General features: G+C 39.2%; 15 protein-coding genes and 2 long non-coding RNA genes across 79 annotated transcripts; 10 read left to right on the top strand and 7 right to left on the bottom strand.

The window, feature by feature from the left end:
- Window positions 1-2,375: 2,375 nt before the first annotated feature.
- RRM2B (ribonucleotide reductase regulatory TP53 inducible subunit M2B) lies at window positions 2,376-19,690 on the bottom strand. Its single transcript, XM_042786190.1, has 9 exons — window positions 19,579-19,690; window positions 16,121-16,276; window positions 14,334-14,450; window positions 13,253-13,386; window positions 12,108-12,202; window positions 9,596-9,729; window positions 6,354-6,458; window positions 5,171-5,284; window positions 2,376-4,653 (listed from the first exon to the last, which is right to left on the bottom strand). The coding sequence occupies exons 1-9, from the start codon at window positions 19,630-19,632 to the stop codon at window positions 4,501-4,503; spliced, it is 1,062 nt and encodes a 353-aa protein (XP_042642124.1). The 5' UTR covers window positions 19,633-19,690; the 3' UTR covers window positions 2,376-4,500.
- A 7,432-nt stretch (window positions 19,691-27,122) lies between these two features.
- Window positions 27,123-120,148, bottom strand: UBR5 (ubiquitin protein ligase E3 component n-recognin 5). 12 transcript variants are annotated; one of them, XM_042785824.1, is made up of 60 exons: window positions 119,816-120,148; window positions 99,500-99,544; window positions 98,921-99,002; window positions 98,672-98,748; window positions 97,760-97,879; window positions 94,612-94,801; window positions 92,222-92,381; window positions 85,226-85,375; window positions 83,055-83,266; window positions 78,322-78,438; window positions 78,128-78,238; window positions 77,242-77,396; window positions 75,106-75,223; window positions 74,078-74,262; window positions 73,215-73,324; window positions 71,530-71,642; window positions 63,252-63,395; window positions 63,045-63,156; window positions 62,706-62,860; window positions 61,567-61,764; window positions 60,226-60,436; window positions 59,549-59,593; window positions 56,076-56,202; window positions 54,426-54,577; window positions 53,936-54,031; window positions 53,372-53,495; window positions 52,954-53,051; window positions 51,905-52,053; window positions 51,393-51,484; window positions 50,297-50,443; window positions 50,082-50,200; window positions 49,867-49,993; window positions 49,637-49,766; window positions 49,218-49,378; window positions 48,404-48,643; window positions 48,022-48,145; window positions 47,156-47,267; window positions 45,918-46,049; window positions 44,751-45,008; window positions 44,136-44,404; window positions 41,737-41,948; window positions 41,109-41,339; window positions 39,230-39,303; window positions 38,459-38,631; window positions 38,246-38,359; window positions 37,490-37,710; window positions 36,744-36,864; window positions 36,538-36,645; window positions 36,031-36,274; window positions 35,345-35,456; window positions 34,663-34,807; window positions 34,239-34,369; window positions 33,945-34,005; window positions 33,468-33,643; window positions 32,919-33,003; window positions 31,396-31,551; window positions 30,887-31,000; window positions 29,453-29,597; window positions 28,787-28,872; window positions 27,123-27,729 (listed from the first exon to the last, which is right to left on the bottom strand). In XM_042785824.1, exons 1-60 carry the CDS (start codon window positions 119,875-119,877, stop codon window positions 27,517-27,519), a joined length of 8,451 nt encoding a protein of 2,816 aa, XP_042641758.1. In that variant the 5' UTR covers window positions 119,878-120,148; the 3' UTR covers window positions 27,123-27,516. The 12 variants fall into 12 exon arrangements, with proteins under 12 accessions (XP_042641758.1, XP_042641762.1, XP_042641761.1 ...); XM_042785828.1 differs by having other exon boundaries at window positions 34,663-34,798; XM_042785827.1 differs by having other exon boundaries at window positions 36,547-36,645.
- Window positions 120,149-147,642: 27,494 nt separating this feature from the next.
- Window positions 147,643-150,261, top strand: ODF1 (outer dense fiber of sperm tails 1). The gene is made up of 2 exons (XM_009962247.3): window positions 147,643-147,884; window positions 149,949-150,261. The coding sequence occupies exons 1-2, from the start codon at window positions 147,643-147,645 to the stop codon at window positions 150,259-150,261; spliced, it is 555 nt and encodes a 184-aa protein (XP_009960549.3).
- A 25,098-nt stretch (window positions 150,262-175,359) lies between these two features.
- On the bottom strand, window positions 175,360-180,937 carry KLF10 (Kruppel like factor 10). Its single transcript, XM_042786186.1, has 4 exons — window positions 180,588-180,937; window positions 178,634-178,873; window positions 177,667-178,528; window positions 175,360-176,774 (listed from the first exon to the last, which is right to left on the bottom strand). The coding sequence occupies exons 1-4, from the start codon at window positions 180,678-180,680 to the stop codon at window positions 176,515-176,517; spliced, it is 1,455 nt and encodes a 484-aa protein (XP_042642120.1). The 5' UTR covers window positions 180,681-180,937; the 3' UTR covers window positions 175,360-176,514.
- Window positions 180,938-200,886: 19,949 nt separating this feature from the next.
- Window positions 200,887-227,111, bottom strand: AZIN1 (antizyme inhibitor 1). Its single transcript, XM_042785930.1, has 12 exons — window positions 226,805-227,111; window positions 220,773-220,910; window positions 212,710-212,907; window positions 210,462-210,635; window positions 210,017-210,189; window positions 207,332-207,466; window positions 205,592-205,673; window positions 204,415-204,489; window positions 203,147-203,312; window positions 202,499-202,617; window positions 202,117-202,331; window positions 200,887-201,492 (listed from the first exon to the last, which is right to left on the bottom strand). Exons 3-12 carry the CDS (start codon window positions 212,809-212,811, stop codon window positions 201,381-201,383), a joined length of 1,353 nt encoding a protein of 450 aa, XP_042641864.1. The 5' UTR covers window positions 212,812-212,907; window positions 220,773-220,910; window positions 226,805-227,111; the 3' UTR covers window positions 200,887-201,380.
- Window positions 227,112-260,340: 33,229 nt separating this feature from the next.
- Window positions 260,341-284,733, top strand: ATP6V1C1 (ATPase H+ transporting V1 subunit C1). Its single transcript, XM_042785877.1, has 13 exons — window positions 260,341-260,459; window positions 265,670-265,852; window positions 268,351-268,418; window positions 269,608-269,693; window positions 270,683-270,777; window positions 275,885-275,976; window positions 277,049-277,147; window positions 278,476-278,544; window positions 279,639-279,731; window positions 279,819-279,912; window positions 280,432-280,529; window positions 282,844-282,970; window positions 284,138-284,733. Exons 2-13 carry the CDS (start codon window positions 265,721-265,723, stop codon window positions 284,231-284,233), a joined length of 1,149 nt encoding a protein of 382 aa, XP_042641811.1. The 5' UTR covers window positions 260,341-260,459; window positions 265,670-265,720; the 3' UTR covers window positions 284,234-284,733.
- A 21,618-nt stretch (window positions 284,734-306,351) lies between these two features.
- BAALC (BAALC binder of MAP3K1 and KLF4) lies at window positions 306,352-332,121 on the top strand. Its single transcript, XM_032988018.2, has 3 exons — window positions 306,352-306,585; window positions 326,120-326,289; window positions 329,336-332,121. Exons 1-3 carry the CDS (start codon window positions 306,420-306,422, stop codon window positions 329,438-329,440), a joined length of 441 nt encoding a protein of 146 aa, XP_032843909.2. The 5' UTR covers window positions 306,352-306,419; the 3' UTR covers window positions 329,441-332,121.
- A 20,177-nt stretch (window positions 332,122-352,298) lies between these two features.
- On the top strand, window positions 352,299-382,933 carry FZD6 (frizzled class receptor 6). 2 transcript variants are annotated; one of them, XM_042786178.1, is made up of 7 exons: window positions 352,299-352,395; window positions 352,977-353,364; window positions 372,786-372,982; window positions 375,425-376,442; window positions 378,622-378,770; window positions 380,027-380,455; window positions 380,929-382,933. In XM_042786178.1, exons 2-7 carry the CDS (start codon window positions 353,185-353,187, stop codon window positions 381,083-381,085), a joined length of 2,130 nt encoding a protein of 709 aa, XP_042642112.1. In that variant the 5' UTR covers window positions 352,299-352,395; window positions 352,977-353,184; the 3' UTR covers window positions 381,086-382,933. The 2 variants fall into 2 exon arrangements, with proteins under 2 accessions (XP_042642112.1, XP_042642111.1); XM_042786177.1 differs by lacking the exon at window positions 352,299-352,395 and adding an exon at window positions 352,568-352,772.
- A 9,751-nt stretch (window positions 382,934-392,684) lies between these two features.
- On the top strand, window positions 392,685-399,404 carry CTHRC1 (collagen triple helix repeat containing 1). The gene is made up of 4 exons (XM_042785738.1): window positions 392,685-393,000; window positions 396,103-396,324; window positions 397,536-397,752; window positions 398,952-399,404. The coding sequence occupies exons 1-4, from the start codon at window positions 392,863-392,865 to the stop codon at window positions 399,092-399,094; spliced, it is 720 nt and encodes a 239-aa protein (XP_042641672.1). The 5' UTR covers window positions 392,685-392,862; the 3' UTR covers window positions 399,095-399,404.
- A 2,118-nt stretch (window positions 399,405-401,522) lies between these two features.
- Window positions 401,523-417,272, bottom strand: SLC25A32 (solute carrier family 25 member 32). The gene is made up of 7 exons (XM_032987855.2): window positions 417,068-417,272; window positions 414,083-414,233; window positions 412,932-413,017; window positions 411,686-411,846; window positions 405,176-405,289; window positions 404,458-404,603; window positions 401,523-402,763 (listed from the first exon to the last, which is right to left on the bottom strand). The coding sequence occupies exons 1-7, from the start codon at window positions 417,237-417,239 to the stop codon at window positions 402,628-402,630; spliced, it is 966 nt and encodes a 321-aa protein (XP_032843746.2). The 5' UTR covers window positions 417,240-417,272; the 3' UTR covers window positions 401,523-402,627.
- A 54-nt stretch (window positions 417,273-417,326) lies between these two features.
- Window positions 417,327-445,038, top strand: DCAF13 (DDB1 and CUL4 associated factor 13). Its single transcript, XM_042785737.1, has 11 exons — window positions 417,327-417,492; window positions 419,337-419,536; window positions 420,853-420,960; window positions 422,708-422,797; window positions 423,708-423,863; window positions 424,575-424,652; window positions 427,735-427,817; window positions 429,734-429,898; window positions 432,908-433,043; window positions 440,889-441,052; window positions 441,869-445,038. The coding sequence occupies exons 1-11, from the start codon at window positions 417,423-417,425 to the stop codon at window positions 441,954-441,956; spliced, it is 1,338 nt and encodes a 445-aa protein (XP_042641671.1). The 5' UTR covers window positions 417,327-417,422; the 3' UTR covers window positions 441,957-445,038.
- An 18,080-nt stretch (window positions 445,039-463,118) lies between these two features.
- Window positions 463,119-947,039, top strand: RIMS2 (regulating synaptic membrane exocytosis 2). Of its 50 annotated transcripts, XM_042785725.1 has the most exons (40): window positions 463,126-464,120; window positions 528,899-528,931; window positions 529,310-529,396; window positions 557,168-557,378; window positions 567,367-567,378; window positions 593,093-593,403; window positions 669,860-670,785; window positions 716,702-716,910; window positions 718,265-718,384; window positions 720,234-720,333; window positions 721,118-721,241; window positions 726,121-726,167; window positions 727,317-727,429; window positions 733,099-733,146; window positions 741,065-741,195; window positions 743,999-744,170; window positions 744,732-744,885; window positions 752,668-752,694; window positions 759,294-759,362; window positions 773,434-773,590; window positions 777,818-777,934; window positions 790,996-791,061; window positions 791,653-791,760; window positions 795,387-795,452; window positions 797,870-797,932; window positions 805,101-805,172; window positions 806,685-806,864; window positions 807,958-808,067; window positions 808,896-808,928; window positions 826,718-826,807; window positions 836,142-836,174; window positions 846,075-846,110; window positions 851,787-851,887; window positions 870,668-870,840; window positions 889,870-890,111; window positions 939,584-939,725; window positions 941,026-941,138; window positions 941,888-941,989; window positions 942,910-943,049; window positions 944,092-947,039. In XM_042785725.1, exons 1-40 carry the CDS (start codon window positions 463,951-463,953, stop codon window positions 944,308-944,310), a joined length of 5,427 nt encoding a protein of 1,808 aa, XP_042641659.1. In that variant the 5' UTR covers window positions 463,126-463,950; the 3' UTR covers window positions 944,311-947,039. The 50 variants fall into 50 exon arrangements, with proteins under 50 accessions (XP_042641669.1, XP_042641668.1, XP_042641670.1 ...); XM_032987965.2 differs by lacking the exons at window positions 528,899-528,931; window positions 529,310-529,396; window positions 806,685-806,864 and adding exons at window positions 802,535-802,609; window positions 871,881-872,117 and having other exon boundaries at window positions 463,130-464,120; XM_032987981.2 differs by lacking the exons at window positions 463,126-464,120; window positions 805,101-805,172 and adding an exon at window positions 871,881-872,117 and having other exon boundaries at window positions 529,310-529,400.
- Window positions 947,040-989,280: 42,241 nt separating this feature from the next.
- On the top strand, window positions 989,281-996,165 carry LOC104359028 (dendrocyte expressed seven transmembrane protein). Its single transcript, XM_009964716.3, has 3 exons — window positions 989,281-990,306; window positions 993,745-994,065; window positions 994,802-996,165. The coding sequence occupies exons 1-3, from the start codon at window positions 989,281-989,283 to the stop codon at window positions 994,883-994,885; spliced, it is 1,431 nt and encodes a 476-aa protein (XP_009963018.3). The 3' UTR covers window positions 994,886-996,165.
- Window positions 996,166-1,003,740: 7,575 nt separating this feature from the next.
- Window positions 1,003,741-1,037,711, bottom strand: DPYS (dihydropyrimidinase). Its single transcript, XM_032987908.2, has 11 exons — window positions 1,037,644-1,037,711; window positions 1,036,212-1,036,487; window positions 1,032,128-1,032,286; window positions 1,029,729-1,029,908; window positions 1,028,397-1,028,586; window positions 1,021,745-1,021,901; window positions 1,020,603-1,020,744; window positions 1,018,434-1,018,576; window positions 1,008,672-1,008,879; window positions 1,005,859-1,005,963; window positions 1,003,741-1,003,877 (listed from the first exon to the last, which is right to left on the bottom strand). Exons 2-10 carry the CDS (start codon window positions 1,036,479-1,036,481, stop codon window positions 1,005,889-1,005,891), a joined length of 1,524 nt encoding a protein of 507 aa, XP_032843799.2. The 5' UTR covers window positions 1,036,482-1,036,487; window positions 1,037,644-1,037,711; the 3' UTR covers window positions 1,003,741-1,003,877; window positions 1,005,859-1,005,888.
- A 6,489-nt stretch (window positions 1,037,712-1,044,200) lies between these two features.
- On the bottom strand, window positions 1,044,201-1,092,193 carry LRP12 (LDL receptor related protein 12). Of its 2 annotated transcripts, XM_032987910.2 has the most exons (7): window positions 1,091,808-1,092,193; window positions 1,063,175-1,063,231; window positions 1,056,065-1,056,200; window positions 1,054,367-1,054,569; window positions 1,049,210-1,050,311; window positions 1,048,446-1,048,578; window positions 1,044,201-1,047,430 (listed from the first exon to the last, which is right to left on the bottom strand). In XM_032987910.2, exons 1-7 carry the CDS (start codon window positions 1,091,884-1,091,886, stop codon window positions 1,046,567-1,046,569), a joined length of 2,574 nt encoding a protein of 857 aa, XP_032843801.2. In that variant the 5' UTR covers window positions 1,091,887-1,092,193; the 3' UTR covers window positions 1,044,201-1,046,566. The 2 variants fall into 2 exon arrangements, with proteins under 2 accessions (XP_032843801.2, XP_042641934.1); XM_042786000.1 differs by lacking the exon at window positions 1,063,175-1,063,231.
- LOC116960464 lies at window positions 1,066,270-1,088,919 on the top strand. The gene is made up of 5 exons (XR_004406417.1): window positions 1,066,270-1,066,283; window positions 1,068,222-1,068,226; window positions 1,070,063-1,070,070; window positions 1,078,349-1,078,356; window positions 1,088,781-1,088,919. It is a non-coding gene; the product is annotated as an uncharacterized LOC116960464 (long non-coding RNA).
- Window positions 1,092,194-1,107,661: 15,468 nt separating the features above from the next.
- LOC122152705 lies at window positions 1,107,662-1,108,485 on the top strand. Its single transcript, XR_006164729.1, has 3 exons — window positions 1,107,662-1,107,740; window positions 1,107,921-1,108,030; window positions 1,108,411-1,108,485. It is a non-coding gene; the product is annotated as an uncharacterized LOC122152705 (long non-coding RNA).
- Window positions 1,108,486-1,153,433: the final 44,948 nt, after the last annotated feature.

The raw sequence follows: 1,153,433 nt of genomic DNA, 5'->3' as shown, positions 1-1,153,433 counted from the left end.
TACCTGCACCCATTCCTAGAGTAACATTAACCAAACTCCATGCTACAGCAAAAAAAAAAAGGACCGACGATACGGATTTGTCCCCACAAAACCGCCAGCAGCCACATTAGAGCCAATGCAGTGAGGAATGGTGCAGGCAAACAAACAGCAATCCCGGGGGAAGGACATTTCCTGGGTAAGCCCTTCAAGCAGATTTGGGAAGAAGGATCTGCAGTGCAGGAGCCCCCGGTCAGCAGAGCTTCACAAGAAGCTGCGATATTGGCAGCACCACTGCCTGTCATAGAAACCTCATGTCTGTCACTCACAAATCCTCTTGTCTTTCATTAGAAGGGTCAAAATGTGACAGGGAATTCCCAAGCTCATCCACATGGCTATACTCAACCAAAGACCATAGTTACTGTTCTTCAAAGCAAGCATGTGTGCTCGACACTGGCCTAACAGCCATTCTTGAGATTTACCTGTATTTTAAACTAAAAAAAAACCCCTTATCTTAAGATTTTGGTTAGCAGAGCACAGCTCTAGCCTCATGGCTTGGGCAGCTTTGGTTCCTAGAGCCAGATTATGTACAATAGGATGGTAGAAGGCTCTGACTGTGCCATTGCTGTCACCTGTGCCCAGACAGTGAGAAGCAGGGCAGGCAGCTGCTGGCGAACCAGGAATAGCATCTCTTAATTGCAATATTACAGTGTGTATCTTACCCTTCCACTCTGAGGAGAGGGTTTGCTGAAACCTGGTGTTCAAAGCCTTCTCCACTCAATTCTGCTTTTGCGTATGTGTGTAGATCTATATGTATGATGTGTGTACATCAGTATGCATACATCAGTATCACTGACCACAGCGCAGAGCACGGTCCCCAGTCGCACAAGCATCCTCCTGGAAAATACATAATATTAACACATCAGTAGCTTCAGTGACTGTTTCCCTCCCAGAAGTAGATCTAGAGAGTATAGTGACAGAAACATTAATATTTGCTGACTCAAGGGCTCCACCAGGAGGGAAAAGAGCCTGGATCATCCTCTCAGAAGGGCTAGGAAGCCGGCGCTCCTCTGGCAGGCTGTGGAGTGACTGGCAGGAAGGCCAGACTTGCTGTTTAACAATGTTCAAAGGCAAAGAGGAGAAAGTAGCAGAATTGGATTAGCGCAGTGTCAGGCAGGCAGGGGCTGGCCGCAGCTCCAGGTGTGCTGCCACACACAGGGCGTTCTCATCTCCTGCAAAAATCTTACCAGTCCAGCAACGGGGCCTCCCAACTGTCAAGAGACACTAAGAAAGAGCTCGCTAATTGTCCTGTCTTCGCTCATTTTCTCTTCTGTCCCAGCATGGGCTGGGACTAGTCCCTGACCTGCTGCACTCCGCAGTGGTTTCATGACCAGAGAGCAGGGGCAGAGCACACTGTCCGCTTGGGGCTATTGCTGATCAAGTGACTGGTTTTGCTAGGCCCCACGTGTCTGCTTGAATGAAAACAGTGGGAGCTAGAGAGACCATTTTGGATGTTAAAAGGTGGGACTCCAGCCGTGAGCCTGAGCTCCCCTTGCAGCCCCCAGGGACGGCTTGCTGCTCACCTGACCATTGCAGATATGTCCTTCACCATCAGTTGAACCCCTCCAGAAGCACCTTCTCTGTCTTGCCGGCTATAATGGGAGCCGTGCACCAGCCTGGGACTCCAACACGATATATTGAAGGGATGCATCACAACTTCTCTCCCCCACACACCCCCCATCGAGCTTTTTTAAGTGCGATGGCCACAGTGGGACACACGCAGAGCCAGGCCCCGCTTCCTCACCAGAGCCCTCGGAGGCACGTGGTTTCTGCCCAAGACCCAGCGCTGGTGGGAGAAAGGACCCTGTGCCCTTCTTGCCTGTCTCAAGGAGGCACGCAGGGGCAGCAGGGACAAGACTTTTGACCTGACAGCGCTGAGGGCACAGAGGCCGCTGGGTGTGAACCTCCGGCAGGCCGGAGCCGGCCGCCCGGCGCCTGGCTGGCCCAGCTCGGGGGGCTGAACCCCAGGCACAGTCAGGGCACCCGACATCCCCTTGATGTGTCAGATGCCACCCACCACATTTCTGGAGTGTTTCTTCTTTGAATCTAAAGGACTCCCGAGAGATTTCTCCCTGCGCTAGAAAATTCCAGAAAAACAAACAAACAAACAAACAAAAAAAACAACCAAACTTGTTTGCTCCCTAGACTGCAAACCTCATTCCTGGGAACAAGAAGCAGCAAGTCAAGAGCTCGCAAAGCGCAAGACAGCGTATGGAGCGCTCGTCACTTCCTCCCACAACCCAAAAGCTGTGAACACTGACTTACTCTGGCACAGCCCAATTTTATCATTTTGGATTTCAAAAGAAAGCATGTAACTAGCAAACAAAGGCACACTTCTCTTCATGTTCAAGTTTTATTGAAACTACATACATATTTTACACACAAATGGAGTGGGAGCTGTTGTACCAGACTTTGGTATCTCATATACATTTACAGAACCTGAGCACATAGCAATTTCATGTTTGAATAGCCTGTATACTCTCATCTTAATTAACGACACTCAAAACAAATGCTTTTTAGAACTTTTAGTGACATAAAAATAGGTTCCATTCTTCCAACAACAGACCCATTTACAACATTTTCTCTTTCTCCCCCATGAACACAGTATTTCCAAAAGGCGTTGGATTTTCTCTCTGAGTCCATAGTTCTCTTACAGTTGCAGGAACATCAGTTCCAGCTTTTCTCTGTATTCTCCAGGTCCCCCTCTCCCCTCCCCAAGTACCTTATGTCAAATGATGCAGGCTCTGCTCTAGGAAAAAAAAGAAAGCTGTCCTGTTTCCATGCTCATGATCTTTTACTGAGACCAAACAAATAGAGTCAGTTTTGCTGCTTATTTTGACATCAGGGACAACTGTTCACTAGGAACTATGCTAAAGCAGTGGATCTATTTCATGGAATTCAGGTACCCAGGGTTATGACTGATCTGGACTGGCAGGGAAAAGCCACTCATAGTACCCTATCAATGATAACCCTGGGCTGTCAGCTCATCTCATGCCAGGCATATCGAAAGCAGCACAAGACGCTTGCAACAGTAAGACAGCCTTACAAAAGCTCTTATACAAATTGCTAAACATTCTGAAAAAATGCTTGGGTTTAATAAAGCAGAATCCTTTGCCTAGCTCATGTATACTCAATTCACCTTTGAAAAAAATGATGTGCAAATAATCCACTTACAACTGAATAGTATCCTTTCCATTCCAAGTACCACTGCAGTATGTTAGCCATTCTTCAATCGCTCCATTCTCTGCACGTACGTGACATCAAGAAATCAAAAAAAGTTTTTGGGCACACACTGGAACACACCAAAAACCAAACAGCAGTCCTTCGTAAGATGCTGCTAACACATACTACCTCAAGATTTGTTTTTAAAAGGCTTAATACCTTCCTCCATTGTTCTGCAACAATGGTTTCAAAGGTTCATATTAAACACACAACTTGAAGTACCTTCATACGTTGTTGGTGCTTCTTTACGGCATGTTTGTAGCACCTCAAGTGATGCTACCTTGGAATTATATGCCCTCTCACACCATCAATGCAAAAGTGAAACCAAGAAGGGGAGAATATCAAATCGCCCAGCATGACAGAGGGAAGACAAACACCCAGAGCTGGCTGTTCCAGTGTCTGATGCCGACTGCAACTCAGCACAGCCACAGCCTACTTAGTAAGGCACTTGTTCAGAGAAGCAGGGAAAAACAGGCAGCACAAGCCAAAGAACTACAAGATGAGTTTTTCCTCCACTATAAAAAAGCTTGCCTTTTCAAGGACCAAAGTCCACTGACCTACTCAATAACAGCTGCAAGACAAAAATCATATGTATTTGATTTAAACTCCTATCAGTGGCCATCAGGTTTGTAACCAGAGTAAAAACGTTTTCAGACAGAACCCAGGTTAATGGGGAGATCAAACTGTATCCCTGGGTTTAATAAGATTTTATAGTTCATACCTTATTAATGTCTTCCCACGTTCACTTATTACTCTATCTGCAGCAGGATGAAAGGGAAAAGCTTTTACTCTAGACCAAATCTATAAACATGAAAATAGAAACCATGAAAATAATTTATAACAACATATATACACAGAGTGATACCTCATTTGGTTTTCAGATTAAAATACCATGGCATGAGGTGAAGATGCAGTTTGCTTTCTTAAAACACTACCAAAATCTTAAAAAAGTAGTAGTATCCAGGTCATTTTTAAAGACAGCAATCACAGAAGATGAGTCAAGGGAATCTTAAAAAGGCCATCCTTTTAAAAAGTCATATACATTTTTTAAAAAGGACCCCCCCCCTTTTTTTTTTTTTTTAACGACACAGAGAAATATATTTACTCCTCAGACAAACAACATGAAAACCCAGGAAAAAAAAGTCCCAATAGACTCCAATTCCAGAAGAGGAAATGAAGACAACTTCACAGCAGAAAGTGAGATGGGAAGAGGGAGACAGTCACTGTTCGTTTGCCAAATTATCAAAAATCTGCATCCAGAGTGAAGACGTTGTCCATTGTTTCTGCCATAACAGCAAAACGTTGATATTCTGAAACCCGTTTCTCAAAGAAATTTGTTTTTCCTTCCAGAGAAATATTCTCCATGAAATCAAAAGGATTTTCTGCACGAAAGACCTGAGGAAGGGAAAGACGATTATACTGGTGATTCTGATAGGACAACAATGTTTAAAAAAACAAACAAACAAACAAAAACAACAACAAAAAACCAAACCAACAAACAGAACAGTCAAAATCCTTTCAAACTAGATCATCCCTTGCTGTAATACACTGTAGAATCTATGGACACCTATCTAAGCAAATTCAGGACTGTCACTCCCCAGGAGTTTGGCCCATGGTGAAGTTCCCCTGTGCAAGGTGCTTATTATCCTTCAAGAACTGCAGCACTTGAGCACAGCATAAATTTCCCACTACAAACCTGCAGAGCAGCTGAAGGGAAACAATGACCCGAATTGTTCTTGCTCTTTTAAACAGTGAAGCGTATATATTAATGCTGTGGTTTCGGCTGTCACTCACAGAAAGTGCAAGCACTAAATATGACCTGCTCCCTAGGCATATTAAGAGAGTGCTTTGTGCTGACAGCTTTCATGGGCTGTCCTGGCAGGCCAGCATTTTGGGCAATTGCATCTCTTACCTTTGAGAACCCAAGCTCCATTAGCAATCGGTCTGCAACAAATTCAATATATTGTTTCATCAAAGTGCAATTCATTCCAATCAGACCTACAGGTAATGCCTCTGTTAGAAACTCCTAAAAGTTAAAATAGAGATGACATTTAGAGAAATGAAATTTAAGAAGAGAAAGGAGAGAAGACACCTGTGGTTCACAGTAACACAATACTGATATTCCAGGCTACCCAGGCAGTTGTCCGAATAAGTAACTTGCATCCCTAAACTCAACAAGTGTCTTCTGTTTTCAGTAGGTTGTACCTTCCTTTATTTTTAGCATGTTTTTATGGAAAAGGCACAAGCACTTTTATTGCTGTCCCTCTCATCTGCATTTTCCCACTCCCTCCCACGTAAGTTCCCAAGCTTCAGTGTAAGCTTGAGCTCCAAGTTCAATAAAACCTACAGACCATACTAGTGGGAGCAGGAACAGATCCAGAAATCTCCAGTTTTAGTTGACTTCCAACCATTATAGAATAACAGATCAGACAGGATACATGGTGAGTGCTGAAGCCAGCCATGTATATGTTTAGGCACCGATGCGATACCTGTCAGTCTTGTGAGGCAAAGTTGGAGCATTTGTCATCATCACAGTAGTCAGATGACAACAGAAAAGTGAGCAGACTACAATCCTGCCAAACACTCAGCAGTGCGGAAACTTGTAGTTGTGGATGGGTAGAACTTCATGTGAAAGAACCTGACAGCAACCTCAGAACAAGTCAGAAGCCAGCACAGTACACGTGGCCAGAAGAGACTCTGTCTTCTCCTGAGAACAAGCAGGGATGCGTATACAGCAGGGAGAGACAAAGATCAGGAGAGGACAGAGGTAAACAAACTCTTCTCTCAGAGACAGTTGCAGTTGGACTAGATGATTACTGCAGGTCCCTTCCAACTGGAACTATTCTATTCTACACTAAATAAGACAGCTTTTCTTCCTTTCTGTCATTAAGGAGGAAACCAGCTGCTAACTTCAGCTTCTCCCAGTTGCTCGACAACTGAATCAGAAAGCCTCTGACTTATTGTCACCATTAAGAGGGTATCAGGGATCCAAGCCTGGGCTGAGTATCAAATATAGAACCCCAAAAGTTAGACATTTATTTTTGCCCGTGAGACTGGTCCTGTGCTGCTCACAATGCTGTCACAGCCAGGCTTACCTGCTCAATTTCAACAGCATTAACGATGATCTCACAGACTCGCTCTTCTGACGGTCTGTTCACTAAATATTGGAACATTAGACAAGCAAAATCACAGTGTAGACCCTGAAATAACAGAGAACAGTTGAAAAAAAAGTCAGTTTTTTCCCTCCTCCACATAGTTTGCTCTTACTTTGAGGCAGCCTCATTCAGGTTGAAGCTTCCCAGACTCCTGTTTCTTTGAGAGCCTTAATGTTACCACATGTAGCAGGCACTTTCAGTTTACAACCCAGTTAGTAACATCTGAAATCCAACACATGCCACTTACGCCAAAATAATGCTCAGCACACATGTTTCTCAGGTAAATATTTGTGAGAGCTGCTCTACTGTGAGGGATCCTACACAGAGTCCTGCTGCGCCCCTGTCTCCCTTCAGAGATGCTTTTCCAGAAAGACTCCTACATCAAGACTGCAAAACTACCTGCCAGTTCATATAGACTGTTTACTGGCTTTCCACTTCGAGATACCTGTACAGAAATACTTAAGTTCTTTTAGTAGCATTTCTTCCCTTGCTTCTTCTCACAGCATTTTCAGAAAGGAAGATTCAGATTAGAGTCAGAAAATCCAAGATTAACAAATCATCTCTCCCCACAACTGTGAGGAATTTGCTACCACAGCTTTCATAGGTTTTTAATACTTAAGGCTATTGTGCCCCAACTCAACCCACCTTCACATTTCACCCAGCTATCTTTCAGAGCCCAGTAAATTGTGCTCATTCCCAAGATTTCCAGATAAGCCTCCAGCCAGGGTAAAACCAGACCAGGAGACAAGTAATCCCTCACAGTCTGAGGCGGGGTATCGGACAGCTACTACAAGAGGTGCCTCAGTTTCTATTTGATTTTTCCTGGCTACAGCTTGAGCCTCTGACTTCAGCCATACTCACTGCTGCTAGACTAAAGGTGCACTGTGCTACCGTCTCTCTTCTTGACAGCAAGGCAGTGATTACAGCCTATAAACACTGTGAGGACACATCCAGAGTGAAAACCAGTCAGAAGGATTTGGCAGACTATGGGCTACAAAGACAATCCAGTACTATTGTTAACAAGGGTCAAAACAAAACCAAGAAGCAAACACCTTTTCAGAAAGGCTACAAAATCTTTGTGCTTCAGGTCATGAAACAGCCCTGAAACAACATAATTTGGGAAATATTCCCCATCTAGGGACAGCATTAGCTGCCTGCTGCAGGGCTTCCCATGGTCTTGTCCAAGGCAACATCACCAGCAGGATGCAGGACATGCCTGGCTTCTCATTTGAACCAGTGTGCTCCACTGACTGGTGCTCCCAGCAGCTTTGTACTTTTAAGAATCAGAGATGCACCAGCTCAAACAACAACCTGGAAACAGCCTGCAGTTCCAAAAACATATTGACCATTTAAAACCATTTATCTGTTCAGGTGCATCAGAAAACAGTTCATGTAGTTTTCCATTGTAACAGCATTTCCTGGTTTTCAGTGCAGGTGCTGTACACGGCAAGCCTTACCCTTTGCAACAGCTCTGCAGTTGGAATTATGCCAGCGAAGCTCAAGAAAAATTCACGTCCTTTGGTGCTTGACTCTACAGAGAAGTACGGTTACACCGCTGTACAGAGGAACCTACATCTCATTCACCTGCAAATGATCCTTCTAACAAACAAATACTTCCTCGCTGGAGTGGATCAGTGCATGATGACTCACAGAAACAGAAGACACCAGGAAGGTCAAGGCTGAAAAACTGTTTGGTCTTGCTTACTGATCATATCACTTTCTTCAAATTGGCTTTTAAATTAAAGGCATCTAGTAAGATACCTCCTTTCAAATCAGTTTATCTAATGCATGGAAATTACTTCCATTATGATAAAGCTCTTTATTCTTTTAGACCAACTCTGGTAAGTTCAAACCACTAGCATGTTTATACTGCATACAAAACTGGTCTTTCTGCTTTTTCAGTGCTGACAGTGCCATAAGCTGTGCTGTGCCTTAAAGACAGGCCCCAACCATAAGCAACTGCTGCCAACTGGCAGGCAGCAGTGCAGGAAGCAGTGAAAAGAAAGGGCACTTGGCCAGCACATGGCTTGCCACATTTAGTGTGCTGACATGCAGCCCCTATGATACGTCACATCTTAGGCAAAGAAGCACTCTCCTCTAATGCAGACCTACAGCTGTCCCCTCCCAGGGGATCCTATCGCTGTGCAGTCACACCAGAACAGGGAGAGGAATGGCACCTTCTGCTTCCGCAGCAACCTGCCACAGCTGGCCAGGCGACGGATGCAGAAGGCCATCTGCAAGCTCTGGGATGCCCAACTAGGGGCAGGTGGGGAGTGGTACAAGGAGGCCACTTGAACCTGACTGAAGCAGTTAAGCCACAGCAAGGCTCAGTCATGTCCTAGCTAGGTCCTTGCCCAAGCCAGCCCGCACTGCAGCTGGGGACCATGCAATCCCACACCAGTCCTTGGGCAGCCAGGCCTCTGCCTTCTTTCGCAGCACAGGAAAACAAACATCCCCTTCAATCCAAAGAGTCCACCTTTTTGATCATATTATGCGTTGGAGTATTGCTAATATTTATGTTTACTCCCTTTAAAAACAGGTATTTCTGATGAGGGACATAGCAGCACTTAAGCTTTAAGTTCATTAGTAACCTAGAGCTAGAATTCTGCTTCCTTCCCATTTTTACAAATACTCTGGGAAGAGCCGGTTCCTTTGCAAGGACTCCAGCCTTCCTACACGTCAGCAGTTACAGCTCCTCCATCAGGCTGCAGAAACAGGGTCCGGCACTGCCCTGGGAAAAGGAAGTCTTTTCTCTGTGCTGCCTAGAAGGTGATGTTAGAGCCGACGCAGAAGGCTTACTGCAGGAGAAGCTCTAGTGAGCATGGCCTGCAGTTACCCAGCAGGCAACCAGAACCTCTGCTCCTCCAGGACAGTGGACCTTCCCTGGAAAACCCTGCTGCTGACACTGGCTAGCAGAAAACCTACTCAGACTTCTACCACCTCCCTGCCTCCAGCACCACCAACATTAAAATGGCTTTGTCATACCCAGAAATGCATCCCCTACTTGCTGCTGGATTATCTTTTTCACTGTTCCTACCCAAATACTGCTTTCTGCTCCAACCCTCCCTGCCACTAGAGGTGGGCTGTTCTGGCAAGACTATGGGATCTTTATGAATATAATTCTACCCTTTCCTCAAAACTCACTTTCCTTCCCAGACAGTATGTAGGACGTGACACATTACCTCATCTCTGCTAATAAGTTCATTGGAGAAAGTCAGTCCAGGCATCAGTCCCCTCTTCTTCAGCCAAAATATAGCAGCAAAGGAACCCGAAAAGAAGATGCCTTCAACTGCAGCAAAGGCAACCACTCTCTCACCTGTTTAACATAACACATTTTCAGTTAGACACAAAATAGCGTATTGCTCATCAGCAAGATGCACCACTTGCATCAGACAGACCAATGCTGGAGAGGAGCAATCCCCTTTGCTGCACCAGGTGCTGTATCTGACCACATCTTTCAGCGGATCCCGAGGCATACAGGGTCTACACACGCGACAGCACTTAACCACAGGCAACCCTGGCAGAACTGAAAAACCAGGGCACCCACTGAAACTGCCGCATACCAGAAGGGAAAGAACATTGTTGTCCAAAGGGGCCAAGACATTAGTACTCCTTTATCTCTTTCTCCTAAAAAGCAGGAAAATGACTGTATAACTAAGAGACAAAGCTAAGAGAAGAGCCGATCTCCTACAAATGAAAACAAAAAATCCTACACCTCCATTTCTGCTTGTTCAAAATCTATATAAAACCATATTCTTACAAGAGTGGAAGAGCACAGAACATAATTCATCAAAACACAAATAACTATTTATGTTATCCCACCTGTCATCCCACCTTTCATCCAAGGAAAGCACAGCATTATTTGTCCCAGTTCTCCCTGCCCTCTACAGGAACGTATTTCTTCAGACTACAAAACCATCTGACTGCTCGGTATAGACATGTCATTCCATGTATTCTATTTTAAACAATTTCACAAGATCCTTGAGTACATTCTAAGATGAAAAGCTTTTGCATTAAGTGCTGGTGCTTTTTCCCAGTGAGAACTGCATTGAATTTTGTTTAAAAAATAAAATAGTGCCAAAATAGCCAAATGTCCCACTTCCTCTACAAGGTGCAAATGCCATCTGCTGGCTCATCTGAAGAAATTCAAGTTAGGAAAAAAGCATGAAGAGCAACACCAGTTTGTAGGTATCACAGAAGTTACTAAGGAAAGAATCTGTCTGGCAACATCAAAAATCTCATAGATTACTTCTAGAGAAGAGTGGAGGACAGCTGCTCGTATAGTTTTAATGAAGCACAAGACTGAATATCGATATGGTTTTTACTACATTCCACCTGGCTAGATAGCATACAAATGAGTTATGCTGAAACAAAAACCACCCACCAGCAGCACCAGATAATGTGAGCGCACTCTGGGAGGCTGAGAGGCCAAGAACAGGTACAGCAGTTGCACCTTCAGCTTAAGAAATCAACCAAAGGTGTGGAGACCCGGCTGCAGGCCAGGGAGGAAAGCTGGAAGGAAACACCAAGCAAACAAGCCAGCCAGCCACCTTCATATACCTTATCTCTTAATCCAAAACTGGAAGACTTGTCCCCCCACCAAATGTTTTAAACTTGGGAAGTTTTCTTAGTAAGATGAAAAAAACAGAAGACTAGAAAGGTACTTTACAAAAATTTGGATAGTATGCATGAAGTTTGGGGTCAGGGACTTGGGGGGGAACATTGCTTCTTCAGTTAGGAAACCTGATTCCTGGCACACCCCACACTGCTGTGAGCTGAATGAAGGAGATGAAGGAAAGACTCCACACAGCCAGCAAGGCCAGACTGGGGAGGCAGTGGGACACTCCAGGACAGGAGAATCTACAGCTACAAAAAGAACCCCACTCAGGAGCTGTGAACAACAGATGCTGCAAAAGAATGATATTCAGATTTATTTTGTTCATTTGGTTGAACCTCTCCATCTCCTACACCTTCTCTAAGTATAGAGGATGTTTGTTTTGGAAAATTCACCACAGTCTGTCCATTATTTAATTCAGCTACAATACATCCTTCAGAGCCAACACTGTAAGCTGAGTGCAGAACACTGGAAAGGATGCCCCGCACCATGCTGCTGGAAGCTGAGCTAGTGTCCCAGCTCTGAAGTGAGATACATCAACTAGAAACCTGGTCCCAACAACAAATCAGAAACACCAGAGACAGATGATTCTTGAATCTTTTTTGCTCAGGTTCAGTCATGCTGTTACAAAAAAAGGCTAACATCACACCCAAAGTTGTCTACAGGAACATGAACACAGAAAAAGCCTGGACTTGCAAGACTTCCACTGCCCAGTTCTGGAGTACAAAATAGGAGCCAACTGGAAGAAATAATCAGAACTCCTATAAAACAAGGCCTACAAGCAAAAAGTGAAAAAACTAGGGTTGTTCAGTACAAAGACAAGAAAAGACAGAGAAACCCACAAGCATTTTTCATAACGTGACTCTACCGGGTGCTGCCATTACTATATTGCTTTAGCTGAAGATAAAAACATACATGCTCACCAGAGGTTACTTCTAGTTCTTTAGTTAAACCAGAGACCCACAAGCCACTACACCATCTGTGGAGAATTTCATTTCACGTTCCAGGGATGCAGCTCACTCCCACAGGATGAGTTTGTGACATGTGCAACAGAAACAAGTTTTTAAGAAGCTACACACCAAAAGTGGATTCTCTGTCTTCAATCCACTTCAGAGCCCAGTCTGCTTTCTTCTTGACACATGGCATTGTCTCAATAGCATTAAATAAGAAATCCCTACAGAAGAAAACAAACAGAAAACATCAAAATAATAAGTCATTTATGTAAATCTGCCCTGTTTGTCCCCACTGGCTCTACCAGTGGAACCCATTATGCTAGGCTCTAAACTAACCCAAGAGAGAGCCCATTCCCACCCCAAAGGGGTGATGATCTCTGATAACACTGGCACAAGGAGGCAGATGTGACAAACCCAAGCTCTCAGAGAAGGTGAGCTGCAGAGATGGGAAGCTAACTCAAACATCCCATCCCAGGAGTGCTCACCCACCAGACCATGCTGCCTCTCAGACTTCAAGCCACTTTCTACCTACCGAGCTAAATCTCATCTTGCCCAACTCCACAAAAGGAGCTGGACAATTCCCACGAGCACAGGCTCTGTTCCCATGCTAAACACCTGAAAGGGAACCTTGCAGTCCTCCCACTGCCACCACACAGGATGCCACCATGGGAAACCAAGCTCTGCCTGGCCATCACCACGGTGGAGTCTCTGGGGGAAAGGGCTTCTTTTCAAATGTATTACCATTTGGACTAGGAAGTTCTCCAGGCAACAGAGGTGATGGGGCTCTCCAAGGAACCCAATACTTCAAAAATAAGCGGTTCGAGTTGTATGAAAAAGTACCACCAAAAAAAAAAGCTGAAGGGATGTAAATACATTGATTAGTGTATGTTAGAAACACCAGTTGGATCATGAGCACTCAATTTCCTGAGGCAGATCCTTTGCTGATGTGAAAGCAAGCACCTCAGGAGCATAATAACCACAAGGAGCTTATTTAACTTTTAAGAACATTTCACACAGTCCACACTTCCTGCAGTCAACGATTTATATAAATATTAACTAACCTCCTGACACTCTGACACAAGTCTGCTGGTCAGTAATACTTCTCTCCCTTTTGGGGGCCAGGCATGCAGGCCTTGAAAGCTTTAAGGAACTGTCCCCAGCTCCCCCAGTAAGTCAGTATGAAACAGAAGACAGCTGCTGCTGCCCAACAACAGTGCCACTGGACTAGGTGACAGATTTCCCATGGGTCTGTAACATATCCAGATGTTTACCTTTTCTCAGGATCTCTGATGTAAGTGTCTATGAGCAAGCTGTACATCTCTGAGTGAACGTTCTCAATGAGAATCTGAAAGCCATAGAAACAACGAGCTTCTGGGATCTGCACCTCCTGACTAAAACGTGCAACCTACCAAAACCAGAAAGCATGGCAATCAGCACAGTAAAACCAGACCTGCATGACAGTACTCTAAGCCTAATGGGAGAGACAATAGATCTCTATCACAAAGAAAAGATAGGAGCAGTTCAGCCCTACTTTATTCACAGACATGTCGGTAGGATAGGTGTGGTGCAGAAGAAAACAAAGCAAACTAGCTAGAAGTAAATACATCTGCTGTGCATATTGGGTAGCAAGCTGCAGTGAAGCATGAGGGCACACGTAAACAGGAGAACAGCAAAATATTGCAATAGCAAACGCTTCATATTGAACAAAGCCTCAGACATTCTGTTCATCATTGAAAAAAATTAACAGTATGATACATGTTCGTGCAATATATGCACATATACTATGATATATTCTACACATTACAGACATTCAAGATCTAAACTGGACACGTGCAGTCAGATACCACTGATAACCTGTGGTGAGATATTCTGCAGCCCAGAACTGATTTCAGCAGAAAGATTTCCCCACCTTTTTAGTAGCACCGACCTACAGCCCTAGAAGATTCTAAGATGCCGTTCAGTGAGAGCAAAATGGATTTTACCAAAATGAAGAATACAGAGCAGGGCACAGCACAATCCCTCCCTACTTCGCATATAACACCAGTGTAGGAAGGAGTGCAGTGTTCTATTAATTCATTGAGAAATGCAGATCAGCACAGCCAGGCAGAAGGCTGAGCTTAAAAGCTGTGTCCAAGAGTGATGTGACTAGAAGTCTTGCTGATCACAGTTGACCCAGTTTAACTCAGACACTGGCCCCTGCAGAACGAGCTGCTTATTCCCCTTGGCAAAGGTGAGACGATAGGAAGAAAAAGAAAGTACACATTTAATAAACTTATGCATTAATGTGAGAAAAACAAAATGAAAAGCTAATAAAATGAGTAAGTATTTAAGTTCTCTGTAAAGCTTTCTCACCAGGTTTTCATTTACAATTCCATCACTGGCCGCAAAAAATGCCAGAACATGAGAGATAAAGTACTTCTCATCTGCCTTCAGCTTGTTCCAATGAGGAAGGTCCTTTGACAAATCAACCTAATGAAAAGAAAAAAGAAAACTATTATTGCTCTTTTGAGTTTGTCATTCTGTAAGAACAGAAACAGCTCAGACAAACAACTGAGGCAGAGTTTTGGCATTTGCTCTGAAATCTTTACATGTAGAGAATTCAAATACATGTAACTAAAAGACAACAGACACACTGCAGTAGTGCTGTCTCCCTCTGCAACAGTAACATCATGTGTTTGCTTTGCAGTTTACACTTTTATAATCTGGAATAAAAATCAGTGTCTATTAAGTGAAAAATAAATCAGATTTTTAAAAGCATTAGTATCTTCTTGTCACGAGTATGAACATGCACCAATAAGCAGAGTTCACTCTGACACACTTAAACTCTACTTGAAATAAATGTGGATACTCCAAAAAACCTATACCCAGGTGTGCCAAAAGATGGACTGAGGGGACTTTTGCCTTTGGCAGGTGTTCAGCTGCCATCCTGCCAAAGAATGGCAAAAGGCAAACACTGTGCAACTGCTCTCCTCTACCAGGCTGAACTCTAGCCACAGTAGAAAACCACAACTTCCTCTGCATAGGTCTTTTTTTGTTTGTTTATTTGTTTGTTTGGAGGGATTTCTGAACCACAGCAGCAGTTAAGTAGGGCCAGATGTGAAAAATACAGAGACCTAAAAACTTATGTATGTGTATGTGTGTGTGTATATATAAACATGTACACACATACCTGTGTATATAAATATATACACACACAAACCAGTTTTACAGTTAACTTTCCAGTTCATTTGGAAATGCATCGACAGATGGCAGGACACTGTGAGAAGGAACCGGTAATAGGGTAAAAGAGCAATGCTGATCAGGCAGGTGTTTAAATGCCTTTTAACAGCCTAAATCAACCTACTGCAACAGGTCAGCAAGCCTCCCAGGCAGGCAACAGAATAGCACTTCTATAGACAGCTGCTCCTCACCATCCCAGGATGCTTTCTGGCCTATTTAGAGCCTGCCAGTGCTTTCAGCTCAAGTGCAATTGCAGATCACTGCTCACAAATGAGCAAAGGCTGCAGAAACTTCAAGTTGGAACAACCATCTCAGCTGGCAGGTAATCTCTCCAGATCAGTGCAGTGTTGAGAAGCCTCCACTGCTGCAAGCATAGCAAGCTGAATACTGCTCAGGTCTGACTAACCAGCAACCTCGGGGAAAAACTTACAGCTTGCATTATAACACAGGGCAAGCACCTAATCAGGGCAATCAGGAGTCAACTAGAAGCATTTTCAGCAAGTGCACCTGATTATCATCATCTTTCTGGCAAATAGGTGCCTAACATTAAAGAACACCATTCACATGAAATTACCCAGCACGTTTTATGTGGGCAAGGACTGAGCTGCAAGTACAGAGACCACAGCAGGGTAGGAGCTATGTGACCACAAATCAGAACTATCTGACATAGCTTCCCTCTATAACCAGGGAATTGGCTCAGGATACAACTCCACCTCATCCTAAACCAAACACCCGAAACAGCTCTGCTGAATCACCCTGACGAAGCCACTTTATTTCCACTGTCCATGAAGGGAGTCCTGCTCTGCTACAGACACCTCATGTTCTATGCAATTAACTTCAACCCTTACAACACAGAAGCCAGAAGCATCAGGACCTCAGCATCAGGCACCTTGTGCCAACCCACTGGCCCCGGGGCTCACCTCTTCTGCTGTCCAAAAGGAGGCCTGAGCCTGTTTATACATTTTCCATATGTCTGGGTACTGGATGGGGAAGATGACGAACCGGCGGGGATTTTTTCTGAGAAGAGGCTCCTCGCCAGCACCCAAGCCATTTTCAGTAGCACTCGGAGAAGAGCTCTGAAGACAAAGCACACTTCTGGTTAAGGTTGCAGTTACTTATTCCTCCTCTTCCCCATATCCCAAAGGTGCGTTTCAAAGGCCACCCACGCCACACAGACACTCACCCGCCCTCCTCGGCTGGACGCGGCGCTACCCGTCCCTGGGGCGCCTGCCCCCTCGCCCTCCATCCGCGCTCCTGCTGCCGGGGCGGCCGTGCCGCCTGCCCGCCCCGCACCGCTCGGGCCAACCGCCCCCTCCCAGGCGCGCCGGCGCCAGGAAGAGCCCAACGCCCGCGTGCCGAAGAGAAAGCCCTTCTGCGGCGCGAGGAGGAAATCTGCCCCGGGAGAAGACATCCGACGCTGTGCCGCTGCGCGTGGGGAGATACGCGCCGGTTATATACGCACTGCCACCAGCCCGCACCCAGCACAGCTCTGCGAGGCTCACCACCCCGGTTACCTCCAAATCATTCACCTCACGTCAAGCCACTTGGGCCTGGATGGACTTTCCCGAAAATACCACGAGATCACAGCGACTAATCCCGTCTGGTAGAGGATCGGCCCTGTGCCGCAGCAAGTCTCTGCATGGAGGTTTGCCTATGCAATCCTGCAGTGAGCAGAAGGCAGCCCCCCACCCCCGCACCAGCGTGGGTCTGGAGGCTGCGCCTCAAGTGCCGATACAAAACCACTTGCCTCTCTCTTTCCAACAGCAGGAAAACCCCTGCCCGGAGTCACCCATCCCCACCCCGCTTCCTCTGCGTGGGCTCTCGGAGAACACCCGTGCACGGCTCTCCTGCAGAGAGCTACCAGCCTGGCCGTGGTGGGGATGGCTGACGTTTAGGAGACAGGCCGGTGAAGCAGCACGGAGAGGGCACTCCATGAGCGGGGCTCTCACCTCGTCTCCAGCTGGGGACATCTGCTCCCAGGATCAACACCAGGCAGCATCCCTGCCAGGCACGTCACCCAGCACCTACTGGGGACAGCCGCTGCGAAGGGCAGTCAGGACAGCACGCTGCAACCTCTCCAGAAGGGCTGGCGACTCACACTGATCGATGTTTAGCCAGCCAGACGCCTTTCTGGGTCGGTTCTGAGATCCCACCAACACCGAGGATAACTAACCACAGGCAGTATACGAGGTATTACATAAAATACAGCAGGGAAGAGGAGCAAAAGGTTTTGAATACCATTGCTTCTACACTCCTAGGAGGTGCCAAAGTCCATTCCCTACTCAGTCTGATTGTAACCACTCACGTAATAAAAAGCAATCCTTTACTTCAATTTGGAAAACACCCTCAAACAAATAATTCTACTCACATGTAAAAAACAAACAAAAACCAAACACTCACGCACACTGCATAGCTGGCATATGCACTACAGATTCCCACAGAAAACATATTAGGAAGCACATTCTGGGTTACAATTTTATCACTTTATTATAATTTTAAATATTACTCAATTACACGAGACAAATTTCCCAGCATCATCTTGCAGAATCTCTGCTGAAGACCACGAGAGTGCAAGCCCTCTCGTATTTCCCAAGACACAGAGATGGTTGCAGTAACCCACTGGAAGTGCCACAGGGGAGAATTTATTTTAACCTAACAAGGGGAACTAGCTGTTACTAATCTCAGCCTTGATGTCCCTGAGCCATTCAAAAGCCAGCATGCAGGGGGATAACTTGAAAAATACTTCTGGTGTACAGAGGTGAAGTGGAACGCTGGAAGAGCAAAGTTCCAGTATGGCAGGAAAACTGGAGACCAACTCTGAGACAAGGAACACTTGTAATTTTTCCAGTGGCCTTTAACAGCTGCCATGCTGCAGGCCACAGAGAGTGGTCAACACACCAGAAATACTGTCAGCACACAGTGAGACAGAAAGGCACGAGAAGAAGACTCATGAAGCAGTGTGTACGCTCTGGAGAGCATTCCTGATGGCAGGAAAGCAGAAGGAGGGCTTCCAGGAGCCAAAGACTCAGAGTGATGGCACGACCCTGAGAAAGACCACCACACAGAACTGGAAAATTGTGCAAGTTTTTAAGAAAATACCTGGGGTTTTTTTAATTCTAAAAACCAGAAGGGTCAGCCCACAGAGACTACGACATACCGGAACCTCCCCCTCAACCCACCTCCCACCTCCTCTAACCCCTTCTCTAACCACACATCGCATGGGACGCAACCACGCGTCCTTCTGCACCCCGGTGAGAGGCTGCACGTGCATCCCACGAGCTCCTAAAGGCTTCAGGCCAGCCCTGGGCAGCGCAGGCCACGCTAGTGATGAGACTGGGAAGACGACCAGCACTCCCAGTAGAGCCGGCTTCCACCGCACAGCGGCTGAGGAGCACACCACCTCCTGGTTCTGCTCGCCCAAGGGGATGCACAGCACTACCGTCTGCTCTGGCAGGCCAGAGCGAGCACCTCTTCACTGCAGGCACAGCATGCCACTGTTCACAGAGGGAAACGTTAAGGGTGCTGTTAGGCTTGTATTTAACACCCCTGGTTTTGGAAACTTGAGCACTGCTGAGACATAAAGGCCGGGGAAGGCCGCGCGGGCTTCTCTGTGCAAAGATCCTTTACTCTCACACGCCTCAGCCTGGATCCGTAGGGTCATACTGGGGAGAACCCAGAATGGAGCACAGACACCTCCCTGGGCCAAACTCTCCTGGTCCACAGGGGCTGGGAAGCCAGGACTGCCCGACAACACCCCAGCCGGCTTCCGCAGCGGCCAAGGGCAGAGGGGCCAAGCTCTGCATTCCTGGCCCAGGCTGGCCCAGCTCTGCAAGCCCAGCAGGGTCCTGCGACAGGCCACCCAGCACCCGAATCCTGGCTGGCCGCGCTCATCCCTCACCGGTATGTTTTCAGCGTCCCCCCGAGGTCACGGTGTCAGGACCCTCACGAGCCCAAGCGGGACAAGGACACGAGAAGCAGCCCCGTGCCCTTCACAGGGCTAACCCAAGCACCGCCACGGAGCCGTGTCAGTGGATCCCCAGGGCGGGAGGGGGTGAAGCCACCGCAGCCGGGGTGCCCGGGACCCCTCCGTGCCAGCCCCGCGCTGCCCGGGGAGGCCTGGCCCAGCGAGGAGGCGGCGGCAGCTGCCGGCCCCCGGCGGCACAGGAGGCCGCGGCGCCCGGCCACAGCCGGCGGCTCGGGCCGGGACCCGCGGCCGGGCAGGTGCCTGCGAGGCCGGGGATGCCGCGGGCAGGGCTGCGCTGCCCTCCGGAGACACCCGCACGCCCGCGGCACCTCTCCGCGCCGGCGGCCGGGTCCCCCTCGCTGCTCGGCGGCGGCTGCGCGCCCGGGACACCCGCCGCCCCGGCCCCGGCCTTACCCGCTCAGGCCCGGCCGCCTCCTCCAGGGCCGCTCGGCCCCGCCGCTCGCCCATGGCCCGCGGCGACTGGGCCGCGAGTGGGCGGTGGCGGTTGAAGGGGGAACGGCCACGGCCGCGGCCGCTCCGCCTCCCCGGGGCGGGGCGGGGGGGGGACAGCGGCGGCCCTGGGCCCCGCCTGAGGGCGGTGGCGGTGCCGGAGGCCGCTGAGCGGGATACACCGAACCCCGCGCCGTCGGGCCCGGGGCGGGGAGGGCTCGGCCGTACCGGTCTCCAGCGAGACCGGGTGAAGGAGGTGGCGGGAGCCGGGCCCTGGTCTGTTTGTGCCCGCTGGCCGGGGGCTGCCGGCCTCCGCTGCTGCCGGGGCAGAAAGAGGCGGAAAACTCGGACAGGTGGAGCATTAATTGCCGCTGACGGTCATATTTTGTAAGGAATAAAACAAATACAACACCAGTGAAGGAAACAACCACCCAAAATTAGGACAACACAGACAGCCCTCTGAAAGGCGGTAATGGAAGATAGTGGAGGGAGCTAACTGCTTTGTTGCCAATAGTGAAGTGTGTAGGGAGTTGAAGAGAGTAAGGGTAACTACCACTGAGACAGAACCTGAAATGCTTATTACTAGGTAGAGGTAGGCACGCTAAAAGTGTACAAGAAAGAGCAACCTCTGGAAGAAAAAAAGTGTTTTTTAAGCCATGTTGAGCTAATACCTCAAAACGACCCCTAGTAATGCATAACAGACATGGAGGTGTAGTGCAGGGACCTGTGAGTACCAACGCTGTGAGTAACTGTACTGCTGACATTTGTTTCTGTCACTTCTTGCAAGCAGAGAGATTTCATCCAGAGCAGGGATCCACCAAAGTTTCATGGCTTCCTCTTCTTCCTCATCCCAAATCTGGCCAGGCCCTCGGGTTCTTTTTTTTGTAGACATGTGGGTCATTCACCAAAACAAATAGTCCGTAGGAAGAAGAGAGGCAAAGTGCCAACCAAGGGGTTTGTCATGAAGACCTGAAAACAAAGACACAAATCTAAAAGCAAACACCCATGAGAGAGAACTAAATGTTTGCGAGCACCAAGCCAAGTCAGGCAGCACACAAGCATGACTGGGCCACTCTTTAAAAGCCAAAAGAAATGCCCAGAGCCCAGGGTGGGTCCTTCAGGAGGAGGAGCTGGAAGCACGGTGTTCCTCAGCGGAGATGAGCGCGCAGGCACCGTTCACCATCCCTGCAACCGCTGGCTGCTGCTCCCCAGGCCAAGCGGCGGCTGAACACCCCCGAACACCCAAGCAGCCAGGGAAGGTGCACAATGCACAGGTGGGGGATTCAAGGGATTCTGGTATCCTTTTCCAGAAAGGTAGCCTTCTGTGTTGTTAGTTCTCTGTCATTAAGAATTTTGGATTTTTTTTTTTTTAAAAGCACCTAGCCACCACAGAGTGACTGAGACCTCCCCTCTCCCCATTTCCCAAGCACAGGAAGCAGGAACTGGGCCAGCGGGGCTCCTCCAGACTGTATCTGCCTCCTGTGGCTTTTTTATACCTTGTGAGAGGAACTCAAGCCTCATCGGGGCACGCGGTGAGGAAAGTCCAGTGGTGAGATCTGTATGTCATGGGTGACCATGCTGGTCCTATGCACAGGAACAGCTCTGCTTTTCTTACATTGAATTTTCTGAGAAGCAGAAGCACACACCTAAGTAGCAAGCTACTTAGACAGCACACCAGAAATACACAAATGGTAAATGAGGAAAGGTTTTACACTAACATCTGCTGTTACCTGACTAGCCTTTAAGTGCTGTTACCCCGAGATAACCATACAAGTTGCTTAATATTCACATTCAACAGCAGCTCCACTCATCAACATACCAAGTACCAGGGATTCCAGTTTTTTGTCCAGAGCAAATGATTAGGGGAACAGTGATTGATGTAGAACAAACCCAACTGACCCATTGGTGCGTGTAACAGTGTGTTGATAGTTTAAGAGGGAGACGCACGAGTTTCTGGGCCAAAACCAGCAAGCAGCAAAACTCAAGCCTAAATATTAAATAACATTGATCTACCTAGCAGTTGTGTCAGCCCCCTAACCTGATTATCCTGGTTGCTGTTTCAAAATTCCCCAAATAAGGGATTGTCCTGCTGAATATCTGTCAAGGTTTAAGAACCAGCACAAATTAATATAATTAGGAATAGAAAGAAGTTAAGTATTTGGGGATAATTACTTAAAGTCACACATGCCCTTTTACAGATGCACAACAAACTTATATGGTACCCGAAGGTTAATATACAAAGGAAAAATACTGAAAAGGAAATATATCACAAAGATTGACAGAACAGCAGTTGGCTGTTCTTGCACCTCCACAAAAATCCACCAAGTTCTGTTTGCTTTGCTTTATATAAATTAATTACATGATACTGAAATATGGAAAAGCACTTGTGAAACTGTACAATAGTTTACACGCAGAATAAACATATAACCATATATAAATATAGCATCACACATGATTTCACAAGATTTCTGATTACTCAGCTGTACCTACGATGTCCTATTTAGAAGGGGCTCCCCAACGGGCGGTGGAAACTGTGTTTGCTCCTTCGCTCCCAACTGCCCGGTGGTGGGGCAGCTGGCCGGCCTCGGGCCCCACGGCCCCTTACCTGTGCTCACTCACAACAAAGATACGCACTAGGAGTTGTGGAGGTGTTTCTGCACGGGGAGGGACTCTGATCTGCAGGACCACATCCACTGTCACGTCCTGAAAGCGTGGCAGCGCTTCCCGAAGCCGCAGGACACTCCAGAGCAGGGAGAGGAGAAGACCCACGGCAAGGCAGCACACCAGAATGGCCTGTGGCTTCACAACAGCTCTCACTCTGCTAATTGCAATTAATGCTGGTGCAGCAGCAGCACACACCTTTAGTGCACAAATGCAAGCCTTACAGTCTTACTAGCACTACTTTGCACTCAAAAAAAAAAAAAAAAAAAAAAAGCCTGTCCATGTTCTCCTTTGGAAAGACATGAATGAGCACTATCTGCAAGTTCATGGTGCATTTAGTAGTTTTGAAAATAAAAAAAGCAATAAAAAAATGTCATCCATACTAGCATCAATGACAACTTTTGGGGTAAAGGACTCTCTCACGGCAAGGCGAAATAAGTTACTGATACAAAGTATGTCCCAAAATTTTATCTACCAAGGCATCCAAAATGCAGTCATCATAGTTTGATCTTTCCTCCCTCCCCCAAGAGATATTACTTATTTTGGGAATACTTTGCTGTCTTTAAAAATGCTTTCTAAATACCTTTTTTTTATATATGAAGAATGCCATTTCAGGTAAAATGAAGAACTTTCATTTATAATAAAAATGAAATACACTTTTTCAGCTTAAAACTGTTCACGATATGAAAAATCAGTTTGTGAATAATTTCAGTATGTCCAAAACAACAGTTTTCTTAAAAGAGTCTCCTTGCAGAGAAACTTTACCACAGGTTGTGGCAGCAACCTATTTTCCAATAGGTTCACACGACTATAGTATTAAAACATACACGTTTGTGTTAGCTGCCGTTGTCACTAGATAAAGGATACTGGAAAGTTTCATCACTGTGGAAAGAAGTCCTGAAACACTTGGGAGCAACAGACTGCTGCTTGCTATATTAAATGGCATATTACTATAATAGTAACTTGTGGTGATATTTAATGACAAAAAATACCTTTATATTAAGAAAGCCATGGAGAAATAGGGGAAAAATGTCTCACTTACATGCTCATTTCAAGCAAGACATGAAGTTATCCTCAAAGACAACTCCACAGAAAATCCTTAAAAGATACAGAAAAAATTAAAAGCCCTCTACACTTCTCAGTTCAGCAAATCTGCTCAATGATAAGATGCTCAAATAGATGCAAAAGAAAACAGTGAAAGCAATTTCCAGTTAGGGAAGGACCCATCGGTGCTCCTGATGACGCTAGGAAGTGCTGCTGGGCAAGGACTACACTGCGACGGAGGCCAGATTCCAGTTGTGAAGCCCATTTGTGTCCTCCCCACAGACCACGCCGGAGCTTCCAGCACTGCGACCTCCAGAAAGTCGCTGAAGATTTCGCGTGACCAATTCACCTACCCATTTCAACCTCTGTGTGGACATTCAGACCTCAGGATAAACAAATGCCACACGCACCGAAATCCAGACTTGCAAAATTTTCTATTCGATTTTGGCAGACCTGTTATTAAAAAGGCAAACTGAAGAGTTCAGAACAAAGGTCAAATCGTACGAAGCTTGAAGAGAAAGGGAATCAAAGCTACGAAACTGGGCATCCAGTTTGCCCTAGAGAGGGGAAGCCAGAGAAATGGAAGTGTCAGTGGTGTACAGACATGGAAAGAGCTCAGATTGGCATTTACAGGTTCACAGAGAGACATGATCCACAGGTTGTAAGGACAGTATAAGAAGGGCGTTAAAGAACAGCAGCAAGCTCCCTCCTAGGAGGTTACTACTCATCTACTAAACAACCCGTCCCGCAGTGTTGACTGACCAAGAGGTGTGCTGAATTAGGGCTCCCTGCAAGCAGCAGAACCGCGAAGGCGGCAGCGGGTGGTGCCTGGGGTACTGCCCCCACCTGCACGCCAGCCACGGAGGAAAGGCTCACACCCTGCTCCCTACCCACCTCTCTGTGGATGCACACGTGGAAGCAAACTTTCCAAAAACAGCAGGTCTGTACGCAATTGTGCAAATTATATAAACATAGGCTAAGAGATTAGGAAAATTTCCTTTCCTCTCCCTCCCTGAATGGCTGCTGCTGTACAAGAAGGGTATTGCTTCTGATACACAAATTTGCCACTTGCAGATTTTGCACTGCATGTTATCTAATAACCAAATGATTATCTTGCAGGAAAGGAAAGTAACTCCCAAACCAAATAGATGGGAAAGGCTACTTGATGACAGGTCCATACAATTTTTCACTTCTGAAAAACTAACAGAGCTGGAGCAAGCAATTTACCTTCTGTGCTGGATGCAGTTAGCTAAGGAACAGAAACCAATGCTGAGAACGAGCTATCGTAGTTAGCACTAAAGGGTCAGTTTTTCCTAGATTCAGAAGAGGAACTAGTCTACTAGTTGGTGGCAACATTTTATTAGTAGCTACCTTTATCTCCTATTTCAGCAGTTATGAGCAGCTAAGGATTTAGATTATTAAAAAAAATGTAAACATTACAGTTTTCCTTTAACTAGTTTCTCTACCACATCTTAAAAGTGAACTAACAGAAGTCAAAGGGAGATGAGGTGTATGATTTTAATAAACATTTTTCTTATTAAAATCTTGATATAGTTTAAATATACCATACAGAGGAAAAAAGCTATTTATAAAGCTACATACACATTTCAAGTCAATGACGACAGCATAAATCATTCTAGAGTCCCTCTCCACTTATCAGAATGCCTTGTGTGTGTATATATGGTGAGCTATTGTGTTATCTGCATAATTTTTGTCTAGCTATACATTACAGGACTTTAAAAATGTTTAAGCTATATACAGAAATATATATACATATAACATATATTTATATGTTATACATACACATACACTTATATACATATACACACAATACATATATATATATATACACACAGTACTTTACATTTATATACGGCCTTTCATCCAAGGGCCTTGGATACTTTTTAATACACCAAGTCTCACAAAGCTTTGTGAGGGAGGGAGCTTTATTTTACAGACTGCAGATTTGATGCCTATTCTAAACAGTTTATTTTGTTGCCTTCCACTAACTTGACACGTTTCAGTTAGAGGCATTTTTGGTAATGGAAATAATTACACCAGTTAGAAATCCAGGCATATGTTGCTTTGTACCTTTGTAACTATCCTCCTTAGAATATGAGAACAGCCGTACCAGTATAAATTTTCTCTATACTAACACACCTATATCTAGACTTGTGTAGCTGCACTGCTTTTTATTTTAGAATGATACTAGCATAGTAAAATCCAATACAGTTTTGAACTCAAGATACACTGGAGGTCACAACAGGAAATCCAGAATAGACTCCAATCCTTGTACACTGAAACTATCCTTTTCTAGGACAACTGATTTAGGAGGTATTAGTACATGCAGAAATAAGCCTGTATCTCTTCATGTGATTTATCTGCAGTTTAACTACACAAGCCTGAAACAGCTTTATTTAGAAACCAGGATTTTCAGCATCAATTTGGCAACTGGTGATCAGAATTTCTCATCTCAACTGTCATCCATATCTCTAACTATATAAATGATGAAAACAGGCTTTTTTGAAAAATCACAGCTGTAGGTAACTTCTGGTCATACTCAACTAGCTGACAGAAAGGAAAAGCCAGTGGAGCTCTGGCAAAGTTGAATTCCACTCAGATTTTGACGGAACGTTAGTTTAGCTCTTCCCAACAAAAGGAAGGGGAAAAAAAAAAAAGTATCAGTAACATGGATTCATGGGATTGGAGAAACAAGAGGGAGATCACCACCACAACAAAAGCTCTTAACCTTCAATACTTAAGAGTCTGCTGAGCTTTCAGAAATTCGTTTTGACGCAGAAAAAATATCTCCTTCCATAGTAATCACTTCCTAACTCTCAAAAATTTCTCAAGTACTAGGGAAAACAAGTCCTAGGTTAAGGTCAAAGACTGCCCTCCCCAAAAGCAACCAACAAATTCAAAAGTGAACATACAGTAGAACCCACTACAATGCAGTTTGAGAATTTTATTCCAACCTAATTACCTTGGGATTTTTCAGAACAAGCCACTTTCCCTTCAAACCAATTCTGTGAAAAGAAGGGGTTGCCTGGCCTGTTTCATTCAGGATTCTCTGCTAACTGTAAAATGTGGGCTGAATGTCTTCTGCAGGTCAATTTTTCAGTTACAAAATTCAGATTTTTAATGAACAACTATGTTTAGTGTATGCTGTTAGCTAAAGTATAAATGGCTAAATAAATAAAAACTATTGTTTCTTCAGTATGATTTGGTATTTTGTCTGTAATTTCTTTATTAAAAAACTGTAACAAGATACTTAAAAAAAGGCTAGATACAAAAGAAGTTAAGCTGCTCACGAACATTAAAGTTTTCCAAAATGTATCTTCAATAATCATGATCTTATAAACATTTTACAGTTACCAGAAAGTGCCCAGGCTGAGTTTACATAGTTAGATAACGTAGTACAAGTGTCAGGTTAGAACTGGTAGTGGAACAATCTCCTGACTGTCTGTTCACTGAAACAGGGATACAAAAATGTTGATTGTGAACTATGAAATACTGTGCATTGGCCTCATCAGATGTACAAAAAAAAAGAACAAAAAAAAAAAAAAACCAAAACCCCACTAAAGGTACAGATTACATGCAAAATATTAATGATGGTATCTGATATGCCAGAGTTCAATGCAATCAAAACAAAAATTGCAATGAAAGTGGTTTCGTAAGTGAACGATCCCAACTCCAGGATCTGAGCTGTCAGGAACTTTTTACAAGTTCAATATACATGATACACAACTGCAGCCAACCACAAATTAAACACCATTAAAAAAAAGTTAAAATAAAACACCGAACATACTTAATTTTTTATTTCGAAATTCCCTACTCCCTCTATACAAGAACCTTTGCTGAAACACTTTCCACAAAGGCAGCAGTGAATTTTCAGAACATTTTACATATTTTCCCTCAGCAAAAAGATAAATCACAGTGTAAATTATATTGTTCTGCTGTCATCTTTGGCTGGGGTTAGGCAAAGGAGTTATTGACTAGCAAACTGTTACAATCAGATATTGCCAGTGCTCCTTAGGCCTTCACGTTACAAATTTAGTACAGGAATGTTTGCATTTAATTCTTTAAAGTACCACCAGGGGTATGACAGCATTAACTTTCATAAACTTTTATAGACAAATGGAAAAATCTACAAAACTTAGCTAGTAATATTACACAGCAATACACACTTTTTATACTCTACACAAAACCAAAATTCTTGGTCTTAATGGCGAGTAACAATTTCTGTTTCAAAATCTGCTTAGAGGAATAGAGTGGGACATAAAGGCGAGAAATGCAAGTGTTTGCTGTAGGAAGGTGTTGGTCATCTGGTGGTCTTATTGTGATTGATGGCATAGGCTGGAATCCCTCCTCACTGGCAGGCAATGATGGACTTGAGGTCCAAAAGTAAACCTGAAAAAAGAAGATGTAATTTAAAATTTTGTTGCACAAGGTGAAAATTCATATTGCCTACATGTTGTGTAGGGACAGGTTAAAGAACTGCATAGTCACAGCAAGTTTGATCATGCTAATTCTGTTCAATATGCCAGCTAAACTCAGTGGTTATGTTACATGCTGTTGTAGTATAGCTTCCTTCACTTCCCTTCCTCAGCTGCTCATTATATTAAAAACTGATAAATGCAGAACTCACAATGATCCTGTAGTAACAAATCCTCAGTAAACGAAATGTCCCTAAATCCATCTGGGAAGATGGTGACTGCCATCAATACAAAATGCATCAGAAATCTCTCACAAACCAGTTTGACACTACAGAATATAGTACTTGTACAGACAAAAGGCAGCAACAGAGAATATTTGGTTTATCGTCTCAAGTGCAAAATACTGACTTGCAGAGGAGAATTACTACTAAAGTGTAACCAGAGATATTCCTTAACAAACGTTTTTCCACTTTTCAGATTAGTCCTTGTTTCCTTTTAGCAAACTGTAAAGGAAAGATAGTACCTTAAGTAGCAGAAAGTTAAAAGCAAATGGTTTTAAGAAGCGTACAATTTACAGGCAAGTTTTCAAAAACGAAACCCCCTGAATAGTATCTTGTTCTTTCATGCTTCTCGACACCTATTCCTAAAGGACTTTGAGAAGGAGACAGTATCATTACTGACATCTTACAGAGGACACAGGTGTTGCCCTCAGGATACACAGAAGTCAGGAGAGTAGATGATCCAGGAAGAGGACACAACCTCAAACGACTGTGCAGAGACTGTAACTGATTCCATACAGAGACCTGTGAATGTGGATAAGGACACACCACGCTTACTTTCAGTTGCCAGAAGGTCTAGGACTCGCACCTGATGTTTCCAGAACTGAAGGTCTAATCAAACCCTACTATCCTGCTCTGCTACCTTAACTCTTCACACACCAAGTCTCTGCAGGTAGACATAGTTAAAACCAGTAATGATGCCAGAGCTATTCTGGATCATCTGCATGTTTTCACTGGGAATGAACAACTTACTAGATCTTGTCTTTCTGTCATGCTCATCTTCTCAACTATGGACCAAAACCAACGCTTGAATTGCAAAAGCTTCTCAGCATTTTCTCCTGTGTGAAATAAAAAGATAAATAACTCAGCTAGTACACTGGACAATAAATACCAAGAGATCCATTTTACATGTACTGCAAGCTGGATCTCAGCTACAATCTCATTCATAAAGTCCTGATATTGGAGACCGTAGTAATTTCAAAACTAATATACTTTTGAATGTAAAGGCTAACTCCAACACACCTCATTACAACTCCCATCCCCTTCCTCCCAAAAAGCCTAACAACAGCTAAACAGTTTAAAAATTATGTAAGAAATATTAGACTGCATCCATCACATTTATAATTCTAAAGTTAGGTTAGAACTTTCAGAAGGAAGGATATGCTACCAGTAATATAATCCCTGTATTTAACATGAGGTGACAGCAAAGCTGGAAAATGTGTTCTGAGGGCAGGGGGATGCTAATTGAAGGTAAATATTTTCCAAGACAGGTAAAAACCACAGCCATAATTTTATTAGGTGAATTATTAACTGATGTAAAAATTGAAGGGGTAATTTAATGCTCTAACTCTACTCCACACAGAATAAACAGTTTTAAGTCATCCCTGCAACTCTGTTTCTGAGTAAGTTATTTCATACCTGACTCATCGTTGAAAGAAGTAAAGCTGATTAGCATTTGCACATTTACTTCACCACAGCCATTAACCAAAAGTCTGAAATCTTCTGCTGTCAAATCTTCTAATGAATTCTTTGGAAGTACATCCAGGAGACCCTTCCTCATTGCCTTAAGTGAAAATCAAAAGATTCACATTATATCTATATCACTTTCAGATTGACTTTAAATGTGTTACTGAAAGGTTTCTTTGTGAAATCTATTAACTCAAAATTCATTGTTCCCCTAGCTGTTCTTCTCTTTCAGAGATTTACCATCTGGGATGCAAATTTTGTGAAACAAAGAACTGCATCAATCTGTTAAACCCTACATACTACTGCAAAAGAAGGCATCTTGCATGTTACTTTTACTTTCCTTCTTCAGACATTCGTATGCCAAATCCACTTAAAAAATGTTCACACACACACACATTTTATGTAAATAATATCTTGAAAATATTGGAAATTCTATTTCAAAATGGAAGAATATGAAGAAAGTTGGTTTTGTAAATTCCGAAATGAATACAAATGTTACAGTTTTCAACTGTTAAAATAAACAACAGTCAAACTATTAATATAGGCAGACATGGAGATCAAGTAGCTCAATTCCAGGAACATGTTCTTTCTGTGAATATTTTGGACCTAAACTGCACAAAGGTAATCTAGCAGTCTGCTACCGTATCTCAGAAGTGCAGCAGGAAACCAATCAGCAGAAAAGACTAAGTTTAGATGGAGTATCATATGACAGAGTAAGTGGTTTTTAAGTACTGGACTTCCATTAACTATTTACAAAAATATACACGATTCCGTAGCTTTTATTTTAAACGGGCTTCGAAAACCAAATTATTTGTAGTACAGTTTTATAGTCAATAGTTACATTTCTTGCCAGGCTAGTAAAATAAGAATAAAGTTGTATGTTTCAGGACTGATTTTTCCTTTTAAAACAAGGACACAAGTCAGAAGTTCAAGGCGATTTATGTAAATATTTTGAAATGTCTTTAATCTTTGTTCATAAGGCTAAACAAATCAAAGGTGACATTATTGGAACAAAGTAGCTGCTAAAAACAATGCAAAAATTCCAAGAGCATGTGCCATTTGGGCTCAAGAGATGAACATATATGCTTAACCAATGAGATGAAGTTTAAAAGAAATTATATTTCATTCTATAAAAAAAAAAACCTGCTCAAAGTACTTAGTCTTTACACTACTACATAAAGAGGTATACAATTACTAAAAAATTAGAAAATTAAATATTTTTAATCAAGCTGTCAAGACTTCAAAAGAAACCTGATTAGCAATATCATGAGGAAAAGAATTAACTGAATGAAATCTTACAGATTTTTTCTCTCTTTTTTTTTTTTTTTTTTTTTTTTAAAGAAAAAAAACAAAAGCAAACCAAAAAACATTCCACCAAAGACTTACATGTAGAGGCTGTTCCGCTACCACCAACATTCGGTGTTCTGCATATTTCCGGACATACTCATATACATTCTGAGGGGTGACTGGTATATTTACACCATTGGAAATAAGCTCAACCTATGACCAAGTAACAAGGACCATTTAAAAATGAGTGGGGGAAAACAAAACAAAATTAAAAAACAAAACAAAACAAAACAAAACAAACCAATTAAATGAGATTATTACAACAGACACAGTATGCTGCACAGTGATTTATTGCTTAATATCCCTGTAAAAACAAGCACAATTTATTACTACAGGTTAGGTTTAAAGATTCCCTAAGACTGACTATGGTATCCAGGCTTTATGGTAGGCTCTACATCACATTCAAGAAAAAACACCCCACACTTCAACGTCTAAGGAGAACACTGTATTTGAACTGCCACCTGAGAAGAGCAGGGATTATATGTACACTACAACACGCATAACCTGTCAAATTCTGAAACTAGAGACCCATGTTTGGCTGTGCTTACCTGCCCTCCACCCTCCTCCTTACAGAGGTCTATTGCAAAGGCCAAGTCCATCGCTGCAAACACTGCATCAGCATCTGTACTCTGGGAAGCAAGGATAAGTTGCCGAAGGCTTTCATACATAACTGGATCGAAAAAAGCAAAATCATGCCAGTTCACCTATAAAAAAACAGATAGATGTTTGAAACTAGATGTTGGAAACATACCAGCTGTTAAAAATATATTCAAAGTTACATGATCTATGCCTAATCTATGCAGCAGCATACAGCAATGCATAACCCATGTAACAAAGCATAGACACACTTGGAAATAAAGGCAGTTAAACTCCTATTTTCCACCTGCTTTTAAAGAGACATTAGAGTACTCAACTGAAGTGCATTAGCAGAATGTAAAGATAGACCTGTAAAGCCTTTCCTGCTATTAAGGGCGTAGAGGTTATAAAGAAAATTAATAGGGCTTTTTTAAAACAAATTCTTCTACGTATCACTTAGATCAATAGAGATTTGATGGAGGTTGACTGAAGCTGGAAACAGTTTGCATCAGTGCTCAAAAATGGTGAAAGTTCCTCTCCACTCGAACACATACATACTGCTGCTCTATATACACACTTAAATGACTGATGGCCCAGTAGCTGCATACCATAGTTTCCAACAATGCAAACACCAATCTCTACTTTTTGCTGTTTGCTGTAGTTCCTTGTTTCTTTGTTCTTCATCAGTCTGGAGAGAACTAAACCTAACTAAAATATTCTTTGATGTATCCAACATTTAACTGGAAGGAATACATATTCAAGAAGAAAAACCTGAAGAAAAGAATTCAAAGGGAATCTCTTTTGGAAGATATCAGTGGATATCTGGAGGCACATGTTTCTGCCATCAACCCTTTTTCATTAAAGATCACATGGATCCATATCAGATGGATAACTGATTATGTGATGGACATTATTTTTAAGGAAAGACCAGCAGTAGCAAACCTTGGTTTAAGTTTGTTGCATTAGACAAAACTTACAATGCAATGACAAATGCATGAAATGCGCAGTACATAATTAGTGTTTATTGGGACGGGGAAGCATTTTTGCCAAGAGTTTAGGTAATTATTGCTCTGAATTAAATTATACCTACATCCGAGACAAAATTTTAATTACAGTTCAATTCAATGAGTTCCCTCAGATATCAAGGAAAACCCTTTTAGGTAAGCTGAGATGATATTGCCTAGTACTGTCCAACACTATCTCTTCAAGTCTTCCGGCAAGAAAAGAAAAAGGGGAGATGGTAAAATGTTTCTGAGGAGAGACAAAGACTAACCTATTACAAATCATTCCATCTTAGTCAAATACCTGACTTCCAGCACACCTACTCAGTTCAAAATCTAGGAAATGAAAAAATGAATACTCCTCAAATTAAACTTAAAGGCATCCTTACAGCTCCAGTATCAACTCTGCTAGTGAACACATGCATGTCAGGGAAAAAAAAAAAGATGAGATTTAATGTAATTGAAGGAAATTCAGATTTCTATGTTCAACTTACCTTTCTGCCAAGAAGAACTTTGATTACATGTCTATTTAATGTGATGGGACACAGTTCATTCTGCAACAAGCACAAGCCTAGGATTCTGAAAATAAATGTTTGGGTTTTGTTTTGGTACAACAGAAATTACATTGGAGATCTTTCAGCAAACTCACATTAAAAAAGTAAAATATTGTAAGAATCAAGCTGCAGCTAGCTTTCCAGCCCTATCAATCCCCCTCCCAAAATATCATGGACATATGTAATTTCAAAGAACTATTTCCTGCATTATAAAACTTCCAGATTGTAAAAAGAAAAAAAAAGAAAAAAAAAAAAAAAAAAAAAAAAAAACAAATCAACAAAAACCCAAACACACCTGAAAACTAAAATTTAATAGGAAAAGAAACCTCGAGTTGACATGTGCAAATACCCCACTATTCAGGTCCATGTGAGAAATACAGATCATAAAAGTAATAAAGTTTTTGCAGCCTAGATCATTGGTACTCTCCCTGGTGTTCTGTATACTCATCTTTTACATAATGTCAGACTTGAAAGTTAATAGTAGCATACCTGCCGATGTTTCTGAAACAATTCAGCCTTGCTTCTGTGTTTTTACCAGGTCTTGGTGTATAAAAACCTCTTTTTCCAGGTTGGTAGAAAAGTGGTGCATTATCATCCCCATCATCTGTGTCATCTAATTCCATATCTACTACACTGCGGCTGGAACCATGTCGTTTTCTATTTTCCTGTTTTGAAAGTCAGAATAGCAATTAACAAACTTGCTTCTAGTTACTGGCCCAAACATTCAAGTTCCATTGGTTAAGAGTCTCCATGATATTTCCTAATGATAACATTTTATACTCTGAAGTAATTACTGCTTAATCCTTTCAAAAGTAAAAAAAAAAAAAAAAAGGAAAAAAGATAACTCTACAAGGTATTTAAACAGAACTTTGTCTTGCGTGATAAAGGAACGCTCCTGTCGCTTAAATTTTTAAAACTGATACAACAGATTCTTAAGTAAATTTAATTTGTGCAACAGTTCATTACCTGAACTTTATCTGAAGAGTCTAGCAATCCAAGATCCAGTATACTGTCTGCACCGTTCTCCCTTGACAAAGGAAAAAAGAAAAAGGCAGATTTAATTTCACAATAAGGAACTGTCATATTCTGAAACCAGACAGATCAGATTAACCCCAAGTCAACAAGTCATTTGTCCAAAGAAAAGTATCTAGAATAAAGCAAGGAATAAATTGCATGTATCGGAGTTAGATGTAGCACATTACAAGTGCTTTGGCCACAAAATCAAGTTTTCATTTCTTACCCGAATCCCCGATACTTTACCTGCCATGTGCAATAATGAGTTCCATTGCTTCATCAACTCTTGCTCTAAGGGAATCTTCACTAGCTAGTAACAGAAGCAGCTGAGCAGGGGACAATTCCAGCAACATTCCTGTGATTTTACTTGCAAATGCCTGGGGATAAGAAACGGTGTGTTTATTATTGTCCTCCAGTTCTCTCATTTTCAAATACAGTTCTATGAAAGTTTGAGTATTTTAAATATAGGAGGTATCTTGTAATGCATTCTAAGCTAAATGACTAATTACAGGAACAAAATCTTAAAAAAATGTCAAAGCATATAAAACCAGCTCCACATGTTCAAATATTTTCAGTTACGTTAAACAATAATGGGCAAGGAAATCAATTTTTAAATTAAAAGATTAAAAAACCAATGTATCATTAAGTGTCTTAGATAGGTAAGTCTTACTGGTTGCATTGCTTGCACTCGAGGGTAGAGCCTTTCTCCAAGGGCTTGTCTGTGTGCTGGGAGAGGGTCGGGGTCATCGCTCGGATTTCCTTCTGATGCTGGTCTAAAAGGCCGTGTGTCAATGGAAAGTTGTCTTCTAAAGTCCCTTAAGAAAATTAGAGTGGTTTGTATTCATTTCAGAGGAAATATGCAAAAATCCTTTGGAAGAGTATCATTTGCACGCAGATTCAAAAGCTAGCATTAGCTTTTATGCTGGAATAGTAGTGTTGCTCATAGCTGCTTGGAGAGAATGATTCAGAAAGAGAATCAAAACGAACCAGAGATTTTAATACTACTGGAATTTTGGATGCAGCAGTCAGACATGCCACCAGCAAGGGCAATGTTGCTTCTAAACCACCTCACAATTTTATTCTAGCACACAAGTTTTTATTATTGTTTTAGCAAGAGAGATTGATGGCATATGGTTGAGATATGATCTACCAATGCTAAAACAAACATAATTATTCTTTAAAGAATTAAAGTCCATACTGAATCTCAATAAATTACCCTGTAAATTGCTCCAGAAAGTGAAAAAGACAGACACCTTTAATTTGAAGAAGTAAAAGTATCTTTCCCAAAGATAACCAAGGCAATTACTCTATTTGACTAAGTATCTCCAACAAATTGAAACTGTATCACTTACCTATCCCTATCTCGCCGAGAACCAGCTCGTAAACCACTACTTCTCCGCATTTCTCTCTCTCTCTCCCTTTCCCGATCTCTCTCTCCCCTATTTCGCAATCTCTGCATCAGACCTGAAGGGGGAAAAAACCTTGTAAACATCTTTATATTTCTCTCTCCTACCTAAGTTTCAATGTAAGGAGGACAGTTTTGGAAGATGGCTTGAAAGACATCAATGAGGCAAAATCACTTCACTTAAAGTAGTGATTGGGGTTCAGCCAAACTTAAGAAAGGAACTTGAAGTGTTTGTACCAACTTAAATGCCAAAATACTTCAAGAGTTTATATATATTTTCAAAAACATAGAAGCGTATTTGTGACAAGCCAGATGGAGTGGTCATATTAAAATGTATAAGCTCTCACTAGCTAAAATATTGACAGTTATTACCTACTGGAGAGAAAGATGCTCAAAAAAGCTGAGAGCATCTAAAGCATACTCCTGTTTCGAGAAAAACATGAGCTTCCTGTTTCTGAAAGCAGAACGGAAAGCCATTTCCTTGCCTCAGAGAAGTAACATGCACAATTTTCACAGCTCCTGAGCTGAGCTAACAAGAGCAATCTCTGAGACAATGCCAAGTATTTCAATGTAAAAAATCATCCTAGGCTTTTATGAATGTTATCTGTAGATTAACTGCTGTGCGTCACTTACTTGTATGGGTTCCCTTGTTGGCATTCTGAATACAATCTAGATTTGGCAGTTTCTCATTTGACAGAAAAGCCTGTGCAATAGCAGTATAAAAGCTTCGTGCTACACCGCTGCCTTCTCCTGGCTCATCCTTAAAAGTAACTTTTACTCTGTGTACAGCCATCGGAGTGGTAGCACACCTGCGACCAAAATGATTATTGAGCTGCCTCATGGTCTGTTGAATTAGAAGATCTCTGTCTCGATCAACCTAGTAAAAACACAAAAAAGTTTTATTTTCTTTACCCATCATCATACCAAGAGAATTTCATCATCAAAAGAAGTTTCTGGACACTTCTGCATCGACTCAGAAAATACCAATTAAGACTGTGAAAAACTACGGAGTAATTGCAACACAGCTCATGAAGCAAGGTTTCAAACACCTGCTTCCAGATTCTGAAATACAACTATCAAGTTACTGCCATGTGTGATAATTCAACTTTTAATAGAAACAAATTCAGAAGACAAACTAACATTTTTTACCTCCAACGTTAAATCCCTGGATTGCTGGTTTCTAAGTTTTTCCATCTCCCTGCGGAATTTTGATTCCTTTACTTCAAAGCCACCTAATTCAGTCAATATCTTAAAATAAAAAACAAAAACAAAATCCAAAAATCAGAATAAGGGAGGTTCCCAATTTAGTTATAACAGGAATGGTCCTTACACTGGGAGATACATACCGATCCAGGCTCTGCTCCAACATCTTCCATGAATACTCTACCAAACAATTCCAAAGAAAGGCGCCAGCGTCCCAGCAACATGTCATGAGATATAACCATGCCCATGAAGCTACACTGTGGCCTGACAGAAGGAGGGAAAAAATGACAGACAAGCAAAATTAAGTTAAATTTCAGACACATTTTGTGTGCTTCTGCTTTTTCTTACCCTCTGCCTTCAAGTTCTTTATTTTTGATAAACAACAAAAAAGTACGATAAGTTTGTGGACAAAAACACATGAAGCTGCTTAGTTTCAGCTGAAACAGGAGTCTGACTTTCAAAGAGAAATTACTCTCAGAGCATGTAACTTCACTACTACATGGAATTCACTGTCACTGGTCTCCCTTCAATCAAGAGCTTAATTAAAAAAAAAAAAAAAGCTGTAATTCAAGGTAAGGGCAGTTCAATCTCTAACTGCATAAAGTGTGGTCAGTATCACCAGACACAGATGGCAAGCTGTCAATTCCAATTTTTAAATTCAGCAACCCAGGCCATCATAGGAGGACTGCAGCACATAGTAAAGGGCTTCAGTTACAGTTTGAGTGGACCTCTCTGAAGTCTGATCAACTGTTCATTTTAAAAAGCTATGGAACACAAACTACAAATTCAAGCTAAAGCTACCCATCTTAATTTAAAAAGACTTTTCACAGTCCCAAATATCCTTTTATCAGTTCAGTAATATTACAGAGTAATTTTTAACTCAAGCTACCTGAAAGACGTGAGAGGTGGCCCTTCACTTTCTGTCAATCCTATCTCTGCCAACAGGCTGCTTTTCAGTTGCGCTGCAAGATCATGAGCTGAAGGCCCTGGCTTTGAACTCTCAGATTCTTCTGTAGGCACATTTTGTTCCTCTCCTTCCTTCTTTTGCCGATTTTGCATGCTCATAACATTTTTTAAGTTGGCTGCATAAGACATTTTAGTTGGAAGGACCTAAACAAGGAGAAATAAAATTTAATTGCACTTTCAAATCAGTCTAGAAGGCTTTTTCAGGACATATTTATATATAATTTTTAAACCACACAAAAGTGAGTACTGTAATTGACCTGTTAAAACACAGTAAACTCAATCATGTTAGCAAATACAGAAAAACATTTTCGCATTTTATATTTGCATTTTGTATGCTGGCCATTTAATGCTCAGTCTGTAGGTAAGTCAAAACTATGGAGCTATAGGGAGAGTTATTTCTTTTTATCACAAATAATTATATAATTGGCATTTCAAAATTAACTCAAGATTGTATTGCATTCTTTAAAAATATTGCCTGAAATGTGCTATAAATCAGTAATAATAAAAGTTCCCACATTTAAAAAGAACAAAGCATGTTTTCAAACTTACTGGGCTTTTAAATTACCATTCTGAAAGCTACTTAAGATTCTGTCTGAAAACACTGAAGTGTCTTTTTAAGGAACGAAGGTACTAGCTTAAATTATCCTATCATTTAAAGTAATAAAACCTTTAAATCTACCTCAAGACAGTTTCTATCCACTGTAACTTCCATTAAGCATTTCCCACTGTTGGCAGAAGATGAATACAGACCCTGACTGGGTCGGCCAAACAGATCTTCTTTGCGAGCATTTGGCTGAAAATTAACAAAAGCATTCTGGGTAAATAATATACTTCAGTTAGGAACGAAAAAGCAAACTGCAGTTTTCTTCCACAACACCATCTCTGATGTCACCTGTAACAGATGGGGCTGGTCTGCCAGGGGGATGGCCTCTGCCAGAGGAACCTCAAAAGGATTGGGTGGAATGCAGCCGAGGAACGTCATAGAGTCTGATCGTCTGAAAAACGGATGGTTTTGGCCAGTCTCTGCTGGGAGGGAGTCATCATCTTTGTCATTGAGTGTAGCACCTAAGTATCAGAGGTGATTTCAATTCAATTTTCACAATTATAAAAGCAAACGATTTAAAATATCAAAAACTAATACACTTCCCCCTTAGCTATCCGACTGAAGGAGCATCTCTGCAAATCTAATACTTCTACAGGATGTTTCCACAAATCCTGTATTTTTATTAAGTTGCTTAGTCATCACTTTAATTCTTTTTACTGTAACTAACTTTACTGAACATGCACTCCTACACTATATGTATTTTGTACAGAGTATACATTCTACCATTTTCAGCAGCAGTTTCATCAGATTAAAAACATCAGTTTAATTCTGATTCCGATTTTAAACTCTGTCATTGTGTAGAATGGTAAGTAAAGGCACAAATTCTGCCATTTAGAGAGAAAGGAGACAAAGAGGGCCCCAAAATGAGAACAGGCAATGGCGGAAGAAATTTGGTAAAGTAACAATGGTAAGGAAATTTTACTAAAACTCAGCTTTAATGTAACATATATATACAAGTAGCAAAATTAATTCAAAGTCTCAGCTAGCTAAAGGGGAAAAAAAAACCACTAAGAAAGTGTCACATTTTGGCATGCTATAGAAGTGTTTCTGTATACTAACTCTGATTGGTGTCATCATCATTTTCATGTTCTGAATCTTCATTGTCAAGACCCAGTTCCAAAAGTTCCCGAGTCCTTTAGAAGAAAAAAAACCAAAAGTGTCAATCCTCATTAGGCAAAACATTCACTTCTGTAGCAATCAATATAAGAGTATAATCAGCAAGTGTACTTGAGAGCTATACATAACAAGAACGAACTCACTCTAAAAATCAAAGTAGTAGAAGGCACTACTCATTACATACTCACTACATTACTGGCAACTACCCTTATAGCCATTTGGCCACCTATCAAGTTTAGCCTAAAAAGTTTCAGCTTCAGACAATGATGGGTATGTTTGTTTTTAAAGACTGTCAATATAAAAAACCTAGGAACCCTGCATTAGTCAAAGTAGTATGTAAATAAATGCTATTCTAAAAGTTTCTGGTGTATAGTATGCTTAGTCCTACAAAAATAACGTCACTGATCACGTTTCACAAGCCAAGTCTGCAAGGTGCATATTAAAGAAATGGATTTCCCTGTATTATAAAAAAAGATTAAGGACTTTGATTAGTATACATTTCTGGCAGTTTGTGCATTGTGAAATATGTTCTAAAACTAGATGAAGACCAGTAAAATTTTTGTTTCATACAGGCTACTAAAATGTCATCTAACAGAAGCAACTGTTTGAATTTGAACAACTCACCTTTAATTGAGAAAGTCTAGGCCTTCATAGTTTTATAAGATTTTCGTAGGAATTTTGCAATTCTCTGATAAACAGTTATTTGACGGATTTCAGTATGTGAATTTTTGGGGACAAAGCAGATTCTAGAAGTATGTTATTGCCTGGAAAAAGGCAGTAACAGGCCACAGCCCCACTCCAGTCAGCCAGCACAAAAACCTCAATCTGTTACTGTATTAAATAATCCCTACTTGTGAGGAAACCACTGTTGCAAACAGCATCCTCTGGTATACATTTTGAGGTCATAACAAGCCTTATGTTACCAAGATATACTGAAAATAACATTGGAACTAAAGCAGCAGTCTCATATATACCTAAAATAACGATACGTTGTATTTTACAGTTACTACATTTGTAAAGAAAAGGAAGAGTTAAGTACCACCTGTGATACTGAGAATTAGGGGCAGGAAGGGGCAAAGATTTGCATTTATTTAACTGTTGACTAGGACTGTTCAGGTAAATGACCTCAAAACTTAGTAAGAAATGGGAACAGATGGTGTAGACTAGCAACATGTGGACATTTCTATGATCATTAATTGCCATTTCAAATCAAAGAACACTTCAAAAAAAAAAAACCCTTAAAACATTTTAAAGAGTAATAAATGCACCTTGTAAAATGCCATAGTTGAAGTAGCAGGGATTTTCAACTTAAGAACATTTTCATCTATTGGTTTCCCTGCTGTGCTTTAAATCATCATCTAAGTCTCAAATATCCACAACCAAACGGGAAACACAACTACTAAGCCCATCATACCAGACTCTGACATTTTTTCCCATATCATTCTTAACATGTTTGACAGAATTCTAAATAAGTTAGTGTCAAATGTGAGGAGCAGATTGCATTTTTCAGCTGAGAAATTGTCCCAAGTACATCTTTTAGAGTCACTGCCATGGAGTTAAAAATCAAACTCAAGTTTCAGTGGTAAGAAAGCTTTTTACAGCCATCAGCATAAAAAGGTTTGAACAGGATACTGGAACGGGCTTATCAAACATATGTACATTACATACCATTATATATATTCTTTTCATAATATGCCTGTTACTACACACACACACACGTATATATTTATATGAGTTCCTGAGTAACAATGCCAAGGACTGAAACAAAAGGGCATACACTACTATTACAGAAGTTTTTGTTTCTGTGTGTCAGCCTCAATACCTTTTACGTTCCAGCTGAGGAGTATCCAATGTTGTCTGTTGATTCATTGCTTTAATCCAATAAATAAGGGCTTGAAAAACATATGCTACATGCTTTAGTGAACAGACATCTAGAACAGGAAGAACATCCGAGTGCTCATCATTGTGAGAACGCATCAAAGACAGTGCATAGTTCAGGAAATCACCACGTGCAGACATCATTCCCTGACGGGCACTGAGTAAAGTAGCACGTCTAGTGGAAGAAAAGGATTGCATACAGAGAGATTAGGCATCACAGTAGAGTACATCCTTTACATATATCTCTATATACATATTTCAAATAGAGATATATGTATGTAAAAACTCAAAAAATCCCCCACAAAAAGTCAGTATAATAGGAGTAACGATCATAATTTTATGCTTTACTGTAAGCAGCTCAGGTGCAGTGTATTATAAACAGTTAATATTCAAGATGAATCTAGCACAGAGTAAACCAAATAGTAGCAACAACTCAGGAAGCCAACTTAAATCAAAACAGTAACCACCCTGCTGCATTACAAAATTTGATTCCGAACATGTCAGTGAACAAAAAGATTTGACTATAAAACTGGTAATTTATATCACATGCAGTAATCAAACTATTTTCATACCTTCTTCCCTCAAGTGTTCTTAAGCTGGCTTCCTCACGGGCTGTCATCCTTTCCCTTCTGGCTGAGTTCTGAGAAGCATGGAGAGGATGATTTGGATGCCCCGGATCACCAGCAGATGCTAATGCAGAACCGTAACGCAGCTGAGCTTCAGTAGAGTCCATGATACTAACCATCCAATTCCAAGTAGGAATTAGCTTTTCTTCTACGTAATTCTATAGAAAAGGACATTTAATGAGTTTTTCAAACAACAGAACTAGATGACGAGAGTGCAATCTCAATATAAGCCCCCACTACGGCTTTTACAGTTACACCTGATTCCCTACAAACAGAAGCTGAAAAGCCACGTTCCAGAATGACCAATGAACCGTTTCCAAAAGTTCTACCGAGGCTAATGATTCACTGTACTGCTGTGCAGCTCTCATCACTTAATACCTTGGTTTCTGTAAGGTTTTCTCAGCATTCCTCTCTTGCTTTTGGGCATCTCTTGTCCTCACCTTATGACCACCCAGCATCTCCCATAGGCACACATCCTGGGGATTTTGGTCCAATTCCTGACTTCCTAGTAGCTTTAACAGCCCTCACTGTGCTATGGCATTCACCAGCCAGATCTTTCACCCTTCTTCACCCCTTGCAACTTCCTCAGTGAAGATGACAAAGTTAAGACCTGCACAGAGAACTATATCTGCATACAAATCTCTCCTCCTGGTCCAGTATTTTCTTCACCTGTTCACAATACTGACTTTGGAGTCTGTTTTTCTTGCCATTTGCTAACTTCATTGACCTGTTGGGTTTTTTTTTTAATCCAACATCTGCTTTCTTTACTTCTTTACATTCTGGACTTCAAAAACATCCCTCATACTTCAAAGGTTCTTGTATACACTAAACTAACATAACACCATCCCAGTCCTGTTTCTGTATCCAAATGAAACCTCTGCTGTCAAGTTTTCACATGCTAATACAAATCTCTTGCTGCCTCAGCTGGACGAATCTCCTGTACACTCATCTGACAAAAAGCTAACCTTTGCAAAAATCTCTACTCAGCAGAGAGTATTTTCCCACTAAGAATCTCCTGAACAGAAACTGATTTTACCCTCCTCCATAAGAAAACTATGTTCCCTTATTTCTTCCCTGCATATTTCCCCCTCTGTTCGATCCCGGAATATCTTTTCAGTGTTACTCTCCCAAATCAGAAGCCTTTTTCTTTCATTGCACTGAGAAAACAGAGTCATAAAAATACTGTGTGGCTCAATTATAATTAAATATATTATAATCTGTTTTTCACATCCCAGCATACAGTACTACCGACAGAAAACTGCATAACTTGATTTCATGGGCTCCCCAAAGCAGCAATATTATTCTGATAGTTGTTTTTTGTACTAAATTCAGTACAAGTGATTTCACTCTATACACTATGCCCACATGCAAGTTGATACATACTTCCTGAACACACTGAAATTCCTTCTGTGTTGTTAGTCTCTGAAATTTCTTTCTATACATGCCAGATACCAGTCTTCCCTTTCATGTATTTTCTCTAAAGATGCATTTTACATATACTTTCAAAACCCAACTGTCAAGCACTGTACCAAAAAATATGTACGTCAGGGAAAGGATGCTCGTGTCCCTGGAAGAAGGCACCACAAACAGTACATTTACCTGTACTAATCTTGCATCTCATTTAATTATTTGGCTCTCACTAACTTTCTTATTTTATAGACTTAACAGTTCATATCAAAAAGAACAAGGCAAAAGATCTCTACTAGAGATCACTAGGATCTCTAAGCAGTCAATCTTGACTTAACTATTAATTAGATTCCAGTCAGACTTAGTTGGAAAAAAAAAAAAAAAAAAACAAAACACAACAAAAATAAAAATTCCTTTTTTGAAAGAATATATATATGAAATGCGAACAATTTAATGGAAGTAGTAACTACAGCTACTTCAGCCACACTATTTCTCATACGAGGAGAGGCTGAGAGCGCCGGGACAGTTCAAACTCAAGAAACAAACTCTGGAGGATCTTACCTGTAGGTAAAAATACCCGATAAAAACATACAAACTATACAGAGCCAGACTCTTCTCAGTGATATCCAGTGAATGAATAAGAGGAAAAAGGCACAAACTGGAATACTTAAGAAGTTCATTTAAATTCAAGAAGTTTTTTACTATAAGAGTTGTCAAACACTAACAGGTTGCCCAGAGCAGTTGCAGAGTCTCCACACATGGAAATACTCAAAACCTAACTGGACACAGTTCTGAGCAGCCTTCTCCTGTTGACCCTGCAGGGAATTTGGACTAGACAATCTTCAGAGATCACCTTCAACATCAACAACGCTGTGATTTTACCTAAAAAACCCAACCACATTGCAATTGTTTCTCTACAAAGATCTGGATGTTCTTACCTGCAAGTTAACTGCATCTTGGTAAGTTAGCTTCACTGCAGCTGGGATCTGGGAGTATACTAAATGATTGTACTTGGGAATCAGACCCATCAGATCAGATATCTGCCGTATCACAATACTGTATGCTCTCGCTAAACTGCTTGCAGATGTTAAATAGCTGCTTGCATTGCTGGCTTCAAGTGCTGCAGCTGCTGCTGCAGCGCTCGTACTGATGGTACCGCTCCGACGTAGGTTTGACGGGTCAATGTAAATCAAGCCTGCTGAACTTGCTAAATATAAAAGAAGGTATGATATTAATGAGTTTAACCTTTGCTACATATTTTCTGTATTGACTGGTATAATTAACATTTTAGAAATAAACTTGTAAATGTTACTGACATCACAACTGTAACTAGCAAAAGATTACTAGCTACAGTAAGCATATTCATATCTTATAAACCACAACAGATCCTTCATTTTTTAAAATTCAAAACCAGAACTAGAACAGCCAAGATAGGTCAACACTGTCGTTAGAGAAATCGATTAAGATTTCCTCCTTGAGAGAACAAACAGGAACAGAGAAGAAACAAAGCCAGAGTTAAGCGACATTCATGCATGTGTTCTACCCAGACTTGCCTGCTGGGGCTGACGTACTAGAAGGAGCAGTGCTAGTAGTCCTCTGGTTTTGTGTATTACGTACAGCCCACTGCATGGAACGGGGAGCCTGGGCAGCACCATTGGCATGTGAGCTATTTGTGGTTCGTTCCAGAGGTTCATCAAGCATGAAGGTCTCCTGCTCTATGTCATCACTCTGACTGCTGCTGCTATCAGAGTCACTGGAATCATTTGATTGAGAGTCATCTTCAGAAAAAAATGCTGGAACACTGCTAGCTCCTGTTGAGGAAAATAAGCAATAAACAGTAACTGAAAACTGCACATCTGTGCATGTAAACATGTATCATGTCAGCACTGTACACTTTTTCCATGAGAAGAAACTATACATACAAGACAGGTTCAAGTACCACTACCGAAAATTAATAAATTATCCTTATAACCTACTGTTAATTTTCCATAGTTTTAATGAAAACGCATTAGAATTACTTAATTTCAAAATTTAAATTAAGAAATAATTTGATTTAAAAATTCTTCACTGCTTCTGCCCCCAAGCAATGAATTCTAAAAATTATGCCTCTAACCTGGAAAGGAGCGCAGTTCCTTTCAAAAACCCTTAAAACGTATGGTCAGGTCTTGTGTTTTGTTTTAAACCATGCCTAACTTCTGCATTAAAAATGAGTGAAAACATTTCATTTCACAAGAGCAAAAGGTAATCTCTGGCTAACACATGCAGAAGATCCATAAGAGCGAAAAAGATAGGCCACATCTTAGTGCATCTCCTTGCCCAAAAAGTCTGCATAGTACCTTACAATTACAGGCAAAGGAAAAGCAAAGGAAAACCAGGAAATGTATGGAAGTCAGAGGTAGGAAGGAAGCAGCTGGGTGAAGAGTCAAAAAAAGAAAGAGAAAATAAGATTACAAAGGAAAGGTATTTGTTACAATGTCATAACCAGGTAATTTTTGCTCTGTCCAACCTAATTATGAAGAAAGTAATTTGTCCACTATATCTCTGGAGTGCTGGATGTAGTCCAGATACAAAGGCAAAGAACAGTATTTTTTTTTAGGTGAAGTCAGTTCTGCCCTTGTTAAAGCCATATTCAATCACTAACATGTTTCTGTTCCCTGTACAACTTAATCCTAGTATCTAAATTTAAACAGCTAGATTGAACACAAGATGATGTGGCGTACCGGCTTCCGACCCAGCAGTAGCTGCAGTAACAACACTTCTGCGCCCACTGGCATTGTCCTGATTACTGTGATTACTCTCACTGTCACTTTCTGTTTCAGCAGCAGCTAGTAAATCCAACTCCATATCACTCCCTATAAAAACAATATACAAAACATCTCATATTTAGAAAGAGAAAAAAACCAGAATGACTGTAGTGACTCATATAAGAGACATTAAACAAAACCCAGAACCTCTTACTACAGCTGAAGTTAATGGATATGCAGGGAGAGGTCATAAAAGCAGTGCAAACATGCAGCAATACCTGGAGCATATTTTCTTATTTTCTAGCAATTACCAACCCTTGGCCCGCTCACTGTATATACTGTACATATACATTCAACACACACACACTGAAAATGAAGACTTTAAGGATTCAGAATTAGTCACTTGAGCCAAAAGACTCCACAACTCTTTATGTACATGCATTAGGACAATTAACCATCTGCTGTTTCAAATGAATATCTAAGGAATACCTGAAAACTTAAAAGAAAAATCTAATTAAAAAATACAGGTTTTAATCAAGTTTCAGTTTTGAGAATTAAATGTTCTGAGTATTCAGCAAGCGAATAAACAGATTTCCTGTACTGTAAATGGATTGATGGGGAATACAAGACAGTCAAAGAGAAGATGGTAATTATTTTACAATAGCTTTGGGCCATCTAATCCCAAACTAACTAACAGAAGACAAGTAATATTAATGGCAAGAATATTCACACATAACGCACTGATTTTGTCTACAAAACACTGAACCATAATTTAATATTTTGTGATTGGTTTGGAAACTAGTTCACCCCGATTCAGATCCCATTTGCGAACGCATCTACCATAACCACTATTCTATCATTAGCCATGCAAGAGCTAGGCTACTTCTTTAGTCCTTCAAGTAGTTCATGTCAACAACATTTTACAGTAGCAAATACAAAAGGAAAAACAGTTATTGTTAACCAAGCATATAACAAATGTTGTTTGTTTGTTTGTTTTTTTTATCCTTTGGTATCTCAATATTTTCTCCTTGTGCAGAAAAATAAAAATGTTCATGCACTTGACTACTACAAATTATCTATAATAACTCTTAGATTCTCTTTATTCATGCAAATCTCCCAAATCATTAGCACTGCTGACTCCACAGATGCCTTTTGTTCTTGATGCACTGTTTGTTCATCCAAGCAGTATTGTGCATGATGTACATGATACGTACCGTCTTCATCATGCTCGTCATGCTGTCCTTCTGCTTCAGCATTTTCTTCACCATGTTCTTCCTGTTCATCATGATGGTCTTCTTCGCCAGCTACCCCCTCAACCACCTCAACCTGGAAAGAGCATTGTAATTTTATGCTAGAATATCTTCTATATTAGATATAATCTACATATTTTCAAAAACTCAGTTTTTAAATCAAATTTGCACTAAGAAACAAAAAAAAAAACATATCTAAGAAGTATGACCTCACAACTGAATTGATGCGAACAGAAAATGAACTTAGAGCCACAGTAGCTGTACAGTCCATAATGTTGTGGAAAAAGAGTCATGCCCACAAAATATAGCCTTGAACATTAGATTTTAATGCTGAAAGGGCAAAACTGACTATAAAACCTAGGTTTCGTTTCTAAATATTGAAGAGCTACCACCCTAGTAAAAGACCCTCTAGTTCTCTAATAGAACCTATGTAATAGCAACCATGTGCTGAAAGACTTGACTTTAACAGGGAGTTATAATATAATTTAAGTTTATAGAGAGAGGAAATGGCAGATGTATTTATTAGTATTCTAAATCATACTGTAATTCCGTCAAATGCAAGGCACTCAGTATATTCTGAAATTACTAAATATTGCTGAATGCAAAACAATTACAAAGTTCTGTTAAAATGTTTATGGCATAGTAGGACTTCATGAAGTACTACTCAGTATCTTTGGCAAACTGGAGGTCTTGATGCATGGATTTCTGGTTCAGAGGTTAAATCATGTGTTAATGCATTAGCTGCCATATAGAGAAGAAAAAAAAACAAACCAAAACAAAAAAAACACCCAAAACAAACAAAAAAAAAACACCAAAGACAGACAACTGACCTCTTCCACATCTGCTGAAACGATATCATCTTGTTCTTCATCCCTGCCACGAACTGGCTGTGACTGGCTGATTCGTCTTTGCTGAGGATTCCTTATGATGTAGGATGACTGAGACTGACTAGAACTTTAAAAAAAAAAGATTTGGACCTCTGGATGTCTCTGCAAACCTAAATTACTGCAGAAATCTATCAGTAGGAAAGTACTTCCAAAACGCTTGACCAGAATAAGAAGCCTCACCATATTTCTGTTAACAAAAGGCTAACCAAAAAAAAAAAAAAAAACACAGGGAAAAAAAAAAAAAGGACCAACACACACCCACAAAACAAAACCATCCTTAACAAGTCTTTGAAAAGAACAAATAGTGAGCTTTAGGGAATTTTACCTGCTAGACTGGTCAGATGATGGTCTGGGTGGCAGAGGCTCCACAGAAAACAATTCTTCACTTCCCTGCATCGCATCTATACTAGTGCTAGCAAGAGTAAAGGGTGCTGTAGGACGTGCAATTCCCATCCTGACTGGAATAATTAGAGATTCTGCTACATTGCACAACTCTTCAACAGCATAGGGCAATAATGCCTGGAACACACGTTTACATTTTCCAATTGGCTGTGGAATAAAATTGCTAGGGAAAAAATATGGAAAAAAAAAAGGTCAAATACGTCTTTTTTCAAAAAAACCTTTATGGCGATATAATTTTTTTTTTTTTCCCCAAAACGTCAAGAAAGTTCTCTTCAACAGATACATACATCTGTGTATGTATAGTAACAATATGCACAGCTATTCAAGACAGTTAAAAGCACATATCCAATAATTCAAGACTAAGGCTGGATATATAAATCTATTACTGGCAAACAATTAGATTGTAATTTTAACATGTTAAAAACCCTACTTTCAAAAACCCTAACATTTCAAAACAGAAAGGTTCAGTATGAACATGTAAGTTTAACAAGTAATGTATTAAAAAGCTACATGACATACCAGTAGCTATTGTGCAATCTTGAGGTTTGCACACAATGCTGCCTACAGGTTGCAAATTAATTCAGATGTTTCTGCCTATTGATGATTTGTATCAACTCATTTAATAAGAGAGTAAATAATTAAATAAATAATAAAATCAAACCAAACAACACCCCCCCTCCAAAACCAAAACTAAACAGCACCACAACTACCACAAATACATGTCCCCCACCACTTACTTTTTCTTTTTGGAGGAAGCCATTTCCACACTAAGAATGACAAACACTCTTGCCACAGAGCGCAGGAATCTCATTGTAACAGCAATAGCTTCTTCTCTGCGTCCTGGCGTATACTTGTTTTGCAATTCCTTTACCAGAGTACCCAGCAAAGTATCCAAGAGCTGTAGAAACACATTAAAACCCAATAATGTTGTGTAGTGTATACCCACATTACACCCAGTAATGGTGTGTAATGTAGAAGCGTGAAACAAGACCAATTAAGATTCAAAGGGAGACCACAATCGTAACAGTATAAATTCACAAGAACACAACCATCTTGAAATTATTTTCAAATTTGTCTCCAAGCGTGTCACCAGAGATACACTGTAATACCACATTATTCAGAAAAATCTACGTAAAACATGGCTAAGAGTGCTTACCAAAATGTCTGCTGTACACTTGACAATAAGGCAGTGCGTAAAACAGTCCAAGCGAATCGTTCCACTTTGCTGATTAAGGTAAACTTGTTCTTCAGGCAAAAGATGACCTATCCTACTGCTTGCACTAAGACTTGGAAAAAACAAAAAGAAAGGAAATAGATTTTATATAAGTCAGCAGGCCTCAAATATCAGATCAAACTTTACATTGACAACTATGTGTAAATACACACGGGTCTTTATTTTCCTGCGAGCCGAACATGATCATGGACTTCAGTGCATTCCAGTCCTGCAAAACACGTTCCAAAGCAAGCTGGGCAAAACGAGGAGGTTCTAAATCATGATCAGGCATATCAGAATCTAAAGAGACAAAAAAAAAAAAAAAAAAAGTAAGAAAGAGGCAACGAAATATGGAACTTGCCATTTATTTCACTGAAACAGCCCTTACCTTCAGGATTTGCAGTTTTACGATTACGATCTTCCCTAATTCTAGGTGGTCTGTACTGGCAGTGCTCCACAGTTTGCCTGGCAACTGTCTGTACTAAAAACAGCAGCAGATGTTCTCCCCTGTAATAAAAAAATTGATTAGTGGAGACATCCTATACCACTTACTTAAAAATAATAAAAATTATTCTGCTGTAGTGATTGCAAATATGAACTTGCCTGCTATTTGGCATGGTAACAAGATTTGTGGTGGTAAGCAGGCGATAAAGGAGATCAAGGCGAGCAGACTTTTGTCCAGCAATTAATGTTTTACATTTGCACTTTTCCCAGCAATCACAGTAGGCTGTTGGAGATGTTCGTTTGAGCCTACAAGAAATCAAAAAGGTGAGCTGTGACACTGGTTCAGTAATACACCAAACATTTTGTACACAGGCTGAGGGTGTCAGTGTACACATTAAGATTCCTGGTAGAGTTCTGTGTTTATTAGAGTAGCAAGATGCCAAAAGCTACCTTAAAAGAAAAATGCAGAGTTTATATGTGGCAACACTTGACATTTACCATTTTGGTTTCCTACGCTCATTTTAAGAGGGTAGTTTCACTCTAGAGCTCTTCATAGTGCCTTAGTAAAACTTATCCAAGACCAGTCTTCCCCAAAATAGCCTCCAGATAAGAACGTTAAGTTGGAAATCCTCACAACATGCAGTAAAATCTCAGCAATTGTTACAATGCCAAGAATATGTTTATAATTGTATCTGTTAACTTATTATAGATAGGGTATTAATGCTGTAACATTTACACTCTGTAACAGTATCACAAAACATCTTCAGCTTCAAAGCTCTGTCCAGGTTGATCAGACATCCTGACTGTTCAATTTCACTGCTTGGTCACTTTTCCCTTTATTACAGTTGATCTTAGAGATTAATATGCTACACCTCTTTCTGAAAGTTTATAAGAATGGTCTGTCATCTGAAGCTAGTGAGTCCTGAAAATTCCTGGAAGCACCCAAAATGCAAACATCGTATTATTTAGATATATTATTCTTAGAATATTAAGCACTTCAAGGGTGTCAGAATTACTCATTTACTCTAAATCCTACAAAGTGAAAAGCACAAGACTGCTTCAAGGTTACTCTTTCAGTTTTGACTCATAAATCTTACCGAGCAGAAGGAAAAGAAGATATTTTAAATATTTTATTAATCTTCTGTTCTCTAGTTCTGAATACTTCAACAACAGAAAAAAAAATTATTAACGATCAGTAAACAAATGAAACCACAAAATAGTGATTTAATTCTAAGACACAGAACACAATACTTACTTGCAGTCGTGCCCTTTGTGACAGACCCTTGCACATTCTGTGCAACAACAAAGAGATTCCAACAGGCCACATGTTCGGCATTCAAATATATCCTAAAAAGATTTACCGAAAATATTAAGCATAGTTTTCTCCCTATAGCACCTTCAATTTCACAGCATTTCAGGTTACAATAAAATTGCACTTGCTCAAACTGATGCCTTCACTTAGAATTGACTTCTAGAAAGTGAAACTGTTGCTAGTTATTTAGTGTTTTCAAAGAACTGTTTCCATCAAACTTTTTCTCAAAGCTAGCCAAAGGGGAAAGCCACACCCATAAACAGCCAGATTGTGACCAGCACAGCCAGTTTTGAGAGTACAAAGCAATTAGGGGAGGCAATAACTACACCAGACTTAAATTACAGTAATTAAAACAGCGCAACTTTAATAATTTTTAAATGAAATAGTAGACTAACACAATACATGGTTGAAACACATTTTTTTACTTAAAAGTAATTAAAAAAAAAGCGCCTTACTTGGTTAATATGCTCTGCACCAGTCCACGTAAAACTGCATGTATCATTACAACACAAAACATACAAAGGAGAGTCATCTGGATTTGTACCAGAAGGACAAACCATTCCCATAAACACATCATCTTCTTTTTCACTGGAAGTTGCTTCAGCTAAAAGAGCAATAGAGTATCAGTGTTAAAAACAAGCCCCACCCCACACAGAAAAAAACAAACAAACCAACCACCAACAGAACCCATACTTGACAGACATCTGTCATTACAAAATTCCATACAGAATTAGAAGTTTGAATAAAACCTGTCATGGTTTTTTGAGAAAGCTTTCTGCTTGTCATATCACAGGTATTTCTTACAGAAGCTGCTGTAAATTCCTGACTGAAAAATATAACCACCAACTCTTCCCCAGTTTTAAATTCACTGATATTCTAATCAATTCAGTGGATCACCATTTTGAAGGATTAAAAAGTAATTTATGAGCAATATTCTTACAAGGAATACACACTGTCCTATAGACTTTGTCATACCACAGTTCTAATGTGCTTAAGTTTCTCCTAAGTTCAACTCCACCTATTTCTTGTAAATAATTAAATACCAATGTCGAAAGAGAATCACAAAATATGTGTTTGTATAGAAGTCTTTTCAGGAACAGAACCTAGCTTGGCATACTGCTTTATCATTATCATTTTTTTCCAATTCAAATAAAGAAGTTCCAGGTGATCTGTTTGTGCTACTGAAAAATAGTACCTTAATATACTGATGTTTGCAAAGCAATAAAATGTTGGAAAGACTAAAAAGAACAGAAAAGAAATAATATTCATAGAAATCTATCATAATATACACATTATAGAAAAGGAAGATACTCCTTAATAGCAAGATTTCCAAAACACACAGTAACATACAGTGTTTTGCAAAGAGGTGTTTTACCACCATCACCAGTTGCTCAAGCACATGTAATTTCACAAAAAAAAAAAAAAGCACTGTTAATAATGAATCTGCACACACACTAAGCTTTAGCAGGAAACTATATGCTCATAATTACTGAAACTGGAGTACCTTTAGCAATTTTCTGCGCAGTTTCTAAAATTGTAATTGCAGCAGGATATGCCCGGCCGCTAACTGCTGACATAAATGGTGTCATGCCTCTTGCATCCCTAGGGAAAAGCAACAATCAAGTGAAAACACTGAAATTTTTTGTTGTAACAGAAGTATGAAACAAATATATGAAAACTTAGCACTGATAATCCTGTGCAAACAGAAAAAACACAGAGTGATTATGCACTCTTATTTGTTTTATTTTGTGAAACAGGCCCAATTTTAAGGGATGGCAGGACACAAATGCAGCCAATATTCCAGCACTTGCCATTTTAATTAACACGCCTTAAAATAACCTTTGTAAAAAGGCATCTATGTAATAAATTTCAAGTGATATAACATTACAAATTATAGTGAGAATTCATATAAAAATCCTTACTTAGCTGACAGCAATTCTCGAAGATAAGGTTGTAAAACAACACTATCACATAGTAATTTCAGTATGAAATGAGCATTTGCCTTTCGATCCTTTGATTCCACTACAGATGGCTCAGTAGAAGGACCTGTAATGAGAAAAAACAAAAATTGCAGAGAAACAGTTTTTCCGCAAAAAATGACTACCTATTAAAAGCAAATAATTCAATGTTTCACTGGGGTGATTAATCAGTAGCCTGACTATTCAGTGGTTTGCCAGTTTCAGCAACTTTTCACTGAAGTACTGTAAATCTCAGTTCCAAATTACATTCTGAAATACAGAGAGTAATCCCAATTTCATACCAATTACCATATCTTTACATATTTTTCATTCCCCGGGTAAAAATAATTTTTACATAAAACACTGCAGGGTGCTTCATTTACTTTCTGCACACTTGTGAAATTCTGCTTCAATCCAATCTTCATCTGATAAGAGGCATTTTCATATGCAGAAAGTCCGTGCAAGCAAAGACAGCTTTTGAGATCATTTTCCTTCTAAACCATACTCAGATAAGCAGTAGGTCCTCACCTGGTATCGTGGAGGTGCTAGGTCCTTGGCCGGTGCCAGTCGCTGCTGTGGTAAGAGATCCCACAGCGGGGGCCAGGATAAAATCAATGTCACCATCTTTCAGTAAACAGAACAGCAGGATGTATATCAATACATAAAAACATCCCTAACAACATGCTCTTTCTGCAGTGTCTAACACACTGCAGGTTTTCTGTATTTAATTGGTACTCTTGCCTACAAATGGCCACATTCCTAGCTTAGTAATGTAACTCAACATCAAAAAACACACTTCACAGAAGCTTGACACCAGCATTGAAAAGACACATACTGGATTTAAAAATAGCTGTTAAGTCTTCGGTAAACTCTTAAAGCTACCTCAAGGACCTCTTGCTACCTCAATGACGGGTATTTTAGTCTCACACTGAAATCCAAGTGATTCACCTTAGAAGCCATCAGTTCTTTTATTTAATCTCTCATTCTACCACCTGATGTGATACATGAGCAGACTTACCCGGATCCATTGCAGGAGGATCTGGAACCCAGCTGGGAGGAGCTATTGGTGGAGAAACCGGGTCCTGGTGATCACTTGATGAAGCACCAGCTTCATGCCTGCCCAGTCCAGCAGCTCTCAAGGATCTTCTCATCATTTCCCTTAATCTCAAACTGAATACAAAACCCAGGTAAAAATACTATCTCATTTTCATTTATAATTAGAACATCTTAGAGCAAAGTTTCACGCTGAAAAAGGAAACCAAACTCTTCTTATCTCCATTTTTCTTCAGTATAAAGAAGAATGAGCAAAGAGTAATTTTTCATTCCTGTATTCAATTTTGTTGCAACAGAATATAATGACCTTGGAAGAAGAGTCAGCCAGCAATGTATCAAAACAGATTTGAGATCAGAACACATCCCTAGTCACCACAGCACTGCTTCCTGCAGGGAGCAGCAGCTGATGGGCATTATTACTACTGTTAGACATTTCTTTTACCCCAAACTCATTTGCCAGGGGTGTTAAGCTTGTGCAAGGATTTGCTCTTGTTGCTGCTGTTTTTTAAAATCTAACTGCAAGAAGTAGTTAATGAAAGAATAAAAATGGGGCTTTAAAAAAAAATTTTGAAAGGAGTTGTTTCTTTAATGTTATTTAACATGAAAGTACTACTTTACTGAGGACAGTCAACAAACAATTTAAAGAAATTGTGTATCATCTTACTAGGGGGAAAGGTGTTAGGATTAAGGTAAAAGCCAAAGAACCTTGTGTGATAGAAAGAGGTACAAACATAAATGTGTTTTTCTTTTTTTTTAAATGTGTTCCCTCTCAAGAGTAATGACTCCTAGAGAATGTGGGAGGAAAGCTTCAGCCCTTATCCATATCTCCCATATCAAAAAGATCATGATGATGAGGACTGTAGTTTGAGAATAAAGACATTATTTCCTGTTAATTGCTTTGACTACAGAGCTAAGTAAAAAAAACTGTACTATGCCTTCATCCAGAGTGCTCTGAACTGACTAAAACTTAGAACGGATACCATGCAATTTCCTTGACTTGAGCACCACCCAGTTACGATCATGGCAAGAGGAAGAACATAAATGTCATCAGAAATCATGTTTCTATCGGGGTCAGAAACAACTCTTTTAGAGCCACCTCAATACAAAGGATTCCCACTACAACAATTACTACTTAAGATTAAAAAGAACCAACTTAATTTCTTCCCCACTGCTGTTATGTTGATCTTAGTATTATTTATAAGTCCAAGTGACCACCCTCTCACCTCCCTCAAAAATTCTCTTAAAAGAACAAGCCTGGGCACTATTATAGTACTTCCATAATACTTAATTCTCCTCATTAAAGAACACTAGAGCTTATCCTTAAATTACCTTTCCCCACAAGGAGGAGAATTTCCACTTTTCAACCGAGGAGACAATGTCCCAACCCCAGAAAACAGGATTAGTTTAGAAATATCTCACCATTAGTTCTCACACCAGAAAAGGTTTCAAAAACCCCACTAGAGCTCTAGTTTGGTGCTTGAAGAAGCGAAACCTAATGTTAAACTAGCAACAGAGCACATTCTTAAACTAGACTGAATGAAAGAATTAATAAGAGATTGGTAATTAATATAGACATTAACATCAGGAAACAAGAGAGCAGCATTAGTCAGTTTACCTTCTGCTGCTTGATGATCCTGCCCGATTTCCTGGACCATTACTTGACACAACAGAGATCGCATTTGCAATAGCTTCCACAGCTGAGAGCCTTTCAGCAAACGTATTCCTTTCAGAGCGTTCGGCTTCTGAAAAATTAAGAAAAGTGTTAGTGCCAAAATTTCACTCGGGAAAATTATAAGGAAGAAGTCTAAAGTATGAAGTGTCACTAATCATAAAACACTCCCTGCATTTTTACTATTTAGAGGGACAGAGTAGGTTCAGACAAGAATCTTTATTTTGGACAAGCTTAACCATGACTCTGACTGAGTTTGGTTTCTAAAAGGCCATCAAGGAAGGAAATTCAATGCACTCAACTTCCAGCAAGTTTCCAGTTTTCAGTATCATCGAGAGACAAGGACCAATCACACAGCTGATTCCAGACACTTACTGAGTCAACACTTCAAAAATAATGACAACCCAAAAAACCCCAGAACACCACCAAAAAAATAAAAACCAAAACCAAAACCCCACTACATTTCACAATGAGCAGCAATGAACAACAATGCAAAGCTGTGGGCTTGTAAGATACACACTCTACTTGTGAGCATGCTTAGGAAAACTAACTGTGTTATTATAAGGTAGCACAATCAGTTTACATCTGAAAGAATTAGTGTTTCTTTTAACATCTAAAACCCTAAGCACCACAATTCCTGAAGTTCCTAGTCATAATGAGGACTGAATTGTGCCAAGTGTTGTACAGAATATAAAAAAATTGCTTAGTTGTACAGTTACACTTACAGTATAACTTGAAACAGCCACCTGAATCAAAGACCTAACGTGGATGTATTTATCTACAAGATAAATGCACAGATAACGCAGCTGTACAAGGTTTGCAGAGAGTAACAGTCATTGCTTCTTTACAAGTTACTGACAATTAAAGATTGCATAGCCACTATGTAGCAAATTATGAATCACTACAGCCATGGATCCAGAGGGAACTGAAAGAGAGGACACTTTCAGCATGATACAGGTCAGGAGAGGGGCAATTTTCCTTTCAGAGTGAAAGACAATTTTTGGCACAAACTAGAATGAAAAAAACGAATTTCTGAAAAAAATAAAAAAATTCATTAAAGTGACTCTGATCATTCTTTCAGGACATAAGTTGCTATGGCTAGTGCTCACTTTTTATTTAAAGGCTTTTCAAACTGACAGACATCATCCTCTGCATGAGTATTTTCTCCACTGACAATACTAAAACCCAGATAATTCCCTTTTTTCTTCCCTTTTTTTTTTAAAAAAAAAAAAAAACAGGACTGTACAATTAATATCTTGAACTTTGAGTTCATAGAATAAGGTGATTCGATGGTGTTTGCCAGATTTTATAGTATGCTTATTCCTTAGATCTTTCTACTCATCACTATCTTCAGCAGCAAAGATCTTTGGTTTTGCTTGTTCTGAAGCATGTGCAGGTTTTAGACAGAAATCACCTACTACCTCCAGCAGATGACTATCAAGCACTCAGTGGAATATTACTCTTGTGCCCCTAGTTCTATACTAGTTGACCTGCAGATGGAAACAAATTACCATTTGTGCTGTACTCCTTTTTAAGATCCATTAGTTCTTTTAAATCACGACCCACCACATAGTGCTTCTGGACCCCTCACACAGGGGGGTCATGGCTCTTGAGAGTGATCCCTCAAGCAACACAAAGCAATACAAGCGTTCTCTGCAACACAGGGATTTCACCTATCCTTGGTCCCACAGTAAACTGTACTTAATTTTTGCTGTTCTGCTTAGGAAGTTAGTATTCATTTTGGGAGACCCATCAATTGTAAATGCCCTGGCTCAAAGGGTAATTTGCTGTTCTGTTGTCTAAATAAATCTGTTCCAATTCTCTAGAAAAAAACCTCAGTTTATAGGTGCTAAATAAAGTTATCGGAAGTTTAGTATCTTCATTCTTTAATGATGTCACATGCTTTGGACATTTCTTTTGGACCTGTCTTTTCCAAGATCCTTTCTATTGGTGAGACTGAGGAGATATCAAGTTACAGAGAAACACAGCAGCCTCCCCACAGCTTTGCAGGTCTGGGGCCACCTTTCCTGCAATTCATTTCCCCAGCGCTGCACGAGCTATGGCAAAACTAAGAACAGGATCTGAGAACAAAAAAAGCTTATCCCTATCCTCAATGTTCCCTTTCTGGTACTTAAGGAGGAATCTATATGAAGAAGAGTGAAGAATCTCAGGCAAGTACTAGCTGGGAAAGGGCAGTGTGTTTGTTAATTGTTAAGGAACATCATATCTGGAGTCTGGGATTGAAGCCTCTACTCCTAAATCAAACTTAATTTACAGTTTAACAGATGGCTGTATAATTTACAGAGAGTAGCATTAGTCACCACTGCCCTGCAAATGATGCACAGAAAATAAGTTTATCCTAACATCCGTCACTAACAGTGGAAGGTGAATGTGATTTGAACCTAAAGGTATGAATCCCCTTTTAAAACAATTTTTGTGAGGGGAAAGAGAGAGGCAGAGGGGTGTTAAAAGTCTACAAGGTTCACGTTTTTCATTTTTCAGAAAGTTAAATTACATCCAAATTAAGTTACTGAAAAAATGTCAAGGTTGCAAAGACAAGCACTCGAATTGGAAAAAGTCAGATTAAATTTGCCCATGCATCCTTATTTCAAGTTCCTTGTGTGCTTATAGTAAAACAATCTTCATTTACACAGTTGGGTTGGTTTGTTTGTTTTGGGTTGTTTTTTTGTTTGGGGTTTTTTTCTGTTCCCCCCTCCCACAAGACCCCTGCCTCAATCAGTGCACAGGATGGACGACACACTAAAGATGAAGGGTTGTACAATGAGCAAGCTGTTTATGCCTTGTTTGCTGCAACATTTGGAAGGTGTGTAGTAAGGCAGCAACAGCTTGGCAAGGAGAGGGGAAAGCATTGTCTTGTGTTTAATGCCACTGAACGTCACTTTGGAAAACTGGAATCTATTTCTGCCACATCTAACAGCACACAGAACTTCGTGAAACAAGTTTTTACAGATGATCGTGACACATTTACTCACTTTTGGACACCTAAGAGGTTCCTGACTCAGAAACAATTAACATTCACAGAACAACTAAAGCTACTATAAATCCAGCTCTAGAATAAAGTCTTTTGAAATAACTCCTATTCAAAAAAAATATGAGATCAGGCCCTAGCCTTCTCAAACAGAACCCTCAAAATTAGTTAATAGCTTTGAATACAGAAAAACCTCCAAGCTATAACACCTTCAAGAGATGAGAAAGTTGCAGCATTATCCCATTTTATATACAGGGATACAAGGAACAATTAAGGTCTATAAATGACTAAAATTCAATGACAGCACCATACAAAAACCCCACAAGGAAGTTCATTCATTATTCAGTGCAGGGTTTGTATGGTGTGCAATAAGTAAGGAATGGGGCCACACACTGAATGATGAGGATAAAAAGAAATATTGAATAGCTACCCATTCGGTGAGCACCGTCCATCTTGTGCACTGAATGAGGTAGTCCTGTGGAAAAAATAGTATGACGGTGTAATTAAAGACCATTTCATAATGCATACCCATGTACAGAAGCTGGGTAAACTTAATTCTGACATTTCCTAATTTTCTGAGTGCTTGACTTAGCAACCTTGTTCTGTTAACATACTTTTTACATAACAGTATTTAACAGACATTTTAAAATGGTGTCAGTAACTGGCATTAACTGAAGGTCATTCTTTCACATTTCTTAATACATGTCAACTGCAAGTGGCATTTCTTATTGGGGGCATTAAAATATACTATAACACTTGAAAAATATTAAATACAGTTTCTCTTAAAAGTTTACTAGTGATATAATGGGAATACTAGTGATATACGGTGGAAAAAATACTTGTTTTCAACTAAAGTTAATACGTGGATGTGAAGTTTGTCTTTTACAGTCAATAGAAACAGCTTAGTATTCTTAACTAATAAATTCTTATAAAACCTTATGAGAGTAATAAAAATGTTGTCCTAGCACATCTGAATGGCCAGGACACATTTTAGGTGCTAAATTTTAAGATACCCACGTATGAAGAAAGCAGCCTTTATTTCAAATGTTTTTGAAAATGCATAAAAAGTTTATTTTCAAAGTATTTTCATGATATTATTAAGCTCACCCTCTTCCTCTTTTGTTTCTTTGTTGCTTGTTGGAAAGCATACAGACACACAAGCATGCAGAATATTGCGGTTTCCGTCACATCTATGGCCAAGGAATGTCTGCAGCATTTGTGGATTCTGATCCAAGACAACTGCTTGTTCAAGATTCATCAGGTACTGTCTGCAAGCCTCATAGTCACATCGGAGAATGTGCTGCATTAAAGTTTGTTTCTGTACTCAAAAGAATAAAGCATTTTAACAGTTTAAAATACAAAAGGCAGACATACAAGTTTCCTAAATACTTCTAGTTTTCTAGTTTTTAAATTAATAGAAAGGTCTAAATCTAGGACACTGGCTGGATGTCAGTTCAGGAAATGTTCAGAATACCCATCATCTCAATTATAGCACTGTAAAAAACAGAAAACAGCATGCATTCAGGCACAGACAAGTTAAAAGAAAGGAGAGGTTTAAGCAGCAGAAGCTACCAGGCTCACAAAAGTATGCCTTTGCCTTCATTGCTTGGTTCTTAAGATAGATTACTTCATTTCAAGGCTACATGTAATGTGGGAAAAGTGGTACAACTGGAAAAACTAAGGGGTCTACATTAACTAGCTCCCACATATTTTAGACAAGCGATACACATGCTGAGAAGTGAATGACAAGAAGGTGGTGAAAGTCTGGGAGGCTCACCCCATATATAACAAGCTTTTCCACAGTGATGGAATACTGCACCATGAAATCAGTATAACAGGTACACAATACCTCCTGGTGGCAGCATAGCACACAGCAGATCTAACTAAACTGCACCAAATCACCGACGGGTTTATGTAAGTAGGATACATAAATTCACAGCAGAACTATTCATACAGCACCACAGATGAGTACAGAACTCTACAGGCAATTCAAGTGAAAAAAAACTTCACTTGACTCACAATTTCCTAACGTAGGGTCCAAATATAAGATTAAAAAAAAAAGTAAACGGGAAAAAAAAAAAAGTACTGCATTCACAAGAAAACAAGTTGTTGGATCCCTCAGAAAAACTAGGCACCCATAAAACAAATAAAATTACATACTGGTACTATACATAAAAAGGTAACAGTTTTTAAAGTAATACCTAAAAAAATAGTACTAGTTAAAAGCCTGATACAGAAGTCATGAACCCCCAAAATGGATCTTTCACTTTACTATGTTAAATTGTTTGTGCTTTCACGTTTGTAGGAGAACTTCCTGTTGAAATCAGCTTCTTTGAAATAGTGAAAATACAAATCAGTATCTAAACATGAAGCTGCTTTAAGCATAACTTTATAAAAGCAAGAGAAAAAAAAAAAGCACATAATTCTGTAGTAAAGAAAATATTTTACCTCAACAGCCATAATGATAATAGCAGCTTTCTTTTTGATGGTCGAGTTAGCAGGAAGATTTGTTAAGGAATGAACACCCATTCCAAGACTACTAATAGGTGGAAGATCAAGCCAGTCAGGGTCTCGTATCCCACCCATACAATCTTTTGCCATTGGATAGATTGTACCATTTCCATCTCGAAGAATAATAGGAGATTCCTACATTTGGGAAACAAGTTTTATCATTAAGTCTCCACAATTTATAAATATTATCCTTCTTAAAAGGTCATCCAGTTTTGCTCGACCGCCAATAATGACAACAGTTTACCTAAAATTTTCATTTATGCTGTTGCCTCCTATCATTACAAGTGGTGCAGCGTAAGGTACCAGATTCCCTTTCTTAAATGCCTGAAATGTGCTTAACCTAGTAAATAGTATTAAAAGTATCTTCTTTATGACATTCATTCGTTATGAAACATTACCAGTGAAACATATACTACCTATACTTCTAGCTTACTTAAATGCTTCGAAGAAAATTGAATATACTGAAATGAAACATTCAAATTCAGTTCTCTTGTCAAAATGTTTCCTTCCACTCTCCTAAACAAAGTATATCATGCTTGTGGAAGTTACTAAAACAGTTTTGGTATTATTTTCTCCACTCTCTTCATGGATGCCTGCACAATGTAAGCAAGTTGCATAATCAGATAAAATAAGATACTTAACATCGGACAGCAGAAGGAGTTGCACAAAACCTCAATGTATCATTTTTAGTATCAAACACTGATTATTTTTTTTGTTAACATTTCCACTTCTTCTCAAGAGTGGACTTTTATCTGACCCAATTCCAAAATATAGCTAGATAGCAAGTTTATGGTAACATAGGAACTATTCTGTCAAGTTTCACCACCACCACCCCTTTTTTTTTTACTTTTTATTCAAGGTAGAATTTGAGGAAATTATTAAAAGTGCTTAAGTGAGTTACACTGCTATTCCCCTCGCACCTTCAAAATATTAATGGTAGCAGCAAGACTTTCATAACCCATTTGAAGAACTTCCTTTGCCAGTCTTTGGAAAAGCCTCACAAAAGACTGTACCATCCCATTCAAAGATGACTGAAGTGCAGCGAGATTAAATGATTGATACATAAAACCACAAACCTGTCCAGCTGTAAAAATAGCAACGCTTCTCTCATTCTGACCCAGGAATGCAATGCTGCTAGTAGGGAAATTATTTTCCTGTTCAGCCTTCCCTGTGGCAAGGTCAAATATGCAGTATCGAACCCAGTTCCCAGTTTTCAGAACAGCATGCACTCCTTCAAAGACACATGAAGAAAAAAGTTAATGTCTTTTACCGATGGCATCCAGTAAAAGAAGTCCTAACAAAAGCACTTTTAAGGAATTATTAATATCAATGGAAACAGTAGTCATTTTCCACTAGGAAGAGAGATAGGTAACAGAGGATCCAACAGAGTATCTTACTGGGTAAGTCCTACTTACCTTTTGAATCTACATTTACTGCTAGGATCTCTGTTTTTTCAGGAATACACAGCTTTTTAGGTGTCCTTTGAAAACAGTCAGGAACTTTTGGAGTTCCACCAGTTTTTACGACCTGAAAACATATGTAAAATTTTAAGACGGATTTAAGCACACAGTGGTGACATTTAAAAATACCAATTTCTTTCTCAATGTTTCACGGGGACATACCTGCAATTCATCTATTCTGAGCAGCCTACAGTCTTGGAGAAGAGAAGAAGGATCAGGGTCTGAATTAGAACTGCTCTGACAGTTTGTATTACTGGAGGTGCCTGGAAATTTCACAGCAACATAAGCACCATCCACTTTTAGCACCTACAAGCAGAACATATTACAGTTTTACCAAAAGATTTGAATAGAAACCGTTTAGGTTGATTTGGTTCCAAATAAACCAGACTTTTATCAGGAAAAAAAATTACAATAATCAATGATAAAATTCTACAGTTCTTGGTCATTAGCCTTGTTGTTTTGCTAAAACTACTGAAATTTTTAAAACTTGGATTTCTTAATGACTTCATAAGCATCCTGAATCAGATCAAATGTCTCTCCATTTTAACATCCTATGTCCAACAGGAACAAACACCAACTGATTAGAGAAGTTCCAACCACTTTTAGAAATAAAGACTATTATTGTGGCATGAGTCCCAAACGTTAGCTAACAATTCAACATAAAACATCTACCATTAGCTCTTCTACTACAAGAAACAGGAAATTTTTTTTGGCCTTGTGTAAGAACTTTTTTAAGCCTCTGTTGCAGAGTCTTAGTGCTCATTCCTCAAGATGAGTGTGCATAGTGGAAAAAAGAAGTGTTGGTTTATGCATCTATTACCTCTTCCTTACACTCAATGAAGAAGTTCTCCACTCAGTCCCTTAGGACTGAAGGATACAGACAAGTCTATCCAGACATACTTCCTGCATCTGTGTTTTTCTCTGCACCCCAAGGAAACGGAAGTTATTCGACCCCACACTGACACAGTCATTTCTGAGACTGTAAGCCTCTCTAAAGAGCTGCTGCCATTCATACCTAATGACAACTGTCATCAAAATAGGCTTCCCTGATACAGAAACATCTTATGCTATCACCAAACAGCAAACTCAGAGTTTCCGGTTAAGACCATAATTTTCTCAAAAGGAAAACAAAACTAAGAAGGAAGAGGGCAGGGGGAAGGACAGATAGTGGTTTAATTATGAGTAGAAATATGATCTCTGTATGCTCTCAGTCTTGATCAAGACTAGATACCAGCAACCATGAATTGTGATTAGGCCATAATTTCTCAATTGTTTCTACACAGAAAGTGCTTACAAAGCAGAATTAAAAATCTAGATATAATCAACTACCTAAAATGTCCCTGACAATAAAAAACATCTCAAATTTTCAAGATATTGCAGGTAACAAAAATCTAGGCATTTCCATGTTTTCTCCTGATTTCTCTACATAAGTTCAGCCTACCAAGAATGCTAAAGAAAAGAGTATGTTGACAAATATAAAGGTATTAGCATTTTTTGTAACAAACATTACTGTGGATAGAGTCAGAGCATTTGCTCCTCATATGCTGAAACTACACTCTAGTAGCAGAGCTCCCAGTTCTAGTAAAGCAGTACCAATGGCTGTAAGAATACTACCTAAAAATATCAAATTTCAGACCTCATCAAAAGATTATCATCAAATCACAGACTGGTTTGGTTTGGAAGGGACCTTAAAGATCATCTAGTTCAAACCCCCGTGCCATGGACACTTTCCACTAGACCGGGTTTCTCAGAGCCCCGTCCAACCTGGCCTTGAACCCTTCCAGGGAGGGGGCAGCCACAGCTTCTCTGGGCAACTTGTGCCAGTGTCTCGCCACCCTCACATTGAAGAATTTCTTCCTTACATCTAATCTAAATCTACCATCTTTCAGTTTAAAGCCATTACCTCTCATCCTACCACCACTCCCTCCCTATTTTTCCTGTAGGCCCCCTTTAAGTACTGGAAGGCAGCTGTAAGGTTTCCCCAGAGCATTCTCTTCTCTGGGCTGAACAACCCCAACTCTCTCAGCCTGTCCCTATAAGTGAGATGCTCCAGCCCCCTGATCATCCTTGCAGCCTCCTCTGGATCCACATGAACAGGTCCTTGTCCTTCTCATCTTGGGGGCCCCAGATCTGGACACAGCACTCCAGGTAGGGCCTCATGAGAGCAGAGCAGAGGGGGAAAATCACCTCTCAACCTACTGGCCACACTCCTCCTGATGCAGCCCAGGATACGGTTGACTTTCTGGGCTGCAAGAATACACTGCTGGCTCATAATCAGTTTTTCCTCCACCAACACCCCCAAGTCCTTCTCTGCAGGGCTGCTCTCACTCCGCTCTTTACCCAGCCTGTATTCATGCTTGGGATTGACCTGACCCACATGCAGGAAGAACCTTGCACTTGTCCTTGTTGAACTTCATGAGGTTTGCGTGGACCTGTCGAGGTCCCTCTGGATGGCATCCCTTCCCTCCAGTGTGTCAACCACACCACACAACTTGGTGTCGTCAGTGAACATGCTTTGGGTGCACTGAGTCCCACCATCCACATCACCAAAGACGGTAAACAGCACTGGCCCTGATACAGACCCCTGAGGAACACCACTCGTCACTGGTCTCCACTTGGACATTGAAGGTTGACCACAACCCTTTAAGTGCAACCATCCAGCCAATTCTTTATCCACTAAGTAGTCCCTCCATCAAATCCATGTCTCTAAGTTGGAGACAAGTATGTCATGTGGGATAGCGTCAAATGCTTTGCAGAAGTCCAGGTAGATGACGTCAGTTGCTCTTTCCTTTTCCACTAACACTGTAACCCCGTCACAGAAGGCCACCAAATTTGTCAGGCACAATTTGCCCTTACTGAAGCCAAGTTCACTGTCACCAATCACTTCCTTATTTTCCATGTGCCCTAGCATAGTTTCCAGGAGGATCCTGCTCTATGATCTTGCCCAACACAGAAGTGAGACTGAATGGTCTGTAGTTCCCTGGGTCTTCCTTTTTTCCCTTTTTAAAAATGAGGGTTATGCTTCCCCTCTTCAGGTCAGGATTCACAAATGTTAACTCTGATCTAGACTATAAAAAGACAGATTTCTATTGAGACTTGCAACAAGACAACACTCTAAACAAAAATTGTGATTTGGTAAAAAAAAAAAATGAATCAAGGTGCATTTAGATGCTTTTAAGGTAATCAGACTAATTTGTAAGCCTGAAAATACATTCCAATGGTTCAACCATAGCTTCTGGTCTGACATGCAGAAATTTGGGGGGGGTTTGAGATTACTAAATTTGCTACAAAAGCTTCATAAATTTGGGCTGCTTTTTAAAACAGAAGATTCAAAATGGTCAACATCTAGCAGGCCAAATAAAATCTTGTTTATGGAATTTAAAATTTATAATCAGGGGGATGTGGGGAAGAACACACCTTAAGAAAAGGCACGATCCCCAAATAAAATTAACATATCCTATCTCCGTAACTAGAAGTTTTCTTCTACATGCTTTCTGGCTGCTCTTAGTGTTATCACCTACGTCACTTTTCATGCATTCAAAGAAATGCTGACAGTTATTAAAGTGGTGGAAGTCTATGGTGACTCTGAGTCCACATGGCAAATATTTTCCCATTTTGCAGTTCAAAAAGAAAATTACTTATCTTTAAAAACTAGAAAATATGTTTATTAAGATTTGGTTGAGAAGAAATTCACCTCTTCAAAGGGTAATTAAAACGCAGTTCTTTAGTTACACAGAAAGAAGATAAAACTATCCAATTGTGTATCAAGGAACTAGGAGCTTGAGTGAAATGCTTGGTAGCAATTTTGTACAGAAAGCTCCAAAGCAGCGATGTGGTATAATGGGCTGGCACTAAACAAGATATATAAGCAGCATCAACATTCTTCTTTAACTGAAATCCTGTACGTCTGCAATCACTGAAAAATGCATTAACAAAAGTAAAATGCAAGAGCTTAAAGGATGTAAAACGATTTAGCTTACAGTGCTAATGTACTTACACTGTTCATACTGCTAATGCAAAAGTTTCACCAATTAGAAACAAGCATTTTACAGAACTACCAATGCAATGTTTGCCTTATTAGGACTAAATTAAAAACTGAATCAAATTAATGAAACAAGCAAGCAACAAAATGGAAGATTAAAGATTTTTTTTCCCAAAACCAAAACACGTTTTTAGAGCATTTTCAACTACAGGATAGTGAGATCTGATCTTTCTTTTTAATGGAAGAAAAAAAATGAATTGATAAATTGAAAGATGAACATACTTGTTATCTCCTTTACCCATACTACTATCAACCCACTGCCACACTCATTCAAACCTCAATGCCAAAGCATACCGATTGGCAGAAAACGTTCAACTGAGGTCCCTTCCTCAAAAGGAAGTGGAGGCAGGTCCTGAGCACCATCCCTCCTCTCCTGTTCCATCCTACAGCTCATTTAAAAATCACATTAACAATCGGCTGAGCAGCCTCTAAAAATAACAATGTTAACTGCCAGCACTTTCAGAAGTGCCTTGCAAAAGCAAACCTCTCTGAATCCACTGATTCCCTCTCAAAACACAGCAGCAAAAGACCAGGCAAAATATGTTTTTTATTTCTTATCTAATATTTTTGGTGGAATGAAAGAAATTTTAACATCACAGAAGAGGCTTTTACCTCTACTCTCAAAATAGAATGATCACAAAATAGAATGAGCACTTTCAAAGGAATACTGACACAATTTTTAAAATACGCAACTTCGAAGGATTAAAACCAGATTCCTAATAGGGATTAGGTAACTATTCTGGGACTACATCCAGTTTGAGCACTCTCAACTTTTCCTTCTCACTGGAAGGCTTCAATCTCAGACAGGACTCAAAAAATAAAAAACTCAAGCGACTGACTGAAATAATACAATACAAAGTACAACTTTAAGAACAAACTACTCAATCCAAATTTATGTTTCAGAAAGTCCCTTAGAGTTGATAAACTTTCTGGGCATAGGAACTGCAAAACTGATAATACACAGAATTCTCACCTGATTGAGGATAACTTTGATGAACAGAAGCAGTTTGGGGAGGCCTTGGACACTGCCAATGGAAAGCCTCAGACCAAAACGAACCGCAACTGCCAAAGAAGAAAAAAGCAGCTCCAACCCAGGTTCCCTACCCTTTTCTTCTAATAGTGGTTCCAGATACCATTTAAGCCATTCCAGAAGATGAGATCCAGAAGTTAATGTGGGTAAGTAAAATAACCCAAAGCAGATGGGATTGACAAAACCAGCTTTTATTCCTCCAATACTAGTGAGCGATAACAAAGGCTTATTTCAGCCCGTATCTCTTCTAAACTACTCTGAAAGAAGACTCCATCAGAATTCTCACCGATGTAGACAACATAATAGACAACTGCCAGGCTTTTTCATTCCATCAGTCTTTTACTAGGTGAACAATCTTATAATTACTACCTCCTCCATCTAATGACAGACTTGGAGGAACAAAGGTTTAGTTTTGTTCCAAGCCCATGAAGGATTTAAATTGAAATGAGATTGGAAGATAATATATTCCACAGAGAAAGATGACTAAACCCATGAGTATATCTAGCAGACTTCTACTTTCTTCATTTCTTTCAAGACTGCCCCAACGTAAGAACTTTTGCACTTTTGCCATACTCTCTGATCACTTGTTGCTTTGGCACCATACACAATCCACATTTATGAAGCTGTGTGTAAAATGCTGGTTGTACGATCTACTGGTATCAGAATAATCATAAGCAGACATCTTAGATCTCAGCACTCAGGGGAGGGCTGTTACTATATATCAAGGACAACTAACAGCCCAGGGAGAAACAGGCATGTTGGAACTTGACACCATCTACCTGCCCAGCGTTCTACAAACAGAACACAACAGTAATCTCAGAAGGATTTTAACCTAACACTTTTTGGAGAAGTCATGAAGTTGCTGCATACATCCAAAAGTACAGGAATACAAATTTTCTAGAAACAAAATTATTTCAAGAATGCAGGCTGAGCATCAGGTAAATCTGAACCACTTAACTACTTTCCTATCTTCAAATTCCACCTCCCGAAGCCTTAGTGAACAATTATTTTTTTTTTTGTTAAAACAAAGAATTATCTAAATATTTTTAAAAGTGGCAAACATTCTGACAGAAGCTCATGGCTATCACACTTTTTTTCACAAGAATATAAATGTTCAGAATTCCAGACGTTCTTGCAGGTAAAAGAACATAAATCAGTTTTTTGTTCCCCTTACTACTTCAGATTTGAGTCATTACATAAGGAAGGATTTTTGGCCTCACAGCTCAATTAGCTTAGTGTAATTTGCAACTGACTTTATGTTGTGCTCAAAAAACATCTGACAGATCACCAGTGTGTACTTCTCAAAGTTTTCCCAATATTCACATGCTCCCTGACCATGTGCTTTACTCAATGACAGCACTTTGAAAGAAGCTAAGAATTGCTCTATTGACAGCATACTTTGCAACATCAAGTGATGAAAACCCAAAACAGTGCTCCAAAGCCTTTCTGATTTTCTGAAACACCAAAGATAAACAATTCCCAGGTTACATAGGAATAGTATATTCTCATGCAGGAGGCTCATGTCACTGAGGCCATTCATAGCAATACATCAAAGATGTGACTTTTTAGAACATCATTCAGTAAACGAAAGACCATGGAAGACCAGATGAAGGTATATCTGGGTGGACTCTAGAAGGGTAGAATGTTTTAACCCATGAAGTCTTAAGAGTCCAAACCCATATGATCATGTTTTTGCACTCAACCTCTGTACACATTCAAAAATGATATATGCACAGAACAGTCAGATTGTTCAGAATTCAAATCCTCTTTGTGCTTAATTCAACTCACAAGTAACTAAATTACAAACATTACTGTTTCATAACGAACACCATTAGCTACTCTGGAGCCTGTAGAACAGGGCAGAGTAACCCTTCTGCAGACTGAACTGCCTCCAGTCTTTTTCATACAATCACACAACTGATGCAAACTACAAACAGAACATATAACAGGGCATAAACTGTACTTCTGTCTTTTATCTGGACACCATTAGGCAAAAAAATTTTATGGTTTTATGTGCTGCCTTCAATCTAAACTCTGAAGTGTTACAAAACCATAAAAGGAAAAAAGTGAATGACCATATATATCACTGGAAAAGGACAGAATGCCTTATGAAGAAAAAAAAAGCATCTTTGTCATAAACAACTGATACGGACTCAGCACCAATAACTCTACTCAGAGAACAGACCACTTACTGGTTTTAGCACTTCAGTGAAAATATCAGCATATAAAAATATAAGCCCTTCTATTTTTCTCACAGCAGTTGTTCTTGACACAATGCACAGACACTTTTACAACTGCATACAGAAATAGTAAAACAGCCTCTGTCCTGAAAATCTTAGTATCTAAACGAGGAAGGACAGATAAGGACAAAAGGGGCTTTTCCAAAACTGGTATGAGAGGCAAACAGTGGTTTCAGCAACTTCAACTAGATCTCAAAACTTTGTTTACAGAAGCTAAAGTGTTTCAATGAATTAAGTTGCTCCATATTCCCTTCTGCAGAAACAACCTAAACTTGATAATGAAAATTCCTTGTGGGCCGCCTCCTTTCAATGACACTGCTTAAGGCAAATCATCTACTCCTGCACAAGTAAACTGATTACAGATGCAAGTGAAATAATTCTGACTAAATGCAAGTACCTTCTGTTGGACAGTTATTTCCTCTTCTGGTACTACCTTTTTTTTTTTGATGTTCTATGAATCAAGTAGAAAGCAGTCTAACCTTTTCATCTTGTGGAAAGCCTTTATTGGGTTCCCTGTTGCTCTTATTTTTGAAAAGTGTAGCAGAGAACTGTCTAGGTGGCCTAATCCCTCCAAACATCACACAACAATGCCAAAGGAGAAACAGAGTATTTTCCTCTATAGCACCCTTAGTCAAAGCAAAGGTTTACTAGAGAAAAAATGAAAAAGTTACAAGGACCAAACAAGTAGATTTTCCGAAGTGATAAATCAATTAACTTTACAGTCATTTTAATGAAGCAAGTCACTTATAATCAAAACATTTCTGTTCTTTAATTTGCCACCACATGAGATTCACCCAAACATTCAGCTGATGTCTACTAGAAGTCAGTCACAACACATGTAGCTCTTCATAATCTCACTGGACATGTGAGATAAAACCACATCTGCTTTTCTTAATACTGTGGTTCAACTTCAATGTTATTTAAGATTCAACATGTTTTATTCACAACACATTCAGTCTATCACCATAATGTGGTTATGGACAAATAAAAATGCAGCGAAGTCATACTGGTCAGAAGCACTCTCAAGCACCCCCAAAATTATGATTCCTTTAACAGTTAGCTTATCTGAAAGGAAAAACTTTTTTTCTCCCTCCCCAAAGATGGTGGAACAAGGTGTTTTAGACAAACCTTGCCAACAGGAACATTCTTAACGTCTTCCACAAACACAACTTCCCTCAGAGACCACTGCTCTTCATTCACTTTCTCCTCCTCTTTTGGGGCAGGAGTAGATCGTCGTCGCTCTGAGACAAAAAAGTTATTATAAAAAAAAATACTTGAAGCGTTTAATCAAAGCATCAAAATGCAACATTCAGTAAACAACAAACCCTTCCCCCTTAAAAGATTATCAATGGTCAAATCTAAAAATTAAGATGTTAACAAGAATCCAACTTCAAAAGACAGAGCTACCTAACAGTATACCATACCACTTTCACATTTTTCTACGAAATTAGCACGAATAAAGCCTATCTGATAAACAACATGCTTTTAGAGGACATTTAAGCAAAATAACTAGAACACATGAAAAAGTTTTGGCAGGGCTCAGATATCCATGCTGTAAGTAAAAAGGCTGACATCATAAGACCCTTCACTCAGCCCTGCTACAGTGTTTTCTATTCACCCTTACAAAAAGTCTGCTTGTCCACTACATATGGATTGTTTGGTAAACATCTATAGGAGTAGCAAATGAGGTAGAAAATAGCTATTTGGTCTAATAATAATTGCAATGCAGTTAGATTTGTTGCAAAGACATTATCTGAACAGTAACTGTGGTACACTAAGGGTCAAATTTAAATACGTAACATGGCACACGAACCTTTAATGTCCTGAATTGAGTATATAGTATAATTAATATTATCAACATATTTAAAGTAAGAAGCAGATAACTTCTAACCTAATTGCAAAGTTAACTTCCAACACTGGTTCAAAATACCAAGGAAAGTTATAGTCAGTGAAAAATTACAGTTGAAAGAACTGCAAAAGTGAACAAATCAGTAGCAAAAGACTCTAATAGTAAAATTAGTTAGTACTGTAGATCTGAGCATATGAGAAACTTGGTCACTGAATGAGGCCATTTGATTCTCTAGATGAGAGCATCCTAAAACTGCAGTATGCGAACAATCAGAAGAAACAGGAGCAGAGAGAAGATTTCTTCAAATGATGGCATTGTAATTAACCCTTTTAAATTCTACGGATTTAAATAGAGCAAAAACACTTAAGAGGTCAGTTATGTGAATTCCAATGCAGCATTTTAGGTTTTTAAGTACAAGTTGTATTCTAAAACTTCTCTCAGTGCTTTTGTATGTCAGTAAAGAATGTCTAATTTTAGACATTTTATGTAATAGATGACGAACTACTGCTTTATGCACTGAAGTTCACCTGCAAAGCAAGCTGTGCAAGAACAGCTTATTCTTAAAAGGAATTTCCCAAAACAAGTTCAACTTTTGGGCTGTAAAAGAAACTCACCATCACATTGTAATTAAACAAAAACAACTGTTATGTTCAGACTTCTTTTTGATCATGTCCTGAAAGATATTTTTGATTCTGAGAACTGTTATGCTTGCTTAGATAAACCCTATATCAAGCAGTCGCCACTTATACTAATACATTTAAATTTAACACTGACAATTCACTCATTATCTAAAGTCCACTACAAAACCCTTTCTTAGCACAGTTCATATATTTCTTATTGGAGTTCAAACTGAACAACCAAAAGTTATTCTGAAATCAGTACAGAATCTTTGTAGAACTACCTTTTATGAAAGCTTCTTATCTACACAAATATTTTACAGTAATATGAGCTACAGATTGCTTACTATATGGCATTGATGCGCTGCTTGCTATTGAAGATGCATCGCTGCAAGTGGAAGCTGGGGATGGCGGGGGACCCATCTCAGTTTTCACTGGTTCCTGTTTGCTTTCAGGTCTACAATAAAAGGTGTTACTTAGAATGAAGAAAGAAAAAGGTGAAATCTTTTCTGTGACAATGGGCAAAGTGTCAGTGTGTCCCAGCCATGTTTCTGTAATAACACTTTAATGAAATAACTCCATACTTGCAAATAACCATCCTAACTGACAAGGCTATGCATCTGATGTTGAGAATGGTGCTAACTGAGCATAGATACATTACAGCAAATAAGCATCCTTAGATGTGCTTCATTTGAAGACAGGAAACATTGTTAGCTTTATACTGTAATTGGAAACTCTAGAACTGCTAAACGTTTTCAAGCTTTTCCTGAAATGGTTTACATCTGTTTTAAGAAATATTTAAATGGCCATTGACATCCCAATTATTTATTTTTTTTCCAAACTACGGAGGGGCTGAAACAAGTGTCTGAAACAGGCCTGAAAACAGTTAGTTCCATAACAAACCCACTTTCAGTTAATCAAATGTAAAACCTTGGGAACTTTAAGAAACACTGCAGGAAAGCCTTCCCTTAATATTCCTTCTGCATTTCACATTTCCATAGTGGTTTCACTCAAGTAAGACTCCTTTCCTGCAGTAAGCACTTTTTGCCCATTTAGCAGAGTTTACAAGAAAGCTAGAAACTTATAAAGGCGGCAAAAGTTCAAATGGACGAAAACCTGACCTTTCTTCTTTTCAATTTTTAATCAATCACCAATTCAAGAGAATATCAAATAAATGCTCTGTGTATGCATGTGTGTTCTCAACACTTACTTTGCCTCAGTAGTTTTGCTAGCTTTCTCCATGTTTTTCAAGCTCTCGGGTGACCGAAGCTGAAATCGACAGCTGTCATTCATGTTCCAAACAGATTCCATTAATACACCCACTTTAGGAATTCCAGCACTGATTGAAAAAGCAACTGCTCCAGCATGATAGAGGGGGTTATTTCTTAAACACACCTACAGATAGAAATATTTATTTTTGAGACCAATGGATTATACTGAGGCAAATCATATATGCATGCATTTTCTTGGTGACATATGCAGTAGTCAGAAAATAAGAAAACTTATGGAACTAGATGAAGAGGAAAGTCAGCACGATGTACTATGCAATTTGCTAGCAAAAAAAAAAGGTTGTTGCACAAGTCACAGCTGAAAGCAACAGTTTTAGTAGTGTAATTGTTTAATATATAGTATTTAGAAGCTCAGCCACAAAAGGAACAACTCGTCTAATAACAAAGACTCATACCAGAATGTATTAGATTGGATTTGGAACAAAAAGAAATGTGCTCCCTGGAAAGGAGCCGTTTTGACTCATACTAGTTATAATGCTAATCACAAAGAGAATCCTACATCTCTGTATCAGCTATTAACCATTTTGGTAAAGGCTTCAAACCAAAGGCCTATCCCACTGCATAAATAAAACGCAGACTCTAATATTGCAGGTGCTTAAATGACAAATCATTTACAAAGCTACATGCTTTACCAAGAATCATGTTTCTATGCTTACTTTCTCTCAAAATACAGAATCAGTAAGTACATAAAAACAAAAGTACTTCGTACAAGTACAGCTTGTTCCTCTGTGTTTGTAGCAATAATCATACATGTAAAACAATAACAACACTAAGAGAACACATCAATTTACAGTCATGTAGTTAAAACCATAGTATTTTAATTACATATTATTGACACAACTTTTGAGCATAACAAGAATAGAACCTAATTTGTGGGGTTTTTTTAAGAGCAGGCTGTAAGCTCATCATATAGCACTGTAAAAATGCCACTTGTAACAGTTGCACTTGCCTGGGTTCCAACCGTTATGTTTGGCATAGAGGAGATACCAGCACTAGACTTCGGCTTTTTATTTTTTGCTCTGGCCTTTTCTAGCATTTTCTTCCTTTGGCTGAAAGGAACTACACCCCTGTGGAAAAATGCATATTATTTTAAGAAAGGGTACGAAAGTAATGCTTTGTTTATAACTTCTAACAGTTTATTCCTTCGGCTTAGTGTAGTCATGATCAAACACACAAGTGTCTATGCCACCTTCTCCAAAATCTCCAAGCACTGTAGAAATGACAGCTTTTTTTATATTCAACCACACCTTCCAAATTCATCTCAGCTGACCAATTTATTAGGAGGAGGAGGGAGAGGGAGAGCTTGTAAGATGCATCACTGCCAAATGGCTTTCTAGTCCAAACTGGTACAAGACCTCTGTTGCATTTGGTACGCTCCAGTCACAGCTTTAGAGCTGCAGGCTGTCCCCTCTGAACTTGAGGATTTCTTTCCCATGACTACTGATAATTTCCAGAATTTGCAGTCACTGGGGAACAGGATAAGCTTTTTTGGTTTTAAATTCCAAAAGCTTCACTTTCTCTCTGGAGACATGACTGAAGGAGTCTAGGACTCCTATGACAGACTTAAGCCGTAAGAGGGGAAAAAACCCACTTCTTTTGTAACTGGATCCATTCCGTTTAGCTAAAAATAATGCCTACATAAACAGTTAAGCATGCTTATTATTTTCATACTCCATCTTTTAGTCAGTGGGTTATAGGGTTAGATGATTTTATTTGAAAACCTCCTTCACATTAAGTAAAACATGAAAAGCATCAGTCCTGTGCAACACTGGAAATGGAAATCCCATCCAGTGTACTACAGACCATTGTAACAAAGGATATCAATAGTAACAGAAGCTTCTGTCTACAACATTATGATCAAAATTACTACTGCTGACATTTAACCCCTCCCTGAAAGGACATGTTGGCTAGTAAAAAAAAAAAACTGTGTTCAAAAGATTACATATAAATGTTAATAAGTCGTTTTATATATTGCATCGATTATTTTAAAAGCAGTAATGATGACAGGTACTAATAGTCAGGTATCTCCAATATTATGGCTTATTAGATCCTATACTAAAACTAATTGCTCTAAGTGAGGGATGTCAGCTGTAACAATGAAAGGGCCAAGAACCAGAGAGCTGCAATTTTGAGATTTGGGACTAGAAGTTAGAATAAAATACATATGTGTTTAAATTTACAAGCCTAGCTACAATTCTACTTATATATTTTCTAAAGAGTTACTAGAATTTAATGAGAAAGCTGTTTCATAGGATCAATTTTCAATGCTCTGATTTCTAACTCATCATCTAGTATTTAACTCATCCGTGCCTAAAAGCTAGTTGAGCTTTAGGCATGACATGTAATGCAACGACACCTGACACACTGACAAAAATAATGCATACTGACACTGCACTATTCAATTAATATTCACTCAAATTAGAAATCAATTTCGGAGCTCTTTTAGGAGTGTTATTTTTGAGGCTTTGGAGATTTTGCTTTTTTTGTTGTGCTTTAGTTTTGGTGGGGGTTTTTGTATTTTTGTTTGGGTTTTTTTTGTTTGTTTGGTTTTTTTTGTTGTTGTTGTTTGTTTGCCTTTTTATTTTAAACAAACAAACAAAAAAGTTGAAGTATTTTAACTAACATTTAATATTTTACAGTCATTTTAACAAGCTCCAGAGGGTGCATCTGATGTTATTTCTCCCTTCTTTAAGATTTGGACCACAAACTAACAGACCAAATTTTCTAACAGAGCCTGACAGAAGAATGTGGACCTCATATGTGGGTGTGTTCCATATTTATAATCTGAAAAAGGCCTAAAAAGCATAAAGACAGTTATTCTCTGATGCTGTGTAGTACTGATATATCTGAATGCTAAAGCATTTATACACAACTCCTAAAAGAATAAACTTATTCTCATAAACATGTTATAAATGGATCCAAAAGCTTTAGGTATTAAAGAGAATATACTTTAAAAAGGGAACCTAAACACAAGTGCAGAGTTACAGAACTCAGAACAACTAGGGTTCAGTAGTTTCACAATGCTTCTCAGACAAGGACATCCAGCAGCTCTACACTGTTGTACATAAACACAGTATTTACTTACCACCAATACAAGTTGTTCTCTAGTTGAGCACACGTATAAAGAGCACAGCAATGTAAAGAAACAATCCGTTCACCCTGAAGCTCCGAGTATGTCTGTGCAGTGTGTTCTAATTTAGAAGCTACAGAGCTTAAAGTTTCATCTACCCACGTAGCAACCTAAAGGGAGAAGGGAGGAAAAGAATAGAGATGGTAGGGGGGCAAAAAGAGGAAAAAAAGTTGCACCTTTAATGTAGTATTTGCTGGGTTTGAAATGAGAGGGCAATGGGAGGGAGGAACAAACACACAAAACGAAACACAATAATTGATTCTCTTCGGGATTTTATACCCTATCATATTTTCTCTCCTCAGAAAAGTTTTCCAGGAAAAAGCTCTACTTCCAGTCCCCGACAAAAATAAAAAAGGTGAAAAAAAAATATACATAGAAGTGTCATAAAAATACTTCAACTAGTGCATATACTTTACCAAATCAGTTTCAAGTTCACTCTTAACTGGGCAGAGAAGCATCTTTAGATAACTTCACAGCACTGAAAGCTTCAAGACCCTTAGTTTTTCTAGTAAATATATACAGAACATTAATCTATTCTTAAACCAGTTTCTACTGTAACAGCAAAAAGTATTTCAGATAATCAGGTAAAACAGGTATCTTTTCACTGTTTCTGCCGTAAATCGACAGATTTTTCTTTTTACCTTTTTGCATTTTTACAAAACACCAGTTGGGTTTCTGTTTTGTTTTTACATCTGTATAGAGGAAAAGAAGTGGAATGTATGAAAGAATTAAAGTACTTTCTACTACTGATGAAACTGAGGAATCAACTTCTCTATAATATACTGGAAGTAACTGAAAGAAATAGCTTTGTCAAATTCATCAACCAGCACACATCCCATACCTTGTTATTTTCAGTGGCAACAGTTGCTCTAATACTATTTGCAGAAAGAAGCACTATCTTTTCATTGGTTAATCCCAAGAACATGGCTCGTGGATGATGTAGAGAAGGATTCTTTGGAAACAACAACAAAAAAAAATTAGATATTCAAAGGATATAAATTATTCTGAAGGTAAGCATTTAAAGATGTACAGTACCTGTGCATTTCTGTAAGGCTCTGATTCACTCCACTTCCACTGATAGAGTTCTCCTTTACTGCTAACAGCCACAAGCTCAGAATACAGAGCTCCAATAGAAATAAACTTTGTTCCATCCTACAAATACAGAAATACAAAGTGTAAGACAGCAATATTACAAATATTACTAAATATTATTATAAATATAAACAAATGCAAAAAAATGAACTTGTTAGTTTTTTTCCCAGAGTTCCCATGAATGTTGAGCTTGAAAATAAAGATACATCCAGCTTTTCTCAAACTCAGCATGCCCTCAAACACACACACAAAAAGGTATCATTGCTTCTGACAGAGTGAGGGAAGAAAGAAAGAAATAGATATTATTTCCCTGAAATTTAGCAATAACACGTACATGGCCATTAACTTGGACAGTTTACTAAGAGCTTCCACAATATTTTAAGAACACAACACTGCTCAGAATGGAGAATAAAGATGGGAAGATCTCTTGACTTCTGACATTTTTAAAAAGTTTCCCTCTAAAATTCTAGCTTTTTAAAATGAACAAAAAAGCAATGTAATTCCATTATTCCATTCCTAATTATACTTCTGAAGGTATTTTCCAACTGCCTGAGAAATCGATTATCAATTTCACTGCCTCATCAATTAAGTAATTCTTAACTTTCACTTCTGAAAAAGTAAATAACTACAAAAAAGATTAAGTTTCAAAAAAAAAAAGCGTGTTACATGTCACATTAATGCATCGTTATGATCTGATATAACAGAAAAGCTTCCAATTATGAGTTATTTTTCCCCTCTCCTCCTCTTTTATCCTTTTTAACATTTTAGCAAAGCTCATATGGCACCTTTCTAATATTTAGATAGTACCACTTTGTTCAACTGCTTCATCTTGCACCTTACCCAGATGTCACAGGTCTGTTTCCCCTCTCTTTGATTTGGTTGTCTATCAATGTTGCAGCAAGTACGCAACAGTTACCATCTCATTTTTTTCAAGTTCCTGTTTCCCCTTGAATTGAAATTAATCTCAAACTACAGACCTGTGAATTTAAATTATTTCACAAAACATTTACTTCTGTTTACTGATAAATGTTTGTAAGGCCCATCCATGCACTGCTCCTCAGCAAGTGCAGCTACAGGACAATCATGTTCTTTCTAAACTTCTTTACAGGAAACAACTAAAAGTTTCCTTCCACTTAAGGGAGATTACCACTTTTAAAAAAACAAAACCACAATTTAAAACTAGTATAAAATCAAATGCTGTCTTCTGCAGCTACAAATCTGAGACAGGTACATGATAACTAGTTCTCTTTGTAGCAGTTATCTCCCTGACCAATATCTTTAGCTGCCTTTCTTAGATTACAATATACCACATTTAAGCAATTCAACCACCTGATGGGAAACTGAACTCTTTGTCAGACTATTAAAAAAAGCCCACCATTCAGCACATTTATCTGTCCCCTAAATTAAGAGACATTTCTTTCAGCTACAGAAGTTTACAAGTGGAGACATTTTTAGTTTCATAAATCTGGGTTTACAGTATTTTTTTACTATTTTCATGCCCAGAAGTGCACATTTCAAAAGGCATGTGTCCCCGAATAACACATGACACAATACATCTCTCATTAATAGCTCAAAATGTTTACCAATATTTTGGGAAAGAAGAGAGAGAATGAAGCAGGAAAGGACAGAAGCAATCTCAAGCAGTTACCTTTTATAACCTGGTAACAGGATTGAGAATTAGTGAGATCATAAAAGAATCATTTTGCTCTGAAGGGCATCTACCGACACAGCACAGAAGTAGCACGAATGCTAGTCTGTGTCATGATTAATACCTGCCATCATATAAACCTTGCATATTCTGAGGAAGAACTGCCATCAGAACCTACTGTAGTCTAATGAGATGCGCCTCTACTTCATCAGCATAAATGAATCTTCAGAAATCATCTGGCTTAATGTTGCCAAATTAAGTATGGAGAGCAATTAATTTTTGCTCCAAGACAGTATCATTATGACTTTTAACCTTGCTAATATGTTTCACAGCTTTTTGTAAACAAACACTTTCATACTACAAGCTTGACACTAAAGAGATCTGCCATTCAAAATTTTTCTCTACATTCCATCAAGATATTAGCAGTTGTGACCTAAGTGCTACATGTCCAATGCTACATACACCTCCATGAGGCCATTCACAAGACTATCAGCGCATAGATGTGCAAATGACATGACAGGTCTGGTTTTGCAACCGGAGTCTTATGTGTTCAGCTATAAATTCTGACTTCAGACCAGAGAAATTGCATACTTGAAGTTGATGCAGATAGCTGACAAAATCTTAGTATCTCAACAGCTAAACAAAATATATCTATTTGAACAAACTAAAGGCTTGTCTTGCACCTAACTACAGTCTAGCAGGAAAAAAACAGCCACACTTGTCATACTATAGAATGGCCCCGATACACCTGGCACAGTGTTGATACGTGGCAGTGTAGACTAGTAGTACTGCAGTCCAACAAGATTTGAACTATCAGAAAACTTCATTGTTCACTGACTCAAATTCTTGAGCAGCTGATTTCACTTATTTGGTGGGAAAAACTCAGTACCTACCTAACATGTCAACATCTTTAGCCTCAGACTGGGTGAAATTGACCCATTTGGGAACACTATCAGCTTTCTAAAAGTTTCATCCATTCCTCTCAGGTTGGTACTTTACCTCCCATAAATGCAAGTTAACCATCCTCATCATGGACTACTACAGTTCTGTCTCAAAAGCTAAGGGTCAAAATAATGAAAAATGAAGAAAAAAATATTTGCAAGCAAGATTGGTTATTTTGTAGCAATTCCACCCCTACTTTAATCTCTCCTCTAGCTTACTGTCTTTTACATTAACATTTCAAAAATCTCCTTCCCAGTTTTTGAAATGAAGAAAACATCAGAACTGGCCTCTCAGCTAGATCATCTCCCTCAGGATTCACCTTGAAGAATTTCTGTTGGAAAATACCACCAACAAAACTTGTAGGGCTACAGCAAGAAAGATGCAGAACAATTTCTTATGAATGTTCAGCTGAAGTACAAGATTAAAAGTTTTACTACTCTTGGATAAAGATGAAAGGCATTTCCAGTAAGACACCTTCATTTGACTAGAAGCTAGGGTTTATAGGACTGCATATGCAAACAGGTATCTTGGAAGAAGTTCAGTATATTTAAATTGAACAAGCATGCAATTAGATATCACAGCAAGTTAATTCCATAAAAGATGCCCAATAAAAGACTACAATAATTGTTCTAGGGCAAGATCTGCTGAGTTGGCAAATAAAAAACCCCATCCAGAAAAAAAACAAGCAAAAAAACCCCCAAAACAACAAACCTAATTTAGTAACTAAGTTTCAGGGCCAGAGAGAAGAATGGGGTTAGCAGGAAAAACATTCATTGTGTAGTAGAAAACCAGAACAAAACAAAAAACACAATAGTAGCAACAGCCATAATAATGTACCAAAACACAGCAGTGGAAATAAAGGTAAGTTAGTATCCCAAATGTAAACCACATTTATTTTTTGATGTAAAAACCTCTGAAATCTCTCTTTACCCAACCTAGATGACTCTCTCATTCTACCATTACAACAAAGCAACAGAGACAAAAGCTGTCAATTCTCACTGACACAGAAGTTCAACATTACTGACTGGCAAAAATAAAATCACATTTTAGACATAAAAGGTCTAATAATGAGAGCAACTATTAGACAAACGTTCTTTTTAGGTATCTTTATTTCTCAGTTTGAATGCCCAAATGAAGATGATAGCAGCTAAAAGTGAGCTGCTGTAAGCAGAAATATGCCTCTAAATTCACCTCCCTTTTCAAGCTCTCTATATTTAGTCTGAAAGGAAAAAGAAAGACACCGAAAAAGAAAGTGACATCAGAATAGCAACCTCACAGACGCTACAGACAAACAGAAATATAAACACTAGAAAGACAACCCAGGTCGATAAAGTTTGGTCTAATAAATATAGATTATCACTTCCATTCCTGGCAAGTTTTTTGGTTGGTTGGGTTTAGTCTGGTTTGTTTTTTGAAGTAATTTCCCCAAGCATCTCAGTAATTCATAAAGAAACCTACTACAGATACCCAGTTAGCAACATATAGCTGGGTGTTCCCATTATTCTTATATTTCATGTGGGAATTACTTCTTGCCTTGAAAATTAAATCAGGGTTACAAAGCAAACCAGCTAATCAAAGCCAAAGGGATTCTGAAGGAGCAACCAACACTCATTTAAGTTATTGGTCAATTCAAATTACAACTGCAAGTAAATGTCAACTTTCACCATTGTTGCTTAAAAGCCCAATCCACTCAAACTGGAAGTATCTCTGGGGACAATAATTCTAATCAAAAAAAGGTTTCCTCGATGAAGGGTAGTTTAAATTGTTTCATGAGTTTCCTATTGCCTATGAAGTGCTTTGAGCACCTAAATAAAAAAAGAAGAAAAAAAAAAGAAAAAACCCAAACCTTATGATCTACAGCAGTGTTTCCAAAATACACGTAGAAAAAAATTAAAACAGTAATAACAGAAGCATAGCTATAAGGGTGTAACTAGTTATTTATAATTTTCCTAAGTGCATAAGAAAAAATATGCTTTAAGCTCGCAAACAGATGTGATATTCAAAAAGGAAACATGGTATTTATTTGGAAAAGATAAGCAAATCTATTGCACATCATGAAAATAAAATAGTAAAAAAATTTCAGTACCTTATCTGGCCACCACTGCAAGTCTTCTCCTAAAGAAACAGGACTTTGAACAGGTGTATTCTTCTTGTCCAGGTTTGGTTCCCCCTCCTTACTTGTAGAGCCTCTTTCATTATCAAATGAGGCTCCATCAAGCCACCTTCGTTCACGCAAACGTAAAACGGACTCACGTTCACGCAACAGCTCAGAGTCTCTCTCTAAGGGAAGAAGGAGAACTGGTATGCAATTGGGTCACACCAGTGGGATAAAAGTAAGCCACTCTCTAGTAAAGACCCTTCAGGATGCAACTAACAGCAGTTAAATCTACTCACACAGATTAAAAATAAAGTCCTGACATGCAACATTCAGTATATTAACCCTTTCAAGCATATCTACTTTAGAATTACTAAGCATAATAAGCTAGAAATAAAGAAGTCTTAGTTTTGTGCACTATAAAAAAAAAATGCTAAAGCACTTTACATCATATGAGGCCAAATACATGTCACATTGCAATTTAAAGTTTTATAGTACAATATGCAGAGTTTTGTAATATAGTTTTATCAATGTAGTAACAACAATAACAATCTAAGTCTATATAGTCTGTTAGATATCTTTATGCAAACCAAAAAAGAGTATTTATTAGAGAGTTTTATAACAACTTTCCCCAAAAAAAAACAGTAATTTGAAAATGTTAAAGAAAGCAAGCATTAAAAAAAGCTCTCGTATACATGTTTGATAATCCAACCCCTTTTGTTTAAAGCAATATTCCATAGGACTGGATTTAATAAATTAAAGTGTATCGGTTTTGAAAAGATCAAATGAAAACTTTTCAAGAGTCAGACAAGTTTTAAAAAGGATCCTTGTAGGAAAATGTTCCTTACCAAAATGTTTCCCCTCCAATTGGCCTACAAACTGTCTAAAGCCAGTACTCTGCAGTTCGCTCATGCAGATAAATTTTTTAAATCAGGTAATCAAACTAACTTTCCAAGAGTCAACTATGCATGGAAAATAAGGATTATAAAATTCGTGGTAACGTCTTATATAGAATAACCTTAGGAAAGGAAAAAAAAAGGAGGAATTTAGAAGGAGTTATGTCAGATGCTGAATATTTGTACATGCACATAATGCATTTAACCTATTAAGTACTTATGCTCACAAAAATCAACTGGCATTACACGTATGAGATGACCACATTATTATATCATAGTATCAACAAATTACACCAAGTCTTGGGTCTTTTGCTGTATTAGACAAATGGGAAAGTTTTTACATAAGCCCAACATGACAGCTTGTTTTACAGATATATTTCATAAAGCACTACACTTATTTTCTAGCAAACATCACACTGACCCCTACTAATAATTTTGTAACAGGAACTTACGTGTTCAGCAGTTAATATACTAAAACATGTTCATGAAAGGCAACAAAACTGTACTAAACAAACAATCACAGCAGAGGTTGGATTAACAGTTTGGAAATACTCTAGGCATTTGCGCAACAGCTTCAAAAAGATAGGAAATTGCTGAATGGTCTTTTATAAATCTTAAGTGTAATATGCTTTGGGGGGAAATAAAAAAAAAAATTAAAATGCCTTAACACTGCTCAAGGAGTTTTATCAGCTGCTAATAGTTCCCTTTATCCAACTATAAAAATGCTTCCAAAAAGTAAAATTTAGATTTCTCCTTCCTCCTTAGTATCTAAAGTTCCTCATTCCATAAAGGTAACTTCTGTCATGGAACAATTAAGGAAGTGTGAAGAACAGTGAACAAAGAGCAACCCAAAAGAAAGGGAAAAAAAAAAAAAGAAAGAAAATATTAAGAATGCTGCATGTCATCAATTGTTACTCATTTTTGAGCCAAATTAGATATTTGTAATGTAATCTATGTATTAGTAGGTACTTACACTACAGTTTAAAATAAACTTAACATGCAAAAGTTTAACACCTTGCAACACCAATGTTCAACAATTAGATTTAAAATACATGACTATCAAGGTTCTTGCAGAACTTACCTGCTAATATTCAGAATTCATTTATAATTTTGATAATGAGTAACAGTCTATTTGTCTACTCTACATTTGACAACATATCACAGTCTACTTTCGCATTAAATCAGAATCTAAACCACCAGTGTGTACTATCACTAGCTTTTTCCACAGCAAACTACTTATTACAAAGAAAAAAGGTGCAAAATTACCTCTGGATGAGCCTAGCCTGGAAAGTGATGAGCGCCGAAAGGATGGATAACCAAAGTAACTAATATCTTCTGAAAACATAGCATCAGCATCAATAATGACACTTGGGTGAGCAGAATGTATGTCAGCATCCAGAAGAGACATAAGATCCTCTATAAGAGGAGACAAGGGTCTTAAGTGAATAATCAGCTACTTAAAACATCAGCTAGAGAGACCATCAACTAAACAAATATCAAAACAAAAAAAATCCTATCTATTAATTGAATTTCTGCTCTTCAGATTCACCAGTGCAAACTCATGTGCCTCCTATGCAACCACATTTACAATCAAGCTTGGCAGACTAGTGAACAAAACCAATTTCCCTACAAGAACTGCTCTGTCACTTATCTAACCACATTTCCCAAACAAGACTTGCCCAAAACACATTTTCCTGTAACCCAGAAATTCAAACTTTAGCCTGCCACTTGAAAGAACAAAGCCCTACGGTAAGATAGATACAGATACATACATGGGCACACACACTCATGCATGTAATGCAAAACTGCAAAGATGACCTATAATTAAGGGAGGACACAATTGATGGCAAAAGTTGGCCTTCACAAAACCATGTCTTTGATGTCAAAGACTATGTTCCTCCATGGAACATTTCTTTCAGAGAATGATGTACTTGTTTAACTCACAGGCTAATGGCTTGCAGCTCTCAGTACAAAGCTTTCAATGGTAACTACATTAAGAACAACAGTAATCTGGGAAAAGCACCATTTTTTTTTTAATACCATGCAGTTAAAAAAGAAAAGAGACATGACCAAAAACAAAAAGATGAATTTAAATATTGTGATTGCCCTAGCTTCTATGTTAGAAAACTTGAGTTCCTCTGAAGTACTGATCATTCTTAAAAGCATAAAACAAGCTCCTTCAATTTACTAAACTATAGCTACTATCCACACACGAAAGAGGTTTCTGAAAATTCATGTAATTCATTGAAGTCCAGCAATATGGACTGATAGGACAACTAAACCTGACTAATATCTTGCTGCTACAGAAAGGACAGTCCTACTTCCCTCCTTCATCCTCATGGCAAGGTGGGGTTTCTAAATATACAACTACCATATTTACATGTCTTGAAACAATACTTCACAGGGTACAGAAGTAAGGTGGGAAGCGATCTTCAGGCTTACTTAACTGGGCAGTCAAACAGAGCCCCACACATGGTATCTCTCCACATGCAGTAAAGCTGACCGGACCCTACTGCTGCCAAAGGAGACAGTTCTACTCATTCATAAACTTTCAAGCAAATCTGACTAAAAAAAAACAGGCTCCCCAAATTAGGTATCAGCTAACCCATGCAGGCACACAAACCTCACCACCGTGCAAGGGAATGGCAGCACAGTTCCTTCTGGCAGCAGGACAACCTCATCTGCTTAAGCCACTCACAAGGCTAACATGAAGCTACACACAGAGTCCCGTCAGAACACACAGAATGATGTGATGAACACACAATTTCAACACATCCAGTTCTCAGCCTCCACCTCATTGTAAATATAAAACAAAATAGTGGCTAGAAATCAAGATTTGAAGCTAAATAAAAGCATTCCTAACTAAATAAAAGCATTCCTATCAATAGGAAATAATTATTACGGGTCTTTTTCTCAGTGTCTGGAATGAAGTGGGGGGAGAAACACAGAGGAGAGGGTACCCAAAAACTGAAAAGGAGCCAGAAGTCCATACTTACAGTCAGTATTAACTCACTTAGCTGTCCCACTTAGTGATATTGAAAGTGCTAGAGATTTTCACATCCCTGCACATCAGAATATTCATCCTTAAATTCCTAAACTCTCAGCTCTAGGAAATGTAGCACATGCCAACTACAACCAGCTGTGCCCAGAAAAACAGTGCTGTAACTAGTAAGCACAGTGGATTTCAAAGCAAGCAAGACCTGAGCGAATGCTTTTTGCATGAAATAAGTAATCCACTCACATGTAGTATGTGCTTCTAAAAGCACATCATTTGGGACTCAATGGTTCATGCAGTAAGTTTTAGGAAGTCATCCTTGACAGGCTACTTGGAAATCCTAGCAAAAAAGATCTGGATTTGGCAAACAGGGTCTGTCTTACTGAAAGACTGAATCAGAGTGGCCTTATCCTGCCTGCTACTTTACCTATTTTCCACTGGCTTTCTGCAATTATAAAGCAGCAGTACACCTCACCTTAAGAGTGTCAGCTTATAAGTATCAGACTTTAAGAACTGGAAACACAGCCAAGACTGTTGTATCTCCCAATATTCACACCCTGTTCTTCCCTCCTCCTGCACTCACCACAACCATCTCTTCCTAGGTAAGTTCCAACCTATCTACAGTCTAGCAACTAGTTCTCATTTCTTTTGGTCACTATCCAGCAAAAAATTGCAAAATACTTTTATCTCTTTTTAGGAACAGGATTGGCCAGTACAGAAAAGAACTCTCCATCCTTGTTTAAAACAGACGATATTTTTTTTTTAAAAGGTACACTAAGCCAGAAATCCTCTTGACAGAAAATACAGACTTGACACACTGTCCTCTTGACAGAAAATACATGTGGCACACACATCTCCCTTCCACCATGTTAGGCATCTTGAGTTTAGCTGTGCTCCCAAAAGGGAACGCAAAAAAAAAAAAAAAAAAAAAAAAAAAAAAATCAAGCCATCAGTCTTAAACACATCTATGTGGGTTTTGGCTAAATGTGCATTAAGACAAGCGAAGAAATGAAGCCTTTTCTTACCCTCTTATTTCAGCTTCAAATCAGATTTGAATTTTCTTCCAGTATTTCTGCAAGAGATCCTCCTTCTTCCACTTTCTATACCAGCAAACAAAGGTGCTAAAACCAGTAGGGATAGGAGCCAAATCTACTCCCCTTCAAACATCACTGGAATTTTTTTTAGTGCTGTGAAAACACAGATACTGCAAGACTACATCCAGTTTAAGAACTTGGGGGAAAAAAACATTCTCTATAGCTTTATTTTCCTGATCTTCAGAAAAATCCCATGCGATGATATCATTCATCTCTTGTCCCATGTCAGACCAGATTCAGACCACACCCTTCACATTTAGATGTGGTAACCTATTAGATGTGATCTAATAACCTATTAGACGTGATCAACCTATCTAGGTAAGAAAGTACCTATGATTCTCCATTACATACCACTGAAAATTGGAAGGAAAAAGAAAAAAGAGAGGGGGAAAAAATTTTTAAATCTCCAAAAGAACAATAAAAACCCCCAAGTTTCAGTATACACATAAGCAGCAATTCAAGTACCGAGAAAATTTATTTTCAGTAGCTCCATGCATAGCATTATCTCTGGATTCATTAACTGTAAGGCATTGCCTAGATTGATTCCAATCTCAAGTTGCACTCACATTAAACCTTTTCCCTTAAGGGGGCAATCATACATTCTCTCCCCTCTTCTCAGCTGTATATTTTTATGAAATATTCAAGAATTCAATGTCTTCAGTACCTCTTCCTCTTTCAAGTTTGGATTGAATTGGTAAAACTGACAGCAAAGGGAAACATGTATTTTGGTTTCCTTGGAAACCAGACTCAAACAGAACTCCAGAACTCATTTCCTGGTAAAATATATTTATTCAAAACATTTCCTAACTTGAAGTTCATCTTAAAAAAAAAAAAAAAAAACACCAAACCAAAAACACAAACCAAAGAAAACCAAACCACACCAACAAAACCACAGGAAAAAAAAAATCACCTAATTGTTTCCCCCAAAGGCAATACACTGAACTGATCCTACATTAAGCTCCGGTTTCCATCTTTTCTCACTGCAAGCCAATACAGTAAGTACTGCTGCAATACCAGTCCATCTCTCTTTGTCCCTTCTTCACAAAATAAAAAGGATTTTTAAATAAACTCATCTCAATTCCAAAATCCAAAGTAATCTGGATGTTGCCAAACCAATGTTTCACAAGTTCCACTAGCAAGAACCCACTATATCATGCAGAAGTTACTGAGCAAACACGCACACATCTGAACTATACAAAGAACAAAATATTTTAACTTCTACAGAACCTCTATACAGAAGATTAACAGAACATAAAGCCCAGAAGAATCCTAATACAACTTGGTACAAGTTGGAAAAATCTAGAAACCTTCAAGTCTTTTTTTATTCTAAATCATCTTGTTCTATGTAGTTTTTACCTTGATTATGTTCCTTATGTACTCTTTATGTATCACACGAACCCACATTCCTCTCTAACTATCATAAAAGAAACAGGGCTAGATTAGTCAAAATCAAAGTACATAAGGACCAAAAATAAGTATCTAAAAGACACTTATTGAAGGCAATCTGTATAGAAAAGTAAAGTTCTGCTCTTCACTTAAAGACATTTTGAAGAATTCAGGAAGAACTGAGACGTGTATTTTGTTACCTTAAAAAAAGTCTGATGCATAACTTTTACAATACTAACTGGAATTATTACAACTGATGTATTAATGAAGTTATGATGTATTAAACAAGATTTTATTAATTTCACAGTGGTTGGAAAGTATCTTAGGGGTTCTGTTTTGGCTTGGTTTTGTATGTTTTTTTAAGTTTTTAAAATCAGGTGCAATTTACTCTGTGTTTTAAAAAAAATGCTCCTCTGTCTTGGAAGGCTGAGAGGAGAAACCCCTAAACTTAAGGGTCACAAAGCACCAGACATGCAGAAGGAGAAAGTAAAAACTCACATATGCTTTTAATCAAAATGCAAGAGCCTCAAAAGCCCTGGGACAAATGCAAGTCTTGTCATTTGCTTTTTTTGTGATTGGAAAGAACAAAATCAAAAAGTTAAAGCATAATTTGACATAATAAAAAAAAAAAAAAACGAAACAAAACAAACAAAAAAAAAAAAGTTCTTTATTTTTCAAAATAATTTATAGACACCTGACTAAAAATTGAATGCATGTAGCACTTGAGTTATCCACAGTTCTCTTTCACAAACTCTGATGTTATAGTTCCAAAAGAGCATCCAGAGGCAAGATGACAAGTGAAAGCAAGAAGACTGCAAAGTTTCTACAGCAGAAGACTTAAAAAAAAAAAAAAAAGAGGTTCTACATAGTTCTGAAGAAAGGACCTTCAGTATTTTTCCAGAGAGCTATATGCAAGTTTCTCTCACTATCTGGTTTTCCTGAAAACTAGCCTGCATCACGTGACACAGACTGGTAATTTATACTATTTAGTGTACCAACATGACAGCACTGACTAATGTTCAGCTAGACTTTTCCTACTGTTTTGATCATATTCAGATATCAAGTTAATTAATTTCTGTGCAACAAGCTTATTTTTTCCCACAAAACTGAAATAACTTAAGATAGAGAGAGAAGGCATAGTATGTTCTGCAAATTACATTTTTGAAGACTGGAGTCAAGACATATCAAGTTTCATTTCAGTTGTCGTTTCCATGTCTTTTCCCACAAGAACTGGGGAAGAATTAGCCCAGTTTCTCTGCAGGGCAGAAGAAAGAAGGGGAAAAAAATACTAATGTTAGGAAGTTGCAATCCCTTGTAGGAAAGATTAATCTAAACAGGGGAGAAGCTTTAAAAATTAAGCCATGGACAAAATTGTTTTCTGGACAGCTAGAGAAGACAGATTAAATCAGTATGTAGAGTTTCACTATCTCAAATACAAAAGACTCACAGACTGTAACGCAAAAAATAAAAGTTACCAGTTGTAGGTTGTCAGATTGTCCCAGTTAACTGATACTTATCTCAAAAGGTACTAAGAGAATAGTTAATGCTGTAGGAAGCTGGTTAGTACAGTTAAAAAGAACTTCTACTGTAAATGACTACTAGCAACAATTTATCTTCTGAAGGCCGATTCTGGAGGAATGCATTCAGGTATGCTTAGGGTAAGAACTTCTGATTTAAATTCTTGGAAAGAGTTAGGAGAATTTACTTCCTCCAAGGCATCTGTCTAATGTTTTTCAGTCATCTTAATAGCAAGACTCAAAGATTTTTTCACCCATTTCACCAGAGGATTCTTGATTCTACAGCAAAATAAAGAAGCTTGGCAGATGCAACTAAAACTAGAAGAGGCAAAATGAAATACGAAGCCTTTGCTGCAGAACAAAAAAACCTTTGTCTAATCACATGATTGACAAGATAAAGATGGAGGAAGCCCATGAACCTTCCTGGTGAACCAGATGAGCAGAAAAAAAAAAAACACTTATTAGAAAAATACCAAAACGTCATTTTGACACACAGAAAGAAAAGCTAATATGTAGTCAGAGTTTAGATGTGTTCTTTTCATGCAGTGCACCTAACAAACATTAGATTTGGCTGCTATGTTTTCAAATATGTTTACTCAGCAAGAAAAGATTGCCTAAATTATTTAGCCAACATAAAAGAAGACTCAGAGTCTTTTATAAAAAGCAACTGTATGGGACAGACAATATTTAAAAAAATAGCTGGACTTCAATTATAGCATTTTACCAGTATAGCCAGAATACTACAGCATTTATGAGGGGAACTTGAAATGAAGAATAAATTCTCAATCTAATTGTAAAAACTGCAAGTTGTTTTGCCCTCACTTGAGGCATTTTGATTAAAAAAAGCTCTATAATTTTGCTCTAGTAACTGCTGTATCTTAAGAATATAAGTTAGTCGTAAAAAACATGCAAGTCACTAGAAAGTTTTAGAATTAGCTTTTATGAGCAAGCCACACAGCAGTCTCAGCATCTCATTGAGCAGCAAAATACAGATGTAAGTAATGCTGATGTTACAAAGCCTAGGATCCTAAAAAAAAAAACCAACTTTCACGTTACCCACAGAGTCAAAAGTTATTCTTTAATGGCTAACTAAAATCCCTCAAGATATCCTAGTGCGTCTTTTGTTTTACACATCTTTAGACTGTGCTCCTATAAGCAAGAACTGTCTTCACTGCATACCTTGCACAGCACGGAGCACACTGTCAGTGCTTAAATATAGAAAAATAAGAACACATTGGCATTTTCTTATCAAAAGTTGCAGGATACAAACCTCCAGGAAGATAAGATTCACTTGCTGTGTCATCCCCATCATCTCCATCTTCATCATCACGACTCAACAAATTATTTACAGCAAGGTTTACGTCAAGATTTGTTCGCTGGAGTTCCCGAATGATAATACTTCTGGACTTTCCTTGTAAAACAACTTGTGCCTGTAAGAGCAGAGTATAATTGACTGCTGGTCATTCCCAGCTCACTAACCACCATTCATAAGAATGCTTAATTCTGAAAGAAGTCTAATAAAAACCAAAGGTAAATCACAGTACATACAGACAAAGGCTCAAATAGATTTTTCACAGCATCCTGTACTAGATAGTCAACCTTCTCTCAGTTCAAGTTAGGCCACTGAATTCCAATTTTATGCTGAATTTCCTAACACAATCTTAGAATCTACTTCTTGAAATGCTTATGCTGTAAAGGATAAGCAAAATCTGTTTTTGAGAATGTTCTGTATGTTACCATAAAAGTATTCAAACTTACTATGTCAACCAACAGAGTTTTGCAATCAACTGTTGTTCCAAAACTAAACCTCAATCCCTCTCTTTCTGACACTGGTTTCTCTTTCCTTTCCCTTTAATATGTAACCACCTTACGTCTCTGTTTTTCTCATCATTCTGTTTTTAAAGGCTTATCTTCAGCAGTTCCTGCAACATTTAGATATTTATTAGCAAAGTGCAAACACAGAAAAAAAAAAAATCTTCCAAATGTTAAACAGATGCAATGAATTTACAAAAAACAGAAGCATTCTGCTCTATTCCATTAACCCTAAGGCTCAGAGCATTTTGTTTTTCCAGACAGACTACCCTCTAATGAATGCCAGAGAAGATCAGAGTTCTGGAAGATCACAAACTGCATGAAGAACTAATGTTCTCCTAACACAGTAAAAATGAGGCACCCAATAAAATTGTCCATTGACAAGCGAAAAAAGAAAGGGACATAAACAGCACACGTAGCTAAACTTTTTGTCATAACATCCTATGCCAGAAGTTTACAGCTTTTTGAGACACAGCAGAAGCTATGTTATATAGACTATCGGTGAAGATTTTTTTCCATTGGTCTGCTTTAGAGTTACCCCAAAAATGTTTTTAGACACCTTCTGTTTTAAAGGTAGACAAAGTATGCTATTTTTTATAAGGCAAAAGATCATAGCAAGGGAAGGAAAGTTATGACAAAAAAACATACATTAGATTATAGAATGGAATTGTCTAGGGCAAGGGATATTAGTCTATTTTTTTATTTCATGTAAGATATCAAGGATGTCAGTAAACGCTCTCAAGAAACACTAGAAGTAAACAATGAAGTCAAAAAAACCCCCATCACTCCACAGCTGAAAGACACCACTGGAGATCATCTAACTACACCACCTCCTGAAAGCAGGGCTAATTCCAGAGTAACCAACACCTCCAGTATCTTGCATCCATGAAGGGAGAAGCTCCCAGCTTTTACTGGGTTTCAAATTCAAAAAGAGAAAGGAACTGGAAACCAGTCTGTCACTGGTGGGTCTGTAGATACCTTGCCCAATAGCTCCTATCTTGTACCAGTCATGCTATAGGCCACATAAAGCATGCAAGCAGATTATCTTTGGCCTAGCAACTAACATCTGTATTCCTAATGTAGACCAGCAATTTATTTTGAACCAAGAATTAAAATGCATTAACTAGTCACATATTTTGAATGTGCTGTGGTTTGGGGTGGTTTTTTTTTGTTTGTTTGTTTGTTTTTTTTTTTTTTTTTTTTTTTTTCAAACATGGAGAAAAATGTTTTTAACAAACTCCACTTAATCACACAATGCAAAGTGTGTCAGCTTATTCAGGCTTTAGTGCATTAAGAGGCAAAAGCAGAGCAATTTATACCCAACATTCATCAGTTACATTTATAAAAAAATAAGTAGAGGTGTCCATAAAGAAAAATTATTACTATTTTAAAGAGATTAAATACATTTGATGTTGTCTTTTATTTAAATCTAAAATGGCTCACTCATTTTATCAAACAAGGAAAAAAGTCAGCCTGCCCCCCCTTCCTTATACTCCTTCAAGAAACTTAACTTTATTAGTTGCATGCTTAATATGATTCTCAAAAATTTTATTTTCTCACTACATCTTCCATCTGTAAATGAACAATGCATGACATTCCTCATCTAGATGAAACACATAGCTCATTTTAGTGGAAGTTCAGGTAACAAAAAACTCCAGAATCCAAAAAAAGTCTCTCAATCATACTAAGCATTTAAGAATAAAAGCAATTCAGCTAGAGAAAGTCAATCTTTTCAGTTATATGCATTACTCCTTGGAGAAAATGCACTACTATAACAACACATTCCTGTTCCCATGCTACTAGAATCTCTCCAGGTTTTTGGCAACAAGCAGTTTCCAGCTCACATACCTGTGAAATGAGTTCCTCTGGAATGACCGATGCTGGTATCACTGGTTGTGGTTGACTCCCCAGCAGTCCAGATCCTCGATCACGTCCTGTGCGTATAACTCTGGTCTGCCTTCGAGAATCTCGAGCTCCAGCAGATGATCTACCAGAAGATCCTCCTCCACTTCCACCAACGCCTGAACTCCAGCGACTTCTAGAAGATTTAGATTATATTTTTTTATATATATATATATAGCAGCATACTTTGGGGACTACATCAAGAAATAAGTCTTTAGTTTTATTATTAGTAACCTGTAGACAGTCTCTGAAAAATATTGCAGATTGACTTCATAGACAAACGCTATGAAAGTATCTTTCAAAACTAGTAAGAACAAGAGCACTGGGCAATTGATAAAGTTCTGAATTATACAGAAGAAATACAAAACAGGACTCCAACTGGAAGTTGCACTCTTTCCTACTCAGAGTTGTGTGGATGTATATACACATAAATACATGCATGCACCAATTCCAAGTTTCTAAAAGCAACAGTATCAGCAGAGTAACATCTAACACTCAGTTGTTAACTTCCTACTATAAAAGCACATATGCAGCAGCTTCCTGGTCAGAAGGTCGCTATACTCAGATGGGTCTTCTAAAATTTGAGACTTGATTTACATTAAGAAATTGCTTAAGATTACACTGGAAAGATAAGCAATCTACTGCAAAAGAAATCTTACACTAGATAGTTCTCTGATCCTCATGGATGGTTTTCAAGATACTACTCTACTCTGGACCTATTTGTATTGAAGAAAACCAACTGTACACATTGCAAAAATGTGCCTCAACTGACTGAACATTTTTTTCATTTCTATGAGTCTGTACCAAAACAAGGGAGTGAAAAGGCAGTGATTTGGAGAAATGAACAACTCCCCATCATCACAGTTTTCCACTAATCTTAACACCACAGAACTGTGTCAACTTAATCTGTTCTGGACATAACACTAGATACTCGGTATCATGAAAAGCCAAAAGACTCTAGTTTGTTTTTCAAGATTAACTAAACTTTGTTATACAAATCTACCTTAAAGGATATTGCATATGGTATTATTTCTATTTAATAACCAGTATCAGCAGAACTTTCCTGCTCTCTAATATATTCACATTAAAAGTATACCACATATAGCTATAAAAGCTAATTAAGAATACTTGTCTTACATTTTATGGCTTAAGTCGAATACTAACATTCCTCTCTCTTTTTGTTGCTCTTTTTTTTTTTTTAAACTCCTGACAAGACCATGCAATCACAAAAAAACTCAAGTATCTGCCTAAGACAAGGCCCTGTCAGAGACATCTACATTTTCAGGATTCTAGCCAGCAATGACACAGACAGTGACAAGACAAAACATAATTCAAGAATGGCTTTAGGAAAAGTCTTGTCTCATGAGTTAGAAAAAGAGCACTAAAAATAAAAAAAAAGCTATCAAAAATGGAAAGAAAACCCAAAAACCAAACCAAAGAAGAATGTGACATTTTAAATAAAACAAGCCAGTTAATCAGTTTATAAAGGTGGAAAGGGGACTGAGGGGAAATCAAATTCTTCCTACACAACAATTCTCAATTCAGCTCTCAGCAGGGAAGATGTGGGTTTGAAGAAAAGTGTTATGTATTAGATTTTATTACTTCCTATGGATGCATTTCCTAAGTTATAAACTATCAATGACAGATTTAAGACATCTAACAGTTAAAGCCATCTATATTCATATAAAAATTCCAATATTCCAAGTGTGTCCCAACTTGGTCCTGTTATAGAGAAAAAAAAATAATCATAAGGACACAGATATTCCTGTTAAAACTGCCTAAACCTAGAATAAATATTAATATAGAATGGAAATCTTGCTGCTCACTTCCGTTCACCTACTATACTTCCACATCTTTCCACTGCCCACTACTTTGGATATTTTCCAAATCCAATGATCTAATCTAAGGGCTCCACAGTTTGGATGTTTTCAGACTCAGTTTATTAAGTATTCCCTTAATGTAATAGATCAGTTACAGTGAATACTGCTACTCTACTAGTTCAGTGACTTTCAACACCTGGTTCTGAAACATGCAAGGAAAGAAATTAGGAACACTTCAAGGATGGTCTCCTAGCACATAGCTTCAATTCCAACTGGTTATGCTCAGGTAGAAATAACAAGGAAAAAAAAGCCTTAGGCTTTTCACAGCAACTTTTTAAATATGACAATACCAGTTTGCCTTTAAAAGTTTAATACATGGATTTTAGGTTCAGATGCACAAAGGTTTTACAAAAAGTTGGGGGGGTAAGGGCAAGGTGAGAAATCTTCCATGCAACTAAGCCACAGAAGAGATTAGTTTATTTTGCAGCATAAACAACAAATTCACTTTTGTAGAAGAGCTGTAGTTCTTCCCTCTTAACAAATTATTCACATGCAGAAAGCACAGTTTGTAAATGCAATTCTCCTTACTACAGTTTAGTAACCTTAGGAAGCAGCACTGTCCAACATGTCATATAACAAAGAGTTAACTGTGATTGCGTAGTGAAGATTAATTTACATTGTTATATAAAGGGACACCATCAATTTTAGAGCTAACAATAAAAAAATTTAATCTGTAGAGTACAATTTTAAAGATTCTGAGCAACAGCCTTTTCCAAATGTTCCCTTTCTATTACTGTATGTAAGGCCCCAACTAAGAAAACACTGCTCATTACTTGGGGCAGGGGACAGAAAGGCACAATAAAACTGAGCGCATCAAGGTCTGCAAACACAAATAAATGAAGATTCTTCCTGCATAAACGTACTCACTTTATTTTATGCTGCTAGCCTATCAGGGTTTAAATTGATAGTGTCCCTCTAAAAAGCAGCTTTTCAAAATCAAGAACTGAAAAAACATTCAAAAAAGACAACACAGCCAAAACTAAGTTATTCTTCACACATATATGAAGAACATTCCATATCCTGGGTACTGAAGGGTCACTTGCATATGTGTTATTTTAACCAAGTCAATACGCGTTTTTTTATTATACCCTACCTACACAACTGATGTAATTATACGTTCCCTTATACATACTGCATACAATTTATATATGTGTATACACATATACTCAAATATGGAACAAACAGATTGCAGCCTCAATCCTATCAAAACTTACCCAAGGGTGTTGCCTGCCAGTCTGCCCAGAGTTTCAGAACCAGACAGAAACCATGGGGAGTCACTAGTCCTGCCTGGCCTGGATGTCCTTCCTGCCCCTGAGCCACTGCTCAACTTTGAACTGAAAGTAAAAGATGGTAAATCAGTCACAAAACAATCCCAAATGGGTTAAGAACAAAACCTGGAATCCCAGGTCTAAATTCTCAGGGATTTAGTCTGGTAACATACCAGCTTAAGCAACACCCTTGGGGAATATTCCAAACTAATCTAACTGTATATTAAAAGGTACACTGGAAAAAGAAAGTGGAAAGCATGCCTAAGAGACCTTATGTACATCAGCAATCCATAACAGCACAGTTGCAAATACATATTAAGCTAATTAGTGATTTGAGTTCGCCACTGCACTAAGTTTTCAGTTAGCATATACGTATAAATTGTAATCACCAGGTGTTCTATCCATAAACCTGAGCCTGAGTATGCTACTTCGATATTAAGAAGCTGTTTACATTCAAATATGGACCGCTAAACACTCCTATTACAGGGGACTTACCTGGACTGAAGACAACAGGCCTAGACAGTGAGCCTCTCCAGATGGGACCACTTTCAGAGTGGATTCTACATGAAGCTTAACAATTTAACAGTTTCCTTCATAAGGATTATTTTGGGAGGGGTTTGTTTCTTGAAGTTAAAAAGATCCTGTCTCCCTTCTTTTAGCATCACATCTACTATTTATTCCTACACCAGTTTGTCAAGCTAGATTGTTTGGCTGCATCACCATAACCATTACATATCTACTCAAAATACCCATTCCAAAGGCAATCTAGTTTAAAAACAAAAACAAAACAAAAAAAAGCAGTCAAGCTGCTTATCCAGTTCAAAAGAATGATTTAACATGAAGAAAAGCATTTCTTACCCATCATTATTATCAGGTTTACCCAATTCCAATCTGTCTGGTTGAACTGAAAAACCAATCCTGCAGACTCTACCATCCTATATTTAAAACAAGAAAACCAAGTGTCCAAAATTGAAATGTAAAACAAGTTACAGAAAAACAAAGACAAGTCTTCAGTTATTGAAGAATGTTGATCAATTTGATGTTAGAAGAATTAATTTTAACTGTATGCTTCCAAGTTTGTTATCTGAGCAGATTTGAGTAATTTACCTCGAGAAGAAATGCAGCATGATTTGGTCCCACCACACACTGTTTAATAGTGGCCTGTTCCAATACATTCAAAGGGGGGTGGCTGAAAACAAAAAGTGAGCATGTATAACATTTTTAAACTTTTAAAGTCTGAAAAAAATAAAAAAAATACAAGTGGTATATGGAAGGAACAGCATGCAGCAACAGTTACCAATATAAAAACATTCAAGAATGACTAAACATGTGTATTAGTTGAAGCAACTATGAAATCTTTTTCTTCACTAACACAGAAAATGCAGAACAAAACCATAAAAGGCAGTAAGGTTTTATTTAATTTGATCAGCAATAAACAACGGGGGTTATACTTCAACATAAGGAGTCATTTCATAAGGAGGGTATTTAATAATATAATTTATCATAACTAAAAACCTAACATTTTCTTCCTAATATAAGACCTGTGTTATCTGAAGCATTTCTAAACTTTAGTATTACTACTATTGAGGCTAAGGCTATATCTACAATACAGTCATTTGCTTCTCGTTGCTGTTAGAAAAATTGTGCTTTCCTAAACGATCTACAGAAGCACGTGATATGCCTTACCTGTTTAAATTATATTTGTTCAGCTTCTCTGAAACTTCCCTTAATCTGAAATAAAAAGAAATTAAGCTGTTTGAAAGACATCCTCCACAGTACACAACATCCACTTACACAGCATATTTACGACATTATAGGAACAACTTACCACCATATTTAATGAAGCTCGATATAAATACTACTTGGTGTCAGGAGCCTGTATAAAAACTGGATGGTGTTCAGCTTCAAATCAGGTAAATTTTTTTTTTGGAGCTTTTTTGAGTTAGTTTTACACTTCTACCTACTATCTTGCCACAAAACCCATGCTTTCTTGCATTTGTGTGTGTTTTGCAAGTCACGATCAAAAAACACTACTACTGCCTTGTTACCGTCATTTACAACTTTACAACTTTACATACAAAAACAGATGAGACAATGTGCATTAACTGTATATATACCTGTATTTCCTTGTATAAGCTTGAATACAGTATCCCAGAGCAGACAGGATTACCGTTTTCTAGGAAATCTAAGTATGTGGCATGTCACAAGCCAAAAATATGACAGTAAGTTCCCCAAAACAGAGGAGACAGGAAAACAGATGGACAAAAGTCAGCATCAAAAGGAATGAACAACAAACTTTGACTAGTAGAAGAAACAATCCAGAGAAAATTAACTATATATAGGGTTATATAAAACATCACCTTTACTAAAAGGGAAAGAATGTTTCCAACAATACTTCCATCTTACTTCCATGGCATGTCACTAAATAGAATATCAGAACCAAAAAAAGGGCCAACCCACTGACCACTCCTGCTTAGAAGGTATGGTGTCCAAAAGTGGAAACCAACATGGTAATTTCTAACCCACTTAGAAAAGATCCTTTCCAGGCAGCAAAGATACACTTGTAATATCAGGTAGGCATTTCAGGTAAAACTTGGGCTCCTTTCTTCCCAAAGATGACAAGTAATCTGAAAAAGACACTAAATACCTTCCATTTTTAGTTAGAATATTTGCATTATATTAAGATATAAAACTAAAATGAATCCTGTAAAAATAATGCAAGGTCTTCCTAATTAAGAAAAAACATCCCAACTTTAGTACCACGTTCATCATAGCATTCCACAAATCTCCTTCCTAATCAGCAACAGCTTTCTAAACTTAACAAAAAGACATGCACACCAGCCCTGTTTTCCTCTGTCTGAAACCATGTCTTTAAACCCTTTCTTTTTGCTTGTTTCACTTCAGTTTCTACACACACAGACTGGTATGGACAGCCTTCAGTTACTTGCAAACCCTGATCATGAGAAAGAATACAGATTAGAGGCAAAACAGCCAAGTCCTTGTTATCAACAGTGTTTAAAGCACTTGTCCTGAGGGAAAAAAGGAAAAAAAGGGTATATGTCTGTTTGAGAAACAATTTATACTGATAGAAATAACTTTCAAGCACAAGATGAAAGAACCATAGTGAAAGGACAGCAGGAAGGAAGCGAACATGGTTAGAATTGCCTTTTATTATCCAAGCCAAGCTGCTGGTTTGTAAGTAGGCAATTTCATACTCCCAATTTACAGCCACAAGTACTTCACACAGGCCAAGAGTACATGCACAGATAAGATTTCTGCGAAGACAACCCACAAAAGGGAAAGAGAGAACACAAACTTCACATGCAATCTGCGTGAAAGGTATCCCACAAGAGTTAACACTGTGGGAGAACGTGGAATGAACCACAAAGATGAATGGCACACACTCCACAGATTACCACACAGCTTTAGAAAGCAAGCAGAGATCTGCTCCATAACGTATGATGGTGTCCTGGGTTGAGTGAATGGTGGAGTTTTTTGGTGGCAGGGGAGGGGGCTATTGGGGCAGCCCCCTGTGAGAAGCTTCTCGAAGCTCCCCCAGCTCCAAGTCAGCTCCACTTCTGTTTGGGAAATTGAGCCAATCGGCTGCCCCTCTGTGTCAACGTATTTAAGAAGGGACGTGGTGATGAGCAGTCGGACTTGTGAGGAGGAGTTGCTGCAGCTGCATGAACACCAAGGTCAGTGGAGGAACGGAGGAAGAAAGGAGGGGGGAGGTGTGCCGGAGCAGACACCCCCCTGTATCCTGTGGTGAGATGGCAGGGCGGCCCCCCCTGCCACCCATGAAGATCTACGGTGGAGCAGACATTGATTTATGGCCTGTGGCTCCTGCTTGGTATAATCAAGGTTCTGTGCCCAAAGAAGGCCGGGGTCTCATGGGAAAAGGTAGCCCCGCTGCTGTAATTCAGTGCTAGGAGGATTGCAGCATGCGGGGGAGTCCCACGCCGGAGCAGCTCGGGAAGGGCTGCAGCCGTGGGAGAGAATCCAGTCGGAGAAAGTTAGTGACCCATGACGGAGCAGTGTGGGGAACGCTGCGGCCCATGGGAGGAATTCAAGTCGGAGAAAGTTTGTGGAGGACTGTCTCCTGTGAGAGGGGGACCACGATGGAGCAGGAGGAACAAATTCCGGACACTCCCCTCACTGAAGATGAAGAAAGTGGCAAGCGCTGACTGTATCCCCCATTCCCTGCCCCTACGCCACTGGGGGAGGAGGTAGAGATATCGGGAGCAGAACTGAGCCCGGGAAGAAGGGAGGGGTGGGGGGAAGGTGTTCTCAAGATGTGGCAATGCTTCTCACTGTCCTACTCTGTTATGTGTTGTTAGTGTCTGTAATAAATGTATGGGTTTTTTTCTTCCCCTAACGAGTCTGCCTTTTGCTCGTGATCATAATGGGGAATTTTTTCCCCACCCCAGTCCTATCTCGAACCCCAAGCCTGGCTCTCTGTCCCTTCTCACTGCTGGAGGGGAAGGGAGAGAGAGCTGCTGCATTGTGGTTGGCTGCCAACCAGGCCTAAACCACGACAGATGGTTAAATATTCCTGAAGTTTCATGTCTTAAGTATATCACCTAACAGTTTCCCATAGGAATCCTGAGCTGTTTTCCATTAACAGTTCTCCTCTTGGCAAGAATGAGTAATAATTACAGAATAGGAAAACCTACCTTTAAATTCACTGCAATGCTTATATGAAAAGCTGACAGCAAATAAAGTAGGACTTTACCAGAGATGGTTACTAGACTAGTCTATAAGCAACAATTAAAGCTCCCTTATCTGAGCACTGTGTCACAAAACCAGCGCACTACCAAAGAAAGACATTTTTCAGTTTGTAAAAAATCATCATAATCATTTTTTTTGAAGTAAAAAAGGAAGTGATAGGAAAGAAATATGCACAGAAGCATAGACTTGCATACTCAGTGACTCTATTAGTAACACAAATCTCAAGAGGGTAGGTCTACCTGCATCAAGCATAGGTCAAAAGAGATGTAACATTATTGAAAAGAGGCTGCTGTCAACATTTAAGGGGAGCGAGCAGAAAAGTATATAAGCGATGATGCTGAAAGAATTAAACTCTCCTACAGAGAGAAAGAAAAAAAAAAGTAAAAACCATCTCACCCCCAACCATCTCGTATGCAACTGCTGTAATAGCAAAATTATGAAGAACCACCTAATTAGCTCAGAAATCCGTGAGGACCTGGAATTTGACACAGACCACCAAGTGAAAAAGGAGTAGTTCCCCAGCACCTCATTACTGCTGGGCTGCTGGCTTCAGCCCCACTGCTCCCCGCTCCTTGTGCTGCCACTAGCATTTGTGTGAGCAACAGTCACAAAACTAAACCAGCAGAAAAACAAGAGTAAAGCAGAAATATGTGTTTGCATATTCTGTATGGAGAATATGTTTGTGCAAATAAAAACTCTAAGTAATTTCACAAATATACTTCCTGCAGCAATCTAAGCTTTTCTACTTGCACAGTACTCTACTACCAACCCTCTAAAAGAAAAATACAAAATGAATATTTAAGATCAGGTTAAATCTAACAATACAGTTCAATAATTTCAACTGATGGTACACTGGAGGAAGAGTCACAGGCAGAGATGATTTAATCAATTCTCATATTAAGGAAGGTCAACACTTCCACTGAGGCCTTTCTGTGCTAAAACAAATCTCCGATATGAATGCCTAGACAGGCTAAGCTTTGAAAAATTCTCATTAAGATGTAATTAAACTATTTCAAAGGACAAAGAAGCAACATTAATTTTGCTCACAAATTTTTGGAGAAATGCATTAGCTTGCCATGCTTTTAGACAAAAAGTTTAGTGATGATGGCTCCTGTGTTAAGACACACATTCTTTAAATATCACTATCAAAATTAATCCAAAAACAGTTGTGAGGAAAAAGTCAGTATGTCCAAGCCAAGTAGGGACTGCTTCAATTTTAAGTTTTGCAGCTTCAATTTATAGCCTTTCCAAACTGATCAGAACAGAAGGGAATTACACTTACACTAAGCAACTGAAGAGGCTCCAGGTCAAGACTACAAGAGCTCAGCCTTCACAAGTGACACTTTTGTTCATCTCAAGGTATTATTTCTCTCAAAGCACATTTCTGTTTCCAGAGAAGTTTATCTGAGGCCCCATCCTTCCAACCACATCTTGCTTTACTAAAGTTAGGCTCAAAAATGTAAGAGCTACAGAGAAACTCCATTTCAAACTATTAAGAATTTTAGAGAAAAACTGGACTCCAGTATGTTTTAAAGTAACTTTATCCTATTTAAACAAATGCTTAAATCCACATAAGCAAAATTCTTGTTTAGAATTTGTGCTTTTACCCCATTTGTAAGAATAAAAATCTTCTATTTTGAAGTAGGCAGGCTGTCCCGAGAATATTTAAGTCACTAGAGACTTCCATAATACATGTTCCCCATGCTCAGTTCCCTGCAGCTGTCCGTGAGCAGCAGTCCTACCTCATCAATCATCCTGTAGGAATACTTGTCCTTCTCAAGTATTTCCATCATGCCAGCAACAGTTCACAAACAAGCCATAAAACATAAGCAGAACATTCTTACTGTTACAGGTTTTAGAACAGTTCAATGAATGAATATTCACACTTCTCCGTGTATCAGAAAACTAACAGTTACAAAAATAAAAAAAAAAACACACCTACATCATCTACACTCAGTGAACACCTGCAAGACCTTCTCAAGCAGTCAAGTAATATGAAAAGCATAGAGCACTGTAAATAGAAATCTCACGTAGCAAGATTTACATAATTTTCCCGTCAAAAACTTACTTGCTGTTGAATAGAAGCAGCATTTACAGGTGCTAATATCTAATCTGACATTTTGCAGCTTTGGTCAAGTAACAGTACATCTATCACACTTATTTATAAGTAATAAAACAATTTCTGCCGTCTCAGATTAATTTCTATAATGATATAAAGCAAGCTATTTTTCATTCTTCTTTGTAACTTTAGACTGAATTTTTAAATGTCAGCTACATCTTTAAAGAACACACATTAAAAAAAAAAAAAAATCACTGAAATTAAGCAATGCAAACAAAGGATTTAACTGCAGAGATGTAAAAGAAAATGTTCACATGCTACGTGTCTCCAAAAGGAAGGAAATATTTCTATACTCGGCAACTACAGAGTCCCAGACACGATATTCAGAAAATTCTTTTGGATTTTTCCTGGAGTTTCTCCTTTATAACCTTAAAAAGTTATTTGTACACTTTAAAGTTAAAATATCAGGCAGGGGTCTCACCACAAGAACTTTCCTCACTTCAACACCACATGATGATCATAAGTATTGCAGAGGAAAAAAAAAAAAGAAAAGGTATATTTTGAAGAAAATAGCTTGCTATGATGAACAACTTCAAGTAGGGAAATTAAAAATAAAATTAATTTAGCTCTGGTAGACTTTTCTAAGTGATCAGGCCTCTTTAAGACAACTTAATATGTCAATGAAGTCTGTAAGTCAAACTTATGAGACTTTCACTCCAGAGCAGAAAGAAGTATATAAGAACAATACAATGCTTTTCTAAGGGAAGGTCAACAATAAGCAGATACCCACGAGGGGAAGAAAAACAACTCAAGCACTGGAAAAAGAATATTGAGTAATGTACTTATCAACACTTAAGAAGTAAATACAACCTTCACCTCCATCCCTTAGCCAAGACCCTGAAGTGCTCTAAGCACCCAGAACCAGACCCAGTGAGGCAGCTCTGTGGCAAATTAACAGGTTTTAGCCCAGCAGAGCTGCACAGCCTCCAGGTCAAAGCCCTCTCACACTTGCCTATCTTGAATCATGTGGAAATTAACTCCTGTGCCTGTCTATCAGCATCACGAAAACAGAGTCTCAGAAACGCAGCAAATGGACACCAGTGAGAAGCTTAAGCAAGTATGTTATCTTTGTTTCCTGATCCCAGGATGTCTTGGGACACTGGACACAATGTCATTGATGTGAAGTCACATCCATCTACCTTCCATGCCATAATACAGCATACAAAAGGATCCCACCCCAATTGTCATGCCCTGGTTGCCAGGTCAAATGTTAGAAAGCACTTTCCAAAGAGGCAGCCTTCCACAGTTCCTACACCAAACACCTTTCTCCTAATTGAATAAATGTAGAAATAAAGGTGAAAAACCTCTTTTCCACCAATGAGCAGGAAGAAAGGGCATGGAGGAGAAGGGCAGAAGCAGATTAAAGTACGCTTTAAGTATTAAATCAATCTCGGCAGTATGGGGGGGAGCATCTATAAAAGAAAAAAAAAAGCTAAAGTACCACACAAAAGCAGGCAATAAGATTATCTGTAGAAAATATAAAGTAATGCACATTTAAAAAATTAAATAAATAAATATCCCAAGCACAAGTACAAAATGACAGGTTCCAATGTAACTGCTACTACTCAGCAGTGGGGTGGGCCCACAAGTTTAGACTATAATACACGGATCACTGAAATAAGTTGACAAAAAGTAATTGCTCTACTCAGTAATCAGGTATACCATGGCTTACACCACATCCTCTCCCCATTCCAAGAAACAGAAACTGGGACTATACAGTTATTACATACTAAACCAACACCTACTGCTCAGGAAATCTGTGAGCTGCAATTCTTAAAAGCTAGAAAAAACATCTGTCCTATTCTAACACTCTTCTCCTGTCATCTACAACTGGTCACTGACACAAACAGGAAGAAAACGAGATGGACCTCTTTTCTGACTGTAACAGTTATTCTTATGTTTCATGGTATCAACCAACATGGGTCTACAGAACATGGCTCCCAAACTTTATTTTCTATTTTGTAAAACTGTCAGTTTCCTTGATAAAGGTACTTCTGACCATTTAATAGCCCTCTCTCAAACAACAGTAACACTGTGCTGATTCAGTAAGCTATAGTAGACATTTAATATGGCAAACATCAAACAAATTAATCTCTTGAAAACAATTTTCTGCAATATCATTGAAAAGTCTTCAGGTAACACAAAGATTGCAGAAAGTAAATTCCCTTACAGCAGACCATTATTATTTCATGATATAACAACACTGATATAGATAATGACCTATCTCTAAAGTTAGGTATAAGCTAGCCCACAATAAGGTTAAAGCAGGACAAGAAAAATTAGCTAAGATAGGATAATGGCAATGACATCATAAGGTTAAAGACAGATACCCATCAATTTCTAATATTCTGAATTAAACACACACAGCAGAGGCAGGTAAAATGACTCCTTCACCTTACAGAGAGCATAAGCATGCATTTCAATTCTAGTTTTAAGAAAGCAAGGCAGATTTCGTATCACTGTATAGGAGATCAAGGAAAAAGCAGTGGATACTGTCTACCTATAGTAAGATTTTTGACACTGTCTCCCATAAGATCCTCACAGAGAAGCTCATGAAGTATGGATGCATGGACAGACAGTGAGATGAACTGGAAACTGGCTGACAGCTGGGTCCAGAGGGTGGTGGTCAGTGGCACAAAGTCTATTTGGAAGCCAGTGACTCACGGTGGACTCCAGGAGTCAATACCAGGTCCACTCCTGCTCAACATCTTCATTAATGATCTGGATGAGGGGGCAGAGCATACCCTCAGCAAGCTTGATGATGACACCAAACTGGGAGGAGTGGTGGCTATGCCAGAGGGTCATGCTGCTATCCAGAGCACAGCCATCTCATGACATTCAACAAGTGGAGGCACAAAGTCCTGTATCTGGGGAGGAACAACTCCACACACCAGTACATGATGGGGACAGCCCAGCTGGAAGGCAGCTCTGCAGAAAAGGACCTGGGAGTCCTGGTGGAAACCAGGTTGAACAGGAGTCAGCATGCCCTTCAGCAAAGAAGGTAAATAGTATCCTGGGCTGCATTAAGGAAAGTATTGTCAGCAGGCTGAGGGACATGATCCTTCCCTTTATTCAGCACTGGTGAGGCCACATCTGGAGTTCTGTGTCCAGTTGTGGGCTCCTCAGTACAAGAGAGACATGGACATACTGGAGAGAGTCCAGTGTAGGGCCACAAAAATGATTAAGGAACCGAAGCATCTCTCGTGAGGACAGGCTGAGAGAGCTGGGACTGTTCATCCTGGGGAAGAAAACGGTCTGGGAATGATCATAACATATATACTCATCTAAAGGGAGGGTGTAAAGAAGACAGAGCCAGGCTCTTTCCAGTCATGCCCAGTGACAGGTCCAGAGGCAACGAGCACAAACAGGAGGTTCCCCCTGAACATCAGAAGACACTTTTTTACTGTGAGGGTGACCAAGCACTGGTTGCCCAAGGAGGCTGTGGAGTCTCCATCCTTGGGAGTTATTCAAAAGCTGCCTGAATATGGCCCTGCTTGAGCACGTGAGTTGGACCAGGTGACATCCAGAGATCCCTTCCAACCTCAGCCATCCCGTGATTGAGGGCTTTTTGCTTTCAGGATGTGATCTCCACACATTTGTCTTGGAGGCATGGCAACAGAAGGACACTTTTTGCCACTGAAAAGCTAGGAGCTCATGTTTTGCTATAGAATCCCTGTAAGGCCATTGGCTTATGAAAAAGCTACACCAAGTAGTCAGGGAAGTGTCTGAGAAGTATTATTTAGACATTGAGTAAAAATATTGATGGGTACTAAGATATCCAGATAGAAGTACTCCATTTCTCTAGCAGGAACAGCAAGACCAAGGGACAGAGTCCTGTAGGACTTGTGAAGCATTACATTTGGCAGAACTAGATGCCTCTGATTAGCAATTATTTTCTAGGCTGGCTGACTGATTCCTCTAGTTCAAAATCTACTTCCGTATTTTCTTCAGATCTATCATTTAAGTGACACTGAAAACATCACCTTCTAAATAATAATTAGAGAAAAAAAAAAAAAAAAAAAAACACACCACAACCAAAACCCACAGTGCAAAGCACAGCCATAATCTAGCTTAAGAAGAATATAAAGTCAATCACGCTCTTTAAATAAGCAAACGCTCAATCCTAACATAGCTATGACATAGCATGGCCCCTTTTCTGGAAAAAAGTTCTAATGAAAAATCTGAATATAAACAGAAAGAAATCACAAATGGTATGATCCTGCCAGGACTAGTACATAGTAGTTACAGCAAACCTACATATGTTTTTACCACAATATCCTGAGGGTTTGGTAGGAAAGGAGATCTACAGCTACAGGTTGCCTAAATGCCTGGATGTCTGGTAGTATTTCTGTGGAAAAAAGAAAAAAAAACTACAGGAGAATGAGTCAGCCTCAACCTGATGCTATTCTATGGCAGCAGACTTCCAAAAACATGGGTCACATTCAGGCAATACAAGACAGAAATGTGTTCTCTGGTGTAGAATACATCAAGTCATCATTCCGTGTTCCCAGTCTGTTCAACTGCACAAAGTCCTTGTAGCTGCAAAGAATTTCTGTTTAACATTTAGCAGAAGCCTATCTTTTCAGCCACAAGACCACTAAAAGCTAAACAATTGTTATCAACCAACTCAGTTGGGTGCAAGTTCTGAATCTTAAAGCAATTTAAGTTGTAAGCTATTTAGCTATCCATCATTTCGGTAAGTATACCCTTCTGTGATAGTGAAATGTAGATAATGGCAATTTAGAACCCCATGTTTGTCTTCAAGGATACTTGAAAAATACTCATGTGAAATAACATAAGCCCATATTACTATGTTGAGCAACATATGAATGCTAGCTACCAAAATATAGCTGGGAAGCTGCACCCTTGTTTGACTTAAAAGACCACATTTAGACAAAGGGGGGAAAAAAAAAAATCCTATTTTTTACTGTCAGAGAGTTGCTGTAGTGAGTCCACTAATAAAAAATGCTATCAAAATAAAAAATTCAGTCATTGTAAAAATCTCAAAACCTTATTAGGCCCCATAGTGATTGACTGTTAAAGTTCCTTCAAGAGTTAATTACGAGCCACTGGGGAGGCTGGGGATTTACCAGCACACCAGCTTAAAGCCAGGTTCTGGTCCCAGCTGAGGCTACTGTGAGAACCCAAACCACAATCTCTCCACCATTTTCCCTTTCATTCTTGCCCTAGGATTTTGGAAACGGGGACCACTATGTGCAAAGTTGGAAAATGGCCTTTGTTCAGAGCATTCAAATGCTACAGAAATATTTTAAAAAGTAGAAACTGTCACATTATCAAATACTTAGCTACAGTATATTTTGTAAAAGTGATTTTATTAAAAACAAAGCACGAATAAGACACTGAATTCTACTTGCTTTGCAATAAAGTCCAGTGTGCTTATTCACATGTTGAATTAGTTTTAGCAATAGGGAAAAATCATTTAGCCTGTCCAGTCCTTTACTTGCCAATTCTTCCAATTTCAAGGCTTGAAGACTTCAACAAAGACTCTCATATCACAGTATTATCTGCATGTCACTTCTTTAAACTTGTCAAAAACTCTCTTTTAAATACCATGGACTCCCCTCCTCATACTGCACTGCCGTCTTCTAAACATACATCTTCAAAATCTTCCTCTCAGACACTGCATCTTTGATTTAGATATGAATGGAATGAGGCCTGGCATAGGGAGTAGAGAGCACGTACCATGCCAGAAAAACAAGCAGCCAAATCGCTTTGTCAGATGCACACTGCAGGCAAAGTAACTCAAATGAAACCCCAGAGTTTGAGGAGCACAGTTCGTCACAATACTTTTTTGCATTGCCAAAAAACAAATCCTCTTTTTTTTTCCACCTGTCTGTACCACAGAACTCCAGGTGCTTCCCCTCAGCGTAACTAGTATTTTGGTTCCTCTACCACAGCTCATGAAGCAGCCCTTGGGTACCTCCTGCTTCACATTTTGCCTACGGCCATACTATTTTCAGGTAACAATCTTGCCAGATACAGGTTCTTGCACCACATGAGAAAGAAACAAAGCTTTGGCCATTCCAGCAAACAGCCTGTTATCCCTTCACACCCTCCCATCAAGAGCAGGACAATCCTAGTCAGATTAATTACATTTTGCCAACCCAATCTGCCCTGCAACAAGATGCTATGATTAGTATCACCAGAATGTTTTATTAAGTACCTGTAAATCCTTGCTCTAGAGATAGATATGTTTTGCCAAAGTCAGCAAATTGTGTAAATAATGCCAAAAAAAAAAAAAAAAGAAAAAGAAAAAGGGAAGTAAAACTGCTGTTACTAATGTACTAAGTGTTGTTGGAGCTTAAGAAAAGAGTTGTAACAACCTACAAGAGATCTTCATTAAAGGTCACACAACAATAACTCAGTTATATTAAAAGGAAAAGCAATATAAAATGGATTAAAAGCCATAAATCCTCTTTAGAAGAACAATTCTTGATTTTTACAAGAAAAAACGCACTTCTGATCATTTCAGGCTGGACAGAGAACAGCAAAACTTCATATCATAAATGAAAGAATAAACACCAAAAGACATGTTTAAGAAAATTAATTTTGAAAGATGAATGAGAAGTTAAAATGATACCACACTTAATGAAAGAAGTTACAAACCCAAATGACTTCAAATCACAAGAGTATGGCCTACAGTTCTCATTCAACTGCATTCACATGGCTAAGTATTTATTTTCCAATTCAGTTTTTGGTAAAAACTCTGCAGCACAAACGTTTGTCTATATTAAGTCAATGCCAGACTCCACACTGGAACTATATAGTGAAATTGTAATTTTCAGTACAATCCAGAGATCCTACTCAAGATCCATTGCACTATGTACACAGGTAGTTCAGATACAAAGAGATAATCTATCCCAGAGGTGACAAAGGTGAGAGTTTGAGGAAAGCTAATGGAAAATAGAGAATGAAGCATAATGAAAGACTACATAAATTTTCAAAATGCTGTTTTAACACAGGATTGTCTTAAACTAGACAACTACTACTTCTACGCAGCTAAAGAAAAAAGGACAAAAATTAGCATCCAGCTTAACTAGAGATGATGGCAAACATACTGAAGAAAATAATACCACCCAACCCTATGTACAGAACAGAGTTTCTTTACTATCTGATAATGAACAGGAAAACTACAGCTGCATGGGTAGAATCAACCTAGATTACTCAACATATTCCCAACTGTCCACAATACCAACTCAGAGTAAAAAGAAAAAAACCCAAACAAAAACACACCCTTGCATGTGGGGTTTTTTTTGCTGAAGACAAATTTCATAAGATTATTGAAGTCTTCAGCAGTCTTTGTGCTTTCATCTGTTGAGTTACACTACCGCTGTCACAAATTAAACTGGCAATTCTCATAGCTGGCAATGAAATGACAATAGTGAGAAGTTCCAACACAGTTAATGTCCAAAATAATACTGATCATGTGAATGTTTTCAAAGTGTTTTATTCTGCATTCTTTACTAAAACGTCCTAATGTAAAATTAAATAAGGGACTAAAGCTATTTTGGGGCATCTTTTCTGATAAAATTTGGTAACCAGTTTAACCAAGAAAAGCTGTCCAAAACAAAATACATATTTCATCTCCATTGCGGATGTAGAAAATTTGAGAAATCACTGACAAACATTTTACGGCATAACAGCAACGGACCTGGGATATTACAAAAACTATCCAAGGAGACAAACTATAAAACGCTATGTTAAAGATCACTTTTAGAACTGCAACAAAATAATCATGCTGGGGTGTTACAAGAGGGTGGCAAACAAATATTCAAAACTTTCCTGTATCATCATGGATTGGTACTGTAGAACACACTGCACTTTAAAGCACAGTATCAAAGATTTGCTGAAAGACAGGGTGAATCATGTTTTCCATGAGAAATTCCCCATCAAAAATTCCCCTGACAAGTGCTAGCAGTAGCAGTGAGACTTGTGAGAGGAAGACAAAATTTTTCAAAGATAGCAAATTCATTAGTTACATCATTTCTCAATTGGAATCAAACAGGCACTTTTATGTAAACGTAGATGGCCAGTGCACACACCTTACACCTTTCTACTCAGTTTTACAGTATGTTTGAAGTGTTTAGAATAGGCAAACTTCATACCTTTGTATCAGTGAGGTGGTTCACACCTCTCAAATGTAACAAAAACTCTTTAAATTGAAGTAAGAGTTAATTTTCATTGGAGGAGAAGGGTAAGAGAAAAGAAAGCAGTGTTGGTTGACTGCTTTTTTTAAGCACAGAAAGACTTTAAAAAATAGAGCACACTGTTTATTGTCAAAATCATTCTGTGCCAGAAAGAGAAAATAATTAGGATCTGAAACCTGGATAATTATTGCTGCAGTGCACTAACTAGTGCTGTGACCATCATTTAAACTGACAGGCATACAGTTTTGGACGAAATACATATGCACCTTGACAATTACATCTGCACACTTATTCCACTATTTTTTTCTCCTAATCATCTCTCCCAATTTAAAATCCTCTAGCCACTACAACTAGGCCTCATCCCCATGTTTTCTCTGGGGCATATACAGATGCCAACTACTGCAGTCTTCTATGTGAAGTTGTTACTAAGAGCCAAATCCTTAGTGGACTTCACCAAATTCAAGCTTAAAAATAACATTTGTGCAACTGAAAAGCACAAGTAGGTTTTGTATGTGGTTTTCTTCTGCATAAGTGGCTGTTGAGCTGATGCAGGGAAAGACAAACCAGCAGCTTTTACAGGGAGCATCTTGATAATTTAACTACCTAGATTGCTGTTAGTGTAATCACTACAATAAAAGCTACCTTGAAACCCCTTGTTCTTTATGTAATTTTCAAATACATACTACCATCTCTTTCATTTAAGTCACAAGCAATTAAATGTGCCATAACTGTAAAAAGGCAGCTACAACACATGGCAGAGCTTGTCATGCTTAGGTACATTCTTGGTTGTTTTTCTTAAGTGTTACATAATTTTTCAGGTAAATGTAATTGTGTAATGAATAGCTATCTACCTAAACTTCAGATAGTTTAAGAAAAAATTGTCATGCCCTTTACATCTATTTTATGTTTAAATTACAAATTTTTGACAAACATCTTTTATAAAATTATCCTATATAGCAACTAGAACATTTAATAAATACACACTATAGCAAAATTACTCTCAAAGTATGCTACTGTTTACAGATTTTAACTTTTACCATGAATTAGCACATAAATGTTTTTGACTGATACCTTACTGTTCTTCGAATTAAGAAATGTTGTTTTCTGACAGCTGACTTGCATTGATAACCTTAAAATATGGCTATTAATACCTTACTCCACTAATCTTACTTTATCATTGGCCTAACAACAAATATGCTCAAACCTCACAGATAATTTGAGAAGGAAAAAGAGGCAGTGTTTGTTCCCCAATTACTAATTTACTAAATTCCTTGTGACATGTTAGAACTACTCTCAGCCCAGATTGCATTCACAGTACAGTTTCATATTACAGTATTCAAAATAAACTTGATGCTTCAAAATGCAAGGAACTCAACCCTCTTTCCTCTTTCCCGTTCTTCACTCCCAACTCTCCCTCCTGCAGCACTTTTCAAAAATGCCCCCTTTTTTATCCATCCACTCTGATGCTCACCAAACCAGGAGATAAACCAGTTCAACTTCCTAAGGTACAAAATTGTATTTACTTCACTTTACCAGGGTTAGTTATATATCATTTTAGCAAAAGAAGTCAGCTTACTGTGGGATCAGACAAAGTTAGTGTAAGGTAAGAAGTGGGGAAAACAAACATCTCCCTTTCAGAAGGGAGCAATTACTTTAACATACACATCTCAGGAAAGTTTCAGGAAGAACACTCACAGACAACTGCATACATACTCTAAAAAGCAGTGTCTGGGACATGGCAAACAATTGCAACCAGAAGAGGACCCTGGCAAAGCAACGTCCAAAAAGGCCTAGACTACTGGCCTGTGTATAAGTAACCTTTCACATTCAACCAGATATAAAGTGATGTTTATGTGTGAATTCTGATGCTTAACTTCCCAAATTATCATCCTTAAATAACAATACTCAAATAAGATCAAAATTTAATGCACTGCTTCTCAATGTATGAATCCTATACTGGCCTGTATAACCACAGTGTTGATGCAAACCTTTTGATGCCGCTAAAACTTTTTATTTCAAAATAAGTGTTTCTAACTAAGAGTCTGATGATAGTAATAATGCCATGAGAGTCATGCCATTCCCTCCCTCTCTTCTAAAAGAAATCAATTTAAGTTTGTTATGCTTTCCATTAAATTTATCCTAAAAACAAGTCAATGCTTTTCCTGCTACTAAAGTCTCATCAAGCAACTCTAACTCAGGGAATTAAAGTACCACATCACCAATGGTTTCCCTGTAATTAAACCACCTATTCTTGTTTGAAGCAGGCTAACTTCACTTTTGCCAAAGCAGATCAGGAAACAATTTAAAGCACAGCAAAATAAATCACTTGAGCTAAAAGAAGTACTGTATTACCTGCATACAACTTGCAGGTTTTCTATTTAAGAACAAGTCAGTCAATCCCTTCTTTCCCCCAACTTCTAGCAGCAATGCAGATTATATGTGAGTAACAGCAGGGAAGTTCATGCTCGGGCTGCCTTCCTCTCCACAAGAGGACAGGCACTCTCCCAGCACGCCTGTGGATGCAGAAGGGGGAGTTCAGGGCTAAACAACACTCCCATTATCAGGAGCTCGTTCTCCCTCTCCGTTCATGGCTCCCACAGACGTGTGGGGCCAGGACACCAGCTCCACATCCCTGCTGGCTCCCTGCACAGTCATACCACACCCTACGCCAGCTCCTTCCAGCAACATCTGTTTGGGATTTTTAACGGATTTGCTCATCAGTAAATACAAATTGTGGGGGGAGGTGGGGGCCTCTAAGAAAATCTGCCAGAGTAGCTGCCCACATATCCGCTGACCACTTGTTTATTACCTTGAAATGATGTTTGCATGTAAATAAGATATGAGATACACAGCCACAAACTAAAAGGGTATGTTCTTGATAGGTACTTTTTCCACAGAAAATTATTATCAGAGGGTGTTAACAACGCTGGCAATGTAAACTACACTGGTTAATTTTTCAGTTCAGCCACAGTCTGAGTCAGTAATATTCAAATGACAGAGAAAGGCATTGACTATATTATTAAGGAAAAACAAACTCATGTAAGAGCAAGATAATCCTTTCTTCTCCCAAAGCTGTCTGCACATAAATACTCACTGAAGCTTCGAACAAACTTTTCTCGGTCACAGTACTTGTTTCAAAGAGCTTACTGTGAGAAAACTTCCTACGTACCACTTCTTAACATTCACCTGAAACGCAGAATACCTTCTATTTAACCAAATTCATTATCTCTCACCTTCAAGAGAGAAAAAGGCACATTACTTGCATCAAGGACCACTTCAAAAATTACATCTTACCCTATGCTGGGTCTTAAATGGCTTAGCTGACAAGAATTTTCTTAGTATAAGGTAAAAAGAAAGGCAAAGCCTTAAAATGAATCCTGTCCCTGAAGGTTAGTTCATGTACAGAAGGCCATTCGCATAAAGTGAAAGACTCTCATTCTCGTTCTACAGATTAGCAAGCTGAACTGCTCCTGTGAGGTTTCATAATAGTCAAGAAATGGTTATTTGTCATGGTTACACCCACTTGTTAACCCAACACAAAATAAAGAAATATACTAAGAAGAATTTACTAAGATCTATGAAATTGTGTTTTGAACTTCTTTCACAACAGGTGCATCACAACAAAATATATCTAACACCTGCTGCAACAGAAAGCTGGTCATCTCTTTTTTCAAAAATTAAAGCCATTAATTATTTACATCCCAAATATTTTATGGAGTTGTTTCTCAAACTGCAGGCCATACCCAGTTTTTCTCCCACTGAATTTTTCATATTCAGTTTGAAGACGACAAACTGCTTGGGGGAAAAATTCCAAGTTACCTACCTTCCTAAATAAAGAAGCTTACCAGAAAAAGCTCAATTGTCTCAGTTCATCCTCAAGAAAAGTTTAGTATACAAGCTATTTCAAAAAATGAATCCTAATGCAACTGCAAAACTAAATATAACCTTTTCCTCTATGAGCTCTCTTCAGTGCAACTAGCTCCCAAACATCTGAGTGACTACTGTGAACAAGCCAACACTGCATCAACTTATTTGAGAGAGTTCTAATAACCACCATCAAGGTACAATATTAACTAGTATTTTTCAAAAACACTAGTTAAGAAGTACTTTCAGATGATGAGCAGGCATGCTCAGGAGTCTTCCCAATTATTTGTGGTTCCTACAGTCACTTTTTCCTTCAGGTGTTTTACCATTCTCTGAGTTGCTGCATGAATAAGAGGGATTACAAATTACATAGAAAATCTAATAAAAACTGTAAAACAGTGACACAAACTGCACCAAAACAAACTGAAAAAAAAAAAATACTTCCTCACATTTTGGAGACTGCTTAAGAGCAGAGCAATACGTCAGGAGAAGGATGCTGTCCAAAGACACTTCACCCCCTTCACACATCTACACTGATTATTAAGTATAATGTATCAAATATTTTATTATAAAAATTCAAAACTGTGATCTATCCTGAACACACAGGGGTTGCACTGATAAATATCTTCTGTTTCAAAATGTAATTATTCCTCAGAATGTGGATCCATTCCTGAAAGCATTACAATTGATCACATCCTACGTACACTGCAAATGAAAGCATGCAGTGCAGAATTACAGACCCAAAATCAGATTTTGAGAAGCAATTATCCTTCAGAATGCAGACAGAAAAGAACTAACTTGGGCTACTGACCACCATCTGCAGCACAGACTCAAAAAAGTCTGTAAAGTGTGAGAGGGGAAAGAAACATCATAGAGACATGATATGTTCCAAGATTCTAACCTCTGTGAGTATGTACATGAGAATTTATTAAGCTATCTAGATCCTGATCTACACTGACAGAACAGTAATAAGCAGCAATGCTAGTGATAAAATTGAACTGGCATTTCCAGCACGTATGTGTGTGCCTCAACCCTATTTATGAATCATTCGATTTCACTGCATTACAAGTTCTGATACGCAGCTACGACATTTCTAGTAAAATTGTATTTATGAAGCAGAAATTTATGACTTGCAGCTCAGATCCAAGGAGCCACTTGATTTTTCAGAATAAGTCACTACTTAATAGTACTTCTGCAGCTTTCTCCATATATTAATTACCACACATTATGAAGCTTCCTGTATCAAACAGAAGTTGTAAGAGCTGCTGTTGTGGTAAGAAGGGGGGGGCGGCAGGGAAGAAAAAAATTAGGAAGCATTATGAAGACTAAAGGGACATCATATTTAACATCAATAAGTCAGCGAAACAGGTGATATTAAAGAAAAAACAAATGAGCTCACTCACTCTAAGCAAAGTGTAATAATTACATGCTAAATGTTTTCTAAGGGCCTATCAACACTTGGAAAAAAAAAAAAAGGAAAAAAAAAAAAAAAGAAAAACCACTGGGGTCCTTTCAAGTTCAAAGTCCTAGATCTTACCCTAAATCAAAACAGTGCAGTAAAGAAGAGTTAGAACTCCTAGTTCAGCATCACGTCTCAGTTTCTCACTCTAAAGGAAGAGGATGTATGCCAAATTTGAATTTATTACTGTGGAGAAAGCCAACCAATCCCTTAGGAATGAGCAGGCCTCCTAGGAAGCAGGATCTTGTAAAACGTATTATCAAGTAAAGGGAAAAAAATACACTCCACACTACCACACTTCAGGTTTTGGACCTGTTTTATCACTGAAAGTTTCTTTTCCCTCTTTAGGGCATGGATGATGTAGTTCGGCAGAAATTTTGTATTTACAATGACCTATTTTCCTCATCATAAGCCCTCAAACCTCAGCTGTGCTTTAATAGAGGCATTTCAAAGCCAGATCTAGGGAAAGTGACCTAACTACAAACAGTAGTGAAGTGAGCTGGACCCTGACCTACTCTGAAACCTGGTGAGATCAAAACCAGAAGAGTATAACCAAGAGTCCATACTTTTTAAGATTTATAAATATTTAAACAGTCTTTATAAGAATTAAATAGCATTTATCTGTAGGGTAAAAAACATGTAGGTTTCTATCCAGTGGTAATTAAAGATCTCAATGTATTCATGCGCAAATTTATAAGAAATTACATATGAATGGTTGCAGGTTTCTTAAGAATTTCTATATAAAAGAACACAAGTAAGATTTACAAGCTATAACACATACCATTAGTAACTGCTGCAGAAATACCTGACAGACACAGAGTGCCTGCTGTCAGATACCCATCAAGTAGCGAAGAAAATTTGGTTCACAGATTTAATTTCTCCCAAGCATTCTAGTTTCTCCCCAGCCTGCAATTTCTCTCCCACAATCCAACATAAAGTTAGCTACGAGGTCTCCAAGCAGGCTGCGCTTCTGTTCTAGCTGTCATTCCCATCCCAAGCAAGCCGCGCACAACCGGTAACCCGGAGCTCGGGCCTCCTTTCTCATTTCAAAGAAATCGTATGCACGAAGGGGAGCGCCGAGCACACTGGCGGTACGTGCGCGTGTAACATCCCTGGTGCACGTCTTCTTTTATCCTCGCTCCCATCATTCTCTCACACCCCGCGATCCCCCATCCGCATTGTCTGCCCGTCTCCGATTCACACGGACGCTTCTCGCTCCTCCTCGGCCAGGGATCCTCGGGAACCCCCTTTCTCCGCGCAGACCCGGGACTCCCCTGGCAGGCCGGAGTCCCCGCCGAAGGTCACGGCCCCCACCACCCCCCCCCCCGCTGCCTCCGGGGGCAAAGTTTACGGCGGCAGCCGCTCGAAGAGGCCGGGTGCGAGCGGCGCGGCCCGCACCGTTCTCCGCCGCGAGGGGAAAGCGCCGGGGCCCTGCGGCTCCGCGGGGCGGCTGCGGGACGGGACGGCGGGGGGGGGGGAGGGAGGCGGTGGTGTCGGCCACCCCCCCCGCCCCCCTCGGCCGGCGCTGCCCGCTCCCCCGGGGCGCCCCCGCCGCGCCGCGCTCCGGCCGGCCGCCACCGGCCCCTCCCCTCACCCGCGGGGGGCCGAGCCCCTCCAGGCCGGCCCCTCCCCTCCGCCCCCCCGCCGCTCGGCCTGCCCCTCACCGGTCATTGAGCTGGTCCTCGGTGCCCGGCAGCGGGTGCACCACGAAGTGGATCGAGGTCATGTTCCGCGCCGCCGCTGCCCCTCCCGGCGGAGGGAGGCGGGCGGGCGGGGGCCGGGCACACAATGAGGGCGGGGGGGGCAGCGGGGGAGGGGGCGCTCGGCCTCCGTCCCTCCCCCGGGGCCGCTCGTGGCCGCCGGCGGAGTCCTGAGCTCACCCACCGCGGCGCGGAGCGCGAGAGAAAAGAAGCCCGCCGCAACAGCGCCGGGAGGAGGCTCGGCCCGCACCGCACTCACACACGCGCCGCCATCTTAACTTCCAGCGGGCCCTTCTCCCTCCCTCCGTGCGCCGCGCCGGGGAGGGCGGGGCGGCGGCGCGCGGCCGCCGTGTAAGCCTCGCGCTGACTGGCGCGTGCGCCGCCGCGCGGCGCCCCTTCACTAAGCGCGCCGCCGATTGGTCGGGAGGGCCCCCGCGGAGCGCGGTGACGTCATGCGCGAGGGACGCAACGGACCACGTGCCCCTCCCCCCCGCTGCCCCCCCTCCCCTTCCCCTTCCCTTCCCCAGAGCCGCCCCCCCCCGGCGGACGGGGGCGGGGTGGCGCGCGCGGGACTCCCTGAGGCGCCGGTCGGGGCCCCTCCCCCCCACTCGTGTCCGCGTGTCGGCGGGAGCGGGGCGGGGCGGGCGCTGCCGCCGCTTCCTCTCGGCTGAGGGGGCGCGGGGGGGCGGGGGGGGCGGTTCCGGCGGTGGGAGGCGGGGAGCGGCCGTGCGAGGCCTGCCTGTCTCCGGGGGGTCCCCAGTGGGAGGGGGGCGGGGGGTTGCGACGGGGCTTTCCCCGCTCTCCTCCTTTCGCCCACGGTGCACGCGTGGCCGGAGGTTTGCTTCAGATCCGCTGCCCTTCATCACCTGCGGGCCCCGCTGGCTGCGAGCTTCCTAATGCCGAGTTACAACCAACACGGGCTTCCCTCCAACAGCCAGAATTATCCGCCCTTTTTTCAGGGAGGTTTGGTGGGATATCAGAATGAAGTTACCTCCTAAACCGAAGAAGTACACGATGCCACTCTGGCTGCGCACCCTCCTTCTGGACAGGGTTTAACTGTACTCTTCCAAGAGAGCATACCTTGCAAATGGAGCCTTTTTTAACAAATTAACATCTCAATTTGCTGAAAGTTGAGTAACGAAGTCAATAAAACAGCCATTTGTTTCTACAGAAACTCAGGCTTCTGCTGGGCTCCTGGCAAGCTTGGGTTTATGCTTTTTGTGACTGGAATTTGGTGCTTTGCAGCCTGCTCTGGCTTATTGTCAGGAAATCGGAAATTTAGAAAACCGGTGTAAAAAAATGGAATGTAATGCATTTTGCTTCAGCCATATAGGCGGATGGAGAGTATGTTAGTCTCCAAGTACCCGATCAGAAAGGGAACCAAGATAAGGCATGAGCAGATGGGCTTAGGGCTGTGTGCAGCTGTGCTACCTATAGTATTTCCTGGAAAAATAACCGAAGCAGTCAGATAACCAAGTGCAGCAAGGAGCATGCACCAACTCCTGGAGTCCCCTGGAGTTCAAGACTGAGGAAGGCACCGAGCCTTCCTCCTGAGACCCCCGGGGAGACCCCACGAACCAGACTGCGCTGACTCAGAGGGGGAGGATCTGATGTTAATGAGTTCCCTAAAGTAGTAGAGTATGTAAAAGATTTCTGAGAAAATTGATGAATGTGTAAATGATAAAGATTCTAAATACAGGAAACAGACAACGGCCAAGCACGCTTAGTGGAACCTCCACCTTCCCTGTGCACCTGATGCCGTAATAAAGGGCTTTGCTTCACTAGTCTTTGTCTCCCAACTGATTTTGTTTCTGAGTCGTTTCCCACACCAGCTTGGAATTTTTCAGCATGTGAGGAATGCTGGGAATCACATGATAATGGTACAAAAAATTTCTAGAATCTAGTTCAATGCGTTATAATTCATTTCTGAGGCTGTGTAATCATAAACCCAAGAAACCTCAGTTTGTTTCTCCACTATCAAATCTAAGGAATTTTGCAACTTCCCACCTTCTATTCCCCTTTCTTCCCTGTCTCTTTCTCCAGTACAGCTGAAATGAGCTAATCCAAGAATCAGCTGATGTAGCTGCTTGCAGCCCAAAGATGTGGGGAGTTTGTAAAGTTGTTTTTTTTCTTTTTCAATACAGCTACCATTGACATGAGGAAATGTGGTAAAGAGAAGAAATGTTTAGTTGTTGTGTTCCAGGTTTCTTTTTTCAGACACTGTTTCCCGTTATGTTCTGTTCTCAAGTGACAGTGATATTCAAATGGCTTCAAGAATACAAATAAGTGATTTAGTTTATCTTAGAAGGAAAATCCTAGCAGGTTTCTGGAAATACACAAGGCATGGAATAGGACTTGTTTTGTAGTGAGACAGTACAGTTTTAAAAATTAGCAGATCCATGATTTACCTTTCTTTTTTCCAGTTTGTTTTGTTCTGCTCTTTCTTTCTTTTGTTTCTTTGTTTCTTTTTCTTTCTTTCTTTCTTTCTTTCTTTCTTTCTTTCTTTCTTTCTTTCTTTCTTTCTTTCTTTCTTTCTTTCTTTCTTTCTTTCTTTCTTTCTTTCTTTCTTTCTTTCTTTCTTTCTTTCTTTCTTTCTTTCTTTCTTTCTTTCTTTCTTTCTTTCTTTCTTTCTTTCTTTCTTTCTTTCTTTCTTTCTTTCTTTCTTTCTTTCTTTCTTTCTTTCTTTCTTTCTTTCTTTCTTTCTTTCTTTCTTTCTTTCTTTCCTTTCTCTCCGTCTCTCTGTCTCTCTCTTTATTTATTTATTTGTTTGTTTGTTTTCTTTCTTTCTTTCCATAAGTCTTTATGCTTTCCCTAAAAACATTAATGTTGTTTATTGCATTGAGAGATTCTCCTAAGCTTTACTGACCTCTGTCATTTTATCAGAATTGCTTGCATGTTTTGGTAATCACCTGAAAAACCTGGCATCTCAATTTGTTTTGGTTTGGTTTTTTTTCCAGACAAAAAATGCATATTTGTGTTGACAGTCAGTCCTCTTTTCCATTGAACTGTAGGAAGGTGAGCCGCATGAAGTCCTGCAGTAGGTTTTGTTGCATCCTTGGAAATGCTTTCAAGAATTTTTCATAGGGCTTGGGAGGCTCCAGGTATTTATGTTTGCTCTCAGGATCAAGATCTAGTTCTCCAAAGCGTTTACATTTCCAAATAACATGACTTGTTCAGTGGAGTCCTCTTAGGGGCTAGTCATAAGGAGATTTCCATTACTCTCTTCCTTCCACCCTTCACACGCAAGCTTTAAAAGTTAATGGGTTATGGAAACCTATTAGATAAAAGACAGGAAAAGATCTGAAAAAGCCCAAAGGGGGCACATGCCTGTTTGGGCTTGCAGTCTGCTGCTGGCATTTCCAAGTAATCCTTTTCTATAGTTGTATTTACATTATGACTGAACCCCAGTTTTAGCCATTGCCTATGGCTGTGCCAATGCAAACACTCAGCATAAGCAAAAAAAAAAAAAAAAAAGTATGAACTTGCACTTGGAGCCAGAATAAACTTGAGTAGTGCAAATGTCAGCTTTCGTTCACACTAAGAGTTTATACTGCTGTCTAAAATGGCAGCTAATCCTAAGTGTGGATGAGAGGACGCAAAACCTCGTGTTTAGCTGCTGGTCTTGTTATTCTGACAGGAGTTTGTAACACAGTGGAAGTTCTAGCACACTGCCAGAAGCACCCATACTTCTCTAACAAGGATGCATGGCTGCATCTTACTGGTTGATTTTCATAGTACCAGTAAGTGGTAATGCATTGAATGCCTGTCTTTTCCACTGACGCATCACTTAGAATACAATCACACAGGTAACGGAGTTTGACGGTCCTTTAGTTATCTGAAATGACTCCAAATAAAATTGCTTCCTGATAGTAGAACAGCTCCTTCTTACAAATGCTGTTTTGTAAGAACTGAAAAGTTTTCTTAAGTCCTCTAGATTGTCTAAGTCTGTTGGATGAGAACATCCTATACTGAAATGGCATTTAAAAATTTATATTTACCAAGTGATGAAAAAAATGAAGAACCAAACTAGATTTTCTTTCTTTACAAAATGTATCTTTAAGACAGGACTTCTTTCTTGGCCTGAGAAATTTAGTTCCCTGTGTTGCACAACCCCTCAGTGTATAGATGGTGCTATTTTCAGGCCTACTGATAAAGCAGCAGCTTCCTTATGAAGGTGCAGCTATAAATACACCAACACCCAACCAGCAGAACAAGTTCCTTGCTGGTGTGCTTGTCTGTGCGAGAGTTTTTGCCAGCTTGGGAATACCATATAAAATAACTCCTATGGGATCATTGCTGTCATGTCTGAAATTGAGTTTTGATGAGAGTCAGCCCGAAGTTTTCAGACTGGTGGAAGTGCATGGGTTGGAAGGGACCTCTGGAAGTCATCTCATCCAGCCTCTTGCTCCAGGAACTTTCCCATCAGAAAAAGCTTCTGAATAATGTGCACCAGGACAGATTAATTCCCAGCCACTCACAGCTGCAGGCCTGGTGGTTTTGCACAGAAGTCTGTTACTCCTAAAGGGCGGGGACCTGCTAGAGATGGGAGGATCGGAGTAGGAGGACTGCAAGGGACTTTGCTCTGCAAAAGGCGCGAGCAGATGCTGGCAGGTATACTGCAGGCAGCAGTGCAGGTGGCTGGTGGGCCGTGCTGAAGTCGGGGGGAGAACCTGAGCAGAAATAAGGGCTTCAGGCAGTTAAGGAGAGCCCCAGTCTGCACTTTCCAGGCTGTTAACTCCAGATGTCAACAGAGATGACATCAGGCTGGCAGCATAAGATTGTATTTTGCTGTGGAAGAAATGAGGCCAGCATTCCTGCAAATGTCAACAAGAATGCTATGCAGAAAACTGCAGCTTCTAGATTATTCCCCAGGCTGACCAGAAGTTCCTATAGTGAGAAACAAAGTACTTTGCAATCAAAGAAATTTTGTTTCTAGCACCTTGTGCCACAGGCTGGAGCAGAGCAGGTCCCTTGCTGCCTCTTGCTCTCCCTCTGTTTAGGTATAGCATGAGACTAGTTTAGCTGGGGCTGGAAACATCAGGCTTTTAAATCACATCCATGTGTTTTGCAACACGCGTACCTGCATAGTTTGCAAATTAACATTAGAAATCAAACAATTCCAGCTGAGAAGGACTGTGCTGCCAGCCATTTGCCTTCTGCTGTCTTGAGCTACATTTTGTCATGCTCATGTCCCAGGTTGTCATAGCCTGATTTTTTGTTTTTATACATTACTTATTTATGACAGCTGAAACTTCATCTTGATACCCCATATTAAGTGTTTATAATCTCTTACTTTCTAACTTGTACCTGTCTGTCAAGTGAAGAGGTCGCTGTAATAGAAAAATAATTTGTCTTGTGCACACAATGGTGCTGATCTTTAAGAAGTATTGTTTAAGGCCACAAAAGAGCAGGTAGCTTAGTAAGGTTCAAAGCTGACGAAAACTTGTTTCACTTGGATTTTTTCTTACAGTAGGTCCTTCAGTGTCTAATAGTGCACATACCGCTTCTCTCAGCCCTGTGGATTCTCCAGTGACTAAAAAAGGTTGAGCTCCGCTGCTGCCTTTCCAATAGCTGCTGTACTGATCGGGTTCTCCTGCCCCCGCTCTGATGCTTGGGTCAGTTAAGCTAACAGAGACCTCTGAGACCAGAAGTTCATGTCAAAATCTGGCCAAAAAAGACTCAGATGTTCAGAAGTTAATATGGTGAGACAGGCACTTGGACACACAGCTTGCTGATATAATACTTGCTACTGAACATGGACTGAAATATCTGTTTAAAATCAGGTGATACTGCAGGTACCTGATCTCCCTTCTCCTTTATCTGAGTTGCTTGACATTTCCTCTCCTTGGCTCTTCAGTGAAGGACTCCTGGGGTAGAAATTAGGATTCTGCATCTATTTCTCCTTTCTTTAGTATACTGTCAGGGCTACTTTCTTCTGTTTAGGGGAGTTGGCATGGTATGTCGGGGATTGAGGTGAGGTCTCTGCCAAGTACTCAGTACAGTTTGTAGATTCACCAGTATCTTGCAGGTTGAGATTTTGTTTTGACAGATCCCTCACTTGACATTGCTCCTCACCCTTGTAGCCCCTTACTTGCATCCTTCTAGCTCCCACAGAGACACTTCTGAACATCTCTTCCTTTTGACCAGGCATCCAGGACAACTCGTCTTGCCCGGGCCCAGCCACAAAGTTTACACGTTGGCTTTTGTATCTGTAGACCAGACCTATCTGCTGACAAATGCAGCTGAGCGTGACAAGAGGACCTCACCAGGCATCCTGGGCACTGTGCAGGGGCTGAATGTCCTGGGAACAGAGGCTGTGGGCAGCCACCTTGTGCGACCACCCCTGGAAGGCGGTATGGGCAGAGCTCATGTGCACAGTGTACATGCTGGGTGTATCTGAGGCTTTGTGTCGGCAGTGTCACCTGGACAGGTGTTCCTGTGCAGGCAGCTGAAAAGCAGAGTTGTGCTCATTTATATCAGAGCGGCTTCCTGGTAAGGAAAGACCAAATTTGTTTGAACTTTAACAACCTAAAAGACAAGCCAGGTTGCCTGGGTTCCCTGTGGATTTGCCTTCCCCTGCTCATCTGTCTGCAGGCTGCCAAGGGAGCCCAGATGATTAACTGGGACAAAAAATGGGTTTTATTTCCCTGTTAGTTCCATTTGATTGGGTTAGTTACTCTTGCCTTAACCATATTTACCTTCAAAAGTGGCAGTTTGGAAAAAAAAAAATCCTTTATAAATTGTGAGGGTAAACTGAATTCACAGCAATACCTTCCAAATCCTTCTAAACTCATAGCAGAGTAAATTTGTTTCTGATGGGGAAAGGAGTGGAGACCTTCCATGGTAAGAGCAAGTGAATTATTTCATGCACTTCAATGGGGCCAGGATTTACCTTTCTGTGTTGTAGCCTATTTTTTAGCCACTGTTCCTCTGCCATCAAACAGCTACCTGTCATGGATGGCTATTTACAATATAGAAAGAAATAGTAGATAGTGCCTGCATTTGGTTTTAATTCCACTTGAAAAATTATTAAAATTCAAAAAATTCAAGAGGAGTCAACTGTATCTGTTCCTCTGTGTCCCTGTAGCATATTCCCAAACAGAGAAAATAATTGCAGTGGGTCATCACAACCAGTCGTGGAAGTGATTGTCAAAAAAAAAAAATGTTGACTTCATGTGAAGAGGGAAAGCTATAACAGATGGGAGTCCCATGAAATAAAGTGTTAGGATTTTTATGGTGATGGAGCTTCAGCACTGAAAGGGAAAAAACAAAAATGCAGGGGGGGCACTGGTCAACAGGAGATGTAGTACACAGAGACCTGTGTTGGGAGCTGTTTTGGTAGTTAGCATTTAGCTTCAGTGAAACTAATGAAGGAAAGAAAATATGAATAAATAGTCTGGGAATTTTTTTTCCATTGTAGTGTAAGAGGAAAGGGACACAGTTAACTGATGGATGAATATTTTCTTGTGAGTAACAGCAATTACAAAACTTGTCTGTTGTATATGCCTGCGTATATGTTTGTGCATGTATATAGATAGGTAGGTAGTTAACATGAAACTGCAGGCAGATCTGTAAATATAGAATTATTTGCTGAACATACAGGTAGTTTCACTTGCAATGCGTGTTGCTTACTGCTATAAACCAACATCAACTGTGGTGATTGTACATTTATCAGGCTTTAATTATTTGGGCTGAAATGCTCAATACTGCATATCTGCATTTGTCTAATTTTTAACAGAAGTGTTAAGTAAAAGGTTTAGCTATTGCAAAAGGCGAAGATAGATAAAGATGGCCTTAAATCATATTTGAAACATTTTATTGAAAATTATAATGCCACCAGAGTCTGAGGAAAGGCAGTCAGTATATTATCACTTGCAGGAAACTTCAAAATTCACCTGAATTTGGGTTATGAGCACTAGGCAAAGGAAAGACTGAACTGAACATGCCAGGTAGAAACTTGTTAGCATTTGACAGATTTGTTCACTCAGGATTACACTTGTCCTTTTCCCCATACAGCTTGTACAAGCTACCAAGACCCAGCTAGATTTGCCTGAAGCTTTCCCTGATGCAGTGCTTTCCAGCTGGCAGGGGAGGAGGCAGCGAGCCCTCCTGCCCTTCAGCTGCTCCTCTGGGCAGAGCGCCTGCCGGGCACGCTGCCGGGATGGGGAGCTGGCGTCGAGTGGGAAATGTCTTCTGGTGTCACCTAGCTTCCCATTTAGAAATGCCATAGATTTTTTAATGCAGAAATTACAGGTCTTTGTCTGAGGAATGTACAGAATTTTATAGTATATAAAAGGCACTGTTGTGGGAGTTCAGACGGGTTTTAGTTATAACACCGGTTGAGTTTACTGTTAAATGCATATCTTCTCCATTTGTCTTGCTTCCTAGGATTTATTCTGCTGCTCTGATAAATTATGATTTAAAATGCTGAAGTGCCAGTTCAGGCTAATAGCACCTTCTCCTATGCTGAAACACATCACTGCAAGTAGAAGACACCGTGCTTTGTATCTGTCTCCCAAAATGAGGGAGAAAAGAGCTGAGAGGTACGGGGCTCAGCCCACAGAGACAGACTCACAGGCCGTCAACTGAACTTGGAGTGGGAACCGGATCCAGACAACAGATCCCTGAATTTAGGAGTCTAATCTCCCACTCTAGTCAGGGGAAACTTAGTTACAGCAGTTGATGGAGCTGGGATTGTGATTCAACTGACAAAACTATCCCTCCTCTGGTGAATTGAATCCCTCACAGCAGTGGGAAGCAGGACACTGAGCCCATAGGGGTGTGGGGACACCTCTAGGTACACATACACAGCCTGGAGGTAAACCTGTCCCCGATAAGGATGTGCTGATGACAGGGATTCAGCCTCCAGCTGCTGGCATTGTTTCTCCAGTTTAATGAGAGGGGCAGGCTAGACCCCCTTCACAAAGGCTGGAGCTCTGAGCATGTGTAAGCCTGTTTCAGCCCCTCTGTGTGGGATGGGTGAGCTCGTTAGACCTTACTTAGGGTAGTTAAAATGGCACCAGGAAAGAATACCCAAGGCTCTGCAATAAAGAAACAACATCACTCTGTTAAAATTGGTTTTACAACCTCAGTTGATGAGATCAAATAGACTTGACCAAGCCTTCTTAGCATATGAAGCATCAACATCTACTACTTATTTTTGAAGCTATGTTTTAGATTTTATTTTTGAGACAAAAGATTCATTTAAAATTATGCAAATGAGCTGCCATACACAAGGCATTATGCAGATTCGTGGAGGCAGGCAGCAGAGCGTTAACCCCTGGTGCTGCGGCTCATGGCGAAGGGAGCGCTGCCACAGCAGCTCTGCGTGAATTCCTTCCAGCCCTTGCACTCTTTAATTACAACACTGCCATGGCAGGGCCTGAGGTGTGAGGTTAACCCTCCTGCACACGCCCAATTACCAAGGGGGATTAGGTTGATGGAGAAGGTGTATTTGCCGCAATGTTCACCTTGCGGTCCTGCCCAGCACAAGCTGTACCCAAATCCAGCCTGGGCATCTCAGAAAAGACAAGCGTCATGGCTGTTGTCCGCTGTTTCATAAAAGTTGTTTCCAGAGTATTTGAAGTGACTGTCATGGGAGAAATATTAAATTTCTTTTCAAATGTCAGCAGTGCAGTAACACTTTAAAAAAAAAAAAAATGACACTGTCAGCTAGAAGTCCTCCTAGCTTGCTGGGCTGGCTGGTGTTGCTGCCTTGAATTTCTGGAGAGGAAGGCTATTAGAAAAGCTCCATGTTGTGATAATTTGTGGGTTCAATAGCTCATTATCCCACCCACCTATAAAGGTGGAGGGAACAGCTCTCAGCCAGGAACAGATGGGTTTTGATAGAAATCCAAGGCCTGATCTGCTCTGGAAGTTTGCCCTGATCTCTGCAACCTGTGCCAACAGCTGACATAGCTACATTGGTGCAAACACTAGTGCTGAGCAAGAAATCCGATGGTTTATAGCAGTGAAGTATGACAAACATAAGGAGATGGCAAATCCCCAACATGCAGAAGGATGTTAAGTGCAGCTAATCGCTGATGGAGGTGCCTGGTGCTGGGTTAAAATAGTCATGGTAGCAGCCAAACCTAGGTAGAAAGGGAGAGAGTTCATGTAGGGTGGTTTTGGAAGGGCTGGGTTTGTGCCTCAGCCATGCCCAGGTGGGATGCCAAGCCCTGTGAATATGGGGTTTGTTCAGTGTCAGGCAGGGCCGGATTCTGCTGAGGGCAGGTAGGAGTCTGACTGCAGCATGGAGGGACTTGATTCCGCTTTTGCACTTCAGTTGCTTATGGCTCTCTATGAGAGAGCTCACAGAGCAGTGTAGGTGCCCAGGAAAACACCGAGGCATTTGGCATTTGCTTTCCTGTTGCTAAACGGGGAGGGGGGTGTCATTTTTTCCCCTCTGCTATCTTTGAAGAAATATGTATTTGTGCAGAGAATGACTTCAGTAACAAATAATGTCTCAGTGCTGTTTTAGGAGATGGGGATAATCAGGGTTTCTTTTCTGTGTACCCTTAAACCCAAACTCTTTCAAGTTTGCTCCACTCAACAAATGCTCCCTTGCTTCCTTTATAGTTAAGGGTTTCATTTCAAGCTGACTGTCTGAACTAGGACAAAATACTGAATAAATGCTTCAATATATTCAAAGCTGGATGCTATCAGTGAATTTACAGACTTAAAATGTATGGCAAATTTTAAACGGGATACACATGCATGCACATGAAGGTTAGTACGATTTAGCTACTTTGGTCTTGGTTTTTTTTAAGAGCATTTTTGGATCAGAAATGTGATGTCTCTCACATATTTGGAAAGAGTTGTCCAAAGCACATGTTCAACATCTGTTGGTTTCAGATATGCCAGAGGAGCTCAGCAAGAGTGTAATAGATGCAGAGATCAGAGAAAACATTGCTGCTGTGGGATTTTTTCTTTAAAAGATGGATTTGGAGTTTTCCTATTGCTCAGCAATTTGAGCAATGGACTAGTGATCTGCTTAGTGGAAAAAACAGCAAGAAACCCACCTACATTGGTTCAGGGTTTTTGTTAGTTTTGGAGGGAATAGCTGAAAAGGATATAAATCAGACACTGATGCTGTACAGTTCTTGCCTTGTCAGATTAAAAGAATTAAACTAGTTTAAATAGGCAGAAATACTGTTTTATGATGGCCCACATCTCAAAACAAATCTGCGCACAAAGACTGTGGAAGGAAGTTGCTAGGAAACCTCTACAGTGCTCTGGAGAAGTTTTGCAGCACAGGCACCTGTAAGAGAGGCATCACCACCTGCCAGCCTGGGCATTTCCCAAAAACTGCAATGCAAAATTGTAGTCCACATTCATTTCCATAAACGAAGCATCAGGAAATGCCTCACAGCCCATTTAAAATCAGTGCAGCTTCAGGGGACTGTAAGCCATTCCCAGAACCATCCCTGAAGACTCGACACTAAGGTCCTGTCCACACTAGCACCGAGGTAGTGACTTCTGTGTTCAGGCAAGGTCTGACCAGGCTGCTTTGCTAGCACGTGCCTGCAGTCATCTTAATGAGGTTCTTAGCAAAGATACTTGCTTCCATGGGCTCTAACCTTGCCCATGATGAAATTTCAGTAAGGTAACTTTAAGACAGACTAACCCTCTGGAGGAAGGGCCACCAAGTCTCATCTCTTTTGCACTTAGACTCAGGGTGGGTTTTGTCAACAGAGATTTCATGCAGGCATGCTGCCACCTCAGGTGGTTTTTCTGCATGGGGATGCCCCAGAAAATTGAGGTGAATCAATCAAAAATGTTAAAATTGCAGGTCTACAATGTCAAGGTGCACATGTTAAAGCCCCCATTTCTGTACCAAGTAGTTGTAATTATATCTTAATCCTCTTAACACTTGATTTCTTTCCTGTGGCTACTTCGTAGCTGAACACGTCCATTTGAGCCTGTTTGTATGAGGAAACTGGTATCTGAAAAATTGGGGAATCATCAAGGAGACGTTTTTCATTCATCATGAAGTCATCTGTCAGTGCAGCTCATCACTGGGATAAGACAGGTAAAGACATCTGATATTGCTAGGGTTGCTTGCCTGTACACTTCCTCAGTAGCTTTTCCCAAAATTGAGGGATGTGAGGCACAGTGATGGAGTGATGGCTGCCACGAACACAATGAACAGAGCAAGCTGGTCACGGTTTAAGAGTCTCCATGAAATTCCCTATATATGAGAACTCCCTGATGGTATGGCACTGGCAAATTCCTGCCTGCCACCATCCGTCCTCGCTATGATGTGAAAGCCTGACCAGCACGTTCCCCACTCCTCCCTGCCCACCTGTCAAGATGACCCATCACAGCTAAAAGCCATTAGCTTTTATCTAATTACTTTGGAGGGTGGACCCTGGGATCTCCACTCATTCAAAGATAAGCAATAAATTAAGAAAAACTAGGAATACTTGTTAAGCCTGAGGATGCTCCTTTGAAGAAAGATTAGTTTTAAAACACAGGGATTCATTGCACAGCAAAGGAGGCCCTCCAGAGAAAATGTGTTGCTGATATGCAATGCTGATATGTGAAGGGTGGCTGTTAGAGGATGTTCCGTTCTGGTTTATCTAGTCCCTTGACACGCAAAAAAAGGAAAGATCCAGATCTTCAGTTTAACTTAAAAAAGTCTCTTAGGAAATCCTTTTTTACACAACATATAATTAATGTATGGAATCAGCCCTGTATATTCCTAACAGGTTTAGACTACCTCTACACTCAGTGGTCTAGAAGTGCTTGTTAGCTATGTCCCCGTGTGATGCTGTGGGAGGAGGGGCTCCAAAACATTCTGTAATGGTAGAAACCCAGCTGCTAATTTAAAGAAAAGACTTTTCTTCCAATACAGTTTCTGGAGCAGGAAAACTGTGTGAGACCTGTAGCAACATCTGGAGCTTTCCTTGTTCCAAGCACGTTTTCTGCATTTCAGAAAGGATTATATACATGCACAGAAAGCATTTCCAGTGGTGTTACTGGAGTAAGGTTACATCCAAAGGCTCCCAGTTCCCACACTTTGGGACACAGAAAGCAGCACCCACCTCACCTGCTCTTATAGTGCTGATGCCCACACTTGAACAAGTTCCCTGCCACTTCTTTATGGCCAGTGGGATGAAACGGGGACCTGATGGATTCTGCTGGTGGGGTTAACCGTGCCCTAGGAGCACATCTCTTCTCCACCGGCTGCAGAGGAAATTTAGAGGGGAGTGGATGCGTTTGCTGTAGAGGTTTGAAGTGAAGTGAGTGAACCCCGTCAAGGTGCCTGCTGACTGCAGCCGGGGAGCAGCCTGCCTGTCCCCGCTCTGAAGGCAGCACCGACCCGGGCAGGGCACTGGGTGACTCTCAGGTCCTGCTCGGTGTCAGATGGCTGAAGCAGTTGCCTCTCACAGCCCTGCGTCCTACTCCTTTGGTAGACACAGTTGCCCTGAAGCAAGGATGTGGTGCTCTCATGAATCATCTCCTCAACCACAGATGTTAATGTGTCACTACATGTCAGCTGGATCCCTGTGCTCACCATGGCCAGTGCAGAGCAGAGCAGTACCCGGGCAGGTCCCGCTCGGATGCAGAGCTGAGTAGTGAGGAGAAACAGGAAAGGCAAGTTCAAAGGCAGGTGTGACACAAAGGAAAATGTGACTGTACTAACGCCAAGCCAGCAGCAAGGGCAGCTGCTGCACATGGCAGGCACAGCCCCATGCAACCTGCCGGTGTGCATTGGACCCCTCACATCAGGACAAGCTGTGGCAGCACCCTGTCTCCATCTGGAAATGAGAAAGGGTCTTCTCCAAAGCATCCAGCACACCTACCTAGAGGGAGGGTGTCAGTGCAAACCTAACCCTTGCTCATCACCACAACATCTATATGCTTAGGTAATTGCGTCTTCCAAAGCAGCAGCCCTCACAGACCTGAGCCTGGGAGATCTGGAGCATCTCCCGCTCTGCCCGACACATGTGGGCCATCTCAGAGATCAGTGCTTCTGAAATAGGGTGTGATTGTTATGGTTCACCAAAGGACAGGCTTAATTTTAAACTCCTCATTAATACCAGAAGTTACTGTCTGACCTTGTCTCATACTCTAACAGTGCTGCCAAAGGAGGAGGGAAAGAATTGAAATTTTACACAGTGGCATATGGAGGCATTCAGAATTCATCTAAAATGAAGATGATGAGAACAACAGTTTTGTCTGGTCTTTGATCCCTTTCACAAATACAACCCCCTGGATGTGGTTAGAGAGTGCTCATGCTATGAGCTGGGGTTTTCGTAATCGCTGCTGACTGGAAGTGCTCAACAGTCCGATTTGTGCATTTTTCCAATCTGTTTTACAATACAATCAAATTACTTTTCCCACATTGTAAGAGATACTTCATAGGTTTCTTGGGATAAGACACCAAGCTCCAAGGCTAACTTTCTTTTCCTCTTGAAGAATAATTTTTCCAATTTTCATCCTTTAACTAGTTTATTTGATAACTAACCACAAAGGATGAAAATCAATTCAAACAAATCTTGGGTAACAACACCTCACAAAGACATCTTGCGCTCTTCCTCCTCCGTGTGCAGCTGCAGTTCAGTGACATGTTTACTTGTGCTACTGTTGCTGCTCTGAAGCTCCAGCCCCCTTTGGTAAGAGCCATCGTGGCTTGATGTAGCCTGGAGAAGTTTACCTGTAGCTTCACAACTGGTTTCTCTTGGGGTTGATTTTGTTTTTTTGTCCAGGTGTTCCCCAAATTGGAAGCCAGCTGCAGAAAAGAGAAAAAAAAATAGAATGAAAGAAAAATCCATAAACTTAAGAAATTTCATATTTCACAAAACTTAAGTAGTGAAAGCATCTCTTGTAGAGTGGCACGTCAGAATATACATGATGCCTGGAGGTGTTTCCAGGCAGATGTTCGGATCCCTGTGACTGGCCCTAAACCAGCCTTTCCTTACGCTCACCACTGTTGCTAACTCTGCAAAAACAAGGTACCAGAACCTTTTCAGTTTTAACCACTGGGTTATTTACATCTGCTTGGAGGATACTGAAGATAAAACCTCTGAGGCCCTGGGGTAGACTCACTGGAGAAGGTAAGGCTGACACAGCTCCCATTTCGCCACTGCTAAAGGTGGCCCATGTCTAGTGTCGTGAGGTAGGACCTGTGCAACCGCACTGCTCGTCCTGCACCAGTGCCACCGCTGCACCTTGCCAGGAGATCCTCATCACAAACAAGAACGGCTCATCCTTCTTTGAACAGGGAAAAAAAGCTTGAGAAAAGGGAGGGAAAATTAGAGTTGGGGTTTTCTTGTCATCATCAGTGCCTGTGCTTTTTTCCGTCTGCGCAGAGAGAAGCTATCACATAAGTGATGGGAGGCTGGTGGTGAGAACTGACTGCCAGAGATGTCATTAGTAGTCTGGAGTGTCCAGCTGATGTGGGTGACTGGTATAAATTTCTTTGATAACTCATTTCTCATTAAAAGTGACAGATTTTTCTTCCTAGCAGAACAGACGAGTGGAAACGTTTCACATAATCACTGATTTCACTTAGACATAACAGAATTATCAAGCACTTTAAATATTTTTCAACTTGATACGAATCCCATAAAATATCAAAACACCAGCATCTAAACAAAAGACTTCAATAAGCTTGTTTTTGATACTTTCATTATGTTCCAATTTGGAATGAAAGGAGACTTGAAATAATCAACTTTACCAAGAAAATGTGACTTCTGAGACTCCCACAGCTCCAATCATCCTCGTGTAAGCCTCAAGAAGCCCACTGATCCCTGCTGACAAGCAAGTCTCCTCCTGTGCTCAGTGATGCTGCAGCCAGTCCAGCACGCCTGCCACAAAGGGGATTCTCATTTACATCCTATCAGAAGCTGAGCGTCGTCTTCCAGGGCAGCAGCACCAGCTGCCAACACCATCTTTTGGGGAAGTACTTTCTTAAGCAGACTGTTGGAAATGCAGAGGTCTTCACTGGTGTTCGAGTAACCTGGGCACATCTCTGACAAGTGGGTGGATATTACCTTCATCCTGCAGAGGAGAAAGCAAAAGATGGCCTTGGCACACACAGACTATCTTTTGTTGAAGTGAACATGGATGTTGTAGAAATGAGAGAGGTCTCATTAAAAGAGCTCTCTTACATTGCACTAGCACATTGATTTCTACTCCTGCAGCAAAGCTGAGTTTCATTTGTAGAGGACTGTCCTGAACAGAAGCAGATGTCAGACTATTAACTAGAAACATAAAATGCACATTTTTATAGCAAATAACATCTTGTTCTTTATTTACATTTAGGTAGGCAGGATACTTAAAACGGCACTTCTTGACACTTATTTTCAGATGGGAGTTTGTACCCCCAGGGCGAGCTGTGCACTGCTGGGTAATACCCACCTCTCTCATTCATTCACCTGGGAGCTGGAAAGCACAGATAACAACCGTCTTCAGCTGCTCCACAATTTACATCTCTTCTGGGTGCCAGACTTGCCGTTTGCTGAGCTATTTGAACTAAATGGGAGCAGTAGGAATATGGTAATGTTGGCTGAAACCAAAAGCTGAAGCAAGGGGATTTTCAGAGCAGCTTTAGGGCCTGAAGACTACTGCAGTCCTCCTGTTTGTGCTACGGAAAGTTGATGTGGATGCCTGGAAATGACTCTGGTTGTGACAGGGAGAAGAAATTTCAATTTATCAGCAGGCATTTTTCTTTAAGCATTGCAGCAGCTTTCAGATCCTACCTTCGGGAAGAGTGGACTGGCTTGATGGAGGGAGAGAGGAGCTCTTCCGTAGCATCACCTCCTCCAAATCTGCATGATGGCAAGCAGCTGCTGCGAGCGCATGTTCCAGGCGGTCTGCACCGCCCCACCAGTGCGGGAGCAATGGCAGGGGCGGCACAGCCAGGCTGTCGCAGGGGCCGTCACACGGGAGGAGCAGTGAAGCCAGAAAGCCACAGCTAGTGGGGAGACATTGGGACATTTTGGGGTTAGAAGAGGGTCTAGAAAGGGCAAGCTTAGTGAATGAGCACAACTGACATGCCATGACAGGCACGCCACGGGCTTTTGCTCTCCAAGGCACGGTGCTGCAGTGTGTCTTAGTCAAGATCTTGTGTGCACATGGGAGAAAGCATCTTTAGCAACAAAGCACTGTAGTGCCCTGAAATATGCTGGGGAAAGACCTGTCACTTCCTTTATTGTATTCAAACATGCGGAGCTAGAATGAATAACACCACGAGCAGGTCAGCATTTAATTAACTGGTTTGCTATAAAAGGGAAGGGTAACACTCATTTTTTAAGAGTGTTAAGAACAAGGCCTTATACCTTCATTTAGGTATAAGAAAGCATGGTCCTGTTCTCAGGTCCTCACCGCTATGTGCCAGTGGGAGAGCAGAAGTGGAAGAGGGTGTGGGATGATGCAGGAAGCATTATCTGGAAGGAAGACACCTTTGGACAGCACTAGGAAAACAAGGAAAAGAAAACCCTTTTAAAGTTGTCTAAGCGTCAGTGTGTCTCAGCAGCAGAGTGGGAAGTGAGTCAGTGTAAAATATTCAACAAATCATTTAAATGTGAATTGAAGGAACTCAATTGCTCCATTATGAGTTTCAAGTGGAGAAAGAATTCCTTGAGGAAAGACGTAAAAAGCAGTTATTGATATAACGTGAATATCTTTTCCCATGAAGGTTAAAGAGTATTAAATATGTTGGTAGAACCAAGAGGATATCAAAGGATTGTCTCATTTACATAAACAATGTGTTGGGAATGCAGAAGTACCATCCCCAGGAGTTAATTCTACAGGTTTGTATGGGAAGTCAATGCCACTCCAAAGAGCAGGAGGCTGAGCTGGAGCCTGACGCCCTGGGTCTGCTCCAAGCCTTTCAGCAACACTTGGCTGGACACATAGGTGCACAGTTACATGGCTAATTACTTCTGTTCCGTATGGAAATTAGGAGAGGGGAAAATGATCATCATTATCCATTTGAGCACATGGCTACCTGATTTCAGTGTGCGGCTGCAGTGCTCTGTATGCAACTGCACTCTCAGTTAAATGATGTCTGGCTTTCTGTATGAGGGTTTGTCCAGACTGGGCTTAAAGTGATATCCTTATGCCACCCTTAGTAATGTGGTTGGGGTGTTAAGAGATTCTGACTAATGTCTGTAAATCAATATCAAAACTTGCAAGGTCTGAAAATATATTGACCAAACTGTTTGAATTGATCAGTACTTCCTGTACTTGATCTGTTCTTGCTCAAAAGAGACCAGGAGAGTCTTTGAAAGAATGGGCTAATTCAGGCATTATTTCTGGAAAGGCAATGAAGAGAGCAGTGCTTCCAGCCCCTAGGGTTAGATTTGGGGTTTTGGAGGGTTTAGAGCTGGGGTTTCTGGTTTTTTTTTTTTTTGGGGGGGGGTGGTATGGGGAGGGGTTGTTTCATTTTTGTTTGTTTGTTTGTTTTTTAAAGTTTCATATCATTTGGAGTATCTTTAAGTCCACCTCCATGAACTCCCCTGACAAAGTGGACTCTGAGTGGGGGCGTCCCTGGCTCTGCACTGAGGACCGGAGGAGACCTGGCAATAAGCAGTGGTCTTAAGGACATCTTCCAGTTTCCATCCCTTCACTGTGCTTTTACATTTTAAGAGAAAGGTTCTCAGCTTCATGGGTGTCAGGACAGCCAGGGACATTAAGGAGCTCAAAAACAAAGAGTCAAACTGTGTTTGACTTTGCTGTGTTGGGATGTTGTTGCCTTTGAAGTCACTGTGGGAGTGAGTTCAAGACCCTGTGAGACTGACAAGGGACGTATCAGAGATGGATGCTGTGGTATATGCACTTCATCCTCCTTCTCATGCTGGGTTAGATCTGACTGTGCAGGCTCCCTGACAGTGCAGCAGACCCAAAGCAGGAGGATGTCCTATTCAACTGATAAGAAAGGACAATTCCAAAACATCATTTGCAAGTTAGGCTTGAGAGTGGACTAATTCCTTAACAGCCCCAAATGTTTTGTTTCCTGATCTTAGCAGAAGTCAAAATTCACTTTGACTTCACTGGGCAGGGATTTGCTTAGGCTGAAGGCTGCATCATACCACAACAGTTTTACCCTGGTAATTCTTCATGTCCTGGGAACACACAGCATCCACATATCAATGTGTTGCCAGCAACTCGCACATTGCATTTACAGCACCAGGTGACTTGCAGTGAAGGAGAACCGCTAAAAGGCCCTCTTTGCTAGAGGGAGTACTGGGAGAACCCCACCAGCAGCTGGGGTAACACACCATGTGGCAGAAGTCTCTCCTTCCCCTGGGGAAATGGATCTGAGCTGGTTCTTGAAATGACAGACAGCACACCTTCAGAAGGATTTGCCCTGTGCTCAGATCAATTCCCATCCATCCACATACCTTCTCAGCCACGCTTGGTGCCCCTTTCAAGCTGGGCCAGCTAGGTAGACCCAAATAAACACGGGTGCCACTTCCCCATGCCTGAGAAGTCACTAGCTCTGCAGTGGTGATGTTGGCCAATTCACCTGCACGTGGTTGGTTACTCCTCCAGTGTCTGCCCATAATTACCCATCCGTGCCCAGAAGGGCAGGCAAGCTCTCCCGCAATTTACAGGAAATAATTACAGAGCAGCTCACCTTCCTGCAGCACACAGCTCTTCCTGATACATCCCAGAGGCACCGGCAGCGTTACTCATAGTGGGTGACGTTTCCCAGCGTGATTCTCGTGCTCCAGCTCGGCCACCCAGCCTGCTCCTGCCCGGGGCTGGTCAGGCCCAGGACAGCACTGCGATGCTGGGGAGTTGAGGAGGAAGGGGAGGAGTGGACGTGGCTCTGGCTGTGGGAAGCAGCCCATCAGGAAATGCTTGTTTAACGCAAGGCAGATTAGCTTGCCTCAGAACTGAGCAGCTTCTGTAAATTAATCAGCTTCTCCTGAGTCAGGAAGAAAACCCTTTATTACAGAGTTGTATCTTTTCAGAAATAGCTGAAAAAGTAACAGGCATCTCAGAGAAGCTGTTTCACACCGGTGTGGGCCAACTTCCATTTACTTGACTTGCTCCTGTACCACCTCCACAGCTCACCAGCTCCATATGTGGAGCAGCTGGAAGTGGTCCAGCATGATGCTGCCCTGGAAGAGGTGTCCTCGCACCCTGATCGTCCCCTGAAAAGGCAGTGAAAGTCAAAGGCTGGCGATCTTTCATGCCAGCTTTGCTGAAGAAATACCTTCTTAGCAGATCCACCTGCAATACTCTTCATTCTCTTAACCTGGAGATGCCTCGAGTCTCCCCCATTGATCTGCAGGAGCAGATGCAGGTCTCTAACGGAGACCCAGCAGCCTCAGAAAGTCTCTTTACCAGTTTATAGTGATATCTTAAGACACAGTACCTACGTTCAGGGTGTCGACATCACAGCCAGAGCCGAGAGCGAGCTTGCATGCTGTCCTCATCTGGTGATATGTGGTGACAGCACACAGCTGAGGGACTGCCCTTGCCGCTGCCCATGGGTAGGCTGGAAGAAGCTGGGGAGTGGGACCTTCATCTTTCACCTGCGTGTAGCCCTGCTGTCTGGAAAGAGGTGAAACCCCACCCCAGTGAAGTCCATGGCCACCAACTCTCTCACAAGGCACCATGTGGGCTCTTTTTGTTTGGGTAGTTTAACCTGACAAACATGACGGTGAGTGGAGTAGCCCAGAGCCCACTGTCACCCCAGAGGTCTCATGGAAGATCCTGTGGCCCTGAGAGCCGATGTGCACTCAGTGACAAGCCCGGTGCGTGGGCTCAGCAGGCTTTTCAGGGCTGGGTGAGTTTGACTGAGCACCGCGTTGTTTAAGTGTCGTGGTTTGAGCCCAGAGGGCAACTGAGCACCATGCAGCTGCTTGCTCACTCCTTCCCACTCAGGAATGGGAAGAAGAAAATAAACCAAAAGGCTCCGGGGATCAAGACAAGGACAGGGAGGGATGACTCACCCATTATGGTCACAGACAAAAGACAGACTTGTTAGGGGAAGAAAAAGAACATCAATTTAATTCAAACACTAACAACAACATTTAACAAACAGAGTAGGATAGTGAGAAGTATTAACACATTAAGAATCAACTTTCTCTCACCCCTTACTTCTCCAGGTCTCAGCTTTGCTCTCAATTTCTCTACCTCCTCCCCCACAGCAGTACAGGGGGGGAGGGGACAGGGGTTGCAGTCAGTTCATCACACATTGTCTCTGCCTCTCCTTCCTCCTCAGGGGGAGGACTCCTCACATTCTTTCCCTGCTTCAGCATGGGGTCCCTCTCACGGGATACAGTCCTTCACAAGATTTCTCTAATGTGAGTCCTTCCCATGGGCTGAAGCTCTTCCCGAGCTGCTGCAGCAGCATCGATCTCTCCTGCATGTTGCAGTCCTCCCAGTGCTGAACTACAACAGCAGGGGCTTCCCACAGAGTCCCAGCCTCCTTTGGGTGCAGCCACCTGCTCTGGCATAGGGTCCTCCACAGGTCAGCATCTGCTCCACCGGTGACCTCCCTGGGCTTCAGGGGGACAGCCTGCCCTCTCACTGTAGGCTGCAGGGGAGTGTCTGCTCTGGCGAACTTCCCCCCTCCTCCTCCTCCTTTCTTTCCACTAACCTTCGTCTTTGCATAGGTGTTTCCCTCACAACTCCTCCTGACAATTCCAAGTCCTCCTCTCAGGTTCTCCTCCTTAAATACATTATCACAGAGGCACGACCACTGTTGCTAATTGGCTCGACCTTGGCCAGAGGCTGATCTAACTTGGAACCAGGGGAGCTTCAAGAAGCTTTTCACAGGGGTCACCAGTGTAGTCCCCTCTGCCACTACCAAAAACCCACCACACACACAAACCCAGCACATTAAGATATCTTTAGCTGCCTCACCAGTCACCTACTCACAGTGACGTTGCAAAAGATGCCAACTACCCCACAATCTTTTCAGAGAGGAGCAAGTCTATGAGAGAGGCTCGGAGAAAGGGCAGAGAGAAGGTAGAGGAAGGCAAGACTCACAGTCTGGATGGTTTGGAGTGTTTAGCCAAAAACTGAAGTCAGTTTACAGGTCATCTATGTACCTGTTAAGATATGTCAAGCCTAGCATCTTCATTCATCACAGGGTCCCAGACCATTGGCTTGGCATCTGTAAGGAAAAAAACTTGTTCCATCCAATCTGCTGCTGTTCTGTTATCAATATTGAGTCACACATTTCCCCCCAAATAGGTGGTTGGTAACAGACCTTATCTTTACCCCCCTGGGTAGGTTGCTCGCTTCCCAGCCTGTCCCCCACTTATCTCGCTGTACTAGCAGGTGACATCAGTAATTCAGGGATTTTTATTGCTAACATTTGATGGTTTTCATGTACCAGGCTGAGGTGGGATCTGACTCCTTTGAACCATTAAGACCATGGGCTTCTCTATGATGCCAGCACCCAAAGGGAGTGAAAGCCTGGAAAGGAATAGCAGGCAAGGCATCCGCTGCCATCATTTGCCAAGAGAACCAGATCCGTCTTTTTCATCGGAATGCTTTTGAGGTCCCTTTCCTAAAAATGACATCCACGGACAGTAAACTCTGTGGGGACACTGCTGGAAATGATCATGTACAATTGAGAATGCTGAAACTAAATTTATAAGACTCGGCTGCTGTAATCTGCAAGAAGTGCTAAATGCTAGAAAGAGGCAGCAGCCACCTTCCAAAACTGTTTTCAAGTACACACGATCAAGAGAGTCACTTGTCACAGCCAAATCAGGTGCACGCTTCTGCTCAACCCGTAGGAAGTCACAGTAAGGATTATCACCATGTAGATCTTTTCAGAAAGATCATAGAACTCAAGGTGAAAAATAACAAGTTGTCTGTTCTAGCCACCCATCTGGCCCTAATAAATGCAAAGTGAATGATTTGCATGGGGAAGACCAAAGGTTTAAAATGTGGGGGTTTCAACTAAAAGCAGCCATAGAGGCATGAAAAAAGCACGCTGCCAGCATACAGTTCTCGCTTAGCTGACACAGTAAAGGGAAACAAGGCTACAAATTGCTTTCAGAGATGTGTATTTCCTTTTGGTTTAAAAACTACAGCCCAGTTTTCAGAGCACTGAAAAAGAATGTCCTGCCTGCAGGTAGGTTTTTATGATTTTTAAACACTGGTTGAAAATGTAAGTGAAGATACGCAGTTGGTGTGACAGCACCCCTGGGGACAAGCAGCTCCCTGCACACATATTTCGGGAAATCTTTGTAAACTCGCGTTGCTACCCCTGGGTTAATTGATTTCACAGAGGGCACTCACTGACGCGGTGTTTCATCCCACTGCAGGATTTCCCAGGAGGTTTTGGGACATGGTAAGACGAGGAAAAGCACACACTGTTCTTGAAGCCGGGAGCAGTGCTGCATGCCATGCTTCAGCCTGGGATGGTGGGATGGGAAAGGGGGCAGAGGAGGAGAGCAGCAGCCCAGAAAATCTCTGCTTGGCTGATTTGTGTCCACAGGCACCTACTTATCCTTCGCAGGATGTGTGGTGGTGCTCTGTGAGTTTATTTTGCATACAGGTCCCTCTGCTCAGTCCTCAAGGTTGCAGGCTGTGCTGATGCTGTCCAGGTCTGGGAACAAACTCCCTAGGTGAGCATGCCTGCAGGGAAAAGCTCACATCCCTTGGCATAAAGATGCATCTCAAAGGAGGCAGCACCCTACAGGCACCCCCACCTGCAGAGCCTCCCTGCTCTCCTGTGGGATGCGTGGTGAATCCCCAAACCTTCTGATTTCATGCAGTGGGGGCTTTAACTTCAAATTGTTTTCAAGCTGTCGCTTTCCCTGCATAAATTTTAATTAGACACATTTCCTTGTGTTTGGTGTCTTTGCTTCATAACGGCTTCTGCAGTCCGTACCCCCAGGACTCTGTCAGGAAGATTTAGCTCGATACTCGGTTTGAGTGGTCCGCTCCAGATCTTGTCTCTTCACATGGGACTTGGCAAACAAAACTTCCTCTGTGAAATAAAAGATTTGGGCTCTTACCATGTGAGAGAGACCTCCTGAAAGGCTCTTTCATATGGAGCCAAAGAGACTAGAGAATGTCAGAGTTTTAAAGACAAAATACTGCCATCAGAAAGGTACACAGACTTCATACAGGAGGGACCCTTCACACATTGGCAGCCTCTGAATTCAGCTTTTAAATAAAAGATTTGTCTTCAGAGTGGAAAAGTAATGCCTTTTATGAGTAATAAGGCATAAAGCAATTTTTTTTTTTTCTGGGTGAAACTACCCTTCAATATAAAATAAGCTGGCCCTTGATTTATTGAAAAGCCAAACTCATATTTTGCCTTGGGAGAATAAAACATCATCCGGCTCACCAGTTTGCAGATGCTTGAGAGGCCAGGGTATTGGTGCTGCTGAGACTGGGATTAGCTTTTGTGTCACAGGCCACTCTGAGGGAATATGGTTCATGGCTGGGGCTACAGCACTTATCAGAGATGGTGGGACAGAAGCTGATGGTGAGTATCATTGCTGGGAATTGGGCATCGTTAAGAAGTTTTACTTTGCAAGTATGTATTAAGCATTTGGCTTTTAACAAAGTTGTTCGTTACTGGTATACATAAATAGATATATAAAGTTATCTGAATGTTTTAATTTATTCCTGCACAGGATACATCAATGTTTGAACGGAAGCGATGTCCAGCAGGAAGCCTCATGTATTTTTGTGCAACCCGAGATGTGACCTGCTACCCTCTGGGGTTCTTGGGGTCCCCCTCCTGCACTACCCGCTCAGCCGCCGGCAGGTCTGGCTCCCTCAGCCCCGCGGGAGCCGCCCCCAGCGCCAGCCCGGATTTGCCTCCTTGGAGGCTGCAGGGGATATTTTCTTGTCTGGGGCTACTTGGGCTTTTGGATACAGCTAGTAACTGTGTGTTATGGTTTGAGCCTGGTTGGCAGCCAACCACCCCGCAGCCGATCCCCCACCCTTTCCCCCCCTAAACCTGGGAATGGGGGAGGGAATTGGAGGAGTAAAGGGAGACTGGCAAGTTGAGATAGAAACAGTTTAATAATGGTAATAAAATGAGAACAATGACAGTAATAGAAAATATAAACAGGCAATGCACAGTGTAATTGCTCACCACTCGCTGACCAATACCCAGCCTGTTCCCGGCTGGCGATCCCGAAATACCAAGATCCCGCAATCGCAATCCCAGACGCGAGAGAGAGAGCGAGAGAGAGAGCCCCTTCCCAACCACCCCTCCTCTATATACTGAGCATGACGTTACACAATATGGAATATTTCATTGGCCAGTTTGGGTCTGGTGCTCTGTCCATGCTCCCTCCCTGCTCCCTGTGCCCTTGCGCACGGGCAGGACATGGGGAGTTGGAGAGTCCTTGAAATCTCAGCAGCAGCTGAAAACATCAGTGTGCCATCAACATTCTTCTCATTCCAAACCCAATGCTAAATCCAAAACACAGCACTATTCTAGTTCCCAAAAAGGAATATTAACTCTATTTCAGCCCAAAACAGGACACTGTGGAAGGCACTTTCTCCATGGGAAGGTGCCATCAGGGTAGAGCAGCTCCCAGGCTCCCAGGGGGTCTTCTGCTCTCTTAAATATACAGGCATTATGCAGAGAGGTAGGTGGTTCTCCCCCTCTACTCCGCTCCTGTGAGACCCCACCTGCGGTACTGTGTCCAACTCTGGGTCCCCCAGCATGAAAAGGACATGGTCCAGAGGAGGCCACGAAAATGATCGGGGGGCTGGAGCACCTCCCCTGTGAGGACAGACTGAGAGAGTTGGGGTTGTTCAGCCTGGAGTCTGGGGAGAATTGTCCACCGTGGGGGTGGTGAGACACTGGCCCAGGGTGCCCAGAGCAGCTGTGGCTGCCCCCTCCCTGGAAGGGTTCCAGGCCAGGCTGGACGGGGCTTTGAGCAACCTGGGCTGGTGGAAGGTGTCCCTGCCCATGGCAGGGGGGTTGGAACTAGATGGTCTTTAAGGTCCCTTCCAACCCAAACCAGTCTATGATTGTACAGTTCCCACTGATAATCGAGCCACTACAAGCCCTTAAAAAACATATTTCCCCAAAATACAAAATGCTCCCCCCTCCTTCAGCCTTCTCATATTTTTTCCAGCAGTGTTAGACCCAGGAGGTTTTGGTGTCAATGCTGCTTGTGATTAAAGTACACCACAGGTGCCTTGCAGGGAGCCAGGCCAATCCATCCATGCTGTGAGCATCACTGACACTGAAACCCATGTGGGTCTTTCTCAAGAAAAACTGATGCAACAGCCTGACAGGACACGATGGCTCCAGAAGTCCTCAAGGCAGGATCTGATGACTCAGGCACCGCTGACCAAGCTCATTGAGTGAGCAGGCAACAGATCCCAGCACACACAGGATCTGCAAAGGTAAAACTGTCAGCTCAGATAAGCACTTGCAGCAGTGCCTTGCATGCGTGCAGCTCATGTGCCCTGTCTCCTCCTCTGTAAAATAACTGTGGGATGCAGCATCCTTTTGGCTGTCTTGGATCAACCAAAATTCTCATGTCACTCACTCTTGCCAAAGCAGCACCTTGTTCTGATGCATGGGCATGTGTGGAGTAACATCTGTAAGGGGACAAGCAAAGACCTGGGTCTGCTTTTCTTAGCTTAATATAGTGTGAGAGCAGGGACATAAATATTTTTGAAGGCGCATGCTCTCAAAGTGTTCCTAGAAGCACCTTAACTGCAGCTGTCAGTAAAGGATGCAAAGAGAACCTCCTATTTCTGGACATTTTTAACCATTTGTTATGTCTTTCCTATCAAAAAAAAAAAAAAAATGCAGAGAGCTAACAGATGGAGGAGAAGTTCCTGATGGGACTAAGCAGGTTTGGAGTCACATCTGAAACTTGTAGCCACTGGAGAAAACCCCGGCAGGAGAGAGCCAGCGGGATGGGGAGGCATGGTGCTCCTCTGGGAAGAAGCTGTGCAGGAGTTGCTGTGAGAACCTCTCCTTTCCCTGGCACTCTCTGGGGGAGCTGGTGGTGCCCCCGGAGGTGCCAGCACCCTGCAAACTATCCTGACACCTATTCAGGCCAAGGCTTCTGGTCGCCTTTGCCTAATGCCATGGCCGGCCACGCTGGGCGTCAGCGAAAAATGTATGTGGGCATCACACACCCAGCACCTTGTGCAAAGCACGTGGAAAAAGAGGAAAAACATAAAGAGCAATTGCAGCTCTCCTTAATTTACACCTTTTGTTTAGGGCTGGGGTGAACAGCAGCAAAAGCAGTGATGGGGGGAAGGCTGCAGGGAGCTGTGGCTTTGCAGTGCTCGGTGCGCGTTTCCCTTCTCCCAGGGCAGCAGTGGTCAGGACCTGGGAATGGGAATCCCCACGAGTTTCAAGAGAAGACCAAGCTTAAAAGCCTGAGTGGAGACCTGGGCTTTGTCCCTGGGGATTTCTGCCTGGGAGTGAAAGGGGGTGGCTTGTGTTCCCTCTGCACGGATGTGCCAGGGCGGGAGAGAGGGGGACAGTGTGGACAGCCACGCTGAAGCAATGCTTTGCATGAAACCACACTCAAGTCATGCTCCCGATGGTCCGTGGCTCCACTGCGCGGCCATTGCTCACGTCCCCCCACCATGGGCTCCCCTGGTCCACGGGTGGGAGCTGCAGCAGAGGGGGTGCGGTTGTGCACGGACCTGGGCTGCGCTTCCCACGGCAACTGTGGAGCTGTGACGTGTCAGCCGACCCGTGATGTCAGAAGGTGCCCGCTGGAAGGCTGCAAGAACGCCTGCGGCTCTTCTCACACGCTCACCTCCAGACAAAACTCTCGAGGCAGTTTTTCCCTCTCCTCCACGGGTGCAGGCTGCCGCGGCCGCAATCGCGCCCTGATGAGCTTTGCAGGACAACGATGCCGTTGTTGCACGATCGCCTTCTGGAAGATGCCGAGCAGGATTTGAGGCAGGCGGAGAGAGAGATGCAGAGGCAGATGCGGCTGCTGGACCTGCACCTGCAGCAGCTCCGCAAGGAGCTGTCTGCATCCCGCCCGCGCAGCCCGGCCCCGCACCCCTGCTGCCTGTGCCAGCCCGACCCCCGCCCCTGGGAGAGGAGGGCCCTCACCGCAAGGGTGGATGTGGAGCGAGGACTGGGCAGGTAACAGATATTTGCCCGCTTTCTACAGGCATCAGCACCCTTTTGGGCGGGATGAGGGGAGGTTTGGCATCGGTGTCAGGAGCAAAGGACACTAACCATCTCACAAACTGCGTCTAAAGTAAGGTACACAATTAGATCTAAAGCTGTCCAGCTGTGGAACAAAGACCATTTTTGACATAAATTCAGTTTAAGACTGGTAAATGCGTCATTTTCTTCATCAGTAGCCAAAATGTGCCCGTATGCAGGGGGGTGCGGCACTGACGCACCACAGACATGCATCTATATTTTCCCAGCTTGTACAGCAGGAGGAATAAGAGTCAGGATTTCTACATCTCCATTTTGACCACTGGTGTGATGACTTTATTTTGTTAATGGAGTTCAAGAGCGACTCTAGTAGAGACAAACCCCAAAGGTAGCTCTACAGGAAGGGGGTAGCTGAATGATAAAACCTTACCATTTGGGTTAAGGCACAACGAGACATTGAGAGACCCCAAGGGCTAAGAAGTCCCTTGGTCATCAGCAGTGGTGGGAGTCTCTTGCTGCATTTGTGGCATTGGTATTTTCTCTGGTATTTTTGCCCCAAACTCAGGCTTCTGTTTGAGTTCTCTTGTGTTGCACATAACGATGATGAGACCACCATCTTGGCAATTAAAAATGTGACATTTTTGTTACCTGTAGAAGAGGAACTATCATCCCACAGTGTGCCATGTGTGTTATCTACTGAGTGCAATAAAGTTAGAGGACAAAGTAACAAGCCTGATGCCTGGGTTAATTTTACACTGACTTGAGCATAACCTAAGGGTGAGGTGAGATTACTTTAAACTTACCTAGTAGCTGCAGTTCACAAAGAGCTGTCAAGTGGAAAATTTCAGGCCCCAGGTGTTATAGGACTGGTGTCTGTGTCCAGATTTTCATGAGTGCATTGGGTACCAGAGCTGGGCAGGCGCAGCATCCCCTTGCAGAATCACTGCACACCAAAATCCCAGTGAAAGAAGGGAAATTCAGTGTGAATGGAAGCTGGGTCTCAGGATGGGCCATGGGATGCCAGGGCATGCTCTCCCGGAGTGCCAGGCTCCCTGGCCCTGCCACACTCAGGACAACTTGCTGGTTTGAACACGAGTCCATACCACTGCCATCTGAGACCACACCACAGCAGGATTTCAGCCTATTGCACTGGGGCATTCAGCCATCCCCTTCCCACCAAAAAATACTGGGAAGGGCCAGTTCTTCTCAGCACATTTATTGTCCTCTGACCAGAAATATAAAAAAAGACCAAAGGGGCAGCTGGAGGAGACAGCAAGCCCAGAAAACACATCCCAAAATCACCACAGCAGGTTGAATCATTACGGGCTTTAAGTAGGATTGCTGAAATGGGTGTACCTTGCTAATGAACCACTTGTTATGGACTTCTCACCATAGTGGTCATGCCTGTTCCCTCATTGCTTACCCTGTTTCCTCTTCTATCATGCTCATTATCTTTTTAATTTGGTGTCTTGTGTCCAATTGAGCTATTATAACTGAGGTGACCCCTCCATTGTCTACTTTGCAAATGGTTTGAATAAGAGCCAGCCCTCTGGCTGAGCATAGTCTTGTTTGACAGTATTAGAAATTCTTTTAGTGGCTCAGTGAGCCTTCAGCCCTGCTCTGAAGGGGCATTTTGGGGTATGTCTCCTATCCACTGATTGCTTTAAAGAAAACTCCTAACTGGAAAATGTGATCTATTGTAACTACCCATTTAGAATGTAGGACAAGGCGTAAGATGGACACGTATGGCTTTGTGGGCATAGGTACCTGTGAAAGAGGAGCACTGGCTTCTCTGTATTTAGGTGAAAGAACTTTTCAGCTCCATAATTGCCCCATCCCAAGAGGGGACACTGAAACGCTCCTGACCGCTGTGGCGTGCAGGCGGGAGCTCTTTCTGATGGTGCAGACACCATTTCAAGTGCTGTGCATCAGCATGGAGACGGATCCAATAGTTTCCTATTTACTGCCTTTGTCCTTAAGGGGGTCCACCCATTCCTCTGTGAGTTGGACTGAAAGACTCTCCTCTTGTTTTTATTCCAGCATGCAGAGAAGACTTAACAGGATGTTGAACTGCCCCCATGACCACAAGCTTTTGGCTTTGATGGACATGAAGGATTATGACCCCAAGGAAGTCACTGTAACTGTGAAAGATGGGAAGGTGAAGGTGTTAGCGGAGCACAGGGAGGAGCACACCACTGCAAAAGGGAAGGAGTATAACTACAGAAGCATCACGAAGGAAATCAGCCTGCCGCCGGGGGTGAGTGAGGAAGAGGTGACATACTCGCTGGGCCCCAGTAGAGTCCTGAAGATTGAAACAGCATGCAACTGCTACCCTTGTCTCCTGAGCCGCTGAGCTGCAGCAGGGAGCAGCGCTGGGCACAGTTGTTCCTCTGCTGCATCCCTCCTCCCCATCAGCTTTAGGTCTGCCCCACTAACAATTCACCAGCAGCTCCTCAGGCCTCTTCCAAAATAAAAGACAGTAGTCTGAGCAGATGTGTGTGAGCCTCATTTTGAAAGGGTTTGGTGGGCAAAAAGGGAGGTGCCAGCAGTAAAACACAAAGATGATTTCGGGGCACTCTTGGCTGTGGTCACTTGCTGGGTACCAAAGGCACGGCTGGAGATAGTGTGGTTCAGGGTGAGTATTGCTGTTGTGCACAATCTCACGGATCTTAAAGGCTGAAAGGCACCATTTATGATCAGTCACATTTCTATAGGGACAGTTCTCTCAACCCTACCACTTCCATTTGAGCTGTAGGATATTTCCAGGAAGAAAACCTTGATAATAAACACCTCAAGAGGTAGAGCCTGCTCCTGAAAAAACAAGCTGTGCTGTTTGTCCCCTTGGTTTGGTTCTTGCAGAGGTTGCCCAGCTGAAAGGAGCCATGGTTGAAGGACAGAGAGCTTTTCCTTAGAAGACACTGGGACTATGGCAGAGCGCTTACTAACAGAGAAGGGCATGACTAAAGCATTTCCTCCTGTAGGAATCGATAGCTCCAAGAAAACATTTTTCACACTGGCAGAGGAAGAGAATTGTCAATATAATTTCTTCAAGGTAACATTAATGAAAAATTTAAGGTCCAAAGTGGGACCTCGCATAGCCAGCGCCCTCGCTCTCCCTGAGCACGGGGACCAGCAGGATCAGCAGGTTGCGGGGGGGGGGGGGGGTGACACCAAGGGACAGCCTTGCCAAGGTATTGCATTAGCTGCCCTGGCCCCAGCACTTGGGCTTGCACTCCTGCGGGAAGCAGCATTAGCTTTCACTGCAGAAAAGCCTGTAGCAAGACAACACACCTGATGCTTGCACTTGCGAGCCCCCTGGGCAGGCCGTCCCTCCAGCGAGCGCCGCCTGGTTCAGGCTTCATGAGCCCCCAGGGCTGCGGGGAGGAGGGATACCACCTCTTTTTGTGGTGCACTCCCCTGCCCCAGATTTTCCTGGTGGGGAACCTACTGCTTCAGGTTGTGCTGGTGCAGAAACAAACCTCTGATGTTAACTAACCAGTCAGGGGAGAGGGTGGGCAGCCTATGGGCTTGAAACCCCTCAGAATGGGGTGTCACCCCCTGCCATTAGCCTGGTTGAGAAATGCAGTTGTTCACTGTCGCACAGGGGGACCCTGGCCCCCACGGGACCCCACTCTGCTGGGACAACATGCCCGTGGCAGCCAAGGGGTCCCCAGTGCCGAGGGCTCCCATCCTCTGCTGCAATGGGGATATTACCCTGGGAACACTCACGCCTAAAGAAAACAAAGCCAGTCCTTTATTTTCACCCTGCAGACAGCCAGCCCTGCTTTGAAGATTTACATTCATTGTATGAAGGTGGTGAATCAGAAGGCACAAGTTACAAAACATCGAGTCAATATCTGGGAGCACCACAGCTGGGGGAGACCCCCAGCTCCACCACCCCTTGCTCTTCTCCTCCCAGCTGGAGGCACTCTCTGGAAAGGAGCAAAACCAGCCCTGTCCTTGCATTCAAAAGGGTCAGAGCAGCTCTCTGCATCGATTTGATGTGGTTTGGACCAGGCTGGTGAAGTCAGCAGCACCTCAGCCTCCCATCGAGTGAACACAGCCCCTTAGGGCAGCTCACTGCAAGCACCTTCCCAAAATCATCACTGCTGTGAAACAGCTCCTTTAGTCCCAGCAAATGGTTGAAGATCAGTTTGACTTGGCCATAACCAGCTTGGTGATTTAACTTTGGTGCAAGAAACAAGCTGCTTCTGGCATGTTTTCAGCACTCAGCTAGCACTGAAATGACAGCTGATAATAAATTTTAAGCTTTATGGGATTGGTGTGTATCTGGGTCAGTATAGAGCAATGCAACCATGGAATGGTTTTGGTTGGAAGGGACCTTTAAAGGTCATTTAGTCCAACTCCCTTGCCATGGACAGGGACATATTTCACTAGATCGTGTTACTCAAAGCCCCATCCAACCTGATTTTGAACACTTCTGGGGATGAAGCATCCACGATTTCTGTGGGTAACCTGTTCCAGTGTTTCACCACTCTCATCATAAAAAATGTCATACTTATGTCCAATATAAATCTACCCTCTTGCAGTTTAAAACCCCTTGTCCTGTCACTACAGGCCTTGGTAAAGAGTCTCTCTCCATCTTTCTTATAAGTCCCCTTTATAAATTGAAAGGCCACCTACACACAGGTAGCCTGATTCTGCTGATGTTGGTCAAGTACATTTAGAAATAAGCCACACCTCAACCAGAAGGCTGCAAGGGAGTTTTGGGATACAGCCTTCTCACTTTGTAACTATTTCTACAGAAGCTGTCTAAGCATGCAGAAAAGAAACACATTTCAACACCTCCTATCTACCCGTGACTTCAGACTTGCATAATATATCGAGTCCTGCAGCAATCACAGGGCTGGCTATGACTGCTCTTATCCTTATTGCTCATCCTTTAACACATGTTCTTCACACTTTGTTCCTAAATTAGGCTCCTAATACCAAACTACGCTCCTGAGCACCAAGACTTTATTGACAGATATGACTTCATTCCCAGATTTCAAGACTAGAAGGCACCATCAGATCATCTGGCCTAACCTCCTCTCATATTGTCTTATACCACAAATAAACTGCCCAAGCTCTAACTTCCAGGAAGGTATCTAGTATTTATTTGAAGACTTCAGGAGACAGGCTTCAGCACCCCTCTTTGTATTTTGCTCCAATGGCTAATTTCCTTGTAATTAAATGTCATGCCTTGTTAGTAACACAACACTGGCTGGCATCATCAATTCTTTTTGGTTTTTGGTTTTTGTTTTTTTTTTTTTTTTTCTGCTAGATGACACAAGCCCTCAGAAGCTGACTTTGTAGTAACTCAGTAGCCGCTATGAATTTCTCCTACATGGTAAGCAAGTCACTTTTCAATCTTGAAATTCTGGAGTTTCTCATTGCAAGACTTGGTGTCCAACTCTGATATTTTTAGTTCATTCTTGCCCCTTTTTTCAAGTTCAGTGCCCTCGACAAAGATGGCCACTGTCACCGGCTGCAGTGTCACCCTCTCCCCACCAATACAGCATAAAGAGGTAGAAACAAAATGTTTGCTCCTTCGTCCTCTTCTCAAGACAGAAGGTTCTCTGTATCTTTCCAATGCTGCATTGCACGAGGTTCGCCTGCCAGACAGCCATTCTCAGCCCTCCAGCTCACCGAAGGGTCCCCCCTTTGCAGGCTGAAGCCTGGGACGGGGCCTGTGCGGCTGCTCCTCACGCTGCAGACGCGGAGAAGGTTGGCGTGGCAGCCCAGGGAGCATGAAGGAACATCCAGGAGGAAGCATGCTTCAGTTATTAAAGGAAGATTTAGGAAAAAATCGCTTGGTTTATATTTTTTCTTACATAAATGAGCCACAGCTAGCCTCTTTTTCCTACTGATTAGGACTCCTAGCATTTAAATTCAAAGAGGCCTTTCAGGCTGGGAGGCACATCTTCCTAATTCTTAATTCATTTTATATCCCATGAAACACTAGTCCAGGCTGGCAGAAGCATCTTTAAGACCTTTTCCATAAGATCCGTAAGAAGGAAATGTGTCAGTTTTGTGAATACTTACATGCTGTAAATACCTTGGGACATAGCCAAAAGCGTTCTCAAAATCCATACCTTCCAAATACTGCTTAGCTGAGAGTTTGTTAAATGAAAATACATTTGAAAAACTATCATTAACACAGCAAGCCATGCTCACATCAGCATCTCCCTAAAATAAATTCCTTTGCCACTAGGTGGCATTTTTTTTTTTTTTTTTTTTTTTATTTACCACTCTAACTTTTAAAAGTAAACCTGATGCAGGTGCTGTTACAAAGCAGTAAGGCTGGAACACACTGCAGCTGGCATTTTTCTCTGCAATGCTAATAGCCAATAAAGAGAAGGGCAAGAGTTAGAGCTGTGGTTTGCGATCCTGAGCATGCAGGAGCTCTCATGGCAGACCACCGTCATGTTAGGTCTCTACACTGGGTTATATGGACCTCTGATCCTGCAGCTCTTCCCCCCACAGTACAGCTCCTGGGTAAGGTGAGTTTCATTTGTCTCAGCAGCCCAGCTTTACCGCAGCAATTAGGGGCTTCCAGGAGTTAATGCATATTGTTGCAACAAGTTATTTTGGGGGCCATTTTCGACCATCCTCATGTAGCAGATGCCCTCTCTGAATTCCCTGGCATGAGGAAGATGCCCGAGAGGGCGACTTGGCTCTGTTGTTATAAACATTAGTGCGTTCTTGAACTCTAGCCTTATCGGGACACTTATAAATAGCCAGAGCCCTAGGAATTTGTAAGGGCAGGTCATCTGAGGATGCTAGCTCCAGACCTCTCTTCGGCCATGGATTTCTAGGGGTTTTGTGACAGCCAGGCGGTGCTCTGCGGGCTTAGACTGCGTAGAAATGTTGTTTCTCCCCTAGCTATTGCAAAACCGGAGCAGTACCTTAGTGGGAAGGTGCAGAGCTATCCCGGGTTTCCTCTCGTGGCGTGCCGGCGTGCCGCTGCTCCCGAGGGCACGGCGCTGCCCGGGCCGGCGGCTGCCCCGCTCTCTGCGGGCAGTGCTGGTGCGGGAGGGCTGCTCCTGCAGAGGAGCAGGTTGTTGCCCGCCAGCCCCGCTCTTCACGCCTCCGTTCCTCGTCCTCCCAGCAGCGGCACGGCGAGGCTGCCGGGACCCCCAGCCGTGGGGGGCCGGTGCGGCCGCCCTCCCACCGCACCTCCACACGAGGTGAGACACTTCAGCCATCCACTTTATTTGTGCGAAAAGTTAAGTTTAACCGTTGTCCCTGCTAAGCCGTTTGGCACCTCAGTCTCTTAGATAAACTTTCCAAGCCTGTTTTCTGTCATCTCCCCTGGAGAAAGCACTAAGAGTTTAGAAGACTGAGCAGGACCGATGGCTTCAAGCCTGCCTCTGTACCAAAGCCTCGGTGGATTTGTTGTCATTTTGGGCCCTGCACTTGTCACCTCATTAATAATCCGGCACTGAATTTAGGTTAGGAGTAAGCTGATCCTTTCAGCACACTCGTTGTGACTATCAAGAAGCTGCCACCTCCACGAGTGTGGGGCGCTGATCCTTGCTCCTGCTTTTTCACCCTGCAAGTCCCTTCCCTGGTCCCTTGAATAAAAAGATATTTTGCCATCTCTGGCTGTCTTCTAATTTCCCCTGTCATCCCATTTGTCCCCCTCCAATTGCTGTAGGTCAGAGCTTTTTTTTGGCAAGTAACATATGGGGCTTTCTTCTTCTCTTGAAAGATGAAGTCCTTTGCTAGGGCTGAAATCCCAGTCTAGGTGAAAAAATCTTGGCTGTCCATGAGGTTATCTTCTCAGTTGCTCTATTATATGTAGATGGTGTGAAATCATATCCATGTAATTGTCCTTCTTGATTTCAACATTAATTACAAATAATAGAAGGCCTCTCAGCTCTTTGGTCCTTCATGCTGGCCCCTAACTTGGGGTGTTGCATGTCGTTTTTAAAGGCCTGCAAGTGAAAATAATGCTATAATTAAAAAAGCTGTAAACCAGGTGGTTCACAGATCTGGACTGAGCAGAGGGCGGCCCACAGAAGCCAGAGCACACAATCGGGTGTTGATGGTCCTCACCCCATCCTCTCATGTCCCCCACCACCCTGAGGTTGTCATCTGGAGGGCCACCAGCTGCCATGCGCCCCATGTTTGTGGGGTGCAGGGTTGTATGCTTGCAGGCACAGGACTGGGAACACCACCCAGAGCATCTGGCTTTGGCCTGAAGCATTTTATATAGAATTTGAGCCAAAAGTTATGTCAGTGGGAAGGCAGAGAGTCTGGGAGAGCTTGCCAGCATGCTCACAGCCCAGCAACCAGCAGCGTCACACCAGACAAAGCACTCGAGCCCTGCGGGACCCAGTGCTCCCGACTGCTGGGGGACAAACCCTCAACAGAGCCCGTGACAAGTCCATTGGAGGAACAGAGAAGGGATGGAGGAGGGATTGTGGCCAAGCAAATACGCTGAAGTCACTTGAGCCCAGGCACAGTCCCTGTCAGAGCATCTCCAAGGTGATGCAGAGCCCGTTGCCTCGGGCCAGCAGCGACTCTCACTGCTGTGTGTGTCAGTCCCTCTCTTTTGGCTACCTGCTAGAAATGTTTAAATATAATCAGAATCTGCAGGGTGCAGTAGAGGTGACTGGTGTAACAGATGTTAAGTTTGAGAGCAAGTTGGGAGTAAGGAGCACATGCAGATAAATCATTAAAATCAAAGAGCATCCTTTGGTGGAGAGGCAGCAGAGGAGAATGGTTGAAAACAGCATGCTACGTAACAGGCAATAAAAGCAGAATGCAGCAGCTACCGGTCATGCAGGCTTGCTGAGGTTTTACTGGCTGCAAAACACAATAAGGCTGCAGGACATTAAAAAGCGAGAAATAAATAGAAACACCAGCACTGGGAGTCTGCTCATGGCAGGTCCTGAGCGCTTTCTATTCCCGCTAAATTCCCTAGACAATAATTGCACACAGCAGCACTGTACCGTTACTGTGAACACCTGCAAAGTTAACCCCCCATGGAGAAACAGAGAGATGTTTGTACTCCCAGGAGCGAGAGTTACCGCTGGGAGCCAAGCACACGCTGCGTGCGGAGAGGCCGGAGCCCGCGGGGCCACGAGCGCCACCAGTGTCTGTGGGGCCGGGCCAAGTGTCCCAGCCACGGCACGCTCAGAACCACAGCACGTGTGGTCCACCACGGCTCGTGATGGAAACCCCTTCACCATGCTCTCCCGTGCTGCGGTGAATAGCAAAGCATGTGGAAAACTCGGGAAGTGCCAAAAACCCACCTTCCTCAGCCAGGGCCCCAGCCCTCCTTGGCTGCTTGGTGTGCCTAGAGAGCCAGGCATTTAGCTCAAAATCCAGGGCTGTCACCCGCAGAGATTTATGGATGTTAATGCACCAGTGTAATGTGATCCTCACCCTAATATTTAAAAATAGCCCAAGGGACTGACCCACATAAACTCCAAGGCTTCCAGTCTAGATTGCGTGCCCTGTTAACATGATGACATTTTAAATGTGGTGCAGTTAACTTAATGATAATATGGTGGGCTTCTTCTAGGAGGGTTATGCAAAGCGACCACAAAGAATTATGTTTTGCATTAGATGAACGCACCAAAACAAACTGGAGGAAACACTCATTGTTTACTCCACGGGGCAGCTGCTAAAGGAGTAGGACCAGTGCCTGTACTGTAATATTATTCAACCATTTATCTGTGCTTACTTTCTCTGGAAAACAGAGGTAAAGCAAGACACAACGTGGCAGAGTTTTGCTGCACACATGAAGGGAGAAGCAGTAAATATGTCGGTAAACACTGGAGAGACTGGGGCCCCTAGGGCTGGGCATCCCACTGGCTCATATGTGTTGGGCTTGTGTGAGTGGTGGGGTTTTTGGTAGTGGGGCAGGGGGCTACAGTGGTGGCCCCTGTGAGAAGGTTCTCAAAGCTCCCCCAGCTCCAAGTCAGACCCAGCTCTGGCCAAGTCTGAGCCAATTAACAATGGTGGCTGCACCTCTGCGATAACGTATTTAAGAAGGGAAACCTGAGTGGGGGGACTTGTGAGGATGAGCTGGGAGGAGGACATCTGTGTGAACACCAAGGGCAGTGGAAGAACAGAGGAGGAAAGGGGGGGATGTGCACCAGTGCAGAACCCACTGTATCCCGTGGTGAGATGGCAGGGCTCTCCCTTCCACCACCCATGGAGATCTACAGTGGAGCAGAGGCCAAGCTGCAGCCTGTGGATGATCCCATGACACAGGTGACTCTGCTCAAAGGAGGTCGGGACTTTGTGGGGAGAAGCAGCCCCCGCTGTTGTAGTTTGGCACTGGGAGGACTGCAACATGTGGGAGTGTCCCATGCCAGAGCAGCTCAGGAAATGCTGTGGCCTGTGGGAGGGACTCATGTTGGAAACAGTTTGAGGAAAACTGTCTCCTGTCAGAGGGGGACCACGCTGGACCAGGGGGGAGAATGTGAGGAGTTCCCCCCCGGTCCTGAGATGCAAGAAGTGGCAGGACTGACCACACACCCCCATTCCCTGCCCCCCTTTGCTGCTGAGTGGGGGAAGGTAGAAATATTGGGAGCAAAACCAAGCCTGGGAAGAAGGGAGGGGTGGGGAAAGGTGTTTTTGAGATATGATAATGCTTCTCGGTGTCCCTACTCTGACTGTTAACTGCTGTTGTTAGTGTCTAAATTAAATTTATGTTCTTTCTTCCCCTAACAAGTCAGTCTAATGCCCGTGACCATAACGGGTGAGTCATCCCTCCCTGTCCTTAACTCAATTCCAGAGGCTTCGGCTTCATTTTCTCCTTCTCAGCACCTGGGGGGAAGAGGGGAGTGATCAGCTGCATGGTGCTCAGTTGCCCTCTGGGCTTAAACCACAACATCCTAACAGGGCTTTGTACAGGCTGCCCGTGGTCACTGGAGTCAGGGGACCTGCTGCCTGCAGCTTGTGTCCTGCCTTTGTGGGACCTCCTGGAAACTGGCACTTGTCCTCCTGACTCCCAGGCAGGGACACTGCAGGGATGCTCGTCCAGCACTTTCCAGGCTTTGCAGTCCAAATGTTGCTGAACTCCTTCAGTGCTGGCCCACTCAGGGATGTCACTGATGAGAAGAGCAAGTTTCCTGCTCCCGAGTACCCATTTTTTGTGGCTGCACCACACCAGGAGCCCACTTAGCCTCTCCTCCCAGGGTGCCTGCAGCCTGCTGTGGAAGTGGGATGAACTACCTCAATCCCACCACACACGCCCAGAGCCCTTGCACAGAGGAGCAAGTGAGGGCAAACGTGCTCCCCATGTTGGAGGGGGGGGGGGATTTTCCAAATCCTTAAATTGATGCTCCATTACCCTGACAGCAAACGGAGAGGACTGAGCCAGAAGCCAACACAGTCCTCGATGCGAGCGCCTGCTCCTGGGAACCGCAGAGCACGGAGTGCCGTGTATGGGATGCAGCCAGATGTTTTGTCGCACTTACTTCATTTTGCCTAAATGCTTCAGTTGTATGGGAGGATTGGGAGAAAACATATACCCATGGCTCGCCAGAACTGCACACTCGCTGCTCAGCCCCAGCCCTGTGCCCTTGGGTGCAAGGTGCTGTCAGGGAGCAGGAAAGAAATGCAGCAGAGCTTGGCTTCAGCCAGAGGCTCGCTCTCGTAAGATTCACATGCGAGGTAAAATCTGGTTTAAAAGAGATTTAAAAAATGAACTCAAGGAGGACTGTGTAGCCAGGGAGCAGAGGGATGCATTGCCTGTCGGTGTGTCAGTTAGCAGGCAGCTCTGCAGGCAGCACAACCAAAACTTGCCCTCTAACAGCCTATGTGAAAGGGATTTATAAGTTATGGCCTGTCCCTGGGGTGCTGGTGACCCTGAAACAAAATATGCATCCTGTTTGCAGCCATATTATTGTGGTCTCCCCTCCATGCCAGGCAGCACCCTGGGCCTGTGCCGTGCCACATCCCCGGCAGCTGGAGGCAGGAGTCACCCAGGACAAGGAGCGATGACACCCAGGCTATGCACAGCACTGGGACCTGTCTGTTTTTCTGATCATCAGTTTGGAATGTTTTAATGTCAGAACAAAGGTAAGGTTGACCAACTACGTCAGAAAAAACCCACCGAGTTTCAGATCAGAATTCCCATAGAAAAGCCAAGCAGGGTCTTGAAGACATTGGTGTCCTTGTGTTGGGAGATGCTACATCCTCAGGATGCCCAAGGGCCACGTTCAATATCTAATTGTTTTGGCAGAAGGCTTATATGTCTGAGACCCAGCATGGTGTGGTACAGAGTACTCAAATCTATATTTCATCTAAAGAAGAAAAGCCATGAATGAAATATTAAAGGAATAAAGAGTAGAGATTCTAAACAACTTCAGAAGAAATCAGAGTGAGGGAAAAATTAAAAGCAAGAATATTAAATTACATGTTAGGAGGAGAGCTGACTTTGGAACAATGCAAACAAGAAAAGAGTGCACAGGGAGATCCCAGAAGGGACTGCACAAATAGCCTGCCCCCAAAACAGGGAGAGGCACAGGCTTTGGGATATATCTGTAAGCAAACCCAGGCTGCACCAAAAATACTTCACTCCTCCTGCAATATCTCCTCACTAGAGCACGGCAAGATCCCATTTTTGGCCAACCACCCATATCCAAGGGGAAACACAGGTCCCAGGGGTCTCTTCTGTCTCTGGTAGAAAAGGCAGCGACTCGAAGCCAGACCACGGGGTGATGTGGAGGCAGGCAACGACCGGAACATGCCACCAACAGCTTTGGTAGGATTTCCTCCTGCTGATGATGTGTGATGGCAGTAATCCATTCCTCTCAACAAATACCAGCGTTGAGCACAAGATTTAGCTCAATTCAGGGATGATCAGCTGAGACGTAATGATCTGAAATACAGAGTATCAAACCGGATGACCTGATGGTGCCTGCTAGTCTGAAAGGCTCATTATCTTCTCCTGAGAACATCCATCCCAGGGCAGTCCCCCCACAGGGCATAGGCAGGAGCTCCCATCCATCCCCTGCCAATGGCAGCAGCAGCTGAATCCCAGCATGGTTCATTTTCTGTAAGGGAATTTTTATCTTTCAAATCAGATATAAATGGAATTACTAGTTAAATGCTCACCTTCTTGCACAACAGGTATCTCCACGCAAGAAAACTTAATCAGTTCTTAATTCCTAAATCACCTCAATACATCTTGTAGCCCCCCTGCGAAAGCCTCTGGTTTCTCTAGGACTTGAATTCCAGCTCTTTTCTTCCAGTGATATTAGGTCAGTCTTGGGGCACCTGTGTTCTGGAGAGATGTAAAACTGAGGCTTGGGATCTGTGCAGGAGTGTTTCCTGGTGACACGCCAGAGACCTGACTTCACTTACGCTGTCGTGGGGACCCGCTTGGAAGAGAAACACTCTGCAGCCCCTTTCCTTCTTGTCTGCTTTGTTCCACTTCAGGGGGACCTAGGCTTTCCACTTAAATTCAGGTGGCTTTCTAGACCCCAGCTTATTCTCTCTGACCTATTAACAGCTTTCTACCCATTGACCTCTTCCACTTCCAATTTACAGATAAAGAGCAGTTTACTTCCAACTCTTCATGTGGGTAGACCCATGAGATCTGGCAGAAACAGCAGCTCATCACTTATGTTCATTACACCAGTGCAGAGTAATCACAAATAACAAGTAGGGAGATGAGCTTACTTGTAATAATCTAACATTTTTAGAATATTCCTTTGATTATTACAGAAGGAAGGATAACTAAATGTGTTTGAAGAGACAGAGGCTCTCTCCCTTTCCTAGCATTAGCATCAATCTCTCTGACATTATTTGTGCTAGTTTTCTCCTGGGTATAGAGGTTTAACTGAATCTCAAACATTATCAGGAAAACTCAAAAGGTAAAGGCCAGATATTTTTATGCTTGCTGGCTGGTATGGTTTTTATTCCATCTCCTTGACTGTGATTATAGAGACACTTCTTGCTCCTTGAAAACAGTGTGAAATTCACAACTGCTCACAAAGTCATATAAAAGTAATTTATTGCACATCACTGAACACCCTCAAGAGGCCTGAAGCAGTATTAGCATTTTTATAGGAAGTGCTGGTTTATCCTTTTGCACATACCCTACCTGTTCTTTTGTTCCTACATGATGTTTATAAAAGGCACATAAATGCTTGCAAAGATGTGCCCAGCACCTTATAAAAGAGCCAAAGCCAGCTAGAAGAGTCTCCGGCGGGATGCAGCGGGCTACCACCAACTTCCACATAAGCTGCAGTGAGACATTTTAGCTCCATTAAGTGCTAAGGGCCAAAGGTACGTTATTACAAATCCAACTGTGCTGACCACATAAGGCTGGTTACTCCTGACCAGAGAAGCCTTGACTCCTGTCATCTTCCACTGGGGTAGTGACACCAGGTTGTGGCAGGTGGCACACAGAGGAGCCAAGAGAAGTAACCCAGCCTGTCAGCAGGTTCTGCAGTAGGTTTTAAGACACACATATTCAGCTGAAATAAAGGTGACCATCACTGGTGTCGCTGACTGGGCAAAGAAATAATCTTAAATTATCCAAATAAAGAAAAATAAAGAATGAAAGCAATTGGCATAAGCTCGTGCTTTCTGCCAGCCACACCAGTAAATGCCACAGTAATTAAAATTTAAAACACCAAGATAGTTGGGTTTTAAAATTCTTCTATCAACAGAGCAGTAGTAAGAGAGTTTCATATGAGCTAATACAGATGGTTCAGATTGAAAGTCACTTGGCACAAGAGTGAAGCAAGGGAATTGCTTAATTTTTGGCTGAGGTTTTCACGGGTTGTAAAAGTTACATTAGCAAATGGATTTGTTACTTTATCAGTTGACATTCCCTCTGATCAAGCTTTTTCTTTTTCTCTTCCCCTATTTCTTGCTTGTTTATTGTAGGGCATTCACTCCTGGTACAGAAGGGCAGCAGGTGCTGCTTGTGGACTACTCCTGGCACAGAGAAGCCACAGCTCACATCTTGGATACAGGTATATTTGCAGAGAAGGAGCATACAAGAACATATGCAGCACAAGATGATTTTCTGCTTAGCTTATGGGCTTAAAAGGAAAAAAATAATTGTCCTTTGCCTGGGCTGAAATTCCTGGAGAGGCTGCTTCAGCCAGACTCTGCTGAGCACTGACCACAATCAGCTAAAGTAATTTTTTCTCCAAAGCTCTGCTGTAGGTGCTGGCAGGGCTTTTTCTGCAGCAACGCCTCAATTAACACACAGAGAGGAGGTTGCAGATTTGGTCCTAGGCCACCTTCTGCCCCAAAAGGACCGGTGTGCAGCCCACTTTTCTCAGGAAAGCCCAGCAGGCAATAGCTGGCAGCAGGCAAGCTTAGAGCAATTCTCCTCCATGGCAGGAAGGGCAGAGCTGGGCACAAAAAGCCCCACAGCAGGGAACGGACAAAGTGCTCCTGACTGCAGCTTTGGGGTGAGGATCCTCCTGTGTTTGCTATTTAGGATCATCTACACCAGCTGCAGAGTTGTCACGGGGAGGGTGTCCTGGCTGACAAGTCGGGCTCACTCCCACCCTCCAGAGCTGGCCTTTCCAGGTATGCAGTGACCAGTGTGAACGGGAGAGAGCAAGCATGACTTCCTCGCTGCCGCTCCAGCAGCTCCGGCGTTGACCCGGGCAATGCAATCCCTGGGCTGGGATCTGGGAGTGTGCAGAGGAACATCCCAGGCTCTGTGCTTCGGCAGGCTGCAGCTGCCCCCCGCGCTGCTCAGCGCTGACCCACCCCAGCTGTCCCAAATCCCAAGCACCCGACACTGGGGCCAGTATGTCCCCTCACTAGTTCCTGCTGAAGATATCATAGAATCATAGACTGGTTTGGGTTGGAAGGGACCTTGAAGATCATCTAGTTCCAACCCCTTCTACCAGCACCTTCCACCAAACCAGTTTGCTCAGAGCTCCGTCCAACCTGGCCTTGAACCCTTCCAGGGAGGGGGCAGCCACAGCTGCTCTGGGCACCCCGTGCCAGTGTCTCACCACCCCCAGAATCAGCATCAGGAGCTGCAAACATTGAATGGGATGACCTGGTTGTACACCAAGAGAGGTGCAGCCCCCGCTGTGGGGCTGTGGATTGCCCCGGAGGAACCCACCTCCCCCACGGGCTGCACTGCTCGCTGAAAAACCCTCCTGCTGCTTATGTACTCGCTTAAATTTGTTCCAGCAGTGCAACAGCAGGGAAGTAGTGTGGTTGGGGTGTGTGAAGATCTGCCTTTTCATCTTTTACTAGCACGACAGGCTATACTAGAGAATTAACTCCGTAAACTCAGGCATCCATATGTTTATCAGTGTTCTTCATGCCTTGGGGGATCAATCATAGCTTAAAAACCTCCTCTGTAACAAGCTTTCCTAAAGGCTCTTGTTGTATTTATGATCCCCTAAATGCCCTTGGCAACTCCAGGAGAATGATAAGAATCAGGCCAGAGGCTTTTTGTCAGCTTTGACTAATGAAAAACCCACTTAATGAAACAGAGTGACCTTCTTTCCAAAATATTGTGGCCATGTCCTAGACACCAAGGTCTAAAGATGAGTGAGTTCACAAGTCTATGGCTTAGTAGTTCTCAAATCAGTATATTCATATTCAGAAAAGTAGTGTTGCTTTAAAAAAAAAAAAAAAAAAGAAGACATTCTTAGGGACTGAAAAATAAACCTCCCAGATTTCTCAGTAAAGCAGTATTTTTTTGGCTTGCTACTGAGTTACCTCAAGTACTGCCATCAGCACAGGAACCACTCAGAATTTAATCAGATCAGTCCAATCTGCTGAGAATCGCAATTTGCCTTTCTAATGCCAAAATAAAAATTAATACAAGCAGTTTTTCTTTGATTTTCTTCTGAATTGCGGAATGGGCTGTCGCATGGCAAACCGAAGGGGAGGAGGGAGGCTGCCTGGCATCCAGGCATCGCGCTCGGAGCGGCGGGAGGAGGTCTGAGCGCTGTGGGGAGGCCCTTTCTCAGCAGGACGTGACAAATGCTGTTTTGTCTCAGCACGGCAGCTCGTGGGGACTGACACACAGGCAGAGGCCGTTGCAGCAAGGACGGCGAGCAGAGCCTCGGCAGCACAGGCTGTTACCTGCTTTGCACAGATGCTGTGTGTTACAAAAGCTCCTCTCGGCCCCTTTTAAGGAAAAAAATAAAAAGGAAATCGAAGGCATTGCCAAGGTGCAGCTCCCAGCTGCATCTTCTGCAGGCCCTGCCTCAAAGCTGGGAGGCAGGAGGTTGCAGATGATGTTAGAGAAGCCCCAGGCAGCAGCTTTCCCAGCTCAAGAACAGCAGAAGAAAAGCTGCTCCTCCTGCCATTGCTGTTCTCTGCTTCCTTCTTGACGGCATCTTCAACCCTTCTTCCCTATCACTCCCTATGCTGAGGACATTCAGATGTTCCCATCAAAAGGCCTTAGATCCCCGCTGGAAGAGTTCATGCCCTTGATTTCGTAACTCCGAATGGGGAAAAAAAGGAAGAACAGCTACAAGAAAAGCAATCCCTGAACAACAATTCTTCTCTGCGTTCCTTTCCAGAGTGCATGATGGGCAGGAGCGGGGACGGCACTGAGCTGCAGCCCTGCACCGCATGGCAGCTGGGGCCTCCCTGCCGCCCACCTGGAGACAGTGCAGCTCTCACCCGTCCCTCTCGGGCTCTCTCCCAGGGGTCTGAGTCAGCTAGAGGAATGTGGAGGGCATGCCAACGTGCTCAAGTAGAGCAGAGGAAGAAAACAACAAAAGGAAAACATTATTTTGGCTTCTTTTTTTTTTTTTTTTTTTTTTTTTTGGTAGGAAGCTCATTTAAAATGTTATAATTAGAGAAGGAAGCAGAGTTACAGCTAGATTCATCATTTCTACAATTTTTATGCTCTGCGTAGTTCTAGGGAACCACATTTTCAAACCACATGAGCCACCGCTCTGAGGTATCAGCACGCCAGGAGACACCCCCTCCCACCCCTTACCCTGCACTCCTTGGGGACCCCTTGCAATCCCTGACCGCCACCTCGCTGTCTTGCCTTCATCCAGCCCCCCCTCTGGAACTGACTACTGTATCTTTTTCTCTGAAACACTGAAATACAACCCGGCTCAGTCAGTCCTGGCTCTGACGTGCCAGCAGTACAAGAAGGTAGAGTTTAAGGGAACACTCCCTTTTGTCTGAAGGAAGTGGTGAGGGGGAAGAATAAAATGGATTTAATTTTCCTCCTGTGCTGTTAGGATCAAGAAGGTTTTCCAAGATCTCCTTAGAAATTTGAGGTAGTGAAAATGGCATGGTGTGGTTGAATTTCAGACCCTGGCCAGCCAGGAGGCAAACCAAGGCCGGAGAGCCAGGCTGCAGCTGGGCGAGCACAGCTGGCTCCCATGGTCACACATTCTGGGCTGCCTGGAAAATCCCTCCTCCTGACAACTGTTCAGTTTAATGCATCGATGTCTCAGGCATCAAGTGCTCAGATCTGAAACCCACTGTCATGTTTTGGGAAGCAGGGGTGCCTGCTGGCTGGTGGGACCTATAAGGGTTCCACAGCAAGGGGGACTTTCTGGAGGAGGTTTTTGCAGCAAGTACTGTCCCAGAAAAAGCCACAAACTCTTTGTTTTGCAGAGTTTCAGGTCGCATCCAGTAAATTCAGGCTGTTAATTTTATTGTGTCCAACACACCCCCAGGGCTCCCCCCACCCTGCCTAGGCCCCAGGACCCCATTTCATATCTCATCTGCAACTAAACCTCTGTTTAGAAAGCAGTCGACACTGCAGAGCTGCATTTGTTTCTGCAAAAGCAAGGTTTGTGCTGGGTGCTGTATCATGTGGAGGTTATTGCCATGGGAAATATCAGTGTTTGTCAAAACTTTAAAATCCAGCCCAGCGTATCAAAGCATCCTGCTTCCTCTTACGCAGCACACCCAGCAAGCTGGGGACCAAGTAAAACGGTGGCAAAGAGACTGCAGAGAGGATGGGAAGTTAAATTTGAAGAGAGAAAGAAATAGGCAGCAGCAAAGAAAACAAAAAGGAGAGTATCAGTGTGTAAACAAAAAGTACCAGGAAAAAACAGGCCAAAAGGCAAAAGAGTTAATTAGTAGCAACATTTTATTTTACTTGGGTGACACTGACAGAGAGTCCTATGGCTTCAACCCCAGTACTGAAACTACATTGCAATCAGTGCTCAGGGTTGTAAAGAGTTCCTGTTACATGGGTATTAATTACACTAATTAGTGGCAAGGCCATGCTTTGGCTGTGGTTCCTGGCACAGGTGGGTGAGGGGGTGGCCCTGTGCGTTTGCTTTTCCTGACTGGTTTTCTCCTCCTCCCCAAGCCCCAGCTCTGAGCTGTATTAGCGCAGAGGCTGCCGGCGGGGAGGGCACCGTGCGGCTCCCTCCTCCCCAGCCGATCAACAACCAGAAGAGGAAGAACCAGGGGAAGCGAAAACCGCCCTGTGCCCTTCAGCCCGAGTGATGCTTGGTCCTCCTGACTCTCCTCCAGAACGAGGTGGGCAATTAGCCCTGCCAAGCAAGTCTAGTGTAGCTGCCAATAAGACAAGAACCAAAGCTTTCACGGAGTAACTATATACCAACGGCTCAGAGCTCAAGACAGGCAGGTGAGAGTCCAGGAGAACGAAACCCTAAGTCATTGCCAGCCAGATACCACACCGAGGGTTGTCTCCAAAGTGCAGACAGCCACTGCAGGCTGTCCTGCCTGGCAACAAAGCGAAGCAGCGGATATCACGACTCCTGAAACCAAGTTTGAAGATGCCAGACAGGGCAAGCCCTCCCAAACCTCTGTGAAATAAGGCAGTGCCTTCCCAAGAGCTCCCAGCCATCGCAGACTGCGCACTGCAACGGCACTAGTCAAGCAAAAGAAATGGCTTATTTTATAGCCTATTTAAGCCAGACAATGACATTAGCAACACACAGAAACAAAGCAGATCGATTCCTTGTTGCAGGGATGATTTTTATTTAAGTGATTCAGGAAAACAACACATTTCAGGACAATTAAAAGTTTGCTTTAGTGTTGTAATGGCTTTCAACATTAGGCTTAAGTGCTTTCAGGAGGCAGGGCCTGTATTTCTTAGATACGACATGATGAAGCGAAGACAGCACCGCATTATGCTGCTGAGGGGTTCTCCCCAGCAGCAGTGTTGCAAAACTAAATCCATTAATTCTTCGTTGCAAAGTTTCCATTGATGGTGGTGGTAAAAGCCACTGAAATACCCTCACAGGAACGTGTTTATTTTTCTTTTCTTGTTACCTACTAACACCAACAATACTTTAAGCACATACAGATTGGGTGCCCCACCCCCACCCCCTTTTTTTCCTTAAAGGCTGTGGGCAACAAAGGCAGCGAACTCTCTTAATTAGCAAACAAAACTAACCTTCCTCAAGTGAGGCATCATTTTGATTTCCCCCCATAAACATGCTGATTTGGGTGATTAAAGACACACTAGTTGTGGAGCTGTCACCCAGCTCACACTAGTCATTCTGTCTAGTGTCACTAGTCAGCAGTCACACTGCTGTCCATTCAAAGCTTGAAATGGTGTGCAAATAGTACAGACCATTTTTTCACTCTGTGTACACTTAGTCAAGAGAAATTATCACTTAAATACTAAAGATCTGTCCTCCGTCTTCCCCAGATCCAGTGCTTTACGAAACTAGAACCTAAATGAACTCCTAAACACATTAAAACTCATTAGGTGTGCAGGTATCCCACAAATTGGGACTTGATCTGAACATCAGCACCAGACCATGTCTTAGATGAGAACTGTGAGCGCTGAATCAAGCCACCAGTACATAATCCATGTCTGAAGTGTTAAAGCAAGCTCACCACCCGCCAGTCCATGTGGTCTGCTTAAGAACCCGTTTAACCGTGTCATGACATGGTTTTGTGACAGGATTTTGACCCAGTGTTGGAAGTGGGGATGATGTGAGCACAGGGCAGGGATGTGAGGGCAAAGCTGTGTCAGCCACACGAATGACCCGGCCTGTGGAGCCCTCTGCACCAAAAGCATCAGGTACTGGTGCAGGCTAACCCCATCCAACAGACATCAATCATGTTTTGCAGCTGGGAGTTTCAAGACCTCAGGTGTTCTTTGCCTTCTTGGCAATGGGTCCTTCCCTCTGCCCAGCCCAACCGCATCCCAGAGCAGCTACAATTATCCAGAATTGAACTGTCAAAACCCAGGGAAATGCGTGATCATCTGCTGCGTGTGGAGGCCACGCCACGTTGCTTGCACGTGCCCTTGGAGACAGCTCTGGCAGTGTTGGGCGGAGGTGAAGCTGTCATTGCTTTCTGCTGCCCAAGTCCAGCATCAGGCAGCGGCACCTTCAGGTTGTGGGTCACCCAGTAGTGACCTTTTCAGCCATGCCAAGGCTTCACAATCATCGCCAAGTAGCTTGTTTGTTTGCTTGTTTCCAGTGACACCTCCGCATCCCACCTCGTGGTCCATCAGTGTGAGCTGGATGAGCCGAAAGCTGGAGGGGCTGAACCCCGGAGAGGTTCCCTGCTCACGGCCCAGTGCCTCCCTATAGAGGAGCTGGCAAGGAGTGAGGTGGAGGAAGGTGGAGGAAGGTGGAGGAAGCCCCACACCCACGCCGCCAGCCGTGGTGACACACATGGCAGTACCTGACCTTACTGGTGGCGGTGGAGGGCTCGGGCTGGCTTCCCTCCCCTCCCGGCACACGGAGCTGGTGCGAAGGCATCAGTGAGGGGGGCCTGGCTGCTTGGCCGTGCCCCTCCGAGGAGAGTTGCAAAGCTCCCCCGCATCAGGGGCGAGTGGCCAGCAGGCTCTGCGGTGCGTGCTGCCCCGTGCAATGTCAGTGAATCCTTTCCAAAAAATCACGTACACCCCACCAGCGCTTCCCCCTCCACCACACTGGGAGATTTGCTGTCTGGAGTCTGGGAATATGTGATTCCACAAGAGCAGTTGGAGTCACCTTCCAGACCTATCTGCATCTAGAATATATTTCCTTTCTTTCTTTTATATTTTATAAATAGTCCAGCCTTCCTGCAGCTTTTTTCCTGGCCTGGTGACTCATCATCGACTCATTATACTTGTTACTTCACTTAAATAGGGAATTGAAAAGTCTCTTGCATAAATGGAAAAAAAAAAATAATAATAGAAAGATCCCCCCAGCTGCAGATTAGCAACTAACCAGTTTGATATTTTCTTACGCAAAGACCTGAAATAATTCCTGCTGTCCCATGGCTGGGAGGGTTATTGTTAAGATGAATCTGTGCGAGACACAAGTGATGCTATCTAGGCCAGCTAATCTGTAAGTACTTGTCCTTTCCACTCGCTCAGCTTCCTTCTGGGTACTTCCAGATGGTAACAATTTCTTTCTTCTTCTTCTTCTTAGTTCAGTGATGGGTATCTTTGACCCATGTACTGCACTGAGAGTTTCACGGGGATGCCAGTTTCCCCTGTATTTCAGAAAACGGCAAGATTCTTTTGCCAGCATGTTTTCCTAGTGCAAGGAGTTGGAGGTGATCCCACTGCCCTGCTGAGCAGCCACCAGCTTTGCTGGCAGCACGGGAAGCTCGTGGGTCACCTCGGCCGTGTTCAAGCAAGGAGGTGAGGTCCCGGAGATGCTAACATCTCCCAGGCTTTGTGAGAAGAAGAGACCCAAATTTCAGACTGCTGCTGAGCAGGGCTGGGGGCTCGGTGAGTGCCGATGCTGGCAGGGAAGGCAAGCTCATGGGTCAGGGCCAGCGAGGGAACCCCAACTGGGGTTCGAGCTGCCCCAGTGCCCCCAGTGAAGGCTCCCCTGCAGCGGGGTTACTTCTGGGTTTCCGTTTCCCCAGCTCTGCTCGGGGTTGTGGAAGCCGGGGCAGAGCCAGGAGCAGCGAGGTGCCGGGGTGACATGGGGACGGGGTGACCGGGTGACCTGGTGGGTGGAAGTGCTGTGGTGCTGGTGGGAAGCACGCCTAATTCCCAGTGGTGGGAGCCCACCCCGCAGCCCCGGGGTGTGGGGGAGCCCCTCTCCTGGGGGCAGCATGCCACCGCTTGCAGGCGGGAATGGGTGCTCTCGTCCCTGGGAGGGCAGGAGCTCTCGTGGCCGTCCCCGCTGCGTTCCCGGGGCCAGCGCTCCCTGCTGCAGCCGCAAATGGGGGAATCCCTTTGGCTAAGCCGGCCCTCGCTTCTGCCTTTGCACTCCCTCCCCCCGTAGTCAGGATTACCTGAGGAATACCGATGACAGCTGATCAAGAATTATGTCTTCATTAAGCTGATTGCACCGCTTGTTTGAAGATGGCTGCTTTGTCCTCTTGCCAAGCTGCGGCTTCTAACTGCTTTTTTATTTAGCGACTGCTCCTCTGGTGTGCAAGGACTGGCAACGTTACATCGTGACTGACGGGTCGTCAAGGGAGTTGCTTTGTTGTTTGGTCGGTAAGGGTTTCATTAACATTTTGACCACCTTGCATTTTAGGCCATTCATGTACTCTCTGTACTCCCTATTTTCTTTAATTCCACTCAGGTTGCATGTGATACTCTCTTTCTCTTTTCATTTTGAGGAGGTGAGGGTTGTACTTTCCAGCTGCCTGCTAGGCAATTAAAAATTAAAAGCTCTGTTTCCCAAGCAGAAGTGTTTAAACTGCCAGAGGTTGATGTTCACAGTAAGTACTCCATGCCAGTCCCCTAGCTATCGCTGCGAAGATCCCAGCCCTCACAATTAAATAATGACAACTTTATGGAATTCAGCCCAGATGGCATTAATGAAATGAGAAGTTTGTGAAGATTTTAATAAAAAAAAAAAAAAAAAAAAAAAAGACTTGACAAATGTCAGTTCCTCCTGCATGTGTTGGAAGCAGTCGGGAGGTGGGCTGGGCACACAGGAGACGCTATATGCCTCACCTATATCAAAGCCATTCAAGTTTTGCCAAGGCCCTGGGGAATATTTGGCCGAGGCAGGGTGTGCTCGCGCCTGGCAGCAGCTGGTAGCGCATGGGCTGTCCCCGCGCCTGCTGCAGCCGTTTATTTGGGAAGTTGTTGCCATGCCAGTACCTTGACACCTTCTGAGCAGTTGAAGTAGCAGAATTTTTTTCACCAGACAATTACTTTGACTTTCAGAGTAGAATACACAAGTAAGGATAAAGTTTCATCAAAACTGTGGTATCCTAGCAAAGCTTCTGAATTATTTAATGCATTTTATATGATTATCCCTTGATTTATATCACAATACAGCAAGTGTGTTAGCAAGTTGAGCCCCTGTCTTCTTGTGAGTATAATGAGATGGCTATAGATGTGTTCTGCTCTTGTTTTCTTATTGCTAAAGTATCGCAATTTCTTTCGGTGACAACAGAAAGCGTTCCAGATCACCATATCCATAGAAAAGACATGGAAGCTCCATGTGACATGCTCGATTACATCATTAGACATATACCTAAAACATTTTTTCTGGCTGAATATTACCCCCCGGACCACACACTACAGGAAAAGCAAAGAATTCTGCAGAAAATCTGTGATACAGAACAGGGAGCTTGAGCCCATAATGCACGTATTCATTCATTCATCATTTCTCTTGACCTGATTTTGCAGTCTAACTTTTGTGACAGCTTGCGAGTGTTTCCTTGGTGATCTAAGTCTGTTGCCAAAGCAGACAAATGAATCATCTATTTACAGTAAAAGCGGGGAGCTGCCAGGGGAATACCTGATGCCTCTGCCTGCGGTGTGCAAGTCTCCGGCCAGCTGACAATAAAGCCTAAATTCCTTCCTCCTGGCTTGCTGTGCATGTGCCACGCCTGCACTGTGGCACCCACCCTGGCACCGAGGCGTACGGACCCTCTGCCAGGGGACCACAGGACCAGTTGCTTAACGGTGTCTTGAGAGAGCACCACTGGATGGTAAAGATCGGGAAGGAAAACCTCAGAAAGTCAAGCTCTCCGGGAGGGATGGGTAGACAGCCTGCCCCGGTTCTTGTCTCAGCTGCATCTGTGGCTCCAGAAAAGCTGCCCCAGCTCAAGACCTTTATTCTGTTAAAATATGTATTAGTTCACTCATAGAGTATCTAAGCCTCCCACAAATCCTCCTGCCGTGATGGAAATTATTCTTCTCCAAACCACAAGGGAAAATGTTTGCTTTTTCCAACCTTCTCTCCCATCCTCTCTGAAGAGATTAAAATCCCTGGTTGCGCTGGCAAAGGCGCACTCAGGGCGCCCGGACACCACAGTCCCCTGTCACTGGTCTGTCCTGGTTTAGGCAGAGGGTGGGGTAACCAGACCCCGAGTCTCCATGACTTATATGTTGGTTTTTTATGAAAAGCTGTTTTAAGAGCCAAATAAAATCAAACTGTTAAATTGTTTGGTTTTTTGGAGGGACAACTTTTCTTGAGGAGGCAGTAGAATATGTATACTGACATATATGGGAATTTTACTCACATATAAGGTGCCTTGGAGTCCTATAGTATCTATATTTTAATCCCAGGTATCATGCGATGAGTTTTTAGTCTTACCTTCCCAATGGCAGTGTGAAGATTTATAGATTTTCATTTCAGTCTCTGTTCTTCCCACCAAACCAGTTTATTTTTCTCATATAGTAGGAGTCAGATACAGCTCACTAAGGGGTCAAATGTTAAGAAAATGTGGAGACTGAACATGATTTAAATTTTATTATTTCTGTTGGATTGCAGAAAGTGTTGGGAGATCCAGAACTATGTCACTATTAGTTTCTTGTTGGTGCTGTTGGTCCCTGCTCGGCCCTGCTCACTCCAACTCACGCTCCAACTCACACAGTCGATGTCACCGCTGCAGCGCTGATTTTTACGTGCACGCATCGCTTTGGAGATGGGTGCTAAGCACCCAGGGGAAGGGTTTCTAGACACTTCTGAAATCTGCTGCCAAGAATACACGCTGATCTCTCGGAGCCCTTCGGATCAGCTCCCCGGAGCCGGGTGTCTGCGCAGCAAGCGAGAGCAGCACCTGCCCCCGTTGGCATCCAAGTACTAATGGCCAGGGTTTGCTGAGAGTGTCTTGGTTCGCATTTCTGTTTGGCTCCGTCCTTAAACCCAAGTAGGAGGAGGAAATATGAGGTATGCTTTTGGTTTACAAACAGGAGTAAGGAAATTCTAATTAGCCACAGAAATTTGTAGAAAATTCGTAAAAATTACGTTTCCTACTATGCAACCAAATTTGATTGCACAAAAAAGCCAGCGTTGAAAAGGTGTCTAATAATGCAATTTCAACTATATTTTTCAGGTTAGACTTGGACTAAACTCCCAAATAGCTGGCTTAATTTCCAGTTGGCTTCCATGGCTAAGCTTTAAAAAATGGCACGTGGGGTAAATTCACAGATAGAGCTCTGCCTTCGGCTGGAACCACTCGGAAGTGCACTCCTTACTACTAAATTCTGTATTTAGAGTGGGAAAGTGTATTGGATTTAGCTCACGGCAGTGCCAGCAGCCGGCTTCCCCCTGCAGCCTCCCCAGGGGTGCAGCCAGCAGGTGCTCTCCGGGCACATCCCGCGCACACGTCGAGAGCGGGATGTGGCACAAAAAAACCACCAGCGGCCGCTTTTTCTTCAGAAGACAGAGGCAGCGGGGGCGGCCGCGGCGTGGAAACTCCTTTTCTTCCCCTTTGCCAGCTGGGTGCGGGCAGGGTGGCGACGGCGGGTGACACTTTCCTTGCGCCCTCCTTCCGTGGGGCCGCGGCACAAACCTGGCGTCAGGGTTCAGCGTGCCAGGCGAGGGGACGCGGCTTCCTAGCCCGAGGGCTAGTTGTAGGCGTGGAAGGGTTTCTGACGCTCACACTCGTGGGGAAGTGTCTCTTTCACGTGGGGCTGTGGCGGCGTGTTCCCCCGGGGAATGAGACAGGGCCGCGGCTCGGGTTTTCCCGAGGGAGGGAGGGGAGGAGCCCCTGTCCCACGCAGCCCGCAGGGCCGGGCCGTGGGGCAGCCCGCGGGCGGGGCAGACGGGCCCACGCGAGCGGTACCGCTCCCCGTGAGTGGGCAGGGCCCGGTGAAGGCCGAGGGACCGCGCTGCCCGTGGAGGTGAGACCCCCACCGCCCCCCCCCCCCGTCCCTCCTCCCGTAGCCGGCTCGGGGGAGCAGCGAGACCAGAGCCGCGCGGGGGGGTGGGCGGGTCCCACGGCGCGGGGGGGCGGGCAGCCACCCCTCCACCCGCCGGGCAGGCCCTCGGCCGTCCTGGGGAAGGCAGCGCGACCCCGTTGCCACCAAAAAGGGGGTGTTTCTCACCAGTGTTGTAACGACCCATGTAAGCGCATTTAGTTGTGGGTGCCTGAAGAAAAAGGAGGGGGGATGGAGAGTGGGAAGAAAAAAAAAAAAAACACACACACACAACCAAACAAACAACCCAGAACAAAACAGAGACTCAAGAGTAGTAAGTGCAGACTTGAAATTCCACTCCTGTGGGCTTTACAGAACTTAAAAAAAAAATATTAAAAGTTAAGAGAGAGTGCTGCATTGGTCAGGACACAATGATGGACACTACGTTTCATTTTGAGGTTATCTTCCTCGCAAAGGCATAAATTCTGCTATGAATTAAAAAAAAAAAAGAGGTCTGTATTAAAGAAAATTGGTTTTATTGTAAACAAAGTATAAAGTACAACATAAGAAATGTGCAAATTTTTAAAGTAGTCACAAAAAGCATATCTAATACACTATTTTCAAACTGTTCACTTTCTGATATGTGTCCTCAACATAATATGATAAAATAGAAATAGTGGAAGTCGATGCATTATTTGTCACAAAAGCTACAGTTTAAATTCTAGGCCGGTGTCTTTACTGCTTCGTTTTACTTTTTGAATCACGATACATAATATATCCATTTAATTTGAAGTATAAACCATCTTTCAAAGAATAACATGATCAAGAAGCCTCGGATTCCAGGGTTTCCTCCTTAATCAACCCGAGCAGTTTACAGTTACAATGTTTTCCTTAAAAGTGCACTCGGTTTATGAAAAACGCAGCGGTACACCGTGGCGAGAAGGTATAAAGCAAACCGTAAGCAACACAAAGGCAGGAGCATGGTACGGTGCCCAGGTATAACCAATTGTAATAAGCACAAGGCTTGCCAAAGAAGCTGGGAAAATATTACAAAGCTAATGAGGATTCAGAAGGATCCCACCCGCCGGCCCAGCCCCGGCCCCTCTGGGCAGCAGGACACAGCTGGGACTGGTCTGAAACCTCCAGGAGTCTGGCACCGAATCATCGCTTATGACGGGGCCGGAGAATGAACAGGAGGAAAAGCTTCCTACCAAGAAAAGGTGGCAGAAGTAGGAAAACTGATTTAGATTATGTTGCGCAGGTGCGCTGCGGGCGTCCAAGCCTGCGCCTGGCTAGCCTGTGCGGTACTGAAGGCTGACAGCTGGGAGTCAGAACCAGAGCTGGTCTCAAGCATCAGCCTCAGAAACACTTGCACGGGGCTGATCTAGAGTGTTATACGAATAATTTGCAAAATTCAAAACTGTGTGCTGCTCTACTCTAGAACCTTCTCTTTCTCTCTTTCCTTACCAGCACAAAAGACACCCGCTCTCCCAGTCAGCCGCCGGTTCTCCCAGCAACATTTTTTGTGATGGGGCCCAGACCGCCTTTGTCTCTCTGCTGCTCTGCCGTCAGCAGCCGGTGCGGGAGAACCGCAGGCCGGGAGCAAAAGCCTTTTTTTCAGCCAGCGTATCCCAGAGGCAACAGTTAATTCCGCCGTCTCCAGAGCGAGTCCCTTCACTGCGCGGCAGCGGATGGTGGCGGCACGGCAACATCGTTTAACTTGCTCACTTCCATCTGCCAGTTCGGTAACTTCTTCGCCGACAAGTGGCGACGCGCGTGCTTCGTTAAGTGGTCGCTCCTCATGAACCGCCGCTCACACATCGGGCAGGCGAACTTCTTCTCCCCAGTATGTGTTCTGCGATGGCGAGACAGTTCGTCAGACCGTGCAAACCTTCTCTCACAGCCTTTCCAACTACAACTGAACGGCTTTTCTCCTGGAAGGGAAAAAGTGACAAAGAAAAAAAAAACCCATGAGTACTGACTGAGCAACAAACACCACTGCCTTGACCGGCAGGATCTGACTTTTTTAAAGGAAAGTTGAGGCAAAGCCTACGTAAATATTTATTATTTTTATACATATGAAATGTGAAAAAAATGTTTCTATATCACTATTTAAACATGCAGACACACTCTCATGGAGGCTAAGTAGTACAAAGGGTTAATAATTTTCAGGAACCAAATAATCTAAGATGCTCTTTATGTCTCAAGACAGCCAATTTGAACTCTCAGCTCCACACGAACCACAGATGATGGCAATTTAGCATGCCCGAAACTACCCTCTGAAACGCAACCTGTTTTATGTAACAGAGCTCTGGTAGCGCACCGTGAGCCTACGTGAAAATATACACGACTCTCCCTGCTACTGCGATTAAGAGCTGAGGCGTGGAGAAGCTACTCTAAAATAACCGAGGCAGGAATAGTTTGGAGTGGATCCTTATATCCTTTCATAAAATAATCTCTTTAAGGTTTACCCGCTTCTGACAAAGGCGTTCTTGTGGAGAAGCCTAATAAGGCGTCTTTAACTCTGGAAAAGCATACTCTACATTGGGCAAGGCCTTGCTTCCACACTCGTAAGAAGCATTACCGAATGCCTTCTGACACGAGGCAAGTCCAGCACAAACAAACCGCTGAGTCAACTTCCCCTCTGGGAGATTTCCTGTCAGAGATTAGGCGGCATTATAGCACACGCTGGCAAAAAAGGTATTTCATTGCTACCCTGCAATTTGTTCCATGAACAAATCCGGTAACTGCTAGAACCTTAACAGGTTGTGTTACGTAGCTGCAATTGTCTACATTAATTTTTAACATCCAGCAACAGTGACCAACCTGTGTGTGTTCTGACGTGAGCCTTCAAGTGGGAGCTCTTGAAGTACGTCTTCCCACATCCTGGGTAGCTGCAAATGTGACTTCTTATTCTTGAAGAATCAACCGGGGGAGTAGTTTTTGCTGCGGAAGGTACGAAGCCAGGAGCAGGGGCAATGGGGGAGAGTCTCGTGCCGTTTGGACTAATAATGGGAGCCTTTGTGCTCTGCACAACTGGCTGGGGCACGACAAACATAACGGCGCCTTTGGGAACCTGGGTGCCCATGAAGACCATGGGCTGGCAGAGAGCCGGCTGCTGGCTCCGCGGGGTGTTGGGCACTACGGCCGTCATGACGTTGTTGTTTGCGGGCAGCGGGACCATCTGGCAAATCACTGGCACGGGGGGGGCTCCGCTGCCTTGGGCAGGGCACGGCAGTGCCGCCACCGCCGCTCCAGGGGCGGGCCGATGCCCGCCAGCCGAGGGCTTTGCCACAGCCACCGGACCCACCGCGGGTTCTGCGTTCTTCCCTTCCACCGCCGGCAGTTCACCGCTCTCATCACCGGCTCCGCTGGGCGCCACGGCGGAACGCACCGAATGTTCTGCTTCAGCGCTTTGTTTACTGCTTGTTTCCCTCAAAACGCTGTCCTGGTATTTCAGCACGCTGGCTGTTCTCACCGGGCAGGTTTTGCGGTTACAGAGCTGGGCATCGGCCGTGTGGCGGATCACACTCGTGGCTTGAGCTTTCAGAGGCCTCTCCGCCTCTCTCCCAGGTGCGGCCAGAGCAGGCTTGGCGGCCTCGGCCAGAGACTTGCCGAGTGCCGGTGGCCCCGGATGGACCATCTGCGACATCTCGAAGTCAGAAGGGCTGTAGGGGGGGGTCAGGCACTGTACGGGGAGAGAGACACAGTAAGGGGGGGGGTGTTACCAACACACCGCCGCACCAGCGGTTAAAACTGAGCATGCACATGTACAAATTAAAAAAAAACTTACAAATGCTGGTATCGCATTAAAGTCTGCTGCTCCAGGAAGCAAAGTCTCATCACTCTCTTCTGACATATCAGATGCTGGAGTTATAGGTCTCATTTCTGCATGTTTTTTGAAGTCTGATTTCCAGTTGCAACTCATAGAAATAAGGGCTTCTACAGCCTCATAATCGCTTTTTTCAGGAGTATTGTTCCAGAAATACCTAGTGTCTCTCTGTTTCTCACTCATCATTTCCATTTCTTCTTCCTGGTTCAGTTTGGGGAAAAAAGGGAACTTTAAATTTGATGCGAAGTTTTATATTTTGCTGTTACTTATAAGAAGGCAACCTGTGCAAGATAAATATGCTTGGTAATGTGGTGGGTATGCCTGCATTTTCCTGCCCTCTTTCTTATTTCTATAAAATTTTTATGAAGTTGTTTGTAGGGAAATCTAGCCTTCCGGTGAAGATTATATATTTTCTTGAGACAAAAGAACTCTCCCCAAATCTTAAGCAAATATGGAAGTTACTCCATATCGCAAGTGCTGTGTCTGAAAGCCTAAGAAAAATCTTCACCCCCAAAAAATAAAACTTCCTCCCCCCCTCCCATTCTCTTTCCATTTTAGCTTTAAACACAGCCCTCAATATCATGCTTATTTTGACACATGAGTAAAGACCGTGTTAGGACTGAAACACATCTTCTTCAAAAGGTATTAGCTACCAAAAATGTTCTGGAAAACATTCAAAAGGTCTGTCTCACGCACACATACACGCAAGGAACATCAACTTGGGAGAACCGAACTGTATGTGTGTATATGCACTATCTGACCGATCAGCACACGGAACCAACCCACGCAGAAAGCTTCCTAAGCTGCATGTTCCACCATTATCCCTAACACCGCTGCCGATTTTTGAAGGATGGCGCCCGCCGCTGTTGGCGAATTCCACCCCCGCCCCCCCCGCTGAGGGCGGCAAAGCCGCGTTTCAGGCAGCCGGAGCCCACGGCTCGGAAGCACCTGTAGAAGGAGCCCGGCGCGGCGGGGGGGGGGGGGCGGGAGGGGAGGGGGCGGCGGCCGTCACGGCGGCGGCCTGAGGGGGCGCGCCCCGCCCTCACCTCAGCGCACCCCGCCGCGTCCCGCCCCCGCCCTCTCCTATTGGCTCTCCGCACCGCCCCGCGCCGGCGCCCATTGGCCGGCGCCGCTCAGGGGCGCGGCCCGGGGGCGGGGACAGGCGAACAAAGGCGTGATCAGTTACCGCCGCGCGCCGACCTTTCCCCCAGTTCCCCACGCGGCCGCCTCCGCCCTCAGCCCGGCGGCAGGAAGGGAGCCCGCCCGCCCCCCCGCACCCCCCCGGCACCGCGGCCGTGCGGGCGGGGGGAAGCCCGGCCGGGGCAGCCGCCTCGCCTCGCCTCGCCTCACAGCGGGCAGAGCCGCCACGCCCGGCGCCTCCCGCCGCGGGGGAAGGGAAGCGGCGTCCCCGCGGGGAGCGAGCCCACGGCTCGGCTCTGCCGGGGAGGGAGGCTGCGGCTGGCTCTTCCCCACAGCGCCCGCCCATCTCCTCCCGGCGGCGGCGGCGGCGGAGGGCCTCGCCTGACCCCGCTGCGCCGGGATCCCCCCTCCCCGGCTCCCTCCTCCCCGCCGCCCCCTGGCACATGCAGCCCCGGAGCCGGGCGCGCACCCACGCGGGGCTGCAGGTCGCCGGCCCGGCGGTGCCAACAGGTTCCCGGCGACTCCGCTCCCTCTCGCCGCTTTCCTCGCCCGCCCCGCAGGCTCTCCCGTGGGGACGCACACGCGCGCGCGCGACTCCTTCCCCTCGCCCCGCTGCCCACCATCACAGCAGCCCCGCTCCCTCCGCCGCCCGGGGTCCCCCTGTCGTGCTATCCCCGGGGACTCCCTCCCCGCCTCGGGACACCCCATTCCCCACACACGCCTGGGGGTGCCCTGGTCGCGTTCCGCCCCCCTCATGGCGGGGCCGGTCACTCACCGGTGACGGGGAGCTGAGGCTGACCGAAGCCCGCGCCGCCGCCGCTCTCCGCCCGCTGCCTTTATTTCCCTCTTTTTGTTCGCCGCTCCCCATTCAGGTGGCGGCTCCTCCGGCCCCTCGCGCGCGCGTGGGGGGGGGGGGGGGGGTGGGTGAGTGGAGGAGGGCGGGGCTCCCCCCCGCCCGCCGCCAATCGCCGGCAAAGGTGTGTGAGTCGGCGGCCAATGAGCGCCCAGCGCCCGCGCGTGATCGGCGGCTGCCCCGCGGCGTGGCCAGTGTGTCAGCGCGGCGTGCGCGCGGTAAGTCCCCGCCGCCGGCTGAGTCAGTGCCGCCCCCCCCCGTCCCCCCCCCCCCCCCCCGCCTCGGGCTCCGGGCGGGAGGGGCGGGGGCGGCCGCGATCCTCAGCGCATGAGGTCAGCGGGGGGGGGGCGGCCCCCGCCCATCCGCCCGCTCCCCGCCGGGCCGGGGTGAAGCGGGGCCGCGGGCGGGGTGGGGGGGGGGGTGGGCGGCCCGGCCGCTCCCGCCTCTTCAGGCCTTTCCGCCGTGGCTGGGGACGCGTGGGTGTTGTCCTGGCGGCACCCACCCCCTCTCCCCCCCCCCCCCCACCACCACCCCCCCCCCGGCCCCACGCAGGGCGGAGGTCCACGCAGCCGCGTCTGCACTGTGAGGGGAGAAGGGGGTGGGGGTGTGCCACGCGTACGGGATGTCCCCGTGGGTAACGGCTGCCAATTAGCTGGGTCACGGCTAGTTGCGTTCCGCTGCAGTCTGCGGCGCTCCGGAAGGGCGAGAGCTGTTCGGTGTATTCTGGTCGATGCAGAGCCGAAGGCGGGTTCTTTTTCCTGTCAGTTCCAATAAAAGCAGAAGAGGTGGCTGTGTGTGCCCACACCTGAGAAGCAGGGTCCCGCGCCAGGCTGCAGCCGTTGCAGTGCTGCTCTGCTCTAGAAATACTGTTGGTGCTTTGTTACGGTTCAGTTCCATTTCTCCTATTTATTCAGCTTCACTTACGAGGTCTCCCCTCCTCCCCCTAGGCAGTCCAGCCTCATGTGCTCAGTTCAAGTTTTCTCTTTTTTTTTTTTTTTCTTCTTCTAAGATACATCTTCCAGTCTTTCCCCTTTTCAATAGTGTCATGGTCCAGTATCCTTTCATTCTGCATAATTATTCTTCCCCTTGTCAGCAGATCCCAATTGACAGAAGGGTCTGACAGCGGGTTATGTCCTCCTGTAACTTGTCTGGAAACCTCCCAGAATGTTTAATTATGTCTGAAAGTGAAAAAAAAAAAAAAAGCTAGAGGAATAGCAAATCTTCAGCCTGAAGGAAGAATGAGGATATAACAATTGCAAAATGTGAGCACAGAGTAAAATATAATTTAAACAATTCTTTATTAGTTCAAAGACTTGTGTATTGACAGAAGAGTGTTAATTTTATTCTCAGAAAGACACTGGGTTTTTTTGGTATTGCTTTAATTACAACATTTCCACTGATACAGCTGGAATTCCTGTTCTTCACACCAGTACCCTGTACATGTCTGGTGGGATGCGCTCTCCTGCTGTGCCCCCCTGCACCGCCCTGCCAGTGGTGGGACCCCCCTCCCCTCACTCAGACAGCTTCCACGACTCTCGCGTCTGAGAAAACGTGCTGCTTGACAGAGGGAAATCTGCATCTCCCATCTTCTGTTTCTGCTATGTAATCTGAGTATCTCCCCGCCTTTTGGCCAGATTTTATGAGATCCCTGCTGCGCCTGCAGGAAAACTGATGGGCTTGACTGCCTTATCTAGAGGGAATTCCCAAAAGAGAATTCACTTTGGGATGATCCAAATCCTTTTCACTAGTAGTAGCAAACAGTTGTTTACAAATTCCTCCACTGGATCCCACATATCTGGGTGTCTTAACAGGAGAAAGTGTGTTTACTCTCTGTTTCCCACTAAAATCAACAGGAAAATATGTTGATGAAATGGTTGCTTGACTCCCGGAACACGCTCTTCTTTGCCAAAAGGTGCTACCGTCACGCGAGGCACGGCTGGGGAAAGGCTTCTTGGCTCGTGAGTGCATCTGTCTGCATCTGCTCTGGCTGAAAAAAAGGGCTGTGGTTCTAATGCGCCGTAGTTCTTGGTGAAATTCTGTGTTTTCTGTTTGTGGCAGGTTTGTCGTTTTTTGTGATTACAATTGCTTTTATTTAAAACGTTTTGAAATATCTTTTGAATAATATTACTGCCCCTAAAACAAAACCTGTAAAAGTTGCACCAGTGTTACAGTTTAACCCTACGTGATAAATTCACTCACAAAACTAATAGCTTCTGCCCGTATGTCGGCAGAAAATTAGGCAGATCTTTGTCACTTTTTTCCACCCTTACATGTATGTAATGCACATACACAAAATTTTTACTGATGCAATGAGAACTTTAGTGTTAAAAATCCAGTTGCCAGCATGAACTGGAGGTCTATAACATGAAATTCTGTTGCCATTTTTAGTTTGCTTGCTATGGCAAGATGTTGGAGGTATGTGCTGGACAATTTCTGGAAGTTATGGTGATTCTGCAGTAATTTTCTAGGCAGGATAAACTGTTCTTTGGAGAAAACACAGAATAATTTTCACATACAATGTAGAGATGAAGAAATTAGTATAGCAATGCTTGAGCTGGATCATGCGCCTTTTAGATTTGTCGAAGGGGTAGCTTTCAGGGGGCACTGAGCGAGGCTGTTGTAAATACTTTGGAGTTTTGGCCACAATCTCTCTCAGGTTATGCAACGTGAAGTAGAATGCAACCCAACACTGGCAGGTATTGCCGGACCCCACTATGGTGAGAAAATAATGACGGGCTTACTTGTAATACCGGCTCCCTCTTTGGGTGGCCTGTTCTGTTGTGTTCTTTTCCTGCTCTGACTTCCCCCTCTGCCTGTCCTTGCTTTACCTCCTTGTCCATACTCGCTTCGGCTTCCCGGTGAGACCTCTTGGCTCTTTGCCTTTGTTGCTGTGGGTCCTGCAGGACCGCCCTTGCTGCTTCCAGTGGTAATTCATCACCAGTCCTCACACCTTGCCCTTCCCGGTTGCCAATCTCCTGTGCCCTTAGCACACAAGCCCGTGTTTTAATACTTTGTAATGCATCTTCCTTCCCGTGACGTCCGGACTGCTTTCGCTCTATGAAATCCTCTCCCTGTGGCCATTCCCAGGCTGCCTGTCGGAGCCTGCTCCGCACCACCAACCCGGCCGCCCTCTCGGCCATTTCTGGATCCTCCCCATCTGTTCCTGCTGACACCTCCAGCCACTCCATCCCAGGGTGCTCCTGTCTCTGTCTCCCCAGCTGCCATCTTTCCTTGCTTCTTTTAACCAGCTTATTTCAACTCTTAATTTCCAGAGCCACCCTCTGCAGCTGCTCTTCTCATCAGTCTCTGCTATTCTGGTCCCTTGGGAAACCTCCCACTCATTCTCCCTCCTCCTGCGTTACTGGCTCCTCTCACCCCTGGGGTTTGTTTCCACCATGTCAGTGTTTGTCTGCTGCTGCCGCTGCCATCCATTATCCACCGTACCTTCTGGCCCCACAAATTTCACATTATACGCTGACCAGCTGCAGTCAAAGTGCACAGAGTGGCTGGGGCTGGACTGGTAAGTCAAAATCCTGTTACAATTTCCCTCTTCAGGGCCTTTAGGCCAGATCTTCAGATGACATCTGGATGCTGATTGTGGTACTTGGCAGGGAGCATGGGCTCTGTAAGAGACTGCCTGGGGTGATAGGGACGCGGCCGGGTGAGGGACTTGGTGTGAGAGGGTGGAGAGGGGCTTTGCTGTGCCTGTTCTCCGCAGGCTGGCTCGGCTGTTGTCTCGGCAGCGTGTGTCCTGTAGCAGCATTGCTAGCAGCGGGCCTTGGGTTGGGAAAGAGCAGCCCTCAGAAGTGGGGAGACTTAACTGCTCCTTAACTCCCCTACCCCATGGGAGCTTCATGTCCCCCACAGGCCTCCAGTCCCTTCTGAGTGCGTAGCCACGAGCCCTGCACGTGTGTTGAGCTGCAGTGCAGGAGGAGCCTCCTCTTCTCCCCCTGCACTGACATAGCCTGCCCTCTGCTCTGCCTGTGAACTGGAGGACAGAACTGTCAAAACCACCTCTCCTCAAAATAAGCTCTGCTGCAGAGGCTGGAAAATGTGACGGCTCATATGCAGAGCGATGTGGTGGGTGTCTGAAAGCAGCTGAGGCTGAGGCGGTGGCCAGGGAAAGGCAGCTCTGAAATGGCAGGAAGGTGGCAGCCGGGAATATGGGAGGAAGGACGGAAGGAAGGGAGCAAACCAAGAATGGGGAGGGGGCAGAAGGAGGGCCGGAGGCAGTGGATGGCAAGTTCAGGGCAAGAGAGGTTGCGCAGTGTAGGGCTGTTCTCTTTTCCCTGGCATGCCTTCTACCGCTCACGTTCATTTATTAATAATTGGAAAAGTCTCTCTGCTGCTACAGACAGCAGTTGCAGAGCTTTATATACTGGATAAATGGGGAGGTGGAGCATATAATCAGCAACAAAGAAGCTTGTCTCCTTTTCTGTCTCTTCTAAGTTATTTTCCCTTCTTCTTCATACCCCATTTTCCTCATGCATCCAAACCTTAGGAAAAAACTGTTTTTTTTTTCCTGGTTCTGCAGTTGCTTATTAGAATACCAGGTGAAAAAAGAACTTACTTTTCGTTAAGACTTCAGTTTATGGATTTGAATTTGCTTTACCGGTCTGATTGCCAGACGGAGCAAGTCCTGTTTGGCTGGCAGTGCCATGTTCCTCCCCAGCCCTACATGATACTAACCCCGGTTTCTGTGTACATGCATTTTACACAGTATTGCTCATGGCACTTTTTCTCTGGAGCATTTGTGGCTGTTCCTGAGTCACCACAGTTCCAGTCCTGCTGTGCCTGCTAAGTGCTGTTCAATGGAAGGCCTCAGAGGCTGTTAGCAGTGCTGATGTTTGCACTGCTGCCGTAGGGGACAGTCTGGTGACGGGGGAAAAAAACCCTCAAACTTCCCTAATGAAGCCTAGGTCAGGCAAGAGAAACTTCTTTTTGGCAAGTGAGCAGTTTTCAGTGAAACTGATTTTCTCTGGTAATCGCTGGAAGCAGCTAAAGGATCTCTGTCAGTTCACACATGTTTGTATTTTCCATTCAGTTTCCCAGAGAAGCTGGGGATGTGGTTTTATGCTGCCCTGGAGAAAATGGACATGTCTGGGGTTTTCGTTGGGAAGATGTTTAGGATTTTGACTTTTAAGCACTTGTGGGTTATTTATGTATGCCTATTACACCATATCTTAAGTTTAAATTTCCCAGAAAACCGCTTATCCAGCCTGCAGGTCATATTCTTCTGATGTGGAGAGCTAAATTGTCATGGGACTGGGAAGATAAATTAGGGAAGAGAGTTGGCAATGTGGCTGATAAATCACTGGCCAGCTGTGTAACTGCAGTCCTGTCCAGCCACCTAGGGACTGAGGCTAAGTCAGGTGAAACTCCAGTCTCCTGAATTTCACCCTGCTCTTAAGAAATTGCTCTCCCTTATCTGTGGCTTATCTCAGCTTTGGCATGCAGAATTAAGAAGGTGCTTTAAGTTGATCGTTTATCCTAAACTCTTGGCTTCTACATACTAATAAGCAAGAGTCATTTTCCACCTTGCAATGGGACATTAAGAGATGTTTTTAACCTCTGTTGTTAGATGTATACCTGTTTCACAGAAAACTCTGAGGTAGATGGTTATTTAAGTCAGAGCAGAAAGAACCTAGGTGAGTAAATGATTGCTTCAGTATCCACTAAAGATTGTGAGAGGTTTTGTATTCAATTCCTTCAGTGCAGGACCAGGTTGTACGCCAGCCAGAACTCTCCTCAGGTCCTGTGGCTGTCCCAAGAACTGTTTCTGCTCAGCACACTGGACAGGATGATGGTACCAGCTACAGCTCTGCTTCCCATCTATCTTTTTGGAAGGGCAGCCAGAGCGGGTGTCTGGTTGGCTCAAACATGCTGAGTCGTGTACTCACTGCATGTTTTGGTCCAAGAAATCCTGGGAACTCTCTACAGTGGAAATCAGGAGGTAATGCTGGAATGATTTGTTGATTCTTCCCATGTAGATCATGCTTCCTATTTCACTTCACATGTGTGACCATGTGTTTATTTTTGGTTTGTGTCTTGTGTGGTCTCTCTTCACTTGTGCAATGCTGGTGGGTTTGTTGATACCTCCGGTAAAGGGCAACATTGTTGGGTGCTCTGAGTGATGTGGAGATACGCCGTTTCACAGGAACATGGATGCCTTTGGAGAGCAGTGGAAGAGTATGGCAAAGTGCCATTGCTTTTTTGCAGACAGAGCTTGGAAAATATGAGAAAACACAACTGCAAACCTTTTCTGCTTGCAAGGATGACATACGGGTCTGTGCGTTCCACCGCTTTGAATGGTGTATTTATTATATTCAGTTTTCCCTGTGCCATGATTTATTTAACTATTTAGTATAAAACCCAACTGACCAATTTGTTTTTCTGCTAACAATATCAGATACTTAGAAACTGAATTTTCAGCCAGTAAGATGAGAAGGAGACAACCTCTAAGCATTGTAGAATGGGCTTGTGTAGCTAACGATGCCACCTGTGCGTGCTATGATCTGATAAACATTTTTCCCAACGGAAACATTAGAAACATGTTTGGGTGCTTTTTCATGCCAAAACAGAATTTCCTTGTTACCCAGTGACTTAATGGCTGCTTCATTTCAAGAGTTCCTCCAGAGCTGATGGGCTAAATCCTGGAGGTACGAAGGAGATGAGGTGGTGGTGTGGCCAGGGCATCTCACATGACATATCAATACAGTGTAGAAGTCAGCAGGGACAGCTTTGCCTTTTCTCCTAACACAGGTAAGAGCATTTCTACAGCTCCCATTACAGATATTTTGATAGGAGTCATGTGAACGAAGGCCCTTCTCTTCTTTAAACCTATCTACCTTTAATAATTTTTGAACTATTGAGTACTTTCAGCCCCATAGGAGAGGTGAGATAGAGATGTTAATAGCTCCTGCAGTTTTAGTTTGTTGATGCTAATACTTGATCCCACCCCCACTGCATACCTGCTAGTTCATATTCAAGCAAGCAAATAGTCTCTGAATTGGAAAATGCAGGTGAAAAATTGCAGGTAGCATGTCCTACATACAATAAAAACTAAACTGCATCCAGTTTGGCTCCCTGCACCCGGTACACTCCTTCTGTGTGTGTCGGCAGGCCTTGAGCTCTCCCAGCTCCTGCTGCTGTCTCTTGCCAAATGCCTGGTTCACATACCACGCCCTTGGCATCATGGTACAAAACACGCCACTGGCATGCTGTTAAGCAATCTACTCACTATTAGTAATTGATTTAATTTTTTTCTTCCTTAAGATGTCACAGGAACTAAGGGCAGAAGGCACGCTTGAGGGACCTATGGAGAAGATCAAGGCTTTGTGTTTCATTTAAAGAGACATCATGAGAGTCACAGCTTTGCTGCTCAGATAGTGTCTTGGCAGCAATATAAGGATTGAGCAATACTGCTTTAAATTTTTAAAACAAGAGCCTATATGAAATCCAGCTTCAGTGCTGCCCGGTGCAAGTATCTCCACTTAGATCTCAGATCTACGCGAGGGGCTGCAGAGATAGATCTCTGTTTACTCTCCAAATGCACAATGTGCAAAGATGGAGTTGGCTTTGTCAGAGACCACAGGGAGAGAACCCCCGTCAGTGGGGTTGCCCTCATGACCAGAAAAACTTGCCCAGAGATTTTAATCAGGTGTGCCAAACCCCTGGGCTTTGCAGATCCCTGTGGAGCAGGCTACCTGGAGATCATGCAGGTTACGGAATGTACAGCCCATCCCAACCACCTGCGTGGCAGCAGGGTGCTGGTATCTCACCGCCCCTGAATTCTCCTCTGTGTGGCTCACTTTGCTCTTGCAGCTCAGTTCTGGGGCCATGCATCTCGTTCCCGACGATCCCTGTGGGAGATACGCGCTTTGGTCTTGCAGTTCACTGTTGGAGAGAGTCACCTTTGCCCTGCAGCTCAACCCTGGAGACACGCTGCTCCTTGGTCCCACGGACGTTCGCTCTGCAGGAGCCACAGTAACAAGGAGAGGAACTGTGTGGGCCCTGTTTGAGATGACACGCAGAGTGGCACCCTGACCTCATGGAAGCTCTTCTAGAAGACGAGAGCACTGGCTTGTCCATAGTAGACAGGGCATGTGTTCCGGATAGGATCTGCAGTGCTGACTGAGCCCGTGTAGCTGGTTGCGGTACCCACGGCTCTGCAGTGATTGCCAGCCTCCAAAGGGTGGTGGCGATTCCCAGGTCTGTTGAGATGGGGACCCAGGGAGTGATGTGCTGGAGTTAAAGGGCTGGCAGGCAGCCGTGTAAAGACCTCATCAATCTGAACCCGCCTGTGACTGCCGTCTCCCTGGTCCAAAGTCTCCTCTCCATGAGGGGAAGAAGGGATGAGGTCAATGCCTGGAAGGGTGTAGATGAGTAGGCACACGTCTGTTGCAAAACAGCCACGGAGGGCTGTGGAGTGTGGCCTGTGCTAGTGAGTGTGCTGGCACGGGGGGCCGAGGAGGCCTGGGTAGGTGGGAAGTGTGCTAGCATGGCCCCCGCTCATCTTTTCTGTGGGTGCAAATCGTCTGCTCCAGAGGACCCTTGTTGTGAGGAGCTGGGAAGCGAGCCAGTTTGCACTGTTTGACCCTGGGCCCAAGGTTGTTCTCGGGTTCAAATAGCAAAGTGAATATAAATCTACCCAGAGTCACTGTGGGTGGAGTTCATCTAAGATTAGGTGCTTATATCACAAGCGGCTGGTTTTATAGCTCTTTATAATTTATAGTCAGTGGAGTGCTAATAAATTTAAACCACAGGGTTCAGGCATGTTTCGTTTTTCCCTGATGTGGGATGAATTGCACTCTGAGCTCTGTTGACTCTCTCTCCCGTGCCGATAATGGGAGCCTGGGCAGATTCCACAGGCGGGTGAATCTACAACGCAGGTGGAGTGAGGTGAGGTGGGTGCCACCGTGGGGGCCTGCAAGGCCAACGAGAGGCATCGGCTGGGCAGTGGCGAGTTTCGTGGAGGGCTGGACCGAGCGAGCTGGGGCCTGTCTGCTGGCTGCAGCTCACATACAGCACAGACTGCCCTTTGCTGCCAAGAGACTTGGGTAAAAACTGTGGGGAGAGGAAGGGGATACTGCCACAGGGGCACTGAGGATTAAAACTGAGTAGCTGAGGAAGCCTGAGGATTTTGCAGAGGGACCAAGGAAGTGGAGAGGAAGGGATGCTGTAGCTATTGCGATGGGGCACAGAGACAACAGTCTCAGAACTCCGCAGGGAACTGGGCTGTCCCAGAGCTGCTGCCCAGGGAATGGTGTGGTTTCTGTCCGGTGTCAGGACCTTCCATTTCCCCCCACTGCCCCTCGAGGTGGTGCGCAGCAGCGCGGCAGCTGACTGTCACCATCTCTCGGAGGTGGCTCTGCTGAGGGGCAGTGGCTCTGTTCTCCTGGGTTTTTAGAAACTGACTCATCTGCCATGATTCTTCTCAGGCCCCTGGGTCTGTGTCTCTGGGTGTAGCCTTAAGACTGGGGTCAAAGGCTTTGCGATCCCTGCAGTTTTCAGAGCTGATTCAGAAGCGTAGCTCATATTTAAAAATAATTAAAAAACATCAGGAGAAGGTTTGTGTATAACTAGCTCCGTTCTCCCAGGAGAGAACTGACATTCATTTCTCACTACTTCCAGAAGTGTTTGGTTTTGTGAACTATTTTTTTCTTTCACTTTCAACATATTTCTAGTATTTTCCTGTTGCTGAGTTAACTTCAGTTGGGTTTTGTAGGTAAGCTCTATTTCTACACCAAGAGGAATGGCTGAAGCTTGACTGATGCATACATTTTCAGCATGAACTTCCATGAAGCCTTTTCATGGGTGCTGCTGAAGAGTAGCTGCCTGGTTTGCAGTAGTGGCAGGGCAAAATGATTATTGCAAAATACTATTTCATTTCCCTTTATTTAGGGACTGAAAACACAGCTCCTGGACAGAAAGAAAGGGGGTGTGATTCTGGTTTTGTTGATCCCAGTGCAGTGAACTGTTTTGAGCAAGGACTGAAAGTCGGAATGTGAAAGAGAGATCTTTATCAGAAGAAAGCTTGCATACAGTTGTTGGTTTTGAGAAGCACTCCTGAAGACCATCTTTGTTTATTTGATGGCACCAGCTGTAAAAAAAACATTGATGTTGTAATGTCTGTGTGTGTACATGTGTTTGTTTTGCAGCTGGAACAGTTTTAACCATCAGAAAACAGTTACATCCCACTCTGCACGGTCAGGATCATGTGCTTACCAGGAACCATCCTCAGATCCCTTCCAAAAAAGGACATTTCCAGCATCGGTGTGAGTGTGGGTGGAAGGGAAAGAAGCGAGTAAAGATCAGGGGGTTACTGTGCCCACAAAAAGCATTGTCAGATAAGGTGAGTCACATTTTCCACACTTTTATTCTGCTCGTGTATTCAGCCTTCCACTGCAAGAACCTGGATGCACAGGCAGTGGATCCCATCCTCATGAGTCCTGTTCAGGATCGGTGAGTGCTGGCTGGGACCAGTGCTGGAACATGAGTACAGACAAAAGGAGGAAGGTGGAAGCCTTTTGGCTTCCTTTGTTCTCAGGAAGCTTTGATGTTAACCTCAAACCCAGGTCAACATCATGAGACCGTGTACGTTGCAAGCTGTAATGTATAGTTCTGTGGAGCAGGTATCACCTGTAACAGCTCCCCAGAAGGCTTTGCCTGCTCCTTGGCCAGGCAAAGGACTTCAGGTTCCCAGGACTTCTCCAGAAGTGAAAAGTCCTGGGAACTCCTAAAGCTGGTGGGACACCCTCTTCTCCTCCACCCCAGTATTTTCTGCCCTGTGTTGTCACATGTCATCAGTCTGTCACAGTTTGGATCTGTTTCCTAATGTGCAGTGAGTTTAAGGCTCCGATTTCATATAAAAGCAACTAGAGTTGTTGTGAATGCTTGCAGTCATGGTGAAATCAGAGATGTACCGTCCTGGTCAGCATACCTGTGGAAGGCAAAGCTGAGACACTAACATACATGTATGTAAAATAAGACCACGTCTGGAAAGCATCTGTTGAACTAAAGAAACACAGCATAGCAACCCATGCTGAAGGAGGCTTTATGAATCCGAATTAGGATGACACAGATGTTACAGCAAAGGCACATTTTTTAGGAGCAAGCCTATGTGTGGCCCTACATGCACAGACCCCTCTCCCCTCTTTGGGATGACTATTAATAGCACAGGGTCTGGCCAGCCCAAACTCAAACGGTGTGTGGGTCTGTTTGGTTACTGCAGGGCTATTTGGCAACTCTGGGTGAATGCCCTTAAATAATCCTGCTGGCACTGGGTGTTGGAGAGCTCGAGGCTTTAGAAACTCTTGGATCGAATTTACTGTTGTTAAATAAACAATGAGTATTGATTAGATCATATGACAGAACAACTGACCACTCTTTCAAATGCCGCAACTCATTGGAGTTCATTTTTATGTATTTATGTACTCAAAATCCCTTGAAATAGTTGCTTTGGTGAAAGGAATACTAAGTCTTTTACTTATGCAGCTCTATATACTTTTATATTCACCACCCTGTGCACACAGATAGGAGGATTTTCAATGCTGATTAAAGGATTTGGATGCTCACTTTGTTTGGTTTAGTTGGAGGCTTGAATCCCTTAGGCAGATTTGAAAATCTGAGCCATAACTCCTTGCTTATTTTAGTACATGGGGGCAAGACCTTTCCCCTGTTAAAATAAATTCTAAGGACTCATTTCTTGCTGCCATAAAATAAAAATGTGTTTAAGTGGAATTTTAAGAAGCATTTGGTTCTCTAGACATATCTGTTTATCTTACTCATTTGCCTTTTTGTTTACTGAGGAAGTCCTTAAGTCACAGTCTGTCTATATTTCGTACAGAGTCGGGTAGCAAGGAGCTTGTCAGAACTAAACATACAGATTTATAAAAGCCTTTTATTACGATTATTTATACAGCTTAAGTGTCCTGGAAAGGTTTTCTCATCTTAAATCTTTCAGCAGTACAATTAGGTATCTGGCCTCAAATATATGTCAGGAAAACATATGGCCCTGCCAAATGCAATACCCACACCCACACCCACACCCCCGAAGGTATTGGTTTGCATCGGGGGGGGGGGGGGGATAAAAGTGAGGAGTTGAATACATAAACAGAGTTTAGTAGGTGAAAGGCTGCAGGGGCCGCGTGTGCTCTGTTTACGTGGGTCCTGAGCGGGAAGCGCTCGCGTTGCACGGGCAGTTTTGTTCGGGCAGGAAGAGCAGAAGCACAGCCTGTCTCCGCGTTGCTTCCCCAGGCGGCTCGTTGCGCTGAGCCTCGTGTCTGGCGCGGTGCTGCTCGGGGGTGCACCGGCCCCGTGCCCTCCCACCCGCCCTGCTGCGAGCGGGGGGCCGCCGTGGGCAAGGGGCTTCTCCTCACGTCTTCTCCCCAGTTGTCTCCCGCGTGGAAGCGGCCGTGGTGAGGCGGATGCCGGGCTGCTTGCCCCGTTCGCAGGGCTGCGCGGTGTCAGCGGCGCCTTTCTGAGCTGCCTGGGTGATGGAGGAGGTGAGCTGAGGGGCTGCGGCGTGCTGAAGCGGGCCCCAGTGTGGAGAAAACAAACCCATCCTCAGCCCTAACTTGGATCTGGTTGCCACTCTTAATATTGGGTTTGACTTCTGGTGTAGGGTGACATTTTCCTGTTTTACTCCCACGGAGGAGGGGGTTTCCTTGGGAGTAACACACCAAACTAAACAGAACTCTGTGGAATTTGCTCTTACTCAGAGGGAGCAGGGTACTGGCTTTGCTTTAGGCATGCAGGAAAGAAGATGCAAGTGAAAGGGTTCACACAAGTTTTTAAACATTATTTTGCCTTCCTTGCAAGTGTCGAATGCCATGGACCTTAGATTTCATTTTGCTTGCAAGTGTTGCAGGTGTTTTGTTAAAAAAAAAAAATGCTCCCAGACCATGTGTCCCCAAGCAGTTTATCAAAGGCACTTTTTACCCCCCGTTTCCCCTCCGGCTTCGAGAACGAGCACGGGCAAATCAGGCTCCAAGCCCTGGAAGGACCGCGTGCCCCGCAGCTGCCCGCGGGATGGGAAGAGCCGGGTACTCACATGGAGCACCAGCCCCTTCTCCTACACTTGGACCCTACAGCTGTTTTTTTTTTTTTGTTTGTGTTTTTAATTGTAGCCTCGCACGTGGCCCTGGTGGCACTCAGGCGAGTAGCCTATGGCCATCCCAGACGCTGGGTGTAAGCCTCTCTGCAGGTTCAACTGGTTCCACCTTCTGCCGGGGCCGAGGCCAGCGGCTTCTCTCCGCTCCGGGGGGGGGGGGGAGAAGTCTGCTGGGGGCCGAAAGCGCCGGGAGCAGGCGCGGGGAGTGACAGCGCGGTGGCTGCGTCCGTCACCCTTAGACAGACACGGCAGCCGTGCCCGCAGACACTGGTAGTGATCCGCAACTGGTGCCAGCTCCGCCGAGGCCTGGGGGAGGGGGGCAGGTCACCACGGCACCCGGGACAGGCTGTGAACCGCGGGCAAAAGGGCCCTTTGGAAATCTGTTGCGAAACCCCGTGATCAGTGATTTAAAAAAAAAAAAAAAAAAAAAAAAAAAACCCAACGCAACAACACAAAAGCTAGAATCATTTAATAGGCCTGTCTCTGCTCATCCTGTCCTCTGATTTATAGACAGCATAGAAACTTTACATGAATTGCGAACTAGGTACCAAGCCAAACACCAGGCTTTCATCTGGAGCGTTACAGTTCTGCTGCTTGCTTTTATCAGTTTGCTCAACTGGGCAGGGGAGCCCAGGGCAGGAGCTGAATTTCCTTGAAAAAATTAACAATCTACTTAATGCTGAAACAATGCCTTCTGGCTTGCTGTCAGGGCCTTCAGCTGGTTTGAGCTCGGCTTATTCCAGACCAGGCTGCTTTATATGTCATGGCGCATGTCCTCAACTTCACCCTTCCATTGTACGCCTTATCTGAAGCCCTGCTCCTGGGATTTGCGGTCATTCATTCAAAATTAAAAATGAGACAAATGCCCTTGGATCTGATTTGAGTGCATAATCAGTGAGAAGCTGGGAACTGTACCGAGTGAAGAAATGTCTGGTTTATCGAGTGCCTGCCCCAGAGACATGCCGCAAAAGTGTCCCAAAGCCCGGCACTACGTGTGTGTGTAAACCAGGTATAAGCAGAGAGGGCTCTGGCGTGCAGACCATCTGCATTCCTGCACACGGGGGCATGTGGCCACCAGCTCGTCGTGGGTACTTTGGTCACGCGTGACTGCACGTCAGGACACTCGGCGGGTGAGGCAGCGTTCCCTCCTCTGGACATCCCTAACCCCAGCACTCCGCCGGGGTTTTACACTGCGGCTGGAGTCTGTTCCCGCTCGAGCTGCCGCCGACACAACTGGTCTGCAGGTTTAACAGAGGTTTGATGTCAAAGAAACTCCCCGCTCTGAGCGAGGCGGGGGTTGCCTCACGGTTGCCGGCGGGCGCCCAGGAGCAGCTTTGTGCGGCCCCGACCCGCAGCCCCCCGGGCCTGTGGCCGGCTGAGCGGCACGGGCAGAGCCAGCCCTGAGCGCCCAGGTCCAGAGCTGGGCTCTCCGCACCTGCCCTTCCACAGCCGGGCTGCCGGCGGCCCCTCTTCGCTTGCCAACAGCCAGGTTGGAGACGGTTGAACCCCACAGAACCGCGCGAGCGAGCGGCAGGCTTCGAGGCCGTGGGCTGGGGGGGGGCCGGCGGAGCGGCAGCCCCCGGCAGAGGTGGGTGCGGGGCGGGGGGTGAGTAGGGGGGCCGGGGCGCAGCGGGGTGGGGGCTGCGCGCTGCCGGCCGCCGCTGGAGCGAGGGTGCAGCCCCTCGGCAGCGCTAGCAATGGGAGAGCCCCCGCTCCAGGGAGACTGCAAAGTGGTTTTGGCAGGAGCAGAGGAACAGCGTGCCAAAATGCGCTAAGCTAAACCAGCTTTGCTCGGTGGACCTCTTTCTTTTTTTTTTTTTTTTTTTTTTTTTTTTTTTTTGCACAAGCCACCAAATAAAACGCTGCTTTGGGAGCTGAGCTGAAGCTGGGAATCCCTCTTCTGTTCCTGCATTTCCCCCCGCCTGCCCACACCCTTGCAGGATCCCACCCAGCCCAGGCAGCCACTGTAGCAGCACTGTGGAAAAACTGCACCGTGGCTCTGCGGGACTCGGCTCGTCAGCCCGGAGGGACGAAGGGCTGGGACTGCCAGGGGAGCAGCAGCCGAGCCGGTGGGGCTGCCTGTGCGATGGGGACTCCCTAAAACCATCTGGAGGATGTTTTAAAAGCAAACATTGCAAAGCATTGTCTGGCCTTCCTCTAGCTTGAGGGAAAAAAAAAACAAAACAAAACAAAACAAAACAAAAACGACAAAACCAACACCCTGGAAATCTATTCCGGTCTCGCCTGCGTCTCAAGTGGAAAATTTCAGCTGAACTGATTTAGGCTGGCGGGGTTACGGGAGGTGAGGCCCGGCTGCCGCTGGCTCGCGCGGGCGGGAGGGATGGCTGATCCCGCGCGGGCGCCCGTGCTGCCGTGCGGGCAGAGCCGGCCCTGGCAGCGGCTCCAAACCGGAGAGAAAGGGAACCTGAACCCGCGGGAGCGCAGGGGAGGGCGCAGCCGTCCGACGTCGGGGCAGCTGCTGCCTCCGTTACACCTCCCAGCCTGGAAAACAAACCACCCCGGACTGTCCGGGTGCTGAGGGATGGCTTCCGTCCTTGTCCCCACTTGTCCCCCAGCTGCAGTCCGGCGCAGCCCGTGGAGGGGTGCAGCAGCAGGGACACGGGTGGCTGGCGGGTCCCCGTCCCCGTCCCGCAGGAGCACGAAGCCTGTCGCCGGCCGTGCCGCGCCCACGCCGCGGGTGCTGCCGGCCCAGGCCTTGAGCACCGGCCTCGCACCCACCTCGGGCCGGGCGGCCTGCGGGACGGCCACTGCGGGGCCCAGGGCAGCTGGGGAAGGAGGTGTCTCTGCTCCTCAGCCGTCCCTGCAGCGCTGGTGGCCCAGGGCTACTTGTTTTGGGACCTAGGGGTGGCTGGGAATTTGGCATCGAGGTGTTTGTTGTCAGAAAAACTGTAGTGATTTGTTGAAACCGAAACTTTTAATGGGAATGTTCCATGTATGCGTGGGAGACTGAGCTCCCCCGATCCCGCAGCCCAGAGTCTGCCTCCCACCTCCGTGCTCCAGCTGCTGCCAGCCTGGGCAGGAGGTCAGTCCCCATCCCCAGTTGGAACAGGAGGATTTTGGACCCTCGGAAGAGAAACGGCTTTTCCAGCCAGCCCTGCCCACGCTGCTCGCTAGCGTGGCTCCAGCTGGGCCAGCCGGCACTGCTGGCGCAGGGTGGTGGCGCAGCTCACGCCCAGAGGAGGGTTCGTGATCCGCTGCCACGGGATCACAGGGTCGTTCCGTGGGGAAGAGGCCCCGGGACACCTCTGGTCCAGCCGCCCCCTGTCACAGCGCCTGGCACAGCCGGACTCCCCCCCCAACCTGAATTTCCACGGGCATTTTAGGAGCTGGTTAAAACATCTTGTGGAGGTTGCAGCCCGCCTGAGCCGGAGGGTGTGACTCTCCAGCGTGGCTCCGGCTGCTGCCCTGCGTGGCACCATGCCCCGTGGCAGAGCCGCGGCCGGCAGCCACGACACACACCGGCAGCGCCTGGTATTGCCTTTTTGCCTTTTTTTTTTTTTTTTTTTTTTTTTTTTTAAGGGAATTTACTGGGAGGATGTCAGACCACAGTGGCAGAGTCCATTGCTTCTGCTGAACACAAAGCGTTGGTGCCCGGCCCATCCCATTGCCGTCTCTGGCCCCAACAAGCGATGCAGTAGTGCTGCTGCCGCCGAGACCTGAAGCATCAGCTCCCCTCTGCCTCACTGCCTTCACAGCTGGTAGTTCCATTTGAGAAGTGTGATAAACCTGTGACAGAAATATCTGAGTGTTCTTGGTGATGTGAAGAAGGGCCATGTTCAGAGACTACGTAATTGAACAAAATATACAATCAGGATCTAAAATCATGCAGGAACTCGCTAAATCACACCATACATTCTTGGGCCCAAGATAATTTTCCTTCCCATTTTTAACTGATACCTAATATCTGCCCTATAATGTAGTAGCATAGTAGGATGAGTGTTGTTACATGATGCACATCTGTCAGAGGTTGTGGTCTGCACTACTGCCTACTGCAGCATTTCAGTCAGAGAACATTAAAATAAAGTACTATACTCAGCAGAATTTAAGAGAATGCCAACATATAGTCTTTGGAGAAGGACCTACCTGGAACCAGCAGCCACTGGCTCTTGTTGCAGGTGATGAGGATGATGAGCAGCTGATGGGACTGAAGGCAGAGGGGACCAGCTTCAGCTGCCACCTCCCCAAAGCTGCTCACTCCCACTGACAAGTGCAATTAGCTTTGTCCTGCATAGCTGACAGGGTAATCCTGCTAATGACCCTAATTCAGATTAAAGACTGTTCAGTTGCAAAGAGATTAAAATACAAAGTGAGAGAAAGCTTGGTATTCCAAGGATAGACTTTAATTAGGGGTGTCCATACCACACTCCCACCCCGATTCCCAGGTTGACAGTTTGTCAGGCTTTTGGGGAACAGCCCCAGAGTCCTGAATTAAAAAGACCTTCACCTGCCTTCCCTTGGCAGTCCCCGTGGTACTGGGAAGCGATGCCTCTCGGGCCAAGGGACCACCCCGCTCCTCCCTGACCCTCAGGGCAAGTACTTGTGCACGGACTCTCATCACATATTAACGCAACAGTAGTAAATTGTGGTAGTGAATTACACGCCGCTACTGACTTGCAATTTCACCTGCAGCCAGTGCAGCGTTTCCAGCGTAAGGATAAAATTAAACGCACGTCGTCTAACACCCTCCTGCAGCGCACGAACCAGAGGACAGCAGCAGTCACAGAAATTACCTCCTCCTTCAGCCACACCAGTTCAGAGGAGCCACCTTTGGGACGTCCCCAGCTTCTTCCCTGGGCTCCCTCGCTCGGCGGGCAGGCGGCCCAGCTGGCACCCAGGGCTGCCCTCGGATTTCGCTGTTCAGCTGTGGCCCCGAGCCTCGGCAAAGCCCCCAGCGCCCCACTGCTCTACTCCTGACACGAGAGGAGATGGAAGGGATGGGCCCCCGGAGGCTTGGGGGGAGTCAGAGCCCAAAGCGAAGCAGAGCTGCAGGGTTGGGCTAGACCACAGCCTGGCACTCACCCAGGCAGCAGGGACTCACAGCAGGTATTTTTTTCCAGAAGGTAAGTAGAGCTACAAACCTTTTTCCACTGCACGCTTGATCATTTAAAACATCTGCATCTGTCCAGTTTTGCATTATTTTTTTTTTTTAAGCAGGGTTCAAACCTGTATAAGCTTACTATGAAACACATTAACAGACTCCTGCACCATCCCCCCCCCAAAAGCAGCAATGAAGAGTATAGATGAAGTGGCAACACATCCACGGGTGGGATCCAGGGCACCTCCACTTTTATTTCGAGCCAGTTGTGCAGCTGCTTAGACACACAAGGAAAAAGGTAGAATCATTTTCTCTTGTTCCTGAGGAATAATTGGCACCACTAGTAACAGCGTCATCGGGGGTTGCGGCCCTGGGTCTTCCTTGGGAAATGGTGTGCAGCGCTTCAGGCCAAAGCAGGTGCGGTCCCTTTGGCATGCACGATGAGTAATTGTCTTATACACATGTATATATCTATGTCAAAGAAATCCCAGCTACTGCAGCTAGCTGTACCCACAGGGCTACAAGAGCAGTGGCCTCAGTCAGCAAGTTAGAGACGTGTACTGAGCATGACAGAGCTACCGTTAGTTCCAAGTACCACGTAGAAACCATTCGGCTTTCATACTTCAAGTAAAACGCTGAATTGTAGTTACAATATAAATAGAAACACTTAGCAAAGCAAATTAAAATACATACTGTGGCAAACTCTTCAAGTACAATGAATGCTTCTGCTCTGACCGCTGTCATTTATAGAGGAATTTTTTTTTCCAACTAATCCGTAAGTTAACATGAAACACCTTTCCTTGGGACTGTGTAACAGAGCCCATGTAGCAGTGTTTTGTCTAGAGAAAGACCTCAACTGGTAAGTTTGAAGTGCATATCAATTCTTGAAACACTGGGATGGCTAGTAATTTCGGGTTTTTTTATTAAAAAAAAAAAAAAAAAAAAAACCACACAAACCCAACTACACAGCTTTCCTGCTACCATTATTTACTCCCTTTCCTACTTCTACATTTAATTCCAGTAATAAATATTTCTTAGACTGTATCTTCAAAACGTAAGCCATCTCATACCTCTTTTAACTGGCCTGTAAAAGTGTTCTGACAAGCTGAATACAGAGAATTTTCTTTACAGGTAAAAGTCCACCAAGTTTTAGGAAATATTTGCTTTACAGAGCCAGAAGTTATGATTTCTGACCAGCTGGCACTCATGTAAAATACACTTGCCCCAACAGGTAGAAATTTTACCCCCAACTAAAAGATTAAAAAGTCCCCTTTGACTGCAGGATCCCAATCTCCAAAGCCCTGACACCTTCTCCTCCTTCCCCGTTTTCAAGTAAGGGAAGTCAAAATGAGAAAGTAGAAAAAGGACCTTGAAACCAAGAGGCTCCAAACACAGTAAAGAAATCCTCTGAACAGTTTCAGCAGTTCCAGTTACCCAATGCAGTTGCCATGTACTTCTAGTAGTGTGATTTACCTTTATGGTGTGGATATGTATATTTAAATAAAGTCCAGTGCAAGAGGACACTGAGGTTTCTGAAGACTGACGCAGCCCTTCTCTCTTAGGAGTCAGCAGTCTACTGAACCAGCTGAAGGTGACAGTTACTCTTCAATAAATGCCATTAGAAAGCAGAGCTGAAGGTTCTGGGACAACCTGCAGAGCAGGACTAACCCAGGCTGCCTCGGGGCAGGACCTGCACATCAGCTCAAAGAGTACCTCCCCTGGGCACATCCATACCCAGTGCAAGGTGGTTGCTTGGTGTTAAGAACTGAATCCAAGGTCCTACTCTAAAAAACACACCACAAATCACCTTCTACCCTTCCAGGAACTTACAACAGGTTTAATCAATATAATTTTTTTTTACCGTTTAATACAAAGCTGAAATAATGGGCTAGAGGAAAGAAGGCTTCTCCAAACAATCATGTATATATCTATTTTATAGCTACCTCTTCTGCCTAGCCCCTCTCAAAGTTAGCCTGAAAACCAGTAAAATCTACACAAAGTTTTATTGCAATCATATGAGGGATACATCAAGGGTCAAATACAACAAATACTATGATGCAATTTTACATTTATTAAACTACAGTTCAAAGCACAAATTTACACATTCTAAATACACTAAACATCTAATGAAGTCACACTGGTCTCCCACTGACATTTGATATATCTGGGCGAAAGACAATAACTTTACAAGACTTTTCTAACAGGAATCCTTAGTATAAAAACTGTGTACTTGTATGTAAACTGTTGAAGAACCCAAGTGATGGGTTTCCATCTCCACTAAGTCATCCATTTTGTTGCATATTTAAACGCTCAGGGGTTGAATGAACTTGATTTTAAATTTGGACGCCATTATCTAACCCTCCCACCCCCCAGTGAATTGTAGCTGTAGCTTGTTTTGCCTGGTCCCCATTAGCTATTACTATTTTTTCAAGTTTTGAAGAGAATGAATTGAATTCAAGATTGTTCCATTTCTTCCACACTGGAATGTTGACCAGACAAACTACAGACTTGCAACTGCAGGTCTAAATGAAGCGTTAATGCCTGTTTAAGCTGCAGTGGAAAAGCGGTCTTCCGGGCTCAGCTGAATGCAAGAAGGCACAAAGAAGAAGTTCTTCATCAATGTGTCTGAAGCAATTCCAGCATCTTGCATCTCATCCCTGCAGCAGAGAAGGACGGGAGTTGTGATAAGGTGCTTTCACGAACCATCTCACATCAGAAACCAGCCCTGAATATTGCGGTCGAAGTCTGCTGCCCCTGGCTAGGTTGGCCACAGTCCCAGCAGGAGGGCGAGGCGGCTTGGCAGACACGGGCAGGCCGTGACTCTCCACTGGCAGTGGCCCAGGGCCCTGGCTACCTCGGCACTGGGACAGGCTACCCCGCTCTCACCATCCCCACAACAGCGTGACTGCCCTTTCTCCCTACAGGCATGGTGCTGACATTGTACACAAGTCACAACTACCAGTATTAGGAAAGCTCAGAGGTTGATGTTAGGTGGTAAAAGGCTTTACAACTACCACTCAACTCATTCAGCATCGGGTATTTTGCTCTCCTTTGTCAAGCTTAAAGCAAAGCAGGCGTTTTAATCACAGCTTTCAGTTTAGTCTTAGCAATGTCAGACAACAGTAAAAAAAAAAAAAAAATAGCCACAAACTAAAGAGGCACATTCTTACACTCAGTTTCATCTTACATTTGATGGCAAATATACTTTAACATTTGGCTGTAAGTATACATTTTTGAAGGAAGTGAGAACAAGCTTGCCCTTGTAAAGAGAATTTTCTTACCAGTCACTGAAAGACATCATGTAGTAAATCAGTGGCCTCTGATAGTCGTTAAAGGTAGACTGTTCACCTAAGGTACCAGAACCCATATTATCAAAGATCAGCCAATCTCCAACGCTCAACTCGGGAAGAAGACAGTTTTCCACAATTTGATCAAGCTCATCACAGGATGGACCCCAAAGGCTGCTTGCGAACAGAGGCTCATCTTCCTTGTATTTCTGTAGGGAAATGATCCAGGTAATTCAGGCTTCAGTTTATTGAATAAGTAAGTTTTCAAATATATACAAGGGTAATTCTATAAAGTCACATACATAAGAACAGTTATCCTTATATTTTTTATATATATTTAATAAGGATTATCTCTGAAGAATATAGAAGGACTCACCTTGTGAACCTCTGGGATAGTATTCAGTTTCTCAGACAATTTACTTGCAAAAGAACCATAAACACCATCATTTATGTAATATGTAAATACTGGTTCATCATCATTCCTGGTTTGCTCCACTGGAAGTAAAAAAGAAGTTGTCTTGCATGCATTTTTTTGTCATAAGTAGTCCTTTTGCAATCTAACTTAAGTCAACTGCTTTCTCCTGACAAGAGGGTTCCATATATACTGGAATGGGAAAATTACGATCACAGTAATCTGTGTGAGACCAGATTATAAATTCAGCTGTAAAATTAATACTTTCAGTAATAATCACTGTTAAGTATATAAATCCAATTTCTACTTTAGCAGAGAAGCAGATTACACATTTTTCTAACACAGAACCTCCTAATACACCTTCTGTAAAGCACCCAGTACAGGTTTAACCATTAAGAATTCAAACCTAATAAGGACACAAGGAGTGCCACATAAATGTGACAAAGAAAGTGAGATAGACAGGTAACACGGTCAGAAATCAAAAGGCAAATTACAATGCAAGCATGAGGAAACGTATTAAATATATGCTGAGACAAACTAGTCCATCCTGACTGAAAATGGGCAGTTATCTGTACTGATGTGAAACATGCAAGAGATAAATATGACCCTTACCTCCAGAAGGAAGAAGTTTATCATACTCGACAGTCTTCTTTGCAATGATGTTAACTGCCAGTGTAAATGCAGATGAAACATAGTAACACCCAGGCTCTGCAATCACATTAACACCAGATTCCTTAGGAAAGTAGACATCCAGCAACGGCCTGATGACATGATTAACCTAGGAAATTGAGGTCAGGGGTAAGACCAATGCCACTCAGCTCATGTATATATCAGATATACACACACACTTTCAGTCAGCAACAGTTCTAGTACACTCACCAAAAGCTTCCTCTGTTGTTCTGTTCCCTGACAAGTGCCCTTGCCAGAGGTCCAAAATTTATAGAAGTGTTAAGAAAATAGGTCATTCTGCTAAATGCTAAAGGTTGAATATCATGAGCCAGAGTACTACAGTCCCTCCTCCCAACCAAAGTCCAAGTCGTGGTACACTCCAGACTGCACAAGTAATTTCAAAGTTCGCCCAGCACAACAGGTAATATAAAATTATCTATGAATCCCAAAGAACAAGGAAAGGGCCTTTGTGATCAGTTCTGAATGCTGTCATACTACAAGCAGAATGAATTATTAAATACCAGTGTTCAAATATTAAGCCAGGTATTTGGAGATTAGCAAGTATTTTGAACAAGTAACAGAACAGTTAGAACTAAGAAAAGCCCTGACTGCTCTTAGTAATTTTTCATTCAATCAACTTTCACTGTCCTACATTCACTGAGTTTGTCATTACAACGTAACAGTGTAAACAGGTTATTCTGTTTTACATGCCACTGCACACTAAAGATCCTATTTAGGCCAAATCAAAGGCTAGCCAAAGCAAAGATAAAAGCAAGACCTCTAGTCTTCAGTTCTAAAGCAAAGTTTCATACTTTTATACAGTAGCAATATAGTTTAAGGTCTAAAGCATGCTAAGCAATCCTGGCCCAAGCCGTGCAATGCAGGAACCAGCTGGACAACACTCAACTGCCAAAAAAACTCAAATTACTACTGTTATGGTGGCTCAGGATAGTAATTTTGTCTGCGACATGTTTAAGTCAGCATTCACCCAATATGAACAGGTAAAAAGAAACAATGATCACCTCCAAGGACTGATTACACTACCCATGATAAAGAATATAAAACCAGTTATTTGGGTTTATATATGAATTACAGCCTAACATGGAATTTAGAATAGGTTTCAACTATCCATGTTAGTTGCCGTTTGAAGGTTAAATACTTCAGCTTCCTAAAACAAAATTAGAGTTTCAGCTTCCAATACATTTGCATACCTCTTCCAGCTGAAGTTCTGAACCTGTGAAGCCCCCACCAATATCCAACATGTTCATCTTAAAGCCAAATTCTTCCTAAAATGCACAGGCAGAATGTAAGTACACAGACAACTGTAACCGTAGAAGTATTTTTTGTTGCTTCTTACTGTGTTGTTTTCGATGTACTTTACATACTTTTGAACATATGTATTAGAGCATGTCTAGTGAGGGAGTAACAGCATCATAAAAGTTAGAACAGCTCCATTAAACCCAGTAGCAGTAGCATCAGGATGTCAATAGGGGCTGGTTACACAATTCTCAAGTAGAAGTCCAACAGCAGCTTCAACTCCCACCTTGTGGCATTTGCTATATTCAAACAATATTTGCTGAACAGGGTGGTACACTTTGACAAAATAAAGTAGGAATTTCCCAATGTGTAACGCAAGTCTTTCGGATAATGCTTTCATGGCAAGACCGCCACAATGCATTTGTACAAAGATCAGCAAGAACTTCAGTTCTGTGGCCTTCTGTGTGTTACCAGTCACCCCTGATGCACTAACCACAGCAGTAAGATTAAAAAGACTTGCAGTCTTCTCTAATTTACAAGCTTCTCATTTACAAAAAGGCATATGTTTAGAGAGGGATTTTTGCAATAAGAGAAAAACCCACAGAACACGTAAGACTCCTAAGGGTCACCTAAAGCATCCAAACCCATTCCTCTTCATCCAGATTTAGATATGCCCACCTGCAATAGGATACCTTTATTTCTTACAATGCTTAGTTATTAACTTCAGAGATCACATGAACCAAATTAGTGTTTATAGCATGATAAATGCCAGCATACAAATGCGTGATATTTTAATGTAACTTAAGTGTCAACTGTGTATTCACAGGACAGATCTGAATTTCAAGAAGCCGTTACCATAAGTGGGAAACAAACTAATTTTTTATTTGAAAATAGCATAGAAGGCTATTGCCTGTCAGTGGGACAGTATTCATTAACCTCTGAAGAAACAGGATTATAAAGTTTGTTTTACCTCTACCACACGTCTCACAATGGAGTATTTAGTCCCTTACTAGAAGTTCCATTTCCTGCATTGACATATTTTTGGAAATAATGTAGATTGCTTCTTAGTATGATTAGAAAAGAAATGAATCCTCTACTGTAGCAATTGTATGTGTGTATTTATCTACTTACAGCCATGTCAAACACACACCGAGCATCAGATATAGCATGAATGTACGTTTGCAATTCCTTGCAAGAGGCTGAAACATGAAATCTGAAAGAAATAAAAACGCAGTTAATACACTGAACCATGCAGCTTTCAGACCAAGCAAACTGTTTCAGCATCTAAAACAATAACAGCAAAAGCAATTTATTCCCAAGTGGCTCAAGACAAGCTTGGATAATACAGTAGCTGTTCAAAGAATAAGCTCAGGAGAGGATTGCCTTCATTCTGCTGGATTTGTAGCTGATTGTACCTGTCTCGCTCTTAACGCTAGAATGTCCTGTAACATTCTCATCTAAGATACAGCAACAGATTCACTAAACTTTGTCTTCACTATCAAAGTGGTTAAAATTTGTTCTTCAGTGGGTGCCAATGCTAACACTGTATACAGCCTCCTCTCTCAACCTACTTTGTATTGCCCTGCCTGTACACCCTCTCTCCTAGGCCATCCAGCTTTCTTCTCAAAGCCAGGGCTGTACTAAACATGCTATCTACTGTCTCCAACACTTAGGGGAAGGTGAGGAGAGGCTTGTCCCACTGACACTCTGTTCTGAAGCTTCTTCCCCCCAGGCCAGGTCCTAGTTTCACAGCAAGGCCGAACAGGCTGGGGAGCAGGTCAGCAGCAGCAGAGCACTGACCCCTCCCACAAGCTGCTGAATCCCCTCTGGTTCCTTGGCCGAAAGGTTTAAGTACTGCCATAATGCTGTTAGCACCTAGGGTGCTAAATCCAATGCCAACATTCCCAGGGGCTTCCCAAAGACCAGTATGGTCTGCTGGTTCGGGACAGACCATACACACACCCCCATCTGAACCACGACACTCTCTACTCCGAGTCAGCTCCTTTAAAGGAATGCCATTTTGAAACAAAGGTCACTTAAACTTACTTGCCTGATCCACATATGCATTATTTTTTTTTTAACAGTGAAAATGCACAACAGCCATATGATTTTTTTAAAGTTAATTTAGACATTTATACAAGAAGTACATTTTCTCAATAGTATCATCTAATTTTTAAATACATTTGTAATGATTATACATGTTTATGCTTTATCAAAGCTATTTACAGCAAAATAGTTGTGGTTTAAACCCTCAAAATCTGGCTTTCTTTTAAATACTTTAACTGTCTTGACGACCCACTCTTGTTTGGTTGTTTTCTTAAACTTCAAATTAAAACACCACAGATCATTTAGAAGCTCTCAGAACACTAGGATTAGTTCCTGCCACCTGCAAGTCAAAATCTTATCTGAGTACTTTGCCTTGATATGATCAAAGAGTGACACAGGACCTAACTCTCAGAAAATCCAACCCCATGCTCATCTTTTTCAGTCTGACCAAGCTATTCTATGATATAGTTGCACTTGTGTTATGCTGTTTAGTGCTGGAAAAATACAAATCAAGTTACCACAGAAGTTCAAGAGCAAAGCAAGAAAATAGGAGAAGCTTCTAAATTTTGGTTTTATGCTGACAAACGAATTCCTGATGTTCTATTTCAAATTGATTTGATGTCTGTAATAGCTACTTTGTTTCGTATTAGTTTTTGCTTGCACTTCACTTGCAAATAAAAACTTATAATCCAAAAGTTGGTTTTAGTTTTTTTTAAACCCCTGTAAAACAGTAAAAAACAGGGAAAAAAATTCTTTTCTATTCTATGTCTTGAGTGCATCACACAAGCATCTGCTCAGCCAGCAGAGAACAATAAAGTTACTCACTTGACACCAACTATTTGGACTCCCAACTCCTTAGCACATTCCATGAGGTGCCTACAGTTCTTCAGGGTGGTGCCAAACTTCATATTCATCTCCTCATCAGCAGTAATGTCTTCTGTGGCAATGTGCAGTAAGAGCCTAAGAGAAGGGGAAGATGATTGGGGCAGTTGGTTTACATCATCAGCACATGTGAAGCCTGAAGACTGTCAGAAGTGTGTTGATTATGTTGTCACTACTCCAGGTCCATCGATGGATGAGTCAAGTGAACCTAATAAAAACAATCCTGTACAGAGAAAAAACTAGCAATTAGGGGCTAAAACATGGAGCCAACAAGGACAAGGGATTTCGAAATGCAGCAACTAAGACTCTTCTGTAGCAGCAAGAGTCTGTTGAGTGCTGTAATAAAAGAGAATGTTACCTTCTAAATTCTCACACATAGGTTGCCCAGCAATCTTTGTTAATTTCAATTTATATAATTTCATCTTAAGAAACCATGACTAGCCTCTCATTTCCTGCTTCTCTACTAGCACAGACAATTCTGTTCAAGAAATCTGTAGTCTAACAATATTTTGTAAAACATTTGGAAAAATTGATAAATATAACTAAAAAAAATTGTCAAAATTTAAACTCTTTAAAATATAAAAAATTTCATATCCATAATTCTGTAGTTTGTAACCTCACATCGTGATTACACAATACCATTTCTTAGACATCCAATGTTAACTTTTTTGATTAATTGTTATGGTAGCGTTATAAGCGAGTCAAGATAATTTTCTAGTGCAAACCACTGAAATAGAGCAATTCTGATTTCTACGAAATCTAGTAAGATTCTTCTTCCTGTGTTTTAGCCAGTTAGAGCAGGGCTAGGGGATGGTGTGCATGTTTGGGGTTTTTGTTTATTTTAAAGGAAACATTGGATAGTTGTAACAACCATGCCTCTACTGGAGCTCGTAGGGCACCAGCAAACTTGCAGTTAAACTTTGCCTGGAAAAATCCAAGGGTATAAAGAAATGAAGGACTAAGCACTCCTTTCTGATACTTCTCCTCTTAAAGAATTTGCAATCATTCAAGTTACTAAGACTTCCAAAGGCAGAAACATCAATTATAAAGAGACCAATCCATTGCTGGGTTTAGTGCAGAAAGTTACAAGAATAATTTTCACAGAATGAGGAGGAGAATTACAGCTTTCTAACCAGGATTCTCTGCCAAACGTAATAAGCTTCATCTACATAAAGACAACTTAGCTATAACAACCACAACAAGACTATATAAAGGCCTTTTTTGAAACCATGCCAAGGAAGAGAAAGAAGAAAACTCATAGTTGTCACTTCAGCAATGTTTTAATGACCTGAATAGGAGAATTCTAATAAAACAAGCAAACAAAAATCTCTACTTAATAGGAGAGCTGGAAATCAGGTTTCTGTAAAATTTAGATGGCAAACTGCAGTTCTTCTGTAGAAATTGAATTTCATGTCCTTGGTGAACAGGAACTTTTTCAAATACTAGACTATGTGATCCTTGAAAAGAGGAGTTCACCTTGTTTTTCTATAGCTCATGAAATTCTTTCATTCCGTCTCCTCACTTTACAATCTCTCTGGCTCAAGAAAAGTCTGCATCCTAACTCCTCTTGCTGTGGATGTTACCACAGACAACATCATCTTAAAAGATGCTGTTAGACTCAAGGAGATAAGTCAGTGTTAAAACTAACAAAACACTAAAAACATCAGTAGTAACTGTTAAAATACTAATGACATAAGAGCTTTAGCATTGCTAAGGCTTTCAAATACATGGAATATGTCAAGGCCAGCATTTACACAAAATTATTTATCATACATAACATTCTTTGCACAGGAAGTACTCTCCAATACGCAAAGCACTGTCAGGCTGGCATGAGGACGAAATGTAATCACTAGCAACAGCAATACTGAGCTCTCAAGGTAGTAAAAAACATTAAAAGATAAAAAAAAAGTAACTTTGTGTGATGAGCAGAGTCTCCAGATACTGAACTTGGTAGAATCTTCCCAATTCTACAGCTATGGCCAGTTTTGAGACAAGACACGATACTAATATGGACTGTCTAGAACCAAGGACTTCGTAGTTCTTGTATTTAACAGCTCTGATCACTTCTTTACAGAAGGCATCTGGGCCAATACTGAAGTGACTGAAACCAGAACTGTAGCCAAGTTTCTCACTGTTTTAATAGCAGGGAAATACCTGTAGGTGTATTTAACAGACCTGCAGAGTGTGTCCAAACACTAGATGGGACCTGATGCCCATGCTCATTGGCTGATAGTCTCAGCCCTGACTTTGGCTGAAGCCACTAATATCCAAACAGAATACCCTGAAAGAAAACACTGAAGCCAAAACAAAGCAGGAGGAATATGGACTAACAAAGTGGCAGACTTCTGAATTTTAATCACCAAAACCTTTACATGAAGATTGCCTTACAAAAATCAAAATCTAAGATTTCTCCCAAAACAAGGGCTTTACTATCATATTAGGAAGCTGAGACCCAATAGGGAGAAAGTTGCAAAAAAGCAACCTTCAAAGGAGAAAGAGAAAAGAAAAACAGATATAAGTGAATTGTATTAAAGAAGTTGTATTACTTTGCTTATAACTCAACCAACCCAGAGTACACGCAAAATTAAGTGTCCCCCACATAAACAAAACCAAAATTTTGACACTTACTTAGCATTTAGATGGTTACGTGCAATTTTCTTCAGCTCAATATCACTGTCACAAGTCATGACGTTTATCCCAGCTTTCGCTGCATACTTTATCTGAGAAGCTTGCTTGCAAGGATTTGTATATATAATGTTTTCAGGAGAAATGCCCAGGTCTTGTACCAAAACCATTTCAGACTGAAAAACAGGAGCATACCAGAGTATGAGACAGTCCAGTGCACTATCTTCACTGATTTTTTTATTAGATATGCTTTAGTACTGTACTAAATAGTCAAATACACTAAAGAGAAAGCTATCCACTGCTTCTAGGGCAGAAGTATAGATTTTCAACAGCCAGTTCCACAGGAGTTTACAATTTAAATTATGTTATTTATAACCATGTCACCTAATACCAGAAAGCTGATTTTAAAACAGCAGACATATGGAAAAGGCATACCAAAGAAACTTACTTTACTGGAACATGCAAATCCAACACCAAGGGTTCCCAAAATTTCAAGTACACCTGGAGTAGAATTGCATCTTACAGGATAAAATGGTTTTATTGGTGCCATCATGTTCTGCCATTGTATGTTCTTCTTTACAAGCTTTCCAAGATCACCAACGTAAAATGCTCTTTTTCCAGTCTAAAAAAAGGAAGAATAGGAAAATAAAATGTCTGAAATTGTGGGTTTGCTGTCAAAACATAAGTAACCCATGAAAAAGTCTTAAAGAATTAAGTACAGTTTTTTCACCCTGCTATTAACTTTTAGGTTTAACCTTGTTATATGCTTTTGCTTTTACTTTCACCTAAACATATGAACTAGTTTTAAAAAAATAAAATCGAAGGGAATACCTACCACTTCAGAGATCTTATGAATGCTATTTAGACAATTTTCTGAGATTCCTGAACAAAAGATACTACATAAATGCCAAATGTTTAGTTTATCAAAAAATACAGAATAGGTTAAAAATCTCTTCCAACTTTGTATTTTCAGAAGTCTGCAACTTTTTGAAGGAAGAAGAAAATCCACTGGGACGAAAGCTTCCAGTCTCAACATAAAATATATTTTATTATGCAAGGAATAAATTTAATGCACTACCAATATTTTAATATCTAGCTAATAGCTCATTTTAGTGAAAATTTGTTTGATAGTATTTGAATTCAGGAAGTCAAGTTTGAGACTGTTCTCCACATCTTGTTTAGCACAAAGTTAAAACAGAATTTTAAGAACAAAACTCAGTGTGTTAAGGTTGCAGAGTCAAGCACATATTCTTTAAGAAAATGCACAGACACTTTTCTGGAAACTTAACAGTCCTCCTTGTGCATCTGTTAGCATAGTCTCTCAATATCAAGTCATGATGTGGATGTAGTGGATCAAAATCCAAACAGATCATTCTATACTTGTTTACAATGTGCACTCAGTAAAATTCCTGTAGAAGAATGACCTATTGTATACCAATTAAAGACCATCACAAAATATATGATCGATCTGAATTAAGACTGTACATCAAATGTTAATTCTAGCACTTGACTTTCGCAGATATGAAACTATGTTGTGGTTTATTGTATACAATGTCTTTATTTCTGTTTAAAAAACACAAATAGAAATTCCATCGGGTGGAAGCATACTGACCCCCTGTATGGGTCACCAGCAGGAATGGGATCTGGAGCTTTAGATCCATGGCACAGGCCTCTACCCCTTGAGCTAAAGGAGTAAATGAAAGCAGCAGGAGGCAGCTATCCTCTGTGAGCCAGCCAGTAGTTGGAGACATGACATGTTGCCAGTAGTTTACCTATTTATTTGCTAGACAGAAAAAGAATATTAGGAATCAGGATTTGGGAATCCTACACCTGAGTTCAGAAGGCCATGGGATTTAGCTATTTGCTGTACTATAGTTGAGCACTTGCATTTGAACATTAGCTCTGATAAACCAAGGGAAAGGTGAACAACTCATAAGGATGGCATATTAAGTATACAGGATTCGCTTAATGAAACTTCAAAATTTTTTTTAAAAGCTCACCCTTTCTACAACCTTGTCTATAAATCAAAGGCTACTACATCTTCCTGTCTCTGGAGTGAAGCATTACTCAATAAAACTACTATTGCACACACAGAATTAAGTTTGTTCCCAGTAGACTGCTAAACCTTAACAGCTTTTAGACCAGTTTATTTTCTTGAAAGAAAAAGGGTAACACCTCACAATATGTTTGTACCCATGTTTCCAACTGAGAGAAGGGTTAACGGGAAGACATATAACCACACAACCGTGATCAGCCACAGAAATTTTAAACATGGCTCTAAACTGGCTCAGCATACATTTGTCTAAGTTTTGGCATATTTTTAGGGAAAGAACAAAAAAATGTTTCTATCTCAGTGACATCCACTTGCCCAATTTCAGGTTCCTGCTCTATGCCCCATTGACAATAAAACCTCTTAAAACAAGGAGATGGGAACCTGTACTTAATTACATCAGCAAGGTTACTTTCCTGTTAGCCACACTCAGGGAGGTAACAACTGTTGCCCAAATTTCCCCAACAGAATTCAGCCAGAGGCAAACAAGCAACGAACTGGAATTAGAAGAGGGAACTACTTTATAAGCTGAGTTTTAGCCGACTGTTCCTCTGTTGTGTCAGCTAATGTGTGGTAAATATCTCAACCCAGTTTGAAGACTTAGAGAACTAAACCAGAAGATACGAAAAACTCAGAAAAAACTTACGTGAGTATGTTCATAAATACAGTTGTCAATAACATCTGCAAGAGTTGCTCCTTCATCCAACAGACCAATGGAGTAATTTGCATCCTCAAGAAATCCTTTCATCTCAGCCGTATTCCACAAAGCCGACAGTCATAAACCAAGAAACACAAGGGATGGGCTTCCAAGCCTTATATCCGGGTCCTTAAATTATGCAACAAACTGTACAAAGAAAACATAAGTCAATGGGAGAAGAGGCACAAACCATACTATGCCACTATTTAAAAATGAGAAATATTTCTATACCTGATGTACTACAAACAGTAACACAGACAACCCCAGTAAAAAAAAAAATATCTCACTTTTTTTACTCTGTTCACCCTCCATTTACCAGGGATAAGGACAGAACAATTCAACAGAAACCAAGAATAAAACAGAAGCTGCATACTTAACTTAAAATACTAACTTAAAAACAAGTAAGGAATCACTGGTGCAAGGCTGTTCTTGAGAAGAATCTCAGACTGTGTACACACTGATCTGCATTGTGCTTATGCAAACACTGAATATACTGCAGGTGTAGCATACTTGTACAAACACCTCAGCTCAGCTCTTCTTAAGTATAGCATCTTAAGTGATATTAGTATTCAAGTATGCAACAGGAAGACTGAATGTAATACAACATTTCTGATTTTTTTAAAAGATAACTTGTAGCTTATTGATTAAGTGTTAGCATTTATATTTGTTAGATTCACATATTTGTGTTAACATTCAGGTTTTTGTTCAGATGCTGGTTTATAACCACTGCCTTCACACACTGTATTTACAAGACACTTATACTGTTGTTCTGTTCCTAAGATTACCTATAGCACTTGAAAAATCTTCAATAGAGGTTAACAGAAAGTAGTTTTAAAAATGACACAATCTCAGTAAGTAAAACTAGTGTTGAAAGCAAGGAACAGTTATAGCCTAGCTTTATTTGTATCTTGTTTATCTTCAAACCTTCACTGCAAATTAGATGTTGTTTATAAGCATGTTTTCCAAAAGACAACCTGAATCAGCAAAGTCTAAAGACAGAAAACATTGTTAGACGGTCTTAGAATAAGGATTAAATAGTCTCAAATAAAAAAATCAGTAGACAGCATAAAACTACCAACAGCTGATTATATTATATATCTTCATCAGCCTTACTTGATGAATACAACAATCTGCAGTTTACATTCTATTAGAGTTGTAGGTCTTGTTTAAAAGCAAGCATTTTATTAGTTTATAGCAACTGACTGACCAGACTTCTTTTGTTTCAACTGTCACCTTCATGACTACCACAAGACTGACCAAAGCCAGCCAGCTAATTATATTTCTTCTTTACCAGAATACCCAAGACTACTTTTAACTTCTCAACAGAAGTTGCACAGTATTTATATAAAAAAAGTGATGGCTGTTTTCTAGAGCCACCTGTACTTGGCTTTAAAATAACAAAATTAATTTACTAATTAGAAGTGTTGATAGAAACCAGAAACATCACAGCTGCAGGTAAAAAAATGCTTCACTAAGTCTCTAAAAGCTAGTATAATTTTGGCCTCAGATGGGCACAGGGCCATGGTATTAACTGTCTCCGGTTTCTTCCACCACCGCCCTACAGTCAAAAAAAAAAAATTCCATAATTTGCAGCATAAGTTTGGTTAACATTGTTATAATATGAACAAAGTTACTTTTGCTCAAGCTAATACTAAGACAACTAAGCAGCAGTTGCTCCTGCTTGTCATTACATCAAATTATGGGGAAAAGAGCCAGCAGAGTTTGTACTCTTTCTGCGTAACTCAAATATGCCACCTATGTTTCGTAAGAGACATATTTACTGCCAGGTGAATTTAACTCAGTGGCAGCAAGAATTTTCAGTTATATTCAGAATGTATAAAGACAAGTATGCTGGGTAGGAACATACTTGTCTCAAGTGCAGTGAGTCATATGCTTATTTAAGTGAATCCTGAAGATCCAAAACAATCATGAAAGAGCAAGGTAATTATCACATTGATGTAAGGATTTAGGTAAATTACGATTATATAAACAATGACTAGGTGGTAGACACTATAATAACTAGGAGAAACTTCTTCAGTCACATCTGGGTTTAAGTTTGAGAGTGACAGCTAGAACTCCTTAAAAAAAAAAAAAACACCAAACAAATAAAGACAAGTTGTAAATCAAGTTTGACTTAAAATCAGTGAAACAAACATGACCACCACAGTCATGTTTACACAGCTACTGTCACCCTCTGACCAGGTACTTCATCAGTATCCTTGATTTGCTAGCTGATTAGCAGAAAGCCCTCAACACATTCACCTCCATAAAATATCCATGACCTCCAGGAGCAGAGTACCAAAAAGGGTTTGGTTTTTTTCCCCATCCCCCCCTGGAAAGAAAAGCTGGCATCAATATTTTACTGAAAATTTGATATAGTTATGGAGTATTCAAAACATGCCGATCAAAAGAAAAAGGCGTAACAGCAAGAGCTTAATTCTTTTAGCATAATTTCTTTATACTATGACTTTAAAACTTAAACATTAGGCTGTTTAAGTACTTTATGCATCCTCAAGAATTTGCTGGCTGTGTAATAAACACATTAAACTTGCCTTCTATAGTAACAGCTCTTTTGTTGTATTCTTGCAAGAAAATTAATATCCAAAGAGAGGAATAGGTAAACCAGCCATGGTGAACACATGCAAGAGCAAAACGTTTTCCATATTCGGCAGATTATTCAACTGTAGCAGATCTGTTAACCATTCAAAAACCACAGATTTTTCAATCCTTGTGTGACAGTGGTGTTAAAAGAAAAATTTCAAATTTCAATTATGCTTTGTGCTGCAAAGTCTAAGTCTATAACATCTTTTAGGACACATCCAATCTGTCCTATGACTTCAGAAAAAGTTCAGTAAAACTCAGTGGCAACACTTTGACACAGTAACTCTGCACAGGATGAGTTTCCATGATCCCAGTTCCTCTTTCCCACTCCCCACTCACAGCCAACCATTAATACCTTAAGTACCCGCAATTGAATGCGTGTGAAAAATAACTGGGCTGGCAGAAGCCTCACATCTGAGCTACTTTTTATTTTTATTCCAGTTGGACAAATTCTGTGTTTCTGATCATCAGATTACAATTCCCTGACACATTGTACAAACCTGTTAAGATGCCTGAAGGCAGAACTAAAGCATTTTAAGAGTACTACAAGGGTACTACTTCACCAGATTTGAAAGTTTGGGGGTTTTTTGTTGGCTTTGATTTGTGGGGTTTTGTTGTACTACAAGCCACTTCCTACACTGTAAAGCATGCAGATGGTCAAGAGTCCTTTCCATTGAATGAATGCACACCCTCCATTTGCTCTGCTGGGAGGTCTCAGTGGACCCAGTGAAATCAGTCACAGCACTGAACGGCTTTTTAGACTTACAAGACACACACACACACCCCCCGCGCAGGCTAATTGCTTGTGCCTCCTTATTTCAAACGAAGCAACTCAGTCTAAAGAACAGCTACCTTTTTTGCTTCAAGTCTTGGTGTTCACCTAAGTTACATTTAAGTAGATTTAAGCTAATTTTGTAGTTCTCAAGTTTTTTCATACTTAATGACTGTGGTGCCTACAGCTTTCAGACAAAGATAGCGTAGAATAACTTTGTTCCAGAAGCTGCCCTTTCGTTTTACTTTTACTGGGGAGATCCTTTGGGGAGGAGAGGGAGAACTGGTCTAAGTAAAGCATGGGGAGAGGAGTCCTCTTTACCACCAACTCCCCCAAAACAACAAAAAGAATGTGTATCTAAGTTGCTTTGATTAAGCTAATTTTCTAAAACAGACATTGTCTCTTACAGCTCATTCATTCAAAAGCATCTTACAGTCAAGAGGCAGGGACAAAACCAAATCTGTGCTAGTACAGACTTAATAAAATAGCTTGCAACAAACCATAAACAATCTAGTATAACCTATCCCAGGCTGCTACGCAGCGACTGCTCCTTCTAAGCACACCTAACCATTTTCATTTAGGAAAATTTGTCTAGTAAAAAAGCTAACATTAGCCTACCAACTTATGTCCTCTGAGTCACAGTCCATTCCTCTCCTCTCCAATTGCTCTGGAAGAAATTACATCTTTTCAGTCTTGTTGAGAACAAGATAAAAATATTCTACAAAGAGAAAATTTAAATTCCTACCAGTATTGATACAGCACCATCACAAAACAGTGCATTCTTGAGAAATGTTTCTGTAAGAGGTGAATACTGGCAGTAGGATTTGGGATCGTGCTACAAACTTACTCTGCTCTGACTGGCCCCCGTTCTGAGCAGGGAAGAGAATCAATGATAAAATTCATGAAAGATAAATGAATACAGGCAGAAGGAATTAGAGGATGCTTTAAGATTTCTATGTCTGTAAGACAAGTCAGAATCATTACCATACAGAGTTCAGTCCTTGCTGAAGTGCTGACTTGCTGCAAGTCATGATTTGACAGACTTAGTGTGGTAACACCACCCATTACCACCTGAAATGTTAGTCTGCACAGTGCTCCAGGACATAGATTTCAGGGCAAACAAAAGCTGTCAAGTGGTATGAGACTTCCACATAGGCATGCAATTGATTTCTTTGAAGTAAGCCTTACATCCTCAGGCTCTTTAGGGTTTAACACAATGATTTCCCAGATGAAGAACTTTTATCTTAAAGTTTACATATTTAAACACTGCAATTAATGCAGACATCTGCAATAGAAAATGAAAATGCTCTGAAAAGTGACTAAACACATACTAGCCATATGCAAGCATCCATAACAAACACATAATTTCTGATTTTCTTTACATTGTCAGAACTACGTGTTGTTTGGCCTGAAAAACACTCCCTTGAGGTTTTGTTTTTGTTTTTTTTTTTTTTTTTTTCCATTAAAAACTTCCTCTACAAAGAACAAACTCTCTACAAACCGAACAGGCTCCCAAGAATGCCTTTCAACTACATGTCTTATTAAGCAAAATAAATATTTATGAGATTAACAATTAAGCCGATGCAAAAATAAAGAAGTAAAATACACTAATCTCACATTCCTTGTAATACTGGTTCTTCAGGGGTAACAGATCAAAAAAAGTAACTAACATTGTCACTAACACTGGCAATTAAGTACAGAACAGGTATACCAGAAAAGTAGAAACAAGTCCTCCGTTTTCAGTGCAGGAAATGCCTATTTATAACAGAAGTATCTTTCAAAAAAATATTCCAAGATGCCATTTTACCAACTTAGATCCTTATCATGCAATTAGCTGAATGCAGCCACTAACCAACTGATGGAAAGGCTGAAGCAGGGGTCTTCATTTACAACAGCAGTGGGCATTTTGCATTATCTGAGTTGCCTCTCAGTACAAATCCACTGAGGGTCACAGCAGAGTACCTGTACAACTTAGGTTACTTCCATTCTACCACTCTCGGGAGTATCATATTAAATGAGTATATATTAAGGAGTATATAATAAATGAGTAATGCAACAAGAGCATCTCTGCTGAAGCAAGCAAGCAGCAAAGGGGATAGATACTAAAAAATAATGCCCCTGACATCTACAGGAACCGTTCTTTCAAGAACCTCCTGTTTTCGTCAAGTTTGAATACATTATTTGAAGTCAATTAGCTAGCAAAGCTTACGAAAATGAATCCTCTTGTAAGTGCATGTATACTTGTGTGATACCATCCCAGCACTTTTTTTCATAAAAGTGCAGTTATGTCCCTATCCTCTCCTCTTACTTGCATAGTGAATATTAGCATTTGGCCTCCCCGTTGCCACCCAACCCCTCAAACTGCCAGCCCTCCTGTTCCCCAGTTGCCACCCAGTGCCATTTAGACAAAGTCAAGGGAGCTTTAAAGGCTAGCCAGTGCAGATAACTACTGCTTCCATTTGGCATAGACAGGGCTCATTAATAGATGAGATTTCCATTGCTAATTCCCTCCATTTCCAATCAGCCAGAGGTGGTAATAAATATAACAGATTTTAAAAGGAGCAAGACAGAACTAAATCTGAAGTTCTTCCTTGGCCAGTGGAGTAGAGACAAAAGTGGAAGGGAGAGAATTATAAAAACGAAGCAAGTTTAATAGGAATGTAAGTATACCTTCAGACAGAAGATTTTTATTTGAGTTCCATTGGAACGTAGTATTAATAATTATATTTAAAAGCCCAATTGACCTTTTTTCCATTAAATCAATTTGCAAGTTGAACAGGACTCAAACTACCAATTAGCTGGCTAACTTACATCTTAGCTGTGTTTGAGGTAATTACCTGTGCTTCAGCACACCAAAACAGGTAGATTTACTAGCAAAGACTTGCAGACTACTACTACCTACATCACCACTACATTCAATACTGAACTACTTATATTATTACTGAACATGTAATAGATCTAAACTCACAATAAACACACATCATCTGAACATTCAGCTACAAATACAGCAAATCCAGTGGCATTTCCATTCTAGGACAAGCTATACTTTGCACTATTTGCCAGAGCAAATGAGTCTACCAGTTAGAGAAAGAATCACAGAATCATAGGTTGGAAGGGACCTCAAGGATCATCTGATCCAACCTTTCTTGGCAATGAAGGTACCAGAACAGCCTTCTCCTCAAAAGAGAAAAATTTCAAAGCCAAAATTCCTTCATAACAATTTTAGAAACTAAAATGCATTTATAGTATCTTAAAATTTTATACTTTACTCACTCCCTCCTAACAATTATTATTCTGCCTTTCCTGTCTTTTTACTATCTCATTCCTGTTGAAGTGCAAAATGTCTACCCACATACAAGAGTGAGCCAAAACTCAGAGTGAACAAGAGAAACAATCTTCTCAAATCTTTTGCTTATAAAAGTCATATGACACCAGAGAATTTTCCAGTGTCAACTGTATTCACTCGAATAGAGTAGTCTTCTACATCGAACCAGATACATGTAGTTAATTCAGTATGTTTCAAACAAAACAAAAAGCGTAACCTGTGGTGATAAAGCCAGAAATCATGATAAACCAAGCTCACTCTGTGCCTCCCTTACTGCAGTATTTTCGAAGAACTGGGTCATCTACATTAAGCACCTTATTAGGAGACATACTAACACAACTGCCATTTGGACTCTTTGTGGTCTTTAAAAAGAGTAGCTGGCTCAGTTAGATGCACTTAACCATTCTCATTTGAGTTTTACATTAAAAAGCATTATATAATTTATAGGTACCAAGCCAAACAAAAATGCCTTCAGCTAGACAAGAAAAAAGTAATACTGTATAAAATCAGCTTAACTCAGATATTACAAACACATTTAAGGTTACTGTTAAAACCACATAAAGCTTTTGTTTTATGTTAACAGAACAGGATAACCACACACATTTCAGAGTTTTCTGTGCTCCTTAAGATCAGCTATGCACATTCATTTGTTTTCAGTTATCATGGGTCTTGTTTTTCTGTAATAACTATTAGCCTCTTAAAAATGTAAAGACATTTATAATTGGTACACCATTTCCAGCCAACACAGAATTCCACATTCTACTGTGGCTCAACTACAACTATTTGTGGAAGTGGATAGTAATTAGCAAATAATGGAGGAGACAGGCATTTGGGAAGGCACACCCTTCATGATCAGCATTAGTTACTGTTTACAATAGCAAATTTTAACTATTTGAGTATAAAAATACCCTAAGAAATCACACAGTACTCAGCAAATCATGATTTGATGGTTGAGTCATACAGTGCCAATTCTTGACTTCAGAATTACCACTTAGAGACTGAAGCTACAGCATTTTATGTTACAATTTCTGCAGCCAACAGCCCTAATTCAGAAAAGTAACTCTATATACAAAGTTTACTCACACATGTTTATGTCTTATAAATTCATCAGATAACTCTGTTAAGAAAAGTATTAGGTGAGTAAAAATTACAGTCCCCCCTTGAATGAAAGCACCATATAATATGCATGCCACTATTTTCAAGTTTTGGTAATCTACAACAAGACAGTTGTCTTGCTTATCAAAAAGCCAATACATGCCATTTCTGGTTTTTGGAAGTGTTTATCCTCCTGTATATAGATGAAAAGAGACTTACATGGACAAGTTAGGAGATGGAACCCTACTATCATCAGCTAGGTTCCCAAGGTGGCTCAGCGTTGAAGTCGAACTGTTCTCTATAAAGCACTTCTCCTAAGCCCTCTGGATAGTTGTAAACTTGATCAGAGATTTTGCCCTGTGGGAGAAAATGCATACAAAAATAAATTTCATAGCAAGAACAAAATAAAAGCTTTATCTTAAAACATGTAACAAATGCCTTTTCAGTAGTGCTTTTAAGGAAGCTTGCAACACCCCACCATGAAAAATTTATAAACACATAAAATACCCAGTGTTCAAGAGTGAATGTAAACTGGGAGCCAGATCAACTCAGATGTATGAAGAACTGCTGAAACACACAAATTACGCAGATGAAACTGCTTGTTTGTACTTATCTTTCATAGTCTGAACTGGAAGATTTTCATAATTCAAGGCGAAGACGTAATACTGCAAAGCAGGAGCTCTTAATACTGGACTACTCTCCCTCAAGTGTTTTTAACCCTGTAGCCACTGTGATTCTTCCCCTCCCTACTTCCTTTCTATTTTAGAAATCCCTTCCCATGTTCCTTCTTCCTCTGCTGTGAATGAACACGGCATGTGGGTGAAAATGCTATGTGGGTGAAAAATAGTGCTTTATATAGTGAAACTGAACACCATACAGACAAACCCAGAGACAAGACAGACAGCAAAAAGAAACTTATGCTTGCCTTCAGGAATGAGGAAACATTTCAGCTGGCCCTTAAAGACTATTGCACACAACACCAAAGTAGCATTTTAAAGTACAAGGCTAGCTTACTCAAATTAAGGTAAAACAATTACACAAAACAGTACAACGAACAGAAAAAGCATTCCAGGAAACATTAACCAGTCCTGTCGAGAAGTTATTCCTTCTAAAAGGAAATGTCATTTTCATGGAATTAAATACTGTACAGAACTAGTCATGTGTAAACCAACATACAACAAAGTTTCTGCAAACTCACTGTGGTCTATGGCATGGAACATGGAATGTACCAACCTATTGTAAAAATGAATCTTTGCTGCTCTCATTATTTAAATAAGACTACGCGTGCTGACTACAAAAACCTGGCTTCTGGGAATCACCTAACCCAAACGATCATCTTTTCAACCACATTACAGTTAAGCAAACTGCTGAAGTGTATTTTTCCACTTATTCTTGCTATTAGAAAACTCAACTAGTATACTCTATAAAGTACTGAATTACCAACAGAGCAAATGCAACTTGAGGTTAACTTTCACAGCAACTCCACAGAGCAATCTCTTCAGCTTTACCATATAAATGAGCATTCAGTAGCACATAATATTAAAAATAAATCTCAGCACTTCAAAATTAATTGAGGTATTAAGGAATTTTGCCAGCTAGAATGAATATATATGCAGTGTATTTAATCTTATCCATTCCTTTCACTAAAGCAAGAAGTCAGTAATATTTAATCCTCAGAGTATGCACACAACACTTAAAGCTGGCAACTCTTTCCTTTTGTAAAATGAACTAGTAGCTCCACTATTTTCTAGTGCTGTTTCAATTATACTCAGACACTCATACAAATTTTCCAGTGATTATGAATTAAGTTTACTTTCCCAGCAAAACAAGTCACTAAAAACAGGTGCTTCTAGGGAGAGCACATGACCTTTAATGCAAAAATGCTGTGCTTCAGATAAATATCACCTGCAGTACTATTCCAATAAATATTCTCACATGTCCCAAGAAAGAAGTGTGCACTGAAAGTTCCTGTGGAGCTGGAATGAAAACTGATCATTTTCTGTAGCAAGTGAACTATGAGTTGATCCAAGTTGTAATTGCTCTTCAAAATTTAAGTGAGAATTATTTATCTGATATGTCTACACAGATATACAGAAAATTATCTAACTGCCCTCTTTTGTTCAGGTTTGCAAATATTAAATATTCAGAGAGGAAAATGGTACAGTTTGAGCCTTTCAAATCATAGTAATTTTACTCTGCTTTAAACATTACAAAGAGTTAGTTTGCTGTACTGTGGCAGAGCAGGACTACCATTTTATCAGATGTGTATTAGATGTCCATAACCCACATGGGCAAAACTAGTTTTAGAAAAATTGTGAATGTGATCAGCTATAATGAAGCACTCATTGTTTAAGGGTCTTAAAGTAGGTTTAAAAGCATTCTTTGCTAAACAGCAAGCTTTGAGTTGCAGGAATAATCAACAAGGTAGCTTTGCCTTTTAATACTCAAGTGACACCATATGCATGCATTTATATATCATCTGTTAGTATAATCTACTAACAGGTGCCTCAAGTTTTTGACTGCATCTTGACCAGCAATGCTGTACTTTGTACTTGAATAGTAACACTCACCTGAGGATCAGAATAACACCCCAGTCATCCACAGTGCATAGTTTTGCCAGAACTGCACCCTCACAGCAAGCCCTGAGTGCCAGCAGGCTAGTAAGGGCCAGGCTTTTTCCAGCTCACAGGCCCCCTCAGCTCTCCATGTCCGATACAGACAGGCCTACAAACCCAGGCACCAATTTGCTTTAAAAAAAGATACACTGCATTGCTCTGTTTCTGCAAGGAGACCCTTTAGTCACCTGAGCTAAAATATCCACGAGCCAAACCGTAAAAATCTAGCAATACGATGACCTTGCACATTTACATCAACTGACAGACTCAAAGGCACCAAAGTTACTCTGGTCCACAAAAACACAGCTATTCTTCTATTACAATAGACCTTTTCCAGATCAGGGCCACGGCGTTGTGGCGAGGCGGTCCCTGGGCAACAGCAGGTCCTGAAGAGAGCACAGATCCCGGAGGAATTCTCCCATCAGCCACACTCTTGCTCCTGCGCTACATCAACAGCATTTTGAATTGAAATTTGCCATTATACCCAAATTAGTCCATTACACAATTAAGCCTCCCTTTCAGGAAGGGATGATCTTAATTCCCTTCCAGAGCACTCTGTCTCTCCTTTAATTGGAGAGATGGAATCATTTCCAGACCATACAGCCCAGCATTACTGCAAACACACACCTGCACCAGCCTTCCAGCACAGGGAGCAGCCAGAGGCATAAGCTGCTTGCCTGGGGGCAGGCTGCAGCGCTGAAAGGTGGTAAGCCTGCCTCTTGCCTCCAGTAAAACTGTCCCCACGGGAGAAACATTCCCATTTCTGTTCCCCACCAAACAACACTCTCCCCCTGCCTGAAGTCTTGTAAAGACCCCTCTTTTTCTGGGATTTAACAGCCTTGCCGCAGAGCTCAGGGCCCAGCGGGAGGGATGGGGGGCAGCAGGCTGGCTGGCTGCGGGTGGCCTCGGCCCACGGCAGGCAGAGCTGGCAGGGAATGGAGCTCCCCACAGCCCGCAGCTCGTGGGGAGGGGGCTGCCGTGTCGCAAGCATCAGCCACGGCAGCAGCAGCATTGTTCACACGGTGACAGGAAGGAAAGAACTAGACTGGACCAGTCCAGACTGGAACAAACCCCTCCTACCACCACCATTATCCACAACCCCCACCTCCCCCCCCCCAGCACCGCTGCCTCCTGCATTTATCCAGGGAAGAATAGCGGGCAAGTGCAGTATCCTCAGAGCCAAAAATCCAGCAGCCGGGGTGAGGGCAGAAGTGGGGCAGCACTCTCCCCCACATAGGAAACCCAGCCACACATCTGGCTGGGAGGGTAGGCAGGTCTAACCTGCTTTATTGGACACCACACAATGTTTTCATTCAGGACAGCTATATTCGACGGGGACTACACAATAAAATCCTGCTCGGTCACCAGAGACTGCTGCAGAGGTCTGAAACACAGCACTTCTGCCTACTGGCACGTCAGCAGTGCAGGATTTTGCACTGCAGGAGATGCACTTCAGAAAGACTCAAAAGATTGAAGCTCACTTACTTCTCTCCACCACAACTGGGGTCCCCCCAGCATAGATACACATCATCTCAGGCTCTGAATAAGCCCAGACTGTTGACTGGAAAAGATCTGCAGTGCTGTCTAGTAACAATCTGTAACAGCATCCTCCTTGGCCACACCACCTGCCCCCCCCATTCCTGCATCTGCACCCCCTTACACACGCATAAGCACCCTGCTCCCACACCATACTTCCAGCTCCTCCACCACCAGTAACAGGCACCTCTGCTGACCTCACCACTATAACCAGTAACGGGAACCTCTGCTGACCTCTCACCGAACACAGAACAGCACCACAGTGAGCACACACACTCGGCCTACCCTGACATCCAGGTGCTTTACACACATGCACCCAGCCAGTAGCTGAACAGTGACTGGACCTTCTCCATACTTTCTGAAAGCCAACAGTACAGCAGTGGCCATACAGTACTGTGCAGTCCTGACCAGTACAGTGCTGGCAGCGGCAGCCAAGCCAAGGAGGTTGAGGCTCAACCAAGAGGCTTCCAGAAGGACTGGCGGCACCAAATCTGCTACTGTTACACTAACAGACTGACCAAGGGGAGGGGGGGGAAAAAACATGTCCTTGAGATAACAGGCAAACACTCCTGGCAAAGTGAGAAGGCTGCTAACAGGAGGCAAAGGCTCTGCTTTCCACACGCTGGTGGACCCCCTAGTCCCTCTGTGGAAAGGCAATTTGCCCCGTCATCCCAGCGCTTGTCCTGGAAAGCGTCACTTGTGCAGTGCCCTTACAATTTGCTCGGTGCTCTGACAGCTCGTCCTGCCACCCTGCCCCTCGGCACGTCCCCCTAGTCCTCCATGCCGAGGGCAACAGGGTGAGGCCTCATGCAGGCACCCACAGGTGCTGCTCAGGTGAGGGGGAAAGAGGAGCATGACAGTGGGAGCCCGGATGAATAGTCACGGTTACAGATGCACAACATGGCCTCTGAGAAGCCGGGGAGGAGAGACGCCGCAGCCATGCCACCAGCACTTCTCCAGCCTCCCTGCCCGCCCCCGCCTCCGTTAGCCAGGGCAGCCTCGAAGCCTGTCACACCGCTGCTCCCCCTGGGCCCCAGGGACCCTCCTGCGTGGGGGGTGCACCCGAGGGGAAGGGATCCTGCACGGGAACAGGGATCCCGAAACCCAGGCAGCTGACACAGGGTGAGGGGAAGGGACGGCACGCCGGGGTCCGGGGCAGCCCCTCTCCTTCAGGGGTCCAGGCGAGGACGCCCCCCGCCAGGCAGAGGCGCGCAGCGAGTGGTAGCAGCGCCCGGCGGGAACCGGCCTCCCGCCGCGGGGCACTGCCCCGGCTGCTGAGGGGGAAGACACCACACAGCCCCCCTCCGCAGGAATCCGCCATGTTAGGGCGGCCGCCGAGCCCCCGCTCCCGCTCCCCGCGGAGCCGGCGGCCCCACCGCCCTCCCACGCCCTGCAGGGCTGGGGGAGAAGGGGGAACGGCGGCCCCGGCGCAGCCCTCTTCCCGGTCCCCGGCCTCCCCCCTCCCGCCTCGCCGCCTCTCACACGCAGGGCTGTCCGCCATGTTAGCGTGGCGGCCGCTGACCCCCTCCGCCCGCCGCCACCGCCGCCCTCCGGGGCGCGGGGGACCCCGGCGCCCGCCCGCTCGGCCCCCGAGGGACGGCCCCGCATCGCCCGGCGCCTCGCTGCGCGCCGGGGAGAGGGGGAGACTCGGCTCTGACTCATCCCGCCGCTCTCCATCTGCCGCCGCCGGTGGCAGCCGGTCTCGCCCCACGCCGCCGGGCGGAGAAAGGGCTGCGGGAGGAACCGGCCCCGGCCCCATCCCCATCCCCCTCCCCGCCCGGCACCGCCACGGCGGCTGTGCTGCCCTCCGGGCGCCTCTCCGCCCTTCCCGGGGGTCGCAGCCACCGCTCCCCTTCCCCTCCTTGCACCGGGGCGGGTGGAAGGGGAACAACGGCCTGCCCCTCCCCAAGCCCCGGGCAGGGGAGAGCTCCTTCCACTCCCTCCCGCCGCCGGTGTCAAGGGACGCCCCGGCCCGCTCCGGAGCTGCGGGTGGGCGTCGCCGCCTCCCTCCCGCCGCCTGCCTCCCTCCCGCCGCCTCCCCCGCGGCGCCGAGCCCCAGCCCGGCGGGGAGGCCGGGGACCCCCCGGCACCAGTACTCACGTGAGATAACGGCCCGAAGGATTTGGTAAATCGTCTTCTCTTTTTAGGCGGAATTTTTAAAGAGGGATGTGGGAACCTACAGCAGAAATACAGGCGGCGGCAGCGGCGCCTTCCAGGGCCATAGGCTGCGGGGGCGACCGGCGGGGGGAAGCGCAGCGCAGCGCTGGGACGAGAGGGCACAGGCAGAGAGAGACAGAGCCGGAGCGGGCCGGGGGCGCGGGGCTGCGGCAGCGGGGGGTGGAGGCGGGAGCGCGGCTACCGGGCGGCGCGGCGAGCGGCGAGGCGAGGAGAAGGGGCGGCCGCCGGCAGCGCTCTTATAGGGCGGGCGGGCGGGCGGGGAGGGCCCCGGCGCCGCGCGTCACCGCACCGCGGGGCGGGAGGTGCCGCCGCCGAAACCGCCCCCCCCACCGCTCCCCTCCCCTCCCCTCCCCGCCCCGCGGCGGGCCGGGGCCCGAGAGACGCTGGCGGGCAGGAGGGCACCGCCGCCACCTCCCCGGGACTCGCCACCCAAAATGGAGGCGGCGCGGCGGCCCCCGTGGTGCTGCTGCCGGGGCCGGGCCGGGCGCAGGTGCGGGGCCGGTGTCCCCGGGCGGGCCGCCCCTCCCCGGCTGTGCGCCGTGGGTGCTGCGGGAGAGGCCGGGCTGGATCCTGACAGAAGGCAGGGACCGGCCGGGGCTCAGCTAAAGACATCCCTCGGGATCCAGGGTCGGCTGTTACCCATCCGTGACTACATATGGTAGCTTGTGTCAGTGTCAGAAATGGTTTCCACAAAACCAAGCCCCATCCCGTGTCACTACAGCTTGGAGCAGGCGGGAGAAGAAACCTGGTTTTCCTGGCCAGTCAGAAGCCTCGTTCACCGAGTTAACAACGGCCTAATAACTCACAGGGATTCACTAAGCGTTGATAAGCTGTTAGTAACGCTCACTGGAGGAGACTAATCACACTGCGTACCTGGCAGCCTCAGTCTTTAATGACTTTTGGGCCTTCAAGAGTCCCGTAAGTAAATACACAAGCTGAAGGATTTAGCTGACCCACATATTTCACAGAGTTTCACTGGGACATCTGCAGCACATCTCAAAGCCTTTACTACTTTCGTAACACCCTTGTGAGGAAGCGCGGCTCAGGTGCAAGCGGAAAAGAGCCACTCGGAGATCAGGTACCTCAGTTAAAGGTCACAAAACTGTTCCATGGTGGAGCTGAGGATGAACCCTGATCTGCCAGCCCCAGACTGCCCTGTCAGCTTTACCAAACCACACAGAACTGTTTTTTTTTAAAAGTCATTCCAGTAGTCACAATTCTTGCCAGACACTAGAACATGTAGTTGTGCAGTCCACCAAGACCCACCAAAAGATATATTTGGTCTGGATGGTAATTGTTCATTTCAAGGCATATTCATTTTGTTTTTTAAAAGGTATGTTAGTACAGTCTGGATATTTTTTTACAAAGCAAAGCTGGGTTTGTTTAGTTTTATAGCAGAGAGAATTTAGAAAAGCGGCGAATAGGTACACACATGTAATTTCTTCAGAAATAAAGTGAGGCAGGTTCCACAGCATGCAAGGATGGAGTTTATGTACTCTTTTCATCTATTGTCACCTTCTCTTGAAATAATTTTAAATGAAGAGGAAGTGAACTCACAAATATATGCAGTCTCATTACAGTGTCTCATCTTTCCTGATAACAGCACTAGCAGGTTATGGATGAAGTCAGTAAAAGGCACATTGATTAGAAAGTCAGAAGACCTCTCATACATTTGCAACAAACCCTGCACAGAAGACTAAAAATGGAGTGGTTTATACTGCTGTTTTCTCAGGTATGTTCACACCTTCATCGGTGACTTACCTGTTCATTCGGGTTCCTATTCCAGAATGCAAGTGCAGGAGGAGGAATCAGAGTATATTAAAAAAACCAAAACAACAAACAACCCAAACCGAAAAACAATAGAGAGATAGGAAGAGAGATTTGGGCAGAGCTTGGACACCGCACAGTAAATGTGAATCATTAACAGGCAAAGAAAGGAGGAAGGGTTAGAGGGGAGGACAAAGGTTATAGTGATATACACAGAGGATCAAACCAGAAAGCTGTATTCTTTGGGAAGGTAGATTTTTTTAAAACACATTTTTGGAAGGGATTTAAACTTGGAGAAATACTTGACTAGTTTGGAGGTGCTTAGGTGCAGCCAAAAAGTGATCCAGCAGGGAAAAGGCAAAGAATATGTCAATATTAGTTCTATATAGAACTAGTTATTTTATCTATGCTGTTAGACATCTTCTGATGGTAATATCTGAAGATATCCCATCAATATATGAATGATGTAACTGGCCCATCAGTTACTGCTACCTCATCTTCATTCATCTTCCCAGAAGAGTTTTTGTTTTGTTAGGTAGGGGATGTTTTTAATATTCTTACAGGGAGTAAGAAAACAGATGGACTATTTAAGAGGGGAGGACAGTCACGTAGGACAGGAAAAAGAACTTCACAGTTTGATATGCAACTAATTGGGGGCACTGTCAGCTATTTTAAAAATGGAGGGAGGGAGGATTTCCTGCTCATATGGAGGAAACAACACTTGAAAACAGAAACATAAACTTGATTCTCTCAAATCTACTAGAAGAAAAAAAAAAAAAAAAGAGTGGTACACTGTTTGGGAGAGTACAAGACTTAGCTGTGTAGTCACTATACAAAATGAGAAAAAATTGGTGGATGAACACTTTATACAGTGTTTCCATTACCACTGGTGATACTAACACAGAACCAGAAAACTGATGCCACAGCTCAATGTATGTATATATTTTAGTATAGTACTAAACAAAACAGCAGTCCTATTTTGTCTGGAGAGGCAGAATGTAAAAAAGCTAACATAAAATTTCCTTCTGCCTCATTAACATTTCTCTACACACAGTTTTAATACTTAGATTCCTAACCCTGTGTGGCTCCATATGCACATTTCATAGATTGCTAGAGTAACAATTCATATTTTGTTCTCCAAAGACAAAAAGGCAGCAAAGCACAAAATACATGTCCAGCCCTGAGTTCCCCTTACTTCTAACTGTGAGGTGCTTCCACCACATTTCATCTTTTTTGGCCTCCACGTTTTCTTTTCAGCATGGTTCACAGCTGGATGTAGACAAAATCAGGTGTTATCCCTATGACGCAGATAAACTGGAGCAGGAAAGACATCCTCCCCTGCCTTGTCTTTTGGAGTGCAAAAAACACCACTTACTGGTGAGGCAACCCATCGGTCAGGAGCTTCAAATTGGTTTGGACAAATGTCTGAAGGCTGCATAGCCCAGTGACCTTCCCTGCTAGTCCCAAGTATTTCCTTCTCTTTATGTCTTCCTACAGGCTACCTCTTCTCTCCCCTGGTTCTCCCATTTCCTCTCCCTCTCTGATGCACCCTCTATCACCAGGCGTCAGCAGCAGGGTTGGATTCCGCTCCTGCAGTGACAGAATGAGATTATTTCCTCCTCCATCTCCTCTTCCTATTCCCCCACTGCTGCCAAGTCCTGTGGCAGTCAGTGTTTTTTTCTTAAAGCCTCAGGTGCAAGAATTATGTGATTACACAGGAATTTCGTCTTCCATTGAGGATAAAATGTCCCTAGCTACAGAAAACTCAGCGCAACAGAAGACAAATACAAATAACGATCAACCTTTGAATGTAGGGAAAAGGTTGCTTCGATTTCTGAATGCCTGAACTTGACAGTATGGTCCCTGCCCTGGCTCCTCTTACATGCAGCGGCACTCGGTGCCAGGTATGGTTAGCAATCTGTAGCCATCCAGCCGGAGCACCCGGCCATTGAGGTGGGAGGAAAGAAGCAGTCCAAGTTGCATTTTTGTTCGAGCTGCTTGGGGCAGGAATGCCAGTGCATAGGGGAGAGGCACGAGAAAAGGAAAATGAAGGCTGTGACAGCTCTGGATTCCTCATGCCCACAGTGCGGTAGTAATACTAGAGCTTCAGTAGTCCCTCTTTTTGGTAAAACAACCTGCATAAATAGGACCTTGTGGAAATAATATCAATGGATACTCAGACCTTCAGAACCTTTTCATAGCTGCATGCTTTGGAGCTATTGCTGTTCCTGTCCAGTTGACAGAAATACTGATAACGAGCTGGAGGAATGATTCATAATTATTAAAGGCCCAGAGGTGGTGGGAGGAAAGACATCTCTGCCATAACTCACATGGAGCAGTCACCTCTCACCTATATTTACTGAATGGTTTGCTGGATCAAAACAACTGGGGCAGAAATAAGGTCCCAACTTTCTAGAATGGATTAGTCTGGTTTCAGAAGAAGAGTGAGTGTAAGTATTAATTTCCACAGGGAATAGCTACAAGATAGATCTCATACTAAGTTGTTTACACAAAGTTAATAGAAACAGCAGCTCAAAGCACTATATAAAAGTACCACAAGTAAGTAAAATTAAATTGGGTTTGTTCTACAAAATCAAAGGTAGAAGGAAAGAGCAAGAGAAAATTCAGTCATGGTTTAGGAGTATCCAGTAATATACCATAAGCTCCTTTCAGCCCAATGCTAGAATGTTTTCACCTCCAAAAAATCTAGACTGGATGGGCAGAGACTGAAAGAAAATGACTGAACTAAATATCTGAGCTACTAAATAAGTACTATTGAGAATATTCAGACAAGCATTATTTGAGAGTCTAGCCACCTGCATACCTACTCCACATTAACTGGTAAAGAAAACTCAAAAGTTTTAAGTATCTGCAACAGGATGTGGACTTTTTACTGTTAGGAAATGTGCCCAAGTCCATCCCAGGTTAGAAATTACTTGGGCTCATTACGTGATAGATATTGAGTTGTGTATTAATCACACCCATTCTAGTTCCTGCTATCCACGTCATGGATCATCACTAAAACCTGGAGGATCAGCTGGAGGCTGAGTGTTAGGCCTCTGTGGAATTTATCATTTCTCATTACAGATATCTCTGGACTGGAGAAGAGGCTTGAGGCTTCCCTCTGCGGATAAACAGGAGGCGGTGGTTCCCACAAGAGTGAATTGGTCAGCAGTGATAAGACTATATCAACTTTAAAATGCAACAGTACAAACACTAAAGTGGGATAAATTGGTCTGTGTACCATGCAAGGAGGTTAAAAATATGCATATCATGTGCTGTTACTGGTGGTTACCAAACGGGGAGATTCTTTTTTATTAACTCTTTTGGAATGAATACTCTCTTTGTTGTTGTTTGTTGCATTTGCAAGGAGTTCTTGTTCCCGGATGTTTATTCTCAGCCCTGTGGTTCTTGTGTAAGAAGTCTTCCCCAAATGTGGTCCTAGCTCTATGCAATGATTAAGAGTGTTTTCAGGCTGCTTGGCTTGCTAGTCGCTATTGTCAGTCACCTTCTAGCTTTTTGAACATGTGCAAGTTCTCGTGATTTCTAGACACAGTGTCCCCCAGCAGCCCCCAGTTTTGTTGAGCTTCTCCTGGCTGGTAGGGCATTTTGTCAGGAATGAATATTCACAGTCTTGAGGAGGAAGATTTCCAGCTTGTCCCTGGAGAAGCACTTTCCACTTGTCAATGTCTTTCATCACCCTCCTATGCCCCCATCACCGCCCACAGCTCTGAGAGGTGGCGGTGATCTCCCCCCTTGTCATCCAAGAGCAGCAAGAAGGAAAGTGGTCTCTAGAGATTGCACTCCAGTGCCATCTGACATGCCTCCAAACATGCGCCTGCGTTTCTGTTTCATTGGCAGTGTTGTCTCACACATTTTGGGGATGAAAGAACCACAAGTCAAGGCAGAGGCCTTTCCCACCAGGGCGAAAGGGGTGGGACCCTTAGGCAAAACCCTAGCAAACTCTTTCACTTCTTTCAAAGCAAATGACATCACATTTGAAAAAAAAAATATTTGACCCATTTAAGATAAATCCTGTTTACTTTGCTTGCATGAATGGAGTTGCTAATGTTAGCAAGAGGAAGATGAGCAGTATGTGGCACAACTCGCTTCCTTCTCAATTTGAATTTTCTGTAATGTGTATTTTTCACTTAGAAGTTGACAGACCTTTAAAAAAAAAACTTTTTTTTTTTCTTTCCTCCCATAAAAAAACAGGAAACCCATGGATGATAGGCTGGCAGTAGTGATCATCACGGAATAATTATCCCTGTAACACAGTTAAGAGCATATGGAAGGATCTGCAGGATCCATGTCATGTACATACAGGAATGAAGAGGCTCTGGACCTGTGCGTTTGGTTGTCAGGCCACTGCAGTAGTGATGCTGTTGTTACTTGGGGCCTTCAAACAGGTCATCTGTCAACATGCTTTTGAGTTCCTAACTGTATGCAACCAAGTTTGATTTTCACCTCTGGGAAACTGTTTGTGTACCTGCTGCTCTTTCACTCTTGGGGCTGGCTCTTAACTCTAAGATTTGTAGCTTGATTTCTTTTGGAAGGCTCAGCTTTTCTGTGGATCTTTTTAGTTTTGTTGCATTAAGATCCCTGATCTTGTTTAGGACTTTAGCCACCCTTGGCTTAAGAATGCGGGGCAATGTCCTGGATCAGACATAACGTTGTTAGAAGTGAAACAGTAGCTACGGATATGATCTGTTCAGGATACTCTGTCAGTGCTATCCCCTGGCTTTGCTATTGCCAGATAGACTTGCCGAAGCAGTAGGAAAGTTAGCAAAGCAAAGCAACCAGGGCTGGGTTATTTTTATTACACTCCGTTTCTTTGCAGCTGGTGAAAGTAGTCAGTACCTTCCACATCTGACCAACTCAAAATGCAGATTAAAGCTGAACATGAAGCAAGCACCAGGCAAGGACAGGGCAGTGTCTTCTGGTTAGTACCCAATCCTCTTTGTCATGCTCCATTTCAGCAGCAAGAACATACAGCCCAGTGTGCACACTCAAACTGGAAGACATAAGTGCTAAGCCACAAGATCTCAACTGGTTTTAACATCTCAAAACCCCCGAGGCAAGACCCCAAGGAGGACACTGTGTGGATCAGTGGGGTCACACAGAGCCAGGAAGCCCCCGGGACAGGGGAGGCCGCAGCCGTGGCCCCACCAGGTTGCTGTGGAGCAGGAGGACCGAGCTGCTGGGAGCTGCTGAGCTGAGCTCAGCCTTCAACCCTGGACACTCCTGGGGGGTCCTGGCCCTCTCCCAGCCATGGTGTCCTGCCAGGGCCATGCCTCTGCTGCTTACATCCCTGCAGAGAGCTCCCAGGCCAGGGCACAGCAAACCGCCCAGCCCCTGCAAGCTCAACCAATGCAAGGAAGAGAGAGATGGTCTTATTTGAGGAGATATTACTGGTACCAGTAAGCGTACTGTGGTGGCTGCTCCTCTCCCCACTTACCCTGCATCTGCTCATGAAAAACACCATTGAAACGAGTTTTGGGCCATTAACTTTGCCTGGCACTCCAACGCTGGGATTTGGGTTTTGTTGTCAAAGATGGTTTTCCAAAGGGGCAGATAATTGCTATTCATTCTTGAAATTAAAAAAAAGAAAAAAAAAAAAATCTTTCTTGTTGCATATAATTTTCTTGCATATTTTAGCATTTGTTTCCCCTCTTCTCCACTGCCTGGAAGTGTGGGGCAGAGACCCAGCACAGCATCTGGGGACCTGCTGCAGCCCCACGGCTGAGCTGGATGCCCACATCAGCTCAGGTGGGAGAGGTGGCTGCCCAAGTGTCATCCATCACAGGAAAGAAATGCCTAAAGCAGTGTGTACTTATGGTTTCCACCTCCCAGACGGTCCTGTACTTAAGACACCCCAATATTTTTCTAGATGTGGAGCTGGGCTTTGGGCTTAGGTTTACTCTGAGAAGCCAAAGAAATGTTTACCATTTTCTGTAGTAGAAGCAGAGTTAAAATGAATTATTATAATAATATCTAGGGACTGTGTTTCTTAGATTTTACCACATGTAAACACAATCATAAGCGTAATCAATGTCAATGACTTCCATTTCATTTCAGACAAAGTTTGCTTTTAAATACCACACCAGATTTGACACGGCCAATGATAAATGGAATGCAATTAGTTCTACTATTTGCTTTGATGATATGCTAAATTATTTCTTACAACAGACCATTTATTATCAAAAGCTAATGGCTATACTCTTGCATTTAACAAGTCTAATATATCTTAAACCATAGCAAACTGTTAAGTTTCAAACTGAGATATTAAAGTCTAGAAAGAAAGTAATTCCATGAATGAGTTTCATCTAATAAATCCTTGTCAATGCCCAAGTCATAGTTTTCACAAAGAAATCTTAAACTGTAATAATTTTGTATGTATTCCTCATCATTGCATAAATAAAAAATCTCAATTATCTGCCTCTTAGTGATTTACAGTCACTTAATTAATATATAATCTTAAGGAAAATGTCTGAATGTAAATGTTCTTATGGCATTTTTAACATAATGCCTCTTATAATTGCTAACAAGATAATCATTACTTTTTTTTTTTTTTTTCCCCTGAAATTTATCATGAGCTTATCATGGTAATTGCAAATTAATGACGGGAGTATAGTCCCTGAGAATACAAATATTTGATCTTACGAATTTTTAGCCCTTATACTGCAATATTGTTTGCCATGGAGCTTTCCTAACTGCTCTACACTCTGGACCTAATCTAGCTGAGGAATGTAAATGCCTGACAAAATAAAAAGCTGAAAACAGGTAGCAGCAGAGCACCTGATCCTGGAAGTCATATTTTGCCTGAAAATCGAAGTGCCTGGACTTAAGGAAAAATGACTTTTCCAAATTTTACCATTTCTGCAAGGTATTAAAGCTATCTTGTGAATGTCAGGCTTTGATATTTCAATGCCTGTTGAAATTCCATGGTGGCAAAAGCAGGGCACTCATAAAACACCAGATCTCCAAGACTCGAGAAAGTCTCCCTGCAGAGTCAACTGCTACAGTGGAAAGAGTATTGGGTTTTTTGATGTGCCACATTACACTGACAGCCTCAAGTCTTTCAAAAAAAAGGAGCAACACAAAATTACCGCAGCAACTTTAAAAATTCAACTGTAAGATTTATTAAAAAATAACCATATTTTTCACTCATATTCAAATTTATTTCTATCACCAAAGAGTAGGTCTGTCCCACCTTGACTCGTTTTACTCCAGGTTTCAAAAAATGCAGGCACAGCAAATTTTGGTTGTTAATTAGAAAAAAATATTTCCTTTCATAACATGAAGGGTTACAGAAGGGGGCATTTAATTCCCCACTCTGTGGTTACCTTAGTAACAACAAGCCAGGCCCTGCACCACCTACACTGGGGTGCTCCACCCCAGTCACCCCACACACACTCACCTGCCCCCTCCCAGACCCCCTTTGCCCTCCCAGTCCTTCCTCCTTTCCATTTCATGCGTGCCTGGCTGCAGGCCCACCAGGTACATCTCTATGTCTTACACTCTTCTGCAATTTCCCTAATGTTTCTTCTTCCTTCTATTTATCTAATTCCTCTGGGTTTTTTTCTCATCCTAGTAGCTTCCCCCATTTTCTGAGCTCCATGTTTTCTTGCCCCTTGTTGTGCAGGGGACTCTTCTTCTCAGGAGTTCAATCCCCCTGGAGATGATAAGAAGAGGTGGTCACCAGGAATATAGGCAAACTCAGAAAACATACCAGTGTTTCATGATGAAGAGTTAAGAACACTCCAAATACCATATTGTTCTCAGTAAAATCTTAAAAACTAGCAACCATGCATTGTCCCTTCTGCCAACGACTATGAAGAAATGGGGAGGTAACAGTACCTTAGCATTTTTCTTGAGGAGAAAAGAAATGGACTAGAAATTCAAATCATCCTTCTTATTCTGCTGTCCATACAATGTGTTCATAAGTCTGTTCACCTTGAAGAAAAACAGCGACTGCAGCTGGGAGATTTGACATGAGCAATCCCACTTGCAGGACCACGGCTAGGACACTGCTGTGTTTGGTACCCTTTACTCTAAAGCTCTGTCTCATTATTATCTCTGTAATCCATCTGGTTTCTAAATTCTGATCAGAAGAATATTCCCGTCATCCAGATGACATCCCATCTCCTGCCAACCTTCTGGCTGGGATAACATTTCCTCGAGGTTCTTTGTCTAGATAAAATAGCCCTCAACAAACTCCACATGACAAGGCTAGGGCTGCCTGAAACAGCAAGCTCTGCTTCTCTCCTGCAAAACTCCATAGTGTGTATTCATCACACCTGCATTTATCACAGAGAGATTCATAAAGATTTTTGACAGACGATACATGACTTCTAAACCTCAGTTTTCCAACAGAAATACCAAAAAGTGGCAGACTGCTGCTCCTTTGCCAGTTTGAGGGAAGGCTACAGATACTAGTAGTAGCAGTCTATCCTTGCAGCAAAGGCAATCCATCATGCTCGTTATACTTTCCCCTTGGCTCTGGTCGGATACAGCTCTGTGATTTTAGTGCTCCAAAGTCTCTGCAATTCTCCAGGGTAGCACCTGTCTTTTTCTAGGAAGTCATGTTAAAAGTTCCGCCTGCACCAGGTCTCATCTTCAGCTTTTTCTTACAAGTAAAAAGGATTCATTTAGCAAATAAGGTCCTCTTCTTTTGGTGGGAGGGCACTGGATAAAACTTGCATTCCTCTCATCATTTTTTTCTGCAGCAGAGTGGCCGCTTGCACTGAGATGAGGCATCAGCAGGAGGTCAGCAATCATCTGCTCTGTTTAGTGAGACAGCAATGGCTTGGACCAGCTGCAGCACGCCCTGCCTCCTCCCTGGCTGGCCCCTGGCAGGCTACCACGAGCAAGGGGTGTTAGGGGATATGGGCAGAACCTGGGGCTGTGGAGTGGGAGGGAGACAGGGATGTGATACGGTGATCTAGGATTTCTGCAGTAGGAAAAATAAGGCACAAATCATGGGAAGCAGACATGGTTACTGCTGCTGTCCATGGAGCAAATTGTCTTTTCCTACCACATAGAAGCTTAGATGAACTTCTATGGGACGGTGACACCACAAAGCTGTGGGGCCCACACACCATTTCTGCTCTCCAGAGTCCCATATGGGAGACTTAAATCACACATTCACGCGGCGTCCTTAATGACCCAAGGAGTGCAGTAGAGAATAAAGGTAATAATAAAGTGCTGCAGTGAAATCCCTTAGGACGTTGATGGGAAAGCACGCGGCTCTGCTTCCCGCAAGACGGGTGCTGACTTCTCCCGATGGCGGTACCAAGCTGTCGCTGCGGCTGCTCGCTTTAGCGCGAGCTGCCAGCTGCACAGTACCATTAGCATTCCTCATCAGCCGCGGCTTATGGCTCTCTCTGTGCACAATGTTGGAAAACCAGGTCATTCTCTTGGCTCATCCTCCTCTGATAACTCCTCTTTTCTTCCACTGCCGGGAAGCTGAGGACAGCATAATTAGTTTTCACTGATGTTCAGCTCTACGTGCAACTGCTTTTGACTCAAGCCAAAAATGAAGTTTTCACATAGTTTGAATGCCCTAATAGGAGGGAAACTTGAGACAAATTTGAGAGGTACCCATTTTCCTTGTGTTATAATGATTAGTTGATATTTTTCAAAAGACCACAAAGAATACTAATGACATGCTAAGCTTCCAGTACTTGCAGAACAGAGAATAAATGAGAGAGATTCCAATGAAAAGACAAAGTTATATATCTACCCATGCCAGATAACAACTGGTACTGCAAGGCTGTCATAAGGAGCAACACAAAATCGTGCCCTTAAGCAGTAAAACTGCCCAGAGTTGTATTTAACTGCTTGGGGTTTGCAGGAAGATCAGAATCCTGATATTCCAAAGAAGCTGCAGGGGAAAATAAAAAGGAAAAACTCAACACAAACCCCAGATAAGAAGTTCAGGTTTTCATAATCAGGCAGTGGATATGTTGGCTTTTAAACCTGCGAGGAATAAATTTTCAGAGGACTGCATGGAGCGTGGTACAGAGAGGTAAAGCAACAAGCTTTACTAAAGGTCGAGTGATTTTGTGCTGTGGGTAAATGCATAAACATAAATGCCCATGAAGAATTACCTGGATGGTACAGTGGAGCTTGTATATTGGCAGAGTAACCGTATCAGTAATTAAAGCTGCATTAACGTGCTTGAGCAATACTCTGAAAGTGTCACTATAATGGCAGTCACAGCATCAAATGAAGCAACTAGGCTGTGAGAGGAGGAGCTGTGAGCTACAGAGGCTCCTTGCCAGGATGTGCTTCGAATTTGACATGCTGGAAAACTATTAAAAATAACATGATTTAAATAATAGTAACCCCCTCCCCAATATTAGTATCCACTACAATAATTGCAAAATCACCAACTTACATGCAGCATTTCAGGAGATAAAAAATGAAGCAGAGAATGCATTAACAGTCATTCACATCCCCTCATCATGAGGTGGGGTCTTTGGGAAGAAGGACACCAAGTTTCAAGGAACTACATTGTGTTTTGTATACCTTGGGAGGCAGGGAAAGCTCAGAGGGACCCTGAAATTACAGTTGGAATTGATGACACTGGAAACATTTACATTCCTCTTTTGCAGTGATGGAGGTTAGGAAGTCCCAAACATGGTGTATAAGGTGTCCAAGCCTCTGCAAACAAATATAGATCCATTCATTCAATTAGATGAAACTTACAGCTCACTGGGGGAAAAATGTCAACCAGAAAAGTTTGCAGATGGAGTTAGTAGGAATACCTGTGCTTCTAATGAGATAGAAACATTTTCCAAAAAATGCGTAGGTGATCCTAGCTGCCAAAATTCAGCAGAGTAATTTTACAGAAGCTTCAGATACATTAATTTTACTATCACCATTATTGAGATAGGATTTGACCCAAAAGGCCACACAGCAGTTAAACTTGCCATAACAACTCCAGATATGATAGAAGCCCAAGTTCAAGGTATACTTCAGATATGTGGTTTTTTGCACATTGCAGATATAATTGTCTTGTTTTTCAGCTTCATCTCTTGCAAGCCATCAGGTTACAAATAATTCCCGAAGAAATAACTCATTTTAATAAGTCCAATGACATATTGCCTGTTTCCTGAAGTGGTTAATTTAATAAAAGCTATCTCAGCGCTACCCACAATCAGTACCAATGTGATAATGACTATTATCTCAATCCTCTATTTTGTATGAAAATATTTCTTTAGTTCACAATGGGGCAATCGCAATTTTGTACATATACAAGACCAATACTGAGGACTTAATGATTACAGATGATGAACAAAGAATTAATTCAAAGAATCCCAGGACAGAAATCCTTCTTTGAATCTTTTCCAGATTCAAACCTTGAATGTTAAGTGTGTTTAAAATGCATTTTGCAGCAAAGAGCATCTTACCATGACTGGGCTTTTCTTAAGCACTGCAAAAAGTGAGATAAAGGAACATCTCTGACACCTTTAGGCCCAGATTCTTGCAGCCTGCATTCTTTGGTGACATTTAGACTATGTAAATATGGGCAGTGTAAGTGGTGGTCTTATTTGTAATGCAGCTACTGAGCTGTTAAGAAGAAACATAAACCTTGCAGTTGCCTCCTCCCATAAAACAAATGATGCCTTCTTCATCACTGGAGGTGCAGAGTTAAGTACCCTCTAGTTAGATCTTGTACTGAAGAGGATCATGTGTAAAAAGCCCTGTTCTAAGAATAAACTATGCAAAATAAAAAATACAACAAGCCACATTTTTTTGGTATGTTTTAATACACATCTTTAGGGTGGGGAAAGAAAGAGATTTCCTTATTTGGAACATATTACAATAAACGCCCCCCGAAAAATGTTGCATAACATATTGTAATAGCATTGGTTTGATTCGCTATTTATGCCTTATGATTTTCCCTACAGATGGAGGGACACCTCTTCCCACTGCCGGCACTCAGCCAGCTGCTGGTACTGGCACTTTGAGGCTCGTCCTGCGAACAGAACGCATCCAGGCTCTCTCAGGCCATTGATCAGTTACTAACACAACTGAGTAGAGACTTCCAAGGCAGAATAGTGACAAGAGCAGAAGAGGCAGATTGTAAAAACCCAACCAGCCATTGTAATACGCACTGGAGCACAGCTTGAGTTTGCATATTAGCTTCTTTTTCGTCCTTTGCCAACAGATGATACATCTACTGCATAGTAAATGAGCAACATTATTTGGTATTTTATGTGTGATTAAAAGCTAAGAAAAAAAGCCTGAGTACTCTCTTATTTCTTGCACCCAGTGATCTTAATATTTTCACCAAACTGTTGCACTAATATTCTTGTAGTCACATATCAGGAAGTGGGAAAAGTAGAAAACACTAGAAACTGAGTCACACAGTATCCTGAGTTAGGAGGCACCCATGAGGATGACTGAATTAAACTCCTAACTCCACACAGGGCAACCTAAAAGTTAAGCAATATATCTAAAAGCGTTGTCCAAACACTTCTTGACCACTGACAGGCTTGGGGCCATGACCACTTCTCTGGGAGCCCTTGTTCCAGTACAGATCTCTGAGAATATGACCCAAAAACTATGCAAAGAGATCTTTTGTTGACAGCACCGTCATAAAGCGCACAAACCTTTGCTGTGGTTGTGCAATTGTGCTGCAAGGGCACGAGAGGATAATAGCTGTGTAGGAAAAGTAGGTCTATGGGACTGAGTTGAGGCCCCAGGCTCTGAACATGAGCCAGCACGGTGGAGCTACTCAAGTAGAAGACTTCGCTTTGAAGCTGGTGGAGGCACTACCATGGTAACACCTGGAGCTATTGGATCTGGTCCAGAAGGTTTGGTTCCAGCACCCGTGGCCCATTAATGTTTATGCAGTGTAATATATTACAAATAAAAAGCAGTTCTGTGTGGGTGCTTTGTCCTGCTGGTGATGAGGAGCTTCTTTCCGTGGTTCCATCCACGCTGGCATCTTTTATAGGAAGAATGGTTTCTAGAGCATTCATGTCTCAAAAAATGTTGCAGAAAGAGCTTGTGATCTTCTTTAGGAACCTGAAAAACATAGCTGTATCAGAGAAAGACCTGCCTTCCTTCATCTGCCTTTTCACTGAGCATTTTTTATGCAGATCAGCTTTATTTGCCTCCATCTTATCGCAGTTATACATCTAAAGCATCACTGCCCTGAATGTTACCCATGCATTTCAGTCTTCTACCAAATCCCATGGGGCATACATGACACTCACCTCCTAGGTACAGCCAAATTGAGAAGGAAAATTCACGGGCCTTCTTTTTAATAAAATAAAATGATGGAGCCACTTCCCTCTGCCTGAAGATACATTTTAAACAAGAAAATAATCTGCTGAAAATATTTTGAGAAAGGTTGGGCAACTAATGACCCAGTAAAGTGCCTGGCTTTTTTGGGCAGTAATACTGCTGAGCAAAGAACCATCTTCTCACTCTGTGCATCATAAATCCTGTCCTCAGTTTTTAAAGTGTTCACAAATAACCTTTCCAAATAGAACATAAACCCAGTTTTTGCACATCCATGTTACCGGCTACAAACAAGGGCTTCTTCCAGGAACAAACCTGCATCACCATAAATTACCATAAGCTCCTACGCTTCGTGGATCATGCCTGATGCTGGAAAGAAAGTTTTATTACTGAAAGATTTTTCTGAATATTACTGAAAATATTTTTAAGTGCCATCCCAAAATACTTACATAGCATGGTTCTAAAACACTTTTGGCTAGTACAAGCTGTATTTTCAAGCAGAGGACAATTTTTGTATTTGTGTGCTTTCAGAAGTGAAAAGGATTTAGACCAGCACTTGTAAACTCAGAGCTGATACTTTAAGGATGATGTAGTCCCTACAGAGCAACTGATCACACACTGCTACACACTTTTCCTCTGAAATTCAGGTCCCTTTAATGTTCCTCAAAGTGTCTTTAATGTTCAGTGATATGGAAATCACAGGTAGGCAGGCATGGAAACGTCACTGATGCTGCTTGTCTCATAGAAACCTTGTGATGCCTTTGACTGTGGTGTGTTATAACACAGACTGTTTCAAGTCTTTCCTTTGATCTCTCTGACTAAGACACCAGCATGACAGAGCAAACACTTCCAGGGCATCGGAGGACATGACCTATGGAGCAGGACTGATGTTGTGTAGGCTCTTGCAAGCCCCAAATGGCAGGGGAGCTGCAGGTCAGCCCCTCCAGGCTTGTGCACTGCACTAAAGCTTACTACAGCTTTCCATCTTAATCAGGTTCAAAGAAAGGCTAAACCAAACCCCAAACCAAACAAACAAGCCCTATGTACCCCTACAAGCTTATCAGCACGGCTGAAGCTTTTCTTTAATTTCTTGTTTGCTTGTTTGCACAAAGAAATCTGCAGTCACTTAGCAGGCTTGGCATTGTGTGTGACTCCCTGCATCAACAACTAGGTCAACCGGCAGGATAAAGCACTGTACATGTGAGAGGCTCCCTCGGCTCAGCCGGTGCCTGCCGATTATATTTTGGGAATTAGCTAGGTAGAAGAGAATGTCCTCCCGGGCATGTGCTACCCTGAAACGTTAGTCTGTTTGCACGAGTCATCTGAAACCTCTTCTTGGCCCCAGCTGAAAAGGGTGCTAAATCCACGGCAGCTAAAGCAAGACTGGAACAGTGTAAATTTCAGGGGGTTTCTCTTCTCCTTCCCTCTTTTCAGCACTTGTAACTACCCAGTAATTAGACGCAGCACCCAACACTATATAGGGCTTGTGCTGTGTTCAGAGTACCAGCTTTCCAAAGAGATGAGGATAACTCTTGGGTAGGATAAAAGTGAGAGGATAAAGACCTAGGATATTTTTACTAGGACTATTTTTATTTGCTGTATGAACATAATTCCTATCTCTGCTTTAGGTGAAGACAAATAAAACTGCAAAGATGACAGCTACCCTTACGTCTAGGCAAGCAGAACTCTCTATCCTGCCAAAGCGTGGGTTTGCCTGCTCTGTCTCTAGCGGAGCTGCCTCTGTTGTAGTGCCATCAATGTGGAAACACTGCTGCAAGAACATATTTTTGGCTGTCACTCAGAAACTGCTGCCAGCCCTCCGCAGAGCCTAGGAGAACTTTTATGCTGTGAGCTTGCCTTTAAGGGGAAAGTCCTTACAGAATATGTGATTTCCACATCACTCACATAGCTCAAATGTTCAGATAATCTGTAAATGAAAAAAAAAAAAAAAAACAAATCAAACCAAACCAAACCAAATAAAACTGAGCTCTGCAGAGTCCCACCTGGGACATACTGTTGCTTTAAAAGCAACCAGCTTCTAAATTACACCCAGCTTCCTTTCAAACTCACCCCTATGACAAAATTCTCCTATGATAAAACTCTCCTTGAACCAGGACACCAAAGAGTTTGTGGCTGCACAGCAAATGCAGACATGACAAATGGAGGGACACTTCTGTCCTACCTTCTCCTTTTTTGATCGCTTAAAACCTAATCTTCTGGGTTACCCAGTGTTTGTAAAACTGCAGCCAAGTAATTTCTCTACAACCCTCTCTGCCCCTCCTTTTGCACTAAGCCCGGCCATCCCCACACACCTGATGACAGCACTTAACCCTATTTCAGGAACTATAGAGTCAGAGGGGCTTAAAGGAGGCTCTGGGGGAGGTCATTAACAACCTTCTGGAGAGGCCACCTGCACAAGGACAGCGGTGGAGCTTGCCAGGGGACATGGTTGTCCTGTTCAGACAGCGTTGCTGTGTGGTTACACCTCAGCACATCTGCCCCACTTGTTGAGGTGTTGTAGGAGAAGATCTGAGCTGTGGGGAGTAAGCTGGGACTTTTGCGACATGCTCTCCATGTGCATTAGAAGTAAGATGGAACATATTTTAAGAAGCCCTCCAAGTGCAGAGTAGGGGTGGCCATACAAGAAGCCTGTGCAAAATGGTATTGCGCTTTGAACTCACATTCTCAACAGCTTATTGCCCAGGTGGATAAGCCTGAAGATGGAAAAGTGTGCTTAAGCCCAGAAACACGAGTAACAGAAACGAATCAGATAATAACAATATAGAAAAGGTGTAGTATAGATTTCCATTCTCTCTTATGATGCAAGGAGGAATAGACAGTTGAATAACTTAAAATGTGACACGTTCAAAAGTGATGTGAAGTTAGGGTGTTCCTCATGATGGATAGTTCAGCTGTGGGACTCCCAGCTTCTAGATGTTACTGATGGCAAAAGCTCTGTAGGAGTCAGTAAAGGCATGAAGTGTTCAGAGTTGCAACAGTCTGAAATTTTGAAAGCAGGAAATGTTTACCCCAGGTCTCAGCTAAACAAGATTAGGACGTTTCTTGACCCTTCCTCTGCTGACTACTGGCAAGGAAAGGATATAGGACTACGTAAGACTTGTGGCTAATCCAGCAAAACAGCTGGTGTGACATGCACATGGATGTCAAAGTAAAAGATGGTGTGACTTTACAATATTTATAGACTTGGTGACAATGGCATTCCTTTTAAGCAGTTTCTCAGCCAGTTGTGTATTTTGCTTCTCGTATAAATTAATTAATAACTTGAAAGTGAAAATACAAAAACCATCAAATCTAGTGAATGAACTGCCCAGTGACTAGATGGGAGGTAGGGGTTTCCAGAAATGCTTGTTCACTGCCCTTTAAAAACAGATAAATGTCTTAGATTACAGGTGTGTTATGGCCTTAGATATATGCTAATTCTTGATCATAATTAGCCCTGAACACATTCTTTCCACAAAGGGACACTTCTAAGAAATCTATTTAGCTATATATGAGCTCTCTGTAAAAATAGCCTACTCTGAGTATTAGGAAGTCAAATTTAAAAAATAATCACACAAGCAGAAATATCCAGCAGTCTGTGCACATCATCAACTCAGCAAAGGACATATCAAGTATTAGATCTCGCTCCAATACCCCAGTTTCCCTGCAAGCACCAGCTCTTATCAGATCACAAAGTTTGGATTAATCCATCAGGCCAGCAGTATGACATGAAGACCAATGGGATGTGTGAGCTGCCGAGGCAAAAGGTCTCTCTGCAAATGTAGCAAGCCAGCCACAGTGTCACAACGCTTGCTAACGGATTGTGAGAGCCCGTGATATTACATGGGTTTTCTGCCCAAATGATGCAGGGAAGGGATCTGTGTGTTCATTAAAGGAAAAAAAACTGTGGGCTATGTAGAAAAACTCAAAGGTGGGGATCATCAGTGGCATCAAAAAGGAGCAAATACCTCTAAAATGCAATAATAATGTGTTTTGTTTTTTTTTTTTAAATTACATATTTTGAGGTTTTTGGAGCTGACAACACTGTAGTTCACGCATTACTATCAGTATTTTGGTTCAGAGTGATGAAGACATAAACATGCCCTACTCTTTCTGCCTGGCCAGCCCTTGCTCAGCCGTGTGTTCTTTACACAGACATGAGATCCACTTCACCACGGAGATGTAAATAATTTACTTTTATCAGAAACAAGCTAACATGGCAAAGCAAACTGATACGCTGTGTGTACCCTGGACACCAATCCTGGCTCCCTGGACACCTCCTGATGCTGATCAGCTCTGAGTAGGGCACTGCAGAGCTGGATCACCTATACATAGATATACCTATGTATATGACCAGCAGTGGCTTGCTATGGAGGAAAGGGAAGGTAGGAGAGCAGAGCTATCGTATAGAGCCGCTTGATGGTTTTCCTCAGCCTGCCATGAACCCCAAACTTCTGCTCCCATTCCTATCATAGGCTTGCTGCAAAAAACACACATCTCCTCAGGCCCGTTGTTGAGGGCCAGATTTTCATGAATGTTAAGCATTCTTATTCCTAAATGAAATTAATGGGACCTGTGGATACTCCAGATGTTGCGAAGCACAAAGTTAATCCCTCCACACCCTAGGGCATGCCTATAATGGAAAAACTCTACTTTAACTAGATCAATTTTAAAATGTGAGATTTTAATAGTGAGATTTTTGCAACTTAAGTAATTCAGACAAGGCTTCATATTCCCTATCTCTACCATGTCTATAAAAATGCCTGTTTCTATTAAACAGGCCTAATTGTGTGTGAAGCCCCTGGATGAAAGGCACTGAGCCCCAGGCATTCTTGCTGTGTTTGCTGCGGTGGCACTTTCCAACCGATCCATGTTGTTTGCAGAGAGCTGAAGAGCCACAGGACTCCAATTCCCTCCTTTGGGTTGCAGACCTCCAGCCTCGATCCCCAGGCCTCTCACTACTGTTCCATCTCACCTCACACTGACTTCGAGCAGGGAGTCAGACCGGGGACCTGCAGAGGTCCCTTCCAACCTAAATTATTCGGCATTTCTCTCTGGATATCTGAGCAGGCTTCAGCTTTTGTTTCTCTTAACGCCAGAGAAACAAGGAGTGGTGGCAGGTCCACGCTGAGCACTTTGCTTTCCGAGGTCACGGAGGTCTCGCAGCAAAGCTGCTCTATTTCTTATTTCTGCCGGGGGTTTCGGCGTCGGGCTGGCTGGCCCCCGCAGCGCAGCGCAGCGCTGCTGCACGTGTGCTGCACGACTGCTGCACCTCACCCCGGCGGGTGCTACAGGCACATCCAGGCTTCCTCTCCGCGCTCTGTCCTCCTGGCCATAGCATACGGTAGCTCCCACCAAGCCACTGTATAAATATAATTCCAGATATCTGTAACTTCTCCAAACCCAGTGAGTGATGCAACTAGAGGATCAGATCAGGATAAGCTGAACTCTTGCTCCTGGTACCCTGAAAACATGTGATCCTCTGGGACGAAAGCTCCCAGGAGATGCTGCTATTTAAGAGGAGGGGTGAAAGAAACTCAAGGGCCAATGTCTAAACCAGGGCTACCACAGAACAGCAACCAGAGTGGTCCCGGGACAGCATTGCCCTGGAGGGCTCCTGGAAGAGAGGAGCAGATCGGTGTACAACATGTGAGGAAGAGTCTGCAAAAAGGAAAAACATACTGAGAAGAAGAAAAGCAGATAAGAGGAAAGAAGTCAAGAGCAATGAATTTGCTCAAAGAAGAAATAAAACGTGCAAAACACCATCAAATAAAGGAAAAAACTGTTACTTTCCTAGTAATAGTTTGTTTTATAAGCAGTTGCTGCAGTTATCATAGGGACCTTGTTCAGCTGCAGAGGAAGGGAAGTGATCCACCAAGCACTTCTGTGAGCAATATGTGTTCTGCATTGCCGGAAGCACTGTCTGCCAAAAAGACTTTCTTTTTTTTTTTTAAAAATGTGAAAACACAAAGCTTTCCATAAAGTTACTGTCCAGGCAGATGACCTTCCCCTCCATAATGGCCAAGGAGAAGGCCATTTCTTTCCCATTGGCAATTACGCTCTTCCTGGGCACATTGTTACCTGAAACACAGGTAGTAAGACATCATTGAGACAGCTGGTTTCAAATATAATTATTCCAAGTTGAACTGTACCATTTTAGTCCCTTTTGAAGCTCTCCTGTGCTCGCTTTCTTCCTTTTATTGGGAAATGCATCCTTTTACTTGGCCTTTGTATGGCAGGAACCAGCAATCCTACCAGTAGAGTTGAATTCCAAATGTAAATCTAGTTTTCTGCTGTTGATGAGAAAAGACAGCTTGGAGAAGGTAGCCATTCCCACAGCAGGGCCCTTCTCACCCTCCGCTAGGGGCTGTGGGCCTGGGTTCAGTCTTTGCTCTAACACTGCTTTAATGGTAACAAGTCAAGTCCCTTCCCAATGCTTCATTATTATCCATAAAACAAAGATACACGACTGACACATATCACTTTGAGATTTATGAGTGAAAGTGGTATTAAAGAGATGTTGTTGCTGCTGTTATTATTTATTATTCACACTTTTACATCTTCTTTCTCACCTGCAACGTGTTAAGCACTACCTCACATGAAACTCGTAATTGCATCTACCAAATTTGTTTTTTTGCCATGCAAGCTGTGCTTTAGGCAAGAAAAGGTGCCTCCTTATCTTACAGCTGCCTCAAATTCATGTAACAAGTGTCAACAGTTCTTCTAGCCATCTCTCTTGTTCTCAATGCATACATTATCTTAAGAAGATTCTGTTTCCTATTGTATTTTTCAAATCCAGGGAATTCAGTGCAAGTTTATGTCTATCTTCATTGTTTAACTGAAACACAATCAAGCCAGTTACTAATTCTCTCAAGCCGAATAAATGTGATTCGGATGAATTTGACATGGAAGAATCCAGTACATTATTTAGCCTAAGTCCAGAAGAACCTAGTAAAAAGGGAGACCTTGAATATTTTCAGCAGCAGAATAAACAAAGGGCAAAGTGATGCAAGGGATGGTGATGGAATTAACTGAAAGATATTTATTCTGTTTCTGTGTTCGAGGTGTGAGAGAGAATAGAATGTACTCCTTGTCTGAACTTTGGAATACACTTGCAGAATAGACTCAAAGATAAACTATCCAAAATGCCACTGCTGGGTGATCACTTATCCTTGCAAATAAGGAGTAAGTGCTACAATAAACCCCAGTGCTTCCTGTGAAGTCATTTCATTCTGGTAAAGAAATTAGCATCTTTCCAACAAGCAATGTTTTACTGGGAGCAAATGGCATGTCCAGACTCCCAAACTCTGCTATGAACATGCAGTAACTCACCTTTAAAACAATCTTTTATACCTCACTTTGGCTAATATACAATGCTAAACCACTAGCCTGGCTGTGTTTCAGGTCTTCTTTTCATAGGAAAAATCAATATAACGCTACACAGCAGTAAAAAAACAGATCTGAGACAACACAGCTTGTGACTGTTAGCAGGTTGGATGGTATGTTTGTTTATCTGGACCATGCTGTTAAAATTCACCTCCACATACATAGGTTGCAATTTTAATATGCTTAAATTGTATCCCCAGGGTGTAATCCTATTCTATACATTTAATGGAAGCTTTGCAGCTGAGTTAGTCTGACAAGATTTAACTTTATATTTCTTCAAACACAGCAAAGCCAACAGCCATCTTCCCAGACTCAACCACCATTTTCAAAACCAGGCTTTGTTTCCACATCTAAGACTTAATTACTGCCCTTTTCAGAGTACGCTCACCACCTTAAATTCATCCCTAAGTTAGAGGAACCTCAACAACCATGAGAAAACCCCCAGAATTTGAATGTTAAACTGATGAAGATCATAGAGGAACTTAAGAAAAGACATAAGATCAAGCAGTATTTTAACTTGAACATCAGCTTAAACCCAAGGCTTTTTCATAAAACCATAGAATCGTTTAGGTTGGTAAAGACCTTTAAGATCACCAAGTCCAACCATAAACGTAACACTGCCAAGTCCCACTAAACCATGTTTCTAAGTGCCACATCTACATGTCTTTTAAATACCTCCAGGGATGGTGACTCAACCACTTCCCTGGGCAGCCTGTTCCAGTGCTTGATAACATTTTCAGTGAATGAATTTTTCCTAATATCCAATCTAAATTCCTCTTGGTGCAACTGGAGACCATTTCCTCTCATTGTATCACTTGTTACTTGGGTGAAGAGGCCCACACCCACCTTGCTACAACCTCCTATCAGGCAGTTGTAGAGAGCAATAAGGTCTCCTCTCAGCTTCCTCTTCTCCAGGCTAAACGACCTCAGCTGCTCCTCATAAGATTTGCTCTCTAGACCCTTCATCAGCTTCACTGCCCCTCTTTGGACACACTCCAGCACCTCAATGTCCGTCTTGTAGTGAGGAGCCCAAAACTGAACACTCTATTTGAGGTGTGGCCTCACCAGTGCCGAGCACAGGGGGATGATCACTTCCCTGGTCCTGCTGGCCACGCTATTTCTCATACAAGCCAGGGTGCTATTGGCCTTCTTGGCCACCTGGGCACACTGCTGGCTCACATTCAGCCAGCTGTGAACCAATACCCCCAGGTCCATTTCCACCAGGCAGCTTTCCAGCCACTCTTGCCCAAGCCTGTAGCATAGCAGGGGGTTGTTGTGACCCAAGCGCAGGACCTGGCACTGAGCCTTGTTGAATCTCATACAGTTGGCCTTGGCCCATCAATCCAGCCTGTCCAGATCCTTCTGTAGAGCCTTCCAACCCTCAAGCAGATCCACACTCTCCCCCAACTTGGTGTTTGCAAACTTACTGAGAGTGCACTCGATCTCATCCAGATCATTGATAAAGATATTAAACAGAACTGGCTGCAATATTGAGCCCTGAGAAACAACACTTGTGACTTGCCACCAACAGGTTTTAACTCCATTCACCACCACTCTTTAGCCTTGACCATCTACCCAAATTTTTTACCCAGCAAAGCATATGTGTGTCCAAGCCATAAGCTGCCAGTTTGTCCAGGAGAATGCTGTGGGAAACAGTGTCAAAGGCATTACTGAAGTCCACATAAACAACATCCACAGCCTTTCCCTCATCCACTAAGCAGGACACCTTGTCACAGAAGGAGATCAGGTTAGTCAAGCAGGACCTGCCTTTCATAAACCCATGCTGACTGGGCCTGATCACCTGGTTATCCTGTATGTGATACGTGATGGCACTCAGGATGATCTGCTCCATAACCTTTCCTGGCACCAAGGTCAGACTAGCAGGCCTGTAGTTCCCCAGATCCTTCTTATGGCTCTTCTTGTAGATGAGCACCATATTTGCTAACCTCCAGTCAACTGGGACTTCCAGTTAGCCAGCACTGCTGAAAAATGGTTGAAAGTGGCTTGGTGAGCACTTGTGCCAGCTGCCCCAGTACCCTTGGGTGGATCCCATCCAACACAATAGACTTGTGTATGTCTCAGTGGTGTAGCAGGTCACTCACAACTTCCCCTTGGATTATGGGGGCTTCACTCTGCTCCCCATCCCTGTCTTCCAGCTCAGGGGGCTGGGTACCCCAAGAACAACTGGTCTTATCATTGAAGACTGAGGCAAAGAAGGTATTAAGTACCTGAGCCTCTTCGTCCTCTTTTGTCACTATGTTTGCGCCCGAATCCAATAGAAGGTGGAGAGTCTCCTTAGCCCTCCTTTTGTTGTTAATATATTTATAGAAACATTTTTTATTGTCTTTTACAGCAGTATCCAAATTAAACTCTAGTTGGGCTTTGGCCCTTCTGATTTTCTCCCTGCATAACCTCATGACATCATTGTTGTCCTCTTGAGTGGCCTGTCCCTTCTTCCAAGGATCATAAACTCTCCTTTTTTTTCCTGAGTTCCAGCCAAAGCTCTCTGTTCAGCCAGGCCAATCTTCTTCCCCACCAGCTTGTCTTTTCCCACGTGAAGACGGCCTGCTCCACTGCCATTAAGATTTCCTTCTTGAAAAACGTCCAGACTTCCTGGACTCCTCTGCCCTTCAGGACTGACTCCCAAGGGACTCTGTCAACCAGGCTTCTAAACAGGCTAAAGTCTGCCCTCCAGAAGTCCAAGGTAGCAGTTCTGCTTACCCCACTCCTTACTTCTTTGAGAATGGAAAACTCTATCATTTAGTGATCACTGTGCCCAAGATGGCCTCCAACCATCACATCACATCACCCAAGGGTTCTTTTCTGCTCGCAAACAACAGGTCCAGATAGGCCCCTTCCCTAGTTGGCTCACTCACCAGCTGTGTTAGGAAGGTATCTTCCACACATTCCAGGAACCTCCTAGACTGTTTCCACTCTGCTGTTCTGTATTTCCAGCAGACATCTGTTGAATTGAAATTCCCCATGAGAACAAGAGCTAGCGATTGTGAGACTTCTCCCAGCTGCTTACAGAATATTTCATCTGCCTCTTCATCCTGGATGGCTGTTCTGTAACAGATGCCCACCATGATATCTGCCTTGTTGGCTCTCCCCCTCATTCTTACCCATGAACACTCAACCCTGCCGTTACCATCATCAAGCTCTAGACAGTCAAAACACTCCCTAACATACAGGGCTACCCCACGGCCACTTCTTCCTTGCCTATTCCTTTTGAAGAGTTTATAGCCATCCATTGCAGCACTCCAGTTGTGTGTCATCCCACCGTGTTTCCATGACTGCAATTACATCATAGCAGCTGCACAATGGCTTCCAGATCTTCCTGCTTGTTGCTCATGTCGCGTGCACTGGTGTAGATAACTTCAGTTGGGCTTTTGATCTCACCACCTTTTTTGGGGGAGAAGACCTAATTCCTATGTGATTGTTCTCAGGTGTTTCTGTGGTTTCTAACACAACAACCCTTGTGTCTTTGCTGCTGTGTGGATCTCCATCTGCTACCTCCACTGAAATGACAGACCGAATGACCACTCTAGAATGCCATTCCTCAAACATTGACATGCCACTCCCAGGCTTATCTCTAGCAAGCCCGGTTTTATCCCTTTCCCCCTTCAAATCTAGGAGTTTTGCTAACTCCTGCACAAAGATCTTTTTCCCCCTTTGAGACAGGTGAACCCCGTCTGTTGTCAGCAGGCCTCGTTTTGTGTAAAACGACCCATGATCAAAAAACCCAAAATTCAGCTGTTGACACCAGGCTTGGAGCCAGATATTGATCTTCTGGCTCTTCCTGTTTCTTCCCTCATCATTCCCTGCAACTGGAAGGATAGAGGAGAATACTACTTGTGCTCCTGATCCCTTAACCGGTCGTTCCAAGGCACTGAAGTCTCTCTTGATTGCCCTTGGACTGGTTGCAACTTCATCACTGCCTACCTGAAAAATCAATGGTGGATCCAAGGGCCATACCAGGGTAGGAAGCTTTCTATTCACATCTTTAACCCAGGCCCTGGGGAGGCAGCAGACTTCCCTAAGAAGTGGGTCCAGTGTGTATATTGGGCCTTCTGTTCCCTTCAGAAAAGAGTCTCCTGTGATAATGACCTGCCTTTTTTTCTTTATGGAAGCAGTTTTGACGCAGGGCATAGGCCAACTTAACCTTGGGTGACTCTTCCAACCTAGGTGAACCATCATCCTCGTCATTGTTTGGTTCCACTTGCAGAGCCTCATACTTATTATGCAGGGGCACTTTCATTAACGGGCAATATAACAACTGATGTGTTCACCTGTGGTTTATGTCAGATTGGAAAAATGGAGCCTTGTGTTTCTGTTTTTGTGAATAAACCCCCTGAACTCTCCTTCCCAGTGACAACCAAGCCAGGAAAAACATCCCATGAAAAATCAATTGTGACATGAAGGACTTAGCTGAATCTTTGGAGACCATAACACTACTACAAAACTCTTCAAAGTTTTGATGCTTCCTGCTTTTTCCAGGGCTGGAAATATCATTTCCAAGCTCAAGAAACACTACACAACAGCAGTTTTAATTAATTTTTTACCAAAGATCCTGCTTGCACCCACACATCCCCCTGAGACCCATCTTTCCTGAGTTTTTTTCCTGCAGGTTGCTTCTTTTACTGAACAGGTTAAAGAAATCCCAAATAATACAAAGATGAGCAAAAGAAGACACAGGTCATGAAGTCTAATGAAAATTTAGTTGTGCTTTGGACAGAGGCTTGGCTAGTTTTAACTGATTTTGCTCATTCTCGCTGTATTGTCCATATCCAGTGTTCCCAGTATACTGCCTGGATTTTAGCTCTTCTTTAGTTGGTCTGCCCACTGGTAAAAAAAAAAAATCACTGTGAGAAGAGAGGGGAGAATTTCCACTGTCACTTGGGGAATATACTCAAAGATCTAAATTTACCAGCAGGTAAATCACTGGCCTTTTGGCAAATTAAAAATAAACAGGCAGTGATATGTCACATAGTCCATGTGGTCGCCTTGGTGGTATGCTCAGCAAAATGAGACTTCAGCTCCTGGGAACCTTGAGTGAAATATTAGCTTTGCTGCACGTCTGTGAAGAGCCAGACATACCATCGTTTATAGACTGTGAGAAACAAGGGCAGAACTAGGAAGCACAAGATGAGCTGGACTAACATTGCCCTCTATCAGAAATTTTAAGTAAAGATAAATTTTACATGATTTATAGTCTTGTATTTGGCAGATATTTTTATTGTAGCTAGCATAAGAAACATATAGCACCATATAGACCATAAACGCATAGATAATTTTATTTATGTGAAGACATGATTCAGCAGAAGTGCTGCATGAATCAGCTGTACAGCTCAGTGCTCTTGTACCTACCTTCTCAGCCTCTCGCTCTCCCACCAGCTCCCTCCTTCCACATGCTGGCACATTTACAGCCACTGAGTAGATCAGGTTAAAAAACAGATTCAACTAAAAAATAATGGGAGGGGGTGGAAAAAAGGTTGTTTTTCAGCCGTGAGTCCACTGTGTGGCCACAGACTGCTTGTGTTGGTGCAGCACTGAGCAGAAAGGCAGGTAACATGGGGCAGGACCAGCAGGCAAGGACACAGAAGAGAGATGGTGACTCTGTAAACTGGTTCTGATGTCAAATCATTTCTTATCAAACTATGCCCTAAAACCTTTTCTAATATGATGCTGTGTTGGGGAAAAATATTGTCCAGGATTATGACCAAAGGATTTGAATGAGAGGAAACTGAGAATTTAAGATAATACAGAAAATTATTAAAATGTTTTTTTTTTTTTTAATATTTTTTAAAGGAAAAATCTCTAGGGTGGTTATATAGGAGTGAGACAGGGCTTTTGTTTTTCCCGTCTAAACTACTTTGGTAGTAGCCTGTATTATCTATGCTTTAGCCAGCAATTTCTGTTTTCAAACATGCTATCTACAGAGGCACAGGGAACGTCCTGCTTAGCTAAATGACTGCTTGCAGAGCTGGGTGCCAAGTTATAACAGTTAGTACTTCATTGTCACTCACATTTTCACAATCTTTCATAAAATGTAAATTGCCAATCCATTATTGCTATTACTGCTGTGACTACATATCGCTTCCATTTTTCAGAATATACAGACATATAATTCATTTAAATACTATTCTATGATACTGAAATTACTTAAATGGAATTTTAATTCAGTGAAGATCCACAGTGCGATTCAGGCATTTATCTCCAGTGAAGTGACATCTGGCATCACTGGTGTCCAGAGTTTATTTGTGGCTGCTCCCATAGCTCCCAAAGCATCCAACCATTCTGCTGACAGACTCCCCCAGGCTCCAAGGTTTCCTCCACTGGACAAATCTGTAACTGCCTGAAATACTGTGCACCTTGCAAAGTTCTGCTGCTGTAGCCAGGCCAGCCAAGCTCTGCTGTAGACACATGTGTGCTGGCCAAAGAGGACATTGCCTGACCGTGTTATGTGAGAGTGGGACTAACACAAAGCCTGATGCAGCAGCATGTGGATGGAAGTGCTGTGCAGCTACGGGGCCGACTGTGTCCCTAGGCATTGCTGACCGTACGTGGATGCAGCCTTCCCAGCCCCTTCCGATCAATCCAAGCCTGGAGCTAGAGTCAACAAGACGTCAACTTATCTCTACAACCGAGCTCTAAAACAGAGGCTATGAAACAGTCATGGCAGCACTGACTGAGCTTCCCAGTGCCCCCTTCCACAAATCAGGAGCTCTCCCAGATACCTCGGCTCCGAGTCCTGCATCACTAGTGCACTCGAGGACTCTCTGCCCTGCACCGAACCGGCGAGGCAGCGGTCACTGCTGTCCGGGTGGAGCGCCCGCTTGGGATTGCAAATGCTGTTCATAACTTCTCCCTGCTTGATTTGGAACACGGCTTTGGACGTGGGTTTCAAGGTCATCCGAGCACAGCCTGCCCCAAAGCTTTTTCAGCATGCTGGTTTAAGTCTTTCTGCACCTGTCCCGAACATGCTGCTCACATTGTACAGAATAATCAAATGCTCATATGCATAAATACATATAAATAGGGACTTCAACATCAACTGAGGTAATTCTGGAATTTTAAAAATTTTGTAAAATTCAAATTTGTTATCTTCCTCAAGTCCTTGATCTGAAGTTGAAAGCCAGGAAGGCAGTTTTAAAACACATAAGCAGCTAGAGAAGAGATATTCTGTCTCCTTCACAAAGCTTGGCTGGTGAAATTATACCATTTCTGCTCCAGTTTGCAAACATATTCTTTCAAACACTTAAATTTCAATCTTAAGGCTTGTGTCTCCCAGGCAACATCAAAGATTAAAATGCAGTGTGCTTTGATAGCTATCTTTTATTAAAAGCTTTCAAAAAGCTACCTCCAGGAAAAATAAAAGTAAATAACAAAGTAATACAAGTTTATTTTCTCTCCACTTTCTTTGAATAACTCTGGGAAAGCAATAATTCTTATTCTCTCATTCTCCTATCAGCCAAACTGATGGAAGCCGGAAGATGGGGTCTTATACTGCAGTTTACCCATGTTACACAGAACTTCGTGATCTTACTCGATTTATATACTTTCTTATTTTTCAGATACTTGAATCTTGTGCAACTTGATTCTGGGATATATGTATAGCAATATTATTCTTTTCTATATTTTGACCTGCAGATATTCTCAAGCTTTAGAAACTATAGCTTTCCATTTTTAGGGCTTTACCCCTGCAAATTGTATAGAATCTTTATTTTAGCACCTTTATCACCAGAATAAAAATTCCCACTGACATATTAATAAAACTGTGAATAAAATTATGATCATGTTGAAACTGATGATAGTATTCCCACTGTCTTCAGGAAGTCAGTTTGTCAGCTTTTTTTTGTATAATATCTGAGGAACACAGCTTCAGAGAATGCCAAAAAGCAAGGGAAATCTATATCATCTCCGACAATCTCTGTTGTATATGTCATTTATATACCAAGGAAAAACACGTAGCTCTGCAGAGATCATTGCAGAAAAGTTGGCTACAAATCAAAACAAATAAAAAAAAGTAGAATGGGTGAATAATCAAAAATCAAATAAAATCTGTTCTTTCCATCAGAAATGCTCAAAGGTGTCAAAAGTCACGGCACTAGAATGAAAAGCTATAATCTTTTTACCACGTTCATTTTAGAAACACTCACTGCTGTGAGGGAACATGGATTGGCAACCTCGACTTACAAATGAGAGGGGTTTCATAGGACGGAGTCCTTGGATGGCTTCTGGCAGCAGCCTGCCAGGGGCTTTTTGGCTGAGGCTCCCTTGCAGCAGGCGTGGATTCCCCAGCTGGGGACTCCCCGTCGCTGCCCGGTGCAGCACACATGCTCTGGGTCGTGTAAGCCCTGTGGCACTCTGCTAGCCCTGGGTAGTGTTACTTTCATCACCAGGATTTTCAAATGGCAGCAGCTACTTCCATAACCCATCTCATGTGTTCTTATTTTCACTCTCCAAATCTAAAAGAGCAACCACTTTCCACAGCTGGTAAGAGATCAGGCCTAAGGACAACGCTCTTGCCTAACTCCTAGGTAAGCTTTCTCAATCCTAAGTAGTTTTATCTCCAAAGATCTCTGTGCACGCCAGTGTACACTCAAGTCAGTCTATGTTCAGCCTGTTCATAACAGTTTTCCTGAACAAAAATGAGCCATTCAGCTATCCAAAGCTGAACACAGGCCTATATGGAGAGCTGATCCAAAGTCATCTTTGACATAAATCTAGGTTGTAGAATGAGATTCTTGTGTAATGATTTAAAGAGAGAATTCTTTTTCAAGAAATAAAACAGAAAACAATTGAGGTCAAAAAGACACATTACAAGTCCCCCCTCCCCAAATGAAGTCTCAACAAATACATTTCTCAAGCCATAAAAAAAAAAAAAGTGTGTATTATTTATTTCAGGCTTCCAAGTATTCATAAAAATATCCCCTGTCAGGCCAGATGGAGCAACGTTACAGGCAAGTATGTTTATAAAAATATTAGTGAACATAGCTGTTTAATCTACCATATACCCACTCATATTGTAGCAGTTTTAAATGGTACACTTTACAGTATTCTCCTTGATACCATTTAAAATTACTGTACACCTGGCTTGGGTTTCTTACTGAGAGCTTGCTTAAAGACCAGGTTGCAGTTCACTGTTACTGTGTGCTTATTCTGAGGGTGCTAATAACCCAATTATTTAATTTGTGTTAATTATTTTTTCCTTTTTTTTTTTTTTCTAGTGAAGAGTTACAGATTGCTTACAGGCCTACTTTGTTTCTCATTGATCTTAGTTAACCAAATGGCAAATATTATAAAACTAACCACATTAGGTAGTGGACTTTAAGTGGCAGACCATCAGGCCTTGTTCTCAGAATCCTTTCCTGTGGTTTTACAAGCATGTTGTCATCGTGCAGGTTAGAAATGCTTGCTACTCTTCTGTTAAGTAATGATTTTATAGCATCACTTACTAAGTACTCTGTTTAGTTCTAGAAGTTAATGCCAAGTTTCCATCTGATAGCTTAGAGTTATGGATCACTCAAAAAAATCTTATCTTGTTCCAAAAATAACATAGGTAATGACTTGCATTTGCTAGTCGGTGTTGGCATATGGCATATATTGCCACAATTGGAGGAAATGGCTTGCAATGAGAAAATGTGCCTATTGTGAAGTTTTATAAGAATTTCCACTGAAAACTGACTGAATGTTAGTAATTCAACAATTAAAATAATTATTCTTGCTGAAATTTGTAATGTGGGTATTTAAAAATAAATTTTCCCACTTTTAAGGTAGACAAATTTCTGTTTTACTGAGTCGTTTTAGAGTATGTGGTTTTTATACTGATACAAGAAATGCCTCTCTTAACAAAACTATACCAGCTGGACCATGTCGGGAGTGTTATAAATGGCTGTGGTCATTTTGGTAACAGGAACATTTTCAGAAGTCTCTGGTCGTTGCAGAACAACATAAATGGCTGAAGGAAAACTGATCTGCCACATCGGGGGTTGTTCACCAACATTCAGACTTTGAACTTGACAAAGCAGAGTTTGGAGCTGCTAGATCTATAAATGCGTTAGAGGGAGAAGACCACTGGAGTAGAGGCCTGGGGTTGCTCCCAGAGATATAAAGCCACATGCTTTGCTGGGCTGGAACTATGTGAAGTCACCTTTTTGGTATCTGCGATTGAATTTGTGCCTCCTCTGTGCTGCAGTTCCCCACAAGCCACACACACCTATAAGACAGCCCCAACTCTTGCCTACTTGAAAAAAAGAAAAATAGGAACAAATCGTTTGGTTCACCAAAGCCAGCACACCGAAGTAGTTTGCTTTTTGTATATGGTTCCTGCTTTCCCCCAATACTGTTGTGAATTAAGATGATAAGCTGTTTCACACAATAAAAGCAACTGACTTTGGTAGTATTAGAGCAATTTATAACCTGATATTTTTCACTTAGCAATTACTGTGAGAGGTAAGAAAAAGGGGTTCTGGTGCCAAAATAAAACTGCAGCAGTTTTTTTTCAAGGCCCATCTTTTCCTGCTCTTCACCTCCATGGATATTGTCTTCTCTCCCCGCAGATCAGTAACAGTAAAGCATTTAAGTACACATATAATGGTAGTTTTGATCACTGAACTGCCATGACGTTTTCCAAGAGCTGACCTGAGGAAAAGTAGCAGACCACAGCAAGAACAAACACTCAGGTTTTCAACCCTGACTAGCCTTCTCTGCCCTAAAGGCAAAATCATATGAAGCCTTCTTAACACCATCCGCTTCCTCGGGGTGAACGAGGCCACTTTGATCCCTAGGTGGTTTTCCCACAAATTCTCTAATCCAGCCCAGATTTACCAGAAGCGTCGGGGCCCCGCTGGGACCTGAGGCGGCCAGTGCTGACCCGGTCCTGCGGCACGCGTGGCGGCTGCGGGTGTCCGTGACGGCGGCGACGGCGTGGGGAGGAGCGAAAGGCTGATCGCGCCGGGCCGGGTCTCGAACCCGTGAGCGCAGTGAGAGGACCTGTCAGTCACCGAGGACCTGTCAGTCATCGCACCGCCCCCTCCCGCCTTGCCGCTCCGCCGTCTCGTGACCGGCGCTGCGGCGGCGTCAGCTGACCTGCCGCCTCACGTGACCCGCTGGCGGGTGTGCGGGCGGCGGCGGTTGCCGGCGGGGGATGGAGCAGTGACGGGTAAACGCCGTTGGGAGCCGCCGCCGGCGGGGCCCGGGCCGGGCTGCGGAGCGGGGGAACGAGGCGCGGGGGGGAGGCCTGGGCCGGGCCGCTCCGAGCGGCAGGCGCAGCGCTCCGGCCTCCCCCGGCGGCGGGCCGCGCAGGGCCTGTCGTAAGGGCAGCGGCGGCCGGGCCCGGCCCGGCGGTACCGCGGGGGCCTCGGCGCCGCCCCGGGGGTAGGGGGGTGTTGTCGGGCGTCGGGGCTTCCCTGCCGCCGTTTTGCCGGCCTCCCCCGTCGGGAGTGAGGTAGCAACTGTGAGGTTTTTATCTTGCGGAGGGTGAAGCGATTGCGCGGTCCTGGCAGCCCGCGCTGGTGGCTGCGGGGCCAGCTGCTGCCTGCCCGGGTCAGCGGCACCCTCGTCTAATCCCTCCGATCCAGATCAGCGGCTCTGCGGGGAGTAAAACTAACTCCCCCCGCCCTGTGCGCCAGCCCCGGGTTGCCTTTGCACAAGGCATGTGAGCTCCCCGTTGTGAAATCTCCCCGGGCGGAGCTCTGGCTTCCTCACTCTGGCCGCTTCAGTTTATGAAATGTGGAGGCAGTGAAGGCCAAACGCCAAGTGTCAGAAGTGATTTCTGAGAGCAAGCTTTAAAAAATAACCTCTAGGGGTCTTAGCGCTGGATATTGGGAGACTTCTAAGTCATGTTAGCAAATTGAGCTTTCCTGTTGAGCTAAATAGGAGAGAAGAGCTCCTAGCCCAGTTCGTTTTGAAAAATGCAATGCAAAGTGTCTTAGCTGAGGTTTTGTTTCAGCATCACTATATGTTTTTCCAGGTACAGCACTGAAACACCTGTTTAGAGGTTATATTGCTTAGATTATAGTACACTGCATGAAAGATTATTCTTTGGAAATCCATTTTTTCTAATAGCATAGAAATTAAGCAGTATAAATCATGGGTAGTAATGCAAAATACACTTTAAATAGTATATCAGGCTTATTTGGGGCATTAGAGTAGTTAGGGTTCAAAACCGTGTACACTAGAGGAAATCTTCAAGGGATTAAATATTTCAAGCATTTTATAGTTAAGTTGTGTTTATCTGACTAGCAGAACATTTTGGTAATGTGTTTATATTACTCTAATCTCTTTGTAACAGCACATGGATGGCTGTTATGCTTCAAATTTATGTTGTGGGTATGCTTATGAGAAAGTGTCACGGAAAACTATGTGATGCTGCCCAGTTCTTGAATCTAAAATGAGAAAAGTGAGTTCTAATGAATTTCTGGTATTAAGCCCTTATAAATGAGAACTTGCTTTCTTCATGAGGACTGAACAAGCTGGGTTTTGGTTTTTGTTTGTTTGTTTTTGTTTTGTTTTTTTGAGATATAGACTGTTTGGCCACTCAGTATTAAACTAATAATGTCATGACCTGGGAAATTCTAAGTATCAAAGTAGCTAGCATAGTGCTGTACATAAAGTTGGAATTCTAGAACCTGTTCCTGGAAGTCCTGAATTTTGGTTTAGCAGGATTTGTAGAGAGATTCTTGTCTCAACTTTGTTTCTCGTCTTCCCGACTCTTTTTTTACCCTAGTTGTATATCAAACACTTTTTGCTGAAGGTGGCCAGAAAGTGGTTACAAACACATCTTGGAAGCAGTTTCACTTCTTAACAGGTGGCTTTATCCAGATTCAGCAGAACTAGGACCACAGTTTCTATTCAATATTGTAGTGTTGTAGGGTACTGAACAGACGATGTTTAGGAAAAAAACACCACCTTGAAAGCATTAGCTTGATTAACTATACTGATGTGATAGTATTGAATGTTTTTAAATTGATTTATGTGTTGTAGACAATTTCATTTATGTATGCAAAAATCCATTTATGAATATTTCTCTTTTTAAGAGTGTACATCAGAAACAATTGAAATAGCAAAAATACCTAGCAGTGATTAGGTGAAATTATGCTATGACAAATTCTACTCAATAGTACCTTACAAAAAAGTGCTGGTCGTAGAGGGACATGGTGTAAACAACAGTTCACTTGTCCATTCTCATTGCTTATTCTAGTTTTTATTTGAACACTTGGTATTTCCTGCTTTATTCTATAGTCCTTCTCTTTAAATTTCATGGCTTTCATTGTGCAGTGGGTTATTTTTTGGCTGACTAGCATTTGTTTCCGTTTTTCTTACCATTCTGTAGTACTTCACTTCTTTTTCATTATTCCTCATAGTTCTGATTTCAAACTCCATCTCCCCTCACACAAAACGAACATACAAACAAACATTTAAAACTCTTCTACCAAGCTCTTTTCCCTTGCATGTATTTGACAGTGCTTCCATTGAGTTAAGTACCTGAAATGCGGAATAGTCTTACTTCCCATGGCTATTAGAAATGGAACAGAGCTTCAGGAAAACCAACCAGGCAGACAAAAATGGTGAGGGAGAAAGGGAAGAGAAGCCCACTAGCTTAACAGTTCCTGGGAGCCACTAGTGTTCCTCCTGTGTGTCTTCACTTTGAGCAGTAGAAAAAGACGCTGGTTATTCAGTTGAACAATCCATTTTTGCGTCTGATATTAAGGAATCAGGAAGTGCTCTAATTCTTTGGGTTTTAATAATGAAAAAAGATTTTCTGCAAATCTGTCAGGTGTTTGTAACCAGATTTGTTTATGGTAGATTTGTAGTCGTCATATGAAGTCTGAACAACTGGTATTTGAAACTAACTTTAAAAGATCATAAAACTTATTGAAAACAATTATTCATTGTGATAGGTCTCTTTTTTTTTTTTTTTTTTTTTTTTTTTCCCCTGGGAAAAGATGTTTAGATTTTTAATGATGAGCAGATTTTCACAATCTGTAATGCAGGGAATGAGACTGTGTCATTGTAAACATGTAACTTTTTCCTTAGATGATATAATCTCTGGAAACTTTATACATATTCTTTAGGAGCTATTTATGTTTTATTGGAAAACATGAGAATGCTATGTTCCTTCTGTTTTACTGAATAGGATTCTGGATTTCTACGTTATGGCTCTTCTGTCTATGACTTGGATATTTGCACATTGCTGCTGCCACCGCCTAAACTAGTTTATCCAACATTTGTTCCAAAGCCTCTTCTAGTCTAGTCAAATCTAAACAAAAACCAATTTAAGGCTTAAACACATTGAATGTGTGTGCTGTAGCAGTGTCTCCCTATGTAGGTGAAGTTTACTGTAAACTTGGCTGTGTCTTTTGTAGGGCTAGAGATCAGTGAAGTATAGGAAAACATCATGTATAATGTATTCACTGAGTTTGGCATGTGTTAAGGAAGATAATACATCAAATTAGTCTGAATAAGAGGAAATTTTGCCTCCTTCCAAATTGTTGATAATTAGTAGACCTCCCATGGAGGCTCGTTATGTGAGATGATTCAGCTGGTGCTCCCCTAAACAAAGAAGCCCTGAACATGGTGATGACTGATGATTGCTTTAATTTTTCATGCTATCTTCCAATACCAAAATCATCCATACAGTATGACCAAGGATTGTTACAGTATGTACTTTTCAGCACGAGGGGCTGTTGGCATCGGTTTCACTCCAGCTCTGATTCTGCTCTCATGGACTAACTGTCAAGGCCACAGCATGAGGGAGGAAGTAGACCCAGTCGTCTTACCCATCCTTCTTGGAGATAGGCCGCCTTTTCTCACCCATACTATTTCCAGAAGCAAAGAACTCCTTATCCCTTCTCCTTACAGCCTGCTTAGGCAACTTGTTAGGGGAGCAGAGAGAGTAGTGTCAGTGACGAGAGCACAGATAACTTCCAGATCCTCGACTTCTTGCTGTTGAATAGAACTAGCTGTGCAGGTGTGTGGCCCCAGCACAGGAGCGTGCCCAGAACTAGGCTGCAGCAGGCCAGGCAAGCTTGTGTGGAGTGGGACATGTAAATACTCTGCTTTCTCAAATATCTGTACTCTCCTTGGCATTGTCTGTATTTAGGATTCTAGCACTGCTGTGCTACTACCTGGTAGTGCAGTGTCAGACATCACAGTGTATGGTATCAAGAGCCTCAATAACTGGATGTTGTCCTGTCTTGTTATAAACAAGGCCCTGTAATTGAGGGAGGGTGGCTGTTATGCCAGTGACAAGATGTGCTACATATTAACATTAATTTAACTGTTGGTAAACTTTCTTCAGCTGCAGCGTTCATGAGCAGCTGAACAAAAGAATCAGCTAACAGTCCTTTCTTTAGCTCATTTCTAACACCCTTGATAACTTCTTGACTCTAGAATAATTACATAGATGAAGGAGCTGTGTGTGTTGTTTTGGGCAAAGTTTGTTACTGTGTATTAATTCTTACAAATACAATATTTGATTAAAAAAAAAAAATTGAGTGCTGTAGTCTGTGCTCATTATGAAATGTAGGTTAGTCTCTTTCAAAGTTGCTACAGAAGACATTGCAAATATAAAAATTTGCCATTTAGATTCTGTCAAGGTACGCTTTGATTTTGTTCTTCATACCCTTTGAAAATAATCCAGTAACTCTCAATCAGCTTGTTCTGTTTCTTAGTGACAGAAGAACATACATACTCTTAACTTCTTGAGCTTGTTTGCAAAGTAGCTCAGCATAATTTGTATTTAGTACCAATACTCTTGACTAGTGCCAGTATGTGTAATGTTATTGAAGGTCTGCAATGACAACAGATACCAAGACTAGCAAGTGTCCTCCTTTTTGTTGAAATTTTTATCTGCTAGGAGAGCCTTCTTTACCTGAAAGAATAAACTAAAGTTTATCGCATTTAAATATATTTTTTAGGCATTTACTCACTTTAAGACACTGTCCTAATCTGAAAAGTGGTTGAAAAAACTGTAATGTCAGAATTGAAATTGGATTTCTTTTTTTCTCTTATGTGTGCTGGAAAATATATACAGCTGTGAAAATACGATTTGGGTCCCGTTGGATTTATTTTCAGTTAGGTTGTCTGCTTACTGTCTTGTGTAATTGCAGTTGAAAGATGGTAATGTTGCAAACTCAACCCACTTTAACGTTCAGGATAGGCAGTTTAAAAAGGCTTTCCAACTGTGCAGATGTGATTTGGAAGATAGGAAAAAGTGAATTTGGAACCATGCGACGATACTCCTACTAAACTCTTACAATGGCTGGAACTGCACTTTAGTAGCATGGAATGAGATGTTTTTCTTCAGACAAAGCTCTGAAACCTGAACTAATGGCAGATGTTTTCTTCCCCCCCTCACTTCTCTTCTAGCATCTTGCCTCTATCTTCAGAAGCAGAAAGCATCAGGATAAAGACACAAAAATGACCGAGTTTTGGCTGATTTCTGCTCCTGGGGAAAAAACCTGTCAACAGACATGGGAAAAACTACATGCAGCAACTACAAAAAGTAACAATCTTTCTACTAATTCAAAGTTCAATATTCCAGACTTGAAGGTATGTAAGCCCCATGCCACATCCTAAGTAGTATGTTTGGTTTGCATCATCTTTGGTTTTTTTAGAGTAAAACTGTAGATGGGGAATACTTTTTATTTTTAGAGAGAACAGCTGACTTCTTTTTGATTATGTGTGGATCTAAAAAATAATTTAGCCAAGTTATCTTTTTTTCTGAAATTCTAAGTTAAAAATTCTTAATTCTTAAAGGTTCAGCAAGCAACATTCTTTCAGCTAATACAGCAGTTTTTCCAGGAATAGTAGTCTTGACCTCATACTGCTAGCCGTTAGCTGGAGAAGAAAATGAGAAGAAAAATGGAGACTTGTGATCTGAGTATTCAGATGATACAGTTTCCCTTGATGATTTTCTGCTTGGTTTTGTGTGTTTGTTTTTTTTTGTTTTGTTTTGTTTTTTTACTTCTGAATTATCTGCTGCTCCTTTTCTGGCTGAGATGCAGTGAAAGGGCTTAATTTAAAAGACAGGAGTTGATCAAATAGCTGCTGCCTTTTCTCTGTCCAGAAGTAACGTTCTTCAGTTAGAGTAGTGATTGTCTCCAGCGGAGTATTTCAGTGTGACCTGCTGATGTGTGTTGTAGAAAATGGGAGGAAAACCGTTTGAACTACTTCTGTGAGAAGCAAAGAGAAACAAAATCTGAAAGCAGTTTCTCTTGGTTTAATACTACTGTCAGGGTATGGACAAGTTATGAGCCAGTGTATTCATTAGGAAAAGATCTATCCTGACACATGAATGTTTCTTGAACAAGAAGAATTGTAAGCTCAGTTTAACTGAGTGAGAGCTCATTAAAGCATATCAAAAGGAAGAGGAAAAAATGCCACCAATCTCTGTCTACAGAATGGATCAAGTTCAGGTGGTGTGATGCCTTGTTCCTGTCTCTGCTAAGGAATGGGCCCAGGGCACAAAGTGCTTCAGTGTGTCTTTTAAGAGGATCTTCAGCTGCCATAACTTACATTCACATTTAGACTTTCCTGAGTTATTTCAAGAGATATACTAGTAGTGGTAAGAAGAGGGACTACAAAACATGTCTTCCTCCTCCCAGGAGATCCCTGGACATGGGTCAGGATGCCTTTCAAACTGTAGGGTGCCTAGAGCATTTAGAAAAGTTAGTACTGAAAACTGTGGCCCATTAGGATTATAAATGATTGGTTTTGTTTGTACTTTCTAAAAAGGGCATAATCTGAGTATGCTTTTTATGCAATGGGAAATAGTCTGGGTTCTGTGGACCTGATAGAACTGTTTAAGGAGTGAGATCCTTTGATTAAAATGCTTTGAAACAGTGATTTAGTCTCCACTGAACAGCAGCCTTATTACATAAAGACTTACTTGTCTTGTGGCTTTTAAGTGACTAGTCAAAACATTAGCTTCCTTATTTTGCATGTTGCTCAGAAAAAGTTGGGGCATGGAAAAAGATTTGGCTGTGATGTTAGTGAAGTAATTGTCCTCTTTTCTGCTTCAAGGTGAACTAGAACAGAAATCATGTGAAGTTGAGTGGTCAAATACATAGAACAAAGATGCCAGACTAAAAATAATAATAGCATCCTGACTAGATGGAAAATTCACTTATGCCTAATAATATTTTAGCTACTAGTTCATATTTCGAGCTGAAATATAAAAGATAAGAGTTGTCTTTTTGGAGTTATCTCCTACTTTCATTGAACAGAATGAACAAATATGCAAGTACTCGAAGAAAGAACCAAACACACACTGGTATTTTATGACCTACTTAATCACTGTTTGACTGTTTAACTTGAGCGTAGTTGTACTGTTTTTATACTTTTTTGATGTTTTAGACCCATTTGAGACTTGTTTATGGGAGAGCTAAACGGAATATTTTACCGTGCTGTAATTTTCATGTTTGAGTTATAGAGAGTCTAAAATGGTGTCGTCCCCGGCCTGAGAAAGGTGTATGTATTGCTCTAGAATATTAAATGAAATTAGGGTAGAAAGTGTTTTCTGGAGGAGAAGGGAAGAAAGTGAGTGATAGCTTGTAGACAAGCTAGTTATTTCATTACTCCAGATGCAAAAAGTCCAGACTCTTGTTGGTCTGACTGCTGCAGTACTTTTCTAGTTTTCAGTGTTCTGGTTGCCTCCAGCACTGAGATACCTGATTACAGAAATTTCAGATTTGAACTGAAGTAGTAAATCGAATGCTGAAGCAAGTGACTTGTGGGAAATGCAGCCAATTCGTAATGTAAAAGTTGTTTTAACATATTTTGGGTGGCTGGAATGCAGGGATGAAACTGTGCACCAAATCAGAGTTAGATCTGATACAGTGGTACTTCAGGGGTATCTTGAGCAAATGAACTTTAAGTTCCTGAGCAGATGTGACTTTGTTAAATCAACAAGTCTGAGATCTTAGAGTACAGTATTTCATGTAGTTCTGCAAAGCTACCTGTTCAGGAGATTTAGCTTTTATTGTTACTTGGTTTTATCATTCTATGTTTATCTGCAATCACTGATGTATTTTGATCTTTCCTTCTAGGTTGGCACACTGGATGTTTTGGTTGGTTTGTCAGATGAGCTGGCTAAACTGGATGCATTTGTGGAGAGGTAACAGTTTTTATTTACTAGCATGAAAACATTAGAATAATGGTGTGAGGGTTTGAGTCCTAATAACACACAAGTTATTTCCAGCTTTTTTTTGTTTCATAGTGACCCTCTGCAGACAGTCAGTAAGCTAAGATTTCAGAAAGCAAAGCTGCTGTTTTTCCTAGTATCTGTACTTAAAAAAAAAAAAAAAAAAAAAAAAACCACAACAAACACAAAAAAAAAACAACAACAAAACAAACCTGAACTTCTTGTGGAATAGTGGGACATTATGCATGGACAAAGTATGGTTCTTCCACAGCACTGTAGTAGTGCTGTGTGCTGCCAGGTCCTGGAGAACTGTTAAGAATTGAGCCTGACAGCTGCAGGAAATTATGATGAAATGGAGTAAAACATGTTCTTTTAGCAAGTTAGAATACTATTTACAGACTTCGAGAAGGTAACCATGTTGTTTCCTAGCTCACAGAGATGATTAAACAGCATTAATATTAAAATACAAAACCTATTCATTTTGAAGAAAGTAATGGTCCTTTGAAAGTGATTTTGAGAAGGTGTAACAATTTCACAGAATCAGAACTTGTGGGGCCATCTTCTGTTTCAAGCAGAGAAGTGTTACGTAGTTTTTAAATGGAAAAGGAAACTATTTGGCATGGCACGTGTGAGAAACACTAAACATAGCTTTTCTAGTGAGAAAGGCAGGTCTTGAGTGTCAGATTTCATGAGGTTTTAGGGCTGGGGTTTCTCCATAGCTCTTCAGTTATCTTTAGTGTGTCATGGTTGCCTTGTGTTTATTTTGAATTATTGATGACTTGCACCTCGCTATCTCTTTTTAGAAAAGGATTAGGGTTTTAAAAGTACCACAGACTTGAAAAAAAGATCGACGTATAGTGAGATTACACCTGAGGTCAACCCCTATTACCTGGAGGTGAGGAAAGTACCCTCATCTTGTTGAGAACTGAGGAGTAGCAATGTTAGAGAAGGATTTAAATAAAGTTCTGGCATGCATTTGAGAAGTTGGTCTCCTTCCAATACTGAGCCCAGTTTGTGCTCTTGGAGAGTTTGTATGTAAAGCAATCAACTCCTCCTTTTTTGATCCAATCTCAGGCAATTTCAGATTGGTTTCATGAATGGTATTTCTCAAAATGGCAGGTTTTTTCATTCTTTTTTCATATCTTTATCTTTTATTTTTCAGTGTTGTAAAGAAGGTGGCCCAGTATATGGCTGATGTTCTAGAAGACAGCAAAGATAAAGTTCAGGAGAATCTTCTGGCTAATGGAGGTAAAGTATTAACCATGATCTGTGCATCCTAAAAGTGTAGGAGGGAAGCCAGCGATCCTGAAACATACTGAACGCTGCTTATCTGTATGACATTCTAAAAGCCTAGTTTAGACATGGAAGTAGTTTTTTTTTTTTTTCCATGAGTCACTTGCCCTGAAACAAATTACAGCATCCAGAACAGCAAGAAATTAGATCTACATGTTAAATACTTGCTTACAGAAGCATTTTGGTCTTTTAGGGCTGTGTTTTGGTTTTGTCATCACTGATCTCCGGTAGAACATAAAAATTACTGTTTCTAATCACTGAAAACATTCTTTGTATTAATCTGTCATCTGAATAGCCATGATTTTGTGTAAGATATGCTGAAATACTCAGTTGTTCCCAAATTGCGATAAAATGTCTTTATAAAACTAGTTGTCTCATGGAAATATTTGCCCATTTTATTATAGTATAGAGTTGTACTGGTCTCTAAATCAATATTTTGTTTTCAAAGTCATTTAATGAAATTTAACACAGCTCATACTGATACAAGAGAGGCTAATGTGAGTGGATTAACATGAAGGTAAGCGCAGTGGTCTTAAGTAACACAGTTATTCTTAGATAGGAGCTTGGAGTAGTCTCTCTCACAGATAGCTTTACAAAACTGTTGCTTCAGGTGAGCCACATAATCTTTGCCTTCCTTTTTCCATCATAACCCTCCTTTCTCCCACCCATTTTTCACACAAAGCAAAAAATAGTTGGCCTTGTTTGTACTTCTTCAGCCATCATTGACTTAGTAGTAAATCTCATCTAGTGTCTACAGAGTTGGAGAAACCAATATCTGAATCACAAATAACTTACAACTTGGTTGCTTATTTTCAAATTTGTTAAGCAACAGGATCTGCACATGTGAAGGTCCACAAACAATCTGTTACAGGAATCCTACATGGAATATAATACATCAGTCTTTTTATTGTCTATCTTAAAAAAGTTGTTCTTTAAAATTTTAGTTGACTTGGTCACCTATATAACAAGGTTCCAGTGGGATATGGCCAAATACCCAATCAAGCAATCCTTGAAGAATATTTCAGAAATTATTGCAAAGGTAAGGTAATTTGCTTTATAAAACTTTTCTACTTTAACTTGAGGTATTTATGCACAAAACTTTTTGTTAGCTTCATGTAACCTTGATAACAGTAGTAGTGAAGGTGGTAGCAGTGTCTGTGTTTTGATAACCAAAAAAGTATATTAGGATGGGGATAGGATTTGAAAGTGCTCCCTGAAGGCCATCATGCTGTCTTTCTTGATTTTTGTTCCCTAAGATCACTGACTCAACAGATAAATAGCTAGCAAATTATGTCACTTACATTTAAATTTTAATGTTCTGGCATGCCATTTGTCTGATGTTCTCAAACTTTGTGGGCTATAAGCAGTGAACCAGGGAACTTATTTACCTTCGGAAAGCTATAACACTCAGTTGTGAGGGGAGAAATAAGCCTTCAGTGTCAGATGTAAGGAAAGCTCATTTGAGTGTTGTCATGGGTTTTCCCCGTCTTTACCTTGGTAAATTTTTTTGTACTTTGGGGGATTTCATTTGGTTTGTACTTGCTGTGAGTATAGATAGGGTCCTCAGCAGTGACTTCATTCAAACAGTGGAAGAGTTCTCTGCAAGTTACCCTTGCATTAGTATTTTCCCAGGGTTTTTTTTGTTTGTTTTGTTTTGTTTTGGTTTGTTTGTTTGTTTGTTTGTTTTTTCTTGTTGTTGTTTTGTTTTTGTTTTGTTTGTTTGGTTTGATTTGGCTTTTTCTATGGGCTTTTTTTGTTTGGTTATTTTTTTCTGCTTTCTGTAATCTGCAAATTGGCTCTTAGAATTACCTGTGTTAAAAAAATAAATAACCTGGAGAAAAAAAAAAAAAAGCCTCTGCTCCAGGTACCTATACAAATAGTCTTTCATCGTGGATATGCGGGGATGGGGGTAAGTGCTGGCAGACTCATGCTTTGATAATACTGCAGATTCTCTAGATGTTAGTTTCTTTTAAACAAATAGTTTCAGGAAATTTCTGCAGAGATTACAAAATCTTAATATATGGTACATAGCTGTCTGAGAATGCAACTAACTTTCATTTTGATATTTTCTTTGGGACTATCACTGCGTCTTGAATTTACTCCACAAATTACACTCAGTAACTATTCCTGGAAAACATCTGCAGTGTGGAGCTTTGTTGGAGGAAGACTGACTGTCTTATGACTCTTAAGATTTGCACATTAAAAATATCCCACAGATACAAAATAACAATCTTAGATCTGACACTAAAGTACATAAGCTTTTGCTCCTTCAGAAGAAGGCATGGGAATGAAGCATTCAGCTGTTTACAGCTGCTGCTTGGCAGGTATAGGCATGAAGTTTAAGTTGGAAGAAGAGGAACTTGGTGAGGAAAGAGGGATAGAGAGGACACAAGAAGACAGGGTGAAGTGGTTTCTACAAGTCTTATCAAAAGAGTGGATCTTGAAAGAATTCCTTTCCGTTGGTTTGGCCTTAGAATAGGAATGAAAGTTACTGCATTAAAAAGGAAGAAGTCTTCAACTGTGTTTTGTCTCATTTTTGGAGCTTAACTATTGCCATAGTATAGAACATGGTTTTGTACCAATTACATTTGTTGAAAAAGCAACAAAGAACATGAAGGGATATGTCCTTTATTGAAATATTATTAAGGATTCAGTACATATTACCCTGTGTCCTGGAGTCTGCTAGATAAATCAGCTGCTTGCAACAAAGTAGCACTCCAGAACATGAACTTTAAATAGCTGGCTTATAATTTGTCATCTAATTTAGGGACCTCATAGAGTTATTAGACTGGATACTATAAGCAGAGAAACAGGTCTGCTGGAGTTCAGCCTGAATCATCCAGTTGAGGGTTTCTATGTCTTTGCCTATGTAGCTGTACCTGTCTTCTGTAGGGACAGCCTCAGCGACACCAATGTAATCAATATAATTTCAAATCGTTTAAAAGATGTTTTCAATTGTGAGCCACAGATGTGTGTCCATAAAGTGGAGAAGAGAAGGAAGATGACTGAAATCGTCTTACGTTCTTGAAGTGACACCTAGGAGATAATGTCACAGGACTTGAAGCAGTTTTGTCCCAACGCAAAGAGAGTCCTGACATAGTTAAAATGTTCACTTTGACATGTGATTAACATGAAGATACAGGAAAATCTATAGAGCTACATTAATTAAAATCTGTGAAGCCTCTTGACATGTTGATGTTAAAGTAACTTGAAAAGCTTGTCAAATCATGAGATACTACTTCTCTTGTATGGTTTTATATCCTCCTTATTCACTATAGCAGCAGATTCTGATGTCTGCCAAAATGAGAATAATGGCAACTGCAGTGAGGAGTTTGTCAGTTGAGGAAAAATTATAGCAGTATTGGAAACATTTGAAATATCAGGAAATCTACTGAAACTGTCTGTCAAGTTTTTTAATCTTTTAACTTTCATAAGTATTGTGAACCCCAGTGTCAATACTGAAGACTCTGAAGATGGTATCTGTGCCATGTGAGAGCTGTCACTTAATCTAGTCATTCTTTATATTTGAAATTATGGTTGTAAGGCTGTTACGCAAGGAGACAACCTTGATAGCCTTAGGGCCCTAGTCCAACACTTTCAGCAATCCAGCTACCTACTGAAGTACAACAGCTCAGCTGTATAGTTACAAGAAGACACTTGTGCATTGCCAATGACTATGTAAGTGGTTTAAATATCTGGCTTTTACTATGTGTAGAAATAGGCCCACTATGTTAGATTGGTACTTTCTTTAACAATATCATGAGTCTGCTTCATTTTGCAATGACATTTATGAGTTATCCACCAATTCTACTACCAAAAGGAAGTTTGTATTGTCGCTTCATTTGGCAGTTTTACACAACTATATTTTCAAGAGCTCTGCTGTCACATTGAGGTTTGTGGTTCATCATTCTCTAACATTTTAATAGGAAGCAAAGCTGATCCTTGTTTACAGTAAACTCCAGTTGGTACAGCAGTAACAGGCTTTTGTCTAAGCAGTCATCTTTTAAAAGGCTACTGACTTTAGACATGAGAGCAATTAGAATATTGACAATTAAGATATGATGAATGGACCTGGTTTGTAAAGACAGTGTTTGATATCAATGGTTTTTGCTTTTTGTCATTGAACAATGCATAGTTAGACTGTTGTTGAAAGTTGTGATCCTTGGAAAAGGCGGAGGGGAAGGTTGTTGGTCTGGAAGAAAGTCTGAATGCACAGAGGTACTAGCTTAATAGCTTCTGATTAATTTTTCCCCTAATTCTGTCTTACAGCTGTACCAAAAAAAAAGTGGTGTTAGTGCCATTTCTTGTATAAAAATGTTTTTGTGAAGATATATACTTTGTGATGCCTGCTGAAATGTTCTACATCCTTTGCTAAAGGTTACATCTGTCAAAGAATTTAAATAACTTGAAATACTCATCTGTTTAAAAAGTAAATTGTCTTATTTTCAGAGTATTTTGTCTAAAGCATTGCTGTATCTGTAAAGGTGCAAGCCATTAACATATTGCCAAATGAAACTGCCAGAATGTTCAGGCTTTTAATGACTTCTTCCTGCTACAGACAAGTGCACTTAGGTGTTACCATAAACAAGGTCACTGTATAGCAAAGTGAGGTTGCTTTTAAGAGAGTTTTATTTTATGAAAAAAAAATCATATTTGGATCCCCAAGCTGAAGTGTTGTATGCAAACAAAATGTTTTGTCAACAGTCTGAGTCCAAATAAAGGAATTGTCCCTTGACTGTGTTCAGATACTTGTCCCTGGGAAATTTCATATGTTTGTACCTACATACCATAGTGAGGAAGCAGTGAAGGAGAGAGTAGGCAGCGTTATGATGCCAGACCAATACTATACCATGTTCTTTTAGTTATCCAACAAAGTATACTGATTTTAAATACTTCGTCGTATAGGGTATGTGCTGATAGGAGAATGATTAGATGTTTAAGACCTACTAATAGCTTAATTTGTTTTGTGTTCTTTCACTTGCTGCCAAGTTACCTAGCTGAGAATGAAGCATTTTTGGTACTCATTCTAATTAATCCTGGAGGATGGGTTTGAGAAAGGTGGCTTGCTTGAGCAGCAATGGGAAGCTGAATGTGAGAGTCTGAGTCTAAACTGTAAAATAGTTGGAACTTTGTTATGAAAATTTGAAAGATGATTGGAGGCTACCAGTGATATTAAATGTAGAATGCTGCCTTTACTTGATTCAATTGATACATTTATTGTCTGAAATAAATGGGGTGTAAGTCGGAAATACTGTTTATCTGTCTACCCTGGAACTTGCCCTGTGCAACTTCAGACATTCCAGAATACAGATGTTTTTACTAAATGAAGAAAATCTCTGTAAAACAGATTTTTTTCTTTATAGTTGTAAGCCACTGCCAGTGTAAAACAGCAACAATAAAAGATGACTTAATTTATTGTATTTTCCTTTGCAAACATAGAGAATGGGAAAGAGTTCGGGGCGGGGGGGAGGGAAAACAAACCATAGAATAATTGTGACAATATTTAGAGCAGTAAGTAGTAACAGCCATTTGGAATCAGGCAGATGATACATTTAGTTGATATTCTATCTTTGAGCAACCAAGGCTGTTCATCTCAAGAAAAGTTGCAGTAGGCAAATACAATGCAACAGAGTCTCCTCTTGAGCTATAGATGAGGCAAAGCATTTTTGCTGTGGGTTACTTCATTCTTGATTTGCTACTCATAAAATTGTACCACCATTCTTGTCACTGAAACTCTAATAAGGGAAAAGTATAATGAGAAGTGAGATAACTGGAGGAAATGATGCCCAGTGTTCACAAGTGTACTTGTATCACAGTAGAAAGGTAAACTTCAAATGATCTCTCCTGTCAGCTGAGATGGAAGGTGGTAGCCTCAAGGTCATGGACTAATGATCAACTGGATGAGTAGCATGTCCAGTTGATGCCAGAAGAGGATGTGTAACTTTTATTATTGTCTGATTTTCCTTTAAAGGAATTCTAACAGAGTTTTCTGAGTTGAGTGAAGTTTGTCAAGCGTTAGAGTAATAAACATTTGAAGTTGTGTATTTTTCATTAAGTTCTTGTTGACAGATGGAAGCTTTGAAATTGAGAGAACACTTAACTATTCTAGTTCTTTAGACACTGTTCCTTTTCTTTATATATTTAAGGGAGTAAACCAGATTGACAATGATCTGAAAGCAAGAGCATCAGCATACAATAATCTGAAAGGGAACCTTCAGAATTTGGAAAGAAAGAATGCGTAAGTTACATTAATTTTTGTTACTGTAGCACAGGAAAGTTATCTAACCATGAAAACTTAGTAAGGTGCAAAGAGGTACAGGCTTTAAGCTTAATGTATTTTTGAGGTTGTCTTGAATAGCATCTGTCATAAAAGAACATTAATTACCAGCTGACTTGCTGGTAATAGCTCACTTGATTAATAAGCAATTATGAAATACACAAAAGCATGTACAAAGTAGAAATTGCTGGAGCTTGTGAGAGAAGCTTGCTGTTAAAACAGTGTGTAACACTACTACTTAGGTGTCTGTCTAAACAACAAAGTCTTTCCTTTCACTCCAATTCATGATTTAAGCATATCAATATTACTGGATTTCTTCCCTCAAAATTAAGCAGCAGAGACAGCTGTTGCATACATGAAGATAAAAATTAAACAAGGACTGCATGCTGTCTTGTCATGTACGTGATGATTATTTGAAATACAGTTGAGGTACACTAGTTCTGTGCAAATATGGTTGATTAAATTGACCCAACCCTACTATTACAGTTAATGGTACAAGCCTGCTGGCTGATTCAGAACCATGGATCGTACTAATGATAGCCATTTGGTGAGTGAGCCTTAAGTTCTGTCTTAAGCCATGGTAATTAGTCAGCTAAGCCCAATTAAATCTGTGTATGTTTTTAGTCTTTTGTGAGTATGAGGCAATATGCTGCTTTAAATTTTTACTGAGGTTCTGTATATAGGTGTATACTAACTTAGTTGTAACTCTGAGGCTCCACATACTAGACTTCACAGTTAATTGTTTTAATGGTTCTTGTGGTTTTAAGTCACTTAAGAGAACTTGGCAACTTATGTGTGTGAGGCATTTGGAATATGGAAATGATGCACAGCAGTGGAGCTACGGATGAAGACTTTCAGTGACTTTAGACAATAAGATACAAAATGTGTATAAGGACACTGTTGCCCTGTTAATAGTGAATGCTGAAGTAAAATATATTTTTGAGAATGTTATACTATCAAGCACTGGAAACTGTTGTCCAGACAAATTCAATTCTTAAGCATGTATTTATTCTGACTCTCTGTTTCTCTGCAGGGGAAGCTTGCTAACCAGAAGTCTTGCTGATATTGTAAAGAAAGAGGACTTTGTACTCGATTCAGAATATTTGGTCACGTTATTAGTGATTGTACCAAAGTGAGTTTGCGGTTTTTCCTAAGAGCAGAATAAAATAAAAAAATTAAATCAAATAACAGATCCCACAACCTTATAATACTGTAAGAAAGGACATCTGAATTTGTTTGGGCTTTTCCTGAATGAACTAACATAACCTTTTGGATGCTTAGTAGAGACAAATGAGCCTTTGTACCTGTATGCCATTGTTCATGAGAACTCATCAAGGAATGCTGAGTGCTTGTGAATTTCTTAAAAGAAACTGGAGATTAGACTTATGTCTCTTAAGTAATATTAGACATAGCTAATCGTGTTGAAGAAGGTATCCTTATGAAAATAATAAGTACCCAGTAAATGCATGACTTGTTTTACATTAGAGGGTTTAATGATGGAATGGCCTGGTTAGGCCTATGCTGTCTTTCACCACTTAGTGAGTGAAGTGAACTCTAATTCTTTGCTCTGCACTTTTTCAGATTGCTGTTTTTTCACTTATCTAAGTCTCTACCAATGGAACACTGCCTATGTCATGTCAAAGGTTTTCTGGGAACAGGTTGTTCCTGTCTGAAATGGTTAAATAACAAAAAAAGCCAAGGAAGGTGGTGATACAGATGTACTTATGACTTGTAAAATGGGAAAATGGTGCTAGAATGTCTTTCTGGAGCAAGGAACAGAAAGAGCTTCTAACTTGTAAAGATAGCCAGTAGGCTGATTACCACATGAAGCAGTAGTCTCTGTTACATATAAAACCCTGGTGAAGACAAAACAGTTTTGCAGTGGCTTAAGCAGAAAACAAGTGTTTAGTACATCTTGACTATTATTTTTCTTTCACCTTTGACTTGTTTTTAATGTTGAAAGAGTAGAACCTCTTCATCACCAACTACAGAAAGGCAGAGCTTCTAAAATTCTCAGTAGTCCTTCCGGCAAGTGCAGGACTCTGGGCAGCCCGTTTGTAATTGTGCAAAAAGCATTTCTATTAGTAACTCAGAAGAGTGGAGTTACATAAGCAGTTTATGATAAACCTTGACAGTTAAGTCCATTTGATCTGTACTTAATGTTGGCTAAGATAACTTCATAGTTCTTTGATTTCAAGAATTTTACACTTACAAACTTACAGGAAAACTGAAGATAAAATATGTTACTTTTGCTACCCTTACAGTTTATTTAGCAATAATCTTTAAAACGGCATGAGGAGGACTGTGCCCGATGTCTTATGTATTTCTGACAACCTACACCTGGGTTGGAAGATGTGATGATTAAATGTTTTTAACATTTTTTTGTAAAAACTTGATCCATTAATGTAAGATTTCTTAGTACGGTACTAAAAGTCTAAGCATAACCTGTGTATTCCCTAGGTTAAATTATAATGACTGGGTTAAGCAATATGAAACACTAGCAGAGATGGTCGTACCACGTTCCAGCAAGTAAGTTGTTAAATACTAAGTCTCATATTTGCATATGCTATATTTTGTAAGTGTTCTTTATCTGTAGTGACTTTGAATTTTAAAGATTGGTCAAAAACTTGTCAAAATGTCTAGCTTTATAGCTTTGTCTGATAAAGCTTGATTATGTTGTAGTTGAGGAAAAATTCAAAGGTTCTCTAGGGTTAACAAAGTTATCTAACTTATGTGGGAAGAGTGAGAGAATTGAAAAGTTGATCTAGTGTGGATCAGGTACATTCAGCGTCAAGCTAGCGCATGGGTGGGGTTTAGCAACAAATACCAGCTGTTACCCTGTAAGCTTTATGCCTGTATTCAGAGAACTTAAAACAAGTTACATATACCATTTGAAAGCTGCTAAAGAATGCAGAACTGAAAGGGTAGATTTTTTGTGTGTGTGTGTGTGCAAAGAAAAGTGATGTGTCTCTTCTGGGCTAACAAAGATCCTCAGTACCAAGCTGGTGCTTGCTGCCTGTGATGGGCAAGGTTGAGGCCAGGATTTGATAATAATGTTAAACCAGTATGACACTGAGGAACGGTCTAAATCTCTTCAAGCTTTTTTCCTAAGGTGAGGTCTCAAAATAAGCAGTACTGTCTTGAACTATAAAATAGTAACTCCTAGGGGTTGTCTTTACAGCATGAGAAATGCTTTTTCTTACCAACCTATGTCGTCTTGTGTCCTTTTCTATTTTAAGTGGTCATTGTCCTTTTTCTTCAACACATGCATTTCTAAGAACTCTGTAGTCCAAACTTTTCACTATTAAACAAGCTTTAGTTCCTTTATCTGTAAAATAATTTTAACTTGAATAAATATTCAGACTTGTATGAAGTGTTTGAGTAGTGAAGTCTCTGAATTTGAAATGGAAACTGCTGTCCTTTGCGAAGGCAGTAATAAGTGCAGTTGCTAAAGCTTCAGTTACTTTCTGTATAGGCTGTTTAATTTGTGAAGTAATCCTGTGTGATTATTTACATTTAGGTTCTTCTCTAGTAGTGATAAAGTACAACTTAAGCTACTGTATATCAGATCTGTGGTGAATTGAGCCTTATTAATTCTGACACTTCTTTTTTTTCCTGTGTAGTGTACTCTTTGAGGATCAAGATAGTTACCTTTGTAATGTCACCTTGTTCAGGAAGGCTGTGGATGACTTCAAGCACAAAGCCAGAGAATATAAGTAAGGCTTATTTTGTGTGTTCTGTTTTCCATGCTTTGAAGGATCTCTGTATTGCCAATTCTGATTTTTATTCACTTCCAAATGCAGATTTATGGTCCGTGACTTCCAGTATAATGAAGAAGAGATGAAAGCAGATAAAGAAGAAATGAATAGACTGTCAACAGACAAGAAGAAACAGTTTGTAAGTCTGTATAAACTAGTTGTTACAGAAACATGAGATCTGAGACTTATTATCGCTACATAACAATTTCATGAACTTGTGATTCTGAGAAAGCGTTGCAAGAATGACATGACGTAGTCAGCCTGCCTCCCAGCTGATCTGCTCAGGGATAACTGAGTTTCCTGTAGCACTGATGCTCCTCACTGCATTGAACCAAGTGCTGATATTGCAGCTGATAATATATTGAAGTTTGAAAATGAACAAGTATTTGAATTAAATAATCACATATTACTAAAGTGGTCCTTATTATATTTAGCCCACAGCAGTTGTGGTGGTGTACTGAAGAGACAATGGAAGTCTCATTAAACCTCTCTTAGTATGAAAGCACCCTTGGGCCATTATGTCCATAGTGAACTCTGCCTTTAAGCTGGCTTTATTATCATGGTACAGATATTGAGTATCTGCTCAAACATGCTTAATGGAATGAATCTTTTTATGAAGTTTGAATAACATATTTTTTTTTTCTCTTCCCTTTCACAGGGGCCTCTAGTTCGGTGGCTGAAAGTTAATTTCAGTGAAGCTTTCATTGCATGGATTCATGTGAAAGCACTACGAGTCTTTGTTGAATCTGTTTTAAGGTACTGAGGCAGACCTGAATAGTGCTTTTCTTCCTAGACTTTGTAGGAATTTACATCTAGCTTGGGTTTACCAAACTGAGGTGTGTGAATGCCACTCTTTCAGGAAGGATGGAAGAAGTAGGGCAGTAAGACTAGCTGATGTCAGTAGCTCTTGTTGCCAGCTGTGGAATATTTGAATTATAGAATAATAGGCTGGTTTGGGTTGGAAAGGACCTTAAAGATCATCTAGTTGCAACCCCCCTGCCATGAGCAGGGACACCTTCCTCTAGATGAGGTTACTCAAAGCCCTGTTCAAACTTGAACCCTTCCAGGGAGGGCGTAGCCACAGCTTCTCTGGGCAACCTGTGCCAGTGCCTCACCATCCTCACAGGAAATAACTTCTTCCCTATATCTAATTTACCCTCTTTCAGTTGAAAAACATTACACCTTGTCCTATCACTACACTCCATGATAGAGTCCCCTCCCTACCTTTCCTGTAGGCCCCCTTTAAGTACTGGAAGGCAGCTGTAAGGTTTTCCCAGAGCATTCTCTTCTCTGGGCTGAACAACCCCAACTCTCTCAGCCTGTCCTTATAAGGGAGGTGCTGCAGCCCCCCAGTTATCTTTGTGGCCTCCTCTAGACCCACTCCAACAGGTCCATGCCCTTCTTATGTTGGGTGCCCCAGAGCTGGTCACAGTACTCCAGGTGGGGCCTCATGAGAATGAAGTAGCGGAGGAAAATCCCCTCCTTCGACCTGCTGGCAACATTTCTCGTGATGCAGCCCAGGACACTGTTGGCTTTCTGGGCTGTGAGCGCACATTGCTGGATCATAGTCTGTTTTCCATCCACTGATACCCCCAAGTCCTTCTCCACAGGGCTGCTCTCAATCCATTCTTTGCCCAGCCTGCATTTGTGCTGGGGATTGCCTTGACCCATGTGCAGGACAATGCCCTTGGCCTTGTTGAGCTTCATGAGGTTTGCACAGGCCCACCTCTCAAGCTTGTCAGGGTCCCTCTGGATGGCATCCCTTCCCTCCAGGGTGTCAACCGTACCACACAGCTTGGTGGTGTTGGCAAACTTGCAGAGGGTATGGTTACTCCCACTGTCCGTGTTACCAACAAAGATGTTAAACAGAGCTGGTCCCAATATTGGCCCCTGAGGAACACCACTTGTCACTGCTCTCCACTTGTACATCGAGCTGGTGACTGCAACTCTCTGAGTGCGACCATCCAGCCAATTCCTGAACCACCAAGTGGTCCATCCATCAAATCCACGTCTCTCCAAGTTAGAAGCAAGGGCGTTGTGCAGGACAGTGTCAAATGCTTTGCACAAGTTGAGGTCTATAAGTGTGTATCTTGTCCCTTAGTCTGTCTACCGGTGCTTTAGGAATTACAGGTACTCTGTAAGTTGCAGCGAGGCATTTCTGCTGATTCTTAGCTTGCTTTATGAGCTGCTTGTAAAAAGAGTTTATTGTATCTTCTATTTTAAGTGGGAAATGTGAATAGTTCAGCATAAAAAGTATTCAGGCTTTGAGTAATATAGCTTGACTTTTTGAAATGTATGCTTTTTCTTTAAAACGTGCCTCCTTTAGAATTTTGTAGTCTAAACTTTTTAGTATTAAACAGTCCAATATTCTAACTGTAACATTTCTCTGCTTTTTTCTTCATACCTATCCAGAAGTATAGTTACTAAGTTGACTTAACAACAGCTGTAGTTGTTCTGCAGAAGGAAGGACCTGGATTTTTTTAGAGTTGAAAGGGCTTCTGCCTTAGTCAGAAAATGGAAACTATTTTTTTAGCCTTTTGATAAAATAAAGGACACAACTAGAGGATAAAAAAAAAAAATCACATTAAATTGTATTCTAGTCTGTTTCATAGCTGCTACGGGCTTATTTTGAAGACAAACTTGAGTAAGGAAAAAAGCTGAACTTGGAAATATTTGCCAATATTCAAATCACATGCTTAGAAAGGGGGATTGAGTAGAGACTAGATCCTCCACCTAGTGGCATAAACGATGTCTTGCAGGTAAACTAATGGTAGTGTTCAAAACTTCCATGTGAGACTTCAGGTAACTTCGAGAATTGTGCAAAGTACTCAAGGTTTTAAAATTATTTTAAAAATATTTAGACCTCTGTTCTGTTATTTTAAACTTGAAGAAAAGCTCTACTTTGATACCTTACAAATTGTTGAAACAGAATGGTCTTGCAAAAATGAAAATGAGCAGCATTTCCTCTTCAGCAATAGGATTCTTTCTCAAAAGAAAACAAAATTCCGCTTTGAAAGATAAAAGAAGACTTATTTCAGCATTTTCATAGTTTTCTGCTTGACTTCTTCAGGTATGGTTTGCCAGTTAACTTCCAGGCAATGCTGCTTCAGCCTAATAAGAAAACAATGAAGAAACTGAGAGAGGTTTTGTATGACTTATACAAACACCTTGACAGCAGTGCAGCAGCTATCATTGATGTAAGTATTTTTGTAACTGCTACTTCCCTTCAATATTAGGTGTAGTCTGCTTAAACAAATCAGTTTACTGGCTTTATTAAAAAGCTGTAGCACTCCATATTCTCCATCATTCTCTCACAGTACAGAAAATTGTCTCCTTATGAAAATGCCCCTTCTAGTTTACATTTTTGCAAAGCAGATGGTATTTAAAGTTGCAACCAATGCATTTGATGAGCTGGTAGAAAGTCTCATGTAATTTCTTCTTATTGCATTCTTTCCTACTATTGATGGAAAGATATCTTACAGACTGCACACATACTCATATCCTCAAAGTATTCAAGCAAAGTCAAGTCTGATTTCAAACTAGGCTTAAGGAACTTGAACATGCTTTGTATCTTTTTTGAGCCCAGAAGGAATACATAAATTGTCCACAATCTACGGTAACAGTGGCCTTAATACTGAAATAACTTTTTTTTTTTTTTGGTTGCATTGCTGCCTTTGTTTTTAAGTTAACATAGTTGTCCTTCTCTGCTGAAGGAGGCTGAATTGATGTCAAGATGGAGTCATCTTTTCCATCCGTAGAGGTCTCATGTTTAAAACTGGTTTGCTGGGAGGCTTATTCTACTAATCTGTTTTGTATTGAAAAATCAGTGCTTTTCATAGTTAAAGATAACTAAAGGTAGACCACAAAATGAGTTTAGCTGAATTTAAAAAGATTAAAAATAAACTTTCTTAACATTAAATATAATGTAATGTTTTCGCAAAGTATCTCCAGGCCTTTTTGGGAAAAGGGGATGTGAGAATAAGGTGAAAATTAAAGATGCCCTACTTCATATAACTTGCTGAATTGTTCAGCGCCCTATAACATTCTTTTCATAAACTGTCTGTGTTTAGTAGTAGTAAAACATAACTGTAGTACTTTTCCTTCCATTTAGTGATGTTGTGTTTATTGTAGCAACAGATACAAATTATTGATGCAAAACTAGATTTTGAAAAAGCACTTGTATTTAATTTTGAAAAATGCTGGTATCTGTCAAAATTCTAACCTTGTCTGTTGCTTAAACAGTCACTTGAATGTTAAAATTTAAGCTTGGCCTATTTTCTTCTAAAACATATGAATGTTTCATCTACTTCTGAATAAGAGTCTGAATTGTAAGAGTATAACTGCTTTCAAAACTTTATTTGCAGGCAACTATGGATATTCCAGGCTTAAACCTCAGTCAGCAGGAGTACTACCCATATGTGTACTACAAGATCGATTGTAATTTGCTGGAATTCAAGTAAAAGTTCCCTAACATGACAATCTTCCCATGTTGGTGTAAACAAACAGAAGTGAGGTTAAAGTACAGTAATACTTTTAACACTCTACTAATCATATGCTTGCTTCTTATGTTAGGTGAATTTAACACACAGTGGTCCATCTCTAGACGTTTTCTCTTTAATCTGCTTTTAATCAATTATGTCTGTAAATGTATATTGAGAGAATTGAAGTATTTATAAACAGAGTGATTTATTTAAGGAAAAAGCTCATTCCTCTTTCATATGGTGGTCTGTGTTAATTCCATTTACCATTGTTTATAAAAAAACTTGTTTACAGAAGAATAGTGTAAATGTTCATGGCCATTTTGTTCATTTGATTTAGTAGGTACAATTGTGTTAACGTTGTTGAACTGTGATGTAAAGTATGTAAAATTGGTATGAAATTGTGTTTTCTGAATGGTTTAGAATTACAACTGAAGCACTGTAAACACAGGAAAAATAAACATACCTGTGCAGATGTGTCACTTTCTTGTACCACATATAACTGTAAATACCTGTGTCTAAACTGAAGCAATGTATGTATTAAAACCCATGCTGCATCCTGCATGCAGTGGTACAGAAATGCAATTGTCTTCAGCGCAAATACTTCTGACAGATGCAGGTATGTCTTGCTTTGTGCAGAAATGCTCAAGTATGTTTGGCCACAAAACCTATGTGTGAATGATTTTAGTGTTTATATCTTTGTGACTCTAAAGAAAAGATAGGAGATTATTATTGGGAAGGTGTGAGTAACCTGGGATGCTAACAAGCTAGGCCAACCTGGGATTTTTTGATTATTCTTCGTTCTTTTCAATCAGTTGAAGCTTGGGACTACTTTATGGCTTTGAATACTGTACTATTAGATGCTTGCCTTTTTTTTTTTTTTTTCAGTATCCTTTCTACCATACAGGGAATATGGCAGCTTCCTTTTAATGTGTATAGAGAGGGGTTGTTTATTTCAGTAGCAGTTATCTCAGATATTACAAGTATTCTACATATTTCATTTGCTAAATATGGAGTAAAAACTGCAGGACCTTTTAAAACTGACTCAAATTATGACTGAGACTGGAGGAGTACTTATTTATCAAAATTATTATTTGAAGTACTCTAACCACTGCATTTTTTTCCAATTTGGTCGCTAACCAAAAGTACCAGTACTGTGAATCTAAGCTGTATAGAGCTTCTAGCTATAGAATCTCTAATTGTTGAACCAGAAGCACTTTTGAAGAATTTTCTATCTTTAAGCCAACATTGAGATCTCTAATTATTAAAAGGGAAGGCTAGATTTTGAGTCCAAGAGTTGCACCTAGCTACTGATAGTGAAATGGGGTTTGAAGTCTATAAAAAAACCACTTACTGTGTAAAATTGCATTGCTTTTCTTACTATTTTTTATAGTGAGTGAGACCAAGTGTTTAGCTGTGCTCACACTCCCATGTGTGCTCTCACTTCCTTATAGAAGATAACAGCTGCTTACTCTGTTGATTGGGTTGTTAAAGTGTGTGAGCAAGTGGAAGGGGTTTTCCCTTTTATCACCCATCTCTGGCCTGTCCATGGATTTTTCCTAATTGCTACATACAAAGATAGTCATCTTGGTTTTGAGCCCATTGTAACTGAGATGAACTAATTAGGGATAAAGAGGTGGCTTTTTGGTCCACCATCCTGCTTCCCTTATCACAGAAGAAATCAGGCTAAACTGTTGTCTACTCTTCATTTTAGTTCTCTTGATTTTGTTTTCAGAACCTTCTTACAAACAAGTGCAATATAAATGTTACTGGATTCCAATAAGTACTGTACAAACAGCTTTGCTGTATAGCTTGCCCTGCTCAGGGTACCTAGTGCCTGCTCAATCAGCACTGGATTCTTCTCCAGTGAATGGAAGCAAGGGGCAGCTAGACAATAGAATGACATGACCACCCGAGGTGAGGGAAGCAGTCACGATGCTGAAAGACAGGTTTGCTGCTCAGAAGGATGTGGATCTGCTGGAGAAATGGGCTGACAGGCACTGCGTGAACTTCAGCAAAGAGAATTGCAAAATAACAGTTGTTATTACTATAACAGGTTGGAGGCTGACTAGCCAAGAAGCAGCCCTGTAGAAAAGGACCTGAGACTGCCTGTGGAAAACAAGTTGCACTTTGGGCAGAGGCCAGTCATCTCCTGAGGTGTTGTTTGTAAGTGGTTAGCCATCCTTCCCCAATATTTGACACTTGTGAGGTCATGTTTGGGCTCTGTAGTACAAGACATGGAGTACCACGATGGAGGAAGTCTAGTGGAGGCTACCCAAGCTTGTCAGGAGGCTGGAGTGTGGGACGGGACATAGTGGGAGAATTGATTCTTCATACTGGGGAAGAGACAGAGAGAATGTAAAGGACAGATGTTACTGATATTTACAACTGCCTGAGCAGTGGATACAGAGAAGATGGAGCCTTCTGATGTGCCTGAGCATTTCCCAGAGGTATGTGGTAGTAAGATGAGAGGCAGAGGACACAAATTTGAATATGGGAAATTCTCATTAGAGGCTGTGGTGGGCTAACCTTGGCTGGCTGCTAGATACTCCTGTTAAACGTTAGTGACCAGCCATGGAATAGCTGATGTCTGGTAATATCGGGTTTTCCTAGAGGTGAATAGAGATACTTTTGATACAGGGAATGAGAGTTAGGCTGTGTAAGATTTGATTTATAGGGAAAGGGTAAAACTAAACCTCTTTTTGCAGTTCATTGTTTTTCTATGGTTCTTAAAAGATTTCTGGCAAATAGAACAGGGTTTGAACTGTGCAGAAATGGAAAAATTTCCTTCTGTTTCTGAGAAGCAGGCCAGGTGATTAAGATAGTAATTTGTGGATGAAATGAAGAACATAGTGTACTCTGGAATGTGAGTAGTACAGGAATTTTATTTTTAGTATAATAAGTAACAAAAAGTGATTTATGTCCTAATAGGAAAAGCAGGCATAACTAGATTGTCACAATTTACATGTCTGTAGTCAAAATCTGAGGAGACAGCTGCTGCATAGCAGAAGTGTCTAAAATAGCAATGTACTGATATTTTAGTAAATTTAACATAGATCTTGAAATGCTGATGGATACCGTTTGAAAACTGACAAATAAAACTTTGTAATGAAATTGTGGGAGAAATCAATACCTTCAGTGAGTTCTAGGATCACCAGAACTGGGGAGAAGGAGCAGAGAGCTGGGCAGAAGAAATGTGGTAGCTAGGAGCTTGTAGAAGGGGCAGTTAAGCAGATGCAGAAAAGAGTCAGTAACTCTCATTAATGAACAGGAAGGGGTAGGCAGGAGTGTCACCACAGCTGAGAACAGAGCAGGAGAGAATTTCAGTGAACTTAAGGAAATTGAACCACAAACGAACTTGTTGGAAAAAAACAAACACCAATCTATCTCAAAGGAGAACAAGAAGAGGATTTGGGGAACTACTGTCTAGTCAGCGTCTCCTTCATCCCCTGGAAGATGGTGGAGCAAACTGTATTAAGGACAGGAAGGTGGTTAAGGTTAGTCACTGTGGATTTGTGCCATACCAATCCGACAGTCTTCTCCAATGAGATGACTAGCGTAGTGGATAAGAGTAGGGGATGTTTATCTTAACTTCAGTGAGGCCCTCCACACTGTCTCTTATAGCATTCTCACTGACAGACTGATGAAGTACTGACTAGGTAAGTGGGCAGAGAGGTGGATATGGACTGAATACCGCATGAACTGGTAGGCTCCAAGGCTTGTAAATCAGTGTCATGAAGATCACCCAGAGGCCAATTGCTAGTGGTGTACCCCAGGGGTCAATACTGGTGCCAAGATTGTTTAGCATTTTTATTAAAGACCTGGATCATGGGATAGAATACACCCTCACCAAGTTTGCTGGTGATACAAAACTGGGAGGAGTGGCTCATACACCATTCCAAGGTCTCCGTTCTGTGGGCCCTCAATACACTGGAGGAATGGTCAGACAGGAATCTCATGAAGTTCAAATGTCACGTCCCACATGTGGGGAAGAATAACCCCATGTACCAGTTCAGACTGGTGGCCAACTGTCCTGGAAGCAGCAAAAAGACCTGGGGGTCCTTTTGGAAAAGTTGATCTTGAGGCAGCAGTGTGCCCTTGCAGTGGAGAAGGCCAACAGCATGCCTTAGGAAGAGCATTGCCAGTGGGTCAAGAAGGGTGATTAGTCCCCCTCAGCTCGGCACTGATGAGAACACATCACAGAAGGATTGAGGTTGGCAGGCACCACTGAAGATCATCTAGTCCACCCCTGCCCTGCTCAAGCAAGGTCAGCTAGAACAGATTGCTCAGGACTCTGTTCAGTAAGAGGTTGAAAATCTCCAGGACTAGAGACTCCACAGCCTCTTCAGGAAACCTTCTCCAGCGTTCAAAAGTAAAACTGCTTTCTTGTGTTTAGACAGAATATGCTGTGTCTTAGTTTGTGCCCATTGGGCATCACTGAGAAGAGTCAGGCTCACTCTTCTTTACACCCTCCCAGCAGTTATTCGTAAACATTGATAACACACTCCTGAGACTTCTTATCTTCTTGAGCAGAGGATGGTGAGTACTCCTGAAGTATTCAAGCACTTGCTTCTGGGGCTGCCTTTGTTTTAAGGAATATACCTGTTAAACATGACAACCCATGGTGGATAGCAGATATGAGATCTTTGGTTTGGTTTTGTGGTGTTGGTTTTTTTTTGGTTTGGTTTGGTTGTTTTTGTAATAGCATTTTGAAATACTGAGCTTTTAAACTTCTGTATTAGTTCAATTTTCGTTAAGATATTAATGATTTTAAAAGCTTTCTGGAAGATAAATGCATCAACGTTCTGCTGAAATACTAGATGTAGAAAAACTTTGTGTGCAGTGACTGATTCCTGAGCAGAAGTGTTTAAAAGGTAAATTCTTCCCAGCTGAATTTGTGCAGGAATTGGAGGTTTTTTGGCAGAATTCTCACTGCAGAAGGGATGTTTGAATTTTGCTCCATCACTTATGTCAACAAGTGCAGTGTTTGTCTTCAGCCCAACTGGGACTGGATTCTTAGAGTGAAAGACTAACATTTGTCAGCAGCTTAGTGTTTGTCTACAGGCATACAGTGTATAGTTTATCTTATACTGACTTAAATATCTCTAAGAGCAGAATTTGTGAAATGTCATAAGCAAATGGCATCACCCTTCACTTCATGGGGATGGGATCCCTGGCTGGGATCTTTTAATGTTGCTTTGGTATAAACAAATTAACTCCATGACTTTCTGTACTATGGCATTAACAGCAAGAATCACGGATTGAATAAATCATTAATACTTTGTCTTGCAAAGGTCTGGGTTTTTTGTGTATCACCAAGAAGCTCATGTTTTGTAGGGTCAGTACAAGTGTAGTAGTTGAATTCCTGCAATTTCACTGAGTTGAATGTGATTAATTAATTGAATGCAATAACCAGATTATTGCAATTTCTCTGAGACTTTGGGGCTAGATGGTAGTGCTGATGGAACCTGAGAAGCTGTGGCTGCATGGATGCATTTGGAGAGCCCTGCACTGGGCAGAGCCAAGAGGAAAAACATGGGGAAAGTGAAGTTAAACAAAAGTAGATGCTGGAGAGCCAACTTTGAATAGACAACCGCACTTTTGCGTTAAAGAGTTACAAAAAGAAGTGTGAGTGTGCACAATGACGTATGGCTGTTCATTATTTATTGGCCCCGCTACTGCTCTTCTAAAAAATGTGGTGGTTTTAGCTTTTATCCAGCGCAGGCTCATTAAGAACCTCTCCTGTCTTACAATATGTCTCCGTGTGTGCTCTCTAACGAATTGTTTTGAGTAATCTTCAGAAATGAAATCTTTCTTTTCCACCTCTAGAGAGCAATCTCGAGCTACTTTCAAAAAGCTGCCAGGGTAAAACTTCCAGGGAGCCTCTGCTGAATGATTTGGGTTTGAGCTGAAGTGTTTGATCCTTTAATGATTTCATCTCGTGGTCTCGTAATATCAAGGAAAATTTTAGTACTGTCTGTAATTATTATTCTTTGCTTCCCCATGCTCCCTAGAGATTTACATGGTGCCACTTACATATTCAACCTCTCACTGAAGAGCCTGAAGAGATTGACATGTCCTGACCGTGGAACAGCACTCTGGTGGACCCAGAATTGCTACTTAAAATTGTCTATGTCTAATTTCAGGTACATTGTGGGATTTCAATGTTTTAAAAGTGGATTATTTGACTGCACTGTTTACTACTTCTGTTGATTTTACCAAATGTTAAGGGATTATTAGGGATCACTTGCTTTTTCCATCAAAACAGAATTCTTCAACTTTCAACCTTCTGTACATTCTCCTTTTGCAACATACCACCCTGCCTCACACCCATGGCAACACAGGGAGAAGATAGAGTGATCCTGCAACTGAAGGCTGTAAAATATTTTCACAAGCCTTTTAATCTTTTTCTCCTTTTCAAATAGATTTCTGATTTTTTTGATGTGTGAAAATATTCTTGTAATTCCTGAGCTATCAAGTTTTCCTTCTACAACACACTTAGATTTTAAGTTAAATATTCAAAATGTAGGATTTTGATAACTTCTAATAGAGTCTGGCAGAGTCTTGACTTTTCTTTCCAGATTCTTCAGGATAAATTAATGATCTCTGGGGACAGAGGCACTGTGGACATCATTACACAATTACTCTATTTGTGCATACATCTGTTTTGCCTTTCTCTGCCTTGTGTTAGTAATAGTGTTAGCCCAAGACAGATCTGCCAGCTAAAACCCACTTGTTTTCCCATGTACCAGTTAACTGGTTTGGCTAACAGAAGAAGTTTCCAACTTAACTTCTTCTATAAACGTAATGGAGAAAGCAACTGTAAGAACACATCAATCTGGGATACATAGAACAATCTCACTCGGTAAGGACCCCGCTTTCCACACTGGAGCAGCCAAGGGCTTAGTCTTCTTCTGCTGTCATATCACCTGGGTTGTAACACACTCTTGTAGGTCATTGCATGCTCCTTACTGAATCGCTTAGTTCTTTGCCCTTCTGATACTCCAACTTTCCTGTCTTCCCTTTGCTCTCTCACAGTCTTCCATTGCTCCCTTCCCTTTTTCCTCTTGGATTAATAACTGCCACTCTACCAGAGGCTGCAGTTTTTAATGCTTTCATGTTGGTAATCCATATTCTTCCTCTCTTCTCAGCAGCCTGGTTTTCTTAAAAGCATTCACTATCTGCAGTCTCCACTTTGTTGCCCTAAATTCAGATGTATCCTTGTCTTTATCTCCCATAGCTAAACAACAACCTAACTTTCCATATTCACCCATGTGCAAGTTTGTAGACATTAGTAAAACTATTTCTTGGACAACACTGTTTTGGAATTGGTAATATCTTACAATGTACTTGTTGACTAAGTTGTTACAAGAGACTTGCAACCTGCTTGTAAGGGCTTATCCAACCTGAACCAGGTGCTGGAACACATGACGAGGCCTGTTGTGATGCAGCAATCATCAACGCTCCAAGGCATCGTAAGACAGAGTACACTGACCAATTATTCGATTAATCTACTCATTATGCCCCATTGACTAAGGGTCTGGAAAATTTAAATTATATATGGATTTTTCAGTTACCAATAATATAGCAAATGTTTGAGGTGGCAAGATGAAAAGTGTTTTCACCAGTTACTAAAGCCAAACCATCCCCAAAATCCCAGTTGCCCTTTGCAAAACTGAATTACCTATATCAGTGTTTTTACAGCTGCATTCAAGGTTAAGGTTTAGTAACTAGGTGCCAGAAAAGAACATGAAAACAAGCATCACAAGCTTAGACAAATGCAATAGGAAACACACAGCAAATGCAACCAAAAAGGGGTTAATGCACAAAGTGACTGGGGCTGTTGTGGGAGAGATGTTAGCACCACTGTGGCACCACAGGCTTTGTCAGCCTATCATTTATATACTGGGCGAGACTGCTTAGAAGTGCTCAGCACACTTAGAAACACTTGAAGGCCTAAACTCAAATTTACTTTTTCAGACCATGATGAGTAGTCTTTGCATGGAGAGAAATGTCTGTGATGCAGAGCCCCACCCTATAGGAACTCTTTAATGCAGTTTGCTCTAAACTAACAAATATTTTTGGATCCTTTCTAACCCCCAGAAGATAATTTACCATTAAAAATGAATTGATGTTGAAACAGTGGGATGCGGTTACTCTGCCACCGCTCTTTACCTGCACACAAACTGTGCTGTGTTGGCTACGCTGGTGTGAAGTGGTGGGGTCTGCCTTAATATGCCATTGTAATACTCGCTGAGTTTATTTCCACATCTGAGAAGGATTAGTTCTGACACCGTTTCTATGCTGGTGTGTCATGGCTGTACTAGTATTCATATCAACAGAACTATTATTTCAGCAAAATATTGTAAGACTGGTCCATGTATCTGTACTCACAGAGAAACTGTAAAAAATCAGATTTTAATTCCTGGTGGCAACAAAATCTGAAATTAATAGTGATAAACAACTTTGTGCTAAATAGTAAAGCAGTCATGTTTTTAACTGGGATACATGACTCTGAAGAATATAACTTAACACAACTTTATTTCGGCAGAATGAAATTAAAATAGAAAGTTTCTTCCCAAATACTAATCTGGTGTAACATGAATTGTTCCCTTAAACTGTCCAAAATGGTTAGCTTCTGAAAATGTGATACACCTGTAGTGGCAAACTTTTCATAAGAGTTTTAAAAGGTGCTTGTAAGTGCATACCTATGAGCATCTTTGTTACCAGGTGAAGGTGCTTTTGATCTAATTTTTGCTCTGGTCTTGACCTGGACTTCTCAGCTTGTGGAAATGCTGCAGCTTAGAAAAGCTTCTTTCCTCAGCTTTGGTAGAGAAAACTCTGACTGACTCTTTTTGCAAAGTGGATACATCAACAATTCCTCCTCTGAAGATATGAGGTGGTCCAAAGGCAATATAAATGGTGCCTTTTTTTTTCAGATGAATGAAAGAAGAACAAAACCTTTCAGAATCATGTCTTTGAGACAACAGCGCTAAAGCCATCTTGAAACACCTACACAGCTAGCCTGCTTGGGCGTATTTTTTATAGGTGCTGAGTAGACAGTTGCTACCATCGTGTTCAACAGTATGACTGCTGTAGTAGTTACTATTAATATAAATGACAATTTCAAACCCATTACTCTGAGTGTTTTTCAGTGAGACCAAACTCTGTGGAAAATGGATAATTAAACTATTTAGGAAGATTTAGACCAGCTGATACCAAAATGGATTATGGTATATGCATCTTGACATTTTTCTAATAATTAATATGGTTAGTACTGTATAGTAGAAGTTTTAAATAATTTTATCATTTTTTCTAATGGAAAATATATTAAGATAATTATGTAGGTAAAAATAACTTTATGTTCTTTAAAAAAAAAGCTTTATATTCTTAAAAAAACACTTTAGATTCATTAAATAATTCAGCTAACCTTATGAAAAGTTATTGCTTAAGATATGTAGAAAAAGGTTCTCTTGTGTATAGGTGAAAAAAGCTGTTGTAATAATGAAAGTACTTTTCTCATATAAATATACAAACACTTCAAACCTTAGAGTTTCAAAACTGGAAAAGCTAAATGAATGGGTTAAGCACTGCCCCTGCTTCAGTTAATGACAGTCTTGCCACTTGTTTCTGTCAGGCTAAGATTACACGCAAAATGCTGAATCAAACCTCCCACACTACCAACCCCAAGCAATTTAGTAGTCACACCTGAAAAATAATACAAAGTCCACTTATGTTTAAAATAACTTTGTGGGAATGTTGTTCCTCTTGAACTATTTCCTAATTAAACAAAACAAAACACAAAAGGAAAATAACCAACCAAACAAAAACCACAACAAGAAAACCCCCACAACTGTGAAATTTGAGTTTTGGAAGAAGATAATTGCGAATTTCGGAACAACCTTTAGAAGTGGGTCAGCTACTTTACAGTACTAATGATATTATTCTTTTTTTTCATGTAATTGCTTACACCTTGCCATATCTTAAGCAAATCTTTGCAAATGATAATATCTCAAAGCACTAAATTCTGAAGTATCCAACCTTTTCATATAACATGGCAAAGGAATCAGGATGCGTGAGCAGCGTCTCCTGTGAAAAAATGGAAAATGTGTTATTAGCAGACGGAAGACAGCCTAACCAAGCAAGATGAGGTGTGAGATTCAGCTCTAGACAGCAAAAGTCACGTCGGGTGCATGTAAGCTAGATGTCTAAGCTCTCACCATAGACAACCTGAGATGTGGTTTGTTACAGCTGTGTAAAGAGATGTTGAGTGCCATTTCACTCGCCATAAGGCAGCAGAGATACCCTGGTAGAATCATGGAATCGTTTAGGTTGGAAAAGACCTCTCAGATAATCAAGTCCAACTGTAGGATTGGCAGGTAAGACATGGGGCCAACGGGAGGCCCATATCCATCTGGATCCTACCTGGATCACCAGGTGCTTTGCTTATCTGCCTGACTTGAACCCTCTCTGGCCGGGCAGCTGAACTGCTTTCCAAGCTATTCCTTAGATCCCCATGGACTGTAATGGGCCATAGATAGGGTTAGATCTCTTCATCTCTGACTGAATCCCAAGGGCTTAATTTCCATGCTGTGATGACTCCAACCTCCTGTCTCAAGCTCCAGTTCTTATACAGAGCTCTCTGCAAATCGCTGGTTGGCAATGTTATGCCAGGCTGCTTCTTTTTTTTTGCTGTTGCTTCTAAACTTCTTGAAGCTATTAAAATTTGTGGGGTTTCTCCCTACCCTTGTGGTGAATCTCACACAGAACATGAAACAAAGGTGCTGCCATCCTGCTGCATGTGAACCCAGCCAACTGTTGAACACACTGGTATCGTATCAGTGACACAGCTGTGGCCAGTGACAGCAGATTCGGGCTCATGACTTTGACTCAACCATGCGGAATGCGAAGAGTGAACCACATCCGACGCCCCCCCAGCTATTGGTCTCCATCCCCGGAGGCTGGCAGACTCAGGGTGCCCTGTTTGCACAGATGTCATGCAGCAAACCCACAGTGCACAGTAAGGGCTCCCAGGTGCGGAGTGAAACTGTGAATAAATAATCTGTGCACTGAAGTGATGTCATGGATGGACTTAATGGCCAAGCGAGGCAATGCTCTCCAGCAGTGTTTTGGTCTGTAGTGCAGCAGATGAGTAAACCAAAAATTCAGGGAGTGTTCTCGGCGTGAATGAGCAGACTTTGCCTGTGTTAGGTGACATCTGGAGAAAGCTGATTTTTCACTGAAATAACTGTTTAATGTCTGTCTCCCTGTTGCACTCACAGTAACCTCAGGATTATGGCTGAGATATTTTTTCTGTAAGTATACTGAGATGATAGCTCTTGTTCTCTGGCCTCTCTTCTTCAACTCCATCTTCCTCTTTCCTCAAGGCAGATGAAGAATCATACTGATTTTATTTGAAATTAGGCTTCTCCCATTCTGATTGGCAATGGCATTAGTGATAACAGGGTTGTAGCCAGGCTGCAGTTACGGAAGGCTACATGGCTGACCAATATGAAGTGTTCATACCATCATGTTTAAAAATAGGCCTCAAAGCCTTTACAATTGTGACTAACACTGTGGTCATGCATTAATTCCTCCTCCCTTTCCTGGATCATTTCTCACGGGCAAATGGTGTTTGCACACAGTGATATCAGCATTCAATCTTTCACAAAGCTCTGATTCTTCTCTTCCTGAAAGATGGGAAAAGAAAAATGTTCCTTTAGCAGGGACAGAATTGACTTTACTAACCTCATCTCACAGCCGTATTGAATTATTTTGAGTAGGACTCCTCATGTTTTTGCATGAGGATCCTCACTGCCAGAAATCACCAGAGGTTAATTTCCCCTCTCTCTCGCCTTGAGGTCTGGGTCTGATCAGACTCTACAAATCTCTAATGTTTCTCCTCAAGCATTAGGCAAGCATCAAAGAAGATCAGAAAGAAAGCCATAATTATTCTACCTTAATCTATGGTCCTTGATGCGCTCTCAAGGGAAGAGCTTGAGTTCATCTCATGAATCAAGAGAGATGACTAGCAGGAGACCCAAAGTAGAAGACAGCTAATGAAATGTTCATGTCTTGGTGGGACAACTTCTTCCCAGGCAGCTCTCTGATGGTTTTGTACATAAGTAATACGAACTGCTTCCCTTTTAAAACCACATATCAACAGAAGATAGGGATAATTCTTAGGAGAAGGTGATTTTCGAAGCTGTCAAGCTTTTATATAATACTTATGTTGTGTTCAATTGTGACTATAAATTTCTTTTGATGAAGACTGGAGAGTGAATGTGTTTAAGCCCAACAGGACTGTTATATGTATCAAAACTCATAAAATTTCAACAAGTTAACTTCTGCAGCTGGCTTGGAATGGCTTGCTGATCTAGTGCTTATTTGCTGGTAAAACACGTGGTCTTAAACCGCTCACTGGATTAACACTTCAGTAAGCCATAGTTAAAGAATTGCAGTGCCAACCTCTCTGTCTAAAAATTAAAATTAAGTTTTGACTAATTTTTGTCTCTTCTGTGTTAGCATCAGTTTTCAGCCATTTGAGATCAGCTGTAGTCTAGTGAACCAACTTCTTCCCTTGTTGATATCAGATGAGATTTGCCAGGTTAAAATGCCAAAAGGTAGGTAGGAAAGAGACGTAAAAGGAAAACCACAGTGTTTTAAAATACAGATTTTTATTCAGTGTACGGCTTCCCTGCTTTGTACTTTTGAAGGAGAATAGCAGTGTCACAGTACTTTGAGCAGCACTTACTAAAACTGTCTTACACTGAAATCTGATAACTGTTTAAGTTGAAATTTTGGTGCTGTGTGTAAAAAAGCAGAAACTTCAGCTCATCATTCAACCACACCACAGCAAGAAAGTTGTTTTCAAACTCAGGACAATTCATCACTCTAATAAATAAAGTTAGTTATATTGAAATGGTTTGTCATAACCTAGCCAATACCTAATGATGACAATAAAATTGATTAATAAAAATAATAATAATAACAACAACAATAATACATTGTAATACTATTACTATACTAATAATATGATATATAATAACTATTATATTATGTATTATAATAATAATATTTCTTTATTGTTATTGTTGTTTGCATCCAGATCTTAGTTCAAAATGTCGGTGATGACTAGTGAAAAAGAAAATGGTCTGTTGAAAGGAATTCAGCTGGGGCTGGGACACAACCTTGCAGCTGATGAGAAGTTCCAACATAGTCTTATTTTTTTGGTTAGTTGCAATTACAAACAGCTGTTTAAAGTGAAAATAAAGTGAGGCATGGAGTCAGAGTAGACCTATATTTCACCTGCAAGCAGTTCATAGGGAAAAGTATATCCTCAAGATTTTTAAAAATACGTATTGTTTTATGTGGAACTGAAGTCCTGAAAAGTTACTGAAGAAGACAAAGTAAAACTTTCTGACAGTTAAAGACTGGCATGAACTTAGGAACGTACAAGGGAAAGCGATGCATGGGAATTGTCTAACAAAGAATCGTAGAAAATTCTGGAAGGGCAAGATATTTATCAATTATCACATTTCATTATGCATGGCCCAGATTATAGGGCAGCTGAGTGAAGCTGCTTCTGGAGGCTTTTTCTTTAGGTTTGGGCCTTCAGAATGATACAGACCTGAGAGCTCCATCAACGATGAGGAAAGCGGATGAAGGCAAATTTCAACCCAGACAGGGATCCCCGGGGTCCCTGGGGTGGGACAGACGGTCCCGGCTCCGCAGCCCCGCGTGCCCGTGCCTTCTCAAGAGCAGCTGGGCTCCTTCGCAGGGTAGGTCTTCCTCTTGATAGACCTTTTTTGCTTTTATACGTTATGTTATAGTTTGTGTACCAGCATGACATCCCATACAATGTGTGTCTATTTACTATGGTTTCAACCCAAAGGCTGGAATATTCCCTTTTTGCAGGTCTGAGAAATGAGCCACAGCTAAACCTCCAGATTTCCAGACATGTTCAGATTTGTAAATCCACCCGATCTCAATTTAATTTAAACCCAAATACTCAAATACACTTAAACGTCATCCACTCACATGTAGACACAAAGTATGGCAGAGCAAAGAACCACAAAATTATTAATTTAATAGAATTCCTCAAATAAATAAGAATGTAATTAATTATTCAATATCATTAACAGGTCAAAATCAGTTATAGCGCTTCCACAATACCGAGACAGTGCATTACCACTGGAGAATAACCAGCTATTCACTAAAAGTGATTATCTTAATTTTCCTTTCTCGAATCAACTGACTTCCCACAGCAGTTTGTTTGATTAAGGTGTTAAAAGCAGTAGCAAATTCAAAGTGAGGCAAATGAGTCCATCTTGAGTTAAGCAGCCCTTGAGTCATTGTTGTTTACAGCCTGGTACATCACGGCAAGTGGAGATCAGCACTACTTTACATTAATTCACAGATGACACAACTCTTTAAGATACAAATAAATGGATCTGCTTTTAACAGCGGCAAAAAATCTTAGCTGAAGAAGAAAACCTCCATCATAGGAAAAGGGCTCAGTCGTTCAAATGGAGAAGGGAAGATGCAGCCCTTGCAACACAACATATCTGCTCCATCTGTAAGCAAGACACTATTGCTTCTGGCAAACTGAGCTGAACCGGCCAGGAGCAGCCACCAGCCCTGCTCCGCTCCCGAGAGGAAAACAAGTGGTTGTGTTGTCGTCACTCAGAGGCGTGGAAGGAAGGAATAAATAATCTGCTGAGACAGGAATGGATAACGGAGATATATTTTGAAACTGATGTAAATCCTCTTCAGTGACGTGCTGGTGAGTCACTAGGGTGGGTGGAAGCGATTTTGCATAATAACGGTATCATCTGCTTTTTCCTCTTGCACTGACACACAACAGCAAACACGGGCACTGTGCAGCAGCCGGTGAGTCAGATGCTGTGTACCAACCTAAAAGGGCTGAAACCTCAAAACATTTACAGTTGCATTTCACATCTCCGTGCAAAAAGACATTGGGAGTGGGCACTGGTGGTGTACCACTATTTCAGTTTCCCCTGGGACTGACCACATCACACCGAGGAGTCAGAAGTTCAGAGGAGCCTTAGGAAGAAGCTGCTCTAGACTCCACAGTTATTAGACAGAATAGAAGAGGACATGAACAGCAGAACAGGCTCTTTCAGAATTAGCATTTATAAAGAATGAGGTCAAATTCAGAATAATTGTACTGAGGTGAATTTTCAATTTAATTTTAAAAAAACCTCAGCAAAAGCTCTGGAGCTCAAAGGAAGACTCATATATCAGGAGAGGCTTGTGTTGAAGTTTAGAAATATTCAGAAGTGCTTGTTGAACAGAGATGATCTTTATTTCTCATTTTAAAACATTTTAATTATTAAATGACAAAACATGATTAAAAAATTCAGCATGATTGCTTCTAATTGAACTCTTACCTAACATACTGATAACACAAATGTAATCAAACCCTGCCAGTTTCCCTCTCGTTATTTTCCACCCTCTTGGCACTGTCGGGAAGGGAAACGAGAGGAGAGGAGAGGAGAGGAGAGGAGAGGAGAGGAGAGGAGAGGAGAGGAGAGGAGAGGAGAGGAGAGGAGAGGAGAGGAGAGGAGAGGAGAGGAGAGGAGAGGAGAGGAGAGGAGAGGAGAGGAGAGGAGAGGAGAGGAGAGGAGAGGAGAGGAGAGGAGAGGAGAGGAGAGGAGAGGAGAGGAGAGGAGAGGAGAGGAGAGGAGAGGAGAGGAGAGGAGAGGAGAGGAGAGGAGAGGAGAGGAGAGGAGAGGAGGAATACTGTATTTTGTTGGGTTTATAGTTGACTGAATAGACCCTGTATGTATAGAATTAGCAATTCCTCAACTTATAGAGCTTTTCTAATGCAGTACACAACTAATGGAGTGTCTGTCTCCTTCCTTTTTAATTGCATTAGACTTCCCTGCACTGTTGCTTTAGTCTATTATAGTATCTAGTCTATAACAAAACAAATGAATTATCTATAAACAATTAAAATGTAGCAGTGACTTCTTAATCTTGTAATATCCACAGAGAAGAGAATGCATCTGAAAGAAAAAGTCAAAACTATTTTAATTATGATTTAGGAATTAGGGCCATAAAATTTCAGACTCATTCTGCCAGGAGCATCTTCAGTGATAAATGTTTACCCAGTATGATACTTGGTTACATGAAATACTGATTTCATAACTAGGTTTTATGATTTACCTTCTTAATTAGGAACAAAGTGTAGTCTTGGAACAGAGCACAAGGTAAACAGATTTTATGTGGAGGAGCTCTGCAGAGACTTGAGTAAATGGAATAAATCCACCATCACACAGTGCTACTACTCCATTTGAGGTCTGAGGTTTCCAGTGATGTTACGACTGGTGCCAATGCCAGGTGCTGCAAGGTGGCACCCGTTGATTTGCACCCTTTTAGGGACAAACTCAACAGTTCTTTTCTCTGGGGCATGCCACCCACAAATTCCCTGTGTGAACAATTTTAAGCTTTTCTCTGTATTATCCTTCCTACACTTGCACTTAATATCCTTGCTGGGTATTACACTTGATCTGCTCTACTCGGGCTCCTTAGCCGATAGATATTTACACACTCTCAAATAAAGCATGGTGCACAGATGACTTTTTTTTCTTCCAGAAAATAATTTTATTTCACTAGCTGTCAGCTTATTTGGAAAGGTCTGGGACACCCAAAGGGACTAGGGGAAGACCTTCTACCTTCTTTAAAAGGGAGGAGATCTCAGCTTGGCTGTCACAGTTTCATGGATCGTTATTACACCCTTTGGGCACTCCAGTGAAAGGAATGGTTATTAGAACAACCAGCAGCTCTCGATGTTACAAAGTAATATAGCCAAACCTTTATTGCACCCACTTTTCTTTCTCTCTTTCTCCCTTCAAGTTATTTGAATTCATAGGAAAGTATCTGAGAAGATATTTTCCCCAAGGCCAAATACACCTAGCCATTAGCCTTTCCTGAAAACCCCGTTTCCATCGTCACCCAGCACCACATCTTGGCCTCTGTTGAGTGGTTGCAATCCACTTTCCATCCCTAACTGCAAACAGGGTGACACTGTGCAGCAAAAGGTACTGACTCTCATTTCCCAAGTGAAGCAAATATTCCAGTATAACTTTAAAATGTTTGAACTCCAAACATTTTAGAAGTTAGATGGAGGCAAGTGTAAGATTTTGTCTTTCTACATGACAATATTGAAGACTTCTTTCACACAGCACACCAAAAAGCATGATGGACACTGCACAAACCTGCATGTCTGGCCCAGTTTTCAGTCCTAAAGTATCAGTAAGATGCCACACAGTGGGGACACTCTGATGCCTGCCCTGTAATAGTTTTCCATTACTTGCTGGGAAAGCGAATATGTCTGTTCTGATCCTAAACCTCATTTATGCAGAACTTGCTGTGTGTCCCTTAGGAAACACTCACGTGAGATGGAGGGAAAGAGGCTGGACCGTTGAGAAGGACAGGTCAGCTTTAAAGTCCGGCTGTGGTTCAAAGGCAAGGCTTAGAAATCCGAGCAGCCTAAATGACTGAGAAGTTTTCATGATAGTACATGAACATCACAAGAGATTTCTGTGCTGCCAGGGCACAGTTATTCACAAGGAGGAATCTGGGAAATTATTCTTTTGGGGCTTTTAATCCAATTTAAAACTAAACTGGCAGTCTCAGATGGGGGAATTGCTCTCTGATTATGTGGATGTTGGGATTTGAGGTGCTGTTTCAGAGCCATCTTAAACATGAAAAATATGCAGTAGAAGAGTGAGTTAAGTACCTTCTTCCTATTTATGAGCTGTTTGGAGACATCTTACAAAACCTTCAGCTGTAGCTAATATTGAATATCACCTATACGTTTTCACGAAGCTGTGAATACTAAATTGAAAACTCTCTTGGTTTGAATTGCCGTATGAGATAAATGAATGCTATTGTTTCCTCATTGAAAGAAATGCATAATTAATACAGAAATAGTATGGTATACATTTGAAAATTGTTTGAGAGAAATATTTGAGCAATCAAGCCAAGAAAATGATATTTTCCAAGTACTCACAACAGTAAAGATTAATGCTTTATCACTTACTTGAAGTAAATACCTGCTGTCAGGAGGAAAGCTGACTCAAATATACAGTGTGAAAGCTTTGGAAGCAATTTTGCTTCCAGGCATATTACAAGCTTGGAGTGATGTCAAATGGATATAACACAGCTAATTAATTTTATTTCTCCTCAGATACACAAAATACCTGACTAGAAAGAACAAGTTTTAAATACAAACTCCTTGCTTCCCTCAGTGATGGTCTTGAACCCCAGGGATCCCTAGGTAAGTGAATAAACTGACTTCCTATCTGCTTTCTGGCGTGAAGAGAGCAGGTTTGTGAGAAAATCTGGGGTCTAAAACCAGATTTAATTTGTGTGCTTGATAAACACCATCTAATAGAACAAGTAGAGATACCACCCAAAAAAGCTGAAGACAGGCAGGACGTCTTTTGCCTAAACCTCCTATTGCTGCTTCTGCACTTAACACTGACAGCAAATATAAAAGCTAACTCACACCTAGTAATGGTCATTGGAGTACAAGAAAATTAATTTGACCCAGTAATTTGGAGGGAAAATAACTAATAAGTCCTACAACAATTCTGTATGGATTTTATGAGGGAAAGAATAAAACCAAATTATTTTAAACCCATTTCAGAAAAATTCTAAATGTAAAATCCCTGAGAGTTCCTTCCCTTGTTCACGCTCTGTCCACCCTGTCCTTCTGCTTCCTACACCTGGTTTTGGAGTAGGGAACGGTCATAGAAGCCAGCATATACAGAGCAGATATTACTGACAGCGTTAGAAGGAAAAGCATCGCTGCATAGTGTGCATCAGGCAGCACAAAACCAGAACAGCTAAAATACAGTCCAAGCTCCACTAATAGGATCTCTGGGAGACCATCCTTTTGCTAATGATTAATAGAGAAAGGTCACATTTTACTGCCTTAATCACCTCCTGGCATGAGGGTAACAGCATGACAAATTAAATAAGACCCAAAAAATTGCATTCTTAATATTACTCCTGCTAGGCTACACCACCTCAGGTGCTGAAGTAAAGGAAGAAAAACAAGTTGCAAAGTTTCTCCCCCCCAAGATTTCTTCAGATTTCGGTTCTCCATTCACACACTGCCATCAGCCTCTTCCTGCTCTACACCAATTGCTCCACCCAGCTTCACCAACAGATCAGTTCCCATTCAATTACACCACCAGAAGAGATGGACTTGGGCCAAGGATTCATCTGATCCTGGGTATTTTCTGTGTTTCTGAAGGCAGATTTCCTTTTTTGTTCACTTTCTTCCCTGATATGATTCTCAGTGTAAAATTAATATTATTGAATTATCATTCTTGAATTGTTATCTTGCTGTATTAAAGCTGCCATCATCTTTTTCATGTCAGCCATCATGCCTTTCATTGCCATACATTGTGGTACTCTATAGCTGCAGCACAGGCCCATCACACAACTGCTACGTACCTCGGAGTTTGCTCTTTAGCTCAGGAGTAAATCAAAAGGGTGCAGACACATGAACATTGTGCCCCTCACACTTGCCAGTGAGAATTAATTTTCTTAATTAATCAGAATGGATTTTCATACAAAGGTACCTGTGATTGATTGCATTTGATTCTTTTAACAAAACAATGCAAAACTCTGGTTTTCTCCTAGTCTTTTAAATTAATTTAAAATGCACCAAAGAATAAAAGTTCTTTTAGCTGTGGAAAAGAAATAAAATTTCAAAAATCAGTTCTCAGTTCCACTAGTAATTGATGAAAATAAAATGAAACCATTTATTTACCAGAGCTAACGAATGTATTTTGTTTGTGTTAGTCATGCAAACATTGCTATTTTGAAGAATTTTTAAAATTCATTTGAAACCTGTCAAACTTTAATATTTGTGAGTGAAAACTATCAGGTCTTACTGTTGCCCAACTGATGGAATAAACTGATCAAAAATTACACCAGATTCTTAAATACAAAGGCAGTAATAGTTATAACATTACTTTTCTGCAGTAATTTGCTCCATGTTCCACCAAAAGTGAAAATTTTAAAGTTGATGCAAAGTAAAACCGCAAAGCACAACTGCAAAGCAGGCACCTCTGTAGGACTCAAGGAAAAGGAATGTGGTTCAATATAATGCTTTAAGACCCTACTTTACATTTAAGGTCTAATTCCTCTCTAGTGGTGGTAGTAATAACAGAGAAGAAAAGGAAGACCTTCGTTGTTCTCTTGCCAGGGGCTTTTAAAGGATCTGAAAACTGTTCTAGGAAAAAATATGTTGGAAGATAAAGTTCCTGCAAGTACAGCTAGAACTGAAATCAAAGAGATGTGAAAGTAGACATGCCAGCAGACAGCATCCTGTCAGAGCCCTTCCAAATTTAAAGTTAAAATGAAACAAAATAAAATGACTCCCCTGAGGTTCTGTTCCAGCGTGTACGTTGTTTCGTGCTCTCGGTTTAGAGAGTTGATTCACACAACTACAGTGTGAGACATTGACTGTTGCTCCAGTTTTCATCTGGAGACTCAGACATGCCTGTGGCAGTTTTTCCTGGGCCATGCCCTAAGCCCACCTAGGGCACACACAGTTCCTGGGAAGTGGGATGTGTGTTAGACCTCTTTGTTGGCTTCAGACACCACTATATTCCATTGCCCTGGGGACTGTTTGCTGGTGGGGCAGTTTGATTGAAATAAAATCTCTGTTGGAACCCTGTTTCTATTTAAAAAAAAAAAAAAAAAAAAAAAAAGCGCCTTATTAATCCAGAAGAAAACATTACCACAGTGATGAAGAAGTAGCTGTTCCCTCTCAGATTGCTGCCCCACTGATCCTGGGGCCTTGGTAGCACAAGTACATGAGCAATAAATTTCTGCAGCGCTCCCATGTTGTGAGGGATCTCAGCAGATCTCAGGAGGAAAGTAAGATTGTCGTGAGTCAGTATTTGGCTGTGAAGCTGCTTAGAAACATTTCAATAGTCATCTGCTTTGGGAAGCATAATAGGTGATTCAGTAACCCGGGCAGCAGCCTTCGACCTGCATCTCTTCGGAACCAGAATGTGGGACCTACCATGGGATGCAAAGCTAAAGGCCTGTTGGATCCTCTTACAGATCTTGTACCAGCCTTTAGGAGCAAAGAGCTTGTGCTTCTACTTGCAACTCTAATAACACAGGGCAGCCTGAGTTTCTCCAGATTTCACTGGATGTATCCTTTTTAGCCAACGGCCGTGTTGTGTAACAGCATGAAGCGCAGTACACATGACTTCTGCATCACTCTGCAAGTTGTCTTATGGGGAAGAGTCATACCTGCTGCTCTGCTACGAAATGATTACAGGAGAGGAACATTTATTCGGGATAAAGTCTCCCTCTTGTGGTATGAGCCCCCAGTGCCCAGTGTTCACGGGGCTTGCTCCAACCCTGACAGAGGGGCCTTGGGAAGCAGCTATTGCAACACGAACTGCAACCCCCATCAGTGTGACTCGAATCAGTGTCAAATCTCTGTCTCTGCATTTAGAGTGCCCTCCACAACGTAGATTATACTCTGTTTTGCAGGAATGCCGTGTTCTTGGTTGCTTCCCAAAGTGTGTATCCGAGAGGGAAGAGCGGAAGTTTCTCTGGAGCTGAGCACTCAGTGTTGCCCCTTCAGTTCCCAATGGCACAGGAGCAAACCGGCTAACGCCAGCGGCGGCAGCAAGGCTCTCCTGGCTGAAGCAAGGAAGGGGCTGACGGGTGGCTCTGTGAAATGGGGTGCAAGGTCCAGCCAGGGGGGACCACCTATGGCGGGCTGGTGCGTACCGCCAGCCCGTATTGTATAAATCCCATACGCACAAAAGCCAAAGCGGGGAAGGCGGGAACGCCTGCCGGCCCGAGGCGTGAGTCCGGCCGCGGGCACCCGGAGGGGCCAGCGCTGCCCCTCTGCTCCGGGGCTGGGGCTGCGGGGGGGGGGGACGGGGACGGGCTGGGAGCGAGGAGAAAAGCGGGAGGGGAGGGAAGGGGGGTAACGGGAGGAGAAGGGGAGGGGACAGCCAGGAGGAGGGGGCGGGAGCTGATAAAGCCGGGGGTGGAGGGCGAGCGGAGCCGGGGAGAGGCGCGATGGGGCGGAGGGCGTGAGCGGGGCCGCGATGCTGCCGGGGGGGGCGGCGGCGGTGAGCGGGCAGGCGCCATGGGCTGCGGGGGGAGCAGGGCCGACGCCATCGAGCCCCGCTACTACGAGAGCTGGACGCGGGAGACCGAGTCCACCTGGCTGACCAACACCGACTCCGAGAGCCCGCCGCAGGAGGGCGGCAGCGCCGAGCCGGGCGGCCGGGAGCCGGGCGGGCCGCCACCCGGTGAGTGGGGGCCCCGCCGCGGGTGGGCGGGGGGGGTGTGTGCGTGGGGGGGGGGGGAGCTGTGCTGCACGCCCGGCTGCAGCGTCCTCGGAGGGGTGCGTAGCCGTCTCTCCGCTTCTCGGAGACCGGCTGCTTCTGACCCCGGAGCTTGTGCTTAAAAATCTCCGGGGGGGGGGGTGGGGGGTGGGGGGGGCTGGGAGCCCCCGCCGCTCCCCGGCCGTCCCACGCCGCCACCCGCGCTCCGGGCTTGTTGGGCATCCAGAGACCTTCCCACGGTGGGGCTTGGCTATGAGAGAGAGCGGATAAATGCCATCAGCTATGCCATAACGACACCAGGAGGGAAGGGAACTTGGTCTCTGAGGCTCTTGCTGTGGAATACACGGCTTTTTGGTTTGGGTTGGGTTGGGGTTTTTTTCCAAAACATTTAAGAAATAGGTTTAAAATAAGATATGCCAGCCTTCTTCCACGCTACCTCAAATTAGGATGATCCACAGAAAATAAAACTGATCAAATGGTGAGCTGCACAGGAGCTGACCTACAAGTTTGAATTTCCCTGTTCTTGTCAGTGTGGTACATGCTTAATTGTGCACCTGAGGTGCTACAGCAGGGATTGAGATGGGAAAGGGAATGAGGAGCTCTGATTTGATGTAGGGTTTAAGATGTTTTCAGAATTGTTATGTATTGCAGCAGTATCTAGAAATCTCAGTCTAGGTCCAGATATTCCTGGTGCTAGACGTTGTACAAACACAACATGGCCACTGCCCTAGATAATTATAATTTGCATCTAAAACAGTAAATGCCTGTAAGCAGCTTCACAGGAGAAGAAGTAGCTTTGTAGACTTTTTACAGTGAGTGACAAAGCACCAGGAAGAAGTCATGATAGTTCAGGAGTGAAAATTCACAAGGGTGGGCAACACAGGCCAATTGGAATAGGGAGATGATGACTCTGTGCTGACCGAAATAGGACAGGGAGGGAGAAGTCATAAAGGGTCTGTGTAGTACTCCCGAAGGCTAAAGAAAGACTTTGTAGTAATCACATGCAGAATTATGAGAATTTGAAGGTGAGCTGGTATATGAAATGCTGTATGAAAGAAGATTGTATACGGAATTTATAAAGGTTCAAGATGATACTGGCCAGTAAGCTTGAATGACAGGTGACAGTCTTTTCTCCAGCCATGAAGGCTAAACACAGTGAGTGCTACCTCTGTACCCATGCTTAGCATTATCTTAGCCATGTTTACTTAGAGTTGGTGCCTAAACATCATAAACAGAAGCCAGACAGAGGTAGATCAGTAAGTATTCTTCCTGGAAGCATGCAATAATTGAATTTGTGTTTACACATGAGAATGCCAGAGATAAGGAGAAGAGGACAACACTCAAGTCAAATAGAGAGTCACTAGGGTAAAAGAAACTCTTTACAAAAAACCTTGCAGAAGAGATTAGAGAGGAAGGGAGTGAGGAGAGAACAGAGCAGTAGGAACAAAGTAAGTAGGACTTCAGGCAGGGTGAGATTCACCCTTCAACATAGCCATGGAGGCAGCAGCTTAAGGAACCTGAAGAACGCACACTGGTCCTGATTAGTGCCTTGAAAGTCATAAAGTATTTAATTGAGAGTTGTTGTAGGGTAAGGCTTGAGGTAGGAAGGGAAAGGAGTAAGGAGAGGTACTCCAGGGACTAGAAACTGAACATTCAGTGAATGTACAGATGAAAGGGAGAGGAAGCAGCAACTGGAGGGGCAAATGAGGTCAAGTATGGGTTTAAGACTTGAAGAGGAAAACATGCCTTTATTGTGAGAACCGAAAACTACCTAAGAGTGAGAGACAAAAGGGATGAGTAAGGGAGGGGGTAAGAGCAGGATGGGGGAGATGAGGAGATGGGATGTGACATTGGTGTAAGTGGAGGTAGGAAATTTCTGTAACTGGGACACAGAAAGGGAGGAGGCAGCTGGGGAAGGGAGGACCAGTCAAAGTCAGCTGGGGAGAAGAGGATGTTTCATCATTTTTTGCTTGGAATAAATTGATGAAATGCTGTGAAGAGAGAGAAGTGGAGGCAGGGTGAAGGAAAGATTTGGGGAAAAAGCCAAAAGCAGTAAAAGGTGGCTGTGATTGCCAACATGTTTCAATTAAGTGGAAAAAAAACCACCACCAGACATTGGACATCAAAATGAAGAGAGGGGTAAATCACTCAGGAATGCAAGAATGTATGGTGTACAGGATCAGCAAGTGTATCAATGAGGAAAGAGTAGCTACCATATATTAGTATTAGCAAGCTCATCCCATCACAAAATTCATTATATCCTTCTCTTTTTGTCAGCCAGCATATTTAGCTTCCCATGTCTACTCTGATTGGAACTATATGTATTTGTGTAGCCAGATGTTTGTATCTTCACTAAAGCATTTTGAAAGCTAAAATACTATCAAATTAAAAAGGAAGACATGAGGGTTTTTAATTTTCCCTTCACTTTTCATTTCTTCCAATTTCAACCGATCCTTTCTTAGGATATTTGTTCATTTCTCTACTTGATTTTTTACATCCATTTTAATATAGTATATTTCAATCTCCCTGTTTTTTACAGGAAGACATAGAGGACAATATCAGTTGTTATAATATAGTTAAGACAGACAACTTCTCTTAGGTTCATGGCAAGTCACTTAACAGTCACGAATATGGGTGGCAGCAATTTGTTGCAGTACACTGCTGAGGCTTTGACAGTGATGAACAGGATACATCGATACGGGTGAAGCGGGGTAGAAAAGTAGTAAGTAACTTCATGAAGCACTGCAGGTGGTGAAATTGAAAGACATCTAGAAGATAAGCATATGTATTGTTCATAGGATGAGTGGCTTCCATGAGGGAGGAAAAAAGGAAAGACTAACTGGGAGCCCATAAAATAGAGCAGTTTCTCTTAAAAATATCCATTGCTATGTGAGCAAAGAACTTTTCACAGGATTCATCTACTGCGTAGGCTACAGCTGGGGAAAATAATAGACTGCATTTCTGCTTAGTAACCATTCCTTGATCCTTGCAACCCTTTGCACAAATTGCCTTCTCTTCAGAGGGTCTGATTCAGCTAAGTGGAAGTGTTAGCACAAGTAACGACTTTCTGGGGAAGTATGAATCTGCAGGAGCTGGTGAGCTCCCCGGGGCAGTCACCATGGGTTACAAACAAACTGGGGGGGAAAAGGTTGAATTAACAAAAACTGCACAAAAACTGTCAAGTACTTTGGAGCACAGTTGCATAGCCTGCTGTGTTACATTGGGATAGCTTGCTGATATATGTACATGTAGGCTAGTAACTTAAGCTGCACAATTTCCTACCAGAAACCAGTACTGTAAAAGTGCTTTATAAACCCATTCAACATCAATTATAACAAAAAAAAAAAAAGCTGTTTGTTTGTTTTAAAGCAAACTTTAAATCATCTTATTTCTATTTCTTTCCATTTTTCAGTGGCTAAGTTAGCTTGTGTATTCAATTATTTATTATACTTGAAAGTGCCTCAGAGTGGATAAAGCAGCATGTTGCCTTGTGGTTAGAGAGACCTTACCATCATGATTTACCTCATGGGCTGCAAACGCCTTAGGACAGGATCTCTCCTTACTGTTTTCCAACAGAGACCAGCACAGTAAGACCCCAGCCTTGGCTGGAGATTGTTATTGAAATGCAAATTAAAATAATTAATTTCTAAATGATGTAACAACCAACTGAAAAATAATTCTCTTGTATCAGAACTGGAAAGCTGCATATTGATTGCCTCAGGACTCACTTGTTCAGATCCTCAACTAATGAAACATTTGTTTATTTTTTTATCATTACCTGACTCACAGTATCAGCTCAGACTTTAAAAACAATTGTTTTTTATTCTTTGTACTTTGCACTATTTCTATAGTAAAATCTTTTCTCCTGAAGCATATTAAAGAGAAACATTAGCCACATTTCACACAGTCTCACCTGATGCACTTGGGAGAAAAACTTGCTCATGGCATCAGCAAATGTACCTGCAGTCAGTGGTCTGCCAGGAATTAAATCTGCAATTTAGGATCAGTTCATCCCCTAGTGAAGACATTTGCAAAATAGCTATGAAATGGGAATAGAATCGAGTCCTTTGTAAAATAAATAATGAAAATCAGAGGAGTAGAGGAGAAATTCTATCATTATCTGACAATCTGTCTGGCTAACAGTTTATCTTGTGTAGTTACCTTTAATGCGGTTGTGCATTTGTGAATAATTCTTGCTCTTTTCTCTGGGGCTAAATGACCGGTTTATGCTGCTGCTCTGCTATTTTCTGATTGCTTCCAGCTGTGGGAAGTTTTACAGACCAGGTTTGTCTTTGCAGCTAGGTTCTGGTCAAGACTCTGTACGCAGAATAGAGGGTTTCACAGGTCACCTTTCATAGAGAAGTTTTTGAAAATTGCTTTTCCATGCTTTGCAGTAGGAAGACTGGAAGCAGCTGCAGCCGAAGAGCAGGGCTGTGCGAACACCAGTTGCCATAACAACAGGGACTGGTGCTGGCTTGGACCAGAGCCGCCGTCATCTGCTCTTTCATTTACCAGCTATACGTAAAGTTAAAAGGTTAACAGAAATGAATAAGCAAGCATCAGGTTGTAAATGAAGAACTTGGTGCAGCAGATGGTTTCTCGTAAATCAGACTGCAGAGAAGTATTTAATAAAAAAACCTATTTTAGGTTAAGAGTCAAAGAGGGACCACTTTTGCTATTGCATAATATGGGTATGTCAGGATTTCTTTGTGCTCTTACGCCCATTTACTACTGTTCTTTTATTAATGGGTTGGTTCAAAATCTTCTATGTTTAAGAAACAATTATAGCAGTGTTTCTGACATTTGATATTTTCAGGAGATAACTTTATTACTGTCCAGAATTACAGTAAAAGTGAATAAATAAGCCTCTTCCTGGACTGTAGAAGTTACAGTAATTCCCTATTCCACCTTATTCCAGACCTCAGATATAATGATGTATTGGTTTTGCGTGGCAAGGTTTTGGTAGCAGGGGGGATATAGGGGGGGCTTCTGTGAGAAACTGCTAGAGGCTTCCCCCGTGTCCCACAGGGCCAATGCCAAACGGCTCCAAGATGAAGCCGCCGCTGGCCAAGGCCGAGCCCATCAGTGACAGTGGGAGCACCTCTGGGATAATGTTTTAAGAAGGAGGAAAAAAAATGCTGTGCAACAGCAATTGCAGCTGGAGAGAGGAGTGAGAACACATGAGAGAAACAGCCTTGCAGACCCCAAGGTCAGTGAAGAAGGAGGGGGAGGAGGTGCTCCAGGCGCCGAGGCAGAGATTCCCCTGCAGCCCGTGGTGAAGACCATGGTGAGGCAGGCTGTGCCCTGCACCCATGGAGGTTAACGGTGGGGCAGATCTCCACCTGCAGCCCGTGGAGGTTAACGGTGGGGCAGATCTCCACCTGCAGCCCGTGGAGGTTAACGGTGGGGCAGATATCCACCTGCAGCCCGTGGAGGTTAACGGTGGGGCAGATATCCAGGTGCAGCCCACGGAGGACTCCACGCTGGAGCAGGTGGATGCACCCAAAGGAGGGTGGGACCCTGTGGAGGGAGCAGCCCACGCTGGAACAGGTTTTCTGCTGGAGCAGTCTGTTCCTGAAGGGCTGCGCCCCATGGAAGGGACCCAAAAGAGCTGCAGCCTGTGGGAAGGACTCACGTTGGAGAAGTCTGTGGAGGACTGTCTCCTGTGGGAGGGACCCCACGCTGGAGCAGGGGAAGAGTGTGAGGAGTCCTCCTCCTGAGGAGGAAGGAGCAGCAAAGACAACATGTGATGAACTGACTGCAACCCCCATTCCCCATCCCCCCTGCTCCGCTGGAGAGGATGAGGCAGAGAAATCAGGAGTGAAGTTGAACTGGGGAAGAAGGGAGGTGTGGGGGAAAGGTGTTTTAAGGCTTAGAGGTTTTTATTTTCTCATTAGCCTACTCTGATTTTGATTGGCAATAAATTAAATTACTTTCCCCAAGTCGAGTCTGTTTTGCCCATGACAGTAATTGCCAAGTGATCTCCCTGTCCTTATATCCACCCAGAAGCCTTTCATTGTGTTTCTCTCCCCTGTCCCACTGAGGAAGAGGAGTGATGGAGTGGCTTGGTGGGCACCTGGCATCCAGCCAGAGTCAGCTCACCACAAATTATATGGTATTTGCTAAAGGATCCCATTTTAATATTATTTCTGGATTTTGATTATATGATGTCTGCCATTTCAGTTGTCACTAGCCTCTGTATGGAGGGCAGGCAGTACTGAGGAAACTTTTCTACACCACCCAAAAAGAGAAGAAAAGGAAAAATAGCATGTGGGGTGTTCCACAGACATGGAAAGAAAGCCTTTGCATCTAATTTTTACTATCTAGCTTTCGCAACATGGCCTTCTTATGTGTCTCCTCTCCTTTGTACACCAGCTCCTTCTGTGTTAACATACTCGTGGATGGGTAATAGACTTCTTAAATGTGGAAAGCGCCTCCATAGAGTGGGTTTGTGTAGGTGCTTCCATCTGCACAAGAAGATTGGGTACAAAGCCCTCTGAAAATCACTTTTTTAAAAGCATGATTTGGTAGGGCAGTTCTTCAAAGGGTTTCTTTCTGAGTGGCACCTGGTTTTGTGTTATACCTCTGGAAGAGCGCATAAATAGCAAATATTGCTGTCAGTACTGTAAGTACAAACTCAGTACCAAACATGGAGATAAACCAAAGCAATGGAAAGCCCAGAGCCCCTGCTGCTTCAGAGGAGTTACCCGTTTCCATATGCTTTAGGGACTTCTAGTCAATCTTTTCACATCATGTCCGTGGGAAAGGGGTGGGAAGTGTTGCAGGATGGAAGGGAAATAACACTGATGCCTCCCTCAGAAATGAAAAAATAGTAATTTTTGCTAGTAAAAAAGCACATTTCTGCATCAGTCTAAGGATCAGGGAATTACAAAGAACCCTAGATAGCAATAGAGGAAAATAATAGAATTAAATTGATAGTATGTGTAATAAATGATGACTGTCAACCCACTGACATGAAGCTTCTCAACGTTGCCATTCCTCATTCAACACATATAGTTGGGTTTTGCTCAGCACAGAACCCAGTCAAGATTACAGTATTTTCCTAAACTCAATTACAAAGACATCACTGAAATTATTGCAAAAATTAGACTCAGCTGATAAATACAGCTTTTTGTAATAATCCTATTTTTCATCCCAACTGTAGCTGTTAATTCTTCCAATCCATACATTTTCGTCTTTGCTGTCATTTGACAGCTTAATACTCTTTATTTCACATAGGTACAGAAGTCATTTAGAACAAAAGCTGAAACACAGGTTGGAAGCAACACGGTATTTCAATACGTTGTCAGAGAACTTCAGCATTTTCATTTTATGTCCCCTTCTCATCCTACCCCTCAAAACTAAACACCTCTTTATTTTTAAGCATGGAAAAAGCCTTAATGATATTGAGATCACCAGTGCTTAAGCTTTTTGGTAAATTATGAGAGTAGGATTGTTATAAATGCAAATGTTGTTTGAGATAATGTATAGGGAATGTAAGTAATTTGGATGGAACTGTTGCTGCTGTTTTGCACTATGGCCATCCTGTGTAATTATGTGATTTGTGGGTGTTGTATTTATTTTGTTTTGTTGATTTGGTTGAAAAATGTCACTGGTAATTATTTGGCCCATCAGAACATACTAAGAAACCTTCCTCCACCTCTACAAGTATTTTGAAATTAATTCCTTATTAATAAATATCAACTGCCACATAAAGAGTCCATAGCAAGCAAAATTTTATTAAAAGTATCAAAGTTGATGAAATTTTTTTTCCTTTATGAGCCTTCAGCTTGCTATTTTGTGAGATGTATTAGAGACAATTACTGGGAAAAACTTCAGTCCTGTTTAATGGTAGGTGGTTAGTGATGTTCAGGGCCTGCACGAAGCCTCCTGAAGGGTTTTGGTGTCTCAGGTGGGATCAGCTGCCCCCTGCCCCTGCGGCAGGAGGGGAGGGCAGGGGAGGGCTCTGCAGCCACCTGCTCCTTCCTTGGCAGCCTCTTAATTGTACTTTCTGCCTCTAGCATTCTCCCAAAGTACTGGAAAATCTGTAAAAAAAATTAAAAATTTTAAAATTAATATTTAAATATAGTATGATGACTTTTCCACAAAGCCTCTTAGTCTCTGATTAATTCCCATTTAGCTAATGGCCAACAGTCTTGCTAAACCCCTCCTGCTATCTGAAGCAGACCTGCTAGGATTGATTGCCCACAGTTTACTCCAGTATAATCATTTACCCGCCGATAAAATAAATTAACTAAAAATGCACTGTGCACAAACATTTGAACTCCATGAAAGTCTTTCCTAGATGTCACAGTACCAGAAAGGAGAAAGGTTGTTGAGGATCAATAGAGCTGATTTTCAGGAGAGATGATTTGGAACCTCTTCAGATGATTTTCCAGTGGGAAAAACTCTTTTTGCAGCATTGAAATCTTCCATGAGAAAAATTTTCTTAGTTGCTGAGAGCCAAAAGGCTCATTAACTGTGGGAAGAGCTGTTGCCCTCCACCTCGGCAGTGGGCAGTGGGCAGTGGGGAGGAGGGATGGTGAGAGAGGGAGAGTGTCTGAAAGGGTTTGAGCAAGAAACCTGAGAGGTGTTTTTTGTCAAAGACAGGTCCTGCCTGCAGCGTACTCAGAAGGGGATGGCTCTGCAAAGTTCTTCTTGTGGAAAAAGCACTCTCTTTTTTTTTTTTTTTTTTTTTTTTCTCCCCTTTATATCCTGATTCAGGATATTTTAAAACTTTTTTTTTTTTTCTTTTCCTCAGGAATTTATTTACACCTTCTGGCCAGTTCCAATTCTGTGTTTTGCAGGTTAGGAATGTATAGTTCAAAACTAACACTTAAAAATGGAATTAGCTTTAAGTAAAGACTCCTGCCAATCTCGAAGTGGAGGTGTAATGTATTTCATACAGGAAACATGGTTCAGAGTGCAGTTTACTTAATTGCCTGTTGATTAAAATTTCCAAAAGTTCCACAACTGAGCACATATTGCAGTAATCCAGCATTTAGATGATAGAAGTCTGCCTTTTTGGTACCGGTAGTCAGGTATAGAACTATAGTTCTTAATAGAAACAGAACTGCTATAGCAAGTCCCACTTTTTTTCCTCAGGTATTCCTGCAGTTTAAAAATTAAATAAATTTATTGAAATTTAAAAAATATGAGATTCAAAGATGGGTTTTATCTTAAATTGAGATACAGTAATAGTTAAGACTCAGAAACTGGATGATTGAAGCCATCAGTTTATTGTAAGGCTTTTTGTTTGACTCACATAAAGCAGCATCCTTTTCTACATTATGGAGATAATATTTCAAAAGCTGTGTGATTGCATGCATTTCTCAGCAGTGGCCTTGTGTGAAAAAAGTGCCTTGGTCCTTTATCGTACACAAATAAATAATGCATTCCTATCCCAGATGTATTATCTGATGAGTACATGCATAATCACTTTCCTAGATTGTCACACTGTCTTTTCTCTTCTGTTTAGAAAAAATACAGATTAAAAGTAAAACAAGCAAGTAGATGGGGAAGTGACATTTTACCAATTAGCATGGACAGCTGTAGGCTGTAGGATTTTCAATTTTAAGGTTTTCCTGAAACCACCGAGCCCCTCCAGATTGTTGCTGCATTGCTGTTTGCCTGACTGAGCCTTAAATTTTAAGCAGCTGATGAAAAAAGAAGTAACGTTGAGCTTCTCATTCCTCCTGGAAGATCATGGATTCAGGCTAGCCTATACAGGTGGATGCTAGCTACTGAAGAGCAAAATAATCAGGCAATCCTCGATTGATTGACTGAAATATTTATTTATTTATTACCAATTTCCTAGCAATGCATATAGTTGTGTTTCTGTCACTGTATCTTTCATCTGCATATTGTCCTCACGTTGCAGTTGTCATTCGTGTAAACTGCTAGTATTTCCCAGGTGGGCCATCAGAATTGTTTCAAGCACTTGCAGTGCTGAAAGTATGAATTACTGTCAGTTGCATAAAGCTGGTGCTGGAGTGCTTTCTGAGTGTTTATGCTCTCTATGGAAAAGATGAAAAAAATTTAATGGATTTATCTAGTAGATTGTTAATGGCTGATGACATTAGGTTTTAACAAAGCTACTGCCCTCATTTTAGGATGAACACTAAATATGAGTGATGGCTTTTTTACATGCACACAGATATCTTAAGCCAAAGCATTTTATGATCCCAGTCATACTATTAGCCAGTTAAGTCATCAGTATCCTTTCATATATTCATAAACTGTAAGGCTGGAAATGTCACCTGGCCATACAGCCCACTGGTCTTTCCTGAATTAATTCCCATATGGATCATACCTTTAGGACATTCAGACTTAATTTGCAGCTTTCCAGTGGCTGTCATTTTGCCTAAGCCTTTGTAAATTAGGCCAGTGGCTAATCACTCATTGTTAAAATACAAGTCTGATGTCTTACCTGGAACCTTTAGCTTCAATTTCCAGTTGCTGAACCTTGGTGAGCAAAACCAAAGTGTCATTTCAGCTCAAGTTCAATGTACAAAAATGTAGATGCTTTTCATAAGGTTTTCTGTTTAGTCTACCTAAGTATTTTTGCTGCTCTTCAATATAACTGAAATGATACTATCTACTCATCTTAAAATTCCATGTGTGATTAGCTAGGTAATGAGAATGATAATACTTTCCATTTCTGTGGTGGAAATTAGTCTAAAACATAATGAGCGATGTTTTATTACCACATCCTGGAGGAGAAGGAAAGACCATGTGAAGAAGGAAAGACCATGCGAATGTCTACAGGTCTAAGCCACTGTTCAGAACCTGTTTTCAAACAGGGTGGGTACAGCTGGGGGAAGGATAGTTGAGAGAGGGTCAGCAGTCTGCTGCTTGTTTTCCATCTCACATAATGCTTTCCTGTAATGGGAACTGCTTTGTATTTTAAAGAAAGGGTCAGACAGGAACTGAGCCAAAAGCAAGCATCTTCAGAAGACAGGCTGACTTGACTTAGTTTGGACATCCATGATGTAAGGTGTTGTGCGTGGCGGGTATAATTTTTAAGGTGAATTTTTCATGGGTAGTACTGAAACATAGCCTGTATCTTCGCATGTGGAGAAGCAGATCCCTGCACTGCCTGTCCTCCTAAAATGCAATATTAGGAAAAGCACTTCAGAGGTTTTCTATTTGTGTGTTAGTTTTTCAATTTGGAGGAATGAGTGATCTGTTTCTGGCACATCATGTGGCACTGGTAAATTGCTTAATCCATTCTGTCTCGTGATTTTTTCCCAGGCATAAAGTGTTGTCAGCCTTCAATGTGTTCCAAAATGTTGCCAATTCTTACTCCACAATGTAGTGAAAATTCAGTTCTTTCCTGTTCCAGTTATTAAAATTTCTATCTTCATCCATCAAATTCTGTTGTCTTTCTGCCATTAAGTCCTTCCCGAGCACCCTGATTACAATTCTTTCCAGCTTACCTTTCTTATTTTCCTTTCATGGTCAGACCAATTCCCCCTTATTCTGCTTCTGGAGTCTATTTTCCATGTAGTATCCTTTGTCTTGAGCTTTGAAATGATCACACATTTTTAAAGTGTTGCCGTGTCCTTTTTCTATTCAGAATATCCATTTTATATTTACCTCTCATTTCATAGATGTGGTTACAACAGTGTTAAATTTGTTTGCAAGGTAGTTAAACCATGATTCTGTATCATAATTTGAAATCAGAATATAGCAATGTGCAAAGATTTAGCATCTGCCTGTATCTGGGAAATTAGGCCGTGAAAAGAATATCAAGATTTGTAGCTTTAATGCTGCCATTTTTTGTATTTGTCTCTTAGAACCCTTGAATACTCTCTAGTATAAATCTTCATATTATAGTAATATATGTGATCAGACTTTCAGAGCTATTTATCATATGCTTATTTATGTATATGCATGTTTAATTGCAGATTTTAAATGTTTTAAAAATTCCTTTTAGCTAATGAAGAGAAACCTCATGCCTCATTTCAGAAGGGCAATGGTTAAAGAAGTTTGGAAATACAGAAATCTGTAGGACCTTGTTTGTTTCTTGCTCAGAAATGAAGGGGCAAGAAATAGGAAAATAAGCAAACCTGCCAGCCAAAACTGTCACAAGATGTAGTGCTTGGTCTCCCAGTTTTGCCAGGACTCCAGTGTGCATACAGTCATTTAAAAGCATTAAATATATTCATTGTGAGCCAGTTCTTTTACTACTGAATTAGACATTTAATACCATAATCTTACAGAAGAACACAATTCCATAAGGCCCCTGAATGTGACAAAACCATGGCCAGATCGGGTTCTCAGAGCCTGATTTGCCTTTGGCTGTTAGCTATTATATGATCCCCGTCATCCTGCATAAATAGAGGATTTCCTCGTATTTATTACCTACTTCCCTTAGCGCTGAAAGTAAAGCAGATACCTTCTAAACAGAGAACGAAGAGGCTGCTCATGCTCTAGGGTGAGCTGAGTTCAAATAAGCTCTCTCCTGCTTCCCCATGCCTGGCTGGCTGAACCCAGCTTTGGGGGGACCTGCCGTGCATGGAAAGTCTCATGGAAAGAGGACAGATCTCCTTCCCCTGCCTTTTCCCCAGCCTGGGGCAGGGGAATAATTTCTGTGGCACCTCTAAAGATAGACTCCACAGAATTTCAGTGGCCAATACACAATGTGTAGAAGGTGCAAATATGTTTGTTTTGTTTTGCTTCACTATCTAAAATTCATATTACATTAGAGTTTGGATAAATAATTCTGGATTCTCTGAACATCTGGGCAGCAAATTTATTGTGTTACTGTATTTGCTGATTCAAAACAGAACTCTTTTTTTATTACATTTTCCAGCTGCAACAGGTCATCCCTCTGCAGATCTTCTGGATCCTTCATCCTAGTTTACAAACACACTCTCTGCAATGTATGAAAGTTTCTAAATTCTTTCTTGTTAGGGAAAAAAGCTATTGCAGATTTCCTGAGCACCTGGCTTCATCCCTGAGGCTACAGCTTTGGAGGAAATTACTTAAGCTTGACTTTTGTCACAAACTCCACTGCACTAATTTTTGATAGGATCCAAGCTATGTGTTATTTCTGCAGCAGAAGTACATACCAGCGCTCAGGCCTGCAGATGCATAGCTTTCCCAAACATGAATTGTTTCAAATCAGGTAAATAGGTATAGAAAATAAGTATTTCAGTGCTCTCTATACATATTATCACTCTGTAGCATTAAAAGCAAGAAACTCAGTGGTCGTAACAAATATATATTTCCTCTGGAAGCAACTGCATGTTGTGATAACATTGTTCATTCATTCATCTTTACCGTGAGTTTTCTCAGAGTCCATTTTTATAGTACAGTATCTTATTATGCAGGCATTTTTTAAAACAGCATCTTATGCATTATTCATGAGATAACAGCCACGATAAATAAAAAAGGGTGTTGCTGAACCAGAAAATTGAACCTTACTGGTTTGTTCATAGTCGGTTCCAAAGATATAAATTTAGCATACTAATCAACAGCTGCCCACTTTAAACAAATACTTGCTTGTTATTTAATAGCAGAGTATGTGACAGCACAGGGTCCACAGTACGGGGTCAGATCTATAGCATATTTGGGTCAGAATTCATGTCCAATTTTGGCCACTACCTGCTGCTTTAAAATTGGGTAAGAGAATATTGTGGCAAGCACATGCGGAATAATTTTTTCCACAAAGGTCTGATCCTTTTGGCTAAGATTATCTTTGCCTCCGTACTATGAGGCTTCATACACCTTCCAGATTTCTTGACAGCATTAGCTATTGCAGCACTGCTGATTTTTGTTAGTCACAGAAATTTTCAGTTCAGCTTGGATCTTACTAAGATACTGCTCTTTTACAAGGTCTATGCAAAGAAATCCAGGCAGACCTACCTTTATGCTACCTGTGGTTTAAGAAGTTTCCTGTAGTCCTGATAATAAAGGGCTACCCCTGAGTGTTGCTATCTGGTTACTTCTCCCATTCTTGATCATTAGCAAATGTATATTAGCTTTCTAATACATAGATGAGGTCTAGCAAAAAGCCTTGAGGAAGTCATACCTTTATCTTTTGTTATGCACAAAAGTGACCCCCCTAGTTCTCTTTTTTTCTCTGTTAGTCTGTGCCAGCTATCAATCCATTACATAATTTGCTTTTTACTCCAGCTTTACTTTCACAATATGAATTCTGTCATTTTCCCTGTCTTCACGTCATCTTTGTTTCCATACTCAAATCTGGTTAGAAAGAGTTAAATGTTAAGGGTAAAAATTTTTTCTCCTCCTTATGAGATCCTCTCATAAAGGATCATTTGAATTCTTAGGTATAACCAGGCTGTATACAGAACTACAGCAGCACGTATTCATTGTTTATCCTTGATTTTGTTATCACTAGTGTAGTCATTATAATAGAAGAAATCAGAAATACAGGTCTAATGTCTGAAATTTGCATTCCATGTTTTACATTTTCTTCAACTTCTTTCTGATGAACATCCTATTTCCTAAAATGATTCTTGTAAAAGCTTTCTTAGACTGCTCCCTCCCCATTTAAATATTTTTTAAGAGTTATACAATATTATTTAAGCGTGTTTTATTTTGAATGGCCATAAGCTTGAAAATCTGTGAGCAACTTTCCATACTTCAAGTATGTGTCTTCTAAATTACAAAATACCTGAGGGATGCTGCTCTCTGGGAATTTCTGAAAACTCATTCAAAATTGAAAAATTATTAGGATTGTAGACAGAAGAACACATGCTAGCACATACTAAGAGGTCTTATAGAACACTGTGGGAGATAGGGCTTCGTGACTCTTGCTCTTAGAGAGGTGAGGTGCATCCTGCCAGGAAGATAAATGCGGCAGAGAGGGAGATGTTGAAAGAGAAGTTAGGGCGTAAGTAAGTTACAGCCAGTTGAGAAGAAAGGACATCATGGACAGATTTATCTGAATGCATTGGTGATTTTGCATCAGATTTCCAGGTGGAATTTAGGAACTGAAGCATGCCTTGGAACAGTACTACAGTTTACTGCCTACAATTCTCTTATGAAGAAAACTACTAATCTGCACAAATGGTCATGTCCTACCTGGGATTAATAAATTATTTAATAGTCTGGAACACAAGGAATCATGATGATAATAACTATGGTTAATTAATAAAGACAGTTTTAGAGAATTAAGGTAACAGAAGCATTGATGTGTTTGGAGTATTCCTTCTAAAAACTAATTTTGATGTTTGCTTGGACACACTGATATTTTCATTATGTTTACAGCAGAGGGAGTAGGAGGTTGTCCCAGAAAGACTGGAAAAACTTGGCATTTTACTGGCAGTCTGAATATTCAATTTTATGATAAACTATTAATTATGAGTAGCAGCAATTCTTGGAAAGTTTATTTTATTTATACTGTTTATGTGAGCTACATAAAAATACCAGTGCCTTTGGTTTTGTGTTAGTAGTGACGACTGTCTTGTTTGATTCTCTTTGTCCTCTTCTAGGACTTTATATTACCTTTAATAGATCTGTTGTTCTCCACATAGGATGCATATGTCAGACAGATTTGTCCTGTCTTGCTGGTTTTTGTGCTTATATTGAGATACCTCTGATTTTAGGTAGCTTTCTGTTCATTACATGTTCTTAGATGCCCTTCTTTTAGATTGTGGAACAGCTAAAACATACCCAGATATCCTAGGGAGCAGTTTTTAGTTTTGATTTGTCAAATTCAGTAACTGTTGATTTTTGTCCATACCCAAATTTTCCCAAGCTTTCATATTTTGGGAAGTTTGAACAAAAGGCAGTACTGTAATGCCTGCATTTTAATAGAGGGAAAAACAAAACAATCCATTGACAAATTTTGTTTTTCAAAATCTATTCAAATTGTGCATGCGAAAATACACAGAATGAAAGATTATTTGAACTGCCATCATTTGGTGTAAATCATCGAACTTTTTAGTGAAAGAGATTTTAGAAAAAAGCTCCTTTGCATTAGTCAGTCATATCACATCTTATCCTGGATCAGCAACTCTGGGACACCGTTTTTGCTGTAACGCAACAGGAATCTTTGGTGAATCTGGGCTAAATGGATGAAACAAATGTATGTCCCCTGATGTGGGGGTGGTTGGAAGCAATGTGAACATACCTCCAAAGGATTTGGATAGCTCAGCACGGCAGCTCACTGAGCAGAATGAGTGTAGCTGGGTGAGTGGGGTTTGGTTTGGTTTGTTTTGGTTTTATTGGGTAGCACACCAACCAAAGCTGCTTTCTGCTGCTTGTTTCGATTCCTGTGCTACCTCCCAAGTTGTGCCAGTCCGACTGCTTGCGTCACTGGGTGATGAATAAAGTCTAGGGATTGATTGCACTTTAAAATAACCCTTTTTTTTCCAGATGCTACTGGAAAAAAAAAGTGTTTGTCAAACTGCAGCCTAAAGGATTTCTGTTGGCCTGGTAAGAAAAGCTTGAGTCAGCTTGCCTGGAAAGAGACTTGGATTTGTGAGCAATGGGGATGCTGCTTGGGTATTCTCCCTGCATTCATCAAGAGAGAACTTGTGTATGTTCTTTTTAAATAAACCTGCTTACATGCAATGAAATACCTGCCTCTTCTCATCCGTTCCTCCCTATAACGGCAACAGCCTGGCAGTCCCCCAAGCTCTGATGAACCAGTCCTGATGAAAAGGTCACCATCACATTGTTGAGGCTTTCATAATCACCCAGAAACTTGGGTTTTGGTAATGGAGCCATAAGAATATTCTAGGCTTGCCAGTTAATTTGAAAATAAAATACATGTATTTGACAGAGCATTGTGATGGGATCTGCTGTTTTCCCTGGCCTTAGGAGGCCCGCAGACTTTTGGCAAGGGTTGTCCTGGCAGCGAACATGAGAATGAAAACAACATTACTGAACCCATTTGTTTAAATTTCTACTGAATCTCTACAGTGAAAGACTGAGGAGGTTATTTACTGAACCCACGCTGTGAGCATGATATGTGTATCTCAACAGTTAGCTTGGTTTAAACTACACTGAGGCAAGACCCGAGTATTGCCATCCTGCTAGTTTGCAAATTCCAGATTGTACAGAACAAGAAAGTTAACTCTTCCATTTTTGTATACTGTGGCAAACCCTAAATAGCAGTGCAAAAATATTTGATATTTTAAAAGCAACCATGTGTTCCTAATGTTTTATAAACATCATCTCTGATTTACGGCCAGCATTTTGTGTTTTAGATATATATCTAGTCTATAAAATGGGTGTTGCTTTATGAATTGCCGACAAATCTCGTGCCCTTACTTCCATGCTCATGCATTCTCACTGTAATTTCTGCTCAGTGCTCATACATAAAGAGCAAGTCACCGAACTCTAGACTGTTGCCCACTCTCTAAATCATCTATTTTCCAATGAAAAAGAATTCTAAAAATAATTTTTTAACTTCAGAATAGCAAACATATTTCAGAATAAAATAAAAAAGCTTTTTGCACTAATATTGGTAAGCGCTAGGTCACCCATATGAAAATACAGTAAAGTGATAGTGGAAGGCTCAGATACTGATACCTGGTTTATTTCTGAAAAGTATTGCAAAAGAAGTCTCACCCCTGCAATGCAGGATGCAACAAGGATGCTTGGGCTGTAACCTAACAGAGTACGAAAAATTAACCAGATATACCATTTTCAGGATTGAGATTTTCCATCAGCCTACAGAAATGGATTGAAGTAAGAAAAATTGTTCTGTACGAGACCAGAAGATGCACCACAATCTGATAAATGAACAATTGTGCTTAATAACAAAGTGGCTTTTCAGCTGACAGCTGTTTCACCAGACAGTTTGGTTAAGAGGCCAGATGTCAAAGGGACACATGGTGGAAAGTAATTTAGTAGGATAACTTCACAGAAGGAAAAACTGGTAATTTGTGTATGTTTGAAACGTCCAAGAATGGAATTAGTATGTAATGCCTAGAGTGTTTTGCCTGTTCAGAGCTGTGCTCAAGCTGGGTCTCAGAGCTCCACGGGAGGGGAAGCGGTAGGCTGTGGCGTGGCTGCTGGCTTAGAGCTCTGACTCACATGTGGCTAATTCCCTCTCCATCTCCCTTCCTGACAACCGAGTTTGTCTGATATCAGTCTATGCCACTTACTGTTCTGCACCAAGTCATTTTTCTGCCTCTCACCTGGCACTGTGGAGTGGGGGAAGAGATAAAACACAAATTGGTGTGGACTTCTGGGAGATGAGGGAGAGGTGAGATTTACTTGTTTTATGGGAAATTGCCTGTAGATATAGATGGGAGAATGACATCTAGCAGAAAAGGCATCTTCCAAAGGCTAACATGTTGGTTGGTTTGTTTTTAAATAAACTGTAGCATATTTTCAAGTTTCTACTCAATTTTTTTTTTTTTTAATCAAAAAGTAGATGACTTGGCATTATTAGTTACCACTACAAGTTAAACTGTCTTTGGAAAACTACCACCATCTTCTGACCGCTCAGGGAAATGCAGTGACTAGTTTGTATTTAGACTTCTTAAAACTTACACAACTAAAATAAAAACAAAGTAAAATAAAATAAAATAATTACTATAGTAATGAAAAGGAAGATAACAAAAGGAGAGAGAAGTAAACCCCAGAAAGACAAGTGATGCACAATGCAATTGCTTACCGCCCACTGACAGGCTGCCCAGGCAGTCCCCCAGCAGCGATCCGCCCCTCCCAGCCAATTCCCCCCAGTTTACATACTGAGCAGGACGTTCTATGGTATGGAATATCCCTTTGGCCAGTTCGGGTCAGCTGTCCCAAACCTTGTTGTTGGCAGAGCAGGGGAAACTGAAAAGTCCTTGACCTAGGATAAGCACTACTTAGCAACAACTAAAACATCAGTGTGTTATCAACATTATTCTCACGCTAAATCGAAAACACATCACTCTACCAGGTACTAGGAAGAAAATTAACCCAGCCAAAACCAGGACAGCAACGCATATGTTATCCACACAGCTAGAGCAGAAAGCAAACTCATAATGCATTTGATTATTAGTAGTCAAAACAGTATGAAATACATTTTCCCTGAATTTCTTTCCTCAACTTCTGATGAAAAAAAATGCTCAAGGCCATAAATAGAGCAATCTGTCCATCCATATCAGTCTCATCTGTTGTGCTCACATCTAACCCCTTCATTCCCCAGAACTGAAACAGATTTAAGGGGAGCCTCTCTGGGTCCTTAGTTAAACCCTTGGTCATGTAAGCGGCTCTGTGAGTGGAGAGGCAAATGGAGATGTGCAGGTGACCAACAGGTTGCTGATACAATGCACTCATTAACTGGTTTTCCTTGTTTCCTGAGCCAGTGTTTCACAGGGCAACAAATTATAGGAGAAGGGCCAAGTAATGGAAAGTGTGAGGAGAAAGGTGAGAAAAGAAAGTAGACTGCTCTCACTGTAGTACCATACCGCACCTTCCATGACTTGCCCTATCGCAAAAATGTGGTGAAATAGAGGGAAGCCAGAGCCTGTTATAAACTGCTTCTCGGTATCAGTTGCACAATTTCATGTGTCCCTGCTAGGTCTTCTGGAGGATGTGAAATCAGCTCAGACAGGTGTAACTACAGCATCAGCCACAGCTGGAACGCTGAATGCCGAGAAAAGGACAAACTGTGGTCCTCAGTGTGCAAACCCCATGGGCCATGGCACAGGAGCTACGGCGCAGAGACAGAACAGCTTCAGGACAGAAGAGGTAAGAGTATAATTATGTTCCCTGACACTCAGCACTAGCCTCAACCAGGTCAAACTTATTTTTGTGACAATCTTCCTCGCTGCCGTCAAGCTGTCTTTAACGCCTTGGGGTGAGAGAACATGGCTGCACCACAGCCACGACGTGATTGAGACTAGCACCTCATGCCTGAACATCCACAAAATTGATGTTCTATTTGGCAGTCAGAGTAACACACACACTTGTTACAGCGAAAAAAAAAAAAATCCCATGCTTATTTTTTTCCAGCTCAGTCCATTTGTGGCATGTATTGTACAAATTGTTTAATTATCTGAAAGGGAATGGGGTTTTCCTTTATTGCTGTTTTGCTTAAATTATATGCACTGCACGAACCCTGGTTCATTCAAGGCTGGATGTGAAGCCTGAAAAAAGTCAATGGGAATCTTTTCAATAACGTCAGTAGGCTCTGGATCAGATCTTCCCCTCTTTTCCCCTCACCTATATGTTCTATAAGTTGTAGAATGATCATCCAGTGTAATGATAATGCATGAACAACCAAGGCTTTCTCCTGTCCTAGCTGCCTACCTGCCAGTCTCTCACAGCTTTCCACCTGCTGCCGTGTTTGTTTGTGCAGCAGCTGCTGAGATTAAAGTAATCCAAAAACTATGGTTGGTTTACTGCTTCCTCGGCTTCTCAGACTGGAAGAGCACTCAGCATGGTGTGTGCTGGAACCGCTGCACCCACGCCAGAAGAAGGTGTCCCCTCTTGGGAATCACATCCGTGAGAGAGGCAAATTTAAATCCAGGGGGACTGAGCAAATGAACAAGGCAATTCAGATTGAATTTTACCTTGCATTTGCTAACAAACAACACATTGGCGCATGTCTGTTCATTTTATGTCTTCACTGTATTATCTTCTGTACTGCTGTAGTACAGGAATATTCCCTGATGACATGGATCCTGCTGTATCTTTCCACAGAATACTGCAGCTCCAGATGTGTAGGGACACATTTTATAGCAGCACGACATCTAGAGCCATGGGTTTGCTGTAAATGAAAAATATAAATGCCTGTCATAGCCACTAGCTCACAGAGAAAAATTAATTGTTCAGGTTGGATATCGTTGAACAGAACTAACATAATTATTAATACAATTTGAAAAAAGACTTGGCCACACTTGCAAATTATAGTGTATACCTGACATACTGTTGGAAAAAATTGTTTGTCTAATTTTGTAAGCAATTGAAAAATTAGTTCTGTATTTAGACTTACTAGGAAGTATGGGCAAATTCACACAACTTACTGACTGTAATGGGACTACTCACTGAAGCATGGGTTCCTGTCCTGGGGCCCTATGGCTTTGAATGTATCCTCCTGCCTTTTTCTAGCTAAGATACGTTCAGTCATATATATCTGTACTGCTGCAACCCAGTGCAAAGAAAATTTCTAATTAGAAATAGGGCATTTACATTATTCTATGCATACAGTGAGGGTGTCTAAGAAAGGAAGGTAATTAGCCTAAACTTCTTATAGTCAAAGTAAAAATGTATTTTCCTGCAGTGCAAGTGTAGTATCTAAGTCTCCAGCTCTGGTTTGCCATTCTGAATCTCTGTTTCTCCACTGACTGTTTAGGGAAGTGTAAGATGAGCAGGTTTACAATTTGGACATGTAAAGTTTAGGTGCCTAGAGTTGAGAATGTGACTATCTCCCAAACTCAAAAAGTGTCCATTTTATTTACATGACTATCCACATTGACTACAGCTTTTCTTTCATCTCTACACGTTGTAGAATACAATGCAATGCAGAACATGGTGCTCTCAGTAGACTTGGGTTCTGCCATTGGCCTGGAGAGTAGTAGGGGGTAAATTGCTTTACCTCTGTTTCTCATTTTCTCAGGCGTCAAGCTCTAAAGCATCCTACTGCCTTAGCTCTACCATCAGTTATGTGACAGGGTACAATTTGTGGTGTCAAAAGGGGAAGCGTTTGACACAGGCTGCATCTGGGAAACTTTAATATCCTCCCATGAGGGTAATGTCAAAATAACTTGGAAATAAAAGATGCTGATGATGAAAGGAGTCCTAATAGCAGTGAAGGCAATAAAATATTTAGGCACCCCAAAAGCAAAGGTGGTATCCAGATTATGTCACTGACTGACAATAACCTGGTTTGATTTTCATGTTATGTGCAGTCTTTGGAGAGTCCTTGTGTGAACAGGAGCACTGGCGGAGTAGAGAGCAAAGGAGCAGGTGTATTCAGGCTGCAGAAATGTGAAGTAATACACAGCAGCAAACAAACACCAGGTTTTGCTCTCAGATAAATATGTACCTTCCACTCGTGTCAGTGGAAGTTTACCAGGCATTCTTTACACTTACAAATTGTCTCATGAAACACTGGATATGCAATAATCAAACCCACCTAACCCAGCTCTGTGTCTCTATCAGCCCAGTTCCGAGTGTCCTTTGCTAGATCTATCCAGTTTACTGCATACTATAGTGTGTTGCTTATGGCAACAAGCAAACAGACTAGGAGATGGAGAAGGATAAATTAAAATTAGGGTTGCACTTTCATGCCTCAGACAGACTGACTTTTATGAATATTTGGAAATAATGTGATGAAGCTCTGAAAGTTATATATTGTACTTGGGTCTTATATGCAGGCAGAATTAAGTGTTAATTTGAAACTATATTTTCACTTAAGAAACACAAAGTAGAGAAATTTCTGTCTCATGCTAGTCACACTCAACTCCCAGTGACATCAAAAGGAACCTCTGAGTTCCACTTCAGGATTGAAACCAGATCTATTTGCTCCACTTTTATAATACACATGTGTAAAGATGATAATTATAGCCAAGAGGGTCGATCCAAAGTCTACTGACATCCACAGCCTTTATAGCAGTTGTAACAGCTTGTGTCCATGTTGAATGAGAAGGTTGCCCTGCATCACAGTACTGTGTGAAGAACACTGGAGACATTCTGTTTATTAAGTAGAACTGTTTTCGTAAATTAGGAGGTAATCATCAATGACTCTGTGCTATCAGTGTGGAACTCACTGTACTATTTAAAACTTTCACAGAATACGTGGGACACACAGAAAATGTCCACAAAAGAAGTCACCATTAATGTTACAAAAAGCATCAGACAAAGTGACAGAAGGAAAACAAAGAATTGTGTCAATTAACAAAGGAAAGCGCAGATGAGGATGGACCTAACAATGCTTCGCTGCACTTTAAATGTCATCAGTCATCACTGAAGATATGAAAATCTCCAGATGTTCCATGTTGAATACAGCAGGCAGCTGCTGCTGAGTGCCTTCATAAACATGTCTTGTAGAAACCAGCTGCAGACACTGTAGGATGTTCAGATGTCATTTGCCTAAAGGAGTGGCACTGCGCATACGCCAAAATTTGTGCCATTTGATTTTTACTAAGTCCTGTGTTATCTCCTTGTGCATGTCGTGTTCTGCACTGCTATTGGGATGAGGCTGGATGATGAGAGGTACAGTTCTTCTCAATTTAAATAGGAAATGAACACGTGCATCTGCATTTTCAGTCATAAGGGGGTTCGAGTGTGTTCAAGGGGTTTCAAACCCACAGGGTTCATTTAAAGCACTCACTTTCATAAAACTCAAACCTAGAGATCTTAGAAAGAGACACAGCGGTGGCTTCCATTAAATCTCTTTTAAACTATATATAGCAGTTATAGGTAGTTAAGTCATATAGTAACCTTTTTATATTTTAATCTTTTAATTACTTAGTTTTCACTTATTTTGTGTATTGACGGAATTTAAGTCTTAAAAAACAGTAACTTTCATATTGATCAGTCTTACTTGAAGTTCCTAGTCTTAACTGGCAGGTAGGGTTCTGGCTACTTACTTATTTTATACACGCCCCTTTAATTATATTGAGGCCCAGACTGACTTGGAAAGAAGTGATCACTAGCATTCCATGAAAATAACCATAATTCTTAAAGCAATATTCCAATGACAGCTCCAAAAATTAACTTTATTTGATCAGATATAGTTGATTTCATGTGAAAAACTTACTTAATTGCATCATAAGCAATGTATCATAGTACTCCACATTTATCATAAATTTATATCTAAAAGGAATATAAATGTTCAGTGTAGTAAAGACCAGGAATTAATTCAACATACTACTTCTTAGTATAGAAGTAATAATAATATATATTCTCTGTGATTTAGTACATTTATGCAGATAAAAGAGGTAAATTTATTTGCCTCCCCCATCAGACATATATGTGAGTATCCTTAGAGGGCCATTAAAATAACCACTCAAAAGTTGCTCGTTAGAAACAGATGTCATTAGGAAAAAAATCCATGTATGAACTGTGAGAAGTAATTTTTACACATAGGCAAAGAAATATAAATAGAATTGTGGGACTGAATCCTAACTTATTCCATATTAGGATCATTTTAATAACTTGCTGCTAGGTGTGTGAGTACTTAATACTTACCTTGGAGTACAACAAGCCTATGCAATAGGGAATTGTTTATTAATTATTCCGACACAAAGGCAATCAGAAATCCAGAGTCAGTGTGAGATTTTTGCATACAAGAGCATACATATAAGAAATGTTTATTTGTAGATGTCCTAAAATGGGGCAAAAAACTTCTGCTAAGCTTTCTGCAGCTCATTGTGTTACCTGGTAAGAATGAAAAAATATTGAAAATAATGTTGTACAGGTAAGACAACAGCAGTCTGCATCTGTCCCTCCAATTTGTGGCTCTCTGCCAACTTGCTGGCAACATTACAGGAGAGGAAGGGACTAGTCACTAACAATAAAGCTGCTGTAGCAGCTCAGCAATATTAATTCAGACGTGCATAGCCATTGTTGGTGGCCATGTACTGACCTAATTGAAAGCATGCGTTCGGGATTCTGCATTATTTGTGTAAATGATGAACCATTTCACATCTGTGGCAGGCTTGTAACCCACTTCTGTTTCAAAGGATTTACTGGCAGAGAGAGTGCAGTATAAACCTGTACAGTGCAGGAAAGCTGCAGAAAGTGATTAACAATGTTGGTGTGTGAAAGGGTAGAGAAGATTTTTGAAGTAAAGGAAAAGGGAAGGTTCACTGTGTGACAAGCTGTTCCACAGATGGTTCCCTTGGGTGGGTACCATGTTGGGGTGAGTAGATGCAAGAGCAAAGGAGTCTTAGCAGTGAGATTATTTACTAGCTAAGAAATTATTTTGTAATGATGTGCTGACCAGATGTGTCTGATAGCTTGGGCCACACAACAGAAGCAAGCCTGCAATGCTGCATAGCGCATCGGTATGAGAAACAGCCCTGCATGTCAGCAGTCAGCAGGGAGGCAGTTTTTGAGCCTCATAGTCAGAGCATGAGATGTGACAGGATGGTTAGCAGGAGATGGCCTTGGTACATAATGATCTGGGCAATACTACGGATCGTGATTATGTTGACCACATCCCCCATCGGGGTGGCAGCTGTGGAGTGGTGGAGGCTGACTGCCCTGGATGACCCCTCTGTCTGCTCATGATAACTTTCCTGAGCTAGTCCAAGATCACATAATCTTGTTTATATCCTGAAACTTAACTTTAGGGCATTCAAAATCTGGATCTAACTTCTGTGGTACAAACCACATCTAGTTACAAGAAACTTTATAAACTCTTCTCACGTAACACATTACTGCTGTTACTCATTAGGTGGTAATTGAAAAGAAATTACATTATGTTTTAGATGGCTTCATAATTCTTGATGCGTAAGCTTCCAATGACCTTAATAAAATTAAGAGCATGTTGTGGAGATGTGAATCCTGCCTCTGTATGTAGACAGGGTTATATTTATGTTTTCCTTACTTTCCTTCTACTAGAGACAACCACCAGTAGAAACAACCAATTTGTACATAAAATAATATACCTCTCTATAATTAAGGGTGACAGAATCTAGTCTATACTGCTTAAGACAATTTCAAGTCCTAAAAATAGATCCCTAGGCTGGTTTTAGTGGAAGAAGCAAGCTCAGAGAATCATCTGGATAAATTCACTCCAGGTGGCTTTCCTATGAGTCTTATTTACAGGGTCTGTTCTTCGAGTAGCATCTTTCAAATATAAATGGCGCAAATACAGGAAATAAAATAACCATGTTAGAAAACATAGACTTTTAGATAAAGAACCTGCAGACATCTGTCTTCTTCTATGACAGGATTTTTGAAATGTAATTTTCCTCAAAAAAGATACTATGCCACTTCATTTGTTTAATGTCCCTTGGCTGCAAGGATTTCTACAGCTACAGTGAAACAACATGCTTTGTGCTGGAATGATTTGCCAACATCTAGTGAGTTTTTGTGATTTACCTGAGTTCAGGTTTTAAATAGAAACAAACTTACTTTGTCATGCTTACGTAATTCCAATACAATATATAGATAGGATTTTCCTCTGATGTGTATATACACAAAAAACACATTTTCCACTATGTGAGAAATGGAGTCACTCAAAAGAAAGTGGACATTGGATAAAGAGGAGAGAGAATTTACAATTACCAGTAGACATCATACAGGCAAATTCATCTTCTCAAAGACTCAGTGCAATTTTGTCTTTCAGTATTCCTTCATCTTGTCCCTTATGCTTCCTTAATGTATTTCAGCATTTCACCATTACTGCATGACATTGGCTGGAAGACATGCAATTTTACTGAGTGACAGAAATGATCTTGTACTGAAAAAAACAGGAAGGTGTAATTATTGTGTAAGCACTATATGAGTACTGGGCTAAACATGCATTCTTGTTAGCTAAAAGACTGAGATCATATACAAAACAGAAAACAGATATTTTTGATCTTCCTGGTATGTTCACATACATATATATTCATATGTGCATGTCTCTGTGTGTGTACATTGCAATGTCTTTAGTGTATACTTCTGTTCTGCAGTTCAGACATGGATTTTTGGAGACCTTTTACTTGTGTTTTTAATTCTGAAACCCAAGTGTAAAATGTTTTAATGTTTGAACTGAAATCTGTTTTACATGCCTTATGAAAAGAATGAGCTGTATAACATGTGCATAGAAATGGTGTTTGAAAAAGCAGGCTTAGTTTTATTTGGAAATTATGAATAATCTATCTAAATTCAAACTTGCCTAACCGAAGCGTTTCTGTACTCTCATTTTATCTGCAAATTATTGAATATTGACCTTGAACTTGAAAATGAAAATAAATAAAATTTTTAAAGTGTCTGTTTATTACACTATGAATTTTACATTCCTCTTTGTGGTTGATTTATCTTTAAGAGCTGAGACCAAAGACTGCAAAGGTATAATCTCCTCTTTTCATGGAATCAGAATATTTCTGTATCTGATGTAGCTCATGGACTGTGTGGTCATGTCAAAGAAGCTAAAATACATATATTCCCCATAAGAAATTGCTGTATTTGCTGAAAAGGGCTTGCAATGTTAAAATGAGAGGAACTGTAGCTCTATAATTATAAATGGGAGAGTTTGTGGTTGCTGTCATGTCTAAAGTGAGAGACACTGGGAACCCAAGACATTTTCTCTAGTAAGATGTCATATTACTGGGGGGAGAGAGGAGACCAAGAACTGAGAGTTACTGAGTCAACTCAGAGTTGCCTCTGTAAACAGCAAATTTGGTACACGCTGAGGTAATTCTTCCCCTTTACACAGCCTTGGGAAGGTCTCTGCTGAAGCACTTGGCTATTTCTGGCACCTCACTTTAAGAAAGTGGGGTAGAAACCAGCAAAAGCAATTATCAGCCTCCAATTGTGAACATTTGGACAAACGTGTGGACATTTTAAAGATATTTTTTAGGGGTGGTCCATAGACTGAGAGAATGCTAGCTGTGTATTATACCAAAGGATGGGAAGGATGGTGGTTAATGAGGTTGTATTGGATAGTGTGGGACCTGAGCATGACGTAAATTATATGGAATAAGGGGTGGAGAATGTGCTGGCTTTGGCTAGGATAGAGTTAATTTTCTTCACAGTAGCTAGCATGGGCCTATGCTTTGGATTTGTGCTGGAAACAGTGTTGATAACACAGAGATGCTTTTATTACTGCTGAGCAGTGCTCACACAGAGCCAAGGCCTTTTCTGCTTCTCACCCCACCCCACCAGCGAGCAGGCTGGGGGGGCACAAGAAGCTGGGATGGAACACAGCCAGGACAGCTGACCCCAAACTGACCAAAGGCATATTCCATACCATATGACGTCATGCTCAGCATATAAATCTGGGGGAAGAAGAAGGAAGGGGGGGAATATTTTGAGTGATGGTATTTGTCTTCCCAAGTAATCGTTACACGTGATGGAGCCCAGATTTCCTGGAAATGGCTGAGCGCCTGCCTGCTGGTGGGAATTAGTGAATTAACTCCTTGTTTTGCTTTGCTTGTGTGCATGGCTCTTGCTTTACTTATTAAACTGTCTTTATCTCAACCCATGAGTTTTCTCACTTTCACTCTTCCAATTTTCTCCCCCATCCTGCAATGGGGGGACTGAGCGAGCGGCGTGGTGGGGCTCCGGTGCCGGCTGGGGTTCAGCCACGACAGGCACAGAGACCCCCAGGAGAGCTTGAGGAAGCCCATGAGCTCAGTGTGAGAGAGCACCAATGGAAGCATATTTGTGGTCTTCCTTTACATTGACTGGGAAGAAGATGAAAAGAAATGGACTTAAGAGGAAGTTGGAAAGATTAATGCTAGAAAATAAAAAACTTTGAGGATCAATAAATATTTGACAGATTGTCTAGGAAAGTTTATTAAGATCACAGTAGACAGATACCTGTTCTGTGGTATAGGGACAACTGATTCTTCACTTCATCTGTTGTTCTATCAAAGCCCACAGAAACCCCAGTTCTACTCCATTTTCTATAACTTGTTCTCCAAGGAGGTCTTCTCTGAGGTAACTTGTGAATAAAAGAGGCATTTGATCTACAGTATTAGTCTTGTACTACTCAGGGCTCATCCAAATATAATGACTGTGGGGAAAAGGGATGACGTGCTCATATCAGGCATGACATGCCCATGTAATGAAAGCCCCACTTCTTGGGTAGTAATGATAGCTATTTTTCCTTTTCCCTCTTTTGTAATTTTTACCAGTTGCACCCAGAAATTCATTACTGATATTACTGTGTAAGAACACAGGATGAGACAGTCTTTGTCCCAACTGAGTATGATCGACAGCAAAAAAAAGTAAAAGCTGGCTGAGGAGAAGGATGATGCTGTACATTGGCCATGTAGGAGTGTTCTGTTGAGGAATGTTTTGAAATCTTGGAGAAAATCTGTATGTCATGGCAATAGATAAAGAAAGTATATAGTCAAACAAGCAAAAAAGTCAGCATTTACTTCTGAATCATGGGAAACTGTTCAGTGCTCAGGTAACATCCAGAGGAAGGGCTACAGGACTTGCTATATTAATCAGAAAGGCATCATCGAAAGTGCTGTCAAAAACAATTAATAGAGTCAGTAGCAATTCAGGCTTCAAGAAATAGCTATATCCTCTTATTCCTGCAGAAAATATTATACATTTCTGATACATTTGATATAGCCATATCTTCCTCTTCTTGCACAACATATCAATCATTGCTGATGTGTTTGAGACTGTCTTGTAATGTGCAAAATGAGTGTGCAATGAGTGACTGCTACAAAGATAGCCAAATGTGAGAGGAAGACTGAAAAGTACCTCAAGAGACATCAGGAAGCAAGTTCTGCTTGGGGGCCTTGCCACTATACACAGCAGGTACAAAAAGCTCTTTTTCATAGTACCCCAGTGACATACTAATACAGACATTACTTTAGTGAGGACTCTGCATTTGGGTCCCCATTAAAGGCAATATATCTATGGTGTTTAGAGTTTTCTGCGACCCTGGAAAAAGAAAAATCAATGAAATAATGCCAAATTCTAGTCAGTACTTGTGCAAAGATTTAGGAAAAAAAAAAAAAGCAGTAGTGTGGAAAGACAGCAAAGTACAATGCTGAAGAAAACAACACAAAGCTGCTGCTAGGGAAATTGCATGGCCCGTGCTAGCAGCAAAGCTGTTAACTGCCTATCAAAAAGATCCGTGGTCTCCAGAACTCCAGCAGCAACAGCTTAGCAGCCCGCAGCCTGGTTCACATCCAGCAGGAGAAACAGTGACAAAGGAGAGAGTAAAGGGGACATGGTTTATTCTCCCTGTTTTTTTCAGCGCGGGTGTTGTAAATGTATGAGGAAACTAGAACACATAGCTAATAAAATACCTTTGCTCCTGCAGAAAGCACAGTGTGACGAAAGTAGCTTCTGCACTGTTTAACCCGTGTCATAGAAATAAACTCATAACTTTTTAAGAGATCACTTTTTTCTTTTTTTTTTCAAAATGACAATAAATTTTTAAGATATTTTTCCTTAGAGCCAGAAAGGGTTACTCTTGCAGAAATATCAGCCCCATCCTAATTGCCTATGCCTTGGATGTTGTCTGACAAGTAGCTTGTTCTCTTTGATTCCTGGCTAAGATGCTGACACAGCAACTGGTTTGTTTCCTGTGGAAAAGGAAGAATAGTACAAAGGAATGGCTTTCAGATGTGCCAAAAAGCAAAAGGATTTGGGAACATGAGGAAGCCATAGTCCTGCAGTCAGGCATGTAAGAGCCCAGGGGGACCCTGCAAACAGGACACTGAATTCAGGGGTTAGACTATGCTCTGCAAGCAGAGCCCTTGTTGCTGCAGGGAGAGATGGAGGGGAAGAGCTTGTTGCAAGTGAAGCCCCCAAAGCAGTTAAGGTTTAATGGACTCTGTTCCTCTCCTGACTCTGGGGAACGTGTGCCAAGGTGGCATTTCTAAAATTAAAGTTTAAGAGGTGTTACTTGAGCTACAACACAGTACACAGTGTATCCACAGTACCTCTCCATTCCACAGTAAGGCAAATTTGGTCTCATATTTTGAAGAACTCAATACACTGCAATGTTTCAAAATTAAACTTGCGGTGTCCTCAGGCCAGGCACCCCCCATTGCACTAGTGCCTTCCTAGGTGCCTCCTTTCCAGATTTTCTTGGTGAAGGATGTGAAAGAGGTAACAGATATAAGATGTGGTGGTCTAAGACACAGAGGTACAAGACCTTTTGTTCTGCCCCATTATTGACCTGGGGTTTTCAAGTCCTCCTGTCTGATTTCAGATAACCTATGCATATTACACGGAGTCAAAGGCCATTCTCCTACCCAGAAGCAAACCAATTGCAAATTGGCTCACTGATGTAGGATAAAAAGTGAGCTGATTCACCAGAAGATGCATTTGTTAATATATGCCACTTTAACAAGATAAAATCTAAGTTTATTTGCAATGTCTCCTGTCACAGAAAAACTTGGCAAACACTAAAACGTACGAAATACTCTAATCTTAATGGTAGAATTAGGATGTTCATAAGCAAGAAAGAAACAGAGAGAATATAATAGCTTTGATTTTCTTTCTGGAGGATTGAACGTCATTTAAGTCATGAGTGAGAAAAGCGGGATGCCTCTGTAAATCTGTCCTCTCTTTGAAACAAGCAATTTTAGGTTGCTGTGGGTGCCTGCTTAGGAAAAAAATAGGGTTGAGGGAGAAAGAAAGAGAGTGGTGTCACAGGTCAGGGCTGAGCTATGCTGCCAGTTGTATTAATTAGACTTACTTGCACAGTCTTGCATTATAATTGGTTTTATTCAGCTTTAATTTAATTTCCATTAACCTTTGCAAAACACCCACATGTTTGGATACAGGAAAATACATCTGGGGCATTACTGCATGGATAGAAAGAATAATTTGCTCACAGTTAAAAAGCAGCTTAAGAAAAGGCACCACAGCTAATTGGCAGCCTATTCTTTATCAGCTACGAGGAGCTGTCAAATGCAAAAGGCATGAAAATATTTATGGTCATTTGTACGTGCTCTTACCAAGAAATAAAACTATCGGGCTAGTTCATACAAGGCAGATAGAACTTTCCAGGTCATGCTTAGTAAGCAGGTTAATGTTCAGTTTGCCTGACTCAAAGGCTGAAGGGCTGATTTGAACGTAAAACATCAGGTGCTGAGTCTTGCCTGCATTCCTAAACCAGACCTTCTGCAGTGCTGTGGCATCTACCTTACCCTCAAATTAGTTCTGCAGCCTCCCCCCCAACTATTTTTTTTCCACTTCATTCAGAGTATTAATATGGCATAATTTTTGCAGCATGTTATTAGACACATTATTATATTATAGAAAGCATAATTTTACCAATTCAGACATGGACCTAGGGAAGCTAAAGTTCACGGTCAAAATTGTCAAGCACAGGAGCTTGATTCACTGTCCAGCCACAACTCCACACAAGTTGTATCATAACCTCTGGGAACTGTTGGGATGTAGGGACTTCAGTATTAATGGACAAGTATAGTGTTCTATGCAAATTATATTTATTATTAATGTTTCCAGTTGAAAACCACCTTTCAGATGAACTAACATATTCAAAATCACTGCTGAGGCAAGGATTTTACACCCACTTCTGGAATGCAGTAGTTTACTGCTCTAGCTGGGATATGACACCTAGCAAATAAGAATTTTGTCCCTTGTCTGTGGTTGATATTATGACAATTTAGAATAATAATTAATAATAAATAATATATAAAAATATGTAATAATTAATAATAAATAATTAACACAACAGAATAACTTCCAGAATATATACTGGGCCACATTCTCCAGCAGGAAATTGCTGTCATCACTGCTTATCTGTCTGGATGCTGTGTTTTCTTACAACGCATTAATTACTTACATCCTTGGTAAGAAAGCAGCTTCTTAAGCCTGTAGTCTATAGGTATTTTTCAATTCCCTCTAATAAGCTCTCACTGGTGTTTCATATTACAAATGCATTTTTACCACAAGGTGCCTCTATGCTGCCAAGTCAGTTAGTTCCAATACTTGCTCCTGGATCCTAGTCCCAGACCATCTGCACTTGCACATATGCACACGTGCATGTTCACTCTCAGTGAACACAGGAGCAAAACAACCAGTTACCTCGGCTATAAAGCCCAGCTTTGGCCCAGGAGTTGCTCCTCGCAGGCGATACAAGCTGTGTCTCTCTCCCTCTGCCCCACAGAGACCTCTAGCACCCCACAGGCCTCCCAGCCTGGCACACCCATGGACACCCTTGCTTTATGCCCCAGGGCATGTCTCACAGAGCCTTGGCAGCGTGTTATAAACAGCTCCTGTGAGCTGCAGAGCAATCCTTTAATTAATCTGGGAAAGGTGTTTTCACACATAATGAAAGCTGGTTCCTATCAGCTCCTCCCTTCCAGCTTCCTGGGGAGTGCCACCTGGGCAGCCCACCCGCAGCCCAACCCCTTAGCTTTTAAGTCTCTATCTTCCTTCTCCAGGCAGAATGACCCCACACACATCCCTTGTTTCTTCCATAGCTCAGTCTTCCTGGGATCTTGCAGTTTTTCACACATATATTTAATTGCAATCCATCACTCTTTCCACTTTCATTCATCTTACATTTTTGTCCCCCTAGGTAAATAGATGCTCTCCACTCAGCTACACAGTCCCCCCTACTCAAATTAAAAGTACTACCCCAATGCATCACAAATTACAGCCTGGATAAAACCAGTTGTTATCTTGTGTCATTACTGTAGGCTGGTGCCTACAAAGTGCTGGTCACAAAAATGCCACAGGGCTCTCCAAAGGGCTCTCGGTGTTGGTGGCTGTACTGAATTGGAACTGCCAGTCCTCCAGGACAGTCAGTACAATTTACAGGGGCTAAAAAGCCAAACCTTATATGCACAGCCAAGAATTTATTATTAGTCTAATGAAAACCTTAACAGTCCAATAAAGTAACTACTATTAGTCCAGTTATGCAGTGATAAATTAATAATGATAGTCCAGATTGTCCAATTATTACAGCCCGTTCCCAAGAAAAATACCCACTGCTCAGCACCCACCCCACTGTTTGGGGCTGTCCTCATCCTGCCCAGCCCCTCTGTATCTTAGGGTCAATGGCACTGGTCTTCTCCAAGAAGGAAGGGGGGAGCCTGGGAGGAAAGTGATGTTAATGTTCTTAGTTTTCCACATCATCTCCTCCAGGAGGAGTATGACTGATGCTGGAGGGCTTCTTCATCCTCACTGTGGGTCTGTCTGGAATATTTTTTATATGTTTTCTATTGCAGTCTGCTTACTTGCTCTTTCCTCATTAATTTGCAATTTCACATTTTGTCTGAATTTGCTATATATAGCATATTTTACTTATGTCAGAGGATCATTGTTCTCTTCATTATCTCTAAAACAGGTTTAAACAAAATCCACAGGGTTTTTCTCCTCTCGTGATTAATAACTGACCGTGTGTGATTTGTGCTTAGAGTCCTGGAACCTTCAGTATCAGTCTGCGCTTACACCTTGTCACCGTGTGCTTGTACTTTCAGGGACTCCTATTACAACCCCCTGTTTTCCTTCCATCACCGTAAAGGTGTAGCTTTCTGATAACCTAATTAAAATTTTATTAGCACAACCTAGTCACATGCACATCCTTGCTATAGAGCCAATTCTGTCACTTCACAACAAAAACATCCCACCAGAAGATACACACTCAGACACATACAGACACAGACAACACTCTGTATCTACTAGTTGTGGCAATATCACTGTTAAGTCATTGATTTATGAACACACCCAGTGCACTTAAGGAGAAACAATCTGGATGATAGTTTTAAAAACTTCCACCATGATCATACTTCTGTAGTCATAAATTGATGGTCTTAAGAGTGACAGCATTTCAGGTCACTGTCCTCTGCCACAGGCCCCTGCTAGATGCCTTCATCAACTGTTGGAGATGCCCCCCTATACAAGAATTTAGTATCCAACCCCGGTCATCCCAGGTGATCCTGGCACATCTTGGTTCCACCAGGAACACTGCTACCCTGGGTCACAAATCTTTTCTGAACTACAGTGAAACTGGGAAGAATATAGTCCCAGTGACTCCTGGCAGTTCATGTTTCTCAAGCCCATATGCTGGCTTCCCTAGGATGGATGGCTGCTCTCCTTGTCAGGATTGATATCTCCAGCGTTTTTGGGGAGACTTTGTTCAAGAGTAGGAGTCGGGTTTTGGACAGACCATAGTGAACATGAGCAGTTGTTTTGTCAATTGACGGGGTTAACACAAAGGATACAGACACCAAGTTAAAGAAATAGGCAGAAAGAATAAGCAAGGTAGTGCACCTACTCATTACCACATAAAGCTAGCTATAGTGATTAAGAAAGATCCATCACCAATTGCCCTCATACTTTACCATCACCCAGACCCGTGCTTCAGCTGGGGAGCCCAGTCATAGCGGAGGGTCAGAGAGCCTTTCCCAGCAATTGGGAAGTCCTACGCAGTGCGTCTGCTCGTAGGTGAGGTCTCCATCTTCGCTGTGAGAGGGTCCTGCTTTTATACAGTTTAACAAACAAACCTATAAATCTGTATGACAAAACGCACGGGAGATATCTGGTGGACTGAGCTGCCACACTTGGGCGCGTCTGGACCTGGCCAGGATCCGGGCACGTCTGAGGAGTTCCTGTTTTTCTTTATGTTTAAAATTTATAGTTCCTTCCTGTTGTTTACTTATAGATTTCAGGGGTTGTTTCTATGGTCTCATTTCACACTTATGTGATGCTAGTCAGGAGGTTCACTCAGAAGTCAACTTTGGTTCGAGGCCTATGATTTATGCCTTTTTATTTCTGCAGTACATACAGCCCTGACAGAAGCACCAAAAAAGCAGTTGCAATGGCACGTGCAATGGCAGCAGCGGTGGGCAGCATGTTCTTGCAGTAAGGGGATGTCAGCATGGGAAGTGCACGAGCAGTTTTTGAGGAGTCTGCCGGAGCAGTCACTTGCCATAGATGAGACAGGAAAGTGCCATACACAGCACACCAGAAAAGGCCAAGGGGTGAGCTGGTGGAAAGCCTGCTGGATATGGACCAAGCCAAGCTCCATGGCTGTGCAGTGTGGATGCAGATGGCCTGCTCTAGCGGCAACTAACCTTGACGTTTTGAAGAGAAGCTACAATAGGGCTGATGCCTTCAGAAGTATAGCTGACAGCTGCCCATAGCCAAATTTGGATTTGGACAGACTCTGCACTAAGAAGAATTCATATGACACTCCTCACATGAAAGGTGAAGCTTTTCATTTATCTCCACTCATATATATTTCTAAAGTCTGGGTTACTTTTAATTATATACTTGGGAAAACCAATAAATTAATTCTTCCAGAACCAACTATGTGTTACCCCTTTTTGATCTAAGTGACTAGCACAATTCACATCATTTGATTTAGGAGGACATTTTGATGACAGATCCATATACCCCTGATGTAGTCCTCTTTATTTGGAGAGCACACAAAGTCAGGTTGCCCTGGACACAGCAGGATGCAAGCAATGGGAGACAATTTCTCTAATGTCTCCAAGTACTTCAGTGATCAATATTTGCTGAAAAGTTTTGTCTCAGCTCTTTCTCCTGGTCATGTCAGCACGGCTTCTCTGACTGAATGCCCTTCGAGTTAACCATGTCTTGTGACAGAAGCAAGTGATCCACACTCACATTCTCTATGGCCTCCTTGGATGATCCTGCAGTGATTCAAAATTTGACTTTTTCATATATCAGAGAACCTTCCACTGGTGATTTAAGCATGCAAATTACATTGCAAAGCAATGAAAAGTTACCCTGGGGATGGTCAGGCACCCTATCTCAGGTGGGAGGTCAGTCATCCAGAACCAAGGAGTGGTAACTTCTCAAATGCATTTGATGACTTGTGATTATCCACTTAGATTAATGGAGAAGTCTTCCCTACTGTCTCAAGCATATTGTGTCTTGGAAGTCCACTGTCATAGGTATTATTAATTGAGGGCTTTTATTTTTTGTGCTTTTGAGGCAGCTGGAAGGCTGCTCTCTAAGGAAGGTACTGCTGGTTCTTATTCGCCATGTTTATCATCACCTTATGGACCTCTCCACTGGTAAATCAGTGATCTTTTTGTATTAGCTCAGGATATCCTGATTTATGTTTGCTTAGTTCTTTGAACTGTTTCTCTTCAAATTCAAATGGCATTTATCCCCCATACCTAAACAGTCAGTGCTATTGAATTCTTAGATATATTTCTGTCCTCTCAAAAACCCATTGGAGACTTGCTTGAGAAAACCCAGGGAAACACTTTTTTGACATGAGTAGTACAACAAATAAATATACCTTGACATTGCTCTCAGACTGCTTGTCAGATGCGTAGAAAAGTAATAGCAACTTCCACTTCTTCTGGGTATTTGGGATGTCTTTGAGGTCAAAAGAACTAATTATTTCCTTCTTCACATGACAGACAAGTTCAAGCTTTGCTTAGCCACACCAGTTCAATTTAGTATAATTTGTTTCTACTCTATTCTTTTCTTCCGTGAGTTTAAAATAGGAGTTTAAAGATCAGTGGGGATAGGTCTACATGACATCTTTCTTTCTCCATTGATTGACTACTTCCATTGCACCTACCAAAGGTAAGTTTTGATTCATGACATCGATTTTCACTTCTACTAAGACCATTGCATATCACCCTGTCTACTTTCTTAGCCTAAAGACTTTAACCTGAGTATATGTTGCACATTCTCATGAATCCTTTTATATTGCCAGTATGGTATAAGGTGATGTAACTGTGGGTGGAAATCAGTGGGTTTGCATTTTTTGCAAGGTGTTTGTTTATATAATTTTATACAATATAAAAATAAATTACTTTTGTGCGTGCTCACAAGTGAAAACAGCCCTTTCTTTATTCATTCAACATGTATTGTGCTGCTGCTGTTCTCCCAAAATAGCCCATAATCCAGAAGAAACCATGTTGCTTTACCATGAATTAGTATGAAAGTAGAAATCTCCAGTAATGCAAGTTTGATTTTCTTCTTTTTTTATTCCTTTCAAATTCAGAAACAGTTAAAACCAGCACTTGAACTCCTGATTATAAAGCAGCTTTTGATTCTTCCAAATTGGTAAATATTTGAGAATTCTTTCCTGGCATTCAGTGGTTTCACTCACACAGTTCACACAGAGCTCAAACAAAAGCTTAGCTGTATTATTCTCTTTACTCCCAGGAGTGTAGAAACCTTGTGTTTGGTAGTGGCTAAAGGAAAGACACAATGCAATTGGCAGAGATGCAGAAACATGTATATCTTGCCAAAACAGGCACAGAAAGGAGAATGGAATGAGGGAAATATATGAATTACAGAATTATGGAAATGTGAGTCCATCAGATTAAATCCTGATGCTAGTTATATTGGTGTAAATCAATTAATACATTAAAATGTTTCCTGTGATAACAGAATTTGTTCTTTGTCTTCTATTAAAAATGTTAGTATCTGGTTTTAGTATACATTATTCCACAACACTTGTTTAAACACCTTCACCTTAGTTTTGCAAAGGAAGTTGAATTAATTTGGTACAAAATATAATGAGGCATGTGTTAGTATAATGCAGGAACAAAGAGGAGAATAGAAACACCACTATCTTTGTCTGTTATTACTGATTTGAATTTATTTTAATTTCCTATGCACAGGAGAAAATAATTGGTCTTCAGTGGTGAAGAATTAAGTTCCTAGATACTTATTTCAGTTCTTATTTTATGCTAGCCGCTCTGACATTTGATGCACAAAGAGACAGAAAAATTGGATTTATGAATCCAAGGGCCAGACTGAAAAATCCTAGCTACATTACTCCAACTGCATTTCCAGCAGAAATTGAGTTGGGTGAGTTAAACAGATTTTGTTCTTGTCTATCCATTTTGCTCTACTGACACTTTGAAAAGGTCCAAGGAACTGCATTACATTACTTTCGGTATGGGATTTCCCTTCTCTTTATGATGTCTGTAAACAGTGCTGCCATCTCTGGATGCTCCTGCTCTCCTTTTTAGAGATTTGGACTGCTCAGTTGTCCTAGTCCCTTAAGTGCTGTCAGTATCTTTAGGTCTGTATCAGCTACGAGCCACGATCAGCCTCTCCATCTAGATGCTCAGTAAACCTATGGCCTCTGTTATTATGCTGGGATTGTTTTGCTTATCTTCACTTTTCACCATGAAAGTCACTGGCCCTACAGCATGGTACCACTGCAAAGTTGAACCAAACATAGAACCTCATCCGAAACTTATCCCCAGTGCAACCATTAAAAACAGTGTTCCAGGAGAATGTGTACGTCTAGCATATCATGATCCCACTTGAACCTCTCAGATGGTCCTTAAACTGCCTGAAAGTTTGCGTAAAGGATCATCAGTGAATGGGGTGACCACTGGTGGCATGGGGTGACTCAATTGTGGTCATTTGTGCCCAGATGGCCCAGAACAGGTATAAATACAACTTACAGCAGTGGAGGACTAAAATTAAGGCTCTGAGGCAGACTTGCAAGACAGTTAAAACCAATAATGAACACTTAACCATTGCTACATCATTGTCCCTTGCTACTCTGACGATCTGAACTGTGTTCTGTTGTGAGACAGGGACATCACACCAATGTGCAGGAGTGTCCCCATGGAAAGAGACATCGGCATCCCTATCACTCAAGGGCAGTTTGGGTCCTCTGAGAACAAAGACAACCATGATGATTAGGCTGCTGTCAGCAAGGAAGGCCAGAGAAGTTTTCCATGAATCCTAATTGTCCCTTTGTCTCAGAGAAGCTCTATAGAATCCAAAAGATGATGCTATGAGTGCCTTCCACGTTCCCTTTCTAAGAGAGAATTCTTTATGGATACTTTTTAGCCATGTTCCCAATTTGGAAACCAAGACCACAGGCCTTCACAAACCAGTGCTCTGAGAAGGACAGGTTAGGATTCCTGTGTCACAGACATGCATAAATCCCACCTCGCATCTCAAGGTTCTCTTTTCTTCTTGCTTACATACCACTTTTTTGCTTTGCTTTGCCATTCTGGATGCTTCATAAGATCCTTTGCAATTACCCAGAATGGAGCTTTGTAAATTCAATCCCCATCCAGCAAGTAAACTCTCACCCAGCCTCCCAACTGCCCTGTTCAGAGAAGCAAAGAACCTCCCGGCCTTCCTCCTCTGCTTCTCATCCCACTGACTCAGAGAAGCCCATCCCTCTGCCCCTTCCCCCTTGCCTCCTGGCCTTCTTTCTCTATCTGGAGCTTCACTTTTTGGCTTCCTCTTTCTCCTTCCAGTTGAACACATCCAGTTACATGGCAGAAAGTCAAAGAAAGAAAATGAAGGCACAAACATGGAACCAGAAAACTTTGTTACAAAAATAATGGAAAAATACATGACAGAGTAATGATTAGCCCCTTCTCTGACTCCCCTTCCCTCAAATCATCTGTCAGTCATAGCTGGTGATATCTGTGAATTACCAAAACTCTGCTATGCCAGGTGGGAAGACAAATTTAAATATTAATTAGACGTAGTCAAGAAAATGTATTTTTGTGCTTAGAATCAACTCCTTGCTAATGAAGCTTTTTTTTCTGTTTATGACATACTGAGATTACCATTGACACATCCTAAAGCTTTTCCTTTCTCAGTCATTATTGGTTTTGTCTATTTTTATTTTTTTGTCTAACAATACTTCACATTTCATTTTTCTGCCAGAATTTGTTTTTAAGGTGCTTTCACACTCACACAGTTGGCTCCATAATCTTTCTGACTACAAATTCCTGGATGGAAAGGCTTCATTTCCAGACATTGACTGGTGATATAATGGTTGATCATGAGCAAGGATGAAAAGACACGGAAGGAGACTGAGAAAATGAGGTTTATATAATTTGTTAGTCTTAACAGTGGTCAGCACTATCTCGCAGGACGTGGTATAACTGGTTCCATATGCACATTTTGTAAATCCTAGTTTAAAACAGTAATGCTGACACAAGTCCTGGAGTGCAGCAGATTTTATTAACCCGAGAAATGAGTTGTTATGTGGTTACAGTCACCCTAAGATCTAAAGTGTGACTCATTTTTGTGTTCTGCATTGATCTTGGGCAGAACTGTATGTCTCAGCTGAAAACATATTTGGTATTCTGCCTGATGTTTCCATTTTGTAATAGCTTGGGAGCACCTATGAAGAAGCCTTTGAAAAGCAGATGCATCCATTATTTCTGAGTATTAAAACCAGAAGTTTCAAATAATTTTACTGTTATGACAATGACAAAAATTTTGACACAAAACAACTTGCTGTTCTATTTTTAAAGGTTGTGAATATAGTGATCATGATACTTTCTACTTAATTCTTACACATTAGCAATAACTTTATTCCATGGTGTTTCAAAGAAATGCTATTAAAGAGAAAAATGAAAGTGAGAAGCAATGAAAACCAAAAATTTGTACTTTCTGTCTGAACTTCTTCCATCACCATTTAGTAAATAGTGAGTCTGCCACTCCAGCAGCCCCACTGTGAGAAGGTATTGGGAGGATGTACTTAGATCTGTGTTTTTGTACAGAGTACTCTGTTACATAGTTCCCCAGAACTTGGGAAGTCCCTGCAGCACAGGATTGTTATGATGGGAAGACAATATGCATTAGCTGCGTATGGGATGGGTGTAATTACTGATACCCTGGAACAGTGCTGTGGATGCTCATTAGTCTGCATTTAACGTGTTGATTAGTACCTTTGGGATCACCTTGTAGTAGTTAGCACCTGAGCTTCCAAAACTATTGTTTTCTTGTATCCCTGGCATCCTCGTGTTTCAATAAGCATCTTGAAGTGTCAACTTAAACAGCAGCATTTGAAATGCCTGTGAATTCAACTCCACTTTGCTAATTGCACCTCATATTGATAGGGGCAGTTCAACTCAAGTTAACATATCAATGTTTTGAAGAGAGTGAATAACAAAGCTACACCATACCCCACTGAATCAGGACTTTCTGTTTTGCTGTCAGTATCACGTGTGCCTTGCCTGTCTACTCTAACAGTGCTTGGTTGGGATCAGTCTTTTCCATTGGAAATGACTCATGCCCTGTAGCACAGACTTCCTTTCCCCCAGCCTTCGTGACACTGTCCAAAGTAAGTACCACCCCAGCCCCCAAAACAACGAGATAAGAGGAGCTCTGTTGGGAAAGACACCCACCATCACTGCTGTTACTGTCACCCAAGAAGACAGGTTGTAGATTTACCAGGAGTGAAGGCAGCTGCAAAAAGTCGATAAGGAATGAAATTTCCTTGATCATTCGTCAGGAAGTTTACTCTTTACAAGCATATTTCCTGTTTAGTTTACACTGTGCTTAATATCCGAGGCTAGGTGAGGTAACCTGTTGGGAAAGGAATACCATTAGCATAATCACTGTTTTATTAAAGCAACACTATGAAGGCACAGCGTTGTCATTTACAGACAAATGAAAGATGAGATCCTTCTAGCATAAAGGAAATCAACAACTTCTTATGCATGGGTGCCACAACCCACACACCCATAATATTTTGAAGGACTAAAGTCTAAATAGGTCATACTGTGTTCAGAGAAGAAGATGACATGGGTTCCAAGCACCCAGTAATGTGGTTAGCACACGGCAGTGCATAAACCTTCTGGCTTGCTCAGTATGCTTCCTTCTCCGCTTTTCATTGCTGTTGGGGGCTGGGGAGGGGGCTTACAGTTTAAGGCTTTATGGAAAAAAAAATATTATAAAGAAGGGTTTAAGCTGTCACAGCTGCATGTCACTGGAGAAGTGCTCAGAAGGCATTAAAAGACTGGATTTTCTAAATAACTAGGAAATCTTACTAAGCCTTTCTCACAGGTTTATGTGTTCAATTAAATGGTAAGGTTTTGACTTAGGAAACACATTCTGTTTATAAACTAAAATGTTTCCCCTGACCATTACTGTAAAATAATCAGAATAAATTATATTAATAATGCTGTTTTGTCTAGTTTGTTGTTTGTTTTTTTTTTTTCCTCCAAAATGCATTAAAATAAAAGACAAGAATTACACTTTTCAATTTTAAGTCTCACAACAGGATTTATTGGTGCCATCTACTGGCTATTTAGTCCTTTTAAATTTCATCAAATTATGAATGATGTGTTTTAAATGCAGAGTAACAGGAACATTATGAACCTTATAACTGAATCAGCCAGCATCAAACTATGTAATTGGCAAATCTGTAATATTTAAATTACATTAAGTCAAACTTTGGTACAATGTTCCAACGGTGTAATTCAGTTATGAAGCTTTTAGATGTGCCAATAGGAGAAGGCTCGAGCCAGCGTGCAACTGCTCGTGCGCAGACTCCAAGCACTAAAGCCACACACACACATACCCCCTGTGTCTCAGAGGCAGGCTTCTTCCTGACAACTGCTGACCACTTTAGATCATTCTTCCCTAGTGCACCAGCACCTGGGGCATTAACATGTTACCACAGCAGGTAAACGTGGTCACACTGCCGTTCGCCTTTTCAGGAGGGAGGTCCCCACAAAAATTTGAAGGAGAAAAGGGTGCTTCAGTTCACAGCCCAGGCAAGCTGTCAATGTTTATGCCAAAGATGGGTTTAAGCTAATCAGATGGAGAGCGGGCAGACGATCTGTCTTACCACGTCCATCGCACAGGCGGCAGGAGCTTGGAAGGGAGCTGCTATGAGCCACTGCTGAAACCCCCTCTGCTACATTTGTCAAAAGGCATCTGAAGATGACCTAGGATTTAAACAAGGCTCTAAATCACTTAAACTCTTTGTAGTAAAAATTGCTAAACTGTAATGGTTTGAAGCGGTGCCAGAGAAAGGTCAGCAAATTAATATTACATTAACTGAAATGTTAACAATATCTCCAGTGCCAACTGAGCAAAGTACTTACACATCCAAGTAGTTGCATCTCTAATCAGCAACATATTTGAGCACATGCTTAAAATAATGATACTTAAAGGTGCTTTGCTAGATACCAGTGAGGGTGCTCACATTGCTCACTCTGGTTAGTCAAGACCTTTATAGAGACAGAAACAAATATATTTAGATCATGGCTCTGAGAACCAACCTCTGGAATAACTTGCTTAGCAACTAGGTTGTGAGCAGAGAAAGTATATTAATAAGTTGATTGAAGAAAGGGCTAACCCTTCCTTTTCTCTGCCTTTTCCCATCATCTAACAAAAATATGAGAGTCTTTAAGGAAGGAAAACAATGTTATTTAGCCATATCTGTTTTTCAGAGATTTAATCTATGTATGAAAATGCATTCTGATGGAAGGAATTAAGCCATCACTTTATATAATGCCATATTTATACAGTATGATACTAGCAGAGTTTATAGCTAAAGCTGCTAAACTCCTCACAATACCCTATTTCCTCATGTTTGTTACTTGGACAAATTTCTGTGCTTTGGCTAAAATTTCTACATCTTGGATTTTTGTCTGGTTGTTTCAGCAAAACTTCTTATTAAGCTTTCATGAAAATCATGTAAGACATGCTGGTTTTCCCATATTAAAATTATGACAGAAGGTTGTCTGAAAATTTGTTGACCACACTTACTGGGAAGCAGAGACCACTTGGTATAGATGGGCCTAGATAGTTCTGCTGCTATTTCCATGAAAATGCCTATAGGCTTAGTCAATGAAACTGGAAAATAAAGAGAATTCAGTAGAAATGTGCTGGAGTGTGGCTCTGCTGAACATGTCCTGTCCCTGCAATATTTCAGGGTATCCGAGGAACTGATGGTGTTCCTGGAGCAGAGAGCAACCCAGCAGCTTCATGAAGGGCTGAGCAAGAACTTCCCTAGACTGGCTTCAGCAGACGTGGTGTGGGGAGACTCTCTCTTGCATGCTTCTGGTGCTCTCACTGGCAGTCCCACACAGTGTGTGGCCCCTCAGAGCTCATGAAAAGAAAAATGTAGTATTTCTAGGATGGGAAGGAGCTACTGGGAGAGACTAGGACAGAAGCCAGCTGGAAGATAAGAACTGGAGTGGTAACAAAGGATAATGTAGGTGAATGTTTTCATACAGTGAAACTCACTAACTTTTACAACCTGCAAACAACATTTCATTTAACATCACATGTAAAACGTGATGGAAAATGTCAGTCGCCTCCCGATTCAGTCGTTTGTTCGTGTAGCAAGTTTAATTCCAGCTATCAAGTTACTCCATTTGCTCAAATGGCAGAGCTATGTAGATCTGCAGCAGGTAAGTAGAATCCTCCTCATGATTCATACAGGTGCTAAAATGGTTTCATGCAAGGGAATCTGGAGGGGTTTCGTGTTTCTGTCGGGTGACATAGGAAACGATACACAAAAGATCTGCATGAAGAGGGAGTTTTTAGATGCTCGTGGTCCTCTGAACAACCACATGCAGCTTCACACCCTCCACCATCCAGGGACAGATTCTCTGGGTAAATGTGCCTGACTGCACAAACTACCTCGGGGCACACTAGCAGAAAGGCAGCACTGCCTGAACGTTGTCAAACCATTTGTAAACCTGGTTTGCATGTCTCGGCATCTGGTGTTTCCTGTTCCAGTCCTGGAGTGCAGAGCGACTTGCATGGCTGAACAGCAGCCTGATGAGACCTTGGGTGGCTCCGCGCAGAGAAATTCAGTCATCTCTGCCTAGTAACCTTCAGCATGTCTATAGTTAGGTGTCATTAGCTCAGGCCCGTGTTAGTGAACAAAGCTAAAGGCTACCGGACGCGTGTTTGTCTGGTGTGCGTGGCCTCAGCCAGCAGCAGGTGTGGGTGCAGCAGGACAGTTCCTTGAGCATCCTTGAGCCGGGTCTCTGGAAGACAAGAGTAGGCTGAGCGCCAGCCACTGCGGTGCTCCTCCTGCATCTGAACACTCATTTCCCTTTGTTCTCACCTCAGCGTCCCTTTTCTTTGCAAATACCTGAGATCGCTTCCCTTTCCCTCATTGCATTCAGTCATTCCACATCGACTTGTAACACCAACCGCCTCCGCAGCCTTAGCCTCGTCTAACGACCACCCGCCCCCCTCACCTCATGAGGGTCCGGGCGTTTTGCAGGGCCGTGGGCCCCGGCCGCCATCCCAGCTGCCACAACAGCCCCCCCCCCTCCGTGGGCAGAGACACCCCGGACCCCACGCGTGGGCAGGGGCGTGGCGGGAAGGTGCGAGCCGCCCCGCCCCCGCCCCGCCAAGTATCGCGGGAGCGCCGCCCCCCCCCCCCCCCCCCGCCCGGTCCCTCCCGCTGCGGGACGCCACATCCTGTCGGTGGCGGCGGGGCGGCCGCGGCCATCGCAGCCGCGGCGGGGCGGGGGCCGCTGCCGGGCCGGCTGCGGGGTGAGCGCGGCGGGGGGAGGGCGCGGGCCCCGGCCCGGCGAGCGGCGGCTCCTCGGAGCGTCCCGGGGCGAGCGGCGGGGGGGGGGGGGGGGAGATGGGGGTGCAGCGTCCGCCGTGGAGGCGGGTCCCGGTGAGGGGGCGGCGGGGGCGCGGCCCGGGCGTGGCGGGGTTGCGGCGCCGAGGCCGCGCCCGGCGATCCCCGGCTCCTGGGCCGACTTCTCGGCCGGTTCCCCGCCCGGCCCCGCGGGCGCCGCTTCCCAGGGCGGGGCTGGGAACCGAGGGCCGGCAGCGGGGCGTTGGGAGCAGCGGTGGCTCCGGGGCCCGGGCGGGAGCGGCGGCCAAACGCACCGCTCCCCGTGGGCCAGGCGGCGCTGCGGGTGTGTGGGGGCCGGGGCGGGGGGGGGGGGGGGGGGGCGGCCGCGGGCGCGACCCCGGCGGAGCGGGGAACGGGGCGGCCCCGGCGGGAGCTGCCCCCTCGCCTGCAGGCGCCTGAGGAGGCCGCGTTCGTCCTTCGGAGGGGTGGTCGCCGCTGGTTGTTTCCGCTGATAATCGCCCTGTCCTGTCTTTCCCCGCTTCTGCAGCGCACGGGCTCGAGGAGGAGGGGAGTCGGTAAAACCGCGGTCAGCCAAAATGGGGAAATCCCTCCGGCAGCGGTGAGGAGTCTGATCGTCTGCCTTACTGCCTCGCGCTGGAACCAGCAGAGGAAGATGCGTGGTTTTATCCGCCCGCAAAGCCGGTCTGTCTAACTGCTCAGCAGAGTTATGTGCTGAAGTTGGCGATCCTGACAAAATGGGAGTACTTGGGTTGTCTGCGACCTGCAGTTTACTTCTCACTCTGGTGCGAGGGCACAGTTTATTCACGTGTGAGCCGATTACTATTTCCAGATGCTCAGGAATGCCTTACAATATGACTTTCTTCCCAAACATCATGGGACACTATGACCAGGACACGGCTGCTCTCCAAATGGAGGTATGTTCTCCCACCCCTACTGCAGTATGTGAACATAAACATTGTGGAACAGCGTTTTTTTGTTATTGAAAAATGGTTTGTGATATCTGTTGTGCTGAATGACAAGGCAGATAATGTTCAGTGACTAGGTGCTTCTTTTGAATCTTTTTGGAGAGCTGCTTGACTGTATAAGCGCTGTGTAAAGGAGCTGTTAGACGCGCACACACACACACACCCCCCCACACTCCCTCCCATTGGATCGTGTATTAGAGTGGAAAAGGAACGGGTGTAACACAGCAGTGTGGCTATTCAGACCTCTTTGGCAGAGCTGATCACCTACAGCCCAGGCACCTCACTGATACACAGAACAATTATTTAAATTCTTTGGGGACATAACTGATGATATCCTGGCCCACCTGAACTCAGGTAGGGCAAAAATAATGTTTAGAAGTTGCTCTTTGTTCCTCTCTCAGCCTATGTGCTCTAAGGAGAGGTTCCTAAACTTATTCTTAGCCTTGTTTTCCATTGTGGCTTTTACATTCTGTTGTCTTCTGACTGGATGCTGAAACTTCTGACTGAAAGAGCATTTTTCCTCTTTTTTTTTTTTTTTCTTTGTTAAACTGAAAACAAACACTTTTCTTACCTGAGTGTAACATATGGCTCCCTTGAGAATATGCCACCTTGTGGAAAGGCTTTGCCGATAGCGATAGCTATAAAGGTCCAGAGCCTCTCTGGGTGAGAGGCTTGTAAAACAAGTTTTAAACCTGTTTTAATAATGGCTTTTTGGTGGTAAGAGGAGAGGAAACATCCTAACACAGGTCTTGAAAAGCTTACCATCTTGTGCCATGCAGAGACTGAAACAGAAGTGAGTTGAAAACTAAGAAGTTTCTGATTTAAAAAAAAAAAAAAAAAAAGGTTTAATTGGAGGTGGCTACTATTACTAAAATCTTGCATATTCTTTACTGAGCTTGGAGGAGGAGCTTGGTTCAGCTGCCAAAACATTTTTTTAGTGTCATTTGTGATAGGGTTCCCTGATTGACCTCTAGCTGCCAGCCTGGAAGGGCTCAGACTTTGGTCTCGCATCATGTTTGCCAGCCCAGTGTAGATGTATGGCAAACTCTGGTATCAAATATTAAGACACCTGTATGCGAGCAACTGAATTCAGCGGGAGATCTTGGATAAATTGTGGGCTTTTAAATTGGAAGGCAGACTATAGGCTTCAGTTGTAAACTCTGTGTAGTGCCTTCTCCAGTCATTTGCCAGGAATGCTTTATACAGCATCTGCTGCTTTATCTCGTCAGGTATGCTGCTGGTTCTTCCTTGGTGTGTCTTAACTACAGCTGTGGAGCCAGCTTTTGTCAGTATTCGTGCCTTCCAGTCATGCTGCTGTTACAGAAGAAAGACCACAGAGCTATTTTTATTAGTTTGCTATGACTGACTTTTCTGAACTGTCAGTAACTTGTGCCTAATGCATGCCTACTGTGTTGAGGGAGTTCCTTCTGGAAAGGGCTCGTGGCTTTCCTGTTCTCATGTAGCAGCTACTTCATAAAAACTTGAGTGGTGGTGACAAGTTCCGTTGTTTTCTCTCTTTTTCCATCCTGCCTCCCATATGAACACCTCTGACCACTGCAGTGGTTGTTCACTGCTGAGCCAACTGTGTGGAACAACAGTGCCTATAACGATTTGATTTCCCTACCCTGTTTCATTTGCTTCCTAGTGTCCTGTCATTGCCATTGTCTGGCCTCTAATTTGGTATACCTCAATACTCTGGTGTGGTGCAGACATTTCTAAACTACCTAATTGTGTATGTATGCTGATCTCCCTGCCTTTATTTGTGATTGAGCAATGCTGATTGCCTGCTTGGTCAAACTGAGTTTTTCAGACAGCTGCTTTACTGGTGAAAGGGTAAGGAAATTTCCCTGGGCCTTTCTTCTGAGGGAGACCAGTGTGCACCAATGACACTTGCACGTTTTAATGTGATTCTACATGGTGTTCAGTAATGGCACCAGTATAGTTTGTCCATGGTTGATTGCAGCAGGGAGCTGTCTCAGGATTGTCAAAGGGTTCTGTTCTTCAGAGGACTTAGTATTGCAGCAGGGGAGGAGGAGAATACTGACTTGTGGAATACTGTTTAATTTCACTTTGCAGCCATAAAGAGGCAGCAGGTTGGAAGGTGGAGGAGACTTCTGTTGTTTTAAGAGCTTAAATTTTTCTGTAATTGGTAGGCCAAACTTTGTTCATACCAAAGAAAGAATTTTAATGGTATGTTGGTTAAAACTTGGTTCTTTTGATCCTCAGCAGGAATGCTTAAAGGCTTTGGGTTTTAATTCCATCTTGTTCTTTCCCCTCCCCTCCCCACAGCCTGTTCTCAAGACTGGGCACGGTCTTAGGATGTAAACACTGGGTTTTGAGATTGAGGCTTGTAATATTTTCCTCACTTTATCTTAACTGACTTTGAGCAAGCTGCTTAATCATGCAATTGCAGGGCACACGGTGGAAACTTCTGCAAGAAATCAAAATATTTTGTGCAGAAAGGGCCTTGATGTTAGTCCTGTTTTCTGCTCCTATCCCCTCTGGAAAGATCTTCCCATTACTTATTGGGAGTGTTTATTCCCAGAAAGAGTGAAGATTTGTCAAGGGAACAAGTATCACCTGAAGGTGAAGTTCATTCTCCAAAACTGTGGTAACGTCTCCTACGTCTCAAGGCTCTTCCGGCATGTTCTACTGTGGGGAGTCATATAGCCAGAAGAGCTGTGCTTTCCATCTACTGGAGCACAAAGGCTTCTGTACAGTTTCTTTACTTTCTGAAAAGGTGTTAAATTGTCATTTCTGGGATGGTGTCTTGATAGTAATTTTCCAGGAGAGGATGATGTGGAGCCACCATCTGCGGTGGTAGTTGTCCTCCAGGAAATCAGTTCATTTGTGGTCTTAAATTTCTGCCTCATGTATCAACTCTTCATAATGATGTTCTATAAACAAGAACACTGAACTGATTAGAGCAAGAGAAAAGACTGACTTAATCTTACAGCCTCTGTTATGGGTGTTTTGGCTAGTGATGATAGTCCTCGTGAGAGCTTATTTTTTGAAATAGAAAATTCATCATTTCCAGTTGCTCACTCCATCCCCCCCTAGTTGTTTGTTTTTGTTTTTTTTTATTCTGAGCTTTCAATTTAGCAGATTTTGTTTATGCTACTTGAGTTTTACTTTGTGTTTGGACTAGTTTTGTTTATACAACAAATGGTGATTTTAGGGATGTAAAACCACAGGGCTTTGTGGTGTGAAGTTTTGTGCATGTTAGCTAAACAGCTGCATGACAGTGGAATCTAATTATTTGCAGATGCTTACTGTATCTGTATCTCAAAGCAGCTTAACAAGTAACACTGCTCATGTTACTACTAGCTCAGATTGGAAGGCTGGAGGTCTATGGTTTGTCTAGTGAGGATAATAAATGGATGGACACAGCAGAATAGTTGGTTCATTACAGCTGTAATTAAATAGGTCTGACTCCCCCTCGTGGTCATCCACAAAGCCAAGTCACTTCTAATTCCACAGTAATCCTTACTTTAACTATGCTGGAATAGTTTGTCAACATTAAGGCATTTTTCCAGCAAGGCAGACAATACTACTGTGTCGTAACTTTTTGTTCTTATCTCTTAATCTGTTCTGCTGCAGTTCTGGAATGTGTCCACTGTAGGCAAGCCCTTAAGACTTCCTGACCTGGGTAAGATCTATGAGTCTGTAGAAGTACAAAGGCAAAAGGCTTGCCAGTGAGTTTTTAAAGCAGACTATACAAAACACTGAAAAATGTCGCACTGAGAACAATAAAGTACCTCAGAGACTGGAAAAAATGATTCAGTAGTGAGTTTTCCGTTCACTTCTGAGTTCATGACCATGTGCCGGAGTGTGTGTGTGTGTGTGCCTGTGCAGAGTTCAGTGCAACCTGCTGCAGCAGTGTGAGGAATTGCATGAGAACTGGGGTCAGTTTAAACTAACAAAACCAGTTTGAACTGGATGAAATAGTACCTTCAAAAGCTTAATACTGAAGTTCTGTGAGTTAAAATTTGAAATGTAATCACTTAATTTGCTTCCACAAAATACAAATTTACAATTAATTAAATATGAAGACACTTCCAAAAACTGGAAACTTGGTGTCTGGCAAGCTTAAATCAGCACACACATATATATATGTGTGTGTGTCTGTGTGTGCGTGTACATGTATGCATGTATACATGTGTACAGATATCCACCTTCTGTAGGCTGGGAGTTTTGGGGCAATAAGTGCTGTTTTGTATAGAAGGTTGTTATCGGGATGTTCTGAAAAGTAACACAGGAGCGAATTTACTGAAACCTCTGCAGACAGGCATCCTGTGTCTCCCTCTTACTCCATATAAGCAGTGCTTGATGTAATACATGAACCACTAGTACTTAAAACTTGAAGTTTAAATCTCTCTGCTCTTAAATTTTTGGTAGCTCAGCTTCAATTAGGAAAGCAATCAATATTCTCTGTCTTCCTGGAGTTATGTTTTGTTCCTGATGTTGCCTCAGAGCTTAAGTTGGAGAAAGGCTGCAGAGGTGTGGACATTGACCCAACGGAACAAGCCCAAGTGGCAATTTTATTCAAATTTGGCTTGTAACGTTTTTGCTGTTTCTTTACCATATGTCAGTGGTATTAACAGGCAAGGAAGGCTTGTGTAAAAAGTGGAAAATGTAGCATGCTGTACGTAATAGGTTACTTAGGACAAACTAAGGTAACTTTTCTAGCTTATCAGAACAAAGTGATGGTCACAAAAGATTTTGGTGGTAAAACATCTAAATTGCTGCTTGTTTATTAAATAAACAATCTTTGCAGATTCCTGTGGGTACACTAAATTATGGTCACTAAAAAGGTGTTTGTTACCTGTAATACTGAGGCCCTTCATCAAGTGCGGTTAGCTTGTGCAGATTGTCTGAAACCAGACAGGCAAATGTGTGTAATCCTATTACACTGGCTTTAAGCATATCAGTCATCTGCAAAATGTAATGCTGCTTTGTCTGAACAGCATTCTCTGTTCACTTGATAATGTGAATAGTACTGCCTTACTCCTTGTTCTGAGAGGATACTGCTTAGAATGCATGGGGGTCCAAAGTAATGTGTGCTTGATGAAGAGAGGGTATTTAGCCTGTGGTAACTGGGGTTCATTGAGATGGTGCTGATAGCCTCATCTTTATCCATGTTCAGAGGCTATGGCTACACTAGCACGTAATTTGTTGTAGAGGAGTGGATCACTGGGTGAAGTTGTTAGCACACTTCTTACCTGTCCACTGCAGGAGACTAAGGGATTTTACTCTGGACTGGGTTTAGGCCAGTCCTACTGTGCATGAGGTCTGAAGTTGGCCTGCGGAAAACCATCTTCCAGAACTTTTTCAACAGCAGACCTTTCTGGGAAATACTGTGGAATGCTGTAGTTAGCCTCCTGCAAATTGCTGTCCCTCGCACAGTGCCGTGTCTGGTGTTCCTGTGTAGCTGCGAGTCCTGGTGGTTTCTGAGTCTCATTGTGCACCCTGTGTCTTGGACCCCCCTCTTCTCCATGCTCATATGCCAAGTGTGGTCACTGGCTAAACCAAGGCACTGTAGGTGTGGAACGATGGCTCAGTCCTGTAGCTGTAGCCTACTCCAGGAGGACGCCAGTGAATGGAGTCGCGCAAGCTTCTGTAACGCTGTATAGAGAAGGGAAACACGGACAGAGCTACTGGTTTGGAACTGCTTTGCTGTCATTGCTAGGAGGTAGTTAGTGCTTGGGACCTGAGCTCCCTGGTAGAAACACATCATCCTTGGAGTTGGGGAAAGCCAGCAGTGGGTAAAAGCTTTCAGACCTAGAAAGTTGTATTTGAAGCTGGTATTTGTCCTTACACTTCACCGTTACGTGCAATTTCAAGATCATCTCTATGTTTTTTAAGGAAGTGGCTGTTACCCTGTGGAACCTTGTGAACTTGACCTGGTCGGTAGCAAATCCAATTAGGGAGGACAAGTCTGCTGAGGGTGATGTGACCATGATTCCAAAGGTCATTCTTCACATTATCTTCCTTTGAATAGTAGACCAGTGGACCAAAATGTATGCCATTGTGTACAGATGGCCCACACAGTTCTCCCTGTGCTGTCTGTGAGTTGTCAAACTGTGTGGGATCAAGCATCTCATTAACAGTTCACATCCAGTGCGTTGCCCCATGGCAGCTCTGGCAACGGCAACTTGATTGTCTTGCAGGGCTCATGATGCATATGTCTTCTACAAATCTAGCCTGAGAATGGAAGAGGATTCTGATGCCCCCTTTCCGAAGAAGGCTTTGTGGTGTTCAGGTGCCTTTCTGCAACTGAGAGATGCTGCTTGTCCACAGTGCTGCATGGGTCATAAGGCAGTGCAGAGCCCAAGCCCTTATTAAATGCAGGTGGAGGTGGAATGAGAATTTAGCTTCCATTTGCAGGATGGATGTGATGTTCAGTATGGCAGCTTGGCTGCAGGATGTTATCTCTGCCTTCGCTGGTAAAGAACACAAACAGGGAAGGTCCAGGAAAGGAGCACATGTTCAAATGTCAATGCTTTCTTTTCTAGTGTGACAATGCAATGATTAAATATGATAATTTCTAAAACTACTATTGTGTCATCTCTATAGTTCGCTACTTCATTTCAAAGGAGAGGGGTTGGGAGTGTTTGCATCACCGAGCTTGTCACTTTTTTTATCTCACTATCTGCTGTTGATTCACCAGCCCTTTGGGGCAAAGGTGGTTGCTTTGTCTCCCCTTACCTTTTTATACCTTTTCTGTGTATTGTATGTAGACTGTGGCTGCTGCATCACACCAGTAACTTGCTTGCCAGAGGAAAAGTTACCTATGTCTGCCCTCTGCTCCTGAGCTACATAGTGGAAATGAGTGGAGACCTGCTTGCTTTCTGCTTAGCTATTAGAAGGGCAGGTGTGCAGGGAAGCATGTGAGTGGTGTAAGCAGCTGCTGTAAATGGGGACAGATGAACTTGCTATGATATAGAGTCACAGGGGACAGGTCTGGATAATCAGTCTGTGCAGGACATAAAGGATATCCTTTTACCAAAGATACCGGTTCCTTTCCATCCCTGGAGTGAGACAGAAAAGAGCTTTAGGGGCAGGTGGGGTGAAGAAGTCCATCTTTCCTTTGCTTAAACTACTGGTAGATTAAATTATTCCAGAGAATAACCACATTTTTCCCAGTTTGGCCCATGCTGTATTCCTCATAGGGCCTGCACAACCAGATTTCATCAGTCCCAGTAACTACTACCACTCTTCTGTTCACAAAGCACTTGATGGACAAACTCTCCTCACGCTTATCCTGCATACAAAAATTAAAAGCAGCATTTCAGAGAGGGACTGTACCCACCTAGCCTCATGATGGCCTAGCAATACCCCGTTACCCAACCTCCACGTCCCATCTCTGTACTGCTTCACATGAGCTAATGCTCTTGCTAGAAAGGTACAAGGTGCACCAATTTAACAAAGCTTAAGAATCCAGGTGGGTGTGGGATTTCTGGGGTGTGAGCCTGGAGCTACAAAGTATTGTATGCTGAAGGTTAACATGGCCCACAGATCATAATATAAAAGGGTGGAAGAGATGGAGGCCTTGAGTTCTTTGAACAGGAGATATAGGGGAGATAACGGGGGGAAGGCACCAGGGCCAACAAAATGAGCACTGTGAGGTAATGAAACACTGGTTAATACAGGCATTCAGAACTGGGGAGAACGGGAGGGGTTCCAGTAGCCAACTTGCTGTGTTGAGCATGCTGCTTGCCACCGTCCCTTGGGTGCTTAGGTGCCTGTGGATGGGGATGAATAGCAGTTACTGATAAGGATGGAGGTCTCTGTAGGATTGAGCTGACTTCATGCATCTATAGTCAATAGTTTGGCAGTTCTGGAGAGGAGTGGGAGGTCTGCAGAAATTGCATCCCCGTCACATGTTTAAAGCCTCCTGATCCTTTACCAGTTGGGCAGCAGGGTCGACCAAGAGCTGCTCTGGTCCTTTTCCATGTCCTTGGTGTGCCTGTCAGTGACTACTTGCGCAGTGTTGTTTCTCTGTCTGCCTTCCCCAGTGCCATGTCAGCTGCAAGGTGCTGCAGCATTGCCTCAGGTTGTGGCTCCCCCCTGCCCCTGGGGTCTGCGCTGCCTTTTGCCTGCAGCAGTCTAGGAATGAGGTGCTGGGGGAAGGGGGAGAAGAAAGGTGCAATTGTACATGGCTCTTACACTGAGGTGGATACATCCTCCTCTTTATCAGAGGCATCTGTGAAGGAGAAGAAAAGCAAATGTGAGTCCTTGGCTGCCTGTGAGGTTACAGTACAGTAGCATGACTTGTGAGATCCCTAAAGCCCTCAGCTTCTCATGGGTGAAGGTTTCTGCAGTGTGCTGGAGCTACTGGGGACGTACCTGTTTCTGTTTTGACTGGCTCCTGGGAAGTGTGGGTGAAAGCTCACACCAGGTTGTCCCACTGAGTAGAGGTAAGTTACATCTGTGCTACAGCACGCAGTGAACTGCTGGGAAACTGTCTCTCTTTTGACTCTTTGATCTCATAGCAGGAGGAGGCAGGGTGTTTTAAGTGTCAAGGATTTGGGTGGAGATTTTGGAGGGATGGAGGAGAGACTGTGTGAGGCAGTGCCCGCAGAAAAAGGCTCCTGTAGTAACGTCATTAGCTTTAAGAGAGCCCTTTGTTATATTTGGAGATCTTGCATTTGTAGGAAGGAAGAGGTGATCGTAAAGTAATTGGGTAAAGGAATTAGCTTCTTTCCTTACCATCTGTCTTATCGATCCTTTAGAATTTGGATAATTTTTTTAGTATTATTTAAAATCAAGTTGTTTTTCTTGCTTTTTTGCCTCTGTGTCTCAGAGTAGATAAAAACTAAGAGTAAATAAAAGTTAATAAATGAAAGTCATTTAATCAAGATGCACACATATGACTACAGAGCAAAAATCTGTAACTACTCAGGTTATAATTCTTTTAGACATTTTATCATCCTAAAAATAAATAACTGAACAAAAGAAATACACCTCTGTGGAAGGTAAGAACTATTTCACACAGATACTTAGGAATTAATAAATTTTTTTTCAAAAAGAGATTTTATGTATATCTTTTTAACAATCTTAAGTACAGCATTTCCTATTATAATGATCTACTCTGAGTAATAATAATTATCATTTTATGTTTTCAAGCTGTAGTGAAGGTGATAGTTATAGAAGTGAATTTAAAGTGGAAGGCCTGTTTTTTCTATTTTGCGAGCACTCTGATCTTCCCAGAAGCAGTGATTTTACAGATTACTCTGGATCAGAATTTACGGCACATGGTAAGCTAAATATATAGAAAACTGGCTACATGGTGAAAGCTTCCCAAACACAAACAAACCAAGGCTGCCTTCCAGTTTTCCGTTGTTCTTTTGAACTGTCTCTGGTTTGTGGCTCAGACTGTCAGGTCATTCGTTTCTAGTGCTGTGTCTGACTTGGGTTGGTTTGTGCTCCTGTGTTACTGAGAATTCATTCAGGAGACCCTGTTCTCCATGTGCATGACAAACAACTTGTGCAGATTTTCTAGGGACTAAGCAAGTCTATTTGAAGTTCAGGAAAACATTTGATACTGTACTGCATGAAAATTGTTAGAATTACTAATTTCTGTAAACTTTTACTTTGTTGTGATATAAGAGACAATGGCAGGCAGGCAGGCAAGATGACTGAGTTAAAGCCCATGAAGCTGCAGTTATCTGCCTCACCACCTGCAGTTCTTATCTCTGTCTTCTGATTTTGGTATTTCCAGTTGATCATACCTTGAGACACTGACACACTGCTTGGCTGGCCATGAGACAAGCTATGACTCATTTTTATGAAATACGGGGAACAAATCAACAGATGTGGTTAGTTTTCATTTTGTTGGATAGGGAGGCTGAGGGTGGCAGTTTATTGCTCCTCGTTAACATGGGAATTAACTGCATGGTTTTCCAATTTATGTATATCATCTCTATCCGCCACCCAACCGATAGCATGGCCAGCCCAGATCTATGAAAAGTGGAAAAATTGATGAGGGCAGCAGTGTGGCTCCTTGCAGAGCTTCCTTAGGTCTAACGGGGTCAGCTTTGAGCCAGAGCTGTTGTGCCATGTACCTGTGTTCTTTCTGGTTAGACTCGGCGCAGGATCAGCAGTCATGTAGAAGTGGTACCAGGCTGGACTGGTGCTGGTCTGTGCACAGCTGGGTCGGATGCCTTTGCAGCCACAGAACTGGCTTTCTTGTCTTCCCAGTAACTCTGCGATGGTAAAGGGCATTGAATGCTCTGGTGTCCTAGTATTAGCACAGCTTGGGTTTAGAAAAGGGGAGTTAAGTAACTTGTGGGGAAGAGGACTGGTTGTTCCTTCCAGGCTGGGTTGGCAGTGACAGGTAAATCTCTAACTGCAGATTGTGTGGATTTCTGACACAGAAACATCTCTTGCTCTTCTGTGTTGATCCTGTATCACCTTATTTAAAATACTTAAATACTCAGTGGAACAGGATCTCCAGTTTCTCTCCCATTAACATACCAGTCACCGAGTTATTGGCTTAAGCTTTTTTTTTTTTTTTTTTTTTTTTTTCCCCCCTTAAGACTGCTTAAATTTTTATTTTATAGTCTGGCAAAGGAAGTGTCTGAACATGGATCCCTGAGCATTCTGAGTAGTAGTCTGTTGTATAAACACTGAAACACTGCCTTGGAGCTTGGTGTTAGTGGCCTAACTTTTGGAGATAAGTACTATTTGATTCCTGTTCCTCTTGAGCATTTTCTTCTGGCTGTGAGGTTTTCTGCCTTCTGATTTCCGTGAATGTCATTCTCAGGTGCCTCACTGTGTGGACATCAGATCGGGAAACTGCTGTGAGGATTTTGTGAAGTGCCTGGAGTTAGGTATCACAAGTTTGTGTTGAGAGCCAATCCACTTTGTGGATCTGGCTTTTTATTGCTTTACTTGATGTCACAGAAGACTGACAGAGGATTGCTTGTGAAGATCAATCCTGTCATCACTGAGATTTTCCTGATTTAGTTTATGTACAAAGTAAGCAAGGAAGAAAACATGGCGCAAGGTTACTACCCCGGAAACTTCAGGGGTTCTGTTCTGCTAAAGTGCGTCTCCACTCTCACAGAGACGGGGGAAACACGAATCTGCTCTGACGTTTTTGGAACCAGAGCAATAACAACTTCTGCTGGAGTTCCCTTCAAATGAGGAGCTTTTTTTATAGATAGCAAGCCATCTGTCAACAGTATTACTGGCAATCTTCTAAACTGCATTCTACACAAAATTTCAGTAATAAATCCATTTACTCCTGTAATATATGGCAAATACACACAAAAAACCCCACATTATTTTGAGGTTCTTTGGCTACATAGTCCAGATGGAATGAAGCTCTGTCTAGACTTCAGATGTTTGAAGGCCCACTATATACTTTCTTTCAGTTAACTTCTATTTGTCTTTTATGCTCTGTACAGTATACAAGGAGATACAACCATATGTAATTGAAAACTTTGTATAAATAGTTCACTTCTGTAATGGTTGGAGAAACTTTCTCATGCTTGATTTGGACTGTAAATTGTAGAGGCTGGAATATCTATAATTTAGGTCAAGCTATAATTTAGGTTAGAACCACAAAATACAGTGAATTTTGCTAATGAGCTATTCTGGAAAGTATTGGAATACATGTTCTTTAGTTTACTTCAGGATAGCTTCTTAGTGATATATGATATTCCTGTTTATATTGTTTCTAACCTTTGCTGTAGTTAAAAAATAGTTACACGTATTTTTATTCTGCCCTTAAAAATACTTAAAGGGAAAACATGAAAGTTGTTTAATACAGAAAGAAATTCTGTAGTTGCTAGTTATTGAAAACAAGTCCAGAGTGCAGCCTGCTCTATCTTTCTGAGTATGTGTCTGTGTATACTGGCAATGGCAAGTTTAGTCCCCATTTGTGGTATTGGAGTAGTTTTTTGGAATTTGTGGGGGGGGTTTGTTTTTTTTTTTTTTTTGTTGTTGTTGTGGTTTTTTTTTTTTTAAGTGCATGAGTGCTTTGCTGCGCTACTGACATTTGAAAACTTTCCCTCATGTGCCTTAGCCTGGCTGGATTTCTGATTAATAATTCCATCAACTTTGAACAGCTAATATGAAGGTTCAAACTTGTATATGTATATCAAAGTATATTGCATGTGTAGGGGTGAATGATGGTGAAGAGTTAGCAAATATACTTGTGATTCTGGTGGAAATATATTGAACATATAGGTGATGAAGTAATTCATCTCATTGAGCAGTTGCACAGCCTGGGATCTGAACTGGTGCCTGGCTAGTTTAACTTGAGGCGGGTGATGAAGTTCTGGCCCACGGAGCCTGCCCTGCCCAGGCATCTGACTGTTGGGCACTGAGTTTACAGTGTCTGAGCCACTGGAGTTTACAACACTGCATTTTTTAAGATCGATTGCCCCCTGGCATTGCTTTCCAAATGATGATGCTTCAGGTGCTGATGGGTTGGCAGCTCCCACACCTGTACGGCCATGGGAGGAGCAGGCTGCTGGGAACAGTTCAGTTTATCCACTGTTGCAAGTTAAGCTGTCCCCACGCTTTGCTCAGAGCCCTTTGAAAGTCAGAGTGCATGCTTTGCCTTTGCTGGTCAGTTGAAGGACAAAGATGAAAGCTCGTATCTTTGCAAACATCTTTCATTGCAGAACAGCACTGTTTGGTCCACTTGCTTGTTTACTACGTTCTTCTTTCTTTCCCTCCCTGCCCTCCCCCCCACCCAGCTCCTTGAACTCCAGATTATCTTTGAGTAGGAAATTTAAACAATTTTGTCTTTTAAACTATGGGGTAACCTACTTTGTACTCTAACAAAAGATTTAATTCTTATCTCTGTAAACGCTAAACTGACTAAGTTTAAAAAAATGTTTCACAAGCTTTTATACTACTTGGTTTGCCTTAATTCTATTGTGAAAGCTGCAGAAAGTAATGCTGCTTTGTTTAAAAGTAGCTTAGTAAAATAAAATTCATGTGCTTTCAATGGTTTTCTTTAACCTCTGTCAAATTAAGATGCACTAATGATGCCTATGAAACTTATATATTAGTATCTAAAATATTTTATTCCTATCAGTGAATTTTAGTCCTGAAAAACTTTTGCTGTAGTAGTTTTACCTATGTAATTTTAACTAAATTTAGAAAATACAGATTATGACTGATACTTGCTGCTGGCAGCAGTAGTCAATTACTACCCACAGTTCAGGTAGTGACGTGGAGTATGTGGGCCTCCAAATTATTTCATACCATCTTCATTGGTAATTGAAAGGATGATTGACATTGCACTAATGTTTATGAGTTGCACCCATATTTCTGTTTTGCAGCTTTGCTGTTAAGTAGCAACTTCTAGCAGACATGTTGCAACAAGATGCTGGCACTTAAACTGCCTTAGCCTCCTGCAAAATAGTTTCTAAACCCTTACATACCAATTTAAAATTGTCTTTAACTTGCCTTTGATTTAAATCCATCAATGTAACTTCCAATAGGAAGAACCTAGTCTTTTCTCAACCTTCTTTTGAATCTAATCGAACTTGAAAATTTCATCCTTCATTTAGTTTCATGTGTTAGCACATTTATTTACCATGACTTAATTAATTGTGCATGAATTAAGAGTCCGAGATTCCTGGCAGCTGATTCACTGTGGCCATCAGCAAATTACCACCCTTGCCAGCCCATCTAGCAATTGTATGAAGGCATTAATCTGTCTGGGTATGATGCTAATCTCATTCGCATCCAGTCCAGCATAACTCTATTGAAACAATAGTGTAGGATTAAATCAACCATGCCATACTTGTTTCACTGTTTCTAATTGAAACAAATTATCATTATAAAAGTGGCTAAGGATACTATGAAGACTAATCGTTAGTACAGCACTGTGAGTATAGACAATAATTACTGCCTGTTCTTTTGAGACAATTTATATACACCATGCTTGACAGTGGCCGTGTTTCCTAAATATCACTTATGAAAGTGTGTATCTAAAATACATTGTGTTTAGGTTTTGTGGTTGTACATTAATTCTTTGCCTCTGGAGAAAATATAACATAGACATAATTTGTAAAGAATCTAGGATTTACCAAATGGGGTGTTGGTGTTTTGCTCAGTGCAGAGGATACTCCTCTCACTGGCTAGTGATGTTCTACTCCCTTTGACTGACTGTATTCCCAGTTGGCAGTGGGTAGGTGATTGCTTCATGGCGTTCAGTTCAGACCATTTTGCACTGGGAGGTTTTTGTACAGGGCATGTGCCTCTTGTGCTCTGCACTAATGCAGTGGAAAGTTTGGATCCCACAGTCCTCAGTTCTTCACTGCTATTCGTGAGGCAGTGCCTCTCCTGTTGTTCCAGACTACATCATCTCTGGCTTTACAGTTGCTATTAGTTTGTTGGGGGATTTTTTTGGTAGATTGTTACTGTATTCTAGTTTGCTTCATATTTACTGGGTTTTGTTTCCCATTGGCAAGAAGATGACAATTTATATTTTAGGACTTATGTTGACTTTGTGGGGCTCCATTCTTGGCTTTAAAAGAGTCTGGTTTCACTCTATTTTTAGCACTGCTATCACCAAATCTGCAGGTTTTCATCTCTATTCTTCATGTGACAGGGCTGTGGTTGCTAATGCTAGAGATGCCAAGTGCCTTGGTTTCCTGGAAGTCTCTCTTTCATGTGATTTGCCACCTGCAGATCCTGAACTTCCTGAAGAGAAGACTGTGGTACTAGATTCTGAGTTTAATCCCAGACTTGGATGCATGATCCCAGACATCAGCATGGATGCACGTTACCCTACTAAGCACTTGAGTAAAAAATGGTTGGTGGTTGCGACACCTGTGGTCCAGATAATGCAGCCTTGAAGCCACTGATTCTTAGTGTCAGTGAGCTTGTGATCTCAGCTTTACACTTTTTGCTTACAGGCCATGCAGCTGAAGGAGCAAATACTTTTGGTTTTGGTAAGATTTTGCTTTTATGGTCCGTCAGGAAATGCAGACCTATTATTTTTCTATAATAAAACATTTCCAAGTTGACTAGCAGGAAGCGAAGCCCACATTTAAAGATACCTAATTGTTAGCAGAATTCCAGGCACAATTCACTACCTCTTTTGCTGTTCTTGTATGGTAAAAGTAGGCAGTTTCTGAAAATAAATCAGTATTTTACAAATACCATTTGTGTGTACTTGAGGTGAAGTTTTAGATTTTAGAGAGGTTTTTTTGGTTGGAGGAACTCATTGCCTGTAAAATCTATGGGAGTCTTTTGAGGGACTCGGTACATTTGTTGAAAGGGGTGATTCAGCCAGTATATTATACTTCAATTTCCAAAAGGCTTTGACATGGTCATAAGCTATGTTTTTTAAAGAAAGTATGTTGGTAACCCAATGAGGACATTCTTTTCCAATGCGTGCCTAAAGTATGAGAAGAAAAGTAGGAATAAATAAATGTTTTTTTCACAATGAAGAGTATTAAATCATTAGCTGGTAGTTCTGTCCCATACCGAATAAATGACAAGAGTGCTTCCCCCCTAGTCACCTGTACTGAAACCTCTGATACACAGCTAATTCGTAAATGACCTAGAAGAGGGATGAATAGGGCATTTGCTGAGAAAACAAAATCGACTAAAGAGTTGCAGAAAGGTCTTGTGATAGATGCAACTGAACAATAAAATGGTAGGTGAGATTTAGGGTTGATAAATGCAGAGTAATGAATATGGGGAAAAATAACCCCCACCATCCAAATGAGTAGGTAGGCACGGTATTATCTTAGTTACTGTCACTCAGAAAAGAGTCTTTGTTGTCACTGTGGAAATGTGAGGTCAGTGTTCAAATGTAGTCAAGGCAAATAGAAGACAAAGTATATTATGAAAGGAATAGAAAGAAAGATTTATAACATTATTGTGCTAATGTATAATATGTAAATTATAGCAGGATGGCAAAATGACACAGAAAAAGGAGAGAGTAATCCATTAGCTGTTTGTCAAAACATAAACTAGGTTGCAAAACCAGGAGTTACAGTAAACAAATAAACTGCAGTATTTTCTCAGCAGTGCCTGATTAAATTATGCAATATAATGTACTGCTGTAGTATTTTACAGAGGGTATAAGCATAAATGATTGAAAAAGGGACTAGATGTATTCTAGGCAGAGAGGAGGTCTGTCGGTGTCTTTTCAACACAATGGTGGTAGAATAACCTGTGGCTGGTTTCCTAAACCATTGATTGTAGGAAACTGGGAGGGATGTCAGCTTGTCTTACATCCTCTTTGCTACCAGCTGGGGTGAGAATGGGATGGCCAGCTAAATGCACATTTGGTCTGACTCAGAAGATCTGCTTTTGTCTTCAGAACATCAGACTTCCTGCTTTTAACTTATTTGTGCTTCCAGGTGTCAAAAGGTAAATATTCTTAGCAAGCTGAAAGAAATATTGTTAGAACAATTATTCTTGGCAGTTGAGTCCTTGGATTTCTACTCTGATTACACTGCAGGCTGAGCATAGCTTTCTTCCTAGTATTCTGCATTTTTGTATTTATCTGTTAAGGTAGTTTTGCATTTAAATACAATACTGTTCTTTAAACAAGAATATTTAGCCAGTGTCAATATGCTGTAGTAAATGTGTCGTTCTGTACCTCTAGTACACAGTATTATTGTGTAGTGGTTCTTATGATATTTTAGCTTTAAAGTATCTTCATATAACAGAAACCCTGTCAGAATGGCAGAGGTTGGTTTTATGTCCTGACTTTCCTCCCCAGACATTGCTTCCTTTATACTAATTTTCTGTATCAGGGGAACAAGCTTACAATATGCAGCCTTATTAGCTATGTTGGAAAAAGCTATTTTTAAACTGGTAGTTGCTTACCAGAATAGCTAGTAAAATACCTCTGTAGACAAAGTTAGTTTCATAGATATGAATACTGTTTTTTAAAAATTCTTACTTTCCAGAGAAAATATTGCTGTCTTACCAAAGTCTGCAAAAGCTCTTGACTGGCACCCCAAAACTTGCTCTAGAACACTAATCTTATTTTTTATCAACTGAGGTGAACTATGGGTGACAAAAAGGAAGAATTCATAACAAGACGATTTCTACAAGACTTAATTTCAGAAAAAAACTCAATTTCTATAGGAATTGTATATGACTACTCATATCTTTATTTTATCCTAAGTTCCAGGAAGAACAGAGCTAGCATAAATTAACCATTGGAACAAACAAAATTTAATTGAAAAGAAAACAAGCTTCATTATTATGCAGAGGGAATTTAATTCATTTAGGGTTAACTCCTGGCTTTTTTTTCATGTGAAGCCATGTGGCATTTGGGAAATAATCCAGCTCATGGAACTGGAGCACATTCCACCAGACCTATACTTCTCTCCTTGTCAGAAAATACTCAAAATCTTGGGTTCCTGCCAGGGCAGCCCCAGAGCAGATACGGAGAGCTGGAATGGCATCTGCAGATGCTGCACGCAGCCGGAATGCTCTGAAGGGTAGTGCCAACATTTTTTTGTTTTTTTGTAAAGCATTTTTATGTTACTCTTGCTCTGCCTTATCTTCTCCCCTCCCTCCCTCCCCACACATTCCTATGTTTATTACAGAAAGATCCTTTCTTTTAAACTCCATGTTGAGTAGTAAGACTTGCTCTTTGGGTATGGCTGTATATATACTTGGGATACTTAAAAGCTGACAAAAGTAAGGAACCTGTTCTGGGCTCAGAAGTTAATCCTTACTTTACCAATCATTGGTTGAATATCTGAGACATGTGGCTGTTAATGGCAAAGAATTAAATAAAATTCTTCCTAAATAAAAATCTTACTAAAAACTTTGCCTGTTTTGAAAATTTTGTGCAGTGTCCCCTATTCGTCAGCACATTTCAAAGCGTGTGAAGCACTGTTTCAGCTTTCCTGATGCATGAGTTTGACTAACTTACATGTGACACGGCGATTCTTTTTCCTGAAATACAAGAAGCGTTTCATCGAAAAGCCTGCTTCAAAAGGGCTCAGGCTGGCGTGCCCCTGCAGGTGGATTTCACCCTCAGCCGCGGGTTAGCTCCCTCCCAACGGCGTTTAAATGAGCTCGTTGTACTCTCCTGCGCTGGATCAGGAACGCGTACCTGGCGTGGCAGAGGGGACGGCGGGCAGCCGCCCGCCGCGGCGCCGAGGCTGCGGCTCGCGGGAGGCCCAGCGGGCTCGGAGCCTGTGGGCACACGCACGCGCCTCCCTTCCCGCCGCTGGGCCGCCTCTGCCGGCCCGCCCAGGGGGCTGGAGGAGCCGACCCCTCCGGCACCACCACCCCCCCCCGCCCCGGCCGCCTTTACGCAGGTCGCGCCGCGTACGCGCCCCGCAGGCCGGGCGCCTCACGGCCCGAGCCGGCCCGCGGCCCGGCCTCCGCGTGCCCAGCGCCACCGACGGGTCGCCGACACCTGCTTGGCTGCTTCGGTTGTATTTCTGGTCGTGCCTGCTGACACGCGGGCCTGCTTACGCAGCGCCCCCCCCGCCCCGCACCGCCGCTCCCTTCTCTTCACGGCCCACTCAGAAGGGCAGGAGCGCTCCTGGCGATGCCGTTAGCGTGTCGTCGCTTGCTTCCTTCGAGAAGCAGCCCGGGTAACGACGCAGCGCTTGCAGAAATGACTGACAACCTCTGGTTTGTCTGAAGTTCACACACATGGCAGTAGTTGGGCTAAAATAATTTTCCCTAATAATAAATCTGATAAAAGGGTAGAGAAGGAAGGTTGGGGTTTTTACCTTAGAAGCCCGTCTGACTTTAAATACTGGATTGAATGAAGTGAGGGGAAAAGAACTTGCATTAAATTTCATTCTATGAATTCTCCAGTAAGAAGAGTCATAAGTTATTTACTGCCTGGTGTTTAGTAGTACAGGTAGAGAAATTCTCAGTCATGCTGAGATTTTGAAATGCAGTGTTTCAAAAACGAGCAATAATGATCTTTGGACCTCATTAATCAAAAAACCCCAAACCTCTCTAGTCTGAGAGAAGATGATGAGTGCAGCACATCACTTAGGACTGAAAATACCATTTAGCAGGAATCACAAGGACCAGGCGCACCTTTAAAAATCTCAGGGTACTTATTTAGAAGCTGACTGGTGAATGTAGGAACTTAACGTTTTACCCTATTTTTTAAAAAATCTTGGGCTTTCATAATACCCTTCAGATTCTTAACATCGTCAGATAGGAAAAATCAGGTTTGAGTAGTTACAGATTGGCTATGGTCCTGGGGCAGGGGCTGGGCTAGCAGTGCTGACAGAGCTTCTTACTGCTCAGACCATCGACTTTTGTTCTTTCACAACTGCTGAAGAGCAATTTTTCAAACCTACAGGATATCAAGTATGAGCCATAGTGATGGAAGTTAATTTTGATGCCTTATCTTTTTAGAATTACTAAAGTCTTTTTCTTCCCTGTAGCCTTTTCTCCCGCTTTTGAATCTTCACTGTTCACCAGACGTCCACACATTTCTGTGCAAAGCCTTTGTCCCTGCCTGCCTGGAGCAAGTTCACGTGGTTCACCCTTGTCGAAGCCTCTGTGAGAAGGTGTACTCTGACTGTAAGCAGTTGATGGACACTTTTGGAATCACCTGGCCTGAAGAGCTGGAATGTACCAGGTAGGGTATTTTTCATGTTGGCAGCTGGTGGGTGTGATATTTTCGTATTTGACCTAAAATAAGTTGAAAATCTGAGGCAGTGTTAAATACCACCTTGCTGCAGCTTCCTTGTCACCGGTGACCTTACAGTGCTTATGCATAGGACTGTTCTCTTACTAAAACTTTTTTGTCATTCAGATGATGACCTGTGTTTCCTGCTTGTGACTTTTTTGCAACAAAGTTCTGCAGCAGTTCTTTTCAGTATTTATATCTCTGCAAAAAGAAACTTTTTTCCTATAAGTTTTTAAAAATTTAGAATATTAAATGTTACAGCATAGATTTTGCTTTGGTTTCTGATCTCTAAACTAGGCATGATCATATTTACTTCATGGGGGTTTTATAAGTAATTGCCAATAAAATAACGAAATATAAAATATTCTGTATTCAAATGGACACAGGGCATTAAACAGTTGAAGCCTTATCTTACTCCGCTTCAATGTGCAAATTCAACCTTGGGTTGCTTTTCTTGTACTGCCTGTCAAAAGTTTCTTTATTTAAAATGTCACCTTTTTCTCAAAGATATTTGCGTGTCTGTTCCAGAGAGAAGACAGTTAATACTACATTTGGGGGAAAGATGGGTTTATATATATTAAATGGAGACCACTGAAAACACTCCAATGTAATCTTGAAATTCTAACCTTCAACTGCAGATATTTATAAATTATTAAGGACAGATGGGGGATGTGGGGGGGTTTGTTGACACACATCAGGGCAAGAAGTACTGGAAAGGAGCAGAGTGGAAACTCAGATCATTTTTCTAACCCCCCTACAGTTGCCAACCTGTGATAGAACTGAGGAAGAGCTGGGAGACTAGTCCTGTGCCATGATCTCTGGTAGAAATCCATATTGGAGTGAATATAACATATAACATTAATGCCATTTCCTTTAGTTCTGCAGAAAAATTGAAGTTGTGGCGTTTTAAAACAAGAAGGCAATTGACTTTTCCCATCTAGTGTGAACTTCTGTGCAACAGTAGTGCCACTGAGCGCAGCAAATGTCTTCAAGAATTGTTCTGGAAAGTTAGGAAAATTAAAGTGAATCCAGTTATTCAATATATCTTTCAAATGACAGTTCAAATCAAACTACGTTTCTGCAGTAATTACTGCAGCTTTAAATTACTCTGTTACTGCTAGCACTTACTGAAAATGAACCTGCTTTGTTGGTATGTGAAATGATGTCTCCGCAGTAGCCAGTCCAGAGAAGTCCATGTAATGCAGGATGTTCTTACAACAGCAGAGATCCTGCTGCCGGAGCCCATGGAAATGGAGCTGGCCTGAGGACAGGCAGTAACTGGAATCCTGAGATTTGCACTCTTGTATTCTTACAGACCTGCATAATACCTATTAAGACATGGGTGAATAAAGTTCGCACTGTTCCCGTGCCTACTGGCCCGGCCCATATTAGTGAAAGAATCAGCTACAGAGGCAGTTTTTGTAATGATTAGGCTGGATTTATTTGGACAGCGTGATAATGCAGAGAAACAAAGTAACTGAATGGTTTTTTAGCTCATGCTGAGCTTGTAAACTGATAGTGAGGGACTCGTAATAGCATTGGCAATGAATGTTTTGAGATAATGGAATCTTACTTTAAAAGCTAGAATGCAAAACTTGTTCTTTTTAAATATATGCTTAAACTCAGAATGCATATAAATCCCATTTTGAGTAAGACCATACCTGTTTAAGTTGTACTCACATAATCTAGTTTGAAGATATGTCCAATGCTGCAAATACTATATTAATCATATAAAAAGGTCACATATTGTGACCTAGTAAACCCTCAAGTGATTGTCTTGAGCAATTTTTAAAGGAACATTATGGGCTAGAAAAAAAAAATGCTAAAATAGTGATATTTTTTTACAATGCTTATCTTTGCTTTTGCCTTTTTCAGTTAAGTAGTTTTATTATTGTTGACAATGAAATATCACTGTAACACAAAAAATTACTGTAATTGTATACTAGTCATCAGTTAATTCTAGATACTGTCAGCCTTCTTTTGTTGTTTCTTGGTTGAAGCTTGCATTTTGACAAGACCGCTTGCTGTCTCCAACAGTGTATTGTTATCCAGATTATAAAAAAACCTGTAAATGTTTTTATGTACATATGTAAAAGTTTAGTAGAATTTAAGGCTCCAAAAGAACAATTGCAATTCGAATAGTGTTTCATAAGCAATAAAACAGCAGGTAGAGAACAACAGTTAAATAGCTGTGTTTGAATAGTCTTCTAAAATGAAAATTTGAAGTCTGTTTTTTAAAATGCCACCAGGTTTTTTTCACACAATGCACACTTTGCAGTTTCTATAAAATTTAAGCGTGCTTAGAATCAGATTTTTTTCATACTTCTTAGAAATAATTGTAGTTGAGAATGGGGGGTATTAAGATATTTCCTCTTCTGTTTATTTATGTAGACTAGTCAATTGTGATGAGACTGTTCCTGCCACTGCTCCTGTAACCACAAACATACATGGAACTCAGAAGACCCCAGGCCAGACCCGAAGGGATTATGGATTCTGGTGTCCACGACACCTACACACTACCAGTGGACAAGGCTACAAGTTTCTAGGAATTGATCAGTGTGCACCTCCGTGTCCCAATATGTACTTCAAAAATTATGAATTGGATGTTGCGAAAAGCTTCATTGGAATCGTTTCAATCTTTTGTCTTTGTGCTACGCTCTTCACATTCCTGACTTTTCTGATTGATGTTAAAAGGTTTAGGTACCCAGAGAGGCCAATCATATATTACTCCGTCTGTTACAGCATAGTATCTCTAATGTACTTTATTGGATTTTTACTTGGGAACAGAACCGCCTGTAATGAGGCAGATGATAAATTAGAAATTGGTGAAACGGTTGTTCTTGGCTCCCAAAACAAGGCCTGTACTGTCCTCTTCATGGTTCTGTATTTTTTCACTATGGCAGGAACTATATGGTGGGTGATTCTTACAATCACTTGGTTCCTTGCAGCAGGAAGAAAATGGAGCTGTGAAGCTATTGCCCAAAAGGCCATGTGGTTCCACGCAGTTGCCTGGGGAATACCTGGATTTCTAACCATTATGCTCCTTGCAATGAACAAAGTTGAAGGGGACAATATCAGTGGAGTTTGTTTTGTGGGTCTCTACGATCTGGATGCCTCTCTGTACTTCGTGCTTTTGCCATTGTGCCTTTGTGTTTTTTTCGGTCTCTCTCTTCTTTTAGCTGGTATTATTTCTTTAAATCATGTGCGGCAAGTCATCCAGCATGATGGCAGAAACCAGGAGAAGCTGAAGAAATTTATGATCCGAATTGGAGTTTTTAGTGGTTTATACTTGGTGCCACTTGTAGCACTTCTTGGATGTTATGTCTATGAACTGGTGAACCGGAAGATCTGGGAAACCACTTGGGTGTTTGACCACTGTGACCAGTACCATATTCCTTGCCCTTATCAGGCAAGTAGCAGTTTCCTTTATAAATAACACTGGAAAGTTAATTAACAAAAACACTTATGCATCACTATATCTGCTATGCAGTTAGTAACTTATATTCACAATAAGTAACCAGTTCAAGAATGCGCAGCGATTAATTGCTTTTTAAGTCAAAATCAGTGGTATGATACTTTTGCTTTGAAATTTTTCACTAATCAAGTTGATTGCTCTCAGCAATTAAATTCCAACTCACAGCTCTAAAGGGAGTATATAATCTTTATGATATTTGAACTTCATGTTACAAATTGCGTTGGGGGGAGGATCATTCTTCACAGTATCGGTACCTAAAAGTAGTTGCTCAGTGTTTGGGTGCCTAGCTCAGTATCAATGTACCTAAGGAGGTGACTTTTCATCAATTTCAGTTGAAGCTGAAATAATGATTCTTGAAAACTGAGTCTAAATTGGATTTAAAATGTTACTTACAATCAGGTTTAAAACCACTTCCATCTTTTTTTTCTTCAAACTGTAAAAGTGTAAAATACTTCAAATTACAAAATTAATTTCCAGTATGTTTTTGCCATGATAGCTATCATTTGCAGGTTTGTTTTCAGTAATGTGAAGAAATCTTTTAAAAAAAACAAGCAAATAAAAAAGAAGAAAAAAAAAACCCCACTCGCACACACAAAAAAACCCAAACCAAACCAAACCAAAAAAAAAAAACAAAAAACAAACCAAAACCAACAAAAGATAAAAACAACAGCACAACCCAACAGCACTTTAAAGTGTGGAGGTGTTTGTATTTAACATTTGACTCTTAAAAAAATAACTTCCTTGGAAAGGCTTTTAAAGTAAATCTGCCCATGTTCAGTACTCTCTATGGATTCAATCTCTTGTAAGTACATAAAACTCCCTGCAATAGCTAGTAACTTGTGGTTTGATTCTTTCTATTTAAGAACAAATATAGAAGAAGGCACCATCACTAAGAGAAATGCAAGTGTCTCATGTCATCTTTCATTGCTTTGCACTTACCATCTCTGTTTTTACTGCAATAAACTATCATTAAAAAGAGGAATAGAAACAGGCATTATGGAATGATAAGGCTTGATCCTTCTATATTCTTAAACGTCCTCTATATCCAGTATACTGAAGTCACTGTAAGCTGAGAGTAGCACAGCTCATAGATTTTTTTGGTTATTTTTACTTCCATTACCGTTCTTAACAAGTTTACTCTGTCTTGAGTGGGGTTTACGCTGAGCTCCGTATCAGCCTAAAAGGTCCAAGATACACAAGTGAAAACACTTAAAAAAAAAAAAAAAAAAGAAAACAAAACCCGAACTTGTTTTGTAGTGCTTAAATATAACAGCTTGGCATAGTAACAGAGAAAGAGCGCATATTCTCAGCCTTTAATTAACCCATTGGAAAAAGTAAACAGCAACAGGGAATGTTACACAAAGGCATACTTACTGGGATCTGTCCCTCAAATAAACAGTGTGTGCTAACTGTGGAGTAGCTTAAAGTGGCATGCTTGGCCTTGGCTTACCTGAGCTAGCTTGTAGACTTTTATTACATTGGCTAGATCAAAACCAAACAAAAACAAACTTCAGTTTAAGTAGCTAGTGTTACCTGGCTAACAAAAATAGTGACTTTCATAGATGGGACTGGCAGATAAGCCAGGTAACATAAATCAAATTTGCGGCATTAAGAGCAGAAGAATAATCTCTTACTGAGTTAAATGTCTCGGCTCCTATGCTCCAGTTCTGCAAATAGGTGGATTAATTTTGCAGTAAACAGAAAACTACAGTGTAGTTCCCTGTGGCTTTTTGAAGATGCTGTCTAATCTGATTAACTCCCAACTCATCCACCTACTGTTTCTTTTTGAGTTGAAGGGATAAATCTTACACATACAAACTATCGCTGAAGAGCATGGCTACTAATACTGTTACCCCCCCAAATTATCTTTCAGTTTAAAAGATAAATATTTCCTTCTGACTAATCTCCTCTCTGTGTATTCAGCTGCAGACAGTAACCAGGTCTGACCTGACTGTACATGTCTAACATTTGTCTGCAGCACAAGCCTCAACAAAGTACAACAGCCATAAGAAGAAAGTCTCTTTTGCATATTTTTTTTTGTTTTCTGCATTTAAAAAATAAATCAACAAGTATATTTTCTTCTTTGCATTTATTAAACTTTCTTGTCTTCTAGGCAAAGGTACTAGCAAGACCAGAAATATTTTTGTTTCTGATGAAATATTTGCTGACATTAATTGTTGGCATCTCTCCAGTCTTCTGGGTGGGAAGTAAAAAGACCTGTTCTGAATGGGCCAATTTCTTCAACAGAAACCGCAAAAGAGAGTAAGAACAATCTTACGTTCCTGTTTTTTGAAGTGTATACTTTAAGATAAGTTAGATTTCAGACATGTTTCTTTAAATATAACTTCGGTAATCAAAGTGTTGTCCTTAGATCCTTTCTTTTTTGGGATCTAAATGCTGCATATGGGCATCAACAAAATTCCATTGGAGTCTCTGGAAGTTTTACATACGCAATGACTTTTTAACAACATTCTTAGAAGCTAGAAAATGTTTTCCTCTGCTGATTTGTTCTCTTTCATAGAGCAAATGACTTATTGTTGTGTTCAGCATTGGCTAATAGGTCTCTGGTTTCCAGCTGAATGAGGAAAGATAACTTCAGCCATCAATTTAGATCCTTTCACATGTTCTGACTACTTCATTTGGCACTGGACTTAGCTGTGTTTACTACCATACAATAACAACATCCTCCACTTTTCTCCTCTGCCAGGCTTCTCTTACTTTAAAATTAATTTTCATTAAACCTTCCTTGGTATCACTTTTATTGTATTAACCTACTGTGACTTTTTTTCTGAAACAGAATCGTTCAGTTTTTTAGCTTAATTTTAGTAAACTTATATCTGTAGATTTAAACAGATTATAAATATCATCTCCATTTCTTCTAGTTGACATTTTTTCCATTCCTTTTTATTCCTTGATTATTTCTTTTTAGATTACCTGTGTTACTCATAAATTATAGTGATTTTTCAGATTTCTCTATTTCTTTGGGTTTCCCAAGGCAGCAGTCCTTAAGCTCCTTTTATTTCACATCTACATTCCTTGACGGTGAGCTTATAGCTTCCTTTCCCTCTCCCGTCTTCCCATTTCCTGTATAATTTTTCTTGCGTTTCAGATGTGAACTGCTCTCAGCTATGAGAATTTAAAAAGAGTTAAGTCAATTTTGTAATGCTTATGTCTTTTTCACCCGAATGAGTTTTACTTTACATAAAGTTAATTTGGTAATACGGCTGTTTATGAGCTAATCCTGCTTTCCTCTCTTAGATGATTAATCTACTGAAGTCATTAGACCTACTTGCAGAAGTAAGAAATGTAGCAATCTGCTTTATTTAATTGTCCACAAGCATAATTTCTTTGGAGCCATTATGATCAGACTTTTTTCCTCTTCACACGCCGTTTTTTCCCTCACGTTCATTAACTCCCAGCTCACATGGCATCGTTGGCTGCTGTTTTTTCATGTTCCTGTGTACGAAGCTATATTACGTTACAACTTCATTCAGTTACATGCTTGTATTTTCTTTCAGTCCGATCAGTGAGAGTCGAAGAGTGCTGCAAGAATCATGCGAATTTTTCCTGAGGCACAATTCCAAAGTTAAACATAAAAAGAAGCACTACAAATCAACTTCACACAGACTGAAAGTGATTTCAAAGTCAATGGGGACTAGTACGGGTGGCACAACAAATCATGGAACTTCTGCAGTAGCAATCACTAATCACGATTACTTAAGCCAAGAAACTGTTGCAGAAATTAAAACCTCTCCAGAGACATCTGAGAAGGAGATAGAGGCAGATGGAACATCAGCCCAAAGAGTTGAGGAAGGTGAAAACAGTGGAGATCAAATGTTATCCAGTTCCAAGCTGACAGTGGATCAGGTGGAAAAAAGAAACAAAACAGATAGCACATGTGATATGAGTAGCTTGGCTGAGAGCATGAAGAGAGTAGGTGAAGGGAGGTAAGGCTCCTTAACTCAATCTTTTGCTTGTTTATGTGTATTACTACTATTTTTAAGTTCTCTATTTTTACTTCTCTAAAGAATCAGTATTCTCTCAGTGTGCGACTAACCCCCAGTAACTGTCAAGAGTACTGTAATTCTTACAAACTATTCCATAGGGCCAAGCATATGGGCTATGTTATATTTTTGTAGGATTCTTCTTTTCCTTTTAAGTGTTGAGTGCTGGAGCTTCAGCTTGTAGGATGTTTTTGTATTATTGAACAGTGACCCTCAAGAAATCCGTGGCTGCAGTGCAATCATTTTGAGAGGTGACAAGTCAGAAAAAGCACAATGGTGACCCTAAGCGTGGGAAAGTATACAGGACTGTATAGCTTAAGATATATTATAATTTTGTTGCTAAAAATGTATTTTTTCCAGTGTAATGTACTGTGCTTAAAATTGACTCCATGTGTTTTATTTTTCATTACTTACAGAATGACGCCTAAAAATGATTTTATTGAATCTTCTCCATTACAAAGCAGCTGTTCTCAAATACCTGATATCTCACAGTCAGCTTCTGTATCACTACTTGTCTACTCAGCTTCAGATACCAGAAGAGAGCTGGATTCAGGAAATAGTTCAAACCCTTGAAAGACTGAAATTTTATATGAACATTTTCAATGTATAAAACTGATATGGCGTCTGTGTTACACTGGAAGTAATGGATATTCTGTGCCTTATTGAAAAACACACATATCTTGCTTTGCACTTAAAAAATGTAAGTTTTGTTGTGGGGACAACTAGCAATAATGTACTATATTTAATCCTATCCAGGAATAATGGAAATTGAAGTTCTGTAGGACATGGCTGGATTGACTAGCAGTAATTTAAGAAAAAAGATAAGAGAAACAAATATAAAAATCACTTTGTAATGAATTGCATTAAAATAATGCTTAGAAAGCACTGTTACTTTTCAAGGCATAAAAGTTCCTTCGGCATCTTCAATATTTTTCAAAACTTGCTGATTTTTCTTTTTTTTTTACTGCGCCTTAAGCAGCAGTATCACTTAAATAAGGGATACACAGATGTTCTCTAAATTATGTGTCATGATGTATCGATTATAGCACTGGTTTATGGTAGCTTGTACACTGAATATGAAAAAGAATCTGGAATTACAGTGATTTATTTTGTACATAAAAATGAATTCTGTAAATAACTGACTGCATAAGGTCAATATTTAGAACTACTCTTTTGTATGAATTGTACAAACTTGGTAAAGTTAACCTGCTTCCGTTAGGTCGTTACTAAAGTCATCAGTCCTGTGGTGACCGGACAGTGCTGCTTAGTTCTCAGGAGAGCGGGCTGGACCTCGGTGCGCAGCACGCCCCGCACTCCGTGCCTCGGGGCCAGGACCGGTCGGACACCCGTGCATCCCGCCGCAGGGACACTGCATTGGATGCAGCACCGCCTCAGAAAAACGCTTCTGGGAGCCCCTCCCCGTGCGGTGCTCCGGTGCCTCGTGCCAAAGAAGAGAACACTTGAGAGCCCTCGCAGCACAGAAGCCGAAGTACACCCTTCGGGCTTTTGTACCGAGCTGCAGTGGAAGGGCAGGTTTCACGTTGTTTCTATGCAAGTAACTTAATATTTTTAAAGTCTGTAGGGAAATATCTTGCAGAAAATGAACTGTTGAGTTTTTAATATGCAGGCTTGTTTAACAATAGATTTACTTAAAAGAAGACCTTAATACTTTTTCTAAAAAGCTTAATTTTCTATATGCTACAGCAATAGATTTTCTTTAAATCAAAAAGGCCTTGATACGTGTAGCCTTTCTTACAATAGGTGGTTCTCAAGAGCAAGTACTACTGATGTGGATAAGAATTTCATCGTTTGGCTCTTAAGAAGAGCTGGCTCCAATAAAGTCAATGTGATTTATTATTTGAGATAATTTGGAGCCAGGATTTTGCTGCGTTCTTAAACCTAAATGTCAGTGTTCTGTAGGACCGTATCTTGCATTTGATTACTAATAAGAATATTTCTCAATATTTCGATATTACGCAGAGAATGTACTGTGTTCCAATTTGGGCAGCATTCACGGTGATTCTTTGAACAATCAAGCAAAATTGCATGGTGCAAAGGTCATGTAAATGCTGAATCAACAGGAACTACAGTTCTGATAAACCAAAGTTATTTGTTTTATCTGTCGTGTATTAAAAATGAAATGTATTTACCTTTATATTACAGCATCTACATTTTAGCATTTATAATTTATTGCCTTAAATAGGACATGCTATTCCTTTTATCACTTCCCCGTTAAAAATATACAGAGTTCTTGCTGCTGAGAAGGACAGCGAGAAAGATCTGAAAAATCTCCTGTGAAAATGCACACTAAGCATCCTTCATTCTTGCAGTCATGTTTGTAAACGGGTAACTTTATACACATGTTCAGTAGTTTTGTTATCACTGTCTTTGTTAGTAATAAAATATACTGTTGTATAGTAAGAGCTTCTGAGTTGATATTTCTTACTAACTAGATGTAGGATGTGTGTTGCTCTATCATTGTAGTATTTTTGCACCTAAGACACTTTAATGTATTTTTGTCTTAGAGCTGTGTGTGGCAGTAAATGTTGCAATGTTTTTATCCCTCCTGTGTAAGTGAGAAACTGAGACAGAACAATGGTGGGAATTGTTCACGTGTACGCGGACAGTTATGAAAAAGTGAGAAACTGAACTAGTTCTTTCATCCTAATGTTTAGAGCATTCTTTCTTTCACGACCACTAGTTGAAGACCTTCTTTAGATTACACAGAATCTGTATTTCCACACTATGCTCTTGCTGCAGCCTTCTTAAAATATTGATATACATTTTTAATTTATTTAATATTATTACCTTTTTGAGGTAGTTCAGAAAAAGTCATGCTTTTGTGGTAACTGCTCTAAAAAAGATAACTTCAAAATTACTTTGTATTTAAGGCAATACCGTGGGCTTAAAAATAGATACCTTTTCAAAGAACTGTGAAATACTAAGCAGTAATCATAACATTCATTGGGAGTGCAATGCATCAGTGGGGCATTGAGACTGTAGCAGTTGTGTGTTCCAGAGCTGCTGTACCAGAAATAACGTACGGGCTGTGAATTCCCAAGGTGACATTTACGGCTACAGAGATTGTGATCTCTGGATGCTTTAACCTCGAAGTACCCAAGCAGTAACTGGAAAGTTAAACAGCTATTTGAATGACCACGAAAATGATGGGGGAAAGAAACTGGACGGTAAGAGGTGCAGAGGTGAGTCAGGGTATGGAAGAGACTGCCTTACAGGAGTGGACTGTAGAGAAACTCGTACACTGTTTCTCTAACAAAAAGGGTTGGAGTTACTTGCTTTCATTTGTTATCTGACCAAAGTTAAAACTGAAAACTGACGATTCCTATTAAAAGGGCTTTTCTTAAACTGTAAGGATAACTTCTTACTTGGAACATCTTCAACAACTGAAGTCATTTAATCAAGACTGGCTACCTTCTGAGAGATGCACTATAAATCCAACAACTTAAAAGATTGATCTTAGTCTTATTCTCTGCTTTTGTTTGCAGAAAGCTAAAATAAAGGATAGTGACAGCTTCTTCAAGCCTTAAAATATGTATGCCAAATGGTCTTTCACTTCTTTCTTTCAATAGATCTGTCATAAATGACTTCAAAGTTTGCATTACACTGAGTTTTCAGGTTGCTTATAAAATCTTTCAAAGGACAAGGTTAATTTAACATACTAAATCCTATTTGATTTGTGATATAAACAGCACCTGAAATTACCAATAAGCCAGTAGGCTTATGGTACTTGTTGTGTATGCTGTATTTTACTGTCCTATTTTGCTAGATTTTTTGGGGGGGTGAAAATGGGTAACGTTTACCTAGAGCATAAGATAAATATATAGTCTGAGTTTGCAAGACTAACCCAGGATATGGAAAAAGTGGTTATTTTGTTTATATTTGTAAAATTGAAAAGGTGCTGTTAGCAGATAAGAAAAAAAATATCTGCAGCATTTAAAACCTCTTTAAATCCTTTTGCTTTTTTAAACTTAAAAAACCCCAAGCAATTCAGGAATGGAGCACTAACAAGCTGAAGCATCATACTATTTTCTTTGAAAGTTGTTCAACTGATTTGCAGAGAACTGTAGGTCCTTTTTCTTTACAGGATACAGAGTGTACTTGGTTTAAAGATAGTCAAATGCAGTTGAATTTCAGAAGCAAAATAAAAATACCCAAACACTCCAATATGAAAACTCCAACTTCTTTCATAAAAATAGGTTTAGCATTCTGCAACGCGCTGAAAAATGCAGTAGCTGAATAGGATGAGGAATCACATTTCCCTTTGAGGTTTGACCACCCAGCAGTTTCAGAAGGCTGCACATCAAAGGAGAAACGCGACGTCCCTCCTTTGACACTGGCCACTTGTTGAATCGGCCTTTGAAGGTATCTGCCCGCTCTCTGTTTGGCTGCGTGCACTGGTGAAGGGCTCTGCCAGTGTTAACCACTGGTATTTGCAGTAATTTAGATGGCTGGCACCAAAGGTATTTTAGAGTCTCATGGCAATAAACGTTATTTCTTGTGCATTACCTTTTTTTGCATTTACTTTCACCCTTATTTTTGTCCCTTATCATACTCTCTCTTTTTTTTTTTTTAATGGACTAGAGTTTAACTGTAATTAAAAATAAAGAAGTTGGGCAACCTATACCACACCTTCAAGAGCCGTCTGCTTTGTATCTCTAGAAGCAGAGCTCAAGAGTGTTGTTCAGATGTACATCTATGAAATCTGCTTCTGTATATTAACCGGATTTTACTTCCTATTAAAAAGCACTTGAGAGGCAAAGTATAATTAAAAGATTAAAAACATGCCAGGACATTTAGATCTGAGCTCTTCATTAATGCTTATTCCCTGTATTTCTACTTTGTTTATCGAAACTAAATCTAAAGTAAAAGTTTGCTTTATTTCAGGTCTTACTAGTTAGAGTAATGACAAACACAAGGTATCTTTAAGCATACAAAGACTGACCTTTATGAAATGGCCCACAGCTGGTTTCTCAGCACATAGAGGAGCTGGAGAGGAGAACAGTTTCTGCAAGAAGAGCTGTGTGAAAGAAGGTTATTGTGGAGGGAACTGCTAAATGGGCGCTCAGTGCTGGGCGTAGGTGAACTGGAGGGATGTGGCTCTCCGGTTTAGAGAGCGAACTCTGGCATATGGCAGTGCAGTCACGAGAGAACATCAGGTGCTTTAGGTGGAGAGGAACACACTGATATTTTAGGACTCGCTCTTGACATACAAGGTGAAGAGAAATGGAAAGAAGAAATACTACTTAAGTAGATTTGTAAGTTACAGAGGTGGTGATGGGATCATTAGACATGGCCACCAAAGGGATCTTAACACAGAAAAGTGTGTTCCATACTGGTCATGGATGAAGGATGGCCAAAGCTACCTATATTGTTATGAAGATAATGTGCATCCCAGTTTATCTTCATGGTGACCACGTTAAATTGGATCACAAGAAATTACATGGGTACAAAAATAAGACTCTGCCAGATAAGGTCCTGGGAGAAATGATTAGTGAGTTAGCTGATGGCTTAAGCTAGCTGGGAAGCTGCATGCTCTCCAGACCCAACTCTAGTAGTATCGTACCTACTCTCTGAGAATTCAGGCAAGTCTTGAATGACCCAGCCGAAGACGGAGGATTTGAGGGTACTGAAGCAGCTGACTAGGTTTCTTGGCACTGGGTTTGAGTCACTGATGTTGCCCACTGGACACAGTTCCCTCTGGGACACTTCCAAGTAGAGCACAAGTGGACGCACTACGGGGATTAACCGAAATGTGCGGAGATGGCACTGACAGGGGTGTGGCATGCCAGTGAGCAGATGAGATGCAAATATGTTAGGCTGGCTGAAGTCAGGACTCGCCATGGAAATTAATCGGAGCTATTTTTCTTAAAATGTGATTTTAATAGGCAAAATCACCCTGAGAATGGACACTCTGAGAGAAGCTGATAGTCGGGATGAGGTTCCCTATGGAGAGAAATGGAAAGTCGTCAAGCCAGTAGGAAGACCCAAGAAAGCACACCCAATAAAAAACAAGGGGGGACTTTGCCTTTTAAATGAATACAACCCCAACAGCATTAGATCTTTTTAGGGCACATCTACTGAAAGTTTCTCTACTTGGCAATGGGAAATCGTGAACTCATAAATGAGATTTTTAATCAACTAAGAGGTGGCGTAATTGCAGCAAAGTTACAAGGACAGAAGTAAGGAAACCACGCTAGAAACAAAGTCATGCCACACAAAAGCATAGTTAGACGAGCGCCTGCTGTAAAAAATATAACTCAAAGAAGGACTTGAAAAGACATTTTTCTTCACAGGAACCTGGTAAGTCTTTTGCTGTTCTGGCCAAACACAATTTCATCTCCATGTAAGCCAGGGATTCAGGGTTGTGCTTGATCCTTTCCAGCTCCGTTGCACTAATCAGTTGTTGATGCAAGTCAAGTAAGATTTCTATGTTAGCACATGTAATAATTTTAACGCAAGAGTTTATCTGTATCTTCGGGGCTAGCTGTGAGGTGACCTCACCGAAAGGCTCACGGTGAACCTCTCTCACCATGCCTGACCCAGCAGCCCCTGTAAATCCATTCCCTGTTTGGTGACAGTGGGTCATCAGTGACCAGATGAGGCAGGTGCTGCCCAGAAGCTCCCCAGCCCGGCTTGCAGCAAGCTGTGGCGCGTCTTCACTGAGGTCAGGCCCCGCGGGGGGACAGTGTGGATGTGAGGAGCTGGGTCCCAGGAATGCCGGGACCGTGCGTGTGCAGATCTGTCATCACTGTCAGGCAGAGGCTCAGCCCCCCTCTCCCTGTCTCTCCTCCGAGACAGGAAATTTTGTGCAACTGTGGAGTGTCCTGGGCCAATTCATTTGCTCCTGTAACCAAATCCTCTTGCACCCACAGGGCTTCTGTGTATTCTGTGTGTGCCAGCTATGGTGGCTGTTGACCTCTGGTTTCTGTAAGCCACCCCAAAGCACTGCGCAGCCCTTCCTCAGCCTGCAGCCCACTCCTCGTTGCTTCCCTGCTTATCCTGAGGAACTCCTTTTCAAAGGGCTTGCTGGCTACAAATAAAAATAAACATTTCAAAATTGAAGTCCATTCCTTTAATTTTAGGATTATCACTAAATCAAGATACTGTCTCCCAAAACTGGAAGGACAGACCTGTGGCACTGTACCTGCTGAGTGGTGTAGAAAAACCAGTGAGCAGATGAGATGCAAATATGTTAGGCTGGCTGAAGTCAGGACTCGCCATGGAAATTAATCGGAGCTATTTTTCTTAAAATGAATAAGCTTTTCTGGCTGAATGGAGCAATGTATTTCACATCCTAGTAACTATTTACTAGTGCAGGATTCAAGGAAAGTTAGCTTTTCAGTTCCGCAAGAGGCCTTTTTATTCATTGAAGTTTTCATGAAGTGGCCAAGTAATTTTTCTACCATTGACTAATTCACAGTTACTCTAATGAGCAAATGTTTCTCCTGAGCCTCAGCTCTCTCATTGCACATGATGATTCACTGGATCCCCAGTGAATTTAACTTAAAACTGGACTAAATTATTTTTCCCATTCTAGCATGTGCATAAGTCTTTGAACAACCCAATCTAACTAGACCTGCTTCGACCAGATGTACTCCAGACACCCCTTCTGACCCAAACCTTCCCAGGACTGCAGCCAGGACTGCACTGGCTGCACGTGGGAGACATTCCTGCAGAGGTACAGCCCACACTCCTTCAGAGTCAGACATCTGCAACCAGCAATCCGCAAAACCAGGTCTCAGTACGGGCTTTTCATCATCAAGTTTACAATATGGAAATGTCTGGATATCCTGAGTTATCCTTTATCAGTGAAGCAGATAGTTCTCCCGAAGTTTTACTAAGTTTATCTGATTCTGGCTGATAATTTGTGAGTGGTGTTTAGTTTAAGCTATTCAATACTTCCATCATTATTGTGAAAGCCACAGCTGTAGGGAAATGCAACTATAAATCAGCTGATGACTTGGACAGAAAAAATAAATCTGCCCGGAAGCCTCAGCAGGCTTTGAAAGGAGCTGTGTACACAAGATGAGCTCTTTGGTATCTGATGTATGTCCTGGTCTTGACTTGTTGGTATCAATGTTAAAGATTTATCTTGATAGAAGAAGTAACGAATCTGAGTAATGAGTGTTAATCCTCTCTCTAGTGTTTTCTGTTGTGCAAACATACAATGTTTCCCACAGTAACATTAAGAACGCACACATGCTTATTCAGAAGTAAAGAATTAACACTTAACTGCAGCATTTTTCTCTCACACTCAGAAAATGCTGTCCTCCTGTATATGGACACAGAAACCTTCTTCTGCAGACAAGCCTCTGAAGGGTTAGCATGTTTTCCTGACAGTTATGCCCCTCTTGTCTTTGACAAACTGTGTTATTATGCTCTAACCTCTTCCTGTCCTTTCTGGCTGACATTCAGATATTTTTTTTTTTTTTTTTTATTTTGTCATGGCTTGCATAGTGAACTGTTAGCATGACTTAACTGTCACCTGAAGGTATAGAGACTCAGCAAGTAGACTATTGATGCAACTTACACTTTTAAGCTTTTCTCAAAGGCAGAAATAGGACATCCCTTGAGTATTATAATCCACTAAAAAATCTGCCCCAAACTAGTTTTTAAGATTCTAATGTTGGTATGTGTACCTGCAAAGCACTGCTGTGACTACAATGCCATACTTCTCATTTTATGTAGAAGCTACTGAAAGACTTATTTAAATAGGTGTATCTGTGCTAGTAAAGCAATAAAATAAAGGGAGAGAAGTTTTGGACTACTTTAAAATATTAAGCATGCTATATAAATAATATATTTAGATTTAAAAAAAACGTTAGAAGGGATCAAGGCCACAATCCCATTGATTTTATGCAGCTCTAAATTTTTTTTGTGGAAGAAAATGAAATCTATTTCTTAAACCCGTAATAAATTTCCCTGAGAGCTCTTACTTTGGTTTTCTTCTACAGCAGCACAGACGGCTCTTTGTCTCCTCGATCAGACAGGCAGGCTGCAAAGAGCCATTCGAGAAATTCAACAGTCTTCTCTGATCTCAGCCTTTTACACCAACTTACAACTCACCCTAAAATATCAGTAATAAAGTGAACAAGAGCTAAAGAATGAACTCCAGAATTAAAAGCACCCAGGGTAGACCAGCAAAGACCCTGAGCATTGGGATGCTGAGCACTGCAGTGCTAACCCTGAGCGCTCTGCTGCTTCCCCCGGGTATGCGCGCGTTCCCCCGAGCAACGCGTAGGTAGGACTCCCAGTCAAAGTCAAAATCTCCAGAACAGGGAACTGTATAAAGCAATAAATGCTAAAAGCAGATGAAAGGTCCAGGTCTTGGCACTTACCTTACTGGGCCTCTTTTGGCTCAGGATCCTCAGGCTTGAATCTTCTGTAATAGACACCTAAGCCTGGTTTTCCTGGTTGTGAAAAGCCACAAGTAACATAGTTCCCATCTGAGAGGAATCTATTTCTGAGTTGTTAAAGCTTCTCCTCATTGTATAAGGAGACTCTTCTACCAGATCTGGGTCTGTTCTACAAGATCTGAGCCTCTTCTACCAGATTTAGAATATGAACCTGGTCTTTCATTCCCAGGCTGTGCATTAACCATGGGCAATGGGTTCCCAAGAAAAAATGCTCCTAATCTTTCCTACTGCAGCTGTTTCACTTTGTGATGACCAAGGAATGAATAGCAATTATTTCCTGGTTGAATTCAAACCAGTGCTCTAACAAATAGTATTCATAAACTAGAAGAGTTTGTACAAGGCGGAGAAACCCAGTGACCCAGAGGGTAGATCCTCGAATGTAAACATTTTATAGCTGAGGTGAATGGAAATGTGTGCGTATGAGCACATCCTTCTCTCCAGGCTTGTGTGGCTGTTTTGGGGGATGCTGAGAGGCTGTGTGAGAGGGGGGGAAACAGCTCAAGTCGCAGCAGAGAGACTGCGCCCGTGGCACCAGCCTGGCGGTGTGAGCATCCGCCGCGTACGGCGCACCGGTGGCACCGGGTGAGCCTGCCTGGGCTGTGCCGCGGCGGACTGGTCGTGTGGAAGATTTTACTGGCATTTGAATGGTGGATGTGCGTGCCTCATAATCTTTGCTGATACACTTGTAGAGCCACACATAAATGGTAAAATCTATATCATATGGCAGTATGGGTGAGGTGAAAGAGTCACTAGTCACTGCAATATTGATCCTGGTTTGAAGATGCTCAGTCAAGTTTATTACAACAGCTCCTTTTGTCTGGGAAATATTTAAGGCAAAGTAGATCAGTACTTCAGATTCAGTTAGAGTATCTCACCAGCATTCAACAATGGTTGCTGCCCTCAGAAGTATTTAAACATATCAAAAGCCAACAGAGCATAAGCCTGGCAGATGGCAAGGCTTGCTCGGACTGAAGCAGGCTAAGGAGGATGTTGGTATTTCTGTTCTCCAGATGGTGATGCACACTGCAAGTCAAATGAGCACTAGAATTGCACAGGGCACTTACAGAGCTCAGAGCAGATGTCCCACCATTATTTGCTAAGCCCTTCTTTTACAGCACTCCTCAGCTTGCTTCCCCTGGCAAAGCTAATCATTTGGGATTGAAAAGCTTCTAGCCCAGACCCCAACTCTAACGGTGAGCAAACCCAGGTGGGGAAGTGCGTAGGGAAGTATGTGCAAATTTTGTTATCTAAAATACTGAGTAATTTTATTAGGAAGGCATACAGTGCTGCTGTGCTGTGTCCTTCAGCTATTGCTCGTTACCTGAACAAATTAATTCTGTAATACAGAAATCTGGCAGCCTGGGAAGGGATGTCCCTTAGCAACAGCCCGTATTGATGCCGGGGATCCCCAGCCACTCGTTAATGATGCTTGTGTGAACATGCACATGACAGAGAAGCCAAACGTCACCATCCTCACAGCATTGCCACCGGCCCGGACCAGAGGCAGGAGCGTGTGCTGGCAGCGGCGCACAATTGCACAACGAAGCCTCTGCTGTGCGTGTTCGTGGCTGTTCACCAAGCTGTCACAGATGCAAGTGTTGTAATTAAGGATTAACATCACTACATAGATTTTCCCAATGGGTTTAGGGAATCATTATTATTTACGAGCCGTTTTCTGAAGCCGGCTGGGTGTTTCTCCACGAAGCAGGAGCCCACACCTCAGCAACGTGGCTGTCGTTGGTCCCAGATCTCAGGACAGTGTGTGACAGGGCTGGTGACAGCAGCCGGACCCGTGGTGCGAATCTCACTGTACTGGTAGTGTTCAGCCAGTGTGGATGCGGAAAGGGCAGAAAACCAGAAGTTTTAGTGTAAAAAATATGGCAGAAAGACGGGAGGTTTAGTGCAAACGAAAATCTGGTTCTGCACAGTCTAGCGTGAATGGGTCAACATCTTCTAACATGTATTCTTACAGGAAAAAATACGTGTTTTTGTTAAATACTTTGGAAAAAAAAAAAAAAGTGTTGAAGCTTATCTCCCCCTTCAGGAAACTCTCATCTACAAGTCCCTCGAAGACTGCAGGGTACAGCAGCTGTCTTTCAAATACTTGTTGTTTGCAGTCTTAATGCTTAAGGACATACAGCATTCTTTATTTTATAGTGCTTTCATTTCTAGTATGATGCAAAGTAAAATATTACTTTTAAATGGAAGCAAAACGAGATGGTTTACACTGGGTTGCCGAAGACTTCTCTTGTGCTTAAATTGACAACGTTCAGCCAGGCAACACCAAGCTCTTTGATAAAAACCCAAATTCCGCTGCTGTTGGGGAGGGTTCTGTGTCCTTTACCTCGCACTTCTGTTGCAGCGAAACCGGTGATTTACACCCAGCTGTTATTTTATCGCCGTTTCCAGCGGCGTTCGGCGATTTCTGGGCAAAACGGGCCCTTTCACCAGAAAGGTGTAACCCGCCCCGGGGTAACCGGGTAACCACCCCCCCACTCCCCCCCCCACGCCGCGGCGGAGGGCTGCTGGGCGCTCTGGGGGGGGGGTGGGGGGGTGCGCTCTGGGGGGGGTCCGCTCTGCCCCGCTGCCCCCCCCGGGGGGGCCGCCAGCGGCCGGGCAGAGCGCGGCGGGGCCTGGCCCGAGGGGGCGGGCGCCCCCCGGCCGCCGTGCCAATGGCTGCGGGGGGGGGGGGGGGGGGGGGGGGGGGCGGCTCTGCCTGGACGTTCCCGCTCGGTTACAGGATGGAAATTCCCGGCCTCCCCGCGGAGGGAGCTGGGGCTCCACGCTCTGAAAGGCTCATTTATTCCCGCGCTGCCGCCCAGAGCGGCGGACCCGGGTCCGGGCCCTTTTCCCTTTCCCCCCTTCCCTCCTTTTTCTGCCGCTCCCCCCCCCCCCCCCCACCCGCCCCCCGCCATGCGCCGCGGCCCGGCCACCGCCCCCCCCGCCCCGGTGCTGCTGCTGCTGCTGCTGGCGGTGGCCCCCCCGGCCGGCGGCTCCGACAGCCCCAAGGGGAAGCAAAAAGCGCTTCGGCAGCGGGAGGTGGTGGACATGGTGAGAGGGGCGGCGGGGTTGGGGGGGGGGGACGTGGGGAAGGGAGCCGCCCGGCTGCTTTTTGGTTGCAAAGATTGGGGGGGGGGAGGGGGGGGGAAGGCGAAAAAACAGCGGTTTGCGAAAAAACCTCGCTGCCGCACCGGGCGGGGCCCGCCGCCGCGTGTCCCGGCGCCGTTTGGGTTCCCTCTCGGTGTTTTTAATTACGCCCTGGCCGTGCTGCATCGGGGAAAGGCTGAGAGAGGGGGTTGGGCGGGCTCTAACGGAACCCCCCAGGGTTTCGGCGGCCCCTTCGTGCTTTCTCCATCGGGTCGGAGCCTCGCGGAGGTCGCGCGTAAAGGCGGCGCAGTCTCCGCGGCCGGCGGGGGGGTGGGGTGGGGTGGGGGGGGGTGGGGTGGGGTGGGGTGGGGTGGGGGGGGGTGGGGTGGGGTGGGGTGGGGTGGGGTGGGGGGTGGGGTGGGGTGGGGTGGGGTGGGGTGGGGTGGGGGGGTGGGCTGGCCCCTGCCCCCCGCGGGTCGCTGCTGGGATCGCGGCAGCCGGGCGGCGGGAGTGGCAAATGCTGGTTTAGCCTCCTGAAAGGCTAGGGGGTAAATAATAAACTGCAGGAAGAGAAGGGGAAGGACCGCTGTCTAGCAGCCCTTAGGTGCTGTGGCAGCTGCCTCTTGCACGCCCACCGAACCCGCTTTTCCTCGGGGTCGCGTTTCTGCTTTATTCCCTTGGGCGCCTGGGACTGCATACCGGTTTGTAATTCCGTTGCAACTAGAAGCCTGAAAGCCGTTGGGACTATCCCGTCTCAGGGATAGAAGAAAGGAGGGAGATTTTCCAGTCCTTGGAATGTAGAAAGCAGATGTGAAGCTATTTCTGTGAGCTGCTGGACTGCTGCTCACCTCCTATAGAAAATCGGAGGCATGGACATTTCTTCCACGAGCTCCAGAGAGATCCCCCAGAGTGATGTGCTGGAGGCACCATGGGTAGCAACGTTCCTTCCCTTTCCCACCACTTCATTACCCCTTCACTTTTACTTGGAAATTAAATTGCATCGAGAATAAGGAATCTGCACAAAGGGAGGAGCTTATGTTTTCTGTTGGAGCGATATTTTAGGGTCCCCCCATTTCTCTTGCATTGCTCCACACTTTTGGGTGCAGCAGAATGAGCAGCAAAGTGCAGGTAAATCGATGGCAACTGAGTCGGGCACAGCTTGATTGTACAGACTGCTTCAGCAAAAGCCCTCCCAGGGCAGAATGAAGCCATGCCCCAGAGGGGATCCTGCCTTCGGCGGACATTTTAAAAGATATTTTATGCATTTCCAGCTTAAGAAAGCATGAAAAAGACTTGATTTGGCAAGCACAGATGAATTTAGTTGGAGTGGAGCCCGAAGCCCAGGTAACTCTTTCGCTCACATCCATTTTTTGGGGTATGCAAGGGCTGAGCCCTCTCTCCGGGCTGCAGCTCCACTTTTGGGGCAGCCCCAGGGTGTTGCCGGTGCCCCCCGGGGGCTGAGCCAGTGGGCCCCAGCTCTCCCCAGTTTCCACGTCCTTGGGATTTCTGTGGTGAGTAACCACATGTAAAACCAGAGCCAAGTCACTGAGTCCAACGGGAAAGTAGCAGCAAAAGCAGATAACCAGTGCTGTGTGCAACAGAAATGTCTTTGCATCGTTCTCGTGGTCCCTAGGTGGGTGTGTGTTTCACCAAGCAGCCTTCTCTCCAGCTAACTTTTTTTTTTAATGTGGCCTTCTTGATGATAATATCCCACTATTTCCATTACCTTTTGCCAGCCGTGTTTTCTTTGCTGAAGGTAGTAAGGGAATGCCAGCATCCATTAGTTGAGCTCTCATCTTACTTCTTACCAGACCTTTTCCTATAGTCACTGATTTTATTTATAGAGTGGCTCCAGCCAAGCCTGTGATGCACGTGCTGGTTTTTGCACCAAAGCGCAGGAAAAGGAACAACCCCAGAAGAAGAAAGTTAGCCGGTATAACAAAGGACAGAGGGCAGGGGCTGTAATTTACAGCTCCTATGGTGCAAATAGTGGCACGGCCTGCAGAATAGTTGCACGATGGTTTAAAACGAATGAAGAAAAATAGGTGTGAGAAAGGGGATGAGCAGAATATAGTTACCTGTGAGGACCTGGGGTGAAGACTGGAGGAAGGCACCAGTCACCAGAGGGGAAGGAGCATTTGAAGCAGAAGCCCTGCGATGGGCAGCCCCTGCGAGTTCCTGCTGGGCGTTTGGGTGCCCACGCTCCCCGCGTGTGCCCCCCCGCCCGGCACCCCGCGCTCAGGCCGCCGGGGAAGGAGCTCTGGGCTGCACCAACCTACTCTCCACGGAGGGCAAACCCACAACTCGGACGGTATGAAGGCAACGCGTGCGAACGCGCGAGTGTGGGAAGAGCAACGTTTGGCCTGTCCCGATTCTGTGCTGTTAGCGTGCTGTCCTCCCTCCCGTGGGCGCCTTCCCGCCGCTACCAGCGGGGACCCCGAGTTCAGGATTAGTCCGGGGTGCAGCTTCCCACATCCGCATCAGCGCCGACACGCTGTGTGCACTCTGGAGTCTGACTTGTGTGGCTTAACTATCGCAGCGGGATTCTGTCCCAGAGAAGCGGCCACAGATGAAAAATGGCATTAACCTCCGCTCTCTATGAAACGCAAAAGCTTCTCTACTTTAAAAAAAAAAAAGGAAAAAATAATGAAATCTTATTAGCGGAGATGATTCTAGAAGCAAAGGTGGGTTAGGAGGAAGTAACTATTAACATACAACTTTTTTTTTTTCTTTGTTTCTGTATTGGAAAGTTTTGAGTCTTCTGAAGTTTTCCAATAGGTTTTAATCCTTGGACTAGGCCAATTTTTAATTCTAGGATTTATGCATCTTTTGCAAAATAAGACGTACATAATTGACATCTTAATCTACAGCAAATTCTGCTGGCACTGCTTATCTTTGAAATTTTATTTTTCCTTTTTTGCCCTCTACAGAACCTTTTCCTTGGTGATCCAGATATAGCCCATTAGCTTGTGTTACAGCAGGGGTTCTTGTGTTTTGTTGTTGTGTTTAACTTGATTATTCTTGTAGTTAATGGACAGAAGCAGCAAGATCTGTTCTGTGTTTCAGTACAACGGGATGTGCTTGCAAGGCCCCAGTGGTGTTCCTGGACGGGATGGAAACCCGGGAGCCAACGGGATCCCCGGGACACCTGGGATCCCGGGACGGGACGGGCTGAAGGGAGAGAAGGGCGAGTGCATGCGCGAGAGCATCGAGGAGTCCTGGACACCCAACTTCAAGCAGTGTTCGTGGAGTGCGCTTAATTACGGCATCGATCTTGGGAAGATAGCAGTAAGTTAGCTTTGCCTAGGCTGCTGTGCTTCACCCCCACAGCAGGGTCTAGATCTGCCTCTGTGGGCTGGGTAGTGCCAATTGTACAGATTTCCTGTGGGAGCCTCTTTCTACATGTAAGGGTGAACTTCTCAAACATTGCAAAAGAATGCTGTGGCTGGTGCAAAAGTACATTTAGAAGACCAGATCTGTAACCGCAGGGCTGACATTCACACTACCAAAAAAGTACCTCCGGCTTGCCTAAAACAGAGCAAGGCTTTTACTGTTTCAGTCGTAAGGAACTGGAGAGTTGTACATCTTTAATCTGTTAATTGTACCTGTCTTTATACCTCCTGCTTCAAAATGGTTGTTGACTGAAACTCAGTGGCAGGATGCTACTGCAAAATGGATCAGCATTGCTCAGGAGCAGAATTACTGAGTGTCACCCTGACTAACACAAACAGCCTGTCCTTCACTGCAGCCCTGTGTAGAAAACTTGCAAACACAATGGTGCAAGCCTAGAAGAGGGGAAGAAATCTCAGCTCAGTCCCAGCTATGAACCAATGCCCAGATTGGTTGGAATAATTTAACTGCTATCGCTGTGGCTAGAGTGAGCATCAACTTTTTTGAGTTGGCATTTCTCACGGCCTTGTACTTGCGGAACTGTCCCTAGCTTCCCCTCCCCCCCCGGCCCTCCATGATATCCAGCACTTTGAAGACAGGATAACAACCTCTTAAAAACTTGAAAATGTTTATTTTCTAGAAGTGGAGCTTTTATTGGTGTTTAAGCCTTTCACAAATCTTGTGATAATTTTTAAATCCAGGATTTCTGGTAAGAGACAGAAATTGTACTGTCCTCTTAGGCAAGGATTTCAGTGCAGCTTTCAGACAGCTCATTCTGCTTTACGTAAACACCAGAAGGTAACTGAGTTACCAACTTAACAGCACATATTATCTAAATGAAGTTAAGAATTTCCATAATCCCTCTTTCCCATTACTATCTATGAGGTGCTGTTTCTCATTTGTGTCTTTGCACTGTATGGTATTTGCCAGGGTCTTTTTTTTTTTTTTTTTTTTCCAGAGGGAAGGGACTAAAGGGAATAGCCAAAACATTCTGAAATAAATATATATTCCTAATATATTTCTAAATATATTTCCTAAGTATAAATATATAGAAAATAAGTATGTTCAAAACCAGAGATTGCTACCAAAGCATTGTTGTCTCCTCTTAGGAATGTACATTTACAAAGATGCGCTCGAACAGCGCTCTCCGTGTTCTCTTCAGTGGATCGCTTCGGCTAAAATGCAAAAATGCCTGTTGTCAGCGCTGGTACTTTACTTTTAATGGAGCAGAATGTGCTGGGCCACTTCCTATTGAAGCCATAATATATTTAGATCAAGGAAGCCCAGAGCTGAATTCTACTATTAATATACACCGAACTTCTTCAGGTATGTATGCTGAGACCACACAAACAGAGATGGAGCAGAAGTTAGTGGCAAATCCAGTTACCAAATGCAGAGTACAGTCTGCCTTAGAAGAGACTGAAAGAAGAGGCAGAAGAGTGGCCAGCTAACACTGTTACTCTTATTCTGCTGTCCCACAGCTGACTATCAATAGTAACAGTATTAGTTACCCATTAAGTGGTACTTTATTCCTGTGGTATTTTTTCATGGTACTTACATCCTGCAATTTAGAAATGGAAAAGATTTCTATCCAGACAGTTCTAGTGATCTCTGCTACAACATGAATAGAGAGACATTCTGTGCTGTATTAGCATATGGAGAAACTGCCTTACTGCCAAGTAGACAGTGTCATCCTGGCTTAAAATACTGATATTTGTGCATTATCTGTACATAAAATGACTTAGTCCTCCTGGAATTTCCACTGTAATTTCAGGTGGGGCATGAAACTACCTCCAAAGTGAAATATCTAGGAATATCAAGCTTCAGTGGCTAAGTAAAAGGCAAATTAGTTAAGTCATTCAGTGTAAAAGGGGACTAACATCAAGTTTCTACTCTTTCTCTATTTTTCTTCATGTACTATTTCATGACTTCATGAAATCTGATGTCTAGAGCTATGCTACATTTTTTTCATCGAGCGGTAGGACCCACCTGGCTCTATTAACCCACCTCCAACGAGTGGTGCTAGTGGGGAAAAGCAAAGGGCAACAGAAGGGGAACTTTATACAAAAGCAGTGAATTAGGAGTGGAAAAGATTACAGGGAGGCAAGCTACCTTTGCAGGGCTTAGCTGCAGAAGCCAGGCACGGCTGTGTCCCCGTCCCCTCTCCCCATCACTGCTAGAAACATGGCTGGATGGGACTGAAGCCATATCCCAACTACCAGTTTATAAATTTGGACATTGAAAGAAGTAATATACTTCCCACTTAGCCATCCCGTGGATTGCAATTTGCTTCAGGTACTGCAGCAACTGTCACGAAGCAGCCTGGATAAAGGCAGTGCATGACTCTAACCTATGCTGCCACATCTCTAAGTAATAGTATTTATTTCTAAAAATGGTATTCAGGTTAAACTAAATAGCATGGGCTTGCAGTGAACTGCTGTTGTTAAGTACTTGTGTCCACCTTCAGTTGTGAAATGCAAACTGATTGTGTCTGCTGAGGTAACCTGATTTTTTTCTTTAACCAGTGGAAGGCTTGTGTGAAGGGATCAATGCCGGCTTGGTGGATATTGCCATCTGGGTTGGGACTTGCTCAGATTATCCACGGGGAGATGCTTCTACTGGATGGAATTCAGTCTCCCGAATCATCATTGAAGAACTGCCAAAGTAACTTTCCTTGCCTTTTTATAATCTCTCCCTTTTTTAAAATTTTGTACAACTTTCTTCAGAATTTATTTCTATAGAGTTGGATGCAAGTATTTGACTGAAAGGGATCAAATCAAACTCTTGCATCTGTAGTCTTTGTCTAGCCTTTTTTTGCACATCGCAGAGGCTTTTTATAATAATCATTTTAGAATATCAAAACCAAGTTCATTAACTTTTTTAATTCCTTGTTTGATGTATGAAAATATACCACCACCATTTTAAGAATTAACCGTAACTTTTTGTATCAAATAAATAAGACCTTTAAAAAAAAAAAATCCAGGCTATTTTATTGATCATCAAACTGTTTAAGGTATTTTACATTGTGTTATCATATACAATTTTTTTAGACTTCATAGAAAGTTCTAAGAAAGTAAACTCAGGTTTTGGTTTTAGCCTTCAGAAGACATACGTAACTTTACTCCTTTAAAGGTGACTGCAGAATAGGATGCTCTGCTATTAAAGTCTTAAATCGCTCAACAAACTCCTGGTGACTTAACTATGACCTAGATGATGTGCTCAGCATTAAATACCTTGTTCCGAATAACTAAGTAAAAATAGACTAAGTTCTCCTTCCCTCTTTTGCTTCTCGATAGACTGGATTTCAATATAAACATCTCTTACTGGTCTCCACTATTAGTGTGCAGATACTAAGTAATTTTACAGTTACAAACTTGGTTTCATTGCTCCAATAAAATAATTCTTCTGGATTTAGCCTTTCAAATCTATACACTCACTTTGGTGTTAATTTAAAGCTAGATACATTAAATAGTTTGGAAGATACAGAAATATGGCAGGTTGAAACGCCCTGGCTCCCAAAGCGTGTACCGGTAAAGTGATGATGTCACAGCTCTTTGCAGCCTCCAGACTGGACAAGTGGCAACACTGATCACGCCAGCACAGCATTAGCTTCAGTGCTTTAAGTATTTTCTTCCAAATGCAACAAGTGATATACTCGAATATTTTAAAAAATTCTAGGTTCTACAGGGAAACAATAGTCATGTTTATATTACAAAATCAATTTTACATTAATGAAATAAAAAACTCAAGAAAAAGCATGTACAACATGCAGAAGTCTATGCTCTTCCCAGAAATTAAAAGGGAATAACATTACATCCGAGATAAGGAATTTATTTTGGCTATTTAGGATTAAATTTCAGCTTTTTTTCAGGTTGTAATATTTTCCCCAGGCATCTCTCAAAGTGGTAGCTCTTGCCTGCAGTTTTTGTTAAGAATGCTAGAGGAACACACCTGCAGCTAGGAGAGCATTCGGGCTTTCCCAACTGCAAACTTATGTGTGATATTGCTGCAAGCCAGCAAATTATACAGCTGGTATTTTGTCTCCACAGAACTGTACTGTTTTCATTGGCTTGGGCAATGGGTTTTAAGGTATCTGAACACAAACAAGTTACTGTGAGCTAAGCTATGGTGTGAATTTACAGAATGTCAGTTAACATACAGTAACTGATTGTGTAGATGTATATAGTCTGTCTTTGCATTTATCCTGGAGCACGAGTAAGCTGTTTTGGGCCTAGAGCACACTAATCCAAGGTAGTAAGTGCATAACGTTTATTCTTTTCTTATGATTTATTCATATGTCTTCACAGTATTTTTTGGACCCTGGGTGGCAGAGTTAACTCGGTGTTCCATTAAATTAATGCTGTGTACTAGGAAACATAAAACCAAGTAAGCACCCTCCCCAAAGGCAGAAGCAGTAGCTGTTAGGGTTCTCTACAGTAATTTGCATGGTACACATCCAGTAAATTTGATCTTCAGCTAAATACATGTGGAAACTTTCATAATAAAAACCAAAACCAGCCATAATGGCCTCATGCCCTCTTCAGATGAGATTATCAAATGTATCAGTAGAAGGGATGGGATCGTGGAGGAGAAAGGGTAAATTATTAATAAGTATACACAAAATGCACTATGTGAAAATAGAATCAACAGAAACAAGCAAGTGGACTACTGCTCAATTAAAATTCAAAATGTTGAACAGTTTCTGTAGCCTTCCAGATTTTAACTTAAATTTGAAACCAATGTCCTAATCTGTTAAATTTTTATAAATGTGCCTTATTTCTGTTTTATGTTAGTCTTCTGTTAAAGATGAAACTTCTCTAAGTGGGTGTTTTGCTGGATAGTATTCTCTGCTCCTTATGAAACTGATTATTTCCCCCTAACTGTTGAATAATCTTTGGTAACTTATTTCCTCCTTAGTTTAGTGCTACCTTCTAGATACTTCTTAATACCTTCTTACTAACAGCAGAAGGCAGAGGTTATGGCCAGTAATGTATTTTCTTAAAGAACTAAAAAAACAGAACAAAACCAGATCTCCAAAAAGTACATATCCTTGATGGCAATTATCAGCATGCAAATAAACACCATTACTACACAAATTTACTGAGATGTACTGTAATTTAGTTTATCACTAAGTTGGCAATCAATATAGTCTTACAGTCCTTTCCTTAGACCAAATCAGAAGACATTAATGGACTGCTTTAGCTTTTTTAAAGAAAGTCCTGTGCACAGTATTTTTTAGACTACTTACAGAATTATTTTTTTCCCAGAGAATATTATTGAAAATAAGCATGTTCATATTTGTTATTACAGTGGTTTGAAAACTGTATCACTATGGGATTACTAGGAAAAAAACTTTTTTAAAGTGTAAGCCTACTTTCAAATAGGCATTTACTTAGTAATATTTGGTTAGATGTATCAGTAATGGAAACAATCTTGCAGAGAGAGAGAGATTGAGAGGGCAGACAGGGAAGAGAGAGAAAATGAATTAAGTAAGTGGTCAGCAATGCACACAACATACATTTTGGTCTGGTGCTAAAAGCAAGCCAAAACCCACAATGCAAGTCTGTCCTGGTATGAGACAAGAAATGGGTTTCATCAGATTGGCAATTACTCAAACCCAAGAATGGACAGCTGGTTTCCAAACTGCACCCCACCGAGGCAGCATTTTTGTATTGGATGAGCAATGGAATTTGGAGCATTCTGTGTCCTAAAATTTGACAAATACCACAGAGGTGGATTCAGAAGACATTGCTGTAAACAACTACATACATGCTTTCTTCATGAGGCTCAAGAGTTAGTTTTGACAGACCCCAGAGTTGCTTTTTTATGAAGTTTTCCACTTCTGTAGGAGTAGAATCTGACCAACGTGAGACTTGTCAAAACAGATTAGTCCGTTATTCCAGACAAGCTAGGATGAACTGAATTGCTTCACAGCTGCCCTCACCCAGTCACAGTGCTATTATTTCACAGTTGCAGAGACATCTGTTGCAAGCAGACACAGCTGATTCAGACAGGAAGGCAGCAATGCAGGAACATTCAGCAGATGAGATGTTGTCAGGGTTTTCCTCTATCTCCGGATTCTTTCCTCAAAATACTAGATCAGTTCACAGTGTCAAAAAAGACTGCTGAACTAAATCTCTCCCAGATCATAAATATGTACATATAAAAGGATAGATTCCTTATTAACACAAGCTCATACCTTTAATTATTTTCTTTTCTAAAACCAAGTAAAAAACCAGACACATTTTCATAAACAACAAAGGTAATACAGCAGGCAGGAGTCACTCTGATCACATTGGGGATAATTCCTTTGTAAAATCCATGAATTCCTTCTCTCCTTTAAAGACACAGAAGAACATTTAGTTTTACTTAATGTCTTTTAATAGAAAACACACCTAAAACAAAGCTTGGCGTTTTTCTTCTTGAGCTCTCACTGAGAGAGGTACTTCAGGTTAGGAATAACAATTTCAGAATAATTTCTTACTATAGTGTTTAAAGAGCTATAACATACCAAATATTAACCTATCATTTTATTTTCTGAACATATAATACTATTCTGTAGGTCAGTTATTTAACCTAGGGTTTGGGTGGTTCTTTGTGGTTTGGTTTTTTTTTTTTTGTATTGTCTACATAGGAGGCAATTTACTACTTTTCTTCATGCCACAAGAACTGGTTAAAATAACTTAAAATTTCTGCAGCCTGTTCTAAAAAGCATTTACATATTTAATCTCACTGAAGCCAACAGGGCTGAAAGGCTTGATTTTGGGTCATGTGACAACAAGGGAGCTGAGGGTCAACATAACTAAGGAAAGTCAGGATTTATTTTCAGAGAATTAAAGCACCTCTTCCACTGGCCATGAAATTAAAATCTACCTTCTCCTAATTTGAATCAGAGTGTTCATGTTAGGGCTGTTAAAAAGTTTCAAAGACTTTTAATGTCAGCTCCCCATTTTTCAGCTTCAGAGAGGCTTAGGACACCTGGAACGGTGAGTACAGTTAACACAGGTCCTGGAAAATGCTCAGGTGTGGTTTACACCACCCTCCCTGGGGCTCTAGGCTGCATTTGTTTCATAATGAGCACAGTCGTGGGCCCCAGAATGGCTGTGTATGTTCACACTTTATCAGAATGAATAAGCCTTCCTATAGAATGCAGCACTGAAAGACACAGTGCTGAGACATCAGAGCTATTTTTCACTTTAAATAGGCTTCAGTCAAAATGGTTGTACTGCCTCTGAGCCAGGGGTGGTCCTCCTTTACTCATTCAGGTGGCACCTCTTAATACCCTGGGAGTTGGCTGACTCCACTCACGTGTCTCTAGCAATATGCTGCACCCCAGAAACACTGTCCAATGCAAGAATATTGGTCGCATACTGCAAAGGTGGCCAACCTTAGTAACTAGAGTTCTGTGTAAAAACTCTCACATGTCCTACAGAGCCGAGGGAAGAAGGTTTGTGAGAAGATATGCATAGGTGTGAGGTAACAGTTCTCTAAAGGTCCTGAGGGAAGCTAGGACTAGACTACAAATGCAGTCAGCCCCCAGGGTAACCCAGTGACATCAGTATAAACAGCTCTGGCTAGCTTGCTTCCTCCTGCTGGGAATTTGGATTAGCCACAACTCCCAGGAGCACAACACTCATCATAACCTAAAGTACATCATATCCTAAAGTACATCATATCCTAAAGTACATCATATCCTAAAGTAGTTCAAGTGAGGCTTCATTGTTTAAGAGCCTCAAAACAGCCAACTCAATGTTATTTTTTAACCTGAAAGTGAAATGTGCTGGGGAAGAGAGAAGGGAAACAGAATAAACAGAAGCCTGTAGGTTAGCACTGACCCTCTCCTACCTCCTCCTTTGTCCATAGGTCATTGCTATTAGCGGCATCTTGCACAAAATGACTTTGTACAGCTAACATTTTGCTTGCTCTGAGCTGCACTGGTTCTGCAAGTCAGCAAGGAAGCCAATATAAACATAGCTCTGATTCTGCATGACTCACTTTCTAAGACATAAGCTTTTAATTCTGCATGCCTACCTCCATGTCCTGCGGATCACATCAAACACACCAGAATACGTATTATGCTGATCTTGAAGACGAGCTCGCACAACTTGATAGGGATATGTTGCTGACACAGCAAATATTTTGGATACAGCTGCCATCGTTATGTATTCCACAGTGTTCTAAAAGTGAAAAAAATTACCAGGCTTGCCTTAAGTATGGTTTAAATTAGCCAATTTCCCAAAATTTTATTTTATTTTTAGATGTTGAACTAAATGATGCTCTAAATTTTTCCCCTTATAATATACACATTTAAAAAAAATGGCAACACTTACTATATACAGAGCTACAAGTAATTAATTATAAAACATGTGCTGTGCTCTCTCATTCCTATCAAGTGAAACACTTCTTCCAAAAATAACTACCTTTGCCCAACTTGTACCTGACCAGTTTTCCATGCAAGTGGTTAAGACTGCCACCTACGGTTCCACAAAGTAAGACAAAAAAACATTCCTACCTCTAAAATTCTCAAAACACTTGACAGTATAAGAAGTTGGTATAGGAAAACAGTGCTAACCAGCTAAATGTTTCTAAAAAGTGAAAAAGCATTATTTCCTTCTATATATTCTACATTCCAATTAATTCAAGTTAATGTATCAATATGTTGTACATTTGGCTGTTCTATGGCCTAGACAAATGGAATAAATTTTTGCTTATATGTGCCACAATACATTTTTACTGTCAAGAATCGTACCAATTTTGCATCTGATACTCTGTTTCTATACTTGTTGTATCTCAGTTTCAAATCCTCATATGCCATGAACTGAAGTGCTCCATGTGAAGTGCCAAACAGACCAGGCACAAATCCCTAAAAAAAGGAATAAAACAAGGTTAAACAGCAGTGCACAAAAACCATACAACGTGACAGAGATCAGCTTACACACATATGCATGTTCTTCATTACTTTACAAATTATGACTGCACAAATGCCACCATGTAGTATGACTCAAAACTGATTCTGGGTTGGTATTCTTACCGGCAGGCATCACAAAAAAGTGTAATAAATGTTACTTTTCTCCAAATGGCATACAGACTAAAGACACCTAATGAGTGAGCAAGATAAAACAAGTGGCCTAGGGACTCCACCTCACAGAGCACAAGCACAGGTCTTAGAAAGCTGGTAACATGGATCAGGATTCTAAGAATACAGATCAAGTTGCAGTCTTGCAAATGTGCTGCTCAGTGCCTGCCCCCTTCCAGGGCCTGGTACTAAGCTGTTTAGTTCCCACCTGAGACTGGTAAGGCAATGGCAGAAGCTAGTGTCTCAGCAAGGAGGGCTGTCAGCAGTAGAGACACAAAAAAATTCTTGTGATCAAGTCTTGGAGATAGATATGTAGGTGTGTGCACGTGTGTGTGTATATATATAAATGTGTATCTATGATACACATACATTTCTATATAAAAAAATGCGTGTGTAGAATCATAGAATCATCTAGGTTGGAAATGACCTTTAAGAGGACCAACTGTTAACCTACCACTGCCAAATCCAACACTAAACCGTGTCCCTAAGAACTGCATCTACACATCTTTCAAACACCTACAGGGTTGATGACTCAACCACTTCTCTGGGCAGCCTGTTCCAATGTTTGACAACCCTTTCAATAAAGAAACTTTCCCTACTATCCAATCTAAACCTCCCCTGGTGCAACTTGAGGCCGTTTCCTCTCGTCCCATCCCTTGTTACCTGGGAAATGAGACCAACACCCACCACACTACAAACTCCTTTCAGGTAGTTGCAGAGAGCGATGAGGTCCCCCCTCAGCCTCCTTTTCTCCAGGCTAAACCACCCCAGTCCCCTCAGCTGCTCCTCACAGGTCTTGTTCTTTAGATCCTTCACCAGCTTTGCTGCCCTTCTTTGGACACGCTCCAGCACCTCAATGTCTTTCAGACACACACACTCGCACAGTGGAAAGCAGAAGGGTGCAGATGGAAAGCTAACTCATACAAGGACTATGGATTATTTACATTAAAGAAATAAATCTAAGATTCGGATCAGTTTGAGTGCATTCCTCATCCTGCTCAGAGCACATCCCAAGGCAACCCAGCAGAGGTGACCAAAGGTGTGACAAAGCAGTCTGGTAAACGTTTCCCATTTCAGAGAGGCAGTAATGAACAGTAAGGGTACAATATGAAAACATACAGAACCATTTTATGTCAAAAAAGTTGAAATGAAGGGGAAAACTGGTATTTTCTGAAGTGTCTCTACAAGAAAGAGAAGGCAGGACTTTCTCCAGGAGCAGGACTAGCTCAGCTGAAAATGAGCCGACAGCTGCATGGGTTCTGAGAAGCACTAATTCACTTTTTGAAGAGTTGGTCACTTACACTGGAAAAATACAAATAAATGGAGAATTAATCATCTTGGCCAGAAATGCCTTAAGGGAGCCAAAAGCTTGCTGAAAACTGTTGCAAAGAGACAAACATAATGGAGTAAATGATCAAAATGTGGGTAAAAGGCCTCAACCAAAATTTTCCCCCAAAATACTAGCATTAGACTAGATTGGAAGCCCAGAATGTTCAATGAAGTCTTATCAATATACTGCCAAGAGCCTGGAGAAGGAGAAGAAAAAGAGAAGGGATCCTGGGGTAGGAGTCCACTGGAATAGTGTAACAGCACAAAATGATAAATTACTTCATAGCCTCTTCACTTGCAGAAAAAAAAAAAAAACCAAAAAACAATCCAAATCTAAAACAACAGCAGGCATAAAATGGCATGGAGCTTCTACCACTTCAGAGATTACCTCTCTGCATGCTATTGATTTCTCAAGTTTACGATATTACGATATTTTTATGATCTTTCTGATAAATAAGGATGAATTCTCACAGTAGAAAATAATGGTCATGAACTAATCATCAGTGATTATGAACTGATGAAATGCATTAAGGGCTAGCTAAAGTCCCAGAAAAAAAACACTTCCCCAAATGAAAAAAGTGGAATTAAACCAAACATCTGTATTTCCTCAACTGTGAACATAATCATATAATTTTGTGAAGTTTGAAGCCAAAGAGCCACAATAGAGGGAAAAGGACAACTTTGATTTTTGGAAATCCTGGATCAGAAAAGAAAATTAACCAGCAATGTAAAAACAGAAGAGGAGGAACAGATTAAAAAAACAAAATTATTGAAAAACATAAAAGAAAAATTTATCTGGGTCAGCAGGACAAGGAACAGTATGAAATTTATATACCGTGATAGCAGGGAAAATCTTCAAAAACATTTGTCCATGATTAGACAGTAAAACCATTAAATGACATAAGAAATAATTGCTCTCTACTTGGAAAGAATTAGAATGATGTATTTATATCATAGGAGTATGAGGTAATATTTTCCCCATCAACAAAAGAAAAATGTTAAACAACATTTAAGAGTGCTAAACTCCTAAATTTAAGCCAGCAGATTTGAATAACTTGCACCCAAGAGTCCTAAAGCATCTACTTGCTAAATGAGTACCAGCACACCCTAAGTCTTATGCTGATAGGGAAACGTTCCAAAGACCAAAGTACTTTTAATGTTGGGCCAATATTAAAAAATACAAGAAGGGAGTGAGGCAACTGTCAGCCAATGTGCCTCAGTGAAATAAGAGCTTCTATTGATCATACAAAACAATGTGTTCTTATGGAAAAACATTTCAAAGTAAAACTATTTTCTTCACAGTAATGAAATATCTTGTCTGAGGAAGTTTTTGAAAGATATTCCTACTATATTTTTTTACTTTTACTATTTTACACAAAGATCTTTCTTGCCACAAAATTTGGTAGAATTTGATACTTATTTTTCATCTATAATATGACTGTGAAGGTCAATTTAAAAATCATTTCACTTCATGTACTTCTTGTTACTTTCTACTTTAATATTCAAATCACATGTTTAGAAGATTTTTGCCATGAGGGCTTGACAGGATCAGTGGTTGCTCAAAGGAGTCCTGTTTGAATTCTCTTTTGGAGGATTAGAACAATAGACAGAATAAAATATATAATTAGAAACATAAATGGCAAAGAGTATAATTCTGAACAGTAGACAGAAGGAAAAACATTGCATTTTAAAGTTGGCTTAAACAGGTCTAAGTGCCAAAGATCCAGGACAAGAGAAAAACATCCCATTGGTTAGTGTTTCAAAGGTCGCCCAACACAATGAAAAGGAACATAGATAAATGTACACAGGGGAAAGCTTGTGCTTCTTAACAAAGTAGGGAACAAGGTTCATTTGGCAATGTGGTACTCACACCACTGCCTGAAGTGTTTGAGTGCTCATGTCAGAGCAGCATCGGCTATGTTTTGAAAGAATGCAGCAGATTCTCCTTGTAATCTGTTTAGTGTTCTCTTCATTTAGGTTCTCAGCATGACAAAGACCAGCAGTATCAGAGTGCCCTGCCCTGACAACTTGTGCAGAGACACTGGAAGTATGCCATTATCTCCCTATGCATCTTGATTCCTTTCATGGTGAAAAATGATACCATCTTTTATGTGAAAGTTACTTATGCTTCTGTCCCTGTAGAATCTGGGACTAAAGTTAAGATCCAGATGGCCAAATCTCAGTGGCTTTTTCTATATACAAAGACATAGAAAGTCACTTAGCTTACAAGCTTTGCATTTGCAAGAGGGAGGAAAATATCATAAGCAAAAGCATAGCAAAATAAAGACAGCTAAATGCCTTTTATCCTCAGAGTATAGAATCTTGCCTACGAAAGGTGAAATGATAATATAGTGTCCAACGTATCTAATTCACTTGCTAATGAGCACATGTTACTGCTAGGATTTTTTAGTTGCTGTTGTTAGCTTACCGCATTATCATTCTCAGTCTTGATGACTCTATATATTCCTTCAATCTTCTTAAATTTTCTGCACTTCCTGTTTATTTTACTGTTGTCTATTAAGCATTGCTCTATCTGTAACTGCTGCTTCTACATCATCACTGAAACAGAACTGAAAATACGAATACAGAAGCGTGAAAGCCAGCAAGAATGTTAGTTGCATTCTTGATCGATATTTTAGTCATCAGTCACTCCAGACTAGACATCGGTTTCCCAAGAGTTCAGAGATAGTTTATGTTTGTCTGGAAATGCCAACTCCTACAATCTTACGATTATTTTAAGATTTTGGTCTCTCCTGCCTTACACTTGAAAAGAACCATACAGCGCACTCTACATGGAGATGCTTGCATGACATTCAACTACATGGAAAAGTAATTTTTATAGGTCAGATCTCCAACAGATCTAACACGGATTTGTGTTCAAATTACATAAACTCAAGCTGTTTTTTATCCTAGCCTGATGTGCAGCACAGCAGCTCTGTCCCCAGTCATATGGGAGACTGAGGACAAAGAACAAAGCCCAGTGGATGGAGAGTGGGGAAGATCACTAACTAGATGATTACTGTGATAATCAGTGAAGGCAACGCTCCTGTCTTTTCAAAACAAGGCCAGTTTCAAGGAGAACAAGTTATTGAGGAACCCAGCTTCAGATGAACTATAGCTTAACGAACAAACAATACCCAACAGAACTAATAAAAGACAGCTTTGATCCCTGCTAGAAAGATTGAAGCATCCTGATATTACTAGTCTTGTGTCCCAAAGGATTGAAACGAATAGCTCAGACCAGCAACAGCTTCTTGTGCAATAGAGAGCAAGATGCAGAATGCTTGAATATAAATACCATTCTTTAGAAGACTAATCTCAAATTAACCAGAAAGAAACTACTTCCATATTTTATTTCCTACTCGTGGTGGTACTCTCCAAGATCCCATTATTTGCTACAGGGAATTTTATCTGAAATTAAGATTATGAGGAAAAAGACCATTAGTATGCACTACAGCTCCTGCAACTCAGGGCAATTAACAATACTTCAGCCATCAAATTTAAAATAAAGCAAGAAAGAGAAAAAAAGAAAATTCCCCCAACAACAAAATGGAGGAAGGCTAAAGTATGAACAAGTCAAGCCCAAAGAGGTGCCTTCCTCCCCAGTATAGACAAGGTTGAGAGAATCCTGATGTCAAATGAAAATTGCTCAGTATGCATAGTTATTTAGGTCACCCAGGACCTATCTGGGTCACCTTCTTTGCAGATTTAAGCAAGTAGTCTGCTCTTTCAAAGGAAGTACCGGGTTTAGTTCCTCACTTGCAGATTAATGCTGAAAAGAAGTGTCTAGTACCAAAGGCAACACATGCTACATGCATGAATAATCTGAAAAGTAACTCAGTGGAAGGACATCTTAAACCCTAGCAGATGCAAGAAATTAGAATTTATCTACATGGAACAGAGCAGACATCCAATCAGGAAAATCAGAAATCCTGACAATTTCAATTTAGGAATAAGTAAGGTGCCTTGTTCCTGGTGTCAGAATTTGGCATTCATCAGTATGTGGCATACTAGTCTTTCAGCTTAGGAAGGATTATACTTTGCCCTCAAATAGAAGAAATTAATGTTCAGTAATCAGGATAATTCCTACGAGATAGTGTTCTTGTTCTATAGCATTACTTGCAGAAGAGCCAGACCGAACTAGAATAGGTTTCTTCACACCTTCCAGGCAGTGATGAATGCATCTTGATGTCATGTCCTGAAGCAAAGAGGAGGCAAAAAGTCCAAATCCAGTTGCCATCTGTGTCCCTAAATTAAAGGCAATAAAAAACCCCACACATACACAGACCATATATAGAAGTCTGCAAATTTTATGGACCTAGAGATGACAGATTACATACCTCAATGACTACAGGGCAAATGAGCAGTTGTGAAACTGTCCATTGTGGAATAAAATATTAGCAACTACTTTAGTCATACGTTATGTTCCACAAGATGTCAGAAAGACAGAGATAAGGGATGAAATGGAAGAAAGCACTAGCAGCAAGATAGATTATGCTACTGCTGCCCTCCTTATCCAAATTCTAATTATAGGAAGACTCCCAAAAAATTAAAAAGCAGATTGTAGCTGGCTCTCGTTTCAGCATTATCACCTAATAGAAGATGGCTTAGCCATAAAGTTTACACGCTATTTGTCAGTGATTTCTTACATTTCAATAGTATAATAGCTTTTCTTCTGATTAAGCCTTCTCACTGCAGTTCTTCAGTGGGAAAGAAGACGCATAGAATAAAAGTAGCTGAGCTAATAGAAAAAATTATTTGCCTTATTTTTTTTTTGTAGATGAGTATTTACAAGTCTCACCATGCTACTGAGTGGCACCAGCCAATCCTGGAATTTTTCTTCAATTTTATTACCTTATATAAGCCACGTATGCCCTCCATCTTGTATATCTTTATAAGAGCATCAAGCATTCCGCTGTATTGCCGCTTTGATGGATCAACACCAGCGTTGTATTGTAGCACAAGTCGTGTCTTCGTTACCCATATTGGGTTTGTCATACAGAGAGTCATGGCTCCTGAGAACAGATGGAAGTTAGACTGGTTGTTATGCCAACTCCAAAGCTTCTCCCAGTTTGTTCAGTCCAATGTAACACAGGCTTCTACAATGACAAAACCACCTAGCCTACAACAGTACTCATGTTACTTAAAACAGGTGAAGTTTATGCCCACCATTGTTCCCTCTCTCTGCCTTCAAAGCTCATTATCAAGTCCAATCTAATTCTGTTTGGGGTACCTCTGTAGAGCATATGGCTTTTTGCATATTCCTAGTACATCCCTTTTTACTTAACCATTCCACAGTCAGCAGTGTAATCTCTAATAGCTAGGAAACATAAGTAATTTCTTAATGTACTCCTGATTACCCTAGTTATTCTTTGGATATACAATTGTTCAAAATTTAATGGACACCTCTTCAGTCATCAGAAATTTGCTTAATCATACTGACAGGTTAATAGAAGCAATCTGTTGTAAATGTACAGGTTATTGAATATACAGTTGTAAAATAATCCATTACCATTTTTCACATCAAACAATATTCCTTATATCTCAACATTAAATGAATGCTCCAACAGCCTAATAAAAAGTCTTCTCAATTGCCTAAATACCACACAGAAGCATGTACAAGAACATATGTAAGAAACAACATACTAAAAGTCTTTAGTTTCCAAGAAAACTTGGACTATAGATAAAGATTCTGAAAGACCAGTGAGCAATTCACTTATTCTATTAACTTCAATAGGCCGTCTCTTTTCTAGGTATAAGTGTTAAACATTTAATGAGTTAACAAGCCGATAGAAGATTTATACAGTTATATTTTGGGACACGATATAGTACTAAATATGGGAAGTACTTACACACAGTGAAAACATGGTCAAAAGGTATTTTGACAACCACTATTTCTAAGTAAAACTGAAAAGACCACAGTGATTCATCTATTCATGTCAGACATAATTAATTTATTTACAGACAATAAACGATTGCATTTGTATTCGGACACTTACACTTGTCACCTGTAAGAAAAAGCAGCACTGGCACACAAAGGCAGGAGCAACATACGGAAAGGTCAGAAGCAAACATTAATCTTCCTTGCATTTAAACTCACCAGCCTCTGCAGCTGACACTAAGTGTTCAGTAGCACTGAGACTTTCCAGCTTCCCTTCCTTCTTGTAAGCTTTGATGGCATTGTAACTGGAAAATGTAAAATATATTTTGGTAATGGTGAAAACAAATCTACATCACTAAAAAAAGCCCCAAAACACCTCACTTAAGATATTAAAAAAATTAGGTGGTACACAGCCTTTGAAACATATCTAAGCAATCTATCTTTGTTTAGTTGATTAACTGATCTCTGAGCAGTTATCTCTCTAATGTAAACTATGATAATACGTATTTAAATTGATAAAGCATGACTGTCGGTATCAGTGCGACTGCATCTTGAAACAGCTATCAGATCTCAAGAATTAGCTTCCAAGAGAAATCGATTAGATAGCCTCCTTTTTATTGAGAGCAAAAGTGACAGGTATCTATCTTCTAGCTCAGAAATACACTGAGCTTTCTTCTCTTGATCCAGTTTCCAGTCTTTGTGGATTGAGAAACTGTCAACAGGACCTGAATCATTAATAGGAATCTATAGCAAAGCTTGAGGACAGAATTATAACAACAGTCTAGACAACTGACAAGTAAGGTTTGCATAGGCGCATACCAACTAACTATCACTTAACTGTTTGAATTAATAGGGATCAGCAGTAAATGAGGTCACAGTTACATGACTAATAAAGTATTAGAAAACAGGCTTTATGAGCAAAGCCTGGCAACTCACAAAAACAATGAAAGAGCTGACTGTCGTTAAAATTATTAACAACCAGTTAAACATTTAGCATTAGTAGGAATCTTCTTCATGTTCTCTAATTCTTAACACGTTAGTTTAGGTTTTCATTTTTCATGAGGTTTTAAGCACAGTCTATAAGGACTTCTAGAGAATTCTTCATGAATGATGTCACCATCTCTCAAGTTCCTTAGTATTTTCACAGCATCAAGGGAATGCACTGTACTGGACAAAGTAACTGGTCTCTGACTCAAATTGCTTAAGTTCTAAAACAGCAAACCATAATAAAAGGTAACAGACCTGGACTTACTAGAAGAATCACAATTTTATAAGCCACTTAACACGTTTTGATACTCTCCAAAGAAGATGCAGCATATATCTGAACATTACATTACACAGGATTTGACACATTCTACAGCTCTACTTACAAGAAAAAGTAAAGTCCCCAGGAAGCCCCTGCTCCCAACATGTTTGGAGTTACCCCTTGATATAAGCCTCGGAGTCCTTCATGCTTCCAGACAGTGGTCATACAGTGGAGAATCCCATTGTATTTTGGCCTTAGCTCCAATCCATCGCTTACTATGAAAGAAAGAAATTATACTGCAGAACATTTCAGAAAGCATTAAGTTCAGCTGTGTAAAGGCCACCACAGAAGTACAAAGCCTCCAAGCTGCAAATGAACATGAAATATAACTGATCAGCTGTATCTTAAAAGTATTCTTTTAAAAGTACGCAGGAGTTAGGGTTTACAGCTTTGTAAGTCTAAAGATCTTTAACAAAAAAAAAAAAAAAAAGAAAAAGAAAAAAAAATTTTAAGCTCTGCAAGAGTCAAGTTGCCATCAATCTGACAAGGCTAACTAAATGCATTTTCTGGTCAGCAGCAGCTTTCAGTTGTTTTCTGTCTCCTCTTCTTAGTGCCCCAGCAATTTCACATCATATTTCAAGTGATGCATATGGGGTCTTTGACAACACATTTCTATAAGCAGTTCAGACAAGCCCCAGATAACAACTCTTAAATCTTCCTCTTTAAATCATGCAAGTTTTTGTTTGACAGACTTAATTTAGAACACGGATGTTCACACAACCTAGAGTGGTAACTACTATTGCACCTACCATAACAGCAAGAGAGTAAGTTGATTACTGATGATGTGTGTGATGACAAGAGATAACAGACACAAGCTGGAACAGAGGGAATTCTGACCAGAACTTTTTCTCCAACAGAGCATCAGAGTGAACGAATACTGGAACAAGTTGCCTGAAGAGGCATCTCTGGAGCTACTCAAAACTAGCAAACAAGACTCTGAGCAATCTGATCTAAGCAGACCTTATCTGAGTAGGGGGTGAATTCCATAGATCTCTTCTGACCTAAATTATTCTAGGATGCCAACATAGCAGCAGCTTTTGTTCTTAATATAGAAGGATAGATTGCAATTTTACTGAAAATTAATCTCAAAGTTTTACAGTCAGTGTTGATCTTGTGTGCCCATCAATATTAATCCTGGTAATCATGAATTTCAGATGTTTTCTGTTCAGTGCCACATTTATTATTCATTCTCCTTTGAACTTTGTGTATAGTACTGTACATTGTGACAGAATTTAGGGCTAAAGACAAAGTTCTTTTTCTGAGCACACTGTGACAAAGTCTCAATACCTCAACAATCACTTAAAACTAGAACACAAATTAAGTTAAAACTAGAACAGAAATTAAATGCCTCTTTTCTCCCTCCTGAATGAGCACCGCTAGACTCTTCCCAAAGACCTTTCTGAATTTTTCTACCATGCTGCCATTAGGTCAGGTTTATAAACACAGTAAACAACGTGAGAAGTCAGAGACATGAATGCAAGTCTGTTTGTCAACAGCGCTGCTGAGAATCTTCACAACATTGATTTCTGGTATCAGGTCTTACTTCCTGGTTGAAGACAAAACACAGTAATTGTTATTTTCAACCCAAACAAGCATGTGAAATTGAGTGACCTCTAGCGGTCACCTAATCCAATCTGCTGCTCAGAACAGATCTAACTAGATCAGGTCTAGTCAGCTCCCGAATGTTTCCAAGGCCGAAGAGGTTACAGACTCTCTGGGTAACCTCTTCTAGTATGTGACCACTCTCACAGTAAAAGCCCTTTTTCCTACTAAATGATTGGAATTTTCCATGTTCCTGCTTGTGCCTGTTCCCTCCTGCCCTACAACTGTTCATCTCCAGTAAGAATCTGGCTTCACCTTCTCTGCATCCTTTAATCATACAGTCATAGACTGTGACAGTATCTCCCCTCAGCCTTCCCTGCGTGAGGCAGAACCGATCCTGTTCTGTCAGTCTGTACTCCTCCGTCACGTGCTTCAGCCCCTGCACCGGCCTGGTGGCCTCCACTGCAATCAGGCCAGTATGCCAATGTCTTCCTCGTACTGGTGAGCCCCAAACTAGACGTGGTACTTCAGACGAAGTCTTACAAGTGCAAAGCAGAGAGAAAGAAGCACTTCTGCTAGCGACGCTCTTCATAAGGCAGCCCAGGATGTGCTCACACTAGGATATGCAAGGAGTTGTTTAAGTCCAACTTTGTAGAAAGTCTGTTTGGAAATGCAACTCTTTCGATTTTGTCAAACTTGTCTGTAATAGTTCACTTTGGTTTTGAGATCTTAAACACCCATTTATCCCTTTAAGATAATCCAAAAATACAGCAAAATGTTTCAAACGCTGTAGAAGATAATATGATAAAAGGGCAACATGTTTCTCATATTAGCAGCAAAGTCAAAAGGGAGAAGTTAACACATTTCCCTGAAGAAAACCAAAGAAGTTAGGAGTTTTCTGTAAAACAATACCACTACTGTTAACAACCAAGATTATTATAAAATCGTTATGCTTTGAGTGTTGAAAATCTTTGGCATAAAGGTGACCTTTGAGCATTGGCTTGAGACAACCTGCCTCCTAAAACCAGTCTCGCCGTGTCCTATGACGCTGGTGGTCATGGAAGAGGGGGGAAAAGCCTGGTCAGCTCTCTGAGCAGCCCCAAAACAGCCTGAGGCACGCCGCCCTTGTTGCAGCCCCCAGAAATGACAGGAAGATTGAGCTTTGGGACCGGGGCGGGGAAGAACCAGAGACCGTCCCCTTTCAGCCCGCGGCCTGTCGATTTCAAGCGGGGGGGTGTGGGGGGGGTGTGTGTGTGTGTGTGCCTGTCAGCGCCCGTTGTCACGAAATCGCCCACAGGCCCGGGCAGAAACGTGCGGGCTCGCCCGGCGGGCCTCTCCCTCCAGAAAACAAACAAACAAACCAACCAAACCAACCAAACCAAAACCAACCAGCCGGTAGGTCACGGGCTGGGAACCGGCGAGCCCCGTCGGGTGCGCACACGCGTAGCACAACGCACGGCCCGTCCCGGCGGCAGGCTCTGGGCTCTCCCCGCCGCCCCGGCCTCACCTGCGAAGCGGATCTTGACCAGGTCCAGCGGGTGGAGCACCAGGGTGGAGACGACGCCGCCGCTCAGCCCGGCCGCCATGCTCTCCAGCCGCACGTGCCGGAGGAGGGACCGCGCGGCCGGGAGCGGCGGCGGCGGCGCCTCGGCGGCGCGCGCGGACCCCGGGGCGCTCATCGCCACGGGCGGCGCGCGGGCAGGGGGGCAGGGCGCGCGGCGGAGGCGGCGCTCGCGCCCGCCGCGGGCTGACCGCGGGTCCCGGGGGAGGGGGGAGGAGGAGCGGCGTCGCGCGAGAACAGCCCGCGCGGCGCGTCCGGTGACGCGCAGGGGCGGGAGCGGCGTGGTGCGCGGAGGGCGAGGATGCGGGTCAAGGTGCTGAGCCGCAACCCCGACGACTATGTCCGCGACACGAAGCTGGACCTGCAGCGCGGTGAGCGGGGAGCCCGGAGCGGAGCGGAGCGGGGCTGGGCTCGGCTGCCGCCCGCCCGGGACGGCCGAGGAAGGAGGGAAGGCGGGCAGGCGCTGGAGCGGCCACCGGCCCTGCCTCGCGGCCGAGCTGCCATGCCCCCCCCCCCCCGGGGCAGGGTGCTCAGCCGCGAGCCCCCGGCGCGTTGCGATCGTCGCTCCGCGCTCGGCCGGTGGGCGAAGGAAGCCGCCGTCACGGCCGCCCCGCGCATGCGCCCAGTGGCCCGGCACCGACGGGGCCTGGGGGCGGTCCCCCGCGGGCGGCTGTCCCGGGCGTTGGCGTGGCGTGGCGTGGCGTGGCGTGGCGTGGCGTGAGTGCGGAGGGACGCGGCAGCCGAAGTGCGGGCGCTGAGGGGCCGGGGACGCCATTAGGGCGGCGGTGCGGAGTCACCCTGCTGGTACCCGGAGATTGCTCCCAGCACCGCCTCGGTTACCCTTAGCAGTGTTTTACTGCTTCTTTCCCGGTGCAGCTCATCCCGCTTCTCGCCCGTCCCTTATTAAAAGCGGCAAAAATCACGCGGGTTTCCCGCAGTTTCAGACGCAGCAGCCGCAGCCTGATGGGCGAGGAGATGGCTTCCCATGCTCTGTTCTGCGGACCTGGTCTTACACAGTCGTGTGGTTTCATCTCTGTAACGTGGTAGAAATGAGGTTTAGTTTCTACCTAGTGTCAGAAATAAAGTTTGTAAAATGAGCACCTTTTGTTAGGAAGAGCAGGAATAAAACTGTGGGCATCTTAGCTACAACAACTCAAACTTTTGAGCAGGACAATAGACCTATTATTTTAAGTTCCTTATGTTTCATTATTTGATTGGATTAGAGGTAGGTGGCTGTGTTGTGCAAAGTAGCATCGTAACTAACATTTTCTAGGTATTTAATTGAGGTTATGTACGCATAACATGGAAAAATATTACTGAAGTTACTTGCTGGGACCGTAGCTGTATACATCATAATTTTCTAAGTAGGAGCTATGGGTAAGCTGTTAAATCAAATTCTCCATCACATTATAGGCTGATACCCAACTCCATTTCATCAGAGATTTTAGAGGTTTTGGTATGCATGGAATAGTCTTTGGAAACCAGCAGACTGAACTAAGTATCAGTTCTTAATGGGTGATCTGTTGTCAGTTGCTCTACTGACTTTTCAATCTTTTTGCATGAAAGGGAATGAAAGACAAAAAAACAGAAACAAAGTGTCTATATCCGCTGTCTTTCTCAATTTATTGTAAGGTATATCTGTGTGGGTAGGTGGATGCAGAGAGACACTTACTTGAAGCTTGTTGGATGTAAACACTCCTTTCTTGGAAACCAGATGGGGTTAGCAGAGGACCAAGCTAATGAAAATGAGTCTCATTTCTGAGCCAGAGCTGGCTTGCAGCTGACGAAACATGAAGAGAGCTAGGTTGTGTCTCTTTGTGCGTGACCATGTAGCTGTGTCCTTTCTGTTTATATTGGAGTTTTGTGGTAGGTGGTTGTTTTTTTTTTTTCTTTCCTTTGTGGTTGTTTTTATTTTATAAATCATAGTTGCAAGATAGCTGCAACTTCCAGTTCGCTGTGTACATTACAGTTCCCTTGAAAAGGACAGCAAATAATTTCAGAGTTATTTCAGACTTTGCTAACTTCAAGCTTGTTAAGTGAGCATACTAATGATCCCATGGATCAATTTTGAAACAGTAGGAATGGCAAAAATCTTGGTGTTGCAGAAAACTCTCCCATGGCAGGAAAATGAAAGAGAAGAGTCTCTGAATTCAGCTTACCTTGGAACTATATTACATACCATGGGTTTCTAACGTGTCTGCTACTCTTACTGCAGTTCCAAGAAACTATGACCCTGTGCTGCATCCATTTGAAGTTCCACGAGAGTACACAAGAGCTCTGAATGCAACAAAGCTAGAACGTGTGTTTGCAAAACCCTTTCTTAGCTCACTTGATGGCCACAGAGATGGAGTTAATTGCATGGCCAAACATCCAAAGAGTTTGTCTACAGTGCTGTCTGGAGCTTGTGATGGAGAGGTAAGCTGCAGTTACAAACCACAACAAACAAGGTACCTTTCTTCCTTCTTTTGTTTTTTATTTTCTCTTTTGTGTGTGTTTTTTTTTTTTTGTTTTGTTTTGTTGTTTTTTTTTTTTTCCAAATGCCCCCTGCTTATCTTTATTTTGTGTCCTTGTTCATAGTGATACCCTGTCTTCTCTCAAGGTGCAATTTACCCAGTTTGGGGCAGTGTTTCTCAAACTGCAGGTTGTATTCTCCTGGCACACAAAGGGGGCAGTTTTCAGCTGTGAGCAGAGGGTGTGACATTCAGTTCCTCAGGATGGAGCAGTGAAAGTTAATGTTTACGGTCCATAGTGATTGCGTTTTGCTGCACGTGTGACCCCTTTCCTTCCCCTGAAGAAGTTAAATTGTTGCAGAATAAGAAGATCACATTAAGTCAGATGAGCTAGGGGGAAGGGGCACACAACCAAAATCTTGTTTAAATAATAATTTATCATATTGCTTAAAAATGCTAACTCGGTATTTGTCTGATTGTTTTACATAAATATTACAAATAGCAAGCAAGGATACTTTAATTGGAATCAATTGCAGTAAAAAATTGATTGTCTCTTCTGTATTCTCTGTTCTCTCTCACCGTTACGTTGTTCATTTGATAGTAGTTTTAAATGTGTCTTCCAGGTAGCTGGTTGTTTTCTGCTTTTTATTGAAAAATAGTGCCTATGTCATGCAGTACTGTAAGGGAGATTAACCTTTTCAGAGGGGAAGGGAATAAATTTATATGAAACGTTGGCCAGATTTCTTATCCACTGATAAAGCAAGTAATGTACTGGGTGCTGTAAATACATACAAATATAAAAACTGATCTCCAGTTCTTTATTTTTTAAATGGGCCCAAATGCTCTGAAACCAAAACCTCCATGAGAGGTGGACATCTGTATAAAATGTAGTACAGCAACTGGACTGAAAACATTTTGTTGGTTCCCAAGTCTATTTCCTTGTGCTTTTCTCTTTAGGGGGTATTTTTTGCTAAAATTGTCACTCCTGCTGTCTTTTAGCAATAATTCTAATTCAGAAGTAGGGGAATGCAGAAGTACAGTAAGTATATACCTTGGATGTGAGGAAGGGATAACAAGGAAAGATCCGCACTTTAAATTTTTTTTTTTTTTTTCAAAAAGAGAATAATGAATTAGTTTTAACATTATAAAATCTGACCAGTGTTCAAGCCAGCTATGCCATTTTGTTACAACACATGTGATCTCTTGTACTTGAATTATGAATTGCAGTTGTGGGCTGTAGAAAGCTTAAATCACAACAGAATACTTTTCTGTTTTTAACAGGTTAAAATTTGGAACTTGACCAAACGACAGTGTATTCGTACTATACAGGCCCATGAAGGCTTTGTTCGAGGCATGTGTGCTCGTTTCTGTGGTACATCATTCTTTACTGTAAGTATGTGTCTCCTTAGTACAGTGTATCAGTACAGAGTGCCTGTTCACCATCTGTTTTCCAGTGAGCAATTTACTCATACAATATTTAAATATTGTATGTCAGAGTAAGTTTATTAAATTTGCCAGTGAACCTGACAATTCTATTTCTGATTAAATTTTTTTTTGATGCTGTGGTATAAATGTTATTCAAGACTATGGAAGGGGTACATACCAGAAAACTGCTAGCGGATGATCATGTAATTAAAATGTGGGTAAAGTAGTTTTTGTTAAAGTAGTAGATAATATTCATTGAAAGACATACGAACGCTTAAAAAAGTAACCATTTGCATATACTATGATTAGAGATAAACTAAGTCCAGATGATTCCATGTTAAGCTTTTTTAACTTAGATCAACCACAACTGATTCAGTTGCATGTAAACCATCTGGAAATAGTATGGCTTCCTGTTTGCATTAAAGCAATTTTAAGATGATACAATAAAAATAATTGGTTCTGAAGACTCAAGTGGCCTGAGGTTTTGCTTCTTTTGAGTTGGACATAGACAAGCTATTTTCACTACTATATATTTATCTTTTCTGAAGTACATACCAGGTCATGAGGGCAGTAGTTAGGATGTAGGGGAAGTCATAGCAAAAAATTTTAAGTGACTCCAAATTAGAACCCCTTTTAACAAGTCCCTCTGCCTGAAAATTGAGAGAGGGAAGAATAAACAGTAGTAGTACTGTCATGAGGGAAAGTGAAACTTGAATAGCTAACATTTTTTTTGGCCAGTTTTCCTGATCCAGGTCATTGCACAACCATGCAAAAGCTTGTGCTGGCATAGTGCAAGAGGTATCATGGCATTAGGAACAGGCAACCGGAGCACCTGAGGTGGAAAGTGTCTTTTAACTGCTCATGTGCTCATCAAAATTACTTCCAGAAGGCAATTTGCATTTTAAGGTGCCATTTGATTAAGAGTCGGAAAGTGTAGCCTGAAATAATAATCACTGTTCCAGCTCGCCTTTTTCTTATTCAACCCTGGAATAACGTCTTTCGAAAACTGGGATAGGTTCTTGTAGATTGAAATAAAGACAGTTGAATAGGTGAAGGAGAGGTGGTGGGGGACATGGTGGCAAGCAGGAAATCAGTCACTTGCTTTCACAAGCAGACGAATCCCCAGACAGTCTCTGAGCAGCAGCCACTTTGGAAGCTAGCCCCCGCCTCCCCTTTCTTCTTCCAGTACCCCAGTTTCTGTTGCTGAGCATGGTGTTATATGGTATGGAATACTCCTTTGGCCAGTTCAGGTCATCTGTCACACTTGTTTCCCCTCCCAGTCCTCCCACACCTAGCGTATTCGCTGATGGGGAAGGCAGGGATGATGACTGATGGGGGCAGGGGGAGATGCCTTGACACAGTGCAAGCACTATTCAGCAGTAGCCCAGATACTGGTGCCTTCTCAGCACTGTTTTAGCCATGAATTCACAACACAGTGCCACATGGGCTACTATGAAAAATGTTAACTCCATCCAGCAAGATGATGTACCTGTGCCTTCTCAGTTTCTAGTGAAATATTATGATGAGGAGAACTAATCTTCATCTTGGAGGTGAAAAAGGGAACAGTGAATAGGAAGGAGAGAGCACTTCTGTGTATGTCATGGATCGTTCCCCTTTGAAAGGCTGCCTGTAGTTAATTGCAAAGCACGTCTAGTAAAATAAACATAATATATTTGCGTAAAACTGTACATGCTTTCTCCAAAATTTTCAGGTTGGTGATGACAAAACTGTGAAGCAGTGGAAAATGGAGAGCCCAGAATATGGAGAAGAAGAAGAACCTATTCATACAATTCTTGGAAAGGTAGTAAATCTAAGTTTTGATTTTTCTCACATCTCTTCTTTTGAATTAAGTTTGAACCAATTCTTATCTAGCTTTCAGAGAAGAGAGAAATAGTTTGATATCACCTGTTATCATAATGGGTTGTAAGGTGATGGCATCAAATTTTATAAAGGCAATTTTAAAGTATCTTCAAGTTTTATTAGTCTTTTTTTACATGTAACCAGAAAGGAATATCTCAGATGCTAGCAGAGGCTGCTTAGAGCTGTCTCCACTGATCATCCCTTCCCTGTGAACTGCTCAGATCTTTCTGTAGTCTCTTTCTCTTCAGACTAGTGTTGTCAGTGCTTAGTCTGCATTAAATAACTTTCTTTTCATGCCAAAACCTCACAGCCATTCAACACAGAATTTTAACTTTACGTTTTTCTTTTTGACAAAAGCAGACTAAAAATACATTCAACACTTTAATTTATGATAAGCTTATTTTAAGAATATCATTAAATGCTTTTTGTAAATAGAGAATCTGAAACCCTTTAATTATTGTAATGTCTATGGAATCTGTTTGGGTCCCCACTGAAAATTTGTAGTTGTACCCTTAAAATTTCCATTTGCTTTTAAGTCAGTCAGGACTTTGTAAATGGGCTTCTGATGCTAACTCCACTGTAGATTAACAAGAAATGCATGCACCTTAGGTGAGTACACAGAATGCTAGTCTATAGTAAGGGTACAACTGACAAGACTTAGTTTCTGGTAGCAGTGGTGACTTGGTTTTCAGTAATATAAATGAATAAAAATACAGCAGACTTGATATGCAATGATTTGTTGATCTTTTTTGTAACAGAACATACTTGCGTACTTATCTATACAATTGGTTTTGTAAATTGTGTTGGTGGTTTTTTGTTTTTTTTTTTTTTTTTTTTTTTTTCTTTTAAAGACAGTGTATACAGGCATTGATCACCACTGGAAGGAAGCTGTTTTTGCCACCTGTGGCCATCAGGTGGACATTTGGGATGAGCAAAGGACAAGTCCCATGTGTTCTCTGACCTGGGGTTTTGACAGCATAAGCAGTGTAAAATTTAATCCCATTGAGGTAATATTTCTGTTACATACTGGAAATCAATATTTTTCTTGATTAGTATAAGATCTAAACTCTATTAACACCATCTTTAATGGCTTTTTTCCAAATTTACATTTTGATATGTGTTTTAACATAATATTTAGGGGGGTGTAAACATATATTTTTATGTCTATATTGCTTCGGAATGTAGCACCATATATTTTCATCTTTTTATCTTTTGTCTCTTAGTCAGGGAGAGGAGAAAGAAAAGTAGGGTGGTCTCTGTTCTGCCCACAGCAATACATATCTCATACCTCAGTCATGAAATGTAGTGATTATGTGGCTGTGGAGCTCTCATCTGTTCCGGTACTGTTCTCCCTGTGACCAAGACTTCTCCCCTTCTCCTTGGCAAAACAATTGCATTTGAGCTTCTACAGAAGTTCCTATATACATCTTGGCTGGGCTGTGTTTGTAGATGAAGTGTTTATGAGGAATTGCTTGTTACTTGTGAAGTAGAGAGGACTGGGTGGATTCTGAACCTTACGGGGAAAATGATTTAAAATGTCTCTGCTGAATAATTAGCTGCACAGAAAGAATGATGAATGTCTTTCCTTGATTGAAAAAGGAACCAGCTTTGTGCAATAGCTTAGGTATCTAAGGTAAGCTGTTAACCATACTCTAGAAGTGTTTAGAAGACCCGACATACTTGTTTTCTTTGTTTTCTTTTTTTCTTCTTTTTTTTAGACATACCTTTTGGGAAGCTGTGCTTCTGACAGAAATATTGTGCTATATGATATGAGAAAATCAACTCCATTAAAGAAGGTAATCTGTTTCTTTTTAACAGAAGCTTATGGTACTAATAATGATACTGAATATGAAAATAGTCTGTAACTGTTGAGGATAGAGAAAGGGAAGCTCTGAACTGTGAGTTCACTCAGTTTTCATCGTCTAATTTTGAGTCTTTTAACTGAGTTTGAATTAATGTTGGGATTTAAGTCACAGAGAGTTAGAAGGGCCCTTTTCTGCATTCAGACGGACTGTCATGCTCACTCTGTTGTAATTCTTGATAAAGCGTCCGACCTGACAGCAATTTCACAATAAGAACTTTATGTTCCTATATTGCATTCTGTCTGTGTATGTGTGTTTTTTAAATTTTTTTATTTATTTTTATTTCTGCTCTTTGCCAGAAGGAAACAAGGTAACTTCTAAGGCATTTCCTTTCCAGTATTGGAGAGCCTTGCTCTGCATTTGAAAAGGTGTTTTTCTTTTGCATGGAGATAAACCCTCCCCTATGCACATAGTACAAACATTCAGAAATCCTTTGCAGTGGAATCAAAACTGTGTTTACATGTGGAATTTACTAATGACATGAAGATTCCTATTTATCTTTAAGAGAATGTATGCATTTATTTAAAACAAGAAGCCAGTAATTTATATGTAATTGATCAAGTTCAGTGGTTTTGAGCCCCAGAAGTATCTTAACAATTCTCTTGAAATACAGTATTCTGTCCTGTAAATGTACACTCAGTATCCCTCTGGTATGTTATGCACTCTCTGCACTGGTCTGATATATACTAGAACAGTACAATGGTACTTAACTTAGTTAGAAAATAGGAACGTTGTTGGCATAACAGTATTTCTTTCTCTCCCTGTGCCTCCACAGTTTTTAATGAAGTTTCATTTGGGCCACTGAGATGGTGTTTTTAAAAACTGTCAGTGATGCCAATTGGAGACCTGAATGTCAGAATGAACACAGCCAGTGCTGTAGATCTGCAGTTACAAGTTAAAAGGACATAGTTTTGAGCCTTTGTGAACTAAGTTTGAATCTAACAGAATTTTACATATGTAGACATGCTAAATATATAGCAGTATACATACATGTGCATGTACACACATGTGTGCACATATGTATATATGTGTATCTCATGTAGTAAGTAGCATGCTGAGGTGCATTTGCTGCAGCAGGAGTAAAATGCTGATAAATGCTTCCTTGCATCCATGGATACAGTGCTGGGTTTCCTGCCGGGCTAGCAATGACTCTCCTGCGGAGAGGCGGGCTGGATGTCCATTTCTGCAGAGAGCCAAGAGCTCTGTAAGTCCCAAGAGAAGGGTGCTGCTTATTAGAGGAATCTTACCTATTTACGGATACTGGCTTCTAGCACTGCTGTGGTCCTGGTGTTTGATCAGCAAAGCAGCTCAAACGCAGCCCTGAGCTTGGAACTTGGTGGGACTTCCTTCTTTAATGGAAATAAGAGTACAACTTTCGAGATCATAAAGCAGTACCTCTCTTGTCTGTTCGTCCTGTCTGCGAGTTTTGAAGTCTTAAGTTTCAAAGAGGGATGGATAAGATGGTGAGATGCTGCCTGAGTGCAAAATAAGAACTAGTCTAAAAAGCTGGGAAAAGATGAAGGGAAGCGCTCCTGTTGCATGACGAGAGGAAGATATTTTAATAGAAGTTGATACACTTTAAGTTATTCTTGTGCAACCTGTGAGATCTCAAGAAAACTTAGGATGTTGTAAAGGCAGACTTTACTGTTTAGACAGCTGACAGGAACTGTGTTGTCCATTGCTTATAGCATTCTTAGCTGTTAACTCAACCAAATACCTTGCAGGTAGTAAAGGAGGATAGATTAATGCGTGTAAATTTGGGTGCAAAAATAGTGGAGCAAGATGTGGAGCATGGACTTTGCCCAAACCTGTCCCCCTTTGAAAAAGAGCTGGATTTTTCAGCAATATTAGAGTTACTTTGTGTCATGATTTAAAATATCTATTATACATATAATGTGTTAACATTAATCATGGACTCATTTTACAGTGGCTGAAAATCTTGGACAGGGAAGAATAAAGAGCCTTCCTTGATTATTAGTTTCCCAGATATGTGCAAAGTTTATAACTAGAAGAACATTATAGAAATCTGAACAAATTCTAGTTATCACATTACTGTATACATAGGGCCTTTCAGTGGCCTATCCTTTCAGTAAAGTCCTTTTTAAATTAGAGATCACTTTAGACATCGGATGATTACATTCAGTTCTGGATGCAGGTAATTTCTGAAAATGAGCTGTATTTCGCAGCACAGACTTTACATTGAACAGGATAATGTCACCTAGGAAATGAGGACTTAAGGAGAATGAGAACCATGAGAATATGCATACACTCATAAAATCACAATCTCTTTTGTGGGGAAGGTTTCAGTAGAGGTCATCACTATTAACTTGCTTTGAGATTGTGTTTGTTACTATAAAAGTTATAATTGTACAACTGTATATTTTTTTCATATGTATGTAAATTTCTGATGTTTGGTATAGTAAGTTGAGAACAAAAATTAGTTTGGAGTAACATAGCATTAAACACCCAAACTTCAGGATTTTCCAAGTAGGATTATGACTGGCCTGGAGCATAAAATAAAGAAGGGATAGTAATAACTGGAAGAACAGAAATTGTAAGACAGAAGTTACAATCACTTCAGAGATGCCGGTTCACAGTGTCAATTAATGACTGTATATCTTGAAATAACCATTTAATCAGGTGTGTTTATAGATTACTTAACTAAAGGTTCCTATAAACATGATGGAGAACTGAAATTTTTCAGAAGTTCCAGGCTTATGTGTTGGCCACTAACATGTTTGCACTTCAAAGGACCGCTTAGAAGAGTTTGTTTCTAAGATGGCTTAGAAAGGGAAATCTAATTGCCATGTAGCACAAAGCAGTGTGCATATGATGAGGGATAGGAAGTTCTTGAGTTCCAATTCTAACACTGCTGAGGAAATGTCCTCTCATGTCACTATTCCTCTGCCATAATTCTTTATCTAGAAAGTGCTTGTCTCCAGTGATATAGGAAGTTTTGAACTATAGTGAGTATTTTACTGCCTATAACAAGGTGGCAATGTGTAAAATCTTTCAGGTTATCTTGAACATGAGGACAAATACACTGTGTTGGAACCCCATGGAAGCTTTTGTTTTTACCGCAGCAAATGAAGATTACAAGTAAGTGTGACCTTGCTTTTTGATAATCCCGATCATGTTATGTTTTTAGTCTGTATCTTGGCGATTTATTGTCATGCTAAAATAAATTTTTAAAAAACTACTGAAACTCTAAATATCACTTAAGTAATAACCTAGAGAATGATAGGCTCACTGATTTAAAAAAAAAAAAAAAAGTTGACACTAGACTGCCTCCTTCTCTGTATTTCAGTTCCTGGGTGGAAAAAAAGCCATGTAACTTAAAAAGTGCAGCTGAACCGATGCAAGTGTAACTTGCAGTGGGACCTGTAAAATAACTGCTCTTGGTCCAGTCTGAGGCAATAGAAGTGTTTCTTGTCAGCTCTTATGAAGCTTGATATATTGTTCTGATCAGCTACTTTGATGAGAACATTTCTTAAAAAGGTAAATTAATCTTTTGTGAAACAGTTTCAGAGACTGCAGTAGTTGTCCTTTCAATGTCTCAGAGCAGTTTTTTACTTTTGAACGATACTATTCATGTGAACAGCTAATCTGATACTGAAAAAGCTGTCTCTTCAAAACTAGGCCACTGCAAAATGTGCTCCATATCCTTTTTCCCAGGAAGTCAGCGATCTAACAATAGATCACTGTTTTCTTCTAGAACATAGGAATTTTATCACTTATCTTAAGGCTGTTTTTCCAAGGAAATGCAATCTGGCGCAGACCTTGAAACTGGGTGTTATATTGAATGTACTGCTTTTCACCTATTTTGGTTATGGTATGGTAAGGCTACCAGGTTACCTAATCTGTTTATACATCTCTTTCCCCGCTCCTTGCTAAACTAAAAATGGTAGCTGTTACTGTCGAGGACAACTGTCCTCTTGCAAACTAAAGCAAAAGGCGCAATGGCAAATGCATGTATCAACAATGTGTATGCAAGTGTTAGCTGATTAGATGTAGCAGTGGTTTTGAATATGATGCTAGCATACTTTTTCTTGGGAATTTAGAAGGAAAGAGCAATAGTTGCCAGTAAACTATTGAATAAGAGACATTGAATTAGTTTTAGTTATACATTCATCTGCAGGAAAAAGGCAGAGAAACCTGATAAATAACAAATTTTCAATATAGTAGTTCTACGAAATAGTATATCTTAAGAAGGTTTCATTAAATGCTTTGTCTGTAAAGCACCTTTGCTTATTGTCCCTAGGCAAATTAATGATTTACTCAGGTATTATGCCGTGCTATGTATCAGTGGGTTTGTTGATCCAAAGGGAGTACAGGTAGACCTCACCCGAGCTTGGAAGTGCTTAAGAGCAAACCAGCTGTGATCTGGCAGCTCTGTGTTTAATGTAATGCTTTTCTACAGATAGTGTGCTCTGCTGAACTAGTCTCTCCGTGTATTGAAGGACCGAGCTTTCCTTGGACTCCTACATTGTCTGGCCTAAAGACAATTAGGCAGTAACAAAGGGTGCTAACCAAATGGGAACTTCACAGTAGACTGAGTTACTAGGACTTCCCAGTATGGGAATATCTAGAATCCTTGCAGAGTTGATAGGCTTGCCATAATGATTCAGTGAAGCTTGTCCAAGTTCAGGTTATATACTTCTACCTGAAGATGGAGTAAAAGAGGACAGTGTGGTGGTTGGAGAAGTAGGTTTGGGCAGTGACCCATGAACATATGATGAAAGGAATAGCGTAGACTATCTGTTCTTTGACAGTGAGAAAGAAACCTAGGTCTGATCCAATAACTAAAGCCTCTGGTTAATAAACTTTTTTCAAGCCCTAAACATTGCATCGTTCTTTCTTTTCCTGTATTATGAGCAGTTTTAAAGAGTTCCCTCTGCTATACGGATCTGTCCTTAAGTATGGTTTATGTACGATTAAAGTAGCTGTTCTGCAAAAATGTACTGTTTAAGTATGAGTTGTTATGATACTAAGCTGTTGGTGTATTTATTTTAAAGCTTATATACTTTTGATATGCGCTTTCTTGAATCACCTGTGATCGTGCATATGGATCACGTGTCTGCTGTTCTTGATGTGGATTATTCACCTACTGGGAAAGAATTTGTGTCTGCCAGCTTTGATAAGTCTGTCCGCATTTTTCCTGTAGACAAAGGTCACAGCAGGTGAGTGATTTTACACCTTTCTTTCTGTCATTCATTCCAGTGACCTTCCTCTCTAGTCCTCAAAATTCTTAATTCATCATTAACATCTTCACTGGGGCATTCACTTCCTGTGGATATTGAAATCTTGTTTGGTATATAACTTGAGATTGACAGAGCGTGTGGTTGATAGGTAATTCTGGACTATGTGTTAGAGTAGAACTTCTACTTAATGGACTGCCATATTTATGCAGTTTTGGATTAAAATTACAGTGGATTATTTTTCTTGGGTGTACTCATTTGTATTTTACCAAGATGAATCCTATCTTACTTTCCTCTACATGTATCTTTAATGTTTTAGGTCACTTTGTCCTCTATCTGTCACCATTTAAGTTTGCAGTGCCTTACAATTTTGTAGCATTTGGTTTTCTAGGGATTGTTCATCCTACATGGGTGATTGCTGAAGATGTTATGTAAAAAGCACCGTGGTATGAATTTTTGAGGATCTGTTTGGAACATTTTTGTCATCTGTTTCAGTATGCTTATTACCTTTTGTTCATATTTTGTTATCCAGGGTTTTATTCATATGATGATGCTTTGAATACAGTTCACTTTGAATTAGTTTTTCATGTAAGATTTCATAAGGCAGTGTATTAAATATTTTGCTGAAGTTCAGATTGGATCTACTCTGTCTCCATTGTTTTTTTTTTTTTTTTTTTTTCGGTTTGATGAAAATTGTAGCAAGTTATCAGATCTGTCTGCAGTCATCTGTTCTTCATAAACCTACTTTCATTATTCTCTGTTGTCAGTTCTTCCTCTTTATTGTCTATTTTATTTCTACTTGCCTATTTTATTTCTAGTTGTCTTCCTCTCTTCAACCTCTGCCCCCCCAAAAAGTTGCTACTAGGTAAAGTTCTAGGTGGTTTGGGGAGTGGAGATGTTGAAATATCGACTGGGGAGGAGTATATTTTTTATTATTGATCGATGCAGTTATGTATGCATTTCAGGCTTTATTCCACGTTATAGCAGATTGTTGCCAAGGTCTGTGGAAGGAATTTTCCTCTTTCTACCCCCTTTTTTCCCTCCATTCTGTGTGGTGGCCATAAATCTAGTGAGGAAAAAGTCATACAAATGAAGAACTTAGCTTCATATAAGCTGACTAAGGAATTCTGGGGCACGTAAAATTCTTTAGAAGCTGAGCTTTCTCAGAATTGCACAGTTGAAATTAATTCCCTGGAATGGAGAATAGTCTCCAAATGGAAGATCTGACCCTACTTGCAAAACTGAGAGGGCAGTTAAGAGTATCTGTAAACAAGGATCCTGATGGTATTCCAGTTTCAACTTTTGATCTTCTGCCAATCTGAAAACCTCCTAACTTCCATTGCTTTCTATTTTATTTTAAAAATAAAATTTAAATTAGGAAATTGATTAGCCATAGGAAATAACATTTATTATGAAGTTGATTTAAATTTAGTAAATTCTTGGTAAACAGAACCAGATGTCTGTGCAACTTTTCAAAATGACAGATCCAGGTTATTTGTCCATGTTCTGTGTTTTTCCTTTTCCTGAGAATGGTATTTAATAACTTGTGATGACAGGAACAGGAGAGGCAAAGGCCGAAAATTCAGAGTAAGGAAAGGAAAAATATTTAGTTCGCCAAAGGTGGGTGAAGAAAAGCTTTGTTATTTAGCCAAATAGTAAAATGAAAGGAAACATAAAAGTGCTTGTGAAAATATGCATGTGTACGCATTCAATTAAACATCAACATCAATAAAAAGCTGATGTGAGTATCAATGTTTTCTGAAGGTTCTTGTGCTCAGTCATCCATGTGATTGTTCGTGTAGACCACCACTTGAGTGTGAATTGCAAGAGGTGGTTAAGCTTATTTAAGGTGATTGATTACTTTGGTTTTTCTCACAATCTCTTCAGCTCAACCCCAGTCTGTTTTTTCCACTGTTCTTGAATAGAAGTTTTTTCAACATTTCCTTTCCATTACTACTTGGATTTTACTCGAAAAAATAACTGGGTAGAAATGAATGGTGTATAAGCTGCTGTGCATGACTGATACACCAAAGGAGGAGGTATTTGCAGACAATGAGTAGGCATTATTCTTCACCTTTAGAATGCTAATAAATAATTAAAATTACCATAGAAGTGTGCTTAGACCCATATTTTGTTAGCAGAAATAGAAGAATAACTTCATGAATAATACCGTTTTGCTTTTTTGGTACATACTTAATTAAAATTAGGTAAGAGTTTCATTTAAATATTGTTTTAAATGTAACACGTAGAAACATTTTTCAACAGGTAGCAGCACTTGTTGGTCAGGAATCTGACTGGCAGAAATTAAATGTAGTTTATGCTTTAATAGCCACACAACTGTTCTGAATCCTTTTTTACTGATACTTCTTGTTGTGTTCTTTGCAGGACTGGAGATTTTTTTTGAGTTTTTAGGGTTTTAAAATTTTTCTTAGGAGTCCTTTAGACAATAATAAGGAAGTTCATTTTTGGGGAAAGGAGAGAAATCACAATGAAGAGTAGCCAGTTCATTGCCATATCATAAATAGACAGCTGGAGGTGTTTATTTACTGTTCACTTTCTTGTTCGTAATGTGTCAGATTCTTTGGCACTCATTCTTATGCAGTCCCATTCCATAATGCTTGATTGGTATGACTGCATGTTAATGAAAATTGTTTCAGGAACAGTATACATATTATATAGACGTGGAATGTTTTGCAAAAAGTTATTCTTTAGCTATTTGCTGTAATTTTTATGAAAGCACTTTTTTAAAAAGCATCTTATTCTAGGTAGTCCTTTGTCAGTCTAACCACCACACTTTATTTGAATCTCTCTCTATATAAACATCAGCATAATGTTTTAAAAAAAGGTTGGTTTCGTTTTGTTTTCAAAAACAGTGACAACAAAAATAAAAAATAAATTTTGCCTTGAACAGGATGCTTTTTCCTATTTGTAAGCTAGTGTTGTTGGGAAAAGTGATGATAAATAATTTTAAAATGTTTCTCTTTGCTTTAGGGAGGTATATCATACAAAACGAATGCAGCACGTCATCACTGTAAAATGGACTTCAGATAACAAATATATTCTCTGTGGCTCAGATGAGATGAATATTCGTCTGTGGAAAGCTAATGCTTCTGAAAAACTAGGAGTGGTAAGAGTTGCATTTTGCTTTTTGTTATCACAAGATAGGATGTTTGGAGTTTTTTGTTACTACAACTGGTTAGACTATTCAACTTCTAAAATCTTGCTTCAAAAGGGAAAATGTAAATTTGTAGTTTGACATTTGTATTTGATTTGAAAATTGACATGTGCAGTATAGCTCATTGAATTTACTGCAGCTTATAATAATAAAATTACGTGCCTTGTTATTTCTACACAAGGTGACTTTTTATTTTTAGTCTTTCTTGATGTTAACAATCATCATCAGTTCTAACTTAACTAGATTGGAGGTTTTTTTGCCTGGGTGATACAGATGAGAATTCATCCATTTGCACTAAAGAAAAAGCAATAAATTCTAGCTTGCCATACGTAAGTCATTCTACTGAAGCTTAGGGTTACTACTTTTAAAAATTTTGACCGGCGTGCGACTGATTTGTGTGGAGTCCATACTGTGATAAGCATATGCATTGTGAAATAATCCATTTGTACCAATACATAACTGAGATTGTCATTAACCTGTATAACTCTTGGGTGTCAAGTGGGTAAACTGGTGTGGTGTCTGAAGTCCATCTAATTCAGTGTAAGTCAGTTTGGTTGAAGTGTTTTTTAGCAGGAGCAGACATCAGTTTAATTTGATAGTGTCTGTCAGTTACACTTGTTGAAATGTTTGTGTATTGACAAAGCCAAAATGTTCTGTTACAGTTACTACTTGCATATATTCATCTGCACAGTTATATTAAAGTATTGAATGACTTTGGAAAATGAATTTAACGCTGTTCTCTCGGAATAATTCTTTTAACGTAGCTTTATAGTGTTATTGTATTTTGGAGGTGCTTACATTGCTTTTTCTGAGCCCATCATCATAGCTGTCAAATAATGCTTGGGGGAGTTTCTACTTGGTCTTGTGGGGTGTGAGGAAAGGGAGGCTGTAATTTGGGGAAGAATTTTGTACAGTTAAGGGGATGGATCTGTTCTGTAGTTTTGTCTAGGGCTGCTTGTGGTTACCTGAAATTCCATCAAGTTATAGTATCTGTGTAGGAGGAAAGTGGAGCATAGCTGGGAGAGTTGGCAGGTAAATGGGAGTGGTAGGAGTACTTGGGGCTGTAATGCAGAATGGGGTAATTAATAGACTGTTGTGCGATGTGAAACACTGGATGTGGAGTAACACAGCTAAAACAACATGTGTATCTTTAGCCATGGCCCACCATAGGTATTTGGAAGTCCTGTTATTTTTCTCATCTTTGCTATAGAGCTATAGATAAAAAAAAACCCTTCAACTTTATATCCTGTACAGTATTTGTGGTTACAAACTACTATTTAACTTGAATTTCTTTAATGGAATAACTCTTCTTTTTTTGTTGAGGGTGCTATTTTTTTTTTCTGTTGTGCATTCATTCTTGGGATTTTCCCACATAGTGCTTCAGTCATAATATTAGTCCCACCCTTGTTAATTCCAAGGACTCCACAAAGTGTATTATAGACCTTTTTGATTTAAGATTTATGTTGAATTTGCTTAGACAGTGCAGTATTGGGCAGAAATATTACCAGTTTTCCTAGTGTCATATCCATGCTCATGACAATGCCCTTTTCACCTGGCTTTACAGTATTAACTGAAATTTTCTCTCCTTATTCACTGTATTCTTAGTGAGAGAGCATGCTGCCTCTCTCTGAGATGCTGTTCTATAACAATTGCCTGGTATTTTTGACATGCGTCTTTACTCTGCCTCTTGTGTGAAGGACAAGTAGGTAAAAAGAATGTCAAAAATACCATTTTCATATAGAATGTTTCCTAATATTTTCAGGTGTAAAAATTCACTGTATTGAATTCACTGTATTGTTTACTAGATGGCATTGGGTCCTTTTCTTATCAAAGAGTAAGGATATTTGGCTCTGGGAAGTAATAGGCAAACCCAGCTATTCCTGAATCATAGAAATATTAAGTACAAGGAAAACTTAGCTATTGTTTAAGTATTCAAAACAGAGTGGTAAATGACATTCTGCTGTTTTTTGTAATATATGCATCAGTGAAAACTGGCCATGGATGGGCCTAAAAAAGGCACTGCCAATTATGTCTATCAGGTATTGGATATGGTCAGCACATTAATACTCGTGTTCCTTGACCTGACAGTGAAGCCTACATAAAATAGCCTGTTGTTTGTTTTTTTTTTTTTTTTTTTCTCCTGTTTCTAAGTACAGCGTTGATGTTTGACATGCCTCTTGGAGGCTGCGTAAATGATTCAGTTCTGCTGTTGTGGGATCATACAAATACAGCTTTTGTACCATGTGTGCGTGTAAGGGTTTGTAAACATTTCTGTCAAAGCTATTTTAAGTCAGTAGCTTGTCAAGTAGCATGTGGGTTTTTGTTTGATTTTGTGTGTGTGTGTTGGTTTTGGTTTTTGGTTTGGTGTTGTTTTGTTGTTTTTTACTATCAGAAATGGAAGTCATCCCATCATTTAGAATACAAAATTTGTCATCCTGTCTTTAAAAAAACATCTTGCAGCATCAACAGACATCTTAAGAAATCAAAATTATTTGGAAAAACAGGAAGGACTCATACAGGGCATAGTGAATTATGTAGGAAAACTGTTCTCTTGTGACGTGGATGACGCTAATGAACTTGTAAAGAATTATGTTATAATAAGAAGAGATAATGTTTCACATCCCCATATCCTGTGTGGAAAAGTGTTTAAGCATGAAGCTGTTGAAGCCTTGAATTTAGCAAGACACGGAATTTATATAGTAAATGAGTAACTGTCCAAAGCTGCCATAGTTGTTGCTAATTTTTTTTTTTTAGAAGTACTATGAAATTTTATTTTTAAGATGTTTAGAGAGTAATTTTTGCTAATAGGACTTAAGAGTGGAACCTTTATGGCTTATCACATTCTTGGATATACCTTGGAAGTGCTGCTTGGATTCAGGCAACTGTGCTAATCCTTGTTCAGTCCAACCTGGTAGTTCCTGTGGCTTTTAACATTGCAACTGTTAACGGTTATTTATCAGGTTCCACTGTTTTTCTTTAGTACCTGCTCCTTTTTTAGAGGATTGGTGTTCTTATCTTCACAGACATATGCTTGCTTATTTTATAAATGTCCAGTTCTTCCGTAGTCTGTGGCTATTTTTTGAACATTTTGAATATTCAAAGCTGAACATGCAGTAATTCTGTCAGAAGTGTCAGAATATGTCTTAAATGCTTAGTTGCTTGGTCTGCTATTTTTCTTCGCTGAGAAGATTTGATTGAATGACTCATCCAAAGGTCACTGTATTTCTGATATAAAGCTAACATCTTGTAAAACATTGTATTTTAAGATGGATATTTTTGGGGTGGGGGTGGATGGAAACCAGCATCCTGAAAGAGAAAGGGAAATGGTAATCAAACATCATCTTTTTTGGCAGGTACTCAGTCTTACTTGTTTTTAGCGTTGTTGGGTTCCAGGGAAGTTACAGTGAAAATAGAGTACTTATGTTGTGACTGATGAACATTTTTCCTGTTGGAAAGTTATACTTTCTGAACCGTGGCTAGCCTAGAAGTCACCAGTTCTGACATGCCTGTTTCTTTTTGTTTTTAATGTATTTGGCATCTCACTCATTATTCGAAAATCAGTGAAACATTCAAGAAAGAATAAAAGTCTCTGGAGGAGCCAGAGGCATGCTGTGTCTCCACTCCACTGACGATTAAATCTGCATGGGTTTTGCATTGGGGTAACAAACCCCAAATCTCTCTGTTGGAGCTACTGCAGAAGTTGCTTTAAAATAATTTGTAGTGTTTAGCTTTTAAAATAAAAGTTGATTAAATAATAAATAATTATTATTAAATAATAAAGGTAACAGGTGTTATTTTTAAAGCAGTAAACATCTAGCTCTGCATGTCCAGAAGCAAAAGATTCAATTGAAGAAGATGTTCGATATACTCCAGACTGTTCAATTACTGTACATAGAATATGACATACTGAGTATGGTTGAGGCTTTTGTACTTGTGCTCTTTGAGAAGTTTGGGATTTCTGAAAAGGTAATGACTTTGGCTTTTGAGGAAAGGAGGAAAACAGAGCCTCATCTGAGTGAAAAGGCTGGAAAAGCAGCAGTAATATAGTAAAATTAATCTACTTAATACAAAGAAAGGGATAGACTGGGTTTTTTGAATTGCAGTGAAAGCAATGGATGATCAGTAAAACCTCAAAAATCTGTATTGTTCTTCGATATATTCACACATGATAAAAAAATGATCTACAGCTGCAGTTCTTAGGGCGTAAATGCTTAGTAACATTACTTCTGTCAGTAGCAGCTGCAAAATTTGGCTCTTACATTTATAAATATTTAGGAATTAGAGCAGTACTGGACAACTGAAGAAAGCTTTCTGCTTGGGAATGGTTTGTATTTCAGTAAGTGTAAAACTAGTGTGAGGAGTATGTGTTACAGTAGTAGAGCATAGGTTTGCTGCTTTTTTGCAAGATGCAGAAAGGAGCTTGTGAGTAAGGTCTGAAAAAGATAGGAGAAAGTGCAGTTACAAGTCTTGGTTTTGATTTGGCAAAGTGCCTTAGCAGAAGCGCATCAAAACGGTGTAAGTAATTGTATATCCTTTCAGTCTGTTTCTAGTATACAGTTCCATTTTGTGAGATAAGACTGATAACAAGCAGTACCAGATATTGTGTGACATGGCAATTTTTTCACAGTGATTTTTGGGTTTGTTATTCAATGCACATGTAACTTAATTCCTTTAGCTATGATTTTGTGCTCTTAACATCTACATTACCTTTCTTTTTTTGTCATCCATTTAGATATAAAGGAGCTGTAAGTTTTTGGACCAAGGAAATGATGAGTAATAAACTTTATGGCAATAAATTTAGAAAGGTGTTTTCAGCAGAGCAATGGAAAAAAAAATAAAGACAAACTATGGTGTAGAAAACTGCTGGGATACATTTGCATTCTCAAAATAAGTTGCATCTGTGCTCCGTCTGCTCTAACCTGGAAGGGCAACCTGGACAGGATAGATAAACAGCCATTATATTCTCATGCTGAATTACAGGAGCCTAATAGTGTGGACTTTTAAATACTTCACACTACAAATAGAGTCCTTGTTAAAAAGATAATTTTTTTGTTAAAGGTGGTTTTAGCACTTCAGTCAGGGCTCTGCAAAAATGCTTACCTTCCTTCTGCTTAGGTGGGAAAAGTAACCACCTCTCTCATCCGGAGGGAGGAGAGAGGCATAGGCAGTTCAGTCAAGGACACATTTTTTATTGCTGACAACTTGGTTGCATTTTAGAGTTCTTTTCTCCCCCACTTTCAGTCTAGGTATTTACTGTGAAGTACTCCTGTGGTAATGGCACAAATCATCTGTCTTTCTGCCACATAATTCCCATTTCCCTCATACAGAAATGAAGTTGCACATTCACTTTTGGAATGTGTGAAAAAAGGATCATACATCATCTTTGAGCAGGTCTTCCACACATGATGTCATATAAATCCTAATTTATTATAGCGTGTTCTAGTCCCTATAAACAAAATCTCTGACCCTGCTGTATTTACGGCGTCTTCTTCAGCTCAAACCAGAGTGGGAAGTAATGCTGTTCTCTTCAGCTGTTTGCATTGACCTTTGTAAAATGACTTGCAAGAAAGAGGTTGGAATTTAGTGCATTATTGCAGTCTTTTTTAGCTATCTGTTATCTCTCATAAGGTTTTGTCTATTTGTCAATACTGCAAAATTTTCTTTTACTGTCATGTAGGTGAGGGTGCACTTAGCACAGCCTGGTATATGGGGCATTGGCATTCAGTAGTTGGATGAAAAGCCACCAGCTACATGCCTTTCTATATATCACATTATACATAAAAATGGAATCACACTCAAACATAACCACTTCTTAATCTTTATTAATTTTTAAAATAAGGTATCGTGGTTGTATCTTTAATTTACACATTCACCTCTTATCTGTAGAATCATCAAGGTTATACTAAATCGGCAGCAATTTGCTCTTCTTAAATTAAAGGAAAAGCATTCCATTTAATTAAAATAAAAGCTCTTTAATTTGGATTATCTTGGCAGTTTTTTGCAGAGTGGGAACACCTGGGATTTATTGAGAGTGAACCAGCTATTCAGGCTAGCTCACTAGAAGGAATTTCAGTAAAGGGCAGGGGGGTTGTGGGTGTGTAGCTTTAGTGAGTTAAGACTGTAAAATCTACTTGCTTGCAATTTGAGAGGTCACAATAAATGTAAATAAAGCAGAAGGGTTTGGTTTTTTATGAATAAGAGAGTTCAGAGAAACAGAGGTTAAGAGCATTATGTATCTTTGATGTCTGATGAAGAATTTTCTGAGCGATGAGCAGCTCTGCATCTGGTACCTGGTTTCTTTATTGTCCCAGAGGAGAAACTCCTTTGCCATATGTTTTATTAATACTTGCTTTCAGACCAAAATTATCTGAGTATGATATTTATTTTTTCAGAATTCACTAAATATTCTAACAGAAGTCACTTATAAAAGTGACCTCCTGAGTGGAGAAGAAATAGCCAATTACTGATTTCAAAGCAGTTGAAAAAAGCATGTTTCTTCATACTGTAGGTGAAATTTCCAAATTTTTGTGTGTGATAAAGTTGTTGGTTTTGTTACTTTTTGCTAGTGTCTGAAACTCAGGTTCTTTTTTTGTTTTTTTTTCTTGAGAAAGTAAGAAATTAGTGAAACTGAATCATTTACAAAGCTGAATAAAAAGAAGTTGTCTGAATGATTGTTTTGCTTTTAATACTTTCGGTGCAGGTGGTAGTGGAAATAAACGTGGGAGGGTGAAAGACTTGTGCTCATTGAAAATATGAAGGGTTTTGAGATGTCTGAAATATTGGAATTAGAATGTGTTTTGTGCAGGAGGGTAGGAAGAGGAGGATAAAGTTATCCTCTGTTAATATTAACAGATTTTTCTGTCTGTATGAAAGCTCACTAGACTGAAATGCAACTGAAATTCCCAGAGATCCAAACAAATCCAAAATATATAGAGGCTGATATTCCTTATGTGCCAGTGCATGGTTTAACCAAAAACACAGCACACAGAGATTTTTTTTTTTTTCCCCTTTTGATAAATAAGCATTAGGACCAAAGGAAACATGCCTAGCTAAAAAAATATATCCTCTGTAGGTTAGCTGTCAGGAGAAAGCATTTTTCACTTTCAGTGTTGTTAATGGTGGCTCAGACATAATTTTAAAAATCGATAAAATTGAAGTCTTTTGTGGTAATACTAGCTCACCTGTATTTCATGTGTTTGTGATACTAACATATTTTTAGCTGTGTGATGAAAGTTGGAACTCCCTGTGTGCCCTATAGTCAAGCTGACACTTGAAATCTGACACAGGCACTGTGCTTTCTAATGGATCAAGGCACTGGGTGAGATTTAGGCCACTTAAAGAGCTGTCTGTAAAGCTGTTCAAGAAGACAATTCATTTATAGCTTTTATACTTACACTGGCTAGTGATTAAAATGCCTGCAAATCTTTGTTTCACAGCAAAGTTGATAGCCAGCTGAGGTTAGGAAAGCAGGCAGACTGATGAAAGAGATTTTACTGTCAGCTATTTCTATTCTCTCTTCTTTACAGCACATTAAAATTTGATTTACAGGGAATAAATTCAGTTATTTCACTGAACTTTGAAACTGTGATAATGTTTTGTGTTTCACCATTGGGGTATTGTTGAAATTGTAGGGTTTTAATACTTAGCTACTCTAGTTCTGAAGTTCCTGTGGTTACAGCCATTTGCTAGAAGGAAGCCATTTGAATTGGAAGTTCAAATTTTGTTTTGTAGAGAAAATAATGATGGTTAAATCCCTAATCTTTTATAACATGCTAGTCTGTGTTGTTTTCCCCATAGCTTGCACCACGAGAGAAGGCAGCTATGAATTACAATCAGAAGCTGAAGGAGAAGTTCCAGTATCACCCAAAGATCAGACGCATAGCTCAACACCGTCACTTACCTAAAAGTATATTTTGCCAAATCAAGGAGCAACGTATCATGAAAGAAGCTCGTCGGCGAAAGTATGTCTTCCTCTTCAGGCTTTTTCTGTTGATCTTAATAAAATGCATTACTGCAGTGCTGTAGCAGCAATGTATGGGAGTGATGGTGCTACAGTGTGTGGGAGGAAACAAGTATGAGCTACTTTTATCATTCAAATCAGTCATCATGAACTACTGGATTGATTAATCTTTGTTTATAAGGAAAATGCAGACAGGTGCCAGTATCAGTGAGGACTGGCTCTTCCCTAAAAGTACACTGAAAAAATGGGAGCAAATACCATGCTGGAAGGGGGCACAATGCTCTGTTAAGCATCACATGATGCAACGTTGCAATGGAAATGGAATGGTCTGTTTTGGGTGTGTGGAGGCTTTTTTTTTTTTTTTTTCTCCTGAGTTTTGTTGTTTGGTTTTCTTTTTTTTTTAATGCCAGGTTCTCCAGGATGAGTATTTTCTGTCACCTGGATCATTGCCATATTGGCATTTCTAGGAGCAGAAGGTGGCACACTTTGTAGCCATTAAATTGACAGTAAAACCAAAAAGTGATGGGTTCTAGTCATCTTGCTCAGATGGAAGACTTTGTGAACTTGAGCAGCAAATACTGTTGATGTGAAAACCAAGAAAGCTGAGCTGCTGAGAAAAGGCTAAATTTGAAGCTTTTCTAAATTAGACAACTGCAAAGTTATTTTTCAAAGGGACAATCCTTCTCAAAGGAGGAAGTATGTGGCTTTTTTTTTTTTAATTGTAGGATATCTCAATTAGTAGCTTAAGGAAGAAGCTAGTATTTGTTAAGTTCAGTAGCCAGCACAAGTATTTCATTTTTCTGTCTTTCGTTTCTAGGGAACTGAATCGTCGTAAGCACAGCAAACCAGGATCTATGCCATTTGTGTCAGAGAGGAAGAAGCATATTGTGGCAGTAGTGAAATAACTGTTTTCACATGTACAAAATGTCACAGTGAAAGAAAATTTCACTATTGAATGAATCCACTGTACAAAATTTGATGGACATTGGTAATACAGCATACGGCTCCAGAAATGTGGCTTTTCTTCCAAGTATACAAATGCTCTGATTTCTCAAGTCATCGTCTGCTTTGGGTAGTCATAAGAATTGGCCCTGTCATTTTTTTTATTGCCTTTTGCCTGTCTGATGTTACTGGCCCAATGCTGTGTATTGTGGTGGAGTTTGACCCTTTTGATATAAGCAGGTAACTTGGTGGTTGGTGGAGGATATCTGTAGTTCCAATCCTATTCATTGATACTGTAATTACAAAAGAAGGATGAAACAGATTCAGATTTGTCAGAGGCAAAAAATCTTTGTTCCATACAGAGTTATAAAATCAGTTGTCCTTATGCTATGGTGTGTTGGTTTTTTTGTTTATTTGTTTAAACTAATCTAATAAAGTAAACAAGTGTCCTTAGGGCAGTGGACTAAATCTTGATTATTCCAACTGACAAATATACCGAATTATATTTATTACTGTACAATCTATTATTTTTCTTCAATCCAAAGAAATTCAGCAAGGTTCTCAGACATACGTAAACTTACTTATAGTTTTGTTCTGTCTTAACTGTTGTTACGTGACTTGGCAAAACTTCAGACTGTTGAAGTTGCTGATATTAATAATTACATAGTTGAATAAATATCTTTAGCTTATTTAAAACTTCTAAAATCTGGATGAAAGATGACATAAATTGTATAGGGCACAGAAACTTCTTTAAGTGAGATTCATTACAAGCCTTCTATTTTAAGTTTATATAAAAAAATAAAAACTTCACATTTCACAAGGTACCTGAAGCCCAAAGTTCTTTTAGTGTTTGGGAAATTCTCTGCTTCTCTTCCTGTGGGATAGACTTATCTTTTTACTGAAGACAGTAAGATGATTGGAAAACTATGCTGGAATTCAGCTAGGCCTTCTAGGCTGAAGGCTTCTCTTGCAGAAAGATGAGATATGTAATAACCATAAGCTTTGCTTAAATTATTTTTTTAAGCCTTTGCACTGCTATGCAGTCTGTAACTACACTCCCCTTCGCCCCAAGATAATGCACAAAATATGAACTCAATTAGAATAAACTTTATGGTTTAACTTTTTTTTTTTTATTCTGAAAATTGAGCACTTGCCTTCTTATAGCATCCTGTTTAATGTTTTCTACTGACACTAACATCCATATGTATTTCTAGTTCTTAATCTTTCACTCGTCTCTTCCAGCACTGTTTGGGCAAGATTCCTGGATCATCATGGCACAATTATGGCTGTTTCGTGATAAGAGGCCATAATGTATCTTTTACTCTCTGGATCACTTAGCTTATGGGGTGGTGCAGGAAGAGAAGCAGATCTGAAGAGCTATAAGTAGGATGATGAGAAGCAGTGGAACAGATCAGGGAATAGACTGATGCTGGCTGTGTGCCTGTTGTTCTAATGCAGTGCACTCTGTGCCAAATACAGTTTATTTCCTTCCTGAAACACTGAGAAAATTGAGGGAGAATGTGCGGTCCAAAGTATGGCTTGTGACACAGCTGTAGTCAAGTCTTGCACGATTTGCAAAACCAGACTAATCTTCTGGAATGCGATTAAAAATTTTCAGCCTTGTCAGTTTAGCTTGAGTTGATGTAGTTGGTTGTTGATTTGTTGAGTCATGATAACCTCTGGTGTGAACAAGCCCTGCCACTTGGCATTTATTACCTTTGGTGCAGATGAATGTAACTAGAAAGCTTTCAGTTCTGAAGTTAGTTTGGTTACAGTGTGGTATTGGTGTTGAGCTCCACTGCACAAGCCATGTCCAAAGGATCTCTGTGTTCAGAGACCTCTGTGCGCTGTTGCCTTCAGACAGGCCCCCAAGTGGAGCAACTCAGAGGACCAGGGTTGGCTGAAAATGTTGCTAGAGAGATTGTAACAGCATGCTGAAAAAAGGAATTTTAAAGTTAGGAGGGTACTGGGATGCTGTGTATTTGTGTATTAATTCCTTTCTCAAATTCAATGGGTCTGGTCTTGTACAGAGACACAGGTCTTGTCATCAAGTGGAGCACCCTCTTAGCATTCCAGGAAAAAGCCTGTTTTCCAAAATCAGGTCTTGCTATGATTTCTAGAAATGTGTTAGTTGTAAAACCAGTGTAGATGTGGGCTGGGGCTTTCTGGTTAGAAGTCAGTCATTTGGAATTTTGCAGGTGGTGTTTGCAGTCTGTCTATTCAGAGGATCTCTGACCATGTATTTGTGTGCTGTTGGGCTAGCTGCTGTTGGTTTGTCCCTTTTGGAAACCCTTGCAGTTGGTCTCCAACACTTTTTCTGGCCGTCCACCAAAAATACATAATTCTCATGGTAGGGGTTTTTTTAAACTTATTTACTTAAATATAGTAGTTGCCAAGTGGTAGCTCTGCTTGCAAAAAGTGCTCATACGAGCCTGTCACAGGCCATCACTGAAATGGTTTAGAAATTACCCTGAAGGAACTAGAGCTCTTAATTTTTTTTTTATTTGGTGATTTGGTTTTTTATTTTTTTCCCCTCAGTGATTTGAGAGGTGTAATCAGGACTCATCTTAATCACCTTAAAGGAGTTATCAAATTTCCTGAAATCAATATATGCAAAAAGAATATGGATACATGCATCTGCATGTATGTGTACCCAGGTGTATGTAAAAAAATCCTTAGCGTCACATAAGATACTGAAAATATAAGGAAACTGTTAATGATTGCCTTCAAAATTTTGGTGTGGATGACAGGAAAAAAAAAGGGAGATGATGAACTATTTTATAAAGCATATGCAGTGCCTACATGCCTGCTTATTCAAAAAAGATAACTTCTGTATATATTCTTACTCTGAGAAGATATTTAAAGACTGTTTTGAAAGAGAAATAACTTCTTTGATACAGAAATATCTAAATCAGTATTCATAGCATTGGTGAGTTTTAGCTGTTTCATGATAAAGCATCTGTGGAGTCATCAACATTTTATTCCTGTTTTATTACAGCCAGGCTATGTAATGATACAGGTACTTGAATAAAATAATTTCTTTTACTCTGTGTATATTCTCGATATCTAAAAGCCAAACTGCCACTCAGGTTTCTGAGGTGTATATGGAAATATCTAGAAATTTTAGACCAATTAGAAACATTCCACAGGAATGTTTTTGCTAGTGTCTCTGTGGGTATTCTTCATTTTGTTCATGGTGGCAGAATCCCCTGGTCTTTGGGACTGGGATGGATTTTTCCCCTCCCAGTCCAAAGGCTCCAAGGCTGCTGGGATTCTGTACCCACAAGCCCACAGCAATACAAAACAATACACACGGCGTGCACCTGCACACAACGCAAACAACAGACACAGAGCCAGCCACAAATCAGCAGCAGGAGAGAGCAGGGCCTTTCCTGGCACCCGTGTGAGCACGGGCTGTGCTCGGCCGCGACAGACCCACCCTCTTCCTTCTCTCCCACAGCCCAGGACTGATATTCCCCTGCGGGGTATGCACGCACCCCAAAGTGGGGCTCTGGTAGCTGCTGTGAGACAGCCCAGGCGGGACTGGCATCCATCCCCTCTCTCCCAGCTGCTGCCTCCAGTCCCTCAGACATGCAGTCTTGCTCCAGGGGCTCATACTTACTCCTATTGTCCCACTCATGTACTGGTCCCACTTGAAGTTTGCTAGCTCTGACACGTACGTGCACGCAAGGGCTGGTTAGAAATAGGGCGTAATAAGAGTATCAGACGGGCTGCAGCAATGAAGTGCAAGGCTCACACACCGGAGTGTAATCGGTAAGCTGTCTACGTGGGACTGGCCCCCTTTATCCTCTTTGTCCTTGGTTTTTCCATGCTTGTTTCTCTCCAGTCTACCTTAGTCCCTCCTTTTACACACCTTTGGTGCTTCCCATCAACATCTCATAGTAAGGTTTGCACATTGCTGCAGTCCCCTTCAAAAAAATCCCTTAATAAATTTTACATAGTCTCCAAGTTCTCTCTGTTCTTTCCCTAAATTCTCATCCCTCTGTATCCTGTAAGAAATCTTTACCCCCTTAGGTAATCTATCAGTTTGCACGGCTTTCTAGAGTGTTTCCTACACTTGTTTTAGTGGTTTTTTTGCCAGGAGCAATGATCTGGATCATTCTCCTTTGATGATTTTAGGACTAGTGAGTTGGTGTGCTTGATTTTCACTAATAGTTCTGATCCTTGCCATGGTTTTGTGTTAAATTTGCTTAGTCTTTAGTCAGATAACCTAACACGCTCTGTTATGTAAAAATACCTCTGCGGTGCCTTCTGATCCTATTTATTGGCCCAAGAACATGGTGGTTGGAGTAGAATTCATCTTGCTTTACCTTAAGTGTCTTCAGTACAGGCATGGTGAACAGCTTTGTGTACCTGATCTCACTCTATACTCAGTGGAGATAAATAGTTATTTTAGGGGACATTTATATCATGATGTAAAACATTGTTTTATATTATAATTAACATTGTGATACAGAAGACATCTAGTTAACTTGTGAATATCTGTCTAGGTTTGGACAGAATTGCACATAGAGGTGATTAGGTTTAAGATGAGCAAAAGCAGCGACAAGCGAACACCTTCTGGAAGTTCCTGTCTGATATTTGGCGTTGCAAAAGTCTAAAAACATTTGAAGGGAGATGAATGAGGTTCTGCAACTGAGGACAAAGATTTCTGCAGATAATAGTTTGTGGGAAACTTGAGGAGCTCAGTATTATACTAGAGAAAGATGGAAAGGCGTCTGAAGGAGAGGAACTTTAATTAGAAAGAAAAGACTGCGATGTGCTCACCTAGGACTTCTGGGGCTTTGGAACGGCATGTGAAGAATTCTAGGACAAAATCAAAGATCATAGTTCAAATACCACCAACTAAAAACTGCTGAAAGTGTCATTCCTTATTATATTAAATGAAAAAACTACACACTTCCTCTGAGTTGAAGATCATGTTCTTTATAGGCAGTTTGAAACAAACTTAAGGACTTACTTTCAAAGGTGATGAGTAATTACTGTTATACTGACTTTAAGCAGAGCTGCTGTTTTTCAGTGCCTTGAAAATTTGGTGTGGGATCTCTGGGTTTGAGGATATAAAGTGGAAGATCTTGGGTTTTGAAGTTTTTCTTTTATTAATAAATGTTAGTATACTTAGTGATTTAATTTTGTCCATTTTGTCTGGAGCAATTTCAGCAGATGCAAACGATGTGTTCTCAGTGGGTAGATGTATATGATCAGGAGTTTATAGCATGTTGCATCATGTTTTCTACTTTTAGGGCTTGTGTGGGCAAAACCAAAGATCTTTCAGCAGACAAAGAAGCATTGCTGATTATTAAGAAGATAAATGGATGGAGATGGTATTTTGACCGTCATTGTAAAAATGTGATTAAAACCCACAATATGATAGAAACCCACAGATTTAATATAGATTTAGTGGACATACTGCACTCGCGTATTTATTACAAGGCTGACATCCAAGCCTCTAGCTTGTGTTCAAGCAGAGTGGAATTATTTGAAGATGAGACATTTGTAAGAGCCTTATGGTAAAATAAGACAATTGTTTTTCAGTGTCCTGAAAAATACCATGGTGGTATTGCTACCATGGTGGCAGGTAGCGAGGGATAGGGGATCTGTTACCTCTGCTGAGAGAGGTCGTTGCATTGAACACTGGCACGAGACAAGCCCGGTAGTTCGTGATAGAGCCAAACCTTATCAACACCTGCAGAGTCTTGGCCTGAGTGCTCCTGCTTTTGCTATCTGGGGCAAACATCCCTGGGTAGCCAGGCAGCAGCATTCGGCCATTACTCATTTCCCTTTTCACTCTGTCCTGCAGGAACAGCTGTTTGTTTTTCTGTGCTTTGAGATCTAGGGTAGAGATTGAATAGTACCTGAGGATGAAATCACTTCTTTGTAAAACTAGTTTGATCAGAGGATTACGAATTTTCCAGCTTTACAGTTTTATTTCTTTTCTGTTTTTGTTGTCTTCACATCCTTGCTTCTCTGCGCCTCAGCAATTCTTGCTTTCTCTATGGTCATCACTGACTTGTCTGTATCGCTTAGTTTTTGCTAACCAGAAAACAAATACTTCTTCCTTGAGGTTATTTCTACCATATGGTATTATCTGGTGCAACACTACCCTGAATCCCTCCAAAATGAGGATTATTAATCTCTAGAAGACCTATGGTCACTTCAGTCATTTGGACATGGCTACGAACCTGCACTATGGTGTGTGCAGTGTTTGTGATGTATTAGGGGAAAGGAAACCTGGTCTCCAAAGTGCTTGGAGGATAAGAGAGGAGAGCCAAAGGGGAAGGATTGTTACCAGAATATAACAAGGTTTTGCAAACTGGCCAAAGGGGCAGGGTTTGGCATGGCAGGAGTCGCGGGAGCTGCACGACACAGATGGAAAAGGAAGGAGCATGTCAGCAGTTTTCTCACTCAGTTTGAGTAAAGACGATAGGGAAAAATCAATCTCTCTTATACTATGTGAATGTAAGGCGAAGTATCTAAAATGCCTACCTTTTTTTTTTTTTTTTTTTTTTCCACAAATGGGATAATCCAGCATTTAAGTCTGAAGGCAAAAGATTCATTGGCTCAGCTGGATATCTAAAGGTATCATATTTATAGACCAGCTATTTCAGGAATGGAGCCTGTGTTCTTTTGCATCACTTAAGGCAAAATATAACCTTGGCAAACAAAACCACTGGCAATATTTGCAGTTGCGTCATTCTCAAGTGAGTATTTAACATCAGAAAACGTTAGGACATTCATGATAAGCCACTATTTTTACATAATCCTGTCAGTTATGGCTGTCCAGTAGCTAGGGTACAGTATCTTGAACAGAAAATGTTCACTATCACAAGTTAAAGCAGCATGGAGTAGGTAACTGGATTATGATATTGATGTAAAACTGCGGAATAAACTTAATACAGTAATTGTGTGTATAAATGTGATTTGAAACTAAGGTTTAATCAGAAGATATTTTTTTTTTTCCTCAGGAAGAAAAAGTATGAAAACAGGAATCTGGCATAGTGACAGTTCTCTAAATTATGGACAATGCATAGTGATTTGCTTCAAAAGACAAATACCTTTATGGGGTTTGTGCCTTATTCTCTGGAGAGTCTTTTATGTGAACTGCCCTAGACAGAGATTTTGACTGAGCACTCTACATTGAAGAAATGTCATAGTGAATTTTGGACTGAGTCAAAATTCAAATGGGTAGTCATGCTAAGGGATACGTTTATGGTGCCAGACACAGAAAAATGTGGCAGAACAGATCAGAATTAAACACTTAAAAAATAAATCCATTAAAAAAAGTTTTGTTAAGATCTTCAGTAACCGAAGACTATTCACAAGATAGGAAGAGCTGAAATAGTGTGCAGCGGGATGCTAAACTAACCAGTATAAGTCTTTCAATGAGAGATACCTGAAGGAAGAAACTGCAGATCAGTCAGGTTCTCATTCTATCTGCCTGTTGTAATTCAGTCCACTTTTCTTATCAGAATATCATCAGAAGCGTTAAAGTTCAGTTGCCTTTAAGGTGTATTATCAGAGGCCAATGCCTTCACAGTTTCCCTAATTTTCTTCCAAAACTGCTGCTTCTGTGAATACTCTGCTGAAAATGTCCCTGTGGTTCACTTGGCTTTGGGGATTCCAAAGTTCATGTGTCTTGGGCCATCATGTGAAGGTGTGCTCAGTCCAAGAACAAGGTCTGCTTTATTCTGTGCAACTCTGTCTCTCTGAATAACCAAGGGGAATACCAATGCTGAAAGCAGTTTTCCATCCATTCCTTCCTGACCTGCAGGTGTATGTTTAATGCATAGCTACAAAAGACTCCTAGCTTGTCGTGGAGGGCGTTAGATTTCCCTGCTGGAGGCCAGCCATGGAAAAGCAAGGCTTTCCACTTGAGTCATTTACTCACAGATTCAATCATGCAAAAGTTGCTGTTTTCATAAGTGAGCTAATAATACTTCTCAAGACTTACCTCTTACAGAGCAATACAGTCCTCTGAGGTCACACTGATTTTCACCACTGTTGCTTTTTGACTTTCTGACTTCAGGACATTTTCTTCAGTTCTGACAGCTCTTTAGCAGTATGGTTTTATCAATGTCTCCAGCAGGCAGATACCATCAGCAATATCGAGACCAACACATGCGTGACCTGACCACAGAATTTCACTGTCTTGAAGATCTGTTACGTCCAAAATAGGGTAAATTCAGTATTAACTCCAAACTAACTGGTTGGAGATTTTGGCCTATTTGGTGTCTTAATGGAAACCGCAGAATTTTCTGGGTATTGTACAGTCACTGAAAACTTTCACAGATCCTCTTGAAAGCTTTCTGAAAGTCAGCATAATCTAGTTATGTTTGGCATGTGCCATGTGTTGCTGGTGTGTATTGGTGGTTCAGTGACAGCGCACAGCCTGAAAATATGGTCAGCGTAAGATCAGGCTGCCAGAGGTAATCTGTTGTTCTTAAAGTACCTGAAGATGCAGCAGTGTTGCAAATCCAATTCAGTGTAAGTATGTAGAAGAATCTTCTGGAGAGGTCTGTAATGTTATGTCAGTTTTACAGTTGCTAAATTGTCTTTCAGGTAGTGTTTTGAAGGTTTTTTCTTCTGTGTTCTATAGTGGACTCATTTGCTTGTGCTCAGTTCAAGATTTAGAGCATCACTTTGTGTTCCTTTTTGCTGCTGTCTTTGAGCAGAACTGATCTGTTTTACCCTACACTGTGCCTTCCAGTTCTTCATTTGTAAGCCACTTCCAGCTTAATGCAAGATGATTTTCTCACACACTTATTGTCTTATTTGAATTATCCAAATTGGTTTGTTTTTTTGTGTTTTTTTTTTTTTTTTTTTTTTTCAGGTGACAGGGCAGCTTCAGTATGCAGTGAAAGTCTCTTCTCTTTAATTTTTTTTTTTTTTTGGATGGTAATAATATTTCCTCATTTGTTTTTTATTAATCCATTCTAGCTATGATTAAAATCACCTGCAAGCTCTTTGTGGTTGGAACACAATCCTCAGGAGCCCCTTCTTTGCTGCCTGCCAATGTGATTGTCTTTTCTTCATAACCATTTATTCCCTTTTCCATTTTTAATGGCATTTTGGCCTAAGCATTTGGAAGGTTCTGCTTTGTTAGTCCCCCTGTGATGATGCCACTCTGTAGCATTGCAGTGACCCACCCCTCCTTTTTCTAGCCATTGAAAAATACCGGAAAATTCTTAGTTCTACTAATATATTTTACTAAAGATCCTTAAAATTTGTTTATGTGAAAGCTGAAAATTATGCCTATCTTTGGAAAACTTGGTTTTTAGGAACTGACATTTAAATTCCATACATTTGAGTGGTGATTTTATTTGCTTCTGTAAGTAAGTTTGCTTTAAATTTATTTTCACGATGGCAGCACACATGTCATACTCAGTGTTGGCACATACAACTTACATGCCCAAACATTCAAAGGTACAAACAAAAATCTCTGCAGGTTAAAACCTGGTATGCCTGTGTTTTTGTTGCAACCAGTCTGATGTGATTTTGTGGGCAGAAGAGAATGTTCTTTTCATCAACAGATGATTTAGTTATCAAATTTGGATGAGCTCTTCATTGGTGCTGCTGTGTGAACAAATTCCAGGTACCCAAGTAATGTTCAGTCCAGGATTAGTTGTCTCTCCTCTCCCATCCATGCCCAGCCATGTCAACAAGGGTGTGCTGCTGCTAATGAGATTCTGTAAGATGTTTTAGAAAGTGGTTTTGTATTGTGGTAGCACTTGGAGGGTTTTCATCCTCACCTACTACCTTGCACTGCCTGTCTTCTCCTTTGCCGTTAGTCAGTTCCTCGTCTGTCTCGCAGGGCTCTTTACATCGTGTCACTCACAATCAGTGCAACTCTCTCCCTCCCTCCAGCTGGGGAACCTGAGTAGTTCATGATTTTATTATTGTTCTTCAATTTGATACAATCTGTTCCTGACCATCTGTACCCACTCATGCTGAGAATATCAATACTGTAATTTTCCATCTCCCTCATAACTTGAGCTGATTTTTCCAGCTTGCAGCATTGTATGTACATGCCAGAACCTTATACATAACATGGAGTGACTCTGGAGCAGCAGCTACTTCAAGGTTTGAGCTCCTTGCTGAGGCAGGATTGGACTGGTGCTTGTTGCACAAATTCATCTGGGACTATCCACTAATCCAAGGAACTGTGATGGAAATTGTCATGGAGACAAAGTGAAGACAGAGCCAGTAATATTTTTACAGAGGAAGGTGGTCAGCCTTGCATCCAGCTCCCACGCTTGAAGAATTGAGAGAGAAATTTCTGTCTGGCCTCTATCTTTGATATACCCAGCCTTGGTAGACCTGTCGGGATCTTACATAATCCTGCTGACATAACTCTTTGGATCAGAGTCTCCTAAGCAACCCAACACAGCAAGGTACTAGTTTCAGAGATGGGGAAAAATGTGGGTTTGCCTTTGTGTGTGTGGGGTGTGTGTGTGCGTGTGTGATACTCTGCATAATTCTGGCAATTTGTATTCTAGTATACTCAGAATTAAGCAGGTTAATTTAGCTTTTCCTCTATTTGTTCATATCTGGTGCTTAGAGGATTTAAAAAATCCTATTCTAAGCCATGAGCTAATTTCATTTACATAGAAAATATTACAACTGCTACATGTTGTCTGATGGACTCTCATTTTTTTTTTTAAATGTGTTTTTTCTTCATGTAATGTCTTGAAGTAAAATGCTTCTAAATGGCATGTGATTAGAAATCTGATAAATTAGGTCCTTTCAGAATTTAACTAATCCTTCAGGTCCTGCAGACTCCTATGAGTGTGTGTGTGAGAATGAGGGAAAATAAAGATGCATAATGGACTATACCAAGAGGTTTCAGTGATGTTATAAACCATGGGAGTGAAGTTCAGATAGTTTATGGTCCAGTTAACAGAACCTCTCAATGGTATTATATCTCTATAAATCAAAATTTGTCCGTTCCTTATTTTCTATATGTGGTTCTGACTCATGAATTTGCCCTGTAAAAATGTCTGTTGCTTCTTGAGTCATGCAAATGTTGCCTCCTATCACCTCAGATCTTGCTTTCTCTGGTGATTAGCTCAGTTGCACTCTACTCTGATGTTATGTATTTTTACTCCATGTAACATCACTATCTGGAAAAATAAAAACCAACGTTGAGTTTTCTTCTTTTTCAAAAATAATCTAGAATTTGTTGTACCAAAATTGAAGAAGAGGCAATGAGTATATACATAATGTAGAACCAAATAGGAAAAAAGTCAATGTAAACACACAGAGAATATTTTACGCTACTTCCTTCATGCCACCTTCGTTCTGCCTCTGAGGATGAAGGTCTGAACGCAGCAAAACTTCATTGATAAGCACCATGTGGGCATAATCAGGTAGAGAGACGATACATTCCGCTCTATGAAGGGATTTAGTCGTGAATTGAACAGGTTTACCTTTTCTTCTTTAAGCTATTCTGTGAAAGAGTAAAGCAAAGCTGAGACATCTTCTCATGTGCTTCTCATCCTATGTACTGATACAGAAAAAACGTGACATAAAGAAATGGAGTTTAGTTGCTGGATATGAAATCATGGACAGTAACGGTGAAGACTTCAGGGCAGTAGCAGATGAATACATGAAAGCCTAAGATGCTACGTCAGGTGCACAAAGTCACAGGAAGCAACTTTCTGAATAGAAATGAGAAACATCTCCTTGTGAGAGAAGTAAGCAGCCACGTGCCCAACACGTCCATTGCTTTCAGGATGTGAGTCAGCAGTGTCGTCACTAGCTGGCCTGCAGTCATCTGCTACTGTGGGTTAGATGCAGCTCTTCCATTTTAAAATCTTAAGCTGTATCTGCTGAAGAATAGTAAGAGTGTAACTTTTTCTTCTGTAACAGGAAGGTTGAGGTGTTGAGCAATGGAAGTGCTTTCAGTAATAGCCAGACTGGCAGAATCTGACTGCCTGCTTTGAAATGGGGCTGTTGATGTTCTGCTTCAGACAATGGCCTAAGTGACATTTTTTTTTTTGGTATTGAAGTGGGTTTTCTTTGAAGTTAGATCAAATATTTAATCTGTGGGTCAATAAAGGTCAACAAAGCTGGAAGGAATGTCCTGAGGAGTGGCTGAGGATTTTGGGTTTGTCTATTTCAAAGAAAAAGAGACTGAGGGGTGACCTTGCTGCTCTCTCCAGCTTCCTGAGGAGGAGAAGTGGAGAGGGAGGTGCTGATCTCTTCTTCCTGCTATCCAGTGACAGGATGCGTGGGAATGGTTCAAAGCTGCTCCAAGGGAAGTTCAGACTTGACATTAGGAATCATTTATTTACTGAGAGGGTGGTCAAACACTGGAACAGGCTTCCTGGAGAGGTGGTTGATGACCCCATCCTGTCAATGTTTAAGAGGCAATTGGACAATGCCCTTAAGGATATGCTTTAACTTTTAGTCAGCCCTAAATTGGCCATGCAGTTGGACTAGATGATTGCTATACATCCCTTCCAATTGACATAGTCTATTCTATTCTATCAAAGACATCATTGGCAAAGCTTGCAACCTGGAGACTGGTCTGTATAGTTAGGGACAGCAAGAAGGGAAAACCCCAAGGTCACCACTGTAAATCATTATTTCCTTGGAGAATTCAGGTTGACAGTTTCATTAAAACTAGATGATGGGGAAAATAACCTGTTTTTCATGCTGATTTGTCAAATTTGTCCTACACTCTTCTGGAGGCATCGTGATTTTTACTTAAGTAGCAATGCTCTATTTCCATATGTAACTCATTTTTCTATATCTTTTATGTCTGAGTTTTGGACATGGATGTGTTACAGTCTGCTCTTTATGGGTTTTGAACTGCTGAAAGCCATTAATGCTTTTGAAAATGATGGTGAATGATGGGTGAATACCCGTGAAATCCACAGTATCACCAACTAAATACCATCAGTTGTTATTGATGGTTTCTTGTTTGCTATCTTTTGAAATGGCTGGCGCAGGGGAGAATACGTGCACAAAAAGGTGGCTACTCATCAGAACATCTCATATTCAAGACAGAAATATAGGAAAGAATGCACCCAGATAACTGGAGGAAATTATTTTGATATTTACGGTTAACACATTGGTGAAAAATCAAAAAAGATTATTAATCTAGCCACTGCTATGGAGAGAAATATAACAGTAATGAGATGAGCATTGGAAGGACAGGACTGCGTTACTGAAGCAACTACAAACATCTGACCCTCTGTGGAGCTGGATACCTTCTTGCTTTTGCACATGCAACAGGTTTATTGCCACTCTAAATTACCGAATAGAACAAATCAATCCACTGTGTGGTCGATGCGAGAAAGTTTCAATGCCTGCTCATTTTGCTGTTGGGGAGAGCATGTAAATTTGCTGTGGAAATCTTCCCTGGACAAAAGTAGAGATGAGGCTTTCTGCGCAAGTGTAGCCTGTTTGGGCTTTGTAGTACATCAACTTTGTAGCACTAATCTGAATTCTAAAATAGTGGTTAACAAAATACAGGCTAAGCAGGAGTTATAGCTCTGTGCTTATACTTTCTGGGTATTAGGGTAGTTACTGTTTCTGTTCTTTTCCTTTCCAACTCATAAAGCCCCTGCCTTTGAAAGTGTCAATCCACTAATTTTACGGTGGATGTAGTCCCTTTTACAAGAGACAAGCCAGGATTTAACAGCTGATAAAATATTGTCTAAGAGATTCCTTGCACACTGAGAGTGAAATAACTCCCTTTATGTTCAAAGAAGGCAATTCACTACACTTTCTCTTTTTGATATACCTCTATGAAATGCAAGATGAAATGCCAAAAATGAGCTCATATTTTATTACCTTTTCCCTTCCATCCCTTCCTTTGAAAGACAATTCTTCATAGAGAATGTTTTTTTTTCTGTCCACTCTGAAAACAGATAATGTGTCCAAGCTGCTGCTTCTCCTACCTCACTCTCATCAGGAAAAGCTAGAAATAAAAAGAAAAGTATAAAGTTATCACCCATTAATGTTTTAAATATCTTTGCTGTCTGTCAGCAATCCTAACATAGAGTTTTCATATCAGTTTGTAAGATACTGTAGCCTAGGGATGGTAGTAGTTGTACTCAAAGGTTGTATATTTTCTTAGACTAATATTGCTAGTAAAACTAGCCAAGCTTTTGTTCACATGAATCCCTTCTCAGAATGTTTTGATTTGCTACTTATTAGGAAATAATTATGGACATAATTATGTTAATATAGCTAGTGAATGAATCTTGTTTTAATCATACTTATGCTTTTAAGTATGGCAGAATCCTGATCTGGAGAGCAGAACACAAAACAGGCATTGTTGTGTTACCGTGTGTTTGCTGACTCTCATTTGGCCTAATGCAATTTTTCCCTTAGCCTAGTAAAATGCCAAAGTTGATTAATGTTGATTAATACTGTTCTTCATAAACTTTTCATGCTGCACAGTTTGATTTTATCTGAGGTATGCCAACTAGTATCACGGGGAGCTTTTTCAGGAAAGCAGTACTAGGAAGTGTCAAAGAAGTGCTAATGATCTCAATACACAGGAAAGAAATTGTTTTCCAATTAGACTTTAGCTCTTGCTATTCTAACGCCTTCTGTCTCTGGAGTATAAAATGAATTTTCACAAAATACTGGCTCCTTTCTTCATGTGCTGAAGCTAAAATTGTAATGAAAGACTGCTTGAATAATTAAAAAAGGCTTGTACCCCTTATGCTTTTAGAAGCAGTTTAGCAGTGCTGCCACTTCTGCCTTTGCCTATTATTTGAATTAATTGAACTTCCTGATTAATTTTCTGGTCATCTGGCAGATGTGAAACCTAGATAGGTAGATTTCTAGATAGAAAATACCATATGCTAAGCTTTAATTATCATCCCTTTCGGGCATGCTTTCATTATAAAAGCTGCTATATTCCAGGTCTGTGAGAATTAACTTTAGTTGAAAATCCAAACAGCTAAAGCCCAGCTGCCTTTGGGTTCTGAGGAAAACGAGCAGTCAGACCAGTGTTTTATTTCTCTCGCCAGGAGAGAGGCTACAACTTAAACTGGGTGCAGTGAGAGAAGGACCTCTGTAATGGGCTGGTTTTGCATGGATGGGTGTTACCTTGGGAACTTCCCGCTTGTGTGATACTTTGGGAAAAGCTTAAACAGTTCTTCTCCAGCATTGCCCCTCTGCCTCAAAAATCTCTCCTTATTTTTCTTCAAAGATCAGTTTAACGCCATTTTACAATAATGTCCATGAAAAACACTCATCTTCCACTTATTTAGTGTTGCTACCTTTATCTTATTGCTGTCTTTTCGTTTCAACCTGCTGCTTTTATCTGAGTTACCCACCCATTGCATTTTGTCTATGGCTCTGTGAGCTTTCTGTGTCAACAGGCTGTTGTCTGTGCTATTTTTTCTATCAATATCTAGGGCATTAGACTCTTCATACGTGACTAGGCTTTCTAGGCATCACTGTAATAATAATAACAATTCAGGATATTATTGCTGCTTTTGATAATGAAAAATGGTTTGCGAGACAGAATCACATAGTAGACTCCATAAAAATAAAAAAGGCAAACAATCATTTCTGTCTTGTATAAAATCCAGAGATTTGGAACCTTTAAGCTGTCTCTACAATAGGAGTCAATATATTCCTGAGATCTGGTACAGGATACTCTGTACTAACTCTGAAGGACAATCTTATGACTGACTGGAAAAAAAAAATCACATGAGATTTAAGAATACTGATGTTTCTTCTGAAGCAGCTTGAGTTTCAGAAATGTAGGAGGGCTCAGGAAAAATGGATTAGAAGGCAGCAAATAGGGAAGGCAACGCTGCATCCATACCTTACAGGAACATGTGATAACGTTCTAAGCACCTACTGTGCTAATGTGAGCCCGTGCTTTGTGTGTTGAATAATGTCTATATACTCATTATTCGGGATTTTGAAACCCATATAGTATCTGACAAGTCAGAACAATTAAAAAGAAACCAAAGTGTCCAAGTTGGGGACAATTTGTAATACCGATGAATGTATTAAATACCAATGAATGGCCTGTGAGTGACCAGTAAGAACTGACTCTTGTATGGTTTTGGTAGTATTCTTGAAAATTAGCTGGACAATTGCTACAAAACCAGAATTCTTGGCCTATTACTAGTAGGGCTTGTTAGAGGACAGGAATTAACTCACTGCCCAGCTACTTAGAAACGTTGGTGGTATAGGTCAAGAATCAAAGAGAAATGTATAACCAAAGAACTCTCATTACACAGGAATTCTTTCAAAAAGTCCTCCTTTGAGTTTCAACTGACTAACTGAACAACAATCAAAATTAAATTGTCAAATTCAGACAGAAAATACTGAGTAAGTTTAAGATCCTGTAAAGACTTTTACCTGCACCTTTAATTCAGCATGTTATATGTCACAATTCAGTCAGAATATTTCAAACAGGATGTAAACAGAATTGCAGGAGTGAGACATGATAAAGTTTTTAGAACTGATCATATTTATGATCTTATGAACTGTATGTCTGTGTATAACTGCTCTGGACAAAACATCCCAAGACCTAGAAATCATATGAAGTATCTCATTCACAGAATCATAGAATAATTTGGGATGGAAGGGACTTTTAGAGGTCATCTAGTCCAACCCCCCCTGCAGTGAGCAGGGACATCTTCAATAGATCAGGTTTCTCAGTCCCGTCCAACCTGACCTTGAATGTTTTCAGGGATGGGGCATCTGTCACCTCTCTGGGCAACCTGTGCCAGTGTTTCACCACCCTCATTGTGAAAAGTGTCTTCCTTATATCTAGTCTAAATCTATCCTCCTTTAGTTTAAAACCATTACTTCTTGTTCTATCGCAACAGATCCTGCTAAAACAGCCTGTCCCCAACTTTCTCATAAGCCCTCTTCAAGTCTTAAAAGGTGTCCCCAGAGCCTTCTCTTTTCTAGGCTGAACACCCCCAACTCTCTCAGCATTGAAACTGAAAACAATCTAAGACTAATCTGAGCCTTTCTTCAGTATTCATTGAACTGTGCCTGCATAACACTTATGTGTCAGGGCCTCTCCCATGTCACATTTCAAAATATAACCTGGATACCAGCTCCTTGGTCCACTGAGAGAAGGCAAATCAATCTGTCGCCACTGAAGCTGATTTAGGAATAAGGCTGTAGCTGCTGAATACCCCCCTGCAGCCACCATGATGGTCATGGTGAGCCCTCACTCCTCTAATCCAAAAGGTTTTTGGTAGTTCCTGAGCAGATAAAGGTTTTGGAAGTGGGTAGGATTAGGTTACACTCTCCAACACAATTTAAGGACTTCCCCCTTCTTCTGAGTCTCTGAAGAGACTGATCATGTGCATGGAGAGGAGGAAAAAGTGAGGACACTAGCTAAAAGACCAAAGTTTTTCCATCTACTGCAGACAGATCATTTACACCAGTGAAATTGGGACGGCCTAATTCATTGACTATAGTTGACATAGGGGTATGGGCAGTACTGTGTAAACTATGGACAATCCTCTTTTAAGATAAATTAGAGTAACAAATAAAGAAAACTAACTTTTACCCATAAATATCTAGCATTCTTCAAATCCCTTGTGGGGAAGTATCCAACTAAAAGGAATTTCCTTGGAGCAGAAAAAAAATGCATATAGAGTAAGCAAAATTCTCCTGAAGGAAACCAAATTAAAATGTAGGTGATGTTATACAATATAAGTAGCTTCCTCAAGTTAGACAGGGGAAATCTGGGAAAGATCCAAGACTGCACCAGTAAACCAGTCCACGATGGTTTGATAGCACTTAATGTAGGACCTGGGAATCACAAATTGTTGCAGTGTAAAGTTTTGTCCTTCCTTAACAGGAGTTGAAGGAGTCCCTTGCAAAATGCAGTCAGTCCTACAGCATGCATTTCTTGCTGGTTACACATCTGATTTGATCCATCAAGAGTCTGAGTACTGGGGGTTCTCAGCCAGGAACATGTTTTTCATTTTCTCCATTCGTTGATCCATAACAGTATACTTTAAAGTTCCTTTCATGTCAGCTACATAATGATGTTTTCCAAGTGTGAATGTTTTAACTTGGGACAAAAATAATGGAAAGAATTAGTTACACTGGATTTCTTCCTTATACAAAAAAATTATAAAGCAGATGTTAGTTACCTTTTCAGGAAAGAATTGCACTTAGCATGCTTGAATGATGAGTCTACCAACTCATTTACTCTTGTAGTTACTCTGAGGAAGGAAATGGGAGTAAGTATAATGAGACCCTGAGTGAAAGACATTTTGTGGTGATACATAAAACCAGGTTACAATACCACTGTTTCCTTGGGAACCCCTCCTGTCTAACAGAACTGGAAAGGAACAGAAAAAAAAAAGAAAGTGCTATCAGAAAACTTATATTAATAACCCTGCTGGTGTCAGTATGCTTGCATGACTTAGAGAAGCCACCAAAAGAAAGTATCATGTAACTTTTTTATATGGCTGGAATGAATTTTCAGTTGCAGATTATACAGTGGAAGAACAATTCCAGCAGAAGAATATAAAACAGCAACGGGAATCTATTTTTTCAGGGTATGGTATTGAGTTCAGAATAAGAGCTGAGATGAACAGGAAGGTCAGGTACCTGGAGACACATGAATGTGAAGGTCAGAATTTATAAATGTTTCACTACTGAGGGAATTACAAATGAATGCTCCTTAAAAATAAGTTTTATAAATTACCGTACTACATGATAATAATTTGTCTTGTTGGTTGATTGTAGATTACTGTTGACACCGTTACTCTGGAGTAGGTAGAGAAGTCTGTGCTCTGAGTATATTTTCATCAGTAAGTCACTTGGGTAATGTAAATAATAGTAACAGCACGAGACAATTCTGTGTAGGCTGACAGGAACATGAACAATTAACATTTTAATTTAATTGCAGGAAAATATGAGGAATGATAGGTGGAACTGATGGGCAGAAAGGAAGGTAGAAGCATAGAAAGGTCAAGTTGAACCATTTCTTCAGTGAGTCACAGGATGTCTTCTGCTCTGAATCTGCTCTCTCTTTTCAAAGCAAATAGCTAGCTAATATATGGGGATTACAGTTCCTGTCCCTGGACTTGTTTGTTTATAGTTACCCACTTAATGGTGCAGGATTTAGTGGGAACAAGGCAAATACCATGGAGAAAAGAAAGCTCTTGAAATTTTGCAATCATGTTGAGAGCAGGTATTTGTAATTTGTGGATGAAAAATCACAGGTGCATTGAAACGGTTATAGAAGCAGGCACTGTAAATCCAGGAAGTTCAGAGGTAAATATCCATCAGAAATTCAGATGAATGAAGCAATGCACAAAGCACTATAGTGATGTCTTGCAACCAAAGTTACGGTCAGAACACTGTTAGTGTTTATGGCTCTGATATGGCATGAAAAGTTTTTGAAACAACTCTATGACCTGACAGGGTGGAGAGATTGCTTTCAAGTGGTCTAGTTCTTGTTAATTATTCTTAGAAGCGATTGAGTGATTTCTCTCTTTCTTCACTTCCCCAGGATAAAATGTAGTTTCTCAAAGGGATCAGTCCAGTTAATTCTTCCATTCAACATTTATAGATTGATAAGGACTGTACTATCTTTGGTAATCTGATGACACACAGTTCTACATTTCCTCCTCTTTTTGACTTCGATGCCAGATTTATCCAGTGCCTGGAAGAAACAGTGAACTGGGTGAGAGCCAGCTGGCTGGAATCCAGTCCAAGAGGTGAAGGTGATGTGGACTGGAAGAGCAGAATGCTTTCAGGACTTGATGAAAAATCATATAGTTTATTTTACAAGGGGATCTGCTTAAATACAGTACACTCAGTTTCTATACATTGGTTTATGTATAACAACAAAGGGTCTATTATGTATAATTTTACATCAAGAAATGGAACAGGTTCCTTGTAGCTAAGGACGCCAATGATGTTTTGTAGACAAAGTTCAAATTTGATGAATACATGTGCATAATAGGCATGGATTACTGTTAAGTCTTGCTTTACCGCAGCTAATCCATCATGTCCTTTTAGTGATCTGTTACCCTAGAACTTGTTTTCCCAGAGGAATGATGTCTTCAGCCCAATATCGCATGCATATCCTTAGTCAGTGGAGCTGCATCCTAGAATTTATTTTCTGTGGAAATACAGCTAATGAGGACCCAGATACTTTCAGGAAGATGACTTTTTTTTCAGGCCTTTGCACCTGGTTGTAAGTTGCTGTTCATTAGAAATAGAAGTGGCGAAGACTTCAAAACTATCCAAACTAAGCCTTGCAAAACCACTTTATTATTGCTACATACACTTATATGATATCCGACACTGATGTGAAATAGGTGTTATGTCTCATAATGTGAGAGAAGAGCAGGTAGAACTCTGTCTGTAAATAGACAGAAAACCTACAGATCTGGATTTAATTTTTTGTTGTTCACATTCTTGGACAGGTTATTTCCCATTTACTTGGGCTAGGATGGATTTTGGGGATTGTTGGATTCGTTTTCCAGAAATTATTTCCTGCCATCAATCTGACTGCTCAGGTGAGGGATTCAGAGGTAACAAAAGCCTTTTGAGAGGTTTATTCCCCCACGGCCTGGTTTCCAGGGCGGGAGGAGGATTTCTCCAGCCTTCTCTCATCAGTGTCACATTCCTGCTCTTCTGGCTTGGAGGAATCTGTTCAGACAGACGCCGAGGGAAATTTCACACCTCGCGTTGGCTGAAGGACACTCCGGCAGGACGTTATTTTTGCGGGCGGCCGCGGAGCAGCGGCTCTGCTGGGGCTGACGGCGGTGCCGTTCCCGGCCCGGGGGAGCCGGAGGCCCCTCCCGGGCCGCTCCGCCATCCCCCCCCCCCCCCCCCCCCGCCTTTCCCGCTGCCTCCTCCTCCTCCTCCTCCTCCTCCCGGGGGCCGGCGCTCCCCCCGCCACCTCCTCCGCCCTGGGGCCGAGCGGGTGCCCCGCTCCGCCCGCCCCACCTGGGCCCCCCCGGGCGGCGGGAGCGGCCGGGGCTGTGGCCGCGCAGCCTCTCCCCGCCCCCCCCCGAGCTGCCGCCGGGCTCCGTCCTCCCAGCGCGTCGCCGGCGCCTTGGCTCCTCCTTGTCCTTCCTCGCGTGATTTTTATCGCGTTCATTTTTTTTTTTTTTTTTTGCGAGGGGATAAATAAATAAATAAGGACAGCTGCCGCCCGCTGCCTTCCCCCCCCACCCCCCCCCCCACCCCACCCCTTCGCCGCCCATCCCGGAGGGGCGGCAGCCGGGCCCCGCGCCCCGCGGGTCGGGGAGGCGGTGGGGCGATGCGGAGCCCCCTCCCGTGACTCCGGCTCTCCGCCATGCCATGGGTTAGGCGGGCTCCATCCCGCAGCCGAGGGGGCACCAGCCAAGCGAGGCGGCGGCAGGAAGCGGCGCGGCGCGGCCGGGAAACGGCGGCGGGAGGCGGGCGCGGAGCCCCGCGGCCCCCTCCATGGACGGCGGCGAGGAATTATGAGTCGCGGCCGGGGCTTGGCGCTCGCCCGCTGGGGCTTCCCCCGCTGCGCTCCCCGGGGCTCCGCTCTCGCCCGTCCCCCGCCTCTCCCCCCTGGCAGCCTCTGCCCACCCCCCCCCCCCCCCCCTCCCCGCCGCTGGCTCCGTCCCCCCCTCTCCCCGCGGGGTGCTCGGGGTTAGGATAACCCCGCTCGCACCCCAACCACAGCCGCGCTCCCGCGGCTAATCCTGCCCGCTCCCCTCTCCCTCCCCACCCCGCCCCCGGCGCTGCCCTCTCCCCACCCCGCTCCCCCGGCTCTGGGCCCCGCTGCCCCCGGCGAGCCGGCGGCCGGGCGGGTGGGTGCGAGGTCGGGGCTGCCGGCCACCCCGCCCCTCCCCGGCGGGGCCGTCATTAGGCTGCCGGTTGATTACAGGGTATTGATTTGTATGTGCTTCTCCCGGCGCCGGCGGCGGCCGCTCCCGCTGGAGTCAGGGCAGCGCTTCCCGTAGCGGCGGTGCGCTCCCACCAAACATGTCGGCTCCCGCCGGGCCCCGGGGCGGCCCCGCTGCCCCTCAGCCTCCACCGGCTGCCCAGCCCGAGATGCCCGACCTCAGCCACCTCACGGAGGAAGAGCGGAAGATCATTCTGGCCGTCATGGACCGCCAGAAGAAGGAAGAGGAGAAGGAGCAATCCGTGCTCAAGTAAGGGCGGGCGCATCCCTTCCTCGTCCTCCCGGCCCGTGGGCGCGGAGGTCTCTTCCCCGGTCTCGGGGGTGGCACGGCCGGGGCGGGAGAGAGGAGTCGGGGCGGGGGGGGGAGGACCTGCCGCCGCGGGAGCGGACAGAGCCGGGGCCGGGAGGCCGGCGGGGCCCGGGCTGGCCGCCTGCCTCAGCCGCGCTCCAGCGGGGCGGGCGGCGGCTCCGGCTCCGCACGCCCCGGCGCCGGCGCCGGCGGGGGCAAGGCACCCAACATGGCCGCACAGGTGCCGTTCTCACCCGGCGTGTGCCAGGCAGGAGGAAGGGGGGGGTGGGTCGCGGCGGCGGTTGGCGCCGCCGGAGGGGGCGGATCGGCGGCATCGGGCCCCGTCCCGGGGGGCGCGGCGAGCCCCGGGCTGGCGGCGGCGGCCCTGCCCGGCGCTGGCGTGGCCACCCGGGGCGGACCGGCACCGCCGGGGCCTAGGCTCCGGCCGTCTCGCTGGGTGGGTTTGCCACAGCCGCCATCTTCCCCCGGCAACGTGTCTGCCGCCCGCCCCCGCCCCGCTGCTCTTTCGGAAGCGTGAGCCCCGGCGCCGGAGGAAGCGGGCCGCCCTGCCGCCCGAACGGCGCGGGCGTGGGACGCGGCGGCCACCGGGCCCCGGGTCCAGCACCGGGAGCTGTCCGCGGGGCCCCGGCTCCGGCACCGGGAGCTGTCCGCGGGGCCCCGGCTCCGGCACCGGGAGCTGTCCGCGGGGCCCCGGCTCCGGCCCCGGGAGCTGTCCGCGGGGCCCCGGCTCCGGCCCCGGGAGGTGTCCGCGGGGCCCCGGCTCCGGCCCCGGGAGGTGTCCGCGGGGCCCCGGCTCCGGCCCCGGGAGGTGTCCGCGGGGCCCCGGCTCCGGCCCCGGGAGGTGTCCGCGGGGCCCCGGCTCCGGCCCCGGGAGGTGTCCGCGGGGCCCCGGCTCCGGCCCCGGGAGGTGTCCGCGGGGCCCCGGCTCCGGCCCCGGGAGGTGTCCGCGGGGCCCCGGCTCCGGCCCCGGGAGGTGTCCGCGGGGCCCCGGCTCCGGCCCCGGGAGGTGTCCGCGGGGCCCCGGCTCCGGCCCCGGGAGGTGTCCGCGGGGCCCCGGCTCCGGCCCCGGGAGGTGTCCGCGGGGCCCCGGCTCCGGCCCCGGGAGGTGTCCGCGGGGCCCCGGCTCCGGCCCCGGGAGGTGTCCGCGGGCCCTCGCCCCTGCAGCCCTTCGCGGGGCTGCGCGGCCCCCGGCCCGGCCCGGCGCGGAGTCTCGTCCTGCCGCTGCTGCCCGGGCGGGGACGGGGAAGCGGGAGCTTTTCCCTTGCGCCGTGCCCCAGTCCTGTCGGGGGGTCCCGCTGGGGAGGCGCCGTGGGTCGTGTCCTTCTGTGGCCCGGCTGGGAGGCACCGAATAAACTCAAGAAAACTGTTTTCCCTCCGTGGAGGAGTAATCACGCTGACTTTTAACGGCTTAGAAATAAGCGAAGCGGCGACTGTCGTGGACATGACTTTTAAGAATGTGGTGCAGCTGAAGCACTAACAGTTTTGTTTTTTTTTTTTTTTAAACACCAAAACTGGTATTGTGACTTGGATGTGTTAGCGGCAGCTGGCCCTTCGCGCTCCGTACCTGGAAGCTGGCTTCTGGGCTTCAGCTGCTGACTTTGGGAGTCTGTTTTCGAGATTTGTTGCATTATTGTTAGCATCATAATGAAAACTTCAGCTGTCATTTGTGTGACAGCTACTAAACTATGAGGTGATCTCCTCAAAACGTTTCAATGTCTATTTAAAAAGGTTTTTTATTGGGTGAACATTTTAAAGTATGTCAGTGTAACGTAAGCACTGGAAATAAAGTGCCATACCTTGTTTTATTACTACCTCTCAGTCTCAAACTATACAATTTGCTTACTATTGTGGTATTTTTAAAGCAATTTAGACTCCTTTACATTGGTAAATTGTATGGCATATCAAAATAAATGGAAATTTTTGTCTAAAATTTCTGCACTCTTAAGAATTATTAAGAAAGAAGGAAATGGAAAATTATTCAAGTTACAGTTTAAATATATAATAGTATCATTACCATTTTAAAGAAGGTTCCTGGCAACTCTTCTTGTGGATGACAATATTTACGGTCTGATATAAAGTACGATTGCAGTATGACACTAGGATCAGCTTGAACTTTTGAGCTTAGAAATAGAGAATAAACTGTTCTCAAGTAATGACAACATAAAACCAACTTAAGAAAAGAAACAGAACTACTTCCATTTGTAATCTTCAGAATCTTGGAAGCAGACAATGGACAAAAGCAAAGTCTTCATCAGATCTAAAGATAAACTACAAACTTCATGTGGGGTTTAGCTTCTCATTATGTCTCACTAAAGCTTCCTCTTAGTTCTGTGTAAGCCGTGAGGGAGATGGTATGGTGTGAAGTTCATACACAAAGGATAGCCTAGAACAGAAAATGCTGCTGTCAGTGGAATATGGATAGATGGCCCACAATATTTTACAGGATACTGAGAAGTGATCTGGTGTCAGATTAATGTCACCCGTTTCATTTTTCTTAAAGTGAATTGGCTCCTTGAACCATCAGGTACATGTTTATTCTGAAAATATCTACAGATTTATTCAGCACAACTCTCCACCAAAGTCATATCAGAGCTTGTTCTGTGTTTTTAGGTAGATATTACTGCCTTTAAGTCTCTTGACAGATGTTTCCTTCTGTCAAGAGAAGAGAAAGAAGAAGAAAGAAAAATCCCCAATATTTATGTGAATGAACTACTGTTATTGCATAGAGATAAATATAGAGCTAAATCCTGCAGTCTTTGTTCAAGTGTAATTCTCCTCGAAGGCAAGCTCCTTTTGAAGTGGAAGGTATTTTTGTCTGACTAAGCAATAAAATTGTGTCATTTCATTCCATGGAGAAATATGGGAAGATAAAAAAAGATGCTGAAAACAAGAACTGACATTTAGAGATATCACAAGAACTGTTCAAATGTTGTAGAAAGCGGCAAGCATGGATTTCCTCTATTTTTTTTGATAATTTATGGTGATTGAGTGTCAGTATGAATGGCTAGTCCCTGGGCTCTACTTCCTTTCTCCATTCTATTTCTATTTTGTGCTTTTCAAATTCTTATGCTGTGCCCACCACTGTGGTATTTGAGCATCTTCCAAAAGTGCATTAAGTAGTGTGACTCACATCTGTAATGTGGACTATTTATTCTTTTCCTTTCACTCTCTGGAGTAAATATGTGTGGATTTAAAATAGACACATAACTTCTTCGCCTTATGCTTGTTTTACTCTTTTTGGGGAAAGGAAATGCAGATGGTATTGAGTTGTAATCTGTAGCAGCTAATAGTGATCAGGTCAGCATGAATTCTTGCCAGGATTTGCAAGAACATGATGGCATGGAAAGCAGAAGCTTTCCAGATTTGCTCTCTCCTTTGGCCTGGTTTGGTCTGTGAAACACGCCTAGCTACAGTTATGTACTATGTTTCTGTGGCAGAGCTTCCGCTTTAAAAAGGAGAATAGGCAGCAAACTCTGGTGCTTTGACTTTCTCCTGGATTTTCTGGGGCCCTCAGAGTGCATTTTGAATGTCATATACTAAGGAGGTGCCTTTTTGACAGGGCATTGAATGTATATTTTGCATAATATTTAATATGCATAATGTGTGACATAGAGAGAGCGAATTTATGTTTGTACACTGGGTGTAAGTCCTTCTCTGCTGTTATAGGAATATTTACATATTTCCAACTTTTACCTTTGTGGATATTTTACTCTCTTGGATATAGCATAGAACTTTTGGTGATGGATTTTCCTTTACGTTATGCACATCCTTCCTCTTCTAAATTCTAATTTTGTGTGTGTAAGCTAGAAGATTTTAGATAGCACTTTTTTTCCATATGGATTGACTTATGAGATCAGTCTTGTGCTTTTTTACTTTTCATTTATACTTTATTTCTATATCAAAGGACTGGCTTGAGAGGATGCACACTGGAAAAAGATTTGTAGAAGATGCTAGGATGCTGACATTATTTGTAAAGACTTATGTTTCACCTTGTGTGGTGTGCATATATACTTTTTTTCTTGCAGTATCATGAGTTTCCAGCTCCTTTGCCTACCTATTCTAAAGATAAATGCTCCCCTTCTGAAGTCAGACTCGCAGCTCTGAAAATACATGCGTTTGAGATTTTCACAGATATGGATAGTTTGGCTAAGTAGAAGGCAAGTTTTCCAAAGATAAATTTCATTACTAAATCAGCCAGCTTTTCATATATTTGAAAAGCATCACAGGTTTACCATGAAGTCCTTACAAAAGATGTCTTTCGTATGTGTGTGTGGCTGAAATCAACTGGCTTTGTCATCTGTTTTATCCCGGGGGAGAAGACAGGTAGAAGCACGGTGGCCTAGCTAGGGGATGGTGGCTCTCCATTAGCCACCACTGTCAAGTCCAGAGTGAGCTTTAGGAAAGTTCAGCTGACTGTGGGCTTGTGTGTGCTCAGTTGTCGTGTTGGTAATTGCACAGCCCTGGTAAAAATTGGGTAGCTACACGGACTGAAACAAAATCTTTGACAGGCAGACCTCAAGGAAGCTAAACTGTGTGGGCTCTGTATGGCACCATGGGTGAGTGAGGCGTGGGGCAGGATGCTGAGCCTGGGGCAGAGGAAGCAATAGATTGATGGCTGTAAGTCACAGCAATGTAAATATCTGCCACACAAAGCTAGTGTACTGCTTTATAAATCATTATTCTCCTTTATAAATAATCAACTCTGATTTACACTGCTTTAAAAGCACTGTATGTTTAGGATTTGGATTTTGGGACTGGAGGGATAGCAGAGATGTAGGTGGTGATTATTGGTTTTGTTTTTTGAAAACAGAGATATGTATATGGGAATTTCCAAAGTTTATAGGGTAATGAAAAAGATCTGGTTTTAGCTACATAGTAAACTAGTACTCCAAGCAATGTTAGTTGTTTAAGTTATGCTTCTAAAACTTTACACTGTTTTGTCTGAATCTGGAGTGCTGATCAGAACAGTCCATTGCTACACCACTTGTCATTTTGATTTTGACTCTATGTATTATAAAATACAATATGGTCAAGGTGACTTTAACAGTAATAACTTTATGCAGTGTAAAATAAATGATGATGGAAATTATACAAAAAAATATAGTTAGCGAAGACAGTTGTCCCCTTCCCTGTCCTCCCTTGCCCTGCCCTTTTCCTTTCCTACTACCCTATTCTCTGCTCCCTCCCAATATTCTTTATCATCTCCCCTTTCTTTTGTTTTAACATCTTCTACTGCTTTTTGGGCCTCTCTCAAAATTGTCATTATTCCTTACTCTTCTTTCTTAGCACATGCTTGCACATTTTATACTGTAGATGTTACTCGTCAGGATGTTACAGCTTGTACCATTTGCTCTTCAAGAAGACCCAGTGTTTACAACTGTTCTCTAAAGCATCTAGCACACTTTTGGGCACTGTCTACAAATAACAGCAGTAGGACTTCCTCTTAGTGACTAAGCAGAATGTATTTGGAGATTATACAGACTGGCAGTTACGCTAATTACTGGGTTTGCTAATGTTAATGTTGAGTAAAATTTCAGAAGACTGCAATAGTGCTGATGTTCCCGTATTCAAAAAGCACAAGCAGGATGGGTTGGATGTAGAAAGGCCTGACATCATACGAGGCCAAAAAATAGAAAAGCTGATACAGGATTTAGTTAACTAAGAACCCCCAAACCAGATATTTAACACCAGCCAGTATGTGCTTTCTGAAATCTTATAAAATAAATCTGCTTTTTCATTCTTTAAAACAAAAAGAAGAGAACATTTAATTTTACATCCTGAAGACAAGAGGGTAGATCATACTTTAAGGCTGGGACTGTATCCTACAAAGTGCTGACTGGGTGAAATTCAGTGGTTTCTGGAAGGGAGGTTACGGGACTGAATGGTCCATTCTGGATTTTGTCTGCACACATCTGTGTGCTGGGTGATGTCTAAATAACTGAGAATGTCAAATAATGTTTCCATTAAAACAACATCTTAATTAGTGTATATACTGTGAATACAAAAATAAACAGAAGTGATAGGTTACTACAGAACTGATATAAGGTCCTTCTACCCTGTCAATGAAGTTTTAACATACTTGCAGCATAAGGAGGAAACAGTAGTATAATCGTTTGAATTTTGAAAGTTAATCCACTGGAATGTGAAATTAGCCAAGTATATAAATGTTCAGTTTTTATTTGTAAGGTAGGCTTGACAGTCTTGGGAATTTTCTTTGGGTGAATGCCACCTCTCATCCTCTGCTTTACTGGCTTCCTTAAAGTTTTACTGTTGTGATCACAGTCAGCCAGAAGGCTATGAAAGTTTCTAAGTCCATTAGGGCTATCTTTTCCAAGAAGGATTTTTTTTTTTTTGTGTTGCCATCTTTCCTTTTTTTCTGAGCATCTTTGATGGCTTTTTTGACAGGAACTTGGGAAGATAAAACCCAAAAGAACACAAGAAATCATGAATTATGACATGGCAACAGACATTACACCTTAACAATGAGCTTTGAGGTTGGGATGATTTTTTGAGTTAAGATTCGATCATGTGGGCTGTTTTAATCATATCGTACTGTATCATGGTTAATAGCTCCAAGTTATCATAGACAACCTAATCTCTTTAAGTGAGCAACAGCGAGTCTTCTTAATTTAGACTCATAAGCAGGAAAAATATCTTTAGCTGCTAATTGTTCAAAAATAACATTCAAAACCAGTTGTCTTTCAAATTAATTCATATTAGAAAACTCAAGTTCAAATCAATCCACATTGTTTTCAGTGCTTTCTGAGTTTAGATTTTGTCTCATCTGCAGAACTGTTATGTCCTTGAAGTATAGCGGTCTGTTGAGGGTATATTTTAGTTTATTAATAAGAACAGTGTACATCTAATCTGGTAGTGCTTTTGTAAACTCAGTAAACTCCAGCAACTGCATCTCATGATTTGTTAAACTTCTGGTGATACAATAAAATTGCAGAATCAGTGCTGTGCTGAGAAGCTGCTTCTGCATGGTATTATGTTTGACCATTTCCTCGTGTTGTTTCTCCAGTGCGTTGCAATGAAGCTGCAAAGGGATCAGTCAGGACTGAGGTTGTAAGAGTCAATGTAACAGTACAAGATTGTATAGGGGAGTAGTAGTGCATTTAAGAAGTTAATACATGTAATTTTTGAAGAATAAGGTTTCAAAGTAATTTATACTGTTCCCTGCTGTTTTTATTGAAGGTGGAAGACAGTTCTTTTATAGTCTTGAATTCAAGTTTCAGCTGTCATCACGTTTCTCTGCCTAAACACGTTTGCAGAGTACTCTTAGTTGCATTTTGATAAACTGAAATTAAATTAATGCATTTTGATAGGGGAGGAGTTTATAATAGTCTATGTATTTTTTGGAGTTCTGAAGTTTTGATGTGAGGGCCTAAAGAACATTTTTGATTTACACTTTAATCTCTTTTATTAAAACCATAGTGAGATATCCTGTTTGTTCTAGCAGGAGTTAGCCAGAGCTGAACTTGTGTTTGAAAGAAGTTTGAGTGCTTCTGTTTAGAAAATTCACTAAGGAAATCTTTAAATAAACCATAAAAAAGTTATTTTCTTTTTACCGTCTCTATGGGGTTGGTTCTTTCTGTTTAAATACTTCCTGATAACTTATTCTTTGTTTATTTAGCATTAATGTTTTTAAGGTGAATGGTTTCTTATGGCAAATATTATATTGTATTTGTACATAGAATATCTCGCAGGTCATATACCAATACTAGGTATTTGATATAACATGGCATTTTGATTCCGTGTATTTGTGAAGGCAGTCTTTCTTTAGAATGTGTATTATCTTAAGCAGGTGAGGGACATAAAATGTTCTGACCTTTAAATAAAATTGTGAGTTAGAAGCAGTCAGCCTTTTTGGAAAATGTTTTGCAACCATCTTCCAAACAACTTTTCAGAAATGAGTACTCCAGTGTGTCAGCAAGAAATCTTTTTCCATATACTGTTAATCTAAATCTTGGTGCATTTATTCATTTTTATTTTTACAGAAAGGATGAGTGAGAAGTAATGCTTTTAAGGCTGTTTAAAGCCCTGATAACACATAAAATAATAGAAAATAGGACTGTTTGGGACCTCTAGGGGTCTTCCAATTCATCCTTTGCCTTGAGGTATGACCAACTATGAGATAGCAATTCCTGACACTAACTTGTCAAATCTAATGATTCCCACCTGTAAGGGCCCACCAAGCCAGTGAAATAAATGGGCTTCATGGCTGAGGCAAGGGCACATAGCAGACAACACACAGAATTTGAGCTGATCAGCTCTGAAAGAGCTGTGCTGCCTACGTAGGAGAAGGTGGGGAGTGGGCCAAACAGATCTTAGGGTAAAACTCTTGCATCTAGTATGAAACTTACAGTTTTTTCAAATGATAGTTTACTACTGAAAGTTATGAGAACAATAAATCCAACTGGTGACCTAACCAGGGATGGAGATTCCTTTAATTCCCTAGGTAATTTGTCTCGGTTACTCAGAGTCATTATCCTTACCATTAGATTTTTTTCCCTTACTGTTAAACCTAAATCTCTTTCCTGACATTTGCTACTTACTCTGTCCTCAGCAGAAATGCAGAACAGTCTGTTACTTTTCTGTTTGCATCTACCTTTTATATATTTCACAAATGTAATCATATCTACTCCTGTAGAGTCTCATCATCTCCTTTCTGTAGACTCAACAGCTCATATTTTCTAGATTTTTGACCATTCTCGTTGCTGCTCTTTATATACTTTCTAACTGATCTTTCTTGAAATACAACATCCAAAACCAGACACAGTATTGCAAACACAAGTCTGTGGGGAGGGCACAAAGATAACACCATGTGTCTTGCACAGAACACTTTCCTTGTACAGTCAGTGTCATGTGTGTTTGGGACTTTTTTGTTGTGATACAATATTATGGACTCATGGTCAGCTTGTGATATACTATACATTCAGCATGCTTTTCTGCAGAACTGCTGTTGAATCAATCACTCCTCATTTTGTATTATGAAGCTGATTACTTCAGCCGGGCATAGTGTTTGTCTTCATCCCTGTTGAGTTGTATGCTGTCTGTATCAGATGCCTCTTATGAATTTTGCATTAGAGTGCTTAAATAAAATGCACAAACAGCCCTTGGAGCAAGAACGAGGATTTGCCTCTAGAGAGTATCCTAATCACAGAGCTATTTAGACTTTCTCTTGCTTGTCCATACATTCACATTCCTGATTGCCCAGTTGCACAGCTTCACAGGTATGATGCAGAATGATACTCCAGTTTTGCCCATACCTTGTTCGTTAGGGAAGAGAGAGCTGTGTTCAAATCTCCTCAAGTTGAGAAGGGTCTACAACACAGGTCTTGCACCTCATTGGAAAGACATAACTGTTACACTATTGTGAGGGAAACAGTTGTGTTATCTGCTGTATTTATTCAGTCTGTGGAAGCTGTTGGCTGACTTACAACAAATTTGACAAAAAAGCTGGGGTCCCAAAGATACTTAATTACTAAGGGTCTAATGAACATAAGTAGATGGGTAGTGGAAAGGGATTGTCCACACTTCTGACTGTGGAAAAGTCTGCTCACACCATATTACATGCCAAGGAGTCCGTATAGGGGAGAACCAATGATAAACATCAAAATAAATCGATCATGAGCTGTGAGTCCTCACAAAATCAGGCTTCTTTAGGTTCAGCACTCATAAAACTGCTCTGTTAATGAAAATGATTGCCTCAGTTTTGGTATCTTTTTTAATCACTGTGATAATGTTTAGAGCTTGGGTTAAGGATTGAGCCCAGAGAATCTCTGGGATTCTTCTGACCAGATGTGAGTATCTCCAGTGTAAAACATTTACATCTGAAATCGCTTAGATTCAATTTAAAGCAAATGGAAATAAAGAGGTGCCTTTAGGATGTAATGCATCTCTTCTTAAATGAGACATTTCAAATAGGTCGGATGGATTGCAGAGCCTATTTCTGGTTATGGACATAAAAATAAGATAGCGTGAATGTGTTAGATGTAGAGGTCTACCTTGTAGACATCTTGAGGTAGGCAAGTTGAATCTCACCTTCAGAGTTCTGAGACTAACGCTTCACTATTTGGTCTTATCAGAATGCCATAACCACTTTCTCTATTGGCACTGACTTTTATGGTTCTCTAGATTTCTTTAGAAGTCTGTTTGTCGACCTGTGTATTTTGCTTATATTTCAATTAATTATTAATGAGGGCATGCTCATTTATCCATATCTTTACTATTTGAGACTCACTGCTGGGAACCTGAGTATGTTTCTCTTCTAGTCCAAGGTTATTCTTAGGATTTGGTATATCTTTTATACTAAATTCAGAAAGCCTTCAAAGCATGAGATCTAAAAGACTTTGGAATACAAGATCTTTCCAGTATGTGGGATTAAGCATACCTATCAACAAAAGTACTTTGCAAAGAAAATCTTCACATGCCATTCACCAATAAGAATGATTAGTAGATATTTTAGGCCACAAGATAGAATCTCATAGCTGAATCTAGTCTGATTGGTAGATGAGCAATTACAAACACAGGATGTGTCTACTACTTGTAAACTTGAAACTGTATAACATTAAGACCCAAAGAAATCTCTATAAACTCAATTTAAATTGATACTTTATTTCCGTAACTCACACACTATCTCTCTTTTCCTAGGTATCAACAGAAGTTAGAGAGATTTCAACATATGCTTTGAATATCTTCTGTGCTTTGAATTTCTTCTCTTCTACCAGTTAGCCATTCCTTTAACAACATTTATTTAGCTACTGTGTATTTACCGTTTGGTAGGTTACTTTTGACCTGTCTGTTAAAAACATACTATTGGATAACTATGCATTCTGAATTCAGCGCTTTCTTGCTTTAAAAGCCTGGATAAACATGTATCTGTGGAAGATGTTGTGTGGTGTAGAAATCAAATATATTTTTGCTGAATCAGGTCCTAAGACAGTTTGGGAACATTGGTTTTGATTCAGCATGCTTTCATTAATTTGGTTAGTCATTGCAATTATGATTCATTTCATTCTGTGTAACCGACTGCTGCACACTAAGTGACAGCTGAACCATGTATTATCTAACAGCTAGAAAAATAGCATCAATGTCACGTTTAGAAGGCTGAGGATTATACTTCTATTGAACATGTGTTTTGTATGGAAGTTAAAATGCTTCAGGAAAATCTTACTTTTTTTCTAATTATTTGTAGCATTACAGATATGAAATATCACAGTAAACAATATGAACTGCTTCAAAATAAAACTTAAATTATGAATAGAATGAAGCTTCTTATTCTGATTTTTAATAATTTATTGTTTTTTTGAATTAGTTGTAGAATTATGCCTGTGGATGCTTTGCTTATAGTCTGATTTACATATAAATGGTAGCTTTGAAGAGCTAAATTTAACTGAAAGGGAAATATTTCTCAAGTGCTGATATTACTTCCATGCTAATATATATCACATCAGAAGAAGTTTCAAGTGAAGCAGTAATTTAATGATTCTGCTGAACTTTACCAAAAATGCCAGGGAAACAAAAAAGTTAGCAGGTTGTAAAGTTAAGCAAAACCCCAATATGACTGAAAGAAAATTGTACTTTTACCTAGTATCCACATTTTTTTAAAAAAAATTGTATCTTCCATGTTTAAAAATATGAATCAGAAAACCCAGATATGTTTTTTCCTGCCCTGTTTATGATTTATCTGAAAAAAAATGTTGTAGAGGGTGCTGTGAAGGCACTGAGCCAAGAAAAGGTATTTTCATGGTAGAGTACAGAGAAAGTACTTGGTATTTGAAAGCATTGAATTCTTCTGTCTGCTTGATATCTGAACATGCAGGTGGCCAAAGATGAATGAAATTTAATGGGCTATAGCTGAGCACTGATATACATTTATATATTTTGAATTTATTTAGGCATGGTTGGAAGATAAGTGTTTTTAGTGACTTTGTAGAGTTTATATGAATATGTCTTCCACAGAATTTACTGCGTGTTCTTGGTCTGAGTTATATATTTGACAAGTCTCTATAATAGAGCTATTCTTTTGTATGAAAGAAGCTTTTATTTGGAAAAAGACAAAAAAACCATTTAATTAGATTTTTAACTATTACTATTAATGGTCATATTTGTTCTACACAAACAAGAGTGAGAATAATTGTAGAATTAGGCCATGATCACACTGGCACTTATTCCCCAATTTAACTTCTCAGACATAAGTTACTATTTCTTAACTCAGTAGTACCAGTTATTTGCAAGTAAGAGATTCATTAATGAAAGGGAATATGAGTTAATATAGTGCCTTTGTTTAGACTTTATAAATTTGCCCAATAACACTTTAAAATAAATAAAAAAAATGTATTAATTGAAACTGGAGTTTCACTATGGAAGCTGAGTCATGGTTCAATAGTTAAAAGTCAGTTTGGGATTTTTAAAGTTTTTAACCATTGTGTATGTAAAGAATACACAATATGCTTCACAAAATACAGTGTTTACTCTTTTAACAAGAAAGGATTTCCTGAAATTTTACCAGTAAAATTCATTAGTTCAGTGGATCATTACGTAAGTAAAGGCACTGTTGTATATTTTTTGTTGTTATTATTGAAATAATTGAATGATATACTCCTAATTGTATTCTTAGGTTAAATAAGAAAGAGTAGTTTAGAATTGGTAGAAATTTTTGTCACTCTTCATAGCCACAAGGTTTTTCTTTGACAAGGGCTTAGGAGTGCTTTATTATAGTAATCCATGAAAAATTTGTCTTTCAAAGGGACTGCTGTTCCTAATACAAGTAAGACGAAATACTTCCCTAATAATGATGACCTATTTTAAAACAGCTCCTGCCCTCCATTGGCACTGCTGGGTGTTCAGTAAAGCTGCCCACAAGAAAGATGGTGGCTTGTGTTAAAAAAGGGAAATTGCCGTTAAATATCTTCTAGCTTGAACATAAATAACTTCTATTCAGTATTTATAAAGTTACTGAATAGCATTATCATGATGTGGAAGGAGGTTTATGCGAGAGCTCTACTGTGCATTTCCACTGCTTAATATGTTTGGTCATCATTAGTATCTTTTTTAGGGACGGTTTGAACGTCTGCATAAAGGTTTTTATATTTACATTACTGAAATGTATTCTAGCCTTAGTTTCAGTGTAATGAAGTTTTTCTTCCAAAAAATTTCTCTGAGTATGAAACAAAGAGAGGAAAGGATTGTTATTGAACTCTTGTCCATTAACCTGATTATTGTTTGCCTTTTAATTCATAATTAGGTTCATATTGCCATAATAAATGAAAATTTACATGAGAATTTATACAGAAGCATGTAACATACTAGATTCATAACTAAAAATTGTATCACTTCTTTTTTGGTATGAAGTAAGTACTTGTATTAGGTCTATGTGTGCAGGTGTTGGGGGGCTCCAGGGGTGGCTTCTGTGAAAATTCACCAGGAGCTGCCCTCATGTCAGAAAGAGCTGGTTTCATCCAGCTTCAAAATGGACCCGCCACTGGCCAAAGCTGAGCCCATCAGTGACACTGGTGGCGTCTCTGTGATAACATATTTAAGAGAAGATAAAAAATGCCATGAAGCAGCTGTGTGAGAAGAATGAGAAAAATGTGGGAGAAATAGCCCTGTAGTCACCAAGGTCAGTGAGGAAGGAGGGGGAGGAGGTGCTCCAGGCTCCGGAGCAGAGATTCCCCTGCAGCCCGTGGTAAAGACCACGGTGAGGCAGGCTGTGCCCTGCACCCACGGAGGTTAACGGTGGGGCAGATCTCCACCTGCAGCCCGTGGAGGTTAACGGTGGGGCAGATCTCCACCTGCAGCCCGTGGAGGTTAACAGTGGGGCAGATCGCCACCTGCAGCCCGTGGAGGTTAACGGTGGGGCAGATATCCACCTGCAGCCCGTGGAGGTTAACGGTGGGGCAGATTTCCACCTGCAGCCCGTGGAGGACCCCACGCTGGAGCAGGTGGATGTGCCTTGAAGGAAGTTGTGACCTTGCGGAGAGCACGCGCTGGAGCAGGCTCCTGGCAGGACCTGTGGCCTGTGGGGGTACCCCTGCCAGAGCAATCCATTCCTGAAGGACTGTACCCCATGGAAAGGACCTGCACTGGAACAGTTGTTGAAGAGCTGCAGCCTGTGGGAAGGACTCACGTTGGAGCAGTTCATTAAGGACTGCGTCCTGTGGGAGGGACCCCATGGTGGAGCACGGGAAAAGTGTGAGGAGGAAGGAGCAGCAGAGACAAAGTGTTATAGGTTGACCACAGTGTCCATTCCCCACCCACCTGCACTGCTTGGGTTTGGAGGTAGAAAATTCAGGAGTGAAGCTGAGCCTGGGAAGAAGAAAGGGGAGGGGGAAAGGTGTTTTTAGCTTTGTTTTTATGTCCACTATCCTGCCCTGTTATTAATTGGCAATAATTTAATCTTCCCAAAGTGGAGTCTGTTTTGCCAGTGATGGTAATTGATGAGCGATCTCCCTGTCCTTATCTCAACCCACAAGCTTTTCCATCTTATTATCTGTGCTGTCCTGCTGAGGAAGGGGAATGAGAGAGCAGCTTGGTGGGTGTCTGGCAGCTAGCCAAGGTCAACCCACCACAGTATTTTGCAAATATATTTACAAAGGCTATCTTAGGCCTAGTGACACCACTTTCCCCGGGTTCTTTGTGGAATCAGCACAGCAAGAGAAAGAGAAACTTCTCCAGAAGGCAGCTCTGAGGGGCTAAATACAGCTCGGGAGCCCCAGGCAGTTCTCTGCTCTCAACAAAGCACAGGCAGCTCCATCACCAGCCCAGCTGCTGCTTCCTGCCTCCATGACACCATCATGGTCTGCTAGACACATGGCAAGTGTCTGCTGAACCGTCTAGTGAAACTGCTTCAGGGAAGTTAAGCTAATGAAAAATATTTCCCCCTTCACCATTTTGGCAGAGCATTTTTTTAAGCTACAGAAAGGAATTGATCTGGTTTACTGTATGGTCCTGCAAGCTGCTGAGCTAGCCCAACTGAGGGTCTGGGAGAGATTAGCTATAGTACCTTTGGAGTTTCTCGGAGCAGTGGACTTATTCCACCATTATTTCCACAGTCTGCAATGACTAGTCATGTTGCAGACATTGAGAAAAGCAGCAGTCAACATGTATGAAATAATTTTTGTTTTTTGAAGGTGTTGTTTGAGGTCTGTGAGTCAATGCAGCCAAACTAATATTTGGAGCTTTTCTTATGAAGAAAAGAAAGAAAATGCTCATAAAATTCTGCTGTTGAATAACTGGAGTTGGAAGACCATTGCTGGTGTTAGTACAGATAGAACTAAATTTTGTGTCTCCATATCAAACAGCGTATGCAAGTTGTTTTCTGACACTTTAAAATGCTGATTTTCTGACATAATGGATAAGTTTGTTCAGCTCATAGGATGTGGAAAGAAAGGAGGGAGGAAATACAGTAGATAAAGCTGGCTAAGTGAATGAGCTCTAGAAAGCTGTGTTGTTGCATTTTCCAATGTGATCTGGGACATAAATAATGAAAGATGTGTAGCAAAGGTTCTAGTTGTAATTGCTGCACATGCACGCTCCTATATTTTCACAGGTGACTGGACACTTTTTATTGTGTAAAATAATGGGAGAGCTGCTTTGCCCCTCGTATTTCAGTTTTTGTATGGAGAGAAGATCTTCTGATTGTTCAAATTACGTGATGGCTTTGACTCTAAGTTCATTTGCAATTTACTTGAAATACAGGTTACATGGATATTTTAAAAAAGAGGACATATAAATAATTTTGTTTCAATTTAATCTGTTGTTAAAACATAATTTTAAATAGTAAATCCTGTAGATGACAGTAATTATGATTGAATTTCAATATGCTAGGGTCATGAACTCATGGAAGTTTGTAAGATTACACAAAGCGTGAACTTTCTATTGCTACTGTCTATGCTGACACATAAGAAAAAAGATAGACCTTGCATCAAAGCATTTACATTTTTTATAATTGTAATACAAGTAATTGGTTCTGCTATGTTATAGACTTGCAGACTTACTTGTGCATCTGATATGTTTCCTCAATGACTTAATTGAATTTTTTGAAAAAATGACTGAGTAATATAGCAATTAAAGATATTACCATGCTAGTAGCAATTTTATGAATGCCTACCTAGCCATCTTATTTTTAAGCAGTGCTATATTTAGAGGGACATTTCCTTCTTTCCGAAGAGAAATAAATCTATTAGGACTAGGACTATTATGTAGGACTATTAAATATTCACATATTTTGTACTACTTGGTTGCTAATATTAGCCCAGTATTCGTTAGGAGCTACATTCTACTATTGGTTAGATTTTTTTTTTTTTTTCTCTTGGATTGCTGTAACAGTCATCTTTGATCTGCATTTTATTGAAAAATAAAACAGCTGTCCCCTTTCTTATGCCTCCACTCTAGAATGCTGGTAAAAATTACTACAGAAGCAATATTTTAACATGTTAACATGTGTTATACCCCAAATGAGTGTGATAGTCCTCCTTTCAGAATCAAAGCCCAGTTTTCTGGAATGATTTGCTGCCCCCAAATATGCATAGATTATAAATTTTTAAAATGTCATATTCACTCAGAGGCCAGTAATTTTATTAAAACTAGCTTTATTTTTAACTTTTTTCCTGTAAATATCAGACACAAATTTCTGGAGGGTATAGTAAGTTTTTACTTTTTTCCAGGCTAATATTCAGACTGTCTCAGTGACTGGTTTAACAAATGTACAGTATCTGACTGGATTACAGTGACTCCATTTCTGGTTTGTACTGCTGACTTGAATGCCTGTGTTATTGTAAAATCAAATACTAGAAGGTCTTCCATCCTAAAGCTGTATGTAAAGAAGATGTACTTATACTAGAAGTTTCTCTCTGTAGAAAATGAGGATGGAACTGCAGTAGAGATCTATCTGAGATAATAGTGGAATTACTCGGAAAGAAAGAAGTTATTACTGAGGACATGTTCATCTTAAGGCTTTTTTTCCATCCAAGAAATGATATATTTCTTCCAGTGCTCCAAATAGGTTTTAAATTATATAAGTACTAGTTTAATATTTTTAGTGTTACTTACATTTAGATTATACAAGACAGGATTTTCCAATTTTTGTAATTTTATATCAATTTTCTATATAGAAGTGTTCGAGGAGATGAGCATTTAAGTCTGTCAACTCTATAGATTTTAATACAGATTAATTTTAAATGATAAACTTTCTCCAACTAATTTTTTATGGATGGAGCCTGTAAGAAAATATTTGGGTTAGACTATATCACTGGCAAATAAAACACTTTATAGCTTTTTTATGATGCTTTCTGAAAATTTTGTTTCCATAATAAAATGATTGAGCCTGAATTTTGTTTAACTTGCATTCTTTTATTCTATTATAAGTCTACTGATGTCATTAGATCACTTCTGATTTAATCTTATTGTCAAAGAAAAAAAATTAGGCCCATTATTCCTTATCATTTATGTCGAAATCTATAATGGCCATGCGGGAGTGAGAGACTGCAGACAGCCTCGCTTCTCTCCTGTACAATTTAAGCAGTGAATTTGTAGTTCCTGAACTGACGTTGCTGTCTGTGGAAGAGCAGAGAGAACAGCAATCTGAAGTGAGGTGTAGTGCCCATCCTGGGGAAATCCTGAAACAAATAAAACCCCGTTCTGTCATCATGTTGGAATTCTATTCCTTGGTCCTGTAAGACTTCTTCCATTCTCACTGGATACAGAGGACCCTTCTCATATTGTCATAATCACTGTACAGGCTTCCAAATTGTCTTAACATCTACTGTTAATACTGCTTGAGCTGGAGGTGTGTGTATTGAAAACATGGATTGTAGATTGGCTGCTAATATTTTGCTGATGTCTTTATTACTCTTACACAGTAAAGGTGTTTTCTGGTAATTTCTTCAAAGATTGATAATGTTTTCTCTTTTTAGAAGTGGATAAACATCATAATGTCTGATGTTCCACTAGATGTAGATAAGTGGATAAAACCTATAAAATAAATACATAAAAGTGAGTCGATTTTCCCAGAATGCCCCAGGAAGTGAGTAAAATGATGGGTATCCATTAAAAATATTGAAATTAATCAAACTATTCACTGTACCCTGTTAAAAATGAACTTACAGAGTAAGGAAGAAGTTAGCAAGCCTAGTAGTGTCAGCACTTCTTGTGTTCACTGTTGCTTCTAGAGTTTTTTCCTTTCTGTTTTTTTTTTTTTTTGATCTTAAGTTCTTCGTTAATCTCACACATCTTTGGTTACTATGCTACCTCCAGATATTTTTGTGTAACATCAGTTTGTGGAATATGCACAGTATAAAGGTTAGCATTTTAATAAACAGTGAAACTAGTGTATGTTCCACAAACACGATAAAGCTTTGGGGTTAAAGTTCAAGAATAATTGCATGTGTAGCAAGTATTGTACTTAGAATAATAAAAAGTAAGGGCGTTGAAGGAAATTGCAACTTGATATCTACACTTATGACATCACCTTGTATATAGATACAGCTTTAGGTTTTTATTTGTTTGCAGTAGATAAAGGGGGGACAACAGGGTTTTCAGTGGTTCTCATTCTCTCTTTTTTACAGCCAGTTAACTCACCTTTAAGAGTACGCTCATTATTTGAGTTACTCGAAGCAGTTTTTATACAAATTTTTCTGAAATCTAAAAATATTTGATGATCAATTCTGATAATAAAGTGCAAAGTATAAATTATGCTTGCATTTGTCTAATATTAAAAATCTAAAATGTCCTCTGTATGTGCATATATATGATTTTTATGAAAAATGTCAATTAGTTTTGAAAAATAAGCAATAACATGCCAATACATTTTGAGGTCTCATTAAGAAAATCTTTCTGATTCAAAGATTTTTGCCGTATGTGTTACACTATAAAGAACTTAAGTGCTACTTTATCTGTAGTAGAAAATATGTAAAAATAGTCTGGAATTATCTTTGTCCCGATATCTTTCTTTTAGAACTTTTTGGTGGCATATCCCTATATGTCTGCTGCTGAAGGAAAACATCATAGGTGCTAACAAAATTAACTCTTGTCTGTAGTTAAATTTATCCAGTTTAGTCAAGTAAGAATCAAAGTACAGAAATTTGAAAAGGGCGTATTTAATTAATGTTATTTCTAACAGTTGGCGTCTGATAGCTGAAGCTGTTTTTTTTGCGCTGTCAGCTGCACCATTTCAAAGTGAAGTGCTGTTTTTAATTTGCTTGTGACAGACAGCCGTGCCAGTCAAAATGCGAGAGCCTGGATGCTATCAGTTTCTGTTCATTTGCTTATTCACTTTCTTGCTTTGCTACAACCTGCTTGTGCTCTCTCAATCTGTCAGATACACTTAAAGGAAGTTGTAGTCTACATTTCTACACTAGTTTTGTTTTCCCATGTTTCCTTATTTTAATAAGCTGTTTTATCTAGTTTTAGTTAGAGGATGTTGATCTTAATTCTTCAGAGGATGGATGGATTGAGTCAAGGTGGCTGTAAGAATGACACCAAAATGCTGAACATACAGTGAAATCACCCAACCCTGTTTCTGACTGTGTGCTGAAGAGGGATACAAAGCTGTTTGCAGGGCCAGGAAGGCGGCTGCTGCTTTCCATCACCAGCAGCTATGTGGGTGTTTCCTGGGCAGAGGTGGAGAGGGAGTTGACCTTAACATTTGTTAGCAAGTTTTGGGATTGTCTGCACTCTCACAAAGAAGGAAGTGATTAGAAACAAGAACAAATCTGATTTAGATTATCCTTTTGCACTCCCAAAATACATTTTCACAGCCTTGAACAAATGTTGCCCCTGAAGCAGCACAAGTAGGTTTTGTTCCTTTCTCTGGGCTTTTAGTAAAAATAGAGCAAACGTGCATCATCCACGAGACTCATATCTCAGTGTTCATCTTTGTCTCCTCTCTCTTTCTGCTTCTGTTATTTTCTGTCCTTGAGGAAGGATGTCATTATTGCAAAAGGTTTTCATTGGGAAGGTAGGCCATTTATTTTAAGGGGCATATGAATTTGAGCTCAGTCTAGTAGTTGAAAATAAATAGTTGCGAAACTTGTGTTCCAAATTGAGAATGCAATTCTCGACACTGAGAATGCAGTTCTCAATACTGAGAATCCAAGTTTCTTGGAATACATTTCCTAATATCTGCAGCTTGGTACGTGTCCAGTTCTCTGGATCCAGGTGTGCAACCCAACTTTGAGGTTTTACTCCATAATAGGACAGAATTAAAGTGTGTTCCATTTTTCTCCAGTTTCCCTGTGCCCTGGTTTCCACAAAAAGGAAGCATTGCTGTGTGCATCAGGTGAGAGCCATGACATACTGTAAAAAATAGTTGGTTTGGATGATTCAGAGGTGAGGATATTTGGGTCCTGATGCACAATGAAGGATTTGGTTAGGTTCACCCTAGGTCCTATGCTTAGTTCCATTACCTGCAGTGTGCACTGCATTGTAGTATCTACTATCTATGTAGTATAGCAGTATCTATAGCAGTAAAATCTGTAGTTTGGCCCGCAGTGATGTTTTTAACCATAGAGTGTGTGATGAGGTTATTATTTTTTGACAGTGAGGTTGCTGATTTTTATACAAGTTATGTTTTCTCATCCTCATTAGAAAAAGTTGAAGTAGTCTGATCAGGAAATGATTAAAGCATGAATCAGAGTGACAGTGTCCTCATTTGAAAAGAAAAAATGCAGCCTCCTGGATACTTAAGGTTTTAAAAACGCTCTTTGCCATCAGTACAACTGTGCCTCCAGGAGAAATGAAGAATCCAGTATGACCCCATGACTGTGCACTTGATAATCATTTCACTCTTAATAATCTAATCCATCCTTTGTAATGAAGCAATTAGCTTGCTGTGCCCCTAGCTGTAGTCTAATAGCGAATAATGGCATTTATTCTTATTTTAACAGTTTTACTGTTGAATACTATTAAGGGGGATTTATTTGACCTGTCCTTTCAGGCCTCATACACAGTAGAAAAACTCTTTTTATAAGTCAGGCTATCTGTTGTGAGGACATTTATGATGGATGAATTTAGCTCACTGCCATAAATTTCTTTAGGTCAGAAATAAGGGTAATATAACATTGGAGGGAAAAAAAGGGAAAAAAATAAGGAAAAAAAGGGAAAGAAAAGGGGAAACCACAGCACTGAATCTGGGCACTATTAGTGCTTCTGGTTTCACTGGTAGTGATCAAAGAAGTGATCTGTGACAAAGTATTACTCATTCCTGATCTCGTCAGCCAGCCTCAGAATCTTCCCTGTATTTTTCAATTTCTTTTATGTTTTAACACGCTATTTCAATTGAGGTTATCTTTTTAGGTGTCTCAGTTTAAAATGGGGACAAAAATGTCTTGTATATTTTTCAATGGGATAAGGAAAAGATTTTATTTGATGTGTAACATTTCAGGTTAAAGTATGTTTATTTTGACTTTGCTGGAGTTGGGTAGCACTTTTTTCCTTTCTTCATTCACTGTCTCACTTTCAGACTTCCTTTCACTCTTTCTCTTTTCCTGCAGTGCTTATCCCTTGTAAGAGCTTTCTATGACACAGGCAGGTTTTGTCCAGTGCAACAACTACTCTGCTCCTACAGTGACTTTTTTCTTTATAGGAATGGTGTGAAGTATCAAACATGGCATTCAGGAGATGTGAAGAGAAGGAAGGCAGAAGGAAGAGTGTCTAGGTTTTGTTCAGTGTAACTGCTGAAAGGCAGATCCAAGTGGAAAGTGACATTAGGAAGTTCTTGAGGGAAGAAGGTGCCTTTTTTGTGTGTAGAGTTTTCAAGGTTTTATTTATTTTCAAACTCTACCGACAGAATTTCCTACTGCAGTGTATTGTGCAGAAGTACTACAACTGTGTATGTTCTTGTAGGATCCTTGTCTTGTTTTCACATCCTCAGTAAGGTCTGGGTGTACTAGAGGCTTCATTAGACATTCTCAAATTTTTGTATGTTCAACTGTTTGCATGTTCAATGAAGTAGTGAAAAAAATCTTTTCAATTTTTGTCAGGATTTTTTTTTTTTTGACAGAACTTTCATGTGCTGCTAGAAGCCAGACAAATTTTGGTATCTGGATTTTGCTGGGAGAAACCAGAATTTCTGCCAGCTCCTCTCCCCAGCTCCTTTGGCAGCCTTGTTGGCAGGCTGGTGGGAAGCCGTATTCTCCATCCTTTGAGTTGTTCAGTCCCTGGTTCTTCAGCAAAGGAGACAGCTGGGGCTTCCAGGACCCTTAGTTCTGGGCAGCATGTCAGGTGGCTTGTTGCAAAACCCAGACTCCTGATTAAACTAGGTCAAAACCAGTAATTCCACTTTGTGGAAAATTTCTAAGTTTTTAGTGTTCATTCTTCCATAAAACAAAATCACTGCTAGGGTTAAACTTGTACCTTCCGCTCGTTATGTGGATTTTGAATGTTCTCCTGTCTGGATTTTTTTTTTTTTTTTGTATTTCAAATAAGTGTAACTCCTTTCTCTCTTTTACCTTTTTCTCTTCAGTCAGTTATAGAAAATTGTTACAGAACAATGTTTATGCATTAAGAGTGCTCTCACCAAATATAAATGAAAATATCAAATTGTTAAGAATGTGTGATCTGACATATTTCTGAATAAGAAAATTCAGCCTAGCTAATCTGTACAGTTAGAGTTTATTAACTCTGACTACATCTCTCTTTACTAGGGTCTGGAATCTCCCAACTAACTACTGAAAAAACATAAACCAAGAAAGTTTTCACCCAGAATGGTCATACAATGTTAAATTATTTTTGTTCTATTTATCTATTTGATTAAAATCACTTGCTGAACCAACACTTCATTGTTATACGAATCTGACAGCATAGTGTGCTAAACCTCTGCTATAAAAACTCTGACATTACCTATATTCTATAGTGTTTAAATATTCTTTTCTGTCTATTCAGCACAGCCAGCAAACAAAATGTACTTCTAATTATTGTTATCACTTAACAAATAGCCTTCTGTTGTCTCATTTAGAACAAGAAACTTGTTTAACTCCTCAGAAAACTAAATTAGTCCCATGCTTAGAGAATAATAGAGAACAAATCTAATTGCCTATCTTTCCCTATTCTTCCTTATCTAATTTCTAGCGTGAGCATTTGGGGGCAGCTCACAGGACTTTTTGTTGATTTAGAATTGCATATCTACTCTGGATTATGCTAAAATTTGTAGTAACTATTTGCCTTTCTGCAAGTTTTGGTAAAATGTAACTGTGATTGACATTCCGCAAAGGACCTGCTCTTAAATATGTTTTTTTGCTTTCATTAATTTTTGGACAACCCAGAAGAGAACTCATGCTGAGAACATACGAGAAGGCAACAATAAACATCTACAAATGAAACTGGAGAATAGTAAATAACACTTAGAACTAACACCAATTTCAATCTTAAATTTCTTTGAAGGCTGCATCTTTGTTAATCATTTTCTTTAAATATAATTGGAGCTAATTATGAAGTCAGACACATGGTGGATTTTCTTTTTTTCTTTTATTTTTCTGTTTATCACCAGATATTATTCAAAGAGATTAAGATGAAAAGTAAGCAGTATTTCACCTGTTTTTTAGTTGATTTTTTTTTTTTTTTTTTTTTTTTTTTTTGTTACTGTAACTGTCAGAGTTTGAAATTTGAAAAATTTTGGAACAGTTTTCTAAAAAAGGTTGGGGCTTGAGAATAGCTCCCTTCTGTTTCCTGGTTTATAGCTTCCTCCACCATCTGAATTTCATGTCAGGCTCTTCTCCCGGGAGTACTTTACTGGTGCACTTCCACAGGTTCAGGCAGCTGCCCTCTTAGTCAGTGGTCAATCTCTGAAAAAAGAGTAGGTAGCTGCACAAGGAGAGGCATGAGAATAAGGGGAATCTGTCTGAGCTATTCACAGATAAACAGTTTGGAGAAAAATGCAATTTCTCCTGTACTGTCTTTGGACTTTTCTCCAAATGATGAAGAGTGAGTGTCCTAGTCAGGAAAGTATTTTGGAAGATGATGATTTATACTAGCTGAGGATGTGGTCTTGTACCTTTATTATAAGACTAAATTACAGTCTACTGTCACTTCCCATGCTGGCATTGAGGAAATTATCATGATATCCTAAGAAAAACTGGAAGATTTTATTTTCATATTTTCTCTTGTGTTTGTTTAGCATTCCAAATGAAAAAAGAAACTTGAAGCTTAACTTGTGGGTGAAGCAAATTGCTCATCTGCACTTGGGAGAATATAACTACTTCCCTCTCTTTTTCACCATTCTTGCTTCAAGGCTGAATGATTTTATGGCACATTTTTCCAGAATTGTGTTTCTTCATTGTTTCAGGCTACATGTGCAAACTTCTGTGAAGCATGGAGTGCTATGGTCCTGTTGCTGTTGATAAAATAGCAAATAAAAACAAGTTTGCCAAGATTGTTTCTTACAGATGGACAGTCATTTTCTTGAAAAAGTGGTTGTTTTTTCTGAAGATCCTTGAAACTGTAGAAGACTTTTTTATTTTCTTAGAAATAATTTGTGATGTGGTGATCAGTTTTGATGTTCTGAAAGTTTTTGGCTTCAGTTTCTGTGCCTGATATCCATGGTAGACTGAAAACATATGAAGAAATGGATCAAACTGGTCTTTTCACCATTTAGCTTGATACTTTATTCCCATCTTGAACTCCTTGCACATTCTAAGAAAGATCTGGACTTTCTGGGGAGGATTATGTGCCTAGATGGTGCCTGGCCATCAAAAGCTCATTGTCCTCAAAGATGACAAGTCTTCCAAGAAGATTTTCAGGGCTTCTGTTTGGAGTAGAATATGGTGATGGAACTAAAAACATGTTCTTTTTGTCCTTCAGAAATCTGGAATATTTAAATTATCTTATTTTTTCAGTTTCTGTTAGAAAATGACAGGCCATCCAAAGAATCTGAAGGACTAGATGACAGAAGATTCAGCCCAATAATGAGAAATTTGGAGAATTCTGAATAAAGAGAAAATTTGGAATGTCCTCATGTCCTCATTTTGAAAAGCAGGCTCTTTTCCATCAAGTACAAAATAGATGATCACAGAAGACCAGTGGGAAATCTCTGGGTTTCCCCTAAAAGGCTTTGTATTCTTAGAGTCTAATCACTGCCTATTTGTTCCAGACAGAGAATGAGGAAAGAGTGGATATCAGATCTTCTTCAAATGTTAGCATAATAAAATTTTTAGGGGCTTACTTTCTGGGAGTGTGTGTTGAAATCAGGGTTCTTATTTAATTTTGTATTCATCTGGTGTCTTCTATTTGGCCTACAGAACATTTAGGAGAGATGCCACCCAAATGGTTATATGACCATCTACTGGGAATATTTTCTGTTATATTACGCACATATATTTTAAAGGACTTCTTAACACTTTTCAAGAGAGTTTTAGGGAGGTTAGGGAGGTAGGTGTTTGTTTTTTTTTTTTTTTTTTTTTTTTTAAAGTGGCATGGGTCACAAAGTCTGCTGGTAATATTGCCATGTAAAATCACTAAGCATGTTTTATCATTTTTAAAAATACTTTATTTATTTGCTATAGCTATGCCTATATTTAGCTCTTGTTTCACCCCTTTTCTCTTCCTTGTGTTATTGACCCAAATCTCAGCACTGTTCAAGCCCTGGCAGGTCATTGCCAGTTGTGATTGGATGAATCTGTAGGTCTTTCCAAAACGTTATTTTGCCACTTCTGGGATCCCTAGGGACTTGGCTTCACTTGTATATTCTAGCATTTACAGATTGGGTGCGCTGTTGTACTTCTGTCAGATTAAGGAACCAGAAAAGTTCTGTCTTCACTGTAAATGAAAAATGTGGAAGCTGGGATTGCTTTCATAGGCTTGCAATACCTGTGATAAACTAAGGTGTTAATTTTTTCTCAAATGATAAAATATTCGTGGATTAAAAATTGTCAATTCATGAGGCTCAAGGGTCTCAGGAACAGTAGGAATTCCAGTTTGTGTTAAACAGAGGGTTATATTACATTAAATATTCTTATATTACAGAGATTTTTATAATAATAATTTCCCAAGCTAAGGGTATAAGATGGTACAGAAAGCAATCACATTTACAAATATGCATGTGTGAGACAACTGTCATGGCTAGGAATTTGGTTCAATGTTGCTAGAACAGTGATTTCTGAAGTGTTGAAGAAAATATATGAAAAAAGATATAGCAGAATCAGAAACTGAAAGATCTAAGGGTTAAGATAGAGGGCTTTTTTACGGGACATGGCACACAAAGAAATGTTATGATATCTCTCAGACTTAGCAGGATATGCTATGGTAAAGGCTGTACAAGAAACTAGTGTCAATGGTACGCAAAGAATTAATTCATGAGGCAAAATAGTTATAGATGTGTAAATGCATGCTGAGAAAAAGTTTGCTAATTTTAGGCTATTTTTACTTCCTACATGTAGCTTTACAAGAAGGCACTGCAGCTGAAGTGATTTTTCAAACCAAGTATGTTTTGCATTTTGCAATACCTATCAATTGATTTGTTTACTTGGCATGAGTCATATAGCCTGCAATAAAGTTTGATATCAGATGTGTAACATTAGACCCTGTTGTTCTACTGGTTGGTGAGGAATAGAATTAAAAATAACGTGAAGCCTGTTGGATGAAGTCAGGGATATAGATATTGATTTATTTTGTTATTTTAAGAACGCATAGTATCTGGAATATTATTAACTATGGAATGATCTGTTCAAGAGAAATGTATAGAATGTAGCAGACATATCAGACAAATTGGGGTTTTTTGGAAGAAGCAAGTAAGACTTTGTTTTCATTTGAGGCCACAGGGAGCTTTCATTGATTCAGTACATGGTACAGTCACGTGTACTAAGGAAATTAACAACCTTCAAGATCAGGCATGTCATGTGAGTGCATCCTTAGACTTTTAATATTTTCACCGTAAATAGTAGTAAAGAAATAAGCAGTATTTTTCAACTTCATTGGGAATATGAGCTACTAAGTTTGTCATTCTCTTGAGAAAATTATAGATGGGCAATAGTAAAATGAGGTTAGGACAGACATGGAGTTTATTATGTTGATAAGTATTTGAAATTCTGTATTATGTAATTATTGATTGTTCATTGATAGATGTGCTGGGAAAGAAACTTCACTATGCCTTTCTCAGAGACTTCTTATGTATAATGATGTATATATTGCAAAGGTCAGAGACATCAGGAATTCAAATAGTAAACTGTTATTTCCTTGATTTGTAGTAACCTGACTTAGTAAGAACATACAGTGGAATTCAGAAACAAATCTTTAAGTACTAGAGGAGATGTGTCTTTCCCCTCCTCTTCCTGCAAAACAGGACTAATTTTTTTTTTTTTGTTGTTCATTTTTCTAGGTTTTTCTGTAAGAGTTGGAACAAAGTCTCCTTTGTTCCATCTTTGCAGTTAAGGCAGCTGAACTACACTGGCTTTACGGTTCATTGAAGAGTGGGGAATGATCTAGATTATATGTGCATTGTAAATCTCTTTGAATTTATTTAATAAATACCTTGTTTTTCTGAGGGGTGATAACTAGAACTGAGAGGTTAAAGACATCTATATAAAGACAACTATATCAAGTGATATAGTAATATATTGTCTTTCATAACCCCCTAAAGTTATTGCTGTTGCTTTTTTTGACCATTACTGTAAGTTCTTTTTCCTGAAACATAATAGCTAATTTGCTGGCGAGATTTGTATCTGTAGCTAGGGTCTTACAATTCTTCTCAATCAGCTTCAAATTCCAGTAACTTTGTACCATTGGGGAGTTTTGTCACCAAAGTTTATTTTTTCATATTTGCCTTGCATTTAGATGGTAATATCCAAGCTTTGAGAACTGCTATTTTAAACTGAGAAGGTAGTAGATACGGGATTAAACCCATATATTTTAATTAAGACTTTGTAATGCCCCATATGATATTTTTTCTCAGATTTAAGTACAGTACAGATGAATAATTCTTGTAGTTTGATAATTTTATTAAATGGGTAATATCAGAAGTTGATTTTCACCTGCCTTCCAACGTTTCAGTTACTGAACTTAAATATTTTTTCACCTCAGAACTACGAGAGAGTTTTTTTTTATTATATATTGGACTTTAATAGTTATATATGCAAATGTAAGAGAAATTTTAAAAAATGTGATCTAAACATGGTTATAACCTTATGTAATAAAACTTGACATATTTTTTGTTCAGAATTTTTGTTAGGAATTTATCATTTGCCTTAAAAGGAATAAAGCAGTGCTAATTGAAACAATTTAGAGAATATATATATATGTGTGTATACGGTCATAGTACGAGATTTATTTACTTAGCTGGAAATCTTGTTAAAATGGTATATGTGCCTATAATTTAGATAGCAGAACAGATGGAGTGCTGTTCTTGCCAGGTGTCAATGTTTTTAATTTTATTTATTTAAATCTTTAATATCCATTTCCATCTCTGGGTTTTTTGGTAAAATGTAGAAGATTTGGCATTACAGGGTTTCTGATAGCTTTGGGAAGCTTATAAAGCACCTATTATACTGCATTTGCACTGTGTTCTCTGAGTGCAGTGCTTGAAAAATATACAAGGCTCCTACAAGCCAGAGATTTCCACATAACACAGAAATACCTATTGAAGACTATTTCCTAAGTCTCACTAGTGAGCTTCAATATCCAAAGCACCCTTGTAAACAACTATTGAAAATGTAGATATTTTTATGTGCAGGGCATACACACTTATAAAGATATGAAAGTGTTTCAGGTGGAGGGGAGAAATGCCAAGTTTCTACCGGTACCATATTTATTTACCATATTTACCATATTACTGGTACAAATTTACAATATTTAGTACCAAATGTTATAATTAAAAAATCATTCGTCGTTTTGATTTCAAATGGAAAACTGATAATTATTCTTATTATTCTTCATTCCTGTTTTTTTTTTTAAGTGTGTAGCTGAATGGAAGATGAGTCCCTAGAAGGAATGAATGATTCTTAGGTCACCATGTCCAAACTTAGCTCTTAGAGAATCATGTCTTAACAGTCCATTTCATAACTATTTTATAGGCAGAGCTTGATTAGTTTAACTGTATTTAGCTTTCACTCCTCTTATTTGAAGATGTGCTAGTATACCACTCCTTTAGAAACAGAATCCATATTCTAATTTCCTGTTTAAACCAGTCACAGTTGATATATAGCTGTTCTTTAACATTTTTTGTCTTTCTCTGATATTTACCTCTACTTTTACTCATTGTTTTCATTTCTCCTTTCACTACAATTCGAATATCTCATCCTGTTCCTTAGATTGGTCTCTCTATTCCCTAATCATCCTCCTAACTCTTCAGGTGTAAGTTCATCTTTCTTGAAGAGGGATAAACAGGACTGTGTGTAGTGTTCAAGGTGAAGTTTTATGAGGATCAGTGTGTTGGCATTAGCATTCCTTCCTTTAGCAGAAGTGACTGGACTGGTTCTTCTTCCCCAGTTGCTCTCTTTTATTCTGTAAATTGTTGGCTGTTCCTAGTCATTCCATGAGCACGAATGCCTTTTGTATATTGGCTTCTTAAATGCATGATCTTGTACTTCGCACAGCTGGCTGTAGCAGTCTGAGAAAGAACCTGGTGTGTAGAGACTAGATGAGCTTGTACATCAGCAACACGCTTAATCACAAATACATTTAACATTAACGAGTGATGCGACCCCCCTGCTCTGCAGGGTAGATGGCAAAGCTTGGGAGCAAAGCTGGGGGTCAGTGTTGCAGTTCCCCACAGGGCCTCCCGTGAGGAGCGATGGTACAGTCCCAGAAGAGGTCAGTCCGGGTGCGGGGCTGTGGGGTGCCCGCACCTCGCCCCGAGCTGGGGGACGCCTCCCTGCTGCCCGGAGCCCTTGGTCCTCCCGGTACTGCCGCTGCCGCCTCCCCCAGCTCCTCTGGCTGGACTCCTCAGTGGACCCTGACCCTGTCACTTACAGGTATGGGGAAGGGAACGCCCCATTCTGATTGGCTGAAGATGCCGTGGTGACTGATGATTGGCTAACACTGTGTGGGCCCCGCCTGCCCTTCTGGAAGGTTCTCCACAAGCTGGTGGCTGCAGCTGGGGGGAATTGCTGGAGAGTAATGACTGTTTCAGTGGACCCCGCCCTGCGTGACACCGCCACACCAGCTCACATGCTGCTTCTGTTCTGGTTTTACTTCAGGTCGGCTAGTTTATATCGCACAAAGTGTTGTTCTGCTGTAGTTCTAGTGGTGCGCCTAACTTGATGGTGTCAGCAAAAGTATGTGTTGTGCTCTTACTTTTATATACAAGATTAATGACAAATTTTAAAAAAAATTTTCCAAAGATAGATTCCAGAGGAACTTTAATATTTATGTTCCTTCAGCTGAATGCATCCTCTTTTAATATGATACAGCAACATCTTTCTGGGTCAGTTCCTGACTGGTTTAATTAATTTCCCCATGGCGTAGCTCAAAAGTTTACTGAAATCTAGACAAATTAAGTCTTGGGTTTGTTTTTTGTTTGTTTGTTTGTTTGTTTTGCTTTGTTTTATTTTTTTTTCCTGGAGAATCAACAGTTTTTGAAGGAAAAAATTTAGTTTTACTTACTTTTTACCTTTTAATTAGTCTGACTTTATCTTGCAATTGCTAAGCAAACTTAAGATAGTGGCAGACGTGAGGTGGGCCTGTCTGCTGAGTGCCTGGTAAACACGGAGTTGCTTTTGCAACCAGAAGGAGAGGTAACTTAAAAGTAATCTGAGCATTTAGAAGCCCAAGCATCGCTGGGACATTTAGGTGAGATTTCTGGTAGCATAAGTAGTGGTATAGAAATGTAATTAACTTGCTGTGCTGGCAAAGATATGAATGGAGACACACTTAGACTTTTTAAGCAGGATGGCATGTTCCGTAGAAAGGACTATTTTCTTCAAGTATAGTCTTATAACAGGTGCTTTTTTAATTAGTAAGATTTTTTTCAGTTGTATACTAGAATTCCTATCCATGAAAAACATTCCTAATGTAGGCATAGTGTGTGAATTAATTTCCATTCTTTTGGATACGTTACCATTCCTTTCCTGCTATCTTCTGTGTGACCTTTGCTAGAATATTGCATTCACTTTTAAGGTACCCTGCTCAGAAGTAAATCAATGGATTAAAAGTTGTTCAGGGAGCTACAAAGTTGCTTACAAGAACATGGGAAAGGACCGAGAATGGGAATTCTTTTATTTTTTCATGTTATAGTAGATAGTAGAAGGGGAAGAATATAGCAGTCTGCATACTTGAAGAAGCAAATCAAGGAGACGTAAAAAGAAGTATGAATTATTAATAAAAATAATCTGTGAATGAAGATTTATTAGTTGATGTGGTAGTGTATTACATGGATTGCCAGACTGTTGTTGTTTGATTCTTTCAAAAGAAGACCAAGCATTATATCTGTAGGTAGACAGTAAAGAACAATACTGATGACCGATGGAACAATTATTTCCTTTCAGTTTATGATTCTATAGTTTCTAATACTGACTGAGTGATTTTTATAATGGTCTCAAGAACTTTGTTATCCTTAGTGGTTTCAGTGCAGCATACTCCTATTCAGCCGCATATACTTTCCTTAGAATTGCAAATGAATGAGGCACATCCTGGATGCCATATGTTTAAGTTGGAACAGCTTCTCTTTGTTTTGAACCCCTTCTATTTTTTTTTTGTTTTGTTTGTTTCTGTATTTTCTTTATTTACTTACATTTTATTTACCTTTTCTTCTCTTTTCCTGGCTGTTCATAGTCAGTGGGGAAGTTAATTTCTTATAACTCTTTCCTAAACTTTCGTTACTTTTCTTCACACAAAGCTGCTTTTTTAAAAAAATCCGCTGGCTTCAGGCCTTCCTTGGCATGCAGTATAGCATCCTTCTGTCAGACAGCCATTCTTACCTTCTCAGATGTCTGTCTGGGTGAAGACATGTTTGGTAGAACTGTAGTGCTTGCCAGACGTTTGAGCTCAGAAATAGGAAGGAACTGCAAAAAAGTCTGAAAACTACTTGTCTGAGAGTTTCACTAGATAATTTCCAATCTGGTAGTTTAGGTCAAGCTAATTAGAATGGGAGATAGGCTTCTCTCTGGACTTGTGCTTGAGCAAGAATGGAATTTTCAAAATAAGTCAAATACTTAGTGTGTATCATCTGCAGAATGGTCTTTAGAACATCATTTTGACTTTACTATCATGCTCTTTCCCATTGCACAGAGGCACGAGAGGAAGCTCTTCTTCTGCTTTTGGGGGGTTGCCCCTAGCCAGCAGCTAAGCACAGTTACTTTCTTCCCTCTCCTGTGGGATGGGGAGAAAAATAAAAGGAAGGCGAGAAGATTTTAGAGTCAAGAGAAAGACAGTTTAATAGGTGAAGCAAAAGCTACACATGCAAGCAAAGCAAAGGAATTTATTCACTGCTCCCCAGTGGCAGGCAGATGTTTAACCAATTTCTGGTAAACTTAACCTTATCAGACAGAAAAGTTCAGATGCTATAACCATGACTATCCCTGCTTTCTTGTCCTTTCCTTGAGGTTTTATTGCTCAACTAAATGTCATATGGTACAGAATATCCTTTTGATCAGTTTGGATTAGCTCTCCCAGCTGTGTGTCTTCCCAGTTTCTTGCCAACCCCAGCCTACTTGTGGAGGGACAGACTGGGAAAAAGCCTTGACGCTGTGCAAGCACTGTTCAGCAATAGCCAGAACACTGGTGTGTTATCAACACTGTTAGTCACAAATCCAAAAAAACCCAGCACCATATAGGCTGCCATGAAGAAAATTGACTGCATCCCAGCCAGACTCAGTACACCTGCAGAGTTCCTGTCTAAGAAGCTCCACTACAGAGATATGAGAATGGGGGATTATTCAGAATCTAGTGTTGTGTGGAACAAAAAAACCTCTTTAACTTGTGACACATGGCTACTGAGGTGATTAGGAGACTGTAGTGGCATTCCTTTGTTCTACTTCCAGTTCCTCAGCTGTTCTCACTACGAGTGATTTTTTCACTATTGTACCCTGAGGTGACCTTTCTCTGCCATTCAGGCATTGATAAATGATATCACTGATGGTGATGGTAGGTTCATTTTGTGCCCATGTGATTCATTGTTTTTTTTTCTCTGGCAAAAAGTCACTCCTCCATCTCTGGACAAATACATCTTTTCTGTTGGCTGCCATTTTTGTCTGAAAAGTAGAAAGATTCTTATGGATGCTTCTCCCTGTATGATGTTTTTCTAAGTAAGGTTTCAGGATAAGTTGTAATGTGTTCTTTTAGTTGAGATATTTCTTCCCTTTTTTAAATGTATATTGTTCCAGAACTGAGATGCTGCTTCACATCCTGGATATCATGTTCCATCCTGGGTATCTAGAATAATTTACATTTTATGTAAAACAAAATTCTGTTGTCTTTCTGTCTCTGAATCAGAGGTACATAAAGACCCTCACAGTAAAGGCTGTCAAAATTGTTTATTGACTGTTGTGAAAGCACTAAGAAATAGGTAGCTACACTGGGGGTGAGGGTCAGCTGCCTGAGGCGGTGATGATAGTATCAACTGTAAAGAGAGCCTGTACCCTTGAGAACTGCAGATCAACCACTCTTGCTAAGCGTTATGCCTCCAGATGTGATGCAGCACCTGTCAGAGAAGTTCTGGCACAAAGCTGTGGGTGAGCAGCACAGGAAGTAGTAGAACGTATGGGAACTCTCAAGCTAAAAAGTTTCATCTTGACAGTTTAAATGCGATTCTCAAACTTGGTCGGAACCTGTCTATGGATTACATATCTTGAAGAATTTCCTAATAGGGATAAATCTTCTTTTTTCAAAGGTTCTGATTATAGCAACAAGAATAACTGAGAAGTCCATTGCAAATACTGAATTATGTGGTGGGAGCAAGCTTTGGATCGTATATATTAAATTAAGCATGGGGCGGATGAGCAGATCTGAAATGAGAACACAAAATATTGAATAACTGCTGCTTAGCTGAACTATGCTAAGTGAAACACAGGATTTTTGGTAAAAACGATGTGCGATCATGTAATTACTGTAACCTATGCCTAAAATCCAAGTAGAGATCACAGAATGAACACTAATTTTCTAATGTATTTTCTAACTCTTCAGTTCTTCATTTTATGAACAGAAGTGATGAGGTGCAAACATAGCACATCAGGTTGCCTTGTACTGATCCTCATAGGGATGGAACCTTCAGAATGACAACAGGAGCTAATAAAGTATTAGTGACTGTTCATTGGTGTCTGCCTGAATACATAGAAAGAACACGATGGGATATGCTGCCAGCGACTGTCAGCAGTATTAGCAGAGTGCTTGATAGTTGTGGGTTCTGTTTTTAGCTGAGGTGGGAAATAAGTGTAATACATGTTAGGATTTATAGAGGATTATAGTACATCTCCTGTAAGATGCCTGATCCCAGCAGGGAGCCCAGGAAGAAGAGCCTTTCTATTCTCATTTCAAGTGTCTGGATCAAAACCTGATATGACTCATAGAAGTTCAGAGCTATCATTTCAGATATGGTTTTGTTCAGCCCAGGTTAGAAGATTCTCCTTGCAGATGAAATGTTTTGAGGATTTGGCTTCTAAAATCTAGGAATTTTCTTTAGTGTCTGTGATCAGAAGTTTCACTCAAAGTTGCTTTTTGTTTGGTTTCCTTATGATGACCAATGGCACATCCTTTGTCAAATGTTAAGGCCTTCCTTCAAAGTATGTTGCTCAATATGATATCATCAGGTTTTCTTGTAATTTTTTGAAAATAAAGCAGTTTGTTCGCTTGCAGCTTCATTTATCTAAATAGAGAAAACTTCATAGAAGTTATTAAAGAAATGCAGAGTGAAGTAAGACCTGTGATGTAGAATGTCAGGCCATATGGTTGAAAAGTGACAAACTTTTTTCCAATTGAAAACAATATTTTATAATGTGAAGTTCATGGTCATCCTTGTCTATTAAAAAAGAATATTCATTAACTTATACCTACCTGAATTTATATGTGTGTTCACATTTTTTTTTTTAATTATAACATGTTAATCAATTCATTTTGGTTTCTTACCATAGAAAAATAATTTATGAGAAAGTATGGCACACACATTGCTAAAAATAAAATCCAAAATCTAATTTAAAGATTCATTAAGTTTAATTTTACATCTGTTAGGATGTTGAGGATATGAAATATTATGTCTTTGGTACAGTATATAAGAACAGTAGAGGCTAAAGGTAATCCATCATGTGGTTATGCTTTGAAGAAAGCCTAAGTGAAAATGACAGTATGCAGTTCTGCATACATGTGGTTAAGTTTATCCCCTTTCAGAAAGCAGAAAGAAGGTAAAACCCCCTGAAACAAAATCTTAGCACTTCATAGTTGCTAAACTTTAAATTCTGAGGATTTTAAATTAAACTCATGGGTTTTTTTTCCCTTATGTTCTTCATCATAAAGAAATTCAGATACCAGGAAAAGGAATTTTAGTAAATAATTTTGCTAAAAATGAGTAGAGGTTAAAGGTAACATAAAATACAGCACAGTGAAAAATTACCCAGTAAACTGAAATAAAATTTGTTTCATTGTCAGAGCAATGCTATCTTGGAGATATTAGTGGAGGTGAAAATTCATGAAAATGTACTCATTAAAGTAGGAGTGTGACTTAAAAAAACAAAGCAAGCATATTAAGACAGTAATTTTAACTTTGTTTTTTGATTTTATGCATTGTGAACAAAAAAAATTCTCTATTTTATGGTATCTGACAGCACCGGGAGAGCTCTGGAACAACTCTGAAGTGTAAAGGAGGTTTTTTTTTGTTGTAAGTATATTTGTGGGAGAATCAGAAGATTGTTGTCTATGAATGTACACTCATGCTACAAAAGTGGTATGCCTCACATATTACAAAGAACTGATACTTAAATTCATAAAAAGAGCATTTCAGTTTGGTTTTAACTGTGCATTGATTACATGTTTTTACGTCCTAAAATTAGTTTTTATTGAGAATAGGTGGGATAGTTTGCTTAACTGTGTACACATTAATTGTTTATACTTTGTGTAATATTTTCTTTCATATTATTAAGAAGCACAAAGCAGAGAAAAAATGGCAAATACAATAGCGAGTTATTTTTTTTAAGTATGCTAAGTGAAGCAGATACCTGATTTGAAGTTAAGAGGCCATCCAGCTTGATTGGTGCAAACATGGAATAAAATAATTGGCTTGCTGACTTAGCATTTTTATAAAATGTATCAGTGTCCTTCTCTATGCCAGCCTGTGACTAGGGGCTCTGTCTTACTTGGAGTGTGCTTATGTGCACGATGGAGGGTGGCCCAGGAATTACCATTTCCCATTAATGGCTCCTGGTTAGGAGGGCAGTGCTGGATCTCGACTGCGATGCACATGGCCTGCCAAAAGCACAAAGAGCCAGCATTTCCCGCTATATGAATTTGTAGATTTTCTTTCTAAGATTCTAAATAGTCTCTTAAACTGTATTGAAAAGTTTTTGCAGTAAATCAGAGGATGATCTCAGTTATTTTTTTCTGAGATGGAAACTAGGATTTAACTTCAAAAAGTATATTTAATATTTATATAAAAATTAAATAACACTGTGTATTTGCTGTTTACTCTGTCTTCTATCAGTGTGAAGATAGATTATTTGAACACAATGTTAACATTGTAGCAGTTGGTAAAATGGAATGCTTAAATAGCTGTAGTTTGTGGGCCTTCCTCTCTTTGCAGCAAACCAGTAACTTTGCTAGGTCACAATGTAATTAATTAGGAAAAATAAATTCCACTTCGCTTCTTTGTTCATTAAATTGTGTCAATTTTTTGCAAATAGAATTGTGAAACTGATCATTTTGCTGCTTGATCTTACAAAAATCTTGACTTACTGAGGTGTGTTTCTGACCTCATGGTAATTACCTACCCTGTCTGTATATGGTATTCCTGACTGCTATATTGGATTACTTTTGCCTGTCTTTTTTTCTGTTTAGTGATTGAAAATTCTGATTTGGTGTAGGAGAGGTCATGCTGTGTTATGCTTCATACAGCATTTAACACTCAGGAGGCTGCCAGCATGCAGATTAATAATAATAGACGAGCTGAGCTGCAATAAAGGAGTGATATTCTGTCAGTTTTGAGGGGATAAATGAGTTTAGCAAATAGTTTTAACAGCATAGCTTTATTGTGCTGAAAAGCTAAAAGAAATTCAGAGTTTTAAGAGAGACCTGGGCCTGCCTAATCCTAGGGAAAAGACGACCAAAAAAAAAATCTCTTAAAAGCTCTTGATTAAGTGACAGGGAAAGAAGGAAAAGAATTAAAACATTTAAAAGTGTAAAATGCTAAATAACACTTTTTTCTTAAAAGTACCTCTTAATGTTTTCATGCTACCTAGGGAGTTTTTAAAATGAAAATTCTCCTTCACAACATCTGAAAGTCTTTAGATGTCCCATTAGGAAAATTAAAAGAACTAGACAAGATGGGCTTTAGCTACCATTGTTAGTTCGATTCTTCTTCCTTTTGCTGTCAACCACATATAAAGGGAAGGTAAAAGCAACAGAAAAGATGAATCTCTCTGTTAATTTTTATCTGCAACTCAGTTCTGGAGGAACACAGGCAGAGCATGAAGTCTTGCTAGCCTGAAGTAGGTAAGCCATTGCTTTTAGCTGTCGTATTCATTGTTGGCTCATGGGGGTGCTGCAGCCATGAGGCTGTGGCTCTGAAGAAAGTTTTTGATCTGGTGGTGGCAACAGGAGGGAAACGAAAGAGGAAATAAAAGGCAAAGAAGAGAAAGAACTATTGAGACAGGTTTTGAGTCTTGCCTTCTAGGTATTTTCCATCGTTTAGGATTAGCTGCTTGAGATGGCTTTTTAAAAATTTTGGTCTGTCTGGGATATTTCTTAGGATCAAGCCAATGAATGCTTGTTACTCTTGTTTTTGTTGTTGGACTGCAGGAGGTGAGGGGATGGCAAATTTTCCTTGTGGCAAATGATGACTAAATAAATAATCTAACATAGCCTATTATTCAGTTGGTATTTTCCATCATTTAAGGCTAATTTCTGACATTCTGATTAGTTTACCATTCATCATTAACACATTGCCCTATGGTGATAGTATTTTTTGAATTTTTTTTTTCAATTGCTAATTCACTTTATCTGTCTCATAGATTTTCCTGTCAATATTAATTTTTTCGAAGATATTTGACATTTTAAGAGTCCTTATAGTAATTCAATATGCAAGATTGCTGATCTCTTGCAAAAGTATGATTCCTTCTTGTTCAGCATTTTCATATCCTGAGTTCATTAGGAATGAAGCACAATGACAGGCCAACAGAGACTTCAGGAAGCATTTCCAATACAGAGAGCCAGCTGGTATTTTAAGTTGAAGTTTAGGTCTCCAAATCTTGACAAACTCTTGTAAACTACTGTTAAACTTAGAAAGATTTTTTTTTAATTTTTTTTTTTTTTTTTACCCACAGTTATCATTGTGGTAGCTAAGACACATTAACATCCTATTCAGGGAAGAGAACACCACATGATTCCATTGGTGTAGGGTGTAAGATGACCTTTTTTAACCTTGAGAATTCATTTTTTTTAACTTTTGTACATGTAAATTAAAAGGAAGAACAAAGGAATGTATACGTTAATCGCGTATAGTGTAATAGTTGCTTACTGAAAGTGGGGTGGTTCAGTTTTTTTGCTGATTTCCATTTTGTATTATATAAACTTTCAAAGCAAAAATAAATACATTTTAGTGAAACTAAAAACATTCCACAGAAATAAGTTAATTAAGCCAAATATTTAGAAGGGAATAGTTGTGTTGATTTATTAATTTATGATAACTTCTAAATATTCTATTTACCAGAGTCATTATTTCTAAGTAGCCTTCTGTATTAGATTCATATTGAAAGATCAGTATATTTGAATGTGATCATTAAGTCATTGTGAAAATGAAGAATGACTTACTATTGTAGAAGAGAATTGAAACTTTTTTACCTTATTTAAAAAAAAATGCTAATGAAACAATAGTCACTATTTCCCACATTTTTTTTTTTTATGTGACATTTTAGTCTTTCTCTTCAAAAAGAAATTAAAAATTGCTATTACTGGTCAATTCTACTTGAAATGTTTCAAGCTGTCTTAAACTTAATTCAAAATACATTCTAATAGTTCATTGTTAAAATGTTCAGTCATAGATTTAAAAGCTAAGAGGAGCTCCTACTAAAGAGGAGTCATTATGACCATATGGTCTAACTTTTGTATAGCAGATTGTAGAATTTTTCTAGTGGTCCGTGAGACCATAGTTAGCTATGAGAACTAGCTAGAAATACCTAGTCTGCTATATCTTGCCCTTATTTTTGGATATTAAACTTTGTGGCTTGAAGACTAGCAGAATTTGTCTCATTTTGTTGAAAAGCTAAAAAGAAATATTGATAATAGCTAGTAATCATGCTATTATCAAGACACATCACATGATCTGTTGTCTTCCAAATGTGTATTAATGTATGCACATAGCTTTTAAAATGTTTGGTCACTAGGAAAAGTCATGAAACATACTCTTTCGTAGATTTTGCCACATTTCCTGGGCATGTGTAATTTGCCTACTTAGTCCCCATGTTTGAATGACTTTTCATGATGGGGCAACTGTTGGAATTGTAACTGTCTTGTTTTCCTTTAGAAAGGAAGACATCTTGTATGTATCAATTCACTGAAATGTCTTAGATGACTTCTGTGAACTTCTGTGAACTGAAGAAGAGGAAATGCCTGTTTGATATCCATGAACATCAAGATGATCAGTTTACCCCTCTTGTACAGTATGCTTTGAAAATATTAAAAATAATTAAAAAATGAAGGTAGCCAGTCCACCTGCTGCCACTTGTAAATCCTCAAAAAAGCAAATGTTAGGAATATGGCTTAGGGGTAGATTTGGCAGTGTTAAGTTACGGTTGCACTTGATGATCTTCAAGGTCTTTCCCAACCTAAATGATTCTATGAATGTTATGTTCACTTTGTCACTTAGTGACAACTTGTTCTGTATTAAACAAAGAAGGATCAGTGACATCTGTCAGAATCCACCTGTCATGTTGCTTGATATAGTTGCTTGTTAGATGTGTTTTGCTTTAAGTAAGAACAATTACAGGAACTGTGTTAGCACATTTCAGTACAAATATTTATTACCCTATTTAATTTTTTTTTACCGCTAGAACATTTGTAATAAATTCCAACAGTTACCAGAAATGGAACATGCAGATTTTGCTGTTTCAGCATTTCAGATGACAAATTAAATTGATAATTTGTCTCGTGTTTGGGCAGTATTTACTTAAATGAAAATCATAATTACTTTTTTTTTTTTTTTTACACTAGTACTTATCTATCATCTAGCTAAATGACAAATCTTATTTGTACAGAAGCTTATTTGAATCCTCATGAAATGTTTGCTTTTGTAAACTGCATTATGATTTGGGAATGGCAGTATAATGGATGATGGCAGAAAAAAAAAAGTAATATAAAAAGTGGAGCTGATAATTGTTTGTGGAATGAGCCATTGCTTTTTGAAGTAGAATCAAAAGAATACTGATACTAACCATGAACAATTATTGTGCTAATTTGCCTTGAACAACCATGCTTAACTTTACTAAAGTGAATAATCTGTAAAACTATTAATGTTACAGTTTTAGAAACATATGTAAGATCCAGATTTCTAAGAAGTTTATCTTCTGACATACAGCTAACATCAGTATGCAACCAGGTATTTGTTCTAAAGCTCCATGCATGACTAAATTTGGGCCCTAGCATGTGCTCAGAAGTCTCTTGGCATGAAGAAACAGGAGATTCAGCTTGTCAGAATATAAAAACTAGTCAGGAAATTACATAAACTGTGTCTGAGCATCATCAGCGATACGGTGAACTCAATTTATGAATACTTATGGCTTTGAGTCTGTTGTAAAACAGACCATATTTAATGAAGACATCTTATCTTTTTATAAGTGAATGAAAGGAGGTGTCCTGGGTTGTGGCCAGCAGGTCAAGGCAGGTGATTCTCCCCCTCTACTCCACTCTTGTGAGACCCCGCCTGCAGTACTGCATTCAGCTCTGGGGCCTCCAGCATAAGAAAGACATGGACCTGTTGGAGTGAGCCTATAGCAGGGCCATGAAGATGATCAGGGGGCTGGAGCACCTCCTTTATGAGAACAGGCTGAGAGAGTTGGGGTTGTTCAACTTAAAGGAGAGAAGGGTCTAGGGACCTTATGGTGGCCTTCCAGTACTTAAAGGAGGCCTACGGGAAAGATGGGGAATGACTTTATTGGGGAGTGTAGCAATAGGACGAGGGGTCACAGTTTTCAACTGAAAGATAGATGTAGATTGGATATAAGAAAGAAATTCTTTCCTGTGAGGGTGGTGAGACACTGGCACAGGGTGCCCAGAGAAGCTGTGGCTGCCCCTCCCTGGAAGGGTTCAAGGCCAGGTTGGACGGAACTTTGAGCAACCTGGTCTAGTGGAAGGTACTGGTCTAGGGAAGGAACTCCCCATGGCAGGGGAGTTGGATCTAGCTGATGTTTAAGGTCCCTTCCAACCTAAACCATTCTATCATTCTGTGATTCTGTGAATACAAGACCAGACAATAGAAGATCATTTCATAGTATTGTAAATTCGTGGAGGTTGGAAGGGACCTCTTGGGGTCATCTAGTGGTCCTGCTCAAAGCAAGATCAAGTAGATGAAGTTGTTCAGGAACTTGTTGAATTTTGAACATCTCTAAGGATTGCGATTCCACAATCTGTCTGGGCAACTTCTTCTGGTATGTAACCACCCTCAAAATAGTAGATGTTTTCTTTATGCACAGTTGGAATTTTCCATGTTCCAAGTTGTCTGCCACCTCTTGACCTCTGCACCTCCCAGAAGAATCTGGTTCCATCTTTTCTGCACCCTGCATTAGGCAGTAAGACCTCCCCTTGGCCTTCTTTTCTTCTTAAGGACTAATTGGTCTCTCAGCATTTTTTTATGCATCGTGTGCTCTGGTCCTGTGACCATCTTGGCGGCTCTCTGCTGCACTTGCTTCAGTATGTCAGTGTTTCTTTTCCACTGGTAAGCCACAAACCAGATGCATTATTCCAGATGTGGTTTTACCAGTGCTGAGTAGAGGAGAATAATCACTTCTGTCAATCTGTTGGCTAAACTCTACTAATATGGCCCAGGATGTGGTTGGCCTTTGCTGCAAGGTACACTGAGGACTTCTGTTCAGCTTCTCCATTAGCGCTTCCATGTATTTTTTTTCAGCAATGTTACTTTCTAACTAGTAGGGCCATGGGTTGCTTCCAAGATGCTGTACTTTCAGCTTACCATTGTTGAAATTCAAAATGTTCCTGTTAGCCATTTTTCCAGACCGTTGACGTCTTCTGCATAGCAGCCCTGCCCTCCTTGACAGATATATTGACAGATTCCCATTGTTCCTTTCCAATTTGGTATCATCCACAAATGGACACCATCCATGTTGTTAATAAACAGTGTTGACTACAGGACTGATCCTAGAACATCACTAGCTCCTGGCTACGAGGTGGACTTCAATGTCAGATCATTACGCCTTGAATAGCCATCCAGCCAGTTTTTCATCTGCTTCTTCAGTCCATGTCTACCCAGCTCGGTTAGAAGGATTCTATGGTAGACTAGGTCACAAGCCTTTACATTCACTTGTCCACACAGCCAGTCATCACATCACAGAAGGCAGTTAGGCCATTCAGGCATGCTTGCATTGATGTTCTTGTCCTTCCTGTGCTTGGAAATGGCTTCCTGTAGGATTTGCTCCATAACCTTCCACCCAGGATGTTTGAGACTCACAACTCCTACAAGAATTAGGTGACAAGTCTGAGAGGACGTTCATTATCCCAGGTGTTGAACCTATGGTATTATGCAGACAATGCAGAAAACCACAGAGGCTGACACAAAACCAGGCTGGAGAACCTGGCTCTGTAGCCGTGCAGGTACTCATTTCATCTGGGAGTGTAAAAAAGTTTAGATTTCCATTCGGTTACTTTAATTTCTGGCTGGACAAGCTATTATCTAAAAGATCGATATCGTGCTTATAAAAAAAGTGAATCCATTCAGTTAGGTTCTGACTTCTCCAAGGATATTCTGTAAAAGACAATTCGTGATACTATTGCACATAATTTCAAATGTGTAAAGAGACCTCAGTCAGGTGCCCAAATGCACGGAAGAGACAAAAGTTCAGAAGAGCAGTGTCCTTTTCCGTCTGTTGGCCAGATCTATACAGTTTGTCGTTTTTTTCAAGTGTCTGGATCCTGTTTGGAAGATACCTAACTTCATTAGCTGTACTTAGTGCATAACTTAGACTTTGTAAATAGTTTTATTGGGGTACCTTTTAGGCCTTGTAAGAACGCAGCACAGTAGTCACTAAATCTTGCCATTAGTCTTTGCCTGTGCAGAGAGTTTTGTTAAGTTAAGCATGCTCATAAACATTTGCAGTCTATGAGCATGACCTTCAGCTGACTTGAGAACAGAACTCTCCAGCTCTCCCTTGCTGTACATATGGACTTTAACATAAAAGTGGTGGGAGGGAGTTGTTTGGGTCCATTACATGCTATCATAATGCAGAGAAATAATAGTTTTTGTTGGAAATCTAACTGGGCAGTTACTCTATTTCTTGAAAACTGATTTAGACTTTCCTTGTTTAAGGCCTGTCTATTTGCTTGCCTGACAGCTGTGTCTATATTATGGCCACAGCATATGAATATGTCCCTGATACTGTAAGAAATATCAAACAGACATGGATACGATAGTGCTGTTATTTTTAAATTAGAAACCTGGAAAGTCTAAGGCCATTTCAAAAAGATTTTGTCTCTAATTGCTAAAAAGCTCTAAGCTATCATTTGCATACAAGGCTAGGAATACTGGGATATAATTCCTTCCAAGAATGATTACAGGGAATTTGCTCTGCTTTCCTGAGGGATGAATGGTACCAAATTTGTGTTTCGTTTCTTTTAAAAATGACTTACAGTATCCACAATCAATTGATTTATATCTAAAGAGCTATATAAATTTTAAGTAGTCATTGACATTCCAATCAGAATATATTTTTTGTATAGTTATCGTGGAGATGACGATTTAAGATAAAATATGTTAATTACAACAGTGTCATCACAGATGCTGCTATTTTGCTCCATTTTATAGAAAATAGCTTACATTTCCTGTCTATGTGAGATTTCATAACAGAAAAGACTACCTCGGCCATTCCACAGATGTGTTTGCATATCATACAAAGTTTTTTTTTAAATATTACTAGTTGACCACCTTCTTTAGTAACTATCTTAACTTCAACTAGTATTTAGGAAAGTGGTTAGCATTTTCCACATATTTTTAATGATGTTTAAGCACATCTAAACTTTAAGTGCTTCTTTTATGGGAGTTTGGGTTGAACTCCAAGATTTTTAAGTAACTGCCAGTAAATGCAATTATACATCTTTTCAGATGTCACTTTTAACATTTTTTAAATTATTCAGAGCTAGTGTCAGTGAAGCACAGAACAAACATCCTGTTTTGTTCAAAGAAAGTCTGAGTCCACAATCTTTTTTTTTTTTCCTTCCTGCTGTGATAATACCTATAGTTAATAATACAATGATTATAGGAACTTTGACATTCATTTGTGGTTTCAGTAACTAGCTTGTGTAAAGTTTGTAATGAAGTCTCTTCATTTACATCCTGAAATCATACACAGGAACAATACAAGAGAGCACAAATAGAGTGTTATTAGTATTGATCAGTTTGACCACAGTGCTGTGTCATCTGTGGCTGATTTAATGTTAATTTTGAATCATAGTCTTATGGGTTTTTGGCAGGCTTTATAGCAAATTAGAAGTTCTGAAGCATCTTTGTTGGGCATCCTATAGGTTTCAATTTAATTAAATGTGAAAAAGATAATTGTCTGGTTTTATTTTATACTGTTCCCCTGTTTTTAACAATAGATGCTGAAGTGCTAATCCCATTCTGTTCTGCAGAGTTTCTTGTCTTTAGTCTTTCAGTCATGCATTAAATTACATGACTAACATCTGTTACATTTGGTTTGTTCTCTCACATTCTGTCCCTGGGGAAGGAATTTCATGTACAGTTAGTGGATTTTATTTTAACATGGTGTTTTTTTAAAAATATGTACATTTCATTGTCTTCATAGAAGAGGTGAGATCAGTGCACCTTGCAGCTAGAACAAAAGACAGGGTGGTTTAGTAGTTGAGGATTGTTGCAGAAAAGCTCTGTCTCCTTTCATGTACATTAAAACCATTATTGTGCCTGAGGAATGAAATTGTTGACCGTGATCTTTATTCTGGACATGTTGGTCACAAGATGCTGAGCATTTTGAACACAAGAAATGAAACTTTCCACTCAATACTTTCCTCTGTTAAAAATCAATGTGGAGAGTAGAAAACTAGGCTGCAGCCTTTATGGTGGAAAGATGTAGATCAGAATTTGATAATGGCTTATAGGTTCTTGCTGAGGAATTTTGCCGTACTGTGGTTGAGATAGGTAATGATAATGGCAGCTGATCAATATGGGCACCCATAGAGGTGAAATGGAATCTTATCTTGTGACAAGCTAGGAAAGGAGAAAACAGCTGTAGGTGCTGATAGGCCATTATCAGGAGGAACTCCAAGATAATTCTTAAATATTTGACTGAGTTGACAGTTTGATTCATATGTTCAACAAAATAGGGGTACAAACATTTCAAAGTGGTCTCTTCTGCCCATTCACTTCATCTTGTTCAACTTCCACCAGCTGTTCTTCATTCCTGAAGAGATCTTGTTCTAGTAGTGAAACCCTGTTATCGTTATAAGTGATAAAAATCAGCACATCCAGATGCTAAGCTGGGCTTTGAAGCATTATAGAAAAATTAGGCAAGATTTCTAAAGCTATGATCAGTGTAACTCTTGTGCTTATTTACAAAGATATAAATATATTTTATTTATAGAATGCCATTTTATTGAAATCAAAAGAGCTTGCTATTTCCTTATGAGAACTGTGGAAGAAGGCAGAGTACTTCCATCGCTGCTTTCTGTTCTAAGAAAATTTTGCAAATCAGTGTTATTCTGCAGTGTTGTATTAGCAGTAAAAAATATTATGTGTAACTAATCAGGTAGTAATTTTGTGTGTTTTTTATAGGTCAGCCTAGAGTGTTTTTACTTTGCACAGAAATGAGGTTGCTTCCACTCTTTAATTTTCTAGGTGTTTCTCTCCCAAGTATGATCTCTTCTTTGAGCTGCATTATCAGCCACTGTATACAAATTCTCCAGAAAGTGAAAAGATCCTTTTTCACATAAGTTGGAAGAATTTGTTATTTTCTCCTTCTGGAGCTCAGTAATTTTATATTTTTATAATTTCATCTAGCCTTATTCAATGTAGCCCTTTTTTTGCACAGTGCTACTTTTTTTAGTCACTGCAGTCAATGAGATAATATTACAATATTTTTAGCATTACTTGTATTACAGCTATTATCAGAGATGTTGAAACAAAATAATTTCAGGCAAACTAAAAAACTGACTTCTACAGTTTTAACTATGCAAACTACAGAGAATTGTTTGACAATGCATGAACAAAATGGACACATAAATACCCTGTATCTTTTTAGATAATGTTATCAATTGTTATTAAGATATAAACTGTGTAGTGTACATTTGAAATAACTTTAAATTTGTGTGGTGTTACTGTATTAGCTTAAAATATGCCCTGTGCATAGAATGCAACCTTTATTTTTTCAGTGCATGTTATTATTTATCCTTTTTAAAAAAGTTTAAGTAACTGTAAAAATAGTCACATGATGTTCATTTCAGATATATCTCACTTTTCAGTTAGATGGTTGTTAAAAATATATGATTAGGACATAAGAGATGATGGCTTATCTTGGAGGGGGGTGATCAGTTGAAAAAGGCTGCATATTTAGATTCACACACATAGGAAAATTTCTGAGTGCATAATAAGGGAAGAGTGGTTAAGGAGATTTTGAAGTCAGAGCAGGGACCCTTATGATCTGATTTCATCCATCACATATGGAATACAATCTCTTTAAGCAATTATTGCATCAAGTTCAATAAAGTGAGATTGAAATAGAACATATTTAGAAATGCATCCAATATTGACTTAAAATTGTAAAGTTTCACTACTATTGTGAGTAAAATATTTCAATATTTAAAAACCCTCAACTTCTAAAATTTGCATTTTTGCTCTAATTTTCTGCCCTCCCCCCTTCTATTCCTTGAGATCAGATTTTTCAGTCTATATCAATACTGTCCTTTATATATGTTAGGAAACAAGCCCAGGCTTCCAAGCCAGATGGTACTAGTATTCACTGTGCAGACCAATCTTTATTATCTTCTCATTCATAGCTATTTTTTCTGCATCGAGATGACTGCTTGGTTCATCTATAATGGGCCCGGCTGCAAACTAATATGTGTACACTTTGGATGATCAAGGCACTAGAATGCCAAAGTAGAAGAGAAAATGAACCAACCCCACACTCTTTAAAGTCTCTATGTCTCCTGTGTATATAGAAATAGATAAGACTGAAATCAAGTTAATAATTTTATCACTTTTCTGATGAGGTTAAAAAATCCTGAACTGAGGTCTCACTAACATTTCCCCAGTCCTCATATCATTCTTGCCTATCTTTTCTGAACATTAATACTGCAGTTTTGCTGGTCGCTCCTTTCACCTCACTTTTGCTGTATATTGTTTGGAAAGACATGTTTAAATAAATTTTTGAGTTGTATGCTCTGCTCATGAATTTTGGGATTCAGTTTAGCTTCTTCGATCCTTCTCCTTATAGTTGGTATCTCTTGAGGGGGAAAAAAAGTGCTGTTTTCTCTATGAAAAACCTGAGACTATAAGTAAGGTTCAGTTTCAAAATGTGTTGTTTCTGCAGATGTGACAAGCACATCTGTTTCTGTGTGCATTTTCTGTTCTCCATCAGGGTCACTTCTTCAAGTAAGAACTCATCTGTGACTAAGAATCTTGACATCTTGAGGGAATAGGCCAGACAAATTAATGTTTGACACAGGCAAGCAGTGCCACAGACAGGCCTGGAAGGGCTATGATAGATGAACCTTCATTGTCTTTGGTGAATAGGGGTAATCTCTATTATTATGAAACCATTGTGCTTTCCAAGACACTGTTGTCCAAAAGTATTAAACAGTTTTAAATTTTTATTTTTTTTTTTTTGTCAATACAAGTATTTTAACTACAGGAGAGAGAATTCAGTATATACAAAGGACTATTGAATTTTTTTTCAGAAATGGGAATGAGAAAAATTTTAAAAGAGGTCATAGATATTCTATTCCTTGTTTTGATCCTAGAATGTCAAGATTAGACTTTCTACTAATATTTGCATTCAGACCAAATGGTCTGAAAAGACAGGGCTTTAGAAAGTAGTTTTCTATTTCTGTTGGCTAAAGTAGTATTTTAATTAACTGAGATGCTAGGATTGTCTTTAAAATTGTGAATTTAAATGTATTTGTGAGTCACAAAGTAATAATAAAATTATTAATTAGTTGGGCCTCATGGATTTTATTCTAAGCTATTTTAAGAGTTGAGGAAATGTAGTGGAATCTTTTCTGGATATGCTCTTAGACGACTAGAAAAGATCAAACACAGAATCCCCCTTTAAAAAGTGGGGGTTGCATGAGTGGAAGAAGAGCCAGAGTATTAGAAGTGAATCAACCCACTTTAATTCCTAGAAAAAAAAAAGTGAAAGAAATAAACAAAGTTCTTGTAAGTATCTAGAAGATAAAAAAGAAATGAATAATAGTCAATGTGGATTCATCAAGAACAAATTGTGCTGAAAAATCTAATTTAATTTTGCAACAGGCATCAGGTTCTGTAAAGAGAGAAGTGGCAATAGATAACATAACTTGATTTGTGGAGGGCTTTAATATCATCTTGTAGAACATATTCCTAAGCAAGCCAGGGCAGGTGATAGACAACTGCTGTAGAATAGTAATACGTAACCAGTGAGTAATACTCAGAAAGTTTTACTTAGTATCTATGGATGATTTTCTGTCTAAATGGAAAGGTGTACCAAATTAAACTTTGCTGAAGTTGTCAAGCACATTCATTAATATCCAGAATGATGGAATAGTTTAAAATTATTTTGACAAATTAGAGATATGGTCTAAACTTATTGAATGATATTCAACAAGGACATTATTCACTGAGTGCTATGCTTACATGTAATCATACTTTTAAATTGAAGTTAGCAACTGATTAGGTAGCAATTCCCAAGTGCAGTATCTAGGTTCTAAACAGCCTCTTATACTGAACATGAAGTTTCATTGTCCATGTTGTTACGGAAAGGGTATTTACCATCATAGATTGGATAAACATTACTATGTCCTGCAAAACTCTGAAGCAATCCTTGAGTTCTAGTTAGCACCAGTAAATGTCCAGCTGGAGTGTGTCTAGTTTTGAAAACTGCAGCTCAAAATAGTGGTGGATTAGCTGACAGCAGTCCAGGTGAGATCTCTAGAAAACATGCTGTGAGGAGATGCTGAACAAATCCGATATGCTTTAGGACAGAAGACTGAAGGGACCTTTAAGATTTTTGAAGAAATTAAAGGCTACCGTTCTTCATGCTCGTAATAGATGATGTGACAAGAAGTATGGAGCTTAAATTGCAGTTTGGGAGATTCAGAGAAGATAGAAGGTACTAGGTCTAATTTTTATTACATGTTAAGCTATTTAGTGCACTGTTTTCTCATTTGCACCTCACATATGACTGTGTGTATTGACCTTGTGCTTGGGATAGACAATGACTAATGAATATAACCACAACTGAAATGTAGTAAACTCATCCTTCCATCAGTAATTTCTGCAGTTTTGAAAACTATTCCTTGTGCTGATTTTGGGTAGGTTTTTCATGTATGAAGTATAATTCTTTCTCTCTTGCTGTCTTTTTAAGCAAAAATGCATGTACCTCTTTCCTCAGAAGAATGGGGTTAGTATTTTCCTTGCAAAACAGCAGCATAAAAGTTCACTGATTTATGAACTCAAGAATCACTTTTAAACTTGTTTTCCGTAGGTCGCCTTCTAATTTATTTGGATTTAAGTAGATTTAAGAAAATAATGAATTTACAAATTTTAGTTTCATATTCCAAATTAGAAATGGATACTAGTGTTGTAGCTCTGCAAAATGTGTCAACTAGTGAGTTTTTCAAGGATGTTTAGCATGTGCTACATTTTAAATCATAGGACTATTGTCTGGCCTGTTTTTGATGTCACTTTGTGTTTACTGATTTTCATTTATATATAGTGTCATCATGAATGACAGTTCTATTCATTTTAAATGCACCCTAATTGCAAACAGACATGAATGAATGCTTGTAATTAGCTGGAAATAAGAACAATGACTGTCTGCATTACAATGATCATCCAAAGCTGTGATTCACAATTCTGTTATTAAACATTTAGAACTTCTCTTCACAGAAGAGTTTGAATAACATGTTTATGAAGAATGATGCTCACAAAGACAAGTATTTCTATAGGTAGCATTCTGTTTATGCCTCTAGTACAGGTGTGGTTTTGCTGGAGGAAGAATATGAGATCTGAGGGAACTGAAGTTGCTATTTTTGACCCCTGAGTTCCCCCTACAAGTGCCAATCCTTAATTTCTGAAATCCCAAACTGATCACTTACAAAGAAGCAGTGAGCATTCAACATAGCATGTATGTCAGGGAGAGGGTTCTGGGTTCTTAATTGGTTCCTAAATTTATTCCAAGGAAGCAAAACAAAGGGGGCAAAGTTCAGATTCTTCTGTATAATGCCACGCAGGAGACATTGGATACTTTCAGGAAATTTTGGTGTTGAGTCAACACTGACATGTTAATTGTTGAGAGAATACTGTAGTTTTATTTAATTAGGGAATGATGTTTAATTGTACACTTAAAATTTTCTTTGGTATTTGGTGAAAGGTTGTAAAGGCTGCCGATGCAGACATTTGATTTGCCTTGGAAGATTTTTTGAAACCTGACTAGGAAAGTCAGTTATAGGAAAAAATAGAAGAAAGTAAAGTCAGACAGAAAACTGTAAGACTATTACAGTTTCAGCTATACTTTAGAAAAATATATGCTAAAAGTAATCACATGATCAAGGTTTTTCACCACTTTTAGGAGTGAATTTTGATTTTTGCAGAAATATCTGTATTATTTTCAGGAAATGCTGTGGTGTATTTTTGAATCAAAAGAAGAATGAAATTAAATGTTTGAACTATTGATTTAGACTATAATTTATGTAAGATCTCAGAGGTTAGGTAGATTGCTCAGAGGAACAGTTATACTTTTGTGTGAGTACTTGTCCTATGCCACCCAATTAAAGGAGTGTAAATAAACACAGAATTTACTAAACAGTGATACAGTTTTTGTTTGGTTATGGTCTCTCATTTTTGGATTCCAGAGTTCTTTTCTGGAGCCTGTTTAGAGAGTAGATGTTTTGCTTTCCTTGAGCAATGGTAATAGTTGCACAGATCAGATTGTCATTTCATTCTTCATGCTATGATGCAGAGAGATAATGAATTTAAGAATTTTTTCACTGGTTATTAAAGCAATTTGCTGAATAACCTGTAAAAAGATGCTGAAAGAAGTGAACACCCAAAGAGTAAATATATGATGATACTACAGCCTTGAAATTTGGTACAGCCTGATTCATCAACTTGCATTGTACTCTGGAATATCAAATCTAATGAACCCAAAACATCACATTTCTCAAATTTTGGTGTACCAAGATTTTAGTAGGCTGAGTAAAACCACAAGTCACTCACCCAGGAAATGTCTCAGTTAGATTCAGCCACCGGCCACTGCAGAGGTTCGTATGTGGCAGGAGGTAATGAAAATTAATCAGAATGATATAGTTTTAGCTTTTAAAACTATTGGTATTCTCAGCCAAAACAAGATATTTTGGAGAGGCCAAGGAATTTTGATTAGAGGCCCTTATGTCTTAGTTTAAAAGAAATAATTTTCATTAAATTTTATAGCACATAATTTAAATGCTTTTAAGCTTCTGCTTAATGTGCAATTTGTGATATGGAAGCTGTTTGAAAGAATTTTAGTTCCAGGCCAAAAAAATCAAAATTATTAAAGATTAATCTCACCAATGTGTTCTGCAACAGTTTTTCTTTCTTTTTTTTAAAGTGGTATTTCCTTCATGAATTAGACCAGATGAGGTGGTTTCCATTTAGAATACTTTTACTAAAGCAGTTCCTCTTTTAAGACAAGTAGTATTCTTTGAACATCAGTTTTAAAACCTTAAAAGTTGAAATTAACTGTAGGGAGAGTGGAATGTGTGCCAAATTTTCAGTAGTTTTAAATCTGGCAATGTTCATAGTGTTGGATTATGTTAATCTACTGAGCCTAATGCTTGGTCACTAGATAAAAATAATTGTGAACAATTACAACACTCCGGTTTAATTGGCATATATGACAAAGCATTAGAATCACTTTGCTTGCTAGTTGTAAATACATCTGTACAACATAAGAATTAAAATTTCCACAAAAATTATGATTTTAAATAAATCCCTCAGACTAGGAAAGCCTTATTCATACAACAATGAGCACAAGACAAGGGGACTCAGAAAAAGAATCAGAAAGAGTCTAGAAAAATTCGGTGAGTTCCAAGTATTATCAAATTTTAATTCACTTTAAAATAAAGATGCAAATAGCAAACAAACCTCAGCAGAGTACTGCTCAGAGGAGACAGGTAGACAGAAATAGCAAACCATTCTGTAAAAAAAATAGACTAGTATCTTTTATTTCTTAGTGGAACATTGATTCTGGCTTATAAAACCAATGGAAAAGAACATTTCCACTTTTGTAAACTGTTACTATAACTGGTTATGTAGACAGTTTATAATAATATTCTATTTATGATTCTAGCTTTTCCATGCATCAGATGATTCACCAGACAACATCTGTTTTTAAAGAAAACCACTTGTGCTTTCAATAACATCTAAACCGGGCATTGTATTTATCTCAAATATCTCATGTAGATAGAGAGATTATATCACAGATAGATGAGATTATAGCACAGTAACTTCCAGTGGTTTCCCAGATATAAACTAATAAATTCTGTAGAATACGTGAATAGAGAATTCAAAGTGAGCTAAATGTATTCCCATTTATACTTGTAGTCAATTAATTATATTCTCAGAAAAAACTAGTATTTTATGTTTTACTCTCATAACAGAAAATCTTAAGAATATTGGAATGATTTCCTCAGAAGGTATTTAAAGTTTTTTCTTTAGTAATAATTTCTACCTCTCAGGATTTATGTGAACAGCAATAGGAAATCAGCAAAAATGAATGAGTTATTGTTAAAATGGCTATTAAGCATGGCCATATCTATGATATATGTAATTATATTTTCTATACTTTAACAATAAGATGACACAGTAAGGTTTGTGTCAGTAAGAATAATACTTTCCTGGATTGAAAAATCTATTTGTAAGTATTGTCACAGAATTTTTATGGAGCAATAGACTCTGCATTTTTCTTGTATTTCTCATTTGTTTTTCCTCTCCTGGTTTTTCATTTCCTGCTTAAATCACAGATTCTAATCTTGTTTTCGTAGCAGAAGCTGTATTGTGTTTCTTTTTTGATAGGGAACTTAAATTTTTCATGACATTTACTAAGCTGGCCTGACTGATGAAGTACTTTCACTGCCAATACCACTGTTTATTATATGATAGTCATTCAGAGCTTCATGTATGAGTGGATGCAGGACATAAGTCTGCCCTACCAAGGGGCTCTCTGTAAGGCTGATTTTGATGAGGCTGAGAGCAATAACAAATTCATGATATTTGTTATTTCCGTTCCTGTTATTTCTTCTGCAAGCAATCCTTCTCTAGGATTGCCTGCACTCTGGAAGAAATCTGAATCCATTTCACACAATTAAATATCGCAGTCTGAGAAATACTGACTTACTATCTGTCGTGTAGTTGTTTAGCTCTTCATTGTATAGGATTTTCACCTGGTGAATATACTATAGCTAATAATGTTATAAAATCCTTATTTAACAGGCAAAAATCACATGTCCAGACCAAAGTAATTGTTAATGCATTTCAAATTAGAGTTAAAATGATTTTTTGTTTAATTCACCTGCTAGCAGCTGAGCCCAGGGTTGCATATTTCACTGTAGCAGCTGGTGACAGTACAAGCATCTAGGAAAGCACTTTCTGCAGGAGATGTTTGGAATGCCATCTACTGTTGAAGAAGAAAAAAAACACCAAAAAAACCCAAATCCCCAGCAAAACCTGCTTTTTTGGAATAGTTTGTTTTAAAATGAAACTGTACTTACATTGTTACATCTGTGCATTTATTACTTGTGAGGCCATGTTTTTTGTAGAATATTTAAAAAATATTATGTAGAAGTCAACTAATGCTCTGAAAAGGGATTAAATGTGTTTGATTTCGGTATCCTAGCTTTTGTATCAGTTTTAAAATTAGACTTTCTGCTTTGTTTTATGAGATCCCTGAGAATTTCAGTAAGTTGCAAAACACTTTGAAGCATAAGTAAAGAACAGTCTCATACTTCCCATATAGAATTAATAGAAATTGCATTAAATGAGGAAAGTTGCAATCCAGATGCTGTAATAAATATTCCTTAAAAATCCTTATGATTAAAATTTTAATTTAAATGAAGTATTGAGACAAAGACCTTTCTCTGGAAAAAAAAACAACCCAACACAGTTTTTTGGGTCTTTTTAAAGAGAAACAACGGTAGGACAACAACAAAAATAGTATTTTATTATCTGTTACTGAAGTTCACTCTGGTAAAATTGTGCATGGAGTACAGAATTACTCAAGTTTGTGTAGTCTTGTAAACCTGTATGTTACATTGGGATCTATTTATGTATGTGGTACTACTATCAATGATATTGGTAGATGTTTGCAGTTTAGTCATAAACTGGACAATATAGTTCACAGTCACCATGTTATAGTCATCTTCATTTTCAGAAGTAAAGTATGGCTTACTGTCATGCAGCTATTGTGATATTTTTCATACATCCTGTAGGCAAGACTATAAACCTTTTTTTTTTTCCTATTACACAAAATATAAAAGAGTACGGTGGTAGATGTAAGTGCTATTCCAGCACTCCTATGGTGAAACCTGATATATTTTTTTAAAAGTAGCATGAGGTATAAGAATAGAGTATTTGTTTTAAGGATTTAATTGGAGGAAAATTTTCTTTCCAGTTGACCATTTGTTAAGGTGTTCTTAAATATGTAGGGAAATAAACAAACCCCAAATCTGTCTAAATTCAAGCAAACAACAGTAATAAAGTAAAAGATAATAAGAATTTTCTTCAATTTTACTTAAAAATGGATACATTCAATCCCAAATCTCACTTGAGACTTGCTATATGGGGTCCCCATAATTACACAGAATTTCATTTAGTATCATACCTTACATCTTACATGACAATTGGATAATTTTGCCTGTGTCCCTTCTTTGAAAGAGAAGTCCAATATTTTTTTCCGATTTGACTCCTGATATTTTAGGTTGAGTATCTTTTTTCTCTGTAAATCACCTGCCTGAAATACCCACATACCTGCAGGATTTATGAGAGTAACATTTATTACATCGGAGAGAAAAACCCAAATAAAAGTTTCTTTTTTTTTTTTTTTTTTTCAGTTGACTTAAATACAGATGTTTTTAAAGCTTATCCAGCTAAAATTTTGTTAACATAGTTTAGAACACCCTGAACATCCTGAGTGAAGGCAGTTACTGCTTATGTAGAAGCCTTGAAGAAGTGTCTGGCTCCCATATGAGGCTTTTCAGCCTGTACGTAGTATGAGCTCAGAGATTATCGAGAAATCAGGGCTTTTCAGATTGTGTGAGAGACACATTGGTGTGACCAAATACACTGCAGGACATATGATGAATGATTAAACTGTTGTCTCACAGTGTAGCTTCTTGAAGAGAAGAAAATGGGTGTTTGTAGGAACAGAGCCTGTTTTGTCTTGAAGGGAGTCCACTGACAGAACAAACTGATTAAATTCAAGGAGTTATTTTCCTGTATCTCACGTCCTTGAAACTGGATTTGGAAATTCATTCTAGTGAAGAATTATGTAATACTAGCTGCTCTTTAAATGAGCCAATAAAAACTGAATAGGTAAACTTCTGTTAAAGAAATATTTACTAATGCTCAAGGACTCCTTGAAACTTGCTTGCTCTTTTTAACTCCTCGACAGCCTTCATATGCATTGATCGGATCTTTGTTTTGCTCTTACTGCATTTCTAACACAGACTAATTTTTGATTTTACATGTTACAAGTTAGCTGGTGTGATGGACAGGCAATTTACCCAGAGAAGATCAGACTGCTGAAACTCCTAGTTCAAGAAAGTTAGTGATGTGACAACCTGAAAAAAAACTTCTGGAACTTTAAGATTGGAAGACACTTCTTCACTGAATGTGTTATCTTATGTTAATATTGTTTATACAGGCTGAATAATGCTATTGTCTTCTAGCTACTTTTATTGCCTCTCTTTGACAACTTTGTTTGATCCAAGACTTTCTATTAATCATTGCTTTATAATTTTTGGTTTTCCTAGTTTTTGTACATGCCTCGTTACCTCAGCAGACAACAAGATACACAAGTGGGAAACAGCCAGCATATTCCACATGGCAACCAATTCTAATGCTGATGGTTACAAATACCCACTTACTCTGTGATAACCAAAATATTCTTTGGTTTGCTAAATATAGGAAAAAAACACAGTAGCCCATTTTAAACAATGTGGTAAGTTTGGACAAACACTAGATTATTAACATTGACCTTTTAATATCACCTCCCTGGTTGAGTCCTCTGCTTGCAGTTTTGCATAACCTTCAAAAGAGAGCATTGATCCATTAATTAATTATTTGAACTGATCATAATATAAAGGCTACCATTCAGTGTAATACTTATTTATTATTACAGTTGTACTACAGTCATTTTCTCATGTGCTGATTTGTGATTTTGACACTAATTTTATGGTTTTACTATCAACACCATAACAGAAAGGAAAAGGTCTGACCAAGCTAGGAAATGTGTGAGAAGTGTGGGATCTTTCATTTGTAGAATACCGTGTCTCTATTTCTTACTCAGAAACAAATAATAGGAAGCATTTTTGCTCCAAAGAGTTCATATCCTATGATAAGCAGAGTCTGATTTATAGTGCTGGTTTTGAAATAATCAAAACATACTGTCAGTCTCTTCAATTTTAGAGTTGAAAGTACGGGGCTGTTGAGCACTTTTTTCAGTTGCAGTGAACCATATATTAGTGGCAGAATGTCACTTTGAGGCTTGTTTGTCTGAAACCTTTGATAAAACCATCCCATTTCTAATTATCATCTAAGTGTCAGAGTATTCTTAATCTTACAGAATTTATTATGCTTGTGGGCGATGTTCATCTGAGGTTCATGCAGGGAGCTCATTCAGCCTAGACTATTGTTATACAGGAGCATGTGTAGGTCTGTGCTTATCTGTAAAGTGTGTATGGTGCTTTTTTGCTGTTTCTCTTGTATCTTTGCCATCACTTCAGTTTGGACTTTGGGGATGTGCAACCTCTTCACCTTAGATTTAGATAGATTTTTAGATTTATTCTGTGTTACAGGTATTGTTTCTAGCTCAAGTATCCACCTGCATGTTCACTAATATCAAATGTCCAATTACCTCTCAGTTACTGATCTTGGAGGTGTTTTTGTAGAAACTGATGATATTTTTGTTACAAACAGGTCAAAGTTAGTCAGGAAAATCACCTACATGCTTCCTCACGAAAATCTTCCTTTGAAAAGACATTATTGTGCAAAATATGATCCTTCTTAATTCAACCACATATACTCTCTAAATTAATAAAAAACTTGGAGCAGTCGTGTAAAATAAAGACTTTACTTTTGATCAGAAATAATTAAGTTGAATGTTCCAAGATGAATACTCTTATAACATCAATAGGATAATCAATGCAGAGAATCAATTCAGTTAATATGTAAATATTGTACAGTTATGCAATTGACATGGCATTTATATTTAACCTCCTTAACTCTCTCTTCTTGGACTTAAACATGCTTACATAGTTTAACTTAATTATCTGTAGAGGTGCCCTCTTTCAAGGAAATAACTGATTTTACATGTTTGACTGTGTGACTGTGTGAACTCCGCTGCTTTGTCAAGGGTGGCTGCAGGCAAAGTTATATATCATGTATATGTCACATATTTTGAGTTCTGACATGTGGGCAGATAGTCACTGCAACTAATCCTTTTTTTTTTTTTTTAATTTTGACACTTGGTGCAGGGCAATCATTGGCATACTTTTACAAAGATTTAGAAAAAGAAAAGAGTCCACAGCAGGAAATCTAGGAGTATGTATTAAGGTACCTTACTCTTTAAGACAGGGTGGTGGAAACCTCTGAATGTGGCTGGAGCTGATAATCTTCCCCCTTTTTCAGCACAGTCCCTAGTTAGACCAAGGGAATGGGTGTCCCCACAGTAGTTTAGATATAGTTATGCTCTTAATGCCATTTTTGGTGAGAGAGTGGGAGGCAGGGGGAAAGAGAGGGAAAGGGGCTTGGAATTTTATAATTGCTTGTTTAAATTCTGTTTTATTTTCAGTGTCATTTTCCAGGGTATATTGGGGAGGAAGTTTTTCTACATTAAGAAATATTGGTAATAGTAAATCCTTTTAAAAGATTATTTTAAAAGATATGTACTATGAGAATGGGAATAGATAAATTCCTGAGACAGTTACATACTTTCATCAAAATCTTATAAAAGTGCTGAAGATTGAAATCACTTGATTTTGCTTTCCTTACGAGCTTCCTATGGCAAGGATTTACCTGTTACCTGAAGTTTTTAGACTTCGACAGACATTTGGTAAGCAGCATTTATTACCACAAAACATGAACAGGTTTGTTCAACTAGCATATGTTGGGTATCCACACAATTTAGTGCTTTGAGGTAATTTAAGTTGGGGGGTTTTTGATCTGCTTATGAATTTTTGTTGAAATATCTTTAATTTTAAACTGTGTGCCCTAAAGGATGTAGGTCTCTGCCTTTCAGATGGGTTAGAACTTATTTGGTCAGGTGATGGAAGCATCAGGTTGTAATGGATGGCTTTAAAATTATCTCTTTGTTAGGCATTTGTTAGTAACAGACATTTCATAAGATTATTCACTTTTAGAGCATCTATCACAAGTATCAAAAACACAGAGATACCCTCTTTTTACTACTTACAGCGGTATCTAACTTAAAATCCATAAACTGAATGTGTAGTTTTGTCTTCACACTTTGCTTTTCACTAGGTTTGCATTGAGAAGACATTTGCTAATTATCAAATTATTTTGGAACATTTCAAACCTGCTAAGAATTAGAGACAGTTACTGAAGAGAGAGAATATTTCCCTTCAAACATTGTGTGTTGGCATCTTAACCCTTGAGAGAGCTGCTGGCTGTGTACTGTCATCAGGGCTAGTGGGGATCTGGAATGCAAAGAAAAACAAATGCGAATGCTGAGAATAGTATTCAGTTTAATTCACTTTATAAATAGATGTGAGTGTCAAGTAGTTAGCATTCATGCTGTTGCTTTTATCTGAAAAATATCAGCTCTATAGATTTTTTTAATGTTTATAACTAGAAGTCTATATTTGAGACAAAATCATTTGCAGCAGTCTTCTCTCAACTGTTTTCTACTTCTTTACTGTGAACACAGCTGGAGGTGAATGTCAGTATCATATCTGTAGAGGAAGCAAAATGTAAAGATTCTTTTTATAGGTCTGAGACTATTTGTCATTGTTCTGTATGATTTGCTTTATGAAAACCAGATAGTTCTGCACATTAATATTTAATCTCATCATAATTCTTAATCAAGTTTAGTGTAACATACATTGCTTACTGAGACTACTACACATATATTCTGCTTTGGGTTTTGGGCCATTAGTTCTCTAAACTTCAATTTCATACAAGTGTCCCACTCTGGACTTTATGGGCAATATATTTAATAAAAATAGCTACTGTAGAAGCATCAACACCTTCATTAAATTGAGACCAGCAGCATCAGTTACAACGTGAATTGTAATAATAAATATTTAGATGCTTTTGTTCATGGATGAGGGAAATCACAATCCCAAACAAAAGCTTGATCTGTATTTTCAATGCTCTCATCTTCAACAAAAGGGCTAGAAAAACTTACATCCTTGTCTACCCTCACTGAGGTGGTTAGGAGGTAAGGAGAGCATAGAAAGCTATTGAACAAAAGACATTAACTACTGGCCTGTAACATTTTAAAATTGATGTGACATAGAGTGTTTTACACTTTATGCTCAACTCTGTTTGTAGAAGACAGTAGGTACACCCAGTCTACTCCTGCAGATCAGATCTTCTTGTGCTTGTAGGTCTGTGGATGGTGAAATTATCAATCTTGAGAGCACTGATGGGTTTGAGATCGATATTAAGATGTTTATCTCTGCCAAAGATGGCTGATTCTGAAATCTGGATTTCCCCAAACTTCACTGGAGAAGAACTAGATACCTGTAAAACACAGTCTACACCTCCTAGATATCTGAAATGAAACAGGTAATTTTCATGGATTTAGGCACCTGAATTCCACCCACATGTTTTTATGGCTATGCATCCAAGTATATAAAAGTAGAGAAGAGGTCTGACTAACGGAGTGCTTGTTGGTTTACCTGTGACCAATACATCTTTTGGGAAGAATGCCTTATGGTTTTGGCATAGTAGGTTTTAGAGAGGATCTTTTACTGATGGCAGTATATTGGAGAATAGAAAAATATTAGAAGTTTAAAGGGCTTGTCCTGGTTCGGCCTGGAATAGAGTTCCTGTTTGTTTTAGTAGCTGGAGGAGTGCTGCAGCACCCTGAGACCCCAGGGGCTCCCCAGGTCCCAGTGCCCTCACCTGTGTGCGGGGGCGGGGGGAGCACAGCTGGAGGGCTGGGCCCCGATTGGCTGATATTCCATGTCATGTGACATTATGCTCACCATATAAAGGCAGGAGGGGGCTGGGAGAGGCTCTCACTTCTGGGAGTGTTGCTGTGGGGCCTTTGTGTCTGGGATCTGCTGGGAGCAGGTGGGTGTCGGTCGCCGGGTGGTGAGCAGCTGTATGGTACGTTACCTGCTGATATTGCTGTCAGTGTATTATTCTGTTACTATTATTAAACTGTTTTTATCTCAACCCGTGAGTCTCCCTTTGCCCCTCTGATTCCCTCCCCATTCCCAAGTGGGGGGAGGGTGGGTGAGCGGGTGTGTGGCATTTAGCTGCTGACCAGGCTCAAACCACAACAGGGCTAAGAATAATTTTTATGTTAATGTTTTCACTACCTTTTCTTCTGCTTCCACTTTTCTTGTTCTCTTCCCTCTTCTTTTTGTTCCATTATTCTGTTCATTCTCTGTGCCAGTGGGACTAGCCATAATCTTTGAGTAAATTTTTAGTACACAGAGAGGATCTAACATCAAAAAGTGTTCACTGAGACTTGAGATCTAACCTAATGATGCTAGCTCCTGGAAAAGGGCAAAGGAGTATGGCACTCGCATTGTGTAAGCTTGCAGAGGAACACAAGAATAATGGTGCTATGAATGTTTCAAAGGGCAGAGGTTCCTGATGACGAAGTGCAAGGTGCAAAAATTCTTTATTGTTAACAAGTAGAAAAATCCTGGCTTGTTTTCAAGTGAAGCAGTATATGGAGTCATGATCTGTGAAGAAAAAAATGTGATAAAAACTTCAGATTTTTCTGACATTCTGAAATTAATTTGTTGCTTGTGCAAAGTGTTGAGTGAATTCCTATAATGACAGAAATAATAAAAATTTAAAATAGGTGGTAAAGTATTTAATATGCTTCATTGTTAGAATGCATTGTCCCAGTCACTGTTGGTCAGACACATTATCTGCAGCCTGTTGGTGGTTTTAGAGTACAGGTATTGATTGGAAATTGTTTCTAGTGAATAACTAGAACTGGCATTGTTCTTGGCAGAGTTTTGAGAGGATAAGTTTGAAAATATGCAGGAAGGTAAAATGAAGACATGTCGTCTGGAAGAAGCAGAATGCACACATACCGCTTGGTGTTTTTCTGTTGGTCTGTTGAGTAAATGGAGGTTTGGGGGTTTTTTTGATCTGTCTACATGCTTTTTTTAAGCAATTATTACTTTCTGGTTTTTGAAAGGAGGGGAGAAAGCAATGGATATATATGGGAGTACACAGTCTAATAAAACACAAAGCAGTTCTTGTAACCAAAAGAGGTACAACTGTATGTGTGTATGTAGCAGGCATTAGCCTGTGGTCTGCTGATTTAGACCCAGAATCTCTATCTATTGTCTGACATTGAAAGATAAATATCTGCGCTGTACAGCTGAAGGGTTCAGGCCTGGTGATCCACAAGGTCAGTATTAGTTTAATTTCACATGGTAGAATCTATTTTTTTCAACAGATTTTTTTTCATAATTTCTTTTCAAATTGTAACTTACCCTCCACGGTTGTTATAAAGTCAAGGAAGATCATTTCTGAATCCATGGACTGAAGGATGTATGGAGAGTGCTCAAGGAGTGCGTCACAGTTATATAATAATGGAAGCTGTTGTCCTCACATAACTGCAGTGTTGGGAAGTGCGTAGTGGATGAGACCCAGAATTGTAGGAGGAGAAAAGATTATTTCATAGGAGATATATTTTGAATTGTAGGGTCAAATTATATTGTGATCTGGAACAGAGTGTTCCTATAAAGTGCTGATAAAATAATTTTGAGTACAGGTTTTCAAAGTGTCTGCTAATGGGCAATGTTTTTTTATTTAATGGTCCTAAACTAAAAATCTGATTATAAGATTTTCAAAAATACCAAGCATTTGCAGCTGCAACTGAAGTCACCAAACACATACTATTATGTAAAGATGCTAGATCCTCTTGAAAAAAACATACCAAAGATTTCAAATGGCACACTCAGAAACAGTGTGCAGTATTATAATTTTGGTCTTACTGTATTTTGATTTCAGTTCCACATATGAAAAAAATTGACCATGGTCACTATCCAAAGGGAAGATTTTGGTTGTTACCAGATTATGTGAAGTGCTCAGATTTCCTTGTTTAGTTCAATGGAAAAATTCACAATGAAGTAATAACTTAAAGGTGCCCAGTAAATATGTTTGGAAGTCATGTATGGAGAGGAATATAAGGATTAGCTGCATATTCAGTCCTCTTTGTCCAATTGCCAGGGAGGTGTAATTTACACTGTCTAGACCTAGGCATGTGATTTAGGAGCTTTAAATCATTGGGAGTGTTTCCTTCTCACAGTTGACTGTATAGAGCTTTTAGACTCCTCATGGTGGGGGATCTGAATTAAATGAACTAAGCTGCCTAGTGAAAAAAAGGATGGAAATGCTTCAATTCTCTGCCCCTCCCACTCCTCCTCCTTTAGATTTCCTGTGTCAAAAACTTAGTAAGGAATCTCTTGGTGTAAGATCATACTATGATTAAGTTGCATAGTAGAGTGGAATTGTGACTTCAGGAGAAATTTTTATTTTCATATTTCTTAACTTTGGAGTATATCTGGTTGGTTTGGGTGGGTTATTTGTGTTTTTTTTTGGTTTTTTTTTTTTTTTTTTAAATTTCTTTTTGTACTGGAACATTGTATATAAATTTCTAAAGTGCTGAAGAGGCAAAATCATATAGAAGACTTTTTACTGTGTGCTGCATGCTCAATTTTTCCTTTCTGTAGTCAGTTTTGGAAAGTTTTTAGTGTGTCTTAATGTCCACTTATTTAGTTCTTGGGTAGTCACTGGAACCTGTTTATAAAGGTGTTCAGTGTAATATCATATGGTGGAGGATATGTGGAGCTATTTTGGTCAGCTTTAATTTTCCATCCAATGTTAAGCATCCACTTAAATTGGGACTGCATTCCCTGTTTAGTTTGGTAAGAGAGTATTCTCCATGGAGACATTCAGAATATCTCTTTATGAAACTTTTGGGGTTTTTTTGAACATGTAGGGAATCTAGATCCTAACTTGATATTTAAAACCTATACATGCAATTAGAGGATGTAAATATTCCTGTGAGTGTATGTCTCCATTCTTGGATTTGGCAGAGAGGAATTGCACAGAACATGGGTTTGCTCACTCACATTAAAGCATGTGTTTTAAATCATATATTTTCCTAAAGACAATGAACAACTATTAATCAGTACTATACAGACCTACTGTATATATTATCTATTTATTTCTTTTAGTAAGTCCTAGTAAATTTTATTCAGGAGTAAAATTCCTTACCTTTCCTTCCTTAGTTTTTAGAGATACATTGTCTGCAGGCCTCGGCATCATTGTATTTTACTAAATATAGTACAGATTTTCCTTTAATCTATTAGTTTAGGATACTGCACTTTAAATGGCATGTTACCTGTTATAAATTCACCTTGAATTATGATAGACAATGTGGTTGTAAATAAAAATAAATAAAAAAAAATATAGTTAACATAATCAAAGCACCTTCCTTTGTATTTATAGCTGAATGTATTGCTCTAACATGATAGTCTGTTGAAATAATTGGAAGCCAGTTATAGAGCATTACTGATTTTATTTTGTAACTAAAAGTTTTAGATACTTGGCATTCCCATTTTTAATCCTAAATGGAAATAAGCACAGACTACAACTTGATATAAATATACAACAAATATTAAAGGTAACCCTTTTAACTCAAAGTAAGAACATTCTCCTGCCCATTTGATACAGATTATAGAACTTCAGGGTAGTTGTTTTACAACATGTTGCACTCAGTTGTGCAAACTTATCTTTTTAGGGTCAAAGAAGAGCAAAAACCACAGCCGACACAGTAAGTAAATTATCTTAAAAATGCAATAGGCTTGACTTTTCTACCTTTGCAATGTTCTGCTTTCTGCGCCTTTGATGGTATTAACTTTCTCTAATACCTGATAGGTTGCAGTTAGTTTGTCATCTGCTTCCTGACTGGCTTGTAAGAGAGCTGCTCACAGCTTCTTACTTCATCCACGTTAGCTGGATGTAGGTTCTTGCTGCCTGCTTGTGAACTGGTGAACTGTAAAATTTCTCTTACATCTTTAGTGGCTGACTTAGTATTGCAGCTAACATTCCCATTGGCTCTGGCTTTTCCTCCTGTCTATTTCTATTAACGTTGGATAAACTAGTGTGGTTTTATTGATTATTCAGTCACATTATTTGCTTATTTAAACAGGTGGTTTCCCTTTAGTGGGATCACTGGGCTGGTAAATAACGTTCTTCAACCACAGCAAAAACAGCAAAATGAAAAGGAGCCCCAGACGTAAGTAAGCTGCTCTCTGTAGACTAAGTAATGTCTGTATAGCATTAAAACATACTGGAGAGTATGTTTAAAATAATTGCCCATTTAGAACATCCTGCTGAGGCCATTTTACAAGCTGACACCATTTGCTTTCCAACCCTTCATTTGCAAAGGGAAAACTGTAAATCAAGTTGTACTCTTTTTATCAGTAACTTAAGTGATTACATTAGAACACAAGCTAAGAAGTTACTGCTGCTCCATTTGCCTTTTTCTGCAAATGTTCCATATATGAAACTCCTGGTGATGTGTTTTCTGTGTAGAGGGATCTGGAATGATTAAGACATGGTATTACAGATAGCATGTCTATACACATGCATGTTATTTGTGATATTGGTCATGCATAGAATACTGTACAAATCTATATAATATGTATGAAGATCTTTTTAAGGATCAGGAGAATGTCAGTTCATTTTTTTTTCATGCTTCCAAAATATCTGTAAAGTTTCAAAACTTTAGCAGATATAAGATCAAATCTTGGGTCTGTCAAAGCTGAGGGAATTTTGACTTTGATGGGGTCAGTATTTCATCCCAGGACCTTTCACAGTGCTAGGCCAGTATAAGGACCACATGAAAAATTTTATTTTCTCGATATCTGAAAATTTTTAGATTTAACAGAAACTGGCAAAGCTAGGACATTCAGTCTTAGAGTAGAATTTAAAGCATGGAGCTGAAATACTATTTTCATAAAGAGAAACTAAAAAATATTTATTATTTCAAATTTTTGAATTCTTAAAATGTGACATCTGATATTATTTAAGCTTTATACATTAAGTTGCTTTCTTTTGTTTCTTCTAAAGGGGAGTGCCTTGTCAGTTCACATGATAAAAGAAATGTTTGCTTTTGAACCCATACATAACTGGTTTCAAACATGCTTATAACTTGTTGTTAATTATTTTCCAGGCAGAATCAGTTTTAGTTTATTTTTATATATTTAAGTGGAGTTTCATACTTGCAGGCCATGAAAGCTGTGAATTATTTTTTGAGAATACACATTGTGAATTTTTCACAAAATTAGAGAAATAGGCCATAAAATTTATATTCTGTAAAGCAATGTATTATTCTGAGCTCTATTTCTTATATCCTCACTTAAGTTCTTATAAAATTATGTATAATAATAATAATAGTGATTTTTTTCTTTATTGGTTGTTGTTAGATACTGGCAATATTACATTTTGTTCACAACAGTGAACAGTACCTCCTTTGTATTCCCAGTTTCCTTAATGCATCAAAGTTTGTTCTGCTTATCTGTGTTGTACATATGAAGCATATGGATTTGAAGAAAGTGAAAATACTATAAATGGTGTAAACAGTTGAGTTATGGTTGCCAAAAAGTATTTATAAAGGATTACTGTTATGAAAGGATTTTTTTTAACAGTGATCTCTTTGGGAACTGGCTTTGTTCAGTGTTTTTATTAATTAATTAAGAAATTAATTAAGTTGTATCTCATTGAATTTACAGATGGCACAAGTCTGGGAGAAGTGTAACATCCAATAGCAGGATTATATTCCAAAGTTATCCTGAAAAATCCAAGCTATGTTTATGATGTTATGTTGCCATTCAAAAGGAAAATGCGAGGTGGTGTAGTTATCTAGGGCTAGTTTACGTGGCTAACATAGGATAGAGAAAAATGGTGTAGGTAGTTCTTTGGCAGAGAATCTGGGAGCCATAACAGTATGTAAGTTGAGCAGGAGCCATTATTGTGAAAGAGATAAATGTCATGCTGGAATGTATAGGCACTAGCCTGGAAGCACTGTGAAGAAGTTTTCACACTGCTAAACTTTGGTAAGGTCTCACCTGGAATAGCATGTCCTTTTTTGGACATCATCCTTCAAAAATGATGTGGAGCAGTTGAAATTCAGTGGAGAGTAATAAGAATGAATAGTTAGATGTCTAAGAAACATGGGATATATAAGGAAAGACTGAAACATATGAGGTGATTTAGCCTTCTGAAGAGAAAATCCCAGGGAACGAAGGAGATGGACTAATCTTTAATTATGGAGAAAATTGCTGAAAAATAGAAGTAAACAATCTCTTCTCCATGCCTCTGGTGGTGAAACAGAAAGGAGTAAGCTTAAGTTGCATCAGGGAGGATTCAGCTTGGCAGGGAAAACTTTTTAACAGGAAGAAAACTTAAAATGCTTGCATAGATTGCCTAGGGCTTGTGTGGAAGCTGCGTCACTGAAAATCTGGAGTGGGTTTGACAAATATCTGATAGAAGTGACACAAGTGTCGTGTGCTGGGACAAGAGAATGAACTAACTGACTTTTTAAAGTGTCTTCCAGCATTGTTTATTTGTAATAATTTCATTAATTTATTAATGAACAGGGTTTATTTTTGTGATTATTGTAAACTTTCAGGGAGAAAACTTACCAGAAATAGTAGTGGTGCAACTTCTTTATTTAATTTGTTTTTCTAAGTTCAATGTCTTGCAGAGAACTGTTGTACCTGGGAACATTGTGGGACACTGGGGAGCAGCATGGAACTCTCTATGGGTGAAGAAATTTTTGCTGCTATTGATACGTATCAGGGCATTTTTAATTTGAAATCGCTGTCAGTATCTGAGTCTGTAATGGATTTCAAGACATGTCTGGCTGCCAACTATACTGATGAAAAAACTTATTTGCACTTAATCTGGGGAGGACAAAATGTGGTGGGAGGAGGAAGAAAAGGCATCGTAGTAGTTGAAAACATAAGGTATCATGTTACAAATTTCAGTTCTGCTCTGGTGGAAGTATTTTTGAAGAACAGTTGACCATGTGTCCTTAAGGGCAGAGGAGGATTAGTCTGACACCCTTGGACATGAATTCTCAACCACAAAATCACAGAATGGTTGAGGTTGGAAGGGACCTCTGGAGGTCATCTTGTCCAAACTGTCTGCTCAAGCTGGGTCACGTAGAGCTGGTTGTCCAGGGCCACGGCTAGATGGGTTTTGAATAGCTCCAGGGATGGAGACTTTAGAACCTCTCTGGGCTAGAGATACCTGTGCTAGTGCTTGGTCACCCCTACAGTGAAAAGTGTTTCCTTATGTTCAGAGGGAACCTCCTGTGTTTCAATTTGTGCCCATTTGTGTCCTGTCACTGGGCACCACTGAAAAAAGACTGGCTCCATCCTCTTTGCACCCTCCCTTCAGGTATTTCTATACATTGATAAGATTCCCTCCTGAACTTTTTCTTCACTAAGTTATACAGTCCTATCTCTCTCAGCCTGTCCTCATGTGAGAAATGCTTCAGTCCCTTGATCTTCTTTGTGGACTTTTGCTGGACTCTCTCCATTATGTCCATGTCTTTCTTGAACTGGGGAGCCCAGAACTGGACACAAAACTCCAGATGTGGCCTCACCAGTGCTGAATAAAGGGAAGGATTACCTCCCTCAGACTGCTGGCAATACTTTTGCCTAATGCAGCCCAGGATACCTTTCACCTTCTTTGCCGAAAGTCATGCTGGCTCCTGTTCAACCTGGTGTCCACCAGGACTCCCAGGTCCTTTTCTGCAGAGCTGCTTTCCAGCTGGACCATCCCCAGCATGTACTGGTGCATGAGGTTATTCCTCCTCAGGTGCAGGACTTTGTACTTCCCCTTGCTGAACTTCCTGAGGTTCCTGTCAGCCCATTTCTCCAGCCTGTTGAGAACACCCACCCTCTGGATAGTAGCACAACCTTCTGGTGTATCAGCCACACCTCCCAGTTTGATGTCATCTGCAAACTCACCGAGGGTACACACTGCCCCATTATCTGGATCATTAATTAAGATATTGCACAGGAGAGTATTGACCCAGTACTGACCACTGGCATACACCACTAGTAACTGGTCTCCAGCTAGATTTTGTGCCACCGATCACCACAATGGCGCAGCCATTCAGCCAGTTTTTAATCCACTTCAGTGCTCATCCAGACTGTATTTCATCAGCTTCTCTATGAGGATCTTATGGGAGACAGTGTGGAAAGCCTTACTGAAGACAAGGTAGGCAATACTCACTGCTCTCCCCTCATCCAGTCATTTAATTGTACAAGATCATCAGGTTCGTCAAGCATGACTTCCCCTTGGCCAGTGCTGACTATTCCTGATCACCTTTTTGTCATTCATGTGCCTGGAAATGGCTCCCAGGATTAGTTGTAGCATCACCTTCCCACGGATTGAGGTGAGGCTGACCAGCCTGTGGTTCCCCAGGTCCTCCTTCTTGCCCTTCTTCAATGTGAGAGTGACATTTTCTTTCCTCCAGTCATCAGGAACCTTTCCCAGTCACCATGATCATTCAAAGATTATTGAGGGTCGTCCTGCATATCTGGTGTTTCTTGATAACGAATACTTTTATCTCCAGCTCCTGTGTACTTCGTGATGAGTTTTAACTGCAATGTTCAAGATATTTCCATGTTATCATCCTTACAGAGTAGAAATTATAAACTGCCCCCTGAAACAACTGGTTTTGATGCTAAGCAATTATCCTGTCAATCTTTATTTCTTTAGATTCATATGTCATATATTTTATAAAAGGTATGTTCAGACTGTTCCTTATTAGGATTTGGTGGTGTTCTTTGTGCTTTAAGTGTTTGACTTGGAGTTTATATTTTTGTATGAATCTTGGTACATTATATAATGGTATTAAGCTCCAGTCAAAATAAAGGAATTCCCATGGCAGGAGGCACTAAAGATTCATCTAGTCTGATATTGTGTATTGGCAGTTCCTGGCAATGGATATTTAAGAGAGGCACATAAGGAGGAGGGCATGCATAGACTAATTCTGACACGGCCACTTGACTTCAAGTATTTTAGTGGCTTCCTAAGGCAAAGGCTGCATGCATATTACTGTATTTATTTCATGGCCATTAGGACTCTATCTACTGTAAGTATTTTCAGTCCCATTTTAAACCTATTTATATTTTTGGCTTCAGAACTTGGTGAAAATGAATTCCACAATTTCATTTTCTGCTGTATAGAAGAGTTGTTACCCTTAGTTTGCTTTAAACCTGCTGCCTATTAATATCATTTGGGAGTTCCAGTCTTGTGTTATGTGATTCCTTATATACTTTGTCTATACTATGCATAACCTTTACACATTTCTATTATATTCTATGCAGTCTATTATATGTTTCATACAGTCATCCTTTTAAGCTGAAGAGTCAGATTTTCATCTTCTATGAAAGGCACTCTGTGCTTCTGATCATCCTTGTTGCCTTGTCTCCTTTTAAAAATTCTATTAGATCTCTTTCAGCTAAGGGTGACCCATGTCTCTCACAGTATTTAAGATATGAGAAATCTGTGGTTTTATACTGTGGCTTGGAAAGAAGGTTTCTAATGTTTGCTGCTTACAGATATCCAAATATTGAAAAGATTTTTTTTTTTCCCCCCCTTTTTCCATGAGCAATTTTCAGGCTGGAAGTGAGTCTCTGGTTAGTTTGGTTGCTTGCTAAGAACTGTAAGATGACTACAATTGACTTTGGCTGCAGGAATTGAGCCTTTCTTATTGCTTTGATAATTATGAGGTCATTATTAATAAATAGTAGACAAAATACAGTCAGTGTCAAAAGCCTAATTAAGCCAAAAACCTAATGCCTTTTGTACTTAAAATATTTCATTGCCTTTCGTACATTCAATAGACTAATTCTAGGAGATATTGAAAAATGTACATTTCTTGGAATAACATGAGGGGAGTTTTTCTGCTAAAAATGACTTGTTAATAAATAGATATTTATATGTCTTCTTAGAAGTTATGTTGTCATTACAGGGAAATTAAGATTGAAAATGATTGTAAAATGATACTTAGTAAAACCTTTTTCTGCATATTTTTCTGTAAATTAAATTAATTTTTCATGGGTAGAGCACTCCAGCAGACCAGTAAAATTTTCAGTAAGAAGCCTTTTCCTGTAGTCTTGAAGAGATAGATTTTTTCTTTTTTTTTTTTTTTTTTTAAAATTGAGTTTCATAAACAACTATGAGGGAAAGATATTATCCATCAAGAATGCTTTATTTTTTGCATTTTAATTCATTTGTTATTTGAAATGTCAAATAATACCAAATTTTCACAATATATACTTATTCTCTGTGATCACACACATAGTTTTGTTAACATGCCTGTCCTGTTGGTATAAAATCACTGTAGACATAATAGAAAAAATTTCAGTATATCAATGTGTGTACTGTAAAGAACATGTACTGTATTTATAGAGAAGACCATGTAATTATTCCATATCTCACAGCCCAAAAAGCCAGCCGTATCCTGGGCTTCATCAAGAGCAGTGTGGCCAGCAGGTGGAGGGAGGGGATTCTCCCCCTCTACTCTGCTCTCACGAGACCCACCGGCAGTGCTGTGTCCAGCTCTGCTGTCCCCAGCAAAAGAAGGACATGGACCTGCTCGGGCAGGTCCAGGGGAGGCCATGAAGACGATTGGGGGGCTGGAGCACCTCCCCTGTGAGGACAGACTGAGAGAGTTGGGGGTGTTCAGCCTGGAGAAGGGAAGGCTCCGCGGAGACCTTTATAGCGGCCTTGCAGTACTTAAAGGGGGCTACAGGGAAGATGGGGAGGGACTCTTTATTGGGGGGTGTAGTGACAGGATGAGGGGCCACAGCTGTAGACTGAAAGAGGGGAGATTTAGATTAGATATGAGGAAGAAATTCTTTCCTGTGAGGGTGGTGAGACACTGGCACAGGGTGCCCAGAGCAGCTGTGGCTGCTCCCTCCCTGGAAGGGTTCAAGGCCAGGTTGGACGGGGCTTTGAGCAACCTGGTGTAGTGGAAGGTGTCCCTGCCTGTGACAGGGGGGTTGGAACTAGATGGTCTTTAAGGTCCCTTCTAACCCAAACCAGTCTGTCATCCTATGGTCTCCTTTAAGGCAATGTTGCATAAAGCAGTGCAAAAGAAAAGAATGAATTGTAAAATGAAATACATACTTTTTTTAGTTTATGAAGCAAATTCAGTCTTACTAGTCCTAAAATTTAGCATTTGGAAAGCAGACTTTCTTAGGTTAGATATGTTATTTTCTACCTAAAATTAGAAATGTCAGGTAAGGAAATATGACTAGATATTTTAGTCAGTGTCTGAATTAAAGCAATCTTAGAAATAGATCGCTCCATTTATAAGAATCTCTAATGAATTCTAGTTAAAATAGATTGGCATTTCTCAAATACTTAATGGATCATTATTTTTGTATTCTGAATATACTGTGAAAACATTGTGTCTGCCAACTATTAGGTAGCTTTGAATTTCTTCAGATTTTCTACCCCAAGTGTGATAACAAGCCTACTTTAACAGTTATTTAATAAAATTTACACTATATATATAGTCAGCGGGTTTATTTGCAGTCTGTGTAGTTCCTGTTCAGTATGTTTTTTATTAGAACCCATTGAAAATAACACACTCCACTTGAAGGAACATTTTTCTGAAAGAGAAAAATATGTCTCTGCAGCCAATACACTTGTGAAGTTGGAGTCATGAGAAGTCTAGCACTCCAGTGTGTTTGTTTTCTTAGTAAGATGTAAAGAAAACAGAAGGAAATGGGCTAAAAATAAAATTATTATTTGCCATATAAAAAAAAAAAAGAAACAGGGACATTATAGCTATTTCAAAGTAAAATATAAATCCACATAATACCTTCTGAACTATCAGACTGTTTTTCTCTCCAAATAAAGTAAATAGGAGATACCTAAACAACTTCTGTTTTGTGATTCTGATGACTGATCATGTCTCTTACTATGAGACCATTAAATTTACCATTTGCAGCATAAGATTATGGTTGCCTGACTTGTAAAGATGCACTGGACTTTTCAGATTTTTCCTCATAATGTTTAATACAAGAAAGACTTATTTATGTTGGTTGGATTGTTCACAATGCTTGTAAGGCCATGATATTAGTTGTGAATATGGTGGAACTCGGCGTTATCAGAAGTCAAAAATAAACATGTTTGGGCCAGGTAAAGACAGTGATCATAAGAAATATATTTCTATATTTAACTTGGAATCCAACTGATCTATTTTAATCCTACAATATACACAGATTTGTAATTCCGCAGATGAACCCCCAGAATGTTAAGTTCAAAGATAATAGATTTCACATTTTTGATAAATTACGAAATCTTAATAAGGAATTGAAAAATATTCAGGACAATGTGACGAACCTACAAAAGTCTATTTGTGAAAGAAAAAAGTAATCTTTAAACAAAAATCAGGTAGTATGGTATAATGAAGAATTCCTTGAGGATCTGGGATTGAAAAACAGACTTGCCAGTAGAAAGAGAAGAACACAACCAAAAATACTTAGCTGGCCAGCAGTTAGCATTATGGTCAAGGAAAAGGTGAAGAAAGCTCCCCAAACTGAGAAAATCCAAGTGTATATACTTTACTCAACTAAGAAATTGGGTAAAATATTAATAAAGGAAAATAATTCCACTTATTTATAAGGTAAGACTGAAATGGAGCTATATCTGAACTATATCATATGCTAAAATCTCTAGTTATTTTGTGTTATGCAATGTAAGAAGTAGTAAAAAAAAATTGGTGTGACTGAAGAACAGAATATTTCCATATGTATATACATATAGATGTAAATAAACCCTTTGCCATCTAGACAGTACAGACTGCAGTATGTTGTAACATAGTTAAAACAGCTTGTAAAACCTTTGTGTGAGAGTATTTTCTCTCTGTTATAATTTTTGAAATTTCTCAGAGTTTGTGAATATCACGGACTGAGATGCTACTAATATGCTGGCAGCATCCTGATTTGAACTGCTTTCCAAATGAAATGGACAGTACCCCTAGAGGGACGACAGGTTGTCTGAATGAGATAAGCAAATAGATTTAGAAAATGCTGGCTTAAGCTTAATTTAAACAAGGTAGAAGTGATACTCTTTGTACAAGAAGAGGAAAGCATGTTAAGCATGCAGCTGAATCAGTAACCTCCATCTCCAATTGAACCTGCCTTCATGACTGTGGCAAGAGGGATTTCTGCAAAACATAGAAGCTATCCACTCATTTTGGCATTGACCGTAGCCATGATGGATATTTTCTTTGTTTTGTGTTTTTTTTTTTTTTTTTTTTTTTTTTCCCCAAAGAAGAATTGAGCATTTCATTCTGTGAAGAACTCGTGATAAAGATCATACAGCAAGTTCAATTTGTATGATGTTGCTCAAATCTTGTCTTAGGAAGGTCCAAACATCTAGAGAGGATCATATCACAGATGCCCACTCTACTGGCTGTGCATTATTTATAATTATTTAAAGTTTTTCTCCTCAAAATGGCAGGGCAAAATATATTTTGTGAGTAAAATGATGTGAACCTTATTTTACTCGCAATGCTACTACTTCCAAGACTTCTATTTTTATCAGAAATTATTCTGAAAAATGGCACAAGAGGTTTTTGACTTGCCAAATAAAATTTGAACCTTGTTTTCCCTAATTTTCATGATCATTTTAGACTGAAACTGATCATTTACATGCGTAACAACACGTGGCTATCCAGTATAGTTCCTATCCCATCCCAGGTGCTAAATGAGCAACTTCCCTCAAGCTCCTATATCTGAAGGGTGTGAATATCCATCACTTATATTTTTGTTTCCCTCTTCTAACATGCTACTACTTTCCTTTGCAATTTTCAGTCCATTACAGATACCTGCTCCCATATTTCCTTTTTTGTATTTGTCGGGGGCTAAACTGGCAAAGGAGTGGCAGTTTTTGCTGAGGCAATCTGACTAAATGGTGCTAGAAAAATTTTATAAAGCTTCAATTTTTACAAAAGGACAACTCATTTTCAGGGTAGATCATTTATGGAAATTTAGGTAGTTATTAATTGCTGAAAATAGAGATTTACATTGTAGACACATCGGGATTTTTACTTAGAGGTGACTATTCAGTGCACCCATAGCTGATGCTATGTATAGAGTATTTTTTTATGGATTATGTCTCCATTTTTAACCATTCATGTATATATTTTTTTTATTAATGTCAATTTTGAGGAAAATCCAAAGTTGCAGAAATAACTTTCTAATAACAGGCTTTTTTCTTAACCAATGAAATATTGTCATAAGCAACATATTCCTAGCTTTCTTATAGAGCTTCTATTTTGTTAAAATAATCCCTTAGTCAAATTCAGGGAGATGACTTGGCAAAGACTGAGCCAAAGAAAAGAAAAAGAGAATACCTTCTGGTTCTTACGTTTTGTTTGCAGGTTGATATAAAATGTTGTCACCTTTTTGCTACTTTGGCTTTCTCTTCAAGCAGGGAACATTTGTCTTCTGAGCCATGGGTAGAAAATAAAGAATACAGGATGTGGCATCGCACTGGTGAATAGTGGCCACATTCATGATTCTCACAGTGAACATAACAAATACCAAAGTTTCAATTTCCATGGGATTTATATTATCTAAGTCACTTTTCATAGCTTGGTTTACATCATTCTTTGTTCTCTAGTAAATTTTTCTTACTGATTCAATATTCCTGTTGGGAATATAGGCCCACCACAAAAGCTTGATCCTTTGGAAATACAGTTAAGGTGCTTGAAACTGAAGGGAAGTTTGGGAGCTCAGCAGTTCTATAGCATTCCTGCATAGACAGAATCCTAGTCAGAAATCTAAAGGAGAAAACCTCATGGTACGGACAGACTGTTTTTGGTGTATGGTCTGAAGGTGTAATGATGTAATTTAGTGTCATGGTTTAACCCCAGCTGGCAACTAGGCAAAACAGTTGCTCGCTCACTCCCTGCCCTGCAGCGAGATGGGGGAGAGAATTGGAAGGGTTACAACAGTTTGCTAACAACTTTTGCTGCGATTTGAAGAGCAGATAGTAATGATGATAGTACCTTCGATAGCAACTTAAATTGGACCAAGATATGGTAATTAATGAGGTGACAAACATCCCAGATTTCTATAAGGAAACGTGGTTCTTTTCATGTAACATAGAACATAATTAACAAAGCTTTTTATTTTTTTGAGTGTATGAAAGAAGTGTCTTAAACATCCTTCTAAATAAAAAACATAGCCATTTAAGAAGAAGCACCTGAAGTCAGCAACAGAGTATGAAGTTGTGTGTTTCTTCGTGACTCTGAAAGCTGCCATGGTTGTTTGTTGTTTCCTTGTACACTGATCTTTGACAGAAATAGGCTGTGGGCATAGATTTATGTGCTGTAGAATAAACATGCAAATAAGACAGCCTGCAGTGTGTGAAGAATTGAGATCTGTAGCATGCAGTCGTCATCAGTAACAACAGTATTTCTGGGCTCCGGTTAGTTGAGACAATTCCTTTTAATAACACAAAAATATGCTTTTGTAAACCATCTTTTTCAAACTCAAGATTTTCCTTTTTCTAGTTCAAAGATTTGTGTGTCCATCTTTCTCGAGCAAGTTTTATCTCCCACTGTATTCTTTTGGTTCTCTGTGCTTGTCCACTTAGTTTTCTGCCCCACAGACATGAATTATTGTTGCTAGTATTTTCTGTGATTCTAAACATTTTAAATTTCAGTTAATACTAGTGGATTTGAGGAACAGCTCAACACATTATAGTGTTGTCTGCATTATCTAGTTTAAAAAATGTGTCAAATAGATTCTTATTAGTTAGTGTTCTTCCTTTTGGTTGAGGTTCCCAAGAGGAAACAATAAACTTAGCGGTCAGATTCACAAAATCAAAAGGTCTTGAAACTAGTTAGTGACTTCAGTGGAACTGATCTCTCTCTCTCAGTCTTCTCCCCCCTCCCCCCCAAAGATTCTTCTGTGAGTCATGCTGCTACACTAGTTGTACTGTAAATGTAAAGAGTATGTTCAGGAAGCACTCACACAAGGCAGCAGATATATGGGTGTCTATTTTCATCACTTGGGAAGTATTTTTATGGCACAGTTAACTCAGGCTCATTTTGGCATTACAGCTTCTCTTTTCACAAGAAAACTGCTGACAAGCTCACTGTTGTGTTCAACTGTTGTAGGTAGGTACACCTGGTATTATAGGCTAAGAGCCACTTTCTCCTAGGATAGCTCTCTAGACCTTCTGTGTGAGGCTCTAGATTAAAACAGTCATTCAGTACTTCTCAATTTATTCCTCCTTCTCACCTTTTTTCATCCTCTTTCATCCTCTTAACATTTCACTTGGAATAACTCAGAATGGGTTTCACCAAAGTGCAATAAACCCCCAGAGTATTGAGTAGGACTAATCTAGAGGTGGTAACTTGTTTGGTTTTTGCAGAGCAGTAGATTTCTCCCAGAGCAATCCCTGGGTTTTTTCCATATAAACTGATAGTAAGAAAGCATGAAAAAGAGATGCCTTAATTTCTTCTGCTGTGCATGTTATCAAGTAATTTGAAAGTTTCTGAAAATAACAAGGATACGTTATTTTAATTATTGGTTGAATTGAGAGGAAAGGTGACCAAGAATCTGAAGTCAGATATGTATAGAAAGTTATTTAGAAGTCAAAATAATGTTTCCTGAAACAGTGACTACTGAATACTTTTAATTATCTGTATCAAATACATCAGACTTCTTAATCAGTAGTGACTGGTGTAATAAAGAAGGATTACAAAGGGTAGGTTTAATGAATGGTAATTTGAGATACAAAATATTTTAAATATTTTTATTTTTGTACCAGGTGTAGAGATACTAAGACGTGAAAAGAGCATAATGAACAATGTTGAATAACTCTTCAGGAGAGAGGAGAGATCATGGTTGAATCAATTCTAACATTGTAACTGCATAACTTCTCAAAAAGTTGGATCAAATTCTTAAAAAAGAAAAAATCAGGTTCACGAACTAATAATTTCAGAACCAGGAAGTATGTTCTAAACCAGTTAAGGACAGTAACTCTGGAAGTGCCAGTGGATACCTGTTAACTCTATTGAGTTTCTTTTGTACTGAAAAGTATTTGACACCTCACAAAGGCTACCTATGTGGTTTAAGCCCTACATCTTAATGCTTGCTATTGAGTGCAGGTGCTCAGAGTAGATTATACCTGTGCAAATAACTTCTATAGATGACCCAGTTGCAGGTAATGCTGAATGCTGTTATGAAGTATTGAGCACTTGCAGCTGCTAATGATACCAGTGGCAACATCAGTTGTTTTTCTTGCTAAGTTTCACACAGCAGTGGGTATTTTTGCTTACTTGCAGATTGAAAGCAGAACCAGACCTGTCAGTTATCAGTATCTGCAGAATTCCCGTCCCTTGATGTCAGGAAACAAAATTAGGCTTTCTGGAAATACAATTAGGCTTCCCAGTTGCAGAGCTTTTTGGAAGAAAGTTCAAATGTTGGTTACATGCTTTTAAATTCACAACTCCTTTCAATAACTTTTCTGTTTCATTGATAGCTGTGAATCAGTATTTTGTTTGTCTTTGGAAGAATTTATTCTCTCAGTTATATGCTTTCATTTTGGTGTATTTGCAGTGGTTGAATGCATTACATGTTTCAGGGTGAGTGAGTGTGAGTAAAGTGTTCTTTTCACTGTTGTCTTGTTTTATTCCTGTGATAAAGAATAGTTGGTATCTTTTGTCAATTCATTAGATAAAAATAAAATGAAGTAATCATGCTTTAATTGAAGAGGTGTGGAGGGGCAGCAAGGCTAGAAGAAAGAAATATCTATTTATCCTCCCTTATTTAAGACAGGAAAGGACTAGACTGATTTAGAAAGGCTGACTACAGGATGTGGATCTCTGCTGTGTTTACCTAGGGAAGACATACTAGATGAGATAGTTGTCCTTTATCACCAGGTGCAGATTTTTGTGATGTGGTGGTAGTCCTCACTCCAGTTCTGCTTTTAGAGATTTGAGGATGTCTGAACAGATATCCAAAACATTTCAGGTATGTTCCAAAACATGGTCCTCAAAACACTTATGTCATGAAACCCTCAGTGAGCTCCTCTATTTTACAGATTAATGTACCTTTTTAATTTTTCAGTGTAACCATTTCCATTTGCTTTTACATATGTGCGCAGGGGTGGCTTTCTGTCATCATAGTAGAAGTTATATTGATTTTACAGGAGAAGGAAATTCACTTTTCTCTTCTGAAAGATGTTTTTCGGATTATGTTCTGCATAGAGAGAAAGCTGAAGTAAATTCATAGTGATATGGCTCCTGGAGTATCTTGGACTCAGAACAAACTTAGACAGATGGTGCCAGGGTGAGTCGATCAGAAGCCTGGGGTGAGGATGAGTACTACTGGGTACAAAGTCTCATCTATGAATAGCCTTAACAGACGGTGAAGATTGTCACAGAGCAAAAAAAAAGCATTCTCACAGAAACAAAAATCTATTTTTTATTGTGGCCTATTGGGAATTTTGATCTGTCACAAACATGAATCAATGATTCCAAAATTCGAAAGCTTGTCAGTAATTCCAGTTATTCGTTCTACATTTCTCCTTTTCCTCATCTCTTAGGAAGCTGTACATCCATTTGTATATTCCCTGCTTCCACAGCTGATTGTTAAGGATAGTTGTGTTTTAGGAAAGGGACAGTTTGGTTCTGTGGAAGGATATTCAGTAGAGAGAACTTGGGTTCTGTCAACAGGAATAAAGACTTCTCATCTCGGGTATACTTTGTCCATGGATGCAGTTTTAGAACAGTGGTGGACCTCCCCCCCACCCCAACCCCTGCCATCTCCCCGTTATGTACCTGTGAGCAAAACATATTTTATTGTTTCTAGTGCAGTGTTCACCAAGCAGGATGAAAACCACTAACATTTGTATGACAAAAATCTGATTAACAGGTAACTTCTGAAACAGCAGACTGTTGTCTGTTTCAAGATTAAATGCGTATTTAAGGTAACAAATGTATTCCAGCCATGTTTCATCATATATATAGTGATGACGCTCCATTCTTCTCCTTACAGTATCCATATTGAATACCTTAAGAAAATGTTACACTATGTGTTCTGTTGGAAACTACTTTCTAGAAGCTTTACTATTGAATTTTTGACTCCATTTGGTATATTTCTTAGCAATTAAAATATTAATTACCTATGTACACTGAATAAATATTCTGTCTTTGATTAACCATGTAACATTAAGAAGTCATGAAAATCCTGGAATCACAACTTTATCTCCTCTGGTGATTTGTTTGAGTATTGGCTGTTACGTCCTACCTAGCCTTTGACTCTCTTTTGACTCTACCTTTAGAGGCCAGGGAAAGATGAAAGAGAGATGTACACATATAATCAACTTCTTTTTTGAGTGCCCATATTTAAAGAAAAATCCTACTTTCAATGTTGGAAGTCTACTGTAACAAGGATCCTATTGTAACAGCTTAGTTACATTAGCAGAAATAAGAATTGGAAATTTATCAGTATTGATATTGTGTCTTCTTTGAATAGTAGTCTCTAGTCAATCCTGGATACAGAAGACATATGTAAAATAAGAATGGCAATTGATTTTGGACATCAGGATTTATTTTCTTTAGGTGGAACTGACTATGTTCTGCAGTAGGAATGATAATAGATATTTTTTTCTCCAAATTACATTCCACAATGTCTTTAATTTAGGATAGATTTATTGAAAGGCCATGGCAGTTGAAGATACCTCAGTGAGAAGGGGCAAAGGGATAACAACACTATAAAGTAAGGTTTTCCCTCTGCCAGAGTCTGCCAAGTTTGATTGGCAGTGAACATCTGAGCTGAGCTGAACCTACTCAGGGGTTAGGTCTGTAGATCTTACTATTTAAACAAAAAGACTTCTCAGTAATTTAAATGATTACATAATAATATAGCTGTCTGTGATCCCTGCTCAAGAGTATGAAAAAAAAATAGAATGCGTGAACATGAGAACTGTTAATACAGGAAAAAAGTGGTTGATGAAGAGCAGAATTAAGACTTGTTCTACTTGTTTAAGTGCAATTATGCTAAACCAAATGTGAGTAAGATTTGTTTATATTTACTATTTTTCCAAAGAGAAGTACTTGAGGATGAGGCTTTAATAAAGTGATATAAAAATCTTGGGAGAGAAAAGTGTTCAAGCATTATAGGAAAGCAAATTTTCACAGAACTGTGACTGGGATAGTTCCTGGCCTTTGAGTGTCAGTGTCCTTGCTCCCTCTGCTACTTTACAGGGCCTGCTGGTACTGCATACTTCTACTCTGTGGGATTATGAACAGCAGAGCATTATCAGCAGGCCTACTGGTGGCCCAACATTATTCTCTTACAACCCTCATTTATACCCAGCAGCTCTGAGCTCTTAATGGTTAATTAATAAGCTTTAGTTAAGAGGTTAAGGGATTTAAAAATAAGATTGAATTCTGATCTTCTCTGGCACTGATTTTTTGGGGTGGTTTTGCATAATTCCAAATATTTGGAAAACTCAAGCATTATGTCTCAGAAATAGTATTAGATTAACTACTATTTATACAGTTTTTGAGACACAAATCTCAGCTTTTCAATCATTATCAAATACTGCTTATCTAAAATGGAGAAATACTGCTGCAACTAAATTGACATCATATTTTACTTCTGAGAAGTAAAGTTCAAGTTCAGTTCACTTTTTGAGTAAACGTATGGAGGCATGGGTTTAGATATAATTAGTATGGGGAAAATTGTTACACACCTTGTTTATGCACTTATGAAAATTCTTTCTTGCAGGTGAGAGCATCTCTCTCCTTTTGTGAGCTCCTTCCTCATAAAAAATCATAATTACTTTTTATATTTGATTTTCCAGTCCAAGACCTATTTCTTTTGTTTGTTTCTAGAAGAGGTTACATTAATTGGTTGAAAATAATTTGTGTTTTGGCCCTACTTCCTGTTACTTTTAAAATATGAACAGTAAGCAAAATGACAGTCTTCTGGGAATTTGGAAGCTGTTTCAAGAGGATCTTCCCCCTGTAGTGATCCTAGCAATATGGCTCCACTGGTGGTACTTTTACAGTAAGAATATTGATACAGTCAAAACCATGATGCACACAACTAGTTACTACCACCAGTTCTGGTGGTGATAGTTCAGCATCAAGCATGTTGATGTAGTTTGCTTAGATGAAGTTGAAACAACCATATGTTGAGCATAACTGAGCCTTGCTTGCACTAGCTTTCCTAGCATTGATCAAATGTATTTCATGTTTGTTAAAAAAGGAAAGCCATCAAGATAGGAACAATCCTGTCTCAGAGGTAAAAAGATATGGGCTACTTAATAATTGAAAATGCTCATGAATGTTGTAAACAATGTGGAATGAACTCGCTCTAATCATGATACTGTAATGTCAGGAGGTGTTACATTTCGGAGCCAAGACAGTCTGACCTATTATTTAGCATGTATTTATTTGCGCTGTGTTTGTAATTGTTTAATGAAAAGAAAATTTGCCTTTCATAGTAAGGATAAAAAAATTTAACACAGTAACTTATTTTGAGCATTTCTAAAACAAGAGGTGTGAAGTTAATGGCTTCCTTTTGTAAGTCAACTGATGATGCAAATAAAGTAACCTGAGTGACTGCGAGAAATATTATCTCTGCTGGAGATGCCCTCTATAAATGTAATAATGTTGCAATGTGCTTAATTGCCAGCAACTGAATTAGCCTCTTTTTAAGGTCCTTTTAGTAAATATTGCATATCTTTAAAATGAAATTTTGTATAAGGTAAATAAAAGTATAATTTATGAAAATAAATCAAATATAAGATAAACTGAAATTTTGAGAGTAAATTATTTGGATGGAACAGTAATTTATATAATTTTAATAATGAGGCTGTTTTAAAAATAGAGGTCTAGCAATTAAAATTATTTAGGTGTGGCCTAGCTTTCTTAAAACTGGTATTTATTTGAATTCCTAACACAAATAGTATCAGAAAAAAATGTAGGAATAGTCATCATGCAGCTATATTTCCAGTGTTTTTAGCCTAATATAACATTTCGGTTACAAAACATTTCAATCAAGTGAGTGAATCAAGAAGAAACATCTAACAGTAGCTATAAAAATCATCATGGTTTTTAAATATAAAAGTAGAATGACAGGATACTGTAAAGGAAATTTTTGTGAGAGTTAAGTGTATTCCTCTGTGATTTAGATTTCAGGTGAGAATTTTTGTATATGGAATGAAAGTCTGTGTATGTCTATGTCAACTGTGCATGGAAAATATCCAAATAGGAGTCTTAATTTTTGCATAAAGCTCATAGCATAGTAAGGGTGCTGCAATAGCTGCAAAATTAATCCTAATTGTAGTTTATAAGTAGTTTTCTATTACAAAAGAAGTCATGAGATGTTATTTCCTTTCTGTTTAGCAAGGAGTTCTGAGTCTTCTTTCACTGTTTTTTTTATCTGGGGGTCTGTTGTGGCTGATTGACTTAGAGGTCTAAGAAATTTTGCTTTCTGTTTGGGGTTTTCCAATACCTAGACTACTGCAAGTAGTGATAGTTGAGAGTGTCATGATTCTAAATGGATATCATGCTACATTTGATATTTGATGTGCATACTTTACCTCAATATACATGCTAGAGACTTTTCCTGCCCTTTGTGCCTTCTCTCATAGAAATTAAGGAAAGATGCTGGTCATCAGCAATATGAAACTGAATGCTGAAAGAAAGACTTATTGCTCCTATGCAGAGTTTCTCAGTACTCCACTACCATTTGTCCAAACTGCTTAGCAGCAGCAATACATGATGGTATTATGGTATCAGTACAGATGAGAATTCAAATAGTATCACCTATCATAAGATGTCTCTCTGATTGTATCCTTTCTAATATTTGGTAAATCTTGAGCTCATGATGCATCTCTATCCTTAGATGTGACAGTTCCAAAAGTGCCCTTCTGTCACTATGACTATTTTTCCAAACTTGAAACCCAATTGTCTTTGAGACAATTTTTTTTTCTCACAAGAATTGGCAGAAATTGCTTAAGTGAAGTTCAAAGTATCTGGTTCTGTAAGACACACAGACTGTCTGTGTGCATCCTATTCTGTAATGAATTAGTAAAGAAAAAGTTAACCATACTTATCTGTAATCTTGTAATTTCTTTTGCTTACAATGACTGGGATAAAATATAAATGAAATGACAGTAAAAATTCCCATCTTTAAAGATCCAACTTCTGTGTTCAACTACTTGCTCCTGATCTTCACTGTCAGCTGAGGATTAGTATTTACAGTTTCAGCACTTTACCAAAGCAGCTCCTTTGGGATAGTGTGGATTACAAACACAGGGACAAGGCCCATGGAGCTGAAGATAAAATATTTTTAATTGAGGGAATGCAGTTGTGGTATGAACTTGGAGAGTTTCCTTGGAGAGACAGGCACTGGAAGATTCCCTTTTTCAATTGCAATTGGCATGGTTAATCTTACTTTGAATGAGACCTAAAATTATCTGGGGAGTGTTGGCCTTGTCACAAGGGTAAAGAGCAGGAGGAAAACTACCACTATTGTGTATAACAGTGTGGATTTAATTTATCCACTTGATGCTTAAACATGAAAAAAAGAGTCCTAATGATATTTCCAGTAAGTACAGGTGGCAAAGGTACAGAAGTAGGTGTCAAAATTTATTAGAAGAATAATGAAGAATTTTTATGGAGAAAGAATGAAACATTTAGCTAAGAATATTTATTTTAGAAACAAATGAGAAAAATATGATGGGAATCGATAGACTCATCATGGCTTAAAAAAGCTCCTTCACACATTTTTTTCTAATACATGAGCAGCTAATTAGAATGAGGAAAAATACCCCAGTATAATCACCAAAATATTTGTATGAAAGTTGTGGAAACTTCTGTTGTAAGTTAGAATTTTAAATAAGATTCAGAAAAGGATAATTAGAACCTTCTCAGGTACATTGAAATAAAACACAGAGGGGTATGAAGATATTCAAAAGTATAAAGTAATTTCCATCTGGAGTTATAAAGGAACCTTCCTTACTTATGGATGGCTAGTCTAATAACTGTCCATTAGGGAGAAAGTAGGTAGCTTTGTCTGAATGATTTGGCCATTGTTAAACTACTGGAGGAATATGGTATTCTCTTTATTTTTAAATGCCCCTTCTATTTATTATAGCAAAAAAGAGTGTCGAAAAAGGTCTAGATGAATTGGATGTGTTACTATATTCTGCCTGTTTAAACATTAATTGGGACTTTAGCTTTTTGCGTGTTACAGATTATAAAAATACAACAAACAAGTTAAAGATTAATTTTAACAAACAAGAAGAAGCAATCAGTCACAAAGATACCACTTCTCAATTTAATATTGCAATTAGCTTGAGTTGCTGAAGAAAAGGTAGAAGCACCTGTCTGTTATTCTGAGGAAACTTGGAAGTAACAGGTACATGAGTTACCTACCTCTTTTTTCCTTTGTATATGTATTGTCTAACTTTATCTTGATATCATTAAAACCACACAGAAACATGGTAACGTTAATTGGGTCAGCCTTTAATTGGCCCAATGTTTATCTTCTCCATGTTCACTTTTTCTTGGAGCCTTGCAAAGGACTATTGTACTTGGCTATTCTTCACTGCTACTTTGCCATCAAAGGGCAGCCACACTGCTGCTAATAAACAAAGCTAATAAACAAAGGATGAAGTTTTATTCAATACTGAACATTATAAGCAGAAAAAAATAGGCAGGTAAGGTAATCCTGCCAGTTCCAGATAGATTTTTTTTTTTTTTTTTTTTTTTTTTTTGTCTAGCTGGTGTGTAATCTGTTTATTCATTTACAGAGTCATATCCTACTCGGTTATTAAAACCGAGGTTGTTTGGTTTTTTTTTTTTTTTTTTCCCTACATCCTTTCTTTTAATTTCCACTGAATTTCTGAATGTATTAAAATAAACTAGATTCAGTGACATGACTTCATCTGTAGTTACAAACTTATTTGCAGTCATACCAGCTTAATTAATTCATGATGACGTTGGAAAGAATGTAAGGAGAGGAATATTTGCTGTTCTGTGAGGGAGGTCAAATAAACTGAGAACAAAATCTGGTAAAGTGTGGACTGGAAGCCTTTCCGGAAAACCCTAGTAAATGGGGAAAAGAGAGAGTGGGGCCAGGGCACATCGAAGACCTCATCTCTGCCATGTCTTTTACTTCTAAGAGTTGCTTGTATGAAGTTCCCAGTGGCAGAGAATTTTTGGTTCCATTCCCCACCATGAGATAAATGCTGTTAGGGCATAATAGGATGTCTTTACCCTGCTCCCTCGCATGACAAGGAGAGACTGAAACAGAGATCTTAGTTTTGGATGCTGATTAGCTTTGCTGTAGTTGGCTTTTCCGACTTGAGTTACAAGTGAGCAGCAGCACTGGTATAAACCAAGGACAAGATCATTTAGCAACCACACTCCTTTCTTTCCATTCTCTTAGCTCTTTTTCTTCTCTTCAGCATTTTAAGCACAGCCAGTGTAATTCACTTAGATTTAGAGTGTATATAATCGCTTAGAATGAAGTGTGTTTTTTACAATAGTTCTTCCAGTGAAATTATCAGAAAATAAAAAGTCCCATTTATTTTAACTTTGTCTATGTCCTTTTAACCTAGGATTCAGATTTTGGCACCTTGTGTTTTTCATGTGAATTCAGTAAAGGTATTGTATTGATAAAGAAATACTTCTGTGATTGCCATACAGGTATGATTTGTCTTATTATGAACGAGGCTATTTCTTTTGTAAGTAAGTCTTTCACAATGTTTAGGGCCCCCTTATCCTGTGACTGCTCTATTTCATAGGCTCTTTAAAGATGTTCTGCACTTAAAATTTCATCACCTTTTCTCTGTTCCTATTTCAGGTTAATGAATATCACAGAATAATTAAAGTACATATTCCTTAATAAGTTAGAGAATGGGAAGCATGAAAATCATGTTTGTTTTTTTTTTTTTTTTTTCCTCCCAGTTAGCCCCATCTGTAAAACAACTCAAATCATATATAGGTGAATAATCTCAATATTTCAGAGATTTATTTCCACTGACAATTTCAGGAGGATTTACTCTATGTTTAGAAAAATACTTACAGTGAAATGTCTTACTATTTGACACTGCTGAACATGGCTGTTATTTTCATTGTATGATTTATTTAGTTTCTGTTAATATTTCATTTTCACTAATAAAAAAGCTGAAAACTGAATTGTGAATGCCATCAAGACTGTAGTTATGTTATCTGCCTGGGCATTATAATCTACTAATATTAAACAGAATTGTATGTGAGGTTCTCGTTTGAAGTCAGGCTTGAGTCTTTAATTGCTTAATAATTTTTCTTTATCTGCTAGTTTTAAAGCAGAATCATGGTCTTCTGAAGAGGAGTTTTGTATGATGCCCTTTCTCATATCAGTTGAATACTAGTAAAACTGTTGGTTTGTCTGTTTTTTAAATTGTTTTTTTTATAGCCTTCACACATCAGTATGAAAGCATAAACTCAAAAGTTTTGCTGCCCATTGCATTGCATGAAACTGAAAATGCATGTGAGGTCATTGGTCAAACTTTGAGGGAGTTAGCTTATCTCACAATAGTTCATAAAAAGCATGAAAAACTGTTTCTTTTCTATTGGTAAAAGTTAAGTGACTTTTTTTTTCAGCACTGCTGAGCCAAATAATAGTTGTATACTTTTCCCCATATTTCTGCTTGAGTTTATACTTCATATTTCTTGTATGATTCCACAAAGCTATTGTCAAGTATGTAATAATAGAAATGCTCTTCGAAGGGGGTCTCTGAACCAGCGTCCCACTCAAAGCGTGGTTATTGTTGCCAATATTAGGTCAGGACAGCTGGAGCTTTATCTAGGTGAGTTTTGAAAACCTCCAGGATGGCAATCCCACAGCTTCTATGGACAACCTGTTTTAGTGCTGCACTGCCCTTCTCGTGAAAAAACTTCTAATGTCCAACCTGAACCTTCCAAGGTGCAATTATAATGCCTTCTGCCCCTTGTTTTTGATTTGTGACTACCAGGGAGAATTAGAATTTGGCTCTGTTGTTTTTTCAGATAATTTTCAGATTGACTAGCTAGTTTCAGGCAGGTGCGAGATCACTCCTTAGTCCATTCCTCTTCACTGGTTTGAACAAACCCAGCTCCTGTATTACTGCCTTGCAGATTACATATTTTACAACCCTGATCATTTGTTTTTTTTGTTGACAAACTGCATTTATCCAGTTTGTCAACATCCCTCATGAACTGGTGGACCCCAATCTCAACACAATATTCCAGGTGCAGCTTTGCCAGTGACAACTAAAGGGGAAAAATAACTTCTATCTGCTGCTCATACTCTTGCTAATGTAGTCCCATATGTAATTTGTCCAATTTGTAATGAGAGCATACACATCACTGGCTCATAGCCTGGATCTCACCCTATTTTCCAGGGTTTCTTATCAGCAGGGCTGATGTTCAACTAGTTTCCTAACCTCTACCAACACATGGGGTTATATAAAAGAATAGTATCCATTCAGAAGAGAAGTGGGTGTAGTTGGTGACAGGTTAGCTAGCACAACTACTTGTAAAAGTAGAAAGCATGAAGTATTTAATACACGACAGGGAAAAACATTGTATGTTACCAGATAGTCATTGCCACCAGGCAGAAAAATTGTTGAATGAATGGACTTGGCAGAACTGAAAGTGAATGAACCGTTTTTGAAGCCTGGATTCAAGCCACATCTGTGCTCAGTGCCAGGGAATAGGAAATGAGGCACAGGCTACCATCAGTAATAAAACTTTGAGAGAAGCGTAGCCAAGAAATGAGAAGTGGCTGCTGCACTTACATCTGGCCTCAACATCCTGATTACTTGCTTAGCAGTCACCCTTCTCAGGAACATTTAAGTGAACTTTTGGAAGGCAGGAATGGCTTTGGAACCTCTTGTCAGTATTAAGGATTTTTTTTTCTTTGTAAAATGCTGGGCATTTCTGGAGGACAGGAGAAAATACAAGCTTTTGCATAATAATAAGAGACATCAGACTACTGAACGTGCTTTTCTTACTTGCCTTTGGTAGTAGCTCATGGATCATGAGAGACCCGTGTATTGCTGTTTTTGACTGATATTGAATTTCTCATTGCCAGAAAGGTGTGGGGAACCAAGAATAAGAAGGATTAAATCAACTCCATTCCAGAACAAAGCAAGTACTCCCATGGAAACTATTTCTTGACCTTGACAGAGCAATCCAAGCTCTTACAAACAGTTGGCTTTGACACTGAAAAGTCCTCTATGCAGCTGTCTTGGATACGATATTTTTCAGTACAAAAAAAAGTCTTGACGAGTCATAGGAGCCTCATGAACTTCATGACTGTAACTTCCAGCAGATATGAGTGTGATTCAGGGAACTCATTCTCACAAGAGATGAAAATAAGCAGAACTTAAATATTTCTAGCCTAACTTTGCATTAGGTCTTTGCATAAACTCATACCAACTTCTTTTCTTCTAAAATCTGTAGCAGTTATTAAAGTGGGTTACTTCTATTTTTGGAAACAATGTGGAAAAGGAGAGAAATTTTTCATTAGTACAGATAGATGGCAAGGGCTATTGAGGCCATTGTCAAAATACACATACATAAGGGTTATAGACATGCATTGCTGAGTTTTTTACTTAAATGTTCTGTTACTGTATGGTTTGATGTAATATCTGGGTTTACAACCAAGAAAACCCTGTCAAGGCTAAGAATAAGATTTGCATTATGGATAAGAATTTTAGTCCAAAATGCTAATCTGTCATCTGTCGAGCCTGTTTTTTCAGTCTCACAGCACAGATCTTGGCCACTTGCATTAACAAAGTTACTCACTGGAGTATAAGGACTGGAAATTGTAGTCTTGGGATACCGGAGTTCAGTTGCAGGCTCTGAGGTTTGCCTTGGTACTGGTTACTTTCAGTTGTCTGGTAACTGAGCTCCTGAGTCCTCTCAGGCAATGATGTTCTCAGTAGAGCCATGAGTTCGGACAACTTGAACAAAATAGGATTTTATTTGCATTGTGTTTTCTGAAAAAATACAATTTTTACTAAATGTGTTTCAAATACCATGCTATTCTAAGCACCCGATTGTTGCTGCATGTCATTAGTTTAGTTTTTGGCTCAAACCTTTGCAGGCTAGATGATAACAAAATAATTATTAAGTTATAAAATAGATCAGAAAGTTTTTTTTAGGGACTTCCTAAAGTGAATGCTTTATATTTGGTTTCAAGTATGCATCGTTATCTCAAGTGATTTGGCTCAGTAAGTAGAAGTATTGTATGTAACTGATTAGTTAGTAGATTTTGTCTACTGTGTTTAATTTTTTCTGACAGCTACCAATACATGTGATATTTGTCTTGGAACAGAAAAAGATGTAATAACAAACTATTTTGGCAGACTGCAAGTTGTTTGCTACTAGAACAAGGATTTTAGAAAACTACTCTGTCTCACCTTGAAAAGTTTATACTTTGAGTCAAAAGTTGTGACCTTTACATAGATTCTTGTACTCAAGAGGAAACAAAAGTGAAATTATTTCAGTACACAAGGCTTAAGAATTGGCAGAAGGCTTGTGCTTTTTATGCATCAATGAGACTGGTAAGCAAATAATCATACAAACAAAGGCTGTAGATTATAAGAAAGCCACAAAGCTGAATGTGACCTAAAATAAACTTGAGGTTCAGCATAGATAATACGCTTTAAATGAAGAATGCAATGTTTGGCAAAATTGAAAGGCAAGCAAGGTCTCAGAGATTACATGTGTTATTGATGGAAACAGGCCAGACTACCAACTACCAATTATATACTGTTGTCAGTGTAAAACGTTGAAATGTGCCAGGTTTCCAGATTCCCAAATTTTGTTCTCAACTTCCTTCAGCCCTTTCTTACTAGTAACTCATGTCCTGCCCCATTCAACACAGAGCAGTCAACAGTGAACTCTCTTTGGACGAGAGAGAAGCCAGGGGAAGCCACTTACCCCTGACTCCACAGATGCCTGTTAGGGCAATGTCAGCCCTCACGTCCCTCCCATGGAGGCCAGAGACACGACCCCTCTCACTGCCCTGCTCCGGCCAGAAGCCTCACGGATGTGGGGGAGAAGGGCTGAAAGCGAGAGAAAAACATGCGACTGCTCTGTCCTGAGGACAGCACGTGGACTCAGAATTGAACTCGAGTGACACAAGCAGGTAGATTAGAAAAAGGACACACAAGCAACACGAAGTAACCCTGCTTCCCCTCTTTCTGGAAAAGGGTCAGTGACAGTTGAGAGCTTGAGGCAGGATTTTGCTACACAGAAGAAGAGGCATGCCTCCAGCCTTGCCTGATGGAGAGCGGGGGCTGCCTGCTTGTTCCTATGACTCCGCTATGCGATAATATAAAGTCCATTCTCAGGGGAGTTTTCCTGAAAAAACAAGGCAAATCTCAACAGTTTTTTGCCATATGTGTGAATATCCATGGTAAATAATTATTTGAGATAATAATTTTTCACTGACTCAGTGTAATACTTGTTTTGGTAAGAGCCTCTGACTCTTCTGATTAAATAATTTTCTATCAATTTATATCTGAACTGTATAAAAGATATATTTTTGCATTAAGGAAGTTTGCCTCCCAGATTTAGTTTGGTTGTTCGTTTTTTTTTTTTTTTTTTTTTTTCCCCAGGTAGTTATTCTTTGTTCTATTTTAGGCTTCATGTATGTTTTTAAATACCCTAATCTCAAGAATCTATGGAAGGATAATTCTAAAGTAAAATCTCTTTTGTACTTTTAATTTTTTGGGTTAGTATACCATTTTAATGTTTCATAGAAAATGCTTCATTTTGGGGCTTTTGCTTGTGTCTGTTCAGGGAGCTAAAAAAACTGCTTAAATTAGATTAATAATTTTTAGGTCGCTAAAATTTACAGTCTCTTTTAGCAAAATTAGGAATTCCATGCTCACTGCTCAGACTCCTTTAAATGATAAGGGTAAAACCAAAAGAGAAGTCAAAGTTCTTTTTCTTTTCTCTTTGTATTTGCATCTCTCACAATATGCTATGTTACATATACCAGCTGTTTTCAGCAACTACAGGAGCTAAAAAATGATGACTTTTTACACTGAAACTTAAATTTCCCATAACATCATTTACCTTCAGGAATAGGGTCTTTGAGAAAAAACTGCCATTATAGAACATGAAACGAGTCTGTAACTTTGGTCATAATGAGACAGCTTTAACTATGTTATATGGAGATTGGCTATTTTGGGCTCAGCAATATGAGTGAAGTAGCATGCCTGAAAGAATGGAAGGTAAAATGTGTGTGTGCATATCTTAAACTACTGTCTGTGGATTTTACACCTAGAGGTAGCCTTCTACACTACATTTGGCATGAGATGGCAGTACCTATATAATAATATGAATGGCTTAAATGATTTATAACTTGTTAAGCTGAGGTAACTTGTTATGAGCTTACATCTTGTGCTTGAAAAGTGCTTGGAAAAGCATTTTAGAATAATTTTTCTGTGCAGTATTGTTGGTTAAATGAAGATAAGCTATATCAAGAGAAGACATTTGCACCTGTCTGGTGGAAATGGGTAAAACTACACTTGGAACAATAAATCAGTTGTGGGGTTTTGTTTGTTTATTTGTCTGTTTTTTTCTGCTATTAAAGAGTTTATTGTCTAGTGCCATGGACTCTTGGGTCACTCAGCCCATGTTTCCTACTGCTGTATTTGCAGCTAACAGCTGGTCACATCCTAAAGCAAAGATCATTCTCTTTGTAACAGCTGGACTGTGTGCTGCATGTTATCAGTGTTGGTCCTCTTCCTAGAGTTTAGTTATAATGAAAAAGAAGTAATTCTTGAATGTTACACTTCTGGAGCATCATAAATTAAATGCATTTGCTTTTCTACGGTATTTCTGTCTGATTTGTGTTTTGAAATTGATTGCAATTTAGTGATTGCAAAGTATTTATGGGCTTAAATAAAACAACTGTTAATAATCTCTTCTCTTCTGCAGAAAATTACATCAGCAATTTGAAATGTATAAGGAGCAAGTGAAGAAGATGGGTGAAGAATCACAGCAGCAGCAGGAGCAGAAGGGTGATGCCCCAACCTGTGGTATCTGCCACAAAACAAAATTTGCTGATGGCTGTGGCCATAACTGTTCATATTGCCAAACTAAATTCTGTGCGCGCTGTGGAGGAAGAGTGTCGTTACGGTCAAATAAGGTATGGAGTTATGAAAGTTTAGTAACAAGCTTCTCCTAAACTCAATTTCTCTTGTTCATTGCTTATGCATCCAAATCACATAGCTACTGAAACAGATTTCCTTTAAGGAGGTAATGATATCTACTTTAGGGGCTTTTAAGACATCTGTCCTCATTTCAAATAATTTCTGTTTGCAAATGGATTTGTGACTATGGCTTTTAAGCTAATACATGCCACATTTCTACTAACGGACTCATGAAAGTACAATTCTTTGGTTGGAGGATTGAGTCTCTGCATTGGAGACACAGATTATTAAAAGTTAGAGCAAGGATTTGTTTGTTTTTGCTTACCCAGGTGCTTCTGTACAAGATTATTGTAAAATTAGTGCTAGAACAGTATATACAATATATTATGAAGGTGTAAAATTTTTATTATCTGTTATACGTATGCACATATATTATGTATATGTACATATAAATATGCATACAAACAAAAATATTTTTAGGAAAAAATTAAAAGCACTAACAATATAGAGTTAAAGCTAGCATGCTGGTATTGTGTAACAATATTGTACAAAAATGTATTGAATAACAACAGGTAAAATGGCAGTCTGAATTTTTAAAAAGTTGGATCATAGAGTAAAAATTCAGCAAAACTGAGGTAATCACAGAAAACAGTTCTGAGATCAATTTATTCAACATTTTAGATAAAGTGTTCACATCTGATACGCGTCTGTCTCAAGTTCTGACAGATACTTATAGAATATTCATGACAATACTCAAGACATCTTATGCTAGTCTTTGGTGGAAAAACATTTTTTGTAAATCTATACAGTAATTTAATAATTTAAGGTTTATTAATATAATATTTTTGCATTACAATTTATTTCCATAAATCTATTTTTTTCTGTAATATGTTCACTGAAAATATCATGCAATCTGCAAATATTATCTTAATATTTTGGAAAGTAGGAAACAATGATATAAATGTTATGTATTTCTTTGTCCAAGATTGAGAGGTAGGCTTAAATAATGGACAAAAGTTTTTGATTGGCAAAGTATAAAATAATCTGCTATTTCCTGATGATTAAAGTAACTGGAATTATGTGTAAATTTCTCAAATTGCCTTGGATTTTGTTAAGGTAATTTTAAAAATTTGTCTTCAGTAAGCTAACATTTTTATTGTTTTTTTATAACTAACTAAATCATGTTGCCTGTAATAAGAGACATAATAATTTCTGTATTAATTTAATCTGATTATAAAAGGCAATCAGGACAGATATTTGAGTCATTATATCTCCATAGAAATATAGAAAAAAAGCATTAGGAGGAAGTCTTCATATCTTGATGAAACATTCTGATACATCATTTAGTCTGTCCTTGAGATGGATAATGTGAACTTGGCAGATATTTGTATGATTTCTCTTGACAGATTTCCAATGATATTCTTCCACACACTCTTAGGTCATTTGTTCCACTGCTTTACCATCCTCACCATAGAGAGCTTTTCTTACTGTCTAACCTAAATCTGTCTTTCTGTAAGCTGACTTCTCCATTCAGTATTATGAGTCTGTTCTGCAAGTCTTCTCACCTGGCTTTTTTTCGACTACTGTTGATAATTTAGTGCAATAAATAAGCTTTATCTGTCTCTCATTCATTTCTGTTCTAGATAGTTTATGAATATGCCAGTCAGAGCATCTCTAGGCTGTGAGGCTTCACTGGTGATACCTCTTCCTTGAAAAACCCAGACCATTTATTCCTGTTCTTTTCTTCTTGTCTTTTCATCGATTAAGTTTTCTCAAGGATGAATTTATTTCTATTCTATGGCAGCTGAGATTCTTTAAAAGCCTGGAAGCACAACTCAGCAGTATGAATAAATCACATATACTCACTTTCTCTGTGACTCCTTGAAGGAATTCTTATACATGTAACAGACACTAACTCCCTTTACTAAAGCCATTCTTACTTTTCCACATTTTATCGTAATTTATTCATATGCTTGCTAATTTTATTCTCTATTTCAGTTTCTACAAATCTGTCCAATGTGGATGTCAGACTCACTTGACTATTATTCAGTTGTTCTAACTGAAATGACTTAAAAATTAATAAATTGGCATCATATTTGCCACCTTTTATTCTTCTTGTCAATGAAATATTCTGTATTACAGTTAAGAGTTAGATATTTTAGACTTGAGATGTTTTATGCTGAATATAATCTGATTTAAAAAATCTGTTACTTCTTTTTGTTGACTCACTTTATAGCTTCTCTTTCTGAAATATCAGTTCGAAGTATATCCTGTGGTTCTGCATAAAATAATATCCTAGAGTAAGTATCTCTCTAATCACCATGATCATGAATACAAAATATTTAATTCAGACTGTGGCAGTCTCCTATTTATGATCTCCTATATAACTATACACATTATTGCATTAAATTTAATTTTGGTCTACCAGAATTTACCAAAATTCTTTTTTTTTTCTGTTTTCCTTAATGGATACAACTTCAGCTTCTTGAAGGATGACTTCTAATAACTTCCTATTTTAAGTTTCCTAGATTCTCTTTGGTCTTTGTAGACATTTTTTGACAGGTTATGTATGTCTGCTTTGGACCTTATATAAGGTGATACTTAAAGTGTCTGAAATGTACTTTGATGGAGCTATTTGATTTGTTAGTGATCTTTTTCATAATATCGCATATAAAGCCAGCTTCATGCCATTTACACCAGATTTTGCTCCTAATAGTTTAGTACAGACCAGTGTTAGCAGTATGCATCTCAGAAGATGTAGAACTGCAAAGAACACTTCTCTTTGAAAGTTCACAAGGCAGAGTACGTGGTCGTGCATAGGAGCGGAGCATGGAAGTGTTTGACTGCTGTCAGAGCATTAGATTAGGATTCTCAGAATGACTGGCTGATTTATTCCTTTTTCAGTTTAGTTACAGTGTTTGAAATTAGGCATTAAAATTCATCTCAGGTGGTACAAAAATTATTATGTGGGAGTTCCTTCTAGATCAAATAAATAAAACTGATAATGGTGGAACTGCTTATTATCTAAGATAATGGAGTATTTAGCCAGGAGGGGGTCTTAAATTTCATGGGAGTAAGTGACCTTGAACTGTCATCTTTTATGTTTATGAACAATTTCAGATTGATTAAAACTGAAGTAATAAATCACATGACAGCAATTGGTAATTGTTCTTACCAATATAGGTACCATTTTGATATACAAAATATACTACTGTTCTTTTTTTAATTGTATACTGATTTATATAGGGAAATGCACACTGAATGAGGCAGTAGACAGCAGAATGAGGTTTATGCAGCTGAAAAATTTGCATGCTAAAATATTGGACAAACACAGCTTCCAGACAGATACTACTTTGTGTGCAATGATTATAAATTTCAACAGCTCAGAATGCCAGTTCAGTAAACCAGCATTTCACTTGTAGAAGAAGAAAACAATACTTATCTAAAAGCTTAATTTGACGCATGCTGAATACCTTCTTTCAGGGTGTTTGACAATGTGCTGTCGCTTGCAGCCACTGAAACATCCTTCTCTATCTCTGAACATCAAAAGTAAGAGATTTTCAGTTGTTTTATAAGACCCAGCAACTGTGTGCAAAACTCAGAAGGTATACGTAGGGAACGTCTCTCAGCTCCCTCTGCTTCTGTGAAATCTTTGCATTCTGATTATTCCTCTGGGACTATGTTTGATTTTTAGAAAATCATCGAGATCTCTGTTGAATTATTCTAACTGCAGACTTGCAGTGTGACCATCTGTATGGAGTCACTAACCAAAATTCTAGCATGCTTGTGCTAACGTGCAATCCATTTTATTCTGCTGACAGTTGGCAAGCACTGAAGAATTAGTCTGTTACAATCATGATTTCTAAGACACTAGGAGCTGAGATAAACTCAGTGATTTCCTATTGCATACAAATACGTTGATCGTTATGAGATGTCGTTTGCTTCTGCATTTCACTAGAAAAGACATGTGACATTGCAAACCTGAGGAAAGGCTTTCTCTAAATGAAGTGTGTTGTTTCTTTTTTTTTCTTTTCAGTTAAGTGCATGTAACACCTGTGAAATCTGGTAGCCTACAACTGTATTCATCTCTCTGGAGAATCTCAGTACGAGTATCTCTGAAAGAAAGCTGCTAAATTATTCCAAAGAGAATTTCGTATTTGAAAGTTGTAAATTCACAGCTGGATGCTCTGAAAGTTATTTTTCTAATTTGGATGCATTCCACAGCTCAGTTTCTCTGTGAACAGAATAGAGTCTGTATTACCAAATATATTAAAGACTTCCAATCTGAAATCTGGTCCTGGTTGTATAAGAACAAGTCAATGCTATAGTGAACATCTATGATTGTTAAAACATCTCTAAATAATGGTCAGCTTCATTCTATTTGAGGTGATCATACTCTTTATTCTTTCAAAAACTATACCCAAATTTATCAGGACTACAGTTCAGCTAGTATACGTCACGATCCTTAGTACCGTTCCCCACTCCTTCCCCAAATGGGGTTTGGCTGCCTGTGCTCACGGGCAGCTCCGGTGTGGTGCAGCTGTGGTCTGGGATCAGCCTTGGGGCAAGACCTGAGGGAGAAGGGGCTGTGATGAGCCCTCTGGGGGCCTCCACCCCCTCGCCTGGGAGCTGCTTTTCATCTCAGGCACTCAGCCTTGGGCCATGCCTGAGCCCTGCCACTGCCCGTCTGGGTACCTTGATGACCCAAATCAGTAAGGCTTGGCCTCCCAGCTAGCCTCAGCTCTGCCTCATCACCATGGACCTCCTGGGGACCTGGATTCTTTGCTGACCCTAGTTACAGTCCTGGGCCCTATCCTGCTCCCCTTGCACGCACGCTGGGGGACAGAACCCTGTATGCGGGGGGCATGGTCTGCCTCATGTCACCCTTTGTACCCTGCTTCTGGCCCTGGCCAAGCTGCTGACCCTGCTTGTGCCTGGACAGTATAGTAGTGCACTGTCCCAGCAAAACACTTTTTTTAAAATTGCTACATTTAATATTAAGAGTAAAAACCTTGCCATGACTATACTTTTGAACCAGGAGATGTTGCTCCTTTTCAGCCTGTAAACTTTTCTTGCAAACTGCTGCCTAGCAGAACTGATACTCAGATTCTGTATTTCTGTATTGACATCTTGTGTTCTCTTGATTTTTCAAAAGAACCCTGTGATTTTAATACAAACTATGTGGATATGATTGTTGCCTTCAAATGACAACTGCACAAACTTTCTGTCATTAATTTTATTTATATGAAACTATTTTAATTTGCTAGTTGTTTTGAATCTCATTAAACAGGAGGTGATGGTCTCAATTTCATCAGAGGCTAGGCACGTTTGAACCCTTCACTCTGCTTCAAAGCTTTCAAAAGCCTTAGAGGTTATTATGATCCTAACAAAATGAAGAGCTGGTAATTTTAGATAAACTGATCATTTTAGGCACTTAAGGTGAAAAAATACTGTCTTGAAGAGTAGCTTTGGATCAAGCAGTCAGATGCCAGATTGACCTTCTAAGAGGTTTTTTTTAAAGGATAAGGTATAGATATCATCTCATTCTAAATGTATTTTGAGTATGGGATGGAATTCCAGTAATTTTGCTAACTTTTCTGTGTGTCTGAATATTCATGCAGTTAAGGCATTTCCCCATAAAACCAATACTAAAATATACTTGCATTTTCACATGGAACAGAACAAATACCACTGAAGTCTGACTGATTTGTTGCATTTTTAGCATAAGTTCTTTGAGAACTGAGTTGAATAATTTCTTAAATGTCTTTGCTATTGAAGTGACTGACTAGACTGTCTCTCATATGGTCAGTCATGCCACTACTTGCATTGTACTGCTATGAACTCAGGAATGTTTGACATCAGTGTGGTGGAATGCAGCTGACAGGCTGATGGCAGTCTTAGTTGTTTAGTAAAGCATGGTGACTTGTCTTGAACTTCACATATATTTATATTTCATAGCCTGTTTCTGAAAAGAGACTCTTAATCCTGGAGGTTATTCAACATAGGTAGATTGTGTGAACCAAGTCTTGATTACTGTTATGATCACAATATGAATGACAGGATTTGAAGTCTCAGCTGCCCTTTCAAAGCCAACAATTTTTGGAATTACTGCTTTATGTCACAAAGCTTGCACTTATGTAGTAAAGTGTTTGAGAGTCTTAATTATGCCATTAATTTCTGAGAAAAATCTTTCATCTTCTTTTAATATATAGTTTATAAATAATGCGCATATATATATTATTGTTGCCTATGTGGTGCTTGTACTTTGGATTATCATTTGAGCTAACAGAGAGTAAGACTTCTCTACTGATATCTTTGATATATGAGAATTACTGATTAGCCATGATTTTCACTAATATAGTCTGAGGTTTTAGGAAATGTAGGTTGGTATGTTCCCCTTGCTTTACAATCTTAGAATGCCTTTAGTATTTGTTTTATCTTTTCTGTGATTAAAGTAAAATTTGTTTTTTGGAAACTCTTGATTTGAGCACAAATTAAGATTTGGCAAAATGATACAGTGATGAAATGGAACAGTATTACCAGATCAGTGTTTATGAGCCAATTAGAAAAACTGTCTCAAAACTCTTAAACTATCCTTTCTAAAATATATATCAGTGTTGTAGTGAGAGTTTGTTTCTGTCTTTTAATTTTTTTATTTCTAGCTCATCTCTATTATTGGTTTGTGTGTATACTCCATTGTGTTGTCATCTGAATTTACTTTCCTTGTATGAATTTACATTTTTTCTTGTGTATTATGGCTTTACTCCTTATAAGTGTTTTAAAAATACTCATATCTTAGGTGAAAGCTACTGGGTGAAAACAATAGATTAGAACATAATTCATAGTATGAAGACATGCAGATCATCTGCGTGTTTGCAGAAGACTATTAGAATTTATAGGTCAAATTTTCTATATATAATCATTACTTACAACTTGGCTAGACTGGAGTATTATGTTAGAACAGCATACAAGTAGTCAGGACAATGGATGAATTATAGTAGTCATTATTTTTGGAATAGAGATAAAACTAGTAAAGAAATCCATATGAATGAGAAACCAGAACGTTTCTATATGTAGGTTTATTGCATATAGGAGGAAGTTATTTAAAAAGGCTAATCTAGCTAGATTTTCTTCATGAGTGAGTAAAAAGTTTTGAAGAATAACTGGGTTGGAAAGGTCCTCTGGAGGTCATCTCATCCAACTTCTTGCTTAAAGGATGTTGAATTACATGAGTTTTCAGAGGGCCTTGCCCAGTTGAATTTTGAATCTTCAAGGATAAAGATTCAGCAACCACTCTGAGCAAGCTGTTCCAATGCTTGACCATTCTAATGATTAAAAAATAGAAAGATTTCCTTATATCTAGTCTGAATTTCCCATGTTCCAACTTGTATTTGTTGCCTTTTATCCCATGCTTCAGTGTATATCTTTTAGGAGAATACTACACATAATACACATCAAATGACCAAACTATGGGTCTTGTGCAGTGAAAGTTATAAGGAAATAGCATAACTTCTAAGCATTTTCTTGAAATATTATAGGCCTTATTTATGCTCTGTTTTAAAAGTTGAGGGATAGTGGTACAGTGCAGAATATGAAAAACAAAAGTTTAAACTGAAGACATTAGAAGTTATTAAGACATTAAGCACTGTACTAGAAACAAGCAATCCTGCTCTAAAGAATAGCCAGCCTAGGCACATAGAACAGTAAACTAATCTGTGTGATTAAAAAAAATGAAGATACTTTTCACCTCAAAATTTTTTTCTTAAGGATCTTGCCCCCTTTAAAACTTTGTATAAGTTTTAACCTTGCCTACTTAATATTTACATTTTTCATTCATTATCAAATGTTTTTAAAATGTTCGTATTTTTTAGTTTGAACTATTACTGTGTCTGTTCCCCATTTGTTGGGGTTTTTTGTTTGTTTGCTTTTTTGTGAAACCTGCTACCTTTACTTTTTTCTTCTGTTTAATGTATTTAAAAACTTTATCTTTGCTATGTGCTATTTTACCTACTGTGTCTTGTTGGACCTTATTTCGTTTTCTCAAGTTCTTTTGTTTTAAAGTTTTAACTGCTGTCTGCATCCTTAAAGTGGGGAGTTGGATTAATTGATCTTCTGTGCTGTTACTTACCCCTTCATGCAGCTGTGAGACATTCACTGAAAAAGCAACCTATTCAGGCATTTACGGTTTTAAAAATTTCTTAGCCTCTGTGCTACAAATACCTGCCTATGGATTATGCTCCTCTTGCATGGTAGAGTATATTTCTTCAGAGGTGAGGACGCAAAATTGAGGCACTAGATGTTTCCATTCAAAATATCTATGAACACTAGTTCCACTCTTACGGCAGTGGGAAGGAAGCCCCACTAGGAATGTAGCAGAGCACCTGGTGCTGTGCAGATAAATATGTCTCTTCACACAGAGAGATAATGCTTAGAAGTCCTGTGATTTAGATAGCTTTCAGTGATATTTGCTATTTGTATAACTGAGAATGCCGCTAAAACCCATAGCATCTTTGAAGCTACTTTAATCTTTTACCACTGTACACAGGATCATAGCATTAGTTGGGTCAGATGGGACCTGTGCAGGTTATCTAGACCTGCTCTAAGCAGGATTAACTTCAAAGTCAGACCAGGTTTTCAGAATCTTGTCCAACTGAGTTATGAAAATCTCTGAGGATGGCGAATCCATAGCTTCTTTGGGCAACCTCTTTCAGTGCTTAACCACTCCTGTGACTTTGTTTTTTTCTTATATCTGATCCAATCCCTTGATTGTTGCATTTTGTCCATTAGCTGTGCATCTTCAAGAAAATTCTGTCTCTGTCTTCCCTGTAGCTCACCGTTAAGTAGTTGATGAATGCAAGTAGTTCCCTCTTCCTGCAACCTTTCTTACCCCAACCTTCTTTTGGCTAAAGAAGCATATCTCCCTCAGCTTCTCCTTGTATATTGTGTGCTTTAGTGTCATGACTGTCTTGGTTAGCCTCTGTTGTATTCTTTCCTGTTTGTTTGTATCTCTAGTATTGAGGGGAACCTAAATCTTCTGTAAGAGCACGGGAGCACAAAGTTACATGCCATATAGGTATCTGAACAATAAAGCTATAAAATGAGATGTCAGTCTGTCTTGGTGAGCAGTTATATTTCCAACATGGCTTAGTGCTTAATTGCATGCCTAGATTTAGTCTCTGTACTGGCATGTGAAATGAAGGTACCAGAAAAAAAAAAAAATCACCATTCATCATTCACAAAAATGAGAATAATTTTGACTGAAACATTTTGAATATTTTTGTTTTCTAAAGTATTATTCCATTTACAATTTTAGACAATTAAAATAATAATTGCTTCAAGGAAAATAATAATCAATGGGAATTTTGTGTTCAATATTTATGGGTATGAAAAATAAAGTATAAATGATATAGATCTGACATGACATGCAGTAAACATTGGTGAAAACTCTATCTCCTTGTGCTTTAAAACTCTAGTATTTTAAAGATCTGCTGAGTGACTAAGATGCAGTTATGCTATTATGCATGCCCTATGTGTGGCTGTAGTAAACATTCTTCATTTCACTGGACTCTTTGCAAGTGCAAAGGGTTGATTCATGCTAATGATTTGGAACACTGAGGTCCAAGGCATGTAGAGCTAAATTCTGCATCCTTTTTATGAGATGCCCTATTTCTTTTATTAAAGTAATTCGGACATGACTCCCAAATTATTTTTACTGGGTTTTTTTGTACAAAGGTTTTCTCTGCTATATCAAATAGTCTAAATTTAACCCATGAAATGATTAAGAAAATTTTTTAAATGACACAATTTTCACTATATATTCTTTACCACTAGGGGAAATAAGAAAGAGATATATTAATTCCTTCAATATTTGTTTGTTTATTTTACTAACAAATACTACTGCTTGCTTTCAAAATGAAAGTGACTCTTTCCTTCCTTGTCTTTTTTCTGTCCTTTTTTTCTTGCTTTCGTGGATATGAACTCCAGGAGGACAAAGTGGTTAGAGCCTTTTTCTGTCTAAAGTTCTTTTCTTTTATGGGTAGACTTACTTGCTGGCCTGCATTTGCTTTCATTTACACTGGTGTAATTCCTGCTGAAGGCAAGGGGAGTTACTGTCACTAAAATGAAAGCAATGTTTGGCATGAAAGGCTTACCTGTTTTTCAGACAATTTACTAATAATCTGTGAGTTGCTGTGAACAGTATGCATGATATTCCTCTTTGCAGCTTTTGTGAGCATGCCCCTACTTTTCCTTTAGTTTTACAATATGATATGTGCACAGTTTTAAAAAAATAAATAGGTAATTGTCTTATAGGTGTTTCTCATACAAAAATACAAATTATTTTTATCAAAGTGGCATAAAGTTACCGAAATAATTTTTGCACCTTGTGGTAGTCATGCTTGTATCATTGATATGTATGCACTCAACATTTAAGCTTGTAATGTTTTTTAGCATGGTAGTTCAGTTTTGATTTTTAATGACAATACAATTAGATACCAGTAGACATTAAGAAAACATTAATTCTCAACATTTAGGAATATGCCAGCAATGTCATAGAGTTATCCACTAACATATAAATTATCTTCTACATTAAATGTTGTGTAGGCATTCCTAAAATGTAGTGCACATATTGTATTGAGCATAATGTTGAAATAATATTAGACATTATGCATGTCACTGACACAGTGTTTGTCTTGATAGTATTATACCTACAGTAAATATTTTAATCTGATTTTATTTTAGTTGTGTTTAGAAAAGGTAGAATAAACCTGAATTTTGGAATAAGCCTGTATATCTTTCAATATTTTACCAAATTAAATGTGATTTTTTAAAAAATAACAGAATTGAGAAAACTACTTGTCTAGTGTAAATCTGCTCTTCTGTGAAAATCTCTAATGTATTCTAAAGAGTTGAGCTTGCAAAAGCAACTTGCCCTGTAGTGCTTGGAAAGTAGGTTCCTATATTAGATGGAGTAAAGAAATTCTTCAGTGTTCATATGCATTTAGTGAATGTATACACAGCAAAGTCTTTTACTACAATAAATGTAATTTTTTCTTACTGATAGCAGTGTCAAGGCTCACATTTAACTCACATGTTTGATTCAGAAGTACTTTGCTTCATACAAAAGTTGTAAACTATCTGCTGTTTTTACCATGTAGGATATGTTTTTACTAGCAGGCAAGTGATCTTTGTGGTGGGCCACATACTGGTCTCCCAGTCTGTTAGAGGATTGCATAGTTTTCTTGAAGAATTTACCCTTTCAGAAAAATCTTGTAATTGATGCATGCTGACAGTAGGCTCAGAGTCAATCCAACTAATGTCAGTGAGGTACTCATCTATATTGTAGCAGTATCAAATCCTAAATTCACTTGGAAAATAAAAAAAAAAAGTGAGGGGGGTCACAGTAGTATGGTTATATGATTATCTAGTTTCACTATGTACCTGTGGTAAGGAGAGAAGGGACAGGAATTTCCCTAGCTAATCAACTAGCTAGATTTTTCCATAAATAATGACGGTGCCTCAAGTTGCTTTAGGTAACATCTGTGTCTGCTGATTTTGAAATAGATGTTTTAGAAGTTATGAAGGCAGAAGGAACAATAAGTACTTTAGGTCAGCTTTTTCTCACCTACAAACACTGTGAAGTAGGAACAGCAGTGGTATTCATCTACCTTCTTTGGTTCTAACAGTAAGGTTAAAACCCCTGGTATATTGTATGAAGATATCATCAAAACAGGTGCTTCACTATAAACAGGATTTTTAAATTTTGTGTGATACAGCATTTACCAGTAGTTTGACCCACTTAGAGAATCCTTAATATTACTGGCTATCCTTCATTTTCCAGTGTTAGCATATCAGAGAAGGTGTGAATTCTAGTAATTCTTAGAGGCCTATTGTGTATTTTGTAACCATAGAATGGCAAATTCAATCTACAGTGCTCCTAGATAAAGCTATAGATAGTTGGTGGTGTTGGTGGTATATTGACCCAATTAATCAACATGGATTTGGAAAATGAGTTGTGTTGAAAGCATCAGTTCTGCGAGGAGTTGAGTAGAAAGACATTTTAGTATGTCCCTGTAGAAATCTTGTCACATCTTTTGATAAAGATTAAGATTGCAGGGAAAAGTTAGGACAGTACATGGTGTTGAATAATTGGGACAATCATAATTGGGACCAGTCTACTGGTGCTATTTATGGTGGTGGAGAATGGAGTTGGACATGAATCCTGACTGTGTTGTAATGTAGTTGTACAGCTGTGCGAATAAACATGTACGGAAGGGAACTTGTATTACATCCTAATACCACTTTGGAGTATAAATCTCACTGTGCCTTTCTCCACATAGGATCCGTTTTTTTTTTTTTTTTTTTTTTTTTTTTTTTTTTTTTTTTTCTTTAAGTCACAAAGGTACATTTTAAAGGATTTACTGAATTTGCATCGCTATTATTCAATCAAAATGTGACTATGAGATAGAGGGATGCTCTTTGAGAAACAAGAGTCAATTAAGGCTGATTGAAATGAAGTTTATTTCAAAAAATAAAGATTGACAGGATCATCTTCCTTTTACTGAGATTTTGACAATTATACTCCTAACCAAAAAACTTTATTAAAATGAGCAACACTGTTAGCCTAGAGTAGTGAAATTGTATGGCTATATCATTGAAAATCATGGAAGGTGTGATTAAAAAGATGAGGAACTAAGAAGTGCAATATGGTTTGTGTAAAAACATATCTTCATTGCAAAGAGTAGGAAATGAAGAAGTAGTAGAATATTTTAATTTTGACTGAATGATATCCTGAATTTAAATGAAATTATATACTACATACCTTTGCTTGGAGACAGTGCCTTTAGGTAATCACTGATGTTTCTGGGGAAAGCAAATTAGTAAGCAACCTAACATAGGAAGTTTTTGGAAACAGTTGGCAGGAGAAAACATAATTCCTTCTGATTTAGGTTCCATTACTTGCTTGTCATGGTCTGGCTTTTTAAAACTTTGATTTTAAAACTTTGTGTTTAGTTATGGACATTTAAGTTTTAGCTACATCAATTCATGTTTTTCAAGTGTCCATTTTCAGTTGACAAATTTGAAAGTGACATGAAATGGGCAATTTGGTGGCCTGGCCTTCAGAGATTCTGATACTTTCTCTGTTCTTTCATCTCTTTTAGTGGGTTCAGGAAGTTGTTTTTAGGGAATCTGTTTTAAACTGCTGCAGGTAAATCAAAGCCTTATAATTCTGTAAAGGATAAAGCTGAGCAGCAATGCTAGGGAACTTCCTCCTTGTTCTATCTTTATTTCCTGTGCATGTGGATAAAACTTTTGACACTTTCCTTGAAATAAGTCTTCTACCTTTGTAATGTTATGCATTTTGAAATACTTAAGACACAGACAAATAGCTTGTCTTTAAAAATCAAGTCTTCAACCTTCACCAGTCTTAAGAAGCTGAAAAATCTTTTTTTGATAAAGTAATCTCAAAGACTCCTCTAGGCAAATTCAGAATCAAATGAATTTACTGAATAGTTTCCTAGGTTAATTTCGCTAATACCTTGAATGACTTTGGAATTTTATTTGAACTTTAATCATTAAATGAAAGTTTAATAATTTTTGTGATTTCTACACACAGTTCAGACAATGGCAGTTACTTTTAGCAAATTAGTGTCATAAAACAATTCTATATGAAATTACATTAGAAAAGATCAAAAGCAATAGGGCATTTTTCTCCCTCCCTTTGCCTTACTGCAGTTAAAAATTCCTATTCTCATTTTCCCTACCATGTTCCAGAGTAATGAATATTATTATTCCAGTCAGGAGAGACCAAGGTGGTCATGAGAATGCTTCCTGTCATTTTGTGCAAATTTCACTGTTAAACAAGAGAGAATTTTTTTCTCATTGTACTTCTGCCATTCTGAACAGGTCCTTGGCCCTATCAAGAATCCCGTTGTTTCTAAATCATCTGTGTTGCAGGCCTGTAACTCCACAGTGCTCTACAGCTTTCTCACCTGCAACTGCACAAATGTGACGTACATTTGTAGAAACTGTAGGTGGTTCCTCCTGCCACTGCCTTCTTGCTATTGGAAAATACCTGTTTGGGTAAACTTTTACCCTATTCTTGATACTTGACTCATACTGACTTTGTGTTTTATGAAAAAACACTCTGAGTCTCATCAAGGTTTTCATGGGCTGTATATGCTCTAAAGAATATGTATTTTTTTTAACCAAGAAATATGTTAATTTCCAGATTACTGAAATTTGGGAAAACTTTTTTACAGAGACTCACAAAACCAGTAGAATATTTCCTAGACTTAGAATACCTCTGACAAAAGCCTTCTGCACCAGGTATTGTTTAAGATCGCTTTCTGAGGTATCTCTCTGCTGCGGGAAGCTTAATCTTTTCCTTAGCTCCTGAGTATTGTCTTTCAGATTGGAATCTCTAAAAGTAATTCAGAGAGTTGGCAACTTAGACCTTCCTGTCTTGGGCCACTTGTCCTAGGCTGTTCTCTGATCCCATTTCTCATGTATCCATTTGTCTAAGCTGCTATCCTTTATCTTACTGTGTTCAGAGCTCACTCTTATTTCCTTCATCACTACAGAATGCACTTCTGGTAGCAGAGGGTGATTTTAATGAAAATGGCACTGAATCCTGAGGTTTTTCTGTCTTCTGTTTCATGGAGCTGGATTGCAAAACATAAATAAAATGGACTCTATGTAAATATATTTAAGTACTAAGTTGCTTTTTTACTCTGATTGCACAGTCAAATCATGTTTTCCACTCAAAATTGTTACCTAGCTTTCAGTTTTCACTATTTTCAAGACTATCATGATGTAACACGTAATAGAATGTAGTCAGTTTACATACATCTTATCAAAGTTGCAGATTTAAACTTGCCTGAAATCCTGATGAAGACCACACATAGTAGATGCATCCTACTGATGGTTACATTGGCGTACAAATATTTTCCCTAAATTGAATCACATGTGGTGTTAACTTTGATGGTCTTACTGTCATACTAAGATACACTCTGTGTTGGCCATCACAGTCAAGGAACAGGAGATTATACTACATTGTAGTCCAACTTTGTATTAACTTCTGTGAGCTGCTGGAGAAGTTGTAGGACATGGGGAAGGAAACTTCTTTTCTTTTCCTTTTTTTTTTTTTCCTTCACCACAATGATCTTTGGCCCATTTCCTTATGCACAGATCAATGGCATACCCTTGACAGTATTCAAAGAAAGGGGCATGTGGTCCTACGAACTGTCAGTCTCCTTTTCCAGCTTCTCTTGTATTTGAAAGTTAATTGGAAAGTAAAATTAAGTAACTTCTTGACAGGATGTAGCTTGGTCTTAACTAGATCAATCTAATGACTACATGGGGTTTCATATGTATGTAGTGAGACTTTGCTTCTGTTAGCAAGTTCCATGTTTGAAGAACACAGTTAGATATGTTTCTTGCCTAAGAATGAACAGAGAACTAACTAGAGGAGTAAATCTGAAAATCTTTACAGTCGTATATGTACTTCTATATGAGGTGAGCAAGGGTTAATGTGCCCAAATACTTGTATAATTTTTTCACCTACAACAGACAGCATAAAAGGTACTAGTTCCTTCTATAAACGTTGTCCTGTACATGAACAGTGTGGTGGTGTATTTTTATAGTGCAGAAATCAGAAGTAGTTGGTTTGCTTTTAGATGGTACCGCATTTCTGAAAAGCATTAGAGCTGATTTAGAGAGAGCCTGATGGAATGAGAGAGACTGGCTTTCATTTTGCTAACTGTTTTTCCTGTTATGATAGCACTAGAAATTTATCTTTTAATTTCAAATTGTGCAAAATAGATCTGTTTCCATTTAAATTTTTCAAGCTGTCCTAAAATAATCTTGTCCTAAAATGTGTATGGAAACAGTGTGATGACAATATAAACTTTATCACATCAATAAATTTTCACTTTAATTTTGTTCAAATTAATAGAGCTATTTGCAGTTCTGGAAGCAGAAGATTAAACAGTTCTTGAGCAGTAAGTTATATTTGCCACCTGTTGCACTATTCAGAAACCATATCATGTGCTATTAAGTTCCAGGTGTAGACCTTTATCAAAGGTAGCTCAGCAAATTCCTTGTTTCAGTCCCAGGTGTGTAACAGCACACCTAGGACTCTTTGGACACAGTTAGACATTATGGCACAGCAGGGGATGGTATAAATGTTTAATTATCTAGATTCAGCTTCAGTGGCTGGAGACCAGTGCCTATATATATAAATAATGAAGACATTGCTAGTAATAGAGTAAAGCGGCAAACCTCCCTAGGGTGTTTTTTGGTTTGTGGGTTTGTTGTTTTTTTTTTTTTTTTTTTTTTTTTTTTTTTCCCTCAACTGTTTACTTACAGCTTTATTTAGCTAGTGTTTTCAAGGAACAGTTTACTGATAGGTTGAGGAAATAAATGAAAAAGGCCTTGCATCTGGGTTAATATTGTCTGTTTGCAGTTTAGTTCTGCTGTGTGAAAAAAGGAATTTGTATGGCAAACATATCAAATATTGGATGCATAGATAAGAGAGTTATTCAGCATAGTATGAGTGACTTTATGTAGACAACTTCAGCAGATATTGGACTTCAGTGCATTCATGAAGAAATGTAAAAAATGTGAAAAATACTGTGTTTAAACAAGATGTCACCTATGAAGTATAAATAGGAGGGTATTTGAAAATTAAAACTTCCTTGCTTTGAATTACTATAAAGATGCCTTCATTCAGCATCAAGGAGATCTTCCGAAAAGCCTGGATTTCAGGTAGCTAATTCAATAGCAGTCAATTGATGTGTGTTAATGTTTGTAGTTTTTCTGAGAATTAGTTTTACGTAGTTCACAAGTCCTTATCATTTTAGATCTGCAAGAAATAAAATACTTTGTAAACCAAATACATAAAAAATTAACAGGAGTTCTGTTTGATGTTAGGGATAATATGCTGTCACAAAATAAATCCCTAGAAAGTTTTTATACTGGTAGAATTGTAGATGTATCTTTATTAACTAAAGTTAGAATCTTAGTCATTTAGTTTACTGTGTATACAGGTACACCTCCCATTTGTCTTTAAATGTTTAAACTTGGGCAGTGATAATCACTAGTGTTCATTTAACCTGTTCATCTTTCAGTTTCAGTGTAATTGCTACATAAATTCAGAGTCATGACCTGGTTAATTAAGGTGTTCTTGCTCTCAGATACTTGGTCATGTGATTATGAAAGATGATATTTATTGTTGTTAACAATTTGGATTTCTTACAGTTCTAGATAGGGACTATATGGTATCTTTTCAAGAGATTAAAATAGTTTTGCCTCTACATTGAAGAGAGGGTTCAAATGTGTTTTTTTTCTCCCAATCTGTACAGTTGTCTGTCTGTATTCACTATTAGTTCATTTTTAAACTGTAACACCATGATGATTATAGATATTTTTTAACAAATTGGTTTTGGTCTGTAGGTGGGAAAGAAATTCCTCTTACTCTGGCTTAAATTCTTTTTTAGTTTTATCTGATCCTGGTTTTGCTTCTTGTTGTCATGGACATCATTGGGAGAGGCCAAAGAAAACTTTCACTATAGTGGATGTCTGGCCTCAGTCATTTGGGAAAAGCGTAATTGTTTGCATTGTTATTAGAATATTTGTTTTGTAGCAAAAAGTGAAAATCAGCTCACAATTTAGTTTATAGAACCAGACACCAATCTCAAGTGCTCATTAAAAATGTCTAAAAAAGTTATTTTTTATTCAAGAGAAAATGATTTATCATTATATTCACGTTGCAAAGAGATTTTTTGGTAGTAATCTATGTTTATGGACTCCTTCTAGATTAATGTGATTATTTTTGTTTTGTAGCCTCTTCATGTATTTATCTTAACTGGCTATTTATAAAATACTTTGAAATAAAATAGCTATGATCCTGCAACATTAGACTTTTATAATTTTATTGTGCCAAAAGCTTAATAGAATACCACAGATACATTTTGTACTATGAATAGGATTCTGATATTTCTATTTTACTTGTGTCACAAATTCTAAATTTGATTTTAAGTAATAGTGAATCCAAGGCTATTAGGCTTTTCCTTTTTCTATAACTTTTAGCTTTTATTAACACTATTTGTTAATCTATCTTTCTCATATTTAGTACGACACTACCTGTGCAGATTATCTGGAGATTATTTAAGGAAAACCTTATGTAAATGAAACATGTTAACCTTTTTAGTAAAGATAAGAAGACACGGTCCTTGCTTTCAGTGCTTTTAAAATAGATATAGTTTTATTTCCTGGTTACCATTCAGATCAGCATGGAATTCTGTTAGCTGAAGCCTCCTATAGAGCGTAGGTGACATGCTGAACAAAGAAGGCTGTGAATTTACTGGGTCCTTTAATGGTAAAGATCCAGGCCTTAACATAAATGTATTGTTTTGGCCCTGTGGAGCACATCTGTGAAGTGTATGTCCCTCAGAAATGATCTGCTGCAAGATATTTTAAATCAGAAGTTTCATAAAACTTCTGTGATCAGTCTCTGTTGCAGGTCTTTGTGATACCTTTGTCAAAAATGTTCGTAAATAAATAACTAGAGAAGTATGGATCTGATTTGAAAGCATAGTGTCAAAAGCCAACTGAGAATAATAGTACCGTAAATCGGGGTGTACTCTGCAGTGATGAAATTAGTAAGCACAGGAAACACAGCATTACTTCCTTCAAGGATGGTGAAGACAGAACTAATCTAAACCCACTGCCCCAGTGTGCCACCTTGTTCCTGTCATTGTGATAATGCTCTCAGTAGATGAGGTGCTGTAGTGATCGACCTTTCTCAAGCCTCTAATTAGCCTGAAAAAGTTTTCTTCACATCTGTTGACGTGGAAAACCATATCTAGATGACATGCACATGTAAATTTGTAATTCACACTGTAAATACATGTGCATTCTTTCTCCTGTTTTCCCCTCAAGTGTGCAGTAGTTCTCATAGCTGATGCTGAATTGAAAAGAGTGTGTCTCTAGGCCAAGAGGAGAAGAGTTGTATATAAATCTGAGAGCTGTATATAAATCCTCTTATTGACCTCTCCAAAGCCAGTATTTCTCACCTCATGAGTAGCAGTCCTGGCACATGAGGATGAATCCGACATTGAATTTTGGGTATTAATGGAACTTAAATAGATTTTGCTTTTAGACAGCCCTGATGTAATTTGAATAGTTTTTAAAAACTACTACACAGGAAGCATCCCTTTTTACCCAAAGTGGAAGTACAACTCTTTCAACATATAACAAATTCATTTGGTCCAGATCTGATTATATGATTCTGTTTAGTTACAGTAAACCTTAAAGCAGTCTTTCAGACAGTTCTTGACATCAAATGAAATGTAAAAAAGCAAATCAGATTCTTCCCCTCCGTCATTTGAAAAGTCTGCAATGAGACTTTGTTATGCCTTTCCAGTTGTAGTTGTCCAGTAAGGGAGCTGGGGTTATTATTCTTAAAGCCTGAGCATATAGTAAAGTTACTCAGACTTGTCCTGTATATCCCAGCATTTGCTAGATTTTCTACAGCATTACAAACATGCTACTTAGGCAAGGACCTCAGTTGTTGTAAGTTCGTAAAAAGTGGTTTTATTGTGGAATAGAAGCTTTGTTGTCCTGTGTTGTGATTTAACCCTGGCTGGCAATTAAGCACCACCCAGCTGCTTGCTTTCTTCCCTGCCCCAATGGGATCAGGGGAGAACTGAAAGGGTAAATGGGAGAAAGAAACTCATGGGTTGACAATAAAAACAGATTAATAAGGAAAAAGAAATAATAATTAAAAATAAAATTGTGAGGAAAACAGGGAAGAAAAAACCCAGAGGAAAAGAAAACCTAAAAAGACAAGTAATAAAAATTAAAACAATTGCTCACCACCAACCGATGCCTAGCTAGCTCCCGAGCAGCGGGCCCCCACCAACCTCCTTCCCAGCTTTATATGCTGAGCATGATGTCAGATGGCATGGAACATCCCTTTGGTCAGTTGGGGTCAGCTGTCCCAGCTGTGTCCACTCCCAGCTTCTTGTGCACCCCCAGCACAGTTGCTGACGGTGCAGTGTGAGGAGCAAAGGCCTTGATGCTCTGTAAGCACTGCTCAGCAGTAATTAAAACGTTAGTGTGTTATCAACACTGTTTTCAGCACAAATCCAAAACAAAACCGCATGCAAGCTCCTATGAAGAAACTGAACTCTATCCCAACCAAACCAAGTACATCCTGTGGCTTTCATCCTTGCAGTTCTGTGTGATCACGTTCAAAATCTGGTTATAGTTGTATATATGGAGATGCTAATTTTGATGTGAGCATTTCTTCCCCTGTCTTATGTGCCATATGCTTGTAGGAAATCAACTTGTCAAATAGGAATGAAGACATAACTGATCCCAAGAAAATCTGTAAATAAATCTTTTTAAATATTTGCCTTTCCGATCACTTTGACCCAGGTCCCAAGGAATCCTTTAAATTACTGAAGTTTGATTTCATCTTCATTCTGGTTTTCTTTAACAGTGAAGTATGTGAATGTGGGTTTTTTTGCCTGTACTTCATAATTTTAGTATTATGAAATTCTATATTTTGAAGAAATCATCCTTCAGAACTATGAACCTAATACTGTGTCCATGTGAGGACACTGATCTGAATGTGATGAACATTATGAAAGTAACTAGTTTTATTTACTTAGTTTCTTGAGTAGAATGACTTCAGTGAATTTAGAAAAAAATCATAGAAAACTTAGAAAAGTGCATATCCTTACACTATAGGCTTTATTGAATGCATGCCCCTCTAGTCATCAAATTAAATGTTTCACCATTTTCTGACATGTAAAGAAAGATAACTGATTCTGATTTGGGACAGAAGAACTGCTATTTTCACTTCTTTTGGTTGTAGTGTAACTGTGCTAAAATTTCTTTTTTTAAAATAATAAATAATTTTTTGAAGTAATTTCTCTCTGAACCCAAATTTTTGTCTTTTCTGATAGGATATTTGAGAATGGTCAGGAAACTACCGTGAATTCATGAGAAGAAACTATGCAGCATTCTTATTATTTTGGTGTTCTTTTTATAAAAGTTGAAAGCGTACATACTGTTCACTTTCAGAAGTCAGAGCAGGTATGCATTTGCTACAGTGAGGTCAGCTGTCTATGACTTACTCACTCAAAACCAGTGTTATTCAACAAACATTCTTCAGGCATCATATAATTCTGAGCAAGGTATAAGAAGAGTCAGAGTCATAGGCAGGTACAGCAGTCTGTACATTGTGTGTCAGCTCTGTCATGGGAACATGGTTTTCAGATTTAATACAGTAAAATGCAGAATACCATTTCCCTTTTCTTGCATTATATCATGTCTTCTGTGCTGTCTACTGGTAGCTTCATTGCTTTCACACTTAACTAATACTGATCTAACATTTTCATTTTTTTCCTGAAAGAGCGCTTCCCTTCCCTCATTTGAAAATTTGAGTCACACAGAATCAGTCTTTGAAAGATTTATCTCTGTGGCAGTTTAACCAAAGCTGGAACAATCTTGCCTTTGCAAACATTGGTTGTAGTAGGGGGAGCCCTCAATCTTTCAGAATGTCTATTTTACAATTTACCATTTTAAAAAATGTTTTAAAATACTATCAGTGTATGTAAGTGTATTTCGAAGAATGGGCTCGAATTTCAGTTCTAGAATCCATGATGGTAAGCTAATCTTCATAAAGTCAGTTGTGGTCACTCATTACATAAAACCAGAAGGCAGTTGACTGGCATACTCATCATCTGTCATCCACTTTGACTTAAACATATTACTGCAACTAGTGTCCTAATTGTAAAAAGTAAAGAACAAAACCAACCGAAAGGCTACACAAAACTCTGTCAGTGCTTCTGTGACATTTAAATTAGGATTTCAATAATTTAATTTCTTTGTACTGGCAGATGCAGAGAAAAAGAGAAAGAGCTTTTCATTTAGGGAATAAAATTAAAATTCTTTAGGTATAGTTTTAGTTAATTACAAAAAAAAAAAAAGACTTTACTGGTTCTAATCTAGAGCTTCAAAGTTCCTGCTATTGATAATATGAGCTGTGCAATAGAAATATAAGGATTTTTTTTTTTTTTTTGGTCACTTTAATATATTTGAATAAGTCTTTTATTTGGAACCAGCAATTTTAAGGAGCACTTGCATACTACGGAGGTGGAAAAATCTTAAAAAAAAAAAAAAAGAAAAAGATTAAATCAAACTAAACTGTTGTAAGAATACAAGTAGTTAAAGCATCTCGATCCATGGCAGGTGTTCATTGTTGACACGGGGGATTCTGCAAATTCAAAGATTCAAGGATTTGCACTGTGAAAATTTATACTTTACAGATTTTAAGAGGCCCTAAGGTACCTAAACTTAGTTTTGTTTATAGAAAAGATAACACTATAGCACGAACAATTTAATCAGAGAATACTGTAACGGGGGACACACACTATCCAAATGCTTGGGTATTAGATCGATACATTGTGGAACCAGGTCTTTTAAGGCTTTCGAGTATCTAGATCTGAAATCTAAAAGAAAGGACAAATACAATAAAACGGGAACTTTTACAAATATCTGGCCATCTTTAGGGGTTGGTTACAGAAATGCAGAAGTATTGAGGGAAGACTTCAAAGTTTTTGTTACAACTTTCCAGAGCCTTTTACTGTTGGTTCATTATTTAACGTTGCTAACATGGTACAGCCCACTAGAGGGAGCCAGAAATATTTTATGATGATACTGCCGTGTCAGTATTTCAGATGATTTCCACTTCTACTTTTTATCCAGTTCTAGGAAAGTGTAACACAATGCTGTGTCCTTTATGGCACATTCTATTCTGCATGTCGTATAGTTGTCACAGGTAAGGGTTTGTTCATGCCCCAAATCCACAAAACAGGTGCTGTCTGCTGTGTAAGGCAATTATTTGAGGTAGAGCATGCCACTAGATACAAATTCACATATAACAACTAGGGGAGAAAGGGTTGGCTTTCTCAGAGAGAAATAGACCACTGTCTTCACTTTCAGTGGAGTTAAATACGGGTTAGGTCTTGTCCAGAATTGGCAATGAAATAACTTCACATCCTGAGAAGATGAAAAATTCTTTCATAAAGAAACCATTGTGTCAGGATTTAATCTCAACGGAAGTGCCTGTTTAACTATTTTTTTTTTTTTTTTCTGAAGCCTCAAACATTTAACCTAGCTCATTTATACAGGCTGTGGTGTCTCCACAGACCTTGACTTGCTTCACTCAACGTTTTCTGTAATGTATGCTGAAAAAATGAAGGGAGAAGCAGAAGCCTCATGGAGATGACAGTAGTAAAATATGCTGGTTTATCAAGGTAAATTTATAAGAGCTTTCAGTTGTGAGCTGGAATGTAATTACTGCACAGCCTATTTCAAAAGATTTCCTAACAAACTTCGTGTTCTTTGTTAGGCAAACTGCACGTTATTTCTAAAGCACAGGCCTAGTTTCCAGGACATACTTCTAGAAAGCCTTTTATTCTGATGAGAGCTTCAAATCCTGGTGCACAGTTTGCCAGGACCAAATTATCTTTATAATTATATAATATTCCTTGAAAAGTCAGTTAGTTGTTGGCTGGAAACTGAAATTGTAGTTTGGACGCTTTTAAGAAGAGACATTACTAGTCTATTCAGGTATAGGTATTCTTTAAGACACTTAGTTTATGATTTGTTTCCTGTTCTTACTTCATCTGTATTCTCATGAGTTTTGAGGGACATGAAGGACTTAGGGTATGAGACTTTGCATTGTTCTGCTTTATACTGTCAGTTCGCATACACATAATGTCTATGTGAAGAGTTTTACCAGCTTCTATCTCTTTCCCTGCAAGATGGAAGGATGCAAAAGAACAGTAAAGCAGGAAGTGGTCATTAAACTGTAGATCAAATTATCCGAGTGAGATGCAAAGTAGTACTTATTTTAGGGAAGGCAGTAATTCTCACTAACAACACTTTCAAAGCCTGCTAATTTATACTAGTAGTGATGGGGGAGCATTCACCTAGATACTTCAAGAGGCTACTGAAGTAGCAAAAGGACTTCACATATGTGGAATTTGTAGATATTTTAAAGGAAGAAGTAATTATGGAAGTACAGAGAGTTGTCAATATATATAAAGTAGAAATGTAAGCAATTAACCAGATGTGTTTCCTAACAAAGGGGATTATTTGACACTGTTTTTTTAAAAATAAGCTTTATTACGTTGTACATAACTTCCTTTTTCCTTTTGTAAAATATGATTATTTTCTTCGGCATATTCGTATGTAATATATACCTGATTCTGTTAGGTATCACTGAGTCTGTTGCTTTTCTACTCTTATTCTCCTTTTCTATTTTGAAATTTATTAAACTGACATACTGACGTACATGTAAACTATTTTTAATCTTAGATTTTCTTACTGGTCTGTCAGGGTTAACTGTGGCTGCATCTCATGTAGGCATAGGATGTGTAGGTGTTGTAGCATGCAACTTGGTGTAGGTTTCCAGCCTGGATAGCACAGCATTGCTAGCTGGTCGAGTGAGGTGATTGTCCCACCCTACAACACACTGGTGTGGCCCACCTGGAGTGCTGAGTGCGGTTTTGGGCATCTCAATGTACAAAGAACATCAAACTGCTAGAGTGTGTCTAGAAGAGGGAGACCAAGATGGTGAAATGTCTCAAGGGCAAGACTTATGAGGAGTGGCTGAGGTCACTTGGTTTGCTCAGCTCGGAGAAGAGAAGGCTGAGGGGTGACCCCACCGCAGTCTACAACCTCCTCAAGGGGGGCAGTGGAGGGGGAGGTGCTGACCTCCTCTCTGGTGACCAGCAATAAGACACGAGGAAGGGGAATGACACTGTGTCAGGGGGAGTTCGGGTTGGACATTAGGAAAAGGTTCTTCACTGAGGGGGTGGTCGGTCACTGGAACAGGGTCCCCAGGGAAGTGGTGACAGCACCAAGCCGAGCCTGTCAGAGTTCAAGGAACATCTGGATGATGCTCTTAGTCATATGGTTTAGTTTTAGGTAGTCCTGCAAGGATCAGGCAGCTGGGCTCAGTGATCCTTATGGGTCACTTCCAACTCAAGATATTGGATGATTCTATGATTCTGTGATTCTGCATGTCTTGTGTTTTGTCTGAGCTTTGCAGCTTGCACTGAGAGCTGTGCTGCTGTGACTACATTGCTACAGTCTAGGCATCAAGTTTATGTTAAGTTGGAGAATGTTTATATGGGATTCAATATAGCAGTAACTGCATGATAAGCATTTCAATTATTCTATTACCATTCTGTTACATTTCATTACAGTTGAATCATTTTTCTCAGACAATTTCAGTAATGAGTGATGATACAGGTGATGTAAGAGGAGTAGTTCTGTTGACTTTAATTTAATGCTATCTGCATATAGACCTCAGGCTTATTGTGGTCCTGTCACATTTTCTCCATTTTTGGCCTCTTACTGATGTTGATATCATGTCTTGTAGTACTAAATAACCTGTGAACACTTAGTGCCATTCATCTTCAGACAGTTTACAGGCATTAACTAGTGAATATGCTCGGCACCTCTGTGCTGTAGATCATTTGTTATTTTTATTAGCTGGTTCCTTAATGAAGCTGTGACATTAGTACAGAACTTTGAACACAAAGCAGCATAAATAACATCTAATTGAGACTTTCAAGCAACAGAAGTCTCAAAATCAAATCACTGTAAGATATTTGAATATTTTTACCAGTTCACTTGAGATTAAAAGTCTTTGTGAAAGAAAACAACTTGGAACTGTCATTTGGATGATTTGTATTGTGTGAGAAATCTGGTGAAACACAGTACTTATTTTCTCTGAATTAATTATTATAAAAATAGTTAAGAAAGTAAGAGAATGTTGTAATAAAATTTTCTTAAATAAAACAATATTTGCAGGCATCCTGGATTTGTGTTATAAACTGTTAGCATCAATCACTTTGCTATAAAAGCATTGAAAATTAGTAATTCTAATGTATATTACCTTGCTTCATTCATAACTGCCTATTGGTATTTTTCTACAAAAAATTTAACTGCCTTTCCTCCATCATGAATTTTAATCCATCAGCAAAGTTGCTTTATCAACAGTCTCTCCAGAGAGGATTAAGGGAACAAACAGGCAAACCCAGTTGGACCAAGGAGTCCAAGGAATTTGTTTGTGTGCAGAGATGGCTAGGGATTAGATTGTAACAACTGTAACTTCTTTGCAGAAGATTGAATGATACAAGACTGCCTAGAAGTTACTGGTTAAACTGAAACAATGAGGATTAATTGAATGATATAGAGCAGAAAGCTATAAGCAACTTCCTAGCTGAGTTCCTCAAGCATTAGTACTGGGGAAGATCTTTAGTATTTTCACTAGTGGCCTTGGCACAGAGAACAAGAATGCTGTAATTAAGTATGTTGGTGACACAAAGTTCGATACTTATCAGTACAGGGGAGCAATGGGATACCGTATAATAAAGAACCAGATGACCTTGTGAATGCCAGTAGTAAAAATAAGTGAGATTAAATAGCGCTAAGCGTAACATCAGGAATTTAAGGACTAATAAGAATTTCTACTCTGGACTACAGGCCAGGGACTCCTGTGTGACTCAGTCCTGCTTTACAGCCCTTAATTCTGCTTTCCATTGCAGGATAGCTGTGTCCAAGCTGCTTATTAGGAGCAGTTCTTTCTCTGTGCTGTTCTCCTACACTGTGTGCTGGCACTGTCTGGGAGATGCTAGTTGTCAAAGGCCTAGCTGTTCCAGGAAGTGTAAGAATTAACAGGCAATTATGGGCCAGCACCTGGCCCTGTGACATTCGTCTTGCTAGTATAGGCTTAGCCTGAAAGAGCAAAATGTATTTGGTCTTGAAAAATGAAAGCAGAGAGGGTATGTGATTGGTCTCTATAAAAATATCAGGCAGCAAACACTGAGGAGAGAAAAGAGGTATTTAAACTAAATAACAACACTGGTACAAGAGTAAATAGCAATAAACTAGCTTGGAATAAATGAGCACTGGAAGTTAAAAGGCATTCCTTCCATTGTAGCTGTAGGACTTGAAAAGCATTTTGACAGATTTTGACCTCATTATTCCTAGTTAATATAAAAATGGAACTTTATTAAACTATAAAATTGTTAAAAAAATGCTGGTGCCGGCAACTGGAATTGATACACAAGGTCTCTTTCTATCCAGTATTCTTATTTAGTGAGCTTAAATTTGCCAGGAAAAGTGACAGCAAATGTATGCTTAGTTCTCATGCTTTCCTAAGATTGTTACAAATCTGAAACTTTAGTAAAGGTGTAGCTTGGTCAACTAAATATTCTCAATATATTACATAATTATGCAAGTTTCCAAGGTTAAAGAAAGACGTTGTAGAACAGTGTTGTAGTTTCTGTTCACTTATGGCAAGTTGATTTCATGCCAAAACCCACTGCACTTATTTAATGAGTCCTCATGGCTCTGTCGAGTACTTTGTGGTCTTACAAACTCTGTTTTGGAAGCAGTGCATCTGTATTTGCTGGGATGTAGCACTCACCTGTGTGTACTGTGTCCAGATCCCACCTGGTTTCACATTAGCCATTTCCTCACTGGGTCTTTACACCATCTAGTTCTCACAGAAATCATGACTGATCATGAAGGAGCTGTGCATGGTCAGTATGACACCATGCAGGAATTATGCACTATTTCCACTTGCATTGATAGAAACACTTTGGACTGGACAGAGTTGAGTTGTGCCTGGGCCGTAATGATAAAAGCAAATTATTGCCTCTGCAGATCTTGAAGAATATCAGTCGTTTGGTACGTGAACTGCTTCTTTTTATACAGTATACTTTAGGAAGGATGTGCTCTGGTTTATATTAACCCACCTGGATTAGTGTTCCAACTAGCAGTTTCTAGTCCTACTGTGCATGTGGGGGCCTTTTTCACATTTTTTGAACATAAATAATCAGTTTCCCTGATCAAATGTCTTATTTGTTAATTGTACTCTTGGTTGAAAAAAAAATGAACAAAATGGCTGATATATGTCTTAAGGATAATAAAAAACAAATACAAGGGAGATGCACTGTCCATTAGGATGAGAAGTACAGTGTTAGTAGAAACGAGTGAGTATACCTTCTAAAAATTGTAGTCACTTATATTTGTCTCTTATGCTTAAAAGATAGAATCATGTAACTATATGCTGTCTCAAATGCATGCACAAGAAGGGATTTTTTTTTTTATGTGTACTTGGTTGTTTATGACCATTATAAATTTTCATACATAATATATCCATTCCCTACAAACTTGAGCAAATGTGTAGTATAGTCACTGTCTCAGTATACAGAGTTTTTGTGTGCAAATACACATATCCTTTAAGATATATGTAAAAATGCTACTCATACCAGTAATATAAGCTTTCCCACTCTTATTTGCTGGTATTGGAATCCTTATGGTATTTAATACAATTTTGGGGGTTGGGTATCCATATGTAATTACAGATACAGGGCCAATAAACATAATAGATGTTTTGGCATTTGGTCAAACTGATAACTTTATTGCTTGAATGAAAGTGAAAGTCAGTACCATAGCACAGACTAGTGGCATAGCAAAATATTGAAAAAATAAGTAAACTTTATCAACACTTATAATAGTCACAAATTCAGAGATTATCTTTGCTCCTGTAATATACTTAATTGACTAAATGCATTAATTTCACAGAAGGAAATGGTGTGACACAAAGGGTGAAGGTATCCCACAGGTATAGTTGAATGAATAAGGTAGAGTTGAATGGATAAATACTTAGATATAACCTCTGTCTGCTATAGTGCAATATTAATAGAATAGAATAGAATAGAATAGAATATTTTAGTTGTAAGGAACCTACAGTGGTCATCTAGTCCAACTGCCTGACCACTTGAGGGCTGACCAAAAGTATGAGCGTGTTGTTAAGGGCATTGTCCAAATGCCTCTTAAACACTGACAGCCTTGGGGCATCAACCATCTCTCTGGGAAGCCTGTTCCATTGTCTGACTGACCTGCTGGTAAAGAAGTGCTTCTCAATGTTCAGTCTGAACCTTCTTGACTTCCAATCTTCTGATTGTAGAAGCTACCATGCAATGTCAATAATGTTATTAATTACCTTTCAGAGGATATGAAATCTTGCAGATTCATTTTGCTTTGAAAGAGAAGCAGTAAAATTGATTGATACCAAATAAAAAACTAAACCATCTTTAATCTTGAATATTTCACAGTACTGTAACTATTGCGAGTTTCTGTTCTCAGTTACAATCAAATAAATTCAGAGCTGTTCTGTTGACCTTAAAACAGTTATTTGGGTTTTATTTTTATTTTGAAAAATAGTTACCAAAATGCAGTTGCAAATGATCATAGAATCATTCAGTTTGGAAGGGACCTGGGATTTATCTTGTCCAACCTCCTTCTCAAAGCAGGATTGACACTGGAAAAGAAAAGAGAACTATTAAGCTTCTACAAAGAATAGATGCTTGGAAAGAAAACAGCAGAAAAAAACCCCCCAACATTTATTTGAAAAAATGGTAGAAATTGATGGTGGGCGGGCCCTCATGTTTATATGATGATGACTTGTCTGTACAATCAGAGTAGCAAAATGAATCAGAAAAGTCTCTGCTTCATTAAAAACATATCCAGACTCTGCTCTTCACAATTTATGAGCATAAAGTAGGTATGATTTATTCCATTAACTCCAAAATAATGAATTTGTGTCTTTAAAATATACCTTTGTAACTACAAAAGATGCATCAATAATCTGGACCTGAACCTCTAGAATGATGTCTCTATAGATGAGCCCTAAATCCTACAGCCATTGTAAAAGCCTCTATATGTTTTCCAGAAATATGAATGTTGACTATTGATAGCACATGCTATGTATAAGACTTAAACAGTCATAGACAGTTGCTTCCATTATAAACGAATATAAAAAATTTTTAAGGAATCACCTCATAGAAAGGAATACAAATTTTTCCTCACAATAATGGAAGTAGTAAGAGAGAATACAGATTTCAGATGGGGTGGGAGAAAGTGAATTATTATTTTTTTAGGGCAAACATGAGCCATTTTTTGGTGGTGTATAGAACCAAATAGATAGGATTTTATATTTTAGCTGACTTCAAGAAGTCGTCTATTCTAATTCAAAGAGCTCTGAACTCTAAATTATATGAAGAGGTACTAAAAAGTTTTACTTCTGACAGGGATAAGTAATAGTGCTGTTTCTATTTTACTGGAAAACATTGAGGGATTTTAATGTATTCAGAAACAAGCCAATAACCAGAAAAGTAGTTCAGTCTCGGTTTTTGGGGAGACAGCGTTCGAAGTGACCCCTACAGTCCTAGAACAAGGAGACCCACTGATTAAACTTAAAGTTCTTTGGAAACACTGTTATATTTCAAATAAGTAAAATGGGGAAAGATAGCAGAAATTGGGGCTAGAAGTAAGGGAGATACCATGAGCCCTACATACACTAGGGCCACATTAGCCAAAGACGCACAGATTTGCTGTATAATCGTAACTTCTGTGACAGTACAGAGGAAGCTGACTCACGTTACTGAGTGCCAATGCTGATTTGGCAGTGTCTTTTCCAAGTTGAGATAGTGACTAATGGAGAGATGAAGTACTTCTTCCTCGAAAAAACTGCCTTGGTGCAGAGTGGCTTCAAACATTTTACTACTCCATGGCATAATGAAGTTGTTTGGCATCAGGACAGACTGGAAAAAGAAAAAAAAAAAAAAACAAAAAAAACAAAGGGGCTAACTGTAATATGTGTAATATGTTAGTGAACATGATTAGTTACCTTGATGCTGTCCCCAAGCAAAGAGTTTTCCTACTCTTCCATTTTTCTACCCCTTCCTTTCAATGCTGTATTCTTGTTACCTTGTATAATGTTTAAAGAATTGTATTTTATATAAAATACAAGGACTAAAAAATGCCAAAAGCATATATATTTAAACTGAGTGAAATTTTCTGAAGAATACTAGCAGCAAGCACAACAGTTAATATAATGCTGATGTATTAGGTGCTTCTGCCAAGCAAATGAATGCCGAGAGATTTGGTAAAACCATAATAATAAACATTACTGTCCTATGGAAGCCCTTCAGTACGATTTTGCGTATCTGCACACCTATATTTCAAAGCAGTGTTATGAAGTCTGATGAAGATTTGGTGTAATTATTTCTTAGATTGTAGCATCTCAGCTATGATATGTGGTCAAATATACTGTGCTTTGTAATCTGAATAAAGATTTCCATTTTGTTCTTAGAAGTTGGTGTTAGGCCATCTATGATTATACTTAGGGGAATAGTGAATGGTATTTTGTAAGGTAGCTGTCTTTTCACATAAATTATCTGAAAATATTAAAATGATTATCATACTATAGCCTTTTTATTAAATTATATATTTTTTTGCTTTAAAAAGTCTGCAGGTGTAATTTCTTTATAAGTATCTTTTCCATTGTATTGAATTGAAAGTGGTGTGTAAAATGTGTTTTGGAGAATTTAATCTAATAGATGAATTTGTAATGTTTTACTTAGGAAAATACAAAGGAGTGATTTTTTTGTGTGTTGATTATGCCTGATATGTAGATATGAAATGGATGATTATTACAGGTTTTGCAGAATTTGTTTTTGTGGACTTATGTAATAAAAAGTGCTAGTATTATGTGACGAAATTATGTGACAAGATTATTATGGATAATCTTGTAAAAAATTGTGAAGAAATCCAAAATGAGTTAGAACTTGTTTGTTTCATGTATGGAATTAATCTTTGTTAATGGAAGCACATGGAAGGTTTGAGGTAAATCTGTCTAATCCAAATTTTGAATACTTCTCTTCAGTGTTGTATAAAGAAATATTTCATCTTAAAAAAACAATTAAAATTAAGAGTTAATATGAAAATGTCAGGCTAGATATATTTTGTGAGGTAATTTTCACACTTTACAGGAGAAATGTATTTGAAAAGAACTTCAGCAATTCTTATCCTAGGCACTAGGTGGTGTTTCAGTCTTTTGTACTGAAATGCACATCTCGGTTCAGTGCTACTAGCACTTTAGATTCCAGTTTTAAACTAGTACTTTAATAATAATTAGAGATGCTGGAGAGCAGATTTTTGTCTGTTTTTTCCTTTTCAAATTGGCAGTGTCCCCGTGTTGAGAAGAACTGACACAGACAAATTGCGACAGTGATGTTTGCGTACAAAATGTGTTCATGACTGTTGAACTCTTCAGCGTGGTGGCTGGGACATTTGAAAATGGGTGTAGTAGGTAGCATGCCTACTTCAGAGTGCAGATTTCTGATGTAAGGGATTAGATCTTTTTTAATTACAGTTGTAGAAGGCAAACCTCTGTGGTTCTTCCTTGCAGATATGTCAAAATGGAGGTACTAAGCATGCAATCCACTGGTGTAGTCTCCCCTTCCCTTCCCTGCTGTGCTGCTGTCACAGTCACATGAAATGCTCTGTCCTGGTGGGGACTTGGCAGGGACAGAGCTGCTCTGCCTGTGCGTGAGCTGCTGAGCTCTCTCTCACAGGCACCTGGAGGCAGAAGGAGAAATCCTGTCCAGGAATGTGCCACCTTCTCGTCTGTGCTCTTATGACACTATTTTACAGGCTCATCTGTCATTTAATTGAGAGGTCTGCCTTGTAAATTGCCAGCATTTTTAAATTGCAAGAATGCCTCTATAGGCTACAGTAAAATGGAGAAATCAATTTAGTCCTGTACTGATTGAGGGCTTGAATTTTTTGGTGCTCACTGAAAGCACGTAAATTTCTAGGTGTATGTGACAGTTGCCTTTCTGTTCATTGTGATTATTTGAAGCTAAAATTATAACTGCTTGTGTCAACACTATGGAAGTCTACATGTTGAAAAGACATTGAAAATGAAGCTTTATCAGAAGTGTTAGGTATAAATATTATGAAATACTCTTATAAACACAGAAAAAATCTGAAAAATACATAAATATATGCATTTTTCATGCTGCATGTTTGAATTTTTTCCAACATGAAATACCTTAAGTAAATTTTTTTTTTTTTCCAAATTTTCTGCTTCATGAGGTGCTTTCAGCTTAAGTGGTCATACTGTTTCCTGCAGGTCTACCAATTACTGTGGTAGTCCATAAGAAACATTGCACAGTAGAAACAGCTGGAACCAGTTTGACTTCAGTAGGGCATAGGAGATACATGATGTCTTCCTTGAAGTGTCACTGACAGTGAGTGAAAAACAGATTCCAAGCGGAAGAGATGGAAATAAAATAGGAGATGATGATACAGTAGATAGTGACAACAAGGTAGACATAGCATGTTAAATCAGGGACTGGGTTTGATCAAACTTTTATCATAAATTGTTTGATTGTTTCATGTGGGTCTCAGGGCACTGACAATTGCATTGCTCTGTTCTGCTGTACATGGTCATCTATTTGGTTTGGCAGGAGCTGAGATTTATGTTGAAACAGATCAATAAATTTTGTGTCACGGAGAAGAGGATAGGTCAGGAGTAGTCTTCCTGATTCTACTTTTAGAGGAGGAGATATTAAATCATATTAATTCAGAAGGACCTCTCATTCTGTCGGGTACAAGAGAATATTACTGGTCATCCTAGAGTTCATTATCCTGGGACAAAAATGTGGCTGTCAGCCAAGGACATAGCTGCTCAAGTGTTTAGATTGTGATATCTAGTTTTTGTGACATTTTAACATCTACTAATAGAAGGAAAAATAGCTCACAAAAACTTTGGGGGATTTTGTCTTGTAGTCATTCAAATTGTTATGTATTTGTATACTTAAATAATTGTTTTGTATCTTGTATTTTCATTGCACTGACACATATGTGGAAAGTTTAGCACCTATTTCATCTGCATACAAATTAAACAAATATTAAAGGCTTTTAATTGGTATTGATTAAAGATGGCAAAAATACTTCTGTCTTTGGTGCTGAAATTTCAGTTTCGAGCTTTCATGTATTTTCAAACTTAATTAACAAAGATAAAACAGACCTGTTTTGAAATTTGTATTTGAATGATGGCCAGGCCTCAAGTATTGACCTTTGTTCTTAGAACATCTAACCTGCTTCAGACAGCTAGCTGCTACTCAGGGATTCTCTCTTTTTTACCCTCAGTGCTTTGATAGTTCAATAGTTTGTAGTTCTCATAGATGGAATCAGCACTATAAGAAGTTAAGAAGGAAGTTTACTGGGATGGGGCATATTGCCACCATTAAACAGGCAAGGGATGCCTCCTTTCCCTGTCCCAGCCTGGCAGTTTGTGAGTTTGAGTACGAACCTTGCATCCAAGTAGCCTTCTTTCTATATGAGGCTTTCACCAAAACATTTTTGGTGAGATTTGACTAAACAGTATGCCCCAGATTTTCTGTTAGATAACTGTCTGGGGAATAAAGGTAAGATACAGATTGCAGCTTCTGAAACCTTTTCTGATGGACTGACCTAGATGTATTGTGGAGGTAGGAACTACATTTTCTATGAGATTCAACCATCGAGCTAGCTGCATTTAAAAGAATAATGAAGAACATTAATGTAAGCCTTTGAAGGTCCTGTACTGTAAACCCTTGAAAAAGAGGCAGTTCAGTGTAGGATTAGAACTGGAGGCATGATAACTAGATTGAAGGCTGAATGTAGACATTCAGGGAATGTGTAGTAAAAATGATACAATTTGTCAGTGAACGAAGACAAAAATATATAAAAACCAGAAGACCTGAGTTAGGGCTAAAGAAAAATGAAGATTAAAGAGTGAAGGATTAAACTTGCAGTGAATTAATGCTATCTACAATCCAAATTTTAGTCTAACACAATAACCAGTTTGAATGTGCCATTGTATTAACAACTGGTATATTGTATTTTATTCATTACATCCTAATTTATTCTCATATAACATAAGAATGGAACATGAAATTAACTTACAGATAATTGACATTGGCAATTTCCTGCACTGCCATGTGACTAAGGTGATGGGATACAAAAGCTCTGCAAGCAAGTACATTTTAGAATATTAAAAAATATCATTATTACATGCAGGATCTCACAGCTGGGAAGCTGCAATAGTTTTAATAATTTAGTAAGCATACAGTGAAAGCTAAATCTTGGCTATGAAGTGGAGAGACTCACCATCTTATATATTGTACTACTTTATTTATAAAATGGCTTTAATTTACAATAGCTTTGCTTGAAGCCAGCTTCATGTAAATATAAGATACAGACCACCGCTGAAGTAAATCAGCAGAGCATTTTGGATAATTAAAAAATTACTTGTTTGCAATAGCAGAGGATCAATTCCAAAGTTCCTTACTTTGACTTAGTAAGAGAATGGTTTACATGTTTAATGGAATTTTTATTCCTTTTTTTTTTTTATTATCCTTAACCTATAGTCTTCGTTTTCAAATCTTACACTTAACGTCATTGGAATGTCAATATGTAGATCCTTTTTATTTATATAGCTACTATATGTGCTTTTCCCCTCTATTATAAATGATGAAGCAAAAGCAGAATAAAAGTATTCTTGTGTTTGCATTTTTTTCTAAAACAACTTCCTCCAAGGTTGTACAGACATATTTTATTGTGCTGTGACTAAACTACTATAATTTTAATAGAAAGAATTAAAATAGTATTCTTTCTACCTTTGGAAATTACAACAATCAGTTGATGTATGCTTGATGAAATTTTGTATATAGTGTTTACAAGCTAACAGATTTTCCATTTAAATATGTCTGAACAGGTAATGTGGGTATGTAACTTGTGCCGAAAACAACAAGAAATCCTCACAAAATCAGGAGCGTGGTTCTATAACAGTGGATCAAGTGCACCACAGCAGCCTGACCAAGAAGGTGTTAGAGGTCTGCGGAACGAGGAAGCACCTCAAGAGAAAAAAGCAAAGCTGCAGGAGCATTCACAGTACCAAGGACCTTCAGGTGACATATCCACACACGTTTTGGACAAAAACAGATCTCAAGGGCTCACAAGACAAGACTCAATTAAGAACAGTTCAGGAGTAAAGCATCAAGTAACAAGTGACACAATATCAGACAGGTAAGAAAGTATTTAATATTTATACTGATAAGATCTGCTGAATTTATACTACAAATTTGATTTTATCTTTTAAAGGTTTATTTTATTCATATTCTGTAGTGTTTAAAATACATACTGGGCTTTTTGAAACAATCATGAGAAGCAGAAGCTGAGGAGTCTCTTATTGTATTCAGATGGTCATGGACAAGTATGTTCTTCATTCCTTCTCATTAAAAAAATCAACATGGAAAGTGACAGTTGCAGTGTGACAGAGCACTGTCCATGTGCTTGCAGCTTTGTTGAGTCATAGTCATTGAGCTGTACAGAATGTTACTGTATTTTTTTGTGGCTGCTAACTTTATAGCAGAATTTATTAATCAAAAATTGGATTCAAAAAATCAGGTTAATGGAAGATGGTGGCCGTTCAGACTACTGAACTAAAACATCTGGTAGTATTTGAAGTATATAGTATTGAAGATGGTGAAATCTTTGTGTGATGACCTGAGTGTTTTCATGATTTCTCAGTTTCTTGCTGTTATTTTCATCAGTATGAATTTTTTTTTATTCACTGATTTATCTCAGTGTTTCTTGCCATCAGTTGAAACTGTGGCTGTTTCAGTGCTACTGTATTAAGACCTAGTTTAGCCAGAAACTGGAGCTGGAACTTCCCTCCCTTTTTCTTGATGTGGTTGTACCAAAAGGCACCAGAAGGCTCTCAACCTCTGTGGCTATGTTTTACTGGAACACAAAAGTAAAGGCTGTTTCATTGAATAAATTTAATTTATTTCTAAGCTAGACCAGAATAGAACTTTAAATATGGTGGGAAGGGAAAGAAAAGAATTGCTACGTGTTTCCATGGAAATGATACCCTCTCTCTCCAGAGGCCTCCACCTGCCTTGGAATTTGGCAGCCAGAGCTGTGTAATCTGGCAGCCTTCTTCTGCTGCCCAGTTATGACCTCGTTACGATATTTACTCCGCAAGCTTGAAACAAGTTAGACAGCTAGAATATCTTTTACAGCTGATGTAATTAAACTTGTTTTCCTTTTCCCTCACCTCTTGTATTCCACCATATTTTATTTCCTGTTTTTGATCTTATTTAGGAACAAATTGAATGTAATTAACCCTTTTTGTTTAACTTATTCTGCCTGTTGCCCTTTGATCTAATATCAGTTGATGGGTTCAGTACTTAGTGGCTCTGAGTGCTCCTCAGTTACATGCATGGTCTCTGAAAAATATAGCTGGCAGCTTAAGTTGATGATAAGGGGCAGGGGAGAGAGACTGATTCTCTTGTAGTTCTTTTTTTTTTCCTTAATTTTGCCAGGAAAATGGCATCAGTCATGATGTGATGATAGAAAACGCCCTTCTTGTTCTCAGCAATACTTTTAACTCTGAAAGCGTTTTTATATTACATGCATGCAGAAAGAGAGAGGGAGAGAGGGACATACAAATAAATATATAATTCAGATATGTAATATACAATTACCCTAAGCAGAGTTATATGATAAACATGGACAGTATAAAGCAGTATTTATCAACAGGAAGAATGTAGACATTGTGCCTGAAATCAGAACTGTTCTGCCAACTGTGAACAATTCTACTCAACAGATTGTTTAAATCCAGATTGTTTTTTCAGTCAATATACTCTTCCTGTTTTTTTTGGATACAGATACTAGTGTTCCTCAACTAATATATATGAGTATGCTTAGAATATACTTATGATCTATATTACATGCTACTGAAGGTTAGAGGGTCTTCTGAATAATTTTCTTCCCTAATGTTCCTCACAGTAACTGTCTTTCTCTTGCTGAAGATAATGAAAAATGCTCCTCCCTGATGCCCAATCAATGATTGGTCAAATGGGATTTTAGAGGAGAATATCAGCATCTCTGAGAGACTATCCCAGAATTCAAGGATGGGGATAGGCCTTACCTTTGGACCTGTATATGCTGTGGTGCCCTTGCTATTCTCAGCAATAATACTGGAAAGCTTTACAATTTTATTACATTCAACCACTGTCAAGAGCAGAAGATAATATATTATTATCTATATACTGAAGTCATTAATAGAATATGTATCATAATTTGATATAATTTAATATTAAATTTTATAAAGCTATATATGTTCTGCTTATTATTATTGATCAAGTTAAGAAAACTCAATTTATCTATTTGAAACTTGCAGTTCTGGTCAAGCAATTGCATATGATTTTTCATAAAGGCTTCTGGTATTCTGTCTTCTTTTCTGAATGTTTTATGTTATGGTTTTTTGTTTTTTTAACATTAACTGAAAGAAGTAGACAATAGAGAAACGTATTATATGGGAGATCAATCATCATGACAGGTTTTTTTTCTTATTTTTAAGTTAATTCTGTGCAGGAATTGAGCTACTCTAGTATGGTAGAGCATTTGTCTAGATAAGTTAATTTCAGGAAAAAATATGGCCACTCAAAATGTCCAAAATAATTGGGAAGTAGCTAAAAAAGTCTTAAATATTTAGAAGTGGTTGTTTACCTTGCATGACGTCAATAATAGAACTAAGTAAGAAGTGAGAACTATATTGTCTCTTTTATTTTTCATCCCAAACACATTAGTTTTGACACAAAAAATAATTTGAAAAGTTAAAAATGATAAAACACTTTTGAAAAAAGTATAGCTGAGACTATGTACTTGGGTTCTTATGGTTCAAATAGGTAAAATGTAATTTTTTATCAAAGTTGTTTGAACATTAGCAGCTTCCTCTGATGTTGCAGCAATCATTACTTGGTTCTCTATATCAAGTATCATATATCTTATCCTGGTCATTTGGAGACAAGTTGGTCACAGAGCAACAGGCAACATTCACTCCTTGAATCTCAAGAACATCAGTGCTATTTCTGTCTTATTCCTTACTATGTCTTTTTTGGTTGTGCTTTTTTGGTTTTCCATTCTTCAGTAGTAATCACCATATTTTTTTTCCTGTTTTCTTTACTAGTGTTATTCTTCATTAAAATAATATTGTTTCAATGATTAGACTAGTATTCTGTTCCCTTGATGTATGCAACAGTCCCATTTGCAATTGATAGATCCCAAACTGTTCAGACAGACAGATCTACCTGATTGTAGATCTTTGACTGATCTGAAATTTGTTGCCTTAAAGAAGTCTGGGATGATTTTGGATTGCACATTCTCCAAGGATGTTTTTCTTATATTGGATCTGGTACAGGAGAGAAATCAAAAACTATTCAGGAGCAAGTTGTACTTACCATCATCAGAACAGTATTCCATTATTAATTTTTTTTCTAGTTCATATCTAATATTTATAATTTGCCTTACAATGCTATTACTGCTTTATGTGTAGTAAAACCATGAAGAATCTGCCTGCAGCAGGAACACCTTAGGATCCAGTGTTAGATTACTTTCAGTAACTGACCGTCTTACATTTGACATTGTTTGAAGTGAGACTAGCATAATTTGTGTTGCATGGAGATTTTATGCTAAGGGCAGTTGAGAAGTAGCCATATGTAGTGGTTTTCACAGATGTAACATTGTGAGCCGAGTATGGATGCTTACGTAGTACAAAGTTAGACTCCCTGAAAACTGCCAAATGATGTGAATCAAAGAAATACAGACTATTACTCTATGTAATTCATAGACTCAGAAGGTCCATTCTGAGGTCTGATGTGCACAGATGGTAGATTTATGGCTGTATGAACTGCAGTTCTTTGATTTGTACTATCCAATTTCACATTAATTCTGGTTTATATTAAAGAGTCCTTTTTATTTTATTTTGATCAAATACATTCATGCATTCTATTGTTCCCAAGACCTATGCTACTCATCATTCAATACATTGTGTTTTCTTTCTAGCAGCAAAATTATTTGAATAGTCATAATCTTTTTCCAGTCATTTTGTAGCAGGCAATCAGCTTGTGAAATGGTTGATTTCTTCATTCCAAAGCCTAAGCCAAAGTAAGTGCTTATAATGTCCTATTAAACTGTGTACAGCATCCTAATGATAAAAGCTGAGGAACAAGGAACCTTAATGCTGATATAAAGCTTTTTTATGTGTCATTCTGCTTGCGTGAATTGTTAGATCTTTAGGTGGTGTTGCCATGCTTGAGTTGTAAAATAATTATTTTTATTGCTCCTGGTAGGATCCATTGTATAGCCATTTCAGTCATTTTCCACATATGAAATCAGTGTTCTAAGTTGTAAATATTTTGTGACATTCCAGAGGTGTTGCTTCACAAATCTTTTTTCTATATATGTGGCATTTCACAATCTTTTTAAGCATTAGCTCTCCTGAAATAAGAAACAACCTATGCATCTTCCCAGTGCAAGGTTATAATGACACAACTATTTCTAATCTAATGCCTATCTGAAATGATGTTGCATAGTTCAGGTAGATGTGAATGATTACCATGATTAAGTGTGGGGTTTTCTTTTTTTTTTTTTTTTTTTTTTTTTTTTCCCCCCTAAACCATCTGGTATGAATTCAAAATGCTTTCCAAAATTTTAGAATTTTAACTTTGGATTTACAATATATATTTGTGGTACATTCTATAAGTGTAAGAAAAGCTGTCCGCAAGGACATAAGACTCAATGCAAAAAAAAAAAAAAAAAGTGAAAATATTGTGAGAAAATTTGTTTTCATGTTTCTTGGGTCAATTTATTATTGCTGCACCTATCAGAGGGTGAGCCATGTCAAAAAAAGAGAATTGGTTCTTGGTGTCTGCAAAGATCGTGGTCTGTAAGATCATGATCTGGAGCAGGACAAAAAATTAAAGCTGCCTGAACCCTTTTCAGATTAACTGTAGGGATATGAGATTAAATAATAAAAACCAGAATGAAAACAGCAAATTGAGAGGGTGAGCAGCTGCAGAGTTGCACAACAGCAGTATTTATTTTCCAGGCCATCAGACACAGATAAAATATATCCTACTTCTCTCTTCCTTCCCTTCTCCTTTCAAAGATACATATGTATTTTGGAGGGTTTATTTTCTATCACCCCTTTTATCTCAGGAAAAGAGGATTTTTATGGTGGTTTCCACGCACTATAGTGGATTTGGAGGATGCATTTTATTCTGAGTAAGAACTGTGAACAAGACTGTCAAGGCTACTTGGGTCTGAAGATGCACGTTTTGTGCATATATTTTTTATGGAATGTGTACACGTTTCCCACATATAAAGGTTTTATTCTATTGCATTACCAATGGCACTAGAATGAAAGTGGTCCCCTGCGTCCCTTAGCTTCCGTTCTTGGAAAGAGTGCCAGTGTGAGTTGGCAGCGTAGGCTCTGTCTTTTGAGACTGCAGTTGGGGATGTCAGGGTGTGAACAGAGAGAAAAAAGAGACCAAAATAAGAGGGAAGAGGAGGAAAGAGGAAAAAGCAGGCGTGAGCTAGCTGAGAAACATCAAAGAGCAGCATGAATTAAATAAATGGAAATGTGTGTCCATCTGTTTCATGTTATATCTTTTTCAAATTGCTCTTCTTTAATTGTTGGATTATGAACAACTGATACTGAGAACATCACTGATGGTAGTTTATTGCAATTTAAAAGATGACAATGTAATGTTAAAGACTCGGTCAATTACATTTCTTTCTGAAAGGCTGAAAACTGGCCATTTCCCAAGATTATCACTATTTTTCTTCTGCAACACTTACGACACAGCACTGTAGTACAGCCTCTGATTTTGATTGTTTCTGAGTACCTGCATTGATAGATCTTTAGTCCTCTTCTTAAAAAAGTGTACAATCTTTACTTGGACCTGTGGAAATTAAGCATATTTGAAAGCAATCTTAAGTAAAATAGAGGCATTTTAACTTTTTTACTTATGTTTTCACGTGTGCTGACATATTTAAAGACAGTGAGAATTATTAAAAGGAATGTATAGAGGCAGTATTTTAAATAAGGGAGTTGGTATCCAGGAGTCAGACTGGAAATGGTATGTGCAGAGTTGTTTGTGTTCAGAAGTATCCGTTAAGAACAACAGTGTCTCTAAACTTTTTAGAATTCTTTATGTGAGAATTAACTGACCTGAATTTTTTTTTTTAACACTGTTGACCACTGCAGTAGAAAAAAATCACAGTTGTTGAGAAAACATAATGATATTCTTTATGAATAAATCTAATACTTCGTACAAGTATTTTGCTGGTTGAGTGTAAAATTGAATCAATAGTCTTTTCCATGCATGACTGCAAAGAGCTGTCACTGACTTTCCCTGGTGCTAGAACAGCATGCAAAATTCGGGCATTAGAGCTACCCTACAATATTTCTAACATATTAACTAAAGATTTAAGTTTAACGGGATTTGAACTGCATCCAAATAAGGTTTTATCTTCATCTTCCTGCTCCTGTTCCATCATTTTTCACCACTTTGATAGTCCTGTCAGAGATGTAAACTGAAACCACTGTCAATCTGAAAACTACAGTCTCAGTTGTTTTGCTTTTGTTTCTTGTGCTATCTTTCATTTCACTGTAAGCTTTGTATGATGCTTGAGGTAATAATTTAGAACTAGTTAGTTTCTTCTTCACAGAACTCCTCTTTTAATTATTTAATTCCTCTAAGATAAAAGTTTAGGGGTGGGGATCAACATTCCACGAGTACTCCAGTTTTCAGGTAGAAACTAAAGCTACGCTTATTTGCTGTCTCCATCTGGAATGACATAAACAGAAAATTAATAGTAATTATGGCCAGAGGAGGCAATAGAAATTTATGGGAAGAGAACCAGAGAAAATGCAGTATTTAATTATTGAAAAGAAGTACCTTGGGTCCAAGAAAGTCATAAATCCTTCAGTGCAGAAGTTTTAATGAAATAATTAGACACTTATGATGAGGATTAAGCTACACCTACTTATGAGGATGAGTAAGGAGTTTGGTACCATGTGTAATGCAGGGTCTCTGTAAGAAGTTCCTGAATGACATTGACATTGTCTTTTAACACCTTAGACTACCTATAGTGGGCATGCTATCTTTCTACCTGTTATTAATAGGTTGCAGTAGGTCATAGCATCTCCATTCTATTCTAACTTCTGGAAAAGAGGAGGAGATTTTCCTCTCCATTACCTTTGCAGAACTGTCTGTCTTCTGAGAAATTAAGCTGCTTGTACAATTCTGTTTGTGTCCTAATGTTGGTTTTGTGGGTCTCCTGCTCATTCACATGAATAGTGACAATGCTGGCACAACATTCAGGACGAGTGCAGCCACAATGTGACTTCATTGTGGCTTTTCTGAGCTTTGCATTGCTTCCTTCCCTCCCTCCCTCCACTTTATTTTCCCCAAAGTAGCAGAACAACCAATAATCTAGTCATTCTTCTTTTTTTTCTGATTATGTTTTATTAAAAGAAATATATATATATATATATTTTTTTTTTTTTTAAAGCCACCCTTCATCTACCTGTAGAATCTGTACTGAGTAGCGTTGGGCCTTTGACCAATGGTAGATACAATTTGGGATCCTTTTTACAGAGCAAACTAATCTGTTTGGAGAAGAGAGAAAGACAAGAGGAAGCTTCCCTAAGTGTAACAGAACTAACCTACCTTAGTAAACAGTCTAAACCTGCTGTGTTTCTTTTCAAACTTTAAAGACTGTTTTAATTAAACACATAACAAAGAAATTACATTCCAGCTTTAAGTGACAATCTGAACTCGGGTGCAATCATTCTCTGCAGTGAGTAAATCTTACGCTGGTTTTAGGGAATTTCACTTTCACAATTTACTGTAGAGTGCCTTCTCAAAAATAATTTCATTGCAACATAATGTTTGTATTTTGCTTACTGCTACTGATTACTCCATTTTTTTCTTAATTATGCATATTTATTGCATACTGTTTTCTGAAAACTAGCACTTACTATTTGACTTTCTCAGTCTAATGCAGAATGAGCTCAGGGAAGTCTTGATAACCAGTGCGGATATTTGGTATCTCTGAAATAGAGTTTGGCCTTCCATTGCAGTGTTATGCTTCCTTATAGTACAGCTGTCTTTAACTGTGCCAAACAACTATTAATAATCTAAATCTGTAAACACAGATCTCAGCTGTATGAGAATATTGAACATTTTTTATTAAGAACTAACTGCAGCTAACATTTATGGAATTAAATGTAGTTTTGCTTTTAGCTAAATTGACCCTGAAAGAAAACAACACCAGAAAAAAATTGAGGGTAGTAGCATTTTGAATATAATTTTTTAAATTAATGAGGCCAGTACCTTTCTGGGTTGAGCATGTCTTTTTAAAGTGCTGTTTTGTTGACCTTGCACAAACATGAATGTTAGAGCTCACTGTGTGTTCATAATCCTTAGTTGTGCTGTGCTCTATTCTTTGGAGGCTAATTTCTCATCAGAAGTATAAATAACAGATTTGTTTAAATTTAATATTTACAAAATTGGTGTGTAAAGGTGAATAAGTTACATCTGTGGAGTGCAGCCGAGGAGAATTTAATAAAGGACTCTGCTAACTCAAGTTTGTAGTTTCTGGCAGCAAAGTGGTTCTGGAATCTGCAGGAGGCAATTCAATGAATGGCCTTTTATTTTCATACTTTTCACTATAGCTATATAGACTGAATTAAAATAAAAAATGTGAATGAATAATTGTTATTAGTACAAATTCTTTCTTTGGCTCTTTCTTTGTACCTCTGGAAGTCACAGATAGAGCAATCACTTCTGTAGTGCAATTCAGTCGTCATTTATCTTTTACATGGCACGTTTAATAATTTTAGTAAATGTCAATCTATGTTATTGTCAGATCTGAGGAAAAAAAGTAACTAATAATTAATGTAATAGGAACAGGGTGACCATATTTCCATAATTGAAAACTACATTATTAAGCAATACCATTTTGTTTTCTACCTTGTTTTTAGCATGATTATTCTGTTTCTTTTTCTGCTGCTTCTTCAAGACAAATCCTTGTTTGTCCCTTTGTTTACTTTGGAATCTCTCTAGTTACTTTTATTTTTTTTTTTATTAGCTCTTTTGTGTATAATCATCTCTTTCTCACTGATGTGAATTCTTACCAAACTCTGGCTAGACATTGGAAGCGTTTTCAAGGATATACCCATGGTATTCCTTCACTTAAAGACAGACATTCTTTTCTTCTCTTCTCTTCTCTTCTCTAACCTGGTTCTTTTTCCTTCCCCTACCTCTAGCTCACCTCTATTTCCAACAATTCTGCAACCATTCATAAGTGTCCTTTCAGATCTGTGGTAAAGCAAGTCAATACTCCTCTCCCAAGCTTTGAGAAATCTAAATTTTGTGCCTTTCAGTAAAAACAGGTATCACTGCATCCTTTACTAACCAAAAGGAAGCCAGCCACAGACATTTTAAGGGAATAGTTACCTGTTCCAACAAAGTAGTGCAGTACAATGTCATTTCAAGTTAAGCAGAAATTGTAGGTGACCTGAAGTCAGTGACTCTTAACCTGGAGTTTTAAAATCCAAGGTAATCTCTATCTATGATATGCAGTGGGTTGTGTATTTACAACTTGTTCTGACATCTCTGCATTGTTTGGCATTGTGCCCTGTAATCATGCCTGGATGTTTCAGAAAATGACGTCAGAAAGAGCCTATTTCTGCAGCACTGGGCTTACTGGAAATGCTGGTAAGGACCTCAGTCAATCATTCTCCTAGAATAACAGGAGATTAAGTTGCTCCAAACACAGTTTTCCCAATTTATGGTCCAGTGTTTTGTCAGCTGATACTACATACTTGAATGGGTCCCTAGATGTAGTTTATCTGCCAAATTAAGTTTATATTATGCAGCTTGTAATAGGATGAACCATGAACTTTGCTGCAGAAAACCCGTTTTCTTTGGCAAGAAGAAAACAAGGGCAACAGTAATTATGGTAATACTTTGATAGATAGCAATGCATTTTAGCTGCAAGAGTTTTTATTCTGTAATGACTTTGTGAAAATCCTGGACTTTAAATGATAGACTTCCTGGATGATCACTTAAAAAAAAAAAAAAAAAAAAAAAAAGAAAAAAAAGCCATCAAGGCAGATGAGAATAAAGCAGAAAGCATCTGATTTTCTTTATAATTCCAAATAAACTAGGAAGCTTCAGAGGGACATTGCATTCTGAAGTTCCAAGTCAGTGCACAAACCCATTTTTTTTTCCCAGAGGTAGATTAATTTTAATTAAATCTTGTTGACTCTGGAATGAGGTGCTGGGATGACGAAAATGGACCAGCCTCAGCTGTATCTTTATGCTCCAGTTAGAACTGAGAAAAATATTTAAGCTAGAAGAGGAATCACAGTTCGTTCAACAATCTCACCTCTTGAATATGAAAAATTTGACAACTCAACAGTTAGTTCAGCAATTTCATCTCCTCATGATGCTGAGATAATTGCATTTTATTCTAAAATGGACATATAATGATTCATCTTCCTGTACCATTCATTAACACAGATTGGAACAAAAAGGAATTATTGAAAGAAAGCCAATTTCACTTGGGTTTGCATTTCTTAAAAAACTGTATATTTTGAGTGCTTCCCATGTCTTGAAGCTCAAGTAAATAGAAGGATTGGAGAATTTATTTTCATTTAGGAAATATGTATCAATATTTGAAGCAAGAAATCAGATCTTTGAATAAAGTAAAATTGAAAGCACAAATAATTTAATTGCTACTCAGCAGATTTTTTTTTTTTTTTTAATGCAGAGATTCTTCCCTAAATGAGATTGTAAATTATAAAGAACTAGAGAATCAGAGTAAAAAGGAAAAGAGGAAGATATGTCACTTAGTGGAAAAGGGAGGAATATTCTGTAGATGAGACTCACTCAAAAAAGCTTTGCAGCTTTGGATATTAAGGCCAGTACTGATAGTGTCTCAACTACTTCTCCTCAACTAATTTGTTTTGGATGATGATAGACTATATTGCAGTAACGACTGATGCACTGGCGTAGATCAGGACCATAAATTCCTACCTACTTTAATTCTTCACTCCTCCTTCAAGTAATTAAGAGCATTTATAAGAATGCTGTGTCCCATTTGTAGATATTCATAAAAGCTGTCAGTTATTTTCAAAGTTAGGCCTGGTGAAGCTAACTAAACCAGGAGATTTCCCTCAAGACAAGTATTTTAAATTTCATGCTCTATGTGGCATATGGGTACTTCTTTTGGAAGCATTTTTTTCTCTCAGAAAATGAGATTTATTTGGAAATTTATACAGTGGTGTATCACCATGTATCACGAAGCCTTACAGTTATGATAACAATCAATTATGAAATTAACCCTAAACCTCTCCCTGAAGCTTTTAAAGTAATGACCAGCACTGATTTTTCTCCACTAACTTAAAGCTCCAGTATTAAATGGAAATCTTTTCAAAGTAAAATATTTATGGTGCCTTAACGCTTATAAAACCCAGGCTCCATGACACTGTCAGAGGAAATGAATTCCAGAGGTGTGTGATCATCAGGAAAATATTCTTCTGATATTCCAGTCAGCTGAAGATAGGAGTAACCCAGGAGACCATAAATCTTATAATGACATGAAAGGAAGACAAATTAGTCTCTTTGAACTCATTCCCAAGATATGGAAGGCTCCAATTTTTATCCAGTGTACTGAATAGCACAAATTAATAAACAATCCAGTACATAGATGTGTTCTCTTAGCTTCTGTTTCACAAAATGAAAAGGCTAATCTTAATCTTCCTGTCATCTGGAGAATGATCTATCTTCTAGTTTACACATATATTAGCCTTTGTTTCCATCACAGATCACCTGGACACATTGACACCCAACACAAATTTGGAGATCTTTTAAAGTCCAAATCAGTCATCTGAAAGTAGAAATACTGCAATAAGTCTCTTGAGATATTTTCCAGGTGACAGAAAAGGAATTTCTAAAATTAATTAAACTCCCAAGTTCACATGGAACAAGAGCCAACTTCTGCAATGTATAACCACCATGGACTTCAAGATCAATGTAACTGTTACTTTCTTCACATAATAAGGGACTTTATGGTCAGTCTGCTCACCCAAAGAAGTGTTTGTATAAAGGATCTCATCCGAAGAGGGTAACTGTATTTCACAAAGAGAACATAATCTCTTTACCTGAGTGTGCATATTTAAATCATTACTATGCTGGGTGCATTTATGTTCTTGGTAATCATCAGTGGGATGTTGTAGGATTTGATTTATGCTGTCTGCTTTGTGCTAATTATGTATTCTCTTAAACTGGTATCATTTGAGGATAAGGGATATAAGTATGAACAGCCTGTGAGCACTGAGGAAATCAACTCTCACCTTGAATACGCCGTCCTGAGGCGGAGAGGAGACAGATGTCTGAAAACTGTTAGTCCATATATTTTCAACTTCTGTTTTTAGTATTTTACATTATTAATCATGCATAATGCTTTGTTAGTAATATTTTAGATCACCTTTTGTTTTTTTGAAAGGTGGCAAATGATAACTTTTGATGAAAGTGAAGAACAGAAATCTCTTCTGGAGCAGATAAAGGTTTCAATGCATTATTTCAAAAATCAATCAAATCTTTGTTCTAGGCCAGCAGTTCTTGACTAGTGAGAAACATCTCACTGGTGAACCATCCAGAACTGCAAATGAGGCATAAAGTAGGATTCATGTACTGTAATGAGGAGGTGCAAAGAAATATCAGTTGATTGTGAGTCAGCTGAAGGTAAAATTTGTTGAAATATACTACTCTAAACCACACATTCTGCAAGGTGCAGCACCTACTGCACAGCGAGCCTGCCTTATCAATGTCTATTACACATACTCCTTTGCTTATTCAACCAGACTGTAACAGCTTTCTGTTTCTGTCAGGTAATGCAGCTATTCCTATAGTCAGGGAAATGAAGTCTCAGTTAGACCTTTTCTAACTCTCATTGACTGTTTCTTCCATCTTAACAGTATTGATTTAATACTTTTAAAAATATTATTTATGTATTTTATACCACATGTATGAACATGCACAAATGTATATATTAATACTAAAACCTTAGTATGCATAGCCTTTACAGTAAGCTGACAGACACTGTGAGGAAAGTGGAGAACTGATTATAGGATCATTCTATGACCCAGAATTTACAGACATTATTTTGTGGAGAAAAACAGATGTCTTTCTCCTGTAGGAAGCCTACGAGTCCTGCAGACATGAAACAAAATTAGCAGTATGTATGAATTATTTTAGTACAGACTAGAAACATGGTCTTGCAGGTTGAAGAAGTAGTTTCTACATTTATTAGACAAATAGGTTGGTTTCTGTTTGCCAAATGCTATTTCTGCCCCGGCAGCTTTTTAGATAAATTATGTTTTAGGTCAGGGCAGTGGGTTAAAAAAGACTTATCCCTAGATTTTAGGGCTTCTCTTTTAATATGGGAGATCTGCCATCAACAGGAATTTTGCTAGAAAACATGCAGATCCATAAAATGACTGGGACAATGCATGGGTAGGAAAATGAGAGAGAATGTGCACACCTGGGTTTTATTCTGACATGGTGTCAGAACACAGCCAAGGCAGGAACTGGAAAGTGTTCTCAGATCCAGCAATAGAAATGCAACCACAGAGTTATATTCATACCTCCTAAATAAGGTACTTAGACAAGCATAAGAACACTTCATTAAACCTATTTTTGGGCACTCATGCAATTATCGGTCACATGTTTTTTTTTTTTTAATATGCTACTCTTTCTCTCTATTGATTATACAGGAAGAAAAGGATGGCTAGGATTCTAAACTATGCACCTTAGTCATCTATATTTAAGTGGAATGAATCTGGGTGTCTCTCTTAATAACTTCAGGCAATGATTCAGACAATCTAAATTCAACCTCTGAATTTGCCTAAAATCAATTACATCTTCATTTTAAAGCATAGAATTCCCTAAACGAGGAATATTTAGAAATACCCAGATTTGGCAAGTGAAACAAGAACTAGGCACTGGAGCTTTGTTGTGGACCAGAGATAGGCAGCAATGAATTTAGTGTTCAGAATTGTTTTTGTGAACATGTCACGTACCATATAATATTATTATCAAAATGGAAAAATCCAAAGTACCTTATTCCTCTTGTGCTGGAAATAACCCTCAAACACTGTATAATTTCATGTTTTTAAGTCACAAGGTGCAGTTTGTGCCTCTTCTTTATTGTGTGGTGTGACCTAGCAATGGAAGCTTTTTGTTTCACCATGTTGTATATATTGTGTAGTATTCAGAAAAGTGAGGACAGAGATAAGAAAAATAATTATAATTAAACATTTAATGTAATTATTTTCAAGTATTCTATGCCTTGTCATATTTAAATAAAATTTCCCATATTGCCTTCTACTAGTGTATTAAAGAGAATTCGATGGAGAGGTTTGAGTAGCCATAATCTATATTGAGCTAAGGAAATTAACCAATATGTCAAAGTTATTCACGTTAAAGATAGTTTAAAAATAATTATACTGGGAGGAATACTTGATTCTGAGGCATATCTACCGATTCATTTCAAGAAGTAATACTGTCATGTTGTAGTCTATCATCATTAGTAACAAAAGGATTTTAAATGATAATTTCCGTATTTTCCTTGTCCAATTTATTTGGGTTTTTTCTTATATTTTACTCATCCTGGAATGTGCAGTTTATATGGTCAGTGCCAGTTTTTGTATGTGTCCATACTAGGCCTAACAGCAGGATTTCCCAAGTGAACATATGGCACATTTCCTAGTATCTGCATAAGGAGCAAAATCAGACCTATCATTGTGTTATCTGAGTTTTTAAAAAACATAGATTTTTTTTAACACTGAAACTATTTATGATAAACAAGTCATCTGACATTTAACTTTTTCCTTTAACAAATTTAGAATTTAATTAAGCCATAACTAGTCAAAATAATATAAAATCTCAGCTTGCAAACATTTTATTTGTAAAATGTATTCTTTCCAAACTAGTAAGTATGTAGGTAAAATCTTATGTTGAACTTGCTACCTTTTTGAAAGTTTTAAAGCCATACTAATCAGTGGGTCATGATTATTTCTGTCATTTACTTAGACCATGATGAGATGCAGGGAAATTAATTGTTTGGTCTCATCACAGAACTTCAGCACACCTAATTAGGGACAGCTGGCACTTTCCTGCTTAGGAAGTCCAAAGCTGATCCAGAATCTCTGATTAAGACTTGGCCTTTTGGGCTGGTGTAGTCTGTAGTCCTTGACTTCCTTGGGAATCTATACATGTCACGATTAATTTGGTCTTTCTTTAAAAAATAGACATTTGATTGCCTATTTCCCCCCCTGACTTGATGTCGTTAGTTCTGAGAATTTTCAGAGATGGGATTACCCATATTCCTGTGAAGGTGGAAAATGTAAACTGACAGTTTATCTTCGTATTTTATCCTGAATGTAAGTAGATTAATCAGAGTGTCCTCTTAGCCATTCAGTGTTGTGGTACTTGCTGGGTGAGTTCACGACTGAGGAGCAGTGCACAGACTGCTTCCACTGGCACTAGAGCAGTTCCAGTATTTGGAAACGTGCTAGAGGCGTAGTGCTGAACTGCGCTTTTGGGCCTTGATCCAGCGACTATTGGCATGCAGTGTTATCCCTGATTTTGCTGGAATTAGGCTACTAAACAGTTGCTGCAACGGGGAACGGTAGCTCAACAGACTTTGGAACAGCAAAGTTCTAGTACCCTAAACACAGCAAGTTAGAGAACGGGTCAGGGCTCACACATCTTATCTGGAGCACTGACGTTATTCTTATCTGTAACCGGAACCATATCACTTAAGCTTCATTTCCTAAAGTATTTAATAGATAATGTACTTACAAGGTTTGTGATGATTAACTAGTTTTTGTAAAGCTCGTTCTAAGGATATATTATCATTATTTCATTGTTTGGTATTACTGCTGGTGGAACAGGAGATAAACTTTGGTGAGTCCTTTGTGCATGGGATACTATTAGCAAATCTAATGGAAACTGAGGGGTGAGGGAGTTCAATACAATAGAGAGAGACGGTTCCATGAGCACTAGAATCAATACAGCCTATAATGGTGTCCCATGTTTTTCTATCCTATTTCTTCTGTGATGTGGTGGAGGTTCACAATAACTTAAGCACCTTTTCCTATCATTTAATAATTTTGTCAAACTTATGATGGTAATGATGTGGCTATTTACTGATCATATTCTGACTGTCTTTCTACTGCCAAAGTCAATAGATAATGGCTCAGTTCTACCCACCCTTCCTCTGCGTGCACTGACTTGGGTCTTTCTCCTCCTATGATGATGCTGATTTTCACAAAGCTTGCTGGAATGTAATTGGTTTAATATTTATGCCCCTATGAAATTAACCAGTCTCCTTAAGTATATTAATCAAGGTGATAAATGGTAATATGGACAGAAAAATTGATAAACAGATTGTCCAGGTTTCTAAATCTCATATCCTTGGTTTAAAGTCTGTAACTTGGTCTAAAAGGAGAGTATAGATTACTATTAAGTGGCTAAATGGGAGGAAGATGAGGAAGGACATTGAAAAGAATTATATGACTATAGATAGAATGCCTCAAAAATGAAAGTAAGGAAACAGGGAAATGTGGAAGATGATACTGAGATAAAAATGCAAGCAAGAAAAAACAGTATTTATGGTTGAACAAGAGGATGAATTTACTTTCTTTTACATTACTGTACTTTCTTATTGGATATTTTCTGTAACATGCTTTGGTCTCTTAGCTGGAATTTCAATATCTTCCTTTGTAGATCTGTGACCTGACTGTCAGGGAATAAAATCAGTATCACTTTTCCTTTCTCAATTAATGTTTAACTCAGTGAATTAAATAGTTCCTTCAATATTTAATTATTTTATGGGCGAGAGAACAGCCTCAAAAGCAAAGACAAATTCCCTTTGGAATAACCAACTGGGTGTTGATGAGGACTTTGTGGACATATTTAAAGAAGCCAGAAGAGAAACTCGGTACTTGGTTTTCCATGTTCCCAGACACTGTTCTAACTGCCAGACCTCCTGTAATAAAAAGAAGGGTGTGTTTTGAATGACTGCTCAGGCACCAGCTCGAGGAGAGGATTCATTATTACAATTCTTGGGCAGAGACTGATGCTTCACTACAGCCTGGATTTAGGTACTTTTATCCTTTTGGGGTTGGGGCTTTATCTGCATCCCTCTCTTTATTATTTCCTATCCTAGATATTCAGAATACTGACTTCTATGACTCCTATTATGTGATTAAATTTACAGTTGTAGATTTTGCCTTGGTTCTTGCTAAACTCTAGTGAGGCTGAACCTTTGAACTCTGATGTGATGAAATACGAATTAATGTATGCTTTACCCCAAAAGAAAGTTTGGTTGCATTTTCCTTGCGGTAGCGAAGTGAAATGTCCACCCTTAAATGTAATTTAAGTTAGTCCTTTAACATCATGTCCCACCTTGGAGCATCAGTTTGCTAACCTGACCCAAAATGAGTAGTCTTATAAAGTCTAATAATATAACACCAACCCATGTGCAAGGCTGCTGTTGTTAATTTACTTGTCTGAAAAGCATTTGTTCAAATGTTTTTTCTTTTTGAAATGACACAACTTAAACAGGATTTTTTAATCCTAAATATTTAGCTAAATGCTTTGGTAAGAGCGTATTGGAGAGCAATGGTAGCTACATTCCAGGTATTTATGTGCTGTTAATTACCAAAATTTATTTAGTGTCTAGATGAAAAAAATTGGACGTTTGGCTTCCTGTACATTTAAAAAAATCCCTTTCATACCCTCAAACTCCAAGTGACTCATCGCTACCATTTTTTTTGTGATTTCGTCAAAATATGCTTGCATAATACCCAGCAAATTAAAATGGCATTGAATCCAAAATTGTACTTGATAGTATCTTTTATCACAGAACAATCTTTGCCTTATGAGCTGTATATGAGCTGTAATTTATAGCTTTAATGAGGTTGCATGACTTTACCTTGTTTAAGCTACAACTTTCTGTGAAATGTCTTTTCTGTATAGCTGTAATTAAGAAGTGATGCCTGTAAGTAATATTTGTACATATTATCAACTTTCTTTATGTAATAGGTTTTCCTCAAGAGCTTTCTGAATTTTAGAATCAAGTTCAAATAAGTTTAATCATATTTGGAATATAAATGTTTTATATAAATTGAAAAATACCCATACATACTTGGGAGCTTCTAGAATAACCTTCCTTCCAAACTACTTGTAGCTGGAGGATTTTTATTAAGATTCAGTTTGGCTAGAGAAATAGGTATCTGTATGGATCTCAGTGTAGCCTGGTTTAATGGATCCAATGATGCTTTCCCAGGCTTGTCTTTTCATTTTGAAATAGGCTGTCAGCCATGTCAGGTAGTTGCTTAGACTATCTGGTACCAATTTTTCCCATTCTGTGCAATATCTTTAAAGCATTTTGCGTTCATGTCTATGCAATCCTTTGTAAAGCTGGTGCAGAAATGAAATTTATTATTATTAAAACATAATTGGCAAGAGTAAATATATATATGCAAGTATAAATACATGAAATACTATAATAAAAATCACTACCAGAATTATTTGAATCAGGCCCTGAAATGTTAGGAAATGCCAGAATCAGAAGTGCTTGAGTAGTGTGTGGCTTCCATAGTGCGTGTTGAAGTATTCAAATAAGGGTGTTTTGGAAGAAGCAGCCTGTGTATATAGGACCTCTTTTTCTTCTAGTATGAATATTGGATCAGGCAGAGTGAGTGACCTGAAGAAGAGAAAAGGAGATCTCAAGTGTATGGAAGTTAAATATCAAATGGGTGGGGAAAAAAAAAATTCCTGCTTTTTCCAGAATTCTTATGTGAGGCTTTTAATCTGGAAGTGCTGAAGATATAATTTCCTAAACCTTAAAAATGACATTACATTGTTGTGTCCTTCACCACTGGGAATTTTTTAATATAAAAAGTACTAACACATTTGAAGATCACTAACAGAATTAAATGAAAAATTTAGACGTTTTAAATTCATCTCATTTTGTCAGTAGTTTTAGGACAATTTTACAAAAAAAGAATGTATGTCATAGCTTCCATTGTAAATATCGGAAAATGAAGATGTAGAAAGGTGAATGTCAAATGTTCAGGCTTTGGTTGCAACTACAGGAGCATTTTGATTTGATGAGCATTCATAAGACACACAATAAAATGGTGATATAATTGAAATATATGAAGAAATATTGGTCTTGTACCTGCTCCATGGTCAACATTGCCTCTGAACTGCTAAGTGGTGCATATAAGACTAATAATTATTTGAATAACTTGAATCATTAGTAACAATTTATTCTGTTTCTTGCAGAAGATACAAAAATTTTGTCTTTTTGATAGAATGAATGTAAAGGCAAATTATTTTATATGACAAATATGAATTCTCTGTTATGTAGGCAAGGTGGTTACCAAGTAGTAAGTTTTCATTTTATTGTATGAGGGTAGCCATCAATATTCATTTGCTCCTATTCCAGGATCTCAACAGTTACCAGCTTTGCCATACATATAGGCTAGTACTTTTTCCACAAATTGTAATACATTTCTCAAATACAGATGTTTCCATGATGCACAGTATGCTATAGGCATAAAAACAGATATTAAAAACTATTTTGTGTAGTACTTTGTAGGTTTTCACATGAGTTTTGGGAACAGTTTTATTAGCAGATATTTTCTCGATTAGTTTTTTTGGTTTTGTTTTTTTTTTTTTTTAATATTTAATACATGTGTTAGTAGAGAGTCTTCTAGATCTCTTTTAGAGGGGCCTGGAGATGAATTTGTTCCTATTTCTTTTTCTGTTTGAAAAGCTGACTTGTAGCTGCCATCCTTCTGGCCAAAGAAGCCTGGATGGATACTCCCTTTGGAGCACATCAATACAACACTTTAATTAGCTGGAAGGTTGCTTATTCCCATATCTTCTGGGATTAAAATCGCTTTCAGTGGAAGAGCTTTAATAATGGCCCTCATTTTTTGTTGGTTTATTTGGAGATTTTGTAATTAGTATTAAGATGTTAAAAGCTGTGGATAGAAAATGAGATATTCTAAGGAAAATCTTTTTAATTGTTATTTTTCAATTTGACAATGATGGACTTTATTATGTAATGTTATGTAATGCCATCCTCTGGCACAAGCATTGAAAGAAAAGAGGAAAAATATGTTTTGTAGTCAGGGATACTTATTTTCTGTACATTTAACGTTACTCACTGTGCATGTTATGCTGCAGAATCTCACTGTGTTCTGTTAAATGACTGATTCTGCTTCTTGCTCTTTGACTTCCTGTACTGTATGTGCACTGGGCACGTAGAATCCTAAGACAGTGGGTTTTCCTGGAAGCAGACAGATATGGAGCACCCAAAGAAGTGATTGGTTCTCTTTGGTTCCATCACGGCTGATTGTGTGCAATAAACTTTTAAAAGGTGCTGAAGATTTCTTATTTTGAACTGTAGTACATATATAATGCAGCCATTCCTTTCAGTGATTTTCCATGATTGCTTAATAAACCATTGCTTTGATGCTGTATGTAACAGTACCTAACAGAGTAGTTACGTATAGAATGTATACTGTTTTGTACAGTCATGAATTGATGTTACATTTAAATGTTTGCGCTGAAAAACCTGTTATCTCATGTAAGGTGTGGTATAGCTTTTCAGATATGAGACAAAAGGTCTATTGTTACAGTCTCAGTGCTCTATGTTATTTATTATACAAAGAATATTTTTAGAGTGGTCTCTCTGTCCTGTAGCACTGCCTTTACATTTAAAAAAAATAAAAAAGACCTACATACACGGTCACTGATGTTAGTCATTTTTACAGGGGAGGGAAGGAGGAGGGGAAGATGCAGAAATCCTCCTCCTCTTAGACAGTAGTAACAGTGTGAGGATGCCTTGTCCTCATTTTTTTTACTTCTGAGATTTTATTGCTGGCAGCCAGATGTGCTGAAACTCCTGACGACAGCATCTATTCGCTGGGTGTTTTTAATAGGCTTAGAGAAATATGAGTAGAGTACATGAAAGCAGCTCAGCTTCACACTTCGGCTGGGAATGCCCAAAAAGCTTACTGCTGTTTAGAATTCTTGCTACAGTCAGGAGAAAGCTGCACGGGTGCTAAATCTTCTACGACTGAATTAGAAGAATAATGACTGTACAATTAACTATCAGCCCCTGCTCATTTAGGCACAGTTTTTACAGAGATCAGGAGAAATATGGAACTTGATTGGCATGTTTGCATTTGATGGTGTGTGCAAAATAGATGACTTTTAAGACAGGTGGTGAAGAAAAATAGAAGGGAAGGAAACAGAGAAAAATGCAGTTTGAGACACTGCGCCAGGTCTGCAATTCTGTTTTATCTCATTTTCATGGGGTTTTCTCATCCCCTCCAAATATTTTACAAAATGATCTTTTTGGACAAACGTTGAACAACACTAGGTGAGTAGAAATGAAGCATTTTTGCCTTACCATTTCTATGCTTAGGCTGATAGTAATCTATTTGCATGTTTTTCGGATGGGTACTTTTATATTTGCTCTCTCAGATATTAGTATTTTTATGATAGCAGTGAGTCTCTTCTGTTGGTGCTTTTATGTTTTATGTAAGGATTTAAATGAGAACTCAATCTGCAGAAAGGAAGCCAGCAGATGGAATAAAATATTTAAGATGGTTATGTATCTTTCAAATACATTAGCTACCATTAGAAGATAGCATTATTAGCTATGATCCTTAAAGCATATTAAATATTCATAAACAAATTTGTCTGAGAAAATGATTTCTATGTGGATGTGGCAGTGAAAGGATTAAATGCTCAAAGATGTGTCTGTTTAACCATATATAATTTGTTGGAAGATGTAAATTAGTAGTCCTGCATACCATTTGCAAAATAGGCAGAAAGCAGTTTCTTATTTTTAGAAGACTTAGATTCTGTGTGTGATGCTTTTCAATAATCTTTTTAACTGGCCAAATTATAGCTGATCAGTGGATGCTTTGCAGCAGGTCAGTCAGCTCTGTAGGCTATCCTTTTATGAATAGCTATTGTTCTGTGGGAATTAGAAATGATAGGGAGAAGTTGTCTATTGGTGTGAGATGGTTATTAAATTGGTTTCTTGGGATTTTTTATGGGGGTTAAACTGAATTAATAATGACTCATTTTCGTGGCATTATTCAGTAAACATACTATAATGGTGATGTTTAGAACTTTTTCATACTGCTATTAAATATTAGCAGTAAAAATGTTTAAGAATTTTATCTAAAAGAGTGTGAGTGCAGATCAGGGAGAAAAAGAATCCTATAGATTTTTATAAAAATAGTGCATTGATGGAAACATTCTGGAAAAAGGGTAGAAGTAATATTGCAGAGACTATATCCAGAATTTTAATCTTCTCTGTATCTGTGGGAGAAAACCCTTTTAAATGGGATATTATTTCTTAAATACAGTGATATTTGCACTTAATACTTCAGAAAACTGTTTCCATTTTATCTCCCAGAATATTGTTGTAAGGATTCTCTCCCTTACTGCTGGTGCTTCTTTCGTAAATATTTTAATATTTACTTAATGTTGCTGTTTTCAAGTTTTGCTGTCTTGGTTATGAATTTCTAATCAGGCCTGCAAAATTATGGAGGTAGCTTTAGTAATCATATTCACTTTGATGAATTAAGATTTTTTTAGATCTATATGAAATCTGTAGTCAGTGGGATTTTTCTTACATCCCTTTGGTGTACTGTGAAATCTTTGAAGCTCTACAAAATGGAGCAATAATTTATGTATTATCAACCATGATTGTAAAACAGTGCCTATTTCCAAGTGCATAGTTTCAGGCCTACAGCAACCAACAAAGCCCTTAGCAACTGTTCTAATCAGCTATGAACCAAGTCCTGATTCTCTGGATCTGTTTGTGCAGATCAAAGTGCATGCTTTTTGAAGAACAAGCTGCATGCTTTTTGTTAATTTTTTTTTACAGATAGATGTGCATGGTGTGTTCAGGTGTGCATTTTGCTTGTAAGTCTCTGGCAGAAGCTGCATATGGTATCAGTTTCAAATCAAAAGATATCAAAGAATGATTTTATTGCATTCGCTGTGCCTGAAATTTAGAATTATATTTATTCTAGAAGAATGACCAAAAAAAAAAAAAAGGATTGTTAGGAAACCCAGCCTCCTACCTAGTATGGGCTGTCTTATTTAGGATGAGAATATTTCTATATTTATAAGGAGCAATGTTGTGCTTTTCTAGTACAGATACTTTCGGCCTCAAGAAAACATTGTGCAATTTTTTAACAGTATGCAGCAGTAATCATAAGAGACTAAGTCATGCTTTCTGTGTATTCTGAAGTTAAAGTTAGTTGAAAGTTATTTAAGGTGATTGAGTAAAAAGATTCTCTCTTCTGACTATCAGTATTTTAAATCTGATCTTGATAAAAGGGCTTTGAAAAAGTCAGCTACTGAACAGTTACTAAAAAACCTTGCTGACATTTATTTTGGAGGCTAGTCCTTTTTGTTGTTTTACTGATTTAAAAAACAATTTATTTTTTCTAATTAAATCAATGTAATGTATATTTTAGGTAGATCTTTCATTTAAAGCTTTGCACAATTAATTTCACCCGCTTGCTAAAAAACTAATTGTTCATGCATTAAGGGTTAATGTTTCTGAACTGTGGTAAGGAAAACAAAAGTACCTCTAGCTTGTAAAATATTCTGCTTCAATGAGGTACAATGCGGTCTGTCTTTTCAGACTCTGAGGTTAAATATTTTGTCAGACTAAAAAGAGGTGATCCTTTTTCTTTTTAAGGTTTTCTCAATCTGTTTTTACATCTAAAAATTAAAAGTCAGAGTCCAGAAAGATAACAGCTGACATTAAGCACAGAATGATTAACTGCTGCTTACACAAAGTAATAATGTGAAGAAAACAGGTTAATGCATACTAATAGTCTAGTAGATATTGGAATATTAAGCAAAGTCATAGGGAACTAGGTAGCATGCATATAACTGTAACTGAAAATGTATTCCTGCTAATTTGCACATCCTCTGTTCTTAGAGTTCTTCAGTTCTTCTGAAAGTTTAGATACACTGTGATTTTGTTTCAGGAAAGCCAGTTATCTCGGCCTTCGCTTTCAGATATGCCAAACATTAACAAGAATATATATTGAACCAGTTTTTATCATTTCCCCTAGAAACCTTGCAGGAGTTGGGTTTTTATTTGCGTATTTTTTGCACTGCAGTAGCTGATGTGAGAGAGGACCTGAATGATATTAAACTCCTCATGAGTTAGATTGATTTTAACGTTTAAGTGGGTTTAGCTATCCTCTGCTAACAGCTTCTGTTGGAGGAATATTTCAGTTCAGTTCTCCTCTGCCAGCTACGTGGCAACACTTTCCCATAGGACGCTATTGTGAGTGTAAAAGAGAGAGCTGGTTTACTGGGCCTTCCTCCTGGTCCCGCACGTCTCTATCTGACATTACCAGCTCCAGCCAGTTGAAGCAGTAAGAGCTGTGACTTTACCTCAGAATTGTGTTTCACCTATGTTGGGGACTGTAGTGCTATTTCCTGTGTAATAGGTTACCTTCTATTGAAAAATGATTACAATTACCTCATGTCAGGAAGTCACAGGTATTGTTTTGCATTCTTAGTGTTTAGCAAATAGCTAGTTTGTGGAATAAATTCTTCATGTGTCTGTGAAAAGAAAGTATGGGAAAAGAAATCAGGAGATCTTTTCTGAAAATATTCTAAGTGATTACATTAGATCTGAATGCTGAAGCAGCATCTAAAGGAGCTTCAGATTGTTTTGCAGTCTAAAATTTTTCTGATGATTTTCAGTGACATAATTTTCATTCAAATGACTAGAGACAAATACATGTCTTTAAAAACCTTTAGGTATCAGATAAACTGGATTTTCTGATTGCCATTCTTTGTTCAGAGATTAATGTACAAATACTGTGCTGTCAGATGCTCTATTTGTAGCAGTGTGCCTCGTGAAGTCACAGTTGCTTTGGGCAATATTCAGATTAACACATCATTGCATAATGGAGAGTATCCTTTGTGACTAAAGTTGATACAAACTGTACAGAACAGTATCAGTCCAATTTTACCACTGCGGTATATATTAACAGCTTTTCTCTGAGAATGGAACGCAGTGGACTTACCTAAACCTGGTTTCTCCCATGACACGTTGTTACTTCTTTTCTACAGCTATGTGAAAGTGAATTTTTTGTCTAGGTTGGCCACACAGGGGCATAAGATAACTTATGTACACTGCCCCAAAATAGTACAAAGGTTGTTCACAAATTCTGTATACACCAGAGACTTAGGAGTGGTCTATGTTTTGAAATTAGGCACACTTAGTTTACAAAATTAATCTGTATTTTCTTCAATTAAATGAAACCCCAGTATTATTAAAGATTCTTAAAGAGTTTTCACTTCTTCAATCACTTGGTAAACATCCTTTACATAAATAAATTGATTTTCAAAAGGTAACTAAAATACCTAATAAATTTGTCTGTTCATGAAACCAGATAGTTACACAGAAAATATCACTTTAGCAGAAAAATATGATTTATTTTTGTTATTTAATTTTCCATTTTGTTTCCTAAATATACCTCTAAGCTCTTTACTAATGCTTCATTTTGTGATGAAGCCATCGCATGTTGTCAGGAATTACTGGCACAGACAATTGTTATATTTCATGGTGCAAGTAATGATTACTTTGACACTGAAGGAAAAAGATAATTTTCCGTTCCTTGTTGGGGAACAATTTTATTGAGATATTCCTATAGAATAGATTTGAGGTTTTTTTCTGACTCTGTATCAGTGCAACAAAGCAAGAGGCTTGCTTATAATTCTAAGAGAATGTTGCATTTTCAAATATCATTAGTCTTAAGAACCAAGGATCAAAACACATGGATGCCGTTAAGAGTATATTGTCCATACTCCAATATACAGTAGTGAATAATAACTGAAACTGCCTCTCCTCACTTTCAAAAACCAACTTGTCTATAACTGCCTTTAAAAATTTAGTTTGTTGGGATTTTCACATCTGCTCCCTTTTTACCTCCATACTAGATTGATATAATCCTGTTTTAAATAATTTCCTGCAAATTGCAGCTGATGTGCTTTCTCAGTTGAAAAACCATGCAATGTTAGAAAAAAATTCAGGATTTTTGTTTATATTTCTACTATGTATTTTTTTCTTAATGAGTTAAAGGCACAGCAAAGCTATTTCTTTCCTCTGGTTCTTATCTGTTTGTGTCTTTTATCAGACACAATCAGAATTCCAAAACTAGGCTAACACCAGACCTAGATGTCTATATTTCTTCAGAGAAGATATCCATGCCAAATGTCTTTTTTTCTTCCTAAAATTAGAGGCATAAGCCATATTCAGGTAAATCCCTATGTACATATATATATAAAAACTTCTATAAACACAAGGGGAAGACTGTCTGGGACAGCAAGTTGGATAGAAAAGGCAGAGAGAGACTCTTAGAGTTGTGTGTTTGGTCTTTTTTGCACCTTTGCCATGCGTCCCTCTCATAGAGCACTCTGTTCTGAGTAGTGAGAAAGTATATCTAACACCATCCGTCCTTTGCCACTTGATTTGCTACTTTGGGAGAAAGTAGGACAAGTAACATGAGTTTTTAAATTTTCTTATCTTTCTGTTTCCCTTGGAGGAGGCAACTGAACGTACTAACTTGCCCCAAAGCTATTTCTTTCTGAGAAGAAGTTCTGTATTTCATCCTGTCTTGGCAGCTGTTGGTTTTTGGGTTTGTTTTTTAAATCCCTATTTCTAGGAAAAACCATCCCTGTAACATCCTGTTACGGATATTTTCAGAGAGAGAAAAGTAAGAGATTTCCTTACAGAACCATTTCTCTTCCCATCTCTTCCAGCTCTGGAGAGAGATACCTTCTGTTACTTCCACCTCAGCTGCTACAGATTTAATAAGGTGACATATGCTTCCTCTATGAATCTCACAGAGTTGTGGATATTTGCAGCCATAACAGGTTTCTCTCTATTCTCATTGTGCATCAGCTGCTGTTATCTGATGATGGTAATAAAATCCTAGCTGGCATATGATCTTAACCTCCCACCAGGAAGAAAAAAGAGGATGGGTCAGAGGTGGGTAATTTATCTCAATTCATATAGTAAGCTAAATAGAGAAATATAAATCACCCTAAATTTGGAAATGATTAAACATACCTTAAAACTTGATTATTTTTTTTCCCATCACCTGGGTGAGTGCAACTGAAATCTAAGCTATATTTGAGTTACTAAGCACAACTTTTTTGATCAGAGCATATAAAAAGAATCTCTTTCCATTCTTGTATAACTCAGATAATTCCTGTCGTTCCTCAGAACATCCACATAAGGTGTGGGTATTACTTTCTTTATCTGGAAGAAAAAAGGGCAGAGACCATCATATTAAAAAATGACTACTGCTTTTGTGTACTGAACTTGAAACAATTTAAGGAGATTTGTTCAATGACAAGAGCCCAGTAGTTTATGAAAACTGCATGTTCCAACGTGGAAGTCCAGAAATCAAAGTTGCTAGTCGTGACCCTGGATTAGGTAATAGATAGATTTGGGGGTAGATTGACCTGTGATGACTGAAAGAGTAACTAGCCCCAGCTATCCATTTTACCCTTCTTCAGGGTGCTATGACTCTGGTAAAACTGACATGAATGCTATACAAATCTGCTCCAGACTGCCTCAGTTTAGAGTTTGCTATATTGGTGTGAGGCAAAGTCAGTATGCCAAACCATTTGCTGTAGCTAATCAGACTCATATGCATAAAGATTTCCGTTTTCCCACCGGTGTGGTCAAAAACTCCTGGTGAGAATCTTTACCAGTCCTGCTTTGCTCAGTATCAAGTATGTAAAAAAATGGTTAACAGCGCTCTTGTAGTCCCTCACCTTGTTTTCACTCCTTTCTTTATGCTTTTATCTCTTTCCCTTTTGGGTCAGTAAACTAAATCACATGAACATTTATGGCACAATGTACCTTCTAATGTCACTATTCATTTAGCAGGTCAGTATTAGTAATTATAATGCATTGTGGAAACATGGGGCTTTGAAAAGCAAAACTTTCCTTATCAGAACTAAAACATGTCTTCGTGTTCCTTGATAGAGAAGTTTTGTCAGCTATTCCTGCCACCATTACTGACTCACTGAAGCAGTAGAATGGACAAAGACCACTTCTGTTGGTGTGGACCCTGCCATCTCTTGATGTTTGGAAGAGAATTAGAAGGGAAAGCAAACCTATTTTGAACTATTACCACAGATTACTAGTGAACAGAATTGCACAAATAAAATTGGGCAGTTTGGCTGTGTGGGTCTGGTTAAACTGGGGAGGATGGAAGAGCCTGCAGCTGCACTGCTTCTTTCCTTTCAGGTGAGACAGGGCTCTCCTACCAGTTGCTAGATGGGCTTAGCGTTCCTTCAGATTTTATATACTCTTGATTTTGCGCTATAAAGGTAGAATGAAGGTTTACTCATAGAAAACATTATGGTTTTTAACAGTTCAAGAAAGATTGGTCTCTGGGCCTCAGGTGATTTACAAGGTTCTGAGAAAAGGAATAAAAAATACAATAATGGCTCCTGAAAAACTGTGAAATCCGCGATGAGTATTGGAGGTAACACTATCATTTTAGCTTTACCCTGAGATAAAAGGTTTGAAGCAGAAGTTGGAAGTATTTCAAGTCCTTGGCTTCACTTCAGCATGTGCTTTTCAATAGGGAGGCAAAGGCAGCTTTCTGGTAGCTGTTTTTTGGTTTCTGCTCTTTTTTTTCTTAACTTGACAAGAAATAATTATGAAAATGAGCAGTGAAATAAAAATGTTGTGTATCAGAGAATTTTGTCCCAAATTTATCTAAGTATGACAGGGATTAGAGGTTGAATTGCTGAAACATAACTTTTATTGGATTTAGAATAAGAATTGTGTTGGATTTATTGTACAGAAGTCTGAGTGATATACTTCCAAATTCCTATCTTCTGGTATTCAAGATAATTTTTTATCATGAAACTCCATCAATATTTTTAATAAATTAGTTTTTAGTCCATGTCTCTTAGATAGTAACAGACATATGCATTATAATAAGAACAATAAGCTTTACTTGTTAAAAAGTGCACAAAATGAAGCTGACAAATGAGGTAATGCAATTATGAAAATCGTTTGAAAATAATTATCATTTTTTACCTATAAAATAATACATAAAGTCACAGAGAAAAACTCTAAAACAGAAGTTTAGTAAGTATGTGGTTTAACTACTGTGCACCAAAGTTGGGACCTTCTGGCATGTATTATGTATGTATATTTATAAGTAAATAACAACTCACTTCATTATTAAATAAGAATAATGAAATGAGAATATTTGTGGCAAATTTTGGTATTTTCTCTCCATGTAACACATTCAAAATATTATTTTTAAAGTGACTTAAGAAGATGTTGAATAAAACATTACTCAAAGATGGAACCTCAGAATTTCAAGAAGGCTTTACACGCTAATTGTTGATTCATTATCTCTAGTTCTACAAAATTTATTTGCAAGTATAGATATACAAACATAATTGAAAAAAAAGCTTAGGATAACTTAAAAAACTGGCTGGAACAGCAAGCATAAAATCTCTCTTCCCCTCTTGCCTTCTGCTCAAACCAACGTTTCTCTTTACATTTCTTGATTTTCCTAGTAGTATTGTGTATGTTGTGGCTGCTGTGCCTTTAGCTTGCACTCAGTGCAAGTGCATTTTGCGTGGATGTTAGGACCTCAGGGGTAGTCCACATTTCATTCACTTGAGGACTTCCTTTTTTCACTGCTAATGGTGGCATTGTTCTGCTGTAAAATGACAAGAAAAATGTGGGTTTTAGAGAAGACCCAAATTTTCTAACTCTTCTGTATCACTGTGACTCTAACACTGATCATTATTCAAATAACCTTCAGTAAAAACTTCTATGTGCCCTGTTTTCAGGAACTCTTCCAGTAGAACCTGCTTCATCTAACTGTTGTACTTTGGGAAGTTTTGGAAAAGTTTCAGGGAGGACAGAAGAGATATTAAAATGCAACAAAAATTATGATATTTAAACCACAGCAATTCAAATAATTTATGTGCACAAAAACTTGGTTGTGTTTATCATGGATCTTTAGTGTTAAAGTATGCAAATTTGTAGGACATGGCATAATCATGGTGTATAAGGAGTACCTGTAATAGTAATTCAAATCTCTTATTTTAGAATAAAGGATGAGAAGAAGATATTACTGTCGTTCAGTCTAAGAACTGGGGGTGCAGGGGTCTGAGTTCTACACCTGTCACTGTCACCATTTCCTTTGTAGTGCCAGAAAAATCATGTAAACTTCACTAGTGGAGTTTTCTGGGATATATTTCGTATTTAATACTTTCTGGGAGTCTCAAAAGTTTAATTATAAATATTTGAAAAGGTCTTCATGATCCTGAGTTTGTAAGTATGCACAAGAGGAAGATCAAATTAAATTTGCATTCTATTTTCTGGGAATTTAGGTTCATCTTTAGATTCTAAGCCATGTGGCAGAGTAATTTAGTATCTTTGAGGATGCACAGCGATTTTGTGCTATACCCTTCACTTGCACCAAGGATGCCCTCTGTCACACCAGGTGCAAATTGCACCATATTACTAGCTACAATATTTCCTTACATTCTGTCAGCTACACAGCTGATGTGTCCTCACTACAGTGTTTTTTTGATCTTGGGATAGGTCTTTTAGAAGTTTTTTCATTAATTTAAGAATTGAATATAATTTCTCAGTCCTGTATTCATATACAAATAAAGCAAATATATTTGTATTTGAAAAGGAATTCTTAGCAAATGTGAGAATGTTGTGCAGTAAACATATTTGTTAATATATGCCAAGTGTAATGGAGACATTAAAAAATTGGGTAACTCTACAAGATACTCAGAGACTATGCTCACAAGACTGCAGTAGTGTACAGAAATACGTTGTTCTCCTGTTAAGCACAGAAAAAAATCATGACTTCTCCGGGGGGTGTTGTATGGCCTCTTTATGGTAAACTGGGATAAATCCTGCAGATTTGCATTGTTGTGAATTTTATTGTTACAATACTTCCATGCGACTATTGTAAAGGGTTCTGTACTGGATTCTGGTCTATTGATGTAATTCAGTATGAATAAGTCTGTATTTTAGAGCTCATAGCTAAATATACAGATAAACACAGCTGAGAAATTTGAACTTTTCCTACTTACCTTTGGTTGGGAAACCTTTCGAATAATCACTGGTGTCTAAATGCTGTCTCAGTAATCACTTTTCTACTGAAATTATGCAAGGTACCTTAATCGATATTTCTTTTTGATTACATATGGGTGATATCTGAACTGCTCTTTTGTCATACAGAAAAAAATCTTTTGCATATATTTACCTTTGATTGGAGTGAGTGGATAAACAACAGTTTACGTCAGATTGAGAACTAATCTCGAATCTACTGCTGCTTTAGCTGAAGTTAGATGAGATAACTAAAAAGAAGAAAGAAAAATATATTTTTTTAATAGGTCTTTGGCAATACACCAGTTTTACTTGAATTCCGGAAATTTTGTTATAACAATTTCAAATTTAGAGTGGTGTTAGCGATGTGATATGGTTTTGTCTCCAGAAAATAATGTTAGCTCATTGTAATGGCCATGAATACGTGTGGAAAAAGTACACTGAAATCTAAGGAGTGCAACAATGTGGAGATAAGACAAGAAATGGAGTTTGTCATATAGACCTATTCAGTGAGTTGCAGTGTGTTATTTCTGTCTCTTGCCTATCTGTGTTTTTTTTCCTTCTCCTGCTTCAGTTGTCTTCCCTGACAAGAAAATGGTGCAAAATATTAGAATATCCTCATTAAATCATGTGTCATGCATCCATCATGTAATGCAAAATTTAAACTATGGCAATAGAGTCGAATATTTAATTATGTGCATCTACCTATATTACACATTTCAGAAACTTTAATTTCTTTCCTGGTTACTTTATATGGGGATGAATCTCATTCTATTGCATAACAAAAGCACTTCATTCAAAGTTCAACATCTTTCTCTCCTCATATCTCTAGCTAAGAACAAATAACTTATCTTTGTTTCAGTTTTTCAAACAATTTTGCACTAATAGCTTTTGGTGGCTTTTTTTATTTTCCAGAAGAGAATGCGCTACTTTACGTTATATAATCAAAACCAAGAGAAAGTAACATGTTCTTAGGCCAATGTATTAATTTCAGATTTTTAGCAGCACTGTACTGGATTAGTGTATGTACTGAGCAGATCTAGAAAGAAAATTTTATTCTCTATTATTTTGACAGGTTTTGTACTTAATCACTTCTATGCAGTGTATTTTTAGAGCATGCTTTAGCAAAGACTGAACTGAATACAGTGGAAAAATATAAGAAAGTGCTCCAATGATTAATTTTAATGCACTTTATACTAATTGCAAATTGACTAATGCCAGCATGAAACTGATACAGTCATAGTAGGGACCTTTGCCTGTAGACCATACACCCAGACTTTGCCCGTGCTCAAAACATGTTGGGTAGTCCAATTTAGAAGCAGTACTGAACTGGAAGAAGAGGTCTATGAGAGCAGCTGTGAGGAAGGATACTGTCAATATCACGGCAGAAGTCTGTATTAACTCTGCAGTGAAAGCATAGCCTCCATTTCACCTGATTATATTATCTGTCTGTGATATACTTTGTGCTGATTAACTGCACTTTCTGCTGCAGGGCTGCTGCATTTAATTTGTGGTATATAATCATATATAATAAATATGGCAGTTTGAATATTTAACCAGGAATGATACTACATTTATACAGGTATCCACGTATTATCAGGGATTAATTATGGTTCCATGGTTAATATTTTTTTTTTTTCCTTCAAGCAGAAAATGTGACTCTTTTGCTTGTATGACAGAAAAAAAATCTCAAGTATTGCTAGCATTCTGTCAGGAAAGTTAGATTTGAGTATCTTGAAGCATCTCTAATCCTGTAAAATAATATTTTAAATTTGTGCAGTAAATACTTAAATATGTACATACGATGTTTCATTTTTTTCCAACTTTGTACAAACAGTACAAGGAATAAGGTATTAGTACAGCCTTTTTCAGTTTCTCTGTAGCTATATGATCTGTTAACTAAAAAAGACTAAACCCATCTAATTAAAAATTGCTTACAGTGAATCGTTATTATATTGATTAGTCAGTAGGGATTGTTTATACTCTGGTGGTTTAATTATTTTAAGTTATATATACAGAAATAATTTATTTGTTAAAAGAGGATTACAGTATCTACTGTTGTCCTCAGTAAATCTGATACAACAAAATAGGTATACGCTTTGCCATGAAAGGCTCTTACAGTATTCCTCCCAGGCATCCTTATATTCCTTCTCTAAACCATCTTTCTACATGTTTCTGTATGTTGATGAGAATTTTGGCTTCTAGTGAACTAGTGGGAAAAAGAGCTTTATGTTTGAACTCTTAGTGATGAACATATGTTTCTTATATGTCATGCAGGAACTGAGCTAGAGATAATATAGAGTCTTAGAAAATAGCAGTGAATTTTAGATAAACAGAATTTGTAGAATGGAAATTTAATGTTTGTGACATAAAGCCCACAGATGCCTGTTGGGACTGACCATGACTGACATGCTATCACCTAATTAAAAAGTTTTGAACACTATCTTAGTTTTTGTGTAGTATTTCCAACTGTTAAATGCAAGGTGGAACATGATGTCCTGAACAACTTTGACACTGACACTGGGATCACTGTTCATAATACTGGATATACATTTTCAGCAAATCGAGATTTCAGGAAAACAATAATGGGAGGTAGATTATCCAGAAGACAGTAGTGAAGAGAAATGGAAATGTGTCCAGGTTGGTTTAGTTAGAGTTGAAAGGAGACAGATTAGCAGCATATGTGTGTATTAATTACATAAACAGCAAGAAGGAAAGAGGTTTATTTAAGAGATTTAAAAAAAATCCTGAAGTGTGATATAATCAATAGGTTTTGACTGAATGCCTATGCAAATTTTTTAGTCTACCACATTATAGAACAAATCAGGTAGGAAACAGTATGAGCCTTAAAAAAATAAAAACTTCTGAAATTAGATTGAGAAAACTCTAGAAAATGTCCTGTGGAGAAAGATCCTTCATTGTCATGGAAACAAGCTAGATGATCTAATAAATGTTTTCCATCTCTAGCTATGTTCTGTTTCTGCCATTTATTTTCAGGTGAAGTTAGAAAAGGGGAGTATTTTTGATTATTTTTACTGTATGGCAAGACAGTATAATATGCTAACAGCTGAGATTTCAGTACTCTCTCTGGAAGTGTATCTTTCATGAAGATTAAGTAGGAATTATTGTTTACAGGACATGAATGCCTAACTAAAACACATGGACTAAATAGCATTATTACAGAGCATATACTCGTGCTACTATCTCTGTTTTCTGCATCAGGCAAGAATCACTTCTGTTATATTTTGCTAATTCTACTGTCCTTCAGTCCAATGCAAGGCAAGTCAAAGAACTGAAGCTAAAATGAATTAATTTTATTTATCCTTTATTTAGATTATTCCTTTGACAAGAAAGACCTTGTTTTCAGAAAAATATTTGAACCATGTGTGTATGTTACCTTTTACACAAGTTTTTTTTAGAGGAAATTATTTGCTTGGAAAATTCTCTAAAGAATAATGTCACAGATAAAATATGTGCTTCTTCCCATAAGGTTAAAAGTTAGTTTCACCTAGCATCAATCTCACAGCATTTTTTTCCCAGAGAGGTAACTGTCACCTGATCACACATGAGAAGTTTGTAGTTAAAACATCATCAGAAGTTTTGTTTGATTAAATTCCATTTCTATATTTAGTCTTTCTTAACAATACTTAACTTACAAGTCAAGTATCTATATAAAGAAATAGCAAAACCCCCCAAGGACAGAATGTATAGATTCTGAAAGCATTTTTAATGCTTGCTGCACTTATCTGCAGTTTATAAGTTTTCAGCAGAAAGGTTTTACTCTTTTTATTGCTAAAATAGTTCTCATACAAACTTTTTGAGTCAGACAGTATATTTACAAACACATGAAATTAAGCTTATATTAAAAGTTTAAAATCTAGAAGGAATATTTCAAACTCTAATGCTGAGTTTAAGGGGCTGGTATCCGGCACCAAGAACATCATAGGCTGCAGAAGGAAATGAAACCTCTGCCCAGCTCTGTCTCCCCTAACTTCAGGTGCTGCTCAGAGCACCATAGGCTTCCTGTGAAATCACTGGAGAGGCACAGACATTTTAGGACTGAAATCAGCTAGCATGTTTTAGGCAGCTACATTAAGTATATTGCTGACAAAAAGGTGAGGTGTTAGTAGCTTCTTTTGGGGGAGCTAGCATTTATAGAGGGCTGTGAGTGCAAAGCCTGTAATTACTACTATTCCCTGAAAATTTCCTTGCTGCCTAGATGCCACCTTAATGCCCATGGCTCACATTGCATGCCTAACATTTTACATGCTGAAGATAATTAACCAGTTAATGGTAATTATAATGAATCTCAGAGTATTCTGAGAAAAGGAATGTGAGACAAATATTAATTACCTCATATGAATATGACTATTAGATGCACCCAGATTTTGAATCAGCTGTCTAAATGAGGTCCATGTATCCTCGTTATGGTGATTTGAGTGGTTATTTTGGCATTATAGTGTGTGGAAATATTTAATGATGATACAAGTTCTAAAGAAGCTAAAGATTAAATACTTGTTTATAGCATTAATAATTTATTTATTTTTCCTTAGGCAAATGCAGTTCCTTCTGCTTAGATTGCAAGTATATTTATATATAGAAAAGAAATAATTCCTCAAATAGTGTGATAGAGTTTTATTATCCTTTTCTTAGTAATTGAGATGTAGTGTCTATATAAAAAAATGTCATATTGTTTCATCTAGCTACTTTGGTTGTTCATAGGAGGAACAGTGCTGCTTAGAGAATAAACACAAAAATTTTATTATGTAAAAATTAAATGAAATAAGTAATATATGATTAATGAAATTCAAATTACTACACCCTGTGTTTGTGAAAACTAAAACTTTGATTAAGGCAACTCAAATAAATCTATTGAAATACAAAAATATCTCTGAATCCTCTTTTAAGTGAGGGTCCAAGCCTGCAGCAGTATTTGCTTTTCCTTGTATGTTTTGACAGCAGTGGAACTTTTCAGAAGGTAAATTTGTCAGACAATTCACTGCAAACACAATTTAATGTGGTTTGCCAAAAAGGAGCTCTATATGGTATCATTTGCCATAGAAGCAGCTTGTTTCCATCTATACTAATTATCAATATACTGCTTTCAGACTTAAAGTTATTTTTTCAGATGCCTTTACTGTTTAATTTAACACCATTCAAGTTCCTGTACTTTACAAATATAGTATGATTTCTAAAGTGTAGAGAAAATATCAAATATAATTTACACAAAAAATTCTCAGAAAATATTGCAGACTCATTAAAAAATCATGTTATTCCCAAAGAGGGTACATTTTAAAATAATGTATTTCAGTGTATTCAAATTTCACTTAAATCTGTTCTGCATTCATGTTAGTCTAATGATAACTATAGTGCAGCCTACCTTTTCTTTCCTTACGGCTGTCAACAGCAGCTGTTGCAACTAAATCACTGAAATGAAAAAGAATCAGCACAAAATATAGCCACATTTTCCAGAATATTAATTTAGACTTTGTGCGCCAAAAGAAAAATAAGGATACTAATTCATTAAAAGTAATAAGCAATTCTTGTCAGATATTTATTTGTCTAATAAGATGGTTACATTGATTCTGATTGTGTTCTAACTTTGTCTCTTGTGCTACAGTCTCCAGAACTTTCTTGTTTTATAATTTTTTTTTTTTTTTGCAAAGTAGAAGCCACTTAAAATTTAATTGAATAGCTCTGAAATACTGTACAGAGACAATCACAATTAATTCTTTCAAGTAAAAAATATACTTCACCAAATGCTTCAGGACATGTATCCAACTGCACTGTCAGTCTGACTGGTTCCAGATAAGTTTTCTGTTCAATCATCCGGAGATACAATATTAGACTATAAATTGTTGTAATAATCCATCAAGGATATTTTTCAGTGTGCGTGTGCATATAAAAATATATATATGTGTATATATGTGTGTGTGTATATATACGTATACACAGAGACGTTTTAAAATACACTTAATTAACACAAATTTATGACTGTCCTAAAGAATTGCAAACATACAGTACTGTACAGGGTTCCCAGGTGATGCTGCAGGCGTGCTCAGAGGCGCACAGGACACGCAGAGATCCCTGAGGCCAGCACGAGACACACTGACTGTGGACACGCCCCCTCAGAAACACGGCTCAGTTATGAGAATGCACAGCTGTGGCCTGGGATCTTTTGTCCTCCTGTTAGCAAAAGCATGAGGACAACCTAGAAGGTGACTAGAGTGAAAGACATATAAGAAAAAAGGGAAGTATTGTGAGGGTTAAAGGCTCAAAATTGGTTCACAGAGATACCAAGCAGAGCATTCCAGCTAGTGGCCACTACTCCCTTGAGACACCCAGGAGGTGGGGGATGCTCCAGTCAGAGATGCAATTGAGTCAGTGGAAGCAGGAGATGATGAAGTGAGAGTAGATCTGAAAAATGCCAAAATGCCCAAAGGATTTTCTTTGATGGTGACATGGATGGCCTGCTTCACCAGGGCCAGGAACCTGGTGGAGTCTTGGAGGAGGGCCATCTATTTGTTGACTTAGGTAGCTCATATACTGCTTAGAAACACAGTGAGTCAAATTATCAGATTCCTAAATCTTCTCATTTGCTATATAAGAACTGTTAATGATTATCATAGTATTTTGTTTCCCACTTCATGAACTACATACTTATGAGTCAATTGTCATTGTCCCCAAACCATCTTGTGAGCAAGCAAGGTTATCTTGCCGTCTCATCTCTGACTCTGCACCACTAGCGTAGCCAGCTCCTATTTTCTAATTTTAAGATAATGTTGATTAGAAGGTGGGGCAAACAGTTACATCTATTTTTCTCTTACACGTGTTATAGATAGTTACTTATGCACATATGTAATAAAATCTGGCAGCAGCACTTTTCAAAATATATTCATTAGCTCTCAGAGTAAGGTACAAGTAAACATTTCCATTTCAGTTCATTTCCTGTAAATGTAAAGCTTACAAAATTTCAAGCAACAAAATAAGTATTAAAAGCAGCATGCTGTAGAAAGATGCTGTAAAATTGGAGAAAATAAAGGAATCTCTATAGATAAATTGAAAGTGGATATAATTAATAATTTATCCATTATTTGGCTTTACTTTGATACATTATTTTATTTTACATGAAATGCTGATATTCTGATAACTGTAGATGAACATCTTCTTAGCTGTTGATATGTACTGCATAAAATTTACTTGCTAAGCACATTAAGCAACATGTTGTAGATATTTTTTTTTGTGGAAAGATACAGTAATAAAACATGACAGATCTCTGCTGATGGAGAGATTGAAGGAAGAAATGGAAAACAAAATTATTATATAGTATAGAGATAAGTATCGTCCAGCTTTTTGAGCAAATGGGCTGAGTGTTGTATCTTAGAAATGTCAACAGATCACAGTCATAACTTCAGGGCAATTTGTTCTATTCACTTTTGCTCCCTTTCTGTTATTCAAAGGAGCTCAGAGGAATCCTAAGCTGCCAGTGGAGTCTCCTTCTAGGGATTCTCACAGTTAGTGATGTTACCAGGGAAGTTTAAAGATACTTGTTAGACTTTAATCTGAAATACTCATACTTTCTATGTTATCAGCAGCTTTTTTCTGGGTTTTCAGCTCTAAATGGTAGTGTGGTAAATTAAGGCTCTGGCAAGAGATACTGAAAAATAGAGTTATCTTGCTTCTGTTTTCCTCTGTTTAGTGTGTTGGCAGCCAAGGCTGGTGGGGATGGTGGGATGGAGGAAGGAATGTTGATCACAGTGCTTTGACATCCCATAGCGAGAGAATGGTCTTGAAAACATGAAAAGCAGGGTTTGTTGTCAGAGGAATTATGAGGGAGGCATGAGTGATTCAAATACTTTATTTAAAGGAAATTGTGTATCTGAAATGCATTTTCAGGCTGTAATCAAACATATTTTGGGGTTTTAATGCAGTAATATTTGAGATTTTTTCTGTAGGCCAGAAGTAGCGCAGGAGTACATGCTGTTATGTTATGTATTAGTTAGCCATTTGTCCATAGATTACAGGTGACGAGGGAAGCATCACCAACAACAAAGATATCTCACACAAGCTTTTCCTTTTATTTAAAGAAAAATCTATGTCTTCTATTTTCACTATTAGGAGCTTAATTTCTAAATTAGAAATAAACTATGTCTTAACATTTTGTCTAAACTTGTTTATGAAGATTTAATTATAAACATAAGTAAAGTGAAAAATTTCCATGCAACTCTATTTTAAATGATTCATGGCCCAGTGTAAAAATTTATTTTACTGCTACTTTGTTATCCATAAATAGATCAACAACTATTAATTAATACATAAGTACATTATTATCATATAAACTTGAAGAGCACTACTGTATTTATTGTAGTCTTCTACAGTACTGTAGCTTGAGGTGATCAAACACTGGCAGAAATAATTGCTTACAAGTCATGGAGGAGAACAATAAAGTAGATCTTCCAACACAGTATATTATGGGAAGTGGTTAAATGGTGTGCAGCTGGCCTCAGAACAGTGCAGTCAGTATAAGTGAAGTGCAAAAAAATCTGTCACCTTCTTAGCACTGTGTGACATTACTGTTATTCTTGTGTTATTGTTATTATGGTTATTGTGATTAAATCTTACATGTGAGAAAAGAGAAAGAACTGAGAAGGCTAAAGCAGGACTAGAGATGAGGTATAGTTTTGTGCAAGCACATGAGTATCTGAAGAATTGAATGGACTGCTAACATTTCAAGAACTGCTCACCTGAATGTTGCAATCCCAAAGCTGATTCATGGTAGAGATAAAATTGTAGGACAATTAGTTGGGTAGAAAAGTAATGAAGAATAAGAGTTTCAAAAGGGTGAATTCTTAATGGCTTGACAAGTCAGTACCTTTTTTTTGTTGTTGTTGAATGTGGGCTTGTGTTTCATGACTTAGTCTTCCATTCAGACAAAAATCCTGGCTTTCATAGAGGTGTGAACATAAATCAAGTATGACCAGATTTGCTAATGTGAGAGATAAGTGCGAAGAACATCAGTAAGATCATTAAGTGTATCCAGTTTTAGATTCAGGTCTTCCAAAGGGATTTTCACTCCTGGGAAGTGCTTTAAGAAATTTCTACAGGGGTGCTTCAAAGTCTGGAAAACCTGCCCTAAAGTTTAAGAGATATTTAAAGGAGGTGAAATGTTTACTTGATAATGCTTGATAGGTGCTTGCTCTGTGAAAATTTTTCTTAGGTTCAACAAAATCCATTAGCTGAAAGAATAGCAACATCTCAGACTAGAAAAGGGTAGAAATTTTGTTCTAGAATTGGGGGACTTTACATCAGAAGACTCTAAATCCCAACTGAATGTTTTTCAGAAGCTTATTTTTCAACTGAAATAAAATTTATGGTCTTGATGTAAGAAATCTTCTGGTCTTTGTAATCTGGGAGACCATATGGGTTAATAGGAATAATTACTTTAGAATTTAATTGATGACCTAATGGAAGGCCAAGTGGAGGATAAAAATCTATAGAGAAAGCCATATCCTCAAATATTTGAGAAAAAGGAAGATAAGGAAGGTTGTAGTATCATCATATGATAAAATGGTTTGGGTTGGAAGGATTCCCAAAGATCAGCTAGCTCAAAGATCATTAATTGAGTTGTTTCCAGTGGTTGAACCACACCTATCTGTACCTCCTGGAGTTCAATCATTAGACCCAGACATGATCTTCAGGGGCAGTTGCAATATAACTTTATAACAATAACAGAGGTAATACAACTTCTGTAATGAATTCAGTTTCCTCAGTTCCTTATTTGCACATTCAAGTATTATATTAGCCCCTTCGCTCAGATTCTTTCTTGAAAATTGAAGTGACCACTTTTCAGTATGGAGTCTTTCATCCTACTGAGATGGCTTACCTGTTTTTTCCTAGATGCTAAGATTTACATTCAGCTGTGCTGCAACATGATTTTTGAAGTTATCCATTCCCTTTAGTCATTCAGTCAGTGTCTTCCTGACAAGCTCATCCTTACTTGGGAGGTATATAAATATCAATATGTAAATAACTATTTGCACAACCGCCAGTGCTTCAGGAGCTTGAAAATCATTGTTAATACATCAGCTTGCTCTTTGTGTAGTCCTTTTGAAGATACTGGGTACAGACTTATAAGCTATGTATCATTTAAAAATGTAAACCAATCATTACTAAAATTAGAGATTTCCTTAGCTACTGATGGAATGGGAAATATTTATGATCGTGACCGCCTAATATCAATATATCATCTGGCTTCCTTCCAAACCACAGGAGAGCAATACTTACTGTTTCTATCTGTCAACTGAAAATTTTCCTTTTCATAACAGACTCATATAGTTGTTAGAATTCCTGTGCTCTTAATATACTTCCAGAAATACTTCATATATTTTTTGTTCTCATCTGACAAGGGATTTTCCTTACATATTTTTGGTTCCATTGCTAGTTTTCTGTTAGCTTGTAGCTTTATGTTAATCGTTCTCAGCTTGCTCTCTTTTCCACTTGTTATATTTGTGTAACTGATTTCACTTACTGCTGAAGTAAAGGATAGCTGCTAAAACGTTCTGAAGAGTACTCAGTCAGACTTTCCACTTCTCCGTTCACATTTTTTTCCCTCATTTGATTTGGATCCTGATTTGGCATTGTTTTCCGCTTTGAGGCACAGGATACTTTAAAACTTACTGTATGTATATTACAGGCTTGGACTTGACTGTGAGTCATATACAAATACAGAGTAACTGTTTTCATTTGTACCTAGGATGTTACTAAGTTTTAGTTCTAGTTCCTTGTCCTCTCAGGATGATGTCTGTAAAGGTTGTCTTACGTTGATGAATTTTATTTTTTTTTCACTATTGACAGCTATATTTCTAAAAAGCTCTAGGGACGTATTGGCATTGATAGCCTGAGACTTCCAGTATGTGTGGCATATATGCTCATACTAATGTCTCGCCATTATGAAAAAGCTTTTATTTTGTTTCCCAATAGATGTACCCTATAGCTAGTGTGACTAGACCCTTTGTAGCAAGTCTGAAGCTTGACAACTGTAATCTGGAAGTGGTGCAGTTGATCGATCCCCTGTCAGTGACACAAAGTATGTGCATGCTAAATGCTTATGGGTGGCTGGCAAGTTACAGCAAGCTTGTAGTTTGTCTTTTGGTTTTATATGTTAAAACATTGATTTAAAAACATTTGAGCTAATTTAATGGAAAGTTCTTCAGTGAACCGAAAGTAGGTAAAGGAACTAAAGGGAACTCATTTAGTAAAGTGAATTATCTGTTGCCCATTTAGTGACATGAATTGTATGAAGAAATGAGTATTTTTAGAGATGGTGCATTTCTGTTCTAAATCCACACCTAGACAAAAGTTCAATTCCAAAATGTGATCAATAATGTCTTCAAGAATAGTCATTAGTTCTTAGTGTTCTGAAATCATCTATAACCTGCGAAGGTGTTGTGTGGCAATATCATTAATTCTGATGTCATTACCAGTAGCAGAAGCCCACAAGGCAATCTTGTATCTTGACTTTAGAAGGCAGTATGGCATCCAGTAGAGTATCTATTTCATGTGTATTTTTATTTCCTTAAGTTTTCATCAGAGATCGTCAAAGACCATATCTATTTCTTGGATGTTTATAGTTCTCTCTATGAGCATGTTTGTTTGTCTTACTGTTTGGGTTGGGTAGCCATTAGAACAAGAATGTCCTGTAGTTTACTCCATCTCAATGAGCAAGATATGGTTACATTCTTGGCAGTTTTCTTCATTGACATCTTGGATCACCTTGTCTGACAATTTAAAGACTTTCAAAAGACCTAGCCTACACTTTTCTACTAGTGAGAAAATCATCCCCTTTGAAATTAAACTCAGTGGATTGAAATGCAACTGCAAGCAGCATTTGAATCTCCAAAACTTTGTTCCTTTGCACTTAAATCTGCCTTCTTACAGCCATAATAATGTCTGGCAGATACTTTGCAAGACTGAAGTTCCCAGTGGTTTACTACTCACTACAGGACATATAGATGAAGTGTCCCTTAGGTCACTTTAATACTTATTTCCCTAGTATTTGCACACTTTAAAGTCAAACAGTCTATTTTTCTTTCTGTCCTTTTCCTTTAGGCTCCTGCCTACTCAGGAAAAAAAGCAACAAAGTAACAACCCATGAACCTTTGCATGCCCTTAATGTGAAAAAGAACCCTTTTTATGAGAGAGAGAGAACAAAGACTTGTTCAAAATGTAATGTTTGTATCCTATGTGGAAAAGTGCAAAGGTGATTCCATTTAACGGTTTTCCAAATGAATGAGATCATGTAATAAAACTTACTAGAACACATAAATTCTTAATGTATAAAGAGCTCAGCCAAGCAGGGCTATGGTCACATTTATTTGAGGCACATTCAATCTTGCAGTCTATACAACAGTTCTTTGTAGCTGAATTCACCCCTTTACTAGATATGCTTACTCTGACTTAATGTCTTATTTCAGATTTGGGGAAAGCTATATTACAGTCTTTGTTCGGATAAGAATCCTTTGGCTCTTCTTGGCTTGGTTGTGCTGCTCATTAATGTCTTCCTTTCAGAAATGTATAAATGTTCTCAAAGGAGATCATATATCTTCAAATAGAGCATAGGATGAAAGGTACTAGAATTGAGTCCAGTCCCTTACATTGCAGTTAAGGATGCAAGTACATACTTTTGAGAGGTCTACAAAATACTGCCTACTAAAAAGCACTGTGGGTTTTTTTTTTGTTTGGTTTTGTTTATTTTTTTTTTTCCTATTCTTTTTACACTTTAAAAATTGAGACCTATAGTATGAGATTTCAGGAAAAGGGAAGGAATGAAGAGCTTTACTGGTACCTTATGTTTTTGCAAAAGGAGTAACACCTGTGGATAAGAATGCCAAATGCCCTAAAAAAGCAGACCATACTTTATATTCCAGAGAAAGACAAAATATAAGTCCTTGCCAATCTGACATAGCTAAAATTCATTCTTGACCTCAGTTGCATCAATTAGTCTATCCACGAAAGGGTAAGGAAGATGCAACAATAAGACAGCTGAGATTTTTTCCATACCATCTGGAGCATGCTTGTCCTCCTCTCAAAAATCTGTTGCTAGATAGAGCCAAATTCTCACACATCAGTGAAAACTAAAGTCTAGCAAACCTAAAATCAAACCATGCTTCTGGAAAAACAAGAATGTACACGTGAGCACTGAAAGTCACAAAGCACAGGACTTGTTAAATAAGATGGTGGAACAAGCAGGATCCAAGCCTTGTTTTTCAACATTTCCTTATGTGTGGTAGTTAAACAGACTTCTGTGTGCTCATATCTCAAGCTTCTATTTCTATATCATGGTCAGATGACACCTTGTTTAAAATTACTGTTTCTGTTGTAAACTAGTGTAAGTTTCATGCCTTTGCTACCATTTGGAATGCAATCTTAGAGAAGTACTTCAGAGATGATTAGATAACTTTTCAGTTTTTAGTCTTAGTTTATTCATAACTGATATGTATCTATCTCATCTTGTTACAGCATTATCCTGTAGTTTAAGTTCTTTTCTCTCCATGTTTGTCCATATTTACATACATAGAGTCATAATATTCCCTCTTGATTTTCATTTTGCATAGCTAGATAAGCCAAACTATTTTAAAATTAAAATTTTAAAATTTTGGATTGTCTCTGGGAGCCCTGTCCTCCCATTTTTCAATAATTTTCCTAATCCAGTTAGTGTTTTTGCATCCATGGGCTACTATTGTAACACATGAATTATGTCCTTTGTGGAGGAAAGTGTTTCCTTTTTGTTTGTTTTAAAATCTCTAATCTGACAGTTTCATCAGGTACATGCAGTTTTGTGAGATATGATGAGTAACTGTTTCCTGTTTATCTTTTCCTTTTCATACATGATTTTATGAACTGACATTTTCTTCCATCATCCTTCCCTGGTTTTTTTTTCAGCATTTCAAAGCATTATTTCTATCTGTTTGACCACTATTGACCACTAAGATGATATTTCAGAAAAATGTCACAATGCCTTTGTTTTTTGAGTAGATAATAGCTAATTTATAGTATTCTACAAGTTAAGTCTGGTAAGGTTTATTCTTGCCTTTTTATGTTTTTTAACATTTAATATTTTCTGCCAGCTTATTATCCAATCATTATTGTGAGATCTCTCTTGTAATTCTTAGCAGTCAGTTTTCATTGTATTCTAAATAACTGTGAAAGCTGTTATGTCAGTATCTGAGTCTGTTTAGAAGTTATCTATAAATATACTGAATGTTCAATATGCATTCTTTGTGCATGTGAAGAAGAAACAAGAAACTTTGAACTCAGGTATGTATTTTTACAATTCTACACCCATTATTACCCATCCAAACTTCCCAAATTCACATGGTGGATTCGTTCATCTTAAGTTATCTAGTACACATGTTGCTCAAAGAAGAGCAATCCTCCTCTGATTCTGCTTTCCTGAATGCTTGCCTTTTCTGTTGCCTTTAAAGACCCTTTTTCTTTAGTATTGAGTCTGTCTGGTAACCTTCCCCCCACCGTACAACCACTGGCTCTAAGGATTGCATATAGCCCAGGTCTTTGTAATGTGGTGGAAGGAGAGAGAAGGGTAGAGAAGTACAGTTCTCCTTTTCTAAGTGCTTCCTTCTTCCTTCAAATATGGTCCCCAGATACCCAGTCCCTGGTAGTATAAGTGCTTCTTTGAGGTCCATTACGCTTAGAACTGTAGGCACTCAGCTGTCTTTGTCAACTTTAATAGCCTAATTCACCTTCTACTGAGATCAATAGAAAGTATCCCACTGACTTCACTAGGAGATGGATCAGACCCTGTTGTTAATTTTCTTGGAGTCTATTACCTTTCTCCAACTTTATTCACTAGTTTGGCGTTTTCAAATATCCAAAAGTAATTCTAGCTTAATTTGTCTATTAGCTGTATCTTGGATTTGCACAGCTTTAAAAGTTAATAAAAATGTGTAGGCAGATGAGATAGGATATGTAGCATGAATCTCCAAAATTATGTATACCTGCCAAATTCCATCTCTTACCTCCAGCTTCAATTCCTAGTAAAATAATAAAATATTTAAAGGAAGAGATCTGTAAATCTGTATGGGGCCTTAAAATCAGTTGTTATTTTGAAAGTAGGAAGGAAGAATATTGTTTAACAAGATATTTTATTTGACCAAATTGTATAAGAGGATAAAGAGTATGTACAGTTTATTATGCTCTGCAGAAGATTTCAATGCAACCTTTTAAATTATATTACTTCAAATCACATGGACATAAGCAGAATTGCATGTATTGAAAAGAGATGGAATGACATCATCCAGTAGGTTAGGATAATGGTCATTTTGAGGATGGGAGACAAGTGAGTAACATGGATTTGCGTAATCTGATCACATGCTTCATTTTTATTAAAGTGTCTAGAGATTAATATTGCATTAATTAAATACTTTGACGATGTTAAATAAGAGTTGTTGCTAACACTGGAGTTGAAAAAAAGAGTTAAAATAGGATAAGCCTTAGAAAAATGCCATCTATAACAAAATTAATATGATGAAATATGGCTTTAAAAATGCAAGTGACTATCTCTGTGCAGGAAGATAATGAAGTGTGTGCCTAACTTTGAATATGTGAATCATCAATTAGCCTGCTCAGAATGCAGTTTAGATGACATGTTGTCTTTGACAGCTGAAGAATCTTTTTGTGCATTCTCATGTGTCCCATATCCTGGCTCACATATTCCCTCCTCTAAAGACAAAATTTACCATGCCTGGGCCAAGGTGCTGCAAGTGCTCATTTGTAACTCCTTCAAGTCAGGCAGCACATCCTTGAGTAGCATGTTGGATGACTTCATATGGCATTTTAGGTACTGAATAAATGAACAGCAGTTGAGTGAAACTGGAAGCATAGATACTGGGGACCCTGTACTTTCTGTGCTCCCATTAGCGGTTCTGCTGGGCCATAGCTTTGTGTTCTATTATTTGGTATTGGTATTTGGTTATGGTAAAGAGAGTATGTGCTAATAAAGATCAGAGGTAAAGTGTTAGTCCACTTCTACATTACTGGACTTCTATTTATTGTAGTGAAATTGCACCATAAAAGAAACAAAACTGGTTTTCATAGAATCACTTAGGTTGGAAAGACTTTTAAGATCATCAACCTAACACTGCCAAGTTCACCACTAAACCATGTTCCTAAGTGCCACATCTACACATCTTTTAAATACCTCCAGGGATGGTGGCACAACCACTTCCCTGGGCAGCCTGTTCCAGTGCTTGATAACCCCTTCAGTGAAGAAATTTTTCCTAATATCCAATCTAAACCTCCCCTGGTGCAACTTGAGGCCATTTCCTCTTGTCCTATCACTTGTTACCTGGGCAATCAGACTGACACTCACCTCACTAGAACCTCCTTTCAGGTAGCTGTAGAGAGCGATAAGGTCTCTCCTCAGCCTTCTTTTCTCCAGGCTAAACAACCCCAGTTCCCTCAGCCACTCCTCAAAGGACTTGTTCTTTAGACCCTTCATCAGCTTCGCTGCCCTTCTTTGGACACGCTTCAGCACCTCAATGCCTTTCTTGTAGCGAGGAGCCCAAAACTGAACCCTCTATTTGAGATTAGTTCCTTATACATCTTAACTGTATAGTAATTATTAAAATCCCACACCCTAATTTTTTTTTTTGGTTGCTTAGGGATAATTTGTTAGTTATATTTCTGTACAGTATATATAGAATTTTATTTTATGTTTTTTAAAAAAAAGTTTGGATTAGAGATACCACTTGATTACAAACTGATTTTTTACTAGTCGTTCAGACTTCTATTTTTACCCTCAATGCCCTTAAACACCTACACCAACTGTCTTTGAAGGCTATGTAATTAGCTCCCATAGGCAGCTTGAGCTTTTGTTTGAAGCTTCATTTAGGAGAAAATCCCTTGTGTACCATTGTTTTGTTTTGTTTTTTTACTTAATTTGCCAGGCTGAATTACAAACTGCTATACATATATAATGCTTACACAGATAAAATAGGTATCTCTTACCTTCTCCTATTACTTGTCTTTTTTTTTTTTTTCTTTGACTAATGACAAACTCCTAATACTTACAGCTCTTACATAAATGTGGCAAAATGGTCACTCCTTGCTGAACTACTGTTTCTGGGAAGTAAATTTTTAAATGAGATCACACTGTAAATTAATTAGCTCATCATGTTTTCTGCTCAGTAAGATATTCATGTAGCCTCTGTCTTGAATGTGGATATTCCTATACATGAAAACACTGCTTAAAAAGGAAAGTATAATTATATGTTTTCTTTCACGTGTTTTGGTTGTGATTGTTTTCACTGCAGAAGTCCCAATATGAAGGACAAAAGACATTAAGCACAATTTGTGAAGACATTTTACTTTGCTCACATTAATTTTGAATAGCTGAATGATTGAATAGGCTTTTTATCTGAGGGAAAAGTATGTAAAACTACAAAATTCGTGTAATATAGTATAGAATATAGTAAAGTGTAATATAGCACACAGTGTAATATTCCATTACCAAAATGGAATGTTTTTTGTTAACAGTAGGAAAAGAGGAATTCTAATCAAGCTTTTACTGTTTGTTTTGTTCTGTTCTTTTTTTTTTTCCTCCTGTAAATTGCTTTACAGTGAATTAACACTCTTAGTAACTTGAAAGAAGAAAAGTAGATGCTAAAGTTTTAGCTGAAGCTCATGTTATTTTGAGATGAATAGCTGACTAAGATTGCAGTGAGCAGTGAAAGCACAGTTGAGAATGTTGAGAATTATCAGAAAATATGTTAGATTTCATTGTACTGTAACTGCAAGTTTTTCCTAAATTGGAGTGACTGTATTATTTGAACAGCTAATCTGGATATAGTGTATTTAAATTGGGCTGTACTTTCTTTACTGGAACATCTTTTTCTCTATGAATGAAATTGAATTGGATTACTGGAATGTTCATGTAACATATTTGAAATTCAGCATTGAATCATGTACCTGTTCCCAGTAGATGACTTATGGACCACTGTACATGCTTCAAGTGTTACTAGAAATTAAGCCTTCATTTGTCTTTAAAGAATTAATTTGTTCTTAAAATATTCTTTATTATTTTTTTTCCCTAGTATTCTAGTAAAAGCCTTTCCAACAGTTTTGTTTTATTTTGACATCAGGTGGGGGTTTTTTTGATGAACTGTAAATATATATTATTCTGTCTTCCATAGCTTTTTATGACAAAAGTTAAAAACTACATTTCACTATTCTTCTTTTAACATTAGAAATGGAGTACTATGAGTTTTAATTTTCATTTTGGCTTTACATTTCCATAAAAACATGAATTGCTTTTGATGCTATTTTTTTACTACATCATTTTTTTACTGTGAAAATCTACAAGCAAATAATATTGGGGTATATTTTGACTGAGGATGGGGAAAGGAAGGTTTACCTAAGCTGTTTCCCAGGTTTCTGAATATTTGCCCTTCTGGTTCTTATGCCTGATGGGTGTAAAAGCATCTGCTTACGTAACTCAAAAGCCAGATAAATACTTGAATTTGGATTCTGAGGCCTATGTAAGAATACAGGTATCAATTTTCAATGAGGATCTTTTGGAGCTAGAGTAGTACTGTGATTTCCTAGCATGAGAGTGTGTTAAAGTTAGGGAATAAGATGCTGCAGTCTGATTGAAGGGTGAAAAGTAAGTGGAAGTTTAAAAATCTAAAATCTTTGATCTAAGTGATTTGACTTGGTATACATTAGATGATAACAAAATTGGTCTTTCTTCCTAGCAGCATCACACACAGAAACTGTGCAAATGATTTGCATTTGTTTTCCTTAGCACGTTTACAAGATATCTCCTGTTACTAACTAACTTGAAAAGAAAAAAAAGTTGACTGAAGGTGCTTACTAAGGAGGAGATACAGCAAATTAGATAAGGGGCAATAGCTAATCTTTGATAGCTGTGGGTGCTATCAGATATAATTTCAGTAATTAAAAATTATAGGTAGTAATATAAAAATGGTTCCTTAATGACCATGTGTAACTTCCAAGTGTCAAGAACTGCGTGTTTAGGGGACATGCCTTTCTTGACTCACCAGCTGAGAACCTCTCAGTTAGGAAGTGCAGAAGTTCTGATCTCATAATAAAGCAACACAGATTCTCTTGAAATTGAATTAACTTACACAAGAACCCTTTCTTCTCTCCTGCAGTGTTTAACCACATGTGTTTAACACAGTCCTGCATTTTGACCTCGTGAACATGAGCCAGTCAGTCTGTCAGCTCACATTAATGCTTAAACTCAGTAAAATTTCTTAATGAAGGCATTTAACTTCTGGAACAGACCTTGTTAGAGAATAGGGTTTTCAAGACTGACTGCAAAAGATACCTACTCAAGTCAGTAGGTAATGAGCGGTGCCTGAATGTCTTGCAGGAAAATAATTAGTTTATATTTTGCTAACAGTTACTTAGTTAAAAAAAATTGTTGTACTCCATAGCATTTAATTAGAGTTTTTATAAAATGGATGGAAATGTTCTGTTGGAGTGGCTATTGTATTTGGGATAATAATATAGTACTTCAGAGTACTATTTAAAAACACATATTGGCAGAAAAATCTCACATTATCTAAGACTATTGACTTTTAAAGTTTAGTCCTCTGTTTTGCTTTGGCAGATCAGTTTAACAAAACAGAAAGTAAAATTGTCTTCTCTAACAAAAATCTAGATTTTGCCATATAATTCAATGCAATGGGCTTCAATTAATTTTATGGAAACTGTTATCAATGGATTGTTTCATGAGACACAGATACACCTTAGAAATATGTATTTTTCTCAGTGCTCAAGGCAATGTGTGCTCACAGCCCAGAAGGCCAACCGTATCCTGGACTGCATCAAGAGAAGTGTGGGCAGCAGGTTGAGGGAGGGGATTCTCCCCCTCTACTCAGCTCTTGTGAGACCCCACCTGGAGTACTGCATCCACCTCTGGGGGCCCCCAATGTAAGAAGGACATGGACCTGTTGGAGTGGGTCTGGAGAAGACCATGAAGATGATCAGGGGGCTGGAGCACCTCCCTTATGAGGACAGGCTGAGAGAGTTGGGGTTGTTCAGCCTAGAGAAGAGAAGAGTCTGGGGAGACCTTGTAGTGTCCTTCCAGTACTTAAAGGGAGCTACAGGAAAGATGAAGAGGGACTCTTTATCAGGGAGTATAGCGATAGGACGAGGGTTCATGGTTTTAGACTGACAAAGGATAGATTTAGATTAGATACAAGGAAGAAATTCTTCACTGTGAGGGTGGTGAGACACTGGCACAGGGTGCCCATAGAAGCTGTGGCTGCCCCCTCCCTGGAAGGGTTCAAGGCCAGGCTGGACGGGGCTTTGGGCAACCTGGTCTAGTGGAAGGTGTCCCTGCCCATAGCAGGGGGGTTGGAACTAGATCATCTTTAAGGTTCCTTCCAACCCAACCCATTATATCATGCTAGGTGTCTGTGATCCATATGTATGTCATTTAAAGCTCTGTAACATATCCAGAATTCTAATTTTGACTAAATTAAATGGAATCATTCTCATATTTGTAGATAGAGCATTGAGATGTTCTATTCATTGAGTGAATAATGCAAAATAATTTTATTAAGTATCAACTTAAGAATCAAAACCCTCTAGGAGCACTTAACAATACTTAGTTTCTTTTCAGTTTACGAATTATCTTTAGGCTTAGAGCCAATTTCCAGTAAAATTTTATGAATGTTTAATAAAAGGATGTAACAGAAAATCTGCCTGCTCAGAAGTCATGAATTCTTGTTAATATGGCCTAAAAAAATATATTTTAAGTTTAAAAACATTTGCTCAAGATGCATCTATCCTATAACAACTTCTTTATTAGTGCTTCAGTGTTTCCTGACATTTAAATTATTCTATGAAACCATTTATTAAAATAAATTCAAAGCTCTTTGGGCTCTTTTGAAAAAAATATTTGAGACTGTCTTGGAAAATAAGCCAAAACCAGCTGAGGCATTATAAAGTAAAAGGCCTTGCTTTCAGATCCTGCTTTAAACCTGGCAAGGTCTGAGTCAATCCTCTTTTGTCTGAAAGTTCACATTGGACATTTGGAGGGCAGTGTCATCCTGGCTGTCAGTTATTGAGAGAGAGAGAGAGAGAAAAGAACATTCATGCCAGATGGTCTCATCTTTTTTATCAGATATGTAACAGTGATAGACAGCATGTGAGTTAAGCAGCAAGAAGAGAAACGAGATGGAGGAAAGAAATATAGATGTCAAATGGATACTTTAAGTCTTCTTTCTTGTGGAATAATGGAATAGATACCAATGCAGAGTAGGAATCCTTTGTGTCTGAAGAGGAAATGTGCATGTTAATTCTAGGCTCCACAGTGTGCAAAGGTGCAACACTAGAATAATAGTGATGCAGAAATACACTATGGTTTCTCAACTGTAGTTCTTGTTCTACAAGTGATTCTGTGTTTTTCTATGACTTTAGTTAATCTTGAAAGATTTAAGGAAATGTTAAAGATACATATAAGTATGAACCACATAGCTTTTTTATATTGCCAGTATGCTCAGACTAGTTTTTCTTTGTTAGCTTGAGGACTGTTCATGTTTGCAAGTGTCAATTTTCCTAGGTTATTACATATCCAATACTGAGAGTGTACTTCAGAAAATGAAATGCACTGGTTTTGAAAGGTTTTATGATTAACTTCTCTGGTAAAACATGCCTATATCCTGATTCTTCGCTCTGGTATTGCACCAAGTCTTCCAACTATCAGAACACCTACTCCAACCTTTTAGTGGAACTTCATTAAAATAAGAAAATCTGTGAGACTGTTTAGCATGTCACATTTTCCTCATCATGTAGGATGGGGATTGGTAATTGCAGAGTACCATAAAGATTCAAAGTGTATCCTGGACTGCATCAAAAGAAGTGTGGTCAACAGGTTGAGGGAAGTGATTCTCCCCTTGCACTCTGCTATCATGAATCCCCATCTGGAATATTGTGTCCAGCTCTAGTGTCCCTGGTACAAGAAAGTTATTGACGTGTTAGAGTGGGTCCAGATGGAAGCCATGAAAATGATCAGAGGGGTGGAACACCTCTTCTGTAAAGAAAGGCTGAGGGAATTGGGGTTGTTCAGCCTGGAGGCTCTGGGGAGACCTTAGCGGCCTTTCAGTGTATAAAGGGGCGTATAAGAAAGGTGGAGAAAGACTTTTTATCAGGACCTGTAGTGAAAAGATAAAGGGCAATGGTTTTAAACTAAAAGAGAGTAGATTTAAATTGGACATAAGGAAGAAATTTTTTACGGTGAGGGTGATGAGACACAGGAACAGGTTACCCAGAGAAATTGTGGATGCTTCATCCCTGGAAGTGTTCAAAATCAGGTTGGACGGGGCTTTGAGCAACCTGATCCTAGTGAAAGATGTCCCTGCCCATGGCAGTGGGCTTGGAACTAGGTGAATGTTAAGATCCCTGCTGACCTGGATCATTCTGTGATTCTGTGAAATACTGCCTGTCCTGGTAGTAAATAAGCAGCCTGTGCAATTCTTCTTACTAAGTGAAAACACTATTAAAAGAAGACCAAGATGCAGAGGGGCCCTATTAAACAGATTATTTTAATATTGTTTCAATGTCTTTGGACTTTCCATGTCATGTCAAGTCCAGTTATATAAGCACTGTCAGAGTGTTAGCAATACACAAACTCTTAAACATCATCCAGCTCAGGTAAGACTACATGTAGTATTACTTGTTTAGTTTTAGGTCAATATCCTGGTGGTCTCAATTCACGATGCAGCAGCTGCATCACACATACCACTCCTATCCCATAATGGTCCTAAAGTTAACGATAGGTTTTTTCTCATACTCTGATACTAATAAAACTTGTTTTTCTGTCACTTATTTCATAGCTTAGAGCAGGGCTTTTCTATTCCTATATTTCCTATTTCTCTACATGATTGGTTTGCCTCTGTGTTTGTTTTCTTTAGGGGGAAGGTAGTGCTTTTGGTATTTGTCATTTTGCATTCATCTGATTTGGCTTTAAAACTGTACAGCATAGAAGTCTGTATCTTAGTTGCCTAGTCTTCCTTTACAGGAAATGGAGAGAAATAAGCATTTATAGGGAACAATTAATTTCTTCCCATGATGCACATCTAAAATTTCTTAGACTCTACAGGTGTCATTTCTTTCTAGTGACTCAAAGGGAGTGACTGGTGACTTAGGGAGCTTGCTCTGGAGTGCTTAAACTGTTTTCTCAAATTAGGTGAGATCACCCAGTACCTTGGGTCTGAGGTTTGTTTGATTTATTTTAATGAAAATTTAAAGGAAAAAAAAGTTTTGTTTTAAATAAAAATGTGAAAAAGGCAGCTGTTCTACTGAAAACGACATTGATAGTGTCTTTAAGCTCCTTTTTTTCTGGATTTACAGTTGAGCCTTAATGATGACTATAATTGCTGGTTTGAACATCTTAACATGTAGTGTTCAGTATCAGAAAGGCAAAAGTTTCAACTTCATTTAGTATTTTTTGAAACTGTCATATATAAATGAATGATTCTTCTGATTTTTCACAAAGCACTGTCCAAAAGAGATGTAGATGTCAGTTGTTAGCCATGAGGACCGTGATAGTTTAAGCATACTTTACACAGTGTGATACTGTGCAACAGATTCATAAATGCTAACTTTAGTTTGAAGCTCATCTCCCTTGGCTCCCTTCATAGTCGATGGAGAGTGATGGGTTCTCTAGGGGAAGATTCAGAGAACTTAAACTTAGTTTTCTGCTCTGAATTTCCCGTTAGTTGTCTGCCTCTCTCCACTGACTGCAGAGGGAGCCTGGGGGAGAGCAGATTCTCTGAGATAACTTAGGGTGTTTAAATATCCCCATGGAAGTCCATAAACAAAATCTAATGCTCTGTAAGCACTTGTAAGTCAGTGTGCACTCATTAAGGTATATGCTGAAAATTAAGGTTCTTGTCCCATATTGTATATAGTTAACCTCAATCTATTTTCTTTGCATCTTTAAAAGCGGTATCACAATGTAGCATGTTGGAGTAAAATCTGTTAATTTCGGAGTAAAATATGCTATATTTAATTTTTATTTTAAGGTATAGAATGATATAGTTTCTGGTACATGTGTTATTTCTTTTTCTAGTTCTGATTTTTTTCTAGAGATGCTGAGTTTGAGATAGGAGATTTCAAATACACACACATTACATTGTAGATCAAATTTTATTGCCACTGAACAGAGCAAAAATGTATGTAGTCATGAATTCTGTCTTGATATGAAGTTTATCTTTATGTAGTCTTGATAATGTTAGGCATAGTATTTGTTCACTTTTAGGTACGTAAACATGATTTACTAAAATTATATAGGTACCTCATCTATATATTAAAGTAAGACAAAAATATCCCTGTGTATGCATTCTTAACATATTTTGGATTAAGCATTTAAATTTTCTGATGTCATTTGGCAGTAAAATAGAAGTTAAATTATTTTAAACAGATATAGATAACTGGATTAATGCAATATAAGACACAGTGAGAAAAATGGTATAGAAAATTATTTTGTTTGTCAGAAGAGCTGAAATTTAATGTCCCTTTGACAGCATCACTTTTATCGTCAAGTCTAGTTTTGTGGTGAATTTGAGAAAAGAAAAATGTTTTATCTATGACTAACCTTTTCATCACATTTATTAAACCCTGAGTTAAAAGACGTTCTATGATGTTTCCCTGTAATTAATTTTAAGCAAGCTTACAGAAGCAGAATTAACATTTTTCCCCTTTCTTCTTCCTTTCTGTGAAGGCATTCTGCCCAGAATAAAATACTGTAAAATGTTGGGTGATTCGATATTTTAGGGGAGGGGGGGTTGTTTTTTAATATTTCAGTGAAATATTTTAAATTAAGATGAATATGCTGGAACTTGAGTCCTCACTTTCAGGACTGGGTTGTAGGTTTTTGTAAAAAGCTGCTCTCTGGGGGTTATTATGAACATTTATGGAATACTGTTTCTTTATAAAGGCTTATAGGTACGCTGCTCATTTTGGCAGAATCATGTGAGTCATTTTTAGATAGACTTGGAGCATCTAGATTCTGCATATCAGGTTACTGTTTGTGAGTCAGCAAAAATGAGTTGCTGACGACCAGTCATTTGAAAAGAAAGCGGATGTCAATACCTGTGGTTCCTTAAGGTGTCCTGTGCGTGTGGAGGCATGGTATTTCCTCTGTCCTCACCACTGAGGAATCTCCCATCTGGATTCTGCAGTGGCAAAGGAGCTGCAGGTCCTCACATCGCACTTCTTACGCCTATTGCGGATTAGGGTGGGAATAGTCAGGTACAGCCCCAACAAATATCGATGGCCTTAAGATTACATGTTGAGTGCCTGAGGTGCCTGTGCATCAAAGCAATACATCTCGTAGAACTCCAATTACTGTAACGTAAGTAATTATTCTCTCTTTTTTTTTTTTTTTCCTTCTCATGATTATTCTTACAAACAGACAAACTGATTAAGTTTCCATATATGAGAGAGTAAAAGGGATTCTGTGCAAAAGTGATGACTGCAAAAGCTAGATGTAAAAACAGATTTTGAATATTTTTTGTTACCCTTTACTCTTAAAACTAAAATACCAAGAGGTCTGTCTGCCCCTTTCCATTACATTTTTATGGAAAATTTTACTTATCTCCCTGATCTGTGGTGGCTAAACAGTAAGAAGATAAATTAAATATTCGTTATTACAGTTATGAGTGGAAGAGCTAAGTACATTTTGACACATCCTGAGCTATTGCATAATATCTGGTGATTCATAGAAGTGTAAAGATAATAGTTCTCAAAAGATCTCAGTCTCCTTTTGAGGTTTTAAAATCTGTGGTCATCCTAAATATTCTTAGAATATAATGCTTCTGAATAACTGATCCAGTACCTTAATTACTGTAGATATTTCTTCTCTTTTGGTGTCTGCACCTTGGAAAATAAATAAAAACCAGGCTGCTTCTGTATTACTGTATATTTTCCTCTGATGATTTTCATTTTCACTGTCTTTCTGAGAATTCTGCTGAAAATGTGTGTTTGTACAGGACCCTGAATTCTCTGATAAATCCAGCTCTGATTAGATTCTTCTGTTGGTTCTTGGCCAGTTAATTACATTTCTTAAGCATAGTCACAAACATAGACTGAGGCATATCACTTTTATGGTTTATTCAGTAGACTGCATTTAATATTTTGAATTGGTTAGCTGCGTCCTATTATTAAGAGTCTGTAAAGGAGCATGTCTTTGTGATACTAAGTGTGCAGTTACATTTTGTATATTCAGTGACCCAGTATTTTGTAGCATTTCATATGAGCCATAAGAGAAAATGAACAAAGGCTAAATGCATGAGTCATTATTTGCTGAAAGGATCTTGTATTCGCATTTTTATTGTGTCCCTCAGAGGGAACATGTATGATTTTTGTTTTGCAGGAATTGAAGTTTTTTATCTAGTGAATATCAGAGTAAATGTGCAGTTGTCTCCTTTTTCTGTTCTTTCAACCGGAAAGTACAATGCAGCCCCAGCATGTATTCTCTAGTTCTGATAATGGCATGAAAGGTATGGAGCTTTATAAAATATCAACTGAATACTATGGTTATTTTAAAAAACTGTCCCTTTCAGTGGCAAAAAAACCCTTTAACTTTTAAAAAAATATATGCATTGGTAGAATATACAACCACTTCGACACTAAAGCAGGTACTATATATAATTATCTCATGATACAATGAATTTTGTGGAAGGAGAGGTAAAATGAGTTAAATTGTCTACGGCAGAAGTCTGGAAATTTTAATAAAATAATTATAATAATTTACTTGCTGTAAAAATAATTTTGTTTCTGAATACTAGAAAATTATTATTTATTTGCATTTTGGCATATTTTCTGTTCTAAGCGAATCATAAAAGTATGTCCAACCTCATCAGGTTGGAAGTGAGGGATGCTATGGATTTACAAAACTGTGATGTGTAGAGACCTCAAATTAATGAATTCACTGAAGTATGATTTTCAAGACAGAAAACATAAGTAAAAATTTTCAAGGCTTTCTAAGCCTGAGGGTCATACTTCAGGGGCATACTGAATTTTAATAATTGAGAAATTTCCATATAAATGTCTTTGGAAATGTGACAAATGTAGGTTCAATATTGGAAAGGAGATAAGGGAACATCTTTTCTTCTCTCCCTCTCGGATTTTTTGATCCAGCACTCATGTTATGCCCTGCAGTGTCCCCATTAGAACCTGACAAGAAAAGCAGTTGCACTTTTAACTACAAGAGCACAAGATGTTGAAGCTTACCTTCATATATTTAAAAAATATTTTGCAAGTACTTGTAAATTGTTTTCTATTTCAGAAGTAATGTAATCTGGGGTTTAAGAAGGCATACTTGCATCTAAAGATATTTACTTGCCATATCTGCTTTTATGTTCATTATTGAAAATGTAACAGAAATACCTGTTTTACTGAAGAGAATGTAATAAAATAGCAATATTTTGATTCATATAAAGGTATAAATCTCGACCTATATAGAGTGGGCTAGAGAGTTCATAAACATGCACTTCATTGAAGGTTTTGATATTAGCTGTTTAAGCACTGAAATTTGGCTTACAGTGAAACTGTCTTATGGCATTGTCAACACTCTACTAGTTAAAAGATTTGAAACTTTATTAAACTTATGGCATGGTTGCCGGTTGTCTCAGCCAGCTTTCACTTCACTGACAGGTCTCTGGATGTATTTTAAAAATTGGCAGTATCTGTTACTCATGCCTGGAATTACAATTGAAGTTATGTCTGTACATCCTTGTCCTTCTAAAAATCAGACTCCCCTCCAATACTTAGTTCTAGCCACATAAAACAGAAAGGCTGAAGTTATCCAGATAGAGACATTTTTTCTCGACATTCTTGTTTTCATCAGAAAATACAGCTTAGTGTGAGATTTAGCAATGAGATATCTTTTTGTCATACCCTTTTTTTTCAGATTTAAGGGTCTGGATTTCTTTGGAGGATGCCACATTTTTGTTAATAGTGATCTCGATAAGAGGTGGTCACAGATAAAAATGTCAGATTAAACTTTGTTATAAATGCATCATTTTGCATATGGCTGAATACTATTAATTTTTTGTCTTCTTTTTATTAGAACAACACCAAGGAGAAAATGAAAAGTTTTAGTAGGGATAACTACAATGAAAAAAAATCCAGTGATGCATGGAATAATTATTTCTTGTTGTCAGTTCTCCTTTTGAAAAATGCCAGCTTTTAATCTTGTTGAAATCTCTTGGATTCTTTGGATACAGCTGATCATGTGGACTTGATTTCAGGACTTTAATTTTCAATAGGCTTTGAAACTTACCAGCTCCTGCTAGTTATCCTCACTGGATAACTTTTGAGTTATTAACCATGGTGCCAAAATTTGTGACAGGTGTCTCCTCTCAAGGAATGGGTGACACATTCTTCAAAAATGAGGCAGTACATGTTCAGGAGTCACACTACAGGGAACTACTAGTGATACTAGAATTGTTTTTATTCATTAGCATAGTAAAGTCTTAAAAAACCCCAGATAAATGTTTTGTTAAAACTGTAGTTGGAATATAAGAAAAATATTTGTTTCAACAGTTCACTTTTTTGTTAAATTTCCTATACTGAATATTTGAAAAGAACGTTCAGACTTATTACTATTTTGCCATATTACAATTTACTCTGAGAAAAATTAATCATAATATAGCCAGGGATGCTTATTTTAAGAAATATTTTTTAAAAACATTTTTTCATATAGATTTCTGAAGTTCAGACAAATATGTTTGGGTGTAATGGAAAACTTATAAATAGTTTTTAAATCCCCAATATTTCTATTTTCTATTTTAAATCCCCAGCATTTCTATTAAGATATAAGTAATAAGATCTTCTGGTGAAGATGATCTGTCTTAAAGTAATGGTTTTGGGAAAAGCCATGAAATATGGACTCAGATGTTAGGCACTTTTCAGAATCTCAGACTTGTAGCTGTAGTAAGCTTGGTCGTATCAGAACCACTGAGTAGGTCTCCTAATGTAATGAAGGGAACCTCATTTACAGTAGGTGCACATTATGTTGCACATGCTCTTTTGCTTCTCCTTCTGTTTATTTTCCCACAGCCTTTTCTTTGAAATTCTGCAGATGTATGATTCCCTCTTTCTTCTGTCTGTCCATTCCTTCTTATGCTGAAGGCATAATGGAATAATCTGAAGGTGGTCACATTCTGGATGTGCAGTAGCCCATCCATTGCATAACTCCTTGTCTGAAATTTTCAGGAAGTTTGAGTCACATATGCCCCTACTCCTTTGCATTGTCCATCTGAATTCCAAATAAAGGTTTTATCTTTGCCATGGACCTACTTCTTTTTTACCCACTTGTTACTAAAGTAACAAATTCAGAAGGCTTAAATGGTATTTCTAATCAGGGTAAGCATGCATTGGTGTTATATGCATTGTGGCTTCCATACAAGAGAACGTGGACAAGCAGCATTGAAACTTCCTCATATGGCTGCAACACTGGAGGCTTTGAATACCAAACTGCTGCTTAAGTGTTCTCATATACTCGTGATTTCACCCTGAACATGAGTTCAAGGCTAGGTGTCTTCCATGCTGAAATCTGCAACACAACATTGCATAACAAGATAGCACATTAAATCATTTTATCTGTAAAAGCAATTGTTAATGATTGTAGAGTAATTGTACCACTATTCCTTAGTGTACTACTTACTGTAAGAAAAAAATGTGTGGATCACCTCAAACCAAGAATTCTGGGAGTCTTCTAATTTAAATTGCCTTTTTTAATCTTTCTTTTTGTTTTGTATCCACTTCTGATATCAGTGTGTTTCAATTTTATCTCCCATGCTGATCTTGAATCATTACTTGAGAAAAGCCTCCGTAACTCTGGTTTACATGGAGAAATACAGTTCAACTCAAAGTCTGCTTTTTTGTTGCCAATCCTCAGAATGAGGTGTCATAAAGACAGTATGATCTCTCAGAAAAAGGCTCTGAAGATAAATGCTTTAAAGCTGTGTTTTACTGGAAGGCCTGATGCAAACATTCTCTAATGAAAGAGATCTGATTTGCAGTTGGACACCATCACAGCATTGTGCCTGAAAGCTAAATGCCTCTTGTTAAAAGGTGATATAGGCATATATAGGTCCTGGATCCCTGGTATTGATAAGGTTGTAATTTTGCTGTGGTCACAAGATACTTTTGCTGGCAAATAACAGAAATATATGTGAATCCAGGAAGAGTAACAGAAAAATTAAATGCATATCTATATAAGGTGTATTGCTTTATATTTGCTCTTTTGCCATCTTGTATTATTGGCCTCAATATACCAGTCAACTGTGGAACATGTAAAGAACTGGAAAGTTTAAAAAAACAAATAAGCAGAAAACAGTTTTTGCAATAAAACTGGTGTGCATGTTGTGTTACTGAAACAAACCTATATTTGGATTTTGGGCACTAGAACAAAGGAACCCATGTACTAGAATATTTGGAATATTTATGTTTTGCTGTACTACATGAAACACTAACATAATTGTAGCTTGACAGCAGAGGGAATCGGGGGAGGAAATCATGTCTGTGTTGAAGCTCCCTTTAATAGTTATCTAGTTTAAGAAAGAAGTCCAGAGGACTAATTTTCTCTTTATCTTTGGAAGCAATACATATTAAAAAACCCCTCTTCTTATGCTGGTCCTTGAGCTTGGTCATTGAATCAGATGATAAAACTGCTTTTTATATGTCCCTGTCAAAATCACTTGTGATTCTTCACTTCCAAAGGCTGTTCATAAGGCTTTTTCATAGGGACACCTAACATTGATGTACTGGCCCTAATCTTGTTCATGCAGTCATTCCCTTCTTTTAAGAGATAATTGTCTCATAGACATTTTCAGGCACTTTCAAGCTTGCCATAAACAATAAAACATGGAGACTTATACTCCTTCTTGTTAAACTTTATCAAGGAGATTTACTGAAAATTAAAGGGTTTGTGAGCATACATGATAAGGGCCTTATGATCTTGAATTCTTAACCTTGGCCATCCACATGTTTTTTGGAGTGCAAAAGTGCATGTATTTTTGTTTTTAAAGGTGAGGAATAAATGATTATTGTTAAGACATATGTTTTTCAACTAACCCTCTTCTTTCCTTTGAATTCATAGACAAGGAGGTATCAAATGCTGTAGGCAAGATATGCTGTCCTATTCCAGACTAGAAGACTCTTTGTGCCAATATCCATTCTAAGAAGGAAGAATAAGGGGCAAATCATTCCTAATTGCAGGAAGCCAGAATACAAAGCTTATGAATAAACTAGCAAAATTATATTTGAAAATTTGGGAGTTAGAATTATAAGAAAGATGGTGAAAGCAGGAATATTTCTGGGCATGCATATGGGCAACTAAATAAACCAGAGTATCATGGTTTGTTCCTGCATCGATACTTAGTCCGTACTTACACCCAGCAAGTCCCAGCTCCTGTAGAGCGTAGAGAAGCAATGTACAACACCCTTCTTGTTTCCCACAAGCAATACTGTTACAGAGAATGTAAAATAATGACAGAAACGTACAAATATCCTGAGTTGTGTTTTATTTTGTGTCCATCTTTCCTAGCACTGATTTTTAAATTTTTTTTTATTTCTGTGGGCAGTATTTGTAAAGCTTTAATGTTGATTTACAGCTTTATCTTTTTATCAAATTGTTATTTAGCAAAATTTGAATATCTTTTGAGTACAATATCTTTAGATTTAGAATTTATCATATACTTCATTCCTTCATGATTCTCTGTGCCCAACATATCAACTAGTGCTCAGTGCTGATTGCAAGACAGACAACTTCCAAATAAAATGATTAATGAAAGTATTTTAGTATCATTAGTATCACTGAAATGCATATCTATGTGCTTGCTTGCAGCTCCTGTGTATTTTTAAGGTAATAGAAGAGTAGTCCTGAAAAAGTTCCCAATCCAGATTCTTGCAGTATTTATAGGCTCCTGTGTTAGTCCTTCTGATTGTACATAATTTGCATACAATGCCAATCATCTCACTGTTTCTATTACATTCTTTGATCACTTTATTTTATGTGATGAATAGACCCATTATGCCTGATAATCTGGAACTGAAATGTTAAGTCCAGGTTCCTTTATAAGGGAAAGACTCTTTTTTAAATCCAGAATTTTTGAACTAAAAAAGTAGTGTTTACGGGCAGTGAGACAACATGGTCTCACCAGTATTAGGCTGACCTGACCTGAAAATGACTTTTGATTCAGTAAGTGTTGAGAAAGAGGGAAAACAGAATTTTGTATTAAGTTGAAATAAGATGAATTACATATTTGCCAGTCTTTTCCAGCATTGCAAAGTTCTCAAGTATTTTGCTGAACCAGCCTTTGCCTGTAAGCCTTTGCTTTTGATGATTCTTGACAAAGAGCTTTCAGACTGTCTGGCGAAAGTTGGATCTCTTGGCTATGAACATGTTTTCCATGTTAAGTTTGCCATATTGGAGAAATGTGTGTTATTCCTAAAGACTTTATAAGTTTTACTTCTTTTTCTCATATTTCTTCCAGTAGCGTAAAAAATTTCTACTCGACATTCCCTTAAGCCAGTGCTTTAAGGAAGAGCTATGGCAAATGTATGCAGAGAATAAGGCAGCTACGGTGCCTGTCCAGGCAGAGTAGGTGAACCTAGGCTGGCACTTGCCTCAGAGTCTCTAGGGATGTTACACTTTTAGTGGAACTATCCTGCTGGTTAGCATTTAATGCTGGTGCAGTCTGACTTTGTTGTATGTGGCTAAACTGTCTAGTGGAACAGAGTTGTAGCAGGGCACAAGAGCAGTCCTAGTGCAGAATGAAAATCAGCAGGATAAAGCAGTAATACAGCATAAGGCATAGATAAAATGCTTCCCTGTTAGTTTAAAAGACTGAGAAAGAGAAAATAAGTCATAAAGTTCCTCTGTTTTCAAAAATAAATTTATGGTTTAATACTGTATTTTTATAACCAAATATCCTTTTGAAGTCAGTTAAACTGATTTAACACCTTTTCTTCTCATGTTTTTGCTAAACTGGAATTTTTATTCATATGCACAATATTTTGTTAACATCGAGCAAATGCTAGCTAGAAAATGCTTCCATACCATTAATGTCAGTTTTTAGCCTTTACTCTGCACATGAATTCTCCATTCAGATGTAGTCTCTAATTGAAGGCTTTTCTAAACTACTCTAAAAAAAACAAAAAGTGGCTGAAGAAATGTCTATAACTACCAGCACAGTAATATCTTTCTGTCCACTTTTCACAACACAGGCTTTTAGAAACCCATTTTTTTCGATGATATATTGATGATGGTAATTTTCTCAAGAGAATTTTCTAACATGGTTATAATTATCCACTTCCTTTCCCCCTCTGCCTCCCCCTTCTCCCCGCTCCAAATTTCTATGTATTTATAAATCAAATTCAAAACTCCAACTGAGTACCACTGTTTTTTCTCTCCTTGCCATGGGACTTACAGCTATAGGGAAATGGCCACATAGTAGAAAGGTAAAAGTTCCTTAGGTTGTGCTAATAGCATATCATCCATATAAACCTAAATAATTTAATCCATTGCTTTGGGAAATATGACCCTAATGATGAGGATAAATTAACTTGGTGAGACTGTAAGGCCAAATATAAGGAATTTAATTATTCTTTTTTTTTTTTTCCTTCTCAGCAAAGTTTCAGTTATATGTGATATTAATCTAATTTCTAGAAAAAACATTCTGTGGAGGAAGGACATCTATGTGATCGTGGTTATCCTTCTCTCATTATTATATATGAATCTATTAATTTTATAACTGTTTTGTGTTACTTCACCTGGATATGCATTTCAAAATTGCTATATATCATGAAATATTCTTTGCCAATTGTAAAAGTCAAATCTGTCCAACTATACATTTTGATTTTTTTTCTCCTGTAAAATTACAGAAATGTGATCTTTTCTTCCTGTTCTATCAACTCAAGCATCTTGAATGTCTTTTATAGTCTCTTGCAAAGTTAGCCTGGCTTCCCAGCCTGATATCCAGTTGCTCTCATGCTTGAAAAGTGCTTCAGTGAGCATACATTTAACCTTTGTTGTTGCTTAGTGAAACAAAGTAAAGGTTAACTTAAAAAATACTACCGATCCCAACAATCTGACAATGACAGTACTGAGAGTGATGAAGTCATCCCAAATCTCTAAAAGCTTTCATGAGTGCCTTCAGAAAATGTTTTAAATCGTCACTTTCCCTAATTACCTTTTTCCTGACTGAGTTATTGAGAGTACTCTGTGATTATTATAATAGACTTTGAGTTATCCAAGGTGCTTAGAACCTGTAAAACTTCAGCAATTCCCTCTCAGTGTTTCTCAGCTATTTGCCAATTGAGTCTAGTTGGTCTCGTCTGGCCTTCTTTTTATTAGTTCTCATACCTTTTCTAGAAATGCTGTTGTTGATGGAAGAAGTGACCAGTGTTAGGTCCAAAATCCCTGAACTTTTGTTAGAATTTAATCATTTGTATCTTGACTTTGGAGAATCCTACTGAAAACTAGCTTCTTTGGGTAAAACAGGTATGTTGGTGACAGGAACTGTAAAACATTAATTAGTCAGGATGTTTATAAACACATGGCGTTAGAAAACAAGCATTCATTTCTCTGGTGGAATATAGACAGCTGGCATCTTTTTTTTTTTTTTTTTTTTAGGTAAGACTAGAATAATTAAGTCTACATTCATTGCAGTAGAATGCAGAATACATCTAAGGTCTAGTTTACATTACAAGACTAGGTTTGTTTTAGGTGTTTCTTTCTAAAGTGCCTTTGATTCCCACACAACTTTCTTGGAAGAAACAGCTATAATTGTCAGTGAATTTTCTTCATGGTTCTTGTGTTTCTAGTAGTTCTACAAGGACTATTCAACATTGTCTTGCTTCCTGCTAGAAGAGGTTGTTACTTTCTTCTGTATGTTTTAGACTGTTGTCATCTTGACTGGATGCTACCTTTCCATACCAAAGCTGCTAGGCACATGATGTTGATATTACATGGTAGTACGGTGGGAAGTTTTTCACAAAGCATCTCTGAAAACCCAGGCAGCACAGACATGGTGGCCGTCCCTACCTCCTGTCTGAGCACTGGGATCCAAACTGAAGGAGGGCTGTCTAGGCAGCCCTAACTATTCGATCCTGAACATTTGGGTGCACATTTGGGTTCACATAAGGACTGTGGGTTGCAAGCCCAATACTTAAAATACTGTGGAGCAAGATCTTTTAGCTTGAAAAACATTGCGAAGTCATGTCCTACCAATATATAATAAAGTTGCTATAGTTTTTTATGTAAATACAAATTATTTTTTTTCTGTAAATCTGGTCTGCTTTTATGTCGTAGAGCTTTAAAAATACACACATTTAATCCCATTTCACCAGCGTGTTGAGAATGACAGTTGAATTGGAAATGTAAAGTTTTATGTACCGTGGTAATTGAATGCACCTGTCTCATTTCATAGTGGTCCAGCTGATGTTCCCTTGCATGACCACGTTTAGCCTGCCAGCTTTGTCTTGAGGACGCTGCTGCCCAGCGCCCACCATTCATTGATGAGCCACCACTGATTTAAATCACTGGATTTAATAATGGGCCTTTACCTCACATTACTGAAGAAACTGGGCATTTTCACAGTGGTTATTTTCTGCTTGCTCTTTTGTGGAGGCATCAAAACAGCTCAGTATGACCTATTTCATCTCTTCCAGACTGAAATATGAACCACAGAGATATTTTAAAACTGAAGTTCGCTGTATGATATCACATATATGTATTGTAATTGTGGATACAGTAAAGGGAGAAAAAAAAGAAAAGCTACACTGACTCACATTCATTAGTAAAGTTACAGTTTTAGGAGTTCAACAAACCAAAGCAGCCTGCAGAGATGTTATTAGGCAAAACAATTCTCATATGACTGTCCATGTTGCTAATCTTTTCTTAGTTTGATCATTACTGTAGTTATATTTTTTATTTAATGGTGATAATATCCTAGTAATAATGGAGTGTTTGTTTGAAAGAAAATTCTCTTCTTCATCAGACTTAAAGGTTTCCTTTGAAAAACCAGGATACTTTTAACTGCTGAGTAAAGCACCTGCTGAACGATCCCTGTGGTAAGAAATTGAAACACTTTAAAAAGATTAGACTCAGAATTAGATGCAATGATACCTACTCTGTGATGGCTGAGGGAAAAAACTTTGGTGTCAGAATGACTTTTCTAAGAGTATGAACTCACTATTATTGAGGTGGAGAAAATCTAGATTGCTGCTAAATCTGTCTTTTTCCCATGTCATGCCAGTTTATCAGGGCTTAAATTTATTAGTCAAATTTGGCTGGGATATGATGCTTTATACTAGACATAACTTATTTGTAAGACAGTTTGCATAGATAGAACATACCTTCCTTGTGAAATTGTGGAAAAATGTATTTTTAATTATTTAATGCAAATCAGACTTTCTACATATTTGCTTTCTATTATTTTCACATTCTCACCATAGTTTGAAAGTGAGTTCTGATGGCTGTCACTAGAAATAATTAGTCCATTGATTTTCACTGTTTGTTTTTTCTTAAATGGTATGTAGAAAAAAGTATTTTCAGTTTTACAGTATGTTCAGCACATCAGACTGAAGTGGATGCTACAGCTGTTTTACCCTAATGGTTGAAAATTATGTCAAAATTTGACTTGTTGCAAACTAGAAATAATAGATACTACATAATTTCATTTGAGACCCAGAACACAAAGAAGATGCTGGACCTAGTAACACAAAACATGAAATACTGGAACTGTACAATTTTAAAAATAGTTTAAATTAAATGCCCTGGCCAGCATGTACATTTGTAGGCAATAGTACTGTAGCAAGGCACTAATCAGCTAAGTACCGTAATCCTCCTTATAGGGTAAATTCTTACTTGACCTCCAGCTATATACAGCACATGGTAACAGCATTAAACTATAACACTCCTCTCACGCTCTCAGTAGCTTCCCCTTGGGTCAGCTCTCTGACTTGAATTGCTGTCGTTTCATATACCAGACTTTTTTTTTTCTTAGATGCCTTATATTTTGTAATTGCATTTTGGGGGAAGGGAAAGGATTGTAAAATACATCTAAAAAACTATGTCTCAAAATTAAAAGACTGTTCGTATGATTTCACTGAACCTAGAGGATTAAATGCAAGACCTAGCCGGAACAGCCATTGATGTATTCTCATGAACCTGAGGCTTCCTACTTCCCAGATGTGCAGTGGCTGATCAGAAGGTAAAGCAGGGAGGGAAGCTGCTGAATGTCTTGTGTGAAAACAATGTGTAATGCTTGGTATCTTTTGTTCTTTTGGGGATGATTAGGAGGATATTTTTACTTTTAGCAAAAAAAGCTCAATGGAAGTACTGAAAAACTTTTTATTGTGCATCAGATATATAAGAATAGTATCTTTATTGTACTTCTCTATAAATTAGTGTTTTAAACTGTATTATATCTTTGATGAAAATATTTCTTGAGAAGTTGGATTTCTTTCCATAAAAATAGTATATGCAGAATTTTGGAATTTTCTTGTATTTTATGTTATTTGCAGTCCTTTTTAGTAACAGTTCAGTATTGTGTTAACTCATTCTTATGTTTTAATGTTTCTGTGACCTACTATTCTTTTAACATCCTGGGTTTTAAACTCATTTAAATCCTGCTGTATGGCAGCTGTTAATTGATTCCACACTTCTGCAAATGATTTCTATGGTGTCAGTACTGAGAGAGATAACTATAATGCACATTCTGATCAATTATTCTCATAAGAAATTTTATCCATTAAGCATTGTTTTTATGATTAGCATTTTTAACAAGAGATTTTAGCATTTTAAACAAGATATTTCTTGTTTATATATTAAGTGGAAATAATCAGCAAAATACTAATTTTGAAATGTTCAAAAGTAGACAAAAATCTCAGGATGTTTAATCTATTTGTAAACGGTAAGGATTCATCAATGTAGCTGAATTAACAGTAAGATTAAAACATAGCTATTTTATTTCTCTCTTTGCAGTTCTCTAAAATCAAACTGTATGATACAAGGGCTACTGAAAACTCAGTCAGAATAAAGGTGATCAAAGCCATTTCTACTGGTAGTCCCACTTTCCTATCTGTGATTTTCCTGATGTAATAAAAAAAAAGTGAAACAAGCTGATTACCTAAATATTTCTAGATTAGAAAGGGATACTTAAAAGCACTAGTCTTGATCATCAGTTCCTTGTTTCTTTCATGTTATAACTCTTTTCCCCACACAAATTGAAATTGACCCTTGAAAGCTGCAATGCTGAATTTTTGCTGAACTACTTGTATACAAAAGGTATGATTCTGAAGTAATCATATTGTTCTATATGTCTGTGCAATCATGTCAAGTTCAAAGCAAAGTTTTTATCAGTGGTGAATTTAATTATGTCAATGTTTTCTTGCTACAGATTTCCTTTCATTCTGTTGATACCAGCCTGCATTATATGAATTTATATTTTCAGATAAAGTCTAATAGAGATCAACATCTGCAGTATCACTCTCATGCTTCAATAAATTTTATAATCATCATTGTAAACTTAATTCATTATTGTTTAGAGATATTTAGCTGGAAGGTATTTTAATGGTTCAAAATATGGTTGCTATAAAATAAAATTTGTAAGGCATGGCTGAAATGAGAAAAGAAATAATGTCTTAGATGAACTTTACCTAGAGAATTACTTAGAAATCTGAGTGTTATATATACTTCAGGGCAGCCTGTTTAAAACTGTATTGGTGAAGAAATGTGATAAATACCTTTTCTTTTTATCCAAATAGGCTGTTTAAATGAATTACCTTGCAAATCATGCACTGGTTGCTTATGTTTTCTTTTTTTTTTGCTGGGGTGAGAAACCAAGGAGAGGGGAACAGAGAGATTGGAAGATTAATCTAGTATAAAACTAGACAGCGTAGAAGAACTGCAAAAAGAGATCTTGGTGAAAACTAGAACTGCTTAGAATTCAGAAAAAGCTATTTTTTTCAATAAGCTGGAGAGTGTGCAAAATGATTTCTCATGCACAATGTGACTCAGCAAAAGCAAAGGTTACAAGCAATGAATGAGAAAAGGAGTTAAATCAATACCAGTTAGTCTCTTAAAAACACTTCCAAAAATAGGTAAACATTTTGCAGGTTCTTCAGTATGGCAAAGGAAGTCTGTGGAAATGCCTTCATAAGAATACCAAGCAGTGGGAGAGTAGGACCCTCCCTGTGAAAGGCAGCCAGATCTTAATTTGGCATGGCAAGATTTCTGCATTCATTGCACTTGCTGGAGTTGTGGTTGCAAGGTCCGGAGTGTGTTCAACTCACCTTCATGCAGCCTAGGTACATTTTTGCAAGGTGCCATGATGGTGTTTTATCTGCTCCATCACTGTTGCTTTAAAATGTCTGTTAAATACAACACATAGAGTTATAAAAGTTTTGAATAGTAGAGCTATTCCTATATGATCACTCAGGAACCAACAAATGCTGTTTTCCTGACAGGATCCATATAGTAGAGGAGAGACAAAGCTGTGCTCAGTGTATTTGACGAGGTCTCTAACAGGAAGCTCTGTCTCGCATGGTTTTTGTGACAGAGTTCCAGTGGGAAATGTGAATTTTCACCTACTCTGAGTTACTCTTTCATGTACTAAAAGCATAGCATTTTGAAAACAGTTAAGTAAAATTACAGTATGTGCAGGAGAAATATTTTGGGTTTTAATTTTCCAGTCAGTTTTATTACTTGCTAGTTTATAGGAAATAGAGAACAAAATACGAAGGTATTGTCTAGTAAATTGTAACTAAGTCTTACAAATAGGTGACCAATATTCAGTTTTCAAGTAGCTCATGATGGCTCAGGCCCACTATTTTTTAATTGACCCAAAACTTCTTATGTATAAAAAATTTCTAAGTGGACATGAATTCAGGTACCTATATGTTTCAATGTATCTTCAGAATTATATTTTCTTACAGTTTTATTCTGTTCAAAAGTGTCTTCTATTGGTCTGAGAGCAAGATTAGTAGCCAGGAAGATCTAAGATCTAGTTTTGACAGTGATATAAATACTTTAGTTATTACAGTGTTTTTGAATATCTGTGGCTTCTGAAATGTGATGGCAACTTACCTTTAAAAATTTCCTTTTCCTCAGTACACTTGGAGTAATTTTTTAAAAATCTAAATCAAAGCCGAAGAGCGTTTTCTCTTCAAGGAAGAATACAAATGAATGTGAAAGACTTTCAAGCTATTTAGTTCCATTACTGAAATCAGATCCATCAGAGCAGAATAGCTGTCTTATATTCTTCTATGTCATATTTTAAGTACTTACTTCCTATTGTAGACTGGGTGAGTTGAATAATTTAACCTTATGAGCAGGAGGTCAGGTTACAGTTGAGCTATTTGCTTTTTCATAGTACTAGTGATATCTGTAGTGCACTGCAAATAAGGTTTCCATCAGTGTAAGTATAAGAGATGTGTATTAAAAAACCAAATGTTGTGTATTGATAAATTACAATTAAAAAAAAATATGGTGATAATTAGTAGAAAATAAATTTCAGTTTCTATATCTGAAAACATAATATTTATAGAATGTGTCTGATGGAGAGATTTGTGCAGGTTCTAGATTATTTTATTATTGTTTCAAAGTAGTAGTAATCACAATGGCCTGGAGGATTTTTCAGTGGTGTGGTAACCTTTGCAGAAGAGGTGGTAATCCTTCTGACAAGAGATATATAGTGCTTAGTTGAGCTGACAGCTGGAGGGTGTGTATCACAGCTGTTGACACACATTTAAAGTTATCTTAACCTTTAAGGTTCCAGGAAGGTCCTGGAAAGGCAGGAGTAGTCATTTTCCATGGTGTATCTAGCTGGAGGTATGTGAGGAAAGGCTTTTATTGAGGTGAGAAATGGATTAGACAAAGGCTCATGAAGGTGAGTGAGAATTAGCTTGTGATCTAAAAATAACAGCAGTTTTTAATAGTAGTGATTGGCCATAAGTTTTCATGAGTACTGTTTCTCCTACCATGATTTAATAACACTGCTTTAAAATGTATAGCATACTGTGTTTGTAGCAGGTATTTTTAAAATGAAAAAAAGTGACTAATGGTAAAGAGGGGCTAATGGTGTTGTGGTGACCAGTAAAGAAAATGACTGGCTTGAATACCAAGTGGTATGGTGGCTGCTGGGCAGGACGAAGCTCTCTCCTGCAGCAAGGTTTCTAGCCGATCAGGTGTACAGGTACAGTTAGTTTATTTCTGATGGATAGGATTACAACTTCTGGCATTTGATCCTGGTAGTGAAGGTAGATCCCTTCAGCATGGATTAAATTAATTAGAAAGGGAGTTTGATGATGCCAATCAACATTGGCCAGCAATTAAATTAGTTACTTTGATCGATCAGGCTGCTTTCTCTGAAGAAGAAGGTTACATTTTCAGGAAGGTCCTTTTTCTTGAATGTGGTCTACAAGTTGCCACATGCAGGGTACCTGTGTAAATCTTTTTCCTTCATGAAAGGCTGGAACAGATTGAGGACCCAGCTGATCTCTACATTAGTCAGCCATAGGTGGTGTTCCTATATCCATGTCTTAGCAACAAAATGGAGTCAAAGCAATGACTGCTTATGGTAAATATAACAGAAAGGATTTGAAAATGTTTGTGTAAGAGGTATAAAAATCTAATGTTAAATTGGCACATCCTCCTCTCGTTAAAATTGCTCATGCTAGAAAAAGGGTGGATTTTCTAGTAAATCTTGTTCCAGTTCCTTGGATGATGTGTTTTCCTAATAGAAGTATATTTGCCTCAGCCAAAAGTCAACAAGTTTTTACTCACAAATAAATTCCATGGTTTTTATCCCCTCAGCCTCCCCCCAGTGACTTTGTAGCAGCAATGTTTCTAAAAAGATTTGTCCATTATTCTTTGCATCCATACGAGGACACTGTGATGTGGAGTCATATATATATATATATCTGATCTCCTGTATGTAGCAAAACAATTCTTACTATTCTATTTATATTACTGTAGATCTATGTATACAGATGTTAAATCTTGAAGAACATGTGCACTCAATCTGCTTCAAGGCACGTGTGAGATTTGTCAAACTACACTCTGTACGGTTTTGTGTGTTATACAGTTCATGATGGGGTTGATCCTATATGTCATACTCACTAAAGTATTTTGATGTCTTGGAGAATCAAATCTATGCAAAAATCTGTGGCTGTGAATGCAACTTGATCCATATGTAATATAGACTGAGTATTTACACAGTGTGAATATTAACAGTAGAGTATGTGTATATTCCATGTGCACACATATTTGTCTGAATCTTACAATGAGATCCACATGGATGTATGCCATACCTGTTGAGTGCCATTTACTGCAATTGGATTTGCACAGAGATAAAAGATTTTGCTGATATGGGAACAGAATTGGGAAGGGGAAATGAGGCACATTCTTATTATAGGCATGGCAGAAATTTTCAGTGTTGTATGTAATTTGATATTGGAATAGCTTATTTTGGAATGTGGCAAATTTTTCATCAGCTGAAGTATTTAAAGGAAAAATATTTATCTTCCTTGGAGTAAGTTTCCCCATCTAATCTCTTGTCTTAATGAAAACTTCTGTGTCTTTGCAAACTGTCTGGCTTCTGGTAGTTCTGTTGTCCTAATTGTCTGTTCCCGTCGGCCATTCTTGTTTTAGACTTATGAAACTCTGTTCATGTCACATAAGAATGATTCAATTTGTGTCCCCAGTAGCAGAATCCATAGAGTTCTTGTTAAACTTACAGAGGTTATGATTTCTGCTGGTACGAACATGACACTTCAGTAAGACAAACAGGACATCTTAGCTTCACCATAAGCAAATAGGCATCCAAATGATGCTTATATTACTTGTCATACTTCACAGAAAGAGTTGCATTTTTGCAAGATTGAATTAATTTCCTCATTTACAGATGCCATTGTAAGGCTGGCATACTTTAATATTTACAAGGCAAGACTGGGTCCAAATCTTTCAAGCACAGAGTAGTGACCCTGTATGGTACCTAAGACAGGATGCCAGTTTGCCAGTCACCCCAATATTGCACACTCTGCTCAGACAGTTGTGGTTTTCCCTTGCTGAGCAGTGACTGCATTTCCTTTCTGGCTGGGAGAAGAGCATTTTCTCTCCTCCTAGCTAGGCAGAGCACTTTCTACTTCACTGGGCACCAAGGAGAGCCTGTTTTTCCTTCTCCCTTTCAGTAAATTGAAGCCTTTCCTTTCCTTATCACTTCTAGGACAACTGTGGCAACAACAGGTCTGTGGCTTTGCTCTCCTTTTTACTGTCCTTCCTGGCACTAGCCAGGATCTCCTGGTTGCTGCCTTCAAGTCTGCCCTTCAGGATCAGTGGCCATTTGTGAGGGTAGAAAACATTTTCAAAGGGATCTTAATTATAAAGATAGAACTAAGTGTAAGAGGAAAAGGCTGATAACACAAAAATAGGTTCACATACATATTTTCATTACTTAAAGCTTGAACTGATCTATCTTATTCCAGAGAAAGGCCACCTTTGTCTCTTTTATCCACGTCTGGGATCTTTGCTCCAGTTTCCTGCAGGTAACTCCTTCAGCTCCATCTGGGGTGAAGAACTAAGTATGAATCTGGACATGTCTGGAAGTAGCATTTTAAATCCTTGTTACCCTGTTAGGATTGATAAATCAAGATCTGAAGTTCCACTCTGTTTTTTCCCTATGAATCTTTATTTGATTGATCCCTTTATAATCAAGTAGAAAACAATGTTGTATCAAACAAACAGAACATATAACATTCATAATATATTCCAGACACATCCTCTATTAAAATACTACATATAATAAAATCACATGCTTCAGTCAATCCTTTGTCAGTGTCAGGAAAGAGTGTCTGTTGATAATTCTTTTGTCACCTTCCTCTGAAGTCTCAGGAGTGTCTATGGCTAGATACTGTCTATGACAAAGAGTCAGTGCTTAATGTGGTACAGGAACTCCATTCTGGTGTCTGACTGGTGTGTCTTGCTCAAATGCTTGGACTTATACTACTGCCTTCCTTACAGGGATGGAAGGATTTTTTTGTCAAGTCAGACAGGCAGGACTCTGAAGGTCTTTCCCTTCTTATACATCACAAAAAATGTTTTGTTTTCTGAGTTCAGGTCTTCTGAGATCATCTGATTTAGAGAAGTGCTGCCATTGGATCTTTGTCTGTCCTGTTTTCTGCCCTTGTCACTGTTTTGCCAATTGACAGGGTTAACACAAAGGACACAGACACCAAGCTGAAGAAATAGGCTTATTTTACTTTAGTAGAAATAGAAATTTTACTATAGTAGAAATAGCAGAAAGAATAAGCAAGGTAATGCACCTAGACATTACTATTTAAAGCTAGCTATAGTGATTAAGAAAGATACATCACCAATTGCCCTCATACTTTACCATCACCCAGACCCGTGCATCAGCTGGGGAGCCCCGTCACAGCGAAGGGTCGCAGAGCCTTTCCCAGCAATTGGGAAGTCCTACGCAGGGCGTCTGCTCGTAGGTGAGGTCTCCATCTTCGCTGTGAGAGGGTCCAGCTTTTATACAGTTTAACAAACAAGTCTAAACAAAACGCACAGGAGATATCTGGTAGATTGATATGTCTCACTCAGGCATGTCCGGATCTGGCCAGGATCCGGGCATGTCTGCGGAGTTTCTGTTTTTCTTTACATTTGGGATTTATAGTTACTTCCTATTGTTTACTTATAGTTCCCAAGGATTGTTCCCAGGGTTACATTTTCATGCTGATAAGATACTGGTTGCTTCAGTCTGGTTTGAGGCCTATGTTTCAGTCACACATCATAATTTTGTGTGAACTGAAATGTATGTTTTTAAGCAATAATGGTTGCTAAAAGATCCAGCTAACTGAATGATCCATCTAGCCTTAATTTCCATGGTGATTATAAACCTCTATGAAAAAGAAATATATGGTCCAGTTATATTGCTGTAAAATGATTACAAAGGATTACAAAATTTTTGCACTTGTAAAGCAGTTATGAATACAAAGTAGCATAAGTATTGTATTCTACATTTTATAATGTTGCATTAGCATTTTTCCTTAACAGCTGTTTTTGATTGAAACTGTGCACTATAAGCAGATTTGTAGCATGACATGCTTTCTTTAATTTAGTACAGAAAGTGTAAGTGCATTCACAAAGAAATGCAGTGAACATTTTGTTTGTTTTTTTTTCATCAGTTGATCATTCTGTCACTTAATTAGCATTAACTGTATATTTGTGCTACAGGAAATATTGACAGAATTCTCTTTCTTCTTTCTTGTCATGCTTATTTAGGAAAAGAAGCCCATCAATATCAAGAGAACAGAACAGAAGATACGACCAAAGGGACGAGAGAGACGAATATTCACAGTATGCTACATCAGACAGTGCGATGCCCAGGTCACCATCAGATTATTCAGATAGGCGGTCGCAGCGTGGGCCTCAGTTATATGAAGAACCCGAGCTGGGTGATTATAGAGATTCCAACAGAAGGAGTCGCAGGTGTTCCAAGGAGTATCCGGTAGAAGAGGAAGATGCACAAAACAGAGAAGAATATGAAAGACAGCGGAGGGAAGAGGAATACCAGGCACGATACCGAAGTGATCCTAATTTGGCTCGTTATCCAGTCAAGCCACAACCATATGAAGAACAAATGCGTATCCATGCTGAAGTGTCCCGAGCACGTCATGAACGGAGACATAGTGATGTCTCATTGGCAAACACTGAGTTGGAAGATTCTCGGATGTCTATGCTGAGGATGGAACGACCGTCAAGACAAAGATCAGTGTCTGAGCGCAGGGCTGCCATGGAAAATCAACGTTCATACTCTATGGAAAGAACTCGAGAGGCTCAGGGACCAAGTCCCAATCGTCAGAGGACCACAAATCATAGCCCTCCTACACCTAGGAGGAGTCCGATTCCTCTGGAAAGACCAGACTTGAGGCGCTCTGATTCATTAAGGAAACAACACCATTTGGATCCCAATTCTGCTGTACGGAAAACAAAACGTGAAAAGATGGAGACCATGTTACGGAATGATTCACTCAGCTCAGACCAGTCTGAATCTGTAAGACCTCCACCACCAAAGCCCCATAAAACGAAAAAGGGAGGTAAAATGCGCCAGGTTTCATTAAGTAGCTCAGAAGAAGAATTAGCATCCACTCCAGAATATACGAGTTGTGATGATGTAGAGATTGAAAGTGAAAGTGTTAGTGAGAAAGGTAAGTTTTCTAATTTTCTGACTGCTTCAATATACAGAAGTGGTTTAGTTTCCATTCCATTTTACGCTTATTTTACCTATTAGAATTGATTGCAAATACATACCTACAGCCCTTCACAGGTGACTCAAGTTTGTTGTGATATGAGTTGTTTTTTTCTGATTTTGTTGTTTCATTTACTTAAATCTAAATTTAATGATTTACATGGAAAAGAACATCATAGCTACTAGAAGTATTTTGATATGCTAAAGGAAAAAACATGCCTATTGAAAAACCTGTTAATTAAATCTGAAAACTATCTAAAGCTGGGCTGTCATATATGGTCATGATTTCACGTCCATTAATACCAGATTTACGTACTCCTGGATCACACTGATCTGGATATTTGATCTGGATCAAGTGTGGGTGCATGACCACGTTTCTGTTGAATTAACTAGAGCACAGGATACAGAGCTCATGCCAGTTTCATGCTGGTTGCTGCAGGTTAAAGAGCATCTGATCTGCAAAAAAACCTGTGTGTATAAAGTTAACCCATTCAAGATTCTAAACAAATTTAAAATGACTGATGCAGTTTATACCAGTGGAGGTTTTTTTTGCTGTGGGGCTATGGTGCTTTCTGGTTTTAGTGATTTTTAGGACTCATGATGTTGGATTTACTCCATTGCCAGAAAGAAAAGCTAAGATTAATTGAAATGATGTCCAACCTATCAAAAGGCAATGTATGACTTAATTACGAAAGCATTGGGGATGGTCAGTTTAAACTGAAATAAATTAATAATATTTGTTTGCTTCCATTCAAATAGGTTGTTGGTCTAAAGTACAATAGTTATAAACTTCTTTCAGTTATTATTCTTATGCTAGTGCACCTTTACTAATTCTCATGGTCATCTGCTTTTGTGGACTGGGATTAGAAAATTTGATACTTTTTGCTATTAATATTGCTATCAGTGTTTTTCTGAAGCAAATATTTAATTAGAGGTAGTGAAATAACTCTTAATTTTCATATTTCAATAGCTATAACCATGGTCTGATAACTAAGGAGCAAGATAGTTTAGAATGGAAGGAAATTTCACCTGGGACAAAGTAGCCAGTTATATACACTTACATAAAACTGTGACCTTGACCCCCTTAGTCTTCCTGATGAATAGAAGAACTTCAATCAACTTCAGGGTGTTCACGATTGTGTTCTTAGTAGCAACCTTGAGGAAAATAGAACCAATCGATATGTGGGAAGTAGTAACAAAGTGTTTATTTAATGAAGTTCAGCATAGGAAACATAGCATACAGAATAATACAGAAAAAATATATTTTTTGTACAGAAAACATATACATTTACAATATACTATACCAACAATGTTAGATTATCTGTCATCATAATAATCTGACATAAATTATAGCTTTTACTTAAATAATTTTGTACTTTATCTGTCAAAGAAAACATTATTGATAACAATAGTTAGTAATAATGATAATGTCATGTCTGTGCTGATTTCTGAAGTAGTGAATGAAGCTAAATAGAGCATATGTTTTATAAATGAATAAGAAAAGCTTGCAAAATTTTAGGGGGAAAAAATGCTCTGTTTTATGTTTTGTCAGTCTTGACTGAATTATTGTAAGCAGTTTTCATGACATCTAGAGTGTAGCTGTGTCAGCATGGCCCAGTGGTGGCCTGTGGCCGGAATCGGTGTGGAGAACAGCTTTGGTTTTTCACAGAGGAAGAGGGCAATTGCTTGAACTGGGGGAGAGGTCTGACTGCTGCTGACTGCGCCTGCTTCCAGCCTCAGCGTGGGGGTCCGGTGCCTGCCCTTGCCGGTGGGCTGGGAGGCACTGGCCGTGCATGGAAGAGGCAGCCATCCCAGCAGTAACGCCTGCACCCAGAGCCAGAGCCAGCTGGTGCCAGCCTCAGCAGCCCTGGCCACGTTACCAGACAATACCCTCAGCCCCATTCATACCTCCCCCCCACTCCTTAACCCCTGGAGCCGAAGTTCCAGGAAAGTATTTTTTTTGAGTGGATTTGGGAAGATCTGGATTCTGCTAGGCATGCGGGAAGAGAGAAAAGATCTGCTTGGATGAAGAGGAAGAGGGAGGTCTCGCCACCTGGATCCAGCCTTCACAGCCGTAGACCCACAAAGTCCTATGTAATTCTTTCTATTTTCATCAATCTCTCTTATCATGTAAATCAGCCTGCACTCATAGTCCCTATAAGCAATTTCTTCATGAATACCACCAAAAGGAATCCAGCACATAAGCCCCCATCAGTTTTCCTTGTACTGCAATACATTATTTTCTTAATTGATAAAATACAATTAATTATTTTAAACACATCCTATAAAAATGGGCTTCTCCTCCCCCCAAATTACTTGCTTTCTGCCCTTCAAAAACTCCCTAGACCCGAGGATTTCTCAGCTGACCTTTTAAGCTGCATACAAAGTCTGTTTCGCCAAAGATATAATGCTAAATATAAAACATTTGGCCTTGGAGTGATGAAGGGTGGCAATGTTAGTGAGAATTTGGATGCAGTAATAATGGGTTCTCCAAAAGAGGAGAATAATTTGTTCTCAATCTCTTTCTCTATGGAGTACCCATATCTTTTCACAGATTCTGCAAATAAATATTAAGAACTGCTCAGCTGTGAGGAGCAGCCTGGGCCTGTGCTGCAGGAGAAGCTGTTTGCTGAATTATGTCTGAGATTTTAGAAGGCCCTGACACTGCTGTTAAGAAACTAGTCTGATAATTGTGAATTACGTGAAAATGTAGGAAAAATTGCAGCAACATGCTCTTAAAAGGGCTGAAAGTTTGCCTTTTTAAGCTTATATCCGAAATGAAAGGATTGATAAATATATATGGTTGGAACATATATATGCATACAAAATGAAGATAGCCATTTCATTTTACAAGTCCAACAGAGACACGGATGTGGATTAAGATCTCTGGGAAGAGCATCTGTTATTACTGAATGCCTGTGACTTTAAGTATTTGGGTCTGGTCTCATTTCAGTAGCTGTCTGCTTTAAGGTAACTCTTTCTTTGATTTTTAAAAATAGAACATAATTGTTTTCAGGGAGGGGACAAGGCAAAATTATTTTTCTTCATGTTTCTGGTAATGGCTAGAGTAATCATTGCCTTGTGTTGTGGTTTGAGCCTAGTTGGCAGCCAACCACCACGCAGCCACTCTTTCTCCCTTCTCTTTGGGCAATAAGAAGGGACAGAGAGCCAGGCTTGGGGTTCGAGACAGGACTGGGATGGGGAAAAAATCACCCTTTATGGGCACAAGCAAAAGGCACGCTCGTTAGGGGAAGAAAAAAAGAACATACATCTATTACAGACACTAACAACACGTAACAGAGTAGGACAGTGAGAAGCATTGCCACATCTTGAGAACACCTTCCCCTCACCCCTCCCTTCTTCCCAGGCTCAGCTCTGCTCCCGATATCTCTACCTCCTCCCCACAGCGGTGCAGGGGCAGGGAATGGGGGGTGCAGTCAGTGCTGCCACTTCTTCTATCTTTGGTGGGGGCAGCTTCTGGAACTTCTTCCCCCTGCTCCAGCATGGTCACCCTCTCACAGGAGACAGTCCTCCACAAACTTTCTCTGATGTGAGTTCCTCCCACGGGCCGCAGAGTTCCCCACACTGCTCCATCGTGGGTCACTAACTTTCTCCGACTGGATTCTCTCCCATGGCTGCAGCCCTTCCTGAGCTGCTCTGGCATGGGACTCCCCCGCATGCTGCAATCCTTCCAGCACTGAATTACAGCAGCGGGGCTACCTTTTCCCATGAGACCCTGGCCTTCTTCGGGCACAGCACCTTGATTATATCAGGCAGAAGCCACAGGCCATAAATCAGTGTCTGCTCCACCGTAGACCTCCATGGGTGGCAGGGGGGGGCCGCCCTGCCGTCTCACCACAGGATACAGGGGGGGTCTCTGCTCCGGCACACCTCCCCCCTCCTTTCTTCCTCCGTTCCTCCACTGACCTTGGTGTTCACGCAGCTGCAGCAGCTCCTCCTCACAAGTCCCACTGCCCGTCACCACGTCCCTTCTTAAATACATTATCGCAGAGGCACAGCCGATTGTCTCAATTTCCCAAACAGAAGTGGAGCTGACTTGGAGCTGGGGGAGCTTCGAGAAGCTTCTCACAGGGGGCCGCCCTTATATCCCCCTCCCCTGCCACCAAAAACTCCACCACTCACTCAACCCAGGACACCTTGGAACGCTCCTGCCTCTTCTCTATGGGGGACAAGGGAAACTGTGAGCAGAGAAACCTGGTGAACACCCAGACAACTCTCAGGCTCCCAGCAGGCATCCATGTGAAACACAGGCATGGTGAAGAAGCATTGTAGATCGAGATTTGACTGCATAAGAGAATAGCTGGATTCTTAAGATACTGCATGGTTTTTGTAATGCAACTACATTTGGACCAGGAAATTTGGGTCATACACTAAGCAGAGGACTGGCATATTGGAATGGGAATCAGGAAGCTTCAGGAAGATGAGCAGACAGGAGGAGGAAGTTTAGGAACTGTGAAACAAAATCTCACTGGGTGGCTGGAAACCAGTGGATTGAGGTGGAAACTGAGGCTGAAGACGAAGAGGGGAGAGCAAATCTGGTAGCAAGTAAGCTAAACCTGTGACCTGTAGTTTGGAAAGAACAGATAAAATGAAGGAAACCGATCTGATAAAGGTAACTGGGAATGTGAGATCTGGAGTATAGGCTAGAGGATTCTGAGATTGGCTGAGAAGCAGTTTGGGGGAGATGGTGAGCAGTTGAGAAAAGAGCATTCCAAGAGGACAGGAGGGCTGAGATGGGCTTGGAAGCTTTGGCAAAGAGGGGACTGGGAGACTCCCTGAGCAAGGAGTGTGGGGCTGGCACATTGATGTGGAGTGCTGAGAGAGGGTTTGGCAAGGTGAGAAACACAGGACTATGGTGAGGAGCCAATGGTGTGACAGACCAGTTTATTCTTTAAAAGTTCAGGAAGCAATGCATGATGACAGTGTAAAATGGACATAACTGAGATTATAAACAAGTGTACTTGAAACTTCGGTTGTGCCAGAATTAGACTTGTTTTGCAGATTGGATTCTGTGCAGGTCTTTATACATGTTAAAACTTTCCTTAGTGACATAACTGAATCCTAATTTACTAGATGGCCTTTGCCTTTTGCTGTGCATAGGATGAAAAATTCTTACTTAATGTGCTATTCAGAATTTTCTGAAGCTCCAAAGATTTTTTCCAAGTTATCCAAGGGACCTTTCTTTACTCTTGCTGTGAATATCAGGCTTCTGAAGCTGCAAAGACAGCGTCTCCATTTGCAACACTTGTTGCCAGTCCTGAACATAAGGGTAGCAAACAGTCCAAGGCTGTACCTCCAGGGCAGGATTCCCTATGTGAGGAAATACACTTTGCAGAGGGAAAAAAAAAGGTGACCATATGTTTTGGACCAAAATATTAGGTATATTTTTATTTTCTGTAATACTGAAAGAACAAAATTGCTTAAAATGTTACAGCAAAACAATTCTTGAAATGCCAGTGCTTTTATAAAATTGTAAATTTTAAATGTCAATAAAATGGATCCTCAATCAGCAAACATAAATATCACAATGAATTACTTTTAAATGTTCTAGATTTTTCAATTCATCAATTTTTCTCAAACTCATCTCAGTTTACTTGGTTCAATTTCAGTGCTTGGAGAAACACGGTTTATAAAGTAAGAACAGTTGTGTTAGTTGCAGTAGAGTGAACATTGAACTGTGTCACCTACACAGCTCCAAATGAATCTATGTTTTTTTGTGGTATGCAAGTTATGCCAAGCTGTCTCCATTTCTTGTCCAATTAAAGTGTCTTCTATTGTGAGGGAATATTAAAGTATTTTATATTTGTATTTTCAGTTAGATGTTTGTCAGTGCAGTTGTAAGGAATAGGCCTTAGGGAAGGTTTGAAAGGGCCCCCATAGTTTGTCAGGCGGCATGAAGCAGATGTGAAGCAGAGTGCTACAGTCTTGTTCTGTGTGTCTACAGGCTTTCCAGGTAGAGTTAGAAAATCAAACAGTACCACTGCCCATATATTCCTGGAGGCAATACTGTCACACCTGCAGTGTGCCAACGTGCCAGTCTGAAGAGACTTGCCACAGCCACACTCAGGAAAGCCAGTGGTCCCTGGGGCTGTTGTACCCCCCACTCAGAACACAGGCAACGGAGAAGCAACCTGTGCTGGAGCTGGGTTTCCTTCTGCTCCTTTCCCAAATATTTGAGGGTCCTGACTGTCCTAAAATTCTTTACAAAGCTCTCAAACTCCAGGCTTCCAGCAAGAGACAATGTCTACGTGGAAAAAGATAATTCATTCAAGGAAATCTAGGCCTGTGATAGCTCTAAATACTGCTCTGATTTGCTCTAAATATAAAGTAGGACATAGTAGATTTTTCCAATGGTGGCAAACAGTTCAGCTATACGCACATACCATGCTCCCAGCCACCCTCCCGAGCACCCTCCAAGAGGTATCTGTTTGCACAGACGGTGGCTGACATCTGGTGTGGGTGGAATCTGTGGTGGGAAAGGCAAATGTGTCTGTGTTTTGTCAGAGATGCAGTTCTTAAGTATAGTGTTTGCTTTCACTGTTCTTTTATTAAAACATGATAGCTAGATGGATGCCCATTTTTATTATCAAAGATTCTTATCTGCATAGAAACACAGAATCATAGAATCATTTAGTATGGAAAAGACCCTTAAGATCGAGTCCAACTGTAAACCAACACTGCCAAGTCCCACTAAACCATGTCCCTAAGTGCCACATCTACATGTCTTTTAAATACCTCCAGGGATGGTGACTCAACCACTTTCCTGGGAAGCCTGTTCCAGTGCTTGATAACTCCTTCAGTGAAGAAATTTTTCCTAATATCCAATCTAAACCTCCTCTGGTGCAACTTGAGGCCATTTCCTCTCATCCTGTGACTTGTTGGGTGGGAAAAAAGTGACCCCCACCTTGCTACAACCTCCTTTCAGGTAGTTGTAAAGAGCAATAAGGTCTCCCTTGGGCCTCATTTTCTCCAGGCTAAACAACCCCAGTTCCCTCAGCCACTCCTCATAGGACTTGTTCTCTAGACCCTTCACCAGCTTCGCTGCTTCTCTTTGGACACGCTTCAGCACCTCAATGTCTTTCTTGTAGCAAGAAGCCCAAAACTGAACCCTCTATTAGAGGTGCAGCGCCACCAGTGCCGAGTACAGGGGGACGATCGCTTCCCTGGTCCTGCTGGCCACACTATTTCTGATATAAGCCAGGGTGCTATTGGCCTTCTTGGCCAGCTGGGCACACTGCTGGCTCCTATTCAGCTCATATTCAGCTGTCAATCAACACCCCAACATAATGTGGTTATATAGGTTCCAGTGATCTTACATACCTCAGTGTCCCTGTGTTGTTGATTGAAAATGGCAGCGAACAGGCTCTGAGAGCAGAAATGTGTGTGTGCAGGACAAGGGGTTAACATGCTTTTCTTTGTTACTAAGTGCATTGAAAACACGGATATATGAGCTTGTCTTGTCTGTGTTATGGTCATTTACAATCAATCGAATAACTGCACTTTTTCATTACAGGAGTTAAAAAGGTCCTCATGTCTGGAACAGCTTGTTGGACCTACTTGTTTATTGCAATATTGAAACCAGTCTGGCAGAGATACATTTTAGTTTTTGTCAGGGAATAAAGTCTATTTGGAAACACTATACTCATCACAAGTTAAAAATGTATGGTCGCTTGTGATGTGAGGAGCAGAAAGCACACTTTCGGAGTGCTACTGCAAGAACAGTGCATGCCTTGCATGAGCAGAGATGCCAAGCAAATGGGATACCGTCACAGTGCTCTCACTTTCAAATCTGAAGAGATAAGGGACCTGTTTTCAATCCTACTTGTGCCAGTTTCATAAATCTTCAACAACTTTGACTTCAAAGTTACACTGAGCTAAATTAGATCAGAATGAGGTCATCGTTTCTAAAATTTGCTTCATTCAGGTTAGAGTTCCTGAAAGTCTAACTTCTCTGGAACAAACCATACTAGAAGGCAAAATTTCAGGACTGAGCTGCAGCACTTGACTTGAACACAAGAGGCTTTGAAATTTCGCACAGTTTCAGTATGGAGATATCTTAGAATTCAAAGTATGAAATTATGAATGGTCATAGGGAGAATAATTGATTATTTAAAATACTGAAATGTTCGATGTGTTTTATTAAAAGCCAGATTTGAGGGAGTCACAAAATTTCTCATTATTTCATTTAGTGTTGCAGTGTAAGAGGTTATGTTTTACCTTTATAAAGAAATATTTTTAATAAAGATTTTAAAAATTCATAAAGAAATCATATAGACCTCTACATCTTATGTAAGGTGATTGTGGTTTTAATATATAAAGAGTTTGACTGGAAATTCAGAATTCTACTTTTTTTTTTTTTAGCTTTTTCCTATGAACTACCTTTATTTTAATTGCAAAGATAAGAAATATCGAGAAATAATATTACACTTTCTCCTTATATGTTTAGCTGATAAAAAAATCACTGCTTTTAAAGTACTTCTTACAACATTGAATGAGAGGTATCTTACTACTTTAAAATATTAATATTGGCTGTGATGGAGTTTTCCTATAAAAATATTTTTCATAGATCCATAGACGATAACAGAACTAGAATGCTTAAAGTTGCAGAGCTTTCTAATAGTAAATAATAATTTTTTATATTTTTGCCAAATCTTCTCCAACTTAGACAATACTGTGTTCATCAGAAGATAAAGGAAAGGGATGTGATCTTCTGCAGCATTTAGAGGAATCTACTGTATAACATTTTACATTTGCAGCCACTTAAACTTGGTATAAGCCAATAATATCCCTTACAGAAAGAGCCCTGCCTTTTCCCAATTCCTGGCTGCATATTTACATCCTTATATCACTCCTTTCACTCTGCTGGCAGAAGCATTCAGGCAGGTACACACTGCATCAAGCCAGGAAACTTTTGTGGGGTAACACTAATTAGGCAAAAAGATGGTAAATATTAACATTTGAAGCTTCTTGATAAAATGATATTGAATGTCTTAGATATTATAATGCATGCTGAAAAGATGATGTGTAACTGATTATGCCTTATCAGAATCTGAGGATAGATAGTGATTTGCTCAAGTAAGGAAGAAGAAATATTTTCATATAATAGTCAGAGAAGACAGAATATTTTCTCATAAGTAATTGAACATGAATAATTTCCTAGCACTTTGATTCCAACAAAAAATCTAATATTTAATTTTATTGATTAAAACCTTGATTAAATTGCAACCTGAACCTTCTATATGAAAATGTACACAAACTATTAAAACAGTAATTCTTTAATCATGTTTCCTTTTACTCTGGGACTTTGCTGGATCTATAGCTATACCAGAAGCATTGTGTGGACACCAGATTAATTCAATGATGCAATGGAAGAACTATGAATTATTATGAAAGTATTTTAGTGCATTAGTTGTAGTTATTTATAGTTCCAGATGAGATTAAGTTGATTATTAATAGGACAACGTGATTTTTAATATTTTTAACTTAGGGAAAATTTTTGTCATTGGAAATTATCTTAATTTTTAACACTAACTACAAGGTGTATTTTGCCCCGGAAATTGTCAAAAATTCTATTCTGAAGGTAAAGATGTTTCTTTTTCTTTTTCAGATGAAACTGTAAACCATTGGATTGTCTGGGTGACCAATCTTAAAAGTCTCATAAAAAGCATTATTGCTTTCTCTGAGCACTTTTTTTATCTTTTTAAAATATAAATAGAAAAATAAAATAAATTTGTGTTATAGTTTCTAAATAATTTCCCATTATCCTTTCATGTCTTGGCAGCTGGAATATTTGCTGAATAAACTCAATAAATATTCATTAACCTATTACTGTAAATAGCAATGAAAAAGCTTACTTTCCAAACATGCCTGGAAAGGGGGTCATCCTATCTTACCCAATATGGTCCACTTCTTTCTAATAAAAATTTCAGTTTAACTAAGTTAGAAATTTGGGACTTGTGATTCAAGTCTGGCATCAGAAATAAGTATTATTAATTCATACAGATATGGCAGAGATAAGACAAAATGTGGACCTGCTGGATTCTGTGAAAAATGTTTCAGTTCTTTACAATGCCATGATAGAATAAAAAACCATCACAGAATTTTTCTCTGAAGTTCCTAGAATATTTAACTAAATACTGTGAGGTTTGTAGTCTTTTCACAGAGGAATCCCAGCAAACAGAAATATGACAGCAAAAAAAATGACATGTAATGTCTCCAGAATACACGGAGCATGTGTTTTACAAATTATAATTTTCTTCATACTTCGATGAAAGCATTGTTCTTCTAGGAAAACAAAACACTCAAACCTATCTGTCACAGATCTAATGACTGGATTAGATGCAGTGTCATTTTAAATTTTGTTAGTATTTTCCCATGATGCATTTAAACTAATTTTGCAGGTAATTTTGCTACTTCCCCATTAGCTATCAGAAACTAAAAGGGCCATTGTCAAATAATTCTACTTAATTAATTAAAAAAAATATTTAGTTTGAAGTATTCTATCAGTAATATGGTATGTCTTTTTTTTTACATTTTCTTTAATTATTCTTGTTCTGCTGTTATTTTTATATGTAGTTCATGAAGGATTGGATAATCAGAAGGGAAGAAGTGGAGGAACAGGAATGGAGGGGGAGTAAGCAGAATGGGCTGTATATATGTTATTCACCTGAAAACTGGGTTCCTGGGATCCTTTAGCCCTGTTGCCCCAGGCTTCCCCAAATGTGCCATCCAAGACCCGGAATTAGTCACAGAAACTGCTTGAGGTTAAACTGAATATTGTCAAAGGTGAGAGCTGGAAGCATATGTTTGCCAGAGGAAAGCACATCCCTTCCATCTTTTCCCAGTTCTCTCCCCATCCAGGCCTCATCCAATGCAATTCACAATCTAAGCACCAGAAATATTTGGCATGAATAATCTAGGTAAAGTGGCACCAATTTCTGTGTCCTTTAGTGGGTCTGGCTGTAATTTCAACTACAGCTGTTCAGGTGCTGCTGCAGAACATCAGAGCTGGTCCCCTGATGAAGGCAGTAGCTCAAGTGGAAGGAGTGAGACAGGCATCTTAGGGCAGGAACTGTCACAGCTACAGTCCCGCAGAAATCTGTCCCCACTTCTCAGTCGGAGTCCTGAGGAGATGGCCAAGTTTTCCAAAAGGATGATTCCTGCATCTGCCTACCGCCCCAGCCATGAAAATGGACCCACTGAATAATGAGTGGCTTTGAAAATCAAGACACCGGGCTAGGGATCTGACTGTTGATTTAGGAACCAAATTTCACCATATTTGTGAAAATTCTAGCTAACTTTTCCAACAGTAATATTTTATTGAATATATATTTAAAACCTTATAAATGTGTTTTAAAGTTTTTGGTGTCTTTCATTAATTTCAAAGGATCATTAATGTGTTTCTCCTGTGAAGGTCCACTCTTTTGATATTAAAATCCTAATAGGGATCTTGCTCCCTAAAGCCCTTTAGGGGCAAGGTAGAAAAAATGTGATGTATTGATAGTGGCTTTTCTGGTAATTGAGAAAATATTTAGTAAAACTGGTTTAAGAGAATTGGATCATGGCAGTCTATCAAATTGGTGCTCAGTGGTTCTGTTGTAAAATTGCATTGAGAAATTTATTTTGCCTTGGAATACAAAGTGCCTACATCTCTCTTAGAGTGATGTTTTATGCTAACGTATCTGCCAGCATTTTCACCTTTTCTACTGAACTAATCCTATTTGTCATGGAAAGATGAAAGACTATTGCACAGACAAAACAAGAATAATATTTAGCCCAGCATTGTTTTTTCTTGGCTATAAATCATCTTTTTTTAGTTATAAAGTTCTCTGCATGGCTTTGAAATGTGAAAGCATTTAAAAAATATGATGTATAATTTATTTCTGAAAATATTTCCTATAAAATGTATTATGTTCTACTGTTAAAATATTTAAATCTTGGAACATCCAGCTGTGTTGAGGACAAAGCAAGTCTTCAGTCTTTTAGTCCTAACTACTAGATGATTATGGCTGGGCATTGTTACATGTTAAAAGAACTGTTACAGGATAAAAGAGGAAAAAATGGAGGGAAATCACATAAAAATTTGACTGAGTTCCTTGGGGCAAGATTGTCATTACTTACACAGCAGCTTCTTCCCACTTTGTATAACCCATCAAAATCTTTATGTTATGCAGTGATGCTTTTTCCCTTTACTGACTTTTTAATTTTTCTCATACACTGTTTTTTTTCCTACCCTCCTTTTTGAAACCATACTTTTTAGAAGTAGTTTAGCAAATGATTTGCTTGATCATGCTGCAGCACTTACAGGCTGTCAGACTTGAAGAGACTTTTAGAACAGTTTGTTTCAGTTAATATTTAACTTGCTAAATTGTTGCATATACTGTGGGAAGACACACATTTTCTCCATTTCACCTTGTTGATTAAGGAACTTGTTGTGAAGGATGGTTTGAATAGCATTTATGAGCATGAAGATGCAAACTGAAAGAAGGGTGTGTAGTAATGCAGGCTCTGGTTTACATGTCATATGTTTCAGTAGAAAACTATATTGATGCAGTAGTATTCCCTATAATCTCTATGTTAAGATATCCCTTTGAGATGTGTAAAGACAGATGAACTGAATGAATATATACATAAAAAATACCTGTGTCACACACTGAAAATCAGACCAGACTGAAGATAGCAATTCTTACGGAAATGTACTCAGATCAATGGTATTATAGAGAAACATTCTTTAAGAAATAGTCCCAGTGTTTACACTTCCAGCTTTTCTGAACATTTAGATTATGATTATCTTTTAGGGCCATAGTTATATAATCTGTTTACTTGGAAAATGGAAATATATGAACATTAGTTACATAATCTAAATAAGAATCAAATAAAAGTTTTCATCACAAATCTCCATGACTATTTACTGTTATGCATATTTATAGGCCATTTTTATATACATCTATAATAACAAGGAAAGGGTTTATGACAGACTGTGGGATGTCTAGATACTACATGATATCTAAGGAACGACTGCATGCAGTATTTTTCATTGGGTTTTATAATTTTAAAGAATTTTAACATTTCTTCTGCATATTGTAGTTTGGATTTAAATTTTCTTCTAGGCTTAATTCTGAAAGTCTGTTCATATTGAGACTTTCTAAAAGCTTTTAAAAGTTCATTTTAAAATCTTCCTGTTCTGTTTTCATCCTGCAATTTTAATACTCTAAGAATTAAAATTACAACAAAAAGCCATTTTTTTAAAACTGGCATATTGATGAGTTGATGGAATTGAATTTGTTCTTGAAAGGTTTTGACTGATGAAGGCCACCAGATTTAGATTTGAACTTCAGACTAATCATCTGAGAACATTTTAAAAGGTTGCTATTGTCTCTTCAGTGTAGAAAAACTTCCTTGTTTTCAGACATATCTAATCCATTGCCTCCTATCAATCACTATCATCTTTTACAAATGCCAGAGTTGATCAGTAGTTGAATTCTTCATAGGTGTAATTCAGTATAACTAAGACTAGCTGCATCAGGATTTCTGCTATTTGTTTTGTTTATGCAGTATTGCAAGAAAAGATAAATCCATTCAAAATGAGGAATTTAATGGTAAAAGTATAAAATTATTGTGGAAACTAAGGCCAATTACATGGCTGAACCAATTTAAAGCCCTTGATAAGAGCTGAGAAAACACCAAGTCCTGGTGCCTCACTTTAAGTGGTGAGCAGACAGTACAAGGTTTCCTCTCGAAGCATGGTTCAGCCAGGCGAGCCGTAGTGACCCTGCAGCTCACTGCCCCCATTCCTCATCCTCTCTCATGCTTGCTGATCTGGACCAAATCCAGTATTCACCTGACTTCTGGTGAGCCAGTTTAGATCACTACACTGGTACAACACTAAATCTTTACAACAAGCGAACACTTTTCTTTCACCTTATTAAGCTAAAGAATTACTGTGGCAACTCGCACCGTTACCAGAGCTGTCACAGAAGAGCACAGTCACACTGCTGGGAGCAGCATGGAGAAATGAGACAACCATGGTCAGTGACAATGAGCCATTAGATAACTCAGCCATCTAATGGACAGCTTTTACACCAAGCAGTAAATAGTGGTATGACTTTCAAGCAACACTGGCAATATCATAGGCAAAAATGTAAATTTTAAAGGGTGATGCATGTGACAATTTGAAAGGTGACATAGTAGGTGAAAGCCTCCTGGAATTCCTGTTTTCCTGAAGTTGAAACCACATAGCTTATGTAAAGATAGGGCTGCACTGGAGTCCAAACTGTGACTACAGCTCATCTTGATAGATCAGAACTGATTTTTGGCAGTTGTTAAAGTAGTGGTAGTGCTGGAGGCCCAGAGAGTGCTAACTACTGAGACCCTGGGTTAATATTCGAGTGATGAGTCTGTACTGAGCTGCTGTGCCTATGCCCTCATTACTACAGAGGCTGTCTACTGGTGTACAGATACCCTGTGAGATAAACAACTTTTCAGCCCTGGTCTCTGGAATAAGATGAATTCTCTTAAGCAGTAAGGTTGAGCAAATAAGAATCTGCTATGGCACTTTTGTAAGATGAAAAAAAGCATGTATGAAATGGCAATACTTTGGGTTACTGCTATAGGTTAAGTTTGCAAAGATACGTGGTTATGGCAAACTTGGTACCAGAAAAATGTGTCATATGATCATTGCTGTTGCCTTTTTCACTAATAGTTTTCTGTAAGAAAGGAAAAATGCAGTAAAAATAGTTACACAAGAAGGCATCTTGACATGATTCCCATTCAGCACTCTCTGAACCTGATTTTCTGTTGCTCCACTCCCTTTTTATCTGTGCAAAGTGACTGAAAAGTGGGTGTAAAACATTACCATTCTGATTTGCTAGCATTAACATTAACACCTTCCTGGTATTCACTTCACAGTAGATCAGACGAATAGACAACACCCATCCCAGCAGGATAAAAGCTTTGTTTTTCAGAAGTGCTAAAGGCTCAGTATGCCTATGAAATTAAATGAGAGCACAGAATGCTTAGTCAACAGCTTTGTTCTTTTTACCTCTCTGGAAAGAGACTTGTACACAGTGCCGTACCTCTCCGAGCCATTTACATCTGTGTAGTGTGAGTGTGAAATCCCATCACCCTGTGAAGGCAATGACCTTCAGTGACTCTGCACAGGTACACATCATGAAGCATTTTAGGGAGCTGGGTGAAGCTGAAGTTGGCTTTTTATTGACAATAGTAAAATGTGATGTAAGAAGTACTATGACAGTACATTGTATTTATATAATTCAATTACTATTAACAGTTGCAAGTCACCTGGACTATTTGTAAAAACCAGGTCACAGCACTGCCTTACATTAAGACTTCCTCAGGCTTCCTACTTGGAGATTGTTTTATCTGTGCTTTCTATCTTAGTAAGACTCAGCTGCTTGTTCTGCAATTTTCCTTGCTGGATTTTTGCTGCAGGCTGATTTAAAAAACAAAAAACAAAAACAAAACCATAACAATTCAGCAAAAGTAATTCAACCATTTTAAAGGGTGAGTCCAGACGAAAATGTCTTGTTTTGTCCATGTGAAAACACTTAAGACACTAATTTGAAGTGGTGCATCACCTTCATTCTGGGGGTGTGCATTTCATGTCACTGAAAACTGGCACAGTTGGCTGCATTATAAGCCTCTGAACAAAAATCACAGTTCACGTAGGCTTGGGAGAGACTTGTCAGTATTCAGTTGCTAATATCTATGGCTTTACTGAACTTGAAGCTCCTGTGTATAACCACAATATAGAGGGACCTCTCATGGAATTACTAAGTAGTTTTCTCCTGGATACTCATAGACACAGTGGGATTTTCCGTGTAACTGGACCAAGGCAGTACAGGAGTACAAAAGAAAGACTGTGTATTTTGTATGCTTGACATATCTTTCACATCCTGCTGAGCCCAGAAAGGAAAAACAGTTGACTTATAAAGTGGACTAAAGGTAATTTCAGGAGGGAAACCACTAAACCGGGACAAGAATTCTGTGGCAGAGGCAGGAGATGGGGATGGAGATGGAGGAACTGTCCCTGGGAGTAGATGAGTGAGACAGAAGCATGAGAGGGGGCTGCCGACTCTGGAAAGGGCACACTGGGGCTGGGGAAGGGGAGGACCGGTGCTATCCAGTGGGCATCTGGAGCTGGTAATGAGGCTGGAATTGGTAGTATTAACTGTCATATCCCAGTATTTGGAGCACTTGATCTTAAAACTGCATCTGCGTTTCTTGTTCTTTTCCCTGTGTGAGTTTTCATTATCATTATTATTAGAATACTAACACCAAAAAGATTTGACATCTAAAGAATACAGCTGAACAGAGGTGATACAATTTTTGTTAAAATTAGCTTATTGTGATCTGCAAGTACAGAAATCTGTTATTTATTTAGTTCTTTCTTTTATCCTACTTGCTCTGCTTTTCTCAAATACTTTTTATAATAGAACAGACCTTTAGCCTAGAGCCTTTCTATTTTTCCTAACTGTTTTGTTCTTAAGAAGAGCAAAAGAAGTGTTTTGTTTACTTAAATATTTAACCCAATGTCACTATAGTTATGCAGATCTGAACTGAACAGCTGGTCCAGGGTTTCTACAGTAAGTATACTCTTTCAAGGCCCCATTTCCTTAGCGGTCTTGAACAAGTGTTTCTTTTACCTGATTCCAGCTCCTGCTATATGTTTTTTTCATATTAGGAATTGTTACAATATTCAAAATGCCTCTTGGTCGAGGGGAAGCCAAGGCTGAGGAAGGAAGAAATGTGCAGGGAAAAATGAGATTCATTCACACATAATACTTCAGGAGAAGCTAAACACTTCTCCCTTTGTCAGCAAAGCTGATGGTAGATCCTTTCTGATACGTTCAAATATGCTCTGAACAAGAAGATTTTAACCGGTAAACCCAATAATTAAAGAGATTTGAGTGAGAGGTCAATATTGAATTCTTGTTGTATTGAAAGAAAATAGTGTAATACCCTTTCAAACAGCACCTTTTTCAGCTAAAGCTATGTGTTAACATTTTGTTCCTTATGGAATAGATCATCACAGACACACACTTAAACTGAGCTGTTCCTTATACTGGTTGGGGTAAATTATAATGTTAAATATTGTTCAGATAGTACTTGCTGCAGTTTACTTGAGCTCATTATCATAATTTAATTTGACTTGTAAAAATATTGTTCCTTGTGTAAATTCCTACAGTCAAGGCCTCTGGTACCGATGCACTAAGCAGCATTATTAAATTATTTCTGTGGCAATAACAATCCATAGAAACTATCTCCTGTTCACTGTGACATGGTCTTTATCAGATTATAGCAATGAGATCACCAGGCTCACAAAGCAGAACTTCAGATATTGCATTCTGTGAAACAAATTTTGGTATCTTTTTAGTTTGTTAAGATATTTCATCATTCTTTTTGCTGCTGTATACAGTTTTCTGAGTATTTGTTGTTCTTTAGATCCTTCTAGCTGGATTTTTTTTCTCCAACTTCCTTTTGAAAACTCTGATGCTATTCGAGTGGAAGTTATTAAAGATTTATCCTTGTATGAGAACAGCTAGTACAGTTGGCAAATCTTTTCTAATCATATTTGTCAAACGGGGTTGTAAATAATTTTGAAATTAATTGTCTAATAGCGAATGATGCAAGGGAATTCAACTCAATTGTAGAAGATAAATTGATGGATTTGCATTTCCCCCTCCATTTCAGGCTTTGGAGCTGTATTCATTTTTAGATCTTTACTTACTGTGTTTATTTAATATGTAACTGAAGTTATTTATACAGCAACTCCATAAAGGTCTACTGTTCTTACCAGACAGGGCAGATAGAATCTCAGTGTGACTCATGGTGGATACAGCTGCAGTCTAAGAGTTGCACAGCTGTGATTATACTGTATCAAATCAGCTTGTGGTGTCCTAGTGTTCGTTAGAAAGGTAAATATGCTTTTGCCTCTGCAATTTCTACTTTATTAGGTAAGGCTTGCTGTGGTGCAGGAATATTTTACTTCCACAGGTATATGCCAAGTACCTGGCATTTTCATTTGTATGCTACCCCAAAACTTCTCACACTGGCCAATTTGTCAGATGGGTAGCTAAGCCCGCTTTGATGGCTTAAGAGTACTCAGTAGGTCTTTTTCAAGGCTAGGGATCTGGCCTGCATATTAGAGGTTTAAATTTGGTATTATGTAGCATAATCCACCAAATGCTTTGGCTATTATATTCCCTGTAAAAATAAAGCAGATTTTGCTGAACTAGGCAGCCCCATCAGATCATGTGCTTGTGAACTATTTATGATAAAAACATAAACATAAAATAGTAGCTACATTTCAATATTAGAGGCTGAGGAATACTCAAGGGGGCCCTAATTCTTGACAGATGCTTTTAGGTACTATTGCAAGAGGACTAATATATTGCTGTCTAGAGTCTAACTGGGTCGACTGACAAAGCTTTATTGAGCAGGAAAGCTCTGCTTTAGTACTTGTGTAGTATTTCTGCTGCTTTTTCTAAACCATTTTCATAGCTTTGCAGAATTTGAAATGAGTAAGTACCATTACAACATCTAATGCAGCCATTTATTTATCACAGTCCATTCAGTGTCATGCTGTTAGTTATTGAGCTCAATAACTTGTGTGACTGAGGAACATCTTGTGTTTCATCAAAGGGCATTTCTTGAGAGGCATCCAGCATTTTTGTGAAGGAGGGACGAAAATCTATGATGTCTCTTAATAATTCATGTCAATAGATGATTTCTGTTGTCATTTAAGGTGAGGATTTAGATTCCAGACATTCATCTAGACTTGCATGTGTTTTAAACCTTAATCTTGAAAGTTATTTAGACTTAATTGTATGCATTCTAAATAATCCTGGTAAAGTCAGTGGTATTAATCATAAAGTATAAGTTTCTGCATTTGCCTAAGACTGCGTGGTAAAAGAAAGTGAGCAACACTCATACTTGTGTGTAATCAGGGCTCCTAAGGTTGCTGCAAATGGCAAAACTTTGTCTTACTAAGTTTAGATGCATCTTCATTAATAATTATGAGGACTCAGCCTAAATAAAAAGTTAAAATATTCTTAGTTTGATCCCTAAAGAGATCACCTAGCTATTCTGCTCTGGAGTTTAGCTAGATATCTTTTCCACCTTTTAATATGAGGAGTTTTGAATTTAATAGATGTGAAGATGAGCATAAAAAATAATATTGTGTTTTAATTAAAGAATGACATTTATGTTTGAGAATATGCTTTGTTGTGTGCCACGTATGAACTGGCTGATTTGCTTGACATTTTAAATATAGTCATTTAGATGTTGTGAGGTAGCAAACCTGTAAATGGATTAATATTATTTATAGAAAAATATTAAAATGCAATAATAATTAATATAGGAAAAAATCTACAGAAAAGAGAATAATAAGTTTTATTGGAAGAAAATTTCAAAACGAATTGCATTCGGATTAAGTACTTTCCTGACATTTAAAATGAGGATCCAAGAAATCAGAGGAAAATGGTCATATTTTCTTTATCATTCCAGTAATAAGAAAATATGTTATACAATGCTATGATTCAACTATTAATTTTATTAGAAAAATATGCTTAGTTAATTTAAAATCAGTGAGGGGAGACATTCCTAAAATCATATGAGGAGAAAATATGGATTCTAAAATTAGATTCAATAAATTATTCATTAATGATTTATTATATGCTTGAAAATTAGAAATTTACTTGGAATTATTTAATTTGTAACTGGTTGAAGTTCAATATCATATTTTACTACATGCAAATTGAAAAGCTGTAATAACTTGACTTAACATGTTCAGATAATATTTAAAAGGGAAAAAAAAATTATGATAACTGAAAGCCAGGTATCAAAGAAAGAAAATAAAAGACCTAGATTCAATCATCCTTTTCTTAATGAATGCATTTGTCAAAGAGTGAGAACAGACGTGAAATATTTTTCCTCTGGACTGTGGAAGACTTTGTGTTATTTCAGATTTTTTTCTCCCCCCACAGCTTTTATTGCTGAACATGACATTGTAAGGTATGAAATATCCCTTTGGGCAGCTGGGGCAGCTGTCCCAGCTGTGTCCCTTCCCAGCTTCTTGTGCACCCCCAGTCTTCTTGCTGGGGGGACAGTGTGAGAAACAGAAAAAGTGTCTCTTGCCAGCTCTTGTGGGGTGAACACCAAGCTTTTGTTGGCAGAGGGGAAACTGTTTCAGGTGGATGCCAGGGAGGGTTTGTGCTGAGTCGATTGACACACCTTCCTAAAAGTGTGAGCAGCTGTAGTCATTTTTGCAGTGCACCAGGTAACACCAGCCTGAAGGAGCAGAGTTTGAAATGCTTTGTAAAGGTATTGTCTATCCTAAAGTACTTGCAGTGAATAAAAGAAAAAATCAGAGTTTAGTTAAGCTATGGATACTCAATAAACTTGTCATCATGTACTTTGCAAGGCCTTTTCATGTGGAAGTAATGTATTAAGACTATTCAAATAAATGTGGCAAAAAGTATTTCAAGTTTGCTACAAAGAACAGACTTCTCTGTCTCTCTAAGATTGTATTCTGTTACCTGGATTGGCTTGAATTGTTAACAAGGTGCAAATGAATAAAATTAGCACTTGAACATATCCACAGAGCTAAGTGTACTCTGAGGTAGAGGGGCATTTGCAAACCCCAGTTCAACAGCCATTTCCACGTATGAGTATGTGGCTGATAATAAGCTCAATAGAGTGGCTGGTTTTACTAGCACAATCACAGTTTGCATAAATACAGCTATGCCCTTTCCAGCTGAGGGCTTGTTTGTGCACCTTCGGCAGAGGTGGTGGAAGAGGTAGGCATTTAGGACTTTGCAGCGGACTCTGTAGATAATGTCCTGGATGGGTTTTAGGACTAATCTAAGTAGGCAGCAGCCCAGGATAATCAGGGTTGGTGAAATTGTCCAGTTGGTTATTTTGCATGCTGAGTTTACTGTTGCTGCGTTAAGAGAGGTTAGCGCTTGGTGCAGTGATTGCTGCTGGAGAGAGGGAGATCTGAGCGATCTCCTCAAGCTGCAGTGATAGCCCATGGAGGAAGCAGGAACAACAAACCTGGCTCTGAATGTACTCTCACCCTCATCGTCAGCTCCATCTTTTCTGCCTCCCTGACCCTTTCTATGGGATAGCACTAGCCCTCAGTGCAGAAAAATTCAGTTCTGTCTACAAAGTTGAGAAACTTTGCTTTGGCTCTGTGCGTATCTGCTAATACTGCTAGCCTCCTTCAGGATGGAGTGGATTAAAGTGCAAGTAGATGTCTTTCTAATGAAGTTTATCAGATCATAATCTAAACCAGCATATTGACCTTGCTCCCTTTGACTCTAGAGATGATACCCGTTATTAGGATGGGAATAATATGTGTAAATATACTACTTTACTTTCACTGATGCAGCAGCAGAACACTTTGCAATGGTTTACTGGGCTTTGATAAAGGGTTTTCTTTCACAGAAGAAGAATTCTTTCAGTTATTGCTATTGGCATCTATAACACCTATGAACAAACAGAAAAGCATTAAATAACTGGAACATGAAAGTTAAATAAAGAACAACTCTGTTTCTTTCATATTCTGTAACATTCTCAGAAGGAAAAAACCCCACCTGTTAAAGAGACTCTCACAAGTGCTAATTGTTATTCCCGGGGAAAAGGAGAGGCAATGAAATTAGGTGTTTTGGCTCATTTACATTTGCTAATGTTATTTCTTCAATTTAGGATCATGGTACTGATAAAAAAAGGAATAGGGACGATAAACAAATAGGGAAAGTCTTTTGTCATGGGTGACTGCTTTGTTTGGTGCAATTAGGTAGAGGACTATGTAAGCATATTGTTTGAGAATGGGTGGGCTTTAATCTCCAGACTTTATTTTGGGGCTGTAGTAATTGCCTTGCCTTTCTTTCTTCCTTTAGTTGTCAGTTTGGACAGTATTGCATGCTATATCTGAGCTTCTCGTGCTGGTTATGATGGTGGCGATAGCATGAAGTCACTTAAAAAGCTGGACAGTTTTGGAATTGGTTATATACATGTTGAGAAAATGACAGAAAAGAAACTTGAATATGGTGAAGAAAGAAAATGTAATAGTGGTTGTGACTCTATTCCTGAAGGCTCTTTCAGATTGACCCAGTCAACCACCTCACAGGTTTCTGCTCGGGCCTGTAGAGCTAATCAGCAGGAACAGCTGTGGCATGAGTAACGGTGAGTAAAGCAGTCTAAAAGCATAGGTTTTGTTTCCAGAATGACAAGGTGAGAGTTTCAGATCCCTGATGGCCAGTAGTATCTCTGAGTGGTTCTGCAGTAGTGAAATCTAGGCTTCGCTGCAGTCAGTGGGAGTTTTCCTATGGTCTTAAATATAGGCAGGTTTCAGTCTAAATGTTGAGGCGGGGCATTATCACTGATTATAAAGCCACCAAAGTGTCCAATTCTAGTGTAGGAAAGTATGTTTCCTATATTTTGTTTTAAAATTAATTTTATTTTCATTTGAAGAATTTATGCAAAAATTTAGACTTTGAGACTATTTTCTGTTGGATTCATCTGCTCAAAATATTTGTGGCTCCCCTGAATTTAGAAGGAAATGTCTCATATACATCAGTTGGAATTAGTATGTTTTAGTTACAAAAACTAACGCAGTTAATCTAAGCACCTTCGAGTTAACCTATTTTAACAAAAGCAAATGCTCAGCCGCTTTCTTTCAAAGTTTAATGCTCATAGCCTAGATTTTTCTGGTAGAAGCCAACAGAATCTAATCGTGACAGTAATGCAGTTTGTGAAAGCATTAAGTGGTTATCTGACTCAGATTTTCTTTAGAAAGCTTCTTCTCAAGTAATACAACATAACATTGAAGCTGGCAGAAAGTTATAGTATTGGGCACAAGCATGAGTGAAAAAGGATGGTTAAGCAATAGAGAAGTATTTAAATATCTGAATTGCAGTTGCACATTTATGTGGAGGATCCGTATAATACCTGGAGTTTATTGTGCCTGATATTTTTAATCCTACAAAAACTTTAAAAGAGAAATAAAGAAGAAAGTATTCTGCTTGCTTGCATACTTTCAATTACTGTTTATTTTTTCCTAACATATTTTGAAATAGTCTTGAAAATCAAAACAATTTTTTTCAGGGATCCACAATTTTGAATGAAATATTTGTTGCCCCTAAGAAAACTCTAATTATTTCCTTTAAGAGGAAAAAAAAATTCTGATTAATTAATAGTATGATAAACATTTGTTAAGCCAATGGTAATGAATTGGCATACCAGCTTAAGTCTGCTCTCAAATGCCTGTGCAGATGTGACTAAGTAAAGCATTTGTACCTCTCCCAAGAAAATCATCTGCATATAATTATTAATTACATCTGTGCTCTGACTACAGTGTTTCTTGTGAACTTATGCCTCATCTTTGATTGAAATTTTTAGTCGTCTTTTTCAAGTACATCAATATTATTTGTAAGGGAAAGTTGTTTGGATTACCTTTATACAAATATTCCTATGTGAAGACCCTGGTGAGTTATCTTAATGTTTTTTTGACAGCTTATTTTTAGGAGAATGTTTAGGAAAAAAAGCATCATCACAAACGTAGATTCAGCAGTGCAAGAGAGAAGTATATTGGTGGAAAAGTAATAATCAGACCAGGGGAATTCAAACTGATGGTGGATAGCAGAGGCACTTTTGAAGGCTAGGGTTAAAATATCTCTCTGATAAGAAGGCTGTAAGGATTACATCTTTTTATGGCATCACACATATATGACTAAGCAGTAAAAAGCATGTCATCTGCATCCTTTTCTTCTAAAGTACATTGTGTCATAAAACTTGATTTATGGCATGATATAATGGTATAATGTAATACAGTTGAAAATTGTGCATGATGTGTTCTGCTTCCTTGATGTACATTCCTCATGGAATAAAATGTTCACAGTCTGAATAAATTATAGAAGGAAAAAAGGTTGGTAATATTTTGCTTTTAGCCAGACATTTCAACTAGAAAATAATAAAATGGTATTTTGGCACAACAAACTCTTAAGTATGATAAAACTGAGATAATATGATTTTCATCTTTGAATTTTTAATGCTATGTTCAGTCAAAGTGACAATGAAACACTGTAAGTGTTTAATCTAAATTAATCTCATAGTTTTCTGTCCCAGAATTTATTTTGCAGTTGTAGACATATCTACAGGGACTTTTATTTTTCATAACTAGTTTCTTGATTCAGTTTATTAATAAACAGCCTACACATTCTTATCTTTTTGACATTACTCAGATTTGCAGAAAGAGTTCATTTGGGATAAGATACTCTCATAAGGCAGTGAGGAGAACAGCGTAACACGTTTGTTAAGAATGGAAAGGACAAAAGAATGCAATCATTATGATGTAGCGTTGTGCACTGAGGTGAACTTAAAAGGGCAAACTTGTTAGTTGTGACCTTCTTTCTATCCTGTAATTTGTCTGAGTGTTAATGATTTTCTTTATGAATGCAAATTGTGAAGATTTTCCACGCATGACAGTTGCAGTATAACAGTTACATGCTATGGAAAAGAATTGGGGGATATAACTGAAAACTGAGAAAACAAAACTCATTAGTACTTTTACAAAGTCTGTAGGCAAACTGGAGTTTGAGTGGTTTTGAAGACTGTCTTTAATACTGGGTGTAATTAGGATGTGGAAAATCTGTAGTCAGTGAAAAATTATGCATTTTCCACTCTTTTGCTTTTTATGTTCTCTAACATTAATAAACATATATCTGCCCTACAGGAGCCTCTATAACTCAAGTCTTTGGGATTAACCATTTTTTATGTGAACATATTTCTGTGTCTAATCTTTAATCTTTTCCGTGTTCTGGGTTTTTTCCCCTGCTAGTCTTGGTTTAAATGTTGCCCTTAAGAAAAAAAAGACTTTTAATGTAATAGCTGTGTTGTATAATGTATGTAACACTATTAAGAAGATTTTATTTTTTCCTCTGCAAATATTTCTATTTCTTAGCAAACAGAGAAACTGGTGATTTTGGGGAGACATAAAAAAAAGGAAGGCTTATTGTGACCTAACTAAATTAAAAAAAAAATTTTCTGTTACAGGATAAGATTTGGTTAAGTGAAGTATTCATATTCAGAAAAGAAATTAAATTAGGATTTCATTCTGAAATTGAAAAGTTGGAAGCTTTATATCATGGGGAAAAAAATTGTGTTGGTTTGCTCACAATTTGTTCACAGTGGATTCATTTCTGTGGTATTTTGGTGGTAAAACATTTGGCAAGTTATTTCCTAACAGTGATGCTAGCATGGTCCAATGCTATGAAAAAAGTTGGATAATGAGATAGTCAGAAAGGGTCTGCCAGCCTAAGGAGGCAGAGTCATACAGCAGAATCACTCTTCGCTTTTCTGACACCCTAGTCAAAAAAAGGGGGATAAAGCAGCTGGAATGGAGAGTAGAGACAGAAAAAAGATAATAGTGGTAGTAAGGAAAAGGAAGAAAAATGGGAACTGTGTTGTCCTGGCAAGAGGCATTTGCAACACAGAATTGGGACACAGGGCTCATCTAGGTCTGCGTTGTAGGATAGGAGGGCAGTAAATCTGGACTAACACCCTAGTTTTGCACGTAAGACTACAGAATTGCAGTGCAGCAGACAGAGCGATCATGAAGTTAATGCCTGTCATTGATATGAGTAGTACTGTTAAAATGGCTAAAAGCATTGCTAATACAAATCCTCCCAGTTGTCTAATGGCTGCTCACTGCATGGCCATTGTAAAGAAAAATTCAATTGGTCTGGTTTTGGAACTTTGAATCTTTTATTGCAATTTTAGCTTCTTAAATACTGTTCTGTTTTCCTGAAGTTCAGTGATGGTTTAGTCAACAAATAGGATGGGATGATACATGTTTCTGAAGAGAAAATGAATTGTCATGGGGGTGGAGCATATTTTCTACGCTGAACATTTATCCTTTTGCTGTGTGTCAGATCAAAGTAATCCCACCTCCAGCTTAACACCTAAAATAGAGATACAAATAAGCAGTTTTGCATACAAAGAAAGTAAACGCATACTTGACTTTCTTCCTTCTCCTTTCTTTGTAATATTTGAATGATAAAATCTTGAGAGAATTTATGAACCAAAATTTAAAGTTTATTTCCCCTCAGGATTGTTAGATGCTATACTCTTAAATAAATATAAACAAATTTCCATTTTTGTGTTCTTCCTTACATAATCTTTCAAATTTTAAATATTTTGTGAATGATATGTGGGATGGAGTGCACCCTCAGCAAGTTTGCAGATGACACCAAGCTGAGTGGTGTGGTTGACACACCTGACAGAAGGGATGCCATCCAGAGGGACCTGAACAAGCTCAAGAAGTGGGCCCATGTGAACCTCATGAGGTTCAACAATGCCAAGTGCAAGATCCTGCAGCTGGGTCAAGGCAACTGTTGATATTAATACAGGCTGGGGGATGAAGGGATTGAGAGCAGGCCTGCTGAGAAGAACTTGGGGGTACTGGTTGATGGAAAGCTGGACATATAAGCTGACAGTGTGTGCTTGCAACCCAGAAAGCCAACCGTATTTTGGGCTGCATCAAAAGAAGCGTGCCTAGCAGGTTGAGGGAGGTGATTCTGCTCCTTTCCTCCACTCTCGTGAGACCTCACTTGCAGTGCTGCATCCAGCTCTGGAGTCCTCAGCACAGGAAAGACATGGACTGGTTGGAGTGGGTCAGAGGAGGGCTACAAAAATTATCAGAGGGTTGGAACACCTCTGCTATGAGGCCAGGCTGAGAGAGCTTTGGTTGTTCAGCTCGGAGAAGAGAAGGCTCCAGGGTCACCTTATTTCAGCCTTTCTGTACTAAAAGGGGGCTTATATGAAAGATGGGGACAGACTTTTTATCAGGGCCTGTTGCATTAGGACAAGGAGCAATGGTTTTAAACTAAAAGAGGGTAGATTTAGACTACATATAAGGAGGGAATTTTTGACAAGGAGGGTGGTGAAACACTGGAACAGGTTGCCAAGAGAGATGGTAGGTGCCCCATCCCTGGAAACATTCAAGGTCAGGTTGGAGAGGGCTCTGAGCAACCTGATCTAGTTGAAGATGCCCCTGCTCACTGCAAGGGGGTTGGACTAGATGACATTTATAGGTCCCTTCCAATTTAAGCTATTCTCTGATTCTGTATGACTTTGTTTATAAAATGTTCTGAGATCTAAAGGTGAGATTTGCTATACTGGTGTTAGATGAAGAAAACAGGCAGGTATATAACAGAAGACCTGATGAATCTGTAAATACTTATTAAATGCTACCCATATTTTATAAAATATACATTTTTTTATATTATGAGTACATTATACCAGAGAAATTTATCTGTTAAGGCATTCATTGAAAACTTTGAAATTGCACTACAAATAATTTTACTGTTATTTCAAAAGGAAAAATGTAGAGACATTAGTAAATTCAAGAACAACCAGAAAAATCCAATGCTTTATCAATATGATAAAGCTAATTTTCCCATTTCCTAAGCAATTGAGTAATTAGAAAAGATGCAGAATATGTACTATGCAGTAATCTAAGCTTGCTGTACCGTTTATGTATGTGTTTTTTGCTTATACTTGGTATCTCTGTAGTGTTACATAGAACTCACAGCTGAAGAAATAGAAAGGAAAGGAGAGACAAAACAGAGAACTTGACATCAGCAAAGCTTTTTCCATTTCTGAGTACTTTGTTTTGTGGTCTTCATGATTTATAACAAAAAATATTTTCGTATATAACTCATTGCGTTACTGCCAGTGGTAACTTCTATTATTGTTTGATATATATGTCATATAAGTAAATTAGAACATGGAGGAAAGACAAACTCTGAAATTACTTTCTTGTTCAATGCAGAAATGCCATATAGAAGCAAAGTGTCCATAAAGCTTATGTTATTGTATTCTTAGCACAGTATAGTCATTTAATATTATCAGATGTTTTATATCTTCCTTGACTAAAGCTGAATGTGCTTTTTTCTTCTGAAAGATGACTGTAACATTGGAATCTTAGTGAAAAGACCTGATAACCCTGTCAAGCTTCTTAATTCTGCTAACCTGCTTTTTGCTGTGCTTTTTGTAAACACCCCAGAGAGCTGGGAGATGAGATGGTTTGCTTCTCATTCCCAAACATCAGCAAAGTTCTACTTGCAGAGCAATTTAGAGTTGGAGGAGTACAAGCCTGAAGAGGCTCTTAAGGTGCAGGCTGATTTTCCTGTGAAAACAGTGATAAGAACTGCCATTTAAATGTTCAGATTTCATCCAGAAATCACTGAGAGTTCAGTGTGGAGCTTCACAATTTTATATTCCCTTTCAGCTGAGCAATGACTAGAAACCTCAGTTCTGGTTTTGATGTTTGTTGGCAACATTTGCTTTTTGTCTGGGAGAGTCACGTTTGCCTTTTTCTGGTGTTTTGATTGCTGAAGTTCTCGTTTTGAAAGTAAGAATTGTAGAAGAGTTTCTACTTCTGCCAGTTCCTAAGAAATCAGATGCTTGATTTCTTTTACCCAGCATCCTATTCAGGCATTTACAACACTGCAAGGAAAATGGCTGAAAAATACTAGCAATTGAGAGTGGAAATCCAGCATGGGAAGTGCATGTGATATCTTATGTTGGCCTATGGGAAGCTCTTCATTAAAATACAGAGCTTGCTTTAGAGAAATGTTTTAACGTATGCACAAAAACAGTTTTTGCCTGTAGTTGAAAAATATTTCCACTGGTAGGCAAGAGTACAAAAATTGAGTTCACTTTTCAATTTGAAAAAGTGTACTGGTATCTGTTATCCTGAGTCATAAATAATGAACGTGGCAGAGGAAAGGGCAGAATATGCAAGCCATGAATTCACAAGTCAGCTGAGCATGTCTCTGTTTCCTTTGGTGGCATATATATGGTTTATGGTTAGCTTTTTCAGTAAGTCTAATGTTAATGTATAATCAACTCTAGGAATCTGATGAACTGGTTTATACCTATAACTTACTCCATATTCTCCCAGTAGCCAGCAGTATGGAATAATACAGTAATATGAAGCATATGAAATGCGTTTCCAGGAATAAGTATTGAAAGTGTGGTAATATTTTAAAATGCTGACTGTTGATAGTAATGATGAAACAGACTGATAATACTATCATTTTTCTTTATCAACTCCATTGTGTTCTCCATAGGCTGCACAATATAGTGTAGATTTTTCAGAAAGTTCTAATGAGAAACAGGCTGGGGACTTAAGTGCATTGTGTATGGAAGAGCTAAATAATAAAAACATACTCAATGTAAAACTGAGTAACAAAGCAGTATTCAATATCTGAAAAATGTATATTGTTTTACTGTAAGCAGAACTTTTTCAGGATGAAGTTCTGGAACAATTCCATCAAATGCAGCATTATGTGCTTACAGAAAGACCAAAACGTTTCTGAATATTAACATTGGGCTTTTGTAACAATGCTACTTTACACAGTCCAGCTTAGTATAACCCATGTGACACTGGTCACACAAGGTGAATTTTTTCAAACTACAAAATAATTACTCTTGACACATGAAAGTGAGGCATTCTAATTTTTATGGTATTTTGTAAATTCCAAAATGAGAATATTGTATATGAAGAAACACATTTTTCCTCTCTATTCTACAAAAGAAAGTGTGTCCACGAATATGCTTAGTGTATTTAATGTAATTTAATTAATGAGGATACGTCTGCTTGTAAGATCCTAATTTCTGTGATGTTAGCAGAAAATAAAACACAAAAATTCCCATCAACACTTATAATGTATGCATTTAAAAGGGCTATATTTATATGAAGCAAAGCCAAGTATTTTCCTAAACCAAAAGAAAAAACTATTATATAAATACAATTTGAGAAATGCTGACCAGAGTCTCACTTATATCTGTATTTGCAATGTCAGCTGGCAAAATTCTGGCTGATGTCAAATATAGACGAAGAACAGTATTTTGATATTGATAAATAGAACATGGTATCTGCTAAGGTATAATGAAGCTTTTGTAATTTTGAAATAAATAATATCCACATTAAGTAAAACATTATGTATGTATACTCCCAAACATCACAGCTGCAAGTACATTTATTTTTTTTCATTTTAATACATAGGCTGAGTAATTGAATTTAAATTTATTTTATGTGAAATAGCTGAACTATACAAATTTTTGATGTAATTTCTTTCTGTTTTCCTAATTATCCTACTAGAATGTGATTTAACTCAAATGCAAACAAGAACTGCAAATAGGAGCTCTGTAAAAAGAGTGATGGTTTAAAAGACTAAGATTACTCTTGAAGATTAAATTCACAGTGTGGCAAAATAAGCTGCTGCACACCTGCCTGAGGGATCTAAGCCCTGAGCATTCACCTTGGAGAAGGCATTTGCTCCTTTGTGCACAGAATCAGAGCCCATCTCTGATTACTTCCCTTGAACTGGAATCTGGATACAACATTGTTGTGTTTCAGAACCAAATATGAATTTAAAAATTTCAGTAACCAGATTGCATGGTTGGCCATCCTTTGCTTCCTTAAATCTTTGTTTTGTACAAGTATCTTTAATATGATTACCCCATGGTCCTTTTTCAGCAGATGGATGGTATCTGGAGAAACGAGACCTATTTATTATTTTAATTTTTGTTGAAAGAGCCTGGATTATTGCAACTGTCCATTTTTTTCATGATCCTTTGCAGAACACTCATCACAGTAGTATTGAGTAGCTCCCATTCATTCCTTTATCTGTGTAGGTGGAAGAAAGCTTTATTATCTTGATTTTATGGACTGGAAATCAATGGCTCACTGTCAGAACAAATCTCAGCATTCAGATCCCTTTTATTTTGAGCTCATTGCTCATTACTGTTATGGGAAGAACTGAAGTTTCACATTTCAGTTAACCTTCGTTATAATTGTTAGATTTCAGCTGGGGGTCACTTGCCAAAACTTTGGTTGAAGTGACATTCTGTTCAGGCACAAAGCATTTAAACAAAGCAATAGATTTAATTTTTTCCTGCATTCAGTTCACCTCCCTCTAACCCCCGGGCCTGCTGCTTTGGTTTTCTGTGTGCTACTCTTCTTTCTTTGGTCTGATCTAGGTCATGTAAAATTTTGCAAAAATCAGAATCTTCTAAATTCTCAAGCTGTGATACCCATTTGACTTTCTTCCATTAGCACTACTAGCGTTTGTTCATTTCTGTAGGCTGACTTCATACCTCTTTTGCTATGTTCAAAGCTCTCCTAAATCTACTCTTTTTATGATTTATCTCTTCTATCAGATTAAGTAACCAAGACATTGTACAAGGCCAGAGCTGGAAATAGGCCCTGAAGTCTCCAGTGTGGAATATCTGCTTTTGTTACACAGTGTTTGAGAAAGAACAATCCCCACCAGTACTTTCTTGTTCTACCTCTACCCTCTAGTTCTGATGGGTGCCTTTCAGCCAGGGAAAGAACTGCAGCGTCTTGACATCCACCATAACTGGTTTTCTGGTTACACAACAGTTCTGAAAGTGTTTATTACCAGAACAGACAGCTTCCACAGGACCAAAAAAGTACATTAATCTGGCAGTCAGCTAGTTTATTATGCCTATCATAGGTAAGATAGCTTCCATTCCTCAATGTACCCAAGCTGTCAGGATGGTCAGTGGACACTTCAGTCTTCCGCTACACTGTGGATTGGTAACCTATAACTTATGGCTTATAGTAAGGTATTGCCTGGAAAGATTCCTTGTCTTGTTCAGGGCCACATAGAATTAAATATGAAAGCTGCAGCTGCCAGTGAGAGGAATATGACATTGTCTGAAATTAATGCTGGGTCAGGAACTTTCCTCATGGTTTGATAAAGGTTGGGACAACTGTTGTAGCTGGGTAACTTTGTATCCAAAGTTGTCTTTCACTAGCATTGCAGTCACCTATTTAATTAGCTTCCATGTCTGATTACATGATGTTAATTGTATGTGACATAGTTTTTGGAGTTAAGAAGAGAAGAAGATTTTATGGTTGTAAAGGCACTTTAGTAAAAGGCTGTGAAGGGTCCTATTGGATTCCTATTCTCTCTAGGAACAGGCAATCTCCTACTAAGTTCTTGGTGTGTGCAGTACCTGGAATTAAAGAAAAAATGCAGTAAGATTTTTACCTTTCCCCTACTGGGACACTCCTTGCCTTGGAAATATACGAAGGCCAAGGAGTAGAGAATTTTTGTACCTTTCTTGCTTCTGGCTTTACTAAAAGAATTAACAAATTGCTTATTATACTTTGCTTATAAAAGAAAAAGTATGTTGTAAAAAGAAAATTATGAGTCTGATCTTAAGAACACAGTCATATATGAAATGTGGAAGTAACTTTTTGCATAAGATCTCATTTAAAAACAACGAGGAAGAAGAAAAGATGGTGAATTATGGTAGAGAAGCTGTTAAATTCTGTAGCTATTTTCATTGAGACATGTAGTTTGCCAAAGTTGTTATTTCCAAAGCATATCATACTTGCCAGTTCTTTATCGGATTTGACAGAGGATGATCTGAAAGAAAGTAGGCAGGAACAGCAATGTCACCCTAAAAAGTCATTAACTGCTTGTGTTGTTTACAGTGTACAGCTGTGAGCACAGCTAATCCTACATTTGCAAAAACCTGTGGTATCTCTTGATTTCAACAAAACAATTCTAGAAATGGGTATTACAAATCACAGTCTGTTATGAAATGAATAGTAGTAAATGTTAATAGTGTCATTATTTGTATTTGCAGTATCACTGATCAAGATTTCATTTTAGTCTAATTTTATTTTCTTTTGATAGGTATAAGTAGTCCAAATTTACTTGTATAATAGTAAGCAGCAACAAAAGAATACTGAGGTTAAAATTGTTTCTAATGAAAATAAAATATTATCACATACTTTTAAAAAATTATAGATCCAGGTAAAACAATATTCTAATCGTAATAAATGTATTATCTTATAACTTATCAAGGCTTTGCTTTTTTATAAAGCCTTCACTTGGGGAAGGACTACAATTCTTACGCCACAGCAAAGGTGCTCTATGGTATTTTGTCTGTGCTGAGCAGACACAGGCAGAAAAGAGTGTTTCAGGGAGTTCTAAGAAAAATTTGCTGAGCAAGTCTTTCAAGGGACTAATGGGTGCATTTCCAAGTGTTCTCTGCCAGATTTAAATCAGGAGAATTATCCTTCTGTTGTTTATAAGTCAGCTGGCCGTATCTGTTAAGGTCATTGTGATGACACATGTGCCAGCTGTATTCCACAGCTATTTTTTTCACATCTCAGTGCAGAGATATCAAGAATTCATGATGAGGAAAAGAGGCAGCCTCTGCCCTGGTTTCCACTCCTTTACCATAACAGGCAACAAAAATTTTACCTTAACAGTAATATTTGAATAAGGGGAATTCCCTGGAACTTAATTTCAACAGGTTTCTGACACTTTTAATTTCAAACTTAGAAAAAAGAAAATTGTTTATGTAATTTTCATATTTCTTGTTACGTTTCCCAAACAGAGGCTTTTAGTTTCATACTCTGCAGAGATGAATAAGTAGCTCATGAGTGAAGTGCGTAAGTCTCTGAAGAGGACAGGTGGTGGAGTGAACATGATGCATTTGCTGCTAGTCGTCTTTAGGTAGTAGTGGGTTAGTACGATAGCAGTTTATCTGAAGATAAAACTGATGTGGAGAGTCACAAGGCGAATGTGAAAAGCCTTTTATTTGAAGGGTTGTGTTAAACTGGATTAATTATATTGTCAAGTAAGGTGCACACCTAAGGAAATGAGCAACTGAAGCAAGGGAGGAGAGGATGTTTTGAAAATGGCTGCACCACAAGTGTCTTACACAATTCTGTCTGAAGTCACTGGGTGACTTCTGAAGCATTTTGCTTTCTTATCCTTGATATATTTGCAACAAGAATGAGTTATTAACCTCATTTGGAGCAGCAAAGTTTCAGTGTTTATATCAGAAATGTTCAACTTCTATTCTGTGAATATAGTTCTTCTACCTGGAGAAGAATGGTGGTCCAGGCCGATCTACACTATTTGTTTGCTTCTGAAAAACTCTTTTGGTGTTTTGAGCTACACAAGTTACACTGGCTGAAGGAATGCTTTGTGCAATGAGAGTCTCCGTAATATAGGGCCTGGTCAAATTTATGAGGTGAAATTCCCTGCGGATTTTGCAGGCTTTAAGTATTAAGACTATTTCTCCTCTAACCTCAACTTTCCAGAAATTTAAAGATTAATGAGTAGAGGATATGAGGAAATTTCCCTTAAAAAGTATTGAAAAATACTGACCTTTTGCTTAAACTCATTCTAGAAATATTTAGCCTCAGGAGATGTATTTTTGGATAATTGTGATCACATAAAAACAGGACACTGAGATTAAAGTCCTTACGTAACTTTTATTACAACTTCAGCTACCATGAAGGCTATAATTATGGGAGCAGTTCTTGCTGACTGTGGAAAGGTCCCTGAGCAACATACTTATTTATGTATTCAGCTAAATGAAATAATTACAGAGCTAACATTAACTAACTATTCTTTTGTGGAGCCTTTTTCCATTGTTCTGTATTCTTTTGAAATAATGAAGACACTGAAAAATGCAATTAGGAAATCTAATTTTTATCATTAGGATTCAAAATTAATTTTGGAATGTGAATGCATCTATATATCTCACTATATATAACTTTAGCAATCTTACCCTTATATGTCCAAAACATTTTATTAACCATATTGGTTCTCTTTGAAGAACATCCTTAGACATTTTCTATTCAGATGAGGTTTCTGTCCAGTTTATATAGACATGAGCAGTCCTGGGTGGATGTTGGGCAGAGGAGGTTTTTTTTTTTTGTTTAATTGTATAATAAAATTTAATATTTGTTTGATAAGTAGATTTTTATAAATTCATGTCATTTACTAAGCATGAATATAATAGAGCAAGGAAAGGGCAGAACTACAATCCTAGAAATTATTAAAGAAAAATCAAATTGTATATTTCTCAAGTTTGGCACTGAAAACTGTGTGGAACATTTCACAGTTTTTGTTTCTATGTCTGTATGTCAGCAGCTCATTTTAAAAGAAAGTAATTGTAGCATCCACTTCATTTCGTTATGCAGACAAGCTACAAAGACAAATTCCTTGAATTTAACCCCAACTCCTGCAAAACTAATATACTCTGAAAGCACTAGAGAAATACTCTCAGGAGACACATAATTTTGTATTTAGATCTGCATTTAGATTACATTCAGTAACTAATGAAGGGGCCATTAACTGAGGAAACAAGGATATTGATTACTTATTTAATCTACACCCTTTGTTCTATGCACAGAAGATGATTGTTGCTCTGTGGGATGGGGGGGAGTTTGCCATCATATTATGAAAGATTATACATTAATACATTGGTATAGGGACTAAATGAATGCTCCATGGCAACCTAAGTCTCATATCATTCTTACTTTCTGAATATTTCATTTTGCAACCTAACCTTCCTCTTAATGTAGCACATATGTGAATTTTCCTGCATGCACGTATGTACATACAAACATATTGGCACAAATTAAGGTTGATGGTGCTAAGGTGTCTTAAAAAACAACCATGGTCATTGGTATTTTATTTTTCCACATCTGTTCTTTAAACTGTAAACTGCGTATAACAGATCATTGCTCTAAACTAATTTGATTATGTAGTATCGTGCTGTCAACCTGTGCACAGAAGGTATGAAACTAAATTAGACAGCTCATTATGATTGTTACTTCTGGAATCCACTGGAGTTTCATTTTGAGGTTTTCTGTTCCTGTTTAAGGAGGTGATTAATTTATTTCAGAGAAGGTGGTTTGACAAAAATAACATGTAACCAAACTCAAAACAATAGTTGTTTTTACATATACCAAATTACTTTCTTCATCACGACTGTAAAAGGGAAGATCAATAATTAATGATCCAATTACTAGTTTACAGAGACTTTTATTGCAGTGTCAAGGTGATGAAAAACTCTGTCACACTGATTTTTTTTGCTGCCACTCCAGCTTACTGAATCAGCAGATGCGCTCCATGTTTCTAGACCATTTATGGCATGTGTGCTGCCAGGGATGGATAATACTTTGGATTTACTGCTATGATTAAGCTCTTATTCCTTAAAACAAATAATTTTAACAGTGCAGTGAGCCTATGTTGTATCTGCTTCAGTTTAGAAATCAGTTTTGAGAAGGTAGCAGGTTGAATTAGTTAAAAATTACACTTGTTTAGACAATCAGAAGGCTATGATTTGTATTGAAATGCTGTATTTCCTTTTTACAAATAGTTTAATCAAACTGGTGATGTATACAACAGTAGTTGCTATTTCTGTCTTGACTGTTAGATAGAATTTTTAAATTTGCCTGTGGCTTTCTGCATAATGTAAACTGAGAATTACAGACAGGAAAATAAATCATCTTAACTGACTGGTGGTTTGCTATTCAAAATGCCTAGTTGTTCGCATATGTAATACAGAAGATTTTGTTTTTAAGGTTATTCTTATTTCTGTTCTAAAATGTGAGTTTCCTCATCAGTGATCAAGACATTTAGAGTGAATTTAGAGTCCTTTTCTGTGCCCTCTGAGAGCTTGTAATAAATTATTGGGAATACCATGCTCAAAAATGTGGACAGGGCCTTTTTTATGTTATGCCTTCCCTCCAGCTGTCCTTGTAGGACAACATCTATGTCCAAGGGTAAAAGTGGAGGATTTTTTTCCTCCCAGACAAAACCTAATAACTGAACAAGAAAAAAGCAATACTGGTTTGATTATAAAATTGCTTCACTTAAAAATTTTAAATATTTCTAATTTTAAATTATAAATAATAATAGTTATTATTATTATATTAGGTACACAGATACATTGTTTGTGTATTGATTATCCCATGCTGAAAAATCACAAGATGAATATTTCTTAATATCCCTTTTTGATCGTAAGATGTCAGTGATCCTGACTGGAAGCAGTGGAGAGAAAATGAAAAGATATGATCAATGAAACAACTGGCTGATCCTCAATCATAATATATGGGTGGCTGTTAGGCTGATGATGGACATTGATTCTAGATAGTGATGTGCCTGTGATAGGAGGCATCTCTATGTTAGTAGTGTCTCATTTCATTAGGATTATCTCTATGTGACTTTGAGGATAAAAATATTGAAAGCTATTATAAATTAATTTATTTGTGTTCCTTTAAAACTAAGCTAAGAAGATTTTCCTTTCCTTCCCGACATGTTCACTATTTCAGCTTTACTTATGGTTGATTGTTCTCTTGATGAAATGGATACAGCTCTGTCATGAGTACAACTGACATGCTAAGTTTATGTTCTTGTTTCTGCATTCGACTTCACATCTCAAAGAATCCATTCCTTTGCTGTCTTTCATGGTCTCCTGTTGTCTTCACTTTGTAAATTTGAAGCTTACTTAGTAATTAAGATATACTGATTCAAAGTAGCTTAGGGTTATTTTCTGTAATAATTACTGTTGAGATCAAAGGACTAACACTTGAAAGTAAATAAGTACACGATATAAGGGGTTAGTTTTTCTGTATTTTTTTATTTTGCTAATAAGATTTAGAAGGATCTATGCATAAGTATATATGTTGAGAATATATATACATATTTTATTTGCATTGGCTTCAGCTGTTCTAGTAGCCTTAAATGTATTATTTGAAGAAAACATTGGTATAGACTCCCTGTCAGCAGATGCCCATTTCTAAAAGAAGGTAAAATGCACCTCGTTAAGAGCTCATATGTCTGTCCAACATGCCCAAATAGAAATAGGTTCACATTTAGGATTCCGTGCATGTACAATAGATCCCTATGTCCCTGAGACTTCCAGATGCCAAGCAGTCTTGTTGGAGCTACTCTGACAGTCATTTTGCCAGTCACAACTTCAGGATGTAAAAAGAGTGGTTGTCTGTGGAAAGCTGAATATAGGGTAAGTCACCACAAAATGAAGTGCATAAGTAAATATGTCTGCTACTGCTAGTTTTCCTGAAGCTACTTATTTATTCAGTTTAACCAAGCCTCTTTCAGTGAGTGTAAATAAAATGGTAATTAAAAGAGAAATCTAACGGAAATATATATCACAAACATACACGACCCAAACCTGTTTCTTAAACGTTGCAGCTGTTTCTCACAAATTTTCAGAGTGCTCAAATTATGAACTGAGTTCTTTTCCAGTGTGCTATAAGGCTCATTTCCAACTGGCCTGTCAGGTTTTACTGCTGCCTTGCTGTTGGCAGCAAGACAGTGGAATCTGTCTGGACTATTTTCAAAGTCTGAGAAAGCAATTTGTTGTGCATGTGCAGATCAGTTCCCAGTTGTGCAGCAACTCTAACACATCGTAGAAGCATCACATCTTCTGTGCTTGTATGACAGAACTGTGCTTCCTTAGCAGTCATTTTCCAAGGTGACTAATTTTTCTGAGCCAGTGATTTGGGAAACAAAGGGGGTTGTTTTTCTCACCTTCCAGACACCAATTAATTGCTGTGTGTGTGATATCCAAGAGCTTGTTAACTTTCAGTAGACTAGTCTGTGAAGAGAGGTAGGCCCATTCAGGATACCTACTAGGCTATCTACTTTCAATTGATGGGAATATCATCACAATGTTTCAGAAGACTGAGCTGCTGAAACAAGGGCCAGATATTAGATTCTTTAATGGAATTAGTAGGTTTTATTCTCCCCCTGCATTACTAATAGTGCTTGTTTCCTCCTTAAATGGGTCCCTCATTCAGGTATAGGCAAGCTGGTATCACTGATATTGGTTCCAAGCCTGAGATGGTGAAGAGCTTGCAATGAAGCTGTCAGCTGGAACCCTAGGGTGGAGGGATGCATGGTAGTGACGGATAAGCAGGGAACATGTTTGAGGTCAACCCATGAACATATGTATGGTCTTTGCAGATGTGAATAGGGAAGAAAAAGGCATATCCAGTCAAAGGGTCTGAAAATTTAGACTATTTTAAATAATAATAATAATAATAATAATAATAATAATAATAATAATAATAATAATAATAATAATAATAATAATAAAATAATAATAATAATAATAATAAAGTAGTAAATTTCTTTTGGTTGCTTACTACTGGGCATGATCCAGAATGTTTTCCTTTGTATTCTGATGAACAAATTTCCTTTTCCAGGCATAGGCTCAAAACTTCCTACAGAGAGAATAGAAGAAATAAGTGGAAAAGTAAAAACGCCAGAAGTAGGGTTAAAAGTGTAATTTGGAGTAAACAACTTCCTAAGACAAAGTCTTAAGGGCAATCACACAAGAGAGAAATCCATATGATATCATGCTTAATTAGTTCCAGTTTTCCCTGATCTCATTAGAAATAGAGTAGCAGGGAACATATGACAAAGTTGTGCAAATCTGATAAACTTCATTAATAAGATATAAACTGGCAGTGGTAGACTGGGTCCCTGATATAAAACCTCTGGCTGTTTCCCATGTCTTCTTAACAGTACCGGTCCATTTTCTTGGTGGCCCTGAGTGTGAGTGTCTGTACTGGATCACATGATAGAGGCCACTGAGCGGCAGTCTAGATGGATAGTGTTGTAAACACAGAAACTAACCTGCTTAAATGAAAGCTTTTCAGTAGCTGTAGTCCACCTTCCATTTCTCTCCAGAGCCCTTCTGATATAGGGCTTCACTGGGGGCCTTGCAGTTAAGAGGAGGATCAAGTGACACGGGATGTGCTTTGCTCACTTATGATGAAAATGAGCTTGGAGGAGGAATATACTCAGTTGCAAGGCCAAATCATTTGTAGTGTTGAGTAATGACACAGATGCACAATCGTTAGCTCATGAAGCAGTATGTAGTCAGGTAGACTCCACAGCTTGAAGAATTTAAAGTTACATGACCTGTCCTTTTTGGCAGTGAGATTTGAATTTGAGGAAACATTTTTGTTTTACTTGGTTGAAAGCAAAATGATGTTTTAAATTTATCAAGGGAAGAACTTTCCAGTTTAGATAGGTCATGCTTTAGATAGAAAGCGTTGTGGGTCATCCAGATATCCTATGTGAAGGTCTGGGCACCTTAGAACATCCCAAATGATTCTGTATGTGTAGAATAGCCATTTAAATTGAGCATCTTATGTCTAAACTGTTTGGAAGTTAAATAGTTTTGGACTTGACCATAAACTTGGACAACACTCAAGAAATAGTAGACACATACTGTGTGGTTTAGATTCAAATTACTTGATGCATTTTAAAAGATACTTAATTACCATATTTCTGGATGGGAAAGATGTTCGAAGAAGCAAAAAATACGTCATCAAACATTGAAATATAGGGGGAATGGAAACTGATTGGAATTCTTTTAAATATACAGTGTCATTCAAGGTTCCCATTGCTACAGGAAGTTCCCATTGCTGTGGGTTCCTCGGTGGAGAAGAAGGGTGGTCTGCCTATTTGGTTTTGGCTAAATAAAATGAGCAAAACATACTAAACATAAGTAAACTTCCAAAGGTTTCTGCTTAACTCCACTTATATGGAAAGGCTAGGTCACTGATGTGATTTTTCTCCCATCCTGATTTGTCCATGCAAGCTTTCCATGTACACATAGAGCTCACTGACATGAATAAGAACAGACCTCACATATGTCCTTTCTCATATCCAGCTGCATGCTTGAACTCATGAAGCATCTGAATGCTGTTATGACATTAGCTAAGAATGTATCTTGTTTAGTAATATATTCCTTTTTCTTTGAAAGATGGCTTTGATATTATAGTTTATATAATTTATCAGTGAGGTGATAGTTTTTCCTGAGTATTTTCTGCTGCATACCCTAAATGCACATATTTTCAATAATAAAGCATCTGCTACTGTGGAAGAGAAATATCTGAGACCAGCAAATGCATTCTCTGGTAGTCAGAATTAAAACTACAGTGTCTTTGTTATGGAAAGATTATGGTTTAACAATTTCTCTTGTAAGGAAACAAACAACTATGTGTCTTACATATATTACTTTTAATTTTCCAAGATTTCACAAATCATTTACCCGGTCCAGATTTTAATATTTATAGAACTTGCACTGAATAATTTATGTCCAGTGATCTTATCAGGTCATTCTTTCTACCTCAAAAAAGTGTGGGTATAACTAAGCAATACATGTATCTCATAGAAATGTAATCTGCTACAGGGCTTGTAGACAGTTATCCCGGTTATATTTTTACAAGTTAAAATGTTTATTAATAATATGATTGCATTTTATTAACTCTTACAGTATTTAGACCTGTCATTTAGATGACAGTGCAGTCCTCTAAAAATGCAAATGATCTACAAGGGCTTTATAATTTCTAATTTCTATGACAATTTTTTTGAAACATATAGCTATGTATTTTAATGGAAAAAATAATACAGCTATGAAGAAAACAGTCTTTGGATGGAGTTGTTGCTTATTTTCTTATAATTTTAATTTTAGAGTAACTGCTGTTTACTGTGAGACACAACTAATTTAAAGAGAAAGTCAGCTTTCTACATCTTGACTGAAATGGAGAGGGGAAAATAGTAGAGCAAGAAGTGGGAGTGCTTTGATCATGCAACAGGCTCAACTTTGCTCATGTTCCTCCATGCAGGTTTAGGTTCAGGACTTACCATTTGATAGAGTAACTGTTGCTGCAAAATAACTAGTTCTTTTAAAATTTAAGTAATTTCTATGTGCTAATGTCTCAGGTATGCTGGACTAAATGTGTCTAATCTTGGACACATATAGTGTGTGTATGCAAGTGTATGGCAGTTCATGGGTGACAGGATTCTTGGAAAACTTTTTCGTAATCAGAAACCAGTTACACCAGCAGATGAGACTGGGACCTATGTTTAAAGACTTGAACAAAGAAGCTGGTCCAGAGATCCTTTTAGTCTTCATTACCACTGCTAAGGCGAAGAGTGAAAAAGAGAGTATATGATACCCTGTTCACATGACATATTAAAAGAAATATTTGGTATTTCTAATTGCATAAAATCAGTCCAGTAGACTTGCCTTCCATGAGAGCTTGAAGACTCCTGAGTCCTTTCTGTGCTAATTTTGGTAATTTCTTGAATATGTATACAAATAGTTGAGGCTTTGTCAAAAGAGTAATTTAGGGTAGTAGGATCTTCCTGATGAAAAGATGATGACTATCTGACTGAGTCACTGAAACCTCCTTTATAAGCAATGGAGGACAAATAAGACATTTTGGGTATGGTGAAGGTATGATTTATCTCACCTGGAAGTACACATCTAAAACAGGTCATATGAGCCACACCTTAAAAAGTTTTGTTTCCCTTCACTGACTGTAAAAGGAACACAGGCTGATTAATTCAGATGTATATATCTGTACAGTAAAAATCCAAAGTTTGGGTAGAAGAATTAGATATCTCTAGATTTAATTAATTGAAAGTTGGCTGCAAAATTTCTTTAACAGATGTAAAAAGTCTTACCTTAAGAGAACTTTATTCCCTGAGAGTAGAGAGAAATTGGAAGTTCTACAGTGGGAAAAGAACCATTGTATTTTGGTTTTACTGTATTAATAGTAAGTTTTTAAAATTTTAAGTTATTACTCTCAATAGCTTAAATAATATGTGCTATCACATATTGTTGTATGCATTAATGTGTGTAGATCACTATTTTGGATAGCTCTATTAAAAAACAAACAAACAAAAAAAAAGGTATCCAGAATTTCTTTCTCTCACTGAAAGTCAGTGTGTATGTTTCAAATGTGGGTGTGTATATGCCAGACTGTTAGAGCCAAACACTGCTCAATGTTTGCTTATAGAAACACCTATAGGATGAATTTATATATATATATACAGCAAATCTGTACTGTAAAGTACAGTTACTGTAAAGCTAATTTAATTTCTATCTTTGAGTGTATGCCTGTAGGCACATATTGTGAAGATGGGAGTAGTGAGCGAAGACTGGACCAGTTGTTGGTGACTAGGTATATGCACATTTGCAGTGGAAATGTGTATATTGTCAGTACATCTCAGGGGCCTCAACTTCTCAATGAGTTATTTTCCTATTTTTAAGAAGTTATTTTCTATGTAGACACACAAATGAAAATTCAATTTGATAGGAAACCTTGTTCTTGACAAGCTCATACAGAACTGTATAATTGATATGGGAAAAGTCATGACCAGGAGAGCTGGCAAAGCCATGATGGGTTTTCATAAAGTACAAGTAAAATGCTGTGTTCACTGTGGAACAGCAAGAACATAATAGCTATACTTCTGGATTCATTTCCAGTGGTGGCTTATAAATCATAGTTGAGATTGTTGCTGAGAATTTTAAAACCTTAAAAAATGTCCAGTAATTTTCAGTGATAGATTCTTAACGTCTAGTGGTAGATATCTGCATTTAAATTCAGTCATTTCAATGAAAATACACCATTTCTCAGAAATAGTCAGGATTTGGAATGAGTGAGAATTATCACTTTTAACAGTTCTTCTTATAAAGCCCATCTTATTTCAGTGCTCTGCTCCTAGGTTTAGATACCAAATTATAAGGAACAAAATTACAACTTTTTTAGTCAGACTTTGGGTTTGGGTACAGCAGTTACACTGATGATGGAAAATAACTGCTGGAAGAGTATGGGCTTATGTGCCTTTAGTTCATGTAGTTAGAGCTGAGAAGTCATCATTACTGTAATGAAATGAGTTTTCCTCACTTAAGATCAATTTTTATATTTTAAAACCAGGGTTTGTAAAACAGACAATATGTAGACTAGAACTCTTGCTTTCTTCTGGTTATCTCTAAATGTAGATTTATGCAGTAAAGGCTAGATCTTCCTGAGCTCACTAATGATTTCACTCGGTTTCCCTGAAGCAATGTCTTTGGAGGCAGAGGTAAGGCAGCACTGAAAATTCAATGGCAGAAGTACCTTTTGCAAAATGTTACTAGATTTCAGAAGAATATTTCCTTTCCCTTTAGCAGGATAGCTACACTTTTATCTGTAATATAGTCAAGATGTTAGTGGTCATGAGAAAGCAGTTATGGTGAGAATTTTCCATTTTTAAATGTTATCTTCCTTTCAAGAATCAAGAAACACAGTTAATATATTTGCAGCAGGCCTATTTATTAGTTGGAAAATATGAATGAATTAAAGCTTCAAAATAATTTCATGAGGTTCCCTTACCACTGTTTTTATGAAATCAAAGGATATTTGATATGCTACAATGTTTCTGCAAAATGTAAGGGAATAAGTTCAAAGTGTCTTTTTGAAAATAAAACCTTTGTATTCTGTACATTTCCTTTTTTAAAATGAAAATGAGGCTTGATTTTTTTTTTCCATATGGCAGATGAAAGTCTATATATTAGGAGAAAATAAGTGAAAAAACCCCATATTTCTCATTGTACATAGCATCCCTCTGGGGAGACTGTATTTTACTTTTCTAAAGCATGTATTATCTTTTTGTTGCTTAGTTTTATGGGGCTGTATCTTCACATCCTCGCTGTAAATTTTTCTAGACAAAATTTAAGACTGTGATTAGACCTATTAGTTATATTTCACCAATTTATTGATGTAGTTTCAGAGGAATATGTTGAACAATGCCAAAGCAGGATCTGAAGTAATGAAAATGGAAAAATGTAATTTGTGATCTGTCATAAAAAGAGCAGAACTACTTTGGTTTAGTGTTCTTTTGGTCATGAAACTCAACAGAAAAGTCAACATTTTTTCCTTCATACAATAGTGTCAAAATATTATGTAACATGTAGTAATAAAATATTTTTCATGTAACATGTGCTAATGATGAGGGAAAAAAAACGAGAGAGAAATGTAATAATGCAAAATGTGTGGGCATAATTTACAATTTAAAGTACCTACATAAAAGAATGTTTTAATAAAATATGTGAGTCATTCTCCAGTTCTATGGATAGCAGCATTAATTTAGACCTTTTCTTTAATGCTGTTTTTTAAACCTTTCTTCCTACCATGTGTCTGCCATATAGGTTAAATTCTGACTCTATAAAATATATATATATATATATATTTCGTCAAAACCCTACACATTCATTCCCAGTTATGAGGTACTTGTAGATACTAGAATTCTTCTTTATATTTAACCAGCTGACATTTTTCTGGGAATTTCAAGCAAAATGAATATGATTTTTATTCTACAAATACTTTCTGTATTTGTTTTTCTTATCAATCTATCATACTTAACAGATCATTTAACCTTCCTTAAAACTTCATCTACCATACAGCTGAATATAGAGTATTTTATTGAAGTGATTAGAATAAATGCTAGTTTGTGTTAGAAAAACAAAGAAATATGTTCCTTAAAACAAAACTGTTTCTTTAGATTATGATAAAAATCCATTCTATATTCAAATGCGCTTTTTTCCCCTGAGATGTCTATTAGGAATACAATACAGTTTGCCTTTTCTTTTAATTTACTGTAAGTAATTTTATAGGAACAGTTAAAAACTCCGAAGCAATGATGCTTTACATTGTACATAATGTTATGCGCACACAAACACACACAGACGTATCTCCTTCCTCACTGTATTTCATATCTGTTGTATTCTGTTGGAGCCTCAACTTTTTCTTGGAAGCTCTTTGCAAGCCCTGCTAACAGAGGTTATGAATCAAATAGGATAATCAGAAGTCTTTACAATTTTACTGTATCTTTGTCTTGTCTGTCCTTTCTGTCACCTTTCCTTTACTGCACTATCTTGTCTGTCTGATTCTCACAGGAGACATGGATTACAACTGGTTGGACCATACGTCTTGGCATAGCAGTGAGGCATCCCCAATGTCTTTGGTGAGACATGTGGAGCCTTACCATTTAGTTTCCTTTATCATTTCACATTTCCTTTGTTTTATTTACACCTTTGCATGTTTTCTTTTTTGTATTTTTCTTTTTTTTTTTTTTTTTTTTTTTTTTATCCCACACCTATAGGGGACAGTCAAAGGGGAAAAAGAAAAACTAGTGAGCAGGCAGCTTTGTCGGATTCTAACACCTTATCCGAGAGGCAAAAGAAAATGGTGTGCTTTGGTGGCCACTCTTTGGAAGAGGACTTGGAATGGTCTGAGCCTCAGATAAAAGACTCTGGGGTAGATACGTGTAGTAGCACAACTCTAAACGAGGAACATAGCCATAGCGAGAAGGTACTGAGATTATGGAGCCTGCATTTTAACCTGCTCATTTGGTCTTTGTTTGCTCTCTGTCACTCATTAAAATAGTACATAAAATAAAAGTTAGGGTGTTTCTAGAGACAATGTAGCATTTCTTAAGGTGCAGAAAAGAAAAACAAATGAAAAGTCTCTGCATGCTTGCAGCTTTTACTGTTTGGCAGCCTAAGAAAAAAATTGAGAGGGTAAAGGAATATTGTTCTTATGGTTGCATAATAGCATGTCATGGTATTACCTTCACGTATAAAGTAATTAACAATAAAGATTCTACTGATTGGCTTATTTGATTTACTATGTTCAAACTCCTGGGACTGAAATTAAATTAATAGTTTAAACCCTGGGTGAAAAAGGGAGAAAATTTGGTCTCTGCACAGAAAAGTTGTTTTTCTTTTTTCCCTTTCACTGTCATGGTTGTTCTTTTGTTCTGTTGTCATGACATTTTTGTGCACTATTGTGCAGAATTAAAGGCTGTGCCATCTGCTTTGGTATTTTTTATTTTTGCTTTCTGTTTGGTGGAGATTATGATAAATCTTTTTAGAGTTATTAGTTGTAATGGGAGCAGATTTGTCTGTGCCTGCTAATTTTGCATGAAATAGAGCATGGAATATTATTTTTCTGTGAAAAAGTGCTATGATTACACAAAATGTAAAAATTTTATTAATTATGCTAATATACAAGTATAACTGTGCCCATGTATAATTATGGAATAATAATGTTCATGGTAACTGCACTTCATATGTGAATTAATTATTCCAAGAAATAAATTATACATTTATATAGAGTAATGACTATACCTTTTAATGTATTCTATAATTTTTAATAAACTAATACTACTGAGAGAAAGTAAAACACTGAAAACTTTTGCTAGTCTTAGAGAAAACTGACACTTTTCGAATAGTGGAAAAAGAAGAAATGTCTTACATCAAATTTTGGGTTTGAGTTAAACTTCTTTTTCAGTATTACTCTTATACTAGACCTGACCTCTATGGTTGTTTTTGTCAATACTCAGGTAGGATTGTCATTGTGTGTAGATAACTATGTATAGTTGTCCATGCCTTTCTAATAAGACGCAAAGATCATTCTAGATATTTACAAATTGGATTTAGTAAAATAGATAATGTTATTAAATATTAGACATACATTGTGATGGAGTATATATTCAAATAAATCTTCTCCAGCACAGTTTTCTGTCATTCTATTATATCAAATATTAGTGTAATCATAATACTTTTATGGTATATTTAAAATATATCAGGAAATGAAAAGTATTACTGAAATATTTTTCTTAAAAATCCTATTCACTGTATTTTCCATTAACGCCATATGATAGCATCCAGTAACTTGGCAACCATCCAAAGATGGAGACCGTCTCATTGGTCGGATTTTGTTAAATAAGCGACTAAAAGATGGAAGTGTGCCTAGAGATTCGGGAGCAATGCTCGGATTGAAGGTTGGTAATGAATAATTTTAGAACTAACAACTCTTTCAATTAAACTAGCTACCTTATAATGAAAGTATTCTCACATTATATGGTATATGTATACCGATATCTATAATGTCTTACCATTCTCAAAATTACAATATAGAGACATTTTATATTCAATTACCAGGAGTAATTTTATAGGGTCCCTGACAGGCTCAAAAAATTTGTATTTTTCTGAAAAAATTGGACATGTTTTCACAAGTTTACTGAGAATGTCTGTTCTGCAAGGTATTAATTGCATCCTTGCTGGGCAAGCCAAGCCTTGTCTGCTTTCTTCAAAATTAAGCATTCCACCATGGTATAACTTCTGTTCTCCAAAAAGAGGGGAGAAATGTGAAAAGTAGATTATCTCTTTTCAAGATATGGGGGACATCTAGAAGTTAATATTTCAATCCAGAGCAGAGTCTGCCAATAGAAGAGCCTGTTTCTGGATTTTTTTTCACCTCTGATTGTTTGATTTGCTACATTTTAAATACACAAGACAAAATCCTTTAATATTTATTGTATATTATCATGAAGTAATATGTTTGTGTCTCTTTCGTGATACAGTACTCTTCAAAAACATTATGAAGATACTTCTAGCTCATACCTTGATCTCATTTTTGTGTGATATTATTTTCAGTTCCAGCTCAATACTGGTACAAGAATGAGAATTAATTATACACAGTAAAAGTAACAAGCATCTATTTGTTCTGATTCAACATCCTTGTTGTAAGAAAGTTTTAAGAAGTTTGATTAATTCTTCATTCTCTATTTACCATGACACTGACTTCACTCTGGGTATGCAGATTAGGCTATAGTCATACACTGTAAATAGGGATTACATCAGTGTAGTTACTTACAGTTTTTGAATTTTTTATTTACTTGACAAATGATTTTTTTTTTTTTTAAAGTCAGTGGAGAAGCCAGTTGAACATCATTTTTGATATGTGTGCTATTGTCTTAATGTTAGAAGATGTGAGCGAAGAGACTGACAGTGCCACTATGAAATAATTTTTGTTTAAAAATTATTTTAAAATAATTAATTTTAAGTTTAAAATTCTAAAATCTTACTTTATAAAGATGAACTCTTCACTAAGATTAATGAAGAGTTTAGATTCAAGAACAACTACTTTTTAATCTCAGTAGACATCTGAAAAGAGTGATTTTCAGCAGTTATTCCTGACCTGAATTTTCAAAAATATACATTATTGAATGTAACCTAAACTGGACTTAGTACCACAAATTTTAAATCCTAATATAAAGACTGTTAAGAAACTTTAAAAAATTGAAAATTATGCACTTATAGCTGATTCTGCTATGTGAATCTCCCAATTCCAAGATAAATATTAAAGTTAAACCTGTTGATGCTTACTGTAAAAAAATCTTCAGTATGACAAATATTTTCATCTGACTTGCCCAGCCAAAGTGAATTTGATTAAGATGTTTGATGCTTAATGTGAACATAATGAGTTCTGTTACATTAATACATGTTTTCTCTTAAAAAGTATTGAAGTAAGTATTCTAATGACCAATACCTTACTTCTTTTTTGGGGCGGTAATTTATAATACAGTGAAATAATATACATATATTTGCTAAAGTTTAAAAGCTTTAGCATTCTGCTTTTGCATTTTGTTTAAATTACATAAATAGCCAGAATAGGCACAAATATAACATGCCATAGCCAAAATTTTGGGGTGTTTTTTTCAGGCATGTCTGTCTTACCTGGGCTACCTCAAAACCAAGGAACTAATTGAGTTCACCTTTCTGTTGCCAGAACATTTAAGTAATTTAAAGTAATTTTCATTCTGTGGAAATATTTCCTCTTTGAAACAGGTAGTAGGAGGAAAGATGACTGAATCAGGTCGACTCTGCGCATTTATCACCAAAGTTAAAAAAGGAAGCTTAGCTGATACAGTGGGGCATCTTAGACCAGGTATGTATCTACTATAGATCTATATTGCTGAGTTGCTTTTCTGAAGGTGATAACAAGTGAGTTCAATTAGGTGTGAAATTATGTTAAATAGGTGTGAGGAATTACTGCAGAATTCAACCTTACATTCAATTATTAGATTATTGACATTACTGCTTTTGTGAAACATATGAACTGTCATGCTGTTCAAAATAATATTTTAAATTCTTTATTCATGTTTTTATACTCAAAATAATATTCCACTGATGTCCTGCCAGTCATTTTGTGGTCTATATTTTATTTAGAGCAAACCAAGCTATTACAGATGTGTGAACAGAACCAGCTCAATTAAGAAACTGCTTCTATCCCAACATGCAAACCATGGATTGCTAGATTGGAGAATATGCAAGAGATATTAACTATTAATATAAGAACTATCTGAACCTTAAATACTAAACTTGTAGAGGTGAATGGATCTTCAAAATAGTAAGTTGATGAGATATGATGTTTTAAAGACCTGCATTTTCTAAAGAGCATGTTGGGATTTCTGTAAACCATGGCTGCCAAAGCGAGTAAAAGCTCTATCTAATTCTATAGGGGTCCTGCTGATGATACGGTTTCGCTAAACTTTACGTATTTGAAGCTCAGCTGCAGAAAACGTTTAATACTCAGGATTTTTCTGTATGATGGACTCCAAACTTATTCTAAAACACAGGTTTCACAGTTCAGTGAACTGACAGTTTAATGGCTTAAATTGTCATTATAAGTACAGTACTTCCTAAGCAGAGTGTTATTACTGAAATTATAGGTGATGAAGTATTAGAATGGAATGGAAGGCTACTACAAGGAGCCACCTTTGAGGAGGTGTATAACATCATTTTAGAATCCAAACCTGAGCCACAAGTGGAGCTTGTTGTTTCAAGACCAATAGGGTAAGTAATTTTGTAAATTTTTGTATTAACTATGATAAAAATGTTGCTAAATTTCACTTTTAGGGCAAGCATATCAAACAGATTCATAAACATTGTAAACAGTAAAACTATGCAAAATTATGTAAACCAAAAGCATAGCCAGAATGGTAGATCGAGCCAGTAAGTAAAAAGGGCTAATTTGGTCAAAGATGTGTTCCCTTCTGTGGTTGTTTAGTTGGTGATCCTGCCTGTATTGGCTCTGAAACTGTGGTTATACTCTTTATTGTTGCAATTCTTGACTTGATTTTTACTTCTCCATTGCCGTTTTTATATAATATATATAAAATTATATATTTGTATTTGGTCTGTGAACTGATGTTGAACTCTATTGACAGTCTGCAATGTAGAATTTCACACAAAATACAGTATGCTAATGACATAATCAATATGCTTTGGAAAGTCTTGAATCCACATTCTCATCTTCATCTATGAAATCTATTAAATTATTGCTTGTTATTGAATACAGAACATAGCTGAATGAATAGCTATCACTGTGTGGGATTTTTTCTTTGGTCCTTTACATTGCCCCATTTTCTTAACTTTCAGACCTATGTCTCAATGTCTAAACTTAAATTTTTCTTGCATAGAAATAGTTATTTTTTTGTATTAGACTGTGAATCCTTCCCCTTCTTCACCTGTTACTTTACTTCCAAGTTCCTACAGCATACAGTCACATGCATCCTTTTTTTACTTCTCCATTTGAAGTTCCATAGTTGATCATACCAGGGCTGTGAAGAGGGAGATGCTTATCATTGAATCTGAAGATGCTTACAGTTGTTAAGAATTTTCTTTTTTCTCCTGCAGAATTTGTTATTATGTATATGATGCAATTGGACAGGGTGCTAGGTAATCTCATCCAGGCTCCCTTTTCTACATGAGGTTGGACCAGATGGTCTTTCAAGATTCCTCCCAACCTGGGCTGTTCTGTGATTCTATGATTATATATTAATAAATATATTTATCCCTTTATTTTGTATCCAATACACATAATTATAGATATAAATACATTTATATATACAAGTACCTTTATAGGTAACATAACAATTAAAAATGAAGAGGTACTAGACACTATCTAGAACCATATAATCTGAGGAAAGGATTTCAGTGAGGATAATTTGTTATCACTTCAGCTATAATAGGAACTTCTTGTGTTTGACACATCAGGAACTTAACATGTGGGAACTTAATTTGGTTTGACAATTTTAAACAAACTTGATCATAACAAAAACTGCTTTATCTTGTCAGTGAGATGAGAGGTTATCTCCTACATACATATTGAACTGCAGCCCCTTTAGGGTAAAGGCTTTATCAGCTGTCCCCTCCTCAGAAACCTTTGCATAACTCGGGAGTTGTAGGCATAATAGTAATGCCAAGGGTCAGACTACATTACTAGGAGAATATTGTCTCAGGAAAGGAGGTTTCAAATTAATTTCATACAGGTGTAAGAACTTCCATAATTTCTTTCAAGTAGAAGTTGATAGCAAAAGTTTCAAGGAACTGCTTATGTCTTGAAAATAAGCCTTTTTTTTTTTTTTTTTTTTTTTTCTTTCTGCATTCTCTACATTGTGCTTTTGTATTTACAGTCTGTTGTTTATCCTCCTTATCATCATGTCTTCTGTTATGTTGCCATGTGCTCCACTTGCTGTCACTAGAGCCCCTCATCTAGAATTCCTTAAATAAAATGCTGTGGGCTCTCAAGATGTCTTCTTCAGCTTTAACTGCTTGTCACATAGTCTGAAGAACTGAGCCAGATGAGGGCTAAAAAAGTTGTTCTGTGTACTTGATTCCCAGTGTCTTTTTGCAGTAGATGTAAAAGAGGGTTTTCACCTCCAAAACTCCAGTTACTAATCTAAATGGATTTATAACCAAAGCCTCGGTGATGAATACTTTCTGCAAATTGGCTCTGGTCAGATGTATGTAACTCTTTGGATTTTGATATTGACAATATAGCTTCAGAAATGTTTTTCATGAAATTTGAGTTGATGAACTGGAAATATCATATTATCTTTTTAATTTGGTCATAATAAAATGGACTATAGAAATTAATACCTTATGCTTGCCCAAGGAAACATAACACCATAGATCTGTGTTCTGTCCCAGGGAATAAAGTTTCAATGTTTTTAAAATCATTAAAAGTACAGATTTACCAGATGTCAGAAGTGATTATTTCAATTACAGTAATTGATGCCTAGTTGAAGGATTTAACTTTTGCATTGAGGTATATCCTATTACTTATAAAGAGAGTATCTTGATGGTCTCATGGCAACGCACTAACTCATGCCAGAAATCTTCAGAGAATTACTGGGCAATTAACTTAGCTGAGAAAAAGAACCCATTGTCACATCTTTATTTTCTGAATACAAAACCAAACTCCAGTAAACACAATTGTTAGTTCTTCTTCATTTTGTTATGGGCTGACTGCTGTGAAAACTGAAGATGACAAGCTAAGCTGATAAAGGAAGATAAAGTGGAAAGCTCCTTTAAAAAAATATGATCATATGCTTTTGGCATGCAATTTATCCCTTTTTCTATCTTAAAATATAAATTGATGGCCATGTTGCTATTCTGTGTGAGATGTCTGTACACAAGAATGTATTTATATTCTGCTTTTGAATTTTCAGAAATAGTTATTTTAAAATGCATGTTATTTTCATACTTACTGTTTTGAATTTGGAAGGAATGTTGCATTATGTTTTATTAATTATTTTATACAATCTACTTGCAATGGATCTTATATTAAAATGTAAGGAGATGCCTAAAACTGCTTCTGAATCTGTTTATCTCAGTGAGAGTTCAATGTAAGAAATACCATTCACACTGCTGTGATATACTGGGATCTGTATGCTTTAGGAACATAAATGATAGTGTTCAAAGCTTTCAAGTTTATTGTTTCATCTATCAATAGAAAACTCATATTCAATCTGTTTACAGTGATATGTGATTTCAAGGTTTTCTTCTCGAACTTGTATGATAGAAATGCTTTTTTGAAGTTACAAGTTAGGCTCAGGAGTGTATTACTGAGTAAAGTCATGGGTGAGTGTTTGGTCCCTTTATAAATTCCACATATATCAAGTATGCAAACTTAAATATTTACTTCTTCGATAGCCCTTGAAAGATTCTGACAACAGAGACAGTGATTTTCCTTGTCTATAGTGTGCAGTTACAGCAGTTGTATGCCTTTTAATTTGTTTGAATTATTGGGTGCTGTGCATCAATTCACTTAGTAACATTCCTGAGTCTGCTTAGTAAAGCTATCTTTCTAGTGAGTCTTGAAAAATGTGTGGAAATGGTATACCGAAAAGGAACTAGATAAGTTTTATTTCTATATAGTACAAACCCTTTAGTTTATACTGTATGAGACAGTGGGTATCGCTGAAAGCATTTTTAACTTCCTCTTCCTTTTCATATACCTTTGTGGTGGGTTGACCTTGGCTGGCCACAAAATGCCCACCCAGCCGTTTTCTCCCTTCTCCTCCTTAACAGGACAGAGGGATGAAATAGACAGAAAAGCTCATGGGAAGATCACTCAGCAATTACTATCATGGGCAAAAGAGACTCCACTTGTGGAAGATTAACTTATTAGAAATTGATAAGAGAATAGGAAAGCGAGAATTAAAACCAAAACTAAAACAACCTTCCCCTCACCTCCCTTCTTCCCAGGCTCAAATTCTCAGCTTTGTTCCTGGCTCTCCTACCTCGCCACTCCGCCAAGCAGTGCAGCAGGGTGGGGAATGGGAGTTGTGGTCAGTCCTCCTCCCCATCCTTCTCTGACCTTGGTGTCTGCAGGAATGTTTTCTCTTTTTTTTTTTTTTTTTTTTTTCTCCTCACCCTTCTCTCACAGCTGCTGCACAGCTTTTTTTTACCCTTCCTTAAACATGTTATCACAGAGGCACCACCGCCTCGGCTGACGGGCTCCGCTGTGCCCTGTGGAGGGTCCACTGGGGCCGGCTGGAACCGGCTGGAACCGGCTGGAACCGTCTGGAACCGGCCGTGCCTGGCAGGGGCAGCCCCGGCCTCTCCTGGCAGAGGCCGCCCTGCACTGACACCCAGTTGCAACCGTGGAGAAGCCAACTGCACTGAAACGCACATCATGATTATAAATATTGTTCTGACTGTGACTTAGAGCGGAAGCTCTTCATCTTGCTTGGTTTTGCTCAAATACCTCCAAAATTATTTATTAGCATATTGATAGCTTTTATTAGCATACAGTAGTGTTTACCCCTCATAGGGAGAATATGTTCGTTTGTGGGGGTGGGATGGTGTAATGCGGTACTTAGTCATTGTGACTGTTTTAAAATTACATAGCTGTACATGCAGCTTAATACAGGTGTTGCAACATCCCATGTATATGCAACGATGAAATTTTTTCAGATTAAACTGTACATTTTATTTAGTCATGGAAAAGGTAAGAGTGTCCAAATTTGGGGTTCAAGGACAGTAAAGGCCATATTGAGATAGCCTTTATTGACAGTCTAGTATGTTTGAGTAAGGGTCCAGTAAATTTAGTTAATGTATAATGTCATCATAAAGCCTACTACTCACAGTTTTAGTCTACCATTAACTCTGAGATTGTTCTTTTTTATTTGCTGAATTATTTTATTTGTGACTGTGCAGCCTCTCTCCTGCATCTACCCAACCACTTGTTCTATAGGCTTTAATTTGCCACTGAAATTATTTATACTGGATAAAGATAAGTCTTCCCCATGGCTGAAGACAGCCAGCAGATTACATACCTTTCCTGATGTGTTCCATGGTGACTTGAGAAGTGTTATAGTGTAACTGGAATTTGAATATGCTTGTTAGATAAAGGATCAGCCTGTCTTAATTTTCCTGATTTCAGGGACATTCCCAGAATACCTGACAGTACACATGCACAGCTGGAGTCCAGTAAGTTTCAATTGTGGGGTAGGAAAATCTTCTCTCTCTTTTATGTAAGCACAAATAGATTGAAAAATGTCATCTACAGTCAGTATAGCTCTCGTCTCTTTGTCTGTATTTGTCTCAATATGTCATCTTACTGTATTATCTATCTACCTCTGTTTAATAATAAACTATCAAAAGTCAGAACATTTTAATTTAGGCTTGGCATTTGGTTATAAGCTTAGGCTATTTTTGATTGAAAAGCATAATTCTAACTAATATACAAGAACATTAACAGTAATTTTTAATTTCCTGTTTTGTTGTTTTGCATTTCAATTGAACATTATAAACTAAAAATAGGGATGAAACATCCTTTAATTACAACCTGAGAGATAGCTACTTTGATATCAGAATACTTCTGCTTTATTAGAACCATTCAGCACTCCTTAATTTGGCTAAACCAGTATTTCATGTGGGGAAAAATAACTTGTTCTTTGGCTTAGATCTGATAAGATGGATTTAAGCCTGGAGTTATTTTTTAATCATTGTTTTAGAACTCTTTTATAATAGAAGCCATGAATAAATGCAGTGGCATAAACACGATCATAATAATATGAAAATATCCTTCAGTATCTTTTCACTGATCTGCCAAGTCTTGAAATGCATTTTATGTTTTGTGAGAAGTGGATTGTTGTTCGTATTTATAAAAATACTTTTACTCTATGTTTTATATGTCAAAACTTGTCCTGTGACAGTTTGCAGACCTTGTTGGTTTGAAACAAAATGCATAAAAACATTACATGAATCTTGATGTTTTTGTAAAAATATAATTAAAAATTAGTCTGATTTTACAAGATGATAAATCAGAACACTGAATTCCTTTGACCACAGTAACTTATTTACTATTTAGGAATTTTGGGCCTTCAGCTTACTGACATAATTACAGTCAGAAATATATGAATAAACTATTTTTCATTCTATAAATGAAAGCTTTTGATTGCATCTGAGCACCAAAAGATTGAGTATGAGTATTTGGTAATTTTAAATAGATACAGAAATTATATTTATCACAACTTAATGTATGTTTGGTTATATTTCTACAATTTTTATTTAACAAATGGTGTGAAAAATGTGTAAGTGCTACTGTTTATAAACCATTTTTTTTTATAATTACAGGTTCTAGTTCATTTGAATCTCAAAAAATGGACCGACCTTCTATTTCAGTGACTTCTCCTATGAGTCCTGGCATGTTAAGGGATGTTCCACAGTTCTTGTCTGGACAGCTTTCAGTATGTAAACATTTCATTGATATTAATATTGTGCTTTTTGCAGTATATACAACTCTCACTGCAGAGTGCAAGCTACATGTAACATAAATTTCTTGTTAAACTAGCTAATTTTCTTCATTAATTGCTATATATCTCAGTGTAGGCAGGGCCATAGTTTCATAAGGACATTTTATTTTATTATATTTTGGAAATTTTATATATGTTGAATTAGATATATATATGTATATTTACATAAGCTAAACTGGTCGAGTAAAATTTTCAGAAATGTCTAATCTTGGCCTCTAGCTATGTTTGTGCTGTTGAGTGTATACACTTTTTCAACCGTGACGCTTATATGTGCAGTTGGTAGATTTTATTAACTGTGTGCTTGAACATTACTACTGCTTATTTCTTATGCACTAGCTTTCATATATACCTTTCCCAATATATTGCTTTGATTGTTTACAAATGTTGTATTCTTTGTGCCAGTGTTATTCACTTTTGTTCTTCACTCTCACTAAGAACACAGTTCATTACCTGACTGTTTTCTTTAAAAGGGTAATTTTTTGTACTAAACTGAAGAACTTGGGTTCTGTACACCTCTCTGTGTCATTTACAACTCCAAAGTGTGATTTTTTGAAAGTGCTTAGTTGTGGCTTGGTACATGTTGAAAAGTAGAGGAAAATAGAATAGAAGCAGTGCAAAACTGGTGTTAAACAAGTTTAAAAATGTCACATTCATATTTCTTCAAAGTTGTTTATGTTAAGATAATGAGTACAACATAAAATTATGCATAAAATCTAAGCAGACTGTTTATAGGTCTCACGGAAATGGTTTATGCTATTGATAGAGGAGAGGAAGAAATATTTTTCTGTCTGTTCAGCAGCCATCTTGGCTCCATTTTGCAATGCATGAGACAGTATTTGTTTTGCTCATCAGACCAGCCATCTGCAATATATAATTTTAAATTTTCTGTAACTGTTGTACTTAACTACTTTGAAAGACTTAATCCTTTGGATAAATGGAAAACTAGAAATCTTGACTGTAGAGTGGAGAATGCTTTGCACAAAATACAATGACAAGGGAACATGAAGTGTCAGAATATACAGACTGAGGTTTCTAAAAACTAATTCAGTTTTACAAGACAACAAAAATTATTGATAGTGGAAACAGGGGGCAAGAAATCTCTTTTGGCTAAATCTCATGAAAGATTAAGCTGTCAAAAAGTTTTGGTTCCTAGCTCCCAGTATAACATTCAAGATCCAGAGTTAGCTGCTCAGACTTCCATTGCACAGACATTGCTGAATAATGGTCCAAATAGGAACCACACAGAACTGACTTCCTCACTTTCTCAGTTTCAGAAATAAAATCTTCAGGAGTTTAAGATTAGGATTTCTTAGTAAAGTCAATAGGTCTGTTAATTTTGTAATTTGATGGGATATTGCAGTTTGAGCTGCATAAGAATAGTATCAGGAGATTTGAAGGTATATTCTAATTTACTGAGAATAACAGAATTCACAAGGTTTTATGTCTTAGAATGGCATATAAATTCAGTGTTTAACTCAAGAAGGCATCATTCCCATTTTTAAGTATTTTTTGCTTGTGTCAAGATGTAAATGCCTTTGTTAATAAGTTTTATAATATTTCTTTCTGTCTAAGGAAACCAAATAATGTTAGAAGACATTTGAAGATCTTTCCTACGTTTGGCTTCTTTGTACTCCCTTATGCACTCTTTGCAACTATATACAGTACTCACTACTACACAACATCCTCGTTTCCCTCAGAGAGCAGCTGGTATCTGAGAATGCACAGCTTCAGTTGTCTGACACTGAGGTCAAAAATGCTCAGTAACTCCATAATATCCCACTGTCTCCATGTAGACACCTAACAGTAGACAGTTTGAAAATCTGAACACTTATCTTACCTCGCCATCTAAAGAAAAGTTGGAAATAGCCGTATTTCATGTTAATCGTGTTAATGGCACAACACAGCTTCTGCTGCTGTTGGCTCAAGGCTTTTGGAGGATAGCACTAAACCTTTTGCTTTGCAAGGAAAGGTGGCTGTCACAGTGTCTGAAGATGGTGTGGATAGATAGGAACGTGGCACCTAACTGGGCACAATGAAATGTGTAGACTAAAATATATTTTTACAAAAAGATGACTTTAAGAGAATTGAAGTATTCTACAGGAATAGTTTTTTCAGAACAGTAAATATCTGTAGTTTCTTTTTAAGCTGACATTTTAAGTTAGTTTTGAAAAATCACAAAATTTTTGACTTCTCAAATTTGAGTGTTTATGTGTCTTGAAAGTAGTGCAATGAATAATTTCTCCTTCACTTTTAAAAGTTTTGGTTTCTCATTTTATAACTTTAAAAAGTTTTGAAACTCTGGAAGAGTTAGTGAAAAAAACCCATGTCTTTGTTGAGTTTGAGATGTTTTGAAAAATTAGAATGGACTATGAGATTTTCTAATTTTGTACCTTTAACAACGGTGAAGTAATAGGGAAAAATTGAATTTTAAAAATCTCAAATTTCAAAAACTACAAAATAGCCAAGCTTCATTATTTTGGTTTTCCATGTGTTTAATCAGCTCCCTTCTGACAGAACAGTTGATGGAACACTCATTTGTTCCAAATGGCTGAGTAAGATGGAAATGGACGTAAATACTAAATTCCAAATGTAATCGAGAATGTGCTCTTCATGATGAGTGCGTAGGCAGGAGAATAACTGCAGAGCCCTGGCAGTAGATGGGGACAGGATGCTGTTCTATGTGGAAGTGGTGGGTCAGTTGACGTTCTGGCAATGGTGGTTGAATTCAGACAGGTGTGATGAATCTGAGGGAATGTATGATAAGCAAGATCTTGGAAGTATTTTTTGTATTTTCTGTACTTTTGGACAATATCATGTGGTCCTCTTGGGCCACTGTTAGGGCAGCTGTGGTTAATAGGCTGTGAAATGCAACAATTGTGGGCAGAAGTGGCAATACCTACAGTTTGGATGGAGGTCTGAAGTATTTGAATGAATACTTGGATATATGCATCCTTATTCAGACAGTGCTACAGATCCTTCAAGGGTTTCTATATTAATAGTGTTTTGGAATGTATTTCTTTATGTTCGGTATGGTTTTAGCCAGTTTAGCTGCAGTGATGCCTCTCTTATTCAGGGATGTTTTTCTCTGTCTGTTCGGTCTTCCATGTTTTCCTCTGTATTGGCATTGGTCTGTGTACCTGTTTTGTTCTGTTGAGGTTACAGTGACACTCTAGAGCTGGATAGTAGGATTTCCCATGAAGAAAACCATCTCACATAGCTAGGAAATCTTCCTTCCATTAATAATTATTCTGCCCAAATATATATTTAATTGAACAAATTATGTGCAGCTACAGTAAACTAGTGTGCGTTATAATTTGCTAAGGTATATAAATAATTTATCTGTATTCCATGCAGTTTATTTTATGGCATTTTTGATCCACATTATTCTTTCAGGGGAGTATCTGACTTACTGCAATTATTGTTTTACTGTTATTTGCTTTGTCTGGTTCCTGTTTCTGTGGTTGTTCACTGTTTTCTATTTCCTTTAATATCACTTTGAAGAATTCAGTATTCCTTTTGTGTTGGTGCTCTTCACTTCATTACTGCATTCTGGCTACTTTTTCAATATTGCATGAAAAGTATAACTTGGAATGCTTTTGCAGTAGTTAAGTTTAGAGACTGATAACGTGACTAGAAGGCCATGTAAATGGATATAGGTATAAAATTGCAATTTCTGTACTGGTGGAAATTCTAACAGTAAAGGGATGTAATTTATCAAATTAATCTATTTCCTTGTACAGCTGAACCACAGAACCACTTCAGTAGATTTTTCCATACATACTCAGTTTATAAAGCAATAAAAATACAGGTATTTTACTTATAGTTGTAATATCTGTAGCATATTAGAAAGCTGATACTGTACATTGTGAAGGACATAATATGTCAGCATTTTAGGGGGGATGAGGTCAAGTATGAGACATGGTCCCCTTCCCCCCTTTTCCTTTTCCCCTTTCTTTTCTCCCTTTTCTACCTCTACACAAGTAAATTGCTGTTGGTCTAACGTCAAAACCTGGAAAGTTCTAGGTAATGCACACATTGTGCTTGTTGCCCTCCATTTTCCAAGGCAGAATATCAAGATGAGGATCCTTGGCGCATGATGGGAGATATTCTATCCCTTTTAGGAATGAGATATTCTGAAATGTCTGTATTTCTCTTGTAATATGGAGCAGAAGCAATCTTTTATTGTGTGTGAGTCGGTCACATTCTGACACCCGTACGTTTTGCTATGCAGTACTGTCTGTGCAGAGTGGAGGGAAGTGTGCAGCTGCTGCACCTCATAGAGCACAGGAACACATCAGGCAAAACCTATGATCTAGACAGTCAAATTTTCTTATATATCCTCTTGCTTTGGTGTGAGAACAGATGACTTCATGCATTTTATGGAACAGATTTCTCCAGCATCTGTGCATGCCAAGTAAGCAGGGAGGGTGGCAGAACCATCATCATACTGCCTATCTCCATACTTTGGGTACATTTCTTATGGAAGTGAATATTGAGTAGTAGCTTATTTCCATCACTTTGAAATAGATCAATAATGTCTGGAAAACCAATAAGAGAGATTCAGAACTGTCAGATTCTGTGTTGGTTGTGACCTACTGCCACACTCCTGTTCCCCCACTCACTGGCCCCCTGAGATATGTGCTCCTGTTCCTGTCCGTTCCCTGTACTTGGTGCCCTTTCTGTGCAACTCCATTAGCTGTTGCCCTAAACTGAAGATGGAGAGTCGTTGGCTGGAGTTTGTAGCCAGTCCAAGAACTTAGAGGAGTTGTCTGTACTGATGTAGTCTTGAGGTGGCCACTGGAAGCTGCAAGTCCGTATGTGGTCTGAAGTGTTTCATCACAAAAATAAGTTATAAATGCATCTATGCATGCAGTGCACCTAATAAGTTTGCTAAATGCTCTAGATCCCATTTCACACAGGGGTTTTCTGTATATACCATGTGTCATTTCTGTCATGATTGCCAGACAATTGACATACACTGATTGTACTGTCCTCCATGTACTGCTAGTACCATATAGCACTAACTTTCTTTTAATTGTTTCTAAAGTATTTAGGAGAGCTTTTTATAGAAATGCCTCTTAAAGTTGCAGAAAAGAGAAAACCTTTTACTTTACTTGCTTTACTCTAGAAAGCAACAAAGGCTGTCAGTGCGTGGACTGTACTTGTTTCTGTCTCTGAATATGCATCTACAGTCTTCCTGAAAGAGATGATCAAGCTGAAATTATGTTTCCTACCCCACTTTTAAATCACACTTTGCTGACCTGCTCCTTTTGTTAATGTTACTTCTAAATCGATTGTAAATGTTATCTGTAGACCTGCAAAGTGAAATCCTTGCTCCTGGGGAATCAGTGGCAAAATTCCTGCTGGCTTCCCTAAGGCCAGAATTTCCGTCACAGGTTTTTGATATGATTTGGTAACAGATTTGCAGATTTGATTTATGCATTGCCTTAAAATACTTTGTGTTAGATAAATATGTTGTTGGTGTAAAGCTGTGTTTAAAGTAATAGTTGTGTGTCTTTGTTTTTACTTTTGGTCTTTTAGTTTCCAGCGTGTTGTCCTTTTTGGTTTTGTTTTATTGCTTTTTCTTTAATTTTGCTTACCAGAGCCAAAGCCTTAGTAGAAGAACAACGCCTTTTGTTCCTAGGGTTCAGGTAAAGACTTCGTCTGCCTGACAGAAACTAAAGTTGTGTTTTTTTCTTTTGTTTGTTATGGAAAATGCATAGTAGGAAAATGTTACATTGTAGTCCGTTTTCCCATATTTTTAGTGTGTTGCTTTAAACCATATTAACAAGTTTCATATCATCTTGTGAGCAGCTTGTAAAATTCTGCATGGGGGTTAAAATATTAAATTAAAATTTAAAGAGACAGCTAGTTTTTGTTTGCTGTTTACCCAATATTGAACTCATACAGGCTTCAATAGTGATGATGGCTATGCATCCCACGTACAAAATGTGTGTACTGTTCAAGCAATAATTAATTTTGTGCTTGAGGTCATTATATAAAGATGAATGTCTCTTTAAATCATTCATGATCATTACTTAACACATCCTTTTTTGCATTTTCCAAGTAATATTAGCGCCTTGAATGGAAAACAGGCAAAAAATTTGTACCTTGTTTAAAGAAACAATTTCTTGTGTATTGAAACTTGATTCTTGCATTCTCTTTTAAAAGTTTATCAAAACAACCAAAACTCTATTTAAATAAAAAATTAATTCTCCCATTGTGTTACTGAATTTATTTAGCTTTAGTACTCTGTTTAGGTACAAGTTGTTTGCTTTTTTTCATTAGGAAACTCCTAAGGTACTGTAGATTAACGCAAAAGTAGGTTTTACTAATATGTTACAACGCTTATCTTGCTTTGCTGCATGTTTTTCAGTTTTTTTAAATAGACTATTATCTGCTTTTCTTACAAAATATCTTTATGGAGATGTCAATCTTTTGTGTGGGAGCTGTACAAATGTTTCTGTTGTTTCATCAACTGCTCAAGGAAAGATGTAAAGGATGATCTAAATGATCAGAATGAAATGACTAAATATCATATTGAAAAGAAAAAAAGAGATCATATATATATATTTATAAAGGAATTCTAAATAAGACTGTAGGAAATGGTTTGGTTATGACTCATACTTGATAAAGTACAATTTTTTTCACATTCTGTTTTTTCCCAAAAGTAGTTCTTAAAACTGCTTAAATGTAAATTCAGAATAAAAAAAATCTAAGAAAAAAAAATGAGATTAGAAAAGTAATGCCTTTAGGTTAACATATTATTATGTGCTACAGGCATAAACTGGCTTTGTAATAAAAATCTAAAACATCTTTTAGCATGATTAAGAATTTTGGCTTCTGCTTATGGTAATGAAGTGAGAGGGGTACAAATTCAATCACAAGTTGTTAAGTAGTTCATAAAGGTAAATATTGTAAATGATATAAGTAGTCTTTTAATATTTATTTTCTTTCTGATTATATGCAAAATAAATTAAGAAATGATATGACAACAGATTGTTCATTTTAAAAAGGAAACATCTGCCTGAAACTTGCATGTTTCATGAAATACTGTAGTGTCGAAGTAACACGTAGTTCTTTATTTTAATCAAATTATATAAAAGAAAGACACAGAAATAAAAACTGTCAGTTCTACTCTAGACTAATATCTTCTAAAGAAAAAAAAAATACTTTGATTGAATGACTATGGTAGTCATTTCAGAAAATAAAACGTCTAATGCTTCATAGAGAATGTCCAGCAAGAGATGAAAGTGGATGAAGCTTATTCTCTCACCTCTGGTGGATTATTTTTGATATTGTAGGTAGGAATTATTTTAGCCCCTATTTTGTTTCTGCACAATGTCTGTGGAGTCCTTGTGGACCTCTCTAACAGTTTTTTGCAAAGCTCAGTAATGGTCAAAGCTAAACATAAAGTTTGTGACAAGTTCCTGAAGAACTCAAATTTATGACCTTGGAAACATCTTTACAACTAGACTGAAGCAAGAAGTCCCCCATCTGCCCACTTTGAGTAGTGATGGTAGGTAGTTTAACGTGGATTAATTTAAGATATGTTTACAATGCAGGCTGCAGAGAAGAACAGAAATACTCCAGAGATCTTTAAACAAGGGTATTAGAAGCAGTTCAGCAGCAGTGCAGCACTCTGGTTACTTTTTGGCATGAGAAATTAGCTAACTCAGAGCTCTGAGCTGTTGTTTATGGTTGTCAGGAAGTATACGTTACATTGAGGGCTGTGGTATGGCTGTGGTGTAGCTGTGTCTGTAGAATTCCCTACAAAAATGCGGATGTCCAAACATTCTGTTTATACCTATTTGTTTCATTCCTCTCAACGGGAAATGTACATCTTTATTCTTTCTTGTATCTTCTTTCTTGTTAGTCTGCAACTGATCCTGGTGATGAATGTCCCAGATTCTGGCACAAGTTCCTCTTCCACACTTCTCTTCCTGTCATTCCATTAATTTTCTAGCTCTTATATCACTGGATTATTTAAACCCCATCATTATTATTTTATTGGAAGAAAAGCACTCAGTTTCTATTTTTCCCTATTGTGCACCCTTCTCCTGAACTTTTACTAATTCTACAGTACTTGGAAAAGCGCATATTTATTTCCCGAACTTATAGATTCAGTTTAGCATACCAGCAATTTCCTAAGTTAGGGAGTGATGCTTTGCAATATCTTTACAGGGAACGAGCTGTTCTTAAATTTGTGTTTTCCATGCAGTATCTCTTGTTTACTTGGAGGAGCCTCCTTTTGAGCCAGAGTTGCCATGAAACCACTGTTTTTTCTCTAACTTCAGAAATTTCAGACATCCTTTTTGCTTTAATACAGAACATCAGTATATTTGATCATGTATAAAAATATATACATGCATCTATTTGGCATTATTGAAATTAAGATGATGTCACTTAAAAAACAATTTTTAAGATAAATCTAGATTAGGACAGCCTAAATACCTCCATCATTTTCTGGCCTTCATATCCTAGAAGCTCTTCAATTTGACAGCCTTTTTTTGTATTTTTTCCAGCATATCAGACATCAACTGAAGCAGACAACAACAATAGTTTGGTTTAGCAACGCTCAGTAGTCAGGATTTTTTAGAGGTATGTTTAACAACATCCAAAGCTCACCTCAGCTACTCTGAAGACTTTATCACTTCAGGGCAGTTTCTGTATCTACATAAGTTTAAGTCCAAATAAAATGATTGCTATAAGCATTTTTTAAAATAAACTGAAAATTTGATTTTTTTTTTTCAACAACAGATCCTGCTGATGTATCTTTTGTTTCATAATAATTCAAGAAAGAAAAGCAGTATCTCAGTTTCAAAATATTACACTAATAAACAGATATGTAGGATACATGATAAACTATAATAAGCAACAGAAGAACAAAAATGCCTGGCCAGCTGTCTCTCAAACCCAGTGATATTTGAATAGGCTGTGGTCGTAGAAATCAAGCTGCAGGGCAAGTGGTCTCTCCCAGTGGCACAAGTTTTATTGCTTTTCCATGAGATTCATGAAGCAACCCCTATGTAATAAATAAAGAAATAAAGTGTATCATAGAATTAAAAACTTCAAATATTCTCTGGTTTTAAATTTAAAGTTATCACTTAAGGGATGGTGTGCCTGTATGTGCTGTACACAGAACCACATTAAAATTGCATAGTTAAGCAGTCAAGCATTCATGAGATAGGTATATAGGAAGTGGCAACAATAATATTATCTAGATTTTCTTAAATGATTTCCCTTAGGCATATGTATTTACAGTATGGATCCTAATTACATTATTACTTCTTTTCCAGAACTCTGACCTCAATCAGTTCTCTGAATAAAATTTCTAGTTAAGATGAGATCTAAAAAAAAAAAAAAAAAAAGAATGAAATCTAGTAAATGGAATTTATGGTCTTTATGTAACTTTATGCTAGCTTCAAATAAGTCAGAGGTGCCTTGGAGAGTTTAGACTTGTACAGTTGAAGGGAAGAACTAAGTACCTCAATATCTGAAGTGAGTGATCCAGCCCAAATAAGGGACACCTATACTCATTAACTTGATTTGAAACTTAAGCTACTCCAGAGGTTGAATTGATTCTCCAGGGGCAGCCATCTTCTGAGACTACAGAGGACCAAACAGGAACACTGGATACCTGCATCCTCACTTCTCAGAACGCAGCACCAGCAGTCAGTTTTCATATACTGTTCTATGTGTAGGAGGCTCATTCCAAACACAGGATACCTGTGGTTTAAGCCCTGTCAGTAAAGTGCTTTTATCATCAAGCTATTGCACATCCCTTTCTTCTGTGAAGTCACATCTGAAGCTGAGATACAGTGTGGCTGGGAATATATGTGTGTGGTGATAGCAAAGAAGGCTTAATTTTAGTGTAGCAGATTCCAGACCTGATACCCAGAATGTATATTGATCTTCTATTAGACCACTGTTGGTTAAAAACCAGAAAGAATCCTATGAAGCTGGGACCAGACCCTCATCTCCGTTCCCCGATGATCAGGTCAGATCACTTTATAAGTGAATTTTAGGTGCATGCATCCCAAATTATCTAGGTAGACAAAGTCCTGTTCAAGAAGACTTTTACAGGCGTTAGCCTCCACATTAGCATCAGCTGGCATGCGGTGTATTTTATGTGTTCTTATTTTAGCTTTCACTTTCCTTCATTTAGATCAGGAATGCATTGTCACAGTTTCTTACATGTTCTAAGCTTTTAAAAGTGCCATTCCTGCCTGTGTAAAAAAATGCTGAATGAAGGGTTTGTAGATTCTGCTCTGTTAGCCTGCTACTTAAGTCTTTCAGTGCTGAGCATCACAACTGTACATTCCTATGGGACTTTCACCCTGTGGATTGAATAATTCAATGTTCTTCAGTTTTTTTGGTGTTAGGAACCTTTTCTGCATACAGAGCTATGAAAGAAAATAATTTCCTCATCAACTTTTCTGTTATACATGTGTTATCCCATGTTTATTTCACAACATAAAATACATAGAGTATTCTATGAGATGTAGGATTGTCCTGTATTTATTGGTTAAGAACTGAGAACCTATGATCAGAGTCTGAGACAACCACGTTCTGTCCAGGCATAATACACACCTCAGACTTCTATTTCAGTGCTTTACTTAGCACTATGTATCAGGCTCCAGGGTCTCATGCCAGGCTCCCAGACAATGAAGAATATGCAATTTTTAAATACCTTTAAGGGATCCACCCCTCGATACACAGGAGCTCTGGGAAAGAGGAAGGGATAGAATCCAGTTCTCTTTGACTTCACCAGGCTGTCTTAAGTGGCTGTCCTTCCTCTCCATGTGAATAGAAAAGGAAAGGTTCTTGTAAGAAAATACCATAACATACAAATATTGTCGTAGCACTTATGCACAGGAGAGTCAGAACTAGATCAGTCCTATTCCCAAACTCGTTTTCCATGTTCAGTATGCTAGTCTAACTCCTTGTTTCCCTTTCCAATTTCCTGCCTTGATTTCTTGTCAGATTTTCTTTCATCCCAATCTCTGTGCAACATATTTTGTGCCACTTACAAAATGGCTGGTTCTTTTGTCACCTCATTCAATTTCTCTCATTCAGTCTGTTTTTCCCCCTCTGTTCTTCTATGGTCCTTGACATTAGTGGCTCCATTCTTCCTGTGTTTCACCAAGAAGCATCCTGTATCTTTTACTTCCCCAGTAATTCTAAAGCAGTTTTGATTTGTCCCTTCTTTCTTCTTCTAAACCCATGAGAATGCAATCCCATCATCCCCTCCATGGGGTTCTTTGTCCATTCTCTCACTCTCAGTTTCTTCCTTTCTTCTCCAGTCAAATGAATCTTGGGTTACAAGTGCCTGTGTTGTATACTGGAGTGCTAGCAGCGTGAACACAGGAGAAAGGCTTCTGGTGATAATTCTGCCTCCTGACCTTTCCCGTAACAATCCGAATTACAAGGAAAATATGCCCATTATGTACAAGTTTTTCAATTTTTTTTTTTTTCAGAACATCAAGAGAAAAGTAGAAGGTACAAGTCAATACATATTTCAGTTTCTTCTAAAACACAGATGATAGAGCGTCTCAAAGAAATGGTGTCAGATGATTTAACTTTCTGCTTAGAGTCATCTCCAAATATTTTGCCTGAAGTTTTCCTGCAAAAATTCAGTCTGGAAGAAATATTTAGCCTGAATATGAATGCATAATTCTGGTTATATTTTTTGGCATTCATGTCTAGATTATCTCACTTTCCCTCAGTCAGTTTGTGATAGTGTCTGCATCACAAGTCTATTGCATTCTGCTTAAGCAAGGATAATTTTTCCAAAAAAAAGCAGATGAAAAAGATTGTCTTCAGTGCTGCTTCACTTGGGGTGTGGGACTACCCATCTGTCCTTTGCTTAAGGACTCTCAGGGAAGCCTGCAGGTGGATACATTTAGTGTCAGAGAGCATTTGAGTTGACTTGCACTTCAGAGGCCTTTAAGCTTTGCTTTGGATTCATACAGTTGGTGCAAAGCTTTCTACCTGTGATCTGTAGCTGGATAAGGTACCTAGTAGTTCAGATAATTCTCAGTTTAGAAAAAATACTGACAAAGCCCCTTGCTTTGCAGGAATATAGGAACAGCATCTTGAACTCTCTTAAATCTGACGTTTTAAGGATAATTTCTCTAATAGCTTTCTGCTTTAGTAGCCACAGAGCCCTTTTAACTCTTGGTACCACAAACCTATAAAGTCAGTAGCAGGGCCAACGACCTGCTAATAGAGGGAAGGTATCCTCCCCTTTTTAATATCCATTCAAACACTGATGATTGGTGGCTATAGGAGTTGCAAGAAGTAATGGAGAAGGAAGAAGTACACTGCCACCATTGATTGCATTGGTTTGTCTTAGCGTAATCTTGCTTACTGAGGTATTAGGACTGACAGAAAGATAAATCAGCTTCTTGTTGGTGAGTCAAAAGTCTTGAGAATTGTATCAAGGCCTTTCCTTAAGTGACTGAAATGTTGAAGATGAGGAGCTATAATAGCAGATGGAGACGCTGTCTGAAATGATGTCAGATAGGCTCCACAGAAAGTGGGGCTCCACAGAAAGTGCACCTTCCCCTGGTTATTTTTACCTTAGCTAGGATTTATTCATGCCTAAAGGTGCACTGCTTGGTTAGATGTGAGGTTGAGCATTATCCTCTTTGATTCCCTTTAGTTCAGGCAGGGTCAGAGTTTCCTTTAAATGTCCTAGTTTGTCCTATGTCTCAGTCAAAATCCCCATGAAGAGAGTCTCCTCTGTCTGCTGTAGTTAATGATACTGTGGTGGTACCACCGTGTAATGACTCCCTAGCTATTTGGAAAACTTGTTTTGTCTTAGTGGCATCATTTCCCCCTTCCACAGGGACTGCTCTGAAGTAGGTATATCATCTCCTTGAATAATGTGTTTGTAGCTATAGTATTCAGACTGAAATGGCTAAATAGTAACTTCTAATGACTTTAGTAAAAAAGGATAGCAGACCAAGCCTAAGACTGATTAGTAATAATTTCAACAGATGAGTAATAGTAGGTTTTGCCTTGTTGTTGCTGAGTTGGACTGTGAAGAGGCTTGGACTACTGAGCCTACATCTCTTAAAATTTTTGGATGGCTTATGATTTCAGCATGAGTCTGCATCTTGAAAAACATTTAGAGATTTTAAATATTTATGGTCTTATCCCATAGTCTTTCCAGCACAACAGGACATGAAAAATTCATTCATTCATTGTGCATAAACTCCTTAGAAATGTATATATATGAATACCATACATCAGTAATGCAAGTAATACAGTATCACTGCCAAGAGAAAATAATCCTAACCAGAGCACCATGTGAAAAACTATTAGTGTGAAATAATGTACTTATTGTACAGGGTTTATAAAAAAGAATAACTCCTGGTACATACTGAAGATATTATAATATTAATTTATTTTTATAGTTTATTAGAAATACAAAGTAGAACATGATATTTTCTGTTTACGTAACCAATATAAATAGAAGTTTATGAGCAAAATTAATTTTAAGGATTAATATGCTACTATGTTGTAGAAATTATTTCACTAATTAATATTTTCTCATTACAGATAAAACTGTGGTATGACAAGGTTGGTCATCAGTTAATAGTGACAATATTGGGAGCAAAGGATCTTCCTTCAAGGGAAGATGGGAGGCCAAGGAATCCTTATGTTAAAATTTACTTTCTTCCAGACAGAAGGTAGGATGAACACAAAGAGAAGGAACATTTGAGTAGGAATTAGCCTGATACTCAGATAGCATGCACAGCTGAGATTACTGGTCATACATATACGGAAAAATCTTATAGCTTGGATATTCTATATAGAACATGCTATGTAACAGGAACGTGTCTTTGAACACTAAACACTAACTCACTTTCACTGGCTATTTTATTAAATACTGAATAGAAAAGGAAAGATAAACATATGTAATTGACTGGGGTTCTGTTATTTGCAAAGAATGTTGTTAGTGTTTTATAATGCCCTTATTCCCTCTGACAGTTATTCCTGTCTAGTGCAAATAAAATGCTATAAAGGTATATTCACAGATTTTTAGACTGATCAGTCCAGTAGTTTCATTTGCCAACCTTTATATAAAAAAAAAGCAGGAACAGGTTTGGCATCTGAAACCCATAGATTTCATATCACAGCATAAGTGAGTTAAGACTGAAGGGGACTCACTTGAGATTTCCCAAATGCAGCTTGAAAAATTCCCCTAAAGCACAAAACTGATACTAATCTAGACTGGCATTACATACATATTTAGGGAAAATTAAACTGTGGTAGGGACCCTTATATCTGAATAGCTCCTTCGTTTTTTAGTCCAGGATTTTCTGCCATTTCAACTTAGGTGCTGGGAAGAAAAACAAAGGAGGTAATGTGTTCCCCATTTGTTTTTTAAAATTGGTATTTCCTCAGATTGTGTCAGTAGGGGAACACATATAACTTTATTTTGTAGTGTATCAACCAAATAATTCAAAGATTTAACCTGACTCAGTATATAAAAGATTGACCAGTGGACTGATGAATCTGTAGAATAGGATGTAACTTTACAGTTTATATTTTTATATCCATGCTTTTCCTAATAGCTAAGGTGGGAAGATGCTATCTCCAGTACCAATTGACCTCAGCAGGAATTAAAGCTATTCAGTATTTTGGATGACTGCTTTTCCACTTTCATTGTATACCATATGTTAACAAGAAAATTTTTGTGACTGCATAATTTGATGTATCATTGATGACAAAAAGTTTTAGGATGGATTGTCTAGGGCTCACCAATATTTGAACTGTTGAACTAGATTCTTCATTTATTCAAATTGCTGTAGTGTGTTTGGAGATGCTGAAGCTGTGCTAAACTGAGAATCAGGTGTGCTTAAATTATCTGCTTTTTCGAGATTAATAAATCTTCTAGAAATGTCTGTGTTCAGAATGCTTCACAATGTAAGTTGTAATAACTAAATGTATACAGAAGGAAAATATTTAATAAAATACTTTCAAGTATACAGATACAAAAAGTTACATAACATTAAATATTATTATGCTATGCTGTTTCCCATTTATGTCCAGTATTCAGAACTTTTTCCTTAATTATTATATGTGTTTTCTATCATTTATATAAGAGTCAGCAATTTGTCTTATTGAATTGTGGTTCTTTTCTGATGTGCAAATCTATTTGCCTTTCCTTGGAGGTAAAAGCTAATTAAGCAACAATATATTTCTTGTGTACTAGAAGGAAATATGCTTGAGGTAAAATACACTTAAATAAGTCAAGCGTTTAATTAGATAAAGATACTGAATTCTCTTTGATTAAACAAATTTCATTGGAAAAGCTTGTCCAATGTAACTTATTTCCATTCTCAAGGGTAAACAAATCTTTAATATGATAGATATAATTACATTATTTGTTTTAACCGTGTGTCTAAAAATATTATTTCTTAGTTAAAATTTTGATCCAGCTTCTAAATAACAGTTCAGAAATACAATAACTATATTATAGTTGTAAGTATTAGCAAATGGACAAATCGTCATTGCCATATTAAAAAATCCACATAAATTAGTAGCACAGCTGCATTATGCAGTAATTAGCAGATTTAAAATTAATCAACTGTTATGAGAACTCTTGTCAGTATTCTCAGTAGAAGGAGCGTGGGTGTTTTCCAGTGTAACTTGTTTCCATCAGAAAATATTAATTCTTTCAAGCAGAAATATTCTGTAAAACACATTGCTTTCAACAACACCCTGGAGCCTGAGCCTGGAGTTCCATGGTAGCCTTGCATGGAGACATTACTGGGCTCCAAAATATAAGGCCAACCATGTAGTGGAGATCCACTTTCAGTGTGGGTGGTTCCTTGGAGTGACCCAAAGGATTTTGGGAACTGTTTTGAGAAAATTGTTTCATGTGGTATTGCTGGAAAAAGACATGTAACTCGTTCTCAGGGCTTCTGGTTTCCTAGCTGTGAAGCCTTTAGTCAGGGAAACCCTGCGGAGAAGGCCCCACGCTTCCCGTAGCTCCCTGATCACTCTTTCATGTGGGCTCCCTCCTGCTCTGCAGTTAAGAGTCAGCTGCTGTAGGACTGGAAGCTTGAATGAATCAGGTGGCTCATTTATCTGAAATGAAAATTTTTGCTGTGCCCAGTGTTGTCTGCATACGTCTTCTACTGTCAGACTGTGCCTCATGGAAATCCCATTTACAGAACCATATTTTTCTTTATATACTGTTTCCAAACCAAACATATTAAAACTTTTCATTTTTTCAGGAAACTTCTTAAAATTGGATTTGACACATGAACTGGAAATCACCTAACTTTAGTTTTAACATGAAGTTATGAATTATCCTCAATATATGTGCTGAACTTTATCATAAAGGACTAATACTGACATGGATTATAGTGCACAAAATGCCTCAAAATGTACTGCTGATTTAAGTTTTCCTACTTTCCATTATATTCTTATTACAGTATGATGGTCTTTTGAACATTTTTAATGTTTAATTGTTTTTTGCAGTGATAAAAATAAAAGAAGAACAAAAACAGTAAAGAAAACATTGGAACCTAAGTGGAATCAGACATTCATTTATTCTCCAGTTCATCGGAGAGAATTTAGAGAACGAATGTTAGAAATTACTCTTTGGGACCAAGCAAGAGTTCGAGAGGAAGAAAGTGAATTTTTAGGAGAGGTATATAATAATGGGTAGTTACTACAGAAATACTGTTGCTCAAATATTCATGTCTAGATACAGTATTTTTGAAAGTTTATTAAGTATAGCAAAGCAAATCTGTTTTAGATTGTTGTATTTGTCTTTATTTCACTTAGCGGTAAAGAAATAGTGATCTCACGCTTATGAAATAGTACTGATAGGAGATTCTTTCTGTGTTTATTATTTTAGTAACAACATTCCCATGGTTTCTCAATTTCTTTTGGAATTGTTCATTAGAATCCATATTATCCGTAGTTGTATTATAGCAAAATGTTGACATGTCTCTGACTAACTTGCTACAAGATATTTGAATGCTGTAAAGGCTATCATAAGGTAGTAAAGGTTTTGTGAAAGATTTTTGCTGTACTTAGTGTTGTAAAAGGCACAGGAACTCCTTTCATATTAAATGTAAAATTTTTATAAGACTTCAGACAAACTCCTTAACAATGAGAATAATAGAATAAAATTTATGACCATACCTATTTTAAAATATTCTGTCATGTAATGCTTTTCTACTTTTAACCATTTTTCCTTTTTTAGATTCTTATTGAGTTAGAGACAGCATTACTAGATGATGAACCTCACTGGTACAAACTTCAAACACATGATGTTTCTTCATTGCCACTTCCCCATCCCTCACCATATTTGCCACGCAGACAACTCCATGGCGAGAGTCCCACACGGAGGTTACAAAGTAGGTTGTTGGTTTTACACACTGTATAACTCAGTTGAATTAATGTGTAAAGTACATGAAATTCTCGTAGATGGGAAGCTGATGGAATTTGTGTGTTCATTTATAGCTGTTATGAATTAGGTCATTTATGATTACTGCTGAGAGTCTGATGAGCTACAAATGGTAATATTGAACACTGTGCAATACACCATTTTTTCTTACGGGACTACCTAGTTCAGATCCTGAGCTTGAGCAAACTATCTCGGTCTTTTGCAATGTGCTGGTTTTATCTTGAAGTCCTATCTCCAAAATTATGTTTATCATTTCATTGTTTAACCAAAAGTGGATGTGCAGGACCCTTCTCCTTAGATCATACTTATTAAAAATAAAGTGACCTGTATATAACATCATATGTAGCTAAATTAATACCATGGCCTGTTGCCTTGTTTTGATATGATTTTACATGGTTATTCTCACAAATTGATTTTTTTTTAAAAATCTGTTTTGAAGTTTGGTATACTTGATCCACAGCAGTTTGATGTTATCAGTAGATATTTTGTAAATAGAATATATACAATACGCTAATAAAAATAGATATATAAGCATAAGACAGTAAATGGTGAAAAGTTGTTTCCTTAATACTTCATTGTTTCTCTAGTTTTAACTGTTCAGTACTGTCAGTGATTTAAAGCTATCCTTTGCTGAATTAACTTCATAAAATATCAGTTAATAATCATACAGAAAAAAAAACCAAACAAACAACAAACCAAAAACTATTTCCAATATTTTTTTCTTTTTTTTTGAGTCATTATATGTGAGTATGTGCATATGTTACACAAAAACTCACAAAAGCATATGTGTGTGTAGCCACACAAACACGCTTAGATATTTCATGTGTTCTATGTGGATTCTATATTAAATAATCCCTTGTATATAAGTATTTCAAGTAGTTGACAGTTTTTCTGTCTGTGCACTGGATGGTGAGGATTAAAATGCTCCATATCATAATATTCTGAGATAGATACATTAACAGTGTTACACTGCATAGCCTTCAAGCTATAAGATTATACTTAACCACAAAAGAAAAAAAGAAATTGTAGTTAACAGGTAATGAGTTCTGCTTCAATTCAGTCATCTCCAGTCTTCTCAAGTACCATGACTGTTGTTTAAGTAAAGTTTTAAAAATATTTTTCTTCTATATTTTCTGGCATCTTGTAATGGCAGAGTTAACATGGAAAGTTAATTTTTCCATGTAAAATTACTTTTACAGATCAGTTGGACATTTAAGTGTCTGTTTGTATATGAAGATAGTGAAATTCTGTTTTTCAGGAAATATTCAGTCCTGTAAACAAACCTTGTTTGCTTATAGTCATTCTTGCCTAGGCAATAAATAACTGCTATGAAGAATGAATAAAATAGTAACTGCTTTACTTTGCAAAAGATTGTAGTAATACTTGACTAAAGGTCCGCTCAATGATATTGGCTCAAAATTGGAAAGTCAGTAAGATTTTTAATACTAATAAATAATAATACCAGTAATGTGCTCAACTGAACAATCTTATATGCCTGTCTGGAAGTGTAGAGGGAAGGACTTATGGTTTGGTGAAACATTAAGATTTGGTGTAGAAGTCCTGCTTTTCAATGAAGATGATTTAGGCTGGCTGTTCCCCGTGCAGTACTTTGACAAGTGGAAGTTCTAGAAACTTCAGTCAAATAAGCAGTGTCAGACTTCTGCTGCAATTGCTGGAGAATTCATATACTCCTACAATAAATTATGATATTTGTATTCATACTAAGAGTGGGATCCCATAAAGAAGGACATTGTCTACTATCCTGAGAATACGAATTAAAAAATACAATATATTTTTTTTTAATTGGTGTCACACCTCTGAAATGGAAATAAAAGTATTTCTTGGTGCCCAGAGAGGTGGTGGAATAAGCTATTGGAGATATCCAGAACCCAGCTGGACAAGGCTGTAAGCAATGCAATGTAAGCTGGTCAAGCCTGAAACTGGTGTTGCGCCAGATGGCCTCTAAAAAGCCCTTCCCAAGCTAAATGTCATCACCAAGGGACTGGTGAAGGACAGACAGCACATCTTATGACTGCCTTCACTAAGTAAAATATGTATAACATACTAATAACATATAGAAGTCTGGTTCTTTTACTTCTTTTTTTGGAGGTTTCAAAAGAATATTAAGTTAAACTTAATATCTTTATTGTGTCTGAAGCTTTTTGTATATCCTCCAATATAACTCTTGTATACGATGAAACAGAAAATGTTATACAGTGGCACATTATGACAATGTGAAAAAAATCTCCAGAATGAAGACAAGGCATGTCTAGCAAGCTTGTCTATCTTTTTCAAAGCACATCTTAGAACACTTAATGTGTTGTTACACAGTAGACTGATTTCAGTTTCTGGGGCTGCAAAATCCAAGCAGTTCAGTCCTCCCACCTTTTGTTCATTTATGTGATGGTTCTATGTATAGAATTAGTGAGTACTGTATGAAGTACTTTATTCCATGCTCCCAAAAATTGTTACTGTGAGAAGCAACGAGAGATATTTTGGATTACAAGGTTGCTTATTGTTTGTATAAATACACAGCTACACATCTAAGCTTTCTTATCTTCATGATTGCCAAGTAACTATAAATACATGTATTTGAAGGCAATGCTGAAATGTTATTCTTTGAAGATGGTTTAAAAGAACCACCTACACTTACCACTTACTTCTCTTCTCTTTTTAATATCACTTAATTGTAGCATTCCTGAAGAAGAGCAGACTGTCAGCCCTGCAGACTGAACTCCTATATTTACAAGATAGCCAGTAGCAAAGTGCAGGTGTTCCACAGAGCCCCATATGCCATTTTTTTAGGAACAAGCTTTCAGAGACAGTAGCTTAGTTTCTACATATATTTATCTCTCAACATCTTTGAGTGGGCATTATGTTGTGCTACAGACTGATCGAAGCCAGCTGTCCACCTTCACTTACCCAGTCCTCTGATCCATACAATCTATTAACTTCCCAGTGATGAAGGATCATTACCATGCTTTTACCTTAGTATGTTTTGAAAGACATCTACTTCAAAACTGTAACTAATATAGAACATAGGATTATGATTTACTAGGTCTTTCAGCTAATTATATTTTAGATTTTCATAAACTGACTGTTTTTTGTCCAAGGGTATATCTTAACCTTTTTCTCACATGAGATGTGAGATAATGAGGTCTACTTTACTTATCGTGCTGAACTTTCTAAGTGAATTTTTTAAAATGGCTTTGTTTTCTCTAACATTTGACGTAAAATCAGCCATCAATTAAGAATTACAGACATTAACTAGAATTACAGACAAACTAATGTTCTTTTTATATTGCCTCTGAAAAGAAATTGTAAACAGAAAATCAAAGACTATTTTAAAGAAGAGGTGATAATTCCTGTTGGTTAGGCCACAGTACTGTTGTTTCATCTCACATTAAGTAACAGGCTTATGACAGATTACGTTGAAAATTAAATGTGGTTTGAACGTTGTGTTCACAGTTAGGATCAATGGGATGGAAGTTATTGTTAGTATTAGTATTTATTGAGAACTGATACAGAAATCAAGCAGGGTTTATACCATGGGATTGAAAATCAAAAATTACTTCCTCTCCATGTAGCCAAGAATACAGAAATAACAGATAACAAATTGGATTTGAGATGTTCCTGTTCAATCTTTTACAGTTATGTCCATGTAATGTGTGCATTTGTGAGGTATGAGCTGATACCGTTTAGTTGATAAAGAATACTGGATTACTGTGCATTTTGAGGAACAACAATTGGTTTTAGTTTTATACTGATTCTGAATTTGTTTGAGAAGGAAATTCTGTTTTACTTCAAGTATTTTAAGAATTTCCCAGTTCCTTAGGATTAGAAAGTAACTGACATTAGTTTTCTAAGTCAGATTTTTTAGCTTTAAAACCAATCTGTCTGAATTATTGATCTGCAGACTGCAGAGAGTGGGTGTACAATGTAGATAACAGCTAAATGCCTGAACAAGGGAAGAAATGTGAACATAACAGTGAAACTAGACATTTTCAGGTCTCTAGCAACAGCATAGGTAAGTACAGCAGTAGAAGGAGAGTTTTTAATTGCCATGAGAATGCACAATATGGTTTGAAAAAGAACAGTGAAGTTTTATATTTTGAGCATCCTCAGTAAGGGAAAAGTAGTAAATCTAAGTGAGATGAACTCTCCTGAAAACAAGGTCTGATTTTAGAAATTACAGTGTTTGGAAATCAATATATAGAAGTCCAAAATAGTGGGTCAAATTGTACTTTTCCAGGAATTGCACACCAGAAAAATTGGTTAGGATTGAAATAATTGTAAATAAAAAGACTGTGAAATACCTTTCTTTTAAAGTGAATTTGACTTTAATTACTTTTAGAATTAAAATCATCGATGACTCTATCCAATGAGTTTTATGATTCTTAAGGCACGTAAGAAAAGTCTGGAGGGAGAGAAATTACAGTAAAGAGTAAAACTAGGGACAAATTTTAGTGTAGTTATGTTCTACAAAAAGGTCTGCATATAGTGTGCAAGAAACTATATGTAACATTTATTTTCTGAATTTTATTTATTCATTCAGATGGGAATAAAAAAATCTATAATGCATAAGCAAAGTGTTTTGAATTACATGAAAAATTTTTATCATGTCTTGTCAGCTTTGTATGTTTTCCCATGCGAAACTATATTTTCTGGGGCAATGCTGAGACTTTAACATGCTATAAATTATTACATCTGACTAAGAAAACCAAATCGGTAAATTGAATTCACAAGTAAAGGACCCCACTGCTTATAAATGTTTGAAAAACATTTTTAGATGAACTTGTCATTGCTGGGTGCTGAGGGTTTGTTTTTTTTCAAGTTCTGTGGCTGTACCATCAAATCAAAGATGAGTTGAAAGTTATAACTGTTAATTCAAGTACTCTCTTCCAGTATTTAAATGTTAACATTTTCAAGTATTTTGTAGAACATTAAGAGGTACACTTGGTAGTACTAAAATCATGAAAGTTTAACAATAATTAATTACAATGTGTCTGAAACTTTACCCTATGAAATCTGAGCTGGTGCATTTCAAACCTCAGTCTTCCAATGAAAGCTATTGACTCCCTTGGAACTCTGTGGAATTTCATTTTACTGCAGAATCAGAATCTTGCTCTCTCAGCACTTTCCTTTTAGTTTGTTGTGAATATGATAAGTCAGTATGAAAATTTTAAATCAATGTCACTGAATCTTACTTGTGGGAATTACACCAATGCTGTTCACTAGTAGGTAAGTGAATTGTACTTAATGAAAACATGCATCAGTGACTTTTTTCCAAATTATAATATGGAGCATTTTATGGTCAGTGGCACAGACTATGAACGATGAATGTATTATAAGAATTTTACCCTAGGGAGCAGGAATAACACTTATTTTTCTCTTTCATACTTCTTCCTTAGTTTTTCTCTTTCTTTTATGGAGCACAGTCCTTGGGCATGTTATCTCTGTTTGCATGCATTGATGTTTGGTTCATAGAATATGGTTATATATACCAGTATTGTATTTATTATACACTTATGATTTATTATATTTATCGTACATCTATGGTTTATTAAATACTTTAATTAGAAGGTATTTAACATGATACAGGGGTGTCTGAAAAGGCCTTAAACTATAAAAATATTTTTATTTTTCCTCATAAAAGAAATTTAAGATATTAACTATGTGCTGTTTGAAAATTTTAAAACAAAATTTATTGAATTGTAATTAAACTACAAAAATACTTAAAATCCTGTTTTGAAGAAGTTTAAGGAAATTTGATTATTCATAACTTTGTTGCTCTCATTACTTGATAACATCATGTTATTAAACTACTCTTTTGTCATACAATGATGACAGAAAAGCAATGTCTATTGAAATAACACAGTGGACAGGCTAAAGTAACCTTGCTAGGCAATTGATAAATAGCAAGTCAGGTAACCTTTAAAAAGAATTGAAAAGATACAGGTCTATATAGTAGCTTCCTTTTCCAGCTAAAGGTAGTGTGTAGGGTTTTTTTTTAATTGTTGAAACATAATAAACTATCATATAACAGTGTGATGGTTTTGATGAAGTTTTCAGATGGGCTTAATACTATTCGGACATTTTCCTTTCCGTGTTGTAACCATGCGGAAACGAACATCTCTTCCTTACTCCTCACTCTTATTATAAACTCAGTATTTTTATGTTCTTATGCTCTTCAGGAATCTCTACCCTTTTACAGATCTTTCAAGAAGTTGAATTCAGGAAGTCCATTGTTTTTAATTATATAAATAATTTCTAGACTATGTTAGTTTTTTTTTTTTTTTGAAGGCATTCTTGAACCTTTGGTGATTTTCTGATGTTTCTTGACTAAACTAGAAAACTTCTCCATACTCCATTTTTCATACTTTTGTAGCCAAAGAAGAGCCATTTAGTGAAATTCATGATGAAGTTAGTACCAAGGAATACAAGTATTAGAGAAGTTATGCAGTGAAGCTCACATCTAAAAGTTTGTAAATGATGCTGAAAAAAAAAAAACATTATTCACTTTGAAGTTATATAGCTATATGAAGTTATAGTAATGGAATTCTGGAGCTGGGCCATAAAAATTAATTATGATTATTCAAGAAACCCAATTAGAAAATATAAAGAGTTAGAAATTGTTAGTAGGTGATTGAATGATATGGTCTACATATTGAAATAGTACCTGGATGTCAGAAAAAGTGTGACTTGCCAGAAGGTACCTAGTCATCCAGTGAGTTCTTAACAGCACCACTTGGCAAGAAATTGAAGTTTTCATTTTAACTCTGGCACTGTCATATCTTGTCATCTGAGGTGCATCATTTACTCATGGAATGTCACTCCCTAATATTTAAGATGGTGTCTGTGTGAACCATTCAACTGCAAGAAATTAAAAATATTCATAATATCTTGCTAATGGCAAGATACTGTTCATGTTATTCTGGCTTCTTCATATTACTGTATGGAAGTCACCTTTACAAAATCTGCAAATGCAAAGTAAGAATGTACATTTCCATAATTGCCTAGATATTTGCATATGACTATATTGTCAAGTTTATAAAAACTGTTATGGTTATACAGAAAGCTAAAATACATGAAAGGGCCAGACTTAAGGAATGCAAGCAATAAATCCAGTATTTCAAGTATTTAATCACTGTGCTCACATCAGGACTCTTAAATTCACTGGTAACAATGATGTGTAGATAAGGTATTCATGTATGCACACATTTACGAAATCAAGACCTAGCTGGGACCAGAAGATTGACTGGAACATCACTTCTGAGGCTGTTAAATTTAAAGTAGGATTCATAGCTACATCTCATGAAAGTTCTGCTAATAACTTCCTGCTGAAGTGCCGACAGCAGTGTGCAGTAACTTTAAGGGTAGCAGCTCATATTGTATGTCTAGTTGAATATAAATTTTGCCCTTACAAAGTTAAACACTTGCTTATAGCAAATGTGCAGTTGTATTTCAGAATTGGAAAATACTGTAATAGCTCTACTAGTCCTCTGTGACTACTGAATATAAATGTTGATCCAGAAAAGGTTGGCATTTTTGTGGTTTAATTTCTCCTAGCTGCTTGAGTTCTGTTGTTTTGAATGAATGTGGCCTACAGTATCAAATTCTTCAATCTCTAGCAGCAATTATAATGAAGTTTAAGGTTCTAACCATCCCTGTTACATGTATTGATTCATGTATTTTTCCCTGACACTACTTCATTTCAATATTTGTTTTCCAGATAAAGGCTTATATTCATATAATTCAGGTAAATTTTCAGCATGCCAGAAATGCTTATTGCTTCCATATACATGCAGAATTTAATTTGATATTTTATTGGTGTGCTTTTGCTACCTATTGTGCAGATGCTAAATTGCTTAAATGTTCCTTGTCTTTTCTTGTCTGCTTTTCAGTCACAGGTCTTTTGTTCGCTTCCTTTATTAAAATCTCAGTATTGATACTGGAGCAGTATTGTAATGTTATACTTGCTTTGCCTGCCTTTATTTTAGGTAGAGCTTTGGTAGGTAAACTGTAGTGAGCTTTTTTAACTATACTAGGAAAATGCTGTAGTGCTTAAACTATATTAAAAGGAACACTGTTGTATTACAGCTGTTTGAGAGCTAGTGTAGGTATTTTTAGAATAGAGACATGGGGTAAGTGAAGTACTGACAAAATCGGTAGTTATACTGATACATATTTTTACAGCTCATGTTGATTGAAATCCTCAGTTACAAATCCAGTTGCTATATCTGAGAAGTTTGTCTTAATTAAATATAAATAAAATAATGATGCACAATTTTTAAAAACTTAAATTTTCTAGTGCATTTCATGTGGGACTTTTTGCAGTTCCTGAAGTTTTAATTATGGGAATCTCTTTGAGAATTGGTTCATCTAATTATCTTTTAGTTATGTTTAAAAAATGAAACACACATTGTTAAGAAAATAGATCCAATACCATGGTGAACAGAAGCAAAACCCCCACTGGGTGCAGTTCCCATTACACCTACCTTTTGTCTCCTGTGTTTCTTCTATTCCATTCTCTTCTGAAATAATCCCATGTTCTTCTCATGTTTTACAATATCTTCACGTGGGAAGAGACCATGTTTGCTGTGGCAACTGTGGACTTGTGCACACATGGATTAACCACAGATTTTAGCTTTATAACGTTTCTTTTTCATTAAGAGGTTCTGATTTGTATCTCTCTCTTCTATCCAGCAATCATCTTCAAAGATCTGTAGAAACTCAATTAAACTTGGTATTTATACCCCTCTGTCAGTGTAGATGAAATTGGTGAAAAATTAAAAATCCCTCTATAATATGCAGGAGGATAAAGTGACAGATTGACGTGGAGGCCGTGGGACTGCATGAGAAGTTAGTTTACACTAAGAACCCTAAGGGGCAGACTGGATGAATATGAGAGAGCAAATTATTAAGACAGTTGTGAGACTGATTTCAGGGCTGCTTATGTCAGCTTTGAACACAGGACAATTACAGGCAACTCTGTTACTTTAAGTGGTTGTGAAGGCCTTCTGTGAGCTTCAGGGATGGAGCTCATAATCATGCTTCACTACCTTTTGTTCCCCAAAGGAGTCCACAAAATCTTGTAAAAGCTTCCTGCATTGTAAGGGGCAGGATCCCCAGCTCAGGGGCTTGGTCTGCTTTCTTTTTCCATTCCCCCCCCCCCCCCCCCCCCCAACAAGAGAAACACTGAATTCCTGAACATAAATCTGGCGCTTCCTTCTGTATTTAAGCTAACTCACCTTAATTTTATTTCTTATTCTATCCCCTGTCCTAGTCCATTCTGATAACTACATTGGTTGGTTGTATAGACTTTAGTAGTTTTGAACCTTATGTGTTCTCTTGAGGCCTATATCGGACATATCAATGAGCATTATATGATCTACATCTCTAAGAAATTACCATGTTTTAATATTTTTTCTGCTTAATAGAAAATAAAAATGTAAATAAGAAAAATAGTAAAAATGTAAATAGAAAGTAAGTTTTAAATGAGAATTGAAAATAATGGGCCTAGTGGTTTTTAGACGATGGGGTTTTTCTCCAGCTTTGCAATGAAAGCTACAGTGCAAGTGCTGCAAGCTTCCAGTTCTTGCGTGTAAATGCTCTTGCAGAGTTGTCGTGCTGGGTGGGATGGTAGCTTGTGCAGCAGAGGTAGGGAAGGAGCATGTGAGTGTGAGAGGGAAGGAAGATACTGAGAGTTATCGAGTTCTGATGTTCTCCACTGTCCCCAACGTAAGCTGTCCCTGGAAAACAGTTTTATTGATAGTTTAAGGCTATTAAACCAAAACCTGCTAAAGTGAATAAGAATTTACCTTTTGATTTCACTGGAGTTGGGGTTATGCTGAATTAAAGGCATTTTTTATGTGGTTTACACTACACATACAGCATGGGCTCTATTTTGCCTTCAGTCCGTAACTATATTGACCACTAATCCTGGTGGAAGGCATTCAAAAGTCCATATTTATCATATGTTACCACCCAGTTATTAGATAAAATGGTAATAATGTCCCTAATAATGTTTCGTTAATAAGCTATATTCCAGTTCAATGGCAGTAAGACTTAATAAATGCCATTCCTCATGTTTAAAGTCCATCCAAGAAAAAGTTAATTATATGCAAACCATTAGCACCAATACATTTATTTGATGTACCCAGTGTCCTGGGTGTTACATGCTTAAACTTTTTACTGAATTTTGAATTCATGTTAGAATAGATTTAATCTTCTTACTCTTGAAATAAGTACAGTATTTTATAATATATTTGTCAGACACTTTAAGATATTCATTAAAATACTAAATAACAGTTTCATTAGCAATATTTGGAGTAATTTGTGAGAGTCTTCATTGTCACATTTCTCAGATAAACTATAAATTGTTCTTTCTCTGTTTTATGATCTGTGGTTCAAATTACTTAGATAATGAAGTGGCATTTTGAAAAAGACATGGCTAAGGTGGGACTGAAGCCTAAATCTTCAAATTTACACTGTCAATAGGTTAAAAAGAAAATTACCATCTAAAATTAATATAGAGCAGATGAAATTACTCTTGCAAAATTTATAAGAAATATTAAACTAAGCTGCCAGCTATTATACTCATATTTTGAATACTCAGTTCAATAATGGATTTTGACCTGTGCACTTTCTAGTTTGCTCCATTTCTGAAGTTAATGGAAGACATTTAAAATAAATATAATATGATTCCTTTGCAGAAATTACATATTCCAGGCAGTACTTCATGACATTACTTACTTAGCTGGCATGCTTTCCTTCCTTTGTCCTTCCTGAAAGCATTGATTTCCAAAGATAAAACCAAGTAATTAATTCTGTTTTAAATTTCTTCTGACGTCTTAACCAGCATTTAAATTTACATTTATAAGTAAATGTGAAATATTACTTAAAAATTATAATTTTTCGGTTGGTTTAAGGCTGTTAGAGTTGGCTGAAGGTAGCCTCAATTTGAGGAAATAGAATAGATGATCTGATGTGAACAAGCTTCATCCCTCATCTTATAGATACAGTTTTTGTATTTAAGGGACGCCAGCTATTACAAGAGACTCTCTTCTTTGCAGTAGCAAAAGGCAGTTGAACAAAGCCCTGAAATCTGATTCTTCTCTTGACTCTGCTCTTTCTCTACTCCCATCCTTAGGGCAGGTCTCAGTCCTGGCCCATTCACTCTCCCCATACCCCAGCACTTCCCTGCAGCTTGGACAGGAATGAAGACAGAGATCTGTATATAAAAAGATAATAGGGTCTCTAGATCCTGGAAGGTGATTTGGAGCTGAGATGTTAGGAGATCCTGAAAAGATGGATGTGGTTTGAGGGGACAGAAAGAGTGAGACCCCTGTCTTTCAAACCTGTGCTCCATTGAAGCTTCTTAGTCTCTTTCTTTCTAGATGTATCCTGTGACTACTACAGCATACAATTTTAGCTATGCAACTAGGAAGTCTAGAGGCCACTGTGACAACAACTGGCTATTTTCATCCTCAAAGATGCAAATAGTTTCTGCAGAACAGAGTATAATATTCTAAAAATATGTTAAAGCAGATGTACTTAGCTGTAAATATAAACATAAATAAAAAGCAACCTCAGTTGTAATTAGATTCATTCATAAGGATGAATTAGATGATGCGTAAATGACATTAATTCAAATTATAGTCGATTCATCCCTCTTATATCTTTCATGATAAAAACCTTTCCAAGCATCCATGTGATGAGCATCAGCAAACTCTTCATTTGCCATCATCTTTCTGTTCCACAATCCTCTCTCTCTGCTAGAGCCCAAGGGATGTTATTGGCATCTCTGCACAGCAGCCACAGTCCCACTGCCAGATCAGTCCCAGATCACAAAAGGCCAGAATTGCACTGCTCTACACTCCCTTTGGGGCTTCTGCCTTTTAGATTCCAGCCAAACTAGTAGAGATCTCTTTCTTAGTGTTTGGTCACGGATGTTCTTTTTATTTAATGACCTGGTTTTGAATTAGTGGCTAAGGAGAATGGAGACTAATCCTTCTTGCTCACTGGCATGTATATTATCACACCAGTAGAAGGTTCTGCTGAAAATGGCAGCAGCAACAGCACCGCAGGTGGAATGGATGCTCTTTCTTTGGGAAGCAAGAGAGATTTTAATTGGGCTTCTGTGATACTATTAGAAAGAAGATAATGAGATTGAATATTGTCCTTGTCAGACTTAATTGCTTTTGGAAATTCTGATTCTCAGTCCATTAGGAGGCTGAAAACTTTTCCTTCACTCCTGCCCTCTTCCAGGTTATCTTGAGTGCCAAGTGTGATCACACCTGTTTTAGAGAAAGACTTTACTTGTTATTTCTTGAATTCAAAGACACCTTTCCCCCTCCCCATTGTAGCATGGATATTTCTAAACTGTTATAATAAAATGAACTAATAATTCTACCATGTAAGAATTGCAGGCATAGGAAGCCAAAGCATGGCTTTCCTTGTATTAATTTTAATTTCCTATTTGTGAGGAAACCCCCAACCTTTCCTGAAATTAAATAACAATAATCAACATTGGTCTATTGGAATTACATAATGTAATGGCAGACTACATTGTGCTTTATAAGACTTAACACATATTACACCATTTTCTAGTTGAGTAATTTTTAACACAGCATTTTTTATCCCCAAATAAGTAGTCTGCAGTCTAGTTTATAAATTCATACACCCACATCTTGACTGCTGCAATCACTTCTGACTTCTCATAGATGGCATAGAAGAACTATAAAACATACAAACAAATACAGCAGGAAAAATCAGAAATATGGAATGGTTTGTATATTCAAAGGAACTAAACAATGGTATTTCAGTTCAAAAAAAAGAGATGACTGCAGGAGAATACAGAATGCTGATTCATGTTTCTCAGAATACAAAAGCTTGGAGGGAATTGTCTGAAATAATGTAACAGAAATAAAACAGAGGGAAGTCTATTTCACACAACACAAAATTAAACTGCAGAACTTACTGACATAGCATATCATAGAGGCCAAGAGAATACTGTGACTCAAAAAGAAATCATATGAATTTGTGGAGAATGGGTTGATTAATGTCTTACAGTAAACAGGATGGCTTAGGAGAAGTCTCACTTGCCATGACCTTTGCCTGCTGAAATCTAGAAGGGTGTAACAAAGAGAACTTTTCCCATATAGATCTTGTAAGCACACACTTTCCACTAAAGAGGGACCTTCCACTATCCCCTGGTGGGTAGACAGATGTTAGACAGACTGGCAAATGACAGCAGTTCTTATGATTCAAATAATTGCTAAAATTTCCTCAAATTGAAAACTTTTCTATTTTTCTCAAAAATCCTCTTAGGACTTTTTCTCCCTGTTTTCTGTTGGCAAAGGAGTGTAGGGATCGTTTCGTGCCAGTCACCTGGGTAGAACATTAATCATGCTTTGTCCTGGGCTTCTTTAGGTTTACTGCCAGTTTTTACTGGTATATTTGTTTGTGTGTTTTGCAGAATAAATTATCCTGTGGTAGGAATAAAAATATCTTGCACATGGTTGGAGGTTTGGTGACAATTAGATTAAAGCGGCCAGAAAATTAGAACAGATACACCATTTTGCTGAAGAACAGGGATTTTCACATTTAAAACAAGTAAATGAATAATTATCATTAACATGCCAGTGCTTAATCCTGATGTCAGCAATCAAATGATGTTTAAAAGGATGCCACAGAAGACAGAAGTAAAATTACGCTAAAAACAAACTGTAGGTGCTATGTGACCTACATGTTGGCTCTCCTTGTGGATGTGGAATCTGCTTTTGCCAGCTAAGCTCTAGCTATTTTGAAGGGTGTGCTCTTATAGAGCATTTAATAATTTACTTCCTCTAAAGTATCACAGAGATATTTTGTTTTTCAGGACACACTATATGTGTGAAGCTGCCTGTTCTCCTGATAATGCTCGCTAATACCCTAAGGATGATACTACATTCATTTAATATTATTGCTATTATTAATTTTTCTGGTATTCAGAGACTCTGGGGAGGGATGTTGCCTTAATGAAAACTTGGAAGATGAACAGTGTGATGTCAATTTCTATACGGAATGAATACATACAGATAAGAAGTATACGAAAAGAATTCATAAAAGCAGTGTTGTGGAGCTGTATTTCAGCATTTCATTTTATATTACATTAAACAATTAGCTGAAAATACTTAGTACACTAATATATTTGCAATAATATAACATTAATAATTTCTCTTATATGCTTATACTAATGCTTCGTTGCCTAGTATGAAATACTTAAATTTATTTATATATTATTGGTTGAGGTTGGTTTTAATTTACAGGAAGATAAATGATACATTTCTGATTTTTTTTTTTTTTTTTTGGCAGGGTCCAAAAGAATCAGTGATAGTGAAGTCTCTGATTATGACTGTGATGATGGAATTGGTGTCGTTTCAGGTATTACTGTCTACATTTACTCTTCTGTGTTCAGTTAATTTATTATTAATTTTATAATATTTTTCTGGTGAAAAATAAGTATGTATTTTTACAACAGACACAAAATAAGTATTACAAGTAATGCATGTTTAACCACAAAAATTACCAACAGAGGGAAAAAAATCACTATGTGAATTTCCTTGTTGCTTTTATAAATCAATAAAAATAGCACAATAGTGTTTCTTTATTAAATGTGAAGAAGTGTTTATTTGATTTTTTTTGACAGACATTTGATGTTGATACATCCTTTAAAACTTCATAGTGGAATAATAACACTGCCAGAGGTCTGAAACCTGAACATTTAAGGCAGGACAGGAGATACCTTAACAGATAATCTGTTTTACTTGGAAGTATTTGAATTGGGAATTTGATGAGTATTTGAGATAAAAGTTTCCATGTGAAAGAGTATTCTTCCTCCTCTTCAAAGACAAAAGTTAATACTGTAATCATAGCTGAAAATAATAAAATCAGAGAATCATATGCTTTTGCTGACTACAACAGGATGCCAACCATGCCTCCTTTAAACCAGTTCTGATGGCTACTGGTACCAGCCCGGAGTAGGCTGAACAGCTCAGTGTGTACTGTGTTACTCTACTGCTCTACTGAGAGTTTTAACCTTCTCAGAGTAGTCTGTGTTAGACAGTTTCTGGTTGCCTTGGGTCAGGTCTAGCTAAAGGGTACATATACAGTGATTTGTGTACCTTACTCTGCAAAGGTGAAGAAGTATCTGCTGCCTGGTCTCTGCAGCAGATGTAGGACAGTGGTCAGCTGGTCAGTCAAAACGTGTTCCTGCCACGCAGCCACCCATCAACATACGTGCAGCTTTTGCACCAGTTATAGTACATGATGCTGGCAGGCTGAGGAAGGGTATATAGGGAACAGAGAAATACAGCTGGGCCTGGAGATAGAGGAAAAAAGGAGGCAAAATAGGCAATCCTGGATATTGCAAGATGGAGAGTGCAGCCAAGTATTGATAAATCCAAACATTATGTGAGCTACCTAAATACTTGAGTTTGCACAACGCTCTCTTGAAAACTGTTATCAGTCTGAGCTCAGATGCATTTCTGTGTTGTCTACATAATCATCCCTGTATTTCCAGATATTTCATGATTCTCTCTTAGGCTCTGCCTAATTTTTGACCCTGCTATGTTGCTGTTCCCTTGGCATACGTCTTGTTCTTGCTGGGAATATGGGATAATGGATTTCTTTTATTAAACAACATGTAAATTTTATCAAGAAGGCCTTTTTTTTTTTATCTAACTTAGTATTATACAGACTTTGCAGTACAAACAGTGCAAGTCATATTGTTAGCATGTTTATTGGCTGTGTTTCATTGTAAGTCTCTTACTAGAATATCCAGAAAGCAGACATTTTAAAGCACAAGTTGTCCTTGTTCGTGTTTGGACTGTCTAACCTTGCAGATATTCCACAGTAAAGCTTACTCTACCCCAAAGGAATATTTTTTATCTTTTCTGTGTAAACATTCAGATTTTTGTTAACCTCTGCTCAAAGGTTTTGCTCTACTCTAAGGTTCCAGCAGTTTTACCAGGAATTCAGTAAATGCTGTGGATGCAAGACCACTAAATTTTCTATCTTTCTTAAATCATTTATCTTCAAACAGTAATGGGATCAGTTTTCAGATTATTACCTTGATTAGAAAGATACTTAGGAAAACTCAGGGCATTTTTATATTCCCACTCCCCTGTTTACTTTACTGCAGTCAAAGATCAGGAAGGATATGTAGTCAGAGTGGTGTGAAGTATTGGAACCAGAGAGGCAGTGATCCTGAGAAGTACCTTGTTCCTACTTACTGTACTTTCAGTCTTAGTTTGGCTAGCCTTCTGTATGTGTTTACTGGTCACTAAGGCTTTCAGATTGCCTATCCTTCCAAAGGGAAGGATTTTCATATTCCTGTTGGTTAGTTAAATTAGAAATGTATCAACCTAACTTTGGAGTTTAATGATAAAGGGATGAAAAAAGGGGGTTTGATGGATATATGTCTAGAGTGCCCAGTATGGCACTGTTTTAAAACCGAAATTTTTGTATTGTCCTGGAAAAGGTACCAAGTTTTGCAGAAGTTTTATCCTCTTGAATGTCAGAGAGATTCTTGTGAAACACCTGGATTTACAATTTTATGCTTTCATAAACTCCTCTTTTGACAACTTGCAAAATTGTGGTCTTACACTTCAGTGAACGAGTCTACTTCCCTTACCTGAATTTTTGATGTACTTTTAGTTCTTTTAGGATCTACTAGCTTTCAGATTTCTGCTGAAAATTCTACACCTTAGTTGCATTTTAATTCAAACTGGTTCTGTGGTTGGGAAAGTTTGATGTTCTTTTGGTTTTGAAATATTTATTTATTGACTTTCTTTTTTGTGCTGCTGTCACTATATTTGCAAGTCTTTTGATTTATCCTTGTCTTATCATCCACATCCTTCTCTCACTTAAGGTTCTTCTATTAATTTTCAGACTCATCACAATCTTGGTTTAAATATATGCCTTCTTTGCACTAAGCCATTTGTCTCTGTTTTCTTTCTCTCTTACTTACCCCCGTTCTTTCATTTTGTATTTTCAGGGTTTATTTAACATGACACTTCACTTTGCTTTTTTTCCTTCTGCCATATAAATACTGTATCACATCAAGTATGTTTGCTAACATCTGTCAGCTACTCTCCGTGATCCTTTCCATAAAATTAATGCGTATTCAAAGTATTGGACCTGAGAACTAAACTCCAGAAACCTTCAAGAAGAGCAAGAATTCTCTTTTGATTCCCCTTTCATTTACTTTTATTCAGAACAGTGAACTAGATGAACTTTAAAGGTCCCTTACAACCCAAACCATTCTATGATTCTATGAAATCCATGGACCTTCCTTGATCTCATTATATATTTGTTCATAGTTCATTGAAAGATTCATGCTGTCTGGCTTTGCCGTGTTTGTGCTTGAAGCTGAGATTTTTCTCTTTATCCACACCTTTTTATACAGCTTCTCTGGTATTGGTCCCATAAGGTCAACTGACTTCATCTTTGGATAAGCTGGTGATAGGTAGAAATCCAACAATGGAAGATCTTAACGTACATCTGTAAACAAGATTGTGTTGGACCATATTTGCTGAAACAGAGGGAACTTTACAGGCTACAGTTCTTTGCATCATTAACTATTTTTGATACATCTGCAGTTGCTGTTTGTCACTGCTGTGGTACTTTTAATCCACCGATTTAATTTCCTGATGATAAAAATGCTCAAATTATGTTTATTTCCCATACTATTCTTTTCTTTAATTTTTACAAAAATTTCAGATATCTCTTGGAAAAATTATTCATAAAAGCTATCACTTCTGGTGGCTTGGATATTATCCTGCTTAGACACACTTAATAAACTTCAGTCTAATAAACGAGTGTTGTTTCTGTCAACAGGAAAGATTTTAAAGAAAATAACGATAAACCAATTGAAAAACTTAAATTGCTTTTTTTTGTGGCTATGTGCGTATTCTATGCCAGGTACTGTCAGAAAGGCTTATAACATATGATGTATTTAAACAAGTATGCAGAAGTGATTTTTGACAAGATTTTAAAATAGCTCTCCTCATATACACTATACATTAATTTCATCTTGGGATCAAAAACACTAGAACAGAATCTATTCTATTTTGTATCTGCTGGATTTAATAGCGCAGGATGGTGGAAGGAGAGGCACTAGCAGTTCTGGTTTTGTCTTTTAGATTCCTTGTATATGGCCTTCAAACCATTTAAAGCATTAATTTTTCTGTCTTGAACAAGAAGCTTTGGCCCTCATAAAGTTGTCTGTCACCAGCAATTCTGTGTGAGAGCACTTCAGCATCTTCACATGCCTCTTAGAATTCTCTTGCGTGCTTATTGACAAAAGCAATATAGTATCTTTATATTGATTTTAAAAAATCCTTGAGCACTTTACAAAACACCATTTAAATTAGCATAATAGTAAATACAATTCAGTGAAAATTAAGAATTAATTTTTCTTTTTTTTTTTTAATTTTTTTATTTCTATTGACCAGCGGTGTACAGGCATTACAGTTAACAAAGTTCCGTGAATGTGGACTTTGATTTCTAAATAGTTTTCTTTCCAGGTGCTTCCTCATAGTATATGTTGAACCTACTGTAACTTACTGAGTCTGGCTTTGGGAACAGAGAGACATGGATTGTCAAGACCATTTAATCATAAAATGTCTCACCTATCATTGTAAGACTTAAATATTAAGTGAGATACTGATGTTTAAAATTCAATTATACACCAATCTCATCACTACATCTTTTTATGAAACTCTTGTAATTTGAAATATGCTTCAGCATATGAATCTTGAAAGAATGTAAGGCAGTGAATTCTGCATAAACTGAATTGCAAGTCTCTGTAGAGACGAGCTTTTGCAAGTAAAAGAATGCAGACTGCATCCTTGAGAAGAAAAACATTTATAATTGTTATCATTATGCAAAATATAGCAAGATGTTTCAGGAGCAGATAAGAATACAAATAAGATATTTATTCAGAGGATAGTTAGAGCCAAGTAGTTTATAAAAAATGGTAACAACCATTGAAGACATTATTATTGAACTTACAAAAATGATTCAGTTTTTGAAGAATGAAAAGCAATTATTCATTTTTGTTTCACTTCTCAAAACACCTGAGGAGTCCTTTGTTCAAAACAATTCTTTCACTGTCATTTTGCAGCCTTCCCTGCAGAGGAAACAAAAGTCCTTCTCTCTACTTGCTCATAATGTGAACTGAATTTCTATACCTGTTGATGATTGCTGCTCAAAGCAGATACAGGACACACAAATACTTTGGTTACAGCTTGAAATCAACTGCCTATTGAAAGACATCTTACAGCATTAGTACATAGAGTGGATGACTTTTACCCCAGGGTTCTTCCTTGAGTGAAAAATAGCTTAGTATCTATGTGTCTCAAAAATTCCCCCAAAATTGGAAGTGAAATTCAAGCCATGCTAAAACAGGTCTTACACTGACCCCTTAGGTGAAGGGGTCTTTAACCATTTTCCTTGTCTTTAAACAAATGAGTTGTATATTATTTGCAACTTTATGCCTACAGTTCTTAACACAAGAATTTTTATTATAATTCTTCAAGCTTTTCCATGTATTTTAGTTTAATTCTTAATGTATCAAAGGCAAAGTTTAGTAATACTTCTACTGTTTTCAGAAAAATGTCTTTAGTATCATTTCCTCCGCTGACAAAGCATTTCTTCAAACATCCGAATTCTCTCAAATAATATGTTTTTTTAAACACTAGTTTAATACTTTTAAATCACTCCACTTTGAAAGTAAAGATGTAATTTAATTTAAGTTCTATTTTCAGATTATTGGTAATTATTAGTAGCATACACTTCTTTGAGTAAAGTTAAGCAAATATGAACTCAAAGTGTTAGTTCATGTTCTGCCACAGTCCGAGTATCTACAGAGTGACAAAAGCATCTAATAGCTAATGGAAAGCTGCAAGGAAGTTGCGTTCCTATCAGGGACTCTCTTGGTGGATACTTCTCACGTAAGGCAAAGCCTACTTGGGATGAGTTGCGAATGTGGTGACCAGCACTTCTAAGAAGAAAATGATCCATGAAAGGACTGGTAAATTCCAATTGACAGTGTCAAGACAAGGCTAATTTGGAGGGTCTTGCTGGACAGCAGAAAATATACTTGAGTGTATACTTAAATAAGAAGAAACATCTATATAGTTTGTTTTGTTTTTTTTTTTTTTTCAAGCTTTGTATGTCATACTGGGTGTAAGGATAGAACTGAAAACTCAGTTAGCTCTGGTTTATTAGTGTGTCAGCTCTTCATGTGCTACCAATCAAAAGAATTGTCTCAAATATGATGGGCCCATACATACCATTAGTGCAGTAGAGCTAAAAACACCTCTTGAGGAACTGAGTTGCTATGCGGCAAGTAACCAGTTGTTCTTATTGTTCCCACTGGTTCCATTCACTATGTATTCATTCTTCTCATATTTGTAGAATATTTTGATGTAAAAAAAAAATCTCCGAGACTATGCATAATGGATCTCCAATTTTTAGAGTATTCAGATATTAATAATTCAATTTATTTGGTCAGTTACTGTCAGCAGTTTTTCAGAGGACATCCACGTTCTGCATTTAGATGTTCAAATCACCATAGAAGCTGAGCACATTTGTATAAAAGAACTGAATTGTCTCCAAAGTGCCCATATGCGAAATCTTGGTATGTTAAGCATTTCTGGCAGTTTGATTATGTAATTGTTTTTAATTAGTGCTTGTTCTAAGCCAAACCACAGTGAGTGTTAAAAATTAAATATCTGATAAAGACAAAGCTTGACACCTCAATCAAGTACAGATGTTAAAGTGGAGAAAATGCCACAGTATCAGTGTCTGAAACAAGTCAATTATTTTGCCTGTGATGAATGGCGATTCTAATATTGTTTTTCTAGAACAATTTTCATACAAAGAGTTTCTCTCAAGTCAATCAAGCAGCAAGACATCTAACTTAAAAGCTTCATTAGTACCTTTCAGGATTTTTGTTAAGGTTGTTTTAGTGCCATTGATGTGAGCCTCATATTTGGACATTTGTGGTTTTCTGTAATTTTGTGACTGAAAACAGCAGAATTTGATAACAATTAATTAATTAATTAGTATTTACTGAATATGTAGCCTACGTAGCATAGTATTAATACAGTAAAGCCATACTGTGTGCATGAATACTTTAAGTCAAATGTGTTAATATTCTCTCTTAGAACAGATAAAATTAAAACCAGCTCAGAGGAAGCTATCTTTAGTATGCCTTGTAAAATCTCTCATTTGATGTGTATCATAGTCTTTAATGAAACCCTCCCATAAAAAGAAGGTGGTGGCACTGCAGATACCTTTGTCATGTGCCCATCTTTTAAGTGACTGCAGCTCACAGTTGTTTATTGCTAATTATCTCTATACTGATTATCAGGTTTTGTGTGCTCTGTATATTGATTTAAGAGGCTTGCCATAGTTATGGACCCTTTGATTCTGTGGTAATGACTTAATATTTATAGCTGCAAGCAGATTCCAATGTTTATCCTATTTTTACTACTGCTATAAATAAATACTTGCTTTGCGCAGTAGCAGTTCCTTGGTCAAGTTTCACTTATGACCTGTTTTTACTGTCTAAAACTTCTTTCCACAAGAAAATATTTTTACTCTCTTTCTCTAACCTTATTTCCAAGGCATGGAATATTTTTGAAATTAGAAGTTAAATCATACCTTTTTCTGTTGAGAATGTCACCATAATTTTTGGAATGTCACCTGTCTTGAGAGAGAGATTAATGTTTCAACTCCTGGGCAAGCAAAGACAGCCATGTTCTAGAGAGAATTCAGTTCTCATGTTAGGAGTATCAAAGTTACCACTTCATATCCCATGGTCATTGAATCATCAATAACAGCTTTAAAGTCTTTTTGGGATTTAGAAGAACTCAAGCAGTGATTGCTAAACGTATTTATTACAGTGTTGGCCACTTCTGGGGTGTATGGATTGGTGCTGGGCTTATTGTTAAGCCTCCCATGTAAGCTTTGTGTTACTGTCATCTTCGTGAAGCTTTGTAACTGAGGAGCTGGCCCATTGCTCTCTCTGCGTCTCCTGTGGCTGCAGGGTAATCACAGATGGCTTCTCTTTCTTCTGTAACTCGTGAGTCACTGAAAGGCACAAATTTCTTATATACAGAAGTATTTTATTTGATAACCAGTAATTGCAACAAAGCCATTGAAATTCAAGTGAAAGATGTTTGAACCAATTATTTCGGTATCAGCAGAGTCTGAAGATACTTCATCTTGTGAAGCTCATGCTTAAACAATTGCTTAAGTACTTTTTACATTCCTGCCATACCCCACTGTATCCAAGGTGGTCTCTTATACCTTCTAAATTTTAGGTTGAAGTCCCATACCAGTTGAAGTCTCAAGGTAGACTCTAGTGTGTGCTAACTTTTTGATCTCTTTTCAGGTGGAGAAAAAAAATCAGTGCATAGGTGGCATAAAGACATGGTGGATCCCACTGGCTGGGCACACAATATGTGCTGTCTCTGTGATTCAAGCACAAACAGCTGTTTCATTCTGGAACAGTAGTGGTCATGCTAAAAAAAGATAAGATATAATTAACTATACTTTTCTTTTAACTATACTATTTTGATCTCTAGGTTCAGAAAGTAAAATGAACATTACACTGGCCCTGAAACTTGGAAATCTGAATTTAATCTAAAAATGAAACAGTAAATAAAGCAATAAACAAATGACATTTTTAATAAAAAGCTAATATTTTTAAAAATTTCTCCACTATTATAAGTGAGGAATGCTTGTTTATAAATAAGTACAAACATTTGAAGACCAATGAATCATTAAACTGTGATATACTGGGACCAAGAGCCTTCAAGACAGGTACTGTACTGTACTATTTGATCTGCCACAGTTGCCTTTAGGCAGACTTGTTTAAGTCCAAAACTGATCAAGAAACTTGCTAAGCTCTTACCCTTTGGATGTGAAAATTTTGTACATGATTATACTTTTTTTCTCTGAATGTGTTTCTCAAAACTGGCATAGTCTGAGTGACTAGTCAGCTAGCTCCTACATAAACCTAGCAGTTTTCTTAGATTCCCAGGAAATAAACAGTTTTCACCTTATTCCTATTCAATTATTTTTAAAAATACTATAAGATACATTATGTCAGAAGAAAATGCAGGGCTTGATTCACGAGTGGGTGGAAGCATCTTCCTTGCATCCTTGATTTTGGCAACTATGTTCAAAACTTGGCATCCTCTGTGAGCTGTATCTACATGGGTAACGTCCAAAACCTTCATGTGTAAACAACATGAAGGTTTTGGATCATTTTCTGAAATACTTGATTTTCATCATGCATTCGTACAGCTTAAATATTTTCCTTTACAGCTTAGATTTTGTTCTGGCTGTAGTATTGGAATGATAATGACCATACCCAAGAGACTTAAGAACCTTACTGGATGTATCCTGAAACTCTTTTCTCTCCACATTAAACATGTTAGTATTTTCTGGTATTGCAACTTTATAGAATGGACATCTTTATTGAATAAAAGTATTAAATCCTACAGACGTCCACAGAAACTTGTGTTCTGTGAAAATCTGATGTGGCTATTTTCAGTATGAGATACATTCTATGTTGCTTTGACTCCTAGCTAGTAAAAATACATAGTGTGAAATAAGGCAGAGAGCTACATTAACTCTACAAAACTGAAGGATGAATCTGGAATTGACTCATGTTAGTGGGTTGCCCTACTGAAGCTGGTACTTCTCAATGTGTGACCTGTTGGCAAAAAGAGAAGTTTGTAAATGTAGTAGGCTTTGGTTTAAGTGAATTAATTATAAATTTCAAAGTTTTTTTTCTGGCAACAAAACATAGAGAATATTAATCTGTTTCTTCAGACATGGCTTAACATATCTAGTTTTGTTAATGCAAAATTATTAGGAGTGGTGATAGTTTCTGCCTCTCTGTTATAAGGAAGCACTACATGTGTTAGTTACCAGAAAGCCTTGCATGTCTGCTTCCAATTTAATGTAAAACATTTTTTGATCAGGCTTATACTTGACAATTTAATTAGATAGTCGTATATTTTGATTTATTGCAAAAATAATGTGCAAGTGGTCAATTACAATAACAAGTTAGAGCTGGAGGAGGTTTCTTCCTTCAAAGTAATGAATTTGCTTATGTATACAGATTTAATAAATTAAATTATTTTGATTTACCAGTTCTTACTTCTTGGAACTTTTTAGATAGAGTAGGTTTTGGTTTGTGTTTTAATATTTGAATTCCTTACCCTTCACTATGTTCATTCAGGTAGAATACCTTATGCTATTGCTCATTCCCCTTGTACTTCACGGTCTGTACATACCAAATATTGTATAAAACTGCTGATTTAAATGTTAGATTATTTTTAAAGGATTTTCCCATTTCTTCATATTGCTGCTCTTCATCATGTTTTTCATCTCCAAATGCTACAGATGCTCCCTATGTATGCAGAATACTAAAAGCCATGTCTGCGTTTTTTATATCTATAGATAGGGATTATTAGGATAATAATATACAGTACTCTGTCATATGTACTTGTACAGTAAATTATGTTTTTCATTTCATTATATATAAGTTCATAATAACTTGCTATTCACATGTGTGGTGGGTTGACCCTGGCTGGATGCCAAGTTGCCACCAAAGCTACTTTATCACTCCCCTTCTCACCTGGATAGGGGACAGAAAATATATCAAAAGGTTCATGGATCAGGACAAGGACAGGGAGAGATCACTCACCAATTACTGTCATGGGCAAAACAGACTCAACTTGGGGATATTAATTTAGTTTATTACTAATCAAATCAGAGTAGGGTAATGAGAAATAAAAACTAAATCTTAAAATACCTTTCTCCCACACCTCCCTTATTCCCAGGCTCAACTTCACTCCTGATTTCTCTAACTCCTCCCTCCAGGCAGCACAAGGGGATGGGGAATTGGGGTTGCAGTCAGTTCATCAAACATTGTCTCTGCTGCTCCTTCCCCCTCAGGGGGAGGAATCCTCACACTCTTCCCCTGCTCCAGCGTGGGGTCCTTCCCACAGGAGACAAACTTCTCCAACATGAGTCCTTCCCACAGGCTGCAGTTCTTCATGAACTGTTCCAGCGTGGGTCCCTTCCACAGGGTGCAGTACTTCAGGAATAGACTGTTCGAGTGTGGGTCCCCCACAGGGTCACCAGTCCTGCCAGCAAATCTGCTCCAGCGTGAGCTTCTCTCTCCATGGGTCCACAAGTGCTGAAGGACCCTGCTCCAGCACGGGCTTCTCACAGTGTCCCACCCTCCTTTGGGTGCACCTCCTCCCCATCTTTCTTCATTGACCTTGGGGTCTGGAGAGGTTTTTCTCTCACATATTCTCACTCTTCTCTCCAGCTGCAACTGCTGTTTTTTCATCTTCTTAAATACATTTTTCCAGAGGTGCTACCACCGTCACTGATGGGCTTGGCCTTGGCCAGCGGCGGCTTTATCTTGGAGCCTTTTGGCATTGGCTCTATTGGATACGGTGGAAACTTCTAGCAGCTTCTCACAGAAGCTGCCCTTGTAGCTGCCTGCTACCAAAGCCTTTCCACACAAACCCAATACAATGTGTTTTCAGATTATACCTTGCTGGAGATAACTTTCTGTTTTTACCAAATGTATCAACTTGTCTTTTAAGGGTTAAAACCTTTCTGCCATTTTAAGACTACTTTAGAAATTTGTTTATTTCCACTTGCTCTTTACAATACTTTTCAATTAATATAATCAGCAAAAATAACTGATATACCCTTTCCCAGATTTTTCAGTTTTTTAAAGAAAATATTGAACATTGTTGGCATAAGTTGTTCACTGTGAAATTAGAAAAGCTGTGGTTTGCATTGTAAGGATGCTGTTTGCAATTAATCACCTATTGTCATGGTGAAAATACAAGACTTTCTAAATTATCCCAATTTCAGCTGGGCTTATTTGCAGAAAATACAGATTTGGCGTATTGTTTTATTTCAGTATATGGTATGATATAGCATAATAATTGCTGGTTGTTTCAGTACATTTCTTACTCTGTACACAATGCCTTTTAATCAGTTCAGTGAAGCACATAGCTTGTTGTCTTACTGATATATTCCATAAATTAAATTCAGTAAAATATAAAAAGTAACACTTAAGAATAGAGAAAATAACTTCCAGCCTATCCAAAAGCAGTCTGCAGAGCTCTCACTGGTGGTCTTAACTCTCAGAATTGCTTATAGCTCTTTTGCTCTCTGGGGTAGCAGATAGTGGCCTACAAAGCTCCTCACAGGTCTTTTGTATTCCCTTGGTTGCTTATTTCTTACCTGTAGAATTTTTCTTTTGGTGATATCTTGACCAGAGTATTCAGAGAACCTCCAGAATGATCCCCTTGATCTTCTTGCCTCTCTGTGCTCTGCAGTGCATTTCATGTTCTTCCAGATTCCAGGCAAATTAAAATATCTCATATGTCCTCTCCCTGCTTTCTGTAGAAATGCTGGTTTTACCAATAAGTAGTTCTCTCTGAATTATTTTTGTATTGAGGACATTTGTTTAGTGTATAAAACTGGCAAATATCTCATGGATTTACTTAATTAAGAAATTTGTTACTGCTTTTTTACATTTGTTTTTATTTTTTATTTTAACATTAATGAGCTTTGAGCTATTACTTTAGGTCTTTCTCTTTTGGTTGAACAATTGCAGAATTGCAGTCTACTGATTTCCAGTCTGACTTGCAAAAACTTTATTCAGACATCTTCTATACTGTACTGATTAGTGAACAACAGTTCAAACACAGGTAGAAATCCCCATCTCTCTTGTGATGATTTCACCCAGAACTGTGTTGCACTGGTCCTTAATATGCTTTATCAGTTTGTATGCTAATAAGTGTACATGGGATGCTGATAAGTGTACGTGTCTATAATAATCAGTTTATACATGGGAAAAAAGTGTGTAGTTCATTACTGACTCTCAGTTGAGACTACAGGTTTGATTGCTTTGAAGTGAGGAGAGACTCTCTGATTCTCCACATTGTTATATTAATGTAATGTAATGTATTGACGATGTGCTATTTTTCCCCTTTAAGTACACACACATCGACACAGACAAAGCATCTTACACCTAAACATAGGAGAAATAAGTTATTTATGAATCAGAGTGGTTCGTATATATCTTGGTCCTAAGGCTGTACAATGAATATGAATACTTGGAAGTATTGGACATGCTTGGAACCATAAAATGAACCGAATTAATGAGGCTTTGCTTAGGTGCTTACTAAACATTTTCTAGGAATAAAACTAAGAACACTCTGGAGAAGAAGAGCAAATACTATTGGACTCTCGGAAGATTGTCATGGGAAAAGAACTACAGTACTATGAGCCAGAATTTTTCCAGTGCCAGGTCGATATCTCAAAATATTCTTTACGTGGTTACTGTTTTCAGAACAAAAAGTCAGTTATATCAGTTGTCATAACCACCAGGAACTGTCTGAAGACCTATTTCTGCAAAACATTATAATCAGATTAAGATTTGCAGTTCTTCCATTTCTTATCATCATATATTAATTTGATCCTCACAAAATTTGTGGAAACTCAACCCAGGACAAACTTCTTTGAAATTACTGTATATCTGGCATCTTTTTTTCGCAGAGAATATTGTACCCAGGGATAGTGAATTCAACTTTTTCAGTTAGATGCAAACACTCACTTCAATACATCCAGATTTTAAAAAGATTTTTATTAAAAGTCTATGTAAAACATCCATGTGGTAGCCTTTTAATCTATTGTAACTGTGAAGGCTTTTGATTAGACCATTTATGCCTTCTGTTATCCTAATTCAAGATTAGATTCAGGATGTAAACCGGTGTCTGAGTGGCCTTAGCTTGTATATTTGTGAAGGAATCATGTTGTTTAAGTTCAGAACTGAGAGTGGACTCTGGAGTCATTGATTCATTGTTATTTTAATTGTGTTTGAAATTCAAATTTTTCTTGTACCCGAAGTCTGTATTTAACCTCATAGTAGTTTCCTTTCCCAAAACTTTAAACTGAACTTTGAACTAGTTTTTAATTGTAGACCTTTCTGTTTGAAGTATGTTTTACACAATCCTTACAATACAATTTTAATTTAAATAGCACTAATCAAGAAAGAATTCCATTTTATTAGTTTTATCATTAATGCATCATATTGACCACAAGTAACTGGTAAATTTGGATATTTTGATTATTATAAATCCTGAGTTTGGTGAATTGCAATTTATTTCTGTACTTTAAAAATATAACTATAGGAACTATAGCTGTACTTAAATTAAGCATAACAACAGGATTCAACTTTACGTATGTATTTTTTATTACAAAAATCAAGAAGACAACATGATAACATTCTTGATCAAATTCCATCTTTTATCATGAATCTAACTACTACAGATATGGTAGAAAATTAAAAAGTGCAATTTCAGATTCATTTAATATTTGCATTTCTTTTTAGATTATCGACATAATGGGAGAGATCTTCAAAGTTCAACGCTATCAGTGCCAGAACAAGTTATGTCATCTAATCATTGCTCTCGGTCAGGGTCTCCTCACCGTGGAGATAGTATAGGACGGACTAGATCGTGGTCTCCCAGTGTCCCTCCCCCACAAAGGTAAACCGTTATTTAATTATGCACGTATATAAATTTAAGTGATATTGATGCTGTGACAATACTGGAAAGAATCTCCACACTTTCAAAATGGCAATGAATTAATTAAATCTGATGGAATTATGTAAAGCAAATAATGGTTTTCCTTGCATTATACTAATGTGCAAAAATTCATTTAATTATGTCTTATTTTTCATCAAAAATTGGTACATTCCAATCTAAGGAAAGAAAAATATTTCTTCAGATTTTCACTTTCAAGAGCTATTTAGAAGGTGCCATGTTTTATAGCATGTGATGGTTTGACATTTTCTCAGCATTCAGTTTTCAGTGGCTGTTTTCAACCCTTTTGTGTGTGTAGAATGAAGGTTCTGGGAGAGTCATACTTCCTGCCTGTAGTAGCTTGATTTCTACTATTTATTTTTTTAAAACTTTTAAAGAATAAATAAATGCACATACAATTTTATACTGAAAAATGTCAGCTCCTGATCTTAGAAGGCCTTTGATAACTATTTATCTTGTGAAACAAAGTTCAGGGCATTTCTTCCAAAAACTAGTCATTTTGGATAATGACTACTACTTGATTGAATATATTGTTTAAGCCAGAATTAAGAATTTTCCTGCATGGGTAAGCTTTCTTATGAGGAGGCAGAAGGATAAATGTAAGGGGAATGGAGACTGTTTTCCAGCATTTTTGTCACTATGTATGGGTAGGATTCCAGCTGGTGTAACTCAGCTGGAATAAAAGGGGAAGTGATCTTCTTTGCTCATAATGTTCACAATTCCCATTTAATACTGAAGATCTGGTATCCAATATTTCCTGTCGGGCATATGTGTCTATCTCTTTCTTCTAGAACCATTCTGATCCTCTTGAGTTCTGCTTATTGAGTTCTCTTATCTTTTTTCTTATCTTAAAATTCTCTTGACTTCATATTCTTCTACTTACGTGTTTACTTACCATTTCCTCTAACAGATACAGACTAAATGATACCCTTTTCCATTAGTGAGCTATTAGGATCCCAAATTATCCCACATCAACACAGAGAGCTATCAGGCAGAAACTGTAAGTTTCTACTTGAAATCTAAAACCATATGTAAATACAGCCTGACTTTAAATGAGGCATAAAGAGCAGACACAGAGGAGCCTATTCTGATTTCTACTATACTGATTTAATTCTAAGTAATTGCTTATGCTAAATCTCCTGGGGTTATTTGTCTTGGATATAGACATAAATATGAACAAAATCTCTTTATGTGTGTGTGGTTTTGTGTGTGCATGCGTGCTGTGTGCATTTTGGTCAGAACTTTTACCCAGACTAGTAATTAATACTTGTCTAACACCATTGAAAAACCTTCTTTTCATTTCTTGTAATTTTGCAGTTTTTACATGTATGAGATGCTTCTTGCTTCTTGACTTTCCTAAAGCTAAATTTTTAAATACAATTTTGAATTTATAGAGGAAGATGTTTCAGCTGTTTCCTACAATGTCACAATCAAATGCATTATTTATGTAATATTTCCATGCCCACACACCAAATAATTACTTTGAGGACTTGTCGAGCCCAGAGAATTGAGTTGCAAGAACTTGAAAGTTTGTAGAAAAGAAGCATAATCATTGCGTTACAGAAATGTCTTTTTTAGTTCTGATGAAAATCCACATGTGCTCAGCAAAGCTATAAGCATTATTAATCACATTTGCAAGACATTTAGATGCTTTTGTTATACATGTGTTGCTGTAGACACGTTCTAACTGCACTAGGCATGCTGCACACCCAGAGATCTCCCAGTTAATGATTGATGCCTCTGCAGGCAGGAGCTCTTGGGCCACAGAAGTGCAAGTTGCTCTTATATCTTAGAAACCAGTCATTCTACTGCATTTTAATAGGCTCCACCAAAGCCACATTGCATAGTAGCTGACAAGAAATTGTTACTGCTCTTGTAACGTTTTCAGCTAATATATTTAATGGACTGTTATTCTCTCTGTGCATCAGAATGGAGTTTATACTGTGGCAGGCACTGGACAGCATTGCGTTTAGCTTTTTCTAAGATTGTGCATTTGACAAAACAAGATGGAGATGACTCTAGAAAGTGGCTAGGCTGACATGGTGTGCCAAATCTAGTAGGATGCTAATTATTCTCTACCATTGCCACCTGTAATTACACCTTTTCACCTGCTTACCTGTTATTTGGTTGTTCTGTATGTGTTCTGTCAACTGCAAGAAAGCTCCAAAGGAGTGAAGACAGATGTTGTGAAAGCAAGTTTTCTTATAGAACAAATTTCATTGGAGAAAGGATGTAATTTTCTGTTAAGCAGTAAATCTGGCTGACAAAGGCATCCTTAGCAGAGTGAAGCAGAACTGAAATAACAGTAACACTTTGAAGTAGAAGAAATACAGTTATGTAGATGTTAAAAAGCAGCATGGAGTCAGAATCAGATATAATACAGAAATTTAAAGAAGAAATTATTTATTTAGAATGATAAGCCGATAATACAATCTTACAGAAAGTGATTTAAGCAGACAGGATGGTACTGAGTTTTCAGGACTAAGGCTTGTAATAAGAGTTTAGTCAGGAATTTTGATTGTGTGGACAGACAGTAAAGTTCAGATCTTTGGGAAGATTTGCAAAGAAATGACATTTTGAGAAAGCTTAAATGTTTCAGTCAAAATAAGAGATGAATAAAGTATGATGATAATACTTTTGACAGAAAAAACCTCAAGATTTATTTATTTTTAAAAATCTGAACATAAAGAAAAATGCCAGACAGAAACTAGAATTGAGAAAGGAGGAATGAGAATGGGTTGTTGGGAAAAGTAAAAAAAGTTAACAAAGAACAGCAGAGGAGCCCTGTCAATGTCCATTTTAGAGTACAAATATACATGGAAGAGCCCAATGCCATAAAAGCTACACTGGATTTTCTATCATTTTGGTATAAATAAGGCAATTAAAACATGTACAGAGAAGACATTTCAGGAAAGAGAAAAATTATACTAACTTTTAATGTGTCAAATACAAAGCTTACTAACCAGTGTAGGCTTTATATTTGGTTTCATGAAAGCCAGAGGGGAGAAATGCTTTATGAGATATGAAGTACAGCTGAAAGCAAAAGTTTATGTGTAATGCAACATCTTCATAGCACTTATATGCAGAAATAAACAAGAGCATGGCAGCAGCAGTGAAGGATACACATACAAGTTAACACTGATCAAGGATTAGCAAATGACAAAGGATAAGGATGACAGGTACCAAAAAGGCACACAGAGTGACAAGGGAGGACACAGGAACTGGGTAGTATAAAAGTGAAAGAAAATGAGGCCCACTTTAGAGAAGACTGCAGGAAAGGACAAGAGGCAGAAGAATTTATTTGTCTAAAATTGGAATTTATGTGGAGGGAGGCATGCAAATTGTTATTTTCAGATCTATACAAAACAACTATGTTTTAATTATCCAATCATTATTAAAGTTAACTGTTGTCTTTTTATTTTCCTATTCTTGTAGATTTGCTTTACAGAGCAGAAAAAGTTAAGTTAGTGTGTATCAGTAGGTATTAATGTTTAAACTGAGTAAAAATAGTACAAAACTGTAAAGGTGTTTGGTGCTCTTTAATGAAGCCTGCACTATGTGTACCATTTATGCCTAAATAAACAGTTATGTCTTTTTCAGATTCTGTGCTAGTGAGATTACAAAATAAACCTTCCAGTGAAAAACAATCATCTGGTGTTTAATTCAGATGACAATATTTTCAGTAGGCTGTACTCTACTGTAACAGCCAGACATTCTCATTCTGTCTTACTACAGTTTACATCTTTATAGTATAGCCAAACTGAAGAGCTTATGGAATATTCTTTACATTGTATGTTTCAGCTAGAAAGGAAATTTTCCTTGAAGGTACTAGTCTGGAAAGACCAATGAAATTTTGCCTAAAATCAACCTTTTTAATGGGGGGTGTGTGCGGGGAAAGCTATCTTCTCATTTCCAGAGTAAACTAATATTAAAACAAGAGAAAAAAAAAAAAATATCTTTATCATGGACTTAGAACCTTTTTCTGTAGGACAAAATATTTTTACTATGAGATTTAAAATAATGTGAGGGTAAAAGTATACAAGTATACAAGACAGGTCAGCTAATACATCTCATTACCACCATGTTTGCTAATAATTGTCTGTACAAACCAGTGAGGGGATGTGGTCCAGGCACACCCAGAACTCAGAATCTGGTATCTTTTATCCTTAGTCGGAATCTGGATCAGGGACCACGAGGGACTCGATCTACTGCTGCACATTACAATACCCTGAACCGAATGGATAGACACCGTGTTATAGATGACCACTACTCTCCGGACAGAGAGAGGTAAATATCTGACTGGAATTAGAAACAGCTGTAGCCTACAGTCATCAGTGTGAATTACTTCAGCATAGTAGCTCACTAAAGTAAATAGCAAAATTACTTACCTAGTCCCACAGATGAGCATTTCCCTACTCATTTATTCACCGGTTACATGATATACATTACAAAATATATAGTACATAAAAGGTCAACAAAACTATCAAGTTAGAGTATCATTGCCAAGAGGGAGTCTGAAAAATCTATGAGAAATTGTACAATATAAAAGACAAATAGCTTAGCTGTCCTTTTTTATATTATTATTTTTATGTACTATACTGATACATTCTTTAGGTGCCGAATATCTTTTAAAAAATCTAACAGTGTATTCAGTCATTTTTGCTGCTGAGGCACAAAAATGGGTGATTTCAGCTTAGTATTAGCGTAATGCTGCCATCAGATACAGTACAATTCAGAAACATAACAAAAGACTAGCACTTTATTTGTCTATTCTCAATTTCATCAGCCATTTTTGTGAAAAAACAAGCCGACAAATAAACAAACAAACAAAACCCAAACAAAGTTAATGGCAATGTGTGTTAGAATGAAATTGGGATCTCTGTGTTTAAAGGCACATCTTACCATGACTAATGTTTTGCCTAATGGAACTTCCTAAAGAGTGAGCAGAGCTATAGCAGCACCTGTGAATTTTAATGATGTAAAAAAGAATTGCAGGCAATAGTTGGCTCATGTAGTTAATTTTGCTGAATTAATTGTGGTAGTGCGTTTGTGACATTAAAAAAAATATTGATCTTTCCCACCTTATTGTCTTCAGGTTAGAAAATCAAAAGGAAAAGCATGTTTTACCTTTCATTTTGAAAATCTTCCAGCTTCTTACACACAAAGTTGAAAACCTGCACGTTTCATCATCAATTCAAACATCAGAGAGGCATGATTGCTAGGTCCTATTTCATAATTGCCTATAGCAAGGAGTAATACAGATATATTTTGTAATCTTACAGAGTGCTATGTGATTAGTATTTTAAGTTAATACTTTTACAGATGATTATGACAGGTTATTCCTCAAGTGACATGAAAGCACATAATTGGTGCTGCTAACTGTAGTACAAAGACTTTAAGAAGTCACTGGCTTTTTGTTAGTAATATTGAACAGAAAAGGTGAATATGTCATAAAAGAACATTAATGTGATAGTTATTTTAAGGAATATAAGACAAAATTATTCAGAAAAAAAAAATGATAATTAATTGTTCCTAATTAGGTAAATTAGAAAAAAGGGTACCGGAAAAAAAAAAAAAAAAAAGCAGCATATCTATTCAAGTGATTTGTAATTCAATTTGGCCAAAAAAAGTCAAATGGGCAAAAAAATTAGGATACCAAAAAGCAATCAATTATTTATCATCCAGAATGTTAACTGTATTCATTGCAAGCATTGTAGATCATAGGTGAACCTCTTTTTTACATTAAACTATTTAATATTTCTATTTAAGTTATGGAAAAGAATGCTCTTTAGTTGGCTCCTGAGGCTATCTGATTTTCATACAGAAGGCAATAACTTAAGGATTCTGAGCTGTTTCCTTTAAAGAAAAGAACAGAATGCTTTTGGGGTAATATTATGTTGATTTTTAGACCAGTCATCCTTGAAACAGGATCTAAACTTGTCCTAAGGGACTGTATATGACTTATGGAATGCTCCTGGGTTTGTTTACTGTGTGAGTTTGCTTGCTGCCTCCCAGATAAATGCATAGCAGTGAAAGGTGGCTTGAAGAACAGCTTAACAATCTTTCCCCATCACTTCAATCAAATAACCCCCACGGGACTGGCTTGGTTTAGAGAAAGAGAATTTTTTTTTTTAGAATATGTTAGAAAAACAATGTCAGAGAGATGTTGGTGATGAGATTATGGAATTTTCACATGACCATTCTAGCTGAATAGGTATTTGATTGTTAGGGGTGCTCTGGATCTCTGAACACAGGATTATATGTCATCTGTATTTTCCAAAACAGTCACAGAAGTTCTCATGTTAATATATGGTGAGTGGTTGCCTGTGTAATCAGATTGTTAACTGGTTATGCCTGTATTGCAACATACAGTCTCTGAAGCATATTGGTTTTAGGAAACACTCAAGAGAATAGAAAAAGACTATTTCCAAACATCTATCCTGTTTTATATTCATTGTTAATTTGACAGTGGGTTTATGAATGGAAAGATTATTAGACTTCAGATTTTGTTAGTGAATATTTGTGATACTATCTATGTTACATAATGAAAAATGATGGTGTGTACACAAAGTCCTTAAAGTATCTCTTTAATGGTACTGATTCTTAATACTGCTGGAACTGCAGGCAGTTTGGGAAAGTGGAAAAACTGAACCTCTGTATAGGTTTATAATCTCTATTTGTCATCCTTGTTTTGCTCCACACTTACATCTGAAAAAAAAAAAATCACACTTTCCCACAGCTCTGATGGTTTGATGTTTCCATGGTCCATTTATCCCTTGGAGCTGTTTGCAAAAAAGGGACTTTGAAAAAGTACTTTCTTGTAGATGTGCTCAGTTCTTAAGTGAAAATATGACTGAGAATATGAGTAAGAAAATGCTTTCCTTCCTTTTCTAGACAATTCAACATAAAGTTCTTTAAAGTATATGATACTAAGGAGGTAGTTGAAACCACACAGAAAAATGTCTAATGACCTCAAGTCTAATGGCAATGTAAACATTCCTTCAAAACTGAATGTATAGTTAGAAGTGAAAATCAAATTATTTCTAAAAAGCTGAGAGACATCAATTTTTAAATTCAATCTAAATTTCAAACACCAAACCTTCAAATATCTTAAATGTTACTATCAAATCATATACTGATTTTTGTTGGCAAGTTAATGTTACAGTTAAAATTTGTACTAGTAACTCAAAGTATAATGGGAAGAAATATGAATGCTTATGACCTAATACAGCCCCAAGTTTCATTAGATCTTTTATCTGTAGCAGGACATCCTTGTAAACTTCAGTTTGACATGTTTTAATAAACTTTCTAAAGCAGACTTTTACCTCACTTCAGAAACTGAAACTAATCAAACTATGGAGAAAGTGATGGAAACAGCCACATTTGATCTCAGAGATTTATATTTAAGGTATCAATATAATTAGGTGAATAAGAGGAACAATGTGAGAATCTTAGCATAGTTCCAAAATGAAGACATCATCCAAAACTATATCTATGTATTACTTTCTGAAAGATATATCATCAGTTAACAACAAACACTAAAACAGCATAAGGAAATTGTGTGTAGGTTGGTAGGTCTAACCATCTTAGATACTATTTAGCAACGATTAATCTAATTATATTCTTTATCCTAGATGTGTTCTCCCTGAGGCATGAAATTGCTAATGGTGAATTTAGCATTGATATAGTAGGCCAGAGCATAGCTCAAAGAGTCTTGCTGTGGAAAGGTATGAGAAAACTCCTAAAGTATACATGTTTTTCTAGTAGGCACTTAAAAGAAAACGAGAAAAAACAAACTAAATTTTGGGTCCGCTATCCTTTCATCAGGACTATTGCACAGTTTCCATTTTAAAGAACAGAAGTTATTATCTGCTATGTTAAAGTAATGGGGTAGTCATAGCCATGATTATTTAAAGAAATATTCTTTATTATCTATAAATCACTTCAAAGATGATATCTGGATATGCTGGGACTAGCATGACTATCACATCACTGTTACTGAGAGATGATTTCATTAGCACATTTAAATACAGACTTTCTGTTGAACGCTGTATGTTTCATGCTGCTGAAAGGTCTTTTTAAACATGTCTTAAAGTAAATGCCAAAATACATGCCAAAAATTCAGGTTGCTATAATCAAACCAGTGAAGACCAAACTAATTCACTACCAGGAGTCTGCTGCATGTTAGATAAGATGTCATTTAATTAGCTGCCTCTATTATTTAACACAAAATTAAATGTGTCCAAGAGCAATATAAATTCAACATTTCTAAAAGCCATTTTACACTGACAGATGCTTTATCTATAAGTAGCAGGCTTCTAATGCAATGCCGTTAATAGCTAGGTGCCAGACTAGGTCAAAGTAGGAAAACAGTTTTTTGAGACATTGCACCATAGTAAAAACCAGAAAATGTAACATACTTTTTTGCACATTCTTTACTAAATACACAGCTGAATAATAAGTAATTAAGTAGTCAATTATTATTTAGTTAATATTTTACAGTACAATCATTTAAGTGTCTATTTTAAATCCAAAGAGATTGTAGAGTATAAAGTGCACCTGATGCTTTGTGTGGAAATTCTGGGATAATATTTTCAGGTTTTGTTTGTGTACATCATATGGGTGCATACCCATATGTGGGTATTCAATGTCATTGTTTCTTTGCTTCTTCAAATACCTACTAAAGTAAAAGAAATGTGTTGCTGAAAATTTGCTTGTAGCTACATTATAAAATGTATGCATCAATTTAAATATCAATAATTGCAGTATTTTTCAAGTTCTTTTTCTTCTTTCAAAATTGTACCATGTGCATTAATAGTATATTGTACTTCCTAATTATTTTGTGTGTCTACGCCTACAATTGAAAGTAAAAAACATACTGAAGATTGTACTAGTAGGGATTCCTGTAAGTAAGAATGTCCTCCACTTTCCATTAACAGATTCTGTTTTCAGTTACTTATAATGTTGCCAAATACACTTTCCTTTCCCAGGGCTCACTCTCATGAGCCATAATGGTTTTAGCTGCTGAAGGAATTTCAGTCTGAGCACACTGCCATGTTTTAGCCTTGCAGAAAGGAGAGTGTTTTCTCTTTAGCTGCTGTTATTTACAGTGAGCACATTACTTCACAGTGAAATCACTGCTAAATTGCACAATTATCTGCACCACCCACCTGGTGCCTCCATGCGTCCGCTGAAGGATGATAACTTCCAATAGAGGGATGGAGTAGGAAGGTGGTAAGAGAAGTGCAGTCTTGCAAATGTATCTGAATTTGTAAGGCCTCATGATTCAGAATTTTTGAGCTGATATCTATTGGAGGGACAACACAGCAGGGCATAAGCAATCTAGGAGGTTCCTGGAAAGCATTGACGATAACTTCCTTCTCCAAGTGATAGAGGAGCCAACGAGGAGAGATGCTGTGCTGGACCTTGTTCTCACCAACAAGGAGGGATTGATGGCGAGTGAGAAACTCAAGGGCAGCCTTGGCTGCAATGACCATGAAATGGTGGAGTTCAAGATCCTTAGGGCAGCAAGGAGGGTGCACAGCAAGCTCAGTACCCTGGACTTCAGGAGAGTAGACTTTAGTCTCTTCAGGGATCTGCTTGGCAGAGTAACATAGGATAAATCCCTGGAGGGAAGAGGGGGCCAAGAAAGCTGCTTGATATTCAAGAATCATCTTCTCCACATTCAGGATCAATGCATCCCGACAAAGAGGAAGTAAGGCAAAAACACCAGGAAGCCTGCATGGATGCACAAGAAGTTCCTGGACAAGCTCAAGAATAAAAAGGAAGGTTACAGAGGGTGAAAGCAAGGACAGATAGGCTGTGAGGGATACAGAGAAATTGTCCAAACATCCAGGGGTCAGGTTAGGAAGACCAAAGACCTGATAGAATTAAATCTAGCCAGGGACATCAAGGGCAACAAGAAAAGCTTCTATAGGTACACTGTTGATAAAAGGAAAGCTAGGGAAAATGTGGGCCCTCTCTGGAAGGAAACAAGAGACCTGGTTACCTAAGATCTGGAGAAGGCTGAGGTATTCAACAACTTTTTTGCCTCAGTCTTCACCTGCAAGTGATTCAGCCACACTGCCCAAGTCACAGAAGACAAAGGCAGGGACTGGAAGAATGAAGACCTGTGCACTGTAGGAGATCAGGTTTGAGACCATCTAAGGAACCTGAAGGTGCACAAGTCCATGCGATCTGATGAGATGCATCCACGAGTCCTGAGGAAACTGGCAGATGAAATGACTAAGCCAGTATCTATCATATTTGGGAAGCTGTAACAGTCTGATGAAGTTCCCGCTGACTGGAAAAGGGGAAACAACTCCCATTTTTTAAAAGGAAAAAAAAGACTCAGGGAGCTACAGGCCAGTCAGTCTCACCTCTGTGCTGGGCAGGATCATGGAGCATATCCTATTGGGAACTATGCTAGGGAACATGGCAAATAAGGAGGTGATTGGTGACAGCCAACATGGCTTCACTAAGGGAAAATCGTGCCTGATGGATTTGGTGGCCTTTTACAACAGGATTACAGTGTTGGTGGAGTGACTGACATCATCTACCTGGATTTGTGCAAAGGATTTGACACTGTCTGACACAACGTCCTTGTCTCTGAATTGGAGAGACATGAATTTGATGGATGAACCACTTGGTGGATAAAAAAACTGGCTGGATGATCACAGTCAAAGATTTACTGTCAACGGCTCAATGTCCAAGTGGATACCAGTGATGAGTGGTGTTCCTCAGGGGTCAGTGTTGGGACTGGCTCTGTTTAACATAATTGTTGGTGACGTGGACAGTGTGATTGAGTGAACCCTCAGCAAGTTTGCTGATGACACCAAGCTGTGTGGCACAGTTGACACACTGGAGGGAAGGGATGCCATCCAGAGGGACCCTGACAGACTTGAGAGGTGGGCCCGTGCAAAACTTATGAAGTTCAACAAGGCCAAGTGCAAGGTCCTGCATATGGGTCAAGGCAATCCCAAGCACAAATACAGGCTGGGTGAAGAGTGGATTGAGAGCAGCCCTGTGGGGAAGAACTTGGGGGTATTAGTAGGTGGAAAAATGAATATGAGCCAGCAATGTGCTCTTTCAGCCCAGAAAGCCAACCATATCCTGGGCTGCATCAAGAGCAGTGTGGCCAGCAGGTCGAGGGAGGGGACTCTCCCCCTCTACTCCGCTCTTGTGAGACCCCACCAGGAGTACCATGTTCAGCTCTGGGGCCCCCGGCATAAGAAAGACATGGACTTGTTGGAACGAGTCCAGAGGAGGCCGTGAAGATGATCAGGGAGCTGGAGCACCTCACCTATGAAGACAAGCTGAGAGAGTTGGGGTTGTTCAGCCTGGAGAAGAGAAGGTTCCAGGGAGACCTTATAGCGGCCTTGCAGTACTTGAAGGAGCCTACAGGAAAGCTAGAGAGGGACTCTTTATCAGGGAGTGTAGTGACAGGACAAGGGGTAACAGTTTTAAACTGAAAGAGGGTAGATTTAGATTAGATATAAGGAAGAAATTCTTTCCTGTGAGGGTGGTGAGGCACTGAACAGGTTGCTCAGAGAAGTTGTGGTTGTCCCCTCCCTGGAAGGGTTCAAGGCCAGGCTGGACGGGGCTTTGAGCAACCTGGTCTAGTGGAAGGCAGGGGGGTTGGAAACTAGATGATCCTTAAGGTCCTTTCCAACCCAAAGCATTCTATGATTCTATAAAGTATAAAACAAACAACAAGAAATAGTCATATATATATTCCTCAGAATAAAATGCACATACAAAATGCACATGTTAAATATAATGCAGTTCTGATAAAAGACTTCAATGTTATGCCCTTTGGAGCAAGAACTTAAAATACATTATGGGGAGCACTGTGATAATGTGATACTGATTTTTTTGTTGGAAGTCATCTTGATAGAATATGTGTCAATTCACAAATTCTCTGCTGATAATTGCTATTGTTTCACAGCTTAAGTCTTCAAACTGTCAATTGCAGTCAGCTGGAATATTTATAGGGTTTCATCTATCCCAAGAGATAAGCAGGAATTTCTATACAATTTTTATAAAATTGGTGTGACAAAAAGCATCCATAGTATTATTGGAAAAACTGTTAAAGTTTATATGTAAAGAGGATTAATTCTCTTCTTTAAGAACTCCTAAACTATTAAATAAAACTATTCTGTTAATCTTTTCTATGAAATGTAACAGTGGAAATTACATAACCAGTGTTTTATTCTTGAGTGACATTTGCCATTTTCTCAATGTTGAGAGCTTGACTTCACATTTTATTTATGTAGTTCTTATGTGTGATTTCCCAGGTGTCTACGAAAACATTCTACCACAGAGCACATTTATGTCCTGCTTTGTTCCGATGAGAATCTAAACTTTTAGAACCATATCACTGGCCTCACTTGTTTGGAAAAAGTAACTAGTTGTAGTAGTGGTAGTCATTGCTGGAATGAGTAAGCTGCTAATAGGAAGTATAGCACACCTTTTCCCTGAAGTCACATAATTTTATTAGTTCCAGCCTCCTCTTCCCTTGAGCAATTTTGCCCTCAATCTTGCAGTCCTAAATTGATCCCACTTCATTCCTTCCCACAGTACTTACCCTAAGTTTCATATGCCAGCCCTCTCTCTTCCCTTCTGCTAATTGGAATGGCTCTTTTTCCCCTAAATGTCTGAATAATCGACCCAAAGAACCACCTGTTTCTTACTCTGCAGTCTGATTAAGCTAATTCCCTTTTATTGACATCACTACATTTTCAGAAAATTGTAACTTAAAAAGTTTGGGAGTATTTGGTTAAAGGCAAATTCATACCAGTAAAAAAATATATTTATTTTTTAGCAATCTTAATAATTTCTTACTTATCATACATCTAATTTGTTATTTCTATTGAAAAAGTCTAAAAGAGTGTTAATAAAATGGAGGATAGTAGTGTTGCAAATGATACAATGTATTACTTAAATTACAATCAGATAATACACTGGAAAATGCTGACTATCAGAATAGATAAACAGAATTAGGGTGATAGAAGTTTCCTGTGTCAACTGAGTTTGATTCATGCAGGTTCTAACAGTGGAACAGAAAGTCTTGTTTTGCATTCAGAATTATTTATGGATATTCCAATAAGCACAAGATTGTCAGGATGTAATAGTACTCCAGTACTTCATCCTTTCCACAGAAATACTCAGGAGTCAACTTCCCAATCTAACAGGAAAGCTGGGATGTTAATCACGTTGTGAGAACTGATCACAGAGAATGAAAATTGAAAAGAAAATATTATCTTCTAGTGCCTCATCTTTACTATTGAATAAAATATACCAAGCAGTAAAGACAAAGTTAAACCCCCCTTGCACAGTGAGAAGAACAGAAAAGTATGGCATGGGCAGTTCACGTGAGGCACTCTGTATGTGTGTGTGCTTTCAAGTGTGCTTCTGAGACTGTTCTGGTATGTCAAGTCTGATCCTGGATACTAAGTACTTCCAATTGGGCAATCTAATCGGTCACTGTATCACTGATCTCTGTTTTGTTACCCTTATGGTTCACTGAGTTTTCATGAAGGTGTAAGAAAATGGGCAAATAGACGAGTGATATCAGAAAATTCTAAGTCATCATTTTCTGTTCACTTTAAAAAAGGAAATTTACCATGTTTGCCTATATGTCTGAAATCTTCCTATCAGAATAGTGGAAATCGGTTTTCACTGGATACAGAGGTGTCTGTAGGATGTGTGTGCGTGTGTGTGTACATAAATGATCATATTGCAAAACCTATAGTGCTGCTTTATCAGACTTGCTTCATTATTTTAATGTAGGTGAAATGAGTTACTGCTGAAAATTTTCTGTCAATACTATCTGTAACAAAATATGTAATGTTTCAGAAATCTGTGAGGATGCAGACTAATATTTTCATTTTGCCATCCCATCATTTGATATACTTCTGTCATCGACTACTACAATGTAGCAAGTAAGGAATGTGTGGTAAAAGGCTAGAAGTCTAATTTAAGGTTGCCAAAAAAAAAAAAAAAAAAAAAAAAAAAGGCATCTTGGGATTCTTTTGTCTTTTTAAAAATCTGCTATATCTAAACTTTGTCCGTGTCTCCATGGTCTTCCGAGCATTCCCATCTACATGTGCATATGAGATCATGATTTTCATAAACAGCTCAAAAGACAAGTTTATTTTAGATACTGATCTGGAATATTTCTGGAGTTCTTTTGCACTTAGGCAATACAGAGCTTAAAGATTTTACTACATTATGATTTATTTACAGTATGATTTTAAGTGTTTTAGACTGGCTATTAGCCAAATGATAGTTGCATATGTTTCACTTTTGGACAGTGAGAATTAGATATGTTTTAGGCATTTTTGGTGTTACATTGTTAACATATTTATTAAAACCAAATAAGTGATTTTAAGCTAAATACATAAAGAATTAATAATAAAGAAACAAATAGTGGAGCATTGACTGGATGCTCAGAAGATAGCATCTAAGCCTTTTACTTTGCATGTTGAAATACATAAAGCACAGAAAAATGTGCTGCCTCCTAATGTGCGTACTATCATATTTTGGCCTATGTGATGTCAATCATTCTCCCTTCCATACTGATATGGCATGCACCTTTCTTTTCTTTTTTACTATTTGTACATATTTTATGGAAAATACTACTGTACTTCAACAGAAACCAATATTACATGAATAACACCAATATTATTTATGTAACATGCTTACATGAATAATACCTTTATAATTAGTATTGTTGTATGGTTAGAGATACTATTAAAATGCAGAAACATTGTTAGGTTATATGTTCTTGATTTATGATGAATGCCTTGTACTCTAGTAAGTTACTGCATTGATTCATGTATAGAACTGATTTTTCTTCTTAATGAATTCAGATGTAATCTTCTCATTTTTTATTGTGAGCTTGTAAGAACATTTTATAGTGAGTTATTATTTATTATGAGTTAGATAGCATGGATAATACGGGCTCTAAAGAATAGGGAGAAGTGTGAATAGCCAGTAATGCCAGAGGGTCAGGTCAAGTATAAGCTAAAGCTTACCTCACTTGTCTGTATAGACAAGCAGGGTTCTAGGTGATGAGGAAGCATATTTCAAACTTGTTAAAAGTTATTACATATCAAACTGTATAAGTGATTGTATCTAAATGACAGTTTACTCTGATTCTGAATTCCTGAATTAAAAAAAAAAAAAAAGAAAACAAGCCCACAAACAAGTTTGAACTGCCTGACATACATTCGCAAGCAAAAGTCTCAGAACTTGGTAAGAATATTAGAGCTCTGACTTTCTAGAAGTATTAGACAAAACTTGATACCAGATGTTGGGCACTTAGAATAGTTTAGTGGGGATTTGAAAATGGTTAGGACTCATATCCTAAGCAGAACATTAACTGATGGTGTTTCATTCACATACAAGTAAGTGAAGGGATCAGTCTGGGGTGCTCCTTCTTACAAACAGTAAGTTAAGCTGCTTGCAAATAGTAATAGCATTCCCATGAAATTCATGTTCTGCAGCACATGTTCTGCTTGAAGTCTTAATTTTGTTTAAAGCTTTGCTCTTTAAAAACGGATTGAATATATTATATTTATTGATGTCTTATATTTTTGAAAGACTATCAAGAAAACTTGTCAACAATTCACTGGAGAGGTAAAAGGGGAAGTGAAAGTGAATCGTTAACATTAAAATGTCATCTACCAGCTGGAAACACTTAATTGCTTATTAATACTAATGTAATACTTGCAAGACTTTTGTGGTGTTAATTCCAGGGTTGCATCTAAATCATTTAAGGGCATATTCATGTGGATATAGCCTGGGAATGTCACCACATAGAGGTGAGAATAAGCTGGTTTGCAGTTTTTTGCCATCATCACATGTATCATGGCTGCTGTGGGGTAGACTCCTACATTTTTGTTTGTTCTTCCTGTGGATGTGCATATATTCTGTTACGGGCAGACTGCTTTTGGTGCTGAGGTCTGTGCATTTTTCAAGAACTCTAATCCTTTTTGCAGCCTGCAGTGTAGCTCTATGATTATTTTCTTAATTGTTAGTCCTGCTTAGGATCTCATCAAATTTTCAGCATACTGTGTCAAATCGGGTCCTGCTGAATTGTGTACAGCTCCTCATTCTTATAACAAACTGCAGAGTTTAAATTGCATAATTAAATTGCATTAATTAAGTTAGAAACTTTTTATAGTGACAACTATACTTTTGCATTTATTTGACAAGAAGTGAACACAAAGTTCTCTTGTACTACATATAATTAACCTAATATGATTATAAGGAGTATTTACATGTGGCTGATGATACCTTCTATCCACATGCAAAAGAGGTAAATATAGTAAGCGTAGGTGATATAGCTACCTGTAACAATGTGTTTGATTACTAGAAAATCATTAATTATAAGCAAATTAAGATACGAGAAATAGAAGTGGAGGATAAACATGAAGTTTTCCATGTTTCTTGTGAAATCAGTTTACACTTCCAATGTGGACTTCCGTGATTAGACATTCCTTTAAAATACCTCAACTTCATAGGAGCTGTAGACCAGGAACTCCTTCAGATTCTAATAATTCCTTGTAAATCACAAGAAAAAAACTATTTTTGAAACCATTTTTCCTGTAATGCATGCATAAAAAGAGAAATAACATTCTTCTGTTTTTGATAATTCGAAAATATCTAGCACTGTAACAAATACAACTATATTTTGAATATATGAATTGTGACATTTTCAAATTACAAAGAAAATATAAATGTCATTATTATTTTGAAATGCATGCATTTTTTGGCATATTCTTTTACAGATGTTATATTGCTTCATTAATCATTTCAGTAATAACAAGGCTTTCATCTAAATTAATCTTTTATCACAATAGGATAAATATTAGGAAAACCTACACTCAGAAATGGGAAAGCTCTGGAGCTATCTATGTGGGGACAGATTTCTGAATAGTGGTAGCCTTTTAGACAGACTAGGTAAACCTCTGCCAAAGGTATTTTTCATAATCGAGTTATCATTGCCTTCAAGCCAGGGAACAGTCAGTCTGACTTCTTGAGATTGCTTTTAGGCAGAGATTTATACATTTTTTCCTCCTAATGGAAATAATGTAGAAAATCCCAAATTTTAGCTATCCGCTTGATCCATAGTCTCCCACTGGCTTCTCAGAATAAATGTGTGAATCATTTAGATAATTTTACCGTTAGAACTGTGTATCAGACTTTTAATTTTGTTAATAATTTCAGTGCTTTTGTAGCTCCTGTATTCTCAGATTTTTATCTTTTGTTGTGTGATGTGTATGGTTCCTTTTCCATTTTATTGTCTTACATTTATATTTTTCTTTCTGCCATCTACTCAGTCATTATGTTACTTTACCTCGTTCCCGATACACTCAGTCCACAGATCACCATTACAGAGATGCCAGGTATATGTTTTACTCTGTGTGACTTTGTGTGGATACTGCATGTACTTCTATGTATCTACATGTCCACTTCTGGTTTTATTAGTCTGTGTATAGTTGTAGAAAACTTAGTAGTGTTGACTTAATATCAGCGTTAGCTTTCTTAATAGAGTGTGTAGACAAACACAGTAATTCTTCATATGTTTCACTTTTAAACACTTTTTCACTGTCAAAAGTCTATAATTGGTGCTCCATGATAATAATGCTATATTTACATCATTCTAATGTCTTTTTAAAATTCAGTAAAGAAAATTATTTAAATCAACAAATACAAATACCTGCTAATACTGTGATTTTCATATGCAGAATGTCATACATATGTGGCTATGTTAAAGTTTACAATAGATGAAACTGTAGTGTGAGACCTTCTCGTAGTCTCAGTTGCAGGCCAACGTACCTGAATTTTTAAAAGTAGTTTTGCAAAACGCACCAAAGTTCCAGCTGAGTTTTGTTCCAGTAATTTATTCTGTTGCTGACTTTGCTTGCTTTTCATGTTTTGTCCTCATTTCATCTTTGTGTTGCTTTTCATTGTGTTCACCCCTTATGTTTTGGCAGCCAGGATCACACAATATATCCTCTATTTTGTGAAGATGCAATCAGATTACTTCGCTCCCGTAAGATGTGCCGTACCTATTCTGAGGGTGCTTACTATGATCTTGAGAGGTATAATTGATGCGGAGCATATCCTTAGCTCTCCTACTAATACTTTGACAGTTTTGTGTTTGGTTTCCAAATTGAGAATGTGATCTATGTTTTAATTGATGAACACATACAGTGAAGATGTTTTATAATACTCTGTGAGTATGTATGCATCTAAAACTAACTACTCAGGCCTATGGGTGAATTCCAAGAGAAGCTGAATGGCTTTATAGAAGTCAGTTTCATAAATTAGGTTATATGGATATTATATGTAAATGTCTTTGTATAACGCTTAATTTTGCTGGAATTTTCCAAAGTGCTTGTAGTATTTATTCTCTTTGATAAGATGAGGAAAAGCCTATCTACTTCAAAGTACACAGAAACAGAGTCTTTCTGAAATCTCATACTTTGCTTAACTGAAAAATAGAGTGAAAAGTATAAGCTTATGTTGTAGATATTTGTATAGTATTTATTCTGTAATTTATAGGTACTTGTATACATTCACAATACTTGTATGTGATTACAGAACATCAGAGTTCCTGTTTATATGTGAAATATGAGGCAGAGAGAAGTTGATCCCATAATGATTTTTAATAAATAATTATACTTGAAATATAGTGGCTTTATATAGTGGTATATGAAATATAGTGGTAGTACTATGTTGTGATATTTTCAGAAATATTGCAAAACAAGAAACATAGTTGTGTGCAAATAGAAACAACGATATTAATCTGATAAACAATGAGCCAATAAAAAGGAGGTGGTTGCTTCATATCTCAGATAGCAGGTATAGTGGTTGATGTGTCTATCTCTTTATAAGGGGGGCCATGTAAAAGTTTCCATAGCAAGAACTAAAGAATTCTTGATATATTAAATTCATGGCTGTCCTCCAGATATGAGTTCCTCTGAGGAGTTTATTAAGGTTTGCTCTGGATTCAGATCATATATAACCATATTTTTAGTAAGTGTAAAACTACTTTTGTGTGCAGAAACAAAATAGAATCTGAAACTTTTATAGTATTGTAAAAGTGTTCCTTCCAAAGAAATAATGCTTTTTAAAAATTCTCCAAAGCTATAATATGATAGACATTATAAGCTTTATAACTCAGTTAAACATTTCTTTTGAAATTATGCTGTTTTACATGAAACCTAATATAAAGAAAGTGTGTAAGTAGTTCAGTCCACATGTAGAAACTTTAATAAGGAGAGGGATTTTTGGTTTGTTTTCTGAAAATATATAATGAAATGTGCCCATATATATTCTATTTCAATAGTTAATTTTTATATACTGTTTTTTGCCTTAGTTATATAATCACATTTGCATTAGTTTATTTGAACCAGTTCCAGATTGTCAGTCGTATCTGTGACTGTCCAGACATTGCTGAAAGTTGGAGCTATTATCAAATTGTCTTAGCTTGATGATCTTGACTTGCATATCTTAATCATTCTTTCTACAGAAATTAATTTCTCAAAAATAAAGTAAAATCAATGAAAATAAATGACAAAAGTGACAGTACTGCATAGAGATCAAAAAGCTGGGATTTCACCAGTGAGATGGAGTACATCTTTTCCAGGGATTTATTGAGGAGAAGGCTATTAAAGTTAATTCCTCCTGGGGACAGAAAGGAAATTCCAATATGAAGTGGAATATCTGTAGCTCACTGTTAAAACAGTATTTTAAGATTCCTTGGGCCTAGGAACCGATCCTGGATTCTCTGGTCCTCTTGAATCCAGTCTACCTGCGGGTAACCTTAGTGTTCAAGTTACTTGAGCCATCTTACCAGATATGAACTACTCTGAGTACCTCATAGCCAATATAATTGTTCCTAGTTTTTCATCCTTTTTATCTGTCTATATTCTGACAGCAGTTATCTAGGTATTTAAGAACCATTTAAAGCATAATCTTTATCTACTTTCTCCTTATCCATTGAAAAACACTAATCAATTTCTTCTATTTTATTTGAAAAAATATAGGAAAAATTACTTTTTAGACAAAACTTCCTCATTTACCTTTAAAACTTTTTCCATTTAATGCTTACTTTAAATTACATTATTTTTGTAGATCAAGGTGTTGCTCCTGCCATCTTAGTTCTATCTGCTTAATCAATGTCATGTTGATATCAAACAACCACCTCTTTTCCTGTCATTTACTTTCACTTTATTAAGCATGTGAGATAACTTTCCAGTTTCTGCTATTCATCAAAACAGCATTCAGGGAAGAGTCTCTAATTTGGGACAGAGTCTTATATTTTATGTCACTGTGAATCCACCAGTGTCGGCAGGCAAATATGTCAAACAGATATATCAGTCAAAATTACTTACATTCTTTGTTATTCATGGCTCCTTTCCTTTCCTATCTGGTAGTTACTCACAGCCAGCCCATTAACTCTTGTGGTCTCTTCTAGCAGTTTTTTCCTTTCTTCCCCCACAGAGTGACTACTTGGTTCTCTGCTGACATTTGTTTCGATTACTGTTGATCAGATTTGATAGTCTTTAGCTCATTAGTTCTAGCATACATTTACTTTATCAAAATTCTTAATGTCTGAGTTCATTCTTAGGCTATAGCACTCTCCATTTTGTCTTCATGATAGTTCCTCCCTTTTTGAAGTTCAACTCTTTCCCTCCCAGAAGAAATGGAGGCGGCATTGACAACGTACTTGCTCCAGCATACGCATAAGGAGACAATAGGCACATGCGCAGCTTCAGTGACTTCACTGTCCTTTGGACCCAAGGCTTTCTCAGGAGCACCCTGCTGCTGAGCACCCCACTCCAGTTTTCACTGACTCTTTAATGTGGTAGTCAGTATGGTAGTACTAGCTGGTATCAGTTCATACTGCTGCAGCTAATCCAATTGAACGTATATATAAGACATTATGGCTGGACATGTAGAGCTTTACTTATATCCCCCAATTCACAGTCCTACAGAGTTATTCAGGTTAGTTCATAATTTGACAGTCACCCATTTTAAATTGTCTGACATACACATGATCTCAATGACAGAGTAATGTTCTCAAGATTTTTATCCCAATTGTTTTTAAAATTAAAATATTAGTAGTTCCTCCCAAATAAAAATCTTTTGAAAACCTCACTGTATGAAATTCTTTCTTAACTAACCCATCTCAGAGCTCAGCTTAGTCACTGAGAACACCACATTTTTTTTCACTTAGTATTTGAGGTTAGTGTTTGGAAGTCAATAAAAGCTGGTTTGTGCACATTTTGTGCAGGATGCGAGATTTATTTCAGGCAGAATTTTAGTTGCTTCACCTAAGGAAACAAAATTTTGTTTCCATTTTGTTTGCTGACTTTTGTTTTGCTAGTCAGAAATTTTCTAACATCCATATCTTATTTTTGGTGAAATTTCTCAGTTGCTCAAATACTGTTTTCCTATTAATGTCACTTTTCACTCCTATGAAATATGTGTGCATTGATCAAGTGTTCTTAATATGTTGCTAATTATTTCTGAATATAATTTGAAAATAGAAGTTTAAAATTACATATATGTGAAAATATATGTTCAGAATATACTGCAGAACTGTAAATAAATGTGGTCTATGTTCATCACTATCTTAATAACATACTGAGGGAAAACATCATGAATGAAGCACCCTTTAAAATGTCTGAAATATCTGTGCTGTTTATTCCATATTCAGGAGGACTAGGCAGGAGAGAAGAGTGCCTAATTCATATTATGACGACACAGCCTATACTCCTGAAAGGTATTTTAATTTATATAGTAAAAATAGATAAAGTTGAGTAATAGTTTTTTTCTGAAGCATAGTCTAAAATTTTTAATTGGTCTAGGCTAATGATATTTAAATTTATAGTGCGCTTTATGCAGTATTTCTCTAAATACAATAATTTTCTTTTAGCCCTCATTTAACTTGACTTTGGATTTTTTTTTACGTATAATTCTTAACTTGAAAAATTTTTTATTCATTAGATGTGGGAGGAAAACTGAATAGTACAGATGAGTTAGGTACAAATGAAGTTTTTTCTCCACTTAGTGGCAGCATATTTCTAATGGCTAAACTTCTGAGTCACTAGGAATGATTATAGGACAATTTAGAATACTCAATTTCATTCTTTTAATAACCTAAGTTACTTAAGAAGGTCCTCAGCTTCTGACATGTTACTGTCCATATTGACTTAAAAGTGGCTAACTGAATGCCTTCAAATTGATTTTGAGTGCTTGCTGTCCTAGGACTGAAAGTACTATTGCTCTTAAGTTTGGATATGTATATAGTGTATCACAGTGAACATAATATAACTAAAATCTGACATGTAATCTAAAAACTTTTGGAGTGTCTCTGGAAATAGTTATTTGATAACAGCATTTCATGTTTAAAGAGCTAGGCAAAGTCCAAAAAGCAGGAAATCTGAAGGAAGAAGCAAGCTGATGTTCCTATCCCTTGTACAATTCAATCTTTTATATTTTGCCATCCATTTTTAAATCAGTGTCTGATTTTTGTCTATAGTATGGTAGCAGGCAAAACAGGGATTATTTTCTAATAGCAAGGAATTTTTTTTTATTTGACTGCTGTGAATAAATACAGTCATATTTAACAAGAAATAGAGTGCACTGCAATTTTAAAACCATGCATATGTATTTAGGATGTCTATAATAAAATACTTTTACAGAAGAATCTTACTTAAAATACTGGCTAACTGGAGGGACTGGCTTTGGTTTTAAGGATACAGGTGATCAGGGAGAGTGTAAAGATATACCTGTCATTCTCCAGCTGTATTCTAATTTAGATTGAACTAAATCTAAAACCAAATTAGATTAAACTAAAGTAACTTTAATCCTGACATTGTTCTGGCTACAAACCATGCAAAAAAAAAAAGCCATTCCCCATACCATTCAATTCGATATCAAAGAAACAAGAGCAGCTGAGTGACATACGTGTATGCTGTACTCCATACTGTCTTCCCTCAACAAAATAATTAGGAAGTGTGGGGTTATTTAGTTTGTAAACATATTGAAAAACCTGATTCTGAAATTTGAGAAGTTTGGAAAAAAATGGAGTAATGCAAAAAATACTGCTGAGATTGCCAGGAACAGATTAATGAAAACCCTTGCATAAGTGTATCTGAGCCATTAAAAAAGTTCATCCTGCAGGCTTTGGTTAGGGTTTTCAGTACAAACAAAGGAGGATTTATATTCAGGTTGATAATATGGTGGTCCCTCACTCTTTTCCTAAAATCCCTGCCTTGCTTCTCACTCACTGTCATGTGGAAATCATCGAATAGTGGGACTATTGCAGTTCCAAGGCTTTACCTGAGCAAGATCCTGAAAATATGGAGCTCAGAGATCCTGCTGAAACTCCTTAACCAAATGTTGAATGATTTGTGTGTATTTTTAATATGCTGGAGTAATGGCACATAAAAGGTTTATCTCCTGCTTTCTGAAATAAAACTAGCTTTTTTGTCACATTATTTATTTTCTCAGTGGTTCTATTTAAGTATAAATATTTCTATATGCATTTTATGTTGTCTTCAACTGATTTGCTGAAATGATGCTGCAAATGTTTAAGTAGCCCATGTTTAGTGCCTGGAAGAATAATAGATATATAAAATTTCATTAGTTTTTCATTGTTTGATCTGAGTAAAGTGAGTTTTCTTCTGCTTCTGTAAGTAACTGTAAAAACCAACCTCCCTATCAAATAAAAAACCAAAAAATTTAGAAGATAGATATTTGAAGTTTAAATCAGTATTTTATACTATTGCTACATGGAATATTATTTTTGTTAATGTGATGTCCTCCCAATTATTTTTTAATTATTCCACAAACTCAGTAGCCATTGAAAACATGAAGACTTTTGTGTGAGAAAAGACAAGGGATCAGTTAGTCTTTTTGGAACTGAAATTCATAGCTAAACTGCTGAATAGAATAAAGGCGGAATATGTTATGAATTATATCAGGAAAAATTAAACATGATTTGCTTGGGGTTTAATTTAAAAGCATATGGTTTTATTCATACCTGAGAGAAAATAGGAAATGTGCAAAATTATTTAGAAACATTTGGAAAGCTTCCAATTTTATTGAGAAGTGGTCATGTCATATGAATTAGAGTGTTATTATTAATACATATGTTTCTTTATAACATTTCTTTATTTTAACTGCATTGTAAAGGTGGTACAATGGTGCAAGTTCATGGGCAGATCATGTAGTCAATGGTTCAGCTGAAAATTATGGGTAAGTAAAGAGTGTAGTGTTACAGCTATAGCTAAAATGTGTTTCTAATCTTTATAATAAGAGTTCAGTTATAATTGAACTAAAGTTATTCCTAATAAGTATATTTTTCTTGATGTCTTTCTTTCTTGACTCAGTACTAAGGCACACTTATGTGCTAGTCTTTCTTCCAAGATAAGCTGTTTTACTGAGTTACAAATAGAAAAAGAACATTAATTATGTTTGAACTATTTTTAAAACATGTTCTCAATGTTCAGGGCTGCTTTAATGAAAAAAGGCGCTTTGACTGATAATACCTGCCTACATTCACGGTGTTGGGGAATGTGTCTTTGAGACCTAATACTTTTTACTTTTGGAAATAATCCCAGTTCTAAATGTCCAACCTGTCTTGCTGTGAGATTGATCCATAACCCATGCAGACTGCTGTGTACTTTATAATCTTCAGCCCTTCCCAGCTGCAACTGGCTCCTGATCAAGGGAGTGCACTGATTTTCCTTGCTATTTGTTCTTTGACTTCACTGCTCTCCCTCATTTTCCTCTTGCTCTTGCAAAATTTTTCTTCTTTATTTTTACTTACTTCCTTTGTGAATGTGCACAGAGCTCTCTTCTTTCTGCCCTTTTGTATCTTCTAAATAGAGGCTGGACTATGCCGGTGGCATATTTTGGCTGACTAAAACAAACAAACATATGGTGTGAGTTCAAAATGCTGGTAAATCCTGAAGTTCTTAAGTGAAACTCCTGCAGAGTTACCAGGAACTTTTCCTTGATGAAGACTAGAAGTTGCTAAAAACTAAAAGTTACAAAAATGTATCTCAAAAATATTTGTTGCTAAATTACATAAAATAATGCTATACATTGGTGTCTCAAATTCTATAATTTTGTGCATATGAATACTTAATAACATGTAAATTGTGCATGGATATTGAATTAATTACTTATTAGCAAATTAATTACGGCCAATACTTTGAATGTTGTGTTTCTATTTATTCTTTTGTGGTCATACAAGTCAATATCTCTGCCTGGAGAATTAGTTATGTACCTAAAACAGATCACTGGAAGCCTATTAGACTGTTCTTAGTTGAATATAACAAACCATATAAAATGATACTATATATCGACAACAGAAGATATATATTTATAAAAAGGATTAGTCACAGTTCACCTGCAGTCCTAAGGCTATTTAAATAAAATTGTGATTTATATTTATCCTGTATATATTGATTAAAACAGGAATTCCTGCTTAAGGAATTCAGAGACTGAAAAAGAACATAAGTGATTTTGTCAAGTTGAAACTAAAAAAATCTGATAAATCCCAGAATTAATCCTTTAATATTTTAATGCAAGGTTCTCTCTTCTCTAGAGAGGAGAAGTTTGTAAGGTTCTTTTGGCTCAGCATTAGTGCAGCCATGGAGACTTGCTTGAAACTATATTTCTTCCTTAACTTTTTGAACCAGAGTGCCACTGTTTGCTCTCTCTTCAATTTCAAGTGTTTGAAGTATACACTTAATTTGTGCTTACCGGCAAGGGCCATGTTTATTACTTCTTCCTGGGAAAGAGCACAAGCATACTGACAATGGACAGCATTTGAAGAAGGCTGAAAAGTGCTTAGTGTAAACAAAGCTTTTGTATTTGCTTTTGATTGTCACATTAAATAGTTCTGGTTTACTTGTGTTAAATTTAGCACTGTATAGATGTTAACATAGGTAAATATCAGGGGGAAAAACAGATTTGTAACTTGAAGAAGAAACTTATTTTTTAGTACTCTCTGTCCCTATTTAAATTTAGCTCCAAAAAGATGTGGAAACAGAAATAAAAGAGAAGAACATTTGTTCTGAACCAATATGACTTTTAGATAGACCATAAGTCATAGAACATATTTGACAGAATGAAGACCACAAAATGGATCATATTATGTTGAGGTGAATGGATTTACAGAATGCCTTTAACAGAAACAGCATACTATTTTGTTGATTCGTAATTTAAGAGCTTAAAAGATAATAAAGTCTTACATAACTGCTTATCTTGGAATGATCTGATTGAAATCCCAGCCTCATCAAGTAACAGAACTCTTGACTTCAGTGAGGTCAGAATTACCAGTCTGTTGCCAAAAGCTAAGACAGATAAGCACGTATTTACAGTATTAACCGCTGTTTGTGATAATATACTCATTAAATGTCTGCCCTATTATTGATCTTTAAAATGTTACTGGAAATAAAGAGGCCAGCTAAATACAGTGTGCCATGTATATATAAAGTTATATTTAAGATCTGTAGGAAAAAATCTCACAAAACTCACCAAGAACCAAGTACTTTTCAAATTTTGCATTTAGTACTGCACAAAGGCTTATTTATGTACATGCTTAGTTTTAAGCCTACAACTAATTCATTTGATTAGTCTATACTCTTAAGTGCTCTGCTGAACTACATGTGATCATTCAGGCCCTACTAGGAAATACTTCTCTCATTGCTTCTCTCTCAAGCTTCTCTGTGCATTGTCTTATATACCACTTGCTCTTCAGACATGAAATACTTGTTCATTAAAACCCTTGAATGTTCCTGTCATTGCTCATACATTATGATAAAATATTCAAGTTGAGTGAGTGAAATATTGTGTTCTGAAATGGGAAAAAATGTTTAATAAAATTATAATATAAAGCTGAAACACTTATACTTTGGAATATTTCTAATATTTTAATTAAAATTTAGATTATTGAAGAGAATTGCACCAGTATATTCAGTTAGAAAATTGAGTGGGGTGGGGACAGAGAGGGGAAAGGATTTCAGCTCTCTTCTTTGAGAATTTTGAGTTCCCAGCTTTTGAATGCTAATCAGTTTTATCATGATCTTCAGTGAGTCATCTCATCAAGACAGAGATATGTGCTCCTGCAGTGTGATTCTTTAATATGCATCAATTGAAGGTCTAGTTTAAAGATACTGAAAGTTGGAAGTAGATGGCAAAATACAAGGTACTATGAAAGGCAACCGGCTATGTAAATGGAAATATATGTTATAATTACCAGAAACAGTAACATAAAAACAAATACTTAACATATTATATTATAGCAAAAATCTGTCTAAGTCTCTCAGACTTCTAAATTAGTGGTGAGAGAACACCTCCAAGCATTTAATATTGTAGGCACAGAGTAAAATATGAATAAAAGTTAATATGATAAAGTAAGTGCAAAGTAAATAAATTGGTAGGACTTAAGGCAACATATATGTTGCTTGCATTCATTGGCTCACCTATGTGTAAGGAAAAGGTAGCCTGCAAGGTTCATTTTTTGAGAAATCACCTTGGATTAAAATACAAGTTAAAGTCAACTAGTTAAGTGAAATTAGTATTATTATTAGCTAATTTGCTTTGTTTGCATTCATTTGAATGCAGTTGCAAATGTTAACTGGAAGTTAAGAAGCCTTTTTCTCAAAAGCATTCACCACTTCGTTTTGTTTAATGTTAAGATTTTCTATGAAGAAAAAATTGCTTACATATTTATACAATTTTCCCTTCAAACATACAAGTTGTTTTTCTATTCCTCCAAAATACACAGAATTAATGTGTATTTGGTCTGATTTTACATATAGAGAGGGTATGAAATATTTCAGCACATCATCTCAGTCTTGATTGTTCCAGGATTGACACTACTTACTGGTTTTATTGATATTTGATTGTAAGAGCTAGCTTAAACCTCTGACTGTAGCCATAGAATCACAAATTAGTTTGGGTTGGAAAGAACCTTGATAAAACTGTCTGGTCTAATTTCCTACTTAAAGCAGGGCTTTGCTATTCCTCAGTGAATCTATTGATGATGAAACATATTTTGGAGAGTAAATCTCTATAGATACAGCTATGTGTTTTCTTTAAGCATTTTTATAATTGTACTGTGCCATCATGTGTTAGCATGATTAGAAATGACTACAACAGAATCACCAAAGTGACCGCAATGCCATGTACAGATACCTGAGCAAGCTATAAGCAACTGAGTTTCTGTAGTCGTAGAGATCTGCACATAGCAGTGTGGAGCACAATGTGCCTGGAATCGCAGCTGAGTTCTCTGCTCTGTCTGCTTAGCTGAGTTAGCTAGTAGGAAAGTAGTTCAGGTACTGGCATGTTACAGTGTAGTCATGCCTATGACTGTCATGTAGATATACCTGTAGTTATCACATGCACCACAGTGTAATGTGCATGTGAATAGATCATATGAGTGTGTGCATGTATGTATGTATATATATATATATACACTACATATATATAAAGCATGGTAGAATATTAGTGCATCAAAAATATCAAATATCTTGCTTTGCTTCCTATTTTTGTTTATTTTGCAAGAGTACCTAAAAACATTACGTTCCTGGCTTTTAAAAACTGTAGCAGCACGTGATTTTATATTAAGTTTCTTTATAGGTATAGATGAGTGATTTGGTGAGATATCCAGTCACCAGTTTATCTACATGCTTGGCAGTATACTGCTCATTCGCATTTTCTCATTCTCCATCACAATACTTATGACTCAAATTTAAGTTTGCTTGGTACTAGAAATCTCAGTTGTTTGTAGACATGCCTATCCATGTTATGCTAACAGAGGATCTTGTGTCTGTGACTAAACAGCAAAGTTCCTATAGCTAGTAGAAGAATAACATGTCCAAGGATTGAAATCCAGCAGCCATCCACAGACACTGACAGGTATTACCATTGTATATTAGCTGAAGTTTGAAATGATGATATTAGAAAAAGTATTGCTGTATTTTTATTGTTCTGTGTTCAGTGTTTCTAGATGAAAAAAGATGCACTAGGAGCTGAATTGTAGTGTACTATAATCCTACAGCAATTCTATTTTTATTTCTTCAGTTTTTTGTTACAAGAACAACCTAGTACTAAAATTGTGATTGGCGTGATCTCATAGCTTGCTTTTTTAGTCTTGCACACAGTACAAGAATTTAACATGGGCTTTCAAATAAACTGCTTTCAGTTATTTTGGGGACAAAATAACTTTTATTTGCGTTGTAAGCTGTTAAGTTTGCTTACTGTTGAAAAATGTTCATCTTTTATAAGGCTTTGTCTATACATAAGTTTAGATCAATGAATGTATTCATTTGTTGAAAATTCTCCTTTTGATATGTTAAGAAAAGTAACAAATCTGAAAAATTAAAAATTAGAAATGGTTATTTTCTGCATTGGGAAAATAGTTACCTTTTGAAATTTCCAGAATATGAATATAGAACAATGCAGATAAATCAGTAGTTAAATCAAAATGTTGTAGCACCTTTGGTTAGATACTGCAGTTAGTAGAATTTACAGTGGTACCTAAATAGTATGGGATTTTCATTCTAATTTTCGATGGGTTTGGAATATAAAATTAGATTGTGAATACTCACAGATTTCTGCATGGTGGCTTACAGAGAGCTCAAACAGTATGAGAGTGATAGGTGTGCTTGGTTAAGAAGCAAACACTGCTGTACTCTTGTTACTGCAGGGGTGTTATACTCACAAGTCTTGTAGATTGTGATAGGGAAATAAGCCACCTGCCATCCATGTTTTCCTTAGCAAAGGTAGAAGCATGCTATAATAGGCAATACTAAATGGAGGAGGTCAGTATTCAACATTTCATAAACTGTATTTTTCATAATGAAAAGTCTCTTAGCAAAGATAAACAGCTCTAGCATACCTTAAAATATTATATGGATGTTGAATACTTTAACTTAGATTGTTTTATTTCCCTCTGTAAAAATCAGTAATTCATATGATACAAATTGTAATGAGAAAAGAGGAAACTTTCATCTTGATAACTTGAGAGCATATGCCCTAAAGAATGTTATCTGAAAAATTATAAAATTCTGTTTTTAATACACTAAGGTGTTTTAAAAACTCCCCTTGCATGCTTATGGATGGATTGTGATATTAATGTATAGTTGTATACTGTAGTAGGTGAGGAGCTTCACTGCCCAAGCAGATTATTGGAGTGGTATTTTTTCCATAAAAGCTACAGTTCATTTCTGAGGACCTGGATCATATAGCACATGTGTTTACTGTTAAAAGGACAAAAAAAAACATATGTGAGGACAAAGAACAGACAGTAAAACTGTTGAATTCTTTTTTGTATGTGTGTAATCTAAAACCACACAGTGAAGCTTTGAAGTGGAAGACTGTCAATATGCTTATTATATAGTCATCTGTTTGCTGCTCTGGGTACTGAGAAGTTTCAGCATGTAGCCTGTAACTTGAGGACCTCAACTCATTTTCACCTCAGGATTCAATTTAGTTTTCAAATCCTTGAGTCTACAAAACAGCAGTGATGCCAAAGCTCCATGAAAAGCAAAAGGTTCTCTGCCACAATCCTTGTTCTCCTTCACTTATGGGGCCTCCTGGTTGTTTTCCCACTTGAAGTACATGCCAGCTGGATATTGCAGAAAACTGAATATTTATATTAACTATTGAATATTAAATTTCTGAGGCCTTTATCTGTTAGCATAGTGGTTAGCTATAGCAGATCCATGATGCTCTGCAGGATACAAAACCTGCCCACTTAACCATTAGTATTGACCCTAATGGTAAAAATGCCTCCCTGCCTTTAATACAGGCAATGGGTCAGATCCCTAACATCCTAAAAACTACTTTTTATACTACAGCTAAAGTGAGGCCTTAACAGTAACAAGTGAAAGAGGCTTAACTTCTCATGAAGTGTTTATGAGAATCATGTGGTTGTCACTCACCTGTTCCTCTGTATATCCTATTGGCTGTTGGAAGAAGAGAGAAATAGAAAATGGAATGATACCTCTCACCATATTGTCCAGTTCCTGCTGCTGCGTGCTCCAGCAGTCCCCCACTCACTGGCAGAAGTGTTGTTCTAGCTTTGTGTGACAGACCCAAAGAAAAAAGTCTCTGTGGGCTCACTGATTTTCTTAAATATGTGGATAAACAAGGTAGGGGTGGGTTGTTTGGACCTTGGTCATATTTTCTTCTGTAATTTTGTTGGATTCAGGAATATTTTTTATTGGAATTTATTCCCACAGTATAAGAATTTATTCCCATGGTCATTTTTTTAACCACCATGCAGATGGCTGACACCTTTCCCACCTTCCATAGCACTGAAACCTCTCTTAAATAGTTACCTAAACTAAGTGACATTCACATCAAAGCTAAGGTTGTGTTTCTTTGTCTATCCACAATGTAAAAGAAGCGAGACAGTGGATGTTTTTGCTGATGAAGTTTCCCATTCAGAAACAGAACTGATAGAAGAAGAAGTGAGGTAATTTTGTTGTGGTTTTGTTCCAGGCTCATTTTACTTTTCCTCCAACCTTTAGTGCCTCAGCTTATAATTACCATTACGTGTCTCACTGTGGTGTGTTTGCTTGTTAGGAGCTTGTAGATGTAGATTCGTGGTGAATGGTATTATTCTGAACCTGTCTGTGGCAATTCCTTCGGATGCTCAGGAGTCCAATTATTACCTCATGGAAGGCCTGAAGAGACATTTGTTTTAAAGAATCTTTTATCAACCCATTCGGCAAAGTTAGATACCCCAGAGACAACTATACTCTATCTCAATATAGTTTTTAGAAATAAAATGCTGTTAGTAACATAAGACTCTTCATAATGAGGCTGTAGTATGTCCCTCTCTTTTTTTGATACTAATTAAAATTCAGCTTCTTGTTACACTTAATCACCATCCAGTCACTCTTTGTCTTAACTGACTTCATTGTAAAATTCATGACTTCGCTCAAGGAAAAGTCCTGAAGGGTACCTGTTCCCCATTTGTATTCAGTAGCTGTTCAGTTACTCAAGGAGAGCTGGGAAGAGTATGAATTTAATAAGTAGTTACATCAGCTTATGGATTTTACTTTTAAAATTACATTGATTTTATATATTTTAGGATATTGCTAACAAATATTACTCCTTGCAAACAGACCAATTACATTGTGAAAAAAGGTGAGGCTTGGTTAATTTCTGAAATTAATGGCATGAATAATTGCCTAAGACAGTAGAAGACCAGACTGCTTGGTCAAGAAATTCTTTTTTACTCAGTCTAATTTTTCCTCACTGCATCTCTAATAGTAACTTTTTCCATTGGTGTTCTGACACAGTTCTTCAGGCTGTAGGTTAGAATATTTGTTTTTTATTACAAGCCAAACTTTGTCTAGTTGGTGGAACCTCTGCAAGTACTAATGTTGTTGTAGATTTTCATCTGACTACAGTCCAAGCACTGCATATGAATCCATCACTACAGCCTAGCCTATATTTTGACAGACATCCTAATAATAGTTAACAGTGCTACATAACAATTAACAGTGTTACATAGTAATTATAACATCTGGAATAAGAGTATTACCTCTAAAGATAATGCAGCCTGTAAAATTCTAGTCATGTGAGTAAAAATGCTCAATTAAACTGCACAATTAAATGAGTCCTTAGGTTTAGTGACACTTAATATTATGTCAGCTATTCTCTTCCTCCAAGGTTGATGTATTAATTAACAAGATAACAATATTTTTACCCAGAAATTGTCAGGAAACAGACTATTGCATGGATAGTCATTACTGAGACATTGGAAGCATTTCAGCCCATTTAGCAAGAGTATGGAGCAAGCCAAATCATACATGTATAAAAAAACCTGTATGTTATCAAGAAGCGAACTCAGAAGATTTACCCCCCCAAAAGAGTGTACATAACAAAATGATTTGCTCCAAACCGGTATCATGCAGCATATTTTATAATTAATAAAAAGTCAAAGGTCAACTGAGCTGCTTTTTGACTAACATTACAGGAATTGTGAAGCAGCAGATAGACAGCTATATCAAAGATCCAGATCAACAGAGCAACGTCCTATGCTAGAGCGGACCAACTCCCGCTCCCGATCCACAGAGCGTCCTGACTCAAACCTCATCAGGTCGATGCCTTCATTAATGACTGGAAGATCTGCCCCTCCTTCACCTGCCTTACCGAGGTGAAACAGACAAATCAATCAGACTAATCCCCTTCTGCCCCACCAGCTCACCATTTTATTTTCCCAGTAGCTAATTGGTATCGCCTCATCCTTAGCTGATCACTAGTAGCAATAGATACTAACCCTTTCAGTGCCAACACACTATTTATATTCTACACTGAATATAATGGTGTGGCTGCCATTGCAAATTGTTTGCTAACAGTATTTAACTACATTTGTTTGTGATTTATCATTTATCAGGAATCCTGGATGGTTTCCCACATAAAGCACCTCATAACTATCATATTCTCTTACAGTATGAGAAATTGTTTGTGTTCATCAGACATCACTTATGGAACAACCATCATAACAACATCAAATGAAACTATTTAAAAAAAAAAAAAAAGTTTCTTTAAATGGACCGTACTAACTTTGTCTATTAATATTACCATTTTAACCACCATTTTCTCTAACTACATTTTACTGTGCCATAGTCTGTATTGTTCCTGTTTGAGTGCTATACTTTACTGATTGACATTTTGAAGATTACTATACATTACTCTTACCTTAAATAAACATAATACAATAAAAAGATGAGTACGTTTTGGTCTAGTTGATGTTCAGTAATGCCTCTCCTTATTTTAGAACTACTCTGAACATTAGAGATAGTAACATCAAATCACCAGAGTTAGTCAAATACCAGTGTCCTTTCTCAATTTATTACTTTGTTTAGACAAATCCCTGTAATCTCAATGGTAATTTAACCAAATACAAACTGAGTAAAGATCATTGAATTTGACTTTTGGATAATTTTATGTGTATGTGGGTATTATATCCATATGCATATGAATATACACACAACGAATTTTCTGGCTTGATTGTGCAAACAAACATCTTATGGATGTTCATCCTTAGTTTGGCTTTCTTCTTATTCACAGAGAGATATCTCTTTTTAATCAGGTCTTTTTATGAAAAGAGACAATAGTTTCACTATGAGACTGAAAGGGTCCCAAGTGATCTAAAGCCTACTTAGTCATGTAATCAGTTCTTGATGGTATTTAAGGATGAGTTTGTCATTAAATGGCTATGGTTTGTTCTGATATGTGTCTCACAGGTCACATCCTCGAACTGGGTCTGTTCAGACAAGTCCATCAAGTACTCCAGTAGTAGGGAGAAGGGGCAGGCAGTTACCGCAGCTCCCACCGAAGGGGACGTTGGAGAGAAGTAAGTGTATGGTTTTCTCCTTACTGATGTTGCAAAATTGCTCATGAAGGTTGATCATATTCGTTATTTTTATTTTGACATTATAGTTGAAATCTATTGAGTTTTGTGTACAGAATTAGGATTTGATAATAGTATTGTATCTTGTATTTTCTTATATTTTAGTCTGTACAATACTCTTGAATGAAATGAATCATCAGCAGTAAAATAATCATCAACAGTGCAATACACATGAACCAAGATGGACTGTTAGTATGATCCTGTTCCTTTTGAACTCAGTAGGTGTTTTGTCATTGACTTCAAGTGGCACAGGAAATGATCCTTTGTATGTTCTTTAGTGATAAAACTCTGGCTCTTTTGGGAGTTAGGAGAATAGCTGATCACTTGTGGGTTTACATGGAGTGTGTTACAGATTGCTTATATAAACCCTCTGCATCCTGAAACAGGAAAAGCAAGAAGAGAGGTAATAAACTTTAAAATAGGAAAAGTCAGCAGGATATTTCATGAGTCATGTTTTACCTGTACCGTAATTGTCTTTATCTTTAATGTCTTATAAAAACACTGGTCAATGGAGACATTTTCCAAAATGTTTAAAAACAGAGGTATATAAATACATTTTTGATAGGAAATACATTTTCACCTTTCCACTTCTGATAATTAGATGTGCTGTGCTAAATCAGTCTAAATGGCCATATACACTCTTTTTTTTTTTTAATCCTTTTTAACATGTATATTGTATCTTTTCTAAAACTTCTGTTGTTTTTAACCCCTGTGCTTTGGTTCCTTTTTTTTTTGTTTGTTTGTTTGTTTTGTTTTTGTTACTTTCCCTAGACAATGGAGACAAGGAGATAGAATCTTATGAAGGTCTGTACATAAAGGAGGGTTTGTTTTTCACCTGAAAGCCTTTTTGAGAGGCTATATAGGGAAAAATAAACCCAACTGCAATTGATGTTACTTGATTGCACAGATATAGTCTGAATTATTGTCATAATTATTTAATCTTTTTAATATTCAGACCTGTGGCTCATAAATTTTACAGTGTTCTACATGAAAAAAAGGAGAGTATAAATAATACTATCTAAATATGATCATCTTTAGAAAAGTACCTAGATATGTACCCATTTTTAAATACCAAGGATTTGCACTGCATCAGGTAAATAGTATTTCAGTTAACATGTGTATGTACGTACCTTTTCAGGATTTGCACTTCAGGCACGTATTTAAATTTAAGCATTTGAGGTTATTTGACAAGTTTCATGTTAGCCATGCATTTAATCAAAATGATGTTTTTATTACAAATATGTTATAAATTTACACAGTTGCTGAATTACTAGGTAATTTTCAAGTATTATAGGAGCAAAAATTAACTGAATCATGGTAGTCTTTCAAAAAGTTATAATACTTCTGTCCTTATATTTTATACCATTAAAACCATTTCATTTGTTTAATAGCAAGCCACAAGATATCAATTGCAGTCCTTGGTTATACCATTGAGGGTCTATATGTAGTATTATTGTATCTGTCTCAGACTTTTTAATTTAGTATTTACGATGTTTACAGTGTTTATTTCAATTTTGGAAGGAAAATTTCATTAAAAGAAAACTCTGTTTTCTCAGATTATCACCCTAGTATGTTCATTTCCTTGTTGTCTTATGTGTTGTGAAATGCTTATATGAAACACAGTCTAGATATGTCAGGAAATAATCACATCTAATCACATGATGTTTGCTGTCATTGCTGTATATGCTTTCATATTTTACCACTCTTCCCTGCTGTTTGCTTAGTATATCTATTTAGACTGTGAGCTCTTTAGGGCAGCAAATGTGAAGTACTGCGTATTTTTACTGTGTTTGATTGCAGAGGGTAGCAGTTTTATTTACATCATAGGCTCTATAGAGAGAAATACAGTAAATACAGTAAAATTATTTTTTATAGGAGTGCTAAAATTGTTTGCTCTAGTGAGTACTGTGAGTACTGCTGGGACTTGAGGAACTCTATTTAGTTTTAGTTGAAGACTGAATAATATTTTCCTGTACATCTGCCTAAAGTAGTCTTTTGGAAAACCTGCGTTGTGGATAATTGCCAAATGCACAGATATTGGAGTTTTAATATACAATCAAAGCATCATCAGTGACTGAAGATACAGTAACCAGACACGTTTCATGTTGAATTTTACATGTATAAGGGTGGTAAACACTGTAGTTAAAAACATAATCTATAGATACATCTTTCACACCGTATTCTACATAATTTTATGTCATTAATTAATTCTAATAACAATATAGTTCTACTTTGAGGCTTTTTCTATCTTCAGGACTTTCTAATCCTTTTGTTTAAGTGGAATAATAATTTTCTTTAAAAGCAATAATGGTCTACAAGAACAGCAGATTACCTAACTTCTGTCAGTGACAGAATGCACTTATGATTAACAGCAGGTTTTTACTATGGAGAATTGCATTTTACAAAATGTTATTTTAAGCAAATGAAATACTAGTGATAAAAACTGAAATTCAGTAGAATCAAAAATGCTGACTATAGTAGAAGGAGTTTATGTAATTATTTAACAAATAAAGCAGCAATTACACCTGAAAAATTTAAAGACATTTGAGGAGATTTTTATGTGTTATTATATGCCCTGGTGATAATCAAAACAGTTGTCTGTTGTTGGGAAGGCTATATGACCATATTGGAAAATGTCATTGTCACAGAGTAGTCCTTTCCGTTTTTGTAGAAGCATATACTTGACTTAAATGAGAAAGGGGATTTTATATTTCATGGAAACATGCCTGTAAAGTTAACCTTTCTATATTTTGAAATAATTTACTTTATTCTTGGTCAGATTAAGTTAAAATCATACTGAAGTAAAGAGTTAGTAAACGATGCATTATAGACATAAAAGAATTGAAAATCATCTCAGTTTTGTAAAAGAGAAAAAGAAAACTTCTGTTTGTAGCTCCTACAGTAGTCTTATTTATATACATTTGAATAATCTGTATTAGTTACAGGATTGAAACTGCATACCATTTCTTAAAATGTAGTAGAAATGCGGGGACTCAGGTAGACATAAGGGAGTAATTTGCAGTTGGGGAGATTTTTTGTTACAGTGAAGGAATCAGTATAATGTGAAATATGATGTGCTTGTGCCTATGTGACTAGAACTGGAAGGGAAGGAATCTACAGTTACCTCTGGGTAACTGCTTTTCAGATGAGAATCTGAATTAAAAGACACTGATTTGGGGTAAATTTAGTTCAGTGATTTAAAATACACTGATTTGGGGTAAATTTAGTTCAGTGAACTGTGTTACGTGGTTGCAGGTTTTTGCTCTGGGACAACTAGGTTTCCCCAGAATAATTTATTTCAAAATTCTGAAATAGTCAGAGAAGCTTGTTTGTGAGAAATCTAGCTGTGAGTAGCTATGAAGGACCATTCCTAACAGCAGTGTGTTGACCTATATATCTTTTTCTCAGTGTCCCACATACTCATTAGGAGAATATACAAATATCACTAGCTATGTTGCATTTACGATTTTCTATGGTCATGACATTTTGGCTAAATCCTTAGCTTCCCACAATTATGTTGCTGCCAGTATCAGATTTACCTGTTCAGAAGAAAAACTGGTTATCTCTGAAATGCATGTAATTGTCTTACCTAGCTAGAACCCAAACTAGTAAGTTTAGACTTTGTTAGTTTAGTAAATTTTCACGTTAGATGACTGGAAAATAATTCTGAAAAGAAGTCCGGAACCACTCAAGGTTTTACTGGATTTTCACTACTGAAATGACATAAGACTTACTTTTTTCCCTGAACTTTTGCTTGTATATTTTTAAATTATGCTAAAGATAGAGATATCTTGTGTCTAATGAACATTTGTAGAAAAACAATAGTATTAAGTTGTATTATATTGGATATGTTTTTAGCAGTGAAATGATTATATACTCTTAAATGTCCTGTATTATTAGCGCTATAGACAATAAGTAAACACTGGAATATTTATAGTTTTTAAGGTTTAACAATATTTTTTTCATTTATACATGGATATAATATATTTCTTTGTTCTCATTTGCCTTGGTAGAAGGATAAACTTAATGATTGCTCACTGCTAATTAATGGAACACCATAAAATAGTCTTGAAAGTATTGAGTATTAGCTCTTTCAGTTTGTTGTTAATTACTAGTTAGAGAGAGAGTATTTTTTCCTAATATAGGTTTTTCCTTTTCCTTTTAAAAATAAACATAGCCCTTTCTTCATCCCTACAAAAAAAAAAAAAAACAGCCATCCACCCAACCATACAAACTAGAAAATTATGTCAGGCCAAACAAACGTAATAAAACCTTTAAGTAAAAAAAGAAGTGCTCAGATATTTAGCAAATAGTAGAGCTCAGTGAGGATATGCCCTTCAATTTATGCTCTATGGTACAGACTTTAATTACATGATCTCATAACAGTCTTGTATCTTGGGAAAATTATTTCAGAGGCTGTTAAAGATGACATTAATGTTGATTAACTGTCCTCTCTTAACTTTAGGTATTGATGATCCTATTCCAGAATATCTACAAATGGAATTAACAGGGGTGGTTGATTAGGTTTAATCAGGGATAGCTATCAGCCTTAACGCCAGTTTTTATAGCTCTCAGATATGATCTCAAATATTTAAAAAGAAGGTATCTGAAGTGTCAATGTATTGTTGTTACAACTCACACAGTATGGAGTGCAAGTTACTGAGACACTGATAGTTAGGAAAACACAGATACTATTGACAGACAGAAAGACATGCTGTTTATTTTAAGGGGTTTTGTCTCATTCAGAACATAATTTCTCTGTTAAATGAGCCACAATTTTACAAAATAAGGGATTTTATAGCGTGTTTTTCAGTGCCCTATTATAGTTCGATGGGAGACAGACTATTATAATGCAATTGCAGAGAACCTGTATTCACACTGGTCATAATTCTATCATACTTTATCACCTGAATTCACATGTTTTTGAAAATATATGGCATACAGATAGTTTGTTTTGTAAAAGGTGATTGATCACATATATGTAATATAGGATAGGAACTTGCATAACCTTCAGCTTGGCTAGGAACTTTGTGACTTAGTCAAACACAGCAGTCTGGAAGATAAAGGTACATATCCTCACACCCACTCCCTTTTTGTGTGGGTATTTCTGTGGTGTTGATTGTATGATGTTAAACACATTCATGCTTGCACGGGGTAACTTTCATTATGTGCACTTGAAAGGAAAGTAAACAGAATAGCTTCGTTGACATAAGTAGCAATGCTGCCTTCGGATAATGCATGAATCTACCTTGGGTTTTTGATTTCAACTAGGAATTTGCAAAAATATACCTCTGGGTTTTACCTGTGGATTCTTAGTTCACTCTTCTGAGAAGTGGCAGAGTGCTCAGCCTCTGAAGAATATTAAAGTATTTTATTTGCATTAGTACCATTTCCATAGAAAAACTTGAACAAATGTTACCTATAACACAGGGCCTAAGGTGCTTACTTGAAAGGTTCTGACCTTTCAAGGGGAGTAATGGTTCTTAATTTTCTCTTGGATTGTCAAAAGTAGGAATTAAATACCTCCCTTTTATGCCAGTTGAAGGTCTTACCATCTAGGTCAGAGTCTACAATGGGCATAGAGAAAAATGAGTAAAGTCATACAGCTGTGCTCATAACAGTTGATGCTTCAAGGTACCAACATGCCAAAAACATTTTAGTTCAATTCTACTGAAATTGATTTTTTAAGTCTTTGGCCCACCTTCTATACATTCTTTTCTCTGAGAGAAGGTTGTCTATATACCTGATGTCCCTGCTGAATATTTTAATTGGAATTTTCAATGTTACAATTTCAATTGGAATTTAAATGTCATGAGTTTATCACAGAATTATAGAGCAGAAGTCTATGTAAAGATTAGTTTCCATTGCATTGGCTTTGAATACAGTCTAACTCTATCTCTCTATTAACAATAATCTGTTAGAGCAAGTAGTTCTTAATTTTTTATTACATGCTAGATAAACCTGAAGTCAAATAATTCAATGAGCTGTTAGTTGCACATAAGCTTATACAAGTAATGAGAGAACTGGAAAAAATTCTGAGAACAGAAAACACAAAAAAATCAATAAGTAATAAAAATCTGAACCTTGGAAAACTACAGAATATTGCATCACATCAAAGCAGTGTTTAATGAATAACTGACATTTAAATTAAAGCAGGCATATGGTACATCAGTTTTTCAGCTGAACACTCTTCTATATCATTACTGTTGTTACTCTGGTATAAGATGAACTTTGTCACAAAATAAAGTTATGCTTCTTTATTAATGACATAAAAGAAATATATTTGTGTTGCTTATCATTAGCCATATCATCACCATTGTTTCCATCTATTTCAGTGTTCACTAATATTTAGATATGCTCTAGGCAGCAGTAGTTACTGATGGAAAAGTGTCTTTCTGAATTCTATATACTCTGAAATCCAGGTAAAGAGCATATTATCTGACAAACTGAGGATTTTTTTTCCCAAGATGTAAAAACATTTACATTGTTTCTTCTGCACTTACTAAAGTACTGAATATGCCCACTTGCTTAAAATTTATACACATTTTTAAAGATGCTCTTTGAGAATAGAGGCTTGGACATTTATTTCTAGAAAAACTAAAGCAAAACCAAGCAGAAGATGCTTTTAAACCAATTATCTGCCAGTATGTCTGCTTTCTCTGCTTTGGTACTTATTGTCTGCTTTCCAGTGCTTCGATAATTTACTAAGAAATTGGCAACAAGGGATGGTAAGGGGTGCATGTGATCATCATTACTTGCAGAAGGATCTGACTGGAGTAAACCAGAGATAATGAAAAACAACACAAGGATTTATTTAATCTTTGATTCACTCAAAAAATAATTTGTGCCATAGACTGTTTGTATGCTATTGTGAATGTCTTTTGTTTTATGTTTATCTTTCATTCAAACAGCTTGTAACAAAGCATGCATGTTTTGTCTTGCTTTTTTCCCCTGTTATACCTTGCTTATATAAATGCAGCAGGAGATGAAGAAAACAAGCATACTGGAGTTCAGGAATCAGAGGTTGAGGCAGGTCTGTCTGACCAGAAGTGCCTATCTCCTTTAGAAACATTTTCCTCTGAGCATGTATGGAAGCTTTACCAGCCAGCTTGTGAATATATTAAAAGTCAAAATCCAGACAATTATATAATTTTATGTAAGAGGACAACAAACAAATTAAATATAGCATAGTTTATTTACCAGTTTGTGAATGCTTAAAATAGTTCAACCTGAAAAAAATCATTTCACTTTTAAGCTTCTTTTTATCCCTCTTTATGAAAGTACTCTGTCACTATGATCAAGTTTCAGCCTTATCAGATCTGGGTGGACACTCCTTAGTTTTGGTAGACTCTACTTTGCATTGATACTTTTTACAAGAAGGGAAGTAAACATTATTGTATCATGACACTTTTTTTTCCCTAGCTCGTGTAGGTGGACTGACGATGCCAAACAGAAATAGTAGGAAACTGCATTACATGGAAATACTTTGAATATTTTGTGTCATGTCCCTCATCCTGCTTGGAAGACAGTTCAGTTGGTAGACAAAGGAAGTTAGCATGATGAGAACTGATAGATGATGATCAAATCAAACAGATGCAAATATTTTTTCAAGTCAAATAACACGTGATTAAAATATTCAACTTCACCTTCTAATTTCAGAAGACATACATGGAACAGGTTCAAAAACATGCAGAAGTCTAAAGATTTTTCTTCAACCATCATTTTTCTGCTCTTAAGTTTCTTTCTCAAAGGAAGAATCATAAAAGGATAAACGTGCATTTACATGCACTGTTAATAGGTTACACTCTGTTATCCCTGTTAATAATTGTCTGTGACAATACATCAACTGTGGTGGATGTGGGAGAGCAGCAGAGATAAAGTTTTCTGGTTATAAATATTTGGGGCTAGACCAATGCTAAACTTAGCTGCCTAAAAGTAGGCAGTGTAGCACATACCTCAAGGCTCATGGAATGAAGCCCCGTGAAGGATAATGCTCAGGGTATTACTGCATTTATGTGGAGAGAATTAAGTGCTCCAGAAGGGTGGCCCAGAAAAATAAAAAGCTGAGCAAGAAACACATTTAGTACTAGCTGGTAGGAAAAATTACTAGCTAAACATAAGTATGCATAAAATGCCACCCCCACTTAAAAGTATAAGTGCCTGAATCACAGTTTATTTGAAATCTTGTGTGCTGGACCCTACTCCCATTGTCATTTAAAAGAAGAAAATATAGATTACTGTTTTCTTCTTAAAGTCAGGAATAATTACTTTGAGAGGGCTCATTACTTGCTCAGAAATCTGGATGCTAGAGTAATTTCAAGATCTGGAAGCTGGAAAGCAGGATTTCTTTTTTTTTTTTACACTTAAGCATTCAAAGTGTCCTTTAAGATCTTTGCCTTCCCATTTTTCATTATAGTACAGTTTACATTTTTCCTGCTTTTGTTATGGTTCTGTCCCTAAGTGTGTATTGTTCTCTGGTGTGTGTACTGTGTGCTATTCACTCTGTGTTTTGTGATAACAAAAGCATGGTGCATGGAATTGTGCTAACATAGTTTGAAAAATATTTGTGTGTGCTATAGTTACGTTGATCATATAGTAACTGCTCCAATTGTTAATCATCATTGTCTGTTTTTAATGTTATAAAGATTATGAGGAAAAACATCAAAGCCCACCTGTTAATGTGCGAAAAGGCAAGTTGATGATATTGCTAATGAATTGTGGGTGCTTGAGAAATTTTACTTTTTTTTTTTTTTTTTGCTGCATGTGTGTGTGTCGCTTAGTTCTACTAGCTCAAAATTAGTAGGTTCATGTATGTTAAATTTTAATGTGTTACTTTACTTCTTGCACTTCAAATAATTATTTTAAACTGTGGTTTTTAAATCTTTCTTGGGAACAAAAGCTCCAGATTTATTTTTTTTACAGCTAACCGTATTACTGAAGATGTAGTTTACACCACCTAGATATGTGATTATGTTGCCTATTTAGTACTAGTGGGATAGTTTCTATACTTTTGCTCATTTAGGAATTACCAGTCTGCCTTGCCCTAAGATACCAAGTACAGTTTGCAGACATCTACAAAATTGTCTCCATTGTCTTCTACTTTTTACTGGGTCTATATACTTTTACATTTCTTGGATATATATTTTACAAGTTTGGCACATTTTTTACTAGTCATAGGAGAGCTGGACCATTTTAATTAGCATATACTGGTAGAGAAAGGCTTATGTTATTAGCAATCATCTCTGCTGTCTAGTTCTTATTATGTTTTATATTCTCTTCTATTTTAAATGCTGTAGAAATAAGTTTAATTCAAAGTACTGAAATGTTAATATGGAGATTTATATTTATTATTGAAAACTAGAACTGGAAATTTGCAATGAACAAACAGAGTTTACTTTGAAGTTTTATTTGAGTTCATGCTTCTAAATTGCTTTGGTAATTTTGAAGAAATCTATTATTATTTTTCCATGTACTTCTAAAACCATATTACATTTAGACACTGTCTCATCAGTTTCTTCTGCCAGTGAATGAAATATCATCTAGATAGTACATTGGCTTTATTAAAATTTGGATATTCACTCTTACATTTCCATCTCTACCAGGAGCCCACATGGGGAATAGCCCCAGTTACACTATTATGGGCTATTCCTAGCTTTCTGTTCCCTAGAATAATTTAGCAGAGGGAATACATGTATCAGGAGAGAAGGGATTCAGTTTTTCCTGTGCTAGTTCCTTGTGTTGCAGGGAAGAACACACCATTTCTAATATGCTGCTTATTATCCAGTATAGACAGACTGAATGAGGTGCCTTTGCAGAGAGGATGCAGTGTCAGCAGCCCAGCAGAGTGATGCACCGGGGTCACCTCCTTTACTCTAGTGGCTGTGCCAGCATAGTCCTGAGTGAGTTCAAATGCTGGAAGTCTGCTGCTATAACTGAAATGCATGCTAATTACCAGATAGCTATTTGTCTTATACTTTAAAGATCCAAATTCCAATCCTGGTAAAGTTGGAGGCTTTTGCCAATGACTTGTTGAGGCTGACAAACCAATAATCAGTGGCTAAGTCAAGCTAAAGCTGTTTTTGTTCTCAGTTTATCTTCCACTCCTTTAACAAAAACAGTATTTTGTATACTTAATTATAGAGCCTGAAAGATTTACTTTGCACAATAAGCCAAATACTACTAACCTAAATTTCAGATAGTTTGTTTTTATATATTTATTAATTTCTCTAAGGTGTCCATTTTATGTTTTAGAAGTTTCTTCCGCAGAGCTCTTTTACTCTAAAATAATGGTCTGTGTCCAATATTCGATTTCAAATATTTATTACCAAAATCAGTATCACTTTTAATTTTTCCTCAGGTCTTTTGCATTTCTCTTTCATGTATTTTGTATGACACCTTTTGATCATTTGAGTTTCTGAGAAAAGGCTCCAGGTAATTCTGTCTTTTACTGTCTTAATTTAGGGTGTATAGAAGATGGTATAGTTACCAAAGCAAAAATTAAAGACTTTCAGGTTGTTAGTTCCCTCACTCATTAGAATATTTTACATAATTACACAAAAGCTTTGTCTATATTATCAGAATCAGGAATGCTTTCCAGTTCTCATCTCCCAGATTGAGAAATGTCTGAAGCCTGTTTGTATTTTGAGTCTATACCAAGATAAGACCCAAGTCACCAAGTCCTCCCATTTCTATGTACTCTGGTTTCTCACCATGGGAGTCTCACCACTCTGAGCAGTCTGGATGCATGGAGGGCTAGAATTGAAAGGATGCTGTATTCCAGACTTGCTGCACAGTTTAGACACAATCTAAAGAATTCAGCTGACTGAGGTGCAAACTAGGCAGAATAAAGGGACCCAGTCAAAGAAGTGATAACATGATGGACCTGCTTAACTGACTTGCGGAAATAGTGTATACATATGCTTTTTTGAAAAACAAGCATGTGGCTGTCATGCCAGAGGGAACTCTTATCCTGCTGGCTGATCCTGAGCATCTTCTTCCACCTAAGACCATTTGGGATTCCTGGAAATGGGACCTACACTATGCCTGAACTACTAAACATGACTGCCGTGAGTCTTGTGTGTGTTTTTTATTCCCTTGGCCCACTGACTCTAGACTTTGCTAAGAGACCATGACAGCTTCTGAATTTTGCATGAAAAATTACACTGAATGTGTGTTTTCTGTGTGCTGTGAGGATACTTAACATATTCATATGTGTTATGAGTAGTTAGAGTAATACTATATTTTATTTAAATTCTAGTTCAAGCAAGGTAAGGCTTACATAAGGTATAGACCTGTTGAGACTGTGGTAGTTGTAGACAGGCACATAATTGCAATCTGCATGCTGGGAAAATGGTAATATAAAAAATAAACTAACACAACACCACAAAACAGTAGAAGTAAAGTACCCATAAAATGAAAATTCTCCAGCCTGAAGAACCTACATTCTGCTGAAATTCCTTATGATATAGGTGACTATTTAATGAATTTAACACTAAAACTACCAAGGAACTATGACAGATGAGAAAGAGTCTAACTACTAACTTGTCCATAAAGAGGTTCAAATTTTACTTATTTATTCAAAATGTGAAGTGGCATCTTTGAAAACTACATCACAATACGAAATAGCATTTCTAACACTGGTACATGACAATGTGATGTAATTTTGTCTGTTAGTCAAACATAGTTTGTCTGTTTACTACTCTAATGTTTTATAATTAATGATGAAAAATAGCACAGGTGTTTTGCTGTGGACAGCATTTGCACGTAAAAATGCATGTAAAATTTGCATGTAAATTTGCATGTGAATTTGAGCAATAATAAAACTTACATGTCATTAATTAATAGTAATTGATATTCTGAAGAACCTAGAGCTTTCTGAAGAAACAAATCTAGATTTTCAGCTTTCTGTAAACCATTTATTGTATTTTCTTTATTCGTTGGTATTAGTGCTTAAAACTACAGGCTTATTTCAGAACCATTTTTTGAACTGAATAATTTCTTAACATTTTAGAATTGTGCCATAAACTTCAATCTTAATTGCACTTAAAAGAGGTAGAACACCTATGATTGCTTGCAGAGCTTTTCTGTGTGTGTGTGTGTTTGAGATGTATGGTCATATTATAAATTACCTTTTTGCATAGAAAATATTTGAAGATTTGCTATAAGATAGCACCTTTTTCTGTAAAGAATAAAAATAACCTGGAAAAAGAAACCCTGTACTAATCTAAACCTTGCATTCTGCAGGGTGCATTTGTAGGCTATTCACATTTCTCTGCGTGCAAAGACTGCTTGCTGACACGCAGGGAATGGGAATGCAAACTGAGCAGAGACCATGGGAGGGAGGTGCAGAGCGGAAGCTTTCATTTTGCTCCACATTTACGTTGGCCATTACTTATAATTTGCCGTATTTAAATTCATTAATCATTAGACTCTGGAGATATTTTGACTTTGTGTTTACCTTTCATAGCAGTATGAGGGTAGCCATACCAGGGCTGACTAACAATCTGTATAGCCCAGTGTCTGGTCCTCAGCAGACCAGGGGTGGATGCTGGGGGAAAGGAATATAAGCAGAAGTGGGTAGTAGTGCTTATCCAGGATACTGGATCTGCAGTCTCCTACAACTTGTGCCTTAGGAAACTACAGAAGCATCAGTGGTGTCTTTGCACGGTGTCTTCGTCTCCCTCATAGGTTCTATGCACCCTTTCTCCCACCTTAAATCAGTCCTGCCAACATAAAGCAAACCTGCAGTGCTTATCCAAACAGATGACTCAGTAGAGCTATTTTTATGAGATACTTAAAATGCTCTTCTTGATAACAGGCCAGCAGGCCAACTGTATTGCATTTGTTTCTAACATGCTTCAGGAATATAACCAGAAGAGGGAGCAAAACTGTCATATTTTAAAAACATATAAGAGGATATGAAACAAACAAAAAAATCCTCCCCCTCCCTCAAACATTCCTGTAAGAAAGCCTTGATAGCAGCTTAAAAAGAATACATTTACTTTGTGATATTTAAATATGCTTTACTAAATATTAATATACACATATTTAATGTAGCATTAACTTGACTATTTTTCTTCCAACTAATGTGATGCATTTAAGTTTTTCTGGTGTTTCCTCATGTTTTACAACTCTCTTATATTTATAAAATTGGCAGTGTGATACTTTGATTTTTAGCTACAGGTAGGCTGTGACTTTACTAAGCAATATTGCAACAGGTACTCTCTGTGACCTTGCTTGAGTACATTTAGAATTTTTCTTTAAAATAAGCCATAGAAGATTCAAATCAATTTATTCCTCATATAGAGGGATCCACTAGTAAAACATTTTAAAAGTAAGCGTAGAACAGAATTGATGGAATTTGCAGCTAGGGAATATGAGAAGAGACTGCTACTGGACTAGGCTTGTTAAGTGATTTACAGCTACAAATAATTAATGTAGCCTTGAAGTCAATTTGAAGAAAACATTTCCGGAGTAAGGGAATAATCTACAGTGCGCTATTATTTTTGTTACACTAGTAAGATAATATTAAATGTAGATATTTGGCAATATTTTTTATTGCCTACCTAATGACTTCCATTAAAGTTCTTTTAATGTATGCTCACTGCAGCCCCAGGGAATGAACCCCAGGTGTTTTTTTTTCTGCAGAATGTGTAGTTCAGTAAGGAAGAAGAAATTAAAATGATAAATAATTACAATATGGATTATTGGAATGCTGTATCAGTTAAAACCACAATATATGATGATTACATGTCCATTTATGAACAAAAATTTATTTATTTTAAAATGTTATTAATGTATCCCAACATTCATTTGTTGATTTGGTTCAAATTTGCAAACTACTTCCATGTGAAGAGGAGTGTGGGGATGGGTGTGTGTGAAGAGAGGGGGTGTGTGTGTGTGGCGGGGGGGTGGTGTGGGGGTGTGGGGGTGTGCTCATAAAAGACAGAAGGGAGAGGTGCTGTCCTTGCCTTTTAGGACAATGTTCTAAGATGCAAGACCCATTTCATTCCTTGGAGGAAACATGGATCATCACGTCTCAGATGAATTCCTTGAGCTCTAATGTATAGAATCATTATTTAATATATTCTTCCTGTGTATGGAGGAAAAAATATAGATCAACTGTTACTGTGTCAAAAGAGGAAGCTGAAAAATGGTGTCCCAAGATTTGCTGTATAATGTCACCCGGAGAGACAGGAGGTCTTGCTCTAAGTTTGTCAAAAAGACTATATGTGTTGTTATTTGTCTTCAGATATTGGACAAATCTAGTTCCTGTTGCAGCAGGGTAGTGAGACATCAGTGCTGTTTTACTGAGGCATCTGGAGGTTTCTCTGATGTAGGAGCAGCAGTAGTCTGGCGTAAAACCTTCATTGCTGGCTTTGTGTCACTTGGAGCTAATCTTGATGCCTTTAGCAGCATGTTGGTGGTGCAAGGTGGGACTGGATTCATTCCAGAGATAATGTAGTATGTCTGGGACAATTCACGTATCGTGACTTGAAGCCATTTGCTTTCCTCGAGTAGAGGTTTGACACAGCTGAGAATATTTCTTTCTGTGAACTCTTGAGACTGATAGCGGGTTTTTTTTATTTTCTTAGGGACTTTGCTTTGTAAATTAAAGCTTTAAATTTAGCCTTTTTATGTCATTAATTAATTATTCTTCTTGTGTTCTTAATGCACTAGTTAAAGTTTTCAAGTATCTGGTTCCAGAGTTTCTCAGCATTTGACAGTTTATCCCACAGTTCTAATGGCTTGTTATTGTGCTGCTTTGGGTTTAAGAAGCAGTAGCCAGATCCACTTTTGACTCATTTTTACAGCAGTTGTCACTATATGTTATTAAGAACGTAATTCCTTTCTGAGCATTCATCTTATGAAATTAAAAATAGAAAGAAGTTCTGAGGATTTTTCATCTGCAGGAAACGATCACTAAATTAAGTATGTACTAATGAAAAAGTGAAGACTTTATGATAACCTAATTAAAAGCCTAAAACTAGAAATGCACTGATAAATATTCGTTCGCAGAAATTTTAGGTGCTGATAAGAATATAAAAGCTGAGTGGATTTAATAAGAAAATACGAATTCAAGTAAAACAGAAAGTATATAAAAATATTTCAAGCAAAGGGTAATTGTGAAGAGGGCTATTACTGTCTGTATTATGGAGAAAAGAAAGGAGGGGGGGACAGTATTTGCATAAGAAAACTCCTCATTGTTAGCATCTGATATTTTGCTGCATCATCTTGTACTTCTGCAGTTTGCTGCATCATTCCAGTTCAACTGCAACATTCCTGATGCTAAGTTGTCATATTTAGAAATTCCAAAAAACTGGAGATACGCAACTATATTTATCATATTATTTCCATATTTTTAATATTTTTCATATTGAGTACTCTAAACAAAAACGTAAGAAATGCTGAGATTGTACTTAACACTAGATGTACTTGAGTGCACCGCCCCGCTCTTACAGGCAGCACAAGTGAGTATCAATCTCAAGAGGGCAAAGCACACAACTAAGTGTCGTCCTGATGTGCAGCAAGGAGAGCCCAGCTACATAACTCACTGTGGTGAGCAGTGCCCAGGGGGTAGGTGCAACAACTGCATCTAATGAAACATCTAAAGATTTTTCCTTCCATACTGGTGGGAAAGATCTGGATCAGTGCACCTGTCAAATCCTTCTAGCCCCAAAGGTGCATCAGATAACTAAAATATTCTGACTCAAGGATCTCATATTTTATATCATCTAGAAGGTCTGTTTGTATAAATATTCAATAATTTTACACCTTTCTTTATACGTAAGTCAAAACTGATTATCGCAACAGAAGACAGACTGAAGTTCATATGTATGGGAAGTGAAAGTGGTAGGAGGTGAATGATGAATTAGAAAACTGTATGGTTTCTTTCCTAATATTTACAGTTTGACCAAAGTTGGCTTGGTTAAAACAGCAAAGGGATAGGTGGTGGCCCTTTGCCTTGGGGGAAAAAAGAGATTTTAGTGACTATAATGCATATTTATCTAACCAGAGAGGGCATGGGTAGCAGTGACATTTAGCATTTTTCCTATTTGTCAGCATCTCTTACTAGTTCCCAAACAGAAAGTTCTTATTAAACAACATATTCTCTTAAGTTTGAAGAGCATGCAGATGAAAATGGAATTAGAAAATAGTGAAGAAAAGGTTAAATGTTGGAGTAAATCTAATGGATATATCTATTTTTATTTCTCAGTTAAAATATTAACCATTACTAACCAAACTCTTGCGATGTTCTAGAACTCAATGAAGCTTTTCACCTGATCTGGAATACCTTTGATCTATATATACTAAATATAGGAGTTGTAATTAACTGGTGATAAAAGTAAGCAGCCATTTGAATTTAATGCTAACATGCCATAAGAATAGCTACAGCTCTAGAAGGATGGTCATTGGAACATTTCTGAAAGTGTTTACCTCCTCATATTATTGCTTTTAGTATAAACATTAAAAAGTAGCCTGTCTTGCTTTTGTAATAGCTTTTCGGTTTGTTTGTTTGTTTTTTTTTTTTTTTTTTTCCATTTTTAAGGTTAACACATGGCAAAAATACTTACTCTAAGAGATATATTTGTATTTGGTATTTATTTTGTCATGCTTGTCAATTCAAGTGTTATTATAGAAGCACTTACAGAGTGCTCCCAAGTGGGTTAATTATTTTCTAGATACTTATCTCAGAAAATTAACAAGGCTTAGGAAAGCTTTTCTTTTTGTAGGGAACTCTGATATGAAAAGTGATTTTGGTGCTGAGCAAACTACAGTTTTTAGGTTCTGAACAAGAAGGTCCTGTCTTCTAAAACTGCCCTAAAGCTAACGTGAAAATCACTCTGGGCTTCCTGATATTCTTCAGTATTTAGACTGTCCATTATATATGCCAAGAAATTCCTGTGTTTGAAATTACTGTCTGCCTACTTTTCATCTTATTCTAAGTACCTCCATTATTTATCCTAAATTATTGTCTAATGTTGTTTTTTCCTAGCAGTGACTATTCCTTAAATTCAGAGGTAGTTTTACACAGGTCATTAAACTCTTTTATGTGTGTTAGTTAAGAAGACACTTTTGGACTCACCCAGGAAAAAGGAAGCATACATGGCATCAGTAAATATTTTGTTACTAAATGTGTATTTTCATAAGGAATCACATTTTTGTTAGGAAGAAACACAATAAGATTTAATTTCCACAGTTTGGAAACAGAATGTTCTGTTTGAAATTCCTTATTTAGTATGTACTTGGTACTTCAAAGATGACAGTTTCTGTTTCAGCATGCATATCTGTGGTGTCATAAAATCATTATATTGACAATTTTGTTGATGTATTACTTGAAGCCTACAACTCCATCATTTTCAGAAATCAAAGCCACCCTTTATAGGACAGCAGCCTGTCATAGAACAACAACAGCCACAATTAAGAAGGCTGCAGGATGTCTACAGATAATATTTCTTCATGTTTACATTTTGAATGCCAGATATCCATCAGTGTCATTTAAAAAGAAAAAACAGTCATAAGCTAATATCACTTTATGTCAATTTATTTTGAATTTGTAAGATTAAAAATGTATTCCATACCTATCATATTCTTCTGCATCACTGGCTATTTCTGTGACCATAAAAGTGGTTATATCTGTGGGCAATGGCTGTGAAGAGCTTTGCGCTTTCTGGGATGAGTGAAATAAGCAGATTCTTAACAGCCCAAAGCAAAATTGGAATTGGGTACTGCATCTGTCTCGTTAATTGGTCTAGATTTGGTTTTGGCATGAGATACTGAAAGGTTTAAAACCTACAGTATTATGCTAACCACACAGTTTAACTGTCAGAAGATGGAGAATTAAAGTGTAGACCAAAAATATCTGACAACCTCAGAAAGACTAATGTCTTGCAAGTCTAGAGAATTGAGTCTCAATCTGGAGGAGAGTGTACGTGCTCCTATTTATAGCTCTTTTCTGAGCGGTTAGGTCAGAAATGCTGGTTTCAAGATATAGGATCCATAATTAGCAAGAGTGTTGTTATTGAGTAACTTAATCTGCCTAAAATAAAAACTGAATTTAAATTAAATTCCAGATTTAGAAAGTAATTCCAACCTGGTTTTGGTTTAACAATTAATTGTTAAAAATACTTTGTCAATTTAAAGTAAACATACATGATTGCTGGTTCAGTTTTGTTTTGTTTGTTTGTTTGTTTACATTATATCTTTGCAAAGACTTTTTTACCAAAATATTTTTAACTTCATTTTTAATTTACAGAAGCACAGAGTTACTGTAAGAAGCCATAGAATATAGCATACTAAATTTTAAAAATGGAAGAAATTATTGTGTAAATAACCTCCTGGGTTTTTATTCCAATTGTTAAATATCAAAGAGAGCAGAATATTTGCCAAGTCACATAGATGCTAACTTTCGTATGGTATATTCTGTTTAAGATGTTTACTAATTCTCTCCACCACAGGCCTCTAAGAACTAATCTAAATTTTTGCGATGTTAATGATAATACTTTTGTTTAGATCAAGTTGTCCCAAATGATATTAGGTGTCTTCTAATGTAAGTTACATAATATTTCTGATTTTTTTTTGGTTTATGATAGAAGTTACATGGGAGGACCAGCAGAAAAAGGTGAATGGTACAATAACTGATGACAAACCATTGCCGACAAAGAAACACCATTCTGAGCCAGGTTTGTCAGGGTTTGGAAAACCACATGAAAGCATGAGACTATAAAAACACATTTCATGCTTTTGTAATGCGTGTGTGCTTGATGTACCTTATTTTTTTTCACTTTGGTGTGAAATTTATAGTATGTAGAGACCATTTAGATTACATAGTTCTGTTTTAGAATAGCCAAAATAGATTTGCTTTTGTAAAGAATTGTGTTAGAATGCACATGCATTAGAAAAGAAGTGTTCTGGCACAATATTAGACTTAGTTTGCTTTTTAGTTTTGAATTTTGTTATGATTTATCTATGTGTGCAAGCCTCAGGAATCCAAGTATGAGTTATGCTGATTCTTATTTAGTTGACCAAATCAAGGTATCTACTGCATGTATGGTGGGAAAGTCATCTTCTAAAGACTCGAATCTGAAATCTTCTTGCACCATCACACATGGCAGAAACAGTGTTCTGATGTAATTTTTAATACGAGATGCATTTTATATCTCCATATGGCTGGAGTTCTCAAATCTAAGAGAACTCTTCCTTCCTCCATCCTGTATATGAATGGATTTCTTCTGAACTAAAAACTTATCACAAACTTTCTTCTACCCCAAGTATAAAGTGCAATTCTTCATCTCTATCTTTTTGTTGAACCTCAACTATTGTACAGCTGAAAGTGCAAGAGGACAGAACTGAAGAAGAGCAGCAAAATCTGGACTGACTTTGTAACCTAGGAATTAGGGAAGCTGGCTGAAAAAGGCCAGACCCACAGTTGCATTTTCTGTTCCCTGACTTTTTAATGCATCAGAGGAGGTTACAGGATAAAACAAGTACTGCATTTAAGAGTCAGGATCAAAACGCAGTGTATCTTCTTTTCCAGCTGGGTGTTTTAATTATTGCATGACAGATCCAAAATACAGTGTCTACAGATCTTCACTGTTGCCTTTCCAGAGTGAGTTTTATATAATAATGCCTCTGCCCAGACTTTTCCCTTACATAGTAGCTAGGTAAGAACATTATCTCCATCTCTCAGCTGAGGTGGGCTTAGAACTGTGGTCTAGGCAGATGGCACATTCATATTTATTAGCAATACCTTTTTAGAGCCACCTACCCATTTTTTAGAAACAGGAGCCATATTTTGTTAGGTGGCTTCTCTTGGGGCATTCTATTCTAGATTTTGGAATGTGTGAAATCTTGTCATTCTAAGATAAAAAAAGCCTAGACGAATAGAAATCAGAAACAAATATGGACATTAAAAAGTTGTCACTTTAGAAGTGTTTTGTATATTAAACCAATAGTTACCTGATTTTTATCTATTTTTCCCTCTGGAACTGTACCACTGGTCTCCAGTGCTGCAGGGAATACACAGAATTGGTTTGGAAAGCAAGTTGCAATTGCCAAAGTCTAGAATAGATACAAAGTTGAATTAAAATTGTGTTCTGCACTCTACAGTCCTAGGTCTTTCTGTGAGGGCTGATGCCTGATAAGAGTGTAAATCTGCTCTGATTTGCATATCGGTAATGTCTTCCATGGTATGTTCACATAGGACAACAATACATGAGGCAGAAACATCTGAGGTGGTTCTGAACACTCTACAATGGGCACCAAATAATGCATACATGTATTTGTAGGATGCTTTTCCAAACTGATTCTCTTTGTCAAAAAGCCCTGTGTACTAAAGTGGCAGAAGTAGAGGAGTACCAGTGTGACAAAGCAATGCAGCTTCCAGGATTTCCATTATCTGCTATATGTGGCACACTACTGTCCCCTGTAGACATTCCTATATCATTGCAAACACTTCATTTTCAAAACATAGCAATTAGGATATCTGAAAGGAGGTGCCATAACACTATACTCACTCCTGAATGTTGAGATATATTGTATCTGTGACGACGATGTACCAGTGATGTAGCCTGATGGAATCTACCTAAGGAACCCTCAAATTCCTTGAAGCTTTCCAATATGAGATTTACCCTCTGTACAGGGCTGTGCTATTTGTCATCTGAGAATGCTTTAAATGTTCTGTTTACACAGAAAACAGCCAGATGATACTAGTACAACTTAGTGCCTGGCTGCAGTTGGCAGTCTGCAGAGAGAAGCAAGGAGGAATATGGGCACCTCATATTGCTATTGCCCTGTTTTGATTGCCTTTTCATACAAAGATTTTTCTGTTATAGTCTGTTACGGAAGCTTCTCCCGTTTTTGAGCTCAGTTTGTCTGTTAAGCATTTAACCTAACTAGTCACATGGAAATAGCCATGGCAGTAATACATTTAAGAAAATCTGTGAGAAAAAATAGATATTGATTACATAAATACCTTGAGAGAAGAACTGAGATTGTGAGCAAATTGTAGACAAAAATATAAATAGATAATAAAAATAATTCCAAATAACAGAAGAGAATAACAGTAATACTGTATCACGTGAAGCATTAATAGTCAAGAAATATGGATGAGTAGAAATGAGATTAGCTAATCTGTTGCAGGACAATTTAAGATAATTAAATAAAGAAGTAAGATGGTTCTTAGGCTTCAGGCTTTTCAATAGAAGATGCTGATAAAGTTCCTGTTCTTGAATATCAGAAATCAACAGGTTTTCTTAACAGTTCCTCTAATCTCTAATTTCTGAGGCAATTTGCAAAACTGTTGTTCCATATACTACAGAGTCACTTGTATTTATGCCAAGATTTTGAAGAATTGGAAGGGTAAAATTGCAGAATCATAAGTAAGTATAACATCAAAATTCAAGCCATGTCCTGAATGTGTGTGCTCTTCCTTTAGCCGATGTCAGCACTCTGTCAGAGAATACTGCATTCTCAGGACACCACTGAATCAAAGAGCGTGTGGAATAGTTATGTGTTTCTATCTGATATTATTAACCATTTCGACTTTCAGCACCCCTGCCTCTGAGCTGTGATAGATAGCATATGAAATAAAGTGAATAAAGCTCTAGTCATCTAATCACATTTATTTGGTTAATGAAGAAAAAAAGAAAAAAAGAAAAAAAAAAAAAAAGCACAGCATGCAAACATTTTCTCATGGTTTTGAATTTTTATATGTGGAGGCCTTAAGAGAAAAAGTTGGAAAAGATGTAGTCTATGGGTAGGGACTGTTTCCTGTACTGATAGAGATAAACTTAGGTTATATACCATTTTTCTTAAAAAGCAGTTATTTTAATTTATTAACATCACTAGCCTCTTGTGAACCCATTAGATTTATTTAAAGGGAGAAAGCACATAGTTTATGGCACCAAGGCAGTGATACTTATTTCTGTTTCCTGTCAACTGATTTTGAAGTGCTCAACCAGTTTCAGTATCCAAAGTTTTGGAAGCTGAATGCAGTCTAGCAAACTGTGTCTCCATCCAGAGATGTTACAGGTAATGCAGAAATTACCTGCATGAGATAGCAAAGGAAACACTATTGTTCTTCCGACAGTAGATTTGATCGTTATTATCTGGAAACAACCCTGTAACAATTTCATTATCACTGCCGGTTGAGAAACTTGCAGTGTCATCAAATAACCAACATTTGCCACAGACACTTTTAACTTCTAAGCAACAGTTGAAGAACAGAACCATGGGAAGGTGCTGACATACTTTAATATGATTGACCAAGAGGAGACAGAATAGTTGAAATGGATTTATACATCTATGAATGGAATGAAGTAAAAATGGAGTGTCCTTGTAATTATTCGGGGGAAAAATATATTTCTTTAATATAGCACTAAAGTTTTGGAGGAATCATAACAATGGTAGGTTAAACACATCAGAAAATACAAAGGTAATGCATGTTTACAAATGGTAAGTATATATATACACACTTATGTATATATATATACACAAATGGTAAGTGGATAGATAGATAGCTTGCCTTTCAATTTGAAGGGAATCATGTCCTGTTTTATCCATGGAACTTTTATGTCTCTCTCATGAGTGGAAGTATTCCTTGACTGTACATAGACAAAGCCCTTCAGAAATAATTTTAATGTGACTACAATTCTGTAGTTTATCAATTGCCATGGAATCAGCTGAAGTAGTAAGACAGTAGTTAAAAATAGTACAAAATAAAGTGGTGGTTATTTTAGAAGATTGTAGTCAGAATTGAAAGTATGATAGATTGAGAATTATTAAAACAGGGATATGGCTAGAAATGGGGAATGAATGAGTCTGGAAAAGACAAAGTAATGATAGGACACAGAATGGGGAGAGCATACTAGTACTTCATATAAATGACATCATAAGCATTGGATAAATCAGAAATTACAGTTAAATAAGGCAGCTGGTATAAAATTACCAGTTTCTGAAAAGGAGAGGAGCAGAGCGAAGTCATGGACTAGTTTATGATTGCTGAAGAGGAAAAGTGACTGAGCAATAGAACAGGTTCCAGAAAAAAATGGACTGGGAAGTTTCAGTGTGCTGTGTCAGGCCTGGGGAAGGTACAGAAAAAGATCTTATGAGGATACTGTGGAATCTGAAAAGCAGTGAAGTGGATAAAATTTGCAAAATGAGCTACATGTTGAGAATCTAAGAGGATATTTTAACCTTTGACAAGTGAGAAGTAATTGAGATTGAATATAAAGCATGACTAATTGTTTTCTTGAAAAATATGAGTGTTTGCACACTTTCCAAGGACTCCTCTTGCAATTAATAAATGGTGTATTTAAAATAGATAGTTCTTTCATGTATTTGATTATTTTAAAATTTGCTTTCATTTTTTTCCTGTACCACTTTGAAAGACAATATGCCTAGTCTGTAACAAAGAATTGGATTCCAGAGAGAAAAGGGGACTCTGTGGGTGGGAATTGCAGTCCCAGTGTGAGTAGGGCACAGATGTAGTCAAATAGTGCACTTCAGTGTCCTAGTCAACTTGCATTAATTCAGGGTATAATTGTAATTTACAATGGATCACAAATAGTGAGCTGGCCTGAAAATGTCTAACAAACAACACACCTTTTTGTATATATCCTTTTAACGCTTTTTTGTGTTTTGGAAACTATCCCTGCAGTTAACTATGTGAGATCCTGGACAATCTAATTCTCTAGTTGATGAAACTTCTTGATGTTACTAGGATGAGAATAGATTTAGAATAGGGGGATATCTGATTTAGGATAGCTCATCTATCCTTTATTGACAATAGAGTGTGTATTTGTATCTATGCTGTTAGGTATCTTTTCTGAAGTAATATTGATGTTTGACGACTTAAATCACTTAACTTATTAGTGAGAGTTCTTACCTGTTCAGAATTTATGATATTTCCAATGTGTAACTAGTAAATTAATATTTTGAAATACTACTATTTTGTCTTTTTCCCCTTATAAATTTATAATTATGAACTTTATTCAGAGAAACAAAATAATAAAAGATCTCTCTCTGAATTCCTCAATTAGTTTATCTTTTGAGATTTATAAAATAGTAATGCAGTCTACATGGTTTCGTTTGATTTATCAAGTTCACGATACTGAGCATATTTAAGATTTCTTCTTGTATGTTGTTTTCTACCTTCTCTATTATCCTTATCTTTGGGTAGGAATAACACACATTTTCTATATTATTGCCTTTACCTAGTGTATATTATATATAATATTTATTATATATAGCATATGTTATGTAATTGCAAAATTAAATGTATTGCTTCTGTCTTCCCTGTATTTTCTTTATCATAGTTAGACCTTGGCTTATCTGTTTAAGGAAGAAAGTCGGCATCTGTCAGTATATTGCCAATATACTGTCACAGTATACAGCTGTGATTTTGTGTGTATGGATTTACACTTTAAGATAAAGAACTCACCTTTAACTAGTAGGGAATTACCTCATTAAAAAAAATGGGAGCGGAACAGGTTCTGTATCTATAAGAAGGGTAACTGGAAGGTGTGACCTATCACTGTTAAAGAAGATTAAGGAAAACTGATTTTATTCACACCTCAATGTAGTCAAATAGCCTTTCACTCTAAATCTTCTTTTAACAAATATTGCTGCTCTTAACAATTCTGCTATCTACTCTTCCTCTTTTATCTGAATCCTTAACATTGCAGAGTTTGAATGGTGTCAGGGAATATCTTTCCTGAGATTTAGATGTATTATGTCATTCTGCAGGTCCAATCACATCCACACTAATGACATGTATTTACGGAACATACAGACTTCATGGAACATTCCTATCATAAAGTCTCCTCCATGTTTTAAGATTAGGTCTATTTGACGATGCTATTGCACATCTTATTTTGTAAAGAGTGTCCAGAAATGAGGTTTTCCAAACCTGAAAGTCACATAGATTTCTGAGACCATGTATGTCTTTGGTTTTCAGGAGAAGAAAAAACTGAAATTAAGAAAAGCCTTGAGGAAAAAAATAAGAGCAGTTAACTTACATCTTTTTGTCCTATGCTGCTTTTAGAATTTCAGATGGGCACATTTGCTATATAAGGTTTCAAGCATGTTTTTTTGAACACTAAGTTCCTAAAAACTTCTCTTTAGTAAGTGACATTACTTACAATGAAAAGTTCTGTATCAAAGCATGATAAAATAGATGGTACTTATTTTGTTTTATTCAGACTTGCAGTACAATACCTGGGTTTCATTTACTTTATAAGTTGATTCATCGAGAGTCTCATTTGTTTCTAAATCTGTGTATAATACACTTATACATACCACTCATACATCAAGATGAACAGTTGATTCGAATAAGTGCTAGTTCCACAACAAAGCAATAGTTATGCAAATGAAGACTGTCTGTTGACATGATGTAAATATAACAGAATTTTATCCCATGATTTTGTTCTCAGATTTTAATGTATTTCTATCAACAAAGATCTATTTTAGTGGATTACAAACAACAGAGCCAGAGAATTTTCAAACTATTGTTTGAGATTTATGGCGTGGCTTCTTAATTGGAAGGAAGTGGATGCGCATAAGTACCATTGTGTCTAAATTAATCGGTCTATTAGTATTTCCTTCTTATCATTGTTAATTAAAAGAAGTTGGTGCATTACCATGCTACAACTTCTGCTAATTCATTAATATTTGCAACAGTCAGTACAAAAATATTATAAGCCATTTATCTCAAGAGATGAGATATCAGCTGAACAGATATACACAGTGAGAAGATACCTGTTATCTTTTATTTTCCTCTCTGACTTCTATTAGACTTCTAATATATTTGATCAGTCAAAACTTAAAATTGAAAAATATTTGTAATTAAAAATTACTTTTTTTTACCACTTTGATGTGTGAATATTTTTTTTCATAACAAATACTTTGAATGAGGACTTCTGAAAATGCAATTTTTAAAAAGTATCGGTACATGTTACTTATATGCAGGCGAATACTGCTGATTTGGTTCTAAAATCTTCGAAGGGAGCTTCCCTGGTATTCAGTTGCATCCATGATGAGCTCCACTGACACTACTAGAATGCCTTTTATTACCATACCAGGCATATTCCTAATTTGGAAATGACTCCAAATATCCTTTGAAAATTTCTGTAAAAGTATTTATCTTAATGCAGCATATGTCTTAAAGCTATGCATTGTTATGGATATCAAAAATAATGAAGTATAAAGGGAGTCATAATAGAGACTTTCTAATAACTGATTTTGACGTAGTATAAGTGCTTACTTCAGGGCTATAGAAATGTAATAGAAAACATTTTCAGAAAATTTTAAGTACTTCAGCTGGGTTTTGGTGGTGGTATTAATGACTGATTTATTTAACAGTTACATCAATTATAGCTACACTATATTAATATAAACTGTAATACACCATGGAGCAGTAAATCTTTGTATTTACCTATTTGTACTTCATCCTATGGATTCATTGTACATGCCCATATAAAAAGATATTTATACACCATTACTTCTTTTTAGCATGTGAATACATAGCATCCTTTGTCAGAACTGTCAGCTGCTATGCTTTCATATTACATATCTCATATATAGCACTTACATGTGTTCATTCAAATTTAATTGCCTAAAAATGCATTCTAAATATATATGTTACAAGTTGCTTGTGTTTACAACAGAGTTTTGGTACAGTCTTGGCATTTGATAGTAGATGAAAATTGTAACCTGCCAACTATAGAATAAAATTGTTTCCTTTAGACACAGTGGTTATCAGATGAAATTTAGTGTTGTCTTTAATTTCATTTTGTTGATTTATATTGCTTATTCTAATTTTGCATTTGTCACATATCTTAATATTGACTGCAAAATGTGGATAAAATTATAGCATATTTTTTTGGTATATGAACATTTCTGGAATTCTTAATCTAACATCTGCGGTGTTAGTGAATTATGAGCAATGTTTGGTGACTCATTAACAAACTGCAAGTTGAAATTAGGTCAGACCTTAGATATATATATATATTTATTTTTGTTATTTCTGGTGATTTTTGGAAGAATGCATTTGTTCTGCTAGTGATGGTAGCGTCACAGTTCTCTGTAATTATTATTACTTTTCAAGATTCCTCCCATCCTTTTGCTATAAGTAGATTTTCAGTACAGAAAATGACACTGTCCCTCAGATGTTCTCCATGTTTGAAATGGCAGTGGTTCTGAATGTAAAGTAATAAAGTAAGTAATGAGATAGTTGCTTTGGCATTTAACTTGCACGCATTTTCAATAATTTAGACTTCTGTGAGATGAGAGTAACATTTGGTTCTGAAAAAGTATGCTGAATTGACCATGGTAGTTAATAGCTATACATTCTCTTTTCTCACGTTCTGTACTTTGATCTTGAAACTATTGCCTTTGAATGAGTGTTAAAATAATGAAGTCCTTTCCAGAGTGTGTTATGTGGATTCTGAAATTCCTGAGCTTATATATCCTTTTGAAAAAAATCTGTTTTCCATTTTGGATATGTGAAGTTTCGTTCATCATAAATTACAACAATTTAATAATTGAAAGCTCTAATAATAGACTTCCCATTGGTGATGTTAAACTGAATGTTCAATACTTGAAAGAGAAAAATAATGCTTATGTTCATGTAGATAACATTCCAAACAGTTGAACAGTCACAAACAGAACTGTTTATGCTAGTTAACAAACCTTTTACCATCCAGCGTTTTCTTCAGCTTCATTGCAAGGATTGACTTTGCTGTCAGTGATAACTTTTATTATTTTCTCAGCTTCTATACTAACCCTGTCTTTACTGTTTTTTTTCAACAACAGTAATTTTAACCACTTCTTCCTCAGCTTTCTTTTTCCTTCTGGTGTCTGTGTTATTTTTTTTCCCATTTACTAACTCTGCTCTGCAGAATTCTCTCTAAAACAATTTTTGGCCCTTTCCCTCAGTGTCAGTTTTAACCTTCTGAATACATCCTCTCACGCCCATCTCCTTTGTCTATGTCTGTACATTACACGATGTGATCACAGAAGAAGCGGAATCATCATGGAGAAGAAATTCAGGTCTGTCTCTTCTACTGCTTTTCTCTGTGTTTTTTTTTTTTTTTTTTATTTTACTTTTCCTAAGTGATTTTATCACAGCTCACCTCACATACTTTTCACTCTCTTCCCCCTCAATATATTTAAATATTGGCAAACTGTAAGAATTTAAGATGCTTATGTAATTTTTATTACCTATAAACTATGTACTCTTCAAAAAGTGCTAAAAGGTAACTGATGACACATGTACTATACCTAAAGACTTTAAACTAATTCAATTTCTGTCATATCAGTTCTTATTTCCCATCTCCATTATCTACAAATTAGCCTTTAATCTTCCAAGTAGCACATGAAATCCATCTATAAATTGTTTTATCTTTGCACTTGAAAACTGCTATAAAAATTATGGAAACTCTGGTATAGTTATTTTTCACCCTGGGGAAGATATAATTTGAGAACTGAATAATTTTAGTAAGTTAAATTTCATGCACTGAAATTTCAAACTTAGCTTCATTGACTAGAGGCTATTTTGATTAGGAGTAGAGTTGTTATTGATCAAAAGACAAAAAGTGTAAAGCATAAGGTTATGATAACAAGAGAGAGCAAGAAGTCAAAATATTGAAAGAGCTCTAGCTTTGCTGTATTGTTCATGGCTTTTCTTTCATATTGTGCATTACTTGTGGCTTCATCTTTCATATCAAATTTTAACCTGCCATTTTACTGAATTTTCCATGTACTTTATATTACTGGCAGAGAACTGCTGACTAGCAAGGCATCCTAGCTCTGAAAATGCAGTAGTTGTTCTCATTTCCCTGCTTGTTCAGTTGTAGTATGTCAGCACGCCAATGCAATTTCCCATATTTAAGTAAATTAAATTCACCTATAAAATTTAAATTTTACAATTACTGTGTGAAAGCTCTGACTAATTAATTTCCTGTGCCTCTGCTATTATCCCTACAAATTAGAGAAGCCACTTGGATGCCATTTAGCTTCTAAAATCTGAAGCAGTTTTGGGGTCCATTAACTTGTCCGTTAAATTTAGGTGGTATTTAGTCAAACATTTTTGTCTTTTCTCTCTTATGGCTAGCTCCTTCAGACCTCAGTTTTACCTTTGGTACACTCTTGTCCTAATCAGAGTCAGAGATTATCTTTATGGATTCTTGCAGATATTACTTGCTGTGGTTTCCATATTAAACAAATCTCAAGATAGAAATCACTTAAATTACAGGGGAAAAAAAGTTGCAGATGGATAGAGAAGACAACTGTTAGTGGGATCTGAATTCCATTTTCTGTAAATCACCAGTATTAGAAATTAATAAATTATTCTGCAGAAAGACTGAGTTTACTTACCTTGTGCTTATGATCCATTCCCAGTTCCTGTGCAGTGGTTCTGAATCTCTTTCATTAAAAAAATGACATTCAAGGATTGGGTAACCCATTTCCTATCTGTTCATAATAAAATAAAAGGAAAGTTGTGGACCTTTTTATTCAAGAACTTTCCTCTGAGTTATGGACTGAATAAATACATTGAATCAGAATATTGAATCAGCCCATCTGATTCTTGGGGTTGGAAGAAATCAAACCTTAAAATGTTACCTAGTGTCTCAGAAAAACATGTATTTTCATTACCTGTTTCTTGAACCTATGTGAGAAGGCAATACCTGTCTATTACTAACTTTTTTGGACTTCCCAAATCAGGTGCACTTTTGCAAAACACTGTTTAACTGACCAACAGTGTTGAGTATATGTTTTAAGCACTGATAAATTTAACTGTCTGGCACAGAAATGCAAAAACATGATGAGCAGTGCTGTTGCAAAAGTTATTATTACTGCCCTTAAAGTCAGGAGCAAGTAGTTTATTTTGTGCATATTAATGTATTTTCAGATGTATGTTTGAAATGGGCACTCTTCCATGTTTTACCTCAATGACAAAATAGCTTACATATTTCAGTACAAGGCACTTTGAGTAGCTATGCACACAGCTAAAAGCAAAGGTGATGTTTCAAAGACATACCTTTAGAAGGTGTTAGAATCCCATTGTGTTAGAATTTGCTTTAAAAATTGTGGAACTGGGATTATCCATTTATAGGTTTCATTAGGAAATGGTTTTCACGGTATTTACCATGCTACCAAACATTCACATGAATGAAGGGATTGGCTAGTGATTTTAGGTGTTATTAGACCAAGAGGTGTTGTGAAAGCTAATTATCTGAATATGTTAATATTGTACTGAAAGAAAAATATTGCCATTTCCTCTCTCTGGATATTATAATCTTTAATTGCAAAAATGAGAAAATTTTATTCCCTGGAAAATATCTAGATTTTTTAAAATTCAAAAGTCCTATGAGAGTGCATGCAAAGCTTATGCTGTATATTTCAAGCACAAAAGCAAGTTCAGAAATCTAGCAAGCAATAATATTTTTATATAAATTTTGTTAACTGACAGCAGTACCGCCTGGTAGCATCCATCCTTAATGACTAAACCCTCTTTTCCTTGGGTGAAGGAGGAGCTTTGCGAGTAAGAGTTTTCACAATCTGTTTCTAAAATAACATTTTGGAAATAATTTAATATGTTGCATAGGATTTGAGTTTTGTGAAAACTGTTAGGGAGATTTATGCCTGTTCACCTCTTTGTATATTCAATATAAGCAATGGAAGTAAGCCCCTGCCTGCCAAAGACCTTAGTGATGTAGCATACATCTTTTCATCAGTAAGATGGTTCAGACCAACCAGTTATGGTTGTGCCAACAATTACTTGCAGTTGCAATTAATACCAGCTGTGGTCTTCAAACATGAGATACAGAAAACATTCTTCAGTCTTGCAAAATGAATCTAGGCCTAAATGTGAGCTGACTCAACTACATACAAATATTGATCACCAAAACTATGGGAAGGCTGATCCATGACAATTTAAAAGGCAGTCACTGTATGTGTAGCAGAAATAGTGCTGGTTAATTAATTCTAGGTTTATTCAAGAATGAGAAAGGATGAGTAGCAATGCCCAGTCGTTGCTGCTTTCTAAGGAAGCAAATCAAAGTTAGAAGATGGAGTAGTGGGAACAGCTCCATTTCTAAAGGGCCATGAAAGTCAGGGAAATCGAGATTCCAGTTATTTTCTGCAACATCTGGAGCAAAACTCTGTTAAGAGCATGTGAAGGATTGATTAGAGTTTTTACTGACTTTGAGAATTAAATTCAAATAGACAAGGACTTTGAAATATGGTTTGTTTCTGTGTTTTATCATTTTTATGGAAAATTATATTTCTTTGTAATAACATGATTGCTGGGGATGAAGCCTACACAAATGAAGAAAACACTACTAAAGATGGGTGACCAAATTTGAAGAGCTCATAACCCTGGACAGTGGAAGGCCAAACAATAAAAGGGTCTGGCAAATAAACTATTAATAATAAGCAAGGGCAAATAATTTGTATGATTGAGAGACTTTTAGAGATCAACCGCAGTAGAAGACAAAGAGCACAGTTACTTGGATTTGTTCTTATCCTACAGTATCATGCAAGGTTTTTCAGGCTTTCCAAGAGTGAATCTACTGTGATATACTTACCCTTTATAAACAGAACATGACACCCCTCTATTCTTGAGCTATTGTTATAGTCAGTATTCAGTGACACACTTTCCTTTAAAGACCAGGATGATGCTTTGGGTTTTTTTCCATCTTTCTTATGTTGAAAATAAGTTTCTAGATGGAATTTGTAACATTTTAGCACAAATGTGATTAGATGACTTGTGCATCTCTGAAGACTTCTGTGATATTTGTTTGACAGGCACATTTAAAATTTGATGACTTAGAATGTTACTGAGGCAGTTAAAGTGTAAATCTGTATTTGGTCAACAAAAACCAAAGGGATAGGTAAACTCCAAACTCAGTCTAAAGGTACTTACTATGCTAAGAGATGTATCATACTGGATGGCTGAGAGTCTCTTTGTCCTTATTTTTAATTTTTATTAGAATTAAACCCAGAAACCAAAGGCATCAAAATCTAACCCCCAAAATAGCCATCTGTACTGAACCATGTAAATAAAGGCTGATCATCAGTCTGTAGAAGGAAAAATAGTAAAAATATCAGATTATGTAATTAAAAATGAGAGCATAATTGCGCACAGACAGAGTAGCATTATGTATATATTATATATATTTATATAATATTTATATTTTTATATATATATATCAGTAAAAGTTTACTAGTTGAATTTGTATTACTTTTGATACTTACATGCAAGTGCATGCACCACTGTTGGGTTTGTGTTCTTTGACCATATTTCTGGTTACTGAGGTGCTAATGAAGATGTATTGCATTCTCAGGATGGCTGAATAATGTCTATTAATAGCTGGTTGTGTTTTTTTTTTTTTTTTTTTTCTGGATGCAGAGGCATAGTTATCTTCAAGTGCTTGTGCCTATATTTTGAAGTGGCTATATCAGAATGTGAAATATTCCGTGGTTATACTGTGGAGTATACCAGTGGTGGAAGCTCTGAGGAGCTTACATGCTTGGCAAACAGGACGTTGCAGAGTTTAACAATAAGACTATGCTCAGGCTTTCATGAAGACAATGCAGAGTTTATAGCATGGCTGGTCTGAATGGATCTTTATGAGTACAGAATGTAAGGGCCCACTGACTCCTCAGAGATTTTTCTTTTACATTTTCAAAATCATATAGGGAGGATATGCCAGAATTCTTTGGCCAAGTGAAATGGGATGTTTCAGCTAATATTTGTCTTCTTTCTTTCTTCCTTCTTCCATGTGGGCACTCTATTTTTCAAATGTCACCAAAATGTATGTACACCTTTGTATGAGTCAGCAAGGACAAAGATCCCAGAGTACTCTGCAAAAATCACTTTGGACACAGATCCACATACCATAAAAAAAAAACCCAAACATGGTCATAACCCTAATCATTACTTTAATAAACATGCAAAATAGAATTTCCCAGCTTGCTTCAGAAGACCTTTGTCCTTTACCAGCTGCACTGATCTATCCTTAGTGGTGAAGACCTGAGCTGACCCTGTCAAGTTATGAACCTGTCATTATAGAGATTCTTTTAACTTTCTAGCTTAGATCACCACACTGTCTTATTCAATTCTTTTACTAAGCAATGCCATGTATTCTGCAAAGAATCCAACGTAACATTGTTAACATGGTTTAAACATTGTGATAAAAATTTGTTTAATTGCTGGGAAATGTCCCCCGGGTTTCAGTCTTTGTTTAGTGTGTCAAGTTTGAAGCCAAGAAGAAAAAAAAAACAGCAAAACATCAAGCAATTCTCAAATAGAAAACAGGAATGCAAAGCCATGCTCCCCCACTAGGAAGCTGGCTAACTGAAATTGTCTTCATTCTAGCATTCCCTTTTAAGGACAGTAATTGACACTTCAATCTCATTTAAACAGTAATATAAAACCACTTAAACAACCTTTGGTTTTTTTCTTTGTTCCACATTTCTGTAGGTGTCAGCCATATTCTTTTCAGACTGTCATGTGGATCACAGATTTCTTGGAAAGGCCTTGCTTGCTGCAACAATAACATTTTTTATATTTGCTACACAATGGACATAAAGCCCTGGAGCAAAGTTCATCAACCATTTATATCACACATCTCCTGATATTTTGCTAGATCTGTAGCAGTTGGGCAGCTATATTTTTTGCACTGTAGACAGACAGAATGACAAAATTTAGACATAATTTTTTAGAGGTAGAATTGAAATGGAATGGCTCTGGAAATAGGAGGAAATGTAATCCTTTGTGTGCAAGACCTTTAACTGAGAAGTTTTGATGTTCAAATCAAATAACTTAAATTTTGCTTTTAGGGGACAATCTTGTTTCCTTTGCCTGTTTTGATAAGAATATTGTTTCAGGGATTTTTTTCAGTATAGAATTGATTTTTCCTCTATTCTCATAAATAGCATTTGAAGAGAAATCTCTAGTAAGAAATTTGGCTAGCACTTCTAAAAGTATTTACCAAAAGTTAGGGTCCTACATATACATCTGATTTTTAAAATAAAATGTTATTTAATAATTTGCACTACTTTGAAAAATCAGACTCAATTTTTAATAAAGTGCTTAAGCTAATTTATCCACTCTATAAATACAATTGCTAGTCATATTGCTGATTTTACATGTTTGCAAATATGAGAAATAGAAGTGTAAAACATTTTATGCTTTTGTCCTGTCTTATGCTTAAACTTAGAGACAAACAAGGAGTTCCACGTCTGTCTGTTGCAGTAAGATGCACATCCTCCAGTGCTGGAGGCTGCAATTTCTTTAAAAGCAAGAGAGTCTAGGTTTATTTTAGGTCCCAGCCTGGGCTGATGCAAATCTCTTTCTTCTGGATCCCAGGTGAAAGTACTATCCTGAACCAACCTTTTGAACCGATCCGTACATAGCTAAAAATCATCGCAGGAGAGACAGTTCAAGAAAGAACCAGGCTCTAATCTCAAGTTTGGGGCAGTCGGATGTGAGGAAGGCAGAAACCCTGGGAGGAAGACTATTAAGCCCAGCACCTCCCAGTTGTAACCTTAAGGCTGCAGAGTCAAGCTCCCCCTTATCCTTCCAAGGAATCCAACAATTTTTGAGCAATTGTTCAATGCTGCCATCAGTATCCATGGCTAGGGAGAAGTCTGCTATCTTGATTCTCCTGTGGAACTGTTACTCTATTTGGATATGTATGGAGATTGTCATGTTCTGCTCCAAGGGACTTGGGGTCCCTACTCCATGGGAATTCTTGGGGCGAGGTGAGTGAAGCCTGCTGGGGTGCCTTGGCCATGACACCTCCAGGTTCCCATCAGAATAGCAGAGCTCATTTTGTTAAGGTGTTTTCAAGGAAAGGTAGCTGATCAAGGCCATTTTAGATCAGTTTTAGTTCTTGTTAAGTCTATACGAGTCTCTTGATTAAAATTCTTTTCTGTTCATTTTATCTTCCAGATACATGTTAAATCATTAAATACCTATCAGATATATTAGTACCTGTTAGAAAGAACAGACCATTACAAAATGAGGGGAACATGGCTGTGTCTACTATTTTATGAAATGTCACTGGTCATTATAATAGCAATGTCAACTGTGATGGTGTAAGAAGGTTTTGAGAGAGGATCTTTCAACATTTCAATCTCTCTATCCCTATAGTTCATCTCTATATTTCATCAATACACTTCAATATGTACATATTCTGATAAAGCTGAAAACATATAGTTATTGTCTGTTATGTACAGAAATGTCACTTTCATGAAAGCGTTGATTATTTTTCTCCAAATTGTTTAATTCTGAAAAGCTTTAGTTCTTAAATTGAGATAATTATACCACAGGATACAGTATATGCTTTTCACATTGTAAACCAAGGTTAATTCAAGTGATACAGAAAAATATTGGCTTATGTGTTGATATTGAGGAAGTCTTGTAAATAGAAATAGATCAACATTTTTAGGAATGAGTGGTCTCTTTGTCATTTTTATATTACTCAGTTTGAGACATTTTAAAATCAACTCATAGTGATTTCTTGGGTTTTAGCATTTTCAAGACATAAAGGGTTTTCATAGCTTTTTCAATTTGAGAACCTAATAACTGGGGGAACCAAAAGCATCAACATTCTGAACCTGCTCTGAATTCTTTTAAGAGGTGATGACAAGGCCCGTAGCTGCTGTGAAGATCTTTGCTGTTGAGAAGTTATTAGTTTTATTTAGTCAATGGGCAATACCAACGTTCAGTTCTGCTGCTTCCCACCCAAGTGAGATCTTTCTCAATTCAATCTTCTGTTCTTTCCAATACTCTTTCAGTCAGCTCTTCACATTACAACTGAAACCTCAGTTTGGAGAGTAAAATCCAATGTCATGACCTTTCTTGCAAAAATCTAAAGGATTTATTTATTGTAGAGATTTTTAATAAATGTCACAGCACTTCAATTATGCTTTCAAAATTCAAGAATCTAATAGAATTTTATGCTTGCTAATACTAGAGTATTCTTTTCCATAAGTCAATTTGGAAATATTTTTCTGTATACTTTTTAAATATAGAGCAAGAATACGTGGAAGCCGGAGAGGCTTCAAGTTTTCCTTATTTTGACAATGTCTTTGTTTAAAGACTTATGGTTTAAAGACATCCAGGCATATGGATGAATGGGCTTCTAGGCATTTTAAAAAAGGAATTATCCTATATACTATTAGATTTCTGTATTAAGATGATATTTCAGGCAAAGCAAAGCGTCTTTTCAACATACATATGAAATAACTTAGAAATATCATTCCGTCTGAGCTCAAACTCGACGGTATTTTAATGACTTGCTTCACTTTCATCTATTTTGCATTATGTTGAATTAGTGGTATTGCTATCAAATTGGTTTCTGATTTAGAAAGTAATGAGGCAGTAGAAGACAGTGTTGTATTTGCACCTTTATATTGGTGACAGCAATTTAAAAATAAAAAATAAAAAAATGAAAACTTGAAAAGCAAACACATCCACAACCTGCATAGATAATATAGGCCCAAAGGCCAAGAGCCAAAGTAGAAGAATGTAAAGGCCTTATATATAAACTGTGTACAACATGAGGCAGGAAATGTTTGGGAATGGGAGAGGTTTCAAGAACCCACTTGGCATCCACTGATTTACAAAAGTGTAGGCTTATGACTTGCCATATCTATTTCCCATTAATTTGTCTAACAGTTCCACTCGGAATTGCCAGCAGAACAACAACCTTGATCCCACGCAGGATGGGATGCCAGATCCTATCAAAGTGTGGTCCATTATTTATGCTCTCTGCAGGAACATATTTTTCTCTTACACTTCTAACTTGTCCCAATGTGATTTCTCTTTAAGTATGTCTTCATCCTCTGCTTTGGTAGCCATCTGCAAAATGGTATTTCCTTAAAATATGCCAGCTCTGTTTCACTCTTCAGTCTATGTACTATAAAGTAGATCATAATTTTGTGAGCAACCCTCAATAGCCAGTAATTCTTGAAAAATATTTAATTCTAATAATGCATGCTATTTTTGGTTTGTAGCTTGGGGGTTGTTGCTCCATATTCATGGGCTTCTTTTAATTGAATTTAATATCATTTTGACTTACAGTAAGAAAAGGAAACAGAGAGTCTGTTTAAAACTTAATGTATTTCTAATTAAAGTAGATTTCATTTGACTTAGAATTCTTTCACATTAATTACCAAACTTGGATTTCAGAGTGCAGTATTTATGAGCTGACAAGCTATTTGACAGGGATCCAATGTATTTTCATTTCTTTGTGACAGAGGAATGCCCTGATCCATTTACAACCTTTGATATGCATTCAGAATATTTGTTGGCATCAGTTAGCTGGATTTATGTGCATGAACTGGGTCCTGAGTATTGCTGTTAGTGCCTTTTGTTCTTTGTAATTTTTTAAGTCTAAGACAAGCTACAGTGCTACCATTATTAAACCTTCTAACCTGTAGAAGCTATGAGAATTGATTAAACCAATGAAGATTTACTTACTGAAAAATTCTGACACATTCAATTTTTATGCTTGAACCATTAGACTGTACATTGTGTGTGCACTGCATAAAATGAACAACACAAGTGGATTTTTTACTTTTATTTTTGTGTCATCCTATTCAAGGAAACTGTAAAGTAATTGTGTCTGACACCTGCCTTGCTCTCTCTTGTGTTGAGTGTGGTAATGATTCCAGAAGTGCACAAAATACTCATGAGGTCCCTCCAGTAAGTCTCCAGTAAAAGTGCACAACTGTATACATTAGCATGCAGTGAATATGCCACTGGATGTAGAGCACCATAATTGGTTGGCTGACTAATCTCATCAAATTAAATTAATTTGGTGGGTTTTATTAATTTTTCTTTTTAATGCATGATTTATATTACTTTTATTATTATTTCTGCATTTTCTCTCTTCCCCTCTTTTTGTTTTACATATTGCTTTCATTTGTTTATAGAAGAAAAGCAAGCAGATCCAGAGAATGGGGATACAGGTAGGGTGACTTATTCAAAATATTTTCATTTTTTTTCCCTTCTGTTCTTTGATCTATTATGTGTGAGCAAATGTGTACCATAGAGTTGGATCACAATTTTGGTGTATTTCTGGGATTTAAAAATAGGCACTAGGAAATGGAAGCTAAGAAAGGTCTTTCCCAAATGTATTTCCTTTACTTTTTAAGCAAGTCAAATTAAGGTGAGAAATGGGCAGAGACCAGAATCAGCTAAAGAAGGCTCTTGTACACCATAAGACTTCTGTTCTGTCCTCTCCACTCCAGGCACAGAGCGTGCTCACCTGCACACTGCCTTTTTCCTCTCTATTACAGGTTTCTAACTTCCAAAGTCTCAGTGTTTCTGTAGTCCCCTCTTCACTAGTTTTCCCTCAAGCCTGAGCTGCTGTGCCTCCCAGATTTTATATCCCTCTTGTCCATGCCTATCCAAAACTAAATCTGTCCTAATATTTTAAGAGAAACTCTACTCTACTTCTGTACCCCAGATTTCCCTTTTACTCTCTGTGCCCCAGAAGCCCCACTGTACAGCAGATTCTAAACAACACCATCGCTATCTACAGTAGCTAGAATAGTTTAATAATTCCCACTAGAGAAAGCAGTGAAAGAAAGAATGAAAGAACACAGCTGCCAACTGTTTTTTTGGCTTTTTTGTTGTTTTTTTTTTTTTTTTTTTAATAGGTAGGTTTGCCTTAAGCTAAAGTTGCTGATAAGGCCATTTTGTTGTCCTTTTTGTCTCTGGTGTGGACCACTGGGCTATCAATTAAGGAGTCTTACCCTAGAGAGTAACTGATATTTGACCCGAAGAGCAAATAATTCAGCCTTTAGCTCCTGGCTGAATTGAATGATCGCTTATCTCCTTGTAAAAATGTGACTCTATAAGCAGTTGAGGTCAGGAAAAGTTAGGTATTAACTACACCACTGATTACAGCCCTTTAAAATTTTTAACATAAAACAAACATTTAGTTTTCAGTTATGCAGAAAGCTTAAATGGTGAAGTAGCTGAATCTTATCTTAATTCAAGTTGAAACATGAAAATAAAGGTTTGCATTTGAAGCTGGAGCAGTGATTCTAGTGCCTGCCCTGAGTCCTCCTGTAGGAATTATACAGTTGCCACCTAGACTGTGGAAGGAATTATGCTGATGGCACCTCAACAGGGCTGGTGCCTAGGTTCCACTTCAGTAAAAGAATCAGAGTTCCTTCTTCTAGTACGTTTAATATTCAATAGTAGTTACAGTTTGAGCTGGGTGCCTCTGAAGAGTGGCCCTGACTATCGGTTGTTACTGGCTTTTATAGCTGCTGTAGGCTGCTTGATTTCCTGATGGCAATTCTGCTCATCCAATCCTATTCATAGTGTCTGGGATCTTCTCTTCTGATATGCTTCTGCAGCCTCCAGGCACCCTTTTCATCTGTGACTTAAGACGTTTTATTATCTTTCGTTACAGAATATTCTGTAGTTAAAGTTTTACTTATACTTCCTTATCTACTGGTTACATTTCTGTAGATAAAAACAAAGGTTAAAGTACAATTCGTGTGGCCTAATGCTTCATTTACTTTAGTCACTAGTGCCAAGCTGTGGCACAAATCAGTCTCTCACTACAGTTCTCGTGGATCTGAGGGCAGGTTACAGGGTTGCTGTGCACAGTACTTGGGTGCCTTGCTCTGGCATTTCAGGACCGTTTGAATTGTTGTGCTGCTTTCCCTCAGCACACTCTCATCTAAAGATATGGAGAATGGCTGGTATTGAATCAGCAGCTGGCTGATGAAAACCCCACCGAGCTAACCTTCAGGCCATGGGTTTTTTAATGTTAGAGAGTTGTTCAAAATAAGCAAAACTCCGAGATGTTGCCTGTAGTGTAGTTATCCCAGTTGTGTTTGGTAAGCAACACCAGGTTTTTTTCTTCCATTAGTCTTTCTTAATTTTTTGTGTTCCTGTGGCTGAAGTTTGAGTGTCTTATTGGGTATTTCTGTTGGAGGCACAGCTACTGTCTAGAAGCAAAATCCTGGAAGGAATTTAAGGCAGAAATGTACAAATGAACTAACTTTTGCCTGACCAGAATTTGGTTGCATACACTTTGTTATATAGTGGCAGTACATGAAAGTATATCACAAGTATCTTTAATTTTTCTAGTGTCAGTCTCTGTAGTCCTGAAAATGTGTTGTGCTGGGCTCTAGCTAAGGACCTGAATAACACAAGGGCTCAGTCAGCCTCATGCTACCAGTGTGAAAGCTTATGCTCCTACATTTTCACCACTGTTGCTAACTAATAGTTAGATTCAGGTGAGTTCTGATTTGTCTACACAAACTCCATATATACCTACTGATTACAGAAGAGTCCTTAGTATAGGACTGATGTTAAGCCTTGCTTACCAAAATCATGTTAGGAGCTGAAGCTTCCTAATGCACCTGGACATTTACTGAACTCTCTGGCAGTACTTTCTGCTCCTGCTAAACCCTCGCACATAGGTTTCATCTAAGTATCGCTTTTCCAGCAGAAGTTGAGATGATGATAGCCCTGAATTTCCAGCACTTTGTGCTACATGCATGCATGCTGAACCACGTGAATGGGGAGTGCTGTGACACTCTCTCAACCTTTCCTACTCCCATCCAGATCACAGCTGCATCTGGCTTAAGTTACATTGAGATTAGCCTGCGGCAGCCAGTAACCCTGCACACTCTTTCTGCACGTCAGTTCCATGTTTAGTAGAACCAAAGCTGATCTTCTCCATTATGAACTTTCTACTGCCCTCGGGATTCTCTCTTTTTGCATATAACTGAATTCACTCACTTATAAAAGGCAGTTTCAAAAATACATAGCAAGATAGATTTTCTTTTAATAAGATTTTATGGAAATTGTTTTTTTTTCTAAATTTTGCTGTCTTGTTTTTCTCTTGAGACTAAAATGAGACACCAATTTTGCTTGTTTTACTACAGAGTACTCACACCAAGGGCTTATGTATTATACTCCCCTTTTCAATGGCATCTTTCAGAGTGCTTGGTTTTGTACATCATAGGCAACTGGATTTGTGGAACCCAACTTTCACTTTGCCAACTGATCATAGATAAGAATTAAGAATTAATATTTTCACAAGTTTCTAATTTATGCTCAAGAGGTGTTATTTCATCAGTTCTTGTAATTTTCTGAAATTTGTCAGAATGTCTGGGGACAAAGAACAGTTGTAATGATTTCCTAGGATAACTTCTGTTGTGGTTTAAACCTGGCTGGCAGCCAAACACCGTGCAGCCACTCATTCACCCTCCCCTGCCCGGGGAATGGGGGAGAGAATTGGAGGGGTAAAGGGAGACTCGTAGGTTGAGATAGAAACAGTTTAATAATTGAAGTAAAATAGAACAATAACAATAATAGAAAGTACAAGCGGGTAATGTATGATGTGAGTGCTCACCACCTGCTGACCAATACCCAGCCCTTTCCCAGCTAGTGATCCTGAAATACCAAGATCCCACAATCACAATCTGGGAAGCAAGAGAGAGAGCCCCTTCCCAGCCACCCCTCCTTTATATACGGAGCATGACATTACACGATATGGAATATTTCCTTGGCCAATTTGGGTCCGGTGCTCTGGCCGTGCCTCCCGGCTTCTTGTGCACCTGCGCACAGGCAGGACATGGGGAGCTGGGGAGTCCTTCATCTCTCAGCAACAACTGAAAACAGTGTATTGTCATCATTCTTCTCATACCAAATCCCATAGAGAATCCATAACGCAGCACTATTCTAGCGACTAAAAAGAAAAATTAACTCTATCCCAGCTGAAACCAGGACAACTTCATAAGAAAAATAGATAAAATTTCCCTTTTGGTGAAAAATATCTCCTTTGTTATGTTACTGAAGAATGACAAGTGGATTTGCAGAATGTTGTGATTTCAGCAATAGATTATTTCTTTCTTTGAGCAAAAGTTAGTGTGTTTTACTCCAAAACCACAAATGTGTTCTTTCTATCATTTAAAAAAGAAAAATACAATTTTCCAGTTTGAAAGTTTTGTTTTCAAGAGAAAAAAAATATATCTTTAGAGCTTTTAAAACTAGATCCTTAAGAAAATCACTGCATCTTAATGAGAAATTGCCAAATACTGTTTTGGGCCTTTTAATAGTAGAGGAAAATTATGATAGGAAAAATTAACTGTATTTTATTTTAGTAATTTTCATCTGCTGCTATCTTTTTTGATTTGTTTCTCCCTATAAAACACCATTTCTTCTTTTTTATTCATTTTTCTTTCTTTTCTCTTAAAAGTTTTGATGATGTCTTTTCATTCATGCTGTTTGTAGGGAGTAAAGATGGAGAGTTTGAATACAAAAATCAGAAGCCAGAGTGTTTATAGATAACAGTACGGTTTAGCCTTATTGCATATCCCCTTCCTTCCAGATTTCATATGAAGTGCCACAAGATTTGGCTGACAGCTCTCACAGTATGTGCTACTACCATTGCTGTTGTCAAGGAAGAAAATACAAGGCTCAGAGGCCCTGCAGAGGCCCTGGGAAAAGTCCCACTTTATTATTAGATTATGACTTAGAACTGAGTTTAGACTTTAAGTCAGGTTTATATAGTACACTGGAATCTAATATTCCTATCCCAGTTCCGTAAATAAAGTCCAGATTGGTCAATACATATAATGTACAGAAACTTTCATTTATGACTAATGGGATTCTGAAACTTTAATCCTAGACAACTTCTGTGTTAAAATTATGGGAAGTTTAAGACAAATGTCAGTCAAAATGAATACATTTTAGCATTCAATGGATAACTAATTACTTTTGATGTATACCATGTTAAAGTGGAGGAAAATCAAGCCTGTGCATGTATAATAGATAACTTATTTTGTTTGAAAATATTTTTTTAAAATTCTAGGCTGTTGTCTTCCTCTCATTTTTCTATTTCTCAGCTTTGACACTTACTTCTACCTCAGCTTTGGCACTTACTTCCTTATTATTTCACATAGTAAATTGTGGTATTACCGTGCCAGTTGGTTGAAAACAGCTGGTGCCCGAGTCATGTAGTAAGAACTCATCCCTAACTGAGAGTAATCATGTATTTGGTCCAAGAGTGAATCCTGAAATCAGTTGTGTGTCATTAGAATGTAATACAGTGATGCCACTGGGTGGCTCTTTAACATTCCTTTAGCCATCTTTAAATTGTTTTAAGCGTACTAAAAAGATGCTCGAATGGTAAACAGAAGGTCTGCTAGCCTATGTTTGTTACTTGATTAGTAATTTGATACATCACACTATAACAAATGCAGAACCAGGATCTCCACCAAAAATAAGCAAATTGTCTTTGCATTCCTTTTTTCTTTAAATTAAAGACTCAATTTCTCTTGATTATTTTTGAAATAGTAAAATTCTATTCTGTGGAAACATTGTGTTCCATTTACATTAATTTCTTCCACAAAGTTGGTTTCATTTGAATTGTGTAGCTAATACAACACTTAATAAGATTCTGCTGAAATACTTATCTACTATTTTCCACCTCTTACAACTTTGGTTTACTGCAAAATTGTAATTCAGAAACTAAAATTATATACTCTGTAATTTACGTAAATCAAATTTCATCTCTTTCTGTTAAAACTTCCATGAGCATAACTTTAAACATGGAGTTGAGGACTGTTTGTGTATTTATTTTCTTTTCTATTTTTTTTTTAACTTAACAGGTGCAATGGATGTAGAAGAGAGGAATCGCCAAATGAAAATGAGCAAGTACAAACAGGTAGCAGGATCAGATTCCAGACTGGAACAAGATTATCATTCTAAGGCAAGGGAGTTTTGTTTTGAAAAGCAACAAAATATACTAAACTGAAATACCCAATATCCTTTTAGAAAGTAATAGATGAGTGGGAGGTTGTTTCTTCAGCAAAAGTTTCTTGTGTGTCTATAATAAAATTCTTGGAAATGTGCAGCAAAATCTTCTTGATTATTAAAATTTAAGAAGGATAAGTTAAAGCAAATAAAAGTGGCAGTGTAATTATCTGTTGGAATGAACAATAGGGCCATGTTTTAAAAACTCAAAGAGAAGGAAAAAAGAGGTTTATTGAATGACAGATGGAATGAGAGCTATTCAAACCTGTTCATGGCTTTCATATAGTTGAACACAGGGTTATCTCGATCTACTGAAAACCAGAAAATGTACTTTTTCTTAGTTTAATAGTGGCAGTTTAGCTCTTGGAGAAGTATTTTATACACCAACAAAAGCTCCCACCCCAGCTGTGGTAATTTGCCAAAAATCTGAATCATTGTGTAGTGGTATAGCCTCAAATATACTATCCAAAATTTCCTGCTATCTGGAGCAGGGTCATGTCATATACAGTGTGTTAATTAAAATAATCAAGTTATTTTCAATTTAAACTTCTATTATACAAAAATAATTTAGTGTCCTCTAAAAGACTTCATTAATTGAGGTCAGATTGTAAGTGGAAAACATGAGACTTCTGACCCATAAAAGCTGGCTGAGGAAGAGAAATCTGTTTCAGACTTTTATTTCCAGGATGTAGTACCTTGCTTCAAGGATTGGCAAAGTTACTGTAAATGGAGCTATTTAATATTTGAAGACAAAGAAATCATCAGATGTATTAAGTATTACTAGTTTTGCAGATAATGTAGACTGATATACTTCATATAAATACTTTCTATAATGTACATTTCAGTGTGGGGAAAATAGAGGAAGAGCTTTAGCAAAGCTCATGACGAAAACCCTATTAATGAAAATAGAATTGACAAAACAAAAAGAAAACTGTGAAAATTGCTTAAAATGCTTAAAAACTGTATATGTACTGCTTGATTATTTGAGTATTTTATAAATGTAGTTTTTACTACTGAAGGCATAGGAATTTTTCTCAACATGTAGGAGGGACGTGGTATATTGTCACGTTTAGATGCTTCTTTTATGTTGATACTTATGGCAAAATTATTTTCATGTGTGTCTCTTGTCAGCTTTGAAAGGTGTTACGTTTTAGAGATTAGCATGTTATGACTGTATGTATTGCAAAAATATGACTTCATGTATTGTATGTATAATCAGACTTATTCTGCTAATTTTCCTGCTCCCTCAATGCTTGACTGAAATTTGAGTCAGAAATAGGATTGGTATGGAGTAAGGAGATTAAATGAACTCTCATGTGAAGGAGCTGAATAGAATATAACTATCTAAGGAAACATTTCCTACCCTTGTTTTGCCATTTCACCTACACCATTTTATTGGGCCTCACTCTACATCTTTTATCTTTTTAATTAACATTTACCTCCCGTATTATTGGAATGTATTAAAGAGGAAAACTATAAATGGAATTATTTTATGAATATGGTGATTTATTTATTGCACATATCAAACAAATTGTCTCCAGAAATAAACAGTTAATTTACTTTTCTGCCAAAGTGTAGTTTCAGTATTTGAAAATGAGTTATTTATTCTATCAATGAACTTATGGAACTAGACACTGAATATTCACATATATGTATTAATCAAAATGCATTCTTAAAATTGTGTAGTTTTAAAGCCATATGAGAACCATAACTCTCATAAGCCTTATGAGAGTTCTGTCTTCACTTTTTTACTATCACTGCTTCAATTCCCCTTAATTAAGTGCTTGTATTATCTAGAGACAGAATATTAGTAAGTACAATTTGTCTACCTGGTTTCTACAAAGATTCTGGAATCATGAACTGAAACATGTATGTCAAATGCTGACTGAAATTTCATGTTCTGTATACTATACAATGACTTGGGTCAACTGGCACAAGGAGGCAGTCAAGAGTGCCATGCCGGAGAAACATGTCATTAAGTAGGCATTAAGTGACATTCAGGGAAGCTAGCACCTGGAATTTTCTTTTACCTGTCTGTTCTATTTCTTCCTTTAAATGGAAGTCAACAGCAACTGTATGTCCCTCATGATTACTTTGAGTTAAGAAAAAAATACCCTTCTTTGCTGAGAAAGCAAAATCTATTAACAGTAGAAGTTATATTATTTAAATATTAAAATAGGCATCCTGTATTATACCTCTCTAGTTTTGTTCTACCTCTAGAAGTCAGTACTAGAGGCTTTAGAGGAAGGTACATACGCTTCTGTGGTGCATAGTCATACACTAAGAAGCTTGTGGGAAAAGTTTACTTCCAGACATCTGCGTTCTTAGAAGCTGCTGAAATATGAGATTGATTTTGCATTATATCTTTTCCTCATGATTTATAAAATCACAGATTGTATTTTTACTATTCATAAATTGCAGATTGTATTTTTATTATTCATATATGTGCCTTATTATTTTTGTAACTCCTTCCCCTGGGTATTCCCACTTCTGCTCAGATTCAGGGATCCCTGCTGACAAAAGAAGGATAAAGGGTTCAAGGAATCATGCCATTCCTCTCTCCTTGTCCCCATGACTGGAACGTGCCCTGTGGTTTGTCTGGGGAGAGTTGAAAAACTGTTGCTACTGAGAAAAAAGAGAGAAGATGCTTCTTGTATGTGGAGCCCTAAAAGTGTTTGCAATCAATGTGAAATCAGTGTAGAATCAAGAGAGAATTCCATCAACTCAGGCCATATTAGCCACTACAGAAGGGTTTGAGTAACTTTGAGTGTTGAATGCCAAACTAAAGGGGGCTGGATTGATATATGAGTTAGAATAGTGAAAAATTATTATTTTCTTTAGGAACAAAGGTAAAACAGAGGCAAGCAACTAGCTGACACACATTTAAACCTCAAAGTATCATGAGGTTCAGTTTATTTGTTTTATTAGGAGAAAATAATGACCTACAAAAAGGCAGAGAAATCCAGTTATATAATATAGTAATTAGTAATAGTAATGTAGTAATAGTGTATTAGAGCGACAAGGAACAAAGTTACAGTAAAAGAGGTAAAAGACCAGATAAAAACTGAAATTTTTTGAAGAACTGGTGACAAGATTATTTAGCCAAATGTTGAAAAGAGTACACAAATAGAGAATACAGAACACTATGGAGGACTTTCCAGCTCCACCTTTAATGATTCATATTGATGATAAGACTGAAACTTTCTACATCATCAGATGTATGTAATGCTGCAGTTCCTGTTAATCAATAGCCACAAGTCAAGTTTTAGATATTTTCCGTTTTTGGTGTAGGAGACTAGTAGTATTAGGCACACTAGGGTGCTACTTTGCAATCTTCTAACCTGTTAGCAAGACCAAAACAAATTAAGCTGGGGAAAAGAAGATTTAAGCATGTGCTCAGTTTATTTGAGTATCATAGATGCAGCTGAAATGCCCTTGGACATGTTCAAGTGTCCGAGAACTGCCTTTTTCCTCTGAAACCTGCAGTAAATAGTTGTGTCATTGGTACAGCTACATGTGGTGTCCTTTGACCTGAGTTGTTGGTTGAAACATTTGATTTAGTGGTGTTTTGGGAATGCCCTTGTCTCCTCCTTAAAAATGAAAAGAGAGCAGTACACAGAACAGCAAAGATTGCTAGCAGAAACACTTGTCACTTTTCTTCTTGAAACCCTTGTGGGAAGAGGGGGGGAGTTGAACAAACATCCAAACTAATAGGATGATGAGACCCTTGATATTCTTACCATATATAAGCTGTAGTTGATTTATATTGTTAGGCTTAGAGTTTGGGAGTTCTGGGAAGATCATGATATGCCCAGTAAAAATTTGATAATTTATAACAACTGTGAATATACCTATTTGATCCTCTAATTGTTTCTTACAACTTCTGTTGTTAAGGATGTAATCAGAAATATTAAAATATTGAATAAAAAATTGAGGCTAGGTTAGATATCCATATTCCCTCAAAAAAAAAAAAAAAAAAAGAAATTAGAAATCTGTTTTTTTATACATTTCTTTTAACATACCAGCTTGAATTTTAAAATTTTAGCTATCTGGATAAAACTTGGCAAGGTGAAATATTTAGAATGAAGCTATGATGAAAAATAAGAAGGCAAAAGCTAACACAGATAATACCACACACAAATATTCTATGCAATTAATTTCTATAAAATATCTGTAAAACTAAGGGCCTAATCAGTACAATTTAACAGGTTTATAGATGGGAATAGCTGTGCATTGTTTTTTAGGGTCCCTTCATCTTCCCCTTTCCCACCTTCACACCAATAAGCTCTTTGCTTCAGGAAATAAACCAAACATCAATTAGGCTAACAAAGAATTTTGCATATAAGGAAACTATTTACTTATTGCTTGTTCCATGGCTTTTGTGCTGTCCTATGAATTAGTCAGTAATTTTATTTTTGGACAAGAAACTTGACAGCTAAACCAGCTGTCTGGTCTGGAAGGACAAGCCCTGTCACTCTCAACAGCCTGTGAGCACTCTTGTTACCTAATCAATCATGTTCATTTTAATATGTAAGGAATTTTACCACTCAGTGGCAGAGAGTCTCTCTGGCCCATAGCGCTGATAGCATTTATATTTTCAGTCAAGTATTTTATTGTATTTTTAATATAAAAAGTTTCTGGAATAAATTGCTGATGCTGCAGTTCTGGTTCCTATAAATAAATGATTTAAAATTCAGTTATCGGACTTCAAAATGTAGTTAGATGAAATACATTCAGAATTCTAGATTTGAGCTCTATACACATGGCAATTTAGGAAACATCTTTCATTTCTATTTTTATCAAACTGTGTTTTGCTGATGGGTTAAAAGTAATTTAGTGACTCTGAATACAGATGTGGATTGGTGTGACTTCTAGTATTTTCTTCTTTAGTTAATGATATGCAAACTCAGTAAATATTTCTGTTGCTGTCTTTTTTTTTATTTAATTCTTTTAATTTATTTTGATATTGATGCTTTTCTAATTTATTCTTTAATCTTGAGTATCCATGCCTCTATTAAAGATTTAGGGTATTCTTAAATGTAATACTGTGGTTAACACAGTACTGCATTCACATATCATGATTATGGCTGAAATATAATCAACTGAAAGTAGACTAATGCTGGCTGTCTTTATCAGTCAGCGGGTACTTCCTTTGGTCAGCCATTTTCTTAGTTTTTGTGTAAGCTTCTATTGCTAATCATATGCCTAGAAAGCAGAGGTTAAATAAACTATAAAATGTTGTTAAAGCACCTTATAATTTTACAATGAATCTCAGAAAGAAAAAATTACTCCCAAAAGTTAAAATAAAAAATCATCAGTCTATTTTGGCTCTGAATATTCATTAGTTATTGGAGTTTATTGAAAAAAAAAGGAATTTTCAATAGCAGAAAATAATGTTTTTCCATTTTAAAAAAACAACAAAAAATACTAAATGTAACACAAAGTCTTGAGTTTTACAGCAATGAGTTAAATATTCTTTTGCAAAAAGCAAATATTTTCCAGAAAAAAAAAATTATTGAACATGTCTATATCAAATATACATCAAAATGTATATGAAAAGATATTTATCAAAGCCAGATTCATAATTGTAAGCATTCCATTAATAATCACATTTTTAAATCACCTGGGTGCGGTCTTGACCAACTTCCAGCCATAGCAATCACTGCAATTTATCTTAAATCCTTTTATCCTTTTTGTAATAGAAGGTATTTTCCTTTCAGAACTGCTTTGTATAGACCTGTGAATTGCTAAACTGTTAGCCTGTTTTGGTTTAGAGGGGCTGTCTTCTCATAGTAAACTCATTTTTTTCTGTTTGCAGTTCTTATTTGAATTTAAGATGTAAAGTTCCAAGATGCTATTGAAGCGAATGACAATTAATGTATAAAATAGTGTGACTGTGAATTAATTATCTAAGATGTACTGAAACTGATGTTATGCCGATAATAAATTAGAAAAACTATGGAAAAAAGAAGGAAAAGTAACTGGGAAATATGTACTAAATATCTGGGTGTGAAAATGTGACGTTCAAAAATAGAGAATATATGAAGTTAATTGAATTACTGCAACAGTCAGGGAGCTCCAAGAAATAATCTATGAGAACATGTATCACACCAGACTGCAGCTTGTGCTACTTAATTCTGTGACAGACAGAATAGGTGCAAAAAGGACATTATTCACATTTGAAAGATAAGGAGAGTAGAGCAGTGGTTCCAGCTAGATGGAATCGTCTTTGCTAGATCAATTTGCAAGGCTATTGACCTTGAAAAATCAAGGAAAGCGTGGCATGCAAGTAGAAAGGAAAGACCTGAAGTCCTGGTGCAGTGCTTGCTTAGAGCCTGATAAACGTGTAGGGTACAAAATGAAGAGGCAGGACCTTTGTCCTTCTGCTTCATGGAGCTGGTTCAAAGGCCACTGAGCACCCCTAGGCTCAGGGGCAGGAGAGCCGGCTGGCCCCTCACCTCGCGTGCCTCCTGCCCTGCCCCACGCTCCGGGACTGCGGCAGCTTGAGAAGGTCCTGGGACGGCCGCCGGGGAGCTGCTCCCCAGGGCTCACCCCGGCGTGCCCTCGCCCAGAGTTTGCTGGTATCATTTATAATTCAGACTATAATGATGAGGCCTGTGGGTTTAGCTCTGTGGATCTTTTCTTCAATTCAGCCTCTAGGAGTGCTTCTCTTTATTAAATGGGTTGATTTTCCTTGATAGCAGCCCCAAAGTTATTAATGGAAATTTTCTTAGTTTATCAACTTTTTTCCAAACAATAGATTTGTGGGTTTGAGGAACTTTTGCTATCTGCCATGCAAGAAAAAAGCTATGTATCTCTATCAGATTTCCCTAAGGTATCGCATTTTTTTTTTAATTCTTACTTATTTTGAAGTATCTTAACTACATAATCTCTTGCAATTAATTTTAGTGAATATAACTGTGACTTCAAGAATCCACATTGCAATTAGTATATATGAAGGATTTTGATGGATATGTAACTCACCACAATTATTCTGTAAAACCTGGTTCTGCATAATAGAGCTAATGAAAGTAGGATCAGGACCTTGGAGTCTCAGCATAAGGAGGACTTCCTTTTGTAAAGCCTTAATGCCTTCAGCAAATCTTTCACTGAGAATGTTACTAAAACTTGAAATTACCTCTATGACCCTTCTAACCTATAGTATTTCTGACTGTCTTTTGTTGGAAGTAAAGTCTGCTTACAAGAATTAATATTGATTTAGTGCTAGGCAATAGAATATTTTCTTTAGTAATACATCAGAAGGAATATTATGCTCCTTCTGCAGATGGAAATCATTAATGTACCAGAGATTTCACTGACAGTCTAGAATCTGTGAATAATAGGAGGGAATAACAGAAGAAAAAATAAAAAGCAGTTCTGAAAATGTAATCCTTCATATGGAGTAATGATGTACCTGAAAAGTGTTCATTTTTGTAATACAAATGTAGAATAGTTACATTATTGCAGCAAACTTATTCTACTAGTAGTATTCAAAGGTAGTAGAAAATGAAATTTTAGACAAAAATATCAAATAAATTTAAAGTTTGCATAAACAAAACCTCTTTTTATTTTTCCCTAAAGGAGCATCGTCCTAAATGTTTGCCTTTATTTTTCATTTAATAGCCTTAAGTATCATGCTGAAAATAAGTTTAGAAATTGTGTTTCTTCCAGTTAGTTTTTGTTGAGGAAAAAAATTAATCTATCATACAACCAAATATACACAATGAAGTAATGAAGTTTGACTTGTGTTATCACGATAAAATTTATATGATATATTTTTTTTTTCAAACTATGTAAAATCCTTAAAAATTGTTATATTCATTTCATCATATAGAGTATCTTAGGCCCATTAAATTTCAGAGAACCAGGTTGAATCATCCCTGTTCTCTCTCAAGTGACACATGCCATCAGGTAAAAAAACAAGTCTAGTGATTTGCATACTTCTGCAGTTTAATCTGAAGCAGCTAGCTAATTAATAATATCTGCTCTTTACTTATTTTTAGTATGATTTTCTAAAAACAAAATCCCAGCCACTGTGACATAGTTTTCTGTATCTAAGAGATGATAATTCACTTCTGGTAAACTGGCTGACTTTCAGTTTCAAGAATTATAAAGAAGTAGCTTGGATGTTTTTAGGAGGCATGAAGAAATGTTTCTTTTCCCACGTCTAAGGTAGTTTCTAGTCACATAAATTTTGGAAATGCTGTGCTAAGGACACATCTGTAGAAAGAAAACAACTTCAAGGGTTCTAATAATTCCTAGACATTAAAGATCCTCAGAAATGTTCACAGAAGTTTTGGAATAGTTCTAATATAAATAATTGTCTTGTGAAATGATCTAAATTTGTCATACAGTTTCAACTGAGTTATTTTTTGTTTCTTTTACGGAAATATTACATATTATTATCCTACTGTCTAAGCGTTTTATGTGGTGAAGTTGAAGTTGTAAGTAATGTTAATAGGTGTTGCATATTTTCTGTAAAAGTGAATTCAAATTAACCTTACAAGCAAGCAGAGATAAATTTTTATAGTATTTACAATGTGATGTGATAGACATAAGTATTACATGTTTTCTAATTACTCCCTCTTTAAAAACTGAAGCACAATGACTAAAGAGCAAAAGAGAGAGTTCAGTTTCTCTATTCCCTAGGAGTGGTTTGCATGCTCAGGATCTCCCTTCAGACTTTTTTTCCCTAGTTGCAATATAACAAGGATAAAGCTGATGAGAAAATACATCTTAGAGAAAAACAATGTTTTCTAAGCAACTTAATTTGCCTATGGGCTGATAACGAGATGGTGGTATCTGTATCTTGCACATTTGTTTCTCCTTTAGCTAGACATGAATCAGCAGAAAATTTGTAGACAAATTATCATACAGGGATTTTCCAAGACGTATCCTAACAATCAGTGAAAACAAGAGATTAAGAAAAAAGATTAGGGGGCCTTCCTTAAAATCATGCTTTAATTTGGAGTCTATCCTCTGATATTTATCTGGATTTAATGACTTAGAAATTGGAATCATACAAAGATATATTTATAACCTGTTCTCGAGCAATTGTGTTCCACATGGTCCTTAGGCACTTCTTCTTACAGGAATAAGCACTCACCAGATGGCCCATGTGTCAATCCAGCTGTTCTCTTCAGCATGAATTCTTTTGAAGCTGCTGTGTCCCAGGACAAATTTGGTGAAAGTCATATTTAAATGTTACATAGAGAAAGTAGGTTTAAGAGGAAAGTTCATATCTCTTTTCTCAAACCATCAGGTATGCTGAAATACTTAACAGGCTTCTCGGGTGACGTAAAGTGTAATGAAACAGGAATTCTGTGATAAGAAAAGATGTTGCCTTTCCACTTTTTTTTTAATTTGTTTTTGTATTTATGAGAGACCCAAGGACTAAAAGCAGATTATGGAAATGTAGTTTAAAATCCAGGTTAAATGAGAACTCTTTACAATTCATATTGTTTGACTTCCTGGGTTGTGTTTGTGAAATAACATCTCAAAGAAGCCCAAATTAGGTAGAACAATCAGAGACAAAAGAGGATTTCTTAAACCAGAAATCCTTCCTTGTCACCCTCTTTAAAAAATAATCTGGTGCCTGCATGGCAGGACTGTATGTACAATAGATTCTGGGTGCAGTGGTGACAGAAATAGCATGTGAACCACTTGATGAACATGAAGAAATACAGGAAGCTCACTTTGATTCTGTTTATCCAACGAAAGTAGTATTCACTAGAGTTGAAAGACTGAAAAGGACCAGAAATGGAATTAAGCGTTGTCACTTAAACTGAATCCATTCAACAAGAGAGTTAACTGTAGGCAGGCTCACCAGTTTGTCCTAACAAACATGCTGGAGTTTGCCAGGAGGTAAAGCACTAGCAATACTATTAAATGAAATTGCACAGTAGATTGTGAAGCCCTGGACACCTGCATTTTTGTAATCAGCCTGACTGATTCAGCTCAGATTTTTTACACTGAGCAGTGTCCATGATGACACATCTTCAGGAGACTTCGCACAGTGTTCTGGAATGCTAAAGGATTGCTGATTTGTATTTTAAATAGATTATATTTCTTCTGTATAAGACAGTCAAAACATTAATGTGTGGCAGTTGAAAAGATACTGGGATGTTTGAGAAGATACAAATGAAGAGTTTATTACCCACCATCACAAAGCCAGTCTGTGGACCTGTTTCTCTAAAGTGAAATCTGGTGGCTGACTCTGTCCTGTTTTAAATAGCAGTTGAAAATCAGGAGGTCATCAGTTTGAAAGGGAATTTGGGTAGCAAATGCTTCAAATAAATCTTAGAAAGAGCTTTGTTTTATTTTCCATTTTGCTTGCTTTCCTGAATTACTTTCATGTCAGAAAAGGGGGACGGATTGTTGGACATCCTTCTACCCTTAATTCTCATTAAAGGGTTCTTCTTTTCGAGTTCTTATTTGTTTACCTTCATATAATGTGGCTCATATTTCTTCAAGATCCTTGCTGTTGTTCAAAAATGGCTGAGAATATTCTGGCTATGTAAGAGCATTCTATAGCTGACATATAACTTATTAAGGCATGTTGGAATCATCAGATCTTGTAACAAGGTGAATTCCATCCACAGGACACATGAGATTTTCTATTAATTCCATTTTTAATAGTCAATTATATCTGTTTCACCCTAGACGTATGCTATACCTGGATCTCTCTTCTATGTCATTTAATCTGTCAGAAGCTATTAGAACCATGGAAAAGATCATCTTACTTTAATATTCAGACTATGAAGACTCTTATTAAAAATCTCAGTGACTTTCCTTGATAGATAATAGAAATTAGTTGTCTTCATTTTTGACGTAGACGTCTAGTTATACAGTACATGAGGTATGCTACCAAAGGACGCAGGCCAGTGGTGGTAGCCTCTTGTTATTGGGAAATGTCATGTCCCAGAGTCCTGTTCCAATAACTTGATGAAGTAGAAGCTCTCTCTATGAGTGGTGACTTTAATGGAGCTTTTGATGAGATATTATGAGACATGTGCTTGGCCATTATAAATCTTATATTTTCACTCCTGTGTGTAACACATCTTGGACTGCCTTTTAAGAATTATTTTGAGATGGAGTTGTTCCTGTGTTGTCTTGTCTTTTACTTTACCTTAAACAGCAGTTTTTTACCCACTGTGTTTTTCACAGGAGAGATGGGATTTTTAAACGATGTGTTTTGGTTTTGAAAAGTCTTTGGAATAATGTGGTAAGTTTATATACCCCAGCAGAAAGTTTGCAGTGCTCTTTCCTTTCAAAATTTGTAAAATTTGGTCCTGACTTAAAACAAGATTAAATAAGAATACTTAGTTCCCTAGACTGGATGAAGCTATTTTTGTGGATTAATTCTGCATCGGTAGCAGCTTGATTTCAAAATGGATATCAGTGCAGCTGAAATTAGAGGTTATCTTGATCTTCCAAAAGTAATACTGTATGAAAAAGAACATCAGAACAAGAGGCTAATTTGTGTTTTGAAATTGACTGCAGGAACAGATTTTTTTTGTAGGGAGACAAGCTAATTCTCAAGCTCAGTAAACGACACGAATACTTCTGAAGAGCTGCCTTACTGATTTCTACTTTATGAAATATTTTCAGGTCCTGTAAGTTCTCCTTGATGTAATCCCAGAACATCTTCTGTGCTCTCCTATATTTATTTCATATTGTGCACTTAGGGAGTTCTTAAAAAAATTGCACTGTATGGCAACATATGTGAAGCAGATGATTTTTTGGCTTGCTTTGGCTTGCCTCCGGACTACCTCCCTCCAGATTTCCAGTTGTCCTTAGACGGTGATCCATTGGTAGCTTCTGCATTGCTTCTGCCCTTGCAGCTTCTTCTTCAGCTACCGGATCACCTTGACCATAGAATGACAGAGTAATTTGGGTTGGAGGGGACCTCAGGAGCTGTCTAATCCAACCCCTGGGGTCAGCTGTGACCTCAGTAGAGGCTGCTCAGGGCATTACCTGGTCAGGTCTTGAAAACATTCAAGGATGAAAACTGCACAACTTCTCTGGGCAATTTGATCCACTGCTTCACTGTACCTATGGTAAAAATGTGCCTTCTTATACCAGTCCAAGCTGCTATGAATTGCTTGGCTCTGTCTTTTTGACGTCCTCCCTATATGACCTGGCAGGCTGCTGTTAGGTACTCCCAAAGCCATCTTCTCCAGGTAGAACAAGCCCCACCATCCCAGCCATCTTGGTGGGCCTCCAAAAGATTCATTCTAATTTATTGATGCTATTGTTGTACTTCAGGTTTCAAAACTGGATACAGTATTCTAGATGTGGTCAAGGAAAGGGCAATAATCACCCCTTTGCTGCCAGGGCCCACGGCTGACTTTCTTGATTTTTCTCATTGTTTGGTTTTCACTTACTAATTTATCAGTAGGATGCTGTTTGCAACATGGCTTAGTCCCATAGTGAAATCAAGTTTTAGAAGCTCCTTTGTAAGATTGTATACATGAGCACTGAAATTGATAAAGAGATGGCACCAAACCACTAAAGGAAAGATGTGATGACATTTGAAGTAGGATTTTTTCACATGTTCAATAGAAATATGGATGTTCATTTTCACCAACATGTTTCAATTGGTGGCCTAGCTTTATTGGAGATTAGGATGGTTTAGAAGGTGAGTTCTGCAAATCCTGTTACAGTCACTTCCTTTTATTCAATGTAGAAGTAAATCGGAATGTTCTGAATAATGGGGAAAAATGATGTTGGATAAGGAATGGGAGTAAGGAATGGATGTACAGGGAACCACTGTACATCCAGCAGGATGTATTGGTTCAGACCCTGTACTGCTCAGAAGTAGCAACACCATGTGTAGCTCTCTCTTTTATAGTAATGCAAGACAAGAATGCCAAGAAAGGCACATCAGGGTCAGGGCCAGGAGATCAAGGGGTGCCTAATGCAAAACAAGAACTGGATGAAGGTAGAACAGGGTTGGAACAGTGCCAATGGGACTCATCAGAAGCAAAAAACAGGGTTAAGGAAGCAGGATCCAAGAATTAGGAATAAAAAGGAGGACAATAGGATAGGATCCAGGACTACAAAGCAGAAGTCAGGATCAGCAGCCAAGAATGAGTCTGAACTAGAACTGGTTGCAGCTCCATCTTGAGAAGTCCAAGGCAACTGTGGAGCTTATTATATACCTAACACCAGAGCAGTGCAAAAAAAAAATCTCCCTGGTCAGTCCTTAAATCTCCCAAGGGACCGATGATGCCATGTGCAGCTGATAGCTAAAGCAGGGCTGGCAGAGGCTGATCTGGCCTTCATGGAGCCTGACAGGAGTGACAAATGTAGAGCGCAGAGTTGGCTAAGTGTAAATTATATTCATCATAGCCCTCATCTTGGGTTTGTGTGCATGCAAGCTACAGCTAAACATATATTCGCTCTACATATCATTTGTATATGGTATTTTGTAAAATATTACTTAGAATCTTTGCTTTATATAAACGTAATACTATCGTTGTAAATATTAGTATTTTGTTTTCTTTTTAATGGCAGACTTCATTAGGCAGCCATTAACAAATGTTTTAGAAAGAATCAAACAATCCAATAACATCCATTCAAATGATGTGTGGTAACTAAAATTTGCAATGCCTTTAGAGACTGTGAACTTGCACTGAAAGCTACAGTTGAAATTACAGAACTTTTCATGCAATTGCTGAGCTCTGGCTGCTCGAGAGCTTTTGTCAGCAAGGCAAAAAAACTATTGAAACAGTCCAGAATGGTTCTTTAATCTTCTTGCAGTAGCACAATGGACAATTGTCTGAAACATCTTCCCACCATTTTGATCAGTAAAGACATTGACCAGATTTGCATGTTCCTATGTAAATGCTAGCAAGTAAAGACTGATGATTAGACTACAAAAAAAAAAAAAAACAAAAAAACAAAAAAACAAAATATAAAGACATTTGGAAATCACTGACAATTTCAATTGCCTGGACAACTGCATGACTGTATAGTCCAAGATGGAAGATTAAGAACAATAGATTAAAGCAACATGAAACACTTCAAAACTCCCTTTGAATTAGAAGTTCTAAAACAGTTTCTTTTGAGAAATAAGTATCAGGGCAGTTGTAGCTCGATGTGGCCTGTCAGTCATATAGTGGTAGTTCACAAAGAGTTCAAAGCATTTACAGAGGTTGTTGTATTAGGAAGCAGAGCAGGCGTTTGTTTTTCAGCCTTAATAATCTTGAATTCATCACTACAGGAAAGTAATCTATAGCATACAGGGTATTGGTACAAATACCTAAGTGTCACTTTCTTAGGGTCTCCAGCTGATTATTTTACTAATGCAGAGGAAAGGGCTTTTAGAAACTTTAAAACTTGTTTGATAGAATCTGTAATAACAAAATTTATCCTATTCTTCAACACAGCAAAATAGGACAAAATCATCTTACTATTAAAAATACAAAAGCAACTTTTAATCAACCCCTCTGCTCACAGCAGACTTCCCATTGTTGAAGCAGCTTGAAGAGCCTGGGTACTCTTACTGCTTTATGGGTCATGAAGTCCAGAATACTGCCTATATTATATGAGTCTTGATTGAGTTTAAAATGAAAATTTAACTTTACTTCAGTAAAAGAGATGTATATTCTAACATGGGGAACGTCAGGAGATAGTTCTTCTATTACTGTGGCTGTTACTTAAAAAAGAAAAAAGAAAGAAAATGAAAAAGAAACAGTATTTAATTAACCTGCATAGTAGTCAGGTACACTTCACCACAGCCTGGTCCTCCTGATTGTCCAAACCAGGGGAGCTATCAATGCACATGCAGCTAGCTGCCTTACTGTCCTCGTGCCCATGTTTTCTTCTGAGGGAAATCAGAGCATACAGGGTAGCTGCTGGATCTGATGAATCAAACCTGTGGCCAGGCTACAGCCAGGATCCAGCCACAGCAGCTGCAGTTCCCCAGCAGTGCGCATTCTGGTGGTGCAAATTCCTACAGCATAGTGTGTAGGGACAGCAGCCGAGAGGGATGGGAAATGGTAGCAGTGTTTCGGATATAAGGAGTGGGTGGCACTTGGCTAATAATGACCCTTTCAGTCTAACAGTTGATCTTACCATACAGCTGGTAACGTTTAGAAAAAAAAAGGAAGTGACCTTTGGAGGAAGAAACCAAGGAAGTATAGGAGATATATGAAGATGTAATGCCTTGGGGTACCTTTAGCCGAACAAAAACCAAAGAAAGAATATTACAAAATTGCATAAAAATGTTTGCGTTGTACAATCAGAGTATATGACATGAAAGAACTGAATACTTTTTAAAAATCAATATTCACACAATGGAATATTCATACTTCTGAGGCAGAGAGAAAGGGAGCACTTCAGTAACTGCCTTATATAAAATTGCAATTTAAGAAACAAATGTAAGACTGAAATACCATCATGGCTTCTGTCAGACGGTGTGTTTCCTTTTTTTTTTCGGTGCTGCAGTTACTGAAACACTAACGTGCAGTACACTTGCAATTATAATCCATTTCCTAAACAAAATTAAGACAGATATAAATCCAAAAGTAGATCTTAGCAGCAGAATAAAGAGCAATTTAGAGCAGAGTTAATGGATGAATATAGGGTATCTGAGCTTTGTCCAGCAAGAAAGACAATTAAGTTTCAGTTTCTAGATATTACATTGGTAGGCTGCTAACAGATGCTGAGACTGTAACACAGACAATGTGTAAATACAACTTTTAAAAACAAATATTGTACGTTAAGACATTTAATGTAGGATTAATTAACTTTCCCAATTTCAGATCTAAAACATCCTGAAATAGTAAGGGTCAAATAATATTTCTGTGCCATCTGACCCAATTGAAAACATTTGATGGGAAGTACCTTTACATACAACTGAGAAAAAAAGAGACGAGGTAGTAATCTGATGATCTTTTTTCACATTATATTACTGAAATGATTTACCTTTAAGTTGCTTTTCTTGACATAGCAATTCTCAATCACTAGATTGTTACTATTACATCAGGTTTTATAAAAAAATACAATAAGGTTGTTTTATTTATGAAAATAAATGATTTATGATTTTTTATATACAGCACATTTCTATGAAAACTGTATTTTAAGGAGTGATGTTTTCCAGGTGTGGAAATGAAACGGATAAAATCAAACCCATAGGCTTTTGAAACTTCCAGTGCACTGCAGAATGACTCTTTACAATAACTTTGTGCAATGCTGATACTGTTTGCTTGCACGTATTTAATTTAGAAGGGCTCATTTCCATGGACTGCTTGGCAAGCTCAGTGTAGGATCTGCAGGTTGAGGTCTGTTATGCTATGAATCACCACAAGTAATTATCTATCCCCTAATTGGAATGTAATTAACAATTCCATCAATGATTTACATCTGACACTACGGTCTGTCTTGTTTCCCCGACGGATGGCTGCATGAGGTCTGTAACGCTAGCGGTGTGTCTCTCCTGAGGCCACTAGCCACTGTCGGTACATCTGTTCACATAGGCACACCCAGCTTGGCTGTACGTGAGCTCTGTTGGGAGCCAGCAGCAGCGGAGCCTTGGCAGCACAGGGTTCGGCACAGCAAGTGCATCTGCTCGGGAGCCTCGGCGAGTACTGAAGGCCTGAGGGCAGCTCTGTGATGTCCCTGCTATAGTGCGTGGTGGTAGCCCGGTGCACCAGGCTATACTTCCCAGTCTTGGTAGTTTCAGGCTAAATCAACCCAAACTACACTCATAACTTTGTCTTCAATGCAGAATTATTCTAGAGAGGGTTAGGTGAATGGAACTGAGTAATAGGCCTCAATATATACGCGTTTCTCTAGGCATAGTTATTTTGTTGTTCTCCAAAGTCGCCCCCTGCAACTTTGCAAATAATTGCTCTTTTAAAAGGAGAAGCTGAAAAAGAACAATCCTTTTTTTCTGGTATAATGTTCCATTATCTCTGATGATCAGGACACCTGTTTAATCATGGTTTTTATGTTCCCAAATGGATATATCAATAATAATATGTACTGTCTTCTTTATCAAGCAAAAATATTAATGGAATCGATAAAAACAGTCATAATCACAGAGGTACACTGTGAGTTTATGGCTGGCTAAGTCCACTCTCACACCTAAAGGCTGGGGAGAGCTTGAGTGGTTTGTCACTGAGCACAAACACTGTAAATGCATACAGATCAGGAAGCCAGCTGCAGCATGGGCAACCATTTTATGTAAGTGTGCAGTTCAGGCTGTGCTCAGTCACTGTCTGCAGTAGGTGTACAGTGTAACCTGCATGAGCATTTTTCCTCATCTCTGTTTCATTTCCCTGTCTTAAAATGGGCAAAATAACTTACTATTTCTAAGTGTAAAATTCATTTATGGTAAACAGGCAGTCAAATTCTATTCTGAAATGCTATTTAGACACTGCACAGTCTTCCAGAATATTTCTCAGTGTAACATTCCTTGCAAGAGAACAGAAACAAATGATCTGTGTATTTCATGAAAGTCAGTTATTTCAAAACTATAAAAATGGGACAAATTTGATAGCCAAACCTGGACATCCTTCTCTTCTGCAGAAGTACATAGGTCTGCCACTTTACATTAGGAATTATTTTCTCCAGGTGGCTGAGTCCAGTGTTACTGTCCCCAAGAGTTCAACAAGCCACTGATGTGTTACACAGATTATTTTCTTCCATTGTTTCCTTTCAGTCCTGTCTGTGCCGTTCTTCACATCTTTCTATACTGTCTTCTTTCTATATAAGCCAAACAATTACCTGGTGATCACTGACAATTCATCTTGCAGTACTATTTTTCTGAAAAGATTATCAATAGCAACCTGTCGGATTTCTGCATACACAGAAATGACTGTGTCAAGAGGAGAGGAAGAAACATCTTTCTGCTATTTATTATAATCTGCACATAGTGCAATGCAGAGTGGCACAGACTTAGCATTAATTTAGACCTAACTTGTGTAACAAGAGCAAATGGTCATAATATTTTGTTCAGATATAACTTGAATACCTCTGCACAACATTGCTTTATATTGTATGGGCTTACTGCTGATCACCAGTCACCTGCCAGTTCCATGTTTGGAATGTACTGTTAATAAGCTCAAATACTACTGTAATTTTTTAGTTTCTGAGGCACTGTCAGTACAAATTATCTCTATTCCTGTCCCATCATTTCAGACTCCCCAGTCCAGCAGTTCAGCAAGATGTGGGGTTTGTTTGCACAGCTACAACATTGCTTTGTCTTTTGGTGTGATAATCTCATCTATTTATTTACTTTTAAAAAAGCCAAAACGAAACATTGTTAACATTTGTCAACTAGAAGTTCTTGTAAACAGGCTAGGCCCCAAAGGAGACACATATTGTATAGACAGCATGAAGCATGTTCGGTCTCCTGTTCAATCTCATAAACTCAGTAATCGTGGGCAAGCCACTAAGTCTCTCTTTTTTGATTTGTGCATATTTGATGATGGTTATATTTCTTTGGTAAGGTTTGTGAAACCTTTGGAAGAGCTGGAAGTTTTGTACAAGTCAGTCTATGGACGAAGCTGAGGAGCTAATATCTTGAATGGGATAGCAAAGCAGGGTAAAATTAATAAAAACCAAGATGTTACTTGTATTCTGTATCAGTTGAAAACTTCATTATAAAAATTCAGGCACTCTGGTGACAAAGACAGTTTAGATAGCATCAGGGACCAGCTCCATAGCTGATTTGTGGTAATATGTCACTGACAACATCTGTATCTTTGTCCCTCTCCTCTTACAGTATCGGTCAGGACGGGATCCTCAGCGAGGCTCAGACAATGTTTCCAATAAGTCTTCAGACAGCGATGTCAGTGATGTCTCTGCTGTGTCACGGACAAGCAGTGCTTCACGTTTCAGCAGCACAAGCTATATGTCCGTCCAGTCAGAGCGTCCAAGAGGGAACAAGAAAATAAGGTGAGCACAAGGAGCTGCAGTGCCAGCCATAGCTGTGTGATCTAAGTAACGTAATATTTGTCAATATTTGTATTTGAAATTAATATTTTGCCTGGGTTAAAAATTTGCAGGGAATTTACAAAATACTGGTTTAAGCGTCTTCATCTAATGTTTTCTGAAGTCTTCATGGTATTTGTTTTTAGCCAAGTTTTGTCATCTTGGGTTATACTAGCATGCACTAAATAACAAACACATGCTGTCGGCAAGCATTAGACACACTTAGATTTGTACTTTCTGAAAATCGTTTTGTAAAATATTTAATATGGCTGAAAAGACAGTTTAACTTGAAAGTTTATGCCAGCAATGTCAGAGCCATCTTAATTTTCTTTAAAACTAGTGCTGTTGAACTTTTATAGAACTCTTATTTAATATTTACACAGACCAATTGAATTTATTTAATACTTACACTAGTCCAATTTAACTGCAGATGTACAACCATTGCACTACTTTTTAACAAGATGTACGTAGTGTATCTGCGAGCAAAACACAGCATCTCCTTTGCCTGTGTCCTGTGCACACTCAGAGGAACTTTGGCTGTAAAAGGAATGAAAGATCATTTTTCTTGGAAGGTGTAACCCACCTGCATCTCAGCAAAAATCAGAGTCAGCCTCTGTTAATTCTCAGAAAATTGTCCTCTTGGGAGAAATAGTATGTTTGAAAAGAATGTTTAAACATCTGCTTATATGAGCATTGTGAGGACCACATTGTTTCTGACATACAGTTATGTATACATTTCTAACTGTGATGTATTGCCATGCAACTTTTATTCAAGAGGGACTTAGGGACTGTGCTAAGAAAATGTCCCAAGGTTCTCTAGAGTAGGCTGGAGTCTTAGCCAGCATGGTTTAACTCATGATTGCTTCCATCTTTTAGTTTTTATTTAATTTATTTTGCATTTTCTTTCTTGTGAGTTCATGCATGATCTTCTCCATGACCATAACTTTAATTTATTCTTTTCTCTTTTCTTTTTGCATGCCTTTTTCAATTTTTGTTGACTTCAGAAGGACAAGGGATATAGAGGGAAAAAAAGAGGGAGGGCTGGAAGGGGATGAACAAGATGGAGTATTTCCTGAGGAGGAAGAAAAAGAGGAGGAGGAAAAAGCAAAGGAGAAAGAAGTTAATGAAAAAGGGGAAGGGCAAGAGGTGACAGAGAACTGTCATAAGGAGGAAAACAAAGGATCAGGGCATGATGAAAAAGCTCAAGAAGACCAAGCTGAGGAAGGGAAAAAGGATGGCAGGTAAAATATACTTGTGTTTCTATTGATCTATTATTCTTCCTCCTGTACCAAGACCCTACTTGTCTTCCTTTTCTTCTCCCTTTGCTTAGCTTATTTTCTATCTTCCCTGCAGCCTTTTTTGCTTTCAATCATGATGCTTCCATATTTAAGCAAGTTTCACTCTCAGATTCAGTGAACTTGTTCTGCATACCAAATAATGTAATACGCTAACTTGACTCATTATTATGCATGCAACTACAGCATATTATTTTTTAAATTGGTTTAGACTAGAGTTTGGGTTTGACTCTAATAAACAATAGAAATTGTAAGCTTCCTCATTATATTCCCTACTTGAATTATTATTTCAGAGAAAAATCTTTTGTTGAGTGATATCTCATAAATATTAAAACCATCTTTATTTCATTGTTTCAGTACTAAAGAAGAGAATTTGGATTCTTTTTTTTTTAATCCTCTTTGTCTAGGCTGATACATGTGCATATTGATTGACAATTGATGTGGATAAGCAGTCTTCCCTTTTTTTTTTTGTCTCTTGTAAATAACTGTCATAGGTTGCTGTACCATGGAGGGGTCATGTACCTCTGCTGCTGTATTGAATCTGGAAACATTTCAGCACAATTGGCTCTGATTTTATCAGATAATATTCTAGATTTATACATCTTACCATGATTCCTTTGAACCATGACTTTTAATGTAAATGAGTGACATCTTGTATTGCAAAATTCATGTAATTTCCATTAAGACAAATACAATATTTCTTCATTAGCAAAAAATTAGGTTGAGACTTGCTGAATAGTCTTGAAGCCCTTCTCACCTACCCAAGAATGGCAGAAAATCCCAGAAAAAAATACTTTATTTTAACTTGCTAATTCTGCACTGCCTAAAGATAACTTATGCCTGTAAAATTGTGCTTATATGTATTAGGGTAAGCACAGAGCACTCTATGGTAATCCACTTTCTTCCTTTATTACAAACATACATGTGTACATGCTTGTACATACACACACACATGAACATGCACAAAGAAAATGTGATACAAAAAGAGAATCAAAATATGTAGTGTTCAGTCTGGGGAGATATGGGCCAATATAGCCATAGTACTGCTTTTATACATTAAGTGTCATCATTCCTTCATGCATCTGAGTTCATTTTAGAATTCAGCAAAAGCAGTTGTTTAAAAACAGTTGCCTTTAAGACTGTCTTGGCATAGGTGTTCCAGAGACTGCTAGATGGTAGTGTGGGAAAGGATGTCTGAAAGTCCTTTTCCTTGTTCCCACTAAGTTCCCAGTTTAATGGATCTGGCAGTTCTGCCTCTCAAAAAGCATGACCCTGTCCCTGGTTTCCAGCTTTTACTCAGGTTAGTCTTCAGCAAAAATGCTGACCCTCACAGAAAGTAAAGTCCTCTTTGAGAAACAATTTCTTGTTCCCCATGTCAGCTTCTTCCTCTGCTTGTTAGCTGCTCTCTGCTTTCAGGAAGAAGCAGCACAAGTCTGGAGTCCCTACCTGATAGAGAAACAAGATATTAAGTGACTGCTGTGCAGTGACTTCTGTCTGTGTTTGTTAGATTTTGGCTCCCAACATGGAAGTCAGCCCACTTTTCTCATTTTGACCACTTTTTGTATATAAGTTGTGAATAAAAAGGAAAGTTTCTCTGTATCCACCTTCCTTTCCCATGGTACAATAACTGCTCATCTTTTTAGTGTTGTCTGAACATTCTTCTTGGGTAAGAAGGAAATTGAAAAGAACGGATTGATTCCTATACAGGTACAGGTATAGATATAAATACACATTTATATACACACATAGTTGTATATCAGTAATGTACTGAAGTATCATGAGTTGTCTATTCAGTGGACAAACCAGAAGGCAGGATCAATCCTAAGCATTGTTGTAAATTCAGTGCCTCCTGCTTGCTTGTTTGGAAGTTTATAAGCTACCTTATACCTGGCAATTTATAAGGTATTTACAAGATAAGTTAACAACTTCAGCTTTCCAAAAATGTTTTCAGACACACCACCAATATTAAACAATCACCAAAGCATCACTTAATAATTAAACATATCCATAAGTATTTCAGAGACCCAACAGAATCACAGCAGCCAGTTCATCCATCATAAAACAGTAGTAAATTGTTATCTAGTTCTTGAGATCTTGGGCATCAAGAAAAGCTGTTTTGCAGATGGGAATTTTCAACATATTTTTTACTTCAGAGATGCATCATTAGTTGAACAGCAGTCACTTTTCCTCTGGGCAATCTGGAATGCAGGGGCTGCTCTTAATCATTTCACCATCAAAACTTAGCTCATTAAGGATACATCATACCTCTTGATGTCATTGTGCTTATATACTTTATGAGTAGTGGTAATAATCAGACAGAGGGCTTCAATCTGCTGAGATCATAAGTGGGTTCAATGTAACTTAAATGACTGTGAAGACAGGTATCCATCATGAATTCATTCCATGCCAGTTTTAAAGAGTCTCTCAGCGCAATAAACTGCATTAGCTTTTGGAGCATTGGAGCACAATAAATCAATAAATCTTTTCTGTCAGAAATAGCTGCAGCATCAGATTTTGCCTTCATTAAGCCTTGTAAAACTAAACCTTGGCATATGGTTGACCTATAGGGAAAACATAATTGTGTTCTTTCTTGCCAGTAAGTGTTTAGTAAACAAAAAGCATGGATCAAGCTTCCCTGTTTTAGTTTTAGGGATTCTTTATGTACTGTTCCCTGACATTATTTCTTCTTCCAGCTCCCTGATGATATCAGGCATAAAAAAAGCCCTCTTACTTCTAATGTGTGAGCAGTCATAATTTTTATTGCTGGAAATCTGTTTAAGACTTCTCTAAATCTTAACCTTCCTTAATGATTTTCTAAATATCAATCCTAAGCATTAATTCTGATAGTCACAATAGTTTTGTTTTATCATATGAATACACAGCAATTGTAATCACAGAGCAGGATTTCACTGTGCTATACTCTAGTGAAGTACAGAAGAAAAATACAACCTCTGTTCCAAGCACACATAGACTAAATCATGAGATGGCATATGAGTCCATAGAGGACAGAACTGAGAAATGTTCCATGTGACAGGAGATAGTTAAAATACTGGGTTGGGAACATCTTGACAACAGAGAGTACTAAGGGGAGATTTTAAGAAAGAATATAAAACATCTTTGTGAATATTTCTGGAGAGCTCTTTTCAAGTATTAGACGCAATGAGTTAAAAACATGAGGTGCTTACTAAAAATATATCAAGTGGATGATGGGGCAAGTCTGATGAGCAGCAGGAGCTGATCTTTCAGTCTTGAATGTGAGAATACAAAAGTGATAAGGAACAACTGCTAAAATAATGGAAAATAAAGTTTAATTATGTACAACTGGATAGAAGAGAGTACAGGTTTTTTACTGATGTATGGAGAAAGATGACACAGCCAAATTGAAAGCCTGTGAAACATATCTTTCCTACAGTATCCTGGAAGGAGTTAGGTAGGATACGTAAATTACCAGGGCTGGAGAAAAGCACTGCACTAGCTAGTATCTGAAATGGTGAGAGAGTGGACAAAATAATAAGCTGTGTGGGTGGATGGAGAGGGTAGAGATGTGAAATAAAAAGCGTGTGCAGGTCACGAAAAGGTGGACCTAATATGAAGCCTGAATTAAAATGCCTGCCCAAATCGCAGGTCTGAATGACATGCATGATCCACATGGCTGGGAGAAGAAGGAGGAGAAAGGTCTTTGAGTGAAATAGTGAGTTTAACGGTACTGAATTGAGATTGGTGAATCACAAGGAGGTGCCAAAGAAAGAGGTTTTAGCGTAGGTAGGAAGAGACAGGGAAGGTGAGGGAGGGGTTTTACTGCAGAGAGGATAATGCTTTGATGTACTGTTGATGAAGGGATGATGTTTGAGGGATATCCATAGAGAAGACAGTGCTACATCACCGTGGGACCATCACAGTTAACTGGGTGGGCAGAAAGTGAGAATCTACCAGAAGACCTTGGCAGGAGTGGCTTTGACCAAATGCAAAAGGCGAAAGATAGTTGTTTGGAAAGGGTCTAAAATGTAATTGGAAAACAAGAACTCAAGAGATTTACTTAAAACAATGTGTTCAGTTAATTCAGAGGTGGAAAGGAGAAAGGAGATGTGGCTGTAGTTGCAGAACTGATGAGAGCAAGACTAGAGGTTCTGCATTACTTCCTAAGGGGATATGCTAAAATATGTTTCTATGATTTGGGGAAAGAGTCAGTGATGACCAGGTGGCTAGAGGTAAGAATATGAATAAGGAAAGAGGCACTGGGGGAAAGGAAATCGGAAGATAGCGTACAATCACTTAGGGAAATCAAACAGTTGAGAAAAAGATCCAGTGATAAATTTCTGCATCCATGACAGGGGAAAGGGGAGAGAAATGTATAAAGAGGAGAATGAAGAGACAACACAGAAGAATTGGTCGTGTGTTTTGCTATGTATCGGAAGAAATCGATGACATCCCATGGGAAGAAAAGAAGCGAATGCTAAAAGACAGTAGAAGAAATAGAGCTGATTAAGTAGGAAGATGACACAACTGAGGAAGGAGAATTTGTAGTAGAAAAAGTCAGCTGGGATGTAATTTTGCAGAGGCACTTGAAGTTACAAGAAACACAGTGCAGGATGTAGTTTTAAGTAATGAATTTCTTCAGATACAAAACTTTTTCTCTTCCTAATGGTTCTTTACACTCCTTGTGGCCCTTCCCTTCTTGGGTATAAAGATTCATTTCAAATTCACTTACTAGTTCTTTTTTATGTCATTCAGTCAAAAAAAATATTTAAATAATTTAATTTGTACGTTTTAAAACTGATTCCTTATGAGTATTTGTTCCTTAGGTTTTCATGATACTGTATTCTTAGCATTTCAGTTTTTATGAGCCTTCCATTGTGATTGCAGCTATTATCAGTTAAATGCAGTGTTTTGCAAAGCTGGATGAAAAAGCATGTCAATTCAGTCTGTGCAAGCTCCTTCACAGGGGTGGAAGCCAGTAACATTTTTTGAAAAATCTGTATTCTGGTAAAAATATCAAAAACTGTACAAAAGCTAACAAGCACCAAGAATCCATTTTCAGTGTGCATGTGCTGTTTGGTTTCTTAAAGCTATTTCAGAATGATTACAATGATTGCTCCAACTGCATTACTGGATGAAAGAAGTTAATTCTTCCTAACCTTTCTAGACAAACAGACCATATGTTTGCAAGGGAAAACTGTGGCCTGAGACTCACTCCCTGCTGCATGATCAGTCCTTTAGCAAAACTGCAGTACAGGCAGTCTGCTCTCAAGAGCTCTCTCTCTCTCTCTAGATAAGGTTTACCCAGCATATTTTCTGCCATGGGGGGAGAGAGAACTTAGGTACAGCTATGTCAGTGTTCATGTAATTTTTCAGGGAAAACATGTCAACATGCAGTTTCTTGCAGCTCTCAACCCAAGATGTTGGTGTAACAAATTTTTTAACATCACAGAAAAGTGACCTTGCCATTCCTGGGATGGGAATGGTAGATCGCAGTACAATGTTCACAAGCTCTTTTCAGCTGCAAAACATTTTGTTATGATGGACTGAGTCCTTGAACAAAATGCAGGAGCTTTATTTTGTGTCCCTCTAAGGAGGACATCATTCTGACTAGATGAGCAGAGAGCTGCTCACATATTGCCAGTCTATGACTTTGAAATCAAAGGACCTAAAATAAATGTTTTTTTCAGTAAGATTTTGTTAGTATTATTGGACTGTGTAGAGTCTGTTAGCAGTTCATGGCAAATTCTTGACCCATTTGAAGCATAGATTCAATGTCACTACTTTTTGATGTAAGCTTTTTAACTTTAGTATTCCACAGGAAGGCAAATCTTCAAAAGCTGTAAATTCATATAGCTACTGAGTCTGTAACAACACACACAGTCAATAATTTGGCCATTTGTTTTTTTTTTCACTTTCGTAGATGACATGCGGAAGAAAATTATCTGTGACTTCTGGAAAAATATTATGGAAAAGGATACAAAATACCAATGGTTCAGAAAGCAATTACATGAATTAATATATTTGTTGTGAAATCTGTACTGAGAGTAGCATACAAATCATTTAAGAAATGTAGCAAAGTCACCTGTTTCTAAGTTATTTGTCACCATCTATCAAGCTCTTGGAGACCCATTTTTTTCTGTTACTTTGGAGTAAGTACAAAAGATGTATAGACTCCTTTGCAACTAGTAAACTTATTTTGATCCACTGGGAAATAATAAAGTTATGAATTTGGAAGTACACATTATTGACAGGTGAACAGTGAAAATACCTCATTTGAAACAGTCTGCAGATTTGATGTATGGTACCCAGCAGGGAACTCGAACATATTTTCTTTGACAGAAACACAATATCATTGAGACTGCTTCCCTCTCTATGAAATGCAGCCTGCACTTTAACTTCTGTTGAGTCAGCTCTGACCTGTGATCCAGAAAGCACTGATGTACTCCTGTTACTAAAGGTTATTTAAAAACAGTGCATCAGTAGTTTAAAAAAAAACACAATAGGTGCAGATGGAAAGCCCTGTAGACCTGCAGGGAAGTAGGGATGAAGGGAAAAATTAAAATGAGGATTTGAAGCAAATATAAATGTTGAAATTATTTTTTGCACTTTTAAGTGTGTTTAAAAAGACTCATTTTCTGAAGCTATTTAAAACTAGATTGTATGATAAATTCTCCAATAGACAGACTTTTTTATCTTTATTTGTACAAGATTGAGCACAATAGGTCTGTGGACAAGAATAGCAATAGCAACAACTAAGGGTGGAGTAGAAAGTTATCAAAACAAGGGGTTGAATGTTGAAGCTCATTAGGCTTTTCTTTCTTTGATATTATGATTCTGTGGTTCTGTCTTAGTGCTGTACGTTTTCACTATTTTTATCCAAGTATTATTTTAATAGAAAAGTGAAAAGATTCTGTAAAATTCATACAGTTCCTTTTCTGATTCCTCTAAATGTACTTCATTAAAAATAATTAATGAGCTTATCAGCCATCTAAGAAACAAACATAAATGCCTTCTTGTTACTTCACAAAATTATTTCTAAAACACAGTTACTGGTTTTGTGCCAGTGCCTTTGAAACACATTGCCAGACCCAGCTGGCAAGTATAATATTTTAACTAAGGGTCAGGGAGCAAGTGCTAGTCTTACTGTTGTGTACTTAATACCTATGGTAAAATGGTGATCCAGTGGTTTGCCATTGCCCATCTGTCAATTGTAATGTTATTTGACCAAGCACCTGAACAGTTTGCTTCAGTACTACCATTGTACCTGAATGGTGTTCCAACTCATCTTAGTCTATAAAGTCCATAAGATGCTACCTAAACAAGATGGGGTATGTGTCATCAGGTGGCCCTTAGTAGGAAATAAGCCTATATATTTTCATACAAATACCACAGTGAGCCATAATACAAGACATAATACAATTCCTATGGAGGCCAAAGGTAAACAAGAAGAGATTTTGCTTGAAACATGCATGGTGTGCAAAGTGCCACATTGCCTCAGCAGGGAGCTCTGGTCATAGACCTGTCCTTCCCAGGTCAGAAAAAGTGTGCAGACTTAATGGTCAGAAAGTTGTAAGCCATGTTTCTTTATAACATTTTCTTCTTATGATGGTCTTAAGTTTTCTGTATGCTTTTCTAATTTTCCCCAGAGGCCCAAAGTGACTCAAAGTCATTTTGTCGAAGTGACAAAAGTCAGACAGGCAAGATCATGATGTCCCAGATAATGTCTCTTTTGCTGAGGTAATTATGGCTTCAGATCTCTTGCTTGTGTCCATTTAGCTCTCAGTCCCAGAAGATCAATTCAAAGAGGTGCTATGGGTTAGTGAGCTGTTAGCAGTGCCTATTCTGACCCTGATTTTTCCGAGTCCTCAAGCAACCTGAATTTGCAAGGAATGAAGGAAATGTCAGAGTTGTTTTATTCTTCAGACAGCCACTGCCACACATAGATATAAGCAGTACAACAAGCATGAATATATCCACATTGTACAGTATTAATCAAAGCAATCTGGTCCTTCATGAGTGAAGTATAGATACAGCTATAGTGAAATCCATATTGACTACAGCAATTTATTTAAATAAAGCCCTTTCAGGAGATCTGGCTGTTCCCTGTGTATTTTGTGGTTTTCCCCTTAATGTAATCTCAGTAGCATATCCTATCCAGTTCCTGCATGTCTATCTTCCAAAGTTTTATAGCTGTCAATGTGTTTTCTGAACAAGAAAAAATTCCTTATAGCTAATCTCCCTTTAATAAGGATGATAAATAATGGTTCCTCTTACCCTGAGGCAATACACGATGTCTCTTACTTTTGTATATTTTTGATAATTTCTGCCTTCCAGTTTGAAATTTTTCTCACTTTCCTGACTTGATTTTACATTATTTCTCTGGTGGTTTTAGGTCTTGGACACATAGTGGATTTGAAGTCTGGTTTATCAATTCACTGCTTGGTTTTCATTTCATAGGGCTATTTTCAGGCCCTCAAGGAACAAATCAGTGTGTTAATGTAGAAAATAGAATGATCCCTCTCTTCTGTCTCTGTTGGAAGACTGTAATTCAACAGTATGTTTGAATAAGCACATAACATTTAACTTTCAGATTAAGTACATGCAAGGTACATTTTTGTAAGAGACACTCAAATCAGGTTGCTCACTGTAAATTTTAATTTGGCAATTAAATTTAATTTGTTGTTAACCTGCTTTTACAAATGCAACTGCTTCTTTGCCAGGCTGGGCTAAAGACGATGCTTTCTAAACTCAGAGATTTTGGATGTTAGTCAAAACTGACTCTGTCTTTATTTGCAATGTACTTACTTCATTGCCAAACCTTCAGAGCTCATATGGACTGCTTGTATTTACAAATGAATATGGCAGCTGACTAATGCTTCTGAATCACAGCTAGTTTTCTCACTAGCCTCCTTTTGCATTCACACATAGTAAATGTATGGCTTAGTTCACTGTATCAAAGGAAGGAATTTCTGCAAAGACTCACTACTGTTAGCAGGGTAGTAAAGCTTTTCTGTAACTTTGTAAAGGAAAACTTCAAAGTTTATCAACACTAGATGAATATAATAATTTTAATTCTAACATTAATTTAAATTAAAAAGTTGTTATAAATAAATTTTTGTTATAAATTGTATTTTTATGTAAAAAATGGCCATTTATTCTCTTAGAGTTGAGAACTTTTATCAAAAAACTCTGAAGCCCTGTGAAGAATTCAGCTACTAGTGGTTGGAAATAATTATCTGTTAGTGTGTTTTTTCTGCATCACTTATTTGTTGTGACAGTGTTTGGTAAGTAATCCAACGGCTTGACCCCAAACGATTTTGAAATTTGGTGCTATTAAAAAAAAAAAAAACCCTAGTCATGGTATGGAAAAAGCTATATATCTACTAATTTATAATAATAAAGCAGCATGCAGAGTTTGATATCTAGCAGAGTGGGGAAGATCCAGTTAAAGGCAACCTGTATACTGTAACAGGTGAAGTATTTCTCATTTTCTATGAAGCAGAACTTTGACACAGATGCTTCATATAATAATATTGTGACTTTTATCTTGAGATGTACACAAAAGTTTTCTTTGAAAAGTAATATACATAACAAAATACACTATAATCACTGCTTTATTGTTTTCCACCAAATTTCTTGTTGTAATTTCAATAAAATAAACCTAATAATTAAGTTAGTCCAGTAACTATTGGAGATTTATATCACAAGTGAGTTAACAGGATAATTTTGACCAAGTAAATCTCAGGAGACTAAGTCGTCATAATTTCAGACCTGCACTGTCTCTCTTTGATGTGAATTGGCAGATGAGTATGTTCATTGGTCAGAAGCATTGTTCCCATGGAAGTGAGATTTCCTACATCATGGCTGTCCCCATAATGCTGTTTTTGTTAAATTTCTTCAGCAAATTAATGAAATGAGAGCCTCTCCAGTTCAGTTGAGAGGTCTATTAAGAATGGCATTAAAATTCCTCTCCTGATTGTAAAAAGCTGTAAACAAAGTCTTCAGTGGGTCTTCCAGTCTCACAAGGGACATATATTAAAAAATATCTATTACAACAATTGAAAAAAATGTTAAAATCCTTTCCCTAGGACATCACAACACACAGCTGTACTCCACACTTGGCAAAGTGGATTTTTGCTATTGCAGGTGCTTTATTTTCTTTAAGGATTGTTACCAGAGAACTAAACTAAATGACAGGAAAGTAGTAATGCTGACTTTGCATTGGAAAAAAAATAGAAACCTGCAAGATCTACCAAATGATCTAATTGTAAATCTGATTCTCCAATATGTACACTTTTGACAGAGCAACAAGATTATGTTTTCATTTCCAATAGTGCTATAAAAATAACTGCAAAAATACAAACAAAATCTTTAAAAATCCCACTAACAATATGCAATACAATGGATAGTATTGATATCTTCTCCTTCACATTTAAGAATATTAATAATATTGTAGATTGGAAAAATGCCTGTTCTTCATAATACTGGTTGTAGTAAAGTATATTTGTTGATAAGTGAAAAAAATAAATCAAGATTGTCCTAATAATTTTAGTCTATCAATCTTACTTAGAAACAGACGGAGTAGCATTTTTATTTATTCTTTGTAGAATAAATTATATTCTTTGTAATTTGTTAGTGATTACAGAATCACTGGATGTAAGGATTCTGTACTGTCCCCTGTGCTGCTTTCTGTCATGGACTGTTACGGTTCAGGGCCAGGGCCTGGTTTAACAGCCAGTTTTATATAACTTCATCAGTACTTTACTCCTGCAGAACTCCTGTTGATGTGATGTCATTTTACCAGGTTAGTGAAGAGGAAGATTTTCTACAACTATCAACACAAATTGTCTTGCTGGTATATTAGTGAGGACAATGGCGGAAGGAAGCGAAGGGAGAGGAAGAGACAGGGAAAAATGGGGGGTAGTAGCAGTTATGGTAACAGGGTTATGGGAAGTGACCGTTCAGTTCAGCAAGTCACTAGCTAAGCTACAGGGATGGGGTTCCTGGTGCTGGGACTTATTTTGAGCTGGCAGATGGATTGTGATATTTTTTAACAAATAACATACAGGGAAAGAAAGGTGTTCAGCTTACAAGAGTCTAATTATTGTTTTGATAAGTCCAAGAGAAAAACTGAGATGGTGGGAGTAGATGTCTGAAAGGATATGATCTGTGGTGTTTTGGATGACCGTGGTGTCCTAAGACTTGGGTCTGGGCCCATTTGTGATTTCTTGTCTATGGAGAAAGACTAAGTCAGTGTATTTTCCCAGTTTAGCCTTTCTCGTTGATGCCTGTTGGATTGCTTAATGTACAGAAAGAATGGGCAGTACTGCCCTGTGCAACAACATAGGATGCCTGCAAAAATCTTAATGAGGTTCTTTAACCTGTGGGACTTCATAATTGCTTTTTGTAGCCATAACAGCTTTCAGTGGAGTCACTGTCTTTAGTTCCTTCACCCCCATTCTGGTTGGTTTGCCATATATTGTAAATCTCAAAAGGCATGATAAAGCATAAGGACTCCCAGGTGTCAGTGGGTTTTTTTAGTTTTTGTTTTGTTTTTCTGGCCTAAACAAAAGGTTCCTGAGGAAATTTGGCATGTACTGTACTAATCAGCCAGCTGCTATAAAAAGTTTCTCTTTCTGTAAGCAAGAATCTGACCAACTCATGAGATGCCTTCCAACTCTGCAACTGATTCAAAAGCTGCAGCCAAAGACTGCAGGTTTTTAAATATGGCAACATGATGAGACTTTCCATTTGGTACATATGAAACAATCAGGATTCAGTGTGTCTGCAACTGCTTCATGGAAAATATAACAGCAGCCAACAATATCATCAATTAGTTCTAATATTAGTATTTTCTTGTAAGATTATTAAACACTTCTAAAGCACGAAGTCAGTCAGCAATTGAGAGAGGTTGGATGAAGTTTCTGACTTGCTTTTTACTTCTTAACATCCAAAAATGTTGTTTAAACCAAGTTTTTATCTGGAATCTGTTTATCTAGGATCTGGAGCATTTTCCCACGGTGCAGTCCATCTTACCTGGTGCAAGAGTTACCAGCTATACTGTTGTATATAAAATGTCTTCAAATCAGTTTCTCTGCCTTTAGGGCAGGATCCTTTTGCATTGTAATATCTTCCCTCTCCTTAACACAAACCTCACAAACAGTTCCATTCCTTCTCAGTCATATATCAAGGAAATGGTCTGTCTAAAGCAGGAGATACCAAGACTAAATCAAAGATCTTATGAGATCTTCTCTACCTCCCTTTTATAAGGATTTCCTTAGGCACTTTACAGTATTCCCCACTGGCTATGCATCAACTCCACAAGGGATTGTTTTCCGAGTAGCCAGTCCTAGGCATTGTATTTTGAGAGAGTTTCTCTGCCAATATTTTCTAATCTTTCTGTAATTCAGCACGGATATTGACAAAAAGGGGGGCAAAACAGGATAGTTTCTAATTATCTGCTTTAGTAGAGTGTGGAATACCTTGGTAGCAAAGTTGATTCCAGAGAATAATTGCTCTCCCTGTTTTGAAAACAAGTGGATCTCTGCAAAGAGATTAATGCCTTTAAGAAATCCAGAAACAACATTACATTCTCCAGAAAGTTATGTATAAATAGGAGGTTTGTACTTGATTACTGCTTTTCTTTAAAAGTATCCATAAAGAGCTTATGGGCTAGAATTGGCCTGTTGAATATCAGAATTTGGAAACAATCTGAGTATTGTACTATCATCAGGAAATTTAAGGCTATGTCTATAACAGTAAACTAGACAGAGACGGGACATAGTCTGGATTGTTTAAACAGTTCGTGTCCTCCTTGGTTTAGCTTTGTGCTGGACACTCCTATAAGGTGCCCCTGATTCAACCCAGGCACAATTCAGGAGATAGCATGAGTCCGGGTCTGCTTCCTGTAGGCAGCATGCCTGAGAAAACACTGTTTTGGGAAAGGTGTAAGCTATCTGTGCGTATGCAGGCTGTTAAGGTCAGAGAACAGGCCTGATCCATTTTATTAGCACATAGGTGTGGCACAAGGGTCTTCAGTGACTATAAGGACCATATTAGATTTCCTGTAATATGTATATGTCAGTCTGACTCCCCTCAGTTTGCTAGTGTGATATATTTTTAAGAATAGTATCTGGTGCTTAGGGTTGTTGTACTCCACCATTGGCTTTAAATTACAAATATTTATAGATGTCTTAGTCTAATTTATTTTCTAATGTCTTATTTTTCTTTTGTTTGTTTGATGTGAACTTTCTGCTTTAACTTTGAGAATGTATTCCTCTAAAATTTATCCATAGTGTAGGTGGCCACAAACAATTACAGATAAAAAAATGTACTGTAAAAGACATAGGATGCTGACATGCCCAATTTGACCCTGACTATCTGGAATAATTATCACTTGGGAATATACAAAAATACTTAGTGCTTGTCTTGAGTTTGCTTTAAGTAGACCATTTTAATTGATCAGATTTCAGGGTTTATTTTACACTTAGATGTTATTAGTCATTTAACTTGCATTTGAGTACCCCTGCTTGTTTGTGAAGACATTACAGAAGAATGCTGTATTTTAGGTACAGTGTGCAAAATTACTTCTCACAACTGAGAAAAACTAGAAAAAGTGATTGAAGTAGAAGACTAAGTAGAGAAATATTTCCTTTTTCTCTGTTCACTGGAAAATTGAAGCATCTGACCAGCTAATTAGACAGAGAGACCTGTTTTCAGTTCTTGGTGCCCTCAACTGGTTTCCAGGGTTTAGGGGTAATGCAGGAAGCAACGTTCCCATGTAAGTTTTGCCCATTACCCTAACCTTGTTGACTGGTTTGTCCCCATAAGCTAAAGTCAGTGGCCTGGGGTTCTTATTTTGATTCTAATAAGGGTGGTTATTATGCCATTGTGCACATGTGGTTGGGACTAGCATAGTTAATTCTTTTATTTAATTTTTTTTCCCCATCTGGCTCCATATTCTCTTTGCAGAGGATATTTTTAAGATGAGTTTCTCATAAAGCACCTTGAGAACCGTGGTTTTAGTTCATATCTATTCATTGACTCATATAATCTCATCAATTAATATCAGTTTTAAAATATTGTTGTCCATATTGAACTGGATGTGTGTGTGTGTGATTATCTTTGTGTATATGTGCACGTAAAGGAAACTTCCAGTAATTTCTGTTTCATGTTAATAGAAAAGGTTGTAGGCTTTACTCTCTTTTACTCTGAAGTCCATCTTTCTGTTACCTCAGAAAGGAGCTGAACCTGATGTACAACACCTTATTTTTTCTGAGAATAATCCATTTCTGTCACTGTCAAAAGACAGTCTGGGTAGAAGGATGGCTTCACTTGTGAGGATACCAAGCATCTACCAAGAATAATTAGTGAGTGAGGGTTGGATGGCCAGAAAGCATTCAGAATGCTGATGAAGGAGGTGCACATGACCACTGCAGATTTACTGTAAGGCACTATAAGCCACTTAGGACTCTTCTAGTGCTAATTTCACAAATTAGTATGAATTTTTTCCTTGAGAGAAGAATTGAGAAAAAACAAAGCCACTGCTATGTAATGGCTTTCTCCAGCAGCTGTTTGCTAGTTGGGAGCATAACAAAGATATCTTCCCCGATGCTTTTAGAGAAGGGGGAAAAAACCCTAAACCCTTAATTAAAGCAAATATTTTTAGAACTCTACTGGAAAAAAATAGATTCGTGAATGAACTTTTAATATTAGCTATTTGTACTAGTATTTGATATATCCACACAAATCTAAATCTCTTTTTCCTTATTTGAATTCACTTTCCTACTTTTCTCAGTTGGTCAAAAGAATGTGGCTGAATGAAGTCTACCTCATTGTTGGCAGGTGTACACAGCAAAATTTCATTTTATGATACAGAAGCTTTTAGACATCAGCCAAGGAGCAAATTTTTGTAATGCATAGTACTTTCATAGTTAACTGCATAGTGAAATTATAGCAACTTTGTTTGCATGCCAGTATTTTTAAGCACAGTGATTTCTTTAGCAAGGGTAATTATTGTAATCCATTGCACTTAAATAGAATTATACATCTTGGGAAATGACACTTGAAGCACCTAAAAGGCACATTAGGCTCAGGAAATGGGAAATTTCTCCTCATTGTAACTTTTATGAGAAAACAATATTTCTGTTTTCACTGCTATGACATAAGACCATTCTTAAATATTATTATCACTTACAAAGCAATGTCATAATTACTATTTTCTATATGACAGGAACCCACTGATTTTCTGGATGTCATTATTGAAAAATGGATCATTGGAATAGGTTGTTCTGCAAGCAGTAAAAATGTTACATCCCCTATTAGTCTGTGTATGCGAATCAGCTCCTACCTGAAATAAGAGAGATTAAGTAATGACTTGTACTACAATCTTTCCCCAAAGGGGCATTCATAAGATCTCTCTCCAGGGATCTGTTTTCAAAGCAATTTTAGAAACTAAATAGCTCTAGTTTTCTACTCCTGTGTCAGATTTGAACCAATTTTTTCAAATATTGAAAAGAGACACCTGACAGAAAACACAGCCACATTAATCATATTTCCTTAGAGAACCTGGGTTAAAAATAGCATTACTGGATAAAGGGCTCTAATTTTCTGATTCTTAGAAGAATGTTGCATAAGATAAAGTTGGATATACTATCTCTTTCTAGGTCTGTAGTATTTCTTATATGCAAAGTAGTGTTGAAACTGTGAACTAGTTTCTGTGGCATCTTGTTTCTGTGAAGCAAAAATATTAGTTTGAAATAAAATACAACATGTGGTATTATCATCTGACAAGGAAGTTATTGTGGTGCTAAAAAGACCCACAAATACAGATCCCCTTTTTTTTAAACTTCCCTGCCTTCCTCTTTACCCACATCCTATCCCGCTCCTTCCTTAGTGATAAATGTACCAATGTAAAACAGTGTGTACTAACATATAACAACAAAGAGTTAAAAAAGGATAAGAAAAAAGCTTTCAGGTTACCACTCTGTTCCAGTCTTTTGTTACTGTCTGTCCAGGCAAGACCAATACGGCTCTCTCTGAGCTTTGTTTTGTGCATCTCCATCTGTTGATCCAAGATTTCATTTATATTTTCCCTTATAACTTCCTTGAGAATCACACTCAATATTTTTTTGACTTGATAGTAAAGGTCTACTTCTTCTGTAAACTAGCTCTTATGATTTCCTCTGATTTGTAGCTCAACTCCAGGCATTTTGTGCTTTCATGCACATACAGCTGACAACTAAAGAGCAGACCTCTTTATGGGTTCCTCACAGGTATCTTAAATAGTTGCACTGTTGTTCCAAATCTCATGCCTCATCCCACTTCCCCTTGAATCAGTGGGAAGAGACCCAGTGATCCCTTTGTTTTTGAGGGCACTGCATTAATTCCATAGATAAGTTTTTACTGACAGAACATGTGTTGTAAAAACTTCATAAAGAAGAAATAAAACCTTCCTATTTTGAAATAGATTCAGGCCATTATAGGTAAGGGGAAATGAATGTGGCTATACCCATTAAAATTTACTCTAGAGCCATTTGCTGAGCAGTAAAGCTCTAGGAATAGCCTTTGCATCTTTTTGAAAATCTGTTTAAAATGCAAAGATTTTCTTTGTTAGCCTTCATATACTGGTGATTTAACACAAAAATAATTTCTCCTGGTTTCCAGAATTATTCCACTTTTTTGTGGATTGTCTAAAACTATATCATGGGGACGTTTTAATGAGATGCACTATAGTGAACAGAATAATAAAGGTCTAAGTTCTGTGCAAGAACTCTACTGAAATAGAAACTTTCTTTATTTATTCTCAGGCCCACATGTGCTCCAGAGTTTCCAGATCTGGATATTTGTCCAGATATACCAGTTAGATGTCAGGGCAAAATTTGCATAGGTACTTCTGTCGTCACTGTAGATTGTCATTTCTGTGCAAAGGAAGGTTCCCTTAGCCTGGACCACTGGGAGATCAGGTCCCCCCAGGGCATGTTGTGAAATACTGCAGCAGATAATTTAGGTGCAGCCACACAGAGAATGTAGAAACAGTCTACAAATGAATACAAAATGTATATTAGAATTAAATTCCATTTTATCAGTAATGATGATCTATGTCACGTAGTGGCCAAGTGTTGTATGAAATACATATATAACACATCTATTTCTTGCTGAAGAGAGGGAGCAAAAAACCTGTGGCTATTCATTACTGTAGGATAACTGAGCTAGACCAATTTACTGGAAACATTCTTGAAATGTCTGGATGTTTAAAACCAAAGCTAGGCTTCAGACTAATATCCTTTTCCACTCAGAAATGAATCAAATATCTGTTTCCTGGAGAGATATAGATTATTTGTATCTATATATGTGAGAAGAGGGGCAGAGAACTGACCGCAAAACTTAAATTCCTCAATCAAAAAGTGTATATATGATATAGGAATGTATTAATTCTTTGATATGCTTTTGCTGGTAATGTGTTTTTAAACAATCAGTAAATAAGAGCTTGTTATTTAAAACAAAATTTTAATGAGTCAAGTGTGTTTACGGGAGACCAAACAGAAATCTAGAATTAAAGTTGCTCCTCTTCACCTCTCAAAAACCAAACCCCACCTGTTTGAATTAGCTGCTTTTACCCCCCAGTCTCCCAAAACTTTCCATCTGAAACCTGTCCTTTTCTGTCTTCCCCTTTTTACTCTTCTTTGTCTGCGCTGTTTATCCATCCACTGGCTGACAGTGTCTTTACATCCAAAATGCAAAGCAGACAGATGGGCACCTCGGGAAATAACATGACTAAGAGCACCAGCATCGGTGGGGACATGTACACCTTGGAGAAGAACGATGGCAGCCAGTCGGACACGGCCGTGGGCACTGTTGGCGGTGGTGGCAAAAAGAGGCGCTCCAGCATCGGTGCAAAGATGGTCGCCATCGTGGGTCTCTCGCGGAAAAGCCGTAGCACGTCACAACTCAGCCAAACTGGTAGGAACTGAGGTTTTTTTTTCCCCCTTCAAATTATCATTTGAATATACATAATGTGTGTGTATTATGGTTTAATCATTTGGATATTCTGTTGAAGTTGCCTAATCAACAGTATTCTATGGAATGAAGAAAATGGTCAAACATCTTTTTTCTCTGGACATTTACTAAACTATTTTTTTCTTAGCAAAGATCTTTTTCAGGTTCGACTGAGGCTTTTATTTTTCTGCTTGATGAAACCTGCTTAATGCACTAATTCCTTGTTTCTCAGGAGACAACATGAGCTGCTGTACTTCTGTTTGGGGGGAATCCTTACTGCAAGTTTGTGAAGGGTCACTGAAAAGTTGAAAAATTCCTTTGCTTTTGTCACAAATAGTGTTTGCGTATTTCAGTATGGGCTTTTTTTTTCCACATTTGAACATACGACCTTATTTTGAAATGAAACAATTTTCCTGAAAAAAATAATATGTCATATTTTATTTCTTTAGTGCAACTCTTTTACTGCTTTTTAATTATTTTCTTTTCAGCTCACAAGCATATTGACCATCAGTGTAAATTTTGCTCATTTCTGTTTATCTCAGTTAAAATATTCTACCTAGGAAAAATGGAGAGGCTTTTTGCTTTGATATGTAAAGAATTTAAGATCTTACGCATTTTTTTCTATTCCTCCTATTTCAGGGAAAATCCATATAATGCACTCTGAAAAGCTCTCATTGTCAATTAAGGAAGTTGTATAGGACAAGTATTTTACATGGAAAAAGATAACTTGTATTTAAATGACATATATGCAAAAAAAGTGTTTAAGCAATTTATATAGTGATGCACATATATATATATATTTCAAGGTATATATGTAAGATATAATGTATGTTCATAATTTAAGCAAAACTGTTGTAGTGTCATCTGGTTCAACATAAGTTTATAGTGTTCAGCTTTGTGTGGTCCCATCTGAAGGTCTCCATTATGCTAACCACCATTCAAACATTGATAAGAAATTTTATGTTCTCTGGAAAGTTTGCAGTTTATATCAGGAAACCAAAGTGATAAGGGTTTTAATGTACAAGTAAACGGAGGAAAATAATGATTGTGGTAAATTGTGTAAGTAAACTTTTGTAGGAAGGGGATTTAAAGTACCTGGAAAGAGTAGAAGTTAAAAAGAGGGAAGAGGAAGGGTAAGCAAGAGGGGTAACAGTGCAGAAGAAGGAGGAGCACAGAAAGAGAGCACGGAGCTTGAGTGTGCATCTTACTGAATGTGATATCAGACAAGAATGAAAAAGGGAAAGAATGTACATAGTGAAAGCTCTAAATATCAGGCATCAGTAGGAAAGTCTTTGCAGCAATCTTCATGTTTTACCAACTCACTTGTGGGTTATGGAAATGGCAGTTACATATACGTTTCTATTTTCTTTGAGTTCAAATGAATGCGAGGCAAAAGATGAAGTCATCTTTATAGAATTCTGGGAAGTGTCTGGTTGGGCAGGAAAAAACCAGTCATTTTCTCACCTAGAAATCTAAATTTTACTCATGATAGTAGACAGGTATGTAAGTATTGATGTATTTGGATATCAAGTTGAATGCAATGCACTACATTACTAGTTCTGTAAGAGGTATTAAATGAAGCATATCAGCTCTTCGTTTGCTGTTCAAGTATGTCTCAGCACTAGAGAGAATCTGTATTGTGTGTCTTGCCTAGATTTGATTTAAATGCCAGGCTGTCTTAGTTATTTGGGACTTTTGATCTGAAGTTTTTCTCTCTGTTATATCCAATCAGTTGCCCAACAACTGATTAGATGCTCAAGTCAGGCACAAACGTGAAATCTAATTCTTTCAAAAGCCCTCAAGGTCTTTTGACCCATTGACTGAATGGTGTGTTATGAACAATTCTTGAGTAAGGAGCTGTATTTCAGTGCTGTCAGAGGTGCAGCAGGAACCAGGGCAGCCTGCACAGCTCTGGCCAGCAGCCCTTCTCCCTCGGCTGCTCAGGGCTGGCCTGTGCCTGGCCTTGACCAGAGCAGCCAGTGCACCCCCCGCCACCACCTTCCGAAAAGGCCCCTTGTGTGTCAGTTGGATATGGGTTGTCTTGTGCATTTGTCACTGCACGCCAGCTCCTGCCACCCTATTTGAGAGCGCTCCTCTCAGAGGGGGGCTTGTCTGGTGGCCACATGTGGCTGCACCTAACAGGGCATGCGGTGTGCATTGTTAGGAAGCAAGCCGGCGGCCACATGTCAGCCCCTGGATGAAGAATGTGTACGGTGCTGAGTCTTCAGTGACGCAAAGTGATGGCGTGTTGGGTGGGTGAGGGTGAGGTCACATCACGAAGAAGTGTTTTGCACGGCTTAAGCAGCCATTGGCACAACTTAAAGAAAATATTGGACACCAGTGTTATACATGAATGCCAGAGGTATAAAATTTGTAGTTAATGTATTTAATGAATTTATAAATTCCCTGGTTTATCTCATCAAGTTCCTGTTTTCAGATGGTAAGTGCCTGCACCAGGAATCACGTGTTGGTACAAGCATTGATACAAGGGTTGGGATAAAAACACTAACGTGCTGTATAGGTCCTGCGAGTACAATTTTCTGGAACTGAAAGGCAGGGGATACTCAGGTGGCAAGGCACTGGGACCACACAGAAACTAGTCGAAGTATAAAGGTTCTTAGGTAGGTTCTGAAGAAATTATGTCATTCAATTGATCAGCTAAGTATCTCCTTACATATCAGGCTTGAAAAAGCATGCTGATATCATGAGATAACAATACTCCTTCTATAGAAAGTTATGATCATATTTATAGCAACTAGACTTCTGTAAACTATGTGCTCATGTGGAAGTCAGAAGAAATGCCTATCAGTATCTCTGAAACTTTTTTCACATGCTTTGTAAAGCATATTTGTATTTCAGTGGTTTTCTTCAGTCATATTTTATGACAGAACTTTTGTTGAAAGTAGGTCATCATAACTGCTTTCAGGACTGTGGATCAGACTTACAATAAATGCCTTTAAAGGTCCATTTTTACTGTCTTTTCAAATTAATTTTATGATATTTCTTGTTATTTGGCATAGTCTTAAGAAGTCAACACAAAATAGAACAAAGTATTTTTTTTTTTATTCCGGTCTGCAGTTCTTTTAGTGCATTCAGGTAGAAACAGTTGCTTGGGTTTTTACAGGTAAAGGGTATATTGATTTGTTGTTATAGATGGGAGTAAAAGGAGTAATAATAATAACAATCATAATAATAACAACAACAACAACAACAACGGTATTTGGATTTCATTCAACTATGGCTAGTGTATATTCTGTGTTGGAAGGCCTCCAGAGATAACTGGATACATCTGAAATATGACAAAAACCTGAATAAGCAATGCTCTTTTCTCCTCAGACATATACAGTCTTAAATGCCTAGAAAATTGATAATCTATCAATTCCACTGACCAAGCCTATCAAGGGGAGTTTATGAGAATAAAATAATAATTTAAAAAGTTGAAAAGCTCTTACCTCATTAACATAGGGACTAGGAACTGATCTTTTCAGTTTATCACAGCAAGAGAATCCAAGTGTGTTCTCATATGTAAAGACCTTAATTAGTGCTCTGTGGATCACTATTGTTATGGGAAAAGAAAGAGCAGAAAAAATGCCTGTGTAAAGATCATGAGAAAACAGAAAACATGAATAAAAATAGATGAGACTCATTCTCTGGTTTCCATTTGGGCTTAAAGGATCGTTGTAATTTATTATTTTAAAAGTTCATAGTCCTTATAACAATGTGTATCGCTGCTGTGATATTTTTTTCCTATTGTTTAATTTAGTGAAAATTCTAATTGTAGGAATATACAGGATCAGTATTTTGTGAACTGATTTGATTTATTTCAAAGGAATTTGAAAAAAAAAAAAAAAAAAAAAACAAACAACCTTGGAAATTCCTGCAGATTCTTTAACCTTGAAATCAAGCTAATGACTGGATGACACAAAAGACTTTAGTAAAAGATGCTATACAGTAGAGTGGCAAGGTAAATCAGAATTTATTTTAGTTCTGTTTCCTGTATATTTTCAGTGCTATGAAAAGTAGCTACAGGAATTCTCCCTACACTTGAGTCGAGCAATCATTCCTAGGATCTAACATTTGTCAGGTTAGAAAGCGTTTATGTTGTAACCTTCAGGTCCTGATTCCACAGGCATTCTTATTGGAAAAGCTGGCTTTCTTTACAGTGGAAAAAAAATACAAAATGTAAATCCCAAGCAGTATCTTAACAGTGTTTGCTTAGCTATTAATATCTGGAATGCAGCCCTTTTCCTGCTGGACAGCCCTGAGGGAACTGATGATCAGGCTTCCATAGAGATGCAGACCTGTAACTCTCAGGTGTATCTCATTAATGAGTGTAGTCTTTGCCCTCTTCTGATTACACAACCTTAGATCTCCCTTTCAACTTACATGCACTGTCTCTGGCAGGTGGATACCTGGGTGTCTGTCTTCACTTACTTAGCTGACATTTCTCCTTTAGCTGAGAAAATACTTTATCTTTTCTTTAGGTAGCCAAGACCTATTGTGTTTGTAGGCTGGTTATATCCAAAAGCCTAAGCAGTTTAATTTATGTTTTCAAGACTTTTTCAAGATGAGATTTTAGAATCTGGACCACACCATGGATCATACATGCTAAAACATTTTCTGTGTAGGTACATTTAGTCACACGTGCAGAGTCCAGTGCACTCTCAGAGACGGAATCCACAGTGCATTTGGGAATATGATCACAATAGATGTCATCTATTAAAATAGATGACAAAAAAGCATGTAACAGTATGACTTGAGAGTGACCAGCACAGTAATGCCTGCAGAGAGGTATAATCATGTGTTTGAATAGAAATAAATGCCCTTATGTGTCTCTCTAGAGCATCACTACAGGGTACGGTGCTCTGGAGGGCCCTGTGCGTGTGAACCTAGCAGATGATGCTGGGGGCCAGCTGACACTGCTTGAACTACAGTTTCTTTGTGGCGACATATTGCTCCATGTGATCTAACTATTCTTTCTAATAGGTGAGTTCTCCCAAGATAAAAGTTGTAGGAAAGCATAGGAAAACTATTGGAAAACTATGCAAAGTTCAACCAAGACATAGACAACTATTAAAGCCTACTAAAATCTCATCAGAACCTAAAAAAAAATTTTATTTTCTAATGACCAAGGTAAAGGCTGTCCCTCCTTTATCGGGAAGACAAACTTTGGCAAGATGTCATATGTGGCATGAATTTATAGGGCTGTAAAAGTAGAGTTTTGGGACCGTGTGTCGTAGTGTTCTGATCTCTCTTAATATCCTTTATAATTTTGGTTGGGTTAAAATATGGCATTATATTCTTGAATTTATATTTCTCTGTAGAAAAAAGCACAAAAATAATTTGATTCAATGCAAAACAAAATAATGATTGCCCTTGAGAGGATTAAATAGCATTCATCAAAAAGGCACTTCTGTTTTAATGAATTCTGGAGAGGTCCAAAGAGCAACCCCGGTGAAACAAGGTTAAAGTATTTTGAAATGTTGATATTTTATGGCTACATCTTTTCTTAGCAGAAATGTAAGAGAACTAGGTCTCTCAGAGCAAAAATCTTGACTGAGATTTTATTTTCTCTGTGTGTTAAAAGCCAAATTTTAGATTCTATATGGTTTGTAGGGTGTTGAAACTATGGTCTGAAGTGCTGTATTCATAAGTAGAATAGTCTCAGTTATGTCTGTCATGAACCAACCACGTCGCCTGTAGAGCAATTTCCTCAATTACTGGAATAATTGAAAGAAATCTGTTGGGAACATTGGTCTTGGTCTTGTATGGAATTTCACATTTCTCAATTCAAAGTTTGGATTTATATAAAAACCAGTCTTCTACCACACTTACAGTACATATGTTTCCTATTAAAAAGAAGACAATTAATCATTTCCAACAGTGGTAACTAAAGGAGAAACTACAATGATTGCCTTTCATTGTCTAAAATGAGATAGAATATGGTAAGTAAACTTACTGAACTAAAGGTGTATTTGTTTTCATAATATACATTGTTATTTTCTATCCCTAGAATTAATTTATGTTGCCAAAATGGCAACTGAAATTATCATCCACTACTTTTAATCTGGCCATGTATTTTATTTTTTTAAAAATCACATATGTAATTCAGGTGATTTGAAGCAAGCCATTTGTTTGAGATTTTATTTCCTTTCCTACTCCAGAGACAGATTTCTAATGTTAATAATTTGCTTTAATGTGTAGTATGAAACTTGTAGCAATATTATTGATGTGTAATCTGATTTAGTTTCAAAATAAACCCATATTACATTGATAGAAATATAGGATTAGCAGTTGACAAGAGATTAAGGCCAATTTGTACTACTGATTAGTTGAGAACTGTGACCTGAATCCTTTACCAAAAAGGAAGTACCATTATATTAAATACATGGCCAAGAGCATTATTCAGCTTTTACTAAACAAACTCTGGAGAGTATGCTAATAAATAAATAGACTCTAATTGCAAACTAAAAAGGCTGACTACACAGTCTTTTAAATATATTTTACTAAAGCGATAGATTTTTGTTTTTAATTTGCTTTCTTCCACATGCAAGAAAAGACTAGGAAAGAAGATGAGGCAGTACAAAATTTATTCAACTCTCCTCAGTGGATTTCCTGTAGAGGAGATAGGTATATATCTGAGTCCTCATATTTTCATAAAGCTTCTGTAAGAGATGGATACAGTGAGAAGAAATATATAGCTGAGGTATCGGAACTGAACTCCAGGCAGTGCTAGCTATGACTTTACAGAAGTCCTCTGGAGGACATTTCTCACACACAAAGTGTGGGGAACACCTTAAGCTCTATGTAAGCAGAAATTCCATGGAGATGAGATGAAAGTCCTGTGATGAGTCTAGGAAGTAAGAATAAAAGGCTTAATTTGGGGACAAAATGTGCAGATCGTGTACACCAACTGAGCAATACTGCCCCAGTCACAAATTACTCATTGAGCTTCCTCTCTGTAGTATTTACCAACTCAATGAGATATACACCTGTGAGATTTCCAGCTGACTGTGGTAGAACTAAAAGTAAAACCCCTGGTTGTAGGCATTTCTATGATTAAAAACCTCTACTTATCTTTCCAAAAATTATTTGCTGTGTTACTAACCCTTTCCTTAAAAAGCAAAGTACTTATATTACCACTTGATCTCATTAATAAGGGAAAAAAAAGGAGAAAGTTATAAGTGAGATCAGAACATTCAGCTTGACCCTCCAGGATTTTTTTCTTCCCATAATTAGAGGTAAAAATAGAGAGAAATGTAGGGTGATCTTTCTTGGTAAGAATACTACTAAACTATCTTTTCTCATTCAAAGCAGAAGAATTCCCATAAGATCCCTGCTAATAAAAAATATACATCTCATCAAAAAACTTTAAAGCTGTTTTATTTCTTTTTTCACAGTAAACAAGATTTGTTCTTTGGGTTGTTACATAAGGAAAACCCATTACAGTCCTTCCTGAATTAATTCAATCTGGAGAGGATTTCTTTTTTAGGCTGTGTGAGAGCTTTTAGACAGAACAATTCAGGCTTTCCTTAAGAAAGTTTCAGTTGAAAACTTGTTTGGGGATTTTATAATCCTTTAGTTAACGTGTGGTATAATATGCATGAGTTTCTTGATTGGTGTTCTGTGAAAGATAGTTCTGACTTCGTTCTGTGGAAACATGAGAGTGAGAAGAAGAACCTTATAGGGCAATTTCATACTTTTACTCAGCTGGTTATTCAGTTTTCAGTTTGCCTGAAATGTCTAGGTTACCTACCTGTACTTACAGTTCTGGGTATCTATGCAGTTTATACTTTAGGGAAGAAAATTCAGGTTTATTTTTTTCCAGTTGAAATATTTTTTCTAGTATTGTCAATTTTTTACATAGCCACCTAAATGAGTATTGTTTGTATTGTTCCAGAAGGACAATACTCATCTTCACATTGCTCTGTGAACCACTTTCACTAAATAACAATGTGCCATGAGGAAGGATTTACTTCAGATCTTCACAGACCAGCAGGAAGAGGCCTGCTGTACTTTGCTCTTGAACAGTTATCAGAAGCATGGTTTTAGCACCAAAAATAAATGGCATTTATATTTACAGATTCATTAGGGCTGCACCTTTCTTTAATTTAACATTTCATAAAAGTACAAGATTTCCTTCCTTGCACTTAAATGGAATGCAATATTAAAGGTCCTTTAGCAAGTCATATCTCAATATTGAATTTATGCCTTTAATATATAATACCCCTTTAACTATAATACCCATGCCATCAGCAATTCTATTAATACCCTTTTGATAAATGAAAATTGTTTTCTAAGGAAATAAGATAATTTATAAAATAATTACCTGAAAGTAGAAAATAATGAAAATAGCTCCAAAAGCAAAGGTGGTATTAGAGGCATGCTTTGCAGAATAATTCAGAACAGCTCTCTGGCCCCAACTGATATGCAACTTACATGAATATTGCAGTATTTTAAAAGTTCCATTTTACTGCACTCTCACATTGCCCATTTCAGCCGGCTGTTGTATGCCTGTATTGTAAGAGTAATCTGTGCTCTCTATAGGATAAAATGGGGAGGTAAACGTGACAGTACTACTGCTTTTAAACACCTCACAGGATATGCAGCTCATGGGAAATCATGCAGATACTGAGAATATGGTTGTGTGGGCTCTTCATACTTCTGGACTCTGTGCCTCCTCAGCACTTCCAGACTGTTTAGATGAGCTTTGTCTTCCATGGAAGAAGTGTGATGGTGCTATCCTTCAAAACTTATATGTGCCACTAACAGAAAACTCTTACAGGAGAAATTATATTAACAAGGGAGTAATTTAAAACTAGCTAAGTGTACCAGTGATGATTCACAGAAGATACACCACAAGCAACCATTGGATCAGGAAGCTGAACCCTGAATTACCCTATTAACCTGCGGTCACGGCTCTCTTATCAATGCTTTATTTGGCCTATCAGATCTTCCCTTTTTTCTTTTTTTGGGTGCTAGCACAAACTTCAGTTTGCAAAATAGTGCATGTCAGGTATGTGTCAGATGGTGTGTGCCAGGTACTCTCCAAGAAAGTGGGAAATATTTGAGTCTTCTCCAGCAGGGGAGGGGCTCTGAATCCAGATTTCCCTCCATCATGGATATATCCTCTTTGTTGCAATATAAGAGAGAGATCCAGTTTCTGCTTCTCTAGAGATGTAATAAAAGAAAGCAGTGGCCAAAACTACATTTCTTGAGCAGAGTCCTGCATCTGCAGTTTGTAAAGCTTAACAGATTTTTCCTTGAGGCAGAATGTGCAGAACCTGCGTTTTCTGAATGCTGATGTGTAGGATAGGTCCCTGCGATCTCCATGTTGGCAATAGTTTGTAGCTTCTCAACAGGCACAGAATCAAAATTAGAGGGAAAATTAGGATAAGAAAAGATGATTTTGGGGAACGTAGGCACCACTGGGGCTATAAGCAGAATTTTTCAGGTTTATTTCTTTGAAATGAGATGCCAAATTCCTGCATTTTAGGCACTTGTATCCATTTTTAAACCATTTTTTATTCATATCTAAACTTTGCAGTCTGCATAGAGAAGTGAGACAAACACAGGGGAGGATAAGAGAAGAACAGAACAAAGAAGCTACCTGAGACCAGAAGTCAAAAGAGAGCCACAATATAAGCCTAAAACATCAAGTCCCTATTCCATGCTTTAGCAACACAACAAAAAAGAATTTGTGAAATTACTTTTTCTGTACTTATGAGTGTATATTCTAACTAGTGTATTCGACAACTCCAGGTTAAATATTTTTAATTTTTTTTCAGTTTGGTGAAGTAAAACACATCCTTATACTTAGCAATTACCAAAGGTTTTGGCAACGGATAGTGAGGGTTTTGAAGACATCACAAGTGCAGTTAAATTCAGTGGAAACTTGAGACTCTAGTTCAAGGAGTGCACAGGTGAACTGTATATTTTTGCTACAGTTTTTTTTATATTTTAGTAGTTTATGACTGACGAATTCCTCCAATATTTTTATTAAATGTCAGTACAGGTTTTGTTGTTGCATTTTCGTTACTGCTTGAACAAAATGATAGGATTTTCTCTAATACTGTTACGCATATGTGAGTTCAGTTAAACTCTCTCTTCCTGCTCAGGGAATATATTAAGAAGCAAAAAATTGTCATTGAGAACATGTCACAGAAGGAAGAAAACATGCAAGTTGTTCTCAAACCATTCCTAATGGAGCATGTTTAGGAAAAGTTGAATGATTCCTTAACAAAGGCAAAAAATTATTTTCTTCTTCATCAGCTAAATAATTTGTGTATGGTTCTTTGTGTATCTGCATAGGATAAACAGATCCTTTGGGAGATTTTTTTTAGCAGTCCTACTTTTTACTGTAAAGTAATCAAAACATAGCCTCCTTAACATTGGGAAGGTGTTTGTCTTTTTGTACCTAGTTTTAGGAGTTTTTTCTGTGCTTGCAAGTGCCTGTATGAATGACACTGAATTTTGTTATTCGGGACTTTTTCAGTACAGTAAGAAATGTTAAGATATATATGTTATCTCACATGAATTAAAATTCTGCTCCAAAAGTTCCATTCAGATTTTACCCAGTTTTGTAACTATAGTACTCTAATATTTAGTTTTTGCTGTTTTCTAGGTATAATTTGGTGCCAGAAAAAATTAGTTTTAGCTTGGTCTATGAAATCACATTGAGACTTAATTGAAAATATTCACAGCAGTAATAAGCACTCTTCTTGTTGCTATTTGCTGCAGTAAGACCTGTCAAAAAGAAATTTGTACTGTGAAGGAAAATTTATTTTCTGTGATTAACTAAATTATTAGTTAACAACATTGCTGGGGGTGGGGAGTTATAAGGTGGATATCTTAAATATTTTTGAAAATGTAAAATTAATGTAATATTTTGTGTGAAACCTGCACTGTTAAGGCAGTACTATCTTTAACTAATATATTAAGTGGAAAAGACAACGCAGTAACACCTTACAAAATATAACAGTTTTTTATAGAAACTCTGTATCATAGATACTCTAAAATCTGTAAATTACATGTTCTAGCAAGTTAATATTCTACTTCTGTTTTACTACAGCATACAAATATGCTATAATATATGAACATGAGAAAAATTATTTACCGATGTTTTAATTTAAGAACTGAATTAATTTACTCATTGATTTCTGCATTTTATCAGTAACAAGTACTCGCAATATGCACTCAAGCAAACATTATGACTTGATTAAATATCAACATTTTATGATTTTGACATCATTTCTTAATACTTGTTTTTAGTCCTTTCAGTCATTTCAAGAGTATTCAAGATTGGGTAGTATTTGTGAAGCCTTAAACTCACAAATTGGAATCATTATCTAGTGAAAATTCATGCATCCTGAAAGTATCTTCAAAACTACAATAGGACTGCTACTGAATTTGAAGGTCTAGTTAGAAGCATTGCCTGTGTTTCACCAAAATGTGCTTTTTTATTTAAAAGGGCAAAGAGCCTCTTCAACTTGCTACCAGCTGTATTTCCTTGTTATGTCACTCTTTCTCAGTTAGATATGTCCTTTTTTTTTCACAAGTAGTACTGAGATCCCTGCTGTTCTTGGATGTATCTGCAGAGCAGGAATTTCAGTCGGTTCCTTGGGGGAGTTTGTAGGCAACTGAAAAGTTGTTTCAGTTTGTGATCTCTGTGTACCATGCATTACTTGACTGAAAATTGAGCTCCCATCCAGAGGATGCAAATAAAATTGTTTTACAGGAATATGTGTAACTTAGAGGAAGGAAAAGGTTTAGGCAGACTTTTTATTATTTGCCTGTTGTAAAGACATTCTGATTTTATTTTTGAGCTTGGATATTATTTATGAATGTTGGAAATTAGCTGGGTACATGTGTTTGCTATTAGGCATATGAGTAGTTCCACTGAAGTTAGTGGTACATTTGAGGGATACTGACCTTCACAAAGGGAGGGAAGACATATGAATCCACTTTTCACACAAAAGCAATCCTGGTTTCTGCTTCAGTTCTCTTTCTTTGCTAGGACCACTAAAGGATGAGAATTAGAGAAATGTTTCAGCTGTCTTGCTCCTGCCATTACGACACTTTGTGGTTTAACTTCATCATCTCATCAATAACCATAGTCATATGTCTTCATTAGTAAAGGGACAGAAATGCCCGGAAGCATAGAAAATCACTTGCAGTTAAATAGGTGAAATACAGAAAGGTCTGGAGAGAACTTTTCACTGTGCTGTTCCATCAGCTACCTGGTCCCTGAAGACCATGCTGCTATAGGAGTTACCTTTAAAAGCACCAATTCTCAGCTAGCGTGCAAGCTAAGAGGCTCCTCATATTCCATTAATCTACTGACAGAAGCCAGGTGCCAGCAACAGATACCTGTTAGAGGTCAGGCTGCATGAAAATGAACAGATCCGTCAGTTCAGCAGCTTACTTGCAGAGAGGTCTGTAAGTGCTCAGTGCATGGTAGAAGAACTTGCATGCCTTTTGCTATTCCATTTAACAAGTGCTTTCATGCAGCGTGTTGGCAGATTTTAGGAATTGTTGAACAGAACCCCACTGGGAAAAGGATTCTTTGCAGTTTTGAAATGAATTTTCTCAGATGGTCCAAGCTGGATCTTGGCTTTTGCTACCACGCTTGTCTCTTCTCAGTGGGGAGATGAATCTAAACATGTGCCAGTTTTGTCCATGTTGCATATCCTCAGCCTTCCTGGATTAAGGAAGAAACTTTCTGTCATTTGATTTTACCTTGGTGCCATCCTATACTCATCTGGTATTTGATGATATGCAGTATATATGGAAGGGAACCTGAAGGTCTCCTTCTGGAGAGACCTCTAAAGCTCTTAATCTTATTATCACTAAAGGTTACATCTGTGCCAGTAAATAAAAGGACAAGGGTCTGTTCTGAGAGCAAGATCTGGCTGATGTCCATATGACTAACCTATTTTAAGCCTTCCTCAGAACAGGATTGCCTCATCCCTAAGATGTATTGGAATTCTCCCATGCCCATGCTGTCTCCTAAACTGCTTTTTGGGAAAGCTCTGCTGGCTTGGGTCAAAATAGTGGCAGGGAGCGGGCCAAGAAATTGTGAGGATGGTTATAAGTCAGTGTTCTGCACCTGTAGACTTTGGTACTATAAATATATTCTGGGAAAATGAGTTTCATGCAGTCACCCCTCCATGATGGAGGATTTATTTGCCTGTGTGCATCCTCCATAAGACCCTGCAGTTTTATAATACCTTGGTTAATTTAATCTACATTTGAATGAGTAGACTACAAGGATAATTAACTTCAGGAGGCTTACGTGGATGGCAGAGCAATGTGTTCATAATAGTTACCTGCATGTAAATGCTACTGCAGACTCTATCTCCACATTCATTATTCTGAGTTTTACAAATTTGTGTTTCATAATTCTTTTTTTTTACATATATATGGAAGTGTGGACAGAAGTGGCTGAAATCACAGTCAGTGATCACACAGGTAAAACTCATTAGAATCCTTGAACTTTTTTTCCATTTAATTTTTGGCATATCTCCAAGAATTCTGTTCTCATCTGAAAATACTTTGTAGGTAGCTAATTAGCCATTTTTAGCTAATTTTCATTCCTTCCCTTCATCAGAATTAACTGTGTTTCCCAGTTCCATCTTAAGCCCATCAATTCCTGCTTTACTCCACCTCTCATCCTGGATTAGGGCATGTCTGTCCAGTGTCTAAATACCAGAGAAGTGAATAAATTTGGTTGCTTTTTTGTTTTCAGCGTAGTGAGAGTTTGGAGCTCACTGAAAGTAAGTAGCCATGATATGAAAGCACACAGGAAAACAGTGACCTCCTAGAAATTTTCTAGATTCTAGAAAAAAGACCTGATCATTAAAAATATTAAGAAGAAACTGTTCTATCAGTTCTTATGCAAACAGAGGTCCATAAGACAGAGGTCTTAAATCAGTATGAAAGGAAGGTACTAATATCATAGGATAATACTGATATTAAAGAAAGGTAGCAAGGTATATCTGACTAGTAAAAATATACAGATCCAGGATGAAGGGCTCAGCATTTGTAGCTGGTAGCAAACAGCCTGTTGAGATTTTCATCAAAGATGAACCACAGCCTGAAAGCAGAAGTGATTGGTGAGGATGAACAACAGCAGGAGGCAGGAAGGCAGACTTTAGTGTGAGAGAAAGAGTCAAGAGGTGAGGGAAGTGGAGTATGGAGAAACTCAACAATTATACCAGTGAAAGGAGGAGAAGTAGGCACACACATGAGAGAACTAAATGACAGCGTGAGACTGGCTGCGGGTTAGAGTTTTCAGGAATCGGAAACAAGGGAGTTAGAGGAAGAATAGCAGCTGGGAAAGAATATAGCAAGAGAGAAAAGCTTTTGTGAAGAACTGTATAGGGCTGCTTGGAGTGACTAGGACAATTCTTCTGAGAAAGCAGAGTACGTGAGCAACTCAGAAATTCCTTTCTTTTCTTAGATGTCATGCTTTCTTCTCCTCCATTCCTCATAATCCCTAATTAATTTTCTGCTACTGTTTGGGGTCAGTAATTACTTATTTTTAGTATATCACCTGTTGATTTTTAACATTGAACAGTTATAAAAGTGTCAGTTTCTAACAAGCAAAATTAGTAATTGAAAATCACTGCTTTGTTGGGGACAGGAAATCAGATTATAGTTTCACAGGCCCATCCTCAGTGCAATAAACAAAAATAATCCATGTGTTAAATTTACTATTTATTTTGAATTAAAAGTTCATCTGGATTTTTACGTTACCTTAAGATGCCTTTTAATGTGTCTTTTTGAAGTATCTCTTTTAATTTGATAATGAAAAGTAGAGCAAAAATGTCTGATTCTTTGAAAAAAATGTAGATTCAACAGTCTCAGGGAAAGCAAGCCTGATTTAAATATGTTTGAGATGTACACACTTCTATATACACATACATATATTTTCTATATACATATTTTAAGTTTTTATTTCTTCCTAACTTCAGTTGTTCTACAGATATTGGAGGTATTGGAGCCTACACAGGAGCACTGATTTGCAGCTCTTAGCAGCCATTTATTTTCATTAAACCCATAGAAAACTAATACCTTTACAGTCTCCACTGTGCAACTTGAGTGCAAATGTTCCATAGGTTCAAAAGTTAGATAGGAGAAAAGAATGTCCACATGGGCAGACAGCACAGCCGTGTAAGACCCTTTTCCTAAGGAGTTGTCTAGAAATGACACACTTAGCTTTCATACCCAGCAGCTGCAGTTACCCTGTCAGGTTGCATCACTGGGCATCGCTGGGCTCTTAGTGCAACAGGACAGGATAATTAATATTGATGTCCTGAAATGGAGCTTTTCTTATCTCCACTTCTCAGCCTGGACTGAGCACAGAATTGCCAGCTGGATGCATGAATTGGGTTGGATGTTTGGTCATGAAGTTTGTTATGTTTTTCTGAGGGATTATGTCATGAATTGGGCTCTCAGTCAAATTTAAAGCCAAGTCTATGTAAGTTAAATTAATAAATTAATTTATTTATAACAATTAATAGTGTATTGTAAACATGCTGAGTTGTTTTGAAAAAGGTAATTCATGAAACATACAGCAAATAATAGCATCATGCTGGTAGGATTTTTGGTCCTTTCCTGAACAGGCTGCCTGAGAGTAAACTCCAGCCCTTGCTCTGGTGTTGGCAATGGCTAGCTGGATTAATCAAGTTCTCTGTTTCTAATTTCTGTAATTCTCCCAGTGAAAACTGATATTTTCTATATATTTGATAGACACTATTCTGATTTAACTGCTTCATTCCTGTCTTCCAAGCTGAGACATGGTGAGAAAATCCTCATGTAACAGTGCCTACACTGACTCTTTCTCTGGCAGCCAAGCAACAGCTTGATTTCTGTGACTTTTCTAAGCAAGTTCTCCTGTACTGTGCTAGTTCTTCGGATCATTTTGTAATAAATTTGCATTAACAAAGGTATGGGATTTTTTTCTTCTGATCTGTCAAGAGACAGCTTCAGAGACAATCTAGAGATCCTTCTCCATATGCAGAGCATGTGCAAAATTTAATATATTTCAAGCATGAGTGGCAAAGACCATAGAATTGTTCCATGAGAGAAGGGTGAGATTCACATGCAGGTGTGGAAATGATTTCTTAGTGATGACTATTACTCCCACCCACTCCTTCTTACTGATTGAGAACGCACTAAAGCTTTGCTATGCAAAAGCCTGAGCCCTAAGCAGGAAGATCAATAGAAAGAATGAATGAAATGAAATGAAATAAATGAAATGAAATGAAATGAAATGAAATGAAATGAAATGAAATGAAATGAAATGAAATGAAAGACTTCACCATTAATTATTCCTAGAGTTGTTTTTTTCTGTTACTTTCTCCTGCAGTTTATGATTGATCCTTACTTAGCTTAAAAAGTGCGGAGTACTTATTTTTACTAGACAGGAGTATGACACAGGAATGGTGAGACTTGATTTTGCTGCTCTCTGGGCAAAAAGAGATTAGTCTTAGCCTGTCTGTAGAAAAAATTGTAAGCAATGTTGTTTTTAAGGCAAACACTATTTTATAGTAACATACTTCCCCAAAACTAGGCAAGTCTTGTTCTTATCCTATACAGTTCTGTGATGTATATGCGCTTCTCTCTTGCAGCCCAGGATATCTTAGTTTCTTCTCTATGTTGGCCCTCATGTTCTCAGTACTTAAAATAATCTTCCTTAATTACTGCTCTGGCAGACTTTCTCCCTCTCTTTTTGTCCCCATAAATTTAACCTCAGTGTCCTGAACTTCAACATCCTACGGGATTCTTCCTCTTTTCCTTACTCAGTTTTGTTTCTTATCAAGTTACTTTGACAGTAAAGCTGGATGCATGGATAGCATTAAGACTGAATAAAAATTAGGAAATTATGTTTGTTCACAACTGTGGGTAGACCATGGCAAGGAGTGTATTATCAATACCTATTAGACATCATTTATGAGTAAATTCCTTTGCTTCATTACAAAATACAGTCTTGCACACTTATAAACTAGTTAAATGGTCTCTCTTTTACAATTTTATGCCCTCAGGCTTTGGTTACATGGTTGTTCAGTGGCTAGGAAACAAAATGGGACATGTGAATGAAGTTTTCCTCCCCATGAAAGAAGGGCGGGGCAATGAAGAATGTTTATTATGGGACAAGAAAAGGATTGTGCTCTCTCTCACTCACTCTGTTTACATATACAGCACTATACTTCGTGGAAAAAAATTACTTAGATTATTATAATTCAACAGGGAGGCAAGATGAAAATTCAGAAAATAAATTTTTGGGGGGATACAGTTCATTGATGGAGAAATCAGCATAAGCAGTCAGGCTGGGTAGAACTCAGTGGAAATAACTTTCATTAGAAGATTAGTCCTGTGCATGGTTGATAGTGTAAAGTATACTGAATGCCTAAAATAATTCTGCCCAACCTGCACCTCTGCTATGCCATCAGCTCCCTGATTGCTTTGACAGAAATGTGGTTTTCTGCACGCTTGGCACTCTTCCTGCTTCCAGAGTGTTTGTTGAACCTTCATTCATATCATCTGATGGACACTAACAGTATGACAGTAAACTTCTTTCTCATACATCTGTGCACCCTATTTTGCCTTATAACACCAAAAAAGTAACATTTTAGTTTTATCCTAGACATTAACAGATGATGTTTTGATACCTTTCTGAACATTATTGGATTTTAATTCACCTGGTCACAATAAATGCTTAGAATTAACAAGTTATGTTGCAAATAATTACATAATATGATCTTAATTATTTAGTGATGAACTACAATGTTTCCTTCTGTTTTATGAAAGCAAACAATACTGTATTTGTTCATAAAAGTGATAACTTGCAGTAATAGAAACACAATACAGTCATACTGCTGGAAAATTGTATCAGCAAAGAAGCAGGCATAAGCAGAGTGGAGCCATTTCACAATACAAGTGTTTATGTCAGTGAATGCCATGTGTTCCTTTTAAAACTTTTTTAATACAATAACAAAACTGTTAGCATAGAAGGATAATTACAATGTTACTTCTATTTGTTCTGAAAATAAATCGCCAGTACAGAGAGCATTTGAGAACCATAAAAGGAGCAGGAATGCGACTTCATTCCACTCTCAAATTCATCATTTAGAGGTTCTGAGCACATACATTATCTTTTGATTGTGCAGAAGTATTTAATACAATGTTAAATAATAAATGTGTGTTCTTGAGAGTGCAGCTTTTTAAAGAAAAGGTGAAAGTATCTCAGTCACGAGGAAGAACAGATGTGTTCCTTGCTGTTGAACTCCAAAGCTCTTTTAGAAATCTGTTAACCTGATTTTCATATGACCATGTAGCCAGATTCATCATATTCAGTACTTATCACGATAATACTATTTTGTATTAGCATCATTATTTCTTACCCCAATTAATCTGCATTTAGCTGTTTCTTCCCACCACCTTGCCAACTGAAAAGATTGTTTTGCAGTTGGATCCAGATATTTTCATTAGTTAATCTTCCTAAACAGTGACTGTTGCAAAGAATCAGATTCTGAGACTTACTGTGCCTTTGTCACTCTTATAGAAGTACAACAAAGCGGAGCAGTTGACACAAAGCATCTAATACCTCTTAATGAGAGACTGAAAAATAATGTTAGTACGGCCACCTGCAAATGAAAAGTGTCTTCAAACTTGATGGATTCAAAAGTCCTGCAGCAAGGAACCTGCAGCCTCAATGACCCAAGAAGTCCCTTCCAGCCATGTGTTCTGGACTCCTCCCCCCCTCCCCAATCAAAGTACTAGGTCAGAGTTTTGATTCAAACTGAACCTGAAATAAATTGAGACTAAAGAATTCTCCCTAATGAAACAGTTTCTTTCTAAATACAATTATTAGATATCTCCCAGAGGAAATGTTATTTAATGCTATGATTCTCAAAAAATATATTTCCTTTTCTTGGGAAATAAAGGATTTTTTTCACATAGTGCTATTTTTAAAGATAAAAAATTGTTTTATTTTCTAAATTTCAATCATCCTATATTTGAGTTAATGATAGTTTTTTACAGAGTAAATTAAATTAATACTTTTACTCGGAGTCCACTAGGATTAAAAACTACAGTTTTTCTGAAAGGAACCTCCTAATTTCCATTTCTCCTCTTCAGAATCCTAAGGAAGAAGAAACGGTTCACAGACTTCCCTAGAAATCAGCAATTTCTGATCTCTAGGCAGAACTACATTTGAAAGTGAAGGATCGTTTTCTGAAAATACCCTGCTCTTAATGTCTTTTCTGTTGATAGATTAGGTACAGCTGATACTCACTAGCAGAGTAAGTACAAAAGGAAGAGGCAGTTCTTGAGGTAGCCATGACACAAAATATGTAAGTATTCATAATTCAAAGTGTCTGTTTAGGTAGCTTTTGGGTGCTAAGGTGTGTGTTTGAGTTAAAACTGTGAATCAAAGATATAATGTCCCCTTATAAAATGTAAAATAGCCTTCATGTGGATATAAAATGGCATTCCAGCAGTAACCTTGGATGCGATGCCAAGATGTAGGATCATAGTGAGAAAGCACAAGCAAATGAAAAGTAATTAATTTCACTTACAGAAAACTATAGCATCATAGAATGGTAGAATGATTTGGGTTGGAAGGGACCTTAAAAATAATCTAGTTCCAACTCTTCTGCCATGGGCATGGATAAGTGCAAAAGCACTTTTGATGACTGTTGGTATCAGACCTGCAAAACTGTAGGTGCTGAGCAAAGACCTGTGCTCTTCTGCCGCCTCACAGCCGCTGGAAGTCATGCTTTGCAGTGCAGTTGTTGGGTCTCTGTCCCATGAGTGCACCTCAGCTGACAGACGGAGGTGGTCAGAGTGTACCAGCTGGAAGGACCTGCTTTCCTGCACCTCCAGAGCATGTGGTAGGGACTCAAGGCAGTGGAAAAGACAATGACCACAATACTTGATGGTTTAGTCAGCTGAAAACCAAGCAAAATTTCCTATAATGTCAGTTATGCGTGCTATCTAGACATTTTGTAGGAGCCCAGAATATAACCAAAGCCTCTGTGGTCTCTGTAGCGGAATTGCAGTAATAAAAATAGATACATTTCTTTGTTAGTTTCACCCAATCCAAAGGAGTAAATTCAGTCTGTTCTGAATTTAACAGTGACTCCTCAAATCTCAGGAGTTAACAGTCCCAGCACAATCTTCTGCAGCTGTCCCAGTCTGTGTCTTCAGTCTACTTTCCCCTGCCTGTATATATTGCAATTTTCCCCATATTCACAATTTTCATATGATTACTGAAGGTCCCTTTCACAACTAACTTTTCCTGTTAAATCTTCTCTCCTCTATAAGAGAGCCCATCCTTGGTCATATTGAATTCAGAAGGAGAACTACCACACCCATTATTTGTCTTCTAACTGGCCTGTTTGTGTAGTTGTCTATGTCAAAAGTCCTTTTCCTAGGGTGCAGATTTTGCAAATGGCAGTCCAGGAGCCTTTATGTCCCTGCAGACTTTCATTAGTATCACTAGGACTCTGCAGGCTTTAGGGTTTGTGTCTACAGGTTCCTTAATGCGACTTGGGCCAAATATTTCACTGGGTACTTGGCTACAGTCATTGTCCTAGTTCAGTTTCGTTTGGCTAGCCTGAACTGCATGAAAGGGAGGTTTCTTCCCTTCCAGTTGAAATTTGACAGTGACAATGAGTAATTTCTCCTACTCCCATGTAAATTTAATTGCACAATTTGCATAAAATCCCAGATCAAGGTCTTTTCTAGTTAAACACATTTATCTTTGACTCTGTCATTTATTGGTGTGTGCCTAGGAAGCAATTGCTCTTATTTTGTCATTCATTTATATATCATCTTCACCTAACATTTCAGTTCTCTGTCTAGGCTTTTTTGCTGGCATCCTCTAGTGGATCTCATTATCCATTTGCCAACATCTTAGCCACTAATTTTTCTCAATTCTGTCATAAAATTTTACTTATCTTTAAAGTCTTTCTTAGTTAGGAAGTCTAAAAAAGTTTCCCATTTTTTTCTATAGTTTCATTCTGTCATATGGAAGTAAAATGGCCCAGGTTTCTAATTTTCTGTCTGTGTAAATTATACATGAACTTGAAATGGCATTATCTGATACAACTCAGTCCTGCTGGATGAAACACAAAGCCAGCATAGAACCTAAGTCAAAATTTGTATACTGAAAGAGGCATAGGTCCCTGAATTCAAGAGCCCAGAGTTGGTCACTGCTTTCTCAGACCACTAGCTGAACCCAGATTTTTATGTGTCGAGGCTTTCCAAAATAGAAGGGAAATATTTTCATCACTCTTTACAGTTTAGAAGTTGTTAAAAAAAATAAGAAAGTTTATTTCTTATTAAGTCATCTTAAATTGAAATTGTGTTTTAATATTCCCTGCCTCTGTTTCGACTCCACAGTCAAACTCCTATGGGTTGTCTTTTTTCCCCTAAATTATTAGGAAAATAATATAATAAAGAAGCACAGAAAATATCATTATTCTGTTGTATGCATCTCCAATGGCCCCACAGCCTCAGAAAGCACACAGAGCAAGTAGGAAGAGATGCAACAAGAGTGATGAAAAATATGGAATAAGATTTTTCAGTTCAGAAAAAAAAATGAATGAGGGAGATGAGTGAGGGCTTTAAAGTAAGGAACACTGTGAAAAAGGTGACTACAGAGTGATTTATTAATTGTTCTCTCAATGCAAGAACTGGGGCATTGTAAGCAATTACCAGGCAAACAAGCAAGAGGAAGTACTTCTTCACAGGACAAACTTAAACTGTGGGACTCATTCTATAGGATACTGTATGGACCTGATGTATATACTGGCTCAAAAAGAGATTAGACAAAATGAGTTGGGTGGGGTCTAGCAATGGCAATCAAACACACAAGTGTCTAATTCAGAGAGCCTCTAAACCAGCAGTCAGTAAAACAAAAACTTTCCTTCCTATACTTTTTTTTTCTTACATGCATTTCTTAGGCATTGGTACTAGCCATGCTGACAGAGAGAATATTGAATAATTGGAGCTTTGGTTTTTCCTGATATGGCCATTTTTATTTTCTTATGCTTTGTCCATATTTGTCTCTGGTCTGGCACATGAAAAAAAAAAGCAGTCTGATTATTAGACTATATGGCTGTTGGAAACCAGAAGTTTGTGTGATTTATCCAGCATGGCAGATTCAGCTCTTTAAAGAAACTTTTCTTGTTTCCTCAGTCTGAAGACTTCATCCATTGTAAGTTTTATTTGGCTCTTTGCAAAAGTCTGAGTAGCTCATATCAAAGCTGGTTTTCATTATCCCAGTTAAACAGCTTAACATTGTATTAAGCTATTTGTCTTTAATCCTGTTTAAGAATACAGATCTTTCCCCTAAGAACAATATTCGAACCATGATCTTAGCTTAACTATAAAAGATTTTAAAGCAAATAGGTGATAGGTGCATAACTCAGCTGATTTCTATGCTTATCTAACATACTTCCCTGAAAACTCAAATTTAATGTTAATCTGTAAAGGTTCATGGAGTAAGTCCATATTTGCAGAGGTGTAAACAAAGCCAGGAGGCGGCCCCATGTCTTTAGCAGACATTGGCACCGGCAGTTTAACTATGCAGTCTGTACCTTTCTGTTGTATGTCACAGTGCACACAGAAAAATAAGGTTTAAATTCTAGTTTAAAACATTCTCTAAACATTTACAGGAGAAAAAAGTGTTCTTATCTGGTGATTTGTCGCATTTGTGCTTTGAGAACATTTTTCCCCTTTTTTCATGTGTACAGGACCGAACTCATCTATTTATGAAATGACCCTGAATCCAAGGCTATTCACCAAACTAAACACAATGATATTAAGATTATTAAACATGGTGGGACTGGATGAGGGTAGCACATAGAGAAAATTAGAAGTTTATTAACTAAACTATATTAAAATGTTAACTAGAGGCCCATACTGTAAAATTAAGAAAAGAGTCAACTACCTTTGACGCACTACATAATAGGCAGATGTAGAAAAACTGTATTCAATTAAGTCATTTGCATTAGTGGGTTGCTTCTCTTCTAAATGAATTTTGTAGAGCTCTCTAAACAAGAATGCTGGTGCAGAATCCTGATGAAAGTCTGACATTTGTTAAATCCACAAAAGATTATTTTAGAAAGTAACAATAGCCAGTATTCATACAGTAAAAAAAAAAAAAAAAAAAAGGAATTTTAATTAACAAAATGTGTATCTATTTTATTTTGTTTCTGAAACAAAAGGAGCGGGGTAGGGGGGAAGAAATAAGCAAAGAATTATTGGCTTGACTTTTAGGGTTCTGAGAATCCAGAGTTCCTGACAGATCCCTCCAAGAGAAGTGGGAGGGAGAGTTTCTCAGCTCCTCTGCAAAATAGCTTATGTACTATTCCATTGAAATTTCTGACAAAAAACTTAACAATCATAATTTTTTTATAAAAACTTAGTTATACTGATTATTTTGGAGTTTACTTTTAATATATCATTTACATATAAGAATATTTAAAATTAAGTATACGTTGTCTGTGAGGTATGGCAAACAGATGGGCTGTCGTCCTGATTGCTTTTTTCAGTCCATCATCAACCCCTACACTTTCTGCAGTATAAAACCATTAAAATAAGATACAGACAAAAGTGTGTGTAAATAGACACAAGATAGCATTTTTTTTTATATGAGTGTGTGTATTTTTATGTGTGAATATAAATGCACATGTGCATACAGAGAGACATGCAAGTGGGTACTGTGAAGGAGCAGCCACGGCGTAGCTAGGCATCTCCGTCCGGACTGGGAGCGGGGAGACAGCCTGCCGATCTGATCTATCGGTAAATTGGCCCGTGGGCTTCTGCGTGGGTCAGTCAGAAGTTGTATGTTATACCACTGTGCACTCTGTCGAGTTCAAAACCTGATGTGCCTTTACTATACTGGTCTGAAAAGGTTTGAGAATCTCTTCTACATAGCTGACAGTCACCAGCAGTATTGGTTGTTTGGGATTCTGTCACCTTCTAGGTTTGGTTCTGTTATTTTTGTGGCTGTATGTAGTTCTTAATTGAGTCCATAGGTTTTCTATTTTCAGTTAACATTGGCTGTTAACTTCTCTGGGACTGAAAATTCATTCATTTGCCATAGTTGGTACTCTGGCATTGCAGTCTGCTACAATCAGATTGTTTCAAATTTTTGTCCATTGACTACAGAGGGAGCTTAGGCAGCTGGCTTAAACTAGACTCCTACTTTTAATATGCAGAAGTGAAATAAGATGAATCTTGGTTCATGTTAGTGCCACACAGCAAAACAGGTCACAGATACCTGAGCTGACTCCAGATTAACAAGGGACATATTCTGCAAAACTATTTAGCCTGGCCAAACCCAGCACTGATGTAGTTTCCAGTGCCCAAACTGGGGCTAAAGTACCAGCTCTGTTGTGCTGCGTGTGTAAACACATTATGTCGCACAGCATGAACAGTTCAGATTTTTTTTTCTTTCTTTCTCTTTAGAGACTCTTTTCTTCTCTACCCAGAGAAAAACCTTTGCACTGAGATGAGTCACTTACCACTAGCAATGTCATCTGATGAGACCCTTGAAAAAGAATGAAATTACTGTTAAATGGACCACTCTTTATCAGAATTTTACTGGTGCCGTTTTTATTTAAAATAGCTATTACAAAGAGATAAAGAAAAAGGCACACATTCTACTTCCCCTTCCACTGAGGAAATCATACTCCTCCCTTTGGTAAGCCAGTCTGAATTTACGCTAGTGAAATGGAAATTGATACAAACGGTCTCTTAGTTACAGTTAGTCAAAGATTAATAGGATGCTATTTGCTAATATTTTTGAAATATTGTATGCTGATGGAGATTATCCGGATAGCAGAAAGTTTATGGTGCTGATTTACTGGGGATGATGTAAATTTGGTGCCATTTCTTTCTGCTATGCACCCTGTGATTTTTAAATGCTGTGCCTTTCAGTCTGTAAACTCTTTTGAGCAAAAACTCAAACTATGAGTTCATACAGCATCTTCTATATTCAGGTCCAAGCTTTCTTGGTCTTCTAGCATTATCATTATGCAAACATTGACTAAATATGACTACAAAAAGTAGCCAGCTGAAGCTAAAGGACCAACTTTTTTAAATACAGACAAAGAGCAAATATAGCATAATCCCAGGAAAATTGATTAAAATTGTGAACATTATTCACAGACCCATGCTCATGGGTAGTTTTGCAAATGAACAAAAGTGGCTTGAGGTTGACATCAATGATATCTCTCTCTCTCAACTCTTTTATTTTCAGTCATTTACACTTTAGGTGACAGCCTAAATGATACCTGAAAGATATTGCAACACATATCTAAGGGACCCTGGGAAAGTATGATGTTTTTAGATCATCTTGGATGGGACACCTTACTAGCTGGAGAAGTAAATTTTAGTTCTTAAAGGCCAATGTAGGTAAAGAAACTAAAGTTGCTCAGCATTTTGCAGGATCCAACACAGGCCATGCATGGGGCCAAATTTATTTCAGCACATCTGATCTGTAATCAATATTAGCTAGTGTTACTACTAGTAGTAACAACAGTAATAATAGTAGTAGCATACTGGTCTATTTAATTTTATTGCTCTCTGCCTGTTATTGTCAGCGCTTAAACATGAAATTGTAAAAAGATGACCAGTGAGGCCATATAATCCTATGTGAGTGAAAAGTTTCTAAGAGTTCTGGGTTATACACACCTATTAAAACTTAACATATGGTCTTTTGAATCACATTTGAACTCATTAATAAAGTGATAGTGTGGCTAACTGGCTCTTAAACAGCAAAATTATTAAATAAGTTATTTGTAGCATAGTGGCTCTGAAGCCGAGTAAGTCGCTTGGCAAGCTAACGTCATATTTTGTACCTGCAATCCAGTTCCTGCCTGGCAGTTTTAAATCTGTAGCAGTTTCTTATCTGAGAGAAATAGGATTCAGCTGTATTACAGCATTAAAACACACAGGATTGTTCTCTGGAACTGAGTCCTGTTGGCACAGAGTTACCCAAATCCATACAGTGATAGTCTCCTACCCTCCAGAACAGCCTTTTGGAAGTGATTCCGGGCCTATTTTAACTCCTGAACCAGGACTTTATTGGAGGTGCTCTAGAACTTCAGGCTGATACTGTGTTAGAGACCTGCCTAAAACTGTAGCAGTAAAATGATCTAGTTCCCGTGCATCAGAACATATCTTGATATTGTATTTCCTCATGTAGACATATCTGTGGATTACCAGTATAAAAACAAATGAAAGAGAAAAATAAAATCATTTTTAATCATCAGTGGCATTTTGGAATTCATTGATTGTGTGATCATGGCTGAAGAGACTCTACTATGCCTCAAACACCATGGAAATGAGAGCAGTGTAATGACAACAGCACACATTCCTCTGCCAGAAATACAAACTATGAAAACCTACAAAATAAAATTAAATTTGTGATTTTTTCAGTTAAACATAACATCAGTAGATAAAAATACATGTCTTTCGGTCATTTGGACTTTGCTTGGAGAGTATTTTTTATTGTTATTTCTGGATGAATCTGAGTGCTCACCAAATGATTCAGATTCTAATCAGTGAGTTTAGAGCTGACCATTGCAATTAAGGTGTTTCATTAGTGAATTGATTTCTCTAAATATGGTTTCCTTGTAAAATCCTTATTAAGACTTAGTAAGACTTAAAGTATTCACACCACATATATTTGCATCCATAAGAAGTGAAATTCATGACCTCATTAAAATTGTGTGGCTTCCACTGACGTTCTGGCACTCTCAGGCATTCAGAGATTCTCACCTACCAGGTAGCACTAACTGTAAGGATGTAAGAGGAAGCTAGGCTGGCTGACAAGTGGAACTAGTTACCCAGGAACTGCACAGTGCAGGCGATTTGAAAGGGCGTGATTTACAAAATAGGTGTGGCAAGTCTCTGCAGGGCTTTGCATAGTGGAAAAAGCCTCAGAAAACCACTGTTTGGTTATTCTGCACTGAAATAATGCACAGGACTGTGGCACACAGTGTTCCCAATAAATACAGTTTGTGGCCTCAAGAAAAACACATAACCTAATAGGCACAGAACTTTGCAAAATCATCCCTGCTTAATATACATTAACCTTTTACAGGTTATGTCAAAATTACATTACAGACTTGCAAGACAAATGTCTCTCTACAGTGCTGACATTTGGACTCACCAGGGCTTTCACCACTTGATGATAATGTAATACTCCTATACGGCAAACATATCAAACCAGACCTGCATTGTAGCAGCAACGTCCTCAGCAAACCATGTACCCTCTAGACATTGCAGTCCTTGAGTGCAGAGAACAGTGCATGACAGGTACACGCCTTGCTTTCCATCCTGTTGTTTTAATTTATCATTTTCACATGTTGTTTGCAAAACATATTTCAACTCAGTAGGGGCTTTTTTTTGTACTTTTTTTTTTTTTCTAGAAAAATACAAGCGTAAAGACATAGCGTGCTTTTCCACAGTATCTCCTCTTAAGTAACATCAGCAGACTGCTGCATCAACCCAGGTGCATTGACTGGGTGCATTGACAGCGCAGTACGGCGTGCTCCGCAGGCTGCTCAAGTGCCAGTACTCCTGTACTGGTTTCGTCCCTTCTGTACTGAAGGCTGAATTACAGAGGGAAACAAATCATGTTTCATGAAGTTACAGTTTCAGAAACTAATTACACTCTCCTCATCTAAGATGTTTTGAAAACCTTCAGTGGAGTACGCAAGCAGCTGAAATAATAAGATTTGAGAGTAGATGTGAATAACGGCAGCTTGTTTATAAGTTGATGGATCTGATGAATTATAAAGAAGGTTGCTCTTAGAGACAAAAAGGTGGATGAGGTTCTAAATATAAAGCAGATAGCCTCCATGTATGCATTTTAAAAAGAAAAGAAAAAACAAAACCCACTTGGTTTTGGTTATTTTACAGCTTGATGTTGTTTCCTGTTTCTTTCTCAAAACCACTTTTTCCTTAGAAGAGTAGGTACATTTTTATTTCTGTGCTCTTTCTTCTCACCCTGACGAAGCATTATGAAGTAATACATTTTGCTGAGCTCTAAGACACCTTGTGGCTTGCAGATTGTCTTGTGATCATGAAGGTGTGAAATTATTTTAATTGAAACAGAAGTACTCAGCTGTGTAAAGGTTTTCTGCTCCAATTCTGACCTCTTAGTTATTTGTGAGCTAGCTCCACTGCATTGCTGCATGCTAGCCCATTAAAACTCTTTTTGTTATTTAGAAAAATGCTGCCTTTATTTTGGTTTTGTGGTTTTATCGTAAACATTGGAGGGGAAAGTTAAATATATTTCATTTAAACAAGAACAGACAGCTTTCACATGTGACATATTAGCATTAAAGCAAAAAAGAGACTTGCTTTTGCAGATTTCCTTCATGTTCATTAAAGAAGGCATAATAATACAGAAGAGAAAGCCAACTGCAGGTCAAACAATCCTACTATGTTTAAGAAACTAAAACTGGTATCTCCATAGATCTGAAAGCATCCTATGTTTCCACAAATAAAAATCTTACTACTTCTCAATTTCTACCTTTCAAAACTTTTTTTATGTTAAAATTTCCCAATTTAATTTTCTGAAAATGAAATCTGTGGTTTTGGAAGAGACATAATGAAAGCAGTTTCTTTCTAGTCTTCAAATCTGTATGCTCTGAAAATGTGCAAGACTTTGAAATGATCCCTACAAGGGTAAATTACTTACAGGTAGAGTTCCACTGGCACAGACTGCTGAGGTGATGGGAACAGTGGGAGCATTCTTCCAGTGTAGGAATACTGGAATCAGGTACCAGCAAATGAGTGCTAATGTGGGCATGCAAAACAAGCAGTTCTAGGAGGTTCCTGTTTTGCTGATATAACTGTACTTGCACTAACAACTAGGGAATTCTTCCAGAACAGCTGTGTCAGTCAGCAAAGTTATTTTGGTAGAAATCTGTAGTATGTACCTAGCTTGATATTTGGGGTAGACTTGACCTTACAGTAGAAAATGCCAAAAAAAATTGGGAGAATGGAAACATTTCCTGTTACCACGTAAGCAGATGGAAAAGCACGGCTGCATTCTCCATGACTGCTTAGTAGGGAATGCTCAGAAAATCCAAAATGTATTGATTGAAAAAAAAATGGAATTTAGAAAACTCATATCCGATTGCTGAGCATAGAAACAATGTAGGAATGGTCATTATGTCATGAAACACAAGAAGAGTAGGAGACCACTGAAGGTTAGTGCTGCATGGATTGGGAGCCATTGCTCTGGGATGGAGTTCATGATCAAAAAAATACTAAGGCAAGAAGAGTGAATTGTTATATGATGGGAAACAGTAAAAATGGCCATCACTTTGTGAAGGACGTGGTAGCTTTCTGGAATCTGCCCCATCCAAGTGCTTGGCTGGAATTGGCACATGCCCCTCTCTGTAGGCATAGGGACAGCCAGCACAATCCTAACATTCAACAAATTTCTGTAAGTAACAGCTTGTTAATACATGTTACAAGTTTTCATACATAAACCCTGTTTTACACTGACTGGGCAGTACTTTTAATGATTTTTTTCAGTGTATTGTTTTAACTTTTAAGAAAAAATGTTTAATTCAGTAATAATTGCAGTCTTATATCCTAGTGATACTTAACCTGGACAAATTACTGGAAATTCCTTGAATAATAACTTATTTGGAGAAAAACATTTCCTCCAACTGGTACTAGTATTTCCCTTTTCTGTCTTCCTAGAATTAGAAAAATACTGGGGTTTCAAACTGGGTTATTTTTTGGAGGAGGAGGAGGTAATTCAGTTAACTCTTTTTCTGAGGCCCTTGATGTTTATCAAGTATTTCTTCTCTGTTGACACGTGTTGGCTCTCTCTGCTTAGTGAAGGCTGAGGGTATGAGAGGAGGCCAAAACTCAGTTAAATAAAACACGGTCTGGATTGCACCTCGGTAGGAGGTGTGGGGGACTGTCCCTCGCGTTGTAAGAGGAAGCCATTTGCCTTTCTTGTAGTGACACATTGCACAAAGATTTCTCATAAGTGGAAAGTCATTAAAGAGTTTTAATTATAATAAATTATACCTAATAGTTGATAGGTGTAGTGCAAGTTAAAGATGATTAACCTGTGTAGAAAGCTAGACAGATGAATTGTCTTTTCTGAAGACAACGATGATCTAAATAAATCCCTTCTGTAGCAAACAAAATAAATCTGTGGGCAGTGATTGACAGAAGATCAGAAAAGGTGACAAAGAAGAGGGCAGTAACTCCTTTCCAGTCCCATTCCCAGCATACCTTCCTTAATCGCAGGTTTAAAAGGGGGTGTTCAGAAACTTGAGATCACCCTTCCCCAGTGTCTGCACTGGAGAATCCTCTCCAAAATGTGCACAAGGCCTTAAGAACCCCTTTATGGTAATGTGTGCTTTTATCTTGTGTTCAGGAGACAAAGCAGGATTTAGGAATTAATCCATAATATAGGAAATAATAAAAAATCATCTGCACAAATAATTCTGCATTATTGAAGTCTAGGAAGTTATGATCTTCAGGTTCAGCACACAGAAATAGCAATAGGAAGTAAATAAACTTACTTTTTCCTATGTTTTTGGGTGTTGGGGTTTTTTCTTTGTTTGTTTTGTTTTGTTTCCCAGTGAAAAAGGTATGTTTTTGTGAAGGAATCATCAAATCATTATCTTTCTGAAGCATCCCTATTTAAAGTCTGATAATTTGTGTTCACTTGGAGCACACTTTCTGAAATACACCCACTTACAGTCTAAACATGGAAAAAAGATGGACAACACATTAATTTTAGGGTTTTTTTTTTAATTACCACATACAGTATATCTGTATAAAAATATAAAGATATGTTTACTGGATTCAGAATCTCATTGTTGGTTGGTTGTATTTAGAGCAGGTTGGCAGTGAAGATCCAGTGTCACAAATTCATGTTACATGACATATTTTAGTAATTTTCAGGGAGTGAAACTAGTAAGCAACTGCTTTCCTGGTTCAGTAGATGAGCCACCAAAATACTTTATAATATATCCAACTCTACAAATAGAATTGCCTCAGGACAGTACAAACATTTATAGCAGATGTTTGACCTTGTTCAGTTTGACCTGGATTCTTACAACATACTGTTCTTTCAGCAAACTATCAAAAATGTTAAAGAAATATGATATCTGGGAGTTTCATGCTTTGTCTTGTTATTTAGCATTGAGATGGAAGTTTGGATGCACTTCCTTTAACCGGAACTTGATTCACTTGCAACCGGTGACACAAATCAATGAGTAGCAGTTAAAATTTCAAATATCAGCAATACAAGTGTGGGATGTTGTCAATACCAGGGTAGTAATCTTGTTTTCTGCAGTCAAGGCATGTGTCTAGATTGCTGTCAATTAGATTATTTGTATAATGCAAGCATTAGCAACTGTTTGAAAATAGCCTTCTCAGATCCCAGAATCCAGACAATTTATGGCTTTCTTATCTCAGTTCTTTGTCTCTGTTTTCATTCTCCCCTTTAAACCTTTATTTTAAAGAAAGAAAATCAGGAGAGAGACACATATTGAGAAAGCTTGGACGGGATCGTGATCCGGTGCTTTGTCACAGATTTGCTGAATAGGTGTTATGTATCACAACCTCTATTTGGAGTAATTTGGATTTGACTACAGATTGTGTAATACTTAAAGTGATTTTCATGGTAGAAGTTGATTTTATCAATGACAGTAACAAGTTTTTTTTTTATTATTATACTGTGCAATATTAGCAAAAACATCAACTCATCATAATCACTGTGGCTGCTCGGTGCTGTTCAGTGAGGGGCTGAGAGATGTGGGGGCCCTGGCATTGTGGCACAACCTTCGGAGCGGAGCCAAATTCCCAGCGAGCCCACACGCCACCAACAGAGTGCCCCACTAGTGTCTTGCTGGGTGTGGCGTGCCGACCACCCCCGCGGTGGCCGTGTCACAGCAAGCCTCGGTGACAGGGGGAGACTTCCAATTTCTGCTGAGGTCGGAGTTTAGGGGGAGGTGGCGGAGGTGCTTGCCCTCTTACTCGGGAAGGAAAACGAGAGCAGAGTGCTTGAAAGCTTGCTGGCTCCTGAGCAGGTGTTACTTCTTCTGCAAGGGATACTTCCAAAGGGAGTATTTATAAATGGGAGTAAAAGTAGATTAAACAGATGTTACAAATCTGTTGCTCTTCTTTGAATATGTATTCTACAGTTTGCTGTATTTTTGTTAATATCGCCAAGTCGTCCAACTGTTATTTTGTCTTTCTCTGCATCCTCAACATTTTTTTCAGTTTTATTCGCCCATTTTTATGAAAGTCATTGGTAGTTCAGATGAAATGTAATGAACATTAACTTTTTTCTTTTGCATCCAACTTCTCAAAAGCAGTCATGAATTATTATTTAATCTAGCCACAGACATGTATTTTTCTGCCGTATCTTACACTGATAAAAATGTCAAAGGAAGTTATTTTATCTGCTTTAGTGTTTATGGATAGAAAATTCTATAGTCACTAAGTCTTTTAAAGATATCTTTAGTAATTACTTCAACATGTTTTATTAGGTTTATGATTACTGTCATAATCATAATTTATTTTAGAGCTGGTTGCTTTATAGTCGTTTAGTAACACCTTTTTAGAGTAAAAAGTTCACTCTGCAACTTGAATATACTTTGATGGGGTGTAGCACTGGTACAAATGCAAAGGGTGATTTTAGAAGAAGTGCTAGAGGTGTTGCAGGCTAACCCTGTGTCCACCTCAAACCGGGGTGGCTCAGCAGGTCTCTGTGATCATGGCCTTCCCATCGGCATGCCTGTGGCTTACGACGGAGGTGTCTGTCTGTCTCAGCAGCTCACCTTCTTGATAAACAGCAAAGAGTCACAGATACACTGGAAGGTGACAACCTTTGGCATGTGGCCCAAGAAACATGAACTTATGTAGAATGACCAACTAAATACACATTTTGGAGAATGACTCGAATGAGATGTCTAAAAGATGTCAAAGCCTAGACAAGTTGCCCTGGACATAATTTATAACTAGTGCAGAGAAAAAGAGGATTCGTGTTGTTCTAAAATAAGTGCCCATGGTGTCATGTGTAACATGTTTTATTAGGAATACTAGATAATAGTTATATAAAATTAAAATATTGTGCATATAGTAAAAATAGCTGTCAAAACTCCCTGTTTCCCTGTAGATCAAGTGATGTCGGGTTCCATCCCTGAGTGCTGAAGTTCTGATTGGTTTTCTTTCCCTAGCAAAGCAGAAGAGTAATAGTGTTGGCTGTTTATAATTTCTTTTTATCGAGGCAGAAATATTCCTTTCCAAACATCAACTCAATGAAATACCCTCCATACCGTCCAGGTGTGTGGCTCTATACACGTTCTTCATTAAGAGTTTCAGTTGGCTTCAAATGGGCATTCTGTCTGCAAAGTTTGTTGGATCAAACCCCAAATATAATTTACCATTTGAGTGGATTTAAAGATCTTTGAAAGAAAACTGGAAAAAAAAAAAAAATCACATTTACTATCATTACTGTTTAAAGGGCCAGGAATTTGAAAACAGCCATGTGTAAGGTTTGATACTGCTTTTGCACTGTCATGAACTGTAGTGGAATAAGTTATTGATACTGCAGAAGACTGTTACAGTAGCTCATAGTTCTTTATAATAATGTCCAGTGCTTTGGTTTGTTATCCCTTGGGGGGGGGAAGGTTGCGAAATGCTCTACACTCCATTAATATAACATACTGGATAAACAGAAAGGAAAGGTAATGTTAAATAGAGGTGAGGACAATATGGAAGTAAAATTGAATAGAAAATAGAAGGGACGTGCTGTAGCTGTGAGCAAATTCTGTGAATTCAGAAAAGATACACCCATGTTTGCTAAGGAGGCAGGTGTGCTTTAGAGAAAACCAGCTTGGCTTGAAGTAGAGAGGTGAAGGATTTGCCTGTGGCTAGCGGGGCTAGTGACTCACCAAATGCTGGGCCATGGACAGGCGAAGCAATGGGCACAAACTGAAACACAGGAGGCGCCCTCTGAAGCTCAGGAATAACTTTTTCACTGTGAGGGTGACCGAGCACTGTCACAGGTTGCCCACGGAGGCTGTGGAGTCTCCCTCCCCGGGGATACTCAGAGCGGCCCGGACACGCTCCCGGGCAGCCGCCAGCTCCCGGGGACCCCGCTGCAGCAGGGCGGTTGGTCCCGTCCCCCCCTTCTGTCACCCAGTGACCCACCCCGTCCCCACACCCGCCCCACCGGGGAGCAGCCCCTCTGCCAGCAGGCTGCACGCCTGCCGGGGGCTGGCGGCGGTCACTCCCCTGAGCTGCCCCCGCCGCCACCGAGGCGCTTTCCGCGCCTTGGCGGAGCGCGGGGGCCGCCGCTCCCACGGCCTTCTCCCCCTCTTCCGCGTCCCTCCCGGGCCCCGGCCGGCCCCCGCGCTCCCCTCCCGCCTCCTCGGCCCGCCGGGGACGGCGCAGGGAGGAACAAAGTTTGCGGGCGGTGCCCGCGGGACGGCCCGCCGCTCTCGGCGGGCGCCGTTTCCCGGTCCTCCCTCCGGCGCGATCGGTATTTACAGCCGCCCGCGGCCGGGGCCGCCCCGCCGGCGAGCCTCGCACCACGGGCGCCGTCGTCGCGTCCCGTCGTCCGTCCGTCCGTCCCACCCGCGTCCATCCCCCCCCCCCCACGCCCCCCTCACGCCGCCGGCTGACGGCTCGCCCCGCTGGTAGGCGGCCCCGGGCTGGCTGCGGCGGCCCGCCCCGCCGTGAGCCGCGGCGCCGGGGGAGGCAGCGGGGGCACGGCCGGGCACAGCGGGGGCACGGCCGGGCACAGCCGCGCAGGGCAGAGCGGAGCTCCGCGCCGCGCAGCCCGCCCAGCGCTCCCCGCCGCCCCCCCCCCCCCCCTCCCCGCGGAGGGCTCCGCTCCCCTCCGCGCCTCTCCGCCCGCTGCCCTCGCCCCGCTCCGCGCCGCGCCGCGCCGCCCGCCGCCAAGACGCCGCGCTTCTTGTACCGCGCCAAAGGCGGGTGCCGCTCGGCCAAGATGGGCCGGCAGACGGCGGGCGGCGGGCGCGCCATGCAGCGCTCGCAGAGCCGGAGCAGCCTCTCCGCCTCCTTCGAGGCGCTGGCGGTCTACTTCCCCTGCATGAACTCCCTGGAGGAGGAGGACGGAGGTGAGGGGCCGTGGCGGGACAGGGCCGGGGCCGGGGCCGGGGCGAGCGGCCGCGGTCCCGCGGGGGGATCCGGGGGGGCTCCCGGGACGGGGCGTCCCTGTGCCCGGCGCGGCGGCGCGGAGCGGGGACGCGGCTCCCGGAGAGTGACTTGGGCTGGGAGAGGGGTTGGTGGCAACAGTGCTTGTAGCTGGAGAACGAGGTGCGATTTAAATGATGCTTATCGTCACACTGGAAATGAAGTTGCCGGCTGAGTTTTAGTTATGTTGGGGGGAAAAAAAAAAAAAAATGGGTAGAGGGGCTTTACCTTTTGTGTTCATTCCGAAGGCAAACCACACTTCGTCAAGGGTGGTTTTCTGACGCTACGTGGGCTTGTTGAGGTATCTCTTGTCCGTTATTATGACATAATTTGCAAAGAACACCAGATTTGAACAACTAAATACTGGTCCTGTTTAACTTTTTCTGAGGAACAGCAGTGTAGATGAAAGGCTATGCATACCAGTAGACTTTGCAGGTCTCACAGTTGATCTCTACCCATGAAAGTAAGTCCAGCCAGCAAAGTGTATGTGTAATTTCCATATATTGGTTGAAGGACCAGAACTTTACATAACAAAGAAGAGAAATGCAATGGATTTTCTGTATAACTCTGGCCAAAAAAAAAAAAAAAAAAAAAAAAAGGTAACAAAACCTAAGCTAGCTGTCAAAAAATCTGAAAAATAATAAGTTCCAGTTACTATCTGGAAAGTGTGTAACAAATGTATATGTATAGTTAAGCATGGCACCAGACCCTACCCAGGACAGAACTTGTGTTTCATGAGTCTGTTTTGAAAATCCTGGTTTCATAAAATAATCTGGTGTGTTTAAATACGTTTACATATAGAATGAATTTACAGTCTTCCCAGTGGTTATCAGAACTAATTCAAGATTTTTAATTTTGTTAAGATTAATGGAGCATACTGCACCTTCAGTAGATTTGGGTAATATCAAATTAAGATAATAATTTGTCCAGTGCCCCTAGGCAAACATGTATCGGCTGCGTATTCACACCATTCATAATCTGTATTTAAAATATCTGCATATGCATATATCATCTTCCACAGCTCTGGCCGAGAGTTCAGTGGCAGATGTTTGTTCCCAATCTTCACATGTCTTGATTTGTCTTTTCATGTGCAACAGTCCCCGAAATCTCTTCTCCAGAGCATCTCTCTGTTTTCTGGTGCGAGTGCCGAGGCGCGTCCCTCGCCTTTCCCCGGGACCCCGCTCTGGGGCTGGCCAAGCTGCCCCTTTCCGTAGGAAGGAGGGAGCTGCTCCCTGGGCGAAACGTGCTGTCCTTCAGTACTCTCATCTGCTCCCTGCCTTGAACAATTAAGTCAACTGCAAAATATTACCAGTAGACTGCAGGGTAGGCTTCAGAGGGCATTTTTAATCTTTTGACGTGCTAATGAACACTGTGGCTGAAAACACGCATTTTTAAAACACTGATCAGATCATAAATTATGCTAAACGTGCTTAGTATTCTTTAAAGATTTTTTTCTGTCATTCCAGTATAGTTGTCTTTTCAGTCCTGATTATTAGTTACAATAATTGCATTAATCCTGTGTGAAATCAAGAGTACTGATTTGTCTTGTTCTGGTCTGTTTTCTTTACTCCTCTAGGAAACACGTATTCCTCAGTTGAGATCTCTGTATGTTTAAAACTGTTCACTGGTTCAAAGAAATATGAAATATATGGAAGTCAGTAGAGGAATATCTGTTAACTTAAGGGTAATTGTAATGATTTTTTTTAGTTTGTGCTGGCACATTATTTAAACAGAAGTGTTGAAAGGATGTATACTGATTTTTTTACATGTTGTGTTGATTTACGTTATCTGGTCCTATTTAGATGTGGTCTACACTTGAAAATACATTTAATGTAATTCCAATGAACAAATAGAGATATAATTGCTATGCAGTTTTTATGGAGTCGAGTTTCTGCTACCTGAGATTTCAGACATACCACCTTACAGAGGAAATGACAGGCATGACAGCTAAACTCTTCTCCCAAGTGCTCCCACTGAGATTAGGAAGAAAAAAATGCAATGGGATTTTTTTGATGGCAAGTCACCTCTGCACTTTGTTGTCTTCTGAGTGTTGCTATGCAATTATATTCATGTACCACCAGTGTCCTTAAGTGAGTGTGGTATGTGCATTCCCATGTTCATCTGAAAAAGACAGATGTTAAACCCACTTCATAAATTCTCCATCCTCAAGATGTAGCTATTTCTGCATATGATAGATAGGTTAAAATAAGATAACCTGCTACAGGGGTGCTTTTACATTTCCCTGACTTGTTGAGGCCTTTATTTGTGAATCTTTCTTGAAGACTTTTGTTCATTAACTGCTGAAATGAATATACTGGTTCATAGGTATATTTTTAGGTATGAAAGTATACGAGTACTGTCAAGTTCAGAAGTAACTGAATAGTGAGTAACTCAATACAATGTATTAATAATTTTAAAAACTATTTTTGAACACGATGATTGAGAAGGTCCATCTGAGTATCAGTTGGTTAAAGAAGACTTCTTTAAGCCCTGGCATCCAAGCTGTCGTGTACTGAAGAAAGGGGCTGTGGAAAGGCTGTAGTTTTCCAGTTGTTAGCCATGAACTTGCCATGGGTAGGCCTGAACTTGCCATGGTCGGCCAGGTTTGAAGCACAGGGAACTGCTGCTCAGTCTAGCATTTCCTACTTACTGATCAGTTAGATGAGTCCTTCGAGTTTATTCACATTTGTTATTTTTAAAGGAGTTTATTATTCTTAGCTATGTCTAGTGAAAGGTGTTGAAAAATCAGTTTTTTCATCATCAATTTATTTCTGGCATGTGTGCATGCGCACACCCAGAACTAACATGTCATATGGTACCAGAGCAAATTACGTATGTTATCAAAGTATCAAGGTTACTAAAGGGTGTCTTTTGCATTTTTTGTTGGATTCATTGATGATAAAGGGTACAGCCTGCATAGTAAAGTGAGAATTGGCATCAAATAATGCTTGGAACAGATTTAAATTATGTGGAAATTGTTGAAGAGGTGTGGGAATGTTAGCAGTCACAATTGCGAAGGAAACTCACCTACACGAAGTAGATAAGCAGGCACTTCTTTATTCCAGTGCTGGGGAACACGGAGGATAGCTCCACCAAAGACGTGTTCACCTACAAATACAAAACACTACATATTTATACACCTTTTCAGCAGAGTCATGGTTACATAAGTTCTTTTACATAAAAATGCATAGAATGCTTGCTTCTTAACTTGACCTTTACAATGATTGTTTTTTTATCGATTACGTCACCTTATCCATATTGCTATTCTAAAGTAATCATTGGTTAACTTTACTGATTGTAATCCTTGATATTCAAATCGAAGAGGGGAGGGTATCTTGATAGTGGTGATTAGCAAATTCATACTATTTCCTGGAAATCATTATCATATTCAAATGTCTCTAACGCATGCATGGTTATGTTGGATGAGGGTCCTCTGGTGGTCATCGATACACTGTGTCCGCCGACTGAACTCCATCCTTGCGCATGCTCATTTCGTCCTTTGGCTGATCTCCCAAACCAAGGCCAGTTTCTTCTGGTACCCATTGTTTTAATTCAGAGTCCATAACAATTCTCATAGTAATCGAGGCAAGCACAATACTGGTAACTTATTCCTAAGACCTTAACATATCCTATGTTCTCATAGCTACTATAACTCTATATCACCCATATAACCAAAAATCAAAATCACATTCTAAGATTCAAGCTATTTCATTAAGGTAATTGTAACAGGGACAGAGGGCAAATTAGTACCTACCTGAATGCTCCTGAAGCATCCCAAGCCTCACATTTTGTCTGATATCCTGGCTTTGTTGAAGTTAAAGGAAATTTTATCATTAAAATCAAAAGACATGGGAATTTCCAATGTCAGTGTGCGTGACATCCTTCTAGATGTCTCTGTAGTCACAGTGCAAAATTTCATGCACTTCATATATTTAAAAGTAGTGGATATGAGTTTACTAAACTTTCCCGTGGGCAATGTGCTAGAGCAAGTGAACTCTTATATACAAGAAGGTTACTGGAGTGGAGTTACAGTTATCCGGCATGAACTGGGAAAAGAAGAGGGAGACTCAGATTGCTTGCGGTCACTAGAAAGCCTATGTCTGTTTTTATTAATGGAACTGTTAACTTGGTGCTTTCTCAAATTACACTGTGTATTGTTTGCTGTAATAAACTTGCGCTACAATTTCCTTTTTACACTCTATTTACATTCACTTCCGATTTACATTTACACTGAAGTGTTGATATAAACTGTTACATACCAGGTTGCCAGGAGTGCAGCTATGGAACTGCTAGTCATGGAAGGATCTATGTGCAGAACTATGCTCTCCAAAAGAGGTATATTTCAATTTAATGTCTTCTTTTGCCAAAGGTTTTGAGTGGTAGTGAAGCTATAAGATTCAAGTCAAATGCTTTGTAGGTGCTGAAGACAATTCAAGAGATAATTTATGATAATTTAAGACATAAATTCATTCAGAAAGATCTGGAAAGCATCTTGGTCTCCCAGTATGTTAGAAAAACAAAAGGCAATTAAAAAAAAAAATCCACAAAATGTTCTTCAGTCCAAGACAATCATGCCAAAAATAGCAAGAATTAGTTGTGGTAGCTGAGGAGAAGATACGTTACAGTTTTGCATATTGATGTCTACCAGAAGAAGCATCTGAGTGTTGCTGCAGGAGTTCAGCAGGAATAGAAGCACATTATAGGTTCCTGTCACCTGGCTGATAACTATCTGGGAAACTCACTTGAGGGGTTGTTCGATCCCACACAGGTATCAGCAGAAGTGTTGCCATTGATGCTGGTGAGTGAAGGATCAGGACTTATTTAAATGTGTGCTGAACTGCTCAATTGAGCACTGTTATTGCCTTCAGTGGCATTTCTCACCGATTAATCATTGCTCATTGGTAGAGCTGGAATAAAGCTCGGCAGTTCCTGGATTCTGTTCCTGTGGTTAGACCGCCAGATCACACTGTCCCTCTGGAGGTCCCAGTAGACAATAGCAAGCAGACAATAATTTAACCAGAAATAGAAAATGGGGGAAGTAGTAACAATAAATTCATTAACACAGTAATTATTAAAGCGAAGAGAATCCTGTACATGAAATAGTTACGCTTTAAAATTATCCTCTTAAAAAGAATAAAGTAATAGTAGGAGTAATACATCTTCTTGGGGGAATTGTCCTACTTTTTGGCCTTGGTGGTAAAGACGACCTTGTTTATGTGAGTGTTCATAGGCAGAGCCAAGGTGGAATATGAAAGAAGGGTGTACTGCCCTGTGGCAGGGTAGCTGCTGTAAAAGGCAAAGCTTTAAAGACCTTGGCTTGGTTGATGCTAACATGCCAGAGATTGTCTGTTGTGCCTCTAATGCAGCAGTGGGGTGGCTCATCTTAGAGGATAAAAATCACTCTGAACAGGGTATGTTAATCATTCCGTACAGAATCTGTACATCATTTAAGTTTATGATCAATGATTTTTTTTTATGTTTGCTGCTAGGGCACTGCTCAGGGGCTGCGCTGAGTCAGCCTTTCTGTCAGTGTGGTGGGGCTGGGTCTCTCCCACTTCTGCAGCTCCTTGGGCTGACTCCAGGGTGGAGGCAGTACAGAAGGCATTTCCAGCAACTGGCATCTCTCTTTCCAGTCCCAGTTGTTTTTACCAATTACACTCAGGTACTATAATGATGAAGTAGATGTAGATGCCAAGATGGATAAGACCTTTTAAAAAAGAAGCATAAAAAACCCTGTACTGTTGCTGGCAAAAGTAGAGTGTGACAAACAAAACACATGTATTCTGGGAAACATCTGGAAAATCGACAGAAAAGTAGAAGAGACTGCAGAAGGACTGACATTCAAGGTACAACATACTTCAACCTGTCTGTATGATATAAATGCCCAACAGAGTTTTAAAGCTGTATTTCTCTTATATTTGTTATATTTCCCTTCTGAGCTGCTAGTTGCACTGCAGCATGTACCTGAATAGCTAACAGGTAACTCAGGTATGGCTATTACAGCAGCAATGAAGCTACAGTATATGACAGATTTCATCTCTGGTGGAACCTACATAAACCTGAAAAAAACTGTCTCATCTCTACATGCTGTAATTGTAATTTTTCAATGGCAAGGTCAATAGTGTAGTCAGAGCAGCAGCACTCTCTGTTGCCCTTGTTCAGTTGGGAGAGGTAAATGTTTAACAGTTTTGGGAGCTGTGGTTGTTTAAATAATGATATTTGCATAGTATCATTACTCATCTTAGACAAAGCTAGGAGGAAGAATTGTTTCTAATTTGTGTAGTCTCAGTAACCATCCAACTTCTTGGCACCATCTATCTCATTAAGCCCTAATAGGAGGTGTTGTTTCAACACACTTGCTACATCATTCAAAAGTACTGCACAGCTCTGCCAGATAGTGTGTGTAGTGACCCTAGCTATACTAAAAATAATCAAGGTTGGGTAAAAGAATGGTGTTACTATCATTATTGCATATTTAGAAAGTATCTCTCAATTCACCTAATACAAAAATAAAAAAGCAATTGTAAGCTCCTCAATATGTACACTCTTCCCTGCTTAAGAAGTTTAATCTGCTCTTGACACTGCATGGAATAATTGTTATTAATAAGGGCATAAGAATGCTATACATCCTAGAAAATTGAAGGTATGTATAAACATAAAAACATTATCACTAAAAACTGCAGTAATGGTTTCTTTTTACTTGAGATGGTCATTCTTTGTCATTGGCACAATCAAAGGCCGGGTTTAAAGATCTCTTGTGGTCAAGATGTGCACCTATTTAGTGATTCCTTATGTAAATGGTATATAAAATTAGAGTGTAATTCCACAAAATTGCGTGCTCTGTTTTTTCAGGATTGTAATAGCTTGGGGATGAGACTGATTTCCCACTGCTTTGCACTTTTTATAGTCATGTAGATTGTTGTACAGGATGTACAAAGTGGATATAAAATGCTAGCATTCTGTTTTGACACATGCACAAAATATGCCCAACGTCAGACCTATTATATTTGAATGATAAGAACATCTATCTGTGTGGAGAATGCAACTGGTCTAAATGAGGGTTCCTGAAAAACTGTTCATTCAGGTCACTTGGCACATGGGACATCCAGCTGCGGGCTGCAAAGCCACGTGCTGCTTCTTTGTCATATCTCTGTGTTCAGTTTCACAGCAATTGTACAAGGCTTTTGGCAGGTGCATCCTCTGACCACACTTAGAAAACTGATCGTCTGATCAGAAACAGAAACAGAGACTTCTGTAGAAGTGCTGGAAAGGCCTGAGTGGCTGTGTGCAGGTGTGTTCCAGATTCACATCTCACTGTCAGGAGTTGTGCATTCCTAAATAAAAGTAATTAGGATAACATATTAATTCTGCATTTGATCTCTGTTTGTTTTATGTTGCATCAGAATTAAATATTTTTTATGTTCCCATATTTGAGACATTTGCAACAGTATTTTTCCAAGTTAGATTCAAACCTTTATGGATCTCCAGTTGCACTGGCTAATCAAGGTGTAGTTTATTAGTTCAGTAAACCTCAGTATAGCAGCTGACTTGGAAATATATCTTACAGAAATTTGAATAAAACATTCCTTCTTGACCCTGCAGTCATACATTTGAAAAAAAAAATAGCATAAATGTAATAGAGATGTCCTGATCTCTCTTGGGCCAAATAGGTGACTAAAAATACAAAAAATAGTTTATTTTCTTACTATGTATCACAATCAAGGTCTGTAATCAACATCTGTAAAACAAAGGATCCAACCAGGTCTGTATAACCAGTTTGTTGGTATATAGTCAGAGCCAAGTAACCAAAATGAGAAGTGGAAATCACATCTGTACCAACACCTCTCATCTTTACAGGTGCAGTTATTTAATTTTAATTCCCTGGGATGGCTCCCAGGCTGTCTGTTATCAGGGTTAGATTATTTGTCAAGGGAATGGCCAAGCAGCAAACCTCTTTTTGTGGTTCTGTATATACTCAACTGGTATTTCCAGGGAGTGTTACATAACAGAGGTACTGATAACAAGCTTTGAGCTGTCAGAGAAGGCTATCTGTCCTTCTTATATGTAGCACATTCAGTTGTGATTCTGGATAATAATACAGGGGATACTAGAATTTAAGGAACAATAAGTAATTATCATGTATGTAGAAAACCAGCTCTTTGTTAACACTTCATTCTTGTAAAAATGTTTGCAAAACTTTTGGGATCACAAGTGTTGAAGAGCTTAAACTGATGGATGCCCCACATAGACAGAAGCGATTTCTATTGTATGATGTTCTTAAGGATTTGCTGAAGGGTCCGTTAGAGCTGAAGAATGGACATCAGCACAGCAGTGAAATTAAAGTGGCAGAATACAACTTTAAACACATTAAAAAGTGGGAGACAATAAGGAGCAGGTGCCTGCCTTAAACCACAGCATTTCTTGGGAGCAGTGTGTGGTAAACTGACTTCACATCACGCAGCCACCACAAGCCACAGGGATCTTTTTCCAGTTTGAACATATGAGTGGCCTTGACATGACAGGGAAGTGAAATGCAGACAAAGAATGCTGCAATCTGGCCACGGCTTTCTATCTTGGGACCAACTGAGAGTTGTGATAACTGTCACTTGGCCTCATTCATCAGGAGTGGGACCCAAAAGCTTCTATACCAGCCTTTGACCAGAAGCTCAAGCAATGGGTTTGCATTTGATGATTTCATTCCATTCTCTCTCTCTTTCACTTTTTCTTAGGTGCCATCTTAATTAACCTTTACCTTAGTTAACCATGATTTTAGTATGGCCAGAGGAAAGAGAGAGGAGGAAACACAAAGTCACAGGACAAGAGTGAAGAAGTATTTCTTAACTGAAAATAAAAAGCTAGTAAGGCCTCCCAAGAAATCTAAAAATGCCTAATGCAAACTGAGGCTGTCAGTCTGGGTTCTCTCACACTTTCCAAACCTGGCTGCTCCCATACTGAAGAGTTTCCCTACCAAAGGCAGCCCTGGTTTTGGGCTGTCAGGGCAGGCCATCGCCATCCCAACCAGAACATCTCAGTGTTATGTTCCTGCTCATGGGAGCAGGAACTGGAAAGCAAGTCTTTCCTTCTTCCTTACAAGTGCAAAGTAAGGGAAAGCCCCTGATTACGGTTTCTTCCTGGCCCTGCAAATGCTCTTTGGGCTTCATAAATGCTGGCAGTGTGCACTGCAACAAACCTTTATCAGAAGAACTGCAGCACAATGTTTCATAAGCTGATCATCAGCACTGGCCTCTGGGAATCAGGGAGATAGGCTCAGAGCTTCTTAAACAGAGGTGACGGTGGAATCTGGGTTTCACAAATCCTGCTTAAATTAGATCCTAGCCCATGTCTGCTGCTCGGAGTCTGTGGGTGACACAAGGAAAGAAACAACTCAGCTGTGGTCCCCAGCAGTGCTTCAACAAGAGCTATATGCCTCGTTCAGTGCAGCCAAAACCTGGGCTGTTCCACAGAGAACTGTGTGGCTGCAAGGGAATTTGAGACCTGACCATGTCCCCCTTTTCGTAGGTAGGATCAAATGTTCCTAGACCATCTCTGATGATTTTATAGAGTCTGTAATGCCCAGAGCAGATATCTAGACATGTAAAGAGCTTTACTCTTGAAAAATAGTCACCTTAAATGCAGCTATTCTCTTTGTGGACCTAACTCCTGAGTTCAAATGAAAACATTGAAACGTTTTTTTTTGCGGCCTTTTGGGTGAGGTGGGGAGGGCAGAGAAGAGCCACCTCAAGCACTTGAGCGCGTTTCTGAAGCCCCAGCTGCTCCGTGCTCAGTACAAGTCCCACCAAGAGTTCAGGTACCCCCTGGGGACTGTCACAGCCAGCCCGCCTCTGCCTCTGCCTCTGCCTCTGCCTCTGCCTCTGCCTCTGCCTCTGCCTCTGCCTCTGCCTCTGCCTCTGCCGGCGGTGGCCTCGCGCGGGGCTCTGTGCTGGTGCTGAGCAGTTGTTGGAGGCGCTTCCCGAGAGCGAGCAGAGAGCTCTCGCTCTTCCCACCGGAGGCAGATTTCATCTGGCTAGATCCCAGGTCACGGAAGGTTATCTGATGCATTCACTGCAGTTTTTGACTTGTCCTCATCTGATATTGAAGATCGTATCAGTAGTTTTGCACCCCTAATTTGCAAGTGATTTGCACTCCAAGTTGTGGGAACAAATATTTCCATGTGTAATTTAGAAAATGTGGCCTGTGGAGTCTATTTGCAGTAACCATATTAGTTAAATTACCAGTGTGATTAACTGTACGAATGAATGTGCTTTCATAAATGCCAAAGCAATTATTTCTGGTAAATTATTCCACTCCTTACAATATGGCTGCAAGAATCTGAACTAGTGTTTTTCAGATAATATATTCCATATTTTATGATGGGGACTTGAGAGAAATTTCTTATTTCTAGGGCAATTGGATTACACTACTTTGGAGAACATTCTCTGTGTTCTTTATTAGAGTTTGGTGAATTGTGAGTAAAATGATTTTCAGTGTAGGTGGTCAATAACATACTTAGCAACAAAGCACGCTACTAAACTCTCTTGTTTTGGATCCTTTAATTTGGTAGGATTAAAAACAGCGTGCATGAGGTGAGTGTGTATGTATATATACTTTGTAAAACCAACCCCCGCTTTTACAGTGACACCAGTTACATATTCACTTCTGTGTTAGTGTCAGATGCATTCCCAAATTATTAATCTAGCTAGAGATTAGCATCACCTCTATTTGGTTTGTTCAACTGTTTGTCTGTTTTCGTAGATTTTTTGGGAAATGATCCATCTTAAAAGAAAAAGAACAACTTTAAAACATATTGTCGGTTTGTTCCTTTTGGGTTGGGTCCAGTACAAAATGCAGCCACACAAGTAGTCAAATTAGCACAACAGAGGAGGTTTTCATTTCCAGGAAGGAATGAGGGAAAATGGTTTGGATTTACTAGAGTGGTAAGACCTTCAGCCAGATCTTGTACCAACTGCAGCTTGGAAGTATGGCACCAAAGGGTATTTCTCTGAGTCGAGTAATTACTTTGCATTTTCATTGCTACTTGCAAACTTTTCAGTGTTTTAATGATTAATTTATAAAACACAATTTATAGATTATGTAAATACTGGTTTTTCTTTTCAATTGTTTGAGGAATTGTGGGATTATTTATGATTTACTACATTTTTGCAGGGACCAATGTATTGCTAGTATTGTGGGCAATTAAGTGTAGGTATTTCTCGTGTATTATTATGTATTAGTTTAGCTAAACTTAATCTGAAAGAGTATTCATCTCTAAAGCAGTGGCTCAGAAGTCATGCCTGTGATTTGGGTCTTCTTCTGTACTTCTGGCCCAAATTGCCATTTTGCTGTTAAAATCTTCAATTCTTATTTTAAGGAGCATCAACATCATGATTAGGACCCTTTTTGCTGAAAGGTCAGATCTTTCTCTTTGACACCATCAGAGAGCTCTGCCTGTTTCTGTTGAAAACTGAAAAATAGTTACTCACATAGCCTCCTTTCAACCCTCCTTTAATTCAGTGTTATGGTCAAATAGTTACTGTTTAGCACCTGTACTTACACAAAAGCTAGATATGCTATTCATGCCTAATTCTCATGTTGTATCAGAGTTGTATCTTCTCAGCTGTTGGCCTGTCATCATGTGAACCAGAGTGCTTATTTCAGTTAAAACTAATGCGGGAAAATAAAACTGCTTAAAAATAAGATTCGGAGAGATACTAAGAACGGCTACATATGTGCCTCAGAAAACTTGAAGGCAATTGCACCAGTTCTGTCCTGATTTCTTAGTAAATTGATGTGCAATAGATGTGTTTATTTTTTTCTGTAAGTGTTCTGCTAGAGTGAAGTCAGAGAGGTTTGTAATACTAATTCAGAAAAAAATATGCCTTGCTAACTAATAAAAATTATTATATACTCCTTCACATATCACATATTCAAACACATATTTATTCCAAACCCGAAAATCTTTGAAAGATAATACAAAGAGATTGAATAATCATGCAAGATGGAGATGTTCTGTTAAATTTACATGAGAGAATTCATGTTTTCAACAATGAACCGAGAATGACTGCCATTCAGCAAGGCTGAACGAAAATGAATGCTTACTAACCAAAGACCTCTTACAACAGAATAATAATATCCTGTAACAATACTTGAATAAAAAGAGCATGGGGCTGCAGGAGTTGTGTGCCTTTCACATATAACTATAATGCAAAGTACCTTTTCTACAAAACTATAGCATGAATTTTTCCTGGCAGTTTTGTGGGAATATTTCTTTGATATGAGTGATTGGATTTTAGAACAACTCTGGACCAGTGTTGGAAGTCATCTGCCAGCTTTCATTAGTTTAATATAAATAATAAAGTCAGCAGACACTTGGAACAATACAACCCAATAGAAATGAAATTGTTGACTTCTGCCCTTCATTTTTCGTATGTCATGTTAGTCTTGTATCTTTTTTATTTGTATTTATTGCACCAGATATTGATGGGCATATTCAGAAGTAGTTTTGACATAGTAAAAAAATTATTTCACTCTGTTGGGTACTAAATTCATATGGGTAGCTGAAGTTCTAGAGGAAAATTATTACTTCTGTTATTTTTATATACTGATTAAAAGTTATGGTCTTAAGGAATGCATAGACAGCTTGTAATAAGCAATATAATTTGAACCACTCATGATATTGGTATAGAAATGTCTCACTACTGCTAAATATTGCGAAGTTACTCATTTTTCTTGACAAGGGGCCAGTGGGTTTCCGGGTGTTTAGGTGCCTATTTTCCACTATGCCAAAATTCCCATGTTCTTTATCTGACTTAATATCCCTGCAGACTGGAGGGCCTGGGAGACCAACCCACCCTGCAGCCTGTAGGAGAGAGTGACACTGGGTGTGGACACTGAAATCAATGTCCCTCTCCTCTTCCCTGCCTGAGGGTGCAGGTCCTCTTACTCTAAGCCAGCCTCCGTGCTCCCATGTTCTTCTTGGGCTTTGAGAGTCCTTCTCCCAGGACAATCTCTCCTCTCTCTCTCAAATCCCTAGAGCTTCACTGACCCCCCAGGTCCAGCAGTTCTTCTGACCTCTGGTACATGATGAGCCAAAGAAGGTGTAGAGGATGGCATAGGCCACAAACAACTGCAGAAAAAGGCGAGTCCCTAGATACCCTAGGGCATTGGATATTATTCTGCCCTCATTGTGTCAACATTTAAGAATTCTGATGTTATTTTGTGTCATGTACATTTAGAACTATTGCTCTTTTATAATATTATCAGAATATCACACAACACTGTGCTGAAGTCAGGGGGGTATTGAACAGATAAAAGAAATTTTAATACAAAATTCCCTGTCCCCTTGCAGGGAACAGCACTTAAAGTCAGAAATTACATGGAGTGACTGTCTTATTCATGAAAGAAATATTGAAGCTTCATTCCTACTCATTTCTTTTCCTTTTTTTTGGTGGTGCTTTCAGTATATCTTTCAGTTGAGGTCATGTTCAAAATTCATACACTAGAATGCTGCTGTATTAAGTTTTGAGTATTTTTTCCTTTGTCTGATACTCAGCTCTCTGTCACTTCACTGTTTTTACAACTAAAATTACTCTTGGAGTCATTAATAAAGTTTTGTATTGTGCATAAAAGTCAATACTGTATTTTTTAGATATAAAGTTAAAGCAGCTGGTGAAACAAGAAGAGCATTGAGTAGAGAGGGAAGAATGAGAAGGGTTCTTGATTTATTGTTTACTATCTTCACTAATGGATATCTGTAACTTGATTTGGCAGACAATGACCAAATATTTTTACATCAAATAATTCATCTGAATTAGAACATTCCTCAGACAGAGGTTTTGACATAATGGTACCATTTTAATTTAATTCCTAAGAGGGAAGTATTCATCTAGCGAAAACATATTTTAAACACACTAGACTATGGACAGTGTAAATCTGGTTACCTCCATGGGCAGACTTGTGTTGAGGTTATGCTGTCTGCCCCTGGAAAGCTGGTGGTGACAGAACTAAAGTCCTGTAAGACAGATTTACAATGCTTCTTGCCTATTATTAAAAAAAAAGGTTATTTTTAAATGGAGGTTTTGATCCAGGTTTCTGTGTTTTCTGCCACGTGGAGTGGTGGTGTGCTGCTGGCAGCGGTGCCCCGCAGGGCTGCCCAGCTGCGACGGCGCGGTGCGATGGGGGCTCCTCTTTTGTCTCTGCAGAAGCAGGGGGCAAGAAGCTGCGGAGCACCGTCCAGAGGAGCACTGAGACAGGGCTGGCCGTGGAGATGAGGAACTGGATGACCCGTCAGGCCAGCCGGGAGTCGACGGATGGGAGCATGAACAGCTACAGCTCTGAGGGAAAGTAAGCAGCAGTGACAACTGTGGTTACCTGACGTTTCTCCATGAAACTGGTGGTTAGACAAAAGTGCGGTGGGCACTGTAGGTCCTGTTCAATCAGAACTCCCTTTGCAAGCTAGTGTCATTGATGGACCAAGCCCGAGTGTTCCCGTGTGACCAAAAGAGTGTCTCATTGCTGGTGCAGGAAGGATGAGGATAATTTGTGCCGTGCGTGAGGAAGGTGCCTGGTGGTCAGAGCACCAGTGTGCGGTGTGGCAGGAGGGCAAGCAGGTGCAGTGCACTGGGTAAAACACAGAAAAGGACAGGTTCTCTTACGAAACTCCTCGCATACGTCTGTGCTTTTCAGAACAAAGCATTTTCAGAGCATTTCCAGGTGTCATTCACTGGGCTCAAGAGTTTTACTAATTAATCCTGAAGAAATGATTGGGACAGAAGTATGAGACTCTTGTATATCATGCTTTCCATAAAAGCCCAACTTAAAGACTTCTGAGTGGTGTGTCCAAGACATTGCCCAGAAAAATCTTAGTGTGGATAGATTTATTAAGGTTGTTCACAGCACTGGATGATACACCTATACTGAACAATATATCTTACATGTCCAAGTTGATGTACTGTATGCACTTGAGATGGACATTTATTTATGGTTGGTCATTACAAATTTTGTTAGTTCTCGTTGAATTTTAACTTACTTTGGTCATTTTCCACAATGAATTTCTGTTTCACTATTGAATAGGTGTCATTATCAAAGACATTCTTAACAAAATGTTTATAATGAATGCTGATTTTAAAAGGTGATGTTAAACATAATGACCAGTATTCAGTCTAATGTAATAATTTTGTTAGATACATTTGACATTCAGCCATTGAGTTCACGTTGACTGAGAAACGCGAACAATTTTACCTTCATGTAACTAAATCACTGGTAAGGGCATGTGTTGGTATCTTATTAAACTGTTTTCATATGAATACTAAAATAATTAACAGTGGTCATTAATATATTGGGAAGAGAGAGCATGATGGAATAATATTACTGTGGAAATTAGACTTAGTGAGGTTTAGTGCTTCCTTCCCCTGTTTATATGCTGGAAGCCAAAGTGCTGATTGTTGAACACAGTGAAGTTTTGAAAATTACAGTTATTGTTTTGTAATCTTGTCATTGTAAATAAATTCCCTGTGAGCAGTAGTACCAAAACCATAAATGCTAAATGCAAAACATCTAGAAAACAGAAAAGGGCAAATTCACGTGTATTTATTTTGTTTTTTGTGTTTGTTTTTTTTTTTTTTTTTTAAATATAATTTTTTAGTTTGATTTTCCCTGGTGTGAGGTTGGCTGCAGACAGCCAGTTCAGTGATTTTCTGGATGGACTTGGTCCTGCCCAGCTTGTAGGACGACAGACTTTGGCAACACCATCAATGGGCAAGTATTTATGTCCTATAGATATGATATAATCTGCTGGGTCTGGTAATTAGAACATAGAAATTATCTAGATTCTGAGTCTTTAAATACAGGTTTCCCATGTGGTTTTGAGCAACTCACTTAAGACCAAAACTATAACCTTGCCTAAAGTTGAACATAATTGTGGATGCTCAATAGGACACTCAAAAGTAGAAAACTCCTTTGAAAAATTCAGTCTTTTATCTCTTCTTCATTCTTCTATCTTTAAAATGTGGCTAATGAGACCAATCATTTCTCTAAATCTCTTGGATAGTATTGAATAAAACTGGGAATTTAGGTACAAAGTATTTGCTATTATTGTGCTTACAGACTTTTTTATATTTACAAGTTATCTTTTCATACCTTGTCTTAAACTAGAGCCATGGTGAAGTGATTGCAATCAGTTTTACAGAGATGCTTTGTACTATTTCCCTTGCTTCTTTTTTTTTTTAATCTGAAATTCTTAAGACAAAAAGAAAAGTTTGAAGTGATAGGGGCATGGAAAATGAGAGACAAGATATTATTGCAGGGTTTTAAAATTGTTTACTAGCATAAATATCAGTAAAGAGAATAAGTATTAAATTACCTAGTAGTGTTAAAATTCAGATCATGCTTATTGGTGGAATGCAGATGATACAAGTCATCAGGTATTCGTCCTAGAAATTCCCATAGCTTTTCATATATTTAGGTATTTCTGAATTACAATGCCAGGATTTCTTTTTGCTGTGTAGGAGATATCCAGGTGGGAATGATGGACAAGAAAGGACAACTGGAAGTAGAAATAATCCGAGCCCGTGGCCTTGTTGTAAAACCAGGTTCAAAGACACTGCCAGGTAAGGAAGAAAAATATTAGCAACAAGAATAGAGCTTTATCCAAAAAAATCCCAACAAACCTCCAACTTCTGAGTCTTTACTGTTCAACTTAGGCAAACTCTTAGCAAATTCACATATCAGTAGATAATAGGATTGTACACTGAAATGCATAATGTATTGAAATGGTGTACAAAAAGTCAACCCTACTTCAGGAGGGAAAACAAGAAATCAGACTTGTAGCTGGGCTACCAGGAAACACAAATGTATTTTAGAAATAGTAAACGCATCCTTGGTTATACAGTAGAAAGGAAGGTATATACTGAAGATTGAAAATAGGAATCTTAGGGATGAAGAAGGACTCAAGAGGTGTGGAATAGGTACCTGCTGAAAAGTAGACCAGTATTTGATACTTATTCCTTATTTTATAATTTGATGTCCTATAACACTATGTGAAAAGGACAATATAATGATATTTTTAGCAAGCTCTTCTGCCAAAATAGAAATTGTGTCAAAGTCTTTTCTTCACTGATTTTCACCTTGTAGATAATTTTAAATTATTAACAATTTGGAGCATTGATCCAGATCTCACCAAAGTCAATGCAAGTCATTAATTTACTTAACAGGCCTATTTTGTATACTGTACAATATAGAGATACTATATACAGGAATATCTGTTTTTTTTCCAGGTCAAAATCTGAATTGTTTCATGACAAAAGAGACACATAAAAAGAAAAAAATATACCAGGGAGAAAAGTAAAGAAAATGCATAGAAGCTTTGCATGTGAATAAATGTTAAAAGTGCTTGCGGAGATTTGTTTATATAACTTATATATCCAGTAAAAAGCAGATTTTCTCATAAGGTGATAGAACAGTGCATCTGTTATGCAAAAAAATCTGGACAACCTCTTTACTTATTGTTCTTTATTTTCTTTATTCTAAGCACCATATGTAAAGGTGTATCTATTAGAAAATGGAGTCTGCATAGCCAAAAAGAAAACAAAGGTAGCAAGAAAAACGCTGGAACCACTTTATCAGCAACTTCTATCATTTGAAGAAAGCCCCCAAGGAAAAGTTTTACAGGTAACTGGCAGCAATATTCTTCTGAATCTGAAAATGTCACCTGTACAGTTTTCACTGAATGAGTTTCAAACTTCCTTTCATGATTCATTTGGCAAATTATGCTATTTCAAATACTTGTTGAGCAAATAAATACTACGGTAATAACTGTTGATACAAGTAGAACGCGCTGAGCAAAAATTAGTTGTACATTATTTTCCTTCTGCTATATGTATGAGCTCCTTCTCTCCCTGGGCTTTCTTTACTATCATGGATACTAAACTGCCCTGTTATTGCCCAGGTCATTTGTCTCACTGCGTCATGATTAGTATACACAGAACTATGTGTTGTGGTTTGGGCCTGATCGGCAACCAACCACCGCAGCTGGTCACCCTCCCTTCCCCCTCCCCACCTGGGAATGGGGGAGGGGATTAGAGGGGTGAAGGGAGACTCGCAGGCTGAGATAAGAACAGTTTAATAATGGCAATAAAACGAGAACAATAATGATGATAGGGGGAAAACAAAAAGAAATATATAAGCAGGCAATGTACAGCGTAATTGCTCACCACCCGCCAACCAATATCCAGCCCGTTCCCGGCCAGTGACCCCGAGATACCAAGATCCCACAATCGCAATCCCAGAGAAGAGCCCTCCTTCCCAACCACCCCTTCTTTATATAGTGAGCATGACGTTCCATGATATGGAATATTTCATTGGCCAGTTTGGGTCTGGTGCTCTGGCCGTGCTCCCTCCCTGTGCCCTCGCGCACGGGCAGGACATGGGGAGTCGGAGAGTCCTTGAAGTCTCGGTAGCAGCTGAAAACATCAGTGTGCTATCAGGATTTTTCCCATACCAAACCCAAAGCTAAATCCAAAACACAGCACTCATCTAGTCCCTGAAAAGGAATATTAACTCTATTTCAGCCCAAACTAAGACACTATGTCAGCAGTCAAATATTTCATTCCTTACTATAATTAAATTTGCAGAGAGATTTGATGAGTCAGATTGAAGCTCTCATCATTTTTGCTGAAATTTTTCTATTTTCTTGTGTTTCCTTTGCTAACAGATAATTGTTTGGGGAGACTATGGACGTATGGATCATAAATCCTTTATGGGAGTGGCACAGATACTTTTAGATGAACTGGACCTGTCCAACATGGTGATTGGGTGGTTCAAACTCTTCCCTCCTTCTTCCCTAGTAGACCCAACTTTAGCTCCTCTCACTAGAAGAGCTTCCCAATCATCTCTTGAAAGTTCAACAGGACCTTCGTATGCTCGCTCATAGCAGCTGTGAAACTGTTGTCATAGCAACCAGCGTTACAAAAAAATAAAATTACAGGTCGCAAACCCTGGTAACACTGCATGCTTAATGTTGTGTCTTCTGAGCCTGTTTCTAGGGCTGCAACGCGATCCTGTGTTCTCAAGGAAGTTGCACACATTGTGCCCTACGGAAGGCCCTCAGGTGAAGGACTGAAGTCATGAAGAACTGATAGGTTTGGAGTTCAGGGACACTCAGTTTTGGTCCAATCCAAAGCCATGGACTAAACTTAAAGAATCAATCTGTTTCATGCAACAAAAGTCCTTTTCAATGGCATATCTGTTTCGTTGCTCCCGTTTCTTTATTTATCTGCCCTCCCCTCCTTAAGCTTCATTATGCCACAGAAATGGAATTACCTTCCCATGAAGCCATGTTACAAGTCAGTGGATTAGCAGACATTGGAAGAAAAGAAGAATATAAGGATGCTAGAAAAGTCAACTGTTGTTTGAAACAGTTGCTTGACATCCAAAAACTCTTCATACTGAAAAAGTTCAAGACTTAAAGTGGCAGGCTTCATACCTCCAGCTATAGATACAGTGAAACCCCAGATGTGATGGACTCTCTGAAAAACAAAATTCTGTGGATATACTGTACTGTATGAAATTAAAGAAACTTTTTTGCATGGACACAGATTTAGCTGAACACTTAAATTATTTTCTTGGGGCTGCAACTTGCAAAAAAAAAAAAAAAAAGAATAAATCAGCCATTTTCAACAATTTATATTATTTTTAAAAATAAATTTCACTAGTGCATGGTTTTAAAGGGACGAGAATGCAACAGGGTGATACAAAGACACACCACGTTTATCATTCTTTAAACCAGTCATGGTCTGTATTTTTGCAGACGTATATTAAAAATTAAAAATAATTTCTAGCAAATATCTAAAATTCTGTTTATGTGACAACAAATAAGTGTAATATATTAAATTTATTTAAATGTAAAAGGTACGAGCCTTGTAAAGTTCAACATAATGTGCAAATTGTACACGTGTTTTACCACCTCCTTTCTCTATCTCTCCTCCCAATCTCCCTTCTTCCTTTTGCTCTTTTTCCCCTCCACCTCCCAGGATGATCATCATATTCTAAAATGGCTACCTTTTGACTTATTACTCTCTTATGCCCCATATTTGGTTCAGGGTTGCAGATTGTTCTGCATTTCTGAATTATTTGAGAAAAATATTGTTTAAGAACTTACTTTTTTTCAAGCATGTTGAAAAGGATTTTGCAACATGGCTTGGGAGTACATCAATGTAATTCAGCATGTATTTGATAAAGAAGATATTTGAATTTTTTGCAATTTATTGTACAGTGCATGGTAACTTATTTTCATTTTTTCTCACATTCAAATTGAATTCTACAGCAAAATACTGGAATCATGTGGCCATTGTAAGATGTCTTTCAATAAATTTGTTTTCAGCACCAGCATCTTTCATTCAAAGATTGAACTATCATTTCTTGAAGGTTTTTGGAAAGAGGAAAAATTAAGTACCTGGTTGATTTTTAGGAAATAAATTTAAACACATTTATTTGCACTAAACCAAATTAATTGCTACAGTTTTGAGATTACAAAAGCAACAAAGGTTACTAATTCTTACAGTTCCTCTGCTGTAAAGTTCAATTTTCATAAACTACATTTGTGTTGCAAAAGACATAATTAGGTAATATCAGTCTGGAAAATACCAGTCTTTGGTTTGCAAAATAGCCTTAAAGAAAGCTTATCAGTACCACTCTGACAGCTATTTGACACCATTACCAGGACCCTCACTCCAGTCAAGGGATCTTCAAACACCTGTTATTTGTAGCAGACAGTAACTACCGTTGGGTGGTGCTGCAAGTTCAAGCTTCTCACTAAATTACATTATTTAAAGGAAATGTAACTGGTTGACATTTAATAACAAAATATCCTTTTTTTTTCTGGGTCTTTGTATGCCTTTAATAACTATTTAAAGTTTAATATTGAAACCTTGCAATAATTTTTGAAATACGCGTTACATTTACCTTTAAGGCCACACAGAATTATTATGATTTTATTTGAAAATCTGTTGAAGTTTCCCATTAAGAAATTGTACATGCCTCATAAGAGGGCAAAAGTAATAACTATCACTTAAAATGCCTTTTACTTTGTGCAATATCATATAAATCAAGATTGTGTCTTGTCTTCAGAGTTTATATAAAGGATTATTGTTAAGTTAATGGACAGACTGGTAAAATTATATTTATTGAAATAATTTAGACACCTGTCTACCAGCAGCAAATAAATACTAATAACATGCAGTCTACGATATCCCCTATGATATTAAACAAAAATACATAACCATTTTCCTGATACTGTGAGATGTGCTCACACATTCTTGTATGCATAGTCCTATATAAATTATTTCAAATTTTAAAATCAAGGACATGACGCATGGAAGGTTTGTACATAGTTGTCATTATGCAGTATTTATTTTAAAAATATTAATGTATTTTTTTTAATTTTCACACGTCTGCAACTCTACTTATGGTTTAGTCATGTAAATAGCACTATTCCAGTGATCACTGCTGTCTTGTACATAGTACGTTTTAAAAAGTTAAAAGGAATTACAGTTGGGGGGGGGGAAAGGCAGATTAGGCCTGTAATGAACACCAACTAATGTAAATCAAACTCATTCTGGTGATGGTATTTAACACTTTAAATAAAACATTTTCTTTACAGAACTTGTGTGCGGCTTCTCTCTTCACTTGTGGTGGAGTTTGTGGCAAACAGCTTACGCAGCTGAAGAACAAGCAAGCTTTTCTTCTCGTAACAGTGCTTCGAACGAAATGCCATTTTTAAGATAACGCGTTCACTGCGAGAGGTTTTTGGGCCATGTGTGCTTGGCTCCGGGGCTGGAGCTGGCTCTAAGCCACGTGTGCTCCAGCTCCGGCAGAACCAGCACCCCACACGTCCCCACCGGCTGGTGTGGAGCGGCCGTCCCATCGGGTTAGAATTCCAGCGTTTGACACAGGGTGGCCGCACTCAAGGCAGCTGTTGGGGTTGGTTGTAGATCGAAGGCCCATCCTGTTCCCAGGGGTGCCAGGAGGGCACTGCCCGGACTCCCCAGCGCAATGACAGTGGTAGTCTCTGCTCAGGTACAGTTCCTGCCACTCCTTAATTCACTAAGAAAGCTGTAGCCTTAGGCTTCAGCTGCTGGACTATAATATTAAACAGATTGGACTGTAAAAATAATAATTTTATAAGCTTCCCTCCTGTCCTGAGATACCACCTAATATTAACTGCCTTTTTTTTTTATGGGCTGTGCACGAATGAGGATAGAGTATCCAGCTGGCAGTGGCGGCTGCTGGGGCTCCGGCAGCCTCTCCAGCAGAGAGCAAGCAGTGCTCCAACATCTCAGCAGCTCGGTGAGGGGATGGAGGTGGAGGTGGGGATGGAGATGGTGGGAGCGGACTCTTTTCTCTCTACCTGACTCCTCAGAGGCAGCATCAGCATGGGAAGCGGTGACTGAGCGAAACACGAGCACCGCCACTAAGTTGGGTACCTCTGCCTTGGAAATTTACTGAAGACTGAGAGGCTGGCTAGCAGTTTGCACAGCAAAATGTGTGTATTTGATTCCAGACATGAGCAGAAGAAAAGTACTGCGGTACTGTCATGAGATAAAACCACCAAGAAAGCAAGCAAGTGTATTTTGGGCAAAGCACTGGTAGGAACTGTGAGGAAGGAAACTCTGTTTGTTGTGCTGTGTCTGAAAGTTAGGTGCTGGGGGAACAGACCCAAATTTCTGACATGTTCAACCCCTAATGTCCCAGCAGGTCCCTCTTCTCTCTTCGTGCTGACATTGCTGTTGCGAGGGTGACAGGGCAGGCAGGTACGTGGGTGAGAGCTGGCTGTGAGGGTGGGTGAGGCTGCCCCATGCCCTGTAGCGCATCACCTCCAGCCCTGTGGTGGGGTGGGCAGCAGGGCAGCAAACCCACCTCCTCTCACAGCTGAACACACCCGAGCTCATCAGCCTTTGTCACTCTTTGGAAATAAACACAATTACACTCAGCAAATACTTGAGAAGGTGGTCTGATACAGCTGTACAGGCGAAAATAAAGCCACAATATGCTACTTTTCTAAAAGGTCCTTTTCTTTCTTGAAACAGTTTCTCAGGATTGCATGTTGTTCCCCCTCACCAACACCTTCTCACCCACCTCCACATCATTTCAAACAAAATAAAACTGTAGATCATTTTAATCTTAACAGTCCCGCCTTACTCACGACTACTAAGCATTGGCTCAGATGGTTGATTCATGCCGTTATTATGGGAAGTGTTTGTGCCAATAAAAAATGTGGTAAAACACTATGCCACCCTAACTGTGGGCCTTTTCTGCTTCCATGCCTTTACTGCAGGTCTTCAGGGCTTATGTTGTGAGTTGCTCTTGCCATCACGAAGGTGAGCATGGGGCCATCACGTGTAACCAGCACAGCACTGCATTCTCGTAGCCTCCCGCTACTATCAAATAGCTGTTCACAACTGTATAACTATTTAAAATATAAGTCCTTTTATATGGAAGGTCAAATACCAATGCTTTAATATGACATAAAAGTTAATAAAGCACTACATTTCACAGCCTCCTCACAAAGTTAGGTAATGTTGTGGGGGAGTCTAGAGCAGTTCTCATTTGTTTCCTTAGTTCATACCTCCAATGGTGGTGGTGCAATTCTCACCACCTTGTCACCCAAGCAGCAAAAAGCAGACACCAGAGCTGTAGGTCTCATAACAATCTTCCAACTGTGACTACCCTTTTTGTCCCTTCCTTGGGAAATATTTACAGTGAGTCTTTACCAGGAGCAGGCAGCTATGCGAGAAAGAAGATGCACATTTTCCCAGGCAAGTAGGGATTAATGGGAGCTAGCTTTAGATGGCAAAAAATAAAGCTATACACTGGTAATACCAAAGATAAATTAACTTCTGGAATTATCAGCTTAATATCTGCATATTTTAGATGTCTTGTTTAGGATGGGATGAGTCATTGTGGAGAGATCAGATTCTCTCCCTCTCTCCCGGTTGAACACTGAGGCAGAAAGCAATAACTTCAATTTGGGTTGAATGTCTAACTTCACAGCAGCTGAGTTTAGGAGAAGCAGACCCAGCCTCAAAGCAGCCAGCAATAAGAACAAAGACTCCGTGGTCCTTCATTAGCAAGTCCTATCTGAACTGCCTGTATAATTATCAGGTCTGAGGGCATCAGGCAGCTGATGACTGATGGGGGAGGAAACAGCTGGGAATTAATTTCCCAGATCTGACACACTGCCCTGTCAGGTCACTCCTCAGCCCAGCCCCAGGGAGACAGAGAAGCAGGCATACTAATTAAACCACAGGGCATTAATGCCCCAAAATATATTTGGCATGAGGTCACACAGAAAGAAAAGAGCATCCTAGATCTTCAGAAAGTGCATGACACAGGAGTGAGGAAAAGTTTGTCATGAATGCCTGTCCTCTGTGACTGTTCCTGCAACCAAGAACAGTTTAATAAGTGTCATCCAAAAGGTACATATTGCTGAACTGGTATTGGCATGAAGACGGAGTGGGTGAGTGGCACTGGATGCCATTAACTTTATGGATGTGTAAGTTTAGGATACCTCAACAAAGTGAGCATGACTTTGGCACTGGTAGAGTATTTCGGGGGCAAGACTTATGAAGAGTAGCTGAGGTTAGTTGTCCTGTTCTGCTTGGAGGAGAGAAGGCTGAGGGGTGACCTCACTGTAGTCTACAACCTCCTCAAGGGGGGCAGTGGACAGGGAGGTGCTGACCTCCTCTCTGGTGACCAGCAATAAGACACGAGGAAGGGGAATGACACTGTGTCAGGGGGAGTTCGGGTTGGACATTAGGAAAAGGTTCTTCACTGAGAGGGTGATCAGTCACTGGAACAGGGTCCCCAGGGAAGTGGTGACAGCACCAAGCCGAGCCTGTCAGAGTTCAAGGAACATCTGGATGATGCTCTTAGTCATATGGTTTAGTTTTAGGTAGTCCTGCAAGGATCAGGCAGCTGGGCTCAGTGATCCTTATGGATCCCTTCCAACTCGAGCTATTCTATGATTTTATGGACAGCTGTTAGCAGGACTAGTGTGAGTTGTTAGTCAAACTCCTTCTGTCTAACTGCAGTTTTGATAATTGAATGATCAGGTTTTTAAAGATGATATTTATATTAAGGTGACGGCACTCACTGAAATTAAAACAAAACAAAATACCAATACTAACTAGGCCAAAACTCAAGCAGTGGGTCCTGCTATGCGAATAGTGCATCTGGCACATGAAGAAAAGTCCAGTACTACACTTGCCAGAGCATGTCAATCAATGAATGCCAATAGCAGCCAAAATTATTATTCCCTTGATGAGAATAAAAAGCAGATTTAGGGAAGACTGAGGGATGAAGTAGGAATGTGAAATTATCAAAGTAACAATGGGCAGATATTTTACTGATCCCTTGTTTTGTTTCTGGTTAATTAGCACTTTAGCTGCAGCATTCCTGAATAGTGGCAGGCAGCTCCCTGAAGATGAGAAAGAGTCATTTATATCAGGTACCATCTCCCAGAGACCAGCACAGTGAGAGTGTTGCTGCATGGGAAGCAACTTAGTTAAAAATCCTGGGGACATTTCAAGTGACTTCTTACAGTTTACCATATGCTGGAAATGACACAAAGATTTTCCTTATTTAACAGTTTCTCAGCCCATATTCTGATTCCATACCAACTTCCAAGCTGTGATTTTCTGTTTCAGAACCTGAACTTCAGACCTGCTTACTCTCAGATCTGCTAACTAGGACTTTCAGACTCCTTAGCTACTACCTGCCATGTGCCTGATGCACCAGTGCACATACTTACACAGCTGCATGCATGACCAAATGAGTCCTGTCCTTCACTGTGTTTCAGCCGTACAAGACCAACCGCCTGGAAGCCAACAGCTCTGGCTCTCTAGGAATGGTTCTGGGGTAATATGGCACTTCACCAACAGCTAAATTTATTCCATACTGGCAAAGATACAAGTTGGAGAAAAGACAATTTTTATATATCCTGATGCACTTTGCCCATTGAAACAAAGTGAGTTCTAAGAAGAGTAGATCTCAGAATGAGCCAAGAAGTGTTGGGGTCACACAAAGGGAACCAGGCCACCAAATCAGCTAAAAACCAACCACATCTCTAACCTGTTCCCTAAGCCCATAAACCAGGTGCTAGACAAGGAAATGTTGAGTGGAGACACAGAGGTGACATGCTTCTGTCAGCACCTTAAAGAACCTTAAACCAAAAAAAAAAGTGTTGACACAGCTCTCAACTCTGAAAGTTTCAGTAAGATGATAAAGAAAATAAAAAGAACAAAAGGATGCCCATTTCAGATTTTTGTGAACTATGTCCATATCTAATCCAGGATTTCTTGTTTTCTATTAGCATGCTGAGGTATCAGTAAATATCACAGTATCTGTACAGCTGTAGGGCTAGTTTTCTTTAGTTATACACTTGTGTAACTAAGAATTTATTTTTATATAGTAATTGGCTTCTTTACCTGCTTAGGCACAGTTTTTACTTCCTTGTTTTCTTTAAGAATGATCCATAAACTGAGAGGACAGAGCTTCCTGCCTGTGGCCTTTCCACATCTAATATGTATCTGGTTTATACTTAAAATGTGAGCAGATGCCTTAGGCAGCAGATTCAGAATAATCTGGCATATAGTTTTCTCCCTCAGCATCTTTGCTTTCCTAACTAGTGTTGATTAACAAACTTAATTGTGACAGCTGTGTGTTAATGCAGGTCAGCAAGCCACACTTACAGCCCAAGATGGATACTCAGGCTGTCTTCAGATATCTAATTTAGGTGAAACTCAGAGGGCCAAAATTAAGAGTCTATTTAATTGTGCTCAGTGGAAAGAGACAGGAGGCCCTCCAGGGTAATTCTAATTTAGGATCCTCTGGAAAGCCATTTTGAGCACCTTTTACTATCAGACGCATAGGAGGCCTAAGGCAGTTCGGCTTCCAAGGCAGGCCATGCAAATAGCTCCCGAAACGACAATGCCACCCTCTGGATAACATTAACAGACTAACCAGTGCTTATTCCCTTCAGTACTTTTTGCTCCCAGAAAATAACTGGGAAAGTGTCTCTCCTGAGACCTGAATGACAATGAATTTGAATGTTGTGAAGGCAAGAATGTGGGGAAGGGAAAAATGTACCCACTGATGCTTCTCTACCCTCTCACACAACCCTCAGGACTTTGGACTAACACTGTGGCTGACTTTGGCCTCAATGAGAAACCATGGCATGAGGATTGGTTGGTTTTCTGCTTTCAGCTACTTGAGTTTGACTTGCAGACAAGCAAGATGCCACCTGGCTGCTGGTGCCCTGCGACAGCATCGTCCCCATGTCCCTGCCTTGCTTCAGCCTCTGGACCTTGTCCAGTTTGGTCACATCTGCTCTGTTCAATAAAACAAGCCATTTCCAGTTCACAGGTGTGGAGACCCAGTAGCACGGCTTGCTTTGCATCTGTACACCCGAACTCTCCTCCTTTCTCCCTTCCCTTCCCCTCCTCAAATAAGATTGCTTCTCCCAAACTGCTGGGAACGACGGCTGGTCTATGCTATTCCCAAAGCATATCCTGGGAAAGCGCTGTCTGTCATGGGTTAAAACCATGGCAGGGGCAGTGCCAGCAATGGCACGGTACGCATGGTACAAGCCAGGGTGCCAAGCTACGGTCTGTCCTTGCTTACAGATGCAGCCTGGCCACCTTTGTGTGCAGGGATGCAGACCCAGGTGGGAATTCAAGTGGATGTGCAAAGGATAGACCAGTCCTTTCCAAACTGGGAACATGGAACCTTTCTTGTCAGATTTGAAGCCTGTTCCTTTACTCCACATGATCCTAAATAAATGCAGATCTGTTAAGGGAGAAAGGCTGAAGTCAACAAAAATTTCAAGAATGAAAAGCTGTTGTAAAATGGCCAGGGTCCTAGGCACTGTGAGCAAAACTGGAGGGTTTTGCCCCAAATGTACAAGGGCCAATTCTCCCCTGCCCTAGGAGGGCCAAGCTACATGGAATTAAGAGAAATGCCTGGGTGGTGTTGAAGAGCCACAGTGTGCTGCTGCCAACACAGGAGAGATGGAAGGTGTGGGAGCTGAAGGGGGTACTCGAAAGGGCTACAGCACATACCCTGCTCTCCATCAGCAAGAAGGATAAAAACAACAGGATCCATTTTCCACTTTCCCAGAAGTCTGTGGTTCTGGCCAAATATTTACGTTGCTCAGATTGGTCCCGCTTAGTACAAGTTTGCAAAAAGAGAACAGACTCATGTCCAATTAATCACAATTAACAAGGATAACATGAATGAACCAAGCAGAGTAATTAAAGCCTGAGGAAAGGGGGAAAAAAAGCCCTACCAAGCAATTGAATTCATTCCTCTCCATCCTTTGGCTGCAACAAGGGTGTTGTTTTGTCTAGTTCAGCACCTGTGTTATTGTACCATAATTGTTTCAACGAGTAAAAGAAACAAACGAGCATGCAGGTGCTTTTTCCAATAAAGAGCCACCATTGACCTCAATATCACAGCTGCTCCTAACTGATTTTCAAATGATGCAGATGAGTTTCAGGGCTTAAGCTGATCTCTGAGCACCAGAGATAAGGATAAGTTCTTTTGGTGGGGCAGGTTATCCTGCTCCTATCTACCAAGGAACGTCATGTACCTTCTTTTGAAGCATTTATCAGGGGTACCTGTCAAATGGAGGTGAAACAAGAAGCTGGGCTCCAGGATGCTGACTGTCATAGTTTTCAAGGCTAGTATTAATTTTGCTGCTGGTCTGCAGTCTTTAAGGGTGCCAAATAACAGTGACATGAGATGGTGTAAAGATCATGTTTATGAATCTCCAGTTGACACCCTCTTTCTTTCTCAAGTTACCTTATACCCAAATGTGGTTTTGTTTTTTATTTTCCTATCCTACTATTTACTGAGCACATGTATCCGGGTTCTAACTGTTAATATAGCTTCAGTTGTTCAAGACAAATTCTTCTCTGAAAAAAAAAAAAAAAAGTGTTGCCTTGGGTAGGGGCCAAGAAGAAAATGGCAAATTGGAAGGAAACAGCTCACAATTCATGCAGAAAAGGAAAGTTAAGGAATAAGCGTCTGCCTTGCAAGGCTCCACAATGGGCTATTGTCAGATGACACCAAATCCCATACATCATCTCCCCTGGAAGTGAACAAAAATGAATTTGTTTTAGGAAGACTGATTGCCCAGAGCTCCACAGGGGGAGAAGAAGCTGAAAGAAGCTGCGATGAAGTCGTCTCCCACTGGGCCTTCAACAGAACTTTCTTTTGTTGGGAGAGGAGCTCAAGTCAGCCTCAGAGGAACTGCTTACTGGGAATGTGAAACCACACAAATGCCTCGAGGTCTTCAGGGATTATGGGCACAGCTGAGTTAGATGGTGATCAGCATGTAGCCAGGGCTGGGTTTTTTAGAAGGGTTTAGATGTCTCACTAAAAATGAAAAATGCAGGTACCAATATGACTAGTGAAATGGTGGTGAGGAGGAGCTGGTAGGAATCCTAGGCTCTCGAGTGATATGGAGGCACCGTGAGCTGTGGAACAAGACCTGTTCTCTAATTATTGCTCCAGTCAGCACTGAATTATGCTGAATTAAGCAAACCCTTTCAGTGCAGCATCTAAGAAGTGCCCTCTGCCAAGTGCTCCACTTGCCCAGCAGACTGGAACTCCCTAGGGCAGGTAAATTAACTACTCACTGGTATCTGTGTAAAAGAGGCATATTATCTCCTTCTGATGGGTGTTCTTGTGAGAAGGGACTGTTGCAGCTTTTGCATCTAATGACACTGGACAGATCTGGTGACTATTAATCTCCATTAGAGATTGGGCTCTCTTCCTGCTTTGGCACCAGGCTCTATCCCCTGCTGCATGAGTTACATAAATGCCTAATCTGTGGTTAGACAGGTTCCATGTGTCACAATATTAACTTTACCACCACCTCATCTAGCTCCTTGCATTGTGTTTTACAGTGCCTTCACCTGTGTACTAAAGCTCTCCTGGTTCTAAAGCTTGAGGCTGTTTTGCCATCTGACAAGTCTCTAGGCATAGGACATACCTCACCTAATTTTAGAGGTCTACCAGGTAGATGCATGCATCTGAGTGGTTCATTCTGGTCTCCCTGTATAGACAGTGGAAACGGTACTTTTAGAACCTAATTTATTGACATTTTAGATGTCTCCTTTAAGATGGAAATGGATTATAGCTTAGCTGTACTTATTCTCGTCACTGACTATAAAGGGAATAGCTCAGATGTACATCTAGTCCACTGAATTCCATTAATTGAGTCTTGCTATTGACTTAAATGGGCTTTTGACTGAAGCCTCCTGCGTAGCTCCAGCACAGAAGAGGCATCGCTGTGGCATCCAATCTGAGGCTGGCAGAGACACGTATTGAGTGCTGCAGGATGGCAGCTGAAATAATCTCAGTGGCTGCGGGACAAGAGGTGCCTTGAGCTAATCCAGCAGAGATGGCAAAGACATCTCTTGATAAGTCTGAAATTTTAGGGGTTCAGAAGTTGTTTCTGGTGTGCAGAGTGAGAGTCCTCTCCCATAGATGCCTGCAGCCTTTCTTCTCTCAGGTATCTGATTCTGCCTCAGGCTGTTTTATAAAAGCTTACCAAGGCAGCTGCTTTGCCCAGTCTATCACCTTTAGCATGAGCCCCAGATGCTGGAGAGGGAAACTGAGTTTCTTCCTACTGCTGAAAGACTTCACACCCAGATCTTGACAAGCAGGAAAGGGCCCCCAAGAGCCAGCTCTGAGTCCTGTGATGGAAAAGGGACTTCCCCAGTCTGTGTGAAACTACGTTGCTGGGTAGCCAAGACAGAGATGGACAGATGTGTGGGAGTGCTGGTTGAGCTGAGGGTTAGGCATGCCTGGGTTCTGGTCCAAGATCTGAGGAACCTCTCTGTATTTTGGACTTAAACAGCTGCTGAATAAAATACACATCAACATCCCTAAGTAGAAACTGTCCACCTCTCACAGACCACCTTATTCACAACACAGGAACAGGCTGCAACTTACTTCTTTTGCTCTGCTGCAGACTAAACTCCATGTCTCCACCATGCTTTCTACAAGTGAGACGGCCTTCACACATAAGCAGCCTGTATCTGTTGTCTGAAAGAATTCTTCTTTTAATCTCCCCAAATCTTCCCATTTTTTCTTTCCTGTACTATCAACCATTATTTTAAACATAAAATCATGCAGTTTTATCCCTCTGATGCATGTTCACTCCAGCTGGAGAGAATGATGTTCAGCAGGAAAATCTGCTATAAATTTATGTCTCAGTGACAGTTTCTATTTAGTCACCTATTCAGAAACCCTCTTTCCTTTTCCAAAGTGTCAGACTACGTGCTTAAGAAGGAAAGATGTCAGAAAGAAAGCACTTTGGAGAAGAGGTGGAAGATAGAAGTAGAGCCATGATACTGTCTGGCATCTCTAGGGTGTCTTAATGAAGATTCTAACCTGATTTTATTTTGGATCTATTATCTGATGGGTTTCCTCTTCTGAACGAGGTGTCCAGGCTCTGTATGCAATACACATGGAGAACACCTGAAAATGAACCCAAACACCTAAGTTGTCACCCCACCTAGAGAAATGGTGAAGAGAAGGATGTCACTTCAGCCAAGTTCTCATGACACTGTTGCCCACTTGCAGTTCTCTGTGTCCTGCATCATATATGACATTGGTTGAGAAAAACATGAACATGTAAGAAAGGTTTGTTTGTGAGTCCTATGGACACCAAGAGGTGAGTCAAGTCCAAGGAGGTGACAGCACCACACGCTAGCATAGAGCACAGTTAGAGGAGGAGCAGTGTCTCCTGAGGCTGCTCCTCAGCCATGCACCAAAATAGACACTGGAAAAAAGCACGCCAGAACACACTGAGGGAAATACACTAGCTGTATTTCCTGAAGTTCTTCCTATATGCTACCAATAGCTCCTGGGTTTCCCTTCCAAATTTTCAGAGCTGCTCTACTCAGGAAAAAACTTCTGCTAATAGGCAGGTCTCCAGCAACACAGAAAAGGCTTAGCAAGACCAAGACCAAAGGCAAAATTCTAAGGCATTTGACACTTTCCAATGATGAAATGTCCTTTTTTTTTCTTAAACACAGGAAAATTACCAGTTAATGATGAGGCTAACCAGAAGAAATTGTGCTTTCAGCATCACTGTGAGTCTTTCTAGTCTGAATGTTGTACCAAAAGATATCCTCCAGTATGAGAGGAGACTAGTGGCTTCATAAAGGAATACCAGAGAGGTGTTTTGTGGCCTAAATATACCCATCCCTTCTCATATTCATCTCTTTTCCTTTGCTCTTAGAGGAAGAGGAAATGATCATGGCATCCAAACCAGATTTGTGCAGGTTCATTGGTAAATGACAAAGATAATTGTTACCTGGGAGAGTGGATTTCTGTAGCTTTATTTTTATTACTATATATTATCTCTAAAGCAGCTGAAATTAAGCCAAATGCCATTATTTCTTCCTATGCTTCTCTTTCTGGCCATCTGCTGGCTCTGATATTAAGCTTCAGTTGAGCTCACTGTTATTTAACTTGGACCTTATTTGGAACCCTAGTTTGTAGAAAAGATAATGCGTAAAGGAAAGAACTAGAACTTGCAATTCAGCCTTTATGATTTCAATACAAGCTGAGAACACAGAAAACCAACTCAGGAATTGTACTCTCTTCTTTAAAGCAATTTATTGTTTAAACTCGAGGAGCCCACTCTGGACATGTCTGTCTCAGATCCTTATTTCTTCAAAGTCAACAACAAAATTCCTGTTAACTGATGCAGTTAAAATTGCATTCAGTAGACTTCTGTCCATTGACTTTTAAGGATTTGTCACTTGGGAATGGAAAAGAGTATGCAAGGTGGGGGTTTTTTATACAGTAACTATTAAGATGAGCAACACAAAAAGACACTTTCTTGAATGTTTTTCCTCTAGTAAAACTCTCATTTCTGTTAAAACTGATCATTTAGGTTTAGCAGAGAAAGGAGAGCAGAACTTGGTGCCAGTCAGTGTGAGTAGAGGAGGGGCCAGATTCGGCAGTGGTGAAACATCAGTTTGTTGGCTCTGCTCCGGAGTTGCAAGAGCAGCCCTTAAACATGCTTTTGGTTTAAGGCAGCACACGGTAAAGCACTTCCATAAAAGTTTTATTACCTGCTAATAAACCAGTGTTGACAACAGCTGTTGAGTATAATATATTATCTCTACTAAAACACTGGATTTCTCCAGAATTTAACAAAGGTAAACAAAGCATTACACTGAGAGAGGCAAGCAATTTCCAGGGTGGCTGGGGACAGAGCCACGGGAAGAAGCAGTCGGCTGAGGGTGACTGATGGGAGGAAGGTCTGCAGGCTCTGCTCTGAGTCACTGGGGGCCCTGCAGAGTCCCAGGAAACGGTGGGAGATAACAGGCTTGCCTTGTGCACTGAAAAGTGACAGAAAACCCAAACATAAAAGGTTTTATCTCCACTAAAGCCTCCCATTTCCTATGTTAAAAGGTTTGTTCCCTACAATAAATTTCAATTTTAATGGTGATCTGAATCTTTTTGCTTTCCCTGGCCCTGGAAAGGGAAAGAGGAGAGTTATCGGTGCAGTTTGTTCCCTGCTAATTAGGTCTGAGGGCTCTGCCTTGCCTGTGGCGAAAGGATTTAGGTTCTCCTTCTCATCCTTGAAGAAAATAGTGGTTTTGTACTGAAGGATTAATTTATTCCACTGCAGATCACAGCATTCTCAAAGGAAAAAAAAAAAAAAAAAAAAAAGGTGCTCTACATTAGATGTTTGTGCTAAGTGTTATTGGCACACGACAGCAGGCCCGCCGGCCGGCAGCAGCCTCTCCTGCCAGCGAGCACGCAGCCCTTGCCTGCTTGGCTGCCCGTCCGTGGCAGCCTCAGCAGTCAAACTCCCAGGCACAGGATGTGCAGGATGGATATGAACTTCAGGTTGGATTATTTTGTTTTTCAAGTGCAAGGCTCTGTGGAAAGCACAGCTGCAACCAGACGTTCAGCCATCACAGCGCTTCTCTGAAAAGCCTTTTACTGAACTATGCTACGTCCACTGCTTTTTTCCAGCTAGAATGGAGCATTATTTAGTGATGGGCTTTTATGTCTCTCAGTTTTTTCTATTCTACCTTTTCTTGATGTTCAGAATCATGTTTATGCATATACTGTATTTGACAGACAGAAGTCAGACACATGCATGCACAGGCACAGTGAAGACACCAGTGTATGGACAGGCTATGGAGTGAAATTAATCTGCTCAGTGGGGTTCTGACACCCTTTCTTCCATCCTCTGGATTGATGGCACTTTTCCTTTCAGTAGACATAAGATGCATCATTGTCCCACTTAACCTTGTTATATGATCACTAAACTACATGGTTTTATATTTTGACCTTTTTTCCTGGAAAAGAATCCCATATTAACATTTTTAAAAGAATCAATACTTGCAAATGAGACCCATGAAATCATGAGAGCAAAAGAAAGAGAGGGAAGACAAACAAGAAACTTCTGCAGTCTGCTCAGGCTGCATTCCTGTCTGCTCAGTTATTCATCTCACACACAAAGAAAGCTAAATTCTAAGATCTACAAACCACTGAAGTTAAGATGGTGCAGTTGTTTCACAAACACTGACCTCTGCTAATTGCAGCAACCAAATTCACTTCTCAGCAGTGTCTCCCTCTCCTACGAGGCAAGAGCAGCTGTGTACAACACATATTCAGTACTGGACTGGATTTCAGCTCTATTTTAAACTGCCAAGGTTTTGGGGATCAAAAACCTCAGAAATGCAGTCAAAGTATGAACATGCAATGTTTAACATGTTTCAGATTGATAAATATCTGGGCTATAACATCAGTGACTCTTTGGTTGAAATTGCCTCAAAGCTTTGCTCAGAAGGCAAATGCCAAATCACTAGTTTCATCACTGAAAATTTCATGAGTATTTCTACTGACTATGCAAAGGGGGTTTGTCCCTTTGGCATCTTGTTTAGATAACTAAAACTGATTTCACACACTCTTTTCTCTGGAAACACTGAACCAAAGTTGCTGGAGACAAACTAGGGCTGGATTGATAGCCATGGGCAGTAAAGTCTTCCTTTTAGCCACTAAAGCAGTAGTAATGCAAGCATCCCTGCACTGCCTCTGAATGCTGGTAGACTTTAAACCACTTATGCTATTTCCAGAAAACATCTCAGGAGCAGTCTTGCACTAAAACCTTGGCTCCCAACTTCCTGAATACAGCAGAAATCAATAAGACTGTGGCTATTGGGACTTTTTTAGGAACTGGATGTATTAATGAATTGTTACGTGGAACATAAGATTTCCAGATGCTATACAGTAGCCATATGAAATATTTTCCACATATTTCCTTAGTGTCAAGAATATCTTTTATAATGTTAATAAAATTAATAACAAGTCAGAAAGTATAAGCATTCACTGAAGTAACCAAAGCTCTATGTCAAGCGGGAGAAGTAACTGGTTCAGTTTTCTGTAAATAGAGGAGTAATTCTGTGTAGATAGACCATGAGAGGTTTCAGAGCTTTCTAATGGGATTTATGTGTTGCCTGTAACTGGAAAGACTATACTCAGTGACCTTTTCTAGAATGCCTGCCTTTCACAGACTCCTTGTGAAATCATAGAATAGTTACTGAAGTCATATCTAAGTACACAAAATATATTCCTGTGCAGCTCAGTTCCCAATATTAATAATAATAAAAAAAAAAAATTACTGTTACACCTCAGAGAAGAGCACAGAGCATTTCTGTGTACCTTGCTTTTGTGCTTAGAGGGTGCTTCCCAAAGCCAGAATCTAATTAAACATTGTTATACACGTACTTATTATTTTCTATAGCTTTTCCTGCTCACCCTTCCACTGCTCCAATGGGTCCTAAGGTTGGTGGTTGCATTCTGGTGTTGGTGGGGGAGTTCTCAGCACCTAGGGTGCCTCTCTGGAGGAATATGATGTTCATGTTGATGATTTCCTCCTCTTCTCTCCAAGATCCACCTGGGGTCATCCTTTGCTAACACACTCTTGCACTTTTGTTGTTTCTTCACTGCTCTGCAGCTCCACGTTTTATCCAAATTTACTGTAAATGGTGCCTTTTCTATACATTACTACTTCTTGTTCTCTTTGTTACCCCTAAACCCACCTTTCTCCAGCTCTAGCTCTGTATTTCTTTAGCTGGCCATTAGGAAACCTAAAGCCATGGTTTATCTCCCACACTCACATTTTATGTAAAATGTCTCTGGCTTAAGGAATTACTTTTACCAGCTTCCCCCGGGGCTGTGAGAGCCCCCTGTGCATGGCATGGTGATGGTGGTAGACGGGGGCTGGCATGCAGGAGGCTTCGGGCAGTGGCAGGAGGTGAGTGGCAGTGCTGAAAGATCTCCTTCACACTGGTGGGAAGGTTTCTGAGTAACACAGAGTTTCAGGCTGTAGGATATGGGCAGCCTCTGGTAATACAGAGTATCCTACATTTACATAACAAAAATAAAGGAATGTAATAGCTGAATACATGATATCCTGGTTTTAATTGGAAGGAAAACCACAGCTATGTTGTGCAGCCAAACATGTTCTGCAGGCAGACCAAAAATGTGAAGATTGCCTCTTTGAGCCAGCTATTGTGTTTTAAAGCAAGGGGACAAAGATTTACAATCCCCACCCCAATCTGTGAAAGCTTGTCTTCCTACAGTGTCAGGGTTGGATGAAATGCAACACTTCCATAACTGGTGTTTCTCCATAGACCATGAGAAACGTCTGAAATCAAGTACTTGTCACTGTGATGTTTGCCATACCCTACCTTTGACTCATCCGAGACAGATCTGTATCTCCCACCACAGTAGTCATAGCTATCACCAGAGACATTTTTTAAGTTCCTCTCATTGTGTTATTTGTCAGACACAACCATTAAGGGATCATTAGCAGATAAATGCTACTCAAAATCATGTACTGATGGAACCAGAAGGACTTAGTTCAACTTTTACCTATACCCTTGTATTTTTATGTTTACCTGAGGAGCTGTGCTATACAGACCTTATTCAGTTCCCTTTAAAATTAAAGCTAAGTTTTTCTTATAAGTTAAAGGGAGGAAAATCAGCCCAGAAGAGACCTTATAAAAATCTGAGGAGAGAGCTGAGAAAAGTACTGGCAGAGACAGCTCGTATGATCAATCTGAAAATTCCCTTCTGCATTTATTTTTGTATCAGGAAAAGATGAATCCGCTTCTTGTTCATATAGTCAGCATGTGACTCTTTGGAATGATAACAGGTCATTTTTACCCACTCTGTATTGGGTTTGATATTTGGTTTGAAAAACCCTTTGTTCCTCAAAGTGAAGTGCATAAATCTGTGTGGGATTTGAGGTCAAGTTAGGCTGAGCTGCGTCACACTGACAATAAAAGCAAACTGTAGTATGCCCAGGATTAGCTCTTATTAGTTCTCTGATCCAACAACAAGTAGTTGTGTGAATCTGGAGCTGGAAGAAAGTGGAGTTAGGAATAAACCCAGGGTAAGGGCAGGGAGGAACCACCTCCCCTGGCAGCAGCTTGAACCGGGGCTGCAGAGCTGCACCCTAAGGGCCCGTCTGCCCTGGGATCTCAGCGCTGTGCCCTGGACCTGTGCTGCCTTCAAGCACCGTGCTTTGAAGCTGCTCAGCTGGAGCAGCTCACCTATATTTCCTTAGCAATAGATCAGAGCCTTGGTGCACATGTACCCTCAGTTTCTGCTAACTGCCTCTCTGAACATTGACACCCCCATCATGCAACTGCTAACAGTTATTCTCACTGATCACAGATGTCAGTCAGGTTTTAATTAGTAAAGTTGCACTGGCATTTGAAGATTTAATTAGGCATACCTGCTACTACCAAAGTCCTACCTGGATCCACAAACTAGGAGATCTTCTGCCTATGTTGGCAGAGGGGCACCAACTAAGAAGCATTTTCAGAACTACCCATACTGTTAAGTGTCTTCTATGCTATGTGTAACAATCAAATATTCACTGGCTGGAAAGAAGCACCAGGTCAGGGCCCTGCTACACAGCTGTGGCGACCCACGTTCTAGGCACTGCCTCCACACATTGTGGAGTTGCTCCTGCCTGTCTCGACACTTATTTAATTGTTCCCATTCACAGCTCCAGCCTCACAACACACACAATTGCTTGTTCTGTGCTTTGTAGCAATACGTGCTTACATATCTGTAGGTCCTATTTGCCAAGAGCTAAGTCCAGAGAGCAGATGGTCTCCAGCTGTATCATTGTGTGCTCTGGTTTCATCCATCTTTCCTGAGCTGAACCATGCCTGTTCCAGTGGTGTATATCAGGGTAGGCAGGAGGCTGGCAGGGAAGCTCTGAGCAACAGAACAGAAAAACAGCGCCGTCAATGTAGGACGCAGCCTTTTCCCACCACGAACCACTGTACCAATCCTAAGCATGGAGTTATACATAGCATTCCCCTAAAGGGGTGTGTTTGGTTACAATGTTGAAGGTGAGCCATGCTGGCCACTAGGCTATGAAAGAAATGTGGTGGGAACTCTGCTGTCCTGGGCAATTTTATCTTCCTGGCCAAGGGGATCCCTGTAGCCAAAGCTGGGAAGGAAGCTTTGCATTGCTTGCCTCCATGTGAAGAAGTTAATGTGATTAAGGAATCACTTATTGTTCCTACTGAGCAGCCTCCCTGGTGCATGATTAATTTACGCCACTGTATCTGCTGTGCCTCATACATAAAAAGCATGACTTTAAACACCTTAGTAAGCTCTGCTAAAAATTAGGCCATAGTACCTGACCTGACATTTCTATCATTATTTTCTATACTTAGTCCTTATGTGAAATTCGTTGATTATAATAGACTTAGGATCAGGTGCTCTGAAAGTGATAAACACACTGAATTTAGAAACCCATGCGTATGATCCATTGGTTTTGGTGATATTTGCTCCAACAGAGTGCAGTGTGTTATCTGCTTGTAGCTGAAGGAAGAAAAAACTGCCCTTACAGTGCTCAGGGAGCATGTCATATGCACACTAGGAACTTCGCCTACTTTCAGAAAAGGCCCGAAACAGAAACAAGACACATCGTCTCTGGCTTTGACATAGCATCACAGCAAACACATCTTGGGACCCTCAGTGGTTCAGAAGATGTTTCTAGATCACTCCTAACCAGCTGCTATTATAACTTGCAGTCATTGCGCATCCTGCAGCCTGAGTCATTACAGCTTCTTCTTCTGTGTGCGAGAAACTTCCACTTTTTGAGGGGGCACAACACTGTTGAAGCTTTAGCTCAACCCCAAGGTTTTGCAATGCTCAGTGGCTCATACATCTTCCAGGCAAAAAACCTCCAACCCTTCGTCCTTGTTTCAGTAAGTTTTGTCATTTCTGTGTGTGCAGCCTCAGTAACACAAGTGCTTTATTACAAGAATAGTCAGAATTTGAAGAATTTTTCTTCATAATAGTACATAATGTGTATTTATAGAAGAACTTGTAGCGGGAGGTGCAGCTTCAGCTAGCAATAAACATGTTTGCAATTTATTTCTTAAAATGTATTTAAAATGTGGAATTAGTTTGCTTGTTGATGTTCCCAGACTTGTTAAGATGGCATTGAATGAAAACAGTGAAGAAAGCACAAAGCATCACAATGTCACAACTTTATTAAAACTGTTCATTACAAACCTGGAAAATGGCATTTGGATTGTAACTTGAAATGAACTAACTTGAAATATCCTTAAAACATCCAAACATCCTTACCTCTGCCCTGCAGAGATGAAATCCCAGAGACATCTCATTTGTCTTGTGGCATCAGCACATCAAGAATAGGGAGGGAGGAAAAAGGAGAGATAAGGAAATTATGACTCTGAAGAAGCAACTGATTTTTTTTTCCTATTCTGTCTTTTCTGGGTACAAGGGCCTACCTGCAGCCCTGAGGCACTTCTGTGGGACTTCAGTTTGCACAGCCACATTCTTTGGGGGAATGACCAGCTCACGTTTCATTCCCTCAAAAGTGAGTCAGAAAGAAGCCATTGTGTGTATCTTTTGCCCAGTGGCTCAGTGGAGGGAGGCTTTGTGTCAGTTCCTTGCACTTTTCTTCTCCAGAAAATGCCTTCAGCACAGGGCAACTTGGGGAAGGGCTGAGGAGCAAAGGAGAAGCCATACGTTCTGGTGACCCTGAGGCCAGACCGTTACAGCCATGGCGGTAAGAGGCAGCATCACACCTGTGGAATTTGGACACTGTGTTTTCAGTGTGTGTCAGACGCTCAGTGTACCCCTAAAAGCAGGCCTCCAAGGTAACTTTGGTGGGGTGTACTTAACATATGCTTAGATTCAGCTCCTTGTAGATGTGCTCCTGCTCATGCAGCTGCTGTTTCCCACCCTTCCCAGTGTGGATATTTGGGTAGAAACATAGCTTAATTGAAAAAGTAACCATTTTCTGTTGTGTGCTATTTTCAGCCCAGATCAGTACCTTGTTCATCTCCTGGACTCTCAAATGTGAAGTCCTCATTTGGCAGTGAAGGTTGGGAATCACAGGAAAAGGAAGGAAAGAGTAGCACCGTCTTGTGTCCTGCATTTTCCTGTGAAAGCATGGAGACCAAGGGATGGATTCATTTGACCCAAGCAGTCACCCAGATTCTCATTACAGCAGATGGAAGGATAGAAGCAGCTGCAGCATATGACCCGTTTCATCCTAAAGTAGTCAGGATAAATTGTACTCTACATGTGCACGTTGACCATAAAGAGAATTGCAAGTAGCAAGCACACATGCAGAGATGTAAAAGCAGATGAGGCCGATCACACTCCTACAACCTCTCAGGACCTGAAGGCAGTAGTGGAAGGGCTCTTGGGTCTACAGGTCTGTAAGGTCCACCCAATTGCTCAGAGGTGGCAAAGAAATTTTGAATTTTGTCCTCATATTTTTTTCTTGACAGAGTAGATTAAAAGTATTTCCATGCACCACTGCAGGCTGGGGGCCAACTGACTGGGAAGCAACTTTACAGAGAAAGTCCAGGGAGTGTGGACAAGAGTGTGACCATGAGCCAGCAGTGTGCCCTTGTGGCAAGGAAGCCAATGTATCCCGGGCTGTGTTAGGCTTAGTGTTGCCAGCAGGCTGAGGGAGGCAATCCTCCTCTGCTCAGCACTGGTGTGTCCCATCTGGAGCACGGTGCTCAGTGCTCGGCTTCCCAGCACAAGAGAGACAAGAACATATTGGAGCAAGCCCAGTGAAGGGTCACAAAGATAGTTAAGGGATAGAGGCATCTGTCATACGAGGAGAAGCTGAGAGAGCTGGGGCTGTTCAGGCTGGAGAAGGGATAGCTCAGGGAGATCTCATCAGTGTGTGTAAATACCTCATGGGAAGTGGGTTTAAAGAAGAGAGGCCAGATTCTTCTCAGTGGTGTCCAGTGCAGGAAGAGGCAATGGGGGCAAAGTGAAATAAAGGAAATTCTGTTTCAACATAAGAAAAAAATATTTTTACTGTTTGGTTGGTCAAAGAGTAGAGCAGGCTGCCCAGAGAGGTTGTGCAGTTTCCATCTTTGGAGATATTTCAGAACCTGCCTGGACATGGCCCTGAGCAACCTGCTGTAGGCGACCCTGATCTGAGCAGGAGGCTGGACTAGATGATCTCCAGAGGTGTCTGCCAGCCTCAAGTAGTCTTTGAATCTGTAATTTTTTTAAGACCTGGTTTTAAAATATTTTTCCTTCACCTTGTCATTGCTGGGAAGCGTTAAGCTTTTGTGGATGTCTCAGTGATACATCAGTAACAATCAACATGGTTCACTTCAGTTAGATCAACTTCAAATTTTCTGGTCTCAGAATGGGTGACTTGGGGTGTGTTTCATTCTTACCCTTATCTAGCTGATGAACAGCTTTATCTCCATTTTAATACGTGGATTTGTCTAGAAATATCTTTGGGCTTTAAAAGTTAACAAAGAGTTCGTAAATAAACACTGAACAACATCCCTTGCTATTTTTAATGTTTTGCTGTTATGGAGTCTGGTGGTAAAACCACTCAAATTTTTTCAACTTTTAAGGAGAGATTCATAACAGACTAAAGCAGACAGAGCACGTTGGCCAGCAAAACCATGTTTGCATTGCTAGAGCAGCACAAAACCAGCCAAGCCTTACATCTTTAGTACCCAAATGCCTCATTTCCAGAGCACACTCTGTTATAAAGACCAGTATTTTGTAAGGAGCAGAGTAGTTCTAGTTCCTCTCGTTCATGTTGTTCCTTATTCATTACAGAAAATACAAGAATTACAGGTCAACAGTAACAGTAAGACAGGAGAAAACTTCTAGCTGTCAACTACAATGTCATATAAAATAAACAAAGAAATTGTTTAGGGTGTTTACAATGTAATGTTTTTCTAAACCTAGTTGACACATAAGATTACTCTGACTTTAAACCTACAGCTAAAGATTGGATGATCTGTGTTTTTGCAGTACCAGGCTCATTTGAGACACATTCAAGACAAGAAAAGGACATGTGATTAGGCTCTTAAAGGCTCTAGAGTTGACATGAAAAATGGATGAACAGAACGACATGATAGTTCTTAGAAAGCTCAAGAAATAAGAGCTGGCAGAGCATGTGCTCAATTTTCCAGACATTAATTTCCTCGGGTATCAAATGTAGGATGTGACAGTCTAGATGGACAACTAGATGGGTAAAAAACTGGGTAGTCAGGCTCAGAGGGCAGTGGTTAATGGGCCATATCCACCTGGATCCTGCAAAAGTAGAGTGCAGGGTTTTATCATGGGAACTGTCCGTTTAAACATCTTTACTGATGACCCAGAGGAGGTGGTGAAGTCTGCTCTCATCAAGCTTGCATACAACACCAAACTGGGGACAGAAATCAGCCAATACGCTTGAGTGCTGTGCTGCCATCCAGAGGCACATAGTGAGGCTGGAGGAATGGGCCAAGAGGACAAATTCAGCAAAAGCAATTGCAAAGTCCTGTTCCTGTGGAGGAATAGTAGAATCATGAGATAACAGGATCATTCAGATTGGATGGGACCTCAGTAGAGCTCTAATCCAGCCTCCTGCTGAAAAGGGCACTTGAGGGGATATGGACATCAGTGTCCAGGTAATGTGGCCTGGTGGGGTGGGCTGGGATGGGAGGCTCTTCAGTTTGACATAACATACATTTGAGAAACAACTCACCTTTTATGAGATTCAAGTTCTGAAATGCAAACTGTAGTGAAATTTTAACATACAGGATTAATGCAAAAGAGTACTTGGCAGGGTTTATTGCATTTAATAGTTTGTTATAGGACTAGCTCCTGGCTATGGTGTAAAACAGGAGTATTTGAAAAACTGTAGAATAGTAAGGGTTTAGTGGTGGTGTTTTTAAGAGAGAGTGCATACCAGCCACTCTGAATTATCTGCTGTTGTTGTTCCATGCCAACTCCTGTTATTAAGTTGGGAAGCACCTCGGAAAGGCATTTCCAGGGCTGCAGAAGCAGGGAGCTGCCTGGCGCGGGGCACAGGCTCTGCCAGGCATGGGCTGGCACACCATGGGACTGGGAGGTCAGGGAGCTCGGGATGGTGGCAGGCTGCCCTCAGGGGCACGGGTGCTGCCAGCCCAAACCCAGACTGGATTTTCAGCAGGGATCAGCCAAGATTGCAGGCTGGCAGTGGAAGTGGCTGAAGTGGCATCCATGGGGTTCCCATGGAACAAGTGGGGAGAGGGAAAGGATGTGGGGAGGGAGCGGGGGCTTGGAGAGTACAGAGCTGGAAGATGGCCAGGAGGAGAGCTCGGCAGGTGTCTGCACTTCCAGAGCCCCACGGGAGTTTGTCAATGCAGCATGAGCACAGGGCCCATGTCCCTGTGTGTGTGCCAGTGAGCCAGTGGGGACTGGGGAGCACTGCAGGGCTACAGGGAGCTCTGCACGTGTCTCCCTGACGCCGGGCAGGTATCACTGCCCTGAGTCCCAGGGTAGTGCTGGGATCCAGGTCTTTCATGCACTCTCCTTGGACCCAAAGGGTGCAAACTGTCTGTACTGTAACTTTTACCTCCACAGGGACTCGCTGTATGTTGATGGACTTGGACTGACTTCAGGGTTTCTGTCTTGGATGAATGTGGCTTTACCCACACCCCTTTTTCTCCAAAACTGTGGATTTGGTAGGTCATGAATGCTGTGCCATGCTGCCTTGCACACTGCATTTGTGCTGGAGAGGGCTCACTTGGTCATTTCCCCTCTGATGGCTGGTAGGTGGCACTCAGCATCACTGCTCGCATGCTGCAGCCTTGCCAGGTCAGGGCAGAGCCTCGGCCACCTTTCCAGGCTGCGTTTGTAGTGGATCCTTCTAATCCAAAGCAGGTAGCACAATGTATTTTTGGATAAAACCTAAATCCCCCTGTTTGTTACAGTGTAAGTCGAGAGTAGCATCCACATTGACTTCAAGGACAACAGGATATATTGAAAAGTATAAATGTTTGCAGTGACAGCTGTCAATGATTTATAAACCATTCTCCATCCACATTGACAATTAGCACATGAATAATAAAGAATACACTTAAGACAAAACATTCTGTACAATTACTGTTTCCTCAGATGGTCATATTATGTTACTCAAAAATGTAGTCTATTCTGTTGCTTAACTCTGCTTTGCTTGTGTTAACACAAATGACTACTTTTGTCACCAGTTGGCTAAACTAATGCAGAGCTTGGAAAACACATTTCCTGAGCTAGTGGCAGGAACAAATAGCCACAAAAGAGTGAACTATTTACACGTTTCTCCTTTGGGATACAAAGTTCAGAATAATTACCACAAACACAAAAGATGCTGTACTAGAGTTTTAATTAAAAACAAAAACAAAATAAAATACACACAATAATTTTGTGTTTGGGAAAAAGAAACAAGTCCCATTCTTTTTTTTTTTTTTTTTTTTTTTTTCTGCCACACAGGCTTATAACTGCTTTTAATGTGATGCATTTGTATCACTAAAGCCATTTATCTCAACCTGGTTTAAGTGAAGAACTTAAACTTTGATGGGAAAAATCCACAGACCATTTTGTATGGTCTTCCAAGTATTGGTTAGCAGTTTAAAGGGAGGGAAATAAACAAATAAGGTACTTCACATTTAGATAAACAAACTTATAATATTCTGAAAACATTATAATTTTACAACTATTTCAAAAATATTATTTAAGCTTGGGATGTGAGGAAAACACATCCTAGCCAGCTGTATGGAGTTACTCCTGCAAAGATTTTTTAAATCAGTTTAGTGTATTTTGAGACCATGTCTTGCAATCATGTTAGGGTGAATGATCACTGGCAAGCCCTGGGGTACAGACATTTCAGTCAGGTTGCAAGAGTCTTTTGTTTCTTCTGACACATATCCACACACAGGCATACCCTGCCACTCTGAAACGAGAAAAAAATCCATTAAATGCAAAGAGATATGAGAAATGGCCATCAAATAAGAGCTCTAAAGGGTAGGTAGGTATTTTACTGACAAAAAGTCAAGTAAACTGCACAGTTACTACACAGCTTTACACACAGGTGAGTCAAAATCCTCTGAATGATCCCTTAGGAAGACAGCTCCTCTCTCCAAGCACAAGCCCAGTTGTTGATAGCCAAGGCAGCATATGAGTTTTCTTTATGTTGTATGCAAAAGGAGAAATGTAATCTGGACAGGTCCTAAGCATGCAAGGTAAAGCAGGGGAGAATGTTACCACTGTATCCTTCCTTCCTCCCTCCCTTCTGCCCTTCCTCCCTTTCTTCACATTGTGCTGTTTTACCCCAACACTGTCTGGTCTGCCCTTCACAGCACAAGGTTTTTTTCTTCACATCTCCTTTTTTTCTTCACAATATACCCACAGATTTAGTCTGGGAGGCCTGACTGCACAGCTAGTGCTAGCTGTAGGGTTGGAGAGGTGGGAGAGCTCCCAGCCCTGCCTAAAGAGGGAACTATGTAGGTGAATGACCACAGCATGAGAGTGCATCAGGACTAGTGCCCAAGGCTACAGCTCTCTTTCTTCTCCCCTCCTCACAGAGTTCTTAAAAATAGCCAGTTTAGTTTTTTTCCTCAGTTCTGCTACCTTCCCAACAAGTATCTCCTCTCCCACTGTGCAGGGGGTAACACAGGAGAGCAGTGGGTGCACTGGGTGCACTGGGGAACTGCAGGGAGCTGATAAGGTTGAGTGCTGCTGTTTGGACTTTTGGCTTGAGGCAGAGAGGGAAACATCTGCAATGAAGCTGAAGTGCCAGGTAGTCCTGTGATGCATGTAACAGCCCTGACCCTATATCAGGATTTAAGGAAATTTATCCACTGTGGCACATTTGGCCCACATCATTTCACATGGACACTGAGACAAGCCTATTTTCAGCCTCTTTCTAATGTATCCAGTCTGAGGAACACAACCATCATCTCTGCATGGTAATTTTGTGATATGTATCCTATTTATGGTGATATTTCCAACTGAGGTCATAAACTGTAAATGCTATTTTATAACGGGCATAGCCTGCAGATTTTTTTCCTTCATCTTGGACTGAAATTCCTGGAAGTGGTAACACGGGACAAACAACAGATGTTTGTGAAGCTCTAAAACATTTCTGCTTAAATCTCTGGGCAAGGGCATGGCACCTGGGTTGGCTGATGGCTAAGCAGTAGGCCTGGTGGGGAGAGAAAGAACCTGACAAGGGGTTCATTCATGACTTCATCTTGATATGGAGGATGGAGTATACAGAAAAGAAGTTTGGATGTTTTAGAAAGGGAGAAGGATATGAGAGGATGTGAGAGGCATCGTGATTTGAAAGAAATGCCTTGTGTGTGATGTGGGGTCTCCTCTGGGAGAAAGGTAAAACCCCGAAGCACAGCCAGGAATGGGGAAGCATGGAGTCATGAGAAGGTGTATTTTATTGTTTTGTCTGGACCTATGGTTTGCATCAAGAAAGGAATCTTAGTTTATTAGAAGTGTTGACATAGTTTCTGTGGCTATAAGATACCACGTGTCTTAATCGGAAACTAGATTGTCTGCTTGAATGGAGGACTAGTGCTGTAGGAAGAGGTCAGTTGCATCTGCCCTAACGTTTTGCCAAAAAGAGGTCAAGCCAATTGGTTCAAGCCAATTACCTCCTATATAAATTCCACTGATGTAAAGAACTAGGCCTTTTCTCTTCATAGGGACACTGGGGCTGTGACACTTAAAAAAAAAAAAAAAAAAAAAAAAGAAAGAAAAAAAAGTCTCTCCTTTAAAAAATGTGAAAGGAATTAATTGTATCTTAAGAGAATGAACATTTAGCAAGCTACAGGAAATGAAGAGTTAATACATAACAGACTTCCCTTCTTATTGCATTGGAGCAAGATTGAACTCCCCATGGCATTGGTATACTGAATAAATGGTAGCAAATTAATTTGATTAAAGGTATGACAAGGTTTTTTCTTTCCTATTCTGAGCTATACTGTCTACCTAATAGTTAAGTAACTAAGATATAAACCTTATGAAGCTTCAGTGAAACAAGGAGGATATTCACCAACTTTTACTCAGAAGACTTGGTTGCATTTCCTTTTACAGACATTTCACCTCATTAATATTTAAACAATCTCCATAGAAAGGATAAAGAAAATAGAACAAAAGATTACAATATAGTTGTGATGAGAGGGGAAGATCCATCAAGAACTGGTAAATCAGGAAAAAGGAAAAGTAATTACAGTGTATTGAGCATCTTCCTTTTTTTCCACACAACTGACTCAAATATTTACAGCATGTCAGAAGCAAAGAAAATGCAGTAATTCTGTCATAGCACTGATATTTTCTTTGGGAATATTGAAAAGTACATAATAGACCATTTGTCAGCTAGGAGCCAGTTTTTCAGCAAGAATTACTGATTTTAATTATCATATGGTAGGGATTTTAACATATAACGTAATCTTATGCTTCAGATTTTGACCATACTCCAGGCTAACTCTCTCTGCAAGGTAATTACCTACTGCCACAGGTCCTCACAGGGGAGGAAACAGCCACAGGCTTTCTCCCTGTCCTGCTTCCAGGAGGTTTGGCTGGTGTCTCCAAGCAGTCTTTATCAGTGTCATGGCTATTATCAAGCTCTTTCAGCACGCTGTAATTCAGCCCATTAATGACTACAGTTTAACACAAATGTGTCCTCAAGACAGCTATCTTTCCTATAATCTCTCAGCTAAAATCAGATTTTAACCATATTTTTCTGGTGCTGGTGTATAAGCTGTATTGTTTGAGTACTTGGAGAAAAGCTCAGGCTCTGGCTGGCTAACTTCAGCTGGAAAGTTGTTTTCCTCAAAGCCACCTCACCACCGTTTTCTGTGAAATGCCCTGTGAAATGCCTCTGAAATTTTTCATACTGCAACCTGTTGTCTGATCTTAAAATCTATGTTTCCCCCAATTTTCCCATATATACAGAATGTTTTGTAGTTCCAAAATGGCTTATCACATCTTGAACACAATCTTAGCTTGATTGCAGGAAAGGAAATGACTGATTAGCTGTTTTCTTCCTAACAAAGTACACATGTTGATAAATGCTAATTAAAGTTGTAATTACTGAAGAAAGGATAATATACTGGAAGCCTGAATGTTGCTTTCCTTAGAAATGCAGAAGGAAGTAAATCTGCTAGAATAGGAAATACTTTTCTTGTAAATAATGTACTTTAACATTTAGTGTTGTTTTTTATATTTCTCTTCATTAGATGTATGCTATGAGTGCTTACCTGTAACAACTAAAATAATTAATTGCTGCAATCATTGTACCAGACTCATTTCAAAACTTATGAATTGGTTTAAGATCTCCAAAAATTATATAATCACAGAAAATTTCTTCCATTTTCCCCTCTCTGCAGACAACTAGCAATATTGTCCTGTGTTTATTATCATCAATAAGAAAAAGGTTTTATTTTTGCACTACAACAAATTTCTCTAAAAAAGTTGTACAGCTAATCCTCTGATTTTATTAGTGAATTTTGGGGTAAAAATCTCTGGGTAGGTCAGAAGAAAAGCATCCCACCTTTCAGTTTTTATCTCTTTTTATTAGTGTTGTAACATTATTTATAAATAAACATCTGACTCCTCCATATTTGAGTTATCTTCTTCCTTCTGACCAGAACTGTCATGAGCTGCAGCTTCCAGTTGGTAGAATGTAGGTAGACTCTCTTTGCTTGTTTCCATAAAGAATAATTTAATTGACTCCAGTCAGACAAACCAAATAAATTAAAAAAAAAAAAAAATCCATTACTGAAGCTATAATGGCCTGATATGAATCTTTCCCATCTCACTTTGTCATCATTCTTATTGCCGGTCCTTCCCCGAATAGCTCTGCTCATAATTGTCTTCTCTCTGTGCCCTTGGATGCTCTGCAACTCAGGGCTCTGCAGAGGCAAAAACTGGAGCATCATTTTAATGGTGGTACTGTTTGTGATTCCCTCTCCTTGCATGGGCTCCTGAGAGCCTGCCTGCAAAGGAGGGCTGTCACAGGGAGGGTCAAGATTAAGTTTTAGGACCATTTATATGCTGATCACTCCCTTGCCTGTTCTATCGTTCTCTTTTCTTTCTTCTTGCTAAAATGAAGGCACCACTAACCCTTTCCACATCCATGCAGAAGCACTAAAATACAACTTTTTGACTTCATTAGCTAGGGGAACTGCTAGATAATGCGTATTGTCCGTTCCTAAGTAGTTCAGGCTCAAACCTTCATTGTTTATATACCTCTGAGGAGATTAAATATACTGTTATTTTTTTAACGGCTAGAGAACTCTTAATATTTATGTAGCTGATATAGGCTGTGGCTGTCTGGGAAGGTAACATGTCCAGTAAAGTTACAGGACAGATGGGAACCCATAACACTACATATTAATGTCTAATGAAATATCATTTTCATAACTCTGCAAACTTGTATATGTTGAGATTTGTTTTATAATGCTTTGTGGGTTTCATTCTGTGCCTTCCCCTTTGTTTTACCAGTTCTTCCTCAAAACACTCTATTTCTATACTGGTTTTAGTATCACATACTCATTGTGTACAAGAACTGACTTTATTGCATCAACCACTTCCTCCCCCCTTTCTTTTAATTTATAGAAGCCATTCTTTAGATAAACCACGTGAAAGTCAGAAAACAGAGGATTCAGTCTTTGGCCAGAAGTAGACAACATAAGGAAAGGCTTTGGAAAGAACTGTGTCAAGTATTGTCTTGTAAGCCTTAGGCTGCCTTACTTTTTAATTTTTTTTCTTTTCTTTTTTTTTTTTTTTTTTTTAAGTCAGAAAGAACTTTCTTATTAGTTACTAATAAAAGCCAAACATCCAAGACTGGAAAATAATACTTTATTGCAAATTTCAACTAAGTTAGCAAAGTTATAAATGCCTTCAAAGTAACTGAGGGGTAATGATGGAAATGCCAGACCTATTTTATAGCAATATTGCCAGATACTTTGATAGACCCATTATAAATTCTACTTACATTAGTCTAAGCAAAGATTGCTATCCAGTTGATGTTCCGTGGCTACATCATTTCTTTCCTTATCTCACTGATTCTTTTCATAGCATACTGTAAGGAATTTATTAGTAATGTATCAGATTTCCTGGTAAGATATGGTCCAGCAAATTCTGTTACTACATTTTTCTCTTTTTTCCACATAACCTTTTTCCTTTATCACTTTGGCAGTCTTTTCTGTATGGGCGCCTTCACTGGAACAGTGCTGACTTCAGTTATCTGGAAAAGCATATATTATGGAAGAATTAGATTGGAATAGTTTGGTATTTCATTACATCATAACTGTCTGGGGCAAAACCTTTTTGTGGTGAATCCTATTTGTTTTTCATTTGAAAGAGTCAATTCTTATGTCTGGCATATCTTTTGCTTTGGTGAAAAAGATAAGGTATTGAGTGAACAACAGGATGAAAACACAAAGGAAAAAAAAGGAATGAAAAATAATTTATCAATCTATGAATATCTTGGGGTTTACTTTAAGCTGGTGAAAATGGTATGAAACCCACTTCTGGAAAATGTGTTCTGTGAGTGTCCTCAGGTGTCCCTCAAGTAAGCAGGAGCTTACACAGCATCTTCAGCCCAAGAACTTGCCTTGCTCTCCTCAGCCCATCCCCATCACTATGGCTCAGCAGAGATTACGTCCCCTCTCAGATTTTATGGAATAATCTCTTGTGCAATCTCTAGGTAGTGATTTTGAAATGAATTAAAGCAGGAATACATGAGCAGTTGGGTACATGACTCTAAGAAGAGTGGGAGTGCTCAGACCAAGGACTCGCATGAGTTCAAAGCAAGGTGCATGACTGCACCAGGGGAAGCTCCAGCCCAGAAACATGTGTTTGTGAATTTGCCCAACAGTGCAGGCTGTGGAGTGAAGGGCAGGAATCCCACAGGCAGCCCTGAACCATCAAGTATTTACTGCTAAATAAGGTTGTTATTACAGACCCTTTAACCCAGGATCTCACAGAGGCTGTATCCTCCTTTTCAGTAGAGCTTGTTAAGCAGGTGCAGCTCCTCATTATAACTGTGAAACTGCTACCAGTGCTTTTTGAAATGTTGATTTTATGTTTCATTTGAAATGCCTATTCTCTCTGCAGTTGGAGGTAGCAGCTGTAGCTGGCTGCATAATTTGTTGGGAATGATCTCCAACATCAAAGAGGTTATGAAACATAAACAAAGTAAAGTAACTTATAACAGTGAAGAGAGACATTTACAGTTTTCATTAAAAGAAGAAGGATGTAACCAATCTGTGCCTTGGGCAGTCACTTCATGGTATCTGTTGGTCACTCGATCAAGACTCCACAGAGAGGTATCAGGATCTCATTTTCCCAGGACCAAGTCAGGAGTATTTATGTAGCCATCACTGATGGTTATTCAGCTGAAAACTCCCTGCTAAACTGCTTCCTGGAGACTGTTAGGAACCTTCCCCAGCTCAATTTACAGGAATAGTTCTTTATAGCAAGCATCAAGTTAGTGTTTTCATAGTGACTCAAACACTACCTTTATATCATAGAAAGATTTACTTCAACTACCAGCATCAGATACAATCCTTACCCAAGCTCAGCCATATTTGGATCAGGTTTTTCACTGGAGCCCGTCAGAAGTGAGTTTCTGCAATCCTGATTCACTCTGGGAACCATTTACTCATAACTGTTATGCTGCTGGCTCCAGACATACTGCTCATCCGGTGGAGCTCTGCTCACTGTGAGTAATGATCCGCTGTCATTATTTCATTTCCTCAGATATTTAGAAAAGAAAATGTAATTGTCTTATTTTAATCTAAATTTCTGCTGTAGCAGTAAAACAGAAACCGTAATTAAAACCATGACTCAAAACAAGAGCACAAATATTTACAAACACTGATCTTTGTTTCTTTCCTGGCTCTCTGGAAGCCAGCAGCAAGGAAGGACTATTAGTTGTTAGCTGATCTTCCTTAGGCAGAAGCAGGCAGAGCAGAATATTGAGTGATTTTAATGCGACACAGTGTTCACAGCTCTGAACTTGCCTTGTTTTTGCAGCATGCAGATATGTCACAAAAGGAAGCAATCTTCAGCATCATAAAGACAAATCCAAAGAAATATACATCCAGCTTGCATGTTACAATAGTTGAAGGACAGAGTTATCAAAACTGCATTAATCACAGTATCATTATCAGCTGAAATGCATTAAGGAACTGTCCGAACAGTAGGATCTTGAACAGTGACATTTTTAATACTTTTTATGTGCAAGCACATTTTGCTAGTCATTCTGCAGGCATTAAGAAGAAAAATGGCAAAAGAGGTCAGAAATGCACTAATTCTGAAACAATCCTCACTTTTTTAGTACAGACAGAGGGATCTATACTGCACTGGCAGACAGAATATAAAAAACAAAACAAAACAAAACAAAATAAACCAAAAAAACCCAACAGTCATTACTGTACTGTTGTTCCAATTATTGAATTGTAAAATCAGTGGCCAGTACTGGACAACATAAGCAGAGAAGTCCAGGAACCATGGAGCCTTTGCAGCTGCTGTTAGCTACAGAAAATATTCCCCCAACAGGGGCTTATGCTGGAGTTTGTGACCCGGGGGGCTCAGCCATCCTCATCCAGCAGGCATCCACCTTGGTGCCAGAAAACATGGTTGGCAGTTGTACTGACACAACAGTTTGTGGGGGTGTGCTGTGAGTGAGTGACTAAAATATTATGCTTTGAAATAATTGCTAAAAAAAGATAGTGACACCAGCACACCTGAGAGATACCCCTGGTTGCAGCATATGGTTTGTGAAAGACCACCTGAGGCTCTTTATCAACATGCTGTAACACTGAAAGGAGCTATGGCCTTAAGTAATTGAAATGTCAGGACACTTTTCAGGCTGAAAGATTGATTTCAGAATTGTCTGTATGTACTTTACAGGTTTATTTTGTTCTTTAGGAGAGGCCTATCAGGAGTACTGCCAATCACTGCCATCATTTGATTCAAACTGGCGAGTATGGGTAAAGCCAGCCCACAACTCCTTGTTCTTGAAAAAGGGTGGAAAAAGTTATTCCACACAGATGACCACAAACTACTTTGTTTCTCATACACAGCCCAAGGGGATACAGAAGTTGCTTCCTTCTCCCCTTCCCTTTGGGCCCAGTTCTTTGGCTAAAAGTTCCTGACCTGGCCAGTATTTGGGTTATTATGAAAGACCTTTCATTGCCATAACTGGTTGGTCATGGAAGACAAGCCTCATTACACATTCCCACTGCTTATAATGGTGCTGTGGGAGCCTCTTTTATTCCTGGAGCCCCAAAGGGATTATGAAGTGCTGCAAAATTTCCATGGCCAAGAGATAAAACCTGTTCCTGTAAACTGTTTTATTTCACTATATAAAAAGTGACTAGAAGACATACAGCATCCCAGGTGAGGAAAACAGTGCCTTCTCTGGACTGCATGCAGAGATGAAGAAAGTTATTTACAACGAACACTTGGTGGATGTTGAGAAAGCCTTAAGTTTCTTCAGAGATCTTGAAAGAATCCCACAGGATATGGCACAGGATAGAAGAGGGGTCCAGGAAAGCTGGTTGAAATCACCTACTCCAAGCTCAAGAATTATTCATTCCAACTAAATCAAGCAAAGGCAGAAGGAGGCCAGCATGGATGAGCAGGGTTCTCTTGACAAAACTCAAATGTAAAAAAGAAGCATAGAGGAGGTGGAAGAAGGGACAGTGGGCCCATGAGGAATATGGAGACACTGTCTGACTGTATAAGGATGGGGGCAGGAAAGCCAAAGCCCACCTGGAACTGAATCAGCTAAGGCAGGCAAAGAGCAGTACAAAGGGCTTCTACAGGTCTACTGGCAGCAAGAAAAAGACATGGGGAAATGTGGGTCCACTGCTAAGTGGACTAGGGGTCCTGGTGACAAAGGACTTGGAAAAGCCTAAAATACTTAATGTCACCTTCAGCTCTGCCTTTACTAGGAAGAGCAGCTTTCAGGAATCCCAAGCCTCTGAGACCAGAGAGCAGGTCTGGAGCAAGGAAGACTTACCCTTGGTGAAGGAGGATCAGGTGAGGGAACATTTAAACAAAGTCCATGGGACCTGATGGGAGGTACCCACAGGTGCTGAGGAGGCTGGCTGATGTCACTGTGAGGCCACTCTTGATTATTTTCAAATGGTCATGGCACGTGGGAGAGGTTCTTTAGGACTGGAAAGAAGAAGATGTTACTCCCATCTTCAAGAAGTGTAAGGAGGAAGATCCAGGCAACTACGGTCTGATCAGCCACACCCTGATCCCTGGGAAGGTGATGGAGCAACTAATCCTGGAAACCATTTGTAGTGAGTATTCAACATGGATTTATAAAGGGAAAGTCATGCTTATCTGACCTGACAGCCTACAATAAGGTGACTGGCTAGGTGGATGAGAGGAGAGCAGTGGATGCTGTTTACTCCAACTTCAGAAAGGCTTTCAACACTATTTCCCGTATCATCCTCACAGAAAAGCTGATAAAGTATGGGCTAGATAAATGGGCAATGAGGTGGATTCAAAACTGGCAGAACTGTTGAGCTCAGGGAGCAGCACAAAGTCCAGCTGGACAAAGTTCACTAGTGGTGTGTCCCTGTGGTTGATACTGGAGCCAATACTGTAAAACAGCTTCATTAATGACCTGAAAAGAGTGCACCCTCAGCAAATTTGCAGATGATACAAAATTGGGGGGAGTGCCTGATACACCAGATGGTTGTGTTTCCATTTGGAGTGTCCTCTGAGGCTGGACAAATGGACCAACAGGAATCTCAGCTGTCACAGAATTACAGAATCACAGAATGGTTGAGGTTGGAAGGGACCTCTGGAGGTCATCTGGTTCAAACCCCTCCCCATTACCCCTCAAGCAGAGTCACCTAGACCATGTTCAGATGGTCCAGAATCACCATTCTGTGATTTTATAAACATCTGTTATATGCTGCTGTCAAGGTTGAGATTCTGGGCTCAACGCAGACTTGGTCTAACTTAATATGCATTTACCTGGACCACTTTACAGAATTTTTCCCTATGTAATACTATGAAGGATACATTCTGCTAAAAGATCATTTCATTCATTCATCCTATAATGAACAGAGACTTTCTCCAGTTATAGATGGTCCACTGTATCTAATTATACCCTTATATTATGCATAATTTAGATGCTGTGAACATTACGCTATGTTAATCATGCAGCCTGCCAGCTTTCAGAACTTGTTCAGTAGCCGCTTTTGAAAAAGCAGGGGTATGGCTGCTCTGTGGGGGGGAAACCTGGTCTTACGGTGAGCCAGTGAGACCTGCTACTTCAGTGCTACCAGTACCTGCTAGAAAACCAGCTGTCTGGAAGATTATATGCTGGGACATTTCAATCAAGGGCAAATAGATAACATACATGCCAGTGCTTCAGTAGTTGCTGATTGGACTGAATTATACAAAGAGACCAAGAATGGAACTGAGCCTGGTGTACAGCTCTGGATCTTTGAAATCAGAGTCTAAATGAGAGTCAATCTCCAATTTAGAATTCCTTAGGTGTAGTAGGTAGCATCTCTACAATGGACCTAAGCACCACAACATTGCTGAGAAAAGCAATGGTTACATTTATACCAGAAATGGATCTGGAAGTTTAAACATAAACAGTAAAATCATAGTGAAAAAAAAAATCATAGTAAAATCAAAACAAGTTAGTTCTGAAAGTGGCTGTAAGAGACATTGTGTGGAAGATGTTATTGGAAACGTATCATAGGTGATTAGCAGACTGTGTGTCAGACGACTCTTACTCTTTCTGTTGGTGTTGTCCATGTAAAGCAGTGTATCAGCCTTTGATTTCCTTTAAAGTAAATCTGTAGCCCTCTTTATCAGATGGCCCAGATGACAACTGAATGAAAGGGCTGCCAGTTCAATGGATCAGTCTAACTGGTAGGATCTGTGTGACCCATTTCAAGTGGAGAGTGTGGGTGTCCAGAGTTATCTTCTTTCTCTCTCATACACACAAATATGCATACAAACTGTAGAGTCCACAGAAACCAATAGTTTATTTGAAGTAAAATTTTAAGTGCCAAAGTTAAAGCAAAATAAGATTCTCATGTATTTTCTAGAAAGTTGTGAGAAATATGGTCTTATTAGGCTGCTGAATGAACCAGAAGTTATTAAAAGTCTCTGCTGTGTGTTGTGTTCCCATATCACTGTGATAATGAAATCTCTCACAGATATTCAACTCTTCATATTTGAACACAAATTAGCACTTCTCACCAATTTTTTCTCAGCATTTTTTTCATGAGCAAGAAACAAATCCATTTGCCACATCAAATAAATTAACTTTTAATTTCTCTGCAGGAAAACTACTGTCTTGCAAAAATAACAGATTGTATGTCTGCTTACTCAAGTTACAAAAGCTGTAGAGCATTTAGGATGCCAACATTAAGTTACTCTGCAGTCCTTTATGCAGATAAACACCCGGAAGACGGACTGATTTCACCCTTTCTTTAGGACCTCAAAGCTACTAAAGTAATAATATTTTGGTTTGGATTTTTTTTATTACTGAAGTAAAATGTTTTACTTTTGATATGTGTGTAATATTCATTAAACTTATCTAGAGTAAATATAGAATAGGGACATGGCACGTATGCATGGTACTCTACCAGTAGAGATCAGAAGCAAGCTTAAATAGATTTGATATCTCAGTCTTGACTGGTAAGGCATCTGGTGAAGATTAAAATAATTTAGGTTGGAAAGGACTCCTGGAAGCCATCTAGTTCAATTCTCCACTCAGAGCAGGTCCACCTAGATCACATTGCTGTTTCACTGGGATTTCTTCACTGGACACAGTACTCCACATGTGGTCTCACCAGTGTTGAGTTGACGGGAAGAATCACTTCCCCCAACTTGTAGAAAAGACTCTTGCTGATAGGCCTAGGATGCCATTGGCCTTCTTTGCCACGAGGATGCATCGCTGGCTTATGTTCAACTTGTTTTCCACAAAGAGATCCAGAGTTTTTTCAGCAAAGGTGCTTCCCAGCCAGTCAAGTCCAGCCTGTACTGGTGCCTGGGGGTTATTCCTCCCCAGGGCAGGATTTCTCATTTTCCTCTGGTGAACTTCATAAGATCCTTGTCAGTCCACTTCTCCAGCCTGTCAAAATTCCTCTGAATAGCAGCTCTATCCTCCTGTATTTCAATTATCTTTATTAACCAAGGACTTACTGTACATAATTTGAGTGTCTTTGTTGGATATTTAAGATAAGTACCATTCTAAGGGACATATTCTGGCAGATTGTCTACAGAAATACTTACACAGATCTCAGTAGGAATATTTGTAGGGTAAAAATGATCAGAGCTTCAAATTTATTTAGGCACTGAATTGCTGCTAGTTTCAATGGGAAGCACTAAAATAGCTTAGATGTCTAGACTTAAGGCATTATTCAACATAAAATTAAGTTTTTGAAATCTGGGCCCAGAGCTCATTTGCTGATATCTATTACTCTGCCAGAAAAAAGGTGGAAAGTGGCACTTGCAAATTATACACTATTTTGGTCTTGTGCATAAGTTATTTCCTCATTAATCTTTGTCAAAACCAGAACAATTTCAAAATTGTAGTGTGCCTGACTCATTGAGGGAGGGTATGGGAAAAATTACTCATGCGAAATTTTTTATTAGTGTCCATCTCAGTTCCTCAACAAAATCAAGAGACACACAGCACTGTGAAGATCCTTCATGCGCTTTATGGGAAGGCCTGTAAGTAACACTTTAGGGTTAATATCAAGGAGTTGTGGATAGTAATCATGGACTGCGTTAGCTGTTCTAAGGTAAAAGGACTTGCTTTAAGTTAATCATTGTCACCTTACTGATTAGAAGATCTATTCCTAAATTCATGAAACAATTTAGGTCCTAAGGTGTCCCAAAATCATGTATAGTGATATTATGTGTAGAAGAGACTATGTAATCTTTCATGGTCCCTTCCATCCCTCATACTGGAATTTTCTATATTTTGTAGAGTTGTTTTTGTCAATAGGGAAACTACCTTTTGGGTTTCCCAAACTGTGCCTTCAGCCTTGTCTGCGCTTTAAGGGAATAATATGTCTGTGGGTTTGTTGCATCAGAGCTTCCAAACATAACATGGTCAATAGCAGTATAAGCAAGAAAATTTTTATTTCTTGTTCCATGTTTCTCCCATATCTGTCCATTTTCTATGGCTGCCCCAAACAGATTTTCTGTGTCCTGTTCTGAGTGCCCAGCTCAGTCAAATATAACTTGTGCTTGCAGTACAGAAATATAGGGAGAGGTTCATCTCAACCTGGCTTTGGACAGCTCTGAGTAATCCCGACTCTTCTCACAGTCCAGATAGAGAAAAAGCTCTCATAGGATACAATCTGTCTCACGTGAGGGTGGACTTCTGAAACTGGTCTGAAGTATGTCTCTGGGTAACTGCCCTTTTCTCCTCATTGACATAAAGATGGGTAACTCAGATGTGGACACTATAGAATCACAGAATGGTTTGGGTTGGAAGGGACCTTTAAAGATGGTCTAGTCCAATCCCCAGTGCTATAGACATCTGATATTAGATGACGTTTAAACAATCTGTAGCATCCTAAAGACTTGATAATACCTTGCAGTGTTCAGAGATTTCCTGAGGCATGTATTTCAAATATATGAAGAAAAAGAGATCATGATCAGTTGTTATTTTTGCTTGTTTGTTTTTGCATGTGTATAAATTGTTGTTTTATTTGAATTGCTGACTTGTTTAGTACTTCAAGTTCCTACGTGCACATATTTGATTAGATATTTTAGTCCTCGTTTGTGTTTGTTGTGTTTAGTATCATTTCCTCTCCTTCACCCTGTAGTTAAAAGCAAATAATGTGAACATGAGAAATGACAGGGGTCTCAATGAAACCTGAGGAATAGTTACAGTAACATTGCTGGATTTTTGACTGATCTTTTATTTCTTTGCTGAATGCCCTGCATTGACCAAAGGAAATCATGTAGGACTCCCTCCTGTATTTTTGCCTCTTACTAAATCATAGTTCAGCATTGTATTTTTTGACAGTATCCAAAAAAGGGAAGTAATTGTCTTACATTTCAATGTAACTGATCCAGGCTAGGAGAGAAGGCTGCTGAAACTGCCAAAAAAGGAAACAGTTGTTTTTATATTCTTATTGTGTGTTTTCTCTTTCTTAATTCCTGTATAAAATCCAAACAGGATTTATGAGGCAAAGATCGCTGTGTAGCTGAAGCTTTAACACCAATGGGATATAAGTTTCCCATTTAATCTAATGTCCCTCTTTACATGACTTTATTGTTCTGTATGAGGATCCTGTGCACTGTGCAGGACAAAGGGCCTGCAAACTGCTGTACTCCTCCTGAGATCAGCTCAAACAACAGTTCTGCAAACATAAAAGTCGTGTCAGACTTTGTGTGAGGGTGCAGAAACTGGTTGGTACTAATCAGTCCTAACTCAATGAGGCTTGTATTCCCCAGGTTTTGCCTGAGTTAGGTCTGTGTTAAAAGAGAAAGCAGACCTAAAGATCTGACTGTGCTGGTTATTCTTTGCCACATCAGCTGTGTCTATATTAAAAAAGCTAATTATTTAGTAAATCCCATTATTTTTCTCACTATACATTTTTAGGAGACATTTGCTTCTTCCATTATATTAAAAATTGGCAAAGAGTTTGCATGGGTGGCTAATCCATATACTAGAAATGTAGGCCAGCTGATCACCTCTAAGCAAGTAGTTGAATGGGTAGAGAAGGTTTTCAGAAATACTGCCTGTAAATATAAGGAGTTTCAATCTATCACAGTTGGACTAGATGATCGTTGTAGGTCCCTTCCAACTCCAGCCCTCCCCTCCTCTCTCCTCTCCTCTCATCTAAATGTACCAAGCCATCATCAGATATGGGGTAAGCAAGGGACTAGGACAGGACCAGATTGGTAGTGAAGATGGCCACAACTTCTTGGACAATGAAAGTGGAGGAGTAGCCGTAGCAGGCAGGGAAGAAATCCTACACAGTGTCAATATGTACTGTATAAAAATGACACAGCTCTAGCACAGTGCTCATGATTGAGCTGGAAAGGCATTCTGTAGGGACTCCTGACGCTGTGTACTTACCCTTTGCTTACCTAAAAACTGTAACCAGTATCTGAGATATCACAATCAGGATCGTAAAAACTCTTTTAAATTTTCCTTTTGAATTTAAAAATTAAACTAGAAAAATACCTCTTAATTATTTTGCATTAATTTTAATACATAAGGAGCCTTAAGAAGTATGGCCCAAACTCCTTGCTGGAGAGGCTTCTTTTAAGAATTTGTTCTTATAATTACTCACGCCAGCATGCCATATGGTAGATGAATATCACACTTCCAAATCTGAGTATTTCCTAGAGAGGGAAATTAAGGCACGTAGAGATTCCTCTTGGACCCTACAGAAAAATCAGGTTCAAAGGCAGAGCTAAAGCACAAGTTTCTAGCTCCCTTCTGTAGTGTACATCACAAGAAACTATGGTGGAAAGACATGGGCACTTAAGAGCAAGAAACTGCTTTCTAAGAATAATTCTTTCTTTACGCTACATAAATAATGGTAGCAGCCCCCACATTAGTTCATGTTACAGGACAGGAGAAAAAATGCTTTCCTTCAGACTGCAATTGAAATGAAGGTTTTGTTCTTGTCAGACTCCTATCAGGATTTGTATTGGCACCTAACAACCTCAGGAGAGGTTTTGTGATTTATGTTTTCAAGAGGAATTGTTCCAGAAAGCTCTCAAGATTTACTATTTCTTTAAACACTGAATTAGCCTCTTTAGTCAAGCCAAAGATTTATTTCTACCTCTGAGCCAGTGTTATTTTCCCTTCCCAAGCATTCACAGCTGTTTAAGTACCTGCTGATATAAGAATTTTCAGCCTCGAAATTTTTTTAGGTATAGAGTTTTCATCCTTTGCATGATTCTTCAGTGCTGAATATCTACGTCTGTTGCTGATGTCTTATGGGGGAAAATGGAGGTGTCAGTCAAGCCACAGAGATGCATGCTGTGAGCCTGACTCTGACCCTGGCAGTGGCTGAGCTCAGAGATGGGCTCTGCAGGAGATGGGAGTGCTCCTTTCCGACCTTCAGTGATCATGCAGAGACACCTAAGCGTGTGTGCCACAAGGACCAAAATTCAGTGACTGCTTACAATGCCTTTCCTGCCTTAAAACTGGTTCATGCAGATTAGGGACAAACCTGTGACATCATTAATGTGACAGCATTAAATCTGCCCAGTAAAGGAGACTTTCTGATTATTTTCAAGTTCTGTCCATACTTTGCAAGTCTCCAGCCTGCTGGTCCAGAAGTACAGCTCTTGTTAGTTATAAGGTTTCATTCTTGACCCTCTCTCCAATTCTTATATGTAGTTATGCCAAACTCCCAGTCACATATTGCAGCCATTTACCAAATGCTTATGCACATTAACAGGAATACACCATGCCCATACATGCAAACACTCAAAATCATGCAGAAACTATGCCTGAGAACAGATGTGAAATCAGTTCTGCAAAAGAAAACTCAAAATGTATTACTTTCTCACATGGATGTTTTTTGTATAATATTACATAAATACTACCTTTGTTGCATTTTATTTTTTATGGCTTCTTAAATCAAGAACAGAACTCCAGATCTATTCACTGTACAGGGCAATTTTTCTTATATCTACAAAGAAGATGTGGTGGCACGTACTGTTTAAGGATCCAGTCTAGGAAGTTCAGGATGCACTGGCAGAGTTCGCTGGCTGCTAAATCTGGTTCTGCTGGACTCCAGGAACATCTCCTTCTTAATTATGTTTCCTAAAAATGCTTTGTTAATTTCTAGTGCAATAGGAAGAGGGCAAAGCAAACTGTCCACATAAACAGAGAACAGCTCTGTTCATGGCAAAGCTGGAGTCTGGTGACTTGTGTCCTACCTCTCCTCCCCATTTTGGTTACACCACTTTCCCAAACACATAATGATTTCTACATACTTCAGGAACATTCACTAACTAATTTTGCTCCTGTGAAGGAGCTGCTAATTGCTGCTATACTCAGTTTACAGCTGAATTCCTCAGGCCCTGGAGGGAAGCAATTTCCTCAGCCTTTCCAAGCAGAGCAATAGTGCCAGGGATTGAGCCCACCCTGAGAGCTTTTGCCCACCATTAATCCCAGCTGAAGCAGTTAAGCACCAACAACACAGCATCCTTCAGGAGAGTCCTCATTACTAGAAACGATCACGCTCAAATGAGGCTAAGGAAAAGCAGCACACCAAGCACAGCACTCCAAGAAGGTCCCAGCTGAGGTCAGATGCCTCCTCCAATCACCCTCACCTCCTGTTGCATGCAAAGCCAATAATGACATAACTAATTACTAATTACAGTGAGAGGAAGGGGAAAATGGTGCAGTGAATGCTAGCTGAACTCATAACGTCAAATGCCAGTAAAATGCAGTATGTGTCCAAAACAATACTTTAGTTCCTAGCTACCTGCTGTGTTCAAGCTAAACTCAAGACAAAGTAATATCTTCAGGATGTATTTGCAAAGACAACTGTTCCCTATTATAACACAAAATTGCAACAGTTTATTTTATTTAATTAGTATCTCATTTGTTCTAGTATGTTAAAAGGCTAATATGCATATAAATTGATCTTGCATCTTCAGACAAATTGCACTATATTTTGTAAAAGAAGAAGGAAAGATGTGAGCACTGGACTGTCCCCCATCAAACTGAATTGAATCTCACAGAAATACTCTGCAATTTACAGTACAGGCATGTTCGGATGCAGAAGAGATGGTGACAAGTACAAACAATTAGGATTAAAAGTATATATGGACCAATACGTAGCTGTGCTATCCCAGGAGAGACCCAAAGAAGGGATGATGCCTCTGAGACACATTTTCTCCCCTCTGTACTGAGCTACCTCCAGCTGAAAAAGGAGACCTTCATTCCTCATCCCTGAGCAGCATTCATATGCTGCTCTGCCCATTCTTCCCTCCCTGGCATCTGCTCTGGCTGTTCCCCGTGGGCCAAGCCATGCTTCCCTGCATCGGAGTACCAGTGGGAAGTCTCCCTTCTCCCCTCTTTTCCCTTCCCAGTGCCCCTGAAAGGCAAAGCTAGCATCTGCTGGGAAGCACTGGGTGCTACTGGAGGCTTGTGTCCCTCTCACATACACACACGCATATGTACATAGGAACCGCTGTGTCTATATAACCAATGAGAAACCAAACTGTACAAAAAGTAAAAGGACAAAAGTACTTTGGAAAAAAGATAGAATACCTTTTAGAGTCACCTCTTCCATGTTTATATATGTGATATTGGGGACAAAGATCTGGGTCTCACATGGGGTGGTTCAGCCCCCCACGTGAGTCAGACCTGTATTTTTTGCAATGTGAAGAAGTATTGACCATCCAGTTAAAAGCACATAATTGTCAGTACTGTGACCCATAGCTAACAGTATTTTTGTTTTCCTTTCCTTTTAGTTTTTGTCATCGCAGTTTCAGCAACAATCAGAAGAAAATGCGAACATTTGTCTCAATAGCCCAGAATGCATGGGGAATTTTTATATCTGAAAGGAAGCCTGGCTGGAAGTATCTGATGCAACTTTTTGCAGTTTGCTCTGCAGTTGGCTTTCTCTCAAGCTTTCTCTTATTCCTTGGCATGCACTTCTCCCTGGAACACCACGCTTTGGGTCCCTTACTGATTTCTGGATTCATCTGGATCTCACTTTCTATCGCGCTCTCCTATTTCAAGCACCTGCGCTGTTTTAGTGTCCTGTTCCTTCTTTGTTGCGGACTGCGAAATGGCAGGAATGCTCTTATTACTGCTGGCACAGGTGTCGTGGTGGCTGGCAACATCCAAAATATTTTTCACAACCTAAAGATTCTGGCAGACAGTATAACCTGTCATTTAGAGTATGAGCAATTTGCCTTGATAAAATATTATGTTGAGGCAGTAAAATGGATTTACGAGGCAGTCAAGATTTCCTCTGAAATATCTAAACATATAGTGTTCCTAAGACATGAATTCACACCATCTTATTCAATTTCAGATGATGCATTAAAACAAGAGTTAAATGACACAAAGCAAGAAATCCAGAGAGTTGCTGATCAGATATCTTTTATGCTGACTATACTGCCCTATATAGGCCAAAAAGCATTGCCTGTAGTGGGGATTTTTCTAGCTTCTTTTGGAACTGGCCTCTTTATCAAAAAATTTGTGGGCTCTAACAGTGCTAAATTTAAGAATACTTATATCACAAAACAGTTCATCACATTTGATGAGCACCAAAAGCAACAGCAAAGACCCTGTGTTCTGCCACTTAACAGAAAAGAAAGGAAAGATTATGTGATGATCCCATCTTTCTGCCTCACAAGGAAGGACAGAAAAAACATGAAGTATTTTTTTCTCCCTGTAATTATTCATCTTTGCATCTGGCTTCTGTTTGCTGCAGTAGATTATTTGTTTTATTGGCTAATTATTTCTGTGAATAAACATCTCCAAGAAGTACCGGATCTAGAAATTAAACTTAGCCTCTTTCAGCAAGTAAGTACTTATCAGTACTTTATATTTCTGAGTTTAGTGTTGAAAAATTTCCCTTCATCTTCAGCAGCTGCAGGAGCAGAGATACAGCCAATGAGCTATCAGTTCTTTCATGGCATTATCATCCATTTATTTCAAAAATAGCCATTGCTGTTACAGGTACATGTGTTGGATGACCAGACAGTTCTCTGCACTTTTCAAAGTTTCATCATATTTCTAGAGAATGGTGAATATAGGAAGTAGGACTTTAATTCCTCCACTTTTATATGTGGAGAAGACAGGGAGCTTAAAATTGGAAACTCATAACGCTGACATTTGCGAAGTACCACTTTTATAGTCAAAATGCCACTGTGAAATTAATGTAATAGATGTCTACCTTTCTTTAGCTGAGTAGTGTGAAGAGCTCATAGTTTAAAAAAGCATGGCTGCATGCATATGAAATAACAAAATGCTGCTGAAATCTCAAGGTTGTTCTAGCAGGAGCAGCAGTGGCATTGAGAACCATAGAGTAATTAGGTTGGAAGGGATGTCTGGAGGCCCTCTAGACCAACTTCATGCTCAAAACAGGGCCAACTTAAGAGTCAGATCTGATTGCTCAGGCTCTTGTCTGTGAATGCTTCTAAAGCTGGAGATTTCACCTCTGGAGTGTATGAGCCATGTGATGCTGTGCAGGCCCAAGAAAGCTGCCCAGTTTGATAGCTTGCAAGATCAGGCTTAAAACATTTCCCCAAAACATATAATCATTCGGTAGTTTCAAGATGTAAAATTTCAAAGGAATGCTTGACTGTTAATACAATATGATATGTCCTCTTTATTCTGTCATTTTCTTCTTACTCAACATTTTCTATTACTTCCTCTTGGAGCTCACAATAATGAGAATTCATTCCCAGTTCTCCACATCCACCAAATATTCATCTAGCCAAAAGCAATTTCACAGAGTAAGATTATTAAGGTGAGCAATGCAGTAAGTGTATTGCTTTAAAATACAAGCAAACAGAACAGGTCATATAATCTTTGGCAGAGAGATTCTTATTCTCACTTCTCCATACGTGACATATAGAACCTCTGAGCTGTCTTCTTCAGCCAGACCACATTTTCTATGACACACTGCTAAACAATTACAGGTTCAGCTCAGACAGTGTTGTGGCAGACTGATGGTCCTGGTGTGTCATGGGACGTTTGTCTCATTGGGACCGAACCATGAAGGGGAAGTGAGACATATTGGACAGAATCCTTGAGGAATGGGAGCACTTCAGGCAAATGCGAACTACTAATTAAATTAGCTGAAATGAAGTCAGGCTGCTGGTCAAATTCAGATGATGATATTTTGTATTGTATATCAAAATACCATACTCCTCCATGGGATAAAAATTAAGTTATTGTCCAGTTTTATCTTAACAAAGAGTAGACAAATTCAGTATCTGTATGGCAGGCATAAACCAATGATTCCCAGATTGTGTCAGTGGATGTTGTGGTTTGAGCCCAGAGGGCAACTGAGCACCACCATGCCATTCATATCCCTTTCCCCTTAGGAAGGGGAAGGAAAAACTAAAGTAAAAGGCTCTGGAATTGAGATAAGGACAGAGGGATGAGTCACCCATTACGGTCACTGGCAAAAGGCAGACTCACTCATTAGGGGAAGAAAAAGAACATCACTTTAATTCAGACATTAACAACAACACCACTTAACAGAGTGATAAGCTTCCTACGTTTTAAAAACATCTTCATCCCACCCCTCCCCCTGAGGAGGAAGGAGCCTCAGAAACAATGGGTGATGAACTGGCTGCAACCCCCATCCCCTGCCCCCCTGTGCTGCTGTGGGGGAGGAGGAGGAAGAGAAATTGGGAGCAAAGCTGAGCCTGGGAAGAAGGGAGGGGTGGGCAGAAGGTGTTTTTAAGATTTGGTTGCGTTTCTCACTGTCCTATTCTGATTGGTAAATTAGTGGTGGTGCTGGTGTTCAAATTAAATTGATGTTCTTTTTCTTCCCAAATCTGTCTTTTGACAATCCCCAGTCTGTCTTTTGCCCATTACCATAATGGTTGATTCATCCCTCCTTGTCCTTGCCATGATCCCTGAGCCTTTTGTTTTATTTTCCCATTCCTGAGGGGGAAGGAGTGAGTGGTACTCTGTTGCCCTCTGGGTTTACACCACAACACCTGCCTTGGGTGTGACCCAAATCAGGGCAAAGAAGGAGATTAGTCCCACGGATGGACAGAGGCCTGAGCCTGACACTGGCTGATTCATAAGTCCTGTACTATGAATTTGCTCTCTTTATGTGCAGTGTTTACTCCAGTGGAAAGCTGGTTGATTCTCCCAAAACAGAAAATTATGCCATCATCAGATTGTTTCTAGTTCCCCAAGTAAGGCTAGTCACATTAAAATGTAAAACTTAATCTCAACAGATTTGTTATTAAAAGCCTCAGCGCTGCTGATCTCGGGGAGTCTAGAAAGCTGGCTGGGTGAGCAGGACAGACTGAGAGACTTCTTGAGATGTTTATTCTTGTTATGCCCAGTAAAGTTCTTCATATACTTGTACCCCTGTTTCAGATTGAGTTCATAATGCAGTTTTTCCTTTCTTAAACGTCGGTTCAGATTAGGGATAAAACGTACTGAGATAGATCAGAACAGGATAATGTCAAGGAAAGGCAAACAGGCTGAAAACGAGTAGCATGCTTTGGGCACCTGATTCTTCCAATGAGCATCTGTCAGAAGTTCCTGGCCTCTGTAGGGTGGTTAGAAGAGCCACGAGGAAGAGCTACATATCCCTCTGACATGGTCAGAAAAGAGAGCTGGGTGACTCGCTGTCCCTACAGTGTTCCTACACACAGAGCAGAAAGTTGCCTGCCAGCATGAAATACTGGTTCCAGCAGCATGTCTAACTTAGTCCCCCTCATTCAGCATTTCAGTCCACAAGGAGTGCAAGACATCAGAGCTCTTCTAAGCAAAGGTATCTATTAGAGGAGGAGAGGTGGCTGGCTTTGTGTGATAAGCTCGTGGTTAGAGCACCTGCCTAGGTGGATGTGGAAGCACTGCTGATCATGTACTGAGCCACAACCAAAGGGACGGACTCACTCTGCTCTGCTGTTTTACTCTGAAGGAAGGATCCTCCGACAGAGGAGCCGATCAGATTCATGAGAGTGGGAATATATTAAACCATTACAGACAGATTAGCTAAGTGTTTATGTATCAGAGCCACTGAGAAGGTAAATTCTTAACAGTCCAAATTGCGGGACAGTCTCCCAAGAAAAGTGGTGAAAACGCAGTCTGAAACATTTATAAATAGCCAATAAATAATATTGTTATGATCAAGGATATATATACACTAGATGGACTAGATGATTTATGGTCCTTTGTAAATCTGAATGTCCAGTGGGAGAAATATTAAGAAAGGAGGGAATTAGTAATATAATCAACTCTTTTTTTTCCCCTTTTCTTGTGTAGAGGAATGAGAACAGCTTTATCATTGGTATGAGAGAGCATATTGCAAAGACTGATCCTTTCAAGATCTCTTTGTTTAAGCATGACTGCATCCCTCAGCCAGAGCTCACTCTCTCCACAACGTGGATGCAGCTTGGAGTCATCATATTCTTCTTAAGCATTTTTGGATTATTCTCTGGCCTCCTGACCCAACTTAAAATACTTGTGTCAACTTCATTTTATCCTGACATGGAGGTGAAACGGATACATTATTTGCACGTAAAATTACTCAAGAAAAGAGCAAAACTACAAGAGAAAACTGGGAAGAGCATGTTTGCTAGAAAGGTAAGCCATCAGCTCCAGGGAAAAAAAAAAAAATCCCTCTCTCAGAGTAGTAGCCAAACCCACGAAGTACTTAAACACTTGTTAACTTCAATTATGTGCGAATAGACTTTCCCCAGTGCTCTCCTGCACAGGGGCCAGAGACAAGTTGCTTATTGGTGAGATTAGATCATGTAATTGTTTTGTTCTGTCCTTCAACACACTTGCATCTGACATGACATGGGTACATCCAAATGACTGTGTGCTGGCAAGGAAATACTTCTCAGACTTAAAGCTCTCCAGAGAAGAAACTTGGTTTTCATGAATTAATGAAAAATATCTCCAGCACAAAGATTATTCCTGCAATGTAGACAGAAAATGGAAGGCATTTCTGAGCAGCCTTTTAATGTTGAGAAAGATGTTCAGTTATTACTTAACAAAATGGAAGGGGATATATTTCTGTTTTAAAACACAGGAGGAGTGCAACTGCAAATACAGTTAGGAAACCGAACTTTTTGCTTGCAAAAACATCGCCATATATATATGTGTATATATACACACTAATGGAAATTACAAACACCCGTGCATATATTTATGGCAAATTCAGATATATAGCTGCAGACACACATAGTTTGTTTTGTTTTGTTTTGTTTTGATTTGTTTTATTAGCCTTCAACACTGACTATACAGTATGTTAGTGTCTGGGCAATCTCTAACTCAACAATACTATGACCATAGTATCATATTTCTGTCATTTCAGGTCAACTTTTGGTTTCCAATACTCAAGGCAAGAGAGGAAGTGAGGAAGAAAGAAAAGAGTGTGGCAAATGCCAACGTGGTGTGAAAGAGACAAAGTGAGTCTTTGGATAAGGCTGAGATGCTCTAGCTCCACAGGGACTTCTGTTTTGCACCCATCTTTCCTATGGAATATCAATTTTAAAATGTAAAAACTAGAATCAAAGGCTAATCATCAATATTATGGAAAAGTGTTGGAAAGAAGCCACAGAAGATAGTGTGCTCTCCACTACAGAGAGCTCTGAGTTGAATTAATACTCATTTTTCAACTTGGGGTCTTCATTGCCTGATACTTTAGAAATCCACAGAGGGTCTGTTCTTCTGTGTAAAAGCAATCAGCTTGGAGCTTTTAGGACTACAGCACAAACCTCTTTGGGTTGGGTTAACAGAGGACATAATAACAGCAGCAGGTTTGTTATCTTCATATTTGCCAGACACTGGAGATAGAAAACACAACAGAGGCTCTCCATTAGCTTCTGGGCTGGCCAAGAAACTAACTAGAGGACTTGGATATTTCTAGACATTTCTACCTATTTCACAACCCTCAACTGCCCCAAACTCTTCAGCCTGGCTCTTTCACATCCCTAATTTCATATACCTGCTCCTGCCTCTGTAGCCATCTCTCCTGCAGGGACAGTGCTATATATGCCCTGTCAATCTTCTAGCCCAGCCAAACATTCCCTCCCACCTTGGCTCTCCCACTTACTTTTTCTGATTTGTCTCTCAGAAGTTTCTAATCCTAGTCTCCCACCTGGAATTCTTCACTTGGTTTTAGTCTCCCACTTTCATTGATTCATAGACTGTACCATTAGTGCAGATTGTCCCTTATCTTTGATGATCATGAGAGAGGTAATGTAGCATGTACAGAGGTGAGAAAGCTCATGAGAGCTAGAATACAGAGGAACTGGGTGTTGTGGGCACAAACAAGCTGGTTTTGAGGTATAGGAGCATACAGAGTTGAACAGTGATTAGAATCTTGCAGTCTGAGGGAGCTTGCGGAAGTGGCAAAAATGGGCTTAATTATGTTGTAAAGCCATTTACTTCAAGGAAGCAAAATTGATCCAATAGTGAGTGCTTTACCTATTCAACTAACGTCAGTGATGTGACCTTTGTATGACACAAGAACAAATGCTAAAAACATAACGACATAGGAATGGCTTCACTGACATGGCAGTAGAGATTTAATGTGGAGCTAAAAATCCACCCAACAGGCAGTGTACTCTTGATTTTCAGCCACAGCCAATCTCTTCTTTTAGGTTGCATAATGGCAGACTCCACTCTATAATACCTGCATGATCCCAGAACAAATATTGATTGATGTCTCTGCTATCTGAACAAATAAAGACTTATCTAAAACTTTCCAGTAACAAGTGTCAGAAGTTATTTTCTACCTGTAACACTGAAAAACATCATCTTTTTTTCTTTGGGTCTTTCAAACGAAGACTCACTCCTCCATGGACACAGGTGGCTCAGGCTACTGGTGTGACAGCAATTTGTCTCTAGAAAATGAGGTGCTAGATTAAATCCATGCATTACTGAGGGTTGTGCTCAATGTCTCTCAGTGGCCTGAATATGTCCTCTTTTACTAAACTGGGACAGCCCTGGATAGTAGCAAGAAGTATGCTGGTGAAAAAGCAGCAAACTGAAGGTTGCTCTAAATTTGTTTTCACAAAGCAGACTAGCTCTCCAGGTACTATTGACAAGAGGATATATTTGTTCAGTCTTGTTATCACTGCAGATGAAAGGGGAAGAGTTAAATGTCAGCAAGACCTGAGCATTTTTGGCTGAGTTCTGACAAGTTAATTGCTGGTTGGAGTTGGATGTGCCCCTTTCAGTCCCAAAGGACAAGCTGGTGAGAAGCCCTGATTTCTTACTGGTTACAACACCCAAAAGCAGGTGCAGGTCTGATTGACAGCACTACCACAAACCACTACCTGCTTCACTTGACATCAGGAGGCAAAATTTGTTTTGGAGTATCTTGGCTTTCCCGTTTGATGGTGTGTTGCCACACAGTACACCTTTTCTTTCTGTTGTTCTGCAAAAAACAAGTGAAAGCTTTGCAATACATGGGAATGGTTCATCAAAATTACTCAGAGGTCAATGGTTGGGGAGAGATATCTAAATCTGTTAGGATTTTGAGTTCTGGAATACACTCTCAGGACAGTACTATGTCTGTACTTTACAGACAAAGTACTTCAAGAAAATAAGCCTAGTGAGAATGAGTGATTATGAAAAGGAGCCATTAGTCTTTGGTAGGATAGGTGAGACCTTGCAGGGTTTAACATAAGTGTCGCACCTGAATGCTGGGGCTCCCACCACTGTTAGAGCAGCTGACTGACTGTTGCTTAGCCTGGCCCCTCAAATTGCCAAGAGTCATGGCAGTGATAAAAGCCAATCCCTCTTGGGAAGTTAATTGTAATTCTGTACAAAATATTCAGCTCTGATAAACATTTTACCTAGGTGTTTGACCCCACTAATGGTGACAAAAAAAAGATGGAAAAGCCCAAGGTACTTCTTTGTCTTGGTCTTTACAGGTAAAACTGATCTTTAGCTATACCAGGCCACTCAAATCAGGGGGAAAGTCTGGAGCAAGGAAGACTTATCCTCCCCATAAAGTATGACATTGTTAGAGAGCACTTAAACACACTGGATATATTTAAGTCCATAGGACATGGTGGGAGGCATTCACGGGTGCTCAGCATGCTGGATGGTATCATTGTGAGGCAACTCTTGACGATCTTTGAAAGGTCATGATGGTCAGGAGAGGTTACTGAGGACTGGAAGAAAGCAAATGTCAGTCCTATCTTCAAGAAGGGCAAGAAGGAGGATCTGTGAAACTACAGGTTTGTCAGCCTCTCCTCCATCAGTGGGAAGGTGATGAAACAATTTCCCCTGGAAGCCATTTCCAAACATAAAGGCCAGGAACTTGACTGGGGTATGACCTAAACATAAAAAAAACTTTTTTACTGTGAGGTTGGTCAAACACAGAACAGGATGCCCAGAGAGGTTACAGGGTTACAGTCTCCATCCTTGGAGATACTCAAAACCAAACTAGACATGGCTTTGAGAAATTCAGCAGCAAGGCTGGAGTAGATATCTCTAGAGGTGCCTGCCAGCATCGGCTGCTCTGTGGTTTGGTGACTTACAGAAAGTATTGCAGAACACATACTAGACATACATAGCAAAATCTTGTGTTAATTTGTCAATGTGCTGGGTCAGCATCAGGGTGCCACCTGACAAATGGTGTTGCCATTACACTTGTACTAGAGTCATGCACATGAGTGGACTGATGCACTGTTTGCTTCTGTGACCATACACATGCATACCCATGTGCTGAAGGCGAGTTGAATGTCAGGCAAAGGAGATAAGTTTGCTCTTCCCCATCTCCTTAAACATGGGTTACCAGGGAAAATGGCACACTACACATTTTTTTTCTTTTTTTAAACTCTCAAACAAATTCATCTTTGGTACCTCAAAGACATTGAGGTTAACCTCAGTGGTAGAACGGTTCTTACTCCGATCTACAGTATTAGGTCTATTTCTTCAGCTGTCCAGTCATCTTCAGTTGTACAGATGGAAAGGCAGGTCTGTCTCTCTCTTGGTATTGCAGAGACGTACCTCTCATTCTCTGCAGACCTTACTTGTTTTCTGTTTTCTTCCATTTGTTTCTGTACTGTGATCTGGGAAAGTTGGTCAGCTATTCCCTTGGCTTTTCTGTTTACTATAACCCTCAAACACACGATTACATTGTTCTTTTTCCTTATTTTTTTTTTTTTTGTGTCAGCAAGTTACAATAAAAACCCACTATTCCATCCACAATTATTTCTGTTTCTCTTCTTGACTATCCTCTCCTCACATTTCCTACATTTTATTTTGGCTCTTTTCCCCTGTCTTTGTCATTCAAAGTCTTCGTCCCTCTTTTGGTATGTTTTCTTCTGCTCCAATAGATCATTCTTCCCATACATAAAAACATGTATTTTTAATTTCTGATGAGCACAAGTGAACTACAGGTACAGTTGAAATTAAGGATTTTATTTATTCATTTATTGGCTCAATGGAAATTTTTAATAACTTTCATGTTACTGGGCATTGTCTCTAACTGCCTCTCTAGCTCCTGTCAGAAACGTATTCATATACCACTAATACTAAAATCAAGAGTCTGAGGAGAAGTCTGGATTTGGCTTTTGACTCATTTATCCCTTTCCTTCCCCCAGCTCACATCAGAGCTTCACTTCCTTTTTAAACATCCTTCACTAGTGTAGAAGCTGTTTGATTTACTGTGAAAAATGCCCAATTAGATCAAATCTGGTTTGTAAAATTAATGAAAGACTGACCTGATTGTCTTCTGAAGATAATCCGGAGAGACATGCTATCGCTCCTGACACTCCTGAAGCACAATGCAAATGAGGACATTTGCTTTCAACACCCATATATATGGAACTCTCCTTATCACCATCCCGTACCCCACAAACTTGGCATGCTCCATAGCTAAGCTAAAGGCTTTTTTTTTTTCTCTGTGATAGTTTTTTTTTTTTTTGCAGCACTTCATGTGGGCAGCTGGGTGTGCAAAGTCAAAGGATGCTGGGTTCACAACTGCTTTCACCCTGATCTGTCAGTATTGTCACACTGACTCACTGTGTTTTCACCACAGCTTAAATAGCCCAGAGATGTTTGTAATTAAAGATGAACAGGCAAAGCCTTTCCTCTAGTTCTGTTTTACATAGCAAAAGTGAAAAGTAAGGATCAAAGGATCACTCTCTGCTGCTGATGAAATAAAGCCTGAGAATGCGGATGTTATTGACTTTATGGACACAGACTTCAAAATATGTGAACATTCTTAATGGGTGCTGCTGTGCGTGACGGTAACTTCCTTCTCATTTAATTCCTGATACATAATACCAGTCCTGCCCTCCAGTGGCCCAGTAAAGCTACATGCCCCAGTACTGTTACTCTCTGCAGAGTACTGGTACTTCAGGCTGAAGAGAGAATTGCAGGTGTCAGTGCTTGCACCACAAGCAGTGAGATGATAGCCAACAACCAGGCAATAAACACATACTGACAAATGATGGGGATGAAAGCAGTATTAGGTATGCCAAGATCAGATCTCCCAAATTCCTTCTCTGATCCTACACCTGGAACCCATGTCAGCAGGGATAGTCTAGTACTAAAGATCCTAAATTTCTCTCTTGCTGGGGAGAGTGATAAAAATGTGGTTAACAGAGTTTTTTTCCTGACTTTAGCAATATATAGGTCTTCAACATTTTCATAAAAGACAGAGGGGAAACCAGCATAATCCCAAAGAGAAGTGCTAAGCAAGGAACATCTGTTTTCTGTTTCAGCCTTGACAAAACAGATCCTCATCTCCTCTACTGAGATGTATTACTTCAGAGAAAAAGGGTTTTAATGTAGCAGTGACACCTCTCAGAGCAATCAGAGATAGTCTACCCTTGCTGAGTGACCAATGGACTCAAGAAAGAGTCAAAGAAAGTAAATATTTTCTCAGTAGGCACTGGATAAGCCTGAGCATTGTGACTAAATGAGGTAGGTTTTGAACAACTGGGAAAGCAATTGTCTTACCTCCCCATGAAAGGCTCAAGGAAACTGTGTGGGCTGCAGAAGTCATCTCTAAACCAGCTTTCCAACCTAGTGTGGGGCATCTGTTGTCTTAGGGCAGCAACAACTTTGTGAGAACATGAGCAAGCAGTAGCTGGGATGAGATTGTAGGACAAATTCAGAATTTTTGTCAGGATCCAGAGACTGAGGCAGGACTCTGAGGCCACTCAGTGTTCCTTCCAGTGCTCCAGCTCAGGACCTGTGCTGACATAAATGTGTTTTATAATTCCATTGCATCCCAAATTAACTATATGCCTACTAGAAAAAAAAAAAAACAACAAACCTACTGTATTTGGTTGTGCTGTCACTAATTACTGGTGTTTTAGAATAGAGACCTGGACAGTTCCAAAATGGTATCCCTGTAAAGATCCCACTATTATAGTGTGCTCCACAGAAATAGAAAAGGAACAAGGACAGCAGATATCTGGAGCCTGACAGTCTCAATTTTAGTAGTAGTGCCTGAATAGCACAGCTGAAATACTTTATGTCACACATAGAGGTAGGATCCAGGTACTAGGGCCAGCATGTGTCATGGCAAAATAAATTTTCATAAATATCACAAACTTGACAGTCTAATAACTTGTTGCACTTAAGGACATAAAAATAGAGCAGATGCTTTGGTGTAAATCCCAGTTCATAATATGCAGGTAATTTTTTTCATTACATCTGCATAATAGTTAAAACAGACATTGGAATTAAAAAGTTGGTATTTGTTAAGAACAAAATTCAAAGGATACCTCCCATGAGGAGAATAATCCATGGTACAGAGCAGTAACTACCAACCTAAGGATCAGGAACTCTGCTAATTATACAGGGATAAGCTTCCTCAATTCTAATCTAACAAAAATCTGTAGGAAACCTAAAAAGATTATACATTATTCCACAGATAATACACTTTCATGATTTGCAGAGCTCAGTTTACAAAATAGGTATTTATATAACTCATAAAACTACTTGCTGTTATCACACTGTGAAAACATCTGTTTTTAGAAAAATCACTATGTTCCTTTGAGCTTTCATGATCTGCAGTCTTTTGCATCACTTCGATCTCAGCAGGTGTCCCAAGAGCCCAAAGGGCATTTGAAAGTCCTGGGCACATCCACAGTATTCAAAGGACTGGCAGTTTTTACTCCTGAGTTTAATTTCTGTCACAATCGATTCATTTTGGTCTCTAGCAACTCACTTAAGCCAACACTGGATGTTAAACATAAGGTAACTGCATATATTCAATCACTTGAGTGATTTCAGAGCTGTGAGCATCCATAGTTCTCACTACTGTAAACTTATTCTAATTATATTTATTTGTCTCACAGGTATATCATGCAATTGCAAGGCTCTAATAATTGTTAAGAACTGAAGGCTCAAATAAAAGTTTCCACACAAATATAACTTATTGTTAAAAGTAAAAATAGGTGCTTTCTCCCCACCTGATTTTCCCCCTACTCTTTCCAAATTTCTGCTCTAATTCCAAGGTAGAGAAAGATTAATTAGAATGAATTAATTAATGGTTGACATTCAGTCTTGAAACAAAATGAAGAAAAGACAGGCATCCTTCATACCAGAAAGTTCCAGTTCTGAGAGGCAAAGATAGTCGAGGTGGAAGGAGCTGCAGAGTAGACATCTGCACCCTAGTTAGTCACATGGTATTCTCTTTGCAGTCAATGGAGAAAAACTGGTATTGAAAGAAAACTACTCATCTCATCCCAGAGGAAAACAGCTCATGACAGGTACATCTAACCTGTTTTAGATCTTGATGCAGGGATGAATAATGTTGCAGAAGCACCTTCCTCTCTGTTGATTACAGAGGGAGAATAGACAACAAACTCAGATGTAGCCCATTGCAGTAGAGAAGTCTACACTGAATGGTGAACACTGCTCCCTTGTAATAGTCACTGTAATAGTGCCGACGCCTGGTTCTGCCGTTCTGCCACCCCAAAGACAACCTGAGAAATGTGAATCTGTGATGGCTCTTCCTGAACATCTCTATGATTATCCTCCATCACCTTACAAAGAAAATTCTCCTTTGCTATTTAGAGACACAAGAGCTACCGACCTAGTAGGAGTTTGTTTTTCATACAAGCTCATACATCATCGATACCTATGAATATAGTAATATTGTATAGATAAAATAGATATAAATATAGATATAAAGCAGACTTGTATAGACTACAAGTCTGCTTTCCACTGTCAAATTAAAAATAGTAACAATTATCATATGCTTTCTGTGTCTGTCTTAAAATATAAGTCTTTCTGTGCCTGTTTGGCCCATGCGTTGCACAAAAGTATAGGTTATATTGTTTCTACACATAGGACAGTAAACTCACTGTACAGGTGTTTTTTTGTTGGCCTCATTTCTCTCAAATATATACCCAGTGACAGTTGCTTAAAAAGAAGGGCTATCACATGTGAAAATGCAACTTTAAACAACATTCTACATTTCTGAGGCAAAACCTGTCTAGACATGATAAAAGAATCATATTTTTAAGAATACAATTACCTCTCAAATGGTAAACCAGACAAATAGATGAAATTATATTAAAAAAAATAGGAATCCTATCCTACAAAAAAGAATTTGTTACATCAGGGAAAAATCTCATTATCAGTAAAAAAGTTTTTTTATATTAATGCATTATGCTTTTGCTCTGGTGATCTCACTTCATAAGCCTTTGAGTTACGGGGGTGTGTCTCTCCATAGAGCCAGAACACAAAACAGTATTGTAGGTGAGTTCACCAGTATGGTTAGCATAGGTTTGCCTAGGGTGTAACAAAGGAAACACTTGAACACACCAATAAATGCTTGGCTGTGCAGCTGGCAGGGACAAAATGTATAAAATTCTTTAGAGACAGGAACAGGGAGATGTAGCAGCACGTTTAAAATAGTGTCAGTTCCCCTGAATCAGCATTTTTCTGTACCCAACCCCTTCCAGAAAGGGGAAAAACAAAAAATTAAATTCGTTATCTGCTATCAGAATTCTATGCGTTGCTAAGAACAACAGAGATCTTCCTAACACATTAGAGAATTAGGATTCATCTCTTGTGACCTAACAAAACAAGAATGTAGAAAATGCACTTAAAAGCCACTGTTCATTGATTTTACTTTATAGGTTAGTTGATACCTTCTGAAGATAAATATTAATACAATCCCCAAACTTACCTACTTCTAAGAACCTACAGAGCTGCTGCCACATTATAACTGCAGTTATTATTTTATTATTACTCCATATTCTAAAAAGAATTTTCCTGTTCTTATAACAAAATCCCTTTTAAAAAGAAATTGCAATGATAACTTTATGCAGGAAGCCCCGTATAATGTTTATTTGTTACTGTTGTTTCATGCTGGCTCTTGAGAAGTTGATTGTGGATAGATTGTTGGTCCCAGAATGCACTGCTTTGATGGGGACAGCAGGGTCATTTTCATTTGCTTTTATCTACAGAGAAGAAAAAGACAATGATATAATCTTTCAAAAGAAAATCTCTGCTTTGCAATTTGTCACTCAGAGAGGTAATAATGGAAAAAGAGTGCTAGGAGCTAGAAAAAAACGATTATTGCTCCCTCACTCTATTGCAGCTTTAGCCTTTAGTCCTCTCTATTACAAAAGCTTTCTCCCTTATGACAGAGGAAAACAAATAGGATGCTGCACTCTGTTGCTGCTACTGATGCCTTGGATGAGGTTCACTGTGACACAGCTTTAAAGGAATAATACAATGAAATGTGGAAGAACTAACTTCACCTTCCCATCACTGCAGGTGTGTTCCTGTCCTCATATTAATTAGCACTAAGAGCAAACCCATTTTATGTAAAGTGTAAACTGGGGCTTTACATCCATCTATCAGGAAATAATTTCTCGAACTAGCTGATGTCACTGTTGGTACACCTATGCACCCCAAAACAGCCTGGATTTTGTCATGCCTGTTGCCATCCACTGACCCATATTAATCAACTCCTCTGCTGTAGTAGACATAGTTTCAGCTGCAGTTGGCATACGGCAACCTCATGTCTCAATTACGCTTGCTGAAGGTCTGTCGTCGTTTGAGCCCAGCTGGCAGCTAAACGCCCCGCAGTCGCTCACCCACCCTCCCCCCACTTGGGAATGGGGAGGGAATCGGAGGGGAAAAGGGAGACCCACGGGTTGAGAAAAAAACAGTTCAATAACAGTGACAGAATAACACGCTGACAGCAGTATCAATAGGTAATGTACCATACAGCTGCTCACCACCCGGCGACCAACACCCACCTGCTCCCGGCCGGCAATCCCAAACACAAAGGCACCACAGCAACACTCCCAGAAATGGCAGCCTCTCCCAGCCCCCTCCTGCCTTTATATAGTGAGCACAATGTCACGTGACATGGACTATCAGCCAATCGGGGCCCAGCCCTCCAGCTGTGCTCCCCCCGCCCCCGCACACAGGTGAGGGCACTGGGCCCTGGGGAGCCCCTGGGGTCTCAGGGGGCTGCAGCTCCTCCCGCTGCCAGACCAACGGGAACTCTAGTCCAGCCCCAACCAGGACAAGGTCTTGCTTAGTTCTTTTACTTTTCCCTGAATTTCTTCTGCTTGTTAAACAGTTAAATAGCGAGGTGGTGTTGCCTAGTTTTTATACTCTGCTGCCTTATCTCAACCATATGCTGCACTGCACTGATCCTTGCTAGGTTGAGAGACAGTTCAACTCGGTAAGCCAACAGAAAACTAATCAGAAAAATGAAGCTAATTGTTTTCTGCTGGCTTAGCAAGTAAATTATCTCACAGAAAGATCTGCTGAGCACCATGGCATATTCAGGTGGGGGAATATCAATAACTAAGCTATTCACTGTGGCCCCTTAAGAGAAGGGGAGATTTTGGGTGTTATTCCTCCATTGGCAGCACTGAGCCTTACAGCAGCTCAACCATCCGTTAGACCACTGCTGGCATTGACTGCAGCACCTCTATTGAGTGAGGACAGCTGTTGTCATTGCAAACCAGATCTATCAATCTTCTTAACCCAAACAGTACAACTGTTGGAGAGTTATTGTCTGTAACACAGGAACACTAAAGAATTTAATTCTTCACATCAAACTGGTTTTGAGTTCTTCCTGTAAATTTGCAAGCCAAAGCTTTATTTGTGCTCCTGATGCTAACTGAACTCAGGTTTTGATATGGGCCTTCATACCCATGTTTCAGTCTAGCAGTTAAACTCCATTTGCCTCCCTCAACTGAACTTTTGAAATGAGGTTCCAATCAGAAAGACATTCTCCATACCTGGGCTGACACACATTTTTATCAAATTTAAAGATACCTACAGAACTCAGCTTCTGCAAGGGCTTATTTCAGACAAACCTGTCACAAGCTAGGTAGCCTGCTACACTTTTGTTTTCTTGAAGTTTCAGAGAAGTATTAAGTAAAGTAGTTTTCACTAATCAAAAGAGACAATTACCTGCAAGAGCCAAAACTGGTGAATGAGCCATTATTTTGCTGTGATGGGTGTTGCTGATACCACGTCTGTATATGGTTCTCTCTTAACAGGAACAGGCTGACAGACCTGCAATAAAATATTTAAAATCTTTCACTATCATTTGTCTTCCCCTTGCAATTGCTAGTTGGACACAATGAAAATAGCAGTCCTATGATAACTCAGATTTGTATGTTATGCATCCTATTACTTTCATCAAATCTCTCTCTTGAAAAGATCCCTTACACTAGGATTAAACTGTTTAGTTCTCAGCTTTCATCAGGCGTTTGGTGGCTCAATCTGTTCAGCAGCGTAACAAAGTAATTCTAAGCCCATTTTTTTAAAGAACAACTAACCATGTTCCACCTCATTTTATTGATGCTTCTCCCTTCCTTAGTCCAAACAGATCTTGGATTGGCAAAACCCCAGAGATTATGGCACATAAATAATTAGGATATACTAAAACACAATCATAAATCAATTAATCTGGTTGCCTCTGTATATTTTTTTTTAATCTTGGTTCAGTTACTTCAGGATATCCCGGTAGAGAACAGGTGCAGAGGAAACACACCTGAGCTGCTCTCCAGAACAACTGACTCATTGCATGTTCAAGCTATAAACTTGTTCCTTGTTATTCACATTTTCCAGTGATGTTCTTAATACAGGTAAGAGAGGTTAATGAACATCAGTGAAACAAAGCCTTGTGTGAGTATCTACCATCCACCATCCCAGCTGCTGGCTACACCAGGAGGTTGAGCTGGTTGAAAAATTGCTTCTGAAGACATGCTGCACTTGATGTTTTGGTTAAGGGAAAATTGTCTCTAGCTTTGATGAGAAACGGAAACCACCACGTTTACTGAAGTCTTTCAGAATTCTGTAATTATCAAGTTTCTTACAAATTTTAGTTTAGTTTTGATACTAACCTTCCTCTAACATGGGATATAAAGCTTTAGTAGAGATGCCAGGATCTGGAGTCACTAAAACTCAGCTATGCCTGAGGAAGAACCTAATTATCATTTAATAACTGCAACATGTTCTCTTACATGAAAAGGAATGCCCCAAGTTTTTGCTTGTGTAATGCCAGTACAAATCTGTTTTCAATAGCTAGTTTCTATTACCATTACATGGCATTTATTTTGCATTAAAAGTCAAAGGGATCAACATTGCACAACAAAGAAAATGCTATAATAATAAGCAGCCATCATTAACAAAGTACTAAATATCTTCAATGTCCAGTGGATTAGAATCACAAGCACATACGACTGAAGATAGATCCAAAGGACTATGATTTCTATGAAGAAGACTGAAAAGAGAATCTATCTAGATTAAAAATGAAGAATGGGTCTACTCTAGGTGAGAAGTTCTCACTATTTAGCCTGTGAGACCATCTTATTTGCAGCTAGCCTTGGACTTGCATGACCTTTGGAGCAATTGTTATAATTCAGTTACATGTTCAGTATAAAGGGAAGATCTTTTTTCCAAACAAATTCAGAGTTAGGACTACTGAATCACTTTTCTACTAGGTTTGGGAAGTCCAGGCACAGATTATTTTCTTTGACCTGCCTTTCCCCCAGAAATATTAACCTTCATTCACATTGGAAAGGCAAAAGATTGTATAAAATTTGTGGACAGATTTAAATGAGGAATCTAGTTTCAAAATAAAAAGCGAAGTAGAAATGGCATTGTCCAATGCTAACATAATGCAAGTGCAAATACCTCTAGTTTATCTAATTTACAATGACTCATACTACTACCAAAAAAAAAAAAAAAAAGTGTTCTTTTATGTTTGAAAAACCTCAAAATGCAATAATCTGTTTTCTGTTCTTAGTTCCCAGGGAAAGACAGTGTGCTCATGAGGGGACTTCCTTGCATATCTATTGTATTGTGTGTATCAACTTGCAGGCAACCCACTAGCTCCTGTGAAAGTGTGGTCTTTGGAGGAAAGCCTCACTCAGCCACTTTTACATGCCTTTCTCAGTCCATAAAGACAACAGTGAGAAGAAATATACAGAATTATCTTGGAAGCAATTCATCATTTTAGATCCTGCAATGAATCCTACTGATTCAGGTTGTGATTTTAAACTGTACTTAGTCTGGGCGCTTTTGCAAAATTTTACTCACAGTAAGTAATACTAAGAATGTAAAAGCATCCTTCATGAATGCTTGCATGGTAAATAGGCACTGAAAAATCAATCTTCATGTATTTCATAATACTTATCTTTTTTTTTTTTTTTTTTTTTTAAAAAAAGCAAAATAGAACAAGAGCTTGAACAGAGCTATCTTGCTTGGTCTAGCAGCGCACTTTGCAAATGTTCAGTTTTTAGCATTTTCTTGCTGGAACAGATCCAAGTGTTCACTATAGGGTTTATCTCCAAATATCTCATCCATTAAAGAGTTAGAAAATTATTGATTTCTTCCTCATTGTAAGATCTCTTCTGCATCAAATCTTAGGCCTCTCTGATTTTCAGTGAAATCAGTGATGAAATGTAGCAGTTAGTCAGATTACTCATGAGCAAAACTTTGTCCACTTTTATTGTGAGTAGGACGTGTTTATTTTAAAAAGTACCCAGGCTTAGTCTATAAGCTGTACAGACTACTCTAAGAACAGGAACTAGTTTATGATATTTTTCTGTAAGATAAAGAGCAATAAAAATTGAGTCCTTAGTTTAATTTCCTCCCACCCTGGCAGATTTTGATTAGTAAGGGAAATTACCATTGAATCCCCAAACCTTTCTTCCCAAGAGCTAGTTATCCTCATGTTGTACAAAGCATTACAGAGATTTATTAGTTTAATTAACCTGCTCCCGCTGCCTGACTCTTTCGTAGACATATGGAGGGAATGGTGGACGGGAGACATATTTGCCTTCTCCTGCTGTGACATTGAAAGCTCCGCCTTCATAAACCACTTTGCCTCTTGAAACTGTCACAACTGGGACTCCATGGCATACCATTCCTTCAAATATATTGAAGTTGTTGGCCTGGTGATGTGTCTTTGCAGAAATTGTCCTGTGTTTACAAAACAAAACAACACCCAAAACGACCATGATCCTTTCATTTTACTTCATTATAAATTTTTGAGAAATTGATAAAGGAAAAAAAATTAACAGCATTATTAAACTATGACATTGTACAGTACATCATGGAACAGCTGTAAAAGTAGGATAGAGCAACAACATTTAATTGAACAGTAATTACATTTCAAAAGAATGAAGAAGGAGTCAAAAGGACAGAACTTTGCAGTCTTGAATCACAAAATTTTCCACTAGAAAGAGATTAGTGGAAAAAAAAAATCAGGTTGTAATATTTTATTTGGATAACATGATTTCATTCTGCCTTGTCAAGCAAATATCTATGCACGATAAGGTCAGAAAAAGCTCTGACCTTTCAGCTAGAATGACTTGCAATTTCAAATTTGAAAAGTATGGCTGTAACATTTCAAAGATTGATGAATAACACAAAGATTATTTCACTGGAAAGTCAGTAGATGGTAATGAATTTTGGTAACTCTTAATATGAGTTGGATTGATCCAGTGACTGACAGCCCAAATATCTTGACACTGCTAAATAATAATGACAACACCAAATTTCCACATACCTTTCCTCCAAGGGTATTAAGCAAATTATAATTTTAGACCTCAACAGTACTCATTTGAACGATGGTATTATTTCTTTGTTTATGCATAGATCTCATTCTTTATGATCATAATTTTTCTAGCTGATTTCTCCAACCCTAGCTGGCTACATTAAAGGCCGAGCCAATGCTAGAGCTGACACTAGCACCTGGAAGTGCTGTGTATACTTCCTTTATTATCTATTTTCCCTACTAATTTTCTAAAATTTTAGTTAACATCCTCGTCAAAATGAGAAAACCACAACAAAATCTGTAACTTTCTTGAAGTATAGAAATTTTCAAAAGTAATCACATATCAAATACTTCAAATGATTACTTATACAGAGGAAAAAAGAATTTGTGAATGAATACTTAGTTTTCCTTTCATGTCGTTCTGTTGAACTAAAAGAAATTGGTTCTACTAAGGGCTACATTTAATCCTTGGTGGCAAGTGACTTTTCAAGGGCTGTTATATAGAAATACTCTCTATGGCCAATTTGCCCATAGGAATAAAAGCTTATTTGGCAGAAAACTTGTGCGTCAGTGCTCACCATTGTCACCATCATCTTGTAGATTCACAGTGGAAAGAGTGAGCAATAGAAGTCGGACCTTTCTTGTGTTCACCGGTCCTATGAATACTTTCCAACAACTTTATCCATGGGTGTTATAATAGCACTAGAAAGAGTTTGTGAACATATTCCTCTAGTTTATTGCATTACCCTTATGGGTCCAATTGCTAGAACAGTAAGTAAGAACAACTGTAATATAATTATCTTTAGCATTCTCTGGGTATACTTCTTATCTATTTGCACAATAGTACTGGGACACAACAAGAAAAATGGAAGAGGTAATTTGATCAAACAATCAGAAAAATAATCAAGATCCTTCAACTCAACATGGGACCTGTTTAAATGTGCTAAAGGAGGATCACTAGAGGCAAACATGCCTCAGAGGTAAATATGTCCTTCATTAAAAGACACAAAATGAATGGAAGTTAGCACATTTAAAAGTAATATCCATTTGTACAAATAAACCTTACAATACAACAAAACACATTTCCCAGAGCTTGTCTCAACAACAAACTTGTATAGAACTCATTTATAACTTTTCTTTTGAAACAAGCCTTAGATCACACTGCCCTTTCTGAAGGTGAAGTGCATTCTCCCTAATGGAGATCACCAACATTTTTCTGTGATTTAACCCTTTGACATTATCAATGACAGTGAAAATTTCGGGTAGCAAGTGAGCAAACAACTAAAACAGAACTAGATGCTACGCTTGGGTCTGAAGCTCACCCTCAGCAACCTTATGCAACAGACTGTTTACTGCTGTATCAGCCATTTCAGTAGCAGGCAGCTTGCTGCGGATCTTAGTGAAATTCCAATGTTTGCTCTGAATGTCTGAATACTATTTACCACTTGGCTAATGTCAAGATCGGCTGTAACCTACTTAAAATCCAAGAAACCGAGACTGTCACTGTAGTGAAGTATAATGTAACAGCTGTCTCTAGCATCATAACTGATGCCTGACATAAGGGATTACTAAACATGGGAGATCAGATTCTGTCTTCTGGATTCAAAAGCTGTATTGGATTTTTTAAATAAAATTTGTCAAATTCTCTAATTCTGGTTATAAATTACAGTGGCTCTTGTATCAAGGAACCCTTTCTCAAACACAGACTGAGATCAGAATGATTACTTCAACATTTAAAAGAACATTCTCCTCTGCAGAGAGGATATTGAAAAGGCATCAGGCCTTGTTTTCTTCCTACTTACGTCAACGTTTTTATGTAATTCACTACAGCTGCTTTCGATACACCTGTCTTGCAAAGAGGTTTTAGGCTATCAGTATAAAAATTGACATTTCCTCTAGTACCAAAGAGAAGACATGCTCTGAAATTGTCTTTTTTCAACCCAGTGCTTCTGTCCAACTAACTTAGAGTCAAATAGTAATTATTTTACTCTAAAGCAACTACCAGATTTTCTGTGACTGTGTGAGGATTCAGGGACTAGTAATCCTGTATTTAATTATACTGTATGCAAGAAAGGGTTTTACTGCCACTCCTAGAATATAGTATCTAAATAAACTACAAACTGAAGTTTCAATTTTAGAAAAGAGCATCAGATTAGACTAATACAGCAAGCTATAGGGTGAAATTCAGGACTGTACAGGTGGTCAGCTCAAAAGCTATGCCCTGAAGCTTTGTTAAGTAGTTAGAGGTACCAGTTTTCATTTCAAATCAAACACAACCCAGGAGCATCATAAACATTACGTCTCAGTCAGAGCCTGAAATACTAAATAGTGAGTTACAGTCAGGCAGGAGGGGGAACTGAATGAAGGGAAACCATTAGACACTAGAGTGATCTTCCACCCCTCATAATGCATGGGACATGAAGCTATATCAGCTACATCAGTGAAGGCTGATCTGTTGGACTAGAGTGAGCTCTAGAATCCAAACTTTGACTGTTGAGGATTATCACTTTAATTTTCAAGGTGGGCATAGGAAAATGAAAAATGTATTTACTTTCAATGGAAACTGGATGCGTATCTCACACAGTTTTCTTTAAAAATTCCAGGTACAGGAATATGAGGGAATTCTGTAGTTGACATCCCTTAGGCAAGAATAGCTGCTGAACAACTCAGTAAAGGGAGTGGACAGCTATTTTATAATTAATTAATTAATTTAAAACATAGTAATAAAGGCAGCTAAAATGACCTGAGTCCATTGCTGAAGGGAAAACAACTGCTTTGTTGACAGCTGCCAGAGAAAACCCACTTATGTAAGAGTATTTGAGCTGTAAGCAACTTGTCTCTGTGCTTACAGTGAGTGCAGTATCTCTAAACTGTTCCGAGCTGGGAGTAGGTGAGAAATGACAATTTACTGAGGATAGCATGAGCCTTTGAGAGCTGCCTCTTCACATCACTTTCAGTTGCCTTTGAACTCTCCCTATTGTTAACCTGCTTTTCTAAGATTTAGAAAAAAATAAATAGATCGTTCAACTTTCTCTGCTGTCCTGAGCCACCACTCGTTTATATTGATGTTTAAGTTGAACTTTTAATATTAAATAGTTTTAATAAAAAGAAAAGCAAGAGAAGGAAAAAAAGAGGAAAAGCAAGAAAGATAAAGTCTTATAATCTATGTGCAAAAATGCTAGCTATAAGCCTATAATGTGGATTAAAACCCCATGGCCTATTTTATATTAAGGAATTGCAGTAATTGCACATGCATATATATTCAGGCAAATATTTGTAAAGTTGTATTCCTAGTCTCTCAAAAAATATCTTTAAGTAAGCATTGCCTTCAAGTAGTCACATGAAGTGAGATTTGTAGATAAAATAATAGATGCAAGAAGCGTTAGGAAGTTAAAGTTTGGGAGCTTCAAGTCAAAATTACTTATCCAAGGGATGGGATCTTTATTTCATGCAATCATATCTCCTAGAATTCATCATTTGAAGATGGGTAAAGAATTACAACAAAATTATTTTTCTGATTATGGTAAGTAACTCATTTGTCAACAATACCATCAGTCTGGTCTTATCATTCACTCCAAGTTAATATGGAATTGAAAATTGTCAAACTGTATAATGGGCAGGAGGGAAACAGTAATGAGAAATTAAGTTTACAGAAAAGCATAAGAAGAGAGGAAAATACAAATTAGTCTATTCAATAACTAAAGAAGATCTGGAAGTGATACTAGGGTGAAAAAGGCAAGGTTATATAAGGAGAAAATAAGAAAGATTTTATTTTTTTGGGTAACATTTCTAAGATCCAGTTCTCTAAAGAGAGCAGCTGACATTTTGCGAGACAGCAAGTTACTAGGGAAACGTACATCATGCTCTCTCAGAGAGGTTTATTTTGTTACAGTTCACAGAACCACAGAGTCATTGAGGTTGGAAAGCATCTCTGGAGATCATCTATTTGAAGCCCTCTGCTCTGATCAGGGTCAGCCAAAGCAGGTTTCTTAGGGCCATGTCCAATAGGGTTTTAAGTACCTCCAAAGATGGAGACTCCACAATTTTTTTGGGCAACCTGTGACAGTGTTTGATTACCCTCACAGCAAAAAAAAAAAAAAAAAAAAAAAAAGTAGTTATTTCTTATGTTTAAATGGAAATTCCTGTATTTTAATTTGCGCCTATTGTTTCTTTCTCAATTTCCCCTTAATTTGAGATAATAGGCCTTTGACAGGAACTCTTATTCTAGTGAATTAGTGTGCATTCATGCATGCACACACTTGCACTTGTGCAAAAGAATATGGGGCTGTTGAAGATGCCAGAACATACTTGTCCTATGCATACATGCCATATTATTTCATTTTACCTCATTGTGTCTAGATGCAGTTATCCTTATACCCAGTATTCAAAATTATGCTCATTCATCAAAAGAGTAAGACAGTTGCAGCATTATTTATTCTAATCATCTGCTAACATCTTGGTTTCTTCCTCTTTCATGTTACAAAAAATTACAGGCAGTAGCTTGGCAAAGAATGCTTAAATGTTGTAACTTGTCCCCAATTAAGCCTCTGAGGCTGAAAACTTAACTACAAATGAGACAGACATAGGCAGCAGATTTTGGTTCTAACAAATTCAAAAGATTTAGCAATGAACATATCTACACACAAAGGCATTGAGGGAATATATGCCAGCAGGCTGGGGCACTCTGACTTCTTGCTGATTTGCATCCAGTGACTGTTTCCCCTAAAATAAAATGCATGCACAGTACTGGAAACAGGGGCTAGAAACCCCATCTTCCCTTGTCATGTCACGGCAGGTAGATTACAGAGTAACATGTCCTTTTCCTCCCTTTCCTCTTCACCCCAGGACCCTGCATTCCCAGTTAATCAGGGACCCCACGCCTGCAGCTGTGTACTTGGGGCTGCAGCTGTCACTGCTGTGCTCAGGGTTGAGCCCAGCTCCATTGGCACACTTCGGGCACACACTGGGGCTGCCAAAGACGGACACTCCATCGGAGTCCAAGGAGGATGGGGTGAGAGACTGCTACCTGCACAGCCAGCTCTGCCTCTGCATTCAGAAGTAGCTCCCTTTTAGGTTATATTTAGTGAGTGGAAAAAAACTGGTGATGGAGGTTTCCCAGACTGCATGCAGTTATAATGAAGTGGCTGGACTTAGAAAGTTAAACTTCATTTAAGACAGGTTTTTTATCCCTACGGGTGTTTGATCTTCCCTTCGGGGCCTGATCCAGAGTTTGTTTGCAAGGCTTCAACAGGCTACAGTGAGTTTATTGAGCCCTAATATCTGCCAGGAACTGAATATCTCTTATGAGCTCTTCAGTACATTCTGCCCCTACTTTACAAGGGATGCTCATCTCTTTCCACAGTCTGAATTGGGTACTGCAGTATTTAGATTTCTTGCTGAGCATTTCTGAAATAAGCCCTAGAGATTCTGTATTCCTGCTTGCTTTCAAATAGCTGAAGGCATCAGCTATAGAGGACACCCACTCGCTGACAGGTGACATTCCCTCTTCCTTGCTTATTCTGCCCTCTCCTTCTGGAACAGTCTTTACAGTTGCTTTTGTTTCACAGACTTGGGGCTGTTATATTATTTGCGTGCAGCTGAAAGGAGTCCGTGAACATGCTTGATCAAAGCACAGATTAAAATAAGATGGTACAGTGAGTACACATTTGCTGCCTACGTGCATTTTCCCAAAGAGTTCTCACCAAACATTCCTGTGTGCACACGCTGTACTTGGGATGCTGAGGGTGTTGAGGTCTGCAAGATGGTGTTTGGTAGCACAAGGCTGCAATAAACCAACAGGTCCCTTCGGTATTTGCGTGTTCTTTAATGAATATGCAATGAATATAAGGAAGCTAAGAAACAGACCTAACCTGGCAGAACTCACAAACCATCTTTTCTAATGCAGTTTCTAACTAATTTATACATTAATATGTTTCTTCCCGATAATGCTTGTTTTCCTGCAGAACCACTAAACCCAGTATTTAGAAGCTTCTAAATCTAATAACTGCTGCTATACCTCATATAATATTTTTCTGCAGAAATTATCAGAAAATGCTGCAGAAATAGGTCAGTCAACTAAGCTGGCCCGTAGAAGGAAAGCCTTAGCTAAAATGGCCGTGCTGGAAATGGAACCTTGAATTGCAATTGCTCCTGGCTTACAGAGCTGTCACGTTGAACTCACTAGGTTTTTGAAGCCAAGAAAGAGAAAATCCTGAATGCCCAGATAACACCCAACACGTTGCTATTGTGCAGTGATGTGGGAGAGGAAATGCAGCCAATTTTATAGGGATATAAGTTTTTGTATTTTGAAGACCCTCACTACCTTTCAGAATGACTTCAGAATCTTCCCTATAGACTTCCCCTGACAGATTGTGGTAATACCAGTTCCTCACAGCAATACTTCAGCAATTGTCTAACTCTTTAGGCTACTATCAGCCAGTATTTTAAGCAACACACCACCAAATCAGAACTGGAAAATTGCATTTTCCTCTTACAAGACTTAGATTTACAAACAAGGAAAAAAGTAATGCTCAGAAGAGGAAGGATGTAGCAAGAAAGAGGAACAAGCCTATTGTGAAATTGAAAATCACTCCTTAGAGTCAACAAAGCACATGAGGCTGAACCTTGTGTAATATCTTAAATGGTTGAAGTCCACTAGCTAGATCAGTTTTTTCTTCTGGGCTCTTTGTGCCCTCTTCAGGATTTGTAGTGAAATGAATAGACAAGCACTAGTGAGATTTATTTATACTTACTCATGTAGTTCACACAATTATACCTGCAGAGAGGCTTGTTCCCAGCAAAGCCAAAGGGATAAACAATGGGAACAGTACCAGATCAGGAAAAAAGTATTGGTGAAACTTAAAATCAACTTGTTTAGTAATAAAATACAGTTTAATATTTGAAAAACTGCTTGAAGAAAAACTGCACCTTCACAGCTGCAGTGGGCAAAAAGGCAATTAGAGCACCCAGGAGAGAGTGAAGGGAAGAAGGAAAGTTTGGGAGGCAAAAGGATAAATCATTACAGGAGCTGACAAAGCAACTTGAGAACAATGTCAGAACTCTGCTATCCTTCTAGATTCATGTGTCCCCAGGCAGAGCAGAAGTGATCTCAGAAAAGAATCCTTCAGGGTTTTTTAAATCAGAGTTCATAGCTCCACTGTCCTGAAATAGCTCATTGCTAGTATCTCAAAATATGCTTGCTCAACATGCCAGAAGGCATAATGCACATGAAAATCTCTCTGACCCAGCACTGGGCAGGCCTCTATGTTTATTGGGGTTGACACTCCTGAAACTTCTTTTGCTGGTGCTGCCAGTTTTTTGTGGGACTTCTGAATAGCAATCTCCATGTCTTCAAGCTTTGCAGCTTAAAACACAGAATGCTTTTCCTCTCACTCTCACATGTTTTTGGTACTCACTAATACACTGAAATGAGTGAGAATATAAAAAATTCAAAAACCAAGGCCATGAAAATGTTGGTTGTGTAAGGTAAATCTATTATTAGGGATTTTTTTATCTCCATTTGGCTTCCAAATCAGATTTACCAAGTTTTGTTTCAGAACTTCCTTCTACTGTGACGGGAGTCTTCAACTCTTTTTTTTTTTTTAAAAAAAAAACATGGCTGAAAATCTAATGCCATCTAAGCTGAAACAGGTGAGGCTTTAGGAAGACCCAAACACTGTGATAAGATTGATGAAAGCTGGCCATACTGACATCATGTTCAACACTCCACAAAGGTTATCTAGGGTTAATGATTGCTAACTTCTATGGATTTACAGACTGTTTGGATGACACCAATGAAGAGATTTCAAGGAGGGTCAATGTGTGCCATCAGTGCAGTTGTATGCTACACTGCTCACTAGTGCTGAGCCCAGGACGAAAGCACCAGCCCAGCACCCACCAGACCTGCTGCTGCTGTGTGCGGGGCTGGATGTGGGCAGATACAAGACTCAGCTGTTAAAGTGCCTGCAGATTTAAACTAACCTGCTCAGCAGTTGAGCAGTGGAGATGCATGCACGCAGACTATAGGCATCTCAGCTGAGAAAGGCAACTCCTCAGGTGAGCTGGCTCTGTGTCAGCAGGCTGCCAGACCACTGCCAGGCAGTTTAAACAAAACCAGGATGGGCACAAAAGCCAGAGCAAGAGTCAAGATGCATTATCCTTGAGATATTTATAGTGGCCTGAGTATGGAGCTGGCTGATGTTGTGAATATACCTGAAGACAGGAATCATCTGTAATGAACAATATGCTGTGTGAGTTGAGACTCCTAGAAGAACACTGCATGATCTTTGTAGCCAAAATGTACCATGGCATGCAGGGTGAGACATCAGCACATGTTTTGTGCATCTGGTGTTGGTGTGACAAGCTCTATTCTAGCAGGCTTACTGTGCACAAAATCAGAAAGCTCCTTAAATAAAAGCATAAGCATGCACAGCTTGAGCTTTAGAACCAAGCTCACTCCTGGCTCTACCAGTATATTTGCTCTATCAGCTAGGAAGAAGACATAAGGAGGGCAAGACCCCACACTTTCATCACTCATCTAGCCTACCTTTTAATATGTTTGAAGTAGTTGTAAGTTCAAAACACAAGCTTGTAGAGGGTCATCCTGCAGGAACACAGGCTCCTCTACCTGCTCTTTGCAGTGGGAGGAAAGCTAAACATAATCCAGCAATTAACAGAGTTAATTTAAGATCCCAAAATGGTTATTTTTACTGTTAGGATACCAAACTCTGGTAGCACAATGTACAGACCTTGTTATTTTTGCACTTGGTGAGCAATCTAGGAGAATTTTTAAAAATCCATCTAGAGATCAAAGATCTCCACTTACACACACAACTGTAGGACACAAATAACCTGTAAATAATTTACGTGAAGTGCTGTTGAAAAACACCATAACCTCACCCCAAAGGCTGTACAGAGGCTTTGAGATATTTTTTCCTGCAGAGAGGCTGGATAGGAGGAAATAACTACCCATACATACCTTGTAGCTTCAGGATCCCAAATTACGATGTCAGCATCAGAACCCACAGCAATTCTCCCCTTCTTTGGGTAAAGGTTGAAGATTTTGGCTGCATTTGTGCTGGTAACAGCTACAAATCTGTTTTCATCCATTTTTCCACTGTACTGCAGAAGAGTACACAAAAGCAAACTCATTAGTTTTTTAAACAAGGAATGAAAAAAATGTTCCTGTTGTTGAAAAGGCTAGGAGGAGTGGCAGCTTTCTGCCAACATTACATCAATATTTTTTTTAATGTCATACTGAGGAGTTTAAAAAAAAAAAAAAAACCAAACCTATTTGTCTCAGATGCACATACTGCAATATACATTCATTGAATACGATAACTTTATTTTACTTTATCCCATAGTAGAGGAAAAAAAAGACAACTTTAAAGACAAACACTCTGTAGATCCAGTTCCAGGTCAACTGAAATAAAATTTTGTAGTTGGCTTTGAATCTGTAGTCCCGCTCAGCAGTTTTGTCAGAAGACATAACATCTCTCAAGTATCTAGGTTTTAGAAAATGGTGAGACAGTATTAAGGAGAGACTAGAAGATGATAATGGAAAAGCAAGTCACAAAGTATAATATAGGAAAGGTGATTTGCAAATCTCTTCCGCAATAATATAGAGGTACAGTTCATGTCTGAGATCAAACAGTATAAAAACCCGATTTGATGATGTGCCACATCAGCAAAATGGCAAATAATAATGGATATACATGTGTCTTGGGACTGTTCACTGCTACATAACTGATTTAATCCAGCCTCTGAGACTGTTGTTTGTTCAGAAAGCCAGTTACACTGGCAGTAATACTGTGCATAGGTCAGTCTAGGAATCAGAATGTCATAAAAACATGTTTGTATGGTGGCTTGTGAGCAATCATCTGAGAAAAAAAGCATAATGAAAGTGGTGAACACTGTTCTTCTAAATAATGGTATATGGAAAGGGAGAGAAGCTTTCCAGACAAACTCTCACAGCTGTGTAATATTTTACAAGTATGGAAAGGGAGGATGTTACTGATTGAAGAACCTTTTGAAAAATTATCTTGCCCAACAGGATACACTGTTCAGAACAACACTGATGTACATATTCATGTCTCACTTCCATACTAATATACATATAACTAGATTATATTCCAGTTTACACCATAAATAGTCACACTAGAGCTATGCCACAGGTGAATGTAGGCAGAAGTCCTCTTTGTGCACACCAACTGGAGTGGAATCCCAAATACGGGTAAACAAGAGAGATTCTGAACCACATCCTTACCAAGTGTGAGAGGTAGATAATTCTACTGTGACAAATAAATATGCTGTAATGCATTATCAACAAGACTTCACTACTGGAAGAGAACTTAGTATGAATTAGAAAGTTGAAGTAGAGCCTCCAAAACTTAACAGTATTGTAATAGCCAGAGCAATTATAACACCCAGTAAGCAGCAGATCCCTCAACAGATTGCCCTACTTCCCCCTCATCAGACTAGTCCATATCCAAAAAGCTTGGCCACTGGCTTTCATATTTATATTTGTTTAGAGCCTGAAGGGCATTGTCCCAGCTGAGCAGTCTTGTGTTGGTACTGAGGATCTGAAGTCAATGGGACTTGAAGGTGTTCATCTCATCATATCACAGGACTGAGCCATACATTGGAGAAGCATTTCTTATCTCTAGCTTGTTTCCTCCAGCTGAAAACACAGATTAGAATTTGACAGGCACACACCCAGTGTGGAAGCTCCTCCAACAGCTAAGTTTGAGAGAGATCAAAGAGGAAAAAGTACAGAACTGACAAAGTTGAAACTGTGGTCACCTCTTTCCTTTTACTTTCCTTTCATCTGTTGAAAAAGATGCTGCAAGTAAATGTACTGTGCATTATTGTTAAAACAATAGCAGTCATTTGCTGCTAAATGATGAAAGTGATTCTCTAGTGCTATTTTTTTAAGCACTAAGAATCTTCTTCTATCTCCCAGGACCATTCAGTGACAGTGAATGAGGACTGTTATGGTGTTTGATCAAAGGAGTTATCCTATGATAAATACACTTGATAAAACTGGAGACTTGATAACTGCTGAGAGATTATATTTTGAACTGCTGAGAGATTATATTTTGTTGGAGAAATAAATTACCTCCATGTTCAGATATCTTGATATACTTACAACGCCTTTTTCCCATATGACTGACATCCTGTCTTCCACACCATTCACTCCATTAGGGATTTTTGTGAAGTCATCCTTCCCCAGAGCTTTCTGGCATATGTCAAAGGTGCAATTGTCAGTCCCAGTCACAGATAGGTCATCACTATGGAGAAACAAAGTTCCTTATGAATCAGAGCATGTACCAGACAGTGCCACACTGGAGAATCTGTTGTAAGGCTGGGTAGACTGAGCCATCCATCCTGCAAGGTGAAACTGGTATGCCCTGCTAGCATTTCTTCAGTCCCATCTTTTAAGAATAGCTCCACAGTTGAAGCCAGTTCCCCCGTGATGTAGTTTCCTTTTCAGAAATCCTTCAGAAGAAACCAAGCACCAAAAATAACACTTTTACTTTGGATATGTCAAAGGTGTCCCACAAATGGAAGATCGTCCCACTTTGCCCAGAGCAAGGGGCTCAATTCCATCCTCACTTAGGGAAATTTTAGATTCTGTCATTCCATACACCCTGTGAAATTACTAAGGATCTGACCAACCATCAGCCAGTGTTCAGACATACATGCACAGACTCTTCAGTCAAATTCAACATTTTTGTGGAGATAAGATTTTTTGGTAATGAAATACCAGCAAACCGCAGATTTTGTTAACTGCAGGTGTCTGAAGGATACTTCTGGTCCTACTTCCTTCTGAAGGAGATGTTATGGACAACTTATATCTACTTTCAGAAGTCATCAGGCTTAGTTTTTATGCAACACCCAAATTTCAAGTGAAAAAGAAGCTGACAAGAAAACTCAGAACCCCTAGCTGTGACCCCACTTTTTACACATTTCTCACCGACTTAGAGCCTTACTGTTCCCCTTGGTCATGTTTCAATTTTTGCTGCAGTATTAGCAAGTCAAGGGCTATTGATTAAAATCAAATCGGGACAGAAGGCCACAAGAGTTCAGAAAAACAAAATCTGAACACTTTCTGATTTCTGTAACAAGCAATGTTTTTCATCTATGGTTTCACCTTCCATTTCTCCTTTCCTGATAATGTAACATTCTGTGCTTAGAAAATCTCCAGGGCATCAACCTGTTATTATACACTCCAGACAAAAATTGATGTGTATTTGGCCATCAGCTGTCACTTCTTGTTTATCTGCTTACTTGGCCAGTAAGTTCATGAGGAAACCAGGAGTAGATGGATCTGGTCTCAGTGGAGGTCCCATGACATGTGCTGCAGCATGAGCCCAGTCTTTATTCCAGTAGTTGGTGCCATCGGTGCCAAGACTAGCAGCAATAGGCTCCCCATAAACCACCTTTCCTGTAAAATGTAAAGCAATAGTATCATCATCAAACAACATAAAAATGCATATCTTGTATTTTTGCTATTCTGGGTCTTTTTGGTGGCAATGGATTTATATTTGTATGAGTTTTTAAAATTAAATGCCAACATATGGAAGGACTTAATAAACTAAGCTATAATACAGCATTTCTGTTCTGAATATTCTGCTGGTGATCTCCCAATATATTTCCTCATAAGAACACTGCTTGAGCAAGTTTTTTAATTAAATTGTTGACAGATATATTATAATGGGTTTTACACATGTTTTACAAGGCATGTGATTGAGATTTCAAAAGGAACATAGTCCTCAGTTGCATTAATTATGTTCAAGATCCATATATTTCTTGGTAGCACCTGTTTGGTGTTCTGAAATTATTGACTATATAACAATGTAAATTAATATATACAGCATACAGACTTTGCAAGCAAGGTGGTACTTTTAGTTGTCAGACTATAATTGTTCCAGGAAGAACAATATGGCATCAGACATAAGCTAAAGAGTGTAAAAACATTTCCCAAATAAAAAACTATAAATAATTTAATATTTGAAATTATCTTCCAAATTTTAATATTTAATTCTTTGCTGCACAGTATTCTAGATTCCTCAGAAGAGGACAACAACCCAGACTGGCTGTCAGCCTTTGGAGAGAGCTAACATATTTTAGCTATTTTTCCCTCCTAGGAAACATGAGTTTGAAGCTCATCAGAATAAGACAGGAGATGAAACGAGGTGTTTCCCTTCCTGAGGAGGTGGTCCAGCCACTTTGATGTTCTTTAGGTCACAGGTGGTAACGTCCTTGACTGTGATGGTTACCAGAGAACCAGAGCAAGCTGGGACCTGGCACACCCACTCACAGGGTGCTTGGTGCAGGTTAAAGGCAGCCTCTGATGGATCCCAGCAAGAGCTTTTGCCCTCTCTGGCTCCCTATAGACAGTGGGTACCTCACTATGGGTCCCAGATTTTATTCCAGGCACAGTTTTTATTAGAACTGTCACTGCATTACCCCACCAAGGGCTCAGCTGGTAATTGCTTGGTGATATAAAACAGTGACCTTTCTCTGGATTTCTGTGTGTAAGTCAATCATACATTCACAGTACTGTTGGAAAACAACAAAGCAAATTTTGCAGATTTCTCTCTGTACATTAGATTCTGGTACTTCTGTGAGCTACCGGATTATAACTGCTACACTAGGATAGGTAGCTACAGAGGAGCTTAATTTTTTTCAAAATATGTTTCCTACTGCAGTAGTGCCACTCCTTAAATATTCTGTGATAGACTTGCAAAAATGCCTCATGCCATTTAAAACTCATAGTTCTACAGTTATTTATACAAAGTTTCAAGACTTACTCTGACACTACTGTACTGTACATTTACTCCAAGTACTACATAGGATAACTTCTTCCATGACCTAAAGATTCCCTATTAGCATTATTAATTTGCTATAACCACATCAGCATGCTCTGACATGCTGAATGTGCTTGTCTCATATTGATGTTTTGGCTCAGAGCATTCTAAGCTCCCAGTCCCATTTATTTACATATATTACAGATTTGTACTTGGGCTCAGAGGGAGACGACCACCAAATTTTTGCACTTGAAATCATGACTTAAGCATTTATTTAATGTTTTTTGCATCTTATTTTCAAAACTTAAAGCACTGAATATGAGGCCATCCATGGAAGTGATATGACCACTCGGTGAATGAGGAGGTTTGAGTTAGACTAATGTTTTCCTAATTCAGAGCTGCTGCAGGAGTCAAGGGATCTTGGCCTTCTCTAGGTAACTCAAACACAGTATTTGAGGGCAGGCCACCACAAATCTAGATATATACAGAAAAAGCCCTGCATATATAACCAATCTCCTATTTTTACCTTTTAGGCTTTTGAGATATTTTTACGAGCAAAGTCAGTAGAAAGGGGGGAAGGGGAAAGTGTGGTGTACGTCTTTCCTACCACATCTAAACAAGCTAAAGAAACTTTGAGCCAAAGTAAACCTGAACTATGAATCATTAGAACATAGCTATAAAGGATAAAAGTTAAAATGGTAGGAAAAGAGTAAATGTTTAGTTTCCATAAATAATTTTCTTATCTCAGTTTCACAACATAAAAATGAAAAGAAGTCTCCAAGCTCACAGTCATATATGCTGAGTTGATTCTAACTCATGCACCACAGCTGATGACAGTATTTCTGCAGTCAGAATTTGACCTGAGCAGCTCTCCTTGTTCCCATGAGTAGGAAGGAGTACAAGCCTTTTCCTCAGGTTATTTTGAGTCTGAATACTGCAGCTTCAGTGGACTACATCTGGACACTTCTGCTGGCTGTGCAATTTCTTGTATTTCATGTGGACCGTGACTAGCCAGATTGAAGGGTACAGTAATGTCAAGATACTGCTGTAATCCAAATAACAAGGAAATTCTGCATTAAAGCTCTTTTAGTTTGATTGGCAACAAGGAAATTCGGCAGAGGTCCTTCTAGCTCAGTTGGCTTCTGCCTATAGGTATAAAAGTAGAATAACACAGTAATAAATCAGGTCTTTCCATATGTTACGTTTTCCTTCATTCAGTAAAAACAGAAAGCAGAAAGTGTTCTGTGGTTTGGTCTTTCTGATATCTCTGAGCTGCTGGGAAATAGATGTGGATTTGGTGACTTTTCCATTAGTTGCCTAAACTGTCTGGCAAGAGCTGTTTTCACATAAATTATAACAAATAAGAACAAGAAATTGTCATTTATTTTTACCACCTATCAGAACTCAAAAAGAGCTATAATTTTGAGAAAAAACAGCTACCATTTGCAGGCTTGAAAAACTGGTTCCTGTGGTCTTATTTTAGTAAAAGTTTCAGAAGCACTTAAGGTAAGGTCATATGGGGCAAAGATACTCACTGACCATCTATGGTCTGAAAGAAGCAGAACTGCAAGCCAGGGTTTATTGAATTAGGCATAGCACTGTATCAATTAGGCTATCTACAGCTTGGACCTGAGCTGTCCTGTGTGAGACAGCTAAAAAATTGGCATTTTTAGTTGCACTCCTGTGCTCAGAATCAGCTTGTGTGTATACCCACGGCTCTGAACATGCCCTTCCTCTCACTAAGAGCAAACCTAACCCATGACTGATGGTAGGAGGTACCAACTTTATAAATCTAAGCAAGCTTCTTGTAATCTGACCAAATATATATTTTTGTTTGCACTTTTTAAAAAAGGATAAACCTTTTTAAAAAATTTACTTTTTACTAAGATCCTGATCTCCAGTTCTGATCTGTGCAGTTAAATGGGAAAAAGGACATGATCTCTAGCCTTTAGTATGCTTAGAATGAAAGCATTTTTAAGTGAGAGGCAGTATAAATTATATATCCCTAAATCCATTTTATTAGCCTTGCTTCCCCATAGGCATTACTGGCTGAAGGAATGGGCCACAGGGCCACATTAGTTTTCCCCGCTAAGTTCACATCAGATAGTCCTACCAAGGAGAGGGAGCTGCACTGCTTGACACCAGCACTCTACAGCCTTGTCTTCTCATTGTAGGGAAGATTTTACACAGTAGCAGGAAGGGGATCCTCTTTGTCTTCACACTCAAGGGAATGAGACTGGTGTGCACACAGAGATATCAGACTGCCCTTCTGTGGAAGCCGACGGTTCCTCTCCTTATTCTAGCAAGATTTAATATCATGTTTGCACAGGGATGAAGAAACAGCCCACTGAGAGAAGCAAGAATGATTCTCACAGAGAGGTGCTGGTTTTGACCCTCTCAAGTAGAGAACTGGTGAACCATTGCTTCTGGCAAACAGATTGGTAGGGCCCAAAAAAAGATCAGGATGGGGTCATGAATTAACCTGTCCCTCTTCAACACAGTCACAAGACAGAAATCTTGGATTTCCCATTGAATATTCAGCAGCATTGTAGCTGTTACTGATGTACATGAAAAACATGCTGCTACAGTCCGGAGACTTCCTCTGATGAATGGTTTTGCTGAGGATCAGAGCAGATATAGATGGTGGACTTTGGCATGGAGGGGGGAAGGAAAGACGATTGCTCATATTTCCCTAAAGTTTTTTTATTCTGATGTAAGAACTATTATCCCTGAGCCATGGCTCACTGAAGACAACAGAATTATACCTACTGTCTTCAGCAAACTGTATAAGGCCTTCTGTCTCTGGCTCTAATATTATTTTTTCACCTTATAGCTAAATGAGGGACAGAGAAGAATTGGACCCTGACTTACATTTTTGACTAGGAAAATCACCATCCCACAGAATTTGAAAAGCAATGCTTCAATTCTGCTATCACACTGTCACCCAGAAAATAGATTACGCTCAGTGAAGATCAGTTTCCCCCCTTCTGAGGTCAGGGATGGAATAGGAAGGGATATCAATCTTCCTCTGACATAGGAAGGGATGAATATGCATCCACATACTATACTTCATGCTAAGTGCTTGGAAGGGAACATGAAAAATTTCACAATTTTAAAGAGCAGGAATCTAGCATCAAGAGATGGAGAAATAGTATAGTAAAGATTAATAAACTGCATTAGAGTGAATATTTCAGATGCTTTAGATTCTTATAGTATTTAGGAGTTTACACAGTTTTCACATTAAAGTGGTTTTAACCTGTCCAAGTTGAAAATCCTTCAGCAAATTCTTTGTGTTTTATTTATGTCATTCAAACAATACTTTGAGAATTTAGTTTTTTTTTGTTTGTTTGTTTTTTGTTTTTTTTTTTTTTTTTTTTTGGTCTGGAACTCCTTGTTTTTTATTACCACTTTTAATTTAAGAATGGAAAATAACTTTTACAGAAACTAACAAAAATGAATTTATAATTGTCAGAATTTATACAGGTCAGTCTCATTAAAAACTAAGTTGTTGTAGCTATCTTTGTGGTACTCTAGCTCTCTTTTGAAATTTCTTAACCAGTCCTAAACAGTTTCCGAAACAGTATACTTCCATGAAAATATAAATTAATTATGGAGAGATATTATAAATTGCTGTGCACAAAGGCAAGAATGATCAACCCAGGAAGCTGTAAAATCCAATTTGCACTACAATAGGTGTAAGTTGTACCAATTTCTTCTTTTTACACATCAAAGAAGCATACATATATGAAGTCAGTTATGAAACTGGCACTGCAGACTATTCTTACAACACATGGCTAACAATATTTTACAGTATTTACTTTCAGCATAGAATGTTTTACTTGAATAGTGTATTATAAAACACCATCTCCTATCTTAGCTTTTTTATGTTCACAGCCAGTGTTTCATCTTTAATCTGGGCATTTAACTGTTGTTACAGCTTCTTGTAGCTAATGTTGACACCACACCTGTGAATATACAAATAACTACACTGACAGACATAATCCACATTGCCAACAGCACTGTCATCTAGTGGAGGAATCTAATATAGCACTGTACCAAAAGATGTGTTAGTAAAAAATATTCTGCTAGATTCTTTTATAAACTTAAATTACTGATAAATCTTACTAGAAGTCATCATCAATACATAATCCACATAAACATACCCATCTATATTAGCACAATGATATCATGGTGGTTTTTATTGCACTTTTGTCAAGCTCTCATGCTCTGCATTTTGATATTATTAATCTATGCCCCCTGTGTAAGCATCTAGAGTCAAGAAATGAGGAAACTGAGGTCTGTATGCAATTCATGTTAGGTTAGATAAATACAAGCCGAGATGTAAAAAGATAATGAGGACAGATATTCCCTAAAGTTTTAGGCCCTCCAAATCACGGGCTTCTGTCCTGCTCTTCCCACCCATATAATGTCTCCTCACAGTGCTGTGGTTCCACAGGCTGCTCTGAATGAATTTATAGATGAGGAGGTAAAACATCCTGAATCCCTGCAGCCTTCAGGCTGCTACTAGCATGGACAGGAGCATCAGGTTCCCTTGACTGACCAGACCTATTTATGAAACCTGCAGTGCACGACCGAAGAAACCCGTCCCTAGAGGGAATTGAGGCTTTCAGACACTGTCATCATCACCATGATTTCTAAGTGGCCAGTGAATAGGAGTCCTGGTCATGTCATGACATGGTCTGTAAAAACGTGGTGTGATCTCTGTTGTAGGATTTCTCATCTAAATAGCTGGTAAAGGTTTGCAGACTATAAATCAAGGGAGAGGAATAGCAGAGCATATAGTGTCTTGTACTGGTCACATAATTTTTAATGCAATAATGCTGTCCTGGCCGTCACTTTGACCTTGGAGGTACTGTACAAAGGAGAAAAAAGTTTGCTCTGGGGAGAAGAGAAAGTCTCAATCCCAGTTGCTGTTCTTCCATACTGCTTATCTCCTCTTGGGCCCCATAACACACACACACACAGTTTAGACATCCTATTCCAAGAAATTCACCCATGTCCTGAGGGTTATGGCACGCATGACAAGTATGACACTGATGCTATGTTTGGTTTTCCATGACCCTTTCTCCAATGACATTGCCCAAGCATAAAAGAATTAGGACTTTTACCTTCTCTTCGTGCATTACTTATCACTTTTGCTGCAGATTTACTCATTACATGAACTACAAAAAGAGGGCAGTTTACAGCATTTGCTATGGTAATTGCTCTTTGTGTAGCTTCAGCTTCCACTTCTTCAGGACGACACAGCTCATGCCCCTCAGGGCCCGTTATTCCCATTGCCAGCATCTTCTTTGCACCCTGAACACCACACAAAAACATGTCAGAGTCAGTTAAAATGCAACCATGGTCCCATGAACATGCTACCAACCAAACGGATCCTAAAGCAGCCACTGCAGCTAGTTTGAGGAAAAAACAAGGCAGTTATGATTTTTTTCAAGAGAAGTTATTGTTGTGTTATCTGAAATCCAGTATCTCTCTCAATAAACACAAGTCTCATAAAACCCGAGTGACTTCAGAGAACACACTGCCCTGGCTGGCAGGGAAAAAATCACCACTGTTGAAACCCCTACTCCTTTCTAAATATGTACTCTTAAATGATTGCAGCCAGTAACTGAGATGACAGTACTAACCCCTCACTGGAAAAAAAAAAAAAGGAAAGATCATTCCTAAGCACAAAGATACACATCCAGAGCCTCTGAATGTGGCTCCAAGGTTTTAAGAGGCATAAGATTTTGTTCCTACTATATTCCAAGAACTTATGCTTTGCTGATTTGAGATTACTTAGCAATAAATTCATTTTTGTTATGGGAGCTGAGGCAGAGTCAAAGCACTATTGACTAGAATATCTGAAGAAACTCAAAGCTACCAGTATACTTATACTCCCATTGCCTTCACACGGCACTGAGATGGCAGTAGCAAGTGTGAAGTGAGCCTAACTATGCTTAGAGGGATATTGGGACTTGTGTTCATTCAGTGAAGCTTTCTCTGTACTTCTGGATTCATTCCTGTTAGATGAGCTAACTATATTTGGAGAGATCTAGGGTCAGGCATCACATACCTGATGTCTAAATACTTGGCTGAGTGTTCTCCTTTTGACTTGGTCGATGGTCAAGCTCTGACTATTGCTTTCTTTGTCAGTCAAATATACATACAGCATTGTAAAGTTACATATTATACTGCAAGTATATCTCTTGTTATAACAGGATCATTTGCCTCCTGTCTACCTTGAACCCAGGACTCCAGGTTACAATTTCTTAGCCCTCCACAAGCATCTTTTAGGATCTTGAACAAGATGTTTGTCTTCAGTTCCCTGGAAGTAAAATAGGGTTGAAAAGCCTTCCCCTATTATACAATGATGGTACGAATACATCTGTTGAAGTGCTTAGGCAATAGGACCATTGATATTCCTGACTTTGATGGACAAAATGTCAAATGCCTACCTGTGCAATTAGCTCCCCATTCTCTGCATGGACTTGAGCAACTGCTCCAAGTTCTTTACAGCAGGAAAAGGCTGCATATAACTCCTCATCATTGACCATGTATAGATCCTTATAGGCCATAAACATCTTGAAGGAGTTGACACCTTTGTTTTGAACAAGACTTTTCATTTCTTCCTTTACCTGAAAGACAGTCATCAATTTTCAAAAACCAGTGATATTACATTTTGCCTGTTAATAATTTTGTATAAAGGAATTGTTAATATGAAGGGTGAGCCTTTACTCACCCATCAAGCATATGTTCAGTCCAGATGGCCCAAGTCACATATTTAAAGACTGACTTTTACTATTGCTCTTGTATCAAATTGATTCTCAAAGTATGTAAACCAGTACCACTGCAGTGCAGATAGTGGAGGGACAAGATAATTGCAGGAAGGGAATGCTTTTTACAAAAGATAGTGAAGCAGAATTTTATTCCAAATGAACCTCCTGATGTTGAAAATACCCAGTCCAATGTTACAATCAATGTACCCAACTTACATAGTATGGAGATTTGTGCAAAACTGATTTTCAAAATTGGATCGTATTAGGCTTCAGCTTCTGGCAAATAACAGGGTGACAGAAAAAACCTTATCTCCTATAGCTTTGTCCTGACTCTAAACAACACAGAGCCTCCTGAATTATTTTGCTGTCAAACAAAATGTCTCTAAAATTCTAGACACAAGTCTTCTCCATTTTTTTTTTTTTTTTTTTTTTGTATGCAGTCCTTGATAGGATTCCCTGCTTCTTCTAGGGTCTGTGAAGCCCAGCAAAACATTATGTCCCAGAGAAAGAAAGAAAGATGCAAATTTTAGATCAATGGTTTCTTGTACAGCTGGTTAGCTAGAACTATCCAGTACCTAACCTTGGCTCTCCCTTCCCAGTAAAAAGATAGTGACAGTAATTGATGTGTATCTATGATGCTATTACAATTTCCATGGGATTAATTAGTTTCAAAAAGTAAAACAGTATTTTTCATCTCTCTAATAACCTGGCTGGATTAGCACAGGAAAGGTGAGAGATTGATAGAAAACTCAAGGAAGTTTTCTAGACTTATCCAGAAGAGGGATGGGGGCATATCCTGAGTGGGAATTATCAAACAAATAAATACCTGACATAAGGTCCTTCTCTGGCACAAATATAGAGGCATGTAATTTATTTTCTTCTTTATTAATTACTATGTCTAAGGGGAGACATTGTAGAGAATGTAAGTTTTTAATCAGTACTTTAAATCCCGAAGAGATGATAGCTAATTAGAAGGTCATGAAATATCAGTCTTCTTTACCCAGGTCTTTTACAGCTACAAACCATCAGACCTTTCCATTTCATTCAGTCTTGCCCTTTAAAAACAGTTAACTTCTTAGCATAAACGAGAACATTTCATTGATTTACACCTCCATAGTTTTATTGGATTTTTCAGTACAATTCAACTGATCTCTACTAAGGCTGTTTCAAATGCACTTTCCTCAAGTTTCACTGGAGAATTTATTTTATGTCTTTGCTTTGAGCTAGAAGTTGCAGTCCATCTATTTAGTGCTTAGTGCACAGAATACCAAAGATGGGGTGTTTGCAGAGTGAAGGTTTTGGTTTATATATTTTAAAAGCTAAAAATAAGAGGAAGTACTCATATTTAAAAATGGAATTTACTTAATATATCTATGTACTGATGCATGTTCTCCGAGGATCCAAAGTGGCCATCCAAAGTGTGGGTGAGGTTCAGATAGATGTCAAATGCCTGAAAAGTTAATTTACTCAGTAAAGTTTTCAAGCTATCAGCAAACATTTGCATAACAAGGACTACTCTCCCATATGTAAATTCCAGAAAGGTTTTTTTAGATCATCTCCTGTCCAAGTAATTATTGGTTTCAGTTCTGCTTTACTTTATTACTGCAGTCACCCAAGAACTCTTCTTTTATAAATAAAGTTAAAAGTACCATATTTTCCATGTATATCCTTTTCATGTATATTAAAAACAAAACAAAAAAACAAACCAAACCAAACCAAACCAAACCAAACCAAAAGACCCTAAAGCTCAACAGCAGTGTAGATTATCAAGAGTTCAAGTAACAAAAGGCAAAATTTATGAAACCACCTATAGCCCCCTTTGGCCTGCCTGGTCTTGGTCTTGCACAACTACCTCCTTTAACTTTCTGCAGTATTATCTAAAGATACTGGCTATCTTCAGACTTTCTTTAGTTTTTCAAATACATGTACTTTTAGAAGGATGTGGACTATTTCAAATGTAGCTTTTATACATAAAAAATACTATTACACTGCCTGAAAGCTATATTTAACATGTGAGGGCTAATTCAAAAAAGATGTGGTACCAATTTATGGAACTGAAAATCAGCTATTGTATCTACCTTCTTGCTCCACCACGTAACTGCCACATGCAGAGCATAATCACAGCAGACTTTAGGATCTGCCCAGCTTTTCCATGTATCAAAGGCTTCAGTGAGAGAACAGCCTTTCTGAGGAATGGCAAAGTCAATGATCATAGTTGTTCCTCCTGCTATAGCAGCCTGAAAGGAAGAAAGTTAGTATTTAGCAGAGAGAATGCAAATTTCCTCCCAACCCCTCTGATTCCCTGTGCAACAATTAATCTTGAAACACTGAAAAACTGAAAGCCACTGAAGTTTCTCTGAATAAAATCTGAACTTGCAAAATTACTGTGGAGATTAATTTCACTTCCTTTGAGAATGATGTTCTCAAACAGGTATTCAGGAGAATCATGGGGCAATTCTCAGACTGAAGGTTAAGTGTTAGCACATGTACAAAATCTCATCAAAGATTTGGAGGTGAGTCTGCAGCATTCGTGCATCAGTGATTTCCCTTAGGTGGATGGGATCACCAAGAAAGAAGAGCAACAGAAGACCAGAGTCAACTTGAGAAATTCTTCCTCAGAGTCTACATAGTCAAGAAAACAAGCCTGCATGACAGGAAAGTATTAAGAAACAGATACACAATGAAAAAAAAAACAAACCAAAACCCAAACAGATTCAGCATGAAAATCCCCAGTCTAACACCAAAAGGATTTTTAAAGTGTTTTAAAATTATTTTTCTTACTGACAGGGTATCATTTAGTAAAACTGCATAGCAGGTTTTTAAATAGTATGAATTATTTACATCCTTTATACAAATATTTACAAGTAAATAAATAAACAAAAATCTTACTTTATGTATGTTACGAGGACCAAATACTGCTTTTTAAGCAATAATTTTCACTCTCCTTTATAGACAATTGAAATTTATTTTATTTTCCTTTGAAAGATCATTGTTAGTCACTCTCAGAAACCAGATCCTTGACCAACAGAAATTGATCCAATATAGAAATTCCTTCGCTGTAATTGTTGTAATCTTCCAAATTAGCCAGCGAAATCCTCTGTATTGCTCTGAACAACATTCCCTTGCATAACAGTTACAACCAATTCAGATCAAAATACTGACAGTTCAAATTCGTGATATATTACTCTTATTTCTAGATCAATCAGTGTCTCCCTTCTCTTCACTTTGCAGTCAGAAGCAAAACTGTAAATACGTCAGTATATTTTGCAAAAAAAAAGAAGATTGGAGAGTGATATAAATATTTGTGAATCTGTGATGAATTCAGAAAAACATTTTCTCCAAGAGTTGTTCAAACTCAAATTCTTTCAACAAGACTGATTGGCTTCTTATTTGTTAAACAGGATTTAGAGTTAAAGAATATTTATAAACTTCCAGGAAAAAAAAAATATGACGGGTTCCACAACTCCACTCAAAGTCGCTTTTTTCCCTTAACATCTTTTTTCCCCTCTCTGTAAAGAGAGGTATTCTGTGCCTTTATTTATTCAACTGAATAGGCAAATCTTAACTAATAATTGTAGCATATTTTGCAATAGTTGGAACACAACTCTGTTTCCTCAACTCTCTTGCCAAAATATTTGTCAGATGATGACCTTCAGTAAATAGCTCGGAACATTTTCCACACTTTGACCTGGGTTAAGAAGGTCTACAATATCTAACTTTTTTGGCATCTGATCACTAGGCTGGATCTAGAGCCTTCTTTTAGGCACCAAAGTATGCATACACAGGCTCTGTTTTGCAGCTTCCCTGTCCAATGCCTCCAAAAGTTACTCAAAAAACCCTCAAAAACTCAAAAAACTATTACTTTTTTGCAAGTTAGCACACAATTTATCTCCCCTCCTTTGGGATTTCACAGTGTAGGCACCTAAATCTGATTTAGTCGGTATCTATGGTTCTCTTTAAAGTGAACGGAGGCACTTTAAGAAAGAGATCACTTACACTGTAAGGAGGTGCCTGAAGAGAAAGCTACAGCCATTGCTGTTTCTTATACATGTTTCTCCTGTAAGACAAAATCATCTGGCTCCAAGTCACATTTGTTTGATTTCTCTTGTGGTGTCAAATTTCTAAATACATTGTTGATAATTAGTTTACAAAAATGGTCTTCACAGAGAAATAAAGTATTGTTGCAGTAAATGACAAAACATTAGTATATATTTGTGTACTGGAAATCATGTAAACTAAATATCCAGAAATCAAATTCTGTATTTCATTCAGCCAGGAAACATACTTTGTGACGTCTGTAGACAGGCAGAAAAGACATTGTAGGCTTTTTTGTTTGTTTGTTTGTTTTTGTTTTTGTTTTTTGTTGTTGTTGTTTGTTTGTTTGTTTGTTTTGTTTTGTTTTGTTTTTTTTTCCCCTCCATTTATTACAAAAAACAGTGTGAAGATCAAAAACTGCTTGTGGAAGCCATTTCAGTACCTATACTTTTTTTCCAAAAATATTTCTTATCTATGGACATCTGAAAAAAACAGCACTGTTAGGCCCATATAATAACAGATTCCCTCACTTCTATCAGATAGCTATGGAACAGACTTAGTTTGGGAAAAAAAATGTACATGATCAAATTTATAATCCCTTTCCAGCTATCAGTTCTGGAGGTGGAAATTCAATGCTGCAGCTTTCCTTTTATATCTTATCTTACGTTTGACTTGGAGAGACATATTATGTTTGACATAGCAGTCATTTTGCTATGGCAGGAAAGATCTGCTGTGATGGACAAAATAATTTTTTGTCAGAGTTTTGCAGAACAATTACAGTCTATTATAATAAGCCACTATAACTTTTGTACTCATTGAGAAGAACAATTCTAGCGCTTAAAACTATACAGTGTAATATAGTTCAATTCAAATAACAGCAGCAATACCAGCAAATCTTTCTTGAGTTGGAATAAATATTGTTATTGTAAGAAATATGCCAGTAATTTATGGATAGCATACAGGTCATTTGTAGTCCTCCCTTTAGTATCCTGGGATCAACATTAAAAAAAGCCAAATCTTTGTTAGAGTGTGGAAATGTAAAATTATTCCACTAAGATGGTCTAATTTGCACTCTCATGACATGGTGGGCAAGTAAGAAAAGAAACTTCTTGTTAAAGAATGGGGTCAATCTAAGCAAGACAGCAAACTTTAAAGGTTCTTAATAATTGTGTGGTTACTACACTGCACCATTTATTAAAAGGGGTGGAATTTAACTTATTTCAACTAATTCAAAGAGGCAAATTAGTATTTTGCATATCAGAAAAATGTACATTAGCAAAATCCATTTCTTCAAAGAGTTGCACTATTGCTTTCTGCTTTTTTGCAAACTTCAGTTCTGCTGTGGGAGGGACAGGGTATAATAGGTTCTCTGAGGATGTTGTCTAACAGACAAGCCAAGTAAGGCAATGTGATCCCTTCTGTGGGCAAAGGATTTCAGACTGCACAGCAAAGCTCTTAGAAAACTACCTTACAAATTTTAGGGAGCTCTGAATGAGTATTTTTACTGTATGGAGATGATGCAGAATACTGTTAATACTAGCAATTGATACACTGCTAATGCAGGGAATGTAATTAAATCAGCTAAAAAGCTGAAAAAAACCCCACTCCCAAGTGTGAAACTGGGAGAAATGAGATACTTTTAAAAAGTGTGTTTGAACTGGGATTTCACTGAGAGACGCAATAAGGTCCAAAGCAAATGACAGAAGAAAAGCTTGCATTCCCCCATTCTAACAGAGGAGAAAGATCAGATTACCACAGAAGTGTTCCCAACGCACTGGGAAGTTAAACTGTTGCTTTAGCTAACCTTTGCTCAGAAAAGTATGAAGCTTGTTGCATGTACCAATGCAAGTAGTGGTCTGCTTGGCAACAGACAGGGTAAATGACTGTGCTTTACACTTGCCACCTGCAGCCAGAAAAATCTGTGAAGGAACCCAAATAACATAGTGGTTGAAGGTGGACCTCTGAGTACCCCAACTACTTATTACAATGTCCCAGCCAAGGGACAGTAACAGTTACCTGTGCTTGATTCACACTCTATTCTCTCTTTTAAAAGTAATATTAAATAACTAGCAGACATCCCTTTCTGAGAAAGCCCAGATGCACACAGACACACATACGCACACCCACCTTGGTTCCTGTATAGAAGTCATCTTTTGACCTGCTACCCATAAAAGGGAACTGCATGTGTGTATGAGTATCGATGCCCCCTGGGATCACCAGCTTGTTGGTTGCATCCAGCACAATGAGTCCAGCTGTTGGCTTAGGGTTTAGGTTCGGTCCCACTTGCTGCACCACTCCATCTTCCACATACACATCAGCCACCATAGAGCAGTCGTCATTCACTACTTTTCCCCCCTTGATCAAAAGTCTCTGCTGAGCCAGGTTTTGGGGTGGCATGGTGGCCTGGAAGGAGAGAGTGAGGCCTCAGCTCAGAAAGTTGCTCTTGCCAGAGAGTATTTCACTGCCCACCCTTCTCACAGAACAGCTGTTATCTCCAAATGGCCCTAAACACTCACCACACGGTGCTCTTTGACCAGACACAAGAGGAATTTCCCCCCAGCCCCGGCAGCTCCACCCACCACCTCCAGCAGAGCACCAAAGCGCTGTGACCCGGCCGCAGGCTGGGGGCAGAGCGCTGGCATCCTGCCTGTGCTGCTCCAGACTCTGCCTGGAAAAAGTGGGGCCAGGCTTTCAGGAGGATCCAGCTGGATTCTCATGGCACTCGCTCCAGCCTGCCCTGTACACCCTGGGGTTTGAAACATGCAGGGCTGTTTTGAAAATGCGGCCATTCATCAGCTTACGATGCCCACAGGTGACCCAAGCTCTTTGCAACGGGATTTGAGGAAACTAAGGGTGAACTGAGCTCTCTACAGAAGTGGCTGGGGAGACCAAGGGTAACCAGAGGTCCCTGCAGCAGTGTTCGAGGAGCCTGTGAGTCCTGCCCGTGCAGAAGGGCTGTGAGCGTGCAGGGCCAGGGTGGTCCAAGCATCACACCCATCTCAGCTGAGCCCCCACAGGCCGCTATGGTGGGGTCTACACTGGTGCCACAGGACTGAGCCACTGCTGGAGGACACCAGCCATCAGGAACTGTTCCCAAGCTGTCTCTCAGAAGAGGATTTGGGACACAGCCCTCCCCCCCCCCCCGCTGCCCCCAGTGCCACTACTTGGACAATACACTGGCCTGAGAGGAGAAGCCCCTTGGGGATTTCTGGAGGCTGCCAAGGCCTCTCCTCACCCTGTCCTCAGGAGCCAGGGGCACATGGCCGTTTTCGAAGGACCACATGAAAATCATCCTCCGGTAGCTGTTGGCCTGCGCCATCGGCCCCACCACCCCTGCTGCCCCTGCCCGGTGCACTCCAGCCCCATGCCTCCCCCCCCCCCCCCCCCCCCCACTGTTGCCCGCACAACCGCCGGTGGCCCCGGCCCACGCAGGCAGCAACCGCCGGCAGCGCCAGGCCGTGCCCCACTCCTCGCGCCTCCCCCGCCCGAGAGGGGCCCCTTCCCGAGGGCTGGGGTGGTGAGACCCAGGGAGAAAGGGAAATTTGGGGCTTCTTCTCACGGGTTTTGTACGGGGCTGGTGTGACCCCAGCTAGGAGAGGTGGCTTGTGCGCTTCAGAATATAGACCTGGAAAAAGAGGTGGGAAAGTAAAATTAAGGTGGCTTGAAAATGAGCTAAAAGCTGGGAGAAGGGGAAAGACCAGCTTTACACCATCCCAGAGGCACCTGCTTGTTTGGACCTTTCCTGCTTCTCTCCTCCAATAACCCGAGTTTTGCATAGTCAGCAGTGACACTGCCCAAGCATGTCCCTGAATCTGCTGAGCACCAGCATCATCATCCCCTCGATACCTTCCAGTTCAGTGATGATGGCTTCAGAAGACAGAATACTGTCTCTGAGGGCCATGAAAAGGTGCACACTTATACTACCAAAAACACACTTAGACAAATGACACTAATTTTGAAAACACTCAGCTTCCCATCAGCATGTCACCTCTGTTCCTTCTCTCCCAGTGGGTAGGAGAGCAGTACCAGAAGTTTGCCTTTGTATCTGCTCATCCCAAATCATCATCTTATGCCTTACCTTTGTGCGGTGGGATAGAGACCCACTGGGATTCATCAGACCACACAGCAACAGAAAAGTTCAAAACTCATTTGGAAGAGCAGAGCAGAGAATGAGAAGAGCAAAGCGAAGTGCTTCAAGGTTCACAGTGTGCTGAATGGGCAGGAAAGGGCAACCTGCATTTAAAGTTGGTAAAAAGACAAGGGTCAGGATACTATGGTGGGAATTCAGGCAGGAACTCTGGTTCACTAATTACAGTGAATATTGATGAATTGGAAACAGTTTATTTTCAGCAATATGATTAATCAGATGAAGAGCTGTGGGGTAAAGAAGCAAGAGAGAAGTCAAACTATGGTGCTCTAAGACAAGAATTGTGAACATTAGAGTGAGGATGGAGGAGGTCCAGGTGAACGCTGAAATGGAGTGATGGGGCTGTACTTTGAATCTCTGCTGCTGCTGAGGCAGTGTCTCATTTCTCACACCATGCAGATGGGCACCCAAATCGCTAGACTGTGGGGGATTTGGGATGAGTGTGTGTCATGTGGAAAAGTTTCACTTTGTATAAATTAAGTGACCTTGGTTAAGTGAGGACAGGGGGTGGCAAAGTCAAAGGTTCATTCAATCATGTGCAGTCATGTGGGGTGCAGCAGTCAAGTTCATATGCCTGCCCTAATGGGTATTTAATGATTTCACATAGAACAGCATCAACAAATTATTCAGCATTTGTTGGCAGAGGCTTCCCCCTGAAACTCCCAGCTCAGTGCCAAAACTGACAACCTCAAATAGCCACTTTCTTCTTATTTATCGCTGGTCAGTGAATATTTAGTTACTTCTCTGAAATGAGTTTCTACGTGTCAGACCTAGATAATCACCTCCAAGCGTGCTCTTGGGCTAGTGGCAGTGGTAAACTGTTCCTGCTCAAATCCTTCCCCCAAACTGGGGAGAGGATTTGAAGGCAGGCCTGCCACATTGCAGCAGACTATGCTAACCATCAGGGTATTCAGCTCCCTTTTTTTGTGTGTTGTACAGAAAAGAGCTGACATGACTTTGACACCTAAATACATGAAGAGCAGAACAGCACCTCTGTTTCTGAACCGCATCATGCTTGACCTCAGTTTTTCCTCCTCTGATTTCTTCCTGGATAATTTAGACTTTGAGGATCCTACTCAATTGCCTAAACCTTCCTATCTGTAATTTCATACACAACTCAGAGCTGCAGGTCCCAGAAACCAGCAAGGTAATTGAGTGTTAGGTTTTAGAAATGCTTTGCCTACGAAAACTGAATTTATCCCCACGGGGAAGAGTGAGCAAACAGCTCTGTGGTGCTTAGCTGCCAGCTGGGCTTAAACCACAACTGTGCAGAGAAGTTTTCTGTTAAGAAACATTTTACTCATGCTAAAATATTACATAGTATTTCAATGATTTGAGAGACATTGCAGAAAGTCATCAACTGCAAACCTAAACTTGAATCTTATGATAATGCTTTTCTGGTCTGTAGCAAAGCAAATAATCCTAGAAATCTAAACACCGGAATGTCTTGTTTAGTGTACCTATCACAGAAGTATGATCAAAGATTTCTCTCAGTAACCTAATGATGAAGTAAACTGATTTAATTTTAAGATGAAGAACCCTGAAGAAAACCAATCCACATCTATTATTTACCAGAAGAAAGTAAACTCATCAAATTAAGGAATAGGTTGGCAAGAAATGGACAACTGAATTTTAGAACAATCAGAAGACTTTGAGGACATCTTCTAAAAGTCATTATAATGAAGACAAAATCAGTTTAAAGTCTTCAGAGACATGCACACTCACTCACCTCCCTCTGGAACCTTTAACTGCCACCTCCCAGCATAAAATGTTATTAATTTCTATCTTCTGCTGTAATTATCTCATCTTGCTCTTATCCTCTCTTTGCTTTCACATCCTTCCTACCAGATCTTATTTCTGAAAAGCCTTTTTATCACCACCCAGTCTTCAGCTTTTTCTTAACCCAAATATTCTTACTGGCATTTAGCTTCAAATAAAAGTTGGTGAAGCAGAGATGTATCTCAAAATGTAGGAAAAACAATAAAGATGTTTTATGAAGGAAACTAGAGACTGAAGATGAGCAGCGGGGAGAAAGCTCAGCTAATGAAGATATGTTATGGATAATATTTTCCTATTTTGACAACTTTCCTCCAAGGAATTAAGACTGGATCATGAACCAGATTTTCAACACAAGAAAATTAAGAGAAAGGATACCACTGACTTCCAGTAATGCTGGATAAAGCAGTTGGTTTTGGAGAATCATTGTAAAGACATGTCAGCTTGCAGTGAACTCTGGACTTGCAGAAGGGAACGAATGATTATCTTTTCCCACATTCTGGAAGTCGGAAGGACTTTGAACATTCAGTAGGCATTTCTCTGTAATTCCTATAAAGAATCCATAACGCCTGCTCACCTGAGATTTATTTTCACACCCTTTTCTGCAGTGGGAATTTAATACTCATTCAGTAAAATCAGATGGTCTACATGTAATTGCACCTGGAAAGTCTTCACAGTTGTGAGATCAATCAGGTGCCCCTTGTGAAAACTTCACAACTATTTTTCTGAAGTTTCATGAGGTGGATTTGCAGATACAAACAAGTGGTGATGTTTTAAAATTTAATCTCTAAAGACTTCTTCAGTTGTTAGTTTTTGTACTTGCTAGTTTTCCAAAACTAGCAAGTACACCCTACTGGTTTCCCAAAATAAAACAAGGATAAAAAAAGGTTATGAAAGGAATTGAACCCTGTAGTTCCATGTCATCTGTACAATTATAAACATGCTCTCCTTAGTGTACATCCAAGCTCCTAGTGCCAGTCTTTCCCCAAATACACTGGAAATGATGCTGCAGCTCATCAGCACCCAGCTTTGGGCCCCATATCTGTGACACAGAGGAAGGTAGCCAAAACTGTTACATGTGCTGAAGACCATCCTACTTTTTAAAGCAACGATAGTGACTGTTCTCTCTCCATGAGGCTAAGTGCCTCATGAACTTAATCAACACAAATGATCAACCACAGACAGCACAATCAAGGAAGAGAAAAGACCAGGAAGCCAGCAGATAAGCATCTAAGAAACCCTAATACTATGCTCTTTTCACTATTCATTTCCCACAGTGGCCTAATAAGGGTCCAATAAAATGTTCACCTGCTAAAAACGTGTGGGACCACAAAGGCAGTTCAACTCAGGTATTGAAGTTTGAGGTCGTAGGATGTTCTGGGAAAAAAAAGACTCATCAGATCTGTCAGTTGCTTCCTGGTGGATAATCTCAGCCAAAGCAAGCCAGTTCATAAGTGGGATTTTTCCAAAACACAACCACAAACCCCAGATATTAGCTTCCTTTAGAAACTGTTATTTTTACTAGTGCATTATCTAGAAAAACACTGCAAAGTATTATTTATATTGCTTTGACCAATTCTAAAACTCAACGTCTCTCTTTTGAAGGAGCCTGAAGGCATAATTGTACCTTCTGCCCAACATACCAGGCAAGAGAAAGCAAAACTGAACACCTCTGTTCCTTGCCATACCACTCCAGAAATAAGTGGTCTGTTATGACCTTCCTCCATATCCTGTATATTGCTCCTGCCTTTGTTTCTCATCTGGCATGCCAGAACTACTTCCTCTAACTGTGGCTGTCAAAGGTTCTACTTAACTGACTATAGGAAATACAACAGATTTAAACCAATAAATTTTACCAGCTGTTCTTATTCAATTTTCTACACCTGGAGAAACAGCTAAAAATTATTTTAGCATTTCTGTTGACATACTTTTAGATCCATGCCTATTTGGTTGCAAAGTTATGAAAGCAATTCTACTAATTATTCTGCCTTACCTCTGTAACACCACAACTCAACAATGCTGGGACAAAAACTTAGATTTCTGCTCTGGATTCAGATACCTGCCCCTGTTAGGCAATATCTACAACACATCCTTATCTCAGGGATCTTTTCCTCATTCCTTCAAAGAAGCTTATTCATTTGCCCTTTACATTTTGCCAAAGAAACCACTATTATTTGTTAGGAAGTACAATCTGAACCAGAAGTCCTCCTTTCTTTCTTTTATACATTCCTGATTTGACATACCCTATCCATTCTGACTTACTTTGGGGCAAGGAGTGTCTCCCTACAATTGCTTATCTCCAAAAATAAAAATAAAAAAAAGATCCTTTGTGCAGTGTAATAGATTATAATTATATTCCTTTAGAGTTTCTAATCTATTTTATAACAACTCTCCCATCATTCAAATTCAACGTACAGTCACTCATCTTTTCATTGTAATTTTTTTGCCTCCTGTGTTCTATCCCTTCCTGCACAAGCAGCATACAGGGTGGCTGTAATATGGTATTCCACATTATTCACTTTCATACTATTCGAAAGATAAGTCTTTCAGATTGCATCTTTTCTTAGTACTTTGATAATAAGATACAACTCGATCACAAGATGGAACTAATGCTGAAAGCTAAACCTGCTAGATTTCGGGGTGAGTGTGGAAACATTACAAACACTAATTTCTGCCTGGATATTCACAAAGATTAGCTACATTTTGTTAATGCCAGATTTCCCGAAATGCCCTTTCTCAAAGTGCAATTAGGAATGACTAACCCAAACCGCTGATACAGCTACTTCTCTCATTTCCTCCATCAGTGACGGAGGAAGTCTTGTCTATCCAAATTGTTAGATAATACTTCAATTTAGTAAATACTACATTCTCTTCCCCCAAGTTACTATTCACCAGACAGACCATAATGTGGTACTGGATGTGAATGGAAGCTTCAACTGGACAAATAACTTGACATGAAAGGAATGTTGTGTTATAAAGCTTCTCTATATCAATTCAAATAATTACAGGCTTTAATTTACTTTAATGAGGGAAAGCTAACTCCAAAAAAAGGGAATAGAAAGGGAAGAGTTTTAACTATCAATCTGCTTATGTCTCCATACTTTCAGTGACTTGGCAAAGGGACAAGACAGACTCCTCCCTTGTCCTTTCAGAACATACCCCATTTTGGGCAACTGAATTATAACTGATGTTCTGCAGAAGTTCAGTTACCAACTGCTTATTTTCAGAATCCCACACGTGAGGAAGCAAAGAGGTGCAGCCAAAAACAACCCCACAAACCAACAGAACGCACTCCACCAAAAGCCTCATCACAACTACAGGAAGATAAAAGCTGTTGACTTAAAACAAGTTTTACAGGAAACCGTGCAGTACTTCAGGACAACTGCAGCAGCTGAATAGCTGCAGGAGAGTGAAACAGGCCAGAGAACATTCAGTTTTCAGAAAGGAAGCAAAAACTCATCCCAACAGGAAAGGTCGTGATTAACTTTGATTTGCAATGAGTATTTAATGTAAAGACTCACTGAAAATGTCTTTGTGTCCCAAACTTGAACTGCGATTTCCCTAGACTGAATCCAAGCTTTCCCACAAGTTCGTGCTTTGACATTTGGATAGGAAGTGGAACACAAGATATTGTAACTGATTCCAGAATTCTCTCCAGGAACCTGTTTCGAAAGAAGAGTTACCAGCAATACTTGCTGACCTTGCAGTGAAAATGGACTTTACTTTGGAAACAAAGTAAGCTCTTGCAGCATCTCAGTCAGCCCTCTTAACATTTCAATGCAAATCAAATGACAAACCACAAGTGTGGTATGTGAAAAGGAACAATGACAAACTTCTTCCATGCTTAGAAAGCTTTACATGAGGAGAAAATGCACCACTCAATAACCTACATACTTCAAAGCTTTCAGATTAAAGTGACTTATTACAGAAAACAAGATAATTCCACAGTGAATCATTCTGACTTTTCTTCAAAATACGCTAGCATTTTAGCACAGCTAAATCAAGAATCTTTTAAACAAAACACTAATTCAAGCTCTCTAGAATAAAAAGAAATTAATAACTTAACAGAACTCTCAGTAAAAACAAACCAAACAACAAAGAAACCCCAAAACAATTATTAATCCATGAATCAAAAGAAAACTTGTTCAATCCCTTTAAAATTACTAAGAAAAAAAAAAAATCACTCCAACAGATTAGCCTCATACAAATATGAATTTTATTTACAATTTTCCAAATTCTCAATCAAATCCAACTTCTCAGTTAAATGTGTAGCATTTCTCCTTTAAAACAAATTAAACATTGTGTTCTTTTTACATCTGCAATATGGAGTCCGTAGGTACATGCTATTTGGGGCATCTAATGGAACAAATTTAGATCACTACGCGTGTGTGTAACACTGAAGGTATTCTGTGAAGACTTTCTTCAAAATATATCCGCCTCGGGGACAAACATTTCCATAACCACTTTCTAATGACAATTAGTGAGGAAGGTTTAAAAACCCAGTATTTTATACCAGGACATACTGTTCACATATATTTCAGGGTATGTTACCATGTTCATATTGCAAAGTTGCCTGCTCTATAAGCAATGCCACTGAAATCAGACTAAAGATTACCCACAGACTTAGATATTATTCAATGTGAATAAAAATGGCCATTGATGACTTTTACTTGAGTATGTGTAGTTATGGGCCAATCTGTACCTGATCTGGTACCAGTGTGATGTGATCTGTTCTGAAACTTGAAACCACATGGGTCATTATAATAAAATCTTTTACAACTGTATTGCACATAAGGTTTCTCAAAAGCACAAATCTACATAAACGTGTCCTGAACTCAGAATTTACCTGTTAACTCTCATGAATAAAATCAACCAAATGGTAAAATTGTTTATTTTTCTCATCCCAGTGTCTGTGAATGAAGAGAAGAGGGAGAAGATATATACAACTTTGGAATCAATTCAATTATTTGTTTCTTCTGCACGTAATTTGTACTTCAGAGATGAGGATTAAAAAAAAAAAAAAAGCCAGACAGACCTTGGATTTATCTTTAAAAGTACCTCAAAAACATAACCAAAATTCAATTTAATTTTGATACATATTAAAACATTTTAGTCAGTTCTGCCCGACAGCATAACAAGACAGAAATGCACAAGACTTTAAACATGCTTTAAAATGACATTCAACAAAGTATTTAAAATTTAATAAATAGCATACAATCACACACAAATACATTTCATACTGGATCTTTAAGCCTACTAAAAACAGACTGGCAAAGAATAAATAAAACAGTAGTTGACATTTTTGTTTTAAAAAGGTGTAGATTCTTGTTGTCACACTAGTAGCCACGTATTAACCTGCTTATCACAAAATTGGAAGTTATGAGCTTTTTTTCCCACTGATCTGTTTTGCTCCAACATGTAGCATCATAAAAAAAATACACTAAGAGGGATTTATTTATTTTTTTTAAACAACCAGTCTGCAACCAAGTAAACCAGTTTTTAAATACAACGAATAAATAGGGAATTAGTAAAGCAAATTCAATTGCAACAAAAATGCAACACCCCAAGAAAAGAGCCATGGAAATATATAGCCATTGCAATATTAGACAATAATAGTACTTAAAGTGATAGTGCTTGTGCACTAAGCTCATTAGAGACCTTAATATGATTTTAGTGCAAATCCCTTGAGTCCAAACAAGCTTTATACCCTACAGTATTAGGGAAAGATCTATTACCAGTTGGAACTTATTCTGTAGTGTATTTGTACATATTGGATATTTAAAGAACTAACACATATTGTAATATCTTCGGCCCTTTTTAACTTCAAATCGAAAAGACTAATGACTGGGGATTTTACATACTATTTGGCTGTACCATATTAGATTGCAGTTTACGGAAGTCAGTGCTATAAAAAGCTTCTGCCATCAGCTTATCTATTATATCTAAATTTCACAAATCATTGCATTTTGTACTTCTGAAAGAAAAAGAATGCTCCTGGAGAAAGTTTCTCCTCCCTTTAAATAAGTTCACATTATGATGAAATTCAAGAATATTTAGACAAAGTGTTGTATAAACTCAAAGAAAAGTACATATTTTACATTAACAATCCTTACCAGTATTTAATATATTAAGTTACAAGTATGTTGGCAATAATACAACAGAGTCAATTCCTAAAGGAAAATAATTCTGTACAAATTCACCTGTTAATATGGGGTTAAACAGGCAGCCAAATAAGTTTTGAGCAGCCATGTTTCTGGTTTGAACTACAGTACCAGGATAAACTAAATTTGAAACTAACTGGGATAACTTAAGTTTAAAGTGTAATCAGATTATACTGGATACACACATTGTGTATTCAGAGCCATTAAAACGTTCACTCTAATAGTTCCAGAATGTCATCCAGTACAAGAAATGTTTAATCAACTGCACAGGCTAAAATAGTTTCAACATATTGTTGTCCTGGATTTTTTAAAACTAAAAACTAGTTTTAACTGTGAAGTACAAAACAATGACAGATACTGCTCCAACTTGTACACAATCTTTCCTAAACAATCCGTACCTAGCAGAGTAATAATGCCTCATCGTCACTAGTTTCACTTTTCACTGTTGCTTCTAAGCAAGTGTCGGGTATCTGGGCAGTGTGTACGATGCCACAGCTCTCACAGGGGCCATCTCGACTGCATGACCTTACACCGTGATGTGTTGCACTGTAAGGCTGCCTAAGCCCTGGTCCTTGATCTGAGCTGAGATCAAGTAGAGGTCTTGAACAGTCATTCATGTCAAAGTCTGATGCTACATCAGAGACTGGAATTAACATTTCAACATCATCATCCTCTTCTCTTCCACTTACCCCATTATCAAGCTGTCTCAAAGGACTTTGGTTCTGATTCACTGAGCTTGATCTCCCTAAAGTAAAGCGTACCCAGCGTAAGCCTTGAGTCATACGACTTAGCGCGCTAGTGAGCTGGTGACGTGCGGGACTTGTGCTTGGGGGCTCTACGCTCGTCACTTCTCTTCCACTATCCGTGTTACCGCTACTGCCGCTCTGAGCAGAGGAACTCCCACAGGCTCCAACCGTCGCTTCTATTGCTGTTGCAGGTGGGACTTTCTGAGGCAAGGTGGCAGCAACACCACCAACTGCTCCTGCTGTGTCTCTTCTTTCATTATCTGTGTCCGTATCATCAGATTCAACTGAAAACAGACTTCGGTGAGTATTATTTCTTTCAGCTTCCCTACTAGTACTTTGGCTGGCAACATCATCTCCATCTGCTGAGACCAATGCCAGTGATCCAGAATGACGTGACCTTGCAAAGTTAAAAATTCGATTCCAAATGTTACTTGATCTGCCAGCAATAGGAAGTCTGATTGAGGTAAATCCAAGCTGAGATCGTACTGCCAGTCTCAGGTTTTCCAGAACTGAAGCCTAAATGAGAAGACAAGCAACAATCAAGTGTTGACATTATGTTGTCACTGTTCTAACAAAGGAAGAACAACTATTGTGCGAAATGGCACATAACCACAAAGTTAAATGTAGAGTCTCAAATATTAAAAAGTGTTGCTGCTTTAATATTAAGGATCTGGTGTACGCAGCAATAGGCTATATTAAAAACAAAGCAAGCATGAAAGATGTCTAGATTCTCTTGAGGAAAAAACATTATGAATAGGGAAATTAAGAAGAATTACATACGGAAGAAAAAGGGGAATAAAAGCAATTAAGTATATAAGGTACATTTCTGCCCAAATCAACACTGCGCAGTATCCAAACAATACTTTAATGCACAACCTACCTCTTCCCTTCCAATAGTTCACTGAATGATACTGGAATTCAGGCATATAAATACATACATTCAAAGGCTAGTGGAGACTGCTACCCATAAAAACCAGTTCTGAAGGCATGTATCAGTTTTAGGCTTATGTTCCATCTGAGAATCACTCTCATTTATTAGCTTTGACTTTGTTATTCATTCCTGATAGTTTTATATGACATTACAGCCTTGCCTTTGCCATCATCTTTTCTATGCATAGTGGGCATGATTGTACCTAAAAATATGCACAGTGGATATGAACTACCATTTTGCATTAGAAGTCTTAATTCTTCTTTCACAGATTTCGAGGTGCTAGCTTGCAATCTTAACTTATACAACATCATCAACATTAAACATACAACTAGATCTACCAATCTATTACTTTTCATGAACAAGGAATTCTATACGGTGCATCACTGGTATTCATTAACAAGAAAAAAAGCCTGCAAAGAAAACTGTGTGGTGCTACTGTATCATGATTTTGTCTAATGGCTAATCCTTAGTATAATAGTGTTGGCCTGAAAGGAATGAAAGAAAATGCTACAGAACAAGAAAACACAGATGAAAGTTAAAATATCTTTATTCTAGTCTCCTTAAAATTTAAGTGGTCTGCCTGCTATTTTGGAGTCTTACCTGATTTGGTGAACAAACAGGAAAATCTTCAACTGGTGGAATTAAGCCCTGGGCAATTAACTGTCCATAGGATGGAGGAGCTTCTCTTCTTAACAGTTCAGCCTCAACCCTTGACAAATGAGTTTCAAATGATCTTTCAAAGAGAAAAGAAAATTTGTAATACATATAAGTTATAATATGTGTGTGTGTATATATATATATATTTAAAACTACATCAGACTATTATGATCTGAAGTAATAAATTTCAGCAGATGAATTTTTATTAATTCAATGGATAAAGAATATACAGTAAGTCCTTGCAGTCATTCCTATGTGTCTGTCCAGATGAGACAAGAACAACAAAATCAACCCAACAATAAATTCCTTAATAAAAAAAAAAAGTGCATAGACTAGAATGGACCATGAGAGATGCTTGTAGTATTTTATAAAAACTGAAGAATGTGTAATATCCTGATATGATAGAGTCTACAATAGAATCAACATGCTGTTAAACACAGAATTGAGATATTTAATTACAGAAATGGAGATTTTCTACACTTTGTTTTTGATAACCACATCTCAAAGCTTAACTCTCAATAGTTAAGTGATCAGAATACTTCCGTTTCCTTTTAACTAACCTCTTTTTCCTGTCAAAGAAGGAACAATGCCTTTAGAAATCACAGGCAACAATAATTGTATGTCAATAAAAATGTTTCAAGTATAACAATAAAATATATGAAAATACTTTAAAAATTTAAGTTCTTGAGGCCAACCATTCTACCTACCTTCGCTCAAACATCCTGAGTGAGTACAATTTACAAGTACATCCCAGTGCAATGACAAGCAGCAATCCACAAATAAGACTCCCAATGACAGCTGCAGTTATTACTCTAGTGGGCACAATGACTGGGCAATTCTCTTCATCACTGCCATCGCCACAGTCATCTTGAGAATCACAAACCCAGCTCTCAAACACACAGCGGTTGTTTTTGCAATGAAAATTTCCTGGCTGACAGAAGAAACAATTTTTTTCATCTGAACCATTAGGGCAATGATTCTGGTAGTTGCAGCGATCGGAACGGGGGTAGCAAACACCATTTCGAGAGCAGGGAAACTCATCTCTTTGGCACATAGTGCAGTTGGTTTCATCCCTTCCATTTGGACAGTGCCAGTAGCCATCACAGCGTTGCTGCTCCGTGTAACAACCCCAATTTCCACCACATGGGATTTCCCAGGGCAAACAGAAGCCATCTACTTGATAGGTGGCATTGAATCCTCTTGCAGCATTCACTTTGTCAGCACAAAAATGCACTCGTATCTGTCCTGAGGATGAAACAACTGTAAGGGGAGCATGAGAGTCAAATGCTGTTAGCACACGCAACAGCCTCCGTGGATTCTCCTCTAATCCATCATATATTTTGACATAGTCTCCATAACCTGTACCATCAAGTTTAAAATCAGTGAATCGCAAAATTACTTTGCGATGATCACCAGTGTCTATCAGCCAGGTGCAGTTGCTTCCAGGTGGATAGAAGTCAGGATAGTTGGGAGAACTGAAAGTACCATAAAAGTACTTTAACCATTGCCCACATGTTGGCACATGACAGTCTACTTCATCTCCTAGGTCAAGACAATCAATGTTACCGTCACATTTTAAAGATTCTGGAAGGCAAGTGTAAAGCTTGGTGAAGCGAGAAAGACACTGGAACTGATTGTAAGCACAAGGTTGAAAGGAAGAAGCTGTCTGAGGATTAGCTTTGGCACAGATTTCTTCATCTGAGTTGTCTCCACATTCATCCATATTATTACATTTCCAACTTTCTGGAATACACTTCCCATTAGCACAATGAAACTGGTCACAATCACAATTTGGTTCATCAGATTTCCCTGAAAGAAAACAAAAGAAATTATAAAAATAGTCTCTTTTTAGACACTTTTTTATGGTTTGTGTCACATCTATTTGCTGCACCAGATAGTTCAAAATGGCAAAACTACTATTTAAAGTCTCTGTAAATCATCATAACTTTCAGTAAGTTTCAAGATAAAACAGTTTTTTCAAGTCAAAATTCTGTCAGCACATCAGCATGAGCCTCATCCTTAGCTGCTTTCAGCCAAATAACTTTAACCCAAACAAAAAATCTGGCTTCTAAGGTGCTAAAAATATGTCAGAAAAATACTGTTTCTCTCCTCTATCACTCGAAATACAGAAACATTTTGTCCCGCAGTACCAGTTACCCCCTCAATTTTTTTCTTGTAAAAGCAGCCAGACCTCTCTCCTTCTCTCCTGTCTTCGTATGTTCCTACCTTGTACCAAAGGATCTATGGCAAGAGAAAAGCTGACAGAAATTATACTTTAAAAGTTAAGGATCCACATAGTGGTCTAGAAAACATGGAAGTGTGAAGGTTTTTTGGTCTTTTTTTTTTTTTTTTTTGTAGTAAGAAAATGTGGTCTAGTGGCTACTACAACAATTGTAACATCAAAAATAATTTTTTTCAGGCCTTCATTTATTAAAGTTCCAGACATATTAAACACATTGGAAGCAAGCTGGGAAGCGATCTATTTTAGCTTTGCAACAGCTTAGCTGAGTCAAATATTGGTGTATCATTTAAAATCACTGCAGTTTCTAAAAACCATGGTACAGACTGTAAAACTGGCTATAAAACAGACTTCTGTGGTCAATCCACCAAAAAAATTTAAAAAAAATCTGCAGGTGGTCCCACACAGAAGTAATTCAGGAAATAAATTAGACTAATACATACTAAATCTAAATACCACTACACTTAGGGTTCTTAAAAACAGAAATAGGAAAAACAGCATGAGGAACTTACTGAAATGCAGACTCTCCCAGAAGAAGCAGGTTCTATCTTGTTTTACAAGAGAACAATTCAGATTGGAATGGATCTCTGGAGGTCACCTAATCAAATCATCTGCTCAAAGCAAGGCTAACTGATGTTTGATAGGGTTCTTCAGGGGGCCTTGACCAATCAAGTATTTTCAAAGTTCCAGTGCTTAACCACACAAAGCGATAGAAGTCCTCATATCTAGCCTGAATTTCCCTTGATGGAACTAATCTGCTGTGATAGGTCATATCACACCTCTGTTCTCCTTTTATGCTATTTCAGTATCTTAGAAAGCATTAAAAAATGCTCTACCTTGAAACAGTAATTAAAAAAAAAAAAAGGTGCAACCGCAGCATTTTTAAAAATTTACAAATGCTAAGGTTTTTTAAAAATGAATGCAGGAAAAATGACACCAACAAGAATGATAAATGTTATAAGCACTGCAGACAAGTGCTTAAGTCAACAAATCTGCTGACAGAGTGAAAGCAGAGTAAAATGTATGTGCTGTCAGTGATTAAGTTATTGAAAATGTTTATTTCACTTAAAACACCAAAGAACTGAGCTAGTATAATTTATATATCTAACAAAACAAAAAGATCATACATGTATATTTATGTATATATACTATACACTCATACACATCGTTTATAATATTAGTATGGCAAATATTTAGAACCCTGGCCTTGAATTTGAGACTTGTAAAACTGAACTATTAGACTTGCCTCGTCTAAGTTGAATGCCTATATTTCATAGGTGGAGGGCAACATAGGAGAACATGCATAAGAAGAGTAATTGAACTTGTTCGAGTACTAATACTCTAGCTCAGTGCTTCTACCTTGCAAAACCTGCAGAAGGCCAAGTAGAAAGCTGGAGTATGGAACTGTAAATATTAATGGCAATATTGTAACAAATCAGGTTACAATTTCAACCTAAACTCTTCTGCAGGTTTTTAAACATCCCAGAGAAGAGTTGCCAGCTTGATCCTGGTTTAACATCTTTAATCGCCAATCCTGAAGTCAATACATCACTAAAGTTTACATATGAATCAAAAATTAGATTCCTAAAAATAATGAGAGATGTAAAAAATAAGACTACCTTTGGAAACTGCATCACAAAAGACTTCAGGATATTACAAGATAGTTAGCAGGACCCATGTGCAATTGTAACCAAAGGACTAATACAATCCTTCCATGCACTTACAGTGAACACAAACCTCTGTAATTTTATTAACTCTTTTTTTTTCATTCTACTTCACCATTAGTGAATTCCGTCCCATTCCAATACCCATAATTAAAGAGGCTGATAAATTAAGAATGGTAGAGGACAGAGGAAAGACAGACAAGTGAAGTGACACAAAATTTAACTTCTAGTCAAGTACCCTTCCTAACTGTAATGTTTTGTTGTTACTGTTTTGTTTAAACTGAAATACGAATATTTACCTGGAAGATATTATTTCCTTCCAACAAGAATTAATTCAAACAATTCACATAGCCTATCTTCCGCATCAGATTTTAAACACGGGGCTCCCTAATGATTCCTTTTGTGCCTGTAATCTATATTCTTTCCATGATCTCAGCACAAGTAGGCTTAACTTGCATCCATGTAACTAAAGTACTGTTATTTTTCCCCCTTTTCTAAGACCACATGCTACCTTTGAGAGTAGCCTTAAAACTGAATTAAATAGTCTATTGAGGCACTAAATGATGCACTACTGTATGATGCTAATGAGAAGAAATCAAACAACATAGTGGCACAGTTGAATGTATAGCAAAAATGTTGTTAGTATTTCAGGAGTCCCGTTTTCACACTCAAAAGCAGAAACGATCAGATGATTATTAAAGCAGATTTGTCAACCCTTTTCCTATACACAGGTCACCTTACAACATTAGAGGACTGCTCTGATAACTGAAACACTACATTTCCACCTCAATAGTGAAATAGCTCCTAAGTATCATATGAAAGATAGGGACCAAACTCCTTTCTGCGCTTTCCACCTTGAAACTTCAGGTTTGTGAAAGTCACTGACAGGGCAGAGGAAGCCATTAGGTAGAAAGATTGCAGAATACAGAACAAGAACAAAAATAGCTTAGGCTAGAGGAGGTCAGGGCTCATTTTACTGAATCTTGGTGGAGTAGTTTTGAAGACACGTGGCAGTGGATAGGTGTAAGACAGAGTTATGAACAGAGGAGTTGTAAGTTGGCGCACAGATTTGGAGCAGGCCAGAAAGTGGATATAGGCATATACTGGAGGGAGCAAGAGAACGTGAAATCATTATGAAAACAAGGAATCCAGTATTTGGAATGATCAGGATGTAGAACACCATAATCATGCTATTACATAGAATTGCAATATCTCTTAAGGCCAGAAAAAAGTTTGGAACTAGTCTTTACCCATGACTGGCCGCCTCCTCTCTCTTGGCAACAACTACTAGAGCAAGAATTGCCCACAAAACAGTCTCAAACTACTACTACTGGTAACCAGCTTATATCACAAACTTGATTTTTCTAAAAAAAAATTCTGCAAGTACAGAACCATGTCTGTACTTCTGTACTTGGCTAGAGTAATCCATCATATTAATATGTTGAGGATTTTTTTTGTTTTGGGGATTTTTTTGTTGCTGTTTTTTGTTTGTTTGTTTTTTAATATTTAAAGATTGTATAACTTCTGGAGATGGAAAAAAATTATGTAATTTCTAGGAGAAATGTAAAAAAAATCCTTCCATTTCTTCCTTCTCTTGCCATATTTATGGTACTCGTAAGTCTACCCAACTATTTTAACAAACTAATTTTAGTCTGATGAAAGCATTTTAAATCTTAAACTATGTTAAAAAAACCTTCCAGTTGCCTAGTATTAGTAGTGAACTTTTTTCCTCCCAAAATCATTCACTCTGCTTGTTACTGTAATCACCAATTCCCACTTTGAAAATTCAAGCTGTGCATAGGATAAAAATATTTTACTCCATGTGTATTTTCCCTGATTTCAATAAGCCTTGATTTGACAAAAGAAAATACATATACTTTACCCTGCTACAAGGAAGTAGTTCTTGAAACAAAACAAAAAATGAAACCATAAAGCTGTACTAGGTATCATTTGAAACATACCAGCAAAGTAAGCTAGTCTGAAGCCTTTTCTGGAGATGCTATCATCTGAATGAAATCTGATCCAAACATGATCCTGTGAAGAGATGTATGGTGAAGGAATGGAAGAACCGCATGCTCTGTAGCCTTCGATATTCTTGTGGCTTCCAATTGTTAACCAATCTGAGCTGCATCGTCGTGATCCCTGAACATCAAAATCTTGAAAGCTGAAAGGAAAAAAAACATAAAGAAAAAGGTCAAAATTGCTACTGAACAACCAAGCTGATGAATTACTATTCATAAAAATGGAAATTAGTTGTAAGGTTTTTTTTTTTTTGTTCTGAAATAAAGCGAACAGCTTCTCTACCCATTCAAGAATAGGATTTAACCTTGTGGTGATGACATTTTTATGTTATGAGGACAGCAAGAATCTATTCTGTCAACCAAAATATTGCATCCACTACTTAAAAGAAGTTCCGTTCACTACAAAAAAAAAAAAATCACATTAAGCCTTCAACTAAACACAAACAAAAAATTCTGTTCATTAAATTGTCTTTATGACTCTCATTTAATGACTTCCATATACTACTAAGTGGTTTTATTTAACCCAAATTTCATCAGAACTTTAGTTAATGCGACAGCCAATGATATGACTTGACATTATAAATACAGCTAAATTGTTCAAAACTAAGATTTCAGATAAGATTTTCTCCCAGCTGCACTACTCGGTTACCCAACGGGTATGTCATGGAACGTTATGGTATGGCTACAGCTATACTAAGACATGCTGTCATGGTAATGAAGTGTGAAGAGGACAGAGTCTGGGCAGAGCAGGTCTGTACAGACAACAGAGCAGTAAACCAGAAATGAAATGTATGAGTGGCAGAAAGCAATGTGAGAGGGAAAAAAAAAGTTTTATTAAAATAAACACTATGAAAAAGTTTAGAAAGCACTCTAGCAGTTGAACAGTTATACCTACTTCACATTGCATCTGTGCCAGTTTAATATTTAATAGAAAAATTGTTTCAATTAAAAAGCAGTACTTTAAACGTGTAACTGATATCAAAGCAAATACTTCATAATGAAGAGCTGCTTCTTAGGTCAGCAAGTCTGTACTGGAAACTGAAGTAAATCTGCAGCTAATGCAGTTTCATGATCAGCCTATGAAGCAGTACTAATTTGTATCCTGATGCTAAAACAAGCCTAGATTTCCCTTGTGGCAGTAACGGGGAATGAACTGATGAGAACTTGAACCTACGATACAACTTTTTTCATTACTTCTTTAGAAAACTTACAAGATAGGTGAAACTCTAAGGAGCTCCCTGCATTAAAACTCAACATTTCCAAAACTGCATTCATATTTACAAGATTTACTATTTGTACCCTGCAAGTTTTAATCACCCATGAGACTTCATAGCAACAAAGCATTACAGACTTTCCCCTACACATTTTTTAATGCATAATTCTTATTTCAGAGACATTAAAAAGAAATAAAAAAATGAGCACATAGGAACTTTTTCTAGTCACTAGTTCTCCAGCTGAGAACAAATGCTACACGGCTGTGTGAGAACAAATCAGATAAAAGGAAAGGCAGAAACCAGACAAAAGAAAACCCCTGCATTTACAGGAAGGAAGTGGAAATTGGTACATACACAACTGGCAGTTAAAAATGCCTAGTCAGTACTTCTTCAATCCATGTTGTTAATACAGGAGCACTGTTACCTTATAGTAATGATCTCGCCTGGGTTTGCGTGGATGTACCAGCTACAGTTGATTCGGGCAGGATACTCAGAAGGCCACCCTGGACTTGTGATTGTCCCACTTGGTGATCGAATTTGTTCTGGAATATCTCCGCAAGCTAAAAAATACATATATTGAAAGCAATTTAATTAATTATATATTTTTTAAAGCAAATAGGACCAAAAAAAAAAAAAAAAAAAAATCTGTCAGCACTGATCAGGGAAAATATCATGCTGAGTTAGATTTAGATGATGTATCAATAAGAACAATGTCTAAAGGAGTTCGTAATAGAACATATCAGCCAAAAGATGTTTTCCAGTGTTGACAGTGCAGAAGTCTATACTAATGTCAATCAGTACTACAGATTAAAAAAGATTATTCTATAGAGACTTTGACAACTTTATTATTAAAGTGAAAGACTTCGTATTTTCTAATTTCATTTTTAGCCTTCACAAAGATTTAGCTCAATTTAACCATTCATTTACACCTTACATGGCCAAATGCATTAGAAGGTGAAAAATAAATTATAGCTAAATAATCAAGTAGCTGAAATTTCCTGTCTTGGGAAGACCCAGTGTCTGGCCAACATTCAAATATCCCCTTCCAGCCCCTGGCATGGAAATGATCTTCATATACATGATTACAAATGCTTGCAAGGCAAAGAGCACTTAATGCAGCACATTTCATTTACAAAAGTTAGGTTCACAAGAGATTATTCTTAAGAGGGACTTGTGTAACTACATTTCTGATAATAAACTACAGCCATTTGTATTCTTTATTATAGGTGTAGCTTTCTGCATTGGCCTTAACTCAGCTGCTTGTTCCCTTCACTAGAGTGTTCTCAGCTCTGCTGATTTTATTTCAAGTATTGTACTTAACTAGTTTCACAGTTTTGTTTTGCTAGGGTTTTTTTCCTCCTTAGTATCCATATATCCAACATCTGTCATATAGCATATTCACAACCTTCACATAAATAGGAAGGCCCGAATACTCTTGCTACAGAGCTTGAAATTACGAGAAAGTTTCAGAGGTCAGAAAACACATTAAAAATAATTGCCCTCTGTGCTTTCATTTATAATTTCCTCACTGCTAGTCCAAAGCTGCAAGCTCTCAAAGTTTACTGGTAACACAATCAGTTACACACAGTAGTTCAAACACAAGAACTATTACAAATGAGGAAGCATTTTCATTATTGCCTGATGATCAAAAGCTTTTAGAATTTTTAAAAATTTTTAGTATGTATTTAATTAAAATAACAAATCAGAACTGATGCGGTGAACAAACATGAAGAACTGCATTTGGAATAGTGCAAAAGTTGTAATAATGTAGTTTGTAAACAGGTTATTAATTTTCTTCTACTTTTATCCACAATCAAGCTTTTAAGATAATTTTTCAACACTACAAGGACCAGAAGTGATTGTTTAGCTCTAATACAATATAAAGTTCTTTTCTTAAATTATTGTTACTTTAAAAAATTTCGATATGGCATAACAAATACATGTTTAAAAATAGGTTTAAAAGAATTAAAAGGCAAAAATGCTGGCATATGCATGAATTTTCTGCATTAGGTTAAATACAGAAATCTAGAAATGCAACTCAGTAAACGTTTTCAAGTACAGCTGTAAGAAAACATTGCTTTAAATAGTTTTTCACATGTTTCTTATTAGAGCTTCATTCATGCTGCGCAGTTAAGTATTAACATACTTTAGGTATAGAATGCAGGATCTGTCCTAATACCCAAGGACAAAAAAGTCTCAAAATACAGGAAGCTATTATTTTATTTGAATATTCAATCAACTATTCATTGGAAACTTTCTTTTTTTAATTTTGAGCAAACCCTATAGGTGGTGCTCTAACACCGTAATATTTTGGAACGCTTCTCTGTATGAATTATCTGAATGTGCTTTACATGTGTTCACACAAGAAATGGAAGGACTGGAAAGAAAAACTGGTTATTCACAATTAAACGTTGAAATAAAATAGCAGTTTTAACAGGTTCAAAACAAACAAACATGCAAAGAAGTGGAAGAAACATTTTGTATCAAGCTTGAAGATGTCAGCGAGCAATTCCATGCACCACTTGGCTACTACTGAAACAGTGCTCAGCTTAAAGTAAGTTGCCTTCAGGTGAAACTTATACTATTACAACACTCACCTGGATTTAGTTATTTACAAACTGACATATGAAATTTTGTCACCAAGATCCTCTAAGGAAGCTTTTAAATTTGCCTGACAAAGAATAACTTTACACTAAACGATACAAAAAAAAAAAAAATCCATCCAACATATGTTTATTCGATTTTACAAAGTTCACCTCCAAAAACTTAAGCAGACTATAAATATATGCACAGCAGGTGTCTATTGAATAGAAACCCCCAAACACTGCTAGCAACTGTAAATTACTATGCAATTAGTTTTGCAATCCTATACTGCCACAGCACATCCTGACAAATATAATCTACTCAACCCAATCCCAGCAATAGTACAAGCAGTGACTCTTGTTACACAAGTCTGAATAGAAGAAACTCCACGTAGAAAGCCTGTATAACCAAGGTAGTATTTCCACAGCAACATGAAAAAATCCCGTTTTACTCAAATGCAGGTTTCTTGTATTTTGGCCTTTGTTTGCAATACCAGCCATATCCCTATATTTGCTATATTATTTGACCTAAAATGTCTTTTTCTCTGTTTCCACTAAAGCTAACACTAAAGAGCTGAGGGCAAAATATGACCATTTCCAGCACAATCCAAAATGGGAAGAGAGAAGCAGACTAAGGAGGGCATGAGGAAGCAAGAATGACCACAGGCACTAAAATACAGGGTGAACAACTCTGTACTTCCACTGTTGAAGAAAGAAAAATTAAACTGAAGAAAGCGTGCATGTGACAAAGTCAGTGTTCAAAATGTAAAAGGAAATGGACTTGAAAAGGGAATTACATCTTCCTTGACTTCAGGTTAGCTAGAAAAGCTAAATGTACTCGCATACTTGGTATACATTCATGCACTGAAATTACTTACTCAGGAGACAACAGAAATCTCCTATTTTCTTAAAAAGTGTGTTAACAGTCAAGATCAACTGTGTAGAAGCTGCAGTTCAGAAGTGCTGTCATTTTGAGAGAAATTTTATTTCTCAGAAAGATTTTTAAAATCAAGGATAACCTTCTGAAATATAACAGTTTTAAAGGGAATCTACTTTATGAAGATAATAGCAAGCCTTTTAAAATAAATACCCGACCCTCCACTTGACTGGGATGTTTCTTCTAAAACTTTTGAGAATATAATGTAACAGACATTTATTAATGTGTTTGTAAGCATGGAGAATGTGAGCAACATCAAGAAGGGCATGGGAGTCAAAAAACCCAATTCAACTGACAGCACATAAAACAGAAATGTATCAAGAGGCAAACATCTTTACACTAAGTTGTGGAGAATTTGTACTTCAAATTCCAATTGCTAGTGGCCCCGCAGGCATTTGTCATACAGGTCAGTTTTGTCTAGAGAAACTTAAAATTACAGGAAAACTGACTGGAATAATTTATTATGAGTATTAAAAATACATAAGAAAACAGCAGAACAAAAATTAGAGGAGTCACGAAAAAAAGGATGTGAGTTTGTAACCATGGTAGAAGCACAAAACAAACTGAGACAGTTGCATCACAGAGAAGCAAAGACACACAGTGATGCATGCCAAAGATGTTCTCAAATATCATGCTGGTGGCTATAAGATTTTTGGGTGGGAACAAATCTCTCCTGCACAACCATTTCCACAGAGGCGTTGTCTCTGCCTACATTTCTCTCAATTCCTCTATATATTCAGATACTCTGGTATTCTGCTCATCCATCTCCTACCCGTTCTAAACTCTTTCTTTAAAAAATCTGCCAAGAGGATAAGCTGTGCACATGGTTTTCTGGTATAGATGGATTTTCTTGTAGACTTTTTAAAAACATGTACAACAGTTTTCCTTATTCCCTTCTTCCTGAAATTTGTTCACCACCACACATTACGGAACATGACTGTAAACTATCCATGAGGTGTTGACTGGTAAACAGAAGACAGCCAATGAAAACTTCACAGTACCAAATTCAACTTGCAAGTTATAACAAGAAAATAATTGAGAAACCTATGCAGAAATTCTGTACCAAGATCTAGAGAAGTAAAGTACCTGTAGTAACAGTGAACAACATGTCAAGGAAAAAAGTCACTTCAGAAAAGCAGGGAGAGGGAGATTAGGGATTTATCTTCACAGTAATGCCAGGAGATTAGTTGAAAAGATAAAAGAATTAGCTTTCAATGTGAACCACAAGATGATAAGGTATGCATTATATTGGACATGGTAAGGACATGAATGCAGCTGGATAAATGATCTGAAGGTGTTTAAAACAGCTTAGAGTAAAAAGAGAATAATGTTGTGATAAAGTCTAAACCATGAATAGGGAGGATAATTATTGCATTTGTAACTCTCAGGAGCCACTGAAAGTCTTATTTGGAGAACTACAGGAGAAGGCAGCACAGGAATCCTTGCCTGCAGGTCAAGCTGTAAAGCTTTAATTTAAAATGCCATTTGCTCTGCAATACAGACACACACTCAATAAAAAGGAATCTTTTTTTTTTTTTTTTTTAATTGTTGTGAACAAATGTTTTCACCAGTGTAGAAGTTCTTTAAAATGGGAGGGTGAGGGGGAAGGGCAATTAGTTTTGCAGTTGTGGCAATTATGGTACAACACATCCCAAAGACAGACCTGAAAATATTTCTATATTTTTCAGATTTTAAAGGCATAAACACTTGCTCTCTAGTGATAGTTTATATGCAAGAGACAACATTCCATTATTGCTGTTGGTAGAAAAAGCATGCTCATATATTAGAGGTGTATCTGTAACTTGGCAGATATAATATACGGCAGAAGCATAAATATCAAAGACCACAAAGGTCTGTGCTATTAAAACATAATCTAGTAAGGTAGGTCATGTAGCCTTACAGCGGCAGCGTGACAGGAAACCTACCATCAAGACAATCATTTCATTTTAAATCCCTTCTCAGTAGCAACTGTCCAGGAAAATCACTTGCTTGGTTTCAACATCAAGTTACAGTTGGATTTAGAAAGATTAAAGGCCTTTAGTTCTATTTTACAGAAACCCTGCTGAAAATTATTCTGATAAATATAAAGCTGTCCAGGTATGCTTGATGAAATACACAATGTGCAAGTTCAGAAAACATGTCTGGGAGACACAGATTGTTTCAGAGTAACTAAAAAAAATCATCTAAATCCATACTCATTTTTTATACTTGGGCCATACACCTAACACTTAAGATGTACATACAAAGACCTGTAAAGAAAATGCCACTGGGCCTGTCTACATGCTTTCTTCTGGTCTTTACCACCCCCACCCCCATTATCTCAAAATTCTCCAGGAAAGAATTTTTGCTTTATCTTAACATAGAAACTTTAAGAGTATGGTATGTATTTTTCCCCAGCTGGAAAGATATTTTAGAACACATGACCACCAGAACTACTTTTCATATCTATATGATTTTTTTATTTTATTTTATTTTAATTTATTTTTAAATAGAAGTCCTCACTGGATCTTTCTTCTCAGTAGTTAAGGGTCTGTCTACCAGCTGCTGTTATCTTGCGTAGAAAGTACATTGTGTTCTCCTCTTCTTGGCACTGCCTATTCAAGCATGCTGGCCAAAGTACTGAAAGCAGAGTCAAAAATTCCATTCACCTCTTGCCCAGCAGATGCTTTTCTGCCTGTATTGTGACCTGTGGCACAACTGTTACAGTAAACAAATGGGTGAAGGGTTGTTTAAACATATCCTGAAAGCTGCATATCTAGATTTTAGTCTGTGGATCTTGTACAGTCCAGTTCCAGCAACAATTGTTCAAACAGTAGCAAGTACCTGTGCTGTTATTTATTATTTACAGTGGGCCATAAATGTACTATGTATAATACCTGCTGCATTGCTATTGTTGAAAAACAACAGCATTCTTCATGATGCAGCTCAAGAATGGATAGCAAAGATCTTCTATAATTATCCTTTTGCCAGGCTTTGAGTGGAAAACAATGAAAGGGATGAAGAAGGTAATATGGTGTAACAGAGACTCCACTGGCAGTACATTTATTCAAAAACTTAACAGTACGCACAAGAAGCAGTGCAATGTTTGAAGCAATACTGCAAGGATAAGTACAGCGAGATGTGGAGGCTGTTGTTGAAAAGGACAAGTTTGCATTTTGACTCATATTTTAGGAGAAGGGTGTGAAAATCAGTTTTATTTCCAAGGATTAGTGGCAGCTTCCCTATGGAATGAATCACGCTTGTATTCTTCTACTCACTGAAGAGCATTTATCTCCCCATTTGCACATATTATGAGTATCTGTATCATAACCAGCAGCTTAGCTGACACTGCTTAATGACTGAAGAATAAAAACGATACACTGGTATCACCCAATGCCTTAATGGACACACAGTCCCATAACTAACACAGAATAGCCCCACTGTGGCTGCTGCCCAGAAAAGGCCTAAAACAACTCAGTGGAAGAGAATGCAGTAACCTTTAAGCAACACGTGCTGCTTTCATACCCCATATTCTTCTAGCATCTCATCAGTTTCTCAGTTTCATGAGTTCTAAAATTCTTTTTTTCTTGTATTAAGGAAACTGTGCAGTCAAGTGTACAGTAGTGTCAGTTACTGCTTCAATCTAATCAGGTGAAACGCATAACTCCTGGATTTATATTATTTGATTGTAGCAGTGTCCAAAATTACATTTCAATAAATTTCATTTCACAAAAACTTTACTGTGGAAAGAAAATATCAATTCAACTTAAATCAACTTTTCTCTTAGTTCAATGTTTGTATGGAAAAATAATTAAGCAGTCCACTTAGAAAGGCATAATCTGTTCATGAGCATGCAGGTATCAATTTTATCTTATGAGAATTTTTCCATGTTACAGTTGCTTCATTCCTTATTACATGCTGCAAAAGGCAGTAATAATTTTTATAGCCAAATATCTCTTCATAAGATACCAGGTGGCTTTCAATATTTACTATTTAAGTCATGCATGAAATTTAAACATTACAAAAAATGACTTACCCGTTGACACTCCTGAAATATGCACATTTTCAGAATGTTCTGCAAGAGCACCATTTCCTAAAATTAAACATAATGAATAAGCTAATTTCCAAGATAAAATTTGTAAAAATTCTTCAGATACCCTTATACAGGACAGAAAGAACAAACCTGAAGTTATTTTAATTAATATTAAACATTAAGGGTCTTACGTTCATTTTATGATAAAACTTAGAGGAAAAACTAGAGAAAAAGTTACCATACAATGGAAATAAAAAACAAGCATCCTTAGTGTAGTAGGAACAAATACACTAGAAAGTTAAGGAACTAGAGACTAATAGTAGGAAAAAGTTGTGAGAAACTTCAGGTATTTTAGATGGTAGACTTCACATGATTTTGCATGAAATGCCATTTTCTTTCTAAGAAAGGTTTATTTCAATGCATCTTCCCCATCTCCTCCTGGATCACTATTTCTAAGTAAATGCTATGCAAATAAAGACATACGGGGGATGACATCCATCTATTTCATAATGAATTACAGCCTATAACGTTTATCCAGGAAGATGTTTCAGATATAGCCAGGAACTAGCTACCTTCAAGAGTAACTGCCCATCAACGTTCATTAAAACTAAGTCTACTTGCAGAGATGAACAATAAGACCCATGTGGTCATCAAGAGTTAGAAACAAAAAAGTTATTCTTCAGAATCTTATACTATATTGTACTCCTCCAAAGTAAAAGAAGTCTGCTAAAGTGAGTAAGTTTGCTGTCAAGTGGTAGCCCTGTTACAACTTGATCTGTCACATCAAGTATTTGTGCACATTTCTCCCACTGAACAGATCTCATTCTCCTCTCCTTTATTCAACATCTTCTCTTTTAACCTTTACAATTAATTTTTAATGAAATCATCCAGGCATTTCAGGAAAGAGCTACTTACAGGCAGTGAATCCAAAACGTAAAATACATCACTAAGCAAATTTTAAAACCACAACTCAATCTCTCAAATTTTTGTAATATTGAAGATGTGCCACGTCACACACATTTTCATATAAGTGAAATCAGTTGTTCTACCAGTATTGCCATGTAAGTGTGATATGTTTGGGCAACAAGTACCTTAAATATATGAAGAAAACTCTAATTCCTTTTGTGCCAAGCTTAAAGACTGCTAAGAGTTGACCTAGAACATATACACCTAAGCAAGCATCTCAGTGCTCCTCCACTGCAGAGGTTACAAATAAATGTTTCAGAAATTGCCCTGAGGGTTGACATCAAATGCAAAAAGACATGATTTTTTACTTCCTAAAGACACAATGCAGTTAAAAACCTGATGAACAGAATTTACAGAAAAATACAAAGTCTAATTTAAAACAAACAAACAAAAACCAAAACAAAACAAACAAAAAAACCAAACAAAAACACAACCAAACACAACACTGAATTCTTGGGCTCTTAAAAGTAACATATTTCCTCCCCATTTTTAATGTACTAATTTCACTGCATATATTTACATAACAAATTGCTTTGTCTTAAAAAAATAATCCACACTGTAACAATTCCCTTCAATGTTAAAAAGACAGAAGTATTTTAAAACAAAATCTATTTCAAATACTGTAATAGAACAACTACTTTCCAATTAGTTATATTTTACTTTTGAAAATAGTTTTAAGTTTTAAAAAGCTATTCTCCAAATAATTTCTCCGTTTTGCATATAAACTGACATGCTAAAGAGTGTTTGCCACACTGATTCCATGTCTTCAGTAACACTTAGCTCTAAATTCACAAAATAAACATCATCTTTGCACTAAAGTGATTTTACTTATATTTGATTCCACAGGACATTTCTGATTGTCTTGTTTTCTATTATTTCCATCAACATAAGGAAAACATTAACACATTTCAAGACCTCTTGTTTTAAGCTAAAAATAGCTTACTGGTATTTCATCTCTCAAATTACAGTAGGGATTATTCACTCCTTTTCTATTTTCAAAAAGGGGTTATTAGCACATACAACTATATCTGTAGTTGGTATAGAACAATGAAAATGAATAGCATGACAAAAAAGGAATTAACAAACATTTAGAAATATGAAAAAACATGAAGTAATTACACTGAAGGCAGTCAATATCTGGACACTCCATTAATGTCCCCAGAATGTGAATTACAGCTGCCTATACATAAAGACCAGGAAAACAAAAGCCCCAGAATTTTAATGAAATTGATTCTGATAAAAATACAGTAATGAAACATGAAAATACTGACAAAACACTGAAGTGATGGAAGAAAAGCAATGAGTATATTAAAAATTGACAAAAACTATAAATCAGTAATAACAAGAAGCACACTAAAATGGGAACTCATATCCAAACCTTGTACACACTGACTTAGATTTAATTGGTTAACATAAAAAGAAAACTTAAGTCAGTATCTAAAACCAGAACACTTTAATATTTTTCACTGAAATATGCTTTATGATCTAGCAATTAATCTCTTGACATAAAGTGATGTCACATTTATTACCAAACTAACTTCAGTAATTAGTCAGAAGAAGCACTTATGTGTGATGAAGCCTCAACTCAGATCCAAGTACTACAGTATCAAAAGATGTTTTTTAAAAAATTATTTCCTTCCCAATAATCCTTCATTACATGAAAGATGAACCTTAGAAACCTCTCAGATTATTACTTCCTTTTTTACTGGAAACTGCCACTGAAACAGAGTGTGTTCAGGTGCCATTTAAGCGTTACTAACTGCTGCCAGCTTTATGAAATTTTTAGGCAATGATCCTTGTACGACCTCAACAATTATATCACATGATTCCATACAAACCGAGCCCACTAGAATATCAATATATCAGATTACAGATCAGTAATTGACATTAAGATATGGGAACATAATTATCTTTTAAATTCCTGTTCATCTACCTATTTAATACAACAGAGTATATAAATAATTTTTCTTCGGTCACCAGTAAGCTTTCATATTTCTCGATGTTTTAAAGAAATATTTACTATTCATTGCCATTTGAATCTGAAGTTTTAAACTAAAACAGATGACACCTAACAAAACTTGACACAAAGTTTGTCCGCAACAGTTATAGGAGCTGGTTAAGTACGTGTGACAGCACAGCACTGGAAGTCACACACTGACAAGCTCCTGCACAAATCCATTCTGCCTGCGAGAAAACAAGTTTGTTTTTCAAAAACTGACATCTTCCATTAGTTTATTGGTTTGGTGGTTTTTTTTTTTGGTGACTTCTTAAAAAAACTCCAACACTTGTGTAACCAGGACTATACCCATCTCTCTTATATCCTTTCATAAATACTTAGGACATATGGACCACTTAAAATAAGTGACATTAAACAGAAATGTATGTCAACTTTAGTCCTGCAGCTTAACATATGGTCAGCAGCTGCATTTAAGTTAAATTCAAATGGAAAAGGCTCAAAATAAAAATAAGCATCTTCTATGTTTTTTCAAAAAAAAAAAAAATCAAAATAGAGTATTTTAGAATGTTTGGTCAACAGGATACAAAATATGTTAAGCTACTGGTAACCTATAGGTTAAACAAAAGTATGGAAAGTACTGTTGTTGGTTTTCTTTTTAAGTGCACATGACTGTTGCTACCACTGCTGGTAATATCTATAAAGACTTTGACTGCAATAAAAAAAAAAAATTAAAAAAAAAAATCAACTGATTGGTTATTGAGTGTGTTTACAGTATGGAACAACTCAAATTTCTGAGGTGCCTTTCTGTCTTGGATAACTTTAAAAATATCTTAAATGTTCAAGGTATGGTTATGGTCAAATTTGGTCACTGATTCTGATAGACTCATCCATGAAATTTTATTTTCACAGCACAAAGCCAATCCCTTTGATCTTTGTCAGTTTTTTCTATCCCGCCCAAATCCTCTGGATTGACATGCTGTCTTCTCTTAGGAGCAAGAAGAAACAGACAACAATTAATTCTACAAACACTTGATTTAATTCCTTGTGATTTGTGTCTCAGCTGACTGACCACTGAAGCAGGCAAGATGACACTAGGTTTGCCTTCAGGTTTTCCAGCAGTTGGGGCATCTCTCCCCTGTCAGTCTCTTTGAAACTACATTAAACAGTCCCCACCCCAAAAAACACAATACCCTCACAACATCACTTCCAAACATCCTGGTCCAAGGGTCATGAGCCCTACACTCCTACACAGGGTCTGGAAAAGAGAACAAAACTCTGCGGAAGGTAAAAATTATAGCCTTTGAAGGTATTAGACTCACTAACATCTACAGACTTTCATCACAGATAGGAAAATAAACACAGGCCAGGGGAGTGGGGCTGGCAACAAGGAAAACATCGCAGCAGCAAACTCTAACCAAATTGTACAGGAAAACTGTAAGGGGAAAGTGTGAATAAAACCAATGCTTTCACACTTAAAGAACACAACATGCTCTGAAAAAATAGCTGCCATGTTCTATATATTTGAAACCCAGACAGTAGCAGTGATGCTTAGACTAATGTGGATGGCTAATCACAACACAGCAGCCTTCATTTTCGGATGTTACCCCTCTACATTCCTCCTTCCCCATAGCCTATGCAGCACAGATCGCTCTCAAAATGGGATCAGTATCAGACTCAAAAGGATTAGCTGCATAGAAGTAAGCCCACAGCCCTGAAATGAGCTTGTCCTTTATATTTCACTCAAATTCATAGTTTTCAAAAGGCACAGCCAAACAGACACCCCTCCCCCCGCCATAATTAAGTGCCCTTCTTAGTCAAAATGTTCAGATTAAACAAGATAAGCTTCTGGTATTCCAGATATATGAACCTGGAGGTTTCAGACAAAGAACAAGAAGTTTATCTAAATACTGATATATTTGAGATAGAAAATAATAACTCTTAAACAAAAATCCTATTTTAATTTCAATTTGATTAAAACTAGTAATAAAACACACAGCGAAGTGATGAATATTGTAAAAGTCCACCCAAAAAGTATGGTACATGCAACTGTCCACTATGCTTGTAAAACTGAATTTTATAACTTCAGTTTGAAAGAACATCACGTATCTTGGGACTAGTTAAATCCAGATTGTGTTTTATACAGAAGTTGACTGCTGAAATGAAAAAAAAAAAAAAAAAAATCCAGTGGTAAACGCCACATTTAAGTTACCTTTATTCTTGCTGTTAGACCAAGTAGTTACTGTCCACAAAAAAAAAAATCATGCAAACTTATCTCCATTGAAGTTAAATTTTTCTATATCAAGATTAAGTCTCTGCCACTAGCTTTAACAGCCAAATTACAGCCCCTCTAATAAATAGAACTGTATAAATTAAGGAACTGCTGTAGCTGAATGGCTACAACAAGAGAGGTTTTTCTAAACTATTTTGAGTTAAAAGGTACTGTGGTGCATAATGAATGCTACATAAGCAGACCAGACAGGATATTTCTCTTCAACCACAATTATTAGGGACAAGAGATCAACAAGACTTCCAGCATATAACGTGTTTCCAAACACCCTTTTTCATGGTACGTGTTCAGCTTGCTTTAGACAATGTACTTCACAACCAAACTTCCTTTCTTCATCCTACTCCCAAAATTCCTGTCCACTCTGTATCTTACAAAGAGTAAACTTAACTTGTTTACACTGCCTCTTGACAGCTGAGGTTACCTTGCATTCTACTTCATCAAATTTTGCTTCTGACCAAGTGCCACCAAAATAAGAATCTCACACTTCCATGAACAGCCTTTCTTACATATCATCCCACTAAAAAGCCACTTAGCAGTGGTCCTAAGATGCCCTAGTCAAAAACAGCAATATCCTGCTTGATCTAGAGATATGGGAGCTGAAAACATCCATGATGCCTCTGTTATATTCCAGCATGCTTCTTAGAAGCAACCCCTTTTGCTAGCACCTTCTGTGATAGTCCCAGCCAGCGGCCATCCCACCCCGCGCTTCCTGCAGGTCCCCAAGCACAGTGGTGCAGAAACAAGCTCCACCCGACGATGCCGTGTGTCAGGCTGATCCACAGCCACACTCATCTGCTGAGTCCGTGGGCGAGCAGAGCAAAGGCCAACTGCCTACCTGTGACAACTACTGTTAATCTAAGGTTAAGATGTTAAGAGCTCAGAGCAGGGCAGGTGGGAGACCAAGAGAAAAACAAGAACTGCTGCCCTCCTCCACATAAACTAGATAATGTTTAAAGGTCCCTTCCAACTTAAACAGTTCTATGATAAAAACATGTGTTCAGTATGTAATCCAAAATACTATATTGAATTATTTACATGTAGGTCACACGTAGTTAATTGGCCAAAAAAAATTAGGTAGGATCCTCTTCAGTCTTTTGGCTCCTCATTTCCTGAACATTTTGCACCTACATTTGTCAAACTACTGTGCATTTAGAATTAAATGCATAAAATGCAGGGATTTAATGCTGTAGCAACGGCAAAGAGCTACATATCCATTGGTATATGGCCATACTGCTTCCAAATGCTCCTGTACTGCAGAGGAGCAGTACACAGTAAATTGAGATTATGCAACTGAGGAAAATAAAACTTTCTATACTCTCAAATGAACATGAGAGTAACAAAAGGGGCTAGACTTGTTTTTTCATCCTTTATAGACTAGCAAAGTCTCTTAGAATATCATTTCACCTGTACTTTCTCTTCTATCTGGGCAAAACATGTTCTCCAACTACTGCTAAACTGTATTACAGAAATTCAGACTTTGCCTTCCTCAGAAGACAGGAACAGAATTACATGTGCAACTTCAACATTACAAGAGACAAGGAACTGAAAGTAGAGCAAACAGAAAGGGGGGGGGAGGGAAAAAAAAGGTCAGTCTAAACATTTGAAACGTACTCTCCCAGAACAGTTCATGAAATAAACAGTATTATTGCTACAGGGAATGATTCAAATTAAGGTGCTGCAGAGCCCAGAGTACACAGCCCACTGAAGCCACGCAACACTGTTACTGAATATAGAGATGTAGCAAAAGCAAAGCAGCAGCATGAGTCCCAGATTCCTACCAAAACCAGTCACAGCCTTTACAGGTGACACCATTTAATTATTTCCTTCCTGCTGATGGCTTAGTTTGCAATCACTGCATCCTTTCTATTAGATATGCATGAGATCAGATTAACATGTTTGTGCACCAATATGTATTTGGATTAACTACTCAAGATACGATTCACGATCCAGTCATCTCATTTTCTTATCTTTATTGCTGTGTTTTATATAGTGCATTGCATCTTTGACAAGAAGTTTCTGTCCTACACCCAACTGCTGCTTACTTCCTTGACAAAGGTCACCACGTCCTTTTGCATAAATTCATATGTTTCATGACAAAAGGCAATTAAAAAAGCATCATGAGAAGGGACAATATTGACTTTTAGGTATTAACTGATCAATAAACTCCAGTGTAACTGAAGAATCTTTGCAAGACTTATTGACAAATTTTGTATTATTTACTTTTAAATCAATAGTTTGGTGTTAACTAGTTATCTGCAGTTCTTTTCCATATTTCCTTGGGGTTAAGTACTGGAGTCATAGGAATTTCAGGTGGCCATTTGTAAAACAGCATTAGGCTATGCAGCAAGATGTAAATTATCCTTCAGGTAAGGGAAGGATTAAATAACCATTTCTTTTGATATAAAATTACACATGCAACAGACAAACGTTGAGAGAAAGCCTTACTGCTGTGCAGACATCAGTCAGAATTACCTACTAAAGGTAAACTACGTAGACAAGAGCAACAAGATTTATTTCAAATCCCTATAACAGAAAAACATCTGCTACAAAGAAGATACTGTAAATATATCTTAAATTTCTGTGAAAGCAAATGCTCATGTGAAATGAGAAAGTGTTGTATACTCAAATACTACAATGGCATAATTAATTTCTTTAATTAAGTAAAGAATAAAAATGACTAACAGATGAAACTATACTGAAATAGTGGCTTATTTAAATGTTTATGATACAAAAGCAGGAAATAAGCACATAAAATTTCACTGTAAAAACAGATAAAGCACAGAATTTGTTTACAATACTCAATGCTGTTATTTTATGTAGTAGTATTTTTATTTTAGACCAACTGTGATGTAGTTTTATTTAGAAAACTAAGACAAGAAATAGAGAATCAATTCTGGAATGAAATTGTTTTGTATAGGTTTTAATTTTCACTTTTTACAACAATGAATATCTACAATTTTGTGCTTAGAAAATTATTTCTTAGGTATAAAACAATGGGCATGCTGCTGCCAAAAGTCTGCACAGTATACTTAAAACCTGCCGTTCAACCTCGCATTTTTGCATCATCCCCTCATTCTTATACTGTCCTTTCCTCCTTACAGAGGGACTTTAAATGACATGTAGATGCATGATACTTTTGAAAAACAGGTCTTCATCTCTCAGTGAACAAAACACAGTCACAAAGTTTCCAAATCTATATCAGAAGCCTAAACTTCCTGTGCTTTGGTTCAGACTACACACTGTGGCCTTGGAATCACCAAACTGGATTCATTTTAGATTACACACTCCCACTGGTAATGGGTACTCGGTCCTCTGGGCCACGCTAGAGTTAGTTGAAGGAAAAACGTCTGGGAATACATACAGTGTAAATGTTAGATCTTCAGCACAATTTGTTTTGCTCCACATATCTGCTCCTGCCAGGCTGTGGGACATGTCCAGGTACCCAACATCCCAAGTATGCTCTGCCCACTGCAGCTCCAGCGCTGCCGGGGAGGCTCCAGCTCAACTTCAGGCATAAGCTGCAGAGTCTCCGCAGTCATTTAGTATGAGCAACGCAAGTTCTCTTTCTGGATTCATTAAGTACCGCATACATTATTCACTAATATTACACCAATTGTGAATGCTGTTGCAACACACAAAAGAAAATTTACAAAATTCCATATAAATCATAGCAAGATGTTAGCATAATGCAAATTTGACAGAGATGCTGCCAGCCAGATGATGCTGGAGTATTGAAACAGAGCCTCCAGCACCACTGGGATACATCAAGCAACATTCGGAAGATGCCGCTGTCTATAGTGTGAGCTCTCACATTCCTGCTCTGTAAGGTGCATCTTCTCAGCCATTTTCCATTCTTTCTTGTCTCTTCAATAGGAAAGGACAGCCCTCCCTTTTGGTCAAACATACAAAGCAACCAGCACTTCTATACTTGGCTGTGTTTAATGCAGAACAAACCTTTTCTCTGGGTGTACCAGCAGGAGAGACTCTCACAAGAAAACAGGAAATGCTTTTGAAAGAGATCTTTGCACACCAAATTACCAAAATAACCTGAGGTTCCTTTATCATAGATTGCAAAAGAGAAGCCAGAGTAGTAACTATAGCAACTCTGATTTAATGCTGCAGGTGGGGAAAAAAAAAAAAAAAAAGACAAAAACAACAAAACACACACTTGGGCACAACTGCAAATCTAATAAGACAACTTTTAATTGAGTCTATTGTCATTAAAATACAATATTTTAAATTAATAATGAAACTAACTTGACTTAAGGATTTCTGTGTGAAAGTTTCAGAAAAAAAATAGTTAAAGCTTCTCAGTTGTAGTTTGAAAAGGTGGGGACAGAGAAGAACCTGGCTTTTTTTTTTCTCACTCAAAAATTCCACAAACTATTTATAGACAGCTCTAATATACTTGGCAGCAGGCAGTGGAAATTGGAAATCTAGCAGAGACGCTGGCTCAGTTTCAACAAGATTCCTGATTTTAAGCACATAAGTAGTTCTATTCATGTCAAACCCTATACTTTTGCCAGCCAGGTATAAAAGGAGTTACTTGACTGACCATCACCTGCAAATTGTACTTGTTCCAAGGTGGTAATCTAGTGCAGCATTTCAGATTAGACAGAAAGAAACATATTACTAAAACCAATTAAACAATTCAAACAGCATATACAGTCTTCTAAATTACAGCTCAATCTCAAGTAACTTTAAAAAAGTTAAGGAAATCAGAGGAAAAAGGAGTAGACCAGAAACTAGGGGTTGAAAAAATAAAAGCAAGAGACTATGCTGCCGACCCATCCTTAAATGAACCATCTCCTTTATGAGGATTAGGTGCCTATTCTTAACTGATTAAACCCTATCATGAATGTGAACCTAACAATTTTCCCTTCTATCTGAAAACATTCCACTGCCGTATTACTTACAAACTTAGAAAAAGCCAGTTTCTAGCTATTTTAAACAGCTATGTTTAAAATAATAAAACTCAATTATTTTAACAAAGGACTCTTCAGAGCCTTGGTATGTGTTCAACTGCAGTAACTATTCTTTTCTTCTGAAATTCCGTTTTAGATACTAAATGTACTTCACATTTGAGACGTGCCAGACTAGGGGAAAATTTTGATGTGTGGGCTGCACAGTGCTTATACAGCAGGGGGAAAAGCATTTCAGATTTGATTCATACTCTTCACATGCTTCATTCTTTTATCTACTACAGTTTCTTTAAATCACTGTTGCAGTAAAAAACCTGGTTTTGTTTTTGGTCCATGCAAGTTTAGATTGATTTCCATCTTAATTCCTTGTAACTACAGGAACAAATGGCAGTAGGCAACAGCCTACATACAGCTGGTGTATTATACTGAAAAAAAAAAAAAAACACAAAAAAACAAAACCAAAACACCAACCCACCAAAGAATAAACATCTACAGTCAACCAGAAGATTTCAGGCCTCTATCAGAAGTTAGATCGTAAAAGCAAGGCTTCAGGTCACATATTGCTAAGATAAAACACTGCTGGATATCCTGTTTTCTTCAAATGCTTTGATTCCATTCCATCTTGAAAGAGCTAACAGAAGACATGAAATCATTATTCATAAACTAATAACTGCAGCCATCAAAATCTATTATAAGCTTGCAGAAATTAAAATATTATCTGCTATTACCCCATGAATCCCTACCACGAACCCTCAAAACATCCAAGCTTCTAGTTCCAGATGACAGCATGACTCAGACTTCGAACTGATTTTGTTCCCAAAAAAACTTAAATAGTGTAGGAGTACTTGATATTAGGGGGTGGGGGGGAAGAATCACGAGGATTTTCAAAAAGAAGGAAAACACTGCTCCACTGCTGCATCTTTATTGTGGAACCCACATCTCATGTGACCAACAACTCAGAAGAGAAAAAGTAGTCATGTTAGAAAGAGGAAAAAAAAAAATAAAAAAAAAAAACAAAATCGTGTGACATCCAGAGAATAGTGGTTTCAAAATCCAAAAAGCTTGTTGGATTCATAAAATTACAAAATCCATTTATTTCAAGCCTTTTTTCAACAGAAGGGCTAATTCAGGCAGAAATTAAGGAGGAAATTCCATACTTCTGACCGGAACAAAAGCAGGGGATTAAAAAATCTAACCATAATTTTCAGATTTGCTAGATTCTTTCTAGAACATTGGCCTGAACAAACCAGGGAATAGTGGAGTCAAGAGTTTATACCTGCTGAGCTTCAACTGTGCCTTCATGAAGCTAACAGTAATAAATTAGAATTAACTGCAAAGCATCCCAGCTGCATTCACTGTAATGACATAACTGAATTGAATGCAAGCCATTCACTGGAACGGGTGGTGGAGCAGCAATATATTTACATGCACATTTTGCACATACATCAAATATAAAAATCATAAAAGCACAGCATGTTTATTGCATCTAGGAAAAATAATCTAATTTGAAAGATAAAACTCTGTTTTCTTCCCTTCTTGCTACTTATTACTAGAAATAAAACTTTGCTTTTGACAACCTTTTATACTCTTTAATGAGTTTTGTTTTCTTTCTGATAGAATTAAAAAGCACTGTTGAGTTCCCAAGAAAGCTTTTCTGTAATTTACAGGAAAAAAAGAGTTCACAGAAATCACAGACCTTGCAAATACTTGCACAGACTTGTTTATGCAAAGTCTGGTAACTGGAGTTTTTAGACCCCTAACACCTATTCAGACCAAAACCGAATTTACACAAAATATCATGCAGCCTGCCCAGCTCTCTTCCAGTAATACAGGACAGTCTCTGTCTCTTATTAATGCTTCACTGAACTAATTAAAGTGTAGAAGTAACCATGCACAGCATAACTCAGCACACCACCGTTTATGTGGACTGCAACAACACAGCAAAAAGCACAGCCAAAGGAGGGAAGAGCTAAGGCAATGCACTTCAGGCCTGTACCTTCAACACTTGTAAAACAATGCTTTTTGTTAATCTCATGCAAACACCCACGTGGAAAATTAATTTCATTATTTATTATGAATAATTTGATCTGCTCTAGTTAGAGCAGACAGAAGTGGAGATGTCACTGAGTTTCAAGGGAACCACAACATGTAAATGCTTCTGTTCTCACTATTAAAGACATTCAATCCACATAGCTCTTTCTCTACTGTTACTTGTCAACTTCAAAATTTTAATCACTATTATAGCAAAAGCTATTAATTAGCTACACTAATTTTTTAGATTTTCCTAAACTATGCTGTTTATTAAATATCTTTATGATTTAGGAAGAGATAAACTTGCTGTAACTTGCCAGTCATAACATACTGCATTCCTCAAAATGCACTGCGAATTGCTTCTATTTAAAAAAGACAAACATTAATAGAAGACAGAATGCCTGCAAAATATTAAATTGATTTTACTCAGATTAATAACTTCTTTAACTAAGAATCAGATCTTAAAATACCCAAGGCATACTCCTGGTATGAACATGTGTGCACACATACTTGCATGAGTATGCTCAGCACCCATGTCAGAATTCTGTGTGGCAGCCTTGCTACTTTTACATTCTTTTGTTCAAACAAATTAGTTTCATCAAAGCAAACAAATGATAAGGGAAATACCCAGTCAAATTTATAATCCAGTAAAATTTATTCTCTCTCCAGTGTTTATGCAAGACCTATGTAAGCTTCGAGAAAACTCTGCTACAGCTACTGCACAGATTCATGTTGCTGATTTTAAAACAGGAAACTTCAGGAAGCCCCATGGATGTTTTTAAAAGTTTAGAAATACTCTATATGTATTCATATAATTAAAAAACAATAGACAAACGGCTATAAATCTCTAACACCCAAACCGGTACGTATTTTCCTCTCTTTGGAAAGCAGAATTTTTCCCTTTTTTTTTTTTTCCTCATTCCCTTCCATGTTATCTGCTATTAATCCTGTGATTCTTGTCCTGCAAGAATTATGCTGTTGCTGTACATCGCATATTAGCATGAGCACACCTGTAAAAGAGTTTAACACCTTATATTTCAAACACTATGCAGTATTTTAAAAATAAATTTGCCAAAAGTTTAGTATTCTTTACTTGGCTCATGGCATCTGTAAAGCACAATAACATACTACTGCATTTTTTTCCTAACAGCACAAATAAGCTTGTATCATGATAATAGCTTTATTGTGTCAAGGACTGTACAAATAAGAAAAACAACTCTTGCTCCACAGAGCTCACTGCTTTTTGAAAACTGTATATGTTACATTTTTATTAGGTAAAGGAAAGGACAATAAAAAAGCACAATAAATAAAATAATTGGAAATCCCAGTACACTAGGTGCCAAAACATAATCAAATGGCAGTGCTTTATAGGAACCACGGCAGAGGCAAGAGGGTTTGAAGAAAGCAAATATAATGGCTTTGTGTTCTCCATGGACAAATCTACCTAGGTGGTGGGAAGCACAAACGAAAGAATGGCTAAACCTGAGTAATGTTAAGAAGTGATAAAGCTATTAGTACTAAAGAACCACTACAGATCAACAGGATAGTAAAACCAATCGAAACAGAACTTTTGACTTAAAGCTACCCTGTGCTAACAGCTTCTCATTGTGCCTCACCTTCCCTCTCTCTCCCAAATCACTCAGAACAAAGTTCAAAATTCCGAACACCAAAGGTAAAGGCTTGTCCCTTTCCCAAAATGAAAACTTTGGGAAGCATGTGGGCAAATCTGAATTACATTAACTGTGCGAGAGGTAGCTATAGAGACAGGAGGGCTTATGTGTAAACAGTTGTAAAACAGTAATTGCAATAAAAAGACAGTTAACACTGCCACCTTTATACGTGATAAGAAGGGCACATCCAACAGCCGGAATACTGCACATTTCATAGTACTGCAGGGTACTGGAGCCTCTTGCCATGGGGATTCCTCACAGTCAGAAAAGATAAACACAATCTTCTGCTATCAGGAACCAGAAACAAAGGTGTTGGACAGTACTATGATTCCACAATTGCAAAGGGAAGCAAAGAAATCCTTTCTGTAGAGTTGAATAAGTATTTCACTTAACAGTTTAGGCAGCTGCAATTCAGAGCTTTTTAGACAGCCATAGCGTATGCAACATTAGTCAAAGAGGGAAGAACAAAGTTTGTTTCAAAGCACTTAAGTGTATCATCTCCCTGCTGTCAAACTACACCCGAGACACAGAAATTACCACTGGAAAACTTTAAATGTGTTAAGGTAGACACACTGCTAATTTACTATATGGATTCTGGTTTTGGCTTTTTGCAAGGGGAGTATTTGTTACAGAAATTAAGAGATCACAATGACTTGTAGATGCCATAGTGTACAATAAAGACTGTTTGTATGACCCTAAATGCACTTTCTGTGCCTACTCTCAACAGAGCCAGTAAGAAAAAGTCTCACATTGTATGGGTGACAAAATCCCAAGTTTTATTACATTACAGTAGCTCTAAGCATGCAAGACAAGTCCTGCATCCTTCAGCTTTATCCCACTCTTTTTCGTAACAAGAAATTTGAACTACATCCTGCTTTTCTTCTCAAACATGCACACACACCCCTGTCTTGACCCTCTGTCAACCACGGAATCATCATTTCAATTGGAGCACTCTGCAAGAAATTGGGAATGTCTATAAAATTCATGATACATGCTTTATTTATTTATCTCAGGGTCAAATAAACCCGAATTTGGTGTCTCACTGTACTCTGAACCTTCATGTTTTAGATGTCAGTTCATAGCAATTCTAAAGGGCAAATAGATTTCCAAGTCAGTTGAGATAGGCACATATACAGAGGTGTGAATTGGCCCATTCACTTCTACCTAGTGTTACCATCTTAATGAAAAAGCCCTATGGAGATGAATGACAAATAAACTGTCTCCTTTTATCGAAACACAGCCATACTTGGGCTCTCAGCTTCAACAGGGTCAGCGTGAAGCTGTCGATTTCCAGCACCCCTGTTCTCTGGCTTACCCACATGCCCACCTCACCAGCAGAACTAGGAAAGGGGGTTCACACAGGCACATGCTCCCCAGCCCCTCCAGGTCCTGGGATGTTCACCAAAAAACCACAGTGAGTCTCGCACAGCAGTACATTGAGAAGCCTCACCAAACTGCCAGCTCCTGCAGGGAAGGAAAAGCATGTAGCCAGGAGTGAACACACACATATACACACACTCTGGCTAGGACAGAGTTCCTATGACAAAAGCACAAATAGGAAGAGAGGCTTAAACATAATAAGAAGAGTGAACACCTCTGAGAAGAGAATGTGATCTAACAGGTATTTCCAAAATCCTTATCACATTCACCCTGACATTCATATTTATAATTACCTTCTAGTATGATATCCCTACTCCTAGTACACCTTAACTCCACTTTTGCCTTGACACCAGCTCTTCCAGCTCTTCTCATTTATTCCTTTCTTGACCAAAAAACATTCTCACTACACATGTTTACATGAGTCATTAACTTCCTTCCTGAGAGCAGTTTTAACAACTTTTTTTTTTCTGCACTCCAGTCTCTTAAAGAATCTTCTTAAATATATGGATACTACATCAAAACGTGTTTCAACTCTCCCTCTGAGGAAATCCTTGCCAAGAATCATTCACATAAACACCGGATGACTGAAGGTCAAATTACATAACTACTGCCCACCCAGTGAACCAGATACTCCAAAAAACCCTTCAGCTGTTTAGTCTGTGCATATTTACTGTTATCTGGTGATCAGAATATCAGCTTGAGCCTAGTTTCCCATGGATCACACAGCATAAGAGCAGTTGCGCGCATCTTTACATTACTGTGGACTATTTCTACTACTTCTGGAAGAAGAGTAACAGTCCCAAAAATCCAGTTAATAAGAATTTCAAGAAAAAAAAGTATACATTTCTACTTGTGTTCCAACTTAAAGATTTCATTGCAAAATTTCTTGTTACTAAATGTAAGAAATTCCACAGAGAATACAATAATCCATGATAAAGCATATTCTACCTGTCTGCTTCTAATTAAAGGTAGCCAGTCTGAAAGAGCACACTAAATGGCAGCAGCAGATCATCACTAAACCTTTAAAGCAGTCTGCATCCACTCACTTAAGAAACAATAGCCGAAATATACAATGGATTGTGTTTATTATGAGAAGAGGATCGGCATTTTGGGGATGTGAGAAGTTAGTTGGTATTCACATTTGTAACAAAACAGACAAGGGATAGATGTTACAGTTTTAAATAAAGTAGAACAGGCACACTGCTTTCAAAGTAGCCTATTTCCAGTTCCACAATGAAAACTCAGCAATTGCATCTTTCCCAAAAGGTTGCTGTTTGCATTTAAATACTTCAGGACCACTCTTCATCCTTTGTCTTCCCTCTGAGACACAGTCTGGTCTGCCTACACTAAGAATCGAGACTTCTCTGAAGAGCAGTTCAGAACATCAGTAAGTCACATTCCTGTTGCCTCTCATCCCTTTAATAAGCCTTTCCCCACACTGACTCTGCCCAAAATTAAGCCAAACCAAGACTCACCACTTCACATTCACACAACATCAGCACAGAACCAGAAATGTGGAGTAACAAACTGTATTCATGCACAACCAAGGAGCAGCTATTTATTTTCTGTGCTTCAGTTCCTACTCTGCAAACAGCAATACTTCACAGAAATACTGTCAGTGTGAAGGGTTATTAAGGCTATCTTAATACTTAAATCTCAGATATTAAAGAGATTTCAGGCAACTACGCAAATAATATTTTAAAATAAAAATATTTACTGAAGGTTTGTTTCCAAGCATGTCACATCAGTAAAGTATGGTAAATTTAGACGCAAGTTAGGTTTATACTATTCTTTTGGTATAAGCCTATTTTTAAGAAGAAAGCTGAGTACCAGCATGTCACCACTTGATACACAGGTGTTCTTTTACAAAGAGATGGCACATATGAAATAACAGCCAACTAGGGAAAGAAACTCAAACAGCAGCTATTTCTGGGGACACTCAGGTTCAATCAGTGTATGAATGAAACAAAATGATTTTTTGAAGAAAAGGATGAAGAATGCTTTGGAAAAATAGCTATGTGAAAAAGATACTAGTTTTTATGTTAATACCATTTACCAAACTTGACAGGCAGTTGTGTTCTTTTGGATGTAACTTCTTTTCAATTTGCATGAAAAGCATTGTTACACTTGCATATTGATGAAAGCAGATTACATCCCTTACAATTCCTTACCGGCAACTCTGCCTAATGAATAATAATAAACCACAGTTTAAGGACATTGGTTTCACTGTGTGTTGGCTATTCAAAAAAAAGGAAGAGGATATCACTATAAGAGGTACAGCTCTGGGAAAGAAGTATAGAGGAAGTCTGGAATATTTCATGGTATCCGAGTTTTCCATTCCCCATCTTTTATTGATAGCATATACATATACTACTTTCTAAAAATTAGGAAGTACTTCCAAGTTGATACAGATTGCAAAAATTAAGAGCAAGACTTATTTGTGATAAAGTAGATGTGAAGACAGAACACTTGTAAATTCTTACATTGTTTATACTTCACAACTGATTATGAGCCACTTGACTCTTTACTTTGGTTTTCCTTTCTGAATTGTCTGCAGAAGTACTCAGAGGCTCAGCATTGACATTACAAGTTGTACATGGATTCAGTCATTACCAGTGTTGGGACACCAAGACAACTTGATTTCTCAAGAGATCTGTGTATTCACTCTTGAAGTATTTTAGCTGCTTCAGTCCCCAGAAGGTAACTGTTAGGTTTGCTGTGGCTAAAGTGACAGTACAGATGGGATTCCTGTTGGCCTTTGTCCACTCAAAGCAAAACAAACTGTATAGGTTTCTAATATGGACCACCTACAACAAAGATAAATGTTCCTAAATAATCCTGGGTGGGTAAAACTTTCAAATGCAGCTTTTTATTAAGATAATTTTGAATTAATAAACACACCACTGAAAGCTCCTGAGGACTAAAGTTAAATTCGTTGCTTATAATTACCAAACTGCATGTAGCAATTTTATTACATTTTTTAAAGCAGTTCATTTTGATTTTACTTTGACCTTATTGATGCCAGCAGTAAAACTTAAACTGATCACAACAAAGCACAGTGAAGTCAAGGCTGAGTGTGGATTAAAATTCCAAATGTGTAAATACATATTCAAAACTACCACAGAACTTAGTACTACTTACACAAAATCACATGAGCATTGGAAAACAGAAGATTTACCTTGATTTTGTCAACTTCCACCAACACAGAATTATGAAGTCAATTACTAACTTCACTTAGGAAGGGCTAAGGCAATGCTCAACAAAACTAATGGGAGACAAACTTAAGCACAGGGAAAGTTAGTGTAGGAAAAGTTTAGAAAGTTAGGTTAGGAAACAAAGTTGTGAATTAATGACAGAAGTTCTTAGCTTGCCCTACACAAATCCTATCTCTTGAGAAGTTTAACTGAAGAATACAGTACTTGGTAATATTTTTTTTTTAAATAATCATGGCCATGCAACAACAGGGGATGCTTCACTCTATACTGCTACAGAAAAGTTCTAAGGTTCAAGTAGTGATGGATTTCCTTTTTAAGGAATACAGTTTGAAGAGGAAAATGGATAAATTAGGCTTCAATGCACTAATTCAGCTGTAAAATAAAGGGTAAAGAATTACATATACAGGCAGACATTCCACTCTATTAAAAGCCAAACTGCTAACAAAATTCAGCACTTGCTCCTACACCTTTTATAAAGGGCGGCACTGAATTTTAAAATAGCAAAAAATGTGACATAGCATGGTGACAAGTACAAGATCAATGTCAGACATAATGCCTACATGTTTGAATTTCTAGTTATCTGCTTTTATATAATGAAGTATATAATTCATTTATGTACGTCCTTCCTGTTTAATAGCAGATTTCCAGATACAGGGAGAAAGGTAGACCTAAAACAATGAAACCCCATGAGTTGCAAAACACAAAGTTTGATTGCATGTCTAAATAAATTAAAATATCTTCAGACACTTCAAAAATACATCAAAGTACACAGGATTTCAGTACAGGCATGAAAGAATTGCTTAATAAGAATCTGATACCATGATCCTTATATTCATAGGAATAATTTATAAACTATGTTCAACAACTCACAAGTTTAAAGTTAGTTCAGACTTCCTTCCCAGAGTAACTCATCTTGAAAAAAAAAAACCCTACCTATTTTATGCGATCATTTTACTTGAATAACACATACATGCCTGAGAAACTGCGCATGCTTATTTCAAATTAGGCGCTTTGAGCACCTTATTGGCTTCAAGATGTGCAGTATGGTCAGCCAGCAGGATCTCAGATTAAAAACTGAAATTCAGTTTTATTTTGGTTATTAGTAATTTTTGAAAGCTATTGCATTTTATGCTGAATTCCTTCATGTCCAACGCTCTAAATGACTATATCCAGAGCTCAGATCTACCTCATTTGTAAAGCCACAAACTAGGGACAGCTCCAGAAAACTGGTAAAAAAGATTCAAACGTAGACTTACTTAATTCCCACATACATCTTCCTGGCCTCCATGCTTTTAATTTTAACATTTTAAGATATATGTACAGCTGAATATTTCATGATACTCATTCCAAAATGTCACTATCAAGCACTACTAGAACTTTCTATTAGTTAGGAATGCAGAAAGGGGATCTCAATTCCCCAGTCACGACCCTAACTTTTCACTCTGGGCAAATCTGACTTGCAAGGGAGTCACCCCTGGGAGATGTTACTGCATAGGTCATTTACAGCACTGCCGCTCCTCCTAATCTGCACATTTAGAGCACAGGATCTCTTATTCCATGAAAACTCCTCATGGACCCCAAAGGCACCACACACAAACTGTGTGGTTCCAATAGACAGTGGAGAAAGGAAACTGTGTTTCCTCACTAAGGCGAGAGGACAAAGGTATAGTCCTTCTCCCAAGCCTTATTCATCTACAGCATAAAGGTGAAAGGGCTGTACAGGCAGTACTGTCCCAGATTTCCACAATGGATGAAGAAAACCAGAAAACTAGTATTCTACACATAACAAGAGATTAGCAACATTATCACTCCGCTTTGGTATGTTGGATTGCCATTTACACAAGAACTGATACCCTTAAAGCTTTGTTACAGCATGCACAGATGACAGACACAACAGATAACTTGAAATCAAGGACTGGAGACAAGCTAGACAACACTTAGGCAACAAGCACTGGAAACCATGTTAGCTGGATCAGCAGCAAGTCAGGACTGTAGCAATTGGACTCTAGAAATGTACAGGTCCCAGGCACATCCAGAAGTAAAGCTGCTAAAGAGCACACAATTGCCAAATGCCAGAAAGAGCCATCAGCCAGAAAGAGGAACACACAACAGAGTCACAAAAAAGGATGTTTCAAAACACTGATGAAAGCCATACACTGAGTTACAAAAAGCTCAAAAATCTCTGTTCATCCACTTTTCTAAAGCACGGGTAAAATGCAACAATCTAATGTTTCTGTAACATCTCACTGCCTGAGAATGAGACCTCATGTGATTCCTGAGCTCCTCCTGCACTGAAATCCCTTTTTTTGCTTGCTGATAACTCAAAGGAGTAACGTTCTAGACTGATTTGATGCTCACTCTGCCACCATAACACACTTTAATTTTAAAGGGCTGGCTCCCTTCCTCCCTTCCACTTGCACAGCCACTTGAACAATAGCTGCTCTCCCAGACAGCTTGGGTTCCTTTTCCACACTGAAGAATAGTTCTGCCATCTTTAGCTCTGAACTTCCCAAAACGTCCCAATCTGTCCCTCACTCACCATCCCAGCTCCCCAGTCTTCATGAATGTCTCTAATCACAGACACTAGCTGAACTTTTAGCCATGGAACTGGTTGCTCTTTCAGTACCTTTAGATAGGAAACACGAACAATGGAAGGTGGTCTGTTGAGGGGAGCCATTTCTACTAATTACACAACCATCCAAATCCATCCCAGTCAGTACTTCCAACTGCATGTTGCTGTGATCAAGAGACACGTGACTGATGATTTTATCACTCACCTTCTGGACTCACCAATAGGCATCTCTTTCAGAATATTTAAATTGATGTTTACATCACAGAAAGGAAAAGTGTTCTGTCTCCATACTTTTAAAAAATTATCAAGTGTAGAAAAAAAATGAAAGATGTACTTGCCCAAGTCCAGTTACAAATATTTCCACACAGTTCAGACACACATTTTGAGTTAAATCCCTGTGCACTTTTCTCTGAGCACTTCTTTAGAAGAGAGCAAATGGAAAAATGTAATTGCTTAGTAGTAAGAAGAACAGACGGGAGTAAATACAACAATACTGTGAATAAAACAGCACATTAATTAGGACTCTGGAATCATTCTCTTTGGAAATGACTCTGTTGAGCTCTATGTGCAGGAAAAAAAGGAGAAGAGGGTTAAAGCCTCCACTTAAAACTATGAGATAAGAGGAACACTTACATGGATTTGTTTACTGCATGTGACCTATTCATTACCTGTCTCAGTCCCACTTGCTAGAACATCCCTAACTAAAGCTTTTACTTTTTTACTTGAGATATGCAAAATGCAATTTCATAGAATGGAAACACCTCACCAGGATATACTAATGCACTGGATTCTAATACACTTTGTAAAATGTAGAAAGAAAAGGCACCAAGCAGAGTCTTATGAAAATTCATATATGGCTAAAATCTAGAAGCCAGAGCACATGAATGTAAGTGCATGCCTTCCCTATACAACATACATCAACAAGACTTCCATTTTCTGTTCTAAACTGCTCACCTTCAGTTACTAAAAAGTTCTAAAGAAGCAGTTCTTTAAACGAGTAAGAGCACTAAATTTTTAAGAGACATCATTGACTAGAACAAACTTACAACTAGTAACAGTGTATATATCAGAGGAAAAACAAAATCCTTTTTTTTTTTTCATGAAAGAATTATTCTCACAATCTGTACTTTCAGAAGGACCTATTTGTGTCTCCCAATAGGTTCATACAAAGCTGCAGTAATAAAATCAAGTTACAGGAGCCTCTAGCAGAGTCATTTTTTCCTAACTTTTAAACAAAAGCAGTTTCATTATTGACTTCCACCACATGCCAAAGTGTACTCACACTGCTTGTTAGAGGATCCCTCTACTGTTTTCTGGCAATAACTGACTTAAAAAGTCTGCTCTGATTACCCAGTCAGTCCCAGGGGCTTCCACTTAGAGGAAACATCTCAGAAGTTAAAGGACGGGTAGTCATGAATTACTGACACACAATCAGATGGGTGAAAACATGCAGTTCACATCCCAATACATAGTGCAGGCGTACTTTCCCCTTACAGAGAAACACAACTCATTTGCTTTCATTGCTCTGTGGAAAGCTTATATAGTTCACTAAGAGTGAGCAAGTTCAGCTTTCTTGCATATCAAAAAAATGTCACAACCATATAAAAGTAGCTGGGAAAGTAATGATGAGTCACAAGATGCTTAAATGAAAAGAGAGACCATCTTATGACAACTCAAGCTACTAAACCAAATGTTTTCATGTGACTCCCCCCCCCACCCTTCAAAATCCGCTCTACTTGTAAGCTTCTTAAATTTTGGGGGTGCTCTTATTCTTGCTTCCTAACCTATTTTTGATCCGGTAGCAAAAATTCAGAGCGTCAAATAAAATAGCAGGAAAAAATAATCTAGCAGATAGCTAGTAAATATGCTTGCCTTGCTAAAAAGACATCATCAACACGTTAACAATGTAGCAAAAGTTATAGTATATCCAAATTTAAAGCATCTGTTCAGAGAAACAAGTCAGAGACACAATTTAGAATAGTGCTTTTGAAAGTATTTGCATTGCTCTGTCAATTACACTAAACTTAGTAGCTTAAACTTAGATACAAGAATCAATACTACATATTTCAATGTAACTGTAAACCTTCATGTAATAAAGTATTATTAAAGTAACAACTGCAGCAAAAAATAAAGTGTAGAAAACAAAAGAGAAATGTAGTCAGAACACAGTTCTACAGGGTGGTATCATACAGCCTGCTATAAATATTTGTCTTCTGTAAGCATTTATTTCTACCGAGGGGATAAACCCAGGAACTCAGATCTACAACCAACTTCAATGGTATCAAATGCATTGGTACCCAGTGTTTCTTACCACCATGTAAATTAAGTAGGCTGAATCTTGCCAATCAACTGACACCTCAGTAATAATCGGTACTGCAAAATGTTACAGCTAGTAATTCTGAAATGCATACAAGCAAAAAAATTCCCAGGTTGTTGACAAATCACACTCTTCCAATTAATGCCTAGCTAGATTTCTCAGCTGTTCCAGTATTTAACACCACTGTTAACTATCTGGGACAACATAAATGGAACACTGGAATTGGAAAATGCAGAGACACCTAGGAAAGCAAAACCACACTATTTATGCAGTACAAATAGCACTCATTAATTTTTTTAAAAATGTAAGGAAATTAGTAATTATACTTGACAAGTATGAAAATAATGTCTACAGCTTGGGAAACTGGGGTGTATGGCAAAACATAAATGATATGTGGAGGGATGTACCTAACATACCAAAGATACCAAGTTTAAAAATTTGAGATCCGTTGACAAACAAGACTCATAAGAGTCATAACTGCAAGTTCTAGCCAGAACAAGTATAAAACAATGTATTTAGAGCTTAGTTGAAAAGAATACCCACACAGTTTACATTTATCTAATGCCAAAACAGGTGTGACTAAAACAAAGGAGTCGAACTGATTCACCTGTAGGGCCCTTCCAACACTAACCCAGCAGGGCTGTTCCTCTCCCAGCAATGACAGAAACAGCCAAAAAGGCCATGCTAATTATATGCTTTGCTCTGATGACAGGAATGGAGTCAGATGGCTTCTGCCCTGACTCTGGCTGCAAGTACCTCTCTGCTCTTCTGGCTGACAATGTTCTCATTTAGCACACAATCACACCAACTACCTTAGATTAAATTTTCATGCTCTTTTTGCCACAAGGTTGTCTAGGATGTGGGTTTTTATTTCTCCCCTCCAGTGAGCGCTACTTTAATATTTTCCACGTGACCTCATAGATACTTTGACTACAGACCTAACTGTGGCTCTGAAGAGACAGCTGACTACATACATACTTGCACAACTTGACATATGATCACCCTATTAGACAGTACAAACTTCTATGCCATTAGAATTATGACATTTTCACTTGAAGGACTACAAAACCATTCTAATAAATTAAATGCAGCAGTTGTGCCAATAATACGATTTATAGCTTAGCAAAATATATCTGTTCAGTATATCACAAATGTATCACTAAAGAGTGACATTCAAGAGTTTAAGGTACAATAATTTATTAAGCCAAGTCATTCCTTTGGGACAGTCTGTTCTGGCTTTACAGGTCAACTTCTTTAGAAAATTAAATAAACTGGCTGGCAGACTTTATTTGCTTACATGATTCAAGCTATTCTTTCAAACGAGGTTAACAAACCTGAAGAATTATTCTTTTTCCTCATACCATCATTAGCAAACTGACATGTAAGTAAAATTTGAGTCCTGACCAGTAAACTTTTATGACAACTGTACCTGCCTTATCTTGAAACCAAATGAATAATGAATTTAATATATATACACACACATAGTCTCATTGTAATCTCAAGCAACATTTGTACCACAGAAACCTGGAATGGTTCTAGCCCAAAACTAAGTGTTTTAAAGCTTATAAGTGCAATATGTCTTCTTTAACGGGACAGAATAATGCCAATAGCACTGCAGTCTCACTAGTAACATACAACATTGTTTCAACTACAGTTTTGGGGAATAATAATTTTCTGACCTTCTCTAAAGCTTCTCAGTCATCAGTGCTTCAAGAGGTACTCACTAAAGCCAAACCCATCCTGGAGATAGAGAGAATTAAGACTGATCTCTGTCTGCTCCCACCTCTACCTTTGAACTGTATTGGTCTTGTTGTCCTACTACTGTAAAACTTTTATTTTGATACTCCTTACATTGGGTGAAGCCAGAAGCAGGGAAATTTACCTACTGTACTACTGCATTGACTACTATCAACTGTACAGAACACTATAAAAGTTTCCTGTAGTCTTCTGTTCAGTGGGACAGAAATTCAAATTAATATATCAGGGTGACAAGTAGAGTTAAGACTATAAAAAAAAATTGACTTTCCAGAAATCTGAAGCCGCCAAGTACCCATGCTTCCAGACTCCATTCCAAAGGAAGGCATGTCCCAGCTTTTGCACTGTGCCACCTCAGAGATGTTTCAAACCTCTGCTCTGGAACACCAATACCTCCCAAACTGGTCCTGAAAATGCTCCATCACAGTACCAGTAAAATATGAACCATCATCCTGCCAAGGGCTAAACAAAATTATAACATTAGGTTAACAACATTCAGTTCTCTAATCTAAGCTCATGTTTTAACAAGAAAACAAGTAAGATCACCCTCCCTGGAGGTATTTAAAAGACATGTAGATGTGCCACTTAGGGACATGGTCTAGTAGTAGACTTGGCAGTGTTAGGTTAATGGTTGGACTCAATGATCTTAAAGGTCTTTTCCAGCATAAATGATTCTATGATTCATTTAATTTTTAGTTGATCAATCATCAAACTTTGGTTTGAAAAACACTGCCCTCAAGAACAGGATCAATTTCTCAAATGACATTTTTCCCCTAAAAAAAACCCTACTTTGCATCACACGGCTCTGTTTTGAACTCAGATAACTGTTAGGGCCTTCGAGATATGCAGAAATGTCTTCTTATTTGTCCCAGTAAAAGCCATGCCAGGATTATATAGGGACACAATCAATTATTTCTTGGATATAACACTCTCAAGCCAACAGGAAGGCCAGACATATTAAAAACAAATACCATTGCCCAACACCCCACCAAGCTATAATTCTCGTCAGTCAGTGCTATTCCAATATTTCACTCATCAGTATTCCACCTTCTCAAATTTTTATAATTATAGTCATCATCAGAAGGAAGGTTTGAAAAATTCACTAACTACAGGGAAACAGAGACACATTCTCTGGAGAGCTCAATGCCCACATATCAACCTTGATGAATACAGTATTTTAATTAGTGGAAAATTCTAGATATTCTAGCTGTGCAACTGCATAGTGAAGGCAACTGAAGTGATGTACCACTACTTTTCCAAGTGTGCATCTACCTTGAGTACCACCTACTATAGTCAAAGCCTTAACATGCAATAACAATGATCTATGAGGATCAACATCACAGTACAGAGCTCTGCTGTCAGCAATACTTTGATAAAATTCATGCCAATATTAAATTACTTTAGTCTGGAAGAGCTAAAAGCAGTTGTACAGGAAGGTAAAACGCTTTAATAGGGCACAGTTTCCACTCCCACTTCCTTCTCCCAACAGAAACAAACAGGAGAAACCAAAACAACAGCTAGAGATAGGGCTACACTACACAGCGAATACTTGCTTTCATATTGGATACTCTTGCCTGGGGAGGAGAAAGTTCCTTTCCTCTGAGCAGCGAAGCTGGTCAGAACTTCAGACATTTGTAACAAAAACTGTTAGCAGGAATCAATCCTGCATGAGGATATGGCAGCACACTGATCAACATCTGAAGCAGTTTCTCCTTTCTGAAAGTGACGATAATGGATGGCGATATGCTTCTCAGCAAGACAAAAGAAACTTAAGGAGCCTTCATTTTTGGTTGAACTTTGGAAAGCCTTGATTAAACCTCTATGAAAAATGTTATTCAGCAAGAATTTTATTTGGTTGCTTTTTCTCTAACTAAAGATTGAGCTTGTGGTTTCAATTTTTATAGTAGAAATGCTGACAATGCTTCCTCAATTACAGCATCACAATCCAAATCAATCTACTGAAGTCAGGCTGATGAGGTATATCAAAATTACAATTTTGACTTTTTACTTCATTTCTGTGGCAAGTATAATGAAACAAACACAGAGATTGTTAAAAATCTCTACACAGAAATTAAATTTCTCAAGTACATTAAGTATAAAAAGACAGCTTAATATATCCAGACATAGTATTTTCCCTACCACTTCCTGCTCTACCATGAGCCAACTCCTTTCCAGTTGTGCTTTCACTTCAGATTTTGACATACCAAATTTGTAACTGTCTATATAGACATTAAAACTCTTTTCCTTGACTTTGTGTCCATTTAAAAGACTGGTCAGTACCTCACTTTGTTCATACAAGTAGGCCCCCTTAAAAACTGAAGTACACCAGTGTAACTATTCAATTACAAGTACTGGCGTAACCGTAACTGTTTGAAGAAGCCTACCTTACTCCTACTCATGTAAATATGAAATGGTAAATGTTCTTGCAAACTTATGTGGTACATCTACACTTAAGAGTTTGCACTGATCTTTGCAGCACAGGCACGTGCTGGACAAAGCCCTCTGCACAGACAAACCCGAAATGCCTTGATGTTCCAGAGTCAAGTTTGTTTTCCTAAACAGTGAAAGAGATTCCAATATAATACGCTCAATCATGTGTTTAAAGCAAAGGCATCTACTTCAGATGCTGCTAAACCAGGGCCCTTGTTGCTGTCCTCCTCGGAGCCAGGCACATGCCAAAAGCTGCTTCTCCCGTTGGACGCCCACGGACACAACCTACACTCGAGTTCGTAAACAAACACAACTCTGTGAGAAAACATCCGATGACTCTTGTTGTCAAGTATCTGCCACTTACATACTGTGAAAGCCAACATAAGCACACAGCCTAACACGTTTACACAAGTATTTTTCATTAGCAGTTCTGTTTAAAGGGGGGTTTATAACCGTAAACGAAATGCCATTTGCGCATGAACTGAAAGCAGGCTGAGCCGAAGCAAAGGTCCCTGGAAGGGCTTCAGGGCCTGCGCCGATGTGTCACAAACTCATCGCACCGCGCCAGCCCCACGGCCCTCCCACGGGCCCGTCCTGCCCCCGGACACCGTGCCGCGGCCGTCCCAGCCCGGCCGGACGTGGAACATCTCCCCAGCATCCCCCAGGATCCCCAGACTGCGATTATTCGTGACTCAGAGGATTTGGGGTTGGTTTGTTTACGCGGCCCCACGCCAACTCCGGAGTTCCCGGCAACGTACATCTGCGAGAGAGACAGCCGAGGGCAGCTGGGCCAAACAAACCCCAGCCTCAGTTTTAAGGACTTCCCTGAGGAGATTTCCGCCCACCCCACACGGGTAAGAAAACAGCCGGCGCGAGTCCTGGAGCAGCCGCGCTCGGAGGGGAGGAGGGGGCCGGGGCGGTACGGGGACACCAGCGGGGCCGCCGCGGGGAAGGCGGCGGCGGTCCCGAGAGGCGCCGGGGCCCCGGGCGGGCAGAGGGACCCCTCCGCCGGCCGGGGCCGCCGCAGGCCGGCCAGGAGAAAGGCCGCTTTGTTCCCCCTCCCCCGCGGCGGGCGGCCGCCTCCCGGCCCGGGAGACGGAGGCGGGCGGTTGGCGTCACTCCCCCGGTACCTACCGCAGCAGGAGACGACGAGGAGCAGGAGCTGCGCTGACCTCCAAGCCGGGGAGCCTTCTGCGCTCCCCCGCGGGGCCATAACACCCGCCCGCAGGGAGGCGAGGAGGAGCCGGACCTGCCACCGCCGCGCCCCCAACACGGAGCCTGAGCAGCCGCCGCAAGAGGGGCCGGGCGCGTCTCGCCCCCTCGCCCGCCGGAGCTGCTGCCTCGGGGAGCGCTAGCGGCCCGCACACCCGCGCCTCGCCCGCGGAGCCATGAGCCGCCGCGGCCTCCTTCCCCTCGCTCCGCGCCGCGCCGCTTCCTCCTCCCCGCCCGGGCTCCGCCGCGGCTGCGCACTGGCGACCGGAGCGCATGGAGCCGCTCCCGGCAGCCGCGGGCCGGGCGGGCGAGCGGGGCGGAGCAGCGGCCCCCAGACGGCGGGGGAGGGCCCGGGCCGCCCCGCCCCGGCGCGGCACCGCCCCGCCGCCGCCACCGCCTCCTCCTCCTCCCTCTCCGCCTCCTCCTCCGTCGCCGTCGGCGGGTTTAGGCCCGCCCTTGGCAGCGCTCTGCCCGCCCCGTCCCGGGTGCCGCCGCACCCGCGGGCCGGGGCCGAGGCCGCGCCCCGCGGGCAGGCCCGTCCCCCGGGCCGCGCCGCCGTGTCGCTGGCCCGGGAAGGCGTCCTGCGAGGAGAGGGGCTCCGCCGGCGGAGCGAAGGTGGCTCGTCCCTTCACTGCGGCGGCAGAGCTGCCTGGATCTCCGGCTTACGCGCAAGATAACCAGGGGGGTACTTGGGAGCCCTGGCGCGCTGCCCTGAAGGAAAACTCTGCAGGTGAAATCAAACCCAGTCGGTAAAGCACAGTGACACCCTGGCAGCTGGCGGCAGCTGCGTTTCTGACCTCCAAATCAGCATTTCACCAGTGAGACCGAAAAACTACCATCTGAGCGAAAAGCGTAACTGCTGTAGATGCGTAGCACCCGAAATTATGGAGCCCATAGAAATTCCTTGTGATGCTTTCTGTTCAATTACAATTGCCCGTTTTCCGCCCTTTAATGACACCATTTTTCTGTTGCACAGTTGCCTTATTGCCCTCAATTGTTTAACCGACTGTCAAAATTAAGTGGGATTCACAGAGCAACTTCTATATTTAGCTTGAATTTTGCAGTGCCTGTTGCAGACTGCAAGTGCTTATTGTCTCTGTTCTACTAGATCAACTATCTACTTGGGAAAGCAGAACATTACCATTCCTGAGAAAAACAAATGTTAACTTAGATTGGTAGGGGCTTTGTAGCTACAGCATGAGAACAGATGTGTTGCATCAGACCAGAGTTCCTACTCCATGAGTGGTGGGTGATTGCGGAGTGCTCTATACTATTTCTCCTCATTCCTCTATTTTTTCATAGAATCATAGAATCATATAGTTTGGAAAAGACCCTTAAGATCATCAAGTCCAACTGTAAACCTAGCACTGCCAAGTCCATCACTAAACCATGTTCCTAACCACCACAACTCCAGGGATGGTGACTCAACCACTTCCTCAGGCAGCCTGATCCAGTGCTTGACAGCCTTTTTGGTGAAGAAATTTTTCCTAATATCCAATCTAAACTTCCCCTGGTGCAAATTGATAATGTTTCCTTTCATTTGTTCTCCGATTTCTCCCACATTTATTTCCCAGTCACCATCTATGTGAGAAAGAAGAGAAGTATATTGGGGGGATGTCTTTTTTGGGAGGAAGGAAAGGTTCATTTAAGGGTGACCACTTGGATGAAGATGCAGCATTAATAATAGTGATCAAAGAAGGAAGGTAAAGCAGACAAGCATGAATGCTCTCCAATTCTCTGAGAAGTCGTGGTCCAGGAATGCCCTGTACTAGAGATGATATAATTGAGTTCAATAATCTTCAAGGGATTAGTCTTCAGTAAATGTGTCCAGTCACAATTTGAACCTATGAGGGATGTGACTGTTCACCTCTCAGAAGCCATGAGTATGCATACAAAATTAACACTTTAAGGAAGAAGAAAGCACAACTTTCATTTTTATGTTTATACAAATAAGTAAAGCATTCACATCACCTTAGCCAACAACTTTTTTGGTTTCTTTCTACTTGCAAGTCTAACAAACTTCTTCAGTGAAACCGCAGATGCCCTATTTTCCACCCAGTGTATCCCATTCCTCTTTTTGTTTTTAATTATTAACAATGGGGCACTGGAAGGATGCTCAGGAAGTCTGGTCTGTAGCTACTGAGAAAGGCATTACTGCCTTTATGAACGGACACCACACAGAGCCTATGAGCACACAGGGACTTCTAACCCTCCCACCGTAATTACAGCGGTACGTGCTGGGTGTAAGTCCTTACTGGAATCTGTTAAACTCTCTGCCATGGAGATAGGTCAACATGAAACAAATCAGCACATGATCCACAGCCTTCCTCCACTCCTCCCAAAGTTATTTTTGTCTGTCTAGTTCAACCCAGTTTCTACCACCCAGTTGTATGTTGAGAGATGTGATACAATTCTCTTTCCATAGATTTTAGTTGCATAACAAGGAAGACAACAGTAATTATTCTTTCAGATTAAATGCTATTCCAAACAACCCACATACCTCTGTTGGCAAAACTGCTTTCAATCACTTGCACAAACAAGTGGCTACCATTTACCATGTACCCAGATTGATTGTTCATGGCAGCAGAGAGCAAGGCATCAAGCCCTGGCATCACAGGCTTAATTTCAACATTGTCCTCAAAGACGCAGAGCAAAGGATGATATGCAGAAGGGTCCTGCCTCAGTACTAGATGAGCTTGGCAAGCAAAAGATGAGATACTGAAGTAATGATCTAGAGAAAAAACCTATGCAGAAGCAGTCTGCCTGCATATGAAATGAGCTGGATCTTGTAAGCCCAGGGAAGAGAATGTGTTAGTAGTCCAGATAAGACACTCAGGATGTCAAGCAACATCTTCCCATGTAGCACCCCTAGCAAGTTCACCAAATCTATGAACTTTAAAATATTTCAAAAGACTTCTTTCCTAGCAAAGTCATCTGAGTAAAAAGTCTTACTCCTTTTTTTTTGCTGCTCATTCTGCTGGCCTCTGCTGAGAGCTGTTTTTTGTAATCTCTTTGATGTTTGGGGAGAAGAATATACTTTCTCCTATGCCTGAAAAGTACATAGGAAGTCATAGACATAACTTTATATACATTAAATTCTAATCATGACTGCAGGTTTTTGTTTGGTGTTTTTTTTTTTTTTTTAACTCTTACCTGAAGATGACTAATAAAAGTTTATTAATAGGAATCAGTTTAAGCTGTCATAGAAGTCGACACCATCTTTCTTTTGTATTTGAAGGCAGGTGAAGAAAAAACATCTTGAAAGTATACACATGGTTCACCTTGAACCGTACCAGGATTGTTGTAATTCTGTCTGAAGCTCAAGGCTGGCACATGAAGCTACTGAATCAGCTTCAGCAAGAATCATCAGGCACCCACTGATGATATCACCATGTGATTTTTCCCCCCTGTAGTTTTACTTTCAACATTTTTTTTTTAAACAATTGGTTGTTTACAGTCATTTCAGCATCACTTATGCCTGCCACACATGCTTCCTTCTTGCCATCCTTCCTCTTTTTTTTTTTCTCTTCATACCTCTTCCTCATCAGTTCTCCTTTTCTTTTGTCATTTCAGACTATGCTAATAGCAAATGCCACCCACAGATTTAACAGCACTTTTATGACCCATTGTAAAAGTTCTCCCCAGTTCATTCCTTTCTCTCTATTCCTGCTCTGACTGTCTGTAAAATTGTAGGAGACAGTCTTACAGTATCTCTCTAATGCTGTCCTCAGTTGAGTGAGTGGTAGAGTTTTTGGTGGCAGGGGAGGGGGCTATCGGGGCGGCCCCCTGTGAGAAGCTTCTCGAAGCTCCCCCAGCTCCAAGTCAGCTCCACTTCTGTTTGGGAAATTGAGACAATCGGCTGTGCCTCTGCGATAATGTATTTAAGAAGGGACGTGGTGATGAGCAATGGGACTTGTGAGGAGGAGTTGCTGCAGCTGCGTGAACACCAAGGTCAGTGGAGGAACGGAGGAAGAAAGGAGGGGGGAGGTGTGCTGGAGCAGACCCCGCTGTATCCTGTGGTGAGACGGCAGGGCGGCCCCCCCTGCCACCCATGGAGATCTACAGTGGAGCAGACATTGATTTATGGCCTGTGGCTTCTGCTTGGTATAATCAAGGTGCTGTGCCCGAAGAAGGCTGGGGTCTCATGGGAAAAGGTAGCCCCGCTGCTGTAATTCAGTGCTGGGAGGATTGTAGCATGCAGGGGAGTCCCACGCAGGAGCAGCTCGGGAAGGGCTGCAGCCATGGGAGGGAATCCAGTCGGAGGGAGTTAGTGACGCATGATGGAGCAGTGTGGGGAACGCTGCAGCCCATGGGAGGAATTCATGTTGGAGAGAGTTTGTGGAGGACTGTCTTCTGTGAGAGGGGGACCACGATGGAGCAGGGGGAAGAAGTTCCAGAAACTGCCCCCACCGAAGATAAAGGAAGTGGCAGCACTGACTGCACCCCCCATTCCCTGCCCCTGCGCCGCTGGGGGAAGGAGGTAGAGATATCGGGAGCAGAGCTGATCCCGGGAAGAAGGGAGGGGTGGGGGGAAGGTGTTCTCAAGAAGTGACAGTGCTTCTCACTGTCCTACTCTGTAATGTGTTGTTAGTGTCTGTAATAAATGTATGGGTTTTGTTCTTCCCCTAATGAGTCTGCCTTTTGCTCGTGATCATAAAGGGTGTTTTTTCCCCGTCCCAGTCCTATCTCGAACCCCAAGACTGGCTCTCTGTCCCTTCTTACTGCTGGAAGAGAATGGAGAGAGCCACTGCCTGGTGGTGGGCTGCCAACCAGGCCCAAACCACGACAAATGCCAAGTCCGGGTTGGGACCTCTTGGCACCATTTTGATACACAATAAAAATGGGGACAGTTTAAGATGTTGACTAGATCTCAGCTAAATTAAGTAACAGTAGTTTTCCTTTACCAATCTCATTGTTTTCTGTCCCTTAACCTGCCTTCAGTTGAGGTCATAAAAAATGTTGCTATATTCAGTAGTGTTTAATTTTTGGTGAGACCTCTACCACACCTGAATTTATTTCACCTGTTTTTTGCAGGGAAGTCAAGTACTTTATTGTGAGACGGCATCAATGGAATTCTAAATATTCTTATTTTGTGATACTAGTTTTTTTAAAATTGATGATTTATAAACTTAAAGCATAAAAAGGTAGGTAGGAAGTAGATTTCTCTCCCAGACTTGCATTTGTTTTGCAGCACAGCATATGAAGACTGGGACAAAAATTATTTATTCCATCTCTTCTGTGATTTCTTTTTTTTTTAACAAATGGTCGTTTGCACAACAGTTGTCTAAAGGCTGCTAATAAACTAGATTTTCATTCTATGTTAATTTTAATACTAGACCACAGCTAACTCAAATATAGAGTACCCTACATAACTTCACTGCAACATGATGAAAGACAGTAGAAGATGGTGCCAGAAATGTCTGGATCAAGGCCATTGTGTTAAAAATATATACCATACATCAGAATCTGCTTGCATTGTGCTGGTATACATATTAGTATTGCTGTTGCATGCTGGAGGAAATATATCAAATGTGTTAGGTGATAATTTATTTTCCTGGTATTTATTATTGTCATGGTATGGTCTAAAGGCCAATCAAGAGTAGGGTCCCGTTATGCTAAGGACTGTGCAAACATAGGACATGCTGTACACTGTGCAGTGGAAAACAATCCAAATATAGCTCATTTAACTGCAAGTGAAGTATTTCTGTAGCCAGTGACAGTGTAGCTGGATCCTTGTAGCTTGCACTCAAACTAATTTTGTAGGGCATATTAGTTTAAGCACTGTGCTCCACTAGCTGCTTCTGGGATTCACATTAGTTCCTTCAATGACTGCTGAGCACTTGGAGTAAGTCACTGCTCTTTTTGCATGCTTTATCACCTGAGGACCTGTTTGTAGGCAGTTTGTAAGCTCTTTGCCTAGAATCTAAACAGAGTAACTGGATCCTCTGCAAGAGAAAGGGATTTGTGTACAAGCAAGTTTTAAGAATTGCCTACAATATTTGTTAACTCAGTTAAATGTAATTCATGTTTCTAATGGTAGTTATTTTTTCTTGTTAGTCATCTGAATCTGGACTGTCTCTCTTATGTGTATTGGATATTATGCTCTAAATATTATTACAACTGTTTTATCTTCAACTCACTCTTCAGATTAAATCATGAGTTGTAGTCACAGGCGCTATAGTTTCCCTGACAATAATAGCACTTCTGTCATATGCTGCATGAATTCGTATTGACTAATTTTGTAGTTTTAGATATTTCTGGCAATGTTGCCCAAGCTTGTTCATTTATTAAAGTACATTGCTGCTGCTGCAAGGACAATCAAACAGAAGGAACTTCAATTTGGAATAAGCCCTGTGACAAAGCATGACCTAATTCAGCCTACAATTACACCATGTAACAAAATGCTTAGATGAGTTCCTACAACATGGTAACACTACTGGTGTTAAAACTCTCCTTCTTTCCTTACAGTTAACTAAAGCAGCTTAACTCTTGCAGTGGTGATGTGGACCTAGGTGTCAGGCAAAGATCAACAAGTATAGTGATACCTTTGTTCCTCTACCTGTACCCTTACTAACAGCCCCAGAAGTGGCTTAAGAACCACTACATTAGTACTATTTTTCTACAGGATTTCCAGTACACTAGATAAGCATCAGTGGTTACCTAAAGTGGTTGAATAGCATCAGAAGATAGGAGAGAATCTGAGTCCATAGTCACATCACATCTCAGAAGAAAATCTAGTCTTTCACTCCAGTCATTAGAGACCTAAGGCTGCTCTTAGCAGCCATTCTCTTACCTTTGGATTTAGTTTCTCAGGAGTAATGAACAAGATCTGTCCATTGTTACCTGGAAGAAACTTCTGTCACTGAAATCTCTGTATGATTTTTACACATGTATACACATTACTATACAAAACATAATAAACCCACAAGAAAAGCCTTAGTTAAAGGCTAGTGTGCTGGGTTTCAGTGGCGGGGTTTTTGGTAGTTGGGGAGGGGGCTACAGCAGTACAACCTGTGAGAAGCTTCTCAGAAGCTCGCCCGGCTCCAAGTCAGACCCACCTGTGGCCAGGGCCGAGCCAATTAGCGATGGTGGCTGCACCTCTGCGCTAATGTATTTAAGAAGGGGAACCTGAGAGGGGGTTGGGACTTGTGAGGAGGGGTTACAAGAAGGACACCTATGCAAATGATGAGGTCAGTGGAAGGAACAAGGAGCAAGGGGGGAGGTGTGGCAGAGAAGAGAGCCCCCCTGTATCCCCTGGTGAGATGGCAGGGCTGCCCCTCCACCTGCCACCCGTGGAGGTCCACAGTGGAACAGAGGCTGACCTGAAGCCTGTGAAGGAGCCCGCACCAGGACAGGCGGCTGTGCTTAAAGGAAGCTGGGACTCTGAGGGGAGAAGAAGCCCTCACTGTTGTAGTTCAGCGCTGTGAGTTCTGCAGCGTGTGGGGGTCATCAGTGCTGGATCAGCATGGGAATGGCTCCAGCCTGTGGGAAGGACTCGAGCCGGAGAAGGTTCATGGAGGACTGTCTCACGTGAGAGGGGAGGAATGTGTGGTGTTCACCTCACCTCCCAGGCAGGAAGGAGCAGCGAGCTGACTGTAACCCCCATCCCCTGCCTCCTGCACCAATGGAGGGGGGGGAAGTTAATCAGGAGCAAATTTGAGCCCAGGAAGAAGGAATGGGTGGTGGGAGGTGTTTTCTGGATGTAGTGGCACTTCTCACTGTCCCACCTTTTCTGTTAAGTGTTGGTTTTTGTTAATGTTTGAATTAAAGTGATGTTCTTTTTTTTTTTCTTCACCTAACACATCTGTCTTTTGCCCGTGACTGTAATGGGTGAGCCATTCCTCCCTGTCTTTATCTTGACTCCTGATCCTTTTTGCTTCATCTTCTCCTTTCCTAGCACTAGAAGGGAAGGGGTGAGTGAACAGCTGCATGGTGCTCTGTTGCTCTCTGGGCTCAAACCATGACAGCTAGTCAAAACAGTTAATTTATAGGTAAAGAAATTTCTATTAAGCCTTCAAATAATTTTTAATAATTATCCAATCATAGAAAGAGGACAACTGTTCAGCTGGTTCATGGATAGAATGAATAACTAAACTATTAATGCTATTTTAATTTTAGAGCAGATGGACCTCAAGACCGAGGGGAAAAAAAAAGACAAAGAATTCTTAACAGTTTTTATTTGTCTTAGCCATACCTAATGCCATTTCATAGATGTGAGTTGCAATTTGGAGAAAACCATGGAGTGCAAACTTGTAGAGGTGACCATAAGCACTCTGTAGGATAGCTGCTAGCTTCAAAGGGAGCAACCCCTACAGGAGCTAGGTGTTCAGAGAGGGATTGCATTACTTCAGTGTTACTGTTCCTTTCCACTGTTCCATCCAGTGGAAACTATCCTTCAAAGTCATAATTTTGCTCTTAATGCATGACTAAACCAGATTTGGTAAGAGGAACTCCAGTCTTAAATCTGAAAGCAATGATATCTCTTAGGTGAAGGTTCGTATGAACTGGGTCAGATCGTCTAACTAACTGTAGTAAGACCTTAACATAGCCCACGGGTTAGCCATGGTTAGAGGAGAGGGCTTCTAAAGGCTTCTCTCGGGCTGCTAAATACAGACACAATAACTGACATCTACTGGCTTAAGCAAAAACGTTCCAAGGAATACCACACTTTTCCACCTAAACTTCATGTATACATATATATATATGTGCATTACATTAATATACAGTTATACCTTCCACTCTTATTGAGGCACCTTAATCTTAAAAGTACCTATTCCAAAGAGTATAAGAGTCATTCTAGGTCTCACCTTCCCTTGCTCCAAATCACATGGTTATTAAAAATTTGTAAGACTCTCAATAAGACTTTGCATATGACTTGACTCATAAAAATTGGCAATACAATCATATGCTCACCCATTCAAACTAAAAAAACGTGTGGCAATATGTTAAGAGTGCCAGGGATTTGCAAAGCTCTGGAAGTCTCCAAGATGAACACGAACTTTTTAGTTCTGTATTGTGTGTAAAACACACAGGCAAAATGGAACTCAAAGCAGTTAATATTATTTTTTTAGTTTGTTTCCATTTACAAAGTTATTGTATAGACCATTCTAATCTACTCTGACAAAAATGACTTTATTTGAAATCTAATATACAAACTTATCTTTATTTGTAAAAGCAAACCTATATTAAACTACACAGAAAAGAGAAGAAGTACATTTCAAGACTTTGTGCGTATTCCTGAAGATGTACATTAGTATATTGAAGAACAATGTTCAGCAATATATATTAAAATAAAATGTCCTGAATTTAATAATTTACTATTTTAATTGGACCTTGTGGTAGTGTGATATCCTGTAGTGAAGAAAGATGTCCTACAATTTTTTTTTTAGCATTTCTCCATCCTTTAATTAAAATACAAGAAGATGTGAAAGGAAGAGTAAGATGATGACATTCCCATTCTGTCACCTATTCTTCAGAGAACATACCAACAGTACATTTTACATCTAGTCATTAGAGCCACAGGAGTAAATTAAGGCCTGGGTGTCTAAACCCCGTTTGCATCTTTCAGTGCATCTGCTGTGAGCGATAGTAGGAGATCCACAGCAGAAGGGAACACCTCGTATTCCCTGTTCCCTGGTAGCCAGAGATCAGTGGGTTACAATTAGCATGATCATTTGGAGAAGTGTTTCAATATACTAAAAAATATATTTAGGACTTGAGTCAGTTGTTTTACATTTTAGTTGTCCACAGTGCCAGACAGTTTTGCACTTCATTTTTCCCTTTCAAGCCTTAGTCCTACTATCTTATGGTGTTTATTTATTGAAATGATGTTTTCCATATATTCCTGTCAGGCTTGTAGAAGACTTTGACACACTCCAAGTGAGCACTAGTACAATAACACTGAAATATTTTCATGGTAATATTCAGAGACTTCAGAGCTACAGGCTGTATTATAAACTGCAGGAATTAGCATTGTTCCTCAAAGTAAATGAAGCTCCACTAATATCAGATTTTCCTGAAATCAATCTTGGATCAAGCTCCAAATTTTCCATTTGTAAAAAGTTCAACCACTTGATGAAGTTTCACTTGTCTGCAAAGAGACAGCTGGCTTTTCTTTTCCCACTGGAAAAAAGTGATAACAGCTAATAGACAAAGGCTTTTGTTTGTTTGCTACAAAACAGCTGCTTCTAATCTACCTTGGACTCGCATTGGTATTGCAGTATCAAGGAGGATGTAAGCAAACAAACAAGAGGACAATGAGATCCTGAAGGGCAGATTTCCAGCACCAGAAAACCCACTAGTAGTGGATTCAGATGCAATCTGATGCAATAGCAATGTAGTTCACTGCAGTCATTTATTATTTTGTCCTTTAGCTCCAAATGTGCAGAACAGTTTTCTACTGAGCCTGCATAATTGCATTGCAGGAGATATCTGGGACTCCTGGAAATGCTGGCAGCTGGGATCATATTCTTCTGAACTAGCACGTGAGGCTCTTAAAATTCAGAAAGGCATTTTGTTATTTTTCAGTGTTCAAATTTTATTTGTTTATTCATGACTATCCAGACCAAAAGGGTAAAAATAAAGGCTCTGTCAGTAATAAACCCTCCATCACTATCTGCAATCCTGTCCCTGATGACTGGTCTGTGTCACAGAAACCCAGCTAGCTGACACTGCAGCACCCGTCTCTCATTTCACTCCCCTGTGTGCCCTCCTCCCCCCGCTTATTCATCACAGATCTAGAGCTGGAAGGATAAAAATTGAGGGGAAGCCAATATTTTCTCACACTTAATCTGTGTGTCCAGAGACAGTATACACTCTGGCCATGCTGTTAATCTCTAAATCCCCTAAACAGATAAAGCTTTCTAGAGAAGCTGCTGTAGACACTGAGGAGAAGATAAAACTCATTTGGTTGCTTCCTTGGAAGACTTCGACTTCCTAGCCTCAGTGTGGACATAAAGTGCAGGAACAAATCACTGTCTTGGTCTGGCAATTTCTTCCTGTAGGAGGAGATGAAACTTGCTGAAAATAGGGGCAGAAGTATAAAACTTCATTCCAACAATCTGGGACATCAAGAAACCTATCAGGACAACCTCCAACTCAGCTGCTGTTTGCAGCGAACATGCAGGCTTCTCCTGGCCAGGCTCGGTACAGACATGGCACTTGTTGCTCTAAGGATTAGTGTCCTTGATAAAGGAAAAGTCACTGAAAGCTCCTCATATCTGCAACTCTTCTATGGACTCTAAAGCTGTGCTCATTAGTTACTCAGTTCTTGCTCTTCCAACCAGTAGCACAGAGAAGTAGAACATACCATGTATTTGTTTCCTGCCTATTTGAATTACCCACTAAACAGACCCAGACTAAAGTCTCACTTTCAGTACAGACAATTCCGTACAGGATAGTCCAGCCTAGCTGTAAGATCTGCTTAGCTCTGCAGCAATTTGTGACATTTAGGCTTTGCCAGAAAAGAAAAAAACGAAGGTCAAGAATAATACAAGACTGGAGTGCTGCTGACAGGACTTCCACAGAAGCTGGCACAAACTGGCACTAAATCAGGAGATAGCTTTTTGACTCTGCTACAGTTATCTTCAGTGACCTTGAGAAAAACAGAAGCCGTTCTGACTCCAGTCCCCGATCATCTTCGTGCCTTCCTCTGGACCTATTTGAGCAAGTCCATGTCCTTCTGATGTTGGGGGCCCCAGAGCTGGACCCAGCACTGCGGGTGGGGTCTCCTGAGAGTGGATTAGAGGGGCAGAATCCCCTCCCTGGACCTGCTGGCTATGCTTCTCTTGATGCAGCCCAGGAGACAGTTGGCTTTCTGGGCTGTGAGCGCACACAGGTGGCTCATAGTCAGTTTTCCACCCACTAATACCCCCAGGTGCTTCTCTGCAGGGCTGCTCTCAATCCACTCATCACCCAGCCTGTATTTGTGCTTGGGACTGCCCCAACCCATGTGCAGGCCCTTGTTTTTGGCCTTTCTGAACTTCATGAGGTTCACACAGGCCCACTTCTCTCAAACCTGTCAAGGTCCCTCTGGATGGCATCCCTTCCCTACAGTTTTTAAAGGTATTGTCCTGGTTTGGTCTGGGATAGAGTTAATTTTCCTCCTAGTAGCTAGTATGCTGTGTGATTTAGGATGAGAATAATGTTGATAACACTGAGCACCACATGTCTGCATTTTATATAAATTAGAGCATATTAGTAGGGCAGCCAGGGAGAGGCTGCCTGAACCAGCACATGCACGGTACAGCCTGCAGCTGCAGCAGCCACAGACTAAGCGCCCTCAGATGGGCCGAGTCCAGGATGGCTCTCAGAGCCAGCAGACAAACATGTAACACAAATAGAACAAAATAGAAAATAAAAAGATCTCTGATCTCTGCCAAGCTCATCCCTCAGATGCTAGGTGGCCGTGGCACAGGATCGCCCAGCCCTAGGGAAGCCCGGCAAGGCAGGATGACAGCAGAACACATGAACAGGCAGTCAGGTGTTGAATGCTGAGCAAATGCAACTTGGAAGAGGTAGAGGGGTGGGATCTGTGTTTCTATTTTATTTTTAAGTCAGCTACTTCCAAAAGCAGTTTACCTACAAGAAAGATATAAACATCTTTATTATTTCTAAGGAAAATTCCCAGATTGCTGAATCTTTCGCAACGCACATTATTCCTGCTTGAGCTGGTTCCTAAAGGCATATTCACTAGCACAGTTCCCCAAGTTTAAAGCCTTTCCACTTGGACCACTGCTTTGGCTGGAGGAGACATGCCCTTCTCACCCTCACAGCAGTGGCACCGGGAGACCTGTGGAAAGAGGGTGGGACCGACTGTGGATGACACCGGTGTGGGCGTGAAGCTTCTCGGGACACATCCACACGCACACTTGTGACCAAAAGCGGCTTGGCAGAAAAGGCCCCGCGGGTCCTGGTGGACACCACGCTGCCCAGCAGCTAGCAAGGTGCTTTTGCCCAAAGGCGGTGGCGAGCGGTACCCTGGGCTGCACTGGGAAAGCCTTGCCAGCAGCTGGAGGGAGGTGACCCTGCCCCTCTGCCCAGCGCTGGGGAGGCCATGCCTGCAGTGCTCTGCCCGGGTCTGGGCTCCCCACTACGAGAGAGACACCGGCATACTGGGGAGAGCCCCCCCACCCGTGCCCCTCCCCCACCCGTGCCCCCCAGCACGACCGTTGGGGTCACAGTGCCATGCTGGGGTATCCCGGCGCTGGCCCGGCAACAGCCCCAGTGCCTACCGGACGTCGCCGTGCCAGCACCGAGTGCTACTGGGGTCTCGCCCAGGAGCACTCTCTGGCACTGCCACCCCCTCGGCAGCCCTACTTGCGCCGCTGGGGCACTGCCCCAAACCCCTAAGAGCAGTGGTCTGCGGGATTCTCCCGGCCTTGATGGGATGGGCCAGCTCAACTGCTGCCGCGGCCCCAGGTGAGCTCCCCCCGCGGCCAGGGGACACGCCGGCACAGCCGGGCCCCCCAGCAGCCGCCTTGCTCATGCCCGATGCCGTCTGCTCTGCAGGGAGGACCCTGAGCCCGTGCAGGAGAGTGTGCCTGTCCCGGCGGCACCGCAGCCACTGCTCCGCCACCATGTGCGGGTGGCCCAGGGCCGCACGACGAGGAAGAGGGACCTCCTCCTCTTCAGGGAAACCCTGGTCATCGCCAAGCCCGAGTAAGACTCGCAGACCCCGGCTGCCCTTTCTCCCAAGCCCTGGCCCTGGCACAGCAGGGCAGGGACACCCAAGGAGCAGCCCCAGGCCCCCGGCACCCTGGTGCTGGATGCCCCCATGGCCATGCCCGTGGCAGGAGCACGGTAGAGGGGGAGCCACGGGGCTCGGCCACCTCCAAGTCACTCCCTGCCGCTCCTCTCCGCAGACGTGGCAGCTCCCCGCGCCCGCAGCTCTGCCTGGCCCTGGGCCAGCTGCAGGTGCTGAGCGGTGGGACGGGGGCGGCTGGGGATGGCACCCGGGAGGAGGAAAGCAAGAGCACCAACTCCCTCGTCCTCGTCTGGCCCTGCGGCTGTAGTGTCGTCACTTTCCGGTGAGTCTCCGTGCCACGTCCCACAGCAGGACCCGGCAGCGCCTCGGTCCTGCCCCACAGGGCTTCCTCCTGCCTCTGTAGTCATCCCCACCGGGCAGGGCTGTGCCGGCACCCGCCTCTGCCCGCAGGCTGGGGAGCAGCAGGCACTCAGGCTCTTTCTCCTCTCTTCCTCAGCTCCCGGGAGGTGAAGGAGCTCTGGCTCAGCGCGCTCAGTGGGTAAGCCCAGCCTGGCGGTGCAGCCTGGGGGGCCCGTGCTCACATCACGGCGGGACGCTCCAGGCCTGGGAGAGCTCCCCCCGTGGCTGCAGCCAGCTCTCGAGCGGGCAGAGCTGGCGGAGCTGCTTTGCCAAGCCCTGTCCAGCCAAGCCCCCCCCAGCCCCAGGCCCACCACTGCCACCGCTCTCCGCTCCACTGCCCGGCGCTACCCGGCTGCTTTGGGGCAGCTTGGAAGTGCTCCCCACTGGGCTGGCAGGAGAGGGCAAAGGCAGCTTCGGTCTCACACAGCTCTTCCTCCGACCCTTCCCCATGCACAGGCCACCAGAAGGAGTGCAGGGAGCCCGGGTGACCCAGCTGCCCTCCATCAAGCTCCTGCTGAAGCAGCTGAGTGGCCGCAAGGCAGTAAGTGGCCCTCTCGTCTGTGCTCTGCCCCCGCATGCTGCTCCAGCTCGGCATCAACTGCATCGCTTCTCACCTTCTGCTCTTTGCATTTTTCCCCTTGCTCAGGCGACGACACTACACGCCAGCAGCCTGGAGAGGCTCGTCGAGGGCCAGGCAAAGGTTAGGCTCGGCCGGGGTGCCATCCTGGCCATCCCCACCTCTGACAGGTGGCCAGGGGCTGCTCTGGCTCAGCGGGGGCCCTTTCTGCTGCGGGGCTGCTCGGTGAGCACAGCACATTTCTTGCAGGCTGCTGCAGAACAGCAGCCACCACCCGTCCCCTCCAGCAGCGAAGGCGGACGTGGCCACTCCGCTGGTGAGTTGGGACAAGACAGGGGCAGGACGTCCCTTCTCTGCCCCCCTCGCAGGGGGGCACTCGTGCTGCTGCTGCCCTTCTCGCAGGGCACATCTATCCCCATCGCTCTGTGCAGGAGAGAGCTGAGTCCCCGGCGTCCCCCGTGCCCAAACAACGCCTCTCCCTTGCGCTCGGCAGCAGGGGGGACGGCTCTGAGGGGCTCCGGGAGCGCTCGCCCGGCCGTACTCACGCAGGGGTTTTTGCGCTCTTTCCCTTGGCACCAGGCGGGACCTGCAGGAGGAGGAGGGGGCTGACCTGGCCCTTTGCACGCCGAGGGACCTCGGCTGCTGCAGAGGCGCCCGGGCCGTCGGGCTCTGGCGCCGGGGGGGCTCTCTTTGGCCGGCCCCTGGCAGCTCTCTGCAGCCAGGACGGCACGCTGCCCCAGCCCATCCAGGTAAGCAGGGCTGGCCAGAGGGAGGGGAGGGTCCCCATCCCGCTGGCTCCTCTGGAGAGGCGGTGTCCCAAGCACAGGCACCCTGCCTGGGGCCCGGGGACAAAGCCATCTCCTCCCCCCATCCCCAGCCTCCAGCCACCCCTCCATCCCGCCCCAGTGAGAGACACGGAGCCGTCCGTCCACGCTCACTCCGGTCCCTCAGGAAGGTCCACCTGCCTCAGGGCCTGTCTCCAGCCATCAACTGTCCCCCTCTGTCCCCTCAGGACCTGCTGGCTCTCCTTCACGAGCACGGGCCATCCACGGAGGGGATCTTCCGGCTGGCGGCCGGCGAGCGCGCCTCGCGGGAGCTGCGGGAGGCCCTCGACAGCGGAGCGGAGGTCCACCTCCAAAGCCAGCCTGCGCGGCTGCTGGCCGTCATCTTGAAGGTGAACCCGGCTGACCTGCAGCCCGGCAGCTCCCGCCTCTGTCGCTGCTGACGGGCGCCTGCGAGAGCAGCAGCCGAAACCCAGCCGCCTGCTCTGCTCCCGAGCCAGAGTGCCGGGGGTGCTGCCCGTGCTCCCGGCAAGCAGCGGCCAAGGCCTCACCCGGTGCCCTTGGCATTGCAGGACTTCCTCCGCAAGATCCCCTCCAAGCTCCTCGAGGCAGAGCTCTACGAGGAGTGGGTGAGCGCCCTGCAGAAGACCAGCAGGCAGGAGAAGCTGGCGGCACTGAAGGAGTGAGTGTGGCGAGCAGCCTGCCTGCTCCGCGGGGACTGGCAGAGGCCGGGACTCGCCCGCACGGCGGCAGCCTCCTTGCAGAAGCTGTGCCTTCAGCCAGACACCTCTGGGCGCTGTGGGCTCGGGTTCTGGGGGCACGTGGCACAGCAGGGCACTTCTCTCCTTGGAGCTCTTCCCGCGGGCCCTGGGGGTGGCTGCACCAAGGGCCTCTTGCCAGCAGGGCCAGGAGGGAGGGAGGTGGCCGCATCTCAGCGGAGGCAGTCCCTCTGCTGTACAGCAGGGGTGGCCAGGGAGCCTTCCCTCGGCCTGGGGTCAGCCTGGGAGGGAGGCCTGTGCTGACAAGGTCCAGTTCAGGAACGGTGTCTTCCTGTTCCCTCAGGGTGGCCAGCAAGTTGCCCAGCGCCAACCTCCTCCTCCTCAAGAACTTGCTCATCCTGCTCCGAAACATCAGCACAAATGTGGCCACCAGCAGGATGAGTGCCGGCAACCTGGCCATCTGCGTGGGGCCAAGCCTCCTGAGCCCAGCCGAGGAGCACACGCTTCCCCTGGACGTCCTGGTGCAGGAGACGGGGAAGGTACGTGGTGTTCCCCAGCCGGCTACAGCCTTCTGGGCCCACCCGGGCTTTGCTGTTCAGAGGTACCTGGCTGCCTCCTCTCTTCAGCAAACGCTCGTGGCGGAGCTGCCGGGAAGAGCAGCCCCACAGCTGCGCACAAGCGAGGCTCGGGAGTGGGGAAGGCTGTTGCACCTCGCTGGAAACCCGTGCTGTGCTGTGTGCAGGTGACGCGGCTGGTGGAGTTCCTCATTGACCACCACGAGGAACTCTTTGGGGAGGAGGTGGCCGAGCTTGGCAGCGCATAGGCCGAGGAGCAGCCGGCACCAGCGCTGGGAGGAGGAGCAGCAGAGGTACGTCAGGGCCACACAGAGCGTGACAACAAGAGCCTCCCCCTTCAGAAGGTGGGACTGCTGCTGCAGGGTCAGGCAAGGTCACCCACAAGCCTGCAGCTCTCCAAAAGCGCCCAATAAGGCGGATGCAGGTGGCCCACTGCACTTTGTGCACTGTTCCCACCAGACCGGCCTCAGCTGGGCTCAGCAAACCCATCCAAGGGATCTGCCTTTCAGAGCTAAGGGAGAACTTGGGCAGGTGGGTCCTTGCCACCTCTTAAATTCCACCTTTCTGTTGCAGGTGGCCCCGCTCGCTCCAGAAAGAGAACACCTGAGGAGCTCATCTGCGGAGAGAAGGTAAAATGAGCTAGCTTTGATTAAGAGCAGAATTGGTACCAGTTTATCATGGCTTTACCTGCCTAACAATGCTATGGAATGGAAAGGTTGCCAGGGTCTTCTCGAGGAAGCAGAAAGCGGAAAACAACTTGGAGCGAGGAGGGTGATGGGCAACCGGGCCGGAAGAAGGCCAGGCTGTAAAGAGAGCTCTCAGCCATGGGCGAGTGAGGAAATCCAAGCAGGCAACACCAACCAGAAGCCCAGGTGTGTAACAGACCCTGCCCTCCATCCTTCAAATTTTACTGCTGCTCCGAGGGTAGGAAATATTCCCGAGGCGCACAGAGATGGCGCCAGACAGGAAGCATGCGCCTGCCCTTGGGAGAAAGTGTCTGTCAGGAGAAAAATACAACTCCAGCACTGGCAGTTTCCTTGTGGAACTTGTGGAGGGTCTGTGCAAGGCTCAACAGGCACCCCTGCAAGGTCACAAGACTCACAGTTTTGAGCTCTTTGACCTGCTACCTGCAGGAAGAGGCAAAGTCCCACGTTTCTATTCGTGCCAGCTGCCTGGTAAGGGGGCCCTGAACATCTCTGGCAACTTGCCGTGCCCCGGGCTTATTGCCTGTGCTGCGGAGGGGCCAGAGCAGCACCGGAGTTGCTGCCGCTAAGGGTTCTCTCCCCTGGGCCACGACCCGAGCCCTTTGTCCTCGGACTTCCCAAAGAACGGGGATCAAAGTCACGCCTCTTGCCGCCCTCGTGGTTCCATCAGCGCTTTCTGACTCTGCCCTCGTAGGTGCCGATTTAGTTCTGCTGCTTGGATTCCCCGCACGAGCTCTGACGCCCGGCCTTCAAGGAGCACGCTGCAGCCCCAGCACCACCTCGGTGGAGGCGAGGAGAGAGGCACCGTGCCGCCCTGCTCCATCCACCAGACTGCAGCGTCACACCGCTAAGCCGCAGCGGCCCCGCACCGCCCTCAGAGCCATCCCACCCTTCGCAGGAGGCCTTGCTGGCTCACTCACCAGCTCCGTCAGCCCATGCCCACCAGCTGGCACGTCTCCCCAGGTGGGGAGCTGGCATCTGAAATGCCGATTCCAGGGAGCATCTTGCGCATGGCGGTGCATATCGTCTGGGAGGGACACGCGCGACGTGCTGCACAGCATCTTCCATATTATAAAGCCCTCCTGGTTTTAGTTACAGCTACTCGTGCTCGGCTGAGAGGTGCCGAACCAACTTGTACCTGCTCAGTCTATGTTCAGGGTCCATGGATTAGGAAACAATGGACAGAGACACAATTATGAGTGCAAAAGGGGTTTCTGGTAGCCTGTGACACAACTCCCCTGACACTTCCGAGTGCCTGTTAAGAAGGTGGATAATGCCAGCAGAGCTGCTGCATCAGCAACAACTTTCTTGCGCCTTCTGCTGCAGATCAGCTCTCTCTGGACTGACGCAGACACACCCCTTCCTCTCCGTCATGACCAGAGCTTTGAAACTAGCTTTTCCCAAAGCTCCAACTACTTCAACAGCCTCTCTTGTTTTGATCCTCGAGCCCTGGATGATGTGTAATGGTGTTGAGCTCCTTTCCGAAGGGAAGACACAAGTGCCAGGCACAAGAGGGGAAAGAAACTGCACAGCTGATCTGCAGGTCTTGCAGGGATTGTGCAGGAGTCACCAGAGCACGGAAATTCAGGTGCAGCTCTCCCAGCTGGCATCTGAAGTGTTTCAGAGACAATGCCATCTTTTCTTCACAGGCAAAGCCTCGCTTGATACCCTCAGCAATTGCTACCCTAAGTAATTAAACTCCCAGCTGTTCGGAGCTCTGCACTATGGAAAAATCAAAGGGTTCTAGAGAGTAATCCCTAAGTCACTTCGGGGGGGAAAAAAAAAAACAAAAAACAAAAAACAAAACAAACAAATCCCTCTGTACTCAAGAGGGAGAAACATCAGATGTTGTGATGTCTTTCTTCCCATTTCCCTGCTGTTCGTTTACCCGCCTCTGTGGCTAACTGAGAACTGCAGATCAGCCTTTGGTCTGGAGCTGCTGGCCGGAGACGACGGTGCTCTGGTACACGCAGCTGCCTGCTTGCTAGAGCTTTCGACAGACTTAGAGCCTCTGCTAAAACGTGGCCATAGAAAGTTCTGCCCCGTTCTCTTTTCTGTACCACGCGTGTCCCAATGCATAGTGCAACCAAACCACTTAATAAATAAAGAACTATGTAAACAGCATTAGGAAATGACTGCAGGCATCCCAGCCGTCTGCAGACAAGGCCGCCTCAAATCCGAGTACTGACAGAGGGACGAGTTTGTAATGGGACTGCTTGGCCGATAGGTGCCTATTCCCCTTGCCTTTGCCGGAATACGGTGTACGGACTGTCTGCAGTCCTCAGCGTTTCTTCCTATGCGCTGCTTTTTACAATTTCTTACTATTTCTTTACAGAAATAAAGTTTCAAATGTCTATCTGGCCAGTCTCCGTATTTGGACGAGTCCCTTCCCTTTCCCCTTACCTCTCCCCTTCCTCCCTTCCCCTTCCCCTCCCTCTTCCCTTCCTTTTTTCTTCCTCTCCCCTTCGCTGTGTTTCACCGCTCGCACGCTCTGATATTTCACAGTCGTGGATGTGACAGAGCCCAGAACTTCAGTTAACGGCACGGTGTCCTGTGACATAAGGACACAGATCTCTTTCACCTTTCTTCTGGTTTTCAGGTCACGTCAGTCCACACTCAGCTGTGCAGCTACGGCACAGCTCTGCGTTACTCATGCTTACACCCTGGCATACCGTAAGACTTCATAAGCATATATTAGTGTGGTGGAGAAAGTCTGTGAAAGCTACTCTTCACAAAAGCAACCTTTTTTTAAGCCCAGGCCTAAATTCCACGGAAGCTAGAGCGGATTTTAAATCTAGGCTTCAGAATAAGGACGTCTGCACACATGGCCTACGTTCAGGGGAATGCAAGTGTAAGATTAAGCTATCCTGAGCTGGAGTCTCCTCTTGGAAGACTATGTAAGACACAGGCATGTCTATTCTGCTGCATTTTGACATTTCCAGAGTAAAATTTATTCCTCTTTTAAATGGAACAAATCAGCATCAAAATGATAATTTTAAAAGCCATAAATTACTTTGTCCAGACCTGATAAAATGCACGGTATTTTATTAAGGAAATTAATTTCTTTAACATGACTTTGTAACTTTGGTGACAAATGGACATAGCCAGGCCGCATCAGGAACACTAACACAGTCGAGTCTGCCCCTCTTTTGCATTTTTTCCTTTGTAAGAGGGAAAAATCCTGACCATCAGTCACCTGGTTTATAGCTTTAGCTTGATTTTTTAAATACATCTAACGTATTTCAGCTTCATCTAATTAGTAAAACTTACTGTGCCTAGGAACTCTCATTTCCTAGTCACCTGCATTTCTTACCAAAGAGAAAACCACTTCCTCTACTACAGCAACCGTATGCAACGGGCCCATCTGAGCTGTCCTTCGGAAAGGCTTCCAAATGCAACTGCCAGGCAGCACGAAAAACAATTCTTAGATGGTAGCTTTAATTGTTGTTAAACAACACTTCTCCGTCTCAGGGCACCACCACCAGGAGTGTCACAGGGAGCCTCTCAAGCCGCAGGACCCTTTGGTTGCTGCTGTAGCTGGAGGCAGGACAAATGTCAGCATGCGTTTGGGCTTGTGAAGCTCTTCAGAGGGCAAAGAGCAGCTCTGACTACCTCAGCCCAAAGGTCTCTGAGAAGCTAGAAATCCCCGTGGCTGCTTTTTGGTGGGTGCTTTGGTTTGTTGGCAATGTCAAGGGAGCAGCAGAACTTCCAAAAGTCCAAAGTCACTTGGACAGTCGGCCACCACCCCTTAAAGTAGCTCGTGTGCAAAGAACGGAGCTTGACTCTCACAGGTGTCCCGTGCAAGGGGGCTCGGCTGCTTTTCCACTGTGAGTAGCAACCCTTGACCTCTTGCAAAAGCTGCCGTCGTACTTAAACCTTGCCTTCCCCTACCTGTACCTATGTCAAATTATTGTAGGCGTTACCAAAAATACAATCATCTTCTTAGGTGGGACCTGGGAGCTTATTCAAGTCATTTCAAGGTCTTGTTTTCCTCAGAAGGGCAGCTCTCAATGACAGCACACACAGGCTATTAGGGAACAGGCATCCCGAATAGAGAGAGGCCCCCCACATCCTTTCATCTCCTCTACCTTCCCACTAGCCCTGTGCTGAGCAGTTGAGTGACGAGAAGGTCCAGACTTGTGTCTGGGTCCTGACCTTGAGGTTGCCTTGCCATTGCAGCATCAAGTGGTGACGCTTTGCTTTGAAGCACCATACTTGCCATGTGGGAAGGAGGAGGAGTCAAAAAAGCCAGCTTAAATGGAGCCCAGAAACCCCGGTAGAATGCCAGTGACAGATGCAAAGATAAAATACATGTTTGCTCCCCTAGCTCACTTTTCAGCCATCCAATACATCCTCCTCCAGTCACTCATCTTTGCAAATATCCCGTGCTTGAGCAGGAGCTTTTGCACTCCTGGAAACTTTTCCCTACCACTCCTGGTAGCTGGCTTACAGACTCTGCTGCTCACTCTTTCTCTCTCTCTCCCCACCTCCCCTCTCCTGCACCCCGCCCATTTCTTTCTAACTTGCATGAACAAATCCTTAGTGTCAACAAAGGCAGAACAGGGCACATTCCAAACAACATCCATTTAACCAAATATTTGCCAGAAAGGCATGCCATGGTGCATTTTGTCTGTTTAATTAGAAATACACGTACTCTCTGCCAAGGAGCCATTTCAAACTCTGCTGTGCAAACACGGCTGTATTTGAAACTTCAGTCACAGGAATTTGCAATATTTTGGAACTAACCTAGTGCATTGGAAGACAAGACATTTTGCCTCTTTAATTGTTATAGATCACATTACCTGGGTTGCTCCTCATGTACTCTTTATTGTGGTTAATGTACTGGCCTTGGAGTGTTTTAGCACAATTAGGAAATAATCATTTCTTCATTTGAGTATGATGATCCAGATCTCTGCTCTTTTCCTCTAAAATAGAAGAAATTATTTGCCCATCACAATGCCATACATAAAATTATTATGATGGTGAATGTGATGAATGACTCAGTCCTAAGAGGCTGATAAGGACCATTGTAATTAGGACATTCCTTCACTTCTGTCCTTCTATTTTTATCCAGGTCTTTACTCCTTATTCTGAAGTATCGTTGTTCTAGGTATCAGCCAGACAACACATAGACACAGCACTGCTGCTCAGCAAGTCAAGAAAATTGAGGGATGACCTAGAGTTAAAACCTTTTTGCTCTTTGCATCTCTCCAACAGAAAAATCTATTGGAACAGATGGTTACAATCTCACATTAGCTCCCACCAGCTGATCAGAGTTTGCGGCTGCTGCTCCATCAGGTGTGGGCACCACGAGGGTGCCAGTGGGATGGGGCATGGCAGCACCCCTGGCCGGGCATCGCTCCCTGCAAGGATGCTCCCATGGTGGAGTTTGAACTAAAAGGGTTTGGAGAAGAGGAAATCGGCTCCACAAATTTAATGCCATTCCTCTTCCCTTAAAAATCAGCAACTTCTGTAGATCCCTGCAGGATCACATGTTTGAGCCTCTAGATCCACCAGGACTCTCCCTAGGGGAGCAGCCAGCACGCATCTCCATCGGATGTTGGGGGACAGACAGTGATCTCTCGGCTTTCTCACGTGTTGTGTCACTGATCAAAAGGAGAGAACCAGTTTGCTTCTGCTGGTGAAGTGAAGAATACAACCTTGATGAGTTTGGGACTGAATGAAACTTCTATCTTAACATAACTTAATTTTTTTTTTACTTTTTTTACTTTTCAAATTTAAATGTAAGTAAAATATCTCACAATGGAATATATTTAGATTAAATCAGCAAATAGTTCATCAAAAAAAGTCTGTTCCATTTGCATTTTTTCAACAGATAAACTATTTGTCAAAAATATGTTATAGAATCATAGAATACCAGGTTGGAAGGGACCTCAATATCACCTGGTTCAACTCTTCTCGGCAAAAGCACAGTCTAGTCAAGATGGCCCAGAACCCTGTCCAGCTGAATCTTAAAAATGTCATTCAAATAGAGTGTCTTAGCTCCAGTCCTCAGCTTTAACTGTCTTGTTTGCATCGGGAAGAAAATGGGGTGACATTTCAGCCTGAATTTCTAAAAAATATTGTGGTGATTCTTTCAGGGATGATCATAGACCATAACATGCCACTGTAAATAAGTACTTTGCTATTAGTGTGCGCATTTTTTTTAACTTTCTTGGATAAAATTGCATCAACAATTTTCTGTTTAATTTTGGTTTAGGCCTGTGTTGAAAAAGATTAAATCAATTTCTCTAGAAAATACCACTTATCTGTATTCTTTGAAGTGAGTGATAAAACCAAATTAGAGCTTGGTGCAGACATGAATCTTTTTGCCATCTTAATCTTTGCACAGGACTAGAGATTGGTTTGCAAATTTTTTAATCAAGTGATGGTGAAATCTCTAGATAAATTTGAGAAGCAGAACAGACAATTCATTTTTTCCTGCTGTCTGCATTCATCCCAAGGAAGAGCTGACAAAAGTAGAGCCCGTGGAGCAGACCTGCAAGAAGTATGCAGCACAGCAGAAGATGTGCACAGCATGGCTGCTGAATCTCCTCCTCCATATTTGGCCATGCAGATGTAAAAACTATTCTGGTTTTCAGAGTTTGAGATGACAAGCTTTGGAAGTGAAATTCTACCTATTTCAGAATAATTCAGATATGATCAAAGGAAGACCTTCAAGTGATTTTTGTTTCCGAAGAAGGGATCATGGCACACTGAAATTAAATATCTGATACCCCTAGGCACAAACTGTCTCACCTGTATCTCTTACAAAAACCTTTCCAGCTGTAATTCTCATAGCAAGGAATTACGAAAGGATACTCATTTTTATATGTAAATATAATAAAGATGTAAATATTATATTTACTCATAATAAGTCTCATTTTCCAAGGTAAAGAATGAGGTAGTGCCCCTTTGCCCACCATTCTCATTTAAACTGGGAAGATTTTGATGGTGGATGTCTCACTGCATGAAAACACAGTGCCCATAGCTCAAGGATTCTGATTTCAAGAATGCTGTAATGTGTATAGTAAACTGGATTAAAGAATTGCCTCTGTAAAAGACAAGTACATTCATAAAATATATGTCTGGAAATTCAGCAGGTTTCTACTGTAACTCATTAGTAGAAAGCCTATTCATCTGCTTTATTCAAAAAAACCAAGGACAATGCAAAAGCAAAAGACGCATCCATGAAGTAAAGATTCACAGAGAGTAGAGATGCAAATATCCTGCATCAAAATAAGATTCATTTTGCTGCAGCCGTTAAGTTTCATTTCTTGGGAAATGCTCCCCATGTATAGATGTGCACCAAACACTGGGAAATCTCGAGTTAAATTTATATCTGCTAGTGCAAACTGTTTGCAAATTAGGTTTTATTGGAATTTCAAGCTCTCCTAACCCCTCTTTATTTTACTACCTCCAAGAACCTCTGCCAGCCCAAATAAGGCACATACAAACATTTTTGCTATACAAACATAATTTATATATTAAGAGAAAAAGTACTTTAAACTACAGTGCATTCAAAAGTGAATAAATTTTAGCAATGGATGCACATACAGCCTTCATTCTGTCTTTGTGCTTGCTCATTACATAGTGTTCTACAAATAATAAATGAGTATTTATTCTCCTACTGTTCTTAGGTAACTAGCAGATAATATTCCCAGTGTCAAATCGTTTATTTTTTAAACTTGTTGCTAATCTGTTCAACAGACCGCTTAGAAGCTATATGTCTGGGGTAGAAACCCCTTGACTAATAATTATAATTAAGTAATGAAGATTATGTCACTATATCTGGTGATCTGGCAGGTAAGGGAATACATGAAGAAACAGAATATATAAAGATGAGCCAGTCTAGAAGATATGCATCCTGTAATCTTCAGGGTATTCATTAATAAAATTACCGAATGACTTGTAATTATATTTTGTAAGCTAAGGGAGAGCCAGAATCATATCCAAGGAATTGGAAATGAAAAGATGGACTGATTAATTTTTTTGTTATAAATAAAGAAATACTAGTAATTATAATTTTCTAAACATATCTTGAACTACAGTAAATTAATTAAGGTAATAAATAAGAAAATCTATAAGTGGCTACACCGGTGAGGACTAATAACAACAAGTCAAATGATGCAGATGCAAAGGCATATGGCACATTAATATTTTAGTTCAGAATTTGATCAGATAGCTATTAGATACAGCTATAAAATCTTATAGGACTTTAGGAGTCATGAAGACAGGAGCAATTCCATAGTAAACAGCAACAGGAGTTTGAGATCCCTTTTGAGTGAGACCTTACAATGATAAAAAGTAAAATCCAAACTTGTTCCATATTCTCCAAATATGAAGAAAGCCTTCAGCATATATATAAAAAAAAAAATATCCAAATTTGATAGAAATTTTCAAGAAAACTTTCCAATTAGCTTGAAATAGCATTGGTGGAATTCTACATGAATTTTAAGTGAACAACGAAATACCCATGAACTGTGGGAGCAGACAATGTTTCATGCTATTTTATTCAACATACTTTTTTACACTGCATTTACTGCTGTGGTCTCTGAGTATCTTGCAGGGGTCAGGGAGATGACTGCCGTCTATCACACGTGGTCGCTCAGCTGCTCCCTTGGGGCAGAAGTGGACATGGGCTGGGTGGTGCGCTTTGCTCCACAGGTGAAGTGGAAAGATTGTGCCAGGTAATTAGTGCTTCTTTACTAAAAAATTGCAATGCATGTGGATGCAGGAGGTGAAGTATACCTAGAAACAGGCACATATGCCATGTGGTTACCATATGGATTCGGCCACTGTAAGGAGCTCTATAAGGATGCCAACGTACAGAGGCTGCCAGGAAAAAGGTCTAAGCCCATACTCATACATCTCCTCACCAGCTGGACTGTACATGTGCCTATACCAAGGTCAGAGCAGTTCTGGCAACGAGCAGCTGCAAGGAGAAGGGAATTTACAATCACATTTCACTTTCATAGCATTACACTGCCAGTCTTTCATCTGGCCAGTTATCTGACCTGTATTTCATCCTCTCTGAAGTAGCTTAACTTGTAAGAATCTTCCTCTTTGTACATTTTTAATTCCGTAGAGTAGCTTGTACTGATTATACTACAGGACCTCTGAGTTTTACCACAGGTGGAATGACTACATTTATTTAGCTTGCTCAGCAAACAGTCCTTTAAGTATAATTACTGACAAATTTAAAAAGTCAAGTTAACTGTTGCAGAAATACAAAGGGATCACACAGTGTCTTAATCAGAAGAATACTGTTTGAAACAAGACATCATCAAAGACTGGTAAATTGAAAAATGTAAAACTTCTATTAGATAACCCATTTACCATTTGATCTACCATCATAATTCTTAAAAAAAAAAAAAACAGCAACAAAAAAAAACCAAACCAAACCAAACCAAAACAAAATGCTGCTGTAGTTGCTCACTGGTGGAATACAGAAGATAGAATTTAAGCAATCAGGTGATACAAAATGATGGAAATAAAAAATGCCTGTTTCTTAATTTCAGTAGAGTCTAAAGGTAACCAAATGAAAAACTCTGAAACTACGTCTTTCTATTAAATATTCAGTTTAAATGGTGTACTTAGAGATTATGTTGCTAGCTATGGAGATCACCAAAATAACAGATCAGTCATCTTATATTTTGATAAATTTGAAGAGTACTGATGGATCTGATATAGCACTTTCTCAAATCCTGTTCTACATTGATCTGAATACAGAGAAAGCAGGTGTGATTTTTTTCCAGTGTAGCAGGCAACATTTTATAAAATAATGGAAGACTAACAAAGTCAGTCAACAAAGTTTCATTACAAATGCAAGAAAATTAAACACCATCATATTTGTTGTTACAATTATGAAAACATTCAGCTTGTGTCGTGTACTCCCTGCAGGAAAAAACAAGTTCGGTATTATGTAAACAACAACAGTGTCCTTAGCAGTAACAAAATGAAAGTTTTCAGTGTAAAGGAACTATTGAGGTTGTCTCCTCCACTCCATTCATACGCTGTATTTTAAAAGTCAGAATTTTTCATACTGGCAGCTACAGTGAAATCTCAGTTACTATATTACAATAATAAATAACTACAGTATCAGAGATATAACTTTGTTGACTACTACTAAATACTGATATTTTAGTTCAGAAATAAAAAGTCTGGTTTTCTTTGGATAGCTTTTCCAATTACAAAAATTTCTATTAATTATAAATACAGATTATGGCAACAGTCTTGGAAGTAAAATACTATCAAAATGATACCACAGCTAGGTTTTTAACTTAAATTCTTTAACTTCCTTCTATAAACAGTAATAGATTAAACACTGCCAGCTTAAAAATAATGAAAACAAATGTTTGTAAATATAGGTCATCGATATTTTTACAAAATAAGACATTTACTTAATTTCTCCTGTTGAAGTTTACCAATATTCTGATCAGCAGAAGTCTCTTTCCTTCACTAAGGAAACTCCACGTTCACACTTGCTTTAAACTTTTCAGTATTTTCTCCTAAGTAAACCAATTGTGCTTTTAAAAAATCTGGTTCTGTAAGTCTTTTGCATAAAATTAAATAGCCCCCACTGCTATTTTTTTTATCCTGGGGAATTCAGAGCTGTTAGCAGTGGTGGTCCATACCAAAAAACTGTGACTGATGTTGGGACACTCACATTTCTTCCCAAACTTGCTGTTCATATTCCTTTCTTAATCCACATGTGAAGAGGGTCTCCCTTTTCGTTTTGAGGGGATACATTGTGTAATGTGAATGTAAACATATATTAAGAAATTCAACCAACACATCAACTGGAACAGGCAGTATCATACTTTTCTTATACTTTCTGTAGGTGCTAGCCATACAATGCACAACCCCCCCACCAAATATTCGCAATATTAAAGTTATTGTATTCTAGGAAGAAGCCACTCATTCTGGTGCTCTGGGAGAAGCCAGTGCTTGTCATGAAAGCTGGACGGAGTCCACAGGCGGGCAGGGCGGCCTTTGTGCCTGCTAAATGAGGGAGTGGTTGAACCCGAAGGCCAGAAGGTAGGAGGGCAGGGGCAGAGCGTGGCTAAACCGCATGGAGCAGCAGGTGGATTTACAGCAGATACGTGCATCTGTTGATCCAAGGCAAAAGGGGAGAAGGAAGGGATGGCAGAGTCACCACCCTATGGAGCCGTGTTTGCAGCCATGCAGGGAAGGAGCACACTGAGCTCCCAAGGGAAGGACAGCTTGGAAAACCTGAGGAAGTGACTGGCTGATACTATTTAGTCTTAGTATGTCCACACAAGCAGGACGCTGTGTAGATTTCTTTGTAAATAAACTGAATTTCACTAAAGAAAGACTTTATTGTAAAACTCAATTTCCCCTACCAGCAGAGTAATTGGGCACAGCTCTGAATACTGACTAAGCACTTGGGTCAAAAAGCAACAAGATAAAGCTTTGAGCTTGGTAGAAAGGTTACTAAAAGAAATTTTTCAAGCCTATTCTGGAACATTACACAACTTATTTCTTCTTCAGCCATAACCCCAATGTTCACTGCCACCATTCTCACAGGTTCCTTTCTTACTGCCAGTATGTAAAAAGCATAAACACTAGAGATAGTCTGCCTTCCTACACCAGATTTCTTTCATGCCAAATAAATGGGTGGAATGCTATCTGTTACCAAGGTTTATATATCTTTTCATCAGCATAGAAGACATGTATCGGTCCTGACTGTTTTTAAAGGGGAGGCATTCTCCTTTGGCATAGAAAGGTGAAGAATTAGGAGAGGTTACAGCTAAGTGGTAGCTGGACTCATTATCAGCTTGCTTCCTCCACCTCTCAAACCACCCAAATTGTCCCTTCATGCCTAATCTCATTATGCAAAAGAATAACACCTGCCTTCTATTACACCCTTATACATGATTAGCCCGGGAAAATTAGAAGATGGTATGTACATATATGTGTATATGCCTTTTTGATAAAGCCCTATACTCAGAATACACTAAAGAAATATTATTATTCAATAAACTTGTGTTTCCTTATGCTTTATTCTGAGATTAAGCAGACTATCATGTAACAGTTGAAAGAGTGCAGTATCACCTAAATGCATGGGGATTTAATAGAAACAAAAGATCTCCCTCATACAGGTGAACAACAAGCAACTTCACCAACTGTAGTGAAATTACTCTCTACTGACTCAGGGCAGTTTATATTCTTAAGTGTTTTAATCTATGGATATGTCTTCAATCTTGAGACAATTGATCAATAATATAAAACTTTATTTGTACTGTGTGTTGCTCATTTGTTTACATGAAAGTACATTTCATTAATTAAATGGTTCATTTTCATTAGAAACAGTTGTATTTTGGGCACTAGGTAAATAATAGTATATGCAAACTAAATAAAAGTAACATTTTGCACTGTGAGTTATTTTCTTTTCCGTCTTGTTGGAAACATTCCCTCCTTCCCAGCTAGTAACCATAAATCTTTTTCTGTAATGCTCTGTTAGCTTTAATAAGTACAGCACAGTAGCCAGTGCTGGCTTTCACTTACTGTAGCTGAATGTTAAGCAGCATTGCAAAATGTTAAGTTGCAAGATAACTGACTAGTTTTCTTAAGACTTTTTAGGGAGATTGAGAATTAACAATGCTTCTCACCTCCCTCTTCACACTCCAATAGGAAAATGCTAATTTACTATTAACCTCGTCACAGCTGTCTCACATTCCATTTTCTCCGTTTCACAATTCAGACAGGAACATATGCGCTGGCACCATGCATCGTTGATGGAAAAGCAGTTGGGATTCTTTTCAGCAAAGATTTTGCTCACAAAACTTCATCCAAGAGAGGAATAAAACTTGCAATATTTAGGGCATAAAACCCATATATCGGAATAGCAATGCTTTCTCATATGATCTTGTTGATAATGTCCTGATGCTTTGTGGCTAAGTTCCTAACTACAGATATCTCTCACCTGACTCCTGAAAAACAAAGTATTACTTTAGTTCTCTTAAAACTGACAACAGCAATATGTACTGAGAGGGCATGTTTATACTGTTGGGCTGGATTTCTCACAGGAGTCCTATTCCACAGTCATCCATACTGCCTACGTGTTCATCTGTCTGCAAGAAAAACTTTGGAGGCAAGCAGGTAGTTTCACAGCATCCGCAGATGGTAACAGCACATGGCTGGATTCCAGTTTGCCTGCCCACTCCTCCCCCCCTCCCCCCCCCCCCCCGCCAAGCTATCCTGCCCGCTCCTTGCTCTGTGCCACCAGGCACAGGCACTGGGACAGTGCCCGATGCTGTGACATGCACTGCTGGACACAGCAGCTCTCACCTTCTCATGTCTGCTGTAACAGCAGCAAAGGTGGTGAAGATGAGCACTAGTTTCCTACAAGTGATGCTTTGGTTGTGGTGAATTTGCCCCAGGTCTGGTACACATAGATCAGGAAACCATTTCACTTTGAAAAAAAACTCCAGTGTAGAACATGCTTGTTCCCCTAAAAAAAAACCTTCTGTCTGGAGCAGCTCAGCAGATTTACCCTTGCTACCACAAGCTGGACAAGATCCTTTACAAAGTGGTCATGACCAAGCCAGATCACCCACTCTGTCAATACTAGTTTCCAAGACATGGGCGACAGATTATTTCTTCCCCGGCCCAGCCTGCAGCTATGGCAGTGACACTTTTCCTCTCCTCCAGGGCAAGTCAAAGTTAAGCTGTCCAACCCAACCAGCTCCGTGGTGTTGCCCTGGGATTGTGCTGGTGCAGGTATGCATGCTGCTGGGGCGGGGAACAAGGCTGAAGGGAGACAATGTCATCTTTAAAGAGGGGACACGCTCTGCACACCACTGTTTATGGAGGGCATACCAGCAGCCAGTGGGCAGACCTGAGTGCTTGGGGCTAGGATGGTTGTCCAAAAGACTGCTCCCTCTCTCCCAGTCTCCTCTACATATGCATCTTTGCTGTTCTTTCATCCACCCAGCAGTAAAACAGTCACAGTAAAGGGGTTATACACTCTACTAGTCACACTTGCAGTTCCTCAGACCTGTACTGCAAATCTAGTCCCCACCTACAAGCCATGTAAATAGGCAAATTTCAAGCCCTAGTAGTTTCTCACTACACAGACAGCAGAACCTGTGGTCAACAGCCTGTAATAGTTATAACCCTTCAGGCTAGACCACTTTTTGGTCCAGTGTGGGTCAATGTGGCATTAAGCAGATGTACTGTAACCATAGCACACCATGACTCCACTAATCTCAAATGCCTGTTTTACTTTCCAAGGACATATAGAGGACCCATGGGTTCTCTATGCACATAGATGTAGGTCAAGCATCTAAGACAGACAGACAGCAGGGCAGTACCATTAACATGGTGCCATCAAGAACACATCTCTCTCTGCCAGATGTCCAGGTGTTGCCACCTGGGGCCAGAGATCTTCTCCAGCCAATTCTCCTGGGACGAGGTCTGCAAAGAAATGAGCCTAGACTTGGCAATGGAATGTGAGTAGTGATCTGGCAGGAGCCTGACTTGTAGAGTCTGCCTTCTCTTTTCCATCATATTGGGAGACAGAGGGACAGAAGAAAGCGAAGATTTGCTCCTGGGAGACTTCTTTGTGGCTCCAAGTACAGGCTCAAACTGGCAAGATGAGGCCATGAAATATGGGACGTGAAAAATACAAACATCAGTGCCAAGTTTCTGTGCCTGATTTTTGCCCATTCCTGTTAAACTGCCCATAATCACAGAGGATGCGCTGCAGCATGTTCACAGCTTCTGTAGCACCTAGTCACCATGCCCATGCAGCAGCCTCTATGAGAGAGAGCACTCAAACACAGAGGATGGGGAGGAACAGAGCATCTGGGCCTTTTAAGATCTGAAAGAGTAACAGGACACACTAAGCATAAGTTCCAGAAATCATGGGCCTGATTTCCAGAGGGAATATTTTGAAAGACTTCCATGCCAAGAAGGAGAGAGAAGGATAATGAGATTTTTGCCTTTCAGATGCAGGTGCCTCAAAAAGAACTGTTAAAAAGCTCACATCCCTGTGGCTAGGGCTATTCTCCTAAGAGGGACAGATACATCTTCTCTATGATGTAAAAGACTGAGGTTTTTCTTTTGCTGCTAATTAGGCAGTTTCCCTGTTTTGCTGAATTGAAAGTGTCTGCTCTTTGGTTTTGTATGGGAGTTGGCTCCTGGCAGAGGGAGAGGACACTCTTCTCCTCTTGAGGTTTTGTGCATGCTGTGGGCTGTGTCAGATGTGGCAGAACAAGTGGTCTCACTAGTGCATTTTGGTTTCTCTATTCTAAAACTGCTAAGAGCAGATGGGTCCATCCTTGACTAGTGGCTTTAGCCAAATATTTCTTAAACTGTAAGTGCTGGCAGATCTTTAGAATACCTTAGGACTGTTCCAAATTCAAGTAAATTCAATATAAGGTGCCAAAATGAGTCAAAGTCTATATGTGCTTGTCCATTCACTGCATGAGCTAAGTTTGGCCAATAAAGTTGTAGCAATAGTAAAAAAAAAAAGATACAGGTGCTGACATTTATACGCAGAGGGGAAAACAGTCTTTATGAATCTAATGGTATGCATTGTGTTCTGCTGTCTGTGTAGTGAGAAACCAAAAAAACCCAAAACCAAACGTAATTCATAATAATGGTTGTTCCTGATGTAGAGGAGTGAGTGGTCAAGTACATGGTCTTAGCAGCAGTTGGTGGTGTCTTATCACCCAGTGGCATTTCCACCCAGGGATGGCTCTCCTGAGCTGCTGACTGTGGAAGGTAGGCAGAAGCAGGTTACAGGGTGGCGTAACCTGCATTAATTTCCTTTGACATTGAGCAAAAGGTAGGTAGGTCTAGGTGAAATGCAAGTAGGCATCATATGGCCTTACAGTCCCAGGTCTCATATGACTTGCTGTCAGCTGTGGGAGCACTAGACAGCCTTGTCATGCAGTTGCTTAACAGCCTGGTGAAGGGCCAGATAATGTGATTTGTGGTGTCTGTGGGCTGTGGATAAAGCTGGGATGCAGATGAAGCTGAGAAAGTGTGTACTAGGTAGGCCTGCAAGGCTTCAAGGTTTGTAGGACCCACAAAAGCGCTTCAGTGTGTCCAAGTTGATGTGACCAACATAGAAAGCTGAGGCACCAGAAATAAGTGCACAACAAAGATGAAAGGTAAGACTAGACAATAGTATTACCACCAAAGACATAGCCTACATGCTTGCACTTGAGTTTCAGGCTGTATATGTATCAGTCCCACTGTCTCCAAATGCAAATAGATGTTTAATTCGAGTAATGCCTGAATACAGATTCAGTAAGGCTTCTAGATTGTGGGCAAATATTAAATAGCATTCCTGGACACGTACAGACAATTGCCTCCTCTTACACATAGAAGAAATACAGGCTGAATATCTTAGCAGGCTTTAACAGCCTCGTTTATAACATCACATTTCCTCAGATACAATAGGTAATTTCACTGGGATTCAAACTTCCTGGTGCAAAGGAAACATTTAATTGCCCACGTGTATTTTAATGGTTCTGTTTTTATCTGGTAACTCCATTAATGTCAGAATACTATAAAGACATACAAAACAATTTTACAAGAAATTGTTAGCCATTAAAATGTTCAAAGACATTTACTAAAGCACAAATTGAAGTTTACAATTTTCTGAAAATCTCAAACTGTACCAGCTTACAAGACTATCTTAGTGAGCTTAAAAATACTAATTTTGTTAAAAACAATGAAACTTGATTTGATGACTTACAGGCATCTTGTGGATGCCCTAATTTTTCCTGTATTGAAGGCTGAAATCATATGTTAATCTTATTTCCCATGTTATCATCTTTATCTGATTATTATATTTAAAATGCCTATTTTAAATACTTTGGACTGCTAGATCACTGAAGCCAAACAATAGCTTTTAAACAAACAACAAAATAATTTTAAGAATGCAATGAGAAACAAATGAAATTACAGCAGGGCTTCTGCTGTGACTGTAATTCAATTTCTCACTGAGTGTGATCAGCTCTTCCTCTCCTGGCAAAGAGTGTGATGGACAGGACCTGCCATTCACTCTGAACTGATGAAGGGCTGGTGGGGCAAATTGTTTCTGGTGATGACTATTTTGGCTCACCAAAGATATTAGGACACAGTAATCTGCTAATTACAAAACTGGTGAATTGTTGCACTGGTGGTTCTTTCTCCAGCATTAGAGAGGGTATATCTGTGTCACCACTTATTGCTAATTCCCTGTATTATATAGCACATGTATTTGAAGGCAGTAAAGTCTTTACCTCAAGCTATGAAATAATTAAATGTGCAACAATTTAAATCCCTCTGTGCTGGAGGGAGATGTAAAGTCAGCGGAAGGGCCAAAGGTGGGCAAGAGGTGGCTAAGAGGTGGGCAGTCAAGCTGTCTCTCCTCAGTCTCAAAACGAATTCAGTTGTAAATCAGATGACCTTTGTGCTACTTTTCTATTTCCTTTTATTGGAGAGATTCAGAAAACCCAGTAGCCTAAAGCAAAAGTTTAGCAAGCCAGGCTGCAAGTCACTGCTTGTTTATCATGGCCATTACTCATGAAGACTTTCATCACTTTCTGAAATGGTTTTCTTGTACCCATGTGGTTTGTATTTTCCAACCACAGGAGAAAATGCAAAACTTGCCCTAAAGAGCATAAAATTCACAAACAGTACTTGAAAGGATGCAGTTTACAATAGGCTGCATCTTGGTGACTGAGCTTGACAGGAAAATTTTCTTCTTCTGTTAAAATGTAGCTTCGACTCCATAAAACACACTTCAGTGCTATAATTTTTTTGACTTCATAGAAGAAGAGAGTATTCTAAAGAGATTCCAGGCATAGAAGGCAACGTGACATAAGATGTGACAGGCATTGTACATGGAGGCCTGCCTCATAAACATGATCAATGGGATGATGCAAAAAGATGTAAGGTAAACAGAGAAATTGTTAGAAAGTTTCTAGAAACTCAGAGCAATAGGATGAAAAAGGAGGCCATCTTCAGATGGATGCAGAGGTCGCTGCATTTAGTCTGTACCAGAGAGAAGACATTTAATGCTCAAGAAGGTCAAGCTGTAGCAAAGCTACCACAGTCAGGATGGGAGATTATGAGCACCTATAAATCAGTTATGATCTAAGAGCTGCCTAATAGGATGTGAAGGGTGAAGTGAGGGCTTGATTCCAATTCAGTTGGAAAACTTTAAGATTGCAGTAATAACTCCAAAATCCACTTCAGAACTGAAGTGCAATGGAGCAATACATTATTCATTTCCTTTTTCTGTATTTCTTTTTCCCTACTGTGCTGCCAATATCTGTGAGTTCACTTTTGATTCATCCTTCTCTTCCAGCAATGATTCTTCTGTTTCCATCCTCTTGCTTCCTCCTTAATTTTCCCACGCTCTTTCCTTCCTTCTGCTTTTTTCCTAGCTTCCTGCCATTAATTCCTGCCTACTTTCCCCTATTCTCTTCCTTAGTCCCATGTCCCTTTTTACCAGGGTATTTCTAGTGATTGCTTGCAGTTAAAAACCATATGTTAGATTCACCACTGACTACTCTTGTCTTTAAACGCAACTCCTGATTTCAGCAGCCAGCAGCATTTCATTGGCATGATGCTAGCATAGCAACACAGGTGGGGAAGGGAATTAGACTCCCATATTTACAGTGGTTAAAAATTACAGAATCAGGCTCAAAAGGAGTTGAAACTGCAGTTAGCTCTGCATCACGTCCTTATACGTGTAGAGAGATGTCTCCCTTCTCAGCTACATGTCCAGCATATGGGGTCAAGGTGCAGGAGGAAAGCTGCAGCTCACAGCTTGGAGGACATGTACGGCACCAAGAGACATCTCTTAAAGAGTGCCTGACTTTGTTTACCATAATACATGGCAAGCTGCAGCACTGCAGTAGAATCAGGGAGTAAATCAGGACACCACTGACTGTGAGCAAGGCTACCAAATGTCTGGTGTTTGCCCAGACTCGTCTTCTTTTCCAGCCCTCAAAATCTTCCTGGATGAATGTCTGACACATGAAAGCCCTTTGACAACAAAATTGTTTGCCCTACTATGTTGTCACAAAATAACACTGGGCTGAGGCTTCTTAGTGGCTGTTACAGAGCAAAGAGATCGTATCCTCTGTGTTTGGCAACACAGATTCTAATCCTGGTCCTAGCGACTATCAACATTTTCCGTTGGCCAAAAGACCAGGAGTTGAATGCAGTGGTTAACAAAGAGGAAAAAAAGTAGGAACACCCCAATCTAGTATTTGGATTATACAATAGCATCCGGCAGTGCCACAACCCTGCTTCCAGTTGTATGATGAGGCTCTGGTGCAGGGACAACCCTTGAGCTCCTCCTAAACTAAATGTATATGGATAGTCAAAGACCGGTCAATCTGATCTAACATTTTTATGGATGGTCCAAGTGTTAAACCATTAAAACCACTGTGCATGCTCTGCACAGTCACAGCAGTCCTGTGAACTTGAAGGAAGGGTGAGATAGTTAGCCACCCCAAACACAGAGTCTGCCTATGACAGTGACTAGCTGTTTCTGGCACAAAGGGTCGGTCATACAGTGACGAGGGGCTGCTACACAGCTGAAGACTATGCCATGCATTGACATGGAGGGAAAACCCTTGAAAAACCTAAAATACAGCAAAAAAACATTAAGTTTTATAAATTTTTTTTTAGCTATTGGCGTATTTTTTTTTCTGGTTACATTGCAAGCTAGTTTCTTGGAATTTTTAGTACCATGACTGTAAGGCAGCTTGTGCCAATACACATGTCCTTACACAGTAAGTACTGCTGATAAATACAATTCTCACATAAATGCTTCCTCTGGAACAAAGGGTGATTTCTTCCTCTCCCTTTGTTATGATCATTTGTACTAACTGTTAACTAACTGTCTGTCTTTTAAGCAGTATGATGTCTTAGACATGACACTGTTAAATTAGGCAGCCTATTTTCAAACCCAGCTACTTAAGCTTAATTGTGTAAATAAAACTGTGATCAGTGAAACTTCTCACTGGTCCCAGTCAACTAGCATCAGTGATGATGAGAAGTATCAGTTCTCCAGAAAATTATGGCTCTATCAAAATCATCCAAATTTGTCACTAATTAAAAAATGCCAATGGTTGTTTTAATGATCTATTTTGATATCTGAATGTTAAAAGCAATGTAAATGAGACATTTGCAGAACTAATACTCAGAACCTAATGAGCACTCAACTGCTGTCCATCAGTTTATTAATAATTACCATATGCATAGAGTTAAAAATTTATCTCCAGATTTGCAGCTTTATCTTGGGTTTGGTAAACTGATTTATAAAAGGCCTATAGCATATCATCAGTGTAAAAGCCTCCTTTGCCCTGAGCTCAGTAAGATTATTTTTAAACCCCTGAGAGCTTTTGTTGGTTAGCTGTTAGAGCATGTGGGAGGACAGGACCAAGTGTACAATTTTGGAGAATACAGCTGCTATTAGTTAAGCACAGAGCATGAATTAAAGTGTCTCTACTGCTGAAAATGTTCAGATCCTTTTAAAAAAAACGCCTCCATTTTACATCAGTCAATTTAAATACATTAGTTCTGAGTTTTTATGCAATTTTTCATCACAGGAAGTCAAGATATTTTATGCTCTTTCATACAGAAAAGGCATTGGATTATGTTAAATACGTTATATATATACATTCCATATAAAATCTATCTTCAGAACACATAGAGACTGCAAAAACAGCCAAAGTTAAATGTGTCTGCACAACCTCTTGAATATTCATTACATGCAGGCTTTATGAACATATACGTTCATGCTACTCTCTATGGCACAACTTAAACCTGTCTTCACTAGAAAATCCTTCTTGTTATATAGGAACAACCATAGCAGCACACCATCCTAAAATAAGCTTTTTACATTTTTACACATCAGCCCTGCAGATTGAGCGTGCTATTGCATTCCCAGCTCTGTTGCATACTCCTTGCTGGGAGCTGTTACCATTTCTGTCTTGCATGTAGGAAAACTGGGGGATCCTTCCCTTCTCCTCTTGCTGTCGGCACGGCCAGTGGATTCAGTCCACTCAGGGCTTCTGTTTCAGTAATGACCCAGATGAGTCAGAAGTGGTGGCCTGATTATTTTCTTCTGCAAGGCTGTGGACAGGGGCAGGCAAACAATCAGGAGCTTGGGTACAACAATATTTCCAGTCAGTACAGCCCAGCTTGGACAAGGATGGGTGTCCACAGACTCGCTTACACCAGCAAAATAATATTTTTTCTGACATGGCTGCTACCAGTTCCCAGAAGAGAACTAAGGAGTGTAGCACTTGTTCATCAGCTTTATTTTTTCCCTTTTTAGACCTCTCTCGGTGGAGTCTTTGCCTGTATAAACCAAAAAATGACAGTGAAAAAGACCAAGAGATTTTAGATCTAGACTTGACATTAGACCTTTTGCCTTGAAGAGCATCCAAAATTTTGAAATTGATTACCATGTAGATCACAGGTCTGTATTTAATAATCAATCCTTCTAAGAAGCAGTGATTAAGATGTGGATCACAGGTCTATCTAGTAACTCCTTTTACATAACAGAAATCAGTTCCTGAGGCAAAGCTAACAATTTACTTATTGTACTTGCTTAACTGAAGCTCCAGCTTTGACATGGTGGGTATTCGGTCCCTTCTAGTATTGAGTTCTGGGACTGCACATGCCTCCTGTGATTACCACTGTAATTTTAAGGTCTGCATAGGCCTGCGGTGTAAGCAACATCCCAGAAACATTGAAATACCCATGTTTGAAGTTATTCCCTTAGCAAAATCCCTGGACCCTGGTTAATCTTAGAATTAAAGAGCTAGAAATCACAAACTTGGTATCATATTTTTACCCCAATAACTTGAGAGATTAGCTTTCATAACAGGTAGGCATACAACAAATTTTTCATACTTCTAATACCAATGAGCTTTACAGTCAGTAAGTTCACCTTCCACAATTCTGATTCAAATTAGGTAGTATTGTTCTGTAGTTTGATACCTACATTAAGAAGGCATGAAACTCCTTTTCTTCCTTCATAACAATTTTTTTATTCCAGATGTACATGAAAATCTTAGAATAAATCTTTATTTCTTCCCTCCTGACCTTGATTATAGGACAAAAAAAAATTATAACCAGCTACTCCTCTGTGACCCATTATAATAATTTTCATCTTGGCTAATGTTGGTTGCTCACCTTGAATATACATTTCCACTGATCTAATAGACACCATATCATTTGGGAATGAAAGATTTTCTTTAAATAAGACAAAAATAACTCATTCAGGTTTTCTACAAATTTGACTAGTGCAAGAAGAAATCCTTTTGGAAAGTAAATTATGAGAGCGCTAGCTCTCCTGCTCCATTCTGCCAACCTTTCAGTCATTTCTGTGAGACAGAGTAATTTGATCTCTACAATGTAGACATTTTTTGTCCCTTATTTGGAGTTGGCCAGCAAACTGGGTCAATTAACATAAATGGCAAAAGAGGCTGGACATCTGGGGAATGACACCAAATTAATTTTCCACAAACTTCCAAGTATCCATATGGCAAATGATTCAAAGGCCTATCTTCAAGAACCAGCTGTATAGTCCAGTTACCAGACTGGTGTTAGAAGTCCGCCTTTACAGGAAGAAATTACACCTAGAACTTTGTCAATGACTTTGTATTTTCAAAAAAAAGTAAAAATAAGAATTGTCACACTACAGCAAATTTATAAAGAATTTATCTGTGAATAAAGTACAGGATATCAACATTTAACTATATAAAGATAGTATTTAACAAGGAACTAGTTACTACAGTGTACACATCTTACCTATGCAGGCTGTATATTCAAAACAGATTAATGTTAATTAAATGGTCCATCAAGCTGGACTGTGCAAAATCAATGAACACTGACAGTAGTATAATAGAGATAAATCTAAGACACTGCCAACTATGGAAGGAAAAGTTTAGACATTACACATAAACTACAGCATCCAAATTTTGATTTGGACCTCCTCACAGATTTAGTGTTTACTTTGTATGGGTATTAGGTTCAGTTCATAGTATAGACGGAGACCAACTTTAAATGTTAGTGGCTCTCAGACTCACATGAGTACAAATGATCTCTACTGATCTCAAATATTTAGGCTGAATTTCCGCCCCCCCCCCCCCCCCCAAGTGAGATGAAGCATGACTCTTAGAAAGAGATCTAAATCTCCTGCAAAAGCTTTCTTCTGAACATTTACAGTAAAGTCAAAGTGACATTTGACTAAGCAACACCCATTACTTAGTAATTTGTTATTTCAGCTCTCTTTGCAGAATATGCAAATTTAATTAGCACAGTTTTTATAGCATGGTGTTGTTCCTGAAGAAGGGATTTTGGTCCTTCTGGAACTACCCCTCCCTGGTCTTTGTATTAATAAATACACTAAAATGTCTTCCAGTTCTGAAACAAAGCAAGGTTTTAAATCAAAATCTCATGGAGTATTAACTCCATGCTTTATGAAATGTAACTATTTCAGTTGTTTCTATTTAATATCAGTCTGACCTAGAAATCCTATCTAAAAGTCTCATCTCGTTTTCCTCAGAAGACCTACTTGATAGCAGGATGTCAAAACAAAAAGGGAACAAAGTAGAGTACATAAACTTCATCCTATCCAACATAAACTCTTCTTTCTGTAGCAACCCTGCTCTAAGCATAGCAGTGTGGCATAAACAGAGACCAGAGCATCCCTCGATCCTCTGTTGAGATAGCTACATGACAGAGTGGAGAGAAATAGATTAGTTATACTTAACATGTATTTTTAGTTACTTTTCTTTCCTTGACACTTTCTATCAAGGACTGCTGCAATGGGGCTGGAAGATTTGGAGAACTGTGGGAACATAAATATCTCACTGAAAGACTTTTCTCTTCCAGATCCTTAATTCAGGTTTAGAACTTGCCTTTTTGAATTAATGACTACCATGGGAGCATCAGGCAGAGGAAGAGAGACCTTCTCTTAAAACATTACAAGCACTAAAATGAATGATGTCTGGTTTCTACAGCTTGTAAATCACTTCTGTTTTACTTGTCTAGAAAGGTGAAAGGCCATCTGACACTTCTGTGGCCAGCTCATTTGTGTATCATCCCTCTGCTGTTGATTACCTAGTGTCAAAAATAGGATGAGCTCACCCAACATCTTTTCCTGAGGGCATGTATGGTATCTCCTTCCTTTAACCAATCATCTGTTTTCACAGAGTATAATTATCTCTGAGGGCTGATTTCCACAAGGACAATGAGCTCAGAAGTGATTAAGAAGGGAACGTACATCTGTATATGCATGCACAAAGACAGTATGATTTAATTTCTGTGATAAGCCAAAACCTAAACCGCTTCTTAGATACTGGTCCATCTATGCTGTTTCCCACAGTCAAAATTTGTGAGAAACATTAGCCAGCTATGTTCAATTGACTGCTTTGGTCACCAAAATAAAATAATAATAAAAAAAAAAAATTCAAGAAACTCAATAAAATAAAATAATAGCGTAGTACAAGAGTCAGAGGAGGATTTATGGAGGTACATTCACACACAGGAAACAAGTAGTAGCACATCCTAGACAAAAGGCTAAGAAAAGACAATTTGAGTCACTCAGTCTTATCAAATCCACCATACATGACAAGCAGTTCTCTGTCATTCACATAACAGCCTGATCCAGTTTGTGTACTCAACATTTCATGGTGCCATCACTGTCTTTCAGGAATTCCTCTTTCTTTATTTGTCTTCCAGAGCATCTTTTCTTCTTTTTGGGATTGATCAACACTCCCACGAACATTCATTCAAGTGTTTTCTAAGCTCAAATATTTTGATGTTACTTTTGTTCCATGAACAGACTAAATACCAAAACATTCTGAAAAATTGTTTGAAGTGTTTTGGAAAAAATCAGAAAAGATCTTTTTTTTCCCCAAACCAGAAAGAGACACTTCAGCCTTTTTATATCAACATAATTTTCTTGCATTAAAACCAACTGAAGAAAACTTTATTGAAAGCCACATGAAGTTGCAGCAGCCTGTGATGAAGTAACTCATGGTACTTGTCATTCCAGAGCCCTTCCTCCCACCTAAGGGTTAGGCAGCCTTTCCTGCAGTACATCATTGCCATGACAGTATGCTGTAATGCATCATGAGAGAGATGTATAGGCAATAATAAGCTCAGACCATACAGGAAAGGTGGGCCCCAACACATTTGCACAAATCTGTGAAACTATCCATAGCACTTAAAGGTTGAACTGGCTTCAGATAAAAAGTTTTAGTGCAGTTTAAAAGATTTTACCTTAGAACAGATGTATTTAAGACAAGGCCTTTTTAGGCTTTCTTCTTAAAAAAAAAAAAAAAAAAAAAAAAGAAATATTGCTATTTGTAAAGTCATCATAACAGCTTCATGGAGTTAAGTAGACTGTTCCTCTAGCATGCACAGAAATTTGAGTTCAAGAATAAAGATTTCTCAAGGACAGTCCTCACATCCACATTTCTGGAAAGAAGTTTTTTGAACAGGTTTGCCTATAAATCCTGTTCTGCCTTTGCTGCACAAGGCAGCAAGCCCTTCTGGGACAGAATTACAGAGAAACTTTTGCTTACCTGAAAGCTCACCAAAAGCCAGCACCTGATTAGTGGTGTCAAAATACTTTGCATGTGAAGCTCATTTTGATTCAACCGTTCTCAGCTGAGGTCCTCAGGTTCACATAAAAACCCTAACATAGATCTGCCCATAGCATACAAGTTTGGTAACTTGTGATGCTTCAAAAGGCCAATAACAAATCTGCCTATTTATGTTTAACTAAGGCAGTAAATGGTAACAATGGAAATTATTACTTACGGCTGTCTTGGGAAAAGTTGTAAGTTCCTGGCTCTAGTCCAGCTACTTTTTTTCTGTCTGTACAATATGGACTGATGAATGCCATTTCTGACCATTATTCAGAGACATGCTTAGAATATGTGCCTAATACAACTGCAGCTTCAAGAACACCCTGCATTGTCAGTAGACTTGAAAGGTCAGTGCCTGCCTTGGCACCTGGAATGATTTTATCTCCAAGACAGACAGTAGGCTGTCCACGTGATAGGGGGGCATGGGGTGAATGGCGAGCACTGCTGTGAGACAGAACACACACAGATCCTGTGGGGAGGGGAGCCCAGGACAGAAACTTCTCCCTTCATGGTGGAGTGTGTCCAAAGAAGAGCAAGGATGCTGGTGAAGGGTCTAGAGCACAAATCTTATGAGGAGCAGCTGAGGGAAATGGAGTGGTTTAGCCTGGAGAAAAGGAGGCTCAGGGGGAACCTGACACTTGAAACTGAAAGGAGGTTGTACCAAGGAGGGTGTCAGTCTTTTTCCCAAGTAATAGGTGATCGAACAAGAGGAAATGGCCTCAAGTTGTGCCAGGGGACGTTTAGATTGGATAGCAGGAAAAATTTCTTCACTGAAAGGGTTGTTGAGCATTGGAACAGGCTGCCCAGAGAAGTGGTTGAGTCACCATCCCTGGAGGTATTTAAAAGATGTGTAGATGTGGCACTTAGGGACATGGTGTAGTGGTGGACTTGGCAGTGTTCAGTTTATGGTTGAACTTGATGATCTTAAGGATCTTTTCCAACCTGGATGATTCTAGGAGAGCAGAAGTGACTACAGAGGGAGAAAGACTTTAGTGTCTCCTTTTTCTCAGTCACATCTGGAAAATAGATCACATGAATAAATGAAGTGTGAACTTAACCAACAGTGCTTTGCTCGGGCTGCTGAAATTGCCAGGGAACAGAGGACTATAAATCCCAGTCAAGCCAGGCTACCCCTGCAAGCCAGACAGCTCTCGTCAGAGGCCACCCATTGCCTGGACTAACATGCCAGTTTGCCTTCCTTCCTGCAGTTCTGAAATGAAGCTATTTCTGAGTCATTTACACTCACAAAATACCAAATTAAAGATCCTTTGGTTCCTAGGAATAACAGCAAGATGTAATCCTCAGGATATGAAGGTGAAACATGATCATCTATGCAATATAAGAATTGTTGGGCAAGTGGAATCTTGCCACCTAAAGAAAATTATCTTTTACTGAACTTCCTGAACCAAGAGACTGTCACACACAGGGTAAATGGTTCATGTTTCAGTCTGCTGCTGAACCACAGTGTTGGTGGAAATCCAAAGGTTAATCACAGCACTTTTAAAGAATAACTTTGTTTTACTGATTGCATAGTGTTTGGGGAACTTGATAATTATCTACCAGTATACATATTAAATCATCTACTACTTTACATACTATTGTGATAATTATAAATGTATATTGAATTATATGTTGTTTTAATTAATAAAATAATTACGATGACAGAAGCTTTACTGAAATAACTAATCCTGAATCTAGCATTGCTTTAGTATACCAGAGAGATGAAAAGTGCACAGAAGAATTCAGGCTTCTCTGTGGCTTGACTCAGTTCTTTCTTTATTGGTATAGGTAGAAGTTTATAAGCAGAAGACAAACTCTCTGAAAAATTAGGCTGTTGACACTATTTTATAACAACATGAAGTTTCATTGTCTTTATGAAACTGTTTTCCACTGCTTGCATTTTAAGTGTATTTGATAGTTCCATAAGGTTTTCCAACTTCAAATCTCAGGCTGCTTCAGAGAGTTATTAGAATCATTGTGAGGCCACACCTTGAATACTGTTTTGGGCCCCTCACTACAAGAAGGACGTAGAGGTGCTGGAGCATGTCCAAAGAAGGGCAATGAAGCTGGTGAAGGGTCTAAAGCACAAGACTTTATGAGGAGCAGCTGGGCAACTGGGGTTGTTTAGCCTGAAGAAAAGGAGTCTCAGGGGAGACCTCATCGCTCTCTAAAACCACCTGAAAGGAGGTTGTAGAGAAGTGAGTATCGGTCTCATTTCCCATGCAACAAGTGATAGGACAAGAGGAAATGGCCTCAAGTTGTGCCAGGGGACGTTTAGATTGGATAGCAGGAAAAATTTCTTCACTGAAAGGGTTGTTGAGCATTGGACCAGGCTACCCAGAGAAGTGGTTGTGCCACCATCCCTGGAGGTATTTAAAAGATGTGTAGATGTGGCACTTAGGGACATGGTTTAGCGGTGGACTTGGCACCGTGTTAGGCTAGCAGTTGGACTCGATGATCTTAAGGGTCTTTTCCAATCTAAATGATTCTATGATTCTATATTTTATTTTAAATCAAAAAACATTACAGATACATTAACTTTTATGAAGTTATATTAGTGTGGACAAACTGATTTTGGACAAAATAAAAAACATTTTTAAAATATGTCAAAGTTACTTACATTAAGAGTTTATAAATTTAGAGGGTTTGATTTCAGAGAAGACTGTGGAAAATTACTTATTATTTAATAATATAATGGAAAACATTGTAGAAAGAACAATACTCTCTTAAAAGCCTCTAACATTTCCTGGAATAAGAATCCTGCATTCTAACCTGGTCTTATTTTGTCCATCAGGTATATGCAAATGATGGAATAATGATTATATTTTGGCTTAAGCTAAAGGATGGGTGCATCAAAATGTGGAATTGTCTTTTTCTTGGACATTCTAACAACTCAAGATTTCCAAAATTTAAATAAAACCTCCAATTCCACTACCAAAATTTCTTAAAAAAAAAAAAAGAAACCTCAGTTTTTTTACCTAAAGTAAACTTATGGAAAAGTTAAAGTTAATATGCTAAAAATTAAATTGAAGCACTTCAGCCTTATTGAATTATGCTACTATGTTGCTGAAGATTGCTTCACTACTTAGATCAGAAAAGAGTTATTGGTTATTTATTGAAATGTTTTAGGAGCCAACGTATTTAATAACCCAGAAACTTGTACCCAAAGAAGAAAAGGCAAGAGATACCAGTATTTCACCAAGATGACTTGGTGGGAGCACACCACCCACCCCCCCCCCCCCTCCAGCAGGGGCTAGGGCTTTTAATATGGCTGCTGCTGGCTCTTCCACACCCTTATTTTTGTGTCTCTGGTAGCACACTGTGGTTGTTGTCATATACGCACTGTGGTTGGGTGCAGACCAGCATGCACTGCCCCCACAGCGGTGGGACCCCTGGTCGACTGACAAGGCCCTCAGCCAATGAATCGCCTTAGTTGAGAGAAACTTCTAGAGCAATGACCATACATGACCATAGTTCAGATATGACTCAGGTATAAATGGAGTCCCACTGGATGCCATTTTTGAGTCCTCCTTGGGTCAGCGGTCTGTGACACGAGGTCCTCCCCATGACAAGGGACACCTAACATGGATACTCCTTGAAGCTGAGTGCCCTCACTTTAACGGGTGAGTGAACACATGCTACAGATGCTTCCCTCCCCCTTAAACCCTAAAACCTTTTAGGTAACCCTTGTAGTAGTATTGCCCATGCTTGGTTTCATTGTTGTTCTGTAGCTAATGGTGAGCCACCTCCAGTCACATCTGAACTTTTGTGTGTGTCAACTGCATGGACTCTTGTTTCTTGTAATAAATTGTATTTTGTTGTGGTTTTATTTCTGGTGGTGGTGGTTTTGTTCTGTGACAGATGGCATCAAGAGTTTAGCTTAAGTCTAGAATAAACAGCAGCAGTTTGTCTGTCTTTGGTAATAGCGCTGCTGAGCTTTGGAAAAACCCATGTTCATCACTGTTTGACCCATACTAAAGTAAATGTAAAGTAAATTTCTAAAGTAAGAGTTTCAGTTAACTGTAATCACCTCCCAAAATGTCATCAACCTAAACCCATTCTGTGGTGATATACAAAGACACTTACCTCACACAAAATGTTTTCTTTAGAGGTAGGTTTTGTTCTCAGAAATGTTGACTTTCCTCTGGTAGGGTGTAGCTTTCTAATCTCTTTATGAACCAGTTTGAAAGTGTTAATAATGCTACATATTTTTAAGAAATAATTCCTCTTCCTAAAAGGTGAGAAGATTCAGGTGTCAGTCTTTAGGGTCCCTTGAAAACATATTATTATATTCAGGAAAAATATCCGTAATCTTGCACACAGAGAAAAAGCCTTAGAAGGGATTAGGAAATACCAGTGTTCTTTGTCAGTAAGTACATAATTCATTCAATTTAGTTACTGCTAATCTTTTTTCTTTACTTTTTTAGAACTGACCTGATGTGTCAAATTTACATACATTTCAATAGAAGCACATTTTCTAGTCATACTGAAACGATTAGCTATATAGCATGGTCCTTAAGAGTTGCAAACTGCTTTTAATCCTACAAAGTAATAGTTTACAACTATGCTAAGTGATCTTTTTATATAATTTCTAATAAGAACATTAGCACTCTTCCTACATGAAAAGTATCAATTAATCTCTTTAATATGAGAAGTTATAAAGATAACTTAGAGTTAATGTATCATTAGATCAACAGTGATGATTTCAAAAAGTTTTTATTATGTATATACTTTTTAGAAAAATCAGACTAAAATAAATTTTATCAGTGTTCTTTTGCATATGCTTATTATTATTAAACTTTTAAAATCACCTTTTCTGCAGTCACAGCAGGGGAGTGATAGTAAGCCAGTCAATCACATTGAATGAAGTGTAATCTATTATGGTCTCTGCAGCAACCACTGCACAAAATACCTACTTAAAAAATTAAAAAGAGAATAATAAAGAAAAGTCTTTCTGTTAAGCAAAGAACCACCCAAAACTAGAAGAAAGATTTGCTGGATTGCCATGATTGCCGTGTGATTAAAAGCTTAATTTTACAATTAGAAAACGTAGAGCCAGTTCTTGTATTTAGCAATTCACTTCATGCTTCTGTGCCATAACTCTGCATTTGTCAGATGAAAGGAAAGCACTTTGCTACTTAAGCAGCTAATATGTTGGAAAGGGACTGTTTCTCCCTGTGCTTCTGTACTGTTGCTACACAACAGCATCCTGGTGTGACTGGAGACTGGGCACTGTGGTACCTCACATTAAAACCCCCACAATAATATTTATACAGGCTTTAAGATTTCAAAATAGAATTGTTATGCCATAGGTAGGGGGTAGGGGTATTCCATAGCAAAATGAAAATGAACCAGCTACAGAAGCATAAGAGACTACATTTAAGGTCACAGGGTGACCTTTGTGTTGGAATTAACGCATAGGTACCATGTGGGTTTTGAAGCCACCAGAACAAGGGTTATCCTGACTACGTTTGTGTTGTCTTTTTGGACTGAGATGTGCACCTCCTAGTCACACAGCGAGGAGAAGATCAGCCGTGTAGAAGAGTGTTCAAGAGCTGGAAATCATTTTAAATCTCACAAGGCAGCAACGAACATTTTCTGTTTGGGTTTTTTCCTCCAATACGCTTTATTTCCTTGGGTGGATTTCAGGAGGGAGGAGTAAGGATGAAATACCCCATGACTACTGACCTCGTGAGAATGGGTGATGCATATTATTTCCCAATTCTGTGGGAATTCATCAAACCCTTTCTCTACCAGTTGCAAATCATTATGCATATCCTATTTTTAGTTCACATGGTATTTGTTTGTGTATCCTTTCCTGTCTCTCCTTCTTCCCACCAGACTAAGGGCAGGCACTGTGGTAAGTTAAACTCTTGTTTGATACACATTAATTTTGCTTTTGTATGTTAAGTAGCAACAAAATCTTCCACATTAAAAGACTAAAATGAACCACTGCCATAATGTTCTTTCCTATGGACAAGACTATAGAATATTATTGAATTATCAGGAACTTAGAAACATGTAGATTTATTAAAAAAATAATAAATGTGGTAGACAACCCACATCATTCATTGTTTAGTTGTCTGTCTTCACCGTTCAAACAACAACAAAGAAATGATGAAGCAAAGTAAGCCTCTGGGTTCAATTTCTTGACTGAATTTTGTCATGCATGAGCTACTGGCTACCAGTCACATCATCAACACCAAAAAACCCACATTCATCAGTTTCCCATCACAGGCTACAGTTGGGAAACAAGTCAGCCCTTAGCCTTTTCTCTGTCATGCTGAAGCAAATGGCACCCAGAAATCTCACAATGAATGACGGATTAAAGGATGGTTTCCAGATTCTCTAAGCCCTCATTTAGCGAGGGGAAGAACACAGCCCTGAGACATCTGCATGGCATTTGTGCTATGTCCTGTGCATCTGGTCCCCCAGCTCCCTTCTGACTTCTTCAACCCTCCAAACAAAACTGAGACCAACTCTGCCAAAGTCTCTTCAGCTGCACGCAAAGGACCTGCAGCTGCTCTCCCAAATTTCCCATTGCCCCTCTCATCTTCCTGCTTTGCTCATGGAGAGCCCTGGCAGCCAAGAGCATTTTTTGTGTCACATTCCCCCAGGACTACCACAGCACATCATTTTCAGACATGAACTGCATCCATCTTATAGTAGATATATAGGTAGGATACACTGAACTACAGCACACATAAAAGCAGTTAGAAGTTGTGCAGCCAAAAGTTTTTAGCTATGCAATTAGGCACCTCAAGGCTTGCACTGTGTAATTTATAGATTTCCATATCCTCTCATTCTGCCCTTTTCCAGTTAACAAATCCCAGATATGCTTGGATAAGTACTTCAAAACTGTAAATTCAAAGAACAGTTACAATAGGCACCAAATATTTACAATTGCCATGGAAAATAACTATACTCCATGCCATGATATGTCATTAAATTTTTTAGGCCTGACAGACTGAACAACCAAGGTAATTACATTCAAAATACACCTAACCTGAGTGAAGCAACTATTCTTTCCTAGACTGGAAAGCCATAACGAAGATGAGATGCAACATTGTTGGTAGTAAATTCAGTGATAATTTTAAGGCTAAATCTGCTTCTCTTTCCTATTTACGTGTTTTTCTTCCAGACGGGTCTTAAAAGCTTGGTATCATTTGCAAACTGATTACTGGCTTAACTGGCACCCAGTTACAAAGGACAGTAAAATCCTCAGATCTCTTTAAGGTATTTCAGCACTCTTTGTCTTACCAGATGATCCTGAGGTGCTGGGCCATCCCGTCCATGCCCTGGCAGGGTGCCACAGCCCTGCCAGCAGCACCCATGTGTGCTGAGTGAAGCCTTGCCACCCCTAAGACCAGGAAGAATTTGTCATTACCTTCTGAAGAGAGACGCCAAAATCCTTCCCATGGAAGACTGACAAGGAGCAAAGGAAGGCAGGGCACAGTCAGGTTTCTATTTCTGTCACCTACCTGAATCTTGCAAGAAAGCAGATTATCTTCACGCAGACATTTAAGCACTCCAGTAATTACAGAAAGTTGTTTGCACACATTTCAGCAGGACCATGTTAAGCATCTATACAACTCTTGAATACTCATTTATGCAAATGTTTTCCAAAACCGCATGATAAAATGGTATTAAATTAGCTGTTTTACAGGCCTCTCTTGATGCCAGGCCATTTATCTATTTTAAGAGGAGAATTTGAAAGTTTAAAAACTTATGGCGAATTGTTGCATATATCCTCTAGAGAACAAGGTGTTGAAGATGAGTATATTTACTTTGCCTAGCTGATGTTTGAGAAATAATTAGAAAGCAGCTTAATCTCCAAGCTGGTTCTGAACAAGTATGGATCTCTAAGGGTGTCTATGTCTGGCTTCAGATCTAGAATTTGGATTTTATACCAAGTCTGCCTCTATTAGTAACAGGTCAGAATCATGCATTGATGTGGTGGGTTGACCCTGGCTGGATTCCAGGTGCCCACCAAAGCCACTCTATCACTCCCCTCCTCAGCTGGACAGGGGACAGAAAATATAATGAAAGGCTTGTGGGTTGAGATAAGGACAGGGAGAGATCACTCACCAATTATTGTCATGGGCAAAACAGACTCAACTTGGGAAAACTAGCTTAATTTATTACTAGTCAAATCAGAGTAGGATAATGAGTAATAAACCCAAATCTTAAAAACACCTTCCCCTCACCCCTTCCTTCTTCCTGGGCTCAACTTCATTCCTGATTTCTCTACCTCTTCCCCTCCAGTGGCACAGGGAATAGGTATTGCGGTCAGTTCATCACAGGCTGTCTCTGATGCTCCTTCCTCCTCAAGGGGAGGAGGACTCGTGCTCTTCCCCTGCTCCATGGGGAGACAGTTCTCCACAAACTTCTGCAATGTGCGTCCTTCCCACAGGCTGCAGTTCTTTGTGAACTGCTCCAGTGTGGGTCCCTTACATGGGATGCAGTCATTCAGGAACAGACTGCTCCAGCGTGGATCCCCCCAGGGTCACAAGTCCTGCCAACAAACCTGTTCCAGCACAGACTACTTTCTCCATGGTCCAGAAGTCCTGCCAGAGGCCTGCTCCAGCGCAGGAGTCCCAGCCTTCTTTGGGCATCTGCCTGCTCCAGCGTGGGGTCCTCCACGGGCTGCAGGTGGAGATCTGCCCCACCGTTAACCTCCACGGGCTGCAGGTGGAGATCTGCCCCACCGTTAACCTCCACGGGCTGCAGGTGGAGATCTGCCCCACCGTTAACCTCCGTGGGTGCAGGGCACAGCCTGCCTCACCATGGTCTTCACCACGGGCTGCAGGGGAATCTCTGCTCCGGCGCCTGGAGCACCTCCTCCCCCTCCTTCTTCACTGACCTTGGGGTCTGCAGAGTTTTTTCTCTCACATATTCTCACTCCTCTTTTTGGCTGCAGTTATATTTTCCCCCCCCCTTATTAAATATGTTATCCCAGAGGCATTACCAGTGTCACTGATGGGCTCGGCCTTGGCCAGTGGTGGCTCCATCTTGGAGCTGTGTGACATTGGCCCTGTGGGACATGGGGAAGATTCTAGAAGCTTCTCACAGAAGCCACCCCCTGTAGGCCGCCCCCCACCCGCTACCAAAACCTTGCCATGCAAACACAGTAAAAGTCATTAACAAAATAAGAGTTAATTACATTTCTTCTCCACTAGACTTAACAGGTAAGTAAAAAGGTGATTGCATATGCGGTCTAACAGTCTTTATGGAAAGGTGAACTGAATGAACATGTCAAATGAGCTAAAATAAATAGATATAATGATCTAATCAGCTGTTGGTTAATTCTAATTTTCAGATCAAGCCCTGTGTTAACTATTCTGCTTGTTACATTATGCAATTCAAGGGGTAACCTACCTATCTGTTCATACTCATTGAAAGACTTGATATATATTTAAAAAAAAAAAATTAGAATACCACTAATTTTCACCCTGGAAGATAATAATTTCCAGGATTTTTTATCAACTGTAATGCTGGATATAGTCTGGATACACTGCTATTTAGTAATCCCTGATGTTCTGCTTTTCAGGCCAAAGAAGCCATGCAGAAAATTTTGTGAGGTCATCAACAGAAAATGCTGTGTTGGAGAAGGATAAAAAAGAGGTTTTAATCATGAAGTATGGAGCTGCAGTATACGGACACAACTTAAATCTCCTCAGATGCATTAGTAAAACTGAATTTTGCCACTCCAAGGATGGAAGTGCAAGGGCTTTGACCATTGGAAGGGGCAGAACCACCACGGGAAGCTGTTGAAGGTACAAAGTTTGCTGCGTTCGCTGCTGTCAGGGAGAAGGACTGGGCACTCCCATGGGGATGGGTTGCCTACACGTGCCCTCATCCTCATGTGGTAACTCTGCTTCCATCAGTAACTTTCCTGATTTTGCAACACGCAATGTAAACAGGAGGGGCATAGCCACGTAACAGCCTTCAGCAGTCTTCTATCCTAAGCAAGCACCAACTCTGCCCCTGCTCACAGCTGGTGAGTGTTTAATTATGAAGATGTCCCCATGGCAGACAAGTTCCTACTCCTAGGATCAGTGCCTGGTATCACCTTTTGAATGCATAAAGCAATATTTTTTTTAATCACTGCATACATGAGCACAATAAAAATATACAAGCATGCATATCTGATGTAGAAAGATCCTCAATTTGCTTCTCAATAAAAGACTTGTTTCAAGTACTAAGGGCAGAGACACAGTTGCTATAAATTGCTATATGGTACAGACATTCAGAATTCATTTGAAATTTACAAATCTATGACAATTTTAATTTTCAAACAAATCACACATAATAGAGAATGGTATCTGTAATTATTTGTTTTGTGGTGTACATAGATGGCTGGAGCAAGTGGGAGCTGCGTTGCACAAGACAACAGGCAGGTACCTAGCCAGCTGCAGGCACCGCGCAAATGGACAGTGTATAACAAGTGGATGAGACCAACAAAAATCAGTGCGTGATGAAGACAGGTCAAGTTGGATGATGAAGTAACATAACAGCGAGAATATGGTTTAGTATCAACTAGTCAGTTGTATATTTTATATAAAAAAGAAGCCATAGGTAGCAGCAAGCACAGTATGATTGTTACAGCTAGGAAAATAAACACATTTTAGCTGATTTTAGGGCCTCTTTAATTTCCACATTTATTATCAAATTAAATTTCCCTGAATTTGCTCACTCATAGCTATATTTGCTTTCTAAAATAGCTTCATGAGAATGTCTGGTTCTATGTTGGCAAACTGGCTACAGAACCACTCATGAACAGTGTTGGAAGTGGAGTTATACAAAGTTTGGTAACTGAGGTATTTGGGCAGCTAACCTGCTAACTTCAAAAATATAATCAAGTTCATCCTGATTATTCAGCTATCATTAATGATACTCAGATTCCCTTTCCCTTATTAAATTTCAGCTGAACAGAGATGAGAAGCAATCCCATCTGGCAGGACTTGACGAAACCCATATTACCAACAGTGAGGAACAAACAGCCAAAGCAGGGGAAGAAGCCTTGGGCTCATGTACATGCTACATGCCCTCACACAAACATTTCTAAGACTTAAAGATGTTTTGTGAATAGTTTGCAAACAGAAACAACTGCAGACTGAAAAGATTATTTATTATGAATGGCTTGATAGGATTTATTTACCACATCAGCTGGAAAATGCTTATTATTTCTAACATTTTGAATAAAATATTTATCTTTTTGAAGTAGAATCAAAGAGGAAAACGTTCAAGCTATGTAATTCTCTTCTACTCATGTTGACTGGAAACATCTCAATCTTTGCAACAGAAACAGTTATTAATTAACAACACTAATTTTCTAGACTTGTTCAGACTACACTGTTGATTAAACATCCTCAGGACCCAGTAAGAATAAAAAATGAGCGCGTTATGACTTGTCAGTTAAGCAAACATGACTTTCAGCTACCAGGAAAGTCTCTGAGCTACATGGATACTTATGGCATTCCTACAAAACACAAACCACATGGTGAATTGCCTCCACTTAAAAAAAAGGCAGCAGAATTGGATATAACTAGTCATATGCTTTTTCACTGCTTAAATTATAATTTAATAAACAAGAGGAAAAGCAGAGATATTGCAAAGCGGTCAACACACATTGTGCATACACCATTGTGCCCACACATTTATGCAAATATGATCTGCATTTGATTTCCATTAGTGGCACTTTTCCCCTACATTGTTCTAGTTAATTGCTGCATTACTTTCTAAGATAAATAAGTAGTAGGAAAGGAAAAAAAAATAGAGGAAACAAAGATGGTCTAATTAAATAAGGTATATACCTTCTGCCTTGTACTCCATTACATCACACTCCCAGAAAATATTTTTTGAAAATCCATTTGTTCCAGATAACTCCTACTCTCCAGCTAAGACAAACATAGCTTACTCTGCTTTTAAAACACTTCAGTCTTAATATTTTAACCATTTCACATTGGAACATTTGTCTGGATCCATTCATGTAGGTTAGAAATGGCAGAGATCCAAGCACAAATCCTTGCAGCACTCTGAAGAGTATTCTTGCTGGGATAAGAGACCTTTTATTTTTTTGTGCTAGCTATTTCTTAACTGAAGCCTATGCTTTTTTTCTTGGATGCTGGTCCTGCACTGTGTGCATGAAGACGAAGCCTGTAAGAGATCATTTATACTATCTGCAAACTCAGGTGCACTGGACCACAGAACGTTCCTCTGAGTCATTTCCTCTGCACTGCTCTTAGAAATGTATCTTCATGTCCTTCTTGTCTGCTTCGTTATCTTTACTACTAAAAAAGTACGGTAATTTGTTGGTCTGTAATACAGCACACATCAAGGATTTGGACTCCATTGTGTAGAAACTACACAAGGATGAAAAGAAAATCCTTGCTCTAGACAGCTTGCTTTTCTGAGAATTATGTACGTTAAGTTGAAAACCACTAATGGAATAGACCAGTATGGCATTTGCTATGTCTTCCCTTGGTTCTTACAGAAAACAAGGAATAGTCTCAGTTCACTTGCAGCCAAGCTGAAATTTGGTAGCAGGAAGTCACAATGGAGGTAATCTTGTGGTAGACTTGAAGAAGGCTGTATGAAATTCTGTGGAGAGCACAGAAAAAACAGAAGTGTATTTGCAGGAATTATATGCAATTACTGTAAATTTATGATGACAAAGGTATTACCCTTCAAATGACAACGGTTGACATAGCTTAAACACCAGATGATGAATAGTCACAAAGACGTAAGATCCATTCAAGCCCAGAGGCCCCATAAGAGTTCACCATTAAGACACGGTAACGGAAGGAGAGAGATGGTTGCCCATTTGTGTAGCTGCTTGCAACTCTACAGCCCGAGGAACTGGGTTTCCATTTGCACTTGGATCGATTAAGGAGTGCTGTGGAAAGCTCAAGCTGCTCTCTGTAGAGCCATAACACAATACATCAGGTTGTCTACCCCCACATCCTGACAGGGTCAATAGCACAATAAAATCGAGTGACAGCTCTTCTAGCTCATATCCTCTCCTCTCATTCCATCAGGCATTTGCCTTCTAGAAACCATTCACGCCCGAACACTTACTCCTTGCTGCCCAGCACTTTTGCTACTGCAGACATAAATCAGAGGCAGCTGTAGCACTCTGATCTCATGCTCCAGGGCTCCAGCAGCCCAGCCAGGACAGCAAACCAGGCAGCCTCCAGGACATCCCACCCAGCTGACTGCCAGGCTCTGTCCTCCCATCCTGCTAGTTCATCTGCTCCCCCAGCCTCTACCTCCCCCTTTTATTGCTACCACATGCAGAAAACTGTAACTGTGCAGCTGGTGTTTCCTTGGAGGTTTGTTTGGGTTTGTTTTTTTTTTTTTTTTTGTTTTTTTTTTTTTTTTTTTTTTTGTATTATGGGGCAGGTCACAGAGCATGACTATATAGAGGGCAGGAAATAGGGCACTGGCATAACCAATCCCCATGTGCAGGCAGCGTCAGAATATGGCCTAGGAGCATTCAAAGGAAAAAAGAATTAAATTGGATGAACTGCTTTTTTCTGCATGCCTCAGTAATGCCTTCCCAGGAGGCGATGGGGGCCTACTTGATCGACAGCCAGAAGCATGAGTTAATTCTACATCTCTCAACAAAAAAAACTTGGAAGATCTTATTAAAACAAGCAAACTTCAGCCTTTTTTAAAGGTCTTCATGCAAAGATTGCCTGGCACAGGCTGTGCAGTGCCTCCACAGTAACTTTATACTGACCCCCACTGTTCACATACTGTGAATACAGATGGGCCTGGGACAGCTTGGATTTCCAATACATGCAGAAAAATTAATGTACAGCACAGCTGCTTCTTCCTGAAAGTGCTGGCAATCACTCTGCAGTGGAGTTGCTCAGGATTTGTACATACACAGCACATAGGCTGGAATACCTGAAAAATTACTCTGATCAGGTTGCTGCATGCCGGGAAATCTGGGACAAACGTAAGAAAAAATTTAAAATCCATCTAGGAAAAGTTTTCAGTCAGGAGGACAATGTGTCTGAGATAATCTTAACTATGAAGTAGCTGTAGTCTAGAAGAAGACAACCTTTTAGCCTGTCCAGAGGATCTGAGGATGACAAAGCCCATTGGGAAAGGAGGGCTCCAATCTTTCCAGCTTCCAGCCTTGTCTGTGTTTCCCCATCTCACCGGGATATTCCCCGCCCTCAACTTCTCACTGGGATTCACTTGCCATTGTTCTAATTTGTCTTTCTCTCCACATCCTCATTTACTCACCTTCCTGACCTACAAAGGGCTCTGCCCATAGTGCACACAGTGCCTCCATCCCCTCCCTGTGGTCATCCGTACACACCATTTCTGTCCTTTCTGAGAATTGAACATTTTCTGAATTTTCCACTGCACACGCACTATACCTCTTTTTATACCCCCTGCCTTTCCTCTCTCACCTTCCTGAATCACTTTTCCCCCAGAATACAAGAAGCTTTATTTTTTCTCCCTTTTTTTTCTGATTATAGCTCCAACAGCCACTGGCTTGGGTTGAGTCAGGGTCGTTTTCACTTTCCTGTGGAAAGATCTACCCATCTCACATAAAAACTGGCAGGCAAAAGGTTTTTTGGCACCTCTGCCTCTTATTATAGTTTAGGTTTGCATGTGAAGCTGACACTCCCCTGTTTAGAGAACTTTCCTGTTGTCTTTTTTTCCCCATGTTTTTTTTATAAATACCATTCTTCATGTTATTCTCCCTGTAGGGCAGTGAGTGACAAGCTTTAGCTGGAGTAAGCTTCAGCCATCGAGAAACACAATCAAAACATGTTTTTAGTTCTCTGGGTTGCTGGAAAACTGCAGCAGAAAGTGACAAATCTTAAGCTATTTTTAGGAGAGCGTTTAGCCCAGAAACCTTTTACCAAAACCATACCAAGTACGCCTTGCTGTCCGAGGCACCCCACGCTACCCTGGTTCCCAGGCAGCTGTAGACTGTTTCCAGAGCTTCGACCTTTCAGCAAAAGTTGGCCAGGGCTGGCATTTTGCCCCAAGATGAGTCGTGATACCAAGGCTGGAGCAAAAGGCGGGGAGAGCCTTAAAGGTAAAGAGAAGAAGTCTTTATCTAATGGTGGAAGGTGTCGTCATATTTTTTAGTAACTAGTAGGTGCTGGGAAGGTTTTAGCACCAGGAGGAGCAGCAGGTATACCAGTCTGTAACTTCCTTTCTGAAGGCATGGATCTAAAATAAATGAAGTAAAAGGGTGGCAGTATGTGAGTCTGGCTTGTGAATATCAGATTGATCATTCCTGGAAAAAAGTTTCTTCTTTTTGGACCTAATTTCTTACAGGATCAAATCTTCCCTGTGTTTTGCAAAAGATACGTATTAGAAGAGCTGCTGTCTCTGATGTGGATTTCAGGCTTATGTTGCAGTTTGGTGTGTTCAAGGTCAGCAGTCAGGCTATGCTGGAGCCCACAGGCTCCCTACTAAAAAGAGAGACTCATGGTGCACTGCAGAGCTGTTTAACAAGGTCAGTTTGTTCAAGGTGTCCTCTTCAAAAAGATTGTTTGCAACACAAGCAATCCCAAATGTTTTCTGCAAACTGAATTTATCATAAAAGTCCATGTCTCCATGTATATTTGTTTCCAGTAGCTCAAATGTAATAAATACTAGGATGTAAAATCACAATAAAAGGGAAATTTTTTTAGTCTTCTACCAACAGAGCATGTCCACTGCTTAACTGGAAGCCCAAAGGAGGAGAATAGCTCACTGAACTTCAAATAAAACCAAACGTAGACTGAGAAGATTTGCATTGAGTAAAGAGAAATACAATGCACACATGAAAAGCAGCAACTCTATTTCCTGTTTGAAAATCTTATATATTTCTGTAATATGACTGGACTTAAAATTAGACATCTGTTTAGACAGATTACTTAGCACCTTGGCACAGATGTTCTGTGGTTTTTATTATAGTGCTTTAATTAAAGAACATTCATCAGCATTCACTCAGTGCAGTTAAGTGCCACTTTAAACAGAGCTGCACAGGGAATGAGTTCTGTTTGCCATTTCTAATAGCAGCTTTAAATCAGATGGTGATGGCAAATGATTGCCACAAAGCCAGTCACAACCTTTTTGCCACTATCAAGTGGAGAAAGAGGTTGGGAGAGGACTCGCACCCTCACATCTGTGCAGCAGATGCCGACACACCTTCCACTATCCCCGGTGTCCCTGGAGGGAGGGGAGCAGGCGCTGAATAAAGCAGGCAGGGCCTCCCCTCTTGTTCCTGCTCCGGCTCTGCCCCGCTGCCTCCTCCTGCTGCTTTCTGCTCCCTTCCCACTGGCTCCCCAGCAATATGTGTGCTCTACCAGTAAGGGGTTTTCAAAGTAAAAATGGAGGGAAGGGGAAAAGGTCATGTCAAATTTATCTTAGCTAAACAAGGTGAACGACAGAATGCTAGCCAGGAAGCGTATGGAATAGTCCTTCAAAAATATGTGCCAGGTGATGTAGTCCAGAAAATAAATTCTTAATCACTGTGAATCAAGGATAAAAGTTTACAAGTTTAATTCCACATCCCTGCAACGTATTTCTGGCAATACAGTGTATTAATCTCACAAATGTCTCGCATCAGCCTCCTGCAGGTGCAGCATGCCTTCTACCCTGGGCTCTGGCTGGCAGAGACTGGAAGAAAAGACTGCTGCGTACCACAGAAATGTGGTGGGTGGGTTTGATTTGTAGAGAGACTGTAATTTGCTTCCTATCTCTTTTTAAACCATTACATCCGTAACAATGGAAGCTGTCAGCTGAAGTGATTTTGTCAGCCAAATTTGAGACTGAACATTTTATGACCATTAAAATTTCCTGTAACTTCTCACTTGAATTTTTCCATGTCTAAGAACATGGGCTTTTTTCATTTGTCAAATTTCAAAATAAGTAGCAGCAGTGATAAGAACTTGTCACCTTAACAGAAAAAGAACTGGGGATTTGTTCCTTGGGTTATTTCTACTCTTTTAATCTAATGAATGTTTAGTGTAAAATGCACAGACAATCTATGTCATTAAGTTACACTCACCTTCTCTCTTACAGCACTCCCATTTTTTACTTTGGTTTTTGTGGGTTTGGTTTGTGTTACCCACAGAGGCTGTTCTTCAGCAGTAGGAGGAGAGTATGTTCCCCAAAGCTTAATTTCATCCCAGTGGTTACAGTACTTGTCTGGATCATGTGAAATGCACACTTGTTTAAGGCCGAGAGGGTGCTGAACCTCAAACCCCCGTAAGGCATAGTCTCACCTTCAGCAGAAAATGCCCAGTCAAGTGGGGAGTAGGCTTACGACAGCCTGAAGCTGGTGTGTCAGCATTCACTACCAATCCATATTTTAAGCAGACTTATCCACACATTTATGTTCTCCCAATGCAGTGCTCTGTTGGGAGGCAGGTAGCTCATCCACCGAGCTGGGAGAGCAGCCAGCTAACATGTATCTCAAGGTCCACCTTGTTGGATGGGATCCTCAGTGACTTTTTTTGATTAAACCGCTTAAACTCTTAGTTGGACACTTCCCTGCCATCTGCATTTTTTTTTTAAACTCTTTTTAAAGGACAGCAGGCTGTCCTCTTCCTCTGTGCTAAGCAGAGCACGTTGCAGAGGCTTGGCCAAGAAGCACAGTACTCCCCAGTTACTCTGCTGGGGCACACTAGGATAGCTCGCTTTGCGGCAACAAACACAATAACTCTTTTTAGCATTTTTAAAACAGTTTTGTGAGTCCCTTTCTGCATGTGTCCTTTCTCTTTACTCTTCTGAAGCTTTTTTCTGTCCTATTTTGTGTCAGTACAGAAATATAGTATCAGAATTCTGCTTATATTCACTTTGATTCCTGTTATATGCTGTTATAACAGAAAAACAATGAAGTAGCTATGATGGCTTAGTGTCTGTTCTGCTTTTGAAGATGTTAAGAAATCTGAGAGACCTTGTATTTTGGAATTCATTTCTCATACTTCGATCCCTACCTTGCTGTCTGTAAAAGACTTTCTGGATGAAGGGCAAAACCCTGCATGCCCTGCTTCAAATGCTGATATTTACCTTTCATAACTACACGAATCAACAAGTTGGATAAATATTTTTTCATGAGGAAGGAATGAGAGAAAAATGGAAAGAACAACATGTGACAGGTCTCAGTGAGTTCACTTAATGTATTACTGGAAGGCATTCAAATACTTCAATAAGAAAAGCAGGGCTAAGAGGAGACAAGGATGGAGGTAAGAAGCATTGAGTGTTCATGACAAAGCTTTTTTTAAACTACTAGAAAGACTGAAATGACATCTTGGTTTCCTTATATGCAGGGCAGGATATCTTGTGGGTATGGCTACTTAAAACAGAGTTTGACAGGATCCAGTCTTCAGTTAAACATCAGTGTGGCTGTAAGTTAAGATGTCGCATTGCATGAGCAGGTTACAGTTTCTTGTCAAATGTCCTGTTAAA

Source organism: Tyto alba, unplaced genomic scaffold, assembly GCF_018691265.1.
Source record: "Tyto alba isolate M040663 unplaced genomic scaffold, T.alba_DEE_v4.0 Super-Scaffold_9, whole genome shotgun sequence".
Taxonomy (NCBI): Eukaryota; Metazoa; Chordata; class Aves; order Strigiformes; family Tytonidae; genus Tyto; species Tyto alba.
The sequence above is the reverse complement of the archived record's forward strand: the minus strand, read 5'-3'. Positions and strand labels throughout refer to the sequence as shown.

Coding starts and splice junctions, on each gene's coding strand:
- RRM2B (XM_042786190.1), bottom strand. CDS start 19,632: ATGGGCGAGCGGCGGGGCCGAGCGGCCCTGGAGGAGGCGGCCGGGCCT. Junction 14,451..16,120: donor CCTTTTGGACAGCAGAAGAG/GTGAGCCCCGGG, acceptor TCTTTTCATTAG/GTTGATTTGTCAAAGGACCT. Junction 13,387..14,333: donor GAATTGTAAATGAAAACCTG/GTGAGAAAGCTT, acceptor TGGTTTTGGTAG/GTTGCACGTTTTAGTCAGGA.
- UBR5 (XM_042785824.1), bottom strand. CDS start 119,877: ATGACCTCGATCCACTTCGTGGTGCACCCGCTGCCGGGCACCGAGGAC. Junction 48,644..49,217: donor GCTTCCTCCAAAAAGAAAAA/GTAAGTGGTGGG, acceptor TTTTTTCCCTAG/CAATTTTATTCCACAGCCAA. Junction 48,146..48,403: donor TCATCTGACCAGTCTAGCAG/GTAAAATTCCCT, acceptor TTTTTTTTAAAG/TTCTAGTCAGTCTCAGTCAT.
- ODF1 (XM_009962247.3), top strand. CDS start 147,643: ATGCCGTTGTTGCACGATCGCCTTCTGGAAGATGCCGAGCAGGATTTG. Junction 147,885..149,948: donor GTGGAGCGAGGACTGGGCAG/GTAACAGATATT, acceptor TTTTTATTCCAG/CATGCAGAGAAGACTTAACA.
- KLF10 (XM_042786186.1), bottom strand. CDS start 180,680: ATGGGGAGCGGCGAACAAAAAGAGGGAAATAAAGGCAGCGGGCGGAGA. Junction 178,874..180,587: donor GCCTCAGCTCCCCGTCACCG/GTGAGTGACCGG, acceptor AAACTGAACCAG/GAAGAAGAAATGGAAATGAT. Junction 176,775..177,666: donor TCACGTCAGAACACACACAG/GTTGGTCACTGT, acceptor TTTCCCTTCCAG/GAGAAAAGCCGTTCAGTTGT.
- AZIN1 (XM_042785930.1), bottom strand. CDS start 212,811: ATGAAAGGATTTCTTGAGGATGCAAATTACTCCATTGGTCTGTTGGAT. Junction 210,636..212,709: donor GTATTTATGAACATACTCAC/GTAAGTTTTTTC, acceptor TCCTTTTTTTAG/ACTGGAAAAAGAGCATTTTA. Junction 207,467..210,016: donor CGTAACCATCTAAATGCTAA/GTAAGTGTCAAA, acceptor CCCTTCTCTTAG/GCTCTTACTGCACATTGCCA.
- ATP6V1C1 (XM_042785877.1), top strand. CDS start 265,721: ATGACCGAGTTTTGGCTGATTTCTGCTCCTGGGGAAAAAACCTGTCAA. Junction 265,853..268,350: donor TCAATATTCCAGACTTGAAG/GTATGTAAGCCC, acceptor CTTTCCTTCTAG/GTTGGCACACTGGATGTTTT. Junction 282,971..284,137: donor GTGCAGCAGCTATCATTGAT/GTAAGTATTTTT, acceptor CTTTATTTGCAG/GCAACTATGGATATTCCAGG.
- BAALC (XM_032988018.2), top strand. CDS start 306,420: ATGGGCTGCGGGGGGAGCAGGGCCGACGCCATCGAGCCCCGCTACTAC. Junction 306,586..326,119: donor GCCGGGCGGGCCGCCACCCG/GTGAGTGGGGGC, acceptor TGTCCCTGCTAG/GTCTTCTGGAGGATGTGAAA. Junction 326,290..329,335: donor ACAGCTTCAGGACAGAAGAG/GTAAGAGTATAA, acceptor AAACTTTCACAG/AATACGTGGGACACACAGAA.
- FZD6 (XM_042786178.1), top strand. CDS start 353,185: ATGGGAGTACTTGGGTTGTCTGCGACCTGCAGTTTACTTCTCACTCTG. Junction 372,983..375,424: donor GAAGAGCTGGAATGTACCAG/GTAGGGTATTTT, acceptor TTATTTATGTAG/ACTAGTCAATTGTGATGAGA. Junction 380,456..380,928: donor AAGAGAGTAGGTGAAGGGAG/GTAAGGCTCCTT, acceptor CATTACTTACAG/AATGACGCCTAAAAATGATT.
- CTHRC1 (XM_042785738.1), top strand. CDS start 392,863: ATGCGCCGCGGCCCGGCCACCGCCCCCCCCGCCCCGGTGCTGCTGCTG. Junction 393,001..396,102: donor AGCGGGAGGTGGTGGACATG/GTGAGAGGGGCG, acceptor TCTGTGTTTCAG/TACAACGGGATGTGCTTGCA. Junction 396,325..397,535: donor TCGATCTTGGGAAGATAGCA/GTAAGTTAGCTT, acceptor GTCTCCTCTTAG/GAATGTACATTTACAAAGAT.
- SLC25A32 (XM_032987855.2), bottom strand. CDS start 417,239: ATGAGCGCCCCGGGGTCCGCGCGCGCCGCCGAGGCGCCGCCGCCGCCG. Junction 405,290..411,685: donor GCATACGTGGCTTATATAAG/GTAATAAAATTG, acceptor TCCTTTTTTTAG/GGATTTGTGCCTGGTCTGTT. Junction 404,604..405,175: donor GAGTATCAGATGCAAAATTG/GTACGATTCTTG, acceptor TTTCACTTTTAG/AACACTGTGGAATACATAAC.
- DCAF13 (XM_042785737.1), top strand. CDS start 417,423: ATGCGGGTCAAGGTGCTGAGCCGCAACCCCGACGACTATGTCCGCGAC. Junction 427,818..429,733: donor GCAGCAAATGAAGATTACAA/GTAAGTGTGACC, acceptor TTTATTTTAAAG/CTTATATACTTTTGATATGC. Junction 433,044..440,888: donor CTTCTGAAAAACTAGGAGTG/GTAAGAGTTGCA, acceptor TTTTCCCCATAG/CTTGCACCACGAGAGAAGGC.
- RIMS2 (XM_032987957.2), top strand. CDS start 463,951: ATGTCGGCTCCCGCCGGGCCCCGGGGCGGCCCCGCTGCCCCTCAGCCT. Junction 773,591..777,817: donor AGTGTCCCTCCCCCACAAAG/GTAAACCGTTAT, acceptor TTTTATCCTTAG/TCGGAATCTGGATCAGGGAC. Junction 797,933..806,684: donor GGTTCAGCTGAAAATTATGG/GTAAGTAAAGAG, acceptor CTAACATTACAG/GAATTGTGAAGCAGCAGATA.
- LOC104359028 (XM_009964716.3), top strand. CDS start 989,281: ATGCGAACATTTGTCTCAATAGCCCAGAATGCATGGGGAATTTTTATA. Junction 990,307..993,744: donor AACTTAGCCTCTTTCAGCAA/GTAAGTACTTAT, acceptor TTTCTTGTGTAG/AGGAATGAGAACAGCTTTAT. Junction 994,066..994,801: donor AGAGCATGTTTGCTAGAAAG/GTAAGCCATCAG, acceptor CTGTCATTTCAG/GTCAACTTTTGGTTTCCAAT.
- DPYS (XM_032987908.2), bottom strand. CDS start 1,036,481: ATGCCACCCCAAAACCTGGCTCAGCAGAGACTTTTGATCAAGGGGGGA. Junction 1,021,902..1,028,396: donor AAGTAATGCACGAAGAGAAG/GTAAAAGTCCTA, acceptor TACATTTTACAG/GAAAGGTGGTTTATGGGGAG. Junction 1,020,745..1,021,744: donor CTCATGAACTTACTGGCCAA/GTAAGCAGATAA, acceptor GTTTCTCCATAG/TGATGACCTATCTGTGACTG.
- LRP12 (XM_032987910.2), bottom strand. CDS start 1,091,886: ATGGCCCCGCGGGGGAGCGCAGAAGGCTCCCCGGCTTGGAGGTCAGCG. Junction 1,054,570..1,056,064: donor GGCGAGATCATTACTATAAG/GTAACAGTGCTC, acceptor TTTTCCTTTCAG/CTTTCAAGATTTTGATGTTC. Junction 1,048,579..1,049,209: donor CTCAGGATGTTTGAGCGAAG/GTAGGTAGAATG, acceptor TCTCTTTGAAAG/ATCATTTGAAACTCATTTGT.